Source organism: Pristiophorus japonicus, chromosome 3 (assembly GCF_044704955.1).
Source record: "Pristiophorus japonicus isolate sPriJap1 chromosome 3, sPriJap1.hap1, whole genome shotgun sequence".
Classification (NCBI taxonomy): Eukaryota; Metazoa; Chordata; class Chondrichthyes; family Pristiophoridae; genus Pristiophorus; species Pristiophorus japonicus.
The window spans coordinates 292796285-293781970 of NC_091979.1; the positions used below are offsets into that span (position 1 = coordinate 292796285).

General features: G+C 46.0%; 6 protein-coding genes across 11 annotated transcripts in view; 4 read left to right on the top strand and 2 right to left on the bottom strand.

Moving 5' to 3' along the window:
- Nucleotides 1–49247: 49247 nt before the first annotated feature.
- On the bottom strand, nucleotides 49248–66234 carry LOC139260325 (zinc finger protein 518A). Of its 4 annotated transcripts, none has more exons than XM_070876801.1 (2): nucleotides 66152–66234; nucleotides 49248–57254 (listed from the first exon to the last, which is right to left on the bottom strand). In XM_070876801.1, the coding sequence occupies exon 2, from the start codon at nucleotides 57087–57089 to the stop codon at nucleotides 51609–51611; it is 5481 nt and encodes a 1826-aa protein (XP_070732902.1). In that variant the 5' UTR covers nucleotides 57090–57254; nucleotides 66152–66234; the 3' UTR covers nucleotides 49248–51608. The 4 variants fall into 4 exon arrangements, with proteins under 4 accessions (XP_070732902.1, XP_070732905.1, XP_070732904.1 ...); XM_070876804.1 differs by lacking the exon at nucleotides 66152–66234 and adding an exon at nucleotides 65912–65984; XM_070876803.1 differs by lacking the exon at nucleotides 66152–66234 and adding an exon at nucleotides 65680–65754.
- Nucleotides 66235–193226: 126992 nt separating this feature from the next.
- On the top strand, nucleotides 193227–221507 carry ccnj (cyclin J). The gene is made up of 5 exons (XM_070875040.1): nucleotides 193227–193319; nucleotides 197980–198190; nucleotides 211387–211686; nucleotides 219914–220073; nucleotides 220164–221507. Exons 1-5 carry the CDS (start codon nucleotides 193251–193253, stop codon nucleotides 220546–220548), a joined length of 1125 nt encoding a protein of 374 aa, XP_070731141.1. The 5' UTR covers nucleotides 193227–193250; the 3' UTR covers nucleotides 220549–221507.
- A 48764-nt stretch (nucleotides 221508–270271) lies between these two features.
- LOC139260326 (RNA/RNP complex-1-interacting phosphatase-like) lies at nucleotides 270272–332380 on the top strand. Of its 2 annotated transcripts, XM_070876805.1 has the most exons (11): nucleotides 270272–270599; nucleotides 297915–297990; nucleotides 307868–307999; nucleotides 308081–308204; nucleotides 317358–317418; nucleotides 320972–321018; nucleotides 321110–321185; nucleotides 325268–325348; nucleotides 325613–325702; nucleotides 331570–331683; nucleotides 331863–332380. In XM_070876805.1, the coding sequence occupies exons 1-11, from the start codon at nucleotides 270568–270570 to the stop codon at nucleotides 332245–332247; spliced, it is 1218 nt and encodes a 405-aa protein (XP_070732906.1). In that variant the 5' UTR covers nucleotides 270272–270567; the 3' UTR covers nucleotides 332248–332380. The 2 variants fall into 2 exon arrangements, with proteins under 2 accessions (XP_070732906.1, XP_070732907.1); XM_070876806.1 differs by lacking the exons at nucleotides 331570–331683; nucleotides 331863–332380 and adding an exon at nucleotides 330007–330075.
- A 2298-nt stretch (nucleotides 332381–334678) lies between these two features.
- Nucleotides 334679–892949, bottom strand: LOC139255875 (protein CC2D2B-like). The gene is made up of 40 exons (XM_070874046.1): nucleotides 892866–892949; nucleotides 884995–885064; nucleotides 859730–859817; nucleotides 808579–808647; nucleotides 806029–806101; nucleotides 789974–790047; nucleotides 789777–789878; nucleotides 785191–785322; nucleotides 757494–757662; nucleotides 757206–757342; nucleotides 728310–728447; nucleotides 690564–690773; nucleotides 643221–643318; nucleotides 641831–641963; nucleotides 627246–627384; nucleotides 626867–627042; nucleotides 625357–625418; nucleotides 623448–623595; nucleotides 616384–616607; nucleotides 593827–594004; nucleotides 565050–565203; nucleotides 544816–544963; nucleotides 536779–536905; nucleotides 536337–536540; nucleotides 533593–533685; nucleotides 476416–476510; nucleotides 469816–469912; nucleotides 459525–459634; nucleotides 458793–458889; nucleotides 415624–415719; nucleotides 415358–415522; nucleotides 415115–415141; nucleotides 414799–415002; nucleotides 407952–408041; nucleotides 399772–399885; nucleotides 390351–390485; nucleotides 378872–378994; nucleotides 378533–378591; nucleotides 358858–359035; nucleotides 334679–334867 (listed from the first exon to the last, which is right to left on the bottom strand). Exons 2-40 carry the CDS (start codon nucleotides 885000–885002, stop codon nucleotides 334679–334681), a joined length of 4863 nt encoding a protein of 1620 aa, XP_070730147.1. The 5' UTR covers nucleotides 885003–885064; nucleotides 892866–892949.
- An 11803-nt stretch (nucleotides 892950–904752) lies between these two features.
- Nucleotides 904753–963464, top strand: LOC139260327 (RNA/RNP complex-1-interacting phosphatase-like). Its single transcript, XM_070876807.1, has 12 exons — nucleotides 904753–904847; nucleotides 905045–905098; nucleotides 932862–932937; nucleotides 934189–934320; nucleotides 934424–934547; nucleotides 939572–939632; nucleotides 942521–942567; nucleotides 942659–942734; nucleotides 952660–952797; nucleotides 953414–953503; nucleotides 961941–962057; nucleotides 962498–963464. The coding sequence occupies exons 2-12, from the start codon at nucleotides 905070–905072 to the stop codon at nucleotides 962802–962804; spliced, it is 1197 nt and encodes a 398-aa protein (XP_070732908.1). The 5' UTR covers nucleotides 904753–904847; nucleotides 905045–905069; the 3' UTR covers nucleotides 962805–963464.
- Nucleotides 963465–969328: 5864 nt separating this feature from the next.
- The window catches only part of btaf1 (BTAF1 RNA polymerase II, B-TFIID transcription factor-associated), a 215145-nt gene continuing 198787 nt past the window's right edge, over nucleotides 969329–985686 (top strand). For both annotated transcript variants that reach the window (XM_070876808.1, XM_070876809.1), the window contains exons 1-2: nucleotides 969329–969724; nucleotides 981360–981483. In XM_070876808.1, the coding sequence (XP_070732909.1) occupies nucleotides 969711–969724; nucleotides 981360–981483 (138 nt within the window). In that variant the 5' untranslated portion in view covers nucleotides 969329–969710. The remainder of the gene's footprint in view (nucleotides 969725–981359; nucleotides 981484–985686) is intronic.

The window sequence follows — 985686 nt, forward strand, 5'->3', positions numbered from 1 at the left end:
ATAACAAGCTGAGCAACTCCACGGTACAACAGACTGAGCAACTCCATGGTACAACAGGCTGAGCAACTCCATGGTACAACAAGCTGAACAACTCCATGGTACAACAGGCTGAGCAACTCCATGGTACAACAGACTGAGCAACTCCATGGTACAACAGGCTGAGCAACTCCATGGTACAACAGGCTGAGCAACTCCATGGTACAACAAGCTGAGCAACTCCATGGTACAACAGGCTGAGCAACTCCATGGTACAACAGACTGAGCAACTCCATGGTACAACAGGCTGAGCAACTCCATGGTACAACAGACTGAGCAACTCCACGGTACAACAGGCTGAGCAACTCCATGGTACAACAGACTGAGCAACTCCATGGTACAACAGGCTGAGCAACTCCATGGTACAACAGGCTGAGCAACTCCATGGTACAATAGGCTGTGCAACTCCATGGTATAACAAGCTGAGCAACTCCATGGTACAACAGACTGAGCAACTCCATGGTACAACAAGCTGAGCAACTCCATGGTACAACAGGCTGAGCAACTCCATGGTACAACAGGCTGAGCAACTCCATGGTACAACAAGCTGAGCAACTCCATGGTACAACAGACTGAGCAACTCCATGGTACAACAAGCTGAGCAACTCCATGGTACAACAGACTGAGCAACTCCATGGTACAACAGGCTGAGCAACTCCATGGTACAACAGACTGAGCAACTCCATGGTACAACAGGCTGAGCAACTCCATGGTACAACAGGCTGAGCAACTCCATGGTACAACAGGCTGAGCAACTCCACGGTACAACAGGCTGAGCAACTCCATGGTACAACAAGCTGAGCAACTCCACGGTACAACAGGCTGAGCAACTCCATGGTATAACAAGCTGAGCAACTCCACGGTACAACAGGCTGAGCAACTCCATGGTACAACAAGCTGAGCAACTCCAAGGTACAACAGACTGAGCAACTCCATGGTACAACAGACTGAGCAACTCCATGGTATAACAAGCTGAGCAACTCCATGGTACAACAGACAGAGCAACTCCATGGTATAACAGGCTGAGCAACTCCATGGTATAACAAGCTGAGCAACTCCACGGTACAACAGGCTGAGCAACTCCATGGTACAACAAGCTGAGCAACTCCAAGGTACAACAGACTGAGCAACTCCATGGTACAACAGACTGAGCAACTCCATGGTATAACAAGCTGAGCAACTCCATGGTACAACAGACTGAGCAACTCCATGGTACAACAAGCTGAGCAACTCCATGGTACAACAGGCTGAGCAACTCCATGGTACAACAGACTGAGCAACTCCATGGTACAACAGGCTGAGCAACTCCATGGTACAACAGACTGAGCAACTCCATGGTATAACAAGCTGAGCAACTCCATGGTAGAACAGACTGAGCAACTCCATGGTACAACAGGCTGAGCAACTCCATGGTACAACAGACTGAGCAACTCCATGGTACAACAGACTGAGCAACTCCATGGTACAACAAGCTGAGCAACTCCATGGTACAACAGGCTGAGCAACTCCATGGTACAACAGGCTGAGCAACTCCATGGTACAACAGGCTGAGCAACTCCATGGTACAACAGACTGAGCAACTCCATGGTACAACAGACTGAGCAACTCCATGGTACAACAAGCTGAGCAACTCCATGGTACAACAAGCTGAGCAACTCCAAGGTACAACAGACTGAGCAACTCCATGGTACAACAGACTGAGCAACTCCATGGTATAACAAGCTGAGCAACTCCACGGTACAACAGGCTGAGCAACTCCATGGTACAACAAGCTGAGCAACTCCAAGGTACAACAGACTGAGCAACTTCATGGTACAACAGACTGAGCAACTCCATGGTATAACAAGCTGAGCAACTCCATGGTACAACAGACTGAGCAACTCCATGGTACAACAGACTGAGCAACTCCATGGTATAACAAGCTGAGCAACTCCATGGTACAACAGACTGAGCAACTCCATGGTATAGCAGGCTGAGCAACTCCATGGTATAACAAGCTGAGCAACTCCACGGTACAACAGGCTGAGCAACTCCATGGTACAACAAGCTGAGCAACTCCAAGGTACAACAGACTGAGCAACTCCATGGTACAACAGACTGAGCAACTCCATGGTATAACAAGCTGAGCAACTCCATGGTACAACAGACTGAGCAACTCCATGGTGCAACAAGCTGAGCAACTCCATGGTACAACAGACTGAGCAACTCCATGGTATAACAAGCTGAGCAACTCCATGGTACAACAGACTGAGCAACTCCATGGTACAACAAGCTGAGCAACTCCATGGTACAACAGGCTGAGCAACTCCATGGTACAACAGACTGAGCAACTCCATGGTACAACAGGCTGAGCAACTCCATGGTACAACAGACTGAGCAACTCCATGGTACAACAAGCTGAGCAACTCCATGGTACAACAGACTGAGCAACTCCATGGTACAACAGGCTGAGCAACTCCATGGTACAACAGACTGAGCAACTCCATGGTACAACAGACTGAGCAACTCCATGGTACAACAAGCTGAGCAACTCCATGGTACAACAGACTGAGCAACTCCATGGTACAACAGGCTGAGCAACTCCATGGTACAACAGACTGAGCAACTCCATGGTACAACAGACTGAGCAACTCCATGGTACAACAAGCTGAGCAACTCCATGGTACAACAGGCTGAGCAACTCCATGGTACAACAGGCTGAGCAACTCCATGGTACAACAGACTGAGCAACTCCATGGTACAACAGACTGAGCAACTCCATGGTACAACAAGCTGAGCAACTCCATGGTACAACAGGCTGAGCAACTCCATGGTACAACAAGCTGAGCAACTCCATGGTACAACAGGCTGAGCAACTCCATGGTACAACAGACTGAGCAACTCCATGGTACAACAAGCTGAGCAACTCCATGGTACAATAGGCTGAGCAACTCCATGGTACAACAAGCTGAGCAACTCCATGGTACAACAGGCTGAGCAACTCCATGGTACAACAAGCTGAGCAACTCCATGGTACAACAGACTGAGCAACTCCATGGTACAACAGACTGAGCAACTCCATGGTACAACAAGCTGAGCAACTCCATGGTACAACAGGCTGAGCAACTCCACGGTACAACAGACTGAGCAACTCCACGGTACAACAGGCTGAGCAACTCCACGGTACAACAGGCTGAGCAACTCCATGGTACAACAAGCTGAGCAACTCCACGGTACAATAGACTGAGCAACTCCATGGTACAACAGGCTGAGCAACTCCACGGTACAACAGATTGAGCAACTCCATGGTACAACAGGCTGAGCAACCCCATGGTACAACAGGCTGAACAACTCCACAGTACAGCGAGCTGAGCAACTCCACGGTACAACAGGCTGAGCAACTCCATGGTACAACAGGCTGAGCAACTCCACGGTACAACAGGCTGAGCAACTCCATGGTACAACAGGCTGAGCAACTCCATGGTACAACAAGCTGAGCAACTCCATGGTACAACAGGCTGAGCAACTCCATGGTACAACAGGCTGAGCAACTCCATGGTACAACAAGCTGAGCAACTCCACGGTACAGCGAGCTGAGCAACTCCATGGTACAACAGGCTGAGCAACTCCATGGTACAACAGGCTGAGCAACTCCACGGTACAGCGAGCTGAGCAACTCCATGGTACAACAGACTGAGCAACTCCATGGTACAACAAGCTGAGCAACTCCATGGTACAACAGGCTGAGCAACTCCATGGTACAACAGGCTGAGCAACTCCATGGTACAACAAGCTGAGCAACTCCACAGTACAGCGAGCTGAGCAACTCCATGGTACAACAGGCTGAGCAACTCCATGGTACAACAGGCTGAGCAACTCCACGGTACAACAGGCTGAGCAACTCCACGGTACAACAGACTGAGCAACTCCATGGTATAACAAGCTGAGCAACTCCATGGTACAACAGACTGAGCAACTCCACGGTACAGCGAGCTGAGCAACTCCATGGTACAACAGGCTGAGCAACTCCATGGTACAACAGGCTGAGCAACTCCACGGTACAACAGGCTGAGCAACTCCACGGTACAACAGACTGAGCAACTCCATGGTATAACAAGCTGAGCAACTCCATGGTACAACAGACTGAGCAACTCCATGGTACAACAAGCTGAGCAACTCCATGGTACAACAGGCTGAGCAACTCCATGGTACAACAGACTGAGCAACTCCATGGTACAACAGGCTGAGCAACTCCATGGTACAACAGACTGAGCAACTCCATGGTATAACAAGCTGAGCAACTCCATGGTAGAACAGACTGAGCAACTCCATGGTACAACAGGCTGAGCAACTCCATGGTACAACAGACTGAGCAACTCCATGGTACAACAGACTGAGCAACTACATGGTACAACAAGCTGAGCAACTCCATGGTACAACAGGCTGAGCAACTCCATGGTACAACAGGCTGAGCAACTCCATGGTACAACAGACTGAGCAACTCCATGGTACAACAGACTGAGCAACTCCATGGTACAACAAGCTGAGCAACTCCATGGTACAACAAGCTGAGCAACTCCAAGGTACAACAGACTGAGCAACTCCATGGTACAACAGACTGAGCAACTCCATGGTATAACAAGCTGAGCAACTCCACGGTACAACAGGCTGAGCAACTCCATGGTACAACAAGCTGAGCAACTCCAAGGTACAACAGACTGAGCAACTTCATGGTACAACAGACTGAGCAACTCCATGGTATAACAAGCTGAGCAACTCCATGGTACAACAGACTGAGCAACTCCATGGTACAACAGACTGAGCAACTCCATGGTATAACAAGCTGAGCAACTCCATGGTACAACAGACTGAGCAACTCCATGGTATAGCAGGCTGAGCAACTCCATGGTATAACAAGCTGAGCAACTCCACGGTACAACAGGCTGAGCAACTCCATGGTACAACAAGCTGAGCAACTCCAAGGTACAACAGACTGAGCAACTCCATGGTACAACAGACTGAGCAACTCCATGGTATAACAAGCTGAGCAACTCCATGGTACAACAGACTGAGCAACTCCATGGTGCAACAAGCTGAGCAACTCCATGGTACAACAGACTGAGCAACTCCATGGTATAACAAGCTGAGCAACTCCATGGTACAACAGACTGAGCAACTCCATGGTGCAACAAGCTGAGCAACTCCATGGTACAACAGGCTGAGCAACTCCATGGTACAACAGACTGAGCAACTCCATGGTACAACAGGCTGAGCAACTCCATGGTACAACAGACTGAGCAACTCCATGGTACAACAAGCTGAGCAACTCCATGGTACAACAGACTGAGCAACTCCATGGTACAACAGGCTGAGCAACTCCATGGTACAACAGACTGAGCAACTCCATGGTACAACAGACTGAGCAACTCCATGGTACAACAAGCTGAGCAACTCCATGGTACAACAGACTGAGCAACTCCATGGTACAACAGGCTGAGCAACTCCATGGTACAACAGACTGAGCAACTCCATGGTACAACAGACTGAGCAACTCCATGGTACAACAAGCTGAGCAACTCCATGGTACAACAGGCTGAGCAACTCCATGGTACAACAGGCTGAGCAACTCCATGGTACAACAGACTGAGCAACTCCATGGTACAACAGACTGAGCAACTCCATGGTACAACAAGCTGAGCAACTCCATGGTACAACAGGCTGAGCAACTCCATGGTACAACAAGCTGAGCAACTCCATGGTACAACAGGCTGAGCAACTCCATGGTACAACAGACTGAGCAACTCCATGGTACAACAAGCTGAGCAACTCCATGGTACAATAGGCTGAGCAACTCCATGGTACAACAAGCTGAGCAACTCCATGGTACAACAGGCTGAGCAACTCCATGGTACAACAAGCTGAGCAACTCCATGGTACAACAGACTGAGCAACTCCATGGTACAACAGACTGAGCAACTCCATGGTACAACAAGCTGAGCAACTCCATGGTACAACAGGCTGAGCAACTCCATGGTACAACAAGCTGAGCAACTCCATGGTACAACAGGCTGAGCAACTCCATGGTACAACAGACTGAGCAACTCCATGGTACAACAAGCTGAGCAACTCCATGGTACAACAGGCTGAGCAACTCCACGGTACAACAGACTGAGCAACTCCACGGTACAACAGGCTGAGCAACTCCACGGTACAACAGGCTGAGCAACTCCATGGTACAACAAGCTGAGCAACTCCACGGTACAATAGACTGAGCAACTCCATGGTACAACAGGCTGAGCAACTCCACGGTACAACAGATTGAGCAACTCCATGGTACAACAGGCTGAGCAACCCCATGGTACAACAGGCTGAACAACTCCACAGTACAGCGAGCTGAGCAACTCCACGGTACAACAGGCTGAGCAACTCCATGGTACAACAGGCTGAGCAACTCCACGGTACAACAGGCTGAGCAACTCCACGGTACAGCGAGCTGAGCAACTCCATGGTACAACAGGCTGAGCAACTCCATGGTACAACAGGCTGAGCAACTCCATGGTACAACAAGCTGAGCAACTCCATGGTACAACAGGCTGAGCAACTCCATGGTACAACAGGCTGAGCAACTCCATGGTACAACAAGCTGAGCAACTCCACGGTACAGCGAGCTGAGCAACTCCATGGTACAACAGGCTGAGCAACTCCATGGTACAACAGGCTGAGCAACTCCACGGTACAGCGAGCTGAGCAACTCCATGGTACAACAGACTGAGCAACTCCATGGTACAACAAGCTGAGCAACTCCATGGTACAACAGGCTGAGCAACTCCATGGTACAACAGGCTGAGCAACTCCATGGTACAACAAGCTGAGCAACTCCACGGTACAGCGAGCTGAGCAACTCCATGGTACAACAGGCTGAGCAACTCCACGGTACAACAGGCTGAGCAACTCCACGGTACAACAGGCTGAGCAACTCCACGGTACAACAGACTGAGCAACTCCACGGTACAACAGGCTGAGCAACTCCACGGTACAACAGGCTGAGCAACTCCATGGTACAACAGGCTGAGCAACTCCATGGTATAACAGGCTGAGCAACTCCATGGTACAACAGGCTGAGCAACTCCATGGTACAACAAGCTGAGCAACTCCATGGTACAACAGGCTGAGCAACTCCATGGTACAACAAGCTGAGCAACTCCATGGTACAACAGGCTGAGCAACTCCACGGTACAACAGACTGAGCAACTCCACGGTACAACAGGCTGAGCAACTCCACGGTACAACAGGCTGAGCAACTCCATGGTACAACAAGCTGAGCAACTCCACGGTGCAACAAGCTGAGCAACTCCATGGTACAACAGACTGAGCAACTCCATGGTATAACAAGCTGAGCAACTCCATGGTACAACAGACTGAGCAACTCCATGGTACAACAAGCTGAGCAACTCCATGGTACAACAGGCTGAGCAACTCCATGGTACAACAGACTGAGCAACTCCATGGTACAACAGGCTGAGCAACTCCATGGTACAACAGACTGAGCAACTCCATGGTACAACAAGCTGAGCAACTCCATGGTACAACAGACTGAGCAACTCCATGGTACAACAGGCTGAGCAACTCCATGGTACAACAGACTGAGCAACTCCATGGTACAACAGACTGAGCAACTCCATGGTACAACAAGCTGAGCAACTCCATGGTACAACAGACTGAGCAACTCCATGGTACAACAGGCTGAGCAACTCCATGGTACAACAGACTGAGCAACTCCATGGTACAACAGACTGAGCAACTCCATGGTACAACAAGCTGAGCAACTCCATGGTACAACAGGCTGAGCAACTCCATGGTACAACAGGCTGAGCAACTCCATGGTACAACAGACTGAGCAACTCCATGGTACAACAGACTGAGCAACTCCATGGTACAACAAGCTGAGCAACTCCATGGTACAACAGGCTGAGCAACTCCATGGTACAACAAGCTGAGCAACTCCATGGTACAACAGGCTGAGCAACTCCATGGTACAACAGACTGAGCAACTCCATGGTACAACAAGCTGAGCAACTCCATGGTACAATAGGCTGAGCAACTCCATGGTACAACAAGCTGAGCAACTCCATGGTACAACAGGCTGAGCAACTCCATGGTACAACAAGCTGAGCAACTCCATGGTACAACAGACTGAGCAACTCCATGGTACAACAGACTGAGCAACTCCATGGTACAACAAGCTGAGCAACTCCATGGTACAACAGGCTGAGCAACTCCATGGTACAACAAGCTGAGCAACTCCATGGTACAACAGGCTGAGCAACTCCATGGTACAACAGACTGAGCAACTCCATGGTACAACAAGCTGAGCAACTCCATGGTACAACAGGCTGAGCAACTCCACGGTACAACAGACTGAGCAACTCCACGGTACAACAGGCTGAGCAACTCCACGGTACAACAGGCTGAGCAACTCCATGGTACAACAAGCTGAGCAACTCCACGGTACAATAGACTGAGCAACTCCATGGTACAACAGGCTGAGCAACTCCACGGTACAACAGATTGAGCAACTCCATGGTACAACAGGCTGAGCAACCCCATGGTACAACAGGCTGAACAACTCCACAGTACAGCGAGCTGAGCAACTCCACGGTACAACAGGCTGAGCAACTCCATGGTACAACAGGCTGAGCAACTCCACGGTACAACAGGCTGAGCAACTCCACGGTACAGCGAGCTGAGCAACTCCATGGTACAACAGGCTGAGCAACTCCATGGTACAACAGGCTGAGCAACTCCATGGTACAACAAGCTGAGCAACTCCATGGTACAACAGGCTGAGCAACTCCATGGTACAACAGGCTGAGCAACTCCATGGTACAACAAGCTGAGCAACTCCACGGTACAGCGAGCTGAGCAACTCCATGGTACAACAGGCTGAGCAACTCCATGGTACAACAGGCTGAGCAACTCCACGGTACAGCGAGCTGAGCAACTCCATGGTACAACAGACTGAGCAACTCCATGGTACAACAAGCTGAGCAACTCCATGGTACAACAGGCTGAGCAACTCCATGGTACAACAGGCTGAGCAACTCCATGGTACAACAAGCTGAGCAACTCCACGGTACAGCGAGCTGAGCAACTCCATGGTACAACAGGCTGAGCAACTCCACGGTACAACAGGCTGAGCAACTCCACGGTACAACAGGCTGAGCAACTCCACGGTACAACAGACTGAGCAACTCCACGGTACAACAGGCTGAGCAACTCCACGGTACAACAGGCTGAGCAACTCCATGGTACAACAGGCTGAGCAACTCCATGGTATAACAGGCTGAGCAACTCCATGGTACAACAGGCTGAGCAACTCCATGGTACAACAAGCTGAGCAACTCCATGGTACAACAGGCTGAGCAACTCCATGGTACAACAAGCTGAGCAACTCCATGGTACAACAGGCTGAACAACTCCACGGTACAGCGAGCTGAACACTAGCTTTTCATCTCTAAGTACTGGATTGAAAAGCAACTGAGGCTGATGGGATGAAATGATCTGCTGGTTGTAAGAGTCCCTCATGAAATGAGTTTGAGCAGACTAAATTCCATTCTTGTTTATAGGCCTATAGCATAAAACCACCTGTAATTTGGCACTAGTTGACAGTCACTCAGCGTCAAGGTGGCTGGTGTGGAGAATGGAAAATATATAATGTCAGTACCATGGACGGTGCTCCTCTGATGTTGAAGAACTGATGTAAGTGCACGTATCTGTGCCACACTGGACATGGGAATTCCAATTGATAACACTGCATGCCTGAAATAGGATGTGCTCCTTTCCCTGGCACAATGTTGATGAGAACAACATTTGCAATAAAGGTCTTTATAAAGCTGTTAATGTTTCCAGGCCTCTTCAAAATTATTTGCATAAATAAGCAACTTGAACTTACTACATAACTAAATAAATTTGATTATATTCCTGAATACATTGCATATATTGTAATACAGAAAATGTGAGTTTAAATTCCACTATGCCAGTTTGAGAATTTGAATTCAGTTTTAAACAATCTGAGCAAGTGTTGTATCTTCAATACCACTCACAAACACACACACAAGCTTAAGATGGCAGAACACTCCGGAACTCTCGTCAGGTGACCTGTTCCCTCTTTATTTGTCCACAGCACTGGCTGCAGTGCCACAGGAGTCCACCAGATGGAGCTATATATATATATATACTGTATTACACAATATTACAGTAAGAGTGACCATGAAGCTGTCAAAATATCGTAAAAGCCCAAATTGGGTCACTAATGTCCCTTAGGGAAGGAAATGTCAGTGCCACCCGCAAACCAAGAGTGAATTTTTTTTTAAAACATGATCATTTTTTATACAAAATCACTCAGTGAAATACAATACTTTGTCTGTGAAGTTACTTAATTTGTTTTAAACAAAACAATACTGTATGAACCAATGAATATTAAAAATGCAGACACTCAAAATTTTAAATTAAGAACTATTCAAGGAAATGTTTTAGTTTGTCACTGTTATGTTTTGACAAAATTGCTAATGTATTAACTGCACAGCTGTAGAAAGTATCACACCATCTGGGAACAGGATTAAAAGAAAATTACTGCCATTTCTGTCAATATAAAGAGTGGGAATTGACTCCTGAATGCACTAAAATTAGGTAATGCAAGACACCTCCAAGAGGCTAACTTGCACCATTTGATTTTCAGATCAGGTGGAGTCTGATGTGAAGCCAGATTAAAAAGTTTGAGTTTTCTATCAGTATCAATTTTTTTTTTATTGTGCACACGCAAGTGACAATATAGTTCCATAGTCCGGTCCCAATCTGGTTCTGGAATTCAGTGGTACAAGATCGACAGGGAAGGTTATTTGGCTTGTGGAGCCACAAAACCAGAAGGAGGATATTCAGTCCATCCTCTCTCTGCTTTGCTAGAGCAATCTAGAACTAATCCCTCTATCCTGATTTCTTCTGACACCCCTGTTTCTTCCCATGCTTCAAATATTTATCCAATTTTATCTTAGAAGATGCAACGGTCTCACCCATTCCCTGTGACAAGACATTACGTGCTCCGACAAGTTCTTCGAATCTCTCTCATTTTCTTGGTGAATCCCCAACCAGAGGAAATAATTTTTCCCTATTCACTCCATCAAATTTCTTCGTAATTTGAAAAATATTAAATCTCCTCTTAACTATTTCTGCTACACTAGAAATAGTCCAAGTATCTCCAATCTCTTCTCATAACTCCAATTTCTTATCTCAGGTGAATCGACACTGTACACTTACTGACCTTGATGTCCTTTCTAAAATCGCATGCACTAAAACTGACCACAGGACCCTAACTACTACCTAACTATTGTTGTATACATCTATTGTTAGCATAATCTGTATTCTGTCCCTAGTTATAAAATCCAAACTGCTATTAGCTTTTGTATGGCTTTGTCGACCTGCACTCACACTTTCAGGGAATTATATATTTGAATTCTACGGAGGAGAAATTCAGTTCCTGAGTGCCTCCAGTTAGCGGCAACAGATGGGGCATTATCACTGGGGTGAGGCAAATCCAGTCAAATCCTACTGACCACCATCGCGCCCCCCCCCCCCCCCAGTGTAGCCACTAACAGTTTTTGCTGGGAGCCTCAATGCCAGGTGGATTGTGATGCCACCAAGTGTGCAATGCTGACTGACTATTCACTCCATCAAATTTCTTAGTAATTTGAAAAATATTAAATCTCCTCTTAACTATTTCTGCTACACTAGACATAGTCCAAGTATCTCCAATCTCTTCTCATAACTCCAATTTCTTATTCAGGTGAATCGACACTGTACACTTGGTGCCTGGAGGAAACAGGGACAAGGAGAGCTGGCGTGCAGCACCAAGAAGTCGGCTCCAAGGTTGTTATTTAAAGGGATCACCAGTAATGAGTTGCAGTTGTAGGTTAGTGGAGCTTCAGTGCTTTCTTGTCAGATTCACATAGTGCAACAGTCTCATTCCGTGATTTCAAGGTTATTTAGTATCAGGAGTGTTGTGGCAACTAAAAGGTACCGTATATACTCGCGTATCCTACGATCTCACGTATCATGCGACCCCTAAATTTTCGTCCCCAAAACATGATTTTATCATATATCTCATGTATCATGCGAGTCACTTTTTTGAGATACCAGATGACACTAGGCTAGGCTTTCAAACAAGTTTAACAAGTACCCAACACGTAACAAGCGGAACAAAGCTTGGTGTCGGAGAAAGCTGTGTCCGAAACTGGAGAAAACAAAAAGAAAAATTGAAGGAAACTCCTTCCTATAAATGCGCAAATCGCGGGTCACGATCTAAAATAAGACTTTATGCTTTACGAGAAGCAAGAAAAATGGGCATTCGTGTGTTTACTGCAAGTCCCGGATGGTGTACGCGGTTCATGAAAAGACATGACTTTGTGTTAAGAAGAAAAACAAAAATTGCACAGAAACTCCCAAAAGAATTAGAAGAAAAAGTGACTAGTTTTCAAACATTTGTAATCAAACATCGCAAAGCTAACAGCTATAAGTTATTGTGCATTGGAAACATGGATGAGACACCCGTGAATTTTGATATGCCATCAAACTCAACCGTTAATAAAGTCGGCGAGAAAAGTATTTTTATCAAAACTACAGGGCATGAAAAGACACATTTTACGGTTGTTTGGAAAGCTGATTTGGAAAGCGTAAACATTACGTGTGTATCAGCAAGTAAAACAGCAGTTTTATCAAAATCATCTTTACTTGATATACATATGTACTATTTGACTTACCGTAAATGGATACGGTCTGCTTAACAGCCTAACAGCCTAATCTTGGCCAGCACTTCACACCCGCAAATTTTGTATCTCGCGTATCATGCTACCCCCCAAATTTAGGTTACAATTTAGGTCTTCAAAAGTCGCATGATACGCGAGTATATACGGTAGCTACATTTATTCTTAAAAAATATCAAACCACTACACTTGGTGACATTAATGGGGGCTGTACTGGCAAGCGACTTCGGCCTCCAGAATCTATGGCGGAGGGAGTGGAGATAGTGAGAAAGACTGGAACGTGTGACCAGAGGGAGGAGGAAGGCCATCAGTGCTCCCAAAAGAAGGCCTTACCCTCCGAGGGTATTCAGAGAGCACTTCTCCTACCTGAAATTAAGCGAGGAATAATGTATTAGAAGGCTCCACTTTACCAAGGAGATGGTCACAGAACTCTGCCACCTCCTGCAACCAGACCTCGAGCCTCAGATCAGGACGACCACAGCTCTCTCAGTGGCAGTCATGGTCACCATCGCCCTCAATTTCTTCGCCAGTGAATCCATCCAGTCTTCAACTGGAGACATAGTTAAAATCTCGCAGTTTGCCATCCATCGCTGCATCCGGAAGGTCACAGAGGCTCTCTACAGTAGAAGGGACTACATTTCCTTTTCATTCCCCATAGAGAGATCGAGGCCGAGCGTGCATGTGACTTTGTCAGAATAGCGAAATTACCCATGGTGCAGGGCGCCATTGACTGCACCCACGTAGCTTTGCGGCCACTCCATAACAATCCTGAAATCTTCCGTAACTGCAAAGGCTACTATTCACTTAATGTACAGTTGGTGTGCGACCGCACACAGCAAATCCTCACTGTCAATGCCCGCTAACCTGGCAGCAGCCACAATGCCTTCATCCTGTGTCAGACCGACATAAAGCTCGTGGCTGGCTGGTCAGAGACAAGGGCTATCCGCTCTCCACCTGGCTCATGACTTCTCTCCACAACCCCAACACTGCTGCCCAGCATTCATATAATGAAGCCATGCTGCCACCAGGAACATCATTGAGCAGACCATTGGGTGCTCAAGCAACAGTGCCACTCTAGTAGTCGGCTGAACGGCTGTCCCATTCCCTGGTGGTCTGCTTCATGCTCTACAACTTGGCCATCATGAGGGCCCAGCCCTTGCCACCAGGGATTTTCAGGACCATCTCAGGAGAAGGGAAAGGAGGAGGATGATGATGAGGATGAGGAGGAAGAGTAGGAAGAGGAGAACGAGGAAGACGAGGATGATGACGAGGAAGAGGAACAGGAGAGAGGGAGGATGCAGCCACTTAATTGGCCTTCCGGAAGGGCGGTCTGTGACCGCCTCATCACACTGCGGTTCGAATGAATTAAACCCCAGATCCCGTTGCTCACCACATCCCCATCATTCCGTCCCTCACAAAGGCCATATCACAGCACAAAGCTGAAGTGAAACACACCACAAAAGAATCCAAACTGAATTAATAAATTAATCAATATTCAGTGAACACATATTTACAAAAAAAAATTAATTATTCACCCTTGTGCAATCCTTAGAGCCTCTCGTTACTGTACCTTTGCCTACTCTAGTGCTGCTACAAACTATTGGCCATGTGGCTGCAGCAGGACTGGTGGAAGGTTGCTGAGTATTCATGTGGGAGACTTCAGATGGCCTTACAGGATGCTCTCAACTAGCTCTGGGTCTGGTAGGCCCAGCCATAGATTGCGTCACCTCAGCATGCGTGACAGCAATCTGGGTTGGCTGGATGACAGGCAGCGACAAGTGCAAAGTCAGAGTGGCAGTGGTGGGATCAGGAATGCTGTCATCCTGCGAGGACAGCAGGTTCCTGCTCCACTGATTCACTGCCACTCCCCCGAGTCAGCATCTCACCATCCCTAGCAGTCTGTTGGAGCACAGATTGCTGGCCTGCTGAGACACCGTGAAAGTCCTGGTCGACGGTGGAAGACCCAGCCATGATGGCAGCAGTCAGAGCTTGCGAGGCATCAAGCTGAGACTGCATGAAAGCAGCCTGAGATTATATGCCACCAAGCATAGACTGCATTACAGCACTAAGACGTTGTGTCGCTTCCGCTTGTGCTGCAATGAAAGCTGCCAAATTGCCCATCACACGCGGCATCAGCACTCAGTTGCCATGGTCTCGCTGAGAATCTACCATCCTTTGAAGACTTGAAATAATGGGCTCCATGGTATGTGCAGAGCCTTGTGCAATTTTGGAGGCGGGCTCCTCCATGCTTCTTATCATTCCTGAGAGACTCTCGGGCACCCTTGCCATTGCACCTGTCATCTCCGTGTGTATGCCCATCACCCTTCTAAATGTCTCCCCATCAAGGTCATCATCTGAGTCCTGTGCAGCGAACTCACCCTCTGGGAAGCTGGCCCCCGAGCTATCCTTTTCCCCCTGGCCTTGCTGCAGTCCACTCATTCCCGGTGCCTCACCTTGTGCAGATCCCATTACTATACTAGCCTTTAAAGTCTGAGCTGGTGCCTGTGGGTGAGACATGCAGTGACGTGGTATGCCCTTCCTCCTCCTCTTCTCCCTCCTCACTCCCTACGGTGCCCTCAGCGACAGGTTGCACAGGTGCTTGCTCATTAACTGAAAGCATAAAGGCACAAGACTCAGTTTAAGGTGAGAAAAGAAGGGCAGGATGGAAGAAATGCATGCATACAGCATGATTAGCTGGAAAGTGCAAAACTGTTGTGGGGTAAGGGAAAAGTGGGATGTGAGAAGAAGTAGTAGGAATGAACATACCGTTGTCATCTTCTTTCCTATGGTAGTAGCAAAGCAAATAAAATGTCAATATCTAAGTTGGATATCCAGGTCATAGCTTCTGGTGTAACAGCGTGGATATCTTGTAGGCTGTCTGCAAATTTCCAGTGAGGGCAGTGCTCAATGATGTGCTCCAGGGTCTGCTTCGGAGCTCCACAGTTGTATGATGGGGATGCTTTAATCTTCCACCTATGGAGAAGGTGGCAGCATCTACCATCACCAGCTCTGAGGCAGTTGATGGTTGTCCACTGTTTGCGAGGAAGGTTTGATCCTTCAGGCTGTACTGTGAGTTCCTCTATAAGGAATCCATTCCATATGTCGCAGCTCTTCCAAGCATTTCACCATCAGTCATCAAGGCTGAGGGGAGATTGCTGAAGGGCTTCGACGACAGTCCAAAATGACCTTCTGGATTTGAGACAGGTTGGTGGTCCATTGTTCAAGTCAGCCTGGATGTCTTTGCTGGTGTAGCAATTGTATTCTCTGGAGATTGGGAGATTGCACATTCGCGGTTTAGGTGTGGTAGTGCGATGTTTGCAAGCACGGGCAGCCATGGTATTGGTGTCGATATAAGTGTACCGTTGATAATTCTCATGGTAGAATGCAGCTGGACATCAGCGGATTTGACATGCGGACTTGATAGCCATTCCGGAGAGCAGTACTCCACTGTAGAGTACACCAGGGCGAGTGCTGCTGTACGGAGGGTTCGAGCGTATGTTCCCCATGTGGATCGGGCAAGTTTCTGGATCAAGTTGACCCTACTCTTTAGTTTCTTCCCAAGGTTCTGGAGAAGTTGTCTATATGACAGGGAGCGATCAAGCGTGATTCCTAAATAGAAAGTTTTTTTGGTATGGTTTACCTTTACGCCGCAAAAGGAGACTTTCGAAGCTTGGTTTGCTTGATGGATGTTGTGACGGTCTTTTGCAGGTTTGGCCGAAGTCACCATCGGCAGAAGTAGGTCTCCATCCTCTGTAAATCACTGCTCAGGGTCTCTTCGGTGATAGACATGTTTTGTGTGGCCAAGACAATGTCATCAGCGTATAGAACTTGCGGGACTGTGTTTTGGGCAAGTCACTGGTGTAAACATTGAATAATAAGCATGCCAGGACAGAACCCTATGGGAGTCCTTTGTTCAATGTCCAATATAATTTTTTCTGGGTGCCAGAGTACACGTAGAAATGTCAGTTGCTAAGCATGGAGTTGAGAAGATGGATTGTTGTTGTGCAGGGTAAAATGGTGGAGAACTTGAAAAGCAGTCTATGCTTCCATACTGTGTCATACGCCGCTGACAGTTCCATGAGTGTTATGGCAGTGTTGAGCTGGCGCTGGAAGCCTGCTTCAATGTGCGTTGTTAAAGCTACCACTTGGTCGCAACAGTTACGGCCGCTCCGGAAACGCAGTTGCTCCTTGGGGATAGTTGGCTCGATGATGGGAGCTAGTCTGTGGAGTAGTAGCCTCTCCAGCACTTTATAACAAGTGCAAGGTAAGGAGATCGGGCAGCTTCACAAGCTTTCTTCCCCTGCTTCATGAGGGCAATTATTTTAGTCTCCCTCCAAATAGGTGGAATTTAACCTCAGAGAAGATGGTCAACCATCTCTTCACTTTAGGTCCCAGTGCTTTTAAGAATTCTGGATAAACACCATCTAGGCCAGCAGCTTTTCCAGAATTGGTTGTTGACAGGGCTGCGTTTAGTTCGTCCAAGGGAATGGATCAGACAGAGTTGACGATCTTGGTGCCGCCATCAAGTTTGTCGAAAGTGCCGCTTCACCTGGCATTGAAATTCTTTATCCACCACAGCCTTTGATGTTTCTATCAAGTGGGTTGCAGCGCTCTGATGGTCGTCCTGTGTTTATAGGCAGGGTTTTCCCCACCAAGTTGACAGAGCAGGACCTATGCTTTCCTGCTGGAGTGAGTGAAGTTAGTCTTCTCCACAAGGCTCTTCCACCTTTCACGTCTCACCGAGTTCAAGGACTCCAGCATTACCGTTGTTGTCCCTAAGGGACAAGGTGTGAGATGCGGGTGTGAGTGTTGCTAGGTTGGGAGTGCTGGTGGTGTGGTGCTTTGGGCAGTGTGTGAAGACTGTGGTTCAGATGGTGGTACGTAGCATTTGTTTAAGCATTCACTCACCCTGACCACCCGAGTGTGGTTGTTAAATTTCTTCTTGCACTATGTGTGGATCCTGGGGACCATAGTGCTACCTGCAACGTGCTGCATACCTCCCTCCGCATGGTGCAGATGATTTGCAACAAGGGCCTCCTGCTAATTGTCAGGTGGAGCACCGCCATTTGTCTCTCCATAGTGAACACCAATGCCTCCAATGCTCTATCGCAGAATCTGCAGGCTCTCTCTCTGGGGCATGGGTCTGTCACAACTATAGCCGCTTCAGTCCTCCGGCTCCTTCTCCTTGACCTGCAGCTGCTTGCTGAGGTAACTGCACAGCTAGCAATGCTGAGAATGAGATTCTGCAGCATCAAAGAACTGGAAAAAGCCTGTAGCAATCATTACTTGCAATTAGACTGCACCTGATATTGGTCCACCCTTTGAGTGTAATGTCAATGAGTTTGGGCTTAAAGAATTGAATTAGGACTCCAATCATCTCTTTCAGCAGTGAGCACGGATTTTGCGTGCAGTCTACAGCATTAGCGCCTGGCGCTAATTCTCCAACTTTTCTAATTATACTGCCCATTCCTGGCTTATAAGGAATTTCTAGCCCTAGTTCTCTATGTTCATCCACTCCTTCAACACAGCTACCTCGGCCCCAAGCTCAAATTCTCTCGCTAAACCTCTCTGCCTCACTACAGCACTCTCCTCCGTTAAGTGGCTCCTTAAAACCTACCTCTCTGACCAAGCTTTTGGTCACCTGACTTCACATCTCCTTATGTGACTCAATGTCAAATTTTGTTTGATAATCACTTTCACAAAGTGCCTTGGAACATTTTACACTATTAAGGGTGCTATACAAATGCAAGTTGTTGTTGAATGTATATTCCCATTCCTTATTTTTCCTCCCAAGCTATATTACTTCAGACTCCTCCACATTATATTGCATATCACCAATTCTACAAACTTATGTACTTAAGTCTTTTACACTCATGCCATCTGTTAAGAGATTTAGGGGCCAAAATTGCCACTTTCTATAAGGCCTCTGTCCGCCTGAAAGTGGCGGCCATGTTTCGGTGCAGAATGGCTGTCGAGTCTCCGCAGAGGGGCCGCCATTTTGAAAATTGCCTTTCCTCAAGTTTGGAGCAGTGTAGGGGACTACTCCGCCCGTTTTCCTGCCGCGGTGTGCACGCGCCGACCCTTTCCCAAAATTGCCCCTTTCCCGGAATTGCCCTGAAGGAGCAACGGCGCCGCTATTCGATGCCAGTGACAGTTCTTGCTGTCGGTACACTCTCTGTGGCTTGGCAGCGCTGCCAATAACGCCATGTTATTTTTTTTGGCGGCTTACTGTCAGGTTGGGCCAACAATTACGGCTGCAGGTTCAGCCGGGCCGCCAACAGGCAGCCCTGTTGGCTTTAACTGAAGGGCAGAGACGTTGTGATGCGACAGCGCAATCACGTCATCAGCGTGGTGCTGATGTCTTGCAGCATCGGTTACTCCGCCCTGCCCCCACTTCCGCCCCACTAGTGACGGCCACTCCGCCCCACTAGTGACGGCCACTCCGCCCTGCCCCCACTTCCGCCCCACTAGTGACGGCCACTTCCGCCCCACTAGTGACGGCCACTTCCGCCCCACTAGTGACGGCCACTTCCGCCCCACTAGTGACGGCCACTTCCGCCCCACTAGTGACGGCCACTTCCGCCCCACTAGTGACGGCCACTTCCGCCCCACTAGTGACGGCCACTTCCGCCCCACTAGTGACGGCCACTTCCGCCCCACTAGTGACGGCCACTTCCGCCCCACTAGTGACGGCCACTCCGCCCTGCCCCCACTTCCGCCCCACTAGTGACGGCCACTTCCGCCCCACTAGTGACGGCCACTTCCGCCCCACTAGTGACGGCCACTTCCGCCCCACTAGTGACGGCCACTTCCGCCCCACTAGTGACGGCCACTTCCGCCCCACTAGTGACGGCCACTTCCGCCCCACTAGTGACAGCCACTTCCGCCCCACTAGTGACGGCCACTCCGCCCTGCCCCCACTTCCGCCCCACTAGTGACGGCCACTTCCGCCCCACTAGTGACGGCCACTTCCGCCCCACTAGTGACGGCCACTTCCGCCCCACTAGTGACGGCCACTTCCGCCCCACTAGTGACGGCCACTTCCGCCCCACTAGTGACGGCCACTTCCGCCCCACTAGTGACGGCCACTTCCGCCCCACTAGTGACGGCCACTCCGCCCTGCCCCCACTTCCGCCCCACTAGTGACGGCCACTTCCGCCCCACTAGTGACGGCCACTTCCGCCCCACTAGTGACGGCCACTTCCGCCCCACTAGTGACGGCCACTCCACCCTGCCCCCACTTCCGCCCCACTAGTGACGGCCACTTCCGCCCCACTAGTGACGGCCACTCCACCCTGCCCCCACTTCCGCCCCACTAGTGACGGCCACTTCCGCCCCACTAGTGACGGCCACTCCACCCTGCCCCCACTTCCGCCCCACTAGTGACGGCCACTTCCGCCCCACTAGTGACGGCCACTCCGCCCTGCCCCCACTTCCACCCCACTAGTGACGGCCACTTCCGCCCCACTAGTGACGGCCACTCCGCCCTGCCCCCATTTCCGCCCCACTAATGACGGCCACTCCGTCCCGTCCCCATTTCCGCCCCGATCCAAAAAACACCCTGAAGTGCTGAATTTGGAAGGAATGGCCGCCCCATGCATGCTGCAGGAGGGTATCAGTCTACTGGTCAGGTGGGCAGAACAGTGGCAAATGGAATTTAATTCGGAAAAGTGTGAGGTGATGCACTTGGGGAGGGCTAATAAGGAAAGGGTATACACATTAAGCGGTAGGCCACTTAGAAGTGTAGATGAACAAAGGGACCTTGGAGTGCTTGTCCACAGATCCCTGAAAGTTGCAGGTCAGGTGGATAAGGTGGTTAAGAAGGCATATGGAATGCTTGCCTTTATTGGCCGAGGCATAGAATACAAGAGCAGGGAGGTTATGCTTAAATTGTATAATACTCTGGTTAGGCCACAGCTTGAATACTGCGTGCAGTTCTGATCGCCTTATTATAGGAAGGACGTGATTGCACTGGAGAGGATGCAGAGGAGATTTACGAGAATGCTGCCTGGAATGGAGAATCTTAGCTATGAGGACAGATTGGATATGCTGGGTTTGTTCTCCTTGAAACAGAGGAGGCTGAGAGGAGACCTCATTGAGGTGTATAAAATTTTGAGGGGTCCGGATATAGTAGATAGCAAGGGCCTATTTCCTTTGGTGGAGGGGTCTATTATGAGGGGCATAGTTTTAAAGTGGTTGGTGGAAGGTTTAGAGGGGATTTGAGGGGAAGCTTTTTCACGCAGAGGGTTGTGGGGATCTGGAACTCACTACCTGGAAGGACGGTGGAGGCAGAAACCCTCACCACATTTAAAAGGTGCTTGGATGGGCACTTGAAGTGCCGTAACCTGCAGGGTTACAGATCTAGAGCTGGTAAGTGGGATTAGACTGGATAACCTCTTGTTGGCTGGCGCAGATACGATGGTAAGTACTTTAGGGAATCGAATACGGCCAGAGTGATCTCCTGGACTAGTTTTGATTGCCTAGATGGGTCGGAGAGGAATTTTCCCAGATTTTTTTCCCCAATTGGCCTGGGTTTTTATCTGTTTTTTTGCATCTCCCAGGAGATCACATGGCTCCGGTTGGGGTGGAGTGTAGAATGTTGCAATGCATGGGGTATCGCAGTTGTGTGGGAGGACTGGTTGGGCCGCATGCTCTTTACCTTTCCGCCATTGTTCTTTGGTTTATATAAAACATTCAGTGCTGCTGACCAAGGGGCGTGTGGCTCTTTGTCGGCCGGCACAGACATGATCAGCCAAAATGGCCTCCTTCTGTGCTGTAGATTTCTATGTTTCTATGGGCTAGATTTTACACTGTTTTTGGGCGTTACTTCCGGCATGGGCCGTAAAAATGGGTTTTCAGATTGCCGGCTTCTCGCCCATTTTCAAAGCACCCTAGTCTCCATTTTTTAAATTGGGCATTACCGCGAGCGATATGAAATGGGCAGTAGCGTTAAATCTCTCTGACTTCTGCCGTAAAGCGTCGCCGTCCTTAGCAATGGCATGGCAACGCTCGATTCCCGCGATTTGGGATGTCAAGGGTCATCATGACATGCGCAGAAGAGGAGACAGAGAGAGGTAGCTGAGAGGGACTGAAAGCGTGTGTGGCTGTGGTGTGTGCTTGTTTGGCTGTTGTGGGAGGCACGAGGGAGATTCACCAGCAGCAAAAAGCCTACTAAGCATCAAAAACATAGTTGGCACCGAGTTTTTTGTCCAACAAATAAGATATAACATGAAAGAGATGGTGGAGGCCCTGGAACTGGTAGCCAGGAACACTGATGGCAGAGGGTTCCCAGTGATCCCAGAACATGGCACTGCACCCCAAGGTGCCGCACCCCCATTGCCAATGACACGAGAGCCAGGAGCAACATCTTACTTCTGGCTCAGAGCACGTTCCCACCTTGGGACCCTCCTCTCCCATATCCATCCAAGCAGCGTTTTGGCTGTCATTCCCCTCCCACCCCCGCAATGAAGCATCGCTTGAGGAGCTCCTCGGCCAGGCGGCTTGGAGACAGGAGGGGAAGGGGAAGGGGTAGAGGTGGGGATGAGAAGCGGGGAAATGGGGGGGGGCGGTGCGGGGAGGGTTGTTTTTTTTACAGAACTACTGATGATTTCAGACAATTGTTCGGTTAACAAAATGTTGCACATTGGCTCAGATAGCTGCACCATTACTTAACATCAAAGGGTATAATTACACTTAACTTCAATCAACTTAAACTTTACCTGTCACCAAGGTGATGCCCACCATTGATGTATTAGCTGCACATCCAGCAGTGTATCAGCCTTGTAAATAACACCAACGTTCTTTCAGGCAAAGTGCTTATTTATGAGCTCCTGACGCAAGGCTCTTGCAGCTATCATGCCACCATGGGCCCTTTCATGCAGTCTACAGGGGGGCGGGGGCTTGGCTTCAGCATCAGCCTGATTTTCTGGCCCGATGGCAGCGTCTGTCTCCTCGTCCTCCTCTTCCTCTCTCTGGTGAGGTGGACTATCAGACTCTTCAGGCAATTCTTATCCCCTCCTGAAAACCAAGTTGTGCAGCATGGAGCACACCACCACGAATTGAGCTACCTGCTCAGGGTGGCATTGAAGATCGCTTCCTGAGTGGTCCAGGCATCTAAAGCGCTGCTTAAGCACTCCAATGCTTTTCTCCATGATATTGCGAGTGGCTCTGTGGCTCTCATTGTATCACCTCTCAGCTTCGGTGTGGTTGTCATGCAGGGGGGTCATCAGCCAGGTGGTGAGGCCATATCCTTTGTCACCAAGCATCCAGCATTGACCTTGTGGCTGATTGGTAAACAAGTCAGATACAGTGTTCTCACGCAAGATATGAGCATCATGGATGCTGCTTGGAAATTTAGCATTCACTGCCATTATAATTTGCTGGTGGTCGACAACGAGTTGGACATTCAGGGAGTGGAATCCCTTGCGGTTCCTGAAAACCTCTGCATCCTGAAAAGGTGCTCGCATCGCGATATGTGTACAGTCTATTGCTCCCTGTACCTTGGGGAAGTTTGCAATTTTGGAGAATCCTAGAGCACTCTCACTCTGCCTCACTGGTCATAGGGAAACTAATCAAATCCCTCCTGTGTGCGTACAGGGCTTCAGTGACCTGTCTAATGCAGCAATGTGTGGCATGCTGAGACAGACCGCAAATGTCGGCAGCTGAGGCCTGAAAAGAACCCGACGCATAGAACGACAGTGTCGCGGTGACTTTGACCTCGACGGACAGTGCAATACTGATGGTGCGGGCAAGCTGCAGATCTCTCCTTATGAGCTGGCATACTTCAGTGATAACCTTTTTGTGGAAGCGCAGTCTCTGAAGGTGGTGTCGGGCAAGTCGAGGTAAGACTGCTTCTCCCTGTACTTGTGGGGAGGGTGTAACATCTGGTCCTCCTCATCTGTCTGTAACGTCTTACATTGAGCACATAATGCTGTGGAGTGTTCCTTCATCCATCTCGAGTCTGCAGCATGTAATTGGTCATCAAGCGAGGGTGAGGAAGGACAGGCCCCATTGCAATAGCTGTCTGTTTTCCACCGATTGATCACAAAGAATAAATATCCCGACTGTTAGCGTGAATGTTTTCTCAGAAGAATCACTCAACACTCAGAGTCGGTTCCAACGCCAATGCGGTCTTTATTTACGCTAGCGGGGAGGAAGCCTCAGGACTGGATCCAGACACTTCTCTCCACCGAACAAAGGGTTTCATGGATTTTTATATGTTTTACAACAGTTTACTACAGTTACATCAGCCCATTTCGGCTGGACACTATCCAATCATACTGATTATAGATTCAATTAGACCAATAGATAGTTAGTCTCTAAACGTAAAGTGGCTCATGTGTTGCCAAGAGATGTGTTGCTAAGGGGTGTGTTGCTAGGAATGACTCATGTATCTTGTAACATGGTCCAGGCCTCCCTTATCTTACTCTCCTTGGGTGCTGTCTTTGGGTAGCCTCCTTATCTTAATCCTGTTACAGAGTCATATTGTCCTACCAGAACATTTTGTCTGAGGCCTGGCTGATTAGAGACATCTGCAAAGTTTGCTTATTAGTCCTGTGTGTGGGAAACAACAATTATCAGTTTCCAGGAATGCGGTCTATTTCAGTTAACAGAAATCCCTTGAGGCTTCACGGGTAGCCATTTTTATGGTATTAGAGTTACATATTTAGTCCTATCCTTATGCTGCAGGTGCTGCTGCCCTAGGTTTTGATATATTCAGCAGGTGCCTAATGCCTACAACACCTATACAGTATAAATGCACACGAGGCCCATGCTTAAGAGAAGGTCACTCTGTGACCAGAAACCTTTATTCACTAGCACTCAAGTGATGAAGATGGGTGGAGCTTCCCCTTTTATACCTGAAAGTCCAGGTCAGGAGTGTCTCCCACAAGTTCACCACCTAGTGGTCATTGTTCTCACAGTGTACAACTTAGGTTAGTTTATACGTGGGTTACAATGATGGTTGAATACATGACATCATCTCCGCCCCAAAGTCTTATTGGGATCACAGGTTAAGTCTCTCTGGTGGTTTACGATCCTGAGTTGGGGCTCCGGTTGTTGAGCGCTGGCCTGAGTGTCTGCTGTTTGCGGTGCCTCAGGCCTGTCCGGACTGCCCACAGTGACTGGGTTCTCCTCCACTTGGTTCCGGTGTTCGGTCACCTGTGGTGGAGTGAACTCTACATCGTGTTCTTCTTCTATGGGGTTGCTGAACCTCCTTTTTGTTTGATCCACATGTTTGCAGCAGATTTGTTCATTGGTAAGTTTAACTACCAGAATCCTATTCCCCTCTTTGGCAATCACAGTGCCTGCAAGTCATTTGGGCCCTGCAGCATAGTTGAGGACAAAGACAGGGTCATTGACATCGATACCTCACGCCCTCGCATTCCTGTCATGGTAATCACATTGTGACTGACGCCTGCTCTCGACAATTTCTTTCATGGTGGGGTGTACAAAGGATAACGGGTTTTGAGCGTCCTTTTCATTAGCAGCTCTGCGAGTGGAACCCCTGTGAAAGGACCTGCGTAGTCCATATGGATGCGTGACCAAGGCTTGGCGGGCCTGGACCAGGGACTAAGGGGGGCTTCCCTGGGCACATTGCCCAGCTGGGCACACGTGTTGCATCTGCGAACACAAAGTTCCAGGTCTGCATCTATCCCTGGCCACCAAACGTGTCACCTGGCAATTGCCTTCATCATGACAATGCCCGGGTGCTCATTGTGGAGTTCTCTGATGAACACCTCTCTGCCCATCTGGGGCATGGCTACACAGCTTCCCCATAGTAGGCAATCGGCCTGAATCTAGAATTCATCGCTGCGCCTGTGAAATGGTTTAAATTCCTCAGGGCATGCCCTGTGCATGGCTGCCCAGTCCCCATTCAGGACACATTTCTTGACTAAAGACAGTAGCGGGTCTCTATTTGTCCAGACCTTAATCTGATGAGCAGTCACGGGTGAGCCATCGCTTTCGAAAGCTTCAACAGCCAAGACCATCTCAGCAGCATGCTCGGTAGCCCCCTCAGTGATGGCTAGTGGGAGCCTGCTGAGTGCATCGGCGCAGTTTTCAGTGCCCGGTCTGTGCCAAATTCTATAGTCATAGGCGGTTAACGTGAGTGCCCACCTCTGTATGCGGGCCAATGCATTTGCATTTATGGCCTTGTTGTCGGCCAAAAGGGAATTTAGGGGTTTATGATCTGTCTCCAGCTCAAATTTCCTGCCAAACAGGTACTGGTGCATTTTCTTTACTGCATATACACATGCTAGCACTTCGTTTTCTACCATCCCGTAGTCCCTTTCTGCCTGGGACAGACTTCTGGAGGCATAAGCTACTGGCTGTAACTGACCCTTGGCATTGACATGCTGCAACTCACAACCGACCCCATAGGACGACGCATCGCACGTTAAAACAAGTTTCTTACATGAGTCATAAAGTGTTATCAGATTGTTGGAGCATAACAAATTGCGTGCTCTATCAAAAGCCCTTTCCTGGCTGTCCCCCCCAGACCCGATCGTGACCTTTGTGTAGGAGCACGTGTAGCAGCTCTAACAGCGTGCTCAGTTTGGGAAGAAAGTTACCAAAATAGTTCAGGAACCCCAGGAACGAACGCAGTTCCATCGTGTTATGGGGTCTAGGTGCTCTCTGGATCGCTTCCGTCTTGGACGCAGTAGGTTTGATCCCATCTGCTGCTACCCTCATCCCCAGAAATTCTACCTCTGGAGCTAGGAAGACGCACTTCGCCTTTTTCAGTCGCAGCCCTACCTGGTCCAGTCTACGTAGCACCTCCTCCAGGTTGCGGAGATGTTCTTCAGTATCGCGACCCGTGATGAGGATGTCGTCTTGAAAAACCACCGTCCCTGGAATCGACTTGAGGAGGCTTTCCATATTTCGTTGAAAGATCACGGTGGCCGAGCGAATCCCGAACGGGCATCTGTTGTACTCAAACAACCCCTTGTGTGTCGTGATGGTGGTCAGCTTCCTCGACTCACTCGCCAGCTCCTGGGTCATGTAAGCTGAGGTCAGGTCCAATTTTTTAAAAGTTTGCCACCGGATAGCGTCGCAAAGAGGTCCTCCGCTCTCGGTAGCGGGTACTGGTCTTGGATTGACACCCAATTGATGGTGGCCTTGTAATCGCCACATATCCTGACCGACCCATCCGCCTTGAGCACCGGCACAATCGGGCTCGCCCAGTCACTGAATTCGACTGGCGAGATGATGCCTTCCCTCATGCGGTCCAATTCGCCTTCTATCTTTTCCTGCATCACATACGTCACTGCTCTGGCCTTGTGGTGTAATGGCCTGGCATCCGGGTTTGTGTGAATCACTACTTTGGCCCCCATGAAAGTGCCAATGACGGATTGAAATAGTGAGTCAAATTTGTCCAGGATCTGTGAGCATGATACTCGCTCCACAGAAGAAATTGCATTGACATCTCCTCATTTCCAGTTCATGACAGCAAGCCAACTCCTCCCCAGTAGTGCGGGACCATCCCCCGGGACAATCCAGAGTGGCAACCTGTTCTCCGAATCTTTGTGGGTCACGACTACTGTGGTGCTGCCTAGCACCGGAATGATCTCCTTTGTGTATGTCTGTAGCTGTGCGTCAATCGCCGGTAATTTTGGTCACCTGGCCTTGGATGCCCACAACTTTTCAAACTGTTTGATACTCATCAGGGACTGGCTGACCCCCGTGTCTAGCTCCATTGATACTGGGATGCCATTGAGGAGCACTTTCATCATTATCGGTGGCGTCCTGGTGTATGAACTGTGTATGTGCTCCACATGAACTCGCTGAACTTCAGCTTCCAGCGATTTCCCCCAGTGTCCATTTGGCTTCGTAGGGCTTACATCGGGCTCATCCTCCTCGTACATCAACCTGGCTGTAGGCTTCCTGCACATACGCGCCAAGTGACTGCTGACGTTGCAGTTTCTGCAGATATATTGCTGATACCTGCAAACCCTGGCTGGGTGTGTGCCTCCACACCTCCAACATGAGCCGTTGTTGGAAAAAAAAGGTCCATTACTAGTCGATCGTCTCTGACTGTCTCTGTAACTGTCCTTAAGCACACCATTGACAGGTGTTGATGGCCCCATTACTGGCCGCATTGTCCATTGCGATGGCATGAATCGCCGTTCAGCTAGCCATTGTCTCTGTTGAATTCCCTCTGTGGGTTCGACTACATGCTGGGGCATGTCCGATTGTCCTTGACTGCCTGGAGAACTGTGTGCCGCTTTAACAATGTTGACTCCCTGTCCATTTGCTGCATTTGAGTCCAGATTTTTGTCAAACATCATTCTGGCCTCTTCCTCCCCTGAGATAAATGTCTGGGCCGTCAAAGCTGCCGTTTCCAGGGTCAAGTCTTTAGTCTCAATCAGTTTCCTGAAAACCCCAGCGTGCCTGATGCCCTCAATAAAAAAGTCTTGCAGCATCTCCGCTCTGCATGCATCTGGGAACTTACATAGGCTCGCCAATCGATGGAGGTCTGCCATGAAGTCTGGAACGCTTTGCCCTTCTCGCCGCCGGTGCATGTAAAACCGGTGTCTCGCCATGTGCATGCTGCTTGCCGGTTTAAAGTGTTCCCCGATCAACTTACTGAGCTCTTCAAACATCTTGTCCGCCGGCTTCTCTGGCGTTAGAAGATCCTTCATCAGGGAATACATTCTGGATCCACAAACCATCAGGAGATGAGCCCTGCGTTTGTCGGCCGAATCCTGTCCCAGCCATTCCTTAGTGACAAAACTTTGCTGTAGTCTCTCAATAAAATCGTCCCAACCATCCCCAACACAGTACCTCTCATCTGTGCTGCTAGTTGCCACGCTCGCGTGGTTTAAATCCCAGTTTCCCGTCGCCAATGGTACGTCCTTACTTTTCAGTCTAAATGCACACAAGGCCCATGCTTGAGAGAAGGTCACTCTGTGACCAGTAACCTTTATTCACTAGCACTCAAGTGATAAAGGTGGGTGGAGCTTCCCCTTTTATACCTGAAAGTCCAGGCTAGGAGTGTCTCCCACAAGTTCACCACCTAGTGGTCATTGTTCTCACAGTGTACAACTAGGGTCAGTTTATACATGGGTTACAATGATGGTTGAATACATGACATCGACGAAGGCACCTATTCAATTCCAATCGTTCACAGTATGGTCAAGATGTTTGTACCGATGTTCACATCACCTCCAAAGACCTCCAGGGTACATCCGAACTCCCCCGAGGTTGAAGCAGAGCAGCCTTTTAAAGGATGCGACATGTGATGTAGAACATGGCGTCCATAATGCCGTGATTAGTTCCAGTTAGTTCCACTTTTTCCGGGCAGTTTTTTGGCGACGATATGTGTGCGATCTCATGGCCGTTAGTTTCGGCAAATGTGTTCTTCACAACAAAAAAAAGTGGGCGGTCGGTATTATTGAATCTCGGCATTAATTCTGTGTAGAAACTAATGCTGGGCGATATTATGGCCGTTGATTTCGCCCATTCTGATGATTCCAACAAAAAAAGTGGGCGGGCGGTATTTTTTTCCTGCCGTTACGCACATGGGGAAAGTAATGCTCAGCGATAAGTTTCTGAAAAATGCCCGTCAGTTTCCATTTTGTGGCTAAATGGACAATATATGGGCGTTATACATAATTTCAGTGGTAAAATGGACCTAAAGTGGGCATTAAGCATTGGCAGCATTGTGGTGGGCTGATGAGGCTTGGCAGCATTAGGGGTATCTTTTAGTCTGACATCACTGTGGAAGGGGAACCGGAGTTGTGACAGAAGGGTATGGAATGTGGGATTTGGCTCAATGGTGGATTCCTGCTGTCCGGCAGCAATGAAGCGAGAGGAAATCCATGGCCCAATAAGACTAGGGAATAGGGACATCATAGGTCTAGCATTACTGGTTTGCAATACCAGAAGCACCATGCTATAGCCAGAGCTAAGCGATCCTTCAACCAACAGATAAGAAAAAAGCTCTATAGTCAACAACAATTTGCATTTACATCATCATCATAGGCAGTCCCTCGGAATCGAGGAAGACTTGCTTCCACTCCCAAAGTGAGTTCTTAAGTGGCTGAACAGTCCAATACGAGAGCCACAGACCCTGTCACAGGTGGGACAGACATTCGTCGAGGGAAGGGGTGGGTGGGGCTGGTTTGCCGCACGCTCCTTCCACTGTCTGCACTTGACCTCTTCTCGCTCTTTGCATTGAGATTCGAAGAGCTCAACGCCCTCCCGGATGCACTTTCTCCACTTCAGGCGGCCTTCGGCCAGGATCTTCCAGGGTCAGTGGTGATGTCGCACTTTACCAGAGAGGCTTTGAGGGTGTCCTTGTAATGATTCCGCTGCCCATCTTTGGCTTGTTTACCATGAAGGAGCTCTTGCTTTTGCTTAGGGAGTCTCATATTTGGCATGCGAACTCTGTGGCCTGCCCAGCGAAGCTGATTGAGTGTGGTCAGTGCTTCAATACTGGGGATGTTAGCCTGGACGAGGACACTGATGTTGATGCGCCTGTCCTCCCAGGGGATTTGCAGGATCTTGCGGAGACATCGTTGGTGATATATCTCCAGCGAGTTGAGGTACCTTCTATACATCGTCCATGCCTCAGATCCATACAGGAGGGCGGGTATTACTACAGCCCTGTAACCATGAGCTTGGTGGTAGGTTTGAGGGCCTGGTCTTCAAACACTCTTTTCCTCAGACGGCCGAAGGCTGCACTAGTGCACTGGAGGCGGTGTTGAATCTCCGCATCAATGTCTGCCTTTGGTGATAAGAGGTTCCCGAGATATAGGAAATGGTCCATGTTGTCAAGGGCCGCGCCATGGATCTTGATGATTGGAGGGCAGTGCTGTGCAGCGGGGACAAGCTGGTGGAGGACCTTTGTCTTACGGATGTTAAGCGTAAGGCCCATGCTTTCATATGCCTCAGTGAATACATTGACTATATCCTGGAGTTCGGCCTCAGAATGTGCGCAGACGCAGGCATCATCCGTGTACCGCAGCTCAACAACAGAGGTTGGGGTGATCTTGGACCTGGCCTGGAGGTGGCATAGGTTAAATAGCTTCCCACTGGTTCTGTAGTTTAGTTCCACTCCAGCGGGGAACTTGTTGATTGTGAGGTGGAGCATGGTGGCGAGATTGAGAAGAGGGTTGGAGCGATGACGCAGTCCTGTTTGACCCCGGTCCGGACGTAAATTCGGTCTGTAATGGATCCGTTGGTAAGAATCATGACCTGCATGTCGTCGTGAAGCAGGCGAAGGATGTTGACAAACTTTTGGGGCATTTATATACATCTAAATGTAATAAAACATTCCAAGGTGCTTCACAGGAGCATTATCAAACAAAATTTGACACCAAGCCACATAAGGGGATATTAGGGCAGATTGATCAAAGAGATAGGTTTTAAGGAGCGTCTTAAAGGAGATAGAGAGTGGAGAGGCTTAGGGGTGGGAATTCCAGAACTTATGGTCTAGACAACTGAAGCCACAGACACCAATGGAGGAGAGAAGGAAATTAGGGATGCACACAAGAGGCCGGAATTAGAAAAATGCAGAATTCTCAGCAGGTCCTAGGACTGGAGGAGGTTGCAGAGATAGGGAGGGGCGAGGCCATGGAGGGATTTGAAAACAAGGATGAGAATTTTTAAATTGGAGCTTAACTGGGAGCCAATGTAGGTCAGCAAGCACAGAGGCGATGGGTGAGCGGGACTTGCTGTGAGCTAGGATACGGGCAGCAGAGTTTTGGATGAGCTTAAAAGTTTATGTTGAGTGGAAGATGGGAGTCTAGCCAGGAATGCATTGGAATAGTCAAGTCTAACAAAGGCATGGATGATGGATTCAGCAGCAGATAAGCTGAGGCATGGTCGGAGTAGAGCGATGTTACGGAGGTGGAAGTAGGCACTCTTTGTGATGGTGCGGATATGTGGTCAGAAGCTGATCTGCAGGTCACATACAACACCAAGGTTATGAACAGTCTGGTTCAGCCTCAGACAGTTGCCAGGGAGAGAGATGGAGTCTATGGCTAGGGAACGGAGTTTGTGGCGGAGACCTATTCCCAATATTTGGTTGGAGGAAATTTCAGCTCATCCAGTACTAGATGTCAGATAAGCAGTCTGACAATTTAGAGACAGTGGAGGGGCCGAGAGAAATGGTGGTAAGGTAGAGCTGGGTGTCATTAGCGTACATGTGGAATCTGACGTTCTGTTTTCAGATGATGTCGCCGTGGGGCAGCATGTAGTTGAGAAACGGGAGGGGGCCAAGGACATATCCTTGGTGGACACCAGAGGTAATGATGCGGCAGCAGGAAGAGAAGTCCTATTGAGAACGATGTTTGGAAATCAGGCAACTAATGAGGAGGAAAAGTTACATAAACATTCCCATTCCCAACCATGGCAGAGCAGCAAATAAGTGCAAAAGATAAGCCTGAAGTATTTACAAGAGTCTTCAGCCAAAAGTACCATGTTGACAATCCAATTCAATCTTCATTTGCAGTTTCTACCATCAATGATATCAATGCCCAGTTGATTTGGTTAAAGTCCATAAGACATTACGAAATGGCTAAATAGATACAGTGAGGACTATGACCCCTGACATCCAACTGTGGTGATGAAGATCTGTGCACCAGCACTTGCTAACCTCCTAGCCAAGATATTTCAATGCATGTATGACATTTGCATTTACCAGATAATATGTCAATCCCGCCATCCCGGGAATCAGTCTGGTGAACCTTCGCTGCACTCCTGTTGATTCTGCCAGAACCATTCGGCTCCAGACCTCATCACATCATAGGCTACCAGACATGAACAAAAGAGCTGAATGGAGACTATCTTTCAGTGTCTGGGGTCATAAGTGGCACATAGGAAATTAGTTGTGGCTGTCAAGAAGCTAATCATTGCACCACTAGGACATCACATCTGGCGTTCCTCAAGGCAATGTCCTCCATCCATTCATCTTCAGCTACTTCAATGACCTTTCCTCTACCATAAGTGCAGAAATGTGGTTATTTGCTCCATTCATAATCCCTCCATAATGAATCAGCCTATTGAATCAGTCTACAATAGTATCCAGGCTTAGGCTGAAAAGTGGCAGATGACATTCACATTATACCAGGCAATGGACAGCTCATACCAGAAAAAACCCAATTATTTTCCCAATGCTGAGTTCCCCCATTATCAACATCTTGACCACTATTGATCATAGTTTTAACTGGGCCAGCCATATCAACACTATGCTTTCGCAAGCAAGGTAGAGGCTGGGTACTCTGCAATGAGTAACTCACCTCCCGACACTTCAAAACCTCTCCAATATCTACAATACTCAAGTCAAGAGACTGGATGGAATACTCACTACTTGTGTGGATGGGTACAGATGCAACGGGAATCAAGAAGCACAACACCATCTAGGACAGAACAGTCCGGTTGATCAGCACCCCTGCCATTGGACTCAATATCCACTACTGGCATACCATGACTGCAGTACATACAATTTATAAGATACACTGTAGCAGTTTGCCAACCTTTACTTCAACAGCACCTCAGCCCCACAACCTCTATTGCTGTAAAAAAACAAAAGCAGCATCATAGAAACACCTTCACCTCGAAGACAGTCATTGCCCTGACTTGGACATATACTGCCATTCTTTCATTGTTGGTGAGTCATGGTGCTATAATTCCCTACCTAACACCAGTGTGCAAGCACCATCACCATAAGGAATGCAGCAGTTAAGCAAAAGGCCCATCACCTATTTCTCAGGTAATAAATATGGTCCAGCCAACATCATCCATATTTTGAGAACAAAGTAAAAGAGAAAGTTTGTAAATAATGATTGTTGGATACAATAAAAGTATCTCCACCAATAAAACCCATCTTTCTTTCATTACACCAGCGTACACACCTAATCAGCAGCATATAAAACTGACCGGCAAAAATAGGAGTTACACCAACCTATTTGCTTTAAATGAGTAGTATGCATGGGGCGAACACATCCTTACAGCTCCCACTGATCTGTAACAAAACCGAAATAAATCTTTCCTCATGACTGATTGCATCTTCTCTCTGCAGAGGAGATTTACTAGGATGCTGCCAGGAATGGAGAATCTTAGTTATGAGGACAGATTGGATAGGCTGGGTTTGTTCTCATTGGAACAGAGGAGGTTGAGAGGAGACCTCATTGAGGTGTACAAAATATTGAGGGGCCTGGACATAGTGGATAGTAAGGGCCTATTTCCATTGGTGGAGTGGTCTATTACGAGCGGGCATAGTTTTAAGGTGGGTAGTGGATGGTTTAGAGGGGATTTGAGGGGGGGGCTTCTTTACGCAGAGGGTTGTGGGGATCTGGAACTCGCTGCCTGGAAGTGACGGATGCAGAAACCCTCACCACTTTTAAGAGATGGTTGGATGGGCACTAAAAGTGCCGGTACCTTCAGGGTTACGGACCTAGAGTTGGTAATTGGGATTAGACTGGATGACCTTTTGTTGGCCGGCGCAGATACAATGATAAACATAGAAACATAGAAAATAGGTGCAGGAGTAGGCCATTCGGCCCTTTGAGCCTGCACCACCATTCAATAAGATCATGGCTGATCATTCCCTCAGTACCCCTTTCCTGCTTTCTCTCCATACCCCTTGATCCCCTTAGCCATAAGGGCCATATCTAACTCCCTCTTGAATATATCCAACGAACTGGCATCAACAACTCTCTGCAGCAGGGAATTCCACAAGTCAACAACTCTCTGAGTGAAGAAGTTTCTCCTCATCTCAGTCCTAAATGGCCTACCCCTTATCCTAAGACTACGTCCCCTGGTTCTGGACTTCCCTAACATCGGGAACATTCTTCCCACATCTAACCTGTCCAGTCCCGTCAGAATCTTAAACGTTTCTATGAGATCCCCTCTCATCCTTCTAAACTTCAGTGAATAAAGGCCCAGTTGATCCAGTCTCTCCTCATATGACAGTCCCGCCATCCCGGGAATCAGTCTGGTGAACCTTCGCTGCACTCCCTCAATAGCAAGAACGTCCTTCCTCAGAGTAGGAGACCAAAACTGAACACAATATTCCAGGTGAGGCCTCACTAAGGCCCTGTACAACTGCAGTAAGACCTCCCTGCTCCTATACCCAAATCCCCTAGCTATGAAGGCCAACATACCATTTGCCTTCTTCACCACCTGCTGTACCTGCGTGCCCACTTTCAGTGACTGATGAACCATGACACCCAGGTCTCATTGCACCTCCCCTTTTCCTAATCTGCCGCCATCCAGATAATATTCTGCCTTCGTGTTTTTGCCCCCAAAATGGATAACCTCACATTTATCCACATAATACTGCATCTGCCATGCATTTGCCCATTCACCTAACCTGTCCAAGTCACCTTGCAGCCTCTTAGTGTCCTCCTCACAGCTCACACCACCACCCAGTTTAGTGTCATCCGCAAACTTGGAGATATTACAGTCAATTCCTTCAGCTAAATCGTTAATGTATATTGTAAAGAGCTGGGGTCCCAGCACTGAGCCCTGCGGCACTCCACTAGTCACTGCCTGCCATTCTGAAAAGGACCCGTTTATCCCAACTCTCTGCTTCCTGTCTGCCAACCAGTTCTCTATCCACGTCAGTACATTACCCCTAATACCATGCACTTTGATTTTGCACACCAATCTCTTGTGCGGGACCTTGTCAAAAGCCTTTTGAAAGTCCAAATACACCACATCCACTGGTTCTCCCTTGTCTACTCTGCTAGTTACATCCTCAAAAAAATTCCAGAAGATTTGTCAAGCATGATTTCCCTTTCGTAAATCTATGCTGACTTGATCCGATCCTGTCACTGCTATCCAAATGCGCTGCTATTTCATCCTTAATGATTGATTCCAACATTTTCCCCACTACTGATGTCAGACTAACCGGTCTATCATTACCCGCTTTCTCTCTCCCTCCCTTTTTAAAAAGTGGTGTTACATTAGCTACCCTCCAGTCTATAGAAACTGATCCAGAGTCGATAGACTGTTGGAAAATGATCACCAATGCATCCACTATTTCTAGGGCCACTTCCTTAACTACTCTGGGATGCAGACAATCAGGCCCCGGGGATTTATCGGCCTTCAATCCCATCAGTTTCCCTAACACAATTTCCCACCAAATAAGGATATCCTTCAGTTCCTCCTTCTCACTAGACCTACTGTCCCCTCGTACAATCGGAAAGTTATTTGTGTCTTCCTTCGTGAAGACAGAACCAAAGTATTTATTCAATTGGTCTGCCATTTCTTTATTCCCCATTATAAATTCACCCGAATCCGACTGCAAGGGACCTACATTTATCTTTACTAATCTTTTTCTCTTCACATATTTATAGAAGCTTTTGCAGTCAGCTTTTATATTCCCTGCAAGCTTCCTCTCGTACTCTATTTTCCCCCTCTTAATTAAACCCTTAATCTTCCTCTGTTGAATTCTAAATTTCTCCCAGAGCTCAGGTTTGTTGCTTTTTCTAGCCAAATTATATGCCTCTTCCTTGGCTTTAACACTATCCTTAATTTCCCTTGTTAGCCATGGCTGAGCCACCTTCCCCGTTTTATTTTTACTCCAGACAGGGATGTACAATTGTATTTTTAGTACTGCAGAGAATCGAATACAGCCAGGGTTATCTCCTGGACTAGTTTTGATCGTCTGGATCAGTTGGAGAGGAATTTTCCCAGATTTCTTTCTCCCTAAATTGGCCTAGGTTTTTATCTGTTTTTTGCCTCTCCCAGGAGATCACATGGCTCTGGTTGGGGTGGAGTGTAGAATGTTTCAGAATAAGGGGTGTTGCAGTTGTGTGAGGTGGACTGGTTGAGCTGGGTGCTCTTTGCCTTTCCATCATTGTTCATAGGTTTATGTGAACCTTCAGGGCTGCTGACCAATGGCCGTGCGGCTCTTTGTAGGCTGGCGTGGACTCGATGGGCTGAAATGGCCTCCTTCTGCGCTGTAAATTTCTATGTTTCTAGGTGCTCTTGGCCACTAGGCTCCTTAGAAGGTATACTCTGATATATGTAGTTTCCATTATAGCAATGTCCGTTCAGCAACCCTTCATAGTGTATTGCACTGCAATAAATAGTCAATCCAGCAAATTATCGGTTTAAAAGATAGAAGGAAGCATCTTGAAGGTTGATCTATCCTTCCTTCCAAGCCTTTTGTCCATTATAGTTTATACGGTGGCCAATATGCTGTCTTTAGCTTGATGCTAAATTAAGATGTGATGGGAATAAACTGAGGTGATCAAATACTTTACAGGACACAACAGTTCATGTTCTGTTTCAGTTGAACCTTTTTACACAGTGTGTGTGAGTGAGTGAGAGTGAGGAGTGTTTACATGCTCCTTCAATTATTCTCCAGCATAATTGGTTTGTCTGATGGCAGTAAACAGAAAAAAAACTACCTTCCAGTTTTCAGCAAAGACTCAGTTGTGAAGATAATAAGCAAGCTTTCCAATATTTAGGCATCACAATCACAAAATTGAATCACATTCTAAATATTGAATGATTGCTCAAGAGAACAATTTTGTAGGATGGTCCAAATAGCGATTCAACACATTCTATTTTGAGGATAGCATCCATCAAGACTTAAAACATATCAAAAGTAAATGATTTAAGTATAAACTCGCAATACTACACTTCCTCAGTTAACTAAAAAAGCAGCCTGGTCTAGGTCATAATGGTCATGGGTCTTTTTTTTAAACCACTATTCAGTTTCTCTACACCAGACTTGTTTTATTTGTGTGTTATGAAGCTTGATACAAGACATCCAGAACTTAAGAAGCAGCTGAAACATTGGACATCTTGGAATTTACCACAAGCAGAGATTTCATAGACATGTGAGGCTTCATAAAAAGAGGCAAAGGAAGACCTACCAGGTCTTAATACCATAGTCTAAGGAGATATTATAGAAAACACAAGACTGCTTCACTGCACTTGTGTGAGAAAGAAGAAAATACACTAGCTCCTGACATCTATCCAGCTACCTTTGATAGTGAATATATGTGGGCATTAGCTACAGAATAGGATCGAGCTTTGATGTGATGTGTCCTTCAGTTTAGTAGCTCATCAACACTGGTCGTCAAGGGTCACTAAAGAAAGATGGAAATTATGTAGAATGCACGCAATGAACTGCACATTAGAGGAGACATCAGTTACAGTAGAGGACAGAAAAAAATGAAGAAAAATTTACAAGACTACAAGTGCATGACAGAAAGGAAGCAAGCTTGATTGTGTCTTAGCTTAGGATATTGATTAGCCTTGCTGTTGCTATTGCATTGTGAGCAGACACAACTGCCACAATTAAATTCTACTAACAACTTGTTTATCAATTATGTTTTGCACAGCCAAAGACATTGAGGCCTTTACAATGCTTGCCCTCGTCCCTTGGCCTGCCTTAACTTCAAAAATATTGGTCTTCGTACTTACCTCTATACAGTTTACAAGTTATTTCAAACTAGCCTTCCTACTGTTCAGGTAAAATCTAATAATTTTTTCATAGAAATTCTCAGAAAAATACATCTGATAGATAGAAACATAGAAACAGAAAATAGGTGCAGGAGTAGGCCATTTGGCCCTTCGAGCCTGCACCACCATTCAATAAGATCATGGCTGATCATTCACCTCAGTACCCCTTTCCTGCTTTCTCTCCATACCCCTTGATCCCTTTAGCCGTAAGGGCCATATCTAACTCCCTCTTGAATATATCCAATGAACTGGCATCAACAACTCTCTGCGGTAGAGAAGTCCACAGGTTAACAACTCTCTGAGTGAAGAAGTTTCTCCTCATCTCAGTCCTAAATGGCTTACCTCTAATCCTTAGACTGTGTCCCCTGGTTCTGGACTTACCTAACATCAGGAACATTCTTCCTGCATCTAACCTGTCCAGTCCTGTCAGAATTTTATATGTTTCTATGAGATCCCCTCTCATCCTTCTAAACTCAGTGAATACAGGCCCAGTCGATCCAGTCTCTCCTCATATGTCAGTCATGCCATCCCGGGAATCAGTCTGGTGAACCTTCGCTGCACTCCCTCAATAGCAAGAACGTCCTTCCTCAGATTAGGAGACCAAAACTGAACACACTATTCCAGGTGAGGCCTCACCAAGGCCCTGTACAACTGCAGTAAGACCTCACTGCTCCTATACTCAAATCCCCTAGCTATGAAGGCCAACATACCATTTGCCTTCTTCACCGCCTGCTGTACCTGCATGCCAACTTTCAATGACTGGTGTACCATGACAACCAGGTCTCATTGCACCTCCCATTTTCCTAATCTGCTGCCATTCAGATAATATTCTGCCTTTGTGTTTTTGCCATCAAAGTGGATAACCTCACATTTATCTACATTATACTGCATCTGCTATGCATTTGCCCTCTCACCTAACCTGTCCTAGTCACCCTGCAGCCTTTTAGCATCCTCCTCACAGCTCACACCATCACCCAGCTTAGTGTCATCTACAAACTTGGAGATAATACACTCAATTCCTTCATCTAAATCATTAATGTATATTGTAAATAGCTGGGGTCCCAGCACTGAGCCCTTCAGCACCCCACTAGTCACTGCCTGCTATGCTGAAAAGGACCCATTTATCCCAACTCTCTGCTTCCTGTCTGCCAACCAGTTCTCTATCCATGTCAGTACATTACCCCCAATACCATATCCTTTAATTTTTCACACTAATCTCTTGTGTGGGACTTTTTGAAATTCCAAATACACCACATCCACTGGTTCTTCCTTGTCCATTCTACTAGTTACATCCTCAAAAAATGCTAGATTTGTCAAGCATGATTTCCCTTTCATAAATCCATGTTAACTTGGACTGATCCAGTCACTGCTTTCCAAATGCGCTGCTATTTCATCTTTAATAATTGAGTCCAGCATTTTCCCCACTATTGATGTTAGGCTAACCAGTCTATAATTACCCGTTTTCTCTCTCCCTCCTTTTTTAAAAGGTGGTGTTACATTAGTTACCCTCCAGTCCATACGAACTGATCCAGAGATTGTTGGAAAATGATCACCAAGGCATTCACTATTTCTAGGGCCACTTCCTTAAGTACTCTGGGATGCAGACTATCAGGCCCCGAGGATTTATCGAGCTTCAATTTGCGAGAGGCGGCGGCAGTCCGAGAGGCGGGAGTTCCTGACGTTGGTGAGGCCTATAAAGGCTCAGCGGCAGCGAGAGGCGACGGCAGACGGAGAGGCGGGAGTTCCTGGCGTTGGTGAGGCCTATAAAGGCCCAGCGGCAGCGAGAGGCGTACCTGTGCAGCTGCAGCGGGGAGAGAAGGCAAAAAATAAGTAGAAAGAAATCAAAAGGTGACGTCACAACCAAGGGGGTAAGTGATTTAGCTGGTGATTGGTGAGTAGTTTTTCTTTTTTCTCTTCTATAACAGTGAGTAAACTTTAGCATTGTTGTTGCCAATTTAAGTGTATCTAAGGGTTAAGTCATGGCAGGACATCTCGGTCACATGTTATGCTCCTCCTGCACCATGTGGGAACTCAGGGACGACACCAGTGTTCCTGACGACTACGTGTGCGGGAAGTGTATCCTCCTCCAGCTCCTGACGGACCGCGTTGCGGAGTTGGAGCTGAGGGTGGATTCACTCTGGAGCATCCACAACGCTGAGAATGACGTGAGTAGCACGTGTAGCGAGTTGGTCGTACCGCAGGGAAAGGGTCCACAGCCAGATAGGGAATGGAAGACCAACAGGAAGAGCAGTGCAAGGAAGGTAGTGCAGGGGTCCCCTGTGGTCATCCCCCTGCAAAACAGATACACTGCTTTGGGTACTGTTGAGGGGAATGACTCATCAGGGGAGGGCAGCAGCAGCCAAGTTCATGGCACCGTGGCTGGCTCTGTTGCACAGGAGGGCAGGAAAAAGAGTGGGAGAGTGATAGTGATAGGGGATTCAATTGTAAGGGGAATAGATAGGCGTTTCTGCGGCCGCAACCAAGACTCCAGGATGGTATGGTGCAAGGGTCAAGGATGTCTCGGAGCGGGTGCAGGACATTCGAAAAAGGGAGGGAGATCAGCCAGTTGTCGTGGTGCACATTGGTACCAACGACATAGGTAAAAAAAGGGATGAGGTCCTACGAAACGAATTTAAGGAGCTAGGAGCTAAATTAAAAAGTAGGACCTCAAAAGTAGTAATCTCGGGATTGCTACCAGTGCCACGTGCTAGTCAGAGTAGGGATCGCACGATAGCGCAGATGAATCCGTGGCTTGAGCAGTGGTGCAGCAGGGAGGGATTCAAATTCCTGGGGCATTGGAACCGGTTCTGGGGAGGTGGGACCAGTACAAACCAGACGGTCTGCATCTGGGCAGGACCAGAACCAATTCCTAGGGGGAGTGTTTGCTAGTGCTGTTGGGGAGGAGTTAAACTAATATGGCAGGGGGATGGGAACCAATGCAGGGAGACAGAGGGAAACAAAAAGGAGGCAAAAGCAAAAGACAGAAAGGAGATGAGGAAAAGTGGAGGGCAGAGAAACCCAAGGCAAAGAACAAAAAGGGCCATTGTACAGCAAAATTCTAAAAGGACAAAGGGTGTTAAAAAAAACAAGCCTGAAGGCTTTGTGTCTTAATGCAAGGAGTAGAAACATAGAAACATAGAAAATAGGTGCAGGAGTAGGCCATTCGGTCCTTCTAGCCTGCACCACCATTCAATGAGTTCATGGCTGAACATGCAACTTCAGTACCCCATTCCTGCTTTCTCGCCATACCTCTTGATCCCCCTAGTAGTAAGGACTTCATCTAACTCCTTTTTGAATATATTTAGTGAATTGGCCTCAACAACTTTCTGTGGTAGAGAATTCCACAGGTTCACCACTCTCTGGGTGAAGAAATTCCTCCTCATCTCGGACCTAAATGGCTTACCCCTTATCCTTAGACTGTGTCCCCTGGTTCTGATAGAAACATAGTATCTGCAATAAGGTGGATGAATTAACTGTGCAAATAGATGTTAACAAATATGATGTGATTGGGATTACGGAGACGTGGCTCCAGGATGATCAGGGCTGGGAACTCAACATCCAGGGGTATTCAACAGTCAGGAAGGATAGAATAAAAGGAAAAGGAGGTGAGGTAGCATTGCTGGTTAAGGAGGAGATTAAGGCAATAGTTAGGAAGGACATTAGCTTGGATGATGTGGAATCTATATGGGTAGAGCTGCAGAACACCAAAGGGCAAAAAACGTTAGTGGGAGTTGTGTACAGACCTCCAAACAGTAGTAGTGATGTTGGGGAGGGCATCAAACAGAAAATTAGGGGTGCATGCAATAAAGGTGCAGCAGTTATAATGCGTGACTTTATTATGCACATAGATTAGGCTAACCAAACTGGAAGCAATACGGTGGAGGAGGATTTCCTGGAGTGCGTAAGGGATGTTTTTTTAGACCAATATGTCGAGGAACCAACTAGGGGGGAGGTCATCTTAGACTGGGTGTTGTGTAATGAGAGAGGATTAATTAGCAATCTCGTTGTGCGAGGCCCCTTGGGGAAGAGTGACCATAATATGGTGGAATTCTGCATTGGGATGGAGAATGAAACAGTTAATTCAGAGACCATGGTCCAGAACTTAAAGAAGGCTAACTTTGAAGTTATGAGGCATGAATTGGCTAGGATAGATTGGCGATTGAGACTTAAGGGGTTGACTGTGGATGGGCAATGGCAGACATTTAGAGACCGCATGGATGAACTACAACAATTGTACATTCCTGTCTGGCGTAAAAATAAAAAAGGAAAGGTGGCTCAACTGTGGCTATCAAGGGAAATCGGGGATAGTATTAAAGCCAAGGAAGTGGCATGCAAATGGGCCAGAAATAGCAGCGAACCCGGGGACTGGGAGAAATTTAGAACTCAGCAGAGGAGGACAAAGGGTTTGATTAGGGGGCAGGGAGGTGTTACTACAATTGTACAGGGCCTTGGTAAGGCCACACCTGGAGTATTGTGTACAGTTTTGGTCTCCTAACTTGAGGAAGGACATTCTTGCTATTGAGGGAGTGCAGCGGAGTGTACTCAGTCATAACCTCACATATCCAGGTCCCTGTGGCACACCACTAACCACCGATTACCAACCTGAGAAGGACCCATTTATCCCGACTCTCCGCTTTCTGTTAGTTACCAATTCTCTATCCATGCTAATACATTTCCTCTGACTCCGCGTACCTTTATCTTCTGCAGTAACCTTTTGTGTGGCACCTTATTGAATGCCTTTTGGGGATCCATCGGTATACCTCTATTCACCATGCTCGTTATATCCTCAAAGAATTCCAGTGAAAATGGAGTTCGAGAAGAAACTTACAGGGAACATTAAGACGGATTGCAAAAGTTTCTATAGATATGTAAAGAGAAAAAGGTTAGTAAAGACAAACGTAGGTCCCCTGCAGTCAGAATCAGGGAAAGTCATAACGGGGAACAAAGAAATGGCGGACCAATTGAACAAGTACTTTGGTTTGGTATTCACTAAGGAGGACACAAACAACCTTCCGGATATAAAAGGGGTCGGAGGGTCTAGTAAGGAGGAGGAACTGAGGGAAATCCTTATTAGTCGGGAAATTGTGTTGGGGAAATTGATGGGATTGAAGGCCGATAAATCCCCAGGGCCTGATGGACTGCATCCCAGAGTACTTAAGGAGGTGCCCTTGGAAATAGTGGATGCATTGACAGTCATTTTCCAACATTCCATAGACTCTGGATCAGTTCCTATGGAGTGGAGGGTAGCCAATGTAACCCTACTTTTTAAAAAAGGAGGGAGAGATAACAGGGAATTATAGACCGGTCAGCCTGACATCGGTAGTGGGTAAAATGATGGAATCAATTATTAAGGATGTCATAGCAGTGCATTTGGAAAGAGGTGACATGATAGGTCCAAGTCAGCATGGATTTGTGAAAGGGAAATCATGCTTGACAAATCTTCTGGAATTTTTTGAGGATGTTTCCAGTAGAGTGGACAAGGGAGAACCAGTTGATGTGGTATATTTGGACTTTCAGAAGGCTTTCGACAAGGTCCCACACAAGAGATTAATGTGCAAAGTTAAAGCACCTGGGATTGGGGGTAGTGTCCTGACATGGATTGAGAACTGGTTGTCAGACAAGAAGCAAAGAGTAGGAGTAAATGGGGACTTTTCAGAATGGCAGGCAGTGACTAGTGGAGTACCGCAAGGTTCTGTGCTGGGGCCCCAGCTGTTTACACTGTATATTAATGATTTAGAAGAGGGGATTAAATGTAGTATCTCCAAATTTGCGGATGACACTAAGTTGGGTGGCAGTGTGAGCTGCGAGGAGGATGCTATGAGGCTGCAGAGTGACTTGGATAGGTTAGATGAGTGGGCAAATGCATGGCAGATGAAGTATAATGTGGATAAATGTGAGGGCATCCACTTTGGTGGTAAAAACAGAGAGACAGACTATTATCTGAATGGTGGCAGATTAGGAAAAGGGGAGGTGCAAAGAGACCTGGGTGTCATGGTACATCAGTCATTGAAGGTTTGCATGCAGGTACAGCAGGCGGTTAAGAAAGCAAATGGCATGTTGGCCTTCATAGCGAGGGGATTTGAGTACAGGGGCAGGGAGGTGTTGCTACAGTTGTACAGGGACTTCGTGACGCCACACCTGGAGTATTGTGTACAGTTTTGGTCTCCTAACCTGAGGAAGGACATTCTTGCTATTGAGGGAGTGCAGCGAAGGTTCACCAGACTGATTCCCGGGATGGCGGGACTGACCTATCAAGAAAGACTGGATCAACTGGGCTTGTATTCACTGGAGTTCAGAAAAATGAGAGGGGACCTCATAGAAACGTTTAAAATTCTGACGGGGTTAGACAGGTTAGATGCAGGAAGAATGTTCCCAATGTTGGGGAAGTCCAGAACCAGGGGACACAGTCTAAGGATAAGGGGTAAGCCATTTAGGACCGAGATGAGGAGGAACTTCTTCACCCAGAGAGTGGTGAACATGTGGAATTCTCTACCACAGAAAGTTGTTGAGGCCAATTCACTAAATATATTCAAAAAGGAGTTAGATGAAGTCCTTACTACTAGGGGGATCGAAGGGTATGGCGAGAAAGCAGGAATGGGGTACTGAAGTTGCATGTTCAGCCATGAACTCATTGAATGGCGGTGCAGGCTAGAAGGGCCGAATGGCCTACTCCTGCACCTATTTTCTATGTTTCTATGTTTCTACGTTTCAATCCCATCAATTTCCCTAATACAACTTCCTGCCTAACAAGGATTTCCTTCAGTTCCTCCTTCTCTCTGGACCCTTGGTCCCCTAGTATTTCCTGAAGGTTATTTGTATCTTCCTTCGTGAAGACAAAACCAAAGTATTTGTTCAACTGGTCTACCATTTCTTTGTTCCCCATTATAAATTCACCTGAATCTGACTGCAAGGGACCGACGTTTGTCTTCACTAATCTTTTTCTCTTCACATACCTATAGAAGCTTTTGCAGTCAGTTTTTGTGTTTCCAGCAAGCTTCCTCTTATACTCTATTTTCCTCTTATACTCTATTTTCCCCCTCCTAATTAGACCCTTTGTGCTCCTCTGCTGAATTCTAAATTTCTCCTAGTCCTCAGGTTTGCTGCTTTTTCTGCCCAATTTATATGCCTCGTCCTTGGATTTAACACTATCCTTAATTTCCCTTGTTAGCTACAGTTGAGCCACCTTCCCAGTTTTATTTTTACTCCAGACAGGGATGTACAATTGTTGAAGCTCATCCATGTGATGTTTAAATGTTTGCCATTGCCTATCCACCATCAACCCTTCAGGTATTATTCGCCAGTCTAAAGGCATTGAAGAAAGCCAAGACCCCAGAGCTCAAATAGCTCACAGCCAGGAAACGTGAAGTAGATCATGAAGTGTAGCATGTTCAAGCAGAATATTTAGGGAATCCTTAGAAATGTGCACTGTGCGTAAGAATTAGAGAAAAGGGAATGTGGGGCAAAAAATAACACAAGGAACTACAGGCCAGTTAGCCCAACATATCAATACACAAATGTATTGAGAGTATACAGAATGAACAAATTATGAGCTGGGAGAAATACAACTTGCATTTATATAGCGAATTGTGTTTATTGAAACTCGGTTCTTTGAGGAGACAATAAACCTGAAGACAAGAAGAACTCAGCAGATGGTATTTGTTTAGATCTCAGCAAAGCTTTCCGCACACTGCCACAAGGTTGGAAAGCATATGGGTGGAATACTTCTGAAATGGAATAAAAATTGTCTGAAGCAGAAGATGCAAAGGATATTTGTATGTGGAGCTGGATCAGCATGGATGATGATAACTTGCAGGGTGCCTCACGGATCAGTGCGGAGACCTTTGTTGTTTATGATGTATATAAATGATTTAGAAGTGAAGAAATATATATTCCAAGTTTGCAGATGGTACCAAACAGGGAGGGGCTGCAAACAGGGAACAGACTAATCAAACACAGAAGGACGTTGGTAGACTGGGGAGCTAAGGAGCAGCAGATGCCATTTAAAGTAGACAAATGCAAAAGTCACGAGACTGGGAAAGGATATCAAATAGTGGAAATATAAGCTAAATTGTATTATTCTACAGGAGAAAGTATGAGGGGGATTTGCTGGTACAAGAATAGATAGAAACATAGAAACATAGAAAATAGGTGCAGGAGTAGACCATTCGGCCCTTCGAGCCTGCACCACCATTCAATAAGATCATGGCTGATCCGTCACCTCAGTACCCCTTTCCCGCTTTCTCTCCATACCCCTTGATCCCTTTAGCCGTAAAGGCCATATCTAACTCCCTCTTGAATTCATCCAATGAACTGGCATCAACAACTCTCTGTGGCAGGGAATTCCATAGGTTAACAACTCTGAGTGAAGAAGTTTCTTCTCACCTCAGTCCTAAATGTCCTACCTCTTATCCTAAGACAGTGTCCCCTGGTTCTGGACTTCCCCAACATCGGGAACATTCTTCCCGCATCTAACCTGTCCCGTCCCGTCAGAATCTTAAACGTTTCTATGAAATCCCCTCTCATCCTTCTAAACTCCAGTGTATAAAGGCCCAGTTGATCCAGTCTCTCCTCATAGGTCAGTCCAGCCATCCCTGGAATCAGTCTGATGAACCTTCGCTGCACTCCCTCAATAGCAAAAACGTACTACCTCAGATTAAACCAAAACTGAACACAATATTCCAGGTGAGGCCTCATCAAGGCCCTGTACAATTGCAGTAAGACCTCCCTGCTCCTATACTCAAATCCCCTAGCTATGAAGGCCAACATGCCATCTGCCTTCTTCACCGCCTGCTGTACCTGCATGCCAATTTTCAATGACTGATGAACAATGACACCCAGGTCTCATTGCACCTCCCCTTTTCCTAATCTGCCGCCATTCAGATAATTTTTGCCGCCAAAGTGGATAACCTCACATTTATCCACATTATACTGCATCTGCCATGCATTTTCCCACTCACCTAACCTGTCCAAGTCACCCTGTAGCCTCTTAGCATCCTCCTCACAGCTCACATCGCCACCCAGTTTAGTGTCATCTGCAAACTTGGAGATATTGCACTCAATTCCTTCATCCAAATCATTGATGTATATTATAAAGAGCTGGGGTCCCAGCACTGAGCCCTGCGGCACTCCACTAGTCACTGCCTGCCATTCTGAAAAGGACCCTTTTATCCCGACTCTCTGCTTCCTGTCTGCCAACCAATTCTCTATCCATGCTAGTACATTACCCCAATACCATGTGCTTTGATTTTGCACACCAATCTCTTATGTGGGATCTTGTCAAAGGCCTTTTGAAAGTCCAAATACACCACATCCACTGGTTCTCCCTTGTCCACTCTACTAGTTACATCCCCAAAAAATTCCAGAAGATTTGTCAAGCATGATTTCCCTTTCATAAATCCATGCCTACTTAGACCGATCCGGTCACTGCTTTCCAAATGCGCTATTTCATCCTTAATAATTGATTCCAACATTTTCCCCACTACTGATGTCAGGCTCACCGGTCTATAATTACCCATTTTCTCTCCCTCCTTTTTTAAAAAGTAGTGTTACATTAGCTACCCTCCAGTCCATAGGAACTGATCCAGAGTCGATAGATTACTGGAAAATGATCACCAATGCATCCACTATTTCTAGGGCCACCTTCTTAAATACTCTGGGATGCAGACAATCAGCCCCCGGGGATTTATCGGCCTTCAATCCCATCAACTTCCCCAGCACAATTTCCCGCCTAATTAGGATATCCTTCAATTCCTCGTTCTCACTAGACCCTCAGTCCCCTAGTACATCCGGAAGGTTATTCGTGTCTTCCTTCGTGAAGACAGAACCAAAGTATTTGTTCAATTGGTCTGCCATTTCTTTATTCCCCATTAATAATTCACCCGAGTCCGACTGCAAGGGACCTACGTTTGTTTTCACTACTCTTTTTCTCTTCACATATCTATAGAAGCTATATAGATATAGATAATTGAACCAATTAGCAGTGTGCAGCAGTAGTAAAGACCTTGGGCTTTGTAACCAGAAAAATATAATCACAAATCTCAGCAAAATAATGGAGTTTCTGCAGATGGCTCATTTGGTCCCACCTAGAATACTGTGTAGAATTCTGATCATGTTATGAGAAAGATATTCAAGCAGTGGAAAGGATATAGCAAATAGGTTAGCTGGGATTAGTTCTGAAGGCAAGCTGCAGAAGCTGGGAATTTTGACACGAGAGTAGAAAAGCCTCATGGATGATTTTAGAGTATTCAAGATCCTAAGGGATGGATAAGATAAAACATTGATCTGTGTAATAGTCACAGATTCTACAAGAGGACATAGATTTAAACTTAGAGATGGTGAAAAACCAGTTTAGATTTAACTGCTTAATGTAAAGGGTGGTGAATGTATGGAATGAATGACCAAGCGAGGCATCAGGGGCTGATTGTATGTACGCCCAAATTTTGAAGAGTAAAAATCAAAATACTGCAGATGCTAGAAATCTGGAACAAAACACAGAAAATGCTGGAAACGCTCATATCAGTATTCTATATGGAGAGAAGAGACAAGTTAACATTTCGGGTACAGACCTAAAATATTAACTTGTCCACTGCAGGTTTCAACATTTTCTACATTTAATTAAAAGGGTTGGATAAGTGAAATATTTGCTAAAGCAGTATGGGAGGTATCATGGGATATGACATTTCCTGGCTACTGGGACAGACCAGATTAACTGCATTAAAAAAATTGTTTCTTCTCGTATTGGTTTTGTATCAAGAACAAATGGCCATTTTTAACAGTAGACCTCATATATAGGAATAATTATACCTCACATTTCAATACAGCTATGATAAATTTTGCAGTGAAGCAATTTAAATCTGAAATTCAGTGTAATGAGTTTCTGCAAACTCAAATAACTGATGCTATATTTAATAAAGTGTGAAATAGATTGCAAGTATTTAGAATATAGTGTAATATATACAATTATGACAGGTAGGCGAGAGAGAAGAAAAATCAAATTATTAACTTTATTTCTGAAGAAAATGTACATAGGTGTATTCAAAAATAATGTACAACATTTGTAAAAGCTGGTCTTGAAAGAAATAACCCAATTTTGGTAGTGCATAGCTATTAAGTATATATAAAAAAGTGTTAAGGTTTTGAAATTGTTTTTTTGGAATTTACTCAAATCCATTTCCAATATACAAAAAAATCTAATTTCAGCTCCAGCAAGCAATGGTTTATTTAAGCACATACCAAAAACTACAGCAAGAAACCTTTGGTGCATTTACCAGTCAGCTGAAATGATGTTTCAAAGCCAGGAATTACTTTACAAGCTGCTTAATACAGTAAAGAATCATTAATGTAAAAATATAACCCAAGTTATTAACATTACATAAATATTCGCTTTTTTTTTACACTTTGCGATAAAAAACACAGGTTTTCTTCTTCACAAGTAGGTGTGGTGTTGCAATTAACGAATAGAAAAATAGAACGCTTCTATAACACTACCCCTTCAATATATCAGAGTCCGAGCAAACTCCTAGTACCTTCACACATCTGCAGGAATAGTAGAAACCCTACTTGGAATACCGAATTCAGATTGTTGAACTGTATTCTACGTTCAACAATATAAATTCTGGCATTGCATAGGTTTTCAGTGCTTCGTAGCCAATTTAGCCGATTGAATTTCTAATACACGGAATGGAAAGATCATCCAATAAATGCACATTTTGAACATGACAAGCAGAACAGACTTTCAAATGCAAGCAGCTACTCAAAATATATGGGGATACAAGGACAGATTAGCAACCTGCATCCATATTAACTTAATTTGAAAGATGCAAATGATCAGAGATAAAAGAACTATCAACAAATTTACACCTCTCCTTTTCATCCAGAACTCCCTCCTCTAACATTGGCATCTTTTGTTTTTTCGAATAGAGATGAAAAACAGTACATAAACATATCAGACACAATTTTATGTGCCTGCTAGGAGCTGTCAGCATCTGGTGTCTGCATCCATCGTGATCTTTATAGCATTCCAGACCTCATTTCTTGCATTGATTTCTACGCCTATGGTGTCATAGAATCCCAGAAGAGGAGGCCACTTGTATCATTGTCCTTGTGTCAGCTGTTTGAAAGGGCTATCCATTAATCCCACTCCCTCTTTCCCCAGAGCCCTGCAATAACCCTCTACACTGGCCACATATTGAACTTGCAGTCACACACCAAAAGTTGATGGAGGACTAAACATTTCCAAGACTGCATCACCCTAGAAGGCTTTCTTAGTTATCTGTTTCAAGAATCTAATTTGAAAAAGGATGAACTGAAATAGAAATTCCTGTTGGTGGATCTTTACAACAATCTTAGCATAGTATTTCCTCTCCCAATCCTGCTTTAGGGCCATTTGAGGAATGCAACAAATGAGTTGCAGGTTTATTGGTGTCATCGCAGCATCCTAAATTACTCTCTTCCTACAGTGATAGAGCTCCTGATAATCCTGTGCCTCAGGATATATCCCAGCACAATTCTGGTTCATTTTATTGACATGGAACTCTAATTGACAGTAATACACCAAATATCTGAATTATCCCAACTGCAATGCATACCTCACCGCATGGTACATGAAAGATACCAAATAAATGTATTAATTAAAAATGTACCAAATATGTTTTACATTTTATTACAATTCACTGCATTGAGGATAATCAGGACGGCAGAAAACTGGGAGTCGACTGTTTTAAAATCTACACTTTAAGTCTGTTTAATCATGTTGTGTTAACCTATGCTCGTCATATAGCCAACAGTTAGTAGTACAAATGATTGTCTTTGCTCGAGCCCAGCACACAAACTATGTGCTAAATAGGACGTGTGTATTAGGACAAGTGACATTTGTTTAAACCATGTTTACTTAAGCAAAATTCTCAACTATCACAAATTCACAAATACAATAAATTTACACCACATAAACAATACCCTTATTGAAGATTTTAGGTCAAAATAGAAAGCAAAGAAAACCTATAAAACATTACTATTAGCGCCAAATTCCCTGTAGAGATTCTTAAAGAGTGCATTTATTCAGTTAGTGTTATTTATATTATTCGGTAAATCCTAATACTGTGCCAGGGCCACTGTTACAAACAGTTTAAAACTTGAAAATACCTGTACATTTTATAGAAGCATATAGCACATTCAGGTTTGAATACTTATCTCTTATTCAGATTCCAGAAGACACTACTCTAACAGTTCCCCTCAAAGTAAATTTTCATTAACAATTGAAGCAGTGCATTATAGTGAACTGGACATATGCAAAACACGAAGGTCACAAATTAACTTTCAGTCTTGGGCCTTTTTCTGACATTTAGTCGGCTATCAAATCAAAGTGTTCCAGTCCCTCGTAGCCTCCATCAAATGTCTTTGACCATGACCCACCCAATCATCCTGGTTATCAAATATTCGACCACAAAACCAGCAGCTGAATGTAGCCTCGATTGCTTTATTTGAAATGGTTTTCACAATCTGATAATTGTTCTTGCTTGTCTTTTTCAACTTCAACTTCAGTACATATCTTTCTTTCACAGGGCTCACTGGTTTTATCTGTTTGCATTGGTTGAGGAATCCTTTTGCAGCTACTTGTATACTGCTGCAAGAAGGATTCAACAAAGCACCAATTGTTCTTTTTGATAAAACTACTTTGAGAACACTTCCTTTACACTTATTAATGGTTTTCATGACATTAACCACTTCAGGGACATCTACATCAGGATGATTAAGCACTATCACAGGCTGGTTTCTTCTAGGACATCTAATAAGCTGACCATGATCAAAAGGTACAAGTCTCAGGGTTTGCACAGTTCTATCAGTAGCAACCTTATTGCTAACTTCAACAGGTTCGTTTAGTTCTTTCTCTTCAGTTTCTTCAAGCTCACTAAAGCTACTAGCCATTGTTTTTGGTGGTTTTTCAGAATTTTCCAACTTTCTTTTTAGTCGTTTGCTGTATCTGAACACAAGTTTTTCATTACATGACTTTCGTGGTTCCCACAATTCATCTGATTTCTCATCATCCCATCTGCAATTTGGCTTTGTTACAGATCTTGGAGAAATAAGTGAACAGGCTTTATTAGTATTTCTTTTCTCTGTAGAGTGAATGGATGAACTTTTGAGAACTGGAGGAATAGGAAGTTTAAGGGAAGCCTGAGCACTGATTTGGGGAGGGAAGTTGTAGTTTGCAGCAGTTGAGGGTACAGGCTGATTCACTGGTAGCAGGATACATGGAGAGCCACCTGTAAACAATACAGCCTGACTAGGTTGCTGTAGAGGCTTAACGAAGTTGCCTGAAGCATCATTGTGAAATGTCACTGAATTTTTCAGGAATTGGTTGTCTTTCATGCCCGTCTCCCCATTAGAACTTTTAACAAATCGCAATAAAATCTTCTTCTGAGGAGGCCCATTTCCTTCAGATATGGAACTAGAATGTGCCACAGTATCTTCACTACTAACTCCAGTAGATTTTTTCTGCATAATACACTGAAGCACCACAGTTTGTTGGCCAGATACATTTTCTGTAGTTGTACTTCTCAATGTGTTCACACTACCCAAAAGAGTCCCTTGTCTCAATGGAAATGACAATGAATTATTTGATACAGATGACTTAACATTTTCAAATGGTTCATTGAACAAATTTGCATCCTGACCATTTGTATTTAATGAACCGTTCTCTGCTGTACGGTTCTCATTAGCATCGGACACAAGCTTTGCATAAGAATGATGATCAAATACAGCAGAAACTGGACCTTTCGGCACAGGGTCGTTAGAAGACAAAATGTTTACTGGTGTGGTCTTCATGCAAGCTACTCTGGAACTGCTAGTTAATGAACACGTATTTTGTCTGGTTTTGTCAGATAATGGTGTTTGTCCTTGTATATTGGCATTTGTACTATCCAATATTTGAGGATTACCACCACAAACAATGCTAGCAACTGCACCAAATGTACCATTACTGAAAGTAAGTATTAAGCCAGGCCCCTTATCAGTCAGGGAGGCAGAGTTTCCGGTAGCAACTTTTGTCTGTGGAACTGAACCCCCAGAAACTACTTGCAGTCGGGATTGTTTTGTCAAATGTAAGGGGACTGCTGAACCTTTCTGTGATGGTTGGATTAAAACCGGTTTAGTGATGCCAGCAAGGCGTATAGGTCCTAAAAGTGCTACAGGTGCGATAGATGAGTTACTGCTTCCATTAGCAGAAGTACGAATTGCATCCTTTATTAATTGTTGGTTGATTATTTCATCAGAATGAGTCTTTAACAGTGTGTTCAGTTTTTCAACATTTGGTGGCATGCAACTGCTTGGTACAGGTGGCGATATAGTCTGCAGCGTATTTCTCCCACCAATACATTTATCATTATTTAAAGCACAGCTTTCATTACTTTCAGCATTTAGATAGTCCAACTGCAAAGCCAGAGAGTCTTGTTTAATGGAATAATTATGCAAATCAGTTTTGTTTGTTGCATTTCGTGTACTGGTCTGTCTCTCTAGAAAACTAATTGGACTACTTTTGGGACACAGTGGTTCACTGCAAGGATTTTCATCACCAAATACAGAGGTGGCCTTCAATGCATCAAGTAGTAACTGATTTTCTTCAGGAGCCAAGCAACTCATTCCATCTCCAGTCTGTAATGAGAACACAGATGTGATTCTAGGCATTACCGGGGACACATTGCCATCAGAATCACTAACTTGCTCTTCCAAAAAGTCTTCTGCAGAAATACTATGATTGATGTTATCTTTGGTATAACAGTCTACATCCGGTTTATTCAGGCAATTTGTTTTTTCTGAAAATGAATTTGATCTACAGTAATCCAGGATATCGCTCTGTGAACCTGCGCTATTGGCAGAAATTGTTTCACCCTCTTCTGTATTTTGAAATTTACCATTTCCCTCTGAGCCAGCAATCCAATTACTATTACATTCCCTCAGCTCACATTGTTGAGCCTGCACTGTCGCCCAATTTCTGACATTTAGCATTTCATAGACATTTTTGAACTCCTTTTCACTGTCTCTTTTTATGGCTTCAGCCTCTGGTTCAGACTCGCATTTACTTTCTGCACCATCATTTGAACATTGATAATAATTAACTTGGTTAGTTTCCTTTACATTCACGGGACAGATATTGCTTTGTTCTGAAGCAGTTGCGTTTTTTAATACTGTGCTGCCAGAATTAAGGTTATAATTAACCATAGAATTATTAGAGAGTTCATCATATCTTAGGTTTAGAGTTTCAGCTCCCAGTTCAGTTGAAGCAAAACTAGAATTTGATGTAGAACTTGTACATACTGTAGATGACGATGACACTGAAACACTTTTTGATGTCACCAATCGGCTCTCCGCATCAGATTCTTCATTAACTATTTCAGAAGGTTTCAGCATTTGCATAAGTATAGGTGAATTAAATTCATTCAAACCTTGGCCCCCTGGATTTTGACAGCCAAGCAGCAACTGTGAAGGAATATTTATAGATGATGGTTTATTGGAAGTTGAAACACAAGCTGTTGAAACTTCTCCATTTAATAGACCATATTTTGGAATTATAGAGGACTGTGAAGTTACAATACGTTGTTGAAGATTTGACAGACAAATTCCACCAACTTCTATCTTGTGTGGCTCTCCAGAGTTTGATTCAGACTTAAAGGAACTTTGAGGAACAACTTCTGATGGTTGTGAAATCATTGCTGACTTTAAATTATCTCCTTGCGCTTTCAAAATATTAGATTGTTTTGGAGTAGATATGTTCACATTAGCATAATTATGAACAAAAGGCAGATGGATGCCTTTTATGAACTGCAATGAGGTATCACAATCTGACCGAGACATCTTTTTACTAGATGTCTGCCCAATCTGGCTATTGGTTGAAGGTGCAGATGTCGGAGATGGATAACTGTTTGAAACTGAATATTTTTCTGAAGTTGGAGGCTTGTTTTCTATAACTTGATTATCTAGCATACCCTTACTTATTGCAGTCTCAACCAGATTCAATGAAGATGTTGGTAATAATTTACCTGTTTGAGCTGAGCTCATGCCTATAAACAATGGCTGTAGTGTCTTAACCGGGGTAAAATTACCATTTATTACAGTAGATACTACACGAGACACCTGTGTTATAGAGGTCTGCATCTTCGAATCCACAGAACGCTCAGTTACCATGAATGCGCGAGGCTGACTGGTGAAAATATTTGATAATCTAATAGATTGTGCATCCACGCTCGATGTGTTTGTACCAGGTAATCCAACATTTGAATTTCCTGCAATCGGAGGCAAATGTAGAGAGTTGTCATTACTGGCTTCGGTTTGAGAATTTGAAGCACTTAAATTTTGTTTGCATGCAGGTATTAGCTTTAATACTAAATGTTGTTTGCCATTTACCACTTTGAAGCCCATAAATTGAGCATTATAGTTAGGTGGCACTGATAACTTATTGTTCTTTAGCATTACTACAGGTGCTGCAGGAGAGGATATGTTTCGGGATATTTGATTAAAACCACTATCTTCTGCTCTCTTCTTTGGAGAGCTAGTTGAAGCTACAGGCTTTGGTCCCTGAATTTCATCTTTCTCAGCATTGATATCTTTAGGACTAACTGTTTCTTCATTCAAACATGCATCTACAGCTGGTGAAGATTGTGGCACCTGATGGCGGAGTTTCTTTGTTGCATTATCAGATCTCTTATTATCCTTTGTAGCTACCAAATTCAGGATTTGCCTTTTTTTCCTCCATTGTGCTTTCCGAGACACCCCATTTTTGTATCTTTTCAGGACAAGTTTCAGACCCACTGAATTCTTCAATTTTCCTTTCTGACATGGCTCCATTTCTGGTTTTGAACTGCTGCCGTCTGCCAGACCCTTATGGACAGCATTAATGTGCTTTATAATATAGTCTTTACGTGTTGCACCATAGTTACAATATTGACAGCAAAAAGGAAAAGCTCCTGTGTGTACAACAAGATGTCTTTGAAACTCACCTTTTGTATAACTTACATGCTCACATTTACCACATTTGTACTGAATCACATCATGTCGGTGAATGTGCTGAATAAACGTGCCCTGATCCTTTGTGGAAAATCGGCACTTTTCACAGCGAAAATTGCCATTTACACCATGTTTCCAATTTAAATGCTTTCTCAGCTCTTGCAAAGTATACATTTTACCATCATTACAAACTTCACATTTAAGTAGAGGGGTACGATGTTTCAGTCGGTGTTGGCTCAGTGACTGAAAATCATTAGCAGTAAAATTGCACAACTCACAGGGATATACAGGCAAGTCTGCAGCATGCAATTCCTGATAATGTTTCAATAACTGCTTTGGGTTGTATTCAGCACTGTCTTTACATTTTGCACAGCTAAAACGTAAAACCTTTACCAATACAGCTTTTGCTGCCCCCTCTGGTGGTTTAGATGTCCCACCCAATGACTGTTGCACAGAACTGTCCTTGACAGAAATAACCCGACGGTCCACCTGAGCTATGCTTCTTTTCCTGAAAGATTTTCTTGCAGTCTGGCATTTGCGTAGTGATGTTTTACTTGGATTTACAAGCACGTATGGAGAGATCTTTTCTTTCACATCTAATCTTGACAGAACAACTTTTGCATTTTTAAGTTTGAACTTCAACTTTTGCCAAGACTGTTTATTCACATGTTTATTCATAGTCACTGAAGGTGTAAATGAAACTTGTGCAAACATTTGTGCTACAGCTCCTTTGTCCTTTTGTGAAAAGTTTCCAGTAGGCATATTTCGTTTATTTCTACAATACCTCTTGCTATTTGCATCTGCAAAAGTATTTGCTCTCTTGTCAGACTGCATATTTCAGTTTTGTAGAATGTCAATCGCTAATGTTGTGGAGACTTGTTAGATGCCTTCTCTCCAATTGGTGTATGTCACAACAAAGCTCAGAATGTTCATATCTTCGGATTTTAACTCAGACAAAATTGGGCAGTAGATTTATTATTCCTCAGCACGCTGATAATTCTGTAAAGTATAAAAAATGATTTTAAATTCAGGTATTGCACAGAAGCAAGTCTCTGATATGCTACAACATTACAATTCTCATGAACATGAGCTAGTGACATTATTGTGTAATTTAAACAGGTTCTTTGTAATATATCAAATGAGCCAAAAAAAGGGTACAAAATGATGCAACTGAACCAGAATTGTGGAAGCTCTGGACTATCAAAAATAACCTGCAAATCCACGTTTAAACATTGCTGGGACATACAGCTTACAAACTGAAACACATTGTGGCAAGTTTTGGGTCTACCTTAGAGATAATCTCCAGTACAGCAGTGCTGACCACTCCTGTAAGTGATCCACGCATCTTAGGTTCATGACTGTGCCGAATATCTAATTTATATGATAGTGTAACCTGGGGATATAACAACAGGCCTTCTTTGTGATATGAACTCAATGAAACTTTTGCTCGTGTTCTACCATGCACTTCTCAAATCCTTCCAACGGATGCTGAAATATTTTAGTTATGAGGCCAGATAGAAATCGCAAGCTGCTTTATTTTATAGGCAGCCAGTGAATATAGAGAAACATCAATCAAATTTCACAGTAATTCAACTAACAACAATTTGCATTTATATAGTGCCTTTAACGTAGTAAAACATCCCAAGGCACTGCACAGGAGTGGTACAAGACAAAAAATAAATTAACCACAGAACTCTCCTCAAAAAAAAAAAGAAAATTAATAAAAATACACTGCACTTTGCTTAACTTTTGCTGACCAGCTTCCCAATTCTAAACAGCACTGGGCTTAAGATGAGCAAGTTTATCCTTGCTAGGCCTGGCATTCCTTACTAGGCCAAGCCTAGCTGACTGACTCAAACAAAATCAAAATACTGCAGATGCTAAAAATCTGAAATAAAACAGAAAATACTGGAAACACTCAGCCGGTCAGGCAGCATCTGTAGAGAGAAAAAAAACAGGTCCGGAATTTCCAGTGGGTAATAACAGCGAACCAACAGCGTTCTCTGTTATTACCCTTTTGAAACTGACCGCAACTTCAGGATTTAGTGCACACGCATCTAAACGCGGAAATCCTGAAGTTGCGGTCGGTCGTTCACTGTTCCGATACAGGCTGCGTGTGACCCCCACCCAGCCATCAGTGAAATTAGTGAAACTGATGAAAACTTGCGCTTTTCCGCAGTGATCACTGTTAAATACCCCATTACATGTTAGGTTTTGCTGGATTTGGTGTAACTGAGATTTTAACAGCGCATTGACTGCAAAATAAACATTATGGCCCTGGAAAAATAATTTTAATTTTATGGAGTATCAAATTTCTCCATTAATGATAAAAATTACAATTTCTAAGAAACATAAAAAAAACATTTTTATATTTTCTTTAAATGTTCATGATTATTTTAAGTTATATCTCGATACGAGAGCTCCAACCTTTGTTTTGCTCTAACATTTTTTAAGTCGGGATAAAAGCATGTTCTCATTTCCTGCATCCCTGTCTGAGAATTTTGCAATGTAATTGGCTGCTTAGACGGCTTGTTGACGTCACAGAAGATCATGTTAGGAATTCCCTATTATATTGCACTAAAATCTTTTGCGCGTCGAAAAGGGCAAACTTCTCGCCAGCGGGGCCAGCGGTGCACGCCTTTGCTTCCTTACTGACCGCAAATTCCGCGCCATAGATGTTTCAGGTCGATGACCTTTCATCTGATTGCCTTCCTGTCCATGTGTATGTGTCTTTTTTCTGTGTTCCCACCAAGTGGGAGGCCCATTCCTCTGAATTCTTCCTCATCAATGATTCACCAGTAGGACGATTACTAAAACTAACTCCTGCCCTCTTGGGAGGGCAGGTTTAAAAAAAACATTTACCCTCATTTTCAAAAATAGGGACCATCCAGGATTAATGGGCCTTGGATGAGACAAGAGACTCTTTGTAGACTGCGAGCCTCAACATTCCACTGAAACTGCTTATCTGGCCTTAATACACATCTTAAATGCCTGTTTCATTGCAAAAAACACCTTTGTCTAAGTAGCTGTGGTTTTTTAAACCTGTGAAAAATCACCGTTTTAAAACACACATGTACTTAACTCATTTCCAAATTCTTTCAATGAAGAAAAATCCTCTCCATTAAAACCAAAAAATATCAAAAGTACCAAAACATAATAACCTAGGCGATCCCTCGAATAAGTATGACTTGCTTCCACATGAGTTCACAGATGTTTCATTGAAGGACCCGATGTTCCAGTCCTGAACTCCAATTGAGGGGGTGGAAGATGCCTGTGTGTGGATTTTTTTAACGTGTGATGACCATTGCGCACATCAGCCACCACACGGGCTTGACAGAGCGAGGCCTTTATCCAATGGCAAGGATTAACCAGGACGCCTTGAGACCTGCTCTGCTGCACGGACCTAGTGCGCACACATATTGCAGTGTGGGCAGGCCCCTGCTGCCCCTGGGCCCTCGGCTCTTCTGGGCCCCGTACCCTCATTCGCCGCACCTTCGCCCATGATGTTCCAGGGTCCGACGCTCCAGCTCTATTTATCGCACCAACCTGCGGTGGTGTTCTCACAGGTCGGGGCGACCTTACAGCAAGCAGTAAGGAAGGCAAATGGCATGTTGTCCTTTATTGTAAGGGGGTTGGAGTATAAGAGTAAGGATGTCCTGCTACAATTGTACAGGGCCACACCTGGAGTACTGTGCAGTTTTGGTCTCCTTATCTAAGGAAGGATGTACTTGCCTTGGAAATGGTGCAACGGAGGTTCATTATTAATTCCTGGGATGAGAGGACTGTCTTATGAGGAGAGATTGTGTAGAATGGGCCTACACTCTCTGGCGTTTAGAGGAATAAGAGGTGATCTCATTGAAACATACAAGATTCTGAAGAGGATTGAAAGGGTAGATGCTGAGAGGATGTTTCCCCTGTCTGGCATGTCTAGAACTAGGGGGCACAGTCTCAAGGTAAGGGGTCAGCCTTTTAACACTGATACAAGAAATAAAGGGTGCATAAGGAAAGAAAGAGAAATAATTTGTCTATTTGTTTCTCAATAGATTTGGGAAGGGGGGGGGCGGAAGAGAAAAGAAAGAGAAATCATTTGTATATTTGTTTTTAAATAGATGATCACTCATCGTGCTGCACGAGGATTCAAGACCTGTACAATCTGGAAAGGTTTTATCTGTGTTCCTGAACAAACCGATGGCACAACAATAGCTGCCACTATAATAGCACGATGATTAAAAACAAAGAATAAACTAGAAAATGAAATCAAAGCATGTTATTGGTTTTGTGGGTGTATAATTGTAGCAGGAAAAATTTAGCTTCACAAATGACAAAAACCACAGATCCAGCAACTCACGTAGAAGTTTACTGATGAACAATGCTGATAGAAAAGGAGGCAACAATTAATTAATTTATTAATTGAGTACCATCACTAAATATATAAGCAGAGGGGAATGGACAGGATATCAAATTAATGGAGAAAGTGCAGCTGTAAATCTCCTGTCTGCTCAACATCTTTCCTTCCCCCACAATATCTTACCCTGATGTTTCTTGTGTCCTCCAATCTGTGTCACTCATATCTCTCACACAAAATGCAGGCGTAAAGGCTAGGAACCCACCCCCCATACACATCTCTCTTCCCCATTTTGTTCTCATCAGTATTGCCAATAGGACCCACACTCCACAACTATTACACAGCTAAACCCAATTTGTAGCTAAACCCACTACCCATGTCTAGTACTGCTAAATACTTGGTATCTCATTCCAACTGGTGCACCTCACATACTTTATTGCTGTGCATTCTCAGCTTTAAAACTAGAAAGGAATAAAAATGAATTACACAAGTATTTCATAGGTAAAGGACATACCTTGAACAAAAACTGGCCCCTCCAACTAACAACCCTCTCTCCAAGCTAAACAGAGATTTCAGCATCCTCATTTCCCCAGTCATGTTGGGAAGTCAGATGCCCAAGGGTGGATCAAAGAGTGAAATTGATGATAACGAAGGAAGCATGCAACCTGGACTTTTCCATGAATCATGATCTCGGGCAGTTAAAGTCAATGGGAAATCCTCCATATCTTCGCCACACCACTCACACTATGCAGAGATTGTGGCTCCTGCTACCAAGATGAGCAAAAAAAGGGACAATAACCCCATTCAATTGAAACAACTACTACCTCATCCAGAAGCAACTCAGCACCATCCCCCACTGAGCCAAAAATCGACCCCATGTAATGTTGCCTCTGACAGAGATGGAATTGGACCCAGTCCAGAGGAAAACTGGCTCTGGCACACTTCATCACACTATACCCCTCCTCCATCTCTCCCTCCTTCTAGTTTCCAGATTGATCCAGTTATCCCATCACTTTCTAACCTGTTTGATTTGAATAATGGACTTTGAACATATTGTATGTTAACACAACAAATATGCTGTATTTGTTCATATACTTATCATTAAGAATAATTCCACCCCAAATCCAAATCTCACTCCAGAACAATGAAGTTAGTCAAAGTCAGAGCGTGGCTGTCACTATTACACACCTCCTACCATCTGGTTGAGGGGACACAAATGGTTAGGTTACTCCCAGTTAGTTGGAAAATCCAGGGAAATGCAAGTTTTAAAAGATAATGTATGTACTGTACTTCAACAGTAGTATTTTCAGGATTTTAAAAAGTTTCAGAATTCAATAGCATTCTTTCACACGGATATTCTACTTCAAATGATGATTATGATCAATTGCTAGTTTAACTCATCACATCATTCTTGACTAATTAAAAGCAAACCTTGTTTCATACGAGTGATCTTTGTGCTCATTTTCAATTGAAATAGCACAATTCCTGTGCATCACTATATATTCAGGCAAGTAGGGGAATAAGGAAGGGGAAATGGTTAACATTGTTCATCCAGCATTAATTTTTAAAAGTTTCAAAGTTTAAAAATGAAAAAAAATATTGCGCTACTGGTTGCTCCTTGCCAAATGAAAAATGCCCTCAAAATAGGCACATGCCATCACTTAGCAATGATTACTGTTATTGCTACATTAGTGGAAGTATTTTGCAAGGTGATGTTGCACAGCCATTAAGGGCAATCCCACTGCAAAGTGAACTTGAAACTAGAAATGTTCATTGGTTTCAGCTAAGTTCGGGTGGGCCTAAAGCTACTGTAAGACAATCAGAAATGTTATTTGAGATTTGGGCAATTTGACTTGCTTTAAAATTATCTAAAGCAGCCAAGTATGTTCCACAAGGTGTTCTTAATACATCCACAATCTACTATTCAAAGCAGTGTTAGAAATGAACAGTTAGTTATATGTTATATAGTAAGACACCAAAACTAGTTTTAAAACAAAAAGAATGACAATATAATTAATTTTGTATGTGATTGAAGCATTTCTTCACAATTGTCAAGCATAACTATAAATCACTATTCCTTATTAATTGCCCCTGGAGAGAAAACAGTGGATTTCAAACCCAGAGGTGTGCAGTTTTATTTTAACAGATATTTTAACAGAGCAGACAGCTAACATGCCTGACCTTGCTTTCAGTATGATTCTGCTTCAGTTAGTGAGAATGTTTTTCAGCTAAAACTAAAATACATTGTTTTTAAAGAAGTGGCATATTCTTCGGGAAGCAGTATGTGTCGTAATAATTGACAGCATCACAATTAAGTCACTTATAGTCACTGAAAAGGTTAAGTGTTGGAAATAACTCTCACCTCACAACCCACCCACCTGCCCCCCAGTAGAGAGTTTGCATAATGTACTTAATAAATACTTCTCATATTTCTAGACAGCAGGATTATAATATATGTGGGTCAGATATTTTCACCCAGTCGATGGATGGAAAATCCTGCCCACAGGGTCATTCTAAGCAAGTGTTTTTGGACATATTTCTCACACAAATATTAAATACTTCACAAATGAAGTACCTCTTTACATGTAGTCTAGAGCATCGGCAGCGTCCATTTTAGAAAAAATGGTGCTCTATTGAGAAACTTTGCACAAAATATTTGGATGCTATTTTCAAGAAATTAATTTGTAAAATTTCTCATTTAAAGAGGCACTGTCACATACTGGTGAGTTTTTATACAGTCCCAATTTCTTGAACAACCAACTTGAAGCACTCAAAACTGTCACATCAACTACCTGAAAATGTTAACATAAGAAATAGGAGCAAGAGTAGGCCATTTGGCCCCTTGAGGCTGCTCCACTATTTAATACGATTATGGCTGATCCGATCATGGACTCAGGTCCACTTCACTGTCCGCTCCCCATACCCCTTATTGGTTAAGAAATGGTCAATTCTCCATCTTAAATTTATTCAATGTCCCAGCTTCCACAGCTCTGAGGCAGCGAATTCCACAGATTTACAACCCTCAGAAGAAATTCCTCCTCATCTCAGTTTTAAATGGGCAGCCCCTTATTCCAAGATCATGCCCTCCAGTTCTAGTCTCCCCTATCAGTGGAAACATCCTCTCTGCATCCACCGTGTCAAGCCCCCTCATAATCTTATACATTTCGATAAGATCACTTCTCATTCTTCTGAATTCCAATGAGTAGAGGCAAAACCGACTGAACCTTCCCTCAAAAGTCAAACCCCTCATCTCCGGAATCAACCTAGTGAATCTTTTCTGAACTGCCTCTAAAGCAAGTATATCCTTTCTTAAATATAGAGAACAAAACTGTACACAGTATTCCAGGTGTGGTCTCACCAATACCCTGTATAACTGTAGCAAGACATCCCTGCTTTTATACTCTATCCCCTTTGTAATAAAGGCCAAGATTCCATTGGCCTTCCTGATCACTTGCTGTACCTGCATTCTAACCTTTTGTGTTTCATGCACAAGTACCCCCAGGTCCCGCTGTACTTTGCAATTTTTCTCCATTTAAATAATAACTTGCTCTTTGATTTTTTTTCTGCCAAAGTGCATAACCTCACACTTTCCAACATTATACTCCATCTGCCAAATTTTTGCCCACTCACTTAGCCTGTCTATGTCCTTTTGCAGTTTTTTTTGTGTCCTCCTCACACATTGCAGAGTACTTTCTATATTGACTGCAGCTTGAACCTACACTTCTTGTACTACTTAGTGGCACAGCACACTGAACAACAGCAACAGCTTGCATTTATATAGTGCCTTTAACATCGTAAAATGTCCCAAGGTATTTCGCAAGTGCTTTATCATACAAAATTCGACACCGAGCCAAATAAGGCACTATTAGGGCAGATGACTAAAAGGTTTGTCAAAGAGGTGGATTTTAAGGAGCGTCTTAAAAGGAAATAGAGAGGCAGAGAGGTTTTGGATGAACTTAAGTTTATGGAGAGTGGAAGATGGGAGTCCAGCCAGGAGGTAACAAAGGCACCAACATGTGGAATAAAGGAGTTCGGAATTAAAATTTGATTCTCTTACTCTGTTGAGCTCCTGATCTTGGTCTGGGGATGACAGGAACAAGGGTGGAGGGAATTCCGGAGCTTAGGGTCTCAGCAACTGATGGTACGGCCGCCAGTAGTGGAGCAATTAAAATTGGGAATGCAAGAGGCCAGAACTGGAGGAGCACAAATCACAGGATTGTAAGAGGTTACAGAGATAGGGAGGGGCGAGGCCATGGTTAGATTTAAAAACAAGGATGAGGATTTTAAAATCAAGGTGTTGCTCAACCAGGAGTCAACGTAGGTCAGTGAGCACAGGGGTGATGGGTGAACAGGGCTTGATGTGAATTGGGATGCAGGCAGTAGAGTTTTGGATGAGCTTAAGTTTATGGAGAGTGGAAGATGGGAGTCCAGCCAGGAGTCAAGTCTAGAGGTAGCAAAGGCACCAACATGTGGAATAAAGGAGTTCGGAATTAAAATTTGATTCTCTTACTCTGTTGAACTCCTGATCTTGACCTGGGGATGACAGGAACAAGGGTGGAGGGAAGAAAAAAGTGAAAATTCTCACACCCCACTGATGTTGAATCAGGACATTGTATACCAATTTTCGACTGTAGCAAAAAATGGTTGTTTTTAAATAATCCAAGTCTGTCAAGTCAAATCCATAAAGGTAGTTGACACAAAACATTCATAAACACTGCATAAATGTCCCGTCATAATAATGTAAAAATGTGGCATCCTGGTGTAAATTAACCTAGTTACAAAACTATCAATATATCTTATAGCATTGAATTTCGGAAACACTCAATTTTTCATAATAAATAAACCACAGAAATGTGTAAATGTCTTGATCTAGGTTATATGTATATAACTCAGCCCTGGCTACAGTTTACACGTGTCGTATGCAAACGACCAACGTGTGAAAGCGAAATTTCGAACTGAAACAATTTCAAGGTGAACAAGTACAATTCAGATCCATCTACTTACATGACTACGAGACTATTCACTGGTAACTGCTTCGAAAGTTGTCTACAGCGGAAAATAAAGTACTATGAACATTACCTTCTTGCAATTAAAGTATCCTGACTTATTTCCCTGGGCTTGATCCGAGGCCGAAAATCACGAATAGAAATCTACTTATCCCCACCGTCAAAATGGCGGACGTATACACCAACACGGAATTAAAAAATTGGTTTATGTATTTTCTTTCAGCCAAGCACTTAAACTCACAAATAATCGTCTTAAACTACAACAACACCGCAAAAGCATTTCCATCCTCCATCCGACTACAGACCTCCATGTAGCTACACTTGCCGACAGTTATCGGCTGCACTATTTACTCTCAGCCCGAAAATGTCCTCCTCCCACGACTCCTGGAAGTGAGACGACATTTTCTTCACTCTTCAGCAGTGCAATGTATTTCCCACTGCAACCAGTCGTGACGGCTGCGAAGCGGGCGCTGGAAAGTGAAATAACCTCTTTAACCCATTTTGTTGACGAGTGGCTTTTTTAATTGTATTTGCAAAACTCTTACCATTTTTGAAAAGAGTGTGCAGGTCACTATAAGCCGCCATGACAGTCACATCCGGGCATTGTGCGGCTGAGTGGAGCGATACCGGGCTGCTGCCGGCCGGTGGTGAGTGGGTCGCTGCAGATCCGGCTGGGGTGGGGGAGGGCGGTGGTACCTGACAGGCAACTTCCGGCAAAAGTGCCATCAAAGACTCTTCCTGCTTGAATAATCTACACCATCCGCATTTAGTGTAAAATCTGAAACAGCAGAAAGTGAAAGACGATTACATTTGATCACAGCGAAGGATCACTGGGTACAAGGCCTGCTAGTCTCTGATTTCCACGTAAACATCATTTTTTTATAAAATGGAGCCCGTTTCTAATTCATCGGCAACAAACACCCTACTTATTGTTTCATGGTTTAAAATAAACCCTGTATTTAAGGACCTATTTAACAATGAATTATGTGTGTAATCTGTTTCATTCCAGCAAATCATAAATATTAAATCCAATATCTTCCCAATGTTGGCAGATCTGATGTTAGCTGCAAACTATTTCTGAAATTGCACCACTAAATCTAATGCACTGCAAGTCTTTTGGAAGTCTTATATGAGTGTCAAGAGTAAGGTCATTTCTGGTTGCAGGAATCTGGTAAGGTTGGTAGCATCAGTGTTGATATCTGACACAATAAACTTTGATATTAATGATTATTTGTTTGCTTTACACTTGATCTTCCTTAACCTTGACAATGCTGCCTACTCTGAGCCCAAATGGAACCTTTGGGTCTTTCCATTACCAAAGCTGCTTCCATGGAAGATGTTTTTCATGCCAAACGTCCAACAACATTGTACTCTTTTATAAAGAAACCTGTCCCAAGATTTGAATATTGCTTCTGTATCTCTGGAGACTCTTCTAATACCTCGCACACACCCATGGATGCAACAAAAAAGAGATATCTAATAGGGCAGGGACAATCAAATCTTTTGTCTTAATGGGCCCTTAAGATGTGTACTCACTCTTGAGCTCCATGTGTCACATATAAATGATTAAAATACAACATTAATGGAATACTTTAAAACATGGGATTTTTAACTATTCAAAAACTGCTTTAAATAATCTACATGAGCATTTTATGTTACTTTGTGTATGTTGTCTCATATTACTAGAACAGTAAGTAATGGTAGTAAATTGGCTTTTTGAATATATTTACATATATTTTGGCAATAAGATATGCCTTTTTGTGATTTTCCTTTCTAATGAGTGGATTTTCTATTTTCATTAAATTAATGTATATATTTCCACATAGATACACATACTTTACTAATACTATTTAAATTTAGTATAACCTTTCTCTTCTAGTGATACTACTTGTCATTGCTGTTATCCCTGTTAAGCTCCAAATATACTTCTCCATGCATATCTTCCTCCTTGAATGCTTACTGTGCTGCACTCAAAACTCATTATACAGTCTCCTGCTCTAATTTATTCTTCCTCAGGACTTCATAATTGTAACACTTATTAACTCTTCATTCCCTTTTCCCTGCATCTACAGGCTTTTAAAACTCAAGCTTCATGCTGTCTTATCCCATCTGTTGATTTATTTTCTTTTTTTCTCTTTTGCTTTTCAACCATAGTTGTCTCCTGCATTGATTTTACAAAAAATGAGAATAAAACTATGACATGTTTCAAATTGATTTGGTAATTCAAAGAGCCTCCATCTTTCTGACCAACTACAAAAATGTAATAGTATTTGGTTTCTGTATCACAAAAGAAAAGAAAGAACTTTCTGTTCATATAGCTCCTTTCATGTCCGCAAGGCATCCCATAGTGCTTTGCAACCAATGAAGTACATTTTGGATTGCAATCACTACTGTAATGCAGGCAAACAGCAGTCAATGTACGTACAGCAAGATTCCACAAACAGCAATGAGATAAATTACTAGATAATGTTTTATTAAGGTATTGGTTGAAGAATAAATCTTGGCAAGGATGCCAGGAAATTCCCCTGCTCTTTATCAAATAGTGTCATGGGATCATTTACATCGAACTGAAAGTTTAATGACTTATCGGAAAGACAGTATCTTCAACAATGCAACTTCTGCACTGAAGTATCAGCTGAGTTTCCAGAGTGGGGTTTCATACAATCACAGAAACTTAAAGCACAGCTCTCTGAAAGAGCAGTCATACTTCGTCCCACATCCCCGCTTTTTGTCCGTAACCCTTTAAGTTCCTCATCCTCAAGTAACTGCAACTCCCTTTGAAAATTATTTATGGAATCAGCTTCATAATTAATTTTGAGCGTTCCGGAGCCAGATAACTCCAAGTGAAAACATTTCTCCTCAACACCCCTCTAGATCTTTTGCCAATTATTTTAAATCTATGACCTCTGGTTATTGACCCATTCACAACAGGGAATAGATTTTTTTCTATCTGCTCTATAAAAACATCTCATCCTCTTGAAAATCTCTATTAGGTCACCTGTTAATCTTTTCTGTTCAAAAGAGAACAGTATTAACTTTTCCAACCTCTCCTCACCATGAATGTACTTCATCCCTGGTAACATCCTGGTAAACCTCCTCTATACCTTTCTAAGGCCATTACATTTTTTCTGAAGTGTGGTGCCCAGAATTGTCCACAATACTTCAGCTGAGGCCTAACTAGTGATTTATAAAGTTCTAGCATGATCTAGGGTTACGGACGAAAAGCGGGGATGTGGGACGAAGTATGACTGCTTTTATATCCTATGCCTCCATTGAAAGCCCAAGTAACCCACAAGATTAGGGCTCAAGAAATTGGGGCTAATATATTAGCATGGATTGAGGATTAGTTAATGGACAGAAATAAACCAGTCATTTTCTGAATGGCAGAATGTAACTAGTGGAGTGCTGCAAAGATCAGGGCTTGGGCCTCAGCGATTTACAATCTATATCAATGATTTAGATGAGGGGGGCAAGAGTAATATATGCAAGTTTGCTGATGATACAAAGCTAGGTGAGAAAGTAAGCTGTGAGGAAGCTGCAAAGGAATATAGACCAGTTAAGTAACTTGGCAAGAAGGTGGCAGATGGAGTACAATGTGGGGAATAGTGAATTTATCCACTTTGGTAGGAGGAATGGAAAAGCTCAATATTTTTTGAAAGGTGAGAGACTTGTAAATGTTGCCATTCAGAGGGATTTGGGGGTCCTTGTAAACAAATTACGAAAGTTAACGTGCAGGTACAGCAAGCAATTAGGAAGGTAGATGATATGTTAGCCTTAATTGCAAGCGGCTTGGAGTATAAAAGTAAGTAAGGCTTTCTGCAATTATATATGGCTTTGGTGAGACCTCACCTGGAGTGCTCAGTACAATTTTGTTCTCCTTACCTAAAGAAGAATATATTTGCCTTTGAGGGGGTGCAACAAAGGTTCACTAGATTGATTCATGGGATGAGAGGGCTGCCCTATGAGGAGAGATTGAGTAGAATGGGCCTATAGTCTCCCGAGTTTAGTCGAACGAGAGGTGATCTCATTGAAATGTATAAAATTCTTAGAAGGCTTGACAAGAGTAGATGCTGAGAGGCTGTTTTCCCTGGCAAGAGTCTAGAACTCAGGATCAAAGTCTCAGTATAAGGAGTCTTCTATTTAGGACTGAGATGAGGAGAAATGTCTTCACTCAGAGGTCTTGTCTTACATCCAAGTCTAGATCACTTATAAAAATTGAAAAGAGTAATGGACCTAAAACTGACCCTTGGGGAACACCACTGCAAACCACCCCATAGTCTGAAAAACATCTATCCACCACCACTCCCTGCTTCCAGTAACTGAGCCAATTCCATATCCATACCTTCACTTTCCCCTTAATTCCATCGGCTTCCATCTTCTTAACAAGTCTCCTATGTGACACTTTGTCGAATGTCTTCCAAATATACTGTATTACCTTGATCAACCTTCTCTATTACCTCATCAAAGAATTCAATCCAGTTTGTCAGACACGATTTGCCTTCAACAAAGCCATGCTGGCTTTCCTTGATTAACCTATGCCTTTCCAAATGGAAGTTTATTTTGTCCCTGATGATGCTTTCCAGTAACTTCCCCGTGACCTTGTTAGGCTGACTAACCTGTAGTTTTCTGGCTTATCATTCTTCGTTTTTTTGAATAATGGTTTTGTGACCAATGCCTATGTTATTTCTACCTTTGCTTCTTTCAACAACTGAGGATGCTTTCCATCTGGGCCACATAACTTTCAATAATGCTAATCTTTTTAGTATGTCTTCTCTGTCTATTATTATCCTGTCCATAACTTCCCTCTTTTTTTAGTGTAATCTTCACATTATCCGCTTCTTTTGTGAAGACAGATGGAATGTACTCATTTAATGTCATCTGCCTTTACATGAAGTCTTCCCTTTGGGTCCTTAATAGGCCCAACTTTTTCCCTAGCTAACCTGTCACACTTTATGGGCTAGACTTTCCACGGTTTTTTGCATGCTTAACGCCCACTTAACATCCATTTTACCGCTGAAATGACGTATAACGCCCATATATCGCCCATTTTGCCACAAAATGGAAACTGACGGGCATTTTTCAGAAACTTATTGCCGAGCGTTACTTTCCCCACGTGCTTAATGCCGGGAAAAAATAATACCACCCACCCACTTTTTTGGGGGTGGAATCATCAGAGTAGGTGAAATCAACGTCCATAATATCGTCCAACGTTACTTTCCGCATGGAATTAACACCGAGATTCAATAATACCGCCCGCCCATTTTTTTTTGTCGTAAAGACCACAGTTGGCGAAACTAACGCCCAGGAGATAGCCCACCGTCACTTTTACCACCTCGCACACATATCGCCCACAATATCACTCGCCCAAAGCAACGCCCAGAAAAAGTGGAACTGTTCTGAACTAAAGCCAGCGATGTGGCTGCCATTTTTAAAATCCCAGGTCACTTCATTCAAAAGGCTGCTTCAACTTCGGCGGAGTTTGCATTGACTCTGGAGTTCCTCTCAGGTGAAGTGACCATCTCAACAGACATATTTTCCGACTCTGGACTATTGGGCATTTATTCTTGGTGTATTTTAGTGAGGAAATTATTGCGTCTGATCAATCGCTATTATACTTTCATTGCAATGGGGCCAGCAATTTCTCAGCCTGCATCGATTAATACGCAGATGCTGCAGAGTGCAGATGGCTCAATGTGTGATGCACATCATTATATCCCCAATTTAAGACGTGCAAGAATGAGGAGGAGGGCCAGACCATACACATCCCGCATGTACAGGGAAAAGAGGTCTTACCTCGACGTGTCTGACCACATCTGTCTTCAGAGACTGCGCTTCCACGAGGTAGTGATCAATGAAATATGTGAGCTCATCAGGCCACATATGCAGCCTGCCATCAGGACATCAGTGTCGGTCGAGGTCAAGGTCACCGCGACACTGTTTTTCTATGCATCCGGTTCCTGTTGGGCCTCCGTGGTCGAGATTTGCCCTCTGTCTCACCATGCAACCCATCGCTGCATTAGAAAGGTCATGGAAGCCCTGTACGCGAGAAGGATGGACTTTATCAGATTCCCCATTGTTATATATGTGGACTTCTATTTACTCCGTACAGCCACCAGAGGGCTCATTCCCCGGAGTCCCATAATCCCTTGGGAGCACAGGTATTTAAGACGGCTTCACAGGTTGGAGAGGCACTCTGGAGACCTGCAATAAAAGACTAAGGTCACACTTTACTTTGAGCTCACAGTGTTCAGTCTGACTCTTTCTCCATACACTACAACTGGCAACGAGGTACAGATAGCGAACACAAAGATGCAGAGAACAGTGGTCATCCTGGAAAAATTTTCGGAGGGAGATGATTGGGAAACTTTTGTGGTGCGACTCGACCAATACTTCGTGGCCAACAAGCTAGGTGGGGAAGAGAGCGCTGCCAAACGAAGGGCAATCCTCCTCACCATCTGTGGGGCACCAACGTATGGCCTCATGAAGAATCTGCTCACTCCAGCGAAAGCCACGGAGAAATTGTACGCCGATTTGTGCACACTGGTCCAAGAGCATTTGAACCCGAAGGAAAGCGTTCTGATGGCGAGGTATCGGTTCTACACCTACAAAAGGTCTGAAGGCCAGGAAGTGGCGAGTTATGTCGCCGAGCTAAGACGCCTTGCAGGACATTGTGAATTTGAAGGGCATTTGTAGCACATGCTCAGAGACTTTTTCGTACTTGGCATTGGCCACGAAACCATACTTCGCAAACTTTTGACTGTAGAGACCCCAACCTTGAGTAAGGCCATAGCGATAGCCCAGGCGTTCATTGCCACCAGTGACAATACGAAGCAAATCTCTCAGCACACAAGTGCTGCTACAAGTACTGTGAACACAGTGATGTTGTTTTCGAATCATAACATACAGGGCAGGTCACACATACCTGCAGCTACACGTCCGTAGATGTCTCAGAGTCCACCATCAAGGGTGATGAGAGCAAGGCCATTAACACCTTGTTGGCGCTGCAGGGGTGATCATCGTTTCCATTCATGCCAATTCAAAGGATACATTTGCAAGGGCTGTGGAACAATGGGACACCTCCAACGAGTGTGCAGGCGGGCTGCTAAGCCTGTTAAACCTGCAAACCACCAGGTTGCAGAGGAGGATCATGACAAAGCAGAGCCTCAGATAGAGGACGCAGAGGTACATGGGGTACACACATTCACCACGAATTGTCCCCCGATAATGCTGAATGTTGAACTAAATGGACTCCTGGTGTCAATGGAGCTGGACACAGGCGCAAGCCAGTCCATCATGGGCAAAAAGACTTTCGAAAGGTTGTGGTGCAACAAGGCCTCAAGGCCAGTCTTAACTCCAATTCGCACGAAACGAAGAACTTACACAAAAGAACTGATTCCTGTAACCGGCAGTGCTACCGTAAAGGTCTCCTACGAAGGAGCGGTGCACAAGCTACCACTCTGGGTGGTACCGGGCGATGGTCCCATGCTGCTCGGCAGGAGCTGGCTGGGAAAGATATGCTGGAAATGGGACGACATCCGAGCATTACTGCCCGCTGACGACACTTCGTGTGCCCAGGTCTTAAACAAATTTCCTTCGCTGTTCGAACCAGGCATTGGGAAATTCCAAGGAGCAAAAGTGCAGATCCATCTAATTCCGGGGGCGTGACCCATCCATCACAAGGTGAGAGCAGTACCGTACATGATGAGAGAAAGAGTAGAGATCGAGCTAGACGGGCTACAAAGAGAGGGCATCATCTCACCGATCGAGTTTAGCGAGTGGGTCAGTCCTATTGTCCGAGTCCTCAAGGGAGGCGGCACTGTCAGAATCTGTGGCGATTACAAAGTAACTATCAATCATTTCTCCCTGCAGGACCAATACCCACTACCAAAAGCCGACGACCTCTTTGCAACGCTGGTGGGAGGAAAGACGTTCATGAAGCTGGATCTGACTTCAGCCTACATGACGCAGGAACTGGAGGAATCATCGAAGGCCCTCACCTGCATTAACATGCACAAAGGTCTTTTTGTTTATAACAGATGTCCATTTGGAATCCGATCAGCGGTGGCGATATTCCAGTGAAACGTGGAAATTTTACTGAAGTCGGTCCCGCACACCATGGTCTTCCAGGACGACATCTTGGTCACAGGTCGGGACACAGTCGAGCACCTGCAGAACCTGGAGGAGATTCTTCGTCGACTCAACTGCATGGGGCGCAGATTAAAATGCTCGAAGTGTGTTTTCCTGGTGCCTGAAGTGGAGTTCCTGGGAAGGAGGAATCCGGCAGACGGCATCAGACCCACCAACATGAAGACGGAGACAATCGAGAACGCACTGAGGCCACAGAACGTGACGGAGCTGCGGTCGTTTCTGGGACTCTTGAACTACTTTGGTACCATCTTTCCGGGTCTCAGCACTCTGCTCGAACCACTACATGTCTTACTACGAAAAGGGTTTGGGGCAAAAGCCAAGAAAATGCCTTTGTAAAAGCGAGAAAATTGTTATGCTCAAACAAATTGCTTGTGTTGTATGATCCATGTAAGCGTTTGGTACTAGCATGTGATGCGTCGTCATATGGATTTGGGTGTGTATTGCAACAAGCTAATGATTTTGGATAACTGCAACCAGTTGCTTATGCATCCAGGAGTCTGTCTAAGGCCGAGAGAGCCTACAGCATGATTGAAAAAGAAGCGTTAGCATGTGTCTATGGGGTAAAGAAAATGCATCAATATCTGTTTGGGCTAAAATTCGAATTGGAAACTGACAACAAGCTATTTATATCCCTGTTTTCCTAGAGTACCAAGGATAAATACCAACGCATCGGCTGCAACCAGAGATGGGCGCTCACGTTGTCCGCATACAACTATGCCATCCACCACAGGCCAGGCACAGAAAACTGCGCCGATGCTCTCAGTTGGCTGCCATTGCCCACCACGGGGGTGGAAATGGCGCAGCCCGCAGATCTAGCCATGGTTATGGAAGCATTCGAGAGTGAGCAATTACCCGTCACTGCCCGGCAGATCAAAATCTAGACAAACCAGGACCCCTTATTATGTCTAGTCAAAAGCTGTGTGCTTCACGGGAGCTGGTCCAGTGTCCCACTGGAAAAGCAGGAAGAGATAAAGCCGTTCCAGCGGCGCAGAGATGAAATGTCTATACAGGCAGACTGTCTTCTGTGGGGCAATCGAGTAGTGGTCCCCAAAAAGGGCAGAGACAGCTTCATCAATGACCTCCACATTACCCACCCAGGCATTGTAATGATGAAAGCGATAGCCAGATCCCACATGTGGTGCCCAGTATCGATGCGGACTTAGAGTCCTGCGTTCACATATGTAATACATGCTCGCAGTTAAGCAATGTACCCAGGGAGGCGCCGCTAAGTTTATGGTCTTGGCCCTCCAAACCGGAGTCTAGGATACACGTCGACTATGCAGGCCCGTTCTTGGGTAAAATATTCCTTGTGGTTGCAGACGCATACTCCAAGTGGATTGAATGTGAGATAATGTCAACTAGCACGTCCGCTGTCACTACTGAAAGCCTGCGAGCCATGTTTGCCACTCACGGCTTACCCGATGTTCTGGTGAGCAACAACGGGCCATGTTTTACCAGTGCTGACTTCAAAGAATTCATGACCCGTAACAGGATCAAACATGTCACATCTGCCCCGTTTAAACCAGCGTCCAATGGTCAGGCTGAGAGAGCAGTGCAAACCATCAAGCAAGGCTTGAAGAGGGTAACTGAAGGCTCACTGCAGAGTTGCCTATCCCGAATCCTGCTTAGCTACTGCTCGAGACCCCACTCACTCACTGGGATCCCACTTGCTGAACTGCTTATGAAAAGAGCACTTAAGACAAGGCTCTCGTTAGTTCACCTGATCTACATGAACAGGTAGAGAGCAGGCGGCTTCAACAAAGTGCATACCATGATAATGCAAATGTGTCACGCGAGATTGAAGTCAATGATCCTGTATTTGTATTAAATTATGGACAAGGTCCCAAGTGGCTTCCCAGCACTGTCATGGCCAAAGCAGGGTGTTTCGGGTCAAACTTTCAAATCGATTCATTCACCGGAAACACTTGGATCAATCAAACTCAGATTCACAGACTACCCTGAGCAACCCACCTTGGACCCTACCTTTTTTGATTCCCCAACATACACACCAGTGGCAACCGATACCATGGCTGACCACGAAGCAGAACCCATCATCCACAGCAGCCCTGCAGGGCCCAACACACCAGGCAGCCCAGCAAGGCCAGCTGCATAGCAGCCCAGCGGGGGCCCAACAAATAATTCAACAACACCAGCTTTCACACCGAGACGATCAACCAGGGCAAGAAGGGCCCCAGATCGACTCACATTGTAAATAGTTACCCTATTGACTTTGGGGGGAATGTTGTTATATATCTGGACTTGTATTTACTCTGTACAGCCACCAGAGGGCTCATTCCCCTTAGTGTAAAGGGATCCCATAATCCCTTGGGAGCACAGGTATTTAAGAAGGCTTCACAGGTTGGAGAGGCACCGTGGAGACCTGCAATAAAAGACTAAGGTCACACTTTACTTTGAGCTCACAGTGTTCAGTCTGACTCTTTCTTCATACACTACACCCATGACCACGGAGGCTCAGACTGACAGGGCTGGAGCATTCTATTGCATTGCTAAGTTCCCCAGGGTGCAGGGAGCTATACAGTGCACTCACATCACCATGCAGCCACCTTCTCAGGACCTGGAGCGTTTTCGTAACAGAAAGGTCCAACTAATTGTCGCCCACAACCAGATCATAATGGCAGTGAATGCCAAATGTCCGGGCATCTTCGATGAGGCTCACATCCTGCGTGAGAGCGCTGTCTCTGACATCTTTAAGAGTCAGCCACAAGGACAATGCTGGATGCTTGGTGATAACCGAAATGGCCTAGCCACCTGGCTGATGATCCCCCTGCGTGACACCTGCACGAAGGCTGAGAAGCGATACAACTGGAGCCACAGAGACACACGCAATGTGGTGCACAAAACAATAACTGTGCTTAAGCAGCGCTTCAGATGTCTGGACCACTCAGGAGGGGAGCTACAATACAACCCTGAGCAAGTAGGTATATTCGTGGTTGTGTGCTCCATGCTGCACAATCTGGTTATCAGGAGCGGCCAAGAATTGTCAGAAGTTCTGATGCTCCACCTCAGAAGAGAGAGGAAGAGGACAACGAGGGGCTAGACGCTGACCTCGGGCCAGACAATCAGGTTGGCTATGTAACCATGCCCACGACCCCCTCCAGAACACAGGAAACGGCCCATGGTGGCTTTATAGCTGCAAGACTCTTATGTGAGGAGTTGATATCTGAACGATTTGCCTGAAAGAACGTTGCTGTGAATGACAACGCTGACACACTGCTGTGTATGTGCAGCTCAGACATCAATGGTGCCCATCACCTTGGTGGCAGTTAAAATTTATGTTGATTGAAGTTAAGTTTTATTTAACCCTTTCATGTTAAGGAATCAGCAGTGTGTAACGGTCCAGCTATCTGAGACAATGCGCAACAAGATTATGTTCAATAAAACATTTTTTATACCAACATTCGTCTGAAATCATAAGTATCACAGGCAATAACACAAAACCCCCGCCCACACCCCACTCTTTCTACCATTGACATCAATCAAATGTTCAACATGTCGAGCAACACAGAATACAAAGGCAAAGCAGGAGCGTGGTCCCCTCCCCCCATACACTACAACAAATTGCATACACCCAGATGGAGATATACACAGCCATCACTTGCGGACATGCACCTCACTTTCCTTCCCCCCTCCCCTTCTTCTCCCCACCTCTACCCTTTATCTTCCTCACTCCACAGCACCTAGCCGAGGAGCTCCTCAGGCGGTGCCTCATTGTGGGGGATGAAGGCGGAGGCGGTGGTTGCATGGGTACGGGAGCGGGGGGTTCCGAGGGGGCAACATTCTCTGATGCAGAAGCAGGATCTTGGTCCTTGCTCTCATCTGTCGTTTGCAGTGGTGGTGCAGAACCTAGAAGTGGAGTGCCGCACTCTGGGACCACTGGGAGGCCCACTGGGAGGCCTGTGCCAGCAGTGTTCCTGCCTATTGCATCCAGGGCCTCCGCCATCTGCGGAATGTACTCAGTCATGGTGACCAGTCCTGCCATGTCCACGAGGCCTCCACAGGGTCAGCGCCGTCCTGGGGACAAATGGGGTGCCCTGTGGTGAAGTGCTTGGGCCGGTACCTCCAGATTGGAGGCGGGAATGACCGGAGGACCACTAGATGGCCTTGGGGTGGAATTGCTTCTGGAGCGTGGCGATGCAGGTTCTTCGAAGTCCGTGCTCTGATCCGTGGAGAACAGACCCAGCGGATTGACGGGCGAGAATCGGAGCTCCTCAGCAGATGTAGGATCGTCCCGAGAGTCTGGCCCCGTGCCCCCACCTTCTGGCCTCTGTGGTCTTGCCTGGGGCCGCGCTGCTGGTTGAGCTGTAAAACACAAATGAGGTTATTAGAGGAGAAGGGAGTGCTAGTGTCACAAGGTGAATCCAGCTTTACACACAGCATATGCACAACAAAAGCACCAGCGCTCTCAAAATCATTGCAGACATCACATTTCATGACCATCAACACATTTCCATTGTAAAGATTATCATTAGGCCAGCATTATTTCTATGACAATTTTAGAAATCATCGATCATATATGATTGTTCGAATATGAGTGGGTGTGGCATCTATTGACTTTACATCACGCAATGGTGTAAGCTTTACTCACGTGGCATCACTTCAGGGTCTGCAGATGCTTCCGTGGCTGTCCGGTGTGCTTCCCCATGTGTGCGAGCACATGCTCCTCCATCTCAGTGATGTCACTGGGGATTGGTGGCCCCCCACCCGCTCACCTCTGCATGGACCTCATCCTTGAAAGCTTCTTCTGTTAAAGGTGACAGGACGACATGGCATAAGATCATTGCGTGATATCATTGCTAGGTACTGTCACAGAGACTGATACAACACATAACCAACAAATTTAATCATGCTTATTATTGTGTTCCTAACACAAATAAGGCTGCACACAGGGAGGGTAAAGTAACAGTGACCTCAGTCTTTAATAAGACACTCCAGAGTGAGGAACAGGCCTGAGGGGCCGGCTAATATACAATGCTCCCAAGGGATGCTGGGATCCCGTGGGACTTCAGGGGATGCACTCCCTGGTGGCGGAAATGGGAGTGCATGCTTTACAGATACACAACATCACTCCCCTCCAAAGTCAAAGTGAAAACTATTTACAAGGTGAGGTGGTCGGGAGCTTTTCTTTCCCTGGTGGACCGCCTCGGTACAAATGTCTGTTCTGGTGTGTTGGCTGTGCCCTCGCTGGGCTGGCATGTTGCTGGCCCTGCAGGGCTGCTGGGTAAGCTTAGCCTTGCTGGGCTGTTGGGCGTGATGGGTTGGTTCAATTTCCTGGTCTGGGGTAGTGTCGTTGATTCTTTGGGTGTGTGTTGTGGGCTCGAAAAAGGTGGTGTCTGCTGTGGATTGTTCAGGGCAGTCTGTGAACCACAGCCTCGTTTGGTCCAGGTGCTTTCTGCAAATTTGTCCATTGTCTGGTTTGACTACAAACACCCTACTCCCTTCTTTAGCTATCACCGTGCCCGTGATCCACTTGGGATCATGTCCATGGTTTAACACATACACAGGGTCATTCAGATCAATTTCCCGTGACACAGTGGTGCGACCATCGTTTACATTTTGTTGCTGCCGCCTGCTCTCTACCTGATCATGCAGGTTGGGGTGAACCAGCGAGAGTCTGGCTTTAAGTGTCCTCAGCCAGGGGCACCCCTGTGAGCGAGTGGGGTCTCGTGCGGTAGCTGAGCAGCACTCGGGTCAGGCGGGTTTGGAGTGAGCCTTCTGTGACTCGTTTAAAGCTCTGTTTGATTGTTTGTACTGCCCGCTCTGCCTGCCCATTGGAGGCTGGTTTAAACGGGGCCAAGGTGACATGTTTGATCCCATTGCGGGTCATGAATTCTTTAAATTCGGCACTGGTGAAACATGGCCCGTAGTCACTGACCAGTATCTCAGGCAGGCCATGGGTGGCAAACATGGCCCTCAGGCTTTCAATGGTGGCGGTGTCGGTGCTTCCCGACATTATTTCACATTATTTCACCAGGAACATTTTACCCAGAAACGGGCCCGCATAGTCGACATGGATCCTCGACCATGGTCTGGAGATCCAGGACCACAAACTTAGTGGTGCCTCTCTGGGCGCGTTGCTCAACTGAGCACACAAGCTGCATTGCCGTACACAGGACTCTAAGTCAGACTCGATACCGGGCCACCACACGTGGAATCTGGCTATCGCTTTCATCATTACTATACCCGGGTGTGTGCTGTGGCGATCTGAGATGAACGTTTCCCTGCCCTTTTTGAGTAGCACTACGTGGTTACCCCATAACAGACAGTCTGCCTGAATGGACAGCTCGTCCTTTCGCCGCTGGAACGGCTTGATTAGCTCTTGCATTTCAACGGGGATGCTGGCCCAGCTCCCATGCAGTACACAGTTTTTTTACTAGGGACAGCAGAGGATCTTGGCTGGTCCAAGTCCTAATCTGGCAGGCCGTGACAGGTGATTTATCATTTTCAAATGCTTCCATGACCATCACCAAGTCTGCGGGCTGCGCCACCATCAACAAGTTTGCAGGTTGTTCCATTTCCACCCCCGTGGTGGGCAATGGTAACCGACTGAGAGTATCCGCACAGTTCTCGGTGCCTGGCCTGTGGCGGAAGGTATCGTTATACGCTGATAGCGTGAGTGCCTACCTTTGTATGCGGGGTGAGGCATTAGTATTTATCCCCTTGTTTTCAGCAAACAGGGGTATGAGGGGCTTGTTATCGGTTTCCAGCTCAAATTTGAGGCCAAACAGGCACTGATGCATTTTCTTTACCCCGAAAACATAAGCTAATGCCTCTTTCTCAATCATGTTGTCGGCCCTCTCCGCCTTAGGCAAGCTCCTGGAAGCATAGGCGACAGGTGACAACTTCCCTGCAACGTTAGCTTGTTGTAATACACACCCAACTCCGTACGACGACGCTTAAGAACATAAGAATTAGGAACAGGAGTAGGCCATCTAGCACCATCCATCAGTGTCTCCAGCTCCATATCTGCCCCATATCCCTTCCTCTCAGGGCCTTGCTGCAAACCCTGGCCTTCAAGGAGCAGCTGGCTGATTAGAAACCCTTAACGGCATGCTGAATTTCTCAGTGGTGATAATGCTCAAATAAAGATGGCCACACCGCTGAAAAATTCACTTTGGAAGGTTTCATTAGCACTGGGACCCATTTTTTCACTTTTGGACCTGAATACGGGGTGGCCCAGCCATGAAAAAATTTCAGCGCCAATGGCCCCAAAAAGGTGGGGGGAGCACCTGGTTTCCAGCAGTACTGAATTTTGGGCCCTCTGTATCTTGCAGGAGTGTCTAACTCATTTGAATTACTGTTTCTACTTTTCAGTGAAATATGAACATGCAATGGTTTGCCTTCTAAAACATTTGAAAGTAAGCCAGAAGTTTCTCAAGGCCATGACAATACTTATATGTCACCTACCTTGGAAAGCACCAACAGATTCAATTGAAAGTACCCTCCGACCTATGGCAGAGAGATTACGGAAAACAATATCTGAGGATAAACATTTTAGTTTTTCTTCACATATGTTGAGGATACTCTGCAGAATACAAATAAAATAAATGGACAACATTATTAGAAACTCTATCTTAATAAGACATAGTATTAGGCTACTTTGAAAATGTTTTGCTGGAAGATAATGGGTGGTACAATGGATTAGCACACTGCCCTGTCATCCTGGTTTTGACATCCGGATTGATGAAATGAAAGCCTCCGCTCTTTAATTTTCATAGTCCAAATTGAATGAATTTGGACAGTCTCAACTCAGTTTCGATTGGATATGAAATCAAAGTACAGCCCAAAGATTGCCAATCTTATCAAGTGAGAACATAACCAGTAGTGTGCCAAAGCACATTGCTAAGATATAGTAGAACATGTCTTAACCTGTGTCATGTATGTAACCATCATGCAACGGTAATCTTCATGCAACTCCTGTACACTGTACTTATACCCTAGAAATGCACACCCTGACCACAGGGAGTGAACTTGTGGGAGACATTCCTCACATTAAAAGGGGAGGTCCCACCCAGGGTCAGCACTCCTTGGTCCTGGGAATAAAGGTTAAGGTTACGTAGTGACTGTGTCTGCAGTACATGCCTCGTGTGAGTTTGTAGTACAGTGCAGGAACATCACATTTGGCGACGAGAAACGGGAATCACCGAACCACGAGGATGGCCACCGGTAGCACAGGGGAACATTACTGTGTGGGTGAGGACTGGGACGACTTCATGGAAAGACTCCAGCAGAGTCTCATTATCTAATATGTCTCATTACACAGGACTAGATCTAAGATAACTTGCTCCCTTGTAGGTTCTGTAACATACTGTTCTAAGAAACAATCCCATATGCATTCTATGAATTCCTCCTCAAGGCTACCCCGTGCGATTTGATTTGACCAATCGATATGTAGGTTAAAATCCCCCATGATTACTGCCATTCCTTTTTCACATGCCTCCATTATTCCCTTGATTATTGTCTCCCCCAATGTGAAGTTATTATTTGGGGGCCTATAAACTACGCCCACCAGTGACTTTTTCCCCTTACTATCTCTAATCTCCACCCACATGCTAGCACAAGTCTTTTACATGGGTTATACAATACAAGCAGCTTGTTGGAGCATAAAATGTTTCTGGCTTTCTCAAAAGCAATTACTTGTTTTTTTTCCCCATACTCAGTTCTCACCTTTTCACAATAACACATGTAGGGGCTCTAAGAGGGTGCTTGACCCCGGTAGGACGTTACCAAAATAGTTGAGGAGTTCCCAGGAACGACCACAGCTCCGTGACGTTCTGTGGCCTGGGCGCGTTCCTGATAGCCTCTGTCTTGGCGTCTGTGGGCCGAATGCCATCCGCCGCGATTTTTCTCCCCAAAAAATCCACCTCTGTTGCCATGAAGACGCATTTCCACCTCTTCAGCCGCAGCCCTACGCAATCCAGTCGCTGTAGGACCTCCTCCACGTTTTGAAAGTGCTCGACGATGTCCCGACCCGTGACCAATATGTCGTCCTGAAAAGCCACCGTGCGTGGTACCGACTTGAGTAGGCTCTCCGTGTTTCTCTGGAAGATCGCTGCAGCTGGCCGAATTCTAAACGGGCATCTGTTGTAGATGAACAGTCCCTTGTGCGTGTTGATGCAGGTGAGGCCCTTCGAAGACTCCTCCAGCTTTTGCGTCATGTAGGCCGAAGTCAGGTCGAGCTTGGTGAACGTCTTGCCTCCTGCCAGCGTCGCAAATAGGTCGTCTGCCTTAGGTAGCGGGTATTGGTCCTGTAGCGAGAAACGATTAATAGTTACTTTATAATCGCCGCAAATCCTGACCGTGCCATCACTTTTGAGTACTGGAACAATCGGGCTGGCCCACTCACTGAATTCCACTGGGGAGATGATGCCCTCGCGTTGCAGCCTGTCCAGCTCGATTTCCACTCTCTCCCTCATCATGTGAGGTACCGCTCACGCCTTGTGGTGAATGGGTCATGCCTCTGGGACCAAATGGATCCGCACCTTCGCCCCGGAAAAGTTTCCAATGCCTGGCTCAAAAAGGGAAGGGAATTTGTTAAGAACCTGGGTGCATGAGGCCTCATCGACATGTGATAGCGCTTAGTTGTCATCCCAGTTCCAGCAGATTTTGCCCAGCCAACTCCTTCCAAGCAGTGTGGGGCCATCGCCCAGGACAATCCCTAGTGGCAGTTCATGCACCGTGCCCTCGTAGGTGACCTTGACCATGGCGCTGCCCAGGACAGTGATGAGCTCTTTGGTATACGTTCTCAGTTTTGTGTGGATGGGGCTCAGGGCTGGTCTGAGTGCCTTGTTGCACCACAGTCTCTCAAACATCTTTTTACTCATGATGGATTGGCTAGCACCAGTGTCCAGTTCCATGGCTACGGGTAAGCCATTCAATTTTACATTTAGCATTACAGGTGGACATTTCATCAAAAATGTGTGCACCCCGTGTACTTCAGCATCTGCCTCCTCTCTCTGAGGCTCGAAATTGCTTTGATCCACCATGGACCTATCTTCCTCTGCCACGTGGTGGTTAGCAGGTTTTGCAGAGCTTGCAGCTCATCTGCAAGTTCGTTGGAGGTGCCCCATTATTCCACAGCTCTTGCAAACATACCCTTTGAAGCGGCATGAATAGGCTGAATGGAAGCTTCCACAACGCCAACAAGGTGTGAATTGCCTTACATTCATCCTTTGTTGCGGACTCTGAGTCATCTGGGTCACCTGAGGCCTGCTGGCAGTTGCAGATTCATGGTTTCTGCCCTGTACATTACTGCTCGCAAACACATTTTCAGTTAATTTATGAACATTGCTAGCACTTGTATGCTGAGAGATTTGTTTGGTGTGATCACTGGTGGATATAAAAGCCTGTGCTATCGCAATGGCCTTACTGAGGGTCTGTGTCTCTATAGTCAAAAGTTTTCGTAGGATGGTCTCGTGGCTAGTGCCCAGTTCAAAAAAGTCTCTGAGCATCTGCTCCAGGTAACCATAAAATTCACATTGTCCTGCAAGTCGCCTTAGCTCGGCGACATAGCTCGCCACTTCCTGACCTTCAGATCGCTGGCACTTGCAGAACCAATACCTCGCCATCAGCACGTTCTCCCTCCGGTTAAGATGCTCCCGAACCAGTGTACACAGCTCCTCATACAACTTATCTGTGGGTTTCACCGCAGCCAGAAGATTCTTCATGAGGCTGTAGGTCGGTGCCCCGCAGACCGTGAGGAGGACCGCTCTCCTTTTTGCAGCACTTCATTCTCCGTCCAGCTCGTTGGCTGTAAAGTACTAGTCTAGCCATTCGACATAGGCTTCCCAGTCCTCACCCTCCGAGAACTTCTCCAGGATGCCCAGTTTGCTGCATCTTTGCATTGGATTCATATACTCGTCGGCAGTTGTTGTGTTCCTAACACAGATGAGACTGCACTCAGGGAGGTTAAAGTAACAGTGACCTCAGTCTTTATTAAGACACTCCAGAGTGAGGAACAGGCCTTAGGGGTCGGTTTATATACAGTGCTCCCAAGGGATGCTGGGATCCCTTGGGACTTCAGGGGATGCACTCCCTGATGGCCGAACATGGAAGTGCATGCTTTACAGATACACAACACTTATTATGATAACTATCATTCTTTATCTAAAGACGTGCAGCGTGACCGCAGGCTTTGAGTAAAACATTCCCGTTAAAAGTGGAAGACGTCACATAGAAACATAGAAACATAGAAAATAGGTGCAGGAGTAGGCCATTCAGCCCTTCTAGCCTGCACCGCCATTCAATGAGTTCATGGCTGAACATGTAACTTCAGTACCCCATTCCTGCTTTCTCGCCATACCCCCTGATCCCCCAAGTAGTAAGGACTTCATCTAACTCCCTTTTGAATATATTTAGTGAATTGGCCTCAACTACTTTCTGTGGTAGAGAATTCCACAGGTTCACCACTCTCTGGATGAAAAAGTTTCTCCTCATCTCGGTCCTAAATGGCTTACCCCTTATCCTTAGACTGTGACCCCTGGTTCTGGACTTCCCCAACATTGGGAACATTCTTCCTGCATCTAACCTGTCTAAACCCGTCAGAATTTTAAACATTTCTATGAGGTCCCCTCTCATTCTTCTGAACTCCAGTGAATACAAGCCCAGTTGATCCAGTCTTTCTTGATAGGTCAGTCCCACCATCCCAGGAATCAGTCTGGTGAATCTTCGCTGCACTCCCTCAATAGCAAGAATGTCCTTCCTCAAGTTAGGAGACCAAAACTGTACACAATACTCCAGGTGTGGCCTCACCAAGGCCCTGTACAACTGTAGCAACACCTCCCTGCCCCTGTACTCAAATCCCCTCGCTATGAAGGCCAACATGCCATTTGCTTTCTTAACCGCCTGCTGTACCTGCATGCCAACCTTCAATGACTGATGTACCATGACACCCAGGTCTCGTTGCACCTCCCCTTTTCCTAATCTGTCACCATTCAGATAATAGTCTGTCTCTCTGTTTTTACCACCAAAGTGGATAACCTCACATTTATCCACATTATACTTCATCTGCCATGCATTTGCCCACTCACCTAACCTATCCAAGTCACTCTGCAGCCTCACAGCATCCTCCTCGCAGCTCACACTGCCACCCAACTTAGCGTCATCTGCAAATTTGGAGATACTACATTTAATCCCCTCGTCTAAATCATTAATGTACAATGTAAACAGCTGGGGCCCCAGCACAGAACCTTGCGGTACCCCACTAGTCACTGCCTGCCATTCTGAAAAGTACCCATTTATTCCTACTCTTTGCTTCCTGTCTGACAACCAGTTCTCAATCCACGTCAGCACACTACCCCCAATCCCATGTGCTTTAACTTTGCACATTAATCTCTTGTGTGGGACCTTGTCGAAAGCCTTCGGAAAGTCCAAATATACCACATCAACTGGTTCTCCCTTGTCCATTTTACTGGAAACATCCTCAAAAAATTCCAGAAGATTTGTCAAGCATGATTTCCCTTTCACAAATCCATGCTATCGTGTCACCATTTTCCAAATGCACTGCTATGACATCCTTAATAATTGATTCTATCATTTTACCCACTACTGAGGTCAGGCTGACCGATCTATAATTCCCTGGTTTCTCTCTCCCTCCTTTTTTAAAAAGTGGGGTTACATTGGCTACCCTCCACTCGCTAGGAACTGATCCAGAGTCAATGGAATGTTGGAAAATGACTGTCAATGCATCCGCTATTTCCAAGGCCACCTCCTTAACTACTATGGGATGCAGTCCATCAGGCCCTGGGGATTTATCGGCCTTCAATCCCATCAATTTCCCCAACACAATTTCCCGACTAATAAAGATTTCCCTCAGTTCCTCCTCCTTACTAGACCCTCTGACCCCTTTTATATCCGGAAGGTTGTTGGTGTCCTCCTTAGTGAACACCGAACCAAAGTACTTGTTCAATTGGTCTGCCATTTCTTTGTTCCCCGTTATGACTTCCCCTGATTCTGACTGCAGGGGACCTACGTTTGTCTTTACTAACCTTTTTCTCTTTACATACCTATAGAAACTTTTGCAATCCGCCTTAATGTTCCCTGCAAGCTTCTTCTCGTACTCCATTTTCCCTGCCCTAATCAAACCCTTTGTCCTCCTCTGCTGAGTTCTAAATTTCTCCCAGTCCCCGGGTTCTCTGCTATTTCTGGCCAATTTGTATGCCACTTCCTTGACTTTAATGCTATCCCTGATTTCCCTTGATAGCCACGGTTGAGCCACCTTCCCTTTTTTATTTTTACACCAGACAGGAATGTACAATTGTTATAGTTCATCCATGTGGTCTCTAAATGTCTGCCATTGCCCATCCACAGTCAACCCCTTAAGTATCATTCGCCAATCTATCCTAGCTAATTCACACCTCATACCTTCAAAGTTAGCCTTCTTTAAGTTCTGGACCATGGTCTCTGAATTAACTGTTTCATTCTCCATCCTAATGCAGAATTCCACCATATTATGGTCACTCTTCCCCAAGGGGCCTCACACAATGAGATTGCTAATTAATCCTCTCTCATTACACAACACCCAGTCTAAGATGGCCTCCCCCCTAGTTGGTTCCTCGACATATTGGTCTAGAAAACCATCCCTTATGCACTCCAGGAAATCCTCCTCCACCGTATTGCTTCCAGTTTGGCTCGCCCAATCTATATGCATATTAAAGTCACCCATTATAACTGCTGCACCTTTATTGCATGCACCCCTAATTTCCTGTTTGATACCCTCCCCAACATCATTACTACTGTTTGGAGGTCTGTACACAACTCCCACGAACGTTTTTTGCCCTTTGGTGTTCTGCAGCTCTACCCATATAGATTCCACATCATCCAAGCTAATGTCCTTCCTAACGATTGCATTAATCTCCTCTTTAACCAGCAATGCTACCCCACCTCCTTTTCCTTTTATTCTATCCTTCCTGACTGTTGAATACCCCTGGATGTTGAGTTTCCAGCCCTGATCATCCTGGAGCCACGTCTCCATAATCCCAATTACATCATATTTGTTAACATCTATTTGCACAGTTAATTCATCCACCTTATTGCGGATACTCATTGTATTAAGACACAAAGCCTTCAGGCTTGTTTTTTTAACACCCTTTGTCCTTTTAGAATTTTGCTGTACAGTGGCCCTTTTTGTTCTTTGCCTTGGGTTTCTCTGCCCTCCACTTTTCCTCATCTCCTTTCTGTCTTTTGCTTTTGCCTCCTTTTTGTCTCCCTCTATCTCCCTGCATTGGTTCCCATCCCCCTGCCATATTAGTTTAACTCCTCCCCAACAGCACTCGCAAACACTCCCCCTAGGACATTGGTTCCGGTCCTGCCCAGGTGCAGACCGTCCGGTTTGTACTGGTCCCACCTCCCCCAGAACCGGTTCCAATGCCCCAGGAATTTGAATCCCTCCCTGCTGCACCACTGCTCAAGCCACGTATTCATCTGCGCTATCCTGCGATTCGTACTCTGACTAGCACATGGTACTGGTAGCAATCCCGAGATTACTACTTTTGAGGTCCTACTTTTTAATTTAGCTCCTAGCTCCTTAAATTCGTTTCGTAGGACCTCATCTCTTTTTTTACCTAAGTCGTTGGTACCAATGTGCACCACGACAACTGGCTGTTCTCCCTCCCTTTTCAGAATGTCCAGCACCCGCTCCGAGATATCCTTGACCCTTGCACCAGGGAGGCAACATACCATCCTGGAGTCTCGGTTGCGGCCGCAGAAACGCCTATCTATTCCCCTCACCATTGAATCCCCTATCACTATCGCTCTCACATCTGCTGATCGTCACTCATGACTGTTACAATTATATAAATACATAACTACATGTAAATAAATGTAATACTTACTCTTGTGGATCCCACAAGGTCGTTCTATCGTTTGCGGCATTAGTTGCCTTCTCGCACCTCATTGGTCGCCGACGGGACCACCTCTGCTATATCGGTCCATATCCTCTGGTAGGCCTTTGGGGTGGGCTTTCCACGCCTTCCCTGTGTCAAATCACCTCAGCGTAACTCGACCTCCTGCAGGAGGGAGGCATTTGTCTTGTCCGCCAACCTCCTGGCTCTTTTGCGCTCTCCAATGTGCTTCTCTCCCACCTCACTGCTCTCTCCAGCATCAGTCTCCACAGCATGCTATGATGCCTCCTCCTCTCTCTCCATTATAGGCCAAATTTGGACAAATATGTGGCTGGTAACAGCTAATTTTTGTTTCCCTACTTGCTGTGAAGCTCTAAAATATTCCTCCTTCCTCCTAAAGCAGCCACATCACACCCAGACACGCCTTCTTTCCCTCTGAGCTTCCTCTCTCTCTGTCTCCTCTTCTGCGCATGTCATGATGACCCTTGACCTCCAGAATCGCGGGAATCGAGCGTTGCCATGCCATTGCTAAGGACGGCGACACTTTATGGCAGAAGGTCAGTGAGATTTAACACTACCGCCCATTTCTTCTCGCTTGCAGTAACGCCCATTTTCAAAAATGGAGACTAGGTTTTTTGAGAATGGCTGAGAAGCCGGCGATCTTAAAACCCATTTTTGCCGCCCACGCCGGAAATAACGCCCGTTTTGTGGCGATAAGTACTAAAGTGTAAAATCTAGCTCCAAATGTTAATAAAATATTTTCGTGTTCAACTTAATGTTGTCTGCTAATCTTTTCTCGCAACCTCTCTTTGGCTCCTGTATTAACTTTTTCAATTCCCTCCTGTACTTTCCATAATCTTCTTAGTTATTAACTGAGCCTTGCTCCTGACATTAATCATATGCCTGCTTTTTATGTTTTATTTTAACTTTTATTTCCTTTGTGATCCAGGGCACTTTAGCTTTGGATGCTCTATCTTCTCCATTATAAAGAATATGCCTAGTTTGTACCTGAACTATCTCTTCCCTGAAAGTCTTCCATTGCTCCGTTACCGCTTTACTCTGCAATCATCTTTTCCAATCTACCTGTGCTAGATCCTTTCTTGAAATTAGCTCTTCCCCAGTTGAGCATTTTTACCTTTGATATTTTCTGGACTCTTTCCATAATTACTCTAAACCAAATTATGTTGTGGTCACTATTAGCTGGGGAATCTACGACTGTAACACACTCCACTTGCCCTACCTCATTTCCCAGAATCAGATCCAACACTGTTTCCTTCTTTGTTCGACTGGAGACATATTGATCGAGAACCCACAACCTTCCGACTCTGAGGCAAGAGTGTTACTACGGAGCCAAGGCTAACACTGTAGATCATTTACAACAATGTTGAAACAATGCCAGTAATATGCTTGTCTATATTTAAGAAGCTCGACACTATCCAGAACAAAGCAGCCTGCTTGATTGGCACCCCATCCACCATCTTAAACACTCCTGCAACCACGGGCGCACCGTGGCTGCAGTGTGTACCATCTACACTGCAGCAACTCATCAAGGCTTCTTTTGCAGAAGCTCCCAAATCCGTGCCCTCTACCACTTAGAAGGGTAAGGGCAGCAGGCGCATGGGAACACCATCACCTGCAAGTTCCCCTCCAAGTTACACACCATCTTGACTTGGAAATATATCGCCGTTCCTTCATCGTCACTGGAATCCTGGAACTCCCTCTCTAACAGCACAGTGGGAGTACCTTCACCACAAGGAATGCAGCGGTTCAAGAAGGTGGCTCACCACCAACTTCTCAAGGGCAATTAGCGATGGGCAATAAATGTGGGTCTTGCCAGCTACACCCACATACAAGGAAAGAATTTTTTTTAAAGACCCCAGCACTGATCTTTACAGCACTCCACTAGTTACAGCCTTCCCATCGAAAAATTATCCGTTTATGCTTACTCTCTGTTTTTTGTCTGTTAGCCAATTCTCTATCCATGCTAATATATTACCCCCAACCCCATGAGCCCTTATCTTGCGCAGCAACCTATTATGTGGCACCTTATCGAATGCCTTTTGGAAATCCAAATATACTACATCCACTGGTTCCCCTTTGTCGACCCTGCTATTTACATCATTAAAGACTCTAATAAATTTGTTAAACACAATTTCCCTTTCATGAAACCTTGATGACTCTGCCAAATCATATTATAATTTTCTAAGTGCCCTGTTACCACTTCCTTAATTAAATAAGATTACATAGGGTATATGGCACAGAAACAGGCCGTTCAACCCAAACAGTCCATGCCAGTGGTTATGCTCCACTCGCGCCTCCTCCTGTCTTTACTCATCTAATTCTATCAGCATGCCCTCTATTCCCTTCTCCCTCATATGCTTATCTAGCCTCCCCTTAAATGCATCGATACTGTCATGTATTTAACCAGCATTGTAACCCATGTATAAACTGACCTAAGTTGTACACCGTGAGAACACTGACCACTAGGTGGGAGACACTCCTAACCTGGACCTTCAGGTATAAAAGGGGAAGCTCCACCCACCTTCATCACTTGAGTGCTAAGGAATAAAGGACAGGTCACAGACTGACCTTCTCTCAAGCATGGGCCTCGTGTGCATTTATACTGTGTAGTAAGGACGTATCAATGGCGACAAGAAACTGGGATTTAAACCACGCGAGCATGGCCACTAGCAGAACAGACGAGAGGTACTGTGTTAAGGAATGGTTGGGACAGAGATTCAACATTGTTAAAGCAGCACACAGTTCTCCAGGCAGACAAGGGCAGTCAGGCATGCCCCAACATGTAGTCGAACCCAGAGGGGGAGTTCGACAGAGACAATGGCAAGCTGAACAGCGATTCACGCCATTGCAAGGGACAATGCGGCCAGTAATGGGGCCATCAATACCTGTTAATGGTGCACTCAAGGACAATAACAGGGGCAGTCAGGGACGATCGACTGGCAAGGGACCTTTTGTTTCAAACTGCAACTCATGCTGGAGGCGTGGAGGCATACATTCAGCCGGAGTTTGCAGAGATGAGCAAAATACCTGCAGAAATTGCAGAAATGGACACTGGGGGAAATTGCTGGAAGCTAAAGTTCAGCGAGTTCATGTGGAGCACGTATACAGTTCATATACCAGGACGCCACTGATAATGATGAAAGTGCTCCTCAATGGCATCCCCAGTATCAATGGAGTTAGACACGGGTGCCAGCCAGTCCCTGATGGGTATCAAACAGGCCAGGAGGCCAAAATTATCGCACAGCTACGGACTTACACAAAGCAGATCATTCCGGTGCTAGGCAGCGCCACGGTAGTCGTGGCCCACAAAGATTCGGAGAACAGGTTGCCACTCTGGAGTGTCCCAGGGGACGGTCCCGCACTACTGGGGAGGAGTTGGCTTGCTGTCATGAACTGGAAATGGGGCGATGTCAATGCAATTTCCTCTGTGGAGCGAGTATCATGCTCACAGGTTCTGGACAAATTTGACTCATTATTTCAACTCGGCATTGGCACTTTCATGGGGGCCAAGGTAGTGATTCACATAAACCCGGACGCCAGACCAGTGCACCACAAGGCCAGAGCGGTGCCGTACGTGATGCGGGAAAAGATAGAAGGCGAATTGGACCGCCTGTTGAGGGAAGGCATCATCTCGCCAGTCGAATTCAGTGACTGGGCGAGCCCGATTGTGCCGGTGCTCAAGGCGGATGGGTCGGTCAGGATATGTGGCGATTACAAGGCCACCATCAATCGGGTGTCACTCCAAGACCAGTACCCGCTACCGAGAGCGGAGGACCTCTTTGCGACGCTATCCGGTGGCAAACTTTTTTCAAAATTGGACCTGACCTCAGCTTACATGACCCAGGAGCTGGCGAGTGAGTCGAAGAAGCTGACCACCATCACGACACACAAGGGGTTGTTTGAGTACAACAGATGTCCGTTCGGGATTCGCTCGGCCGCCGCGATCTTCCAACTAAATATGGAAAGCCTCCTCAAGTCGATTCCAGGGACGGTGGTTTTTCAGGACGACATCCTCATTACGGGTTACGATACTGAAGAACACCTCCACAACCTGGAGGAGGTGCTACGCAGACTGGACCGGGTAGGTCTGCGACTGAAAAAGGCGAAGTGCGTCTTCCTAGCTCCAGAGGTAGAATTCCTGGGGATGAGGGTAGCAGCAGATGGGATCAGCCCTACTGCATCCAAGACAGAAGCGATCCAGAGAGCACCCAGACCCTGTAACACGACGGAGCTGCGTTCATTCCTGGGGCTCCTGAACTATTTTGGTAACTTCCTTCCCAAATTGAGCATGCTGCTAGAGCCGCTACACGTGCTCCTACGCAAAGGTCGCGAATGGGTCTGGGGGGACAGCCAGGAAAGGGCTTTTAATAGAGCACGCAATTTGTTATGTTCCAACAATCTGTTAATGCTATATGACCCATGTAAGAAACTTGTGTTAACGTGCGATGCGTCGTCCTATGGTGTCGGGTGTGTGTTGCAGCATGTCAATGCCAAGGGTCAGTTACAGCCGGTAGCTTATGCCTCCAGGAGTCTGTCCCAGGCAGAAAGGGGCTACGGGATGATAGAAAAGGAGGCGCTTGCATGTGTATATGCGGTAAAGAAAATGCACCAGCACCTGTTTGGCAGGAAATTTGAGCTGGAGACAGATCACAAACCCCTAACGTCCCTTTTGGCCGACAACAAGGCCATAAATGCAAACGCATCGGCCCGCATACAGAGGTGGGCACTCACGTTAGCTGCCTATGACTATACAATTCGGCACAGACCGGCATCGAAAACTGCGCCGATGCACTCAGCAGGCTTCCACTAGCCACCACTGAGGGGACTACCAAGCATGGTGCTGAGATGGTCATGGCTGTTGAAGCTTTCGGAAGCGAAGGCTCACCCGTGACAGCCCGTCAGATTAAAGTCTGGACAAATAGAGACCCGCTATTGTCTCGAGTCAAGAAATGTGTCCTGAATGGGGACTGGGCAGCCACGTTCAGGGCATGCCCTGAGAAATGTAAACCATTTCACAGGCGCAAGGATGAACTCTTGATTCAGGACGATTGCCTACTGTGGGGAAACCGCGTAGTCATGCCCCAGATGGGCAGAGAGGTGTTCATCAGAGAACTCCACAATGGGCACCCGTGCATTGTCACGATGAAGGCAATTGCCAGGTCACACGTTTGGTGGCCAGGGATAGACGCAGATCTGGAACTTTGTGTTCGCAGGTGCAACACGTGTGCCCAGCTGGGCCATGCGCCCAGGGAAGCCCCCCTTAGCCCCTGGCCGTGGCCCGCCAAGCCTTGGTCACGCATCCATGTGGACTACGCAGGTCCTTTCATGGGGAAAATGTTTTTGGTTGTAGTAGATGTCTACTCCAAATGGATCGAGTGTGACATTTTAAATTCAAGCACATCCTCTGCCATAGTAGAAAGTCTACGGGCAATGTTCGCCACCCACGGTCTACCGGACATCTTGGTCAGCGACAATGGCCCGTGCTTCACAAGCACTGAATTCCAGGACTTCATGGCAGGCAATGGAATTAACCATGTCAGAACGGCACCGTTCAAGCCGGCCTCAAACGGCCAGGCAGAACGAGCAGTGCAGATAGTCAAACAGGGGATGCTCAGATTCCAAGGGGGTTCCCTACAAACCTGCTTATCACGCCTCCTGTTGGCCTATAGATCCCGACCACACTCGCTCACAGGGGTTCCACCGCAGAGCTACTAATGAAAAGGACGCTCAAAACCCGATTATCCCTTATACACCCCACCATGAAAAAAATTGTCGAGAGCAGGCGCCAATCACAATATCACTACCATGACAGAAATGCGAGGGCGCGATGTATTGATGTAAATGATCCTGTTTTTGTCCTCAACTACGCTGCAGGGCCCAAATGGCTCGCAAGCACTGTGGTTGCCAAAGAGGGAAATAGGATTCTGGTAGTTAAACTTACCAATGGACAAATCTGCCGCAAACATGTGGATCAAACAAAAAGAAGGTTCAGCAACCCCATAGAAGAAGCAGAGGAAGAACACGATATAGAGTTCACTCCACCACAGGTGACCGAACACCGGAACCAAAGGGAGGAGAGCCCAGTCACTGTGGGCAGTCCGGACAGGCCTGAGGCACTGCAAACAGCAGACACTCAGGCCAGCGCCCAACAACCGGAGCCCCAACTCAGGCGCTCTACAAGGGAGCGTAAACCACCAGAGAGACTCAACCTGTGATCCCAATAAGACTTTTGGGGGGGAGGTGATGTCATGTATTCAACCAGCATTGTAACCCATGTATAAACTGACCTAAGTTGTACACCGTGAGAACACTGACCACTAGGTGGGAGACACTCCTAACCTGGACCTTCAGGTATAAAAGGGGAAGCTCCACCCACCTTCATCACTTGAGTGCTAAGGAATAAAGGACAGGTCACAGACCGACCTTCTTTCAAGCATGGGCCTCGTGTGCATTTATACTGTGTAGTAAGGACGTATAAGATACTATTTGCCTCAATTACTCCCTGTGGTAGCACATTCCACATTCTCACCACCCTGTGGGTGGAGAAGTTTCTTCCCAATTCCTTATTTGATTTATTGGTGACTATCTTATATTGATGGCCTCTAGTTATGCTCTTCCCCACAAGTGGAAAAACTCTCTATCAAACCTTTCATAATTTTCAATCTCAATTTCAAGAGAAAAGAAACCTGTTCATCCTTTCCTGATAGGTCTACCCTCGCATTTCTGGCATCATCCTTGTAAATCTTCTCTGCACCTTCTCCAGTGCCTCTATATCCTTTTTATAATATAGCGACCAGAATTGTACACAGTACTCCAAGTGTGGTATAACCAAGTTTAGCATAACTTCACTACTTTTCAGTTCTCTCCCTCTAGAAATAAACCCTAGTGCTTGGTTTGATTTTTTATGGTCTTGTTAACCTCTTAATACTTTTAGTGATTTGTGTCTTTGTACTCCGAGATCCCTTTGCTCTTCTAGCCCACCAAGATTCGCACCCTCCAAGTAATAAGTGACCTCCCTATTCTTCCTAGTAAAATGTAATACCTCACATTTATCTGTGTTAATGATGGATTTCACCATTTTTCCAATGACTGTTGTCAGGCTCTCCAGCCTGCAGTTCCCTATTTCTTTTTCTCCTTTCTTGAATAGTGGGTTTCTATTTGCTACCTTCTAGTTCGCTGGGACCGTTCTAGAATCTAGGGAATTTTGGAAGTTTTTTACATCTCTAGTGTTATGTATGCAAACCTCACCAATGTGTAAGACTTGCCACCAGGGGGCACACCTGTGGGAGACCTAAGGGCCACCTGTGCACCCTGAGCAAGCAGGTATAAAAGGCAATCCACCATCCTGCTTCCTCACTTTGGAGTTACATTAAAGAGACCAAGGTCACAATGGTTTGAGCTTACAACACAGTCTTGTGGAGTTATTCTGAACACAATAATTGGCGACGAGTTATAGATCACGAACTTTCACATGGTAATGGCTGCCGTCGGTATTCTTGAACGATTTGTTGAGGGTGATGATTGGGAAGCCTTCGTTGAGCGTCTCAACCAGTACTTCGTGGCCAATAAGCTGGACATGGCTGAGATGGCGGTCAAGCACTGGGCGATTCTCCTCACCGTATGTGGGTCTTCGATATATGGCCTCCTCAAAATTCTGCTGGCACCAGTCAAACCAATGGACAAGACTTACACAGAGCTGTGCACGCTGCTTCCAAAGGAGAGGATCCTAATGGCCAGGTATCGCTTTAATATGCACCATACGAGGGCCAGAACATGGCGAGATTTGTCGCCGACCTAAGACGCTTTGCGAGATAGTGCAAATTTGCCGGATTTTTGGGCGAAATGTTGCGGTACGTTTTCATGCTTGGAATCGGCCACGAGGTCATTCTTCGCAAACTGCTGCCTGCCGAATCCCTAGATCGGAACAAGGCCATCATGATAGCCCAGGCTTTCATATCCATGAGCGACAACACGAAGCAGATATCTCCACAGCATCGAAGCTGACCGGCAAGTACTGTGCATAAAATAATGCCGTCAATAGGCAGAACTGTACATGGCAGGGCCTACACGACCGCAGAGGCCGCTGTGGGGTGTGAATGCATATCCATTAACACTATGTTGGGGCTGCGGGGGCAGTCATAGAGCTCATCATTGTCGATTCAAGAACTATGTGTGCAAGGGCTGTGGAACAATGGGGCACCTCCAGCGAATGTGCAAACGGCCTCTGACTCACCACGTGGCAGAGTCAGCAGAGGACAATCGATCCAGCGCGGATCATGCTGAATGAGCAGGAGAGGCAACTCAACCTGAGGATGAAGAGGAAGTGTATGGGGTACATAACTTCACCACTAAAAGCCCTCCTATAATGTTAAAAGTTAAACTTAACGGCATTCCAGTCTCCATGGAATTAGACACGGGGGTGAGTCAATCAATCATGAGTCAAAAGGCTTTTGAGAAACTGTGGGGCAACAAGGCACAGAGGCCAAAACTGAGCCCGATTCACACAATGCTGCGCACTTACACTAAAGCACTCATACCTGTTATCGGCAGTGCAGCAGTGAAAGTATCATACAATGGAATGATACATGATTTACCACTATGCATTGTACCAGACGATGGCCCAACGCTGTTGGGCAGAAGCTGGCTAGGAAAGATCCGATGGAACTGGGACGACATCAATGCTCTGTCTTCGGTGGATGATGCCTCATGCGCCCAGGTGCTAAACAAATTCCCGCCGTTATTTGAGCCAGGCATCGGCAATTTCACAGGCACAAAGGTGCAGATCCATCTTGTTCCTGGGGCACGACCCATTCATCACAAGGCCTGAGCAGTCCCATATATGATGCGAGAGAAAGTCGAGACCGAGCTGGACAGACTTGAATCATATTGCCAGTTGAGTTCAACTATGGGCCAGTTCAATCGTGCCGGTACTAAAGAGCGATGGGACGGTCAGAATCTGCGGGGATTACAAGGTAACGATCAACCGGGTCTCGTTACAGGACTAGTACCCACTACGTAAAGCAGAGGATCTATTCACAATGCTAGCAGGGGGAAAGTTGTTCACCAAGCTAAATCTAACCTCTGCTTACATGACGCAGGAGCTGGCTGAACCATCAAAGAAATTGATGTGCATCAACATGCACAAAGGACTGTTCGTGTACCACAGATGCCCCTTTGGGATTCGCTCGGCTGCCGCCATCTTCCAAAGGAACATGGAGAGTCTGCTGAAATCGGTTCCATGCACCGTGGTGTTCCAAGACGACATCTTGATCACTGGTCGTAACATCACCGAACACTTGCACAACCTGGAAGAGGTTCTAAAGCGACTGGACAGAGTGGGACTCAGGCTGAAACGCTCCAAATATGTTTTCCTGGCACCAGAGGTCGAATTTCTGGGGAAAAAGATGGCAGACGGCATCAGACCTACGGACTCCAAGACATCGGCCATCAAGAATGCACCCAGACCACAGAATGTGATGGAGCTGCGTTCGTTCCTGGTGTCATGTATTCAACTGTCATTGTAACCCATGTATAAACTAACCTAAGTTGTACACCATGAGTACATTGACCACTAGGTGCTGAATTTGTGGGAGACACTCCTAACCTGGACTTTCAGTGATAAAAGGGGAAGCTCCACTCACCTTCATCACTTCAGTGCTGGAATAAAGGTTACTGGTCACAGAATGACCTTCTCTCAAGTATGGGCCTCGTGTGCATTTGTACTGTATAGTAAGGACATATCATTGGCGACGAGAAACTGGGATTTAAACCACACGAGCATGGTCACTAGCAGCTCAGACGAGAGGTGCTATGTTGGTGATGATTGGGACGATTTTATTGAGAGACTACAGCAAAGTTTTGTTACTAAGGAATGGTTGGGACAGGATTCGGCCGATAAAGGCAGGGCTCATCTCCTGACGGTTTGTGGATCCAGGACATACTCCCTGATGAGAGAGAAGCTGGCGGACAAGACTTTTGAAGAGCTCAGTAAGTTGATCAGGGAACACTTTAAACCGGCGAGCAGCATGCACATGGCGAGACACCGGTTTAACATGCACCGGCGGCGAGAAGGGCAAAGCGTTCCAGACCTCGTGGCAGACCTCCGGTGCCTGGCGAGCCTATGTAAGTTCCCAGATGCATGCAGAGCGGAGATGCTGTGAGACTTTTTTATTGAGGTCATCGGGCACGCTGGGGTTTTTAGGAAACTGATTGAGACCAAAGACTTGACCCTGGAAATGGCAGCTTTGATGGCCCAGACATTTATCTCAGGGGAGGAAGAGATCAGAATGATGTTTGACAAAAATCTTGGCTTAAATGCAGCAACTGGACAGGGAGTCAACATTGTTAACGCGGGACACAGTTCTCCAGGCAGGCAGGGGCAATCGGACATGCCTGAGCATGTAGTCGAACCCAAAGGCGGAATTCAACAACGACAATGGCTAGCTGAACGGCGATTCATGCCATCGTAAGGGACAATGCGGCCTGTAATGGGGCCATCAACACCTGTCAATGGTGCGCTTAAAGACAGTTACAGAGACAGTCAGAGCCGATCGACTAGTAATGGACCTTTTGTTTCCAACAACGGCTCATGTTGGAGGTGTGGAGGCAAACTCCAAGCCAGAGCTTGCAGGTATCAGCAATATACCTGCAGAAACTGCAACGTCAGCGGTCACTTGGGGCGTATGTGCAGGAAGCCTGCAGCCAGGTTGATGTACGAGAAGGATGGGCCCGATGTAAGCCCTACGAGGCCAAATTAACACTGGGGGAAATCGCTGGAAGCTGAAGTTCAGTGAGTTCATGTAGAGCACATACACAGTTCATACACCAGGACGCCACCGATAATGATGAAAGTGCTCCTCAATGGAATCCCAGTATCAATGGAGCTAGACACGGGGGCCAGCCAGTCCCTGATGAGTATCAAACAGTTCGACAAGTTGTGGGCGTCCAAGGCCAGGAGGCCAAAATTATTGCAGATTAACGCACAGCTACGAACATATACAAAGGAGATCATTCCGGTGCTAGGCAGCACCACGGTAGTCGTGACCCACAAAGATTCGGAGAACAGGTTGCCACTCTGGATTGTCCTGGGGATGGTTTCGCACTACTGGGGAGGAGTTGGCTTGCTGGAAATGGGGCGATGTCAATGCAATTTCTTCTGTGGAGCGAATATCATGCTCACAGGTCCTGGACAAATTTGATTCATTATTTCAACCCGGCATTGGCACTTTCATAGGGACCAAGGTAGTGATTCACATAAACCCAGACACCAGGCTAGTACACCACAAGACCAGAGCGGTACCGTACGTGATGCGGGAAAAGATAGGAGGCGAATTGGACCGCCTGCTGAGGGAAGGCATCATCTCGCCAGTCGAATTCAGTGACTGGGCGAGCCCAATTGTGCCGGTGCTCAAGGCGGATGGGTCGGTCAGGATATGTGGTGATAACAAGGCCACCATCAATCGGTGTCACTCCAAGACCAGTAGCCGCAACCGACGCTATCCAGTGGCAAACTTTTTTCAAAATTGGACCTGACCTCAGCTTACATGACCCAGGAGCTGGCAAGTGAGTCGAAGTAGCTGACCGCCATCACGACACATAAGGGGTTGTTTGAGTACAACAGATGTCCATTCAGGATTCGCTCGGCCGCCGCGATCTTTCAATGAAATATGGAAAGCCTCCTCAAGTCGATTCCAAGGACGGTGGTTTTTCAAGATGACATCCTCATCACGGGTTGCGATACTGAAGAACACCTCCACAAACTGGAAGAGGTGCTACGCAGACTAGACTGGGTAGGGGTGCGACTGAAAAAGGCGAAGTGCGTCTTCCTAGCTCCAGAGGTAGAATTCCTGGGGATGAGGGTAGCAGCAGACGGGATCAGACCCACTGCGTCCAAAACGGAAGCAATCCAGAGAGCACCCAGACCCCATAACACGACGGAGCTGTGTTCGTTCCTGGGGCTCCTGAACTATTTTGGTAACTTTCTTACCAAATTGAGCACGCTGTTAGAGCCGCTACACATGCTCCTACGCAAAGGTCGTGATTGGGTCTGGGGGGACAGCCAGGAAAGGGCTTTTGATACAGCACGCAATTTGTTATGCTCCAACAATCTGTTAACGCTATATGACCCATGTAAGAAACTTGTTTTAACGTGTGGTGCGTCATCCTATGGGGTCAGGTGTGTGTTGCAGCATGTTAATGCCAAGGGTCAGTTACAGCCAGGAGCTTATGCCTCCAGAAATCTATCCCAGGCAGAAAGGGGCTATGGGATGGTAGAAAAGGAAGCGCTGCAGTAAAAAAAATGCACCATTAGCTGTTTGGCAGGAAATTTAAGCTGGAGACAGATCACAAACCCCTAACGTCCCTTTTGGCTGACAACAAGGCCATAAGTGCAAATGCACCAGCCCGCATACAGAAGTGGGCACTCACATTAGCCACCTATGACTATACAATTTGGCACAGACCGGGCACTGAAAACAGCGCCGATGCACTCAGCAGGCTCCCACTAGCCACCACCGAGGGGGCAACCGAGCATGCTGCTGAGCTGGACATGGCTGTTGAAGTTTTGAAAGCAAAGGCTCACCCGTGACAGCCCGTCAGATCAAAGTCTGGACAAATAGAGACCCACTACTGTCTATAGTCAAGAAATGTGTCCTGAATGGGGACTGGGCAGCCACGTATGGGGCATGCCCTGAGGAATTTAAACCTTATCACAGGCGCAAGGATGAACTCTCGATTCAGGCCGATTGCCTACTATGGGGAAACCGAGTAGCCATGCCCAGATGGGCACAGAGGTGTTTATCAGAGAACTCCACAATGAGCACCCGGGCATTGTCATGATGAAGGCAATTGCCAGGTCACACGTTTTGTGGCCAGGGATAGATGCAGATCTGGAACTTTGTGTTCGCAGGTGCAACACGTGTGCCCAGCTGGGCAATGCGCCCAGGGAAGCCCCCCTTAGCCCTTGGTCCTGGCCCGCCAAGCCATGGTCACACATTCATGTGGACTACGCATGTCCTTTCATGGGAAAAATGTTTTTGGTTGTAGTAGACGCCTGCACCAAACGGATCAAGTGTGACATTCTCAATTCAAGCACATCCGCTGCCAAGGTAGAAAGTCTACGGGCAATGTTCGCCAATCATGGTCTACCGGACTTCTTGGTCAGCGACAATGGCCCGTGCTTTACAAGCATTGAATTCCAGGACTTCATGGCAGGAAATGGTATCAACCATGTCAGAACGGCACCATTCAAGCCGGCCTCAAACGGCCAAGTGCAGATAATCAAACAGGGGATGCTCAGAATCCAAAGGGGTTCCTTACAAAGCCGCTTATCATGCCTCCTGTTGGCCAATAGATCCCGACCACACTCGCTCATAGGGGTTCCACTCGCAGAGCTGCTAATGAAAAGGACGCTCAAAACCAGATTATCCCTTATACACCCCACCATGAAAGAAATTATTGAGAGCAGACGCCAGTCACAATGTGACGACCATGACAGGAATGCGAGAGCGTGATGTATTGATGTCAATGACCCTGTCTTTGTCCTCAACTACGCTGCAGGGCCCAAATGGCTCACAGGCACTGTGATTGCCAAAGAGGGGAATCGGATTCTGGTAGTTAAACTTAGGAAGGATAGAATAAAAGGAAAAGGAGGTGGGGTAGCATTGCTGGTTAAAGAGGAGATTAATGCAATAGTTAGGAAGGATTTATCTTGGATGATGTGGAATCTATATGAGTAGAGCTGCAGAACACCAAAGGGCAAAAAACGTTCGTGGGAGTTGTGTACAGACCTCCAAACAGTAGTAATGATGTTGGGGAGGGCATCAAACAGGAAATTAGGGGTGCATGCAATAAAGGTGCAGCAGTTATCATGGGTGTCTTTAATATGCATATAGATTGGGCTAATCAAACTGGACGCAATACAGTGGAGGAGGATTTCCTGGAGTGCATAAGGGATGGTTTTCTAGACCAATATGTCGAGGAACCAACTAGGGGGGAGGCCATCTTAGACTGGGTGTTGTGTAATGAGAGAGGATTAATTAGCAATCTCGTTGTGCGAGGCTCCTTGGGGAAGAGTGACCATAATATGGTGGAATTCTACATTAGGATGGAGAATGAAACAATTAATTCAGAGACCATGGTCCAGAACTTAAAGAAGGGTGATTTTGAAGGTATGAGGCGTGAATTAGCTAGGATAGATTGGCGAATGATACTTAAGGGGTTGACTGTGGATGGGCAATGGCAGACAATTGTACATCCCTGTCTGGTGTAAAAATAAAAAAGGGAAGGTGGCTCAACCGTGGCTATCAAGGGAAATCAGGGATAGTATTAAAGCCAAAGAAGTGGCATACAAATTGGCCAGAAATAGCAGCGAACCCGGGTACTGGGAGAAATTTAGAACTCAGCAGAGGAGGACAAAGGGTTTGATTAGGGCAGGGAAAATAAAGTACGAGAGGAAGCTTGCAGGGAACATTAAGACGGACTGCAAAAGCTTCTATAGATACGTAAAGAGAAAAAGGTTAGTAAAGACAAACGTAGGTCCCCTGCAGTTAGAATCAGGGGAAGTCATAACGGGGAACAAAGAAATGGCAGACCAATTGAACAGGTACTTTGGTTCAGTATTCACTAAGGAGGACACAAACAATCTTCCGGATATAAAAGGGGTCAGAGGGTCTAGTAAGAAGGAGGAACTGAGGGAAATCCTTCTTAGTCGGGAAATTGTGTTGGGGAAATTGATGGGATTGAAGGCCGATAAATCCCCAGGGCCTGATGGACTGCATCCCAGAGTACTTAAGGAGGTGGCCTTGGAAATAGCGGATGCATTGACAGTCATTTTCCAACATTCCATAGACTCTGGATCTGTTCCTATGGAGTGGAGGGTAGCCAATGTAACCCCACTTTTTAAAAAAGGAGGGAAAGAGAAAACAGGGAATTATAGACTGGTCAGCCTGACATTGGTAGTGGGTAAAATGATGGAATCAATTATTAAGGATGTCATAGCAGCGCATTTGGAAAGAGGTGACATGATAGGTCCAAGTCAGCATGGATTTGTGAAAGGGAAATCATGCTTGACAAATCTTCTGGAATTTTTTGAGGATGTTTCCAGTAGAGTGGACAAGGGAGAACCAGTTGATGTGGTGTATTTGGACTTTCAGAAGGCTTTCAACAATGTCCCACACAAGAGACTAATGTGCAAAGTTAAAGCACATGGGATTGGGGTCGTGTGCTGACGTGGATTGAGAACTGGTTGTCAGACAGGAAGCAAAGAGTAGGAGTAAATGGGTACTTTTCAGAATGGCAGGCAGTGACTAGTGGGGTACCGCAAGATTCTGTGCTGGGTCCCCAGCTGTTTACATTGTACATTAATGATTTAGACGAGGGGATTAAATGTAGTATCTCCAAATTTGCGGATGACACTAAGTTGGGTGGCAGTGTGAGCTGCGAGGAGGATGCTATGAGGCTGCAGAGTGACTTGGATAGGTTAGGTGAGTGGGCATATGCATGGCAGATGAAGTATAATGTGGATAAATGTGAGAGACAGACTATTATCTGAATGGTGACAGATTAGGAAAAGGGGAGGTGCAATGAGACCTGGGTGTCATGGTACATCAGTCATTGAAGGTTGGCATGCAGGTACAGCAGGCGGTTAAGAAAGCAAATGGCATGTTGGCCTTCATAGCGAGGGGATTTGAATACAGGGGCAGAGAGGTGTTACTACAGTTGTACAGGGCCTTGGTGACGCCACACCTGGAGTATTGTGTACAGTTTTGGTCTCCTAACTTGAGGAAGGACATTCTTGCTATTGAGGGAGTGCAGCGAAGATTCACCAGACTGATTCCTGGGATGGCGGACTGACATATCAAGAAAGACTGGATCAACTGGGCTTGTATTCATTGGAGTTCAGAAGAATGAGAGGGGATCTCATAGAAACGTTTAAAATTCTGACGGGTTTAGACAGGTTAGATGTAGGAAGACTGTTCCCAATGCTGGGGAAGTCCAGAACCAGGGGTCACAGTCTAAGGATAAGGGATAAGCCATTTAGGACCGAGATGAGGAGAAACTTCTTCACCCAGAGAGTGGTGAACCTGTGGAATTCTCTACCACAGAAAGTTGTTGAGGCCAATTCACTAAATATATTCAAAAAGGAGTTAGATGTCGTCCTTACTACTAGTGGGATCAAGGGGTATGGCGAGAAAGCAGAAATGGGGTACTGAAGTTGCATGTTCAGCCATGAACTCATTGAATGGCGGTGCAGGCTCGAAGGGCCGAATGGCCTACTCCTGCACCTATTTTCTATGTTTCTATGTTTCTATGTTACCAATGGACAAATCTGTCGCAAACACATGGATCAAAAAAAAAGGAGGTTCAGCAACCCCATAGAAGAAGCAGAGGAAGAATACGATGTAGAGTTCACTCCACCACAGGTGACCGAACACCGGAACCAAGTGGAGGAGAGTCCAGTCACTGTGGGCAGTCCGGACAGGCCTGAGGCACCACAAACAGCAGACACTCAAGCTAGCGCCCAGCAAGCGGAGACCCAACTCAGGTGCTTTACAAGGGAGCATAAACCACCAGAGAGACTTAACCTGTGATCCCAGTAAGACTTTGGGGGGAGGTGATGTCATGTATTCAACTGTCATTGTAACCCATGTATAAACTGACCTAAGTTGTACACCGTGAGTACATTGACCACTAGATGGTGAACTTGTGGGAGACACTCCTAAGCTGGACTTTCAGGTATAAAAGGGGAAGCTCCACCCACCTTCATCACTTCAGTGCTGGAATAAAGGTTGCTGATCACAGCGTGACCTTCTCTCAAGTATGGGCCTCGTGCATTTGTACTGTATAGTAAGGAGATATCACCTGGACCCCTCAACTATTTTGGTAACTTTCTACCAGGGTTGAGTACTTTTCTGGAACCCTTGCATTTATTGCAACGCAAGGGTGACGGCTGGGTTTGGGGTAAATCTCAAGAGACAGCCTTCAATAAGGCCAGAAACCTGCTATGCTCTAACAAGTTTCTTGCATTGTATGACCCATGTAAATGTTTAGTACTAGCTTGTGATGCGTCGTCGCACGGGGTCGGTTGTGTGATACAGCAAGCAAATGTGTCAGGCAAATTGCAACCGGTTGCATATGCATCCAGAAGTTTATCCAAGGCTGAAAGAGCCTACAGTATGGTTGAGAAAGAAGCGTTAGCATGTGTATAAGGGTTAAGAAAATGCACCAGTTCCTATTTGGTCTCCGGTTCAAGCTCGAAACCGACCACAAACCGCTTACTTCGCTGCTCTCAGAAAGCAAAGGTGTCAACACCAATGCTTCGTCCCGCATCCAAAGATGGGCACTAACATTGTCTGCGTATGACTATGTAATCCACCACAGACCAGGCACTGAGAACTGTGCGGATGCCCTTATTCGGTTACCATTGCCCATCACCGGGGTGGAAATGACGCAACCAGCAGACTTGCTTCTGGTAATGGATGCTTTTGAGAGCGAGGGGTCACCCGTCACGGCTCGCCAGATCAGGACCTGGACCTGCCAAGATCCTGTGCTATCACTAGTAAAAAGCTGCATCCTTAATAGGAGCTGGTCGGCGGTTCCCGGGGAAATGCAAGATGAAATTAAGCCGTTCCACCGACGTAAGGATGAATTGTCCATCCAATCGGATTGTCTCCTATGGGGGAATCACGTGGTTTTGCCAAAAAAATAGGCAGGGAAACGTTTATACGCAACCTACACAGTACCCACCCAGGCAAAGTCATGATGAAGGCTATTGCCAGGTTGCACGTTTGGTGGCCCGGCATTGTCTCCAAATTGGAATCATGCGTACACCAATGCAACACTTGCTCACAGTTGAGCAATGCACCCAGTGCGGCCCCTCTGTGCCTGTGGTCATGGCCCTCCAAACCGTGGTCCAGGGTCCACATAGATTTTGCTGGACCTTTTCCAGAAAAGATGTTTCTAGTAGCAGTGGATGCTTACTCTAAATGGATTGAATGTATAATAATATCATCATGTATGTCCACTGCCACCATTGAAAGCCTCCGGGCCATGTTCGCCACCCATGGTTTGCCCGACGTCCTTATTAGTGACGATGGACCGTGTTTCACCAGCTCGGAATTCAACGAGTTCATGACCCACAATGGCATTAAGCATGTCAGATCTGCCCCATTTAAGCCCACATCCAATGATCAAGCGGAACGGGCAGTCCAAGCCATCAAGCAGAGCTTGAAATGCGTAATGGATGGCTCCTTGCAGACCCGGTTATCTCGGGTCCTGCTCAGCTACCGGACGTACCCCCACTCGCTCACCGGGGTTCCCCCTGCAGAATTGTTAATGAAGAGAACACTCAAAACCAGGCTCTCCTTAGTCCACCCGGATATAAATGATCATGTAGAAACCCGGCAGCACCGGCATAACGTGTACCATGATCGCGCAGCGGTATCACGTGACATTGAGGTTAATGATCCTGTGTTTGTTCTCAATTACGGTCATGGCCCCAAATGGATTGCTGGCACTGTTTTAGCCAAGGAGGGGACTAGAGTGTTGGTTGTTAAATTGTTGAATGGGCAAACGTGCAGAAAGCACTTGGATCAGACCAAACTGCGATTCACTTACAACCAAGAACAATTTGAAGAAGACTTTACCATCTATGATCCACCAACACACACCCAATCAGCAATCGACCTCGCTGTCAACCACGAGGATGAACCCACCATGCCCGATAGTCTGATCAGACCAGCCGTGCTGCCGTGCAGCAATGATCCGACCAACTCACCCATTGCCAGGACTTCAACTCAGGCGATCAACCTGGGAATATAGAGCCCCGGATCACCTCAACCTGTAAATAACTTGTACATAAGACTTTGGGGGGGGGAGTGATGTTATGTATGCAAACCTCACCAATGTATAAGACTTGCCACCAGGGGGCATACCTGTGGGAGACCTGAGGGTCACCTGTGCACCCTGGGCAAGCAGATATAAAAGGCAATCCACCATGCTGCTTCCTCACTTTGGAGTTACATTAAAGAGACAAAGGTCACAATGGTTTGAGCTTACAACACCGTCTTGTGGAGTTATTCTGAACACAATGCCTAGGATGTAGGCCATCATGTCCAGGGGATTTGTGAGCGTTTAGTCCCAAAAGTCTCAAGTATTTTTTCTCTACTGATATTAATCACTTTAAGTTCCTTACTTTTATTCGTCCCTTGGTTCCCCACTATTTTTGGTATGCTTTTTAATGTCTTCTACTGTTAAGACTGATACAAAATATTTGTTTAACATCTCTGCCATTTCCTTATTTCCCATTATAATTTCATCTGTCTCAGCCTCTAAAGGACCAATGCTTCCTTTTGCTATTCACTTCCTTTTTACATTGTTGTAGAATTTCTGTTTTTATATTTCTTGCTAGTTTACTCCCATATTCTATTTTCTCTCTTTTTACCAATTTTTTGGTCATCTGTACAATTCCAATTTGTAAAACCATTCCAGACAACTGGATTCAGGGAGGCGGCCAGTTCCACATGACCTATTTGTGCCTATTTTAAATAAAGAGCCTTATTTTCCAAGATATATTAAAAATCTTTCAAATCACTCAAGGAACCAATAAAATATTTGAAAATTATATGTTGTTTCTATATTTATATTTCACTGTAAGGATTCGCAACAATTCTCAATTAACAATTCCCCAATCATCAAATTTTTACCTGCTCTAATGTACCAGGGCAGCTTCCTTAAAATATAATCATTTCTGACTGCATAGGCTTTCCTTATGTGGAATTGAAGGAAGTGGCATGCATGTACAACTGCACATTATGGCATATTGAAAATGATCAGAGCCTAACATCTTGGGCGGAATCATCAGAATGGGTGAAATCAACGCCCATAATATCGCCCAGTGTTACATTCCACACGGAATTAATGCCAAGATTCAATAATATCGATCACCCACGTAAAGATCACAGTCGCCAAAACTAGCGGCTATGAGATCGCCCAGCGTCACTTTCACCACCTCGCACACATATCGGCCACAATATCGCTCGCCCAAAAAAACGCCCAGAAAAAGTGGAACTAACCGGAACTAATCACAGCGTTATGGACGCCATATTCTACATCACATCTCGCATCTTTTAAAAGGCTGCTCTGCTTCAACCTCGGGGGAGTTTCGATGTACTCTGGAGGTCGTTGGAGTTGATGGGAACATCTGTACAAACATGTTGACCATACTGTGACATTCAAATTGAATACGTGGCTTCGTCAGGACATACATTGCTTGTGAACAATCGATGGAAAACAAAAAGCAATTGCAATGGGGCATGTCCTTTCTCACCCTCTCTTGATGACCAATTACATGCTGCAGACTCGAGATGGCCGAAGGTATCCTCCACAGCATTATGTGCCCAATATAAAATGTGCCAGACTGATGAGGAGGACCAGACGTTGCAACCCCGCAAGTACAGGGAGAAGCAGTCTTACTTCGACTTGCCCGACACCACCTGCCTTCCACAAAAAGGTTATCACTGAGGTATGCCAGCTCATAAGGGGAGATCTGCAGCCTGCCAGCACCATCAGTACACCAGCGAGATCAAAGTCATGCGTCGGATTTATTTCAGGCCTCAGCTGGCGACATTTGCAGTCTGTCTCAGCATGCCACACATTGCTGCACCATAGACAGGTCACTGAAGCCCTGTATGCACGCAGGAGGGACTTGATCAGCTTCCCTACGACTAGGGAGGCACAGAGTGAGAGGGCTCTATGATTCTCCAGAATTGCAAACTTCCCCAAGGTGCAGGGAGCAATACACTGTATGCATATCGCGATGCAGACACCTTTTCAGGATGCAGAACTTTTCAGGATCTGCAAGGGATTCCACTCCCTGAATGTCCAACTTGTTGTCGACCACCAACAAATTATAATGGCAGTGAATGTTAACTTTGCGGGCAGCATCCATGATGCTCACATCCTGCATGAGAGCACTGTATCTGACTTGTTTTACAATCAGGCACAAGGTCAATGCTGGATGTTTGGTGACAATGGATATGGCCTCGCCACCTGGCTGATGGCCCCCCTGTGTGACACCCACACCGAAGCTGAAAAGCGATACAATGAGAGCCACAGAGCCACTCGCAAGATCGTGGAGAAAACCATTGGAGTGCTGAAACAGCGCTTTAGATGCCTGGACCACTCAAGAGGCAAGCTCCAATACCATCCAGAGCAGGTAGCTCAATTTGTGGTGGTGTGCTCCATGCTGCACAACTTGGCTATCAGGAGGGGACAAGAGTTGTCTGATGAGTCTGACAGTCCACCTCACCACAGAGAGGAAGAGGAGAATGAGGAGGTAGATGCTGACATCGAGCCACTCAATCAGGCTGGTGCTGAAGCCAAGCCCCCGCCAACCTGTAGACCACATGAAAGGGCCATGGTGGCATGATAGCTGAAGAGCCTTACGTTCGGAGCTCATCAATGAGCGCTTTGCCTGAAAGAACGTTGGTGGTATTTACTAAGCTGACACACTGCTAGGTGTGCAGGTCATACATCAATGGTAGGCATCAACTTGGTGACAGTTAAAGTTTAAGTTGATTGAAATTAAGTGTAATTATACCCTTTGATGTTAAGGAATCACCAACGTGTAACAGTGCAGCTATCTGAGCCAATGCGCAACAAGGTTTTGTCAAATATAAAACATTTAAACCGAACAGTTGTCTGAAATCATAAGTATTTCTATAAAAACCAACCCTTTCCCCCGGTTCTCCTCCCCACCTCTAACCCTTCCCCTTCCCCTCCTGACTCCAAGCCGCCTGGCCGGAGCTCCTCAGGCAATGCTTCATTGTGGGGGGGGTGGGGGATGGGACGGCGGACCTGCTGCTTGGACGGATACGGGAGAGGACAGTCCCGAGGTGGGAACATGCTCCGAGCCAGAAGCAAGATGATGCTCCTGGCTCTCGTGTGGTTGGCAATGGGGTTGCGGCACCTTGGGGTGCTGTGCCGTGCCCCGGGACCAGTGGGAGCCCTCTGCCACCAGTGTTCCTGGCTACCAGCTTCAGGGCTTCCACCATCCCTTCCATGTTATATATTATTTGTTGGACAAAAACTCGGTGCCAACTATGTTCTTGGTGCTTAATAGGCTTTTTGCTGCTGGTAAATCTCCCTCATGCCTCCCACAACAGCCAAACAAGCACACAACACAGCCACACACGCTTTCAGTCCCTCTCAGCTCCCTCTCTCTCTGTCTCCTCTTCTGCGCATGTCATGATGACCCTTGACCTCCTGAATCGCGGGAATCGAGCGTTGCTATGCCGTTGCTAAAGATGGTGACACTTTATGGCAGAAGGTCAGCGAGATTTAACTCTGCCGCCCATTTCATATCGCTCGCGGTAACGCCCAATTTAAAAAATGGAGACTAGGTGCTTTGAGAATGGGCCAGAAGCCAGCGATATGAAAACCCGTTTTTACTGCCCACACCGGAAATAACGCCCATTTTTGGGCGATAAGCACAAAAGTGTAAAATCTAGCCCATGATGATCTCTGCCTCAATTTCTTACAGCCTTTTTATTCGCTCTCTTAGTGATAGTTTTAAATTGATGATCCTTTGCCTTCTCTATTCCAATGGAAATAGTCCCATTGTCTCAGGTTCATCCTCATAACTACAATTTCCTATCCCTGGCACCGTCCTTGTGGATCTATACTATATGCCTTTAATGACCTTTCTATAATGGAGTGCAATACTGCAACTGTGGTCTAATCATTACCATGAACAAATGTATTATTCTTTTCTCTTGTACTCAATGCCCCTATCTATAAAATACAAATGTATTTTTTTATAGCTTTATCCACCTGCACTCACACTTTCAGGAAATGATGGCCGGAATTTTGTCTACCTCGGCGGGTCCGGTGCGGGTGGTGGCCATGGTGGTTCGCGACCCTGCTGCTCGTTCCATCGCACTGCTGAAAACTAACTTACATTAAGCCTGCCTTGCACGTTACCCGGCCCAATTAAATTGAGCGGGTCTGGTGACGTCATTCATGATGCGTTTTCAGCCGGGATCTTTAAAGGGACCATGGCCACATTGGATTTAAATATCAATGTAACATAGAGCTGTCAGTGTACTACAGCATTGGAGTGCTGCAAACACTGACAATGACTGCACAGAGGCAGAGTGCTGCACCCAGGTTCTCCGATGACTCCCTGAGGCAGGAGTTCAGGGCCATTGCTCCAGCTGAGGAGTTCCTTTACCCTTTCGATGGGCAGGACAAACCTCTCCAGGAGACCAAAGCAGCCTGGTTGCAGATTGCAGAGGAGCTCACAAGCAGGGATGTGGTCAAGAGGACCTGGGTGCCGTGCCGCACAAATTTCAATTATCTCATTAGATCACGAAAGGTTAGTGCAAAGCTATACTCAACCTCATCCTGCTGTGCCTCTCATCACATCCCCATCACTCTGCCTTCCCTACCCTACTCCTGCACAACCTTACTCATACCTACTTACCTTGGAGGTCTACCCATCCTTCTCTCCCCATCGACATTATCACATGCCCATCTCACTCGCCAGCCCTCACACTCACTCTCATCCTAGTGCAATCATACCAAATAACAACACACAAGGATAGCCACTTGGGTGTTTTATCCAATGTTTATATAAAGTTTCTGTTAATGTGGTGTCAAACATCAAAATCTTTAATTTCAACAGTCTTGGACAGATTTGTGTGCACCTTTGGAAGTGGCTTAGTGAGTTGCAGTGAATGATGAGACATAATGGTACCCCCGGAATGATGATGAGTCTGAAAGGAATGGCTTGGTCATTGTAGGAATGCTTCATGGTGTTGGTGTGGGATGGTGCCAACCTGGTGCATCATGTGGCAGCATAAAGTTGAGTAAATCTGGCCATGATGATGTCATCCCTGGCCTCCCGGGCAGCAATGTGCTCAGGTGCTGATGCCCTCTGTCCTGTGCAGCATCAGGTGATTGCGGAGAAGGTTAGCGTTGTTGTTGGTGCTGCTGGTGTTGGGACTCATTGTGGTCCGATTCTGAGGATCAAGGTGAGACAGTATAAATGGCACTCATGTTGATGGAACAGATGACAGGTGAAGTACAGATGACAGAAGCATTCTGTCAATGGAGAGAGAGTTCTTCCAATGAGGTGAGACTAGATGGAGACTTTGCTGGAAAGACTTCCACCTGCAGAATCTATGCTGGAAATGAACTGAGCAACAGCTTCTGCCTGAGGATCTGTCAGGTGGGAGCTTTTACTGTATGTTTGATGTTGCCCATAATCAGCTGGAGCAATAGCCACTGAACTCCTGCAGATGTGGTTCTCGAGCTGTGTGAATCCCGTGGCCATGCAGGGAAATTTAAAATGTAGGGTGAAAAAAGCTCATAAGTGTCTGTAAACTACCTGATAATGATTTCAATTAGGTCATCCACCGCTGCCAGTCAGGTCGGCTCCACAATAAGAACATAAGAACATAAGAAATAGGAGCAGGAAGAGGCCATTTGGCCCCTTGAGCCTGCTCCGCAATTTAATAAGATCATGGCTGACCTGATCTTGGGCTCAGCTCCACTTCCCTGCCCACTCCCCATAACCATTCATACCCTTATCGTTCAAAAATCTGTCTATCTCCAACTTAAATTTATTCAATGACCCAGCCTCCACAGCTCTCTGGGGAAGAGAATTCTACAGATTTGCAATCCTCTGAGAGAAGAAATTCCTCCTCATCTCAGTTCTAAATCAGTGACCCCTTATTTTTAAACTATGCCCCCTAATTCTAGATTCCCCCATGAGTGAAAACATCCTCTTTCCATCTATCTTGTCGAGGCCCCTCAGTATCTTATATGTTTCAATAAGAGCATCTCTCATTCTTCTAAACTCCAATGAGTATAGGCCCAAACTGCTCAACCTTTCTTCATAAGTCAACCCCTTCATCTTAGGAATCAACCTAGTGAACCTTCTCTGAACTGCCTCCAATGCAAGTATATCTCTCCTTAAATAAGGAGACCAAAACTATACGCAGTTCTCTTGAGCCCCGAAATTGATGTCCGGTAAGGCCTGTCCATTTTTCAGCAGTCACCGGGCGACACCTACCTTTTTGGCACCCAATGCCGGCGGGTCCCATCGGGAGCCATTTTCGGCGTGCTTTTGTGGGCGGCAGCGGCAGCGACAGCAGCGGGCAGCGGGAGTCGGTGGACGGGAGTGGGCATCAGCGGGTGGTGGCATCAGTGGGTGGCAGGTGAAGGCCTCTCGAATCGAAGAACTTCAAAGGCCGTATAATGCGCATGCGCAAGATTTGTTTTTTTTTTTGGTCGTCTTTTCACCCACCTGACATCACTTTGGCCGTGTTTGAGGCTCATGGGACATCTGTGCATGCGATTAAAGGCACAGCACTCTCCTGCACCTGTGAGTTGGAGCGGGGAGAGTAAATTGAGAGCCACAAAGTCTTCAGCAACCATTCCTTTAATCATTGAGGTCGAGTGGGAAAAAAAGCTTCAAAGAAGACTATCAAAACCAGGCCTAGAGCTCCCTGGTTTAATGAAGAGGAATTGGAGGAGCTATTATCGGTGGTGGAGTGCAGGTATAAAGACCTCACCTGGGATGGTCATGGAAAGCCTCCACTACCCCAATACAGATGCATTTGAAGGGAGATTGGTGAGGCTGTGTCCTCAACAGGCAACATTGTGCGGGATGGGGACCAATGCAGGAAACGTTGGAACGATTTGGTGGCATCCACAAGAGTGAGTACAAATTTATTGCACCCCTCCTGTCCAACACCGAAAAGGTTCTGAGCCAGATGTGTGTGTGTGTGTGTGTGTGTGTGGGAGTGTGTATGGGGGGCATCAGCAAAGGGGCCAAAGGGGCCAAAGGCTGCAATGTTTCTTTGTGCAGAAGAAAAACGCATGCACATCAGCAAGCCTGAATGCCACAGGAGGGGGCCCAGCAGAGGTGATAGAATTGAGTAGCCTGGAGGATCGTGAGTTGGCATTGGTAGGTGACCACCACTGTGCAACTACAAAGGTTGATACAGATCCCGTGCTACAGCATTGTAAGGTTATACTAATCTCCGGTGTGAGCAACGCTCATGGCATGAAAGGTCATGCAATGGTAAGACAATCACGGTTTTACGCACACTTGGTCAGGCATTAATGGTGTGCCCATGTAGAGATGGAACTCCTTGCTGGCACAATGTGGGATGGCATGGCTCACATGTCAGCTTGACCAGCAACCCCCTGCTCCCCCCACCCCCTACAGACTGAAATGTTATCCTCTATTTACAGATGATGTGTCGGACAGCATGGATCAAGGCACACTATCCACCTCTGGCATTTAAAAGGAGCCGTCAGACCCCAACGTCTCCCACCCCAACATTGTTCCCAGCCCAAGATAGTGGCTCCTTCATCCAACCCCACCTCCCCCACCCCCCTCCCCCGCCAGATCACCCAACTCAGCCAACCTAAGCCAAAAATAAGACGAGAGAAAGGAGGGAGGAGGGACTGTGTTTGAGCCCCTTGAGTTCAAGGAGCTGGAAGAGGATGACACCAGCCTCCTGCCATGTGTGCCAACTGTCCGGAGAACCTCGGCGTTGGGCTCCAAGTTCATGAGGTTTAAAATGGACTCCACATGAGCAAGCGCTTCCAAGCGCAGAGGCCGTGGTGTAAAGGCAACCAAGGCACCTGAAACCACCAGGACCGAGCAATCAGCTGAGGGTGCAGGACAGCTCTCTGCTGTTCAGGAGATGGTCCAGCTATCCAGGATGAGTGTGGACATAGGTCGCGATGTGCTCCAGACCGTGGCTGGGATAGCTGCCAGCTTTGCGATCTTCACTCAGCACCATGACAGGATGGACCGGCTCATTAGTATGTTGGAGCGCACAACCGAGTCTGTTGAGGTGATGAGGCAAGCGATGGCTTCTGGGCATGTCGTGCAAGTCCCCAACCCCACATCCTCAAGGCAGACAGATCCGGAGGAGCAGGAGATCCTTCAGTCACGACCCCTACCATCTCGCCAAGATGCACACGTCTTCAGAGGTCTGGCTGCCCTCCTGCACAACATCTTCAAGCAGAGGCAGTGAGCGGCAGGGGAGCGGGTCGCCGTGGTAAAGGCGGGGCAAAGAAGAGGAGCATAGGCCTTGCTTCAAGGGGCGGAGGGAAGAGAGGTGGTGATGGTGGGTCGAGGGGTGGGTGTTGGTGGGTCGAGAGGTGGTGATGGTGGGTCGAGGGGGGGTGATGGTGGGTCGAGAGGTGGTGATGGTGGGTCGAGGGGTGATGGTGGGTCGAGGGGTGGTGATGGTGGGTCGAGGGGTGGTGATGGTGGGTCGAGGGGTGATGGTGTGTCGATGGGTGGTGATGGTGGGTCGAAGGGTGGTGATGGTGGGAAGAGAGGTGGTGATGGTGGGTCGAGGGGAGGTGATGGAGGGTCGAGGGGTGGTGATGGTGGGTCGAGGGGTGGGTGATGGTGGGTCGAGGGGTGGTGATGGTGGGTCGAGGGGTGGTGATGGTGGGTCGAGGGGTGGTGATGGTGGGTCGAGGGGTGGTGATGGTGGGTCGAGGGGTGGTGATGGTGGGTCGAGGGGTGGTGATGGTGGGTCGAGGGGTGGTGATGGTGGGTCGAGGGGTGGTGATGGTGGGTCGAGGGGTGGTGATGGTGGGTCGAGGGATGGTGATGGTGGGTCGATGGGTGGTGATGGTGGGTCGAGGGGTGGTGATGGTGGGTAGAGAGGTGGTGATGGTGGGTCGAGGGGTGGTGATGGTGGGTCGAGGGGTGATGGTGGGTCGATGGGTGGTGATGGTGGGTCGAGGGGTGGGTGATGGTGGGTCGAGGGGAGGTGATGGTGGGTCGAGGGGTGGCGATGGTGGGTCGAGGGGTGGTGATGGTGGGTCGAGGGGTGATGGTGTGTCGATGGGTGGTGATGGTGGGTCGAGGGATGGTGATGGTGGGTCGATGGGTGGTGATGGTGGGTCGAGGGGTGGTGATGGTGGGTCGAGGGGTGGTGATGGTGGGTCGAGGGATGGTGATGGTGGGTCGAGGGGTGGGTGTTGGTGGGTCGAGGGGTGGTGATGGTGGGTAGAGAGGTGGTGATGGTGGGTCGAGGGGTGGTGATGGTGGGTCGAGGGATGGTGATGGTGGGTCGATGGGTGGTGATGGTGGGTCGCGGGGTGGTGATGGTGGGTAGAGAGGTGGTGATGGTGGGTCGAGGGGTGGTGATGGTGGGTCGAGGGGTGGTGATGGTGGGTCGAGGGGTGGTGATGGTGGGTCGAGGGGTGGTGATGGTGGGTCGAGGGGTGGGTGATGGTGGGTCGAGGGGTGGTGATGGTGGGTCGAGGGGTGGGTGATGGTGGATCGAGGGGTGGTGATGGTGGGTCGAGGAGTGGGTGATGGTGGATCGAGGGATGGTGATGGTGGGTCGAGGGGTGGCGATGGTGGGTCGAGGGGTGGTGATGGTGGGTCGAGGGGTGGTGATGGTGGGTCGAGGGGTGGTGATGGTGGGTCGAGGGATGGTGATGGTGGGTCGAGGGGTGGTGATGGTGGGTCGAGGGGTGGTGATGGTGGGTCGAGGGATGGTGATGGTGGGTCGAGGGATGGTGATGGTGGGTTGAGGGGTGGTGATGGTGGGTCGCGGGGTGGTGATGGTGGGTAGAGAGGTGGTGATGGTGGTGGAAATGTTCCTAAATGTTTTAATGTTATGTCACCTTTGTAACTCTGTGTTTGTAAATACACTCACATTGTTCACCCTCTCCTGGTCAGTGTCTTATTGTTCACCCTCTCCTGGTCAGTCTCATTTTGACATCATGTGTGGTGCCTTGTGAGAAACACACATCTGTCCCTCAGATTTATCATGAATATCTTGCCATCCACATATGACTTCACTGTATAATGGGTCCTGTAATCAGGCCATCGTGACACGACAAGGAAGGGTCACCAATGCAGGAAGGCTGCTATTCAATGACACTCACTTGAACTATTTGCAGGGCAGACTTTAAGGCTTGCACTTCAACCCACTTTTTCCGAGGCCAAACATGGCAGAGTGCCACCTCTGTGATGACATATTAATAAGTTACATTGCATTCCATTAAGTGTATTTTCTCATCTTCCATACCTCATGTAATGCTCTTCTGACTATCAGTTGCAATGGTTTGCCATATCTTTACATCCTCTAGCTTTCGCTTATTCACCCCGACATAATCCCATACCATCTGCGCAGTCACAATATGTCCCTAAATATGTCCCGCATTAAATGGTCTCAAAACTCTTGGGGGGCATCTCCATTGAGCCTTTACCATCTTTTGCTACTCATTGCCGCTTCCTCTAGCACACTTTCCCTTCAACGGAGTCATGTGGAGTAACATATCTGAACCCTTTCTGTGCGGGTTAATGGCCATCACATTACTCTTTATGTGCTGTGAGGTTTATTCCATCTGTCAGATTTATTACATCTCTCAGAATAAACTTATGTCTGTAACCACAACAAAGGACGCTGGGTACAGGTATTTTTGATTAAGCAGAACAGATTTTATTACGTAGTTTCCTTGCAGTGCAAAGAAATAATATTTAACAAGGCCATAGTGGTAGTCTCTTCGTTGAAACCTCAACGGTAGGCCGCTGAGTCACCGCGGCGCTTGTCTCTTGCTGTATTCTGTTGACCGTAGTCCTTCCTCAGATTCCTCTGTGTTAGCGCTGTCCTCAAAGCCAAATAGCTGTAACTTTATACCCTTTCCCTCCCATACAAATGCTGTGAGAGTCTGCAGCTGTCTCAGGCTTACCATTGACCATTCTAAGTCTGTGCCTCTGACCTTCTATGTTATCTCTAGTTCTTCTCTGAGAACTCTTACAATGACTATGTCACATCATTAATTAATGAGCTTGGCTTTACAAAATGTGACATGCTGCATACTTTTCTGTTATTGAGCATTATTTGGCCTTGGCCATTGTGGTTTTAAATGAAGGTGTTTCAGCAAAGTGAAAAAAAGTGGTTACCATGAGCTTGCACACCTTTTAGTTGTTTTTATCAGATACCATGTAAACAAAAACATTATCAATAAAATAAAACAACATCCAGCAAAGATTTTTCTAACAGTGCCACTGATAATGCTGCAGCATCTGTACGATACCCGGGATGTGCAGCGCTGCAGCAATCTGAGCCATTCCCCCTGCCGCCCGACTCACAGCCAGCTCACACCTGCTTTTTGTCAGAGGTCCTTCTGGCAGGTGGCAGGTCGATCTGAGTCCATCATCCCCGAGGGAAATGCCGGATTTCCGTCCACCTGCATGGGCGGGCGGCAGGACGTGATGCCGGCGGAACCTCCGCTACCATCTCCCGCCGGGCGGAACGTGGACGGCATGTTGGCGGTTCCGGAGGAATCGGCCAAAAGAACTACATCTCCGGCGGAACCTCAGTGGCTACAGGTGCAAATTCCACCAAATTCGGGCCCTAGGTGTGGTCTCACCAATACCCTTTACAGTTGTAGCAGGACTTCCCTGCTTTTATACTCCATCCCCTTGCAATGGCTAACATTTCATTTGCCTTCCTGATTACTTGCTGTACTTACTAACTTTTTGTGTTTCATGCACAAGGACCCCCAGGTCCCTCTGTACTGCAGCATTTTGTAATCTCTCTTCATTTAAATAATAATTTGCATTTTTATTTTTCCTGCCAAAGTGGATAACCTCACACTTTCCCACATTATAGTACAGCTGCCAAATGTTTGCCCACTCACTTAGCCTGTCTATATCCCTTTGCAGATTCTTTGTGTCCTCTCACAACTTGCTTTCTCACCCATCTTTGTATCATCAGCAAACTTGGCTACATTACACTTGGTCCCTTCATCCAAATCATTAATATAGATTGTAAATAGTTGAGGCCCCAGTACCGATCCCTGTGGCACCCCACTAGTTGCAGTTTGCCAAACGGAAAATGGCCCATTTATCCCAACTCTCTGTTTTCTGTTAGTTAGCCAATCCTCTATCGATGCTTATATATTACCCCCAATCCCGTGAGCTCTTTTCTTGCGCAGTAACCTTATCGAATGCCTTCTGGAAATCCAAATACACCACATCCACCGGTTCCCCCTTATCCACCCTGCTTGTTACATCCTCAAAGAACTCTAGCAAATTTGTCAAACATGATTGCCCTTTCATAAAACCATGCTGACTCTGCTTGACTGCATTATGATTTTACAAATGTCCTGCTACTGCTTCCTTAATAATGGACTCCAACATGTTCCCAATGACAGATGTTAAGCTAACTGGTTTATAGTTTCCTACTTTCAGTCTCCCTCCTTTTTTTAAATAGGGGCGTTACATTTGCTGTTTTCCAATCTGCTGGGACCTTTCCAGACTCCAGGGAATTTTGGTAGATTGCAACCAATGCATCCACTATCTCTGCAGCCACTTTGTTTAAGACCCTAGGATGCAGGCCATCAGGTCGAGGGGACTTGTCCATCTTTAGTTCCATTATTTTACTGAGTACTTTTTTTTAGTGATTGTTTTAAGTCCGCCCTCCCCCCACCCCCATAGCCTCTTGATTATCTATAATAGTGATGTTTTTAGTGCCTTCTACTGTGAAGACCGATACAAAATATTTGTTCAAAGTCTCTCTCATTTCCCTGTTTCCCATTATTAATTCCCCGGGCTCATTCTCTAAGGGACCAACATTTACCTTAACTATCCTCTTCCTTTTTATATACCTGTAGAAGCTCTTGCTATCTGTTTTTATATTTCTTGCCAGTTTACTTTCATAATCCATCTTCTCTCTATTATTTTTTTAGTCGTCCTTTGCTGGTTTCTAAAAAATTCACAATCCTCTGGCCTCCCACTAATCTTGTCAGCATTGTATGCCTTTGTTTTCAACTTGATACCATCCTTTGCTTCCTTAGTTAGCCACGGATGGTTCTCCCTTCACTTAAAGTCTTTCCTTCTCACTGGAATATATTTTTGTTGAGAGTTATGAAATATCTCCATAAATGTCTGCCACTGCTCATCACTGTCTTACACTTTAATCTATTTTCCCAGTCCATTTTAGCCAACTCTGCCTTCATACCTTTGTAATCGCCTTTATTTAAGATTGGTTTGAGGCCCAACTTTCTCACCCTCCAATTGAATTTGAAATTCGACCACTTTCCTAGAGGATCCTTTACTATGAGATCATTTATTAATCCTGTCTCATTACACAGTACCAGATCGAAGATAGCCTGCTCCCTGGTTGGTTCTACAACGTACTGTTGAAGGAAACCGGATACACTATATGAACTCTTCCTCAAGACTACCTTGGCCAATTTGATTTGTCCAATCAATATGAAGAGTAAAATCATCCTTTCTTACAGGCCTCCATTATTTCTTGATTTATATTGTGTCCAACAGTGTGGCTGCTGTTGGCGGGGGTGGGGGGGGGGGGCTATAGACGATGCCCACCAGTGACTTCTTCCCCTTATTATTTCTTATCTCCACCTAAACTGATTCTACATCTTGATCTTCTTAGCCAATATTATAGAAACATAGAAACTAGGTGCAGGAGTAGGCCATTTGGCCCGTCGAGCCTGCACCACCATTCAATAAGATCATGGCTGATCATTCACCTCAGTACCACTTTCCTGCTTTCTCTCTATACCCATTGATCCCTTTAGCCGTAAGAGCCATATCTAACTCCCTCTTGAATATATCCAACGAACTGGCATCAACAATTCTCTGCGGTAGGGAATTCCACATGTTAACAACTCTCTGGGGTCAAGTTTCGGGCCGAGCCGAGAACGGCGCAGCCCCGACATGGATGCCCGTTTCTCGTGCCTAAAAGCGCGACAAAAATGTACCTTGCAATTCTCGGGCTCCCTGCAGGTCCCTCGGCGCGCAGAAATCAGCAGGGGGCAGAGCCACAGAGGCGCACCGATTCTGCATGTGCAGGGGGGCGGGGCTAAGTCAAATGAGAGAACGTCGTGCCGGCAGCTCTGCGCATGCGTGTTGGAGCGGCGCGCACGCGCAGTAGCCCATAAACATTGGCACTCGGCCATTTTTAAATGAACTTGAAGAAAAGTGCTGATTTGTCTCGTGGACCTCTGGAAAGGCTTGGGATTGAATTTTGTTGATTTTTTGGTGTCCGAAGGAGTGCTTTTAACAGCAGTGTTGAAGAAATCACCTGCTGAAATTAGTGAGTGCTGCTTTTCACTGCTAAACTTCCAGAACAAGTGCTGCATAGGTGCATGCAAAATAAGGACTGTGTGTTTTGAAAAATACGAGTGTCAATTCAATACAGCAATGGAACAACGTCCACCTAGAACAAAGAATTTCTTGCGTGAGGAAGTGGAGATATTAGTTGACGTCATTGAGCAGAGATGGCAGGAGATAGATACCAGCAACAGAGGTCGCAGAAAAGTGCTACCTAAAGAAATGAAGAAACGCTGGAACCAAGTTGCAGAAGATTACTGCGCAGTGGTGCATACCATGAGATCTGGAAGCCAGTGTAAAAAGAAATGGCATGACCTTGGTCAAGTAGTTAGTGTAAGTAATGTTTTCATTTTTTTATGTAATCGTAATTATAATGTGACTATGTGTATGTTCCACCCTGCAGAAAGACGCACTCAGTAAAAAGTTAAGATTTACTTTTTGCAGAAGAAATTGGGCCACAACAAAAGGGAAGCAACTCAGACAGAAGGAGGCATGCCCAATCTGATCCACTGACACCCTTGGAACAAAGGGTAGCTGCTATGATGAGTTGTACATGGAGAAAAGCAATCAGTACAGCACAAGCTTGGCCCACACGCGAGGAAGAGGGTAAGTCCTGAAAATGCATCGTGGCCCTTCAAATCAACCTGCTGCCTGGTCTGCTATGTGTGAGAGTACTCATGCCTCACATCCTGCCCCCTCCCTTGCTGTTAAACATTTGACTGTTCTGATATATTTTGCAGAACATGATGATGATGATGATGATGCTGCTGCCAACCCTGAGGATCCTGAAGATACAGAACAAGAACCAGTACAACCAGATGCGGATGATCCAGACTGGCTGCAGGCGGCGATGACTGAAATGTCTACAGGGGAGAGCTTCCAAATTAATGTTTATGAGCCCCCATTAAGCGGCATCAGAGTTTCAACCCCTTGCATAGGTTCTGGTTCCACCTTCCATGGTTTTGATTCCGACGTTGCGGGTCCCAGTAGTGTTGCTGGTGTAATGCAGCAGTTTACAGCCAGTGCACCACCGTCCGAGCCTGCGCCTCCCACTCGCATAGGTTCTGGTTCCACCTTCCATGGTTTTGATTCCGACGTTGCGGGTCCCAGTGGTGGTGGTGATATAATGGAGCAGTTTACACCCATTCACCCACCATCCCAGCCCATGGCTCACACTCGAGTGCTGTTGTCTGCAACACCAAGCATCCCACCGACGGTGCCCACGTCTCCCAGTGTAGTGGTGCCGCGAGGCAGACCCAGGCAGAGGAGGAGATTGGAGACACGCTCTCCTGAGATGCAGCGTGCAACAGATGCGGCTCAGGTTGTGGCACTGTGTATGGAGACCAATGAGCTTACTCGATCATTCATCGGTAGCGTCAGTGCAGTGGGTGAAGAGGTGAAGGTCCTGACGGGAGAAATAGCAGTAATGACACGGGAACTTAGGGAGGGAATGTCCAAGGGAGTGCAATCGACAGCACAGGCCGTCAGGGAGGGCATGCAAGCGAAGGCACAGGCCCTCATGGAGATAGCTGCTGCAATAAGGGCACACAGCCCCGCCAATCAAATGACACCCCCATGAAGAAGTGAACATTCATTGAGATATGGATGAGACATGGTTGCAGTCTTCCTTTGCTGCTTTTGTTTTTGTTCTTGATGTAGCTGTAGTAGCATTTTTCAAATTGAAATTGTTTTGTAAGTTTTGTAACTTTACACTTATAAGTGATTTTAGGGTTTTTAAGTGATTTTATAGTGTAAATGCTCTCACTTTTTGTAACTTATTTAATTTTGCACCTAAAAAGTGATCTTGAAGTTTAAGTGATCTTCAGAGTGTAAGATTTTTAAAATTAAAATTGTTTTGTAACTTTACAAGTTTATAAGTGATCTTAAAGTTTTTAAGTGATCTTCAAGAGTCATATTAAAAAGTAAAGTTTGATACAACAAATATTTTATTACAGTGATGTTAACTTTTCAATAAAATATTTTTCATTAAAACTGTTTCATGTTCCATTAACACAACACAACGTAGGAACAACTCCAAAGAATAAACATGTCCATGCTCAACAGTGGTCGCAGATCCCTCAGGCATCAGTAATTAAAGCGTTCACGGATGAGCTGCTGGTGCAGGGCTCGAGCAATCGTTAAAGGAGCATGATGGACGGCCCTCCTCCGACCTCGTGCTCCAGCATCAGTCACTTGCATGCTTTCCTGATCATCATCATCATCCTCATCCTGCTCTTCCAAAATACTGGAAGACAGGCACTGGCCTCTCATGTGGGTCTTCCGGTTCCACTACCAGCTCCTGCTATCTCATGATGGCTAAGTTATGGAGCAAGCAGCACACAACAGTGAAGTGACTGACAATCTGAGGAGAGTATTGCAAGTGGCCTCCGAAATGGTCCAGGCATCGGAAACGCTGTTTCAATATGCCAATGGTCCTCTCAATGATGCTGTGCATCACAATGTGCACCATGTTGTATTTGTGGTGTCCCAACACCTTGCTACTGAATCACCCGAGGCATGTACTGCAGACACGGTCACTACGTGACCTTCCTTTATTCCCAGGACCAAGAAGTGATGACCCTGCGTGGGACCTCCCTTTAAATACCTGAGTGCCCAGGTGAGGAGTGTCTCCCACAAGTTCATCCCCTGTGGTCAAGGTGTGCATTTCCAGGACATATATACAGTGTACAGTGTGGTTGCATGAAGGTTACAGTTACATGAAGGTTACAGTTGTATGAAGGTTACAGTTGTATGAAGGCTGCATACATGACATCACCTCCCCCCTCACATCTTTTTGTGTCAAAGGTTAAGTCTTTCAGCTGGTCGACGCTCTCTCGTGGAGCGCCGCAGTTGGGGCTCTGGTGGCTGAGCCTTGGCATGCATCTCTGTCACCTGAGGTGATTCCGACCTGTCTGGGCTGGCCGCAGGAACTGTGCATGTTGGTGAATGTCCTTGTTGCTCGTCCACTGGTAGTGGTGTAGGTAACATCTCATACTCTTCCTCAGGTTCCTCAGTGTCTATGCTGAATCTTTTCTTTACTTGGTCCAAGTGTTTGCGGCATATCTGCCCATCGTTGAGTCTGACCACTATGACCCTATTTCCCTCTTTGGCAATTACGGTGCCCTCAAGCCACTTGGGTCCCAAAGCATGGTTAAGAACAAATACCGGTTCATCAATTTCTATACACCCCCCCTTGCGTTTCGATCATGGCACTCGGTTTGGGACTGGCGCTTACCCTCAACAATGTCTGCCAGGGCTGGATGAATGAGGGACAGCCGCGTTTTAAGCGTGTGTTTCATGAGTAGTTCCGCTGTCGGGACTCCCATGAGCGAATGCGGGCGGGACCTGTGGGCCAGCAGGAGGCACGATAGGCAGTACTGAAGGGAGGGTCCTTGGATATGGAGCATGCCCTGTTTTATGACTTGGACCGCACGTTCCGCCTGGTCATTGGAAGCCGGTTTGAACGGCGCTGTCCGGACGTGTTTGATGCCATTACTCGACATAAACTCCTGGAATTCATGGCTGGTGAAGCATGGACCATTGTCGCTGACCAGAATGTCCGGCAAGCCATGGGTCACGAAAACCGTATGCAGACTCTCCACTGTGATGGATGTCGTGCACAAGTTTAATATGATGCACTCGATCCATTTCGAGTATGCATCGACAACGATCAGGAACATTTTTCCCATGAACGAGCCCGCATAGTCTACATGAACACGAGACCATGGCCTGGTGGGCCAGTGCCACGGACTGAATGGGGCCTCCCTGGGGGCATTGCCCAGCTGGGCATGCGTCGTGCACCTGCAAACACAGTGTTCCAGGTCTGAATCAATTCCCGGCCACCATACATGTGACCGGGCAATGGCCTTCATTAGCACGATGCCAGGGTGCTCGCTGTGGAGTTCCCTGATGAATGCTTCCCTTCCTTTCTGTGGCATGACTACCTAGCTGCCCCATAGCAGGCAGTCGACTTGGATGGAGAGCTCATCCATCCGTCTGTGAAACGGTCTGACCTCCTCGGGGCACCCCGCGAGTGCGGGCGCCCAATCCCCAGTCATTTCTTTATCATGGACAGGAGGGGGTCTCTGTTGGTCCAGATTTTGATCTGGCAGGCTGTGATAGAGGAGCCTGCGGTGTCAAAAGCCTCAACGGCCATGACCATCTCAGCGCTTTGCTCCACTGTCCCCTCAGTGGTGGCCAGTGGAAGCCTGCTGAGTGCATCAGCGCAATTCTCAGTGCCTGGCCGGTGCCGTATGGTGTAGTCATACGCAGCCAGCGTGAGGGCCCATCGCTGTATGCGAGCTGACACATTGGCATTGACAGCCTTGCTGTCGGACAACAGCGATGTTAACGGTTTGTGGTCCGTTACTAGCTCGAACCACCTACCGAAAAGGTACTGGTGCATCTTTTTCACCCCATAAACACAAGCGAGTGCTTCCCTTTCGACCATGCCGTATCCACGCTCTGCCTGTGAGAGCAACCTGGAGGCATAAGCCACCGGTTGGAGTCGGCCGTCATCATTACTCTGCTGCAACACGCACCCAACCCCATAGGATGATGCATCATACGTTAAAACCAGTTTTTTACAGGAGTCGTACAAGGTCAACAGCTTGATGGAACAAAGCAGGTCCCATGCCCTATTGAAAGCCCGTTCTTGACCGTCCCCCCAAAACCATTCACAACCTTTACACAGGAGCACGTGTAACGGCTCCAACAATGTGCTTAAGTTCGACAGAAAGTTCCCGAAATAGTTCAAAAGTCCCAGGAATGATCGCAACTCCGACGTGTTGCTTGGCCTGGGCGCCTGGCGGATCACCTCCGTTTTAGCTTCGGTGGGCCGGATCCCGTCTGCGGCAACCCTCCTGCCCGAAAACTCGACCTCTGGGGCCAAAAGCACACACTTAGGCTTTTTCAACCGCAAGCCTACCCGGTCCAGTCGGCGTAGCACCTCCTCCAGGTTGTGGAGATGTTCCTCGGTGTCTCGACCCGTTATTAGGATGTCGTCTTGGAATACGATTGTTCCAGGAATGGATTTAAGCAAGCTTTCCCTGTTCCTCTGAAAGATAGCAGCCGCCGAACGAATGCCAAACGGATACCTGTTGTAGATAAATAGCCCCTTGTGCATCGTGATGGTGGTCAGAAGCTTGGATTCTTCAGCCCATTCCTGACTCATGTAGGCCGAAGTGAGGTCCAACTTGGTGAACAGCTTGCCACCTGCCAGCGTGGCAAAAAGGTCCTCCGCTCTCTGAAGCGGGTATTGGTCCTGCAGTGTCACTCAGTTGATGGTTGGCTTTGTAGTCGCCACAAATCCTGACCGAGCCATCCGCTTTGAGAACAGGAACGATGGGGCTTGCCCAGTCAGTGAATTCAACGGCCGAAATTATGCCCTCTCTGAGCAGCCTGTCCAAGTCACTGTCAATTTTCTCATGCATCACATACGGCACCACTCTGGCTTTGTGGTACACTGGTCTGGCGTCCGGGGTGATGCGTATCACTATTTTGGTGCCCTTGAAAGTCCCGACACCAGGTTGAAACAGTGCCCCGAATTTCTGTAGGACCTGTGAGCATGAGCTTCACTCCACAGATGAAATGGCATGCACATCCCCCCATTTCCAGTTCACCTCGGCTAGCCAGCTCCTCCCCAAAAGTGCAGGGCCATTTCCCGGGACAATCTAGAGTGGCAGCCGAATCTCTGATCATTATGTGTTACCACCAAGTTTGCACTGCCTAGCACTGGGATGATCTCTTTGGTGTACGTCCGTAGCTGCATGTCAATGCGTTCCAGTTTTGGCCTGCTAGCTCTGTGTGGCCATAGTCTCTCAAATTATTGGGCGATCATAAGGGGCTGGCTGGCTTCTATGTCCAGCTCCATGTGCACCGGGATGCCATTTAATAAAATTTTCATCATCATGGATGGCGTTTTGGTATATGAGCTGTGGACGTCAGCCACATGAACCCGCTGAACTTCAGCATCCATGGCTTTACCTCAAGCAGCATTCTGCATTGCAGACCCCTCGTCTAGTTCCTCTGTCTCATAGATTAGCCTCGCTACAGCCTTTCTGCACATTCTGGCCAAGTGTCCACTGATGTTGCAATTCCTACAGATAAATTGCTGGGACCTGCAGCTTTTCACAGTATGTCTACCTCCACACCTCCAGCATGAGCTGAGGTTGTTGTTAACAAAATGACTGTTACCAGGCATTCCTCTCTGATTGTCCCTTTGGTTATTTCTAAGCGCTCTGATGGTGGGTGTCAATGGTCCCATCACGGGACGCATTGTTCCTTGAGATGGCGTGAATTGCCGATCCCCTTTCCATTATCCCTGTTGCGGGCCCACGCTAGAGTCTGTTGCTCCCTGGGCGGTTTCGAAGTGCCCTTGCCTGCCTGCGTGGTCCTGAGCCGTGTTCACCATGTTAACTCCCTGGTCCAACACCACGTTGGAACCAGAGCTGCGCGCGTAAATTAGCTTGGTCTCCTCTTCCCCTGCCATGAAGGTCTGAGCTATCAATGCCGCCCTTTAAAATTCAAGTCCTTGGTCTCTATGAGCTTCCTGAAAATCCCGGCATGACTAATGCCCTCAATGAAGAAATCCCTTAACATCTCCTCCCTGCAGGCATCTGTGAACTTACAGAGACTGGCCAAGCGCCACAGGTCCGCAACGAAGTCCGAGATGTTTTGTTCCTCCCGGCGCCAGTATGTGTAGAACCGGTGCCGGGCCATGTGTACGCTACTCGCCGGTTTGAGATGCTCACTGATCAGCTGGCTGAGCACTTCGAAGGACTTGTCCGCCGCTTCTCGGGTGCGAGCAGGTCTTTCATCAGCGCATACTTCTTTTGTCCGTAGCTGGTCAGTAGATGCGCCCTCCGCTTGTCAGCCACTGCCACTCCCAGCCAGTCCTTTGTGACGAAACTGCTGGAGTCTCTCAATAAAGTCGTCCCAATCCTCACCCACACAGTAACATTCCTTTGTGCTACAGGTGGACAAATTCGTGGTTCAGTGATTCCCGTTTCTCATCGCCAAATGTGGTGTCCCTACTTGCTACTGAATCACCTGAGGCATGTACTGCAGACACGGTCACTACGTGACCTTCCTTTATTCCCAGGACCAAGAAGTGATGACCCTGCGTGGGACCTCCCTTTAAATACCTGAGTGCCCAGATGAGGAGTGTCTCCCACAAGTTCACCCCCCTGTGGTCAAGGTGTGCATTTCCAGGACATATATACAGTGTACAGTGTGGTTGCGTGAAGGTTACAGTTATATGAAGGTTACAGTTGTATGAAGGTTGCATACATGACAGTATTGACGGTCAGCTTCCATCCGTGTCACGCGTAGGGGCATCATGAGCCAGGTGGTCAGGCCGCAGCCTTTGTCTCCCAGTAGCCAGCTCTGCCCTTCTGGCTGCTGCTCAAACATGTCAGATATAACGCTGTTGCGTAGGATGAACGCACCATGGGTGCTGCCAAGGTATCTCGCATCGACTGACATGATGTGCTGCTTGTCGTCACATACGAGCTGCACATTGATGGAGTGGGAACCTTTTCTATTCCTGTACTGCTCGGAATCCTCCACAGGTGCTCGCAAGGCGATGTGGGTACAATCAATGCAGCCCTGTACCTTTGGGAAGCCAGCAATCCTGAAGAAGCCCACAGCCCTCTCATGGATCGCTTGTGCGGTCATTGGGAAATTGATGAAGTCACTGCTCCACGCATGCAGTGCAGCCATGACCTGGTAAACGCAGGCATGTATTGCACGTTGAGAGATGGCGCACACATCTCCAGTTGTAGCCTGAAACGATCCCGAGGCATAGAAGGCAAGTGCAGCTGTTACCTTCACTTCAACAGACAAGGCAGTCGGCGTTTTGCTTCTGGGCTGAAAATCTGCTCTCAGCATATCACAGATCTCAGCGACAACTTCTCTCTGGAAGCGCAGCCTTTTGACACAATCAACTTCGCTCATGTCCAGGTACAAGCGCCTGGCTCGATATTGCCGACGTGGGTAAGGTCTCCTGCACATCAGCCTATGGGCTATGACATTGCTGGTGTGGTGTGCTCTAAACAATTCTCTCCTATGCAGTGAATTGCTGGTGAACCAGGTGTTGACAATGCAGCACCCGTTCTGGAATTACAAATTTAATTTTCAAACTGGCTATCTGGCTGCCTCTTCCTATCCCGTGGCCGAATGACCTCAGTTACTCTCGCAGCTCGAAGGCTGTTTGCTGTGTCTTCGGCCGCCACCAGCCACTGCCGCCGCTCCTATCCCGTGGCCGAATGACCTCAGTTACCCTCGCAGCTCGAAGGCTGCTTGCTGTGTCTTCGGCTGCCGTCGAGCCACTGACGCCGCCCCTGTCTCCTACATGGAAGGAAGACCTGCCTGAAGCACCACAGCTCGAAGGCTGCTGCTGCTTCATACAGGTAGGAATATTCAATATTTTGTATTTGCTTTGTTTATAATTTTTTATTCAGGATGGCTCTTTATTTGTATAAGTAAGACTGTTTAATGCTTGTAGAATTTAATTACTTCCCTTCCCCTCCCCCCTTGTTCCCTATGCCTGATTTCTAAAGTGTAGGCAAGGTTTTTCTGAGCGTACAACAATCTACACTTACTCCATTCTAAGTTAGTTTGGAGTAAGTTTTCGCTGCCTAAACTTTCAAAACAGGTGTAAGTGGCCGGACATGTCCCCTTTTGAAAAAAAAAATCTGTTCCAAAATGAAACTGTTCTAACTGACTAGAACTGGAGCAAACTAAATGCCGAGAATTGCAATTTTTAAGATGCTCCATAAAAATAGGAGCAACTCAGGCCAAAACTTGACCCCTCTGAGTGAAGAAGTTTCTCCTCATCTCAGTCCTAAATGGCTTACCCCTTATCCTTAGACTGTGTCCCCTGGTTCTGGACTTCCCCAATATCGGGAACATTCTTCCTGCATCAAACCTGTCCAGTCCCGTCAGAATTTTATATGTTTCTATGAGATCCCCTCTCATCCTTCTAAACTCCAGTGAATAAAGGCCCAGTCAATCCAGTCTCTCCTCATATGTCAGTCCAGCCATCCCAGGAATCAGTCTGTTGAACCTTCGCTTCACTCCCTCAATAGCAAGAATGTCCTTCCTCAGATTAGGAGACCAAAACTGAACACAATATTCCAGGTGAGACCTCACCAAGGTTCTGTACAACTGCAGTAAGACCTCCCTGCTCCAATACTCAAAACCCCTAACTATAAAGGCCAACATACCATTTCTCACTACTGCACCGATCTCACCCTTTATTAACAGTGCTACCCCACCTCCTTTTCCTTTCTGTCTATTGTTCCGAATTGTCAAATACCCCTGAATATTTAGTTCCCAGCCTTGGTCACCTTGCAACTAAGTCTCTGTAATAACTATCAGATCATACTCATTTATATCTATTTGTGCCGTCAATTCATCTATCTTGTAATGAATGCTGCGTGCATTCAGATAAAGAGCTTTTAATTTTATCTTTATACCATTTTTCCCTGCTTTAACTCCACTTTCTGATACACTCTTATTTTTATACATTCTATCCCTTCCTGTCACACTCTGGTTATCATTTCCCCCATCGCTACCCTGCTCAATTGCCTTCTCCTTTCTCCTTGACTTTTTTCATTTCTGCTCACTTGAACCTTCCCCGCCACTATTTAGTTTAAAGCCTTCTCTACAGCCCTAATTATTCAATTCGCCAGGACACTAGTCCCAGCACGGTTCAAGTGAAGCCCATCCCATCAGAACAGCTCTCTCTTACCCCAGTACTCCGGTTGGGGTGGAGTGTAAAATGTTGCGATACATGGGGTATCGCAGTTGTGTGGGGAGGACTGGTTGGGCTGGATGCTCTTTACCTGCCCGCCATTGTTCATGGGTTTATATGTAACCTTCAGGGCTGCTGACCAAGGGCCGTGTGGCTCTTTGTCGGCTGGCGCAGACACGATGGGCCGAAATGGCCTCCTTCTGCACTGTAAATTTCTATGTTTCTATGTTACTGGTGCCAGTGCGCCAGGAATTGAAACCCAATGGTGCCCACCAGTTCCCAATGGTCTTCTAGACCATATATCGAGGAACCAACGAGAGGGCTGGCCATCCTAGACTGGGTGACGTGTAATGAGAAAGGACTAATTAATAATCTTGTTGTGCGAGGCCCCTTGGGGAAGAGTGACCATAATATGGTAGAATTCTTTATTAAGGTGGAGAGTGACACAGTTAATTCAGAGATTGGGATCCTGAACTTAAGAAAAGGTAACTTCGATGGTATGAGATGTGAATTGGCTTGAATAGACTGGCAAGTGATACTTAAAGGGTTGACGGTGGATAGGCAATGGCAAACATTTAAAGATCACATGGATGAACTTCAACAATTGTACATCCCTGTCTGGAGTAAAAATAAAACGGGAAAGGTGGCTCAACCGTGGCCAACAAGGGCAATTAAGGATAGTGTTAAATCCAAGGAAGAGGCATATAAATTGGCCAAAAAAAGCAGTAAACCTGAGGACTGGGAGAATTTTGTAATACAGCACAGGAGGACAAACGGTTTAATTAGGAAAGGGAATACAGAGTATGAGAGGAAGCTTGCTGGGAACATAAAAACTGACTGCAAAAGCTTCTATAGATATGTGAAGAGAAAAAGATTAGTGAAAACAAACGTAGGTCCCTTGCAGTCAGATTCAGGTGAATTTATAATGAGGAACAAAGAAATGGCGGACCAGTTAAACAAATACTTTGGTTCTGTTTTCACGAAGGAATACACAAATAACCTTCCGGAACTACTAGGGGACCAAGGGTCTAGTGAGAAGGAGGAACTGAAGGATATCCTTATAAAGCGGGAAATTGTTTGAGGGAAATTGATGGGATTGAAGGCCGATAAAACCCCGGGGCCTAATAATCTGCATCCCAGATTACTTAAGGAAGTGGCCATAGAAATAGTGGATGCATTGGTGATCATTTTCCAACAGTCAACTCTGGATCAGTTCCTATGGACTGGAGGGTAGCTAATGTAATACCACTGTTTAAAAAAGGAAGGAGAGAGAAAACGGGTAATTATAGACTGGTTAGCCTGACATCAGTAGTGGGGAAAATGTTGGAATCAATTATTAAAGATGAAATAGCAGCGCATTTGGAAAGCAGTGACAGTATCGGCCCAAGTCAGCATGGATTTATGAAAGGGAAATCATGCTTGACAAATCTTCTAGAATTTTTTGAGGATGTAACTAGTAGAGTAGACAAGGGAGAACCAGTGGATGTGGTGTATTTGGACTTTCAAACGGTCTTTGACAAGGTCCCACACAAGAGATTGGTATGCAAAATTAAAGCATAAGGTATTGGGGGTAATGTACTGATGTGGATAGAGAACTGGTTGGCAGACAAGAAGCAGAGAATCAGGATAAATGGGTCCTTTTCAGAATGGCAGGCAGTGAATAGTGGAGTGCCGCAGGGCTCAGTGCTGGGACCCCAGCTCTTTACAATATACATTAATGATTTAGATGAAGGAATTGAGTGTAATATCTCCAAGTTTGCAGATGACATTAAACTGGGTGGCGGTGTGAGCTGTGAGGAGGATGCCAAGAGGCTGCAGGGTGACTTGGACAGGTTAGGTGAGTGGGCAAATGCATGGCAGATTCAGTATATTGTGGATAAATGTGAGGTTATCCACATTGGGGGCAAAAACACGAAGGCAGAATATTATCTGAATGGCAGCAGATTAGGAAATGGGGAGGTGCAATGAGACCTGGGTGTCATGGTTCATCAATCATTGAAAGTTGGCATGCAGGTACAGCAGGCAGTGAAGAAGGCAAATGGTATGTTGACATTCACAGCTAGGCGATTTGAGTATAGGAGCAGGGAGGTCTTACTGCAGTTGTATAGAGCCTTGGTGAGGCCTCACCTGGAATATTGTGTTCAGTTTTGGTCTCCTAATCTGAAGAAGGACGTTCTTGCTATTGAGGGAGTGCAGCGAAGGTTCACCAGACTGATTCCCGGGATGGCAGGACTGAGATATGAGGAAAGACTGGATCGACTGGGCCTGTATTCACTGGGGTTTAGAAGGATGAGAGGGGATCTCAGAGAAACATATAAGATTCTGACGGGACTGGACAGGTTAGATGTAGGAAGAATGTTCCCAATGTTGGGGAAGTCCAGAACCAGGGGACACAGTAGGCCATTTAAGACTGAGATGAGGAGAAACTCCTTCACTCAGAGAGTTGTTAATCTGTGGAATTCCCTATTGCAGAGAGTTCTTGATGCCAGTTCATTGGATATATTCAAGAGGGAGTTAGATATGGCCCTTACGGCTAAAGGGATCAAGGGAGAGAAAGCAGGAAAGGGGTACTGAGGGAATGATCAGCCATGATCTTATTGAATGGCGGTGCAGGCTCGAAGGGTCGAATGACCTACTCCTGCACCTATTTTCTACGTTTCTGTGTTTCCCACATGCTGCAGCAGTAACACAATGACAGACGCGCCTGGGGGCAATGGCGCGTGGAGGCGGGATAACAGCGAGATCCCAACCCGTTGTCACAAATAACAACTTTGCCACCCGACCCGCCACCAATCGCGCCCACTACCACCCTGGAAAATTCCAGCCTATGTGTTTGAACTCTCAGTCCCTCTGTTCACCCACATGTTTCGGTATATTTCTGTTGAATATATACTCGTCCCAATCCTTGGGCTCAATTTTCCCTGGTCGTTTGCGCCGATTTTTGGCGCACGCCATTTTTTTTGCCGTATTTATTTTTTTCCAAGTTTTCCCCTGCAATCTGCGCCAGCATAACTGACTTAGTTACAATTTTTCTTGGCCAGTTTTTTTAACATCATAGTTCCCTCATGTCTGCGCCGGTTTTTATAATTTTTCGCAGTTTGGCCAACATTGTTTCCTCCCAGGTCAGCATATCTTGCCACTCCCGAAAAACCTTTTGGGCACTTAAGAAAACCAGCGCACATTGAGAAATAGGCGCTGAAAGACATCATTGTTTTTAAATCGAAGATTTTGGAGGGAGTCAACAACACTGTAAAAATCAATAATAAAGTTCAACTTTTTTTACCTGTCAACATAGTAAATGTAAATTTGTTGGATTTCAGAAGTTTTCTCATTTTGTTACTCATTCACAAGCCACCGCCGAACATCTTGAAGCAGGGCTGGAGGGTCCGAGGTTTGGCCGGCAGAATTGGCCTCGCACCCAGACACAGGAGCTCAGGGCTCGGCTAGAAACCAAGCCGTGGGTTGGGCGGGGTGGGGGTGTGGGCGGTGGAGGAGAGAGAGAGAGAGCGAAGTGCCCATCGGAAGACTTCGAGCCCGGGGAGCGAGGTGCCGATCAGAAGCCTTAGACACTGAGGCCGGGGAGCGAGGTGCCGATCAGAAGGTTTCTCAAAACTGCAATGAGATGGGGCGGGGGGGAGGTGGGGGTAGTGGGGGGAGAGAGAGAAGGGGAGAAGTCACAAGACTGCAATTAGTTAAGGGGGGGGGGGAGAAAGAGAGAAGAAGTCACAAGACCTTGGGTGTGGTCCATCCATGCAGACCTTGGAGAGAGAGAGAACTGCAAACCTGTCCTGCCTGCTGTCCTGCAGTTTTGAGCTTCTTTCAAAGATTAAATTTAAGTATGGGGGCAATACTGACAATGCCATACCTTGTGCGAGCCTTCTGCATCATGGTGCTACGTAGGAGACAATTGATTCGACATCATTGCATCAGGAACATCAGAGTCCATAAGATGCTGGGCAGGAGGCCTTACCCACCTTGGGTGTATTGAGACAGGCATTCGTACCTCCACCTGAGTGATGTAGACTGTGTCAGAAGGCTGCGTTTCCACAAAGAAGTTGTAACTGAGATCTGTGAGTTGGTCAAAGCAGACCTGCAACATAGAACATAAGAACATAAGAACATAAGAATTAGGAACAGGAGTAGGCCATCTAGCCCCTCGAGCCTGCTCCGCAATTCAAAAAGACCATGGCTGATCTGGCCGTGGACTCAGCTCCACTTACCCGCCCGCTCCCCATAACCCTTAATTCCCTTATTGGTTAAAAATCTATCTATCTGTGATTTGAATACATTCAATGAGCTTGCCTCAACTGCTTCCTTGGGCAGAGAATTCCACAGATTCACAACCCTCTGGGAGAAGAAATTCCTTCTCAACTCGGTTTTAAATTGGCTCCCCCGTATTTTGAGGCTATGCCCCCTAGTTCTAGTCTCCCCAACCAGTGGAAACAACCTCTCTGCCTCTATCTTGTCTATCTCTTTCATTATTTTAAATGTTTCTATAAGATCACCCCTCATCCTTCTGAACTCCAACGAGTAAAGACCCAGTCTACTCAATCTATCATCATAAGGTAACCCCTTCATCTCCGGAATCAGCCTAGTGAATCATCTCTGTACTCCCTCCAAAGCTAGTATATCCTTCCTTAAGTAAGCTGACCAAAACTGCACGCAGTACTCCAAGTGCGGCCTCACCAATACCCTGTACAGTTGCAGCAGGACCTCCCTGCTTTTGTACTCCAACCATCTCGCAATGAATGCCAACATTCCATTCGCCTTCCTGATTACCTGCTGCACCTGCAAATTAACTTTTTGGGATTCATGCACAAGAACCCCCAGGTCCCTCTGCACCGCAGCATGTTGTAATTTCTCCCCATTCAAATAATATTCTCTTTTACTGTTTTTTTTTCCAAGATGGATGACCTCACATTTTCTGACATTGTATTCCATCTGCAACACCTTAGCCCATTCGCTTAACCAATCTAAATCTCTTTGCAGCCTCTCTGTGTTCTCTACACAACCCGCTTTCCCACTAATCTTTGTGTCATCTGCAAATTTTGTTACACTACACTCTGTCCCCTCTTCCAGGTCATCGATGTATATTGTAAACAGTTGTGGTCCCAGCACCGATCCCTGTGGCACACCACTAAGCATCAGGAGGACTGCTCCTTCAATTCATAGAAACATAGAAACATAGAAAATAGGTGCAGGAGTAGGCCATTCGGCCCTTCGAGCCTGCACCGCCATTCAATAAGATCGTGGCTGATCATTTCCTCAGTACCCCTTTCCCGCTTTCTCTCCATACCCCTTGATGCCCTTAGCCGTAAGGGCCATATCTCACTCTCTCTTGAATATATCCAATGAACTGGCATCAAAAACTCTCTGCGGCCGGGAATTCCACAGGTTAACAGCTCTCTGAGTGAAGAAGTTTCTCCTCATCTCAGTCCTAAATAGCCTATCCCTTATCCTAAGACTATGTCACCTGGTTCTGGACTTCCCCACAATCGGGAACATTCTTCCCACATCTAATCTGTCCAGTCCCATCAGAATCTTATGCGTTTCTACGAGATCCCCTCTCATCCTTCTAAACTCCAGCGAATGAAGGCCCAGTTGATCCAGTCTCTTCTCATATGACCTGTCCAAGTTACTCTGCAACCTCTTAGTGTCCTCCTCACAGCTCACACCGCCACCCAGTTTAGTGTCATCCGCAAACTTGGAGATATTATACTCAATTCCTTCATCTAAATCGTTAAATTATATATTGTAAAGAGCTGGGGTCCCAGCACTGAGCCCTGTGGCACTCCACTCATCACTGCCTGCCATTCTGAAAAGGACCCGTTTATCCCGACTCTCTGCTTCCTGTCTGCCAACCAGTTCTCTATCCATGTCAGTACATTACCCCCAATATCATGCGCTTTGATTTTGCACACCACTCTCTTGTGCGGGACCTTGTCAAAAGCCTTTTGAAAGTCCAAATACACCACATCCACTGGTTCTCCCTTGTCCACTCTACTAGTTACATCCTCAAAGAATTCCAGAAAATTCGTCAAGCATGATTTCCCTTTCATAAATCCGCGCTGACTTGGATCGATCCTGTCACTGCTTTCCAAATGCGCTGCTATTTCATCCTTAATGATTAATTCCAACATTTTCCCCACTACTGATGTCAGGCTAACTGGTCAATAATTACCCGTTTTCTCTCTCCCTCCTTTTTTAAAAAGTGGTGTTACATTAGCTACCCTCCAGTCCATAGGAACTGATCCAGAGTCCCTCGACTGTTGGAAAATGATCACCAATGCATCCACTATTTTTATGGCCACTTCCTTAAGTACTCTGGAATGCAGACCATCAGGCCCCGGGGATTTATCGGCCTTCAATCCCATCAATTTCCCTAACACAATTACCCACCTAATAAGTATATCCTTCAGTTTCTCCTTCTCACTAGACCCACTGTCCCCTAGTACATTCGGAAGGTTAATTGTGTCTTTCTTCGTGAAGACAGAACCAAAGTATTTGTTCAATTGGTCTGCCATTTCTTTGTTCCCAGTATAAATTCACCTGAACCTGACAGCAAGGGACCTATGTTTGTCTTCACATATTTATAGAAGCTTTTGCAGTCAGTTATTATGTTACCTGCAAGCTTTTCTATTTTCCCCTTCCTAATTAAACCCTTAGTCCTCCTCTGTTGAATTCTAAATTTCTCCCAGTCTTCAGGTTTGTTGGTTTTTCTAGCCAATTTATATGCCTCTTCATTGGCTTTAACAATATCCTTAATTTCCCTTGTTAGCCATGGTTGAGCCACCTTCCCTGTTTTATTTTTACTCCAGACAGGGATGTACAATTGCTGAAGTTCATCCATGTGATCTTTAAATATTGGCCATTGCTTATCCACCGTCAGCCCTTTAAGTATCCTTTGCCAGTCTATTCTAGCCAATTCACGCCTCTTACCAGCGAAGTTACCTTTCCTTAAGTTCAGGACCCTAGTTTCCGAATTAACTGTGTCACTCTCCATCTTAATAAAGAATTCTACCATATTATGGTCACCCTTCCCCAAGGGGCCTCACACAACAAGATTGCTAATTAGTCCCTTCTCATTACACATCACCCAGTCTAGGATGTCCAGCTCTCGAGTTGGTTCCACGCCATATTGATCTAGAAAACCATCCCTAATACACTCCAGGAAATCCTCCTCCACCGTATTGCTACCAGTTTGGTTCACCCAATCAATATGTAGATTAAATTCGCCCATGATAACTGCTGTATCTTTATTGCACACATCCCTTATTTCTTGTTTGATGCTGTCCCCAAACTCACTACTACTATTTGGTGGTCTGTACACAACTCCCACTAACGTTTTCTGTCCTTTGGAATTCCGCAGCTCCCCCCATACCGATTTCACATCATCCAGGCTAATGTCCCTCCTTACTATTGCATTAATTTCCTCTTTAACCAGCAACACTACCCTGCCTCATTTTCCTCTCTGCCTATCCTTCCTAAATGTTGAATACCCCTAGATGTTGAGTTCCCAGCCTTGGTCAACCTGGAGCCATGTCTCTGTGATGCAAATTACATCATATCCGTTAACTGCTGTCTGCGCAGTTAATTCGTCCATCTTATTCCGAATACTCCTCGCATTGAGGCACAGAGCCTTCAGGCTTGTCTTTTTAACACACTTTGCCCCTTTAGAATTTTTCTGTAATGTGGCCCTTTTTGGTTTTTGCCTTGGGTTTCTCTGTCCTCCACTTTTACTATTCTCCTTTCTATCTTTTGCTTCTGCCTCCATTTTATTTCCCTCTGTCTCCCTGCATAGGTTCCCATCCCTCTGCCATGTTAGTTTAACTCCTCCCCAACAGCACTAGCAAACACTCCCCCTAGAACCTTGGTTCCGGTCCTGCCCAGGTGCAGACCTTCCTGTTTGTACTGGTCCCACCTCCCCCAGAACCGGTTCCAATGTCCCAGGAATTTGAATCCCTCCCTCTTGCACCACTCTTCAAGCCACGTATTCATCTGAGCTATCCTGCGATTCCTACTCTGACCAGCACGTGGCACTGGTAGCAATCCTGAGATTACTACCTTTGAGGTCCTACTTTTTAACTTAGCTCCTAGCTCCCTAAATTCGTCTCGTAGGACCTCATCACATTTTTTACCTATATCGTTGGTACCTATATGAACCACAACAACTGGCTGTTCACTCTCCATTTTCAGAATGTCCTGCATCCGCTCGAAGACACCCTTGACCCTTGCACTAGGGAGGCAACATACCATCCTGGAGCCTCGGTTGCGACCGCAGAAACACCTATCTATTCTCCTTATAATCGAATCCCCTATTACTACAGTTCTCCCACTCTTTTTCCTGCCCTTCTGTGCAGCAGAGCCACCCATGGTGCCATGAACTTGGCTGCTGCTGCTCCCCCGTGATGAGTCATTCCCTCAACAGTACCCAAAGCGGTGTATCTGTTTTGCAGGGGATGACCGCAGGGGACCCCTGCACTACCTTCCTTGCACTGCTCTTCCTGCTGGTCACCCATCTGGCTGTGTAACCTTTACCTGCGGTGAGAGCAACTCGTTAAACGTGCTATTCACATAATTCTCAGCATCGTGCATGCTCCAGAGTGTATCTACCCGCAGCTCCAGTGCCGCAATGCGGTCCGGCAGGAGCTGGAGGCTGATAGACTTGCCGTACACGTAGTCGTCAGGGACACCGGAAGCGTCCCTGACGTCCCACATAGTACAGGAGGAGCATAACACGTGTCCAAGCTTTCCTGCCATGACTTAACCCTTAGATTAACTTAATTTGGCAACAACAATGCTAAAGGTTAGAGAAAAGAAAAAAGAAAAGCTACTTACCAATCACCAGCCAATCACTTACCCCCTTGGCTCTGACGGCCCCTTTCGATTTCCTTCTACTTCTTTTTGCCTTCTCTCCCTGCTGCAGCTGCACCAGCTGGTCTCTCACCGAACTCACCACGTTGGGCCTTTGTATAGTCCTCCCCACGCTGCCTCACCGACGCTGCTCGATCTCCCGCTGCCTCTCAAGTGAAGGTTACAGCTGCACTTTCATTCTATTCCTCTGGCTCATTTCAAGCTACAACTGGGGATGTGTGCGCCATCTCTCAACATGCAACACATGTCTGCATTCACCAGGTGAAGGCTGCACTGTATGCACGGAGGAATTACTTTATAAAGTTCCCCATGACCGCCCAAGCAATGCGTGACAGTGCTGTGGGCTTCTCCAGGATTGCTGGCTTCCCAAAGGTACAGGGCTGCATTGATTGTACCCACATTGCCTTGCAAGCACCTTTGGAGGATTCCAAGATGTACAGGAACAGAAAAGGCTTCCACTCCATTAATGTACAGCTCATGTATGACGACATGCATCATATCATGTCAGTCGATGCAAGATTCCCTGGGAGCAACCATGATGCATTCATCCTATGCGACAGCATTATTTGTGCCATGTTTCATCAGCAGCCAGAAGGACAGAGCTGGGTACTGGGAGACAAAGGGTACAGCCTTGCCAACTGGCTCATAATGCCCCTATGCATAACCCGGACGGAAGCTGACCGGGAATACAACATGTTGCACATTGTGACGAGCAGCATCATAAAAAGGACCATTGGCATCTTGAAACAATGTTTCTGATGCCTGGACCATTCCGGAGGCTACTTTCTGTACTCCCATGGGATTGTCGGTCAGTTCATTGTTGTGTGCTGCATGCTGCATAACTTAGCCATCATGAGGCAGCAGCACCTGTTACTGGAAGTACCCACCTGCGGTGAGAGTGGCTGATGATAATGATGTGGAAGATGCAGGTGACGAGCAGGAGGAGGACGAAGAGGATGAGGAAACCATGCAAGTGCCTGAGGCCGGAGCATGACGGTGGAGGAGGGCAGGCCATCGTGCCCCTTTAACAATTGCTCGAACCTTGCGCCAGCAGCTCATCCATGAACACGACAACTATTCCACATGGACCATGTTTACTGTTTGGAGCTGTTCCATAATGTTGTGTTGTGTTTATGGAACAAATAATGTAAATGATTCAGTTTTAATGTAAAATATATTTTATTCAAAAGTTTAACAAACAGTTCTTTTGTATTTAAATTTAATAAAATTATTCTTGTATCAAACTTTACTTTCAGTTCACTCTTTAAGATCACTTAAAAACTTTAAGATCACTTACAAACTTTTAAACTTGTAAATTTACATAACTTACAAAAAACTTTTAATTTGAGAACAGTATAAGATTTCTAAATCTCTCTGTGCTTACATTTGACAGTGAGATGATTCTTTCAAAACAATTGGCATAGTTTATTAAAAACATACACACATGCACATTATCAGCAGTGATCAGTTATCTTATAACAGAACTACAATGAAGTTATAATTACAAGCATTTACTTCCCTTTGGCTGGCTGGTTTGAACACAGGGCTTGCCGTTTCAGCTCGTCTTAGAAGGAATATCTCGTACCGTGTGTTCCCAAGGAGAGAGCGAAAAGTTGCTGTAGTGTCCTTTATATTCCTAAAGTTCATTGTTCCTCAGAAAGCCTCATGATTGGACCTTGGTTCCAGGGCAGTTCCTTATTGGCTCTCCTCACATATGTGGCTGTTTGGACTAGCCCACCCATCTCTTGATTAGATTATACTAAAATGTCTTTCCAATAAAGACAAAGGACAAAAGCCGTGTGGCATCTGTGGGGGCTTTAATTTTGATTCCTTTTGTTTCAACACGGACGGGCCTTCCCGTATAATCTACACTTTACCATTTATACATGCACAGAATCGATTAATAAACACTGTTATTCTTACAACAGTTACAACAGTAACAACAATAATAATAACAACAACAACAAAGAAAGGCTGCACCCACCCATCTTTCCTCCACATTATTCTAAGACCGCCTGCTGCGCTTGGTCTTGGATTCTCCATCACCCCAGCCCGCAGGTGGTGATGGAGTGTTTCTGGGCTTGGTACCAAGCTTATTCTTTCTAAGATCTCGGGCACTGCACACCTGTTAAGGTTTGGGTAGGGGGTGGCGTCGGCGGCAGGTGGCAAGTTGGACTCTTCAGAGGCTGGTGTGGGGATTGGAGTGGCCATGACAGTTGATTCTGTCAATGGGCGCAGGATCTGGGCGTGTTCCCTTATTGCAGCAGCTAACTCCAACGTGCCGTCCCTCATGCGCCCTGACAGTGTCCTAATGATCTGCAACATTCCCTCCCTCATGGCCAGTGATAGCGTTTGTACCATCTCTGACATTCCCTCCCTGATTGTCACTGACAGTGCATCAGCTGCCTGACATTCCCTCCCTCATGGCCACTATTCCCTCACTGATGGTCCCGGACATTGTTCCCATTTCTTGTGTCATTGCTGTTACTTCTCCCGACAGTCCCGTTACCTCATCACTCACCCCACTGATGGCATCCAGGAGTGATCGGGTAAGGTCAATGCTCTTCGCACTCAATGACATCATCTGAATCACATCTGTTACATCCTGTACCTCAGGAGAGCGCGGTCGAGCTCGCCTTCCCCTCCTCCCCACGGGTGTGCCTCGCGGCACCCCACCACTGGGACCCGCAACCTCAGAGGGTGGGAAACCATGGAATGTCCCACCAACACTCAAACCACTAATCATGGAAGGGGCTGTCACCTCCATGAGCGGCACCTCCTCCAAAGTCAGTAAAACAGTGGGGGCTTCATCCAGCTCTATCCCCTTCCCCTCCCCCTCCCCCTCACCCACATGTTCTTGGTCTGGAGGGTTGGATTGGAAGATGTTCTCCTCTTTGGGTTCGTCCGTGTCTGAATCTTCTTCTGTATCGTCAGGGTTGGCCTCAAGTTCAAAATATAACAGAACAGTCAAATGGTTAGCAGCAGAGGAGGGGGCAGGGTGGGTGGCATGCGTACACTCACATCGCAGACCAGGCAGCAGGCTGATTTGAAGGACCACGATGAATTTGCAGGACTTACCTTCTCCCTCAAGTGTGGGCCCAGCTTGTGCAGTACTGATTGCTTTTTTCCAGGCAGGACCCATCAAAACAGCAACCCTCTCTTCCAAGGATGTCAGTGGGTGCAGATTTGCCAGGCCCCCTCCTGTTCGAGTTCTTTCCCTTTTATTACGTGCCACCTTCCTCTGCAAAGATGAAAATTTAACTTTTTAGAGAGTGTATCTATCTTTCTGCTGGGTGGGACATATTAATGGTCACATTTACAATTGCAATTCCATTGAATAAATGAAAATATTACTTACACTAATTACTTGACCAAGGTCCTGCCACTTCTTTTTACACTGGCCTCCAGATCTCGTGGTGGTCACCATTGCACAGTAACATTCTGCAACGTGGGTGGAACTTTTATGTGACCTCTGCTGGTGTCCAGCTCCTGCCACCTGTTCTCAATCACAGTAACTGGTGCCTCCACTTCTTCCAGTAAGAAATTCTTGGTCCTTGCTCCGCGTTGCATCTTGTACTGCTGCAACTGTGATTTTCCCAATGCTCTCACACAGCACTCCTTCTCACACACACAACTGGCTCTTTAAAAATGGCCGATTGCCAACTGGAGCTGTACTGCGCATGCGCATCCATTGCAACGACATCAGAAACGTAACTTTTTTCCCGCGCATGCGCAGAAGGTGCAGCATCGTTTTTCGACACAGACAGCGGGCTCCACCCCCGAGGCGACTGGACATGCTGCACAGTACCAAATTCGAATGATAGATCAGGGAAACTTTGACAAATTATTTCCGCCGCATTTCTGGCCTAGAAAAACAGGCGTAACTCTGGCAATAAGCCAGAAAACAGTCTTAGGCAAAATTGAGCCCCTTGTTTTTTCTCCTAGAATGTATTACCACACACTTCACCTGGTAAATTGCATCTACCACCTGTCTTTCCATTCCACTAACCTATCTATACCCTCACAAAGATTTTTATGATCTTCCTCACAGTTTGCCAAACCCATACTTTTGCGCCATCAGCAAATTTTGGCTTCCTATGCCCAAATCATCTGTAGATACCGAGAACGAGCGTGACCCTAGGGCTGACGATGTCTCCGCAAGACCCTACAAATCCCCTGGGAGGACATCAGCGTCCTCGTCCAGGCCAACATCTCCAGCATTGAAGCACTGACCACACTCGATCAGCTCCGGTGGGCAGGCCACATAGTTCGCATGCACGAGACTCTCAAAGCAAATGCTTGACGCGGAGCTCCTTCATGGCAAACGAGCCAAAGGTGGGCAGCAGAAATATTACAAGGACGCCCTCAAAGCCTCCCTGATAAAGTGCAACATCCCCACTGACATCTGGGAGTCCCTGGCCTAGGACCGCCCTAAATGGAGGAAGTCCATCCGAGAGGGCCCTGAGCACCTCGAGTCTCAACGCCGAGAGCATGCAGAAATCAAGCGCAGGCAGCGGAAAGAGCGTGCACCCACCCCTTCCCTCAACGGCTATCTGTCCCACCTGTGACAGAGTCTGTGGCTCTCGTATTGGATTGTTCAGCCACCAAAGAACTCACTTCAGGAGTGGAAGCAAGTCTTCCTCGATTCCGAGGGACTAGCTATGATGATGATGACCACTTCCAAGCTTTGTCCAATTTGAGCAACACCCATCAACACTAACCCTTTGTTTCCATGCCCGTCAACTAACTTTCTATCCATGTTACTATATTTCCTATTGTACCATATGCCTGAATATTTATAATTCTTGTGAGACACTTATAAAATGCCTTCTGAAAATCCATATACCTCCACTGAATTATTTTTATCAATCACTTCAAAAAAGTCTATTAAATTTGTTAAACACCACTCACTTGTAACACATCTGTGCTGCTTTTACTTGACTAATGCATGCATTTCTAATTTTATTTCAGAATTTGAATATTAAGTGTTTGTCCACATTGGCATTTACCATTCACTTATTTTTTTTATCATGGGTTTTACATGAGCTATGCTGCAGTCCCCTAGCAAAATTTGCATATCTAAGGATTGCAAATTTGTGGTCAGAGCATAAGCTCTTCAATCACTCAAGGCACATTCCATCATAGCCAATGACCTGAGTTCTGCTAGTTATTTCAAAACCAATTCATTTTCTACAGTTATTTAACAATCATTTAAAAGCCTCCTCTAATAGAGCTATATTCTCACGACCACCATCATTTGGAAAATTTATCATAAAATCATTGAAAAATTATGACAAAGAAGGAAGCCATTCAGCCCATCGTGTCCACGCTGGTCGAAAACGAGCTATGCTGCCTAATCCCACCTTCCGGCACTAGGTCCACAGCCTTATAGGCTACAGCTCTTTAAAAGGCACATCCAAGTGCCTTTTAAATGTGATGAGGGTTTCTTCCTCTACCACCCTTTCAGGCAGTGAGTGCCAGACTCTCACCACCATCTGGGTGAAGAAATTTTTCCTCATCTCCCCTCTAATCAGCTGTAGCTCAATGGGTAGCACACTTACCTCTGAGTCAGAAGGTTGTGGGTTCAAGTTCCACTCCACGGACTTGGGCACATAAATCTAGGCTGACACTCCAGTGCAGTACTGAGGGAGTGCTGCACTGTTGGAGGTACGGTCTTTAAGATGAGAATTAAGCCGAGGCCCTGTCTGCCTGCTCAGGTGGACATAAAAGATCCCATGGCATTATTTCGAAGAAGAACAAAGGAGTTAACTCTGGCGTCCTGGCCAATATTTATCCCTCAATCAACATAACAAGAAAAAAGATTATCTGGTCATTATTACATTGCTGTTTGTGGGAGTTTGCTGTGTGCAAGTTGGCTACTGCGTTTCCTATATTACAACAGTGACTGCACTCCAAAAGTATTTTATTGGCTGTAAAGCACTTTGAGATGTCTGGTGGTCATGAAAGACGCTATACAAATGCAAGTCTTTGGGCTGGATTTTCCGCTAATTTACACCTCGTTTTGCGCCGCGGCGGGGCGGTAAATGGTGTTGCTGGGTGTCAAACAGGGCATCCAGGATTTAGCGCCCGGCCAGAAGTTACCGACCCGCCTTCTATTTTGACCATCATGATGACATCAATCATCGTGCAAGGCCGCGCTAGCGCCCCGGGTGGAACTTTCGGCCCTAACAACTGATTTAACGGCCGCCCCAGGACCCCACCGAAAAAAACAGGCGGTCCCAGGGTGCAAGAGGTGCAATTGGCGGCATATTTAAAGGGACGATGGAGGATCTTATATCGCAGTTGTCAGTGGCTGCCACGGTTGCACACAGAATGCTGTGTGAGGCTACAGTTTAAATCGGCACTTTTATATGGCTTAGCCCTTTGAGTTTAAGGTCAGGAAGAGAATTCAAATGGGAGCAATGCTAGTTCGCCAACAAGTCATGCTGGTTGCTATTGGCAAGCGGCTTCAAGCTGGAAGAAGGCAACGGAATCAAAGAGATCGCAGAAGTTTGGGGAGTAAGCCTTAACCCCCGCGGGTTTTCAGGGAACATCACTCATACCTCCACATTTCTGATGTGCAGTGTGTTCGAAGGCTGTGGTTCAGAAAAGAAGTGCTGACAGAGATATGCCAGCACCTACAGGCAGAACTACAGCCTACCAGCTCCAACAGGACTGCACTGCCCGTCGAGGTGAAGGTTACAGTAGCGATGGCCTTCTATGCCTCGGGCTCTTTCCAGGCAGCAGCAGGGGACAATTGCAGAACCTCGCACAACGCTGCACATTGCTGCATTCGCCAGGTGACAAGGGCACTATACGCTTGCAGAATGGACTTCATAAAGTTCCCAATGAGCAGGGACAGCCAGAATGAGAGGGCAATACGATTTGGACGATTTGTAGGCTTCCCAAAAGTTCAGGGTGCCATTGACTGTACACACGTCGCCCTGTGAGCACCAAAACAGAATGCAGAGTTCTTCCAAAACAGAAAGGGATACCACTCATTAAATGTTCAGCTGGTCTGCGACCACACTCAGTGCTTCCTGACAGTCAATGCCTGTTATCCAGGGAGCACACATGATGCTTTCATCTTGCGTGAGAGCAGTGTCTCACGAATGTTTCAGCGACAAAGACAAGGGCAGAGCTTGCTGATTGGGGACAAAGTATATGGCCTGGCCACCTGGCTGATGACTGCCCTCTGGAACCCTGCCACAGAGCAGCACTATAATGACAGCCATATAGCCAGCCACAACATCAGTGAACAGACAATTGGACAATTGGTGTGCTGAAGCAGCGCTCCCAATGCCTGAAGTATTGGAGGCAGCCTGCACTACTCCCCTCAGCAGGTCTCCATGTTCATTGTCATGTGCTGCATGGGAACCTATGCAGGGAGTCAGAGGGAAGTAGAATGGGGGCAGAAGCAAAAGATAGAAAGAAGAAAAGTAAAAGTGGAGGGCAGAGAAACCCAAGGCAACAATCACAAAGGGCCACATTACAGCAAAATTCTAAAGGGACAAAGTATTAAAAAGACAAGCTTGAAGGCTCTGTGCCTCAATGCGAGGAGTATTCGTAATAAGGGGGAACGAATTAACTGCGCAGGCAGCTATTAATGAACATGATATAATTGGGATTACGGAGACATGATTCCAGCGTGACCAAGACTGGGAACTCAACAGCCAGGGGTATTCAACATTCAGGAAGGATTGACAGGAAGGAAAAGGAGGTGGGGTGGCGTTACTGGTTAAAGAGGAAATTAACGCAATAGTAAGAAAGGACATTAGCTTGGATGATGTGGAATCTGTATGGGTAGACCTGCGGAATACCAAAGGGCAGAAAACGCTAGTGGGAGTTGTTTCCAGACCACCAAACAGTAGTAGTGAGGTTGGGGACAGCATCAATCAACAAATTAGGAATGCGTGCAATAAAGGTACAGCAGTTATCATGGGCGACTTTAATCTACATATACATTGAGCTAACCAAATTGGTAGCAATACGGTGGAGGAGGATTTCCTGGAGTGTATTAGGGCTGGTTTTCTAGACCAATATGTCGAGGAACCAACTAGAGGGCTGGCCATCCTAGACTGGGTGATGTGTAATGGGAAAGGACTAATTAGCAATCTTATTGTGCGAGGCCCCTCAAGGATGAATGACCATAATATGGTCGAATTCTTTATTAAGATGGAGAGTGACATAGTTAATTCAGAGACTCGGGTCCTGAACTTAAGAAAAAGTAACTTCGATGGTATGAGACGTGAATTGGCGAGAATAGACTGGCGAATGATACTTGTTAGATCTCTTAATTTTCAACGAAATGCAAACTCTGGTTGTAGTTTTAATGTAATTTTATTTTGGCAGCTGCAACAAGCTCTTGGCTTTAAGCCAGGCCTTTGTCCTTCTGAGACCACATGGCCAAAATGGCTGTTCATATACCTGATCAGTTTACAGAAAAGAACTCGCCTTCTTTGACCTTATTGGCTCAATGGATAGTCTGTTAACCGTTAATTGGTTCGCTACCCAAGGTCCTAAAATGTCAAGTTGATTGATGACTTAATGCAACATGCTGAGTTGCACGAATGCAGCCTGTTTGAATTCTCTATCAATACTTAAAGGGTTGACGGTGGATAGGCAATGGCAGACATGTAAAGATCACATAGATGAACTTCAACAATTGTACATCCCTGTCTGGAGTAAAAATAAAACGGGGAAGGTGGCTCAACTGTGGCTAACACGGGAAATTAGGGATAATGTTAAATCCAAGGAAGAGGCAGATAAATTGGCCAGAAAAAGCAGCAAACCTGAGGACTGGGAGAAATTTAGAATTCAGCAGAGGAGGACAAACGGACAAAGGGTTTAATTAGGAGGGGGAAAATAGAGTATGAGAGGAAGCTTGCTGGGAACATAAAAACTGACTGCAAAAGCTTCTATAGATATGTGAAGAGAAAACGATTAGTGAAGACAAATGTAGGCCCCTTACAGTCAGAATCAGGTGAATTTATAATGAGGAACAAAGAAATGGCACAAATACTTTGGTTCTGTCTTCACGAAAGAAGATACAAATAACCTTCCGGAAATACTAGGGGACCGAGGGTCTAGCGAGAAGGAGGAACTGTAGGAAATCCTTATTAGTCAGGAAATTGTGTTAGGGAAATTGATGGGATTGAAGGCCGATAAATCCTCAGGGCCTGATAGTCTGCATCGCAGAGTACTTAAGGAAGTGGCCCTAGAAATAATGGATGCATTGGTGATCATTTTCCAACAGTCTATCAACTCTGGATCAGTTCCTATGGACTGGAGGGTAGCTAATGTAACACCACTTTCTAAAAAGGAGGGAGAGAGAAAACGGGGAATTATGGATCAGTTAGCCTGACATCAGTAGTGGGGAAAATGTTGGAATCAATTATTAAAGATGAATAGCAACACATTTGGAAAACAGTGACAGGATCGGTCCAAGTCAGCATGGATTTATGAAAGACAAATCAAGCTTGACAAATCTTCTAGAATTTTTTGAGGATGTAACTAGTACAGTGTTTAAGGGAGAACCAGTGGATGTGGTGTATTTGGACTTTCAAAAGTCTTTTGACAAGGTCCCACACAAGAGATTGGTGTGCAAAATTAAAGCACATGGTATTGGGGTAATGCATTGACGTGGATAGAGAACTGGTTGGCAGATAGGAAGCAGAGAGTCGGGATAAATGGGTCTTTTTCAGAATGGCAGGCAGTGACTAGTGGGGTGCCGCAGGGTTCAGTGCTGGGACCTCAGCTATTTACAATATACATCAATGATTTAGACAAAGGAATTGAGTGTAATATCTCCAAGTTTGCAGATGACACTAAGCTGGGTGGCAGTGTGAGCTCTGAGGAGGATGCTAAGAGGCTGCAGGGTGACTTGGACAGATTCAGTGAGTGGGCAAATGCATGGCAGATGCAGTATAATGTGGTTAAATGTGTGGTTATCCACTCTGGTGGCAAAAACATGAAGGCAGAATATTATCTGTGTTATATCTTGAATAAAGAGTCAGACTAGGTACTACAAGCTCTAAGTAAGTGTGATGGTAGTCCTTTATTGCAGATCTCAGGGTGCCTCTTCAGCCTGTGAGGCTTCCTTATATACAGGTGCTCCCAAGGGATTTTGGATCCCTTGAGACTCCAGGGGATAAGCCCTCTGGTGGTTAGACATGGTAATTACAGGTTTACATGCATAACAACTCTCCCCCCCCCTCCTAAAGTTGATTGTGTAACTATTTACAATGTGAATCAATCTGAGGCCTTCCTTTCCCTGGTTGATCGTCTCGATGCAAATGCTGGTGTTGGTGAGTCATTTGTTGGCCCTTCGCTGGGCTGCTGCGCAGCTGGCCTTGCTGGATTGCTAGGGGTGGTGTGTCTTGCTGGGCTGCTGCGGGTGATGGGTCCTGCTTCGTGGTCAACCGCTGGGTCGCTTGCCACTTGTGTGTCTGTGTTGGAGGGTCGAAAAAGGTAGAGTCTATTGTGGGTTGTTCTGGATAGTCCATAAATCTAAGTTTGGTTTGGTCCAAGTGTTTTCCACAGGTGACACCATTTGCGAGTTTCACCACAAACACCTACTCCCCTCTTTGGCCAGTAATCCACTTGGGACCTTGTCCATAGTTCAACACAAATACAGGATCATTTACATCAATTTCGCATGACACATTTGCGCGATCATGATATGTATTCTGTTGAAGCCGCCTGCTCTCTACCTGTTCGTGTAGATCAGGGTGGACTAAAAAGAGCCTTGTCTTGAGTGCCCCTTTCATGAGCAGTTCAGCGGGAGGGACCTCGGTGAGCGAGTAGCGTCTTGTGCGGTAACTAAGCAGGACTCAGGATAAGTGAGTCAGTAGTGAGCCTTCAGTTATCCTTTTCAAGCTCTGCTTGATTGTTTAAACTGCTCGTTCTGCCTGACCGTTGGACGCTGGCTTAAACGGGGCAGACATGATATGTTTGACCCCATTGCGGGTCATGAATTCCTTGAATTCGGCACTGGTAAAGCACAGCCCATTGTCACTTACAAGGACATCAGGCAGGCCATGCGTGGCAAAGAGATCCCGTAGGCTTTCAATGGTGGCAGTGGACGTGCTTGCCAACATTATCACACATTCAATCCATTTGGAGTACGCATTTACAACCACTAAAATCATTTTTCCCAAGAATGGGCCTGCATAGTCGACATGAACCTTAAACCATGGTTTTGAGGGCCAAGACGATAAACTTAGTGGCGCCTCCCTGGGTGCATTGCTTAACTGGGAACATGTATTACATTTGTGCACACAGGACTCTAAGTCTGCATCGATACCAGGCCACCACACGTGGGATCTGGCTATCGCTTTCAGCATTACAGTGCCTGGGTGGGTACTGTAGAGGTCACTAATGAATGTGTCCCTGCCCTTTTTAGGCACAACTACTCGATTGCCCCATAGGAGGCAGTCTGCCTGTATGGACATTTCATCTCTGCGCCGCTGGTACGGCTTTATTTCCTCCTGCATCTCTAACGGGACACTAGACCAATTCCCGTGGAGCACACAGTTTTTTACTAGGGACAGTAAGGGGTCCTGGCTCATTCAAGTTCTAATCTGTCGAGTGCTAACAGGTGATTGCTCACTCTCGAATGCTTCTATTACCACAACTAAATCTGCGGGCTATGCCATATCCACCTCGGTGGTGGGCAATGACAGCCTACTGAGAGCATCGTCACAGTTTTCTGTGCCTGGCCTGTGGCAGATGGCGTAGTTGTATGCGGACAATATGAGCGCCCATCTCTGGATGCGAGCCGATGCATTCGTATTTATCCCCTTACTTTCAGAAAAGAGCGATATAAGCGGCTTATGGTCGGTTTCCAATTCAAATTGGATTGATGCATTTTCTTTACCCCATAAACACACACTAACACTTCTTTTTTGATCATGCTGTAGGCCCTCTCAGCCTCAGACAGACTTCTGGATGCATAAGCAACCAGTTGCAATTTCCCAAATTCATTAGCTTGTTGCAATACACACCCGACCCCGTACGACGCACATCACATCCTAGTACCAAATGTTTACATGGATCGTACAACACAAGCAATTTGTTTGAACATAACAGCTTCCTAGCTTTCTCAAAGGCATTTTCTTGGCTTTTACCCCATACCCATTCATCTCCCTTATGCAGTAAAGAGTGCAGTGGTTCTCACAATGTGCTACCACTGGTAAGAAGTTACCAAAATAGTTCAGGAGTCCTGTGGTCTCAGTTCGTTCTTGATTGCATCCGTCTTCGAATCGGTGGACCTGATGCCGTCCGCCGCGATTCTTCTCCCCAGGAACTCCACTTCAGGCACCAGGAAAACGCGCTTCGATCATTTTAGCCTGAGCCCCACATGATTAAGCCGACGAAGAACCTCCTCCAGGTTCTGCAGGTGCTTGACGGTGTCCCGACGTGTAACCAAGATGTCGTCCTAGAAGACCATAGTGCGTGGGACCGACTTCAGCAAGCTTTCCATGTTCCTCTGGAATATCGCCGCGGCCGATCGAATCCCAAACGGGCATCTGTTGTAAATGAAGAGACCTTTGTGCGTTTGATGCAGGTGAGGCATTTCGAAGATTCCTCCAGCTCCTGTGTCACGTAGGCCGAGGTTGTTGTGTATCTGTAAAGCATGCACTCCCATGTTCTGCCACCAGGGAGCTCATCCCCTGAAGTCCCAAGGGATCCCAGCATCCTTTGGGAGCACTGTATATAAGCCAGCCCTGAAGGCCTGTTCCTCACTCTGGAGTGACTTATTAAAGACTGAGGTCACTGTTACTTTAACCTCCCTGTGTGCAGCCTCATCTGTGTTAGGAACACAATAACTGGTGATGAGAATACGAATCCAAAGATGCAGCAAACTGTGGGCATCCTGGAAAAGTTCTCAGAGGGTGAGGACTGGGAAGCCCATGTCGAACGGCTAGACCAGTACTTTCTAGCCAACGAGCTGGACGGAGAAGGAAGCACTGCAAAAAGGAGAGCGGTCCTCCTCACAATCTGCAGGGCACCGTCCGACAGCCTCATGAAGAATCTTCTGGATCCGGTGAAACCCACAGATATGAGGAACTGTGTACACTGGTTCGGGAGCATCTTAACCCGAGGGAGAGTGTGCTGATGGCGAGGTATCGGTTCTACAAGTGCCAGCGATCTGAAGGTCAGGAAGTGGCGAGCTACGTCGCCGAGCTAAGGCGACTTGCAGGACAATGTGAGTTTGATGGCTACCTGGAGCAAATGCTCAGAGACTTTTTTGTACTGGGCATTGGCCACGAGACCATCCTACGAAAACTTTTGACTATAGAGACACCGACCCTCAGTAAGGCCATTGCGATAGCACAGGCGTTTATGTCCACCAGTGATAACACCAAACAAATCTCTCAGCACACAAGTGCTAGCAATGTTCATAAATTAACTGGAACTGTGTTTGCAAGCAGAAATGTACAGGGCAGAACCCACGAGTCTGCAACTGCCAGCAGGCCTCAGGTGACCCAGATGACTCAGAGTCCGCAACAAAGGATGAATGCAAGGCAATTCACACCTTGTTGGCGTTGTGGAGGCTTCCATTCAGCCTATTCATGCCACTTCAAAGGATATGTTTGCAAGAGCTGTGAAACAATGGGGCATCTCCAATGAACTTGCAAATGAGCTGCAAGCTCTGCAAAACCTGCTAGCCACAACGTGGCAGAGGAAGATTGGTCCAAGGTGGATCAAAACAATTTCGAGCCTCAGAGAGAGGAGGCAGATGCTGAAGTACACGGGGTGCACACATTTTCGACGAAATATCCACTGATAATGCTAAACGTAAAATTGAATGGCTTACCAGTAGCCATGGAACTGGACACTGCGCTAGCCAATCCATCATGAGTAAAAAGATGTTTGAGAGACTGTGTTGCAACAAGGCATTCAGGCCAGCCCTGAGCCCCATCCACATGAAACTGAGAACGTACACCAAAGAGCTTATCACAGTCCTGGACAGCGCCATGGTCAAGGTCACCTACAAGGGCACGGTGCACGAACTGCCACTCTGGATTGTCCCGGGCGATGGCCCCACACTGCTTGGAAGGAGCTGGCTGGGCAAAATCCACTGGAACTGGGATGACATCCGAGCGCTGTCACATGTTGATGAGGCCTCATGTACCAGGTTCTGAACAAATTTCCTTCCCTTTTTTGAGCCAGGCATTGGAAACTTTTCCGGGGCGAAGGTGCAGATCCATTTGGTCCCAGAGGCATGACCCATTCACCACAAGGCACGAGCGGTACCTCACATGATGAGGGAGAGAGTGGAAATCGAGCTGGACAGGCTGCAACGCGAGGGCATCATCTCCCCAGTGGAATTCAGCGAGTGGGCCAGCCCAATTGTTCCAGTACTCAAAAGTGATGGCACAGTCAGGATTTGCAGCGATTATAAAGTAACTATTAATCGTTTCTCACTACAGGACCAATACCCGCTACCTAAGGCAGACGACCTATTTGCGATGCTGGCAGGAGGCAAGACGCTCACCAAGCTTGGCCTGACTTCGGCCTGCATGACGCAGGAGCTGGAGGAGTCTTCAAAGGGCCTCACCTGCATCAACACGCACAAGGGACTGTTCATCTACAACAGATGCCCGTTTGGAATTCGGTCGGCTGCAGCGATCTTCTAGAGAAACATGGAGAGCCTACTCAAGTCGGTACCACGCACGGTGGTTTTTCAGGACGACATTTTGGTCATGGGTCGGGACACCGTCGAGCACCTACAAAACGTGGAGGAGTTCCTCTAGCGACTGGATCGTGTAGGGCTGCGGTTCAAGAGGTGGAAATGCGTATTCATGGCAAACAGAAGTGGAGTTTTTGGGCAGAAAGATCGCGGAGGATGGCATTCGGCCCACAGACGCCAAGACAGAGGCTATCAGGAATGCGCCCAGGCCACAGAACGTCACGGAGCTGCGGTCGTTCCTGGGACTCCTCAACTATTTTGGTAACTTCCTACCGGGGTTAAGCACCCTCTTAGAGCCCCTACATGTATTATTGCGTAAAGGTGAGACCTGGGTATGGGAAAAAAAACCAAGTAATTGCTTTTGAGAAAGTCAGAAACTTTTATGCTCCAACAAGCTGCTTGTATTGTATAACCCATAAAAGACTTGTGCGAGCATGTGATGCATCGTCATACGGAGTCGAGTGTGTATTACAACAAGGTAACATGGCGGGGAAGTTGCAACCTGTCGCCTATGCCTCCAGGAGCTTGTCTAACGCCGAGAGGGCCTACAGCATGATTGAGAAAGAGGCATTTGTGTGTGTGTTCGGGGTAAAGAAAATGCATCAGCACCTGTTTGGCCTCAAATTTGAGCTGGAAACTGATCACAAGCCCCTCATATCCCTGTTCGCTGAAAATAAGGGGATAAATACTAATGCCTCAACCCGTATACAAAGGTGGGCATTCGCGCTATCAGCGTATAACTATACCATCCACCACAAGCTAGGCACCGAGAACTGTGCGGATGCTCTCAGTCGGCTACCATTGCCCACCACGGGGGTGGAAATGACGCAGCCTGCAAACTTGTTGATGGTGGCGCAGCCCGCAGACTTGTTGATGGTCATGGAAGCATTTGAAAATGATAAATCACCTGTCACGGCCCGCCAGATTAGGACCTGGACCAGCCAAGATCCTCTGCTGTACCTAGTAAATAACTGTGTATTGCATGGGAGCTAGGCCAGCATCCCCGTTGAAATGCAAGAGCTAATCAAGCCGTTCCAGCGGCGAAAGGACAAGCTGTCCATTCAGGCAGACTGCCTGTTGTGGGGTAACCGCGTAGTGCTACCCAAAAAGGGCAGAGAGACATTCATCTCGGATCTCCACAGCACACACCCGGGTATAGTAATGACGAAAGCGATAGCCAGATCCCAGGTGTGGTGGCCCGGTATCGACTCTGACTTAGAGTCCTGTGTACGGCAATGCAGCTTGTGTGCTCAGTTGAGCAACGCGCCCAGAGAGGCACCACTAAGTTTGTGGTCCTGGCCTTACAGACCAGTGTCAAGGATCCATGTCGTCTATGCGGGCCCGTTTCTCGGTAAAATGTTCCTGGTAGTGGATGCTTTTTCAAGATGGATTGAATGTGAAATAATGTCGGGAAGCACCGCCACTGCCACCATTGAAAGTCTGAGGGCCATGTTTGCCACCCACGGCCTGCCTGACATACTGGTCAGTGACAACGGGCCATGTTTCACCAATGCCGAATTTAAAGAATTCATGACCCGCAATGGGATCAAACATGTCAATTCGGCCCCGTTTAAACCAGCCTCCAATGGGCAGGCAGAGCGGGCAGTACAAACAATCAAACAGAGCCTTAAACAAGTCATTGAAGGCTCATTCCAAACCCGCCTGTCCCGAGTACTGCTCAGCTACTGCATGAGACCCCACTCGCTCACAGGGTTGCCCCCGGCTGAGCGACTCATGAAAAGGACACTTAAAACCAGACTCTCGCTGATTCACCCCAACCTGCATGATCAGGTAGAGAGCAGGCGGCAGCAACAAAATGTAAACGATGGTCGCGCCAATTTGTCACGGGAAATTGATCTGAATGACCCTGTGTATGTGCTAAACTATGGAGATGGTCCCAAGTCGATCGCGGGCACGGTGATAGCTAAAGAAGGGAGTACGGTGTTTGCAGTCAAACTAGACAATGGACAAATTTGCAGAAAGCACCTGGACCAAACGAGGCTGCGGTTCACAGACTGCCCTGAACAACCCACAGCAGACACCACCTTTTTCGAGCCCACAATACACACCCAAAGGATCAAAGACACCACCCCGGACCAGGAAATCGAACCCATCACGCCCAACAGCCCAGCAAGGCCAGGCTCACCCAGCCGTCCTGCAGGGCCAACAACACGCCAGCCCAGCGAGGGCACAGCCAACACACCAGAACAGACATTTGTACCGAGGCGGTCCACCAGGGAAAGAAATAGTTTGTAAATAGTTTTCACTTTGACTTTGGGGGGAGTGATGTTGTGTATCTGTAAAGCATGCACTCCCATGTTCTGCCACCAGGGAGTGCATCCCCTGAAGTCCCAAGGAATCCCAGCAGCCCTTGGGAGCACTGTATATAAGCCGACCCCAAAGACCTGTTCCTAACTCTGGAGTGTCTTAATAAACATAGAAACATAGAAAATAGATGCAGGATTAGGCCATTCGGCCCTTCAAGCCTGCACCGCCATTCAATAAGATCATGGCTGATCATTCCCTCAGTACCCATTTGCTGCTTTTTCTCCATAACCTTTGATCCCCTTAGCCGTAAGGGCCATATCTAACTCCCTCTTGAATATATCCAATGAACTGGCATCAACAATTCTCTGCGGCAGGGAATACCATAGATTAACAACTCTCTGAGTGAAGAAGTTTCTCCTCATCTCAGTACTAAATGGCCTACCCCTTATCCGAAGACTTTGTCCCCTGGTTCTGGACTTCCCCAACATCGGGAACATTCTTCCCGCATCTAACCTGTCCAGTCCCGTCAGAATCTTATACGTTTCTATGAGATCCCCTCTCATCCTTCTAAACTCCACTGAATAAAGGCCTAGTTGATCCAGTCTCTCCTCATGTGACAGTCCAGCCATCCCTGGAATCAGTCTGGTGAACCTTCGCTGCACTCCCTCAATAGCAAGAACATCCTTCCTCAGATTAGGAGACCAAAACTGTACACAATATTCCAGGTGAGGCCTCACTAAGGCCCTGTACAACTGCAGTAAGACCTCCCTGCTCCTATATTCAAATCCCCTAGCTAAGAAGGCCAACATACCATTTGCCTTCTTCACCGCCTGCTGTACCTGCATGCCCACTTTCAGTGACTGATGAAACATGACACCCAGGAGTCGTTGCACCTCCCCTTTTCCTAATCTGCTGCCATTCAAATAATATTGTGCCTTCGTGTTTTTGCCCCAAAATGGATAACCTCACATTTATTCACATTATACTGCATCTGCCATGCATTTTCCCACTTACCTAACCTGTCCAAGTCACCCTGCAGCCTCTTAGCGTCCTCCTCACAGCTCACACCGCCATCCAGTTTAGTGTCATCCGCAAATTTGGAGATATTACACTCAATTCCTTCATCTAAGTCGTTAATGTATATTGTAAAGAGCTGGGGTCCCAGCACTGAGCCCTGCGGCACTCCACTAGTCACTGTCTGCCATTCTGAAAAGGACCCATTTATCCCGACTCTCTGCTTCCTGTCTGCCAACCAGTTCTCTATCCAAGTCAGTACATTACACCCAATACCATGCGCTTTGATTTGCACACCAATCTCCTGTGCGGGACCTTGTCAAAAGCCTTTTGAAAGTCCAACTACACCACATCCACTGGTTCTCCCTTGTCCACTCTGCTAGTTACATCCTCAAAAAATTCCAGAAGATTCGTCAAGCATGATTTCCCTTTCATAAATCCATGCTGACTTGGACCGATCCTGTCACTGCTTTCCAAATGCACTGCTATTTCATCCTTAATGAGTGATTCCAACATTTTCCCCACTACTGATGTCAGGCTAACTGATCTATAATTCCCCGTTTTCTCTCTCCCTACTTTTTTAAAAAGTGGTGTTACATTAGCTACCCTCCAGTCCATAGGAACTGATCCAGAGTCGATAGACTGTTGGAAAATGATCACCAATGCATCCACTATTTCTAGGGCCATTTCCTTAAGTACTCTGGGATGCAGACTATCAGGCCCCGGGGATTTATCAGCCTTCAATCCCATCAATTTCCCGAACACAATTTCCCGCTGAATAAGGATAGCCTTCAGTTCCTCCTTCTCACTAGACCCACTGTCCCCTAGTACAATTGGAAGGTTATTTGTGTCTTCCTTCGTGAAGACAGAACCAAAGTATTTTTTTAATTGGCCTGCCATTTCTTTGTACCCTATTATAAATTCACCTGAATCTGACTGCAAGAGACCTACATTTGTCTTCACTATTCTTTTTCTGTTCATATATTTATAGAAGCTTTTGCAGTCAGTTTTTATGTTCCCAGCAAGCTTCCTCTCATACTCTATTTTCCCCCTCCTAATTAAATCATTTGTCCTCCTCTGCTGAATTATAAAATTCTCCCAGTCCTAGGTTTGTTGTTTTTTCTAGCCAATTTATATGCCTCTTCCTTGGTTTTAACACTATGCTTAATTTCGTTTGTTAGCCATGGTTGAGCCACCTTCCCAGTTTTATTTTTACTCCAGACAGGGATGAACAATTGCTGAAGTTCATCCATGTGATCTTTAAATGTTTGCCACTGCTTATCCACCATCAACCCTTTGAGTATCCTTTGCTAGTCTATTCTAGCCAATTCACGCCTCATACCGTCGAAGTTACCTTTCCTTAAGTTCAGGACCCTAGTTTCCGAATTAACTGTGTCATTCTCCATCTTAATAAAGAATTCTACCATATTATGGTCACTCTTCCCCAATCAATATGTAGATTAAAGTCGCCCATGGTAACTGCTGTAGCTTTATTGCACACATCCCTTATTTCTTGTTTGATGCTGTTCCCAACCTCACTACTACAGTTTGGTGGTCTGTACACAACTCCCACTAATGTTTTCTGCCCTTTGGAATTCCGCAGCTCCACCCATACTGATTCCACATCATCCAGGCTAATGCCCCTCCTTACAATTGCATTAATTTCCTCTTTAACCAGCAACGCCACCTCACCTCCTTTTCCTCTCTGCCTATCCTTCCTAAATGTGGAATACCTCTGGATGTTGAGTTCCCAGCCTTGGTCACCCTGGAGCCATGCCTCCGTGATGCCAATTACATCATATCCGTTAACTGCTGTCTGCGCAGTTAATTCGTCCACCTTATTCTGAATACTCCTCGCATTGAGGCACAGAGCCTTTAGGCTTGTCTTTTTAACACACTTTGCTCCTTTCGAATTTTGCTGTAATGTGGCCCTTTTTGTTTTTTGCCTTGGGTTTCTCTGCCCTCCACTTTTACTCTTCTGCTTTCTATCCTTAGCTTCTGCCTCCATTTTATTTCCCTCTGTCTCCCTGCATAGGTTCCCATCCCCCTGCCATGTTAGTTTAACTCCTCCCCAACAGCACTAGCAAACACTCCCCCTAGGACATTGGTTCTGGTCCTGCCCAGGTGCAGACCATCCTGTTTGTACTGGTCCCACCTCCCCCAGAACTAGTTCCAATGTCCCAGGAATTTGAATCCCTCCCTCTTGCACCACTCCTCAAGCCACATATTCATCTGAGCGATCCTGCGATTCCTACTCTGACTAGCACGTGGCACTGGTAGCAATCCTGAGATTACTACCTTTGAAGTCCTACTTTTTAATCTAATAAAGACTGAGGTCACTGTTACTTTAACCTCCCTGTGTGCAGTCTCATCTGTTTTTGGAACACAACATCCCCGATACCACGATGATTCCTCTTCATGGTTAAACTCAACACCCAGAGCTCGACGAGATATTTCCCAGTACTGCAGACCCTCTGAGTCGACCACACACAGAGAGATATCCCACTTTGAAAACTCTCATCAATGATGTTAAAGCAGGGGAAACAAAACTACATCAATACTGGGGGAAAACCGAACAAATTCTCGAAAACCTACAAAGTGCCCCGGATGACGAAACCACTCTTCAAATGGATTTGACTGAAGCTCGCTCTGCACTCCGGACATACCCTGATCTATGTATGGTCTGTGCCCAAGGACCACTGCACCCAAGACAAAACGGGAACATTCAAGGAAGATGCCCAACAAACTAAATCAGCCTTTCTAGAAAACTGTAACCTCGCGAACAGAACCATTACTCACACGATGGAGCGGGTCCACAGCTTGTGCCCAAGTTTTGGCTTTCCTGCAGAATGGTGCACCTCCGAGAGGCACGCCTATTCCCTAGAACAAAAAGTGCACCTATTACCAACCTCCGTATTCTCCGATATTTTTTGGGCCCTTTCCAGGTCGGCGCAGCACAGCTGGAACTGCTGGGGGTGGGGCCAAGGCATCACGCTGAAGAACTGCCCGCATGGGGGCAGGGCTAGGTCCCAGTATTATATTTAGTGCCGGCAACCTTGCGCATGCGCACTGGAGCGTGCGCGCATGCACAGTGGCACACAAACATTGGCACTCAGCCATTATACATACATGAAGAACAGTGATTTTTGCTTTTGTGGAGCTGTGCAAATGCTTCTGAGTGATTTTTTGTGCCTGAAGGAGTGCTTTTAGCAATACTGTGGAAGAAATCACTTGCTGAAATCAGTGAGTGCTGTTTGTTACTGCTAAACTTCCAGAACAAATGCTGCATCGGTGCATGCAAAATAAGGACTGTGTGTTTTGAAAAATCAGAGTGTCAATTCAATACAGCAATGGAACAATGTCCACCAAGAACGAAGATTTTCTTGCATGACGAAGTGGAGACATTAGTTAACGTCTTTGGGCAGAGATGGCAGGAGCTGGATGCCAGCAACAGACGTCGCACAAAAGTGCCACCCAAAGAAATGAAGAAACGCTGGAATCAAGTTGCAGAAGATTACTGCGCAGTGGTGCATACCATGAGATCTGGAAGCCAGTGTAAAAAGAAATGGCACGACCTTGGTCAAGTAGTTAGTAAAAGTAATATTTTCATTTTTCAATGGAATCTTAATTGTAAATGTGACCATCTGTATATGTCCCACCCTGCAGAAAGACGCACTCTGTAAAAAGTTATATTTTAATCTTTGCAGGAGAAATTGGCCCACAACAAAAGGGAAAGAACTCGAACACGAGGAGGCATGCCCAATCTGCATCCACTGACACCCTTGGAACAGAGGGTCGCTGCTTTGATGAGTCGTACATGGAGAAAAGCAATCAGTACAGCACAAGCTGGGCCCACACGCGAGGGAGAGGATAAGTCCTGAAAATGCATCGTGGCCCTTCAAATCAACCTGCTGCCTGGCCTGCTATGTGTGAGACTACTCATGCCACTCATCCTGCCCCCTCCTGTGCTGCTGAACATTTGACTGTTCTGTTATATTTTGCAGAAGATGATGCCAATCCTGAAGATCCTGAAGATCCAGAAGAAGAACCAGAGAACCAGATGTGGATGATCCAGACCAAGGGTGGCTGCAGGGGTTGACTGAAATGTCTTCAGGGGAGACCTTTGAACTTAATATTTATGAGCACACATTAATGGACATCAGTGTTTCAAACACTTGCATAGGTTCTGGTTCCACATTCTATGGGTTTCACAGATTCCGATGTTGCGGGTCTCAGTGGTGCTGCTGGTATAATGCAGCAGTTTACACCCACTGCCCCACCATCCCAGCCTGCGCCTCCCACTGGAGTGGTGCCGCATGCAAGATCCAGGACCACTCCATCCCAGCCCACAGCTCCCACTGGAGTGGTGCCACTTGGAACACCCAGGGTCCCACCGGCCCAGCCTGCGCCTCCCACTGGAGTGATGCCGCGAGGCAGACCCAGGTAGAGGAGAAGGAGATTGGAAACACGCTCTCCTGATGCGGCTCAGGTTGTGGCATTGGGTGTGGAGAACAATGACCTTACATAGAAACATAGAAACATAGAAAATAGGTGCAGGAGTAGGCCATTCGGCCCTTCTAGCCTGCACCGCCATTCAATGAGTTCATGGCTGAACATACCGATCACTCGTGGGCAGCGTCAGTGCAGTGGGTGAAGAGGTAACGGTACTGATGGGAGAAACAGCAGTAATGACATGGGAAATGAGGGAGGGAATGTCCGAGGGAGTGCAAGTGATGGCACAGGCCATCAGGGAGGGCATGCAAGTGTCGGCACAGGCCCTCAGGGAGGGCCTGGGTGAGGTGGCTGCTGCAGTAAGGGCACACAGCCCGGCCAATCAAATTACACCCCCATGAAGGAGTGAACATTCACTGAGATGTGGATGAGAGATGGTTGCAGTCTTTCTTTGCTGCTTTTGTTCTTGTTCTTGATGTAACTGTAGTAATGTTTTCAAATTGAAATTGTTTTGTAACTTTTGTAACTTCACAACTTATAAATGATCTTAGGGTTTTTAAGTGATCTTATAGTGTAAATGCTCTCCCATTTTGTATCTTATTTAATTTTGCACCTAAAAAGTGATCTTGAAGTTTCAGTGATCTTAAGAATGTAAGATTTTTCACGTTGAAATTGTCTTGTAACTTTTGTAACTTTATTAGTTTATAAGTGATCTTAAAGTTTTTAAGTGATCTTAAAGAGTCATATTAAAAAGTAGCGTTTGATACAACAAATACTTTATTACACTAACGTGAACTTTTCAATAAAATATTTTTTCATTAAAACTGAATCATGTTCCATTAACACAACACAACATAGGAAAAGCTCCAAAAAATAAACATGTCCATGTGCAACAATGGTCGCAGAGCCCTCCGGCATCAGTAATTGAAGCGTTCACGGATGAGCTGCTGGCGCAGGGCTCGAGCAATTGTTAAAGGAGCACAATGGACCGCCCTCCTCCAACGTCGTGCTCTGGCATCAGGCACTTGCATGTTTTCCTGATCATTGTCATCATCCTCATCCTGCTCTTCCAAATTACTATAATCAGGCACTCTCCCCGCATGTGGGTCTTCTGATTCCACTACCAGCTCCTGCTGCCTCATTATGGCTAAGTTATGCAGCATGCAGCACACAACAGTGGACTGACCAACAATATGAGGGGAGTATTGCAAGTGGCCTCCGGAATGGTCCAGGCATCGGAAACGCTGTTTCAAGCTGCCAATGGTCCTCTCTATGATGCTGCGCGTCGCAATGTGCAACATGTTGTACTGATGGTCAGCTTCTGTCCGGGTTGTGCGTAGGGGCGTCATGAGTCAGGTGGTCAGGCCGTACCCTTTGTCTCCCAGTAGCCAGCTCTGCCCTTCTGGCTGCTGCTGAAACATGTCAGATATAACACTGTCGCTTAGGATGAACGCATCATGGGTGCTGCCAGGGTATCTTGCATCGACTGACGTGATGCGCTGCTTGTCGTCACACACAAGCTGCACATTAATGGAGTGGAAACCGTTTCTATTCCTGTACTGCTCGGAATCCTCCACAAGTGCTCGCAAGGCGATGTGGGTACAATCAATGCAGCCCTGTACCTTAGGGAAGCCAGCAATCCTGGAAAAGCCCACAGCCCTGTCATGCATTGCTTGGCCGGTCATTGGGAACTTGATGAAATCATTCCTCCACGCATACAGTGCAGTTGTGACCTGGTAAACGCAGGCATGTATTGCACATTGAGAGATGGCACACATCTCCAGTTGGAAACGATCCTGAGGCATAGAAAGAAAGTATAGCTGTAACCTTCACTTCAACAGACAAGGCAGTCGGCGTTCTGCTTCTGGGCTGCAAATCTGCTCTCTGCATATCACAGATTTCAACGACAACTTCTCTGCAGAAACGCAGCCTTTTGACACAATCAGCCTCGCTCATGTCCAGGTACGAGCATCTGGCTCGATATTGCTAATATGGATAAGGCCTCCTGCCCATCAGCCTACGGGCTATGATGTTCCTGATGCAGTGAGCTCTAATCAATTCTCTCCTATGCAGTGAATTGATGGAGAACCATTGCATAATCCATGGTGTTGATAATGCAGCACCCATACTTGAATTACAAATTTAACTTTAAACTTGCTGGCTGGCTGACTGGCTGGCTGGCTGGCTGACTGACTGGCTGGCTGACTGACTGACTGACTGGCTGGCTGGCTGACTGGCTGGCTCTCTCTCCCTCCCTCCCTCCCGGTGCTTTGCACGCCGCCCCTATCCCCTGGCCGAACGGCCAAACTTCTCTCCGCAGCTCGGTGCCTGCTACTGCCGGGCTCTGTGGAAGTCGCTCTCACCTCATGCCGCCCCGACTCCCTGGCCGAACAGCCAACATCTCACAGCTCAGTGCCTGCTGCTGCTACTACAGAGAGGTAGGAAAATTTAATTTATTTTTTATTTCATATCGTTGTCATATATTATTCATCAAGGCTCTTTATTTATAGAAGTGAAGTGTTAAATGCTTGTAAAATTCCCTAACTTCACTCTAACTTCCCTTCGCGCCCCCCCCCCCCCCATCTCTCACTACCTGCACCTAATGTATAAAGTGTAGACAAGGTTTTTCTAACCGTACAAAAATCTACACCTACTCCATTCTAAGTTAGTTTGGAGTAAGTTTTCGTTGCCTAAACTTGCAAAACAGGCGTAAGTGGCTGGACACGCCCCCTTTTGGAAAAAAAACTGTTCTAAAACGAAAATATTCTAACTCACTAGAATTGGAGCAAACTAAATGCCGAGAATTGCAATTTCTAAGATACTCCATTCTAAACTAGTTGCTCCAAAAAAGTAGGAGCAACTCAGGCCAAAACTTGAACCCCTTAGCCGTAGAATCACAGATGGTCGGGACATTCAGCAAGGAGCTCAAGACCATCGTCTTCACTTCTGAGTGTCCGGGTCAAAGCCAATGCTGCTGCTGCAGCTGAGAACGCAGTCTATGAGGAGGCCATAATGAAATAAACAGCTGAGTTGAAAGTTCAAACAGGCAGCTGCAGAAGCGACAAGAGCTTAAGCGGAAGCCAAACGACTAGCTACGGCCAAGGCAGACCTCCGAATACTTTGTGCCAAACCACCGCCGTGGAGAGAGCAAGGTTAAATGCGATACTGCAAGCCAAGCAAGATGAACGGATGGCTGTGCCCTGAACCTCACCAGAACAGACCTCAAATGACCATGCCTCGCAGTTCCGAGACCTCACTGACATGTCAGCTTGATCTGCCCCAGTAAACCAGCTTTGGGCATTAGCCCTGATTGTTCAGCCAGCCGTAACTGGACAAACAGCTGTCCCATCACATATTGATGCAACTCTGAATGACTCAAACTCCTCTCCTCCTGAGATGTCACACAACAAGAAGGATCCGTCCCTCAATCTGACAGGAGAAGTTTCCGACACTTTCGCTCATCAGCGCCAGCCTGCACACGAGCCCCATGCTATGATGGAGCTCGTGTGCAGGCTGGCGCTGATGAGCGAAAGTGTTGCTCATTTGAAACCATGGTAGACCAAACCCACACCCCAGCCACACAGAAGCTTACTTTTCTTAACAAATCTACAAATGGGAAGGTCAAAATACTGGTGGACAGGTTCCGGCACCGGTACGTTTCAGACCCTGAAATGGCCTACCAAGAAGCATGGAAGGAACTCGAAGAGAGATTCGGCAACAAGACAAAAATCAGACCATCCGTCCTTCAAAAACGCAACAGGTTTCCTAAGTTCAAGGCAGACGAAAGCCACCAACTTCTTGAACTTGCCGGTTTGTGCACGGATGTTGCAGCACAGATGGACGACTTGCCTGACTTGAAGGTGCCTGGTTACACCCACTATCTTCACCCAATTCTTGACAAACTTCCTACCCACAGAAGGGGCCGCCCATTGAAAACGGAGATGAGGAGAAAATTCTTCTCTCAGAGGGTTGTAAATCTGTGGAATTCGCTGCCTGAGAGAGCTGTGGAAGCTGGGACATTGAATAAATTTAAGATAGAGATAGACAGTTTCTTAAACGATATCATCATAGGCAGTCCCTCGGAATCGAGGAAGACTTGCTTCCACTCCTTTGGTGGCTGAACAGCCCAACACGAGAGCCACAAACCTTGTCACAGGTGGGACGTATATTCGTCTAGAGAAGTAGGGGGGGGCACTGATTTACCATACGCTCCTTCCGCTGCCTGCGCCTGACCTCTTCACGCTCGCAACGTTAAGGGGATAAGGGGTTTTGGGGAGCGGGCGGGGAGGTGGACCCGAATCCATGATCAGATCAGCCATGATCTTATTGAATGATGGAGCAGGCTCGAGTGGCCATATGGCCTACTCCTGTTCCTATTTCTTATGTTCTTATGTTCCTATACACAGCGCATGGAGGAGGCGTGTATCAGAGCATAAAACGGCTAACGGCAGCTCCCTCCTTTCGCCATGCTGGCTAAATTCCTGAAAGACGAAGTCAGACTGCACAACAACTCTGACCTTTACCCATCAAGCCAGGTCCATCATCCAACCTCAGAGAGGACAAGAATAAACAGAAGTCACAGCTCTTCTCTTCACGTCTTGGCAACATCGGCGCCCATGCTGCAAGCCTCAGAGAAATGCCTCCACCATGACGGGCAAGGCTATCATCTGTCGGAATGCATCGCCTTCAGCAGAAAGCCCATTCAATAGAGAAGAGAATTCTGCAAAGCCAAACACCTGCATTTCAAGTGTGGCAACAACCACAGAATACAAGACTGTGAGACCAAGGTGCAATGTAAGGAATGCCAAGGCACAGAGCATGCCTTCTTCATGCAAGTGACGCCGAGATAGAATGGCGGGGAGACACACAATGGGAAGCCAATAGACGACCAGCAGGTCATAGAGGCCAACGCAAAGTGCACCAGATACTTGGCTTGCCCTTCTGCATGATTTTGTTCTAAGATTGTTCTATGCAAAATCTACCACAGAGATTGTCCCTCGAAACTTATCCTTGACTACACGGTACGATAAATAGGACTAAGGTCACAACAGCTCAAGTACAATACTAGACCTCGTGGAGTCATTCATCAAAGACATAACAACTGGCGTCGAGATTACAAACTTTCACACAAAAATGACTAACGTTGGTGCATTAGAAAAGTTCTCAGAGGTTGAAGATTGGGAAGCCTTTATGGAGCGGCTCGACCAATATTTCGTAGTAAACGACCTGGTAGGCGATGATCTGGCCACGCTGGCAGATAAGCGCAGAGCTATCCTGTTGACCAGTTGTGGGCCCACGGTCTACGGCATCGTCAGGGACTTGCTTGCACTAGAGAAAACAATAACCAAGTCATACGAGGAGCTGAAAGTGCTAATTTGGGACCAACTCAAACCGAAGGAGAGCATCCTCACGGCCAGACATCGATTTTATACACCCTCGCCGATGCCTTGCGGGACGTCTTCGTAATTGGCATCGGTCATGAGGCCCTTCTTCACAGGCTACTGTCTGCCGAAACCACCGTCACTCTGCAGAAGGCCATCAGCATCAGCCAGGCGTTCATGTAAGTCGAGTAGCACCATGCTGGCGTTGCGGAGGTAATCACAGAACTCATCAGTGTCGGTTCAGAGACTATGTGTGCAAACGCTGCAGCACAAAGGGCCACCTCCAGCGAATGCTCCAGCGAAGCAGATCCGTGCAACCCCCAAGGCACAGACGGCTCATCACGACTGCGTGGCGATGATCCGGCTGAAACGGCCTGAACGCACCTTCCCGGTTTCAGTGGCAGGACTCCTGGGGAGGAAGATTGGATCCGAGGGCGTTTACCCAGCTTCAGTGGCAGAATCCCTGGGAAAGAAGATCGCGGCAGTCGACATCATGGACAGGGAAAAGATGGCGTCCAAACCACGAGGTGCAGCGCTAATGGAGCAACGACACGTGGTTCCAAGCAAGGAAGACGATTGGGGTAAAAGTAGTAAAGCCAGTTTAAAGGAGGCCAGCAACCCGCCATTTTTGAAACAGTAAACTGCACCTATGCTCGCAGTCAGCTACCGTTGCCCACCACCCGGGTGGAAAAGGCGCAGCTACAAACCCACTCATCACCACGGCAAAGCCCAAGAGCAAAGGGTCAAGAGCAACGGCTCCTCCGAACGGGACCTGGACCAGCCAGGATCCCAAACTAGAGACTGCTCACAATGGTGCCCTCAAGGAAAGCGAGTCAGTAGTCCCCTGCGAACTGCTAGGCAAGATGAGGCAGCCTCACCATCGCTTAGGCGAAACGCTCACTCGCTCAGACCGCTTCCCAGGGAGCAGCAGCGACACTGTGCAAACGAAAAGGACAGGGAGGTCCCAGACACATCAGCTGTCTTTGGGCCTACCTGACACTAGGAGTAACGGCAAGAGCCCTGAGCTCTGGCAACTCAAGCAAAATGAGCTCACCTCGCCCACAGACCCACTAGCATGGGGTGCTGCACCGCCACCAGACGACCCGGATCTCATCCAGCCGTGCTGGAACTGGACTGTCCTTGTGTACCTGTACTGATATACCTGTACTGATCATGTAAATGTACCACACAAAAAGAAACGCAACTGTAATCCACCCAACAAATGTACCAAGATGTAAATGTAAAACCCATGTGATGATCTTGAATAAAACTTGCATGTAATGGCCCATTAGCATGATCTCTGTGTAGGGGGAGAATGGAGTAGTCATGGACTCACAACCAGAAACCACGGGGACATCCACTGGCAACAAATCTCACTACCAACCCACCCAAACTAGAAGCGACCCTCCAATGGTCAACCAGGAAGAGCAAAGCCCAGGTCACCATCAATGTACGAGTCAATTTGCATTAAAGACTTGATGTCGTGTATGTAGACCATGTATACTAACTGTATAGTCACATAAGCTGTGCCACCAGAGGGCACTGCGGTGGGAGATCTGAGGGTCACCTGCTGCCCACCATGCTTGTGCCTCACTCTGAAGTTACAATATATGGGACTAAGGTCACATCAGCTCAAGTACAATACTAGACCTTGTGGAGTCATTCAAAAGAGTATTAAAGACATAACACATACATTATATCACCCCCCTCCCCAGTTCTTGGCACAAGTCCATATTACAAGTTCAGACAGTCCAGAGCCCTTCGCTCCCTGGTTGACCATCTCAGTACAATCCCAGTGCTTTCTAAGTCTCTCACAACTTGAGGATGGGCGTTGACCACAGTGGGTTCTTCTGATGGCTGGACATGAGTTGGTTGGTCATCTAAGCACACTGTGTCTTCTTTCAACTGTTCCGGTTCATCACTGTGTCTTAGCTTGATTTGATCAATGTGTTTCCTGCACATCAACCCATTCTTGAGCGTAACCATATACACCCGGTTACCCTCCTTATCCGTAACATTGCCCGGGAGCCACTTGGACCCTTGACCATGGTTAAGTACATACACTGGGTCACTTACAGGTATATCGTATGACACAGCGGCGCGGTCGTGATACCACTGCTGGCGTTGACATCGGGTTTCGACATGATCGTTAAGGTCAGGATGGATGAGAGAGAGCCTGGTTTTGAGGCCTCTCTTCATCAATAGTTCTGCAGGCGGGACCCCGGTGAGCGTGTGTGGCCTTGTCCTGTACTGAGCAGTATGCATGTCTGCAAGGAACCGTGAGTTATGCGTTTCAAGCTCTGCTTGATGGTTTGAACTGCCCACTCCATTGACCATTGGACACGGGTTTGAATGGGGTTGGCCTCACGTGTTTTATGCCATTGCGTTTCACGAACTCTTGAAAGTCCAGGCTCATGAAACACGGTCCGTTGTCGCTGACAATGATGTCTGGCAGACCATGTGTGGCAAACATGGCTCTCAGGTTCTCAATGGTGGCAGTGGAAGTGTTGGATGACATGATCGCACATTCGATCTATTTGGAGTATGCATCCACCACCACAAAAAACATTTTACCGAGGAACGGTCCTGCAAAGTCGATGTGGATTCTAGACCACGGTTTGGATGGCCATGACCACAGGCTGAGTGGAGCTTCCTTTGGGGCATTGCTTAACTGCATGCAAGCGCTGCAATGATGCACGCATGAATCTAAGTCCGAGTCAATGCCAGGTCACCAAACATGGGACCTGGCGATGGCCTTCATCATGACAATACCGGAATGCGTACTATGTAACTCCCGAACAAATCTCGCCCTGCCTTTCTTGGGCATTACAACATGATTCATAGGCAGTCCCTCAGGATCGAGGAAGACTTGCTTCCACTCTTGGCATGAGTTCTTAGGTGGCTGTACAGTCCAATATGAGAACCACAGTTTCTGTCACAGGTGGGACAGATAGTCGTTGAGGGAAAGGGGTGGGCAGGGAGCCAGGCTCCTGCCGCTGCCTGCGCTTGATTTCTGCCTGCTCTCGGCGACGATACTCGAGGAGCTCAGCGCCCTCCCGAATGCACTTTCTCTACTTAGGGTGGTCTATGGCCAAGGACTCCCAGGTGTCAGTGGGGATGTCGCACTTTATCAGGGAGGCTTTGAGGGTGTCCTTGTAACGTTTCCTCTGCCCGCCTTTGGCTCGTGTGCCGTGGACGAGTTTGGAGTAGAGCGCTTGCTTTGGGAGTCTCGTGTCTGGCATGCGAACTATGTGGCCTGCCCAGCGGAGCTGATCATGTGTGGTCAGTGCTTCAATGCTTGGGATGTTGGCCTGGACGAGGACACTAATGTTTGTGCATCTGTCCTCCCAGGGGATTTGCAGGATCTTGCGGAGACATCGCTGGTGGTATTTTTCCAGCGACTTGAGGTGTCTACTGTACATGGTTCATGTCTCTGAACGCGTATTACTATGACCCTGTAGACCATGAGCTTGGTGACAGTTTTGAGGGACTGATCTTCAAACACTCTTTTCCTCAGGCGGCCGAAGACTGCACTGGCTCGCTGGAGGCGGTGTTGGAGCTCATCATCAATGCCTGCTCTTGTTGACAGGGGGCTCCCGAGATAGGGGAAATGGGCCACGTTGTCCAGGGCCACGCCATAGATCTTGATGTTTGGGGGGTTTACCCCACAGTCAACAGTTGGACTGGATGGAAAGCTCATCTTTGAGATGACGGTACGGTTTGCTTTCACCACCCATTTCCTTGAGGATGGTCGACAAGTCCCCGTTAAGAACACCGATAGGGTTGGATCCTGGCTTGTCCAGGTCTTAACTTGTTGAGCAGTGACAGGCGACCCTTCACTCTCAAAGGCATCCGTGACCATGAGTGGCTCTGTGGGCTTTGGCGTTTCCACCTCCGGTGCGGGCAACGGTAACTGGCCCAATGCATCAGCGCAGTTGTCGGTGCCTGGTCTATGGCGCCCACCTCTGGATGCGGGACGACGCATTGGTATTGATACCTTTATGTTCTGAGAACGATATAAGCGGCTTGTGATCGGTTTCCAGCTCGAAGCGAAGCCCAAACAGGTAGTGGTGCATTTTTTTTACCCCATAAACACATGCTAAAGCCTATTTCTCTAAAATGCTGTAGGCTCTTTCCACCTTGGACAGGCTTCGAGACGCGTATGCAACTGGTTGTAGTTTGCCTGACTCATTGGCTTGCTGGAGTACGCAGCCGACCCCATAGGACGACGCATCACAGGTCAAAACTAGATGCTTGCATGGGTCATACAGTACCAGTAGCTTGTGGGAACACAACAGATTTCTAGCCTTCTCAAAGGCTCTGTCTTGAAGTTCACCCCACACCTAGTCATCTCCTTTCCTGAGCAGCTTGTGCAAAGGCTCTAATATTGTACTCAATTTGCGTAAGAAGTTACCGAAGTAGTTGAGAAGCCCCAGGAACAAACGCGGCTCCATCACATTCTGGGGCCTGGGCGCATTTTTGATGGCCTCTGTTTTCGCGTCTGTTGGCCTGATTCTGTCTGCAGCAATCTTTCGTCCAAGGAATTCGACCTCTGGTGCCATGAAAACGCACTTCGAACGTTTCAGCCTGAGTCCCACTTTGTCCAGACGACGCAGAACCTCTTCCAGATTGTGCAGGTGCTCGGCGGTGTCACGACCTGTGACTAGGATGTCGTCTTGGAATACCATGGTCTTGGGGGCGGATTTCAATAGGCTCTCCATGTTTCTCTGAAATATGGCTGCTGCTGAACGAATGCCACAAGGGCACCTGTTGTAAATAAACAGTCCTTTGTGCGTGTTGATGCACGTAAGTTTCTTTGATGATTCAACCAGTTTCTGTGTCATGTAGGCCGACGTCAGATCCAATTTGGTGAACGATTTTCCCCTGGCTAGTGTTGCAAACAGGTCATCAGCTTTCGGTAGCGGCTACTGATCTTGTTTCGAAACTCAGTTGATCGTGACCTTGTAGTCTCCACAAATCCTGACTGTGCCATCGCTCTTTAACACCGGAACAATGGGACTGGCCCATTCATTAAATTCGACCGGTGAGATGACCCCCTCGCGTTGTAGCCTGTCCAATTCGAGCTCGACCGTTTCTCTCATCATGTGCGGGACCGTCCTGGCTTTATGATGGATGGGCCTTGCGTCTGGGCCGAGGTGAATCTACACCTTGGCTCCCTTGAAGCTGCCAATTCCCGGTTCAAACAGTGAGGGAAATTTGCTCAGCACTTGAGCACACAAATCATCATCCGCTGATGACAAAGCTTTGATATCATATCAATTATTATTTTCTTGAGCCAACTCCTGCCAAATAACGATGGGCCGTTGCCCGGGATAATCCATAACAATAGATCATGAACCGCTCCCTCGTATGACACTCTTACTGCTGCACTACCGATCACTGGTATGAGCTCTTTGGTGTAGGTATGCAACTTGGCATTTATCGGACTCAGCTTGGGTCTCTCTGCCTTGATCTCCCACAGGTTTTCGAAAGTCCTCTGGCTCATTATCGATTGACTCCCACCCGTATCTAATTCCATGGATATCGGCACGCCGTTTAATTTTACCTCCATCATTATCGGTTGGCTCTTTGTTAATGTTATGTATGTAAACATTACCAATGTGTAAGACTTGCCACCAGGGGGCGCACTTGTGGGAGACCCAAGGGTCACCTGCACACCTTGGGTAAGCAGGTATAAAAGGCAGTCTATCATGCTGCATCCTCACTCTGGAGTTACATTAAAGAGACCAAGGTCACAACAGTTTGAGCTTACAATATACAGTCTTGTGGAGTTATTCTGAACATAACAATTAGTACTGCACGTACGCTATACACTTCCTCCTCGGAGCTCTCAAATGCCTCGGGCTGCATCGCCAGAATCACGCTGGATTGATCATCATCCACATGGTGTGTCGCAGCTCGATTGCTCTGCTGTGGACACGTCCGCTGAAGATGCTCCATCTTCGTACACCCTCTGCATACATACTGCCTGAAGCAGCACTGGTGGGGTCGATGATTGCCCCCGCAACGCCAACACATTGAGTTCGTATTTGCACCCGGTGGCGGGCTTTGAGCAGCTCCCGTTCTCACATACGCAGTCGAGTAGGCCCTCGAAGGCGAACTTTGAGCGGCTCCCGGTCTTGTAGGCACAGTCGAAGAGACCCTGCCATGTGCAGTTCTGCCGGCTGTTGATGCAATTTTGTACATAGTACTTGCTGTGGAGTTCCTGTTTTGTCGCGATATCTGCTTCGTGTTTTTCTGCGTGGACATGCAAACCTGGTGGTGATGGTGATGACCTTGCTGAGGTCCGGCGTCTCCGCAGTCAGCAGCTTACTTAAGATCGCCTCCTGGTTGACCCCGATCACGAAAAAGTCACGTAGCGTGTCTTTCAACGCAGGCCCAAATTTGCAAGGCCCTGCAAGACGTCTCAGGTTGGCAACAAATGCCGCTACATCCTGGCTTTCTGGACGAACGTGCGTGTAGAAGTGATATCTGGATATGAGGATTCCTTCCGTGGGTTTAAGGTGTTCCCGAACTAGAGCACACAGTTCTTTGTAATCCTTTTCTGTAGGAAGAGTGGGTGAGAGCAGATTCTTGATGAGTGCATAGATCATGGGGCCACAGACAGTGAGAAGAACTGCCCTGCGCTTCTCTACATTCTTGTCTTTGTTTAGGTCATTTGTCACGAAATAATAGTCGAGACGATCCATGAAATCTCCCGAAACCTCTCCCTCATTGAATCGCTTGAGAATTCCAACAGTACTTGATCGTGCTGTGCACGCCATACTTTTGCGTGGGTTCGTATTTGCCTCGTCGCCAGTTGTAGTGTATGAAATGATACAATGAACTCTGTACTGTGAGCCAGTGACTAGGTGTAACCTGGTCAGTCTTTAATGGCTTCCAGAAGTGAAGATACAAAGGTGAAGTTCAGGTTATATACTGGACCCAGCACGAGTGTACCTATGATCCTAGGACCTCTGACGGTGGTGGGCACACCTTATGTACGTACATCACAGACTTTGTCAAGACCCAGCGGAGAGAGTTTGAGGACTTCGAAGATCATGGGCTTAGACCGTGTAGCCACAACAAGTACAATTCAGCTCAGAGGCACGACCGGGGACGCAACTGTCGCTATGACGATGGAGATGCTGAAAACACTATGCTGTCACCCAAGGAGAAATTCAAAACTGAAGTGTTCCTTGCCATCAGTGATCAACAAATCAGTACCTTGAAACACCACCTTGAAACACACAAGGAACTCAACTGTACATTTGGATTCCTATCCAAACTAGCCACTCTCTTGACTCATGAGATCAAACAAGCCACAGCAAATCTTGCCCGCTCCTATCGTGAAGATCTAGAACCTATGATTGAAAGTGAATTAATCCAGTTTGGTAGCATCCTCAACAGAGCTTCAAACCTCAATTTGTGTCAAACAAACTAAGTCAGCAGAGCTGAAAATGTACCAATTCCTCCAAACACATGCCCTCACCCAAACCTTTTCTAACAATGAAATAGCTCTTCGGATACATCTGTCGATGATGGTATCAAATTGCAGTGGTGAGCGGTCCTTCTTGAAACTAAAACACCATCAAAGATGAGGTCAGGAACCGAATGGGACAAGATAGACTTAATAGTCTTTCAATCATGAGCATCGAGTGTGAAGTACTGAGAGGACTTAACTTCTCAAACATCATTGACAAGTTTACCCTACAAAAATCTAGGAAAAGAGCAATGTAATATTATATTTGTAGTTGCCTCTGTGGAGAAAATGGAATGCAAATGACAAATGATGGCCTTCCAAAAAAATTGTACTGTCTTGTTCTAGCTTGTTGTCACAGTCGATTTAGTTTCAAAATGTAAGGATTTTTAAAATTAATACATTGCTGTTTACTCGTTATACAGGGTTTCATCAAGGTATTCTATGGCTAAGGGGATCAAGGGATATGGAGAGAAAGCAGGAAAGGGGTACTGAGGGAATGATCAGCCATGATCTCATTGAATGGTGGTGCAGGCTCGAAGGGCCGAATGGCCTACTTCTGTACCTATTTTCTATGTTCTATGTTCTATGTATCGGTTTCATTGTTTGGAAACATAATAAAATATTAAATGAGTGTCGTCATAGTATCAATGAGAACATAACCTGAGATGTAGATCTAACCTGACCTTGACCTGATGCATACTCAGTATAGTGCCCTGTGACTTAGCTCATTAGAGGATATGGAACATCCACTCAGCACTTCTGGCTGAAGATGGTTGCAACGGTTCAGCTTTGTCTTTTTCACTTGTGTGCTGGGCTCCGCCATCATTTTGGATGTGGATATTCATGGAGCCTCCTCCTCCCGTTAGTTGTTTAATTGTCCATCACCATTCACGGCTGGATGTGGCAGGACTGGAGAGCTTTGATCTGATCCGTTGATTGTGGGATTGCTGAGCTCTATTTATAACACGCTGCTTCCGCTGCTTAGTATGCATGTAGTCCTGTGTTGCAGCTTCCCCAGGTTGGTACTTCATTTCTGGATAAGCCTGGTGCTGCTCCTGGCATGCTCTTCTGCACTCCTCATTCAACCAGGGTTGGTCCCCTGGCTTGATGGTAATGGTAGAGTAAGGGATATGCCAGGCCATAGTTACAGATTGTGGTGGAATACAATTCTGCTGCTGCTGATGGCCCACAGCGCCTCATGGATGCCCAATATTGAGCTGCTAGATCTGTTCTGAATCTATCCCATTTACTAGTGCTAGTACCACACAATACAATGGAAGGTGTCCTCAGTGTGAAAACTGGACTTCGTCTGCACAATGACTGTGCAGTGATAACTGCTACCAATGCTGTCATGGACAGATGCATCTGTGACAGATAGATTGGTGAGGACGAGGTCACGTAGTTTTTTCCCTCGTGTTGGTTCTCTCACCACCTGCTGCAGGCCCAAACTGGCAGATAGGTCCTTCAGGACTCGAGCAGCTCGGTCAGTAGTGGTACTACCGAGCTACTCTTGGTGATGGACATTGAAGTCCCCCACCCAGAGTAAATTCTGTGCCCTTGCTACCCTCAAGTACTTCTTTCAAGTGGTGTTCAACATGCACTGGTTCATCAGCTGAGAGAGAGCGGTAGATGGTAATCAGCAGGAAGTTTCCTTGCCCATGCTTGACCTGAAGCCATGAGAATTCATGGGGTCTGGAGTCAATGATTAGGACTCCCAGGGCCACTTCCTCCTGACTGTATATTACTGAGCCGCCACCCCTGGTAGGTCTGTCCTGTCGGTGGGACAGGATATACCCAGGGACATACCCAGGGATGTGATGAAGTAGGCTGGGATTTATATTTTTAAAATATTTTTAAATGCCAGCAGAAATCTAACTTTAACTATTTAAGAATAAATGTTATCCCCATATAAAATTAATTTAAAGCTGAATCCATCCAGTTGCTATAATTCAGTGCTGTTTTTTCTAAATCCACTGTGTACTACATGCTCTATGTATGTATGCTATATTGCTTTGTTTTGAAAAGTGCTCTTGTAGCCTTCATTTTTATTTTCACTTAAGGGACCCCTGTTCAGATTTGCTATTTGTTCCTTACTTTAAGATATGTCCTGGAAAATACGTTCTCTACAAATTTCTCCACAATAGCAAAATATATCTCAATTTAGGAAGCTGACATGAAAGGAAATAAGTATTGAAGTGTTCATCTCAGTTACACTTCCTATATTAAAAGGATCAATAAGCAAAATTGAAATTAAACATGCACCTTCAATGAAGAGCTGTGTAATTCTCCCATTATATTATCATTCCAGAGGGAGAAGCTCTTCCTCACATAGAATACAAGGATTCACTTTTTCAATTCCTGTGGCCCTCCACCAACTACGAATATAATAGCAGCTAAGAACAGTTTTGACGATATACAGTAGAAGTATGCGTAGTTGAACACCAAAATCTCCTGAACAACTCAACATTGTAGAATTAATTGTTACATCAAAACGGTTGCTAAAGTTTTAATATACTTTAACTACCTGGGCAGAAATACCAAATAATAATTTACAGATGTTAAAAACAAAGAATTTCATATGTCAATTAACAATAACAACAACTTGTATTTATACAGCACCTTTAACGTAGTGAAACATCCCAAGGTGCTTCATAGGAGTATTATGAGACCAAAAAATTGACACTGAGCTGCATAAGTAGAAATTAGCGCAGGTGACCAAAAGCTTGGTCAAAGAGGTATGTTTTAAGGAGCGTCTTGAAGAAGGAGTAGAGAGGCAGAGAGGTTTAAGCAGGGAGTTCCAGAGCTTGGGGCTAATGCAACAGAAGGCACGGCCACCAATGGTTGAGCGATTATAATCAAGAGGGCAGAATTAGAGGAACGCAAACGTCTCGGGGCGGAGGGTGGTGTTGTGGGGCTGGAGGAGATTACAGAGATAGGGAGGGGCGAGGCCATAGAGGGATTTGAAAATAAGGGTGAGAATTTTGAAATCGAGGCGTTGCTTAACTGGCAGCCAATGTAGGTCAGCGAGCAAAGAGGTGATGGGTGAACGGGACTTGGTGCGATTTAGAATACGGGCAGCCGAGTTTTGGATCACCTCTAGTTTACGTAAGCTAGAATGTGGGAGACCAGCCAGGAGTGCGTTAGAATAGTCAAGTCTAGAGGTAACAAAGGCATGGATGAAGGCTTCAGCAGCGAATGAGATGAGGCAAGGGCAGAGACGGACAATGTTATTGAGGTGGAAATAGGCGGTCTTTGTTATGCTGCGCATATGTGGTTGAAAGCTCATTTCAGGGTCAAAGGTTGAGAACAGTCTGGTTCGGCCTCAGATAGAAGTTGGAGAGAGGGATGGCATCAATGTCTCGGGAACGGAGTTTGTGGCGGGGACTGAAAAAATGGCTTCAGCCTTCCCAATATTCAATTGGAGAAAATTTCTGCTCATCCAGAACTGGATGTCGGACAAGCAGTCTGACAATTTAGAGAGCGTGGAGGGGTCGAGAGAAGTGGTAGTGAGGTAGAGCTGGGTGTCATCAGCGTACATGTGGAAGCTGACGCGGTGTTTCCGGATGATGTCACCAAGAGGCACCATGTAGATGAGAAATAGGAGGGGGCCAAGGATAGATCCTTGGGGGCACCAGAGATAATGATGTGGGAGTGGGGAGAGAAGCTGTTGCAGGTGATTCTCTGGCTACGATTAGATAGATAAGAATGGAACCAGGCAAGTGCAGTCCCACCCAGCTGGACAATGGTGAAGAGACGTTGGAGAAGGATAGATTGGTCAACCGTGTCAAAGGCTGCAGCAAAGTCAAGAAGGATGAGGAAGGAAAGTTTTCCTTTATCACAGTCACAAAGGATGTCATTTGTGAATTTGATGAGAGCCGTTTCGATACTGTGACAGGTGCAGAAACCAGACTGGAGGGATTCAAACATGGAATTACGGGAGAGATGGGCACGGATTTCGGAGGCGACAATACGTTCAAGACTTCGGGGAGGAAAGAGAGTTTGGCGATGGGTCAGTAGTTTGCAAGGACAGAGGGATCGAGGGTTGGTTTTTTGAGCTAAAGAGCCAGGCTGGGAGGGCTCTGAGAGACGCCCCTTAGCCTCTGCAAATTATATAAAGTTAGCCACAACGATTAAAAAAAAATTACAGGCAGAGTAAATAAAATATGTTTGTAATATGTCAGAAAATCAATAAGTTACATAATATGTATGTAAAAAAACCCTAAAGGTAATAACCTCAACTAGTCCAGAAGGCTCAAAACAAGCAAGTTAACAACCAGTTATTTAAATGCAGTTTTATTCAAAAGATGATACATTTGATATTGATTGCTGTAAGAATGAACAAATATGACACGGAAACATGGTAGTTCCATCATTTCAAAAAACACAATAAATAAGAAAAGGTAGCAAAAATAAATTTTATTCCCACATATATTGACTACCACCTAATTGTACTCATGAAGCTAAGAGAACTGAGCACATTGCCAGTTTGGGTGAAATTACCACCATCAACCACACCCAGATCAGGTATTGCAAGTTCAAATGCACTGTGCAATTACATGGCTTTACTCAAACCTTTAGACCATTCCCACTACTAAATTTTAGATTTCCCACACCAGCCATTATTATGATCGTTCTGATTGAGATTGCCAGTTCAGTGCTGAATTCTATGCAGTTTTGTGCTCTGGCCCTGTATCCACTAGGGTCTGGGTTCAAACAGGCCAAGTTCAATACACAAAGGACTCTTACAGCCACAAATCAGCAGAGATTTTCATCCTATCTGTCTGGACAGACTGCAGGAACTGCAATAGTAGTGCTAAGCAATGAACTCTTATTTTTAATCAAAATGTTAAATCCAATCTGAAGGCTCTGCTGATGGTCATTAGTCATTCAAGATTCATTTTCATAGTTTTGTAACCAAATTGTAGTGTTGCACTTATTCAATGCATAATTATTAAATAGTCTATAATTATTTTTTAAATTATACTAAATTGCCATCAAGCTAATAAAGTTTAGAAATAATAGCTGACTAAAAGAGGAAAGGGAAATGCAACAGTTGGAAGAATGTACAGACAGAAACTGTGCTGGCTGTGACAACTAGTCAGTCGGATTGAGAGAAATGATGACAGGGCTCGACAATAAAGGAACAAAGAGTGACAGGTAAAATTGTAGTCATCTTCTTTCATATAGCAGGCAAGAAGAAATGATTGGAGCACTACAGATGTGTATCTGCCACAAGAAGCACTGAGGTAATATGACTATATCGTTGCTTAAGACATTAGGGAATCAGCAGCCCGCTTTACACCCCATCCATTTTCTTTTCCATTAAATCAATGGAAAACCAATAACTGGGCAGAGAGCAAAACAGGCTGCAGATTCGCTTTCACCCATAGTGCGCTACCACTCAAGGTGAATTTCTACCCTATAAATTGATTAGGTTACCATAACTGTTTTTTAAATTGTGTTATTACTTCCCCATTTAGCATTCCTTCATGATCTACAGCAGTTCCTTGGTCAAAGGGCAGGCAGAAGTCTTGCTATCAGGTTACTGCAAATGCCATACAAAATATAGGGGAGGGGGTGGATTGGCTAGATAATCATGGGAGCATAGCAAGCTGGCTATTTTGTAAGCTATATAATTTGCTTTACCACTTTGAAACCTCACTCTCTCTCTCGCTCTCTATTACATCTGTGGCTGTACCTCTATGCATAGAATTGCACAGAAATTACAACATGGAAACAGGCCATTCAGCACAACCAATCTACCTTGGTGTTTACCCTCCACATGAACAGTAGTCCAAATTCCATCTGCCCCCCCTGTAATGCTTTTAGAAAATTATTGGCTTGGCATCATAAACCATTACATTGCATCTTCCGCCTGTCTATGTCTTCCTGAAGTATTTTACAGTCCACTTCACAATATGCCAAACCCCCTACTTTTGGATTTTTAGAAAATGTTGAGACTGTTCTTGTCATGTATGTATGCTTGGGGTTACTAGCCATCAGGCGGCACTACTGTCAGAGGTCATTGGGCTGCACGCACATGTGTGTGGGCCAGGTATAAAAGGCAAGCCATCATGTAATGTAATCACTTTGGGCCCGAATAAAGCAGAGCCAGGTTCATACTTGTGTTAGTTTACAGCATTCAGTCTATCAAGTTGTTACATACATAACATTTGGCGACGAGGTAACGTAAGAACCTTTGCATGCAAAAATGAGCACAATTGGAATTCTGGTGTGATTCGTGGAGGGAGAAGACTGGGCAGATTTTGTAGCTCGCCTGGACCAGTAGTTCGTGGTCAACAAAATGGAGGAATCCACTGAAGCAGTTAGGTGCAGGGCGGTCTTCCTCAAGGTTTGCGGTCCGAAAATCTATGGGCTCATAAAGAATATTCTCTCACCTGCATGTCCAATGGACAAGGACATGAGGAATTGTGTGCTCTGGTACGTGACCATCTCAAACCAGAAGAAGGCATCAGCATCTCACAATATCGATTCTACAAGCATGTTCGTTCTGAGGGCCAGGATGTATCAGAATTCGTTGCCAACCTAAGACATCTAGCTGGATCGTGTAAGCTCGAAAACATGCTGCGGAACTTCTTTGTAATCGGCATTAACCACGAGGTGATCCTGCGTAAGCTACTGGCGGCGGAGACGCTGGATTTGAGCAAGGACATCATGATTGCCCAGGCATGCATGATGACAGACAAAAATTTAAAGCAGATATCATCGGAAAATCAGAACTCGGCAAGTACTGTAAACAAGATTGTATCGTCATTTGGCAGAGCTGCGCATGGCAGGGCCTACTCGACTGTGTATGTGAAACCGGTGGCTGCCCAAAGTCCGCCAATGGGAATGAATCCAATTTCACCGTGTTGGCATTGTGGGGGCAATCATCGGCCTCATCAGTATCGGTTTAAACAGTTTATTTGTAAAGGCTGCTCGAGTCTGGGGCATCTCCAGCGCATGTGTCCGCAACTGAGCCAGCATGCTGCGACACACCACGTGGAGGACGATGAAGAGTATAGCGTGGGTCCGGATATGCAATCCGAGATACCAGAGGAGGAAGTGTATGGACTGTATTTGTTCATGATTAATGTGAAACTTAATGGTGTGCCGGTACCGATGGAATTGGACAGGGTGCGAGTCAATCAATAATGAGCCAGAGGACATTTGACAAGCTGTGGGACACTAAGGCTGTGAGGCCTAAGTTGAGTCCAGTCAATGCCAAGTTGTGTACGTGCACTAAAGAATACATAACAGTGATTGGCAGTGCAGTAGTCAAGGTGTCGTACGATGGTGCGGTTCATGATTTACCATTATGGATTGTTCCAGGCAATGGTCCAACACTGTTCGGCAGGAATTGGCTAGAAAAAATCAAGTGGAATTGGAACGATGTCAAAGCATTGTCATCGGAGAATGATACTCCATGTGCTCAAGTGCCCCTCGCTGTTTGAACCAGGCACTGCAAATTAACGGGAGCCAAGGTGCAGATCTACATCATAAAGCTCGGACGGTTCCATACATGATGAGGGAGAAGGTCGAAATCGAACTGGACAGACTCCAGCATGAAGAAGTCATATCACCGGTCGAATTTAACGAATGGGCCAGCCTCATTGTTCCTGTGTTGAAGAATGATGGTACTGTCAGGATTTATGGAGACTACAAGATTACGATCAACCGAGTTTTGAAACAGGATCAATACCCATTACCAAAGGCTGATGACCTGTTTGCAACACTAGCCGGGGGGAAGTCGTTCACTAAACTGGATCTGACATCAGCTTACATGACACAGGAGCTGGTCGAGACGTTAAAGAAACTTATGTGCATCAACACTCATAAAGGACTGTTTATCTACAATAGGTGTCCTTTCGGAATTCGTTCGGCTGCAGCCATATTTCAAAGGAACATGGAGAGTTTACTGAAGTCCATCCCTAGAACCGTCGTGCTCCAAGATGACATCCTGGTCACAGGTCGTGACACGGCCAAACATCTGAACAACCTGGAAGAGGTTCTACATCATCATAACAAAGTGGGACTCAGACTGAAACGATTGAAGTGCGTCCTCAAGGCACCGGAAGTCGAATTCCTGGGGAGGAAAATTGCTGCTGATGGCATCAGGCCTACGGACTCGAAAACCAAGGCCATGAAATATGCATCCAAGCCTCAGAATGTGACAGAGCTGCGTTCATTCCTTGGTCTACTCAACTACTTCGGTAATTTCCTACCTAGATTGAGCACTTTATTAGAGCCACTGCACATGCTGCTAAGAAAAGGCGACAACTGGGTTTGGGGTGCGTCTCAAGAGAAAGCTACTAATCTGTTTTGCTCTAACAAGCTGCTGGTACATTATGATCCATGTAAGCATCTAGTATTGGCCTGTGATGCTTTGTGATATGGAGTTGGTTGCATGCTCCAACAAGCTAATGAGTCGGGTAAACTCCAACCTGTTGTGTATGCTTCTAAAAGGCTGAAAGAACTTATAGCATGGTAGAAAAAGAAGCATTAGTCTGTCTGTATGGGGTTAAAAAGATGCATCAGTACCTGTTTGGTCTTCGGTTTGAACTGGAAACAGATCACCAGCCACTCATTTCATTGTTTTCGGAAAACAAAGGCATCAATACCAATGCGTCGTCCCGCATCCAGAGGTGGGCACTGACATTATCTGCCTATGATTATGTCATTTGCCATAGATCTGGCACCGAGAATTGTGCCGATGCACTGAGCCGTCTGCCATTGCCCACACCGGAGGTGGAAACGCCATAACCTGCAGACCTACTGTTAGTCATGGATGCTTTTGAAAATGAAGGAACCCCTGTCACGGCTCAACAAGTTAAGACCTGGCCCAGCCAGGACCCGATATTATTGGTTGTGTCCTTAGTGGTGATTGGTCTGCCATACCCAAGCAAATGGGTGATGAGACCAAGCCTTACAACCGTCGTAAAGACGAACTATTCATTCAGTCAGATTGTTTACTGTGGGGTAATCGTGTTGGTATGCCTAAGAAAGGCAGAGAGAAATTTGTACATGACCTATATAGCACTCATCCCGGTATTGTCATGATGAAAGCCATTGCCAGGTCTCGTGTATGGTGGCCTGGAATTGACTCTGATCTGGAATCATGTGTGCATTAGTGCAACACTTGCATGCAGCTAAGTAAAGTACCAGCAGAATCACTGTTGAGTCTGTGATCGTGGCCATCTAAACCATGGTCCAGGATCCACATCGACTTTGCAGGTCTCTTCCTGGAAAAGATGTTTTTAGTTGTGGTGGATGCATATTCCAAGTGGATAGAGTGTATAATCATGTCATCCAGTACATCCACAGCTACCATTGAGAGCCTTCGTGTCATGTTTGCCACTCATGGTCTGCCCGACATCGTTGTAAGCGACAATAGACCTTGCTTCACTAGTTTGGAATTTTAAGAGTTCTTGAAACTCAATGGTATCAAATATGTGAGGTCAGCACCATTCAATGGTCAAGCAGAGTATTAAACGTGTAATTCAAGGTTTACTGCAGACTTGCTTGTCACGCATATTGCTTAGTTACAGGACACGCTTACCAGGGTCTCCCCTGCTGAGCTATTGATGAAGAGAGGTCTCAAGACCAGGCTCTCTCTTGTCCACCTTGACTTGAACAATCATGTTGACGTCAAAGTCAGCAGTGGTATCATGATCGCGCTGCCGTGTTATGCGACATTTCTGTTAACGATCCTGTGTATGTACTAAATTATGGTCAAGGTCCCAAGTGGATCGCCGGTATTGTTATGGCCAAGAAGGTTAAAAGAGTGTTTATCATCAAGTTCAAGAATCGGCAAACATGCAGGAAACATGTTGATCAGTTAAAGCTGCGGCACACGGATGAACTGGAACAGTCTGAGGAAGACACAATCAGTGACCAACAGTCATCAGAGGACTCCGCTGTCATCAATGAATCTGGACTTTCAATCCCTGACATGGTCATTGACACTCATATCAGATCGGCTACCCAGCCTACGACCGGGAAGGATAAGAGTGGCATTGTCGTGGGAACACCATCACGTCCAAGTTCATTTCCAAGTCATACACCATCCTAATGTGGATATATATCACCCATCATTCCTTCATTGTTGCTGAGTTAATATCTTGGATTTCCCAACCCAACATCATGAGAGTGCCATCACCATGACTGCAACAGTTCAAGAAGGCCCATCGCCACCTGCTCAGAGCAACTTGAAATGGGCAATAAACTGGGAAATTAACAATTTTTAAACAGTTTTGAAGAGGATTTGCTTACCCAAATGTGGAGAGTGTAGTTTTGTGCATCTAGACCATGCAGAGGATAGATTGAACTGTATCAGATCTTGTTGATATTCCCTTTGTTCAAAATGCATAACTGTATATTTCCAGCTCAAAGAATTGATTATCTCCAGTTCATCTATTAGACAGAAATGGATAAGTAAATAGATGAACTGGAGATGATCAATTCTTCGAACTGGAAACATTCGGTTATATATTTTGAAATAAAATTAAAATTATCATAGAAATTCTGTGCAAAAATTGCTGTATTGCAAAATAATTCTAAGAAAGTCTATACATGAGCATTAACCAAAAGGCAGTGACTGTTGTCACAGTTACATAAATTATATATTTTTTTACATTAAACACTAGTTTCAAAAAAATATATGTATTTTATATATTTTCTCGGAAGTTTTGTTCCAACTGGAAGTTGGAATATTTGCAAAGATCTCCCTTACTTGTTCAATAACGCCAGTAGATATAAAACAGGTGGTTGCATGTGTGGAGTAGATAGATACTGAATGCACTTCAGATTTAGTAGAAGTATATCTTAAATCAGAGCTGACAGCAGTAGCTGGGTCAGGACTGGAAACAAGGGCTTGTTTAATTCGGGGACGAGACCACCGCCCGACCACCCAAAATTCAGCGAATTATTTTTATACAATATATGCTAATTTTGATACTTTCAAATCTTACCCTTCCTTCATACAACTCACCACAATTCAGAACTTAATTTTCAATTATATCCCCGCCCGCCACAAAGCTGCAAGATTTTATCTCAATTAGCCTTTAACAAGGCCTTCAGAATCCTTAACAAGCACATGATGAGCACATTTTGTGGTAATGTTCTTGCACCCATTAGTACTTTGAGCAAAACAGATTAATAACACCTGAAAAGTCCATTATCACTTTCAGACAGTCCTCACTTGTTCACAAAAGCAAAATACTGCCAATGGTGAAAATCTGAACTGAAAACAGAAAATATTGGAAACACTCAGCCGGTCAGACAGCATCTGTGAAGAGAGAAACAGTTAACATTTCAGGTCAATGATCTTTCGTCCGAACCTTCTCACCAGTTTATCTTTTTACTTATTTGTGAACATTAGCATCCAGAGAAATATGTTCCCATCAGCCTGTGTGGGCATATCTAAGTGAAAGGTTCCCAATTGTGGCTCAAACTGGAAGGGAAAGAATCTCAGAGTGAAATTATTCTGATATGTATTTTGTTCTTTCCTAATAAGGAGAGTAACATTCTATGCTGGTCGCTTCTTATAGCTAACCGCACCAAATACAAAGAAATACAACATCTGATTTAATATGATATAAGGGTGTCCTTACATGGGGACACCCAAAAAGTTAAACAAGCAGAAGGTGATTTTCCATTGTATGTTTTCAGAGGGTGGTATTCTTATCATTATCACTGCGTCTTATTTTTTTGATAGTGTTCTGGTGAGGAGATGAGAAAAAATGCCGCATACCACAATATGCCATAACTATCTCCCTGTGGAGCTGAAAGAAAAGCCCAGAACTAAGTCTCACAAAAGTATTAAGGCCTGAAATAATGTGTTGAAATACTAGCATATGAATGTTTAACACAGTTGTCTGAAATTCTTCTCTCTGCTATTTAGATTTCAGATGAATATGTTAAGTGTTCACACCCTAGTATGCTGTGGCATAATTTTAGGGCCATAGTGCTTTGGGAAACTGTGCCAAAGGCAAATCAAAGCAAACTGTGAACATCTGTCCAACTTTACATCTTATATCCTTGAACTGCTGCTTTCTTTGGCATGTCATTTCTGTGATCCCAACAGCTGAGGATATTCCATACAGCAATCCATCCTTTTGTACTTATCCTTAAAACCTTCAACTCTACTCCGAAACCGATATTCAACAGATTATTTTGTGAAGGGTGTTAATTGTCACAGTTCTAACTGTTTTAGTTGGCAGTGTATTATACATATCTCTGTAGGAAAATCTACTAATTTCACTTTGTTAGTGGCTTGTTAATTCTATGCCTATAAGCTCCAGTTTGGTATTCCCAGTCTACTGGGTCACTGAATGGATGTAATTAAATGTTTATTGAGGCATGAGGGAATAGAAACCTATGGATTCGTTTAGTAAAATTGCAGAGATGGAGGGGAGGCTTACATTTACATCTGTATATTAATATGTATGTTGCTGTGTGGGCATACCTAAGTGAAAGGTTTCCATTTGTGGCTCAAACTGGAAGGGAAAGAATCTCAGAGTGAAATTATTCTGATATGTATTTTGTTCTTTCCTAATAAGGAGAGTAAAATTCTATGCTGGTCGCTTCTTGTAGCTAACCGCACCAAATACAAAGAAATACAACATCTGATTTAATATGATATCCTTAAATGGGGACACCCAAAAACAAGTGGGAAGGTGATTTTCCGTAGTGTTTTCAGAGGGTGGTATCCTTTCTATTAAAGTTTAACGGGTAACCTATACAGAGTTCTGAAAATTTGTCTAAATTTGACATGTGAAATCCAAAATAAAAACAAAAAGATGAATCAGGATGCTTTTAGCTGGAAACCTTCTTGGAAAAAAATGACTCGCTTTTCACCTAAGGTGCTTATTCCTACACCCTTTTAGGAATAGTGGCCTAGGTAGAAAAGAATCTCACTAGATGAAGTATTCTGACCAGGCAATATCTGATCCATGTAAAGTCAATGTACAGTTTATATTTGTTTATTAGTTAAGTGCCCTCCAACATAGGCCCCCACCAGAGATTGAGAGGGAACCTCATTAGCATAGAGTAGGCAGAATAAGGGACCACTACAGAGGCATCGCTGGTGCCCACATACCCCATTCCTAGACACTCTGACTTTATTATGCCCTGGGTGGGGGTTCCCAGGCCCATTCCCACATCAAACCACCCCCCCCCCCGACCTCCATTACTGTTGAACTCTCCAGTTTTTATTGACCCATTGAGCAAGGAGTCTAATCTGCACTTTTCTAAAAAAAATGTAAGAGTTCTTCAGAGTCCAGACCTCTTGACCTGCCTATGCTCCACCAATGGGGTTTTCACACACACACACACCACACACACGTGATGGTCAGTATGTCACCACTCACTCAACATAAATGCTGGAATCTGAGTGAAGAGCAGAAGCTGGAAACCCTGTCCCCTGGTATCACCCCTTTACCCCTTGACCATCATTTACCTTTTAAAGGATGAACAGAAGTTTCATCCTTACAAGCTACTGAGGAAACTCCCAGAAATGGTAGAGGCCCAACATAACCGGATCTCCAATGTTTTCCCTAAAGTTCTGCCGGTCTCCTGCTGCACCTCCTTCCTCCTGAATAGGCATTTCTGTGGAGCGAAATTCTGCAGGATGCAGTGTTCAACCACAGCTCGAAGGACTCTGCTGGATGTATATTAGTAAGACCATCCAGGTCGATCCAAGCACTGTGAGAATAAGAACATGAGCAGGAGTAGGCCCTCGAGCCTGCTCCACCATTTAATAAGATCATGGCCTCAGCTCCACTTCCCTGCCCGTTCCCCATAACCCTTTACTCCCTTATCGCTCAAAAATCTGTCTGTCTCCGCCTTAAATATATTCAATGACCCAGCCTCCACAGCTCTCTGGGGTAGAGAATTCCATATATTTACAATCCTCAGAGAAGAAATTCCTCCTCATCTCAGTTTAAAATGGGCGACCCCTTATTCTGAAACTATGCCCCCTAGTTTTAGTTTCCCCTATGAGTGGAAATATCCTCTCTGCATCCACCTTGTCGAGCCAGTATCTTATATGTTTCGATAAGATCAACTCTCATTCTTCTGAAATCCAATGTGCATAGGCCCACCCTATTCAACCTATCTTCATAAGTCAATCCCCTCATCTCCAGAATCAACCTAATGAACTTTCTCTGAACAGCCTCCAATGCAAGTATATCCCTCCTTAAATACGGAGACCAAAACTGTACGCAGTACTCCAGGTGTGGCCTCACCAATACCCTGTACAGTTGTAGCAGGACTTCTCTGCTTTTATACTCTATCCCCCTTGCAATAAAGGCCAACATTCCATTTGCCTTCCTGATTACTTACTGTACCTGCATACTAACTTTTTGTGTTTCATGCACAAGGACCCCCAGGTCCCTCTGTACTGCAGCACTTTGCAATTTTTCTCCATTTAAATTATAATTTGCTTTTCTATTTTTTCAGGTGGCAACATGTGCCCGTTTGTAACATTTATCACCAGGTGTGCTTAGCAACTGCACAGATGTCATGAGCTATGATAGCAACAGGTGGGCCTTGGCACCAAAGTAGCCAGCCAGATACTTACCTGTCTGGGTGAGAGAGAGAGCTGGCATGGTTAATTGGCATAAATTGAAGGCATCATGGCAGCTGCCAGCAAACAGAACATTCACATGTAGTATTTGGTGTTGTTGGTCACGGAGCAGCTGTACATTCAGTAAATGGAAGCCCTGAAGGTTCAACATGCCTTTGTCACCTCCAGATGTGACTATTCAAATGCTCTCCTGGCTGGCCTAACATCTTCTGTAAACTCCAGCTCATCTAAAGCTATGCTGTTTTTATCATATTCTACCCTAAGTTCTGCTCACCCATCACCCTTGTCTTTGCTGATTTATACTGGCTCCCAACCTTAAATTTAAAATTCTCATCCTCATGCTAAACCCCTTCATGGCCTCACCCCAACCTAACTCCATAACCTCCATCAACATTACAACCTATTCCAAAGCTCTCAATTCCTCTGATTCGGGCTTCTTTTGTGTCTCTCCCCACTTCACCCCACCATTGATGCCCATTCTTTCAGCTGTCCAGGGTCCATGCTCTGAATTCCCCTCCTACAATAACAACTTGTATTTATAGAGCGCCTTTAAAGTGGTAAAACATCCCAAAGCACTTCACAGGAGCGTTATCAAACAACATTTTATACCTAGCTGTTTGAAAGTGAAAGATAGACATATACACAGAAAAAGACTGATAGAGACCAAGAGAAACGATGTGAAAAACATATAGTCACAGTGAGCTCAACAGAATCCTGGGACTCCCTCCCTAACAACACGGACTGCATCGGTTCAAGACGGCAGCTCACCGCCACCTTCTCAAGGGTAATTAGGGATGGGCAATAAATGCTGGCCTTGACAACGACGCTCACATCCCATGAACTAATTAAAAAAAGGACAATCCGAGTGTGTGAAAAACAGATAAAGACAACCAGAAAAATATCAAAGCCATGCAGAGAGAAAGTGGGGAACAGGAAGAGTAAAACACAGATTGACAGAGTAAGAATTAGTGGGCAATAAACAGACATCACACAGAAAGACAGGCATTTTTAAATCCCTGCGCAATGCCACGAAGATCAACGAGTATACGTGAAAGACAATAAAAGATACAAGTCAGTGACTTTAAAACAATAATCATCATCATAGGCAATCCCTTGAAATCGAGGAAGACTTGCTTCCACTCTAAAAGTGAGCTCTCAGGTGACTGTACAGTCCAATACAAGAATTACATTCTCTGTCACAAGTGGGACAGACAGTGGTTGAAGGAAAGGGTGGGTGGGGAGTCTGGTTTGCCGCATGCTCCTTCCGCTGTCTGCACTTGGTTTCTGCATACTCTCGGCGACAAGACTCAAGGTGCTCAACGCCCTCCCGGATGCTCTTCCTCCACTTAGGGCGGTCTTGGGCCAGGGATTCCCAGGTATTGGTGGGGATGTTGCATTTTATCAAGGAGGCTTTGAGGGTGTCCTCTATTTCCTTTGCCTGGGGCTCGCTTGCCGTGTAGGAGTTCCGAGCAGAGCGCTTGCTTTGGGAGTCTCATGTCAGGCATGCGAACAAGGCCGTGCTGTGGATTTTGATGACCAGGGGCACTGGTGTGTGGCAGGGTCGGGTTGGTGGAGGTCCTTTGTCTTACAGATATTTAGTGTAAGGCCTATATTTTTGTACGCCTCAGTGAAGATGTTGACGATGGCTGGAGTTCAGCCTCTGAATGCGCGCAGACGCAAGCGTCGTCCGCGTATTGTAGTTTGATGACAATTATCATCCCTGCGATTTCACACCGGAGTTATAAACCGGACGCGCTGCTTATAACTGTATTGTAACCATTTGTTTTTAAATTCTGCTATTTACTTAAATGCTTTTATTTACTGTAGTTACGTTCAACTCCAACTCCTTTATTTTTTGTTTATTTACTTATTGCTTTCCTGATTTTTTTTACTCTGCTATTCATACATTCTGCATTCTCTCGTTCTATTTTGTCAAATATTCTTTATCGTTTTCTTATTGATTTAATCCTCCTTATTTTCTTGCCATTCCTCTGTGTACTTGCTGTTTCTATAAACGTCCTGCTCTCCGATCTAACTTGATATATTTCCGTCTTTTGTCTTTTTGTCATCATACCTCACTGAACCAGCTAACTGCAGTGAGAGAGTTATGAGTGTCACGGTGAATACCAGATTACATAACTGGAATGAAATCCGATACAAGAACAAACCAACAGCGTTCCAAGGACCAGAAATACTGTACCGACTCTTGAGCGGGTGATGCAGGTACTAGTCGGAGTTGAGATGGCAAAGTACAGGGGTCACTTTCGTTTCCCTGCATTGACTCCGAAAGGTTGAGGCTTTCAAAATCAAAACACACCCTTGTAACTAACACAGGCAGCCTGAAATGAACGGGAAAGGCAAGTAAACGCTGATCAACGTGCAATTTGAAAGACAACTTTTTAAGAATGCCTGTGCTTAAAAACAATTGTTTGCAGGGAGACATTTTCTAACCATTTAGCTCTCGTTAGTGAAACAAACAAGGCGATCCAAAACTACACATCAGGCTGTTGGTGGTACACATGGTCCCGGAAGTGTTTGTGGCTCCAATGCACAGGCACGCGTTGCTCGGGACTCAATACTTCCTGCTGCAGTTGTATCTTTTGTAATTCCCATTCAAGCTCCAAAGTGCCGCTAAGTGTGTTTTGAGATCGTAGATCTGCTTTGCTATCAAACAGAGAGAGAGAGACACACATACACAAAATAACTTTCAGCTGCGCTGTGCAGAATGTTTTTGCAATTGAAACTGGTCATTAGCGAGATCGAACAGTTCTCATCAGTAGATGTCAGGTTTGTCTGGTGAGTACAAACAATTGGTTAGCGTTAATTTGTCGGGTTGATAAGGACGGAAAAGGGTTATGACCCGTTCAGTCTAAATACTGAAGGGGTGGTATTGTGTGTTTTTGGTTAGGCATTTGCCTTTTCTTTTCCAGAAGCAAATAATTTAACTTATCATTGTTGCGTCCGATGGAGCTGGAGGAACAGTGGTGGAAAGGACAAGTGGTTGCGGATATCCATCAGGCTCTTCGCATCAAGGTACATCTCTTGTGTAAACAAAAGTGCAGGGCTGTTAGACTACAGGCAACATCTCGGCAGGCTGGTTTTACGGGCGAGCAAAGAAAGTTTTTTTTTCCCATGTAACCTTCAAGCCAGAGTTGTGTAGAGGCTGACTTTTTACGATCCTTAATTGAAAGTGTTTTTACTAAATGTACTCGATTTCTTCTCTCAACTAATGTACCTGTCGAAGTGATCTAGGTAGTTTGCTTATTTTTTTTAAATGACAGGACGAGATAATCTGCTGCACAATTGCTTTAAATAACACGAGCCCAGTACAGTATAGAAACAGATAGTAATCGGACTGGCACTTTAAGACTTTAGTGTTATGTACTTTCATTAACATTGTAGTTTTGGGATTGTCAACCAAAGAAAGGTACCTATCTGACTTTAAAGATAAATCTATAACCACCCCACGAATTAAGATGAAGTTGGCTAAGAACAGCTGGGTTGCACTCGGGGCGTGTTTACATTGTTTGTAAATATTATATTTCACACAATTGAATAGCTCACCAATCAAGTATCTTCAGTTGGCGGTATTTGTTTGGTGAACTTGGTCACAAAAACTCGGGACAGACCTGAACTCATTCAAGAATAATACATTTAAATGATGTTTATATAATTTTTCAAATTCTTCACATTAATTTGTAAAAAAAAAGCTATAAGGATTCATTAGGAAGTTCAATCATAGAAACATAGAAAATAGGTGCAGGAGTAGGCCATTCGGCCCTTTGAGCCTGCACCGCCATTCAATGAGTTCATGGCTGAACATGCAACTTCAGTACCCCATTCCTGCTTTCTCGCCATACCCCTTGATCCCCCTAGTAGTAAGGACTTCATCTCACTCCTTTTTGAATATATTTAGTGAATTGGCCTCAACAACTTTCTGTGGTAGAGAATTCCACAGGTTCACCACTCTCTGGGTGAAGAAGTTTCTCCTCATCTCGGTCCTAAATGGCTTACCCCTTATCCTTAGACTGTGACTCCTTGTTCTGGACTTCCCCAACATTGGGAACAGTCTTCCTACATCTAACCTGTCTAAACCCGTCAGAATTTTAAACGTTTCTATGAGATCCCCTCATTCTTCTGAACTCCAGTGAATACAAGCCCAGTTGATCCAGTCTTTCTTGATATGTCAGTCCCGCCATCCCGGGAATCATCTGGTGAACCTTCGCTGCACTTCCTCATTAGCAAGAATGTCCTTCCTCAAGTTAGGAGACCAAAACTGTACACAATACTCCAGGTGTGGCCTCACCAAGGCCCTGTACAACTGTAGCAACACCTCCCTGCCCCTGTACTCAAATCCCTCATCGTTGCTTTGTAAATGACTTTAACTGGCAGACATTTGGAAACTCTCTGACATGTATTTAAAAACAATGGCAGAACTGAATCCTGAATCTATTTTAATACGTACACTTTGATAGGTGCAAAATTATTACATTTACTTTATATGACATTCTGGGCTCTGCTTATGACAAATAAGGCCAGTACAGAATACTGTATTTGGCTCGTGTTATTTAAAGCAATTTTACAGCATATTATCTTGTCTTGTCATCTTAAGAACACTTCTCAATGTAATATTGTTTTGAGTTGTCTAAAATTGGTATTACAAGTATATTTGATACTTGAAAGCCTTTTGGGGGTTGAGGAAAATGATAATTTGTACGCAATACAATAAATTCCATTATAGGGCTAGAATTGGCTTACCGCCCAGAAACTGTCCGTTGTGGGCGGTAAGCAGGTGAGTGAAAATTTCCTTACCTGAGTTACTTCGGCGGTTTTGAGGTACTGCTGGGGAGCGGACCACTGGCGTGCACCATCCTCCGATCGCCCTGGTGCGATATTTGACTGACAGTGACCCATAGGTAAGTTTTTTTTTAAATGCCCACGAGGATCAGCGGAGCTGGGCGGTAGATGCGTAGCTCTTCAAGAAAAAGGTTAGTAATTGTTTTTTTTACTAATTATTTTAAAAATGTGTGGTGATTTCGTTTTAAAGTGACTTGGGAATGTTTTTTTGATTTTTTTTTTAGCTGATGTTTTTTTGAAAAATTATTTTTATTTTTCTGGTGTTGGGCCCAACCTGCAGCCTCGGGATAAATTTTTATTAATTTAAAAAAAAATAAAATAAAATTTCACCCGTTTGATTACGAACTGCCCAATTGACCCTAAATTGCACTTTTTCCTCAGAATGAGGATGCAAAGCCCATGTTTTTCCTTCGCCCCCAAAAATAAAAAAAACGCCAAAGTTTTCGCTGGCAATAATCTTCCCAGTTTTAGCAATCTTTTGGGTGGCAATCAAGCGCTGGCGGGCTGATAGGAAATTCTAGCCCATAGTAATTGTGTCATCTGACTACTATCCCCTTGTGTTATATTGATCCCCATGTCTTGGAGAGGCAAAATTACTACCTCTTTTTACACTGGAGCAAATTCTATATTTGCTGTACTGATTCTTTTGAAAATGGATTGGTGCTTCTGTTCCTACAAGCAGTTTTCATAGCCTGTTCCCTTTTTTAGATCAAATTAAGTCCATACCTATTGATACAGTCTGACATGAATGACTTACAAACCTAGTTTGTACTAAGTTAAAAATGGAGACCCGCTGTATGTGCTATCTAATAATATCTAATAAAATATAGAATAATTTTGGATGTAGGTTATTTCTTTGCTCCCTCTATAATTTAGTGGGAAGGAAATGCAACAAGTGATGCAAAGACTATTTCAAAGTTAAATGGTTAATTTGAGTCTGATTTCAATTTAGACTGCAGATAATCCAACTACTGCTACCCCCATGGTATTCATGTTGCATCTCTTCACTTAACTAGATTATGTTTGGACAGTATTAAATTATAAACTTGTCTTAAAGTTATACAAAAGTGTGTGGTAGTTTAAGGGTTAAAGCTAATAAGCAGGAGAAACATTTCTTCTTTGCACAATGCCAAGTGAAACTATAATCTAGAAATATTTATAAAACAATTTTACAATTTTGTAAGATGCACCACGCAGGAAATCTGCCTTCAGATTTTTTTTTAAACAATACATTTTATGGCATAACTAGACAGATTTGCAATGGAGTTAGGAATACAGATAGGCATTTAAGTTTGTATTTAAGTTGTGAACCGCTTTTGAGATTTTCTTCCTATTTACAACTTAAACTTTGGCCTGGATCCTTCAGAATTGAGAATAAATACAGAATTGTTTTGTTAATGGGTTTATTCTCTAGCTCTGTCTACATTTTATCTGCAAATTTACTTTTGTTGAGTGCTTACAGCTGACGTTCCATAGAGATCCTATTGCAAAGTGAATGGTGATAATTAAGCTATTTAGTTTAGAGTTAGAACTCCCAACTCTGGATGTTCGATTTAAACTTTGATGCAAATCAATGGAATTCACATCAGGTTGTTCTAACGTAGCTTAATACAGATTTCAATAGTAGCTTTCAAAAGAGAATTGGTTAAATACTTGAAGGAGAAAAAATTGCAAGGATATGGGGAACGAGCAGGGGAGTGAAACTAACGAGATTGCTCTTTGAAAGAGCCAGTGCAAACTCGATGGGCCAAATGGCCTCCTTCTGTGCTGTACTATTCTATGGTTAATGGATTTTATTTGGTGTTTAAATAAATTTGCTGCAGGCTGCTATAATAATTGGTAACTTAATAAACATCTGGGCATGTAAGAGCATAAATCTTGCAATGTGCATTTAGGTTTTCTCCTCTTCTCAAGTGTTCAAACATCAGATAATTTTTGCCTCCCTTTTGAAATGGAAGATCTATATGCCTTGCTGCTTTTTTTTCTCCGTACATCTGACCAAGCATTTTCCCATTTTCTTCCCCTCCCCTCCTAAAGGCAGAGACCTATGCTGTGTTATGTTTCTACAGGTGTTGCAGCTCCCGGTAACTCACTTCGTTTAAGCAGTATTCTAGACCATGAGTATCTGCAGAGTGTTCAATCATGGAGGGCATCATAGTCACATTTAACCCTATCCTCGATCAGTGCCCACACATACTTTCCAGCAGTGGGAATAGCAGGAACTCTAGCTGTTGTTTTTCCCCCTTATTTTCTTCCCTTTTCCTCCCCATCCATTTTGGAGATGCAGAGGCAAATTGTAGTGCCCTCACCACTGCCATTGGTTTACTTGGCACAGTTCATGGATTAAATATGGAACTTTGTTTGTCTATAGTGATGCAATACCACTTGAGGCATTGGTGTGGCCTGTCTCAGAAAGCATTTTAGTAAAAAAAAATAAACACCATGCAGATGACTTTTACTTGTGAGAGTGACACGAGAACTTCTATATTTTTTCTTTATCCCAAGTTTGTCATCTGCACTCATACTGACTTTATCCATCAAATAAAGCTGCAGAGGTCATTTGGTGCTGATGTTTAACCTGCCTGGTAGGAGTAGGTAGAGCACAATGTCTTTCTTCCTCCCCCCACCCCAATGATTTCCCCCCCTAACTATTCCTAACTGATTGAGACTAGAAATTCATCATCCCTAAGAAAAATTAGAACACTAGATTCAAAAACTAATTTCCGAGTTGATATGGTCCATTATTTTTCTTATTAAATTCACATAATTTAAAAACTGCTGGACTTCAATTTATCTTTAAAAATATAATCTCGTTTCCTATTTTCATTTTATGTAGGAGCTGAGACTACCAACCTACAAATGTCACTCTCCTCAGCTGAACATCAGACGTTATTTTGCAGATCTTCTTGCAATCATCAGCAATCATTTTCATCTTTGTCCGACTGCTCGTCACCTTGCTGTTTACCTTCTAGATTTATTTATGGACCGTTATGATATTTCTGTTCAGCAGTTACATTTGGTGGCACTCTCCTGTTTACTTTTGGCAAGTAAGTGTGGTGTATTGTACATTTTCAAAGAGTTGTACACATTTTTTTTTCTTGAATGCAAAATGTTTTTTCAGATGTTTTCATTTTTGATGCACAATTTTTTTTTTTTTAAGATCCATGTTTTGCGGTATTGTTGTTACAAACTCGAAAAACAAATCTGACATGATAACGACTTAGATACAATAATTAACATTTGAAGGAAAATGTTGCCTAAATCAGGAATGTACCTGCAAAATACAAGTATATGATTAGCTAAGATTGGCCATCAAGATGGATAAATGCATCAGGAAGTTTTCGGGGCCAATCCATCATCTGTGGTATGTAACGTGATCTTCACCAGGACAGCAATAGGTTCAAAGCTAGCCTGAACTCTACTGCCGAGAGGCCAGGTTTCCTGAACCTGATCGTGGTCTCGTGACCCAACTGCAAGAATGTTTGTACATGCAGCTGTGTGGATAGATCAGCCATGGTAGCCGTACAGTCAACTATTCTACAGACAATCACTCTGGAAGTTTGTGCTTGAAGATTGATTACCATGAGGAGATAGTGGAGCACTGTGGAAATGTCCTCCAGAAACAGGATAAATTGCTTCTATAATTTATGTGGAGTTATTTATAAAGCCTAGTAACATTTTAGAAGTTGCGTGGAAAAACTACCTGTTGGACAGTTTGTTTAGTTATCTTGCATTATTTGAAATCTAATGTTATAAAATTAATTGTTGTTGTTGAAATAACAGCAATCCTGCTTGCAGTTGTAGGTTATTCTATTAAAGAGAAAATCCAGGAGCCCATTCCAATGCTCTAATCCTTAAGATGCACTATGTGGAAGGTTTACTATGCTGGTAAACCCCAGAACCTCGTTACCCAGTCCTACCAAAATTCAGGACCCCAACACCCTAGTCACCATAAATCAATGGCCGTGATAATACATTTGTGCATTTTATGGTATAACTCCTTTTTCATTCTAAAACAGCATATTGTCTGACTCCCTACGAGCAGTGCTATGAGATGTGCTCATAGTTGATGTCTCAAATTAAATTAAATGTAATTTCATAAATACACACTAAATTTTTTTTCGTCTTTTATCAACAAACTTCCTATGGCATTGCTACTATAAGTCCGGATGAGACTGGCAGCAAGAGTGATGCTGATAGAAAATGTGTGCTACAATGCCAGACTTGTAGTATCATTTGTTCTGCATTTTAACCTCTATTTCTGAATTGAAGGTTTTTTCATTATAGTAAGTGACTACTTGCATTTTGCATTTTACTTGGGTATAATAAACTTTATTAATGCATACTGAAAAGGTGATACTGCTCATTGTGTTACACGTTTTGGAATTTAATAATTTCTCATTTTAGGTGTTTGGCTCCTGTGCAGCAGAATCAGGTGGTTGAAATATATGGTGCCGGGGGAAAAGGCTTTTATTAGATAACTTAAGATCCTACTTGCCAACATAATTTTATGTCTCTACAAGATGCAAAAACTAAATATATTATTTTAAAAATGATGTGGTGAAAGATGCAATGTGTACATCAGCGGCCTGATTTAGAATAAGCAGCTCCATAGGTATACCAAAAGACAATAATGTTTCAGGAGTATTTTGCTGACATTTAGAAGGGAATAAATAAGAGTTGGCAAGGTTACTTGTGGCAAAGAAATCTGGTCAGTGCCACATGTACGCTGATGACACCCAGCTCTATCTCACCATCATCCCTCTCGACTCCTCCACTGTCTCTAAATTGTCAGCCTGCTTGTCCAACATCCAGTACTAGTTGAGCAGAAATTTCCTTCAAACTAAATATTGGAAGCCGTTGTCTTCAGTCCCTGCCACAAACTCTGTTCTCTAATCACTGACTCCAACCCTCTCCCTGGCAATTGTCTGAGGCTGAACCAGAATGTTCGCAACCTTGGTGTTGTATTTGACCCCCCCAGACGAGCTGCTGACCATATATCTGAGCCATCACCAAGAATGCCTCCATAACATCGCCTGACTCCATCTCTGCCTCAGCTCATTTGCTGCTGAAACCCTCAGCCATGCCTTTGTTCCTCTAGAGTTGACTATTCCAACTGGCTAGCCTCCCATCTTCCGCCCTCCATAAATTTAAACTAATCCAAAACTCTGCTGCCCATATCTTAGATCGCACCAAGTCCCATTCACCCATCATCCCGGTGCATGTTGACCTACATTGGCTCCTGATCCTGCAATGCCCCAGTTTTAAAATTCTCATCTTTGTTTTCAAATTCCTCCATGGCCTCACCCCTCCCTATCTCTATAACCTCCTCCAGCCCTGCAACCCACTGAGATCAGGGTGATCCTCCAATTCTGGCCCCTATTTTAATCACGCCACCATTGACGGTGGTGCTTTCAGCTTCCTATGCCCTAAGCTCTGGAATTCTCTTCCTAATCGCTCTGCTTCTCTACCTCTCTCTCCTTTTAAGATATTCCTTAAAATGTACCTCTTTCACCAAGCTTTTGGTTATCTGCCCTAATATCTCCTTATGTGGCTTGGTGTCAAATTTTGTTTGATATCGCTCCTGTGAAGCACTTTGGGCGTTTTATTATGTTAAAGGTGTTATATAAATGCAAGTTGTTCTTGTCTTCAGATAGGAAACATTGGAATTCCTTTGGTACTTTTAGAAGAAACAGCATTTCGAACATAGGAACGGGAGTAGGCCATTCAGCCCTCCGAGCCTGTTCCACCAGTCAGTGAGATCATGGCTGATCTGTATCCTAACTCCATCCACCTGCCTTGGCTTCATATCCCTTATTATCCTTGGTGATCAAAAACCCATCGATCTTGGATTTTAAATTGGTAATTGAGCTAGTATCTGCTGCTTTTTGTGGGAGCAAGTTCCATACTACTTCTTCTACCGTTTGCGTGAAATAGTATTTCATAAATGTCTCTCCTGAATGGTCTGGTCTGGTTCTGATTTATAAAGTTATGTCTTCTTGTCATAGACTCCCTCAACAAGCAGAAATAGTTTCTCTTTAACCTATCAATTCCATTCAAAATTTAAAAAACCTAAATTAAATCACCCCTTAACCTTCTCGACTAGTTCATGTAATCTCTTCTCATAATTTAACTCTTGGAGCCCTGGTAACATTCTGGTGAATATGCGCTACACTCTTTTTCCAAGGCTAATTTATCCTTTCTAATGTGTGGTGCTCAGAACTGTACAGTCCTCCAGATGTGGTCCAACCAGGGCTTTGTATAGCTGTAGCAAAACTCCTCCCCTTTATATTCTAGCCCTCTAGTTATAAAGGCTAACATTCCATTAGCCTTTTTGATTATTTTTTTTAACCTAACTACCAACGTGGCCACGCTGTGGTCTGAAGGTCCCACGCAGGCCGCTCATCAATTTTTAGTGGAAATAACCGTGCATGCGTGAAAATTTGAATGGGCCACGCAGCCAGTTAAAGGGACTGCGCAAATTTTTTTTTTTCCGGGGAATGACCACTACATTTTACTAACTCTCTCTTTGGACCTCCACTGTTCCTAGATTTTCGCCATTTAAAGAATACACAGACCTATCCTTTTTTATGGTCCAAACTGGATGATCTCACACATGCCTGTGTTGAAATCCATCTGCCATAGTTTTGTCCACTCACTTAATCTATCAATGTCCCTCTTAATTTTATGCTCCCGTCTACACTACAGGTTGAACCTCCCTTATCCGGAACCCTGGGGACCTGGCCTGTTCCGGATATGGGATTTTTCCGGATGAGGGGTGGTCATAGAAACATAGAAAATAGGTGCAGGAGTAAGCCATTCGGCCCTTCGAGCCTGCACCACCATTCAATAAAATCATGGCTGATCATTCACCTCAGTACCCCTTTTCTGTTTTCTCTCCAGACCCCTTGATCACTTTAGCCGTAAGGGCCATATCTAACTCCCTCTTGAGTATATCCAACAAACTGGCATCAACAACTCTCTGCGGTAGGGAATTCCACAGGTTAACAACTCCGAGTGAAGAAGTTTCTCCTCATCTCAGTCCTAAATGGCTTACCCCATATCCAAGATTGTGTCCCCTGGTTCTGGACTTCCCCCAACATCAGGAACTTTCTTCCTGCATCTAACCTGTCCAGTCCTGTCAATTTTATATGTTTCTATGAGATCCCTTCTCATCCTTCTAAACTCCAGTGAATACATAGAAACATAGAAAATAGGTGCAGGAGTAGGCCATTCGGCCCTTCGAGCCTGCACCACCATTCAATGAGTTCATGGCTGAACATGCAACTTCAGTACCCCATTCCTGCTTTCTTGCCATACCCCTTTATCCCCCTAGTAGTAAGGACTACATCTAACTCCTTTTTGAATATATTTAGTGAATTGGCCTCAACAACTTTCTGTGGTAGAGAATTCCACAGGTTAACAACTCCGAGTGAGTGAAGAAGTTTCTCCTCATCTCGGTCCTAAATGGCTTACCCCTTATCCTTAGACTGTGATCCCTGGTCCAGTCGATCTAGTCTCTCCTCATATGTCAGTCCTGCCATCCCGGGAATCAGTCTGGTGAACCTTCGCTGCACTCCCTCAATAGCAAGAACGTCCTTCCTCAGATTAGGAGACCAAAACTGAACACAATATTCCAGGTAAGGCCTCACTAAGGCCCTGTAAAACTGCAGTAAGACCTCCCTGCTCCTATACTTAAATCCCCTACCTATGAAGGCCAACATACCATTTGCCGCCTTCACTGCCTGCTGTACCTGCATGCCAACTTTCAATGACTGATGCACCATGACACCCAGATCTTGTTGTACCTCCCCTTTTCCTAATCTGCCGCCATTCAGATAATATTCTGCCTTCGTGTTTTTCCCACCAAAGTGGATAACCTCACATTTATCCATATTATACTGCATCTGCCATGCATTTTCCCACTCACCTAACCTGTCCATGTCACCCTGCAGCCTCTTGGCATCCTCCTCACAGCTCACACCACCACCCAGCTTAGTGTCATCTGCAAACTTGGAGATACTACACTCAATTCCCTCATCCAAATCATTAATATATATTGCAAATAGCTGGGGTCCCAGCACTGCGCCCTGCAGCACCCCACTAGCCACTGCCTGCCATTCTGAAAAGGACCTGTTTATCCAGGCTCTCTGCTTCCTGTCTGCCAACCAGTTCTCTATCCATGTCAGTATATTACCCCCAATATATGTGATTTAATTTTGCACACTAATCTCTTGTGTGGGACCTTGTCAAAAGCCTTTTGAAAGTCCAAATACACCACATTCACTTGTTCTCCCTTGTCCACTCGACCAGTTACATCCTCAAAAGATTCTAGAAGATTTGTCAAGCATGATTTCCCTTTCATAAATCCATGCTGACTTGGACCGATCTTACTGCTTTCCAAATGCGCTGCTATTTCATCTTTAATAATTGATTCCAACATTTTCCCCACTACTGATGTCAGGCTAACCGGTCTGTAATTACCCGTTTTCTCTCTCCCTCCTTTCTTACCCTCCAGTCCATAGGAACTGACCCAGAGTCGATAGACTGTTGGAAAATGATCACCACTATTTCTAGGGCCACTTCCTTAAGTACTCTGGGATGCTGACATTAAACTGGATGGTACTGGTACTGAGCAAGGGGATATTGGGGATGGGAGTTCAGCAGAGAGATCATGGGATGGCGTGATCAGGCCAACGATTGCAGGAGTCGGCAGTGAGGAAGGACATCAATTTGTTCATGTCGGAGTTCTGCACATGCACCACCCGGTGACCGGGAATGGTTCCGGATGAGGGTTGGTTCCGGATAAGCGAGTTCCAGATAAGGGAGGTTCAACCTGTAATTAAATATTTGTGTCATCAGAAAACTTGGCTATATTGCTTTTTATTGTGTTATTTAAGTCATTAATAAATATAGGGACTGAATTTGCGATTGGAGGCTTCCCGATGGATTTTGAAAAATAAATTTACATGTTTTAACGGGGCTGAAAATAAACATGCCTTATTGTACAGGGTTTTTAATATAGAAATGATTTTATTTTAATGTTTTTTTTTTTAAAACTCTTATGCTGGTAAAAGCAGGCCTTGCGCCTGCTTTTACCAAGCGTAAGAATCTCACAGGCATTTGCCGGGCAGAAGTTGGGCAAATAGCCCAACTCTCCACCCACAGATGCCGTTTTCCTGGGGATGCGTGCGATCTTGACAGATCACAAGTTCTGGGTTTTAGCACATGCGCAGTGCATGCCTAAACCCAGAACTTGCACGCCCTCTGAGTGTGTACGCACCTATATGGGCCATAATTTGCGGCCCCATGTGAATAGTTGAGGCCCAGCACACATCCTTATGGGACACCACTAGTTACTTCCTTCCAATTAGGAATACATACCCATTTTCCATATCCTCTATCTTATGCTACCTAACCAGGTCAATAATTTGCCTTCAATTCATGAGCTTTAATTTTAGCCAGCAGTCTCTTATTGGAACGTTATTGAATGCCTTCTGGAAATCAATATAAACTACAGCCATACATCCCCCTGTCTACTACTTGAGTTACTTCCTCAGAAAATTTGATTGAGGTAGTTAGACATAACCTTCCCTTTACAAATCTATGTTGGCACTCTCGCTAATCAGCTCAAATTTAGTCACTCTGTCCTTAATTATGGATTCAAATAACTTCCCCATAACAGATGTTCGACCAACAGGTCTATAATTTCCTGGTTTCTCTCCTTTTTTAAATAATGGATTTACATTTTCAATTTTCCAATCTAAAGGGACAATTCTTGAATTGAGAGTTTTGGAAGATTATGGCTTAAACATCTGCAAATTCCTCACCCAACTGGAGTGGAAACAATTAGGTTCTGGCGATCTCCGTCTTTAGTGCCATTATTTTTTTCCTAATACTGTTTTCTTGCTTATGTGAACTTTAGTGAGTTCCAGTCCTTGGCTCATTATTAGTTTCCCTGGAATGTTAGGTATATTACCCACCTCCTCTACTGTGAAGACTGGCACAAAGTAATTATTTCAACAAGTCTGCCATTTCCTTTATTTTTAGTTGCAATATTACCCACATCTGTTTTTAAAGGACTGGCATTACCTTTTTGTAATATAATTGTTAACCCTTGCAAGTTTATTTTCATATTCCCTTTTAGCAGCTTTTGATTTTTTTGTCTTCCTTTGCTGTTTTTTTTTATATCTCTCCCAGTCCCCTGGATCTACACTATTCTTTTGCACCTTTGTGTGCCCTTTCCTTTAGATTTGTGTTGTCTCTCGCATCTTTTGTCGACCATGGCTGTTTTATTTGGTAAGTAGAGCTCTTGCCATTTGGGGGGTATATACTTGTTCTGTATTGAGCTAAATTCTGCTTTGAACACCTCCCATTGTTCATCTATAGTTTTACCCAATAACAGTTTTGACCAATTTGCTGTCATCCATCTCTATCTTGTTCTGAACCTTCCCAAAATCTAGAATCCAAGTAACAGTGCTGCATTTCACCTTTTCAAACCTAATATTGAATTCAATCATACTGTGATCACTGTTAGATAAATATCCCCTTACTGTTAAATTATTATCCAAGTCTGACTCATTACTAAATCTAATAAATCTTGTTAGTTCTGGAACATAGCTCCAGCAAACTATTTTGAATGCACTCAAGAAATTCATTCCCTTTCTGACTTAAGCTTTCCTCCCATCTATATGAAAATGAAAGTCTACCATTTTAAAAAAAAAAACTCTGCTTTTGCTACAAGCCTCTATAATCTCTCTGAATTATTGCATCCTGCCACTTCATTGCTACTATCAAGCCTGTAGACAACTCCCATTACAGTTTTTTTTTTAAGTCCTCTCTTATTCCTCAATTCTAACCAGAGTCCTTTGTTGATTGCTTTCCATTCTCTATATTCTCTCTTACTAATATAATAGTATCTTTTAATTAGTAAGGCTACCCCTCCAAGTTTTTTCTATCTATCCTTTTCTATCTATTGATGTTTATAACTGGAATATTGAACTCTCAACCATGCCCAACTTGCCACCATGTCATACCCTCTAAGCTGTTTTTGAGCCTCTAATTCAATCTCAATTTATTTATTGTACTCAGTGTGTTGGTATGTAAAAATCTTATTTGTGCAAGACATCCTACCTGTCCTTCTGCCTGATGCTTTCTTTCTCATATTGTGTAACGAAACACTTTTCTTCTTTGTTACTCTTGCTGTGACCACTTTAGTTAATTTAGTATAACCTTCACCTGGAGTATCTATATCACTGTTAGTGTCCTGAACTCTGCTCTTTTCCTTTTTTATATCTTTAAACTTTAAACTATTACTTTTACTACTTTTTTCTGACTAAGCCCCACCACCCTCCACTTATTAGTTTAAAGTCCTTCTTTATCAAGAACTAGGGTGAAAAGTGAAAAACTTGCTGACCGCACACATGCGCAGAATGGGGGTCAGATGTGCAAAAAGGAACAGAGCCGACCATGCGCAGAAGGACGCAAAAATGCTCATGCAGATAATCACTTTGATATAGAGGCACTGGAGAGGGTGCAAAGAAGATAAGGATGGTAATAGAACTATGAGGTTACACCTATCGGGAAAGGATGAACAGGCTTGTGTCTCTTTTCTCTTGAAAAGAGAAGGCTGAAAGGTGACCTAATAAAGGTCTTTAAAATTATGAAAGGTTTTGATTGAGCAGGCACATAGTGTTTCCGCTTGTAGGGAAGAGCAAAACTAGAGGCCATCAATATAAGATAGTCATCAAGAAATCAAATAGGAAATTCAGAAGAAAACCTTTTTACTCAGAGTGGTGAGAATGTGGAACTCACTACCGCAGGGAGTAGTTGAGGTGAATAGTGTAGATGTATTTAAGGGGAGGCTCGATAAGCATATGAGGGCAAAGGGAATAGAGGCTTGTGCTGATGAGGCAGGATGGGAAGAGGCTCAAGTGGAGCATAAATGTCGAATGGCCTGTTTCTGTGTTGTATATTCTGTGAGGGAAAAGGAAAAGGTGGAGTGCTTACATAAATGTGTCAGTTGGAATTGGTATCTGTTCAAAGGGGGATTGGAAGCTTCATTTCTGGGTGCAAGTACAGATTTCTACAACATGAAGAAAGCAGCATGGCATGTGAGGAGTATCTGCCCACTGAAGACAGCAGATTGGAGATGTGTAAAAAGTTTCCCTTTTTATCGTGGATGACCACTCAAACATGATTAATGGTACTGAAGTAGCTCTTTGCTCTTCAGTTAATTGATTTCAGATTCTGATCAGCTGATCCTACTTGAGATTGACAAATATCCAGTGATGTGACTGAACCTTTGCCTTCTGAGGAATCTGTGCCACTTGGAAGACTGTCAAGATTGAAATTATCTACTCATAGGACAGGAATTTCCACAGGAGTTCTATTGATTGACCGCCATAACTTTGGTGTAGTTGGAGAGCCTCTGAGCAAATTTCTGGCACTAGTCTTTAGAAAGTACTTTTTCTAAATAATGGCACGCATTAAAATAGTGCACACATTGTGCTTCAACAACAACTTGTATTTCCATAGCTCAATTTAACATGGAAAAATACACCAAGGTTCTTCAGAGGTATAAGGGCGGGGGAGGGGGGCCTAAAAAGATGCAGAGTCAAAAAGGGAAATATTCAAAGGGGTCGCCAAGTTTGCCGATGACTCAAAGATAGGTGGCATTGTGCAGTGTAGATGGAAGCTTAAAATGACTAAGAGATTAACAGATTAAGCGAATGGGCAAAACTGCAAAAAATGAATGCAAATGTGAGGTCATCCACTTTGGACAGAAGGATAAAATTTAGTACTTTCTAAATGGCAAAAAGCTAGAGACTGGGAGGGTGGATGGTGTCCATGTATATAAAAACAACAACTTTTATTTATAAAGCGCCTTTAACATAGTAAAATGTCCAAAGGTGCCTAATTTGACACCAAGCCACGTAAGGAGATATTGGGACAGATGATCCAAAGCTTAGTCAAACAGGTAGGTTTTAAGGAGCATCTTAAATGAGGAAAGAGAGGTGGAGAGGTTTAGGGAGGGAATTCCACAGCTTAGGTCCTTGGCAGTTGAAGGTACGGACGAATACAACTTGCTGTGAGTTAGGACACAGGCAGCAGAATTTTGGATGACCAGGTATACAGAGAGTAGTACATGGGAGGCTGGCCAGGTGTACATTGGAATAGTCAAGTCTAGAGGTAACAAAGGCATGGATGAGGGCTTCAGCAGCAAATGGGCTGAGTCAGGGCCAGAGTTTGGCGAAGTTCTGAGGTACAAATAGGCGGTCATAGATGGCGCAGATATATGACACCAAGGTTGTGAATGGTCTGGTTCAGCCTCAAGACCATTGTCAGGGAGAGGGATGGAGTCAGTGGCTAGGGAACGGAGTTTGTGGTGGGGTCCGAAAACAATGGCATCAAATTTTTTGTCTTGTAATACTCCTGTGAAGTACCTTGGGACATTTTACTACGTTAAAGGCGCTATATAAATACAAGTTGTCCCTACTCAGTTGGAAAAAATTTCTGTTCATGCAGTACTGGATATCGGACAAGCAGTCTGACAATTTATAGAGTGAAGGGTCAAGAGAGGTGGTGGTGAGATAGAGCTGGGTGTCGTCGGTGTACATGTGGAAACTGACGCAGTGTTTTCAGATAATGTCATAATTAAAATGTCATGAATAGGTACAAAAATAATGAGGTAGAAATTCTGATGTCCCGGGCCCGTACAAAGTTTCTACGGACCTGGGAAGGCATCGAAAAAGCCGCTTTTTAGCGTGCAATGCGCATGCGCTAAAAACCGGCTTTTCCGATCTGTCGAGCTTGACAGATCCTCCACATCTCGGGAGCGAGGATAGTTGTACGGGCAAGATTGCGGGGTTTATGAATATCTTGCTCAGCAAATGTCCTCAAAAAATCTTGCGCCTGAAAAAGCAGATACATAGTCTACTTTTACAGGCGTTAAAGTTTAAAAACCTATAAAAACATGATTAAAATTAAAATTTTTAAAACATATTTGTTAAAACCCTGCCCACTCGGATAATGTTATTTTAAACCCTAACTTTTTAAAAAAATCGGCAATTTTTTTTCTTTAAAAAACATGTATAACTAATTTCTATTAGTGTATTGTGTGACGTGTTTTTTAAATATTTTATGTAGTGTTTGTGCATTTTGGGGTTTTTCTCATTCATTGTAATAGGAGATTCGTAACTTACGAATCTCCAATTACAATGAATGAGAAAATACTTGCCTATTATTTGGTGTCCAGGCACACGTGACTCCTGCGCAGGTCCCTACGAGCACGCGCTGCGACGCACAGGGAGGAGGCCTGTGGATTGGGATTTCGAGTGGGCGCAGCAGCTTCAGGTAAGTGCGCATTTTATGTCTATTATTTAGTACTTTGCCTGCGGGAAGTCCTCGAGAGGAATTTCTGCCCCATTCAAAGACTAACGGAATGCTGGCCTTTATATCTAGAGGACTACAATACAAGGGGGTAGAAGTTATGTTAGTTATACAAAGCCCTGGTTAGACCACTACTGGAGTACTGTGAGCAGTTCTGGGCACCTCAACTTAAGAAGGATATATTGGCATGGAGGGAGTGCAGGATAGATTTATCAGAATGATACCTGTACTCCAGGGGTTAAATTACAAGGAGCAAGTCCACACTAGGTTTGTATTCCCTGGAATTTACAAGGTAAAGGGTTGATTTGATTGAAGTTTTTAAGATATTAAGGGGAACTGATAGGATAGATAGAGAGAAACTCTTTCCGCTGGTTGGGGAATCTAGGACTAGGAGGCATAGTCCAAATATTGGAGCCAAGCCTTTCAGAAGTGAAGTTAAGAAACACTTCTGCATGCAAATGTTGATAGCAGTTTGAAACTCTCTTCTACAAATGGCAATTAATGCTAGGCTAATTATTCATTTTTAAATCTGAGATTGATAGATTTTTGTTAACCAAAGGTATTGAGGGATATGGGGCAAAGACAGGTATATGGAGTTAGGTCACACATCAACCATGATCTCATTGAATGGCAGAACAGGCTCGAGGGGCTAAATGGCCTACTCCTGTTCCTATGTCTTGTGGATAGGAGGGCGATTGGGATGTGAACCGGAGCTGGGAGTAGCATTCCGATACGAACTTTTAAAGAACTTTTTTGGTGGCGGCCTCCAGTGGTCCTTTTTAAGAGCTGCATGTAGACCTGATTATCCTGAACACAGCAGCCAATTTTAGGAAGTGGGTCCTTCAACAGGCGTTGAGCCTCTCATTAAAGCTTGTTTTAGATGTCCAAGCAGGAGATTGGCGCAGGCCGTCCCAGTGGTTAATTGGTATGCTTTGTGCCCATTTTACGCCCAAAATGGCTGCAACATATACAAATTTCTACCATTATGTCTTCTGCAAAAGCCCTTTGTGGAGCACACAAATCTATTGACAGGAGCTACCATTATTCTTTCTCTTGTTTCAGTGTTAGCAATGTTTGGCCTGTAATGTTTCCTCAGGAAAATAAAATTCAAGTCAAGGACTTGGGTGCAACACTCCACTTCAGTGGCAGTTGTTATAAGCTGGGACAGGGGGTAGGAGTTTCCAGTTTCCTTGTATCATTAAAAAGTAGTCAGTTTTTAAAATGTAAAGTGCATAGAGAATCTAATGGGCACAAGCATGTTTTAAACTCAGCTTTGCAGTCTACCCAAGTCCAAATGTTTTCTCGGCGGGGGCTTCACATTGATTGGCTACAGTGCATTCAGATTGGGACTAGATCCTGCAGTTATGCTGACACTTTTGAAACTGACCTTCATGGTGGATGGCCTATGGTTTACTTGAAGACCATGTTGTAGACCGAAATATATTCTACCTGCTTTCTGGCAGTGTTTTTAAAATGTATTCAACATGTAAGCCTCTTGTACAATTTCAAATACTACTTCTGTGTTGAAGCCCAGCTGAAATCAATTTTCATTGACAAGCAGGAGTGTAACTGCAAGCTAAAACAATTTAATTAGTCTTTAATCACTAGAACTAACTAACAACCTATAAAATTTAGTGTTTGTGCAATGAAAACCACACCTGGTTATTGAAGAACAAGTGGTCTTTTTGAAAGCGATAATTGTTCAAAAGTGAGCAATTATTTTGTATACTTAAAAACTCATACAAACTAAAATTCTAACACTGATCCACTCTTTACTTACTGTAGTAAAACTTTTATGTCACTGTAAATATGATTAACATAAACATTATGTTTTGTTTCATTATTAAATCAGGCAAGTTTGAAGAAAAAGAAGACCGCGTACCCAAACTTGAACAACTCAACAGCCTCAGTTGTATGACCAGTATAAACTTGGTGTTAAGCAAACAGAACTTGTTACACATGGAGCTCTTGTTACTAGAATCTTTTCAATGGAACCTCTGCCTGCCAACTGCTGCCCACTTTATTGATTATTACCTTTCCGTTGCTGTACATGAAACTGACCTTCATGATGGATGCCCTATAGTTTACTTGGAGAAGACCAAGTTATACACAGAAAAGTACGCTGCCTACTTTCTAGAAGTGTCTTTACAAGGTATTTATAGTTAACACAAACCTACTGCTTCATTCATTTTTCCCCATGCCCTCAATACTGCAGAATGCTTAGGGACATGCAGCTGGGGAGTTCCCCCCCCCGCCCCAACTGTTTTCCCCTGCTGCTGTGTAACACTCGGGTCCCTTCATTTAAGGAATGTCTCTCAAAATGTTGTTCGGTAGGGAATTCCAAGACTTTGACCAAGCAATGATAAAGAACTGCAATAAATGTCCAGTAAAGATAGTGTGTGGCTTAGAGGAGAACCTGGAGGTGATGGTATTTCCATGATGTTGCTGCTCTTGTCCTTCTCAGTTGCAGTGGTCACAAGGCTGGGAGGTGTTGTTGAGTTGTCCAGTGCACCCTGTATATTGTACATAATGCAGCTAAAGTGTGCCGGTGAAAGAGGGGTGAATATCAAGTCCAGTGTATTGTCCCATGTTGCAATTACCTTGTCTCCACCTTTCCCTTTTCCAGTGTCTCTAAAATAAGCTGCTGGAAAAATAAAAATACTGTTGAGAAGTTTCCTAGTCTGCAGAAGTTGGACACCATTACCTTCCCACATGAACTTTGGCCAACAATTAGAATTTCTGCAATTGTAATTCACTAGCTCCTAATTGGAAGTACCAATAGACTATTGATGTTTAGTTTTAAAACTAAATGCAATTCCATATTACTTGTACTCTGGAATGTATCTGAGGGAAGATGTTCTGGACTAAAAGGTGGGCTCAAACAGATTACACAAACACTACAATCAAAGTAATAATTTCCATTTCCTCTGCTTATTTACAAATCCAGTTGACTTGGGGTATGGAGTAGGGAGTGCGGACATTTTCAGTAAAGCCGTGCATAATATGCTTGTGTAGTGGTGCGCTTTTATTTATTTCTCAAACCCAAAATCTGTAATTATGTACTCAAAAGATCGCATGCATAGATTTAAGCATTTTTGTAATTTGATTCAAAATTTTTTAACATATGAATTCAACTCAACTGTTCTAAGTGATTTTTACTAATGTCCCTTCTTGCAGAAATCCATGTTCTGCTTACACAATTTTCTATTCTTTGACTTAAAATGATTAGTTAAGCCTGGTCATTTAAATTTTCATAAACTGTTACAGCACCGGCTGAAAATTGCCATGGCAGGCCAACAGACATACCCGCCAATAGTTAGATTTGCCCTGGCCCGTTTTAATGGCCACAATATTTTGCTCTGCAAGTTGCTGGAAGTGCAAGATGGAAACAGCGCAGTATGATTGAACTATGAAACTTCTTAATCAATCAGATTGAAGGAATGTGATGTGAACAGCGCAAGGTCTGAACAAGTTAGAATGGTGAATTCAATGCCAAATCGGGTACAGAGAGGGGGAAAAGATAGGATTAGAGAGAGAAAGAGAAGAGACAAAGAGTTTTAAAAAATTTCATTTAATTTTTCAAAAAATCTCCAACAACAATTAAGACCTGAAGGAATTAGACTCCACACTTGTAATAGTTAATTTTCAATACCAGAGAGGTTGACTGCCAGTAATTAACACTTATCCTGCCGTTAAAGGGGTACTTAGACTGAAATGGGCAAGCCCTAACTTTTTGTGACTAGTTTAGTTTAGTTCGTAACTACTTTGCAACGAAAAGAACTTCACGCCGTTCAATGCCTTTGAATGGGGAGCCAGTCAGCAAGATGCTGCTTTAGCGAAGCGAGTGATGCATCTCGCACAGCAACATGTATGTTTCTGCTTTTAATCACGCATCGGCTCTCGCCTGAAGTTGCTCTGGCACTTGTGCATAAATAATTGCAAGTGTTATTAGCCTCGCTGTTATTTTCACAGTAATTTTGGGGCCATTAGCTGCTCAAGAATGTGACAAAGTAAGTGCAATAAAATAACATGGATTTCATTTGCGACTGTTCATTTATGGAGAAAATGTTCATGCAAATCAAATGAAATTCCTGAATCAGCAGTTTTTGTTTTTTGTTTACTTTTGCAATGAAAGAAAGACTTGCATTTATATAGAGACTTTCACGACCACCAGATGTCCCAAAGTGCTTGACGTGTAGTCACTGTTGTAATGTAGGAAACGCGGCAGCCAATTTGCGCACCGCAAGCTCTCTCAAACAGCAATGTGATAGGGACCAGATAATCTGTTTTGGTGATGTTGATTGAGGGATAAACATTGGTCAGGACATGTGGGATAATTCCCCTGCTCTTCTTCTTCAAAATAGTGCCATGGGATTTTTTATGTCCACCTGAGAGCAGACTAGGCCTTGGTTTAATGTCTCATCCAAAAGATGGCTCCTCTGCCAGTGTAGCACTCCTTCAGCACTGCATCAAAGTGTCAGTCTAGACTTTTGTGCTCCAGTCCGTGGCGTGGTAGTTGAACCAAAGAAGGTGAAGGAGGTTGATTCCTGAGATGAAAGGTTGTCTTCTGACGAAAGGTTAGGCTTATACTCATTGGAGTTTAGAAGAATGAGAGGTGATCTTATTGAAACATATAAGACTCTGAGGGGGCTTGACAGGGTAGGTGTAGAAAGTATGCTTTCCCTCATGGGGGAATCTAAAACTAGGGGGCATAGTTTCAGAATAAGGGGTCGTCTATTTATTTAAAACGTAAATGAGAAGGAATTTCTTCTCGGAGGGTTGTGAATCTTTGGAATTCTCTGCCCCAGAGAGCTGTGGAGGCTGGGTCATTGAATATATTTACGGCGGAGATAGACAGATTTTTGAATGATAAGGGAAACTCGGGTTATGGGGAGCGGGCAGGGAAGTGGAGTTGAGGCCAAGATCAGATCAGCCATGATATTGAATGGTGGAGCAGGCTTGAGGGGCCAAATGGCCTACTCCTGCTCCTATTTCTTATGTTTATACCCAGAACCTTCTGACTCAAAACCAAGAGTGCTAACAACTGACACCGTGCACCATACTACCATCCCAGTAGAGGATAGATGACCTATTTGTAACCCATTGTCGTTCTGAATAAGGCAATTCAGCTAAGAGCTGCACTAACTAGATGTTAATTATGCTAATGTGTTGGAGGTTTCTTGAACATTTAAATTCTGTATTTTGCTAGTAAAGTACACATTTATGGTCGTAAGCTAAATAAGCTTTCCATTTTATTTCAGCACACAGTGGGGCCATTTTTCATCATGTAAATGCCCTGTGTGTAACAGTTCACGAGCTGCTGCGAAATAGGAAAAAGGACGGAGACCTGTAACATCAGGTCTTGGTTCGTTTGTGCATGACTTGCATACCTGGTGTGTTGGGGAGGTGGACAAAGGGTGTCTTTGCCTGGAAGCTTTATTATAGCAGTTAAATGACACAGGAACATACGAGCATGCTCTCCACCAACTCCAACATGCACGTGCCCTGCCATCCCTATATGACCTTGTTCTATTTAATTAAATTTGTATTTAAATAATTTAGTTTCTTGACTACTTACTTAATCTAGAATAAGTTATAGGTAGTGAAATTGAATATCTGCCTATAACACAAAGCATTACAAGTAGTGTAGGAAAAAAGCATGCAACTCCTTCCCCCTCTTTGAATTCCCACTCTTTCCAAATTCCCAAATAAATCACTCTGTTTAAGTGCACTCCATTTAATGTCGCTCTGTGCAGACCGGAGTGATGTAGTCATACTTCCAGCCTTTATGCTGGGTCTACACTACTTCCAAATCACTCCCAATATAAATGCATATCAATTTATGTGAGGTGCTGAGCTGTATACAGAAAGCCGTTTCAAGGGCAAAGATTCACCAGCATTTTTAGGCCATTTCTAGCTCATTTTCATTTTCCTTTTCTACTGGAACTTGGGTTTCCATCAGCCGTTTGTGCTGATTGTTACAACCCCAACACCATTACTGACGTTAAAGGTTTTCCAATAAGAATCCCCCCTCACCCCCCCTCAATCACTTCTGCAACTAGATTTTTAATTATGACTGACCCACAAAATTTGAGCGATGTTAGCATGTTGTCATTTGGGGGAGATTAGCACCAGTTCCTAATCATTTTAGCAATAACTGGTGTTATCATGAAAATTGGCTCCAACGTGTATGAAACCTGTTATGTAATGATGTGTGTATCATCTCAGTACCGTAAATGTAATGTAAGCACTATGCCACACCACAGAGGGCGCTGCGGTGGGAAACCCTGGTAGTAGCTGCAACAAGGACTATATAAGGCTGACCACCACACCTGGGAGGCACTCTGGAGCTGAACAATAAAGGACGAAGGTCACAGCAGTTAGATTTGCACCAGACGGTGTGGAGTCAGTGATTTGTGTGCGACATACACCACATTGGCAACGAGGAAGCGGACGAACTCCACGCAACCATGGCTACTCTGGGCTCGCTAAAGGATTTTACCGTGGGCAATGATTGGGAGGCCTTTACGGAAAGGCTCGAGTACTACTTCACAGCAAATGACCTGACGGAGCACACACACGCAATGAGAGAGAAGCGTAAGGCGATATTGCTCTCCAGTTGTGGAGATGAGGTTTACTGTCTCGTCAGGGATTTGCTGGCACCTGGGAGCACCAGGGACAAGTCATACGAGGAACTGACTGAACTCATTCGTGACCAGTTGAAACCGAAGGAGAGCATCCTCACGGCCAGATACAAATTTTACCATCACTGCAGACCCGAGGGCCAGGATGTCACCAAATATGCTGCGGACCTCAGGAGACTCGCGGCGCCGTGTGATTTTGGGGCACACCTTGACGAGGCTTTGCGGGATGTTTTCGTTATGGGGATTGGCCACGAGGGCCTCCTTCACAAGCTGCTGGCCACGGAACCCACAGTCACTCTGACAAAGGCCATCGCCATCAGCCGGGCATATATGACCTCGACTTGCAGCACCAAACAAATGATCCACAGTCTCGAACCCAGCAGGCACTGTTCACAGGATAGCGCCCACCACGGACAAAACTGCAGAACGTGGCTCTGCCCGGGGCAGAGAGCACGGACCTCGGGATCCTGGAGCTCAGAGTCCGCTGAGGGGGGCCAATCAAGCAGCACCATGCTGGCGTTGTGGAGGAAGCCATGGGGCTCACCGGTGCAGGTTTGCGGAGTACACGTGCAACACCTGCCACGTTAAAGGCCACCTTCAGCGTATGTGTAAAAGAAATCAGACTCACCGTGTGGCTGAGGAGATGGGGGATGATCCACTGTTCAGCGAGGAGCAGGTAGAAGAAGATGAGGTGTTGGGACTGTATACGTGTACCGATGATTCGCCCCCAGTGATAAGTGAAGTAAAAATCAACGGAGTCCCAGTGAGTATGGAAGTGGACACGGGCTCGGGTCCATCGTTGATGAGTCGGAGAACTTTTGATAAACTGTGGATTAACCCAGCTACATGACCCAAGCTGGTCCCTGTCACGGCGAAGCTGTGTACCTACACCAGGGAACTGATACCTGTTCTCGGCAGAGCGATGGTGCAAGTATCCCACGGGGATGAGACGCACGCTTTACCTTTTGTGGGTCGTTGCAGGCGATGGGCCGACACTCCTCGGCCGGAGGTGGATGGAGACGGTCCGTGAGAGCTGGGAAGACTTCATCACTCCTCAGGCTGCTGCTCCCCGGGGTGCTGCCATGCCCCGGGTCCCCAGAGAGCAGCGCCGACCGAGCTGGAGCTGCAGCCTCAATCCACCCACAGGCAAGTCCCAGACCCAGACCTCACAGAGACCCTGCAGCCCCAGGCCTGGATCTCAGAGACCCTGCAGCCTCAGCCCCCACAGGCAAGCAGCCCTGCACAGAGGGGCCTAGTGGTGGTGGGGGGGGGGGGTGGTGAGAACCGGCGGGGCGTTGCGGGCGGAGTGCTGAGGGATCCAGGGGCCGGCGGTTCAGAAGAGCCCCGCAGAGGAAGAGGCCGTTGGGCGGGCCCCGCCGAGGAGCTGGAGGTCGGCGGCCATGGCAGCCGCAGGGGAGCCCGCTGTGGGGGACGCGGCAAGTGCGGCCGCTGGCGAGGCCACGACGGCCGCAGGAGAGGTGGCAAGTCAGGTGGCAACTGAGGGGAGCGGAGGCTGCGCCGGCGGAGGGCATTCGGAGCGGTGGAGAAGAAGACGGCGGCGGCATCGTGTCGGAGCTGCAGAGCATCAAAGATGGCGGCGCCCAAGGAGAAGCCTCGTGGAATCCTCCTGCATCAAAGATGGCGCCTTAAAAAGGAAATGCACCCGGGAGTCTTAAAAGGGCCTTCCAAAGAGGTGGTCCCCACAAAAGACTTCTGTTCGGCAGAGCGAGTCTAAAATGAGCAATGTTAATGTGAGATAGTGAATTTATAATAAGAATTACTTTTTTATGCTGAATAGTCACTGTATTTGTGTAAAATAATGGATGAAGTACAATTAATGAAAACGGCTAACAAGGAAATTAAGGTTCTGCTACCAGTTAATGTACCAGATAATATACCAGATAATATGTACCATACTAACGCACTGTCTATGCCCACCTGCCTTCCGTTGGACAAGTGTGATGTTATGTAATGATGTGTGTATCGTTGTCCTGCGTCCAGGTTGGGGGGGGGGGGAAAGGTGATGTTATGTAATGATGTGTGTATCGTCCCAGTATCGTAAATGTAATGTAAGCACTATGCCACACCACAGAGGGCGCTGCGGTGGAAAACCCTGGTAGTACCTGTAACAAGGACTATATAAGGCTGACCACCACACCTGGGAGGCACTCTGGAGCTGAACAATAAAGGACGAAGGTCACAGCAGTTAGACTTGCACCACACCATGTGGAGTCAGTGATTTGTGTGCTACATACACCACAAAACCAATCTGCATACTTTTTACACTTTCATCTATTCCTACCTTGTGCAGAGTTTTACCCAGAATGCTAGAGGTGGGAAGAATTATAAGTAAATTTGGTTTAGTCATCCCTTCCCTTGCACAGCGTGTATTCTATAGTACTTTGCAAAATGTGCATTTCTAGGCTTAATTTATTTTTCACCCTTGCAGTACTCTATGGGACTAACTATTTGTACTGCACTTTTTTTGACAGATAGCTGTCTGTCAAGCCGCTCCCCCATCAGTTGGCCTGGGCCCGATGGTGGCGGTCCTGGACCCAGAGGCAGGGGAGGAGAGGGGAGAGACTTGGAGGAGGCGTGGGGGGGGAAGAAGGGGGGAGAGAGAGAGAGAGAGAGAAGCTGGAGAGACAGACACTGGGTGCGGGGGGTGTACTCTGGGAAGACTGATCACGTTCTTGCAACCCTCTACAAGGGACATCATTGGAGTGGATAATATGCAGAAGTCACGACACTGTCACTATTCACTTCATACCCAATAAACCTGTTAACAATCCATACACAATGCCCCATCCAAGGTGGTGGCGGGGGGGAGGATGCACTTGCGCAGGGTTAAGGCACTTTGGCTGGGGGAGAGAAGCACTTGGACTGGGTTAAGGCACTTCGGCTGGGGGAGGCATGCATTTGGACTGGGGTAAGGCACTTTGGCTGGGGGAGGGCTGTACTTGGACTGGGGTAAGGCACTTTGGCTGGGGGAGGGATGTACTTGGACTGGGGTAAGGCACTTTGGCTGGGGGAGGGCTGTACTTGGACTGGGGTAAGGCACTTTGGCTGGCCCTTGCTGTCTTCTGGGGAGCTCTGTCCTCTGTCGCTTCAGGAAGTCAAAGTTGGTCGAGTTACAATTAGCAAAGTCAGTGAGACCTTGGGATGGGCGGTTCCAGTTACACATTCCTGTGAAACTTCAGGGTGTGGCTTATCCTCCAAGGGGACCAAAGGATGGAGCATGGTGGCCATTTTGGCAGTACAAATAAATGCATCCATTTTATAAAGTAAAGCTATACTTGGATATTCCTGCTCTCTTTTTAAAATGGAGGGCTTTCCTATTCTATATTTTTTCATTCACGTAGTTGGTACATTGACCTAATGAAACATTCAGTATAGGTGCAGATCAGTAAAATGAAACCAACTATATTTTTAATTGAAATATAAAATTTATTTTTTACTCTTCCAGCTGTCTAAAGGCATATACAGTTGGAAACCTGTGGTGGGATGATCACACATACCCAAGGAAAGTTCATCTTCTAATACTTTTATTAGTACAAGTGTCTATATCCATACTCAAAGCACTTGTTGTCTGTTCACAGATGGATTTTTGTGATGTCTAGGATAAGTGCTGACTCTATCTAATTCGTTGAAGTGATAGACAATGATGTAATTGTTAATGTACCAGTAAATTAAATGTATGGACTTTCAATTTAGTCAATGATTTTATCTTTACAGATCATGGATTTCTGTATCATTTTCCTTCAATGGTTGCTGCTGCTTGCATAGCAGCATCTCGAGTTGTTCTTAGACTCTCTCCTTTATGGCCCATTCGACTGCATCGTCTTACTGCTTATGCATGGGATGCTCTGTTACCTTGTATTGAACGTCTCTTGGTGTAAGTTCGATTTGTGTAATGTAATTCTTTTTAATAGTGGGTGCTGCACTTGGTGGCTCTCTACTAACATTTTTTCATTGTTGATTGTAGTGCTCATGACAATGATGTAAAAGAAGCCGGCAAGCAGAAACACGAACAATCAGTTCAGCAGATTGGACAAGCAGCTTTCTCGACTCATCCTATAGCTTCCTCCCAAATCCGGATTGAGCAGCAGGCTCCACCATATTTACACCCAAAGCATTCACATCTACAGTTTTCTCACCCACAACCCTTACAGCAAAGCTGTCAATCTGCCTTTTCAACCAGTCAGGCAACAAGATACACAATGCCACCATGCCCTTCCAATCTCCAAGCTAATCTTGCAACTCATGGACCCATACAAGCTAATGCTGCTACATCATTAGCTACAACTGTGGAAGTTAAATCTTGTACTAATGTTCCTTATAACCAGGGCTACCAAGTCAATGGTCTTTGAACCTGAACAACACCATGCTTTGAAAGCTAATTGCATGAATCTGAAATAGTTATTGAAACACAACACTGTGTGGGACAAGCTTTAATAGTAACTTTATATATTGAAGTATTAAATATTTTTTTTCTACATGACAAGAATAAGAGCAGCAACAACACAAGAATTTATTTTGTAGGTTTTGGGAATTATTGGGCACTAATATTTACAGAAATAATTAAAAATACCTCCTAAGTGCTTGCAGATGCATTTGATCTGGCAGCAGGTTGAATTGAGATTATGAAAGGCTGACAGAGTAACAGGATAAAATACTAGTTTGGAAGGCTTGGTGCTTTACCTCAGGAATTGGCTATGACATCAGTCAGTTTATTAATGCTGCTTTCTTTTTTTTGTATACCTTATGTACCAAACCGTAACTAATGACTACAATTTTAATGGCAGCATTTTCTGGTATTGTCATTATTTCTGACCACAGGGTTTAAATGTTAATTGGGTGCTCATTGTGCAATACTATATTTAATAAATGTGTTTTTTTAACACTTGAGGGAAACCACTTTCAACAATTGGTAACTACTGCATTAGCTACATTTTAATTGTATCTGCATAACCACTGTCAAGACTGATAAATGTACTACTGCAATGCAAGAACACGTTCAATGTTCAGTTTATTTCTAAAGTAACTGATCAACTTTTTTTTCCCCTCCCATATCAAATGAGATGGATGATTTTATATTGAATGTATAACACATACTTCATTTGTTTACATACCGGGATTACGGTAGCAGTCTTCTGTTTTTCAAGTGTTATAAATCACCAATTTATGTTTTTTTTGTGTATGTTAAGGAAAATAGACCTGCTTTTGGACTATTGGAAGCTCCTCACCTAAAATGACACGTGTTTAAAAACTGTGCTCTGTTTTTGCTTTTAATTAATTATCATCCATTTAACCTTCACAACTCCTATTTTCTGTAGATGGTTCTGGAAGTTCGTGTTACTTAAATGTTTGAGCATTAAAAATGCTTTTTCTGATTATATAAAAAAAAAATTGCTTATTTTAATCCAATATTTATATTCAAAATATTGTTCAGTGCATAAGACTTTCAAAGAGTATGCAATAGTTTCCCTTGCACTTATACAAAAATTAGAGGCACAAATGTGATCCTTTATTTAAAGTGTAACATTGCATTGTATCCAGAATCTGCTAATGTTTCAGTAGAATAAATCTATTTTTTAAGATACATAGCACAAATCCCAAAATGGAGAACTTTACGAAGTACTATGTACATTTCTGAAGTAGTTGGTGGTTTTAAATAAAATTATTTCCACTAGATTTGTTTGGTATTTCTTTGGTTAAGATTTTTTAAATGTCTGATTTTTAATTAGGTCAGAGTCTAATGAAGATATTGTATAATTTGGGAATAGAACTAGGTTTAATTTGATGATTCAAATGTGGAGTGTAGAATGTTTCAGTATAAAGGGTGTCGCAGTTGTGAGTTGGGCTGGGTGCTCTTTACATTTCCATCATTGTTCATAGGTTTATATGTAACCTTTAGGGCTGCTGACCAAGGGCCGTGCAGCTCTTTGTCGGCCGCGCAGACACGATGGGCCGAAATGGCGGCCTTCTGCGCTGTAAATTTCTATGATTCAGAAACAAAATGATACTATGTGAATCTTCATATTGCATGGTTTTCTTTTTGAATTTTTCCCAGTCTATAATAGCATCCATAATGGTACTTAGTAGTCCTGCAGAACCATATATTCTGCAAATTTTATTACCATGGCTATATGACTTTTTTGTTGACTGTTTTATAAAATCCTTTGCAAATTTTTTATTTTTTTTACCTGTTTTGGACTCTTCCCACATCTGCTCATGGTAAATTAAAAGCTAAGAATATCTTTTCACTGCAAACCTGTGAATTTAAAAATTCCATGCTTGTAACAACAAATTTCCAGTAACCTCCTAGCACTTGTTAGGTTTGATAGGACACTAACCATGACTGAAAATGTTGCACATAATATGCCGATTTAGTGTGGTAAAGTCTGGATCGGATATTCCTGTACTTAATTGTGTTTCTGTTCAAAACCCATACCATTAGTTTTGAATAATTATAAAAGCCTTTCAATACAAACATAAGATACCTGTACTTCATAAATAACATGGGTGAGGGAGCATATGCTGGAAATCTGGAATTAAAAATATAAAAAGATGGAAACGCAACAGTCTGTGAGCATGGAGGGAGTTAACATTTAGGGAGGGGATCTTGCATAAGAACTGATGGGTCTGCTTCTGAAATGTTAAAATGTCTCAACCACATTATAGATACTGACAGATTTACTGTGTACTTCCAGCATTTCTTTGTTGTTGTATGAAGTAGTGTTGCTCTTTCACAAAGCATCAAAATGGTGTGTATGGTGGAGCAGAGATAAACTAACATTTTGAGAGGTTAATGAACAGTTTGAAATACGACGGTCCAGAAATTATGCTGAGAGATATTAACATCCAAATGCTTAATGTGCTTCTCTGAATTTCTCCTGCTGTTAATGGCGGAATCGGCCAATTCTAAAATAAACTAGTGGATTTCCTGAGCCATTGCTCATGGTAAATTACAGGATGTACTCTACCTTGCCTGTCTATTGATCTTTGTTATTGCTCTGTCCCCTCATGGTTTTGTGGGTTTATTTTGTGTTTTGATTTGGCCCCTCATTTTGTATGTTAGCCCACATCTCATGTTTGCCCTCTCTTTTTTACAGTTTCATTATTTTGTGTTGTGGACATGTGGCTTCTCGCTCGTAAACCGATTTCTCATTACCCTTCCACTGTTTTGCGTATTTCCTGTAGTATTCCTCATTTTGTTTTAGATCATTGGCTCCTCACTACTTCTTCTTCCTCAATCTGTACAGTCTCCCCCATCAGCCCTCAGACTTTCCTTTTCATCCTTACCCTTTAGCTATCCCATTAGTTTTTCTTGACCTAATGTGCCCTTCAGCCTTGCCCCAAATAATTTCATAGTGAGAATGCTTGTAGCCCCGGGTTCTGCTGGCTGATATTTGCTGGGTTTTGCCTTTGCCAGGCTGGTTCTTCCACTTCCCCAAACCCCCAAATGCTATATTTCTTTCTGATGAGGCAGCATTTCTAGTTTCTTATAAATTAGTTTGCAAATCTGACTCCAAGCTCTGGTGAAAATAGTTCCTTTTTTTTTTTAAAAAGTGATTTGAACCTTCTCAAAAGGATGGGAAAAAAATCATCCTAAACTGAAATTGGGTTTCAATTATGGAAGCACAGGCCAGTACGAACTCTGGTTTATTATCAATGAGATGTCGCCCATGTATTGATATATAGGGAATAATTTTAAGTGGCTAACTTCCCAGAGCTTTGTTTAGCCTCTAGAATGAATTAAGACTAGAAATGGTCATGACCTGGTTAATTTTTGTAATTGGTTTAGCCAAAAAATAGGGAGATGGTTATCCAAGTTTTGATTAAATTTGACCACATGCTGCTGCTCTGTTGATAACTTGAAGACGTTGGCATCACACAAAAGGACTGGTATAACTTGGTGATACCTATCCCTGATACATTTTTCCCTAACATTTTAGTGACGCTGTTAACCCATCTATCTACAATATATTAAAATTCTTGAGCTGTTTGTGACAATTGGTCACACTCCAATCACTCACGTGTGTTAATCCAACATTAATTCTAATAGGGTACAGTCACAAATTAAACCTGCTGTAGACAGAGTGGCACAACTCTCTTCATTGTAAGCTGTCTCAGCCTGTTTGCTCATAGCGACACATTCATATTTGATAAATTATAAGTGAAGAGAATATATTATCAAGCATTTATATTAACTTACAAATTACATCTATATGATAAAACATAATTTGCCCTCGAGTCCAAACAATGGGAGTCTGCTGCAATGTAAAATTAAATAAAATATTCCTGAATCTCATGGTCTGTGTACTTTGTTCCTCCCATTAATTTAATAACCTGTTTGCATGCCCAGTGGGAAAAAACTTTAATCTGGGTTGTTGAAACCTGCCTTTGAACTGATACAAGTAATTGGTTTTCTTGTATCTTGGTCACTAACTTGTCGATCTGGTTCAGGTTGCAGCATGGAGAGGAACTCTTGAGCTGAAGTAACCATGTATTGTTCATTCAAAAACTCAGTGAAAAGAACACTAAAGACTGGGCCCAAAATTCATCGACAGTTCCTGTGTTAAGAGCCATCTGATGTCGTAGACAATATACCACATTGGCGATGAGGATAGGATTCCTAGATACCCTAGCTGAAATTTTTGTTGGTGGATGATTCTAGCCAAACAACCGAGAGACTAGAGAGGTCCTTTGTGGTGCAGAACAGCTTAAAAATCCAATGTAAATTACAAGCACACTTGGCTGAACTGCCAGAGTCCAGATGGCCATGCAAGAAGGCCATTTTAACGCAACCGAGACACTTTTGGAGCGTATGTGGAGCGGCTAGAAATGTTTTTCACTGCAAATAGTATCATCGAAGTCCCCGATGGTGAAAACCGTAATGGGGTGGTGTTCGAAAGAAAATGGGCTATATTCCTGACTGAAGCAGGCCCGAGGTGTATGAAACCCCGAAAAATGTGCTTGTTCCCATCAAGCCAAAGGACAGATCACTAATGGAGATTCTAAGCAAGTTAGAACAGCACTACAGTCCTGAGCCCCTGAAAATTGCTGAAAGTTATCATTTTGGAATATGAGATCAGTTAATTGACAAAAGCATCAGTGAGTACACCCATTCACTGTCATTTCGGAAACTTTCAGGACCGAGCATTGCGTGACCGCTTTGTGGGATGAAAAATGAAGTGATCAGAAGAAAGTTGTTGACAATTCCTAACGACTTTTGATTTAGCTTGTCAGACAGCTATGTCAATGGATATGGCCGACCAATATTCCCAAGAATTTTGTACCAGTCATCAGACAACCGAGGTGAATCGCCTGCAGGTTAAAAGAAAAAGACAGTTGGGCACCAAGGCGTCAGCAACTGACCACTGTAACAATACATTGAAGTCATGTGATCGGCGCCTTGGACAACACATTGCCTTCACATATGGACAACATTGAGCAGAGTGTTTCTTTTCCAGGAAAACTGGGCATCTTGCGAAGAAGGCTTGTCGACTGAAGAGTAAATCAACTTTCAAGGCTATAAGTAGAAATCTCTGGAGACTACATAGCATGGAAGAAAAGCAACAGGATGAAGAGATACACATCAGGAGCATGAGGGTATCTAACAGCGATTTGAAAAGTATCCTCATCCAAGTAGATGTTGCTGGAACCAGGATACCCATGGAAATCGACACTGGTGTATCCGTGAACATAGTGCCAGACTCGCTATATTGCGACAAATTGTGTGATTTCCCATTGTAGAAATCCAAGGTAGAGCTGCGAGGCTACTCGGGAGAGCAAATTCCTGTGGTGGGTCGTATCATCGTACTGGTAAAATACAAGAATCAATTTCAGAGTTTGCCTCTCTTAGTGGTGGCAGGATACAAGCCTGACTTACTAGGTAGAAATTGGTTGGGATCACTGAAGCTGGATTGGAATAAGATTTTTCGTGTTGAAACTAAATTTGCATCGAAGGATGATGTCGTCAAGAAATATCCGAAGGTGTTCCGTGAAACAGGCAGTCCGATCCAAGGCTTCAAGGCGAGTGTCAGGGTACAGAAGGATGCTAGACCAGTTTACTGCAAGTCACGTCCCGTACCATACACAGTCAAGGAAAAATTTGAGCAAGAACTCAAAAGACTAGAGACTGAGAACATCATAAATAGATCTATGTAATTGGGCTACATCCATTGTTGTTATACCTAAGTCAGATGGTTGTATGGGATTATAAAGTAACCGTAAACCAGGTTCTAGAGGGTAATCTACCCAATACATTGCCAAATGTAGAAGATTTGTTCACAATGCTGACAGGTGGTCAGATCTTCTCAAAGTTGGATCTTACAAATGCCTACTTACAGCTTGAACTAGATGAGAAGTCCAAGTCATGCTTGACTATAAATACACATTTAGGCCTATATCAATTTAATAGGCTACCACTTGGAGTGTCTTCCGCCCCTGCCATATTCCAAGGGGCGATGAATCAGAATTTGCAAGGCATTGCAGGGATAGTATGTTATTTAGATGACATGCTCATTTCAGCACCAAACAGGCAAATCCATAATAACATATTAAATGAACTGCTCAAACGGCTAGAGAAGTACAAAGTACAAGTGTCTGTTCGCAAGTGTGAGTTATTTCAAAATTCAGCGGAGTTCTTAGGGTACAGAGTAGACAAAGATGGTTTGCATCCAACCAAGGGAAAGCTGGATGCAATTTGAAATGCATCCACTCCCATGAATATAACTGAACTTTCATTTTTGGGTCTTTTGAACTATTATGAGAAATGCCTACCAAATTTGGCTGCAGTGTTACAACCACTGAATGAGCTGTTGAAAAAACAGGTCCAGTGGAAGTGGTCAGAAGAATACAACTCAGCATTCAAGGAGTGTAAGAGCCAGTTGGTAGAGAGCACTATGTTAGTTCACTATTACGTATCTAAGGAGATCAAGCTAGCATGTGACACCTCTCCATATGGAGCTGGGGCAGTGATCTCTCATGTACTACGTAATGGGGAAGAGATACCAATTTCTTTGCTTCACGCACTCTCAGTGCCAATGAGTGTAATTATGCGCAAATCGAAAGGGAAGCTTTGGCATTAATGTTTGGGGTCAAGAAGTTCCACAAATGCTTGTATGGTCATAAGTTTACCATCGTTATGAACCATAAGTCCCTGACAGCAATCTTCCATCCAAAGTCCCCAGTTCCAACATTAGCTGCAGCCCGAATGCAGAGATGGGCTTTTCATCGCATACTGCCAACATACCACCGGAGCTGCATACTATCCTGGAAAAGGTGGTTTTATGCGATCTTAAGTGGACAGGAATGGACGGAGTGCACGGATCCGCCATTTTGGAAATCGGGAACTGTCAGCTAAAGCAGCACCTCTGTATTTCTGAGGCGAACAGTGATTTTACAATGCAATCTAGGGTGGGAAAGGTATTTTTATTGTTACTGAGTAACTTATATAGATACAGTAGAAGGCATTTTAGTTATTTTTTTTCATTGAAAAATCTTCTGGAGATTTAAAAAGAATGGGGCCTGTACTATCTCAGCCTGCATTGCTGACAACCTGTCTAATGGAGGAACCAGGTTTATTGAGCAGAGTTATAAGGATAATGGAGGAGGTCACAGACTGATGAGGAGGAGGAGGCCTTACTTTGATGACTGTTACCCCAAAAGTTTGACACTACAAGAGTGCTTAAATTTAATTCAAATGTTGATGTAAAAATCTCAAAAATATACAACAATTTTAAAACTTTGTAAAACTTATAACTATATAACAACTTTAACAACTTTAATAACAACTTTAACACAACTTTTCAACTTTAATAAACTTTTACAACTCAAATTTAAATTAGTCAATGCACAAGTACAACAAAAATACTCTTTACTGACCTCAGCCACGACCGCGTGCTACACCACCCTTGGGATTATTCCGCCCTCTCTTACTCCCGCCCTTCCTTTACCCAGTGCCCCTGAGCCTGGACCTCCCTGTGCTGGTACCAAACCGGCGTGCAGCACCACACCCCGAGTGCAGTTGCTATTGTTGGGGGTCAGACATTACAGGTGCAGTAAATGGAGCCTCAGGAGAAGCTTGCGATGTGGAAGGTGCGGCTTTAGGGCTGGAAGATGCTGTCAGCTCCCCACCCTCAGGTGCTGTTGGCCTGACTACTATGGCCAGGGGTGGTTCCGCGCCATGTCCCAATCCCGTCGATAGCTGCATGGCTTCGACGGCGTCGTCAGCCCACTCCATCGCGGTGATCATACGCGACATATCCTTTGACTGCCGCTCTGATAGACTCGCGATGTTTGCATAGTCATGGCCTTGAGCAGCTCTCGACCTATGGCGATGCTGGCCTGTGACAGATGCACCATGTCTTGGTACACGCCTACAGCAACCGACCTTTCCTGCACCAATCTCCGTCATTGCGGCAAAGATGCTGCAACACTGGGAGTGCCTTGCTGCGGACGGCTTGGTCCCATAGAATCAGAGGAGCCATGGGGAAATCGCCTAAATACAGGCATCGTGGTGGAGGATATTCTCGCTGTCCCACGTGGAGCTGATGTATCCTCCTTCGTCTCCAACCCCACTTCCAACTCCACTGAATGCAGGATCAGTAGCTCTTCCTCTTCCTGTTCCAGTTCCTCTTCGTCTTCCTCATAAGAACATAAGAATTAGGAACAGGAGTAGGCCATCTAGCCCCTCGAGCCTGCTCCGCCATTCAACAAGATCATGGCTGATCTGGCCGTGGACTCAGCTCCACTTACCCGCCCGCTCCCCGTAACCCTTATTCCCTTATTGGTTAAAAACCTATCTATCTGTGATTTGAATACATTCAATGAGCTAGCCTCAACTGCTTCCTTGGGCAGAGAATTCCACAGATTCACAACCCTCTGGGAGAAGAAATTCCTTATCAACTCAGTTTTAAATTGGCTCTCCTGTATTTTGAGGCTGTGCCCCATAGTTCTTGTCTCCCCGTCCAGTGGAAACAACCTCTCAGCCTCTATCTTGACTATCCCTTTCATTATTTTAAATGTTTCTATAAGATCACCCCTCATCCTTCTGAACTCCAACGAGTAAAGACCCAGTCTACTCAATCTATCATCATAAGGTAACCCCCTCATCTCCGGAATCAGCCTAGTGAAGCGTCTCTGTACCCCCTCCAAAACTAGTATATCCTTCCTTAAGTAAGGTGACCAAAACTGCACGCAGTACTCCAGGTGTGGCCTCACCAATACCCTGTACAGTTGCAGCAGGACCTCCCTGCTTTTGTACTCATCCCTCTCGCAATGAAGGCCAACATTCCATTCGCCTTCCTGATTAGCTGCTGCACCTGGGCCAATTGTGGAGCAGTGGAGGCGTGGCCTAAACAGTTGGAGCTGTGAGCAGTGAGAGAAGGAGCTGCTGCTTTTGCTCCTGGCTGGGCCTGTGAATCAGCCCAGGAAGAGAAGGAAGGAAGGGAGGGGCTTCACCACCAACTTTCACCCAGAGGGAGAGGAGGAAAAAGCAGAAAACTTGAACAACTTCACCATTTCTACAAAGAGTTGGAGAGAGGGGGAAAGACCAACAACAACATCCAGTGTGGAAGGAGGGAGACTCTACCATTCTACAGGTGGGTGTATTGGTGCAGTCCCTAAAAGACTTTGCTGTATCGGTGGGGGGAGGAAAGAAGACCAGTCGAGGGCCGGAACATCGCGGGGGCTGTGTGTGTGTGGAAGTGTGTGTGGGGGCCTTGCTTACAACTAGGCCCCACACACCTTTGAAGCACCCCTTCCCCATTGCCTAGCCTGGGATAGCTGGAGCTACCAGGCTGAAGAAACAATTAATCCACCCTAATTAACATCATTGGGAGTGTGTGCCTGTGTGGCTCCAGCTGCACCAGGTGAAGACATCTTCTCCCCTCACCCGAAGACCACCCCAAAGACTATTTTTGTTTGCCATCTGGGGATTGCACCCACCCACAGCTGCGAGGGGAGACCTGCCCTCGCAGTTTCCCCCCTTCCCACCCCCCTCTCTCTTTCTCTGTTACTCTCTGTCTCTCCCTTCTCTCTCTGAGAGCCCTTTTCCTCCCAAATTGATTGGAAAAATATAAAACAATTAAGACAACTGAGCAGAGGGAGCAAGGCCCCTCCCCAATTGTCAACTAGGGGAGAGGTGTGCCTCGTTAAGAGCTCCTCTGCTCAGTCTATTAAACGAGGCCATTTAAAGACCATTAAGGCCTGTGACTTTGGGGTGGGTGTAGCCCTTAAAGGGACCCCGTGATGGCGACCCCATCTACGCCGGTGGCAGGGCCAGCTAGGACTTATGCGCAGGTGGCATCCACATCCACGGCACCTCCTGCGCCACCTGCTGCCCTGCCACCATTCAGACTTATAACTACGAAACACGGGGTCAAGAGCTACACTCACCCCACAATGAGCATCGAGGAGTGCGTGCGGGCGATGGCTGGGGTAGTCGGCCCATCGGCCATTGTCGCAGCCTCCAAGATGTCTGGAAAGGCCGTGTTCTTCCTGGGGTCGGAGCGGGCAGTGTCCCTTGCCCTTGAAAAGGGGCTCACGGTGGGCGGGGCGTTCCTGCCGGTGGACCCTCTCGAGGCCACCGCGCAGAGGGTCATTCTATCAAACGTTCCGTCCTTTGTTCCCGCTGAGCTCCTCCTCCCTCACCTACACCAACTGGGGGAGGTAAGGTCGGGGATCAACCCCATACCGCTTGGCCTCAGGGAGAACAGCCTGCGCCATGTGTTCTCCTTCCACCGCCAGCTCTTTGTCCGGCTGGCGCGGGAAGAGACGACAGAGGGCAATTTTAATGTGGTGCACGAGGGGACTGCATACCGCGTCTTTTGGATGTCGGACGGCGTGTGGTGCCATGCCTGCAGGGAGGTGGGGCACGTTCGCAAGAACTGCCCCATCTCCAAAGCCGCCAAACCACCGAGGGCGGCCAAGGCTGGCGCCGCCGCCACCCCTCCCCCTAGTAGCGTCCGCGTGCCGGGAGCTGTGGGTGCGCGGGCATCGTCAGGGGCCTTTGTTTTCACGGCCTCCGGCGGGGGGGAGGGAGAGCGTCCGGCCAGAAAGAAGGCGCGGAAGAAGGCGAAACACCTAGAGGCGGGTCCCCTTAGTGCGCCAGACAAGCTGTTCACCGCGCTCGGCCCAACCCCGTCACCGGCGAGCGCGGGGTGCCCTGAGCCCGTGCCCGAGCCCTTGACTAATACCGCAGAGGGGTTCGGGCGCGGGCAAGATAAGAAAAAGGGGGGAGTGGAGCGGGAGGCCTCGGCAGACACGGGTGTCTCCCTGTCTCCGTGCCCCCCCCAGGAAAAAAAGGAGGCGCCGCTCCAATGAGGCGGGGGGGGGGGGAACAACATCCCTCCGCGGAGGAGTCGGTGCCCGTCGCGTGTCCCGCGTCCCCCACCGGCGCCCCCAAACTGCGCCGTAGGCACGAGGAATCTGTCCCCGGGGAGGGTGAGGCAGTCGAGGCTGCCCAGCCGCTGCCTCCCGGGGATGGCGTGAAAGATCTGCCTGTCGTGGGGGGCGTGGGGCCAGTGGAAGAATGCGTAGCCGCCGGGTCGAGCGTCCCGGGGACTGAGGCGGGCGGGGCCGAAAAGGCCGAACCTGAGCCCGCCCAGCCAATATCCAACTTCCCCCGGGATTTGCTCGACTCGGCAGAAATACAAAGTATTAACACTTTTAATGAATCTGTAGACGCTGGGCCGGGGGGTGGCGGCGGGGAGGGGGAGGAACACCCACCCTCGCCCCCTACTTTGGAGCTGGAGCACTTGGAGGGCCTGGGGATCTTCTATGGCCGGGTCTCTCCTTGTTCCCCGGTTCCTGGGGCGGAGGAGGAACCCCTTCCGCTGTCGCTTCCCGACCCAGCACCAATTCTAAAAGAGCCCAGTGGGGACTCCTCTGCCGACGATCCTGGGGGTGGGATCGGGGCAGAGCCAGGGTCGGATGGAGTGGCCGGGCCGTTTGCCGTACCTCGTGCGGTCGACGGGCCGGCTGCTAGCGGCGACCTCCCGGAGGAAGACGGGGACTCGGTGGAGGACACGGGTGAAGATCTCGAGTCCATCGCCAGTGAGGCGGTGGATCTCCTCGTGCCCGCCGCTGAATCCCCCCTCATTCCCGTAGAGGATCTCCGGGACTTTTTGGTCGCGAGCCAGGGTCGCCGCAACCGAACCCATCTGGCCCGGGAAAGATGGTCCGAGCCGGGGCTGCTCATCGCTTCCGTCCGCGTCGCCGCTAAAACCATGGCTGCGGGCGGGCCCTTATCAAGGGCGCAAGGCCTTGAGCTGCGCCGGCTCAAAAAGTTCCTCGCTGGGCTGTTGAAGGAGTGGAGGTCAACAAAAGACTCCGTTCCCTCCCCCGCAATAGGTTAAGGTAGAGGTTGCACTATGCTTTTGCCATGAAGATAACCATAGCCAGCCTCAACATCAACGGCAGCAGAGAGGCACGTCGTAGATTTGACAATTTTACGCTCCTGCGGGAGGGGAAATATGCGGTGTGCTTCCTGCAAGAAACCCACACCGTTCTGGGAGACGAAGCCACGTGGCTCCTGGAATGGCAAGGAGAGGTCCGCATGAGCCACCTCACCGCCACTTCTAGTGGGGTGGCCATCTTGCTGGGCCCGCATTTTCAGCCGGAGATCTTGGGGGTCGAGGAGCCCGTGCCAGGCCGCTTGCTGCACGTAACGGTTCGCCTGGGGGACGTGCCACTCCATCTCGTGAACGTGTACGCCCCTCAGCCCGGCCCGCAGCAGGCGCGCTTCTTCGAAGAAGTGTCCGCTCTTTTTGGCTCCGTCGACGTTGGCGATTGCATTGTCCTCGGGGGGGGATTTTAACTGCACCCTCGAGGCGAGGGACCGCTCCAGTGCCCCGCAGAGCATGATGGCGATGGAGAAGTTGAGGGACTTGGTCGGGTCCTTCGACTTGGTGGACGTCTGGCGAAATCTCCACCCCGACTCCAGCGCCTTTACTTGGGTGAGGCCTGGAGTAGGATGGTCCAGAGTCGACCACCTTTACGTGTCTCGGGCGTACGTTTCCTGCGTCCCGGCGGCCTCCATGCGGCTGGTGCCGTGTTCGGACCACCACCTGGTGTGGGCGGAGCTCGCTTCGCTCCGCGCGAGGACGGGGTCCGGGTACTGGCACTTGAACAACCGGCTGCTGGAGGATTCCGTCGATTCTGGGCCGACTGGAGAAGGAAGCAGGGGGGCTTCCCCTCCTTGAGGCTATGGTGGGACGTGGGCAAGGCTCACGTCCGCGTCTTCTGTCAAGAGTACGCGAGGGGGTCGACCAAGAGGCGGGCGGCCGGAGTCGGGCGCCTAGAAAAAGAGGAACTCGACCTGGAATCTCGTCTCGGTCAAGTCGTCGAGGACCCGGCCCTGCGGACGGTGTACGAAGCTAAGAAGGCCGCGCTGAAGGACCTGCAGCTCGTCGGGTCCCGAGGCGCGTTCGTGAGGTCGCGGATCCGGTTCCTGTGGGATCTGGACCGCGGCTCCCCCTTCTTCTACTCGCTGGAAAAAAGGCAGAGTGTCCGTAAGCAGCTCTTGATGCTGCTGGCCGACGACGGCTCTCTCGTCTCGGATCCGGTGGGCGTCAACAACACGGCCCGTGAATATTACGGGGCTCTGTTCTCTCCGGATCCGTCCAGCGAGGAAGCGCGTAGAGTTTTGTGGGAGGACTTGCCGAAAGTCAGCCCGGAGGGCGGTGAAAATTTGGAAGCTCCGCTAAGCCTGGCGGAGCTGACCGGTGCCCTCGACCGGCTCTCGAGGGGAAAATCCCCGGGGCTGGACGGGCTGACCGTGGAGTTCCACAGGGCGTTCTGGGACGTCCTGGGGAGCAACTACGCGCGGGTCCTGGGGGAAAGTCTGGCGACCGGGGAGATGCCCCTCTCTTGGCGCAGGGCAGTCATCGTCCTGCTGCCTAAGAAGGGCGATCTCCGCCTCCTTAAGAACTGGCGCCCGGTCTCCCGCCTCAGCACGGACTACAAAATCTTCGCCAGGGCGATGTCTGCTCGCCTTGGCACCGTGCTGGACCACATAATCCACCCCGACCAGTCCTACACGGTCCCGGGCCGGACAATCCACGATAACATCCATCTGGTCCGGGACCTCATCCATCATTCCCAGGAGGCTGGTCTGTCGGTCGCCTTCCTATCCCTCGACCAAGAGAAGGCGTTCGACAGGAGGGATCACGACTATCTGCTCAGAACTCTGCGCGCTTTCGGGTTCGGGACGCATTTCGTCGCCCGGATCCGACTTTTGTACGCCGCCGCGGAGTGTCTGATTAAGGTTAACGGGTCCTTGACGGCGCCCCTTCGCTTTAGGAGAGGGGTGTGCCAGGGATGCCCCATGTCCAGCCAGTTATATGCCATCTGCGTGGAGCCTTTCCTGCGCCTCCTGCGGACGAGGTTGACGGGACTGGCTCTGCAAGGGCCGGGCGTGGAGGTCGTCCTCTCGGCTTACGCCGATGACGTGCTCCTCGCGGTAGAGGATCCCGCTGACCTGCGGAGGATGCGTGAGTGCCAGGAGATTTATTCGGCCGCATCCTCTGCCAGAATCAACTGGGAAAAATGTTCCGGACTCCTGGTGGGTCAGTGGCGGGTGGACTCCCTGCCGGAGGAGCTCAGGCCTTTTGCCTGGAGCACGACCCATCTCCTCGATCTGGAAGTCTACCTTAGCCCCGACGAGGAAGCCTGGCCGGCGAACTGGCAGGAGCTGGAGGCCAAGGTCGCCGCTCGCCTAGGGCGCTGGACAGGACTGCTCCGAGTGCTGTCCTACAGGGGTCGAGCGCTAGTCATAAACCAGCTGGTGGCCGCAATGTTATGGTACCGGCTGGTCACTTTGACCCCTCCCCCTGCGTTTGTCGCCAAGATACAGAAGAAGCTGGAGGACTTCTTCTGGACAACAGGAAGCACTGGGTCTCTGCCGTGGTCTTGAGTCTCCCGCTTGAGGAAGGCGGTCAGTCGTTGGTGTGCGTCAGCGCCCAGCTCACGACTTTCCGTCTTCAGACCCTGCAGAGATACCTTTACGTCGAGCCCCCTCCAGGAGCTGCCTGTCTTTTACAAGGAACTCATCAGTCTCCACCAAGCGCAGCTCTCCGCCGGCTGGAGTGGCGGCTGTCCTGCAGGAGCCGCTGCTCGGGAATCCGTACCTCCACAACCGAGGTTTTATGTGGCGGTCGGAAGAGAGGGCTGTGGCTGGTGAGGTGACCAGGGTCAGGGACCTGCTCGATGGCGGAGGAGCGGGCTGGATGGCGCCAGGCACGCTGGCGCGGCGCCTAAATTCAGCCAACGTCTGCCGCGCGGTCGAAGCCATCGAGTCGCTAAAAACAGCTTTGGGCCCTGACTCTGTTAGGTGCATCGAGGAGGCTCAAGCACATGGGGAGATCCCGTCCAAACTGACCCCCGTCCGGACGGAATTCCTCATCGGCGCCAAACCCCGGAACCTCCCTCGGGAGCCGGCGCCTCACAACTTGAGCCGCCTCGGGGAAATCCCTTCCGTGCCTTTCAGTTCCGCGCGGAGGGGTTTCCTGTACGGGCTGCTCCTGCACACTCTCAACTTTGCCATCCTCGCCGGCCGTCCGGACACGCCATGGCGTACCATCTTGCCGTCCGGAAGAGGCGGGGGTCCCCGATGGAGGGCACTCTATGCGGGAGTCCTCCCACTATTCATCGGGGACTTGGTCTGGAGGGTGGTGCACGGAGCAGTGCCGTGCAACAAATTTTTAAGCCGGTTCACGGACTCCCAGGCCGCCTGCAATTTCTGCGGTCTGGAAGAGTCCGTGTTCCATGTTTTTATGGAATGCACGAGGTTGCAGCCCCTGTTTTATTATTTAAAGGGGCTGCTCCTGAAATTCTGGCTGCACTTCAGTCCCACTCTCCTGATCTTTGGGCACCCTGTGCGGAGGGGAGCGGGTAGGTCCGAGGGCCTCCTTGTAGGACTGCTCCTGGGCACGGCCAAGGGTGCCATCAGCCGGTCCAGGCAGCGGGCGGTCGAGGGGATCGTTCAACCTGACTGCCTGCCTCTCTTCCGCGCGTACATCCGCGCCAGGGTGTCCTTGGAGATGGAGCACGCGGTGTCCACCGGTACGCTCACGGCCTTCCGCGAGAGGTGGGCACCGGAGGGACTGGAGTGCATCGTCACGCCCGGCAACCAAATTTTAATTTGATTTTATGTTTTAAAGTTTAATTTGTTTTAATTGCCGGTGCTTTTAGTGTCCCGCTCCCCTTTTATAGGGGGCACTGGAGGAAAAAATGTGATTTTAGTGCCCAAAAAAAAACCAAAAAAAAAAGAAAAACACAAAAAAAAACCACAAAAAAGGAAAAAAAAGGGCCTTGTAAATGTCTGGTGTGTCATCCAGGGCGGGTGGCACAGTTTAATGTTTATGTTTTTTCAGGTAAACTCCAAAAGAGTTTCATGCACAAGGACCCCCAGGTCCTCTGCACCACAACATGTTGTAATTTCTCCCCATTCAAATAATATTCCCTTTTACTGTTTTTTTTGCCAAGGTTAATGACGTCACATTTTCTGACATTGTATTCCATCTGCCAAACCTTAGCCCATTCGCTTAACCTATCTAAATCTCTTTGCAGCCTCTCTGTGTCCTCTACACAACCCGCTTTCCCACTAATCTTAGTGTCATCTGCAAATTTTGTTTCACTACACTCTGTCCCCTCTTCCAGGTCATCTATGTATATTGTAAACAGTTGTGGTCCCAGCACTGATCCCTGTGACACACCAGTAATCACCGATTTCCAACCCGAAATGGACCCATTTATCCCGACGCTCTGCTTTCTGTCAGCCAGCCAATTCTCGATCCATGCTAATACATTTCCTCTGACTCCGCGTACCTTTATCTTCTGCAGTCACCTTTTGTGTGGCGCCTTATCGAATACCTTTTGGAAATCTAAATACACCACATCCATCGGTACACCTCTATCCATCATGCTCGTTATATCCTCAAAGAATTCCAGTAAATTAGTTAAGCATGATTTCCCCTTCATGAATCCATGTTGCGTCGGCTTGATTGCACTATTCCTTTCTAGATGTCCCGCTATTTCTTCTTTAATGATAGCTTCAAGCATTTTCCCCACTACAGATGTTAAATTAACTGGCCTATAGTTACCTGCCTTTTGTCTGCCCCCTTTTTTAAACAGAGGCGTTACATTCGCTGCTTTCCAATTCGCTGATACCTCCCCAGAGTCCAGAGAATTTTGGTAGATTATAACGAATGCATCTGCTATAACTTCCGCCATCTCTTTTAATACCCTGGGATGCATTTCATCAGGACCAGGGGACTTGTCTACATTGAGTCCCATTTGCCTGTCCAGCACTACCTCCCTAGTGATAGTGATTGTCTCAAGGTCCTCCCTTCCCACATTCCCGTGACCAGCAATTTTTGGCATGGTTTTTGTGTCTTCCACTGTGAAGACCGAAGCAAAATAATTGTTTAAGGTCTCAGCCATTTCCACATTTCCCATTATTAAATCCCCCTTCTCATCTTCTAAGGAACCAACATTTACTTTAGTCACTCTCTTCCGTTTTATATATCGGTAAAAGCTTTCACTATCTGTTTTTATGTTTTGCGCAAGTTTACTTTCGTAATCTATCTTTCCTTTCTTTATTGCTTTCTTAGTCATTCTTTGCTGTCGTTTAAAATTTTCCCAATCTTCGTGTTTCCCACTAACCTTGGCTACCTTATACGCATTGGTTTTTAATTTGATACTCTCCTTTATTTCCTTGGTTATCCACGGCTGGTTATCTCTTCTCTTACCGCTCTTCTTTTTCACTGGAATATATTTTTGTTGAGCACGATGAAAGAACTCCTTAAAAGTCCTCCACTGTTCCTCAATTGTGCCACCGTTTAGTCTGTGTTCCCAGTCTACTTTAGCCAACTCTGCCCTCATCCCACTGTAGTCCCCTTTGTTTAAGCATAGTACGCTCATTTGAGACACTACTTCCTCATCCTCAATCTGTATTACAAATTCATCCATACTATGATCACTCATTCCGAGAGGATCTTTTACTCGGAGATCGTTTATTATTCCTGTCTCATTACACAGGACCAGATCTAAGATAGCTTGCTCCCTTGTAGGTTCTGTAACATACTGTTCTAAGAAACAATCCTGTACGCATTCCATGAATTCCTCCTCAAGGCTACCCCATACAATTTGATTTGACCAATCGGTATGTAGGTTAAAATCCCCCATGATTACTGCCGTTCCTTTTTCACATGCCTCCATGATTCCCTTGATTATTGTCTGCCCCACCGTGAAGTTATTATTTGGGGGGCCTATAAACTACGCCCACCAGTGACTTTTTCCCTTTACTATCTCTAATCTCCACCCACAATGATTCAACATTTTGTTCATTCGAGCCAATATCATCTCTCACAACTGCCCTGATATCATCCTTTATTAACAGAGCTACCCCACCTCCTTTCCCTTCTTGTCTATCTTTCCGAATTGTCAGATACCCCTGTATGTTTAATTCACAGTCTTGGCCACCCTGCAATCACGTTTCTGTAATGGCCATCAAATCATACCCATTTTAATGATTTGTGCCGTCAACTCATTGACTTTATTTCGAATGCTGCGTGCGTTTAGGTAGAGTGTTTTAATACTAGTTTTTAAACCATGATTTTGAGTTTTGACCCCTCCTGCAGCCCCTTTATATTCATACATATTGTCGCTTCCTATCACCTTGTGGTTTACACTTACCCCAGTGCTACTCTGCTCTGTTGCCTCCTGCCTTTTGCATTCTTTCTTGGGGTCCTGTTCATCTGAGCTCTCACCCACTCTAACTAGCTCAGAGCCCTCTCCTGGGTTCAGAATACTCCTCGCATTGAGGCACCAAGTTTTCAGGCTTGCCTTTTTATTACACTTTGACCCTTTAGAATTTTGCTGTACAGTGGCCCTTTTTGTTTTTTGCCTTGGGTTTCTCTGCCCTCCACTTTTACTCATCTCCTTTCTGTCTTTTGCTTCTGTCTCCATTTTGTTTCCCTCTGTCTCCCTGTATTGGTTCCCATCCCCCTGCCATATTAGTTTAACTCCTCCACAACAGCACTGGCAAACACTCCCCCTAGGACATTGGTTCCAGTCCTGCCTAGGTGCAGACCATCCGGTTTGTACTGGTCCCACCTCCCCCAGAATCGGTTCCAATGCCCCAGGAATTTGAATCCCTCCCTGCTGCACCACTGCTCAAACCACGAATTCATCTGAGCTATCCTGCGATTCCTACTCTGACTAGCACGTGGCACTGGTAGCAATCCCAAGATTACTACTTTTTAATTTAGCTCCTAGCTCCTTAAATTCGTTTCGTAGGACCTCATCCCTTTTTTTACCTATATCGTTGGTACCAATGTGCACCACGACAACTGGCTGTTCACCCTCCCTTTTCAGAATATCCTGCACCCGCCCCGAGACATCCTTGACCCTTGCACCAGGGAGGCAACATACCATCCGCAGAAATGCCTATCTATTCCCCTTACAATTGAATCCCCAATCACTATCGCTCTCCCACTCTTTTTCCTGCCCTCCTGTGCAGCAGTGCCAGCCACGGTGCCATGAACTTGGCTGCTGCTGCCCTCCCCCGATGAGTCATCCCCCTCAACAGTACTCAAAACGGTGTATCTGTTTTGCAGGGGGATGACCGCAGGGACCCCTGCACTCCCTTCCTTGCATTGCTCTTCCTGTTGGTCTTCCATTCCCTATCTGGCTGTGGACCCTTCACCTGCGGTAAGACCAACTCGCTACACGTGCTACTCACGTCATTCTCAGCATCGTGGATGCTGCAGAGTGAATCCACCCTCAGCTCCAATTCAGCAATGTGGTCTGTCAGGAGCTGGAGGTGGATACACTTCCCGCACACGTAGTCGTCAGGGACACCGGAAGTGTCCCTGAGTTCCCACATAGTACAAGAGGAGCATGTCACGTGACCGAGCTCTCCTGCCATGACTTAACCCTTAGATACACTTAATTTGACGACAACAATGTTAACAGGTTACTTACTGATATAAAAATGAAAAAGAAAAGCTACTCACCAATTACCAGCCAATCACTTACCCCTTTGGCTGTGATGTCACCTTTTGATTTCTTTCTACTTCTTTTTTGCTTTTTCTCCCGGCTGGAGCTGTACAAGCTGGGCATTTATAGGCCTCACCAACATTGCTCTTGCCTCTCGACCTCCCGCTGGGCCTTTATAGGCCTCACCAACATTGCTCTCGCCTCTCGACCTCCCGCTGGGCCTTTATAGGCCTCACCAATACTGCTCTCGCCTCTCGACCTCCCGCTGGGCCTTTATAGGCCTCACCAACACTGCTCTTGCCTCTCGACCTCCTGCTGGGCCTTTATAGGCCTCACCAACACTGCTCTCACCTCTCGACCTCCCGCTGGGCCTTTATAGGCCTCACCAACACTGCTCCCGCCTCTCGACCTCCCGCTGGGCCTTTATTGGCCTCACCAACACTGCTCTCACCTCTCAACCTCCCGCTGGGCCTTTATTGGCCTCACCAACACTGCTCCCGCCTCTCGACCTCCCGCTGGGCCTTTATTGGCCTCACCAACACTGCTCCCACCTCTCGACCTCCCGCTGGGCCTTTATTGGCCTCACCAACACTGCTCCCGCCTCTCGCTGACTGCCGCCGCCTCAGCAACATCCACTGGGCCTTTATAGGCCTCCCGACACCACGCTGTTCCCGCCTCTCGCCAACTGCCGCTGCCTCAGGAACACCCACTGGGCCTTTCTAGGCCTCCCGACACCATGCTGCTCCCGCCTCTCACCGACTGCCAGTGGTGAAATCGGGAGAGAGCTGGGTGACACCAGAGGTGGAGGCAGTGGCTCTGTCGTCTGTCGCTGTGGTCTGAATCATCCGAGTCTGGAAGTACAAAACAACATTTAAAAAAGCTTGGCACCAAGGGAGGGGTCTGGGTTACATTAGTACACAGTACAGTGACTTTTCGCAGTCTTACTTAAATGCCCACCACTGCTGTAGTACTGCAATACATATCGCAGACAGACAATACATATATGCATTGCGTTACATGCCCCCAACATTGCAGTACATCAAAGGCCAACATTACAGTGCAATAAACTTACATTACATTACATCAGGCCAACATTACAGTTACAATTGCAGTTACATTACATGACATGAGAGGACCGCAACACAGACTGCATTTTATTCAACTTACCATCTTGTGTGAGTGGGTCCGCTCCAATGCCAGTGGTGGCACGGTTGCTTTCCCCAACTAGGAAAAGGACATGGATCTCGATGTCAGTCAGATGCTCTTGGGTTGTGGGTCCTCCCCCATACGGTGCTGATCGGATACTATTGCAGATATCTTTTTCTGCTGAAAGTAAAGTAAATCAAAGTAAAAATCTTCAATCCATTTAACATTGCAGACACACAGGATCACACACACATTAAAAAAAACTGTTGATCCTCTTGTCATGACTTGAAAGTACCATTACATCGCCGTAACCTTAAGATAAATAACATCATCCATTTGACACAGATCCTACATTTACATGGTACATGGCACATGGTGGGGTGCATAAATAAAATCATTACTTACTCTTGCTACCCTCACCTCTTACGGTACCTTTCCCGGTGCGAACCATGGTACTTTTGGAGGACACAGCCTCCCCGATCTCATACCATATCCTGCTGTTCTCCTTTAGGGGCGGGGCTGGCGCTTTCCATAACCACCCTTCATTAGCTCGGAGTACCTCTCTGTTATATGCTCGAGAAGGGCAGGTAACTCCATCTCGTCGAAGGATGGCGTCTTCAACCTCCCGTCATTTTCGATGTTTCTGCGCTTTGATGTTTTTTTTAACACTGCCATATGTTGTTATGACTTTTGCTTTGTAAAATATGGCTTCTTATTCTTCAAACTATAGAATTATTAGTTGTTAGGAATATTTTTTAACTCTGCAATATGTTTTTCAAGTAACTGCCCGTCGACGAGCTTGCTGCTCCTTCTCACTCTTTCTCCCTCCTCTTCAAGTCATTGCGCCTGCACGGGTGACTGCTGACCACCGAATTCATGAGTAAAACGCTTCTGTTAAATAAACGGGAAAAAATAATTTGCGTGTGCGCAGTTCAGTGCTGCACCGTCCATCGAAGAGGAAGTCGATCTGGATCGACTACTAAGTAACATACCACCCGCTGCAGACCGCTGGCATACCACCGACATAAAGTTGAAAATATTTTGACCAATTTTGTCCTCTTTGGTTTCGGCGGTATGCCAGCGATTTGAAATGATGCACTGCCAGCATATTGCCAAGAAATGGGCGGACCTTATGCATCGACCAATTTCGGGCCCATAGAGTACATTGTTAGTCAGTGTACCGCAAGCAAGAAACCACCATCAGTACCATTACAGCCATGGAAATGGCTTCCCAGGGTGTGGTAAAGTTTACATATCGATTTTGCTGAGCTAGAAGGACAGCAGTTGTTCATTGTGATTGATAGCTATTTAAGTGGGTAGAGTCGTTTCCAATGTGGAAAATAACAAGCAAAACACTAGGCAATTTGCGAAGATTGTTTTGTTCATATGGCCTCCCAGAAGAAATTGTGTCTGACAATGGACCACAATTTTGTTCAGAAGAATTTGCACAGTTCACAAGCAAAAATGGTGTGAAACATACCAAAGTTCCAGTGTACCACCCTGCTTCAAATGGTGCAGCAGAGCGCACAGTACAAATTGTAAACGTGCTCTCATAAAACAAATGTTGGATCCAAATCCAAAGAAATGGCAGTTGTTTGGGACCACAAATTGGCTAATTTTCTAATTACTTATTGTAATACTCCTCATACAACTACCGGTAGAACACCAGCAGAGTTGTTTCTCAAACGAGAGCCACGAACCAGATTCTCGTTGGTAAAACTAAACTTGGCACAGTCCGTAGAAGAGAAATAATTAAGACAGAAAGAGAATCATGATAGAGGTAGAGTAAAAGAGAGAAGTGTGAAATTAAATCAGAAGGTGAGTGAAGAACCATCACCATAAATGGTTAAAGTGGTTACCAGGAAGAATATTGAAGATATGTGGTCCTCGCACATATTTGGTCAAGATGTATGATCATGAACATTTCTTAGGTTTGTTCACACTGATCATATTTTACCTACAGATGTGGAAGGAGTTGAAAGTTGGAATGATTTGATTATTTCTGACTCATCAGATAGTTTTGTTACTGTAAAGTCCTTACACAATACCACAAATCCACACGAGGCACATTCTATGGACAAGGTCACTCCATGACCTGAACCTTTATTCACAGGATCCAGAAGTGATGACCCTGCGTGGGACCTCCCTTTATATATCTGGGTGATAAGGTGAGGAGTGTCTCCCACAAGTTCACCCCCGGTGGTCAAGGTGTGCATTTCTTATGTATATACAGTATTGCAGTGTTGTTACATAAAGGTTACATACATGACATCACCTCCCCCTCAACATTTTATTGGGATCATAGGTTAAATCTCTTGGGTGGTCTGCGCTCTCTCGTGGAGCGACGCAGTTGAGGCTCTGGTTGTTGAGCCTTGGTATGCGTGTCTGTCACCTGTGGTGATTCCGGCCTGTCCGGGCTGACCGCAGGGACTGTGCATGCTGCTGAATGTTCTTGTTGCTCGTTCACTGGCGGTGGTGAGAATACCATCTCATGATCTTCCTCAGGTTCCTCAGTGTCCATGCTGAACCTTTTGTTCACTTGGTCCAGAAGCTTGCGGCATATCTGCCCATTGTTAAGTTTAACCACTATGAACCTATTCCCCTCTTTGTCTATTAAAGTACCTCAAGCCATTTGGGTCCCAAAGCGTGATTGAGAACAAATACGGGGTCATCAATTTCTATACATCTCCCCCTTGAATTTTGTTTTGGGACTGGCGCTTGCATTTCGATTATGCATCAACCACAATGAGAAACATTTTTCCCATGAACGGGCCCGCGTAGTCTACGTGAATACCTGACCATGGCCTGGTGGTCCAGGGCCATGGGCTGAGCGGGGCCTCCCTGGGGACGTTACCTAGTTGGGCACACGTCGTGCACCTGCGAACACAGTGTTCCAGGTCTGAATCAATTCCCGGCCACCACACATGTGACTGGGCAATGGCCTTCATCAGCACGATGCCTGGGTGCTCACTGTGGAGTTCCCTGATGAATGTTTCCCTGCCCCTCTGGGGCATGACTACCCAGCTGCCCCATAATAGGCAGTCGGCTTGGATGGAGAGTTCATCCATCCGTCTGTGAAACAGTCTGACCTCCTCAGGGCATGCTCCGTGTGCGGGCACACAATCCCCAGTCAGGACACATTTCTTAATCAGAGATTGGAGGGGATCTCTCTTGATCCAGATTTTGATCTGGCGGGCTGTGATGGGGGAGCCTGCGCTGTCAAAGGCATTGACAGCCATGACCATCTCAGCACTTTTCTCCGCTGCCCCCTCGGTGGTGGCCAGTGGAAGCCTGCTGAGTGCGTCAGCGCAATTTTCGGTGCCGGGCCGGTGCCGGATGGTGTAGTCATACGCAGCGAGCGTGAGAGCCCATCGCTGTACGCAAGCTGACACATTGGCATTGACAGCCTTGCTGTCTGACAGCAGGGATGTTAACGGCTTGTGGTCCGCTTCTAATTCGAACCTCCTGCCAAAAAGGCACTGATGCATCTTTTTCACCCCATAGACACATGCAAGTGCTTCCTTCTCAACCATCCCATATCCCCGTTCAGCTTGAGAGAGCGACCTGGAGGCATGAGCCACAGGTTTGTAGTTGGCCCTCAGTGTTACCCTGCTGCAATACGCACCCAACCCCATAGGACGATGCATCACATATCAGAACCAATTTCTTACGGGGGTCGTAAGGGTCAACAACTTATTTGAACAAAGTAGGTTCCGCGTCCGATTGAAAGCCCATTCCTGACAGTCCCCCCAAAACCAATCACAACCCTTACGCAGGAGAATGTGTAGCAGCTCCAACAATGTGCTTAAGTTCGGCAGAAAGTTCCCGAAATAGTTCAAGAGTCCCAGAAATGAATGCAACTCCAATGTGTTGCAGGGCCTGGGCGCTCGTTGAATCGCCTATGTTTTGGATTTGGTAGGCCAAATCCCGTCTGCAGCAACCCTCCTGCCCAGAAACTCGACCTCGGGAGCCAAAAACACACACTTAGACTTCTTGAGTCGCAGGCCTACCCGGTCCAGTCGGCGTAACACCTCCTCCGGGTTGTGAAGGTGTTCCTCAGTGTCACAACCCGTGATGAGGATGTCGTCCTGAAATACGATTGTTCCAGGAATGGATTTGAGCAGGCTTTCCATGTTTCTTGGAAAAATCGTGGCCGCTGATCGAATGCCAAATGGACATCTGTTGTAAACAAACAGTCCCTTGTGCGTGGTGATAGTGGTCAGTAGTTTAGATTCGTCGGCCAGTTCTTGGGTCATGTAGGCTGAAGTGAGTTCCAACTTGGTGAACAGCTAGCTGCCTGTCAGTGTGGCAAAAAGGTCCTCCACTCTCGGGAGCTTTTAGGACGGGAACGATGGGGCTTGCCCAGTCGCTGAATTCAACGGGTGAGATGATGCCCTCTCTCAGCAACTGGTCCAACTCGCTCTCATTTTTCTCCTGCATCAAATACGGCACAGCTCTGGCTTTGTGGTGCACTGGTCTGGCATCCGGGGTGATGCGTATCACTACTTTGATACCTTTGAATGTCCCAACGCCAGGTTGAAATAGTGACTTAAATTGCTGTAGGAACTGTGAGCATGAACTTTGCTCCACAGATAACATGACGTGCACGTCCCCCCATTTCCAGTTCATCTCAGCTAACCAGCTCCTCCCCAACAGTGCGGGACCATTGCCTGGGACAATCAAGAGTGGCAGCCGATTCACCAATCCATTGTGTGTGACTGCCAACATTGCACTGCCTAGCACTGGAATGATTTCTTTGGTGTACGTCCATAATTGCATCTCAATGCGTTCTAGTTTGGGTCTGCTGGCTTTGAGTGGCCACAACTTTTTGAATTGTTGAACACTCATGAGTGACTGGCTGGCCCCCGTGTCCAGCTCCATGTGTACAGGGATGCCGTTTAATAGGACTTTCACCATCATAGGTGGCATTTTGGTATATGAGCTGTGAATGTTTGCCACATGAACCCGCTGAACTTCAGCGTCCATTGATTTGCCCCAAGCATCATCCTGCCTCGCAGACCCTTCACCTGGTTCATCCGCCTCGTATATTAGCCTGGTTACAGGCTTTCTGCACATTCTGGATAAATGGCCACTGAGGCTACAATTTGTGCAGATGAAATGTTGAAACCTGCAAGTCCTGGCAGCATGTCTGCCCCCACACCTCCAGCATGAACTGAGATTTCCATTGTTGTGAACAAAAGAGCTGTTGCAAGGCATTCCTCGTTGATTGTCCCTTTGACTGCTCTTGAGCACCCTGTTTGTGGGTGTCAAACATAGAAACATAGAAAATAGGTGCAGGAGCAGGCCATTCAGCCCTTCTAGCCTGCACCGCCATTCAATGAGTTCATGGCTGAACATGAAACTTCAGTACCCCCTTCCTGCTTTCTCGCCATACCCCTTGATCTCCCGAGTAGTAAGGACTTCATCTAACTCCTTTTTGAATATATTTAGTGAATTGGCCTCAACTACTTTCTGTGGTAGAGAATTCCACAGGTTCACCACTCTCTGGGTGAAGAAGTTTCTCATCATCTCGGTCCTAAATGGCTTAGCCCTTATCCTCAGACTGTGACCCCTGGTTCTGGACTTCCCCAACATTGGGAACATTCTTCCTGCATCTAACCTGTCTAAACCCGTCAGAATTTTAAACATTTCTATGAGGTCCCCTCTCATTCTTCTGAATTCCAGTGAATACAAGCCCAGTTGATCCAGTCTTTCTTGATAGGTCAGTCCCACCATCCCGGGAGCAGTCTGGTGAATCTTCGCTGCACTCCCTCAATAGCAAGAATGTCCTTCCTCAAGTTAGGAGACCAAAACTGTACACAATACTCCAGGTGTGGCCTCACCAAGGCCCTGTACAACTGTAGCAACACCTCCCTGCCCCTGTACTCAAATCCCCTCGCTATGAAGGCCAACATGCCATTTGCTTTCTTAACCGTCTGCTGTACCTGCATGCCAACCTTCAATGACTGATGTACCATGACACCCAGGTCTCGTTGCAGCTTCCCTTTTCCTAATCTGTCACCATTCAGATAATAGTCTGTCTCTCTGTTTTTACCACCAAAGTGGATAACCTCACATTTATCCACATTATACTTCATCTGCCATTCATTTGCCCACTCACCTAACCTATCCAAGTCACTCTGCAGCCTCATAGCATCCTCCTCGCAGCTCACACTGCCACCCAACTTAGTGTCATCCGCAAATTTGGAGATACTACATTTAATCCCCTCGTCTAAATCATTAATTACAATGTAAACAGCTGGGGCCCCAGCACAGAACCTTGCGGTATCCCACTAGTCACTGCCTGCCATTCTGAAAAGTACCCATTTACTCCTACTCTTTGCTTCCTGTCTGACAACCAGTTCTCAATCCACGTCAGCACACTACCCCCAATCCCATGTGCTTTAACTTTGCACATTAATCTCTTGTGTGGGACCTTGTCGAAAGCCTTCTGAAAGTCCAAATATACCACATCAACTGGTTCTCCTTTGTCCACTTTACTGGAAACATCCTCAAAAAATTCCAGAAGATTTGCCAAGCATGATTTCCCTTTCACAAATCCATGCTGACTTGGACCGATCATGTCACCATTTTCCAAATGCGCTGCTATGACATCCTTAATAATTGATTCCATCATTTTACCCACTACTGAGATCAGGCTGACCGGTCTATAATTCCCTGTTTTCTCTCTCCCTCCTTTTTTAAAAAGTGGGGTTACATTGGCTGCCCTCCACTCGATAGGAACTGATCCAGAATCAATGGAATGTTGGAAAATGACTGTCAATGCATCTGCTATTTCCAAGGCCACCTCCTTAAGTACTCTGGGATGCAGTCCATCAGGCCCTGGGGATTTATCGGCCTTCAATCCCATTAATTTCCCCAACACAATTTCCCGACTAATAAAGATTTCCCTCAGTTCCTCCTCCTTACTAGACCCTCTGACCCCTTTTATATCCGGAAGGTTGTTTGTGTCCTCCTTAGTGAATACCGAACCAAAGTACTTGTTCAATTGGTCTGCCATTTCTTTGTTCCCCGTTATGACTTCCCCTGATTCTGACTGCAGGGGACCTACGTTTGTCTTTACTAACCTTTTTCTCTTTACATACCGATAGAAACTTTTGCAATCCGCCTTAATGTTCCCTGCAAGCTTCCTCTCGTAGTCCATTTTCCCTGCCCTAATCAAACCCTTTGTCTTCCTCTGCTGAGTTCTAAATTTCTCCCAGTCCCCGGGTTCGCTGCTATTTCTGTCCAATTTGTATGCCACTTCCTTGGCTTTAATACTATCCCTGATTTCCCTAGATAGCCACGGTTGAGCCACCTTCCCTTTTTTATTTTTATGCCAGACAGGAATGTACAATTGTTGTAATTCATCCATGCGGTCTTTAAATGTCTGCCATTACCCATCCACAGTCAACCCCTTAAGTATCATTCGCCAATCTATCCTAGCCAATTCACGCCTCATACCTTCAAAGTTACCCTTCTTTAAGTTCTGGACCATGGTCTCTGAATTAACTGTTTCATTCTCCATCCTAATGCAGAATTCCACCATATTATGGTCACTCTTCCCCAAGGGGCCTCGCACAATGAGATTGCTAATTAATCCTCTCTCATTACACAACACCCAGTCTAAGATGGCCTCCCCCCAGTTGGTTCCTCGACATATTGGTCTAGAAAACCATCCCTTATGCACTCCAGGAAATCCTCCTCCACCGTATTGCTTCCAGTTTGGCTCGCCCAATCTATGTGCATAATAAAGTCACCCATTATAACTGCTGCACCTTTATTGCATGCACCCCTAATTTCCTGTATGATGCCCTCCCCAACATCACTACTACTGTTTGGAGGTCTGTACACAACTCCCACTAACGTTTTTTGCCCTTTTGTGTTCTGCAGCTCTACCCATATAGATTCCACATCATCCAAGCTAATGTCTTTCCTAACTATTGCATTAATCTCCTCTTTAACCAGCAATGCTACCCCACCTCCTTTTCCTTTTATTCTATCCTTCCTGAATGTTGAATACCCCTGGATGTCGAGTTCCCAGTCCTGATCATCCTGGAGCCACGTCTCCGTAATCCCAATCACATCATATTTGTTAACGTCTATTTGCACAGTTAATTCATCCACCTTATTGCGAATACTCCTTGCATTAAGATACAAAGCCTTCAGGCTTGTTTTTTTAACACCCTTTGTCCTTTTAGAATTTTGCTGTACAGTGGCCCTTTTTGTTCTTTGCCTTGGGTTTCTCTGCCCTCCACTTTTCCTCATCTCCTTTCTGTCTTTTGCTTTTGCCTCCTTTTTGTCTCCCTCTGTCTCCCTGCATTGGTTCCCATCCCCCTGCCATATTAGTTTAACTCCTCCCCAACAGCACGAGCAAACACTCCCCCTAGGACATTGGTTCCGGTCCTGCCCAGGTGTACTGGTCCCACCTCCCCCAGAACCGGTTCCAATGCCCCAGGAATTTGAATCCCTCCCTGCTGCACCACTGCTCAAGCCACGTATTCATCTGCGCTATCCTGCGATTCCTACTCTGACGAGTACGTGGCACTAGTAGCAATCCCGAGATTACTACTTTTGAGGCCCTACTTTTTAATTTAGCTCCTAGCTCCTTAAATTCATTTCGTAGGACCTCATCCCTTTTTTTACCTATGTCGTTGGTACCAATGTGCACCACGACAACTGGCTGTTCTCCCTCCCATTTCAGAATGTCCTGCACCCGCTCCGAGACATCCTTGACCCTTGCACCAGGGAGGCAACATACCATCCTGGAGTCTCGGTTGCGGCCGCAGAAACGCCCTCACCATTGAATCCCCTATCACTATCACTATCGCGCTCCCACTCTTTTTCCTGCCCTCCTGTGCAGCAGAGCCAGCCACGGTGCCATGAACTTGGCTGCTGCTGCCCTCCCCTGATGAGTCATCCCCCCCAACAGGAGTCAAAGCGGTGTATCTGTTTTGCAGGGGGATGACCACAGGGGACCCCTGCACTACCTTCCTTGCACTACTCTTCCTGCTGGTCTTCCATTCCCTATCTGGCTGTGGACCCTTCTCCTGCGGTAAGACCAACTCACTACACGTGATACTCACGTCATTCTCAGCATCGTGGATGCTCCAGAGTGAATCCAACCTCAGCTCCAATTCCGCAACGCGGACCGTCAGGAGCTCGAGGCGGATACACTTCCCGCACACGTAGTCGCCAGGGACACCGGAAGTGTCCCTGAGTTCCCACATAGTACAGGAGGAGCATAACACCCGACCGAGCTCTCCTGCCATGACTTAACCCTTAGATACACTTAAATTGGCAACAACAATGTTAAAAGTTACTGACTAATATAAAAAGAAAAAGAAAAACTACTCACCAATCACCAGCCAATCACTTACCCCCTAGGCTGTGACGTCACCTTTCTGTTTCTTTCTACTTCTTTTTTGCCTTCTCCTTGTAGCTGCACAAGCACGCCTCACCAACGAACTCCCGATGCCTCTCGCGGCCTTTTATAGGCCTCCGACCCCTGACTCACGCCTCACCAACGAACTCCCGACGCCTCTCGCGCCCTTTTATAGGCCTCCGACCCCGGACCGCATTGTCCTCTGGGGGCCGTAAATATCCGTTCAGCCTGCCATTGTCTCTGTTGGAGACTTACTCTTGGGTCTATTGCTGCCTGGGGTGTCTCGAACTGCCCTTGCCTGCCTGCGGGGCTCTGTGTCGTGTTGGGGAGGGCATCAAACAGAAAATTAGGAGTGCATGCAATAAAGGTGCAGCACTTATCATGGGTAACCTTAATATGCTTATAGATTGGACTAACCAAACTGGAAACAATACGGTTGAGGAGGATTTCCTGGAGTGCTTAAGGGATGGTTTTCTAGACCAATATGTCGAGGAACCAACTAGGGGGGAGGCCATCTTCGACTGGGTGTTGTGTAATGAGAGAGGATTAATTAGCAATCTCGTTCTGCGAGACCCCTTGCGGAAGAGTGACCATAATATGATGGAATTCTACATTAGGATGGAGAAGGAAACAGTTAATTCAGAGACCGTGGTCCAGAACTTAAAGAAGGTTAACTTTGAAGGTATGAGGCATGAATTGGCTAGGATAGATTGGCGAATGATACTTAAGGGGTTGATAGTGGATGGGCAATGGCAGACATTTAGAGACCTCATGGATGAACTACAACAATTTTATATCCTTGTCTGGTGTAAAAATAAAAAAGGGAAGGAGGCTTAACCGTGGCTATCAAGGGAAATCAGGGATAATATTAAAGCCAAGGAAGTGGCATACAAATTGGCCAGAAATAGCAGCGAACCAGGGGACAGGGAGAAATTTAGAACTCAGCAAAGGAGGACAAAGGGTTTGATAAGGGCAGGGAAAATAGAGTACGAGAGGAAGCTTGCAGGGAACATTAAAATGGACTGCAAAAGCTTCTATAGATATGTAAAGAGAAAAAGGTTAGTAAAGACAAACGTAGGTCCCCTGCAGTCAGAATCAGGGGAAGTCATAACGGGGAACAAAGAAATGGCAGACCAATTGAACAAGTACTTTGGTTCGGTATTCACTGAGGAGGACACAAACAATCTTCCGGATATAAAAGGGGTCAGAGGGTCTAGTAAGAAGGAGGAACTGAGGGAAATCCTTATTAGTCGGGAAATTGTGTTGGGGAAATTGATGGGATTGAAGGCCGATAGATCCCCAGGGCCTGATAGTCTGCATCCCAGAGTACTTAAGGAGGTGGCCTTGGAAATAGCAGATGCATTGACAGTCATTTTCCAACATTCCATAGACTCTCAATCAGTTCCTATGGAGTAGAGGGTAGCCAATGTAACCCCACTTTTAAAAAAGGAGTGAGAGAGAAAACAGGGAATTATAGACCGGTCAGCCTGACATCGGTAGTGGGTAAAATGATGGAATCAATTATTAAGGATGTCATAGCAGCGCATTTGGAAAGAGGTGACATGATAGGTCCAAGTCAGCATTGATTTGTGAAAGGGAAATCATGTTTGACAAAACTTCTGGAATTTTTTGAGAATGTTTCCAATCGAGTGGACAAGGGAGAACCAGTTGATGTGGTGTATTTGGACTTTCAGAAGGCTTTCGACAAGGTCCCACACAAGAGATTAATGTGCAAAGTTAAAGCACATGGGATTGGGGGTAGTGTGCTGACGTGGATTGAGAACGGGTTGGCATTCAGGAAGCAAAGAGTAGGAGTAAATGGGGACTTTTCAGAATGGTAGGCAGTGACTAGTGGGGTACCGCAAGGTTCTGTGCTGGGGTCCCAGCTGTTTACATTGTACATTAATGATTTAGACGAGGGGATTAAATGTAGTATCTCCAAATTTGCGGATGACACTAAGGTAGGTGGCAGTGTGAGCTGCGAGTAGGATGCTATGAGGCTGCAGAGTGACTTGGATAGGTTAGGTGAGTGGGCATATGCATGGCAGATGAAGTATAATGTGGATAAATGTGAGGTTATCCACTTTGGTGGTAAAAACAGAGAGACAGACTATTATCTGAATGGTGACAGATTAGGAAAAGGGGAGGTGCAACGAGACTCGGGTGTCATGGTACATCAGTCATTGAAGGTTGGCATGCAGGTACAGCAGGCGGTTAAGAAAGCAAATGGCATGTTGGCCTTCATAGCGAGGGGATTTGAGTACAGGGGCAGGGAGGCATTACTACAGTTGTACAGGGTCTTGGTGAGGCCACACCTGGAGTATTGTGTACAGTTTTGGTCTCCTAACCTGAGGAAGGACATTCTTGCTATTGAGGGAGTGCAGCAAAGGTTCACCAGACTGATTCCCGGGATGGCGTGACTGACATATCAAGAAAGACAGGATCAACTGGGCTTGTATTCACTGGAGTTCAGAAGAATGAGAGGGGATCTCATCGAAACGTTTAAAATTCTGACGGGTTTAGACAGATTAGATGCAGGGAGAATGTTCCCAATGTTGGGGAAGTCCAGAACCAGGGGTCACAGTCTAAGGATAAGGGGTAAGCCATTTAGGACCAAGATGAGGAGAAACCTCTTCACTCAGAGAGTGGTGAACCTGTGGAATTCTCTACCACAGAAAGCTGTTGAGGCCAATTCACTAAATATTTTCAAAAAGAAGTTAGATGTAGTCCTTACTACTAGGGCGATCAAGGGGTATGGCGAGAAAGCAGGAATGGGGTACTGAAGTTGCATGTTCAGCCATGAACTCATTGAATGGCGGTGCAGGCTCGAAGGGCCGAATGGCCTACTCCTGCACCTATTTGCTATGTTTCAATGTTTATGATATTGACTCCCTGATCCATCGCCACGTGGGAGGCAGAATTGCACGTGCATATGATCTTGGTTTCCTCCTCCCACGCCATAAAAGTCTGAGCCATCAACGCCGCCGCTTCCAAGGTCAAGTCCTTGGTCTCAATTAGCTTTCTGAAAATCCTAGCATGACCGATGCCCTCAATAAACAAATCCCTTAGCATCTCCCCCCTGCAGGCATCTGTGAACTTACAGAGGCTGGCCAAACGCCGGAGGTCCGCAACGAAATCCAGTATGCTCTGTCCTTCCCGACGTCAGTATGTATAGAATCTGTGTCGGGCATGTGTACGCTGCTCACCGGTTTGAAGTGCTCACTGATTAGTTTGCTGAGCTCTTCAAAGGTTTTGTCCGCCGGCTTCTCGGGTGCTAGCTGGTCTTTCATGTGCGCGTAAGTCTTCGGTCCACAGCTGGTCAGCAGATGAGCCCTTCGCTTGTCGGTCACCGCGTCTCCCAGCCAGTCCTTCATGACAAAACTCTGCTGGAGCCTCTCAATGAAATCGTCCCAGTCCTCACCAACACAGTACCATTCATCTGTGCTGCCGGTGGCCATTCTCGTGGGTCGTTGATTCCCGTTTCTCGTCGCCAATGTAAAGTCCTTACACAATACCACAAATATCCACACAAGGCACATTCTATGGACAAGGTCATTGCATTACCTGAACCTTTATTTACAGGACCCAGAAGTGATGACCCTGCGTGGGACCTCCCGTTATATACCTGGGTGACCAGGTGAGGAGTGTCTCCCACAAGTTCACCCCTGTGGTCAAGGTGCGCATTTCTTATGTATATACAGTGTTGTTACATAAAGGTTACATACATGACAGTTACAAGTAGAGTACCAATAGCAAATTCAATATCAGATGTACTAGAAATAAGTCTAAAGAGAAAGTCAGAATTTAAGACTGAGTCCAAGTCAGGGACTACAGTGGGATGAGGGCAGAGTTGGCTAAAGTAGACTGGGAACACAGACTAAATGGTGGCACAATTGAGGAACAGTGGAGGACTTTTAAGGAACTCTTTCATAGTGCTCAACAAAAATATATTCCAGTGAAAAAGAAGGGCGGTAAGAGAAGGGATAACCAGCCGTGGATAACCAAGGCAATAAAGGAGAGTATCAAATTAAAAATCAATGCGTATAAGGTGGCCAAGGTTAGTGGGAAACTAAAAGATTGGGAAAATTTTAAACGATAGCAAAGAATGACTAAGAAAGCAATAAAGAAAGGAAAGATAAATTACGAAAGTAAACTTGCGCAAAACATAAAAACAGATAGTAAAAGCTTTTACCGATATATAAAACGGAAGAGAGTGACTAAAGTAAATGTTGGTCCCTTAGAAGATGAGAAGGGGGATTTAATAATGGGAAATGTGGAAATGGCTGAGACCTTAAACAATTATTTTGCTTCGGTCTTCACAGTGGAAGACACAAAAACCATGCCAAAAATTGCTGGTCACGGGAATGTGGGAAGGGAGGACCTTGAGACAATCACTATCACTAGGGAGGTAGTGCTGGACAGGCAAATGGGACTCAAGGTAGACAAGTCCCCTGGTCCTGATGAAATGCATCCCAGGGTATTAAAAGAGATGGCGGAAGTTATAGCAGATGCATTCGTTATAATCTACCAAAATTCTCTGGACTCTGGGGAGGTATCAGCGGATTGGAAAGCAGCTAATGTAATGCCTCTGTTTAAAAAAGGGGGCAGACAAAAGGCAGGTAACTATAGGCCGGTTAGTTTAACATCTGTAGTGGGGAAAATGCTTGAAACTATCATTAAGGAAGAAATAGCGGGACATCGAGACAGGAATACTGCAATCAAGCAGACGCATCATGGATTCACGAAGGGGAAATCATGTTTAACTAATTTACTGGAATTCTTTGAGGATATAACGAGCATGGTGGATAGAGGTGTACCGGTGGATGTGGTGTATTTAGATTTCCAAAAGGCATTCGATAAGTGCCACACAAAAGGTTACTGCAGAAGATAAAGGTACGCGGAGTCAGAGGAAATGTATTAGCATGGATCGAGAATTGGCTGGCTGACAGAAAGCAGAGAGTCAGGATAAATGGGTCCTTTTTGGGTTGGAAATCGGTGGTTAGTGGTGTGCCACAGGGATCGGTGCTGGGACCACAACTGTTTACAATATACATAGATGACCTGGAAGAGAGGACAGAGTGTAGTGTAACAAAATTTGCAGATGACACAAAGATTAGTCAGAACGCGGGTTGTGTAGAGGACACAGAGAAGCTGCAAAGAGATTTAGATAGGTTAAGCGAACGGGCTGAGGTTTGGCAGATGGAATACAATGTCGGAAAATGTGAGGTCATCCACCTTGGCAAAAAAAACAGAAAAAGGGAATATTATTTGAATGGGGAGAAATTACAATATGCTGCGGTGCAGAGGGACCTTGTGCATGAATCCCAAAAAGTTAGTTTGCAGGTGCAGCAGGTAATCAGGAAGGCGAATGGAATGTTGGCCTTCATTGTGAGAGGGATGGAGTACAAAAGCAGGGAGGTCCTGCTGCAACTGTACAGGGTATTGGTGAGGCCACACCTGGAGTACTGTGTGCAGTTTTGGTCACCTTACTTAAGGAAGGATATATTAGCTTTGGAGGGGGTACAGAGACGCTTCACTAGGCTGATTCCGGAGATGAGGGGGTTACCTTATGATGATAGATTGAGTAGACTGGGTCTTTACTCGTTGGAGTTCAGAAGGATGGGGGGTGATCTTATAGAAACACTTAAAATAATGAAAGGGATAGACAAGATAGAGGCAGAGAAGTTATTTCCACTGGTCGGGGAGATTAGAACTAGTGGGCACAGCCTCAAAATACGGGGGAGCCAATTTAAAACCGAGTTGAGAAGGAATTTCTTCTCCCAGAGGGTTGTGAATCTGTGGAATTCTCTGCCCAAGGAAGCAGTTGAGGCTAGCTCATTGAATGTATTCAAATCACAGATAGATAGATTTTTAACCAATAAGGGAATTAAGGGTTATGGTTAGCGGGCAGGTAAGTGGAGCTGAGTCCACGGCCAGATCAGCCATGATCTTGTTGAATGGCGGAGCAGGCTCGAGGGGCTAGATGGCCTACTCCTGTTCCTAATTCTTATGTTCTTATGTTCTTATGTAAACATTCTGAAGTTGTGGAGAGTTCAAATATAGATCAAGGGCATCCCTTGGAGGAAAACTTTCCTCAGGATCAGCCTAGAATGAGTCTAAGTTCAACACCATGTTTGGAAAGTTCTGTTCGAGAGCGAAGATATCCTCTTCGAAACAGAAAACCAGTGGTTAAGTTTGATTTGTAAATATGGCAAATAAGTTCATGTCTTTTGTTATGTATAACCATCAAGTTATGTATGAGGACTGTTATAATTACTTTTTCATCAAGGAGAGAGAAGTATAATATATAGCTCCATTTAGTGGACTACTGCTCTACCTAGGGGACTACTGTGGTAATGCAGCCTTTGCTGCAAATACAATAAAGGCATCAGGTAAGTTCCTGTGTTGAGCCATCTTGTAAAAGTCTGCGTGTTGTGATGTAGTACATACCACAAGCACAATTTTATGTAAAGCATCTGCATGTAATTCTTTAGTATTTTTTATAATTGTTTGTGTTGGATCCGGTACAACTCATTTATGCCAAAACCTAATTGCTGATACAAAGCTGTCAAATTTGAATTCAAAAGTCAAAATTCTATCCTCCTGTCATGAAAGTATTTGAATTTAAATAATCGCTAAATAGAAAAAGTACACCCAAGAAGGATTGAATAAATCATGACAATTAGCTGGTCATTTCATGATATTTAGGCATCATAAATACAATTTAGGTAGAGAAATATTAAGCAAAATGAGAAATTAAATCAACAGCTGGTCAGAGAATAGACTTCAGATCTTGGCTATGTAATTATTTTCAAACCTATTTCAGTTTCATTCTTGACCTTGGGCTTTCCATCTCCAATTTTCTCACTTTTTCATGGTTGCCTCATTCCTTAATTATTTACACATTGTTTCTGTTATATATGTGGACTTGTATTTACTCTGTACAGCCACCAGAGGGCTCATTCCTCAGAGTCCCAAGGGATCCCATAATCCCTTGGGAGCACAGGTATTTAAGGAGGCTTCACAGGTTGGAGAGGCACTCTAGAGACCTGCAATAAAAGACTAAGGTCACACTGTACTTTGAGCTAACAGTGTTCAGTCTCACTCTTTCTCCATACACTATAACTGGCGACGAGATACAGATAGCGAACCCAAAGATGCATAGAAACAGAAACATAGAAACATAGAAAATAGGTGCAGGAGTAGGCCATCCGGCCCTTTGAGCCGGCACCACCATTCAATAAGATCATGGCTGATCATTCCTTCAGTACCCCGTTCCTGCTTTCTCTCCATACCCCTTGATCCCTTTAGCCACAAGGTCCATATCTAATGCCCTCTTGAATATATCCAATGAACTGGCATCAATAACTCTCTGCGGTAGGGAATTTCACAGGTTAACAACTCTCTGAGTTAAGAAGTTCCTCCTCATCTCAGTCCTAAATGGCTTACCCCTTATCCTACGACTATGTCCCCTGGTTCTGGAATTCCCCAATATCGGGAACATTTTTCCTGCATCTAACCTGTCCAGTCCCGTCAGAATTTTATATGTTTCTATGAGGTCCCCTCTCATCCTTCTAAACTCCAGTGAATACAGGCCCAGTCGATCCAGTTTCTCCTCATATGTCAGTCCTGCCATCCCAGAAATCAGTCTGGTGAACCTCCGCGGCACTCCCTCAATAGCAAGATTAGAAGACCAAAACTGAACACAATATTCCAGGTGGGGCATCAACAACGCCCTGTACAACTGCAGTAAGATTTCCCTGCTCCTATACTCAAATCCCCTTGCTATGAAGGCCAACATACCATTTTCCTTCTTCACCGCCTGCTATACCTGCATGCCAACCTTCAGTGACTGATGAATCATGACACCCAGGTCTCGCTGCACCTCCCCTTTTCCTAATCTGCCGCCATTCAGATAATATTCTGCCTTCGTGTTTTTGCCCCCAAAGTGGATAACCTCACATTTATCCACATTATACTGCATCTGCCATGTATTTGCCCACTCACCTAACCTGTCCAAAGCACCCTGCAGCCTCTTAGCGTCCTCCTCACAGCTCACACCGCCACCCAGTTTAGTGTCATCTGCAAACTTGGAGATATTACACTCAATTCCATCATCCAGATCATTAATATATGTTGTAAAGAGCTGGGGTCTCAGCACTGAGCCCTGCGGCACTCCACTAGTCACTGCCTGCCATTCTGAAAAGGACCCGTTAATCCCCGACTCTCTGCTTCCTGTCTGCCAACCAGTTCTCTATCCACGTCAGTACATTACCCCCAATAACATGTGCTTTGATTTTGCACACCAATCTCTTGTGTGGGACCTTGTCAAAAGCCTTTTGAAAGTCCAAATACACCACATCCACTTGTTCTCTCCTCTCCACTCTACTAGCTACATCCTCAAAAAATTCTAGAGGATTTGTCAAGCATGATTTACCCTTCATAAATCCATGCTGACTTGGACCAATCCTATCACTGCTTTCCAAATGTGCTACTATTTCATCCTTAATGATTGATTCCAACATCTTCCCCACTACTGATGTCAGGCTAACTGGTCTATAATGACCCGTTTTCTCTCTCCCTCCTTTTTGAAAAAGTGGTGTTACATTGGCAACCCTCCAGTCCGTAGGAACTGACCCAGAGTCGATAGACTGTTGGAAAATGATCACCAATGCATCCACTATTTCTAGGGCCACTTCCTTAAGTACTCTAGGATGTAGACTATCAAGCCCTGGGGATTTATCGGCCTTCAATCCCATCAATTTCCCTAACACAATTTCCCACCTAATAAGGATATTCATCAGTTCCTCCTTCTCACTAGACCTTCGGACCTCTAGTACATCGGGAAGGTTATTTGTGTCTTCCTTTGTGAAGACAGAACCAAAGTACTTGTTCAATTGGTCTGCCATTTCTTTGTTCCCCATTATAAATTCACCCGAATCTGGCTGCAAGGGACCAACGTTTGTCTTCACTAATCTTTTTCTCTTCACATATCTATAGAAGCTTTTGCAGTCATTTTTTATGTTTCCGGCAAGCTTCCTCTCGTACTCTATTTTCCCCCTCTTAAGTAAACCCTTCGTCCTCCTCTGCTGTATTCTAAATTTGTCCCAGTCCTCCGGCTTACTACTTTTTCTGGCTAATTTGTATGCCTCTTCCTTGGATTTAACACTATCCTTAATTTCCCTTATTAGCCATGGTTGAGCCACCTTCCCCATTTTATTTTTACTCCAGACAGGGATGTACAATTGTTGAAGTTCGTCCATATGATCTTTAAAGGTTTGCCATTGCCTATCCACCGTCAACCGTTTAAGTATCATTTGCCAGTCTAATCTAGCCAATTCGCGCCTCATACCATCAAAGTTACCTTTCCTTAAGTTCAGGACTCTAGTTTCTGAATTAACTTTATCACTCTCCATCTTAATAAAGAATTCAACCATATTATTGTCACTCTTCCCCAAGGGGCCTCGCACAACAAGATTGCTAATTAGTCCCTTCTCATTACACATCACCCAGTCTAGGATGGCCAGCTCTCTGGTTGGTTCCTCAACATATTGGTCTAGAAAACCATCCCTAATACACTCCAGGAAATCCTCCTCCACCGCATTGCTACCAGTTAGGTTAGCCCAATCAATATGTAGATTAGTCGCCCATGATTACTGCTGTACCTTTACTGTAGTAATCCCTTATTTCTTGTTTGATGCTGTCCCCAACCTCACTACTACTATTTGGTGGCCTGTACACAACACCAACGAGCATTTTCTGCCCTTTGGTATTCCGTAGCTCCACCCATACCGATTCCACATCATCCAAGCGAATGTCCTTCCTTACAATTGCCTTAATTTCCTCTTTAACCAGCAACTCCACCCCGCCTCCTTTTCCTTTTTGTTTATCCTTCCTAAATGCTGGATGTTGAGTTTCAGCCTTGGTCACCCTGGAGCCATGTCTCCGTGATGCCAATCACATCATACCCGTTAACTGCTATCTGCGCAGTTAATTCATCCACCTTATTCCGAATACTCCTCGCATTGAGGCACAGAGCCTTCAGGCTTGTCTTTTGAACACACTTTGACCCTTTAGAATTCTGCTGCAAAGAGGCCCTTTTTGTTTTTTGCCTTGGGTTTCTCTGCTCTCCACTTTCACTATTCTCCTTTCTATCTTTTGCTTCTGTCTCCATTTTATTCCCCTCTGTCTCCCTGCATAGGTTCCCACCCCCCTGCCATATTAGTTTAACTCTTCCCAAACACTCCCCCTAGGTCATTGGTTCCGGTCCTGCCAAGGTGCAGACCGTCCGGTTTGTACTGGTCCCACCTCCCCCAGAACCGGTTCCAATGTCCCAGGAATTTGAAAATCCCTTCTGCACCACTCCTCAAGCCACGTATTCATCTGAGCTATCCTGCGATTCCTACTCTGACTAGCACGTGGCACTGGTAGCAATCCTGAGATTACTACTTTTGAGGTCCTACTTTTTAATTTAACTCCTAGCTCCTTCAATTCATCTCGTAGGAACTCATCCCGTTTTTTACCTATTTCGTTGGTACCTATATGCACCATGACAACTGGCTGTTCACCCTCCCCTTTCAGAATGTCCTGCACCCGCTCCGAGACATCCTTGATCCTTGCACAAGGGAGGCAACATACCATCCTGGAATCTCGGTTGCGGCCGCAGAAGCGCCTATCTATTCCCCTTACAATCGAATCCCCTATCACTATTGCTCTCCCACTCTTTTTTTCTGCCCTCCTGTGCAGCAGAGCCAGCCACGGTGCCATGAATCTGGCTGCTGCTGCTTTCCCCTGATGAGTCATCCCCCTCAACAGCAGAGAACAGTGGGCATCCTGGAGACATTTTCGGAGGGAGATGATTGGGAAACTTTTGTGGAGCGACTCAACCAATACTTCATGGCCAACGAGCTAGATGGGGAAGAGAGCGCTGCCAAACAAAGGGCAATTCTCCTCACCGTCTGTGGGGCACCAACGTATGGCCTCATGAAGTGTCTGCTCACTCCAGCGAAACCCACGGAGAAATCCTACGACGATTTGTGCACACTGGTCCGAGAGCATTTGAACCCGAAGGAAAGTGTTCTGATGGTGAGATACTGGTTCTACACGTACAAAAGATCTGAAGGCCAGCGAGTTATGTCGCCGAGCTAAGATGCCTTGCAGAACATTGCGAATTTGAAGGACATTTGGAGCACAAGCTCAGAGACTTTTTTGTTCTTGCATTGGCCACGAAAGCATACTTCGCAAACTTTTGACTGTAGAGACCTCAACCTTGAGTAAGGCCAAAGCGATAGCCCAGGCGTTCATTGCCACCAGTGACAATACTAAGCAAATCTCTCAGCACACAAGTGCTGCTACAAGCACTGTGAACAAAGTGATGTTGTTTTCGAATCGTAACGTACAGAGCAGGTCACACATACCTGCAGCTACACGTCCGCAGATGTCTCAGAGTCCACCGTCAATGGTGATGAATGCAAGGCCATTAACACCTTGTTGGCGTTGTGGGGGTGATCATCGTTTCTTTTGTGTTCCCAACACAGATGAGACTGCACACAGGGAAGTTAAAGTAACAGTGACCTCAGTCTTTATTAAGATACTCCCGAGTGAGTAACAGGCCTATATACAGTGATCCCAAGAGATCATGGGATCCCTTGGGACTTCAGGGGATGCGCTTCCTGGTGGCAGAACATGGGAGTGCATGCTTTACAGATACACAACATCACTCCCCTCCAAAGTCAAAGTGAAAACTATTTACAAGGTGAGGCGGTCGGGAGCCTTTCTTTCCCTGGTGGACCACCTCGGTACAAATGTCTGTTCTGGTGTGTTGGCTGTGCCCTCGCTGGGCTGGCGTGTTGTTGACCCTGCAGGGCTGCTGGGTGAGCCTAGCCTTGCTGGGCTGTTGGGCATGATGGGTTTGATTTCCTGGTCCAGCGTGGTGTTGTTGATCCTTTGGGTGTGTGTTGTGGGCTCGAAAAAGGTGGTGTCTGCTGTGGGTTGTTCAGGGCAGTCTGTGAACCGCAGCCTCATTTGGTCCAGGTGCTTTCTGCAAATTTGTCCATTGTCTAGTTTGACTACAAACACCCTACACCCTTCTTTAGCTATCACCGTGCCCGCGATCCACTTGGGACCATGTCCATAGTTTAGCACATAAACAGGATCATTCAGATCAATTTCCCGTGACACAGTAACGCGACATTTTGTTGCTGCCGCCTGCTCTCTACCTGATCATGCAGGTTGGGGTGAATCAGCGAGAGTCTGGTTTTAAGTGTCCTTTTCATGGGTAGCTCAGCCAGGGGCACCCCTGAGAGCGAGTGTGGTCTCGTGCGGTAGCTGAGCAGTACTCGGGACAGGCGGGTTTGCAGTGAGTCTTCTGTGACTCGTTTAAGGCTCTGTTTGATTGTTTGTACTGCCCGTTCTGCCTGCCCATTGGAGGGCTGTTTTAAATGGGGCCGAGGTGACATGCTTAATCTCATTGCGGGTCATGAATTCTTAAAATTCGGCACTGGTAAAACATGACCCGTTGTCACTGACCAGTATGTCAGGCAGGCCGTGGGTGGCAAACATGGCCCTCAGGCTTTCAATGTGGGCGGTGGCGGTGCTTCCCGACATTATTTCACGTTCAATCCATTTTGAAAAAGCATCCACCACCACCAGGAACATTTTACCATGAAACGGGCCCGCATAGTCGACATGGATCCTTGACCATGGTCTGGAGGGCCAGGACCACAAACTTAGTGGTGCCTCTCTGGGCACTTGCTCAACTGAGCACACACGCGGCATTGCCGTACACAGGACTCCAAGTCAGAGTCGATACCGGGCCATCACACGTGGGATCTGGCTATCGCTTTCATCATTACTATACCCGGGTGTGTGCTGTGGCGATCCGAGATGAATGTCTCCCTGCCCTTTTTGGGTAGCACTACGCGGTTACCCCACAATAGGCAGTCTGCCTGGATGGACAGCTCGCCCTTTCACCGCTAGAACGGCTTGATTAGCTCTTGCATTTCAACGGGGATGCTGGCCCAGCTCCCATGCAGTACAGTTTTTTACTAGGGACAGCAGAGGATCTTGGCTGGTCCAAGTCCTAATCTGGCGGGCCGTGACAGGTGGTTTATCATTTTGAAACGCTTCCATGACCATCAACAAGTCTGCGGGCTGCGCGCAACAAGTTTGCAGGCTGCGCCATTTCCACCCCCGTGGTGGGCAATGGTAGCCGACTGAGAGCATCTGCATAGTTCTCGATGCCTGGCCTGTGGCGGATGGTATAGTTATACGCTGATAGCACGAGTGCCCACCTTTGTATGCGGGCTGAGGCATTAGTATTTCTCCCCTTGTTTTCAGCGAAATTTGAGGCCAAACAGGTACTGATGCATTTTCTTTACCCCGAACACACATGCAAATGCCTCTTTCTCAATCATGCTGTAGGTCCACTCGGCCTTAGACAAGCTCCTGGAAGCATAGGTGACAGGTTGCAACTTCCCCGCAACGTTAGCTTGTTGTAATACACACCCAACTCCGTACGACGACACATCACATGCTAGCATGAGTCTTTTACACGGGTTATACAATACAAGCAGCTTGTTGGAGCATAAAATGTTTCTGGCTTCCTCAAAAGCAATTACTTGGTTTTTTTCCCATACCCAGTTCTCACCTTTATGCAATAACACATGTAGGGGCTCTAAGAGGGTGCTTAACCCCGGTAGGAAGTTACCAAAATAGTTGAGGAGTCCGTGACGTTCTGTGGCCTGGGCGCGTTCCTGATAGCCTCTGTCTTGGCGTCTGTGGGCCGAATGCCATGCGCCGCAATCTTTTTCCCCAAAAGCTTCATTTCTGTTGCCATGAGGACGCACTTCGACCTCTTCAGCCGCAGCCCTACGCGATCCAGTCGCTGGAGGACCTCCTCCAGGTTTTGTAGGTGCTTGACAGCATCCAGACCCGTGACCAATATGTTGTCTTGAAAAACCACCATGCGTGGTACCGACTTGAGTAGGCTCTCCATGTTTCTCTGGAAGATTGCTGCAGCCGACCGAATTTCAAACGGGCATCTGTTGTAGATGAACAGTCCCTTGTGCATGTTAATGCAGGTGAGGCCCTTCGAAGACTCCTCCAGCTCCTGCGTCATGCAGGCCGAAGTCAGGTTGAGCTTGGTGAATGTCTTGCCTCCTGCCAGTGTCACAAATAGGTCGTCTGCCTTAGGTAGCGGGTATTGGTCCTGTAGCGAGAAATGATTAATAGTTACTTTATAATCGCCGCAAGTCCTGACCGTGCCATCACTTTTGAGCACTGGAACAATCGGGCTGGTCCACTCGCTGAATTCCACTGGGGAGATGATGCAGCCTGTCCAGCTCGATTTCCACTCTCTCACTCATCATGTGAGGTACCGCTCGCGCCTTGTGGTGAATGGGTCGTGGCTCTAGGAACAAGTGGATCCGCACCTTCACCCCGGAAAAGTTTCCAATGCCTGGCTCAAAAAGGGAAAGAAATTTGTTAAGAACCTGGGTACATGAGGCCTCATCGACATGTGATAGCGCTCGGATGTCATCCCAGTTCCAGTGGACTTTGCCCAGCCAGCTCCTTCCAAGCAGTGCGGGGCCATCGCCCAGGACAATCCAGAGTGGCAGTTCGTGCACCGTGCCTTCGTAGGTGATCTTGACCATGGTGCTGCCCAGGACAGTGATAAGCTCTTTGGTGTACGTTCACAGTTTCGTGTGGATGGGGTTCAGGGCTGGTCTGAGTGCCTTGTTGCACCACAATCTCTCAAACATCTTTTTACTCATGGTGGATTGGCTAGCGCCAGTGTCCAGTTCCATGGCTACAGGTAAGCCATTCAATTTTACGTTTAGCGTTATAGGTGGACATTTTGTCGAAAGTGTGTGCATCCCGTGTACTTCAGCATCTGCCTCCTCTCTCTGAGGCTCGAAATTGCTTTAATCCATCATGGACCGATCTTCCTCTGCCACGTGGTGGTTAGCAGGTTTTGCAGAGCTTGCAGCTCGTCTGCAAGCTCGTTGGAGGTGCCCCATTGTTCCACAGCTCTTGCAAACATACACTTTGAAGCGGCATGAATAGGCTGAATGGAAGCCGACAAGGTGTGAATTGCCTTGCATTCATCCTTTGTTGCGGACTCTGAGTCACCTGGGTCACCTGAGGCCTGCTTGCAGTTGCAGATTCGTGGGTTCTGCCCTGTACATTTCTGTTCGCAAACACAATTCCAGTTAATTTATGAACATTGTTAGCACTTGTGTGCTGAGAGATTTGTTTGGTGCTATCACTGGTGGACATAAACGCCTGTGCTATCGCAATGGCCTTACTGAGGGTCGGTGTCTCTATAGTCAAAAGTTTTTGTAGGATGGTCTCGTGGCCAATGCCCAGTACAAAAAAGTCTCTGAGAATTTGCTCCAGGTAGCCATCAAACTCACATTGTCCTGCAAGTCGCCTTAGCTCGGCGACGTAGCTCGCCACTTCCTGACCTTTAGATCGCTGGAACGTATAGAACCAAAACCTCACCATCAGCACGCTCTCCCTCGGGTTAAGATGCTCCTGAACCAGTGTACTCAGCTCCTCATATGACTTATCTGTGGGTTTCACCGGAGCCAGAAGGTTCTTTATAAGGCTGTAGGTTGGTGCCCCGCAGACCGTGAGGAGGACCGCTCTCCTTTTTGCAGCGCTTCCTTCTCCGCCCAGCTCGTTGGCTACAAAGTACTGGTCTAACCATTCAACATAGGCTTCCCAGTCCTCACCCTCCGAGAACTTCTCCAGGATGCCCACAGTTTGCTGCATCTTTGTGTTGGATTCGCGTATTCGTCGCCAGTTGTTGTGTTCCTAACACAGATGAGACTGCACATAGGGTGGTTAAAGTAACAGTGACCTCAGAATTTATTAAGACACTCCAGAGTGAGTAACAGGCCTTAGGGGCCGGCTTATATACAGTTTTCCCAAGGGATGCAGTGCTACCGTAAAGGTCTCCTACGATGGAGCAGTGCACAAGCTACCACCCTGGGTGGTATCAGGCGATGGTCAGGAGCTGGCTGGGAAAGATACGCTGGAACTGGGACGACATCCGAGCGCTATCGCCCGCTGACGACACTTTGTGTGCCCAGATCTTAAACAAATTTCCTTCGCTGTTCGAACCAGGCATCGGGAAATTCCAAGGAGCAAAAGTGCAGATCCACTTAATTCTGGGTCGCGACCCATCTATCACAAGGCGAGAGTAGTACTGCACATGATGAGAGAAAGGGTAGAGATCGAGCTAGACCGGCTACAAAGAGAGGGCATCATCTCATCGATCGAGTTCAGCGAGTGGGCGAGTCCTATTGTCCCAGTCCTCAAGGGAGACGGCATCGTCAGAATCTGTGGCAATTACAAAGTAACTATCAATCGTTTCTCCCTGCAGGACCAATACCCACTACCAAAAGCCCTCGACCTCTTTGCAACGCTGGCGGGAGGAAAGACGTTCACGAAGCTGGATCTGACTTCAGCCTACATGACGCAGGAACTGGAGGAATCATCGAAGGCCCTCACCTGCATCAACACGCACAAAGGTCTTTTTGTTTATAACAGATGTCTGTTTGGAATCCGATCGGCAGCGGCGATATTCCAGAGAAACATGGAAAATTTACTGAAGTCGGTCACGCACACCGTGGTCTTCCAGGACGACATCTTGGTCGCAGGTCAGAACACAGTCGAGCACCTACAGAACTTGGAGGAGGTTCTTAGTCGACTCAACCGCGTGGGGCTCAGGTTAAAATGCTCAAAGTGCGTTTTCCTGGTGCCTGAAGTGGAGTTCCTGGGAAGGAGTATTGCGGCGGACGGCATCAGGCCCACCAACGCGAAGACAGAGGCAATTGAGAACGCACCGAGGTCGCAGAACGTGACGGAGCTGCAGTCGTTTCTGGGACTCTTGAACTACTTTGGTAACTTCTTACCAGGTCTTAGCACACACTGCTAGAACCACTACATGTCTTACTACGAAAAGGGGGTGAATGGGTTTGGGGCAAAAGCCAAGAAAATGCCTTTGTAAAAGCAAGAAAATTGTTATGCTCAAACAAATTGCTTGATCCATGTGAGCTTTTGGTACTAGCATGTGATGCATCGTCATATGCGTCGGGTGTGTATTGTAACAAGCTATTGATTTCGAAAAAAGTGCAATCCATTGCTTATGCATCCAGGAGTCTGTCTAAGGCCGAGAGAGCCTACAGCATGGTTGAAAAAGAAGCGTTAGCGTGTGTCTACGGTGTTAAGAAAATGCATCAATACCTGTTTGGGCTAAAATTCGAATTGGAAACTGACCATAAGACACTTATATCCCTGTTTTCCGAGTGTAAAGGGATAAATACCAACGCATCGGCCCGCATCCAGAGATGGGTGCTCACGTTGTCCGCCACAGGCCAGGCACAGAAAACTGCGCCGATGCTCTCAGTAGGCTGCCATTGCCCACCACGGGGGTGGAAATGGCACAGCCCGCAGGTCTAGCCATGGTTATGGAAGCATTTGAGAGTGAGCAATCACCCGTCACTGCCTGGCAGATCAAAACCTGGACAAGCCATGACCCCTTATTATGTCTAGTCAAAAGCTGTGTGCTTCACGGGAGTTGGTCTAGTGTCCCAGTGGAAATGCAGGAAGAGATAAAGCCGTTCCAGCAGCGCAAAGATGAAATGTCTATACAGGCAATCGAGTAGTGGTCCCCAAGAAGGGCAGAGACACTATTATCAATGACCTTCACAGTACCTACCCAGGCATCGTAATGATGAAAGCGATAGCCAGATCCCACGTGTGGTGGCCCGGTATTGATGCGGACTTAGAGTCTCGCGTTCACACATGTAATACATGCTCACAGTTAAGCAATGTACCCAGGTAAGCGCCGGTAAGTTTATGGTCTTAGCCCTCCAAACCGTGGTCTAGGGTACACGTCGACTATGCAGGCCCGTTCTTGGGTAAAATGTTCCTTGTGGTTGTAGACGCGTACTCCAAGTGGATTGAATGTGAGATAATGTTGGCTAGCACGTCCACTGCCACTACTGAAAGCCTTCGGGCCATGTTTTCCACTCACGGCTTACCCGATGTTCTGGTGAGCGGCAATGGGCCATGTTTTACCAGTGCTGACTTCAAAGAATTCATGACCCGTAACGGGATCAAACATGTCACATCTGCCTCGTTTAAACCAGCATCCAATGGTGAGGCAGAGAGAGAAGTGCAAACCATCAAGCAAGGCTTGAAGAGAGTAACTGAAGGCTCACTGCAGACTCGCCTATCCCGAGTCCTGCTCAGCTACCGCACGAGACCCCACTCACTCACTGGGATCCCACCTGCTGAACTGCTCATGAAAAGAGCACTTAAGACAAGGCTCTCGTTAGTTCACCCTGATCTACATGAACAGATAGAGAGTAGGCGGCTTCAACAAAGTGCATACAATGATAGCGCAGAAGTGTCATGCGAGATTGTAGTCAATGATCCTGCATTTGTACTAAATTATAGACAAGGTCCCAAGTGGCTTCCCGGCACTGTCATGGCCAAAGAGGGGAGCAGGGTGTTTCAGGTCAAACTTTCAAATGGACTCATTCACCAGAAACACTTGGACCAAATCAAACTCAGATTCAAGGACTACCCTGAGCAACCCACCTTGGACCCTACCTTTTTTGATCCCCCAACATACACACCAGTAGCAACCGACACCACGGTTAACCACGAAGCAGAACCCATCATCCACAGCAGCCCTGCAGGGCCCAACAAATGATTCAAGAACATCAGCTTTCACACCGAGACGATCAACCAGGGCAAGAAGGGCCCCAGATCGACTCACATTGTAAATAGTTACACTATTGACTTTTGGGGGGGGGCGGGGGTTGGGGAGTGTTGTTATATATGTAAACTTGTATTTACTCTGTACAGCCACCCATAATCCCTTGGGAGCACAGGTATTTAAGAAGTCTTCACAGGTTGGAGAGGCATTCTGGAGACCTGCAATAAAAGACTAAGGTCACACTTTACTTTGAGCTCAGTCTGACTCTTTCTCCATGCACTAGTTTCCTTAATATTTTTGTCCGTTTCCTGACTGAGATGTTCTACATTTCCACTCATGATTCTTCACGAGGTTTGTCTGTGTTTAATTTTCTGTAATGCAAAATATGTGCGACTGTCACGAAGTTTACGATGGTCCATCGTTTGCAAGTGTCCACAGGACCAGGTTATACATATAATTTCTCCCATTTTTATGATTGTATTAATAATGCTGTCTTATTCCACGTCTGAAGAAGGGTCTGGACTGGAAAGTCCAACTTGTCTATTCTCTCTAGAGCTGCTGTGTGTTTCCAGCAACTTCTGGTTTTGTTGCAGATTTTTGCAGTATTTTCCTTTTTATTTAAACAGTTTGCAAAAATATTCCACCGCATTCCGAAATGCGAGCATCCTCACATTAAGTGCAATAAGTTGTAATGAGGGGTTCTGTCCTTTTAAATTTTGAGTACAGGATGATGAAGCTCACGTACCCGAGTAGCTCCCGCTCCGGACTACAGGAGACTGCGGTTGGACACTCCCTCACGCATGCGCTGTCGGGCTTTCTTCTGGAAGTTTCTGCGCGGTGGACGAGCAGCAATATTATTGCTTTAACTTTGATCACCTACCCAGGAGGCGGCGCGAGCTTACGGGATCAGATGCCTTAACTGGAAAAAAAATCCATGTCGTTGTTCCGGGGAAAAAAATACTTTGTGGAATGAATTGCGTTGGCTGAGCGCAGTCGCTGTAACTGGTTTTATTTGTATGAAGGGATTGAGGCCTGAACTGCGACGGCTGAGGATCGAAGTTCAGACGTTTTTCTATTCGCTGCAGTGACTTCCATCGGTCTCTTGAAGCCATGGTGAAGAAGAAGAGGGCGATCCCCGTCGTGTGAGTATGATCAGGCTGACAGTTGGATGTTGAGTGACTGGGCGAGACAGTCGTCATGTTAAGCGGTGTAAACAATTATTGGTGAACTAATCAAACCCTTCACTTGCCGTCATCACATGAATCAAAAGGGGTATATTATATTTTTGATATTTATTTCCCGGTTTCTGTGTTTTTGACGTTTGGTGTTTTAGATATCCTTTAAACTATCCACACAAGATATTAATCTGTAAATGTGTGCACTCTGAGGGGGAAAAAAGACAGCCTCCATCCCAGTTAAATGTAGATTTATAAAAACAAAGCATTGGATACAGCAATATGTGAATTGCAGTAACACCAAGATGGTATTAAGATTGTCACCTGTCAAGCTTTTATTTGAAAATTATGCAGTGATAGACGATAGTCCGGATAGGATGCATCCTAGGTTGCTGAGGGAAGTAAAGGTGGAAATTGCAGAGGTTCTGGCCACAATCTTCCAATCCTCCTGAAATATGGGAGCGGTGCCAGAGGATTGCAAATGTTACACCCCTGTTCAAAAAAGGGAAGTGGAATAAACTCAGCAACTACAGGCCAGTTAGCCTATCTTCTATGGGGAAGGGGGATCTTTTAGAGACATTAATCTGGGACAAAATTAATTGGCACTTGGAAAAATATGAGTTAATAAATGAAAGCCAGTGTGGATTTGTTAAAGGCCAATTGTGTTTGATTAACTTGATTGAGTACTTTGAACTAACAGGAAGTTAATGAAGTTGATATGTATAGAGTTTCAAAAGGTGTTTGATAAATAGACTTGTTAGCAAAATTGAAGCCATGGGATTGAAGGGGCAGTGGACCTACAGCAAAACTACTATGGGCAAGCATGATCTCTCCTTATTTCAGAAGCAAAGCAGAGTCAGGCCTGGTTAGTACTTGGATGGGAGACCGCCTGGTAATGACATTTGCAATAGGCTTATCCTGATCTTTGGGCACCTGGTGCGGGGTGGGGGAGGGGAGCGGGCAGGTCAGTGGACCTCCTCGTGGGACTGCTGGGCCTGGCCATTAACAGGTCCAGGCAGCGGGCAGTCGAGGGGGTCATTCAGCCTGACTACCTGCCTCTCCCACGGCTACGTTCGCGCCTGGGTGTCCCTGGAGATGGAGCATGCGGTGTGTATGCTCGAGGCCTTCCGTGACCGGTGGGCACTGGAGGGGCTGGAGTGCACCATCACTCCCGGAAGCCACATTTTGTTTTGATTTTTGTTCGGTTTTCTTAAATGATTTTGGTTAGTTTGCAGGTTCTAGTGAAAAGGGGGCACATGGTTGAATTGTATTATTTAAGAGTTGAAGGACAGTGATTGTGTGGGTACAAAATTGGCTAAGGGACAAAATGCAGAGTGTAATGGTGAACAGTTGTTTTTCAGACTGGAGGGAAATGTGCAGTGGCGGCCCCCTGGGGTCGATATTAGGACCACTATTTTTGATACATATTAATAACCTGGACTTGGGTATACAGGGCATAATTTCAAAGTTTGCAGATGACACAAAACTCAAATGTAGTAAACAGTGATTACAATAGTAACAGACTTCAGTAGGACATAGACTGGTGAAATGGGCAGATACATGGCAGATGAAATGTAACGCAGAGAAGTGTGAAGTGATTCATTTTGATAGTGTAACAGAATGAGAGAGCCACCGGCTTATGAGAGCTCTACCTGCAATAGGTATACAGCTTTAAGAAGTTGTATTTCATGTCAGAATGTCCAAGGTAAGGTGGTATAGCTTTAAGAAATCATTGACCTTAATTGTCTTTAATCAGGACGACTTCCAGTCTGAAAGGATAAAATAATTCAGTTGGAGAGGCATGAAAATAGTTGAGATTGGAGGGAGCCGAGTGTGAGACTGTGTAGGGTGGAAAATAATCCCTGTTGATTTCTTGATCATCGCTGCATTTATTAACATAACTGCCATGGGTAAATAGACTTAATTTGTTTTAAGTTCTAGTCTGCATGTCTAATTGACCACTGGATCCTCGGCCTGCATTAGCTTGTTACGCATGGTGTCAGAAGTGGGATTTTGGCACTCTGAGAAAGGCCAAGACCCACAATGATGGAAGAAATGCTGAGAGCGTTCATGCAGGCCACATTGTCATAACAGCAGCAGAATAACAAAATTCTGGAACTCCAAAAAATTGGATCATGATGACGAAAGAGGAAAGAACTGAGGCCAAGATCCAGAATTTGATGCAGAGACTGGTGTCAGGAGGATCCAAGGTGACAGATCCACAGCTTATCCAGCCTAGTTTGGTATTTCAAAAGGTGACTCCGGATGATGCTGTGGAGGAGTACCATTTGGTCTTCGAACAATATGCAGAACGAGAAAAGAGGCCCAAAGAACAGGGATTGTGGCTCCTGTTTTGGTAAAAGACACCCAAAAGGCATACTTTAACTTGGAACCAACTGATTACCAGATGCTAAAGGAGGAAATCCTGGCTCGTACTGGAATAACCCCCATGGCGAGAGCTCAATGGTTTCAAGCCTGAGCCTAAAGTGGGGAATTCGCCAAGATCACAGATGTACGACCTGATGTACCTGGCCCAGCAATGGCTGCAGTCCGAGACAAATAAACCAGCGAAGATCGTGGAGCTGGTTGTGATGGACCGGTTTATCCGAGTTCTATTCCCAAACTTGATGGGTTGGAAAAGGAGAGCCAGCAGAAGCCCAGGAGTTGGTGGCCATAGTAATGACATCTGATGGCGGAGGAGCTGGCTTACCATTGAGGAGACACTTTCTATGTCACTCTCCGAGCAAGAAACAGAGATCCTGGTAAAATTGTATGGGAGAAGGCAAGTGCTGAAGATCAGCAAGAAGCTACGAAGGGACATTGTAACCTCTTTGATAACACAGTTAAATGTGTTAAGGTGCCATTGTGATGGGTTAGGGTATATTGCAAGACACTGTCCTAACTATTGGGAAACCTATGAACTGTTGTCTGGGAAACCAGAGCCCAGCCTCTGGGGAGGATTATTTGATTGATATAGTGCAAACCGTGAGCCATGTGGAGGCTACCCATTGTTTTTTAAAGCCCATAAAGTTAAATGGTAAAGTAGTCACTGTGCTGACTGATTCCAGTAGCATCGTGACCTTGGTAGCCTCCAGTCCGGTCTGACCTTCCCTGTTACTTCATGGGCTCAAAACAGATGTACAATGTGTGCATGAGGTGTCCGGTATTACCCCACTACTATGGTGACTTTAGAGTATGATGGGAAAAGTCAGGTGATTACCACAGGAGTAGTCCCAGCCCCCAGACCTTCCTCAACTAGTGATCCTGAGATGGGACCTTCTGGAATTTGATGCCCTCATTAAAATAGAGGTTCAGAATATGCTGACCATAACCGTTTAAACATGGCTGCTCCAGTCGGTGACATCACCGGTTGCATGCCAGGAGTTTGCTCAATTTTCCCTTTGAGGACCCCAGCATATCTCAGGGGACTGGGATGAAATGAAAATCTAAGGAGGAGCAGAGGTGAGATAAGGCTTGAAGTAGAGAACTGATCCCTACTATTTTAGTAGATCAACTCGAAACCCCTTCGACTAGTCGAGCACCTCTGCCAGATGTAGAAACATAGAAATTTACAGCGCAGAAGGAGGCCATTTGTGTCCATGCCGGCCGACAAAGAGCCGCATGGCCCTTGGTCAGCAGCCCTGCATGTTGCATATAAACCAATGAACAATGGCGGAAAGGCAAAGAGCACCCAGCCCAATCAGTCCGCCTCACACAACTGCGATACCCTTTACACTGAAACATTCGACACTCCACCCCAACTGGAGCCATGTGATCTCCTGGGAGAGGCAAAAACTAGATTAAAAAAACCTAGGCCAATTTAGGGGGAAAAGAAATCTGGGAAAATTCCTCTCCGACCCATCCAGGCGATCAAAACTAGTCCAGATCACCACCCTGGCCGTATTCGGTTCCCTGCAATACTTGCTATTATATCTGCACCAGCCAACAAGAGGTTATCCAGTCTAATCCCAATTACTAGCTCTAGGTCTGTAACCCTGCAGGTTACGGCACTGTGCCCTTTCAACTATCTCCTTAAAAGTGGTGAGGGTTTCTGCATCCACCACTCTTCCAGGCAGTGAGTTCCAGATCCCCACAACCCTCTCGATGAAGAAGCCCGCCCCCCCCCCCCCAAAATCCCCTCCAAACCTTCCAAAAACCACCTTCAAACTATGCCCCCTTGTAATAGACCCCTCCACCAATGGAAATAGGCCCTTACTGTGTCCAGGCCTCAATATTTTGTACTCAGTGAGCCTCTCAACCTCCTCTGTTCCAATGAGAACAAACCCAGTTTATCCAATCTGTCCTCATAACGACGATTCTCCATTCCAGGCAGCATCCTAGTAAATCTCCTCTGCACCCTCTCTAGTGCAATCATATCCTTCCTATAATATGGCGACCAGAACTGCACGCAGTACTCCAGCTGTGGCCTAACCAAAGTATTATACAATTTAAGCATAACCTCCTGGCTCTTGTATTCTATGCATCGGCCAATAAAAGCTAGCATTCCGTATGCCGCCTTAACCACCTTATCCACCTGGCCTGCAACTTTCAGGGATTTGTGGACAAGCACTCCAAGGTCCCTTTGTTCATCTGCACTATTAAGTGGCCTACCGCTTAATGTGTATACCCTTTCCTTATTAGCGCTCCCCAAGTGCATTACCTCACACTTCTCTGAATTCAATTCCATTTGCAGTGCTCTGCCCACCTGACCAGTAGATTGATATCCTCTTGCAGCCCATGACTTTCCTCTTCATTATCAACCACACAGCCAATTTAGTGCAAGCTTCTTGATCTAAATCTAAATCGTTGATATATGCCACAAAAAGCAAGGGACCCAGTACTGAGCCCTGTGGAACCCCACTGGAAACATCCTTCCAGTCACAAAAACATCCATCAACCATTACCCTTTGCTTCCTACCTCCAAGCCAATTTTGGATCCAACTTGCCACTTTGCCCTGGATCCCACGTGCTTTAACCTTCGTGACCAATCTACCATATGGGACCTGAGCAAAGTTTTGCTAAAGTCCATATACACTACATCGTACCATTACCCTCATCGACCCTCTTGGTTACCTCCTCAAAATTCAATCAGGTTAGTCAAACACAATTTTCTCTTAACAAATCCATGCTGACTGTCCCTAATTAAGCCTTGTCTTTTCAAATGTAGATTTTTCCTGCTTTCAGGATTTTTTCCAATAATTTTCCCACAACTGAGGGAGGGGGAAGATTCCTAAGAGGAACTTCTTAAGAGAATGGAAGTCTCCTTGGAGAAGTTCCCCATGAGTGACTGATTTCAAATGGGAATAGGCTAATGATCTGAAAACCGAAGTGATATTGGTTAATGGAAGGTAAATTTAAAAAGCGCTGTGTCTTACTATATAATTGAGAATGATTTATTGTACAAGATGACCAGTGAGCACAGGGTAGAGGTAAAACAACTATTGGTTCCAGAACCCTTTTGACGGCTAGTATTTGATCTGGCCCATAAACACTAATTGGGTGGACGAGTTGGGATAGAAAAAACCCCAAGAGAAAATCTTACAATTTTTTTGGCCATCGATTTTTATAAAGAAATTACTGTCCAGAATGTCAATTGGCAAGACCTAAACCTTGTCTCCATATTCTTGGTCCCCTACTCATAATCTATGTACCCTTCGAAAGAATTGCAGTGGACCTGATGAGGCCTTTGGAAAGCTCTGCCAAGGGATGCCAGTATATTATAGTAACAGTTGATTATGCGACCAGGTATCCAGATGCTATTCCCTAATGGATCATGGCATCAAAAAACATTGCCCATGAATTGGTAAATAAAGAAAGAAAGACTTGGATTTATATAATGCCTTTCACAACCACTGGATGCCTCAAAGCGCTTTACAGCCAATGAAGTACTTTTGGAGTGTAGTCACCATTGTAATGTGGGAAACGCAGCAGCCAATTTGCGCACAAGCAAGCTCTCTCAAACAGCAATGTGATAATGACCAGATAACCTTTTTTTTGTTACGTTGATTTGTGATATAAATATTGGTCAGGACACCAGGGATAACTCCCCTGCTCGTCTTCAAAATAGTGCCATGGGATCTTTTACGTCAAACTGAGGCCCCATCTGCCTTCTCAGGTGAACGTCTCATCTAAAAGACGGCACTGCACTGGAGTGTCAGCCTAGATTTTTTTTTTGGTGTTCAAGTCCCCGGAGTGCGACTTGAACTGACAACCTTCTGACTCTCAGGCGTGTGTGCTATCCACTGAGCCACAGCTGACATGAGGTAAGTGTATTTTGCAGGGTATGAACTCCAAAAGAGATCCTGACAGATTAGGAGACTGTTTATATCCAAACTAATGGTAGACCTATATGATTGTTAAAGATTAAGACTCTCCAAACCTCGGTATATCATCCCCAGACCTGATGGGTTGATAGAGGAATTTAGTAAAACTTTGAAAAGTATGCTAAAGAAAGTAGTAGACATGGATGGTAAGAACTTGGGCACCTTCTTACCATACTTAATGTTTGCATTTTGAGAAGTTCTACAAGTCTCCACGGGGTTTTCACCTTTCAAGCTTCTTTATAGGAGACAACCCTGTGGGCTTCTAGATATTATTTGAGAGGAACAGAATAGCCCTTCATAGAATGTGGTAGAAGACATGCTGAAAAGGAAGCGGGTACAGACAGTCACTCCAATAGTAAGGTTACACCTGGAAAAGGCCCAAGAAAAGCAGCCAGTCTAATATAACAAGCAGGCCCAGGGGTGAGGCAGTTCTATCAGGGAGACTAAATTTTGCATCTGGTTCCCGATCTCTGGAGCAGATAGTGGCTCATTGGCAGGCTCCTTACGAGATTGTGGAGCAAGTAGGGCCTGTAAACTACAAAGTTAGTCAGCCTGGGAAAGACAGAGCTATCTCATTAATTTGCTAAAACCATGGGGAGATCAGGAGACCCTTGTGTCCGAGCCGGGAAAGTTCACCTGGCCATAGCCGAAGAACTAACGTCGCAGCAGCGACTAAAACTGCTAACATTAGTCGAAAGAAATAGGGGTCTTTTTACCTCTCGACCCGGGAAAACTTGTGTTATTAAACATGATTATCATAATGCCTCTGGGGATAACGGTCTTGGTGAAACTGTACCGGATCCCCAAGGCGAAGAGACAGGTCTCCCAAGAGATCAGGACAATGCTAGAGCTAGGGGTAATAGAAGAGTCTTGAGGATTGGTCAAAGCCTATAGTTATGGTGCAAAAACCCAATGGGATGTGGAGATTCCGTAATGATTTCAGAAAATATAACATCATGTCTAAGTTTGATGCTTTCCTCATGCCTGGGGTGGACGAGCTAATTGAACACCTGGGAAATGCTAACTGTTAATGGATTCTATCAAAGAAAACAATGGATTTTATAACACCTGGACATCTATACTAAAACCGTTTGGGCTGTACTGGGCTCCTGTCACCATTCAGTGGCTAATAGATCCAATTATGAGATCTCATGCTCAGTGTGTTGTTGCATACCTATAATATTGTAATCTGCAGTGGCTACTGGGAGTTCCATCAAAAAAAATTAGAAACAGTACTGAATAGCTTTAAGAAAGGCAAGTCTGACAGCCAACCCTGGGAATTGCCATTTGGGTTAGTCAGAGGCGCACTACTTGAAGTATGTGGTCGGGGGCAGACTAGTTAAGTCCCAACTTGACAAAGTAGAGGCTGTTATGAAATAGCCCAGCTTCATGACAAAAGAACAAATAGGAACTTTTCTGGGCCCTGTCGGATTTTTCCCAGACTTTGCCACCAGGGCGGCCCCTTTGACAGATGTAATCAAATCTCAGGAACCGAATATGGTCCGTTGGACCCCTGGAGGGGGAATAGCACTTGGGCACCTCTGGGATGCCTTAAGCTCAGACCCAGTACTGATTGATATGGATTTCTCCCAGGAGTTCATCCTCCAGACAGATGTGTTGGACGTTGGGCTAGGAGGAATGCTGCCCCAGGTGCCAAGTGTCCCTTAATGTACCTGAGTAAAAAGTTGTTACCTTGAGAATGTAGCTATGCTATAGTCGAGAAGGAATATTTAGTGATGTGGGAGATGGAGATGCTAAAATACTATATTGGGGAGAACGTTCCGGCTAGTAATGGGTCATCCCCCCCGCCTCCTTAAATGGATGCGGGAGATTAAGGAAAATAATGTCCGGGATGCACGTTGGTTTTTGTAATGCATATATATGCCATTAGAGTTGGCTCATGGGAATGCAGATGCCCTCTCCCTAATGTTGTGCCTTAAGACAGAAATTGCTCGACCCCCTGGCTCTGTGCTGGTGTTTGTTGCGGGCGGGGGGGTGGAGGCAGAATGATATGTAAAAGTGAGCCATAGGCTTTTGAGAGCTCTGTATCTGTAAAAGGATACAGCTTTAAGATGTTGTATAAAATGTCAGAATGACTAAGGCAGGGTAGTATAGCTTTAATAAATGATTGACCTTAATTGCCTTGAATCAGGAATGGCTCCCAACCTAGAAGGATAAAAGGCAGGTAACTAGTTCAGTTGAGGAGTGAAAGGAGCTGGGAGTGAGAATGTGTAGACTGGAAAGTAATCACTGTTTCTTGTTCATGGCTGAATTTATTGACACAACTGCTGTGGGTAAATAAAGCTCGCTTATTTTAAGCTCTAGGTAGCATATCTAATTAACCACTGAATCCTGGGCCTGCTTTAGTTTGTTTCAGTAGGAAGGATGAGGAGAGGCAATATAAACTACATGGTAAAGCGGGTACAGGAACACAGAGACCTGTGGGTATACGAATACAAATCTTTTGAAGGTGGCGGGATAAGTTGAGAAAGCTGATAAAACAGCATACAGGATCCTTGGCTTTGTAGAGGCATTGAGTATAAAAGCAAGGATGTCAAGGCCTTCGAGAGGGTGCAGAAGAGATTTATAGAATCATAGAAATTTACAGCACAGAAGGAGGCCTTTCAACCCATTGTATCCGTGTCGACTGACAGAGCTCTGCAGACTAATCCCACTTTCCAGCTCTTGGTCCATAGCCTTGTAGGTTACGGCACTTCAGGTGTATATCCAAGTAATTTTTAAATGCTATGCGGGTTTCTGCCTCTGCCACCCTAAATGCAGTGAGTTCCAAACCCCCGTCGCCCTCTGGGTGAAAACATTTTTCCTTAAATCCCTTCTTAACCATCTTACCATCTACTTTAAATCTTTACCCCCTGATTATTGACCACTCTATCTAGGCCCCTCACAATTTTATACACCTCAATTAGGTCTTCCCTCAGACTACTCTGTGTTCCAAAGAAAACAACCGCAGCCTATCCAATCTTTGCTCATAGCTAAAATTCCAGGCAACATCCTCGTAAATCTCCTCTCGCCCTCCACTGCAATCGCATCTTTCCTGTAATGTGACCAGAACTGCATGCAGTACTCCAGCTGTGGTCTAACTAGTGTTTTATACAGTTCAAGCATAACCTCCATGCTCTTATATTCCATGCCTCAGCTATCAAAGGCAAGTATCCCATATGTCTTCTTAACCACCTTATCTACCTGCCCTGCTACATTCAGGGATCTGTGGACATGCATTCCAAGGTCCCTCTGTTTCTCCACACCTTTTTCTATCATTTATTGTGTATTCCCTTGCCTTGTTATCCCTTCCCAAATGCATTACCTCACACTTCTCAGGATTGAATTCCATTTTCCACTGTTCTGTCCGCCTGACCAGTCCATTGTTATCTTTCTGCAGTCTACAGCTTTCTTCTTCATTATCAACCACACGGCCAATTTTTGTATTAGCTGCAAACTTCTTAATCATACCTCCTACATTCAAGTCTAACTCATTGATATATGCCACAAAGAGCAAGGGACAGAGTACTGAGCCCTGCGGAACCCAACTGGAAACAGCCTTTCAGTGACAAAAGCACCCATTGACCATTACCCTTTGCTTCCTGCATCTGAGACAATTTTGGATCCAACTTAACACTTTGCCTTGGATCTCATGGGCTTTTGCTTTTGTGACCAGTCTGCCATGTGGGACCTTATCAAAAGCCTTGCTAAAATCCATATACACTACATCAAACACACTACCCTCGTCGAGCCTCCTTGTTGCCTGCTCAAAAAATTCAATCGGTCTATCCCTTTTTTCCTTTTTTAAACAACGGTACAACGTTAGCAGTCCTCCGGGACCACTGAGAGGATTTGAAAATGATGGTCAGTGCCTCTGCTATTTCCTCTGTCTTTTTTTTCTTAACAGCCTAGGATACATTTCTTCTGGGTCTGGGGATTTATCCACTTTCAAAGATGCTAAGCCCCTTAATACTTCCTCACTCATTGTTTATGTCATCTAAAATTTCACACTCCTCCTCCCTGATTGCAGATTCTGCATTGTCCCTCTCTTTTATGAAAACCGACGCAAAGTATTCATTTAAGAACCATACCCACGTCTTCCGCCTCCGTCTCTAATAGGCTGTACGCTTTCTTTAGTTATCCTCTTGCTCTTAATGTATTTTATAAAACATTTTGGGTTTTCCTTGATTTTACTTGCCAATATTTTTTCACGTCCTTTCTTTGCTTTCCTAATTTCCTTGTTAATTTCACCCTTGCACACTCGGATCTTCTTTTTAGGCAATCCCTTGGAGTCGAGGATGACTTGGTTCCACAATAGTCACCTGAGAACTCATTTTTAATGAGTCCAATGCGGAACCTACAGTTTCTGTCACAGGTGGGGCAGATGGTGGTTGAAGGAACAGGTGGGTGGGGTGCTTGGGTTGCCGTGCGCTCTTTCCGCTGTCTATGCTTGGCTTCAGTTTGCTCCCGACGAAGAGGAGCAAGGTGTTCGGCGCCTTCCCGGATGCTTTTCCTCCACTTTGAGCGGTCTTGGGCCAGGAATTCCCAGGTGTTGGTGGGGATGTTGCACTTTTTCCAAGGAGGCTTTGAGGGTGTCGTTGAAGTGTTTCCTCTGCCCACCTGGGGCTCGTTTGCCGTGTCAACGTTCTGCATAGAGCACTTGTTTTGGGAGTCTCGTGTTGGGCATGCAGATGATGTGGCCTGTCCAACGGAGCTGATCGAGCATGGCCTGAGTAAGAACATTTGATATTGGTGCGCCTATCCTGCCAATGGATTTGCAGGATTCTGCGGAGGCAGCCTTGGTACTTCTCCAGTGTTTTGAGTGCCTGCTGTACATAGTCCATGTTTCTGAACCATATAGGAGGGCGGGTATGACTACTGCCCTGTAGGACCATGAGTTTGGTGCCAGGTTTGAGGTCCTGGGGCTAGAACCTCCACTTTTGAGCTTATCGCCCCAAAATGGGCGTTATTTCCGGCGTGGGTGGAAAAAAAAAAGGGTTTTCAGATCGCTGGCTTCTCGCCCATTCTCAAAACACCTAGTTTACATTTTTGAAAATGGGCGTTATCGCAAGTGATATCAAATGGGCGGTAGCGTTAAATTCTTCTGACCTACTGCCGTAAAGTGTGGCCGTCCTTAACAACGGCATGGCAACGCTCCATTCCCGCGATTCAGGAGGTCCAGGGTCATCATGACATGCGCAGAAGAGGAGACAGACAGACAGAGAGGGAGCTCAGAGGCACTGAACACGTGTGTGGCTGTTGTGGGAGGAACGACGGAGATTCACCAGCAGCCAAAAGCCTACTAAGCACCAATTACATAGTTGGCACTGAGTTTTTGTCCAACAAATAAGATATAACATGGAAGGGATGGAGGAGGCCCTGGAGCTGGTAGCCAGGAACACTGGTGGCAGAGGGCTCCCAGTTGTCCCGGAGCGCCGCACTGCACTCCAAGGTGATGCACCCGCATTGCCAACCACACGAGAGCCAGCAGCAACATCGTGCTTATGGCTCGGAGCACGCTCCCACCTCTGGACCATCCTTTCCCGTATCCGTCCAAGCAGCGCTTTGGCCATCACCCCCCCCCCCCCCCCCGGGCCAATGAAGCAGCGCCTGAGGACCTCCTCGGCCAGACGTCTTAGAGTCAGGAGGGGAAGGGATAGAGGTGGGGGCAGGTGGGTGCAGGGTTGGTTTGTACAGAAATACTGATCATTTCAGACGAATGTTCGGTTTAAATGTTTTTTATTTAACAACACCTTGAAGCACATTGGCTCAGATATAGGTAAAAAGAGGGATGAGGTCCTACGAAACGAATTTAAGGAGCTAGGAGCTAAATTAAAAAGTAGGACCTCAAAAGTAGTAATCTCGGGATTGCTACCAGTGCCACGTGATAGTCAGAGTAGGAATCGCAGGCTAGCTCAGATGAATACGTGGCTTGAGCAGTGGTGCAACAGGGAGGGATTCAAATTCCTGGGGCATTGGAACCGGTTCTGGGGGAGGTGGGACCAGTACAAACCGGACGGTCTGCACCTGGGCAGGACCGGAACCAATGTCCTAGGGGGAGTGTTTGCTAGTGCTGTTGGGGAGGATTTAAACTGATATGGCAGGGGGATGGGAACCAATGCAGGGAGACAGAGGGAAACAAAAAGGAGGCAAAAGCAAAAGACAGAAAGGAGATGAGGAAAAGTGGAGGGCAGAGAAACCCAAGGCAAAGAACAAAAAGGGCCACTGTACAGCAAAATTCTAAAAGGACAAAGGGTGTTAAAAGAACAAGCCTGAAGGCTTTGTGTCTTAATGCAAGGAGTATCCACAATAAAGTGGATGAATTAACTGTGCAAATAGATGTTAACAAATATGATGTGATTGGGATTACGGAGACGTGGCTCCAGGATGATCAGGGCTGGGAACTCAACATCCAGGGGTATTCAACATTCAGGAAAGATAGAATAAAAGGAAAAGGAGGTGGGGTAGCATTGCTGGTTAAGGAGCAAATTAAGGCAATAGTTCGGAAGGACATTAGCTTGGATGATGTGGTAGATGGGTAGAGCTGCAGAATACCAAAGGACAAAAAACGTTAGTGGGAGTTGTGTACAGACCTCCAAACAGTAGTAGTGATGTTGGGGAGGGCATCAAACATGAAATTAGGGGTGCGTGCAATAAAGGTGCAGCAGTTATAATGGGTGACTTTAATATGCACATAGATTGGGTTAACCAAACTGGAAGCAATACGGTAGAGGAGGATTTCCTGGAGTGCATAAGGGATGGTTTTTTAGACCAATATGTCGAGGAACCAACTAGGGGGGAGGCCATCTTAGACTGGGTGTTGTGTAATGAGAGAGGATTAATTAGCAATCTCGTTGTGCGAGGCCCCTTGGGGAAGAGTGACCATAATATGGTGGAATTCTGCATTAGGATGGAGAATGAAACAGTTAATTCAGAGACCATGGTCCAGAACTTAAAGAAGGGTAACTTTGAAGGTATGAGGCGTGAATTGGCTAGGATAGATTGGCGAATGATACTGAAGGGGTTGACTGTGGATGGGCAATGGCAGACATTTAGAGACCGCATGGATGAACTACAACAATTGTACATTCCTGTCTGTCGTAAAAATAAAAAAGGGAAGGTGGCTCAACCGTGACTATCAAGGGAAATCAGGGATAGCATTAAAGCCAAGGAAGTGGCATACAAATTGGCCAGAAATAGCAGAGAACCTGGGGACTGGGAGAAATTTAGAACTCAGCAGAGGAGGACAAAGGGTTTGATTAGGGCAGGGAAAATGGAGTGCGAGAAGAAGCTTGCAGGGAACATTAAGACGGATTGCAAAAGTTTCTATAGATATGTAAAGAGAAAAAGGTTAGTAAAGACAAATGTAGGTCCCCTGCAGTCAGAATCAGGGGAAGTCATAACGGGGAACAAAGAAATGGCGGACCAATTGAACAAGTACTTTGGTTCGGTATTCACGAAGGAGGACACGAACAACCTTCCGGTTATAAAAGGGGTCGGGGGGTCTAGTAAGGAGGAGGAACTGAGGGAAATCCTTATTAGCCGGGAAATTGTGTTGGGGAAATTGATGGGATTGAAGGCCGATAAATCCCCAGGGCCTGATGGACTGCATCCCAGAGTACTTAAGGAGGTGGCCTTGGAAATAGTGGATGCATTGACAGTCATTTTCCAACATTCCATTGACTCTGGATCAGTTCCTATGGAGTGGAGGGTAGCCAATGTAACCCCACTTTTTAAAAAAGGAGGGAGAGAGAAAACAGGGAATTACAGACCGGTCAGCCTGACATCGGTAGTGGGTAAAATGATGGAATCAATTATTAAGGATGTCATCGCAGTGCATTTGGAAAGAGGTAATATGATAGGTCCAAGTCAGCATGGATTTGTGAAAGGGAAATCATGCTTGACAAATCTTCTGGAATTTTTTGAGGATGTTTCCAGTAGAGTGGACAAGGGAGAACCAGTTGATGTGGTATATTTGGACTTTCAGAAGGCTTTCGACAAGGTCCCACACAAGAGATTAATGTGCAAAGTTAAAGCACATGGGATTGGGGGTAGTGTGCTGACATGGATTGAGAACTGGTTGTCAGACAGGAAGCAAAGAGTAGGAGTAAATGGGGACTTTTCAGAATGGCAGGCAGTGACTAGTGGGGTACCGCAAGGTTCTGTGCTGGGGCCCCAGCTGTTTACACTGTACATTAATGATTTAGACGAGGGGATTAAATGTAGTATCTCCAAATTTGCGGATGACACTAAGTTGGGTGGCAGTGTGAGCTGCAAGGAGGATTCTATGAGGCTGCAGAGCGACTTGGATAGGTTAGGTGAGTGGGCAAATGCATGGCAGATGAAGTATAATGTGGATAAATGTGAGGTTATCCACTTTGGTAACAAAAACAGAGAGACAGACTATTATCTGAATGGTGACAGATTAGGAAAAGGGCAGGTGCAAAGAGACCTGGGTGTCATGGTACATCAGTCATTGAAGGTTGGCATGCAGGTACAGCAGGCGGTTAAGAAAGCAAATGGCATGTTGGCCTTCATAGCGAGGGGATTTGAGTACAAGGGCAGGGAGGTGTTGCTACAATTGTACAGGGCCTTGGTGAGGCCACACCTGGAGTATTGTGTACAGTTTTGGTCTCCTAACCTGAGTAAGGACATTCTTGCTATTGAGGGAGTGCAGCGAAGGTTCACCAGACTGATTCCCGGGATGGCGGGACTGACCTATCAAGAAAGACTGGATCAACTGGGCTTGTATTCACTGGAGTTCAGAAGAATGAGAGGGGACCTCATAGAAACGTTTAAAATTCTGACGGGGTTAGACAGGTTAGATGCAGGAAGAATGTTCCCAATGTTGGGGAAGTCCAGAACCAGGGGACACAGTCTAAGGATAAGGGGTAAGCCATTTAGGACCGAGATGAGGAGGAATTTCTTCACCCAGAGAGTGGTGAACCTGTGGAATTCTCTACCACAGAAAGTTGTTGAGGCCAATTCACTAAATATATTCAAAAAGGAGTTAGATGAAGTCCTTACTACTAGGGGAATCAAGGGGTATGGTGAGAAAGCAGGAATGGGGTACTGAAGTTGCATGTTCAGCCATGAACTCATTGAATGGCGGTGCAGGCTAGAAGGGCCGAATGGCCTACTCCTGCACCTATTTTCTATGTTTCTATGATAGCTGCACCATTACACGCTGGTGATTCCTTAACGTCAAAGAGTATAATCACACTTAACTTCAATCAACTTAAACTTTAACTGTCACCAAGGTGATGCCCACCATTGATGTATGACCTGCACACCCAGCAGTGTGTTAGCCTTGTAAATAACACCAACGTTCTTTCAGGCAAAGCGATCATTGATGACCTCCTGATGTAAGGCTCTTGCAGCTATCATGCCTCCATGGGCCCTTTCATGCGGTCTACAGGGGGACGGGGGCATGGCTTCAGCGTCACCCTGATTGTCTGGCCCGATGTCCGCGTCCGCCTCCTCATCCTCCTCTTCCTCTCTCTGGTGAGGTGGACTGTCAGACTCATCAGGCAATTCTTGTCCCCTCCTGATAGTCAAGTTGTGTAGCATGGAGCAAACCACCACGAATTGAGCTACCTGCTCAGGGTGCTATTGGAGCTCTCCTGAGTGGTCCAGGCATCTAAAGCACTGCTTCAGCACTCCAGTGGTTTTCTCTACGATATTGCGAATTGCTGTGTGGCTCTTGTTATATCTCCTCTCTGCCCCGGTGTGGGTGTCACGCAGGGGGATCATGTCCCCATGCATCCAGCATTGACCTTGTGGCTCATTGTTAAACAAATCAGATACAGTGCTCTCACGCAGGAGGTGAGCATCATGGATGCTGCCCGGAAATTGAGCATTCACTGCCAGTATAATTTGCTGGTGATCGACAACCAGCTGGACATTCGGGGAGTGGAATCCCTTGCGGTTCCTGAAAACCTCAGCAACCGTGAGGGATTATGGAGTGTCTTCCTCGGATTCGGCTATCCTCAAAAGTTTGTCACCATCCTACGCCTGCTCCACGATAACATGTAAGCAGTGATACTGACCAACGGATCCACCACAGACCCATTCCATGTTCGTACCGGGGTCCAGCAAGGCTGTGTCATCGCAACAACGCCCTTCTCGATCTTCCTTGCTGCAATGCTCCATCTCACCCTCAGCAAGCTCCCTGCTGGAGTGGAGTTAAATTGCAGGACAAACAGGAATCTGTTCAACCTCTGCCTCCTCCAGGCCAGATCCAAGGTCGTCCCATTCTCCGTCATCGAATTACAGTACACAGACGACACTTGAGTCTGTGTGCACTCGGAGATCGAATTCCAAGCTATTGTCAATGCCTTTAGCGAGGCGTACGAGAGCATGGGCCTTGCGCTAAACATCCGTAAGACAAAGCTCCTCTACCAACCTGCCCCCGCCATACAGCACTGCCTCCAAGTTATCAAAATCCATGACGAGGCCTTGGACAACGTGGAACAATTTCCACACCTCGGGAGCCTACTGTCAACCTCGATGACTAGGTCCAACACTGCCTTCAGTGTGCCAGTGCAGCCTTCGTTCGCCTGGTGAGAGTGTTTGAAGACCAGGACCTCAAACCTGGCACCAAGCTCATGGTCTACAGAGCAGTAGTAATACCCGCCCACCTTTATGGCTGAGACGTGGACTATGTACAGCAGACACCTCAACACTGGAGAAGTACCACCAACGTTGCCTCCACAAGATCCTGCAAATCCATTGGCAGGATAGGCACACCAACAACAATGTTCTCGCTCAGGCCAACATCCCCAGCATCAAAGCAATGACCACGCTTGATCAGCTCCGCTGGACAGGCCACATCATCCGCATGCCTGACCCAAAACAAGCACTCGGAGCTCCGACAAGGCAAGCGAGCCCCAGGTAGGCAGAGGAAATCCTTCAAAGACACCCTCAAAGCCTCCTTGGAAAAAGTGCAACATTCCCATCAATACTTGGGTGGTCTTGGGCCAGGGATTCCCAACATGGAGGAAAAACATCCTGGAAAGCGCTGATCACCTCGAGTCTCTTCGTCGACAGTGGAAGGAACATGTGGCAACCCAGGCACCCCAACCTCCTGTTCCTTCAACCACCGTCTGCCCCACGTCACCTGAGGACTCTTCTTTAGTGTTGAAGCAAGTCATCCTCGACTCTGAGGGACTGCCTTAGAAGAAAAGATTATGAGCAAGACATCCAGGCATTGGAGAGTAGTGCAGTACAACTCAATTGATATCTAGAATTAGGCATCTGAGATATGAAGAAAGGTTGCTGAAGCTGGGAGTGTTTACACTGGAGAAGTTCTTTTTGAGAAAGTGACAAATTAAGGCCGAGAAAGCTAAAGTTTTCGCCACCGAGATCGCCGGATCTTTGCAGGCAGATTTCTTCAAGGTCAGCAGCAATCACGTTGCTTCGCAACTGACCACAAATTCTGGGTCAGTCAGGTGGACTGCAGTATTCCTCTCCCAGCAGCAGTCTGGACTTTGCATCCTCTCCCAACAGTTTCCCTGAATTTTGCTGTCCTTCTGTGAAGATTATTAGACTGCTATCTAGACACTGAGGGATGTAACACATTTGACAACAACAAACTAATTATATTAAATAATGTTACATGACTTTGGGTGAGAGTTGCAGTGATGAGATGTCCACTAGGCCAACAACAACAGCTTGCATTTATATATCTTTAATGAAATGTCTCGGAATGAGTGATCACAGTATGGTTGAATTTGTAATACAGATTGAGGATGAGGAAGTAGTGTCTCAAACGACTACTATGCTTAAACAAGGGGGACTACAGTGGGATGAGGGCAGAGTTGGCTAAAGTAGACTGGGAACACAGACTAAACGGTGGCACAATTGAGGAACAGTGGAGGAATTTTAAGGAGCTCTTTCATAGTGCTCAACAAAAATATATTCCAGTGAAAAAGAAGGGCGGTAAGAGAAGGGATAACCAGCCGTGGATAACCAAGGAAATAAAGGAAAGTATCAAATACGTATTGGTTTTTAATAAGGTGGCCAAAGTTAGTGCGAAACTAGAAGATTGGGAAAATTTTAAACGACAGCAAAGAATGACTAAGAAAGTAATAAAGAAAAGAAAGATAGATTACGAAAGTAAACTTGCGCAAAACATAAAAACAGATAGTAAAAGCTTTTATCGATTATATAAAACGGAAAAGAGTGACTAAAGTAATGTTGGTCCCTTAGAAGATGAGAAGGGGGATTTAATAATGGGAAATGTGGAAATGGCTGAGACCTTAAACAATTAGTTTGCTTCGGTCTTCACAGTGGAAGACACAAAAACCATGCCAAAAATTGCTGGTCACGGGAATGTGGGAAGGGAGGACCTGGAGACAATCACTATCACCTAGGGGGGTAGTGCTGGACAGGCTAATGGATCTCAAGGTAGACAAGTCCCCTGGTCCTGATGAAATGCATCCCAGGGTATTAAGAGATGGCGGAAGTTATAGCAGATGCATTCGTTATAATCTACCAAAATTCTCTGGACTCTGGGGAGGTACCAGCGGATTGGAAAGCAGCTAATGTAACACCTCTGTTTAAAAAAGGGGGCAGACAAAAGGCAGTTAACTATAGGCCTGTTAAACTAACATCTGTAGTGGGGAAAATGCTTGAAGCAATCATTAAGGAAGAAATAGCGGGACATCTAGATAGGAATAGTGCAATCAAGCAGACGCAACATGGATTCATGAAGGGGAAATCATGCTTAACTAATTTACTGGAATTCTTTGAGGATATAACGAGCATGATGGATGTGGTGTATTTAGATTTCCAAAAGGTATTCGATAAGGTGCCACACAAAAGGTTACTGCAGAAGGTAAAGGTACGCGGAGTCAGAGGAAATGTATTAGCATGGATCAAGAATTGGCTGGCTAACAGAAAGCAGAGAGTCGGGATAAATGGGTCCTTTTCGGGTTGGAAATCGGTGGTTAGTGGTCTGCCACAGGGATTGGTGCTGGGACCACAACTGTTTACAATATACATAGATGACCTGGAAGAGGGTATAGAGTGTAGTGTAACAAAATTTGTAGATGACACAAAGATTAGTGGGAAAGCAGATTGTGTCGAGGACACAGAGAGGCTGCAGAGAGATTTAGATAGATTAAGTGAATGGGCTAAGGTTTGGCAGATGGAATACAATGTCGGAAAATGTGAGGTCATCCACCTTGGAAAATAAAACAGTAAAAGGGAATATTATTTGAATGGGGAGAAATTACAACATGCTGTGGTGCAGAGGGACCTGGGGGTCCTTGTGCATGAATCCCAAAAAGTTAGTTTGCAGTTGCAGCAGATAATCGGGAAGGCGAATGGAATGTTGGCCTTCATTGCGAGAGGGATGGAGTACAAAAGCAGGGAGGTCCTGCTGCAACTGTACAGGGTACTGATGAGGCCGCACCTGGAGTACTGCGTGCTTAAGGAAGGATATACTAGCTTTGGAGGGGGTACAGAGACGATTCACTAGGCTGATTCCGGAGATGAGGGGGTTACCTTATGATAGATTGAGTAGACTGGATCTTTACTCGTTGGAGTTCAGAAGGATGAGGGGTGATCTTATAGAAACATTTAAAATAATGAAAGGGATAGACAAGATAGAGGCAGAGAAGTTATTTCCACTGGTCGGGGAGACTAGAACTAGTGGGCACAGCCTCAAAATACGGGGGAGACAATTTAAAACCGAGTTGAGAAGGAATTTCTTCTCCTAGAGGGTTGTGAATCTGTGGAATTCTCTGCCCAAGGAAGCAGTTGAGGCTAGCTCATTGAATGTATTCAAATCACAGATAGATAGATTTTTAACCAATAAGGGAATTAAGGGTTATGTGGAGCTGAATCCACGGCCAGATCAGCCATGATCTTGTTGAGTGGCGGAGCAGGCTCGAGGGGCTAGATGGCCTACTCCTGTTTCTAATTCTTATGTGTGTTATGTTCTTATGGACGTTAAAAGGACTGGATGCTGACCCATTGTGGAAGGATTAAGAGACTACCAATAGACTGGTTGAAGTGACCAATTTTGAGGAGGAGGAGGGAAGTGGAGTTGTATAGGAAGGGAATTTTGGAAAGTAGAACCAAGATGGCTGAAGACTTTTCCACCAAATTGGCGGGGGATGGGGGGGGGGGCGAAATCATAGGAGTATAGAATCAGAGGCTGGAGAACATTGTAGTGGGGTGTGGCTATGGAGGTGAGCAAGCACAGGAAAGATGGGCAAGTGGAGCTAAATCCATCACTATATGGTGAACTGAGTTTTGGATGATTTCGAGGTTGGGGGCGCTGGTAGGCATACTGCGCAAGATGTCAGTTGAACTGAAGCTCAAGTGTTGGGAGCGGAGAAGAGTTATTTACCCCATTGCTGGCCATAGCATGATGAGCTGAAGTGATCTGTTTCTGGAAGAAATATTTAATCTCTCTGGTGTTAGGGAGGCATGCAAGGTCATGGGCAGAATTGGACTGCTTCCTTGTGAACCATTAAAGAATGAACGTTGTGCTTACTAGAGAAAATGTGTTCTTTCATTTGGCATTAACTAACTTTGTGTGCAGATTTCTACCCAGAAATGATTTGCCAAACACAAATATTTAAATAAGTTTAAATGATTATGGACACTTGGTTGCTGTTCTTTCTGCTTCCTGCTTCCCCATATAATGTAATGTAGATGTCACACCAGCTAATCTGGAGGTAACACTTGCCAGATTAGGTGATCCATTCTCCATTTATTCATACATTTTATTAGTTTATGAACTCACAAAAGAAACTGAGATTGAGAGAGGGAAGGAACGCTTTGCAAGAAGAGGAAGACTTAAGAATGGAAGATAAGCAGCGACACTTGAAGGAAGAGAGACATAGGGCTCAATTTTTCCCAATGCTGTTTTTTGGCATAATGCAAGAGTTACGCCCATTCATTTTTGGCCCTGGCTACTCAAAAAAAAAAACATAGCAAGTTTCCCCGTTCTATTGTTTGTGCACTGCGCAGCCTGTCCTTCAGCTTCGGGGGATGGAGCCTAATGTCTGTGCCGATAAAACGATGCCCCCCACCTCCCCCTCCTTTTCTGCGCATGCATGAAAAAAAGGACGGTTTTGAAGTGATTGCTATGGGTGCGCATATCCAGTATAGCTCCCAGTCTGCATTCGGCCAGTTGTGTGTGAGAACTTTAATTCTCATTGGGAAAAATTGGAGCTGCAGTACAAGATGCAATGCGGCTTAAGGACCAAGAATTTCTTACAGGATTAAGGGAGCTACTAGTTACTGTAATTGAGGCCAGAAGGCACGAGCTGGACACCAACAGAGTTCACATAAAAGTTTCACGAAAATAAGTGAAGAAACGTTGGAACCAAGTTGCAGAAGATTAATGTGCAGTGATGACCACCCCTAGGTCTGGAGGCCAGTGCAAAAAGAAGTGGCAGGACCTTGGTCTCAAGTAGTTAGTGTAAGTAATATTTTCACTTATTCAAGGGCATTGCAGTTGTAAATGTGATCATCTTTATAGGTCCCACCGACCAGAAAGATATCCTCTCTTAAAAAGTTATATTTTCATCTTTGCAGAGGAAGCTGGCACACAACAAAAGGAAAAGAACTCGGAACAGGAGTGGTCTGGCAAATCTGCACCCATGACGCCCTTGGTCGAGAGGGTCGCTGCTTTGATGGGTCCTGCCTGGAGAAAAACAACCACCATTGCACAAGCTGGGCCCACACTCTAGAGAGAGGGCAAGTCCTGCAAATTCCACAGTCTGGCTTTCCTAAGTGTTAAGTACTGCGCAGGCTAGCCATGCTTCGGTTCATGGGGATGTCTCCGTCAGCTACGCTTCAGTTGATGCTATAATTCATTGTGATCCATCAAATGAGCCTGCTGTGTGTGCCTACTCATCTCATGCCACCCTGCCCCCTCCTCTGTCACTAACCATTTGTCTGTTCTTTATTTTGCAGAACTTGAGGCCAACCCTGACGAGGCTGAAACCGATGCAGAAGAAGATTCAGATGCGACGAGCCTGAAGAGGAGAACATCTTCCAATCCCACCTTACAGACCAAGAGCATGGGGAGGAAGGGGGAGGTGATGGTTGAACCCTACACTGTTGTACTCACTCTGGAAAAGGTGCAGGTACCGCTCATTGAGGTGCCAGGCCCTTTCCTGAGTGGTACGAATGTTGGTGGGACATTCCATGATTTCTCATGGTCCGAGGCTGGGGATTCTAGTGGGGTGCAGTGAAGCATACCTAGGACCCCACTGTCCGAGGCTGCGGGTCCCAGTGGGATGCAATGAGCCACACCCAGGATGAAGAGGGGAAGGAGAACTTGACAACGCTCTCCTGAGGTGCAGGATCTAACAGATGTGGTTCAGACGATGGCAGTGATCACTCCTGGACACCATCAGTGGGGTGGGTGATGAGGTATCGGGACTGTCTGGAGAAGTAACACGAGAAATGGAAACACTGCCGGGAACATGAGGGAGGGAATGTCGGAGTTAGCTGTTGCAATAAGGGAACACGCCCAGACCCCTCACCTGTTGACAGAATCAACTGCCATTCCTACTCCAATCCCCAGACCAGCCTCTCAAGAGGCCCAAGCCGGGCCTTCCACATTACCGCCTGCCCCGCCCTGCCCTCAGTCAAGATGTGCACATTACCCGAGATGTTCGAAAGAATAAGCTTGGTACCAACCCGAGAAATTCAACGCCACTGCCTGCGGGCAGGGGTGGAGTCACAAGACCAAGCGCAGCGGGCGGTCTTCGAATAAGGGGGAGGAGCGAACCGGTCCAAACAGTAAACATGATCCATTTGAAATAGTTACCGCTGAGCCTTCAGGCAGCAAAGTGCTCACAGATGAGCTGCTGACGCAAGACTCGAGCAATCATTAAAGGGGCATGACGGCCCGACATCCTCTGCCGTCATGCTCCGGGTTCAGATAGTTGCATGGCTTCCTCGTCGTCCTCCTCCTCATCATCTGCATCTTCCTCCTCATCAGCCACTCTCTCTCCTCAGGTGGGTCTTCCACTGCTAGCTGCTGCTGCCTCACGATGGCTAAGCTAAGCAACATGCAGCACACAATGAATTGACCGACAATCTCGGGAGTATTGCAAGTAGCCTCCAGAATGGTCCAGGCATCGGAAACGCTGTTTCAAGATGCCAATGCTGTGCGTCGCAATGTGCGACATGTTATATTCCCGGTCTGCTTCCGTCCAGGTTACGCGTATGGACATCATGAGCCAGGTGTGGCTCTGCCCTTCTGGCTGCTGCTGATACACAGCAGATGTAGCACTCTCGCGTAGGATGAACGCATCATGGGTGATCCCAGGGTATCTCATCAACTGACATGATGTGATGCCTGTCGTCACACACGAGCTGCACATTAACAAAGTGGAAGCCTTTTCTGTTCCTGTACATCTCGGAATCTTCTAAAGATGCTTGCAAGGCGTGTGGGTACAATCAATGCAGCCCTGTACTCTGGGAAGCCAGCAATCCTGGAGAAGCCCACAGCCCTTTCATGCATTGCCTGGGCGGTCATGGGGAAACTTTAGTCATTCCTCTGGGCATATAGTGCAGCAGTCACCTGCCGAATGCAGATATGTGTTGCATGTTGAGAAATGGCGCACGCATCCCCAGTTGTGGCCTGGAATGATCCAGATGCATAGAATGAAAGTGCAGCTGTAACCTTCACTTCAACTGATGCTTCTAGGTTGCAGGTCTGCTTTTACTAACTCTCAGATCTCAGTTATAACTTTGTGGAAATGCAGCCTTCTCACACAGTCTGCATCACTCAGGTGCAGGTGTGAACACCTGTCTCGATATACCCAATGTGGGTGAGGCCTCCTACCCATCATCCTACGTGCTCTGAGGGTCCTCATGCGATGACTTCGAATCAATCGTCTTCTCTGCAACACCATCATGCAAAAGGCTTGCACAAGGTATGGCATTGTCAGTATTGCCCCCATGATTAAATTGTACCTTTTGCAAGAAGCTCAAAACAGCAGGATAAGCTTCTTTGTTCTCTCTCTCTAAGGTCGACGCCCTAGTATGGACTACACCCAGGTCTGCACATGTGCAATAGGCTTGCTTAGAACAGGAAGCTTAGGCATTCAAATGAGGACATTTGGGGCAATCAAGTCCAATGCAATTCTTTAATTTTAGATTTTTTTCAAAGTACCACCCCACCACCGACCGAACATCCTCGACCAGACACTGGCTCGACAAGCACCTTTCCTCCCCACCCCCCCCCCCCCCCCCCCCGCAGCCGGGCTTCTTATGTTGCTGCTGCATAGTGTAACGGTTCTCATCCCTACAGTTCAGCTTCCACACACCCCCACACTCTCTGGGCTTCTTTTAAAGCCGAGCCTCTGTGTCCGGGAAGGGACTGATTCTCCTGGCTGATGCTCCGACTCTCATGCCTGGTTTGGAGAAGTTCGGTGGTGGCGTGGCACTTTGGAAAAAAATCCAAAATTAAAGAATTACATTAAACTTCCATTTTCCGTATTTTAATGTGTTCTTGACTCCCTCCAAAACTTCACCTAAAAACAATGGCGTCTTTCTGCGTCAATTTTTTTTTTTAATGTGCGCTGCTTTTTCTTAAGTGCCCAGAAGATTTTTTAGGAGTGATCACATATGCCGTCCTAGGAAAAATGTAAGTTGGCCAAACTTGCATAAATGTGAAAAACTGGCGCAGACATCAGGTTACACAATGACGCAAAAAAAACCCTAAAAAACTCGTAACTAACTGAGTTATGCTGGCGCACAATCTTTGAAGAAACTTGGATATTTTAATTTAGGCCAAAAAAAAGGCGTAGATCACTGGGGAAAATTGAGCTCATAGAATTTTTATTTACCTGTGAGATCAACTATTTAGTGTAAATTTTTTGCTAAAATAGCTAATGGGGTGGAGTACAGTAATCCGCACAAAGTAGAAGGAAACTGTTAGGAACAAGCTTATTTTTGGCTGCTTGCTTTTGCTCGTCAATAGGCAGGTGTTTTGATTCTAAAATTGTATCTGGAATTAACAGTGAAGCTCAGGACTGTAGTTGAATTGAGGGGTTTTGCGTATTGACTAGTGCAAAAAGTAAATTTTTGTTTTAGTCTGGATCTTGAATTGTTTTTACCTATAGTCTTAGGAAGAAATGTAATTCTAGTTTTAGTCTAGTCTTTTATTCACACATTATATTTATATTTTAGTTATAGTTCGGAGGTGAAATTATCACTTTAGCTTTTGCTTTCCATATGGCTATTCTAATCCTTTAAGGCATTTTTTCATAATTTGATTCAAAATTGTAATTGTTCCAAACAATTCACAATGCCATAAAAATGTTGAGCAATCGTGGTAGGTTTATTATTGTTTGTTGTTGAGGCTCATTTGTCTAAAGTAAGGCTGCATTTAAGGGGAAGCTAGATAAACACGTTATGCTGATGCACAATCTTTGGAGAAACTTGGATATTTTAATTTAGGCCAAAAAAAGGGCGCAGATCACTGGGGAAAATTGAGCTCATAGAATTTTTATTTACCTGTGAGATCAACTATTTAGTGTAAATTTTTAGCTAAAATAGCTAATGGGGTGGAGTACAGTAATCTATTGGATATATTCAAGAGGGAGTTAGATATGGCCCTTACTGCTAAAGGGATCAAGGGGTACTGAGGGAATGATCAGCCATGATCTTCTTGAATGGTGGTGCAGGCCCGAGGGGCCGAATGGCCTACTCCATCTATTTTCTATGTTTCTATAGGGTTAAAGAGGGGTGGGAGGAGGCTCATGTGGAACATAAACACCGGCATAGACCAGTTAGGCTAAATAGTCTATTTCTGTGCTGTACATCAATGTAAAGTTGAACGTTTCACGTTTCTCCCTGGTGAGCCAGCATATTACCACAAAATATCATACTGCCTGATCGTAATCCATCATTGTTTTCTTCATAAATTCTTTTGCTTGCAATGCTTCTTGAAGGTCAGGTGAGGAACCGAGCCTACTGAATGCTAAATCATTTCTTGCAATTATGTATTGTTTGAAGACTCTTTAATTAACGTGAAAAATCATATTTGTGCTTTAGTTTTGTCCTTTCATTAACCAGTTAGAATAGAAGGTGGGCCTCGTCATCAAGCTTAGTACAGTCAGTGCTAAGTTTATCCTTCAGTCAGTGTTCAATCTTTCGATAAAAGTGCCTGTACAATTTGATATTTATTGTCGCATTATGTCTCAAAGTTCCCACTGTTTTCCATAATGGCACTTAACTTGTATCAACATTCATAATGTGAAATCTACATGTCAAATTTTGAATTTAGAGTGTTCCTGCCATACAATGGCCTGGCAAAGCAGAAATCCATTAAAGGGCCTAGATGCAGGGCAACAGTTATACACAAACTCGACTTTGAAATCTAAACTCCGATAATAGTATTTTTGAGTTTAGGTTTGTTGGAATAGCTGCCTAATTTCCATGTGTTATATTGCAAATGCTTTCATTAATACTGTGGTTTAATGTGTTCTCTTGGGCACCAACACTGGCAATAAAATGTGGAAAATTGCATTGATAAACAGGTAACAAGATCACTGGGAGGAAGTGAATGCTGGTAACACTTCATTTTGTGTCCAGTAGTTTTTAAGCAAATTACTTAACATTCCAAAGTAACATTCCTTTGTTTTGAATAATTTGATTACTAGTAAGCACTGTTTACAACTACATGCTTAAGAATTGTAACCTAAATATAAATTCATTTTGTGCCTTGTGTTTCTTCTTCTAAAAACAAATGATTTAAAGCAATATTAATGTTCAAATATTTGTATTTTTTATAATTAAAATACACATCTATGCAGTGATTTTTGCAGACACTTGAAATAGTGTATGAAGGATGTGATTTAGAATGTTTGGTAAATTAGTGCATATGTTTCACATCAGTGAGAAATTGAGCAATACCTATATCTTAAACGGGTGTCTTTCTCCCCTCCCCAAACCCCCACTCTCGAACTTCGTGCAGTTGGAAAGGTGTTGTACCAGTTGGGCGACGCATACCAAGAACTCGATTTATTGCTTTCAAAGTGCCATTGAAAGGGGTAAGCATATTTTAGAATTTGTTCTTTTAATGTGCACCTAATAAACTCATTAATTATGAAGATGTCCATACTTTTTCAACCGTGAATATTTGCACCATTTCAAACTCATGTTGCCCTTCTTGAGTAAGAACATAAGAATTAGGAGCAGGAGTCGGCCATACGGCCCCTCGAGCCTGTTCCGCCATTCAATAAGATCATGACTGATCTTCGCCCTCAACTCCACTTTCCCATCCAATCTCCATTTCATTTGATTCCCCTAGAGCCCAAAAATCAACGATTCAGCATCCACAGCCCTTTTGAGTAGAGAATTGTAAAGATTCACAACCCTCTGAGTGAAGAAATTTCTTCTCGTCTCTGTCTTAAATGACCGAGCCCTTATCCTGAGATTATGCCTCCTAGTTCTAGATTCTCCAGCCAAGGGAAACAACCTTTCAGCATCTACTGTCAGTCCGGCTCAGAATCATGTATGTTTCAATGAGATCACCTCTTATTCTTCTAAACTCCAGAAAGTGTAGGCCCAATCTACTCATTCTCTTGTAGGACAACCACTCATCCCAGGGATCAATCTAGTGAAACTTTGTTGCACTGTCTCTAAGGCAAGTATATCCTTCCTCAGATAAGGAGTCAAAACTGTGCACAGTACTCCAGATGTGGTCTCACTAAAGCCCTGTACAATTGTAGCAAGACTTCCTTACTCTTGTACTCCAACTACCTTGCAATAAAGGCCATTTGCATTCCTAATTGCTAATCTAGGGAATTTTGGAAGATCTCAACCAATGCATCCATTATCTCTGCAGCCATCTCTTTTAGAACCCTAGGATGTAGGCCATCAGATCCAGGGCATTTGTCGGCTTTTAATCCCATTAGTTTATCAAGTACTTTTTCTCTACTGATCATAATGACTTTAAGTTCCTCACTCTCATTAGCACCTTGGTTTCCCACTATTTTTGGTATGCTTTTTGTGACTTCAACTGCGAAGTCAGATACAAAATATTTTGAAACAAAAAGCTCTGCCATTTCCTTATTCCCCGTTATAATTTCTCCTGTCTTAGCCCATAAGGGATCTATGCTTACTTTTGCTACTCTCCTTTACATATTTGTAGAAGCCAATACAATCTTTTTATATTTCTTGCTAGTTTACTCGCTCCTATTTTCTCCCTTTTTTATATCAATTTTTTGGTCATCGTTTGCTAGATTCTAAAGCTCTCCCAATCCTCAAGCTTAAGTCTATTCTTCGCAACATTATAAGTCTTTTCCTTTAATCGAATACTATCCTTAACTTCTTTAGTTAGCCACGGATGGATCACTTTGCCCATGGAGTTTTTATTTCTCAGTGGAATGTATATTTATTGAGAATTTTGAATATTTCTTTAAATGTTTGCCACTGTTTATGTACTGTCATACCTTTTTTAATCTAATTTCCCAATCTACCTTGGCCAACTCTCCCCTCATACCTATGTAATTGGCTTCATTTAAGTTTAAGACTCCAATTTTGGACTTAGAATTTCGCATTAGGTTTGAGAGTGAAATATTTATCATATTATAAGCACGCTTCCCCAGAGAATCCTTTTATTATGAGATTACTAATTAACCCTGTCTCATTACACAATACAACATCTAACATAGCCTGTTCCCTGGCTGGTTACACAATGTATTATCCTAGTAAACTGTCTCTCATGCATTCTATGAACTCGTCCTCCAAACTACCATGCCATTTTGATTTGCCCAGTCTATATGAAGATTAAAGTCCCCCACAATGATTGCATTACCTTTGTTACAATCTCCCATTATTTGTTGTTTAATACTCTGTCCAACAGTATAGCTTCTGTTAGGGTGCTAAGTAACTACTCCCACTAGTGTTTTCTGCCCTTTGTTATTTCTTACCTGCACCCATACTGATTCTACTTCCTGATCTTGCGAGCCAAGAGCCTTTGTCACTGCTATCTTTATGTCATCCCTTATTATCAGGGTTAGCGCCCCCCCCCCACATTTTCCATTCTGCCTGTCTTTCCAAAACGTCAATTACCCTGGAATATTTAGTTCCCAACCTTGATCACGTCTCTGTAATGGCTATTAGATCAACCCCATTTATCTCTATTTGTGCCACTACTTCGTCTGTCTTGTTCCAAATGCTTTGTGTATTCAGATAAAGAGCCTTTAATTTTAACTTTTTACCATTATTCCCTACTTTTACCTTATTTGCTGGTGCACTATTACCGTTAAACTCTCTCGGCCGACAATTCAGTAACAGCCGCGAGGTGCGAGTGGCGCAGGAAAGTCCAGGCAATTAGAGAATATTCCATCACACTTCTGACTTGTTCCTTGTTGATGGTGGAAAGGCTTTGCAGAGTTAGGAGGTGAGACACTCACCGCAGAATACGCAGCCTCTGACCTGTTCTTGTTATGTGGCTGGTCCAGTTAAGTTTCTGGTTAACGGTGACCCCCCAGGATGTTGATGGTGGGGGATTCGGCGATGGTAATACTGTTGAATGTGAAGGGGCAGTGGTTAGACACTCGCTTGTTGGAGATAGTCATCCTGGCACTTGTGTGACGCGAATGTTACTTGCCACTTATCAGTCCAAGCCTGAATGTCGTCTAGGTCTTGCTGCATGCGGACATGGACTGCTTCATTGATGTCAAAGGCAGTCACTCTTTCCTCACGTCTGGAGTTCAGCTCTTTTGTCCATGTTTGGGCCAAGGCTGTAATGAGGTCTGGAGCCGAGTGGTCCTGGCGGAACTCAAACTGGGCATTGATGAGTAGGTTATTGGTGAGTGCCACTTGATATCATCGTAGGCAATCCCTTGAAATCGAGAAAGACTTGCTTCAACTCTCAGTTAGTTCTCAGGTGGCTGTACAGTCCAATGTGGGAATTACAGTCTCTGTTACAGGTGGGGCAGACAGTGGTTGAAAGAAAGGGTGGGTGCTGTATATGGTTTGCCCCACACTCCTTCCGCTGTCTGTGCTTGATAGCACTGTTGACGACACCTTCCATCACTTTGATGATGATGATTGAGAGTAGACTGCTTTTTGTGGACAGGACATACCTGGGCAGTTTTCCAGATTGGCGGATAGATGCCAGTGTTGTAGCTGCACTGGAATAACTTGGCGAGAGACGTGGCTAGTTCTGGAGCACAAGTCTTCAGCATAACAGCCAGGATGTTGTCGGGGCCCATAGCCTTTGCTGTATCCAATGCACTCGGCCGTTTCTTGATATCACGTGGAGTGAATCAAATTGGCTGAAGGCTGACTTCTGTGATGGTGGGGACCTTGGGAGGAGGCTGATATGGTTCATCCACTCGGCACTTCTAGCTGAAGATGAGATTAAACACTTCAGCCTTGTCTTTTGCACTCACGTGCTGGGCTTTGCCATCATTAAGAATGGGGATACTCATGGAGCATCCTCCTCCTGTTAGTTGTTTAATGGTCCACCACCATTCACGACTGGATGTAGCTGGACTACAGAGCTTTTATCTAATCTGTTGGTTGTGGGATCGCTTAGCCTTGTCTATAGATTGCTGCATTTTTTAGCATGCATGTAGTCCTGTGTTGCAGCTTCCCCTGTGAAGGAATTCTCCTTTTAACTTTAAAAAAAAAAATAAGACAATTTGTGAAGGAATTTTTTAACTTCTTAAAAAATGAGACAATTGTTGAAATAGCATTCAGCTGAGTTAGCTAATTTGGAAATCCTAGCTTGAAAGAATTCTAGCCTGCAAGGGCTGACCCTCGATAAGTAGCTTTATTAACTTCTTAAAACAGGACGATTGTTGAAAGCTGAATAGCCTAATCTGGATTGTCCATCGCATAACCAAATAGCATCTGCCCTTTCGACCATAACTTGGTGATCAAACAATGGACATGTGTAGACACAGCAGTTAATCTAGCGAAATGTCAAGTACCTATCGCATAAAAAAGACCAAATTCTTTGGACTATGCATAGTTATTGTATAAATTCTTAAAGGAGGACACATGTAACAACACTCAAGTGCCCATTGCACAAACAAATGACATCTGCCCTTTGAACATAGGTGGTAAACTCACAATGGCTATTGATAGTGGTTGGCAATGCAAAAGTCAGCTAAAAAAATAACTAGCGATAATTAACTGATCAATAAGAAATGCTTGTGAAAAACAACCGAAAAGGGTATAAATATTGAAAGCTCGGATGAGCACTTTAGACTCGCTTAAACGGACATAAGTGTTTCTCAACTACAGAGCTAGACAGAAGGCATCATGCCTGCTCTATAGTCTTCTACTTTTCCACTACTCAGGGAATTAAGGTAATTGCTACCTTGATTGATGGATATTCTGCTTAAACAATTTTAAGCACTTTAATATTGTAACAAAATTTAGATTTAAAAGTTAAATTCTCCACTAGAAATAAGATTGTATTTTTCACCTTTTTTTAAGAACTGTTAACGTTGCGATTGACTGACTCAACTGTAAATTGTAAATCGGTTCTTTAATTAACCTCAATATTTTAGAATTGTCTCTTAGTCTTCTGTATCATTAACTCATGAACCACATCTCCATACACTTTTTTTTTAGTGAAGAGGTACATTACTGAGGAGAGACCCCCGGACCTTTACAATATCTGGGACATTACAATCTGGCTGAAACTTACTAAAAAGTGCATTCTGAAGGATGGTAACATTCTCTTGTTGTTCCTTTCCTTTAGGGAGAGATAGACCAGACCTTCAGACCCATTCAGTGTCTTTAGGATTTGGCTATCTTAAACTTAAGTTGAGAGTGAACGTTTGAGAAGTACGCCTGATCTGGGATAGGGATTGTAAAAATCACCGCACCCCAGGTTGGCACCACATTTTTAGGTACGCTTGGTAATGCTCTATTCTCTTCTTTGAACCAGAGTTGATCTCCTGACTTGATGGTAATGGTTAGAGTGAGGGATATGCCAGGCCATGAGGTTACAGATTGTGCTGGAATACAATCCTGTTGCTGCTGATGGATCACAGCGCCTCATGGATGCCCAGTTTTGAGCTGCTAGATCTGTCTGAATCTTTCCCATTTAGCACCGTGGTAGTGCTACACAACACGATGAATGGTGTTCTCAATGTGAAGACGGGACTTTGTCTCCACAATGATTGTGCGATGGTTGCTGCTACCAATGCTGTCATGGACAGATGCATCTGTGACAGGTAGATTGGTGACACACAGCACTACAAATAATTGGAGGCAAGAAACAGCACCACCTCCTCCCTCTGCTCTGAATTCCCACTCTCTCCAAATTCATAACTTCAGCACTTTTTTTTTTAAGACCACTCTGTGTAGACCACTCACAAGGGTAAGACTGGCAATCAACGTATTTCAAAGCACATTTTAATTAAGAAGAAAATCACATTTGGCATCAGTACGGTAGAGCACAGGAGAGAAAGTAGCCAAACATACGTTATAATTGGGCTGTCATTCAAATATATTTTCTTATGCTCTGTGTTAAAGGTTGTTCTTGAAAGAAAGCCATTGCTCCCTATAAACTGAGGGGTTACCTTTTTGTATGGTGTCTTGATAATGTAGCATGTCTGGGATGAGTAATAAACCCTTTATTGTTGCTAATAAACTCATTGAAAATGTACAGGATAACTTGTCCTCTAATGGTCTTTCTAACTGGACAAATAACACCCATACAAGCCACATATTTAAGGTGTAAAAGTAAACAGGAGCAAGAGCAAACACAGCAGATTGTATTAGATTACAGTAAAAGATTACTTGAATTCTCACTGGTACTTAAAACCTGCTTCAGCAATAGTAAATATATTAAAAGTTTGACGAATCTAAGAAGGTTTAAAAAGGAACTCTGTATTCACGTAATATTCCACTGGCCCCAGCTCATCAACTGACTTGGCAAAACAGAAATTTACTAAAGAAATCTTGATGTGGTGCTCCATTTATTGCCTTTTAAAGTCTGAACTAGTATTGTCCCCTTAGGTAGTCCTGCAAACAAGTTTTGCTTTGTCCTGAATGGAGCCATATTCTAGTACAGCAGCCTGGTACCTATTGAACTCTTTTTGACTATAGGACATTGTTCAGACAAATAAAGAACTACTCCCTCTCCTCCTCCTCTCTCTCGCGCTCTCTCCTCCTCCTCACCCCACGCCCTATTTCTAACAGTACATGTAGACAGTGGTACCTCATTCAATTTATGATATGGGTTTGGCCCAGGGGGCAACCTGGGCAAATAATGGAGCTAAAATTCCAGCCTCGCCGGGTCTGTACAGAATGCACATGGACCCGGCGAGGCCCCGCAAAAGCCAGTTTTTGGCGCACAATGCACATGCGCCGAAAACCAGCTTTTCCGATCTGTCAAGTTTTGCAGCAGCCAGGAATTTCGCGTGGAAAGATTGGGCTATTTGCATAATCTACTTTTACCAGTGTAAGAGCTTTAAAACATAATGTGTATTTAAATTTTATTTTTATATGTTTAAAATCCCTCACCACTAAGGTAAGTTTATTTTAAACCCGACTAATACACTTTTTTAAAAAAAAAACATTTTTTAAATCCCAAAAATATATTTTTTTCTAAAACATTTAATTAACTTTCATTTTAATTGAGGTTTTTTTATGTTGTGTTTAATGTGTTTTAGGTTTTTTTTTCTCATTGATAGAGGGTTTTAAACTACTTAGTGGGGAGGAGGGTTCAGGTGAGCGGAAATTTAAAAAGTCAAAGAACAAGGAGAAGGCAATAGAGCAGGGTAGCACTGGGGGAAATGAAAACCAGAACGTGACCGGAAGGGACAGAATGTACAAACATAAAAGTGTATCAAAGTGGGGTCAAAGCAAGAAAAAAATGGTTTCAAAAAAAAAATTTAAAGACTCTATCTGAATGCATGCAGCATTCGTAATGAAATAGATGAGTTGACGGTACAAATGGGTATGTTCTGATAGCCATTAGAGATGTGGTTGCAAGGTGACCAAGGCTGGGAACTAAATATTCAGGGACTTTGACAATTCGGAAGGACAGACAAAAAGGGAAAGAAGGTGGGGTAGCTCTATTAATAAAGGATGAGATCAGGTCATTAGTGAGAAACGATATTGGCTCAGAAGATCAAGATGTTGATCAGTTTGGGTGGAGATAAGGAATAATAAGGGGGAAAAGTCGCTGGTGGGCGTAGTCTAGAGGCCCCCTAACAATACCGACACTGTTGGATGGAGTATAAATCAAGAAATAATGGAGGCTTGTAAAAAAAGTAACGCCAATAATCATGGGCGATTTTAACCTTCATATTGATTGGACAAAGCAAATTGGCCAGGGTAGCCTTGAGGAAGAGTTCATAGAATGTATCCGGATTAGTTTCCTTGAACAGTACGTTGCGGAACCAACCAGGGAGCAGGCTATCTTAGATTTGGTACTGTGTAATGAGACAGGATTAATAAACAATCTCCTAGTAAAAGATCCTCTAGGAATGAGTGCTTGAATTTCAAATTCAGTTGGAGGGTGAGGAAGTTGGATCTCAAACCAGTGTCCTAAGCTTAAACAAAGGTATGAAGGCAGAGTTGGCTAAAGTAGACTGAAAAAAAAAATTGGATTTCGAGAAGGCATTTGATAAGGTGGAATCCAAATACACTACATCCACTGGTTTCCCCCTTATCCACCCTGCTCATTATATCCTCAAAGAACTCCAGCAAATTTGTCAAACATGATTTCCCTTTCATGAAACCATGTTGACTCTGCTTGATTGAATCATGCTTTTCTAAATGTCCTGCTACTGCTTCCTTAACGACTATCTGTGACAGGGATTGTGGCTCTCGTTCAGCAACCGAAGGACTCATTTTAAGAGTGGAAGCAAGTCTTCCTTGATTCCGAGGGACTGCCTATGATATAAAAGGTTACTGCACGAGATAAAAGTTCACGGGATTGGGGGTAATATACTAGCATGTTTAGAGGATTGGCTAACTTAACAGAAAACAGAGAGTCGGGATAAATCAGTAACTAATGGGGTGCCGCAGGGATCTGTGCTGGGGCCTCAACTATTTACAATCTATATTAATGAAGGGAACCGAGTGTAATGTAGCCAAGTTTGCTGATGATACAAAGATGGGTGGGAGAGCAAATTGTGAGGAGGACACAAGAAATTTGCAAAGGGATATAGACAGGCTAAGTGAGTGGGCAAATATTTGGCAGATGGAGTATAATGTAGCAAAATGTGAGGTTATCCACTTTGGTAGTAAAAATAGAAAAGCAAATTATAATTTAAATGGAGAAACATTGCAAAGTGCTGCAGTACAAAGGGACCTGGGGGTCCTTGTGCATGAAACACAAAGTTAGTATGCTGTACAGCAAGTAATCAGGAAGGCAAATGGAATGTTGGCCTTTATTGCGAGGGGGATGGAATATAAAAGCAGAGAAGTCCCGCTACAACTGTACAGGGTATTGGTGAGGCCACACCTGGAGTACTGCATACAGTTTTGATCTCTGTATTAAAGGAAGCATATACTTACATTGGAGGCTGTTCCGAGAAGGTGCATTAGGTTGATTCCAGAGATGAGGGGGTTGACTTATGAAGATAGGTTGGGCCTATACTCATTGGAGTTCAGAAGAATGAGATGATCTTATCAAAACATATAATTTAATGAGGGGGCTCGACAAGGTGAATGCAAAGAGGACATTTCCACTCATAAGGGAAACTAAAACTAGGAGGCATAGTTTCAGAATAAGGGGTCATCCATTTAAAACTGAGATGAGGGGGAATTTCTTCTGAGGGTTGTAAATCTGTGGAATTCTCTGTCCCAGAGAGCTGTGGAGTCTGGGTCATTGAATATATTTAAGGTGGAGATAGTCAGATTTTTGAACGATAAGGGAATAAAGGGTTATGGGGAGCGGGCAGGAAAGTGGAGCTGATTCCATGATCTTATCAAATGGCTATCAATGAGAATACTGTACCTGATTGGTTGTCCACTCACACGTGACTTCACCACCTTCGTGCGAACGTCGAGGACAGGGGCGTGCTCCAAAGCATAGGAAGCGAAGGCCTCCCACCGCAATTGCAGGCGCCTCCGGGACCACCAGGTACTTTCAGAAAAAATTCTCGGGTTGGAGGTGTTCGTTCGAAGGAAGCCTCCGACCCAAATTTCAGGCCCAATGTCTATTGCATATACATACAGTTTGGTTCCAGTGAGCAAAAATGAAATTGTAGTAGCCACCTGCCAAGAAAGGTCCCATAAGGAATTGTGAAAAATACAGTCCCACAATCTATCTATAATAATAGTCAGTTTTTGTCTGTTGTGGGGTGGGGCTGGGAGCACGTGGTCTGGATTGAGTGACAGTTGCACCGACCAGTGGGCAATCAGGGCCCGCCTGGCCTCGCAACCAATCAGTAGGGAGCAATGGTGTAAATTTTTTAAGTTTGATTGACGCTAGGTCTGCTCCAATGGGGAGGCGGCAGTGATTGCGGTAGGGCCAATGGTGTGGGGCCTCCCCGGGCATTGCTGCAGAGCTGAGAGGGTGGGAGGGGAGGAAAAGAAAAGAGGGAGGGAGGACACCAGCGTTGATTGTATAGATGAAGATGATAAAAGTCTAAACAAATACTGATGCAATAAAGATACTAATTTGACCGCATATGTTTTTGCGGGTCTCTGCTAGTTTGAAATAAAACAATCTGCGATCCAACACTCTGGGAAAGAATAGCCAAACATCCTACAAAAATTAACACAATTGACTGCAAAAAAATAGTGTAAGCACTTTTGAAAATACTGATAATTGGAGAGAAGTATGTGTCTGAGCTATAGGATCTTAAGTGCATGTTAAGAAAAAAAAAACCTGATTGGAAAAGGTAATGCTTTGCATTTACATAACTTTTCCACTCTTTATTTGTGACTGTGTTCAATGGGTCTATACTCTTCAACTTGTTACTTTTCTTTTTGCAGGCAGTAAGTCAAAGGCTTACTATTGGTCAGAAGTTTACTCCAAAAGACCTTATTGCTCAAATTAAAGAACAAAATGAGGAACTTGGATTAATTATTGACTTAACGTATACAACTCGCTACTACAGCCAAAAGGTTTGCGCGATGTACTGATTATAATTTGTGAGCTTTATGAAATCTGTACATTGTTGGTTTATTTACATTTTTAACTTTTAGGATTTGCCTAGAAATGTGCAGTATCAAAAACTTTACACTATTGGACTTGAAGTTCCAGATGAGGCCACCATTCTTCAGTTTAAACGGCTAACCAGAAAATTCTTGTGGGAAAATGCCGTTAATGGTAAATATTTAAATTAGTCCAAAGTTTATTTTCTGTATGATGTGAAGTGATGAAATGTTTTGGTTGCTTATAATTTGCACGTGTAAATTACTAAATCAAGAATAGTTGTATTGCCTGCAGACGGTATTAACCATTCCACTGCAATTCTGTTTTCTTCCTCCAAATTTTGCTTAGCTTTTCAAAATCATTTATTCTACCTCTCTTCGGGTCTCCAAGGCATGCACCATTCAGTAGCCTCTTGGGTAGGCAAGTGACTGGCTCCTAGGCTCTGCTAATGCTGCTCTTGAGCTGTGTATGTGCAATACTGGGTAACTTGCTGTTTCCATTCAGTGTAGGGAAGTGCCTTTCCTATAGGCAGAGCTGAGATCAAATTCTTGCTGTGTGGGCAGTCTCAGATATGCTATCAACTCTTTCTCTTTCCCAGAGCTTGCAAATTTGTTCTTGGTAAGTGTCGGTGAGACTTCAATACAATATAAACAATTTATTTTGAAATAATGAAAATTTATGTGTTATACCTACACTGTAAGATCTGAATTCATAGAAAAGTTTAGCTAAATTTGTACGTACTTATGTTAGTATCCCCAATTTGACATCAAAGTGCAAACTCATGTAGTTCAAACTGATTGTGTTATGAACAAAGCAAGGTGTGGAATTTGTTTTTTGTGCTTTGTGTATCTTTTGATCAAAAAGAGAATCATGAGGAACATGTTTTTAAAGATAGTTTTTGACATCCCCAAAATCATGATGTTGCCGCTGATGCTTTTGACCTTCCCATAATGTATAAAAGCACCTTTGCCAGAGAGTCATCAGTTCCTTATCATTACTGTGTTTTGTGGGGTACTTGCTGTTTTTAAAAAAAAAAAAATCAAAGCACAGCTCAATTTTTTTTTTTATAAGCACTACTTCTAGTGCAGTCATGTTGGCAGGCAGACAGACATAGCAGGGGTTGTAGGTGCCTATTACTGTAAACATGACTTCATATTAAATATACGATATTCGCTTAGACCACAACCAGGCGTGAAGGAACTGGCTTTAGAACAAGAAATATTTTTTAAATAGTAGCTTTTCTACATAAGAGCCATGGGTTAGTGAATTCCCACCCAGGAGTGCTTGAGACTCTGGTCTGTGTCCAAAAGTAGCATCCAGTTGGGACTGACCTCATTGCAAGACACTTAGCACCAACTAATGCATCCAAGAGTAAGCCTGACACCGGGCAGTACTGACTCTTGTGCTTCTGTCAGAAAACTATTGGTGTTTTTTAGTAGCCCTCTCTATCCTTTTCTTGAAAAGTTACTTTTCCATCAGATTTTAGAATGCCCACCTCTTGTAAGTCCTCATTCCCGTAGCTCTCGCATGAAAGATGTTCAGAGAAAGTTCACTAGGTTGATTCCGGAGATGAGGGGGTTGACTTATGAAGGTAGGTTAGGCCTATACACATTGGAGTTCAGAAGAATGAGAGGTGATCGTATTGAAACATATGATAATGTGGGGGCTCGACAAGGCGGATGCAGAGAGGATATTTCCACTCATCGGGGAAACTAAAACTAGGGGACCGTAAGCTCAATTTTCCCCAAAGCTTTTTTTGGCGTACTTGAAGAGTTAATGCCCGATTTATTATTTTTTTGGGGGGCGGGCCCAAGTACGCCAAAAAAAAATGTTCTAAGTTTCCCCGTTGGATTTCTTCATTTTGGCGTGGCCGAACCTGACCTTTAGTTTTGGGGGTGGAGCCTTGGATCTGTGCCAAAAAGATCAGGCTGCCATGGTAACCAGGGACACAATGCGAGCTAAGGCTGCGAAGTGAAGCATACAGCCAGCTCCCAACACATTAAAAGAATTGAAAAACACATAGCAGCAACTTACCTCCAACCCTGCCCGAAGGGCTTGCTGGTCCTATCCCATTGTCGGTCCCCGTGAACTGGTGCAAATTGATTGGGGAAACTGTGGTTTTTCAACTTAGGCCAAAAAGAGCAGCCTGTTCCAAAAAAAAGGGCGCAAAATACTGGGGAAAATTGAGCCCAGTGTCTCAGAATAAGGGGCTGCCCATTTAAAACTGAGATGAGGAGGAATTTCTTCTGAGGGTTGTAAATCTATGGAATTCTCTGCCCCAGAGAGCTGTGGAGGCTAGGTCACTGAATATATTTAATATGAGATAGATTTTTGAACGATAAGGAAATAAAGGGTTATGGGGAGCAGACAGGGAAGTGGAGCTGATTCCACCATCAACATCCTGTGGGGTCATCATTGACCAGCCACACAAATACTGTGGCTACAAGAGCAAGTCAGAGGCTGGGTATTGTGCGGTGAGTGCCTCATCTCTTGACTCCGCAAAGTCTTTCCACCATCTACAAGGCACAAGTCAGGAGCGTGATGGAATACTCTCCACTTGCCTGGATGAGTGCAGCTCCAACAACACTCAAGAAGCTCGACACTATCCAGGCGAAAGCAGTCCGCTTGATTGGCACCCCATACACCGCCTTAAACATTCACTCCCTCCACCACCAGCGCACCGTGGCTTCAGTATGTACTATCTACAAGATGCAATGCAGCAACTCTCCAAGGCTTTGTCGACAGCACCTCCCAAACCCATGATCACTACCACCTAGAAGGACAAGGGCAGCTGGCACTTGGGAACATCATCACCTCCAAGTTCCCCTCCAAATCATATACCATCCTGACTTGGAAATATATCACAGTTCCTTCATAGTTGCTGGGTCAAATTCCTGGAACTCCCTCCCTAACAGTACTATGGGAGTACCTTTACCACTGCAGCCATTCAAGAAAGCGGCTCACCACCACCTTAAGGGCAATTAGGGATGGATAATAAATGCTCGCCTTGCCAGCGACGCCCACATCCCAGCAACGAATAAAAAAAAAACCTTCATGATTTTGAACACCTATTAAATCTCAGCAAAGTAACAAAACACAGCAAATTCCAGAATGCTGATGGTGAGGCATGGGCATAAGTTGATCTAATTAGAGAGGGTTTTACAAACAGGCAACATTGCAGAGATTTCAGCCTGGCAATGTGAAGCTTTGCCCACAGGGAAAATTGTGCAATGCCAGTCAAGCTTATAACCTGTGTCTTGTAATTTACGTAACCACACCATGGAGCACATTAACTAGACAGGACTGTCCATATTCTTCAGGGCAGACTGACTAAGCAAGATCACTTACCAATTTTCACATACCGTGTACATGGCATCAGCAAGTAACTGTTCTAGTTTACCAACCAATCATGATTTTATCCTTCTTCATTATCGGATTAGCTCATTTACACTGTTGAAATTTTAGGGGTCGAAATTCGGTATCGCCCAGTTTGGGGGCTCCACTTCCTCTTGTGGGCAGGACCCAGGCAGAAAGCACATGAACTTTCCAATGCTACGCGACTGCGAGCTCTGCAATGTGGCGAGGGGCCTCCACTATGCCACCAGGGATGCGGCGTACCGTGGCCGCACCCCGGCACAGAAGCGGCCTATCGGGCTGCATCATCAATACATGGACCCCGCAAAATCGACCACGAAAGGCCGAACCAGTAGATCGGCCGGGGAAAAAAAATGGTGTCGCGCACCTCCACTTTACTTTTTGCCCTGTGAGCAGAGTGTGGCCCGGTTCGCAACCCGCGAGGCTGGCGCTGACATCACCCGCAGCAGCCTCACTGGGTGCTGCCTAATTTCCACTGCGGGGTGAAAACGGGTCATGCGCATGCCGATGATGTCATCATCGCAGGCTTTTCTGCCTCCGCTAACTCCCGCTCAAGTCTGCGGGAGCCGATATCTCTTTCCCACCCCACCCAAATTGTTTACGCCCCATAAGTGACCCCCCGGGATGCTAACAGGAGGAGCTTTCAGGTGGCTTCACCAACCCACATCATGGCCTGGAACACATAGAGAAGGGGCAGTTTCGTCAAAGACTTTACATTGTGTGAGACAGTGATCTTGCAACCATGGCAGGGGTGCAATAATGTAAAGAGAACTCACCCTGACGACCCTTGAGGCCGTGAAACTTCTTCCGACATTGGGTGGCAGTTCGAGGCACCGTGTCTGTCGCAGAGACCTGTGCAATTTCTCTTCTAACCCTCCGAAACACTCTTGGCACGGGCCTCCTTCCTCCAGTAAGATGCAAGGCAGACCTCCTCCTCTCTATGACCTGTATCAGTGCCTCAGCGGCCGTGGCTGAGAAGTGGCGTAAACATAGAAACATAGAAAATAGGAGCAGTAGTAGGCCATTTGGCCCTTCGAGTCTGCACCACCATTCAATATGATCATGGCTGATCTTCCATCTCAACACTATATTCCCGCTTTTTCCCCATACTCCTTGATGCCTTTTATTTCTAGAAATCTATCTATCTCCCTCTTAAATGTATTCAGTGATTTTGGCCTCCACAGCCTTCTGTGGTAGAGAATTCCACAGGTTCACCACCCTCTTGAGTGAAAAAATTTCTCCTCATCTCGGTCCTAAATTTCCTACCCCGTATCCTGAGACTGTGACCCCTTGTTCTAGACTTCCCAGCCAGGGGAAATATCCTCCCCGCATCCAGTCTATCCAACCCAGTCAGAATTTTATACGTTTCAATGAGAGACCCTCTCATTTTTCTAAACTCTAGTGAATACAGGCCTAGTCAACCCAATCTCTCCTCATACAATAGTCCTGCCATCCCAGGAATCAGTCTGGTGAACCTTTGCTGCACTTCCTTTATGGCAAGTATATCCTTTCTTGGGTAAGGAGACCAAAACTGCACACACTACTCCAGGTGCGGTCTCACCAAGGCCCTGTAATAACTGTAGTAAGACATCCTTGCTCCTGTACTCAAATCGTATTGTAATGAAGGCCAACGTACCAGTTACCTTGTTAACTGCTTGCTGCACCTGCATGTTTGCTTTCAATGACTGGTGTACAAGGACACCCAGGTCCCTTTGTACATCAACATTTCCCAAGCTATCACCATTTTTGTCTTGTGTTTTTCCTACCAAAGTGGATAACTTCACATTATCCACATTATACTGCATCTGCCATGTGTTTGCCCACTCACTGAACCTATCTAAATCACCTTGCAGCATCTTTGCATCCTCCTCACAACTCACAATCCCACCTAGTTTTGTGTCATCAGCAAACTTGGAATTATTACATTTGGTTCCCTCATCCAAACCATTTATCATCATCATCATAGGCAGTCCCTCGGGATCGAGGAAGACTTGCTTCCACTCTTAGCATAAGTTCTTGGGTGGCTGTACAGTCCAATACAAGAATCATATTTTCTGTCACAGGTGGGACAGATAGTCGTTGAGGGAAAGGGTGGGCAGGGATTCTGGTTTGCCACATGCTCCTTCCACTGCCTGCGCTTGATTTCTGCATGCTCTCGGCGACGATACTCGGAGCTCAGCACCCTCCCGAATGCACTTCCTCTACTTAGGGCAGTCTATGGCCAAGGACTCCCAGGTGTCAGTGGGGATGTCGCACTTTATCAGGGAGGCTTTGAGGGTGTCCTTGTAACGTTTCCTTTGCCCGCCTTTGGCTCGTTTGCAGTGGACAAGTTCCGAGTAGAGCGCTTGCTTTGGGAGTCTCTTGTCTGGCATGCGAACTATGTGGCCTGCCCAGCAGAGCTGATCAGGTGTGGTCAGTGCTTCAATGCTGGGGATGTTGGCCTGGACGAGGACGCTAATGTTTGTGCGTCTGTCCTCCCAGGGGATTTGCAGGATCTTGCGGAAACATCGCTAGTGATATTTCTCCAGCGACTTGAGGTGTCTGCTGTACATGGTCCACGTCTCTGAGCCATAAAGGAGGGCGGGTATTACTACGGCCCTGTAGACCATGAGCTTTGATGGACTGATCATCAAACACACTTCCTCAGGTGGCCGAAGGCTGCACTGGCACACTGGAGGCGGTGTTGGATCTCATCATCAATGCCTGCTTAACTGATCCCTGTGGTACCCCGCTAGTCACTGCCCGCCACCCCGAAAAAGACCCGTTTATTCCTACTCTCTGTTTCCTGTCAGTTAATCAATTTTCAATCCATGCCGATATATTATCCCCAATCCTACGTGCTTTAATTTTGCACACTAGCCTCTTATGTGGGACTTTATCAAAGGCCTTCTGAAAATCCAAATACACTACATCCAATGGTTCTCCCTCATCCATTCTATCAGTTACATCCTCAAAAAGTTCCAGTAGGTTTGTCAAACATGATTTTCCTTTCATAAATCCATGTTGACTTTGCTTAATCCCGTTGATATTATCTAAGTGTGCCGTTATCACATCCTTTATCATAGACTCCAGCATTTTCCCTACTACTGATGTCAGGCTAACCGGTCTATAGTTCCTTGTTTTCTCTCTGCCTCCTTTTTTAAATAGTGGGGTTACATTTGCCACCCTCCAATCTTCAGGAACTGTTCCATAATCTATAGAATTTTGGAAGATGACAACCAATGCATCTACTATTTCCACAGCTACCTCTTTTAGTACTCTGGGATACAGATCATCAGACCCTGGGGATTTATCTGCCTTCAGTCCCATTCGTTTCTCCAGCACTATTTTCTTACTAATAATCATTTCCTTTAATTCCTCTTGCTCACTAGGCCCTTGGTTCCCTAGCATTTCTGGGACGTTATTTGTGTCCTCTTGCGTGAAGACAGAACCGAAGTATTTATTTAATTGTTCTGCCATTTCCTCCTTCCACATTACAAATTCTCCCGTCTCTGTCTGCAAAGGACCTACATTTGTCTTCACTATTTTTCTTTTTACTATTTGGTGTCCTTCCTGCTCCTCCATTTTCTCACTCTGCTCCAAGTGCACAGTGGAACTGCGCATAAGCAAACTTATAGTGCCGCGCCCTAAGCATTTTAGCTGGGCTCAGGAACTATAGACCGCCTCTGTGCATGCGCAAGTAAAGTTGCTTTTTTTGCGCTGCTGTTTTCGGTTGGGGTTGCTGAGTACAAGGGTGTAACGCCTGATTTAGTGCCTCCGATCATTGCAGCTGAGTTTTGGCCAAATTTCCCAGACGGAGGCGCAAACTTTTACAGGGTGTTCTACTTACTGCCCCGCCATGATTAATGCCGCAAAATGGCCAGAAACGAAAATCCAGCAGTGTCTTGATACAAAAATCACAAAGCTTGAACAGTTTTCACCTTGTTTGGAGCCAGTTTTCTGCCCATTAAGAGAACAATTCTTTGCAGAAAAAGAGAAGCATACGGGTACTGTAGCCAAGTGGTTATGATACTGCGCCTGAAACCATGTGGTAATGAGTTCAAATCCCACCATGGCTAGTTGTGTTAAAAATGAATTTAATAAATCTGGTAATATCTTGGCTAGTACGTGGAGAAAAATGACCATGAAATCTAATGGATTGTTGTAGAAACACAATTAATTCACTTGTATGCTTCAGGGAAGGGAACCCTCCACTCCTACCCAGTCTGGCCTACGTGATTGTTGATCTAGAAGAGTAATTCATGTTTAATGCCGATGGGCAACAAGTGCTATTTTGTTGATGTTGCCCACATCCCAAGAACTAAACTTTATTAAATGTTTTAAATGTAGCTGGCAAGATTGGTGTTTCACTGTAGACTGCATCTTGCACTCTGCCCAACAGGTTGTACATAACATACATAACATAATATACATTAAGCTCCACCGGTAACTAAATTTAATTTCAGGAAAGCAAGGGCAACAGTGTCCACTTTCTCATGACATTAAAAAAAACTAAATATCATGTTAAAATGTCCAGTAGAAGGTCTTGGAATCAATTGGACTGCAGTTAAACTGGAGGTCCCTACACTTGGCTTTAATGCACTCGAGACTTGGATCGGAAGCCGATGCCTGAGTTGCGCTGCTACTTTCAAATCAATGCACACCGGAAATGGTTTTGCATTGATCCAGTAGTAACATGAGTTGAGCCTTAATATTTATTGTTAGATGTTAGCACCCATGCTCAAGATTTTAAAAAAATTACAGCCATGGGGTAAAACTTTGTTGACTTTGGTGCATATCTGTAGCAGTGTGCAGTTGCCAATATTACTTTGGCCTGCCAACTGAGCATTCCAGTGCAGCTGTAGTATAATTTCAGCAGTAGTTGTTTAATGTTAATATATTGGACCTGAAATTCCAGCCTCCCCGGGTCCGTATAGAGTGTATATGGACCCGGGAAGGCATCGGAAAAGCCGTTTTTTGGCGCGCAATGCGCATGCGCCGAAAACCGGCTTTTCCGATCTGTCAAGTTTGTGGCTTGACAGATGGCCGCATCTCTGGAAGAAGGACATTCCCATGGCAGAGATTGGGCTATTTGCCCATCTCTTGCCTTGCGAATGTCCTTAAAACTCTTACGCCTGGTAAAAGCAGGTGCATAGTCTACTTTTACCAGCATAAGAGTTTAAAAACATAGAAACAAAATTTTTAAATACATATTTGTTAAAAACCCTGCCCACTCGGATAATTTTATTTTAAACCATAATTAAAACATTTTTAAAAATGGCGCATTTTTTTTCAAAAACAATTCTGTCAACTTTAAGTTCTATATTGTACTTATGTGAGTTTTTCTTTTAATGTTTTATGTGATGTTTGGGAGTGTTTCTCATTCATAGTAATAGGCGTTTCAGACTTAGAAACTCCTATTACTATGAGTGAGAAAATACTTTACCGTGATTGGGTGTCCAACCCCACGTGACTCCTACGGACGTTCCAATGTGAACGTGCTCCGTTGTGCAAGAAGAGGAGGCCTCCGGACTGGGATCTCTGGTGAGCGTTCGACCAAAAGGTAAGTGCGCATCTTTTCTCCTACTTTTAATCGAACGCCCACCGGAAGAAGAAACCGGGATTTCTGCACCCTCCACTCCTGTGACATTTGAGTATCTTTATTACTGTAATAGGGCTTGTTGCAGTGTGTAAGCTAAACAAATGAGTGAACTAGAATTTTCCAGCCCTTGCTAGTAGTCTAATTTAAAAAATCATTTTATTTTTGTCAAAATTGAGTCATACAATTTTACAATGAGTTAAACAAGGATGCTATAGAGACACCAACAGAATAAGGCCCTCTTTTATGCTTGGCTGCGAACATTGGTTTGAGCAATTTATGATTTGGCTGACATTGTTTTAAAATCTATTTTTCTCTTGAGTTGTCAATTGAATGTTAGATCTCTATCTTAATTTTAATATTTTCTTAAACAGATAAAATCATTGGAGTTCACTGTACTAGTGGTGTTAATAGAACAGGATACCTTGTATGCAGGTAAGTATTTGATACAATCAGAAGCATTTTGTTATATATATGCTACGCTTCATGTGGTAATTTTAAACTTTTTGTTGAAATTTTAAATCCAGAATTATAGGTCCCAAACAATAATTCTTTGACTTGTATTGTAAACCTTTCAAGTCTATTAAAACAAATATTAAACACATCAAAATCACCACATATTAATACTATAGGCATGACAAGATATGATCACTATGGCTCAAAGACCAATCAAAATGTGAGACGAGTAATGCAGTAGATGTAATGTATTTGGATTTTCAAAAGTATTTCAATAAGGTACAGCATAGCAGACTCGTGACTAAGGTCAGAGCATGTGGAGTCAGGGAACAAGGCACAGAATGGATAGCAAGCTGGCTACAAAACACAAAGTAGGGGTTAAGGGGAGCTACCCAAAAAGGTGGGAATTGGTGTTCCACAGTGATCAGTGCTGGGACTGTTCATCATTTACATAAACAATTTGGACTCTGGAGTGGGGGGGGGGGTAGATGTGAGAGAGAGTCTGGCTATTTCAAAGTTTGCGGACCTCACCCAATTGGGAGATATATAGGGAATACCGAGGAAGATTGCGATATAGTACAAGAAAACATTAATAAACTTTCAAAATGGGTGTGTAATTGGCAAATTAATTATAGATAAGTGTGAGATGGTGGTTTTTGGTAGGAAAAATAAGGAGGCCATTTACTCCTTTGAAAATAAAGAGTCTAAATGGGGTAGAGGAGCAAAGGGATCTAGGTACAGATACACAAATCACCTAAAAGTAGCAACACCGGTTAAAAGGCCATAAAAAAAGCAAACCAAGCAATGGGGTTCATTTCTAGAGGGATAGAATTGAAAACCAGAGAAGTTATGTTACATTTATATAAAGCCTTGGTTATACCACAGTTAGAGTACTGTGCACAATTCTGGTCTCCAGATTACAAAAAGGATATACAGGCATTGTATAATGTACAAAAAAGATTTACAAGGATGATACCAGAACTGAGGTTATAACTAACAGGAAAGACTGAAGAGGCTTGGGCTCTTTTCTCCAGAAAAAAGACTGAGGGGTGACCTGATAAGAGATCTTTAAAATTATGAAGGGGTTTGATAGGGTAGATGTAGAGAAGAATGTTTCGTTGTGGTTTGATTTTTGAGGACCAATGTGAGACAGTATAAACAGCACCCATGCTGATGTAAAAGATGGCAGGTCAAGTAGAGATGAGAGAAGCAATCTGTCAATGATGTGATAAGTTGCATCAATGATGAATTTGCTGAGAACACTTACAAACCTAAATCTGTACTGAAAATGCTCGCAACAACAGCATTTCCCTTTGGAAAGTAAGAAGATGGCAGTATTTATTGTGCTTTCCATGCTGTACATTAAGAAGCTGGATCAATGGCCATTGAACTTCTGCCTCAGCTTGACAGGCGCTGTGTGATTCCCGTGGTCATAAAGTGAAATTCCAAAAGTATGGTTAAAAAGATGGTGAACATAAGAATTAGGAACAGGAGTAGGCCATCTAGCCCCTCGAGCCTGCTCCGCCATTCAACAAGATCATGGCTGATCTGGCCGTGGACTCAGCTCCACTTACCCGCCCGCTCCCCGCAACCCTTAATTCCCTTATTGGTTAAAAATCTATCTATCTGTGATTTGAATACATTCAATGAGCTAGCCTCAACTGCTTCCTTGGGCAGAGAATTCCACAGATTCACAACCTTCTGGGAGAAGAAATTCCTTCTCAACTGGGTTTTAAATTGGCTCCCCCGTATTTTGAGGCTGTGCCCCCTAGTTCTAGTCGCCCCGACCAGTGGAAACAACCTCTCTGCCTCTATCTTGTCTATCCCTTTCATTATTTTAAATGTTTCTATAAGATCATCCCTCATCCTTCTGAACTCCAACGAGTAAAGACCCAGTCTACTCAATCTATCATCATAAGGTAACCCCCTCATCTCCGGAATCAGCCTAGTGAATCGTCTCTGTACCCCCTCCAAAGCTAGTATATCCTTCCTTAAGTAAGGTGACCAAAACTGCATGCAGTACTCCAGGTGCGGCCTCACCAATACCCTATACAGTTGCAGCAGGACCTCCCTGCTTTTGTACTCCATCCCTCTCGCAATGAAGGCCAATATTCCATTTGCCTTCCTGATTACCTGCTGCACCTGCAAACTAACTTTTTGGGATTCATGCACAAGGACCCCCAGGTCCCTCTGCACCGCAGCATGTTGTAATTTCTCCCCATTCAAATAATATTCCCTTTTACTGTTTTTTTTTTCCCAAGGTGGATGACCTCACATTTTCCGACATTTTATTCCATCTGCCAAACCTTAGCCCATTCGCTTAACCTATCTAAATCTCTTTGCAGCCTCTGTGCCCTCTACACAATCTGCTTTCCCACTAATCTTTGTGTTATCTGCAAATTTTGTTACACTACACTCTGTCCCCTCTTCCAAGTCATCTATGTATATTGTAAACAGTTGTGGTCCCAGCACCGATCCCTGTGGCACACCACTAACCACCGATTTCCAACCCAAAAAGGACCCATTTATCCCGACTCTCTGCTTTCTCTTAGCCAGCCAATTCTCTATCCATGCTAATACGTTTCCTCTGCGTGTACCTTTATCTTCTGCAGTAACCTTTTGTGTGGCACCTTATCGAATGCCTTTTGGAAATCTAAATACACCACATCCATCGGTACACCTATATCCACCATGCTCGTTATATCCTCAAAGAATTCCAGTAAATTAGTTAAACATGATTTCCCCTTCATGAATTCATGTTGCGTCTGCTTGATTGCACGATTCCTATCTAGATGTCCCGCTATTGCTTCCTTAATGATAGCTTCAAGCATTTTCCCCACTGACCAGCTAATAGTTATCTAAATTAGGTCGCTCGCCTCTGACATTTGGGTTGCTACCACACTGGCAAATGCTCCTAAGTTAAAGGCACAAGGAGGCGGGATGATGGCGGGTTCCTGACCCGCTATGATTTATTTCCACTCTTAACCCTAATTCCCCCACCCTTCCAATCCCTCACGCACGCCAGTGGAAAAATTGCGGCCAGCGTTTCAATTTAGCAGTAAAATAATGCATCTGGAATTATCCTAGTGTTATAAAAAAGCATGTGATGCAATCCTATGGGAGATCAGTTGGTATATAAAACTAGTCCAGCATGCATCCATCACACTTGCAGATGCAAAATGTTTTTTTGAGAGAGAAACCCAGTCATTGACCTGCAGCCTAAAATTTATGAGCAGTTAAAACTGCTGTCGAAGTTTGAATGTGAAAGACTTACCCCTGATTTAGAAGATAGTTTGCTGAGCATTGTATAAGTCACGTTACCATGCCATAATTTACTATTCCATATTTCTAGTTAATAGTCTGGATTTATAGTAAATACATCAGACAGATGGATAATGAAGACCTTATTTGCATTGGTTCAAAAGTGTAGTACTAAGTTGCCTCTTACTGATTTTAATTTCAACTGGATTGCAATTGTTCTTGTCTGTTTTTTCTTTGAATACAAATTTGGATTTTTCTTATCGCTGTCTAGATACTTGATTGATGTAGAGGGAATGGAGCCAGAAGCAGCAATTGATCGTAGGAATTTTTTCAGTTTCTAAAGACAATAATTTCTGATTGATAAAGTTAAACAGAAAATTGAAACTCCTCTCTCTTTTTTTTAATAAAGTTTTTAACAGTGCTCGTGGCCACAAAATGAACGGAATAGTATATCTTCGTGACCTGCGAACAGGACCAAAAAGAAGGTAATTATGATATCTCCATTCATTTAGGTCTTACAACTCCCCTGATTTAGTTAAAACCAACTTGATTTTAAGGTAGGGATCATGAGGCTGATCTGTGCTTTCAGCCCTTTGCCCTTATCTGGTTATCATGTTAAATGTGTATTGTGTTATTGAACAAATAATTGTCTTTTATTTTGCACATGGGATAACTTGGAAGTTAGAATGGGTTATAATAGTTTTTTGCAGACTTGTTACACAACTTCTATTAATTCAATAAATGTTGGCATTTAAATTCTCCCCACAACTGAGATCAAACCTAGATTTCAGTGTTTTTCAACCCCAGGCACATTATATGGGGAGGATCACTTTAGAGCTTTAGAAATAAAATGTTAGCCAACCCCATCTCAAAACACAATTGTGATCATGAGCTGTTATGCAAAATAAAAGCACACTTTACTGGTGCAATGGCTATGACATGAACCAACCTTCTGTAAATGTAGTTTCTTCTTGGGCAGTCCCTCGGAGTCGAGGATGACTTGCTTCCACACTAATGAGTTCTTGGGTGTCTGATGAGACCAATGCGGGATCTACAATCTCTGTCACAGGTGAGGCAGGTGGTGGTTGAAGGGAAGGGTGGGTGGGGTGCTTGGGTTGTCGTGTGCTCCTTCCGCTGTTTGTGCTTGGCTTCTGCGTGCTCCTGGCGAAGAGACTCGGTGTTCGGCGCCTTCCCGGATGCTTTTCCTCCATTTTGAGCGGTATTGGGCCAGGGATTCCCAGGTGTCGATGGGAACGTTGCACTTTTTCAAGGATGCTTTGAGGGTGTCCTTGAAGCGTTTTCTCTGCCCACCTGGGACTCGCTTGCCGTTTTGGAGCTTAGAGTAGAGTGGTTGTTTTGGGAGTCTTGTGTCGGGCATGCAGACGATGTGGCCCATCCATCAACTGATCGAGCATGATCAATGCTTCGATGTTGGCGTGAGCAAGAACACTGACATGCCAATCCTGCCAATGGATTTGCAGGATCTTGCAAAGGCAGCATTGATGGTACTTCTCCAGTGCTTTGAGGTGCCTGCTGTACATAGTCCATGTCTCTGAAGCATATAGGAGGGCGGGTATCACTACTGCTCTGTAGACCATGAGCTTGGTGCCGGGTTTGAGATCCCGGTCTTCAAACACACACTTCCTCAGGCGACCGAAGGCTGCACTGACACTGAAGGCGATGTTGGACTTGCAGGGTAAGCCTGCTAATGGAACCTTTTTGAGACATTACTATTTAGACCTTTTTGCTTCAGAGGATACATGTTGTGACGCTCTGTGCTTCAAGTTGCTCTTAACATCAAAACAGCGGTCCCAAATTTCCCCAACTGCTTAGAGCAGCGTAGTTAGACATGGTACGTCGACTTCGTGGTGGAGAAAACGTGGCGCAAACTTAGCGGGAAAATTTGGCTGCTCTTGGATCCTTGTGGTCCCGTGGCGCTGCGAAACGTGCGGGGGGGCGGAGCTTGGGTCGCGCTTGCTCAGCTCAGCGCAGCCGGTGGGGTGGGGGGCGGGGATTGGGCCCAGCGTGTCTTTGAGTGCCGGCACGAGTCGCATGTCCATTTGTGTATGCACAATGGACCAGGAATCTTGGCAATCGGCCATTTAAAGGGAGAGCATCCTCAGTGCATCAGCAGCATTGGCAGTGGGCCATATTGGAAGGTAAGGTGTTAATATTGATTTTTGGGTGGCTGAGGGAGTGGAAAGGAGTGCTGCATAGGTGCATGCAAGGTGAGAACTGTGTTTTTTTAACATTACCTGAGTGTGAATCCGATACACCAATGATGCAGGAGCATGCAACAAGAACGGAGAACTTCTAGCATGAGGAAGTGTAGAAACTAGTCACTGTCATTGAGGACAGATGGCAGGAGCGGGATATCAATAAGAGTGGTCCTACAACAACCAGTCTCTCCTGAGATGCAGCCTTCATCAGATGTACATCAGGTTATGTCATCGGGTGAGGAGACCAATGCCCTTACCCGATCATTCATGGCTACCGTCGGTGGGGTGCGTGATGAGGTTGTGACACTGTCGGGAGAAATGTCAGCACTGAGACGGGAACTGAGGGCGGGCATGTCGGAGGGAATGCAAAAGATGGCAGAGGCCATGAGGGAGCTAGCTGCTGCAATAAGGGCACACAGACCTGACAATCAAATGCCACTCCCATTGCAATCCCCACACCAGCCTCTGTTGAGACCCAAGCTGGGCCCCCAGCACTCCCCCCGCCCCCCCCAGCCCACCACCATCACCGCTCCTATGAGGAAGTGCACGTTCCCCGATATGTGGGTGAGAGATGGGTGCAGCCTTTCTTTGCTGTTGTTGTTGTTGTTGAAGTGCATTGTAAACTTTCCAATGAAATTTTTTGCATTAAAACTGAATCATGTTCCATTATCACCACACAACATTTAGGAACAACTGTTTTTTAAAAAAAAACTAGTCGAGGGGCTAGCCCGGTGCGTTCTGCATTCAGCAAGGCAGAACTGCTCTATTTTCGGTAGCTGATTTATCTTTCTTTTATTTTTGATGTCATAAAGATGTTGTGCTGAAGTTGTTTTGATTTTGTGCTGATGCTGTGAAGGTGTTTAGTGCTTTAGAATCCTCTAACTCACCTCCGACCCCTCCCTATCTCTGGCTACCTACGCTGATTTCTTAAAAGGTTTTTCTGAGCCTACAAAAGTGGCCACATATACTGGCCTAAGTTAGTTTGGAGTAACTTTTAGCTGGCCAAACTTGCTTCTATGGCCAAAACAGGCGTAAGTGGCTGGTCACGCCCCCTTTTGGAGAAAAAAAACGAAACTTAAAAAAAAATCTATCTAACTAACTGACTTACACTGGAGCAAGTTAAATGGGGAAATTTGCGATTTTTAAGTTACTCCAGAAAAAGCTACTTGCTCCAAAAAAAGGGGGGCAATTCCTGGGGAAATTTGAGCCCATTATTCACCTTCATAGGTTGCTTTTATTTTCATATACAAGTTTGAGATTGCTTTCCTTTATCTGACCTATTTTGTGGTATCCAATCTAATAGTTCTGCTGAGACTGTACTTTAATGGTGAGCTTCCTGAGAAATTAGCTTGTATGTCTGAGCTGTGGACTGATTGTTCTGCAGATTATTGAAGCAATGTAATATTTTGAGTTGAATGTGATCTCATTACTGTGCAAGGTACTGAATACAATTCTAATTGTGCAGTTGCTTATAAAGTGCAGTTAAATCTGAGTGGAGTAGTCATAGAATGCATGTTACTAGATTACTTGCATTGTTTTTAAAATATATTGTTTTGTAACTGATACTCAGCACAATAATTAAATGTGCCTTGTGGAGATAATGGGGCCAGTTTTCACTTGGGAAAATTAGTGTTAACGGGGCGGTAAGGGTCTGAAAATAGGGTTGGTAGCCTTACTACCCTGTTAACACCGATGATTGATGTAACTTCTAGAGGCCTACTGCCTTGCAGCGGATAGCTGGCCTGAAACCAGTGGTAAGCCTCTTTTCTATACAAATAGAGGTCCTTATGACGTAGGAAGTATTCTCGTAGCAATTTTAAGGGACACATAGGTGGATCTTGCAGCACGAAAGCTCTGCCCATGTGTACTGGAGTTCCGATCAGAAAACGGCCAGAAACATATTTTTTAAATTGATTTTAAAAGGAGAAGTAGCAACGTCGGCCGTGCCCTATCTAGGCGAAGCATGTTCTCTCCCCCACCCCCCTTCCCGAGCACCTACCTGTGGACCTCTGCCGGCATCCCAACTGGCCAATATTCCTGAGGCCGACAAGAGTAGCAAACCGCATCAGGATTCCTCGTCTCGCCTGACAAATTTAAATGAGACCGGGGCCTCAAAGTTGCAGGGACCTCTTCATCGCTGCAGGCCGGACAAAAGTCCAGATCAACCCTGTTCTCTCTAACTTTGCAGTAGCACCTATTTTATTTTTTTAGTCTGTTACTATTAACTAACTTAATTTCCTCCCATTTACTTGACCAGATCAGTCTTGGAATGATGAACCTAAATGGGTTTTTTTATGCACTTTTAAAAATAAAACACACAATCATCAGCTGTTTTGTTCGTTTTGTAGTAATATGGGAATGGATGCATTTTCTACGGAGCCGGAGCCGGAGCCGGAACCAGTGAACCCTCATCCACGTGACTTTGCAGGGTAAAGAAGCAAGTTTATTTCATATACTTTTGAAACAGTTAAATATAAATATGACACATTTTAGTTGCAGCATTTGTTGCTACATTCTGACATTTATATTTGATCTAATTGCTGTATTATTTGATAGAACATTAAGTCCTAATATTCATATACTTGTATGGTCTTTCCTGTACCTTTCTCAACTTTTTTTGTTTTTCCTTGATAATATGAATAATGTAATAGAACAAAACTATTGGAGTTTTGATGTGCATTTTTTTATTTCAGGTTTGGTTCAAGATTTGAACTCCCTTATGAATATGTACCTCTTCCTGCAAACAACTTTGACCATTCCTCTTATTATGCATGGAATGACAGGTAATTGGTGTGGTCCAGCAGTCATTTTGTTAGTTGTCAAAAGTATGAGTTTTTTGAAGATAGAGATTAATCTGCTTTTTTATGAAATAATAGTTTTTCAAAACTGAGTCTAACTGGATAACTTGTAACCAATGAGATGTCTTGAATTTCACATCAGCCTCATCAGTGGAAATCAAATGTATATTTCACAAAGGCATTTAGAATGTTTAATATATTCCTGTTTAAACAAACACATACCTTGTATAAGCAGAAAAATTGTTATAACTCAGCATTTTTGAAAATACAGAAAATATTTTCACGTTTAGCTATCTAGGTAGAACAAAGGGCTGGATTTTCGGTTGAAGTCAATTCGGGGCATTAATCATGGGGTGGTAATTATAGCCCCTGAGAAAAGTTTGCGCCTCAGTCAGCAAAATTCTTCAGCTGGGCCCTGAGTGTGGGGCGGAGCGCTACACACCTCCTTTAGGGTGCAAGGCTAGCTGAGCAACTGAAAATCCATTGCTACAGAGCCAGCCTCATAGCGCCCTAACAGAGGCTTCTGTGGCAAAAAAAAAATCTCAACTTAAAAACACAGCAAACATTCACAATACCTTAAACACCCCACAATAAGCTAAATCGCAAAAATAAAACTAAACAAAACAATCAAACTTGCCTCATTCACCAATTCCATCACTCACCGCCGCTGGGACAGCTCCAATCACCTTGTTTTTCATGCAGTCCCACCACGGCATGCTACAGGGCGCTATAGGGTCAGTGCACAACAAATTTCAACACTCAGTCGAAACAGGTGGCATTGCACGCCAGCGCAACATTCCCGGGCGGTACTGCTCTGCGCCCTCGCATAACTGGCAACAAATTTGTCGGCTGCAAGCTGGCCACTCAACCTGAAAGCATTTCCTCCACCATGACCAACCCTCCGGGGTGCAAACAGAGGCGGCAACATAACGAAAATCCAGCCCAAAGTGCCTTAATTGACATTATTTTCTCCATTCCATGCTACTGTGAATAAGCCCAAATCAAATTGCCCAATAATGATTGAAATATCAATTAGACCACTGGCAAGTTCAGGGGAATTCTAGTCTCCCTCGGCTGATTTTATTTTATTCTTATCTCCCAAATTGACAATGGAAAACCCATTAGTATTATCCCAACAAAGCTACATAAATATCCCAAATAGCTTTACTACTGCTATTGACTGCTAAATTTAGTCGAGCTCCGCATTTATGCTTCCCAACACCAACTGTTAACTTTCCATCAGCACTATAGACTACAAGGCCGTTGCTGTACTGTGTGACTGTCTGCCCAATATCAAGTTCTGTTAAGTCAGAAATGTTCTGCAGCACAACATTGAGAAAACCAAAGCCTTCCTTTTTGGTCAGCACCCATAGAAACATAGAAATCAACAGCACAGAAGGAGGCCATTTCGGCCCGTTGTGTCCACGCCGGTCGACGAAGAGCCACGCGCCTCTTGGTCAGCAGCCCTGAAGGTTACATATCATCACATCACAGGCGGTCCCTCGAACAAGGATGACTTGCTTCCACAAGAGTTTGCAGATATTTCGACGAAGGACCCGATGTTCCAGTCCTGAACTCCAATTGAGGGTGTGGAAGCTGCCTGTGCGTGGATTTTTTTAACGTGTGGTGACCGTTGCACATCAGTGACCAACGGGCTTGACAGGCTTTTATCAGTGGCAAGGATTAGCCAGGACGACTGGAGACCAGCTCTGCTGCACGGGCCTAGTGCACACACATATCGCAGTGTGGGCTGGCCTGTGCTGCCCCTGGGCCCTCAGCTCTTCTGGGCCCCCATACCGTCATTCGCCGCATCTCTGCCACAATGTTCCAGGGCCCGGCACTCCAGCTCCATTTACAGCCTCGACCTGCAGTGGTGGTCTCTCACAGGTCGGGGCAGCCCACAATGTTCCAGGGCCCGGTGATTAATTAGAGAAGGAGAGGGGGTTACATACAAACCTATGAACAATGGCGGAAAGGTAAAGAGCATCCGGCCCAACCAGTCCGCCCCACACAACTGCGACATCCTTTGCACCGCAACATTCTACACTCTACCCCAACCAGAGCCATGTGATCTCCTGGGAGATGCAAAAAAAACAGATTTAAAAACCCAGGCCAATTGGGGAAATAAAATCTGGAAAAATTCCTCTCCGACCCATCCAGGTGATTGAAACTAGTCCAGGAGATCAACCTGGCTGTATTCGATTCCCTGTAGTACTTGCCATCGTATCTGCGCCAGCCAAGATTATCCAGTCTAATCCCATTTACCAATCTAGGTCCATAACCCTGCAGGTTACGGCGCTTCAAGTGCCCATCCAAGCACCTTTTAAATGTGGTGAGGGTTTCTGCATCCACCACACTTCCAGGCAGTGAGTTCCAGACCCCCACAACCCTCTGCGTGAAGAAGCTTCCCCTCAAATCTCCTCTGAACCTTCCACCAACCACTTTAAAACTATGCCCCCTCATAATAGGCCCCTCCACCAAAGGAAATAGGCCCTTATTATCCACTATATCAAGGCCCCTCAAAATGTTATACACCTCCAGTGAGGTCTCCTCTCAGCCTCTTCTATTCCAATGAGAACAAACCCAGCCTATCCAATCTGTCCTCATAGCTAAGATTCTCCATTTACTAAGCATCCCAATAAATCTCCTCTGCACCCTCTCTAGTGCAATCACGCCCTTCCTATAATACGGTGACCAGAACTGCATGGAGTATTCCAGCTATGGCCTAACCAGAGTATTATACCATTTAAGCATAATCTCCCTGCTCTTATATTCTATGCCTTGGCCAAAAAGGACAAGTATTCTGTTGCCGCCTTAATCACCTTATCCACCTGAACTATTTTCAGGGATCTGTGGCCAAGCACTCCCAAGGTCCCTTTGTTCATCTACACTTCAAAGTGACCTACCATTTAATATGTATACCCTTTCCTTATTAGCCTTCCCAAAGTGCATTGCCTCACACTTCTCTGAATTAAATTCCATTTGCCACTGTTCTGTCCACCTGACCAGTAGATTGATATCCTCCTGCAGTCAATGACTTTCCTCTTTATTATCCCCACACAGCCAATTTTAGAGTCAGCTGCAAATATATTTATCATACTCCCTATATTCAAATCTAGATCATTGATGTATACCACAAAAAGCAAGGAACCCAGTACTGAGCCCTGCGGAACCCCACTGGAAACATCCTTCCAGTCACAAAAACATCCATCAACCATTACCCTTTGCTTCCTACCTCTAAGCCAATTTTGGATCCAACTTGCCACTTTGCCCTGGATCCCATGGGCTTTAACCTTCGTGATCAGTCTACCATGTGGGACCTTATCAAAAGCTTTGCCAAAGTCCATATACACTACATCATATGCACTACCCTCATCGACCCTCGTGGTTACCTCCTCAAAAAATTCAATCAAGTTAGTCATACACAATCTTCCTTAACAAATCCATGCTCTAATAGACCCTACCCTTTCTTAAGTTATCCTCTTGCTCTTAATATATTTATGGAACATCCTTGGCTATTTGTGGCTCTGTGTCCCACTCACAAGCTGCTTGCTCTTACGCATTTGTGTGTAATCTCACCGATGTGTTCAAACCGGAGTTGAGATTTATAGAAAGATAGACATTTCAGTACCATCCTTAATTAGCCCACACATTTCTGTGTGTCACCCATTAACCCTTTTTTAATTTCCTTTTATAATGTTTCTATCAGTTAGTGGTCCCTATATATTTTACTGATGTTCCTGAAGTCCTCCTTTCTAAAACAAAGGCAAAATGCTTAAGTAAAAACAGAAAATGAAAGTACACAGCAAGTCATCCAAATGTAAACCTGCCTCATCTCTGATCTGAACATTGACTGTAGTAACTTCAGACCTTAGCTGTATACTTCATTTCTTTACAGCGAGGGTTCTTGTGATGTGGGGTGGGTCTGTCTGTGTCGAGGTAATAAGGAGCTGAATTGATGTTCGGGATGTGAACCCTTTGTTGGTGCTGACAGAGCCTTGCCTGTGTTGGCCTCATTATATTTTTTCTCTTGGGACTGGCAAACCCACTTTCGGTGGGCCAAAATCATCATGGCCTACTTGCAGCCTGGCTCCCTGCCAGGTCCTTGTGCTCAGAATAGTTGGCATCTACTGCAGACCTCTTCTGCAGCAACAAATATTGGCTGCCATGATCAAGGCTTGCTGGCAGTTTTTGGAGAGCATTGATTGCACTTTATGCTTTTTTGCTTGTAAGAAAAGAACTGATGACATCTAGGATATTCTCTAGTTATTACCCTCCTGATTCTACAGGTTAATGATTTGGGCTTAGTCTTGGAAGTATTTGGAGGATATTTCCCTATGAAGACCTTACAAGTTGGGTAATGTTTATTTCTTCTAAGTATGCTTGATGCACATATTTGTTTGTCTCCAAGCTGCCATTAGATGGCAGGGTGGAATGTCCAAAGCATAACATCTTCATTTATTTCAAGAACTTCAAGACTATAGAAAATGTTTTAGTTGTAAAACTGTTGATAACATTGCATTACAATTGGAATGCTAAAAACAGACCAAGTAGCTAACAAAACAAGGATTTAAAAATAACTATATTAGTCATTTTTAACCTTGGGTTATATTTTAAATATAACCCAAGTTTAAACGGGTAGAGTTTCCGCTTTGGGCGCAATTGCTGATCCCGGCGCAAATTGTGCCTGTTTTGAAAAGTGTTTCACACCCCCCCCCCAAATTTCCGCTCACTGACTTGCATATCGGCAAATGGAATCTCTGCAATGAATCAGTGCAATTAGGCAGTGTTTTAAAACTTAATTTTTTAATGCTTTAAAAATATTTCCTTCATATATTTAAAAATGGTAACTTGGTGAAGTTTGATTAAAACAGCTGAAAATAGGTTTACACAAAAAATAAATATTCTCTAGAGTTTAGAAGAATGAGATGTGATTTCATTAAAACATACAAAATTCTTACAGGGCTTGACAGGGTAGATGCAGGGAGGATGTTTGCCATGGCTGGGGAGTCTAGAATCAGGGGTCACAGTCTCAGAATAAGTCAGCCATTTAGGAGTGAGATGAGGAGAAATTTCTTCACTTAGGGTGGTGAATCTTTAGATTTGTCTACCCAAGAGGGCTATGGATGTTCAGTCATTGAGTATATTCAAGACAGAGATCGATAGATTTTTGAACATTAAGGGAATCCAGGGATATGGGGATAATGCAGGAAAGTAGAGTTGAGGTAGATGATCAACCATGATCTTATTGAATGGTGGAGCATGCTCAAGGGGCCAAATGGCCCACTCCTGCTCCTGCTCCTAATTCTTATGTAAGCATTTTTTAATCTCTGTGAATCTACCACGTCTGAGTAACTTGATTTTAAATGACCGAAATTTGCTTTAAAAAAAATATAAAACTATTTTCTAGTTATATTGGGGTTTTTTAGTCCATTAAAACAAAAATCACATTTCAAAGCTTTTAAAACATACCTTTTAGTGTCCTTGCACCCAAAAGACCAGCTTAATTTTAAAAGCCCCACAAACGAGCACAATCAGCAGAAACTCCCAATGGTGATTAATTCACCCTGGGAATGTGGCCAGTTTTGTGGCAGGGCCTGCTTCTAGCATGATGTTTTTAAAACTAGCGGAAACTATCTTTTCCACAATATTTTGTGCTGATTCTAGCCGAATTATGCCAATAAAACAGTGCAGAAAACCAGGCCAAAATATCAGCAATGTAGATGTTAATGAAATACTAGTGGTAATTTTACCTGTTTTTTAAAAAATCTGTAGATCTGTCTGATCTGCAAACTGGTATGGAATGTATTACTCAAATAGTGTTTTTTAATAATTATCCTCATTTCATATAGGGACAGACCACCACCACCTCCACCATCGCTGTCTCATTCGGTTCTTTCTGGCGAATGCAGACGTTTTCCTCTCTTTGATGACTACTCTCCAATGGAGTATGATGGACGTTCCAGGTAAAAGAGTAGTTGGGTGTCACTTGGAATATTTCTTTTCATTTAACAGCTGTAATTGCATTTAAAAATAAATTAATGTTGCCATCCTAATATCTTTATTCAGTTAATTAGATAACAAAATTAATGCCAAGTTTTCAAAATAATAGTGCTATGGTGTTCTAATTCATTTTTTTAACTAGGTCTGGACATTTCAGCGATCATAAAGCCGTGGGTAGTTCAGAAGAAAGTTTGCATGGTGAGCACAGCAGATACACACCTTATTCCACAAGACCACCAATACCGGCTCCAGATCACTTCAGACATGATTTTGAGAGGAACACTTTTCTAGATTCAAGCAGAAGAGGACTAGAACCACAAAACTTTGTTAAACCTTTTACACGAGATTACAATCATGGCCAGCCAACATGGTATGATTCCCACTTGGGTGAAACCGGCAGTGGCAGTTTTGATGAATTTAACCCATTCACACACAGTGTGGATAAGAACAATTATGACTTCCCATTTAAAGTGGAAATGCCTACAACAACTGGCTGGCAAAAGGTTCACTACTATGAGTGGGACTAAATTGCTGCAACTTTAACATGTTTATAATGTATTGCCTTTTCTTTGTGGGGACTGTCATTTTTCATTATAGTTCTAGACTTTTCATCATTGTTCTTTTTGCAAAAATGAATATTAAATACTAAAGGACTACAAACTCTTAAAATTAGTTTTACTTTTTTAAGCTGGATACAAAAGTCCATATCCAAAGTGAAAAAATTTTTTTGTTTATATTTTCATTTTAGGGGGAAAAAATCTCTCAAACAAGATGGCAGAAAACAAAAAAAAATTGCAGCTGTTTGCTTAAATTTGTCTCCAAAGCAATTATCCAGATCAACCCTTAGTCATAGATATTTTTATTCACACGAGAACCGCGATTTCTACACACGCGGCGGGATCGATGCAGCCAGGGTTGGTGGCGTCTGGAAAGCCCGCTCCTGATCGAGTTCACTCTCTCTCCCAAATCTTCCAATGATTGGGCTTGTTAAGCCCACCCTGCGAGCTTCCCAGCCAATTAAGAGGAAGCCGGTTTGATGACCCGTCATCAGCCGGTTTGCTTAAAGGGACCATGCCCACAATGGTTTTGACAGTTTTCTGTCACTGTTCTGCAGCATTGAGGTGCTCCAAACACTGAGAAGCACTGCACAGAAGTGCACGGCTGCACCTAGGCTCTCCCATGACTCCCTCCAGATGCTTATGGAGGGAGTCGCAGCATACGGAGAGGGTCCTCTTCCCTTCCCATGGGCAGAAGAGACCTCCCCAGGACCTCCCCAACGCAGCCTGGTTGCACATTGCACAGAAGGGCACAAGCTGGGACATCATCAGGAGGACCAGGCTGCAGTGGCACAAACCTTTCAATGATCTTAGTAGATCACAAAATGTTATTGCAAAGCCACACTCAACCTCATCCTGCTGTGCCACTCATCACATCCCCATCACTCTGCCTTCCTTACCCTACTCCTGCAAATCCTTACTCACACCAACTTACCTTGCCCCTTCACCCATCCCTGTACATTTTCCATTCCCCATTTCACTAGCCACCCCTCTCACACTCCCTCATCTTTGTCCAATCATACCAACTAACAACACACAAAGATAGACACTTGGGTCCTTTAGCCAATATTCATGTATAGCTAATGTGTTGTCAAACATTGAAATCTTTATTTTCAGCACTTTGCTTTCTTGGTCAGATTTGTGGGCACCTTTTGGAAGTGGTTTAGTGAGTTGTAGTGAATGGAGAGACATAAGGGTATCCCCACAATGGTGATGAGTGTGAAAAGAATGGGTTGAGCATTGCAGGGATGCTTTATGGGGTGGTACCAACCTGGTGCATCATGTGGCAGTCAGGGTGCACAGCATGAAGTGAAGTAAATGTGGCCATGAAGAGGCCATCACTGGCCTCCCGGGCAGCAATGTGGTGGGGTGCTGATGCCCTTTGTCCTGTGCAGCATCAGGTGATTGCAGAGAAGGTTGCTGTTGGTGATGATTGTGTGTTCAGTGATAATGTTGTGGCATTTCGTGGTAGGATTCTAAGGACCAAGGTGAGATTTTTTTCAAGGGCACCGATGCTGCTGGAATAGATGGCAGGTGAGATTGAGATGACAGAAGCGCTCTGTCAATGGTGAGAGGTTGCTCCAAGGAGGTGACAGTGAATAGAGTGTTCACCTCAAACACTTCCAACCTGCATACATCTCAAAAGTCTCTCCCAAAACATGAAGGCTTCAGCTTTTTGACATTGGAAAGTGAACAGCTGTGAAATGGTAGCGCTTATACCACTTCTGCAGCTGTCAACTAGCCATAGTGATGGAGAGTCGCTGAGAACTTGACTCCATTTACCTGGTGTGAAACCCGAGGCACGGCAAACCCATCAAAAGGTTGGTAAAAGTACCTGCTTTAAACCAACTTAACTACCATTTAAGTACCTTTTTTTAATTAGTAAATTACCTGTCCAGCCACTTGCTGTCGGGTCTGTGGTCCGAACGCAGATATGACAGTTCAGAAACTCCCACGGAGGTAGGTTTAGAGCGGGATCCTGACCCACTGTCAATCAGCAACATTTTGACAGTGGGCCCGTCTCCAAACCCGCACTCGCAGCGCTGGGAAGATTCCAGCTGAGAGTTTTGAGCACAGCTTGGTGAGGACGAGGTGGCTGAATCTGCTAAATGGTAACGGGGAAAGCCCAATGAAGAAGTATAAAAATGTTTTGAAAGGCAATTTGGGTGCCTTTCTATGGAACAGAAATTATTGAACTGTATAGTAAGCAGGTGGTTAGGTGAGTTTAATCTATCAAAAAGGCAGGCTTGTTGGACCAAACAGCCTTTTCAGTTCTTAAAAATGTCTACATTCAGCTAACAACGTGAGTTCAACTCAACAAGATGTTTGATGTTTAGCATGGGAAAATATGTCCAAAAAATTAAAGACAACTATTTCTTTTAAATGGCATGTTAAGTTTATTTTATATATCATGAACCAAAGATGCTACATAAATCCACACTGATAATACATTGTTGGGGTATGCATGAATGTATACTGCAACAGCAAACTCTGCATTGGTGATTTCTATATTATGAATACCAGTACTGTAGACTTTTTCAAATATTGTTTGCAACTTTGAATAGCGCATTTGAATAGGAAATCCTGAAACCTGTGGAAGAGGTAAAAAAAAATGATAAATTGCCACAATAGATGCTTGAATTGTGTTTCACAAATCAAAACATTTACTCCAATTGCAGAAAATTGAGTTGGCAGAAAACAATATGCCATATATGGTGCTGACATATATATCCCACACTCTTTGTAACTATCAGCTGTAATTTTGCACACCATGATAACTTGCTGAGACCCAGTAGTATTTTTTTCTAAATTTTCTTTGAGAAAATAATCCACACCAATATTTTGTCAAGTTAATAATATACAGTCTTGTCACACAACATAGTACTTGCAGAAAACTACATTAGCACATTGGGAACATGAGTAAAAAAGCATAGGTTACAACATGGAAATAGGCCATTTGATCCAGCTAATCAATGTTGGTCTTTACGCTCTGTGAGCATATAGTTGTATTTTCATTTACCCACCCTGTTCTCCTATCCCTTCAACCCCTTTTCTTTCATCTGTTCAATCTAATTTTGAATGTTGACCTAGTTGTTGTAACTACTAACCCTGGAAGTGAATTCCACAGCCTCACAAAGTTCTGTGAAGATGTTTCTCATGCCCTCAGTTCTAAAATCTATTACAAGTACAGCGTTGAAAATCCGTACTGCTCCGGAATCCGGACACCGGGACAATCCGTGGCAGGGTCGTCCGGAATCCAGAAAATGTTCCGGAATCCGAACCCGCCGCCGCCACTGCACTCCCCCCTCTCGGGCCGCCACCGACCTCTCCGCCCGCCTCTGGCCACTGCTCAGCCTCTCAAACCGCCCCCCTACCTACCTACCTTGGCCCAGGTGTTTCTGGACTCGGGACATCAGAAAGACATTCCGAAGTCCAGAAATACCCGAACCTGGGCTCGGGCATTTCCAGGTTTAGGACGCCAGAAAGACGTTCCGAAGTCCGGAAATATGCAGAATCCAGAATGACCTCGGTCCCGAGGCTTCTGAATTTTCGACGCTGTTCCTGTACATTTAATTTTGTATCTATGTCCATTGTTCTTGACTCAATACTGGAAACATGCTGCTTCTATCCCATTTTTTCATAATTTTAAACACTTCTATTATATCGCCCCATAGCCTGCATTCTAATGAAAAAAGACTTTTTGTATTTCCTCATACTAGCCAGCATCCTAGTGAAACCTTCTCTAAAGCTTCAATATCCTTCCTATAGTGTGGAACCCAATACTGCACAGAGTACTCTAACTGAGGTCTTAAGGTTTTATATAGATTTATCATGATCTCTTGGCTTTTATATTCTAGGGCAGAGAAATTGGCTAACCCACACCCGTTCGTTGTTATGCAGGCAGCACATTAAATTGGTGCTACCTGCTCTTTTAAATGATTTGCTGTGTGCAACCAGCATTCCCCGCACTGTTCATTGGCTGCATGTATTAACTGGCAGCCTGATATTGCGAGTAACTAATGCTACTTAAAGGCAGCCTTAATTTCTTAAATTGTGGCTGCAAGAAGTGATGGGAGCTTTTTCAAAAGTCAATTTGGGCTGTGATACTTTGAGCAATGGCTGAACATGTGAGAGAGCGAGCACGAAGGTTTTCAGACAATGCACTGGAGGTCTTAGTGGAAGAGGTGTAAAAAAGGAGAGACGCCTGAATCTACAGTCGGGGGGGGGGGGAAGAGGGGAGAGGGGGAGCGGGCAGGAGGCCCTCCAGAGGCAGTGGGAAGAAGTATTACGGAGGTCAATGCCAGGAGCATTGCTCCAAAAACATGGATGCAATGTAGGAAGAAGTTTAACAATCTGACATGCGTTGTCAAGGTGAGTGAGTTAATTTTCAAATGGCATACCTGAACAACTGCACCAATAGTCTCACTGCTCAATTCACTACACCCCATCACCTAACTACCAACAATCTCTACCAATCTGTACTCAACCCTTCAATTCATATACTTTACTTCACCCTCACACACTTAACACTGTTGCAAACCTTGCACACATAGCTCACACACACTGGCAGCTGTTCAACCATGACAGCCACATCACCAAAATGTTGCACGACAGTCACTGACACACTTCCTCTTTCTTGCAGAAGGTGGTGCATAACAGCAGGCAGCAAGAAAGAACTGGAGGAGGACAAGCCACCTGCACATTTTAACATCCATGGAGGAGATAGTGCTGGCCAAAATGGAAAGGCATTGCTGAGACTGTGGCCACTGGCGGGGCTGAAAGGATTGATGAGGGTAACTGCATACCTCAATACTCCTCTCATTCCCCTTATCCTGCCTGTTTCACACATTGCAGATGGTGTAAGCATGCATTTCTTCCTTTCTCCTCTCCCCTTTCACAACCCAACCCTTGTCTCTTATTCACTTCAGATACCCTAGAACTGGAACATTCCCAGTCTGTGGAGGAAGAGCCACTGTCACTTGAACTTACACTCGCGCCCAGCAGTTCAGACATCGATACTGGGTATTTCAGAGGCTAGGATAGCGGAGGGCTCTGCACATGGTGAGACACCAGGCACAAGTCCGTATAAACCAGGGGGTGGGGGGGAAGATAGAACAGATACCAGCTCAACGGAGGGCAAGGTCGTAAACTAGTTCTGTTGCAGAGGAGTCAGATGAGGACTTTGATGGACCAGGGTATAGAAGGCGGCTGATGGGCACTGGAAAGCTCAAGGAGCATTGAGGTGTCTAGCACCAATTTGGCGCAGAGATTGGAGCCATCCTTTTCAACATGGAACAGGTGGTTGCCAATGTTCCCTTTAGTTTTTTTTGTGCGCGGTCCCTTTAAATTGCTGTGCGACCCATTGACATTTTGCGCCTGAGCAGTCCAGCAATCTATTCTCCAACGGATTATTATTCTTAGGCGGTCCCTCGTATCGAGATGACTTGCTTCCACACCAAAAAGGGGATGAATTCACAGGTGTTAAAATGAGGGACCTGATATTCCAGGTCCCGAACTACATATTGAAGAGTGGAAGATGCCTGTGCGTGAATTTTTTTAACGTGGTGGCCGTTGCACACCAACCACCACACTGTCTTGCCAGAACTAGGTCTTTGTCCAGTGACAAGACGACTGGAGACCAGCTCTGCTGTACGGACCCAGTGCGGACACACCGCAGTGTGAGCTGGGCCTGCACCTCCTGGGCCCCTAACTCACGCCTCTTCTGGACCCTGATCATGTCGTTCTACAATCCCTTGCCACTCCTTCGCCCCAACCTTGCCACTCCTTCGCCCCAACCTTGCCACTCCTGCTGCTTGCCGCCTCTCCTGCTGTACCCACGCTCCAATCACCAACCTGGGTTATGATGAGTTATAATCTCCAACAGATTAGTAGGATTTTTGAGGCACTGCCCCGGGAGAGTAGCACTGGCTCCATGGAGCACAAACCTGCTGTCCTCTTGGTCACCCTCCAAGGCCATCTGCAGTCTCCTCAATTGGAGGGCAGGAGCCTTCCACCACCCATGCTGCCGCCACTGGGGAAGCACCTCGTAGGAACACCAAGATAGGCAATGGCACACCACAGGCTGGCACCAAGGGAATGCATGTGATTGGTTTATTTTTGTATGCAATAGGTCTTGATTGAAGTTATAAAATTGGACTGAAATTATTTTCTGCTAGTTTTTATTTTTGAGTTGTCAGAATAAGGACAATGTGCTGGTCAGTGATAGAGGAATGGTAGGGAGCATGGGACTGTTGGTGAATGGGAGGTGTGCTTGAGGTTACTGGTATCACTCATGAATTATTTGAACACATCGAGCCCGGTCAGAAAGGAGCTGCCTACATTGTATTTTACCTTCCTCTTCGTGTTCCTCTTCCTCTTTCTCATGCTCCTGCTCCTCGGCTTCTGGCCTGATCGGGCTTTTCACTCATAATGACCAGGTTGTGTAGCATGCAGCACACTACCACAAAGACACTACTCAGCTGAGTACTGCAGGGCTCCTCCAGATTGACCCAGGCAGCAGAAGCGTTGCTTGAAAACATTAATAGTGTGCTCTATAATGTTCCTTATGGCAGTATGGTTCTTTTGTTGGCCTGCTGTGCATGTGTGGATGGGTTCCGAACCAGTCATAAGCCATATCATGAGTGGCTAACCCTTGCCGCCCAGTAGCCAGCCTTTGATTTGCCGTGGTGAGCCTAATGTAGCTGGCATCGAGGACTGCTGCAGAATGAAGGAACCGTGACTATTGTCAGAATAATGGGCATTCACCTGGATGATGAGCTGCCTGCAGGTGCACACAAACTGCACAGTTAAGGGAGTGGAAACCCTTTCGGTTTGCATGAGGCTCACGCAAGGCAATGTGCGTGCAGTCAATGCCACCCTGCAGGATGAGGAAGCCTGCATTTGTGCAAACACTCGTGCTCGCTCCACTTGCTTGTCTCTGGCATGAGGGAATGAGATGAAACTGTCTGTGAATAGAGAGCCTATGTGACCTCCCTTATACAGAAATGTCTACAAACTGAGATGTTGCTTATATCTCCAGCAGTAGCCTGGAAGGAGCCAGATGCATAAAAGTTAAGCCACAGTCACCATGACATCCACAGGCAATGCTGTCCTTGTCCTACTTTGAGATTGCAGTTGGCACATTTCAGTCATTTTTTTGTGAAGCAATGCCATTTCAAGCATTGATCCTTGCTGAAGTTGAGGCAAGAGAATTATTTTCCTAAGACTGCTGAGAACCCTTCTCCCTCTCCTTCACCTCCTAGCATCTTGTCCTGCTGTGCATAGCCTCTCTTCATTCTCCCAGTCATGCTCAATACCCAGAGGAAGCCCTACCAGATCACCCATATCTGGAAACAACTTGTTTCAGCACAAGCTTTTAAATCAAAACAGCACTTAGCGCCAGCCCTGTCGACTATTCAAACTTTAGCCAAGTATAGGAAAGCTTAAAAAATGCATACAATTGAGCCAGGAGAAATAATCCAGCAACTAATCTAAGTAGTTATGATCCTTTTAAATAGCGCTGGTGGGAGTGGGGTTTCCTTCATTTCACTTAGTGCAAGGTTAAGAGAGTGCATAGGCTGGCATCTGAATCACTGATTGACATCATAATCTGCCTGCTCTGCAATCTGCCAACGGTCGTTATTTGTTGTAGGCATTTAATGCCTACATGCAAATATGACCATACCAAATTAGGACAGAAATTCAGAAATTAGTGTTTGGGCTCTTGAAGCCCTACATCTTTGGGGTGGCTTGAAGCATAGCACTTAAAAAGCCCTTGCTCACAAGTTTAGTGACAATGGCAAGTCACTTCAACGAATACATTAAACTTATTGAATGCCACACTTTAAAAATAAGAGATCTGCAGTGTAATTTTAGGTCACATTTATTTGTAACACCTAAAGCTCTGATTTGGCCCCCTTGATGAAAAGTTCTGATTGCTGATCCTCTTGAAGGATAGGACACACCCAGCATTTTCTCTGGAATGTGTAATTAGAACCGCCTTGCCTGCGTAATCAGTGCCTTTGCATGAGCCTGTTCCACCAGTCAATAAGATCATGGCTTATCTGATCTTGGCCTCAACTCCACTTTCCTGCCCGCTCCCCATAACCCTTGACTGCCATATCATTCAATCATCTGTTTGATGACTACATGTTCAGGAAGTGGATCCTGATGCAGCACTTGACGGACCGCATTGCGGTACTGGAGCTGCGGATGGATTCACTCTGGAGCATCTGCGATTCGGAGGATGCCGTGAATAGCACGTTTCGTGAGTTGGTCATACCGCAGGTAAAGGTTACACAGGGAATGGGTGACCAGCTGGAAAAGCAGTGGAAGGAATGTAGTGCAGGGGTCCCCTGCGGTCATCCCCCTCCAAAACAGATACACCGTTTTGGGTACTGTTGGGGGGTATGACTCATCAGGGGAGCGCAGCAACAGCCAAGTTCATGGCACCGTGGGTGGCTCTGTTGCACAGGAGGGCAGGAAAAAGTGGGGGAGCTATAGTGGTAGGGGATTCTATTGTAAGGGAAATAGATAGACGTTTCTGCGGCCGCAATCGAGACTCCGAGATGGTATGTTGCCTCCCTGGTGCAAGGGTCAAGGATGTCTCGGAGTGGCTGCAGGACATTTTGGAGGGGGAGGGTGAACAGCCAGTTGTGATGCATATAGGTACCAACGATATAGGTAAAAACCAGGATGAGGTCCTACAAGCTGAATTTAGGGAGCTAGGAGTTAAATTAAAGAGTAGGACCTCAAAGACAGTAATCTCAGGATTAGTCAGAGTCAGAGTAGGAATTGCAGGATAGCTCAGATCAATATGTGGTTTGAGGAGTGGTGCAAGAGGGAGGGATTCAAATTCCTGGGACATTGACACCGATTCTGGGGGAGGTGGGACCAGTAGAAATCGGACGGTCTGCACCTGGGCAGGACCAGAGCCAATGTCCTAGGGGGGGTGTTTGCTAATGCTGTTGGGGAGGGGTTAAACTAATATGGTAGGGGGATGGGAGGAACCTATGCAGGGAGACAGAGGGAAGTAGAATGGAGGCAGAAGCAAAAGGTAGAAAGAAAAGTAAAAGTGGAGGGCAGAGAAACCCAAGGCAAAAATCAAAAAGGGCCACATTACAGAAAAACTCTAAAGGGGCAAAGTGTGTTTAAAAAGACAAGCTTGAAGGCTCTGTGCCTCAATGCGAGGAGTATTCGGAATAAGGTGGACGAATTAACTGCGCAGGCAGCAATTAACGAATATGATATAATTAGCATCACGGAGACATGGCTCCAGGGTGACCAAGGCTGGGAACTCAACATCCAGGGGTCTTCAACATTCAGGAAGGATAGGCAGAAAGGAAAAGAAGGTGGGGTAGCGTTGCTGTTAAAGAGGAAATTAACGCAATAGTAAGGAAGGTCATTAGCTTGGATGATGTGGAATCTGTATGGGTGGAGCTGCGGAACACCAAAGGGCAGAAAACGCAAGTGAGAGTTGTGTACAGACCACCAAACAGTAGTAGTGAAGTTGGGGACAGCAGCAAACAAGAAATTAGGGACGCGTGCAATAAAGGTACAGCAGTTATCATGGGCGGCTTTAATCTACATATAGATTGGGCTAACCAAACTGGTAGCAATACAGTGGAGGAGGATTTCCTGGAGTCTTGGGGCTGGTTTTCTCGACTAATATATCGAGGAACCAACTAGGGGGCTGGCTATCCTAGACTGGGTGATGTGTAATGAGAAAGGACTAATTAGCAATCTTGTTGTGCAAGGCCCCTTGGGGAAGAGTGACCATAATATGGTAGAATTCTTTATTAAGATGGAGAGTGACTTAGTTAATTAAGAGACTAGGGTCCTGAACTTAAGGAAAGGTAACTTTGATGGTATGAGACATGAATTGGCTAGAATAGACTGGCGAATGCTACTTAAAGGATTGACGGTGGATAGGCAATGGCAAACATTTAAAGATCACATGGATGAATTTCAACAACTGTACATCCCTGTCTGAAGTAAAAATAAAACAGGGAAGGTGGCTCAACTGTGGCTAACAAGGAATAGTGTTAAATCCAAGGAAGAGGCATATAAATTGGCCAAAAAAAGCAGCAAATGTGAGGACTGGGAGAAATTTAGAATTCAGCAGAGGAGGACAAAGGGTTTAATTAGGAGGGGGGAAAATAGTATGAGAGGAAGCTTGCTGGGAACATAAAAACTGACTGCAAAAGCTTCTATAGATATGTGAAGAGAAAAAGATTAGTGAAGACAAATGTAGGTCCCTTGCAGTCAGATTCAGATGAATTTATAATGGGGAACAAAGAAATGGCAGACCAATTGAACAAATACTTTGGTTCTGCCTTCACGAAGGAAGACACAAATAACCTTCCGGAAATACTAGGGGACCGAGGGTCTAGTAAGAAGGAGGAACTGAAGGAAATCCTTATTCGGCAGGAAATTTTGTTCGGGAAATTAATGGGATTGAAGGATTGAATGGGATTAAATCCCTGGGGCCTGATAGTCTGCATCCCAGAGTACTTAAGGAAGTGGCCCTAGAAATAGTGGCTGCATTGGTGATCATTTTCCACCAGTCTATCGACTCTGGATCAGTTCCTATGGACTGGAGGATAGCTAATGTAACACCACCGTTTAAAAAAGGAGGGAGAGAGAAAACGGTTAATTATAGACCGGTTAGCCTGACATCAGTAGTGGGGAAAATGTTGGACTCAATTATTGAAGGTGAAATAGCAGCGCATTTGGAAAGCAGTGACAGGATCGGTCCAAGTCAGCATGGATTTATGAAAGGGAAATCATACGACAAATCTTTGAGAATTTTTTGAGGATGTAACTAGTAGAGTGGACAAGGGAGAACCAGTGAATTTAGTGTATTTTATTTTTCAAAAGGCTTTTGACAGTCCCACACGAGATTGGTGTGCAAAATTAAAGCACGTTGGGGGTAATGTACTGACATGGATAGAGAACTGTTTGGCAGACAAGAAGCAGAGTCGGGATAAACTGGTCCTTTTCAGAATAGAAACATAGAAAATTGTGCAGGAGCAGGCCATTCAGCCCCTGTAGCCTGCACCGCCATTCAATGAGTTCATGGCTGAACATGCACTTCAGTACCCCCTTCCTGCTTTCTCGCCATACCCCTTGATCCCCCGAGTAGTAAGGACTTCATCTAACTCCCTTTTGAATATATTTAGTGAATTGGCCTCAACTACTTTCTGTGGTAGAGAATTCCACAGGTTCACCACTCACTGGGTGAAGAAGTTCTCCTCATCTCGGTCCTAAATGGCTTACCCCTTATCCTTAGACTGTGACCCCTGGTTCTGGACTTCCCCAACATTGGGAACATTCTTCCTGCATCTAACCTGTCTAAACCTGTCAGAATTTTAAACGTTTCTATGAGGTCCCCTCTCATTCTTCTGAACTCCAGTGAATACAAGCCCAGTTGATCCAGTCTTTCTTGATAGGTCAGTCCCACCATCCTGGGAATCAGTCTGGTGAATCTTTGCTGCACTCCCTCAATAGCAAGAATGTCCTTCCTCAAGTTAGGAGACCAAAACTGTACACAATACCCCAGGTGTGGCCTCACCAAGGCCCTGTACAACTGTAGCAACACCTCCCTGCCCCTGTACTCAAATCCCCTCGCTATGAAGGCCAACATGCCATTTGCTTTCTTAACCGCCTGCTGTACCTGCATGCCAACCTTCAATGACTGATGTACCATGACACCCAGGTCTCGTTGCACCTCCCCTTTTCCTAATCTGTCACCATTCAGATAATAGTCTGTCTCTCTGTTTTTACCACCAAAGTGGATAACCTCACATTTATCCACATTATACTTCATCTGCCATGCATTTGCCCACTCACCTAACCTATCCAAGTCACTCTGCAACCTCATAGCATCCTCCTCGCAGCTCACACTGCCACCCAACTTAGTGTCATCCGCAAATTTGGAGATACTACATTTAATCCCCTCGTCTAAATCATTAATGTACAATGTAAACAGCTGGGGCCCCAGCACAGAACCTTGCGGTACCCCACTAGTCACTGCCTGCCATTCTGAAAAGTACCCATTTACTCCTATTCTTTGCTTCCTGTCTGACAACCAGTTCTCAATCCACGTCAGCACACTACCCCGAATCCCATGTGCTTTAACTTTTCACATTAATCTCTTGTGTGGGACCTTGTCGAAAGCCTTCTGAAAGTCCAAATATACCACATCAACTGGTTCTCCCTTGTCCACTTTACTGGAAACATCCTCAAAAAAAAGAATGGCAGGCAGTGACTAGTTGGGTGCCGCAGGGCTCAGTGCTGTGACCCCAGCTATTTACAATATACATCAATGATTTAGAGGAAGGAATTGAGTGTAATATCCAAATTTGCAGACAACACTAAGCTGGGTGGCAGTGTGAGCTGTGAGGAGGACTCTTAAGAGGCTGCAGGATGACTTGGACAGGTTAGGTGAGTGGGCAAATGTATGGCTGATGCAGAATAATGTGGATAAATGTGAGGTTATCCACTTTGGTGGCAAAAACACAAAGGCAGAATATTATCTGAATGGCGGCAGATTAGAAAAAGGGGAGGTGCAACGAGACCTGGGTGTCATGGTATATCAGTCATTGAAAGTTGGCATGCAGGTACAGTAGGTGGTGAAGAAGACAAATGGTATGTTGGCCTTCATAGCTAGGGGATTTGAGTATAGGAGGGAGGTCTTACTGCAGTTGTACAGGGCCTTGGTGAGGCCTCACCTGGAATATTGTGTTCAGTTTTGGTCTCCTAATCTGAGGAAGGATGTTCTTGCTATTGAGGGAGTCCAGCGAAGGTTCACCAGACGGATTCCCAGGACGGCAGAACTGACATATAAGGAGAGACTGGATCGACTGGGCCTGTATTCACTGGAGTTTAGAAGGATGAGAGGGGATCTCATAGAAACATATAAAATTCTGATGGGACTGGACAGGTTAGATGCAGGAAAAATGTTACCGATGTTGGAAGTTTAGAACCAGGGGACACAGTCCTAAATGGTTTTTCCCTTATCCTTGGACTGAGGAGAAACTTCTTCACTCAGAGAGGTGTTAACCTGTGGAATTCTGTACCGCAGAGAGTTGTTGATGCCAGTTCATTGGATATATTCAAGAGGGAGTTTAGATATGGCCCTTACAGCTAAAGGGATCAAGGGGTATGGAGAGAAAGCAGGAAAGGGGTACTGAGGTGAATGATCAGCCATGATCTTATTGAATGGTGGTGCAGGCTCGAAGGACTAAATGGCCTACTCCTGCACCTATTTTCTATGTTTTTACGTCTATCTCCACCATACATTCAATGACCTAGCCTTAACAGCTCTCTGGTAGAGAATTCCAAAGATTCACGACCCTCTGGGAAAAAAAATACCTTCTCATCGCCATTTGAAATGTGCGACCCCTTATTCTGAAACTATGTTCCCTATTTCTAGATTCCCCCACTAGATGAAATATCCTCTCTGCATCTACCCTGCCAAGCCCCCTCAGAATTTTATACGTTTCAATAAGATCACCTCTCATTCTTCTAAACTCTAGTGAAATATAGGACCAACCTGCTCAACCATTCTTCATAAGACAACCTCTTCATCTCAGGAATCAACCTAGTGAACTTTCTCTGAACTGCCTCCAATGCAAGTATATCCCCCTTAAAGACGGAGACTAAAACAGTACGCAGTACTCCAGGTGTGGTCTCACCAACGCCCTGTACAGTAACAAGACTTCCCTACTTTTATACTCCATCCACCTTGCAAAAAAGGCCAACATTCCATTTGCCTTCATAATTATTTGCTGTACTTGCATGCTAACTTTGTGTTTCATGTACAAGGACCCCCAGCTCCCTCTGTACCTCAGCATTTTGTAGTCTCTCTATTTAAAATAATTTACTTTTTTGTTCTTCCTACCAAAGTGGATAACCTCACATTTTCCCACATTATGTTCCATCTGTCAAGTCTTTGCCCACTCACTTAACCTATCTATATTGCTTTGCAGATTCTTTGTGTCCTCTTCGTAACTTGCTTTCCCAGCTATCTTTGTATCATCAGAAAATTTGGCTACATTACACTCTGTCCCCTCATTCAAGTCATTAATATAGATTGTAAATAGTTGAGGTCCCAGCACTGATCCCTGTGGCACCCCACTAGTTACAGTTTGCCAACCTGAAAATGACCCATTTATCCTAACTGTCTCTCTTTTCTGTTAGCTAATCCATGCTTAATATATTACCCCCAACCCTGTGAGCTCTTATGCAGTAATCTTTTATGTGGCACCTTATTGAATGCCTTCTGGAAATCCAAATACACTACATCTACTGGTTCTCCTTATTCACCCTGCTCATTACATCCTCAAAGAACTCTAGAAAATTTGTCAAACATGATTTCCCTTTCATACAATTAAGCAGAGTCAGCATGATTTTGTTATGATTTTCTAAATGCCTTGCTACTACTTCCTTAATAATGGACACTAGCATTTTCCCAATGACAGATATTAGGCTAACTGTTCTATAGATTGCTGCCTTCTGTCTGTCTCCTTGAATAGGGGTGTTATATTTGAGGTTTTCCAATCCACTGGGACCTCTCCAGAATGCAGGGAATTTTGGTAGATTACAACTAAAGCATCCACTATCTCTGCAGCCACTTCTTTTAAGACCATAGCATGCAGGCCATCAGGCCCAGGGGACTTATCCACTTTTAGTCTCATTAGTTCACCTAGTACTTTTTTCTCTAGTGATTGTTTTAAGTCCCCTCTCCTCCCCCCCCCCCCCCTCCCCCTCACTATAGCCCCTTGATGATTATTATTATTATTGGGATGCTTTTTGTGTCTTCTACCATGAAGACCGATACAAAATATTTGTTCAAAGTCTCTGCCATTTCCCTGTTTCCCATTATTAATTCTGCAGGCTCATCCTCTAAAGGACCAACGTTTACTTTAGCTACTCTCTTCCTTTTTATATACCTGTAGAAGCTCTTATTGTCTGTTTTTATATTTCTTGTTTGTTTACTCTCTCAATCTATCTTCTCTCTCATTTTTTTAGTCATCCTTTGCTGGTTTCCCAAAATCTTCCAGTCTTGTGGCCTACCACTAATCTTCGCAACATTGTGTGCCGTTGTTTTCAATTTGATACCATCATTAACTTCCTTTGTTAGCCACGGATGGTTCATCCTTCTCTTAGAGTCTATCTTTTTAACTGGAATATATCTTTGACAAGAGTTATGAAATATCTCCTTAAATGTCTGCCACTGCTTATCTACTGTCTTACCCTTTTAATCTATTTTCCCAGTCCACTTCAGCCAACTCTGTCCTCATATTTTGTAATTGCCTTTATTTAAGTTCTGGACACTGAGACCCAAGTTTCTCACCCTCAAATTGAATTTGAAATTCTAACATGCTATGATCACTCTTCCCTGGAGGATCCTTTACTATGAGATCATTAATTAATCCTATCTCATTACACATTACCAGATCTAAAATAGCCTGCTCCCTGGTTGGTTCCACAATGTATTGTTCTAAGAAATCATCCCAAATGCACTCTATGAACTCATCCTCCAGGCAACCTTTGCCAATTTGATTTGTCCAATCTATATGAAGATTAAAATCACCCATGATTATTGCCATACCTTTCTTACAAGCCTCCATTATTTATTGATTTATACTCTGTCCTACAGTGTAGACTACTCCCACCAGTGACTTATTTCCCTTATTATTTCTTATCTCCACCCAAACTGATTCTACATCTTGATCTTCTGAGGCAATATCATTTCTCACTATTTTATTAACAGAGCTACCCCACCTCCTTTTCCTTTCTGCCTATCCTCCGAAATGCGAGCCATTCTGACTGCCAACTCCGGACAGAACAGAGCTCACTTGGAACAGATAGGACTCACTCTCAAGGGGAGAGACCTTACTGCTCCCCCCCCCCCCACACACAAACAAGTTCTGCCCCCATCCCTCAAAGGACTGACACCTCCCCCCCCCCCCCCAAGTGTCTGACATATTCCCCCCCAACAAGTTCCTGAATTTCCCCCTCCCCGCCCCCCCCACCCCACCATCGATGGGGCATTATGTGTGGGTCACAGATTGTTAACAGGTTTATTGGATATGAAGTGAATAGCGGCAGTGTCGTGACTTCTAGATTTCGTCCAGTCCAATGATGTCACTTGCCACACATGCACCGAGCTTTCCGAGAAATCAACCAGGTACAGAGAGAGGAGAGGGAGAAGGTGGTGCGGGTGTAAAGGGATTGGGGTTGGGAAAACATGATCCGTCTTACCATCTGGATAATATTCTCGCTTTCACCCCCATCCCCTTAGACCTGGATCATGTTCTTCTCCCATTCTCACTGTGCTCTCCGTGCTCTTTTTTTCCCCTTGCCCCACTGAGTTCGCTCCCTCTCTCTCCCCTCCAATTCCCTCTCTCTCTCTCTCTCTCTCTCTCTCTCTCTCTCTCTCTCTCTCTCTCTCTCTCTCTCTCTCTCTCTCTCTCTCTCTCTCTCTCTCTCTCTCTCTCTCTGATCCCCCCCCCCCACTCTCCCTAATCTTGTTCTCGCCCTCCCATCTCCGATTTCCTCTCTTTCTTAGAAGGCCGCGAAAATGTTCGTGTAGATAATCACAGTGATATTCTAGGAAAAAGATCTTGAGGCTCCTTTAGTGTAGTTGTTAGATATGTGAACCTAACCTATTTATAAGACTTGCCACTAGGGGACACACCTGTGGGAGACCTATGGGTCACCTGTGTACCCTGGAACAAGCAGGTATAAAAAGCAGTCCACCATGCTGGTGCCTTTGGAGTTATATTAAAGAGACCAAGGTCACAATGGTTTGAGCTTACAACACAATCTTGTGGAGTTATTCTGAACTTAACAACTGGTGACGAGTTATAGATCACAAACTTGCATGCAGAAATGGCTACTTTGGTATTCTTGAGAGATTTGTTGAGGGTGATGATTGGGAAGCCTTTGTTGAGCGTCTCAACCAGTACTTCGTGGCAAACGAACTGGACACGGCTGAGACGGAGACCAAGCGCAGGACAATTCTCCTCACCGTATGTGGGTCGTCGGTATATGGCCTCCTCAAAAATCTACTGGCCCCAGACAAATCAACGGACAAGACTTACACAGAGCTGTGTGTGCTGGCCCGGGCACACCTCCAGCCGAAGGAGAATATCTTAATGGCCACGTATCGCTTTTACACGCACCAGCACTCCGAGGGCCAGAACGTGGCGTGTTTTGTCATCGACCTAAGACGCCTTGCGGGACAGTGCGAATTCGCAAGATCTTTGGGGGAAATGTTGCAGGACCTTTTTCATGCTCGGAATTGGCTGCAAGGCTATCCTCCGCAAACTACTGTCTGCCGAATCCTTAGATCTGAGCAAGGCCATCACGATAGCCCAGGCCTTCATATCCATTAGTGACAACACAAAACAGATATCTTCACAGAATCATAGCTTACCGGCAAGTACTGTGCATAAAATAATGCCTTCAGCAGGCAGAACTGTACATGGTAGGGCCCACATGACCACAGAGGCCAGGCCTAGGGTGATTCAGAGGCCGCTGGGGTGTGCTAATGTGAATCCATTAACACCATGCTGGCGCCGTGGGGGCAGTCATAGAGCCCATCAATGTCGATTCAAGCACTATGTGTGCAAGGGTTGTGGAACAATAGGGCACTTCCAGCGAATGTTCAAGCGACCTCGGACTCACCACGTGGCAGTCAGCAGAGGGTGATTGATACAGTGCGGATCACACTGAATGAGCAAGAGAAGCAACTCAACCGCGGGTTGAAGAGGAAGTGTATGGGGTACACACCTTCACCACCAAAAGCCCTCCAATAATGTTAAAAGTTAAACTTAATGGCATTCCAGTCTCCATGGAATTGGACACTGGGGCGAGTCAATCGATTATGAACCAGAAGGCTTTTGAGAAACTGTGGGGTAACAAGGCACAGAGGCCAAAACTGAGCCCGATTCACGCTACGCTGCGCAACTACACCAAAGAACTCATACCTGTTATCGGCAGTGCGGCAGTGAAAGTATCATATAACGGAATGGTGCATGATTTACCACAATGGATTGTACCAGGCAATGGCCCAACGCTGTTCGGCAGGAGCTAGCTAGGCAAGATCCGGTGGAACTGGGACGACATCAAAGCACTGTCTTCGGCGGATGACGCCCCGTGCGCCCAGGTGCTAAACAAATTCCCAGCGTTATTTGAGGCAGGCATCGACAACGTCACAGGCACCAAAGTGCAGATCCATCTTGTTCCTGGGCATGGCCCATTCATCTCAAGGTCCGAGCAGTCCCATATATGATGCAAGAGAAAGTCGAAATCGAGCTGGACATACTTCAACGAGAGGGAATCATATCGCCAGTCGAGTTCAACGAGTGGGCCAGTCCAATCGTGCCGGTGCTAAAGAGTGATGTGACGGTCAGAATCAGCGGAGACTACAAAGTGACGATCAACCGAGTCTCGTTACAGGACCAAGACCCACTACCCAAAGCAGAGGACTTATTCGCAACGCTAGCAGGGGGAAAGTCATTCACCAAGCTAGATCTAACCTCTGCTTACATGACGCAGGAGCTGGCTGAACCATCAAAGAAATTGATGTGCATCAACACACACAAAGGACTGTTCATGTACCACAGATGTCCTTTTGGGATTCGCTTGGCTGCGGCCATCTCCCAGAGGAACATGGAGAGTCTGCTGAAATCGGTTCCATGCACCGTGGTGTTACAAGATGACATCTTGATCACTGGTCGCAACACCACCGAACACTTGCACAACCTGGAAGAGGTTCTAAAGCGACTGGACAGAGTGGGACTCGGGCTGAAACGCTCCAAGTGTGTTTTCCTGGCGCCAGTGGTCGTATTTCTGGGGAGAAAGATTGCGGCAGACGGCATCAGACCCACGGATTCCAAGTCGGAGGTCATCAAGAATGCACCCAGACCACAGAATGTGACGGAGCTGCATTCGTTTCTGGGACTCCTCAATTATTTTGGTAAATTTCTACCGGGGTTGAGCACACTGCTGGAATCTTTGCATTTATTGCTATGCAAGGGTGACGACTGGGTTTGAGGTAGATCTCAAGAGACAGCCTTTAATAAGGCCAGAAATCTGCTATGCTCTAACAAGTTACTTGTATTGTATGACCCATGTAAACGTTTAGTACTAGCATGTGATGCGTCGTCGTACGGGGTCGGTTGTGTGTTACAGCAAGCAAATGTGTCAGGCAAACTGCAACCGGTTGCATATGCATCCAGGAGTTTATCCATGGCTGAAAGAGCCTACAGTATGGTTGAGAAAGAAGCGTTGGCATGTGTATACGGAGTTAAGAAAATGCACCAATATCTATTTGGTCTCCGGTTCAAGCTCGAAACCGACCACAAACCGCTTACCTCACTGCTCTCAGAAAGCAAAGGTTTCAACACCAATGCTTCGTCCTGCATCCAGAGATAGGCACTAACATTGTCTGCTTATGACTCTGTAATCCACCACAGACCAGGCACTGAGAACTGCGCTGACGCCCTCAGTTGGCTGCCATTGCCCACCACCGGGGTGGAAATGGCGCAACCCGTAGACTTGCTTCTGGTAATGAATTCTTTTGAGAGTGAGGGGTCACCCATCATGGTTCGCCAGATCAGGACCTGACTAGCCAAGACCCCGTGCTATCACTAGTAAAAAGCTGCATCCTCAATAGGAGCTGGTCGGCGGTTCCTGAGGAAATGCAAGATGAAATCAAGCCATTTCACCGACACAAAGATGAATTGTCCATCCAATCGGATTGTCTCCTATGGAGGAATCGCTTGATCTTGCCAAAAAAAGGCAGGGAAACATTTATACGTGACCTGCACAATACCCACCCAGGCATAGTCATGATGAAGGCTATCGCCAGGTCGCACATCTGGTGGCCTGGCATTGACTCCGAATTGGAGTCATGCGTACACCAATGCAACACTTGCTCGCAGTTGTGCAATGCACCCAAGGGGGCCCCCCTGAGTCTGTGGTCATGGCCCTTCAAGCCGTGGTTCAGGGTCCACGAGGATTTCGCCCAAAATGGATTGAATGTATAATAATGTCGTCATGTACGTCCACTGCCACCATTGAAAGACTTAGGGCCATATTCGCCACCCATGGTTTGCCCGACGTCCTTGTCAGTGACAATGGACCATGTTTCACCAGCTCGGAATTCAACGAGTTCATGACCCACAATGGCATTAAGCATGTCAGGTCTGCCCCATTTAAGCCCGCATCCAACAGCCAAGCGGAACGGGCGGTCCAAACCATCAAGCAAAGCTGGAAACGCGTATCAGACGGCTCCTTGCAGACCCAGTTATCTCGGGTCCTGTTCAGCTACCGGATGCGTCCCCACTCGCTCACCGGAGTTCCCCCTGCAGAATTGTTAATGAAGAGAGCACTCAAAACCAGGCTCTCCTTAGTCCACCCGATCTCAATGATCACGTAGAAACCCGGTGGCACCGGCATAACGTGTACCATGATCACACAGCGGCATCGCGTGGCATTGAAGTTAATGATCCAATGTTTGTTCTCAATTACGGTCACGGTCCCAGTCCCAAGTGGATTGCCGGCACTGTCTTAGCCAAGGAGGGGAATAGAGTGTTTGTTGTGAAATTGTTGAATGGGCAAACGTGCAGAAAGCACCTGGATCAGACCAAACTGCAATTCATGGGCTACCAAGAACAGTTTGAAGAAGACCCTACAATCTATGATCCACCAACACCCACACAACCAGCAATTGACCTCGCTGTCAACCACGAGGATGAACCCACCATGCCCGACAGTCCGATCAGCCCAGCCGCACTGCCGTGCAGCAATGATCCAACCAACTCACCGATGCGTCGCTGAGTCAGGAACAGCGTCGGAGGTGCGTGGAGAGGCCTACAAAAGGCTGTGAGGTTAGGCGGTGCGTCGCTGAGTCGGGAGCAGCGTCGAGGAGGTGCGTGGTGAGGCGTGGCTTGTGCAGCTACAGGGAGAAGGCAAAAAAGAAGCAGAAAGAAATAGAAAGGTGACGTCACAGCCAAGGGGGTAAGTGATTGGTTGGTGATTGGGGAGTAGTTTTCTTTTTTCTTTGCGATAACAGTGAGTAAACTTTAGCATTGTTGTTGCCAATTTAAGTGCATCTAAGGGGTAAGTCATGGCAGAAGAGCTCGGTCACGTGATATGCTCCTCCTGTACCATGTGGGAACTCAGGGACACTTCCGGTGTCCCTGACAACTACGTGTGCGGGAAGTGTATCTGCCTCCAGCTCCTGACTGACTCTCTTGCGGAATTGGAGCTGAGGGTGGATTTACTCTGGAGCATCCACGATGCTGAGAATGACATGAGTAGCACATGTAGTGAGTTGGTCTTACCGCAGGTGAAGGGTCCACAGCTAGCTAGGGAATGGAAGACCAGCAGGAAGAGCAGTGCAAGGAAGGTAGTGCAGGGGTCCCCTGCGGTCATCCCCCTGCAAAACAGATACACCGTTTTGAGTACTGTTGAGGGGGATGACTCATCAGGGGAGGGCAGCAGCAGCCAAGTTCATGGCACCGTGGCTGGCTCTGCTGCACAGGAGGGCAGGAAAAAAACTGGGAGAGCAATAGTGATAGGGGATTCGATTGTAAGGGGAATAGGTAGGCGTTTCTGCGGCCGCAACCGAGACTCCAGGATGATACTCCTCCCTGGTGCAAGGGTCAAGGATGTCTCGGAGCGGGTGCAGGACATTCTGAAAAGGGAGGGTGAACAGCCAGTTGTCGTGGTGCACATTGGTACCAACGATATAGGTAAAAAAAAGGGATGAGGTCCTACAAGACGAATTTAAGGAGCTAGGAGCTAAATTAAAACGTAGGACCTCAAAAGTAGTAATCTCGGGATTGCAACCAGTGCCACGTGCTAGTCAGAGTAGGAATCATAGGATAGCTCAGATGAATACGTGGCTTGAGCAGTGGTGTAGCAGGGAGGGATTCAAATTCCTGGGGCATTGGAACCGGTTCTGGGGGAGGTGGGACCAGTACAAACCGGATGGTCTGCACCTAGGCAGGACTGGAACCAATGTCCTAGGGGGAGTGTTTGCTCGTGCTGTTGGGGAGGAGTTAAACTAATATGGCAGGGGGATGGGAACCAATGCAGGGAGACAGAGGGAAACAAAAAGGAGACAAAAGCAAAAGACAGAAAGGAGATGAGTAAAAGTGGAGGGCAGAGAAACCCAAGGCAAAAAACAAAAAGGGCCACTGAATATATAGGGGCTGCAGGAGGGGTCAAAACTAAAAATCATGGTTTAAAAACTAGTATTAAAACACTCTACCTAAACACACGCAGCATTCGAAATAAAGTAAATGAGTTGACGGCACAAATCATTACAAATGGGTATGATGTGGTGGCCATTACAGAAACGTGGTTGCAGGGTGGCCAAGACTGGGAATTAAACATACAGGGGTATCTGACAATTTGGAAAGATAGACAAGACGGGAAAGGAGGTGGGGAAGCTCTATTAATAAAGGATGATATCAGGGCAGTTGTGAGAAACGATATTGGCTCTAATTAACAAAATGTTGAATCATTGTGGGTGGAGATTAGAGATAGTAAGGGGAAAAAGTCACTGGTGGGCGTAGTTTATAGGCCCCCAAATAATAACTTCACGGTGGGGCGGGCAATAATCAAGGGAATAATGGAGGCATGTGAAAAAGGAACGGCAGTAATCATGGGGGATTTTAACCTACATATCGATTGGTCAAATCAAATCGCACGGGGTAGCCTTGAGGAGGAATTCATAGAATGCATACGGGATTGTTTCTTAGAACAGTATGTTACAGAATCTACAAGGGAGCAAGCTATCTTAGATCTGGTCCTGTGTAATGAGACAGGAATAATAAACGATCTCCTCGTAAAAGATCCTCTCGGAATGAGTGATCACAGTATGGTTGAATTTGTAGTACAGATTGAGGGTGAAGAAGTAGTGTCTCAAACGAGCGTACTATGCTTAAACAAAGGGGATTATAGTGGGATGAGGGTAGAGTTGGCTAAAGTAGACTGGAAACACAGACTAAACGGTGGCACAATTGAGGAACAGTGGAGAACTTTTAAGGAGCTCTTTCATAGTGCTCAACAAAAATATATTCCATGAAAAAGAAGGGCGGTAAGAGAAGGGATAACCAGCCGTGGATAACCAAGGAAATAAAGGAGAGTATCAAATTAAAAACCAATGCGTATAAGGTGGCCAAGGTTAGTGGGAAACTAGAAGATTGGGAAAATTTTAAACGACAGCAAAGAATGACTAAGAAAGCAATAAAGAAAGGAAAGATAGATTACGAAGGTAAACTTGCGCAAAACATAAAAACAGATAGTAAAAGCTTTTACAGATATATAAAATAGAAAAGTGTGACTAAAGTAAATGTTGGTCCCTTGGAAGATGAGAAGGGGGATTTAATAATGGGAAATGTGGAAATGGCTGAGACCTTAAATAATTATTTTGCTTCGGTCTTCACAGTGGAAGACTCAAAAACCATGCCAAAAATTGCTGGTCACAGAAATGTGGGAAGGGAGGACCTTGAGAGAATCACTATCACTAGGGGGGGTAGTGCTGGACAGGCAAATGGAACTCAAGGTAGACAAGTCCCCTGGTCCTGATGAAATGCATCCCAGGGTATTAAAAGAGATGGCGGAAGTTATAGCAGATGCATTCGTTATAATCTAGCAAAATTCTCTGGACTCTGGGGAGGTACCAGCGGATTGGAAAGCAGCTAATGTAACGCCTCTGTTTAAAAAAGGGGGCAGACAAAAGGCAGGTAACTATAGGCCGGTTAGTTTAACATCTGTAGTGGGGAAAATGCTTGAAACTATCATTAACGAAGAAATAGCGGGACGTCTAGATAGGAATAGTGCAATCAAGCAGACGCAACATGGATTCATGAAGGGGAAATCATATTTAACTAATTTACTGGAATTCTTTGAGGATATAACGAGCATGGTGGATAGAGGTGTACCGGTGGATGTGGTGTATTTAGATTTCCAAAAGGCATTCGATAAGGTGCCACACAAAAGGTTACTGCAGAAGATAGAGGTACGCGGAGTCAGAGGAAATGTATTAGCATGGATAGAGAACTGGCTGGCTAACAGAAAGCAGAGAGTCGGGATAAATGGATCCTTTTCGGGTTGGAAATCGGTGGTTAGTGGTCTGCCACAGGGATCAGTGCTGGGACCACAACTGTTTACAATATACATAGATGACCTGGAAGAGGGGACAGAGTGTAGTGTAACAAAATTTGCAGATGACACAAAGATTAGTGGGAAAGCGGGTTGTGTGGAGGACACAGAGAGGCTGCAAAGAGATTTAGATAGGTTAAGCGAATGGGCTAAGGTTTGGCAGATGGAATACAATGTCGGAAAGTGTGAGTTCATCCACTTTGGGAAAAAAAACAGTAAAAGGGAATATTATTTGAATGGGGAGAAATTACAACATGCTGCGGTGCAGAGGGACCTGGGGGTCCTTGTGCATGAATCCCAAAAAGTTAGTTTGCAGGTGCAGCAGATAATCAGGAAGGTGAATGGAATGTTGACCTTCATTGCGAGAGGGATGGAGTACAAAAGCAGGGAGGTCCTGCTGCAACTGTATAGGGTATTGGTGAGGCAGCACCTGGAGTACTGCGTGCAGTTTTGGTCACCTTACTTAAGGAAGGATATACTAGCTTTGGAGTGGGTACAGAGACGATTCACTAGACTGATTCGGAGATGATAGATTGAGTAGACTGGGTCTTTACTCGTTGGAGTTCAGAAGGATGAGGGGTGATCTTATAGAAACATTTAAAATAATGAAGGGGATAGAGGCAGAGAGGTTGTTTCCACTGGTCGGGGAGACTAGAACTAGGGGGCACAGCCTCAAAATATGGGAGGAGCCAATTTAAAACCGAGTTGAGAAGGAATTTCTTCTCCCAGAGGGTTGTGAATCTGTGGAATTCTCTGCCCAAGGAAGCAGTTGAGGCTATAGCTCATTGAATGTATTCAAGTCACAGATAGATTTTTAACCAATAAGGGAATTAAGGGTTGCGGGGAGCGGGCGGATAAGTGGAGCTGAGTCCACGGCCAGATCAGCCATGATCTTGTTGAATGGCGGAGCAGGCTCGAGGGGCTAGATGGCCTACTCCTGTTCCTAATTCTTATGTTCTTATGCCAGGACTTCAACTCAGGCGATCAACCTGGGAACGCAGAGCACCAGATCGTTTCAACCTGTAAATAACTTGTACTTAAGACTTTGGGGGCAGTTATCTATATGTGAACCTAACCTATGTGTAAGACTTGCCACCAGGGGCACACCTGTGTACCCTGGAGCAAGCAGGTATAAAAGGCAGTCCACCATTAAAGAGACCAAGGTCACAATGGTTTGAGCTTACAACACAGTCTCATGGAGTTATTCTGAACTTAACAGTAGTCATTGATTTTCGTTAGATAACCCAAAAGCCTTAGTAGCAAGCTCCGGCTCGAGGGACAGCTCCAGACTCCACAACATGGTGCGGACCCACTTTCAGCTTTCTCATCTATCGTACTACGCATGCGCGACTGGATCGAGTGTACATGTGCAAAAAGGAGTGGGATCCACGGCGCGCATGTGCTGAAGGATACAAAAATGTTCATGCAGATAAACACTCTGGTAATTTTACAAGGGGTTTGTGCAAAGTGATCTTTTACCTCTGGGGCCTGGGTTAAATCTAAAGAAAGACTTGCATTTATACAGTGTCTTTCATCACCTCTGGACATCCCAAAGCGCTTTACAGCCAATATAGTACTTTAGAAGTGTAGTCACTATTGTAGTGCAGGAAACATGGCAGACAATGTGCACGCAACAAGGTCCTACAAACAGCAAGGTGATAATGACCAGATAATCTGTTTTTATTTTGGTGTTGGTTGAGGTATAAATATTGGCTAGGACACCAGAGAGAACGCCCTGCTCTTCCTTGAAATAGTGCCATTGGATCTTTTACATCCACCTGAGGAGGTAGATGGGGCCGTGTAGATGAGGCCGCGGTTTAACATCTGAATTGAAAGATAGCACCACAAACAGTGCAGCACTCCCTCAGTACTATACTGGAGTGTCGGTCTAGATTTTGTGCTTAAGTCCCTGGAGTGGAACTTGAACCCACAACCTTCTACCTGCTGACTTAGACATGCGGATACAACCAACTGAGCCATGGCTGACACTTGATTTTTGGGATAAAAATCTGTTGGCCTCGGGACCACAGCACAAAACTTCCCAAAATTTGGCACAAATTAATAATCACATGCTGAGGCCACAGGATGATTAGTAATGGAAAAATGCCACACTGGTGCAGTATGGGAATATATTGAAGAGGAAGAAGAGAGTTTTATTTTGCATCCAATCATGCTGAATGATACTGGGTAGCGAAAATGGGAAACAGTTTCATTTCTAATAAAAATTCTAAAGCTTAATAAACAAAAAATTAAAATTCACTGCCAAAAAATAATTTTACCTACAATTAATTTTCTAGATTTTAGTATATTTATTGTATTATATCAAAATGTTGACCAGACAATAATAACAATAATTGAAAATGTATGTTCTAAAGGGACTACACGAACCTTGAATTCTTTTAACAAACTCTCTAATCCTGCGCTCTGCTCTTCACTTACTGAGCGACCAAGATTTTGTTCCAGTAGAGGAAGAAAGTTTTGAAACACTGTAGTACAGTAACGGTTCCATCGAGTGGGGCGTTGAGCTCTCCATTCCATAATTTTGTTCTTCAGTGCCCATTCAATTCTAAGTCACAGAGAATAAAGCACATGCCCAAACACATTTTGAAAGCAGCAACCAGAAATAATTACTATTTTACTAAATATGACTGTTTTCATGAAAAGCAACCAACTGCCATACAAAACAAAAAAAACAACCAGCTGCCACACAAAACAACTTTAAATAAGATACAATGGTCTCTGACTCAACTAATCTGTGTGGTAAAGCATTCCATGCTCCCAACAACCTATTGAGTAAAGGCATTTTGCCTAACCTCTTTTTGCTTAGTAACTACTTTGAATTGGTGCCCTCTCATCACTGACTTCCCAACTACAAAAAGTAGTCTTCCCCTATTCACCTGATCAAAATCTCCTCTTGGGCTTATTTCCACTGGAGAAAGAAGGCTATCATCTGAAATCTCTCCTTGCAACTATAATTTTTCATCCGGAGTATCCTGGTGAGCCAATGATGTATACTCTCTGGTTGTAATGTTCTTTCCATAATGGGGTGTTCAGAACTGCATTTTTAAATTTATTTTTATTTATTCGCGGAATGTAGGTGTCGCTGGCAAGGTCAGCATTTATTGCCCATCCCTAATTATCCTTGTGAAGGTGATGAGCCACCGCCTTGAACCGCTGCAGTTCGTGTGGTGAAAGTACTCTCACAGTACTGTTGAGTAGGGAGTTCCAGGCATTTCACCCAGTGACGATGAAGGAACGGTGATATATTTCCAAGTCAGGATGGTGTGTGACTTGGAGGGAAACTTGGAAGTGGTGATGTTCCCATGTGATAATAGAGAAAAGGGAAATGACAGAGAAGTTGAACAAATATTTTGTGTCAGTCTTCATGGTAGAAGACACTAAAAACATCCCAATAGTGGATACTCAAGGGGCTATAGGTAGAGAGGAACTTAATACAATCATTATTACGAATGAAGTAGTACTAGGTAAAATAATGGGACTAAAGGCAAACAAGTCCCCTGGACCTGATGCCTTACATACTAGGGTCTTAAAAGAAGTGGCTCCAGAGATAGTGGATGCATTGGTTGTAATCTACCAAAATTCCCTGGATTCTGGGGCAGTCCCAGCAGATTGGAAAACTGCAAATGTAACGCCCCTATTTTTAAAAAGGAGGCAGACCAAAAGCAGGAAATTATAGACCAGTTAGCCTAACCTCTGTCATTGCGAAAATGCTGGAGTCCATTATTAAGGAAGCAGTGGTGGGACATTTGCAAAAGCATGATTCAATCTAGCAGAGTCAGCATGGTTTTATGAAAGGGAAATCATGTTTGACAAATTCGCTGGAGTTCTTTGAGGATGTTACGAGCAGGGTGGATAAGGGGGAACCAGTGGATGTGGTGCATTTTGGATTTCCAGAAGGCATTCAATAAGGTGCCACATAAAAGGTTACTGCACAAGATAAAAGCTCACGTGGTTGGGGGTAATATATTAGCATGGATAGACGATTGGCTAACTAACAGAAAACAGAGAGTTGGGATAAATGGGTCGATGGCAAACGGTGACTAGTGGGGTGCCGCAGGGATCGATGCTGGGTCCTCAATTACTTACACTCGGTCCCTTCATCCAAGTCATTAATATAGATTGTAATATAGCCAAGTTTGCTGATGATACAAAGATGGGTGGGAAAGCAAATTGTGAGGAGGACACACAAAATTTGCAAAGGGATATAGACAGACTAAGTGAGTGGGCAAAAATGTGGCAGATGGAATATAATGTGGGACAATGTGAGGTTATCCACTTTGGCAGAAATAATAGAAAAACAAATTATAACTTAAATGGAGAAAAATTGAAAAGTGCTGCAGTACAGAAAGACCTGGGGGTCCTTGTGCATGAAACACAAAATGTTAGAATGCAGGTACAGCAAGTAATCATGAAGACAAATGGAATGTTGGCCTTTATTACAAGGGTTGGGGAGAGTATAAAAGCAGAGAAGTCCTGCTACAACTGTACAGGGTATTGGTGAGGCTACACCTGGAATACTGCGTACAGTTTTGGTCTCCGTATTTAAGGAAGGATATACTTGCATTGGAGGCTGTTCAGAGAAGGTTCACTAGGTTGATTACGGAGATGAGGGGGTTGACTTATGAGGGGGTTGACCTCATAATGGCTAGGTTGTGAAGTGTGCTATCACAGCTCTTGATACCCACTCAGCTAAGTACTGCAGGACTCCTCCAGAGCGGCTCAGGCAGTGGAAGCATTGATAGCCATTATGAGGGAATAGCCCTTGCCACTACCTATCATAGAAACATAGAAAATAGGTGCAGGAGTAGGCCATTCAGTCCTTCGAGCCTGCACCACCATTCAATAAGATCATGGCTGATCATTCACCTCAGTACTCCTTTCCTGCTTTCTCTCCATACCCCTTGATCCCTTTAGCCATAAGGGCCATATCCAACTCCCTCTTGAGAGGCGGGAGTCGAGAGAGGCAGCGGCCTATAAAAGGCTCAGCAGTCCGGGGAGCGTCGAGAGAGGCGGGAGTTGAGACACGTACCGGTGCAGCTCCAGCTGGGAGAGGCGGGAGTCGAGAGAGGCAGCGGCCTATAAAAGGCTCAGCAGTCCGGGGAGCGTCGAGAGAGGAGGGAGTCGAGAAAGGCAGCGGCCTATAAAAGGCTCAGCAGTCCGGGGAGCGTCGAGAGAAGCGGGAGTCGAGAGAGGCAGCGGCCTATAAAAGGCTCAGCAGTCCGGGGAGCGTCGAGAGAGGAGGGAGTCGAGAGAGGCAGCGGCCTATAAAAGGCTCAGCAGTCCGGGGAGCGTCGAGAGAGGCGGGAGTCGAGAGAGGCAGCGTGCAATAAAGGTGCAGCAGTTATAATGGGTGACTTTAATATTCACATAGATTGGGCTAACCAAACTGGAAGCAATACGGTGGAGGAGGATTTTCTGGAGTGCATAAGGGATGGTTTTTTAGACCAATATGTCGAGGAACCAACTAGGGGGGGGGCCATCTTAGACTGGGTGTTATGTAATGAGAAAGGATTAATTAGCAATCTCGTTGTGCGAGGCCCCTTGGGGAAGAGTGACCATAATATGGTGGAATTCTGCATTAGGATGGAGAATGAAACAGTTAATTCAGAGACCATGGTCCAGAACTTAAAGAAGGCTAACTTTGAAGGTATGAGGCGTGAATTGGCTGAGATGGATTGGCGAATGATACTTAAGGGGTTGACTGTGGATGGGCAATGGCAGACATTTAGAGACCGCATGGATGAACTACAACAATTGTACATTCCTGTCTGGCATAGAAATAAAAAAGGGAAGGTGGCTCAACCGTGGCTATCAAGGGAAATCAGGGATAGTATTAAAGCCAAGGAAGTGGCATACAAATTGGCCAGAAATAGCAGCGAACCTGGGGACTGGGAGAAATTTAGAACTCAGCAGAGGAGGACAAAGGGTTTGATTAGGGCAGGGAAAATGGAGTATGAGAAGAAGCTTGCAGGGAACATTAAGACGGATTGCAAAAGTTTCTATAGATATGTAAAGAGAAAAAGGTTAGTAAAGACAAACGTAGGTCCCCTGCAGTCAGAATCAGGGGAAGTCATAACGGGGAACAAAGAAATGGCGGACCAATTGAACAAGTACTTTGGTTCGGTATTCACGAAGGAGGACACGAACAACCTTCCGGTTATAAAAGGGGTCGGGGGGTCTAGTAAGGAGGAGGAACTGAGGGAAATCCTTATTAGCCGGGAAATTGTGTTGGGGAAATTGATGGGATTGAAGGCCGATAAATCCCCAGGGCCTGATGGACTGCATCCCAGAGTACTTAAGGAGGTGGCCTTGGAAATAGTGGATGCGTTGACAGTCATTTTCCAACATTCCATTGACTCTGGATCAGTTCCTATGGAGTGGAGGGTAGCCAATGTAACCCCACTTTTTAAAAAAGGAGGGAGAGAGAAAACAGGGAATTATAGACCGGTCAGCCTGACATCGGTAGTGGGTAAAATGATGGAATCAATTATTAAGGATGTCATAGCAGTGCATTTGGAAAGAGGTGACATGATAGGTCCAAGTCAGCATGGATTTGTGAAAGGGAAATCATGCTTGACAAATCTTCTGGAATTTTTTGAGGATGTTTCCAGTAGAGTGGATAAGGGAGAACCAGTTGATGTGGTATATTTGGACTTTCAGAAGGCGTTCGACAAGGTCCCACACAAGAGATTGATGTGCAAAGTTAGAGCACATGGGATTGGGGGTAGTGTACTGACATGGATTGAGAACTGGTTGTCAGACAGGAAGCAAAGAGTAGGAGTAAATGGGTACTTTTCAGAATGGCAGGCAGTGACTAGTGGGGTACCGCAAGGTTCTGTGCTGGGGCCCCAGCTATTTACACTGTACATTTATGATTTAGATGAGGGGATTAAATGTAGTATCTCCAAATTTGCGGATGACACTAAGTTGGGTGGCAGTGTGAGCTGCGAGGAGGATGCTGTGAGGCTGCAGAGCGACTTGGATAGGTTAGGTGAGTGGGCAAATGCATGGCAGATGAAGTATAATGTGGATAAATGTGAGGTTATCCACTTTGGTGGTAAAAACAGAGAGACAGACTATTATCTGAATGGTGACAGATTAGGAAAAGGGGAGGTGCAAAGAGACCTGGGTGTCATGGTACATCAGTCATTGAAGGTTGGCGTGCAGGTGCAGCAGGCGGTTAAGAAAGCAAATGGCATGTTGGCCTTCATAGCAAGGGGATTTGAGTACAGGGGCAGGGAGGTGTTGCTACAGTTGTACAGGGCATTGGTGAGGCCACACCTGGAGTATTGTGTACAGTTTTGGTCTCCTAACCTGAGGAAGGACATTCTTGCTATTGAGGGAGTGCAGCGAAGGTTCACCAGACTGATTCCCGGGATGGCGGGACTGACCTATCAAGAAAGACTGGATCAACTGGGCTTGTATTCACTGGAGTTCAGAAGAATGAGAGGGGACCTCATAGAAACATATAAAATTCTGACGGGGTTAGACAGGTTAGATGCAGGAAGAATGTTCCCAATGTTGGGGAAGTCCAGAACCAGGGGTCACAGTCTAAGGATAAGGGGTAAGCCATTTAGGACCGAGATGCGGAGGAACTTCTTCACCCAGAGAGTGGTGAACCTGTGGAATTCTCTACCACAGAAAGTTGTTGAGGCCAATTCACTAAATATATTCAAAAAGGAGTTAGATGAGGTCCTTACTGCTAGGGGGATCAAGGGGTATGGCGAGAAAGCAGGAATGGGGTACTGAAGTTGAATGTTCAGCCATGAACTCATTGAATGGCGGTGCAGGCTAGAAGGGCCGAATGGCCTACTCCTGCACCTATTTTCTATGTTTCTATGTTTCTATAAAAGGCTCAGCAGTCCGGGGAGCGTCGAGAGAGGCGGGAGTCGAGAGAGGCAGCGGCCTATAAAAGGCTCAGCAGTCCGGGGAGCGTCGAGAGAGGCGGGAGTCGAGAGAGGCAGCGGCCTATAAAAGGCTCAGCAGTCCGGGGAGCGTCGAGAGAGGCGGGAGTTGAGACACGTACCGGTGCAGCTCCAGCTGGGAGAGAAGGCAAAAAAGAAGTAGAAAGAAATCAAAAGGTGACGTCACAGCCAGCGTGGTAAGTGATTGGCTGCTGATTGGTGAGTAGTTTTTCTTTTTCTTTATTAGTCAGTAACTTTTAACATTGTTGTCGGCAATTTAAGTGTATCTAAGGGTTAAGTCATGGCAGGACAGCTCGGTCACGTGATATGCTCCTCCTGTACCATGTGGGAACACAGGGACAACACCAGTGTCCCTGACAACTACATGTGCGGGAAGTGTGTCCACCTCCGGCTACTGACGGTCCGCGTTGCGGAGTTGGAGCTGAAGGTGGATTCACTCTGGAGCATCCACGATGCTGAGAATGACGTGAGTATCACGTGTAGCGAGTTGGTCTTACTGCAGGAGAAGGGTCCACAGCCAGCGAGGGAATGGAAGACCAGCAGGAAGAGTAGTGCAAGGAAGGTAGTGCAGGGGTCCCCTGTGGTCACCCCCCTGCAAAACAGATACACCGCTTTGAGTACTGTTGAGGGGGATGACTCATCAGGGGAGGGCAGCAGCAGCCAAGTTCATGGCACCGTGGCTGGCTCTGTTGCACAGGAGGGCAGGAAAAAGAGTGGAAGAGCGATAGTGATAGGGGATTCAATTGTAAGGGGAATAGATAGGCGTTTCTGCGGCCGCAACCGAGACTCCAGGATGGTATGTTGCCTCCCTGGTGCAAGGGTCAAGGATGTCTCGGAGCGGGTGGAGGACATTCTAAAAAGGGAGGGAGAACAGCCAGTTGTCGTGGTGCACGTTGGTACCAATGACATAGGTAAAAAAAGGGATGAGTTCCTACGAAATGAATTTAAGGAGCTAGGAGCTAAATTAAAAAGTAGGACCTCAAAAGTAGTAATCTCGGGATTGCTACCAGTGCCACGTGCTAGTCAGAGTAGGAATCGCAGGATAGCTCAGATGAATACGTGGCTTGAGCAATGGTGCAGCAGGGAGGGATTCAAATTCCTGGGGCATTGGAACCGGTTCTGGGGGAGGTGGGACCAGTACAATCCGGACGGTCTGCACCTGGGCAGAATCGGAACCAATGTCCTCGGGGGAGTGTTTGCTAGTGCTGTTGGGGAGGAGTTAAACTAATATGGCAGGGGGATGGGAACCAATGCAGGGAGATAGAGGGAAACAAAAAGGAGGCAAAAACAAAAGACAGAAAGGAGATGAGGAAAAGTGAAGGGCAGAGAAACCCAAGGCAAAGAACAAAAAGGGCCATTGTACAGCAAAATTCTAAAAGGACAGAGGGTGTTAAAAAAACAAGCCTAAAGGCTTTGTGTCTTAATGCAAAGAGTATCCGCAATAAGGTGGATGAATTAACTGTGCAAATAGATGTTAACAAATATGATGTGATTGGGATTACGGAGACGTGGCTCCAGGATGAGCAGGGCTGGGAACTCAACATCCAGGGGTATTCAACATTCAGGAAGGATAGAATAAAAGGAAAAGGAGGTGGGGTAGCATTGCTGGTTAAGGAGGAGATTAAGGCAATAGTTAGGAAGGACATTAGCTTGGATGATGTGGAATCTATATGGGTAGAGCTGCAGAACACCAAAGGGCAAAAAACGTTAGTGGGAGTTGTGTACAGACCTCCAAACAGTAGTAGTGATGTTGGGGAGGGCATCAAACAGGAAATTAGGGGTGCGTGCAATAAAGGTGCAGCAGTTATAATGGGTGACTTTAATATGCACATAGATTGGGCTAACCAAACTGGAAGCAATACGGTGGAGGAGGATTTCCTGGAGTGCATAAGGGATGGTTTTTTAGACCAATATGTCGAGGAACCAACTAGGGGGGAGGCCATCTTAGACTGGGTGTTATGTAATGAGAAAGGATTAATTAGCAATCTCGTTGTGCGAGGCCCCTTGGGGAAGAGTGACCATAATATGGTGGAATTCTGCATTAGGATGGAGAATGAAACAGTTAATTCAGAGACCATGGTCCAGAACTTAAAGAAGGCTAACTTTGAAGGTATGAGGCGTGAATTGGCTGAGATGGATTGGCGAATGATACTTAAGGGGTTGACTGTGGATGGGCAATGGCAGACATTTAGAGACCGCATGGATGAACTACAACAATTGTACATTCCTGTCTGGCATAGAAATAAAAAAGGGAAGGTGGCTCAACCGTGGCTATCAAGGGAAATCAGGGATAGTATTAAAGCCAAGGAAGTGGCATACAAATTGGCCAGAAATAGCAGCGAACCTGGGGACTGGGAGAAATTTAGAACTCAGCAGAGGAGGACAAAGGGTTTGATTAGGGCAGGGAAAATGGAGTATGAGAAGAAGCTTGCAGGGAACATTAAGACGGATTGCAAAAGTTTCTATAGATATGTAAAGAGAAAAAGGTTAGTAAAGACAAATGTAGGTCCCCTGCAGTCAGAATCAGGGGAAGTCATAACGGGGAACAAAGAAATGGCGGACCAATTGAACAAGTACTTTGGTTCGGTATTCACGAAGGAGGACACGAACAACCTTCCGGTTATAAAAGGGGTCGGGGGGTCTAGTAAGGAGGAGGAACTGAGGGAAATCCTTATTAGCCGGGAAATTGTGTTGGGGAAATTGATGGGATTGAAGGCCGATAAATCCCCATGGCCTGATGGACTGCATCCCAGAGTACTTAAGGAGGTGGCCTTGGAAATAGTGGATGCGTTGACAGTCATTTTCCAACATTCCATTGACTCTGGATCAGTTCCTATGGAGTGGAGGGTAGCCAATGTAACCCCACTTTTTAAAAAAGGAGGGAGAGAGAAAACAGGGAATTATAGACCGGTCAGCCTGACATCGGTAGTGGGTAAAATGATGGAATCAATTATTAAGGATGTCATAGCAGTGCATTTGGAAAGAGGTGACATGATAGGTCCAAGTCAGCATGGATTTGTGAAAGGGAAATCATGCTTGACAAATCTTCTGGAATTTTTTGAGGATGTTTCCAGTAGAGTGGATAAGGGAGAACCAGTTGATGTGGTATATTTGGACTTTCAGAAGGCGTTCGACAAGGTCCCACACAAGAGATTGATGTGCAAAGTTAGAGCACATGGGATTGGGGGTAGTGTACTGACATGGATTGAGAACTGGTTGTCAGACAGGAAGCAAAGAGTAGGAGTAAATGGGTACTTTTCAGAATGGCAGGCAGTGACTAGTGGGGTACCGCAAGGTTCTGTGCTGGGGCCCCAGCTATTTACACTGTACATTAATGATTTAGATGAGGGGATTAAATGTAGTATCTCCAAATTTGCGGATGACACTAAGTTGGGTGGCAGTGTGAGCTGCAAGGAGGATGCTGTGAGGCTGCAGAGCGACTTGGATAGGTTAGGTGAGTGGGCAAATGCATGGCAGATGAAGTATAATGTGGATAAATGTGAGGTTATCCACTTTGGTGGTAAAAACAGAGAGACAGACTATTATCTGAATGGTGACAGATTAGGAAAAGGGGAGGTGCAAAGAGACCTGGGTGTCATGGTACATCAGTCATTGAAGGTTGGCATGCAGGTGCAGCAGGCGGTTAAGAAAGCAAATGGCATGTTGGCCTTCATAGCAAGGGGATTTGAGTACAGGGGCAGGGAGGTGTTGCTACAGTTGTACAGGGCATTGGTGAGGCCACACCTGGAGTATTGTGTACAGTTTTGGTCTCCTAACCTGAGGAAGGACATTCTTGCTATTGAGGGAGTGCAGCGAAGGTTCACCAGACTGATTCCCGGGATGGCGGGACTGACCTATCAAGAAAGACTGGATCAACTGGGCTTGTATTCACTGGAGTTCAGAAGAATGAGAGGGGACCTCATAGAAACATATAAAATTCTGACGGGGTTAGACAGGTTAGATGCAGGAAGAATGTTCCCAATGTTGGGGAAGTCCAGAACCAGGGGTCACAGTCTAAGGATAAGGGGTAAGCCATTTAGGACCGAGATGCGGAGGAACTTCTTCACCCAGAGAGTGGTGAACCTGTGGAATTCTCTACCACAGAAAGTTGTTGAGGCCAATTCACTAAATATATTCAAAAAGGAGTTAGATGAGGTCCTTACTGCTAGGGGGATCAAGGGGTATGGCGAGAAAGCAGGAATGGGGTACTGAAGTTGAATGTTCAGCCATGAACTCATTGAATGGCGGTGCAGGCTAGAAGGGCCGAATGGCCTACTCCTGCACCTATTTTCTATGTTTCTATATTTCTATGTTTCTATGAATATATTCAAATGAACTGGCATCAACAACTCTCTGCGCTACAGAATTCCATAGGTTAACAACTCTCTGACTGAAGAAGTTTCTCCTCATCTCATAACTGTTCTTTATGACAGCATGGCTCTCATTGTAGGCCTGCTGTGTACATATGCTTGGGTTCCAGAGTGGAATCATGAGCCATGTCATCAGTGGATAACCCTTGTCACCCAGTAGCCAGCCTTTGAGTTGCCGTGGTAGTTCAAATACAGGTGGAACAGAAGACTGCCGCAGAATGAAGGAATCGTGACTTCTGCCAGGATAATGGTCATTGACCTGCATTGCGCGCTGCCAGTGGTAGCACAACAGCTGCACATGGAGAGAGTGAAAATGGCTGAGTTCACATGAAGCACACAAAAGGAAGTGTGTGTGCAATCAATGGCACCCTGCACCATAGGGAAGCCTGCAATCCGTGCAAAAGCATGCGCTCGCTTCGCCTGCTTGTCCTCTGACAAGAGGGAATGAGATGAAAATGTTTTTCTGTGTATAGAAAGCCTCAGTGACCTTTTATTTCCAACAGTGAACTGCAAAGTGCTTATCTCCAGCAGCAGCCTGGAAGGAGCCAGATACATAAGTTAAGAACCAATGACAGCCACAGGCAATGCCGTACTTGCCCTGCTTTAAGATTGCAGTTGAGGTTGCCGCAGATGGCAGATTTCAGTTACGACCTCTTTTGTGAAGTGAAAACATCTCATCCATTGCTCTTCGCTGAAGTTGAGGTAAGAGAATTGCTCCCTGAAGACCCTTGGCGGCTATGGCCTCCTGCTAGAGCCCTTCTCCCACTTCTCTTTCTCCCTCTACGAGCAGCTTGTCCTGCCTCTCTATTCTCCCAGTCATGTTCAATTCCGAGAGGAAGCCCTACTAGGCCACCCATGTAGGGAAGCAGCTTCTTTCAGCATATCATAAATCAACAAAACAGTACTTCAGCACCAGCCAGACCACTCCCTGTAAACTATTCAAACTTTGGCCAAGTTTAGGAAATCTCCAAAACACGTAGAATTGCAACAACTGTCGGAACAAATAATCCAGCAACTAACCTGTAAGCTAAGGTACGTGCGTGCATGCGCAGTCATGCAATAGTCTGAAAGGTCCCGCGCAGGCCACTCACTGGCTTGTACATTGTAAATACCGCACATGTCCAGAAATTTAAAGGGGAAATAGGCCGTGGAGAACAAAGCGCAGCTTACAGGAAACATTGCCTGTAAGTAGTTCATGATCCCTTTAAATATCGCTGATGGGAGGTTCTTCATTTTTAACATCATGTTCAGCTGTGCAAATTTAAGTCAGGGCTTTGGCTGGGGTATGAAGTTTGAAAATGGCAGCGTGGCGTCAAATCAGCATTGCATACTGATTTATGGCATCACCTCTCATCATTTTCTGTGGTCGTTAGATGCACATGTAAACCCCTTTACCAAGATGTTGTAGTGTTTTATCCCAACTATCCTAATCTGCCTTGTACCAAAAGAACTGACCAAAAACATTAGAGTTTCAGTGATTCTAACTTTTATTCATATTAATAGTATGTGATGTAGGTATGTAGAGTCTATTTTACCCCTGTGTTTCCTTTTAATGAAAGTGTATGGCACATGTCTTCTATTTCCTAACTGCTCCTTCTAAGTGTTTCCCCAATATGTGATGGAAGTGAGATGGATGGCTGCTGGATATCAGTGTCTTTTGTAGGAATGGAAGTAGCCTGTACTTTTTACTGGGTCAGTAGATAACTCTGCAACTGCAAGTATTAAGGTATGGGGTGGCCACCTAGGCCTGTATGATGTTTGATATATTTGTAGTGCTTTAAGCAGGATAACCTGATGATACGAATGTGACTTTTTCTTGAGCAATTTCTTCATCACCCTGCTGCTGGACATTATCCACATAGCCAGAAATCTGTGTCTGAGCAGACCCCACTGTGAAGCAATACATTTGTTGAAGCCCCACGTTTTGACTCTCAATCTTATTCTCCAATACGGCTAAACCAGACAAGATAGACTCATGTAAATTGAAGCTCAAAGACCTCTTCAGTTCCAGAGCATTCATGATGGAAGTTATGCCTAAGCTTGGGACCTCAGGAGTGCCATTGCAGAGGTCCCTGGAATAGCTAAGGAAAAGAAAGAGTCAGAGATGAACCACAAGGTGAGAGAAATTTTCAATTGGATCGTCCCAATTTCCTGTACCTGTTGTTCCTGTCTTCCTCATCTTGACTTCTACTGTTTTGTGGTCAGTAAATTTTGATATTGTGTACCCGATGTCCAAATAAAATTATCTATACATATTCAGAACAAAACTGGACTCAAAACTGATCCTGGAGGCATCACGATGGATAGAGTCAGGACCTGAGAACTTCTATTTCAAATACTTCCCTACTGACTGCTAACTCTAATAAACCAGACTGCAATTCTCTAGCCAGGGAGAAGGGTTCATGGTTTACAGCTCAAATACGGTTAACCATACCAATAAATAGATTTGTTTAAATTATTAATTGTTTATTTAGCAATAGATTTCTCCACATACATAAATCTCATTTTTCAGGCTTAGTTTAGCAAAAAGGCAGGCATATAATGGAACAATTTACATACACAACAGCAAAAGAAGAAAAAATACTTCAAAAATATATAGCTCACTCACAATCAATCTATTGCCTGCCAAGCAGGCAGTTACAGCTAATATGCAGCTACGGTTCGTCTCCTGCTAAGGTTTTATCTGCCTGGGGTTTTGGTTTATATTGCCTTCTAATTCGCAGTTACAATCCTGCAATGTTACTTCATTACTATATTTTCCCCCTCTTTTATAAGTCAGCTGTCATTTTCTTTCTTCCCCTTCCTTAGCCTCTGCTTCCTTCTTAGTCAAGATCGCTTATGCCCAGCACAGTCTATTTCCTTCCAGAGGAAATGGCCTGTAAAGCAGGAAGGGGCCTCATTTTCTGCAACAATGTTACAACAGTAGGGACAGTATTCTGGAAGTGGGGGGGGGGGGGGGGGTGGTTTCAAGATGCAAATGTATCTTGTGCTTTTGAGTGACATGCCCATGTTTATATACTTATACCAAGTGTAAGCAGCCATATATATAGTAGAGCTGACTTCTTAGATGGACAGTGAACAAAAAGGCATTTGGAAAGAGGAAGCTGGGAATGTATTCATCTGCAACACAGACCTTTTCTTCACTGAGCAATGCCCATTATCCCTAACCATCAACCAACTTTCTATCTATACTACTACGTTTCCTCTACTGTCATATACCTGATTTTTTTGCAACAAGTCTCCTGCAAGACACCTTAAGAAACACCTTATATATATTCTCTTTATGGACATTTGGTATTTGGAGACCCAAGAGGCCTGCAACTCTGGGACTGTCTGCTGGCTACTGTTCTGTAATGGCAGCCGAAAGGCCTTCACACCCAGAGATCCATAACGACACTGCAAAAGAAAGTTGGGGTTACCTTCTCAGGTCTTCCTAGTTTTGGTGCTTGGCCTCTTCAGAGCCTTAAGTCTGATGGGGTGCCAGGTACTTCAGTGCCCTCAAAATAGGTTCACTTATGACTCTCCGAAAGGACATTGAGGATCAGGACTAATCCTTCCCAGCCAATTTCCAGGGCTACCATTTTCTTGTAAGGACAGGCCCAGGACTGACTCTGCGGAAACCCTGGGGCAATATAAAAGGGGCAGAAATCTCAGATAATGGCCTTGATTTTTATAGCAGGTAGGGTGCATGGGAGCCTGATAGCATGCGACAATGACATGAATTTGTAGAAATATTTCCAGAGGCCAGCCCAACACCTGGGCAGATTTACTAACTGACCAGTGGGCAGGAGTGGCAGGAAAACACAGCCAGGAACCCGTGGGATCAGTCCCCATCAATCAGTGAATGGAGGGGATTAATTGGCTTTGCGATGGGAGGGACATGCTGGAGTTTCCTTTTAATAAGCATTTGGAGCGATGCTGGAGCTGGGGACTGTTGGGTTGCCTGTGCTGGGGAGGAGTGTTGGGTTGCCTGTGCTGGGGGAGGAGTGTTGGGTTACCTGTGCTGGGGAGGCCCAAGGACTCCTTGAGGAACCTGGTTGGTGAGGGGGAGCATTCCTGTTCCTTAATGCCCACAAGGAGTTCAAAGAAAGGCAAGGTTTTAAAACTTGTATGGGCCTCTTACATAAGAACATAAAAAATAGGACCAGGAATAGGCCATACGGCCCCTCGAGCCTGCTCTGCCATTTAATCCGATCATGGTTGATCCGATCATGGACTCAGGTCCACTTCCCTGCCCGTTCCCTATAACCCCTTATCCCCCTTATCATTTAAGAAACTGTCTATTTCGGTCTTAAATTTATTCAATGACCCAGCTTCCACAGCTCTCTGAGGCAGCGAATTCCACAGATTTACAAACGTCTGAGAGAAGAAATTTATCCTCATCTCAGTTTTAAATGGCCGGCTCCTTATTCTAAGATTATGACCCCTAGTTCTAGTCACCCCCATCAGTGGAAACATCCTCTCTGTATCCACCTTGTCAAGCCCCCTCATAATCTTATACGTTTCGATAAGGTCACCTCTCATTCTTCTGAATTCCAATGAATAGAGGCACAACCTACTCAACCTTTCCTCATAAGTCAACCCCCTCATCTCTGGAATCAACCTAGTGACTTTCTCTGAACTGCCTCCAAAGCAAATATATCCTTTTGTAAATATGGAAACCAAAACTGTACGCAGTACTCCAGGTGTGGCCTCACCAATACCCTGTCTGACTGTAGCAAGACTTCCCTGCTTTTATACTCCATCCCCTTTGCAATAAAGGCCAAGATTCCATTGGCCTTCCTGATCACTTGCTGTACCTGCATACCATCCTTTTGTGTTTCATGCGCAAGTACCCCCAGGTCCCGCTGTACTGCGGCACTTTGCAATCTTTCTCCATTTAAATAATAACTTGTTCTTTGATTTTTTTTTTCTGCCAAAGTGCATGACCTCACGCTTTCCAACATTATGCTCCATTTGCCTATTTTTTGCCCACTCACTTAACCTGTCTGTGCTTTTGCAGACTTTTTGTGTCCTCCTCACACATTGCTTTTCCTCCCATCTTTGTATTGTCAGCAAACTTAGCTACGTTACACTCAGTCCCTTCTTCCAAGTCGTTAATATAGATTTTAATTATTGGTATCCCAGCTCTTCTGGCCAGTTGACTCCTTCTGCTGTGTTTCTGCTGCTGTACCGGGACCCTGCATTTACCTTTTTAAAAAAAAAAAGGTGCCGCTACCAATGACATAATTGGGCTGTGACTTTTGCATCTTAAGTAGGCCCCCACCTGCTTTTAGTGGAAGCCTCGTGCATGGCCTGAATCCACACCATAAACGTAGCAGCAGGGAATATGGCAGCTTGGAGGTGACTGTTAGGATTTTAATCCCTTGCCTGACCCTTGACTCCCCATGGAGGTGGGGGGGGAGGGGGGGGATAGGTGGTGTTGTGGGTTAATTTCGAGCCCACATCTAAAAATTTAATTTATGAAATAAATGCATAAAAAATGTAATGTTTCACTCCAAAATCAAAAAAACTTACCTATACAGTTGCCTCTGATATATTGCAAATATCCACAACATAGACTTGTTTTCCTCTGCAGACTTGTTCCTCTCTCAAAAGCCTCGAACTTGAGTTATACTGCATTACCACAGTGATCCTTGTGTACCTGGGGTTTCCCTGGATGAAACCATTAAACAGATTGCACTGGTGTCTTTCTGTGCAATCACTGTGGTGGAATACAACTCCCATAATTTGTGTTACTTTGGCAAGCATTCTGCACTACAACTCCCAGAATACAGATTGAAGCAGCCACCTTCTGAATCTAATGGACACAGGGTAGGGCTTAAAAACAGGAAATTGTGATATACTTTTTGAATAAATAATCTTGCTGTCAATCATAAAGCAGTCCTATTTTAGAGAGAAGGTTTTATGTTTGATAGCAAGATTAACTATTTACAGATTGTGCTAAAATTGGCATAAGTGATCCTGGATTAGGAAGGTAAAAAATGTTACTCCAGGATTCCCAATCCTAGTCGTTATCCACTAATGCCTGTTGCCAAATGTGGAAATCGGGTGAGAAAAGACTGAACTCGGATATGGTGGTTGATTAGCCTATCAACATTTACCCTTCTACAGTGTGGGTAAACTGAAATTCACATAGTCAGCCTCAAAGTCTCTTAAAGTGAAAACATGCAAGCAACTTTGCTGAATCGTCTTATCCTCAATATATGAAATCATTTCTCTATATCTACCCTGTCGAATTATTTTAACATTTTAACCACCTTGATTAGTTCACCCCTCAATCTTCTATCCTCAAGGGAATACAAGTCAATCTGCCCTCATAATTTAACCCTTTTAGCTCGGTGTCATTTGGTTAATCTGTGCTGCATCCCCTCCAAAGCCAATATATCCTTCCTGAGATGCAGTGCCTAGAACTGAATGCAGTACTCCCGATGAGGTCTGATCAAGACACTTATACGACTGAAGCATAACTTCCTCCCCTATGTATTCCAGCCCCCTTGTGATTATGTCCAACATTCAGTTAACCTTTTTGATTGATTTTTGTACCTGTCGACTTGTGATTTGTGTACACCCAAATCTCTGCTCCTCCACAGTTCCTAGTTTCTCTCCATTTAGAAAATACTTTGATTTCTCTTTCTGGGATCCAAAGTGAACTACCTCACACTTTCTCTAATTGAACTCCATTTGCCACAAGTTTGCCCACTCAATCTATTTATGTCCCTTAGCTTGGAGGAGGTCACTATCATGGTGGATAAGGGAGAAACTATTAGCAAAAAATGAAAGCACATGGAGTTGGAGACAACCTTGTGCCATGGGTTGGAAATTGGTTGGGAGATGGGAGACAGAAAAGAAGGATAAAGGGTACATACTCTGATTGATGGAATGTGACAAAGTGGTATTCCCCAGAGATCTCTCTTGGGGCCTCAGCCGTTCACCATATTTATCAATGACTTAGATGAAGGAATAGAAATTTATTTCAAAGTTTGCACATGACACTAAATTAGGAGGCACAGTATGTAATACAGATGGGAGCAGGAAGTTACTAATTAGTCAGACACAACTCACCTTTCACAATTCCATACGGATTCTCTCTGATCACTTCAAATTTGTTAGTGCTCAGTCACTCTCTCCGTAATGACAGATTCTAGGAATTTCCCACAACTGATGATAGACTGACAAGTCAGCAGTTACCAGGGCTGTGATCTTTTCATACCAGGTCGGGAGTGAATCGGGCGACTTCGAGTGTGTGCGGGAACCTCACTCCCGTCTTCATCCGCCTCTGTCCAAGTGATTTTACGTGGCTGGGGCTTGTTAAGCCCCCACTGCAAGATTCCTGGCCAATTAAAAGGAAGCGCGTCTGATGACATCACCTGATGACGCATCATCAGTCGGTTTCCTTAAAAGGACCACACCACATACATTTTGACAGTTGTGCTGTCAGTGTTCTACAACATTGAAATGCTGCAAACAATGACCAGCACGGCACAAAGGTGCACGGCTGCACCCAGGCTCTCCCATGACTCCTTCTAGATGCTTATGGAGAGAGTCACAGCATGCAGGGAGGTTCTCTTCCCTTCCAATGGGTGGAAGAGACCTCCCCAGGACACCAACGCAGCCTGGCTGCACATTGTACAGGAGGGCACAAGAAGGGATGTCATCAGGAGGACCTGGCTGCAGTGGCGCAAACCTTTCCATTATCTCAAACCAACTTACCTTGCACATCCACCCATCCTCCTCCCTCTCTCTCTCTCTCTCTCTATAGTATCACAACCCCATTTCACTAGCCATCCCTCACACTCCCCCTCATCCTTGTCCAATCATATCAACTAACAAAACATTACTGCAAAGCCACACTCAACCTCATCCTGCTGTGCTATGCATCACATCCCCATCGCTCTACCTTCCGTACCCTACTCCTGCACATCCTTACTCAAACCAACTTACCTTGCACATCCACCCATCCTTCTCCCTCTCTCTCTCTCTCTCTCTCTATAGTATCACAACCCCATTTCACTAGCCATCCCTCACACTCCCCCTCATCCTTGTCCAATCATATCAACTAACAACACACAAGAGTAGGCACTTGGATGTTATCGCCAATGCTAATGTGTTGTTAAACATTGAAATGTTTATTTTCAACACTTTGCCTTCTTGGACAGATCTGAGTGCACATTTGGAAGTGGCTAAGTGAATTGCAGTGAATGGTGAGACATAACGGTTAGCCCCCCCCCCCCCCCTGCCTAATGGTAATGAGTGTGAAAGGAATGTCTTTCGCATTGTAGGGATGCTTTATGGTGTTGGTGTGAGGTGGTGCCAACCTGGCACATCATGTGGCAGCCAGGGTGTACAGCATCAAGTGAAGTAAATCTGGCCATGGTGAGGTCATCCCGGGCAACAATGTGGTCAGGTGCTGCAGTCTTGTGCAGCATCAGGTGATTGTGGAGAAGGTTGGTGATGCTGGTGTTGGGGCTGATCGTGTTGGGATTCTGAGGACCAAGGTGAGATTTTTTCAAGGGCACCAGTGCTGATGGAATAGAGGGCAGCTGAAGTTGAGATGACAGAAGTGATCTGTCAATGGTGAGAGAGGTTGCTCCAAGGAGGTGACACTGCAGAGTTCACTGCAAACACTTCAAACCTCCATAAAACTGAAAAGTGTATTCCAAATCCTGAAGGCTCCAGCTTCTAAGAGTAGAAATTGAACAGCTGTGAAATGGTAGCTTTTATACCATTTCTGCAGCTGTCAACTAGTCAAACCAATCCAATCCAGAGTTGTTGAGAACCTGACACACTTACCTGACGTGATCCCTGAAGGACAGGAAACTCGTTGTTTTTTTTTAAACTTGGTAAAATGGTTCTGACCTGGTAAAAGGCTGCTTAAATAGCTTCAAGCAGCTTCTTGACAATCTCAATTGCCTGAAATGATACAGCCGGCACTTGGGAAATTCACATGGAGGCAGGTTCAGAGCGGATTTCCACCCCGCTGTCAATCACGGCCATTTTGACAGTGGGCCTCCAAACTTGCACTGCCGGGAAGCTTCCGGCCCTGGTTTCTCTCTCCCACCCTTCTTAAATAATGTAGAGACATTTGCAATTTTCCAACCCAACAACACAATACCCAAACCAAGAGAGCTTTGGAAGACTACGCCTAACAAATCTGCAATTTCCTCACAAACTTATTTTATTGCCCTGGGATGGGAACCATCAGGTCCTGGAGATCTATCTATCTTAAGTATCATTGTTTTCTCTCTCACCATTGTTTTTACTTATGTTAAATCCAATAAGTTCTACCCTTTGATTAATTTTAATTTCCCTTGTACTGCTAGTATTTTGTCCTCTTCCTCTACTGTGAAGTCAGATGCAAAGTACTCATTTAACAAGTCTGCCATTTACTTATTGTCGATTTACAGTATCACCTGCTCCTGTCTTTAATGTACCCACGTTTCCCTTAATATGTTTATAAAATCATTTACAATTAGCCTTGATATCTCTTGCAAGTGTTTTTTTTTCGTATTCACTTTTTGTAGTTCTTAATATTTTCTTTGTTGCTTTTTATTGTTCTCCCAGTCTGCTGGATTTCCACTTTTCTTTGCTTTTCTGAATGCCTCTTCTGTTACGTTTATTCTGAATCTTACCATTGACCCTGGTTGCCTAACTACATAAGTGAGCTATTGCCTTTTAGGGGTATGTACTGGTCTTCTATTGGAGCAAATACTTCTTTGAATACATAGCAGTAAAAGTAGATTTTACCTGTTCTGTAATTTATCCACCATGCTTCTTTCTGTGGAATAGTAGATTAATTCTTGTGGCTAGAAAATATTTCAGTGTTACATATTATTGATGCATCTAAGTTCTAACTGCAATAAAATCTGTTTCTTCATATTGAATCAATCTATTTAAAATATTCTATGTGCAATAATAGAAGTAAAATTGCACTTTTTATTAAAATTAGTTTCAAAACAAGCAATTTTATATTAGCAGATAAATGTTATTTCAAGATCTATGAAAACTTCTAAATGGTGGTTTCTGGTTAGCCAAGAACCATAATGATATCTCTAACCATTCAAATGAATAATAATAATAAACTACCTGCACAGTAGACAATAGTTGATGCTGGGAACTCTTGCTGAAGAATGGTCGCCAATTATGTTCCTTTGTGATGTCAAAATTTACACTCATAGGGAGACTCTTCTTTTGCATATTAAACCAGATCTGTAAGAACATATTTTAAAAGTCACTATATAGTTTTAAAAATCCATCATTCCAATTATACATTAATGAAAAAATATTTTATGCGATAATTAAAACAATAAGTTTTATCTTGTCAATGTCTCTCAATTATAGATGATGTGATTACAAAGCAAAGTGTAGCAGCAACAACCAGCAGCATCTGCACGGTGGCTAAAATATAGGCGCTGAAACTTGCACATATGTAATGGCTGGGCTGAGCCTCCTCACTCTTGCAAGGATGTACATGTATAGAGGGAAGTAATAGATTGTGAAGTCAGTGAGGACAAGTGGAGTTGGCAGTTGATATTCCCAGCAGCTGACCCCTCCAGGTTGTACAATATGCTTTAAGATGCCAATGCCTGGTATCACCTGATAACTTGCATGGTGAAGAAGGCAACGTTTTGCTGCTTTTATGTCGTCTTTAATATGGATACATGTATTTGTTTCAAACATTTAATTCACCTTTAATATTAAATCTTAAAATAAAAGACTATCCATATAATTTGTCTCCAATGTCTTCTCTTCATGCTTCATTTACAAACCCATTTTCTATCTAGATTTGAGTCCTTCATAATGTTACTTGTTTTCCCTCCTGGTTGTAACTGCAATGAGCTTACAGCACATGCCGGCTCTCTGGCAAGAACACTTCAGCTAGTCCCACTCCCCTGCCCTTTCCCGCGTAGCCTTGCAAATTTTTTTCCTTAAGGTACTTATCCCTTTTGAAAGCCATGATTGAGTCTGCCTCCACCACCCTTTCAGGCAGTGCATTCCAGATTCTAACCACTCGCTGTGTAAAAAAGTTTTTCCACATGTCGCCTTTGGTTCTTTTGCCAATCACCTTAAATCTGTGTCCTCTCGTTCTCGACCCTTCTGCCAATGGGGACAGTTTCTCTCTATTTACTCTGTCTAGACTCCTCAGGATTTTGAATACCTCTCTCAAATCTCCTCTCAACCTTCTCTGCTCTAAGGAGAACACCCCCAGCTTCTCCAGTCTATCCACGTAACTGAAATCCCTCATCCCTGGAATCATTCTCATAAATCTTTTCTGCATCCTCTCTAAGGCCTTCACATCCTTCCTAAAGTGCGGTGCCCAGAATGTTTTAATTTTTATTCATTCCTGGGATGTGGGCATCGCTGGCAAGGTCAACATTTATTGCCGCTATCTAATTGCCCTTGAGAAGGTGGTGGTGAGCCGATGCCTTGCACCACTGCAGTCCGCATTGGTGAAGGTACTCCCATAGTTCTATTAGGGAGGGACTTCCAGGATTTTGACCCAGCGACTATGAAGGCACTGCAATATATTTCCAAGTCAGGATGGTGTGTGACTTGGATGGTGTTCCCATGGGGACACAATACTCCAGTTGAGGCCGAACCAGTGTTTTATAAAGGTTCATCATAACTTCGTTGCTTTTGTACTCTATGCCTCTATTTATGAAGCCCAGAATCCCGTATGCTTTTTTAACCACTTTCTCAACATGCCCTGACACCTTCAACAATTTGTGCACATATACCTCCAAGTTTTTCTGTTCATGCACCCCCTTTAGAATTGTATCCTTTAGTTTAACATTTCCTCGCCTCATTCTTCCTACCAAACTGTATTACTTCCCTTCCTTTCTGTGTTAAATTTCATCTGCCACATATCAGCCCATTTCACCAGCCTGTCTATGTTGTCCGGAGTCTATCATAATCCTCCTCACTGTTCACTATACTTCCAAGTTTTGTGTCATCTGCAAATTTTGAAATTGTGCCTTGTACTCCCAAGTCCAAGTCATTAATATATATCAAGAAAAGTAGTGGTCCTGGGGCGGGGGGGACACCACTGTATACCTTCCTCCAGTCTGAAAAACAACCACTCACCAATATATCAGTAAGTAACCTTTTAACATTGCTGTTGCCAATTTAAGTGTATCTAAGGGTTAAGTCATGGCAGGAGAGCTCGGACACGTGTTATGCTCCTCCTGTACTATGTGGGAAGTCAGGGACGCTTCCGGTATCCCTGATGACTATGAGTGCGGGAAGTGCATCCGCCAGCAGATCCTGACGGACCGCATTGCGGCACTGGAGCTGCGGGTGGATGAACTCTGGACCATCCACGATGCTGAGAATAGCATGTTTAATGAGCTGGTCACACCGCAGGTAAAGGGTACACAGCCAGATAAGGAATGGGTGATCAACAGGAAGAATAGAGCAAGGAAGGTAATGCAGGGTTCCCCTGCGGTCATCCCGCTGCAAAACAGATATACCGCTTTGGGTACTGTTGAGGGGGATGACTCATCAGGGGAGGGCAGCAGCAGCCAAGTTCATGGCACCATGGCTGGCTCTACTGCACAGGAGGGCAGGAAAAAGAGTGGGAGAGCGACAGTAATAGGGGATCCAATTGTAAGGGGAATAGATAGATGTTTCTGCGGCCACAACCGAGACTCCAGGATGGCATGTTGTTTCCCTGGTGCAAGGGTCAAGGATGTCTCGGAGCGGGTGCAAGACATTCTGAAAAGGGAGGGTGAACAGCCAGTTGTCGTAGTGCATATAGGTAAAAAATGGGATGAGGTCCTACGAGACAAATTTAGGGAGCTAGGAGCAAAGTTAAAAAGTAGGACCTCAAAGGTACTAATCTCAGGATTGCTACCAGTGCCACGTGCTAGTCAAAGTAGGAATCGCAGGATAGCTCAGATGAATACGTGGCTTGAGGAGTGGTGCAGAAGGGAGGGATTCAAATTTCTGGGGCATTGGAACCGATTTTGGGGGAGGTGGGACCAGTACAAACCGGACAGTCTGCACCTGGGCAGGACCGGAACCAATGTCCTAGGGGAAGTGTTTGCTAGTGCTGTTGGGGAGGAGTTAAACTAATATGGCAGGGGGATGGGAACCTATGCAGGGAGGCAGAGGGAAATAAAAGGGAGACAGAGGCAAAAGATAGAAAGGAGAAGAGTAAAAGTGGAGGGCAGAGAAACCCAAGGCAAAAAACAAAAAGGGCCACATTGCAGCAAAATTCTAAAGGGGCAAAGTGTGTTAAAAAGACAAGCTTGAAGGCTCTGTGCCGCAATGCGAGGAGTATTCGGAATAAGATGGACAAATTAACTGCGCAGACAGCAGTTAATGGATATGATGTAATTGGCATCACAGGGACATGGCTCCAGGGTGACCAAGGCTGGGAACTCAACATCCAGGGGTATTCAACATTTAGGAAAGATAGACAGAAAGGAAAAGGAGGCGGGGTGGCATTGCTGGTTAAAGAGGAAATTAATGCATTAGTAAGGAAGGACATTGGCTTGGATGATGTGGAATCGGTATGGGTGGAGCTACGGAATACCAAAGGGTAGAAAACACTGGTGGGAGTTGTGTACAGACCACCAAACAGTAGCAGTGAGGTTGGGGACAGCATCAAACAAGAAATAAGGAATGTGTGCAATAAAGTTACAGCAGTTATCATGGGCGACTTTAATCTACATATAGATTGGGCTAACCAAATTGGTAGCAATGCATTGGAGGAGGATTTCCTGGAGTGTATTAGGGATGGTTTTCTTGACCAATATTTTGAGGAACCAACCAGAGAGCTGGCCATCATGTGTAATGAGAAAGGACTAATTAGAAATCTTGTTGTGCAAGGCCCCTTGGGGAAGAGTGACCATAATATGGTAGAATTCTTTATTAAGATGGAGAGTGACACAATTAATTCGGAAACTAAGGTCCTGAACTTAAGTAAAGCTAACTTCAATGGCATGAGGCGTGAATTGGCTAAAATAGACTGGCAAAGGATACTTAAAGGGTTGACTGTGGATAGGCAATGGCAAACATTTATAGATCACATGGATGAACTTCAACAAGTGTACATCCCTGTCTGGAATAAAAACAAAGGTGGCTCAACCATGGCTAACAAGGGAAATTAAGGATCGTGTTAGATCCAAGGAAGAGGCATATAAATTGGCAGTAAACCTGAGGACTGGGAGAAATTTAGAATTCAGCAGAGGACAAAGGGTTTAATTAGGAGGAAAATAGAGTACGAGAGGAAGCTTGCCAGAAACATAAAAACCGACTGCAAAAGCTTCTATAGATATGTGAAGAGAAAAAGATTAGTGAAGACAAATGCAGGTCCCTTGCAGTCAGACTCGGGTGAAATTATAATGGGGAACAAAGAAATGGCAGACCAATTGAACAAATACTTTGGTTCTGTCTTCACGAAGGAAGACACAAATAACCTTCTGGAGGTACAAGGGGACCGAGGGTCTAGTTAGGAGGAACTGAAGGATATCCTTATTAGGTGGGAAATTGTGTTGGGGAAATTGATGGGTTTGAAGGCTGATAAATCCCCGGGGCCTGATTGTCTGCATCCCAGAGTACTTAGGGAAGTGGCCCTAGAAATAGTGGATGCATTGGGGATCATTTTCCAACAGTCTATCGACTGGAGCAGTTCCTATGGACTGAAGGGTAGCTAATGTAACACCACTTTTTAAAAAAGAAGGGAGAGAGAAAACAGGTAATTATAGACCGACATCAATAGTGGGGAAAATGTTGGAATCAATTATTAAGGATGAAATAGCAGCACATTTGCAGAGCAGTGACAGGATTGGTCCAAGTCAGCATGGATTTATGAAAGGGAAATCATGCTTGACAAATCTTCTGGAATTTTTTGAGGATGTAACATGGGAGAATCAATGGATGTGGTGTATTTGGACTTTCAAAAGGCCTTTTGACAAGGTCCCACATAAGAGATTGGTGTGCAAAATCAAAGTACATGGTATTGGGGGTAATGTACTGGCGTGGATAGAGAATTGGTTGGCAGACAGGAAGCAGAGAGTCGGGATAAACGGGTCCTTTTCGGAATGGGAGACAGTGACTAGTGGAGTGCCGCAGGGATCAGTGCTGGGACCCCAGCTCTTTACAATATATATCAATGATTTGGATGAAGGAATTGAGTGTAATATCTCCAAGTTTGCAGATGACACTAAACTGGGTGGTGGTGTGAGCTGCGAGGAGGATGCTAAGAGGCCGCAGGGTGATTTGGACAAGTTAGGTGATTGGGCAAATGCATGGCAGATGCAGTATAATGTGAATAAATGTAAGGTTATCCACTTTGTTGGCAAAAACACGAAGGCAGAATATTATTTGAATGGCGGCAGATTAGGAAAAGGGGAGGTGCAACGAGACCTGGGTGTCATGGTTCATCAGTCATTGAAAGTTGGCATGCAGGTGCAGCAGGCGGTGAAGAAGGCAAATGGCATGTTGGCCTTCATAGCTGGGGATTTGAGTATAGGAGCAGGGAGGTCTTACTGCAATTGTACAGGGCCTTGTGAGGCCTCACCTGGAATATTGTGTTCAGTTTTGGTCTCCTAATCTGAGGAAGGACATTCTTGCTATAGAGGGAGTGCAGCGAAGGTTCACCAGTCTGATTCCAGGGATGGCTGGACTGACATATGAGGAAAGACTGGATCAACTGGGCCTTTATACACTGGAGTTTAGAAGGATGAGAGGGGATCTCAAAAAAAAGTATAAGATTCTGATGGGACGGGACAGGTTAGATGAGAGAAGAATGTTCCCGATGTTGGGGAAGTCCAGAACCAGGGGACACAGTCTTAGGACAAGGGGTAGGTCATTTAGGACTGAGATGAGGAGAAACTTCTTCATGCAGAGAGTTGTTAACCTGTGGAATTCCCTGCCGCAGAGAGTGGTTGATGCCAGTTCATTGGATATATTCAAGAGGGAGTTAGATGTGGCCCTTACGACTAAAGGGATCAAGGGGTATGGAGAGAAAGCAGGAAAGGGGTACTGAGGTGAATGATCAGCCATGATCTTCTTGAAGGGCGGTGCAGGCGTGAAGGACCGAATGGCCTACTCCTGCACCTATTTTCTATGTTTCTACTCTCTGCTTCCTATCACTTAGCCAATTTTGTATCCATGCTGCCACTGTCCCTTTTATTCCATGGACTTCAACTTTGCTGGCCAACCTAATATGTGGTACTTTATCAAATGCCTTTTGGAAGTCCCTGTACATCATGTCAACCGCATTGCCCTCATCAACCCTCTCCGATACCTCATCAAAAAACTCAATCAGGTTAATTATATACGATTTGTCTTTAACATCCCAGACTATATAAAGATAATTGAAGTCCCCATTATTACTACTCAATAGTTCTTGCACCTCTCTGTAATTTTCCTGCAAATTTGCTCCTCTATATCTTTCCCACTAGTTGGTGGCCGAGACCTAGTAGCAAAATGGCACCTCTATTATTTCTTAACACTAACCAAATAGATTCTGTCCTTGACCCCTATAGGATGCCCTCTCTCTCCCCAGCACTGTAACATTCTCCTTAACCAATACTGCCTTCTTTATTTCCTTCCCTATCTTTCCTGAACACTTTATATCTAGAAATATTTAAAACCCAAACCTGCCCTTTTTTGAGCCAGGTCTCCGTTATCACCATGACGTCATATTGACATGTGGCTATTTGCACTTGCAGCGCACTAACCTTATTTACCATGCTTCGTGCATTTATACACATGCACTGTAAACCTGTCATACACCTTCTTGTATTCTCTCTCAGTGTGACCCCACTTAATACCTTACTATTTCTTACTCTAGTGCTATCTGCCTCTCCCCATCTTATATGCATTTGTTTCTCCTTTCTAATGCTACATCCTGGTACCCAACCCCCTACCAAATTTGTTTGAAACCTCCCCAACAGCACAAGGACATTGGTTCTGGCACTGTTGAGTTGCAAACCTTCCGGTCTATACAGGTCCTACCTCCCCCAGAACCAGTCCCAATGTCTCAGGATTTGAAGTCCTCCTGCATCATCTCTCCAGCCAAGCATTCATCTGCTCTATCCTTCTATTTCTATACTCACTAGCTTGTGGCACAGGGAGTAATCCAGAGATTACTACCTTTTGAGGTCCTGCTTTTTAATCTCTTTCCTAGCTCCCTACAATCTGCCTGCAGGACCTGATCCCTTTTTCTACCTATGTTGTTGGTACCAATGTGAACCACGACTTCTAGCTGTTCACCCTCCCCCTTCAGAATCTTCTGCAGCCACTCAGTGACATCCTTGACCCTGGCAGCAGGGAGGCAACATACCATTCTGGAATCATGTCTGCGGCTATAGAAACGCCTGTCTGTTCCCCTAACTATTGAATCCCCTACCACTATTGCCTTCCCATTCTTCTTCCTTCCACCCACCGCCGCCTTCCCCCCCCCCCCCACCCCCACCCCGTACAGCTGAGCCACCCATGGTGCCATGTACTTGGCTCTGGCTGTACTCCCCAGGGGAACCATCTGAATACTGGTTAAAGAGTGAGATATATTAGGGGACTCCTGAACTAACTGCCTGGTCCTTGTCTGTCTGACGGTCACTTATTCCCTCTCTGCCTGCACACTCTTGCGCTGCGACATGACCACCTCCTAAAACATGCTATCCACATAAATCTCAAACACATGGATGCACTGTCAGCTGCTGCTCAAGCTTCGAAAGCCAGAGCTTGAGCTCCTCCAGCCGACAACACTTCCTGCACATGTGGCTGTCCAGCACACAGGAAGTGTTCTAGATTTCCCAAATGGCACAGGATGTCCATTCCACAGGACTGAGGTGCTCTTCCATGCCTCTATTTATTCGACTATTAACTAACTTACAGAAATAAACTTAAAACTAAGGGCTAGAAATTCATTATAGCCCAGGAATGGGTGGTATCATAAGAAAAGTTTGAGAATTAGCACCAGGTACTAACGTTTTACACTGCACGCAAAATTCATTCTCACTGCTCAAAGAAATGATTAGAATGCTATATTAAGTCTTAGGGGCCTAGCTCATTAACATTGCACTCAAATGGTGGACCAATATAGAGTGCATTCTAATCACAACTCATCACACGCTTTCCCCAGTACTTAAAAGGGATGGTTTATTGATACTGCAGCACCTCAACCTCAGAATTGCCTCAGCCAGGAGAAGCACAGCAAGGAAAAGGAGCTGGAGCAGGTGTGCTCATGGCTGATCCACCTCAGTTGGGTGGTCAGGGTGATTGAATGCTTCAACAAATGCTACATACCGCCACCTATACCACATTGCCCAAAGCACTACACCCAGCACCAATCTATACCTAGCAACACTCACATCCACATCTCACATCTTTCACACAATGACAGCTATTCAACTACAGTAGTACAAGGGCCATTAGTTAATAGAATAAATGTGATGTGATAAATTTAATGGAGTTTGCTGTGGATGCTGTGATATGGCATGACACAGGGAAGGTATGATGGGGATGTGGTGAGCAAAAGGGACCTGGGGTTTAAGTCGTCCTGGTGTGAGACTGGAGCTCTGTTTGGAGGAGGTGGCAGAGTTCATTGACCATCATTTCAGTGATGCGGATATCTAATACACTGCTCCTCACTTAATTGAAGGCAGGAGAAGTGCTGTCGGAATACCCTCCGAGACTAAGGCCTCCTGGTCTGAGCCCTGATGTCCCTCCTTGTCCCTCTGCATGCATTCCTGTATTTCTGGCTGCCTATGCTCCCGCCGCTGTAGATCCTGGAAGGTGAGGTGGCATACAAGTACAGCCCCCATTAGTGTTGTCAAGTGTAGCAGTTTGAATCTTTGAACAATAAATTTAGCTGTTTTGTAATGGCCAGAAGACTGCTGCGACAAAGGAAGCTTTAAATTATTCATAGGAACTTCTCTAGTGGGTGAAACTGACAAGAAATCACTGAAACTGACCTGCCCTGACAGCTGGGAGTGATTAAGGCTGATGCCTCTAAATAACGTCATTGGAGCTGGCTTCCTGGAGCTGCACGCCAACTCTCTCTGTCGCTGTGTGGTCGAGGAGCTAAAATAAGTGGCGACAATCAATATTCCAGATCAGGCGGCCAGTGAGAATTGCACACTCACTGACATCACGATCTGCCTGCCATTGAAATCCCCGCTGGTACCTTGTATCAGCGATGCAACGGAGGGGCCGGATTTGCTGTGCGTTGCTGGATTCGCCTCGCCCTTTACTCATTGGAGTTTAGAAGAATGAGAGGGGATCTCATTGAAACATATAAGATACTGAGGAGAGCTCAACAAGGTAGATGCAGAGAAGATATTTCCACTCATGGGGGAATCTAGAACTAGGGGGCATAGTTTAAGAATAAGGGGTCACCCATTTAGAACTGAGATGAGGAGGAATTTCTTCTCTGAGGGTGATAAATCTGTGGAATTCTCTGCCACAGAGAGCTGTGGAGACTGGGTCATTGAATATATTTAAGGTGGAAATAGACAGATTTTTTGAACGATAAGGGAGTGAAGAGTTATGGGAAGTGAGCGGGGAAGTGGAGCTGAGCCCAAGATCAGATCAGCCATGATCTCATTAAATGGCTGAGCAGGCTCGAGGGGCCAAATGGCCTACTCCTGCTCCTAGTTCTTATGTTCTTATGCCTAGCGCTACTGCTTCAGCGCCCCATTAGCACCATCTTCTGGTACTAACAGGAAGCAGCATGGTACTGAATTTTCCTCCGAAGCATCTTAAAAGTTACGCCCACCTTTATCTCCAGCCGCTTTTCTCGCTCTCTTAGTTAAAGTCTTTAGGGGAGAAATTTCCATCGTTTATGCCTCCCATTAGCGCCCCCAGGGATCACTAACTGTGCACAAATGATTTCTTGCCTGGGGCACGGGGCCGCTACCACTTCGCATCGCCATGAGTAGCGACCTGTTTTTGCTCCAGAGCGAAACTTCGGTAGCACCCCGTGAGGCCATCGTGGGCGATGTCTGCGCCAGCCTCGCAGGTCACGAACCGGGCTGCACGCCACTCGTGGGGTGAAAATTAAAGGGGAGGTGCAACGCGCAATTTCTTTACAATGGTTGATTTACCAGTTGTGGCCTTGCCTTGTCGAATTTGCAGGGTCTATGCCGCGATGTTGCAGCACTGCACTCCACTTCTGTGCTAGGCTGCTGCCAAGGCACCCTGCTCCCCGATGGTGAAGTGGTGGCCCCTCACCCCATTGCAGAGTTCGCAATCCGCCTTACCCTTTCATGGAAGGAGAGGGCCCTGTGCTCTGTGTAGCGCTGGTAAATTCCCACAGTTAGCGCCCCGGTCCCACCCCTGGGAGGAAGTGGAGCAGTAACCCCAATTTCGCTGCTGGGGCGGGACTTCCCCACCTGGCACAGGAAGTCCTGCCTTGCCTTGGGTACCGCCCCCGTACCGAATTTCAGCCACAATTTATTCACATGATTATTTATAGTTGAATTAATTGGTTTATCTAGTTAAGTTAGAGGGAATAAAATGCTAATACTCACTCACCAATCACCTACCTGCTGACCTGTGATGTCACTCCTTGATTTTGCTGTTTTGACATCTGCTGGAGTTGTATCTACCTCCTCTGCTGCTGGTGCTGACTCCTCGCAGGTCTGTGCTGTCCTCAGCCTCTCTCTGTATTTGTGCCTCCTCCGTTGCTGCTGCCAACTCCTCCCCAGTCCACTTTTTGGAGTGTTCAGTTAGATACTTTATTGTGCTGTAGGCCCTTCGATGTGTGATATAATCTCCTTGACGCTGTTGTGATGAAAGCTGAGCCTCATGTAAAAGCATTTTTGCATATTTTTCTGTAATGTGTCTTTAAGTTAAAAATGTGGTAGGGAAATTTTAGAGTTTTAAATTAAGGATGAAATTACCATGTGTCTAGATAAAGAGAAAATTGTTAGAAGTAGCCAGCACAGATTTCAAAAGGGATAATTGCAGTTGACAAACCTCATAAAATTCTTTGAGGAGTTAACGGACATGGAAGAAGGGGGAACTGCAATGGATGTATACCACACAGGAGATTACTAGAGAAGATTAAGGGATATGGAATTGTGGGGAGGTGGCAGATAGCAAACTGGATTAAAAAATGGTTTAACAAAGTAGGAGTTAAGGGCAGTTTTACAGAGTGTTTAGAAGTGGGTAGTGATGTCCGTCAGGATTCAGTTCTGGAGCCATTTCTGTTCACTGTATAAATTGATAATTTGGTTATAGGCATTGAAATTTGCAGATGATCCCAAAATAGGAGATATAGTTAATCCTGGGAAATGGGCTAAAAATTCAATGTCAGTAAGTGTGAGGTTAATGCCATTTCCCACCCTCCAATAGGCATGCAGCCAATGAATAGCATGGGTAGTGCCGGCATTTCAATGAGGTACCAGGTCTAATTTAATGTGCTGCTTTGGACCACGTGAACAGATGCATGCAGAGTGCACCCTGCCCCTTGCGTGAACATTTTCAGGTGCGATCAAATTTCTAAGCCTTGAAGTCTAGCTTATGACAAGTTATTCTAAAAATATGGTCACAGTGCACAGCTAATTTTAACTGAAATAATTATGCTTTTATGTCCAAGGACACTCACATTTTCATTATTGATCAGGCAATCAGCACTTTGCATTGGACAAAAAGCATGAAACTGCTCATAACACTCTCCAGTTTCTGGATTCCAAATCATGGTGTTTGTTTTTTCTTGAGTAATCACATAAGCTGTTGGTCCCTTTAAAATAGAAGTTGTGAGGTTATGAATCAGGATACCACTTGAAACAGCATATTTAAGACCTAAAGAAAACACAAGACCAAAATTTACAACATGAAAATAGAAGATAGGTATATTTTAGAAAGCAAGCATATAGATAAGAGGGCCGAAATTCCTGAGCCGTAAATTTGGTGGGAGTCTACTGGAATAGCCACAAACTTTGGTGGGACTCAGATACACCAGGTTTTAGCTGTGGGGCTTAGTTTCTGGAATGGCCTATACCCACCCATACAAGGGCATCAACATAAGACATGGGGCTGGAGCTGGAATTCCAGTGCCCTGGCCTCACAGGGACCTGGCCTATAGTTTAGGTCATATACCTCGGGAAGAGAGGTGGACTGGGCTCCTCATGGGCAAACGTGGGTGCCACTGGCAAGAAGGTAGCCTAGTGGAGCCCACTTTTGTCCATCAGGAGCCCAGTCCTCATCCCAGAATGGGCAAAGATGCCAGATTCCCAAGCAGTTTGTGAAAGGCAGGAGCCTGAGATGTCCCCACAGTGGTATGGGAAGCCACTGGCCCCATCCAATATTGTGCCTTTCATTGACATTGCATACTTCAGTGGGTTTGGTGCTAGACTGCATTAGTAGTTATGATCCTGGCATTAGTGCAAAAGGAATTTTGGCCTCTTCAGAATATATCACATTGGTAACCATTGTATTGTGGAATTTCACAAATGCTGAAAAAAATGTTAACATACAAGTAACAAAGTCATGAATAAAATATATTTTTCTGGTGAGTAAAATAATCTTGCAATAAATGATTATTACCTATGATTGGAAATAATATATTGACTATAACAGAGAATTGGATTACTTAATATAAGTAATCTTGCTCATTCTTTGAAACTTCAAATTCATATTGCATCTTCCTACGTGGAATCATTATTTCCCAAAGTGTTCTTAATAAATATTGCGCTCTTGGTGATCAGGTGATCCTCATTAATCCAGCAGCACTATAGCCTCAATTTGAAGCAAGCCTTTATTTGTTGCCTAGAGGAGGAATTGGTGAAACCCAAGGAACCAACAAGAGCACTGAAACATTACAATAAAAATGGTAACTAAAAACTTCAGCATAAAACAGCTCCCAGGTACACAAGGTTGGAAGGAGAATGAGGTGTGGACCCAGATGTAACATTGTGAAGTTTATTTTTTTCAAAGGACAAAGAAATTACTGGTTACAATAAGTAATCTATCACTATTCCTCATGCAGACAATCAATACATACAAATATCTGTAGAAAATCTGGAAATGGAGTTGTGAGGATCTGTGTCTTCAAGCTAGCTTGCAGCACAGCAGCAACTTATCACCCTGAGCTGGTAAGTCAAGAATTGGTGACAGCATATAAACTATTTCAGACTTCAAGCTATCTTTTTGCGGAACCCTGTGCTTGTTGGTCGCTGCACGAAAATAAGTTCAAAATTTTGCTGGCAGATCCTACCCTGCCAGAAAGTAGGACAAGGAAGTACTATCTAGTTCACCAATTGCTGCTTAGTGATATGTTTCCAAAGAAAACACACAACCATCCGGATCTGTGTGCCAAAATAGAAAAAGCAGATATTGGGTTCACCTAAGGAACAAAAGAGTGTGCCCTTCCTAAATGAGGACTCTGCTGATAATGAGGAATATAATAACAATAAAGTTAAGAACAACAAAAGGTCATTTGAAGCTTATTCCTATTGTGCTCCTAACTCACCAGTTGCATTCTAAACTCCGATCATGTTGACGACTCAACTGCTTTACATGGTAGATTATTCCAAACATTTCTCACCTTTTGAATAAAAACATTTTTTTCTAAGCTGTATTTTAAATGTAATTTAAATATACATTCTCATGTAGTCTTGTATGAAGTAATAGTCTGGGTTTACTTTAATTATGCCATTTGAGACTTTATATAATCTCAGTGATGTTATATAGTGAAGATATATAAATATAGGCCTAGAAATTCAGGGCCTTTGCACCTCCTGTTGGGGGTCACAAACGACTTTGCGAGCAGAAGTAGGTGTTTAGCAGTAACGGTAACCCGTAGCGCCCGCTCGGCTGCGTTGGCGATGCTGTCGTCATCACCTTGCGTAGCGTCTAGATCCTAAATTGGGTATTACCCCGTGTTATGTCTGGGAGAAAGAGTCAGACTAGATGCTACAAGCTCAAAGTAAGTGTGACCACAGTACTTTATTGCAGATCTCAGAGTGCCTCTCCAGTCTGTGAGACCTCCTTATACACAGGTGCTCCCAAGGGATTGTGGGATCCCTTGGGACTCCAGTGGATACGCCCTCTGGTGGTTAGACATGGTAATTACAGGTTTACATACACAATAACACTCCTCCCCACCCCCCCCCCCCCTCCAAAATCAATAGTGTAACTATTTACAAGGTGAGTCGATCAGGGGCCTTCCTTTCCCTGGTTGATCGTCTCGGTGCAAATGCTGGTGTTCGTGAGTCATTTGTTGGGCCTTCGCTGGGCTGCTGCGCAGCTGGCCTTGCTGGGCTGCTGGGGGTGGTGAACCTTGCTGGGCTGCTGCGGGTGCTGGGTTCTACTTCGTGGTCAACCGCTGGGTCGGTTGCCACTTGTGTGTGTGTTGGAGGGTCGAAAAAGGTAGAGTCTATTGTGGGTGGTTCTGGATAGTCTGTAAATCTGAGTTTGGTTTGGTCCAAGTGTTTTCTGCAGGTGAATCCATTTGGGAGTTTGACCACAAACACCCTACTCCCCTCTTTGGCCAAAACAGTGCCAGCAATCCACTTGGGACCTTGTCCATAGTTCAACACAAATACAGGATCATTTACTTCAATTTCGCGTGACACATTTGCGCGATCATGATGTGTATTCTGTTGAAGCTGCCTGCTCTCTACCTGTTCGTGTAGATCAGGGTGGACTAACGAGAGCCTCGTCTTAAGTGCCCTTTTCATGAGCAGTTCAGCGGGAGGGACCCCGGTGAGCGAGTGGGGTCTTGTGCGGTAACTGAGCAGGACTCGGGATAAGCGAGTCTGCAGTAAGCCTTCAGTTACCTTTTTCAAGCTATGCTTGATTGTTTGACCTGCTCGTTCTGCCTGATCATTGGACGCTGGTTTAAACGGGGCAGATGTGACATGTTTGACCCCATTGCGGGTCATGAATTCCATGAATTCGGCACTGGTAAAGCACGGCCCAGTGTCACTTACAGGCAGGCCGTGCATGGCAAACAGGGTCGTAGGCTTTCAATGGTGGCAGCGAACGGCTTGCCAACATTATCACACATTCAATCCATTTGGAGTACGCATCTACAACCACTAGAAACATTTTTCCCAAGAATGGGCCTGCATAGTCAACATAAACCCTAGACCACGGTTTGGAGGGCCAAGACCATAAATTTAGTGGCTCCCTGGGTGCATTGCTTAACTGGGAACATGTATTATATTTGTGCATACAGGACTCTAAGTCTGCATCGATACCGGGCCAACACACGTGATCTGGCTATCGCTTTCATTATTAGGATGCCTGGGTGGGTACTGTGGAGATCACCATTGAAAGTGTCCCTGCCCTTTTTTGGCACAACTACCCGATTGCCCCATAGGAAGCAGTCTGCCTGTATAGACATTTCATCTTTGCACCGCTGGTACGGCTTTATTTCTTCCTGCATCTCTAACGGGACACTAAACCAACTCCCGTGGAGCACACAGTTTTTTTAAGGGGTCCTGGCTCGTCCAGGTTCTAATCTGTCGGGCGGTAACAGGTGATTGCTCACTCTCGAATGCTTCCATTACCATAACTAAATCTGCAGGCTGTGCCATCTCCACCCCGGTGGTGGGCAATGGTAGCCTACTGAGAGCATCGGCACAGTTTTCTGTGCCTGGCCTGTGGCGGATGGCGTAGTTGTTTGCGGACAACGTGAGCGCCCATCTCTGGATGCAGGCCGATGCATTCGTATTTATTCCCTTATTTTCAGAAAAGAGGGATATAAGCGGCTTATGGTCGGTTTCCAATTCAAATTTGAGCCCAAACAGATATTGATGATTTTTTTTACCCCGTAAGCACATGCTAACGCTTCTTTTTCGATCATACTGTAAGCCGTCTCGGCCTTAGACAGACTTCTGGATGCATAAGCAACCGGTTGCAATTTCCCAAATTCATTAGCTTGTTGCAATACACACCCGACCCCGTACGATGACGCATTACATTGATCATACAGCACAAGCAATTTGTTTGAATATAACAGCTTCCTAGCTTTCTCAAAGGCATTTTCTTGGCTTTTACCCCATACCCATTCATCTCCCTTACACAGTGCAGTGGTTCACACAGTGTGCTAAGACCCGGTAAGAAGTTACCAAAATAGTTCAGGAGTCCTAGAAACAACCGCAGCTCTGTCACGTTCTGCGTTCTCGGTGGGTCTGATGCCATCAGCTGCGATTCTTCTCCCCTGGAACTCCACTTCAGGTGCCAGATAAACGCACCTCGAGCATTTTAACCTGAGCCCCACACGATTAAGCCGACTAAGAACCTCCTCCAGGTTCTGCAGGTGCTCGATGGTGTCCCGACCTGTAGCCAAGATGTCATCCTGGAAGACCGGGACTGACTTCAGCTAGCTTTCCATGTTCCTCTGGAACATCACCACGGCCGATCGAATCCCAAATGGGCATCTGTTGTAAATGAAGAGACCTTTGTTCATGTTGATGCAGGTGAGGCCTTTCAAAGATTCCTCCAGCTCCAGCATTATGTAGGCCGAGGTCAAGTCCAGCTTCATGAACGTTTTCCCTGCCGCCAGCATCGCAAATAGGTCGTCTGACTTCAGTAGCTGGTATTGATCCAGCAGTGAGAAACGATTAATAGTTACTTTGTAATCACCACAGATTCTGACGGTGCCATCTCCCTTGAGGACTGGGACAATCGGACTGGCCCACTCATTGAATTCGATCGGCGAAATGATGCCCTCTCATTGCAGCCTGTCCAGCTCGATCTCCACCCTCTCGCCTTGTGATGGATGGGTCGCGCCCCCAGAATCAAATGGATCTGCACTTTTGCTCCTTGGAACTTTCCGATGCCTGGTTCGAACAGCGAGGGGCACTTGCTTAGAACCTGGGCACATGAGGTGTTGTCGATGGACGAAAGCGCTTGGATATCGTCCCAGTTCCAGCGTATCTTTCCCAGCCAGCTCCTGCCGAACAGTGTGAGGCCATTGCCCGGTACCACTCAGAGTGGTAACTCGTGCACCGCTCCATCGTAGAAGACCTTTACGGTAGCACTGGCAATTACGGGAATCAGTTCCTTTGTGTACGTTCTGAGTTTGGTACAAATGGGAGTCAGGATTGACCTTGAAGCCTTGCTGCACCATAACTTATCGAAAGTCTTTTTACTCATTATGGACTAGTTTGCACCCGTGTCCAGCTCCATGGACACCGGGAGTCCATTTAATTCAACCTTCAGCATTATTGGGGGACACTTTGTGGCAAATGTGTGCACCCCATATACGTCTGCCTCCTCGGTCTGAGGCTCTGGTTCGTCATGATCCACCGTGGATTTGTCCTCCTCTGCTACATGGTGGTTTGCAGGATTAGCAGGGTTTGCAGCTCGCCTGCACATGCTTTGGTTCCACAGCCCTTGCAAACGTATCCTTTGAAGCGGCATGAATGGAATCTAAGATCACCCTCGCAGTGCTAACGAGGTGTTAATTGCCTTGTATTTATCACCCTTGATGGCGGACTCTGCGTCATCTGCAGACATGCAGCTACAGGCGTATAAGTCCTGCCATGTACATTTCAATTCGAAAACAACGTTACTTTGTTCACAGTACTTGCAGCAGCACTAGTGTTTGGTATTGTCACTGGTGGAGATAAATGCCTGGGCTATCGCTATGGCTTTACTCAAGGTTAGGGTCGCTACAGTAAAAAGTTTGCGAAGTATTACTTCATGGCCAATGCCAAGTACAAAGAAGTCCCTGAGCATATGCTCCAAGTGTCCTTCAAATTCGCAATGTCCTGCAAGGTGCCTTAGCTCGGTGATGTAGTTCACCACTTCCTGGCCTTCAGACCTCTTGTACGTGTAGAACCGATACCTCGTCATCAGAATGCTTTCCTTCAGGTTTAGATGCTCCCAGACCAGTATGCACAACTCATGGTATGACTTGTCTGTGGGTTTTGCTTGAGTGAGCAGGGTTTTCATGAGGCCATACGTGGATGCTCGCAAATAGTGAGGAGGATCGCCCTTCGTTTGGCAGCGTCTCCTTCCAGCTCGTTGGCCGCGAAGTATTGGGCAAGTCACTCCATGAAGGTTTCCCAATCATCTCCCTCTGAAAATTTCTCCAGGATGCCCACAGTTCTCTGCATTGTTGCGTTGGGGTTCGTTATCTGTATCTCGTCGCCAGTTGCTATGTCTTGGATAAAGAGTCAGACTAGATGCTGCAAGCTCAAAGTGTGACCATAGTCCTTTATTGCAGATCTCATAGTGCCTCTCCAGCCTGTGAGGATTCCTTATATACAGGTGCTCCCAAGGGATTGTGGGATCTCTTGGGACTCCAGGGGATAGGCCCTCTGGTGGTTAGACATGGTAATTCCAGGTTTACATACATAACACGCTGAAGCTGCGGCAGGCGATGACAGCGACAGCTTCAGGGGACATGCACTGGGCAGCCTGCAGCTCCTGGAGCAAAACTTAAAGGGGAGGTGTGCTGCTGTTAAAGAGAATCCTTCAACTTTTTTTCTGCTCCCTGTTGGTGCTTGGAACGCAGCGTCTGTGCTGCGATCGGTCAGCCCGCACTCTGCTTGAGTGCCGGGCTGTTGACATGGCAGCCCCCAATCCCTGGTGTAGGTCGAACCCTTTTTTTTGCTACAGAGTATGCAGCTTGGGCCCTTCCCTTTAATTAAGGGAAGAGCCCCCTTACGCGGCAGAGTTAGGCGGCCCTGTGCCTAGTGCTGCGCCCCGTTCCCGATGCATCCGCCCTGCTACCACCCCAGAAAGGAAGTGGAGCGCTTTATTTTGCACACTACTCATTTTTGGGGGCGGTAACCCCAATTTCTCACGAGAGGCAAGACCTCTGCGCCTGGTGCAAAGTCTGACATCTCGTGAGTGTTACCGTCCAATACCAATCTTTCCCTGATAGTCAGTGTATTTTGATCTCATCAGAACACGCATAATTGTGGCCATAATTTCTAGCATATACCTATCAAAATTGATTGGCACATTCACATTACCGGGGTATATGTCTTAACTAAACTTTGACTTTTGAACCTAGAAAAAGGGTTGTTATTGAAAATTCAGATATAAAAAGGGTCATCCATTGTCCCAAAATCAGCTGGAAGTCAACCCATTCAGTCCAATCATTTGGACAGCAGGAGTCAGCAAAACCCAGACAGACATGAGTCAACCCAGAGCAAGCTGAAACAGCCCAAGTTCAGACAGGCATGATTGATTCAAATCATCAAGGCAAGCATAAAGAGCTTTAGAACTAAAGTTTCATGATTATTAGAGATTTCATGTTCAGCAAGTCAAAATCATCCTTCCTTTTAAAAGATATCTGCTACAATCTTTTAAGTAGCTGCTGCAGTGGCAGAACTTCCACTCTTCTCCAATCTATGAGCTGTCATTGATTGTGAGAGTGTTGGAGTATACAAATAACAGTTAATGGCATAGAGTTTCCGCTTGGTCATCCATTTTAGTAATGCAAAACAGGTGGCCGAGAGAGAAAGTTGGACGCATGTTTGAAATGGGCATTAAGCCCTTTGTATATGCCTCATGTATAAAACTAGGTTGCACTGAATGCAGCCGGTGCAGGGACAACCAGGTCTTCATCGGCACCATGATCCCATCCCGAATGTCACCTTGGCTGCCCTGTCCCAATGCCCCGATCGCCCCCGTCCCAATGTCTGGATTGCCTCTTGTCCCGATCGCCCTCCTTCCAGATCACGCAATGTCTTGGTCATCCGATCAGCCCTTTCCTGGTTTGTCCCTTCCCTCATGACCATCCTCCCTTTCCTGGCCTCCCCCCACCCTCCTGATCACCCTCCCTTTCTCAATTAAGCCCCTCAGGATCGCATTCCCTTCCCCTTTAATGACCTACCTGAAGGTCACTGCTGCCGATGCAGAGGCCCAAAATTCGAAACCTCTTCGCCGGTGAGCTGCCTGGGGATGCCCAGGAGGAGACCTATGTTCACTGAAGCCCATTTACATGAAGCCCGATGCCCAATATCAGATTTGCCTCAGACCTATCTGTTCAGCCACAGGGATCGTTCCCTGCGCCCAGTTCACGCTGAAATGAATTTTTAGGCCAAGATGTTTAACAAGATATTTCTCTCTCGTATAGACTGACGAGCTCAGAGATGCAAAATGGAGGTGAAACAGTGCCACTACTGGTGGAAGGGTGTAATTTCAGTGACAAATTTACATAGGCAACTTCCAAAATTTATAATGGATAAAGCTGACAAAAATGTAATAAAAATTACAAAAGAAAGTAAGATCTTGTAGCTGGGGAGTGCACACAGATGTAAGATTTTTAATATATTATTAGTAGATCTCTTGTCACACTGTACATGAGAATATGGTTTACTCTCTTCGTCTCTTATGCCTATCCTTTTATGCTTTTTTCTCTTCTCTTCTGTTTCTCTCCCCTTAAATCTTCTTCTCTTCTGCTTCTGTCTCATGTCTTTTTCTTCTTTTTGTCCTTCCTTTTGGTTGGGAGGTGATGTCTGTGGGCTGGTGCAGAGGGAAATTTGGCCCTTGGCGGCTCCCTTCCCATCCTCTTACCCAATCACTCGAATTTCTTCCACCTCTTTTCCCATTTCCCCCCCATATCCCTTCGCCATCTCAATATCTGCTCCTCTTCCTACCACACCCTCTCTCCCATTACCACCCATACCTCTTGTCCTTTGAACTACCTACTCAACCGTTGTATCTTCCCCTTCCCTTGCTCCACTGTCACTTTCCTTAACCCTCCATCCACTCACCCCCACTCTCACTTGCTCCTCCCAAGGGAGGGTGACGAGAGATCAGAAACCTCCTCATCCTCAACCAGTTTTTCTCCTCTGCTCATCATTGCACCCACCCTTCCTAGCTATTTCCTTCAAAGTAGTATTGTTTTCTTTCAGTTTGTTTATTTTAAAAACAATGGAATTAAAATAGAATGTGGAACAAACTGCCTGTTTACTTTTTTCACTATTGTCTGCCTTTCTCTTCTTGTCTTTGCTCTCACTTTTTTCTATCTTAAATAACAAAGCTACCAAGTCATGAACAGGCATATGAATTGGAAACTGAGCTACAAAATAAATCTTTATAATTACTGTACTTACTTCAACAATTGAGGTTCCTATGAGTATGAAAGCATTCATCTTCATGTACAAGAGATAGTTACAAAGAAGGACTGCATGGTCCTCTTTACCTCCAAGTATCAGATGAATAAATTGCTGAAAGAAAGTAAAATTAATTGAAGCTATTAGTTGGCATTCTTCTTCAAGTAAACAACGTGTTCATAGATATTAATAATGTGCAAATTTATAACATTTACAATCCCACACTTTGGGATATTGGTAGTTTTACCAGAATAAAAAGTGACCATGAACAATTTTCTTTTTATTCATTCACAGGATGTGGGCATCACTGGCAAGGCCAGCCCTACTTGCCCTTGTGGAAGGTGATGGTGAGCCACCTTCTTGAACCGCTGCTGTCCGTGTGGTTAAGGTACTCCCACAGTGCTGTTAGGTAGGGAGCTCCAGGATTTTGACCCAGCGATGATGACGGAATGGCGGTATATTTGCAAGTCAGGATGGTGTGTGACTTGGAAGGAAACTTGGAGGTGATGGTGTTCCCATGCGCCTGCTGTCATTGTCCTTCTAGATGATAGAGATCACGTTGTCGAAGAAGACATGGCCAGTTGCTGCAATGCATCTTGTAGACAGTGCATACTGCAGTCACAGTGTGCCAGTGGTGGAGGGAGGGAATGTTTAAGGTGGTGGATAGGGTACCAATCAAGCAGATTGCTTTGTCCTGGATGGTGCAATCTTCTTGAGTGTTGTTGGAGCTGCAGTCATCCAGGCAAGTGGAGAGTATTCCATCGCACTCCAGACCTGTGCCTTGTAGGTCATGGAAAGGCTTTGGGGAGTCAGGAGGCGAGACACTCATCACAGAATACCCAGCCTCTGACCTGCTCTTGTAGCCACAGTATTTATGTGGCTGATCCAGTTAAATTTATGGTCAATGGTGCACCCCCCAGAACATTGATGGTGCAGGATTCAACGATGGTCATAAGAACATAAGAACGTAAGAAATAGGAGCAGCAGCAAGCCATTTAGCACCTTGAGCCTACTCCGCCATTCATGGCTGATTGGATCATGAACTCAGCCCGCTCCCCATAATCCTTTATTCCTTTATCACTCAAAAATCTATCTCCGCCTTCAAGATATTCAATGATCCAGGCACCACAGCTCTCTGGGGCAGAGAATTCCATAGATTTACAACCCTCTGAGAGAAGAAATTTCTCCTCATCTCAGTTTTAAATGGGCGGCCCCTTATTCTGAGACTATGTCCCCTAGTTTTAGTTTCCCCTATGAGTGGAAATATCCTCTCTGCATCCACCTTGTCGAGCCCCCTCATTATCGTATGTTTCAATAAGATCACCTCTCATTCTTCTGAACTCCAATGTGTATAGGCCCAACCAACTCAACCTATCTTCATACGTCAACCTCCTCATGTCCGGAATCAACCTAGTGAACCTTCTTTGAACAGCCTCCAATACAAGTATATCCTTCCTTAAATACGGAGACCAAAACTGTATGCAATACTCCAGGTGTGACCTCACCAATGCCCTGTACAGCTGTAGCAGGACTTCTCTGCTTTTATACTCCATCCCCCTTGTAATAATCAACATTCCATTTGCCTTCCTGATTACATACTGTACCTGCATACTAACATTTTGTGTTTCATGCACAAGGACGCCCAGATCCCTCTGTAGTGCAGCACTTTGCATTTTTTCTCCATTTAAATTATAATTTGCTTTCGATTATTTCTGCCAAAGTGGATAACCTCACATTCTCCCACATTATACAGCATCTGCCAATTTTTTGCCCACTCACTTAGCCTGTCTATATCTCTTTGCAGATTTTTGGTGTCCTCCTCACAATTTGCTTTCCCATCCATTTTTGTATCATCAGCAAACTTGGTTACATTACACTCGGTCTCTTCATCCAAGTCATTAATATAGATTGTAAATAGTTGAGGACCCAGCACCGATCCCTGCGGCACCCCACTAGTCACTGTTTGCCAACCAGAAAATGACCTATTTATCCCAACGCTCTGTTTTCTGTTAGTTAGCCAATCTTCTATCCATGCTAATATATTACCCCCAAACCCATGAGCTTTTATCTTGTGCAGTAACCTCTTATGTGGTACCTTATCGAATGCCTTCTGGAAATCCAAATACACCACATCCCCCAGTTCCCCCTTATCCACCCTACTCGTTACATCCTCAAAGAACTCCAGCAAATTTGTCAAACATGATTTCCCTTTCATAAAACCATACTGGCACTGCTAATGTCGCTGGAGGAGTTGCGAATGGAACTGAACACTGTGCAATCACCAGTGAACATCTCCACTTCTGATCTTATGATGGAGGGAAGGTCGTTGATGAAGCAGCTGAAGATGGTTGGGTGTTAAGACACTGCCCAGAGGAATTCCTGCAGCGATGTCCTGGGGCTGATATTATTGGCATCCAACAACCACAATCGTCTTCCTTGTGCTAGGTATGACTCCAGCCAGTGGAGAGTTTTCCCCGATTCCCATTGACTCCAGTTTTACTAGGGTTTCTTGATGTCACACTTGGTCAAATGGTGCCTTGATGTCAAGAGCAATCACTCTCACTTCACCTCTGGAATTCAGCTCTTTTGTCCTTGTTTGAATCAAGGTTGTAATGAGGTCTGGAGCCGAGTGGTCCTAGCGGAATCAAACAGCATATTGGTGAGAAGGTTATTGGTAAGTAAGTGTCGCTTGATATTACTGTCGACAATCCCTTTCATCACTTTGCTGATGATTGAGAGTAGGCTGATGGGGTGGTAATTGGTTGGATTGGATTTATCTTGCTTTTTGTGGACAGGACACATCTGGGCAATTTTCCACATTGTCGGCTAGATGCCAGTTTTGTAACTACATAAGAACATAAGAAATAGGAACAGGAGTAGGCCATACGGCCCCTCGAGCCTGCTCCGCCATTCAATAAGATCATGGCTGATCTGATCATGGACTCAGCTACACTTCCCTGCCCGCTCCCCATAACCCCTTATCCCCTTATCGTTTAAGAAACTGTCTATTTCTGTCTTAAATTTATTTCAATGTCCCAGCTTCCACAGCTCTCTGAGGCAGCGAATTCCACAGACTGTACTGGAACAGCTTGGCTAGAGGCACAGCTAGTTCTGGAGCACAAGTCTTCAGTGCTACAACCGGCATGATGTCAGAGCCCATAGCCTTTGCTGTATCCAGTGCAGTCAGCCATTTCTTGATAGCACGTGGAGTGAATTGAATTGGTTGAAGACTGGCTTCTGTGATGGTGGAGACTTCAGGAGGAGGCCGAAGTGAATCATACACTCGGCACTTCCAACTGCAGATGATTGCAAATGCTTCATCCTTGTCTTTTGAACTCAAGTGCTGGGCTCCGCCATCGTTGAGGATGGGGATATTCATGGAGCCGCCTCCTCCTGTTAGTTATTTAATTGTCCACTACCATTCTCAACTGGATGTGGCAGGATTGCAGAGTTTTGAGCTGATGCATTGGTTGTGGGATCGCTTAGCTCTGTCTATAGCATGCTGTTTAGCATGCATGTAGTCCTGTGTTGTAGCTTCACCAGTTTGGCACCTCATTTTTAGGTATGCCTGGTGTTGCTCCTGGCTTGTTCTTCTACACTCCACATTGAATTAGGGTTGGTCCCCTGGCTTGATGGTAATGGTAAGGTGAGGGACATGCCGATTCATGAGGTTACCAATTGTGGTGGTTTACAATTCTGCTGCTACTGATGGTCCACCGTGCCTCATGGTTGCTGACAATACTGTCATGGACAGATGCATTATGGTTGCCCACAATATTATCATAGACAGATGCAGCTTCGACAGGTAGATTGGTGAGGACAAAGTCAAGTAGGTTTTTCCCTCACATTGGTTCTCTCGCCACCTGCCACAGGCCCAGTCTGGTAGCTATGTCCTTCAGGACTTGGCCAGCTCAGTCAAGAGGTGCTACTGAGCCACTCTTGGTGATAGACATTGAAGTAGTATAGTGGTTTACTAGGCCATTTCAGAATAAGAACGTAAGAACATAAGAATTAGGAACAGGAGTAGGCCATCTAGCCCCTCGAGCCTGCCCTGCCATTTAATAAGATCATGGCTGATCTGGTCATGGACTCAGCTCCACTTACCCGCCCTCTCTCCGTAACCCTTAATTCCCTTATTGGTTAAAAATCTATCTATCTTTGACTTGAAAACATTCAATGAGCTAGCCTCAACTGCTTCCTTGGGCAGAGAATTCCACAGATTCACAACCCTCTGGGAGAAGACATTTTTTCTCAACTCGGTTTTAAATTGCCTCCTCCGTATTTTGAGGCTGTGCCCCCTAGTTCTAGTCTCCCCCACCAATGGAAACAACCTCTCTGCCTCTATCTTGTCTATCCCTTTCATGATTTTAAATGTTTCTATAAGATCACCCCTCATCCTTCTGAACTCCAAGGAGTAAAGATCCAGTCTACTCAATCTATCATCATAAGGTAAACCCCTCATTTCTGGAATCAGCCTAGTGAATTGTCTCTGTACCCCTTCCAAAGCTAGTATATCCTTCCTTAAGTAAGGTGACCAAAACTGCACGCAGTACTCCAGGTGCGGCCTTACCAATACCTTATACAGTTGCAGCAAGACCTCCCTGCTTTTGTACTCCATCCCTTTCGCAATGAAGGCCAATATTCCATTTGCCTTCCTGATTACCTGCTGCACCTGCAAACTAACCTTTTGGGATTCATGCACAAGGACCCCCAGGTCCCTTTGCACCACAGCATGTTGTAATTTCTCCCCATTCAAATAATATTCCCTTTTACTGTTTTTTTTCCCCACTTTCCGACATTGTATTCCATCTGCCAAACCTTAGCCCATTCACTTAACCTATCCAAATCTCCTTGCATTCTCTCTCAGTCCTCTACACAACCCGCTTTCCCACTAATCTTAGTGTCATCTGCAATTTTTGTTGCACTACACTCTGTCCCCTCTTCTAGGTCATCTATGTATATTGTAAACAGTTGTGGTCCCAGCACTGATCCCTGTGGTGCACCACTAACCACTGATTTCCAACCCGAAAAGGACCCATTTATCCCGACTCTCTGCTTTCTGTTCGCCAGCCAATTCTCTATCCATGCTAATACATTTCCTCTGACTCCGCGTACCTTTATCTTCTGTAGTAACCTTTTGTGTGGCACCTTATTGAATGCCTTTTGGAAATCTAAATACACCACATCCATCGGTACACCTCTATCCACCATGCTCGTTATATCCTCAAAGAATTCCAGTAAGTTAGTTAAACATGATTTCCCTTTCATGAATCCATGCTGCATCTGCTTGATTGCACTATTCCTATCCAGATGTCCCGCTATTTCTTCCTTAATGATAGTTTCAAGCATTTTCCCCACTACAGATGTTAAACTAACCGGCCTATAGTTACCTGCCTTTTGCCTGCCCCCTTTTTTAAACAGAGGTGTTACATTAGCTGCTCTCCAATCTGCTGGTACCTCCCCAGAGTCCAGAGAATTTTGGTAGATTATAACGAATGCATCTGCTATAACTTCAGCCATCTCTTTTAATACCCTGGGATGTATTTCATCAGGACCAGGGGACTTGTCTACCTTCAGTCCCATTAGCCTGTCCAGCACTACTCCCCTAGTGATAGTGATTGTCTCAAGGTCCTCCCTTCCCACATTCCTGTGGCCTGCAAATTTTGGCATTGTTTTTGTGTCTTCCACTGTGAAGACGGAAGCAAAATAATTGTTTAAGGTCTCAGCCATTTCCACATTTCCAATTATTAAATCTCCCTTCTCATCTTCTAAGGGATCAACATTTACTTTAGTCACTCTCTTCCGTTTTATATATCGGTAAAAGCTTTTACTGTCTGTTTTTATGTTTTGCGCCAGTTTACTTTCGTAATCTATCTTTCCTTTCTTTATTGCTTTCTTAGTCATTCTTTGCTGTTGTTTAAAATTTTCCCAATCTTCTAGTTTCCCACTAACCTTGGCCACCTTATACGCATTGGTTTTTAATTTGATACTCTTCTTTATTTCCTTGGTTATCCACGGCTGGTTATCACTTCTCTTGCCGCCCTTCTTTTTCACTGGAATATATTTTTTTTTGCGCACTATGAAAGAGCTCCTTAAAAGTCCTCCACTGTTCCTCAATTGTGCCACCGTTTAGTCCTTGTTTCCAGTCTACTTTAGGTCCTTGTTTCCAGTCTACTTTAGGATGAATTTAAGAGTCAACCACATTGCTGTGGGTCTAGAGTCACAAAAAGACCAGACTGGGTAAGGTCAGCATATTTCCTTCCCTAAAGGAATTAGTGAACAATCCAGTAGTTTCATGATCATTATTCCAGATTTATTTAATTAACTAAATTTAAATTCCCCAGCTGCTTTGGTGGAGATTTGAACTTATGTTTCCAGACTTTTAATCCAGTCCTCTGGATTATTAGTTCAGTAACAAAACCACTTAACTTTGGGAACAGGGTTCACACTACTTGGGTACCTTGCTATTCTTCTCTGTGCAGTCTGTGAGACCAACACATGATGGGTTAAAAGTTAAAACAGCTTTCTGTTGAGCTAAATTGGCTGAGGATTTTAAAGTAAGGATATCTTCATGGAAAGAAAATAGTAAAATGTATAAGAGTCATTCAGCCATATCTGAATGTGTTAACTTGATCAATCTGTTTAGGGAGCAGAGAGTTTTACTACAGCAATAAATCATCATCATCATAGGCAGTCCCTTGGAATCGAGGAAGACTCTTAGAATGAGTCCTTAGGTGACTGAACAGTCCAATACGAGAACCACAGTCCCTGCTCAGGTGGGACAGACAGTCGTTGAGGGTCAGGGAGGGTGGGACAGGTTTGCTGCACGTTCTTGATTTCTGTATGCACTCGGCGATGAGACTCGAGGCATTCAGCGCCCTCCCGGATACACTTCCTCCACTTAGGGCGGTCTTTGGCCAAGGACTCCCAGGTGTTGGTGGGGATGTTGCACTTTATCAGGGAGGCTTTGAGGGTGTCCTTGTAACGTTTCTTCTGCCCACCTTTGGCTCGTTTGCCATGAAGGAGTTCAGAGTAGAGCGCTTGCTTTGGGAGTCTCGTGTCTGGCATGCGAACAATGTGGCCTGCCCAGCGGAGCTGATCAAATGTGGTGAGTGCTTCAATGTTGTGGATGTTGGCCTGGTCGAGGACGCTAATGTTGGTGCGTCTGTCCTCCCAGGGGATTTGTAGGATCTTGCGGAGGCATCGGTGGTGATATTTCTCCAGCGACTTGATGTGCCTACTATACATGGTTCATGTCTCTGAGCAATACAGGAGGGTGGATATTACTACAGCCCTGTAGACCATGAGCTTGGTGGCAGATTTGAGGGCCTGGTCTTCAAACACTCTTTTCCTCAGGCGGCCAAAGGCTGCGCTGGCCCACTGGAGGTGGTGTTGAATCTCCTCATCAATGTCTGCTTTTGTTGATAAGAGGCTCCCAAGTTATGGGAAATGGTTCACGTTATCCAGGGCCGCGCCATGGATCTTGATGACTGGGGGGCAGTGCTGTGCAGCGAGGACAGGCTGGTGGAGGACCTTTGTCTTACGAATGTTTAGCGTAAGGCCCAATTAGAGGAATTGAGTGCCTGGTTGTTTAGTTTATGTTGTTATTCTGTTGGCATTTGTGTATATCTTTGAGGTACCACAATTTATTGATAGTATGCATGGAATGCAGTGATCAAAGGTAAAACTTAGTATAAGAAATGTAAGGGAACACTGTTTAGCAGCTCACACTGTAATCAGTTCATGTGTGTCTCAGAAGCAGCTGGTGCTCACATTGGTTTTCTGAAGTGTGTGTCTCAGCACCTCAAATATTGGTTTTGTGCAGTATGAAAAGACTTGTGCACTCACACAGATTGTGGATAATATGAGGTCTCAATAAAGATCTGATCCTGCATTATTACAACTGAGTGTGTGTGTAATCTGGCATTTAAAGTAACAAAACAAAAAAGAACAAGAAAGCAGTCCAACATATGCTAACATACCCCCTAAATTACAAAGATGTATATAGTACATCATGGGTATAGTCTTATATGTGAAAACATGATTGGACTCCTACCATTACTCCTCATGTGTAAAATATTAAGTAACAGTTATGAAGCGATTATTAAATAATATAATCAACTTCTTTACATGTTCTTCCTCTTAAAATACATAACATTTATCTCTGGTGTTTTACTTACCTGTGATGTCAGCCAAATTTTGCAGGCATCTGGAAAATCCAGGCTATCTGGAAGGTATGGAATCAAGGACACAAATCTAGCTAGAAGATTCTAAAATGGAAAAAAGTACCAATTATATGTGTTAACAATATTGCAAATAATACAAAGGTGAATTGTTTTTTATAAGCATTAAAGTAACTGCTCATTTATTTTGATAACTGCCAAATTATTTGAGAAATTCAAACCGAAGAAACATAAGAACCCAATAAGAACCCAGAGACAATAGCGGGAGCAAAGTCCGGAAGAAGTCTAAATTCAACATGATTCCGTCGAATTGTCTGATTTCAACATGGCTACCTAATTATAATTTTACTTCCGGGTTTCATGTCTCCTTTGATACATCTCCGGTGGTGCCCTGGAAGGTGCTAAAGGCAAAAGATTAAAGGGAAGTAGTGACTTTCACAGAAACTGGGAATGCATGTCCAACAGGGACCAGAGCTTCTTATAGCAAGCTTCATGTTATATATGTAAACCTTGTGTAGCCACCAGAGGGCTCATCCACTTGGGAGCACCTGTACTTAAGGAGGCCTCACAGGCTGGAGAGGCACTCTGGAGATCTGCAATAAAAGACTAAAGTCACACTTTACTTTGAGCTCACAGTATCTAGTCAGACTCTTTATTCATACATAACAACTGGCGACGAGATACAGATGATGAATCCAACGATGCAGAGAAGAGTGGGCATCCTGGAGAAATTTTCGGAGGGAGATGATTGGGAAACCTTCGTGGAGCGACTCGACCAATACTTTGTGGTCAACGAGCTGGAAGGAGAAGCGAATGCTGCCAAACAAAGGGCGATTCTCCTCAGCGTCTGCGGGGCACCAACGTATGTCCTCATGAAAAATCTGCTTGCTCCAGCGAAACCCAAAGAAATCGTACAATCATTTGTGCACACAGGTCCAGGAGCATCTGAACCTGAAGGAAAGCATTCTGATGGCGGGGTACCGGTTCTACACCTACAAAAGGTCTGAAGGCCAGGAAATGGCGAGCTATGTCACCGAGCTGAGACACCTTGCAGGACATTGTGAATTTGAAGGACATTTAGAGCACATGCTCAGGGACTTCTGCATACTTGGCATTGGCCATGAAGTGATAATTCGCAAACTTTTGACTGTAGAGACCCCAACCTTGAGTAAAGCCGTAGCGATAGCCCAGGCATTCATTGCCACCAGTGACAATACTAAGCAAATCTCTCAGCACATGAGTGCTGCTACAAGTACTGTGAACAAAGTGATGTTGTTTCCAAATCGCCTGCAGCTGCATGTCCACAGATGTCTGAGTCCACAATCAAGGGTGATGAATGCAAGGCCATTAACACCTTGTTTGCGCTGCCGTGGTGATCATCGGTTCCATTCATGCCATATGTGCAGGCGAGCTGCAAACCCTGCTAATCCTGCAAACCACCATGTTGCAGAGGAGGACAGATCCACGGCAGATCACGATGAACCAGAGCCTCAGACCGAGGAGGCAGAGGTATATGGGGTGCACACTTTTACCACAAAGTGTCCCCCGATAATGCTGAAGGTCGAATTAAATGGACTCCCGGTGTCAATGGAGCTGGACACAGGCGCGAGCCAGCCCATTATGAATAAACAGACTTTCAATAAATTGTCGCCAGGCAAGGCTTCAAGGCCAGTCCTGACTCCCATTCACACTAAACTGAGAACGTACACAAAGGAACTGAATCCCGTAATCGGCAGTGCTACTGTAAAGGTCTCCTACGATGGAGCGGTGCACAAGTTACCGCTCTGAGTGGTACCGGGCGATGATCTCACGCTGCTCAGCAGGAGCTGGCTGGGAAAGATTAGCTGGATCTGGGACCACATCTGAGCGCTCTCGTCCATTGACGACACTTCGTGTGTCCAGGTCTTAAACAAATTTCCTTTGCTGTTCGAACCAGGCATTGCGAAATTCCAAGGAGCAAAAGAGCACATTCACCTAATTCCGGGGGCGCGACCCATCCATCATAAGGCGAGAGCAGTGCCATACATGATGAGAGAAAGGGTAGACATCAAACTAGACCGTCTGCAAAGCGAGGGCATCATTTCCCCGATTGAGTTCAACGAGTGGTCCAGTCCTATTATCCCAGTCCTCAAGGGAGACGGCACCGTCAGAATCTGTGGCGATTACAAAATAACTATCAATCGTTTTTCCCTGCAGGACCAATACCCACTACCAAAGGCCGATGATCTCTTTGCAACGCTGGCGGGAGGAAAGACGTTCATGAAGTTGGATCTGACTTCAGTCTACATGACGCAGGAACTGGAAGAATCATCGAAGGCCCTCACCTGCATCAACACGCACAAAGGTCTTTTTGTTTATAACAGATGCCCGTTTCGAATCCGATCAGCAGCGGCAATATTCCAGAGAAACATGGAAAGTTTACTGAAGTCGGTCCCGCACACCATCATCTTCCAGGACGACATCTTGGTCACAGGTCGGGACACAGTCGAGCACCTGCAGAACCTGGAGGAGGTTCTTAGTCGACTCAGGTTAAAACACTCGAAGTGAGTTTTCCTGGCACCTGAAGTGGAGTTCCTAGGGAGAAGAATGGCGGCAGACAACATCAGGCCCACCGATTCGAAGACGGAGGCAATCGAGAACACACCGAGGCCACAGAACGTGACGGAGCTGCGGTCGTTTCTACTTTGGTAACATCTTAACGGGTCTCAGCACACTGTTAGAAATACTGCACGCCTTACTGCGTAAAGGAGATGAATGGATATGGGGTAACAGCTAAGAAAATGCCTTAGTAAAAGCTAGAAAATTGTTATGCTCAAACAAATCGCTTGTGTTGTATGATCCATGTAAACGTTTGGTACTAGCATGTGATGCGTCGTCGTATGGGGTCGGGTGTGTAATGCAACAAGCTAATGAATCTGGGAAATTGCAACCAGTTGCTTATGCATCCAGAAGTCTGTCTAAGGCTGAGAAAGCCTACAGCATGATTGAAAAAGAAACGTTAGTGTATGTTTATGGGGTAAAGAAAATACATCAAGTTTGAATTGGAAACTGACCATAAGCCACTGATATCCCTTTTTTACGAAAGTAAGGGGATAAATACGAATGCATCGGCCCGTATCCAGAGATGGGCGCTCACATTGTCCGCATGCAACTACGCCATCCGCCACAGGCCAGGCACAGAAAACTGTGCCAATGCTCTCAGTAGGCTGCCATTGCCCATCAGGGGGGTGTAAATGGCAGATTTAGTCATGGTAATGGAAGCATTCGAGAGTGAGCAATCACCCGTTACTGCCCGACAGATTGGAACCTGGACGAGCCAGGACCATTTACTGTCCCTCGTAAAAAATTACGGGAGCTGGTCCAGTGTCCCAGTGGAAATGCAGGAAGATGAAATGTCTATACAGGCAGATTGCCTTCTGTGGGGTAATCGGGTAGTGGTCCCCAAGAAGGAACACTTTCATCAGTGATCTCCACAGTACTCACCCAGGCAGTGCAATGATGAAAGAGATAGCCAGATCCCACGTGTGGTGGCCCGGTATTGATGCGGACTTAAGAGTCCTGCGTTCACAGATGTAACACATGCTCGCAGTTAAGCAATGCACCCAGAGAGGCGCCACTAAGTATATGGTCTTGGCCCTCCAACTGTGGTCCAGGGTCCATGTCAACTATGCAGGCCCGTTTTTGGATAAAATGTTCCTCGTGGTTGTAGATGCGTGCTCCAAATGGATTGAATGTGAGATAATATCGGCAAGCACGTCCGCTGCCACCACTGAAAGCCTGCGGGTCATGTTTAACCACGCATGGCCTGCTTGATGTCCTTGTGAGCGACAACGGGCCATGTTTCACCAGTGCAGAGTTCAAAGAGTTCATGAACCGTAATAGGATCAAACATGTTACATCTGCCCCGTTCAAACCAGCATCCAATGGTCAGGCAGAGAGAGCAGTGCAAACCATCAAGCAGAGCTTGAAGGGGGTTACTGAAGGCTCACTGCAGATTCACCTATCCCGAAACCTGCTTAGCTACCGCACGAGACACCACTCGCTCACTGGGATTCCACCCGCTGAACTGCTCATGAAAAGGGCACTTAAGACAAGACTCTCGTTAGTCCACCCTGATCTACATGAACAGGTGGAGAGCAGGTGGCTTCAACAAAGTACATATGATGATCGTGCAAATGTGTCACACGAAATTGAAATCAATGATCATGTATTTGTGTTGAACTATGGACAAGGTCCCAAGTGGCTTCCTGGCACCGTTGTGGCCAAAGAGGAGAGTAGGGTGTTTCAGGTCAAATTTCAAATGGTCTCATCCACCGGAAACACTTGGACCAAATCAAACTCAGATTCACGGACTATCCAGAGCAACCCACATTGGACCCTACCTTCTTTGACCCACCAACATACACACCTGTGGCAACTGACACCGCGATTGACCACGAAGCAGAACCCATCACGCGCAGCAGCCCAGCAGGACCGACCACACCAGGCAGCCCAGCAAGGCCAGCTGCACAGCAGCCCAGTGAGGGCCCAACAAATGATTCACCAGAACCAGCATTTGCACCGAGACGATCAACCAGGGAAAGAAAGGCCCCAGATCGACTCACCTTGTAAATAGTTACACTATTGACTTTGGAGGGGAGTGTTGTTATATATGTAAACCTGTATATACCCTTGTGTAGCTATCAGAAGGCGCATTCACTAGAGTCCCAAGGGATCCCACAATCCCTTAGGAGCACCTGTACTTAAGGAGGCCTCACAGGCTGGAGAGGCACTCTGGAGACCTGCAATAGAAGACTATGGTCACACTTTACTTTGAGCTCACAGTATCTAGTCAGATTCTTTATTCATACGTAACACTTCGGATGTCTGTGACCATCTGCCGTGTCAATCTGAACCTCCAGAAGTATTGCTCTTCAGTCTAAGGATAAGGGGTAAGCCATATAGGATCGAGATGAAGAGAAACTTTTTCACCCAGAGATTTGTGAACCTGTGGAATTCTCTGCCACAGCAAGTTGTTGAGTCCAGTTCGTTGGACATATTCAAAAGGGAGATAGATGGGGCCCTTACGGCTAAAGGGATCAGGGAGAGAAGAATGGGGTGGGGTACTGAGGTTGAATGATCAGCCATGATCATATTGAATAGCGGTGCAGGCTCGAAGGGCCGAATGGCCTACTCCTGCACCTATTTTCTATGTTTCTATGTTAAAAGATCAAGAAAATTGTCAGTACACCCTGTTAGGTGGGTAGTGTCTCCTGTGAACTTGGCCCCTCTGTTGCTCCCCTATTTGTTGTTCACCTTCCTGTTGTCCACCTGCAACTCCCACCACAGCTTGTTGCTTTGGATGACAATTGTCTTCCTTGTCCGTGGTTCAATCTGAAGCAGCCATGGCACCACCCATCCTGATATTCTCTTTGTGAACACATCCAAACTTTACCAATACATCTGTCACTAAAAGAACTCTCAGAAAACCATTTACCAGATGGAACTGAGAAAGCAGTTGTGAGCAATGAGCCTTTATTCATATTGGGACTCCTGCGCTTTAACTATCCCCATGAAGTGGCATTCAATCTCACATCTGTTTTATTGTCAAGTTTCTCAAGTCTGGGGAAATCCATGCTGAAGGTGTAAAATTTAAATCCCTGTCAAAATTCAAGGGAGTACCCTCATTAACCTATTATAATAACAGACCCGTCTCTTGAGATTGGGTTACTCGGCCGCACCCAAACCCACCTCATGGTGGATTTAAGTATCAACTATAGTTAAACAGGAGTTTAATAGATAATGAAGTTGTCTCTCAGATCAATGGCATATTCATACCGTATAGCCTTCCTTCTCAAAAGTGACTCTAGCTGTGCCAGATATCATGCAGGACCAGGCAACCACTGCAGTACTTCATGTGATGCTAGCAGTTACAGTTACTACAGCAGTTACTAACTCAATATAAGAAGATACTGGATCACATCTGTCCCAAGAAGCAAACACTGGCACTCTGCAGTCACCCACCAGACTTACTCATGTGACCCAGGAATCACTCAGAAGGAGCAAATGGTTAGTTAGCAGAAGAGACATGCCATCATTTTCACAAAGGGGAAGCACTAGAATAAAAATCACTGAGTAAAGATGAACCACACGTTATAGAAAGTAACATTGAATGTGGTATGACATTTCATTTAGTATGAGGCAGCATAAGATAGTAGTAATGTGGTAATACCCATTGTACTTTATGTAAGGCTGAACAAAATAGTGGGGATATTGTATTGTTCCACTGTATTGGGCATATGTGGCGATGACTGCATGTTGTTTGATGCAGGCATATAGAAAATGTACTATCGTTGAGAGCCTGCCTTAAAACAGGCTCTCTGCAATCTGCAAGCAAGATTGTGTTTACATGTTCTCAAACTCCAGGTCAGTTTCCTGCTCTGCCATTTATTGTGACTGGGAATACTATATGGCAATGAATCTTCAGGTGCATGATGTGATTGTGCAGCATAAAGTTAACCTCACCCAATAAAACAAGGCCAGCTTTTTTCAATATTTTTTGAGCGTGTTGCTCAAGATATACCAGGAGCATGGGTGTTGGGGCCAATATTTCAGATAGTAGCAGTCAGTCAAGACCTGTTGGTTGCCTGTAGAACATTGATAGGATTTTACATCATCAATGGAGGTGCTCAGATCAGCGGGGAAGAGGTAGCACAGGGGCAGGGGTGGCAGAGGGTCAGGTTGGTGGAGGGCAAGGAACTTTTTTAAAATTGGGTTCTCCCCTCAGCACTGCTCAGAATTATTGACCTCATCAAGCTTTGTTAGTTTCTTTATGAATCCTACAAATAGTTAAAATCTGACGTACAAAGGTTGCTTCTGGATTTTCAGGAAAGGTATCAAGCAATTCTTGTGGTGGACAAAGTGGCTTGATATATCTTGTAACAATCCCGACTCTGCATTCACTGTCAACAGTAGTGACAATGATCCTTCTCTTTGGGTAACATTTCTGAGCCTCCTTTTGAAATGTAAATGCCAAATGCAAAATCTCTTCATCTTCTATTGTTTCCAACTAAAAAAGGTCAAAATAAACAATAATATTAAAGACCATTTATTACATTATTGTTTCAATGTTTAACAAGATAGAAATGAGCAAATGTCCACTTTCTAAATAGATTACTAACCTGCCAGAGAGGTGGTTGCTTTTCTTCCTAATGCAAAAGAGTGCATGTTCAGAAAAAATAATAATCATTGCAGAATTCCACTGCCAAGATAGCACACAGAAAATTCCCCAGTCAAACCACCAATTTCCATAAACCACAAAATGTATTAAAATGTTATTTAATGGTTGGAAAATGGAATAATGGTATATATTATTCTAGATTCAATTTAAAATTTAAATCTCATTCAATAAAATGAGGACTTACATTATCTGAACAAGAAACTTGAGGGTCCAGAGTGACAAAGATTGTTAAAAGGGAGCTTTCTGCAAGTCCAAATTCATAAAATAGCTCACAAGAGCCTGTCTCTATTTTCTTCCAAGTGTATCCGAGTAACATTGCTGGGGTGTCTATTCTGAAAGTACCACTGACCTAGTCATACCACAAACAAAACAAAGGCAACTATAAAAATTATTTAAAAATTTTAGGCAAGTGCTACTTTATAATGATTTAACTGTAACCAATACTAATACCTTTGATTGTTCGAGGATTGTACTGAATGGGATAGCAATAGATCCCAGCCAATGCTTAACATGTGGCTTAATGTTGCAAGTCTTGAGACAGTCATTCTATGATCAAAAATATTAATTCAATTATTTGTTTATTTGTTGTATCAAAATCTAAGAACACTATGAAAAGTCTATTTAAAAGTCTAATCAGAACACATTAGAAATTCCAGAATATACAACATTTTAATAATCGTTTTCAATTGCGATGGTATAAAGTTGTTTACAGGCAGAGTTTTGAATGGATTGGAATTATGAAATGGGTTGATTAAAAAGGGATTGGTGTGCATCCCCTTCATGTTTAAAACCATCAAAATATTTACTTTTTAAAAGTTATTTTTTTCAATGACAGATCAGCCACATCTTTATTATGTGGAGTTCTGGCTGCAAAAAAGGGTGGAAAAATAAGCCAATCGAATAAAAAAAACTGATGACGGAAGAGAGGGTGGTGTGTAGCATTGGTTGAAAAAAACACAATTGAAGATTAGAAAAAGGTAGATGGCCCCATAAGCAACCTCACTGTTGCCCCCTAAGTCATAAGGCAAGCTCAAGGGAACAAAAGAATTTAATTGAACAGTAATTCAGACATGGCAATCTAAAATTGACCAATAGTTTTAAAAACGTTGATACAGCCCCAAAAAATCTGACAATTAAAAAAGGCAGTTCAAGGGATTCAATTTCTGCTTTGGGTGCGCTCAAAATTGCACAAGTTTTGAGAAGCGTTTTTTATTCTTGAGTTTCCGCTCAAAGTAATTTGCGTATTACTGAACATAAAATTTGCCATGAACCAGTGCAATTGGGCAGCCTTTTAGAACATAATTAAAAATTCTATATTTTTGCTTTAAAAAATATTCCTTGAGAGTGGTAACTTGGTACGGTTTGATTAATACATCTGAAAGTGGGTTTGTCATAAAAAAACATTTTAATCAGACTGTCTGGTCCACCACCAATGAGTAACATAAAATAACAGAAAATAACATTTAAAAACCATACAGAATCATTTGTTAGCTATATTGATGTTCAGTAGTCAGTTTCTTGGTAAATTAGAAAAATATGATTAAAAGCTTTTAAAACATGCCTTTCGCCTAAAAAGAAAAAGCTTAATTTTAGAGCTTCCTCGAAGGCCTGCAAACACGAGTAATTAGCAGAAACTTGCAATGGTGAATAATTTGATCTGGGGCAAGACTGTTTTGTGGGCGAGACTGGTTTCGAGCGTGATTTTTTAAAATTAGTGCAAAAGATTGCGGAAACACGATCTGCCCTGAACTTAATTTGCGTTTAAAATGTCATGATCTTTTGTGCTGGTTTCGCTGATTTCAGGAAAATTGTGCCAAAAAAGCCCAATGCAACCAAGCAGAAACTCCAGGCCAATATGTCTATGATCTATTACATATCTGGTCTGGCCTACATGTGACTCCAGTCCCACATTATGGAGTTGACTCTTAATGCCCTCTGGGCAACCAGGAATGGTTAATAACTACTAACTTGTCAGAGTTGTCTATTTCCCAAGAAGAAGAGCAACAACTTTCATTTATATAGTGCTTTTATCATAGTAAAATGTTATTCCTATATTTAAAAAGGGAGATGAAATATGTCCATGGAACTATAGACCAGTTAGCTTAGCAAAGGTGATAGATGTAATAGAAAAACATCTAGAAACCGAAAATGAAATGAAAAATAGTCAGCATGAATTTCAAAAGTGAAGATCATGCTTCACCAACCTTACTGAATTCTTTGAAGAAGTAACAGAATGAGGGTAATGTAGTAGACATAATGGGCCCAAGTTTCCACATGATTTGCGCCTGATTTTTAGGAGCAACTGGTGGAGAACGGACTATCTTAGAAATCACAATTCTCCACATTTTTTTTTCTGCAGTTCTAGTCAGGTAGAACAGTTCTACTTTGGAACAGAATTTTTTCTTCAAAAGGGGGCCTGTCCGGCCACTGACGCCTGATTTCAAAGTTTCCACAGTGAAAACGTACTCCAAACTAACTTAGAATGGAGCAAGTGAAGATTTTTGTAGAACTGAAAAAACCTGTTCTACACATTAAAAAATCAGGCGCAGGTTACAAATTAGGCGTCCAGAACGAGGTGGGGGGGGAGGGGGGAGGGGGGGGAAGGGAAGTCATTAAATTCTACAATAAATCTTTATTTATACTTCTACAAATATTATACAAATAAATCCAACCTGAATAAACATTTATAAGCAAAGAAAAGATTAAATAAACCATCTTCCTACCTGTGTGAAAGTGCTTCAGCCAGAGAGAATGCTGCAGTCAGCCTCACAAGTTGAGGCACCCGTTCGTTCCCGCGGTGGGGTAGGAGGCACCCGTTCGTTCCCACGGGTGGGGGAGGAGGCGCCCGTTCGTTCCCACGGGTGGGAGAGCAGGCGCCCGTTCGTTCCCGTGGTGGGGGAGCAGGCGCCCGTTCGTTCCCACGGGTGGGGGAGGAGGCGCCCGTTCGTTCCCGCGGGTGGGGGAGGAGGCGCCCGTTCGTTCCCACGGGTGGGGGAGGAGGCGCCCGTTCGTTCCCGCGGGTGGGGGAGCAGGCGCCCGTTCGTTCCCGCGGGTGGGGGAGGAGGCGCCCGTTCGTTCCCGCGGGTGGGGGAGGAGGCGCCCGTTCGTTCCCGCGGGTGGGGGAGGAGGCGCCCGTTCGTTCCCGTGGTGGGGGAGCAGGCGCCCGTTCGTTCCCGCGGTGGGGGAGGAGGCGCCCGTTCGTTCCCGTGGTGGGGGAGCAGGCGCCCGTTCGTTCCCGCGGGTGGGGGAGGAGGCGCCCGTTCGTTCCCGCGGGTGGGGGAGGAGGCGCCCGTTCGTTCCCGCGGTGGGGTAGGAGGCGCCCGTTCGTTCCCGTGGTGGGGGAGCAGGCGCCCGTTCGTTCCCGCGGGTGGGGGAGGAGGCGCCCGTTCGTTCCCGTGGTGGGGGAGGAGGCGCCCGTTCGTTCCCGTGGTGGGGGAGGAGGCGCCCGTTCGTTCCCGCGGTGGGGGAGGAGGCGCCCGTTCGTTCCCGTGGTGGGGGAGGAGGCGCCCGTTCGTTCCCGTGGTGGGGGAGGAGGCGCCCGTTCGTTCCCGCGGTGGGGGAGGAGGCGCCCGTTCGTTCCCGCGGTGGGGGAGGAGGCGCCCGTTCGTTCCCGCGGGTGGGGGAGCAGGCGCCCGTTCGTTCCCGCGGTGGGGGAGGAGGCGCCCGTTCGTTCCCGCGGTGGGGGAGGAGGCGCCCGTTCGTTCCCGCGGTGGGGGAGCAGGCGCCCGTTCGTTCCCGCGGGTGGGGGAGGAGGCGCCCGTTCGTTCCCGCGGTGGGGGAGGAGGCGCCCGTTCGTTCCCGCGGTGGGGGAGGAGGCGCCCGTTCGTTCCCGCGGTGGGGGAGGAGGCGCCCGTTCGTTCCCGTGGTGGGGGAGCAGGCGCCCGTTCGTTCCCGCGGGTGGGGGAGGAGGCGCCCGTTCGTTCCCGTGGTGGGGGAGGAGGCGCCCGTTCGTTCCCGCGGTGGGGGAGGAGGCGCCCGTTCGTTCCCGCGGTGGGGGAGGAGGCGCCCGTTCGTTCCCGCGGTGGGGGAGGAGGCGCCCGTTCGTTCCCGTGGTGGGGGAGGAGGCGCCCGTTCGTTCCCGCGGTGGGGGAGGAGGCGCCCGTTCGTTCCCGCGGTGGGGGAGGAGGCGCCCGTTCGTTCCCGCGGTGGGGGAGGAGGCGCCCGTTCGTTCCCGCGGGTGGGGGAGCAGGCGCCCGTTCGTTCCCGCGGTGGGGGAGCAGGCGCCCGTTCGTTCCCGCGGTGGGGGAGGAGGCGCCCGTTCGTTCCCGCGGTGGGGGAGCAGGCGCCCGTTCGTTCCCGCGGTGGGGTAGGAGGCGCCCGTTCGTTCCCGTGGTGGGGGGGGGAAGGAGACAGTGAGAAGGCTGCAGGAAGCCTCAGTGCTGATGTGCTGATGGCAATGTGCTTTTATTAAAAAATGTTCAAAAATTAAACAGATACAAAGAACTACAAAAATGGCCGAGTGCCAATGTTTCCTTCACACTGCGAGTGCACGAACGCTCCAACGCGCACGCGCAGCGTTGCCGGCAGGAAAAAACTAATTTAAATGGTACCCGCCCCCTCCCCCTTACAAAATCGGCACGAGTGTAGGCTCCGCTTCCCTGGGCGCCACGCCAAACAGACAAGGAGCTGCAGAACGCTTCAGAATCGCGCGTTTTTTTTTCCGGCGCCGTTTTAGGCGTGAAAAACGGGCGCCCAGCTCGGAGGGGCGCCCGTTTTTTATCGTGTGGAAACTTGGGCCCAATATATGTGGATTTTCTAAAGGCCTTCAATATAGTACCGCATAGTAGATTTATGTCTACGGTCGGAGCATGTGGAGTCAGGGGACAGGTAGCAGAATGGATAGCAAGTTGACTACAAAACAGAAAACGGAGAGTAGGGGTGAAGGGCAGCTACTCAGACTGGTAAAAGGTGGGAAATTATGTTCCACAGGGATCGGTGCTGGCACCGCCGACATTTGCGGATGACACCAAATTGATAGGTACAGGTAATACAAAGTAAAATTGTAACAAAATACAAGAAGACATTAATAAACACACAGAGTGGGCATTTAATTGGCAAATTAATTTCAATATAGATAATTGTGAGGTAGTGCACTTTGGTAGGAAGAATAAGGAGGCCACATACTGCTTGGACAATATGAGTCTAAATGGAGTTAAGGAACAAAGGGATCTAGAAGTACAGATACACAAATCACTAAAAGAAGTGACACAGGCAATAAGGCTATTAAAAAAAATACAAGTACTGGTGTTTATTTCCAGAATGATAAAATTGAAAAGCAGCGATGTCATGTTAAATTTGTATAGAACCTTGGTTAGAGCACACACAGTACTGTGCACCATTCTGGTCTCCATTTTATAAAAAGGATATAGAGGCATTAGTGAAGGTGCAAAAAAGGTTTACAAGGATGATACCAGAACTGGTATCCAGTATTAGGTAATGCCGTTGAATGTGGTACTGGTATCTAAGGAGTTTGATAGGGTAGACATAGAGATGATATTTCCATTTGTAGGAGATTCATAAATTCAAAAATAAATATAAGATAGCCATGAATAAATCCAATAGGGAATTCAGGAGAAACTTCTTTATCCAAAGAGTGTCAAGAATGTGGATCGCACTACCATAAGTAGTTGAGGCAAATAGCATAGATGCATTTAAGGAGAAACTAAATAAGCACATGAGGGAGAAAAGAATATAAGGGTATACTGATAGGGTTAGATGAAGAGGGGCTGGAGAAGGCTCATGTGGAACATAAACACCCGCATAGACCAGTTAGACCAAATAGCCTGTTTCTGTGCTGTAGCTCCAATGTAAAACATCCCAAGGCACTTAACAGGAGCATAATCAGACAACATTTTGACACTGAGCCACATAAAGAGATATTCGGACAGGTGATCAAAAGAGGTAGGCTTTAAGGAGCATCGTAAAGGAGGAGGGAGAGAGAGGTGCAGATGTTTAGGGAGGGAATTCCAGAGCTTAATGCCTAGGCAGCTGAAGACAGGGCCGCCAATTTGTGGAGTGATGAAAATCAAGGATGTGCAAGAGGCCAGAATTGGAGGACGCAGAGATCTCGGAGGGTTGTAGGTTTGGGGTTACAGAGATAGGGAGGGGCAAGGTCATGGAGGGATTTGAAGAACAAATAATAAAATGGTAATTACATTGGAAGTGCAATTGGAATTGGCAAGGCTGACATTTATTCGCCATCGCTAGTTACCCTTGAGAAAGTGGTGGTGGACCGCCTTCTTGAACCACTGCAGTTTGTGTGGTGAAGGTGCTCCCACAATGTTATTAGGCTGGGAATTCCAGGATTTTGATCCAGCGATAATGAAGGACTGCCAATATATGTCCAAGGCAAGATGGCATCAGGCAGGTCTGACCCTAAATCAGCCTATACACTGTTGGAACCCTCATTCATACATTTCTCACATCCAGACCTGATTTCTCCAATGTCCTTCTTGCTGGTCTCCCATTTTCTATGCTCTATATACATTAACTTGTGAAAAAAGGAAGTCGCCAATATTCCATGCCATATTAATTCATGCTCGCCCTGTCCTAGTCAACCAACACTGGCTTCCTATTCACTAACACATTTTAAATCCTCATGTTTCTCTTAAAATTGCATGTCACTGCCCTATTTCTGCAGTCTCTTTCAGCCTCACATCCCCTTCTACACCCTACAATCCTCTGACCATGGTCTTTTGTGCATGCGTCCTCCTTGCTTCATTCCACCATTAATGCCATCTTGGCCTCACTCTCTGGAACTTCCTCCACAAAGTCTTTAGTCTCTCTACTTCTCTCTCCATCTTTAAAAGGTTCCTTAGAACTGATTTCTTCAACCAAGCTTTTAGTAACCTTTCTCAATATCTTCACAAGGGCTCAGCATTTGTTTCTTTTAGATATTTTTTTATCATTCTCTCCATAAAGCACTGTAGAACATTTTCTGTTAAGCTTAGGTATACAGCAATGGCTTTTATTTATATAGAGCCTTTTGTATTGTGAAGCAGACCAAACTATTTCATGAAAACATAAAAAAGCAGCAATGAGCAAGTAAGAGATTAGAAGAGGTGACTTAATATAAGAGATGGGCTTGAGAAGTTTCTTAAAGTGGAGGAAAATAATTTTCGACGGAGTATTCCAGTGAGTAGTATTGAGGCAGCTGCCAATAATGGTGCAGTGAAGGGAGGGACATACATGCAAGGTCTGAAAGAGAAATGATGGTTTTGGGAGGGTATATAATGCTGCAGGAGATTGCAGAGATAAGCAGGGTGGGACGAGGCCATGGACAGATTTATAGACAAGGTCAAGGATTTAAAATTTAATGTATTGAGGGATGGGGAACCAACATTCGTCAACAGCAACAACTTGCATTAATATAGCATGTTTAACATAGAAACACATTACAGGGTATTTCACAGGGGCACAAGGAAAATGCCAAAAAAAAGGGAAATTATGAAGGGTGACCAAAAGCTTGATCAAAGAGGCAGGTTTTTTAGAGAAGAAGCAGTTGAAAATATGGAGGAATTCCAGAACATGGGATCTCTCTGGCAGAAGGCACAGCAGCTAATGACGGATGAAGAGAGGGGATTGTGCAAGAGTCTAGTCATTGGGAGACCAGGAGCCATGATAGTTCAGCAATGATGGATATGATGGGCAAGCAAGATAGGATATGAGCAGCAGAGTTTTGGATGAGCCGAAATAGATGGAAGGTGGAATTAGGAGGCTGGAAAGGAAGACGTTGGAGTAATTGACGTTGGATATAGTGGATGGAACCCATGGTGCCAAATTGAATAGGAGGAGATGGCAGTACTCTTATCTTGCATACACTCATCAGATGATTGGCCATGTTAGGACAGTGATCTACATCCTGGGAGTCAGAAAGAAGCAGTTAGAGCCACTGCCAGCACTATCCACTTGGCTTTTTGTCACTCTTTTTATTAGCTTCTTTCAGTTACTACTCAGCACACATTCCCTTCCCATCCTCATCTGTTCCAGTAAGACCTCCAGATTTCAGAAGTTAGAGACTCTGTGCTTGGGTAATTTTCCTGGAAGGGACTTGGCTGGAGCTGTTGGCACTCATGAGAAGCATACTACCATGATGTCTCCAGACACCTGTAAATTAAGCTACTGCTGTTTCTCTGTTTTCAAGTTCCTCCCAAAAAGTGTCACTTTAAGTTGCTGCAGGTTTCCCCACTCTGGGGTATGTCTTCCATTTTTTCTTGAGAGCTATATCCCTGGGCTGCCCACTAATAGAATAATGAGCTCACCCTGTGAATTCCAACTCACAGGTAAGGAGGCCACTGAAGGCAATTAAAAGACCTATGTGAAGGAGATGACAGTGACTTTGAGTAGCATCTCTGTCACTTCCAGGCCAGTGTACCAGAGCTACAAGATGTTTAATAACCTGATGAGGGCAGGAAAGGTAAGAGAACTGCTACCTTCACCTTTTTACTATAACACTTGGGACTGCCTCCACTGATTATCCACCCTCATTTCTCAAATGGAATGATATATTTATTCAATATGCAATATCTCTCTAGCAGTTCCACCTGGAACTTGCATCACAAGCCCTTCTTGCATGCAACTCCTAACCATTCCAATTTCCATGTTACAGGGTCTTTCAAATCTTTGTCCTCCCTGTTACATAAGTTGTTTTCTGCCATGTGAGAGATATCCATCAGATTGTTTCTATCTGATGTTGTTAGTATTGCTCCAGAAAAACCTAGCCTGGTAGAGGTAGGCCATTGGCAGGGAATACCCAGATTTAAGGAAATTCACTGCATTTGATGGAGAAGCATGCTGCAGTGACAAGACTGGTGGCCAGGTGCCAGCTGCAGGTGAGTGGATTCTGGAACTTTGAGTTCATTGCAGACATCAATGGTGTCAATCTCACGGTCCGCGGAGCACAAAGAGATTGGCGCGTGCTTGTGCCGTGCCGGGATGTAAATGACGGGGCGCGGCACTAACCCCTTTTTGCCCACTGAGTCCTGGGGGCAATTCCTGTGGGGGGGATGGCGGGAGGGAGGAGGCTACTCTGGCTGCCGTAACCGGGCGCAAACAAATTAGTGCTGCAATAGCGCCTCCCGGAGGTCCTAACAGGCATTTCTCAGAGGCTCTACGTTTCAATGAGATCACCTCTAATTTTTATAAATTCCAGACAGTATAGGCCCAATCTATTCAATCTCTCCTCATAGGACAATCCTCTCATCCCAGGGATCAATCTAGTGAGCTTTTGTTGCACCGCCTCGAAGACATGTAATTTCTTTCTCAGATAAGGAGACCAAAATGGTGCACAATACTCCAGGTGTGGTCTCATCAAAGCCCTTACTCTTATACTCCAACCCCCTTGCAATAAAGGCCATAGAAACATAGAAACATAGAAAATAGGTGCAGGAGTGGGCCATTTGGCCCTTCGAGTCTGCACCGCCATTCAATAAGATCATGGCTGATCATTCCCTCAGTACCCCTTTCCTGCTTTCTCTCCATACCCCTTGATCCCCTTAGCCGTAAGGGCCATATCTAACTCCCTCTTGAATATATCCAATGAACTGGCATCAACAACTCTCTGCAGAAGGGAATTCCACAGGTTAACAACTCTCTGAGTGAAGAAGTTTCTCCTCATCTCAGTCCTAAATGGCCTACTCCTTATCCTTAGACTATGTCCCCTGGTTCTGGACTTCCCCAAAATCGGGAACATTCTTCCTGCATCTAACCTGTCCAGTCCCGTCAGAATTTTATATGTTTCTATGAGATCCCCTCTCATCCTTCTAAGCTCCAGTGAATACAGGCCCAGTCGATCCAGTCTCTCCTCATATGTCAGTCCTGCCATCCCTGGAATCAGTCTGGTGAACTTTCGCTGCACTCCCTCAATAGCAAGAACGTCCTTCCTCAGATTAGGAGACCAAAACTGAACACAATATTCCAGGTGAGGCCTCACTAAGGCCCTGTACAACTACAGTAAGACCTCCCTGCTCCTATACTCAAATCCCCTAGCTATGAAGGCCAACATTACTGGTTAAAGAGGAGATTAATGCAATAGTTAGGAAAGACATTAGCTTGGATGATGTGGAATCTATATGGGTGGAGCTGCAGAACACTAAAGGGCAAAAATCGTTAGTGGGAGTTGTGTACAGACCTCCAAACAGTAGTAGTGATGTTGGGGAGGGCATCAAACAGGAAATTAGGAGTGCATGCAATAAAGGTGCAGCAGTTATAATGGGTGACTTTAATATGCACATAGATTGGGCTAGCCAAACTGGAAGCAATACGGTGGAGGAGGATTTCCTGGAATGCATAAGGGATGGTTTTCTAGACCAATATGTCGAGGAACCAACTAGGGGGGAGGCCATCTTAGACTGGGTGTTGTGTAATGAGAGAGGATTAATTAGCAATCTCATTGTGCGAGGCCCCTTGGGGAAGAGTGACCATAATATGGTGGAATTCTGCATTAGGATGGAGAATGAAACAGTTAATTCAGAGACCATGGTCCAGAACTTAAAGAAGGGTAACTTTGAAGGTATGAGGCATGAATTGGCTAAGATAGATTGGCTAATGATACTTAAGGGGTTGACTGTGGATGGGCAATGGCAGACATTTAGAGAACGCATGGATGAATTACAACAATTGTACATTCCTGTCTGGCGTAAAAATAAAAAAGGGAAGGTGGCTCAACCGTGGCTATCTAGGGAAATCAGGGATAGTATTAAAGCCAAGGAAGTGGCATACAAATTGGCCAGAAATAGCAGCGAACCTGAGGACTGGGAGAAATTTAGAACTCAGCAGAGGAGGACAAAGGGTTTGATTAGGGCAGGGAAAATGGAGTACGAGAAGAAGCTTGCAGGGAACATTAAGGCGGATTGCAAAAGTTTCTATAGGTATGTAAAGAGAAAGAGGTTAGTAAAAACAAACGTAGGTCCCCTGCAGTCAGAATCAGGGGAAGTCATAACGGGGAACAAAGAAATGGCAGACCAATTGAACAAGTACTTTGGTTCAGTATTCACTAAGGAGGACACAAACAACCTTCCGGATATAAAAGTGGTCAGAGGGTCTATTAAAGAGGAGGAACTGAGGGAAATCTTTATTAGTCGGGAAATTGTGTTGGGGAAATTGATGGGATTGAAGGCCGATAAATCCCCAGGGCCTGATGGACTGCATCCCAGAGTACTTAAGGAGGTGGCCTTGGAAATAGCGGATGCATTGACAGTCATTTTCCAACATTCCATTGACTCTGGATCAGTTCCTATCGAGTGGAGGGTAGCCAATGTAACCCCACTTTTTAAAAAAGGAGGGAGAGAGAAAACAGGGAATTATAGACCGGTCAGCCTGACCTCAGTAGTGGGTAAAATGATGGAATCAATTATTAAGGATGTCATAGCAGCGCATTTGGAAAATGGTGACATGATAGGTCCAAGTCAGCATGGATTTGTAAAAGGGAGATCATGCTTGACAAATCTTCTGGAATTTTTTGAGGATGTTTCCAATAAAGTGGACAAAGGAGTACCAGTTGATGTGGTATATTTGGACTTTCAGAAGGCTTTCGACAAGGTCCCACACAGGAGATTAATGTGCAAAGTTAAAGCACATGGGATTGGGGGTAGTGTGCTGACGTGGATTGAGAACTGGTTGTCAGACAGGAAGCAAAGAGTAGGAGTAAATGGGTACTTTTCGGAATGGCAGGCAGTGACTAGTGGGGTACCGCAGGGTTCTGTGCTGGGGCCCCAGCTGTTTACATTATACATTAATGATTTAGACGAAGGGATTAAATGTAGTATCTCCAAATTTGCGGATGACACTAAGTTGGGTGGCAGTGTGAGCTGCGAGGAGGATGCTATGAGGCTACAGAGTGACTTGGATAGGTTAGGTGAGTGGGCAAATGCGTGGCAGATGAAGTATAATGTGGATAAATGTGAGGTTATCCACTTTGGTGGTAAAAACAGAGAGACAGACTATTATCTGAATGGTGACAGATTAGGAAAAGGGAAGGTGCAACGAGACCTGGGTGTCATGGTACATCAGTCATTGAAGGTTGGCATGCAGGTACAGCAGGCGGTTAAGAAAGCAAATGGCATGTTGGCCTTCATAGCGAGGGGATTTGAGTACAGGGGCAGGGAGGTGTTGCTACAGTTGTACAGGGCCTTGGTGAGGCCACACCTGGAGTATTGTGTACAGTTTTGGTCTCCTAACTTGAGGAAGGACATACTTGCTGTTGAGGGAGTGCAGCGAAGATTCACCAGACTGATTCCCGGGATGGTGGGACTGACCTATCAAGAAAGACTGAATCAACTGGGCTTGTATTCACTGGAGTTCAGAAGAGTGAGAGGGGACCTCATAGAAACGTTTAAAATTCTGACGGGTTTGGACAGGTTGGATGCAGGAAGAATGTTCCCAATGTTGGGGAAGTCCAGAACCAGGGGTCACAGTCTAAGGATAAGGGGTAAGCCATTTAGGACCGAGATAAGGAGAAACTTCTTCACCCAGAGAGTGGTGAACCTGTGGAATTCTCTACCACAGGAAGTAGTTGAGGCCAATTCACTAAATATATTCAAAAGGGAGTTAGATGAAGTCCTTAGTACTCGGGGGATCAAGGGGTATGGCGTGAAAGCAGGAAGTGGGTACTGAAGTTTCATGTTCAGCCATGAACTCGTTGAATGGCGGTGCAGGCTAGAAGGGCTGAATGGCCTGCTCCTGCACCTATTTTCTATGTTTCTATGTTTCTATACCATTTGCCTTCTTCACTGCCTGCTGTACCTACATGCCAACTTTCAATGACTGATGAACCATGACATCCAGGTCTCGTTGCACCTCCCCCTTTCCTAATCTGCCGCCATTCAGATAATATTCTGCCTTCGTGTTTTTGCCCCCAAAATGGACAACCTCACATTTATCCACATTATACTGCATCTGCCATGCATTTGCCCACTCACCTAATCTGTCCAAGTCACCCTGCAGTCTCTTAACATCCTCCTCACAGCTCACACCACCACCCAGTTTAGTGTCGTCTGCAAACTTGGAGATATTACACTCAATTCCTTCATCTAAGTCATTAATGTATATTGTAAATAGCTGGGGTCCCAGTACTGAGCCCTGCGGCACTCCACTAGTCACTGCCTGCCATTCTGAAAAGGACCCGTTTATCCCGACTCTCTGCTTCCTGTCTGCCAACCAGTTCTCTATTCACGTCAGTATATTACCCCCAATACCATGCGCTTTGATTTTGCACACCAATCTCTTGTGCGGGACCTTGTCAAAAGCCCTTTGAAAGTTCAAATACACCACATCCACTGGTTCTCCCTTGTCCATTCTGCTAGTTACATCCTCAAAAAATTCCAGAAGATTCATCAAGCATGATTTCCCTTTCATAAATCTATGCTGACTTGGACCGATCCTGTCACTGCTTTCCAAATGCGCTGCTATTTCATCCTTAATGATTGATTCCAACATTTTCCCCACAACTGATGTCAGGCTAACCGGTCTATAATAACCCATTTTCTCTCTCCCTCATTTTTTAAAAAGTGGTGTTACATTAGCTACCCTCCAGTCCATAGGAACTGATCCAGAGTCGATAGAATGTTGGAAAATGATCTCCAATGCATCCACTATTTCTAGGGCCACTTCCTTAAGTACTCTTCGATGCAGACTATCAGGCCCCGGGGATTTATCGGCCTTCAATCCCATCAATTTCCCGAACACAATTTCCCACCTTCAGTTCCTCCTTCTCACTAGACCCAGTGTCCCCTAGTACATTCGGAAGGTTATTTGTGTCTTCCTTCGTGAAGACAGAACCGAAGTATTTGTTCAATTGGTCTGCCATTTCTTTGTTCCCCATTATAAATTGCCATTTGCCTTTCTAATTGCTTGCTGCATGCTAATTTTCTGTGTTTTCTGTACGCGGACACTTAAATCTCTCTGAACACCAACATTTAAAAGTTTCTCACCATTCAAAAAATATTCTGTTTTCCTATTCTTCCTACCCAAGTGAATAACTTCACATTTACTCACAGCATACTCCATCTGCCACCTTATTGCCCACTCACTTAACCTGTCTGTATCCTTTTGCAGACTCTTTGTGCCCTCCTCATGGCTTACTTTCGCATCTAGCTTTGTATCATCAGCAAACTTGGATACATTGCACTCGGTCCCTTCATCTAAGTCATTAACATAGATTGTAAATAGCTGAGGCCTAAGCACTGATCCTTGCAGCACACACTAGTTACAGCCTGCCAACCGGAAAATGACCCGTTTATTACCTCTCTCTGGTTTCTGTCCATTAACCAATCCTCTATCCATGCTAATATATTAGCCCCAGCCCCATGAGCACTTATCTTGCATAGCAACCTTTTATGGGGCACCTTATCAAATGCCTTTTGGAAATCTAAATATATAACAGACACTGGTTCCCCTTTATCTACCCTGCTAGTTACATCTTCAAAAAACTCTAATAAATTTGTTAAACACGATTTCACTTTCATAAAACCATGTTGACGCTGCCTAATCATATTGTGATTTTCTAAGTGCCCTTTGTTGTGTATGGAGAAAGAGTCAGACTGAACACTGTCAGCTCAAAATAAAGTGTGACCTTAGTCTTTTATTGCAGGTCTCCAGAATGCCTCTCCAACCTGTGAAGCCTCCTTTAATACCTGTGCTCCCAAGGGATTATGGGATCCTTTGGGACTCCAGGGGATGAGCACTCTGGTGGCTGTACAGAGTAATTACAAGTATACATATATAACAACACTCCCCCGCCAAGTCAATAATGTAACTATTTACAACATGATTCGATCTGGGGCCCTTCTTGCCCTGGTTGATCATCTCGGTGTGAAGGCTGGTGTTGTTGAATCATTTGTTGGGCCCTCGCTGGGCTGCTGTGCAGCTGGCCTTGCTGGACTGCCTGGTGTGATGGGCCCTGCTGGGCTGCTGTGGATGATGGGTTCTGCTTCGTGGTCAACCGTGGTGCCGGTTGGTGTATGTTGGGGGATCAAAAAGGTAGGGTCCAAGGTGGGTTGTTCAGGGTAGTCCGTGAATCTGAGTTTGATTTGGTCCAAGTGTTTCCGGTGAATTTGAAAGTTTGACCCAAAACATCCTGCTCCCCTCTTTGGCCATGACAGTGCCGGGAAGCCACTTGGGACCTTGTCCATAATTTAATACAAATACAGGATTATTGATTTCAATCTCGCGTGACACATTTGCGCTATCATGTTATGCACTTTTGAAGCTGCCTGCTCTCTAACTATTCATGTAGATCAGGGTGAACTATCGAGAGCCTTGTCTTAAGTGCTCTTTTCATGAGCAGTTCAGCAGGTGGGATCCCAGTGAGTGAGTGGGGTCTCGTGCGGTAGGTAAGCAGGACCCGGGATAGGCGAGTCTGCAGTGAGCCTTCAGTTACCCTCTGCAAGCCTTGCTTAATGGTTTGCACTGCTCTCTCTGCCTGACCATTGGACGCTGGTTTAAACGGGGCAGATGTGACATGCTTGATCCCATTACGGGTCATGAATTCCTTGAACTCAGCACTGGTAAAACATGGCCCATTGTTGCTCACCAGAACATTGGGTAGGCCGTGCGTGGTAAACATGGCCCGCAGGCTTTCAGTAGTGGTAGCGGACGTGCTAGCCGATATTATCTCACATTCAATCCACTTGGAGTACAACCACAAGGAACATTTTACCCAAGAACGGGCCTGTATAGTCGACGTGTGCCCTAAACCACGGTTTGGAGGGCCAAGACCATAAACTTAGCGGCGCCTCTCTGGGTATATTGCTTAACTGCGAGCATGTATTACATCTGTGAACGCAGGACTCTAAGTCCGCATCGATATCGGGCCACCACACATGGGATCTGGCTATCACTTTGATCATTACGATGCCTGGGTGGGTACTGTGGAGGTCATTGATGAAGTTGTCTCTGCCTTTCTTGGGGACCACTCCTCGATTGCCCCACAGAAGGCAGTCTGCCTGTATAGACATTTCATCTTTGCGCCGCTAGAACGGCTTTATCTCTTCTTGCATTTCCACTGGGACACTGGACCAGCTCCCATGAAGCACACAGCTTTTGACTAGAGATAATAAGGGGACCTGGCTTGTCCAGGTTTTGATCTGCCGGGCAGTGACGGGTGATTGCTCACTCTCAAGTGCTTCCATAACCATGGCTAGATCTGCGGGCTGCGCTATTTCCACCCCGTGGTGGGCAATGGCAGCCTACTGAGAGCATCGGCGCAGTTTTCTGTGTCTAGCCTGTGACGGATGGCGTAGTTGTATGTGGACAACGTGAGCACCCATCTCTGGATGCGGGCCGATGCGTTCGTATTTATCCCTTTACTCTCGGAGAACAGGGATATAAGTGGCTTATGGTTAGTTTCCAATTCGAATTTTAGCCCAAACAGGTATTGATGCATTTTCTTTACCCCATAGACACACACTAACGCTTCTTTCTCAATCATGCTGTAGGCTCTCTCAGCCTTAGACAGACTACTGGCTGCATAAGCAACCAGTTGCAGTTTCCCGAAATCATTACCTTGTTGCAATGCACACCCGACGCCAAATGACGACGCATCACATGCTAGTATCAAATGCTTGTATAGATCATACAACACAAGCAATTTGTTTGAGCATAACAATTTTCTCGCTTTTACAAAGGCATTTTCTTGGCTTTTGCCCCAAACCCATTTGTCCCCCTTTCGTAGTAAAACATGCAGTGCTTCTAACAGTGTGCTGAGACCTGGTAAGAAGTTACCAAAGTAGTTCAGGAGTCCCAGAAACGACTGCAGCTCCGTCACGTTCTGTGGTCTCGATGCGTTCTCGATTGCCTCCGTTTTCGCATTGGTGGGCCTGATGCCATCCACTGCAAACCTCCTTCCCAGGAACTCCACTTCAGACGCCAGGAAAACACACTTCGAGTGTTTTAACCTGAGTCAATTAAGAACCTTCTCCAGGTTCTGCAGATGCTCGACTGTGTTCTGATCTGTGACCAAGATGTCGTCCTGGAAGACCACGATGTGCGGGACCGACTTCAATAAGCTTTCCATGTTTCTCTGGAATATCGTCGCCGCCGATCGGATTCCAAACGGGCATCTGTTATAAACAAAAAGATTTTTGTGCGTGTTGATGCAGGTGAGGGCAGTTGATGTGATGATTCCTCCAGTTCCTGCATCATGTAGGCTGAAGTCAGATCCAGTTTCGTGAACGTCTTTCCTCCCATCAGCGTTGCAAAGAAGTCATCAGCCTTTGGTAGTGGGTATCGGTCCTGCAGGGAGAAACGATTGATAGTTACTTTGTAATCGCCACAGATTCTGATGGTGCCCTCTCCCTTGAAGACTGGGATGATAGGACTGGCCCACTCGTTGAGCTCAATCGGGGGAAATGATGCCTCGCTTTGCAGCCGGTCTAGCTCGTTCTCTACCCTTTCTCTCATCATGTCTGGTATTGCTCTCGGCTTGTGATGGATGGGTCGCGCCTCTGGAATTAGGTGGATCTGCACTTTTGCTCCTTGGAATTTCTTGATACCTGGTTCGAACAGCGAAGGAAATTTGTTTAAGACCTGGGCACACGAAGTGTCGTTAGCGGGCGATAGAGCTCGAACGTCATCCCAGTTCCAGCGTATCTTTCCCAGCCAACTCCTGCCGAGCAGCGTGGGACCGTCGCCCGGTACCACCCAGAGTGGTAGCTTGTGCACTGTTCCATAGTAGGAGACCTTTACAGTAGCACTGCCGATTACAGGAATTAGTTCTTTCGTGTAAGTTCTTAGTTTCGTGCGAACTGGCGTTAAGACTGGCCTTGAGGCCTTGTTGCACCACAACCTTTCGAAAGTCTTTTTGCCCATGATGGACTGGCTCACGCCCATGTCCAGCTCCATTGACACCGGGAGTCCATTTAGTTCAACATTCAGCATTATCGGGGGACAATTTGTGTGCACCCCATGTACCTCTGCCTCCTCAATCTGAGGCTCTGGTTCGTCGTGATCCTCCGTTGATCTGTCCTCCTCTGCAACATGGTGGTTTGCAGGTTTAACAGGCTTTGCAGCTCGCCTGCACACTCGTTGGAGGTTTCCCATTGTTCCACAGCCCTTGCAAATGTAACCTTTGAATCGGCATGAATGGAAACGATGATCACCCCCACAGCGCCAACAAGCTGTTAATGGCCTTGCATTCATCACCCTTGATGGTGGACTCTGAGACATCTGCGGACGTGTAGCTGCAGGTATGTGTGACCTGCCCTGTACATTACGATTTGAAAACAACGTCACTTTGGTCACAGTATCTGTAGCAGCACTTGTGTGCTGAGAGATTTGCTTCATATTGTCACTGGTGGCAATGAATGCCTGGGCTGTCGCTATGGCCTTACTCAAGGTTGGGGTCTCTACAGTCAAAAGCTTGCGAAGTATGCTTTCATGGCCAATGCCAAGTACGAAAAAGTTTCTGAGCATGTGCTCCAAATGTCCTTCAAATTCGCAATGTCCTGCAAGGCGTCTTAGCTCGGCAACATAACGCGCCACTTCCTGGCCTTCAGATCTTTTGTAGGTGTAGGACTAGTACCTCACCATCAGAACGCTTTCCTTTGGGTTCAAATGCTCTTGGACCACTGTGCACAAATCATCATATAATTTCTCCGTGGGTTTCACTGGAGTGATCAGATTCTTCATGAGGCCAAAGTATTGGTCGAGTCGCTCCACAAAAGTTTCCCAATCATCTCCCTCTGAGAATTTCTCCAAAATGTCCACTGTTCTCTGCATCTTTGGGTTTGCAATCTGTATCTCATCGCCAGTTGTTGTGTATGGAGAAAGAGTGAGACTGAACACTGTGAGCTCAAAGTAAAGTGTGACCTTAGTCTTTTATTGCAGATCTCCAGAGTGCCTCTCCAACCTGTGAAGCCTCCTTAAATACCTGTGCTCCCAAGGGATTATGGAATCCCTTGGGACTCCAAGGATGAGCCCTCTGGTGGCTGTACAGAGTAAATACAAGTATACATATAGAACACACTTAATAATGGATTTCAGCATTTTCCCAATGACTGATAAGAACATAAGAAATAGGAGCAGCAATAGGCTATACAGCCCCTCGAGCCTGCTCCGCCATTCAATAAGATCATGCCTGATCATCAACATCAACTCCATTTTCCCGCACGATCTCCATATCCCTTAATTCCCCGTGACTCCAAAAATCTATATCTCAGCCTTGAATATATTCAGAGACTCAGCATCCAAAGCCCTCTGGGGCAGAGAATTCCAAAGATTCACAACCTTCTGAGTGAAGAAATGCCTCCTCATCTCTGTCTTAAATGGCCTGCCCCTTACCCTGAGTCTAGGCCCACCAGTTTGAGACACTTCAGCCAGAGGAAACAAACTCTCAGCATCCACCCTGTCAATCTCCCTCAGAATCTTGTATGTTTCAATGAGATCACCAAGTGGGTTGCCGGCACTGTTTTGGCCAAGGAAGGGAATAGGGTGTTTATAATTAAACTGTTAAATAGCCAAACGTGCAGAAAGCATTTAGATCAGACCAGATTGCAATTTACTGACAACCAGGAACGACTTGAAGAGGACATCACCATCGACGATCCACCAACACACACCTAACCAGCAATCAACCTCGCTGTCAATCACGAGGATGAACCCACCATTCCTGACAGTCCAGTCAGACCAGCTGCGGTGCAGTGCAGCTATGGTCAGGCCAACTCACACATGCCAAGGTTTGAACTTAAATGATCAACCAGGGAGCGAAGGGCTCCGGATCACCTCAACTTGTAAACAACTTGTACATTAAGTTTAGCTCACAGTACTCAGCCTTGTGGCTGTTAAGTATGGAAGAACTCCACAAGACTGAGTACTGTGAGCTAAAACTGATGTGACCTTAGTCTCTTTAATACAACTCCAGAGTGCCTAAGCAACATGGCAGACAACCTTTTATACTCCCTTGCACGAGATGTGCAGATGACCCTTGGGCCTCCAACAATTGCGCCCTCTGGTGGCAAGTCTTACACAGTTACAATGTTTACATACATAACATCACTCTCCCCCCCCCCCACCCCCCCCAAAGTCTTTGATACAAATTATTTACAAGTTGAGACGATTCGGGGCCTATGCTCCCTGGTTGATCGTCTGACTTCAAACTCTGCCATGGGTGAGTTGGTCGGACCATTGCTGCACTGCGGCGTGGCTGGTCTGACAGGACTGTTGGGAATGGTGGCTTCAACCTCTTGATTGACAGCGAGGTTGATTGCAGGTTGGGTGTGTGTTGGTGGATCGATGATGGTGATGTCCTCTTCAGGTTGTTCCTGGTTGTCGGTGAACTGCAGTTTCGTCTGATCCAAATGCTTTCAGCACCTTTGTCCATTCAATAGTTTGACTATAAACCGTCTATTCTCCTCCTTGGCTAAGACAGTGCCAGTAACCCATTTAGGACCACGACCATAATTCAGGACAAATACAAGGTCGTCAACATCAATGTCACGCGATACAGCCATGCATTCATGGTACATATTTTGCCGGGACGCCGGGTTTCCACATGATCATTTAGATCCGGGTGGACTAGGGAGAGCCTGGTTTTGAGTGCTTGCTTCATTAAGAATTCTGCAGTGAGCGAGTGGGGTCACGTCCGGTAGCTGAGCAGAACCCGAGATAAGCGAATCTGCAAGAAGCCTTCCGTCATGCGTTTCAAGCTCTGCTTGATAGTTTGGGCTGCCCATTCCGCTTGACCATTGGATGCGGGCTTAAACAGGGCATAGAAACATAGAAAATAGGTGCAGGAGTAGGCCATTCGGCCCTTCGAGCCTGCACCGCCATTCAATAAGATCATGGCTGATCATTCCTTCAGTACCCCTTTCCTGCTTTCTCTCCATACCCTTTGATCCGCTTAACCGTAAGGGCCATATCTAACTCCCTCTTGAATATATCCAATGAACTGGCATCAACAACTCTCTGCAGCAGGGAATTCCACAAGTCAACAACTCTCTGAGTGAAGAAGTTTCTCCTCATCTCAGTCCTAAATGGCCTACCCCTTATCCTAAGACTATGTCCCCTGGTTCTGGACTTCCCCTACATCGAGAACATTCTTCCCGCATCTAACCTGTCCAGTCCCGTCAGAATCTTATATGTTTCTATGAGATCCCCTCTCATCCTTCTAAACTCCAATGTATAAAGGCCCAGTTGATCCAGTCTCTCCTCATATGACAGCCCAGCCATCCCTGGAATCAGTCTGGTGAACCTTCGCTGCACTCCCTCAATAGCAAGAACGTCCTTCCTCAGACTAGGAGACCAAAACTGAACACAATATTCCAGGTGAGGCCTCACTAAGGCCCTGTATAACTGCAGTAAGACCTCCCTGCTCCTATATTCAAATCCCCTAGTTATGAAGGCCAACATACCATTTGCCTTCTTTACCTCCTGCTGTACCTGCGTGCCCACTTTCGGTGACTGATGAACCATGACACCGAGGTCTCATTGCACCTCCCCTTTTTCTAGTCTACCATCATTCAGATAATATTCTGCCTTCATGTTTTTGCCCCCAAAATGGATAACCTCACATTTATCCATATTATACTGCATCTGCCATGTATTTGCCCACTCACCTAATCTGTCCAAGTCACCCTGCAGCCTCTTAGCGTCCTCCTCACAGCTCACACCGCCATCCAGTTTAGTGTCATCCACAAACTTGGGAGATATTACACTCTATTCCTTCATCCAAATCGTTAATGTATATTGTAAAGAGCTGGGGTCCCAGCACTGAGCCTGCAGCACTCCATTAGTCACTGTCTACCATTCTGAAAAGGACCCGTTTATCCCGACTCACTGCTTCCTGTCTGCCAACCAGTTTTCTATCCACGTCAGTACATTACCCCCAATACCATGTGATTTAATTTTGCACACCAATCTCTTGTGTAAGACCTTGTCAAAAGCTTTTTGAAAGTCCAAATACACCACATCCACTGGTTCTCCCTTGTCCACTCTACAAGTTACATCCTCAAAAAATTCCACAAGATTCGTCAAGCATGATTTGCCTTTCATAAATCCATGCTGACTCGGTCCGATCCTGTCACTGCTTAATTATTGATTCCAACATTTTCCCCACTACTGATGTCAGGCTAACCGGTGTATAATTACCCGCTTTCTCTCTCCCTCCTTTTTTTTAAAGTTACGTTACATTAGCTACCCTCCAGTCCATAGGAACTGATCCTGAGTCAATAGAATGTTGGAAAATGATCACCAATGCATCCACTATTTCTAGGGCTACTTCCTTAAGTACTCTGGGATGCAGACTCTCAGGAACCGGGGATTTATCGGCCTTTAATCCCATCAATTTCTCTAACACAATTTCCCGCCTAATAAGGATATCTTTCAGTTCCTCATTCTCACTAGACCCACTGTCCCCTAGTACATTTGGAAGGTTATTTGTATCTTCCTTTGTGAAGACAGAACCGAAGTATTGGCTCAATTGGTCTGCCATTTCTTTGTTCCCCATTATAAATTCAGCAAGGGACCTTCATTTATATTTACTAATCTTTTTCTCTTCACATATTTATAGAAGCTTTTGCAGTCAGTTTTTATGTTCCCTGCAAGTTTCCTCTCGTACTCTATTTTCCCCTTCTTAATTAAACCCTTAGTCCTCCTCTGTTGAATTTTACATTTCTCCCAGTCCTCAGGTTTGTTGCTTTTTCTAGCCAATTTATATGCATCTTCCTTGGTTTTAACACTATCCTTAATTTCCTTTGTTAGCCATGGTTGAGCCACCTTCCCAGTTTTATTTTTACTCCAGACAGGGATGTACAATTGCTGAAGTTCATCCATGTGATCTTTAAATGTTTGCCATTGCTTGTCCACCGTCAACCCTTTAAGTATCCTCTGCCAGTCTAGCCAATTCACACCTCATACCGTCGAAGTTATCTTTCCTTAAGTTCAGGACCCTAGTTTCCGAATTAATTTTGTCACTCTCCATCTTAATAAGGAATTCTACCATATTATGGTCATTTTTCCCCAAAGGGCCTCACACAACAAGATTGCTAATTAGTCCCTTCTCATTACACATCACCCAGTCTAGGATGGCCAGCTCCCTGGTTGGTTCCTCGACATATTGGTCAAGAAAACCATCCCTAATACACTCCAGGAAACTCTCCTCCACCGCTGCTACCAGTTAGGTTAGCCCAATCTATATGTCGATTAAAGTCGCCCATGATTACTGCTGTACCTTTATTGTGCGCATCCCTTATTTCTTGTTTGATGCTGTACCCAACCTCACTACTACTATTTGGTGGTCTATACACTACTCCCACGAGCATTTTCTACCCTTTGGAATTTCGCAGCTCCACCCATACCGATTCCACATCATCCAAACCAATGTCCTTCCTTACAATTGCATTGATTTCCTCTTTAACCAGCATCCTTTCTGTCTATGCTTCCTAAATGCTGAATACCCTCGGATGTTGAGTTCCCAGCCTTGGTCACCCTGGAGCCATGTCTCCGTGATGCTAATCACATCGTATCCGTTAACTGCTATCCGTGCAGTTAATTCATCCACCTTATTCCGAATACTCCTCGCATTGAGGCACAGAGCCTTCAGGCTTGTCTTTTTAACACACTTTGCCCCTTTTGAATCTTGCTGTAATGTGGCCCTTTTTGCTTTTTGCTTTTTGCCTTGGGTTTCTCTGCCCTCCACTTTTACTATTCTCCTTTCTATCTTTTGCTTCTGCTCCCCTTCTATTTCCCTCTGTCTCCCTGCATAGGTTCCCATCCCCCTGCCATATTAATTTAACTCCTCCCCAACAGCACTAGCAAACACTCCCCCTAGGACATTGGTTCCGATCCTGCCCAGGTGCAGACCGTCCGGTTTGTACTGGTCCCACCTCCCCCAGAACCGATTCCAATGTCCCAGGAATTTGAATCCCTCCCTTCTGCACCATTTCTCAAGCCACGTATTCATCTGAGCTATCCTGCAATTCCTACTCTGACTAGCACGTGGCACTGGTAGCAATCCTGAGATTACTACTTTTGAGGTCCTACTTTTTAATTTAACTCCTAGCTCCCTAAATTCGTCTCGTAAGACCTCATCCCGTTTTTTTTACCTTTATCGTTGGTACCTATATGCATCACGACAACTGGCTGTTCACCCTCCCTTTTCAGAATGTCCTGCACCCGCTCCGAGACATCCTTGACCCTTGCACCAGGGAGGCAACATACCATCCTGGAGTCTCGGCTGCGGCCGCAGAAACGCCTATCTATTCCCCTTACAATTGAATCCCCTATCACTATCACTCTGATATGACATGCTTGATGCCGTTGCAGGTCAGAAACTCGTTGAAATCCGAGCTGGTGAAACACGGTCCATTGTCACTGACAAGGACGTCAGGCAAGCCATGGATGGCGAACATAGCCTGGAGGCTTTCAATGGTGGCAGTGGATGTGCTGGATGACATGATTATGCATTCAATCCATTTAGAGTAAGCGCCCACCACAACTAAAAACATCTTTCCGAGAAAGGGGCCAGCAAAATCTACGTGGATCCTGGACCACGGTTTGGAGGGCCATGACCACAGACTCAACGGAGCCTCTCTTGGTGCATTGCTTAGTTGTGAGCATGCGTTGCGCTGGTGTATGCATGACTCCAAGTCTAAGTCAATGCTGGGCCACCAAACATGCGATCTGGCTATAGGCTTCATCATGACTATGCCTGGGTGGGTATTGTGTAGGTTGCGTATGAACATTTCCCTGCCTTTTTTTTGGCAAAACCATACGATTACCCCGTAAGAGACAATCCGACTGGATGGACATTTCATCTTTGCGTCGGTGAAACGGTTTAATTTCATCTTGCATCTCTCCGGGAACGGCTGACCAGCTTCCCATTGAGGATGCAACTTTTTACAAGTGATAGCTCAGGATTCTAGATGGTCCAGGTCCTGATCTGGCAAGCAGTGACAGGTGACCCCTCGCTCTCAAAACCATCCATGACCAGAAGCAAGTCTGCGGGCTGCGCCATTTCCAGCCCGGTAGTGGGCAATGGTAGCCGACTGAGGGCATCAGCACAGTTCTCCGTGCCTGGTCTGTGGCGGATAACATAGTCATAGGTGGACAATGTTAGTGCCCATCTTTGGATGCGGGACGAAGCATTGGTATTTATACCTTTGCTTTCTGAAAACAGCGAAATGAGCGGTTTGTGGTCGGTTTCAAGCTCAAACCGAAGTCCAAATAGGTATTGGTGCATTTTTTTAATCCTATATACACATGCTAACGCCTCTTTCTCGACCATACTGTAGGCTCTTTCAGCATTAGACAGACTTCTAAACGGTTGAAGTTTGCCCGATATATTGGCTTGCTGTAACACACAGCCAACCCCATACAAAGATGCATCACAAGCTAGTACTAATCGTTTACATGGGTCATACAGTACAAGTAACTTATTAGGACAAAGTAGGTTGCTGGCCTTCTCAAAGGCAGTCTCTTGAGATTTACCCCAAACCCAGTCATCATCCTTATGTAGCAAAATGTGCAACAGTTCCAGCAAAGTGCTTAACCTGGGTAGAAAGTTAGCAAAATAGTTGCGGAGTCCCAGGAACGAATGCAGCTTCATCACATTTAGTGATCTGGGTGCATTCTTGATGGCCTCTGTCTTTGAGTTCATGGGTCTGATGCCGTCTGCTGCAATCTTTCTCCCCAAAAATTTCATCTCTGGAGCCAGGAAAACACACTTGGAGCGTTTCAGCCTGAGTCCCACTCTGTCTAGTCGACTTAGAACCTCTTCCAGGTTGTGCAGGTGTTCAGCGGTGTCACGACTGGTGATCAGGATGTTGTCTTGAAACACAACGATGCGCAGAACCAATTTCAGCAGACTCTCCATGTTCCTCTGGAAGATGGCAGCAGCCGAGCGAATCCCAAAAGGGCACCTGTGGTAAAAAAAACAATCCTTTGTGCGTGTTGATGCACGTCAATCTTTTCAAAGATTCAGCCAACTCCTGTATCATGTAGGCGGAGGTTAGGTCCAACTTGGTGAACGACTTCCCCCCTGCCAACATTGCAAACAGGTCATCCGCCTTGGGTAACGGTACTGGTCCTGTAACGAGACTCTGTTGATCGTTACCTTGTAGTCTCCGCAGATTCTGACCGTGCTATCGCTTTTCAACACCAGAACAATCGAACTGGCCCACTCATTGAACTCGACTGGTGATATGATTCCCTCTCGAAGTCTGTCCAGTTCGACTCGACTTTCTCCCTCATCATATATGGAACCGCTCGAGCCTTGTGATAAATGGGTGTTGCTTCGGGGACTAGATGGATCTGCACCTTGGCGCTTGTGAAGTTGCCGATGCCTAGTTCAAATACCGATGGAAACGTGCTCAGCACTTGGGCGCACGAGGCATCATCCACTGAAGATAATGCTTTAATGTCATCCTACTTCCATCGACTCTTTCCCAGCCAGCTTCTGCCGAATAGCGTTGGGCCATCGCCTGGTTTAATCCACTGTGATAAATCATGCACAGCTTCATCGTACGATACCTTAACTGCCAATGACTGGTATGAGCTCTTTGGTGTAGGTGCACAGCTTTGTCTGAATCGGGCTCAGTTTGGGCCTTTGTGCCTTGTTGCCCCACAGTTTCTCAAAAGCCTTCTGGCTCATAATTGACTGACTCGCCACCATGTCCAATTCCATTGATACCGAAATACCATTCAATTTGACTTTCAGCATAATAGGAGGGCTCTTGGTGGTGAAGGTGTGTACCCCATACAATTCTTCCTTAGGTTGAGTTGCCTCTCTTGTTTGTTCTGTGTGATCCATGCCAGATCGATCATCCTCTGCCGACTCTGCCACGTGGTGAGTTGCAGCATGTCTGCACATTCGCTGGAGGTGCTCCATTGTTTCGCAGCCTTTGCACACGTAGTGCTTTAATCGACATTATGCTCGATGATTATGCCCGCAGCGCCAACATGGTGCTAATGGATTTGCATTCACGCCCGATGGCGGACTCTGAGTCATCCTAGGTCTTGCAGCTGCAGATGTGTAGACTCTGCCATATGCCTGCTAGCGATGTTATTTTATGCACAGTACTTGCTGGTGCGCTTCGATGCTGGGAAGATATCTGTCTGGTATTATTGCTCGTGAATATGAATGCCTGGGCTATCGTGATGGCCTTGCTCAGGTCTAGGGATTCGGCGGCCAGCAGTTTGCGAAGAATGACCTTGTGGCCGATGCCAAGCACAAAAATGTCCCGCAGCATTTCCCCCAAAAATCCGGTAAATTCCCCCCGCAAGGCGTCTCAGGTCGGCGACATAACTCGCCATGTCCTGGCCCTCGGAGCGGTGGTGCATGTAGAAGCAATACCTGGCCTTTAAGACGCTTTCGTTCAGCTTGAGGTGGTTCAGAACCAGCGTACACAACTCTGTATATGTCTTCTCCACTGGTTTCTCTGGTGCTAGTAGATTCTTGATGAGGCCGTATATTGTGGACCCACACATGGTGAGGAGAATCGCCCTGCGCTTGATCACTTTATCGTCCCCATCCAGCTCGTTGGCCACAAAGTACTGGTCGAAACGCTCAACAAAGGCTTTCCAATCATCACCCTCTACAAATCTCTCTAAAATAACAATGGCAACCATGACTGCGTGAAAGCTCGTAATCTGTTACTCGTCGCTAATTGTTAAATATGGAAAAACTCCACAAGACTTGAGTACTATGAGCTAAAACTTTAGTCTCTTTAATGCAACTCCAGAATGCCTAAGCAGTATGGCAGACAACCTTTTATACTCCCTTGCACGAGGTATGCAGGTGACCCTTGGGCCTCCAACAGTTGCGCCCTCTGGTGGCAAGTCTTACACAGTTACAATGTTTACATACATAACAGTGGAGTTCTTCTATACACAACATTATAGATCTGTCATTGGCCTACAACACAGTTTAGGCTAAAGGCCTAATGCTGATGCTCACAAGGACTATGCTCTTCCTTAAAACACCACGCTTGCTATAGACACTACTGAGCAATAGTCAGCTATGTGACCATTTGGGCAACAACGTCAGCTCGCCCCGGTTCCTCAATAATGGACTGCCACAAGGCTCAGTACTCGCCCCAACGCTCTTCAATGTCTACACGAGCGAAATGCCGCCAACTAAGTCGTGCAAGTTTGCAAATGCGGATGACACATGCAGCCACCTTCAACGACATCGAGTTCACTTTGAAAGAGGACCTAAACATTATGGAGGAATATTTTCGGATATGGAGACTCAAGCCAAACCACCTAAGCAAGCAACAGTCACTGCATTACATCTTGATAACAGGAATGCTAAGCGCAACCTGAAAGTGAACTACTGTGGCAACACTGTTGTAAGAAATCTTTAAATCCAAAGAAATTGCAAGTTATAAAAGGAATAATAATTCCAGCCACATCAGATAAGAGCTACACAGAGGGCTCAGATCATTACAAGGTCGGAACACTAAAGGACATGCCTCCCAGCAAACATACCTAAACTGACAAGGGAGGCAGCACGGAGCGAGTAGGATAAGCAAAATGTCTTTAAAAACACAAGACATTTAGAACAGAGATAAGGAAAAAGCTGTCCCCAGGAAGATAGGAGGGGGCTGTCAGAGGTACCCTCTCTCCTGTAATTGGACCATGAGATGGATAAAAATGATTAACACAAGAATCCACAAGCCCATCGAAATAAGGTACAGGTACAGCATCAAAAATCCGGAGTTCCAGAATCTGCACTGATCCGGAATCTGGACACCAGGACGATCCGTGGCAGGGTCGTCCGGAATCCGTAAAATGTTCGGGAATCCAGACCCTTGCCTTGGGCCACCACTGACCTCTCCCCCGCCGATCTCTTCCCCCGCCTTGGGCCGCTGCCAACCTCTCCCTCACCAATCTCTCCCCCGCCTCGGGTCACCGTTGACCTCTCCGCCACCGACCTCTCCCCCGCCTCAGGCCGCTGAACTCTTCCCCCACCTCGGGCCGCTGATCTCGCTCCCGCCTCGGACCAAACCCCACCCCCGCCGCCACTCAGCCGCCTGACCCCCTCATCCCCTCCCCTACCTACCTATCAGACTCGGTACGTCAGGAAAACATTCCAAAGTCCGTAAATACACGAACCTAGGCTCGGGCGTTTCCGAATTCGGGATGTCAGAAAAACGTTCCGAAGTCCGGAAATGCATAGAATCCGGAGCATGCACGATCCCAGATTTTCAATGCTGTACCTGTATATAAACGGGGGACTGAGAAAACAGGCAGTTGGGGGGACAGCTTCCCCGAGGTGGATGTATGCTTGCTACAGCCTAACACCTTGGTCAACCTTAACCTCTGGGGTGGATCGACGGCCTAACACCTCCAACAGCTCGAGGGATGACCCAGTGACTACTGTTGCAGGCTGCAGGGATCCACCCAATCCGAAACCACCGTTCTGCCTCACCATCCATCCATCCAGTTCCGTTCCGGGCCCGTAGATTGCTCCCATCTGTCATGGGTTGTATGATTACTATATCAATTTCAATCGCATATAGTATCTGATTATGCTTAAAACTGTGCCTCTTTAATAAAACGCCTTACAACTCCTAAGATCCTTTGGGTAATCTGTGTGTGACCTGCAATCGAAATCTTACACTGTGCGACATGAACCCACTCCGACCTATCTCGGGGTGAATCTGGACCATTCACTAACCTTCCACAACCACCTGAAGAAAGTAGCCACCAAGACGAAGACAAGGGTCAACCTGGTCCAGAAATTGGCAAGCACAAGCTGGGGAGCATCAGCATCCATGTTACAGATATCAGCGATGACCCTTGTGTACTCCGTAGTCAAGTACTGTGCACCAGAAGCAATCACACTCAACTTGTTGATATCCAATTGAACACTACAATGTGGTGCATCACTGGAACCCTCAAGTCGACCCCAACACCCTGGTTGCCCGTGCTGTCGCGCATCGCTCCCCCATTTATTCACCGCGTTGCCACAACCTTCAGGGAAGTCCAGCAAATCATGTCTCCCCATCCACCGGGATCTCAACAGCGTCCCTCACCACCACTTGAAGTCATCCAGGCCTTTTTGGACTCACACACTTAACCTTCGACAATGTGACTTCAACTCTGATGATACTTGGAAAGATGATTGGCTGCACAAGAAGTCACAAACAAATACCTTGTGAAAGACGTGACGTGGAAGCTTCCTGGCTTCAATCTCCTGTGAAGCTTAGAGGCAACCCTAAACTGCATCCACAAAAACCATGGCAGATGGGGATACTTGATGCACAAATGGAGAATTAAAAACTCTCCAGTGTGCGACTGATCACCCTGAAAATACCATGGGCTAGAAACTCCACTTTTTTGCCTGCTTAACGCCCACTTAACGCCCATTGACGTATAATGCCCAGATATCACCCACTTTGGCACAAAATGGAAACTGACGTGCTTTTTTAGGAGACATATCACCGAGCGTTATTTTCCCCATGTGCTTAACGGCGAGAAAAAATATTACCGCCTGCCCACTTTTTTTGGGCGGAATCAGCAGAATAGATGATTTCAATGCCTGTATTATCACCCAGCATTACTTTCCTCACGGACTTAACACCAAGATTCAATAATAACGCCCGGCGACTGTTTTATGTCGTAAAGAGCATATTTACCCAAACTAGCGGCCATGGAGATCGCCCACTGTCAATTTCACCACCTCGCACACATATCGGCCAGAATATCGCCCGCTCAAAAAACCACCCACAAAAAGTGGAACTAACTAGGACGGACGCCAGCGGTGTGGCTGGCATTTGTTAAATCCCACACTTAGGTGAGGAGCTGATATCGGAAAGATTTGCCTAAAAGAGCGCTGACGTGAGCGACAATGCTGACACACTGCTGTGTGTGTGCAGTTCAGACATCAATGGTGCCCATCACCTTGGTGCCAGTTAAAGTTTACGTTGATTGATGTAAAGTTGTATTTAATCCTTTCACGGTAAGGAATCAACAGTGTGTAACGGTCCAGTTATCTGAGACAATGCGCAACAAGGTTATGTTCAATAACAAAAGTTTAATACCAACATTGGTCTGAAATCATAAGTAACACAGCCAATAACGCCCAACCCCTGCCCAAATCCCACATTGACATAAATCACATGGTCAACATGTCCAGCAACACAGAATACAAAGGCAAAGCAGGAGCGTGGTCCCCAGCCCCCATACATTGCAACAAATTGCATACACCCAGATGGAGATATAACACAGCCATCACCTGCACACATGCACCTCACTTTCCTTCCCCCGCTCTCTTTCTTCGCCCCACCTGTATCCCTTTCCCTCCTCGCTCCACGGTGCCTGGCCGAGGAGCTCCTCAGGCGGTGCCTCATTGGGGGGGATGAAGGCAGATGCGTTGGTTGGACGGGTACGGGAGCGGGGGGATGCCAAGGGGGCAACATTCTCTGATGCAGAAGGAGGATCTTGGTCCTTGCTCGCATCTGTCCTTTGCAGTGGTGGTGCAGAACCTAGGGGTGGAGTGCCGTGCTCTGGGACCACTGGGAGGGCTGCGGCAGCAGTGTTCCTGGCTATCGCATCCAGGGACTCTGCCAGGCACAAAATGTACTCGGACATGGTGGCCAGGTGTCGGGATATGCCCCGCAAAGCTTTGATGAGCTTGTCACCAATGTCTACAGTCCTCCTGGACAACCGTACCATCTCTCCGCTGTCATGTCGCGCTCGTGGAACAGACCTGCTGCGTCCACGAGGCCTCCGCGGGGTCGGTGTGGTCTTGGGGACAAATGGTCAAGAACATCAGCAGGCCAGGGCCATTGGGGAGCAGCATGTGGCGGTTCGACCTGGAAATCGGCGCGGTCCTAGCCTGCAAGACCATCAGCAGGCCAGGGTCATTGGAGGGAGCAGTGTGCGGCAGCCTGGCCCAGAAATCGACGCGGTCCCGGCCTGCAAGACCATCAGCAGGCCGGGGCCATTGGAGAGAGTAGCGCATGCTGCTGCAGGAGGGCGACGGCTACGAAGCCAGGTCGCTGATTGCAGTGCGGGCAGGCACAGCAGGAGGGGCGAAGAAGCGGCAAGAATCCATAGAGGGAAGTGACTGGGGCCCAGGAGAGGCGTGAATCTGGGGCCCAGAAGAGACGAGGGCCCAGGGGCAGCACGGGCCAGCCCACACTGTGATATGTGTGCATGCTCGGTCTGTGCAGCAGAGCTGGTCTTCAGTTAGTCTTGGGTAATCCTTGCCACTGGACCAAGACCTAGCTCTGTCAAGCCCGTGTGGTGGCTGGTGTGCAACGGCCACCACACGTTAAAAAAATCCAAGCACAAGCATCTTCCACTCTTCACGATGTAGCTCGGGATCTGGAATATTAGGTCCTTCATTGAAACACATGAACTCATCTCTTTTTGGCGTGGAAGCAAGTCATCCTCACTTCGAGAGGCTGCCTATGATGATGATGGGAGATAAATGGGGTGCCCTGTGGCGAGGTGCTTGGGCACAGCACCTCCAGAGAGGAGGCAGGAATGACCGGAGGACCAATAGAAGGCCTTAGGGTGGAATGTGTTCTGGAGTGTGGCGATGCAGGTTCTTTGAAGTCCACGCTCTCAGCCGTCGAGAACAGACCCAGCGGATTGATGGGCGACAATCGGAGCTCCTTAGCACCAGATGTAGTAGGATCGTCCGCCAACTCCTGTCCCATGCCCCCACCTTCTGGCCTCTGTGGTCTTACCTGGGGCCACGCTGCTGACTGAACTGCAAGACACAAATAAGGTTGTTAGAGGAAAAGGGGGTTTTATGGTGACAAGGTGAGTCCAGCGCTACCCACAGCATATGCACGATAAAAACACCACCGCTCTCAAAATCATCGCAGACATCACATTTCATGACCATCAACACATTGTGCATTGCAATGATTTTCATTAGGCCAACATTATTTCTATGACACTTTTAGAAATCATCTATCATATATGATTGGTCGGATATGAGTTGGTGTGGCATCTATTGACTTTACATCATGCAATGGTGTAAGCTTTACTCACGTGGCATCACTTCAGGATCTGCAGATGCGTCCATGGTTGTCCAGGGGTGCTTCTCCACGAGTAGTAGCACTCGCTCCTCCATGTCAGTGATGTCTCTGGGGACTGGTGGCCCCCCACCCGTTCGCCTCTGCATGGATCTCATCGTCGATAGCTTCTTCTGTAAAAGGTGACAGGATGACATGGCATGAGATCATTGCGTGATATCATTGCTAGGTACTGTCACAGACACTGATACAACACATAACCGACAGATGTAATCATGATTATTATGATTATCATTCTTTACCTAAAGACGTATACCGTGACCGCAGGCTTAGAGTAAAACATGCCCAATAAAAGCGGAAGACCTCACATCTGATGATAGTCACTCATGACTGTTACAAATCAAATTATATAAATACATAAGTACATGTAAATCAATGTAATACTTACTCTTGCGGATCCCACAAGGTCGTTCCATCGTTTGCAGCATTGGTTGCCTTCACGCGCTTCATTGCTCGCCGATGAGACCATCTCTGCTATCTCGGTCCATATCCTCTGGTAAGCATGTGGGGTGGGCTTCCCACAACCTCCCTGTGTCAAATCACCCCAGCGTGACGCGACCTCCTGCAGGAGGGAGGCATTTGCCTCGTCCGAGAACCTCCTGGCTCTTTTGCGGCCTCCAATGTGCTCCTCCCCCACCTCCAGCGTCAGTCTCCACAGCGTGCTGTGATGCCTCCTGCTCTCCCTCCATTATAGGGCAAATTCGGTCAAATATGTGGCTGTTAACAGCTACTTTTTGTTTGGCTATTTGCTGTGAAGCTCTAAAGTCTCATTCCTTCCTCCCAAAGCAGCCACACCACACCTAGCCACACCTTCAGTCCCTCTGAGCTCCCTCTCTCTCTGTCTCCTCTTCTGCACATGTCATGGTGATCCTTGACCTCCTGAATCGTGGGAATCGAGCGTTGCCATGACATTGCTAAGGACGGCCACACTTTATGGCAGAAGGTCAAAAAAATATAACGCTACCGCCCATTTGATATCGCTCATGGTAACGCCCATTTTCAAATGTAGATTAGGTGTTTTGAGAATGGGTGAGAAACCAGCGATCTGAAAACTCTTTACCACCCACGCTGAAAATAATGCCCATTTTTGGGCGATAAGCTCAAAAGATGAGATTCTAGCCCCATGGAATGTATAACGACACAATGCCCAGTTGACTAATATGAAGGAAGCATCACAGCAATACTCCTGTATTCCTGATGCAATTATCTGGCTTAACCATCTAAATGTAAAATTATAGTTGTTGTTTTACACCTACATCAGCCATACGAAGTAGTAGTACCACTCTCCCTATTCTTTTTACACCTGCAAATGTTAATATTGTGCCCTCTATAATCGGATCTATGTCTTTTATATATATTGAGAAGAGCAATGGGACCAACATTGACCCACAGGGGACACCACTGTTTATATTCTTCAGTCTGAAAAATATTCATTAACTACTACTATTACTTCCACTTCCAGAAACGTATCAGTTGAAAACTGAAGTCAGTGGGGATCAGGGGGAAAACTCTCCACTGGCTGGAGTCATACCTAGCACAAAGGAAAATGGTTGTGGTGGTTGGAGGTCAATCATCACAGCCCCAGGACATCTCTGCAGGAGTTCCTCAGGGCAGTGTCTTAGGCCCAATCATCTTCAGCTGCTTCGTCAATGATCTTCCCTCCATCATAAGGTCAGAAGTGGGGATGTTTGCTGATGACTGCACAGTGTTCAGTGCCATTTGCAACTCCTCAGATAATGGAGCAGTTTAATAATTGTTTACTAATCCTGTGTAATGAGACAGGATTAATAAACAATCTCCGAGTAAAGGATCCCCTCGGAATGAGTGATCATAGCATGATTCAATTTCAAATTCAGATGGAGGGTGAGAAAGTTGGATCTCTAACCAGTGTAACTAAGCTTAAATAAAGAAGTCTATGAAGGTATGAGGGCAGAGTTGGGTAAAGTGGACTGTGAAAATAGATTAAAGTGTAGGACGGTTGATAAACAGTGGTGTAAATTTCAGGAAATATTTCACAACTCCCAAGAAAAATATATTCCAGTGAGGAGGAAAGGATGTAAGGGAAAAGATAGCCATCCGTGGCTAACTAAAGAAATAAAGGACGGTATCCAATTAAAAACAAGGGCTACAAAGTGGCCAAAACTAGTGGGAGGACAGAAGACTGGGAAGCTTTTAAAATCCAGCAAAGAATGACTAAAAAGATGATTAAGAAAGAGAAGATAGACTACGGGCCCAAGTTTCCCCAGGAGTTACTCCATTTTTTTTGGAGCAACTAGATTTTTTTGGAGTAACTTAAAAATTGCAATTCTCCCCATTTAAGTTGCTTCAGTGTAAGTGAGTTAGTTAGGCTTTTTTTTAAGTTCAGTTTTTTTTTCAAAAGGGGCCGTTACCAGCCACTTATGCCTGTTTTGGCCATTTAAGCAAGTTTAGCCAGCTAAAACTGCACAGAGTTGTTGATGCCAGTTCATTGGACATATTCAAGAGGGAGTTAGATATGGCCTTTATGGCTAAAGGGATTAAGGGGTATTGAGAGAAAGCAGGAAAGGGATACTGAGGGAATGATCAGCCATGATCTTATTGAATGGTGGTGCAGACTCGAAGGGCCGAATGGCCTACTCGTGCACCTATTTTCTATGTTTCTATGTTTCTAAACTTACTCCAAACTAAGTTAGGCCAGAGTAAGTGGCCACTTTTGTATGTTCTGAAAAGCCCTGCGGTGAATTAAGAGATCATCGCAGGTAGCCTCCAAATGACAGTGTTATGATAGGAATGCTAGTTATTTTTAAAATCCCAAGCCACGAGACTGGATAGGGTGTAGGTGCTATCAGCCTGATAAAACTGAGTATATTTTTTAGTAAAGATAGCTAGATATTAAAGTACTGGAAAATCTTTGTGTTATGTCTGTAAACCTGTAAATACCATGTCTAACCATCAGAGGGCTCATCCCCTGGAGTCCCAAGGGACCCCACAATCCCTTGGGAGCACTTGTATATAAGGAGGTCTCACAGGCTGGAGAGGCACTCTGAGATCTGTAATAAAGGACTACGGTCACACGTTACTTTGAGCTTGCAGTATCTAGTCTGACTCTTTCTTCAAGATACAACAACTGGCGACGAGATACAGATGACGAACCCCACCGCAACAATGCAGAGAACCTTGGGCATCCTGGAGAAGTTTTCTGAAGGAAATGATTGGGAAACCTTCGTGGAGCGACTCGACCAATACTTTGTGGCCAACGAGCTGGAAGGAGAAGCGAACGCTGCCAAATGAAGGGCGATCCTCCTCACCGTTTGCAGGGCACCAACATTTGGCCTCATGAAAAATCTGCTCGCTCCAGCGAAACCCACAGACAAGTCGTACAATGATTTGTGCACACTGGTCTGGGAGCATCTAAACCCGAAGGAAATCATCCTGATGGTGAGGTATCGGTTCTACACATACAAGAAGTCTGAAAGCCAGGAAGTGGCGTGCTACATCGCCGAGCTAAGGCCCCTTGCAGGACATTGCGAATTTGAAGGACACTTGGAGCACATGCTCAGGGACTTCTTTGTACTTGGCATTGACCATGAAGTAATACTTCGCAAACTTTTGACTGTAGAGACTCCAACCTTGAGTAAAGCCATACGGATAGCCCAGGCGTTTATCGCCACCAATGACAATACCAAACAAATTTCTCAGCACACGAGTGCTGCTGCAAGTACTGTGAACAAAACAACGTTGTTTTCGAATCGAAATGTACAGGGCAGGACTTACACGCCTGCAGCTGCACATCCACAGATGACTCAGAGTCCACCATCAAGGGTGGTGAATACAAGGCCATTAACACCTTGTTGGAGCTACGGGGGTGATCATCGTTCCATTCATGCCGCTTCAAAGGATACGTTTGCAAGGGCTGTGGAACAATGGCACACCTCCAACGCATGGGCAGGTGAGCTGCAAACCCTGCTAATCCTGCAAACCATCATGTTGCAGAGGTGGATCACGACGAACCAGAGCCTCAGACTGAGGAGGCAGAGATATATGGGGTGCACACATTTACCACAAAGTGTCCCCCGATAAAGCTGAAGGTTGAATTAAATCGACTCCCGGTGTCCATGGAGCTGAACACGGGCAAAAGCCAGTCCATAATGAGCAAAAAGACTTTCGATAAATTGTGGTGTAGCAAGGCCCATTCGTACTAAACTGAGAACGTACACAATCCCATAATCGGCAGTGATACTGTAAAGATCTCCTACAATGGAGCGCTGCACGAGGTACCGTACTGGGCGATGGCCCCACGCTGTTCGGCAGGAGCTGGCTGGGAAAGATACGCTGGAACTGGGACAACGTCCAAGTGCTTTCGTCCATCGACGACACCTCATGTGCCCAGGTCCTAAACAAGTTCCCCTCGCTGTTTGAACCAGGCATCGGGAAGTTCCAAGGAGCAAAAGTGCAGATCCATTTCATTCCAGGGGCGCAACCCATCCATCACAAGGTGAGAGCGGTACCATATGATGAGAGAGGGTGTAGATCGAGCTGGACAGGCTGCAACAAGAGGACATCATTTCGCCGATCGAATTCAATGAGTGGGCCAGTCCGATTGTTCCAGTCTTCAAGGGAGATGGTACCATCAGAATCTGTGGTGATTACAAAGTAACTATTAATCGTTTCTCACTACAGGATCAATAGCCGCTACCGAAAGCAAACGACCTATTTGCGATGCGGGCGGGAGGGAAAACGTTCATGAAGCTGGACTTGACCTCGGCCTACATGATGCAGGAGCTGGAGGAATCTTTGAAAGGCCTCACCTGCATCAACATGCACAAAGGTCTCTTCATTTACAACAGATGCCCATTTGGGATTCGATCGGCTGCGGCGATGTTCCAGAGGAACAGGTTACAGGTCGGGACACCGTTGAGCACCTGCAGAACCTGGAGGAAGTTCTTAGTCGGCTTAATCATGAGGGGCTCAGGCTAAAATGCTCGAGGTGCGTTTTTCTAGTGCCTGAAGTGGAGTTCCTGGGGAGCAGAATCGCGGCGGACGGCATCAGGCCCACCGATTCGAAGATGGAGGCAATCAAGAACGCACCGAGACCACAGAACATGACGGAGCTGCGGTTGTTTCTAGGACTCCTGAACTATTTTGGTAACTTCTTACCGGGTCTTAGCACATTGTTAGAACCCCTGCACTCTTTACTGCATAAAGGAGATGAATGGGTATGGGGTAAAAGCCAAGAAAATGCCTTTGAAAAAGCTAGGAAGCTGTTATGTTCAAACAAATTGCTTGTGCTGTACGATCCATGTAAGCGTCTGGTACTAGCATGTATGCGTCGTCGTATGGGGTCGGGTGTGTATTGCAACAAGCTAATGAATTTGGGAAATTGCAACCGGTTGCTTATGCATCCAGAAGTCTGTCTACATTATGATCGAAAAAGAAGCGTTAGCGTGTGTTTACGGGGTAAAGAAAATGCATCAATATCTGTTCGGGCTCAAATGTGAATTGGAAACCGACCATAAGCCGCTTATATTCCTCTTTTCTGAAAGCAAGGGGATAAATACGAATGCATTGGCCCGCATCCAGAGATGGGCGCTCACATTGTCCGCATACAACTATGCCATCCTCCACAGGCCAGGCACAGAAAACTGTGCCGATGCTCTCAGTAGGCTGCCATTGCCCACGACTGGGGTGGAGATGGCGCAGCCCGCAGATTTAGTTATGGTAATGGAAGCATTCGAGAGTGAGCAATCACCTGTTACCGCCCGACAAATTAGCCCGACAGCCAGGACTCTTTACTGTCCTTAGTAAAAAACTGTGTGCTCCACGGGAGTTGGTCTCGTGTCCCGTTAGAGATGCAGGAAGAAATAAAGCTGTACCAGCGGCGCAAATATGAAATGTCTATACAGCCAGACTGCCTCCTATGGGGTAATCGGGTAGTGGTGTCAAAAAGGGCAGGGACACCTTCATTAGTGATCTCCACAGTACCCACTCAGGCATCGTAATGATGAAAGCGATAGCCAGATCCCATGTGTGATGGCCCGGTATCGATGCAGACTTAGAGTCCTGCGTGCACAAATGTAATACATGTTCACAGATAAGCAATGCACCCAGGGAGGCGCCACTAAGTTTATGCTCCTGGCCCTCTAAACCGTGCCTACACAGGGTCCATGTCGCTTACACAGGCCCATTCTTGGGAAAAATGTTCTTAGTGGCTGTAGATGCGTACTTCAAATGGATTGAATGTGAGATAATGTCAGCAAGCATGTCCGCTGCCACTATTTGAAAGCCTACGGGCTATGTTTGCTAAGCACAGCCTGCCTGATGTCCTTGTAAGTGTGCTTTACCAGTGCTGAGTTCAAGGAGTTCATGACACGCAATGGGGTCAAACATGTCACATCTGCCCCGTTTAAACCAGCGTCCAACGTCAGGCAGAACGAGTAGTCAAACAATCAAGCAGAGCTTGAAAAGGGTAACTGAAGGCTCACTGCAGACTCGCTTATCCCGAGTCCTGCTTAGTTCCCGCACAAGACCCTACTTGCTCACTGGGGTCCCTCCCGCTGACCTGCTCATGAAAAGGGCACTTAAGACAAGGCTCTCGTTAGTCCACCCTGATCTACACGAACAGGTAGAGAGCAGGCGGCTTCAACAGAATACATATCATGATCGCACAAATGTGTCACGCGAAATTGAAATAAATGATCCTGTATTTGTGTTGAACTATGGACAAGGTACCAAGTGGCTTCCTGGCACTGTTTTGGCCAAAGAGGGGAGTAGGGTGTTTGTGGTCAAACTCCCAAATGGACTCATCTGCAGGAAGCACTTGGACCACACTAAACTCAGATTTACGGACTATCCAGAACCACCCACAATAGACTCTACCTTTTTCGACCCTGCAACACACACACACACACACACAAGTGACAACCGACCCAGCGGTTGACCACGAAACAGAACCTATCATCCGCAGCAGCCCAGCAGGACTCACCACCCCCAGCAGCCCAGCGTGGGCCCAACAAACGACTCACCAAAACCAGCATTTGCACCGAGACGATCAACCAGGGAAAGGAAGGCCCCAGATCGACTCACATTGTAAATAGTTACACTATTGACTGGGGGGTGGGGAGGGGGGAGGGGAGAGTGTTGTTATGTATGTAAACCTGTAAATACCATGTCTAACCACCAGAGGGCTCATCCCCGGAATCCCAAGGGATTCTACAATCCCTGGGAGCACCTGTATATTAGGAGGTCTCACAGGCTGGAGAAGCACTCTGAGATCTGTAATAAAAGACTACGGTCACACCTTACTTTGAGCTTGCAGTATCTAGTCTGACTCTTAATTCAAGATACAACACTTTGAAGATTCTTTTCTCTCCGCCCCTCCCCCCCCTCCCCGCCAGATCAAAACTCTTCCCCTCCCCCCACCCCTCCAGATGAAAACTCTTCTGCCCCCCCCACCACCGGTGCAAAACTCGGCCCCTCTCCCCCAACAAAACTCTTCCCCTTCTGCCACCCCAAAACTCTTCCACTCCCCCCCTCCCGATCAAAACTCTTCCCCCCACCAAACTGTCTCTTGTAGCCCTCAGTGAGCAGGCCACTTGGCCCAGGATAGGGACGGCGAGCGTCGGCCCCTCCCACACAGCCTTCATCACACACTCTCAGATTCTGAGGGCTAGGAACTGCAGCACATGCGCGCACACTCTAGCGCAGATGTGCAGAGGTCTCAGCACTGTTTTCAGCGCCGGGACTTTGCTCCGCCTCCGAATCCAGTTGCCACGCTACGTCATGGAGGAGAGACTGGGGAGTGCCAAAGTCAGCCCGAAGATTTTTGGAGCCCTTGGTGTTCTACAAAAGCGGCGCACCTCTGGTGAGTGCGCCAGAAATCTGTACTGGCCAAATTTGGGCCCTATGAAAGTAAACTAGCACAAAATATAAAAACAGATAGCAAGAGTTTCTATAGGTATATAAAAAGGAAAAGAATGGCTAAAGTAAATGTTGGTCCCTTAGAGGACGAGACCAGGAAATTAGTAATGGGGAACATGGAGATGGCAGAAACTCTGAACAAATATTTTGTATCAGTCTTTACGGTAGAGGATACCAACAATATTCCGACAGTGGATAGTCAAGAGGCTATAGGGGGGAGGAACAATCACAATCACTAAGGAAGTGGTACTCAGTAAGATAATGGGACTAAAGGCAGATAAATCCCCTGGACCTGATGGCTTGCATCCTAGGGTCTTAAGAGAAGTAGCGGCAGGGATTGTGGATGCATTGGTTGTAATTTACCAAAATTCCCTGGATTCTGGGGAAGTCCCAGCAGATTGGAAAACTGCAAATGTAACGTCCCTATTTAAAAAAGGAGGCAGACAGAAAGCAGGAAACTATAGACCAGTTAGCCTAACATCTGTGGTTGGGAAAATATTGGAATCCATTATTAAAGAAGCAGTAGCAGGACATTTGGAAAAGCAAAAGTCAGTCAGGCAGAGTCAGCATGGATTTATGAAAGGGAAGTCATGTTTGACAAATTTGCTGGAGTTCTTTGAGGATGTAACAAATAATGTGGATAAAGGTGAAGCAATAGATGTGGTGTATTTGGACTTCCAGAAGGCATTTGACAAAGTGCCACAGAAAAGGTTACTGCTCAAGATAAAAGTTCATGGGGTTGGGGATAATATATTAGCATTGGCTAACTAACAGAAAACAGAGAGTCGGGATAAATGGTTCATTCTCTGGTTGGCAACCAGTAACTAGTGGGGTGCCGCAGGGATCAGTGCTGGGACCCCAACTATTTACAATCTATATTAATGACTTGAAGGAAGGGACTGAGTGTAACATGGCCAAATTTGCTGATGATACAAAGATGGGAGGAAAAGCAATGTGTGAGGAGGACACAAAAAATCTGCAAAAGGACATAGACAGGCTAAGTGAGTGGGAAAACATTTGGCAGATGGAGTATAATGTTGAAAAGTGTGAGGTCATGCACTTTGGCAGAAAAAAATCAAAGAGCAAGTTATTATTTAAATGGAGAAAGATTGCAAAGTGCCGCAGTACAGCGGGACCTGGGGGTACTTGTGTATGAAACACAAAAGGATAGTATGCAGGTACAGCAAGTGATCAGGAAGGCCAATGGTATCTTGGCCTTTATTGCAAATGGGGATGGCATATAAAAGCGGGGAAGACTTGCTACAGCTATATAAGGTATTGGGTGAGGCCACATCTGGAATACTGCATGCAGTTTTGATTTCCATATTTATGAAAGGATATTCTTGCTTTGGAGTCAGTTCAGAGAAGGTTCACTAGGTTGATTCCGGGGATGAGTGGGTTGACTTATGAGGAAAGGTTGAGTAGGTTGGGCCTCTACTCATTGGAATTCAGAAGAATGAGAGGTGATCTTATCGAAACGTATAAGGTTAGGAGGGGGCTTGACAAGGTGGATGCAAAGAGGATGTTTCCACTGATGAGGGGAGACTAGAACTAGAGGGCATGATCTTCCAATAAGGGGCCGACCATTTAAAACAGAGATGAGGAGAAATTTCTTCTCTCAGAGGGTTATAAATCTGTGGAATTCGATGCCTTGGAGAGTTGTGGAAGCTGGGACATTGAATAAATTTAAGACAGAAATAGACAGTTTCTTAAATGATAAGGGGAACGGGCGGAGAAGTGGACCTGAGTCCATGATCAGATCAGCCATGATCTTATTGAATGGCGGAGCAGGCTCGAGGGGACATATGGCCTACTCCTGTTCCTATTTCTTATGTTCTTATGTACTTATGCCCATATGCAGCAAGACCTGGACGACATTCAGGCTTAGGCTGATAAGTGGCAAGTAACATTCGCACCACACATGTGCTAGGCAATGACTATCTCCGACAAGCGAGAGTCTAACCACTGCCCCTTGACATTCAACAGCATTACCATCGCTGAATCCCTCACCATCAACTTCCCTAGGGTAACCATTGACCAGAAACTTAACTGGAGCAGCCATATAAATACTGTGGCAACAAGAGCAGGTCAGAGGCTAGGTATTCTGTGGCTAGTGTCTGACCACCTGACTCCCCAAAGCCTTTCCACCATCAATAAGGCACAAGTCAGGAATACTCTCCACTTGCCTGGATGAGTGCAGCTCCAACTCAAAGCTCGACATCATCCAGGACAAAGCAGCCCGCTTGATTGGCATCCCATCCACCACCTTAAACATTCACTCCCTCCATCACCAACATACCATGGTTGTAGTGTGTACCATCTACACGATACACAGCAGCAACTTGCCAAGGCCTCTTCGACAGCCCGTGAACTCTACCATTGAGAAGGACAAAGGCAGCAGATGCATGGGATCACCACCACCTCTACATTCCCCTCCAATTCACACATCCTGACTTGGAAGTATATCACCGTTCCTTCATCATCGCTGGGTCAAAATCCTGAAACTCCGTTGCTAATAGCACTGTGCGAGTACCTTCACTACACGGACTGCAGTGGTTCAAGAAGGCAGCTCACCACTATCTTCTCAAGGGCAATTAGGGATGGGCAATAAATGCTGGCTTTTTGATCCCATGATCAAATAAAAAAAAATAGTTTATTTTAAAATAAATTATAATAAAAAGACAACTAATAACAAGCCAAGGCAGCAAACATATTATTCAAAATCTATTGAGTTACCTCTGGGGTGGCAACAGTTATGTTATCAAATACATTAATTAATATTTTGTCCTGCATTTTGCATAAAGCTGAACTGTTGTAATCTCCATTAGGCGATCTACAATCAAAGAAATATGGTAACGGTATCATAGAAATTAAGATTTAATCAAGAGCTACATTTTTTTTTAATCTGTTACATCAAAATTATAATAGTTGCTTATTCTCATTATTAAACTTTTTTGTTCTTTTCAGTTATTCTTCAGTATCACAAGTCATTCTTTGGGCAAGACGACAAGTAGGTATCTATTTTTGACATCTGCAATTGATACTTATTAACCAACTTCCAGGAGCTGCATGAAAGGTGTCCAAATAATTTTGTCCACTGATTTTGTAAGGAAGCACCTCAAATCTCACTCAGGACAATCTTTATTTACTATTTTACAACATGAATTTGTAAAATCAATATAATAAAATAAACTATGACATGGCACAATCTCTGCTTATCGGAAAGAACTTTGATCAAGTTTTCACCATGCTTCTTGATTGAAATGTTCAGTTTATAATTGCAATTGCATTGCATTAGCTTGTCCCTTTTTAGATTAAGGCTAATGATAGACACAACTATAATTTGGGCAACCAATTAATGATCTTAATAAAATCTCTAAAGATTTAGAAAAGTATATGCTGATTTAAGGGTTATTATCTATAGATCACCTATAGTGCACAGAATAAACAATTAGTTAAATAAATTACTTGAAATCCATTTCAAGTTTTTCATTCCAACATGGCTGGGATCCATCTGCAATGCTTGTCTGATACATTGATTGCTGGAAGGTGACTTCCACAAAGGGTTGCACTTGAATCTATGCAGGATAAAAAATACAATTTATTTAATTTTAAATATTTTCACATTTCTCTCCAAACACAAGTGCATTGATATTCTCCTATTCATAGCTTTTGCAAAATGAGTCAACAATTTTGAATGTATCCATTCTGGTAAATGAAAATGTTATCCTAAACACTATTAAAACAATGATAAACTGAGCATAAGTGTTCACAAGAAATTCTCATAATATATCAGACACAGCACAGTATTATAAACAAAAGCATACCACTCTTATTTGGGAGCATGTCTGAGTAATTTTAGGAGCCAGTTAAATAACGTGTTACAGTGGAAGAAATTCTATATTGCAGGGACTAAATAGGTGAGTGTGCAGAAACTTGTGACAGATTATAGATTTCCCACCAAAAATCATGGGGGCGAAATTGCCCCTTTTTATAGCCCTGTTAGCACCTCCGGAATGTAAGACACTTTTTGCCCAGGGGAGGGAGGCGCTACCGCGGGTCGTGAAGCTGGCGGACATCCGCTCTTGGGACGCTCCTTAAAGGGGAGGGCGCCAGTGCCCCGGGCTGCCATCTTTTTTCCAGCTGACTCTCGAGTCGGCTCAACAATGACGGCCCTAGCATGGTCTGAGCCACCATCGTGTAGCCCAGCACTCTGTCTTGGGTGCCGGGTTGCAGGCCCAATCACATGCTGCCCTGATGGCCAAGTGGAGGCCATCAGAGGCCTTGCAGAGTGCGCAGTGGCCCTCCCTTTAATTGAAGGGGAGGGGCCATTGAAGCACATCAGCTCTACGTGGAGCAGCCACGTAGCGCTTCCTTCAGCGCCCCAGTTATCACCCCCAAAGGAAGTGGAGCATGTGAGATTGTGCTCTGCTTCCTTTGATGGGTGGTCAGGGCAATTCCGCAGCGGGGGCAGGACTTCTGTGCCGGGCGCTAAAATTCCCAGCCCAAGAAGGTTACCTCCCTCATTCGGGGCACAGGACAATTTCGCCCCCCATATATCTAGTTTTTCTTTCCCTACCTAAAGTCTGTTTGTAGGTAGTTGGACAACCACTTACTGGAGGGGTAGTTTTATTTAAAATTTTGTTTGGTCAGCTGGGTGTCTGACACATGTGGAAATAAATCATTATATTTATGAGTCTTCAAACCAAGCTCTTGAGAAATTTAAATATTTAGAATTTCTTTGACTTAAGTGAAGTGCACATTATCGCCTGAAATTTCAAGGGGTTTCTCTCAATCTCTTATCGTAACTTTGATCGGAGACGGGCCTTGTCCCATGTTGCAGTACTGAGACCATCCTGGCTAAAATCATGAATGACATTCTCTATGACTGTGAACAAGCTGTATTATCCCCACTTTTTCTTCACCATTATTTCCACAGCATTTGACATGATTGGTCATGTTGCCCTTCTCCCTCACCTCTCCCTCACTACTGTCCACCTCTGTGGCTCTTCAGTTACATGGTTCCACTCCTGCCTATCCAAATGCAGCCAGCAAATCTTTTCTTCTCTTCCCTACATTGTCACCATATGCATGCTGATGATGCTGAGCTGTAGATCCTCACCACTTCTCTTGAACTCATGACCACCTCTGTGCTGTTCTTCAACTGGACATCAGGAAATCAAAAACCAGCATGAAATCATTATCCATGTCTGTGTCACCTCTATAGATTATTCCAATGTTCTTCCATGTTTAATACACTCCAACTTGTCCAAAAACTCCCTGTATCTTGTCCTCGCACATTACTCCTGTCCTCGTGGACCAATGCTGGTTCTCAGTCCTACATTGGCACTAAATTAAAAATCCTCATGCTCACCTTGAACTTCCTACATAATTTTACTCTACCCAGTCTCTGCAACCTCCTCCAGACTTACTTTCCCTCACACATACTTTGGTCTTCTGACTCAGGGCTGCTATGGTATCCCTCCTTCTTTCATCCCACCATGCTTTCTGGAAATCCCTCCCAAAATCCCTCTGATTCCTAAGGCTAGACTTTCGACTTCATTGTCAGCGATTGTCTCGGCGGTACAGCTGTTTTTCTGCCCGGCGAAAGTTTCCACTTAAGTTTCTTCATGGTATTTACTTATTGATTTATGGGTAGTATATGCTGTAAATGCAAGCTAATAGGCATGCCCTCTTAAATGTTAATGAGAACATTCCATTAATGGAGCATTACTTAGATATTGATCAATTCTACTGGGATTTTGGATAATGGGAATATTTTTGCTCCATTTTAGACTTTTGGAGAAATACTTTGGTGGTGAGCAAGTTGTATTATAAAATGTAGTTTTTAGGTGGGAACAGAAGGGTAAAAAGCAGAACTGGATTACGTTCCCCAGAGGAAGGAAGGTAACATTTCAAAACACAATCTACATTTTAGTGTTGCAAGAGGGGTATCCAGAAAAATGAAAATACAAGGATTACTTTGAAAGCTGTTGCGGCCTGAGTTGCTTTTTCAATTGAAGATCTTAAATAAAAGGCCAGGGCGGGTCTAGCTAACAATAAAAGGAACAGAAGAGAAGACATGGCAAATCAAGAAGCAGTGCTTTAGTGATGCCAAGTTTAGTTCTTAAGGGCATGTAGATTTTGGGTGGAAGAAAAGACTTAGGGCTGGATTTTCAGCTCTTTTGTGCTTTTGTTTGCGCCCCAGCGGGGCGGCAAATGCTGTTTTTGGGCGTTACGCCGGGCGTGCAGGTTTTAGCACCCGGCGGGTAAATTCGGCTACTGATTTGCATTGGCACAAAAACTTACCGCCCCGCTGTCTAGTTTGACTGAGATCATGACGCCAATCATCGTGCAAAGCTGCGCTTACGCCCCGGATGATAAATTTGAATTTGATGCCTCATTTAACGCCCTCCCCAGGAAATGCCTGAAAAACCAGGCGGTCCCAGGGTGCAGCAGGCGGCATTGGCACCATCTTTAAATGGAGGGATGAGGATCCTACATCGCAAGTCACATTGACTGCAACGGTTGCACACATCATGCTGCGTGAAGCTCCGACTTACAAACTTCACTTTTATCTTTTATTACAGTGCCCTTTCAATGTGTGAAAAATTTTAATGGGGGCATTACTAGTTTGACAGCGTATCATGCTATTGCCTAGCGGCATCAAGCTAGAAGAAGGGCTCTTGGCCATGTTGGCCCACAGACGAGGAGAGGCCGAAGACATCTGGGAAAGAGGGCTTATTCCCCAAGAGTTTACAAGCACCAACGCTCAAACCTCCATCTCTCTGATGAGCAGTGTGTGAGAAGGCTACACTTCCGAAAGGAAGTGTTGACAGAGATATGCCATTTTTTACGGGCAGGTGGATGCTTGGACCTCTCTGGAGGTAACCTTCAATACTCCCCTCAACAGGTTTCCGAATTCATTGTGGTGTGCTGCATGTTGCACAACTTGGCCATCATGAGGGGCCAGGCATTTACAGGGGATTGCATGCCCACATCAGGAGGAGGAGGATGATGAAGAGGAGTCTGGCGAGGCCCCCATTGAATAGCCACCCCATCCACAGGGGAGGCAGCGTGGAGATGCTCCTGGTCCAAGAGTCACAGGTTCGTAATGGACCGGTTCTCCTAAATGGAGCTAATAGTGGACATGCTATCTGCCCCATAAAGGTACATTTCCAGTGAACATTGGAATGATGCACAAAACACCAATAGCAAATAATGAATCATAAATTTTACTGCAATAAACTCACAAAAACTCCCCCTTGGGACTCCAGGGGATGAGCGCTCTGGTGGATGTACAGAGTAAATACAAGTTCAGAAGGATGAGGGGTGATCTGATAGAAACATTTAAAATAATGAAAGGGATAGACAAGATAGAGGCAGAGAGGTTGTTTCCACTGGTCGGGGAGACTAGAACTAGGGGGCACAGCCTCAAAATACAGGGGAGCCAATTTAAAACCGAGTTGAGAAGGAATTTCTTCTCCCAGAGGGTTGTGAATCTGTGAAATTCTCTGCCCAAGGAAGCAGTTGAGGCTAGCTCATTGAATGTATTCAAGTCACAGATAGATAGATTTTTAACCAATAAGGGAATTAAGGGTTACGGGGAGCGGGCGGGTAAGTGGAGCTGGGTCCACGGCCAGATCAGCCATGATCTTGTTGAATGGCGGAGCAGGCTCGAGGGGCTAGATGGCCTACTCCTGTTCCTAATTCTTATGTTCTTATGTATCGCCCACATCTGAAAACGCCTGCCGGGACCAAACCACCCACGTGCAACGCCGAGAACAACCGCTAGGGTGTAAGTTTGGCCTCAACTGCCAACGTCCAGATCGCCAAGAGAACCACCCTGTAAAAGCTGCTTAAACAGGGCGGTAAGGGGGTACCCTGCAAAGAAAGATAAGTTAAAGGTTCTTTATTTTTTTTAATTTTAAAACGGCGATTAGGCTTAAAACTGTCTTGGGAATGCTTTGTACGTCTTTATTTTTTTTTAGTGAAAACTTTTTTTTTAAAGTTTCCCCTCCAACCGCAGCCTCGGACTAAATTTTAGTATTTACCGTCCATTCCAGTAATGACCGCCCATGTTATTAACTTTCTACTTACCCGCCGAGAAAACTGCCGACAATGAGTGTACACCGCCCGTTTTCTCGCCGGGCGATTAGTTTAACCCTAAAAATGGAAATTCTCACCAGCTTTTCTTGCCGAACGTTAGCAATTGGACATTGAGGGCCTTTAGGGAAAGTCTGGCCCCTAGTCTTCTACTTTAAAAATGTTCCCAAAACTCATCAATTGACCCAAGTTTCCAATCGCCGCTTGAGACTTTCTCTCCTGGCTCAGTATTCTCTTCCTCCAACTACTACTCTATAAAATATCTGGGATATTTTGTATATAAGGGAATTATATAAATACAGAATGTTGTTGATGTTTATTCCTAGAATTATATCAACTTTGGGACCTCATGACAGAGCCTTTAATTGAAATCATAGCATCTCACAAGAATATTCATACTGTTGCCATACAGGTCTTAAGCTGCACTCCTCATCCTTGGACAGCCTAGGAAACACAATGTTATAGGCTGCAGTAATTTTAATGTACTCATTGGGTCTGCTTTGAGACAAGTCAGTAGCAAGGGTAGGTGTAGAATGGGCATGGATAATATCATTATGGCCGGAATTTTCTGGGGTCTGTGAGGGCTGGAATGGAGGCGGGTTGGGTGGGAAATTTGAAAAAAAGTAGGAGTGGGTTGGAAACAAGCCATTATTCCGTCCCCACGTGCCTTTCCTTCAGGCTTGTTTGCCGGTGTGGCAGCGATCCGACCGGCAGAGGCGGGCGACCTAATTGAAATCGTTATAACCTTGTTTACAGACACTTAAAAGCCTTTTCCTCCTACATTGTAAATTTACCGGGATAGCCATGCTGCTCGGGAACCATATCTGTCAACCTGAGGCAGGAGTTTAATGGCCATTGCTTCAGCTGATCAGTTGACAGCATGAAATGTATTATAAAAGCTCCCATCTAATAGCTTATCACTTTCCTCAGGCAGAAGCTGTTGCTCACTGCATTCCCAGCACAGATTATGAAGGCTGCAAGTGTTTACAGCAAATTCTCCATGATAAGTAGTTTTGCCCTTGGTGGTTTTGAATCACCGTCCTTACAACAGAAATACACAGTTATAGCCAAATCTTTCAGTCTCAACTATCGCAATGCTTTTATTCAAGTTAAAGCACACACCTGCACTCAGTAAAAAACACCCTGGTTGTGTAAAACAAACAAACACAGTACAACACACACAACCCTGGCCCATCTGAACAGGCCCCTAATGCGAAGTACCCACGACTAAAACATCCCAGCTCAGATTCAAAAGTGCACCACCGAATCTGTCCAACAGAATTGTGCGTATGCTTACGATCTGTGCAAAAACCTTCCCACTAAAACCCCTAAGGCTTGGTTGGGACATACAACACTATGCAGTGGTCTTAAAGATGTGTGGACTGGAATAAATGCTCACCAATTACCTCTCTGGCTTACTCGCTGCTTCTCTTGATGAGGCGTACCTTCTGTACCAACCTGTGGTATTCAAGTCCAGTCTCAAGGTCAGCTTCCCAGTCAAAATAGTGAGGCTCTCTTTGCTCATAGATGGTGTTTCTTCTCTCCGTTCCTGATGGAGTGCTCAGTCCTTGTGCGTTGAACGAAGCGAGTAAGCGAAGAAGAGGAGAGAGAGAGAGAGAGAGAGAGAGAGAGAGATGGCAGTCGAAACTGCCTCTCTTATATGGTGTATTTAGACTTCCAGAAGGCATTTGACAAGGTGCCACATAAGAGGTTACTGCACAAGATAAAAGTTCACCGAGGTAATATATTAGCATGGATAGAGAATTGGCTAACTAACAGAAAACAGAGAGTTGGGATAAATGGTTCATTCTCTGGTTGGCAACCAGTAACTAGTGGGGTGCCACAGGGACCAGTGCTGGGACCCCAATTATTTACAATCTATATTAACGATTTGAAAGAAGGGACTGAGTGTAACGTAGCCAAGTTTGCTGACGATACAAAGATGGGAGGAAAAGCAATGTGTGAGGAGGACACAAAAAATCTGCAAAAGGACATAGACAGGCTAATTGAGTGGGCAAAACTTTGGCAGATGGAGTATAATGTTGGAAAGTGTGAGGTCATGTACTTCGGCAGAAAAAAATCAAAGAGCAAGTTATTATTTAAATGGAGAAAGATTGCAAAGTGTCACAGTACAGCGGGACCTGGAGGTACTTGTGCCTGAAACACAAAAGGATAGTATGCAGGTACAGCAAGTGATCAGGAAGGCCAATGGAATCTTGGCCTTTATTGCAAAGGGGATAGAAACATAGAAACATAGAAACATAGAAAATAGGTGCAGGAGTAGGCCATTCGGCCCTTCTAGCCTGCACCGCCATTCAATGAGTTCATGGCTGAACATTCAACTTCAGTACCCCATTCCTGCTTTCTCGCCATACCCCTTGATCCCCCTAGCAGTAAGGACCTCATCTAACTCCTTTTTGAATATATTTAGTGAATTGGCCTCAACAACTTTCTGTGGTAGAGAATTCCACAGGTTCACCACTCTCTGGGTGAAGAAGTTCCTCCGCATCTCGGTCCTAAATGGCTTACCCCTTATCCTTAGACTGTGACCCCTGGTTCTGGACTTCCCCAACATTGGGAACATTCTTCCTGCATCTAACCTGTCTAACCCCGTCAGAATTTTATATGTTTCTATGAGGTCCCCTCTCATTCTTCTGAACTCCAGTGAATACAAGCCCAGTTGATCCAGTCTTTCTTGATAGGTCAGTCCCTCCATCCCGGGAATCAGTCTGGTGAACCTTCGCTGCACTCCCTCAATAGCAAGAATGTCCTTCCTCAGGTTAGGAGACCAAAACTGTACACAATACTCCAGGTGTGGCCTCACCAATGCCCTGTACAACTGTAGCAACACCTCCCTGCCCCTGTACTCAAATCCCCTTGCTATGAAGGCCAACATGCCATTTGCTTTCTTAACCGCCTGCTGCACCTGCATGCCAACCTTCAATGACTGATGTACCATGACACCCAGGTCTCTTTGCACCTCCCCTTTTCCTAATCTGTCACCATTCAGATAATAGTCTGTCTCTCTGTTTTTACCACCAAAGTGGATAACCTCACATTTATCCACATTATACTTCATCTGCCATGCATTTGCCCACTCACCTAACCTATCCAAGTCGCTCTGCAGCCTCACAGCATCCTCCTCGCAGCTCACACTGCCACCCAACTTAGTGTCATCCGCAAATTTGGAGATACTACATTTAATCCCCTCATCTAAATCATTAATGTACAGTGTAAACAGCTGGGGCCCCAGCACAGAACCTTGCGGTACCCCACTAGTCACTGCCTGCCATTCTGAAAAGTACCCATTTACTCCTACTCTTTGCTTCCTGTCTGACAACCAGTTCTCAATCCATGTCAGTACACTACCCCCAATCCCATGTGCTCTAACTTTGCACATCAATCTCTTGTGTGGGACCTTGTCGAAAGCCTTCTGAAAGTCCAAATATACCACATCAACTGGTTCTCCCTTATCCACTCTACTGGAAACATCCTCAAAAAATTCCAGAAGATTTGTCAAGCATGATTTCCCTTTCACAAATCCATGCTGACTTGGACCTATCATGTCACCTCTTTCCAAATGCACTGCTATGACATCCTTAATAATTGATTCCATCATTTTACCCACTACCGATGTCAGGCTGACCGGTCTATAATTCCCTGTTTTCTCTCTCCCTCCTTTTTTAAAAAGTGGGGTTACATTGGCTACCCTCCACTCCATAGGATGGAGTATAAAAGCAGGGATGTCTTGCTACAGCTATACAGGGTATTGTTGAGGCCACACCTGGAATACTGCGTGCAGTTTTGGTTTCCATATTTACGAAAGGATATACTTGCTTTGGAGGCGGTTCAGAAAAGGTTCACTAGGTTGATTCCGAAGATGAGGGGGTTGACTTATGAGGATAGGTTGAGCCTCTACTCATTGGAATTCAGAAGACTGAGAGGTGATCTTATCGAAACGTATAAGATTAGGAGGGGGCTTGACAAGGTGAATGCAGAGAGGATGTTTCCACTGATGGGGGAGACTAGAACTAGAGGGCATGATCTTAGAATAAGGGGTCACCCATTTAAAACTGAGATGAGGAGAAATTTCTTCCCTCAGAGGGTTGTAAATCTGTGGAATTCGCTGCCTCAAAGAGTGTGGAAGCTGGGACATTGAATAAATTTAAGGCAGAAATAGACAGTTTCTTAAACGATAAGGGGATAAGGAGCTACAGGAAATGGGGGCGGAAGTGGAGCTGAGTCCATGATCAGATCAGCCATGATCTTATTGAATGGCGGAGCAGGCTCGAGGGACCGTATGGCCTACTCCTGTTCCTATTTCTTATGTTCTTATATTCTTATGTTCTTATACCTGCAAAATGCTTCTGAATCTTCGTGCCAAAAATAAGTCCTTTGCCTCAGGCAGTGCAACTGAAAGAGCAAAAGAGACACCTCTTCGGCCGGTGTCTTTGTCAACTGTCATGTACTTGGATAAGGCTCCAACAAGTCTGGGTGGTCGAAAACCTTCCTTTGTGTCTTGAGCACCAACCAATCTTCTTGATCTTTCACTGATTACATGACAAAGGACCCGCCCCCCCCCCCCCATCAACCATCTTCCTGCCATTTCAGCTATTGATTCCTGCCCCCCTGATGTGTATTCCTTTGGAACATGTATGGACTTGTCCTACGTTAGGCTGTCTGCCCTTGTGCAGTAACAGCCAAATTAAAGCAATGTCCAAAAGTTTAAGTCCAAAAGTTTATGCTTTTGCTTTCAGTGTTTTTGCCAAATTCTTACACCATCCAGTTGGAATAACCTCTTTCACTATTAACAGATTGTTTCTGTCATCTCTACTTCACCTGCCATTTATTCCATCAACATGGGTGCCATTTATACTGTCTCACCTTGGTCCTCAGAATCGGACCATGATGAGCCCCAACACCTGTAGCATCAGGCACACCAGCACCACCAACAACAACACGACCAACCTTCTCTGCAATCACCTGATGCTGCACAGGACTGAGGCATCAGCACCGTAGCACATTGCTTCCCATGAAGCCAGGGATGGCCTCACCATGGCCATATTTACTTAACTTGATGCTGTACACCCATATGGCTGCCACATGAAGCGCTAGGTTGGTACCATCCCACACCAACACCATAAAGCATCCCTGCAATGACCAAGCCATTCCATTCACATTCACCACCATTGCTGGAGGTACCATTATGTCTCACCATTCACTGCAACTCACTAATTCACTTCCAAAGGTGCACACAAATCTATCCAAGACCAAATAAAGATTTCAATGTTTGACAGAACATTAAGGGAAACTTTATATAAACATTGTATAAAACAACCAAGTGGCTACCCTTGTGAATCTACTTGTGTGTAAATGGCAATCAGTGGCCAGCAGCTGATAATACAGATCTCCTGTACCTGATGCATATCAGCACTACAGGTGGAGCATCACATTATTGACTCCTATCTTTTTTAACAGGAAAAATGAGCTATGAAGAACATAACAATATTGCTGAGCTGATATTACGCTTTGGGCATCCTGAGGTTATAAAAGGCACTATATAAATATGTTATTTTCTTTCCTTTATTTTAGAGGTAATTTTAAAAGGAAGCAAATGTTGTAACAGTTGACTGGGGGCAGTGTTATTTTCTACCTGGTTAAAAGGATCTTCTTCACCATCAGGCTTCCTGTAATGCATATTGCTGGGCATTCCAGACACTGGGGCCAATGGTCCAAACAGTGGTTGTCCCCTAAGAATAAAATTATTTCACAATATATAGTGTTTTTTCTGTCTTACAAAACTGATCACATTCAAGAACACAGCACACAAAGTATTTTTTATGACCGCTTTTTCATTTAGATTCTTAAAGCATGTGTCAGGATACACATAAGCTGAGCTAATTACAATTGCTCAAAACAAATATCTTTCATTTAAAGTAAATAATATTCTCTGTGAAAATTTATCACCGTGACAAAGGCTTTTGCAAACGATGATAAATAATGAATTACACATTATTTGTGTAGGACATATCATAATGTTGAGTTCGAGGACCAAGCTGATAAGTGAATATTTACCTTTTGTTGTAAATAAGCCACATTGTGAGAAATATATGGGATAGATTTTCCTGGTTTTGTGATGGGCGCATTTGATCACCTGAGCACAGTAAATATAGGAAAATCAGGCAGGGAGGAATGTATGCCATAAGGGAGCTCACCCAATTTTTGGTCCATTTAAATTTTTCAGGAATTTTTATGCTTACTAAGTTGAAGGATGATACAGCTGAAAAGGAAAATGTCACCATTTTAGGCATCCAGCGTCAACATCAAAGGGGTTGAAATTGCCCCTTTTTGCGACGCCCGGTAGTGCCTCTGGGGGGCGAGGGATGGTAACTGCAATTTCCCGGCCAGGACAGGACTACCGCGCCGGACGCAGGAAGTCCCGCCCTGAGCCAGTTACCACCCCCAATCGGGGCACTGAGGAATGTCTCCCCCAAACACTCTAAGGTTAGATATAGCATGGTTAAATGCAGAGTAAAGAATTCTCCCTATGCACTGCTCAGCAATATATCCTAGCCCCAACTTTAGAAGAGCAGTCCCACTGCTCCAGTGTAACAAATGTAATTTCCCAAATCAGCCATACTTGTTGTCTTTTAGAGTAGGTAGAGCTGAAATTAAAAGGTCAATAATTTCCTGATTCATGCCTCACTCCATTTTTGAATAACAGCATAACTTTCTCTATCAATAATCCTCAGGTATAGCACCTTTGTTTCAGGTGTTCCTAAAAATACCAAAGCTTTACAAAGGAAAGTTAACAAATTCACTGCTTGTGATTTAGTCATCTCCTTAATTCTTGGAATATCAATTACATTCAGCAACTTCTTTCGCAGTATCTTCTGTGTTTGAAATTATTCCTTCCAATTAAATGGATGACTTTACTTGGGTTCAGATGCTGTCAAGGTTTGAAAACTGATGTCAGGTTATTTGTTGGCAGAGGTCCTTTCCCGTTTAATGCATCATAATGACAAAAAAAATCGACATGAATGTATCTATAATCCTATTCCCAATTTGCATTTTTCATTAATTTGCAACTTAAAAAAGCAAATTTGTGCCAACTGCTGCTGACTTCTTGTTTCACTGATTTTATCTGTTTAAATTATGCTGGGCATTAGAGTCGGGGTTGTTCGCTCCGTTACTTTAGCCCCGCTGAAGTCAAACAGCTAGAACAAGTGGAGAAGGAAGTCGGCAGCAGCTGAGATTTTGGGACAATAACGGATCTACAATGGAGCAGCATCATGGGGAAGCAGTAGAGAATTTCAGCTAGTGGATGAGAAGCAGCAGCCTCCTGTCCTTCCCCTATGTGGATTGTCATCTCAGCTCCATCCGTGCTGGCACTACCTGCCTCTGTCCTCAGCTATTCCAGGGAATGTTGGTTTCTTGTCGATTCATCAGCTATTAATTTCAAAGCACATATAGCACTTATGCCATCCTGGGCTGCTCCTAGGCTTAAAGCAGCCAATTTCTCACCTCCCTCTCTTCCTTTAAAACCCTCCTTATAACCCTCTTTGGTCACACTTTTCATCACCCCTCCTAATATTTGCTTCTTAGGTTTAGAGTCAATTTTTGTCTGATTATGCTTCAGTGAAGAACCTTGGAATATTATTCTACATTAAAGGTGTTATATAAGTGCAAGTTGTTGTTTGGGAATATTTCCTATATTTGGGGGAGAAATTCTGCAGATCTTTCTCTTGGGAAACTAAAGGGTTGAAACTACTCTCTGCAGGATTTATGAATCCCTCTGTAAGCACAGCAGGAGTAGAGGAAACATTTTTTTATCCTACCCACCCCAGATCTGTCAAAATTAAGCAGTGGAAATCTAGGCTAACTTCTCAACTTGGAAAGGAAAAAACAAGAGTTTGCACTCCTGACCGCACAATGACACTCAAGTATTATGGCCATCACAGTCAATTGGCCTGCTAGCACTCATTAACAAAGCTCACACATGGAATGGCCACTTTGGTCTGGTAGGGAACTACACTTTTTTGAAAAGGAGGGAAGAAAATTGGGAATTCCAATTTAGTGATTAGAACATTGGTTGCAATAACAATATATTAGTGGAGGAACAAAATACACCAGTGCAGGGACTAACTTGAAGCATGACGTCCTATACACCTAGACATATTTTATATACTTCTTACCTGGCAATACATTTCCTCATTGGTATGTTGTATGCTCCTATTACGTTAATAAGCAGCTTGATGTCTCCGTCAGACAAGGTCTGGACAGGTATTTTTTTTCTCTCCTTACGCATAGGTTTCAATGATTTTCGAGGTGCAATCATGTTTAACAAGGCAAGGCTTATTTGGCTTTGACACAATAAACAATATATAGTAATAAGTTTAGACATTTTTGTATTGATAGCATTAAATTCCAACAAGTAAAAGAGTATAAAGTATGATTTTATTTTAATCCTTAGTTTTTACAACAATATAACTAAATGATTTACAGTGGAACCTGTTATGTATGAATAAAGAGCCTGACCAGATACTGCGAGCTCAAAGTAAAGTGTGACCGTAGTCTTTTATTTCAGGTTTCCAGAGTGCCTCTCCAGCTTGTGAGGCCTCCTTAAGTACAGGTGGTCCCAAGGGATTGTGGGACCCCTTGGGACTCCAGGGGATGAGCCCTCTGGTGGTTACACAAGGTATTTACAGGTTTACATATATAGCAACATTCCCCCCAAAGTCAATAGTGTAACTATTTACAAGGTGAGTCGATCTGGGGCCTTTCTTTCCCTAGTTGATTGTCTCGGTGCAAATGCTGATTTTGGTAAGTCGTTTGTTGGGCCCTCGCTGGGCTGCTGTACAGCTGGCCTTGCAGGGCGGCTGGATGTGGTGAGTCTGGCTGGGCTGCTGCAGGTGATGGGTTCTGCTTCGTGGTCAACTGTCTGAGGCTCTGGTTTGTCGTGATCCGCTGTGGATCTGTCCTCTTCTGCAACATGGTGGTTTGCAGGATTAGAAGGATTTGCAGCTTGCCTGCACATATATTGGAGATGTCCCATTGTTCCACAGCTCTTGCAAACCTATCCTTTAAAGCGGCATGAATGGAAACGATGATCACCCCCGCAGCGCCTAGCATTCATCACCCATGATGGCGGACTCTGAGACATCTGCGGACATGCAGCTGTGAGCACGTGAGGTCTGCCCTGTACATTGCGATTCGAAAACAACATTACTTTGTTCACAGTACTTGTATCAGCACTCATGTGCTGAGAGATTTGCTTGGTATTGTCACTGGTGGCAATGAACACCTGGGCTATCGCTATGGCTTTACTCAAGATTGGGGTCTCTACAGTCAAAAGTTTGCGAAGTATCACTTCATGGCCAATGCCAAGTACAAAGAAGTCCCTGAGCATGTGCTCCAAATGTCCTTCAAATTTGCAATGTCCTGCAAGGCGTCTTAGCTTGGCGACATTGCTCGCCACTTCCTAGCCTTTAGACCTTTTGTACGTGTAGAACCGATACCTCGCCATCAGACCGCTTTCCTTCGGGTTCAGATGCTCCCAGACCAGTGTGCACAAATCATCGTACGATTTCTCTGTGGGTTTCACTGGCGCAAGCAAATTTTTCATGAGGCCATACGTTGGTGCCCCACAAACGGTGAGGAGAATTGTCCTTCGTTTGGCAGTGGTTGTTTCTCCTTCCAGCTCGTTGGCCACGAAATATTGGTCGAGTCGCTCCACGAAGGTTTCCCAATCATCTCCCTCCAAAAATTTCCCCAGGATTCCCACTGTTCTCTGCATCGTTGGGTTCGTCATCTGTATCTCGTTGCCAGTTGTTATGTATGAATAAAGAGTCTGACCAGATACTTTGAGCACAAAGTAAAGTGTGACCGTAATCTTTTATTTCAAGTCTCCAGAGTGCCTCTCCAGCCTGGGATCCCTTGGGACTCCAGGGGATGAGCCTTCTGACAACGAAATTACACAGGTATTTACAGGTTTACATATATAACAGAACCCATTTTTAGTGAACTCTGACATAATGACCTGCTTCCCCACAAATTTTTTGGCAGATTTGTAGTGAGAAGGGGATGAAAAATTGCATCCCAACTTCCTGCAATAGCTCTCCATTTCCCACTACCTGGACCCAGAGTCGCTCAGTATGCATGTGACAAGGCATATTGAAAAAAAAATGCAAATGAGAGAAATATGTTCTCCAATCCATATATTTAGCACTCTAAAGTTAGCCCAGAAATTTTGCTACAACATTATATAAATGAATGTGAATGCTGAACAAAAGGGCGGATGGAGGCAACAACCCTTAAAAGGCCCGACAGAATCTCGGACGTAAGGCCAGGATCTAGTTACACAGATCATGGATTTCAGCTTCACTCACATCCCAAACTCATTTAGCTCACTTTCCTGGTTTAAAGCTTGCATTAAATAAAGGAAATTAGTACATTGTGTAAATGAAACTGTATCTAAAGAAATTTGCACAATTCTTTCAATTGTTTCTTTACAAGAATTTTACATGCAAATAAAAACCCTTAAATTATGGTTTGTGCTTATACCCACTCCATTAAAGCAAACTCACAAACCATGACCATACAAGAATGCACAATTAATGAGTATGCTGTCTTTAATGATTAGAGGAAATTAAACCCGTAGGCCTAGAAATTGGCCTCCTTAGCACCCTCCATTATTACCTTCGGGGGGCAATAACGGGGCGCTAATGACTTACTGACCGGGCGCAATGAGAAGATCAATTCCTGCTATATTCGGCAGGAGTTTTTTGGCGGTGGTACGGCGTTGCACCCAAATCTCCTTTGGCCAGAGATTGTGATGTCATTGCATGGGCATTGCCCAGTAGCGCCTCAGACATGAACTTTGGTTCCGTCCCCTGCAGCATCACTGGATCAAAACACCAGCAGCTGCAGGAGGCGTTCATTGGGAAGTTGGGCGCTTTGGGAGTGATACTTAAAGGCGATACTTAAAGGCGAGGTGACCGAGGTAAGTAAAAACAAAATGGCCATTGTTCTCTTTGATTTTTTTCCAGCTTTATCACCCACAATCAATCAGCCCAGCACTCTGCCGCAGTGCATTGGGCTGATCGGGCCGGATCACGGCTGCCATCAGTGTCCAGGTAAGTTCTTCTTTTGCAGAGCCTACAGCAATGGCCCTGTCCTTTAAAGGAGGGAAGGAGCCTTCCAACACAGCAGCGCTGCTCAGCCCATTGTGCAGCGCTGCACACCTTCTTCTTCCACCTGTTGCCTCTTGTGTTCCAGGTTGGAAGTGGAGCGGTAGCCTTCCTGGAGCATAACCATCGAAGTTTTTAAAAGTTTGAAAACATTAGCACCTGGTGCTAATTTTTCAAACTTGGGGCGCTCCCGAATTTCTCCCCCTTAGTGCTTAACTGATAGCTACAAATGGACAGATGGTAAAATATGGAACACATTGGCCTAGAAATTCAATCACACTATGGCTGTTTTTCAGGTGTAACATTGGCACCTAATCATCCAATATGGTAGGTGGGACGTGCATGCTCATTAGGTGCGGGAAATACACTGCCTACCACATTGGTGAAGGCAGAAAAAGTGCCTTTTGCAAACATAAAAACAAGGCTTACTGCCTGTTTGAGGTCTCCTTTGTAAATTTGGACTGGTTTGAATACAGCCAGCGATGGGCTAACTATGTCAGGAAAACATGGTCTACAGCAGTCCTAAAAGGGACTGCCACCAAAAAGAGAGGTTTTTTTTGAATACTTGCATAAGTGCAGAGCTGAGAGGTGCAGGAGTGCTCCTCCTGGCTCCACATTAAAACCCAGGACCGCTATTGGGCACCATTTGTTGCCCTCTGAATAGCTTCCCTCCCTCTTCTGGTCACATTTCTCCCACCAAATTGCTTCTTCCCATCTCCTGGTTGCCTTCCTCCCTCCTGATTGCTTTGCCCCATTTCCCAGGGACTACCTGAAGACCGCTGTCAGCGATGCATTGCCCAAAATTCAAATAAACTTCACCAGCGAGCTATCTGGGGATGTCCAGCAGGCATCTGCAGCTTGCCAGCCGCATATAAATGGGGCCTAACGCCCAATATCAGATGGGTCTTGCAATTACCAATTCCGACACAGGGATCATTCCTGCCCCTGGTTTGCATTGCCAGGCCGGCATGAACCAATTTCTAGGCCATTAATTTAAATAAATTAACTAAAATTATTTCAATTCTTATTATTTCATGATTCAGTAAATACATTAAATAGCTCACCTTATGGTACTAATTTCTTCACATTCAACAACAATATCTTGTAATGTATAATGATGCTTGACCCTCAAAAGTCTTTTCATCACAGAAGCTTTCACCTTCCAAACAACATGTTATATAATTATTTATAAAAACTGTTATTTTAGAACTGTTTTCTCAGATGTAAGAACTAGGATGTAATAGCATATTGAGTAAATTTAACTTATGGCTTTCACCTTTATTTTGTTCAAATTAATCACTTACACTTTCAAAATTAAAAGTTATCACCCTAGTAAATTGAATATAGTACATGCATTGCTAACATTTTCTGCTTGACTCATTACTACTATGCATTCAGATTAATAGTAATAATTTGGGAAAATAAACATTTATCAAATAAATGAATACCCTTTTATGATATAATTTGTTTATTTTCATATTTACAAGGATGCTGTCAGAATTGAGAAGATGCAATTGTCAGGAAACACAGAGCAGACTCGAACTAAGCAGAGACCTGATAGAAGTCTTTAAAATTATGAACATGGGGAAACTGTTTCAACTTGTGGGTTAGTCCAGAATAAGGGGATATAAATATAAGATAGCCACTAACAGATTAGATAAAGAATTTAGGAGGAATCTCTTTACACAGAAAACTAAAAATTGGATAGCCCCTGAAAATGGGCGTGGGGACCACGATGCGTGATTAACCCGTGTCCGTTCAATGTAATGCAGGCAGCGCGCAATCTTTGTGTTGCCTGCTAATTATAATGATAGTGGCGTGCAGCCCAGTGCTAAATGCGCTGCTGAGTGGCTGCACACTGAGCATGGACCCAAGTTCGTGCGAGGCTAGCATCAAGTAAATATAGTCTGCAGTTCTTAAAGCCAGCCTGCACCACTTAAAGGGGAGGTGCATTCTGGATGCATCAGGTACTGGAAGTCGTTGTAGAGGAGATTGTGACTTATAGGAAGAGTGAAGGTGGCACAACATGGCAGAGAGATGGCTCCCAGATTTTCAGATGCAACACTCGAGGCAGGAGGTGGAAAGGAGGAGTGATGTCCTGTATCACAGGGGGACAGGAGGCCCTCCAGACAGACGCTGAGAAGGAAATGGGAGCAAGTAGCCATCATTGTCAATGCAAGCAGTGTAGCCCTGAAGACCTGCATGGACTGCAGGAAGAAGTTTAATGAATTCACACGAGTAGTCAAGATCAGTGAATTCATCTCCAAATGCCATATCCCACAAACTGCACCACTAGCCTCACGCACTGCTTAATTCACAACACCCTCACCTACCACCTATCAATCATGACTTATACCTCACATTCATATGCTCCATCTCAACCTCACACACTTACCACTGCTGCAAGCCTCACACCCACATCTCACAGCTTGCACACATTGCCAGCTATTCAACCATGACAATCACATCAGCCAAACACATTGACCACACTCATTGGCACACTTCCCTCTCATCTGCAGGATAAGTTGGTACACAATTGTAGGCAGCTGCATCTAACTGGAGGGGAACAGGCACACCTCCATGTCCTGACCCCGCTCAAGGAGACAGTGCTTGCCATAATTGGAGTGGCTGTGACTGAGGCTGTGGCCAGTGGCGGCGCTGTAAGCATTGAAGATGACGGTATGCTCACATCTCACTTCTCCCTCATCCCGCAATCTCTTCTGACTTACAAGCTGCAGATGGTGTAAGCACGCACTTCTTGCTTTCCCTCCACACAACACCACTGCAGTTGTACAGGGCCTTGGTGAGGCCACACCTGGAATATTATGTTCAGTTTTGGTCCCCTAATCTGAGGAAGGACGTTCTTGCTATTGAGGGAGTGCAGCGAAGGTTTACCAGATTGATTTCTGGGATGGCAGGACTGATATATGAAGAGAGGTTGGATCAACTGGGCTTGTATCTACTGGAGTTTAGAAGAATGAGAGGGGATCTCATTGAAACATATAAAATTCTGACGGGATTGAACAGGTTAGAGGCAGGAAGAATGTTCCCATTGCTGGGAAGTTCCAGAATCAGGGATCACAGTCTAAGAATAAGGGGTAAGCCATTTAGGACCGAGATGACGAGAAACTTCTTCACTCAGAGAGTGGTTAACCTGTGGAATTCTCTACCGCAGAAAGTTGTTGAAGCCAGTTCGTTAGATATATTCAAAAGGAAGTTAGATATGGCCCTTATGGCCAAAGAGATCAAGGGGTATGGAGAAAAGGCAGGAAAGGGGTACTGAGGTTGAATGATCAGCCATGTTCTTATTGAATGGTGGTGCAGCTCGAAGGGCCGAATGGCCTGCTCCTGCACCTAATTTCTATGTTTCTATGTTTCTATGTTTACTCTGGTGCCTTTCTCATTTCAGAAACGCAAGGAATCCAACTTGGCCAGGCAGTATAAGAGGAATAGGAGAGTGCTGCTGAAGAAGAAACACGATCACTTGATCTGACAGTCACAGCCACCAGTTCAGATACTGGCACTGTGTGGACTTTAGAAGGTAGCTTAGAAGCGGGATCTGCATGTTGTGAGTTATCAGCACAAATGGACAGCAGCTAGGGCAGGGGGGAAGGGTAACGCAGATTCCAGCTACCCGGAGGGTGAGGTTGTACGTGAGTTCTGCTGCACAGGACTCAGATGAAGGGGCTGAAATTGCCCCCCTCCTTAAGCTACATTATCGCCTCTAAGAGGCGGGAATGGAGCAGAGAGACCTGTCCGAAATTGCCCCCGGGCCACATGTGGTAGGAACGGGTTACTGCACTGCCTGTTTTCCTGCCGCGTCAGGCACGTGCCAACCCCTTACCGACCAGCGGCGACCTGCTTTTCGACCCCCATGGGAAATTGCTCCGTGCGAAATCGCACCCCCTCTTGGGTGCCAGGCCGCTGGCCCGACTGAAACCCTCCCTGGTGGCCCAGTGTTTGCCACTAAAGTGGCTGCAGAGTTCACAGCAGCTCTCCCTTTTAACTGAAAGGGAGGGACGTTGTGACGCGGTGCTGATGACTTGGAGTGACGGCCATTCCGACCCACCCGCACTTCAGCCCCGCAACACCACTCTGACCAAAAAAAAATTCCAAGTGCTGAATTTCTCCGGATTCTCCACCCCATGGATTGGGGCAAAGAAACACTTTAAAAAACAAGAGGTGTGCCCCGTTTGGTGCGGGACTCAATCTCAGCCCCGAGGACTTTGATGGGGTGCCTTACTGAAAAACACTGATGGGTATGCACGATGAAATCCTTGCTGCATTGGCAGGCCTGCCAGAAAGCTTGAATGCAATGTCAAGGTGCATGGGGGATTCCAGCTCCAACCTTACACAAGGCTTTGCACAGAGCGTGGAGTCCATCCTTTCTAACGTGGAAGGGGTGGGCAGATCCATTAATGCAAATGTGGACCATGCCATGATGCAGGACCTGATGGCTGATGTCTCAGCTTCCATTGCAGCACAAGCAGAAGCTATCCGACATCTGAGGGCTGCAATGGATTCTCAGACTGAAGTCATGCAAGCTCAGCTTGCTGCCATCAAGGCTGGATTCACCAGTGTTGAAAGGGGCTTGCAGGCTGTCACAGCAGTCCATCAATCTGTTATCTAACAGATCAGTAGGATTGTTGAGGCACACCCCGAGAGAGTGGCAAGGGATGTGCCGTCATGATGGCGAGGTTGTAGAGCATGCAGCAGACCACGACGAATCTTGAGAAGCGCACTGGTGAGTAGTGCAGGGCTCCTCCAAAGCGGTCCAGGCAGTGGAAGTGTTGTTTAAGGATGCCAATGGTCTGCTCTATCTGATTCCATGTGGCAGTATGGCTTTCATTATATGCATGCTGTCCATGTGTGGTTGGGTAGCGCATCAGGTTCATGAGCCAGGTGTCCCAGTAGCCACCCTCTGATTTGTCGTGGTGGCTCAAATGCTGATGGCACAGCAGACTGCCATAGATTGATGGCATCATGGCTGATGCCAGGATACTGAGCACTGAGTATGATCGCACACCAGCTGGACATTGAGGGAGTGGAATATCTTCCGATTGGGGTACATTGATGCAGCACCCACAAAGCAACGTGTGTGTAGTCAGTGGCACTCTGCACCATGGTGAAGCCTGCTATCCTGGCGAAGCTGAATGCTCACTCTGTCTACTTCTCTCCGGCAAGACAGGATGAAATGTATTCAGCTCTCCTTGCATACAGAGTCTCACTCACCTTCCTTATACACAAGTGGACAGTGAACTGGGAGATGTTACAGATGTCGCTTGCTCCATCCTGGAAGGAGCACAATGCGAAGAAGTTAAAGGCCATGGTCACCTTTACAGCCACTGGCAATTCTGTCCTCATCCTGGACTGAACCAGCAGGTCTGCCTGCAGCAATTTTCTGTGACAAATTTCTGTGAGTGCCTCCTTAATAAAGAGGAGGCATCGCACATATTGTTCGTTGCTGAGAGTGAGGTAGCAGAATTGCTCCCTGAAGACCCTGGTGGATATGGTTCCTGCTGATAGCCTTTCTCCCCCTCCTCCTCCTGCAGCAGCTTGTCCTACTCTGTGTCACCTCTGCCCATTCTCCCTGTCATTCTTCAGACTAAGGGGGATACACACCACTGCACCCATGTCTGGGAGCAACTGGTCTGAGCAGGCCCCTTGCAAGTCAGCACTAAGTCCTGTATCATGTGCCACATCAGTCCTTGTAGACTTTAGGCAACTTTAAAGAAGTCTTGAAAGCACCAAATCCTTCTACAAACTCAGCAACAGCTAGTAGAAATCAATCAGTAACTAACCTGTAAGTAGGTCATGTTCCCTTTAAATAGCACTCGTGGGGTTTCCTGTACGAGGTTAAGAGAGGGCATTAGCTCCAGCATTGAGATAAAAAATGGCAGCGTTGGCATCAAATCAGCCGATTGACGTCACAATCTGCTTACTCTGCATATTAACGGCAGAGTAGTATGCAAGCACCCTCACCAAAATGGCATCCGGCACGGCCCGCACCAGTAGTGTGCGCACGCTATTCAGACATTTTGAACACAAAACGGCATCGTAGCACCTATGCTACAGAGCCAAATTCCTAGCCCATCATGTCTTAAGACAGCAGATACTCAATGTTATCACTGCCACGATGCAATACTATAGTAGTCGAGGAAGTGAGAAACTATCGGTACTAACAGCATCTTTTGCAACACCTTTGGCAGTAGGAAAAGGGAGCAAGAATACAAAGTCTCGTTCTACATTATTGATGGCATGCAGGTTGCCATTTGTGAGAGAGGCTGTGATGTTCAGCAATTAGGTTATTCAAGGCCTGCTTTATGGTTGTCACAGAAACACTGTCCAACATGGTTAACCTAGGCAATACAATGCTAGAGATTGGAGCCCAAAGTCTTTAGAGCCCCAGTAAGAGCACATGTGGTGGAATCTACGCCTGAGGTTAGAACTGTGATCAAGAAGGGCTCCACTGCAGAAGGTCCGATAGGGCTCTGTCAGGTCCGAAACCTTAACTGAAATTTTAAAAAGAATAATTTGATATTTAACTCGGGCTAACAGTATGAAAGAAAATCATGAGGAATATACAAAGTGCAGTAGGGAAATGAAAAGGGAGATTAGAAAGCTAAAAGGTAACATAAAATGAGTTAGTACAGGCCTTTATAAGCATATTAAAAATAAAAGCATAATTCAAGAGAGTAAAGGATTGCAATGAAGCAAAGGGAGTTGTGAAGAGTGTAGGTATAGTGAGAAATTAAATCAATATTTTGCTTCAGGTTTTGCAAATAATAGTGGAAGTTTAGTGGTTATTGGACTAGTAACCCAGAGTTCAAATCCCATCATGGCAAATTGTAAAATTAAATAAAATAAAATAAATCTGGTCAAAAACCAAGAAACTGCAGATGTTGGAAATTTGAAACAAAACAGAAATTGCTGGAAACACTCAGCAGATCGGTAAGCACCTGTGGAGAGAACAGATAAGTTAACATTTCAGGTGCCCTAATGAAGAGTCTACACCTGAAATACTAACTGGTCTGTTCTCTCTACAAATGTTGACTGACCTGCTGATTGCTTTTGTTTTTTGTTTCATCCTGCTGCAAACCACATTGAGCGCTCTTTGGCTACCTCCTTTTGAATTTACTGTCTCTTTCTCTTCCTTCTCCCTTCCCCAAACCCCTGCAAACTTGGCATGTTAAGAACATAAGAACATAAGAAATAGGAGCAGGAGTAGACCATACGCCCCTCGAGCCTGCTCCGCCATTCAATACAATCATGGCTGATTCGATCATGGACTCAGGTCCACTTCCCTGCCCGCTCCTCATAACCCCTTATTCCCTTATCGGTTAAGAAACTGTTTATCTCTGTCTTAAATTTATTCAATGTCCCAGCTTCCACAGCGCTCTGAGGCAGCGAATTCCACAGATTTACAACCCTCTGAGAGAAGACATTCCTCCTCATCTCAGTTTTAAATTGTTCTAGGTAAATACTAAATAGAAATATACTTCACTGCAATATTGGCCCAGAATTTGCAACGGGTAATAACAGCAAACTAAAAGCGTTTACTGCTATTATCCCTTTGAAACTGACCGCAACTTCAGGATTTAGCGCATGTGCATCTAAACGTGGAAATCCTGAAGTTGCAGTCAGTCATTCATTGCTCTGACACTGGCTGCGCTGTGGCCCCCCACACCACCTCCACATCCCCCCTCCCAATAGCTGGCAATCAGTGTAATCAGGGAAATCAGTGAAACTGATGAAAACTTGGACTTTTCCGCAGGAGAGCATCCACTCTGTAACTGTTAAATACCCCATTGAAAGTTACATGTTGTTGGATTAGGTGTGAGTGGGATTTTAACAGCATATTGATTGCTAAACAAACATTATGGCCCTAATGTTTGTTTAGTGGTCAATATGCTATTAAAACCCGTTACAGAGTAGAAGCTCTCCTGCAGTCTCAGCTTGCTGTAATGCAAGCTCAGATTGCAGCCATCATAGCTGAGTTTACAAGTGTGGAAAGGGGCTTGCAGTCCAGCAATCTCCAACAGATGGTTAGGAACACTGGGGTGCAACCTCAGGGGAATGGCAGTGGCTCCGTGGAGCAAGAACATACTGTCCTCTCTCAGGTTGACAGCATTCCTATTTGCACCACACCACCAATGCCCTTGCTGCTGCCTGTCACCGAGCCAGCTCAGACTGCCGCCATTCGTGCCAAGGTGGTGCAGTCTACAGTGGGCCTTCTAGGGCCAGAGCTGCTCGAGGTCATCCTACAAGGCCATCTGTAGTCTCCCAGTGAACATTTATCCCTCAATCAACATCACTAAAACAAAGTATCTGGTCAGTATCACATTGCTGTTTGTGAGAGCTTGCTGTGCGCAAATTGGCTGCCATGTTTCCTACATTACAACAGTGACTACACTTCAAAAAGTACTTCATTGGCTGTAAAGCACTTTGGGACATCTGGTGGTCGTGAAAGTTGCTATATAAATGCAAGTCTTTCTTTCCTCCTGTTCCTCTTCCTCTTTCTCCTCCTGAGGTGGTCCTGGAACCCGTTGTGGCAAGGGATACGTGTTCATGATGGCCAAGCTGTGGAATATGCAGCAGACCATCATCATCATAGACTTGCTTCCACTCTAAAAGTTAGTTCTTAGGTGATTGAACAGTCCAATACGGGAATTACAGTCTCTGTCACAGGTGAGACAGATAGTTGTTGAAGGAAAGGTGGATGGGCTGGTTTGCCGCACGCTCCTTCCCTTGCCTGCGCTTGGTTTCTGCATGCTCTCAGCGATGAGACTCGAGGTGCTCAGCGCCCTCCCGGATGCACTTCCGCCACTTAAGGCAGTCTTTGGCCAGGGATTCCCAGGTGTCGGTGGGGATGTTGCATTTTATCAAGGAAGCTTTGAGGGTGTCCGTGAAACGTTTCCTCTGCCCCTTGGGGCTCATTTGCAATGTAGGAGTTCTGAGTAGAGTGCTTGCTTTGGGAGTCTTGTGTCAGGCATTCGAACATTGTGGCCCGCCCAGTGGAGCTGGTCGAGAGTGGTCAGTGCTTCAATGCTGCGGATGTTGGCCTGGTCGAGGATGCTAACGTTGGTGCGTCTGTCCTCCCAGGGGATTTGCAGGATCTTGTGGAGACATCGTTGGTGGTATTTCGGCAGCAATTTGAGATGTCTACTGTATATGGTCCACATCTCTGAGCCATACAGGAGGGCAGGTATCACTACAGCCCTGTAGACCATAAGCTTGGTGGCAGATTTGAGGGCCTCATCTTTGAACACTCTTTTCCTCAGGCGGCCGAAGGCTGCGCTGGCGCACTGGAGGCATCGTCGTCGATGTCTGCCCTTGTTGATAATAAGCTTCTGAGGTATCGAAAGTGGTCCACGTTGTCCAGGGCCGCGCCGTGGATCTTGAGACTGGGGGGTAGTGCTGTGTGGCGGGGTCAGGCTGGTGGAGGACCTTTGTCTTACGGATGTTTAGTGTAAGGCCCATGCTTTCATACACGTCAGTAAATACGTTGACTATGACTTGGAGTTCAGACTCTGAATGTGCGCAGACACATGCGTCGTCCGCATACGTGTAGTTCGACGAATGAGGTTGGGACGGTCTTGCATCTGGCCTGGAGGCGACGAAGGTTGAACAGGTTACCACTGGTTCTGTAGTTTAGTTCCACTCCAGCGGGAGCTTGTTGAGTGTGAGGTGGAGCATTGCAGCGAGGAAGATTGAAAAGAGGGTTAGCGCGATGACGCAGCCCTGCTTGACTCCGGTCCAGATTGAGTCTGTAATGGATCCGTTGGTCAGGATCACGGCCTGCATGTCGTCGTGGAGCAGGCAGATGATGATGACGAATTTTTGGGGGCAGCCGAAACGGAGGAGTACGCTCCATAGTCCCTCGCGGTTGACAGTGTCAAAGGCCTTTGTAAGGTCAAAAGAAGCCCATGTACCAGGGTTGGTGCTGTTCCCTGAATTTTTCTTGCAGCTGTCATGCTGTAAAAATCATGTCTGTTGTACCCCGTAGAGGACGAAATCCGCACTTTAACTCCAGGAGTAGCTCCTCAGCCACAGGGAGAAGACGGTTGAGGAGGATTCTAGCGACGACTTTCCTAGTGGCTGATAACAGGGAGATTCCTCTGTAGTTGCCGCAGTCAGACTTGTCCCTTTTTTTCAAAGATGATCACGATTACTGCATCTCTGAAATCTCCCGGCATGCTTTCCTCCTTCCAGATGAGCGAGATGAGGTCATGCAATCGTGCCAATAGTGCCTCAGTGGGGATTCCATCCATTGCCTTGTTGTTCCTAAGTTGGCGGATGGCCTTTTCTACCTCGTGCAGAGCTGGGATTTTGCTGAGATGGTGGCGGATGGCATGCTGTGGGATGGAGTCGAGGATACTCAAGTCAAAAGCAGAGTCTCGGTTAAGGAGATTTTCGCAGTGCTCCTTCCAGCAGGACCTGGCTGCCTCGGTGTCCTTGATGAGTGTATCCTCGCTCTTGGCTAGCAGTGGGGTGGGGCCTTGGGTGTTTGGGTCGTAGGTGGCCTTGACTGCGGTGAAGAATCCTCGCACATCATGGCTGTCGGCCAGCTGCTGAATCTCCTGTGCTTTCTCCACCCACCATCTATTCTTTAGGTCGCGGGTTTTTTGTTGGACCTCGGCCTCAAGCCATCTGTAATGCGGTTTTGCTGCTCTCGAGTTGGGTTATAGTTTTAGGCTCAGAAATGCCCTGCGGTTGCGTTTTTTTAGCTCTTGGGTCTCCTGGCCATTCTCATCAAACCAGTCCTGGTGTTTCCTGGTTGAGTGACCAAGCGTCTCCTCACAGGCATTGGTTATGGAGGCCTGGAGGGCAGACCAAGCACTGTGGGCATTCTGTGTCTCAGGATCATTAAGGGATGCCAGGTTAGCTGTGAGGCACTGGCTGTATAGGGCTCTCTTAGCTGGGTCTCTGAGCGCCCCGGCATTGACTTTTTTGCGGCACTGCTCGTGCTGCCATCGCCGCTTTGGAGCTATGTTGATGTTAACGATGGAATGGATTAGGCCGTGGTCCGTCCAGCAGTTGTCAGCTCCTGTCATGGCGTGGGTGATGCGCACATCCTTGCGATCCCTGGCTCGGACGATGACATAGTTGAGCAGGTGCCAGTGTTTGGAGCGAGGGTGTTGCCACGATGCCTTGCACTTGTCTCTCTGGCGGAACAAGGTGTTGGTGATGACAAGGTCGTGCTTTAGGCATTTTGTCAGGAGCAGGGTACCACTGGAATTGATTTTCCCTACCCCCTCTCTGCTGATCACGCCTCCCCAGAGGGCTGTGTCCTTGCCGACCCTAGCGTTGAAGTCGCCGATGAGGATTGGTTTGTCGTCTGTAGGGATGCGGGACAGGGCTTTTTCGAGGCTGGAGTATAAATCTGCTTTGGTCTCATCTGTTGTATCGAGTGTTGGGCGTACGCACTGATGACTGTGGCGCATTGGTTCCGGGATAGGGTGAGTCGGAGAGTCACGAGACATTCATTAATCCCGCAGGGAGAGTCTCTGAGGCGGTCAACCAGCTCATTCTTAATAGCGAAACCGACTCCATGGAGGCAGCGTTCTTCCTCTGGTTCCTCATGGCAGCAGACTACCATTTCCTCCCGAGCGGTCAAGACAGCGGAACCATTATTTGAGCACTTCGGTGGTCTGCTTGGTGATTTTCCTCATGGCAACATAGCTGTCATTATATAATTGCTGGGCACGAATGGTGGAGTTGCGCAGAGGAGCCAGGTGCAGAGCAGAATGCCCTTGTTTCCAAGCAGCCACCCTCGGGCTTTACGTGGGGGCTGGAATATTGCTGGCTCACCGGACTGGCACAGGATGAAGGCATCATGACTGCTGCCAGGATACTGGGCATTAACCATCATGATGTGTTGGGCATGGTCACACAACAACTTCACATTAAGTGAGTGGCAAAGCCACGTGTGCGCTCCTCCTGCTTCTCTCTGTTCAGAGAGAAGACAGTGAAGTCCCTTCTCCTGGCATAGAGAGCCTCTGTGACCTCCAGGATGCAGTGATGGATGGCAAACTGCGAGAAGTTAGCTATGTTGGATTCAAAATTGGCTTGGAGATAGGAAGCAAAGGGTAATGATTGATGGATGATTTTGTGACTGGAAGGATGTTTCCAGTGGGGTTCCGCAGGGCTCAGTACTGGGTCCCTTGCTTTTTGTGGTATATATCAACAATTTAGATTTGAATATAGGGAGTATGATTAAGAAGTTTGCAGACAACACTAAAATTGGCTGTGTGGTTGATAATGAAGAGGAAAGTCATGGGCTGCAGGAGGATATCAATCTACTGGTAAGGTGGGCAGAGCAGTGGCAAATGGAATTTAATTCAGAGTTGTGAGGTGATGCACTTTGGGAGGGCTAGTAAGGAAAGGGTATACACATTAAGTGGTAGGCCACTTAATAGTGTAGATGAACAAATGGACCTTGGAATGCTTGTCCACAGATCCCTGAAAGTCACAGGCCAGGTGGATAAGATGATTAAGAAGGCACATGGAATGCTTGCCTTTATTGGCCGAGGTATAAAATATAAAAGCAGGGAGGTTATGCTTAAATTGTATAATACTTTGGTTAGACCACAGTTGGAGTACTGCGTGCAGTTCTGGTCGCCATATTATAGGAAAGACGTGATTGCACGAGAGAGGGTGCAGAGGAGATTTACTAGGATTCTGCCTGGAATGGAGAATCTTAGTTATGAGGACAGATTGGATAGGCTGGGTTTGTTCTCGTTGGAACAGAGGAGGTTGAGAAGAGATGATAGAGAATTCAAACAGGCTGCATTTAGACAGACTGTGAAAATTCACAGACCCCCAAGTCAAGGCTGCTACATGCAGTTCAGCATGTTGCATTAAGACATCAATCAACTTGACATTTTAGGACCCTTGGGTAGCTAGCCAATTAAAAGGTTAAAAGACTATTAATTGAGCCAATAAGGTCAAAGAAGGCGAGTTCTTTTCTGTAAATTGATCCAGGTAGAAGTACAGCCATTTTGACCATGTGGTTCCAGAAGGACAAAGACCTGGCTTAAAGCCAAGAACTTTTTACTGCTGTCTGCCAAAAATAAATCAGTTAAAACTACAATCGGAGTTCGTATTTCATTGGAAATTAAGAGATATAACAATTTTGGCGTCACGAACACGATCGCTGAGGAAAGAAACTGAATTTTGGACATTGGACCTACATACTGAGGTAAGGACACCTCTTTTAAAAAAGTCCTCGGTCAAAAGTCTAAATTCGCCTCTCCTTCTACGCGATTCCGAAAGCCTCCGGTTTGCGAACCCTCCAGTTGGTAGTTGGCTCGAGGTCCCATAGACGTCTAAACTTTGGCGGTGTGTTAGTTAATTAATCACCGACCTATTGATTGGCTAGAAAGCCTACGACTCGAGACCCCAGTAAAGAAATTATGGCAGCAGGAGATAAGAGTAAAGAATTGCCTACAACTGTTAAAGGTGGGCAAGCACCATCTGAAGTTTCGTTAGATTTAATTCTCGAACAGTTGAAAGAATACATAGAGCAACAATTCAACTTATCTAAAACCTGTATTAAGATTGAACAAAAGTACGGAACCTCCAAAGGACAATGGTCCTTGGACGAGATTAAAAGGGTCTGGGGAAAAACGACCCATATGAAAAATAAAGAGCGAACTAGATGGTCCCTAGCGGTTATGGGCCAGATTCGAAAGAGGAATGAAATTATAATGCGTTCCCAACATTATCGAGAACTGACCAGTACAAAGGATCAATTGCAAACAGTTTGTGCGCAGCTGCGACAGAAAAAGCTTGAACTTGAAAAGCTGGAAGCGGAAGTTAAAGATCTTAAAGGTGAAATTAAAGAATGGAAAAAATCATTAGGTCAAGAGACAGTAATAGGAAAAGGAAAATGTATTGATCAATTCCCAGGGTACCCATGTTTGGATAAATTAAAAGCGCAAACCCGAAGACACGACCGAGGAATAGATACGAATTCTGAATCCTCCAACGATACAGGGTCGGAGGATGAAGAATTAGGGTTGCGCTTTGCCCCGTTTAAAAAAAGACGAGTTGTAGTCAAATCAGAAGAGACTGCGGATGAGGGCGGAACCAAAAAAACAAAGAAAAGGGTCTACGAAGAATACTTATTTCATGATCCGGCAGACCCAGAGAAAATTGATAAATGGTCCAAGGAATTGCCCAATCCAAAGAAAGGGGGAGTAAAAACGTGGGACCAATTGGACCGCTTAAGAAATATATATCAACTTCATCCCTGGGACGGAGTGCAAATTTTGACCATAATGGTGCCAAAAACACAGGGAAGAAAATTGCACGACAAGGTAGAAGAAGTTTTGGGGCAGGATGAGCAAGATTTAGATGCAGGATGGGAGGCGATTAAACACTGGCTGCAAGCCTTCAGTCCAGCTAAGACAGACTGGGGAAAAATTGCAGCCTGCCAACAGAAAGGAACAGAGGAGGTCCTGGAATATGACGAGCAGTTTAGATGCACGGGGCTAGAACATTCGGGTATGAATAATACGGATGAGGAAATGGATGAACAAGTGTTTGGACCCCTGAAAGCAGCTTTCATGGCAGGTCTAAAGCCAGAACTGTCCAAAATGCTTAAGGTAGTGTTACCGGACTGGGAAGGTAGAGGAACTACCTTTGCAGCATTGGTGGATCGATGTAACCAATTAGATCGGGATATGGGAGCTAAAGTCCGAGCTGTACAGGCTATGGGATGGAAATCCCAGGATTCCGATAAACAGTTATGAGGAAAATTACCCGGAAAATGTCATTATTGTGGGAAAGAAGGTCACTGGGCCAAGACGTGCAGGGCAAAACAGCAAGGTCGTGGCTGGGGAAGAGGACGCAGCCAGGGATACAATTCAGCCAACAAACCAGGCTTGTCACAAGATAACGACCTCATAGAAGCATTTAAGCGACTGACAATACAACAACAGAAGGAGTTACTTGGGATAGCAAAAAACGATTAGAGCCCACCCTGGCCCCCCTCCTCGCACTAATACAACAAAGGGGAGATGGGCTATATAGAACTGTGAGGGTGGGCGATAAGGATGTGGACTGTCTTTTAGACACAGGGGCGGAATTAACATGCTTACCCCTACAATATGGAGACTTTTTGCCGTTGAATGGTAGGGCACTTACAGCCTATGGAGTTGGGGGCCATAAAATGGAAATTAAAAGGACAACACCGGTACTTATAGGGCTGGGTCCACATGAACTAACCACGCCGGCCTGGATAGGCCCAGTAGATCAACCCCTTTTGGGAATGGACGTTCTAATCCAAGTAGATTCATCATTGCATTTCGAGGATGGTCGGGTGACATGGTCAATTAGAACTTTGAAGAAAGAAGAATTGAAGGAACACCCGATATGGGCTAAAGATAAGAACGATTGTGGCCTACTCCAGATGGAGCCTGCGTCATTTACAGGGACCAAGCCTCCATGCACTAAACAGTATCCCATCAGTCCAACTGCCATCGCGGGAATCTTACCGGTTATTCAGCAATTGGAGAAACAAGGGGTGCTTATTAAAACGCATAGCTCCTCCAATAGCCCAGTGTGGCCGGTACAGAAATCTAATGAGACTTGCCGTTTGACTGTCGACTATAGGAAAGCTCACCAGTGTATTGATCAAAAAGCTCCTTTGGTCGCAGATTCCTCCACCATTTTTAATGCCCTCAAACCGGAACATAAATATTTCTCGGTTATAGATATGGCCAACGGATTTTGGTCGGTGCCTCTGGCACCGGAGGTTCGACAGTGGTTTGCTTTTACGGTCCAAGGACAACAGTATACTTGGATCCGGTTACCACAGGGTTTCCACAACAGCCCTACGATATTCCACATGGCTTTACAAAGCCATTTGCGAGAATTACCTCCCCTGTCATCCACAGTCATCCAATATGTAGACGATATCCTGCTAGCTTCAAACACGGAAGAACAGCATGAACAAGATTTACGAGCTTTGCTGGATCACCTTCAGCTGAAAGGACATAAAGCCAGCATCGACAAAGCACAAATATCCCAAGAAGAGGTTGTATACCTGGGACAAAAGATTTCACAAGGAAAGAGAGAACTTACCCAGGATAGAACTGCAGCCATTCGGGCTGCTAAAAAACCCACCACTATTCAGGAACTAAGGTCTTTTTTGGGATTGTGTAACTTTAACAGAAATTGGATTGACTCCTTCACACGGCTTGCTCAGCCATTGAATGATATTTTAAAGAGGAAACATGCCTCTAAAGAAGCCATCACCCTCACAAAAGAACAGCAAGAGGCCTTCCTGAGTTTGAAAAAGGCCTTGTGTTTGGCACCGGCTCTGGGAATCCCCGACAGTGGTAAGCCATTTACCCTGTTTGTTCATGAGAAAGAAGGATATATGACAGCTATACTGACACAAGAACATGGGGATCGGCAAAGAGCTATTGGCTATTATTCGGCAAAACTGGATGTGGTAGCCCTCGGATGGGGAAGTTGCCTAAGGGCCATGGAAGCTACATGTCGAGCGGTAATGATCACTGCGGGTCTAGTCCTCGACCAAAAGCTGATTGTCAAGTGTCCCCACACCGTACACGCTTTGCTGTCTATGAATAGAATGTCTCAGGTGACGGCAGCTAGATGGACCCGCTGGACAGCAGTTTTGGAAGCTCCTAATCTCCATATCGTCCGGGCCAGCCCGGTTAATCCCACAACTATGCCCCCGATGTCAGAATCGAGGGAGCAAGAGGGGGGATAATGTGAAGAGCTTGACTGCGTGGAGATTTTAAAAGAAACAGAAGAAGCAGCCTTAGCAGCAGAGGAGCCTCTGCACAACCCAGACCTCATCCTGTTTACAGATGGTTCCTCCTTTGTTGACAATGGTACCAGAAAAGCAGGATGGGCAGTTACAACCTTATATGAGGTAGTGGCAAAAGGATGTTTACCCTCAGGAACGTCAGCACAACAGGCCAAGTTATGGGCCCTGTCAGAAGCATGTCGAGTAGCAGAAGGACAGACAGCTAATGTCTACACAGATTCGCGTTATGCTTTTGGAGTCGCTCACGACTTTGGTATGTTATGGCGGAAAAGAGGATTCCTCACTGCTGCTGGTACACCTATCCAAAATGGAAAAGAAGTCCGAGACTTACTGGAGGCCATACAATTACCTCAGGAAGTGTCCATCCTGAAGTGTAAGGCCCATACCAAGGAAAATACCACAGAAGCACAGGGAAATGCCCTAGCCGACCAGGCAGCTAAAGATGCCGCCTCACAGGGCGTTCCTCCAGAAGAACCAACACAGATGTGCAGATTGAAAGCACTCATTACATTCCCCGATGGGGAGTTCCGAGTAGCATTGACTCAGATCAGGGAACACACTTCACAGGTACTGTCTGCCAAAAAGTCTGTAGGTTACTGAACATTACGTGGGGTTTACACTGTCCTTATCATCCACAATCATCAGGACAAGTAGAACGAATGAATCGAACTCTGAAACAACGGCTTGCCAAATATCACCAAGAAGGAACACCATGGCCCCAGGCACTACCAATAGTGCTATGTAGCATTAGGGCAACCCCGAACAGAACTACAGGTCTAAGCCCATTTGAAATTATAACAGGAAGACCCATGTCGCTGCCAGGAACTATCGAGTTACGGAAAGCTGATGTTCACTTAATCCGTGACACTTTGTTATCATACTGTCAGAACTTAACCAATGCTATTAGTTCTGTTTCCCGACTGGTATCGGCAGCTTGGGGTAATCCACCCGAAGGAGGACACGACATCATCCCGAGAGTCTGGGTGTATGTGAAAAAGTTGCATAAAGAACCTTTGGGTGCCAAGCGGGAGGGACCTTATCAAGTGTTATTGACCACCCAGGCAGCTGTTAAAGTCCAAGGAAAGAAAGCCTGGATTCACGCTTCACACGTTAAACGAGCATCCGTAACTGAAGCTGAAATCTAATAAGGACAATTACTTTTTGTGAAAATGTATAAATTTACTGTATTATTGATTGTAGGTATTCTAGGCATAGGCCTACTTCTTACTAGCCGACCTTCTGCACCAAAGGGAAATAGTAGGGTAGCAAGGGAATTACATGTAAATACCTTTTTATATATGTCATACATTTATGCCAAACAAGGTAACATTTCTAGTTGTTGGGTGTGTACGCATAGTCCTATTCACTCAAAGAGAGGGATTCCCTTGAGGCCAGTTCCCTTGAATATCTCGGAAATGGCTGAGTGGATAATTAATCAAAACAAAACAGGCAATGCGTTTCAGGATACGGAAAACTGGGCACGTAAATGGAAGTCAGCAGGTTACAATCTGACTACCTTTGAAGGGGGATACCAACCGTGCTACAATAATTCTAAACGGTCCCCATTTTTTGTTATCACTAATACAACGGGAATCACAGAAACAGAGAGGTTCTTTGCCATTCTGATCCCTGGGTATGGGACCGCCAAACTGGCAAGGGAATCCATTTACATGGCATCCGTTGTGGAACGAGTAGCCAATGATACTTCAGAGGCCCTAGTTAAAATCAATGCAGAAATGGTAGCAATCCGCACAGTAGCCCTACAGAATAGACTGGCCCTTGATTACATCCTGGCTGAAAAGGGAGGTACTTGCACCCTACTCGGAACTGAGTGTTGCACATATATCCCAGATAGCTCCGAAGAAATTACCCACTTAGCGGAGCATATCCAAAAGGAGGTAGAAAAACTTAAGCAACCCTCATCATTCACTTTGTGGAGTGGAGCCACTGAATGGCTAGGTTCAATAGGAACTTCATTGGTGGAAGGTTTAATTCTATTTGTTGTAATTGTTTTACTTTTATATTGTTTGTTTATGTTGATTAAATGTTGTTGCGACCAGGGGGCTGTAGCTGCTGTCCCGCACGTGAGACACCTTGCAGGTCCCAGCAGACCGTCTGTACGTGGCACAGGAGTATGTTATGCTTAAGGGAAGGTCGTTTACTAGTTGAACTAAGATATTGATTTGGATTAAATTGGAATAAGGTTAATTAACCTACTAAAACCAGACTTCCATTGTGGCCACGATGGAACTCGGGTTGGTGTAAATTTGTGTGAAAGCTACTAGTCCGGATATGTGGCGAAACACATCAACAAATTTTAGAAGGAAACTCTATTAACATGTATGAAATTATTTTGTAGAATGTTTAACCAGTGATACCTGATGTTTTATGATTCAGTTTGTGAAAGAATCAAAGGGGGGATTGATAGAAAATTCAAACAGGCTGCATTTAGACAGGCTGTGAAAATTCACAGACCCCCAAGTCAAGGCTGCTACATGCAGTTCAGCATGTTGCATTAAGGCATCAATCAACTTGACATTTTAGGACCCTTGGGTAGCGAGCCAATTAAAAGGTTAAAAGACTATTAATTGAGCCAATAAGGTCAAAGAAGGCGAGTTCTTTTCTGTAAATTGATCCAGGTAGAAGTACAGCCATTTTGACCATGTGGTCCAAGAAGGACAAAGACCTGGCTTAAAGCCAAGAACTTTTTACTGCTGTCTGCCAAAAATAAATCAGTTAAAACTACAATCGGAGTTCGTATTTCATTGGAAATTAAGAGATCTAACAAGAGACCTCATTGAGGTATACAAAATATGCATGAGCCTGGGCATAGTGAATAGTAAGGGCCTATTTCCATTGGTGGAGGGGTCTATTATGAGGGGGCATAGTTTTAAGGTGGAAGGTTTAGAGGGGATTTGAGGGGGGGCTTCTTTACACAGAGGGTTATGGGGATCTGGAACTCGCTGCCTGGAAGAGTAGTGGATGCAGAAAGCCTCACCACTTTTAAGAGATGGTTGGATGGGCATTTAAAGTGCCGTAACCTGCAGGGTTACGGACCTAGAGCTGGTAATTGGGATTAGACTGGATGATCTTTTGTTGGACGGCGCAGATATAATGGTAAGTACTGTAGGGAATACGGCCAGGGTGATCTCCTGGACTGGTTTTGATCACCTGGATGGGTCGGAGAGGAATTTTCCCAGATTTTTTCTCCCTAAATTGGCCTGGGTTTTTAATCTGGTTTTTGTCTCTCCCAAGAGATCACATGGCTTCGGTTGGGGTGGAGTGTAGAATGTTTTAGTATAAGGGGTATCGCAGTTGTGTGAGGAGTACTGGTTGGGCTGGGTGCTCTTTGCCTTTCTGCCATTGCTCATAGGTTTATATGTAACCTTTAGAGTTGCTGACCAAGGGCCGTGCGGCTCTTTGTCGGCTGGCGTGGACACGATGGGCCGAAATGGCTTCCTTCTGCGCTGTAAATTTCCATGTTTCTATGTCTCCTGCTCCAGACTGGAAGGATACGATGGCGAAAAAATTCAGAGCCACAGTGAGCTTAAGGGCTACTGGGAGAGCTGTCATCGCCCTAGTCTGAGGCTATAGGTCTGGTTGCAGGAGATGGCAGCGTTCTATGACCACCTCCTTGGAGAAGTGAAGATTCCTACTACACTGTTCCTGGCTTAAGTGCAGGTTGGAGACGTGCTCTCGGAAGACCCTAGGTGGTAAAGCCTCCTGCTGAGAGCCCTCCCTCCTCCTCCTCCTCCCACTGCGAGCATCTTGTCCTCTTCTTCGCTGTCTCCGCTCCATCTCCTGTCATACTTGAGCACGAGGGGGACTGCAAGTCGAGCCCCTATGACTGGGAGCAGAAGCCTTTAAATGAGAAGCAAGATGTTCTGCACTTGCTGGAACACTCCCTGTCACCTCAACAACTTTAAATAACTTTATAAAGTTCCAAACAGTTGCACAAACTTAGACAGAACCAATATAAATCAAAAAGCAAATCAGCTGCAAGTTGTTGATGAACCCTTTAAATGGAGCTGTTGTTGGGTCCTTCCTGCTGCTCAAAACATGGTAAGTTGATCATGATTAGGAGAGGGCAACGCTGAAAATGGCAGATTGTGCTTCAAATAAGCATTGAACACTCATTGACATCATGAATTGCCTCATCTAATTATCTGGAGTGAGCGCAGGCAATGGCAGCACTACCGACCTCCCCAAAATGGTGGCCACCACGGGACCTGATGAAATCGGGAGGAAGCGAGGCGGTCGCCATTTTTTCAGCAAAACCGGTCTTATTGGCTGGTGCTAAACCTCCCAATTTTGCGGCCTATTCCAGATGGGGGTGCTCTGTATTGAAAAGCACTATTAATATTAAAATAGGTAGTAATGTCATCTTGGATAGATTCGGAAAGCTCAAAATTGCTATGGCTCCAGATCCGGATAAAATACACCCAATTAAAGAGATGGGACTGGTACTCTGTGAGCCTGTTGCCCATATCCTCAATAATTCAATAGAGTCAGGGATAGTTCCCTTACACTGGAAGCTAACTCATGTAGTTCCTATTTTCAAAAAAGGGGACAAATCAGAGCCAGGGAACTACAGGTCTATCAGCCTGACATCCATTATTGGGAAGATACCAGAAGCGATCATAAGAGATGCCCTTTAAGCCCTGAGAAAGGGAAGGGGCCATTAGAAATATAATACCTGGCTTCCGGAAACATATGTTGCACTGTACAAATTTGATAAGAGTTTTTTGAAAAAATCACTAAGGTAGTGGATGAGAGAAATCAGATGGACATTCAGAAAGCCTTTAATTAGTTATCTCTAGTCTCACACTAGATTACTTCACAAGATAGAGGGGCAAAATTCGGTAGCGTCCCATTTGGGGTGTTAATTTTTTACTGAGAAATGTTAGCACCCAGGGAGATGGGTTGCCAAATTGTGGCAAATTGACGTTTTCACCCCAGGAGTGAGGGGGGCAGTAAATGAGCCTCAGCTGGGTGCTGCAGGGCCGCTATTCACAGCCACTTACCCCAAAAAAAAAACCAAAAAAAAAGAAAAACACAAAAAAAAAACCAAAAAAAAAGAAAAACACAAAAAAAAAACCAAAAAAAGGAAAGAAAAAAAAAAAGGGGCCTTGTAAATGTCTGGTGTGTCACCCAGGTCAGGTGGCACGGTTTAATGTTTTTTGTTTTGCAGATAAACTCCAAAAAGAGTTTCACAGCCACTTACCCAATTTCAGATGAGTTCCATTCATCAATCAGCCTTCAATCCGTAACTTCAGCTCCATCTGGCTCTTAAAGGGATGATCATTTAAACCTGCTGATGCTCATTTTCAGCACTGCTGAAATCATACAATAATCTCTGGAGCTCAGGAAAGAACTGAAATCGCAGCTAGAAATCGCCCTTCAAGGAAGAGGGCCACAAGATTCAGCAATGTGGCTCTAGAGGCATTGGTGGGGGCACTAGAGACGAGGAGAAACTCCCTGTTCCCTGTCTCAGGAAGGCGGCCATCATCGCAGGTTACCCATGCCATGTGGCAAGAGGTAGCTCGGGAGGTTTTGGCCAGCACTGAGGTGCAAAGAAGCACCACCCAGTGCCGCAAGAAATTCAACGACCTATGTCGGGTGGTGAAAGTGAATACAAGCTTCCACTCCTCCTCCATACCAGACTCTCAACCTCTGTCTGCGCAAATTATGCAAACCACCACTCCCACACCACTCAACCATCTGCTTCTGCAGATATTCACACTCACATCCTCATCTCATGCCTTGCCTACATTCACAGTTATTCATCCATGGCAGGCATATCTTCCACATACATTGCTGGTCACTTACTCACATGAGTTCCTTTCTTTTGCAGGTCAAGATGGCACATAACAGACAGGAGCAACAGAGGACTGGAGGAGGGGAACCTGATTCGCAACCGCTCTCTGACCTTGAAGAGCGAGTGCTGCGGCTCATGAGCCCGCAGGTGGTGGGCACTGTGGCCGGCGGAGACGTCGATCCCGGTGGGGCAACAACAGTATCTTTCTCACCACTCCTTCTTTCATACCACTTCCCACCCCACCCCCCTGCACCACCATGCTTTATCACTTTCCAGCTCCTGATACAATCTGAATTCCTTGCTCCATTCCTGCCCCACTGCCCTCACCTTAATGCGAGTCTTGTGCCATTTATTCTTTCAGAGAACCAGTCAGAAGCTGTCCATCCTCACCTAAACCCGGCCAATACATTGTGAAAGGAGATGAAAAGGAGGAGGAAGAAGAGGAGGAGGTGTAGCTGAGCACCGCGTCATTACATCTCACACCCGCAGGCACGAGCTCAGAGACTGGTACTACGCATTCAGTTGAGGTTAGTTTAGTAGAGGGGTCTGCACTGGGTGTTGCACTGAGGCCTAGCGGAGTGCAGCAAGGCTAAGGGGAAAGGAAATCTCGGGAGCCATCTCCCCAGAGGGCGAGTTCGCACGCGAATTCTGATCCACAGGACACATATGAGGACCTCGATGGGGAAGCATTCACACAAAGGGTGATGGCCATGTACATCATAGATGCAATGGCAAGGGTGTCCAGGAGGCTATCGGCAATGGTACGGAGCATGAACGAGTCCACCTTCAGCATTGCAGAGAGCTCTGCACACACCATGGAGCCCATCATTGCCAGTCTGCAGACGATGGTGGACTCACAGAGAAACCGTGCAGATCCAGACCTCATGACACATATCATGGGTGAAGTGGCAGCTTCCATTGCAGCACAGGCGGAAGCAACTCAATGTCTTAGTGCTGTAATGCAGACAATAGTTGGTGGCATCGAAGCTCAGATTACTCTCAGGCTATCTTAGATCTGGTACTATGTAATGAGACAGGATTAATAAACGATCTCCAAGTAAAGGATCCTCTAGGAATGAGTGACCATAGCATGGTTAATTTCAAATTCAGTTGGAGGGTGAGAAAGTTGGATCTCAAACCAGTGTCCTAAGCTTAAACAAAGGAAACTAAAAAGGTATGAAGGCAGAGTTGGCTAAAGTGGACTGGGAAAATAGATTAAAGTATGGGATGGTTGATGAGCAGTGGCAGACATTTAAGGAGATACTTCATAACTCTCAACAAAAATATATTCCAATGAGAAGGAAAGACTGTAAGAGAAGGGATAACCATCCGTGGCTAACTAAGGAAAAAGAGATGGTATCAAATTGAAAACAAGGGCATACTAAGTGGCCAACACTAGTGGGAGGTCAGAGGATTGGGAAACTTTTAAAAGCCAGCAAAGAACGACTAAAAAAATAATAAAGAGAAGGAAGATAGATTATGAAAGCAAACTAGCACGAAATATAAAAACAGATAGTAAGAGTTTCTACAGGTACATAAAAAGGAAAAGAGTGGCTAAAGTAAATGTTGGTCTCTTAGAGATGAGACTTGGAAATTAATAATGGGGATCAGGGAAATGGCAGAGACTTTGAACAAATATTTTGTATCAGTCTTCACGGTAGAAGACACTAAAAACATCCCAATAGTGAATAATCAAGGGGCTGTAGGGAGGGAGAACTTAATATAATCACTATCACTAAAGAAGTAGTACTCGGCAAAATAATGGGACTAAAGGCGGACAAGTTCCCTGGACCTGATGGCTTACATCCTAGTGTCTTAAAAGAAGTGGCTGCAGAGATAGTGGATACATTTGTTGTAATCGACCAAAATTCCCTGGATTCTGGGGCGATCCCAGCGGGCAGGGAAGTGGAGCTGAGTCCGTGATCAGATCAGCCATCATCATCATCATCATAGGCAGTCCCTTGGAATCGAGGAAGACTTGCTTCCACTCCTGGTGAGTTCTTTGGTGGCTGAACAGTCCAATACGAGAGCCACAGACTCTGTCACAGGTGGGACAGACATCGTCGAGGTGAGGGTTGGGTGGGATTGGTTTGCCACATGCTCCTTCCGCTGCCTGCGCTTGACCTCTTCACGCTCTCGGTGTTGAGATTCGAAGAGCTCAACACCATCCCGGATGCACTTTCTCCACCTAGGGCGGTCTTCGGCCAGGGACTCCCAGGTGTCAGTGGTGATGTCGTACTTTATCAAGGAGGCTTTGAGGGTGTCCTTGTAACGTTTCCGCTGCCCACCTATGGCTCGTTTGCCATGAAGGAGCTCCGCATAAAGCATTTGCTTAGGGAGTCTCGTGTCTGGCATGAGAAGATGTTAGCCTGCTCGAGAACACTAATGTTGGTGCGCCTGTCCTCCCAGGGGATTTGCAGGATCTTGCGGAGACATTTAATAAGATCAGCCATGATCTTATTAAATGGCCTACTCCTGCTCCTATTTCTTATGTTCTTATGTTCTCATGCAGTCTCAGGTTGATGCCTCGCAACGTCTTGGTGCTGTCATGCAGTCAGTGAGTGCTCCAACGATGTCTCCGCAAAATCCTACAAATCCCCTGGGAGGACAGGCACACCAACATTAGCGTCCTCATTCAAGCTAACATCCCCAGCATTGAAGCACTGACCACTGGGCAGGCCATAGAATCCGCATGCCAGGCACGAGACTCCCAAAGCAAGTGCTCTACTTGGAGCTCCTTCACGGCAAACGAGCCAAAGGTGGGCAGTGGAAACGATACAAGGATACCCTCAAAGCCTCCCTGATAAAGTGCAACATCCCCACTGACACCTGGGAGTCCCTGGCCAAAGACCGCCCTAAGTGGAGGAAGTCCATCCGAGAGGGCCCTGAGCACCTCGAGTCTCAACGCCGAGAGCATGCAGAAATCAAGCGCAGTCAGCAGAAAGAGCGTGCGGCAAACCAGTCCCACCCACTCCTTCCCTCAACGACTATCTGTCCCACCTGTGAGAGAGTCTGTGGCTCTCGTATTAGACTGTTCAGTCACCAAAGAACTCACTTCAGGAGTGGAAGCAAGTCTTCCTCGATTCCGAGGGACTGCCTATGATGATGATGATGATGATGAGTGCTGGCATAAAGTCTCAGGCTTCTCTTGCGCAGTCTCAGCTGGATGCACATGTGCTCTGACTGCTGCCATTGCCGCTGGATCCACCACGGTCCACCGGGGATCTCACGGTGTTGCAGCAGCCCACCAAACTGTGCTACGGCAGATTGGTGGGGATGCTGAGGTGCTGTCCTGGGGGAGTGGCACTGGGTCAGTGGAGCAGGAACCTGCTGTCCTCTCTCAGGATGACAGCATTCCTGATCCCACCACTGCCACTCCACCACTTGTCACTAGCTATCACCCATCCAGCCCGGACTGCAGCCACCCAGCCTGATGTGGTGCAGCATACAGCCAGGCCTTCCAGGCCCAGAGCTGGTCGAGAGCAAGGCATCTGTCGTCTCTGGCCCTGCCACACAGCAGCCTTCCAGCAGCTACAGGGGACACACTGCAGAGGAGCACTGAATTAGTTATACCAAAGAAGGAATATATGGAAATGCACAAGGGTGATTAGTAAATAGATTATGTAAGCCTTTTTTTTATGACATAAATTTTGATTGGAATCTTTGCTGTTGTCTCTCATTTCAGCTTTGGGGCTTTGGAATGGAATGGAAGGGAAAATGAATGTGGTCATTGGGACGTCCAGAAGAACTGGGAAGTGGGTTGGAATTCACTGGAACCGAACTCTGATGAGATGGTCGCGCACCTCCCTTGCACAACCGCGATGGCCTCACTGCCTCATCCATTGCTTATCTTGCTCCTCCTCAGGTGGTGTGGCTAAGCCTGGTGGCAATGCCCATACCCTCATGATGGCCAGGTTGTGCAGCATGCAGCAAACAACGACGACTAGGGACACCCACTCAGGCAAATACTGGAGGATTCCTCCCAAGCGGTCAAGGCAGCGGAACCGTTGCTTCAGCACTCCGATGGTCTGCTCAATGATTTTCCTGGTGGCAGCATGGCTCTCATTATATGAGTGCTGGGCAGGGGTGATGGGGTTGCGGAGGGAAGTCATGAGCCAGGTGAATAGAGGATAGTCTTTGAGCAGCCAGCCGCAATCTTGATTTGGTAGCTGGAACAGAGCTGGCACACCGGTCCGGATAGGAGGAAGGCATCGTGGCTGCTGTCAGGATAGCGGGCATTGACGGTGAGGATTCGGTGTGTGTGGTTACAAACCAGCTGCACGTTCATGCCTTTGCGGTTATGGAAGATCTCAAGATTGTGATACAGTGCCCGCAAAGCGACGTGGGTGTAGTCAATGGCACTCTGCACCATAGGGAAGCCCGCTATCCTGGCAAAGCCACATGCACGCTCGTGCTGCTTCTCTCTGGTCATGGGGGAGATGTAGTTCCTCCTCCTTCTGTACAGAGCATCTGTGACCTCGCGGATGGAGATGCTAAACTGGGAGATGTCGTAAGATGTCTCCTGTCATTCCCTGGAAAGATCCATTGGCGTAGAAATTGAGTACGTTGTGCCACTAAGAGAGCCAACCTCACCCCAGTCTGAGTCTCGTGGTCTGGTTGCAGTAGATGACAGAGCTCTGTGACCACATCCTTGTTGAAGCACAGCCTTCGCACACACTGTTCCTCAATGAAATTGATGTTGGAGAACTGCTGGAGCATTGGGAGCATAAGGCCTTCTGTTGCCAGCCCTGTGGCACCTTCTCTCTCTGGTCACATTTTGCTGCCTTTCTCCCTGTGCTCTCCCTGTGCCTCTTCCTGTGCTGTTCCCTGTCTTTCTCCCTGCCTTTCTTTATGCCTTTCTTTATGCCTTTCTCTATGCCTTGCTCTCTGCAATTGTCTCCGCTTTCATCTTCTCCTACGCATCCTCCAATGGTGACGTCGGAGCAGGAGGTTGCATGCCAACACAGCCCCCATGAAGTGAGAGAAATATTATTTCAAATCTGCCCTGAGTGATACCGGGGAATAATTAGGAGGCAGAACAGTCCTTGAAGTAAAAAGCGCTGCGATCGGTCCACCAGCCACGCTGTCTATCTGTTGGAAAGCAGAAAAAAGTAATATCCGACAAAATTTAGTTTCAAGATGGTGCCTTTAAATAGCACTGGTCCAGCCTATTCCCGACTGTAATTCGACAGCTGTATGTGTCGTTGTTACCGCCAGGCGGTAAGTGAGGGTGCGTGGTTGAATTTCACTACCGGGGTGGTAATGGGGCGATGCACACAGCGTGACGTCATCATCGCTGCACGCAGCCGAGCGGGGTGCTCTTGGCAGAAGCTCTGCAAAACCAATTCCATGGGAGGGGGAGAGGGGGCGGGATTTTAGTGCTGTGCCCGGGCGCAAACCATTTGCCGTCTTCGGCAAAACAGGACAATTTCAGCCCCAGAATCTTGCAATATAAGTAGCAAATTTGATACACTGGATTAGGAATTGGCTCCAGTCCTGCAGCCAAAAAGTTGTAGTTAGCAAATGTGGTTTAGCCCGGAGGCACATTACCAGTGGTGTTCCCCAGCGATCAGTCCTAGCCCACTACTGTTCACTGTTTCCATTAATGACCTGGACAATTGTGCTGGAAGTTTGGTCAGTAAGTTTGCAGATGACACCAAGATCTGTGCAAGGGTTAAGACAGTAGAATCAAATGCAAAAAGTGCAATCAAATGCAAAAAGATTTAGATGTGCTAGGGGAGTGGGCCAAACATTGGCAAATGGCATTTAACTTCGATAAATGTAGTGCCATGCATTGGTAGGACCAACACTTGGTCCATGTGATCTCCTGGATTGGTTACCTGAGGGGGTCGGAGAGGAATTTTTTAGAGGATCTTTTCCCTTATTGGCCCTGGGTATTATCTCTGTTTTATGCTTCTCCTAGGAGATTATATGGCTGCAGGAGTAGGAGAGGGAGAAGGTAGGAAGTGTCTAGTCATGATGCTCCAGTCATTATGAGGTATGGAGCAGACTTAATGGACCAGTTTCGGGCTGGAAACCTGATATTCCGGGTTTCCCCAAATGCTGTGAGTTCTGCCTCCACAGCGTGTATATTTTTTTTCAGGATCCCCGCCCGAAAGTTAGCCTGATCGACAGTCTTGGCTTCCAGTTGGACGGGGAGCACACTGGAGTAGGCAGCAGCCCCAGGTGAGGAGCCTGCAGCTGTTACTGGGAGCATGGTGGGTGTTCGATCCCTTATCCTGGGGGTATCTTTGTAGGGTCTGATAGGGGTGGTCCGATCCTAAACAAGAGTGTAAGCTTTTGGAGTCTCTTGGCTCCTCCTGGCACACAAGCAGTGCTGTAAAGACACTTAGCTTTTCCCCTCAGCTGTTCTTGCCTCCCTCAGCTGTCTGGTTTCCCAAGGCCTGGGAAACCTGACCGGAAAGGTTTCAAACCTGCAAAGCAGGTTAAATCTGAGTCTGACAGCCTCATTATAATATTTAAATGGCCAACCTGCCTCCTAGGAGTGGGTTGGCTGTCCGCCGTTTGTCCTGTCTCTGTTAAATCTAGAAGTGGGCAGGTTAGTTGTGGGTTGAGTCAAGTTTGATATTTTTAATGGTTTAAAATCTCACCTGGCCCCAACCCATCTGTTTTGGGGGGTTAAAATTCAACCATAAGTCTCTGGCATAGAATATCTTTTTGCTTGAGGAAGCAGTAGGCCACACTACTCAGCGTCAAAGAGAATGGGCCCAAGTTTCCACACGATAAAAAACGGGCGCCCCTCCGAGCTGGGCGCCCATTTTTCGCGCCTAAAACAGCGCCGGAAAAAAAACGCGCGATTCTGGAGCGCTTTGCAGCTCCATGTCTGTTTGGCGTGGCGCCCAGGGGGGCGGAGCCTACACTCGCACCGATTTTGTAAGTGGGAGGGGGCGGGTATCATTTAAATTAGTTTTTTTCCTGCCGGCAACACTGCGCGTGCGCGTTGGAGCGTTCACGCACGCGCAGTGTGAAGGAAACATTGGCACTCGGCCATTTTTGTAGTTCTTTGTAGCTGTTTAATTTTTGAACATTTTTTAATAAAAGCACATTGCCATCAGCACATCAGCACTGAGGCTTCCTGCAGCCTTCTCACTGTCTCCTTCCCACCCCCCCCCGCTCCGCGGGAACGAACGGCTGTCTCCTTCCCCACCCCCCGCGGGAACGAACGGCTGTCTCCTTCCCCACCCCCCGCGGGAACGAACGCCTGCAGCATTCTCCGTGGCTGAAGCACTTTCACACAGGTAGGAAGATGGTTTATTTAATCTTTTCTTTGCTTATAAATGTTTATTCAGGTTGGATTTATTTGTATAATATTTGTAGAAGTATAAATAAGGATTTATTGTAGAATTTAATGACTTCCCTTCCCCCCACCCCCCCCCCCCCACCTCGTTCTGGACGCCTAATTTGTAGCCTGATTTTTTAATGTGTAGAATAGGTTTTTTCAGTTCTACAAAAATCTTCACTTGCTCCATTCTAAGTTAGTTTGGAGTACGTTTTCACTGTGGAAACTTTGAACCAGGTGTCAGTGGCCGGACACACCCCCTTTTGAAGAAAAAATTCTGTTCCAAAGTAGAACTGTTCTACCTGACTAGAACTGCAGAAAAAAAAATGTGGAGAATTGCGATTTCTAAGATAGTCCGTTCTCCACCAGTTGCTCCTAAAAATCAGGCGCAAATCATGTGGAAACTTGGGCCCTATAAAACTGGATGACCATATATCACTTCTGCCTTGCCATATGCAATTCCCTAGCTATCTTGAAAAGTGCAGTAGTCACCTGGCGAATACATGCCCAGAGATTGCCCATGGCCTTGCATTCACCACCCTTGATGGTAGACTCGGAGACATCTGCGGACGTGCAGCTGCAGGCATGTGAGTCCTGCCCTGTACGTTACAATTCAAAAACAACATTACTTTGTTCACGATACTTGCAGCAGCACTCATGTGCTGAAAGATTTGTTTGGTATTGTCATTGGTGGTGATGAACGCCTGGGCTATCGCTATGGCTTTACTCAAGGTTGGGGTCCCTACAGTCAAAAGTTTGCGAAGTATTACTTCATGTCCAATGCCAAGTACAAAGAAGTTCCTGAGCATGTGCTACAAGTGTCCTGCAAATTCACAATGTCCTGCAAGACGCCTTAGCTCAGCGACGTAGCTTGCCACTTCCTGGCCTTCAGACCTCTTGTACGTATGGAAACGTTACCTCCCCATCAGAACGCTTTCCTTCGAGTTTAGATGCTCCCGTACTAGTGTGCACAAATCATCGTATGACTTCTCTGTGGGTTTCACTGGAGCGAGCAGATTTTTCATGAGGCCACACGTTGGTGCCCCTCAAATGGTGAGGAGGATTGCCCTTCGTTTAGCAGCATTCGCTTCTCCTTCCGACTCGTTGGCCACGAAGTATTGGTCGAGTCACTCCACAAAGGTTTTCCATTCATCTCCCTCTTAAAATTTCTCCAGGATGCCCACGGTTCTCTGCATTGTTGCGGTGGGGTTTGTCACCTGGATCTCGTCGGCAGTTGTTATGTCTTGAATAAAGAATCTGACCAGATACTGTAAGCTCAAAGTAATGTGTGACCGTAGTCCTTTATTACAGGTCTCCAGAGTGCCTCTCCAGCCTGTGAGGCCTTCTTAAGTACAGGTGTTCCCAAGGGATTGTGGGATCCTTTGGGACTCCAGGGGATGAGCCCACTTGTGGTTAAACAAGGTATTTACAGATTTACATATATAACAGAGAGAAAACAGGGAATTTTGGACCGGTTAGCCTGACATCAGTAGTGGGGAAAATGCTGGAATCAATTATTAAAGATGTAATAGCAGCGCATTTGGAAAGCAGTGACAGGATCAGTCCAAGTCAGCATGGATTTATAAAAGGGAAATCATGCTTGACAAATCTTCTAGAATTTTTTGAGGATGTAACTAGTAGAGTGGATAAGGGAGAACCAGTGGATGTGGAGTATTTGGACTTTCAAAAGGCTTTCGACAAGTCCCACACAAGAGATTAGTGTGTAAAATTAAGGCACATGGTATTGGGGGTAATGTATTGATGTGGATAGAGAACTGGTTGGCAGACAGGAAGCAAAGAGTGGGAATAAACGGGTCCTTTTCAGAATGGCAGGCAGTGACCTGGGGTACCGCAAGGTTCTGTGCTGGGTCCCCAGCTATTTGCAATATATATTTAATGATTTAGGCAAAGGAATTGAATGTAGTATCTCCAAGTTTGCCGATGACACTAAGCTAGGTGGCAGTGTGAGCTGTGAGGAGGCTGCAGGGTGACTTGGACAGGTTAGGTGAGTGGGCAAATGCATGGCAGATGCAATATAATGTGGATAAAATGTGAGGTTATCCACTTTGGTGCCAAAAACACGGGCAGATTATTATCTGAATGGTGACAGATTAGTAAAAAGGGAGGTGCAACGAGACCTGGGTGTCATGGTACATCAGTCATTGCCTGGTGTACCTGCATGCCTACCTTCAGTCAAGAAAGTAAATGGCATGTTAGCCTTCATAGCGAGAGGGTTTGAGTATAGGAACAGGGAGGTTTTACTGCAGTTGTACAAGGCCTTGGTGAGACCATACCTTGAGTATTGTGTGCAGTTTTGGTCTCCTAATCTGAGGAAGGACATTCTTGCTATTGAGGGAGTGCAGCGAAGGTTCACCAGACTGATTCCCAGGATGGCAGGACTGACATATGAAGAAAGACTGGATCGACTAGGCTTATATTCACTGGAATTTAGAAGAATGAGAGGAGATCTCGTAGAAGCATATAAAATTCTGACGGGATTGGACAGGTTAGATGCAGGAAGAACGTTCCCAATGTTGGGGAAGTCCAGAACCAGAGGTTACAGTTTCAGGATAAGGGGTAAGCTATCTAGCACCAAGATGAGGAGAAACTTTTTTACCCAGAGAATTGTGAACCTGTGGAATTCTCTACCACAAAAAGTTGTTGAGTCCAGTTCGTTGGATATAGAAACATAGAAACATAGAAACATAGAAAATAGGTGCAGGAGTAGGCCATTCGGCCCTTCTAGCCTGCACCGCCATTCAATGAGTTCATGGCTGAACATTCAACTTCAGTACCCCATTCCTGCTTTCTCGCCATACCCCTTGATCCCCCTAGTAGTAAGGACCTCATCTAACTCCTTTTTGAATATATTTAGTGAATTGGCCTCAACAACTTTCTGTGGTAGAGAATTCCACAGGTTCACCACTCTCTGGGTGAAGAAGTTCCTCCGCATCTCGGTCCTAAATGGCTTACCCCTTATCCTTAGACTGTGACCTCTGGTTCTGGACTTCCCCAACATTGGGAACATTCTTCCTGCATCTAACCTGTCTAACCCCGTCAGAATTTTAAATGTTTCTATGAGGTCCCCTCTCATTCTTCTGAACTCCAGTGAATACAAGCCCAGTTGATCCAGTCTTTCTTGATAGGTCAGTCCCGCCATCCCGGGAATCAGTCTGGTGAACCTTCGCTGCACTCCCTCAATAGCAAGAATGTCCTTCCTCAGGTTAGGAGACCAAAACTGTACACAATACTCCAGGTGTGGCCTCACCAATGCCCTGTACAACTGTAGCAACACCTCCCTGTACTCAAATCCCCTTGCTATGAAGGCCAACATGCCATTTGCTTTCTTAACCGCCTGCTGCACCTGCATGCCAACCTTCAATGACTGATGTACCATGACACCCAGGTCTCTTTGCACCTCCCCTTTTCCTAATCTGTCACCATTCAGATAATAGTCTGTCTCTCTGTTTTTACCACCAAAGTGGATAACCTCACATTTATCCACATTATACTTCATCTGCCATGCATTTGCCCACTCACCTAACCTATCCAAGTCGCTCTGCAGCCTCACAGCATCCTCCTCGCAGCTCACACTGCCACCCAACTTAGTGTCATCCGCAAATTTGGAGATACTACATTTAATCCCCTCATCTAAATCATTAATGTACAGTGTAAACAGCTGGGGCCCCAGCACAGAACCTTGCGGTACCCCACTAGTCACTGCCTGCCATTCTGAAAAGTACCCATTTACTCCTACTCTTTGCTTCCTGTCTGACAACCAGTTCTCAATCCATGTCAGTACACTACCCCCAATCCCATGTGCTCTAACTTTGCACATCAATCTCTTGTGTGGGACCTTGTCGAACGCCTTCTGAAAGTCCAAATATACCACATCAACTGGTTCTCCCTTATCCACTCTACTGGAAACATCCTCAAAAAATTCCAGAAGATTTGTCAAGCATGATTTCTCTTTCACAAATCCATGCTGACTTGGACCTATCATGTCACCTCTTTCCAAATGCACTGCTATGACATCCTTAATAATTGATTCCATCATTTTACCCACTACCGATGTCAGGCTGACCGGTCTATAATTCCCTGTTTTCTCTCTCCCTCCTTTTTTAAAAAGTGGGGTTACATTGGCTACCCTCCACTCCATAGGAACTGATCCAGAGTCAATGGAATGTTGGAAAATGACTGTCAACGCATCCACTATTTCCAAGGCCACCTCCTTAAGTACTCTGGGATGCAGTCCATCAGGCCCTGGGGATTTATCGGCCTTCAATCCCATCAATTTCCCCAACACAATTTCCCGGCTAATAAGGATTTCCCTCAGTTCCTCCTCCTTACTAGACCCCCCGACCCCTTTTATAACCGGAAGGTTGTTCGTGTCCTCCTTCGTGAATACCGAACCAAAATACTTGTTCAATTGGTCCGCCATTTCTTTGTTCCCCGTTATGACTTCCCCTGATTCTGACTGCAGCGGACCTACGTTTGTCTTTACTAACCTTTTTCTCTTTACATATCTATAGAAACTTTTGCAATCCGTCTTAATGTTCCCTGCAAGCTTCTTCTCATACTCCATTTTCCCTGCCCTAATCAAACCCTTTGTCCTCCTCTGCTGAGTTCTAAATTTCTCCCAGTCCCCAGGTTCACTGCTATTTCTGGCCAATTTGTATGCCACTTCCTTGGCTTTAATACTATCCCTGATTTCCCTTGATAGCCACGGTTGAGCCACCTTACCTTTTTTATTTTTATGCCAGACAGGAATGTACAATTGTTGTAGTTCATCCATGCGGTCTCTAAATGTCTGCCATTGCCCATCCACAGTCAACCCCTTAAGTATCATTCGCCAATCCATCCCAGCCAATTCACGCCTCATACCTTCAAAGTTAGCCTTCTTTAAGTTCTGGACCATGGTCTCTGAATTAACTGTTTCATTCTCCATCCCAATGCAGAATTCCACCATATTATGGTCACTCTTCCCCAAGGGGCCTCGCACAACGAGATTGCTAATTAATCCTCTCTCATTACATAACACCCAGTCTAAGATGGCCTCCACCCTAGTTGGTTCCTCGACATATTGGTCTAAAAAACCATCCCTTATGCACTCCAGAAAATCCTCCTCCACCGTATTGCTTCCAGTTTGGTTAGCCCAATCTATGTGCATATTAAAGTCACCCATTATAACTGCTGCACCTTTATTGCACGCACCCCTAATTTCATGTTTGATGCCCTCCCCAACATCACTACTACTGTTTGGAGGTCTGTACACAACTCCCACTAACGTTTTTTGCCCTTTGGTGTTCTGCAGCTCTACCCATATAGATTCCACATCATCCAAGCTAATGTCCTTCCTAACTATTGCCTTAATCTCCTCCTTAACCAGCAATGCTACCCCACCTCCTTTTCCTTTTATTCTATCCTTCCTGAATGTTGAATACCCCTGGATGTTGAGTTCCCAGCCCCGATCATCCTGGAGCCACGTCTCCGTAATCCCAATCACATCATATTTGTTAACATCTATTTGCACAGTTAATTCATCCACCTTATTGCGGATACTCCTTGCATTAAGACACAAAGCCTTTAGGCTTGTTTTTTTAACACCCTCTGTCCTTTTAGAATTTTGCTGTACAATGGCCCTTTTTGTTCTTTGCCTTGGGTTTCTCTGCCCTCCACTTTTCCTCATCTCCTTTCTGTCTTTTGTTTTTGCCTCCTTTTTGTTTCCCTCTATCTCCCTGCATTGGTTCCCATCCCCCTGCCATATTAGTTTAACTCCTCCCCAACAGCACTAGCAAACACTCCCCCGAGGACATTGGTTCCGATTCTGCCCAGGTGCAGACCGTCCGGATTGTACTGGTCCCACCTCCCCCAGAACCGGTTCCAATGCCCCAGGAATTTGAATCCCTCCTTGCTGCACCATTGCTCAAGCCACGTATTCATCTGAGCTATCCTGCAATTCCTACTCTGACTAGCACGTGGCACTGGTAGCAATCCCGAGATTACTACTTTTGAGGTCCTACTTTTTAATTTAGCTCCTAGCTCCTTAAATTCATTTCGTAGGAACTCATTCCTTTTTTTACCTATGTCATTGGTACCAACGTGCACCACGACAACTGGCTGTTCTCCCTCCCTTTTTAGAATGTCCTGCACCCGCTCCGAGACATCCTTGACCCTTGCACCAGGGAGGCAACATACCATCCTGGAGTCTCGGTTGCGGCTGCAGAAACGCCTATCTATTCCCCTTACAATTGAATCCCCTATCACTATCGCTCGACCACTCTTTTTCCTGCCCTCCTGTGCAACAGAGCCAGCCACGGTGCCATGAACTTGGCTGCTGCTGCCCGCTCCTGATGAGTCATCCCCCTCAACAGCACTCAAAGCAGGAGTTAGATATGGCCCTTATGACTAAAGGGATCAGGGGGTATGGAAAGAAGGCAGGAGTAGGGTACTAAAGTTGCATGATCAGCCATGTTTCTATGTTAACTCTGTTTCTCTCTCCACAGATGCTGTCTGACTTGTTGAGTATTTCCAGCATTTGCTGTTTTTATTATAGAGCACACCATCGACTTCCTCAATCAATGCTTCTGCTGCCTGGGCCACTCTGGAGGAGTCCTGCAGGACTCAGCTGAGTGGGTATCTAAATTTGTGATAGTGTGCTGCACAACTTGGCCATTATGAGGCAATAGCTTTTGCCATCTTCTATCAGGCAAGAAGCTGAGGAGCAGGAACACGAGATAGAAGAGGAGGAGGAGGAGGAGGAGGAAGTGTAGGAAGGGGAAGTGTAACAGGAAGGAGAGGAAGGAAGGCTACAACATGGATAGCCCCATTCTGCCTGGGCTCTATATGATCAGATTATTCATGACCGATACCAGTAATCTCAACCACACCTTCCTATTCACCAACAGTCCCACGCTCCTTACCTTTTCTCAATCACTGACCATCACATCATCCTCTTGCCGAGAGATCAAAATAAAACCACCAGTAAATGCACATTCCAATCCAATTTTATAAATTCACTAATTACATAATGCATTCAAAATTAAACTAATCACCCTTGTGCATTTACTTAATGTCTACCTCCCGTGTGCCATTGCCTATCCGAGTGCTCCTACGAGGTGCCTCCGCAGTGGCTACAGCTTGGGTGGTGGAAAGCTGCTGACCTTCAATTGAGGAGACTGTAAATAGCCTTGAAGGATGACTCTGGGCCTAGAAGGACCAGCTTCAGACTGCATCATCTCGGCCTGGCCTGCACCAGTCTGGGCGATCTGACTGATAGGCAAAAGCAAGGGCACTGGTGGAGTGGCAGAGGTGGGAGCAGGAATGCTGTCATCCTGGGATAAGGATTTTGATAAGATCCCACATGGCAGACTGATCACAGAAGTAAAAGCCCATGGGATCCAGGGCAAAGTGGCAAGTTGGATCCAAAATTGGCTCAGAGGCAGGAAGCAAAGGGTCATGGTTGATGGGTGTTTTTGTGACTGGAAGGATGTTTTCAGTGGGATTCTGCAGGGCTCAGTATTAGGTCCCTTGCTTTTTGTTGTATACATCAATGATCTAGAGTTGAATATAGGGGATATGATTAAGAAGTTTGCAGACGATACTAAAATTGACTGCGGTTAATAATGAAGAAGAAAGCTGCGGACTACAGGAAGATATCAATCAACTGGTCAGGTGGGCAGAACACTGGCAAATGGAATTTAATCCGGAGAAGTGTGAGGAAATGCATTTGGAGAGGGCTAACAAGGAAAGGGAATACACATTAAATGGTAGGACACTGAGAAGTGTAGAGGAATCTTGGAGTGCATGTCCACAGACCCCTGAAGGTAGCAGGCCAGGTAGATAAGGTGGTTAAGAAGATATATGGAATGCTTGCCTTTATTAGCTGAGGCATAGAACACAAGAGCAGGGAGGTTATGCTTGAACTGTATAAAACTGGTTTGGCCACAGCTGGAGTACTGCATGCAGTTCTAGTCACCGCATTACAGGAAGGACGTGATTACACTGGAGAGGGTACAAAGGAGATTTACGAAGATGTAGCCAGAAGTGGAGAATCTTAGCTATGAGGACAGATTGGATAGGCTGGGTTTGTTTTTCTTGGAACAGAGGAGGCTGAGGGGAGACCTCATTGAGGTGTATAAAATTATGAGGGGCCTAGATATAGTGGATAGAAAGGGCCTATTTCCCTTAGAGGGGTCAACAACCAGGGGGCATAAATTTAAAGTAATTGGTAGGAGGTTTAGAGGGGATTTGAGGGGAAAATTCTTCACGCAGAAGTTGTGGGGATTTGGAACTCACTGCCTGAAAGGGTGGTAGAGGCAGAAGCTCTCACCACATTTAAAAAGTACTTGGATATGCACTTGAAGTGCTGTAACCTGCATGGTTTCGGACCTAGAGCTGGAAAGTGGGATTAGGCAGGATAGCCTCTTGTTGGCTGTGCTGTAAACTTCTATAATTCTACGATAGCAGGTTCATGTTCTTTGGAGACGCTGCCATTCTCCTGGTGCAGCACCTCAGCAATCCTGCTAATCTGTTGGAGAACAGATTGATGGACTGCTGTGACACCCTGGAAGTCCCTTTGTACAGTGGTATCCAGAGCCATGATGGCAGCAGTCTGAACTTCCATGCAGCACTCAGACCTTTGATGGAAGCTGCTTGTGCTGCAATGGAAGTTGTGATATCGACCATCAAACGCTGCATCATAGTGGGTTCCAATATGTTTGCTGATGGAGGTAATGACCCGTTCCATGTTGGAAAGGATGTGTTCCAAGCTCTGTGCAAAGCTCTGTGTCAAGTTGGTGCAGCACTCCTTGATGGTCTTTGCGCACGCTTTCTAACAGTCTTTCCAGTGCACCAAACATTTGGTTGTATACACCCATCAGTGTTCTTCTGTAGCTCTACCCATCAAAGTCCTCATCTGATTCCTCTGCAGCAAAACTAGTTTGCGACCTCACTCTCCAGCGAGCTGGCACCGCCGCTATCCTTTCCTCCATCCTGGCTCCTGTGCAGTTCCGTCCTCTATTCTAGCTCTAAAATATGTGCAGTATCAGTCTCTAAGCTGGTAGCTGCAAGTGTAAGATTGAGTGACGACGTCTCTTAATCGTCATTGTCTTCTTCTTCTTCTTCCTCTGACTGGGAAGATTCCGGACCTTGGGCATCTGAAATGAAAAAGGGACACAGGTCGGGTTGTGGTGAGTGAAGAGGAGAAAGTAAGAAGTGTGTGCTTACATCATCTGCAGGTTGTGAGTCAGAAGAGATTGTGGGATGGGGGAGAAGTAAGAAAGAAAGAAAGACTTACATTTATATAGCGCCTTTCATGACCACCGGATGTCACAAAGCACGTTACAGCCAATTAAGTGCTTTTGAAGTGTAGTCACTGTTGTAATGTGGGAGCCAATTTGCAACAGCAAACTCCCACAAACAGCAATGTGGTAATGACCAGATGTTTTTTTTGTTATGTTGATTGAGGGATAAATATTGGCCAGGGCATTGGGGATAACTCCCCTGCTCTTCTTCGAAATAGTGTTGCGGGATCTTTTATGTCCACCTGAGAGGGCAGACGGGGCCTCGGTTTAACATCTCATCCAAAAGTCTGAAGAGAGAAGGAGGATTAGATATGCAGCTACCCTCATCATCGACCCCTCCAGCCCTGCCTGTGGCCATGGCCTCAGTGATGCCCCTTCCCATGATGGCAACCACTCCATGGGGGTTAAAACATGCAGGTGTGCTTGTCCTCCTCCAGTTCTTTCCTGCTATGTGTTTTTATGCACCACCTTTTCCTGCAAGAGGGAAGTGTGTCAGTGAGTGTCCTGCAATATTTCTCGGTGATGTGGCTATCATGGTTAAAATCTGCCAGCGTGTGCGAGCTGTGAGTTGTGGTTGCAAGGCTTGCATCAACTCTAAGTGTGTGAGGGTGAGGTAAAACATATGAATTGAAGGGTTGAGTACTGATTGCTAGAAATTGCTGGTCAGTGGCTGATTGGGTGTAGTGAATTGAGCAGTGGATGAGGCTAGTGCTAAAACTGGTAGGGTATGCCATTTGAAGATTGGATTCGCTCACCTAGACAACTCGTCTCAGATTGTCAAACCTCTTCCTGCACTGAAGCCATGTTCTTGGAGCTACACTCCTGGCATTGACCTCCACTGTTACTTCGTCCCACTATCTCCTGATCATATGACTGGAGGGCCCCTGTCCCCCTGCAGATACAGGATGTCTCTCCTTCTCTCCATGTATTGCACCTAGACCTCAAGTACATTGTCAGAAAACAATGGTGCATGCTCGCTTACATATTCAGCCATTCTTCAAACTTTCACAACAGATTCAGTTTTCAAAGGACTCACACCACTTTTTTCAGCCACAATGCACCTCCCCTTTAAGAGGTGCAGGCTGCCTTTAAGTAGCGGTGGCCATTCACGAGATCGGGCACCCTGCTGATGCGTGCAGCCAATGAGCAGCAATCATTTAAAACAGTAGGCTGCACGAATATAACTTGCTGTCTGCATCGCAATGTTAATTGTGTACTGCGATCTCCATGCCCATTTGAGGGTTTTCCAATTTATTCCCTCTTGCATTTATATAGCACCTTTAACGTAATAAAACATCACGGGAGCAAAATCAAACTAAATTTGACACTGAAAAGCCTTATGAAAACCTATAAAAGCAATGCAAAATAAAGTACAACACAATATATTTACATAAATATTGTCAAATTCAAAATTAGATTAAGAATAAACACAGATCAGGAAAAGCGTCTCAAATACTGCCAACATGAAAAGCAGAAATACTGTAGCAGTCAATCCAGCATCAATGTGATCCAACAATTTCAAAAAGGTACTATTTTCCAGAGACTGTGAATCTTGGAATAAAACATAATTTTAGAAACATGGAGAAATAATATACTGCCAACTACAGCACAGAAATAGGCCATTCGGGCCAATTGGTCTATGCCAATTTTTATGCTTCACACGAGCCTCCTCCCACCCCTCTTCATCTAACTCCATCAGCATAAATTTTTATTCCTTTCTCTCTCATGGGTTTATCTAGCTTTCCCTTAAATGTATCTATGCTATTCGCCTCAACTACTCCTTGTGGTAGCGAGTTCTACATGTGTTTATCTAGCTTCCCTTTAAATCCATCCATGCTATTTGCCTCAAATACACCTTGTGGTAGCTTCGCAGCCTTTTATTAAAAAAAATTATTTCATCATCATCATCGGCAGTCCCTCAAAATCGAGGAAGACTTGCTTCCACTCTAAAAGTGAGTTCTTAGGTAACTGAACAGTCCAATATGGGATTACAGTCTCTGTCACAAGTGGGACAGACAGTCGTTGAAGGAAAGGGTGGATGGGACTGGTTTGCCGCACGCTCCTTCCGCTGCCTGCGCTTGTTTTCTGCATGCTCTCTGCAACGAGACTCGAGGTGCTCAACGCCCTCCCGGATGTTCCTCCTCCACTTAGGACGGTCTTTGGCCAGGGATTTCCAGGTGTCGGTGGGGATGTTGCACTTTATCAAGGAGTTTTTGAGGGTGTCCTTGAACCATTTCCTCTGCCTCTTGGGGCTCGTTTGCCGTGTAGGAGTTCCGAGTAGAGCGCTTGTTTTGGGAGTCTTGTGTCAGGCATGCGAACAATGTGGCCCGCCCAACGGAGCTGGTCGAGTGTGGTCAGTGCTTTGTTGCTGGGGATGTTGGCCTGATCGAGGACATTAACGTTGTTGCGTCTATCCTCCCAGGGGATTTGCAGGATCTTGCGGAGACAATGCTGGTGGTATTTCTCCAGCGATTTGAGGTGTCTACTGTATATGGTCCACATTCCTGAGCCATACAGGAAAGCGGGTATCACGACAGCCCTGTAGACCATAAGCTTGGTGCCAGATTTGAGGGCCTGATCTTCGAACACTATTCCTCAGGCGGCCGAAGGCTGTGCTGGCGCACTGGAGGCGGTGTTGAACCTCATCGTCGATGTCTGCCCTTGCTGATAATAGGCTCCCGAGATATGGAAAGTGATCCACATTGTCCAGGGCCGCGCCGTGAATCTTGATGACTCGGGGGGGGAGTGCTGTGTGACGGGGTCAGGTTGGTGGAGGACCTTTGTCTTACGGATGTTTACTGTAAGACCCATGCTTTCGTATGCCTCAGTGAAGATGTTGACTATGACGTGGAGTTCAGTCTCTGAATGTGCTCTGAAAGACCGTCCCATCCTCTGTCGTCGAGCTACAGTACTCGGACGACGCTTGCATCTGCACACATTCAGAGGCTGAACTCCAAGTCATAGTCAAAAACATATTTAGGAACATTGTCACCAACAGAAAGAGATATTTAATTATTAGCTTGTAGATGTCCTTTATTATTAAAAAAAACATTTATATCACATGGAGAGGAGCCAGAACAGCATTAAATTATTTTCATCGCAATGACAAGGTTTTAAAAACTTTATATTTGAAAGTTTTACAATAAAGAATAAATACTGCATTTATGGACCCTGATGTACAGTTGCGGCCAATAAATGCGGCAATTTGTTGGGCACATATGCAGATGACTGTCATGCATTGGATGTTTCAGGCACTTAACTTGTCTTTTGGAGCATGCCTTAAGTCTCAAACTGTACGACTGGTTGTTCGTGCAAACACATGTTTTCTGGCTAGTGGTTGGCATCATCTTCTAACACTGGTTTGTGTTACCTGTTTTGGACAGCATGTTCCATAGCAAGGTCATTTGGCCCCTCGAGCCTGCACCGCCATTTAATAAGATTATGGCTGAGCTGATCATGGACTCAGCTCCACTTCCCTGCCTCTCCCCATAACCCTTTATTCCCTTATCTCTCAAAAATCTGTCTAACTCCGCCTTAAATATATTCAATGAGCCAGCCTCCACAGCTCTCTGCGGCAGAGAATTCCATAGATTTACAACCCTCTGAGAAAAGAAATTCCTCCTCATCTCAGTTTTAAATGGGTGGCCCCTTATTCTGAGACTATATCCCCTAGTTTTAGTTTTCCCTATAAGTAGAAATATCCTCCCTGCATCCACTTTGTTGAACCCCATCATTATCTTACATGTTTCAATAATATCACCTCTCATTCTTCTGAACCCCAATGAGTAGAGGCCTGTCATGTATCTCACATTATTGTATATAACTGTATCTTACCATGCTATACATGACTGTAACTGGATATGACCTGTAACAATAAGCATACCTTACCACCAGGGGTGCGCTTTCAGGAGACACTCCATACCTGTCCCACTGAGGTATATAAAGGGAGGTCTCAGGCAAGTGCGGCACGGGAGAGCTGGAATTAAAGGTGCCGGTCCTGAGTGACCTTGACTTCAGCATGTGTCTCATGTAAGTCAATACATTAGAGTCAAGACTTAACAGTGGCGACAAGTTACGGGATCACAGAATCCACAGAATGACTACCAACAGCTCAGATTAGAAATACAATGCTGGAGACAATTGGGATGACTTTATAGAAAGGCTCCAGCAAAGCGTTGTGACCAAAGACTGGCTGGGCAACGATAAGGCAGACAAGAGAAGAGCCCATCTCTTGACCAGCTGTGGCTCGAAAACATACGCTTTAATGAAAGACCTGCTGGCACCCGAGAAACCAGCAAGCAAGTCGTTTGAGGAGCTGAGCTGACTGGCGGGAGACCACCTGAAGCCAATGAGCAACCTACACATGGCCAGACACAGGTTCTACAACTACAGACGCTGCGTGGGCCAAAGCATACCTGACTTCGTGGCGGAACTTCGGAGGCTGGCTAGTTCATGTGAGTTCCCTGATGAACTAAGGAGAGAAGTACTGAGAGACTTTTTTATTGAAGGAACAGGCCACGCAGGCATATTTCGAAAGCTTATAGAGACTAAGAACTTGACTCTAGAGGCAGCAGCACTGGTCGCACAGACGTTCTTGGCAGGCGAAGAAGAAATGAGGCTGATTTATACTTTGGGTACGACAACCAAGGCATCGGAACAAGGGGTTCACATTGTGAAACAAACCGCTACCCCCACACACAGACAAAGGCAGGAGAGCAGGCCTTCAATAGCAGACAGTGGCACCAGAAGCCATCAAAATCAAGGGCCACATGAACGGCCGATCACACCTCATCAACCCACAATGCGAGCAATCAACAACAGATTGAGAGAAGCTCAAGGGAGATCAGCCAGACGCAGCTCATCCTTCGGAAACAATGGAAATGGTCTGTGTTGGAGATGTGGGGGAAGGCACTGAACCAGGGTGTGTCGATTTCAGCATGCCATTTGCAGAAACTGCAACTACACAGGGCATCTGGCTCGCATGTGCAGAAAAACAGCAGCTCGGCTGGTATACGAATCGGAAGGGTCGGAAAGCGGACCAGAAGACGGTTGGAACAGTGCACGGGACATCGAGGTACAGCGGGTTAACACGATCAATGTCCACTGTTCTTACACCAAGACGCCTCCAATTATGATGAGTGTTCTACTCAACAGGATACCCGTCAACATGGAACTGGACATGGGGGTTCAACAATTTGAATAGCTGTGGCCGCACAAAAGCAACAGATCAAAACTCACAAAGATCGACACCAAACTAAGGACCTATACTAAAGAAATCGTCCCAGTCCTTGGCAGCGCCATGCTCTCAGTCACACACAAAGGGATGATGAACCGACTTTCCCTGTGGATTGTCCCCGGGGATCTCGCAGCCCTGTTGGGGAGAAGCTGGCTAGCAGAACTTAATTGGAAATGGGATGATGTTCACGCCATGTCGTCAGAGGAATGGACCTCCTGCTCAACAGTTCTAAGCCGTTTTGAACATCTCTTTCAGCCAGGTGTGGGCACCTTCAAAGGGGCTAAAGTTAGAATCTACATCACACAGAATGCCAGACCGGTCCATCACAAGGCTAGAGCTGTGCCTTATGTGATGAGGGAAAAGATTGTAAATGAACCGGAACGGCTTCTGCAGGAAGGCATAATTTCTCCCGTGGAATTCAGCGACTAGGCAAGCCCCATCATCCCCGTCATGAAGCCTGATGGATCCGTGCGAATCTGTAGGGATTACAAGTCTACCATAAACAGTGTCTCCCTACAGGACCAATATCCGCTGCCCAGAGTGGAGGACCTATTTGACACGTTGGCTGGAGGAAAGCTATTCTCGAAACTTCACCTCACATCTGCGTATATGATGCAACAACTGACCGAAGAGTCTAAGCTACTCACCACCATCAACACACATCGAGGCCTTTTTTTGTGTACAATCGATGCCCATTCGGCATCAGGTAGGCAGCTCCTATATTCCAGTGCAACATGGAGAGTCTGCTCAAGTCCAGCCCGGGGACAGTTGTGTTTCAAGATGACATACTCATCACAGGCAGGGACACCGACTCTCACCTCCGCAATCTTGAGGAAGTACAAAGTCGATTGGATCGGGTAGGCCGAAGAGTTAAGAAATCCAAGTATCGGTTTCTCGCGCCTGAGGTTGAATTTTTTGGCAGAAGGATTGCCGCTGATGGAATCCACCCAACCGAATTCAAAACTGAAGCGATTCGCCTGGCATCCAGGCCCCGGAATGTCTCGGAACTGCGCGCCTTTCTCGGGCTACTCAATTACTTTGGGAACTTTATGCAGAACTTGAGCACGCTGCTGGAGCCTCTCCACATGCTACTCATAAAGGGGTGCGATTGGTTTTGGGGGGACGCCCAAGAACGCGCCTTCAATAAGGCACGCAAGAGTGTTTTAGCCTTTTTTGACAAGGTTAAAAAGTTAGTCCTTATGTGTGATGCGTCAGCATACGGGGTCGGGTGCGTTTTACAGCACGTCAATGATGCGGGTAAATTGCAGCCCGTTGCTTATGCCTCCAGGTCACTTTCGCGGGCGGAGCGCGGGTACGGTATGGTTGAGGAGGCGCTCGCGTGCGTGTACGGTGTCAAAAAGATGCACCATACCCTTTCCGGGGCCAAGTTTGCGTTAGAAACCGACCACAAAACCCTCTCGTCCCTACTATCCGAGTGCAAGGCAATCAACGCCAACGCCTCGGCACGCATTCAGTGGTGGGCACTCATGCTGGCGGCTTACGACTACACGATAAGGCACAGACCAGGCACAGACAACTGTGCCGACGCGCTTAGCAGGCTACCCTGGCGACCACAGAAGGGTCCGACGAACAGGACTGTGAGATGGTCATGGTTCGCCCATGACGGCTCGCCAAATCAGAGCCTGGATGACCAGCGATCCCACGTTATCTCTAGTTAAAAGATGCGTTTTAACCGGTGACTAGGCAGAGGCTCGCGAAGCCTGCCCTAAGGAGGTCAAACCCTTCCATAGGCGTATGCATGAACTCTCACTACAGGCAGATGTGGGGTAGCCGAGTAGTTATGCCCTAACGAGGCAGGGAGGCGTTTGTCCGGGAGCTCCATCGCGAGTACCCAGGGATCGTCCTTATGAAGGCCATAGCCAGATCTCATGTCTGGTGGCCTGGCATTGACGCGGACTTGGAGCTCTGCGTCCGTAGGTGCACCATTTGTGCCCAACTCAGTAATGCCCCCAGGGAGGCCCCCCTAAGCCCCTGGCCCTGGCCCACCAAACCGTGGTCGCGGGTGCATGTAGACTATGCGGGCCCATTCATGGGCAAAATGTTCCTCATAGTCGTTGATGCATTTTCAAAATGGATCGAGTGCACCATTTTAAACTCGAGCACCACCTCTACCACTGTGGAGCGCCTTAGAACCATGTTTTCAATGCACGGCATTCCTGAGATATTGGTCAGTGATAATGGTCTGTGCTTCACCAGCGCAGAATTTCACGATTTTATAGTTGACCACGGTGTAAATCACGTTAAAACGGCACCTTTCAAGCCAGCCTCCAATGGCCAGGCGGAGCGAGCAGTGCAGATCATTAAACAAGGCATGCTCAGAATCCAAGGTCCCACACTGCAGAGCTGCCTGTCGCGACTGCTGCTGGCATACAGATCTCGTCTGCATTTGTTGACTGGGGTTCCCCCCGCACAATTATTGATGAAACGAACCTTAAAGACCAGGCTCTTGTTAATCCTCCCAGACATGCATGAAATTGTTGAGGCTAAGCGTCAAAAGCTAACTGAGTACCATGACCGAAATTCGAGGGGGAGGTGGAATGAGATAGGGGACAAAGTGTTTGTGCTAAACTATGGCCGGGGTCCCAAATGGCTTGTAAGGACAGTAACAGACAAAGAGGGAAACAAGCTACTGGTTGTACAAATGGACAATGGCCAAACCTGCCAGAGGCATGTAGACCAAGTAAAAAGTAGATTCACTGATAACACTGAAGAACCAGAGGCAGACTACAATGTGGAACTCACACCACACCTGGTGGACAGACAAGTGGAACAACTTGATGAAAGGGCAGTCTCAACAGACAGCCCAGGCGAGATACCGAACGAAAAACAGGCACCAAGGCAAACAACTGAACCACAACTAAGACGCTCCACGCGAGAGCGCAGACCACCTGACAGACTGAATCTATAAAGGCAATAAAACCTTGGGGGAGGGTGATGTCATGTATCTCACATTACTGTATATAACTGTATCTTACCATGCTATACATGACTGTAACTGGATATGACCTGTAACAATAAGCATACCTTACCACCAAGGGTGCACTTGCAAGAGACACTCCATACCTGTCCCACTGAGGTATATAAAGGGAGGTCTCAGGCAAGTGCGACACGGGAGAGCTGGAATTAAAGGTGCAGGTCCTGAGTGACCTTGACTTCAGCATGTGTCTCGTGTAAGTCAGGACTTAACAAGGCCCAACCTACTCAACCTATCTTCATAAGTCAACACCCTCATCTCCGGAATCAACCTAGTGAACCTTCTCTGAACAGCCTCCAATGCAAGTATATCCTTCCTTAAATATGGAGACCAAAACAGTACGCTCTAGGTGTGGCCTTACCAATACCAAGTAAAGTTGTAGCAGGACTTCTCTGCTTTTATACTCTATTCCCTTTGCAATAAAGGCCAACATTCCATTTGCCGTCCTGATTACTTGCCGTACCTGCACACTAACTTTTTGTGTTTCATGCACAAGGACCCCCAGGTCTCTCTGTACTGCAGCACTTTGTAATTTTTCTCTATTTAAATTATAATTTGCTTTTCTATTTTTTTGGCCATAGTGGATAATGTCACATTTTCCCACATTATACTCCATCTGCCAAATTTTTACCTACTCACATAGCCTGTCTATATCCCTTTGCAGATTTTTTGTGTCCTCCTCACAATTTGCTGGGACCTCCCCAGAATCCAGGGAATTTTGGTGGATTACAACCAATGCATCCACTTTCTCTGCAGCCACTTCTTTTAAGACCCTAGAATGTAAGCTATCAGGTCCTGGGGACTTGTCCGCCTTTCATCCCATTATTTTACCAAGTACTACTACTTTAGTGATAATGATTGTATTAAGTTCCTCCCTCCCTATAGCCCCTTGATTATCCACTATTAGGATGTTTTTCGTGTCTTCTACCATGAGGAGCGACACAAAATATTTGTTCAATGTCTCTGCCATTTCCCTGTTCCCCATTATTAATTCCCCAGTCTCATCCTCTAGGGGACCAACATTTACTTTAGCCACTCTTTTCCTTTTTATGTACCTGTAGAAACTCTTATTATCTGTTTTTATATTTCATGCTAGTTCGCTTTCATAATCCATCTTCCCTCTCTTTATTATTTTTTTAGTCGTTCTTTGCTGGCTTTGAAAAGTTTCCCAATCCTCTGGCCTACCACTAGTCTTGGCCAGATTGTATGCCCTTGTTTTCAATTTGATACCATGCCTTATTTCCTCAGTTAGCCATGAATGGTTCTCCCTTCTCTGATAGTCTTTCCTTCTCATTGACTAGATACTGGGGCAGTCCCAGCAGATTGAAAAATCACAAATGTAACACCCCTATTAAAAAAGGAGGCAGGCAAAAAGCAGGAAGCTATAGACCAGTTAGCCTAACATCTGTCGTTGGAAAAATGCTGGAGTCCATTATTAAGGAAGCAGTAGCGGGACATTTGGAAAAGCATAATTCAATCAAGCAGAGTCAGCATGGTTTTATGAAAGAGAAATCATGTTTGACAAATTTGCTGGAGTTCTTTGAGAATGTAACGAGCAGGGTGGATAAGGGGGAACCAGTGGATGTGGAGTATTTTGGATTTCCAGAAGACATTCGATAAGGTGCCACATAAAAGGTTACTGCACAAGATAAAAATTGTGAGGAGGACGCAAAAAATCTGCAAAGGGATATAGACAGGCTCTGTGAGCGGTCAAAAATTTGGCAGATGAAGTATAATGTGGAAAAATGTGAGGTTATCCACTTTGGCAGAAATAATAGAAAAGCAAATTATAATTTAAATGGAGAAAAATTGCAAAGTGCTGCAGTACAGAGGGACCTGGGGGTCCTCGTGCATGAAACACAAAAAGTTAGAGTGCAGGTATAGCAAGTAATCAGGGCGGCAAATGGAATGTTGGCCTTTATTGCAAAGGGAATAGAGTATAAAAGCAGAGATGTCCTGCTACAACTTTACAGGGTATTGGTTAGGCCATACTTAGAGTACTGTGTATTGTTTTGGTCTCCATATTTAAGGAAGGATATACTTGCATTGGAGGCTGTCAGAGAAGGTTCACTAGATTGATTCCGGAGATGAGGGTGTTGACTTTTGAAGATAGGTTGAGTAGGTTGGGCCTATACTCATTGGAGTTCAGAAGAATGAGAGGTGATCTTATTGAGACATGTAAGATAATGAGGGGGTTCGACAAGGTGGATGCAGAGATGATATTTTCACTCATAGGGGAAACTAAAACTAGGGGACATAGGGCTCAATTTTCCCCAAAGCTTTTTTTTGGCATACTTGAAGAGTTACGCCCGTTACTTTGGGTCCCAAGTACTCCCCAAAAAAATGTTCCAAGTTTCCCCGTTGGATTTTTTCATTTTGGCGTGGCCTAACCTGTCCTTTAGTTTTGGGGGTGGAGCCTTGATCTGTGCCAAAAAGATCTGGCTGCCATGGTAACCAGCGACACTGTGGGAGCTGAGGCGGCAAAGTGAAACATATAGCCAGCTCGCAACACATTAAAACACATTGCATCAATTTAAAAACACATTGAAATGTATTGCAGCAACCTACCTCCAATGCCCCCAGTCGAGGAGCTTGCAGGTCCAGTCCGGTCCTGAATGGCCTCCCCGGTCCGCCGCAGGAATCGGTCCCCTGGTCTCTATCTCTCTCTCTCTCTCTCTCTTTCTCTGTGTCTGTCTGTCTGTGTCTCTCTCTCTCTCTCTCTTTCTCTATGTCCAGGCATCTGCTGCGCTGATTTACTGATTTTCTTAACTCTCCAGAAGGTTTTACTGCAGAGGCCACATACGCTGGCCAGAGCAGAACTGGAGTAACTCTGAGCTGGCCAAATTTGCCTAAGTAGCCAAAATTGGTGCGGGTGGAGGTTACACTCCCTTTGGTTGAAAAAAATACTAACCTAAAAAAATCGTAACTAATTGAGTTACACTGGTGCAAATTCATTGGGGAAACTGGTTCTTTAACATAGGTCAAAAAAAGCAGCCTGCTCCAAAAAAACGGTGCAAATCACTGGGGAAAATTGAGCCCATAGTCTCAGAATAAGATGTCGCCCATTTAAAACTGAGATGAGGAGGAATTTCTTCTCTCAGAGGGTTGTAAATCTATGGAATTCTCTGACCAGAGAGCTGTGGAGGCTGGGTCATTTAATATATTTAAGGTGGAGATAGGCAGATTTTTGAGCGATAAGGGAATAAAGGGTTATGGGGAGCGGGCAGGAAAATGGAGCTGAGTCCATGATCAGATCAGCCATGATCTTATTAAATGGCAGAGCAGGCTCGAGGGGCCAAATGGCCTACTCCTGCTCCTATTTCTTATGTTTCTTATTGAGATATATTTTTGTTGCGAGTTATGAATTATCTCCTTAAATATCTGCCACTTTTAGTCTATTTTCCCAGTCTGCTTTGGCCAACTCTGCCTTTATACCTTTTGTAGTCTTCTTTATTTAAGCTTAGGACAGTGGTTTGAGATCCAACTTTCTCACCCTCCAACTGAATTTGAAATTCAACCATGTTATGGTCACTCCTTCCTAGAGTATCCTTTACTAGGAGATTGTTTATTAATCCTGTTTCATTACACAATACCAGATCTAAGATAGCCTGTTCCCTGGTTGGTTTCGCAACGTACTGTTCAAGGAAACTATCCTGGATACACTCTATGAACTCTTCCTCAAGGCTACCCTGGCCAATTTGCTTTGTCTTATTAAGTATGATAGATCTTGGATTGGTATAAGATTGTCATAAGATCAAGGAATCATGGCAACCACCAGGATCGTGGGCAATAAAGTGCATGATTCTATACCTATGATCACAGACCAGATGTGTAAAGTCCTTACTCTACAGCATGAAACCACACGAGGCACATTCTGGGGACAAGGTCACTCTGTGACCTGCTCTCTTTATTTACAGGACTCCTAGACGATGACCCTGTGTGGGACCTCCCTTTTTATGCCTGTGAGATCAGGTAAGAAGTGTCTCCCACAAGTTCACCCCTTGTGGTCAAGGTGTGCATCTAGGTTGATTGTATACAGTAATACAGTGGTGTTACCTTGTGGTTACATGGATGACATCACCTTCCCCCACCCCCCGCCCCCCGCCAAAGTCTTATTGGGATCATAGGTTTAGTCTTTCAGGTGGTCTACGCTCCCTCGTGGAGCGCCACAGTTGGGACTCTGGTTGTTGGACACTGACGTGAGTGTCTGTCACCTGTGGTGATTCCGGCCTGTCCGGGCTGACCACAGGGACTGTACATTCTTCTGATTGCTCTTGTTGCTCGTTCACTGGCGGTGTTGTGAAATCCATCTCATGGTCTTCTTCAGGTTCCTCCATGTCGGTGCTGAACCTTTTTTTTACTTGGTGCAGATGCTTACGACATATCTGACCATTGTTGAGTTTTACCACGATGACCCTATTCCCCTCTTTGTCAATTACAGTGCCCTCAAGCCATTTGGGTCCCATAGCGTGATTGAGGACGAATACAGGATCATTTATTTCTATACACCTCCCCCTCGAATTATGGTCATGGTACTCGTTTTGTGACTTGCACTTGCCCTCAACTATGTCGGTCAGGACTGGTTGAATGAGGGGCAACCGAGTTTTGCGTGTCCGTTTCATTAGTAGCTCTGTGGGCGGGACCCCCGTGAGCAAGTGCGGCCGGGATCTATAGGCCAGCAGGAGCACGACAGGCGGCATTGTAGGGAAGGTCCTTGAATCCTGAGCAACCCTTGCTTAATGATTTGGATCGCACGTTCCGCCTGGCCATTGGAGGCCGGCTTGAACGGCACAGTCTTGATGTGGTTGATGCCATTGCCCGACATAAACTCTCGGAATTCGTAGCTTGTGAAACATGGGCCGTTATCACTAACCAGGATGTCCGGCAAGCCATGGGTTGTAAAGATCGCACGTAGGCTTTCCACAGTGGTGGATGACGTGCATGAATTCAGAATGATGCACTCGATCCATTTCGAGTACGCATCTACCACAATAAGGAACATCTTACCCATGAATATGAATGTGTGACCATGGCCTGGTGGGCCAGGGCCACGGGCTGAACGGAGCCTCCCTGGGGGCATTGCCCAGCTGGGCACACGTCGTGCACCTGCGAACACAGTGTTCTAGGTCCGAATCAATTCCAGGCCACCAAACGTGTGACCGGGCAATGGCATTCATCAACACAATACCTGGGTGCTCGCTGTGGAGTTCCCTGATGAATGCCTCCCTGCCCTTCTGGGGCATAACTACCCAGCTATCCCATAGTAGGCAGTCGGCTTGGATGGAGAGCTCATCTATCCGTCTGTGGAACGGTCTGACCTCCTCATGGTACAGGCTCCGTGTACAGGCGCCCAATCCCCAGTCAGGACACATTTCTTAATCAGGGATAGGAGGGGATCTCTGTTCGTCCAGATTTTGATCTGGCGGGCTGTGATGGGGGAGCCTGCGTTGTCAAAGGCATCGACAGCCATGACCATCTCGGCACTTTGCTCCGCTGCCCACTCAGTGGTGGCCAGTGGAAGCCTGCTGAGCGCGTCAGCACAATTTTCAGTGCCGGGCCAGTGCCGGATGGAGTAGTCATAGGCAGCCAGCATGAAAGCCCATCGCTGTATGTGAGCTGATGCGTTGGCATTGATGGCCTTGCTGTCTGACAACAGGGATGTGAATGGCTTGTGGTCCGTCTCTAATTCAAACTTCCTACCAAAGAGGTACTGATGCATTTTTTTTACACCATAGACACATGCAAGCGCTGCTTTCTCAACCATCCCATATCCCCGTTCTGCTTGAGAGAGCGACCTGGAGGCATAAGCCACAGATTGTAGTTAACCCTCAGCATTGCCCTGCTGCAACACGCACCCAAACCCAGAGGACGATGCATCACACGTCAGAACCAATTTTTTACAGGGGTCGTACAGGGTCAACAACTTGTTTGAACAAAGTAGGTTTCATGCCGGATCAAAAGCCCGTTCCTGACAGTCCCCCCAAAACCAATTGCAACCCTTGTGCAGGAGCACGTGTAGCAGCTCCAACACCGTGCTCAAGTTCGGCAGAAAGTTCCCGAAATAGTTCAACAGTCCCAGGAATGAACGCAACTCCAATGTGTTGCAGGGCCTGGGTGCTCATCAAATCGCCTCTGTTTTGGATTCGGTGGGCCGAATCCCATCTGCAGCAACCCTCCTGCTCAGAAACTCAACCTCAGGAGCTAAGAACACACATTTAGACTTCTTGAGTCGCAGGCCTACCCGGTCCAGTCGGCGTAGCACCTTCTCCAGGATGTGGAGGTGTTCCTCGGTGTCTCGACCCGTGATGTGGATGTCGTCCTGGAATACGATTGTTCCAGAAATGGATTTAAGCAGGCTTTCCATGTTGCGTTGAAAAATTGCAGCCGCTGATCGAATGCCAAACGGGCACCTGTTATAAACGAACAGTCCCTTGTGCGTGGTGATGGTGGTCAGTAGTTTAGATTCGTCGGCCAGTGCCTGGGTCATATAGGCTGAAGTGAGGTCCAATTTGGTGAACAGCTTGCCGCCTGCCAGCATGGCGAAGAGGTCCTCCGCTCTCGGGAGCAGGTATTGATCTTGTAGGGACACCCGATTGATGGTGGCCTTGTAGTCGCCACAGATCCTGACAGTGCCATCCTCTTTTAGGACGGGAACGATGGGGCTCGCCCAGTTCCTGAATTCAACAGGCGAGATGATGCCCTCTCTCAACAGCCGGTCCAATTCGCTCTCGATCTTTTCTCGCATCACATACGGCACCGCTCAGGCTTTGTGGTGCACTGGCCTGGCGTCCGGTGTGATGTGTATCACTACCTTAATGCCTTTGAAAGTCCCGACGCCTGGTTGGAATAGTGAATCGAATTGTTGTAGGACTTGCGAGCACGAACTTCAACTCCACAGATGACATTGTGTGAACATCCCCCCATTTCCAGTTCATCTCGGCTAACCAGCTCCTCCCCAACAATGCGGGACCATTGCCCGGGACAATCCAGTGTGGCAGCCAACATTGCACTGCCTAGCACTGGAATGATTTCTTTGGTGTAAGTCCGTAGTTGTGTCTCGATACGTGCTAATTTGGGTCTACTGGCCATAGCTTCTCAAATTGCTGAACTCCCACGAGTGACTGGCTGGCCCCAGTGTCCAGCTCCATGCGTACAGGGATGCCGTTTAATAAAACCCTCATCATCATTGGTGGCGTTCTGGTGTATGAACTGTGAACATTCGCCACATGGACCCGCTGAACCTCGGCGTCCATCGATTTGCCCCAAAAGTCATCCTGCCTCAAAGAACCCTCTTCTAGTCCATCCGCCTCATATATTAGTCTGGTTGCAGGCTTCTTGCACATTCGAGCTAAATGGCCACTGAGATTGCAGTTCCTGCAGACAAACTGTTGAAATCTGCAAGATCTGGTTGAGTGTTTTCCCCCACACCTCCAGCATGAGTTAAAGTTTCCATTGTTGGGAACAAAGGGATTATGGCCAGGCATTCCGCGCTGACCCTTTGACTGCTCTTAAGTACCCTATTAGTGGGTGTCAATGGCCCCATCCCGGGCCACATTGACCACTGTGATGGCGTGAATGTCCGTTCAGCCTGCCATTGTCACTGTTGCAGTCCTACTCTGGGGTCTATTGCTGCTTGGGGAATGTCGGACTGCAACTGCCTGCCTGCGGGGCTCTGAGTCGCATTGATGATGTTGACTCCCTGATCCATCGCCGCGTTAGAGGCAGAATTGCGCGCGTATATTATTTTCGTCTCTTCCTCCCCCGCCATGAAAGTTTGAGCCATCAACGTCGCCACTTCCAAGGTCAAATCCTTGGCCTCAATTAATTTGCGGAAAATTCCCACATGACCGATACCCTCGATAAAGAAGTCCCTTAGCATCTCCCCTCTGCAGGCGTCTGTGAACTTAGAGACTGGCCAAACGCTAGGTCCACTACGAAGTCCGGTATGCTCTGTCCTTCATGACGTCGGTGGGTGTAGAATCTGTGAGAGGCCATATGTATGCTACTCGCCGGTTTAAAGTGCTCCCCGATCAATTTGGTAAGTTCTTCAAAGGTTTTGTCCGCCGGCTTTTCGGGTGCTAGTAAGTCCTTCATGAGCGCGTAAGTTTTTGGCCCGCAGCTGGTCAAAAGATGAGCCCTTCGCTTGTTGGCCGCTGCATCCCCCAGCCGTTCTTTCAAAGCTTTGCTGAAGCCTCTCGACAAAATCATCCCAGTCTTCCCCAACACAGTACTGTGCCTCTGTGCTACCGATGACCATTCTCGTGGGTCATGAATTCACGTTTCTCATCGCCAATGTAAAGTCCTTACACAGCATGAAACCACACGAGGCACATTCTGGGGACAAGGTCACTCTGTGACCTGCTCTCTTTATTTACAGGACTCCTAGACGATGACCCTGTGTGGGACCTCCCTTTTTATACCTGTGAGATCAGGTAAGGAGTGTCTCCCACAAGTTCACCCCTTGTGGTCACGGTGTCCATTTAGGTTGATTGTATACAGTGATACAGTGGTGTTACATTGTGGTTACATACATGAAAAGATACTTATTCTTGAAGTGGGTGGTATTGAGGGTAGGGGCACACATGGTCACATGCATGCACTCAATAATGCCTTGCACTTTAGATAATTCAATTAACAGTAAAAATTCAAGGGGTCTAGCTGTTTTCTATGTGCAAAGATATGAAAAACTGCCCTCGGCAAACAAGGCATTAGTCACCTGCATGATGCAACATAAGAACATAAGAAACATAAGATATAGGAGCAGGAGTAGCCATATGATTGCTCGAGCCTGCTCTGGCATTCAATAAGATCATGGCTGATCTTCTACCTCAACTCTACTTTCTCACCCTATCCCATATCCCTTGATTCCTTGCAATGGTGCACTGCAGGTTGGGTAGATCAGAGGGCTAAAATTTCATGGGGAAGGGGCACATAAATGCTGGGATGCACATGCCAGGAGCCTCCTTCACTTACTTGGATGACTTTCTGGGGTTAGGAGGAGGTCCCCCATTTTGCATGGCAGTGACAGGCACCGGCATCTTGGGTGCCTGCCTGCCCTCAGAAATCATAAAATGCACGTACAGTACCTGGACCAAGGGATATTGTTGCCCCTAGAAAGTAGAAAAATGTGCCCCTGCTGCCCCCTTTGTAAAACAAAAAATGACACTTTTTCTTCATAAGTCCAAGCCATGGTCCCAGCCTGGACCATCAGATGGGTACCAGTCCTCCCTCAGCCCAACCCCTACTAAATCATAAGTGTTGTACAGGGAAAGTGAAGGCTCCATCTCTTACAATGCCTTGTAGAATCCCAACATTAGGTTGGGATCTGGCATGCCTGGATCTCAAACTAATTTCTCACCATTCAAGTGTAGTCCCACTGGAGTTGCAGTGGGAATGTATAGGAAAGGCCAAAGATATTCAGCCCTGTGATGTATAACTCCTGCTGTTGCTTTGAAGGATCCAGTCAAATAAAAATTTACAGCAACGATTACCATGTCAACCACTGGCACAGCCTGTCTGGAAGCAAATTCTAAGTCTGGCTACAAGAGACTGCAACACCCTGTTATGGTCTCCTTGGGAAATTGTAATCTCTGTATGCAGGCTTCTTCAGACACATCCAGGCATGATGGGCTATCCAATATACACATTTGACGGCATGAGGGAGGGACCATCTTGATCGCTTAAAATGCAAACATGCTTCCTCGAATCCATTAGAACCTGAAAATATAGAGGGATGTCCAAAAAGACATCCATAATTCCAATATAGGCTACACACAAAGTTTTAAGAAGCTGACTAAGTTCGGCAGAAAAAACATAACAAACCAGTAAACAAATATTGAAGTCAGTGACAACAAACCGAACACCTATTTGCAAGTTTCAAAATGTCTCTATTTAAGAAAAAGGATTTCCAACATGCTGGAAAAGTCCTCCCAAGTAACACCTATTGATTCTGAGTGATTGAAGCATTGTTCAGACACTCAGGCTGCATTATGGAATTATGCATTGAGGCTTTAATGCACTGTTCAAGGTGAGTTTCTCTCCATAGTACATGTAATGGCCTAGAAATTGAATCATCCCCAAATTGCTGCACTTGTCCAGTGAGGCAAGTGGCAGGACCATGGCAAATTCGTCCGTCAGCCTTGTTGTGATAGTAACCAACCATTCTCTGCCCCAGAAGCAACTCAGGGGACAGCAAGATCAGCTGGCTCAACTCAGAAGAGTCTAGGGCGTAAGCTAATCAGGAAGTGGGTGAGCTCCGTCAGTAGTTTTAATGTAGAGTTGGGAGGAGTACCCCTGTTCTTCCTGGCTCCACAATAAGGTAAGTAAAAAATGCTAAATGGAGTTGGTACAGTGAGAGTGCCTGCTTCCTCAACCCAGTGTTGTATTGAAGCCTAGGACACCAAGAGAGATGAAACGTATAACCCGCTAGACTAGCATGTAAGCTCCACCGATGCAGGGCCCAGGTGAGGAAAGCAGTCCAACTCCTGAAGAAGAGGATGGTAATTTAAAATTTTTTGGATTGGCCTCCTTACATAGGCAGCTAATGGGGAGCTCAATGGGATCTCAAGGGGAGGGGAGGGGAGGGGAGAGGAGAAGATGGCTAACCCCTTCCCCCAAAAACCAGGTAGATGCCAGACTTTCCAGCGGGCACCACAGAGACATTGACATCAACCAGCAGAATTGGCAGGATCATAGCCTGTAGACCTTTGGGCAATTTTTTATTATTTTGTTAGACTATAATAATCAGGGGTGAAAAGTTATGTTTTTGTCCACACTTTACTACCTTCTCTAGATATTTAAATGCCATTATTCTCTGTTCCGTCAATGAATCTTCACCCATAATCATAAAAGTGTCATCCTTTTGGCTTTCAAATTCCTATAAAAATATGAAAAACACTACATTATTCAGTGAAAGGTACTACCCTCTATAAAAAAACATCAAAATTTGTTCAATGTATATATTTAATAAAATTATATCGGGAAATAACGTAATAGTCTGTAAACAAACGCAAGAAGATTTTTTTTCCCCGGGGTTACCTCTGATAAATGAGTGTAAAATAGGTGTAACTGATCAGAAAATATGCAGAGATTTGTTGTGCCAGATTTCCATCCATTTAGCACCCATTGCGTTTGTACTATCTCTTTGCTAGAACAATTCAAAACTAATCCCACTGTCCTGCTCTCGCTCCATGGTGTTATATTTTCCTCTGCTTCAAATATTTATCCAATTTTCTCTTAAAAGCTTCGATAGTCTGCCTCAACCACTGTCTGTGGCGATGCATTGCATACTCCAATAATGCACTGAGTAAAGAAATGTCACCTAAGCTCACATTCTTAAATTTTAAATTGATGACCACTTGTCACTGACTCCCAACCAGAGGAAATAATCTTTCCCTATTTACTGTATCAAAACCCCTCATAATTTAAAAAAAAACCCTATTAAATCTCCTCAGCCTTCTCTGCTCCAGTGGAAATAGTCCTACTTTCTCAAGTCTCTCCTCTCAACCAATGTTTTCCATTCCTGGCATCATTTTTGTGAATCTATACTGTATATGCTCTATGGATTTCTATAATGGGCTCCCAAAAATGCACACAGTACTCTAATTATGGCAAAAACAATGTTCTGTACAAATTTATCATTACTTCTTCACTCTCGTACTCTATGCCCCTATTTATAAAATACTGTTGGCCTTTTTTTATGGCTTTATCTACCTGTATTGCACTTTCAGGGAATGGTATAATCGAATCTCTAACACTATCCAGTCATACTGCACTTGCTTTAGGAAGTTTGAAAAATTGTGGTCAGAGCCTCTGATATCTCCTGTCTGACCTCTTTCAACAACCATGAGTATGTGCCATCAGAGTCTCATGACTAATTTTTTAGAATGGTTATCTCTAACAATTCTTGTACAGCTACTTCCACCATAATTTGTAAAATCAATGCAATATATTTCTTTAATGGGCCTGAAATCCCGGTTCTGGTCTTCCCGCAGGCGTTCGCCTGTAAATAGAAAAGAACCACATCTACCTGTTGCACATCCGCACTCCAGCGATCCCGGTCTGAGGCCTTCTCTTACTGTGCTTTGCAGCCATTCATGTCTTCGAGATGTGGAGGGAGAAGCTGGAGTCACGTGGCACTGGACAGCCAATGAAGGTAAATTATTCTATTCATAATAATGGGAACTCCGTAAGTAGGAGTTCTCATTATTATGAATGAGAACCCCCCCACCCCCCACCACCCCCAAACACCCAAACACATTATAAAAAATTAAAAAAAACATCTCACATATTTAACATTCATTTAAATTAAAGTTAATAAAATGTGTTAGAAAAAAATTACTTTTTGGATTTTTTTTTTTATGTGTTGTAATTAGGGTTTAAAATAAATTTACCTTAGTGGACAGGGTTTTTAAACATAAAAATATGTTTTTAAATGTTATTTTTATATGCTTTTTATATGTTTTAAAACTCTTACGCTGGTAAAATTAGGCTATGCACCTACTTTTACCAGGCGCAAGAGTTTGAAGGACATTCGCTGGGCAAGAGATGGGCAAATAGCCCAATCTTGCTCACATGGGTGTCCTTTTCCCGAAGATGTGGAAGATATGTCAAAACTAAAACAATACAGATCGGAAAAGCCGGTTTTTGGCACATCCGCATTGAGCGCCGAAAACCAGCTTTTGCGATGCTTTCCAGGGTCCATAAGTATTCTGGACTGAGTGTGTACAGACCCGGGAAGGCATTGCAAAAGCCGGTTTTCAACGCACAATGCGCATGCGCTGAAAACCGTTTTTTCGATCTATCAAGCTCCAGCTTGACAGATCCTCCGCATCTCGGGAGCCACGACATTCGCAAGGGCAAGATTGCGGTATTTCTTGCCCAGCAAATGTCCTGAAAACTCTTGCACCTGATAAAAGCAGGTGCATAGCCTACTTTTACAAACGTAAGAGTTTTAAAACATACAAAAACATAATAAAATAAAATTTAAAAAACATATTTTGTTGTTAAAAATCGTGCCCACTAGGTAAGTTTATTTAAAACTATAATTAAAAAAACTTTTTTAAAAATCGTAAAAATATTTTTTTTATAAGACATAAATAACTTTAATTTAAATTATGCAGTGTATTTTTTCTACTTTTTATTAGTGTTTGGGTGTTTGGGGGCTGTTTCTCAGTCATAATAATGGAAACTCCAACTTACTGAGTTCCCATTGTTATGAATGAGAAAATATGTACCTTGATTGGCTTCACAGAGCCATGTGACTGCAGCTCCAGCTTATGGATGTCCTGGCGTGCAGTGAGTGAAGGCCTCGGGACCAGGATCTCTCGTGGGCGCAGCAGGAACAGGTAAGTGTACATCTTTTTTAACTTTTTCACTCGATCGCCCACTGGAAGCAGCCGACCAGGATTTCTAGGCCATTATCTCCACCACACCTCATCCTCTACAATTAGTACCACTGCAATATTCTATGAACATATTTTATTTTCATTTCACTTTTATTTTTTGAGAAGTAATATAGTTAATAACCTGGAAAATATTGTCAGATATCTCCCTTTCGTACGGAGGTACTTGCTTATGGCTACAATATTCAGGAACTCCAGAACTTCTAAGCATCAGTAGACGAAAACGCTTAGATAGCTCCAGTTTTTTATCTGTTACAAAGTTAAACTCTTCTTGCATTTGCTCTAATCTAAAGTATTCAGGAACATGATGGCCCTCTTCGGTTGCGTACTGTTGAAAAAAACAAAAGTATAAATTGCACCCTTGAACTTAATCTTGAAGTTTTTAGAAAAATAAAGGTAACCATAGACTTCTGGTAAATATTATTTGGTTATCACTTATTGGAACGTTTAGACAACAATCCTTTACTTTAAAATGAAAAGAAACAAATAATGGGTAGTATTTTAAAAATAAGTACAGAGAATCATTCTCCTTTGTCAAGCAACAAACATCAAGATTTTACACTAACCTTAATTACTTGCATTAAATCTGAATTCTGGGGATCATTGGGATCAATTCTGGCTTTTTTTGCCCATTCGGCAAGTTTCTGCAAGTCATTCAACCAGGACATCCCAATTGATGCAATAGCATCCATGCTGAAATTAAATGTCACATTTGTTTTCATGGCATATTTTATGCTACTGACAAGTACGGTGAAATAACAGGATGCCTGGGACATCTGTTCTAAAATATTTCATTTTTTACATGAGTGAAATTTTCCTCTGTGTACTGGCTGTAGTGAAATTACCATAAAGAACTTGGAGTAGAAGTTCCAGGGCCCTTCCAGTATACTCCCTCTGCAACACCAACAGGAGTGAGGCAGAAGAAACACAAAACAATACAGGATCCATATACAGCAGACCTGGTTATGAATTGCCAGTATCCATGGAGATATTAACTTCCAGGATCATAGCTTGTGGAATTTTGGGGCCCTTGTCTGTGAATCTGCTATGCAGAGGAAAACTTCCCCATGACACTACAATACCACAAATATGATAGCAATAAATCATATGGGCTAGATTTTACACTTTTGTGCAGATCGCCCAAAAATGGGCATTATTTCCGGTGTGGGCGGTAAAAATGGGTTTTCAGATCGCCGGCTTGTCGACCATTCTCAAAGCCCCTTGTCTCCATTTTTGAAATTGGGCATTACCACCAGCAATATGAAATGGGCGGTAGCGTTAAATCTCTCTGACGTTCTGTCGTAAACTGTCACCGTCCTTAGCAACAGCATGGCAACGCTCGATTCCCACAATTCAGGAGGTCAAGGGTCATCATGACATGCGAATAAGAGGAGACAGATCGAGAGGGAGCTGAGAGGGAGTGAAGGTGTGTGTGGGTGTGGTGTGGCTGCTTTGGGAGGAAGGAGGGATAGTTTAGAGCTTTAGAGTAAATTGGGAAAAAAAATTAGCTGTTACCAGCCAGATATTTGACCGAATTTAATGCCTATAATGGAGGGAGAGGATGAGGCCACACAGCACGCTGTGCCGACTGATGCTGGCAAGAGCAGTGAGGTGGGAGAGGAGCACATTGGAGGGCGCAAAAAGGCGAGGAGCTTCTTGGACGAGGCAAATGCCTCCCTCCTGCAGGAGGTCGAGTTATGCTGGGGTGATTTAACACAGGGAGGGTGTGGGAAGTCCACCCCAAAGGCCTACCAGAAGATATGGGGCGAGATAGCAGAGGTGGTCTCGTCGGCGACCAACGAGGTCCGTGAGGGCAAACGATGGAATGACCTTGTCGGATCCGCAAGAGTAAGTATTACATTTATTTACATGTACATATGTATTTATATAATTTGATTTGTAAGAGTCATGAGTGACTATCATCAGATGTGAGGTCTTTCACTTTTACCGGGAATGTTGTACTCCAAGCCTGCGGTCACGGTGTACGTCTTTCGGTAAAGAATGGTAATTATCATAATAATCATAACCAACAGATGTATTCATGTGTTGTATCAGTCTCTGTGACAGTACCTAGCAATGATATCACGCAATGATCTCATGCCATGTCGTCCTGTTACCTTTTACAGAAGAAGGTATCGACAATGAAGCAAACGTGTGTGGGGGGCCATCAGTCCCCAGCGACATCACTGAGATGGAGGAGCGGGTGCTCACACTCGTGAGGAAGTACCCCCGAACAGCCATGCAAGCATCTGCAGACCCTGAAGTGATGCGATGTGAGTAAAGTTTACACCATTGCGTGATGTAAAGTCAATAGATGCCAAACCCACTCATATCCGAACAATCATATATGATAGATGATTTCTAAAATTTCTAAAACTCTAAATGCTGGTCTAATGAAAATCATTGCAATGCAGAATGTGTTGATGGTCATGAAGTGTGATGTCTGTGATGATTTCGATAGCGATGGTGCTTTTGTCGTGCATATGCTGTGTGTAGCCCTGGAATCACCTTGTGACCCGAGCACCCCCTTCCCCTCTAATAAACTCATTTCTGTTTTACAGTTCAGCCAGCAGCGCGGCCCCAGGCAAGACCACAGAGGCCAGAAGGTGGGAGCACGGGGCCGGATTCGCCGGACAATCTGCTGGGTCTGTTCTCTACGGATGAGAGCGTGGACTTCGAGAAACCTGCATCGCCAGGCTCCAGAAGCCATTCCACCCCAAGGCCATCTAGTGCTCCTCCGGCTATTCCCGCCTCCACTCTGGAGGTACCGGGCCCAAGCACCTCGCCACAGTGCACCCCATTTGTCCCCAGGACGGCGCGACCCCGCGGAGGTTTCGTGGACGTGGCATGTCTGTTCCACGAGCGCCACATGAGAGTGGAGAGATGGTACAGTTGTCCAGGAGGACTGTAGATATTGGTGACTAGATCCTCGATGCATTGGGGGGCATATCCTGACAGCTGGCCACCATGACTGAGTACGTTCCGCGAATAGTGGAGGCCCTTGAGGCGATAGACAGGAACACAGCTGGCACAGGCCTCCCAGTGGTCCCCAAGTGCGGCACTCCACCCCTAGGTTCCGCACCAACACTGCCAACAACAGATGAGAGGCAGGACCAAGATCCTGCTTCTGGATCCGAGAATGTTCCCACCTCGGCACCCCCTGCTCCCATACCCGTGCAACCACCGACTCTGCCTTCATCCCCCCCCCCCCAGTGAGGCACCGACTAAGGAGCTCGTCGGCCAGGCGGCATGGAGCGAGGAAGGGAAGGGGTAGAGATGGGGAGAAGAAGGGGAGGGGAGAAAGAAAGTGAGGTGCATGTCCGCAGGTGATGGCTGTGTTATATCTCCATCCGGGTGTATCCAATTTGTTGTAATGTATGGGGGGAGGGAGCCACCCTCCTGCTTTGCATTTGTATTCTGTGTTGTTGGACATGTTGACCATTTGATTGATGTCAATGGTCGAAAAAGTGGGATGGGGATTGGGGTGGGGTGTTTTTGCCTGTGATACTTATGATTTCAGACCAATGGTCGTATAAAATGATTTTTATTCAACATAACCTTGTTGCACATTGTCTCAGATAGCTGGACCGTTACATGATTCCTTAACATGAAAGGGTTAAATAAAACTTAACTTGAATCAACTTAAACTTTAACTGGCACCAAGGTGATGCCAACCATTGATGTCTGAGCTGCACACAAACAGCAGTGTGTCAGCGTTGTCAATCACAGCAACGTTCTTTCAAGCAAATCGTTCAGTTATGAGCTCCTGACATAAGAAACTTGCTGCTATGTAGCCACCATGGGCCCTTTCCTGCGGTCTGGAGGGGGCGCGTGGGCATGGTTGCATAGTCAGCCTGATTGTCTGGCCCTAGCTCAACGTCCAGCCCCTCGTCCTCCTCTTCCTCTCTCTCCTGAGGTGGATCATCAGTCCCTTCTGGCAATTCTTGTCCCCTCCTGATAGACAGGTTGGCAGCATGGAGCACACGACCACGAATTTAGTTACTTGCTCAGGGTTGTATTGTAGTTCCTGAGTGCTCCAGGCATCTAAAGTGCTGCTTGAGCACAGATATTGTTTTCTGGACCACATTGCGTGTGTCTCTGTGGCTCTAGTTGTATCGCTTCTCGGCCTCGGTGTGGGTGTCACGCAGCAGCGTCATCAGCCAGGTGTCTAAGCCATATCGGTTGTCACCAAGCATCCAGCATTGTCCTTCTGTCTGACTCTTAAACATGCCAGAGACAGCGCTCTCACGCAGGATGTGAGCCTCATCGAAGCTGCCCGGACATTTGGCATTCACTGCCATTATGATCTGGTTGTGGTTGACAACTAGTTGACCTATAGGAAGTGAAATCCTTTTCTGTTACGAAAAAGCTCTGGTTCCTGAGAAGGTGCCCGTATTGCGATGTGAGTGGACCGTATTGCTCCTTGCACCCTGGGGAACTTAGCAATGCGGTAGAATGCTCCAGCCCAGTTAGTCTGAGCCTCCGTGGTCATGGGGAAGCTGATAAAGTCCATCCTATGCGTGTACAGGGCCTCCGTAACCTGTCTAATACAGCGATGTGTGACATGGTGAGACAGAGGGGAAATCTCGACCACGGAGGCCCGAAAGGAACCGGATACGTAGACAGTGCCGTGATGACCTTGACCTCGACAACACTGATGTCCTGATGGCAGGCTGCATATGTGGCCTGATGAGCTCGCATATTTCATTGATCACCACCTTGTGGAAGCGCAGTCTCCGAAGGCAGGTGTACTCGGACACATCGAGGTAAGACCTCTTCTCCCTGTAAGTGCGGGGTGTGTATGGTCTGGACCTCCTCCTCATTCTGGCATGTCTTAAATTAGGCACACAATGATGTGCATTAGATGTTGAGCCATTTGCACTCTGCAGCATCTGCATATTAATCGATGCAGGCTGAGAAATGGCTGGCTCCATTCCAATGAAAGTATAATAGCAATTGATCAGAAGCAATAATTTCCACACTAAAATACAGATACAGTAAACCCCCAATAGTCCAGAATCTGGAAATATGTCTGTTGAGATGGTCACTTCTCAGAGAAGAACTCCAGAGTCAATCCAAACTCTCCCGAATTTGAAGCAGCCTTGTGAATGAAGCGACCTGCGTTTTTAAAAATGGCGCCCACACTGCTGTGATTCGTTCAGAACAGTTCCACTTTTTCTGAGCAGTGTTTTGGGCGAGCGATATTGTGGACAATATGTGTGCGAGGTGGTGACCCTGGGCGATCTCCTGGGTGTTAGTTTTGGTAAATGTGATCTTTACGACAAAATAAAGTGGGTGGTATTATTGCATCTCGGCATTAATTCTGTGCGGAAAGTAACGCTGGGCGATATTACGGCCATTGGTTTTGCCCATTCTGATGATTCCGCCCAAAAAAAGTGGGCGGGCAGTATTATTTTTTCCCAGTGTTACGTACATAGGGAAAGTAACGCTCAGCGATAAGTGTCTGACAAATGGGCGTCAGTTTCCAGTTTGTGGCTAAATGGACGATATCTGGGCGTTATACCTCATTTCAGTGGTAAAATGGACGTTAAATGGGCATTATGCCTGCAAAATAAGTGTGAAATCTAGCCCTATATATAATATATTAATATAACAAAGGAATTCTATGGTTATGCCCCCAGGTCATGCTATATATTAGGCAGTACAAGCAAACACCACATCACCAGCAGACACTTAACCTGAGAATATATCTAGGATAGATCAAAAATTTATAACAATTGGTGGCAGTTATCTGGGATACAGATTTACATTAATGACAGAGGCGTTTTAAAATATTTAGCGTTCGGGAGACACAAGGGAGAAGGAAAGAGCAAGGTGAGAGATTGGAGAAGAGAAGGAAGCTAGAACAGGGTTAGAGGGCTGAGTAGGGATGAAAATAGAGCACAGTTAGAGGCTGGGGGAAAGGAGAAAGTAGATTTATTTTGGTAACAAGCCTTCTGTGAAACTCTATCAATACCTTCCGAAATCTATATACAGTACATCTACTGTATTCCCCTTGTTTATAAAAAGTCACTTCATCAAAAAGCTATTAAATTTGTTAATTTGTTAAAAAAATTACTTGCCTTTATCAAATCCATGCTGATTGTCCACAAATTAGCATTGATTCAATCTCAATTTATGGATTTAAGGGCTCAAATTTCTCCCTGAAGTGAGGTACATCTCCAGCATAGAACCTAATAAATGCCCGTTGAAAAAAATTAATCGACCCTATAGAGGATTAACTTGCAGGGATACTTTGGGTGCAGAAGAATTCTGCTCTTTTAATTCTGTGGGCACTGACTGGGCCTCCTCTGCTAAGACAAAGTGGCATGACATCTGGACTCTGTTATGGTGGGTACCACTGATATACGTTTATAGGCATGATGAACTCACCCTCAACAGCTCATGACACCATGCCCACAATCTGGGACAGGCTCAGTGTTCCTCAGTGTTGATGAATTTAGGCACACTCCACCACTCCTCGGCTGACAGAGCTGAAATTCTGACAGCTTTGCTCAAAGAGCTTTCTCACAACTAATGGTAGACTATAGAACTGTTAATTTGCCTGCCCCCCTCTCCCACCCCCACACCGCCCTCCTCAGCATAATTTTCAGATCGAAGGAAGATTGAAAAATTGTTATCAATACCTCCGCTTTCTCCTCTCTGACTTTCTTCAACACCTTACAGTGCCTGCCATGCTTTGAGTTTTGCTAATTTTTTCAAAACCGATTCCAGTACACCTTATTTGCACTTCTGCCATCATTTGTAAGAACTGATGAAGAATATTTAATATTTCTATACCTTCATCGTATACAACTAGATTCTTCCCTTAATTTCTGAGCCATCCTACTCTGTCTTTAACGATTCTTCTAATTTTAATATGCCTGTACTGTTAAATATCGAGACGAAAAGCTGGTAAAGGAATCTATTGTAAGTAAAATAATCCATTTTATATTAACCTCTAAAAATTAAAGGCTTCGAGTTAAAGTCTGTCGCCTTTAGCTGATTGTGCAGAACTTTGTAGTGTCTGTAGAGAGATCAGAAGCAGCCTGTTTTCTAGGTCAGGTTACAGGTTGTTTACATTTCGAGATTAACTTATCTGTAACTAACCATAATAATACACTTTGCTTTACTAGAACATAGACATCAGGCCTTTGGAGCCACAGAATGCCTTGGGTGATAGATGTTAAGAGAGTCTAATACTTCTTGATAAAGACTGGTGAGAACAAGTGAAGATCATGTGAAAAAATGTAATTCGCAAGATATAAAAATAGGGAAATTGTAACGTGAGGTTAGAAAATGAAGTAGAAGGTTAAGCTCAACTGGCTGTAATGTAATTGCTTGTAATTTTGTTGGCTAAGAGTATGTATGTTCATTTAACCCTTAATAAACGTGCAAGTTTTTCATTCCTGCATCCAGAACCACTTTTTCTGGTATATAGACAATGACTGCATCCTCTGTCTACACTATTACAGAAACACAATCTAACAGTACTATTTCCTTTTTATGATACAGGTTGAACCTCCCTTATCCAGAACCACCCCTTGTCCAGACCATTCCCGGCCACCGGGTGACACATGCGCAGAACTCTGACATGAACAAATTGAACAAATTGAAGTCCTTCCTTGCTGCTGACTCTTGCAATCTCTAGCCTGACACCGCGACCCATCGCCCCCCCCATTCCCCCCCCCCGCCCCATGATCTCTCTGCCGCACTCCCAGCCCCAAGTCAGCCAGCCCCAAGTCAGTTATCTCCTTGCTCAGTACCTGTACCATACAATTTAACGTGACCACCCCTCGTCCAGAAAAATCCCTTATCCAGAACAGGCCAGGTCCCGAGGGTTTCAGATAAGGGAGGTTCAACCTGTATTTATTAGCTTTTTTCATATTACCTTTTAGCCCTTCTAATCTTCTGTTTCACTTCCCTACTACAGCTTTCATATTCTTTATGATAATTTATGGTATTGGTAATTAGTTTTATATGCCTCCCTTTAAATTCCAGTTTAGTTTTAATTATTTCTATTTGTCCATGGAACTCTATCCTTTGATCCTTTTTGGCGTATAGGAATAAATCTAACTTGTACCCTATCCATTTCATATTTGAAGATTCCCAAGTGCTGATTCATTGTCCTATATGCAAACTATTCAGTTCACTTAATTTACGCTAGATCCCTTTTTATCTACTGAATTTTACATTTCCATTCCAGAACCCTTATCTTTAACTATTCTATTTTCACATTGAACTTAACTATGTTGTGGTCACTATTTCCTAACTGTTCTCTACATCACATATCAATTACTTGTCCCATTTCATTTACCAGAGCTAAATGAAAAGAAATAAACATACAGAAAAAAAGTGAAAAAGTGTGTGTGAGATATACAGAGCAGCAAATGCCAAAAGCAAGGGAGAGATAGAGAATGAAAGACAGAAACTGCATGAAAACATATGGAAGAGTAGAGTTAGAGATAAAGAGAGGTTTACAGTAAAAAACAGAATGAAAAAGAATTGGAAACAAATCCAGTGATGTAGAGACAATAATGTTTAAATATCTGTCGAATTGATGTCCTTGTAAATTAAAAACAATGCAGTCCACAATTATTTACCTTTCATTATAGGTTTTTGGTTTTGGTGCAGGTGGTGCAAGGGTAATGCCATTCTTCCCCACTCCCCATGATACAGAATACAGTAATTTTCCAGATGTCAATAACAAACATTCTTCAGATTTATTTACATCCAAAAAAAATGGCGTATCTATGCACAGAAAACAAATCAATTATTGAATTAGACAACCTACTAAACTTTTTGTATTGCAGATATTCAGTGCACTAGATTTATGATGACAACATAAACTTTATTTATTTAAATATAAAGGACCCTCAGATATCTTCAACACACTTAAGGAATAATATTCCAATTTCACAATCCTACTGGGAAAAGCTCCATGCCTGGCGGAAAAAGTTGGAAAATTGCCCCTTGAGGGCCATGTTTTCCTCTGTGTGTAAAGTTCAAGGAAAAGTAGATCTGAAGGAACAAGATTGATAGATTGAATTAAAAGATAAGGGAACCATCACCCTAATAGGGGTATACCATAGATCACCAAATAATGGAAGTGAATTGGAGGAAGAAATAGGTAGGCAAATCTACAAGGTGAGTAGCAAGCATTGAAAAATAATCATGGGAAATTTTAACTACTCTCAAATAAACTGGCAGGAAGAATTAATGAAAGGAGAAAAAGGCATTGAGTTTTTACACTGTATACAGGACTGCTTTCTCACTCGGTATGTAAGAAGTCCAACAAGAAAACAATCATTGCTGGATCTTTTAATGGGTAATAAACCAGAACAAATAGGAGAAATAAGAGTAGGAGAGGATTTTGTAGCAGTGATCACAACATAGTAAGGTTCAAGATTAGGATCGAGAGTGACATAAATAGGCCAAAGACTAAGGCAATAGATTGGAAAAGACCAAATTATGAGGAAATGAGGGTGGAACTAAAGAAGATAAACTGGGAGAAAAGTCAGAAATACAATGAGAAATCATTAAATGGGTAATCAACAGAGTTCAAGGGAAATGTATTCCACTAAAAGCCAAAAAGAAGAAAGTGAATTATGGACACTGTGGATGAATAAAGAACTAAAAGAAAAATTGCATTTAAAGAAAAAGACGTAAGAAGTTACATAGATAACAAAAAGAGAGGAGGACAAGGGGGAATATGAAGAATTTAGCAGAGAATTTTTTAAAAAACCATCAGGAAGGCAAAGAGATATTACAAAATCAAATTATTAAGTGATGTAGAAAGAAGTAAGATTGTTCCATTGACACATAAATAACAAAAAGGAAAATTAAAGTAGGGATAGGGTGACTAAAGGATGAGCAAGGTAAATTCACAGGTAATGACAGGGAAATGGCAGAAGTATTGAATAACTACTTTGGCTCAGCTTTTACTAAAGAAGATAACAAAATGGACACATCACTAGAAGATAAGCTTAAAAAGAACATTAATAGGGTTGGGATAGAAAGGGAGAAAAAAATTGACAAACTTGCAAACCTAAAAGAGGATAAAATCTTAGGTCCGAATGGTATGCACCAATGCATACTTAAAAAATTAGGGAGGAGATAGTAGAAGCACAAGAGTATATATACAAAACTTCGATAGAACAGGTAGTATTGCCAGAGGACTGATGGACAGCTAATGTCGTTACTATATAGAAAAGGTGAGATAGAACAAAATCCGAGAACTTTAGACCAGTCAGTGTAATGTCGGTGATAACAAAGAAAGTGATAGAAAAGCATTTAGAGACAGAAAATATAATTTTTAAAATAATCAGCATTGATTCCGAAAGGCTAAGTCATGCTTTGAAAATTTCTTTGAAAAGGTAATGGAAAGAGTAGACAAGGATAATGCAATAGATGTCATATACTTGGATTTTCAAAAGGCCTTTGATAAGGTACCACATGCTAGGCTCATGACAAAGGTTAGGACATGTGGGGGTAGAAATTCACTTCCGCCGGAAATGGGTCGCACCAACCATTTTTCCTGTGTTTTCACCACCGTGGTGGATGCGGTGGCCTCTTGCACGAAATTCAGCTCTTTGTCTTTTTTTCGAGCAGTGCAAATGATCGATCATAAGAGGGGCGAAAGTGGGGGCGATATCACACTGGCGCATCACCACGTCTCTCCCCTTCATGTAAGGGGGAGAGCGGTGCGAGCTCTGCAATTATTTTAGTTGGGCCACCAGGGAGGGTTTCAGCCTGGCACCCAAGAGAGCCAGGCTGCCTGTTGGCGGCCTGGCCGAACCCGGGGGTATAATTCTCCTTCCATACCACAGCCCCAAAACTGAAAAGAGAGATGCCATCAAATATGCAACATTCCAATTAAAACTTATTTCATAACATTCACCACAAATATATACAACAATTAAATTTAAGAATCGCCCTTGTGCAATACCTTCTAATCCCTCTTAACACTGGCTTTACCTATTCTAGAGCTCCTTCACAGTGTATCCCCTGTGGCTGCAGTGGGATTGGTGGAACGATGCTGAGTGTCAGGGCCAGAGACTACAGATGGCCTTGCAGGATGCCCGCGACCAGCTTTGGGCCTGAAAGGCTCGGCTGTAGAATGCACCACCTCAGGCTAAGCAAAAACAGTCTGGCTGGCTGGATGACAGACACTAACCCAGTGCCACTCTCCTGGGGCAGCACCTCAGCATCCCCATCAATCTGCTACAACAATGTGAAATCCCCAGTCAACTGTGGTGGACCCAGCAGCGATGGCAGCAATCAGAGCTCGCGTGGCATCCAGCTAAGACTGCATGAGAACAGTCAGGGACTCGATGGCCCCAACCATTGATTGCATGACGGCACTAAGATGTTGGATGGCATCCAGCTGAGACTGCATGAGAGCAGTCTAGCTTCCATGCCACCAACCATTGTCTGCATTACAGCACTAAGACGTTGCGTTGTCATGTATGTACATTCTGTTTGTAGCCACCATATGGCGTTACTGTTGGAGGCCACTGAGCAGCACGCACATGGTGCTGCTCAGGTATAAAAGGCCACCATTTTGAGAGTCAGGCACTTTGGGCCAAAATAAAGCAGAGCCAAGGTTGCACCTTGCTTAGTTAAACAGTACTCAGTTTAAACCTTTATTGCATACATAACATTTGACGACAAGAATACAAGAACCATTGCTTGCAAAATGAGCACAATTGGATTTTTAGAGCGATTCTTGGAGGGAGAAGATTGGGCAGACTTTGTGAGCCATTTGAACCAGTACTTTGTGGCCAACAAAATTAAGGGGGTCGATGATGCAGATCAGTGCCGGACCGTGTTCCTCACTGTGTGAGGTTCAAAGATCTTCGGTCTGATAAAGAATCTACTCATGTCTAATAATCCAATAGAGAAAACGTACGAGGATTTGTGTACATTGGTATGGGAGCACCTGAAGCCAGATGACGGCATCGTCATCTCGAGATACAGGTTTTATACGCACGTTCGATCGGAGGGCCAGAGCGCGGCAGAATTCGTTGCCGACCTGAGACATCTAGCGGGACCGTGCAAGTTCAGCAGACATGCTGCGGGACTTCTTTGTTATCGGTATCAACCACGAGGTGACCCTGCGCAAACTTCTGGCGGTGGAGGAGTTGGATTTAAAAAGGGCCATCCAGATCGCTCAATCATATATGACGACGGACAGGAGTCTAAAGCAAATAGCAGTGAAGAACCGAACCTCGGCAAGTACTGTAAATGCGATTGATTCAGCGACCGGCAGAGCGGCACATGGTAGGGCCTATCCGGCTGCGTTTGCGAAACCTGTGGCTGCCCAGCAGGAATGTATCTGACTACTCCGTGTTGGCGTTGTGGGGGAAATCACTGGCACCAGCAGTGCCAATTTAAGCAATATATGTACAAAGGCTGTCTGGGAGTGGGGCAACACAAGTGTCCGAAGATGAGCAAGTGAGCTGCGACACACCACGTGGAGGATGAGAGTCAGACTAGCGCAGATCCGGATACGCAATCCGAGAGGCCAAGGGAGTTAGTGTATGGACTGTACTCCTTCATAACCAAGAGTAAACCAAATTTGATTAACGTGAAGTTTAACAGAACACCGGTATCAATGGAACGGGACATAGGGACGAGTCAATCGATCATGAATGAGAGGGCATTTAATAAGCTGTGGGATACTAAGACTTGAGGCCCAGGCTGAGCCCTGTTAACGCCAAGCTGCGCACGTACACCAAAGAACTGATAAAGATGATTGGCAGTGCACAAATTAATAATGGTGCGGTTCACGAGTTACCGCTGTGGATTGTTCCAGGCAATGGCCCAACGCTGCTCGGCAGGAGCTGGTTGGAGAAAATCAGATACAAGACCCATCCATCATAAAGCTCAGACAGTGCTGTATATGATGAGGGAGAACGTCGAAATTGAACTTGACAGACTCCAGTGTGAAGGGATCATATCACCGGTCGAATTTAATGAATGGGCCAGCCCCATTGTTCCTGTGCTGAAAAGTGATGGCACAGTTAGAATCTGTGGAGACTACAAGGCTACAATCAACAGGGTTTCGAAACAAGGTCAGTACCCGTTACCGAAGGCTGATGACTTGTTTGCGATGCTAGCCGGAGGGAAGTCGTTCACAAAACTAGACTTGACGTCGGCCTATATGACACAGGAATTGGTCGAGACGTCAAAGAGACTTACGTGCATTAACATGCACAAAGGACTGTTTATTTACCACAGATGCCCTTTCGGAATTCGCTCGGCTGCAACAATATTCCAGAGGAATATGGAAAGTCCGTTCCCAGAACAGTCGTGTTCCAAGATGACATCCTGATCACCGGTCATGACTCCAAGGAACATCTGAACAACCTGGAAGAGGTTCTACTGCGTTTGGATAGAGTGGGACTCAGACTGAAACGCTCGAAGTGTGTCTTCATGGCACTGGAGGTCGAATTCCTTAGGAGGAAAATCACTGCTGATAGCATCAGACCTACTGACGTGAAAAGCAAGGCCATCAAGAATGCACTCAAGCCATAGAAGGTGATGGAGCTGCATTCGTTCCTGGGTCTACTCACCTACTTTGGTAACATCCTACCTGATACGTCCTTACTATACAGTATAAATGCACACGAGGCCCATGCTTGAGAGAAGGTCAGTCTGTGACCTGTCCTTTATTCCTTAGCACTCAAGTGATGAAAGTGGGTGGAGCTTCCCCTTTTATACCTGAAGGTCCAGGTTAGGAGTGTCTCCCACAAGTTCACCACCTAGTGGTCATTGGTCTCACAGTGTACAACTTAGGTCAGATTATACATGGGTTACAATGCTGGTTGAATACATGACATCACCTCCCCCCCACAGTCTTATTGGGATCACAGGTAGAGTCTTTCTGGTGGTTTACGATCTCTTGTAGAGCGCCTGAGTTGGGGCTCCAGTTGTTGGGCGCTGGCCTGAGTGTGTGCTGTTTGCGGTGCCTCAGGCCTATCCGGACTGCCCACAGTGACTGGGCTCTCCTCCCTTTGGTTCCGGTGTTCAGTCACCTGTGGTGGAGTGAACTCTATATCGTGTTCTTCCTCTGCTTCTTCTATGGGGTTGCTGAACCTCCTTTTTGTTTGATCCACGTGTTTGCGGCAGATTTGTCCATTGGTAAGTTTAACTACCAGAATCCTATTTCCCTCTTTGGCAATCACAGTGCCTGCAAGCCATTTGGACCCTGCAGCATAGTTGAGGACAAAAACAGGGTCATTTACATCAATACATTGCGCCATATTGTGACTGGCGCCTGCTCTCGACAATTTCTTTCATGGTGGGGTGTATAAGGGATAACCGGGTTTTGAGCGTCCCTTTCATTAGCAGCTCTGCGGGTGGAACCCCTGAGAGCGAGTGTGGTCGGGATCTGTAGGCCAACCGGAAGCGTGATAAGCGGCTTTGTAGGAAAGCCCCTTGGATCCTGAGCATTCCCTGTTTGATTATCTGCACTACTGGTTCTGCCTGGCCGTTTGAGGCCGGCTTGAATGGTGCCATGCTGACATGGTTAATTTCATTGCCTGCCATGAAGTCCTGGAATTCAGTGCTTGTGAAGCACGGGCCATTGTCGCTGACCAAGATGTCCGGTAGATCGTGGGCGGCGAACATTGCCCGTAAAACTTTCTACCGTGGCAGAGGATGTGCTTGAATTTAAAATGTCACACTCGATCCATTTGACGTAGACGTCTAATACAACCAAAAACATTTTTCCCATGAAAGGACCTGCGTAGTCCACATGGATGCGTGACCAAGGCTTGGCGGACCATGGCCAGGGGCTAAGGGGGGCTTCCTGGGCGCATTGCCCAGCTGGGCACACGTGTTGCACCTGCGAACACAAAGTTCCAGATCTTCGTCTATCCCTGGCCACCAAATGTGTGACCTGGCAATTGCCTTCATCATGACAATGCCCGGGTGCTCATTGTGGAGTTCTCTGATGAACACCTCCCTACCCATCTGCGGCATGACTAGGCGGTTTCCCCGCAGTAGGCAATCGGCCTCAATCGAGAGTTCATCCCTGCACCTGTGAAATGGTTTAACTTCCTCAGGGCATGCCCTGTACGTGGCTGCCCAGTCCCCATTCAGGACACATTTCTTGACTAGAGACAATAGCGGGTCTCTATTTGTCCAGACTTTCATCTGATGGGCTGTCACGGGTGAGCCTTCGCTTCCAAAAGCTTCAACAGCCATGACCATCTCAGCAGCATGCTCGGTAGCCCCCTCAGTGGTGGCTAGTGGGAGCCTGCTGAGTGCATCGGCGCAGTTTTCGGTGCCCGGTCTGTGCCGAAGTGTATAGTAATAGGTGGCTAACGTGAGTGCCCACCTCTGTCTGCAGGCTGATGTCTCTGCATTTATGGCCTTGTTGTCAGCCAAAAGGGACGTTAGGGGTTTGTGATCTGTCTCCAGCTCAAATTTCCTGCCAAACAGGTATTGGTGCATTTTCTTTACCGTATATACACATGCGAGCGCTTCCTTTTCTATCATCCCATAGCCCCTTTCTGCCTGGGACAGACTTCTGGAGGCATAAGCTACCGACTGTAACTGACCCTTGGCATTGACATGCTGCAACACACACCCGACACCATAGGATGACGCATCGCACATTAACACAAGTTTCTTACATGGGCCGTATAGTGTTAATAGATTGTTGGAACATAACAAATTGCGTGCTCTATTAAAAGCCCTTTCCTGGCTGTCCCCCCAGACCATTCACGACCTTTGCATAGGAGCACATGTAGCGGCTCTAGCAGCGTGCTCAATTTGGGAAGAAAGTTACCAAAATAGTTCAGGAGCCCCAGGAACGAACGCAGCTCCGTCGTGTTACGGGGTCTGGGTGCTCTCTGGATCACTTCCGTCTTAGACGCAGTAGGGCTGATCCCGTCTGCTGCTACCCTCATCCCCAGGAAGTCTACCTCTGGAGCTAGGAAGACGCACTTCGCCTTTTTCAGTCGCAGACCTACCCGATCCAGTCTGCGTAGCACCTCCTCCAGGTTGTGGAGGTGTTCTTCAGTATCATAACCCGTGATGAGGATGTCGTCCTGAAAAACCACCGTCCCTGGAATCGACTTGAGGAGGCTTTCCATATTTCGTTGGAAGATCGCGGCGGCCGAGCGAATCCCGAACGGACATCTGTTTTACTCAAACAACCCCTTGTGTGTCGTGATGGTGGTCAGCTTCTTCGACTCACTCGCCAGCTCCTGGGTCATGTAAGCTGAGGTCAGGTCCAATTTTGAAAAATGTTTGCCACCGGATAGTGTTGCAAAGAGGTCCTCCGCTCTCGGTAGCGGGTACTGGTCTTGGAGTGACACCCGATTGATGGTGGCCTTGTAATCACCACATATCCTGACTGACCCATCCGCCTTGAGCACCAGCACAATCGGGCTCACCCAGTCACTGAATTCGACTGGCGAGATTATGCCTTTCCTCAGCAAGCAGTCCAATTCGCCTTCTATCTTTTCCCGCATCACGTACGGCACCGCTCTGGCCTTGTGGTGTACTGACCTGGCGTCCGGGTTTATGTGAATCATTACCTTGGCCCCCATGAAAGTGCCAATGCCGGGTTGAAATAATGAGTCAAATTTGTCCAGGATCTGTGAGCATGATACTTGCTCCACAGAGGAACTAGCATTGCAGGAAATTGAGCACCTTACTCGAACCAGTGAACATGCTATTGAGAAAAGGCGACAACTGGGTGTGGGGCGCATCGCAAGACAGAGCTTTCGAGAAAGCCACCAATCTGCTTTGCTCAAACAAGCTGCTGGTACATTATGATCCATGTAAACTTTTAGTTTTGGCCTGTGATTCATCGTCATATGGAATTGGTTGCGTATTCCAACAAGCCAATGAGTCGGGGAAACTTCAACCTATCGCATAGGCATCAAAAAGTTTGTCTAAAGCAGAAAGAGCCTACAGCTTTGTAGAAAAAGAAGCTTTAGCATGTGTGTACAGTGTTAAAAAGATGCATCAATACCTGTTCAGTCTGAGGTTCGAATTAGAGACTGATCAAAAGCCGCTCATTTCATTGTTTTCCGAGAGCAAAAGTATCAATACCAACGCTTCATCCCGTTGTGGCCTCACCAAGGCCCTGTACAACTGCAGTAACACCTCCCTGCTCCGATACTCAAATCGCCTCACTGTGAAGGCCAACATGCCATTTGCTTTCTTAACCGCCTGCTGTACCTGCATGCCAATCTTCAATGATTGATGTACCATGACACCCAGGTCTCGTTGCACGTCCCCTTTTCCTAATCTGTCACCATTCAGATAATAGTCTGTCTCTCTGTTTTTACCACCAAAATGGATAACCTCACATTTATCCACATTATACTTCATCTGCCATGCATTTGCCCACTCACCCAACCTATCCAAGTCACTCTGCAGCCTCATAGCATCCTCCTCGCAGCTCACACTGCCATCCAACTTAGTGTCATCTGCAAATTTGGAGATACTACATTTAATCCCCTCGTCTAAAATTAATGTACAATGTAAACAGCTGGGGCCCCGGCACAGAACCTTGCGGTACCCCACTAGTCACTGCCTGCCATTCTGAAAAGTACCCATTAACTCCTATTCTTTGCTTCCTGTCTGCCAACCAGTTCTCAATCCACGTCAGCACACTACCCCAATCCCATGTGCTTTAACTTTGCACATTAATCTCTTGTGTGGGACCTTGTCGAAAGCCTACTGAAAGTCCAAATACACCACATCAACTGGTTCTCCTTTGTCCACTCTACTGGAAACATCCTCAAAAAATTCCAGAAGATTTGTCAAGCATGATTTCCCTTTCACAAATCCATGCTGACTTGGACCTATCATGTCACCTCTTTCCAAATGCGCTGCTATGACATCCTTAATAATTGATTCCATCATTTTACCCACTACCGATGTCAGGCTGACCGGTCTATAATTCCGTTTTCTCTCTCCCTCCTTTTTTAAAAAGTGGGGTACATTAACTACCCTCCACTCCATAGGAACTGATCCAGAGTCTATGGAATGTTGGAAAATGACTGTCAATGCATCCGCTTTTTCCAAGACCACCTCCTTAAGTACTCTGGGATGCAGACCATCAGGCCCTGGGGATATCGGCCTTCAATCCCATCAATTTCCCCAACACAATTTCCCGACTAATAAGAATTTCCCTCAGTTCCTCTTTCTTATTAGACCCTCTGACCCCTTTTATATCCGGAAGGTTGTTTGTGTCCTCCTTAGTGAATACCGAACCAAAATACTTGTTCAATTGGTCTGCCATTTCTTTGTTCCCCATTATGACTTCCCCTGATTCTGACTGCGGGGATCTATGTTTGTCTTTACTAACCTTTTTCTCTTTACATATCTATGGAAGCTTTTGCAGTCCATTTTGATGTTTCCTGCAAGCTTCCTCTCGTACTCTATTTTCCCTGCCCTAATCAAACCCTTTGTCCTCCTCTGCTGAGTTCTAAATTTCTCCCAGTCCCTGGGTTCATTGCTATTTCTGGCCAATTTGTATGCCACTTCCTTGGCTTTAATACTATCCCTGATTTCCCTTGATAGCCACGGTTGAGCCACCTTCCCTTCTTTATTTTTACGCCAGACAGGGATGTACAATTGTTGTAGTTCATCCATACGGTCTCTAAATGTCTGCCATTGCCCATCCACTGCCAACCCCTTAAGTATCATTCGTCAATCTATCCAAGCCAATTCACGCCTCATACCTTCAAAGTTACCCTTCTTTAAGTTCTGGACCATGGTCTCTGAATTAACTGTTTCATTCTCCATCCTAATGTAGAATTCCACCATATTATGGTCACTCTTCCCCAAGGGGCCTCGCACAACGAGACTGCTAATTAATCCTCTCTCATTAATCCCACACAGGAGATTAATGTGCAAAGTTAAAGCACACGGGATTGGGGGTAGTGTGCTGACGTGGATTGAGAACTGGTTGTCAGACAGGAAGCAAAGAGTAGGAGTAAATGGGTACTTTTCGGAATGGCAGGCAGTGACTAGTGGGGTACCGCAGGGTTCTGTGCTGGGCCCCCAGCTGTTTACATTGTACATTAATGATTTAGACGAGGGGATTAAATGTAGTATCTCCAAATTTGCGGATGACACTAAGTTGGGTGGCAGTGTGAGCTGCGAGGAGGATGCTATGAGGCTACAGAGTGACTTGGATAGGTTAGGTGAGTGGGCAAATGCGTGGCAGATGAAGTATAATGTGGATAAATGTGAGGTTATCCACTTTGGTGGTAAAAACAGAGAGACAGACTATTATCTGAATGGTGACAGATTAGGAAAAGGGAAGGTGCAACGAGACCTGGGTGTCATGGTACATCAGTCATTGAAGGTTGGCATGCAGGTACAGCAGGCGGTTAAGAAAGCAAATGGCATGTTGGCCTTCATAGCGAGGGGATTTGAGTACAGGGGCAGGGAGGTGTTGCTACAGTTGTACAGGGCCTTGGTGAGGCCACACCTGGAGTATTGTGTACAGTTTTGGTCTCCTAACTTGAGGAAGGACATTCTTGCTATTGAGGGAGTGCAGCAAAGATTCACCAGACTGATTCCCGGGATGGTGGGACTGACCTATCAAGAAAGACTGGATCAACTGGGCTTGTATTCACTGGAGTTCAGAAGAGTGAGAGGGGACCTCATAGAAACGTTTAAAATTCTGACGGGTTTGGACAGGTTGGATGCAGGAAGAATGTTCCCAATGTTGGGGAAGTCCAGAACCAGGGGTCACAGTCTAAGGATAAGGGGTAAGCTATTTAGGACCGAGATAAGGAGAAACTTCTTCACCCAGAGAGTGGTGAACCTGTGGTATTCTCTACCACAGGAAGTAGTTGAGGCCAATTCACTAAATATATTCAAAAGGGAGTTAGATGAAGTCCTTACTACTCGGGGGATCAAGGGGTATGGCGTGAAAGCAGGAAGTGGGTACTGAAGTTTCATGTTCAGCCATGAACTCATTGAATGGCGGTGCAGGCTAGAAGGGCCTGCTCCTGCACCTATTTTCTATGTTTCTATGTTTCTATTACACAACACCCAGTCTAAGATGGCCTCCCCCCTAGTTGGTTCCTCGACATACTGGTCTAGAAAACCATCCCTTATGCACTCCAGAAAATCCTCCTCCACCATATTGCTTCCAGTTTGGTGAGCCCAAGCAGAGAGTCGGAATAACCGGGTCCTTTTCGGAATGGGAGGCAGTGACTAGTGGAGTGCCACAGGGCTCAGAGCTCTTTACAATATACATTAATGATTTGGATGCAGGAATTGAGTGTAATATCTCCAAGTTTGCAGATGACACTAAACTGGGTGGCAGTGTGAGCTGTGAGGAGGATGCTAAGAGGCTGCAGGGTGACTTGGACAGGTTAGGTGAGTGGGCAAATGCATGGCAGATGCAGTATAATGTGGATAAATGTGAGGTTATCCACTTTGGTGGCAAAAATATGATGGCAGAATATTATCTGAATGGTGGCAGATTAGGAAAAGGGGAGGTGCAATGAGACCTGGGTGTCATGGTTCATCAGTCATTGAAAGTTGACATGCAGGTACAGCAGGCGGTGAAGAAGGCAAATGGCATGTTGGCCTTCATAGCTAGGGGATTTGAGTATAGGAGCAGGGAGGTCTTACTGCAATTGTACAAGGCCTTGGCGAGGCCTCACCTGGAATATTGTGTTCAGTTTCGGTCTCCTAATCTGAGGAAGGACGTTCTTGCTATTGAGGGAGTGCAGCGAAGGTTCACCAGACTGATTCCAGGGATGGCTGGGCTGTCATATGAGGAGAGACTGGATCAACTGGGCCTTTATACATTGGAGTTTAGAAGGATGAGAGGGGATCTCATAGAAACATATAAGATTCTGACGGGACTGGACAGGTTAGATGCGGGAAGAATGTTCTCGATGTAGGGGAAGTCCAGAACCAGGGGACATAGTCTTAGGATAAGGGGTAGGCCATTTAGGACTGAGATGAGGAGAAACTTCTTCACTCAGAGAGTTGTTAACCTGTGGAATTCCCTGCTGCAGAGAGTCGTTGATGCCAGTTCATTGGATATATTCAAGAGGGAGTTAGATATGGCCCTTAGGGATCAAGGGGTATGGAGAGAAAGCAGGAAAGGGGTACTGAGCTGAATGATCAGCCATGATCATATTGAATGGTGGTGCAGGCTCGAAGGGCCGAATGGCCTACTCCTGCACCTATTTTCTATGTTTCTATGTTTCTAACACAGGAAGTGGTTGAAGCAAATAGCTTAGATGCTTTCAAAAGAAATCTAGACAAATATATGAGAGAAAAGAGAAAAGATACGCTGAAAAACTGAGATGATGATTGTTGTGTATGGAGAAAGAGTCAGACTGAACACTGCGAGCTCAAAGTAAAGTGTGATCTTACTCTTTTATTTCAGGTCTCCAGAGTGCCTCTCCAACCTGTGAAGCCTCCTTTAATACCTGTGCTCCCAAGAGATTATGGGATCCCTTGGGACTCCAGGGGATGAGCCCTCTGGTGGCTGTACAGAGTAAATAGAAGTCCACATATATAACAACACTCCCCCCCCCAAAGTCAATAGTGTACCTATTTACAATGTGAGTCGATCTGGGGCCCTTCTTGCCTTGGTTGATCGTCTCGGTGTAAAAGCTGGTGTTGTTGAATCATTTGTTGGGCCCTCACTGGGCTGCTGTGCAGCTGGCCTTGCTGGGCTGCCTGGTGTGTTGGGCCCTGCTGGGCGGTTGTGGATGATGGATTCTGCTTCGTGGTCAACCGTGGTGCCGGTTGCCACTGGTGTGTATGTTGGAGGATCAAAAAAAGTAGGTTCCAAGGTGGGTTGCTCAGGATAGTCCATGAATCTAAGTTTGATTTGGTCCAAGTGTTTCTGGTGAATGAGTCCATTTGAAAGTTTGACCCAAAACACCCTGCTCCCCTCTTTGGCCACGACAGTGTCGGGAAGCCACTTGGGACCTTGTCCATAATTTAATACAAATACAGGATCATTGATTTCAATCTCACATAACACATTTGCGCTATCATGGTATGCACTTTGTTGAAGCCGACTGCTCTCTACCTGTTCATGTAGATCAGGGTGAACTAACGAGAGCCTTGTCTTGAGTGCTCTTTTCATGAGTAGTTCAGCAGGTGGGATCCCAGTGAGTGAGTGGGGTCTCGTGCGGTAGCTAAGCAGGACTCGGGATAAGTGAGTCGGCAGTGAGCCTTCAGTTACCCTCTTCAAGCCTTGCTTGATGGTTTGCACTGCTCTCTCTGCCTGACCATTGGACGTTGGTTTAAACGGGGCAGATGTGACATGTTTGATCCCGTTACGGGTCATGAATTCCTTGAAGTCAGCACTGGTAAAACATGGCCCGTTGTCGCTTACCAGGACATCGGGTAAGCCGTGAGTGGGAAACATGGTCCGCAGGCTTTCAATAGTGGCAGCGGATGTGCTAGCCGACATTATCTCACATTCAATCCACTTGGAATACACATCTACAACCACAAAGAACATTTTACCCAAGAACGGGCCTGCATAGTCGACGTGTACCCTCGACCCATAATCCCTTGGGACTCCAGGGGATGAGCTCTCTGGTGGCTGTACAGAGTAAATACAAGTTTACATATATAACAATGATGATGGAATTGGAGGAGACGCATGGAGTATCTAGTTGGGCCAAAAGGCCTGTTTCTGTGCTGTATATTCTATGTGATATTGCGTACTGTCCGCATTGAGCTTAACTGGTATGGGAAAAGCGTCCTCCAGCCCCTATGGTTCTGGATTTCTTGGCCATGGTTTGTAGAATCCTCCACATTTCCCACCATGTGTTAAAATCTCCTAGACAAATCAACAATTACTTCAACAATGTTTTGGAATTATCCACCGTTTAAAAGCTCATCACCATAGGCAGTTTCTCGTAATCGAGGAGGACTTGCTTCCACTCCCAAAGTGAGTTCTATGATGGCTGAATAGTCCGATATGAGAGCCACAGACCCTGTTACAGGTGGGACAGACATTTGTCGAGGGAAGGGATCGGTGGGGCTGGTTTGCCGCGCGCTCCTTCCGCTACCTGCGCTTGGCTTCTTCATGCTCTTTGTGTTGAGATTCAAAGAGCTCAACGCCCTCCCGAATGTACTTTCTCCACCTCGAGCGGTCTTCGGCCAGGGTCTCCCAGATGTGATTGGTAATGTCGCACTTTACAAGGGAGGCTTTGACAGTGTCCTTATAACGTTTCCGCTGTCCTCCTTTGCCTCGTTTACCATGAAGGAGCTTCACATAAAGCATTTGCATAGGGAGTCTCATATCTAGCATGCGAACTATGTGGCCTGCTTAGCAAAGCTGATCGAGTGTGGTCAGTGCTTCAATACTGGGGATGTTAGCCTGGTCGAGGACACTGATGTTGGTGCCCAGGGGATTTGCAGGATTTTGCGGAGACATCGTTGGTGATATATCTCCAGTGACTTGAGGTGCCTTCTATACATCGTCCATGCCTCAGATACATACAGGAGGGTGGGTATTACTACAACCCTGTAGACCATGAGCTTGGTGGTAGATTTGATGGCCTGGTCTTCAAACACTCTTTCCTCAGATTTAAATTTAAAAGTTGGGCCTCCAATGTCTGGATCCTTGTCCTCACTAAATCTGGAGGGAGGTGAAATCAACCTTGAGCAAAGTACATCCCGCTCCCCTTCCACCATCTCCAATTACTCCTGGCAACCTGTTTTATATGCATCATGCACTCTGCTGTCCTCCATCTAAATCCCCAAGGAGATGCCTGTGCAGTTGCTTCCCAGAATTATGCAGTGACAGGTGCTCGGTGATTGCTCCTGGATCGTACTACAGCTTCTCTGCTATAACTGCAGAGGTGGAAAGAGCAAAAGAGTTTGGAGAAGGCCCTCAGCCCTAGTTAATGGACAGCTATCCCAGGCAATCAGCTGGTATGCTGTAACTGATTTATGTCAGCTTGTGTGACAGTGCCTGTGGGAGTATATAGGATGTAGTAATAAGGAAAGTTCAGTGTCCGAAACCTTATGCTGGGACCAAATCTCCTGCAACCTCATTTTTTGCCTCTGTATACAAATCGCAACCTTATACCTCTAGGGCGTTGCGTCAAAAAGGGTGAGATTGTGAACATCCACCTTTTGTTTTGTTCATGGGAAAAAAGCAGGAATAGAGAAGGTCACAATGTGTAAATCAATCTGCCTCATCATCATAGGCAGTCCCTCAGAATCGAGGAAGACTTGCTTCTACTTTAAAAATGAGTCCTTAGGTGGCTGAACAGTCCAATACGAGAACCACAGTCCCTGTCACAGGTGGGACAGATAGTCGATGAGGGAAAGGGTAGGTGGGACTGATTGCTGCACACTCTTTCCGCTGCCTGCGCTTGATTTCTGCCTGCTCTCGGTGATGAGACTCAAGGTGCTCAGTGCCCTCCCGGATGCACTTCCTCCACTTTTGCCAGGGATTCCCAGGTGTCAGTGGGGATGTTGCACTTTATCAGTGAGGCTTTGAGGGTGTCCTTGTCACGTTTCCTCTGCCCACCTTTGATTCGTTTGCCGTGAAGGAGTTCCGAGCAGAGCGCTTGCTTTGGGAGTCTCGTGTCAGGCATGCGAACTGTTGTGTATGGAGAACGAGTCAGACCGAATACTGTGAGCTCAAAGTAATGTGTGACCTTAGTCTTTTATTGCAGGTCTCCACAGTGCCTCTCCAACCTGTGAAGCCTTCTTAAATACCTGTGCTCCCAAGGGATTATGGGATCCCTTGGGACTCCGGGGAATGAGCCCTCTGGTGGCTGTACAGAGTAAATAGAAGTCCACCTATATAACAACACTCCCCCCCCCAAAGTCAATAGTGTAACTATTTACAATGTGAGTCGATCTGGGGCCCTTCTTGCCCTGGTTGGTCGTCTCGATGTAAAAGCTGGTGTTGTTGAATCATTTGCTGTGCAGCTGGCCTTGCTGGGCTGCCTGGTGTGTTGGGCACCGCAGGGCTGCTATGGATGATGGGTTCTGCTTCGTGGTCAACTGTGGTGTCGGTTGCCACGGGTGTGTGTGTTGGGGGATCAAAAAAGGTAGGGTCCAAGGTGGGTTGCTCAGGGTAGTCCGTGAATCTGAGTTTGATTTGGTCCAAGTGTTTCCGGTGAATGAGTCCATTTGAAAGTTTGACCCGAAACACCCTGCTCCCCTCTTTGACCACGACAGTGCCGGGAAGCCACTTGGGACCTTGTCCATAATTTAAAACAAATACAGAATCATTGATTTCAATCTCACGTGACACATTTGCGCTATCGTGGTATGCACTTTGTTGAAGCCGTCTACTCTCTACCTGTTCATGTAGATCAGGGTGAACTAACGAGAGCCTTGTCTTGAGTGCTCTTTTCATGAGCAGTTCAGCAGGTGGGATCCCAGTGAGTGAGTGGGGTCTCGTGCGGTAGCTAAGCAGGACTCGGGATAGGCGAGTCTGCAGTGAGCCTTCAGTTACACTCTTCAAGCCTTGCTTGATGGTTTGCACTGCTCTCTCTGCCTGACCATTGGACGCTGGTTTAAATGGGGCAGATGTGACATGTTTGATCCCGTTAAGGGTCATGAATTCTTTGAAGTCAGCACTGGTAAAACATGGCCCGTTGTCGCTCACCAGGACATCGAGTAAGCCGTGTGTGGCAAACATGACCCGCAGGCTTTCAGTAGTGGCAGCGGACGTGTTAGCTGACATTATCTCACATTCAATCCACTTGGAATACGCGTCTACAACCACAAGGAACATTTTACCCAAGAACGGGCCTGCATAGTCGACGTGTGCACTAGACCACTGTTTGGAGGGCCAAGACCATAAACTTAGCGGCGCCTCCCTGGATACATTCCTGAACTGCAAAAATTTATTACATCTGTGAACGCAGGACTCTAAGTCCGCATCGATACCGGGCCACCACACATGGGGTCTGGCTATCGCTTTCATCATTACGATGCCTGGGTGGGTACTGTGGAGGTCATTGATGAAGGTGTCTCTACCCTTCTTGGGGACCACTACTTGATTGCCCCACAGAAGGCAGTCTGCCTGTATAGACATTTCATCTTTGCGCTGTTGGAACGGCTTTATCTTTTCCTGCATTTCCACTGGGACACTGGGCCAGCTCCCGTGAAGCACACAGCTTTTGACGAGAGATAATAAGGGGTCCTGGCTTGTCCAGGTTTTGATCTGCCGGGCAGTGACAGGTGATTGCTCACTCTCAAATGCTTCCATAACCATGGCTAGATCTGCGGGCTGAGCCATTTCCACCCCCATGATGGGCAATGGCAGCCTACTGAGAGCATCGGCGCAGTTTTCTGTGCCTGGCCTGTGGCAGATGGCATAGTTGTATGCGGACAACGTGAGCGCCCATCTCTGGATGCGGGCCAATGCATTGGTAATTATCCCTTTACTCTTGGAAAACAGGGATATAAGTGGCTTATGGTCAGTTTCCAATTCGAATTTTAGCCCAAACAGGTATTGATGCATTTTCTTTACCCCATAGACACATGCTAACGCTTCTTTTTCAATCATGCTGTAGGCTCTCTCAGCCTTAGACAGACTCCTGGATTCATAACCGGTTGCAGTTTCCCGAAATCATTAGCTTGTTGCAATACACACATGACGCCATATGACGACGCATCACATGCTAGTACCAAACGCTTACATAGATCATATAACACAAGCAATTTGTTTGAGCATAACAATTTTCTCGTTTTTACAAAGGCATTTTCTTGGCTTTTGCCCCAAACCCATTCGCCCCCTTCTCGTAGTAAGACATGTAGTGGTTCTAGCAGGGTGCTGAGACCTGGTAAGAAGTTACCAAAGTAGTTCAAGAGTCCCAGAAACGACCGCAGCTCTATCACATTCTGTGGCCTCGGTGCGTTCTCGATTACCTCGGTCTTTGCATTGGTTGGCCTAATGCCGTCCACCGCAATCCTCCTTCCCAGGAACTCCACTTCAGGCACCAGGAAAATGCAATTCGAGTTTTTTTACCTGAGCCCCACGCGGTTGAGTCGACTAAGAACCTCCTCCAGGTTCTGCAGATGCTCTACTGTTCCGACCAGTGACCAAGATGTCGTCCTGAAAGATCACGGTGTGTGGGACCAACTTCAATAAACTTTCCATGTTTCTCTGGAATATCACCACCGCTGATCGGATTCCAAACGGGCACCTGTTATAAACAAAAAGACCTTTGTGCGTGTTGATGCAGGTGAGGGCCTTCGATGATTCCTCTAGTTCCTGCGTCATGTAGGCTGAAGTCAGATCCAGCATCGTGAACGTCTTTCCTCCTGCCAGCTTTGCAAAGAGGTCATCGGCTTTTAGTAGTGGGTATTGTTCCTGCAGGGAGAAATGATTGACGGTTATTTTGTAATCGCCACAGATTCTGACAGTGTCTTTTCCCTTGTGGACTGGGACAATAGGACTGGTCCACTCGCTGAACTCGATCGGTGAAATGATGCCCTCTCATTGCAGCCGGTCTAGCTCAATCTGTACCCTTTTTCCCATCATGTATGGAACTGCTCTCACCTTATGACTGATGGGTCACGCCCCTAGAATTAGATGGATCTGCACTTTTGCTCCTTGGAATTTCCCAATGCCTGGTTTGAACAGCGAAGGCAATTTGTTTAAGACCTGGGCACATGAAGTGTCATCAGCGGGCAATAGCGCTCGGATGTCGTCCCAGTTCCAGCGTATTTTTCCCAGCCAGCTCCTGCCGACCGGCGTGGGACCACCCACCCGATAGTTCATGCACCGCTTTATCGTATGCTTTTGTACGCCTCATTAAATACGTTGACTATGACTTGGAGTTCAGCCTCTGTATGTGCGTAGACGCAGGCATCGTCCACATACTATAGCTCAACGACAGAGGTTGGGTTGATCTTAGACCTGGCCTGGAGACGACGAAGGTTGAATAGGTTCCCACTGGTTCTGTGATTTAGTTCCATTCCAACGGGGAACTTGTTGACTGTGAGGTGGAGCATTGCAGCGAGAAAGATTGAGAAGAGGGTTGGGGCGATGACGCAGCCCTGCTTGACCCCAGTCCGGACATGGATTGGGTCTATAATGGACCTGCATGTCGTCGTGGAGCAGGCGAAGGATGGTGACGAACTTTTGGGGGCATCCGAAACGAAGGAGGACGCTCCATAGATCCTCACGGTTGACAGTGTCAAAGGCCTTTGTAAAGTTGAAGGCCATGTATAAGGGCTGGTGCTGTACCCTGCATTTTTCCTGCAGCTGTCACGCTGTAAAAATCATTGTGCCCCGTAGGGGACGAAATCCGCACTGTGACTCTGGGAGGAGCTCCTCAGCCACACAGACAAGACGGTTGAGGAGGACTCTAGCGACGACTTTCCAAGTGGCTGAAAACAGGGAGATTGTGAACATCCACCTTTTGTTTTGTTCACAGGAAAAAAGCAGGGATAGAGAAGGTCACAATGTGTAAATCAATCTGCCTACCCCATGTATGAAAGCACAAGCTGTGGGGTTTGTGAATACAGAAATACAAGGCATGTAAATGCAGGTCATAGGATCAGATTTCTGGCAGTCCTTAAAAGGGACCTTTTCCAGATTTTTGGGAGGAGAATGCAAGTGTAGTTTTTTTGTGGCGGATTTGAGCAGTAGTCCTTAAGAATACATTTTACTCTTACAGTTTCAAATCTGCCATAAAACAGCAGAATTCAGAGAAGAATCCAAGCTGTGGTCTGGGCTGAAGTATTCAATAAAGGAAGGGACTTAAAGAGATTCGAGAAGGAAGTAAAATGAACAATGTTCTGCTTTTGATTTTCAAATAATGCATAATGAATGATTGCACAAACTTACATGCTCTGGTATTTCAATACTTGAAGCTGTACTTACTGCTTCCAACTCCTTCATGATTAGTTTTAACTATCTCGTCACTACTAAATTCTATCTCTTCCAAAACAGCAGAGCTGGTAATCATGGTTACTTCAGGAATGGGTATATACACTTTTGCCAGCATTTTGATGTTTTTGCTCATTAATTCATATATCTATAAAATGGAAAGAGGTCAAATTGTTACTGTGAATGTATGTTCTTTACTACATTTTTTGTTCTCGTTAATCATTAAAAAATTTAAATCCTTTGATACTGCTTACAGTGCAGATAATAAATCAGTCTCAGAGCAGTTTGTATAGCTGCTGGAAAGATGATTCTGATGCCTGTAGCAGTGGAGGACAAAGGGTTTAATTAAGAGGGGGAAAATAGAATACGAGAAGAAGCTTACCGGGAACATATAAACTGACTGCAAAAGCTTCTATAGATATGTGAAGAGAAAAAGATTAGTGAAGACAAACGTAGGTCCCTTGCAGTCGGATTCAGCTCAATTTATAATAGGGAACAAAGAAATGGCAGACCAATTGAACAAATACTTTGGTTCTGTCTTCACGAAGGAAGACACAAATAACCTTCCGAAAGTACTAGGGGACCGAGGGTCTAGTGAGAAGGAGGAACTGAAGGAAATTGGGCGGGAAATTGTGTTTTCGGGAAATTGATTGGATTGAAGGCCGATAAATCCCCAGGGCCTGATAGTCTGCATCCCAGAGTACTTAAGAAAGTGGCCCTAGAAATAGTGGATGCATTGGTGATAATTTTCCAATAGTCTATCGATTCTGGATCAGTTCCTATGGACTGGAGGGTAGCTAATGTAACACCACTTTTTAAAAAGGAAGGGAGAGAGAAAACGAGTAATTATAGACCGGTTAGCCTGACATCAGTGATGGGGAAAATGTTGGAATCAATTATTAAGAATGAAATAGCAGCACATTTGAAAAACAATGACAGGATCGGTCCAAGTCAGCGTGGATTTAAAGGGGAAATCATGCTTGACAAATCTTCTGGAATTTTTTGAGGATGTAACTAGTAGTGTGGACAGGGGAAAACCAGTAGATGTGGTGTATTTGGACTTTCAAAAGGCTTTTGACAAGGTCCCACACAAGAGATTGGTGTGCAAAATCAAATGGTATTGGAGGTGTCATGTATCTCACATTACTGTATATAACTGTATCTTACCATGCTATACATGACTGTAACTGGATATTACCTGTAACAATAAGCATACCTTACCACCAGGGGTGCACTTGCAGGAGACACTCCATACCTGTCCCACTGTGGTATATAAAGGGAGGTCTCAGGCAAGTGCACCACTGGAGAGCTGGAATTAAAGGTGCAGGTCCTGAGTGACCTTGACTTCAACATGTGTCTCGTGTAAGTCAGTACATTAGAGTCAGGACTTAACAGTGGCAACGAGTTACGGGATCACAGAATGGCTACCAACAGCTCAGATGAGAAATACAATGCTGGAGACAATTGGGATGAATTTATAGAAAGGCTCCAGCAAAGCTTTGTGACGATAAGGCAGACAAGAGAAGAGCCCATCTCTTGACCAGCTGTGGCTCGAAAACATACGCTTTAATGAAAGACCTGCTGGCACCCGAGAAACCAGCAAGCAAGTCGTTTGAGGAGTTGAGCACACTGGTGAGAGACTACCTGAAGTCAGTGAGCAGCCTACACATGGCCAGACACAGGTTCTACAACTACAGACGCTGTGTGGGCCAAAGCATACCCGACTTCGTGGCGGAACTTTGGAGGCTGGCTAGTTCATGTGAGTTCCCCGATGAACTAAGGAGAGAAGTACTGAGAGACTTTTTTATGGAACATGCAGGCATATTCCAAAAGCTTATAGAGACTAAGAACTTGACTCTAGAGGCAGCAGCACTGGTCGTACAGACGTTCTTGGCAGGCGAAGAAGAAACGCGGCTGATCTATACTTCGGGTACGACAACCAACGAGGCATCGGAACAAGGGGTTCACATTGTGAAACAAACCGCTACCTCCACACACAGACAAAGGCAGGAGAGCAGGCCTTCAACAGCAGACAGTAGCGCCAGAAGCCATCAAAATCAAGGGCCACATGAATGGCCGATCACACTTCATCAACCCACAATGCGAGCAATCAACAACAGATTGAGAGAAGCTCAAGGAAGATCAGCCAGACGCAGCTCATCCTTTGGAAACAATGGAAATGGTCTGTGTTGGAGATGTGGAGGAAGGCACTCAACCAGGGTGTGTCGATTTCAGCATGCCGTTTGCAGAAACTGCAACTACACAGGGCATCTGGCTCGCAAGTGCAGAAAAACAGCAGCTCGGCTGGTATACGAATCGGAAGGGTTGGAAAGCGGACCAAAAGATGGTTGGAACAGTGCATGGGACGCCGAGGTACAGCGGATTAACACGATCAATGTCCACTGTTCTTACACCAAGACGCCTCAAATTATGATGAGGCTTCTACTCAACGGGATACCCGTCAACATGGAACTGGACACGGGGGCCAGTCAATCCCTCATGAGCGTTCAACAATTTGAACAGCTGTGGCCGCACAAAAGCAACAGACCAAAACTCACAAAGATTGACACCAAACTAAGGACCTTACTAAAGAAATCGGCCCAGTCCTTGGCAGTGCCATGCTCTTAGTCACACACAAAGGGATGGTGCACCGACTTTCCCTGTGGATTGTCCCCGGGGATCTCGCAGCCCTGTTGGGGAGAAGCTGGCTAGCAGAACTTAATTGGAAATGGGATGATGTTCACGCCATGTCGTCAGAGGAACGGACCTCCTGCTCAACAGTTCTAAGCCGTTTTGAACATCTCTTTCAGCCAGGTGTGGGCACCTTCAAAGGGGCTAAAGTTAGAATCTACATCACACAGAATGCCAGACCGGTCCATCACAAGGCTAGAGCTGTGCCTTATGTGATGAGGGAAAAGATTGAAAACGAACTGGACTGGCTTCTGCAGGAAGGCATAATTTCTCCCGTGGAATTCAGCGACTGGGCAAGCCCCATCGTCCCCGTCATAAAGCCTGATGGATCCGTGCGAATCTGTGGGGATTACAAGTCTACCATAAACAGAGTCTCCCTACAGGACCAATACCTGCTGCCCAGAGCGGAGGACCTATTTGCCACGTTGGCTGGAGGAAAACTTTTCTCGAAACTTGACCTCACATCTGCGTATATGACGCAAGAACTGACCGAAGAATCTAAGCTACTCACCACCATCAACACACATTGAGGCCTTTCGGCATCAGGTCGGCAGCTGCTATATTCCAGCGCAACATGGAAAGTCTGCTCAAGTCCATCCCGGGGACGGTTGTGTTTCAAGATGACATACTCATCACTGGCAGGGACACCGACTCTCATCTCCGCAATCTTGAGGAAGTACTAAGTCGATTGGATCGGGTAGGCCTAAGAGTTAAGAAATCCAAGTGTCTGTTTCCCGCGCCTGAGGTTGAATTTTTGGGCAGAAGGATTGCCGGTGATGGAATCCGCCTAACCGAATCCAAAACCGAAGCGATTCGCCTGGCACCAAGGCCCCGGAATGTCTTGGAACTGCGCGTCTTTCTCAGACTACTCAATTACTTTGGGAACTTTATGCAGAACTTGAGCACGCTGATGGAGCCTCTCCATGTGCTACTCAGAAAGGGGTGTGATTGGTTTTGGGGGGACGCCCAAGAACGCGCCTTCAATAAGGCACGCAACCTTCTATGTTCCAAAAGTGTTTTAGCCTTTTTTGAACCAGGTAAAAAGTTAGTCCTTACGTGTGATGCGTCAGCGTACGGGGTCGGGTGTGTTTTACAGCATGTCAATGATGCGGGTAAATTGCAGCCCGTTGCTTATGCCTCCAGGTCACTTTCGCGGGCGGAGCGCGGGTACGGTATGGTTGAGAAGGAGGCGCTCGCGTGCGTGTACGGTGTCAAAAAGATGCACCAATACCTTTTCGGGGCCAGGTTTGCGTTAGAAACCGACCACAGACCCCTCACATCCCTACTATCTGAGTGCAAGGCAATCAACGCCAAAGCCCCGGCGCACATTCAGCAGTGGGCACTCATGCTGGCGGCTTACGACTACACGATAAGGCCGACGCGCTTAGCAGGCTACCCCTGGCGACCACAGAAGGGTCCGACGAACAGGACTGTGAGATGGTAATGACAATCAATGCCTTTGAATCCACAGGTTCGCGCATGACGGCTCGCTAAATCAGAGCCTGGATGACCAGCGACCCCACGTTATCTCTAGTTAAAAGATGCGTTTTAACCGGTGACTGGGCAGAGGCTCGCGATGCCTGCCCCAAGGAGGTCAAACCCTTCCATAGGCGCATGCATGAACTCTCACTACAGACAGACTGCCTGATGTGGGGCAGCCGAGTAGTTATGCCCTTACGAGGCAGGGAGGCGTTTGTCCAGGAGCTCCATCACGAGCACCCGGGGATCGTCCTTATGAAGGCCATAGCCAGATCTCATGTCTGGTGGCCTGGCATTGACGCGGACTTGGAGCTCTGCATCCGTAGATGCACCATTTGTGCCCAACTCAGTAATGCCCCCAGGGAGGCCCCCCTAAACCCCTGGCCCTGGTCCACCAAACCATGGTCGCGGGTGCATGCAGACGATGCGGGCCCATTCATGGGCAAAATGTTCCTCGTAGTCGTTGATGCATTTTCAAAATGGATCGAGTGCACCATTTTAAACTTGAGCACCACCTCCACCACTGTGGAGTGCCTTAGAACCATGTTTGCATTCCTGACATATAGGTCAGTGATAATGGTCCGTGCTTCACCAGCGCAGAATTTCACGGTTTTATAGTTGACCACGATATAAATCACATTAATACGGCACCTTTCAAGCCGGCCTCCAATGGCCAGGCGGAGGGAGCAGTGCAGATCATTAAACAAGGCATGCTCAGAATCCAAGGTCCCATGCTGCAGAGCTGCCTGTCGTGATTACTGCTGGCATACAGATCTCATCCGTATTCATTGACTGGGGTTACCCCCACGCAACTATTGATGAAACGGACCTTAAAGACCAGGCTCTCGTTAATCCTCCCAGACATGCATGAAACTGTTGAGGCTAAGCGTCAAAAGCTAACTGAGTACCATGACCGAAATTCGAGGGGGAGGTGGAATGAGATAGGGGACAAAGTGTTTGTGCTGAACTATGGCCAGGGTCCTAAACGGCTTGCAGAGACAGTAACAGACAAAGAGGGAAACAAGCTACTGGTTGTACAAATGGACAATGGCCAAACCTGCTGGAGGCATGTAGACCAAGTAAAAAGTAGATTCACTGATAACACTGCAGAACCAGAGGCAGACTACAATGTGGAACTCACACCACACCTGGTGGATAGACAGAGGGAACAACCTGAGGAAAGGGCAGTCTCAACAGACAGCCCAGGCGAGGTACCAGCAATCACACCGAACAAAACAGACAGCCCAGGAGAGATACCAGCAATCACACCGAACGAAAAACAGGCACCAAGGCAAACAATTGAACCACAACTAAGACGCTCCATGCGAGAGCGCAGACCACCTGAAAGACTGAATCTATAAAGGCAATAAGACCTTGGGGGAGGGTGATGTCATGTATCTCACGTTACTGTATATCACTGTATCTTACCATGCTATACATGACTGTAACAGGATATGACCTGTAACAATAAGCATACCTTATCACCAGGGGTATACTTGCAGGAGACACTCCATACCTGTCCCACTGTGGTATATAAAGGGAGGTCTCGGGCAAGTGCAGCACTGGAGAGCGGGAATTAAAGGTGCATCTCCTGAGTGACCTTGACTTCAGCACGTGTCTCGAGTAAGTCAGTACATTAGAGTCAGGACTTAACAGGGGATAATGTACTGACATGGATAGAGAACTGGTTGGCAGACAGGAAGCAGAGAGTCGGGATAAACGGGTCCTTTTCAGAATGGCAGGCAGTGACTAGTGGAGTGCTGCAGGGCTCAGTGCTGGGATCAATCAATATACATCAATGATTTGGATGAAGGAATTGAGTGTAATATCTCCAAGTTTGCAGATGACACTAAACTGGGTGGCGGTGTGAGCTGTGAGGGGAACGCTAAGAGGCTGCAGGGTGACTTAGACAGGTTAGGTGAGTGGGCAAATGCATGGCAGATGCAGTATAATGTGGATAAATGTGAGGTTATCCACTTTGGGGGCAAAAATGCAAAGACAGAATATTATCTGAATGGTTGCAGATTAGGAAAAGGGGAGGTGCAACGAAACCTGGGTGTCATGGTTCATCAGTCATTGCAAGTTGTCATACAGGTGCAGCAGGCAGTAAAGAAGGCAAATGGTATGTTGGCCTTCATAGCTAGGGGATTTGAGTATAGGTGCAGGGAGGTCTTACTGCAGTTGTACAAGGCCTTGGTGAGGCCTCACCTGGAATATTGTGTTCAATTTTGGTCTCCTAATCTGAGGAAGGATGTTCTTGCTATTGAGGGAGTGCAGCGAAGGTTCACCAGACTGATTCCCGGGATGGCTGGACTGACATATGAGGAGAGACTGGATCAACTGGGCCTTTATACATTGGAGTTTAGAAGGATGAGAGCGGATCTCATAGAAACGTATAGGATTCTGACGGGACGGGACAGGTTAGATGTGGGTAGATTGTTCCCGATGTTGATGAAGTCCAGAACCAGGGGACACAGTCTTAGGATAAGGGGTAGGCCATTTAGGACTGAGATGAGGAGAAACTTCTTCACTCAGAGTTGTTAACCTGTGGAATTCTCTGCCACAGATAGTTGTTGATGCCATTTCATTGGATATATTCAAGAGGGAGTTAGATATAGCCCTTACAGCTAAAGGGATCAAAGGGTATGGAGAGCAGACAGGAAAGGGGTACTGAGGGAATGATCAGCCATGATCTTATCGTATGGTGGTACAGGCTCGAAGGGCCGAATGGCCTACTCCTGCACCTATTTTCTATGTTTCTATGTCTCAGGTTTCCCTTGTTTAAATGAACGCATGAACGTTGATTGGGCGCATACATATTTCTGTAGCAACATTTAAGCACAGCTGACCTTCTAAAGGAGAGTTATTAAAATATTAATTGCAGCAGATCAAAACTGTTTCACCTATTACCTCAGGCTTTTGAAATGTGGTATGCATGCAAGTGGGCTGACTGAAGAAGCAGACCAAGCTGTTATTCGTATTGACTGATACATCAGGGCACCTCCAAAAAATAAGAATTGTTATTTCAAAATTAACACCCATGACATAAAAGGCATATTTTGGCAGAAAAGCATTACATTAGATGGTTATGCTTAGTTCACTTAGCTGAACCGCAGTTGTGCCACTGTGGTAATAGGTGAAACAGTTTTCATCAAACCAACAACGAAAGGGCTGGATTTTACGCTTTTTGGATTTCGAGGCGTTAATCGCAGCAGGGCGTTAAACGTTAGCACCTGAAAATAGAATGCGCCTTCGACTGCAAGTTTCGGCAAAAAAGTAAGTTGCAGGAGCGTTGGCATTAAGTCAGGCATTGCACAACGGACTTTGTGCGCCCGAGCCGAAACTTGTGTTGTTAACGGAGGTGTCCATTTTGCACATGCGCAATGGTTCTTTTTTCCCTGGTCACAAACACTAATGCAGGGTGCAGCAGCTTCCTGCGCACATGCGCATATAAACATCCCCACTTCAGCCACTTCTGCAGAGATGGAGCAGCAAGAGGGAAGGCGGCGTCCCAGGCGCTTCAGTAATGAGGCAAGTGAGGCCTTCATCGACGCAGTGGGGAGGAGGTGGTCCTCACTCAATCTTGCTGGGGGAGTCAGACCACTCCCACCTGTATTTAAGAGGCTGTGGAGCAAGATTGCACAGGAGGTCTCTGCTGTAGGCTGTGGCGGGAGATTGCACAGGAGGTCTCTGTTGCAAACACTGTGTCCAGAACTGGGACACAATGTCAAAAAAGTTCAACGGCCTTACCTGTGTAGTCAGGGTGAGTAACATTCACATTGATGTATGCCTCCTTTCCTTCTAACATGAATCTCACACACTATGTGAAGTCTTTCATGCATATGGTCCCTCTCAAAAGTTTTGCTGTCTGTGGGGTGGGTTTCACAATGCATAAGAAAGGTGAAGGCTTACTTCTTCACCCATTGCTTTCTAATGATCGATGCACATCAACTCACGTATTTACATCCTTTATCGCAATACACTACCACTGCTGCGATGGCTTTCAGAAATATTACCTGCAGCCCCTATGTTACAACCCTCTAAGCTCCTAGCAATCACTCACGAAGCTCATGCAGCATCGAAACAGAGTGAACAGAAGCCACTGGAACAGTCACACAGTCTCACCTCTTGTATTATGATAGGCATATGCACCACAACGGGAGAGTAACCCACACTTCCTATTTTTTTCTTTGTAGTCGATGCACTCCAACAAGAGGAGGGAGCAGCTATGCACAGATGGGAGGCTGCCTCAAATACTGGAACTGAATGTTGTTGACGAATGGGTGTTGCCCCTAATTGGGGTAGCAGCACGGGCAGTTGCCGGGGGTGATGCTGAACCCCCTTTCAGGTAGTAAGGGTATGTAAATGGATAGGACGCCTGAAGAGATTGCATTGAGTCGTAAAATGAAGTGGCGGCGGCCCTTCAAATGAAGATGTACAATATCACCTTCCTCATGTCACCCTGCCCTCTCCCCTGCTTCTAAAATGAAGTGGCAGCGGCCCTTCAAATGAAGATGTACAATGCCACCTTTCTCATGTCCCCTGCTCCCTCCCCAGCATTTTTGTGCTTCCAGAAGATAACATAAGAACATAAGAACATAAGAATTAGAAACAGGAGTAGGCCATCTAGCCCCTCGAGCCTGCTCCGCCATTCAACAAGATCATGGCTGAGTTGGCCGTGGACTCAGCTCCACTTACCCGCCCGCTCCCCATAACCCTTAATTTCCTTATTGGTTAAAAATCTATCTGTGATTTGAATACATTCAATGAGCTAGCCTCAACTGCTTCCTTGGGCAGAGAATTCCACAGATTCACAACCCTCTGGGAGAAGAAATTCCTTCTCAACTCGGTTTTAAATTGGCTCCCCCGTATTTTGAGGCTGTGCCTCCTAGTTCTAGTCTCCCCGACCAGTGGAAACAACCTCTCTGCCTCTATCTTGTCTATCCCTTTCATTATTTTAAATGTTTCCATAAGATCACCCCTCATCCTTCTGAACTCCAGCGAGTAAAGACCCAATCTACTCAATCTATCATCATAAGGTAACCCTCTCATCTCCGGAATCAGCCTAGTGAATCGTCCCTGTACCCCCTCCAAAGCTAGTATATCCTTCCTTAAGTAAGGTGACCAAAACTGCACGCAGTACTCCAGGTGCGGCCTCACCAAAACCCTATACAGTTGCGGCAGGACCCCCCTGCTTTTGTACTCCATCCCTCTCGCAATGAAGGCCAACATTCCATTCGCCTTCCTGATTACATGCTGCACCTGCAAACTAACATTTTGGGATTCATGTACAAGGAAGATCCCGTCCGAACTGACCCCCCGTCCAGACGGAATTCCTCATCGGCGCCAAACCCCATGAACCTCCCTCGGGGGCCGGCGCCTCACAACTTGAGCCGTCTCGGAGAAATCCCCTCCGTGCCTTTCAGTTCCGCGCGGAGGGGTTTCCTGTACGGGCTGCTCCTGCACACTCTCAACTTTGCCATCCTCGCCTGCCGTCCGGACACGCCATGGCGTACCATCTTGCCGTCCGGAGGAGGCGGGGGTCCCCGATGGAGGGCACTCTACGCGGGAGTCCTCCCAGTATTTATCGGGGACTTGGCCTGGAGGGTGGTGCACGGAGCAGTCCCGTGCAATAAATTTTTAAGCCGGTTCACGGGCTCACAGGCCGCCTGCAATTTCTGCAGTCTGGAAGAGTCCGTGTTCCATGTTTTTATGGAATGCACGAGGTTGCAGCCCCTGTTTTATTATTTAAAGGGGCTGCTCCTGAAATTCTGGCTGCACTTCAGTCCCACACTCCTGATCTTTGGACACCCTGTGCGGAGGGGAGCGGGTAGGTCCGAGGGCCTCCTCGTAGGACTGCTCCTGGGCACAGCCAAGGGTGCCATCAGCCGGTCCAGGCAGCGGGCGGTCGAGGGGGTCGTTCAGCCAGACTGCCTGCCTCTCTTCCGTGCATACATCCGGTCCAGGGTGTCCTTGGAGATGGAGCACGCGGTGTCCAGCGGTACGCTCGCGGCCTTCCGCGACAGGTGGGCACCGGAGGGACTGGAGTGCATCATCACGCCCGGCAACCAAGTTTTAATTTGATTTTATGTTTTTTAAGTTAATTTGTTTTAATTGCCGGTGCTTTTAGTGTCCCCCTCCCCTTTTATAGGGGGCACTTGGAGAAAAATTCAATTCTGTGCCCAAAAAAAACCCAAAAAAATAAAAAAAAGGGCCTTGTAAATGTTGGTGTTTCCCCCAGATCGGGGGGCACGGTTTAATGTTTTTTGTTTACTCCTAAAAGAGTTTCATGTACAAGGACCTCCAGGGTCCCCCTGCACCGCTGCATGTTGTAATTTCTCCCCATTCAAATAATATTCCCTTTTACTGTTTTTTTTTCCAAGGTGGATGACCTCACATTTTCCGACATTGTATTCCATCTGCCAAACCTTAGCCCATTCGCTTAACCTATCTAAATCTCTTTGCAGCCTCTCTGTGTCCTCTCCACAACCCGCTTTCCCACTAATCTTTGTGTCATCTGCAAATTTTGTTACACTACACTCTGTCCCCTCTTCCAGGTCATCTATGTATATTGTAAACAGTTGTGGTCCCAGCACCGATCCCTGTGGCACACCACTAACCACCGATTTCCAACCTGAAAAGGACCCATTTATCCCGACTCTCTGCTTTCTGTTAGCCAGCCAATTCTCTATCCATGCTAATACATTTCCTCTGACTCTGCGTACCTTTATCTTCTGCAGTAACCTTTTGTGTGGCACCTTATCGAATGCCTTTTGGAAATCGAAATACACCACATCCATCGGTACACCTCTATCCACCATGCTCGTTATATCCTCAAAGAATTCCAGTAAATTAGTTGAACATGATTTCCCCTTTATGAATCCATGTTGTGTCTGCTTGATTGCACTATTCCTATCTAGATGTCCCGCTATTTCTTCCTTAATGATAGCTTCAAGCATTTTCCCCACTACAGATGTTAAACTAACTGGCCTATAGTTACCTGCCTTTTGTCTGCCCCCTTTTTTAAATGGAGGCATTACATTAGCTGCTTTCCAATCCACTGGTACCTCCCCAGAGTCCAGAGAATTTTGGTAGATTATAATGAATGCATCTGCTATAACTTCCGCCATCTCTTTTAATACCCTGGGATGCATTTCACCAGGACCAGGGGACTTGTCCACCTTGAGTCCCATTAGCCTGTCCAGCATTACCCCCCTAGTGATAGTGATTATCTCAAGGTCCTCCCTTCCCACATTCCCGTGACCAGTAATTTTTGGCATGGTTTTTGTGTCTTCCACTGTGAAGACCGAAGCAAAATAATTGTTTACGGTCTCAGCCATTTCCACATTTCCCATTATTAAATCCCCCTTCTCATCTTCTAAGGGACCAACATTTACTTTAGTCACTCTTTTCCGTTTTATATATTGGTAAAAGCTTTTACTATCTGTTTTTATGCTTTGCGCAAGTTTACTTTCGTAATCTATCTTTCCTTTCTTTATTGCTTTCTTAGTCATTCTTTGCTGTCGTTTAAAATTTTCCCAATCTTCTAGTTTCCCAATAACCTTGGCCACCTTATACGCATTGGTTTTTAATTTGATATTCTCCTTTATTTCTTTGGTTATCCACGGCTGGTTATCCCTTCTCTTACCGCCCTTCTTTTTCACTGGAATATATTTTTGTTGAGCACTATGAAAGAGCTCCTTAAAAGTCCTCCACTGTTCCTCAATTGTGCCACTGTTTAGTCTGTGTTCCCAGTCTACTTTAGCCAACTCTGCCCTCATCCCACTGTCGTCCCCTTTGTTTAAGCATAGTACGCTCGTTTGAGACACTACTTCCTCACCCTCAATCTGTATTACAAATTCAACCATACTGTGATCACTCATTCCGAGAGGATCTTTTACTCGGAGATCGTTTATTATTCCTGTCTCATTACACAGGACCAGATCTAAGATAGTTTGTCCCTTGTAGGTTCTGTAACATACTAAGAAACAATCCCGTATGCATTCTATGAATTCCTCCTCAAGGCTACCCCATGCGATTTGATTTGACCAATCGATATGTCGGTTAAAATCCCCCATGATAACTGCCGTTCCTTTTTCACATGCCTCCATTATTCCCTTGATTATTGCCCGCCCCACCGTGAAGTTATTATTTCGGGGCCTATGAACTCCGCCCACCAGTGACTTTTTCCCCTTACTATCTCTAATCTCCACCCACAATGATTCAACATTTTGTTCATTCGAGCCAATATCATCTCTCACAACTGCCCTGATATCATCCTTTATTAACAGAGCTACCCCACCTCCTTTCCCTTCTTGTCTCTCTTTCCAATTGTCAGCCACAATTGCACCAGCCTTCCCGGGACGCATCGACATCTGGCCACGGTGGTGATGATAAGGCAGCGGAGACAACCAACATAACTGAACCACAGAGCCAACCAGTTGCCGCATCTCCACATTCATCATCTGGCGGCAGTGAGATCTTTGAGGGATTTGTGCCTTCAGAGGCTCCTGGCCCCAATCACCTACTGCAATGCACTGCGAGAGGGCAATCTCGCAGACCAGCTCTCCGGAGGGTGAGTTGGCAAAGTCGGCCTGCTCAACAACAGGCAGACATGGAACTGGACTTGGTGGAAATGTCCAGGGATAACACGGAAATGCACTGTGAGCTTATGGATGCATTGGGACGGATCCCAGAGAGCATCGATAAGCTTATTGTTACTGTTGTGGAGGCAGCATCACAGATTGTCAATGCAACTCAGGACTCTAGCGAAGTCATCATTGCCCACACAGAGAGGCTGGTGGCCTCGAGCAGCGACAGTGGCATTCCAGAGTGTGTGGTGTGTGACCTTGAGCCCAATGCAGCATCACTCGAATCACAGGCACAAGCTACACTTCAGCTTGGTGATGTGATGCGGTCGATGATTGCTGTCATCCTCTCTGCATTCCCCACTGTCCAACGGGGAATATCAGTGCCGAAACAGACCAGCAAGTTGTGGAGACACGTCGTGCTCCAGATGCTGAGGCCCAGCCCCGTCGGAGAGTCACTGACTCCCAGGAAATGTAAGGTGCTGTCATTCCTCAAGATGACAGCATTCTGGCTCCCACCACTGACTTGCCAACCATGCACCCTACACGGTTGACACCCCAGCCACCAGTGACTGCTTTCATCGAACATGAGGTGCAGTAGTCCATAGCCGGGCCTTCTAGGCCAAGATCTGGTCTGGCGTCCTCAGACGCCATCTGCATTGTCTGCCCCCACCCCCAGCACAACAGCCCTCCAGCAGCCTTGCTGTAGGCACTGAGGCCTCATTGAGGAGGAACAGCAGGCATGGGGAGGGGGCTAATGGGAAGGGGGTGGAAAGTGTGCTCAGAGCCATTAAGGCCAGGTACAAGTTTGTGCTCATATGGAATTGTTCACATTGTAAATCGTTGTATCTTAAGAAATGGGTTAGTTTGCATTGACTTGCTGCAGGAAGTAATTTTGTATTTATTTAGTTTTGGTCTTATGATTGTATCATTTTAGGTTGTTGGTGGGGGGGCCATTATTCATTATTGATGTTCATTAAAATGTTTCTTGCACCTTTGACACTGGTGTCTTGTGTCTCATTGCAGAATTTAGTGTAGATGAGACGTCATGGTGGCATAGAGTCCCGAATCAAAGCTGCAATCCCACCTTCCCCATTCAAGTAAACCGGTCAATGATGAGCTGACGGCGTAAGGCTCTTGCTGCAGCCACATCTCCACGCTGCCTCCCCTGTGGTTGTGGTGGATCCACAATGGGTTCCTCGCCAGGCCCGTCTTCCTCATCCTCCTCCTCATGAAGTGGTCCTGCAATCCCCACTGGCAATGCCTGGCCCCTCATGATGGCTAGGTTGTGTAGCGAGGCCATCATTGCCCACACAGAGAGGCTGGTGGCCTTGAGCAGTGACAGTGGCATTCCAGAGTGTGTGGCACGTGCCCTTGAGCCCATTGCAGCATCACTCGAATCGTAGGCACAAGCTACGCTTCAGCTTGGTGATTGATGCGGTCGATGATTGCTGTCATCCTCTCTGCGTTCCCCCCTATCCAACGGGGAATGTCGGTGCCGGGGAGTATTGATGTTGCAGGTGGCTGCATAGCTGTCATTGTAGCGCTGCTCAGCTTCTATGGTGGAGTTCCAGTGGGGGAGGTCATGAGCCAGGTGGGCAAGCCATAATCTTTGTCCCCGATGAGCCAGCCCTGCCCTTGTCTTTGTCGTTGAGACATTTGTGACACGCTGCTCTCACGTAAGATGAAAGCATCATGTGCGCTCCCTGGATAGCGGGCATTCACTGTGAGGATGTGCTGCGCGTGGTCGCAGACCAGCTGTACGTTTAAGGAGTGGTATCCCTTTCAGTTTCTGAAGACCTCTGCATTGTGTAATGGCGCTTGCAAGGTTCAGTCACTGGTTCCTTGAACCTTGGGGAAGCCTACAATTTTTACAAAGCCTAAAGCCCTCGCATTTTGGCTGTCCTTGCTCATTGGGAACTTTATGAAGCCCATTCTGCGTACGTACAGTGCCCTTGTAACCTGGCGAATGCAGCAATGTGCAGCGTGCTGAGAGATGCTGCATATGTCCCCTGCTGCTGCTCGGATAGAAGGCCATCGCCACAATCACCTTCACCTCGATGCGCAGCGCAGTTCTGGTGTTACTGGTAGGCTGTAGGTTTGCCTCTATGAGTGGGCATATCTCTGTCAGCATTTCTTTTCAGAAGCGCGGCCTTCTAACGCGCTGTGCCTCAGCATGTGGAGGTATGAGCAATGTTCCCTGTAAACCCGTAAAGGTTTCCTCTCCATCTGTAACCTCTTCGAATCCTTGGCCCAACATGGCCAAGACCCTTCTTCCAGCTTGAAGCCGCCTGCCAATAGCAACCACCATGATACGCTGGCGAACTAGTATTGCCCCCATTGAAATCTCTCACTGACCTTGTAAGCAAAGTGTCATGGCACATAAATGTGACGTTTGGAATTTGGAGCCTCACGCACCTTTCTGCGTGCAGCCGTAACTGTCGCTGACAACTGGGATATAAGATCCTCCTTTAAATATGCCGCTATTAGTGTTACGCTCATAATAAAGTGATACAATTGAGTACTGTATGCAATGAGTAAGTGTGACCTTAGCTCCTTTAATTAAGCTTCAGAGTGTTGATACAGCATGGGAAGCCTGCTTATATACAGTGCTCCCAAGGGATGCTGGGATCCCTTGGGACTCCAACAGTTAGGTCCTCTGGTGGTGGTATGATACAGGTTGCCAAGGGTTACATACATAACATCACTCCTTCCCAAAGTCAATAATACACTTATTTACAGGGTGACACGATCTGGGACTTTTTGCTCCCTTTTCGATTGTCTCAGTACAAATGCAGGTGTGGGTGAGTTGGTCGGTTCTTCACTGGGCTGCTGAGCAGCTGGCCTTGTCGGGCTGCTGGGGATGGTGAGTTCAGCTTCGTGGTCAACCATGATGTCGGTTGCCACTTGTGTGTGTTGGAGGGTCGAAGTTGGTGGTGTCCTCTTCGGGTTGCTCGTGGCTGTTTGTGAATCGCAATTTGGTTTGGTCCAAATGCTTTCTGCATGTTAGCCCATTGGCCAGTTTGACCTGAAACACCCTACTTCCTTCTTTCGCTATGACAGTGCCAGCAAGCCATTTGGGACCACGTCCATAGTTGAGTACAAATACAGGGTCATTGACTTCAATATCGCATGACAAGTTTGCGCAATCATGGTACTTGCTTTGTTGATGCCGCCTGCCCTCGATGTGATCATGAAGATCAGAGTGGACAAGAGAAAGCCTTGTTTTGAACGTCCTTTTCATGAGCAGCTCAGCTGGGGGAACTCTGGTGAGCGAGTGGGGTCTGGTGTGTTAGCTGAGCAGGACTCTGGACAGGCGGATCTGCAAGGAGCCTTCCGACACATGTTTCAAACTTTGCTTGATGGTTTGGACAGCCCGATCTGCTTGGCCATTGGATGCGGGCTTGAACGGGGCAGATGTGATGTGCTGATGCCATTGCGGGTCATGAATTCCTTGAATTCAGCACTGGTGAAGCACGGCCCATTGTCGCTGACAAGGACATCAGGCAGGCCGTGTGTGGCAAACATGGCTCGTAGGCTTTCGATGGTGGCAGTGGACATGCTTACAGACATTATTACACATTCAATCCATTTTGAATAAGCATCCACAAAAACCAAGAACATTTTGCCTAGGAATGGGCCCGCAAAGTCAGACTATGGTTTGGAGTGCCATGACCACAAACTTAGCGGTGCCTCTCTGGGTGCATTGCTCAGTTGAGAACAAGTGTTGCATTGGCGCATGCTTGACTCTAAGTCTGAGTTGATGCCGGGCCACCACACATGGGATCTGGCTATAGCTTTCATCATTACTATGCCTGGGTGGGTACTGTGTAGGTCGTTTCCCTGCCTTTCTTAGGCAAAACCACACAATTACCCCACAAAAGACAGTCCGCCTGTATGGACATTTTGTCTTTGCACCGCTGGAACGGCTTGATCTCTTCCTGCATCTCCGCTGGGACACTGGACCAGCTCCCATGGAGGACATAGTTTTTTTATCAGGGACAGTAAAGGATCTTGGCTGGTCCAGGTCCTGATCTGGTCTGACGGGCTGTAACGGGTGAATTTTCATTTTCGAAAGAATCCATCACCAAGAGCAAGTCTGCAGGCTGTGCCATTTCCACCCCGGTGGTGGGCAACGGTAGCCGACTGAGAGCATCAGCGCAGTTCTCTGTGCCTGGTCTGTGGCGGATTACATAGTTGTATGCAGACAGCGTGAGCACCCATTTTGGATGCGGGCAGGGGCATTGGTGTTAATCCCTTTGCTCTCTGAGAATAGCGATATGAGCAGCTTATGGTCAGTTTCTAGCTCAAACTTGAGACCAAACAGATACTGGTGCATTTTTTTTACCCCGTAAACGCACGCCAGAACTTCTTTTTCAATCATGCTGTAGGCTCTTTCGGCCTTTGACAAACTCCTGGACGCATAGGCGACCGGTTGTAATGTTCCCGATTCGTTAGCCTGTTGTAACACACACCCGGCCCCGTATGACGAAGCATCACAAGCTAGCACTAATCATTTACATGGGTATACAGAACAAGCAGTTTGTTGGAACATAACAAATTTCTAGCTTTCTCAAAAGCAGCCTCTTGTGATTTCCCCCATACCCAGTCGCCTCCCTTGCGCAGTAGCACATATAGGGGTTCTAGCAAGGTGCTCAACCCAGGTAGAAAATTACCGAAATAGTTGAGGAGTCCCAGGAACGACCGCAGCTTTGTCATGTTCTGTGGTCTCGGCGTGTTCTTGATGGCCTCCGTCTTGGCGTCGGTGGGTCTGATGCCGTTTGCCGCGATTCTTCTTCCTAACAACTCAACCTTTGGCGCCAGGAAAACATACTTCGAGTATTTCTACCTGAGTCCAACGCAATCTAGCCGACTTAGAACCTCTTCCAGGTTCTGCAAGTGTTCGATGGTGTCCCGACCTGTGACCAGTATGGCGTCCTGGAAGACCACAGTGCGCGGAACCGACTTTAGCAGGCTCTCCATGTTCCATTGGAAAATGACCGTGGCCGAACGAATCCCAAACGGGCATCTGTTGTCGATGAACAGACCTTTGTGTGTGTTAATGCAGGTGAGGCCTTTCAAAAACTCCTCCAGCTCCTGCGTCATGTAGGCCGAGGCCAGGTCCAGCTTGGTGAATGTCTTCCCTCCAGCCAGGGTCGCAAATAGATTGTCTGCCGTGGGTAGCGGGTAATGGTCCTGTAGTGAAAAATGGTTAATCGTTACTTTATAGTCCCCACAAATTCTGACTGTGCCATCACCTTTGAGAACCGAAACAATCGGACTGGCCCACTCTTTGAATTCCACCGGCGCGATGATGCCTTGTCGTTGCAGCATGTCCAGCTCAATTTCCACTTTCTCTCACATCATATATGGCACCGCCCATGCCTTGTGGTGGATGGGCCGTGTACCGAGAACCAAGTGGATCTGCACTTTCACCCCTGAGAAACTTCCAATGCCTGGCTCAAACAACGACGGGAACGTGCTCAGAACCTGAGCACATGAGGCGTCGTCAATGGACAAGAGCGCTCGGATGTCGCCCCAGTTCTGGCGGATTTTTCCTAGCCAGCTTCTGACGAGAAGTGTGGGGCCATCTCCTGGCACAATCCATAGTGAGAGTTCGTGCACTGCTCCATCATAGGACACTTTTACTTCTGCGCTGCTAATAACAAGGATCAGCTCTTTGGTGTAAGTTCTTAGCTTGGTGTGAATGGGGCTAAGCTTGGGCCTGTGTGCTTTGTTGCACCACAGCCTGTCGAAGGCCTTTTTACTCATGATAGACTGACTCGCACCCATGTCCAGTTCCATGGATACTGGAATTCCGTTCAATTCAACTTTTAACATGATTGGTGGACATTTCGTGGTGAAGGTGTGTGTACCCCGAACACTTCTGCCTCCTCAGTTCAAGTCTGATCCACCATGGATCGATCTTCCTCTGCAACGTGGTGGTTTGCAGAGTTTGCAGCTCGTCTGCACATTCACTGGAGGTGTTCCATTGTTCCACAGCCTTTGCACGCGTAATGTTTGAAGTGGCATTGATGGGCTCAATGATCACCTTCACAGTGCCAACAAGGTGTTAACTGCCTCGTGTTAATGATTGATGGTGGACTCTGGGTCATCTGAGGTCATGCAGCTGCCGGCATGTACGTTCTGCCATATGCATTCCTGCCTGAAAGTGACGTTACTTTGTGTACAGTACTAGCCGAAACCTCTTTATGCTGCGAAATTTGTTTGGTGTTATCGCTGGTGGACATAAATGCCTGGGCTATCATTATGGCTTTGCTCATATTCGGTGTTTTAAGTCAGTAGTTTGCGAAGGATAACCTCGTGGCCAATGCCAAGCAGAAAAAAGTCTCTTAGCATTTGCTCAAGGAATCCATCAAATTCGCAATGTCCTGCAAGGTGCCTTAGTTCGGCGACATAGCTCGCCACTGCCTGGCCTTCAGACCGTTGACATGTGTAAAATCGATACCTTGCCATCAAAACGCTTTCATTCGGATTTAGGTGCTCTCAGACCAGCGACACAGTTCTTCATAGGATTTGGTTGTTGGTTTCACCGGAGCAAGAAGATTCTTCATGAGGCCATAGGTGTTTTCCCACAGACGGTAAGGAGGATCGCCCTTCGTTTGGCAGCGTTCTCGTCCCCTTCCAGCTCGTTGGCCACGAAGTATTGGTCAAGTCACTCCAAAAAGGCCTCCCAATTGTCCCCTTCTGAGAATTTCTCCAGGATACCAACAGTTCTTTGCATTTTCGTGTGGTTGTTCGTTATCTCGTCTCCAATTGTTGCACTCATAATAAAGTGATACAACTGAGTACTGTATGCAATGAGTAAGTGTGACCTTAGCTCCTTTAATTAAACTCCAGAATGTTGGTACAGCATGGGAGGCCTGCTTATATACAATGCCCCCAAGGTATGCTGGGATCCCTTGGGACTCCAACAGGTAGCCCCTCTGGTGGTGGTATGATACAGGTTGCCAAGGGTTACATACATAACAATTAGTGCCTGCTGCACCCTGGGACCGCCTGATTCTTTCAGGCATTTCCTGGGGCGGGTGTTAAATGAGGCGTGAAGGCTGAAAGTTCCACCCGGGACACTAGCGCAGCCTTGCATGACGACTGACATCATAATCACGCTGAAAACGGAGGGCGGGGGCAGTAAGTTTTTGCGCTAATGCAAACCAAAAGCTGAATCTTATGGCCGGGCGCTAAATCCTGGACACCTAGCATCACGCCCAGAAACAACATTTAACACCCCACTGGGGCACTCACCAAGGTGCAAATTAGCCAAAAATCCAGGCCAAGGAGTCTGGAAAATGTCCTTAGCAGCGGTTTACCAGTGATTTTGACAGCTGGGAAACACTTAAGATGCATCTTTTTGCCATAGTGTCTACAAAAATCTGGATTTGCTTCACAATGCTTATAACAGGGTCATTATTATAATGCAGGAGAGGAAGGAGCAGCACACGATGGAGCAAAGTGGAATTGGGAAGCATTTATGGAGGATCCCCCATCAGATATTATCTTCCCCTAGAATATAAAGGCAGCACAGGTCATATGAGGACCTTACTGAGGAGGTATGTATAAGAAAATGGTGCTTTGCCAAAGAAGCAATAGGACAGCTCTGTCACCTACTGCATGATGACCTGTAGCCATGCTCATCTGCCCTTAGTGCTCTCTCTGTGGCTATCAAGGTGACCAATGCACTCTATTCTCATGGCACAGGCTCATTTCAGACAGCCATGTGTCCTCTAATATCAGCCAGGCTGAAGTACAAACATTCATTTTATGGGAGAGCTGGGGAATTCATCATCCCAGCAAGGCATCAGCAAGATAAGACTTTCCAGTTTTACAGGATTTCTGGCTTTCTTAATGTTCAGGGGGTTATCAATGGCACCCACATTGTTTGGTGAGCACCCACAGTATATACCCTCAACTACCTCATCAGAAAGTGCTTCGATTCCCTCAGTGTACAGATTGTGCATGACAGCATGCAGCAGGTCCTACATGTCAACAACAGATATGCTGAACAAAAGCAAAATATTGTGGATGCTGGAAATCTGAAATAAAAACAGAAAAAACTGGAAATACTCAGCATCTGTGTAGAGAGAAACAAAGTTAATGTTTCAGGTTGATGACCTTTCATCAGAACTTGAAAAAAATAGAAATGTAACAGGTTGTAAGCAAATACAGAGGTGGGAAAAGAAGGGAGGGGAGGAAAGAACAAAAGGGAAGATCTGTGAATGGGCAGAAGGCAGGAGAGAATAATTGACAAAAGAGATGATGCAATGCAAAAGGGAATGGTAATGGGACAAGTAAAGAAACAAAAGATGGGTCTAGAAGAGGTGTAAATGGCAGCAGCAGGTTGGGGCTATAAATAGAGCTGGAGCGCCGGGCCCTGGAACATCATGGGCCGCCCCGACCTGTGTGAGAACACCACCCAAGGTCGGGGCTTTAAATAGAGCTGGAGCGCCGGGCCCTGGAACATCGTGGGTGAAAGTGGGGCAAATGAGGGTATGGGACCCAGAAGAGCCAAGGGCCCAGAGGCAGCACGGGCCAGCCCACACCGCGATATGTGTGCGCACTAGGTCCGTGCAGCAGGGTAGGTCTCCAGTTGTCCTGGTTAACCCTCACCACTGGATAAAGGCCTAGCTCTGTCGAGCCCATGTGGTGGCTGATGTGCAACAGTCACCACACATTAAAAAAGATGCATAGGCATCTTCAACCCCCTCAATTGGAGTTCAGGACTGGAACATCGGGTCCTTCATTGAAACATCTGTGAACTCTTGTGGAAGCAAGTCATCCTCGTTCGAGGGATCGCCTATGATGATGAATCATTATAAACAGTTGCTGTCCGAAAAGAAAGGGAGTGGTGATCTGAACGTGTTGAACTCAATGTTGAGTCCAGAAGGCTGTAAAGTGCCTAATCAAAAGATGAGGTGCTGTTCCTCAAGTTTCCATTGAGCCTCATTAGAACAGTGTATGAGGCCGAGGACAGAGAATCAAAATGGGAGTGGGGTGGAGAATTAAAATGACAGGCAACCAGAAGCTCAAGCTCACACTTGCGGAGTTAATGGAGGTGTTATGCAAAGCAATTACCCAATCTGCATTTGGTCTCCCCAATGTAGAGAAGATCGCATCAGGAGCAGAAAATACAGTATACTAAATTGAAAGAAGTACAAGTAAATCTGTATGCTGGAAGTTATCACAAAGCATTTATTCCTTTGAAATTCAGCCATCCCTGACCTCTTCAGGGAACAAAATCACATCAACAGATGGCTTCTGGGTGACAAAACCTACCCCTGCTCCCATAGATAATGACAGCCTACTATTGATGCTTCTATCTTATCTCCATCTCCTCCACTTCCATATAAAAGGACTCAATCCACTACCAATCCTTCAATATCACAACACATCAACACTCCTTGCTCCTACAATTTTTTTTATTCATTCATGGGATGTGGGCATCGCTGGCAAGGCCAGCATTTACTGCCCATCCCTTGAGAAGTTAGTGGTGAGCCATCTTCTTGAACCACTGCAGTTCATGTAGTGAAGGTACTCCCACACTGTTAAGAAGGGAGTTACAAGATTTTGACCCAATAATGATGAAGGACCGGTGATATATTTCCAAGTCAGGTGTGTGTGACTTGGAAGGGAACTTGGAGGTGGTGATGTTACCATGAACCTGCTGCCCTTGTCCTTCTGGGTGGTAGAGGTCGCAGGTTTGGGAGGTGCTGTCGAAGAGGCCTTGATGAGTTGCTACAGTGCATCTTGTAGATGGCACACACTGCAGCCACGGTGCGCGATGGTGGAGGGAATGAATGTCTAAGGTGTTGGATGGGGTGCCAATCAAGCGGACTGCTTTATTCTGGAATGTGTCGAGCTTGAGTATTGTTGGAGCTGCACTCATCCAGGCAAGTGGAGAATATTCCATCACACTCCTGATTTGTGCCTTGTAAATAGTAAAAAAACTTTAGGGAGTCAGGAGTTGAGTCACTCGCTGCAGAATACCCAGCCCCTGACCTGCTCTTTAGCCACAGTATTTATGTGGCTGGTCCAGTTAAGTTTCTGGTCAATGGTGACCCCCAGGATGTTGCTGATGGGGGATTTGATGATGGTAATGCCTTTGAATGTCAATGTGGGGTGGTTAGGCTCTCTCTTGTGCAAGGGGTGGTCCCGGGGATCAGGTTCACCTCTGACCTACTTGAGCGGTTCAAATCGCTCCCACTCCCTTGGGTTCTAGACTCTAGATTTATTTGGGGGATGCGATAAAGTACAAAAGACCACTGGCTTGGTGCAAAAGAACTTTGATTTTATTAAGGATAAGAAAATACAATGTCATACTTATAATTACACTAATAAAGAACAGTACATCACACATTCAAAGGGGTTGCAGTGAAAATTACACCTCCCACCTCCCAAATTACTAATACTGGCTAGGTTAGACTCCAGGGCAGACAGGGACTATGCTTACCAATACTTTCTGGTCAGTTAGCGGTAGTTCGCGGTTTCGGGGTTCATTGGATTCTGTAGGTTCTGCTTGCCGCACCCCGAACGTCGGAGAAGACTTTTTACTGCGCAATCTTCAGTTGGGTTGAGTCTGCTGATGCGGTAGGGCGCGTTTTGGATTTGTGGGGTAGAAATAGGTTTCAAAGTCCTTTTAGGTAACTTTTTCACCTGTTGGTAGTCAGGCCTAGATTGTAGAGTGGAAACTTTCGATTCTTCAGTTTCTTCCTTGTGAAGTTTTCTTTCGAGGTTGGTCGATCGCGGCAGTTTTAGTGGTACCACATTGGCTGTGGTCAGTTGCTGCCGCGATGGTGCTGTTCTTTCTTTCTTTTCGATTTCAGGGCGTCGAGGTTGGAGAAGTTAGTTTACAACTGTCGCGTTGGTTTCTCTCCCTTCTTGCTGGCATAGGCGTAGTATGGCACTAGCACTAGCACAAGCAGTGTCTCGTGAGGCAGCAGCATATGCAGCAGCATACTCTTTGCTAAAACAGGGGGCAGTTATACTGTAGGAGCTGTCCTAATCTTCATGCCAAATCAGACCAAAATTATTTGTTTAATTTTGGCAGGCTCGAGATTTCTTTGTAATATTTTTCCGGCTCGTTAAAAGTTAATATGTCTCAGGTGGGTTGATTTTCTAAATCTGTTTCTTGATGGAAATATTAGCTTGGTAATCATAATGTTCTTTGTGCTTGGTTTTTGCATGCAGGCTGGAGTGGGCCTTTTGTTTTTATGCATAGGCTGAAAATGGCTTTCCAGGTTCAGGTGGATGGCTGGCCATCTCTGAGTTAATTGTTGCAATGTTAATGTCTCTTGTGGAGAAGGGTTTTCGAGTATCCATTTTCCAGACAATTTATTTTAGTCTCATGCCCCTGGCAGTTTCAATAATTAAACTGGCTCCTTTGAGGGATAGTTCCTTAACCCTGCCCACACAGGTTCAATCTGCTTTGTAAAATCCCAAATTCGATTAAAGTTCATAGTTTCTTCCATGAGCATTTTAGGACTTCAAACTTTCTGGTAGATAGTTCCAAATTAAATTTCCTTTCCAATGAGTCCAAACACTGGGGGGGGGGGGGGGGGTTCCCACAAATTTTTCCCTTCTCTTACACTTGTTGGAGATGGTCACTCCCAGGCACTTGTGTGGTGCAAATGTTACTTGCATGACCATGGCAATAATTATCGCCTAAATGAATAAGTTTGCACCAAATAAGTGCACCCTTTCCTTTATGCCTCTAGCCTCCATGAATAATGAAGTGTGATGGACATTCTATTTTATTGCAATAGAGTCCAAAGTAAACAAGAGCCAACCTACTCTTTCCTAGCACTGTTCTTTCACTGGGAGGCTAAATGTGGCTTCCTTTCACCTATTCTAGTGCTTCGCCTACATGCAACCTGAGGGCCAGAGTCGAAAGAGATGGTCGGCTCGTCTAAAACAGCATCATGGGAATAAGGTGGCCTTGCTCTCATGGCAGCTTACACCTGGGAGGGATATGCTTCTGGCCTCATCTCTGGAGCGTGCTCCTGGGCACCTAATGTCTTCTCCCACATTCCAGCGGTGTGGTGCTATGAGGGAGGAGGCCAGAGCTCTGGCATGTGCTGCTACCTTGAAAAATAGCAGTATTAGGCAGGTGGACTCCAGTCCATACTTCCACTGGGCCCTGTATCTGTGTCCCTATTGATTAGTGGGATGACTAGTTGAATGGCAGTTATCAGATTCTGATAGCCCGCTAAGCAGGGTGCTGTCTATATTCTCACCTATTGCCATCAGAGCTGCTGTCTGTGCTTCAGTGAAAGTAGAAGTACTGCTTCTTAAGTAAGGGTTTGCTGCAGATTCCAATGAAGCTTTAACACATATTTGCAATGACCCTGCAATGAAGAAAAGTCTTCCTTGATATTGCCACAAAGGACAGCTGAAGACTCAAGAGATCCCAAAACTGCAAACAGCCTTGCTTTATGCAGGTGCACTTTACCTTCAATGTAATTTGCGTGGAAATTATGGGAATTCTGATGTATTGGAAAATGGGTAGATGCAGTAAGTGTACATTCTTCAATTCCAGCAGAAATCTTTTTCAAATCCAAACCACAGCAAAATGTTATGTACTGCCAGGCTTGTCCCAAAATCTGCTTTTACATGCTGCTATCTGGACCAATTATTCCTCCAGTGTGCAGAAAAGCTTAAGGAAATTCAGGATTATACTGATCTAGAAAGCAATCTTGGATGCATTCTAAATAGTATTCTGAAGTTTGACCACTTACATTACCTTTATTGCAGAACCTCTTCGGATATTAAAAGTCACCCATTATTATTCTCCTGTTGTTCATATATATTTCTACGAGCTATCTACAAATCTCCCTCGATCCCATTTCCAATATTTGAGCATCCTCCTGGGCACAAAGCTGAAATGAGAGCCATCCCAAAACACACATTACAAACATAATTTAGAAATTTATCAAATTCAAATGAAAAGAACAAAGTCAACTAATCATCCTTGTGCATTCCCTTAGGATTTTATGAACCTCGGTGGGTCCATGGTGGGTGACGTCGATGGTGGGACCCGACCCCACTGCTGGCTCCATCCCACTCTGTGAAATGAATTTCCCTTGATAAGGCTTGTTAAGCCCACACAGCTCATTTCCCAGCCAATTAGAGGGAGCGAGTCTGGTGACGTATATTTGGATTTCCAGAAGGCATTCGATAAGATGCCACGATAAGCTGCCACCCAGATTGGAGGCGTAAGTTGTTCATTTGCCACCCGCCGACCTTCGAGGGACCTCTCCGATGAAAACCCCGCTCAAAGTACCGATAGGTACCTCGGCGGCCATTGGCGGTCCTTTGGGCAGCACTTGGGCAGGCGGAGGCCTTCATCAAATTCGGGTCCTAAGAGTAAGAGGATAACTAGAGATAAAGTGGAGCCTATTAGAGACCACAAAGGAAATCTGTGTGTGAAAGCAGAAGATGTGAGTATGATTCTTAATGAATACTTTGCATCTGTTTTCACAAAAGAGAAGGGCGATGCAGACTTTGCAATGAGGGAGGAGGAGTGTGAAATAATAGATGAGATAAACATAGTGAGAGAGGAAGTATTAAGGGGCTTAGCAGCTTTGAAAGTGAATAAATCCCCAGGCCTGGATGAAATGTATCCCAGGCTGTTAAGAGAAGCAAGAGAGGAAATAGCAGAGGCTCTGAACATAATTTTCTAGTCCTCTCTGGCTACAGGTGTGGTGCCAGAGGACTGGAGGACTGCTAATGTAGTACCCTTGTTTAAAAAGGGAGAAAGGAATAGACCGAGTAATTACAGGCCAGCTGGCCTAACCTCAGTGGTGGGAAAATTATTGGAAAAAATCCTGAGGGACAGGATAAATCTTCATTTGGAAAGACATGGATTAATCAAAGACTGTCAGCATGGATTTGTTAAGGGAAGGTCGTGTCTGACTAGCTTAATTGAATTTTTCGAGGAGGTAACCAGGAGGGTCGATGATGGAAGTGCATATGGATTTTAGCAAAGCTTTTGATAAGGTCCCACATGGCAGACTGGTCACGAAAGTAAAAGCCCATGGAATCAAGAGCAAAGTTGCAAGTTGGATCCAAAATTGGCTCAGAGGCAGGAAACAAAGGGTAATGGTTGATGGGTGTTTTTGTGACTGGAAGGCGGTCCAGTGGGGTTCCACAGGGCTCAGTGCTGGGTCCCTTGCTTTTTGTGGTATATATCAATGACCTGGACTTGAATGTTGCAGGTATGATTAAGAAGTTTGCAGATGACACTAAAATAGGCTGTGTGGTTGATAATGAAGAAGAAAGCTGTGGACTACAGGAAGATATCAATGTACTGGTCAGGTCAGCAGAACAGTGGCAAATGGAACGCAATCCGCATAATTGTGAGGTAATGCATTTGGGGAGGTCTAACAAGGCAAGGGAATACACATTAAATGGTATGACACTGAAAAGTATAGAGGAACAAAGGTAGCAGGCCAGGTGGATAAGGTGGTTAAGAAGGCATATGGAATACTTGCTTTTATTAGTCAAGGCATGGAATACAAGAGCAAAGTGGTTCTATGTATAGAACATTGGTTAGGCCGCAGCTGGAGTACTGTGTGCAGTTCTGGTCACCACATTACAGGAAAGATGTGATTGCACTGGAAAAGGTGCAGAGGAGATTTACAAGAATGTTGCCTGGACTGGAGAATTTTGGCTATGAGGAAAGGTTGGAGATGCTGGGTCTGTTTTCTTTGGAACAGAGGAGGCTGAGGGGAAACCTGATTGAGGTGTATAAAATTATGAAGGGCCTGGATAGAGTGGATAGGAAGGACCTGTTTCCCTTGGCAGAGGGGTTAACAAGCAGGAGGCATAGATTTAAAGTAATTGGGGGGAGGTTAGAGGGGATATGAGGGGAAATTTCTTCAACCAGAGGGTGGTGGGAGTCTGGAACTCACTGCCTGAAAGGGTGCTAGAGGCAGAAAACCTCACCATATTTAAAAAATACTTGGATGTGCATTTAAAGTGCCGTAACCTACAGAGCTACGGACCAAGAGTTGGAAAGTGGGATTAGGCTGGATATTCTTGGTCGGTCGGCGCGGACATGATAGGCCGAAATAGCTTCCTTCCGTGCTGTAAATTTCTATGATTCTATGACATGGGTGCAATGCTGAAGGAAGTTCAATGCCCTCACCAGAGTTGTCAAGGTAAGAATTTACACACTGCATACCAACTATTCTATCTTGACAGGCACATTCTCCAAACACTTCACGAGACTACAACTAACTTACTGCCTTCTTTCTTGCAGGAGAAGGTCGCGCACAACTTGAAACAGGAGGCTGCAACACCTCCCGCCCCTCCTCTACTCTCGAAGAAAGAATGCTGACCACCACAGGCAGGTTTCTTCACACCTTATTTTCTATTTTCCTTCTGACCCTACACACTTAACATGACAAATTTCAGCTGCTTTCACCAGCCACTTCTTCCTCTGTTTAAACTCCCAGTGACGTTATGGCAGTGGAGCAGGACCAGCTCCTACGAAATTGTCAGTCACAGTCATTTAATTATTTAACCCCTTAAACATAGTTTCAGCCAACTGCATCTCATGATTGAACTACTGCTGAGACTAAACTCCATACTCTTCGGAATTTTTACACTCCATTAGTCTTTCACTGCTCAAGTTAATCTCTCGCTACTAAACTGAAATTTATACGAGCTTAATTTATACAACTGTCCAACTGTCAGAGGAAAAAAAGGGAATCAGAGAATGGTTCCTGATACCACTTATACAAACAATTAATATATTGCTGGTTCAAATTAGCCCACAGATATGGCCCCGAATAAATAGGTATTAAACAGCTCAAATGAAGTAAATTTAAATTTAACTACAATAAATAAGTAAAAATGTCAATAATTTTGTCCCAATGATTTGCACTGATGTTAAATGTCACCCTCTGGCCCTTCACATCCAATGGTCTCTTGCTGCTCAAGATGATTTTAAATGAAATTGGAGAATATCAGCAGTTAGAATCAATAATAGTTACCTCCAATCTAATGTTTTCAGGTTTGTGAATTATCTGAATGTTGAATATTTGTCTAAATTGTACACTGAAATCTGATTGTAGTTGCGAGGTAACAGTGGATGAAACAAGTTTGTCATTGTAGAAAATACTAATGAAGAATTTATGACCATGCACTTCTGCCCTTCTGTACAATTCACCCCTAAAATTAGACACAAGAACAATAGAAGTTAGTAGAATAATACTTATTTGCACAGTAATTGAAGGAAAGTTTCTGTTTCTGGTAAATATTTATCTTAAAATTAGCTACACAGTATGTTCAACACCAAATTTAATGTCACATATATGAGGAAAGTTTTTCAATTCTGCATTAAATTGAATATTAGCATTTAGCATGTTACTATCAACAAAAGAGTATCTAAATATCTGCTATTAATAATAATTAAACCTGATTGAATCTTTGGACCTGAAATCCCAATGGAGAGAGGAAGTGATTGAGGGTGTAAGATAGAAACAGTAGAATTACACTACCAAATGAAAGTCAGGAAAGTGTGGTTATGAATAGTACATTGATAGCTTTCTCTTGGAGAAATTTGTGTCCCTGCCTATAATTAACTTTTTAAGAAAACTGAATTTGATAGTCTGGCCACTACCCAAGACATCGAGACCATGAAGTGAGCAAAGATCTCCAGACATTCCTCTGATAAGATCACCTGAAAGCCTGAGAATGGCTAGTATCGGATGCCATGTGTGGCATGATACTGAGATACCGAGATGAATTTGCACTGAATAACGGGTTTCAGACATTCTCAGTTACTTGACAACAGCAAGACATGAAATGGTTAATGTGGCCCAGAAGAGTGAGACAACTTTTAAAGCATTGAGACATACTCTATCGAGAAACTATCTAATTAATGAAACAATCAGGACGGAGTTAAACACACTGGTACCTGTTAGAGGGATTGAAATTGAAGTTGAAATGGAGAGTTACATGGAATTTGGATTTGGACAATTGAAGGCTAGAGAGAAATACATTTAGCAAGAATTATCACAAGATGGATACTAGTAAGAGAGTGGTCTGGAGAACCTTTTAAGTCCATGACTTGTTGATTAGATGTTAAACTTGAAATGATTGTAAGACTGAATTTAACTATGATTGTAATCATTCTGTTTTGTAGGTAACAGAGCATGGGAAAAGCCAGTACAAATCCAGTATGAGATGGTTTTGGGGGTGCCTCCTGTGGTCACTACTACCACAACACCATTCTTTACAGGTCTAACAGGACCTATCCCATTAATAGCCCCAGTTTCTGCTTCACACCACATAATAGATATTAAAATTGACAGCATAGGGGACAACTCACATTGATGGGATATTGGGCTTAATGTATCAGCACACCCTTAGGTTCGTATTATTTCACACGCTCTGGTAGTTCTCCAACTTGTAATGATAGTATTTTTGATATATGTACCCCGTGTAGTAATTCATAAGCCAATTGTATACTCATGCCTATGACTAACCAGCACTAACAAATTTATAGAGCACACCAAAAGAGAAGATCAAAAGAAATGTAGAGGAGACCCGGGTAAGATCAGAAAAGATAGAAGAAACAGAGGATACCCCAGGTGGGGCCGAATTGAAACACTGGAACAGTAAATTGAATTTGAGTAAGAGGTCGGCGGTTGCTCCTCCCCTTCATAGGAATGGACTATAAGAAAGGGGGAAGTCTTTATTTCTGAGTCTCCCTACTAACTAATGCCTAAGTTGAGAAAGCAATAAGTAAATTAGGGAGCCATGAGTGATGGGAAATAGTTTATAATGCCAGCCAGCATCCCTGGGCATGAATGATAGCTATTCAAGTTTGGCCGCCACATCACCCAAACACATTGCACCACTCTCACACACACACGTTCCTTTCTCTTGCAGGCCAAGGTGGCTCACAACGGGAGGGAGCAGGAGTGCACAGGCGGGGTACAAGCAAACATCCAACCACTTTGTGCACTAGATAATTGAGTGCTTTAAATCATTGGGCGCTAGGTCATGGGTGCTGTGTCCACCAGCAACGTTGAACAACGGTATGTTCATCCTTACTCCTCCTTATCACATCCCACTTTTCCTCACCACACAAGCGTTTCACACTTTCCAGCTAATCATGCTGTCTGCATGCATTTCTCTCTTCCGGCCCCCCTCCCCGCATCTTAACCCAACTCTTGTGCCATTATACTTCCAGATAATCAGCAAGCACCTGAGAAGCCTTTCCCTGAAGGTACTGTAAAGAGCGAGGCAGGAGAAGAGGAGGAAGAATAACACACCATGTCACTGCATGCATCTCTCACCCGCAAACACCAGCTCAGATACTGGTACTAAGCATTATTTAGAGGCTAGTATAGTAGCAGGATCTGCACAGGGTGAGGCACTGGGAACGAGCGGGCTGCAGCAAAGCTGGGGGGAAAGGGTAGCTCGGGGGCCTGCTCCCCAGAGGGTGAATTCGCAAACAAGTTCTGCTGCACAGGACTCAGATGAGGACCTCGATAGGGAGGCCTTTAGAAGAAAGGTGATGGACATGCACACGGAGATGATAGGCGCAATGGCAAGGGAGCCTAAGAGCTTCTCTGCAATGGTAAGGAGCATGGAGGAGTCTGTCTCCAGCATTGCACAAGGCTCTGCGCACACCATGGAGCCCATCATTTCCAGTCTGCAAAGGATGGTAGACTCCCAGAAAGACCGTGATGACCCAGACCTGATGCCATGTTTTATGGGCAATCTGGCAGCTTCCATTGCAGCACAGGCGGAAGCGACACAACGTCTTAGTGCTGTAATGCAGTCTATGCTTGTTGGAATCCAATCTCAGACTACACTCATGCAGTCTCAGTTTGATGCCATGCAAGCTCTGACTGCTGCCATCATGAATGGGTCTACCACCGTCGACCAGGGCTTTCACGGCGTTGCAGCAGGCCAGCAATCTGTGCACCAACAAATTGCTAGGGAATCTGAGGTGCTGCATTGGGGTAGTGGCAGTGGAGCAAGAACCTGCTGTCCTCTCTCAGGATGACAGCATTCCTGCTCCCACCACTGCCACTCTGCCATTGCCCTTGTCGCTGTCTGTCATCCAGCCAGCCCAGATTACTGCCAGCCATGCTAAGGTGGTGCAATCTACAGCCAAGCCTTGCAGGCCCAGAACTGGCCATGGGCATCCTGTAAGGTCATCTGAAGTCTCTCACATGGATACTCAGCAGCCTTCCATCAGTCCTGCTGCAGCCACTGGGCCAACACTTCATAGGAGCACTAGAGTAGGCAAGGGCACAGTAACAACAGGCACTAAGTGATTGCACGAGGGTGAATAGTTAATATTTTTGGTATAAATATGTGTTCAGTCATTTTTGATAAAATTTATTAATTTAGCTTGGATTCTTTTGTGGTGTGTCTCCTTTCAGCTTTGTGCTGTGATATGGCCTGCGAAAGAGATGGAATGATAGGGATATGGTGAGCAATGGGGATCTGGGTTTAATTCATTTGAACCACAGTATGATGAGGCAGTCACGGAGGGCCCTTCCAGAAGGCAAATTGAGTGGCTGCTTCCTCCCTCGCTCCTGTTCCTCCTCCTCGTCCTTGTTCTCCTCATCCTCCTTGTCCTTCTCCTCCTCTCCCTCTTACTCCTCCTGAGGTGGCCCTGCAATCCCTGATGCCAAGGGCTGGGCCCTCATGATGGCCAAGTTGTGCAGTATGTAGCAGACCACCATGAAAGGGATCACCCACTCAGTCAAGTACTCAGGGTGCTCCTCCTGAGCGGTCAAGGCAGCTCGATGATGCTCCTGGTGGGAACATGGCTCTCATCATATGAGTGCTGGGCAGGAGTGATGGGGTTGTGGAGAGGAGTCATGAGCCAGCTGGAGAGGAGTCATGAGCCAGCTGGAGAGCGGATAGCCATTGGGCTGGATTTTTGGCTTTTAGCATGTTGAGGCGCAAATCGCGGTCGTACGCAAAAGTTTGTACCCGGAAATAGTTTGCACTCTCGTCATGTATTTTCAGCTAAAAAGTCATCTGGAGGAACGTTGGCGTTAAGTCAGGTGCTGCACAACTGACTTTGTGCACCGAAGCCAAAACTTTAGGCGCCGAAGGAGGTGGCCATTTTGCGCATGCGCAAATGTTTTTTCCTCTCTTGCTTTCTTTTCCGGTCGCAAACGCAAATGCAGGGCACACCAACTTCCTGCGCACATGCGCATTTAAATCGGCCCACTTCAGCCACTTCTGCTGAGATGGAGGAGCAGGATGGAAGGCAACGTTCCGGGTGCTTCAGCCAGGAGGCTAGTGAGGCCTTAGTGAGCGCAGAGGAGAGGATGTGGGCCTCACTCCATCTTACAGGTGGTGCCAGACCATTCCCTCCTGTGTCCAAGAGAATATGGCGAGGCATCGCACAGGAGGCATCTGCTGCAGACACTGTGTCCAGGACTGACACACAGTGCTGAAAAAAGTTCAACGAGCTCACGATTGTTGTCAGGATGAGTACCATTTGCATCTATGCATGCCTCCAATACTTCTAACATTAATCACACATAGTATGTGACGTGCTTCATGTATCTGGTCCCTCTCAAAACTCAGTAGGGTGCCTTTCACAATGCATAACAAAGATGAAGGCTTACATCAGCAACCGTTGGCTTTTAATGATCCATGCATCATTTGTATCATTAACATCATCCCTCGCCATGTACTCCAACTACTCCTATTGCTTTCTGAAAGATCACTTACATCCCCCATGATAGATGCCTCTAACTAGCGAATACGTACTAATGAAGCAAATGCAAGATCGAAACAGATTGAACGAAGAACTCTACAACGTTCACACAGAATCACCTATGTGGTAGGCATGTGTGGCACAACAGCAGAGAGACCCTTTTTGAACCCTTCATATTTTCCTCTTTGCAGTCAAAATACTCCCACAACAGGAGGAAGCAGCTGCGGACAGGCAGGGGTCAGCCTCAAATAATCCCTCTGACCGATGTTGAGGAGAGGGTCTCTGCCCTCATCAGAGTCCCAGGTCGGACAGTTGCCGCGGACAATGCTGAGCCCCCTTCGGGTAGTGAGGGTATGTAACTGGATCGCGCGACTGAATACATTGCATTGCGAGATATTATGGAGTTGCTTCGGCACTCAAATTAACCTGTGCTATGCCACCTTCCTAAAGTCACCCTGCCCCCTCCACTGTTGCTGACTACTTGTCTGCTGTTTTCTGCTTCCAGATAACCAACCAGAGGAGCAGCATTCCTCGAGGGAGGCTTCTACTTCAGGCTATGCGGCCAACGACAAGGCACTGGAGGACACTGCTCCGGCGGAGCATCTGAGTCCACCAGTTGCACCCTCAGGATTAAGTACTTCAGGGGGCGACACTGACTTCCCGGGCTTTAAGGATTCTGAGGCTGCTGGCCCTAGCGGCGTACAGCAACACAATGCCAGGATGGAATCCCGCAGGCCATCTCTCTGGAGGGTGAGTCGGCAAAGTCGGTCTGCTCACAGACAGGCACCCATTGAAGTGGACCTGGTGGAAATGTCCAGGGAAAGTGCAGTGATGAACTGTGACCTTATTGATGCATTGGGATGGATCCCAGTGAGCATTGACAAGCTCACTGAGACTGTTGCAGAGGCAGCTTCGCAGATTGTCGTTGCGAGTCATGACTCCAGCGAGGCCATCATTGCCCTCACACAGAGGCTGGTGGCCTTGAGCAGCGACAGTAGAGTTCTAGAATGTGTGGCATGTGCCATTGATCACGCCACAGAAACTGCCGCATCACAGGCACAAGCTTTGCTTGAGCTGGGGAAGGTGATTTAGTCCATGTCTGCTTCCATACTCTCTGCATTCCCCACTGTCCCACGGGGAAGTGACGGTGCCAAAGCAGGCCAACAAGTTGTTCCTCGGCATTGTGTTGTGGTTGCTAAGGCCCAGCCCGTCGGAGAATGAGTGGATCCAGGGAAATGGGAGGTGGTGTCATTCCTTGGGATGACAGCATTCTGGATCCCACCACTCATTCGCCAACCATGCACCATAGACAGTTGACACCCCATCCACCTATGACTGGTAATGCCGAGGAAGAGGCGCCCATGTCGAAAGCCTGGCCTTCCAGGCCAGGAGCTGGTCCAGTGCGTTTTCAGACTCTGTCTCCATTGTCTGGCCCCCCAACACAGCAACCCTCTAGCAGCCTTGCTGTATGCCCTGAGGCCTCATTGAAGGGAGCAGCAGGGACAGGAAGGGATTGAAGGGAAGGGAGGGAAAGTCTGTCCAAGACCCACTAATGGCTATCAACAAGTCACTGTGCCTTTAAATTTTGTGCACTGCAAGATACAGGTTTTTTTCCTTTAAATTTTGTGCACTGCAAGAAACAGTCTTTTTTCCTTTACATGTCGTGCATTGCAGAATGCAATTTTTTTTTAACTTTAAATATTGTTGATTGCAGGGATCAGTTATGTGTCCATAAGTGTTAAAGCATTGTATTATGTAGGGTTTTGTGTGTGTGTGTGTGTGTGGGGGGGGGGATATTGAGAGTGTTCAAGATTGGTAAAAATTGTCCTTTGATCTTTGACATTGTGCAAATGACACACAAGACACCAATCAGTTACAGAATAGTCAGCATGGTGGCACAGAGTGGCGAGGCAATGCTCAAACCTCCCATTCCCCGTTCAAGCAAACCGGTCAATGATGAGCTGCCGACATAAGGCTCTTGCAGCAGACACATCTCCACGCTGCCTCCCCTGTGGTTGTGGTGCTTGTGGTATGGGTTCCTCGGCAGGCTCCTCTTCCTCGTCCTCCTCCTCCTTAGGTGGTTCTGCAATCCTCATTAGCAATGCCTGTCCCCTCATGATGGCTAAGTTGTGTAGCATGCAGCACATGACAATGAACTCGGAGACCTGCTGAGGTGAGTATTGAAGGCTGCCTCCAGAGTGACATACCAATTGTCTGTTAATGATGTTGCAAGTGGCTGCATGGCTGTCATTATAGCGCTGCTCGAATTCTGTGGCAGGGTTCTGGAGCGGGGTCATGAGCAGGTGGCCAGGCCGTATGCCTTGATCCCGATCAGCCAGCTCTGACCTTGTCTTTGTCGCTGAAACATGCGTGAGACACTAGATGAAAGCATCATGTGTGCTCCCTGGATAGCAGACATTGACTGTAAGGATGCACTGAGTGTGGTCGCAGAACAGCTGAACACTTAGGGAGTGGTATCCCTTTCTTTTTCGGAAGACCTCTGCATTTTGTGTTGGTGCTCGCAGGGCGATGTGTATACACCTGCAAATCGTCCAAACCCTATAACACTCTCATTCTGGCTATCCCTGCTCATTGGGAACTTTGTGAAGTCCATTCTGCGTGCATACAGTGCCCTTGTCACCTGGTGAATGCAGCAATGTGTAGCAATAGAAGGTCAGCGCCACAGTAACCTTCACCTCGCTGGGCAGCAGTCCTATTGGCGCTGGTAGGCTGCATACAGGAGCTAGCATATTTCTGTCAGCACTTCTTTTCTGAAGCGCAGCCTTCGGACGCACTGCGCATCAGAAATGTGGAGGTATGAGCGATGTTCCTGTAAACCCGTGGGGGGTAAGGCCTCCTCCCCAAATGTCTGCGACCTCTACGATTTCATTGTAAACCATGGACAATAAGCCTTCTTCCAGCTTAAAGCCGCCTTCCAATAGCAACCAGCATGATTTGCTGCTGAACTACCATTGCCCCCAATTGAATTCTCTTATTGACCTTGAAAACAAAGGGTTAAGTCACATAAAAGTACCACTTTAAAGTATACACTCACGCAGCATTCTACGCACAATTGTGGCAGTCACTGATAACTGCGATACAAGATTCTTCAACCTCCCTTTAAATATGGTTCCAATTGCGCCTGCTGTACTCTGGCACCACCTGTTTTTTTTGGTCGGGTCCTGGGGCAGCCGCAAAATCAGGCATTAGGCCCGAAAGTTCCACCCAGGGCGCTAGCGCAGCCTTGCATGACGATTGACGTCATCCTGATGGTCAAAACGGAGGGTGGGTCGATACGTTTTTGCACTGTCGCAAAACCGGTGCTGAAATTTCCTGCCGGGCGCTAAATCCTAGATGCCCCGTTTGACGCCCAGAAACACCATTTACCGCCCCGCCAAGGCGCAAAATCTGCAGAAAATCCAGCCCCTTGAGTCCGAGGACCGGCCGCGAGCTTGACGAGGTGGCAGGAAGAGTGCTGGCACAGGATGAATGCATCATGGCTCGTGCCAGGATAGCGGACATTGACGGTGAGGATTCGCTGTGCATGGTAGCACACCAACTGCACATTAAGCGAGTGGTAGCCTTTGTGGTTCCGGAATGATACGTCCTTACTATACAGTATAAATGCACACGAGGCCCATGCTTGAGAGAAGGTCAGTCTGTGACCTGTCCTTTATTCCATAGCACTCAGCTGATGGAAGTGGGTGGAGCTTCCCCTTTTATATCTGAAGGTCCAGGTTAGGAGAGTCTCCCACAAGTTCACCACCTAGTGGTCATTGTTCTCACGGTGTACAACTTAGGTCAGATTATACATGGGTTACAATGCTGGTTGAATACATGACATCACCACCCCCCCCCCCCCAAAGTCTTATTGGGATCACAGGTAGAGTCTCTCTGGTGGTTTATGCTCTCTTGTAGAGCGCCTGAGTTGGGGCTCCGGTTGTTGGGCGCTGGCCTGAGTGTCTGCTGTTTGCGTTGCCTTAGGCCTGTCCGGACTGCCCACAGTGACTGGGCTCTCCTCCCTTTGGTTCCGGTGTTCGGTCACCTGTGGTGGAGTGAACTCTATATCGTGTTCTTCCTCTGCTTCTTCTATGGGGTTGCTGAACCTCCTTTTTGTTTGATCCACATGTTTGCGGCAGATTTGTCCATTGGTAAGTTTAACCAGAATCCTATTTCCCTCTTTGGCAACCACAGTGCCTGCAAGCCATTTGGGCCCTGCAGCGTAGTTGAGGACAAAAAACAGGGTCATTTACATCAATACATCGCGCCCTCGCATTCCTGTCATGGTAGACATATTGTGACCTGGCACCTGCTCTCGACAATTTCTATCATGGTGGGGTGTATAAGGGATAACCGGGTTTTGAGCGTCCTTTTCATTAGCAGCTCTGCGGGTGGAACCCCTGTGAGCGAATGTGGTCAGGATCTGTAGGCCAACAGGAGGCGTGATAAGCGGCATTGTAGGGAACCCCCTTGGATTGTGAGCATCCCCTGTTTGATTATCTGCACTGCTCGTTCTGCCTGGCCGTTTGAGGCCGGCTTGAATGGTGCCATTCTGACATGGTTAATTCCATTGCCTTCCTTGAAGTCCTGGAATTCAGTGCTTGTGAAGCACGGGCCATTGTTGCTGACCAAGATGTTCGGTAGACCGTGGGCGGCGAACATTGCCCGTAGACTTTCTAACGTGGCAGAGGATGTGCTTGAATTTAAAATGTCACACTCGATCCATTTGGAGTAGGTGTTGACTACAACCGAAAACATTTTTCCCATGAAAGGACTTGCGTAGTCCACATGGATGCGTGACCAAGGCTTAGCGGGCCATGGCCAGGTGCTAAGGGGGGCTTCCCTGAGCACATTGCCCAGCTGGGCACACGTGTTGCACCTGCGAACACAAAGTTCCAGATCTGCGTCTATCCCTGGCCACCAAACGTGTGACCTGGCAATTGCCTTCATCGTGACAATGCCCGGGTGCTCCTTGTGGAGTTCTCTGATGAACACCTCTCTGCCCATCTGGGGCATGACTACGCGGTTTCCCCACAGTAGGAAATCGGCCTGAATCGAGAGTTCATCCCTGCGCCTGTGAAATGGTTTAAATTCCTCAGGGCATGCCCTGTACGTGGCTGCCCAGTCCCCATTCAGGACACATTTCTTGACGAGAGACAATAGCGGGTCTCTATTTGTCCAGACTTTGATCTGACGAGCTGTCACGGGTGAGCCTTCGCTTCCGAAAGCTTCAACAACCATGACCATCTCAGCAGCATGCTCAGTAGCCCCCTCAGTGGTGGCTAGTGGGAGTCTGCTGAGTGCATCGGTGCAGTTTTCGTTGCCCGGTCTATGCCGAATAGTGTAGTCATAGGCAGTTAACGTGAGTGCCCACCTCTGTATGTGGGCCAATGCGTTTGCATTTATGGCCTTGTTGTCGGCCAAAAGGGACGTTAGGGGTTTGTGATCTGTCTCCAGCTCAAATTTCCTGCCAAACAGGTACTGATGCATTTTCTTTACCGCATATACACATGCGAGCGCCTCCTTTTCTACCATCCTGTAGCCCTTTCTGCCTGGGACAGACTTCTGGAGGCATAAGCTGCCGGCTGTAACTGACCCTTGAAAGTGACATGCTGCAACACACACCCGACACCATAGGACGACACATCGCACGTTAAAACAAGTTTCTTACATGGGCCATATAGCGTTAACAGATTGTTGGAACATAACAAATTGCGTGCTCTATTAAAAGCCCTTTCCTGGCTGTCCCCCCAGACCCATTCGCGACCTTTGCGTAGGAGCATGGGTAGCGGCTCTAGCAGCGTGCTCAATTTGGGAAGAAAGTTACCAAAATAGTTCAGGAGGCCCAGGAACGAATGCAGCCCCGTCGTGTTACGGGGTCTGGGTGCTCTCTGGATCACTTCCGTCTTGGACGCAGTAGGGCTGATCCCGTCTGCTGCTACCCTCATTCCCTGGAATTCTACCTCTGGAGCTAGGAAGACGCACTTCACCTTTTTCAGTCGCAGCCCTACCCGGTCCAGTCTGTGTAGCACCTCCTCCAGGTTGTGGAGGTGTTCTTCAGTATCGTAACCCGTGATGAGGATGTCGTCCTGAAAAACCACCGTCCCTGGAATCGACTTGAGGAGGCTTTCCATATTTCGTTGAAAGATCGCGGCGGCCGAGCGAATCCCGAATGGACATCTATTGTACTCAAACAACCCCTTGTGTGTCGTGATGGTGGTCAGCATCTAGAGTTCACTCCTCCACAGGTGAGCGAACACAGGTACCAAAGGGAGGAGAACCCAGTCACTGTGGGCAGTCCAGACAGGCCTGAGGCACCGCAAACAGCAGACACTCAGGCCAGCGCCCAACAACCGGAGCCCCAACTCAGGCGCTCTACAAGAGAGCGTAAACCACCAGAGAGACTCAACTTGTGATCCCAATAAGACTTTGTGGGGGGGAGGCGATGTCATGTATTCAACCAGCATTGTAACCCATGCATAATCTGACCTAAGTTGTACACTGAGAACAATGATCACTAGGTGGTGAACTTGTGGGAGACACTCCTAACCTGGACCTTCAGATATAAAAGGGGAAGCTCCACCCACTTCCATCACTTGAGTGCTATGGAATAAAGGATAGGTCACAGACTGACCTTCTCTCAGCAGGCGGTCCAATTCGCCTTTTATCTTTTCCCGCATCACGTACGGCACCGCTCTGGCCTTGTGGTGTACTGGCCTGGCGTCCAGGTTTATGTGAATCACGACCTTGGCCCCCTTTTCATCAAAATAGTGCTATGGGATCTGTTAATTCCATCGGAGGTGGCAGAATCAGTTTAACGTCTCATCTGAAAGATGGCACTTCTGACAGTATGAACCATCAGAGATTTGATTCTATCAATTTCAGCTAGCATGCAACCACCAAATGCAACGCAAGTCAGGTGTATATCTGCTTCTTTGGGAGAATGCTGCACTAGAATTTTGATACTCCTGTACAGTACTGAGGCAGTGCTGCACTGTCGGAGACTGAGGATAAGCAGGGAGGTTGTAAGAGAGCTGTGTCATCTGTTTCATGAAGGCTGCCATAAATGATGAATCATTCATATGACATGCCAGTGGACATCAAAGTCACTAGGATCCTCAATTTTTAAATGCCAGGCTCTTTTCACATTATCCCTAATGTTATCTGCAAGTGTAGATCAATAACTTCATCACTTTCACCACTGGCAAGCAACATCATGATTTGACAACACAATGCTGACAGGTCTATTGGCTTTTCAAAAATCCAGAATTTAACTAATGGAACCCACATTGCCATTTGGGATCTGTTCACATCACAGTGCCATGTATGAACCATCAGAGATTTGATTCTATCAATTTCAGCTAGCATGCAACCACCAAATGCAGCGTAATTCAGGGTATATCTGCTTCGTTGGGAGAATGCTATTATTTTAAGGTAATCATCTGTGCCACACTTAAAAGGGAGGCAACTTCAGGGAGCAGTGCGAGCTGGTGCAGGAGGGCGGTGGCAGCGAAGAGTGACGTCATCAAGATCCAGGTCGGTGGTTGGAGCATGGGCAGATACAGCAGGAGTGATGAGAGACTGTGGAGGGATGTGATCGGGGCCCAGGAGAGTCGTGAGTTCGAGGCCAGGGACCCAGGGGCAGCACGGGCCAGTCCACACTGCGATATGTGTGTGCACTAGGTCCGTGCAGCAGAGCAGGTCTTCAGTCATCTTGGATAACCCTTGACACTGGACCAGGGCCGTGTGGTGGCTGGTGTGCAACGGCCACCACACATTAAAAAAATCCAAGCACAGGCATCTTCCACCCTTCAGGATGTAGTTCAGGACCTGGAATATTAGGTCCTTCATTGAACCACCTGTGAACTCATCCTTTTTTGGCGTGGAAACAAGTCATCCTCATTTTGAGGGATTGTCTATGATGATGATGACTTAAAAGGAGAAGGAAGGAAGGATGAGTCCCAGGAGACAGCCATGAATCATGACACACTTGTACCAACCATTCAACCATTAACAGAAGAGTTGCAGATGTGACAAGGCTCAGGCCAAACATACCCCCTCAAACTTAAAGCAGTGCTTCAAATGTTTTAACTAATCAGAGAGTGCCTTATATTACAGCTCCCCCAAAGCGCACAATAGGCTGTCCAGTGAAGTGGCAAGATCAATAATGAAGGCTAGCATTAAGCAGACATTTAAGTCCATTCAAAGTACAGGGAAGAGCAGTGCAGCTGTTAACAATGTAATATTTATGCCATAGAGGCTGTTAGCCGAAGGGACACCAAGTTTGATAACTATACACGAGAAGAGTGAGTCAAATAAGGGAATCCATTTATCGTAGGAATAGTCACTCTTCCCATAGAAATATAGAAACATAGAAAATAGGTGCAGGAGTAGGCCATTCAGCCCTTCTAGCCTGCACCACCATTCAATGAGTTCATGGCTGAACATGCAATGTCAGTACCCCCTTCCTGCTTTCTCGCCATACCCCTTGATCCCCCGAGTAGTAAGGACTTCATCTAACTCCCTTTTGAATATATTTAGTGAATTGGCCTCAACTACTTTCTGTGGTAGAGAATTCCACAGGTTCACCACTCTCTGGGTGAAGAAGTTTCTCCTCATCTCGATCCTAAATGGCTTACCCCTTATCCTTAGACTGTGACCCCTGGTTCTGGACTTCCCCAACATTGGGAACATTCTTCCTGCATCTAACCTGTCTAAACCCGTCAGAATTTTAAAAGTTTCTATGAGGTCCCCTCTCATTCTTCTGAACTCCAGTGAATACAAGCCCAGTTGATCAAGTCTTTCTTGACAGGTCAGTCCCGCCATCCCGGGAATCAGTCTGGTGAACCTTCGCTGCACTCCCTCAATAGCAAGAATGTCCTTCCTCAAGTTAGGAGACCAAAACTGTACACAATACTCCAGGTGTGGCCTCACCAAGGCCCTGTACAACTGTAGCAACACCTCCCTGCCCCTGTACTCAAATCCCCTCGCTATGAAGGCCAACATGCCATTTGCTTTCTTAACCGTCTGCTGTACCTGCATGCCAACCTTCAATGACTGATGTACCATGACATCGTTGCACCTCCCCTTTTCCTAATCTGTCACCATTCAGATAATAGTCTGTCTCTCTGTTTTTACCACCAAAGTGGATAACCTTACATTTATCCACATTATACTTCATCTGCCATGCAAAACCCACTCACCTAACCTATCCAAGTCACTCTGCAGCCTCATAGCATCCTCCTCGCAGCTCACACTGCCACCCAACTTAGTGTCATCCGCAAATTTGGAGATACTACATTTAATCCCCTCGTCTAAATCATTAATGTACAGTGTAAACAGCTGGGGCCCCAGCACAGAATCTTGCGGTACCCCACTAGTCACTGCCTGCCATTCTGAAAAGTACCCATTTACTCCTACTCTTTGCTTCCTGTCTGACAACCAGTTCTCAATCCATGTCAGCACACTACCCCCAATCCCATGTGCTTTAACTTTGCACGTTAATCTCTTGTGTGGGACCTTGTCGAAAGCCTTCTGAAAGTCTAAATACACCACATCAACTGGTTCTCCCTTGTCCACTCGACTGGAAACATCCTCAAAAAATTCCAGAAGATTTGTCAAGCATGATTTCCCTTTCACAAATCCATGCTGACTTGGACCTATCATGTCACCTCATTCCAAATGCGCTGTGATGACATCCTTAATAATTGATTCCATCATTTTACCCACTACTGAGGTCAGGCTGACCGGTCTATAATTCCCTGTTTTCTCTCTCCCTCCTTTTTTAAAAAGTGGGGTTACATTGGCTACCCTCCACTCGATAGGAACTGATCCAGAGTCAATGGAATGTTGGAAAATGACTGTCAATGCATCCACTATTTCCAAGGCCACCTCCTTAAGTACTCTGGGATGCAGTCCATCAGGCCCTGGGGATTTATCGGCCTTCAATCCCATCAATTTCTTCAACACAATTTCCCGACTAATAAGTTCCTCCTCCTTACTAGACCCTCTGAACCCTTTTATATCCGGAGGGTTGTTTGTGTCCTCCTTAGTGAATACCGAACCAAAGTACTTGTTCAATTGGTCTGCCATTTCTTTGTTCCCCGTTATGACTTCCCCTGATTCTGACTGCAGGGAACCTACGTTTGTCTTTACTAACCTTTTTCTCTTTACATATCGATAGAAACTTTTGCAATCTGTCTGAATGTTCCCTGCAAGCTTCTTCTCGTACTCCATTTTCCCTGCCCTAATCAAACCCTTTGTCCTCCTCTGCTGAGTTCTAAATTTCTCCCAGTCCCCGGGTTCGCTGCTATTTCTGGCCAATTTGTATGCCACTTCCTTGGCTTTAATACTATCCCTGATTTCCCTTGATAGCCACGGTTGAGCCACCTTCTCTTTTTTATTTTTACGCCAGACAGGAATGTACAATTGTTGTATTTCATCCATGCGGTCTCTAAATGTCTGCCATTGCCCATCCACAGTCAACCCCTTAAGTATCATTCGCCAATCTGTCCTAGCCAATTCATGCCTCATACCTTCTTTAAGTTCCGGACCTTGGTCTCTGAATTAACTCTTTCATTCTCCATCCAATGCAGAATTCCATCATATTATGGTCACTCTTCTCCAAGGGGCCTTGCACAACGAGATTGCTAATTAATCCTCTCTCATTACACAACACCCAGTCTAAGATGGCCTCCCCCCTAGTTGGTTCCTCGACATATTGGTCTAGAAAACCATCCCTTATGCACTCCAGGAAATCCTCCTCTACCGTATTGCTTCCAGTTTGGCTAGCCCAATCTATGTGCATATTAAAGTCACCCATTATAACTGCTGCACCTTTATTGCATGCACCCCCTAATTTCCTGTTTGATGCCCTCCCCAACATCACTACTACTGTTTGGAGGTCTGTACACAACTCCCACTAACGTTTTTTGCCCTTTGGTGTTCTGCTCTACCCATATAGATTCCACATCATCCAAGCTAATGTCCTTCCTAACTATTGCATTAATCAAAACTCTTTAACCAGCAATGCTACCCCACCTCCTTTTCCTTTTATTCTATCCTTCCTGAATGTTGAATACCCCTGGATGTTGAGTTCCCAGCCCTGATCATTCTGGAGCCACGTCTCCGTAATCCCGATCACATCATATTTGTTAACATCTATTTGCACAGTTAATTCATCCCCCTTATTACGGATACTCCTTGCATTGAGACACAAAGCCTTCAGGCTTGTTTTTTTAACACCCTTCGTCCTTTTAGAATTTTGCTGTACAGTGGCCCTTTTTGTTCTTTGCCTTGGGTTTCTCTGCCCTCCTCTTTTCCTCATCTCCTGTCTTTTGCTTTTGTCTCCTTTTTGTTTCCCTCCATCTCCCTGCATTGGTTCCCATACCCCTGCCATATTAGTTTAACTCCTCCCCAACAGCACTAGCAAACACTCCCAGTAGTACTCGTTGCATCAGGCATGGGAGGAAACTGCTGGAAGGTGTCAGTGCGTTATTCCAAGCCTAGCATACTGCTCGATTTAAAAAAAATATGGGTTGACAATCATGTTTTGTATCATTTAAAAGTTGAAATAATAATTGGTTAATCATTATTATCTCCCCAACAATTTCTAGGATATTGGGGTCAAGTTTCCTGCCCTGTTGCGCTCAGGCTCTAGGGAAATTTATTGCATCTGTCAAGGCCTCTCTGCGTCTGATTTTGGTTATCTGCAACATTTGCATGACCCAAGAAGGGCTTTATACTGGAAAAAGGGGTAGAAGCTGGAGCTAAGCTGCAAATGTCAAAATAATGTAGCTAGGTCCCAGCTGACCACAAGGCTTACTGTCTGCTGTTCTCCAGCAGCAGCAAGAAAACCCCAAAGCCAGAAGATCCGGATGGGAAATGAATTATAAACATAGAAACATAGAAAATAGGTGCAGGAGTAGGCCATTCGGCCCTTCGAGCCTGCACCGCCATTCAATAAGATCATGGCTGATCCTTCACCTCAGTACTCCTTTCCCGCTTTCTCTCCATACCCCTTGATCCCTTTAGCCGTAAGGGCCATATCTAACTCCCTCTTGAATACATCCAATGAACTGGCATCAACAACTCTCTGCGGCAGGGAATTCCACAGGTTAACAACTCTCTGAGTGAAGAAGTTTCTCCTTAACTCAGTCCTAAATGACGTACCCCTTATCCTAAGACTGTGTCCCCTGGTTCTGGACTTCCCCAACAACGGAAACATTCTTCCCGCATCTAACCTGTCCCATCCCATCAGAATCTTATACGTTTCTATGAGATCCCATCTCATCCTTCTAAACTCCAGTGTATAAAGGCCCAGTTGATCCAGTCTCTCCTCATATGACAGTCCAGCCATCCTTGCAATCAGTCTGATGAACCTTCGCTGCACTCCCTCAATAGCAAGAATGTCCTTCCTCAGATTAGGAGACCAAAACTGAACACAATATTCCAGGTGAGACCTCACCAAGGCCCTGTACAATTGCCGTAGGACCTCCCTGCTCTTATACTCAAATCCCCGAGCTATGAAAGCCAACATGCCATTTGCCTTCTTCACCGCCTGCTGTACCTGCATGCCAACTTTCGATGACTTATGAACCATGACACCCAGGTCTCGTTGCACCTCCGCTTTTCCTAATCTGCCGCCATTCAGATAATATTTTGCCTTTGTGTTTTTGCCACCAAAGTGGATAACCTCACATTTATCCACATTATACTGCATCTGCCATGCATTTGCCCACTCACCTAACCTGTCCAAGTCACCCTGCAGCCTCTTAGCGTCCTCCTCACAGCTCACACCGCCACCCAGTTTAGTGTCATCTGCAAACTTGGAGATATTACACCCAATTCCTTCATCCAAATCATTAATGTATATTGTAAAGAGCTGGGGTCCCAGCACTGAGCCCTGCGGCACTTCACTAGTCAATGCCTCCCATTCCGAAAAGGAACCATTTATCTCGACTCTCTGCTTCCTGTCTGCCAACCAATTCTCTATCCACACCAGTACATTACCCCCAATACCATGTGCTTTGATTTTGCACACCAATCTCTTGTGTGGGACCTTGTCAAAGGTCTTTTGAAAGTCCAAATACACCACATCCACTGGTTCTCCCTTGTTCACTCTACCAGTTACATCCTCAAAAAATTCCAGAAGGTTTGTGAAGCATGATTTCCCCTTCATAAATCCACACTGACTTGGACCGATCCCGTCACTGCTTTCCAAATGCGCTGCTATTTCATTCATAATAATTGATTCCAACATTTTCCCCACTACTGATGTCAGGCTAACTGATCTAAAATTACCTGTTTTCTCTCTCCCTCCTTTTTTAAAAAGTGGTGTTACATTAGCTACCCTCCAGTCCATAGGAACTAATCCAGAGTCGATCGACTGTTGGAAAATGATCACCAATGCATCCACTATTTCTAGGGCCACTTTCTTAATTACTCTGGGATGCAGACAATCAGGCCCCGAGGATTTATCGGCCTTCAATCCCATCAATTTCCCCAACACAAATCCTGCCTAATTAGCATATCCTTCAATTCCTCCTTCTCACTAGACCCTCGGTCCCTGAGTACATCCGGAAGGTTATTTGTGTCTTCCTTCGTGAAGACAGAACCAAAGTATTTGTTCAATTGGTCTGCCATTTCTTTGTTCCCCATTATAAATTCACCCGAGTCCAACTGCAAGGGACCTACGTTTGTCTTCACTACTCTTTTTCTCCACATATCTATAGAAGCTTTTGCTGTCAGTTTTTATGTTCCCGGCAAGCTTCCTCTCGTACTCTATTTTCCCCCTCCTAATTAAACCCTTTGTCCTCCTCTGCTGAATTCTAAATTTCTCCCAGTCCTCTGGTTTGCTGCTTTTTCTGGCCAATTTATATGCCTCTTCCTTGGATCTAACACTATTCTTAATTTCCCTTGTTAGCCACAGTTGAGCCACCTTCCCTGTTTTATTTTTACTCCAGACAGGGATGTACAATTGTTGAAGTTCATCCATGTGATCTATAAATGTTTGCCATTACCTATCCACTGTCAACCCTTTAAGTATCACTCGCCAGTCTATTCTAGCCAATTCACGCCTCATGCCGTCGAAGTTAGCTTTCCTTAAGTTCAGGAACCTAGTTTCTGATTTAACTGTGTTACTCTCCATCTTAATAAAGAATTCTACCATATTATGGTCACTCTTCCCCAAGGAGCCTCGCACAACAAGATTGCTGATTAGTCCTTTCTCATTACACATCACCCAGTCGAGGATGGCCAGCCCTCTAGTTGGTTCCTCGACATATTGGTCTAGAAAACCATCCCTAATACACTCCAGGAAATCCACCTCCACTGCTTTGCTACCAGTTTGGTTAGCCCAATCAATATGTAAATTAAAATTGCCCATGATAACTGCTGGAACTTTATTGCACACATTCCTTATTTCTTGTTTGATGCTGTCCCCAACCTCACTACTACTGTTTGGTGGCCTGTACACAACTCCCACCAGCGTTTTCTGCCCTTTGGTATTCCGTAGCTCTACCCATACCGATTCCACATCATCCAAACCAATGTCCTTCCTTTTTATTGCATTAATTTCCTCATTAACCAGCAATGCCACCCCGCCTCCTTTTCCTTTCTGTCTATCCTTCCTAAATGTTGAATACCCCTGGATGTTGAGTTCCCAGCCTTGGTCACCCTGGAGCCATGTCTCCCTGATGCCAAAAACATCATATCCGTTAACTGCTATCTGCGCAGTTAATTCGCTCATCTTATTCCAAATACTCCTCGCATTGAGGCAAAGAGCCTTCAGGCTTGTCTTTTTAACACACTTTGCCCCTTTAGAATTTTGCTGTAATGTGGTCCTTTTTGTTTTTTGCCTTGGGTTTCTCTGCCCTCCACTTTTACTATTCTCCTTTCTGTCTTTTACCTCTGTCTCCCTTTTATTTCCCTCTGCCTCTCTGCATAGGTTCCCATCCCCCTGCCATATTAGTTTAACTCCTCCCCAACAGCACTAACAAACACTCCCCCTAGGACATTGGTTCCGGTCTTGACCAGGTGCAGACCGTCCGGTTTGTACTGGTCCCACCTCCCCCAGAATCTGTTCCAATGTCCCAGGAATTTGAATCCCTCCCTTCTGCACCACTCCTCAAGCCACGTATTCATCTGAGCTATCCTGCGATTCCTACTCTGACGAGCACGTGGCACTGGTAGCAATCCTGAGATTACTAGTTTTGAGGTCCTGCTTTTTAATTTAGCTCCTAGCTCCCTAAATTCGTCTCGTAGGACTTCATCCTGTTTTTTACCAATATTGTTGGTACCTATGTGCACCACGACAACTGGCTGTTCACCCTCCCTTTTCAGAATGTCCTAACCCGCTCCGAGACATCCTTGACCCTTGCACTAGGGAGGTAACATACCATCCTGGAGTCTCGGTTGCGGCCACAGAAACGCCTATCTATTCCCCTTACAATAGAATCCCCTATCACTATCACTCTCCCACTCTTTTTCTTGCCCTCCTGTGCAACAGAGCCATCCACGGTGCCATGAACTTGGCTGCTGCTACCTTCCCCTGATGAGTCATCTCCCTCAACAGTACCCAAAGCGGTGTATCTGTTTTGCAGGGGGATGACCGCAGGGGACCCCTGCACTACATAAAATGACCCTACCTGTTGCTGTAATACTCTAGCTTGCTTCTGGACCTCCCAGATCTTACAACCATCTGAGGAGGTTCCCTAACACAAGTCTCACAGCCTGCTTTTTGGGGAACCCTTGTGTCTGGGCACTCTATGAATGTAACCTCGGGAAGGTAAGGCACAAGACCTAGGAACATCTCCTTCTGCCTCATTATCCTTGCAACACTGGCCCTACACCTATTGGAGACACAGGCTCAAGCCAACTCATTTAGCAAAGTTCCAGGAATACTGGGACAATGTAAAGGGGACAGAGACTTGATTGAGGGTCTAATGAGAAGGAGGAACTGAAGGATATCCTTATTAGGCGGGAAATTGTGTTAGGGAAATTGATGGGATTGAAGGCCGATAAATCCCCAAGGCCTGATAGTCTGCATCCCAGAGTACTTAAGGAAGTGGCCCTAGAAATAGTGGATGCATTGGTGATCATTTTCCAACAGTCTATCGACTCTGGATCAGTTCCTATGGACTGGAGAGTAGCTGATGTAACACCACTTTTTAAAAAAGGAGGGAGAGAGAAAACAGGTAATTATAGACCGGTTAGCCTGACATCAGTAGTGGGTAAAATGTTGGAATCAATTATTAAAGATGAAATAACAGCGCATTTGGAAAGCAGTGACAGGATAGGTCCAAGTCAACATGGATTTATGAAAGGGACATCATGCTTGACAAATCTTCTGGAATTTTTTGAGGATGTAACTAGTAGAGTGGACAAGGAAGAACCAGTGGATGGGTGTATTTGGACTTTCAAAAGACTTTTGACAAGGTCCCACACAAGAGATTGGTGTGCAAAATTAAAGCACATGGTATTGGGGGTAAGGTACTGGTGTGGATAAAGAACTGGTTGGCAGACAGGAAGCAGAGAGTCGGGATAAACGGGTCCTTTTCAGAATGGCAGGCAGTGACTAGTGGGGTGCCGCAGGGCTCAGTGCTGGGACCCCCAGATATTTACAATATACATTAATGATTTGGATGAAGGAATTGAGTGTAATATCTCCAAGTTTGCAGATGACACTAAACTAGGTGGCGGTGTGAGCTGTGAGGAGGACGCTAAGAGGCTGCAGGGTGACTTGAACAGGTTAGGTGAGTGGGCAAATGCATGGCAGATGCAGTATAATATGGATAAATGTGAAGTTATCCACTTTGGGGGCAAAAACACAAAGGCAGAATATTTTCTGAATGGCAGCAGATTAGGAAAAGGGGAGGTGCAGCGAGACCTGGGTGTCATGGTACATCAATCGTTAAAAGTTGGCATGCATGTACAGCAGGCAGTGAAGAAGGCAAATGTTATGTTGGCCTTCATAGCTAGGGGTTTTGAGTATAGGAGCAGGGAGGTCTTACTGCAGTTGTACAGAGCCTTGGTGAGGCCTCACTTGGAATATTGTGTTCAGTTTTGGTTTCCTAATCTGAGGAAGGACGTTCTTGCTATTGAGGGAGTGCAGCGAAGGTTCACCAGACTGATTCCCGGGATGGCTGGACTGACATATGAGGAGAGACTGGATCGACTGGGCCTTTATTCACTGGAGTTTAGAAGGATGAGAGGGGATCTCATAGAAACATATACAATTCTGATGGGACTGGACAGGTTAGATGCAGGAAGAATGTTCCTGATGTTGGGGAAGTCCAGAACCAGGGGACATAGTCTAAGGATAAGAGGTAAGCCATTTAAGACTGAGATGAGGAGAAACTTCTTCACTCAGAGAGTTAACCTGTGGAATTCCCTACCACAGAGAGTTGTTGATGCCAGTTCATTGGATATATTCAAGAGGGAGTTAGATATGGCCCTTACGACTAAAGGGATCAAGGGGTATGGAGAGAAAGCAGGAAAGGGGTACCGAGGTGAATGATCAGCCATGATCTTATTGAATGGTGGTGCAGGCTCCAAGTGCCAAATGGCCTACTCCTGCACCTATTTTCTATGTTTCTATGTTTCTATGTAACAGGTCTCCACTGTCTTACTTTCTGTAGAGGCTGGGATCTGAGCTTTCCTCGGGTACTACGGAGAGGAATACCAGCCTGATTGTGGTTTACTATTTGCTTTGGAGGTAGAACTTTAAAAAAATTTATCTTTTTTCTAGATTATATACAAATTGCCTAAATTTCAAGTATTTTAGTAGCCAAATTACGATTTAATTTAACTGTAAAGGAAACTAAGAGCACACGGCTACAAATAATACCCAGAGCACTTTGAGGTCGGTGTTATATCCACAGTCAGTGATAGTTTAGGAATCAGAATAGGCTTTTCTCGTTGCCTATGAATCCATGTGCTTCTTCTTTTTACCATATCTTCCATTGTTGCTCGATCAGTTAGAGTAGGAAGCTTTGGAGGCTTTCCTGGGTCACAGCCAGTATATTCACTGACTGATTCATCTTCTTCTATAAGCTTTCTTCCTTTGGTTTTCTAGCAACATTCAAAAATAAGTATTTACAGCTGGGGTTTAGTTTGTCTTATAACTGAAAATGTAACTATTTCATTATTTGTTATATAGTGACCGAACATATCAAGTAGTGGAACACTAGCCAATTAATTTAATGGTGAAAGCAAAATACTGCAGATGGTGGAATCTGAAATAAAAACAGAAAATGCTGGAAAATGCTGACGAAAGGTCGTTGACCCGAAACGTTAACTCTGTTTTTCTCTCCACAGATGCTGCCTGACCCGCTGAGATTTCCAGCATTTTCTGTTTTAATTTAATGGTGGGAGACTTAAGTTCCAAGGTTATAGATCTTTTTAGTTTGCTTTCCTATAGCAAGCAGATTTAGTACATAAAAACTAGAACACATATTGAGAAACACTGGCCACTTCTTGATGGGAAGCACTGGAACATAATTGTTACTGGAGAATTAATCCTACATGCAATCTTTAAATACACTGGAAACCTGTCAATACATTATTAATATACACAAAAATAATTCAAAAAGAATGAGTTAAATATCACCAGGGGTATTGAAACCATATTGAAATAAACCTTCTTGTAAATAATATTTTCCAGTTTTCTTTCTCTTCTGCCTGCCAGTCTGCCTTATCCCAAACCTTGGGCATGATGTAATTTGCATAATGGGGAAAGCACCCATCCCATTTATAATGCTACTGGGTTATCCATCCTGTGGGGGTACTGAAATTTCAGAGCAACACTTTGCTGCTCTGGGCTGACAGGTCTGGGCGATGCAGAGACCAGTCTGGGCCATACTCTCTATTTACATGTCCAAAGGGAAAGATTATGTGCTCACTGCACTCTGATTGTTGTACCATTGTGATACAGTATTCTGGGCCATACTTATGGCCACATATTGGCAAATACATCTGCTTCATACCAGGGTACATGTGGGATGTAACTAGCAGGATTTCTGAGGAGCCGGTATCTCATCAGTCCTGCCTCCAATGTGAAGGCATGATGAAATTTCTCACAGGCCAGAAAGGGGCAGAATTTGAACCCCCTCCCCGACATGCAAATTGCATGGACTCTGCAGCAAAAACAGATTGGAATTTCTCGTCCAAAAATCAAAACAATAACTGGAATATCAAACAGCTTATCAGAACATGTACGTCAAAATGTGAAAATCTGTACACAAAATCTGCTTGCCTTAGTCAACAGCAAGTTTGATCACTTCTATAGTGATGGATTTACCACCTAGCCTTGGTAAAGTACCAGTTGAACCAAACAAAGCTAATTCAGATATATCAGTGGATGGACCGACAACGATCAACCGGGACCTTTTCGTGAAGAAAATCCTGCTGGGAACATGTGGCATGAAAGTCACCGATGTCTTCGCCTTGCAGGACCTCCCAAAGAGAGGTTACTTTGATGTGACCTTCAGAACCGTCACCCTATGCCTGAAGTTCCTGAAGGGACTGAAGGAGGCGAGTGAACCGCTGCGCTCATTGCTGACTTGAGAGCCACTGTTCACCCTCCCGTCGCAGAGAAGACGCACTATCACAGTGCAGATGTACAATCCCCACATCCCGGTCATTGATGTGCTGACTTTCCTCGCCAGGTATGTCGATGGGGCAGGAAACAGCAGCGACTTGAAAGACTTGCACGTGATTTGGACCAGCAAGCGCCAGATCCAGGTCACCATGAAGGTGGTCACCAGCGGAACCATCCTGCACCCCCCCTCCAGCTTCGCCATCAGAGGAAGTCGGGGCTACATGGTGCATGCTGGCCAACCCAGTGTGTGCCGGGCCTGCGCGAAGGCAGGCCATGTGGCGGCAAGCTGAAAAACTGTCATCTGCCGAAACTGCAAGAACGAAGGCCACCAGACAAAGGACTGTAAGGAGACCAAGTGCTGCAACCTCTGTGGTCTGGCTGGGCACCTTTACAAAAACTGCCCCAAATGCAACTTCAGCTATGCGCAGGCAGCAAAGAACATTGCATGAGAGGAGGAGGAAGCTGAGGAACACAGCACTCCAGAGGAGACCCACACCCTCCCCCCGACCAATGCCCTGGGCAAAGAAGCAACCGCCCCCGTGGACTCGGAATGAGTCGGTGAGGAAGAGAAGCCTGCTACGGCGAGCTGCGAGACACCAGCAGCCAGCAGTGAAGCTCTCCCCCAGCGCACCGAGTCCAGGAACTAGGAGACAGCAGACGATGAAGCGGGATGGGAGACTGTCAAGAAAAAGGCCCGCAAGCGTAAGGAGAACAGGCGAGCAAGGGCCCCTGCGGAAACGACAGGGAAGAGGCGGCTAACAACCATGACAGACAGCGGCGACGGCAGCTCGCCTGATGAGGAAAGGCAAGAAAAAGCCCCTTACTACCGCCACCAAAACAAGAGGCAATACGCTAACCCACAGCCACAGGCGACCGGGAGCAGTGAAGCGACCAGCGCAGCCCCGCTCCAGGAACCCGCGAACAGCGAAGCGCCCAGCACACACGAGCTCCGGAACACCGGGAGCGAAGAAGCGACCAACGCAGACCAGCTCCGGGAGAATGGGAGCAGCGAAGTGCCCAGCACACCCCACCTCCGGAATACCGGGAGCGACCCAGCGATTGAAGCACACCAGCCCGAGACCGACACGACTGATGAAAAGAGGGAACCACCAACACCAGGCGAGGACAGTGCAGAGGACATATTGGACCTTATAACAGCACTGCAGCAGTCCCCTGGTCGAAACACTCCCACGGCAGAGGATGACGACCACGTCAGCCCAGGTGCAATAGACTTGTATAGTTTAAACCTATTCATGACGGAACTGGCCACTGGGCAGACCTCGGACTTAAAGGATGATTTATTTGAAGTGTAATGTTTGTAACTGTAAACAGTAACTTTAAAATGGATTTAAAAATAGCTACTATTAACATGCATAGCGTAAAATCCACTACACGATGTGTTTCCACCTTGGGGTACCTCGCCAAGGTCAAAGCGGACCTGCTGTTCTTGCAGGAGCACTCCAGCAGTTACCGGCAGTGGTCACAATGGTGGGCCCATGGACCATCCATATGGTCAGGAGGCAACGATTGCTGGTCTTCCGGCCTCGGCATTCTGCTGCAGGGAGGCCACTTCACCATCACCGAAGTTAAGGAGGTGGTGGGCGGCCGCCTCCTCGTAGCAGATGTAATGTACAAAAATTCCCCTCTAAGGCTAATTAACGTGTATGCCTCGCCTCTCAGAAGCGAGCGTCTGGCCCTCTTCCAGCAGCTCCCACTGCTGCTGGCGACGTCCAGGCCGGTCATTCTGGGCGGTGACTTCAACTGCATCAGCAATGCGGCAGGACGATCCAGCAGAGCCGACAGCAAACTGGACGCCACGTCCAGACTCCTGATGGATGCGGTAAAAGATGCCAAGCTGTGCGACGTCTTCAGCAACCCTGCAGACGGAGCACCGCACAGATACACCTGGTCAAGACCAGACGGGTCCGTCCGTTCCAGAATAGACTTCCTGTTTGTGTCTAAACACGCTCAAGGTCAGATCTACCGACGTCACGCTGACCACTGCCTCCTACTGGCCGACTGTCGCCCACAGGAAAACCAGAAAGTTGGCAGAGGGATATGGAAGCTGAACGTGAAACTGTTGACTCCGGAAAACATTGAGGAACTCGAGAGGGATTATAAAGGTTGGAGAACCGTAAAACCCCCCTGCGATTCCCCGATGCACTGGTGGGAAACAATCAAGATGAATATCAAGAGGTTCTTCATCCTCAAAGGTGTTCAGGAGGCGATAGGGAAACAGAGGGAATTGTCCCAACTCCAGACGAATATGCAAAACCTGCTCCTGCTGCAGTCGATGGGGGTCGATGTCGCGGAGGAACTCGAAGAGGTGAAGGGCCAGCAAGCCTGACACTTTGCCTCAGAGTCCTCCAAGATCATCTTCCGCTCCAGAGTCCACTCCGTCGAGCAGGATGAGACGTGTTCACGCTTCTTCTTCCAAAAGGTACACAGGGGGAGCTCTGTGATCACCAGCCTAAAGGAAGACGACGGTTCTGTGACGTTTTCGCAGCCTGACATGCAGAGGATTAGCAAATCCTTCTATGCCGGGCTGTACGATGTCAATCCCACAGACCGCACGGCCTCCCAGTCTTTCCTGTCGTCTATTTCGGAGGTCTTAGACGACAGCGAGCGGGAGAGTCTGGACCACCCGCTAACTCTGGACGAGCTGACAAAGGCCGTCTGGTCCTTCGAGATGAATAAAACTCCTGGAAGCGACGGCTTACCGTTCGAGTTGTATTCGGCTCTGTGGGACTGGATAGGCCCAGACCTGCTGGAAGTGTACGAGGGTATGCTTCTGGCTGGCAGTATATCAGAATCGATGAGGGAAGGCATCATCACCCTCATCTACAAGCAGAAGGGGGAGAGGGAGGAAATCAAAAACTGTCGGCCCATTTCGCTGCTCAATGTGGACTACAAGATCCTGTCAAAGGTTATCGCCAACAGGGTCAAGTCTGCTCTTGAGCTGGTGATTCACCTGGACCAGACCTGCGCTGTCCCCGGCAGGAAGATCTCTGATAGCCTCGCGCTACTCAGGGATACGATCGCCAACGTGCGGGACAGGGGGGTGGACACCTGCTGAATCAGCTTAGACCAGGAGAAAGCCTTTGACAGGATATCGCACACGTACCTGATGGACGTGCTCTCCAAAATGGGGTTTGGGGAGGGTATCCGCAATTGGGTCCAACTGCTCTACACAGACATCAGTAGTACAGTTCAAATCAACGGGTGGGAAACTGAAAGCTTTCCAATCAGATCTGGAGTCAGGCAAGGCTGTCCTGTCTTGTTTGTGTGTTGTATCGAGCTCTTTGCTGAGTCCATCAGGAGGGATGCGGGCATTAGAGGGGTGACGATCCCAGGCAGCGGAGGCGCTCAGGTCAAGACCTCCCTGTACATGGACAACGTCGCCGTCTTTTGCTCGGATCCGCAGTCGGTCCACAGATTGCTCGCAATCTGCGACCAGTTTGAACTGGCCTCGGTAGCAAAGGTCAATCGCAGCAAAAGCGAGGCCATGCTCTTTGGCAACTGGACCGACCGATCCTTTACTCCCTTCACCGTTAAACCAGATTACCTGAAGGTGTTGGGAATATGGTTCGGAGTGGACGGGGCATGCGCCAAAAACTAGGAAGAGCGTATCGCCAAAGTGAAGCAAAAACTGGGATGGTGGAATCTGCGCTTCCTCTCCATGGCAGGAAAGAACCTGGTCATCAGGAGTGAGGTCCTCTCGGGGTTGCTACACGTGGCACAGGTCTGGCCCATCTCTCGCTCCTGTGCGGCGGCAGTTACCCGGGCCGTCTTCCACTTTGTCTGGAGGTCCAAAATGGAACGTGTCCGCAGAGACACAATGTACAAATCTCTGGACAGTGGAGGAAAGGATGTTCCGAACTTGGCCCTCATCCTGATGGCCACCTTTGTGTGCGGCTGCATCAAGCTGTGCACAGACCCCCAGAACGCAAACACCAAGTGTCACTACGTGCCGAGGTTCTACCTGTCCCCTTTGTTGCGAAGGATGGGCCTGGTCACGCTGCCGCGAAATGGCCCCACCAGCTGGACCATGTCTGCCCACCTGTCCTTCGTGGAAAAGTTTTTCACAAAAAAACCCTTTGACCACAAGGCAATAAAACAGTGGTCAGCACGTAATGTCCTTGACGGCCTACAAAAGAAGGAGAGGCTAGACCCTGTTGGGTGGTTCCCCAAGCAGACTGTCGAACTCGTTTGGCAGAATGTCTCATCGCCAGAGCTGTCACACAAGCACCAAGACGTAGCTTGGTTGGCGGTGAGGAGGGCCTTACCCGTCAGAGCAGACATCTCAGCAGCACGGCACGGTGCCCCCGAGTCGGCTGCGGGGCGGATGAGACTGTCACCCATCTCCTTCAGGATTGCGCCTTCGCAAGGCAGGTTTGGAAAGAGATGTAGTGGTTGCTGTCGAGGTTCATCCCAAGCAGCTCCATAACACAGGACTCTGTGCTCTATGGGCTGTTCCCAGGGACACACACCGAGACAGACATCACCTGCTGCTGGAGGACCATCAACTCGGTCAAAGACGCTCTTTGGTCTTGCCAAAACTTGCTGGTCTTCCAGGGCAAGGAGATGTCCACGTCTGCACGTTGCAGACTGGCGCAATCCAAGATCCAGGATTACGTGCTGAGGGACGCACTTAAAATTGGTGCAGTCGCCACAAAGGCACAGTGGGGAAGGGCCACAGTTTAAAGCCCTTCTGCCACGGTAAACCCGGGGACAGGAATCAGTTCAAAACTCCCCTCGGACCGTACTTGTAACTTCTTTTTTGTGTACATGGAGCATCATGATCTGTAAACACCTATGTAGTGCCATGTAGGTCTGTTTCGTGATGCACATTGGAAAGGAAAAGTGTAAATGTACTGTCACCCATTCCGTGTACTGTATAGTGGCACATGTAATGTAATTTGTTGAATGTACTACAATGTATCCCGTATTGTACCGAATTGTACTTGAACTGAAAAGCAAGGAAATGTATCGAACGGAACTGCCATCAGCACCCAAATGTAGTGTATGGGATTGCTGACTGCAGCTAAATATACTGAACTGCTTTTGAATGTACGGTACAAATTTTTATATGAATAAAGTATATTTTGAAATTTTTAAAAAATCAGTCCACTGCCTATTATGCATAAAACCTTAATTCTCCTACCTACAGGAAGCCAAAAAAGAGGATTAGGTTATATTAAAAAAAACACTGAACAGACAAAAATATTAAGCTTTTTTACCCTATATAAACGTCTTAAATGTGGACATCATTAATTCTATATATTCCTAATTTTGAGGGTGTAATTATATACCTGTTTGTTTTGCCAAATTTGCAATTTTTCATTGTACATCTCCATTTCTTTCCTAAATTCTTCTTGAAGTTCTTGTTCTAGTTCAATTACTTCTGCAATGTACTCCACTTCACATTGCTTTCTAAGTGTTTTATAATTTACTTCCAACCTGTTTGCAACAGATGTCCTTCATTTACTATATGTTGAAAAGAATTATTGCATTTTAAATATTGCAGGTAATATTTCTAATAAAGAAAAAATATCTTTAACTTATACTAACTGCACTTTTATCATTTTATTTGGCGGAGTGATTATTTGTACGAACAAATTTGAGTAGTTCTGCGCATGCACATTGCGGCCGCGATTTCCCCTACTTTGGCGTCGCCAAGGCAGGAAATGGCGGCGGCGGGGGATGACCCTACTCCTGCGGTGGTCTCGGCCAAAAAGATCTTTCCCTAATGGGCCTTGTTAGGCCCGCTCTGTGCATTTTCTGGCCCAATTAAAAGCAGCGGGTGTAGTCACCGGATGACGCGATTCTTGACGGTTTATTTAAAGGGGCCATGTTTGCTGACAGTTTCTTTTTCAGAACTTAACCTGGTGTGAGTGAATGCAGATCTCAGCCATGACTTCAGAGAGGCAGAGATCAGCGCTTTGTTTTTGTGATGAGTCTCTCCATCATCTTGTGGAGGGAGTGAGAGCATGTAGAGAGGTTCTTTTCCCTACGGACCGCAGGAAGAGGCCTCCCCAGCAGCCAAAAGCAGCATGGCTTCACATAGCCCAAGATATAACAGCCATTTCAGTAGTGCCTCGCACCTGGATCCAGTGCTGGAAAAGGTTCAATGATCTTCTAAGATCAGGAAAAGTGAGTATAAAGCTACACTTACCTTGATGCTGCTGTACCTGTCATCACATCCCCACCATTGTGCAACCATACCCTTGCACAGCATTACTCACCCCAAGATCCCTTGGACCTTAATTCATCCCTCTCTCCCTATTTACATTATCAGGTCCCCATCTTATTTTCCATCCCTCACACTCAGCCTCATCATAATGCAATGACAGCAAGTAGTAGCACAAAAGGAGGCAACTTGGTATCGCCAAAGTTTCCCTGTAAAGCTGTATCCCGTTCCATTAATTACGCTCATTCCATCGGTCTCAATCAACCTTCTCTACTTTCCCTCCTTGCAGAAAAAGATTGCCCACAATAAGAGGGAGAGAGAGAGAGAACAGGAGGAGGCCCTCAATCGATATATTATTTGATCCATGCAGAGGATGCAGTACTGGAGATTCCTGGAGTGGTGGAGCTTCCGGAAGTGGGGGATGGAGAGAGGGGCTCAATAGAAGAAGCTGATGACAGAACTATTATCCATACAGTTGCATGTCTTTCATCAGTCACTCATATGGGATGTTATGTGAACAGAAAATAAATAGTCATGATGTGTATAATGGTATGTGTCTGCACTTGACATCTCATATATGTAACTCATGTCTTGACTCTCCCACAGGTTCATCAGGAGCAACCCCCACCCCCCCGCCACCCCCACTGTCCACGAGCAAGAGCTACAAGACTCCTCAGAGGAGCCTTCAGCCTCTGAGGGTGCAGCGTCATCTCAGACAACGCAACCCAGCACCAGCGCAGTTAAACACACCTCGGTGGATCCATCGTGAAATAGAGCAGTGTTGTTACCTGGTATCTCACAGATCACAAGTGAGCAAGAACAGATGATGGAGACAGATTAAGCAGTGGAAACTCCTTGTCGGAGGGCGTGGCGTCTGCTAGCTCTACTCTGTTGCATGCAGACACTGAGCCTCGGGGGCCATCCAGGAAGTGGGCAATCCTGGAGCTGCAGGAACAAGTGCAGGAGGCTTTGACTGGTTTTACGAATGCGGTGACTGCGAGTGTGCAGAGAATGGAGGAGTCCTTCTCCACCTGAGCATCACCATGGCGCAGTCAGTAGCATCTATAGCTTCCTCGATGGATTGGATGGCCACCTGCATGGAGGAATCACAGCGCCAGTGTAATGACAACATGGTTTCACTTCTAAATAGATGGGCATTTATGGAGGATAGATGGGCATCTATGAAGCAGAGAAACCAGAGGCTCATAGACATCCTTTGTAGGAGGGATGTCAGTATAAACGCAGGCCCTCATGGCCCCATTAAAGTGTAGTAAGGTGCTCTCCAGCTCCTTGCTATCAGGGAAGTGTGGGTGGCCCATGAGAGGGATGATGGTGGGAGGGGATATGGAAGTGGGGGTTTCTTTCCAAGCACTCCAACTTACATCTCCTTGCTCACCCCTCAGTCAAAGCCCTAGATGTCTCCCAGGACAGTGATGGCTGAGTCTGCCCTTGCACAGTCGCAGGAGGAGCAGACTTTGGCAGGGCCCTCACAGGCTCCAAAACCCAGAAGACGACCGCCAAAGGCGTCTAAGCAGGGAGGTGAGGAGGTAGCACCATGTAGAAACATCCAGAAAAGAAAGATCCCACACAAATAGTCACAAGGGTATTCAATCGGGTGTGTTTCTCAGTATCAGTGTGACGTTTGTAATATATATGGACCAATGCTATTAAATCATTTATTTGTCACATCTTGCAGTCACAGCCAAATGTGTGAGATCCAATGGAGGTGGCAGAGTGTATGGTCAGGGCTGATTTGACATCCAGCAATGGTGGTGAGGATAAAAAAAAGGGACTAGTAATTGTTTATCTGATTTATGTTGTTGGTGTGGGGTCATGCCAACATGCAGACGCCTGTGGCAGTCAAATGTGTGACCACAACAAAGTTAGTTGAACCTGACATTTATGAGGGCATCCCTGGCATGACGGGCAGCAACATTCTCATGTACTGGTCCCAATGGCACCACCGGCTCCTCCAGGTGTTCCTCAATATCGTTGCCAACATCATGGTGCTCCTCCTCCAATGAGGCTCTGCGTCATCTTCCTCATCCAGTGCTAATCCTCTCTGCTGCACAATCTTGTGCAGGGCGCAGAAGATCACGACTATTCTGGAGACTCTGGCTGGTACATATTGAAGGGCTCCTCCCGATTTGTCCAGGCATCTGAACCGCATTTTCAGCAAGCCTATTGTTTGCTCAATTATACTTCTGGTACAGATGTGGCTCTGATTATATCGTCCCTCAGCCTCGTTTGTTGGCCTCATCAAAGGTGTCATGAGCCAGGTCTTGAGGGGCTAGCCCTCGTCACCAAGCAGCCAGGCAGAAAGACTGTTTGGTGGAGCAAAGAGCTGAGGGACGGTGGACTGACGCAGGATGTAAGAATCATGGCAGCTGCCAGGGAACTTGGTGCACACATGGATGATTATCTTTCTGTGGTTGCAGACCAGCTACATGTTGAGAGTGGAAGCCCCTGCAGTTAACAAAGGCTATTAGGTTGTGATGGGGTGCCCTGATGGCCACGTGTGTAGTCAGTGGTGCCCTGCACCCATGGGTAGCCAGCCAGAGTGGCAAAGCCGAGCGCCCGCTCAATCACACTGATTTCATCAGTGGAAAAATCTATATAGTTGGCTGACTTGTTAAAGAGGGCATCAGTGACCTGTATGATGCATCTGTGAGTGGTCGACTGCGAAATGTCACTAAATTCTGCTGCCTGGAAAGAGCCTGAGGCGAAGAAGTGGAGGGCAAATGTGAATTTTACAGCCACTGGTAAGGGGTGTTCACCCCTTCCTCTGGGCTGCAGGTCTTGCTCCAACGAGGCGCAAATGTCGGTGACCACCGCTACCTTGAATCTCCTTCGGCACTGCTGCTCAATCATGTTGAGGAAGCTCATCTTTTGCCTGTATATCCTGTGCTGGGGTTATCACCTCCGGCGCGATGCAGCCCTGCAGTGATGCCCTCCACACTTTGAAGCATGAGGTGCTTCAGGAGAAGGCTGGCACTCTTGCTATTGCTGCTGCTGGTGTGGCTGGTTCTGTTGCTCCTGCAGCTGTTCCTCATCAGAATCTGAGGACCAAGGCAAGAGAGCATAAATCGTGCCCATTCTGATTTTAGATATGCCAGCTGCAGTTGAAATGTCAGAAGCAATCTGTCAATGGTCAGATACGTTCTTCCAAGAAGGTGACAATGAGTTTACTACGAAGACTTCTGTTACGTTTAGAATAACTCCACAAGACTGAATATCTTCAGCTCAAACAGTTGTGACCTTGGTCTCTTTATTGTGACTCCAAAGTGAGGAGGCAGCATGGTAGTCTGCCTTTTAGACCTGCTTGCCCAGGGTGTGCAGGTGATCCTTGAGTCTCCCACAGGTGTGCCCCCTGGTGGCAGGTCTTACACATTGGTAGTGTTTACATAACAACTTCCATACTGCAATAAGCTGAAAAGTCTCTTCCTAATACTGAAGGCTCCAGCTTCTGAGATTGGATGTGAATAGCTGTGAAATGCGAGCTTTTATACCACTTTTGCAGCTGTCACCTATTGAAACCAATGGAGAGTTGTTGAGAACCCAACACACTTACCTGACATGTTCCCCGAGGGACGAGAACCTCGTTAAAAACTTGGCAAAATCTTTTGGACCTGGTGAAATTCTGCTTAAATATCTTTAAGCAACTTCTTAACTAGCACAATTGCCTGACCCGCAACTTAATGCCAGGTCTGCAAACCGCAGCCAGACCCGGCACTTTGGAAACTACAAGGAGACGGGTTCTAAGTGGACTTCCGCGCCGCTGTCAATCACAACCATTTTGACAGCGGGCCTGTCATGTATTCAACTATCATTATAACCCATGTATAAACTGACTTAAGTTGTACATCGTGAGAACATTAACTACTAGGTGGTGAACTCGTGGGAGACACTCCTAACCTGGACTTTCAGGTATAAAAGATATACAGGCAAAAGATGAGCTTCCTCAACATGATTGAGCAGCAGTGCCGAAGGAGATTCAAGGTAGCACATCAGGTGGACATGGCTGTTGAAGGTTTTGGAAGCGAAGGCTCACCCGTGACAACCCGTCAGATTAAAGTCTGGACAAATAGAAACCCGCTATTGTCTCTAGTCAAGAAATGTGTCCTGAATGGGGACAGGGCAGCCACATACAGGGCATGCCGTGAGGAAGTTAAACCATTTCACAGGTGCAGGGATGAACTCTCGATTCAGGCCGATTGCCTACTGTGGGGAAACCGCATAGTCATGCCCCAGATGGGTAGAGAGGTGTTCATCAGAGAACTCCACAATGAGCACCCGGGCATTGTCATGATGAAGGCAATTGCCAGGTCACACGTTTGGTGGCCAGGGATAGACGCAGATCTGGAACTTTGTGTTCGCAGGTGCAACACGTGTGCCCAGCTGGGCAATGCGCCCAGGGAAGCCCCCCTTAGCCCCTGGCCATAGCCTGCCAAGCCTTGGTCACGCATCCTTGTGGACTACGCAGGTCCTTTCATGGGAAAAATATTTTTGGTTGTAGTAGACGCCTACTCCAAATGGATCGAGTGTGACATTTTAAATTCAAGCACATCCTCTGCCACGGTAGAAAGTTTTCTGGGCAATGTTCGCCGCCCAAGATCTACCGGACGTCTTGGTCAGCGGCAATGGCCCGTGCTTCACAAGCACTGAATTCCAGGACTTCATGGCAGGCAATGGAATTAACCATGTCAGAACAGCACCGTTCAAGCCAGCCTGAAACGAGCAGTGCAGATAATCAAACAGGGGATGCTCAGGATCCAAGGGGGTTCCCTACAAAGCCGCTTATCACGCTTCCTGTTGGCCTACAGATCCCGACCACACTCGCTCACAGGGGTTCCACCGCAGAGCTGCTAATGAAAAGGATGCTCAAAACCCGGTTATCCCTTATACACCCCACCATGAAAGAAATTGTCGAGAGCAGGCGCCAGTCACAATATGACTACCAAGGCACGAATGCGAGGGCGCAATGTATTGATGTAAATGACCCTGTTTTTGTCCTCAACTACGCTGCAGGGCCCAAATGGCTCACAGGCACTGTGATTGCCAAAGAGGGAAATAGGATTCTGGTAGTTAAACTTACCAATGGACAAATCTGCCGCAAACACGTGGATCAAACAAAAAGGAAGTTCAGCAACCCCATAGAAGAAGCAGTGGAAGAACACGATATAGAGTTCACTCCACCACAAGTGACCGAACACCGGAACCAAAGGGAGGAGAGCCCAGTCACTGTGGGCAGTCCGGATAGGCCTGAGGCACCGCAAACAGCACACACTCAGGCCAGCGCCCAACAACCGGAGCCCCAACTCAGGCGCTCTACAAGAGATCGTAAACCACTAGAAAGACTCAACCTGTGATCCCAATAAGACTTTGGGGGGGGAGGTGATGTCATGTATTTAGCTGTCATTGTAAACCCATGTATAAACTGACCTAAGTTGTACACTGAGAGAACACTGACCACTAGGTGGTGAACTTGTGGGAGACACTCCTAACCTGGACTTTCAGGTATAAAAGGGGAACCTTCACCCACCTTCTGCACTTTAGTGCTGGCTAATAAAGGTTACTGGTCACAGAGTGACCTTCTCTCAAGTATGGGCCTCATGTGCATTTGTACTGTATGATAAGGACATATCATTGGCGAAGAGAAACTGGGATTTAAGCCACGCGAGCATTGCCACTAGCAGCACAGATGAGAGGTACTGTGTTGGTGATGATTGGGACGATTTTATTGAGAGACTACAGCAAAGTTCCATCACTAAGGAATGGCTGGGACAGGATTCGGCCGACAAACGCAGGGCTCATCTCCTGACGGTTTGTGGATCCAGGCCGTACTCCCTGATGAAGGACCTTCTAGCGCCAGAGAAGCCGGCGGACAAGACTTTTGATGAGCTCAGTAAGTTGATCGGGGAACACTTTAAACCGGCGAGCAGCATGCACATGGCGAGACACCGGTTTTATACGCACCGGCGGCGAGAAAGGCAAAGCGTTCCAAACTTCGTGACAGATCTTCGGCGACTGGCGAGCCTATGTAAGTTCCCAGATGCATGCAGAGCGGAGATGCTGCGAGACCTTTTTTATTGAGGGCATCGTGCACGCTAGGCTTTCGGAAAACTAATTGAGACTAAAGACTTGACCCTGGAAACGGCGGCTTTGATGGCCAAGACATTTATCTCAGGGGAAGAAGAGACCAGAATGATGTTTGACAAAAATCTTGGTTTAAATGCAGCAAATGGACAGGGAGGCAACATTGTTAATGCGGCACACAGTTCTCTAGGCAGACAGGAGCAATCGGACATGCCCAAGCATGTAGTCGAACCCAAAGGGGGAATTCAACAGAGACAATGGCTAGCTGAATGGTGATTCATGCCATCGCAAGGGACAATGCGGCCAGTAATGGGGCCATCAACACCTGTCAATGGTGCACTAAAGGACAGTTACAGAGACAGTCAGAGACAATCGACTGGTAATGGACCTTTCGTTTCCAACAACGGCTCATGTTGGAGATGTGGAGGCAAACACACAGCCAGAGCTTGCAGGTATCAGCAATATACCTGCAGAAACTGCAACGTCAGCTGTCACTTGGCGCGTAAGTGCAGGAAGCCTGCAGCCAGGTTGACGTACGAGGAGGACGGGCCCGATGTAAGCCTTACGAGGCCAAATGGACACTGGGGGAAATCGCTGGAAGCTGAAGTTCAGCGAGTTCACGTATACAGTTCATACACCAGGATGCCACCGATAATGATGAAAGTGCTCCTCAATGGCATTCCAGTATCAATGGAGCTAGACATGGGGGCCAGCCAGTTCCTGATGAGTATCAAACAGTTCGACAAGTTGTGGGCGTCCAAGGCCAGGAGGCCAAAATTAGTGCCGATTGACGCACAGCTACGGACAAATACAAAGGAGATCATTCCGGTGCTAGGCAGCGCCCCGGTAGGCGTGACCCACAAAGATTCTGAGAACAGGTTGCCACTCTGGATTGTCCCGGGGGACGGTCCCGCACTGCTGGGGAGGAGTTGGCTTGCTGTCATGAACTGGAAATGGGGCAATGTCAATGCAATTTCTTCTGTGGAGCGAATATCATGCTCACAGGTCCTGGACAAATTTGACTCACTATTTCAACCCGGCATTGGCACTTTCATGGGGACCAAGATAGTGATTCACATAAACCCGGACGGCAGGCCAGTACACCACAAGGCCACAGCGGTGCCATACGTGATGCAGGAAAAGATAGAAGGCGAATTGGACCGCCTGCTGAGGGAAGGCATTATCTCGCCAGTCGAATTCAGTGACTGGGCGAGCCTGATTGTGCCGGTGCTCAAGGCGGATGGATCGGTCAGGATATGTGGTGATTACAAGGCCACCATCAATCGGATGTTACTCCAAGACCAGTACCCGCTACCGAGAGCGGAGGACCTCTTTGCAACGCTATCCAGTGGCAAACTTTTTTCAAAATTGGACGACCTCAGCTTACATGACCCAGGAGCTGGCGAGTGAGTCAAAGAAGCTGACCACCATCACAACACACATGGGGTTGTTTGAGTACAACAGATGTCCATTCGGGATTCGCTCGGCCGCCGCGATCTTCCAACGAAATATGGAAAGCCTCCTCAAGTCGATTCCAGGGACAGTGGTTTTTCAGGACGACATCCTCATCACAGGTTACGATACTGAAGAACATCTCCACAACCTGGAGGAGGTGCTACGCAGACTGGACCGGGTAGGTCAGCAACTGAAAAAGGCGAAGTGCGTCTTCCTAGCTCCAGGGGTAGAATTCCTGGGGATGAGGGTAGCAGCAGACGGGATCAGACCTACTGCGTCCAAAACGGAAGCGATCCAGAGAGCACCCAGGCCCCATAACACGACGGAGCTCCGTTCGTTCCTGGGGCTCCTGAACTATTTTGGTAACTTTCTTCCCAAATTGAGCATGCTGTTAGAGCCACTACACGTGCTCCTACACAAAAGTCGCAAATGGGTCTGGGGGGACAGCCAGGGAAGGGCTTTTGATAGAGCACGCAATTTGTTATGCTCCAACAATCTGTTAATGCTATATGACCCATGTAAGAAACTTGTTTTAACATGCGATGCGTCATCCTATGGGGTCGGGTGTGTGTTGCAGCATATTAATGCTCAGGGTCAGTTACAGCCAGTAGCTTATGCCTCCAGAAGTCTGTCCCAGGCAGAAAGGGACTACGAGATGGTAGAAAAGAAAGCGCTTGCATGTGTATATGCAGTAAAAAAATTGCACCAGTACCTGTTTGGCAGGAAATTTGAGCTGGAGACAGATCACAAACCTCTAATATCCCTTTTGGTCAACAACAAGGCCATAAATGCAAATGCGTCGGCCCGAATACAGAGGTGGGCACTCACGTTAGCCGCCTATGACTATACAATTCGGCACAGACCGGGCACAGAAAACTGCGCCGATGCACTCAGCAGGCTCCCACTAGCCACCACCGAGGGGGACAACCGAGCATGCTGCTGAGATGGTCATGGCTGTTGAAGCTTTCGATAGTGAAGGCCCACCCGTGACAGCCTGTCAGATCAAAGTCTGAACAAATAGAGACCCGTTACTGAATGGGGAGTGGGCAGCCACGTACGGGACATGCCCTGAGGAATTTAAACCTTATCACAGGCGCAAGGATGAACTCTCGATTCAGGCCGATTGCCTATTGTGGGGAAACCGAGTAGTCATGCCCCAGATGGGCAGAGAGGTGTTCATCCGAGAACTCCACAATGAGCACCCGGGCATTGTCATGATGAAGGCAATTGCCAGGTCACACGTTTGGTGGCCAGGGATAGATGCAGACCTGGAACTTTGTGTTCGCAGGTGCAACATATGTGCCCAGCTGGGCAATGTGCCCAGGAAAGCCCTCCCTTAGCCCCTGGCCCTGGCCCACCAAGCCATGGTCATGCATCCATGTGGACTACACAGGTCCTTTCATGGGAAAAATGTTTTTGGTTGTAGTAGATGTCTACTCCAAATGGATCGAGTGTGACATGCTCAATTCAAGCACATCTGCTGCCACGGTAGAAAGTCTACGGGCAATGTTCGCTGCCCGTGGTCTACCGGACATCTTGGTCAGCGACAATGGCCCGTCCTTTACAAGGATTGAATTCCAGGACTTCATGGCAGGAAATGGTATCAACCGTGTCAGAGCGGCACTGTTATGTATTGTCCATGTGCATTAAATGTATAGTTACAATGCTGCACCACAAGGGGCACTGTGGTGGGAGACCCAAAAGTACCTGCGAGACAGAGTATAAAAGGCTGACCACCACACCTGAAGGGCACTCTGGAGTTACACAATAAAGGATCAAGGTCACAGCAGTTACTACAACACCAGACTGTGTGGAGTCAGTGATTTGAGTGCTACATACATCACAAATTGGCAACGAGGACACGGACGAGCTCTCCACGCAACCATGGCTACTTTAGGCACGCTAAAGGATTTCACAGAGGGTAATGATTGGGATGCCTTTACGGAAAGGCTCAAGTACTATTTTATAGCAAACGATCTGACAGGGGACACAAACGCACTGATAAAGAAGCGTAAGGCGATATTGCTGTCCAGTTGTGGCGAGGAAGTTTACCGTCTCGTCAGGGATTTGCTGGCACCCGCGAGCGCCAAGGACAAGTCATATGAGGAGCTGATTGAATTCATTCATAACCAACTGAAACCAAAGGAGAGCATCCTCACAGCCAGGCACAAATTCTACCACCACTGCAGACCTGAGGGTCAGGATGTAACAAAATATGCTGCGGACATCAGAAGACTTGCGGCGCCATGCGATTTTGGCACACACCTTGACGAGGCGTTGCGAGATATCTTTGTTATGGGGATTGGCCATGAGGGTCTCCTTCACAAGCTGCTATCTACTGAACCTACAGTCAGCCTGCAGCAAGCCATCACCATCAGCCGGGCATTTATGACCTCGACTTGCAGCACCAAGCAGATGATCCACACGGACTCGAACCCGGCAGGTACTATTCACAGGATAGCGCCCGTCACGGACAAAACTGCAGAACGTGGCTCTGCCCAGGGCAGAGAGCAAGGACCTCAGGGTCCTGGAACTCAGAGTCTGCCGAGGGGGACTAATCGAGTAGCGCCATGCTGGCGCTGCGGAGGAAGCCATGGGGCTCACCGGTACAGGTTTGCGGAGTATACGTGCAATACCTGCCACACGAAAGGCCACCTTCAGCATATGTGCAAAAGAAACACGACTCACAGTGTGGCTGAGGAGACAGTAGATGATCTGCTATCCAGTGAGGAACATTGCGGTTTGGCTTGACGGGCATCCCAACCCCAGCTAGAAGAAGATGATGCGTTTGGACTGTACACGTGTACCGACGATTCGGCCCCAGTGATTATGGAAGTCAAGATTAACGGAGTCCCAGTGAGTATGGAAGTGGACACGGGGTCGGGTCAGTCACTGGTGAGTCAGGAAACTTTTGATAAACTGTGGATCAACCCAGCTGCACGACCTAAGCTGGTCCCGGTCACGGCGAAGCTGCGCACCTACACCAAGGTGATACCTGTTCTTGGCAGAGCGGATGTGCATGGTAGCGAGACGCACGGTTTACCTTTGTGGATCATTGCAGGCGATGGGCCGATGCTACTCGGCAGGAGATGGATGGGGAAGGTCCTTGGGAGCTGGGAAGACTTCATTCCTCCACAGACCGCTGTCCCCCGTGTTCACAGGCAGAGCAGGCCTCCATCTTCTGATCGGATGACAGCGAAGGAAGTGTGTATGGGGTTGGGCAGAGCAGCGGCGGCCATTGACTCTCCCCTGCAAAGTCTGAGAGTGAGAAAGAGGCGCTGCAAACCAGCAGCAGCGCCGACCGAGCTGGAGAAGAGAGAGGGAGGGCAGGCAGCAGCTCGGTGGATTTCTGGTAGCGGCGGATCTCCCTCAGAGCCACGGTGCCGGGTCTGTAGCGATGAGGCTTCTTCACTCCGCCCATGGCCAGAGCACTCTCCTGGGCCGATTTGGTCGCCAGCTGGTTGCGGGGAGAGAGAGAGAGAGCGGGCAGCAGCACAGCAAGTTCGTGGCAGCAGAGTTCTGCAGAGAGAAGCAGGCAGGCACCAGCAGAGCACCTAAAATGGCGCCGCCCAGTAGAAACCTCGTGGAAAAATCAAAATGGCATCTTAAAAGGGAAATGTACTCGGGAGTCTTAAAGGGGCTTTACACCGTTGGCGGTCCCCACAAAGAGACTTTTGTCAGGGCAAGAGTGAGATAAAATGATTATTGTGATTAAAATGATTGAGATGATTGATGAAAACAGTTAATATCACAATGCACAGTTAAAAGGGTTAATGGATCTGTGACTAACATGACTAATGGATTAATACGATTTCTGATTTTATGTGATTTATGCAATTGTTCAGCGGCTGCAGACAAGCCGCAAAAGGCAACTATTTTCTGAGAACAAAGGCAACGCACCAGTTACCATACCCTGTCTCAGCGCAGCCCATTACCTCAGGCAAAAAGGGGCAGTATGCCGCCACCACACCTCACCCAGTGGAGTTGAGATTTAATAACTGTTCAGTGCACATGCAACCTTTTGATATAAGTCTTCAATGCATACTAATGTACTGTCCATGTGTACCTGCTTTCTACTGGAGATTATGTTTGTGTACTTGTATCACCCATGTAAAGACTGCTAATACCACATGCTTGCACTGGATCGCAAGCATAATCTCTACATGGGGGGGGGGGGGAAGAGGGAAGTGGATGGTCATGGACTCACACTCACATCTCAACCGGGATGAACCAGGTCGAGGTTACCGGCAATTTGCTTTTGGAACTGGTGGGGGGGAGTGAGATTTATGTATTGTCCATGTACATTAAATGTATAGTTACAATGGTGCGCTACAAGGGGCACTGTGGTGGGAGACCCAAAAGTACCTGCGAGACAGAGTATAAAAGGCTGACCACTACACCTGAAGGGCACTCTGGAGCTACTCAATAAAGGACCAAGGTCACAGCAGTTACTACAACACCAGACTGTGTGGAGTCAGTGATTTGAGTGCTACATACATCACAGGCACCATTCAAGCTGAGCAGTGCAGATAAACAGGAGATGCTCATAATCCAAGGGGGTTCCCTACAAAGCCGCTTATCATGCCTCCTGTTGGCCAATAGATCCCGACCACACTCGCTCACAAGGGTTCCACCCGCAGAGCTGCTAATGAAAAGGACACTCAAAACCAGGTTATCCCTTATACACCCCACCATGAAAGAAATTGTTGAGAGCAGGCGTCAGTCACAACGTGACTACCATGACAGGAATGCGAGGGCGCGATGTATTGATGTCAATGAATCTGTCTTTGTCCTCAACTACGCTGCAGGGCCCAAATTGCTCGCTGACACTGTGATTGCTAAAGAGGGGAATAGGATTCTGGTTGTTAAACTTACCAATGGACAAATCTGCCGCAAACACGTGGATCAAACAAAAAGCAGAGGAAGAACACGATGTAGAGTTCACTCCACCACAGGTGAACGAACACCGGAACCAAGTAGAGGAGAGCCCAGTCACTGTGGGCAGTCCGGACAGGCCTGAGGCACCGCAAACAGCACACACTCAGGCTAGCGCCCAACAACCGGAGCCCCAACTCAGGCACTCTACAAGGGAGCGTAAACCACCAGAGAGACTTAACTTGTGATCCCAATAAGACTTTGGGGGGGAGGTGATGTCATGTATTCAACTGTCATTGTAAACCCATGTATAAACTGACCTAAGTTGTACACTGTGACAACACTGACCACTAGGTGGTGAACTTGTGGGAGACACTCCTAACCTGGACTTTCAGGTATAAAGGGGGAAGCTTCACCCACCTTCTGCACTTCAGTGCTGGCTAATAAAGATTACTTCTCTCAAGTATGGGCCTCGTGTGCATTTATACTGTATAGTAAGGACATAGTAGGGCCCGCCTCCAAACCTGCATTTGCAGTCCTGGTAAGATTTCAGCCTGCGTGGGGATGGTGCCTAAACATCATCCCACCCCTCCTGGAGCTGAGCATGCACAGCCGATGTTGCTGCACATGCGCACCAGGGGTTCCAAGCATGCCTGCGCCGAGCCACAGGGTTATGGCCTCAACCACGCTTTCCTCCCTGTGGAGAAGGTCAGGAAATTGGAGGGGGGGGGGCAAAGAGGACAGGAGCTTGGGTGTAGAGAAGAAGGTCAGGAGCTCGGGGGGGAGAGGTGGTCAGGAGCTCGGGGGGAGAGAAGGTCAGGAGCTCGGGGGGAGAGATGGTCAGGAGCTCGGGGGGAGAGAAGGTCAGGAGCTCGGGGGGAGAGAAGGTCAGGAGCTCGGGGGGAGAGAAGGTCAGGAGCTCGGGGGGAGAGAAGGTCAGGAGCTCGGGGGGAGAGAAGGTCTGGAACTTGGTGGGACAGAAGATCAGTAGGTCTGGGGGAGGGGCAGAAGGTCAGGAACTAGGGGGGGAGAAGGTCAGAAACTCGAGGGGTAGAATAGATCAAGAACACTGGGTGGAGGGGGGAGATCAGAAACTCAGGGGGGAGAAAAGGTCAGGAACTTGGGGGGGTGGGGTGGGGGGGAAAAGAGCATGGAGAGAACAGTGGTAATGGGGAAGAACCTGATCCAGGTCAAAAGGAGGGGCCAGGGATGAGAGCGAGAATGTGATGCAGATGGGAAGACAGATCACGTTCTCCCCTATCTGTTAGATGTGGATCACGTTCTTTCAATCCCACCCCCTCTACAGCTGTATCACATTCTCCCTCTCCTTCCCCCAGATCTACATCCCGCTCTTGACTATAAGCAGCAGTGAGTTGATTTCTCAGAAAGCCTGGCACGTATATGGCAAGTGACATAATTGGACTAGACGAAATCCAGAAGACATGACACTGTCACTATTGGCATTTTGTACCCAATAAACCTGTTAACAATCCGTGACCCACAAAACAATGCCCCATCAGAATGGGCCATGTAGCCAGTTAAAGGGACCACGCATGCAAAAAAAATTAGAGGGAACATTGGATGCCACTGTCATGGCTGCACTGGAACAACTGCCTGTTACAATGACTGGATACAATTACACATTGGAGTGACTTTGAATTGCTCTCCATCAGGCAGGATCAAATTACACATTCCAGACAAACTGTTGGGTGTGTCTTGTCCTCCAAGGGGACCAGTCAGAACAAACGTAAAATACTTCAGAATCTGGAATTATGAAATAGAAACAGAAAATACTGGAAATACTCAGCAGGTCATGCAGCATCTGTGGAGAGAGAAACAATGTTAATGTTGAAGGTCAACGACTTTTTGTCAGAACTGGAAAAGGTTAGAGATGTAATAGATTTTAAGCAAGTGCAGGGGCAGGGAAAGGGGGAGGGGAGGAAAGAACAAAAGTGAAAGTCCGTGATAGGGTGGAGGGCAAGAGTGATTAAATGACAAAAGGTATGATTATACAAAGCAAAAGGAGATGGTAATGGGACAGGTAAAGAAACATAAGATGAGCTTAGAAGAGGTGTAAATGGAAATGGCAGAAACATCAACAGCTGCCATCTGAAAAAATAGGGGCAGAGGTTATGGTCTTAAATTGTTGAACTCAACGTTGAGTCCAGAGGGCTGTAAAATGCATAATCGAAAGATGAGGTGCTGTTCCTCAAGCTTACTTCGTTGGAGCAGTGGAGGAGGCCAAAGACAGAGGTCAGAGTGGGAGTGGAGCAGAGAAATTAAAGTGACAGGCAACCGGAAGCCCGGGATCACGCTTACAGACTGAACGAAGGTGTTCCGCAAAGCGTTCACTCAATCTGCGTTTGGTCTCCCCAATATAGAGGAGCGAATACAGTATATTAAATTGCAAGAAGTACAAGTAATCGCTGTTTCACCTGGAAGGAGTGTTTGGGGCCATGGACAGTGGGAAGGGAGGAGGTAAAAGGGCAGGTGTTGAATCTCCAATTGGTGGGAAGGGAATAGGGTGTTGGAGGTGATTGAGGAGTGGACTGAAGGCCAATAAATCCCCAGGGCCTGATGATTTGCATCCCAGAGTACTAAAAGAGGTAGCCATGGAAATAGTGGATGCATTAGTTGTCATCTTCCAAAATTCTATAGATTATGGAACAGTTCCTGCAGATTGGAGGGTGGAAAATGTAATCCCATTATTTGAAAAAGGAGGGAGAGAGAAAACAGGGCATAATAGACCGGTTAGCTAACATCAGTAGTAGGGAAAATGCTGGAGTCTATTATAAAGGATGTGATAATTGGACACTTAGATAATATCAACGGGATTAGATAAAGTCAACATCGATTTATGAAAGAAAAATCGTGTTTCACAAACCTACTGGAGCTTTTTGAAGATGTAACTGACAGAATAGATAAGGGAGAACCAGTGGATGTAGTGTATTTGGATTTTCAGAAGTCCTTTGATAAAGTCCCACATAAGAGGTTAGTGTGCAAAATTAAAGCACATAGGATTGGGGGTAATATATTGGTATGGATTGAAAATTGGTTAACTGACAGGAAACAGAGAGTAGGAATAAACGGGTGTTTTTCAGGGTGGAGGGCAGTGACTAGTGGTGTGCCACGGGGATCAGTGCTTGGGCCCCAGCTATTCACAATATATACAAATGATTTGGATGAGAGAATCAAATGTAATATTTCCAAGTTTGCTGATGACACAAAACTAGGTAGGATTGTGAGTTGTGAGGAGGCTGCAAAGACACTGCAAGGCGATTTAGATAGGTTGAGTGAGTGGGCAAACACATGGCAGATAATGTGGATAAATGTAAAGTTATCCACTTTGGTAGGAAAAACAAAAAGACAAAAATGGTGGTAGCTTGGGAAATGTCGATGTACAAAGGGACCTGGGTGTCCTTGTACATCAGTCATTGAAAGTAAACATGCAGATGCAGCAAGCAGTTAGGAAGGCAAATGGTATGTTGGCCTTCATTGCAAGAGGATTTGAGTACAGGAGCAAGGATGTCTTACTACAGTTATGCAGGGCCTTGGTGAGACCACACCTGGAGTATTGTGTGCAGTTTTGGTCTCCTTACCTAACAAAGAATATACTTGCCACAGAGGGAGTGCAGCGAAGGTTCACCAGACTGATTCCTGGGATGGCAGGACTGTCGTATGAGGAGAGATTGGGTCGACTAGGCTCTTAATCTCTTCTACCTTCCACCCTATCGTAGACCTTCCCTTTTGTTCTTTCCACCACTCCCTCCTTTCCCTGCCTCTACACTTGCTAAAAAACCTGTTACATCTCTAACTTTTTTCCAGTTCTGATGAAGGATCATCGACCTGAAACATTAACTCTGTTTCTCTCTCCACAGATGCTGCCTGACCTGCTGAGTATTTCCAGCATTTTCTGTTTTTCGCTCAGATTTCAGCATCTGCAGTATTTTGCTTTTGGATAATATATTTGTTTATCTACCGGCACTGGGCAAGGAAAACACTATTTTCCAAATACCAATCAGAAAACATTTACATGACTGTTTCTGGAATGATCTCTTGCAAACATCTTTCCAAATGCCTAAAGAAAACCATTGGAGAGACTCAAAAGACCTCCTTGAGGCTTACTGTTCTTTGCTCAAACACATCAACAGGCATAGTGTGAAGATGAGCTCCAACAGTAGGAGGCATGAAGCAATTGAGTAACAATCACATCAGCTGCATATCTGGACAATTATGTAGCTGTAATTGCAAGCAATGCCTCAGAAAGTGATTGTCTCAGTAGTTACCCACCAATGCTATTCCTCTAATTCAAGAACCACTGAAGTGTACAATGTCCACAGAAATACATACATTGTCAGGGGTGGACACAACAGGAAAACACATTGCAGCGTACACCACATGCACTCATTAACTAAATAAAATTATGTCACTTTTAATAGATTCTGCTATTCTTTTATTGTGCAGAAAAACATTAGTTGTCCAAAAGCCAAACCAACAAAGTGGCTATGTTGTCCTCTTTGGTGATTGTCTCCTTATTCCCCTGATGCACTGAGATAACAGGAAATGGCTGCTTCACCCATGTTATTGGAAGGAAAACGTTACATCACTCTGTAAATGCTGTAAACTTTGAAATGTGGCCCTTTCTTTACACAACCAAATCACAGCTTTTATTGTGAGTTATGAACTTATTTTTTGTTTCTATTCCCCTATACAAGATTCCATAATGCTATCATGATTGCCCTTTAACAAAGCCTTAACGAGCAATTTTTTGCAGTAGGGTAACTTTTGTAAACACATTTTAGCATAGCAAGAAAACAAAAAAGTTCAATATTGTTTTCTAACCCTTACACATAGAGGAAAATATGGCTTTTATGTTGCTTAAATTATTATTAAAATTTTAGCTAATAAATTAAAAACATTGCAATTCAAAATATTAATGACTACAAGTTGACTTCTACAAGTTAAACTTATTTACACGCAGTGAAATCAGTAAGTGTGCAAAATAATGATAAAACCCAGCCCTTGAGCAAGTTAATTGTTAATTATGATTGGCATAATAAAATAAACTTACTCTTGTACTTGGAGCTTTATTGGTGTACAGGTGCATTTTTTAAATTTCCGCAAAGATTTTATCTGTTTCCAGACCTTCAAAATGTTTGTCAGCAGAGTATGATCTTTTTCCTTTTCAACATTTAGAAGTCTCTTTATTTCCCTAAAATACATAAATTGAGGCATGAGTTTGGAAACTGGTACGGCACCAGTTCCCAACAAATGATTTGTAATCTCCTGGGGAATTGTGAGCACCCCCCACTTATTCCTCAATGTACTCTTAGCTGCATTGTTAACTTCTTCGTGGTTTTTCTCTATTGTTCCTGGATTCTTTCTCACCTTGAAATAGATAAATTAATAACTATGCAATTGAAAGACATTGGGGCCTAAATGCCTTAGTGTCCTAAACTGGGCACAATTTGGGGGATATGCAGCAGTGGTACGTTGGAATGGAGCGGCCTGACAACTCAACTAAATTCATCTTCGGGTCTCATCAAAATAAATCAGGCAAGCTTGGATGTCAATCAGGCCCCTGAAGCAGCTCACCTGTCAGGGCCATACCAATTTTACCCCATGTCAAGGCCCAGAGGTAAGTGCAGCGCAGGGGGGGGGTGATTTGGGAGTGCGACAATGGCAGGCTGACAATATTCAAGAGTTGTGCAAAATATGAAGGGTTTAATAAGCTATATTGGGAATAACTTTTTCCACTGGTCAGTGAGTCAGCATCTTCAGGGCATAAATGTTTATTTTATACATAGGTTAGTTAGATTATGCAATTGGTGGAAGCAGAATCTATAAAAGCTTTTTGAAGGGATTTGGATAAATATATTTTGCAAAAGAAAAATTTAAAAGGGCAGGAAAATAGAACTGAGAGGATAACTGCTTCAGAGAGCAGACATAGATGCAATGGACTAAATGGCCTCCTTTTGTGCTCTCTAATTCTATAATTTAAGCTGTCATTTTGTTCAAGGAGTGGACTCTGCCATGCGACGACCTCACATTACTTTCTGCCAACAGCTTCAGATAAGGTAGGAAAGAGGAATTGGAGCAAGAAGTCAAAGTCATAGAGACCCAAGATAAGCAGTTTAAGAACCATCAGTGAATGAAGAACAGCAGCCAGGAGCCAAGAATATACAAGATGAGAGGGAAGAGGACTACATGAGGAAGTGGAGTGCCTCAGGAATTCAATTTAATCTGATGATATCTGATTTCAAAAGCATGTGAGAATTTGATAGAAACTAAATATAAAATAATGTGATAATTAGCTGAATAACTTCAAGGTTATTATGACCATGTTCAGAAATATTATGAACATGCCTGTAGCTCATGAAGGGTAATAAAAGCAGAAGAAATCAACATCTAAAAGAAAACCTCCATAAGGAAGCACCAGTGTGAAGAACAAATATATTTGGATACATACCTCATTTGCTTCTTTAAGTCTTCAATTCTACTGAGTTTTGTAGAATTTTTTTCCAAGTGTCTTTCTGAGCTCATTATCGCATTATTTAGAGTTTGAAGCTATGGAAAAACATAGGGTTGCATAAAATGCATATATCACTAAATTATTTAAATCATTACATGGGTTTTCAAAACACATTTGCCTGACTTGGTTCATTCTTACATGCTTTAAATCTGTTAACAGTTATGGAAACAAATTTCCTCACCACTTATAAAGTGAATACAGGTCAGCTCCATGTATTTCGAATTTGCAGTGAAGTTACTTTTATGGTTTCTTACAATACATTTCATCATCATCATAGGCAGTCCCTCGAAATCGAGCAAGTCTTGCTTCCACTCTCAAAATGAGTCCTTAGGTGGCTGAACGGTCCAATACATTTATCTTGCATTCATAACAAAAATGCACATCCCATTAAGCAGAACAAATCTCCTTTGAACCAAAACCAGTGGCCTTATATTTCCTATATAGTTTGTTACACAAGTTCATAATACATGCTCTACATGGGTGAGGTGATTCCTAGTCAAATATGAGGTGTAATTTTAACCTAAACCCACTGGCGGGAAACTGACCAGATTGAATCAACCACCCATTTTGCACCCAGTCCAATTTTACTTTCCATTGAAGTCACTTCCTCAGCCCACTTGGCTTAGATAGAGAATGTAATGTGTGGGAAATCAGACTGGACAATCATGATGTTACAGCACAGTACATTCCATGCAGTTGTCATACAGTTAATTAAATCATGTCCACTGGTGGCTGATCTGACCTGATCAGTTTCCTGCTGGACAAGCTAGGTTAAAATTACACCCCATGGAGTCTAATCTTTCTGCCTCCTGCCAATTTTTCAGGAAATTTCAGCCTTCCCCACTTCTGTACACCTCATCCCATTTCTCAAGGGCTAGTCCCATCAGCACAGAATGTAAGTTCTATTTTAGCTCATCCAGGACTGGAGTCTGACAACACTGATGCAACGGATGAGTCGAGAGAGGTGGTAGTTGTAGTGTATGAATAAAGAGTCTGACCAGATACTGTGAGCTCAAAGTAAAGTGTGACCTTAGTCTTTTATTGCAGGTCTCCAGAGTGCCTCTCCAGCCTCTGAGGCCTCCTTAAGTACAGATGCTCCCAAGGGATTGTGGGATCCCTTCGGACTCCAGGCGATGAGCCCTCTGGTGGTTAAACAAGGTATTTATAGGTTTACATAAAAACAACACTCCCCCAAAGTCAATAGTGTAACTATCTACAAGGTGAGTCGATCTGGGGCCTTTCTTTCCCTGGTTGATCGTCTCGGTGCAAATGCTGATTTTGGTGAGTCATTTCTTGGGCCCTCGCTGAGCTGCTGTGCAGCTGGCCTTGCTGGGCTGCCTGGTGTGGTGAGTCCTGTTGGGCTGCTGCGGGTGATGGGTTCTGCTTCGTGGTCAACCGCTGTGTCAGTTGCCACTGGTGTGTGTGTTGGAGGGTCAAAAAAGGTAGGGTCTAATGTGGGTTGCTCTGGATAGTCCGTGAATCTGAGTTTGGTTTGGTCCAAGTATTTCCTGTAGATGAGTCCATTTGAAAGTTTGACCCGAAACGTCCTACTCCCTTCTTTGGCCACGACAGTGCCGGGAAGCCACTTGGGACCTTGTCCATAGTTCAACACAAATACAGGATAATTAATCTAAATTTCGCGTGACACATTTGCGCTATCATGATATGTACTTTGTTAAATCCGCCTGCTCTCTCCCTGCTTGTGTTGATCAGGGTGGACTAACGAGAGCCCTGTCTTAAGTGACATTTTCATGAGCAGTTCTGTGGGTGGAATCCCAGTGAGCGAGTGGGATCCCATGCGGTAACTAAACAGGACTCGGGATAGGTGAGTCTGCAGTGAGCCTTCAGTTACCCTCTTCAAGCTCTGCTTGATTGTTTGCACTGCTCTCTCTGCCTGACCATTGGATACTGGTTTGAACGGGGCAGATGTGACATGTTTGATCCCATTGTGGGTCATAAACTCTTTGAACTCGGCACTGGTGAAATACGGCCCGTTGTCACTCATAAGGACATCAGGCAGGCCGTGCATGGCAAACATGGCCCGCAGGCTTTCAGTGGTGGCAGCAGACATGCTTGCCGACATTATCTCACATTCAATCCATTTGGAGTACGCATCTACAACCGCTAGGAACATTTTTCCCAAAAACGGGCCTGCATAGTCAACATGGACCCGAGACCACGGTTTAGAGGGCCAAGACCATAAACTTAGTGGCGCCTCCCTGGGTGCATTGCTTAACTGTGAACATGTGTTACATTTGTGCACGCAGGACTCTAAGTCCGCATCGATACCGGGCCACCACATGTGGGATCTGGCTATCACTTTCATCATTACAATGCCTGGGTGGGTACTGTGGAGATCACTAATGAAAGTATCCCTGACCTTTTTTGGTACCATTACCCGGTTACCCCACAGAAGGCAGTCTGCCTGTAAAGACATTTCACCTTTGCGCCGCTGGTACGGCTTTATTTCTTCCTGCATTTCTAATGGGATACTGGACCAGCTCCCGTGAAGCATACAGTTTTTTACTAAGGACAGTAAGGGGTCCTGGCTCGTCCAGATTCTAATCTGTCGGGCGGTAACAGGTGATTGCTCACTCTCGAATGTTTCCTTTACCATAACTAAATCTGCGGGCTGTGCCATTTCCATCCCCGTGGTGGGCAATGGCAACCTACTGAGATCATCGGCACAGTTTTCTGTGCCTGGCTTGTGGCGGATGGCGTAAGTGTATGCGGACAATGTGAGTGCCCATCTCTAGATGGGGGCCGATGCATTCGTATTTCTCCCCTTGCTTTCCGAAAAGAGGGATATCAGTGGCTTATGGTCAGTTTCCAACTCAAACAGAGATTGCTGCATTTTCTTTACCCCATAAACACACACGAACGCTTCTTTTTCAATCAAGCTGTAGGCTCTCTCAGCCTTAGACAGACTTCTGGATGCATAAGCAACCGGTTGCAATTTCCCAGATTCATTAGCTTGTTGCAATACACTTCGGCACCATATGACGACGCATCACATGCTAGTACCAAACGCTTACATGGATCTTACAACACAAGCAATTTGTTTGAGCATAGCAGTTTACTAGGTCTTACAAAGGCATTTTCTTGGCTTTTACCCCATACCCATTTGTCTCCTTTACGCAGTAAAGCGTGCAGTGGTTCTAACCGTGTGCTGAGACCCGGTAAGAAGTTACCAATGTAGTTTGGGAGTCCTAGAAACGACCGCAGCTCCGTCACGTTCTGTGGCCTTGGTGCGTTCTCGATTGCCAACGTCTTCGAATCGGTGGGCCTGATACCGTCTGCCGCGATTCTTCTCTCCAGGAACTCCACTTCAGGCGCCAGAAAATGCACTTTGAGCATTTTAACCAGAGCCCCACGCGGTTAAGCCGACTAAGAACCTCCTCCAAGTTCTGCAGATGCTCAACTGTGTCCTGACCCACAACAAGATGTCGTCTTCGAAGACCACGGTGCACGGGACCGACTTCAGTAAGCTTTCCATGTTTCTCTGGAATATCGTCGCGGCTGATCGAATCGCAAACAGGCATCTGTTGTAAATGAAGAGACCTTTGTGCCTGTTGATGCAGGTGAGGCCCTTTGATGATTTCTCCAGCTCCTGCGTTATGTAGGCCGAGGTCAAGTCCAGCTTCGTGAACGTCTTTCCTCCCGCCAGCGTCGTAAAAAGGTCGTAGTGGGTATTGATCCTGCAGGGAGAAACGATTGATAGTTACTTTGTAATCACCACAGATTCTGACGTTTCCGTCTCTCTTGAGGACTGGAATAATCGGACTGGCCCACTCGTTGAATTCGATCGGCGAAATAATGCTGTCTCATTGCAGCCGGTCCAGCTCGATCTCCACCCTCTCTCTAGCCATGTACGGTACTGCTCTCGCCTTGTGATGGATGGGTCACGCCCCCGAAATTAGATGGATCTGCACTTTTGCTCCTTGGAACTTCCCGATGCCTGGTTCGAACAGCGAGGGGAACTTGTTTAGGACCTGGTCACACGAAGTTTCGTCGACGGGCGAGAGCACTCGGATGTCATCTCAGTTCCAGCGTATCTTCCCCAGCCAGCTCCTGCCGAGTAGCATGGGGCCATCGCCCGGTGCCACCCAGAGTGGTAACTTGTGCACCTTTACAGTAGTACTCTGATTACGGGAATCAGTTCCTTTGTGTAAGTTCTCAGTTTAGTGCGAATGGGAGTCACGACTGGCCTTGAGGCCTTGCTGCACCACAATTTATCAAAAGTCTTTTTGTTCATAATGGACTGGCTCGCGCCCATGTCCAGCTCCATTGACACCCGGAGTCCATTTAATTCAACCTTCAGTGTTATCGGGGGACACTTTGTGGTAAATGTGTGTACCCCATATACCTCTGCCTCCTCGGTCTGAAGCTCTGGTTCGTCGTGATCTGCCGTGGATCTGTCCTCCTCTGCAACATGGTGGTTTGCAGGATTAGCAGGGTTTGCAGCTCGCCTGCACATACATTGGAGGTGTCCCATTGTTCCACAGCCCTTGCAAATGTATCCTCTGAAGCAACATGAATGGAAACGATAATCACCCCCACAGCGCCAACAAGGTGTTAATGGCCTAGCATTCATCACCCTTGATGGTGGACTTTGAAACATCTGCAGACGTGCAGCTGCCCTGTACGTTACGATTCAAAAACAACATTACTTTGTTCACAGTACTTGTAGCAGCACTCATGTGCTGAGAGATTTGCTTGGTATCGTCACTGGTGGCGATGAAAGCCTGGGCTATCGCTATGGCTTTGCTCAAGGTTGGGGTCTCTACAATCAAAAGTTTGTGAAGTATTACTTCATGGCCAATGCCAAGTACAAAGAAGTCCCTGAGCATGTTCTCCAAATGTTCTTCAAATTCGCAATGTCCTGACAAGGCATCTTAGCTCGGCGACATAGCTCGCTACTTCCTGGCCTTCAGACCTCTTGCACGTGTAGAACCGGTACCTCACCATCAGAACGCTTTCCTTCGGGTTAAGATGCTCCCGGATCAGTGTGCACAAATCATCATATGATTTCTCTGTGGGTTTCGCTGGAGCAAGCAAATTTTTCATGAGGCCATACGTTGGTGCCCCGCAAACAGTGAGGAGAATCACCTTTCATTTGGCAGTGGTCGCTTCTCCTTCCAGCTCGTTGGCCATGAAGTATTGGTCGAGTCGCTCCATGCAGGTTTCCCAATCATCTCCCTCCGAAAATTTCTCCAGGATGCCCACTGTTCTCTGCATCGTTGCGGTGAGGTTCGTCATCTGTATCTTGTCGCCAGTTGTAGTGTATGAATAAAGAGTCTGACCAGATACTGTGAGCTCAAAGTAACGTGTGACCGTAGTCTTTTATTGCAGGTCTCCAGAGTGCCTCTCCAGCCTGTGAGGCCTCCTTAAGTACAGGCGCTCCCAAGGGATTGTGGGATCCCTTGGGACTCCAGGGGATGAGCTCTCTGGTGGTTAAACAAGGTATTTACAGGTTTACATATATAACAGTAGTGATGTTGTCAGCATACATGTGGAACTAGCCGTATATTGTAAATAGCTGGGGTCCCAGCACTGAACCTTGTGGCACCCCACTAGTCACTGCCTGCCATTCTGAAAAGGACCCATTTACTCCCACTCTTTGCTTCCTGTCTGCCAACCAGTTCTCTATCCACGTCAATACCAATCCCTCAATACCATGTTCCTTAATTTTGCACACTAATCTCTCATGTGGGACCTTGTCAAAAGCATTTTGAAAGTCCAAATACACCACATCCACTGCTTCTCCCTTATCCACTCTACTAGTTACATCCTCAAAAAACTCTAGAAGATTTGTCAAACATGATTTTCCTTTCATAAATCCATGCTGACTTGGACCGATCCAGTCACTGTTTTCCAAATGCGCTGCTATTACATCTTTAATAATTCATTCCAGCATTTTCCCCACCACCGATGTCAGGCTAACCGGTGTGTAATACCCTGTTTTTTCTCTCCCTCCTTTTTTAAAAAGTGGGGTGACATTAGCTACCCTCCAATCCATAGGTACTGATCCAGAGTCCATGGAATTTTTGGAAAATGACCACCAATGCATCTACTATTTCTAGGACTACTTCTTTAAGTACTCTGGGACGCAGACTATCAGACCCTGGGGATTTATCAGCCTTCAATCCCATCAGTTTCCCTAACACCATTGCCTGACTAATAAGGATTTACCTCAGTTCCTCCTTCTCACTAGACCCTTGGTCCCCTAGTATTTTCAGGAGGTTATTCGTGTCTTCCTTAGTGAAGACAGAACCAAAGTATTTGTTCAATTGGTCTGCCATTCCTTGTTTCCCATTATGAATTCACCTGATTCTGACTGCAAGGGACCTACATCTTTTTCTCTTCACATATCTATAGAAGCTTTTGCAGTCAGTTTTTATGTTCCCTGCAAGCTTACTCTCATACTCTATTTTCCCCCTCCTTATTAAACCCTTAGTCCTCCTCTGCTGAATTCTAAATTTCTCCCAGTCCTCAGGTTTGCTGCTTTTTCTGGCCAATTTAAATGCCTCTTTCTTGGATTTAACACGATCCCTAATTTCTCTTGTTATCCACAATTGAGCCACCTTTCCTGTTTTATTTTTATGCCAGACAGGGATGTGCAATAGTTGTAATTCATCCATGTGATCTTTAAATGTCTGCCATTGCCTATCCACCGTCAATCCTTTAAGTATCATTCGCCAGTCTATCCTAGCCAAATCATGCCTCATTCCATCGAAGTTTCCTTTTTTAAGTTCAGGACCCTAGTCTCTGAATTAACTGTGTCCACCTTAACGAAGAATTCCACCATATTATGGTCACTCTTCCCCAAGGGGCCACGCACGACCAAATTGCTAATTAATCCTCTCTCGTTGCACAGGACCCAGTCGAGGATGGCCTGCTCTCGACATATTGGTCCAGAAAACCATCCCTTATACATTCCAGGAAATCCTCCTCCACAACATTACTACCAGTTTGGTTAGCCCAATCAATATGTAGGTTAAAGTCACCCATGATAACTGCTGTACCCTTATTGCACACGTCCCTAATTTCCTGTTTGATGCCAAGCCCAATCTCCCTACTACTGTTTGGTGGTCTGTACACAACTCCCACAAACGTTTTCTGCCCTTTGGTGTTTCACAGCTCTACCCATATAGATTCCACATCATCCAAGCTAATGTCCTTCCTTACTATTGCGTTAATCTCCTCTTTAACCATTAACACTACCCCATCTCCTTTTCCTTCTTGTCAATCCTTCCTGAATATTGAATACCCCTGGATGTTGAGTTCCCAGCCTTGGTTACCCTGGAGCCATGTCTCCGTAATCCCAATTACATCATATCCGTTAACAGCTATCTATGCAGTTAATTCGTTCACCTTATCCTGAGAGATGTGACAGTCAGACCCTGTAACCCTATCCTGAGAGATGTGTCTGTCCCTGTAACCCTACCCTGAGAGATGCGTCAGTCCCTGTAACCCTAACCTAAGGGATGTGTCAGACCCTGTAACCCTATCCTGAGAGTTGTATCAGTCCCTGTAACCCTATCCTGAGAGATGTGTCAGTCCCTGTAACTCTATCCTGAGAGATGTGTCAGTCAGTTCTTGTAACCCTATCCTGAGAGCTGTGTCAGTCCCTGGAACCCAATCCTGAGAGATGTGTCAGTCCCTGGAACCCTATCCTGAGAGATATGTCAGTCAGTTCTTGTAACCCAATCCTGAGAGATGTGTCAGTCCCTGTAACCCAATCCTGAGAGATGTGTCAGTCCCTGTAATCCTATCCTGAGAGATATGTCAGTCAGTTCCTGTAACCCTATCCTGAGAGATGTGTCAGTCCCTGTAACCCAATCCTGAGAGATGTGTCAGTCCCTGTAACCCTATCCTGAGAGATATGTCAGTCAGTTCCTGTAACCCTATCCTGAGAGATGTGTCAGTCCCTGTAACCCAATCCTGAGAGATGTGTCAGTCCCTGTAACCCTATCCTGAGAGATGTGTAAGTTCCTGTAACTCGATCCTGAGAGATGTGTCAGTCCCTTACACTAGGAATGTCAGCCTGCATTATGGGCATAGAGTGTATAAGTCTACCTCCAACAGTGCAGCACTCCCTCAGTACTGGCACCGGGTGCTTTGTTGTGGATTATGGGGCTGAAGTGCTAGAGTATTTACATCTACTTCCAACAAGTGCAGCACCCCCTCAGTATTGGCACCCGGAGGGTCGGCCCGGATTATGCGGCTCAAGTCAGAGAGTATATACATCTACCTCCGACAGTGCTGCGCTCTCTCAGTACTGGAACCAGGAATGTCGGCATGGATTATGGGGCTCAAGTGCTAGAGTATATACATCTATCTCCGACAGTGCAGCACCCCCTCAGTACTCACCTAGGAATGTCAGTCTAGGTTACAAGGCTCAAATTTCTGGAGTGGAATTAAGGATGGGTTTTAATTTTAGTTAATTGTGTTTTGAAGGTTTCACTATAGTTTGTGACGTTGTCAATATATTTTTCTAAGGCAGCCATACTCATCCAATCAGTGACTCGATCTCATCCTGGAAGTGGGATGTTTTTAACGTAATAAGATGTGTGAGGAAGAGCTTGCATTAATTTAGTACTTTCCAAACAATCAGGACATCTCCCAATTCTTTACACACCTCGGATCCCTCTGAGATACAGTCACTGTCAGTCTGTAGACAAATGAATTGAGTGTAATATCTCCAAGTTTGCAGATGACACTAAGCTGGGTGGCAGTGTGAGCTGTGAGGAGGATGCTAAGAGGCTGCAGGATGACTTGGACAGGTTAGGTGAATGGGCAAATGCATGGCAGGTGCAGTATAATGTGGATAAATGTGAGGTTATCCACTTTGGTGGCAAAAACACGAAGGCAGATTATTATCTGAATGGTTACAGATTAGTAAAAGGGGAGGTGCAACGAGACCTGGGTGTCATGGTACATCAGTCACTGAAGGTAGGCATGCAGGTACAGCAGGCAGTAAAGAAAGCAAATGGCATGCTGGCCTTCATAGCGAGAGGATTTGAGTATAGGAGCAGGGAGATCTTACTACAGTTGTACAGGGCCTTGGTGAGACCACACCTTGAGTATTGTGAGCAGTTTTGGTCTCCTAATCTGAGGAAGTACGTGCTTGCTATTGAGGGAGTGCAGCGAAGGTTCACCAGACTAATTCCTGGGATGGCAGGCCTGACATATGAAGAAAGACTGGATCGGCTAGGCTTATACTCACTGGAATTTAGAAGAATGAGAGGGGATCTCATAGAAACATAAAATTATGACGGGACTGGACAGGTTAGATGCAGGAAAAATGTTCCTGATGTTGGGGAAGTGCAGAACCAGGGGTCACAGTCTAAGGATAAGGGGTAAGCCATCTAGGACCAAGATGAGGAGAAACTTTTTCACACAGAAAGTGGTGAACCTATGGAATTCTCTACCACAGAAAGTTGTTGAGTCCAGTTCGTTGGATATATTCAAGAGGGAGTTAGATGTGGCCCTTATGGAGAGAAGGCGGGAGAGGCGTACTGAAGTTGAATGATCATATTGAATGGCGGTGCAGGCTCGAAGGGCCAAATGGCCTACTACTGCACCTATTTTCTATGTTTCTATGGGGTCAAGTTTCGGGCCGCGCCTAGAACGGCGCTGCCCTGCGACCCACGCCTGATTTCCACGCTCAAAACTGCACCAAAAACTTACCTCGGTATTCTCCACCCTCAGGTTGATCCAGGCCCTCGGCGCGGCGCAGCACAAGCTGTCAGGGGAGGAACCAGGTCCCTGCGCTGAAAACAGTGCCGGGACCTCTGCACATGTGTAGCTCCAGGCGCCCGAAACTGTGTGGGAGGGGTCCGAAGCACGCCGACCCTAGCCCTGGCCGAATGGGCTCACTGGGGCAGCGAAGATCGGACCTCCCTCCTCCAGGTCCTGCTCTGGCTGTGGTTCCGGCTCCCCCCCATTCAGTTCACGCTCCCTCTGGCTCTCTCGCGCCGCCGCCCCCCACCACCCCAGCTCCCGCTCCGCTGCCATCCGCTCCGCTGCCATCCGCTCCCCCCGCCCTATCCCCAGCTCCCGCTCCGCTGCCATCCGCTCCCACCCCCAGCTCCCGCTCCGCTGCCATCCGCTCCCACCCCCAGCTCCCGCTCCGCTGCCATCCGCTCCCACCCCCAGCTCCCGCTCCGCTGCCGTCCGCTCCCGCTCCGCTCCGGCTCCCCCCGCCACCACCCCCCCTCTTCAGGTCCGGTCCGCTCCCTCGTCCTTCGGCGGGGCCCGCTCACCCGGCATCTTGCTGGGAGCGGGCCCTGCCCGAAGTCTTCGACCCGGCTTCTTCTCGTCGGCCGGGCCCATTCAGCCTTCCCCCTCTCCCTCCCTCTCCCCCCCCTCCCCTCTCCTCCCCCTTTCCCTCCCTTTCCTCCCCCTTTCCCTCTCTCTCCTCCCCCTTTCCCTCCCTCCCTCCCTCTCCTCCCCCTTTCCCTCCCTCCCTCTCTCCCTCCCTCTCCCTCTCCTCTCCCCCCCCCCTCCCTCCCTCTCCCTCCCCCTCTCCTCTCCCCCCCCTCCCTCTCCTCTCCTCCCCTCCCTCCCGCTCCTCTTCCCCCCCCACTCCTCCTTCTACCCCTCCCCCCTCCCCTCGCTGTCAGAAACACATAGACACTGACAGACAGAGAGAGACACTGACAGAGACAGAGAGAGACACACTGGGAGAGGGGGGCCCATCCCAGCACGCTGTTGGAGGGCTCCCGGTGCTACAGTCGGTAAGTAGAAACTGAATTTTTTATTGATTGATTTTTTAAAAATTTATATTTAATTTTTTAATTTTTTTTGATTGATTTATTGGTTGGTTGATTGATTTATTTATCATTTGTTATTGATGATGGCTCTTTATTTGTAAAAGTGATGTGTTTCATGTTTGTAAACTTCCCTTCCACCACCCCCCCCCCCAACCCCCAGCCCCCCCACATCTCTCTTCTTTACGCCTGATTTTCTAAGTGTAGGCAAGGTTTTTCTGAGCATACAAAAATCTACACTTACTCCATTCTAAGTTAGTTTGGAGTAAGTTTTCACTGCCTAAACTTGCAAAACAGGCGTAAGTGGCCGGACACGCCCCCTTTTGGAAAAAAAATCTGTTCCAAACAGAAACTGTTCTAACTGACTAGAACTGGAGCAAACTAAATGCCGAGAATTGCAATTTCTAAAATATTCCATTCTAAACCAGTTGCTCGAAAAAAATAGGAGCAACTCAGGCCGAAACTTGACCCCTATGTTTCTAAGGTAGGGTTACAGGGAGTGAAACATCTCTCGGCCGCTCCGACCTGTGTGAGAACACCACCGCAGGTCGGGGCTATAAATAGAGCTGAAGTGCCGGGCCCTGGAACATTGTGGGCAAAGGTGTGGTGAATGAGGGTATAGGGCCCAGAAGAGCCAAGGGCCCAGGGGCAGCACGGACCAGCCCACACTTCGATACGTGTGCGCACTAGGTCCGTACAGCAGAGCAGGTTTCCAGTCGTCCTGGTTAACCTTTGCCACTGGATAAAGGCCTAGCTCTGTCAAGCCCGTGTGGTGACTGATGTGCAACACGTTAAAAAAATCCATGCACAGGCATCTTCCAACCCCTCAAATGGAGTTCAGGATTGGAACATCGGGTCCTTCATTGAAACATCTGTGAACTCTTGTGGAAGCATGTCATCCTCATTCGAGGGACCTCCTATGATGATGGAACTAGCATTGTGTTTTTGGATGATTTCACAGAGGGCAACATGGAGTTGTGAGAAAGACAGGCAGGGATTTGGGATGCAACAACAATAGATGCAACGTGTATGGATTTTCATAATGCATTCAATAAACTGTCCCACAAGAGAGTTTTGAAAAAAAATTCAGGTGTATAGTATGAGAGGAAATCAGCAAGGATAGAAAGTTAAATCATGAACAGGAAACACAGGCTGAAGGTTATTCGGTGGTCCTTGGATTGGAGACTGGCTAAAAGTGATAAATTCCAGAGGTCAATTGATGGGTGAAGTTTTGTCACAATATATATATAGATAAGTTGGACATAGGCATAGCAACCACAATATTGAAGTTCGTTGATGACACAAAAGTAGAGAGCAGCAAGGAAAAAGAATTCGGATGACATCGACTATTTGCTGAATTGGTAAACAAATGGAAAAATGCAATTTAATGCAGAGAATTATATGGTAATGCATTAGTGAAGGGTAAACTCAATGGCAAGATGCTGACATGCATGGAGAAACAGAGAAACTGAGGGGTTCAAATTCATACTTATTTGAAAATAAAAGTGCATGCAAATAAAGACAAAAAAAGACCATTAACATTCAGGAGCATAGTATACAAAAGCAAAGAGGTAATGATTAAGTTGTGCAAGACAATGGTTAGGCCACAATTACAAATACTCTGTGCAACTTTGGGCACCTCACTGTAGAAAGGACATTAAAGCCATTTAGCATACATTCACCAAGATGATACCAGAGATGAGAAACTATAGTAATGAGGAGACACTTCTGATACAGGGATTTCTACTGGAGCAAGAAGGCTAAAAGGAGATTTAGGGGCCAAAATTGGCCTCCTGTGCACCTGCTTTAGGGCGCTAACGGGGCGCAAATGGTTTTTCACCCGGGTGTGACAAGAACAGCGCAACCGCCCCCCCACCCACCATGCCCGTGGAATTGAGCGGGGGTTTTGCACACGCACTAAGAGGTAGCGCCTCACTTATGCCGACAGCATCCCACTCAGCTGTACCCGGTGATTATGACGTCATTGCCGTGCGCAGCGCCCTACCTCCCGGGAAGAGAAATTCGGCCGCGCCTCCTCACTTACCACCTGCAACTGTTGAGTTGCACTTGGCTGCAGGAGCGCTATTTAAAGGCACCATCTTTACTAACAATTTTTATCGGCTATTACTCTGTGCAGCTTGCAAAAACATAGGCAGAGTGGCTGGTGGACAGATTGCAGCGATTATCACTTCAAGGACTGTTCTGCCTCCCTTGTATCATTGAGGGCAGATTTGAAACCACAACATTTATATAGTTTCATGGGGGCTGTGTTGACACTCAACCTCCTGCTCTGATGTTTGTGGTTACTTAGGCGGAGACAAAGGCAGAGACGAAAGACAGGAAGACAGGGATAAGGAGGAGCACAGAGAGCAAGACAGGAAGCAAGGCGTGGTCACAGAGCTTTGTCATCTGCTGCAACCAGACCTCGAGCCTCAGACCAGGGTGAGGATGGCTCCCTCAGTGGCAGTCAAGATCACCATCATGCTCAATTTCCATGCCAATGGATCCTTCCAGGGTGCGACAGGAGACATCTCTAACCCCTCCCAGTTTGCCGTTCATCGCTCCATCTGCGAGGTCACCGATGCACTGTACAGAAGGAGAAGGGAATACATTCCCTTTCCCATGACCAGAAAGAAACAGCACGAGCATGCACGTGGCTTCGTCAGGATAGGAGGCTACCCCATGGTGCAGGGTACCATTGACTGGAGCATGGGGTAGCCGCATCACAATCCTGAGATCTTCCGTAACCGCAAAGGATACCACTCACTGAATGTGCAGTTGGTGCACGACCACACACGCAGAATCCTCACCATTAATGCCCGTTATCCTGGCAGCAGCCACGATGCCTTCATCCTGCACCGGGCCAGTGTGCCAGATCTCTTCCAGCCACCTCATCAAGGTTGCGTCTGGCTGCTCAGATACAAGGGCTAGCCGCTCTCCACCTGGCTATTAGAGAAGGGCAGCAGTTGGGTACAGCTAATAGCTACATTGTTGATATGGCCGGTCCAGTTAAGCTTCTGGTCACTGGTGACCAACAAAATGTTAATGGTGAAAGATTCAGCGATGTTGCTGTTCTTGAAGGACAAGAAGAAATGTCTGGGCTTTCTTTTGTTGGAGATAGTATTACATAGTACAAAGTATTACACAGTATTTATAGCACAGAAACAAGCCAATCGGCCAACAGGTCCATGCTGGTATTTAAGCGCCACATGACTCTCCTCCCACCCTTCTTCATCTAACCCCATCAACATATCCTTCTATTTGTTTCTTCCTCATATGTTTATCTAGCTTCCCCTTAAATGCATCTATGCAAGTTGCCTCAACTATTCCTTGTAGTAGAGTTCCACAATCTGGGTAAAAATGACAGCCGACTTGCTTCTGCCAGTTTCTGGCAGATCCTGCAGTGGCTGTCATTTTGACAGATCAGCCGCACTGCCGTTGCCAGTGCTCACTACAGAAATGGAAATGAGGCAGATTGTGTGCAATGCTCATTTGACGCACGAACCGTCATTTTCGACATCGCCGTGCCACTTACCGCCCTCTCTTAATCACGACTAGCTGACCAAGTGTTCAGCAGCAGGAAGGAGCCTTCAATAGAGCTATTTAAAGGGATCATCATGATCAGCTGATATGGTTTCTCAATTTGACCGGCTCTGTCTAAGTTTCTACAACTCTTGCAGCTTTTGAAACTTGTTTAGAGTTGCTGACGTCACAGGGAGTGTTGCTATAAGTGGAAAACACCTTGATTCTCACTTAACTAGTGGGGTGCCGCAAGGATTAGTGCTTCGGCTTCAGCTTTTTATAATCTATATTAATGACTTAGATGAAGGGACCGAGTGCAATTTATCCAAGTTTGCTGATGATACAAAGCTAGGTGGGAAAGTAAGCTGTGAGGAGGACACAAAAAGCCTGCAAAGGGATATAGATAAGTTAAGTGAGTGGGCAATAAGGTGGCAGTATAATGTAAGTAAATGTGAGGTTATTCACTTTGGTAGGAAGAATAGGAAAACAGAATAATTTTTAAATGGTGAGAAATTATCAAATATTGGTGTTCAGAGGAATTTAGGTGTCCTCATACAGGAAACACAGAAAGTTAGCATGCAGGTACAGCAAGCAGTTAGGAAGGCAAATGGCATGTTGCCCTTTATTGCAAGGGGTTTGGAGTACAAGAGTAAAGAAGTCTTACTATAATTGGACAGGGCCTTGGTGATACACACCTGGAGGACTGTGCACAGTTCTGGTCTCCTTATCAGGGGAAGGACATACTTGCCTGAGAGGCGGTGCAGCAAAGCTTCATTAGATTGATCCTTGGGATGAGAGGGTAGTCCTATGAGGAGAGATTGAGTAGATTGGGCCTATACTTTCTGGGGTTTAGAAGAATGAGAGGTGATCTCATTGAAACATATAAGATACTAAAGGGGTAAATGCTGAGAGGTTGTTTCCCCTGGCTGTAGAGTCTAGAACTCGCATCGTCTCAGGATAAGGGGTGGTCCATTTAAGACTGAGATGAGGAGGAATTTCTTCACTCAGAATCTTTGGAATTCTCTACCCCAAAGGGCTGTGGATGCTGAGTCATTGAGTATATTCAAGGCTGAGCTAGATAGATTTTTGGACTTAAGGGGAATCAAGGAATATGGGGATCAGGGAGGAAAGTGGAGTTGAGGTCGAAGATCAACCATGATCTTTTGAATGGTGGAGCAGGCTCAAAGGGTCATATGGCCTACTCCTGCTCCTAATTCTTATGTTCATATGTTTTTAAAGGCTTCTGCTCACACCACTTGCTCATAGTCATAGGGGCTCCACTTGCAGTCCCACTCGCAATCGAGTACCTTCAGGAGAGGGAGCGGAGGCAGCAAAGAGAAGAGGCTTGCAGAGAGGGAAGAGAAGGAGGGCAGGAGGGCTCTCAACAGGAGGCCTTACCGTCTTAGGGTCTTCTCTTACCTCCATTTAGTGTATTAAGAGGCTCCGTGTCACCAAGAGGTGGTCACAGAACTCTGTCACCTCCTGCAACCAGACCTGTAGCCTCAGAGCAGGGCAACCACAGCTCTCCCAGTGGCCCTCAAAGTCACAGTAACATCTCCCAGTTCGCCATCCATTGCTGCAGCCAGAAGGTCACAGAGGCTCTCTACTTGAGGAGAATGGACTACATTATTCTCTCTCAAGCAGGACGAGTGCACATGGTGGCTTTGCCAGGATAGTGGGCGTCGCCATGATGCAGGGCGCCATTGACTGTACACAGATGGCTTTGCGGGCACCATATACCAATCCTGAGATGTTCCGTAACCGCAAAGGCTGCCATTCATTTAATGTGCAGTTGTTGTGCAACCAAGCCCAGCACATCATGATGGTAAATGTCCGCTATCCTGGCAGCAGTCATGATGCCTTTATCCTGTGCCAGTCCGGTGTGCCAGCAATCTTCCAGCCACAAGGCTACCCGCTCTGCACCTGGCTGATATCTTCCCACCACAACCCTACCACTTGTGCCCAGGACTCATATAATGACAGCCATGCTGCCACTAGGAACATCATCAAGGAGACCATAGGGACGCTTAAGCAACGGTTCTGCTGCCATGGCCACTCGGGAGGAGCATTCCAGTACTCACCAGAGCGGGTGTCCCATTTCGGGGTGGCCTGCGGCATGCTACATAACTTGGCCATCATAAGGACACAGCCCTTGCCACCAGGGATTGCAAGACCACCTCAGGAGCAGGGGAAGAGGATGAAGACCAAAAAGAGAAAGAGGAAAGAGGCAGGCAGAAAATCCCTGTTACAGACGGGCTATCAGTAAATGCCTCATCAGACTCCGATTCCAGTGAATGAAACCCCAGATCCCTGATACTTCCCCATTTTACCATCCCTCTGTCACAGAACATCACAGCATCCTCCTGGGCACAAACCTGAAATGCAAGCCACGACAAAACACATTCCAAATAAAAATCATAAATTTAGCCAAATCCAATCAAAATTATATTATCAACTAATCACCCTGTGCATTCCCTTAGTGTCTGTCGTTCATATGCTTTACCTACTCTAGTGCTCCTATGCAGTGCTCCTACAGTGACTGCAGCATAGCTGTTGGAAGGCTGCTAACTTTCAGTGAGGGAGACTACAGATGGCCTCACACGACGACCTTGATCAGTTGTGGACCTGAAGGCCCAGCTGTAGACCCCACCTCATCGACATGGCGGCAGGTGTCTAGGCTGGCTGGCTGATAGGCAGCAGCAAAGGCAATGTCGGTGAGAGTAGGAATGCTGTCATCCTGAGAGAGACAGCACAGACTCACTGCCACTGCCACTGAGGTGGCGCCTAAGCATTCCGAACAATTTGTTGGGAGGACAGATTGCTGGCCTGCTGCGACACACTGCGAGCCACTTTCGACATTGTAAATCCATTGACAATAGCAACATTCTAATCCCCAATGCATGGGGCGGACAATCAGAGAAATTCAGGTGGTTGTGGCTTTTTTAGGTGTGGGGCGGAAGTGCAGTTGGGTCAAAATAGCTGTCACTAGCGGGACAGAAGTGGGGGTGGGTCGGAATGACTGACGCGGCAAGTCAGCAGCGTTGCGCTGATGATGTCATCGTGCTGGCATGTCACAACGTCCCTCCCCATCAGTTAAAAGAGAGGGCCGTTGCAAACTCTGCAACTTTAGTGGCAAACACTGGGCCACCAGGGAGGGTTTCAGCCGTGTCTGTGGCCTGGCACCCAAGAGGGGGGCCAGGCTGCCTGTTGGCGGCCCGGCCGAACCCGCGGCAATAACATGGCGTTGCTGGCATGGCTGCCCTCTCCTTTAAGGGCGGCCATGCCGCCAAGCCACAGAAAGGGCACCAATAGAAAAAGCTGTTGGGTGCACCGACCCGCGGCGGTGCCACTCCTGTGGAGCAATTCCAGAAAAGGGCAATTTCCCATGGGGCAATTTCAGGAAGGGGTCGCCACCAGTCAGTAAGGGGTCGGGCGTGCACATAGTGGCGGGAAAACGGGTGGAGCAGTCCCTTACACCGCTCCAAACCTGAAGGAGAGTAATATCTAAACTGGCGGCACCACTGCGGAGACTTGGCAGACAGTCCGCATCGACCCATGGCTACCCCTTCCAGGCAACCATGGGCCTTGTAGAAAGGGGAAATTTCGGCCCCTTATACGCTAATTTGTGGGTTAGTTACTTCTCTGGAGATTTATGGAGATTTTTGCTTCTGGGAATGAAGGGACGAAGATCAAGACTACAACTTTAAGAAACACTGGGGGAGAAATTGGACTACTTTGCACCTCCCATTAGCGCCCCCGAATGAGTTTGCAAGCAGGCACAGCGAGAAAAGCACCTCATGCTAAATTTGGCAGGGGGTTTGCGGCAGCTGTAACACATAGCGCCCCGCTTTGCTTGAGCCCGGTGATGCTGCCTTGGAACAAAAATTGATCCTCGCCCCCTGGTTTTGTGCTTGGTACTGACAATGACAGCTTCAGCAGTCCGGTTTTGGTTGGATGCCTGCTGGAGGAGCGCTATTTAAAGGCACCAGCATCCATTTTACTTTGTCAGCCAATAATTTTTCCCTTTTAGTTTCACATAGGCAGGCAGGTGCCTTGATCGATTTGCAGTTGATGGAATGTTCTCGCTCATACTCATGACTTTCATTGAGGGCAGATATGAAAGTGCAACATTTATATTGTTTCATGGAGGCTGTGCTGGCAGTGGACCTCGCGCTCCAGCGTCACCATCGGAGGCAACTGAGGCACAGAGAAACACTGCAAAATGTGGCCAGAGAGTGGAGGCCCCACAGGTCTCTCAACAGGAAGCCTTACCGTCCATAGATATTTCGGCAGCAGTTCTTCTATAGCAATTTCACTGAGGAACAGTGTGCTTGAAGGCTGCACTTCAGCAAGGACGTGGTCACAAAGTTCTGCCACCTCCTGCAATCAGACCTCGAGCCTCAGACCAAGATGAGGACAGCTCTCGCAGTGGCAGTCAAGGTCAATTTTTATGCCAGTGGATCCTTCCAGTGTGCAACAGGAGACGTCTCCCAATTTGCCGTCTATTGCTGAATCCTTAAGGTCATAGATGTTCTCGACAGGAGAAGGAGGGATTACATTTCCTTCCCCATTAACAGACAAGCAGCACGAGCATGCATGTGGCTTTGCCAGGATAGCGGGCTTCCCCATGGTGTAGGGCGCCATTGACTGCACCCACGTCGCTTTTCAGGCACCGCATAAGAATCCTGAGGTATTCCATAACCGTAAAGGTTACCACTTACTTAATGTGCAGATGTGTGTAACCACACACGCCGAATCCTCACCGTCAATGCCTGCTATCTTGGCAGCAGCCATGATGCATTCATCCTGCACCAGACCGGTGTGACAGCTCTCTTCCAGCCACCACATCAAGCTCGCGGCTGGTTGCTCGGAGACAAGGACTATCTGCTCTCCACCTGGCTCATGACTCCTTTCCGCAACCCTAACACTCCTGCCCAGCACTCATATAATGAAAGCCATGCTGCCACCAGGAACATCATTGAGCAGATCTTCAGAGTGCTCAAGCAATAGTTCTGCTGCTTTGACCACTCAGGAAGTGACCTCCAGTACTCGGCTGAGTGGGTGCCCCTTTTCATCACTGCACAACGTGGCCATCATGAGGACACAGACATTGTCACCAGGCATAGCTCCACTACCTCAGGAGAAGGAAGAGGAGGAGGAAGACGAGGAGGACACGGAGGAGCAGGAAGAGAAAGAGGTGAGGAGGATGAGGTCAAGGAGGAGGAATAGGAGCAGCAACAGCAGCGATGGAGGAGGCAGCCACTCAAACGGTCTTCTGCAAGGGCAGTCCACGAGTGTTTCATCAGGCTTCGGTTCCAATGAATTCCATGCAACTTCTTGGTTGCTCTGCACGTCCCCATCATTACATCAATTTCTCATTCCATACCACAGTCCCAAAACTGAAATAAGAGACAGCACCAAATATGCAACATTCCAATTAAAATTTTATCCAAAAACATAAAAATACAATTATAAACACATATATAAACATAATTAAATTTACTATTCACCTTTGTGGAAAACCTTATATCCTCGCTTAGCACTGCTGTTACCTATTCTACTGCTCCTACATAGTGTCTCACCAGTGGCTGCAAGACGGCTGGTGGAAGGCTGCTGTGTGTCACGGCCAGAGACTACAGATGGCCTTGCAAGTCGCCCTCGACCAGCCTGGAAGGCCCAGCTGTAGACTGCACTACATCAGGCTGAGCAGCGGCAGTCTGGGGTGGCTGGATGACATGCAGCGACAAGTGCAATGGCAGAGTGGCAGTGGTATGATCAGGAATGCTGTCATCCCGAGAGAGGAAGCTGGTTCCTGCTCCACTGACCTACTGCCACTCCCCAGAGTAGCACCTCAGCAACTCTACCATCTGCTGGAGCACAGATTCGTGGCCTGCTGCGACACCATGAGATCCCCGGTCGACTGTAATGGACCCAGCGGTGATGGCAGCAGTCAGAGCTTGCGTGGCATCCAGTTGAGATGCCAGCAATCATTCTTGCATTACGTTGCGTTGCATCCACCTGTGCTGCAATGTAAGCTGCCACATCGCCCATGACACGCGTCATGAGGTCTGGGTTCCCACGGTCTCTCTGGGAGTCCACCATCGCCTGCAGACTGGAAATGGTGGGCTCCATGCTGTGCGCAGAGCTCTGTGCAATGTTGGAGGTGAATTCCTCCATACTCCTTACTAATGCCGGGAGGCTTTCGGGCACCCTTGCCATTGCACCTATCATGTCAGTGTGCATGGCCATCACTCTTGTTATGAACGCCTTCCCATCGAGGTCCTCATCTGAGGCCTGTGCAGCTGAACTCGTGCGCGAACTCTCCCTCCAGGGAACTAGCCAAGCTACCCTTTTCCCTTGGTCTTGCTGCAGCCTGCTTGTTCCCGGTGCATCACCCAGTGCATACTCATCTACTAAGCTTGCCTCTAATGATCGCATAGTGCCAGTCTCTGAGGTGGTGCCTGCGGATGAGAGATGCAGTAACACGGTGCTTAGCTCCTCCTCCACTTCTTCCTCATTCTCAGTGGGAGGCTCAGAGGCAGGCTGGTCATTTGGTTGCAGATTAGCTGAAAGCATAAAGGCACAAGACTCACGTTAAGGTGAGGGCGGGGGTGGGGGGGGGGGGCAGGAATGGAGCAAGGAATGCGCAGAGTATCAGGAGCTAGAAATTAATAAAGCCTTCTGGTGTGAGAAGTGGGATGTGAAAAGGAGAGGGGATGAAGATACCATTGTTGCCCCCAATGGGGTTGACATCACCGAAGGCCACGGCATTCACCATCTGTTGCCCAATGAGTCGTAGCACTCGCTCCTCCTGGTCTGAGAGAGGCTGCAGCTGAGGTTCACCCCTGCCTGTCCTCTGCTTTTCCCTCCTATTGTGTGACATCCTGGCCTGCAAAAAAAAGGAATGTCTGTGTGTCAGAGTCCAGCTATGTACTTGGGAGATATGCCTGCCGTCATTGAATAGATGTGAATGTAGGCCAGGCGTGAGATGTGAATGTGAGTTTGAGTAGGTGTAGATGTTTGGTGGGTGAGTGGCAGGGGAGTGGTGCTTTGCGCAGTGTGCACAGACAGATGTTCAGATACTGATATGTAGGACCTGTTGAAGCATGTACTCACGTTGACCATCCAACTGAGGTCGTTGAATTTTTTACGACATTCTGTCAGTTTACATTGCACAACACTATTGGCCGAGATCTTCTGTACCACTTCCCTCCACATTGCCCTGAAGACCTGGGGCAATGGCTTCCCTCCTTTGCTCCACTGCCGCCACCAATGCCTCCAATGTAATGTCAGTGAACCAACAAGCTCTTTCCCTTGGATTTGGATTGGGAACAGCCATAGCCATGAGGTGTTTCACTTGCTCTGTCGACTTCAGTTCCAGGAATGATGAAAATGAGCAGCTGCACATTGATACATTCTCCTCTCTAAGGGAATGGGCCAGTGTAAAGGATTGCAGGATGATTGCTGAATGCAAGTCACCTGAAATTTGGTAATGCTCTGTTGGTAGCACCCCTGTAACGCCCCACTGAGATCATTAGTGCTTGATTTATCGCCCCCCTTCCTTTGGGGGTGCAAAAGCACAATTCAGAAAAACTTCAGAATCCTTTGAGCATGGCGCAAGATTTAAAAAATTTAAAAAGATAACGCCCCAAACGGGGCGCTACTGAATTTCTCCCACACTGATTAAAATAGGAAATGGAAAACAAGAAGTGCAAATACTCAAAGGCCTCCGGATTTCAGGTGGTGCTACTATACCAGGAAGCCAGTCTATAAACCAATGGGTGCAGGCATGTGGGCGTTTGTGTTCGGATGCATGTCTATATCAGGCATGCATCTGGGCTGCGTGTGTGTGGGATGCGTGTGTGTGGAGACGTGTGTGTCTGGGATGCATGTGTGTATTGAACCTTTGACACAACAGCGAGTTCACGCTGGGAGAGGCTGTTCACCTGCTCTGTGTGTAGGAAGGGATTCACTAATTCATCCCATTGGAAGAACGTGATCCATGTCTAACAGAGGGGGGAGAACGTGATCTATCTTCCCACCTGGATCACATTATCGCTCTCATCCTCCCCTTTAGAACTGGATCACGTTCTTCCCCCATCCCCACTGTTCTCATCGTGCTCCAATGACTCCCCCCCAGTAGTGTTTAGGCTCCACTACCATACAGTGCACATGTGCAGAATAACTCAAATTTGCTTGTACAAATAATCACTCCGTGCTGGAGTGGCCACGCATTACTATTGTCTGTGAAAGTCACCACCGCCCTCAATTATTTTGCCTCTGGTTACTTCCAGGGCCCTACCAGAAACTATCAAGGGTCTTGCATTCGGCTGCACATAAATACATAAGGCAGGTAAGTGATGGATTGTTTGCCAAGGCTGGGAGGTATGCAATCTTCCCCTGTAATGAAAATACCTAGAATGAGCAAGCACATCTCTGGCTGGCTTCCCACAGATGCAGGGTGCCTTTGATTTTACACACGTGACAATCCAAGCACTACCAGATCAATCAGAAGCATTCGTCAACTGCAAGGGATTTCATTCCATCAATGTTCAACTGGTGTGAAACCACAAGAAAAGATTCATGCAATGCTGTGCCATATGAAGGAGGTGCAAAATTCACAAGAAGCCCCCAGTATTTGGGCTCATTCGAAAGGAAATTTAATTTGGCACTATCTACTGAAAAGTTTGGAACTCTAAAGTGCTTAGGGAAGAAACTACGAACTTTAATAGAATTTTGTATTTTTAAAAGACAAATTCAAGGCTGTGGCCGGGCCTAAGGAACTAGCAGGAGAAAGCCTGATTAAGTGAGGCTACTTGGGTGTGAGGACTAATTTAACCTGTCTGGAGGAATGAGTATTCGAGAATCCTTCTCCACAAGAGACATTAACATCACAAAATCACCCAGAAATAGCTACCCATCAACATGGGTCTGGAAAACCATTTCAGTACATACATCACAAAGAGGCCCTATCCAGCCTGTATGCAAAAAACTAAGCGCAAAAGGACATTGCAATTACCAAACTAATATTTCCATCAGGAAACAGTTTTCGAACATCAACCCATGTAAGACATATCAACTTTTAACGAGCCCGCAAAATATTACAAAGAAGAACCCCTGACATCGTATAACTGGCCCCTGTTTTCAACAGAGGTTAGGTTGCTAAGTAGCTAAAAGGCTGCTACTACCTCAGATGACATACTTGGCTATACAACCGAGACCACGCTTGTGTCATCAAGACAAGGAGAGAAACCAACGCGACAGTTGTAAACTAACTTCTCCAGCCTCGAAGTCCTGAAGTCCTGAAGGAAGGAAGAACATCACCATCGCGGCAGCAACCGACCACAGTCAACGTAGTATCAACGGAAAACCACTGCGATCGACCAAACTCGAACAAAACTCGAACAAAACTCCAAGGGAAAAAAACCGAAGAATCGAAAAGTTTCCACTCTCCAATCTAATCCTGACCTACCAACGGGTAAAACATTAATAAACGACTGTAGAAACCTATTTCTAACCAAAGAAAACGGGTACTTACCCCATAGATCCAAAATGCGCCTTACCGCATCAGGGAACTCAACCCAACTGAAGATTGCGCAGCAAGAAGTCCTCTCCGACGTTCGGGGTACGGCAAGCAGACCCTACCGCATCCAGCGAACCCCGAAACTGCAATCTACCATTAACTGACAAAAGAATTGGTAAGCATAGTCCCTACCTGCCCGAGAATCCAACCTAGCTAGAATTAGGTATTGGGAGGTGGGAGGTATAATTTTACTGTAACCCCTTTTGAATATATGATGTATTGTTCTCTGTTAGAGTCATTATAAGCTATTGTAACCCCCTCTGAGTGTGTAAGGTATTGTTCTTTAATAAGTTTGAATACATTTTGACATTGTACTTTCTTATTAGAGTAATTATAAGTTTGTAATTTCTTGATTGTAATAAAATCAAAGTTCTTTTGCATCAAACCAGTATTCTTTGCACTTTGTCACATCCCCCAAATAAATCCAGAGTCTAGAACCCAAGGGAGTGGGAGCGTTTCGAACCACTTAAGTTGGTCAGAAGGGAACCTGATCCCCTCATACAGACCAACCCCTTACAAAATAGCAACCGTGGCAGGATACTGGTACAAGAGGTGTGATATGGAGAGTGCTGGTTTGGGGCAAAGAACCAAAATGGAAGAGAGGATTTCTTCCTATGTGTATAAGAAAGTGAATGTCACTAAAGAATGGGTGCTTAGTCTATTGCGAGCTGAGCGTCCAGCTGACACTGCAGTCCAGTGGACAGCAAGCAAGGATCACAAAGAAGCAGTAGAAAAGGCAATTTGGTTGGTCTGCCAACAGCGACAGGTTGAACTCCTAGACAGAATGAATGAAACATTACAGGTAGAGTTATGGGAATGCACAGAGAACTACCAGGAAAGAGTTATGTCAGAAGAAAGATTATCGGGAGAACTCGGTAAGCTAAAACAGGAAAGGACCCAAATAATGGAAAGGTTTAAAAACAGTCAGGACTATTTTCAATGTCAGGTTACCGAGGGCAAAAATAATGAAAAGTCACTGAGGGAGGAAAGCACTCGCCTCACCCTACAAGTAAAAGAGCTCCAGGAAAGATTAAAAGATGTGCAAGCAGCTAGCACTAAGGGGTTTGAAGCGGGAGACCACGGTCTCTGCCAGCAACAAATTAAAAGGTTAAACCTTGCTCTATCCGAGGCAAAAGGCATGGTATGCCTAATAAGCCCAGGTACACCCCCGGTAAACCTGGACGAGAAGGAGAAAACTACCCGGCCACTACCTGTGGCACCGGTGACTACACCGATTCAGCAGCAGGAAGGGCAAATCAGTTGCGGGGCGGACAGGGATAGTGAACCACCACCACCTGTGGCACTGAGTTTCAGCTCGGCTTGGCCACAGGGAGGAGAGGGAGGCAAGCCAGAACAGGGAGAGCCAGAACCAGGGCCAATGTGCCCGGTCTGGCAACAGAAGTTTGGCCCGCCCACCCTTGCCGGGGGTCCAGGTCCCCTGGAAAGTCAGTTTATGGTCCCCACACTCCCCACCAGCTTAGGGCTAAGATAAGCCATTTGGGAATGCAAACTCCAAAGGGAGACCCCTCGGTTCACTTTGTGGAAGTGGAACAGGCAGGGGATATTAATGGGTGCGACGATGCAAAAATGGCAAAGATGCTTCTCCTATCCCTAGACAGCAAACTGTACCAGTCCCTCTCTACTGAGAGCAAAAGAGTACAGAAAACACTTACTGCCGTCCAGAAAGACATTTTAGAAGCTATGGGCTGCAATGATTGGAGTTCCTTCTCCAGAGTAGAGAAAACGGTGCAGCTCACAGAAGAAACCCCACAGGTTTTCGCAGACCGACTGTGGCCTGTGTACAAGAGCGCCAGTAGTGGGGACATAAATAGAGATCGCTTAAGCCCGGACAAGTTAGCACACTAGCTCCGAAGCCTAGTAGCTAACAGCTTACCCTGAATAAGAACCAAGGCTGAGGCCTGGTTCGACCCAAGAGATCCCCAAGCCACAGAACGGAGTGCTTAGGCAACTGACCCTAGCTTACAGAAATGGCAGAGGGACAGAAGAGCACTCACAAAAGGGAAGGGTTCACGAAATCCGACCTTGCCAAGATAAGCGGGAATGGCGCCACGAGGGGGGCAACTCCTCTGATACAAAACGTACCTGCTTCAGGTGCAGAAAAGGTGGGCACTGGAGAAAGGATTGTAAAAATCCTTGGAAGAGTAGCGCAGGAAAGAATTCTCCAGCCCCTGCCTAAAAGACCGAGACCGAGAAGCCAGTCCCTTCCCACTCGTTTGATACTTTTTTAACTGCGCTCCAAGCCATGTTAGATGGCCCTGGGAAGGTAGCCACCACCACCGGTACCGAGATCCCATTTGCCCCCTCCCAACCAAAACCGTGACTAGGACAGGCACAACCTGTCCACCTGTGTGCCCTCGAGTATGTTGCGTGGGGGAGACCGACCGTACAGATGAAGGTGGAAAAGGTGAAAGGGACTTACCTGCTGGACACCGGTGCCTCAAGCACCCTCGTCTATACAGCTAACCCTGTCACCTCACCTCTGTCTAACGGGGTCCCCTACAGCTTGGTGGGTTTCACAGGCACTGAACAGACTGGTTCATTCTCCATTCCGCTCTCCATTCATTTAGGTACGCTCCACACTAAGTGGACTTGTGTCCTGATGAAGTGGGAGCAGGAAGGGAGAGGGATCCTGGGGGCTGACTTCATCCTAGGCCACAGGATCCTGGTGGATTTAAGAAACCACTGTCTTTGGGGGTCAGTCTGTACAGGAAAGGAGAGTGAGGTGATGGTTATCCCGGGAAAGGGACGTTGTGCACCATGAAACCAAAGGAGGGTTACGACCTTGAATCACTGGTCAGTAACACTCCCATAGAATATCAAGAATAAGTGAGGAAAAACCTTGCAGCTTTTGCCACTCACAAACACGACTGTGGGAGAATAAATGGGGTCGAGGTTAGCATAGATGGGGACCCCATGACCCAACCACAGAAATAGTACAACTTCCCCAGGGAGGCGGAGGCAGACATGGAAACAGCCTTGGGTTCATTGAGACCAATTGCTACCCATGTGAGCTCTCCATTGTGGCCGGTTAAGAAACCGGACAATTCCTGGAGCGCCACGGTGGACTATCGAGTACTCAACCGTAACATCCCCGCCTGTGCACTCACCGTTGCTGCTGTCGCCGACCTCATTGGAAGTATCCCAGGCTCCGCGACCACCTTCACGGTGCTGGCTATTTCCAACGGGTTCTGGTCCATACCTTTCAAAAGGGAATATCAGTACAAGTTTGCTTTTACCTTTAAGGGAAAGCAATACACTTGGAACTGACTCCCTCAGGGCTTCCATAACAGCCCAAGTATTTTCCTTCAGTGTATGGCCAACTGTTTAAAGAGTTTCAGCAGACCCCAACAATTAGTACAGTATGTGAATGACCTGCTCCTGTTCACCGATGAGGGGGAGGAGCATGGCCCACTGCTGGCTGAACTGCTGGAGCTGCTGAAAGAAGAAGGATTTAAAGTAAACCCCAAGAAGGCACAGATCAGCCTGAAGGAAGTAAAATTCCTAGGGCTGGTTGTGCGCGCAAGGGAAAGAGCCATTGACAAAGCTAGAAGGGAAGCAGTGCAGAAGTTACCAGCCCCCAACACAGTAACAGGAGTAAGATCTTTTCTAGGGCTAACCGAGTACTGCAGAGATTTCATTGAGGATTATGCAACCACTGCAGACCCTCTGCTCCGACTCCTACACAAGGGAGTGGAGTGGGAATGAGACAAAGGTTGCGAGGCAGCATTTATCCAACTCAAGAAAGACCTGCAGACCGCGCCAGCTTGAGGGGCCATAGATGGGGTAAAGAGTTTTTCCTGGAGGTAGCAGACAGCGGGGACAGCCTGAGAGCAGTACTGCTCCAAGAGCGGCACGGCCGGCTGAGACCAGTGGTCTACTTTTCCAGGATACTCACGGACGTGGAGAAGGAATACTCCATCTGTTAGAGGCACCTGCTAGCCACTCACTGGGCTGTGAAAAGATCACTGATCGTCACAGGGGGGTCCCGTATCACACTCCTTACCCACCATACGCCCAGCCAAATGCTCCTGGACGGGAGAATCAAGGACAGGACAGTGAGCAGTGCCCACATTGCTTGCTGGACCCTGCTCCTCTCCCAAATGGACCAAAGGGTAAAGGGTCTCTGCGAGCCTAGACTCGCAGCCAACATGATTTATCCAGGGACAGCCCACCGGTGCTGCGTAGAAGGGTATGGGAAATTAACATAGGCTTTTGGGCTGGGTTACACCCCACAGGCCGAGAGATCTATGTGGACGGATCAAGCACGGTATTTGCGGGTGAACGACTCATAGGCTGCGGAGTTTATGACCCCGAGGCAGGCATTGCCCTGGCGATTAAACTCCCCAGTACAATGAGCGGCCAGCACGCTGAACTGTCTGCGGAGGTGTACGTAGTCACACACCCCGAAGAATTCCCTACCCCATACAAGATTTGCTTGGACATTAGTTCACATGCAATTCGTGTACGGAGTACCTGGCTATCTGGTCCTGCCGCGGATACACATCCGCAGACGGGAGACCCCTGGCAATTAAACCCCTACTGGAAAAGATCATGAAAGTCGTAGGGGTGGAAGGGAATATCTACATACATAAAGTGAAGTCACATTCCACCACTGAACCCCGTAGCGAGGGAAAGCAGCAAGCTGACATGTTGGCCAAGCAAGGTGCCCGCACGGGCAAGCTCTGGGATCCGTACAATCCAGGACCCATCGCAGCAGTCAGGGGCAGGATAGGGACGGCAGGGAAGGCAGGGATAGCTTTGCCCCCAGACCTAAAAACGGTTCAGACCCAAGACCCCGTCCTCAATACTGTCCTAAACACGCTAGCTAAAGGGGAAAGGATAGACAGCCCATACGGCACCGCAGCAATTACCATTAAAGAAGGCACGCTGTTCAGGGGGGAGCAATGTGTAATACCGCAACAACACCGGAGAGAATTCCTCCAGCTGGCCCACGAGGGTCCAGGAGCAGGACACCCCAGACCTGAGACCACTTTGTAATGAGTGGAATAGGCAGGGTGGTGGCCAGGACTCAGGGAAGACGTCCGCGAGTTCTATGCTAACTGTCTGGTGTGCGCGGCCAACAACCCTGACCCCCAGAAAAGAAAGGTGTCTATGGGACATATCAGGAGGGTAGAGGAACCCTGGCAGTCGATCCAAATCGATTACATTGGGCCCCTACCCAATGCCCAGGGAGGTTACAAGTACTGCCTAGTCTTGGTGGATGTATTCACCAAATGGGTGGAAGCCTTCCCATGCCGAACAGCCACTGCCCTGGGAACAGCTAGGAACCTGGTCAGAGAAGTGTTCTCTCGATGGGGACTACCACAATACGTGGAGTCCGACCAAGGGAGTCACTTCACCGGGCAGGTGATGCAGGAGACCCTTAAGGTACTCGGCATCAAAGGAAAATGGCATGTCGCCCACAACCCGCAGTCATCCAGGCCTGTGGAGCGTTTAAACCGCACCATCAAAGAAAGGCTGCGCAAAGAGACAGGGGACTCACCCAAATGGTGGGTAGAGGTCCTACCACTGGTCCTCATGAGAATCCGGGCCAGCCAGTTAAAGAGCATGGGGTACTCCCCGTTCGAGCTCATGACCGGCAGAGCCATGCGAACCCCCACCCATGTGTTAGCCCCGATACTCACGGAAGGTCAGCTTAGGGAAGCGAACCGGCACAGCTTTGTCAGGAATCTATTTGAACACCTTAAACAGATTCACTGGCAGGCTGCTAACAACTTGGGAAAACAGCATCGGAGCAACCGACTGCTGCTAGAACCCCGCAAACACCATGAGTAGGAAATAGGGGATCAGGTTATGGTGAGGAACTATGCTAGAGTAGGGGCCTTTGAGGCACTGTAAATGGGACCGTACCACATTGTCGACAAGGCAAGCCCCATGGTCTATGCCATAAAATTGCCCCACCAAACAAAGTGGTTCCACATAAATCAGTGCAAACTTTTCAACCCAGGGGCAGCAGCTAAACGTAAGGGACAGCCGAAAACTGTAAACCGCACTAAAGACAGGGACCCCCAGCCAACAGCCCCCGACTGTGGAAATCCCACAGGAGACGTGGCAGACCCACAGACTGCACCTAGAGGGGCGGTGGACTGTGTTACTGGAGGAGCTGTACCCCCCCCCAATCATTTGGGACTCGGACGCACCCCCCAACAGCCGGAGCCTTAAGAAGGACTCCCCGCACACCACGGCCAAAGACACCGTGGTCACCAGCGCTCCAATTTGAATGGTTCAGCCCCGGGAAAGGGATCAGCTGCAAAAGGGTACCTAAGGTCAGAGACCAGCCCGCAAGCAGGGACTTCCAGCCGGTAGCCTCGAGAAACAAGGGACCCCCAGAAGAGATAGCGGTGGACCAGCCACCAAGTGAGAGTCCCCAGCCCGTGGCCCTCGACCAGGCAGAACTCCCAGAGGAAGAAACTGTCATGTATCTTACATTATTATATATAACTGTATCCTAACATACTATACATGACTGTAATAAGATATGACCTGTAACCACCAGCATACCTTACCACCAGGGGTGCACTTGCAAGAGAGAAGTATTTAAGCAGAGGTCTCAGGCAAGTGCAGCATTCCAGAGCTGTGAAATAAAGGTGCAGGTCCAGAGTGACCTTGACTTCACTACATGCCTCATGTGAATCTGTACTGAGGGGACAGGACTTTACAGTGGTGACGAGTTACGGGATTACAGAATCCACAGAATGGCAAACAACGGATCAGATGAAAAGTACAATGTGGGAGACAATTGGGAGGACTTTATAGCAAGGCTCCAGCAAAGCTTTGTAACCAAAGACTGGTTAGGCGACGATAAGGCAGACAAGAGAAGAGCCCATCTCTTGACCAGCTGTGGCTCGAAAACATACGCTTTAATGAAGGATCTGTTGGCACCCGAGAAACCAGCAAGCAAGTCGTTTGAAGAATTGAGCACATCTGAAGCCAGCGAGCAGCCTACACATCGCCAGACACAGGTTCTACAACTACAGACGCTGTGTGGGCCAGAGCATACCCGACTTCGTGGCGGAACTTCGGAGGTTGGCTAGTTTATGTGAGTTCTCTGATGAACTGAGGATAGAAATGCTGAGAGACTTTTTCATTGAAGGAATAGGCCACGCAGGCATATTCCAAAAGCTCATAGAGACCAAGAACCTGACCTTAGAGGCAGCAGCACTGGTTGCACAGACATTCTTCGTAGGGGAAGAAGAAACAAGGTTGATTTACAATGCAGGTACGACAACTAATGAAATATCGGAACAAGAAGTTCACAGCACTAAACAAGCTGCTACCCCCACACACAGACAAAACCAGGAGAACAGACTCTCGACAGCTGGCAGAAGCCATCAAGAGCCACAGGAACGGTCGTTCACACCTCATCAGCCCACAATGCGAGCAATCAACTACAAACTGAGAGAAGCTCAAGAGAGATCAGCCAGATGCAGCTCATTCTTTGGGAACACTTTGAACAATGGAACAGGTCTGTGCTGGAGGTGTGGGGGTGGGCACTCGTCAAGGGGATGTCGATTTCAGCAGGCTGTTTGCAGAAATTGTGAATATACAGGGCATTTGGCCCGCATGTGCAAATAAATGGCAGCTCGGCTGGTATACGAATCGGATAGGTCGGAAAGCGGCCAGAAGATGGTGGGGACAGTACCCAGGACACCGATGTACAGCGGGTCAACACGATCAATGGCCGCTGCTCCTACATCAGGACACCTCCTATAATGATGAGGGTCCTACTCAACGGGATATCTGTCAACATGGAGCTGGATACGGGAGCGAGTCAATCTCTCATGGGCGCTCAACAATTTGAACAACTGTGGCCGCATAAAAGAGACAGACCAAATCTCACAAGGGTCGACACCAAACTAAGGACCTATACCAAAGAAATCGTACCAGTCCTCGGCAGCGCCATGCTCTCTGTCACACACAAAGGGACAGTGAACCGACTTCCCCTGTGGATTGTCCCCGGAGACCCCCCAGCACTGCTGGGGAGAAGCTGGCTGGCAAAACTAAACTGGAAATGGGATGATGTCCATGCCATGTCATTAGAGGAACGGACCTCCTGCTCAACAGTTATAAAACGATTTGAACATCTCTTTCAGCCAGGTGTGGGCACTTTCAAAGGGGCCAAAGTCAAAATCTACATCATACAGGATGCTAGACCAGTCCATCACAAGGCCAGAGCTGTACCCTATGTGATGAGAGAAAAGATTGAACACGAACTAGACAGCCTTCTGCGGGAAGGCATTATATCACCTGTGGAATTTATTGACTGGGCAAGTTCCATCGTCCCAGTCATGACGCCTGATGGATCCGTACGAATCTGTGGGGACTACAAATCTACCATAAACAGAGTCTCCCTACAGGACCAGTACCCGCTGTCCAGAGCGGAGGACTTATTTGCCACATTGGCTGGAGGTAAGCTTTTCTCAAATTAGACCTCACATCTGTGTATATGACGCAAGAATTGACCGAGGAATCCAAGCTACTCACCACCAGCAACACACATCGAGGCCTTTTCATGTACAATCGATGCCCATTCAGCATCAGGTCGGCAGCTGCCATATTCCAGCGCAACATGGAGAGTCTGCTGAAGTCCATCCCGGGGACAGTTGTATTTCAAGATGACATACTTATCACAGGCAGGGACACCGACTCCCATCTCCGTAATTTGGAGGAAGTACTAAAGCTGTTGGATCGGGTAGGCCTATGAGTCAAGAAATCCAAGTGCCTGTTTCTCGCACCCGAGGTTGAATTTTTGGGCAGAAGGATTGCCACTGATGGCCCAACAGGGTCCAAAACAGAAGCAATTCGCCTGGCACCCAGGCCCCGGAATGTCTCAGAACTGCGTGCCTTTCTCGGGCTACTCAATTACTTTGGGAACTTTATGCAGAACTTAAGCACGCTGCTGGAGCCTCTTCACGTGCTACTCAGGAAGGGGTGCGATTGGTTTTGGGGGGACGTCCAGGAACGCGCCTTCAATAAGGCACGCAACCTTCTGTGTTCCAACAATGTTTTGACTTTCTTTGATCCAGGTAAAAAGCTAGTTCTCACATGCGATGCATCAGCGTATGGGGTCGGGTGCGTTTTGCAACATGTCAATAGTGCGGGCAAATTACAACCCATAGCTTATGCCTCCAGGTCACTTTCGCAGGCGGAGCGCGGGTACAGAATGGTAGAGAAGGAGGCGCTCGCGTGCGTGTATGTGTCAAAAAGATGCACCAATATCTTTTCTGGGCCAAGTTCGCATTAGAAACCGACCAAAAGCCTCTCACATCCCTCCTATCCGAGAGCAAGGCAATAAACGCCAACGCCTCGGCGCGAATTCAACGGTGGGCACTCATGCTGGCGTCCTACGACTATACCATAAGGCACAGACCAGGCACAGACAACTGTGCCGATGCGTTCAGCAGGCTACTCCTGGCGACCACGGAAGGGTCTGACGAACAGGACTGTGAGATAGTCATCGCAATCAAGGCCTTTGAGTCCACAGGTTCGCCCATGACGGCTCGCCAAATCAGAGCCTGGACGGCCAGCGACCCACATTATCTTTAGTAAAAAGATGTGTCCTAACCGGTGACTGGGCAGAGGCTTGCGATGCCTGCCCCGAGGAATTAAAATCCTTTCACAGGCGCATGCATGAGCTATCACTACAAGCAGACTGTCTGATGTGGGGCAGCCGAGTAGTCATGCCTCTGCGAGGCAGAGAGGCATTTGTCCGGGAGCTCCACAGCGAGCACCCGGGGATCGTTCTCATGAAGGCCATAGCCAGATCCCACGTCTGGTGGCCTGGTAGCCTGGTATTGACGCAGAATTGGAGCTCTGCATCCGAAGGTGCACCATTTTTGTGCCCAACTCAGCAATGCCCCCAGGGAGGCTCCACTGAGCCCCTGGCCCTGGCCTACCAAACCGTGGTCGCGGGTGCACGTAGACTATGCGGGCCCATTCATGGGCAAAATGTTCCTCGTAGTTGTAGATGCATTTTCAAAGTGGATCGAATGCACCATTTTAAACTCGAGCACAACCTCCACCACTGTGGAGAGCCTCGCAACCATGTTTGCAACGCATGGAATCCCTGACATATTGGTCAGTGACAATTGTCCGTGCTTCACCAGCGCAGAATTCCAAGACTTACGGCATAAATCACGTCAAGACAGCACCGTTCGAGCCGGCCTCCAACGGCCAGGCGGAGAGAGCAGTGCAAATAATTAAACAAGGCATGCTTAAAATCCAAGGTCCCACGCTGCAGGGTCGCCTGTCGCGACTGCTGCTGGCATACAGATCTCGTCCGCACTCATTGACTGGGAACCCCCCCTTGCAACTGTTGATGAAAAGGACTTTAAAAACTAGGCTCTCATTAATCCTCCCAGACATGCACGAAATCGTTGAGGCAAAGCGCCGTAAGCTGACTGAGTACCATGACAGAAATTCGAGGGGGAGTTGGAATGAGATAGGGGACAAAGTGTTTGTACTAAACTATGGCAGGGGTCCCAAATGGCTTGCAGGGACAGTAACGGGCAAGGAAGGAAACAGGCTACTGGTAGTACAAATGGACAATGGCAAAACCTGCCGGAGGCATGTAGACCAAGTCAAAAGCAGATTTACCAACAACACTGCGGAACCAGAGGCAGACTACAATGTGGAACTCGCACCACATTTGGTGGACAGACAGAGGGAACAACCTGAGGAAAGGGCAATCCCAACAGACAGCCCAGGCGAGTCAACAACAACCACACCAATCGAAACAGACAGCCCAGGCGAGATACCAGCAACCACACCCAAAGAAAAACAGACACCAAGGCAAACAACTGAACCACAACTCAGACGCTCCACGTGAGAGTGTAGACCATCTGAAAGACTGAACCTATAAAGACAATAAGACCTTGGGGGAGGGTGATGTCATGTATCTTACATTATTATATATAACTGTATCCTAACATGCTTATACATGACTGTAATAAAATATGGCCTGTAACTACCAGCATACCTTACCACCAGGGGTGCACTTGCAAGAGAGAGGTATATAAGCAGAGGTCTCAGGCAAGTGAAGCATTCCAGAGCTGTGAAATAAAGGTGCAGGTCCAGAGTGACCTTGACTTCACTACATGCCTCATGTGAATCTGTACTGAGGGGACAGGACTTTACAGAAACGAACCAGGTAGCCACCCCCAAAGGAGCGGGGTGCTACAGCACCGGAGGGGACTTTCCCCTGACAGTGTGGGACTCGAACCCGCCTCTAGTCAGGACACTCCGGGTCCGGCGGTGCAGACCGACCTATTACCGACCTCGCTGGACACCCAGCGGAAGAAGAAAAAAGAAAGAAGGCTGGAATTAACCTGGCCACCCGGAGATGGGTGGCAGATGTACACATATAGTGATGTGAATTTAAGAATGTTTAGCAATATGAATTTAAGTATGTTTGGTGAATAAATTTAGAGTAGTGTAAGATTGTCTGTGTAATGATAAGTATATATGTATTGGTTAACTGGGGTAAGGAAAAGAATCTACATGTGCAGCTGTTAAAAGAGGCATAGGCCGGGTAATACCCGGGAGTAAGAAGAATCTACCGGTATGGCTATTAAGGAAGCACCGGTGAGATTAACAAGCAAAACGACAGTGAGATAAAGTTAAAAGCAGACATCAGTCCACAAGGAACTGAATAAGACAGCCAGTCAATTAAAGACTATGAGCCCAAGTTGGAACTCGGTCACCTTTGTCAAGCCAGAGAGTTTTCTCAGGGCTAGACAATCTGTTTTATGTGCCCCTACAGGAAAGAGAACAGTATGGAAAGGATCTTGTTCCTGCTTGCCCTGATAGGGATGAGCAGCAGCGACCGAGGAGATGTGGAAGAATCCCTCATTTACGGGTGTTCAGGAGGGAAAGCACCGATCGTAACCGTTGGGGGTGGCCCCCGAGACGTGTAAGAACTCGCCGTTTACGCCCACAAGGGAAGATGGCCAGGGTGGCTGGGATCTAATTCTACCCGCTATTCCAGCCAGGAAGGTTTTACCTATGGGAGGCCTCACTTCCAAGCCCCCAGATGCGGATCATCGCTGCCCAAGTCAGTGTTACAGAGGGAAAGCGTGTGTGTTTGACTTGCAAAGGGAACATTCCGCTGGGAAGTTGGTGGTGGCTCAGAAAACTCAGCAAGGACGCATAGGACCAAGAATCGGACTGGGAAAGACTCAGTAATGATACGTACCGCACCATCACGGGGAGGAGTAAAAGTGTCTTGGGACAAATGGTGGGAATCGAACAAGGAATTTACGTTTGCATGTGGGGATCAGAAAGTATTTGTCCCGCAGGCATACATATCGCCTTCGCCAGGCAATGGCAAGGTGAAGGGAAAGGGATGGGGTGGGATTCTAGCCTACACGGGTGCGCGGTCCCACACGCCCCACTCCCAATTAACGCCACCGAACTAAGAGCACACATTAAGAAACCCATGCCCACAACCCCGCCAATATGCACAGTAATAGAAACGTTTAAAATTCTGATGGGTTTAGACAGGTTAGATGCAGGAAGAATGTTCCCAATGTTGGGGAAGTCCAGAACCAGGGGTCACAGTCTAAGGATAAGGGGTAAGCCATTTAGAACCGAGATGAGGAGAAACTTCTTCACCCAGAGAGTGGTGAACCTGTGGAATTCTCTACCACAGAAAGTTGTTGAGGCCAATTCACTAAATATATTCAAAAAGGAGTTAGATGTAGTCCTTACTACTCGGGGGATCAAGGGGTATGGCGAGAAAGCAGGAATGGGGTACTGAAGTTGCATGTTCAGCCATGAACTCATTGAATGGCGGTGCAGGCTCGAAGGGCCGAATGGCCTACTCCTGCATCTATTTTCTATGTCTATGTTTCTATGTCCTACCAGCACCAAGGGACCTGGAAATGGATTAGTATTGGTACCGAGCGAAAAGGTGTTATATCAGGGGGCACATTATGCAGTAGCTTCAGTAATATTAAACCTTACCGAGGTGCACCTACCTGCATGGTGTCCGAAGGATACAGAGCTGCTATACCAGGCCCTACTCAGAGATATGTTCAAGAAATTTTATGAGTTAGACTTTGGAAATGTAGACAAAGCAGACCTATACACCCTAAACGCTAGGGACACCATGGGCTCAGGGAGACCTAGAAGGGGAATCATAAACGACATTTTCACTACCTATAATACAACATCCTCTGTAATAAATAGCCTAGATAAATAGAACTGCAAACACAGATAAACAGTTTAAAGACCCAATTGAGAAAAATCCTGAAACAGGAGAACACCGTAGTAGGATCAGAACTACACGAGGACCATCCATTTAAAAGAAATAATGGCTGAACTGGAAAAACATGCACAGACAGTGAATGCACTCATACGGGAGGATAGAAAGGCTTCGTGTCATGTATTCAACCTGCATTGTAACCCATGTATAATCTGACCTAAGTTGTACACTGTGAGACCAATGACCACTAGGTGGTGAACTTGTGGGAGACACTCCTAACCTGGACCTTCAGGTATAAAAGGAGAAGCTCCACCCACTTTCATCACTTGAGTGCTAAGGAATAAAGGATAGGTCACAGACTGACCTTCTCTCAAGCACGGGCCTCGTGTGCATTTATACTGCATAGTAAGGACGTATCAATGGCGACGAGAAACTGGGATTTAAACCACGCGAGCATGGCCACTAGCAGAACAGACGAGAGGTACTGTGTTAAGGAATGGTTGGGACAGAGATTCAACATTGTTAAAGCAGCACACAGTTCTCCAGGCAGACAAGGGCAATCGGGCATGCCCCAACATGTAGTCGAACCCAGAGGGGGAGTTCGACAGAGACAATGGCAAACTGAACGGCGATTCACGCCATTGCAAGGGACAATGCGGCCAGTAATGGGCCCATCAACACCTGTTAATGGCGCACTTGGGCAGGCAGGGACAATCAACTGGCAAGGGACCTTTTGTTTCTAACAACAGCTCATGTTGGAGGTGTGGTGGCACACACTCAGCCGGAGTTTGCAGAGATGAGCAAAATACCTGCAGAAATTGCAGAAATGAAAGTGGGTGGAGCTTCCCCTTTTATACCTGAAGGTCCAGGTTTGGAGTGTCTCCCACAAGTTTACCACCTAGTGGTCATTGGTCTCACAGTGTACAACTTAGGTCAGATTATACATGGGTTACAATGCTGGTTGAATATATGAATAGAGACCCACTATTGTCTCTAGTCAAGAAATGTATCCTGAATAGGGACTGGGCAGCCACGTACAGGGCATGCCCTGAGGAATTTAAACCATTTCACAGGCGCAGGGATGAACTCTCGATTCAGGCCGATTGCCTACTGTGGGGAAACCGCGAAGTCATGCCCCAGATGGGCAGAGAGGTGTTCATCAGAGAACTCCACAATGAGCACCCGGGCATTGTCATAATGAAGGCAATTGCCAGGTCATACGTTTGGTGGCCAGGGATAGACGCAGATCTGGAACTTTGTGTTCGCAGGTGCAACACGTGTGCCCAGCTGGGCAATGTGCCCAGGGAAGCCCCCCTTAGCCGCTGGCCATGGCCCACCAAGCCTTGGTCACGCATCCATGTGGACTACGCAGGTCCTTTCATGGGAAAAATGTTTTTGATTGTAGTAGACGCCTACTCCAAATGGATCGAGTGTGACATTTTAAATTCAAGCACATCATCTGCCACGGTAGAAAGTCTATGGGCAATATACCGGACATCTTGGTCAGTGACAATGGCCCATGCTTCACAAGCACTGAAGCATGGGCTTCACCAGGACTTCACCAGGACTTCATGGCAGGCAATGGAATTAACCATGTCAGAACGGCACCGTTCAAGCCGGGCTCAAACAGCCAGGCAGAACGAGCAGTACAGATAATCAAACAGGGGATGCTCAGAATCCAAGGGGGTTCCCTACAAAGCCGCTTATCACACTTCCTGTTGGCGTACAGACCCCGACCACACTCGCTCACAGGGGTTACACCCGCAGAGCTGCTAATGAAAAGGACACTCAAAACCCGGTTATCCCTTATACACCCCACCATGAAAAAAATTGTCGAGAGCAGGTGCCAGTCACAATATGACTACCATGACAGAAATGCGAGGGTGCGATGTATTGATGTAAATGACCCTGTTTTTGTCCTCAACTATGCTGCAGGGCCCAAATGGCTTGCAGGCACTGTGATTGCCAAAGAGGGAAATAGGATTCTGGTAGTTATGGACAATGGACAAATCTGCCGCAAACATGTGGATCAAACAAAAAGGAGGTTCAGTAACCCCATAGAAGAAGCAGAGGAAGAACACGATATAGAGTTCACTCCACCACAGGTGACCGAACAGCGGAACCAAAGGGAGGAGAGCCCAGTCACTGTGGGCAGTCCGGATAGGCCTGAGGCACCGCAAACAGCAGACACTCAGGCCAGCGGCCAACAACCGGCGCCTCAACTCAGGTGCTCTACAAGAGAGCGTAAACCACCAGAGAGAATCAACCTGTGATCCCAATAAGACTTTGGGGGGGAGGTGATGTCATGTATTCAACCAGCATTGTAACCCATGTATAATCTAACCTTAAGTTGTACACTGTGAGACCAATGACCACTAGGTGGTGAACTTGTGGGAGACACTCCTAACCTGGACCTTCAGGTATAAAAGGGGAAGCTCCACCCATTTTCATCACTTGAGTGCTAAGGAATAAAGGATAGGTCACAGACTGACCTTCTCTCAAGCATGGGCTTCGTGTGCATTTATACTGTATAGTAAGGACGTATCACTTCGGACCAGGCTGCACAGAACGAGGTGTGCATATTATATGGGGCATGGTTGTTGGGCGAGGGCCGCAACAACCTGGAGGATTTAAAACAAGGTGTAGTCCCCTCTTGGATCAGGAACAAGCACCTCGCAGCCCTCCACCCATACAGCAATTCACTAAGCCCGTGCCAGCTCCGCCTAGCCTCTGAAGCCTACCCTGTCCCAGTAGACTGTGGGAAATCTAACCACACCATTATGGGAATAGTACTAAGGATGCCGGTCATGGGTGGGACAGCCCGACCCGCACCGGTATTCAGTTATTGGAGTTATTCAGGGAGGTGCACACATCCGTTTCGCAGCGGTCCCACCCTATGTCATAAAGTGAGAACACGCTGTAACGGGTACTGACCTCTCCAGGTGCCGGAGCCGGGGTGCACACGTAATATTGTGTCCCCAGTACTTGAGTGCCCATTCGAAGTCAGTGTGGGTTTAAAGCTGCTGGCGTACAGCCTATTAACTGCACCATGGAGGTAATGGCACAAGACCATGTCCCTGCACAGGTAGCATACATAGGGGGTGGGACATATTGTGTCACCACCAGTGCGCCCCACTTCTGGTGTCCGGTAAGTGTCAGCAGTTTTTGCTTCGATCCTGAGGCATCAGTTCAAGTGGCCCAGGAACGGATTGTCCCCATTCCCGAACCCTCCACTGTCCACCTCACTGTGAAGGAAAACATTACAAACCTGCAGGATTATGTTGTACATTTTGACTATGCAATTCCCCCTCTACCCGAACATCTTACCGCTCTGCTAAAAGCCTTAATTATCTCACAAAAACACTTCTATACTCTAGAACAAAAAACAATTGAGATAGGGAAAAAGATTCTCGAGATCACAATTCCGCCTTGGTGGGACCTTTTCATTAATATAGAAGTCCCAGTCTGGATCAGAATCGCTTCCCACACTTTAGTTATCTGCCAACTCGCGATTATTCTTTACTTGTGGTGTCTCACTTGACGAGTGAAATGCAGAGGCCGTCAGGTCAGGCACTAAAGGGTGCTGAATGCTCCTTGGTCGAACTTGGGAATCGCGCAGGGACGGGTGACACATACTCCCATGTTTCGTTTGTGTTTGATTTTACCTGCTGTAAACCGCAAAATATCGAGTGTTGTAAGAGTGTTACTTAACACGTTTTGACTATGTACCTTTATTTTACTGAACTTAAAAATGTGTTTAACTATGGACCTTTATGTTACTTGAGAATGTGTTTTGACTATGTGCTTTTACTTTACTTTACTTAAAGTTGTGTTTGACTGTATACCGTTATTTTACTGTGAAAAAATGAGTAAAAGAGGGACATCATATCCCCTCTTCGCTATAACCGAACTGTAACGACTGTATTCGCCTGTAAATTGCTTTGCATTTCAACGGGGGATGCAGGTAATGTTTAGAGCTAGTGTAAATACAGGGAAGGTTGACTCTCAGGAGCAGGAATTTTGCTTACCTTGATTGACACTCAAGAGTGTGGAGTGTCAACAGGGGGGACTGGAGGAGATGAAAAATTCACAAGAACCCCCCCCCGCCAACCACAGTGTTTGGGCTCATTTGAATGGGAATTTAATTTGGGACTATCTACCGAAAAGTCTGGAACTCTAAAGTGCTTACGGAAGAAACTACAAACTTTAATAGAATTTGTGGGTGGGCCTAAGGAACTAGCAGGAGACAGCTTGAGTGTGAGGCTACTTGGGTGTGAGGACTAAGTTAACCTGTCTGGAGGAATGAGTATTCAAGAATCCTTCTCCACAAGAGACATTAACATCACAAAATCACCCAGAGATAGCTACCCATCAACATGGGTCTGGAAAACCATTTCAGCATATACATCACAAAGAGGCCCAATCCAGCCTGTATGCGAAAAACTAAGCGCAAAAGGACATTGCAATTACCAAACTAATATTTCCATCAGGAAACAGTTTTCAAACATCAATTCACCCAAGACATATCAACTTTTAACGAGCCCGCCAAATATTACAAAGAGCCAAGCCCGCCAAATTTATACAAAGGATTTTGAACTGATTTGGCGCCAAGATTAGAACCCCTGACATCGTATAACTGGCCCCTGTTTTCAACAGAGGTTAGGTTGCTAAGTAGCTAAAAGACTGCTACTACCTCAGATGACATACTTGGCTATACAACCAAGACCACGTTTGTGTCATCACGACAAGGAGAGAAACCAACGCGACAGTTGTAAACTAACTTCTCCAGCCTCGAAGTCCTGAAGTCCTGAAGGAAGGAAGAACATCACCATCGTGGCAGCAACTGACCATAGTCAATGTGGTATCAATGGAAAACCACCGCGATCGACCAAACCTCCAAGGGAAAAAAACTGAAGAATCGAAAAGTTTCCACTCTACAATCTAATCCTGACCTACCAATGGGTAAAACATTAATAAAGACTGTAGAAACCTATTTCTAACCAAAGAAAACGGGTACTTACCCCATAGATCCAAAACGTACCTTACCGCATCAGCGGACTCAACCCAACTGAAGATTGCGCAGCAAGAAGTCCTCTCCGACGTTCGGGGTACGGCAAGCAGACACTACCGCATCCAGCGAACCCCGAAACTGCAATCTACCGTTAACTGACAAAAGGATTGGTAAGCATAGTCCCTGCCTGTCCTGGAGTCCAACCTAGCTAGAATTAGGTATTGGGAAGTGGGAGGTATAATTTTACTGTAACCCCCTTTGAATATGTGATGTATTGTTCTCTGTTAGAGTCATTATAAACTATTGTAACCCCCTCTGAGTGTGTAAGGTATTGTTCTTTAATAAGTTTGAATACGTTTTGACATTGTACTTTCTTATTAGAGTAATTATAAGTTTGTAATTTCTTGATTGTAATAAAATCAAAGTTATTTTGCATCAAACCAGTGTCCTTTGCACATTGTCACATCCCCCACATAAATCCAGAGTCTAGAACCCAAGGGAGTGGGAACGATTCAAACCGCTCAAGTTGGTCAGAAGGGAACCTGACCCCTTCATAGAGACCACCCTCTTACACATATTCCCTGGGAGATACCATTACACTTTCATATTGCAGAAGTCCAGGAGACAAAGGAGACAAAGGGTACCCCCTTCAAGCCTGGCTGATGACACCTCTGAGAAACCCTACCAATGAACATCAAGAGTGCTATATTCATTGAGCAAGCCATCGGCATGCTCAAGATGGGCTTCAAGTGCCTGGGCAGGTATGGAGGTGCCCTTCAGAATTCACTGGCGATAATTGTGGTGTGCTGCGTTCTGCACAACATAGCGCAACAGCTATCTAGACCTGTAGGAGGAACAAGCCACTCAGTAATTTTCATCTGATGAGGACAAGCAGGAGAAAGATGAAGATGGGGCCCCAATGCCAGACCAGCCAACACATTGCTGCTCGGGATTCCAGGGATGCCCCAATAGCTTGAAGGTTTAGTTTAGTCATTCACATTGTACCAATGTAACCAGCACATACCCTGCCCCCTCCCTCTGCACCCACACTGACACATCCACCCATTGTAAATGCACCAATTGTATCATGTCTTCACATTCATCACCAAGCAACTGAAAGCCTGAGTTGGAACTCACCAGGCAAGAATGGTGAACATGGGTAAGTGGTGCAAATTAATACATTTTATGTGAATAAATAAATAAAATTTACTAACACAATATTTTCATAAACACCCATGTGCATTCCCTAATGATTTACATAGCTTTTCGTTTTCTTTCCCTACCACTCCTACATGGTGCAACTCCTGTGGCTTCAGCAGAGGTAGAGGCAGACTGCTCTGATCCCTGCTCTGACTCCTGAGATGCTTACAGCTGATGACCTCTGGGTGTTGGAGCCAGTTAGAGCCCAGTCAAAGACTGCTCCGCCTGCACCAAAGTAGGAACAGACTTGGCCATTAGGAAAGAAGGCAACCTGTCGAGTACTGATTAGCTGAGGGCGGGGGTGCAGGATTTGGGGGGTGGGGGTGGAAAGGCAACAGATGAGACGTAGCAATGCTTCGAGTGGAGTTCTCACTTCTATGTCCCCTTTCGCCATCATCCCTCTCCTGGGCCAGTGGCAGGCACATCACTCCTACCTTTCTGCGGGAGAGCAGCTTGGAGCAGATTAGTAACGCCTTGTCAGGCCACGGCCAATGTATCTATTACCCTGTTTAAGGCAGCAGAAATGTTGGCATCCATAGTTTGCACGCCCATCGTCAGGGTGTGCAGAGACTAATTAGTGTGCTATGCAGGTACAGCCAGTGATCAGGAAGGCCAATGGAATATTGGCTTTTATTGCAAAGGGGATGGAGTATAAAAGCAGGGAAGTCTTGCTACAGTTGTACAGGGTATTGGTGAGGCCACACCTAGAATACTGGGTGCAGTTTTGGTTTTCATATTTACGAAAGGATATACTTGCTTTGGAGGCAATTCAGAGAAGGTTCACAAGGTGGATTTCGGCGATGAGGAGGTTGACTTATGAGGAAAGGTTGAGTAGGTTGGGTCTCTACTCATTGGAATTCAGAAGAATGAGAGGTGATATTATTGAAACATATAAGATACTGAGGGGGCTCGACAAGGTAGATGCAGAAAGGATATTTCCCTTCGTGGGAGAATCTAGAACTAGGGAGCATAGTTTCAGAATAAGGGGTCGCCCATTTAAAACTGAGATGAGGAGGAATTTCTTCTCTCAGAGGGTTGTAAATCTGTGGAATTGTATACCCTAGAGAGCTGTGGAAGCTGTGTCATTGAATATATTTAAGGTGGGGATAGGCCGATTTTTGAATGATAAAGGAGTGAAGGGTTATGGGGACCGGGCATGGAAGTGGAGCTGAGCCCAAGAACAGATCAGCCATGATCTTATTGAATGGCAGAGCAGGCTCAAGGGGCCAAATGACCTACTCCTGCTTCTATTTCTATGTTCTTATGTTCTTATACTCCAGTTGATGCCGAACCTGTGTTTTATACAGGTTCATCATAATTCCCATGCTTTTGTACACTATACCTCTATTCATAAAGCCCAGGATCCCATAAGCTTTTTTAACCGCTTTCTCAATCTGCCCTGCCACCTTCAATGATTTGTGCACATATACCCCTAGGTCTTTATGTTCATGCATTTCCTTTAGGATTTTACCTTTTAGTTTATATTTCCTCTCCTCATTCTTTCTACCAAAATGTATCACTTCACATTTTTTGTGTTAAATTTCATCTGTCATGTGTACGCCCAATCCACCAGCCTGTCTATGTTCTCTTAAAGTATAAAACTATCTGTTCATTATACTTCCAAGTTTTGTGTCATCTGCAAATTTTGAAATTGTGCCCTGTACACCCACATCCAAGTCATTACTATATATATCAAGAAAATCAGTGGTCCTAGTACCAACCCTTGGGGAATACCTTCATCTGAAAAACAAATGTTCACCACTACTTCTGTTTCCTGTCACTTAGCCAATTTCGTATCCATGCCACCACTGAGCCTTTTATCCTTTTAGAGTGGAAGCCTTCCTCGATTTCGAGGGACTGCCTATGTTGATGATGATATTCTATGGGCTTCAACTTTGCTGGCAAACATATTATGTGGCACTTTGTCGAACGCCTTTTGGAAATACATGTACATGTCAACCACATTGCCTTCATCAACCCTCTCTGTTATCTCATTAAAAAACTCAATCAAGTTGGTTAAACATGATTTGCCTTCAACAAATCCGTGCTGGCTTTCCTTAATTAATCCACACTTGTCCAGAGTGACTGTTAATTTTGTCCATGATTATTGTTTCTAAAAGCTTCCCCCAGTACCTAGGTTAAACAGTCTGGCTCATAGTTCCTGGGTTTACCTTTACACCCTTTTTTGAACAAGGGTGTAACATTTGCAATTCTCCAGTCTCTGGCACCATCCCCATTTCTAAGGAAGATTGGAAGATTATGGCCAGTATCTCTGCAATTTCTTCCTTCACTTCCCTCAGCATCCTGGGATGCATCCCATCTGGTCCTGGTGACTTATCTACTTTAAGTACAGCCAGCCTTTCTAGTACCTCGTCTTTATCAATTCTTATCATATCCAGTAGCTCCTCTGCCTCCTTGTTTACTATGTCTATGGCAGTATCTTCTTCCTTGGTAGAGACAGATGCAAAGTACTCATTTAGTACCTCAGCCATATCCTCTGCTTCCATGCGTAGATCTCCTTCTTGGTCTTTAATCAGCCCCACTCCTCCTCTTACTACCCGTTTACTATTTATATGCCTATAGAAGAGTCTTGGATTAACTTTTATGTTAGCTGCCATTCTATTCTCATACCTTCTCTTTGCCCCTGTTATTTTCTCTTTCACTTCTCCTCTGAACTTTCTGTATTTAGCCTGATTCTCAGATGTATTCTTGACCTGACATCTGTCATAAGCACTCTTTTTCTGCTTCATCTTACTCTTTCGTCATCCAGTGAGCTCTGAATTTTGTTGCCCTACTTTTCCTTCTAGTGGGAATGTACCTCGACTGTACTCGAAGTATTTCCTCTTTAAAGGCAGTCCATTGTTCCACTACAGTTTTGCCTGCGAATCTTTGATTCCAATTTACACGGGCCAGATCCGTTCTCATCCCACTGAAATTTGCCTTCCTTCAATTAAGTATTTTTCCTCTAGATTGCTCCCTGTCCTTTTCCATAGTTAATCTAAACCTTATGATACTATGATCACTGGGAGGAAAATATAGCTTTCACAAACTACACAATTTGTTAATAGCAAACTATGGGCTAGACTTTTCCTAAAGCCCCCCCCCCCCCAACTGCCCAATTGCTGTCCAGAAAGACTGCTAAGATTCTGCAAATAACGCTGGCGAAAATTTCCATAAAAAAGGTAAAAAATACCGCTCGGCGACAAAATGGATTTTACATCAAGATTCTCGGTGGTTTCTCGGCGGTTAAAGGCGAAACTAGGTAAAATGGGCGGTTCTTACCAGAATGGACGGTAAGTACTTAAAATTTAGTCCAAGGTTGCGGTTGGGCCTAGGGAGGGGGGAAAACTCAAAAAATATTTTTTCAATTAAACAAAAAATAAAAAGTTATAACACATTCTCAAGACGCTTTTTAATGTAATCACCGTTATAGAATTTTAAAAATAATGATTAAAAAAACCTTTAACTTCCCTTTCTCTGCAGGGTACTCACCTATTTTCGTGGCGGTTTCTTCAGCGGTGCATATCGGTCCCCATTGAGGCAAAGCTTGGATCGTAGCAGTTTTCTCGGCGGTGCACACAGATGTATGTGGGTGGTTTGCTCCCAGCAGTATTTTCAAAATGTTGGCGGAAATCTTTAGGCAATAAAGAGAAAACTTTCGCCGGGCGGTTTTTCACCAAAAAATAGCTGCACCGCCATGAAAACCACCGAAAATGAAGGCGAAAGTCTAGCCCAAAGCCTCTTAGAATGACCAAAGTTTTAAACATAAAAATGACTTCTACTACTAGGATCATGATTTTTCCTAAAAATGATTTAATAATTATAAAATATTTTAGGTTATAGTCCTTCTTCAGTGATATTTTCAATGTTCTGCTGGAAGAAATATTAAACAACGCTTTTGTACTAAATAACTCTTAATTAATTTCATAATATGACCGCTTACTTTTTCTATCAGGAGCTGGCTGACATCTTTTTCTTGCCTCTGTTGATAATTGTCATGAAGCTGCATAAGCTTCACTGCCAGAACATGTTCTAAGCTAAATAAAGGATGATGAACAAAATGCAAATTTGCAATATTGATGTCCAGCTGGTAGATTTGAGAAATCTCCCTAAAATGACCAGCAATATCATTTGCTAGCTTGCTCACTATTGCCTATAAAAAAAATAAGAACACAAAACAGAATAAACAGGAATGCTAAACATAAAAGTAATCAGTTATCATATTAAGCAATGGTTCTATAGGGCCTAAAGTAATCAAAATGTCAATAGCCTAAGTGTGCAGAAGTTTCCTGTGAGGTGTTAGCTTGGTTCAGTTGGTAGCACTGTTGCCCGAATTATAAAGTTGTGAGGTCAAGCCCCACTCCAGGGGATAGATTTTAACTATCGGGTGGGCAAGCAGCAAAGCGTGAAGGGCTGCCACCTGATCCTGCCAGCAGGGGGCCCGATCCATTTCCGAGTTCCAAGCACCAAATGAAACTCTTTTGAGTCCAAGCACCAAATGAATGGCCTGCTGCAGCTCTCAGCTGGCGCAATATTAGGAACCCATAGGCTAACCCGACCAACAGGGAGGTAGGTACAGGTATATGGGGTGCCAATCATTGAGGGTTTGAGGCATTGTCCCACATTATTCTTGTGGAGTCTGGAGGAGCACCACAATCCTCCAGTGGTGTGCTCTTCATGACGACCACAGAAATAATTTGAAACTTATTTTTTTGATGCCTCTTCTGCAATACTGCCCAGTAAAACTTAAAAAGAAAGTTCAGAGCACATGCTCCAATGGCGGCCCTGGCAAAGACCTGTCTTATGGATTTGTGTGCCACGAATAATGAGATCCTGCAAATATCTCCAGCAGAGCCCTGGAAAAATCCAGAGGCAAAAAAGGGCAGTGCTGACTTTGACAGCCACTGGTAAAGTGAGGCCACCAGATCCAGTTGACAGCTGGTCTTGTTCCAGCAGCCTGCTCCAAAATGTAGATGATACCTCCAAAATTTTAAAGAAACCTCCAAGTGTGCAAAGTTACCTCTCAGCACAAGTGCAGTGAACAAAACCTTTTCCACAAGCAGGTGAGAAAGCAACTGTGAGTGCTGAGTATTTGATGGCATATTTCCTTGACATGGCTTCAACCTCCTCGATTATCATTGTATTTTATTTTTATTCATTCATGGGATGTGGGCGTCGCTGGCAAGGTGAGCATTTATTGCTCATCTCTAATTGCCCTCGAGAAGGTAGTAGTGAACCACCTTCTTGAACCGCTGCAGTTCGTGTGATGAAGTTATTCTCACAGTGCTGTAAGGTAGGGAGTTCCAGGATTTTGACCCAGCAACAATAAAGAATGGTGATATATTTCCAAGTCAGGAGGGTGATTGACTTGGAGGGGATGTCGGAGGTGCTGGTGATCCCATGCACCTGCTGCCCTTGTTCTTCTAGATAGAGGTCGCACGTTTGAGAGGTGGTGTTGAACAAGCCTTGGTGAAGTTTCTGCAGTGCATCTTGTAGGTGGTGCACACTGCAGTCATGGTGCGCCAGTAATGAAGGAATTGAATGCTTAAGGTGGTGGATGGGGTGCCAATCAAGTGGGCTGCTTTATTCTGGATGGTGTCAGGCTTCTTGAGTGTTGTTGGAGCTACACTCATCCAGACAAATGGAGGAAATTCCTTCACACTCCTGACTTGTGCCTTGTAGATGGTGGTAAGGCTTTGTGGAGTCAGGTGAGACACTCGCCGCAGAATACCCAGCCTCTGACCTGCTCTTGTAGCCACAATATTCATGGGGCTACAGGAGCAGTGCTACAAGAGTATTTATGTGGATGTTGATGGTTGAGGATTCAATGATGGTAATGTCATTGACTGTCAAGTGGAGGTGGTTAGACTCTCTCTGATGATGGTAATGCAAGGACCATCAACAGGTCGGGATCAAAGGAGCGGCATGTGGAGTCCCGACCCAGCATTCGGTGAGGCGGCCCCAACCTGCAAGGACCATCAGACCATTGAGGATGGGGATGTTCATGGAGTGTTCTCCTCCCATTAGTTATTTAACTATCCACCACCATTCACAAACGAATGGAGCAGGACTGCAAAGCTTTGATCTGATCTACAGGTTGTGGGATCGCTTTGCTCTGTCTATAGCATGCTGTTTCCACTGTTTAGCATGTATGTAGTCCTGTGTTGTAGCTTCACCAGGTTGACATTTCATTTTTAGGTATGCCTGATGCTGTTCCTGGCATGCTTTTTGTTGCGTATGCAATAACTCAATAGGCTTAGTACCGTGAACTCCATCAGGGGCGACCTGACTCTACTTTATTAGCTCTCAAAGTGAGGATTAAACATGGAGACTTTCTTTATATACAAGGGTTGCATATGTGTGTCTGTGGCCCAATGGCCTCCGACGGTTGCTCCCCCTGATGGCAGGTAAACCCAGGCATACATACATTACATCATTCACCCCAAGGTTTTGGTATCAGTCCTATTTACAAATTGAGACGGTCCGGGGTTTTCCACTCCCTAGTTGATCGTCTCAGTTCAATTCCAGATCTGGGTGAGCTCTCCAAATCATTCATGATTGAGGCTGGGTAACCGATCTGATGAGTGTGTGGCAGTGTCCATGTCGGGGATTGAAGGTCCAGATTCATTTACAACAGCAGGGTCTTCTGATGGCTGAATATGAATTGGTTGGTCATTGATGGTGTCTTCTTTAAGCTGTTCCGGTTCGTCTGTGTGCCGCAATTTTGTCTGATCAATGTGCCTCCTGCATGTTTGCCCATTAATGAGCCTGACAATAAGCACCCTGTTACCTTCCTTGGCTGCAATAGTGCCAGTGACCCACTTGGGGCCTTGACCATAATTTAACACAAGATCATTAATAGAGATGTCGCATGACACAGCAGTGCGATCATGATACCATTGCTGATATTGACGTCTGTTTTCGACGTGATCGTTAAGATCAGGGTGGACAAGCGAGAGCCTGTCTTGAGACCTCTCTTCATCAACAGTTCAGCAGGGGGGATCCCGGTAAGCGTGTGGGGTCTCGTCCTGTAATTAAGCAGTATGCGTGACAAGCGAGTCTGCAAAGAACCGTGAGTTATGCATTTCAGGCTCTGCTTGATGGTTTGGACGGCCCGCTCCGCTTGACCATTGGACACGAGTTTGAATGGTGCTAACCTTATGTGCTTGATACCATTGAGTCTCATAAACTTTTGAAACCAAACTCGTGAAGCATGATCTGTTGTCGCTCACAACGATGTCGGGCAGACCATGAGTGGCGAACATAGCACGAAGGCTTTCAATGGTCGCTGTGGATGTGCTGGATGACATGATTACACATTCTATCCATCTGGAATATGCATCCACCACTACCAAAAAAATTTTGCCCAGGAAAGGACCCCCATAGTTGATGTGGATCTTCGACCATGGTTTGGATGGCCACGACGATAGACTCAGCGGAGATTCCACTGGTGCTTTGCTTAACTGCATGCAAGTGTTGGACTGATACACACATGACTCCAAATCAGAGTCAATGCCAGGCCACCAAACGTGAGACCTGGCAACGGCTTTCATCATCACAATACCGGATGGGTACTGTGTAAATCCCGTACAAATCTCTCTTTGCCTTTCTTGGGCATAACAAAACGATTACCCCATAGCAAACAATTAGATTGAATGGATTTTTGCGATGGTTGTAAGGTTTGGTCTCATCACACACTTCCATGGGAATGGCCGACAAATCACCACTAAGGACACAACGTTTTACAACCGATAAGATCGGATCCTGGCTGGTCCAGGTCCTAACTTGTTGAGCGGTTACAGGCAACCCTTCACTCTCAAAGGCATCCATGACCAACATTAGGTCTGCGGGCTGTGGCGTTTCCACCTCCGGCGTGGGCAATGGTAAATGGCTCAATGCATCGGCACAATTCTCAGTACCAGGTCTATGGCGAATGACATAATCATAGGCAGATAATGTCAGCGCCCACTTCTGGATGCGGGTCGACATGCGTTGGTATTGATACCTCTATGCTCTGAAAACAAAGATATGAGCGGCTTGTGATCGGTTTCAAGCTCGAAACGAAGTCCAAACAGATACTGGTATATCTTTTTGACCCCATATATGCAGGTTTCTTTCTCTACCATGCTCTTTCCGCTTTAGACATGCTTCTCGATGCGTACGCAACGGGTTGTAGTTTGCCCAACTCATTGGATTGTTGGAGCACACAACCAACCCCATGTCATAGAGCGTCACAGGCCAATACTAAAGGCTTGCACGGGTCATAATGTACCAGCAATTTGTTGGAACAAAGCAAATTTCTAGCCTTCTCGAAGGCCCTGTCTTGAGATACACCCCAAACCCAGTTGTCGTCTTTTCTGAGCAGCATGTGCAGTGGCTCTAATAATGTGCTCAATTTAGGTAAGAAATTATCGAAGTAGTTGAGAAGACCAAGGAACGAACATAACTCCATCACATTCTGGGATCTGGGTGCATTTTTGATAGCCTCTGTGTTCGAGTCTGTAGGCCTGATGCTGTCTGCAGCAATCTTCCTTCCTAGAAATTCGACTCCCAGTGCCATAAAGGCACACTTTGAACGTTTCAGTCTGAGCCCCACTTTGTCCAGACGACGTAGAATCTCTTCCAAGTTGTGCAGGTGTTCGGCAGTGTCACGACCTGTGACCAGAATGTCGTCTTGGAGCATTACGGTTCTAGGGATGGACTTCAGTAAACTCTCCATGTTTCTCTGAAATATGGCTGCAGCCGAGCGAATTCCGAAAGGACACCTGTTGTAAATGAACAGCCCTTTATGCATATTGATGCACGTAAGTTTCTTCGACGATTCGACAAGCTCCTGTATAGGCCGACGTCAGATCCAATTTGGTGAACGACTTTCCCCCGGCCAGCGCTGCAAACAGGCCATCAGTCTTTGGTAATGGGTACTGATCCTGTTTCAAAACTCGGTTGATCGTAACCTTGTAGTTTCCACAAATCCTGACAGTGCCATCACTCTTCAGCACAGGAACAATGGGACTAGCCCATTCATTAAATTCGACCGGTGAAATGATCCCTTCACGTTGGAGTCTGTCCAGTTCGATTTCGACCTTCTCCCTCATCATGTACGGAACTGCCCAGGACAGGTCTTGCATCCGAGTCCAGGTGGATCTGTGGTTCAATTTTAGCACTTGAGCACACGAAGTGTCATCCACCAATGACAAAGCTTTAATATCGTTCCAGTTCCACTTAATTTTTTCAAGCCAGCTCCTGCCGAACAGCATTGGACCATTGCCTGGAACGATATATTCAAGAGGGAGTTAGATATGGCCCTTACGGCTAAGGGGATCAAGGGGTATGGAAAGAAAACAGGAAAGGGATACTGAGGGAATGATCAGCCATGATCTTATTGAATGGTGGTGCAGGCTCGAAGAGCCGAATGGCCTACTCCTGCACCTATTTTCTATGTTTCTATGACCCACAGCAATAGATCAGGAACTGCCCCATTGTCCAGGTGGTTCAATTTTACTTCAATCATTATCGATTGGCTCTTTGTCAGGAACGAATGTACACTATACACTTCCTTCTCGGGTATCTCAGGTTGCATTGCCGGATCTGTTCCGGATCAGTCGTCATCATCCACATGGTGTGTCGCAGCACACTTGCTGAGCTGCGGACACGTCCGCTGAAGGTGCCCCATTTTCACACAGCCTCTACAAATATACTGTCTGAAACGGCACTGATGAGGCCGATGATTGCCCCCACAACGCCAACAGGGTGAAATCGGATTCGTGCCCAAAGGCGGACTTCAAGCAACTACAGGTTTTGCAAACACAGTTGGGTAGGCCCTGTCAGCTGCAGTTCTGCCAACCGATGACACAATCTGGTGCACGGTACTTGCCGTGGAGTTCCGACTCTGCGAGGATATCTGCTTTGTACTATCGACCGTGGTCAGGCAAGCCTAGGCAATCGTGATGGCTCTGCTCAGATCCAGCGTCTCCGCAGCCAGCAGCTTCTGCAGGATCACCTTGTGGTTTATGCCTATTACAAAGACATCACGCAGCATGTTTTCCAACGCGGTTCCAAACTTACATGGCCCAGCGAGACGTCTCCGGTTGGCAACAAATTCTGCCACGTCCTGGACCTCAGAACGAACATGCTTGTAAAAGCGATATCTCGAGATAATGATGCCTTCTTTAGGTTTGAGATGGTCCTGAATCAGAGCACACAATTCCTCATAGGCCTTTTCCATTGGACGTGCAGTGAGAACAGATTCTTTATGGGGCCATAGATTTTTGGACCACAAACCATGAGGAAAACCACCCTGCGTCATCCATCTTGTTGGCCACGATGTACTGATCGAGGCAATCTGTAAAATCCTCCCAGTCTTCTCCCTCCACGAATCGCTCCAGGATTCCAATGGTGCTCATTTGTTTTTTGTGTGCGGGAAAGTTCGTATTGTGCCTCGTCGGCAAATGTTGCGTATGCAATAACTCAATAGGTTTAGTACCGTGAACTCAATTAGGTGCGACCTGACTCTACTTTATTAGCTCTCAAAGTGAGGATTAAACATGGAGGCTTTCTTTATATACAAGGGCTGCATATGTGTGGCCCAATGACCTTCGACAGTCGCTCCCCCTGGTGGCAGGTAAACCCAGGCATATATACATTATACTCTTCTATACTCCTCATTGAACCAGGTTGGTCCTCTGGCTTGATGGTGTCAGTAGAGTGAGGAATATGCTGAGCCAAGAGGTTACAGATTGTGGTGGAATACAATTCTGTTGCTGCTGATGGCCTAGTTTTGAGCTGCTAGATCTATTCTGAATCTTTCCCATTTAGCATGGTGGTAGTGTCATGCAACACGATGAAGAGTATCGTCAGTGTGAAGATGAGACTTCATCTCTACAAGGACTGTGCAATGGTCACTGCTACCAATACTGTCATGGACAGATGCATCTGCGACAGGTAGTTTAGCGAGAATTAGGTCAAGTAGGTTTTTGCCTCGTATTGTTTCTCTCACCAACTGCCGCAAGCCCAGTCTGGCAGCTATGTCCTTCACGACTCGGCCAGCTCGGTCAGTAATGGTGCTACCAAGCCATTCTTGGTGAAGGACATTGAAGTTCCCCACCCAGACAACGTTCTGTGCCCTTGCTACCCTCAGTGCTTCTTTCAAGTGGTGTTCAACATGATGCATCAGCTTTTTAAAAATTTATTCGTAGGATGTGGGCGCCCCTGGGAAACCCAGCATTTATGATCCATCCCAAATTGTCCTCGAGAAGGTAGTGGTGACAACTGAGTGGTTTGCTAGGCCATTTCAGAGGGCAGTTAAGAGTCAACCACATTGCTGCGGGTCTGGAGTCATATATAGGCCAGACTGGATAAGGTCTGCAGATTTTCTTCCCCTAGAACCAGAAGGGTTTTTATGACAATCCGCAATTTTCATTCTCACCATTATTGATCCTCGCTTTTTATTCTAGATTTATTTAATTCATTGAATTTAAATTCCCCAGCTGCCATGGTGGGATTTGAACTCTTATATCAGGATAATTAGTCCAGGCCTCTGGATTACTTGTCCAGTAACATTACCACAAAGCTACCTTTCCCATTAGCTGAGGGATGACTGTATTGGTAATCAGCAAGAGACTTCCTTGCCCATGTTTGACTTATGCCATAAGACTTCTTGGATCCAGAGCCAATGTTGAGGACTCCCAGGGCCACTCCTTTCTGATTGTATCCCACTGTGCTGCCACCTCTGGTGGGTCTGTATGCCATTGGGACAGGACATATCCAAGGATGGTGATGGAGGAGTCTGGGTCGTTGGCTGAAAGATATGATTCTGTCAGTATGATTTTGTCACACTGTTACTTGACTAGTCTGCGGGACATCTCTCCCAATTTTACACAAGAGGAGGACTGGGTTGGGTGTGTGCCTTTGTAGTGTCCGGTGCCTAAGTTGATGCTGGGCAGTCCGTCCGGTTTTAGTCCTAGTATACTTCTTTGTAGCAGTTTGGTACATTGAGTGGCTTGCTAGGCCATTTCAGAGGGCAGTCAGAAGTCAACCATATTGCTGTGGGTCTGAAGTCACATATAGGCCAGACCAGATAAGAGCAGCAGATTTTCTTCTCTAAAGGACATTTTACCACAATCCAGTAGTTTCATGGTCACCATTACTAATACTAGCTTTTTATTCCAAATTTATTTAATTAACTGAATTTAAATTCCCAGCTGCCGTGGTGGGATTTGAACTCATGTCTCTGGATCATTAGTCCAGTCCTCTGGATTACCACTTTGCTACCGTACCCTATGAAGAGATGGTGAAAAAGCCTAAATAATTTCATGCTTACATGTCTTTCTTTATTGCAATGTAAAATGTTTCAAGGACATATTATTAGCTACAAACTAGCAGAAAGCAAATTAAATGCTAACATCCTAACAATATAAATGAGTCTGTTAAGCAGCACACATCAATAATTTAAGTTTAAAAATGTATTATTTTTGTTTTGAGAAACATTAAAAGTATCCAAAGGCCAGTGGAGGAATTTTGGGAAATACTGCTTTATCTGAAGTCAGCAGAATATAGCAGAAAATGGTCAAACAATGCAATGGAGCAAATAAGTCACGCCCAAAAAATTCAGAAGCAGATCTAGCCCAGGAGCAGAGGTAGTGTAAGGAAAAGTCCACGTAACATCAGAAAAAGCAGAATTCAGTCCAGGATCTGGCGGCAGAAGCAGAGAGTGCATTTAGAAGAAAGCGGTACAGTAGTTAAAATGGAACAGTTTTATTTACTACTTGTTTCCTGACCCATGGCAATTTCAACACCATTGTTTTGTCAGGCAGCCAAAGCGCCAGCCAGAATCAGGGTCCTATGGCATAATTCGGATCCTGATGACAATTTAACCGTTGACTGAGGGGGCAACCACCGCAGTTGAACTGCTCGCTGAAATCTGGCCTGCAAGAATACACCTTGTAAGGGTAAGTGCTAAACTTTCTTTTGTGGGGTCAGGAGCAGGAGTGCTCCTCTGGGTCCCACAAGGAAAGTCTGGGCTTCTTGTGTCCCGGGTTCCGCCCTTTCCATCCGCAATACCCTGCAGAACCTCCAACCCCCACAACTTATCTGAGTGCCGTGGGTAGCCACTGGGTCGCCCAATCATCACCTTCTAGGAGCCAGACAGCTACTGCTTTCCACCCATTTTGGATGTAAATGAGGCCCACAACCACTGTCACGTGGGCCACCTGCTTGTTCAAGTGGCTTCCCATCTGGGAGTTAGATTTCCCATTTTTGGGTATACATTAGATATTTTTAGTGTTCACTGTCACCAGTTACTTTAGTAAGCAGACACCACGTTCCCTACAATCAAGAGTATACCTTTACTACCAAACATCTAGTTAGATAATAACAAGGCCCAGGAGCCATAACAATAAGACATTTCGTTCTGTGTATTGTCATCTTCCATGTGCTCCACATGTGTTTCTTCTAACATTTGGGGAACAGGCTGATAAGCACTCTAGTGAGACAAAGCCAATTATAAAACTAACTACTTTATTTTGCAAGAAACATAAGAAGGAACAGAATACCACATTCAGTGAGTTTTATATATATTCTATCATTCCTTGTAACAATGAAAAAAAAAGGTGAAAGGAGGAAATGCAAGATTACAGGAAGGAGAAATGAGAGAAGAGGTGCAAAATTGGGCCGATAGATTGAGTACTCATGTCTAAATAGCTGCAAATATGTGCACACAAGTGGTCACAGAGGAGGAACTTATTTTACAAGAACATAAGACCATAAGAAATAGAAGCAGTAGTAGGCCATTCGAGCCTGCTCCGCCATTCAATATCATGGCTGATCTTCTACCTCAGCTACACCTTCCTGCACTATCTCCATAACCCTTGATTCCCATAATATCCAAAGATCTAATGATCTCTGTCTTGAACATACTCAACGACTGAATATCCACAGCCCACTGGGGTAGTTACAAAGATTCACAATGCTTTGAGTGAAGAAAATTCTCCTCATCTTAGTCTTAAATGGCCGACTCCTTATTCTGAGACTGTGACCCCTAGTTCTAGACAGCCCAGCCAGGGGAAAATATTTTCCCAGCATCTATCTTGCCAAACCCTATAAGAATTGTATATGTTTCATTGAGATCACCTCCCATTCTTCTAATTTCTACAGAATATAGGCCTAGTCTCCTCATAGGACAATCCCTCCATCCCAGGAATGAGTCTGGTGAACCTTTGTTGCACTCCATCTAAGGCAAGTATATCTTTCCTTAGGTACTCCTACATGGCAAGCGAGCCCCAGGTGGGCAGAGGAAACGTTTCAAGGACACCCTCAAGGCCTCCTTGATAAAATGCAACATTCCCACCGACACCTGGGAGTTCCTGGCCAAAGACCGCCCTAAGTGGAGGAAGAGCATCCAGAAAGGCGCTGAGCACCTCGAGTCTCGTCGCTGAGAGCATGCAAAAAGCAAGCACAGGCAGCGGAAGGAGCATATGGCAAACCAGACTCTCCACCCACCTTTTCCTTCAACGACTGTCTGTCCCACCTGTGACAGAGACTGTAATTGCCATATTGGACTGTTCAGTCACCTAAGAACTCACTTTTAAGAGTGGAAGCAAGTCTTCTCCGATTTCGAGGGACTGCCTATGATGATGATAAGGTAAGGAGACCAACACTGTTTAGAATACTCCAGGTATGGTCTCACCAAGGCCCTATATAATTGCAGTAAGACTTCTTTATTCTTATATTCTAATCCTTTTGTAATAAAGGCTAACATATCATTTGCTTTTCTAATTGCTTGCCGTACCTGCATGTTAACTTTCAGGTCCCTCTGAATACCAACATTTTCCAATTTCTCACCATTTAAAAAATATTCTGCTTTTCTATTTTTCCTACCAAAGTTGATAACTTCACATTTCTCCACATTTTATTCCATCTGCCATATTTTTGCTCACTCGCTTAACCTGTCTGTATCCCTTTGCAGCTGCTTTGCATCCTCCTCACAACTTACTTTCGCACCTAGCTTTGTATCATCATCAAACTTGGATACATTATACTCGGTCTCATCTAAGTCATCGATATAGATTGCATTGTAAATAGCTGAGGCCCAAGTACGGATCCTTGCGGTATCCCACAAATTACAGCCTGCCAACCCGAAAATGGCCCGGAAGTGAGTTCTTAGGTGACTGAACAGTCTAATATGGGCCGACTCTCTGGGCTGGGCGTTAGCCTTTTATGTTTTTGGGGCGATAATGGCGGCAGGGTGGAAAAATTAGCAGCCGGGAATAGTTTGCGCTTTAGTAGTTAAGTTTAGGCATCTGGGCCCCTCGTCAGGGGATGCAGCGCTAAGGGAGGCACTGTACACCTCTCCTGGCACAAGGATGGGAAACTCCTGAGCTACAAAGTCGGGCCAGTAGCGCTCCGAGAGACTTCTGGGGGTGGGGGGGGGGGAGGAACTAAAAAAACACAAAAACATTCCTAAAGCATTGTTGATGCCATGACAACACAAATCTCGAAAAAAATGAAAAGAAAAAACAATGGACTGGATTTTTCTGTCTTCTGCACTCCGAGTTTAGCACTGGAGCGGTGGCAATGGTGGCGGTGAAGGTTTCTGGGCGGCAGTCAGCCTCCAGCACCCCACAGAAATCCTCGGGTTTGCAGCAGCACAGAGCAGCGCCGCCCGGAAGAGTTGCGCCCGGTGTGCAATGCCCCTGGTTGTGACATCGGCGCAAGTTTCAGCTCCTGCCTGACCCGTCCGCCCGGAAGTGCACCCGCAATGACCACCTGGGAAATCAGGGAAGTCCAACCATCTTGTCGGCAAAGAGGTAGATAATGGATTCCTAAGGTAAGTGTGATTGGGCTGGATTTTCTGTTTTTTTTGTTTCGCCTGTTTCCAGGCGCAAATCGCAGTGAAATCAAAAATTTAGCGTCTGGTTAGTGTTAGCACCAGAGTGCGCAACTTTCGCCAAATGAAAGTTCATGAGGAGCGTTAGTGCTAACTCCGGTGTTGCACCACACAATTTGTGCGCCAGATCCAAAAGTTCCGGTGCTAAAAAAAAAAAAAATCGGTCGTTCTGCGCATGCGCTGTTTTTTTTTCTTCTCGCGCTTTTGGTCTGTTGTCCGATCTCAAACACAAATGCAGGGTGCGGCCATATGCATGCACAGTATACCCAGGGGTGAATCAGCCATTTTAAAATTGGATTTTAATCATGGAGGACGAGAAGTCGAGACAGCGGCCAGACGATTCAGCCAGGAGACAAACAAAGCTCTAGTGGGGGCAGTGGAGAGAAGATGGCAGGAGTTACATTGGAGGGGTGGATCTAGACCCCTGCCATTCATTTTTAATCACATATGGAGGGAAATCACTGAGGAGGTCTCTGCCTCAGACACAGTGGTCAGGAGTGACAAACAGTGCCGAAAAAAGTTCAAAGATCTTTCGAGGGTCGTTAGAGTGAGTACAATTTTTATTTATGCACTGCTTCATTACTTAAATTATAAATCTGTCATACTATTTGTTCTCATGCTTTTGGTGCCTGTCAGCAGTCTCTGGGTGTTCTCATGCTGTTGCTGTCACTCAGCACTCTGTGGGTTGCCTCCTAAATGGCAATACACATAGATAGGCTTAGTTTGACACCCTATTTGGCATGAATAATCTTTACACATTGTTAAGATTGCTTTCTGAGATCTCATAAGATGCTTCCGCACTCCGATGTCCTCCTGATGAACCACGTGCAACTTCCAAGGCCTTTAAACAGAGGACTGTATTACATTCAGACAGTATAAGAACATAAGAAATAGGAGCAAGAGTAGGCCAATTGGCCCCTCGAGCATGCTCCGCCATTCAATAAGATCATGGCTGATGGTATAAGATATGTATATAATATATAAGATCATGGCATGGTATAAGTGCTTTGGTGTTTATCTGTGTGTACCACAAGATCAGATGGACCCTCCTGTAACCATTCCCATTTTCATCTTTGCAGGCAAGAAGTCGCATAATCGGCGGGAGCAGGTGAGGACAGACGACAGTCTGCCTCAGATCCTGCAATTCACCAACATCGAGGAGCAAGTGGCAGGCCTCATCAGCATCTCAGGTCAGTTAACTGCCACTGGGCTGACCCCCACTTGGATACTGAGGACAAGTCTTGCACATTCCCTGGGCTGGGTTGGGGCAATGTCATGCAGTGTCTGTGGACTAGAGTTGGGGCAATGTCATGCAATGTCTGTGGACTGGATATAATGGAGTAGCGGCTGTTATGTATGTAATAACTCGATAGACTGAATACTGTAAACTAACACAGGTACGAACCTGGCTCTGCTTTATTCGGGCCCAAAGTGATTACATTACATGATGGCTTGCCTTTTATACCTGGGCCGCGCACACGTGCGTACAGTCCAATGACCTCCGATAGTGGCGCCACCTGGTGGCTAGTAACTCCAAGCGTACATACATGACAATATTCCCCTTTAAGATATTAGTAATAGTCTTTTTACAAATTGAGACGCTCAGTTCAACTCCAGCCTTGGGCAAGCGTTCTGAGTCTGTTATTACTGGGGGCTGGGTAGCCGATCCAATGGAGTGGCAATGAGCGAGCGTTCTGAGTCTATTGTGACTGGGGGCTGGGTAGCCGATCTGATGGGAGTGGCAATGACCATGTCAGGGATTGAAAGTCCAGATTCACTGATGACAGCAGAGTCCTCTGATGACTGAGGGTAGGTTGGTTGGTCACTGATTGTGTCGTCCTCAGACTGTTCCAGTTCATCCTTGTGCTGCAGCTTTATCTGATCAACATGTTTCTTGCATGTTTGCCCATTCTTGAGCTTGACGATAAATACTCTGTTACCCTCCTTGGCTGTAACAGTACCGGCAATCCACTTGGGACCTTGACCATAATTTAGTACATACACAGGATCGTGAACAGAAATGTCATGCGATCATGATACCACTGCTGACTTTGACATCTGTATTCAACATGATCATTCAAATCAGGGTGGACAAGAGAGAGCCTGGTCTTGAAGCCTCTCTTCATCAATAGTTCAACAGGAGAGAGCCCAATAAGCGTGTGGGGTCTTGTCCTGTAACTAAGCAATATACGTGACAAGCGAGTCTGCAGTGAACCTTGAGTTACACGTTTCATACTCTGCTTGATGGTTTGGAGAGCACGCTCTGCTTGACCATTAGATGCAGGTTTGAATGGCGCTGATCTCACATGTTTGATACCATTGAGTGTCATGAACTCTTGAAACTCCAAACTAATGAAGCAAGGTCCGTTGTCGCTTACAACAATGTTGGGCAGACCATGAGTGGCAAACATGACACAAAGGCTCTCAATGGTAGCTGTGGATGTACTAGATGACATGATTATACACTCTATCCACTTGGACTATGCATCCACCACAACTAAAAACATCTTTCCCAGGAAGGGACCTGCAAAGTCGATGTGGATCCTGGACCATAGTTTAGATGGCCATGATCACAGACTCAGCGGCGATTCTGCTGGTACTTTACTTAGCTGCATGCAAGTGTTGCAATGATGCACACATGATTCCAGATTAGAGTCAATTTCAGGCCACTATACATGAGACCTGACAATGGCTTTCATCATGACAATACCGGGATGAATGCTATGTAGGTCATGTACAAATTTCTCTCTGCCTTTCTTAGGCATAACAACACCATTACCCCACAGTAAACAATCTGACTGAATGGATAGTTCGTCTTTGCGACGGTTGTAAGGTTTGGTCTCATCACCCACTTACTTGGGTATGGCAGAGCAATCACCAATAAGGGCACAACGTTTCACAATCGATAATATCGGGTCCTGGCTGGTCCAGATCTTAACTTGTTGAGCCGTGACAGGGGCCCCTTCACTTTGAAAAGCATCCATGACTAACAGTAGGTCTGCAGGTTGTGGTGTCTCCACCTCGGTGTGGGCAACGGCAGACGGCTCAGTGCATCGGCACAATTCTCGTTGCCAGGTCTATGGCGAATGACATAATCATAGGCAGATAATGTCAGTGCCCATCTCTGGATGCGGGATGCATTGGTATTGATATCTTTGTTTTCCGAAAACAATTAAATATGAGTGGTTTGTGATCCGTTTCCAGTTCAAATCGAAGACCAAACAATTCAGTACCCCATTCCTGCTTTCTCGCCATACCCCTTGATTCCCCTAGTAGTAAGGACTTCATCTAACTCCTTTTTGAATATATTTAGTGAATTGGCCTCAACAACTTTCTGTGGTAGAGAATTCCACATGTTCACCACTCACTGGGTGAAGAAGTTCTCCTCATCTCGGTCCTAAATGGCTTACCCCTTATCCTTAGACTGTGGCCCCTGGTTCTGGACTTCCCCAACATTGGGAACATTCTTCCTGCATCTAACCTGTCTAAACCCATCAGAATTTTAAACGTTTCTATGAGGTCCCCTCTCACCAGGATGTCATCTTGGAACACGACGGTTCTAGGGACGGATTTCAGTAGACTCTCCATGTTCCTCTGAAATATGGCTGCAACCAAGCGAATTCCGAAAGGACACCTGTTGTAGATAAACAGATTTTATGAGTGTTGATGCACGTAAGTTTCTTTGATGTCTCAACCAGCTCCTGTGTCATGTAGGCCGACGTCAGATCCAGTTTAGTGAACGACTTCCCCCCCCCCCACCCCCGGCTAGCGTTGCAAACAGGTCATCAGCCTTCGGTAACGGGTATTGATCCTGTTTCGAAACTCGGTTGAACATAACCTTGCAGTCTCCACAAATCCTGATAGTGCCATCATTCTTCAACACAGGAAAAATGGGGCTGGCCCATTCGTTAATTTCGACCGGTGATATGACCAATTCACGCTGGAGTCTATCCAGTTCGATTTCAACCTCCTCCCTCATCATGTATGGAACCACCCGAGCTTTATGATGGACAGGTCTTACATGCGAGTCTACATGGATCTGCACCTTGGCTCCCATGAATTTGTCGATGCCTGGTTCAAACAGCGAGTGGAACGTACTCAGTACTTGAGCACATGGAGTATCTTCCTCCGACGACACTGCTTTGATATCGTTTCAATTCCATTTGATTTTTTCTAGCCAATTCCTGCTGAACAGCGTTGGACCATTGCCTGGAACAATCCATAACGATAAATCATGAACTGCACCATCATACGACACCTTGACTACTGCACTGCCAATCACCATTATGAGTTCTTTAGTGTACGTACGCAACTTGGCATTGACTGGATTCAACTTAGGCCTCACAGCCTTAGTGTCCCACAGCTTGTTGAATGTCCTCTGGCTCATTATTGATTGACTCGCATCCGTGTCCAATTCCATCGGTACCGGCACACCGTTAAGTTTCACATTAATCATTATCAGTTAGCTCTTTGTTAGGAATGAATACAGTCCATACACTTCCTCCTCTGGTATCTCGGATTGTATATCCGGATCCGCGCTATACTGGCCATCATCCTCCACGTGATGTGTTGCAGCACGCTTGCTCAGTTGCAGGCACATGTGCTGGAAATGCCTTTACAAATATACTGTTTAATCCAACACTGATGAGGCCGATGATTGCCCCCACAACGCCAACATGGTGAAATCAGATCCCGTTGGTGGACTTTGGGCAGCCACAGGTTTCACTTACGTAGTCGAGTACGCCCTGCCGAACGACGACACAATCTTGTTTACAGTACTTGCCGAGCTCCGATTTTCCGATGATATCTGCTTTAAGTTTTTGTCCATCGTCATGCATGCCTGGGCAATCGTGATGGCCTTGCTCAAATCCAGCATCTCTGCCGCCAGTAGCTTACGCAGAATCACCTCGTTGTTGATGCCGATTACAAAGAAGTCCTGCAGCATGTCTCCCAACGCGTTTTCGAACTTACACGGTCCAGCTAGACGTCTTAGGTCGGCAACGAATTCCAATACATCCTGGCCCTCAGAATGAACATGCTTGTAGAATCGATATCGTGAGATGATGATGCCTTCTTCTGGTTTGAGACGGTCACATACCAGAGCACACAATTCCTCAGAGTCCTTGTCCATTCGACTTGCAGATGAGAGAAGATTCTTTATGTGTCCATAGATTTTCGGATTGCAAACCGTGAGGAAGACCGCCCTGCGCCTAACTGCGTCAGTGGGTTCTTCCATTTTGTTGGCCACGAAGTACTGGTCCAGGCGAGCTACAAAATTTGCACAGTCTTCTCCTTCTACGAATGGCTCCAGAATTCCAATTGTGCTCATTTTTGCATGCGAAGGTTCTTAAGTTACCTCATCGCCAAATGTTATGTATGTAATAACTCAATAGACTGAATACTGTAAACTAACAGAGGTACGAACCTGCTCTGCTTTATCCGGGCCCAAAGTGATTACATTACATGATGGCTTGCCCTTTATACCTGGGCCGCGCACACGTGCATACAGCCCAATGACCTCAGACAGTGGTGCCACCTGGTGGCTAGTAACCCCAAGCATACATACATGACAGCGGCAGTCCTTCAAATGAGCCTGTGCTATGCGACCTTTCTCATGTCACCCTGCTGCTAACCACTCGTCTGTTGCTTTACATCCTAGGGTCTTAAGAGAACTGGCTGCAGATATAGTGGATGCATTGGTTGTAATCTACCAAAATCCCCTGGATTCTGGGGCAGTCCCAGCAGATTGGAAAACTGCAAATGTAACGCCCCTATTTAAAAAAGGAGGCAGACAAAAAGCAAGAAACTATAGATCAGTTAGCCTAACATCTGTCATTGGAAAAATGCTAGTGCCCATTATTAAGGAAGCAGTAGAAGGACATTTGGAAAAGCTTGATTCAATCAAGCAGAGTCAGCATGGTTTTATGAAAGGGAAATCATGTTTGACAAATTTGCTGGAGTTCTTTGAGGATGTAACGAGCAGGGTGGATAAGGGGGGACCAGTGGATGTAGTGTATTTGGATTTCCAGAAGGCATTCGATAAGGTGCCACATAAGAGGTTACTGCACAAGATATAAGCTCACAGGGTTGGGGGTAATATATTAGCATGGATAGAGGATTGGCTAACTCACAGAAACAGAGAGTCGGAATAAATGGGTCATTTTCCGGTTGGCAAACAATGACTAGTGGGGTGCCACAGGGATCGGTGTTGGATGAAGGAACCAAGTGTAATGTAGCCAAGTTTGCTGGTGGTACAAAAATGGGTTGGAAAGCAAATTGTGAGGACATAAAAAATCTGCAAAGGGATATAGACAGGCTAAGTGAGTGGGAAAAAATTTGGCAGATGAAGTATAATATGAGGTTATCCACTTTGGCAGAAATAATAGAAAAGCAAACTATAATTTAAATGGAGAAAAATTGCAAAGTGCTGCAGTACAGAGAGACCTGGGGGTCCTTGTGCATGAAACACAAGAAGTTAGTATGCAGGTAATCAGGAAGGCAAATGGAATGTTGGTCTTTATTGCAAGGGGGAATAGATTATAAAAGCAGAGAAGTCCTGCTACAACTGTACAGGTATTGGTGAGGCCACACCTGGAATACTGCATACAGTTTTGGTCTCCGTCTTTAAGGAAGGATATATTTGCATTGGAGGCTGTTCAGAGAAGGTTCACTAGGTTGATTCTGGAGATAAGGGGGTTGACTTATGAAGATAGGTTGAGCAGGTTGGGACTATACTCATTGGAGTTCAGAAGAATGAGCGGTGATCTTTTGAAACTTGTAAGATAATGAGGGGGCTCGACAAGGTGGATTCAGAGAGGATATTTCCACTCATAGGGGAAACTAAAACTAGGGAACTTAGTCTTAGAATAAGTGGATGTCCATTTAAAACTGAGATGAGGAGGAATTTCTTCTCTCAGAGAGTTGTAAATCTGTGGAATTCTCTGCCCCAGAGAGCTGTGGAAGCTGGGTCATTGAATATATTTAAGGCAGAGATAGGCAGATTTTGAGCGATTATGTTCTTATGTTTCTACTTCCAGATGACCAGCCACAGCCGCAGCACGTCAGGCCATCATGTGGAGGAGGAGGAAGAAGAGGATGAGTTTGCAAATCAGCCGACTCCGGGGCAGATGCAATCCACCTCTCTTTTACCCTGGCACTCACCTCATGTGACGATGATGACGTAACTTTCTCGGCGTTAGACAACTCCGAGACTTCTGGGACTAGTGGCGTACAGCAACGCAGTTCTGGTGTCGAATCCCATATGCCATCTCCCCAGAGGGTAAGTCAGCAAAGTCGGTCTGCTGACAGACAGGCAGATGTGGAACTGTCCAGGGAGAACATCCACCTCACCCGTCAAGCTCCTTGATGTCTTGGGTAGGATTTCTGCAATCATTGATAGTCTCACTGCGACCATTACGGAGGTAGGGTCGTAGATTGTCAGTGCAAACCGTGAAACCTGCGAGGCCATCAGTGCCCACTAGAGGCTGCTGGCCGCCAGCAGTAACATTGGAGTCCTGGAGAGTGTGGCGTGAAGCCTTGCGGAATATGATGCATCACAGGCACAAGCTCTGCTTCAGCTTGGGCAGGTGATGCAGTCCATCAACCCTTCCTCCATACTTAATGCATTTCCGACTCGCACACCCAAACCCCAAACACCTGTGACTGTCGATGCCGATGGAGAAGCTTGCCAGTCAATAGCGGGACTTCCACGCTATGAGCTGGTTGAGTGCATCTCCAGGCGGTGCCAGGCTGCCTGGCCGAACCCATGGGCACTATTTTGCCGGCCAATTGGGAAGTCGGCCAGCAAAATAAAGACATGGTGGCTGCGGCAGTGGGCTCTCCCCTTGAAGGGCCGCGATGCTGCTGGGCCACACACAGTGAGGAGAAGGTGCACCAACAGAGAAAACTGTCGGGGGCACCGCGAGGCGGGCAAGAATTTTTTCAGGTGAATTTGGGTCGGTGTATTCTGCAGGTGAGGGAGAGTAGCGGTGCGCGTTTTGATGACATGCTTGCAGCGGTCATCAGCAGCGGGGCGGAATTGGGGACAGGCCAAAAAATCCCCGACCTGAATTTGGGTTGGGTTGGCCATTGGAATGCAACACGGCGGCCACTCAATTCCGCTGCATGGCCACCGCAAAACGCCGGAAACGGGCCTTATTCAGGACCTGAATTTCGGCCCCAAAAAGTCTCGGCAGACTAGTATCAGAATAGCTAGATAAAAGCTTAGAATCTGCTTATGTTGTATATGTCCTTGTTTCCAGGCTAGCTATCTGCTGTTTGTGTGCTAGGAAGGTTGTTTCATGTATCTTTAATTTGACCAACTAAGGCCCAATGCCCATGTTTCTTCTATTACTGCCAATTATAATGCAAAGTTAGGATTTTGACTTTGTTTAACAAAACTGCTTTAAAATGCATAAGTTAACCAGTGTAAGAGAATAGAATAGAGGATATCTTTGGGAATTTAATGATTCATTCCCTGGTATAATAGTCTGGAATGAAATAGTTAGTTTTGCATAGCTAAAGCTACTGGAACAGCGTGAACATAAATAACTGATAACAAGCAGCTACAGGCATCTGAAGGCTGAGAATGGCATGTCTGACTCTAAACTTGGGAGATTAGGGACAAGAGAGATAAGATGAATTCCAATGGAGGAACCTTCAGAAAGTATAAACAGGAAAGACAAGTGAATAAAATCATGAGACTTCTTTAGGGGAGTGCTTTCATCTAAGAATTGAGACAAAGAACTCGACGTGTCATTGGGTACTGAGTTTTTAGGGGAACCTCCATAGGTTAAATGGTTTTATCAATACTCCATCCCAGACCCAGCACTAAAAATAGAATAAAAGACCTAGAGAGCTTTTTAACACAAATGGTGAAAGGGAGAGCCATACAAGAGTGAGGTTGAGCTAACAGTCTTCAGAGAGTGGACCTATACTGACCTAAGTTAACACCCTTGGAGGTTCTAGACAAGAGGAAGAGAGGCCGTAAGCCAGAGAACTGTTCACGCCGCCAGCCGCTTGTCACAGTTGTATGTTTTTGCTGTATAACTAGTGTGTTATATTCCATCTTAAACTCTGATTAACATAATATATCCCGCATATTGGTTTGCAGTCAATCCTGATTATTTGAAAGATCAGAGATAAGCTAATATCAACAAATTGGCTAATCTCCTTCACTTTCGATGCACATCATCAACTCACCATTTATCTATCCATTGTTGCCACTCACCCTAATCCTTATGCAATGTGATGCATCTGTCTCATGGTCACCCTAACTAAATGCACTGCACCCATCAGGTAAATACCTCATTTTCACTCACTCACAGGTCTGTTTTAGTGCCTCCAGTAGAAGAGAACGCAAAACGCAAAGGAGAGGGAGAGAACTGGAGGTGGCCCACCACAAATAGTCCAGCTTACAGATACAGAGGAGAATGTCCGAGAGATAAGTGGCACATCGGCGTCCCCTCAGTCAGAGATGGAGAGACAGAGAGGTCGCAGATAGCTGGTGACAGAATTACAAATACCTCTGACACACATGTGCTGACTTTATTTCATCAATGACTGAACGATGAGAAGTTGGAGTATGGTGGTTGTCAAAATTGTGACTTTGGTATGACTAAATCATATCCCTGTCTTTTGTCTTCCAGAGCCTTCACATGTACAGCAAGTGTCGCAGAACATCCATGAGGGTGGTTCCTCAGAGGACCTCATTCCTTCTGAGAGTGCACTGTCACAGGATGTATAGCCATGCCCAACACAGATACACACACTTCGGTGGGTCCACTTAGACATTTAATTGGGTTTTCATCTGGTGATCCACACGTTACAAGTAAGCACAAGCAGACACTGGTGGCAAGGACAGCTATGGAGAGTCCGCAATGGTCTCCAAGCTCTGCTCAGCTGGACACAGATGTTGAACCCAGGGGCCTATCATTGAGAAGGAGAATGATAGAGGTGCATGAGCAACTTAGCCAGCTATTGACAGATGTGCCACGTACACTCTCCACAATAGCGGAGAGGAAGGAGTCTAACTTGATCGTCAGTGGATTTGTGGTGCAGGGAATTGCAAGAATGTGTGCAATGGAGAGTGTAGCCACCTTCATGGAGCTTCAATTCGGTTCTCAAATGAGTCCATGCAAGCCACGTCTCTGCCGCATTAAACAGAATGACAGATATTTATCCATGGCCCCACAGGATGTAGAAGCGGTAGGAAGCATAAGGTGAAGAAATTGTAATTCACCAAGGGTATGCACATGGGTGTTTGACAAAATGCTATGGGTGTTTGACAAAATGCTATGTTAAGTTTCCTTTTTTTAAATAATTGCGCATAAAATTTATTGATTAGCACCATGTCTTGGCCATTAATGCATCCCATACGTCAATTCGACCTTTCACTGGTTTCATGATGAATGTCAATACATAACAGAATCCATTGGTTGCATGTGCAATGTTTGGATGAGTGGTTGAAGGACTGTTTAGTGCAAAAGATGGGGGACAGAGTGTGGTCCTGGTGGTGGGAGCAGACCACAGGATTTAATTTCTTCTGTTTTACACCAGGTGAACCTTCACGATATTAGGGTAGCCCTGGCAGCAATGCAAGGGGCTGGTCTGGAGATGGGTGCCCCATCTTCGTCCTCCTCCACCTGCAGTCCTCTCTGCTGAGCAATGTTGTGCAGGATGCAGCACATCACTATCATTCTGGAGACCCTCACAGGCGCCTACTGAAGACCTACCTAGGCACCTGAAGTACATTTTCAATTCAATTCCTTGCTCGATGACACACCTGGTGGTCATGTGGCTCTTGTGTTAGGGAAATTGTGTGAGGGAAATTGATGGGATTGAAGGCCGATAAATCCCCGGGGCCTGATAGTCTGCATCCCAGAGTACTTAAGGAAGTAGCCCTAGAAATAGTGGATGCATTGGTGATAATTTTCCAACAGTCTATCGACTCTGGATCGGTTCCTATGGACTGGAGAGTAGCTAATGTAACACCACTTTTTAAAAAGGAGGGAGAGAGAAAACGGGTCATTATAGACCGGTTAGCCTAACATCAGTAGTGGGGAATTGTTGGAATCAATTATTAAAGATGAAATAGCAGCACATTTGGAAAACAGTGACGGGATCAGCCCAAGTCAGCATGGATTTATGAAAGGGAAATCCTGCTTGACAAATCTTCTAGAATTTTTTGAGGATGTAACTGGTAGAGTGGACACACGAGAACCAGTGGATGTGGTGTATTTGGACTTTCAAAAGGCTTTTGACAAGGTCCCACACAAGAGATTGGTGTGCAAAATTAAAGCACATGGTATTGGGAGTAATGTACTGATGTGGATAGAGAACTGTTTGGCAGACAGGAAGCAGAGAGTCGGGATAAACGGGTCCTTTTCAGAATGGCAGGCAGTGACTAGTGGGGTACCGCAAGGCTCAGTGCTGGGACCCCAGCTATATACAACATACATTAATGATTTGGATGAGGGAATTGAGTGTAATATCTCCAAGTTTGCAGATGTCACTAAGCTGGGTGGCAGTGTGAGCTGTGAGGAGGACGCTAAAAGGCTGCAGGGTGACTTGGACAGGTTAGATGAGTGGGCAAACGTGTGACAGATGCAGTAAAATATGGATAAATGTGAGGTTATCCACTCTGGTGGCAAAAGCAGGAAGGCAGAATATTATCTGAATGGCGGCAGATTAGGAAAAGGTGCAGCTAGACCTGGGTGTCATGGTACATCAGTCATTGAAAGTTGGCATGCAGGTTCAGCAGGCAGTGAAGGCGGCAAATGGTATGTTGGCCTTCATAGCTAGGAAATTTGAGTATAGGAGCAGGGAGGTCTTACTGCAGTTGTACAGGGCCTTAGTGAAGCCTCACCTGGAATATTGTGTTTAGTTTTGGTCTCCTAATCTGAAGAAGGACGTTTTTGTTATTGAGGGAGTGCAGCGAAGGTTCACCAGTCTGATTCCATGGATGGCAGGACTGACATATGAGGAGAGACTGGATCGACTGGGCCTGTATTCACTGGAGTTTAGAAGGATGAGAGTGGATCTCATAGAAACATATAAAATTCTGACAGGACTGGACAGGTTAGATGCAGGAAGAATGTTCCCGATGTTGGGGAAGTCCAGAACCAGAGGACATAGTCTAAGGATAAGGGGTAAGCCATTTAGTACTGAAATGAGAAGAAACCTCTTCACTCAGAGAGTTGTTAACCTGTGGAATTCCCTACCGCAGATTTGTTGATGCCAGTTCATTGGATATATTCAAGAGGGAGTTAGATATGGCCCTTACGGCTAAAGGGATCAAGGGTATGGAGAGAAAGCAGGAAAGCGGTACTGAGGTGAATGATCAGCCATGATCTTATTGAATGGTGGTGCAGGCTCAAAGGGCCGAATGGCCTACTCCTGCACCCATTTTCTATGTTTCTATGTTTCTCATTGCAGCGTTCCTGAGCCTCATTGATGGGGTTTCTCACAGGTGTCATGTGCTAAATTTGAAAGGGACATCCTTTGTCTCCTACCAGCCAACCCTCAAGTCTGCTTCCTGGAATGCTGGACAGCCGCAGTATGAAGACATCATGACAGCTCCCAGGGAATCTGGCACATATGCCTTGTGGTTTATAAAAAATCCTGGTTGTTGCAATGGTGCTCAGATTGCCACGTGTGTGCAATCGATAGCACCCTATACCTGTGGGAATCCAGCCAATCCGGCTATTGACATCACAGGGAAAATTTACATAATTGTCGGCCCTGGCAAACAATCCATCAGTGACAATTAAGTAGAGTGGTAAAATATTTATTGTGTGTGTATGATAAAAGTTGAATTAGAGTCACCAGTTTGTTATTTTAATAAAGGCTAAACTGGTAAATGTAAGACTTACTTTTTAATTTGTGTTAAACCACAAAAATGTATGTTTTTTTGGCAATCTGTCCGTTTCCCACGTTACAACAGTGACTCCAAAAGTACTTAATTGGCTGTAAAACGCTTAGAGACGTCCGGTGGTCGTGAAAGGTGTGGTTCTGACTGCATAATTATAATAGCATTTTTGGATTCTCTGGATTGTTCATTCACATGCTTTTTTGGTAATTTTCTTATGCATTTATGTGCAGCTGACTGGGAAATTCTGCCTATATCTCAGGTAGAGCCCTAGAAGTATCTGGAGGCAAAAGAGTGGATGGCAGTGATCACTTTCACAAGCACTGGTAATGCATGGCCACTAGGTTAAGCAGGGAGCAGGTTTTCCTCTAGGAGACTGCAGATGTTTGCCACCATAGACGTGACAACCTCATCCAGCGGAAGTACTGCTCTTCCAAGAGGTCAAAGAAGCCTGTAAACCCTGAGACATGGGTAGTGCCTCCTGCGATCTCAGCCCCTCTCCTGTGCACTTGCTGATCCCATCACATCATGTCCTCAGTGCCGTGGATGGCGATGGTCTTCCTCTTCTGATGTACTATCAAACACATCCAACATGCCTCCCATCCTGTTCTTGTCACACTGAAAACCTCCAAGATTGAAGGAAGCTGTATCCGCACAAGCATTCTCTGCCAAACGTTTGCCAGACGGAACGGAGACACCAGCTGCAATGAGTGAGCTTTTATTTGGATGGGACAATGACAAGTTCAAATACCCATCTGAACTGCGCTCAAACCCAGCCCTCGTTTACTTGGTCAGTTTCCAGAGACCCAGGAAACCCGTGCTGCACAAGTTAAATTTGGAGCGAAGTTAAAAACAATTTGCAAAGACCTTATTAACATCTCCTAAGGATGTAAAATGCACCAATAAGTACCCGTCGACCCCCCCCTTCCAATAAACCCTGGACTTTGGCATGCAGGTTTATCGCCGGAATCCAAACACGCCGGAATCTAAACCTGGAAGTGGGTGCATTGGAGCTGGGTTATGCACCCGATCAAAAAATCTAAAATTTTAACACCTCCACCCACCCTTTCACCCCATAGTCTTTGAGAAGTCTTAGCTGCTTTTCCCAAGTCCAACTGCCACTTTTATTATAGTTGCTAGTTTTTCTAAATAACATTTTTCTTTTCCAACTATAATCTAAATTATATTTGTAAAGAATATCCCTTTATTGTTCCTTTCTGTTAAACTATTTATAATATATCAGGGATCAATTGGGCCACGTAGCTCCCATTTTTAGGTGCAGCTCATCCACATAAGGATCAAAAATGGAGTTCGAGGTGCGCAATGGGAAGTGAGCAGGATGTCATTTTGGTGAGGGGGGGGGGGTTGTGCGCGCGCACACGCCTAATGATCACCAGCAATATGTAGATCAACGGGATACCAGCACTGCCATTTTCAAACTCCACACTCCAGCAAATGCCCTGTCTTAACCTTGCTGAACACGACATTAAACAGAATGAAGGAGCCCCCACTAGCACTATTTAAAGGGATCATGAACTACTTACAGGTTAGTTGCTGGTTTATTTCTTCTGTTATTGGACTGTACAGCCACCTAAGAACTCATGTTAAGAGTGGAAGCAAATCTTCCTCGATTCTGATGATGATGGACATTTCTGCCTATGATGATGATATTTCTTCTGGCTTCTGGTGCAATTATACATGTTTTGGAGCTTTCCTAAACTTGGTTAAGTATATTTGGTTAAAGTTTGAATACTCTACAGGGAGTGATCTGGCTGGTCTTGAAGTTATTTTTGTTCATTTAAACTCTTGTTCTGAAACAAGTTGCTTCCAGACATAGATGGCTTGGTAGGGCTTCCTCTAGAAATTGAACTGGGAGAATGAAGAGAGGCTTTGCAGAGCATGACAAGCTGCTAGAAGAGGGAAGAGGAGAGATAAAGGGCACTCAGCAGGACACCATATACGCTGAGGGTCTCCAGGAAGCAATTCTCTTACCTCAATTTCAGCGAAGACCAATGCATGCAATGTCTTCGCTTCACAAAAGAGGTTGTGACTGAAATCTGCCAACTACTGCAGCCACAACTGCAGCCTCAAAGGAGGGCAAGGACAGCATTGCCAGTGGCTGTCAAGGTTGAATAGCTGTCAGAGTGTGAATGCTGTGAGTTGTGGGTCCGAGGCTTATAACAGCGCTAAGTATGTGAGGGTGAGATAAAACATATGAATTGAAGGGTTGAGTACTGATTGATAGAAATTGTTGATAGGTGGATGATGGGGGGTACAGTGAGTTGAGCAGTGGATGAGGCTAGTGGTGCAGTTGGTAGGATATACCTATTGTACTACGGTATGCATATGTGCCACAGCAGGAGAGTAACCCTTTCTGAACCCTTCCTATTTTTCTCTTTGCAGTCGAAGCACTCCCACAGCAGGAGGGAGCAGCTACGCACAGGCGGGGGGCCGCCTCAAATACTGGAACTGAATGATGTTGAGGAATGGGTGTTGGCCCTAATTGGAGTAGCAGCTTGGGCAGTTGCCAGGGGTGATGCTGAGCCCCTTTCAGGTAGTGAGGATATGTAAATGGATAGGACGCCTGAAGAGATTGCATTGAGTCGTATAATGAAGTGGCGGCGGCCCTTCAAATGAACATGTACAATGCCACCTTCCTCATGTCATCCTGTTCCCTCCCCTGCTGCTAACCACATGTATGTGTTTTTGTGCTTGAAGAAGATCAGCCACAATCGTGCCAGCCTTCCCAGGATGCATCGACATCTGGCCATGGCGGTGATGACAAGGCAGCGCAGACAAAGAACATCACTGAGCCACAGAGCCCACTAGTTGCCTGGTCTTCCACACTCGTCGTCTGGCAGCAATGAGATCCTTGAGGGGGGGCCTTGAGGCCTCGGAGGCTCCTGGCCCCAGTCGCTTGCAGCAACGCACTGCGAGAGGGCAATCTCGCAGACTAGCTCTCCGGAGGATGAGTCGGCAAAGTCGGCTCAACGACGGGCAGACATGGAACTGGACTTGATGGAAATGTCCAGGGAAAACACTGAAATGCAGCGTGAGCTTATGGATGCATTGGAACGGATCCCAGAGAGCAACAACAAGCTTACCGCGACTGTTGCGGAGGCAGCATCATGGATTTTCAATGCAATTCAGGACTCCAGTGAGGCCATCATTGCCCACACACAGAGGTTGGTGGCCTCGAGCAGCAACAGTGGCATTCCAGAGTGTGTGGTGTGTGCCCTTGAGCACGTTGCAGCATCGCACGAATTGCAGGCATAAGTTACGCTTCAGCTTGGTGATGTAATGCGGTGGGCGACTGCTGCCATCCTCTCTGCATTCCCCACTGTCCAACGGGAAGGGACGGTGCCGAAGCAGACCAGCAAGTTGTGGAGACACATCATGCTCCGGATGCTGAGGCCCAGCCCCGTCAGAGAGTCAGTGGCTACCAGGAAATGGAATATGGTGTCCTTCCTCAGGATGACAGCATTCTGGTTCCCACCACTGACTCACCAACAATGCACCCTAACGGTTGACACCCCAGCCACCAGTGATTGCTTCCGCCAATGCTGAGGCGCAGCAATCCGTAGCCAGGCCTTCTAGGCCAAGAGCTGGTCCAGGGCGTCCTCAGACACCATCTGCATTGTCTGCCCCCCCAGCACAGCAGCCCTCTAGCAGCCTTGCTGTATGCCCTGTGGCCTCATTGAGGAGGAGCAGCAGGCATGGGAGGGGGCTGACAGGAAGGGGCGGGGAGGGGGAAGTGTGACTAAGAGCCATTAAGGCCTGTCTCAAGTGGAAATGTTGACATTGTAAATAGTTGTATCTTAAGAAATGGGGTAGTTTGCATTGACTTGCTGCAGGAAGCAATTTTGTGTTTATTTAGTTTTGGTTTTATCATTGTATCGATTTGGGTGGTTGGCGGGGGGGGGGCATTGTTCATTATTGATTTTCATTAAAATGTTTCTTGCACCTTTGCCATTTGTGTCTCATTGCAGAATTCAATGTCGATGAGCTATCATGGTGGCACAGAGTCGCAAGTCAAAGCTGCAACCCCACCTTCCCCATTTGAGCAAACTGGTCAATGATGAGCTGGCGACGTAAGGCTCCTGTTGCGGCCTCATCGCCATGCTGCCTCCCCTGTGGTTGAGGTGGATCCGCAATGGGTTCCTCGCCAGGTTTGTCTTCCTCTTTTGCACCTTCTGATTAGGTCCTGCAATCTCCACTGGCAATGCTTGGCCCCTCATGGTGGCAAAGTTGTGAAGCATGCTGCATACCACAATGAATTTGGAGACCTGTTGAGGGGAGTATTGAAGACTGCCTCCAGAATGATCCAGGCATCAGAAGTGCTGCTTGAGCACGGTAATTGTCTGTTCGATGATGTTGCAGTTGGCTGTATGTGTCATTGTAGCGCTGCTCAGCTTCTGTGGCAGGGTTCTGGAGGGGGGGGGGTCATGAGCCAGGTGACCAAGCTGTAACCTTTGTCCCCAATCAGCCAGCCCTGCCCTTGTCTTTGTCGCTGAAACAATTGTGACACACTGCTCTCACACAAGATGAAGGTGTGATCTCATAGGAAAGGGATGGTTTTTCACCTAAGAGTTGAAACAAAGAGCTCAACATATCATAGGTTAAATGGTCCTGTCCATATCCTACGCTAGGCTCACTCCTAAAAAGAGAATAAAAGAAAGACCTAGAAGGCTTTTCAGGGCATATGCTGCAGATAAGAACTGTTCGTATCACCAGCCATCTGTTCGATCGGGACTACTATCACCTACTTGTCACAGTCGTATGTCTACCCTGATTGTGTGTTGTGTTTGACTATATTTGAACTACTGCTCCTTAATAAAATGCCTTATAACTCCTAAGGCCCTTTGGGTATCTGTGTGTGACCCATGATCCTAATCTTACATGGGTACAACGTGGCTTGGAGAGCCCACAGTGATCGCGGGGGGGGTGGGTTGGAGACTGATGGGGGAATCAGGGGGGGCAGTCAGTGACTGCGGGGATAAGGGTCCAATTGTGGGGGGGTCTGAGCGCGGGAAGGTAAGCAGGTTAGCTTGGGAGGCTGTAAGGAGGCTCTCCTGTTGCTCCTGGCCCACAAGCAGTGCTGGAAAAGCACTTGCCTCTTCCACACAGCAGTCTTTGCCCCCCTTCAGCTGCCAGGTTTCCCAAGATCTGGGAAACCCGGCTGGCCAAGGTTAAACAGGAAGAGAGAAAAAATATATTTAAATGAGCAACTCACCTCCATTCTCCATACTCACCTCCATTAAAACTGGAAGTGGGTGGGTTTGATGCGGGTTTGAGATTTTTAAATATTTTATATCCCATCTGAACCAAATCCACGCATTTTTGGGGATTAAGATGCCCTGATGAGTGGAATTCGCTAACTCCAGCAGATGCTCCAATGAACCAGAATTCTTTTATACTACAGTCAGCCAGCCAATCAGACCCAGGTGCAAGGGAGTGAATACTCTTTGTGTAGCTTATGCCTTTTCCTTTACTCTGGAGACAGCCATCCCTGTAGAGGATGGTCACTATGTTCCATTAAATGGCCAAATAGTGAGAAAATCCATAACTATGCTTAACGTGTATAACCCAAATGAAGACTCACCTGCGTTTCCCACATTAGTATACCTCACGCTCACCCCACATATGGGGCCCAAGTTTCCGATATCCGCTAGAACGGCGCACCTCCGAGAGGCCCGCCTATTTTGTGGAATGAAAAGCATGCTAAAAACTTATCTCGTGATTCTGTTCAGCAATCAGCGCGATGCAGCACAACAGCAGGGGGGGCGGAGCTACGGCCCTGAGCCAAAAAGAGTGCCGGCAGCTGCGCGCGTGCGCAGTGGAGTCTGCGCACATGCGCAGTAGCTCCTGGCCCCCAGATTCTGTGTGCGTGTGCTGCTGTCTGTGTGGGAGGGGCCCGAAGCACGCAGCCCTTAGCCCTAGCCGAATGGGCTCCTGGAGCGAGCAGAGTGCCGATTTCCAGCCTGCAGCACCAGCCCCTAGCCCTGGTCGGGCACCAGAACGGGTAGGTGAGGTAGGAACTTTTTATTTTTTATTTATTGATTTATTGAATTATTTTTTATTGATTGATTTATTTATCATTTATTATTGATGATGGTTCTTTATTTTTAAAAGTGAAGTGTTTAATGCTTTGGAAAATCCCCTAACTTCCCTCTAACTTCCATTCCCCCCTCCCCTTCCCACACCTCTCCACCCACCCCACCCCCCCCCCGGCCCCCCATCAATCTCTGGCTTACCTGCGTCTAATTCTAAAGTGTAGGCAAGGTTTTTCTGAGCGTACAAAAATCGACACTTACTCCGTTCTAAGTTAGTTTGGAGTAACTTTTCGGTGCCTACACTTGCAAAACAGGCGTAAGTGGCTGGTAACGACCCCTTTTGAAAAAAAACTAAAACGAAACTAGAACTAGAACTGGAGCAAACTAAATGCTGAGAATTGTGATTTCTAAGATACTCCAAATTAAACTAATTGCTCCAAAAAAATAGGCGCAACTCCACCTGAAACTTGGGCCTATGGGGCCCAAATTTGGCCCACCCGTTTTTTTGGCGCACTCGCCGGAGATGTGCCCACTTCCTAGGGTGAAAACGGCGCCGAAAAGATCTCCCCAGATTCTGGCCACTCTGTGGCCTCTCCTATGGCTTAGTCTGTCCATTAGGGGGCGGAGCTAGGGCCCTGCGTGAAAAACAATTTTGGCAGCTCAATACATGCGCACTGGAAGTTTCGCGCATGTGCAGTAGCTCCTGTCCCCAGCTGTGCTGCAGCGTGGGACCCAATGCATCCCGCCCCTATCCCCGGCCGAGTGGCCTCACGACACGCGCTGGGCTGGCTGCTGGAATAGAAAGAGTCAAATTGCTGGAATAGGGAGAGAGAGAATCAGATCGCTGGAATAGAGAGAGAGTCAGAGAGAGAGAGAGAGAGAGAGTCAGTTCCCTGTGCTCTCCCGCCCGCACCTATCCCCAGCCGAGTGGCCTCTCGCACCGGCCAGCCCGCTGACTCCCTGGTCCGAGTTTTATTTTTTATTTATTATTGATGATTTTTATGCCTCTTGAATGTTGTTGTGAAGGTGTCTAGTGCTTTGCAAGGTCCTCCCCGCTTCCCTCCCCCCCACCGCACCCCCCCCCCCCAATCTCTGGCTACTTACGCTGATTTCTTAACTCTCCACAAGTGGCCACATACGCTGGCCTAAGTTAGTTTGGAGTAACTATTAGCTGTCTGAAGTGGCTTAAATGACCAAAACTGGCGGAGGTGGCTGGTAACGCCCCCTTTTGAAAAAAAACTAAACTAAAAAAAATCCTAACTAACTCACATTGCCGCAAAATGGGGATTTTTAAGATACTCCAGAAAAATCAAGTTGCTCCAAAAAAAACGGAGCAACTCTTGGCCAATTTTGGGCCCATGGAAGGCACTGTGATCGTGGGTATGGACCTAAACTTTGCCTTCCTCCCCTGAATGGCACAAACTCCCAGCAGAACAAGTAGCCAGAACCATCCTAGAGCATTGTAATGACCTGGGCCTGGTGGATATCGGTCTACCTACATGCCACAGAATCCCAACAAGACATACTCTAGCATAAACTACTACTTCCTGATGTAACCCTACATATCCAACTAAACACAAACACAAAGCACAGCAATCCAGCCACTGGCAATGAGGAGCACCAACCCTAACCAACATGACCACAAGTATGCAGGATCCCTTCTTATCATCCCCAAGCTTAATCAACTGTTAAAACCCAGTGGCAAACAAGCTGCCTCAGCCCTCAACTGGCATTGCTCCCATTGCAGACTGCCGATGTGGTGATATGTTCCTCCTGCAGGTACCATGCGGTCAGGATGCAGTGATTCCATAAATGTATAGGAATGTCCAATAAAAGGCTCAGCAGTCCGGGGAGCGTCGAGAGAGGCGGGAGTCGAGAGAGGCAGCGGCCTATAAAAGACTCAGCAGTCCGGGGAGCGTCGAGAGAGGCGGGAGTCGAGAAAGGCAGCGGCCTATAAAAGGCTCAGCAGTCCGGGGAGCGTCGAGAGAGGCGGGAGTCGAGAGAGGCAGCGGCCTATAAAAGGCTCAGCAGTCCGGGGAGCGTCGAGAGAGGCGGGAGTCGAGAGAGGCAGCGGCCTATAAAAGGCTCAGCAGTCCGGGGAGCGTCGAGAGAGGCGGGAGTCGAGAGAGGCAGCGGCCTATAAAAGGCTCAGCAGTCCGGGGAGCGTCGAGAGAGGCGGGAGTCGAGAGAGGCAGCGGCCTATAAAAGGCTCAGCAGTCCGGGGAGCGTCGAGAGAGGCGGGAGTCGAGAGAGGCAGCGGCCTATAAAAGGCTCAGCAGTCCGGGGAGTCGAGAGAGGCGTACCTGTGCAGCTCCAGCTGAGAGAAGTCAAAAAAGAAGTAGAAAGAAATCAAAAGGTGACGTCACAGCCAACGTGGTAAGTGATTGGCTGCGGATTGGTGAGTAGTTTTTCTTTTTCTTTATTAGTCAGTAACTTTTAACATTGTTGTCGGCAATTTAAGTGTATCTAAGGGTTAAGTCATGGCAGGACAGCTCGGTCATGTGATATGCTCCTCCTGTACCATGTGGGAACACGGGGACAACACCAGTGTCCCTGACGACTACATGTGCGGGAAGTGTGTCCACCTCCGGCTACTGACGGTCCACGTTGCGGAGTTGGAGCTGAAGGTGGATTCACTCTGGAGCATCCACGATGCTGAGAATGACGTGAGTATCATGTGTAGCGAGTTGGTCTTACCGCAGGAGAAGGGTCCACAGCCAGCGAGGGAATGGAAGACCAGCAGGAAGAGTAGTGCAAGGAAGGTAGTGCAGGGGTCCCCTGTGGTCATCCCACTGCAAAACAGATACACTGCTTTGAGTGCTGTTGAGGGGGATGACTCATCAGGAGTGGGCAGCAGCAGCCAAGTTCATGGCACCGTGGCTGGCTCTGTTGCACAGGAGGGCAGGAAAAAGAGTGGGCGAGCGATAGTGATAGGGGATTCAATTGTAAGGGGAATAGATAGGCGTTTCTGCGGCCGCAACCGAGACTCCAGGATGGTATGTTGCCTCCCTGGTGCAAGGGTCAAGGATGTCTCGGAGCGGGTGCAGGACATTCTAAAAAGGGAGGGAGAACAGCCAGTTGTCGTGGTGCACGTTGGTACCAATGACATAGGTAAAAAAAGGGATGAGTTCCTACGAAATGAATTTAAGGAGCTAGGAGCTAAATTAAAAAGTAGGACCTCAAAAGTAGTAATCTCGGGATTGCAACCAGTGCCACATGCTAGTCAGAGTAGGAATCGCAGGATAGCTCAGATGAATACGTGGCTTGAGCAATGGTGCAGCAGGGAGGGATTCAAATTCCTGGGGCATTGGAACCGGTTCTGGGGGAGGTGGGACCAGTACAATCCGGACGGTCTGCACCTGGGCAGAATCGGAACCAATGTCCTCGGGGGAGTGTTTGCTAGTGCTGTTGGGGAGGAGTTAAACTAATATGGCAGGGGGATGGGAACCAATGCAGGGAGATAGAGGGAAACAAAAAGGAGGCAAAAACAAAAGACAGAAAGGAGATGAGGAAAAGTGGAGGGCAGAGAAACCCAAGGCAAAGAACAAAAAGGGCCATTGTACAGCAAAATTCTAAAAGGACAGAGGGTGTTAAAAAAACAAGCCTAAAGGCTTTGTGTCTTAATGCAAGGAGTATCCACAATAAGGTGGATGAATTAACTGCAAATAGATGTTAACAAATATGATGTGATTGGGATTACGGAGACGTGGCTCCAGGATGATCGGGGCTGGGAACTCAACATCCAGGGGTATTCAACATTCAGGAAGGATAGAATAAAAGGAAAAGGAGGTGGGGTAGCATTGCTGGTTAAGGAGGAGATTAAGGCAATAGTTAGGAAGGACATTAGCTTGGATGATGTGGAATCTATATGGGTAGAGCTGCAGAACACCAAAGGGCAAAAAACGTTAGTGGGAGTTGTGTACAGACCTCCAAACAGTAGTAGTGATGTTGGGGAGGGCATCAAACAGGAAATTAGGGGTGCGTGCAATAAAGGTGCAGCAGTTATAATGGGTGACTTTAATATGCACATAGATTGGGCTAACCAAACTGGAAGCAATACGGTGGAGGAGGATTTTCTGGAGTGCATAAGGGATGGTTTTTTAGACCAATATGTCGAGGAACCAACTAGGGGGGAGGCCATCTTAGACTGGGTGTTATGTAATGAGAAAGGATTAATTAGCAATCTCGTTGTGCGAGGCCCCTTGGGGAAGAGTGACCATAATATGGTGGAATTCTGCATTAGGATGGAGAATGAAACAGTTAATTCAGAGACCATGGTCCAGAACTTAAAGAAGGCTAACTTTGAAGGTATGAGGCGTGAATTGGCTGAGATGGATTGGCGAATGATACTTAAGGGGTTGACTGTGGATGGGCAATGGCAGACATTTAGAGACCGCATGGATGAACTACAACAATTGTACATTCCTGTCTGGCATAGAAATAAAAAAGGGAAGGTGGCTCAACCGTGGCTATCAAGGGAAATCAGGGATAGTATTAAAGCCAAGGAAGTGGCATACAAATTGGCCAGAAATAGCAGCGAACCTGGGGACTGGGAGAAATTTAGAACTCAGCAGAGGAGGACAAAGGGTTTGATTAGGGCAGGGAAAATGGAGTATGAGAAGAAGCTTGCAGGGAACATTAAGACGGATTGCAAAAGTTTCTATAGATATGTAAAGAGAAAAAGGTTAGTAAAGACAAACGTAGGTCCCCTGCAGTCAGATTCAGGGGAAGTCATAACGGGGAACAAAGAAATGGCGGACCAATTGAACAAGTACTTTGGTTCGGTATTCACGAAGGAGGACACGAACAACCTTCCGGTTATAAAAGGGGTCGGGGGGTCTAGTAAGGAGGAGGAACTGAGGGAAATCCTTATTAGCCGGGAAATTGTGTTGGGGAAATTGATGGGATTGAAGGCCGATAAATCCCCAGGGCCTGATGGACTGCATCCCAGAGTACTTAAGGAGGTGGCCTTGGAAATAGTGGATGCGTTGACAGTCATTTTCCAACATTCCATTGACTCTGGATCAGTTCCTATGGAGTGGAGGGTAGCCAATGTAACCCCACTTTTTAAAAAAGGAGGGAGAGAGAAAACAGGGAATTATAGACCGGTCAGCCTGACATCGGTAGTGGGTAAAATGATGGAATCAATTATTAAGGATGTCATAGCAGTGCATTTGGAAAGAGGTGACATGATAGGTCCAAGTCAGCATGGATTTGTGAAAGGGAAATCATGCTTGACAAATCTTCTGGAATTTTTTGAGGATGTTTCCAGTAGAGTGGATAAGGGAGAACCAGTTGATGTGGTATATTTGGACTTTCAGAAGGCGTTCGACAAGGTCCCACACAAGAGATTGATGTGCAAAGTTAGAGCACATGGGATTGGGGGTAGTGTACTGACATGGATTGAGAACTGGTTGTCAGACAGGAAGCAAAGAGTAGGAGTAAATGGGTACTTTTCAGAATGGCAGGCAGTGACTAGTGGGGTACCGCAAGGTTCTGTGCTGGGGCCCCAGCTGTTTACACTGTACATTAATGATTTAGATGAGGGGATTAAATGTAGTATCTCCAAATTTGCGGATGACACTAAGTTGGGTGGCAGTGTGAGCTGCGAGGAGGATGCTGTGAGGCTGCAGAGCGACTTGGATAGGTTAGGTGAGTGGGCAAATGCATGGCAGATGAAGTATAATGTGGATAAATGTGAGGTTATCCACTTTGGTGGTAAAAACAGAGAGACAGACTATTATCTGAATGGTGACAGATTAGGAAAAGGGGAGGTGCAAAGAGACCTGGGTGTCATGGTACATCAGTCATTGAAGGTTGGCATGCAGGTGCAGCAGGCGGTTAAGAAAGCAAATGGCATGTTGGCCTTCATAGCAAGGGGATTTGAGTACAGGGGCAGGGAGGTGTTGCTACAGTTGTACAGGGCATTGGTGAGGCCACACCTGGAGTATTGTGTATAGTTTTGGTCTCCTAACCTGAGGAAGGACATTCTTGCTATTGAGGGAGTGCAGCGAAGGTTCACCAGACTGATTCCCGGGATGGCGGGACTGACCTATCAAGAAAGACTGGATCAACTGGGCTTGTATTCACTGGAGTTCAGAAGAATGAGAGGGGACCTCATAGAAACATATAAAATTCTGACGGGGTTAGACAGGTTAGATGCAGGAAGAATGTTCCCAATGTTGGGGAAGTCCAGAACCAGGGGTCACAGTCTAAGGATAAGGGGTAAGCCATTTAGGACCGAGATGCGGAGGAACTTCTTCACCCAGAGAGTGGTGAACCTGTGGAATTCTCTACCACAGAAAGTTGTTGAGGCCAATTCACTAAATATATTCAAAAAGGAGTTAGATGAGGTCCTTACTGCTAGGGGGATCAAGGGGTATGGCGAGAAAGCAGGAATGGGGTACTGAAGTTGAATGTTCAGCCATGAACTCATTGAATGGCGGTGCAGGCTAGAAGGGCCGAATGGCCTACTCCTGCACCTATTTTCTATGTTTCTATGTTTCTATGTCCATACCCATAATATGTGTGATTGTACAATAACCTCATAAAATAGGTGAATCTATCTTTAATCGCATAATAGCTTCAGAAAATGTGAATATACACTACGTGTCCAATAACTTCTTAAAAACTGTGTTGATGTGCACCTCAATGCATAATAGCTCCATGTGCATTTCTTGAAGACTCAATAAAAATATTTTTTAAATCTTTAATATCAAGTATTCATTTTATCTGACTACATTTCTTCAAAATCCAAAAGTACTTCTAAATAATGCATTTTAGTTTAAAAGATCTTCATGTACTAATTTTCAAAATATTATTTATTTTCTTCTTATGGTCTGTAAAATTATATCAGTCGCACACGAGAAGGAAATGATCACATACCTTCCTGTATACAGTCTCTAGACCTGGCTTGGGATCCTCTACAACATGATCTGATGATGGTAGTCTACAGTTCCAGAGGATCTTCATTGGGTCTGGTAAAGCAATCATATTCCCATCTTCCCCAAACCAGTATTTTTGCTGTCACAACATTGCAGATGTAAGACAAAACATTTTAGTTTCATTCTGTACAATGCATAATTATGCCGAGGAATAGTTTTCTCTAAAAGTACTAAATAAAATCTTTATCAAATTATACACAATGTTTTGAAGATTAGTAATTTCAGTTATTAATTAAAAATAGCAGATGAAAAATATCTTCCAAAAGCATTATGAACAATTTGTTGGAACCAGGTTGCTAGATTGCAAAATCACTGACAAATTTACATAGGCAAAGCCATTATAAATGTGGACACTGAAAGTTATAATGTGACAAAATTATCACAATAAGTGTGACAAAAATATGACATCAGGATGTCAAGCTGTGCAAATAGGAAATGTGTGCAGATATAAGATTTTAAATAAAATACAGATGATAACACAATCAGCTAAATACTAACTCCAAAAAAAAGGTAGATTGGGTTGTGTCAGACCTTAAAATACAAATGATTTGGCACTGGAACTGGAACCGAACCCACCCACTTCCAGTTTTAATTGAGGCGAGACGAGGGACGTGCGACCAATTCGCTCACGGGAAGCAGGTCGGTCACTTAAATATTACAATGAGGCTGCCTGCCTTCATTTTAACAGTACTTCTATTTTTAACCACAGGTGGCAGGATTTCTCAGGCCTCAGGCAGCTTAAAGGAGGCAAGAAGGGCTGAATCCATGAGATAAGAGCCTTTGCAGGACTGCTTGTGGGCAAGGAGGAGCAGGAGTGTTTCCTCTCGGCCCAGCCCTCTCCCTTTCCTGCCCACAACCTATCTACTCCTACCCGCCGCCCCCCACCCGCCCGCAATCTGTCTACTCCCACCATCCCGACCACCATCTGCCCCACCCCCAACCCATTCGGGACCTCCCAGATTATCGGACCGCCCACCACAATCGACCCCCCCACAATCGGGCTCCCCAGATCACCATCAGACCACCCCCCCCAGACTCCCCATCCCTCCCCCCTCTCCCCCACAATCTCTCTCACTCCCCCAATATACCCAACTGCTGTCGTAGGCTTGTGAAGCAAGCTCCCCACACAAAAAGCTTCCAGCCTATCAATCAGGTTGCTTGTGGGCAGAAACTCACTTAAAGAGGCCGTGCAGTTGAATTCTGCAGGACGTTCAGGAAACCTGTTCTGCTTGGTTTCCCGACCTCACAACTACCCCCGCCATCCACCCCCGCCCCCCCCTCCCCGCGCCACACAGAATGCTCCTCCAGGTTAAAATCTAGGCCAATGTCATAGTTTACTTTAACTGTATCACTTGTAATAAATTACAATGGTATAATCACCTTCAACATAAAAAAACATCTTCAGGTATTTCAGAGGAAAATGAAGCCTGAGCCATAGTAGGAGGGATGACCAAAAGAAGTGGGAATTGAGGGGAGTCTTAAATGAGGGGAGTCTTAAATGAGGAGAGAGTGAGGTGCAGAGGTGGGAGTTTAGGGAGGAAATACTAGAAAGTGGGACTTCATCACAACCTCAGGACTTCTCAAAGCTCTTTGCAACCAATTAATTGCTTTTGAAGTGCAATCACTTTTTTTGTGAAGGCAAATGCAACAGCCAATTAACGCACCGCAAGATCCCAAAAAACAGAAAATGAATGAATGATCAGATAATCTGTTTTTGGTGATGATGGTTGAAGGATCAATTTTAACTAGGGTATCGCCCTCTTCTTCTTTTGATAGTATCATGGGATATTTTATATCCAGCTGAAGAAGTAGACATCTCATCCAAAAAGTGATGACTCTGACAATGCAGCACTCCATTGGTATTGTACTGAAGTCTCTGCTTGGATGTGCTGAAGTCTGTAGTGGAGTTTGAACTCACAATCTTTATAATTTAGAGGTGTGAGCACTACCATCTGGGTCTACCTGATATTTAAAAAGTATGAGAGAAGGAGCATGATGTTAAAACTAGGATATATAACTGTCGTGTATGTAGGCACCTTTAGTAATGACTCCACGAGGCAGGGTATGATACTTAAACTGTGCAGACCTGTAGTCCTTTATTTGCAGCTCCTCGAGTGAGGACAACAACCTGTGAGCTCCTTTTTATACTGGGTTACCTGCAGTGTGCAGGTAACCCTTAGGTCTCCAGCAGCAGCACCCTCTGGTATACAGGTAAGGTGTGTACAGTATAAGGGTACATTCAGTGCACAAGTGTTTCAGACATCACACAGTAAACAGGCATGCATATACAACAATAACAAACTTTCAATATGGTTCACTTTGTATAAGCGCCATGGGATGTTTTAATACATTAACGGCACTACATAAATGCAAGTTGTTGTTGAAGGGTGCATTTACTTGTAGGCAAAATGTAATCTTTCCCACCTGTTAATAAATATTTGACTGAGCCAGTAGATGGATCTGTTAAAAATGAAAAACTATTGTTTGAGCTATATTAATCATGTATTGTAAAAAGAAATGGCAGTTTTCCATGTTTACTTGGGGAACATGATAAGGAGGCAATTACAGAAAAAACAGAATATTTGTCTCTATAATCTATATGAGGCCTTTGGAGAGTCGGGAAGGCGAAAGTTAGCTGAATTTTGCTGAGGATATTGTAGGATTGAAATTGGTCTTATGTGTAACAGGAGCGATCGAATCAGCAGCCCATTTTACACCCCACCCAATTTTCTTTTCCAAGACCAATTTTACCCTCTATATATCTAATTCTGTTAAGAAACTAGTGTGTCTAAGTAAAGGTGCTAGCATCCCTCACGCACCATAAGAACCTGTTCAATCTTAATTGGTGCTGGAAGTAACACCTTCTTTTTGTCCTGACATTGGTACCACCTTAGTCAGGACTTCTTCCTTCTGCTCTGCATAAAATCTCAGGATCAAGACTATTCTTTTTGACCTACATTAAACTAAAAACAACTTCCTTTAAAATTCTCTAACTATAACAATCCCAAACAAGCCTGAGGTGACGGTCAAGTTAGATTATGGTGTGCGAGAGATGTGCACATTTCAAAGAATTACAAAGACCCGACAAGGTAGGTAATTCTACTTTCTCGGTCATTCAGCCATCATTCACACAGGAAAGAAAATAAAGAGTTGCATTTATATGGCATCTTTCACGACCTCAGGACATTGCAAAGTGCTTTACAACCAATGAAGTACCTTTTGAATTGTAGTTACTGTTGCAATGCTAGGGGCCATATAAAAGTAGAAGCAATTTAGTTGGAAATCTTTCATCTCTGCTGCCAAAATAGATCAAAGCATTGCCTTGGATGTTAACCATATTTCAATAGTAAACTGTAATGTCTGTAAGCTTGTAATGTTTGTAGCTCCACACTGTGGATGTGGACGTATTGTGTACTGCAAGTGCAGGGTTAATAATAAACAGAACCAGGCAGATTGAAGGGGTAGTATTTTATTTGGATGACATACTAATTTCAGCACCAAATAGGCAAATTCATAATAACATATTGAATGAAGTCCTCAAACGGCTAGAGAAGCACAGAGTACGAGTGTCTGCTCGTAAGTGTGAGTTATTTAAAAACTCAGTGGAATACTTAGGGTACAGAGTAGACAAAGATGGTTTACATCCAACCGTGGAAAAATTGGATGCAATTAGAAATGCACCCACTCCCAGGAATGTCACTGAACTTCGTTCATTCTTGGATCTTTTGAACTATTATGGGAAGTTCCTACCAAATTTGGCTACAGTATTACATCCATTGAATGAACTTTTGAAAAAACAGGTCCATTGGAAGTGGTCAAAAGAATGCGATACAGCATTCAAGGAGTGTAAAAGCAAATTGGGAGAGAGCGCCATGTTAGTTCACTGTGACATATCGAAGGAGATTAAGCTCTCATGTGATGGAGTTGGGGCAGTAATCTCTCATGTATTAAGTAGTGGGGAGGAGAGACCAATTGCTTTTGCTTCATGCACTCTCAGTGCCAGTGAGAATAATTATGCGCAAATTGAAAGGGAAGCTTTGGCATTAATTTTTGGGGTCAAGAAGTTTCACAAATACTTGTATGGTCGTAAGTTTATCATCGTTACGGACCATAAGCCCCTAACAGCAATCCTCCATCCAAAGTCCCCAGTTCCAACATTAGTTGCAGCCCGAATGCAGAGATGGGCTTTGATTTTGTCAGCATATACATATGATATTGAATACAGACGATCAGCTGATCACAGTAATGCTGATGCAATGATTAGATTGCCTTCCCCATCACAAGTTACACCCGATAGGGAAGAAGTGCTTTATGTTTAATACATTGATGAACTGCCAGTCACAGCTGAAGAGATTGGTAGAGCAACCAAACATGACCCAGTGATGTCAAAGGTGTATGAGTATATTGCAAATGGATGGCCAAACCAGATAACAGACAAAGATACACATCCATTCTTCATTCGTAGGAATGAATTATCAGTCGATAAAGATTGTATCATGTGGGGTGCAAGAGTGGTTATACCAAATAAATTCAGGTCCAAATTATTAGGAGACCTCCATGACCAGCACCTGGGAATGTGCTTAACCAAGAGTTTTGCACGCACTTATTTATGGTGGCCAGGTCTTGATAAAGATATAGAGTACATCGTGAGTCAGTGTACGACATGTCAATCGGTAAGCAAGCAACCACCTCCAGTACCATTACAGCCATGGAAATGGCCTCCCAGGGTGTGGCAAAGGCTACATATTGATTTTGCTGAGTTAGAAGGACAACAATTGTTCATTGTGATTGATAGCCATTCGAGGTGGGCTGAGGTGTTTCCAATGTGGTAAATAACAACAAGTAAAACAATGGACATTTTACGAAAATTATTTTCTTCATTTGGCCTCCCTGAAGAGGTTGTTTCGGATAATGGACCAAAATTTCGTTCAGAAGAATTTGCACAATGCACGAGCAAAAATGGTGTGAAATATACCAAGCTTCCACCATACCATCCTGCTTCGAATGGTGCAGCAGAGCACACTGTACAAATTGTAAAACGTGCCCTCAAAACAAATGTTAGATCCAAATCCAAGCTCATACAACTACTGGTAGAACACCAGCAGAGTTAATTCTCAAACGACAGCCAGATTCTCATGGTTAAAGCCAAATTTGGCACAGTCCGTAGAAGAGACACAATTAAGACAGAAAGAGAATCATGATAGAGGTAGAGTAGAAGTGTGAAATTAAACCAGAAGGTGAGAGTGAAGAACCATCACCATAAATGGTTAAAGTGGTTACCAAGAAGAGTGGTGAAGATATGTGATCCTCGCACATATTTGGTAAAGATGTTTGATAATAGACAGGTTAGGTTTGTTCATATTGATCATATTTTACCAACAGACATGGAAGGAGTTGAAGGTGGGAATGATTCAATTATTTCTGACTCATCAGATAGTTTTGATACACCAGTAGCAAATCCTAAATCCAATGTACTGGAAACAAATCCAGGAGAGAATCAGAATGAAAGTCTGAGTCCGAGTCAGGAAAACAAAGAGCCTGAAGTTAGAGTGAGTTCAAATGAAAATCAAGGAAATTCCGTGGAGGAAAACATTCCTCAGGATGAGCCTCGAATGATTTTAGATTCGACACCATGTTTGGAAGGTTCTGTTCGAGAGCGAAGGTATCCTCTTCAAAGCAGAAAACAAGTGGTAAAGTTAAATTTGTAAATATGGGGGAAAAAATGTTTATATCCTGTGTTATGTATAAACATGAAAGTTATGTTTTATGTTTGTTATGATGGCTTCTTCATTAAGGAGGGAGAAGTGTAATGCCTGTAAGCTTGTAATGTTTGTAGCTCCACATGTGGACGTATTGCGTACTGCAAGTGCAGGGTTAATAATAAACAGAACCAGGCAGATTTCCGGAGGCTTCCGAGAGAGCTGCCTGCCATGTTGGGAGCTCTGTGTGCTGTGTTCTGTGAAGAAATCACATAAACATGTGACGGATACTCCATGCAGGGATTTTGGAAAGACTGTCAAAGAAGTAGGTGTGGAATGATTTGGACAGCCTTTAACCAGACACCTGATTATGTTTAACAACCAATAGGTACAATGGAGAAAACAATCCATTAACCATTTTCCATATGCTCCCCAGTAATTGACTTACCCAAAGTCTCCTTTTCATTTTGCACAAATAACTACTTGGAGTTCCTATAGTGCCAGGTTTGGAGAACATACAAACAAAGCACTATTCATAATACAATCTTCCAGATAAGAAATTTCAAATCACACATTCAAAGCACTTTGAAAAGTGAGCCTGTAGTTTGTAAAGGATGACATTAAGATCCCAGTCAGGCACTAAGGAAGTTTATTTAGATGCAACTTCCAAATAGAGGCACAAGGGGCTGAGAACCCAGTTCAATCACACCAGATATTCTAAAATATACAATAATGAATCTCATAAGTGATAGGGACAATCGTATCTATACACATTTACAGCATAGGAACAGGAATAGGCCATTCAAACCCTCAAGCCTGGTTCCATCATTCAATGTGATCATGGCTGATCTGTATCCCAACTCCATCCATCCGCCTTGGCTCTAAATCCCTTAATAACCTTGGCTAGCAAACATTATTGATCTCAGATTTAAAATTATTCATTGTGCTAGCATCTACTGCTTTTTATGGGAGAATGTTCCACACTTCTACCACCCTTTCTGTGAAGAAGTGTTTCCTAACTTCGCTCCTGAATGGTCTGGCTCTGATTTTAAGGTTTATGTCCTCTTGTCCTAGACTCTTCCACCAGTGGAAAAAGTTTCTCTCTATCTACCCTATCAATTCCTTTCAAAATTTAAAAACCTCAATCAAATCACCCCTTAACCTTCTATGGTCAACAGAATACAAACCTAGCTTATGTAATCTCTCCTCATAATCTAACCCATGTCAGCTGTGGCTCAGTGAGTAGCACTCTCGCCTCTGAATCAGAGGTTGTGGGGTTCAAGTCTCACTCCAGGGACTTGAGCACAAAAATGCAGTGCTGAGGGAATGCTGCATTGTCAGAGGTGCATTCTTTCGGATAAGACGTTAAACCAAGGCCTTGTCTGCTCTCTCCAGTGGATGTAAAAGATCCCATGGCACTATTTTGAAGAAGAGCAGAGGAGTTGTCCCCGATGTCTTGGCCAATATTAATCACGAAAAACAGATTATCTGGTCATTATCATACTGCTGTGTTTGGAGTTTGCTGTGCACAACTTTTCCTACATTACAACAGTGATTACGCTCCCAAAAAAGTACTTAATTGGCTGTAAAGCGCTTTGAGACATCCGTTGGTTGTGAAAGGCCCTATATAAATGCAAGTTTTTCTTCTTTCTTTGGAGCCCTGGTAACATTTTGGTGAATCTGCGCTGCACTACTTCCAAGGCCAACATACCCTTTCTAAGATGCAGTGTCCAGAACTATACACAGTACACCAGATGTGGTCTAACTAGAGTTTTGTAAAGCATTACCAAAACTTTCTAGCCTCTATTTTTATATCTATTGCATTTTAGTGATCTGTGGAATCTCTTTGGGCCTTCATTGTTCCGAGCTTTTCACCATTTAAAAAAAAAAATATTCAGATCTATCCTTTTTTGGTTTAAAATGGATGACCTCCAGGGAACATAAAAACTGACTGCAAAAGCTTCTATAGATATGTGAAGAGAAAAAGATTAGTGAAGACTAATTTAGGTCCCTTGCAGTCAGAATCAGGTGAATTCATAATGGGGAACAAGGAAATGGCAGACCAATTGAACAAATACTTTGGTTCTGTCTTCACTAAGAAAGACACGAATAACCTCCTGAAAATACTAGGGGACCGAGGGTCTAGCGAGAAGGAGGAACTGAGGGAAATCCTTATTAGTCAGGAAATGGTGTTAGGGAAACTGATGGGATTGAAGGCCGATAAATCCCCAGGGCCTGATAGTCTGCATCCCAGAGTACTTAAGGAAGTGGCCCTAGAAATAGTAGATGCATCAGTGGTCATTTTCCAAAATTCCATGGACTCTGGATCAGTACCTATGGATTGGAGGGTAGCTAATGTCACCCCACTTTTTAAAAAAGGAGGGAAGAGAGAAAACACACCGGTTAGCCTGACATCGGTGGTGGGGAAAATGCTGGAATCAATTATTAAAGATGTAATAGCAGCACATTTGGAAAACAGTGACCAAGTCAGCATGGATTTATGAAACGGAAATCATGCTTGACAAGTCTTCTAGAGTTTTTTGAGGATGTAATTAGTAGAGTGGATAAGGGAGAACCAGTGGATGTGATGTATTTGGACTTTCAAAGGGCTTTTGATAAGGTCCCACACAAGAGATTAGTGTGCAAAATTAAGGCATATGGTATTGGGGGTAATATATTGACGTGGATTGAGAACTGGTTGGCAGACAGGAAGCAAAGTGGGAATAAACGGGTCCTTTTCAGAATAGCAGGAAGTGACTAGTGGGGTGCCGCAAGGTTCAGTGCTGGGACCCCAGCTATTTACAATATACATTAATGATTTAGATGAAGGAATTGAATGTAATATCTCCAAGTTTGCTGATGGCACTAAGCTGGGTGGCAGTGTGAGCTGTAAGGAGGATGCCAAGGGGCTCCAGGGTGACTTGGACAGGTTAGGTGAATGGGCAAATACATGGCAGATGCAGTATAATGTGGATAAATGTGAGGTTATCCACTTTGGTGGCAAAACAGGAAGGCAGATTATTATCTGAATGGTGACAGATTAGTAAAGGGGAAGGTGCAACGAGACCTGGGTGTCATGGTACATCAGTCACTGAAGGTAGGCATACAGGTGCAGCAGGCAGTAAAGAAAGCAAATGGCATACTGGCCTTCCTAGCGAGAGGATTTGAGTATAGGAGCAGGGAGTTCTTACTGCTGTTGTACAGGGCCTTGGTGAGACCACACCTTGAGTATTGTGTGCAATTTTGGTCTCCTAATCTGAGGAAGGACATTCTTGCTATTGAGGGAGTGCAGCGAAGGTTCACCAGACTAATTCCCGGGATGGCAGGACTGACATATGAAGACTGAATCAGCTAGACTTATACTCACTGGAATTTAGAAACATATAAAATTATGATGGGACTAGACAGGTTAGATGCAGGAAGAATGTTCCCGATGTTGGGGAAGTCCAGAACCAGGGGTCACAGTCTAAGGATAAGGGGTAAGCCAGCTAGGACCGAGATGAGGAGACATTTTTTCACCCAGAGAGTGGTGAACCTGTGGAATTCTTTACCACAGGAAGTTGTTGAGTCCAGTTCGTTGGATATATTCAAGAGGGAGTTAGATGTGACCCTTACAGCTAAGGGGATCAGGGGGTATGGAGAGAAATCGTGAGTGGGGTACTGAAGTTGCATGATCAGCCGTGATCATATTGAATGGCGGTGCAAGCTCGAAGGGCCAAATGGACTCCTCCTGCAGCTAGTTTCTATGTTTCTATGACATCACATTTAATCCTAACCTGCCAGGGTTTTGCCCTCTCACTTAATCTATCAATGCTCCTTTGTAATATTATGGTCCCGTCTACACTACTTACTAAGCCATCAATCTGTGTATAATCGGCAAACTTGGAATATAATAAATACAGCAAAAATTCTTGTGGGATGCTAGTCACTTACTTCCACTTTGTATACACACCAATTATAGCTACTCTCTATCTTCTACCGCCTAACCGGGTCAATAATTTGCTTTAAATTCCAAGAGCTTTAATTTTAGCTAACGAGCTCTTATGTGGAAGCTTATCGAATGCCTTCTGGAAGTCCACATAAACTACATCCATAGACACTGCCCTGTCTACTCCTTTAATTACTTCCTCAAAAAATTCAATTTAGTTCATTAGACTTGGCCTACCCATTACAAATCCATGTTGGCTCTCTTTAATCAGCTTAAATTTCTCTAAGTGCTCAGTAACTGTCCTTAGAAAAAGAATCCAATAACTTCCCCACAACAGATGTCAGCCTAACAGGTCTATAACTTCCTGGTTTCTCTCTCACCTTTTTTAAATAATGGAGTTACATTTGCAATTTTCCAACCCAAGGGGACAATTCCTGAATTAAGAGCATTTTGGAAGATTATGGCTAACTAGAGAAGTTATAAGATTAAAAGAAGAGGCTTACAATGTTGCCAAAAAGAGTAGTAAGCCTGAGGATTGGGATTGAATTTTTAAATTCAGGAAAGGATCACCAAGAGATTGGTCAAGAGGGAGAAAATAGAATATGAGAGGAAACCAGTAAGAAATATAAAAACTGATTGTAAAAGCTTCTACAAGCATGTAAAAAGGAAGACATTAGTGAAAGTAAACATAGGTCCCTTAGAAATAGAGACAGGCACAATTATAATGGGAATAAGGAAATGGCAAAGACATTAAACAAATATTTTGTATCTCTCTTCAAAATAAAAGACACAAAAAACATACCGAATTAGTGGTGAACCAAGGGTCTAATGAGAGTGAGGAACTGAAAGTAATTAATATTAGTAAAGAAAAAGTGCTGGGGAAATTAATGGGACTAAAAGCCAACAAATCCCCTGGACCTGATCGACTACATGCTAGGGTTTTAAAAGAGGTGGCTGCAAAGATAGTGGATGCATTGGTTTTGATCTTCCAGAATTCCTCAGATTCTACAATGGTCCCTGTAAATTGCAAGGTAGCAAATGTAACTCTGCTGTTCAAGAACGGAGGGAGAGAGAAAACAGGAAACTATGTATCAATAGTAAGGAAAATGATAGAATCTATTATTAGGAATGTGCTTACAGGGCACTTAGAAAATCATATGATTAGGCAGAGTCAACATGGTTTTATGAAAGGGTAATCATGTTTGACAAATCTATGAGCGTTTTTTTTTAAGAGTGAAACTGACAGGGTACATAAGGGCAAACCAGTGAATGTAATATATTTGGATTTTCAGAAGACATTTGATAAGGTGCCATGCAAGAGGTTGTTACGAAAGATTAGGGCTCATGGGATTGGGGGTAATATATTAGCATGGCCTGAGGATTGGCTAATGGACACAAAACAGAAAGAAAGAATGAGCGGGTCATTTTCAGGTTGGCTGGCTGTAACTAGTGGAGTGCTGTGAGGATCAGTGCTTGGGCCTCAGCTATTTATAATCTCTACCAATTACTTAGATGAGGGGTATGAGTGTAATAGATTCACGTTTGCTGATGATACAAAGCTAGGTGGGAAAGTAAGCTATGAGGAGGACAGAAAAAGGTTGCAATGGGACATAGACTGACTAAGTGATTGGGCAAGAAGGAGACAGATGGAGTATAATGTGGGGAAATGTGAAATTATCCACTTTGGTAGGAATAATAGGCAGAATAGTTTTTACAATGAGGAAATTTTGGTATTCAGAGGGATTTGGGTATTTTTCTACACAAATCACATAACATGCATGTACAGCTGGAGTACAATGTACTTTTGGTCTCCTTACCTAAGGAAGGATATATTTGCCTTAGTGGAGGTGCAACAAAGGTTCACTAGACTGATTCCTGGGATACGAGGGCTGTCCAATGAGGAGAAATTGAGTAGAATGGGCCTATATTCTCTGGAGTTTTGAAGAATGAAAGGAGATATCATTGAAACGTATAAAAGTCTTGAGGGCTTGACAGGGCAGATACTGAGAGGTTGTTTCCCCTGGCTGGAGAGTCTAGAACTAGGAGTCATGGGGCTGGATTTTTTGCCTTTTGGATTTCGGGACGTTAATCGTGGCGGGGCATTAAAGTTAGTGCCTGAAAATAGTTTGCGCCTTCGACTTCAAGTTTTGGTGAAAAAGTAAGTTGGAGGAGCGTTGGCATTAAGTCAGGCATTGTACAACGGACTTTGTGCGCCCAAGCAAAAACTGGTGTCATTAAAGGAGGCGGCCATTTTGCACATGGGCAATGTTTAATTAATTTCACAAACGCTAATGCAAGGGATGGTTGTTATATGTGTAAACTTGTATTTACTCTGTACAGCCACCAGAGGGCTCATCCCCTGGAGTCCCAAGGGATCCCATAATCCCTTGGGAGCACAGCTTTTAAGGAGGCCTCACTGATAGCGAACCCAAAGATGCGGAGAACAGTAGGCATCCTGGAGAAATTCTCAGAGGGAGATGATTGGGAAACTTTTGTGGAGCGACTCGACCAATACTTCCCCGAGCTAGATGGGGAAGAGAATGTTGCCAAACGAAGGGCGATCTTCCTCACCAACCTATGGCCTCATGAAGAATCTGTTCACTCCAGCGAAACCCACGGAGAAATCATACGATGATTTGTGCACACTGGTCCGAGAGCATTTGAACCCGAAGGAAAGCGTTCTGATGGCGAGGTACCGGTTCTACACCTACAAAAGGTCTGAAGGCCAGGAAGTGGCGCGTTATGTCACCGAGCTAAGACGCCTTGCAGGACATTACGAATTTGAAGGACATTTGGAGCACATGCTGAGAGACTTTTTCGTACTTGGCATTGGCCACGAAACCATACTTCGCAAACTTTTGACTGCAGAGACCCCAACCTTGAGTAAGGCCATACTCAAGGCGTTCATTGCCACCAGTGACAACACTAAGCAAATCTCTCAGCACACAAGTGCTGCTACAAGTACTGTGAACAAAGTGATGTTGTTTTCGAATTGCAATATACAGGGCAAGTCACACATGCCTGCAGATGTCTCAGCGTCCACCATTAAGGGTGATGAATGCAAGGCCATTAACACCTTGTTGGCGCTGCGGAGGTAATCATTGTTTCCAGTTATGCCGATTCAAGGGCTGTGGAACAATGGGACACTTCCAACGTATGTGCAGGCGAGCTGCTAATCCTGTTAAACCTGCAACCACCATGTTGCAGAGGAGGACAGATCCACGGAGGATCAAAATGAACCAGAGCTTCAGACTGAGGAGGCAGAGGTACATGGGGTGCACACATTCACCATGAATTGTCCCCCGATAAATGGACTCCTGGTGTCAATGGAACTGGACACGGACGCGAGCCAGCCTATCATGGGCAAAAAGACTTTCGAAAGACTGTGATGCAACAAAGCCTCAAGGCCAGTCTTAACTCCAATTCATACGAAACTAAGAACTTACATCAAAGAACTGATTCCCGTAATTGGCAGTGCTACTGTAAAGGTCTCTTACAATGGAGCGGTGCACAAGCTACCAATCTGGATGGTACCGGGCAATGGTCCCATGCTGATCTACATGAACAGGTAGAGAGCAGGCAGCTTCAACAAAGTACATACCATGATAGCGCAAATGTGTCACGCGAGATTGAAATCAATGATCCTGCATTTGTATTGAATTATGGACAAGGTCCCAAGTGGCTTCCCAGCACTGTTGTGGCCAAAAAGGGGAGCAGGGTGTTTCGGGTCAAACTTTCAAATGGTCTCATTCACCGGAATCACTTGGCCCAAATCAAACTCGGATTCATGGACTATCCTGAGCAACCCACCTTGGACCCTACCTTTTTTGATCCCCCAACATACACACCAGTGGCAACCGGCACCACGGTTGACCACGAAGCAGAACCCATCATCCACAGCAGCCCAGCAAGGCCAGCTGCACAACAGCCCAGCGAGGGCCCAACAAATGATCCAACAATACCAGCTTTCACACCGAGACGATCAACCAGGGCAAGAAGGGCCCCAGATCGACTCACATTGTAAATAGTTACACTATTGACTTTGTCGGGGGGGGGGGGGGGGGGAAGGGTTGTTATATATGTAAAGTGGTATTTACTCTGTACAGCCACCAGAGGGCTCATCCCCTGGAGTCCCAAGGGATCCCATAATCCCTTGGGAGCACAGGTATTTAAGGAGGCCTCACAGATTGGAGGTTGGAGAGGCACTCTGGAGACCTGCAATAAAAGACTAAGGTCACACTTTACTTTGAGCTCAGTGTTCCGTCTGACTCTTTCTTCATACATAATAGTGGTAACTTCCTGCGCGTATGCACATATAAACCGCCCCACTTCAGCCACTTCTACAGAGATGGAGGAGCAGGAGGGAAGGCAGCATGCCAGGCGCTTCAGCGATGAGGTGAGTGAGGCCTTAGTCAACACAGTGGAGAGGAGGTGGTCCTCACTCCATCTTGCTAGGGGAGCCAGACCACTCCCACCTGTGTTTAAGAGGCTGTGTAGAGACATAGCGCAGGAGGTCTCTGCTGCAGACACTGTGCACAGAACTGGCACTTAATGTCGGAAAAAGTTCAGTGATCTTACCAGATGCACCAGGGTGAGTACCATTCACATTTATGTATGCCTGCTTTCCTTCTAACTTGAATCTCACCCACTATACCAAGTCTTTCATGCATGTGGTCCCTCTCAAAAGTCCTGTCTGTGGGGTGGATTTCACAATGCATAAGTAAGATGAAGGCTTGTTTCTGCATTCATTGTCTTCTAATGATTGATGCACATAAACTCACTAATTTACATCCTTCCTCGCTATACACTACCACTGCTGCTATGGCTTTCAAAGATCACCTGCAACCCCTATGATACATCCCTCTAACCTCCTATCATTCATTCATGAAGCTCATGCAACATCAAAACAGATTGAATGGAAGCCACTGGAGCATTCCCACAGTCTGACCTGGTAAGCATATGTGCCACAACTGGAAAGTAACCCTTTCTGAACCCTTCCTATTTTTCTCTTTGCAGTCGAAGCACTCCCACAACAGGAGGGAGCAGCTGCGCACAGGTGGGGGGGGCCACCTCAAATACTAGAACTGAATGATGTTGAGGAACGGGTGTCGACCATAATTGGAGTAGCAGCTCGGGCAGTTGCCAGGGGCGATGTTGAGCCCCCTTCGGGTAGTGAGGGTGTGTAGATGGATAGGGCTCCTGAAGAGACTGCATTGAGTCGTATAATGAAGTGGCGGCAGCCCTTCAAATGAACATGTACAATGCCATCCTTCCTCATGTTACCCTGCCCTCTCCCCTGCTGCTTACCACATGTATTTTTGTGCTTGCAGAAGATCAGCCACAATCGTGCCAGGCTTCCCGGGATGCATCGACATCTGGCCATGGCGTTGATGATGAGACAGTGGAAACAACAAACATCACTGAGCTGCAGAGCCCATCAGTTGCCCCGTCTCCACACTCGTCATCTGGCAGCAATGAGATCTTTGAGGGGTTTTAGACCTCGAAGGCTAGTGGCCCCAGTCGGCTACAGCAACGCAGTGCGAGGGCAATCACGAGGGCCAGCTCTCCAGAGAGTGAGTTGGCAAAGACGGTGTGCTCAACGGCAGCCAGACATGGAACTGGACTTGGTGGAAATGTCCGGGGAAAACACAGGAATGCACCATGAGCTTATGGTTGAAGTGGGATGGCTCTCAGAGAGCATCGACGAGCTTACTGCAACTGTTGCAGAGGCAGCATCATGGACTGTCAATGCAATTCAGGTTTCCAGCGAGGCCATCATTGCCCATACACACAGGCTGGTGGTATTCCAGATTGCCCTTGAGTAGGTTGCGGCATTGCACGAATCGCAGGCACAAGCTACGCTTCAGCTTGGTGATGTGATGTGGTCAATGACTGCTGCCATCCTTTCTGTGTTCCCCACTGTCCAACGGGGAGATTACAGTGCTGAAGCAGACCAGCAAGTTGTGGAGACAGATCGTGCTATGGATGCAGAGGCCCAGCCCCGTTGGAGAGTCAGTGGCTCCCAGGAAATGGAAAGTGCTGCCCTTCCTCAGGATGACAGCATTCCGGCTCCCACCACTAACTCGCCAACCTAGCACCATACACTGATAACACCAGTGACTGCTTCCGCCGATGATGAGGTGCAGCAGTCCATAGCCGGGCCATCCAAGTAAAGAGTTGGTCCAGAGCGTCCTCAGATGCCAACTGCATTGTCTGCCCCCAACACAGCAGCCCTCTAGCAGCCTTGCTGTCAGCACTGAGGCCCCATTGAGGAGCAGCAGGGGTGGGAGGAGGCTGATGGGAAGTGGGGAGGGGGGAAATGTGGCACAATTTTCACCTCATGTGGAAATGCTGACATTGTAAATAGTTGTATCATAAGAAATGGGGTAGTTTGCATTGACTTGCTGCAGGAAGTAGTTTTGTGTTTATTTAGTTTTGCTTTCTTCATTGTATCGTTTTGGATGGTTGGGGGAGGGGGGCATTGTTCATTATTGATGTTCATTAAAATATTTCATGCACCTTCACCATTGGTGTCTTGTGTCTCATTCTAGAATTCAGTGTATATACCATCATGGTGACAGAGTCGCGAGTCAAATCTGCAACCCCACCTTCCCCATTCAAGCCAACTGCTGACGCAAGACTCTTGCTGCAGCTGCATTTCCACGCTGTCTCCCCTGTGGTTGTGGTGGATCTGTACTGGGTTTCTCACAAGGCTCATCTTAGTCATCCCCCTCCTCCTCCTCCTCCTGAGGTGCTCCTGCAATCCCCACTGGCAATGCCTGACCCCTCACAACGGCTAAGTTGTGAAGTATGCAGCACACCACAATGAATTCGGACAACTATTGAGGGGAGTATTGAAGGCTGCCTCCAGAGCAGTCCAGGCATCGTAAGCACTGCTTGGACATGGCAATTGTCTGTTCGATAATGTTGCGGGTGGCTTTCTGTGGAAAAAATGGTCAAAAATATACCAAAATGTGCATAGGACCCTTAGGGTAATTTTTGTCTTCACCACTTGGGCAGAAAACTGGCAGGAAGGATCGCCCACCTGTTACAGAAACTGCCTGATGAAACTTCCATTGATTACAAGTGACGAAGACAACAAGTATTCCCTCTATCTCAAGATTGTTAACCAGGAAGATTGTCATTGTAGCACTGCTCGGCTTCTGTGGTGGGGTTCTGGAGAGGGGTCTTGAGCCAGGTGGCCAAGCCATAACCTTTGTCCCCGATCAGCCAGCCCTGCCCTTGTCTTTGTCGCTGAAACATTCGTGACGTACTGCTCTCATGCAAGATGAAAGCATCATGTACGCTCTCTGGACAGCTGGCATTACACTTTGAGGATGCGCTGCGTGTGGTCGCAGACCAGCTGTACGTTTAGGGAGTGGTATCCCTTTCAGTTTCTGACGACCTCTGCGTTGTGTAATGGTGCTCGCAAGGTGACGTGTGTGCAGTCAATGGCTCCTTGAAACTTGGGGAAGCCTACTATTCTTCCAAGGCCTACATCCCTCTCATTCTGGCTCTCCCTACTCATTAGGAACTTTATGAAGTCCATTCTGCGTGCATCCAGTGCCCTTGTAACCTGGCAAATGCAGACGTGTGCAGCATGCTGAGAGATCCTGCATATGTCCCTTGCTGCTGCCACAAAGGAGCTGGAGGCATAGACAGTCATCACCCCGGTCACTTTCACCTCGACAGGTGGTGCAGTCCTGTTGCTGCTGGTAGGTTGTAGGTCTACCTGTGTGAGCTGGCACATGTCTGTCAGCACTTCTTTTCGGAAGCGCAGCCTTCTAATGCACTGCGCCTCAGAGACATGGCCATGTTCCCTGTAAACCCATGGGGTGTAAGGCCACTCTCCCCATATGTCTGTGGCCTCTTCGAATCCGTGGCCCAACATGTCCAAGAACCCTTCGTCCAGCTTGAAGCCGCCTGCCAATAGCAACCAGCATCATATGCTGGCGAACTAGCATTGCCCCCATTGAAATCTCTCACTGACTTTGTAAGGGAAGTGTCATGGCATATAAAAGTGCCGTTTGGAACTCGGAGCCTCGCGCAGCATTCTGCGCACAACCGTAGCAGTCACTGACAACTGCGATATAAGATCCTCCAGCCTCCGTTTAAATATGCCACCAATAGTGCCTGCTGCCCCCTGCGACCACCTGGTTTTTTGAGGCGGGGGTTAAATGAGGCGTTAAGGCTGAAAGTTCCATCCGGGGCGCTAGTGTAGCCTTGTAGGATAACGTCATAATCACATTGAAAATGGAGGGCGGAGCGGTAAGATTTTGCACCGTTGCAATCCAATAGCCAAATTTTCCGGCCAGCACTAAATCCTGGATGCCTGGCACCATGCCCAAAAACCGCCAGGGCACTAAACGAGGTGCAAATTATCCAAACATCCAGCCCATAATCTCACGATAAGTGGTTGGCCATTTAGGACTGAGATGGGGTGAAATTTCATCACTCAGAGTTGTGCATCTTTGGAATTTTCTACCCGAGAGGGCTGTGGATGCTCAGTAGATGAGTATATTTAAGGCTGAGATCAATAGATTTTTGGACTCTTAAGGAAATCAAGGGATATGGGGATTGGGTGGGAAAGTAGAGTTAAGGTCAAAAGGTCAGCCATGATCTTATTAAATGGCAGAGCAGTGTTAAACACAGATTAAACAAAGTCAACATGGATTTATGAAAGGAAAATTGGGTTTGACAAACATACTGGAGTTTTTGAGGATATAACTGAAAGGTTACTGCACAAGATAAAAGTTCACGAGGTTAGGATAATATATTAGCATGGATAGAGGATTGCCTAATGAACAGAAAATAGAGTCGGGATAAATAGTTCATTCTCTGGTTGGCAACCAGTAACTAGTGGGTGCTGCAGGGATCAGTGCTGGGATCCCAACTATTTACAATCTATATTAATGACTTGGAAGAAGGGACTGAGTGTAACGTAGTCAAGTTTGCTGACGATACAAAGATGGGAGGAAAAGCAATGTGTGAGGAAGACATGAAAAATCTGCAAAAGGACATAGACAGGCTAAGTGAGTGGGCAAACATTTGGCAGATGGAGTATAATGTTGGAAAGTGTGAGGTCATGCACTTTGGCAGAAAAAAGATCAAAGAGCAAGTTATTATTTAAATGAAGAAAGATTGCAAAGTGCCGCAGTACAGCAGGACCTGGGGGTATTTGTGCATGAAACGCAAAAGGTTAGTATGCAGGTACAGCAAGTGATCAGGAAGGCCAATGTATCTTGGCCTTTATTGCAAAGGGGATGGAGTATAAAAGCAGGGAAGTCTTGCTACAGCTATATAAGGTATTGGTGAGGCCACATCTGGAATACTGCGTGCAGTTTTGGTTTCCATATTTACGAAAGGATATACTTGCTTTGGAGGTAGTTCAGAGAAGGTTCACTAGGTTGATTCCGGGGATGAGGGGGTTGACTTATGAGGAAAGGTTGAGTAGGTTGGGCCTTTACTCATTGGAATTCAGAAGAATGAAAGGTGATCTTATCAAAACATATAAGATTATGAGGGGGCTTGACAAGGTGGATACAGAGAGGACGCTTCCACTAGTGGGGGAGACTAGAACTAGAAGGCATGATCTTAGAATAATGGGCTGCCCATTTAAAACAGAGATGAGGAGAAATTTCTTCTCTCAGAGGGTTGTAAATCTGTGGAATTCATTGCCTCAGAAAGCTGTGGAAGCTGGGACATTGAATAAATTTAAGACAGAAATAGACAGTTTCTTAAATGATATGGGGATAAGAGGTTATAGGGAGCAGGCGGGGAAGTAGAGCTGAGTCCATCAGATCAGCCATGATCTTATTGAATGGCGGAGCAGGCTCGAGGGGCCGTATGGCCTACTCCTGTTCCGATTTCTTATGTTTTTATGTGATAGATAAGGGAGAACCAGTGAATGTAGTGTATTTGGATTTTCAGAAGGCCTTTTACAAAGTCCCACATAGGAAGTTAGTGTTCAAAATTAAAGCATAGGATTGGGGGTAATATAACATGGATTGAAAATTGGTTAACTGACAGGAAACAGAGAGTAGGAATAAACGGATGTTTTTCGGGATGGTGGGCAGTGATTAGTGGGGTACCACAGGGATCAGTGCTTGGGCCCCAGCTATTCACTATATATATAAATAAATAAATGATTTGGCTGAGGGAACCAAATGTAATATGTCCAAGTTTGCTGACGACACAAAATTTGTATAAAACCCAACATTTGAATGTCATTTTTCCCCCAAATCCTTTCTGTGAAAAAATGGTCCAAAAAAATCCCAAAATGTGCATATATATATATATATTGAAAATTGTACATTGGACTCTTAGAGTAAGTTTTGTCACCATCACTTGGGCACAAAACCGGCGGGGAGGATCGCCCACCTGTTGCAGAAACCACCTGATATTCATTTCCACTGATTTCAAGTGGTGAATACAACAATTATTCCCTCTATCTCAAGACTGTTAACCAGGAAAACTACAGGAAGAAACGACAACATTGCTTTGAGAGCATTCGTAATAAGGTGGATGAATTGACTGTGCAGATAGCTTTTAACGGATATGATGTAATTGGGATAACGGAGACATCGCTCCAAGGTAACCAAGGTTGGGAACTCAACATCCAGGGGTATTCAATATTCAGGGAGGACAGACAGGAAGGAAAAGGAGGTGGCGTAGCGTTACTGGTTAAAGAGGAGATTAACGCAATAGTAATGAAGGACATTAGCATGGATGATGTGAAATCTATATGGGTAGAGCTGCGAAACACCAAAGGGCAGAAAATGTTAGTGGAAGTTGTGTACAGACCGCCAAACAGTAGTAGGGAGGTTGGGGATGGCATCAATCAGGAAATTAGAGACGTGTGCAATAAGGGTACAGCAGTTATCGTGGGTGACTTTAATCAACATATTGATTGGGCTAACCAAACTGGTAGCAATACTGTGGAGGAGGATTTCCTGGAGTGTATAAGGGATGATTTTCTAGACCAATATGTCGAGGAACCAACTAGAGAGCAGGCCATCCCAGACTGGGTCTTGTGTAACGAGAGAGGATTAGTTAGCAATCTGGTCGGGTGGGACCCCTTGGGGAAGAGTGACCATAATATGGTAGAATTCTTCATTAAGATGGAGAGTGACACAATTAATACAGAGACTAGGGTCCTGAACTTAAAGAAAGGAAACTTCGACGGGATGAGACGTGCATTGGCTACGATAGACTAGAGAATGATATTAAAGGGTTGACGGTGGATAGGCAATGGCAGACATTTAAAGATCACATGGATGAACTTCAACAATTGTACATCCCTGTGTGGCGTAAGAATAAAAAAGGGAAGGTGGCTCAACCGTGGCTAACAAGGGAAATTAGGGAAAGTGTTAAATCCAAGAAAGGGGCATATAAATTGGCCAGAAAAAGCAGCAAACCTGAGGAGTGGGAGAAATTTGAAATTCCGCAGAGGAAGACTAAAGGTTTAATTAGAAGGGGGAAAATAGAGTATGCAGGGAACATAAAAACTGATTGCAAATCTATAGATAAGTGAAGAGAAAAAGAATAGTGAAGACTAATGTAGGTCCCTTGCAGTCAGAATCAGGTGAATTCATAATGGGGAACAAGGAAATGGCAGACCAATTGAACAAATACTTTGGTTCTGTCTTCACTAAGGAAGACATGAATAACCTCCTGAAAATACTGGAGGACCGAGGGTCTAACGAGAAGGGAGAACTGAGGGAAATCCTTATTAGTCAGGAAATGGTGTTAGGGAAATTGAAGGGACTGAAGGCCGGGCCTGATAGTCTGCATCCCAGAGCACTTAAGGAAGTGGCCCTAGAAATAGTAGATGCATTGTTGGTCATTTTCCAACATTACATGGACTCTGGTTCAGTTCCTATGGATTGGAGGGTAGCTAATGTAACCCTACGTTTTAAAAGTAGGAGAGAGAAAACAGGGAACAACAAACCAGTTAGCCTGACATCGGTGGTGGGGAAAATGCTGGAATCAATTATTAAAGATGTAATAGCAGCGCATTTGGAAAGTAGTGACAGGATCGGTCCAAGTCAGCATGGATTTATGAAAGGGGAATCATGCTTGACAAATCTTCTAGAGTTTTTTGAGGATGTAACTAGTAGAGTGGATAAGGGAGAACCAGTAGATGTGCTGTATTTGGACTTTCAAAAGGCTTTTGATAAGGTCCCACACAAGAGATTAGCGTGTAAAATTAAGGCACATGTTATTGGGGATAATGTACTGACATGGATGGAGAACTGGTTGGCAGACAGGAAGCAAAAAGAAGGAATAATGGTAGGCAGTGACTAGTGGGGTGCCACAGGGTTCAGTGCTGGGACCCCAGCTATTTACAATATACATTAATGATTTAGACGAAGAAATTGAATGTAATATCTCCAAGTTTGCAGATGACACTAAGCTGGGTCGCAGTGTGAGCTGTGAGGAGGATGCTAGGAGGCTGCAGAGGGACTTGGACAGGTTAGGTGAATGGGCAAATACATGGCAGATGCAGTATAATGTGGATAAGTGTGAGGTTATCCACTTTGGTGGCAAAAACAAGGCGGCAGATTATTATCTGAATGGTGAGATTAGTAAAAGGGGAGGTGCAACGAGACCTGGGTGTCATGGTACATCAGTCATTGAAGGTAAAGGCATGCAGGTACAGCAGGCAGTATCGAAAGCAAATGGCATGCTGGCCTTCATAGCGAGGGAATTTGAGTATAGGAGCAGGGAGGTCTTACTGCAGTTGTACAGGGCCTTGGTGAGACCACAGCTTGAGTATTGTGTACAGTTTTGGTCTCCTAATCTGAGGAAGGACATTCTTGCTATTGAGGGGTGCAGCGGAGGTTCACCAGACTGATTCCCGGGATGGTAGGACTGACATAGGAAGAAAGATTGGATCGACTAGGCTTATATTCACTGGAATTTAGAAGAATGAGAGGGGATCTCATAGAAACATAAAATTCTGACGGGATTGGGCAGGTTAGATGCAGGAAGAATGTTCCCGATGATGGGGAAGTCCAGAACCAAGGGTCACAGTCTAAGGTAAGGGGTAAGCCATTTAGGACCAAGATGAGGAGAAACTTCTTCACTCTCACAATTGTGAACCTGAGGAATTCTCTACTACAGAAAGTTGTTGAGGCCAGTTCGTTAAGATATATTCAAAAGGGAATTAGATGTGGCCCTTACGGCTAAAGGGATCAATGGGTATGGAGAGAAAGCAGGAATGGGGTACTGAAGTTGCATGATCAGCCATGATCATATTGAATGGTGGTGCAGGCTCGAAGGGCCGAATGGCCTACTCCTGCACCTATTTTCTATGTTTCTATGTTGCGATAGGTTTGGTGCAACACTTAGTTTTTAGCTGGCTGTTCAACTCCCTGTGCACAATGATTGATTTTGAAGGAGCAGCCACCAAACCAGAACCTAAATAAAAATGCTAATTTTTAAATCACATCAACTCTATAGTCAAGTTCTACATAAATTCTTAAGCAACATTATTAAAATATCTATAATTGTACATGAAGGACAGAATAAAAATAACTAGTTGTAGCATTAAATCAGAGATGCAAGTTATAAATGGGCTAAATTGAATAGGTGACACATTCTTTCTTCATTTAATTTCTTTTTCTTTCCATATTTATTTTACTCCCCTACTTCTATGTCTTTCCACACCAAACACTTTTCCTAGACTGACCGGGAAGGCACATAGCCTGCTTCCAAGTTTGAGATGACACTAATTAGGAGGCACAGTAAGTTACGTGGATCGGAGCAGTAAGTTACAAAATGATATGGACCTACTAAGTGAGTGTGCAAATGTGAAGTCATCCACTTTGAATCTGAGAAAGACAAATCAGAATATTTTCTTGATGGTGAGAGACTAGGAAGTGCGGAGGAGCAATAGGATTTACGTGTCTATGTACATAAATCACCAAAAGCTAGTACACAAGTACAAAAGTAATCAAAAAGACTAATGGAATCTCAATTTATCTCAATTCAAAATTAAGGAAGTTATGCTTCAGTTATACAGAGCCATGGTCAGACCCCATCTGGAGTACTGCCTTAGGCTTTAGGCATCAAAACGCAGGAAAGATATATTCGCCTTGGGAGGGCCATAATGTAGATTTGTAAAATGCCTTGGGCTGGATTTTCGGCTTTGATGATTTCAGGACGGTAATGGCGGCAGGGCGGTAAAGTTTGCGCCCGGGAATAGTTTGTGTCGTGGTCATCAAAATTGAGCAGCTGGGACCTAAGTCTGGGGCGCAGCACAAAGGGAGGTGTTATACAGCTCTCTTGGGTGTTAGCAAGGGAAAATCCCAAGCTAAAGAGCAGGACCGGGAGCACTCTGAGAGTCGTCTGGGGAGAAAAACCCTCAAAAACATTCTCAATACATAGCCCACACCACCACAACATAAATTAATTTAAAAAAAATTTAAAGAAAAAACCTTAGGACTGCATTACTTACCTCTCTACAGTCGGTATAGGTTCTGTTGTGTCCTTAGATGCTCTAACAATGACTCCACGAGGCAGTGTGTTGTACTTGAACAGTAGTGACCTTAGTCCTTTATTAGTTAACTCCAGAGTGAGGATCACACCTGGTGGCCTGCCTTTTATACTAGGCTAGGCATACCTGTACAGGTAACCTACTAGCCTCCCACTGCTGTGCCCTCTGGTGGCACACCTTAAGCTAGTACCAACAGTAGCCATGTAGGATACATGACATCACTCCCCCCTGAACCCTCCGTGTAAATTGCCCCTGCATTAACTGTGCTCTGGGCTTAGCTCCATATGGGTTTTGTCTGGTAGACCTCTGGCAGGCCAGCTCAACCTTGGGTGGGTAGTGGGTGCAGTAGCATGCTGGTGGTTGGTGTGTGTTTGTGTGTGTGTGTTCCTGACCACTCCATTCTCCCCCCGCCCCTTCCCATATTGGTGTGGCGGGGGCCCCTAACATTTATGTACATTCAAGTTCAGGTAAGTGGGTTTTGCGGTTTTTTTTGTGGTTCCGTGATGCGACAAGAGCGTTAGATGCCTTGAAGATGCGGTAACCGGTCTGTGAGGACGAGCTAGTTCTGGAGCTGCTAGGTGGTGTCCCTGCAGTCTGGTGGTGGCTCAGTGCCCAGTACTGGCAGTGGGGAGCCGGTTGGCTTGCTTAGCCTGCTCTCGGGGCTGTTGCCATGGACCCTAGCGTCAGGCAGGTTCACAGATGTCCCGGAGGAGCTGTTGTCTAGCAGTGCACAGGGAACTGCTGACTCGCTGGCCTGAGCGTCGCTTGGTTTGAAATCCTGGCTGGTGCTTGTTTCCTCTGGGGGAACAGTGGTGAGTGACCCTACATCTAGGGGTATGGCCTTGGTGCAGTCTGCTCTTTCAGGTTACCTGAGTGATGGAGCCGACCCAGGGCATGGTATCACTACCATTGCCATTGCCCTGCTGTGGTTGCTTGCTTTGCAGGTCGTGTGTGTTGGATGCTTGTGGCCACACTTCGTGGTGCATAACTCTCATCCCCGGGACGCAGGCTACAGCATTGGGTAAGCTCGCAGGACCTGTGTGCACCCGATGGGTGTCTGCCCACTGCATTGGCTGCGTGCAGTGGGAATCCTGCATCGTACAGCTTTTCCTTACTTATGATGGACACTCTGGAGGTCCGATCATGATCGCGCGACTTTTCCTCGCTGGTTGCATGGATACAATTCCGATTATCAGTTACACATTTTACATTGACAGTTTCACGCTTTACATAATCTGTTACACCTTTAGTCTCCAACTTACAATTACTGTTACATTGCTTAAATGTGTGGAACTGTCCCTTTAATTGTAGTGGGTTGCAGGCCTCCTTTACCACAATTCGCTTCTCCGTTTGCTGCCACGTGTTGCTCCATCAGCGCTGCACCTCGTGGTCTGGCCACGGCCATCTTTGTCTTCAGCGCATCACCTCGTGGTTTGGGCGCCATCTTTCCTTCGTCCACAATGTTGACTGCGGCGATCCTCTTCTCCCCGGGTTCTGCCTTCGCAGTTGGGAAGACGCTGCTAGATCTGATTTTCTCCCTCCTGAGTCCTGCCACTGGAGCCTGGAAGGTGCGTTCAGGTCATCTCAGCTGGATCATCTCCATGCAGTCGTGCTGAGCGATCTGTGTCTCGGGTGCCGTGCTGGTCAGCTCACCGGTGCTGGGTCCACCCTCAGGTGAGGGCTTGCTTTGCCTCTGAGTGCAGAGGGCTTCAATCGCTGGAGGGGTGAAGTCTTCCCACTTCCAATGGATCTTCTCCATCCACCTTCTGCGGAGCAGCGTTTGTCTATCACCTGCAACAATCCACAGAGGTAACTTGTGCACCGCGCTATCATGGAGTACCTTTTCATTCACACTACCAACGACTGGGATGATTTCATTGGTGTAGATGCGCAGCTTTGCCTGAACCGGGGCCAACTCGGGTCGTTTAGCCGGATTGTCCCATAGTCTTTCAAAAGCTCCTTGATTCATCACTGACTGCTTCGCCCTGTGTCCACTTCCATGAAGACTGGACTTCCCTCTATCTCGACTTCCATCTTCAGCGGGGTGCACTCATTGATGCAGGTAAACATGCTGTGTACCTCCCTGTGGGACTGGTCTGCCTCTCTGTCTAACAATTCATAATTCACGCTGGATTCATGGCCATCTGCAGACTCCTCATCGACACAGTGAGTCCTATTTCTCTTACACGTTCACTGGAGGTGGCCCTTTGTGTTGCAGCCTTTAAAACGGCACTGGTGAACCCTGTGATTCCCTCCGCAACGCCAGCATGGTGCTACTCGATTAGCCCCCCTCGGAGGACTCCGAGTCAAGGGACGCAGGGGCCTGTTCTCTCTTTCGAGAGGATTCGCGCTCAACAGTCCAGCTCCTGAACGGCGCCACTCTGTGCACAGTACCAGCCGGGTTTGAGTCCTGAGGGTGAGACATCTGCCTAGAGCCGCAGGTCGATGTCATGAATGACTGGCTCACAGAGATGGCCTTCTGCAGTGTGACTGTGGTATCCGCCGACAGTAGCTTGTGAAGAAGGTCCTCACGGCCAATTCCAAGACAAAAATGTCCCGCAGTGCTTCGTTGAGGTGGTGCCAAACTCTCATGGTGCCGCCAGCCTCCTGAGGTCTGCAGCATACTTCGCGACTTCCTGGCCTTCGGGCCGTCGGTGGGTATAGAACCGGTGTCTGGCTGTGAGGATGCTCTCCTTAGGCTTGAGTTGCTCCTGGGTCAGAGTTACGAGCTCCTTATATGACTTGGTCATTGTCTTCGCTGGTGGAAGCAAGTCCCTGATGAGGCCATAGACGCTCGCTCCACAACTGGTTAGCAGGATAGCGCGGCGCTTATCAGCCAGTGCGGCCGGGTCGTCTCCTGCCAGGTCATTTGCTGTAAAAAAAAGTGTTCTTACCTCTCCACAAAGGCATCCCAATCATCACCATCGGCAAACTGCTGCAACGTACCAAGGGTGCCATTTCCGCGTGAAAGTTCGTAATCTCGTCGCCAGTTGTTGTGCCCTTAGATGCTCGAACAATGACTCCACGAGGAATTGGGTTGTACTTGAACAGTAGTGACCTTAGTCCTTTATTAGTTAACTCCAGAGTGAGGATCGCACCAGGTGGCCTGCCTTTTATACTAGGCCAGGCACACCTGTACAGGTAACCTACGAGTCTCCCACTGCTGTGCCCTCTGGTGGCACACCTTAAGCTAGTACCAACAGTAGCCATGTAGGATATATGACAGGTTCCCCGCCCGATTTCCCAGACATTCACTGCGGGGCGCGCTGCGGGGCATACGGGTCAGGTGGGAGTCAAAAACTGCGCTGCTGTCACAACCAGGGGCGTTGCACATCAGCGCAGCTCTTCAAGGCAGTGCTGCTCCGCGCCACAGAAAAACAGGCCCCGGAAAACCCCTGCAGGGCACTGAAGGCTGACTGCCCACCCAGAAGACCTCACCGCTGCCATTGCCGCCGTTCCGGGGCAAAAAACAGACCGCAAAGGACCGTAAAATCCGCCCCTAAGCCTTAAAGGGTTAAATTGTGAAGATAGATTGCATAAACTTGGCTGTATCCTTTGGGTTAGAATTTCCTATCAGCCCGCCAGCGCCTGATTGCCACCCAAAAGACCGCTAAGATTGGGAAGAATATCGCCGGCAAAAACCTCCCCAAAAACATTTTTTAATCCACTGAGCGAAAAACATGGGCGTTGCATCCCCATTCTGGGCGAAAAAGTGCAATTTAGGGTCAATTGGGCGGTTCCTAAACAAAATGAGTGATCAATTTAAAAATCAATAAAAATTTACCCCGAGGCTACGGGTTGGGCCAAGCAGCAGAAAAATATAAATAATTTTTCGAAAACCATCACTTAAAAAAAAATCAAAAAAACATTCCCAAGACCATTTTAAACTAAATAAACACAACAGATTTTTAAAATAATTAGTAAAAAACAATTACTAACCTTTTTCTTGCAGAGGTACTCACCTACCGCCCAGCTCCGCTGATCCTCATGGGTGTTTTTTTTTCATACTCACCTACACCGCTGACCCAAATATCGCGCCAGGGCGATCTCAGGACAGTGCACGTTGGCAGTCTGCTCCCCAGCAGTACCTCGAAACCGCCGGTGTAACTCAGGTAGGGAATTTTCCGCTTACCTGATTAGCACCCACAATGGCCAATACCTCCCAGAAACCGGGCGATAAGCCATAGGAAATTTTAGTCCTTTGAATTTAGATGGTTATGGGATGGTCGAATCGAGGCATCTAAAATGATAACGGGGTTCAGTCGGGTAGATACAGAGAAATTATTTCCTCTGGTGGGGAAAAGCAGAACAAGAGGATATGATCTTAAAATAAGAGCTAGGCCATTTGGAGTGAAATCAGGAAGTTATTTCTCACACAAAGAGTAGTTGAAATCTGGAACTTGCTCTTCCAAAAGGCTGTGAATGCCTTGTCAATTGAAATTTTCAAGACTGAGATTGATAGGCAAGGGATATGGAACAAAGATAGGTAAATGGATTTCAGGTGCAGGTCAATCATGATCTAACTGAATGGTGAAACATGCTCAAGGGTTCACTTTTATCTCCGAATCTCCTAATCCTATGATAATCTGTGTAACAATTCTTTTCCTTGCTCTTGGGAAGAATCATTGCAGCTCGGCTTGGCATTTTCCTAAGGTTTTCCCCCCATTCCAGCTCCAGAAACAAATAATGAGGATATATTTATGAAGTTACCTCCTCTTGTACAAGAAAGCGATTCTCCATTTTGTTGATATTTCTTTTCAACACATCTGGTTTATGAATGACATAGAAGCCTTCTTCTTCCAAGACACGAGGGGCAATGTTTTTTGGAAGCTTACTGCTTAGAGCCACTAAAAAAAAAAGGAATTTGATATACCAATTTCTCAAATACACCTATCTCATAGTAAGAATTAATTTTTGTAGTAAAATGTTATAATAAAACAATACCCATTGTATATTATGATAATACCGTATAAAACAAATAAACTTTTTTTATGCTACCTGGTGATGTACTCGGGATGAAAAGGTTTTTTTGATTTTCTCCCTGTAATTTACGATTCGGATATTCAGCAGGTATCCTTTCAATTATATGTTCACTTAGGTAAAAGTCAAATTTGGACTTTTCTTCTGACATACTACCAGTAATTGGGATTTCACTCTCTGGTTCTTCCTAAACAAGAAAAACATATATATGAGCTTTAAAAGTAAAATCAATTATTTATCCAAGAATATTAAATTGTGCTCTTAATGACAAAATATACAAAATTAAAAGCAATGGAATTCACAATACCAGAATTTAACACAATTTGTACCACTTTCAGTTCAGATGTATCATGTTTATACCATGCAGGGATAGATCCCAAGAGTAATAGGAATGATTTTCCTCTGTAGCCAAAGGAAATGGAGCGCACTGGAAATACATGCCGCCCAGACCTATCCCAATGCGCCCACATTTCCAGTTTTGGCTGATATGCATTGAGTGAGTGTGCACTGAGTGGTGTCCTTTCATTGAGTGCACACCCACAATGGGGAGGACGTTCAACAACAACTTGCATTTATATGGTGCCTTTAGCATAGGAAAATATCCCAAGGTGCTTCGCAGGTGTATAATCAGTCAAAAATTGACAACAAACCTATGAAGGAGAAGGATGCTTAAAAGCATGATCAAAGAGGTGGGTTTTAAGAAGGGTCTTAAAGGAGGAGTGAGGGAAAGAGGCAGAGAGCTTTATTGAGGGAATTCCACAGCTTAGAGCCTGGACAGCTGAAGGCACACCACCAATGGTGCAATGAAGGGAGTAGGGAATATCTAAGAGGCCACAGTTGGAGGAACGCAGAGTCTCAGAGGGTTGCAGGCCTGGATGAGGTTACAGAGATAGAGAGGGCCATGGAGGTATTTGAACACAAGGATAAGAATTTTAAATTTGAAGCACTGATGAACCGGGAGCCAATATAGGTCAGTGAACACAGGGGTGGTGAGTGAGCATGACTTGGTCAGGGTTAGGAAAAGGGCAGCAGAGTTTTGGATGAGCTCAAGCTTATGGAGGGTGGAAGACAGGAGGCTAACAAGGAGAGCATTGAAATAGTCAAGTCTGGAGGTTAAAAAAAGCATGGATGAGGGCACGGGGTCATAAGCTCAGCTCAAGGTCAAATAGGCCACCGAGTTTGCGAACAGTTTGGTTCTGCCTCTAAAAAAGGACCATGGAGGGGGCTGGAATCAGTGGCAGAAAACAGAGTTTGTGGCATGGCCGAAGACATGGTCTTCCTAATGTTTAACTGGAGGAAATTGCGGCTCATCCAGGACTGGATGTCAGACAATCAGGCTGACAACACAGAGAGTGGAGGAGTCAAGACAGGTGGTGGTGACATATATCTGGGTGTTGTCAGTGTGCATGTGCAATCTAATGGTGTTGCCAAGGTGCAGTGTGGAAATGAGCAATAGGAGGGAGCCAAGGATAAATTCTTGGGGAACTCCAGAGGCAACAGTGTGGGGTAGGAACAGAAGCAGGAGATTCTTTGGCTACAACTAGATATGTAATAATGGAACCAGATGAGGGCAATCCCACTCAGCTAGACAACAGAGGAGTGGCATTGGAGGTGGATGGTGTGGTCGACCATGTCAAAGTTGCAGACAGGTCGAGAAGGATGAGGAGGGATAATGCACCATGGTCACTCACAGAGGATGTCATTTGTGACTTTGATTCAGACCACTTCAGTATGGTGGTAGATATGGAAAATTGATTAGTGAGGCTCAAACACGGAGTTGTAGGAAAGATGGGCACGTACTTGGCAGGCGACAACAAGTTCAAGGACTTTGGAGATGAAGGTGAAATTGAAGATGGGTGCTAGTTTATAGGGTCAGAGGGGTCAAGAGTGGGCTTTTTGAGGAAGGGGTTGGTGACAGCAGGTTTGAAAGGGAGGAATACATTGCCTAAAGATAGGTAATCTTTACTATGTTAGCTAGCATGGTGACCATGAAGGGAAACTGGGTGGTCAACAATTTAGTCAGAATAGGGTCGAGAGAGCAAAAGGTGGGGTTTATGGAGAAGCTGAGGTTGGAGAGGGCATGAGGGGAGATAAGAGAGAAATTCGAGAAAGATCCGGGTCCTGGCTAGAGCAAGAGGAAACCTTGGAGGAAACTAGGCTTTGTGGACAAGGAAAAGGGAGGAATTCTGCTCCAGCCCTTAATGGACTTCAGCAGCTTGAAGGGACAGTAATTTTGTGATTGGTTATCTGTTTTCCTTTTGGTGTCACTGCATTCTATCCCGGTTTATTTTTGCCTTCCTACATTTGTAATTTTTTTTATGTCATCTGACTATGTTTGCTCTAGTTTCATCCTGCTTTACTACCTTCTTTTGTGTGAACGAAGCCAGTTATGACTTGCAGCACTACAATGAAGAAGTAGATTGCCCTGCTTTGATGAGTAGACCATAGAGTACTTGCTTCAGGAAGTCCAGATGAGCGGTTCTAATTCCCCACTGTGATTGGAAGGTTCCCTGGGCTGTGGCCCATGACAGATGGTGGCTGACCAAATAAATGCCAGATAATATTCAGATAACTTGGCTGCAGTGCAAAATAAAATCAGATGGCCCCTCTCTCGAAGCAAGATATGCAGATGCACGGGCACCACTTCTCCATGTTCTGTATCAATTAGCAAGAGCATGATCTCTCCTACCCATGCCTTCCTTCATTATCTCTCTTTCCCATAGTTGTGAATGCCCTCCACTGTGCTCTTTCCATTAGCATTCCTAATTACTCGTTCCTTCAGCACAAGCATGCCTCAGGACAACTTCCTGAACTCTTTTTCATGCACAACCCCTGCATGCTGCACATTTCAGCCTTCATTGTCCTTAGAGTCCATTTTCATGCATGGACAAGGTAAATTTATGCAAGTCACCTTCTCTATCTGTTTCTTCTTTTTCAGAAGCCAAAGAAGCATTAAGCAGTCAGGAATAAGGGGCAGGGTTCATATGAACATGATCCTACCTTTGTACTTCATCCTCCTATAAGAAATATATCTACAGCACCTTGTCAGCTGGCTGACATGGGCAGCTCTACATTAAGTTGTTCTTTTTTATCCCCCCTCTTCTGTCTCTGCAGGTATGGCACATGAAGCTGAATGGAAAGAAGAAATACTAAAATAGGCAGTCTGGCACATTATACACCAAAGAAGGCACCATGGTGGCAGACAGTAGGGATAGAGACAGTACTTTACTATTAGGCAAATAAATAATTTCTGTGCAGATTTGTGTCCAGAAGCAAGCATCCTAACTAAGCAAAGAGGATGAATGTTGCTCAATTTAGTATACGTATTCGCTGCTCACAATGCAGTCTCTTCTACACTGGGGAGACTAAAGACAGATTGGGTGACCGCTTTGCGGATCATCTCCGTTCAGTCCTGAAATGTGGCCCCGAGCTTCCAGTTGCCTGTCACTTTAATTCTCCGCTCCACTCCCACTCTGATCTCGGCCTCTTAACACTGTTCCAATGAAGCTCAAGGTAAGCTCGAGGATCAGCACCTCATCTTTCTATTAGACACTTTACAGCCTTCTGGACTTAACATCGAGTTCAATAATTTCCGACCATAACTTTTGCGCCCATTTTTTTTCAGATGGCAGCTGATGATGATTCTGCTTTTCCCATTTACACCTCTTCTAGACCCATCTTTTGTTTATTTACTTGCCTCAATGCCATCCATCTTCTTTTGCTTTGTACAAGCATACCTTTTGTTACTGCACAAGATAAAAGTTCATGGGGTTGGGGATAATATATTAGCATGGATAGGGGATTGGCTAGCTAACTGAAAACAGAGAGTCGGAATAAATGGTTCATTCTAGGGTTGGCAATTAGTAATTTGTGGGGTGCCATAGGGATCAATGACTTGGAAGAAGGGACCGAGTGTAATGGAGCCAAGTTTGCTGACGATACAAAGGTGGGAGGAAAAGCAATGTGTGAGGATACAAAAAATCTGCAAAAGGACATTGACAGGCTAAGTGAGTGGCCAAAAATTTGGCAGATGGAATATAATGTTGGAACATGTGAGGTTATGCACTTTGGCAGAAAAAAATCAAAGAGCAAGTTATTATTTAAATGGAGAAGAATTGCAAAGTGCTGCAGTACAGCGGGACCTGGGGGTACTTGTGCATGAAACACAAAAGGTTAGTATGCAGTTACAACAAGTGATCAGGAAGGCCAATGGAATCTTGGCCTTTATTGCAAAGGGGATGGAGTATAAAAGCAAGGAAGTCTTGCTACAGTTATACAGGGTATTGGTGAGGCCATACCTGGAATATTGCGTACAGTTTGGTTTCCATATTTAAGAAAGGATATACTTGCTTTGGAGACAGTTCAGAGAAGGTTCACTAGGTTGATTCCGGAGATGAGGGGGTTGACTTATGAGGAAAGGTTGAATAGGTTGGGCCTCTACTCATTGGAATTCAGAAGAATGAGAGGTGATCTTATTAAAATGTATAAGATTATGAGGGGGCTTGACAAGGTGGATGCAAAGACAGGGGAGACTAGAACTAGGGGGCATAATCTTAGAATAAGGGGACGCCCATTTAAAACTGCGATGAGGAGGAATTTCTTCTCTCAGAGGGTTGTAAATCTGTGGAATTCGCTGCCTGAGAGCTGTGGAAGCTGGGTCATTGAATAAATTTAAGACAGAGATAGACAGTTTCTTAACCAATAAGGGAATAAGGGGTTATGGGGAGCGGGCAGGGAAGTGCACCCGAGCCCATGATCGGATCAGCCATGGTGGTATTGAATGGCGGAGCAGGCTCGAGGGGCCGTATGGCCTACTCCTGCTCCTATTTCTTATGTTCTTATGTTCATGTAATCACTCCTGCCTTCCACCCTATCACAGACCTTCCCTTTTGTTCTTTCCTCCCCTCCCCCTTTCCATGCCTCTGCATTTGCTTAAAATCTGTTAACATCTCTAATTTATTCCAGTTCTGCCAAAAGTTCGACTTCAAACATTAACTCTGTTTCTCTCCCCACCGATGCTGCCTGACCTGCTGAGCATTTCCAGCATTTTCTGATTCTATTTCAGAATACCAGCATCTGTAGTGCTTGGCTTTTATTTTGGATGAATGTAGCTGTTGGGAGAAAAGGAGGAAGATCTGATGTTGCTATGAAATTAAATCCAGGCTCACAAAAAGTAAAATCCCAGAAACACAGTATCCAGGTGTTGTTTCAGACTAATAGTTGGGGTCGTTGACGATCAGAATAGTGTATGACCACAACACCATATCAGTTTCGGACGAGGGAAGCATTTGACATTTAATAAGGTTTGTAATTGTAATGTTGGTTTGAGTTCCATTCAGAGGTACCATTTAGGAGTCCTAGCTAAACTGGCTCCCACACTGGAGAGAGAGAGAGAGAGAGAGAGAGAGAGAGGGGGGGTGGCGGTTCTCATTCAAGGTTACAGTTTGATTGGAAGCTCAGCAAGCCAATCCTCATCACAGAGAGCTCAAGGAGAGACCAGAGGTCAAGGTTTCGTCTTCCCCTCTCACTGGAAGAAACAGTCTGCAGGAGGTTTGAGTCTGGAACAGTCAGAGAGAGAAGCAGAAGGGGTCTTGATTTCTAATGTTCATGCCAGGCAGTTCAGTGATGGTGACTTGCAAAGTGAGGTAGGCCCACCTTAGACGAGATTGTCTGCATTATTTATTACTTTAATGTTATAAGGAATGATAGGAAATAGGTCAATCTTGCTGTAATAACTATAGTCTGTTCATACATATATTACAAGTAAAATAAACTAGCCTGTTAGTTTGCAATTGGCCTCACCTCACCAGAGTGCTTTTCAGTCCACCTTCCCAACAATAGGACAAACACATCAAAACATAGCACAAGAGAGCACAGACTATGAGCGGAGAGAGCACACACAATGAGCGGTCTTATAGTCATCAGCTCCATGTCATGCTACTGTTTAGCAAGATATTGGACAGTAAAAGTGACTCCTAATTGTATGGAATATGGGGTCTGCTTATGGAAATGACAGGTGACATTGAGCTGGAGAGAAGGTGAAAAGACAGTTTTGATTTTACCACGTCATGTAGCTGGTGCTGATTGTATGGAATGAACTGCCAAGGGAGGACATTGGGGCTGATTGTCTTGGCATGTTCAAGAGAGAGCTGGATAAATACATGAAGAAAAATTAATAAAGGAGTAGGAGAGATACTGTGGACTATCGTATATCCTCGACACCGGGACTGACCAGATGGACTGCAATGGTCTTTCCAGTCCTATGCTCCTAATCTTAGTCTTCACAGGTGTCTCTATGTCCAACTAGAATTGTATATATGGGTGGCAAAGAAGAGCAGTCCTAATTAAGTATATGAGGTTCAAATCCACCTCCCTTGATCCTTCTCCTCCACAATCTGCAAGTATAGAAGGACACAAAATTTTCATCCTTATTTTCAAATCACTGCATGGCCTTGCCCCTCCCTACCTCTAATCTCCTCCAGACCCACAACCACCTCCCCCCGCCCCTCCCCAAGATGTCTGTGCTCCTCTAATTCTGCCCATCACTGATTATAATTGCTCAACCATTGGTGGCTGTCCTTTCTGTTGCCTAGGCCCCAAGCTCTGGAACTCCCTGCCTAAACCTTTATACCTCTCTTTCCCTCCTTTAAGACACTACATCTTTGACCAAGCTTTTGGTCACCTGCGCTAATTTCTACTTGTGTGGCTTGATGTCAAATTTTTTAAATCTCATAATACTCCTGTGAAGTGCCTTGGGATGTTTCACTAGGTTAAAGGCACAATATAAATACAAGTTGTTTTATTGTTGATACCCATATAGGTGGTACACAATTAAATATCCCTGGAAAAGACTGGGAAAAATACTAGATGGAGTGGAGCTTTAAGCAGTTCATTTCTGCAGCAGCAATGAGTTAAATTTACTTAGCACCTTTAATAAAAGGGGAAACAATATTAGCAAATAATGATGTAGAACAGCAATAGGAAACATTTAAAATGGTGTCCAACAAAGTCCAAGAAAAATATATTCTGCTAAAAACAAGATCAAGCTAAACACTAATGAGACATCATGGATGAATAAAGACATGGGAAAAATTGAGGGTATGGAATGAGGCATATACTAATTACATGGACAGCAGGAGAGAGCATTACAAGGGAGAATACAAAGAGATTAGGAGAGAAGTAAAAAAAACAATTAGGAAGGCAAAGGGAAACTATGAAATTAAATTATCAAGGAACATAAAACAAAATAATAAAATATTCTACAGGCACATAAATAAAAAAAGGAAAGTCAGGATGAAAATAGGGCCACTAAGGGGCGGTCACGATAAAATCACAAGCAGAGATAGTGAAATGGCAGAAATCTAAAATAATTACTTTGCTTCAGTATTTGCCAGGGAGACAGATCAGGTGGACATGACATCGGAAGAGGAGATTAGAAATGATATAACCACATTTAATATAAGAGGTAAAATATTAAATAAACTAATCAAACTCAAAGAGGATAAAACCCCTGGTTTGGATGGATTACATCCAGGCATTTTAAAAGAAACTAGGGAAGAAATAGCAGAGGCACTATTACACGTATTTAATAATTCGTTAGAAAAAGATGTAATACCTATATTTAATAATGGAGATAAAATATGTCCAAGGAACTATAGACCAGTCAGCTTACCATTGGTGGTAGAAAAAATAATGGAATCCCTACTAAACATCTAGAAACTAAAAATACAATCATGTATAATCAGCATGAATTTCAAAAGGGAAAGTCTTATTTGACCAATCTCATTGAATTCTTTGAAGAAGTAACAGAGAGAGTAGACAAGGGTAATGCAGTAGATGCAATTTATCTAGATTTCCAAAAGGCCTTCGATAAGGTGCCATTTCATAGATTAATGAATAAGGTCAGAGAATGCAGAGTCAGGGGACAAGTAGAAGAATGGATAGCTACTGGCGTCAAGGCAGAAAGCATAGAGTTGGGGTAAAGGGTAGCTATTCAGAGTGGCAGAAGATGGAAAGTGGGGTCCCACAAGGATCAGTGCTAGGACCAATGTTGTTCACAATTTATATTAAACAATTTAGACTTTGGAATCAAAAACACAATTTCTAAATTTGTGGATGACATCTAATTGGGTGGGGGGGACGGAGAATAGTCAATACTGAAGAGGACGGCAACAAATTACAAGAAGACATTGCTTGCAGAATGGGCATATAATTGTCAAATGAATTTCAACACAGATAAATGTGAGGTATTACATTTTGGTAAGGCAAATAATGAGATCACCTTTACTTGGAAAATAAGAATCTTAATGGGGTAGAACAGCAAAGGGATCTGTGAGTACAATACTGGGAGTCAGAATAAAGGGTCGCACAGAAATGAGGAGGAATTTCTTCTCTCAGAGAGTCATGAATCTTTGGAATTCTCTACCCCAGAGAGCTGTGGAGGTTGGGTCATTGAATATAGACAGATTTTTGAACGATAGGGGAGTTGAGGGTTATGGGGAGCGGGCAGGAAAGTGGAGTTGAGGCCACTATCAGATCAGCCATGATCTTATTGAATGGCAGAGCAAGCTCGAAGGGCCAAATGGCCTAATCCTGCTCCTATTTCTTATGTTCTTAAATACACAAATCACTAAAGCAGCAATGCAGATTAATAAGCCATAAAAAAGCAAACCAAGCACTAGGGTTTATTTCTGGAGCGAATTGAGAAGTAGATAAGTTATGCTAAACTTGTATCAAACCTTGGTTATACAATATTTGGAGTACTGCGTACAATTCTGGTCGCCATATTATAAAAAATATAGAAAGGCACCGGAGAGGTTGCAGAGAAGATTTACAAGGATGATACCAGACATGTGAGGTTATACCTATCAGGAAAGGATGAACAAGCTGGGTCTCTTTTCTCTTGAAAAGGTTGAGGGGTAACCTAATAGAGGTCTTTAAAATTATGAAAGGTTTTGATGGGGTAGAAACAGAGAGAGTGTTTCCACTTGTGGAGAAAAGCAAAACTAGAGGCCATCAATATAAGACAGTCAAGAAATTGAATAGGGAATTCAGCAGAAAATTCTTTACCCAGAGTGGTGAGAATGTGGAACTCACTACCAAAGAGAGTGGTTGAAGTGAATAGTATCAATGCATTTAAGGGAAGGCTAAATAAGCATATAAGGGAGTAGGAAATAGATGGTTATGCGGATCGAGTTAGATGAGGAAAGACGGGAAGAGGCTTAAGTGGAGCATAAACTCTGGCATAGATTGGTTGAGTCTATGCTGCATATCCTATGCAATCCAATGTAATTGTAGAAATGTCCCAATGCATTTACAGTGGGGAGTGGAAAACGGAATGAGAGGTGACTGAAAACTTGGTGAAAACAATGGGCATTGAAAATATTTTTCAAGGTGGACAGAGAAAACTGCAGAATATAGGCTGCATCTTTCTGTTGATGAAATTTCAGGAATTTTCAAACAGGACCCTCAATGCCACAGGTCCCATCAATGGCACTTCAGACCCTGGGGGACATCCTGCCTCTTACTAAAACTTGAGTGTCTAAATAGGGGATCCGTGACCTTATATGGTTGATAGGAATCGGTGCTGGGTCCTCAACTATTTATAATCTATATTAATGACTTGGAGGAAGGGACCGAGTGCAATGTAGCCAGTTTGCAGATGATACAAAGATGGGTGGGAAAGAAAATTGTGAAGAGGACACAAAAAATCTGCAAAGGGATATAGACAGGCTAAGTGAGTGGGCAAAAATTTGGCAGATGGAGTATAATGTGAGAAAATGTGAGGTTATCCACTTTGACAGAAATAATAGAAAAACAAATTACAATTTAAATGGAGAAAAATTGCAAAGTGCTGCAGTACAGAGAGACCTGGGGATCCTTATGCATGAAACACAAAAAGTTAGTGTACAGGTACAGCAAGTAATCAGGAAGGCAAATGGAATGTTGGCTTTTATTGCAAGAGGTATGAGTATAAAAGCAAATAAGTCCTGCTACAACTTTACAGGGTATTGGTGAGGCCACACCTGGAGTACTGCGTACAGTTTTGGTCGTATTTAAGGAAGGATATACTTGCATTGGAGGCTGTTCAGAGAAGGTTCACTAGGTTGATTCTGGAGATGAGGGGGTTGACTTATGAGGATGGGTTGAGTGGAGTTCAGAAGAATGAGAGGTGATCTTATCGAAACATATAAGATAACAAGGTGGATGCAGAGAGGATATTTCCACTCATAGGGGAAACTAAAACTAGGGACATAGTCTTAGAATAAGGGGCCGCCCATTTAAAACTGAGATATGGAGGAATTTCTTCTCAGAGGGTTGTAAATCTATGGAATTCTCTACCCCAGAGAGCTGTGGAGGCTGGGTCATTGAATATATTTAAGGCGGAGATAGACAGAGTTTTGAGCGATAAGTAAGTAAAGGGTTATGGGGAGCGGGCAGGGAAGTGGAGCTGAGTTCATGATCACAGAAACATAGAAATATAGAAAATAGGTGCAGGAGTGGGCCATTCGGCCCTTCGAGCCTGCACCACCATTCAATGAGTTCATGGCTGAACATGCAACTTCATGCAGCTTTCTCGCCATACCCCTTGATCCCCCTAGTAGTAAGGACTACATCTAACTCCTTTTTGAATATATTTAGTGAATTGGCCTCAACAACTTTGTGGTAGAGAATTCCACAGGTTCACCACTCTCTCGGTGAAGAAGTTTCTCCTCATCTCGGTCCTAAATGGCTTACCCCTTATCCTTAGACTGTGACCCCTGGTTCTGGACTTCCTCAACATTGGGAACATTCTTCCTGCATCTAACCTGTCCAAACCCGTCAGAATTTTAAACGTTTCTATGAGATCCCCTCTCATTGTTCTGAACTCCAGTGAATACAAGCCCAGTTGATCCAGTCTTTCTTGATATGTCAGTCCCGCCATCCCAGGAATCAGTCTGGTGAACCTTCGCTGCACTTCCTCAATAGCACGAATGTCCTTCCTCAAGTTAGGAGACCAAAACTGTACACAATACTCCAGGTGTGGCCTCACCAAGGCCCTGTACAACTGTAGTAACACCTCCCTGCTCCTCTACTCAAATCCCCTCGCTATGAAGGCCAACATGCCATTTGCTTTCTTAACCGCCTGCTGTACCTGCATGCCAACCTTCAATGACTGATGTACCATGACACCCAGGTCTCGTTGCACCTCCCCTTTTCCTAATCTGTCACCATTCAGATAATAGTCTGTCTCTCTATTTTTACCACCAAAATGGATAACCTCACATTTATCCACATTATACTTTATCTGCCATGCATTTGCCCACTCACCTAACCTATCCAAGTCACTCTGCAGCCTCATAGCATCTTCCTCGCAGCTCACACTGCCACTCAACTTAGTGTCATCCGCAAATTTGAAGATACTACATTTAATCCTCTCGTCTAAATCATTAATGTACAATGTAAACAACTGGGGCCCTAGCACAGAACCTTGCGGTACCCCACTAGTCACTGCCTGCCATTCTGAAAAGTATCCATTTACTCCTACTCTTTGCTTCCTGTCTGGCAACCAGTTCTCAATCCACGTCAGCACACTACCCCTAATCCCATGTGCTTTAACTTTGCACATTAATCTCTTGTGTGGGACCTCGTCGAAAGCCTTCTGAAAGTCCAAATACACCACATCAACTGGTTCTCCCTTGTCCACTCTACTGGAAACATCCTCAAAAAATTCCAGAAGATTTGTCAAGCATGATTTTCCTTTCACAAATCCATGCTGACTTGGACCTATCATGTCACCTCTTTCCAAATGCGCTGCTATGACATCCTTAATAATTGATTCCATCATTTTACCCACTACCGATGTAAGGCTGACCGGTCTATAATTCCCTGTTTTCTCTCTCCCTCCTTTTTTAAAAAGTGGGGTTACATTGGCTACCCTCCACTCCATGGGAACTGATCAGAGTCTATGGATCAGCCATGATCTTATTGAATGGTGGAGCAGGCTCGAGGAGCAAATGGCCTACTCCTGCTCCTATTTCTTATGTTCTTATGTAAACTAAGAGATCTGTGAATCTCATGCATCTGAGTGAGTCACTCATGTTAGTTTAAGTATGCGACTTACTGTGGATATCACTGATGATTAAATTCCGCTTCATGCGAGGGGCTGCAATCCGCCTCATTACTTGATGATTAACTTGATGCCCACCATTGCCCAGAATCCTTTCTAACGGCTTGTACCCTGCCGTGAGTGTGGCCCAATTGCCTGTGGAGCAAAGTGCCAGATACCGGATACCGAGGAACACGGCATTCTCCACACCCAAACTTAAGCATAGCACCATACCGTATCGCTCAAGCCCTACTGAGGCACATCTTATTTGCTCCTTCAAGGGTTGCTGTCTGGTTCCGGCGCCGCTAACATGCTACCACACGGTGTGTACAGGCTGCAAAAGTGGACAAACATCAATGGCGCTGCTGCTGTTGCATTCAACACTACACATGGGCAGCCAAGCTATAAGGCAGTGGCAAAAAGGCAACATAAATCAGGTGAACAATTTGATTTTACCAGCAGCTGTGTCAGAAATGTTTGGATGGTGAAAGTGGCAGTGTGCAGGTATGGTACAGTGTATTTTTGGTTATTTTTGGCGGACCCCTTGAAACCTTCAAACGGACCCCTAGAGAGCCACGGACTGCCATTTGAGAACCTCTGGTTAAGAAAGCAGATGATATTACAGAGGTGAAAGTAAGCAGATTTAGTGATGTATAGCTCAAAGTTTAAAGCTCAAGATTTTGTACGGTCTGGTTTAGCTGAACAACTACCCAAAAGCTGGGGGGGAGAAAGGTGAAGCCAGTGGCAGATCCTGAAAATAATGGCTTCCATTCTCTCAATTTTAAGTTGGATAAAATCTTGACTCATCCATGACTCACTGTTAGACATGTAGTCTTGATAAGTGGTCATTCACCAAGGGAACAAGTGGTCATTCATCAAGGGAACTGCTGGGATTTAAAGTTTGGCATATATGTGGGAGCTGGACCCATTTCTGTGGAAAATGTCACTAAGGAGCAATGTAGATAAAGAAGAGGACAGGAGCTAAGGGCTGATCTTTGGGGAACTCTGCTGTGAGATGGAAGAAAGTTGGAGAAGCACTGTCTGCATAAAGACAGGTAACAATGCAACCACCAATGGGGAAGAGATGCTGGAGGAAGATAACATGGTTAATCATACTAAAAGCTATGGAGAAGCCGAGGAGCATAAAGAGAGATAATGCGCTGTAGTTACAGTCACAAAAGATGTCATGCATGACTTGATCAAAGTAGTCTCAATCCTGTGAGCAGAATGAAAACTGGCATAAAGTGTTTCATATAGGGAGTTTTAGAAAAGGTATGGATGGAGCCGAGAGTTGATGGCATGAGCTAGGACCTGAGAGGGAAGAGGGAGATTAAAGATGAGGCAGCAGTTGGAGAGAACAGATGGGTCCAGGATAGGCCTTTTGAGGAATGGAGTAATGAAAGCATTTTTTGGGAGAGGGACAATCCTGAGCAGAGAGGCCATTTTCGATGTTAGCAAACATGGAGAGACCGAAGGGTTAGTGAGAATTCAGAAGTAGAGTGATGGAACAGATGAGCTTGGAAAGAGCAGGTGGGAAATGGGAGAGAAAACAGAGTGACAGGAGAATTCAAAAAGGTGGAGTTGGTCAGAAGTAGCTTGGGAAGAGAAGGGGAGATAGTCCCAGACGCAGCTGCAAAATGGTCTCAGTCGTAGAAATTAAGAAATCCATAAGCTCCTTGCACTTAGTACTGAAGGTGGAAATGAAGGAGGCAGGAGAATGGGGCTTGAGGAGGTAAAATGTCAAAAAGAAAAGGAGCCATTTGATTATTCTTGCCCTGGAGTAAGAAGAGGATCTAGCTGATTAGAGTGCGACATGGTAATATTTAATATAGTTGAAGCAAATCTGGCAATGAATGACTGACCCAAACATGCACTATATGTGCTCAAGTTTTCAGCCCTTATACTAAATAATAATAAAGATGGAGAGCTGGATTTTCGGCTTTGATGTATTTGGGGGCGATAATGGCAGCGGGGCTGGAAAGTTAGTGCCCGGGAATAGTTCGTGCCTCAGTAGGTAAGTTTGGGCAGCTGGGCCCTGCGTCAGGGGGCACAGCGCTAAGGGAGGCATTGTACACCTCTCTTGGGCGCTAGGATGGGAAACTCCCAAACTAAAGTGCCGGGCCAGGAGCGCTCCAAGAGACGCCTGGCTGGGGGGGGCGGGGGAACAAACAAAAACCACAAAAACATTCCGAAAACATTGCCCATGCCACAACAACACAACTCGCAAAAAAAATGTTAAGAAAAAACAATCACACTTACCAAATCACACTTACCTAACGAGTCCATTACCTATCTCTCCGCTGTCGGGACAGTTGGACCACCGATTTCCCAGGCGGTCAGTGCAAGGCGTGCTTTGGGGCGTACGGATCAGGCAATAGCCGAAACTTGCACCGGTGTCACAACCAGGGGCGTTGCACACCAGACGCAGCTCTTCCAGGCAGTGCTGCTCAGTGCCACCGCTAAACCAGACCCAAGGATTGCATGTGGGGCGCTGGAGGCTGACCGCCTGGCCAAAACACTTCACCATTGCCATTGCCATCGCTCTGGGGCGAAAAGCGGAGTGGAGAAGACCCGAAAATACAGCCTGGAGACATTTCCAGGGGCAACTACAGCATTGGGTGTGAATTTCCTTGGGTGTGAATTTCCTTGGGAGTGAATTTCCTTGGGGCTTCTTCCACTCTGCTCTTCTATACATTTGGTGGCAGCTTGGTGGAAACCCTGTTTATATATGTAAACTGGATTTCCCCCAAGTTCCACCAAATTTACTGGAAAAGAGCGGCAGAAGATGAAAGGAAATTGCCAGAAAATTATTTATTTAAGTGGGAATGAGGACATTGACAGGAGCTACATAACAAAGCAGCTAAAAAATTACAAGTGAACAGCAAACACCGCTGAAATCAGTGGAACAAATATTGCAATTACTTAGTGTACTGAAAAATATAGTCCCCTTTAAGATAAAGAACTCAACATATTGATAAAGGCTTCCCATACAGCACCTGTTTTATGCAGGCACAGTCTAGAGGGTTATTTAGGTTGATTCCTTACTAAATAAAATCCAGGTCCTTAATGAGCCTAGCACATGACAGGTAGCACAGGATCTCAGTGCCACAGGCACTTCAAGACCACACTGTCACATGCCCTGTGCACTGGCTGCTGAACAGAATTCAGAAGTCAATAATGCATGGTGCAGTGCCCAATGTGGAGCAGCAATACAGGAGCTGAACACTGCATTATTGGCACCAAGGTTTTCTTTAGTTAAAACTGTCATTCTCACTTTCAAATATCCCCAACATCAAATAGACAATAAGTAGCCAGCTAATACTATTTTGGGAAAATAGTAAAAACCTGTTAAGCTGAAGCAACTGAAGTGGATTTACTTAATCAGTTGCAGTAGGGAAAAAGTTAATGGGGGAGAAATTCCGGTCATGCCTCAATTCGGGTGGTAACCCAGGCCCGGTGGTAATTTTAGCACCTTGATAAAAGTTTGTGCTCCTGCCGAGAAATTTGTTGCAATTGGGCGAAGAACCGAAGGTGGCGCAAAATCAGCCATTACACACTTGACCTGGGAGGGGCGCTAATGAAAATGCCAGCGCGAGATTTAACCGACCCATTGCGCATTCATCGTTCTCTGATTGAGATTCCTGGAAAAGCCGACTCTTAAAGGCACGGCAAGGTAAGTTAGCGAGTGAGTAGCTCCACCGCCACAGTATCTTCAGAATGGGAAAATGGAGGAACAAGGAGAACGCCAGCTAGCTCCCCGCTTCTTGCCCGCCACCCTTGACACATTGCTCGATGCAGTGGAGAGGTGTTGGAATGCCCTCCAACTTGAAGGGACACGAAGGGCACCACCAAAGGTCTGTAGAAGGCTGTGGAAGGAGGTATCCCAGCTCGTTTCAGCCCGGAACAGGGTGGCCACAACAGTGACACAATGTCGCAATAAATTAAATGACCTTACTAGGATCATCAGGGTGAGTATCTTTTCCATTCACCTTCCAATGTCTCATGTGAACCTCACTGTCTCACACAATGTAAAGACTTTGCATTGCCTACCAGGCCATGCTCCTCTTTGCTGATGCTAGCCTGAAACCTCTATCGCCTCACCAGACATGCTCTGCCCATCCAAGCATCTCTCACTTTCTAGCTCCTTACTCAGCCTGAGCCCACCTAACAGCACCTTTCAACTCTTCGTATGCGGGCATAGGCCTATGGGTCATACTTACTGATAGTTGCTTGTGCCCCAGACCATTCACACATCTGCTGTGTGCTGGCACATAGGATGAAATGCAGATATGCTCACTTAGGCATGTTACTCGCGAGTACCCTACTGCAGATACATGAGACACACCTACACAGCCACTAAAAACAACTTGTTTTTGTTATTGTAGGCCAAACTCACCCACAACATGCGCGAGCTACATCATAGGTATGGAGGTGAGCCCTACCTCCATGACCTAACTGGGGTCAAGGAGAGAGTGGCCGCCCTCATGGGCACTCCAGTCGTGGCGGTGCAGGTCGGAGAGGCAGAGGCCCTGCTCAACAGTGACGGTATGTGAATGAGATAGGCAGTTTCTGGGAGTCGCTTTAGCCTTGAGGCAACATGTTTTACATGATACAACCAAAAGAACAATGCCCCCCTCCTTCTTGTCTTCCTGCCTCCTCCCCAGCTGATAACCGCACTTCTGTTGCTTTGTGCTTACAGATGATGAGCCAGAAAAGAGGCAGCCTTCCCTTGAGCGGATATCTTCAAATGACAGGGAAGATTAGGAGGAGGTGGAGACCAGTGTGCCGGCACAGCGTGACCCATCCTCATTGCCAGCAAGTGGGGAGACCACCTCAATGGAAGAGCCCAACTTCATGGGGTTGGATGATCCTGAGGTTCCTCACCCCTGCAACAATTCCCAGCGCGAGTGCAAGCTCGGGGGCCAGCTCTCTGGAGGCTAAGTTGACCCAGGTGTCCTGGTCACAAACAGGCAGATGAGGACCCAGACGTGGAGGCTATGTCGCGGAAGTCAGTGCAGATGCACCGTGAGCTAATGGGTGAATTGGTGAGGATCCCACAGAACACTTGCTGCGAGTGTGGTAGCGGACGCCTCAAGCTTTGTATTTGCGTCTCAGCAGCCCATCGAGGCCACCTTTGGTAGATATCAATGGATGATGGAACCACAAGTGATCTTGAGATCCCAGACATGATGGCATAGGCCATAGCTGAAGTGGCCTGTTCCACCTGCATTCTGCCATGTCGTCAGTGCATGGTGGCATCGATGCACTTTGATGCAGGCTCAAATTGATGCCACGCATGCATTGACTGCTGCAATCATGTCAGGGTCCCATCAGTCCAATGGGGAGGTAACAGTGCCGCAGCAGGCCAGCAATCTGCGCTCCACCAAATTGCTCCGGATGCTGAGTCTCTGCCCTGGTGGAGTGGCAGCCAGTCGGTCAAGATGGAAGATGATGTGCTCTCTCAGGGGGACATCATTCCAGCTCCCACCACTGCCATTCCACCTTTGCACCTGCCACAGCCTGCACCCCAGCCATCCGAGATTGCTGCCACCCATTCTGAGGTGACACCGTCAGCAGCCGGCCTTTCCAGGACCACAGCTGGTCCAGGACATCCTGCTAGGCCATCTGTCCTGTCTCCCCCACCTACAGAACAGCCTTGCTACACGCACTGAGGCCACATTGAGGAGATGTAGTAGGCATGGGAGGAGGGTGAGGCAGAGGGGTGGGAAATGCCTGCGCAAGACGCACTGAGGAAATGTGTCCCCATGGGACCTATAATAACTTTTATTTATATAGCACCTTTTACGGAGTAAAATGTCCTAAGGCATTTCACAGCAGTGCTACAAGACAAAACAGATAAATTTGACACCGAGCCACAAAAAAAGAAATTAAGGCGGATAAAAGAGGTAGGTTTTAAGGAGCATCTTAAAGGAGGAAAGAAAGGTAGAGAGGCGGAGAGGTTTAGGGAGGGAGTACCAGAGCTTAGGGCCCAAACAGCTGAAGGCACGGCCACGATGGTTGAGCAGTTATAATGAGGGATGTTCAAGAGGGCAGAATTTGAGGAGCGTAGACATCTTGTGGGGTTGTAAGGCTGAAAAAGATTACAGAGGTAGGAAGGGGCAAGGCCATGGAGTGATTTGTAAACAAGAATAAGAATTTTGAAATTGAAGCGTTGTTTAACCGGGAGCCAATGTAGGTCAGAAAGCACAGGGGTGACACGAGTGAGCGTGACTTGGTGCGAGTTAGAACACGGGCTGTTGAGTTTTGGATGACCTCAAGTTTACATAGTTTAGAATATGGGAGGCCAGCCAGAAGTAGTTGGAGTAGTTAAGTCAAGAGATAACGAAGGCATGAATGTGGGTTTCAGCAGCAGAAAAGCTGAGGCAAGGGCGGAGGCGGGCAATGTTATGGTTGGAAAAAGGCAGTTTTAGTTATGTCACGGATCTATGGCTGGAAACTCATTTCAAGGTCAAATATGATACCTAGGTTGCGAACAGTCTTGTTCACCCTGAGATTGATGCTAGGAAGAGGGATAGAGTCAGTGGATAGGGAATGCAGTTTGTGGCGGGGACCAAAGATAATGGCTTCGGCCTTCCCAATATTTAATTGGAGGAAATTTCTGCTCATCCAGTACTGGATGTCGGACAAGCAATCTGGACAATCTAGATACCAAGCAGGGGTCAAGAAAAGTGGTGGAGGGGTAGAGTTGGGTGTCGTTAGCATATATGTGGAAACTGACTCCATGTTTTCGGATGATATCGCCAAGGGGCAATATATCGATGAGAAATAAGAGGGGGCCAAGGACAGATCCTTGGGGGACACCAGAGGTAACGATGTAAGAGTGCAAAGATAAGGCATTGCAGGAGATTTCCTGGCTACGATTAGATAGATAAGAATGGAACCAGGCAAGTGCATTCCCACCTAGCTGGACAATGGTGGAGAGGCGTTGGAGATGGATGGAGTGGTCAACTGTGTCAAAGGCTGCAGACAGGTCCAGAAGGACGAGGAGAGATAGTTTACCTTTGTCACACTCACAAAGGATCTAATTTGTGACTCTGATGAGAGCCATTTCGATACTGTGCCGGGGCGAAATCCAGATTGAAGGGATTCAAACATTGAATTCGTGGAAAGGTGGTCATGGATTTGGGAGACGACAACATGTTCAAGTATCTTGGACAGTAAAGGGAGGTTGGAGATGGGGCGACAGTTAGCAAGCAAAGTGGTGTCAATGGTTGTTTTTTTTAAGAGGAGTGATGACAGCAGATGGGAACAGTACCTGAGGAGAGAGAACCGTTAACAATGTTGGCTAACATGGGAGCCAAAAAAGGAAGTTGGGTGGTCAGCAGTTTAGTGGGAATAGGGTCAAGGGAGCAGGAAGTGAGTCTCCTAGACAATGAGCTTGAAGAAACATAGAAAATAGGTGCAGGAGCAGGCCATTCAGCCCTTCTAGCCTGCACCGCCATTCAATGAGTTCATGGCTGAACATGAAACTTCAGTACCCCCTTCCTGCTTTCACGCCATACCCCTTGATCCCTCGAGTAGTAAGGACTTCATCTAACTCCCTTTTGAATATATTTAGTGAATTGGCCTCAACTACTTTCTGTGGTAGAGAATTCCACAGGTTCACCACTCTCTGGGTGAAGAAGTTTCTCCTCATCTCGGTCCTAAATGGCTTACCCCTTAAGAGATCAAGAGGGGAGATCAAAGAGAAACTAGAGAAAGATGTGAGTTTAGGGCGAGGGCAGGTGGGAGCCTCAGATGAAGTTTGGCCTTGTGGGCTAGGTGAAGGAAGGGAACTTGCAAACGCAACTGATCGGATGGTCTCAATCTTTGAGACAAAGAAGTACATGAGCTCCTCACACTTCGTGTTGGAGGTGAGTGTGGTGGAGACAGTGGAGAGGGGTTTAAGGAGACGGTTAGCAGGAGAGAATAGTAGCCGGGGGGTATTTTTGCAATCCAGCATGATCCTGGCAGTTTTCGTAGACAAGAGTATTGTAGGATTTGGCCAGTGCCAGCATCAGTGAGCGCATGGGCCGGAAGGATTTTGGGACTTTTAAAATGGATCTGTACCGTTTTAAAATGGAGACAAACATGGGCTACGTTTCAATTGGAATTTGGACTTTAAAAAGGACTGATTTTTGGTTTCTGGGAAATATAGCAGGAGCTATCTGTCTTTTGGGTTGCCATGGGACCAGTCTCAACTCTGATGTCATGAAAGGCAGAGGCTTTTTCATTTGGAACTTTGTGTGATTTGTGGAAAAACACCTTTTTGTCCATGGAGCCGGTATGTCTGGATGGACAATGAGGTTTGCAGGCCAAAGGTAACACCTCTGCACTCTTTCAATGAAGGAGCAGTCAAGAACTCAAGTTAGCACTTCAAGAACTGCTCATTTACAGAAATGCCCTACCATTGTTTGCATGAAGTTGACCAATCCAGGACAGAGATGTCACCAGGAAGACCAACTAGCATCTCTGCAACCATAGTAACCAGGAATCACACAGGCAATTTTGTGAATTATACGGGGTATAAAGATGCTGAACTTTGGGGGATTCAGTGGCTTACTTTTCCTCTACCATCTGGAATGGAGTTTCCCGCATGGCTACACCCGAAGTGAGTGCCTCGCCATACCGCCTGAACGTAACTCTCATCGCATGCCTGTTAGGCACGATTGCGTCTTTAGAGTTGAACGGACCCGAGACCGCATGAATCAACGGCAAGGGTTGGTAATTATATCCAGCATACACCTCTGGAAATCCCCAAGACCGCCAACGTGTTTGGCTGCTGAGGAACTGCAAGTGTCCAAGACGCAGGCTAACATGTGTGTGTGAGAGGAGGCTCCAAAGTGTGGGTTCTGACCAAACCGGGAGAGGGGTTTAGTTCGAAGAGTTTCCATTATCTAGGCTTCGATTCTAGGAAGGAGGTTGGTTCGGCGTAACCAACAGGGTGGATATTTAGTCTAAGGTTTTAACAATAACCTACTCTTTAAGCCGTAAGCAAGGGGAGTAGGGGTTATCACTTTGTGAGTGTAATAAAAGGAATCGATCTTTGCCCAACCGGAACCATTTTGTTTTGTCTGAGTCGATTATAATCTATCCATAGTAACTCCTTGGTTCTGAACTTGGGGGTTGTACGGCTTGTGGTTCGCGGTATATTTCGGAAGACCAACTGGGTGGCATCTGCTCACGGCCGGTTTAGACAGTAATCCCGCTGGGGACGCTGTGCATTGGGCATAGGAGATGACCTATCTGACCTTGGTCTTTCTCTCGCTATGTGGGATTACCTGCTGATCGACGGGCTAGGCAGGAACTATTGACAAAAGCTTCTGCCGTCCAAAGGGAAACAATCCAAACCGGGGAGTTTTAAAGCACGGGTCGACTCAAGGGAGAGTCAGAGACACGGGGCACATAAAACACCCTACATGCTGTTTTGTGTTCTTTGAAGGGGCAGTAGCTCCATTTGTTATTATTTGAGGGTCTGGTTTTTTTTAACCTTATTTGTGGGATGTGAAATAATAAAATGTTACTTTGACAATCTTCTTCAGCCTCTGCTGTATGACTGTGGACGTGTGACAGAGATGTGGCATTATTATGGCACAATGCACGGTCATTATTACCTGCATCCCTCAGCTCCCTCCATTTAAACAAATCGATACCTGTTGAGCTACTGCCGACTAGCCCTGATGCCGCCAACATTGACTCGCTGCCTCCACCATGCCTGGTGTTGTCATCGCCACGCTCCTGTTCCTCCTCCTCGTCCTCCTGAAGTGGGCCTGTGATCCCCACTGACAAGGTCTGGGCCCTCATGATGAACAAGTTGTGCAGCATGCAGCACCGCACAATGAATAGCGAGACATATTGAGGGGAATGGTGAAGGCTGCCTCCAGAGCGGTCCAGGTGTAATATAGAGCTCTATCTAGTAGACTACTGCTCCACCTAGTGGACTACTGTGGTAATGCACCTACTGCTGTAAATACAATAAAAGTCACATGATGTACTGAGCCATCTTGTAGAATGTGTATGTTAGTGATGTCGTAAAGAATATACCACACCAGGCATTGGAATCGCCGCTTCAGCAGCCCTATTAGACAGACGCTCTATGATGTTGCGGGTGGCGGCATGGCTCTCATTGTAGCATTCCTCGGCTTCTGTGGTGGGGTCACGGGTCATTAGCCAGGCCGTATCCCTTGTCCACAAGCAGCCAGCCTCGGCCTTTCGAGTTCAGAAAAGATTCACGAGGTTGATTCCTGAGATGAAGGGGGTTTGTCTTATGAAGAAAGATTGAGCAGGTTAGGCCTATACTCATTGGAATTTAGAAGAATGAGAGGTGATCTTATTGAAACGTACAAGATTCTGAGGGGGCTTGGCAGGATAGATGCAGAGAGGATGTTTCCCCTGTGGAGGAATCTGGAACTAGGGGGCATAGTTTCAGAATAAGTGGTCGCCCACTCCCACCGACATTCCTCCTGAAGATGTGCCCACTGCCACTGCCACTGCCACGGTGGCCTGGAGCGGGCGGAATGGGAGAGCGGACGGCTGAGTGGCGCAACTGACCTCCCACCCGCCGAGCTCCCATATTCATGCGGCGGGAGTCGGCGGCAGAACGGGGGTGGACCACTGGTTGCAGGCTGGTCTGTTCCTGATGATAAGTCTGAAGAACCTGAAAAAAAGATAAGTGAACATGTTTTTTTTTTAAATTCAACAGCGACTTACTTGCATTGTGTCTCCTGAAGATCTTCGGACAGTTTTTGTATTTTTTATTGGTGATTGTTTTTTTCAGGTCTTCGACCCTCCGTGGGCCCGACCCCATCTTAGGCGGCACTTGGGCGGCAAGCGCCTCTGCCGCCGAGAATGAGACATCCCGCCCGCTGCCTCCCAGATTGGCGGCATACGTTATTCATTTGCCGTCCGCCGACCTTCAAGGGACCTCGGCCATGAATATCCCACCCAAAGTACCGCCCTGTACCTCAGCTGCCATTGGCAGCACTTTGGGCAGCAGCTGATGAGAGGCCTTGATGAAAATCGGCCCCCATATCTTTTGTTGTGTATACCATGCAAGTTATGATGATTATTTTGTTATGATTACTTCTTCATTAAGTACGGAGAAGTGTAATGTAGAGCTCCACCTAGTGGACTACTGTGGTAATGCAACTATTGGAGCCATCTTGTAGAATGCGTGTGTTAGTGATGTCGTAAAGAATGTATCACATTGGCAACCTAGGATAGGATAATCGGATTCCCTAGCAGAAATTTTTGTTGGTGTACCATCCTGCCAAACAGAAACACTTTGAGAGGTTCTTTGTTTTGCAGCACAGCTAAAAGTCCAAGATAAATTACAAGCACATTTGGCTAAACTGAAGAGTCCAGATGGCTGCGCCTATGAGAATAATAGGGCGCTTGAGTGAGTTCCATTGTGACCGAGACTCTTTCAGATCATATGGTGAGCGGCTAGAAATGTTTTTCACTGCAAATAGTATTGTCGAAGTCTCCGATGATGAAAACCGTAACTGGGTGATTTTTGAAAGAAAACGGGCTATTTTCCTGACTGAAACAGGCTCCAAGGTGTATGAAACCCTGAAAAATGTGCTTGTTCCCATCAAGCCAAAGGCCATGCCACTGACGGAGACAGCACTACAGTCCTAAGTCCCTGGAAATTGCTGAAAGTTATCGTTTTGGAATACGAGATCAATTCATTGACGAGAGTATCAGCAAGTACATTGTAGCTTTAAAGAAGCTATCCATTCGCTCTCATTCTGGAAACTTTCAGGACCGAGCATTGCATGAGCGCTTTGTTTGTGGGATAAAAAATGAAGCAATCAAAAGAAAATTGTTGACAACCTGCAACTTGACTTTTAATTTAGCTATGTCGATGGATATGGCCGACCAATACTCCCACGAATTTTATGCCATTTCCAGTAATCAGACAACCGAGGTGAATCGCCTGCAGGTTAAAAGTAAAAGACAGTTGGGCCTCAAGGCCTCAGAAACTGGCCAAGTTAACAGTGCGTTGAAGTCATGCTATCACTGTCTGGGACAACACATTGCTCAAAGTTGTCCATTTGTGAAGGCAGAGGATTTCTTCTACAATAAAACAGGGCATCTTACAAAGGCATGCCGATTGAAGAGTAAACCAACTTTTAAGGCTAGAAGTAGAAATCGGCAGAGACTACATAGCATTGAAGAGAAGCAACAGGATGAGGATGTTCTGGAGATACACATCATTAGGAGCCTGAGGGTATCTAACAACGATTCACAATGTATCGTCATCTAAGTAGACGTTGCAGGAACCAAGATATCCATGGAAATCGACACTGGTGCATCCGTGAGTGTAGTACCGGAATCGCTATATCTCGACAAGTTGAGTGATTTTCCACTGGAGAACACTCAGGAGAGCATATCCCTGTGGTAAAACGTATCACCGTACCAGTGAAATATAAGGGTCAGTTTCAGAGCTTGCCTCTCTTAGTAATGGCAGGAGACAAGCCTGCCTTGATAGATAGAAATTGGTTGGGATCACTGAAGCTGGAATTGGAATGAGATTTTGTGTGTTGAAACAAGATTTGTATCGATGGATGATGTCATCAAGCAATATCCGAAGGTGTTCCGCGAAACAGGCAGTCCAATCCGAGGCTTCATGGAGAGTGTCAGAGTATCGAAGGACGCTAGACTAGTTTACTGCAAGCCACGACCCATACCATATGCACTCAGAGAAAATTGAGCACAAACTCAAAAGGCTAGAAACTGAGAACATTCTTCTTAGGCAGTCCCTCGTACCGAGGATGACCTGCTTCCACACCAAAAAGGAATGAATTCACAGGTGTTTCAATGAGTGATCTGATATTCCAGGTCCCGAACTGCATGTCCATCAAGCCCCGCCATCCCCAGGCTCATACTGCACTTTTTTTTGACAGACATGCGTCTGTCAAGCCCCCCCACCCCGAATCATTCCCTCTACGTGGTGCCGAGAAGCAGGCCCTGAGGCTTCAACTCTCTTCACCTGCTCAGGCCCCAACCCTGGACTTCTCCCCTTTCCCCCCCCCCCAACTCTCTCCCCACCCACCAGCTGGCCTGGGGCCGAGAAGGCCCATGGTCTTTATCTAAACCTGGCCACCATAAGTAACTGCGTGCAGAACTCTTGATCAAGCACATTCCCAGGTGCTAGTCATGAAGATCTCCTAATAATTTGGACCTGAACTTATTTGGAATAACTACTCTTGCACCCCACATCATGCAATCTTTGTCCACAGGGGAGAGGGAGGGGCTGGGGGGGAGAGAGAGACAGAGTCTGAGGGGGTGGGGGGGGGAGAGAGTGAGAGAGGGGCTGGGTCGGGGGGGGGGGGGGAAAGAGTGAGAGAGAGGCTGGGGGGGAAAGAGTGAGAGAGAGGCTGGGGGGAGGGGGAGAAAGAGTAAGAGAGGGGCTGGGGGGAGGAAAGAGAGTGAGAGAGGAGCTGGGGAGGGGGAGAAGAGTAAGAGAAGCGCTGGGAGAGCGAGAGACACGGGTAGGGGAGGGGGGAGGAGTGACACGGGAGAGGGGGAACTCAGGGAAGACGGATCACGTTCTTCCAACCCCCTTCAAGGGACATCATTGGAGTGGATGATATCCAGAAGTCACGACACTGTCACTATTCACTTCATACCCAATAAACCTGTTAACAGTCCATACACAATGCCTGCCCCATCTATGTAGGGTGGGGAGGTCAGGGGGAAGGATGCACTTGCGCTGGGGTAAAGCACTTTGGCTGGGAATGCATGCACTTTGACTGGGGGTGGGGGGGGGAAGAGAAGGCATGCACTTGAACAGGGGTAAGCCACTTTGGCTGGCCCTTGCTGTCTTCAGGGGAGCTCTGTCTTCTGGTCACTTCGGGAACTCAAAGTGGATCGAGTTACAAGTTGCAAAGTCAGTGAGACCTTGGGATTGGTGATTCCAGTTACACATTCCTGTGAAACTTCAGGGTGTGGCTTGTCCTCCAAGAGGACCAATCATAGACAAAGGGTGGAGCATGGTGGCCATTTTTGCAGTACAAATAAGCACATCCTAAAGATAAAGAGTACATCGTTAGTCAGTGTACAACATGTCAATCTGTAAGCAAGAAACCACCATCAGTACCATTACAGCCATGGAAATGGCCACCAGGGTGTAGCAAAGATTACATGTAGATTTTGCTGAGCTAGAAGGACAGTAATTGTTCATTGTGATTGATAGCCAGTCAAAGTGGGTGGAGGCGTTTCCAATGCGGAAAATAACAAGTAAAACACTAGACAATTTGCGAAGATTGTTTTCTTCATATGGCCTCCCAGAGGAAATGGTGTCTGATAACGTGTGCTGCCAGGATAGCGGGCATTCACTGTGAGGATGCGCTGCGTGTGGTCACACACCAGCTGAACATTCAGGGTGTTTCTGAACACCTCTGAATTCTGGAATGGTGCTCATAAGGCCACATCCTTGAACCCTCGGGAAGCCTGCTATTATGCCAAACCCACATGAGCACTCATTCTGTTTCTCCATGGTCATCGGGAAAGCAATGAAGTCCATTCAGTGTGTGTAGAGAGCCTGTGTGACATCGCGGATGCAATGACGTGCTGCGACTTGTGAGACGCTGCATACATCCTCTGATGGAGCTTGGAAAGAGCCAGAGACATAGAAGGTGAGTGCCAAAATGACCTTCACTGCGACGGGCAGCGCACTCCTGGTGCCGATGTGAGGCTGCAGATCTGCCTGCAGGAGATGGCATATCTCTAACGACCTACTTACGGAAGCACAGCCTTCTGACACACTGTGCCTCAGACAGGTCCAGGTATGAGCTTTGCCGCCTGTAAAGCCGTGGTGGTTAAGACCTCTTGCCCCAACTTCTAGCGGTCCTCCTCCTTCGCCCACCGACATGGTCAACAGCCCTTCTCTGTTGCTAGAGCATGTAGAATGTGACGCTGGCAGCATAGTAATGCACCCATGCAAGTTTTGCAACTTACTTTTTCTAAAGCTGAACTGTTATGTCTGTCTGCCACTGCAAACTCGGAGTCTCACGCACCGTGCTCTGTTTAAACGTTGCACTGACTGTGACCTCCGATGGAAACGCTTCCTCGTCCCTTTAAGTAGCCACCAGTTAACGACTCTGAAAGCCTGTACCGACTGTTTTTCCAGATGTTGTTATTGGCGGTCGCTAAATGAGGTGCACGCACCTCATTTAGCGAGCGGAGCGCAAGCATGGGCATTGCAACAGGACTGACGTCATGATCGGAGTGATCGTCAGCAGCCAGGCGCTAACAGTTTGCATGCCCGCTAACCCACTAACGAATTTTCCGGCAGGACGCAAAAAGCTGCATGCCCGGTCGCTAAGCTCTAACACTCGCATTACCACCTCTTCTGGGCACTAACTGAGGCTATAGACAACTGAAACTCCAGCCCATTACCATTGTGATAATATAACCACAAAAAAGTATATAAATACAAATATTGTTTTGCAAGGTCTGAAAAGAGCCAACATTATTCTGTCCGTAGCTTTCTTTTTTTCTTCTTTTCCATTTCCTCACTAAGGACTATTACCAGTGTTTAATATTAACTGTAACCATTTTATTCTGTTGATTTTGTTACCTTTTCTAATTTTCCCACTGTAAAATCTGGCTCCTAGTTACCTTCAATCCAGTGAGATGAAATTCAGGAGGTAAATCTTTCCATTGTACCAATTCATGTTCTTGTATCACTGATTCAGGTGACAGATCCAAAGTAGAAGTAAAAAATTGACATCCTTCATCTGACACTACGTTCTGAAATTTGGAACAAATAAAAATCAAATAAAATCTGTAAAATCCTGTAAATTCCACACTTATCCTATATAAGGGAAGATTTCTCAGATATAGATCCACCATTATTCTTCAAATAAAGATTTAGCTCTTCTGCCGTTTTTTTTATCGTAGTGCCAAGCTGTCACAGCACAATTTTATTATATTGGTAGGTAAGCTTCAATTCAATAGACCTCAGCAGCACAATGTCACCAAATAAAGTGATGCACCATTGAGCCTCCCTGTACACACAAAAGTGACATTTTATATAGTTGCAATTATTGTTACATCTCCCATGGTATTGCACATAATGAGTTGGAGAATATGGTTGAAGTTTGTAAGACATCTGCTGAGGGACGATAAAGTAGCCAAAATGTTTTTTAATTGGTTCCTGAAAAATTAAGCCAAATAGAAAAATGCAACAGATTATTTTTTGCACTACAGATACATTTAAAATTTGGCAAGCACTATGTGCAAGACTTTTAAATACACTTGTTGATCTCCTGTTGGCATTGCACATGGAGCGTTAAGACCAATGCATGCTTCAAGTGAAACAGGATATTAGGCAAGGAATAATAAGACTAGGGTACATATACTTAATTTAGTCCCCATGTTAAATTCATACATTCCATATTTTTTTTTAATTGCATTATAAATTCCAATGTTCACATTCATAATGGTAGCTGCCTATGTAGATTTGTTATTCTACCCACCTGCCAGTGGTGGTGCTGCAGCACCTCCCTCATGTCAGAAAGTAATTATAAAAAGTGACAAGTGCACAAAAACATAAATGTGAACATAGGAATTTACATATGAAAAATGACAGACAGGAAAAAAACTACTGGTCCATCCCGTTTGTCCCAAATAATTGTGTTGTCTTGATCATCACAATACACACACTCCACACCCCACCAGGAAGTCACGTAGTCTCCTGGGAGCTGGAAGATCTGTAAAACCAAATAAAACCCATGCCAATTGAAGGGGGTGGGGGGGTTGCAATTAAGAAAATTCATCTGCAATCGAAACCAGTCCAAGAGATCACTCTGGTCCTGATTAACGTTATACAGTTCCTATCTCTTGTATTAGCTGATCGCCGCCCCAGTCAGAAACAAATCCAGTTCTCGCTTGAAGGAATTCAGCAAGTCAGCCCCCATTGCACAGGCCAGCAATTCTACAGGTCCACTATTCTCTGGGAAAAGAACCACCTCCTAATATCTAACCTAACCTAGGTCTGCCTTTAAATAACTTGAGATTGTGACCCCTGGTCCTCCCTAACTTATTTAATTGAAACAGATTGAAGAGGCAATGTGGGGGAAAGGGGTTTCATAAGAACATAAGAGCATAAGAACATAAGAGCAGGAGTACACCATTTGGCCCCTCGAGCCTGCTCCGCCATTCAATAAGGACTCAGCTCCATTTTCCTGCCCACTCGCCCATAACCATTTACTCCCTTATCGCTCAAAAATCTGTATCTCCATCTTAAATATATTCAATGACCCAGCCTCCACAGCTCTCTGGGGCAGAGAATTCCATAGATTTACAACCCTCAGAAGAAATTCCTCCTCATCTCAGTTTTAAATGGGCGGCCCCTTATTCTGAAACTACATTCCCTATTCTTAGTTTCCCCTATGAGTGGAAATATTCTCTCTGCATCCACTTTGTCGAGTTCCCTCACTATCTTACATGTTTCGATAAGATCACCTCTCATTCTTCTGAACTCCAATGAGTATAGGCCCAACTTAACCTACCTTCATAAGTCAACCCCGTCATCTCCGGAATCAACCTCGTGAACCTTCTCTGAACAGCTTCCAATGCAAGGATATCCTTCCTTAAATACGGAGACCAAAACTCTACGCAGTATTCCAGGTGTGGCCTCATCAATACCCTGTACAGTTGTAGCAGGACTTCTCTGCTTTTATACTCTGTACCCCTTGCAATAAAGGCCAACATTCCATTTGCCTTCCTGATTACTTACTGTACCTGCATACTAACTTTGTGTGTTTCATGCACCAGGACCCCCAGGTCCCGCTGTACTGCAGCATTATGCAATCTTTCTCCATTTAAATAATAACTTGCTCTTCGATTTTTTTTTTTGCAAAAGTGCATAACCTCACATTTTCCAACATTATACTCCATCTGCCAATTTTTTGCCCACTCACTTGGCCTGTCTATGTCCTTTTGCAAATTTTTTGTGTCCTCCTCACACATTGCTTTTCCTCCCATCTTTGTATCGTCAGCAAACTTGGCTACATTACATTTGGTCCCTTCATCCAAGTCATTAATATAGATTGTAAATAGTTGGGGTCCCAGCACTGATCCCTGTGGCACCCCACTAGTTACTGATTGCCAACCCGAGAATGAACCATTTATCCCGACTCTCTGTTTTCTGTTAGTTAGCCAATCGTCTATCCATGCTAATATATTACCCCCAAACCCATGAACTTTTATCTTGTGCAGTAACCTTTTATATGACACCTTATCAAATGCCTTCTGGGAGTCCAAATACACCACATCCACTGGTTCCCCTTTATTCACCCTGTTCGTTACATCCTCAAAGAATCCCATCAAATTTGTCAAATGTGACTTCCCCTTCATAAATCAATGCTGACTCTGCTTGACTGTATTATTCTTTTCCAAATGTCCTGCTACTGCTTCTTTAATAATGGACTCCAACATTTTCCCAACCACAGATGTTAGCCTAACTGGTCTATGGTTTCCTGCTTTTTGTCTGCCTCCTTTCTTAAATTGTGATGTTACATTTGCAGTTTTCCAATCTTCTCTTACTTGTTTTTTCCCTTGGTCTGCTGCTGAAGAGTGCAGGCTGAACTGTCTTTTTAAAAATTGCACGGAAGGGAATGCAAATGAACAGATCTAGGAAATCTGTGTGTAATTCCCTCTGCAGGCCACCAGTAGGAGCAATTTTGTTTTAAGAAAAGAGGAGCAACAGTGGTGTCACTCACTTTGAAGAAATTCTAGTTCTATATTGTGATAATCCTGCAACAGAGTTGATGGCATCTGCTGCCACAAAGCAACTGGTCAAGTTTTTTTTTTAAATGGTTAACTATGACATTGCATAGAACTCCCTGACGGGGCAGTTACATAGGATTACATAAGATTTACAGCACAGAAACAGGCCATTCGGCCCAACCAGTCCATGCTGGTGTTTATGCTCCATTCAAGCCCCCTCACGTCTTTCCTCATCTAACTCTATCAGCATAATCGCTCTATTCCCTTTTCTCTCATATGCTTGTCTAGACTCTCCTTAAATGCATCTATATTATTCGCTTCAACCACTCCCTTTGGTAGCGAGTTCCACATTCTCACCACTCTTTGGTTAAAAAATGTTCCTCTGAATTCCCCATCGGATTTCTTGGTGGCTATCTTATATTGATGGCCTTTTCCCCACAAGTGGAAACATTTTCTCTGTATCCACTCTATCAAAATTTTCCATAATTTGAAAGACCTCTATTAAGTCACCTCTCAGCCTTCTTTTATCGAGAGAAAAGAGCCTGTTCATCCTTTCCTGATGTGCATGCCCTCACATTTCTGGTATCATTCTTGTAAATCTTCTTTGCACCCTCTCCAGTGCCTCTATATCCTTTTTATAATATGGCAACCAGAACTGTACACAGTACTCCAAGTGTGGTCTAACCAAGGTTCGATAAAGGTTTCCTTACTTTTCAATTCTATACTTCTAGAAATAAACTCCAGTGTTTGGTTTGCTTTTTTTTTTATGGCCTTGCTAACCTGTGTCTCAACTTTTAGCGATTTGTGTATCTGTACTCAGAGATCCCTTTCTTCCTCTACACCACCTAGACTCTCAACTTCCAAGTAATAAGTGACCTCCCTATTCTTCCTACCAAATAATGTAATACCTCACATTTATCTGTGTTGAACTTCATTGACCAATTATACGCCCATTCTGCAAGTTTATTTAATGTCCTCCTGTAATTTGTTGCAGTTCTCCTCGGTATTGACTAACGCCCCCAATTTGATGTCATCCGCAAATTTAGAAATTGTGTTTTTAATTCCAATGTCTAAATCGTTAATATAAATTGTGAACAACAGTGGCCCCAGCACTGATCCTTGTGGAACACCACTACCCAGCTTCTGTCACTTTGAATAGCTACCTTTTACCCCTACGTTTTGCTTTTTGTCTTGATGCCAGCTAGTTAGTTAGTTTTGCAGTGAGTAGCTGAGCTACACAGACCAGAAAAATCCTAAAATAATTTTCAATCCTGAGTTAGTAGATCTCAGTCAAGGCAGTGGTAATTAATTAAACTACCATGCTGTGCTTTGCATGGTAATCAAACATTCCAGCTTTATGTTGTTTATGGCATCACAGGAATCTCTTAAATTATTTTCTGGTAAACACCCAATTATCTATTATCCTCTATGTAATAGCCTCAACAATGTTTTAAATATAAGTTTTTGCTTACTAATGTCTTATCAAATCTTGTCACTAGTTCCTCATTTCGTATCTGCTGCAGATGGTGTGAAGAAACAGGTAATTCTTGTACGAATGAACTTGCAATCCCTGCCTGTGAAAAAGTATGGGTCACAACTTTTCCATTAAACAATATTTTTACAAAGTATGCTGCGTATTTAACAAGTGTTTTAGTGATAGCATTCTCACCTTTACAGCTTTCAGTTTATCTCTCACTCTGCTTCGTATCACATTAGCTAGTTGATTTTCACCTGTGATAGAACCTGTTGGTAAAGGCAAAAAATCCAATCAATGTATTTCTTACAAAATTCACAACAGGCACTACAACTATTCAAAGTAAAACAGTTTCAATATAATGTGCAATAAATACCATGCAAAATTTACAGCATACTCAGTACAGGTTTACATGATGAAACCGTGAAAAGCCACTGTCTATGAGGTTGCTGGCAAACAAAGAAAATTCTCTATATTTTGTTGAAAGGATATAAAATAGTACCCTTGTGCAAAAACATATAACATTACAAAAAGAAAAACAGAAATGTTCACTCCCTCTGCTTTACTGTGTTAGGGACAGAAGAAATCCGAGAAGTTTTGAAATCTTAACGTAGTTGCCATAAAATGCCAAAAGAGCTGCAGGAAATTTCCCAGGCATTCAATGATCCAGTGCTGATCCATCTAGTATTGAGGGCAGGATAGCTGAAAGATTTGTAGATATAATAAATGATTGTTTCCTAATATGATACATTAGTGAGGAAACTAGGGGTAATTGGGTACTTGGTTTAGTTTTTATTAATAACCCTGATGCAGTATCAGACTACCATTTGGGGGAACCACAATATTATTAGATTCAACTTGATCAGCGAAACTAAAATTGCTGAAAATGTAATGAGTGATATGGATTTTAGGGGGACTAAATTTTGTAAAGGACTTGAATCGGGCTGACATTCTAGGAAGAAAAATTTAAAACCATGCTATTGCAAGATAAAGTCCTGAATGTCCCTAGAGTTATAAGAAGTGCACATGGTAAGTTAAATTGTCTGAAGGCTTATATGCAAAGACAAATCAGATTTAAGCAAAAATACTTTTATGGACTTAAAGAAAATAGTTCTCAGCAGAACAGGGATGAGGTATACAGCTCAGTTCAAGGCAACACAAGCTGCAATCAGAGCAGCCAAAAGGTCACTGGAGAAGAACATAATGGATGTCATCATCATAGGTGGTCCCTCAAACAATGATAACTTGGTTCTACACGAGTTCACAGATGTTTCAATGAAGGACCAGATGTTCCAGTCCTGAACTCCAATTGAGGAGATGGAAGATGCCTGTGCGTGGATTTTTTTAACGTGTGGTGACCGTTGCACATCAGCCACCACAGGGGCTTGACAGAGCTAGGCCTATATGCAGTGGCAAGGGTTAACCAGGACGACTGGAGACCGGCTCTGCTGCACATATCCCAGGAGGTGCGGCAAATATTTATGGCGGAAGAGCGGCAAGAGGTCGTGGCGAATGAGGGTATGGGGCCCAGAAGGGCCGAGGGCCCGGGGCAGCACGGACCTGCCCACAATGCAATAATGGATAATAACTGTGGTAGCAATAGCAAAATCTTGTTTATCTATTTTGGAAGTCAGAGGCCCATTGAAGGATTCCTCAAATCAGGCAGACCTTTTTAATGGCTACTTTGCATCAGTCCTCACTCCAGAAGTTAACACAAATCTTCAATGATATGAGACGTGAATTGGCTAGGATAGACTGGCAAATGATACTAAAAGGGTTGATGGTGGATAGGCAATGGCAGGCATTTAAAGATCACATGGATGAGCTTCAACAATTGTACATCCCTGACTGGTATAAAAATAAAATGGGGAAGGTGGCTCAACCGTGGCTAACAAGGGAAATTAGGGATAGTGTTAAATCCAAGGAAGAGGCATATAAATTGGCCAGAAAAAGCAGCAAACCTGAGGACTGGGAGAAATTTAGAATTCAGCAGAGGAGGGGGAAAATAGAGTGCAAGAGTAAGCTTGCAGGGAACATAAAAACTGACTGCAAAAGCTTCTATAGTTATGTGAAGAGAAAACGATTAGTGAAGACAAATGTCAGAATCAGGTGAATTTATAATGGGGAACAAAGAAATGGCAGATTAATGGAACAAATACTTTGGTTCTGTCTTTTCTGAGGAAGACACAAATAACCTTCCGGAAATACTAGGGGACCGAGGGTCTAGCAAGAAGGAGGAACTGAAGGAAATCCTTAATAGTCAGGAAATTGTGTTAGGGAAATTGATGGGATTGAAGGCCAATAAATCCCCAGCGCCTGATAGTCTGCACGCCAGAGTACTTAAGGAAGTGGCCCTAGAAATAGTGGATGCATTGGTGGTCATTTTCCAACATTCTATAGACTCTGGATCAGTTCCTATGGATTAGAGGGTAGCTAATATAACCCCACTTTTTAAAAAAGGAGGGAGAGAAAACAGGGAATTATAGACCGGTTAGCCGGACATCGGTAGTGGAGAAAATGTTGGAATCAATTATTAAAGACGTAATAGCAGCACATTTGGAAAGCGGTGACGGGGATCGGTCCAAGTCAGCATGGATTTATGAAAGGGAAATCATGCTCGACAAATCTTCTAGAATTTTTTGAGGATGTAACTAGTAGAGTGGACAAGGGAGAACCAGTGGATGTGGTGTATTTGAATTTTCAAAAGACTTTTGACAAGGTCCCACACAAGAGATTAGTGTTCAAAATTAAAGCACATGGTATTGGGCGTGATGTATTGACGTGGATAGAGAACTGGTTGGCAGACAGGAAGCAAAGAGTAGGAATAAACGGGTCCTTTTCAGAATGGCAGGCAGTGACTAGTGGGGTACCACAAGGTTCAGTGCTGGGGCCCCAGCTATTTACAATATGCATTAATGATTTAGACGAAGGAATTGAATGTAATATCTCCAAGTTTGCAGATGACATTAAGCTGGGTGGCAGTGTGAGCTGTGAGGAAGATGCTAAGAGGCTGCAGGGTGACTTGGACAGGTTACGTGAGTGGGCAAATGCATGGCAGATGCAGTATAATGTAGATAAATGAGAGGTTATCCAATTTGGTGCAAAAACAGGGAGGCAGAATATTATCTGAAAGGTGATAGATTAGGAAAAGGGGAGGTGCAACGAGACCTGGGTGTCATGATACATCAGTCATTGAAAGTTGGCATGCAGGTACAGCAGGCGGTGAAGAAGGCAAATGGCATGTTAGCCTTCATAGCGAGAGGATTTGAGTATAGGAGAAGGGAGGTCTTACTGAGTTGTACAGGGCCTTGGTGAGGCCACACCTTGAAAATTGTGAACAGTTTTAGTCTCCTAATCTGAGGAAGGACATTCTTGCTATTGAGAGAGTGCAGCGAAGGTTCACCAGACTGATTCCCAGGATGGCAGGACTGACATATGAAGAAAGACAGGATCGAATAGGCTTATATTCACTAGAATTTAGAAGAATGAGAGGGGATCTCATAGAAACATATAAAATTCTGACGGGATTGGACAGGTTAGATGCAGGAAGAATGCTCCCGTTGTTGGGGAAGTCCAGAACCAGGGGTCACAGTCTAAGGATAAGGGGTAAGCCATTTAGGACCGAGATGAGGAGAAACTTCTTCACTCTCAGAATTGTGAACCTGTGGAATTCTCTACCACAGAAAGTTGTGGAGGCCAGTTCGTTAGATATATTCAAAAGGGAGTTAGATGTGGCCCTTACGGCTAAAGGGATCAAAGCGCATGGAGAGAAAGCAGGAATGGGGTACTGAAATTGCATGATCAGGGATGATCATATTGAATGGTGGTGCAGGCTCGAAAGGCCGAATGGCCTGCTCCTGCACCTATTTTCTATGTTTCTAAATGCATTGTACAGTTGACTCTAAAGCTGTAAGTGTCAAAGTAGATGCAGATATAATAAGGCGTATCCAACAAATTGGGCTGCTGATCCTTATGCCTTTCACTGGAGGGTGATCAAAGAAATGGAAGCTATGCTCAGCAAGCCCCTTGCTCATATATTGAATAGCTCTCTAGAGTCTGGGTTTGTACCCATGATCTGGAGGGAGGCCCAAGTCATGCTAAAAAAGGGCAACAAGTCAGAACAGGGAAATTACAGGCACATTTGGTTAACTTTGGTTATAGACAAGTTGCCTGCACAGATCAATACAGATACTCTTATGACCACCTTGACAGAGAAGGGGTTTTTAGGGGCTATCAACAAGGTTTTGGAAAAGGTCATGTTTTGTCAACCTGGTTACATTTTTTGAGGAAGTTCCTAGGATCTTGAAAGTAGATCGATATCATATACATGGATTATCAAAAAGCTTTTGAGAAGGTGCCACACAATAGACTATTTAATAAGATAGAGTCCTGTGGGATTGAGGCAGGCATTGAGTTGGGCAAGGAATTGGATCCATTCCTGTAGGCAGACGGTTGCTATTAATGGCAATGGTTCTGAATGGGGACAGCTTACTCGTGGGGCCGTTCAGGGATTGGTGTTGGGCATTGTTCTTCACAATCTTTATTAATGATCTGGATAAAGGCAAATTCCAGGGTGATACAGGTTGAACCTCCCTTATCCAGAACCACCCATCGTCCAGAACCATTCCCGGCCACCGGGTGGCGAATGCGCAGAACTCCGACATAAAAACATAAGAAATAGGAACAGGGGTAGGCCATAAGGCCCCTCGAGCCTGCTCCGCCATTCAATAAGATCATGGCTGATCTCATGGACTCAGCTCCACTTTCCCGCCCACTCCCCATAACCCCTTATCATTTACAAGAACAAATTGAACTCCTTCCTCACTGGTGACTCCTGCAATCACTGGCCTGACCCCGCGATCCAGCCTCCCCCACCCCCATGATCTCTCTGCCGCACTCCCAGCCCCAAGCCAGCCAGCCCTGATATCCCCTTGCTCAGTACCTGTACCATCCAATTTGACAAGACCACCCCTCGTCCGGAAAAATCCCTTATCCAGAACAGGCCAGGTCCCAACGGTTCTGGATAAGGAAGATTCAACCTGTACAAAGATTTGTGCGGTATTATGACTTTCAATGAGACGAACAGATTGCAAGCAGATCTAGATGCGATGGGGAAAATAGGCCATATCTTTCATTGTAGATAAATGATAGAGTTCTTGGAAAAGGTTCAGAGGAGAGCCACTAAACTGAAACCTAGCTTACTTTTCATTACCATGGTAGACAGAGAGCTGGGATTTTTTATTCTAGAAAAGCATAGAATTCAAGATTTCATTGAGCTCTTTAAAATAATGAAGATTAGGTCCACATGGATAGGCCATTTCAGTTAGATAGGAGGAGGCTCAGGGGATGTGTGTATACTTTACGTAAGAATAGAACTAGATGTAAGGAAGTTAGGGGGAAATTCGGCTTCAGGTGCTCACTTTTTAAATTTTGAAAAGGCGCAAAGGATTCTGAACTTCTTCTAAATTGGGCTTTAGCGCCCCAGGAAGGAAGGATGGCAGTAAATCAAGCGCTAATGACCTCAGTGGGGTGCTACCACCAGAGTGCTACCGAATTTTAGGTGAATTGCATTCAGCAATCATCCTTCAATCCTTCACACTGGCTCATTCCAGCTCTTAAAGGGATGGTTATATCAAGCAGCTGCTCATTTTCACTATTCTGTAGTTGACCCGAGACTAACTGAAAGACCTCATGGATATGGCTGTTCCCAATCCAGATCGAAGGAAGAGAGCTCGTCCGTTTAATGACGCCACATTGGAAGCATCGATGGGGGCAGCGGAACAGTGCAACAAAGGAGGAAAGCGCTGTTCCTGGCAAGTGGAAGGAGGCCATTGCCCCAGGTCTTCAGGAGGTTTCGGCCAGTAGTGTTGTGGAACGCAGCCTCAGAAGTTGTAAGAAGTTCAACGACCATAGTCGGGTGGACAAGGCGAGTACATGCTTCAACAGGTCCTACATACCAGCATCTGAACCTCTGTCTGTGGACACTGTGCAAACCACCACTCCCCCAGCATTCACCACCAAACATCTGCAACTACACAAACTCACATATTGCATACATTCATAGCTATTCAACGATAGCAGGCATATCTCTCACACACATAGCTTGACTCTGACTCACATACATTCCTTTCTTTTGGAGCCCAAGATGGCACACAATCAGAGGGCGGTGGGGGTGAACCTCAGGTCCAGCAGCTCTCAGACCTTGAGGAGCAAGTGCTGTGGCTCATTGGGCAGCAGGCGGTGGGCACATGACTATCAGGGACAACAACAATATCCTCATCCCCTCTCCTCCTCTCATCCCACTTCCCCTCACACAACAATCCTTTCCCACTTTCCAGCTCCTCATAATGTCTGCATTCCTTACTCCATTCCTGCTTCCCTGCCCTCACCTTAATGCCTTAGAAACATAGAAACATAGAAAATAGGTGCAGGAGTAGCCATTCGGCCCTTCTAGCCTGCACCGCCATTCAATGAGTTCATGGCTGAACATGCAACTTCAGTACCCCATTCCTGCTTTCTCACCATACTCCTTGATCCCCTTAGTAGTAAGGACTATATCTAACTCCTTTTTGAATATATTTAATGAATTGGCCTCAACAACTTTCTGTGGTAGAGAATTCCACAGGTTCACCACTCTCTGGGTGAAGAAGTTCCTCCTCATCTCGGTCTTAAATGGCTTACCCCTTATCCTCAGACTGTGACCCCTGGTTCTGGACTTCCCCAACATTGGGAACATTCTTCCTGCATCTAACCTGTCTAAACCCATCAGAATTTTAAACGTTTCTATGAGGTCCCCTCTCATTCTTCTGAACTCCAGTGACTACAAGCCCAGTTGATCCAGTCTTTCTTGATAGGTCAGTCCCGCCATCCCGGGAATCAGTCTGGTGAACCTTCGCTGCACTCCCTTAATAGCAAGAATGTCCTTTCTTAGGTTAGGAGACCAAAACTGTACACAATACTCCAGGTGTGGCCTCACCAAGGCCCTGTACAACTGTAGCAACACCTCCCTGCCCCTGTACACAAATCCCCCCGCTATGAAGGCCAACATGCCATTTGCTTTCTTAACCGCCTGCTGTACTTGCATGCCAACCTTCAATGACTGATGTACCATGACACCAAGGTCTCGTTGCATCTCCCCTTTTCCTAATCTGTCACCATTCAGATAATAGTCTGTCTCTCTGTTTTTACCACCAAAGTGGATAACCTCACATTTATCCACATTATACTTCATCTGCCATGCATTTGCCCACTTACCTAACCTATCCAAGTCGCTCTGCAGCTTCATAGCATCCTCCTCGCAGCTCACACTGCCACCTAACTTAGTGTCATCCACAAATTTGGAGCTACTACATTTAATCCCCTCGTCTAAATCATTAATGTACAGTGTAAACAGCTGGGGCCCCAGCACAGAACCTTGCGGTACCCCACTAGTCGCCGCCTGCCATTCTGAAAAGTCCCCATTTACTCCTACTCTTTGCTTCCTGTCTGACAACCAGTTCTCAATCCATGTCAGCACACTACCCCCAATCCCATGTGCTTTAACTTTGCACATTAATCTCTTGTGTGGGACCTTGTCGAAAGCCTTCTGAAAGTCCAAATATACCACATCAACTGGTTCTCCCTTGTCCACTCTACTGGAAACATCCTCAAAAAATTCTAGAAGATTTGTCAAGCATGATTTAGCCTTTTACAAATCCATGCTGACTTGGACCTATCATGTCACCTCTTTCCAAATGCGCTGCTATGACATCCTTAATAATTGATTCCATCATCTTACCCACTACCGATGTCAGGCTGACCGGTCTATAATTCCCTGTTTTCTCTCTCCCTCCTTTTTTAAAAAGTGGGGTTACATTGGCTACCCTCCACTCGATAGGAACTGATCCAGAGTCAATGGAATGTTGGAAAATGACTGTCAATGCATCCTTGTGCCTTCATGCTTTCAGATAATCAGCCAGCAGATGACCAGCCTGTCAGAGCCCCCCAATGACAGTGGCAAAGGAGAAGAGGAGGACCACCCAAGCACCACGTCACTGCATCTCTCACCCACAGGCACCACCTTAGAGACTGGCACTACACGTTTGTTGGAGGCAAGCTTAGTAGAGAGGTCTGCACTGGGTGATGCACCGGGAACGAGTGGGCTGCAGCAAGGCCAAGGAGAAAGGGTAGCTCAGGGGCCAGCTCCCCAGAGGGGGAGTTCGCGTGCGAGTTCTGCTGCACAGGACTCAGATGACGACCTCGATGGGGAGGCGCTCACAACAAGGGTGATGGCCATGCACTCCGAGATGATGAGTGCAATGGCAAGGGTGCCCGAGAGCCTATCGGCAATGGTAAAGAGCATGGAGGGGTCCATCTCCAACATTGCACAAAGCTCTGTGCACAGCATGGAGCCCATAATTTCCAGTCTGCAGACCATGGTGACCGTGGGAAGCCAGACCTCATGACACGTGGCATGGGCGATGTGGCAGCCTCCATTGCAGCACAGGCGGAGCAACACAACATCTTAGTGCTGTAATTCAGAGAATGGTTGCTGGCATCGAAGCTCAGACTAGTCTCATGCAGTCTCAGCTGGATGCCACACAAGCTCCGATTGCTGCTATCATCGCTGGGTCCACCACAGTCGACCGGGGATCTCATGGAGTCACAGCAGGCCACCAATCTGTGCTCCAGCCACTGCACTTGTCGTTGTCTGTCATCCAGCCAGCCCAGATTGCCGCTGCCCAGCCCAAAGTGGTGCAATCTACAGCCGGGCCCTCCAGGCCCAGAGCTTGTCGAGGGAGTCCTCCAAGGCCATCTGTAGTCTCTGGCATCTAACACTCAGCAGCCATGCTGCAGCCACTGGGAAGACACTACGTAGGAGCAGAATAGGTAAAGGTAGTGTTAACAGGGGATATAAGGTTTTTCACAAAGGAGGATAGTAAATGTAACTGTTGTATATATGTGGTTAATGTTTTATGATAAAAATGTAAGTGGAATGTTGTATATTTGGTGCTCTCATTTAAGTTTTGGGGCTCTTCAATGGAATGAGAAATCGATGTAATGATGGGGATGTGCAGACCAACCGGGAATTGGCGTGGAATTCATTGGAACTGAAGTCTGATGTGTTATATATGTAAACTTGTATTTATTCTGTACAGCCACCAGAGGGCTCATCCCCTGGAGTCCCAAGGGATCCCATAATCCCTTGGGAGCACAGGTATTTAAGGAGGCTTCACAGATTGGAGAGGCACTCTGGAGACCTGCAATAAAAGACTATGGTCACAATTTACTTTGAGCTCACAGTGTTCAGTCAGACTCTTTCTCCATACACAACTGGCGATGAGAAACAGATAGCGAACCCAAAGATGCAGAGAACAGTGGGCATCCTGGAGAAATTTTCGGAGGGAGATGATTGGGAAACTTTTGTGGAATGACTTGATCAATACTTCGTGGCCAACGAGCTAGATGGGGAAGAGAGTGCTGCCAAATGAAGGGCGATCTTCCTCACCATCTGTGGGCACCAACGTATGGCCTCATGAAGAATTTGATCACTCCAGCGAAACCCATGGAGAAATCATACGACGATTTGTGCACATTGGTCCGAGAGCATTGAACCCGAAGGAAAGCGTTCTGATGGCGAGGTACCAGTTTTACACCTACAATAGGTCTGAAGGACAAGCTAAGACGCCTTGCAGGACATTGCGAATTTGAAGGACATTTGGAGCACATGCTCAGAAACTTTTTCATATTTGGCATTGGCCACGAAACCATACTTCGCAAACTTTTGACTGTAGAGATGCCAACCTTGAGTAAGGCCATAGCGATAGCCCAGGCGTTCATTGCCACCAGTGACAATACGAAGCAAATCTCTCAGCACACAGGTGCTGCTATAAATACTGTGAACAAAGTGATGATCTTTTCGAATTGCAACATACAGGGAAGATCACACATACCTGCAGCTGCACGTCCACAGATGACTCAGAGTCCCCATCAAGGGTGATGAATGCAAGGCCATTAACACCTTGTTGGCGCTGCGGGGGTGATCATCATTTCCATTCATACCGATTCAAAGAGTACGTTTGCAAGAGCTGTGGAACAATGGGACACCTCCAACGAGTGTGCAGGCGAGCTGTAAAGCCTGTTAAACCTGCAAACCACCATGCTGCAGACGTCGACAGATCCACGGACGAACCAGAGCCTCGGATCGAGGAGGCAGAGGTACATGGGGTGCACACATCCACCACGAATTGTCCCCAGATAATGCTAAATGTTGAACTAAATGGACTCCTGGTGTCAATGGAGCTGGACACGGGCGCAAGCCAGTCTATCATGGGCAAAAAGACTTTCGAAAGGTTGTGGTGCAACAAGGCCTCAGAGCCAGTCTTAACTCCAGTTCGCACGAAACTAAGAACTTACACAAAAGAACTGATTCCTGTAATCGGCAGTGCTACCGTAAAGGTCTCCTACGATGGAGCGGTGCACAAGCTACCACTCTGGGTGGTACCGTGTGATAGTCCCACGCTGCTCAGCAGGAACTGGCTGGGAAAGATACGCTGAAACTGGGACAATGTCCGAGCGCTATCGCCCGCTAACGACACTGTGTGCGCACAGGTCTTAAACAAATTTCCTTCGCTGTTCGAACCAGGCATCGGGAAATTCCAACGAGCAAATGTGCAGATCCACCTAATTCCAGGGGCGTGACTCATCCATCACAAAGCGAGAGCAGTACCGTACATGATGAAAGAAAGGGTAGAGATCGAGCTAGACCGGCTGCAAAGAGAGGGCATCATTTCACCGATCGAGTTCAGTGAGTGGGCCAGTCCTATTGTCCCATCCTCAAGGCTCAAGGGAGATGGCACCGTCAGAATCTGTGGCGATTACAAAGTCACTATCAATCGTTTCTCCCTGCAGGACCAATACCCACTACCAAAGGCTGACGACCTCTTTGCAACGCTGGCGGGCGGAAAGACGTTCACGAAGCTGGATCTAACTTCAGCCTACATGACACAGGAACTGGAGGAATCATTGAAGGCCCTCACCTGCATCAACACGCACAAAGGTCTTTTCGTTTATAACAGATGCCCGTTTGGAATCCAATCAGCGGCGGCGATATTCCAGAGAAACATGGAAAGTTTACTGAAGTCGGTCCCACACACCGTGGTCTTCCAGGTGGACCTTTTCCCATATCTCGGGAGCCTCTGATCAACAAAGGCAGACATTGATGCAGAGATTCAACATCGCCTCCAGTGCGCCAGTGCAGCCTTTGGCCGTCTGAGGAAAAAAGTGTTTGAAGATCAGGCTCTCAAATCTACCACCAAGCTCATGATCTATAGGGCTGTCGTAATACCCGCCCTCCTGTATGGATCTGAGGCATGGACGATGTATAGAAGGCACCTCAAGTCGCTGGAGATATATCACCAACGATGTCTCCGCAAGATCCTGCAAATCCCCTGGGAGGACAGGCGGAACAACATCAGTGTCCTCAACCAGGCTAACATCCCCAGTATTGAAGCACTGACCACACTCGATCAGATTCGTTGGGCAGGCCACATAGTTCGAATGCCAGATACGAGACTCCCTAAGCTAATGCTTTATGCGGAGCTCCTTCGTGGTAAACGAGGCAAAGGAGGACAGCGGAAACGTTATAAGGACATCACCACTGACACCTGGGAGACCCTGGCCGCAGATCGCCCGAAGCTCTTTGAGTCTCAATGCAAAGAGCGTGAAGAGGCCAAGCGCAGGCAGCGGAAGGAGCGCGCAGCAAACCAGCCCCACCGATCCCTTCCCTCGATGAATGTCTGTCCCACCTGTGACAGGGTCTGTGGCTCTCGTATCGGACTGTTCAGCCATCAAAGAACTCACTTAGGAAGTGGAAGCAAATCTTCCTCGATTCCGAGGGACTGCCTATGATGATGATGATGGTGGTCTTCCAGGACGACATCTTGGTCACAGGTCGAGCACCTGCAGAACCTGGAGGAGGTTCTTAGTCGACTCAACTGCGTGGGGCTCAGGTTAAAACGTTTTCCTGGTGCCTGAAGTGGAGCTCTTGGGAAGGAGGATTGCGGCGGACGGCATCAGGCCCTCCAACTCGAAGACGGAGGCAATCGAGAACGCACCGAGGCCACAGAATGTGACGGAGCTGTAGTCATTTCTGGGACTCTTGAACTACTTTGGTAACTTCTTACCGAGTCTCAGCACACTGCTAGAACCAATGCATGTCTTACTACGAAAAGGGGGCGAATGGGTTTGGGGCAAAAGCCAAGAAAATGCCTTTGTAAAAGTGAGAAAATTGTTATGCTCAAACAAATTGCTTGTGTTGTATGATCTATGTGAACGTTTGGTACTAGCATGTGATGTGTCGTCATATGGCGTCGGGTGTGTATTGCAACAAGCTAATGATTTTGGGAAACTGCAACCGGTTGCTTGTGAATCCAGGAGTCTGTCTAAGGCCGAGAGAGCCTGCAGCATGATTGAAAAAGAAGTGTTAGTGTGTGTCTATGGGGTAAAGAAAATGCTTCAATACCTGCTTGGGCTAAAATTCGAATTGGAAACTGACCATAAGCTACTTATATCCCTGTTTTCCGAGAGTAAAGGGATAAATACCAACGCATCGGCCCGCATCGAGATGGGCGCTCACATTGTCCGCATACAACTACGCCATCCGCCACAGACCAGGCACAGGAAACTGCGCCGGCGCAGCCCGCAGATCTAGCCATGGTTATGGAAGCATTTGAGAGTGAGCAATCACCCGTCACTGCCCGGCAGATCAAAGCCAGAACCCCTTATTATCTCTAGACAAAAGCTGTGTGTTTCACGGAAGCTGGTCCAGTGTCCCAGTGGAAATGCAAGGAGACAAAGCTGTTTCAGCAGCACAAAGATGAAATGTCTATACAGGCTGACTGGCTTCTGTGGGGCAATTGAGTAGTGGTTCCCAAGAAGGGCAGAGCCACCTTCATCAATTACCTCCACAGTATCCACCCAGGCATCGCAATGATGAAAGCGATAGCCAGATCCCACGTGTGGTGGCCCGGTATCGATGTGGACTTAGAGTCTTGCGTTCACAGATGTAATACATGCTCGCAGTTAAGCAATGTACCCAGGGAGGTGCCGCTAAGTTTATGGTCTTGGTCCTCCAAACCGTGGTCTAGGGTACACGTCGACTATGCAGGCCCATTCTTGGGTAAAATGTTCCTTGTGGTTGTAGATGCGTACTCCAAGTGGATTGAATGTGAGATAATGTCGGCTAGCACGTCTGCTGCCATTACTGAAAGCCTGCTGGCCATGTTTGCCACTCACGGCTTACCCGATGTCCTGGTGAGCGACAACGGGCCATGTTTTACAAGTGCTGAGTTCAAAGAATTCATGACCTGTAACGGGATCAAACATGTCACATCTTCCCCATTTAAACCAGCGTCCAATGGTCAGGCAGAGAGAGCAATGCAAACCATCAAGCAAGGCTTGAAGAGGGTAACTGAAGGCTCACTGCAGACTCGCCTATCCTGAGTCCTGCTTAGCTACTGCTGAGACCCCACTCACTCACTGGGATCCCACCTGCTGAACTGCTCATGAAAAGGCTCTCGTTAGTTCACCCTGATCTACATGATCAGGTAGAGAGCAGGCGGCTTCAACAAAGTGCATACCATGATAGAGCAAAACTGTCACGCGAGATTGAAATTAATGATCCTGTATTTATATTAAATTATGGACAAGGTCCCAAGTGGCTTCCCGGCACTGTCATGGCCAAAGAGGGGAGCAGGGTGTTTCAGGTCAAACTTTCAAATGGATTCATTCACCGGAAACACTTGGACCAAATCAAACTCAGATTCACGGACTATCCTGAGTAACCCATCTTGGACCCTACCTTTTTTGATCCCCCAACATACACACCAGTGGCAACTGGCACCACGGTTGACCACGAAGCAGAACCCATCATCCACAGCAGCCCTGCAGGGCCCAACACATCAGGCAGCCCAGCAGCCCAGCGAGGGCCCAACAAATGATTCAACAACACCAGCTTTCACACTGAGACGGTCAACCAGGGCAAGAAGGGCCCCAGATCACATTGTAAATAGTTACACTACTGACTTTGGGAGGGGGGGAGGTGGGGGGAAAGAATGTTTTTTTTTTGTGGACTTGTATTTACTCTGTACAGCTACGAGAGGGCTCACCCTCTTAAGTCCCAAGGAATCCCATAATCCCTTGGGAGCACAGGTATTTAAGGAGGCTTCACAGGTTGGAGAGGCACTCTAGAGACCTGCAATAAAAGACTAAGGTCACACAGTGTTCAGTCTGACTCTTTCGCCATACACAACATGATGAGGCAATCACGGACCACCCTTTTAGAAGGCCGACTGAGTGCCTATCTCCTCTGCTACTCCTGTTCCTCCTCATCTTCTCCGTACTGGAGGACACCTACCGAGCGGTCATGGCAGCGGAACCGTTCCTTCAACAATCCGATGGTCTGCTCAATGATGTTCCTGGTGGCAGCATGGCTCTCATTACCGGGTAGGAGTGTTGGAGTTGCGGAGAGGAGTCATGAGCCAGGTGGAGAGTGGATAGCCCTGGTACCCGAGCAGCCATCCACGAGCTTGATGTGGTGGCTGGAAGACAGCTGGCACATCGGTCTGCTGCCAGGATAGCAGGCACTGACGGTGAGGATTCGGCATATGTGGTCGCACACCAATTGCACAGTGAGTGGTAGCCTTTGCGGTTACGGAATTATCAGGATTGATATGTGGTGCCCACAGAGCAAAGTGGGTGCAGTCAATGGTGCCCTGCACCATGCACGCTTGTGCTGCTTCTGTCTGGTGATGGGGAAGGAAATGTAGTCACTCCTACTTCTTCAGAGAGTATCTCTGACCTCACAGATGCAGCAATGGACGGCAAACTGGAGAGATGTTGGAGATATCTCCTGTTGCACACTGGAAGAATCCACTGGCATAGCAATTGTGACCTTGACTGTCACTGCGAGAGCCATCCTCACCCTGGTCTGAGGCTCGAGATCTGGTTGTAGGAAGTGGCATAGCTCTGTGACCACGCCCTTGCTGAAGTGCAGCCTTCGAACACACTGTTCATCAGTGAAATTGATGTCGGAGAACTGCTGCCGGAATACCCTGTGAGGGTAAGGCCTCCTGTTGAGAGCCCTGTGAGGCCTCCGCTCTCTGGCCATATTTTGCAATCTTTCTCTGTGCCTCAGTTGCCTCTGAAGGTGATGTTGGAGCACAAGGTCCAGTGCCAGCACAGCCCTTATGAAACTATATAAATGTTGCAGTTTCAAATCTGCCCTCAGTGAAAGACACAAATCTTTAAGAGCCAGAACACTCCTTCAACTGCAAATCGCTCAAATCGGTCAAAACACCTGTCTGCCTGTTTGAAACTAAGAAGGAAACATTATTGGCCGACTAAAACTTCACCGGATGCTGGCGCCTTTAAGTAGCGCTCCTCCAGCTGACATCCAACTAAAACCCGACTGCTGGTAAACCAAGGGGCGATGGCTAATTTTTGTTCCGGGGCGCTGCGCACGATGATGACATCAGCATCGCCGGGTGCAGCAGAGCGGGGCACTACGTGTTACCGGCGCCACAGAACCCCTGCTGAATTTAGCAGGAGGCCCATTAGCTCCCTCTGGCGGCACTAACAGAAGGCGCAAAGTAGCCCAATTTTTCCCCCTTATTCTTTTCACAGAAGGTCATCGTCCTTTGGAATAAGTTCCCAGCCCAAGTAGTGAATGCCAATTTATTGCAAGTGTTGAAAAGGGAGCTGGACAAATTCCTACCTGTGGCTGACATCACATTGCACAAAAGGTAGGTGAGGAATTGGAGCATATGACCCCCAATCACTATGGTCTTCTGGAACATGTTTGGTCACCTTCCAGGGTTGGAAAATAATCTCCCAGATTTACCCCCTGAATTGGCCGAGGGGTTTTACTATGATTTTTTTACCTCTCTGGGCGGGCAATACGGATCATGATGTTAAGTTGCACCATGACTGTATGGGACAGGCTTGATGGACCAACTGGTCTTTTCCTCAGTTATTTTTGCATGTTTGTACATTAATGTTTAATAAAATCTGAAAGATGCATTTGTATTTCCTGCACTGTATGAAAATTAACTAGAATGCTATAGTTTGTTAAAAACTACATTATAGCTGTTCATTTTACATATATAGAAAAACAATTCAGAAACATATCACATGTTTTGTGTTCAACCGATTCTCCTTTTTGATATATAATATTTTGTGCCCCAAATATGTGCACTAAATAGTAAACATACGTTCCTCTAAGGTGGGATTGCTGTACCCTTCAATTTGGTCAAGTGACAATGAATGTTCAGACTCTTCAGCAAGCTAAAAAGAAAACAATACTTAAGTGATAAAATTATCCTTTCATATTTTTACACATATTCCAACAAATGCTGCTCAAAATATTAGATACATCAAATTTTAGTTGTCTGGTTTCTTCAAAATGGACCTAAAACATAAATAAGCACCGCTGACAGCACCGGGGTCAAGCCTTGATGTGGCAAAGACACAAGTGAGGATTTCAGCTGTAGTAGGGTGTGGTTTGAGGTGGGGGGAATGAATTGGGGGAAGAGGTAAGTGATGGACAGGTGGAAATAAGCACTTAGTAGTGGCTAGGATATGGGGTTTGAATTGTCACTCAGGTTTAAACAGGCGGGCCAAAATTGCCCTCCACCCCAAACGGAGTGCACCTTCCGTTTTTTTAAGTGTTCTGTCTACCCCAATGCATGGGTTGGACAATTCGGGGAAATTCAACTCTTTGGGATTTTTTTTGAGCGGGGCGGATGTGGGGTCGTCAGTGAAGCAGAAGTGCGGGCAGGTCGAAATGACCATCGCTCCGAGTCATCAGTGCATGCTGATGACGTCATAAAGTCCCTCCCTTCAGTTAAAAGGGAGGGCCGCTCCGAATTCTGCAGTCACTTTAGTGGCAAACACTGGGTCACCAGGGAGGGTTTCGGCTGGGCTAGCGGCCCAGTACCCAAGAGGAGTTGCCGGGCTGCCTGTTGGCGACCCAGCCGAACATGTGGCCACCATTGTTGGGCCGACCTGGCAGTCGGCTGACAATTAAAATAAAATGGCAGCCGCAGCAGTGAGCCCTCCCCTTTAAGGGCGGATGCGCCGCCCAGCCACAAGAAGCTTCTCACTAAGGAAAGTTGTTGGAGGCACAAAGCAGCGGCCGATCTTCTTCCGCAGGGCAATTTCCCACGTGGGGCGGAAAGGGGGTCACCGCCGATCGGTAAGGGGTCACGCATGCCCGATGGGGCAGGAAGATGGCCAGGGCAGTCCTGTACACCACTCCAAAAATAAAGAAGGGCAATTTCCAAAATGGCAGCCCCTCTGCGCCGACCAAGCCGAGTCCTTCCCGACCCATGGTCCCCTCTTTGAGGCGGTCACGGCTCTTATAGAAAGGGGCAATTTTGACCCCGACACAGAGGTTGTGCACCATCAGGCTCAGCATGTATGAACAATTAATTCAAAGGAAGTTCTTGTTTATCCATGATTTGATGTCAGATAAATCAGTCAGCCAGAAAGCACGCAGATTGTTGTACAGTTAAGGATTATGTGGAGGTGTAAAGTTGGGCATGATCAGCATACATATGAATGGTGACCCCCATGCCTATGAAAAATGTCACCGAGGGACAGCACGTAGATAAGGAAAGTAATAAACCCAAGGATGGAAGTTGAGGTGACTGTCCTAGGGCAAAAGTTATCACAGGAGAGGTACGGGTAGCTGTGATATAAGTAGGAGTGGAACCATGTGAAGCCAGTGCCATGGAACTGGATTGCAAAGGAAATAATGTAGAAGGATGGAGTGGTCAATTGACCCCTCTTTGGCACGTAAGACAAAGAGGAATAGCACACACAGTTAGAATCACAGAGGATGGCACTAGTGACTTTGACCAGGGCAGTTTCGATGCTGTGGGAAGCACTGATTGAACAGATTTGGATTGGAAGTGATGGTGGGGCGGTGGGGGGGCAGGGAATTGGGTGATGGCACATTTGAGGATCTTAAAAGAGGAAAAGGAGTTTGAAATTAGGGCAGTGATCAGAAGGGGACAGAGGGTGGACTTTTTGTGAAAGGGAATGATGATGGCAGTCCTGAAGGGTAAGGGGATAGAGCCTGAGGAAATGGAGCCATTGATAATTTGGTGAGTACAGGCTCCAAGGAGAGGTAGCTATTGGGTTGGGAGAAGATCGCAAATACAAGAGCTGACTCTGATGAAGAATATGAGCTCAGTGAGAACAGGAGGAGAAGGGGGGGAGGGGGGGGAGCTACACAGTGATACGAGGTCAGAGCCGTGGTGGAAGGGGAGGTGATGTGGCTGACTGGACAGTCTTAATCTCTGAACCGAAAAATTCCATGGACACTTTGCAGGTTATGCTCGAGGGGGAGCTGGAGGGAGCTGGTGTGATGTTGTTTTTCCCATGATAATCAAAGAGGCAATAGAAGCAAACATGGAAATGTGGATGCAGAGGGAGATGAGGTTTGATTGAAGGTGGCTATACCAGGCGATAAAAACCTCAGAAGTGGCAGGGCTTCATGAGATGGTTAAATCGAGTTGAGTTGGTCTGGAGGTCGAGGTTGAGGGAACAGGAGTGCAGAGAAATCCGAGGACAAGGGAATTTAGGTGAAGGTTGAAATCAAGAGGCTGAGATGTCACTCGGTGTAAAAGTTGTGTGGAGAAGGTTTGAGCAAGGAAGTTGCTGTGGGACTTAGAAGAGTAGTGGGCAAAGATGAGGACTTTGAAGAAGCGGTGAGAAAGGTGAGATTCTTTATTGCATGGTAATACAAAATACTGTACCCTTTTCCTTATATTTTCTCGTCTAGCTGAAATTCGACGCCTTATATGATCTGCTTGTGCATCCTCATCCTGAGAAAACAAATTTTCCAGTAAGTTAATAAAGAAAGATTCGACTTGCAAAATAGGTCTTGAATTTGCAGGGGGACACAATCCTGACAGTAATAGCGGTGCCCGCCAGTGCTGACCACACCATAGTATATAGTGTCATTGGGATGGCACCTAATTTACATGGGCCAAGAAGTACTCACATTGTTATGGCTGGAATCTATGACATCCTACTACTGTCACTGGGGTGAAAGGCCATTCCCTAGAAAAACAATCTGTTGGGCCTTATGACCCCCTTGGGATCAGTAATAAAAATGTAAAAAAACAAATTCAACTCTTCCAAGATCTGCATCATTTTCCTGGCCTGCACGTCTGGATGCTCTCCGATATTAAGAAAAACTAAGTCAGCAGAAAACAATTTCAAGTGTTACTCACATCAGTCTTAATATAAAAATAGAGATCCCGATAACATTAACCGTATAAATTCTTTCAGACACATTTCAAATTTGTCAGTCAGTGCTTTATTACTATAATGTTGATCCTAAACTACCAAAACTACCAAAATAAGCACTTAATGCACAATTTTAAAATAAAATTGACAATCCCTTTTTAAAATTTAGAATTAAAGAATATTTAAACTCCCTATTGTGTCTTCCCATTGTGTCTGCACATTGTGAAACCCTTGCAATGAGCCGATCTGGTTGCAGTTGATGGTGTTTCTGTTGAGGAATAAGTTGTAGGGGCTAAATTGGATGAGGCCAGAAGACGGGCACGGGGATTGCAATCTGCCCGCGTCGGTTGAAAGCAATGCAGGCAGCATGCAAAATCATGCTGCCTGCTCATTAACATGATTGAAACGCTAAGCCTAGAACTAAACGCACTGCTGGTTGGCTCAGCGATCAACAGGGTATTTAAAGGTTGCCTGTAGAGAAAAGTTGTCTGCATTTCTTAAAGGGTAGGTGCTTTGTGGGAGAAGTATCTCATTTTGACTGAAGCTGGAAGTTAGTAATGTCACAACAGGGCAGAGAAAGGGCATTTCAGTTATCCAATGCAGCACTGCAGGCCTTTGTGCAGGGTGTCTCTAGGAGGAGACAGGGGGACAGAAATTCACCGTCCCCGAAGAGATGGCTACCATGGGGTTTGGGCGGCCGTGATCGGCCGCCGCGGTTGAATGTTTTTCCCTCCTCGCGCCATATTCAGCTCGGGGGGGAATTGAGCAGTGCGCACTTCCGCCGGAAATGGCAGGGTGAAGCTGCTGTAAAGGAAGGTTTGCAGCAGTGACCTCAGCACTGTGCGTGCCGCTGAAAACAGGTACAGGGATCGCAATCTGCCCGTGCCCGTTGAAAACAATGCAGGAAGCCCTAAAAGGTCGCAGTGTGGCAGCCCCGACCCGCGAGAGACCATCAGTGGCAGGTTGGAGTCATAAAAGGAGCAGTGTGCGGCGGCCCTGGAGCAGAGTAGTGGCCACGACCTGCGAGCGACCATCAGTGGTAGGTCGGGGCCATGAAAGGAGTGACTCTTTAGTGGAGGCTTGTAGGCTGCAGGGCAGGGTTCACCCTGAAGATAAGAGGAGTGTTGGGAGGGCGACACCTGGTACACCTGGTCAGAGGCAGGGCTGCACGCAGGAGAAGGCGTCGCCATCAGCACTGTGCAGAGAGACAGCGGGCAAGGGAGGCAGCAACCATGATTCGTTCATTCTGCGCCAGACCAGTGTGCCCGCCATCTTCACTGGCCGAAACAGGATTGTGGTTGGCTGCTTGGATTCAAGGGATATCCCCTGTCCACTTGGCTGCTCACTCCACTGCGGAACCACAGGACAGCGCCAGAGCATGCATACAATGACGCTCATTGTGCCACCAGTTGCATCATCGAGCAGTGCATAGGCATCTTTAAGCAAAGGTTCCGGTGCCGAGACCACTCTGATGGCACCTTGCAGTACTCTCCTCAATGGGTCTCCATAATCATTGTGGTCTGCTACATGCTGCACAACCTGGCCATCATGAGGGGACAGCTGCTGGAGGTCGAGTCAGCAGTACTGTCATATATCTCACACTACTGTACACAACTGTATCTTATCATGCTATACATGACTGTAACTAGATATGACCTGTAACCACAAGCATACCTTACCACCAGGGGTGCACTTGTAGGACACACTGCATACCTGTTCCACACAGGTAGATAAAGACAGGTCTCAGGCAAGTGTGGCATTCGAGAGCTGTGAAATAAAGGTGCAGGTCCTGAGTGACCTTGACTTCAACATGTGCCTCGTGTGAGTCTGTACTGCAGGGACAGGACTTTCCAGTGGCAACGAGTTACGGGATCACAGAATCCACAGAATGGCGACCAACGGCTCAGATGAAAAATACAATGCTGGAGATAATTGGGAGGATTTTATAGAACGGCTCCAGCAAAGCTTTGTAACCAAAGACTGGTTGGGTGACAATAAGACAGACAAGAGAAGAGCCCATCTCTTGACCAGCTGTGGCTCTAAAACATATGCCTTAATGAAGGACCTGCTGGCACCCGAGAAACCAGCAAGTCGTTTGAAGAGTTGAGCACACTGGTAAGAGACCACCTGAAGCCAACGAGCAGCCTACACATGGCCAGACACAGGTTCTACAACTACAGACGCTGTGTGGGCCAGAGCATACCTGATTTTGTGGCGGAACTTCGGAGGCTGGCTAGTTTATGTGAGTTCTCCGATGAACCAAGGAGAGAAGTACTGAGAGACTTTTTTATTGAAGAAATAGGCCACGCAGGCATATTCCGAAAGCTCATAGAGACCAAGAACTTGACCCTAGAGACAGCAGCACTGGTCACACAGACATTCTTGGCAGGAGAAGAAGAAACAAGGTTGATCTGTACTGCGGGTACGACAACTAACGAAACATCGGAACAAGGGGTTCACAGCGTGAAACAAACCGCTACCCCCACACACAGACAAAGGCAGGAGAGCAGGCCCTCAACAGCAGGCAGTGGCGCCAGATGCCATCAAGGGCCACATGAACGGCCATTCACACCTCATCAACCCACAATGCGAGCAATCAACTACAAACTGAGAGAAGCTCAAGAGAGATCAGCCAGACGCAGCTCATCCTTCGGAAACAATGGAAGCGGTCTGTGCTGGAGATGTGGGTGAAGGCACTCATCAAGGGGGTGTCGATTTCAGCATGTCATTTGCAGAAACTGCAACTATACAGGGCATCTGGCCCGCAAGTGCAGAAAAACAGCAGGTAGGCTGGTGTACGAATCGGAAGGGTCGGAAAGCGGACCAAAAGACGGTGTGGACAGTGCCCGGGACACCGAGGTACAACGGGTCAACATGATCAATGGCCACTGTTCTTACAACAAGACGCCTCCAATAATGTTTAGGGTCCTACTCAACGGGATACCATCAACGTGGAACTGGATACGGGAGCGAGTCAATCTCTCATGAGCGTTCAACAATTTGAACAGCTGTGGCCGCACAAAAGAGACAGACCAAAACTCACAAGGATCGACACCAAACTAAGGACCTATACCAAAGAAATCGTCCCAGGCCTTGGCAGCGCCATGCTGTCAGTCACACACAAAGGGACGGTGAACCGACTTCCCCTGTGGATTGTCCCCGGAGATCTCCCAGCATGTTGGGGAGAAGCTGGCTGGCAAAACTAAATTGGAAATGGAATGATGTTCATGCCATGTCGTCAGAGGAACGGACCTCTTACTCAACAGTTCTAAGTCGATATGAACATCTCTTTCAGCCAGGTGTGGGCACCTTCAAAGGGGCTAAAGTTAAAATCTACATCACACAGGATGCTAGACCGGTCCATCACAAGGCTAGAGCTGTGCCCTATGGGATAAGGAAAAAGATTGAACATGAACTTGACAGGCTTCTGCGGGAAGGCACTATCTTACCTGTGGAATTTAGCGACTGGGCAAATCCCATCGTCCCAGTCATGAAACCTGATGGATCCGTACGAATCTGTGGGGATCACAAATCTACCATAAACAAACAGAGTCTCCCTACAGGACCAATACCTACTGCCCAGAGCAGAGGACTTATTTGCCACATTGGCTGGAGCAAAACTTTTCTCGAAACTAGATCTCACATCTGCGTATATGACGCAAGAACTGACCGAAGAGTCTAAGCTACTCACCACCATCAGCACACATCGAGGCCTTTTCATGTACAATCGATGCCCATTCGGCATCAGGTCGGCAGCTGCTATATTCCAGCGCAACATGGAGAGTCTGCTCAAGTTCATCCCGGGGACGGTTGTGTTTCAAGACGACATACTCATCACGGGCAGGGACACCGACTCCCATCTCCGCAATTTGGAGGAAGTACTAAAGCGGTTGGATCGGGTAGGCCCAAGAGTTAAGAAATCCAAGTGTCTGTTTCTCACGCCCGAGGTTGAATTTTTGGGCAGAAGGATTGCCGCTGATGGAATCCGCCCAACAGAATCCAAAACCGAAGCAATTCGTCTCGCACCTAGGCCCCAGAATGTCTCGGAACTTTCTCAGGCTACTCAATTACTTTGGGAACTTTATGCAGAACTTTAGCACGCTGCTGGAGCCTCTCCATGTGCTCCTCAGAAAGGGGTGCAATTGGTTTTGGGGGGACACCCAGGAACGCGCCTTCAATAAGGCACGCAACCTTCTATGTTCCAACAGTGTTTTGGCTTTTTTTGATCCAGGTAAAAAGCTAATTCTTACATGTGATGCGTCAGCGTATGGGGTCGGGTGCGTTTTACAGCATGTCAGTAGTGAGGGTAAATTACAACCCATTGCTTATGCCTCCAGGTCACTTTCGCGGGTGGAGCGCGGGTACGGAAAGGTGGAGAAGGGTACGGTGTCAAAAAGATGCACCAATACCTTTTTGGGGCCAAGTTCGCGTTAGAAACCGACCACAAGCCTTTCACGTCCCTGCTATCCGAGAGCAAGGCAATAAACGGCAACACCTCGGTGCGCATTCAATGGTGGGCATTTATGTTGGCGTCTTACGATTACACAATAAGGCACAGACCAGGCACAGACAACTGTGCCGACGCACTTATCAGGCTACCCCTGGCGACCAGGGAAGGGTCTGACGAATAGGACTGTGAGATAGTCATGGCAATCAATGCCTTTGAGTCCAGAGGTTCGCCCATGACGGCTCGCCAAATCAGAGCCTGGACGACCAGCGACCCCACGTTATCCTTAGTCAAAAGATGTGTCTTAACTGGTGACTGGGCAGAGGCTCGCGATACCTGCCCCGAGGAGATCAAACCTTTCCATAGGCGCATGCATGAACTATCACTACAGGCAGACTGCCTGATGTGGGGCAGCCAAGTAATTATGTCTCTGCGAGGCAGAGAGTAGTTTGTCCGGGAGCTCCACCGCGAGCACCCGGGGATCATTCCCATGAAGGCCATAGCCAGATCCCACGTCTGGTGGCCTGACATTGACACGGACTTGGAGCTCTGCGACCGACGGTGCACTATTTGTGCCCAACTCAGTAATGCCCCCAGGGAGGCCCCCCCTGAGCCCGTGGCCCTGGCCCACCAAACCATGGTTGCGGGTGCACGTAGACTATGCGGGCCCATTCATGGGCAAAATGTTCCTCATAGTCGTTGATGCATTTTCAAAGTGGATCGAATGCACCATTTTAAACTTGAGCACCACCTCCACCACTGTGCAGAGCCTTGGAACCATGTTTGCAACGCACGGCATTCTTGACATATTGGTCAGTGATAATGGTCCGTGCTTCACTAGTGCAGAATTCCAAGATTTTATAGTTGACCATGGCGTAAATCACGTTAAAATGGCACCGTTCAAGCCGGCCACCAATGGCCAGGTGGAGCGAGCAGTGCAAATCATTAAACAAGGCATGCTTAAAATCCAAGGTCCAACACTGCAGAGCCGCCTGTCGCGACTGCTGCTGGCATACAGATCTCGTCCGCATTCGCTGACTGGGGATCCCCCCCGCACAACTATTGATGAAACGGACCTTGCATGAAATCGTTGAGGCAAAGCGCAGGAAGCTAACTGAGTACCATGACCGAAATTCGAGGGGGAGGTGGAATGAGATAGGGGACAAAGTGTTTGTGCTAAACTATGGCAGGGGTCCCATATGGCTTGCAGGGACAGTAACCGGCAAGGAAGGAAACAGGCTACTGGTGGTACAAATGGACAATGGCCAAACCTGCCGGAGGCATGTAGACCAAGTAAAAAGTAGATTCACCAACAACACTGCAGAACCAGAGGCAGACTACAATGTGGAACTCACACCACACCTGGTGGACAGGCAGAGGGAACAATCTGAGGAAAGGACAATCTCAACAGACAGCCCAGGCGAGATACCAACAATCACACCGAAAGAAAAACAGGCACCAAGGCAAACAACTGAACCACAACTAAAACGCTCCACGTAAGTGCGTGGACCACCTGAGAGACTGAATCTATAAAGACAATAATACCTTGGGGGAGGGTGATGTCATGTATCTCACACTACTGTACACAACTGTATCTTACCATGCTATACATGACTGTAACTAGATACGACCTGCAACCACAAGAAGACCTTACCACCAGGGGTGCACTTGCAGGAGACACTGCATACCTGTTCCACACAGGTAGATAAAGGCAGGTCTCAGGCAAGTGTGGTATTCGAGAGCTGTGAAATAAAGGTGCAGGTCCTGAGTGACCTTGACTTCAACATGTGTCTCGTGTGAGTCTATACTGCAGGGACAGGACTTTACAAGTACCACCTGAGGATGAGGAAGCGCAGGAGGAGGAGGGGGAGGATCCCCGTGGCCCCAGAGCTAGGAGACATCGACCCATCGCCAGCTTGGAAGGGCCGGGTGCAGATTGGCAGCACTCTCCTGGGAGCCCCTCACATATTCCTCTCCTCCCCTGCAATCTTCCTCCATGCATTATGTACTGGCAGTCTGCCAGATCTCCCCATGTCAGGAAACAGTATTCTTCTTCTGCCCTCCGCATCGTCCATCAGTGTCTGCAGCTCCATATCAGTGAACCTTTTGGCTCTCCTTGCACCTCTTACACCAGTCATCCTTCCAAACTCCTTCCCCCCTCAGGGCCGAGCTGCTGGCTTGTTAAAAACCCTTAGCTGCATGCTGAATTTCTCAGTGGTCAAAACGCTCAAATTAAGACAGCCACACCGCTGAAAAATCCACTTTGGAAGGGTTCATTAGCGCTGGAACCCATTTTTTCCCTTTTGGAGCTGAATATGGTGTGGCCCAGCCACGAAAAAATGTTGACGCTAATGGCCCCAAAAAGTTGAAGGAGGCACCACTGTTTGAAGGGAGTGGGAGGAGATCGCTGAAGCGATCAGTGCCACCAGTCTTGTCTTTCCCTCAGGACCTGGATCTAGTGCCAGAAGAAGTTTATTGACCTCACACGAGTAGCCAAGGTGAGCGAATACATCATCGATGCCATATTCCAACAACTGCACCACTAACCTTGCACTGTTCAATGCACCATACCCCTATTACTCACCTACTAACAATTACAAATCATACTTCACAATCATAGCTTCACCTCACTCTCTCACGCTTACCACTGTTTGCAAGCTTCATACCCACATCTCGCACCTTGCATACATAGAAACATAGAAATTAGGTGCAGGATCAGGCCAGTCGGCCCTTCGAGCCTGCACCGCCATTCAATAAGATCATGGCTGATCAATCAACCACAGAACCCCTTTCCTGCTTTCTCTCCATACCCCTTGATCCTTTTGGCCGTAAGGGCCATTTCTAACTTCCTTTTGAATATATCTAACGAACTAGCCTCAACAACTTTCTGCGGTAGAGAATTCCACAGGTTAACAACTCTGAGTAAAGAAGTTTCTCCTCATCTTGGTCCTAAATGGCTTACCCCTTAGTCTTAGACTGTGACCCCTGGTTCTGGAACTCCCCAGCACCAGAAACATTCTTCCTGCCTCTAACCTGTCCAATCCCGTCAGAATTTTATATGTTTCTATGAGATCTCCTCTCATTCTTCTAAACTCCAGTGGATACAAGCCCAGTTGATCCAGTCTCTCCTCATATGTCAGTCCTGCCATCCCAGGAATCAATCTGGTGAACCTTCACTGTACTCCCTCAATAGCAAGAACGTCCTTCCTCAGATTAGGTGACCAAAACTGAACACAATATTCCAGGTGTGGCCTCACCAAGGCTCTGTACAACTGCAGTAAGACCTCCCTGCTCCTATAATCAAATCCTCTAGCTATGAAGGGCAACATGCCATTTGCCTTCTTCACCACCTGCTGTACCTGCATGCCAACTTTCAATGACTGATGTATCATAACACCCAGGTCTCATTGCACCTCCCCTTTTCCTAATCTGTCACCATTCAGATAATATTCTGTCTTGCTGTTTTTGTCAAAAAGTGGATAACCTCACATTTATCCACCTTATACTGCATCTGCCATGCATTTGCTCACTCACCTAACCTGTCCAAGTCACCCTGCAGTCTCTTAGCATCCTCCTCACAGCTCACACCGCCACCCAGCTTAGCGTCATGTGCAAACTTGGAGATATTACATTCAATTCCTTCATCTAAATCATTGATGTATATTGCAAATAGCTAGGGTCCCAGCACTGAACCCTGCGGCACCCCACTGGTCACTGCCTGCCATTCTAAAAAGGACCCGTTTACTCCAACTCTCTGCTTCCTGTCTGCCAACCAGTTCTATATCCACGTCAATACATCACGCCCAATACCACGTGCTTTAATTTTGCACACTAATCTCTTGTGTGGGACCTTGTTAAAAGCCTTTTGAAAGTCCAAATACACCACATCCACTGGTTCTCCCTTGTCCACTCTACTAGTTACATCCTCAAAAAATTCCAGAAGATTTGTCAAGCATGATTTCCCTTTCATAAATCCATGCTGACTTGGACCGATCCCCGTCACCGCTTTCCAAATGTGCTGCTATTTGATCTACAATACTAGCTATTCAACCATGACAGACACATCACCCAAACACATTGCACCACACTCACTCATTGCAGGCCAGGTGGCTCACAACTGGCACAAGCAGGAGCTGGGGGCAAGCACGGCTGCAGAACCTGACCCAGCTGGAGAAGATAGTTTTGGAGATAACTGAAGGGGCTGATTGAGGCTGTGGCGATCACCAAGGATGAAAGCATTGGTAATGATGGTATGCACATACCTAATTGTTCTTCTCTCATCACACTTCCCCCTCACCCCATAATCTCTTCTCACTTACCAGTATCTTTGTTTGTGGTGAGTCACCAGGCACGAGTGAGCTACAGCCAGGCCGGGGGAAAGGGTCACGCAGGTGCCATCTCCCCGGAGGGGGAGGTCGCACACGAGTTCAGATGAGAACTTCAGAAGAAGGGTGATGGGCATGCACACAGAAATGCTTGGTGCGATGGCAGGCCTGCCAGAGAGCCTTTTGTCACTGTCAAAGAGCATGGAGGAGTCTAGCTCCAACATTTCACGGGGCTTTGTGCAGAGCTTGGAGCCTATGATTTCTAGGATGGAAGTGACCAACTCCATTAGAGCACTTGTGGAGCCAACCATAATGCTGGGTATGATGGACGATGTTGCAGCTTTCATAGCAGCACAAGCGGAAGTAATCCAACATCTGAGTGGTGCAGTGGAAGCTCAGGCTTGTCATACAAGCTCAGCTTGCTGCCATGCAAGATCAGACTGCTGCCATCGTGGCTAGGTTTACAAGTGTGGAAAGAGGGTTGCAGGTTGTCACAGCAGTCCAGCAATCTGTCCTCCAACAGAAGGGTAGGAATGCTGAGACGTCCGTGGAGCAAGAATCTGCTGTCCTCTCTCAGGATGATATCATTCGTATTTCCACCACTGCCACTTCAACAGTTCTATTACAGTTGCCTGTCAGCCAGCCAATCAGGCCCAGAGCTGCCTTCTGCAGTGTCCTCCAATTAAAGTCAGCAATCTTCAAACCAGTCACGCTGCAGCCACTGGAGAACCACGTCATAGGAACACTAGAATAGGCAAAGGCACAAGAAAGACAGGCACTAAAAGAATGCACAAGCCAGATTAGTTGACTTTGTTATGTAATATTGTAATTGTGATGTTCTGTGATGGAGGGTTGGTAAGGTGAGACAGTGTTGATCAATAGGGATCTGCAGTTTCATTCAGGGGAACCGGAGTCTAGTCATGCACTCACGGACAACCCATCGGGAATGGGAATTTGCAGGCTGCGTCCCCCCTTCCTTCTCTTCCTCCTAAGATGGTCGCAGAACCCATGGTGGCAAGGGCTGCATTCTCATGATAGTCATGTTGTGAAGGATGCAGAAGACCACCGTAAATTTGGACACTCACTCCAGTGTGTACTGGAGAGCTCCTTCCGATCGGTCAAGGTAGTAGAACTGTTGCTTAAGCACCACAATGGCCTGCTCGATGATGTTCCTCGTGGCAACATGGCTGTCATTATATGATTGCTGGCCACGAGTTGTGGGGTTGCAGAGGGGAGTCATCAGCCATAAGAAAACATAAGAACATAAGAAAGAGGAGCAGGAGTAGGCCATTTGGCCCCTCGAGCCTGCTCCGCCATTTAATAAGATCATGGCTGATCTGATCATGGACTCGGCTCCACTTCTCTCCCCACTCCCCATAACCCTTATCACTCAAAAATCTGTCCAACTTTGCCTTAAATATATTCAATGACCCCAGCCTCCACAGCTCTCTGGTGCAGAGAACTCCATAGATTTACAACCCTCAGAAGAAATTCCTCCTCATCTCAATTTAAATGGGCAGCTGTTTATTCTCAGACTATGTCCCCTAGTTTTTGTTTCCCCTATGTGGAAATATCCTCTCTGCATTCACGCCCCCTCATTATCTTATAAGTTTCGATAAGATCACCTCTCATTCTTCTGAACTCCAATGAATATAGGCCCAACCTATCGTCATAAATCCACACCCTCATCTCCGGAATCAACCGAGTGAACCTTCTCTGAATAGCCTCCAATGCAAGTATATCCCTTCCTTAAATACGGAGACCAAAACTGTATGCAGTATTCGAGGTGTACCCTCAGCAATACCCTGTACAATTCCAGCAGGACTTCTCTGCTTTTATACTTTATCCCCCTTGCAATAAAGGCCAACATTCCATTTGCCTTCCAGATTACTTGCTGTATCTGCATGTAAACTTTTTTTATTTTACACACAAGAACCCCCAGGTCAATATTCAAGCCACACCTTGAATATTATGTACAGTTTTGGTCTCCTAATCTGAGGAAGGACATTCTTGCTATTGAGGGAGTGCAAAAACGGTTCAACAGGCTAATTTCTGGGATGGCAGGACTGACATATGAAGACTGGATTGACTAGGCTTATATTCACTGGAATTTAGAAGAATGAGAGGGGATCTCATAAAAACATATAAAATTATGACGGGATTGGACAGGTTAGATACAGGAAGAATGCTCCCAATGTTGGGGAAGTCCAGAACCAGGGGTCACAGTCTAAGGATAAGGGGTAAGCCATTTAGGACCGAGATAAGGAGAAACTTCTTCATTCAGAGAATTGTGAACCTGTGGAATTCTCTACCATAGAAAGTTGTTGAGGCCAGTTCGTTAGATATATTCAAAAGGGAGTTAGATGTGACCCTTTTGACTAAAGGGATCAAGGGGTATGGAAAGAAAGCAGAAATGGGGTACTGAAGTTGTATGATTAGCCATGATCATATTGAATGGTGGTGCAGGCTCGAAGGGCCATATGCCTACTCCTGCACCTATTTTCTATGTTTCTATGTCCCTCTGCATTGCAACACTTAGCAATTTTTCTCCATTTGAATTATCATTTGCTTTTCTATTTTTTCTGCCAAAGTGGATGACCTCACATTTTCCCACATTATATTCCATCTGCCAAATATTTGCCCACTCACTAAGCCAGTCTATATCCCTTTGCAGATTTTTTGTGTTCTCCTCATTTGCGTTCCCACCTGTTGTGCATCTGTAAAGCATGCACTCCCATGTTCCACCACCAGGGAGCGCATCCCCTGAAGTCCCAAGGGAACCCAGCATCCCTTGGGTGCACTGTATATAAGCCGGCCTCGAAGGCCTGTTCCTCACTCTGGAGTGTCTTAATAAAGACTGAAGTCACTGTTACTTTAACCTCCCTGTGTGCAGTCTCATCTGTGTTAGGAACACAATAACTGGCGAAGGGTATACGAATCCAACGCAAAGATGCAGCAAACTGTGGGCATCCTGGAGAAGTTCTCTGAGGGTGAGGACTGGGAAGCCTATGTCGAACAGCTAGACCAGTACTTTGTAGCCAACGAGCTGGACAGAGAAGGAAGCGCTGCAAAAAGGAGAGCGGTCCTCCTCACGGTCTGCGAGGCACCGACCTACAGCCTCATGAAGAATCTTCTGGCTCAGGTGAAACCCACAGATAAGTCGTATGAGGAGCTGTGAACACGAGTTCGGGAGCATCTTAACCCGAGGGAGAGCGTGTTGATGGCGAGGTATCGGTTCTACATCTGTCAGCGATCAGAAGGTCAGGAAGTGGCGAGCTACGTCGCCGAGCTAAGGCGACTTGCAGGACAATGTGAGTTTGATGGCTACCAGGAGCAAATGCTCAGAGACTTTTTTGTACTGGGCATTGGCCACGAGACCATCCTACGAAAACTTTTCACTGGAGAGACACCGACCCTCAGTAAGACCATTGCAATAGCACATGCGTTTATGTCCACCAGTGATAAAACCAAACAAATCTCTCAAGTGCTAGCAATATTCATAAATTAACTGGAACTGTATTTGCGAGCAGAAATGTACAGGGCAGAAACCACGAGTGTGCAACTGCCAGCAGGCCTCAGGTGACCCAGATGACTCAGAGTTCGCAACAAAGGATGAATGCAAGGCAATTCACACCTTGTTGGCATTGTGGAGGCTTCCATTCAGCATATTCATGCTGCTTCAAAGAGCTGTGGAACAATGGGGCACCGCCAACGAGCTTGCAGACGAGCTGCAAGCTCTGCAAAACCTGCTAACCACCACATGGCACAGGAAGATCGGTCCATGGTGGATCAAAACAATTTCGAGCCTCAGAGAGAGGAGGCAGATGCTGAAGTACATGGGGTGCACACATTTGCGATGAAATGTCCACCTATAATGCTAAATGTAAATTGAATGGCTTACCCCTAGCTATGGAACTGGATACTGGCGCTAGCCAATCTATCATGAGTAACAAGATGTTCGAGACTGTGGTGCAACAAGGCACTGAGACCAGCCCTGAGCCCCATCCACACGAAACTGAGTACGGACACCAAAGAGCTTATCACTGTCCTGGGCAGTGCCATGGTCAAGGTCACCTATGAGGGCACGGTGCACGAACTGCCACTCTGGATTGTCCCGGGCGATGGCCCCACACTGCTTGGAAGGAGCTGGCTGGGTAAAATCCGCTGGAACTGGGATGCCATCCGAGCACTATCACATGTCGATGAGGCCTCATGCACCCAGGTTCTGAACAAATTTCCTTCCCTTTTTGAGCCAGGCATTGGAAACTTTTCCGGGGTGAAAGTGTGGATCCACTTGGTCCCAGAGGCACGACCCATTCACCACAAGGCGCGAGCGGTACCTCACATGATGAGGGAGAGAGTGGAAATCGAGCTGGACAGGCTGCAATGCGAGGGCATCATCTCCCCAGTGGAATTCAGCGAGTGGGCCAGCCCGATTGTTCCAGTACTCAAAAGTGATGGCACGGTCAGGATTTGCGGCGATTATAAAGTAACTATTAATCGTTTCTCGCTATAGGATCAATACCTGCTAGCTAAGGCAGATGACCTATTTGCGATGCTGGCAGGAGGCAAGACATTCACCAAACTCGACCTGACTTCGGCCTACATGACGCAGGAGCTGGAGTCGTCTTCAAAGGGCCTCACCTGCAGCAATACGCACAAGGGATTGTTCATCTACAACAGATGCCCGTTTGGAATTCGGTCGGCTGAAGCGATCTTCCAGAGAAACATGGAGAGCCTACTCATAAGAACATAAGAATTAGGAACAGGATTTGGCCATCTAGCCCCTCGAGCCTGCTCCGCCATTCAACAAGATCATGGCTGATCTGGCCGTGGACTCAGCTCCACCGAACCGCCCGCTCCCCATAACCCTTTCCCTTATTGGTTAAAAATCTATCTATCTGTGATTTGAATACATTCAATGAGCTAGCCTCAACTGCTTCCTTGGGCAGAGAATTCCACAGATTCACAACCCTCTGGGAGAATAAATTCCTTCTTAACTCGATTTTAAATTGGCTCCCCCGTATTTTGAGGCTGTGCCCCCGAGTTCTAGTCTCCCCGACCAGTGGAAACAACCTCTCTGCCTCTATGTTGTATATCCCTTTCATTATTTTAAATGTTTCTATAAGATCACCCCTCATCCTTCTGAACTCCAACGATTAAGACCCAGTCTACTCAATCTATCATTATAAGGTAACCTCCTCATCTCCGATATCAGCCTAGTGAATCGTCTGTGTCCCCCCTCCAAAGGTAGTATATCCTTCCTTAAGTAAGGTGACCAAAACTGCACACAGTACTCCAGGTGCGGCCTCACCAATACCCTGTACAGTTGCAGCAGGACCTCCCTGCTTTTGTACTCCATCCCTCTCGCAATGAAGGCCAACATTCCATTCGCCTTCCTGATTGCCTGCTTCACCTGCAAACTATCCTTCTGTGATTCATGCACAAGGGGCGGTCGAGGGGGTCGTTCAACCTGACTGCCTGCCTCTCTTCCGCTCTTACATCCGGTCCAGGGTGTCCTTGGAGATGGAGCACGCGGTGTCCACCGGTACGCTCGCGGCCTTCCGCGAGAGGTGGGCACCGGAGGGACTGGAGTGCATCATCACGCCCGGCAACCAAATTTTAATTTGATTTTACGTTTTAAAGTTTAATTTGTTTTAATTGCCGGTACTTTTAGTGTCCCCTTCCCTTTTATAGGGGGCACTGGAAAAATGTGATTTTAGCGCCCCAAAAAAAAACCCAAAAAAATGAAAAACACAAAAAAAAAAGGAAAAAAGGGCCTTGTAAATGTCTGGAGTGTCACCCAGGTCGGGTGGCATGGTTTAATGTTTTATGTTTTTGCAGGTAGACTCTAAAAGAGTTTCATGCACAAGGGGCGGTCGAGGGGGTCATTCAACCTGACTGCCTGCCTCTCTTCCGCTCTTGCATCCGGTCCAGGGTGTCCTTGGAGATGGAGCACGCGGTGTCCACCGGTACGCTCGCGGCCTTCCGCGAGAGGTGGGCACCGGAGGGACTGGAGTGCATCATCACGCCCGGCAACCAAATTTTAATTTGAATTTACGTTTTAAAGTTTAATTTGTTTTAATTGCCGGTGCTTTTAGTGTCCCCCTCCCCTTTTATCGGGGGCACTGGGAAAAATTTGATTTTAGCGCCCAAAAAAAAACCCCCAAAAAAAAGAAAAACACAAAACAAAACCAAAAAAAGGAGAAAAAAAACGCCTTGTAAATGTCTGGTGTGTCACCCAGGTTGGGTGGCACGGTTTAATGTTTTTTTGTTTTGCAGATAAACTCCAAAAAGAGTTTCATGCACAAGGGCCAATTGTGGAGCAGTGGAGGCGTGTCCTGCTCAGTTGGAGCTGAGCTGCAGTGAGGAGAGCAGCTATCAACTTGAGCTCCTGTTTTGGAAGGCCTGGAGAGCCCTGAGAACAGCCCAGGAAGAGAAGGAAGGAAGGGGCTTCACCACCAACTTTCACCCAGAGGGAGAGGAGGAAAAAGCAGAAAACTTTTACTAACTTTTATCATTTCTGCAAAGAGTTGGAGAGAGGGGGAAAGACCAAAACAACATCCAGTGTGGAAGGAGGGAGACTCTACATCTTCTACAGGTGGGTGTGGGTGCATTTCCCAAAAAGACTTTGTTATATCGGTGGGGGGAGGAAAGAAGACCACTGAGGGCCGGAACATCGCGGGGGGTGTGTGTGTGTGGAAGTGTGTGTGGGGGCCTTGCTTACAACTAGGGCCCCCCCCACAATTGAACCCCCCCCAATTGCCTAGCCTGGGATAGCTGGAGCTACCAGGCTGTAGATTCTTTAAACACCTAATTAAACATCGTTGGGAGTGTGTGCCTGGTTGGCTCTAGCTGCCCAAGGTGAAGACATCTTCTCCCCTCACCTGAAGACCACCCCAAAGACTATTTGTGTTTTGCCATTTGGGGATTGCACCCACCCACAGCTGCGAGGGGAGACCTGCCCTCGCAGTTCCCCCCCCTTCCCACCCCCCTCTCTCTTTCTCTGTTACTCTCTGTTTCTCCCCTCTCTCTCTGAGAGCCCTTCCTTCCAAATTACAAAAAAAAACAATTGAGACAACTGAGCAGAGGGAGCAAGGCCCCTCCCCAATTGCCAACTAGGGGAGAGGTGTGCCTCGTTAAGAGCTCCTCTGCTCAGTCTATATACGAGGCCAATTAAGACCATTGAGGCCTGTGACTTTGGGGTGGGTGTGGCCCTTAAAGGGACCCCGTGATGGCGACCCCATTCACGCCGGTGGCGGGGCCAGCAAGGACATATGCGCAGGCGGTGTCCACATCCACGGCACCTCCTGCGCCACCCGCTGCCCTGCCACCTTTTCGACTAATCACGAAAAAACACGGGGTCAAGGGCTACACTCACCCCACAATGACCATCGAGGAGTGTGTGCGGGCGATGGCTGGGGTAGTCGGCCCCTCGGCCATTGTCGCAGCCTCCAAGATGTCTGGAAAGGCCGTGTTCTTCCTGGGGTCGGGGCGGGCGGTGTCCCTGGCCCTCGAAAAGGGGCTCACGGTGGGCGGGACGTTCCTGCCGGTGGACCCTCTCGAGGCCACCGCGCAGAGGGTCATCGTGTCAAACGTCCCGCCCTTTGTTCCCGCTGAGCTCCTCCTCCCTCACCTACACCAACTGGGGGAGGTAAGGTCAGGGATCAACCCCATACCGCTCGGCCTCAGGGAGAGCAGCCTGCGCCACGTGTTCTACTTCCGCCGCCAGCTCTTTGTCCGGCTGGCGCGGGAGGACACGACGGAAGGGCACTTCAATGTGGTGCACGAGGGAACTGCCTACCGCGTCTTCTGGACGTCGGACGGCGTGCGATGCCATGCCTGCAGGGAGGTGGGGCACGTTCGCAAGAACTGCCCCGCCTCCAAGGCCGGCAAACCACCGAGGGCGGCCAAGGCTGGCGCCGCCGCCACCCCTCCTCCTAGTAGCGTCCGCGTGCCGGGAGCTGTGGGTGCGCGGGCATCGCCGGGGGCCTTTGCTTTCACGGCCTCTGGCGGGGGGGAGGGAGAGAGTCCGATCGGAAAGAAGGCGCGGAACAAGGTGAAACATCTAGAGGCGGGTCCCCTCAGTGCGCCAGACAGCTTGAACACCGCGCTCAGCCCAACCCAGTCACCGGCGAGCGCGGGGTGCCCTGAGCCCGTGCCTGAGCCCTTGACCAATACCACAGAGGGGCTCGGGCGCGAGTGCAAGAAAAGGAAAAGGGGGGGGTGGAGCGGGAGGCCTCGGCAGACAAGGAGGTCTCCCTGCCTCCACGCGCCCCCAGGAACAAAAGGAGGCGCGGCTCCGATGAGACGGGGGGGAGAACAACATCCCTCCGCGGAGGAGTCGGTGCCCGCCGCGTGTCCCGCGTCCCCAACCAGCGCCCCCAAGCTGCGCTGTAGGCGAGAGGAGTCTGTCCCCGGGGAGGGTGAGACAGTCGAGGCTGCTCAGCCTCTGCCTCCTGGGGATGGCGTGGAAGATCTGCCTGTCGTGGGGGGCGTGGGGCCAGCGGAGGAATGCATTGCCGCCGGGCCGGGCGTCCCGGGGACTGAGGCGGGCGGGGCCGAAAAGGCCGAACCTGAGCCCGCCCAGCTATTAATCAACTTCCCCCGGGAGTCGCTCTACCCGGCAGAAAATGAAATTCAGGATTTTAATGACACTGTAAATGCTGGGCCGGGGGGTGGCAGCGGGGAGGGGGAGGAACACCCACCCTCGCCCCTTACTTTGGAGCTGGAGCACTTGGGGAGCCTGGGGATTTCCTATGGCCGGGTCTCTCCTTGTTCCCCGGTTCCTGGCGGAGGGGGAACCCCTTCCGCTGTCGTTTCCCGACCCAGCACCGTTTTTAAAAGAGCCCAGTGGGGACTCCTCTGCCGACGATCCTGGGGGTGGGATCGGGGCAGAGCCAGGGCCGGTTGGAGCGGCCGGGTCATTTGCCGTACCTTGTGCGGTCGATGGGCCGGCTGCTGGCGGCCACCTCCCGGAGGAGGACGGGGACTCGGTGGGGGACGCGGGTGAAGACCTAGAGACCACCGCCAGGGAGGCGGTGGATCTGCTCGCGGCCGCCGCCGAGGCCCTCCTCATTCCTGCAAAGGAACTCCGGGACTTTTTGGCCCAGAGCCGGGGTCGCTGCGACCAAGCCCGACCGGCCCTGGAAAAATGGTCCGAGCCAGAGCTGATCAAGGGGTCCGTCCGCGCCGCCGCTAAAACCTTGGCCGCGGGCGGGCCCTTGACAAAGGCGCAACACCTTGAGCAGCGCGAGCTCGAGGGACTCCTCGCTGGGCTGCGGACTGAGCGGAGTTCAACAAAAGACTCCGCTCCCTCCCCCCACAATAGGTTAAGGTAGAGGTTGCACTATGCTTTTGCCATGAAGATAACCATAGCCAGCCTCAACATCAACGGCGGCAGAGGGGCACGGCGTAGATTTGACAATTTTTCGCTCCTGCGGGAGGGGAAATATGCGGTGTGCTTCCTGCAAGAAACCCACACCGTTCCGGGAGACGAAGCCACGTGGCTCCTGGAATGGCAAGGAGAGGTCCGCATGAGCCACCTCACCGCCATTTCTAGTGGGGTGGCCATCTTGCTGGGCCCGCATTTTCAGCCGGAGATCTTGGGGGTCGAGGAGCCCGTGCCAGGCCGCTTGCTGCACGTAACGGTTCGCCTGGGGGACGTGCCGCTCCATCTCGTGAATGTGTACGCCCCTCAGCCCGGCCCGCAGCAAACGCGCTTCTTTGAAGAGGTGTCCGCTCTTCTTGGCTCCGTCGACGTCGGCGACTGCATTGTCCTCGGGGGGGATTTTAACTGCACCCTCGAGGCGAGGGACCGCTCCAGTGCCCCGCAGTGCATGACGGCGATGGAGAAGTTGAGGGACCTGGTCGGGTCCTTCGACTTGGTGGACGTCTGGCGAAATCTCCACCCCGACTCCAGCGCCTTTACTTCGGTGAGGCCTGGAGTAGGATGGTCCAGAGTCGACCGCCTTTACGTGTCTCGGGCGTACGTTTCCTGCGTCCCGGCAGCCTCCATGCGGCCGGTGCCGTGTTCGGACCACCACCTGGTGTGGGCGGAGCTCGCTTCGCTCCGCGCGAGGACGGGGTCCGCGTACTGGCACTTTAACAACCGGCTGCTGGAGGACGTGCGGTTCCAGGACTCGTTCGTCGATTCTGGTCCGACTGGAGAAGGAAGCAGGGGGGCTTCCCCTCCTTGAGGCTATGGTGGGACGTGGGCAAGGCTCACGTCCGCGTCTTCTGTCAAGAGTACGCGAGGGGGTCGACCAAGAGGTGGGCGGCCAGAGTTGGGCGCCTAGAAAAAGAGGTGCTCGACCTAGAAGCCCGTCTCGGTCAAGTCGTCCAGGACCCGGCCCTGCGGACGGTGTACGAAGCGAAGAAGGCCGCGCTGAAGGACCTGCAGCTCGTCGGGTCCCGAGGCGCGTTCGTGAGGTCGCGGATCCGGTTCCTGCGGGATCTGGACCGCGGCTCCCCCTTCTTCTACTCGCTGGAAAAAAGGCAGAGTGTCCGTAAGCAGCTCTTGACGCTGCTGGCCGACGACGGCTCTCTCGTCTCGGATCCGGAGGGCGTCAACAACAGGGCCCGTGAATATTACGGGGCTCTGTTCTCTCCGGATCCGTCCAGCGAGGAAGCGCGTAGAGTTTTGTGGGAGGACCTGCCGAAGGTCAGCCCAGAGGGCGCCGAAAATTTGGAAGCTCCGCTAAGCCTGGCGGAGCTGACCGGTGCTCTCGACCGGCTCTCGAGGGGAAAATCCCCGGGGCTGGACAGGCTGACCGTGGAGTTCCACAGGGCGTTCTGGGACGTCCTGGGGGGCGACTACGCGCGGGTCCTGGGGGAAAGTCTGGCGACCGGGGAGATGCCCCTCTCTTGGCGCAGGGCAGTCATCGTCCTGCTGCCTAAGAAGGGCGATCTCCGCCTCCTTAAGAACTGGCGCCCGGTCTCCCTCCTCAGCACGGACTACAAAATCTTCGCCAGGGCGATGTCTGCTCGCCTTGGTGCCGTGCTGGACCACATGATCCTTCCCGACCAGTCCTACACGGTCCCGGGCCGGACAATCCACGATAACATCCATCTGGTCCGGGACCTCATCCATTGTTCCCAGGAGGCTGGTCTGTCGGTCGCCTTCCTATCCCTCGACCAAGAGAAGGCGTTCGACAGGGTGGATCACGACTATCTGCTCGGAACTCTGCGCGCTTTCGGGTTCGGGACGCATTTCGTCGCCCGGAACCGACTTTTGTACGCCGCCGCGGAGTGTCTGATTAAGGTTAACGGGTCCTTGACGGCGCCCCTTCGCTTTAGGAGAGGGGTGCGCCAGGGATGCCCCATGTCCGGCCAGTTATACGCCGTTTGCGTGGAGCCTTTCCTGCGCCTCTTGCGGACGAGGTTGACGGGACTGGCTCTGCAAGGGCCGGGCGTGGAGGTCGTCCTCTCGGCTTACGCCGATGACGTGCTCCTCGCGGTAGAGGATCCCGCTGACCTGCGGAGGATGCGTGAGTGCCAGATTTACTCGGCCGCGTCCTCCGCTAGGATCAACTGGGAGAAATGTTCCGGACTCCTGGTGGGTCAGTGGCGGGTGGACTCCCTGCCGGAGGAGCTCAGGCCTTTTGCCTGGAGCACGACCCATCTCCTCTATCTGGGAGTCTACCTTAGCCCCGACGAGGGAGCCTGGCCGGCGAACTGGCAGGAGCTGGAGGCCAAGGTCGCCGCTCGCCTAGGGCGCTGGACAGGACTGCTCCGAGTGCTGTCCTACAGGGGTCGAGCGCTAGTCATAAACCAGCTGGTGGCCGCAATGTTATGGTACCGGCTGGTCACTTTGACCCCTCCCCCTGCGTTTGTCGCCAAGATACAGAAGAAGCTGGTTGACTTCTTCTGGAACAACAGGAAGCACTGGGTCTCTGCTGCGGTCTTGAGTCTCCCGCTTGAGGAGGGCGGTCAGTCGTTGGTGCGCGTCAGTGCCCAGCTCGCGACTTTCCGTCTTCAGACCCTGCAGAGATACCTTTACGTCGAGCCCCCTCCTAGGTGGTGTGCTCTGGCGACGTATTTCTTCCGCCAGCAGCGCGACCTCAATTACGACACGCAGCTGTTTGTGAACTTGGGGGGTGTCAGGACCGCCCTCCGGGAGCTGCCTGTCTTTTACAAGAAACTCATCAGGGTCTGGAACAAAGTCTCCACCAAGCGCAGCTCTCCGCCGGCTGGAGTGGCGGCCGTCCTGCAGGAGCCGCTGCTCGGGAATCCGTACCTCCACGACCGAGGTTTTATGTGGCGGTCGGAAGAGAGGGCTGTGGCTGGTGAGGTGACCAGGGTCAGGGACCTGCTCGATGGCGGAGGAGCGGGCTGGATGGCGCCAGACACGCTGGCGCGGCGCCTAAATTCTGCCAACGTCCGCCACGCGGCCGATGCCATCGAGTCGCTAAAAACAGCTCTGGGCCCTGACTCCGTTAGGTGCATCGAGGAGGCTCAAGCACGTGGGGAGATCCCGTCCGAACTGACCCCCGTCCGGACGGAATTCCTCATCGGCGCCAAACCCCGGAACCTCCCTCGGGGGCCGGCGCCTCACAACTTGAGCCGCCTCGGGGAAATCCCCTCCGTGCCTTTCAGTTCCGCGCAGAGGGGTTTCCTGTACGGGCTGCTCCTGCACACTCTCAACTTTGCCATCCTCGCCTGCCGTCCGGACACGCCATGGCGTACCATCCTGCCTTCCGGAGGAGGCGGGGGTCCCCGATGGAGGGCACTCTACGCAGGGGTCCTCCCACTATTCATCGGGGACTTGGCCTGGAGGGTGGTGCACGGAGCAGTGCCGTGCAACAAATTTTTAAGCCGGTTCACGGACTCCCAGGCCGCCTGCAATTTCTGCGGTCTGGAAGAGTCCGTGTTCCATGTTTTTATGCAATGCACGAGGTTGCAGCCCCTGTTTTATTATTTGAAGGGGCTGCTCCTGAAATTCTGGCTGCACTTCAGTCCCACTCTCCTGATCTTTGGGCACCCTGTGCGGAGGGGAGCGGGTAGGTCTGAAGGCCTCCTCGTAGGACTGCTCCTGGGCACGGCCAAGGGTGCCATCAGCCGGTCCAGGCAGCGGGCGGTCGTTCAACCTGACTGCCTGCCTCTCTTCCGCTCTTACATCCGGTCCAGGGTGTCCTTGGAGATGGAGCACGCGGTGTCCACCGGTACGCTCGCCGCCTTCCGCGAGAGGTGGGCACCGGAGGGACTGGAGTGCATCATCACGCCCGGCAACCAAATTTTAATTTGATTTTACGTTTTAAAGTTTAATTTGTTTTAATTGCCGGTGCTTTTAGTGTCCCCCTCCCCTTTTATCGGGGGCACTGGGGAAAAATGTGATTTTAGCGCCCAAAAAAAAACAAAAAGAAAAGAAAAACACAAAAAAGGGGAAAAAAAGGGCCTTGTAAATGTCTGCTGTGTCATCCAGGGCGGGTGGCACGGTTTAATGTTTCTTTATTTTACAGATAAACTCAAAAGAGTTTCATGCACAAGGGCCAATTGTGGAGCAGTGGAGGCGTGTCCTGCTCAGTTGGAGCTGAGCTGCAGTGAGGAGAGCAGCGATCAACTTGAGCTCCTGTTTTGGAAGGCCTGGAGAGCCCTGAGAACAGTCCAGGAAGAGAATGAAGGAAGGGGCTTCACCACCAACTTTCACCCAGAGGGAGAGGAGGAAAAAGCAGAAAACTTTTACTAACTTTTATCATTTCTGCAGTTGGAGAGAGGGGGAAAGGCCAAAACAACATCCAGTGTGGAATGAATTTAAGGAGCTAGGAGCTAAATTAAAAAGTAGGACCTCAAAAGTAGTAATCTCGGGATTGCTACCAGTGCCACGTGCTAGTCAGAGTAGGAATCGCAGGATAGCTCAGATGAATACGTGGCTTGAGCAATGGTGCAGCAGGGAGGGATTCAAATTCCTGGGGCATTGGAACCGGTTCTGGGGGAGGTGGGACCAGTACAATCCGGACGGTCTGCACCTGGGCAGAATCGGAACCAATGTCCTCGGGGGAGTGTTTGCTAGTGCTGTTGGGGAGGAGTTAAACCAATGCAGGGAGATAGAGGGAAACAAAAAGGAGGCAAAAACAAAAGACAGAAAGGAGATGAGGAAAAGTGGAGGGCAGAGAAACCCAAGGCAAAGAACAAAAAGGGCCATTGTACAGCAAAATTCTAAAAGGACAGAGGGTGTTAAAAAAACAAGCCTAAAGGCTTTGTGTCTTAATGCAAGGAGTATCCGCAATAAGGTGGATGAATTAACTGTGCAAATAGATGTTAACAAATATGATGTGATTGGGATTACGGAGACGTGGCTCCAGGGTGAGCAGGGCTGGGAACTCAACATCCAGGGGTATTCAACATTCAGGAAGGATAGAATAAAAGGAAAAGGAGGTGGGGTAGCATTGCTGGTTAAGGAGGAGATTAAGGCAATAGTTAGGAAGGACATTAGCTTGGATGATGTGGAATCTATATGGGTAGAGCTGCAGAACACCAAAGGGCAAAAAACGTTAGTGGGAGTTGTGTACAGACCTCCAAACAGTAGTAGTGATGTTGGGGAGGGCATCAAACAGGAAATTAGGGGTGCGTGCAATAAAGGTGCAGCAGTTATAATGGGTGACTTTAATATGCACATAGATTGGGCTAACCAAACTGGAAGCAATACGGTGGAGGAGGATTTTCTGGAGTGCATAATGGATGGTTTTTTAGACCAATATGTCGAGGAACCAACTAGGGGGGAGGCCATCTTAGACTGGGTGTTATGTAATGAGAAAGGATTAATTAGCAATCTCGTTGTGCGAGGCCCCTTGGGGAAGAGTGACCATAATATGGTGGAATTCTGCATTAGGATGGAGAATGAAACAGTTAATTCAGAGACCATGGTCCAGAACTTAAAGAAGGCTAACTTTGAAGGTATGAGGCGTGAATTGGCTGAGATGGATTGGCGAATGATACTTAAGGGGTTGACTGTGGATGGGCAATGGCAGACATTTAGAGACCGCATGGATGAACTACAACAATTGTACATTCCTGTCTGGCATAGAAATAAAAAAGGGAAGGTGGCTCAACCGTGGCTATCAAGGGAAATCAGGGATAGTATTAAAGCCAAGGAAGTGGCATACAAATTGGCCAGAAATAGCAGCGAACCTGGGGACTGGGAGAAATTTAGAACTCAGCAGAGGAGGACAAAGGGTTTGATTAGGGCAGGGAAAATGGAGTATGAGAAGAAGCTTGCAGGGAACATTAAGACGGATTGCAAAAGTTTCTATAGATATGTAAAGAGAAAAAGGTTAGTAAAGACAAACGTAGGTCCCCTGCAGTCAGAATCAGGGGAAGTCATAACTGGGAACAAAGAAATGGCGGACCAATTGAACAAGTACTTTGGTTCGGTATTCACGAAGGAGGACACGAACAACCTTCCGGTTATAAAAGGGGTCGGGGGGTCTAGTAAGGAGGAGGAACTGAGGGAAATCCTTATTAGCCGGGAAATTGTGTTGGGGAAATTGATGGGATTGAAGGCCGATAAATCCCCAGGGCCTGATGGACTGCATCCCAGAGTACTTAAGGAGGTGGCCTTGGAAATAGTGGATGCATTGACAGTCATTTTCCAACATTCCATTGACTCTGGATCAGTTCCTATGGAGTGGAGGGTAGCCAATGTAACCCCACTTTTTAAAAAAGGAGGGAGAGAGAAAACAGGGAATTATAGACCGGTCAGCCTGACATCGGTAGTGGGTAAAATGATGGAATCAATTATTAAGGATGTCATAGCAGTGCATTTGGAAAGAGGTGACATGATAGGTCCAAGTCAGCATGGATTTGTGAAAGGGAAATCATGCTTGACAAATCTTCTGGAATTTTTTGAGGATGTTTCCAGTAGAGTGGATAAGGGAGAACCAGTTGATGTGGTATATTTGGACTTTCAGAAGGCGTTCGACAAGGTCCCACACAAGAGATTGATGTGCAAAGTTAGAGCACATGGGATTGGGGGTAGTGTACTGACATGGATTGAGAACTGGTTGTCAGACAGGAAGCAAAGAGTAGGAGTAAATGGGTACTTTTCAGAATGGCAGGCAGTGACTAGTGGGGTACCTCAAGGTTCTGTGCTGGGGCCCCAGCTGTTTACACTGTACATTAATGATTTAGATGAGGGGATTAAATGTAGTATCTCCAAATTTGCGGATGACACTAAGTTGGGTGGCAGTGTGAGCTGCGAGGAGGATGCTGTGAGGCTGCAGAGCGACTTGGATAGGTTAGGTGAGTGGGCAAATGCATGGCAGATGAAGTATAATGTGGATAAATGTGAGGTTATCCACTTTGGTGGTAAAAACAGAGAGACAGACTATTATCTGAATGGTGACAGATTAGGAAAAGGGGAGGTGCAAAGAGACCTGGGTGTCATGGTACATCAGTCATTGAAGGTTGGCATGCAGGTGCAGCAGGCGGTTAAGAAAGCAAATGGCATGTTGGCCTTCATAGCAAGGGGATTTGAGTACAGGGGCAGGGAGGTGTTGCTACAGTTGTACAGGGCATTGGTGAGGCCACACCTGGAGTATTGTGTACAGTTTTGGTCTCCTAACCTGAGGAAGGACATTCTTGCTATTGAGGGAGTGCAGCGAAGGTTCACCAGACTGATTCCCGGGATGGCGGGACTGACCTATCAAGAAAGACTGGATCAACTGGGCTTGTATTCACTGGAGTTCAGAAGAATGAGAGGGGACCTCATAGAAACATATAAAATTCTGACGGGGTTAGACAGGTTAGATGCAGGAAGAATGTTCCCAATGTTGGGGAAGTCCAGAACCAGGGGTCACAGTCTAAGGATAAGGGGTAAGCCATTTAGGACCGAGATGCGGAGGAACTTCTTCACCCAGAGAGTGGTGAACCTGTGGAATTCTCTACCACAGAAAGTTGTTGAGGCCAATTCACTAAATATATTCAAAAAGGAGTTAGATGAGGTCCTTACTGCTAGGGGGATCAAGGGGTATGGCGAGAAAGCAGGAATGGGGTACTGAAGTTGAATGTTCAGCCATGAACTCATTGAATGGCGGTGCAGGCTAGAAGGGCCGAATGGCCTACTCCTGCACCTATTTTCTATGTTTCTATGTTTCTATGAGGGAGACTCTACATCTTCTACAGGTGGGTGTGGGTGCATTTCCCAAAAAGACTTTGTTATATCGGTGGGGGGAGGAAAGAAGACCACTGAGGGCCGGAACATCGCGGGGGGTGTGTGTGTGTGGAAGTGTGTGTGGGGGCCTTGCTTGCAACTAGGCCCCCCCCACAATTGAACCCCCCCCCCCCCCCAATTGCCTAGCCTGGGATAGCTGGAGCTACCAGGCTGAAGATTTTATTTAACCACTTATTTAACATCATTAGGAGTGTGTGCCTGGTGGCTCTAGCTGCCCCAGGTGAAGACATCTTCTCCCCTCACCCGAAGACCATCCCAAAGACTATTTTGTGTTTTACCATCTGGGGATTGCACCCACCCACAGCTGCGAGGGGAGACCTGCCCTCGCAGTTCCCCTCCCCCTTCCCACCCCCCTCTCTCTTTCTCTGTTACTCTGTTTCTCCCCTCTCTCTCTGAGACCCCTTCCTCCCAAATTAATTTTTAAAAAATATAAAACAATTGAGACAACTGAGCAGAGGGAGCAAGGCCCCTCCCCAATTGCCAACTAGGGGAGAGGTGTGCCTCGTTAAGAGCTCCTCTGCTCAGTCTAATCAAACGAGGCCTAATTAAGACCATTAAGGACAGTGACTTTGGGGTGGATGTAGCCCTTAAATGGACCCCGTGATGGCGACCCCATCCACGCCGGTGGCAGGGCCAGTGAAGACATATGCGCAGGTGGCAACCGCTTCCACGGCACCTCCTGTGCCACCCGCTGCCCTGCCACCATTCAGACTTATAACAAAGAAACACGGGGTCAAGAGCTACACTCACCCCACAATGAGCATCGAGGAGTGCGTGCGGTCGATGGCTGGGGTAGTCGGCCCCTCGGCCATTGTCGCAGCCTCCAAGATGTCTGGGAAGGCCGTGTTCTTCCTGGGGTCGGAGCGGGCGGTGTCCCTGGCCCTTGAAAAGGGGCTCACGGTGGGCGGGACGTTCCTGCCGGTGGACCCTCTCGAGGCCACCGCGCAGAGGGTCATCGTGTCAAACGTCCCGCCCTTTGTTCCCGCTGAGCTCCTCCTCCCTCACCTACACCAACTGGGGGAGGTAAGGTCGGGGATCAACCCCATACCGCTCGGCCTCAGGGAGAACAGCCTGCGCCACGTGTTCTCCTTCCGCCGCCAGCTCTTTGTCCGGCTGGCGCGGGAGGACACGACGGAGGGATCATTTAATGTGGTGCACGAGGGGACTGCCTACCGCGTCTTCTGGACGTCGGACGGCGTGCGGTGCCATGCCTGTAGGGAGGTGGGGCATGTTCGTAAGAACTGCCCCGCCTCCAAGGCCGCCAAACCACCGAAGGCGGCCAAGGCTGGCGCCGCCGCCACCCCTCCCCCTAGTTGCGTCCGCGTGCCGGGAGCCGTAGGTGCGCGGGCATCGTCGGGGGCCTTTGTTTTCACGGCCTCCGGCGGGGGGGAGGGAGAGCGTCCGACCGGAAAGAAGGCGCGGAACAAGGTGAAATATCTAGAGGCGGGTCCCCTCAGTGCGCCGGAAAGATTGACCACCGCGCTCAGCCCAACCCAGTCACCGGCGAGCGCGGGGTGCCCTGAGCCCGAGCCCTTGACCAATACCGCAGAGGGGCTCGGGCGAGTGCAAGAAAAGGAAAAGGGGGGGGCGGAGCGGGAGGCCTCGGCAGACATGGAGGTCTCCCTGCCTCAGCGCAACTCCAGCAACAAAAGGAGGCGCCGCTCCGATGAGGCGGAGGGGGAACAACATCCCCAAGCAGCGCCGTAGGCGGGAGGAGTCTGTCCCCGGGGAGGGTGAGACAGTTGAGGCTGCCCAGCCTCTGCCTCCCGGGGATGGCGTGGAAGATCTGCCTGTCGTGGGGGGCGTGGGGACCGCGGAGGAATGCATTGCCGCCGGGCCGGGCGTCCCGGGGACTGAGGCGGGCGGGGCCGAAAAGGCCGAACCTGAGCCCGCCCAGTTATTATCCAACTTCCCCCGGGAGTCGCTCGACCCGGCAGAAAATGAAATTCAGGATTTTAATGATACTGTACATGCTGGGCCGGGGGGTGGCAGCGGGGAGGGGGAGGAACACCCACCCTCGCCCCTTACTTTGGAGCTGGAGCACTTGGGGAGCCTGGGGATTTCCTATGGCCGGGTCTCTCCTTGTTCCCCGGTTCCTGGGGCGGAGGGGGAACCCCTTCCGCTGTCGCTTCCCGACCCAGCACCATTTTTAAAAGAGCCCAGTGGGGACTCCTCTGCCGACGATCCTGGGGGTGGGATCGGGGCAGAACCAGGGCCGGTTGGAGCGGCCGGGTCATTTGCCGTACCTTGTGCGGTCGATGGGCCGGCTGCTGGCGGCCACCTCCCGGAGGAGGACAGGGACTCGGTGGGGGACGCGGGAGAAAATCTAGAGACCACCGCCAGCGAGGCGGTGGATCTGCTCGCGGCCGCCGCCGAGACCATCCTCATTCCTGCAAAGGAACTCCGGGACTTTTTGGCCCAGAGCCGGGGTCGCTGCAACCAAGCCCGACTGGCCCTGGAAAAATGGTCCGAGCCAGAGCTGATCAAGGGGTCCGTCCGCGCCGCCGCTAAAACCTTAGCCGCGGGCGGGCCCTTGACAAAGGCGCAACACCTTGAGCAGCGCGAGCTCGAGGGACTCCTCGCTGGGCTGCGGAGGGAGCGGAGTTCAACAAAAGACTCCGCTCCCTCCCCCCACAATAGGTTAAGGTAGAGGTTGCACTATGCTTTTGCCATGAAGATAACCATAGCCAGCCTCAACATCAACGGCGGCAGAGGGGCACGCCGTAGATTTGACAATTTTGCGCTCCTGCGGGAGGGGAAATATGCGGTGTGCTTCCTGCAAGAAACCCACACCGTTCCGGGAGACGAAGCCACGTGGCTCCTGGAATGGCAAGGAGAGGTCCGCATGAGCCACCTCACCGCCATTTCTAGTGGGGTGGCCATCTTGCTGGGCCCGCATTTTCAGCCGGAGATCTTGGGGGTCGAGGAGCCCGTGCCAGGCCGCTTGCTGCACGTAACGGTTCGCCTGGGGGACGTGCCGCTCCATCTCGTGAACGTGTACGCCCCTCAGCCCGGCCCGCAGCAAACGCGCTTCTTTGAAGAGGTGTCCGCTCTTCTTGGCTCCGTCGATGTCGGCGACTGCATTGTCCTCGGGGGGGATTTTAACTGCACCCTCGAGGCGAGAGACCGCTCCGGTGCCCCGCAATGCATGACGGCGATGGAGAAGTTGAGGGACCTGGTCGGGTCCTTCGACTTGGTGGACGTCTGGCGAAATCTCCACCCCGACTCCAGCGCCTTTACTTGGGTGAGGCCTGGAGTAGGATGGTCCAGAGTCGACCGCCTTTACGTGTCTCGGGCGTACGTTTCCTGCGTCCCGGCAGCCTCCATGCGGCCGGTGCCGTGTTCGGACCACCACCTGGTGTGGGCGGAGCTCGCTTCGCTCCGCGCGAGGACGGGGTCCGCGTACTGGCACTTTAACAACCGGCTGCTGGAGGACGTGCGGTTCCAGGACTCGTTCCGTCGAATCTGGTCCGACTGGAGAAGGAAGCAGGGGGGCTTCCCCTCCTTGAGGCTATGGTGGGACGTAGGCAAGGCTCACGTCCGCGTCTTCTGTCAAGAGTACGCGAGGGGGTCGACCAAGAGGCGGGCGGCCAGAGTTGGGCGCCTAGAAAAAGAGGTGCTCGACCTAGAAGCCCGTCTCGGTCAAGTCGTCCAGGACCCGGCCCTGCGGACGGTGTACGAAGCGAAGAAGGCCGCGCTGAAGGACCTGCAGCTCGTCGGGTCCCGAGGCGCGTTCGTGAGGTCGCGGATCCGGTTCCTGCGGGATCTGGACTGCGGCTCCCCCTTCTTCTACTCGCTGGAAAAAAGGCAGAGTGTCCGTAAGCAGCTCTTGACGCTGCTGGCCGACGACGGCTCTCTCGTCTCGGATCCGGAGGGCGTCAACAACAGGGCCCGTGAATATTACGGGGCTCTGTTCTCTCCGGATCCGTCCAGCGAGGAAGCGCGTAGAGTTTTGTGGGAGGACCTGCCGAAGGTCAGCCCGGAGGGCGCCGAAAATTTGGAAGCTCCGCTAAGCCTGGCGGAGCTGACCGGTGCTCTCGACCGGCTCTCGAGGGGAAAATCCCCGGGGCTGGACAGGCTGACCGTGGAGTTCCACAGGGCGTTCTGGGACGTCCTGGGGGGCGACTACGCGCGGGTCCTGGGGGAAAGTCTGGCGACCGGGGAGATGCCCCTCTCTTGGCGCAGGGCAGTCATCGTCCTGCTGCCTAAGAAGGGCGATCTCCGCCTCCTTAAGAACTGGCGCCCGGTCTCCCTCCTCAGCACGGACTACAAAATCTTCGCCAGGGCGATGTCTGCTCGCCTTGGTGCCGTGCTGGACCACATGATCCACCCCGACCAGTCCTACACGGTCCCGGGCCGGACAATCCACGACAACATCCATCTGGTCCGGGACCTCATCCATTGTTCCCAGGAGGCTGGTCTGTCGGTCGCCTTCCTATCCCTCGACCAAGAGAAGGCGTTCGACAGGGTGGATCACGACTATCTGCTCGGAACTCTGCGCGCTTTCGGGTTCGGGACGCATTTCGTCGCCCGGATCCGACTTTTGTACGCCGCCGCGGAGTGTCTGATTAAGGTTAACGGGTCCTTGACGGCGCCCCTTCGCTTTAGGAGAGGGGTGCGCCAGGGATGCCCCATATCCGGCCAGTTATACGCCGTTTGCGTGGAGCCTTTCCTGCGCCTCTTGCGGACGAGGTTGACAGGACTGGCTCTGCAAGGGCCGGGCGTGGAGGTCGTCCTCTCGGCTTACGCCGATGACGTGCTCCTCACGGTAGAGGATCCCGCTGACCTGCGGAGGATGCGTGAGTGCCAGGAGATTTACTCGGCCGCGTCCTCCGCTAGGATCAACTGGGAGAAATGTTCCGGACTCCTGGTGGGTCAGTGGCGGGGGGACTCCCTGCCGGAGGAGCTCAGGCCTTTTGCCTGGAGCACGACCCATCTCCTCTATCTGGGAGTCTACCTTAGCCCCGACGAGGGAGCCTGGCCGGCGAACTGGCAGGAGCTGGAGGCCAAGGTCGCCGCTCGCCTAGGGCGCTGGACAGGACTGCTCCGAGTGCTGTCCTACAGGGGTCGAGCGCTAGTCATAAACCAGCTGGTGGCCGCAATGTTATGGTACCGGCTGGTCACTTTGACCCCTCCCCCTGCGTTTGTCGCCAAGATACAGAAGAAGCTGGTGGACTTCTTCTGGAACAACAGGAAGCACTGGGTCTCTGCCGCGGTCTTGAGTCTCCCGCTTGAGGAGAGCGGTCAGTCGTTGGTGTGCGTCAGCGCCCAGCTCGCGACTTTCCGTCTGCAGACCCTGCAGAGATACCTTTACGTCGAGCCCCCTCCTAGGTGGTGTGCTCTGGCGACGTATTTCTTCCGCCAGCAGCGCGACCTCAATTACGACACGCAGCTCCTGTTTGTGAACTTGGGGGGTGTCAGGACCGCCCTCCGGGAGCTGCCTGTCTTTTACAAGAAACTCATCAGGGTCTGGAACAAAGTCTCCACCAAGCGCAGCTCTCCGCCGGCTGGAGTGGCGGCCGTCCTGCAGGAGCCGCTGCTCGGGAATCCGTACCTCCACGACCGAGGTTTTATGTGGCGGTCGGAAGAGAGGGCTGTGGCTGGTGAGGTGACCAGGGTCAGGGACCTGCTCGATGGCGGAGGAGCGGGCTGGATGGCGCCAGACACGCTGGCGCGGCGCCTAAATTCTGCCAACGTCCGCCACGCGGCCGATGCCATCGAGTCGCTAAAAACAGCTCTGGGCCCTGACTCCGTTAGGTGCATCGAGGAGGCTCAAGCACGTGGGGAGATTCCTCATCGGCGCCAAACCCCGGAACCTCCCTCGGGGGCCGGCGCCTCACAACTTGAGCCGCCTCGGGGAAATCCCCTCCGTGCCTTTCAGTTCCGCGCGGAGGGATTTCCTGTACGGGCTGCTCCTGCACACTCTCAACTTTACCATCCTCGCCTGCCGTCCGGACACGCCATGGCGTACCATCTTGCCGTCCGGAGGAGGCGGGGGTCCCCGATGGAGGGCACTCTACGCAGGGGTCCTCCCACTATTCATCGGGGACTTGGCCTGGAGGGTGGTGCACGGAGCAGTGCCGTGCAATAAATTTTTAAGCCGGTTCACGGACTCCCAGGCCGCCTGCAATTTCTGCGGTCTGGAGGAGTCCGTGTTCCATGTTTTTATTGAGTGCACAAGGTTGCAGCCCCTGTTCCATTATTTGAAGGGGCTGCTCCTGAAATTCTGGCTGCACTTCAGTCCCACTCTCCTAATCTTTGGGCACCCTGTGCGAAGGGGAGCGGGTAGGTCCGAAGGCCTCCTCGTAGGACTGCTCCTGGGCACGGCCAAGGGTGCCATCAGCCGGTCCAGGCAGCGGGCGGTCGAGGGGGTCGTTCAACCTGACTGCCTGCCTCTCTTCCGCTCTTACATCCGGTCCAGGGTGTCCTTGGAGATGGAGCACGTGGTGTCCACCGGTACGCTCGCGGCCTTCCGCGAGAGGTGGGCACCGGAGGGACTGGAGTGCATCATCACACCCGGCAACCAAATTTTAATTTGATTTTACATTTTAAAGTTTAATTTGTTTTAATTGCCGGTGCTTTTAGTGTCCCCCTTCCCTTTTATAGGGGGCACTGGGGAAAAATGTGATTTTAGTGCCCAAAAAAAAACCAAAAAAAAAGAAAAGAAAAAAAACACAAAAAAAAGGAAAAAAAAGGGCCTTGTAAATGTCTGCTGTGTCATCCAGGGCGGGTGGCACGGTTTAATGTTTTTTATTTTACAGGTAGACTCTAAAAGAGTTTCATGCACAAGGACCCCCAGGTCCCTCTGCACCGCAGCATGTTGTAATTTCTCCCCATTCAAATAATATTTCTTTTTTTTTTCCAAGCTGGATGACCTCACATTTTCCGACATTGTATTCCATCTGCCAAACCTTAGCCCATTCGCTTAACCTATCTAAATCTCTTTGCAGCCTCTCTGTGTCCTCTACACAACCCACTTTCCCACGAATCTTTGTGTCATCTTCAAATTTTGTTACACTACACTCTGTCCCCTCTTCCCGGTCATCTATGTATATTGTAAACAGTTGTGGTCCCAGCACCGATCCCTGTGGCACACCACTAACCACCGATTTCCAACCCGAAAAGGACCCATGTATCCCGACTCTCTGCTTTCTGTTAGCCAGCCAATTCTCGATCCATGCTAATACATTTCCTCTGACTCCGCGTACCTTTATCTTCTGCAGTAACCTTTTGGGTGGCACCTTATCGAATGCCTTTTGGAAATCGAAATACACCACATCCATTGGTACACCTCTATCCACCATGCTCGTTATATCCTCAAAGAATTCCAGTAAATTAGTTAAACATGATTTTCCCTTCAAGAATCCATGTTGCGTCTGCTTGATTGCATTATTCCTATCTAGATGTCCCGCTATTTCTTCCTTAATGATAGCTTCAAGCATTTTCCCCACTACAGATGTTAAACTAACCGGCCTATAGTTACCTGCCTTTTGTCTGCCCCCCTTTTTTAAACAGAGGCGTTACATTAGCTGCTTTCCAATCTGCTGGTACCTCCCCAGAGTCCAGAGAATTTTGGTAGATTATAACGAATGCATCTGCTAGAACTTCTGCAATCTCTTAATACCCTGGGATGCATTTCATCAGGACCAGGGGACTTGTCTACCTTGAGTCCCATTAGCCTGTCCAGCACTACCCCCCTAGTGATAGTGATTGTCTCAAGGTCCTCCCTTCCCACATTCCCGTGACCAGCAATTTTTGCATGGTTTTTGTGTCTTCCACTGTAAAGACCGAAGCAAAATAATTGTTTAAGGTCTCAGCCATTTCCACATTTCCCATTATTAAATCCCCCTTCTCATCTTCTGAGGGACCAACATTTACTTCAGTCACTCTTTTCCGTTTTATATATCGGTGAAAGCTTTTACTATCTGTTTTTATGTTTTGCGCAAGTTTACTTTCGTAATCTAGCTTTCCTTTCTTTATTGCTTTCTTTGTCATTCTTTGCTGTCGTTTAAAATTTTCCCAATCTTCTAGTTTCCCACTAACCTTGGCCACCTTATACGCATTGGTTTTTAATTTGATACTCTCCTTTATTTCCTTGGTTATCCACGGCTGGTTATCCCTTCTCTTACCGCCCTTCTTTTTCACTGGAATATATTTTTGTTGAGCACTATGAAAGAGCTCCTTAAAAGTCCTCCACTGTTCCTCAATTGTGCCACCGTTTAATCTGTGTTCCCAGTCTACTTTAGCCAACTCTGCCCTCATCCCACTGTAGTCCCCTTTGTTTAAGCATAGTACGCTCGTTTGAGACACTACTTCCTCACCCTCAATCTGTTTTACAAATTCAACCATACTGTGATCACTCATTCCGAGAGGTTCTTTTACTAGGAGATCGTTTATTATTCCTGTCTCATTACACAGGACCAGATCTAAGATAGCTTGCTCCCTTGTAGGTTCTGTAACATACTGTTCGAAGAAACAATCCCGTATGCACTCTATGAATTCCTCCTCAAGGCTACCCCGTGCGATTTGATTTGACAATTGATATGTAGGTTAAAATCCCCCATAATTACTGCCGTTCCTTTTTCACATGCCTCCATTATTCCCTTGATTATTGTCCGCCCCACCGTGAAGTTTTTATTTGGGGGCCTATAAACTACGCCCACCAGTGACTTTTTCCCCTTACTATCTCTAATCTCCACCCACAATGATTCAACATTTTGTTCATTAGAGCCAATATCGTTTCTCACAACTGCCCTGATATCATCCTTTATTAACAGAGCTACCCCACCTCCATTCCCTTCTTGTCTATCTTTCTGAATTGTCAGATACCCCCCCTGTATGTTTAATTCCCAGTCTTGGCCACCCTGCAACCACGTTTCTGTAATGGCCACCAAATCATACCCATTTGTAATGATTTGTGCCGTCAACTCATTTACCTTATTTCGAATGCTGCGTGCATTTAGGTAGAGTGTTTTAATACTAGTTTTTAAACCATGATTTTTAGTTTTGACCCCTCCTGCAGCTCCTTTATATTCATACATATTGTCCTTTCCTATCACCTTGTGGTTTACACTTACCCCAGTGCTACTCTGCTCTGTTGCCTCCTGCCTTTTGCATTCTTTCTTGGGGTCCTGTTCATCTGAGCTCTCACCCACTCTAACTAGCTCAGAGCCCTCTCCTGGTTTCCAAATACTCCTCGCATTGAGGCACCGAGCTTTCAGGCTTGCCTTTTTATTACACTTTGACCCTTTAGAATTTTGCTGTACAGTGGCCCTTTTTGTTTTTTGCCTTGGGTTTCTCTGCCCTCCACTTTCACTCATCTCCTTTCTGTCTTTTGTTTCTGTCTCCATTTTGTTTCCCTTTGTCTCCCTGCATTGGTTCCCATCCCCCTGCCATATTAGTTTAACTCCTCCCCAACAGCACTAGCAAACACTCCCCCTAGAACATTGGTTCCGGTCCTGCCTCGGTGCAGACCGTCCGGTTTGTATTGGTCCCACCTCCCCCAGAACCAATGCCCCAGGAATTTGAATCCCTCCCTGCTGCACCACTGCTCAAGCCACGTATTCATCGGAGCTATCCTGCGATTCCTACTCTGACTAGCACGTGGCACTGGTAGCAATCCCGAGATTACTACTTTTGAGGTCCTACTTTTTAAATTTAGCTCCTAGCTCCTTAAATTTGTCTCATAGGACCTCATCCCTTTTTTTACCTATATCGTTGGTACCAATGTGCACCATGACAACTGGCTGTTCACCCTCCCTTTTCAGAATGTCCTGCACCCGCTCCGAGACATCCTTGACCCTTGCACCAGGGAGGCAACATACCATCCTGGAGTCTCGGTTGCGGCCACAGAAACGCCTTACTATTGAATCCCCTATCACTATTGCTCTCCCACTCTTTTTCCTGCCCTCCTGTGCAGCAGAGCCAGCCACGGTGCCATGAACTTGGCTGTTGCTGCGCTCCCCCGAGGATTCATCCCCCTCAACAGTACTCAAAGCAGGGGGATGTTTTGCAGGGGGATGACCGCAGGGGACCCCTGCACTACCTTCCTTGCACTGCTCTTCCTGCTGGTCTCCCATTCCCTATCTGGCTGTGGACCTTTCAACTGCGGTAAGACCAACTTGCTACACGTGCTACTCACGTCATTCTCAGCATCATGGATGCTCCAGAGCGAATTCACCCTCAGCTCCAATTCCGTAACACGGTCCGTCAGGAGCTGGAGGCGGATACACTTCCCGCACAGGTAGTCGTCAGGGATACCAGAAGTGTCCCCGAGTTCCCACATAGTACAGGAGGAGCATATCACGTGACCGAGCTCTCATGCCATGACTTAATCCTTAGATACATTTAATTTGGCGACAACACTGTTAACAGGTTACTTACTGATATAAAAAAGAAAAAGAAAAGCTACTCACCAATCACCAGCCAATCAATTACCCCTTTGGATGTAACGTCACCTTTTGATTTCTTTCTACTTCTTTTTTGCTTTTTCTCCCGGCTGGAGCTGCACCAGCTGGGCCTTTTGTAGGCCTCACCAACGCCACAAACTCCCGCCTCCGACTGCCGCTGGGCTTTTTGTAGGTCTCACCAACGCCACGAACTCCCGCCTCTCAAGTCGGTACCATGCACGTTGGTTTTTCAGTGCGACATATTGGTCACGGGTCGGGACACCGTCAAGCACCTACAAAACCTGGAGGAGATCCTCCAGCGACTGGATCATGTATGGCTGCGGCTGAAGAGGTCGAAATGCGTCTTTATGGCAACAGAAGTGGAGTTTTTGGGGAGAAAGATTGCGGCGGACGGCATTCGGCCCACAGACGCCAAGACAGAGGCTATCGGGAACACGCCCAGGCCACAGAACATCACGGAGCTGTGGTCGTTCCTGGGACTCCTCAACTATTTTGCTAACTTCCTACCGGAGTTGAGCACCCTCTTAGAGCCCCTACGTGTGCTATAGCGTAAAGGTGAGAACTGGGTATGGGGGAAAAAAAAACAAGTAATTGCTTTTGAGAAAGCCAGAAACATTTTATGCTCCAACAAGCTGCTTGTATTGTATAACCCATGTAAAAGACTTGTGCTAGCATGTGATGCGTCGTCATATGAAGTCGGGTGTGTATTACAACAAGCTAACGTTGCGGGGAAGTTGCAACCTGTCGCCTATGCCGCCAGGAGCTTGTCTAAGGCCGAGAGGGCCTACACTTGATTGAGAAAGAGGCATTAGCGTGTGTGTTCGGGGTAAAGAAAATGCATCAGTACCTGTTCGTCCTCAAATTTGAGCTGGAAACTGATGACAAGCCCCTCATATCCCGGTTCGCTGAAAACAAGGGGATAAATACTAATGCCTCAGCCCACATACAAAGGTGGGCACTCGCGCTATCAGCATATAACTATACCATCCGCCACAGGCCAGGCACCAAGAACTGTGCGGATGCTCTCAGTCAGCTACCATTGCCCACCAAGAGGGTGGAAATGGCGCAGCCTGCAGACTTGTTGATGGTCATGGAAGCGTTTGAAAATGATAAATCACCTGTCACGACCCGCCAGATTAGGACTTGGACCAGCCAAGATCCTCTGCTGTCCCTAGTAAAAAACTGTGCACCGCATGGGAGCTGGGCCAGCAAGAGCTAATCAAGCCGTTCCAGCGGCGAAAGGACGAGCTGTCCATTCAGGCAGACTGCCTGTTGTGGGATAACCGCGTAGTGCTACCCAAAAAGGGTAGGGAGACGTTCATCTCGGATCTCCACAGCACACACCCGGGTATAGTAATGATGAAAGGGATAGCCAGCTCCCACGTCTGGTGGCTCGGTATCGACTCTGACTTAGAGTCCTGTGTATGGCAATGCAGCGTGTGTGCTCAGTTGAGCAACGCGCCCAGAGAGGCACCACTAAGTTTGTGGTCCTGGCCCTCCAGACCATGGACAAGGATCCATGTCGACTATGCGGGCCTGTTTCTCCGTAAAATGTTCCTGGTGGTGGTGGATGCTTTTTCAAAATGGATTGAATGTGAAATAATGTCAGGAAGCACCTCCACCGCCACCATTGAAAGCCTGAGGGCCATGTTTTCTACACACAGCCTGCCTGACACACTGGTCAGTGACAGCGGGCCATGTTTCACCAGTGCCGAATTTAAAGAATTCATGACCCGCAATGGGATCAAACATGTCACCTCGGCCCCGTTTAAACCAACCTCCAATGGGCAGGCAGAGCGGGCAGTACAAACCATCAAACAGAGCCTTAAACGAGTCACAGAAGGCTCATTCCAAACCCGCATGTCCCGAGTACTGCTCAGCTACCGCACGAGACCCCACTCGCTCACAGGGGTGCCCCCGGCTGAGCTACTCATGAAAAGGACACTTAAAACCAGACTCTCGCTGGTTCACCCCAACCTGCATGATCAAGTAGAGAGCAGGCAGCAGCAACAAAATGTAAACGATGATCGCGCTGCTGTGTCACGGGAAATTGATCTGAATGACCCTGTGCATGTGCTAAATTATGGACATGGTCCCAAGTGGGTCGCGGGCACGGTGATAGCTAAAGAAGGGAGTAGGGTGTTTGTAGTCAAACTAGACAATGGACAAATTTGCAGAAAGCACCTGGACCAAACGAGGTTGCAGTTCACAGACTGCCCTGAACAACCAACAGCAGACACCACCTTTTTCGAGCCCACAACACACCCCCAAAGGATCAACGACACCATCCCGGACCAGGAAATTGAACCCATCATGCCCAACAGCCCAGCAAAGCCAGGTTCACCTAGCAGCTCTGCAGGGCCAACAACACGCCAGCCCTGCGAGGGAACAGCCAACACACCAGAACAGACATTTGTACCGAGGCGGTCCACCAGGGAAAGAAAGGCTTCTGACTGCCTCACCTTGCAAATAGCTTTCACTTTGACTTTGCGGGGAGTGATGTTGTGTATCTGTAAAGCATGCACTCCCATGTTCCGCCACCAGGGAGCGCATGCCCTGAAGTTCCAAGGGATCCCAGCATCTAAGGCCTGTTCCTCATTCTGGAGTGTCTTAATAAAGACTGAGGTCACTGTTGCTTTAACCTCCCTGTGTGCAGTCTCATGTGTTAGGAACACCATACCACCCATCTTGTATCATGAGCAAACTTGGCTACACTAAACTCGGTCCCTTCATACAAGTCATTGATATAGATTGTAAATAGTTGAGGCCCCAGCACCGATTCCCTGCGGCACCCCACTAGTCACTGTTTGCCAACCGGAAAATGACCCATTTATCCGAACTCTGTTTTCTGTTAGTTAACCAACCCTTTATCCATGCTAATATACTTTTATCTTGTGCAGTAACCTTTTATGTGGCACCTTATTGAATGCCTTCTGGAAATCCAAATACGCCACATCCATTGGTTCCCCCTTATCCACCCTGCTCGTTACATCCTCAAAGAATTCCAGCAAATGTGTCAAACATGATTTCCCTTTCATAAAACTATGCTGACTCTGCTTGATTGAATTATGATTTTCCAAATGTCCCGCTACTGCTTCCTTAATAATGGACTCGAGCATTTTCCCAATGACAGATGTTAGACTAACTGGTCTATAGTTTCCTGCTTTTTGTCTGTCTCCTTTTTTAAAATAGGGGCATTACATTTGCGGTTTTCCAATCTGCTGGGACCGTCCCAGAATCCAGGGAATTTTGGTAGATTCCAACCAATGCATCCACTATCTCTGCAGCCACCTCTTTTAAGACCCTAGGATGTAAGCCATCAGGTCCAGGGGACATGTCTGCCTTTAATCCCATTTTTTTTACCGAGTACTACTTCATTAGTGATAGTGATTATATTAAGTTCCTCCCTCTCTGTAGCCCCTTGATTATCCACTATTGGAAGGTTTTAATGTCTTCTACCGTGAAGACCGATAAAAAATATTTGTTCAACGTCTCTACATTTCCCTGTTCTCCATTACTAATTCCCCAGTCTCATCCTCTAGGGGACAAACATTTACTTTAGCCACTCTTTTCCTTTTTATGTACATGTAAAAACTCTTACTATCTGTTTTTATATTTCCTGCTAGTTTACTCTTAATCTATCTTCCCTCTCTATCATTTTTTTTAAAGTTGTTCTTTGCTGGCTTTTAAAAGTTTCCCAATCCTCTGGCCTCCCACTGGTCTTGGTCACATTATATGCTCTTGTTTTCAATTTGATACCCTCCCTTGATTTCCTTAGTTAGCCACGGATGGTTATCCCTTCTCTTAGTCTTTCCTTCTCATTGGGATATATTTTTGTTGCGAGTTATGAAATATCTCCTCAAATGCTTGCAACTGCTCATCAACTGTCCCATACATTAATCTATTTTCCCAGTCCACTTTAGCCAACTCTACCTTCATACCTTTGTAGTCTCCTTTATTTAAGCTTAGAACATTGGTTTGAGATCCAACTTACTCACCCTCCAACTGAATTTGAAATTCAACCATGTTATGGTCACTCATTCCTAGAGGATCCTTTACTAGATCGTTTATTAATCGTGTCTCATTACACAGTACCAGATCTAAGATAGCCTGCTCCCTGGTTGGTTCCGCAACGTACTGTTCAAAGAAACTATCCCGGATACATTCTATGAACACTTCTTCAAGGCTACCCTGCCAATTTGCGTTGTCCAATCAATATGAAGGTTAAAATCGCCCATGATTATTGCCATTCCTTTTTTACAAGCCTCCATTATTTCTTGATTTATACTCTGTCCTACAGTGTAGCTAATGTTAGGCGACCTATAGACTATGTCCGCCAGTGACTTTTTCTCCTTATTATTGCTTATCTTCATCCAAAGTGATTCAACATCTTGATCTTCTGAGCTACTATCATTTCTCACTAACTCACTGATCTCATCCTTTATTAACAGAGCTACCCCACCTCCTTTCCCTTTCTGTCTGTCCTTCCGAATTGTCAAATACCCTGAATATTTAGTTCTCAGCCTTGGTCACCTTGCAACCATGTTTCTGTAATAGCTATCAGGTCATACCCATTTATATTTATTTGTGCCGTCAACTCATCTATTTTGTTACGAATGCTGCGTGCATTCAGATAAAGAGTTTTTAAATTTGTTTTTTTTTAACCATTGTTTCCTGCTTTGACTCCATTTTCTGATTCACTTTTATGTTTATACATTCTGTCCCTTCCTGTCATGCTCTGGTTTTCATTTCCCCCAGTGCTACCCTGCTCTATTGTCATTCATATAAAAGTTAGCTGAATTGTTTCCATGTTCTTTAATGCAAGATTAAGGACCCAAATTTCCCCAAGAGTTGCCCCGTTTTTTTGGAAGTAGCTTTTTTTGGAGTAACTTAAAAATCGCAAATTTCCCCATTTAACTTGCTCCAATGTAAGTCAGTTAGTTAGGTTTTTTTCTAGTTTAGTTTGTTCTCTCCAAAAGGGGGCGTGACAAGCCACACCCGCCTCTTCTAGCTATAGAAACAAATTTGGCCAGTTGAAAGTTACTCCAAACTAAGTTAGGCCACTATGGGGCCAAGTTTCGGCCTGAGTTGCTCCTGTTTTTTTGGAGCAACTGGTTTAGAATGGAGTATCTTAGAAATTTTGAATTCTCGGCATTTAGTTTGCTCCAGTTCTAGTCAGTTAGAACAGTTTCACTTTGGAATTGAATTTTTTTTTCAAAAGGGGGCGTGTCCGGTCACTTACGCCTGTTTTCAAAGTTTAGGCAGTGAAAACTTACTCCAAACTAACTTAGAATGGAGTAAGTGAAGATTTTTGTACGTTCGAAAAAACCTTGTCTACACTTTAGAAAATCAGGCGTAGGTTACAAATTAGGCGAAGGGAATGGGGCGTGGGGGGGCGCGGTTAAAGGGATGTTTACAAACATTAAACACTTCAGTTTTACAAATAAAGAGCCATCATCAATAATAATGATAAATACTTCAATAAATCAACCAATAAATCAATCAAAAAAAATTAATAAAAAATAAAAAAAAGTTTTTTAAAAAATCAATAAATAAAACATTTTCTACTTACCGACTGCAGCACCGGGAGCCCTTCAACAGCGTGCTGGGACGGTCCCCCCAGTGTGTCTCTGTCAGTGTCTTTATGGTCTGTCTCTCACAGGGGTAGAGGAGGGGTGGGGGGCGAGGAGGAGGAGAGGAGGGGCGAGGAGAAGGGGAGGAGAGGGGGAGAAGAGGGAGGGAGGGAAGGAGGGGGAGAAGGGGGGGAGAGATGGGGAGAAGGGGAGAGGAGGGAGGGAGGGAAGGAGAGAGGAGGGAGGGAGGGAAGGAGAGAGGAGGGAGGGAGGGAAGGAGAGAGGAGGGAGGGAGGGAAGGAGAGAGCAGGGAGGGAGGGAAGGTGAGAGGAGGGAGGGAAGGAAGGAGAGAGGAGGGAGGGAAGGAGAGAGGAGGGAGGGAGGGAGGGAAAGAGAGATGAGGGAGGGAGGGAAGGAGAGAGGAGGGAGGGAAGGAGAGAGGAGGGAGGGAGGGAAGGAGAGAGGAGGGAGGGAGGGAAGGAGAGAGGAGGGAGGGAGGGAAGGAGAGAGGAGGGAGGGAGGGAAGGAGAAAGGAGGGAGGGAGGGAGGGAAGGCGAGAGGAGGGAGAAAAGGAGAGAGGAGGGAGGGAAGGAGAGAGGAGTGAGAGAGGGAAGGAGAGAGGAGGGAGGGAGGGAGGGGAGGAAGAAGGGAGGGAGGGGAGGAAGGAGGGAGGGAAGGAGAGAGGAGGCAGGGAGGGAGGGAGGGAGGGAAGGAGAGAGGAGGGAGGGAGGGGGGGAAGGAGAGAGGAGGGAGGGAGGGGGGGAAGGAGAGAGGAGGGAGGGAGGGGGGAAAGGAGAGAGGAGGGGGAAGGAGAGAGGAGGGAAGTAGGGGAGGAAGGAGAGAGGAGGGAGGGAAGGAGAGAAGGAGGCTGAACGGCCGGGCCCAAGACCTCGGGCTGGATTTACAGGTCGGTGACGTCGGGTCTTGTGGGGTTTGCGGAGGTCCGGGGGGGGTGGGAGAAGAGAGAGTCACGGAGGTCCGGGGGGGTGGGGGGGGGGAGCGGGGGTCAGGTCGCCGGGGGGGGGGGGGAGCAGGGGTTGGGTCGGGTCCGGTCGGGTGGGAGGAGCCTTATTCACGCAGCCCCAGTGAGACCATTCGGCCAGGACTAGGGGCTGTGTGCATGTGCAGAGGTCCCGGCACTGTTTTCAGCGCAGGGACCTGGCTCCGCCTCCAACAGCTCGTGCTGCGCTGCGCCCAGCTCCAGAGGACCTGCAGAGAGCCGGAGAATAGGTATGTTTTTTTTAGGCGCACTTTCTGGCGCGAAAAATGGGCGTCCAGGTCCAGGCTGCGCCATTTTAGGCGCGGCCCGAAACTTTGGCCCTATATGTGGCCACTTTTGTAGGCACAGAAAAACCTTACCTACATTTAAGAAATCTGCTCAAGTCGCCAGAGATAGGGGGGCGGGGGTAGGATGGGGTGTGGGGGGGGCGGGGGGGCAGGAGGTAAGTTAGAGGATTCTAAAGCACTAAAGACCTTCACAACATCAGCACAACATTACAACATCTTCAGCACAAAAGCTGCACAACATCATCAAAAATAAATGAAAGATAAATCAGCTACTGAAAATAGAGCAGTCCAACCTTGCCGACTGCAGAACACACTGGCTAGCCCTCCCACCAGAGCTAGGGGCGGCAGGCACGTATGACTTTAGAGGTGAGGGATTTTTACTTTTTACAGTTGGCCCTAAATGTTGCGTGGTCCTAATGGAGCACGATTCAGTTTTGATACAAAATATCTTTTATTGGAAATTTTACAGTGCACTTCAACGACAACAACAGCAGCAAAGAAAGGCTGCATCCATCTCTCACCCACATTTCGGGGAAAGTGCACTTCCTCATAGGGTCAGTGATGGTGGTGGGGGGCGGGTTTGGGAGCCTGGCTTGGGACTGACCGGTGACTGGTGCGTGGATTTAAATGGGAGTGGCATTTGAGTCTCCGGCCTTTGTGCCCTTATTGCAGAAGCCAGCTCCCTCATGGCATCTGCCATTGTTTGCACACCGTCTGAAATGCCCGCCATCACTTACTGTCTTAGTGCAGAGATTTCATCAGACAGTGTCGTGACCTCATCACGCACCCCACTGACAGCTGCCACGAGTGATCTTATGAGCGCATTGGTCTCCTCACCCAATGAAACAACCTGATTAACCTCTGCTGAGGGCTGCATTTCAGGAGAGACTGGTCAGCTTCTCCTTCCCCTCGCCGTGGGTCTGCCTAGTGGCACCCCTCCAGTGCGAGGCGCAGGCTGGGACGTTGGGGGATTGGGTGTCCCAAGATGCATTTCCCGACCGCCATTGGGACCCGCAACCTCAGAAGGTGTGACCCCATGGAATGTTGCCAAGGAGCTCATGGAGGGTTCTGGCAGTGTGATGCCATATGCTATGTCCTGATCCATATCGCGGTCAGCATTCTCCCGAGCACACATTTCCATGGACCTCTCCTCCCCCTACCCGCCTTGGTCTGGAGCGCATGCATCTGGATCCTCTGGTGAATCTTCAGGATCTTGAGGAGTACCTTCTTCTTCTGCAAAATACAAAAGAACAGTCAAATGGTTAGCAGCACAGGAGGGGGCATGAGTAGTCTGATGCATAGCAGGCCAATCAGCAGGTTGATTTGAAGGGTGACAGTGCATTTTAATGACTCACCCTCACGTGTGGGTCCAGCTTGTGCAAAGCTGATACTTTTTCTGCCGATGCAACTCAGCAAGGCAGCAACCCTCTGTTCCAGGGGTGACAGTTGGTGCAGATCTCCTCCTGTTTTAGTTCTCTTCTTTTTGTTGTGGGCCAATTTCTTCTGCAAAGATGAAAATATTAATTTTCAGCCATGGTGCATTTCTGATGGGTGGGACACATACACAGATGGTTACATTTTCCATTGCAATTTAATTTAAAGAAGATATTACACACACTCACTACTTGACCAACATCCTGCCATTTCTTCTTGCACTGACCCCAGCGGAGTATTCTTCTGCAACGAGGTTCCATCTTTTTCTCATTTCCTTGGGTGAAACTTTTGACGGACCACTCTTGCTGATATCCAGCGCCAGCCATTTCTCCTCAATCACAGTCACTAATTTCTCCACTTTCTCATGGAGGAAATTCTTGGTTCGTCTTGCACGCTCTTGCGCCATTCATCTACTGGACTCACACACAGGTAATGTTCAAAAATCACATTTCCACCTATCCAGCACTCCTTTCCACTCCCACAGCCACACAAAAATCAATATTCAAAGCTCACCTTTATATATGCTCCATTACCAATGATTCTGAGGACACTCTCCCTTTAATTAGCCGATTGCCAAGTTTCCCGTTGCACTTTGCATTCACGCAAGCTGGACCGCCCATTGCGCATGCGCACACGTTCAAACGGTCATGCGTCCCCCTGCCAGCACTCCATAAAACTCTGGGCCCAAGCTTTACTGCCCTGTCAGCCGCGCTGAGCAAGCGCGGCCGAAGCTCCGCACCACCCAGGCTCTGCAGCGCTACGCCGATGGATCCGGACGTCGAGGAAGCGTAAATCGAGGGGTAAATTTTTACAGCTTTTTTCCCCCCATGAAGTCGGCGCACTACATCTAACTACGCCGCTCTAAGTGGCTGGGGAAATTTGGGGCCTAAGGAAATAACAAGAACTGTTAATGCAGAGTATCTATGAGTAACATTTCAGCGAAGGTGTACGAGCAGACCACCAGATGCGTTCTGCCATCAACTGATCCCTGGGTGCAAGGAGTTGCGCTGGTCCTCCTTCTTCTGCTTCGTACGCACCTTCATCCAAGTCTTCCTCATCAGATAATGACTCTTTCTGTTGCTCTGCCTCCTCCAGCTGGAATCTTCAGTACCACATGCATTCCGTCAATCGTTCTGAGCACTTTGGGAAGCCAGCAATTCCATAGAAGCTTAGTGCCCTACGCCTTGGACCAAATTTGGTGAACTCTCCAGCTCTACAGAACAAAGTGTCAGACATCGGTCTAATGTTGTCCCTCATTGTCCCTTGACTGATCTACCACAAGTTACCCTTAGATGCCTGGAAGGAGCCAGACCCATAAAAGTTGAGAGCCGTGGTCACCTACATTGCCATTAACTACAGGATGTGGCAGGGACATTGTCATTTTGGAGGCAGTCTCAGACTTGCCGATGGCATCATACGAACATATGAAATTGCCTGGCAGGAAAAGACATAGCTGGTCCATCAAGTCTGCCCTACACCTCATAACGCATTGTGATTAGATACTTCCCAACCCCTCCTCTTTTTGAAGCACAAATGGTGCACAATGAGCTTCTGAGGCATCTCCTGGAATATCAGTCAAGGCCAATATACTCTCTAGTCAGGTACTTGCAAATGGGGTGCTTCATCTTTTTCTGAGACTTCTTAATTTTTGTGAGCAGAGATTAGTTCGGCAGCAGGGTTTGATGAACAGACATAAAAGACCAAGGGCTAGATTTTCCATTATTTTTGCATGCATAACGCCCACTTAACGTCCATTTTAACGCTGAAATGACGTGTAACGCCCAGATATCGCCCACTTAGCCACAAAATGGAAACCGATGCCCATTTCTCAGTCACTTATTGGCGAGCGATAGTTTCCGCATGTGCGTAACGTCGAGAAAAAATAATACCGCACACCCACTTTCTTTGGGCGGATTCATCAGAACGGGCGATCCTAACGCCCATAATATCGGCCAGCGTTACTTTCGGCATGTAATTAACGCTGAGTTTTAATAATACCACCCGGCCACTGTTTTTTGTCGTAAAGATCACATTTGCCAAAACTAACGCCCAGGAGGTCGCCCATCCTTACTTTCGGCACCTTGCACACATCTCATCATCATCATCATAGGCAGTCCCTCGGAATTGAGGAGGACTTGCTTCCACTCCCAAAGTGAGTTCTTTGATGGCCGAACAATCCGATACGAGAGCCACAGACCCTGTTACAGGTGGGACAGACATTCGTCGGGGGAAGGGGTCGGTAGGGCTGGTTTGCCGTGCGCTCCTTCCGCTGCCTGCGCCTGGCCTCTTCATGCTCCTTGAGTCGAGACTCGAAGAGATCAACGCCCTCCCGGATGGACTGTCTCCCAGGTGTCAGTGGCGATGTCGCACTTTACCAGGGAGGCTTTGAGGGTGTCCTTATAACATTTCCACTGTCCTCCTTTGGCTCGTTTACCATGAAGGAGTTCCGCATAAGTCATTTGCTTAGGGAGTCTCATATCTGGCATGCGTACTATGTGGCCTGCCCAGCGAAGCTGATCGAATGTGGTCAGTGCTTCAATACTGGGGATGTTAGCCTGGTCGAGGACACTGATATTGGTGCACCTGTCCTCCCAGAGGATTTTCAGGATCTTGCGGAGACATCGTTGGTGATATATCTCCAGTGAATTGAGGTGCCTTCTGTACATCAACCATGCCTCAGACCCATACGGGAGGGCGGCTATTACTCCAGCCCTGTAGACCATGAGTTTGGTGGTAGATTTGAGTACCTGATCTTCACACACTCTTTTCCGCAGGCGGCCGAAGGCTGTGCTGGCGCACTGGAGGCAATGCTGAATCTCCGCATCAATGTCTGCCTTTGTTGATAAGAGGCTCCCGAGATATGGGAAATGGTCCACGTTGTCCAGGGCCGCGCCGTGCTCTTGATGATTGGAGGGCAGTGCTGTGCGGCGATGACAGGCTGGTGAAGGATCTTTGTGTTACGAATGTTAAGCGTAAGGCCCATGCTTTCATATGCCTCATTGAATACACTGACTATATCCTGGAGTTCAGCCTCTGAATGTGCACAGACGCAGGCATCGTCCGCATACTGCAGCTCAATGAGAGAGATTGGGGTGATCTTGGACCTGGCCTGGAGGCGGCATAGGTTAAACAGCTTCCCACTGTTATGTAGTTTAATTCCACTCCAGCAGGGAGCTTGCTGATTGTGAGGTGGAGCAAGGCGGCAAGGAAGATTGGGAAGAGGGTTGGAGCGATAACATGGCCCTGTTTGACCCCGGTCCGGACGTCGGTTGGGTCTGCAATGGATCCGTTGGTAAGGATCACGGCCTGCATGTCATTGTGAAGCAGGCGAAGAATGTTGACAAACTTTTGGGGGCATCCAGAACGGAGGAATACGCTCCATAGACTTGTTGTCGACCACCAGCAAATTATTATGGCAGTGAATGCTAAATTTCTGGGCAGCATCCATGATGCTCACATCCTGCGTGAGAGCACTGTATCTGACTTGTTTAACAATCAGCCACAAGGTCAATGCTGGATACTTGGTGACAAAGGATACGGTCTCGCCACATGTCTGATGACCCCCCTCCGTGACACCCACACCGAAGCCGAGAAGCGATACGAGAGCCACAGAGCCACTCGCAATATCGTGGAGAAAACCATTGGAGTGCTTAAGCAGCGATTTAGGTGCCTGGACCACTCAGGAGGCAAGCTCCAATACCACCTTGAGCAGGTAGCTCAATTCGTGGTGGTATGCTCCATGCTGCACAACTTGGCTATCAGGAGGGGACAAGAATTGCCAGAAGGGTGTGACGGTCCACCTCAGGAGAGAGAGAGGAAGAGGAGGATGAGGAGGTGGACACTGACCTCGGGCCACACAATCAGGCTGATGCTGAAGCTGAAGCCATGCCGCCAGCTCCTGTAGACCACAGGAAAGGGCCCGTGGTTGCACCATAACGCGTCAGAAGCTCATAAATGAGCGCTTTATCTGAAAGAACGTTGGTGGTATTTACAAAGCTGACACACTGCTGTATGTGCAGGTCAGACATCAATGGTGTGCATCACCTTGGTGACAGTTAAAGTTTAAGTTGATTGAAGTTAAGTGTAATTATACCCTTTTTGATGTTAAGGAATCACCAGTGTGTAACGGTGCAGCTATCTGAGCCAATGCACAACAAGGTTATGTTAAATAAAAAAACATTTAAACCGACCATTTGTCTGAAATCAGAAGTATTTCTGTAAAAACCAACCCTCCCCTCCCCCCAGCTTCTCATCCCCACCTCTACCCCTTCCTCTGCTGACTCCAAGCCGCCTGGCCGAGGAGCTCCTCAGGCGCTGCTTCATTGAGGGGGGAATGACTTCGAACGCTGCTTGGACGGATACGGGAGAGGACGGTCCCAGGGTGGGAACTTGCTCAGAGCCAGATGCAAGATGTTGCTCCTGGCTCTCATGTGTCATTGGCAATGGGGGTGTGGCACCTTGGGGTGCTGTGCCGCGTTCTGGGACCACTGGGAGGCCTCTGCCACCAGTGTTCCTGGCTAACAGCTGCAGGGCCTCCTCCAACCCTTCCATGTTATATATTATTGTTGGACAAATACTCGGTTTCAACTATGTTCTTGGTGCTTAGTAGGCTTTTTGCTGCTGGTGTATCCCCCTCGTGCCTTCCACAACAGCCAAACAAGCACACACCACACCCACACACGCTTTCACTCCCTCTCTGCTCCCTCTCTCTCTGTCTCCTCTTCTGCGCATGTAATGATGACCCCTGACCTTCTGAATCACGGGAAATGAGTATTGCCATGCCATTGCTAAGGACGGCGACACTTTATGGCAAAAGGTCAGAGAGATTTAAGGCTAACGCCCATTTCATATCGCTTGTGGTAACGCCTAATTTTTAAAATGGAGACGAGGGGCTTTGAAAATGAGTGACAAGCCGGCGATCTGTAAACCCATTTTTACCGCCCACGCCGGAAATACTGCCCATTTTTGAGCAATCTGCACAAAAGTGTAAAATCTAGCCCCAAGGATACTTGGGTGTATTGTATTTTTGCGCATAACTCACTTACGCCCAAAATTCCACGATCTTTTAAGCCACATAATTTATTTGCATCCAGATTGCATGTCTCTCTAGGCCAATGTTCCTGTTAGTTTTTGGGGGGTACACGGCCCCTTTAAGGGGCTGCACGTCCCATTCAAAATACAGCGCATGCGTCGTTTTTTTCCTTGAAAAGTCGTTAAGCCAGCTACAGGTACGTGGCCGCACAGTTTAAAGGGAACAATGCTCTGGATGCAAACACAGAGGAAACTCCAGGACCAAGTCCCTGTACCATACCAAGTGCTATTCACCAATTCTTCTTTCCTGCAAAGCAACATTAAATATCGACATCCAAGTTTGTCTGGCGATACAGAGTTAATAGAAGCTATTCACCAGGGAAGAAACTTAGTGAACAATGGTTTACAAGATGCTCCATGGTTTGGACACTCACCAATCACCCACTAGCTTGCTGAGATCTACTGACTTGCTGGTCTCCAATGTACCAAATTCAAAATTCTTGTATTTATTTACAAATACGTCTATAGCCCTGCAATCTCTACCAGCCTGCACCATGGTGCTCCACGTCTCACGTCCTATTCATCCTCCTCTACCCCAACCTTCGTCATTTTGTGGCAGAGCTTCCAGCCAACTAGGAACTAGCCTCTTCATCTTGCTACTTCCCTCCCTCAGTCTTAAAAAACCTATCATTTCAATTGTGCTTTCAGTCTACTCTTCTAATTCTACAAATGGACATACATTCTATCATATTTGAAGGACCTTGAAAGTTAAAAAAAAAAAGATACTAATACAGTGTTGTTACTCAGTTGTTGGTCTTCTCCATCAATGGACATTTACAAATATTAAATCCTGGCATGTTCGCTGAATGGCCAGTCTTGTCGTCAATCATAAAAAAGAAATATATGAGAGTTTTGGCTATATGCAAGACTTTATTATAAACATATGGATGAATAGTTAATAGAAATATGTGTCACCTACCCATAATGCATGCATTGGCGAAAGAGGTGTTTCATCACTATCACTTTGAGAATCTTCAGGTGCTGATGTTTCAGCTGGAACCTTCCTCCTCAAGAGTAAAAGCAAATGATTAGCGTAAAACATTAATTTTTTTCTATAAATTGTTAAATTGCATTAGTATGAAATTTAAACATTAACTATTGAAAGTCCTGTGGCATTGTCACAGTAAACCAGAGAGTACACAGGATTTTTATCACAGGACCATTGTACCATATGCCAGAAATGTTCAAACATTTAGACCTCAGGGCCAAATATACATGTCCCAAAACCAGTGAGTGTGCCAGTTATAGTTATGCAGAAATGCAAGCCCCATACACAAAGTCCAAACACTCATGTACACAAAAATTCAACCTCCAAAAAACTTAATTTTCCACCAAGGCAGAAATTCAAGTCAAAAGTGAAATGGATTCTCTCTACTGCAGGTTCCAGGTTTATCCTAAATTCCGTCAAGCTCCCAGTAGTATCAGCTCTAACTGGAAGCTTGCCACATGGGGGACAGGAAATTGCATTCTCGTGTAGGATTTAAAGAGCTGCAGCAGATAAAGAAGCCAGCACAGCAAAAGTCATTGTAGCATTAAGTTAAACTGTTCAAATCCAATAACAACAAATCTGCAGGAGCACAAGGAGCACTCCCACCTCCACCCTCAACCCCCAAGTTAGCAAGGAAATACTGGTGGTATTTCTCCACAAAGTTAAGTAATGGTGGGTTGCACTTTTTCAATCAGAAAAACATGGAACTCAAAAGAGCGACACAGCAGCAGTTACCATGACAGTGAGTGCAAATATAACTACATCCTGCATCACAGCTCAATACTGAAACAAAATTCATGGCCTTACCAGTGTAGCAATGGTAAAAGGAGTCATCATGTACATCTTGTAAGAATGCAATGTACAAAGCATGTTAATCCCTTAGTGACCTCTCCCACTCCATGTTAAAAGTAATTAAATTGCTTAGCATCAGTGCCCAGGAGGTGGAGCAGTGCCCAAAACACCCCTAACCTTCACTTGGAAATGATTCTTCGATCACAGCCTGACATGCAATAACTCCACTAATAACTTCACATGGACTCTAATTGCATGTTTATGCATCTGTTATCACACCCAACTTTTTCATTTTTTGTGCAAAATATTCTCTCGGGTTCAGCATCACTAGTCACTCCTGAAAATGGACACTGAATCCCCCATGATGGGAATGCACCTTTTCTTGCCCAATATCTAGTTAAATGATGGTATGACATAAGGATCACAGAAAATCCTTTACTGTAATATGCATTCTCTCTTTATAAATAGGCAGACTGAAAAGCATACAAAATACCTTGCAAAGTTTCAAACCATCAACTAGTTTATTTTATATACAGTATATGAATGAAAAATATACACAGCAAGAACAACTTCCCACACCCAGAGCTGCTCGACATCAGCCTGCAAGGCCATCTGTAGTGTCCCCATGGCAGCCTTCCACCAGCCAAGCTGCAATCACTGGGGTAGCACTTCGTAGGAGCATTAGAATAGGCAAAGGCACACGAAAGACAGACACTAAAGTAATGCACAAGGGTGATTAGTTGACTTTGTAATATATGATTGGAACTAACCATTTATAAATTATGTTTGGAATGCTTGTTTTATGGTGGCTTTCATTTCAGCATTGTGGCCAAGAGGACGAGGTGATGTTCCGTGACAGAGGAATGGTAAGGTGGAGGAAGTGTTGAGTTACGGAGAAACTAGAGTCTGATGATGCGCTCACGGACAGCCCATCTGGAACGGGGATTTGCAGGCTGCCTCCTCCCTTCCGCTTCCCCTTCCTCCTGAGGTGGTCACAGAACCCGTGGTGGCAAGGGCTGCGTTCTCATAATGGCCAAGTTGTGGAGGATGCAGCAGACCATGAATTGGGACACCCGCTCCGGTGAGTACTGGGGAGCTCCTCCCAAGCGGAAATTCATTATAGCCAAGAAATAGTTAAGTAGTGTCACCTAAAAATCATCTAGGATGCATTGTCTAAAAATTGTCCTCACTCCTCATTAAAATTATTTACACGATTCTTGTGTAAAAACTCAAGCTCATTGGCGTAACACAGAAAAGCTAGACCAATATCAGGGGCAGTCTAAACGCAAATAATGACTGCCACGGGCTTTTTTCACTACTTAAAGGAGAGGTTTATTGATGCTGCAGCACCTCATTCTCAGCATTGTTGGGTGTGCAGCTGCCTCAACAACCAGAAGGCCAAGGAAAAGCAGCAATTATTTACAAATCCTGTTGATAGATCGTCGCCCCAAGGAAAGAGTCCAGAAGTTTTCCGATGAAGCTTTGGATGAATTGGTTTTAGCGGTGGAGAGAAGGCGGGCAGTACTGTACCCGGCAACTGGCAGGAGACCCTCGCCACTAGTCTGACGGACTACGTGGAGGGAGGTGGTACACCACGTCATGGGCAGCCCCAGGACCCACACCCAGTGCAGGAAGAAGTTTAATTACCACACACGGGTGGTCGGGATGAGTGAAGGTTTCAATAAATGCTGCCATAAGCTTCACACACTTCACCATCCCCCAGGGCTCACCCACCAACAATCTCCATCTAGCAACACTCACACCCACATCTCACACCTTGCACACAATGATAGCTATCCAATTACGGCAGGCACAAGGGTCATTAGTTATTAGAATTCATGTGATATGTTTATAGATAAATGTATTAATTGTGTTTGGAATATTTTGTGGTCGCTCTCATTTCAGCTTTGCACTCAGGAGGCCGCTGTGCTATGGCATGATGGGGATGTGTTGAGCTATGCGGATCTGGGGGATTCATTCATGTGAATCAGAGTCTGAGGAGCAGGTCACGGACAGCCAGTCCGGAAGGCCGATTATCTCGTTGCTGCCGCCCTTCCTCCTGTTCCTTTCCCTCGTCCTCCTGAAGTGGTCCTGCAATCCCTGCTGGCAAGGCTACGCCGTCATGATGGCCAGGTTGTGGATCATGCAGCAGCCCACCACGAACTGGGCACCTGCTCTAGCGAGTATTGGAAGGCTCCCCCGAAGCGGTCGAGGCAGCGGAACTCTTGCTTCAGTAGGCCAATGATCTGGTCGATGATGTTCCAGGTGGCAGCATGACTCTCATTATATGAGTGCTGGGCACAAGTGTTGGGGTTGCAGAGGGGAGTGATGAGCCAGGTGGAGAGTGGATAGCCCTAGTCTCCGAGCAGCCACCCTCGAGTTTGACGTGCTGGCACAATGGTCTGGTGCAGGATGAAGGCATTGTGGCTGCTGCCAGGATAGTGGGCAGTGACATTGAGGATTCGTTGTGTCACACACCAACTGCACATTAGTGAGTGGTAGCCTTTGCAGTTACGGAAGATCTCAGGATTGTTATGCAATGCCCACAAAGCCACATGGGTGCAGTCGATGGCACACTGCATCATCGGGAAGCCTGCTATCGTGGCAAAGCCATATACAAACTTGTCCTGCTTCTTGCTGGCGATCGAGAAGCCAATGTAGTCCCTTCTCCTGCCGTAGAGCCTCAGTAACCTCCCAGATGCAGCGATGGATAGCAAACTGAGAGATGTTAGATATGTCGCATGCTGCAGACTAGAAGAATCCACTGGCGAAAAAATTAAGGGCCACAGTGACCTTGACTGCCAACGGGAGAGCCGTGGTCACCCTGGACTGAGGCTGGAGGTCTGGTTGCAGGAGGCAGTAGAGTTCTGTGACCACCTCCTTGGTGAAGCGGAGCCGCCTAATACAGTGTTCCTCAATTAATTAAAGGTAGGAGAAGTGATGTCAGAATACTTTAGGAGGGCAAGGCCTCCTGTTAAGAGCCCTAACGGCCCTCCTTCTCCCTCTGCGCACATGTCCCCGTCTTTCTCACTGCCTCCGCTCCATCCGCCATAGATCCTGGAGGGCGAGGTCAACTGCCAGTATAGCTTCAATGACCATTAGCACGTGTTGTGGGTTGAAGCATTTCAGAAATAATTATGGAGTTTTGTACTTGCCAGAACATTCCCGATACCAAAGAATCTAGAAATGACCAAAAAAAAGAACTTGTAGTAGCAGGAAGTAGCACACAGCCACTCAAACTTCAAAACCCTATCAGGTGTGAGTGATTGGTGATGATCCTTTTAAATAGCAGACCTGGAGCCAGCTTCTTGCTTCTGCACATCGCCTCAATCTGTTGTTGTTTTCTGCAGCCGCTAAGTTCCAGTTGAGAGATCGCATGATTGCGAGGTCCCTGGTGATCAAGTTTAGCGGCAGCACTACCAGCAAGATCGATACGGCGTGCAACACTGGAACCGGCATCAGATTACGCTGGAGCTCTGAACGGCATTTTAGCACCCTTTTGTGGTGCTAACATGTGGCACAAAGCTTTCTGCTAACATAATAAATAGGAGCAGGAGTAGGCCATGAGAGGGGATCTCATAGAAACGTTTAAAATTCTGACGGGTTTAGACAGGTTAGATGCAGGAAGAATGTTCCCAATGTTGGGGAAGTCCAGAACCAGGGGTCACAGTCTAAGGATAAGGGTTAAGCCATTTAGGACCGAGATGAGGAGAAACTTCTTCACCCAGAGTGGTGAACCTGTGGAATTCTCTACCACAGAAAGTTTTTGAGGCCAATTCACTAAATATATTCAAAAAGGAGTTAGATGTAGTCCTTACTACTAGGGGGATCAAGGGGTATTGCGAGAAAGCAGGAATGGGGTACTAAAGTTGCATGTTCAGCCATGAATTCATTGAATGACGGTGCAGGCTCGAAGGGCCGAATGGCCTACTCCTGCACCTATTTTCTATGTTTCTATTTGGCCCCTCGAGCCTGCTCTGCCATTTAATAAGATCGAAGATGATCTGATCATGGACTCAGCTCCACTTCCCTGCCCGCTCCCCATAACCCTTTATTCCCTTATCATTCAAAAATCTGTATCTCCGCCTTAAGGTCTCCTGCCGAGAGCCTTGCACCCTCTGCGAGCAGCTTGTCTTTGCTGCCTCTGCTTCATGTCAATTATGCTGCAGCACGAGAGGGACTGCAAGCAGTACCCCCATGATTGGGATCAAGTGGTAGTCAGAGGTCTTTCAGTAGCAGCCAATGCCTTCCCAACGTCCAGCAACACTCCCTGCACACTTTAACAACTTTATAAATGTCTTCCAGCAAGGCAGTATTCATATAAGCTCTGCAACAGCCAGTACAAGAGAAATAATCAACTTACCTGCAAGTTGGATGTATCCCTTTTAAATAGTGTTGGTGGAGGTGTCCCTCGTGCAGTTGAACACATGTTCAGTTGTGTGCATTTAGGAGAAGACATTGATTGGAATGACGACATTAAAAATGGTAGGTCAAATCAACGTCACATGCTGACTGATATCACAATTTGCCTACACTGCATACTGCTGGCGCGGATGCACGTCCCGCCCGTGCTATCGCCCTCATCAAGAGCTGAACAGCGCGGGCCACACCGGAAGTGAGTGGAAGCGAGGTGGCCGCTATTTCTTTCTCTAAACCCGCCTTAACTGTCGGCACTAAGATGCCGAATTTCGCAGCCAGTAAATCCAAAGATAACTGTTGCTCTGTATGTTTACTGGCTGTGAAATAAAGCTATTCAATGATTTGTATCTGGCCTCATCATACCTGCTGTTTTCTTGGTTCGCTTTCAAAAAGTTTGGAGAGGCACATGATGATGATGTGCAAAAGAAACAAATATCCGGTTCAGATCACAAGGGGCTATTGTTATGATGCCTCTGGGTTAAGTTATCATAGAGATAGATTTATGGATACAAAGATGCTCAGTTGTTGAGAGAATATCTAAAGCTAAACTCTAAGGGGGGAAATTCGGCTGTCTAGCACCTTTGCTAGCGGCCTGGAGGGGCGTTAATACAAGCGTAATAGCTTATCGACTGGACGCACAGCTTGCAGTGCCACGCCGGAAAATTTAGTTGAGGCTTGCCAGCGGCGCCAAACCCTAGCGCTCAATGCAACATTCACACAGAGCACGGTGCATGAGCCTCCATGTTTGCAGCGACAGACAGACCTAACATTACAGTTTGCTAACAACTGAAGTTGAAAACTTTAATGGGTGCATTACTATGCCGTCAACATCGCATTCTACATGCTGTTGTAAGGCGGCGTCAAGAGAGAAGGGCTCTTGGCCATGTCAGCAGGCGAAGGAGGAGAGCCGCTAGACATTGGGGCAGGAGGCCTTAACCCCCTCCGGCTATACCGGCAGCAAAAACATAGAAACATAGAAAATAGGTGCAGGAGTAGGCCATTCGAGCCTGCACTGCCATTCAATATGATCATGGCTGATCATTCCCTCAGTACCCATTTCCTGCTTTCTCTCCATACCCCTTGATCCCCTTAGCCGTAAGGGCCATATCTAACTCCCTCTTGAATATATCCAATGAACTGGCATCAACAACTGTCTGTGGCAGGGAATTCCATAGGTTAACAACTCTCTGAGTGAAGAAGTTTCTCCTCATCTCAGTCCTAAACGGCCTACCCCTTATCCTTAGACTATGTCCCCTGGTTCTGGACTTCCCCAACATCGGGAACATTCTTCCCGCATCTAACCTCTCCAGTGAATAAAGGCCCAGTTGGTCCAGACTCTCCTCATATGACAGTCCAGCCATCCCTGGAATCAGTCTGGTGAACCCGCTGCACTCCCTCAATAGCAAGAACGCCCTTCCTCAGATTAGGAGACCAAAACTGAACACAATATTCCAGGTGAGGCCTCACTAAGGCACTGTACAACTGCAGTAAGACCTCCCTGTTCCTATATTCAAATCCCCTAGCTATGAAGGCCAACATACCATTTGCCTTCTTCACCGCCTGCTGTACCTGCATGCCAACTTTCAGTGACTGATGAATCATGACACCCAGGTCTCATTGCACCTCCCCTTTTCCTAATCTGCCGCCATTCAGATAATATTCTGCTTTCGTGTTTTTGCCCCCAAAATGGATAACCTCACATTTATCCACATTATACTGCATCTGCCATGTATTTGCCTACTCACCTAACCTGTCCAAGTCACCCCGCAGCCTCTTAGCATCCTCCTCACAGCTCACACTGTCACCCAGTTTAGTGTCATCCGCAAACTTGGAGATATTACACTCAATTCCTTCTTCTAAATCGTTAATGTATATTGTAAAGAGCTGGGGTCCCAGCACTGAGCCCTGCGGCAATCCACTAGTCACTGCCTGCCATTCTGAAAAGGACCCGTTTATCCCGACTCTCTGCTTCCTGTCTGCCAACCAGTTCTCTATCCACGTCAGTACATTACCCCCAATACCATGTGTCATGTTTGTAACTACAATGTAACACCACTGTATTAATGTATACACTCAACTTAGATGCACACCTTGACCACAGGGGCTGAACTTGTGGGAGACACTTCTTACCTGATCACACATGTATATAAAGGGAGGTCCCACACAGGGTCATCACTTCTGGAGTCCTGTAATACAGAGTTAAGGTCCCAGAGTGGCCTTCTCCCTAGAATGTGCCTCGTGTGGTTTCATGCTGTAGAGTAATTGGCGACGAGAAGCAGGAATTTATGACCCACGAGAATGGCCACCGGTAGCACAGAGGAACGGTACTGTGTTGGAGAACACTGGGACGATTTTGTCGAGAGGCTTCAGCAAAGCTTCGTTACGAAAGACTGGCTGGGGGATGCAGCGGCCGACAAGCGACGGGCTCATCTCCTGACCAGCTGCGGGCCAAAGACTTATGCGCTCATGAAGGACTTACTGGCACCCGAAAAGCCGTCGGACAAAACCTTTGAAGAGCTGAGCAAATTAATCGGGGAGCACCTCAAACCGGCGAGCAGCATACACATGGCTCGACACAGGTTCTACACCCACCGACGTCGTGAAGGACAGAGCATACCGGACTTTGTAGCAGACCTCCGGCGTTTGGCCAGCCTCTAAGTTCACAGATGCCTGCAGGGGAAAGATGCTAAGGGACTTCTTTAATCAAGGGTATCGGTCATGCGGGAATTTTTCGCAAGTTAATTGAGACCAAGGACTTGACCTTGAAAGCGGCAGCGTTGTTAGCTCAAACTTTCACGTCGGGTTAGGAAGAGACGAAAATGATTTACGCACGCAATTCTGCCTCTAATGCAGCGATGGATCAGGGAGTCAACATTGTCAATGCTATTCAGAGCCCCGCAGGCAGTCAGGTGCAGTCCGACATTTACCAGGCAGCAAAAGACTCCAGAGCAGGACCTCAACAGAGACAATGGCAGGCTGAACGGACGTTCACGCCATCACTGCGGCCCGGGATGGGGCCATTGACACCCACTAATAGGGTACTAAGAGCAGTCAAAGGGACAGTCAGCGCGGAATTCCTGGCCATAGTCCCTTTGTCCCCAACAATGGAAACTTTAACTCATGCTGGAGGTATGGGGGAAAACACTCAGCCAGATCTTGCAGATTCCAACAGTTTGTCTGCAGAAACTGCAATCTCGGTGGCCATTTAGCTCGAATGTGCAGAAAATCTGCAACCAGACTAATATATGAGGCAGATGGACCAGAAGAGGGTTCTGTGAGGCAGGATGACATTTGGGGCAAATCAATGGACGCCGAGATTCAGCGGGTCCATGTGGCGAATATTCACAGTTCATACACCAAAACGCCACCAATGATGATGAGGGTTTTGTTGAACGGTATCCCAGTAGGCATGGAGCTGGACACTAGGGCCAACCAGTCACTCATGGGCGTTCAGCAATTTGAGAAGCTGTGGCCACTCAAAGCCAGTAGACCCAAATTAGAACGTATTGAGACACAATTACGGACTTACACCAAAGAAATAATTCCGGTGCTAGGCAGTGCATTGATGGCTGTCACACACAATGGGTTAGTGAATCGGCTGCCACTCTGGATTGTCCCGGGCAATGGTCCCGCACTGTTGGGGAGGAGCTGGTTAGCCGAGATGAACTGGAAATGGGGGGATGTTCACGCAATATCCTCGGTGGAGCGAAGTTCGTGCTCACAAGTCCTACAACAATTTGAGTCACTATTCCAACCGGGCATCGGGACTTTCAAAGGCACTAAAGTAAGTGATACACATCACCCCGGACGCCAGGCCAGTGCACCACAAAGCTAGAGCAGTGCCGTATGTGATGCGGGAAAAAAATCGAGAGCGAATTGGACCGGCTATTGCGAGAGGGCATCATCACGCCTGATGAATTCAGCGTCTGGGCGAGCCCCATCGTTCCCGTTCTAAAAGCGGATGGCACTGTCAGGATCTGTGGCGACTACAAGGCCACCATCAATCGGGTGTCCCTACAAGACCAATATCCGCTCCCAAGAGCGGAGGAGCTCTTCGCCACACTGGCAGGTGGCAAGCTGTTCATCAAGTTGGACCTCACTTCAGCCTATATGACCCAGGAACTGGCCGACGAATCCAAACTACTGACCACCATCACCACGCACAAGGGATTGTTTGCGTATAACAGGTGCCCGTTTGGCATTCGATCAGCGACCGAGATTTTTCAACGTAACATGGAAAGCCTGCTTAAATCCATTCCGGGAACGATCGTATTCCAGGACGACATCCTCATCACGGGTCGAGACACCGAGGAACACCTCCACAACCTGGAGAAGGTACTACGTCGACTGGACCGGGTAGGCCTGCGACTCAAGAAGTCTAAATGTGTGTTCTTAGCTCCTGAGGTTGAGTTTCTGAGCAGGAGGGTTGCTGCAGATGGGATTCGGCTCACCGAATCCAAAACAGAGGCGATTCGACGAGCACCCAGGCCCTGCAACACATCGGAGCTGCGTTCATTCCTGGGACTGTTGAACTATTTTGGGAACTTTCTGTCGAACTTGAGCACGTTGTTTGGAGCCGCTACACGTGCTCCTGCGTAAGGGTTGCAATTGGTTTTGGGGGGGACTGTCAGGAATGGGCTTTTGATCGGGCGCGTAACCTACTCTGTTCAAACAAGTTGTTGACCCTGTACAACCTCTGTAAATGTTTCATTCTGGCATGTGATGCATCGTCCTATGGGGTTTGGTGCGTGTTGCAGCAGGGTAATGCTGAGGGTCAGCTACAACCTGTGGCTTATGCCTCCAGGTCGCGCTCTCAAGCAGAACGGGGATATGGGATGGTCGAGAAGGAAGCACTTGCATGTGTCTATGGTGTAAAAAAAATGCATCAGTACCTCTTAGGAAGTCTGAATTAGAGACGGACCACAAGCCACTCACATCCCTGTTGTCAGACAGCAAGGCTGTCAATGCCAATGCATCAGCTCGCATACAGCGATGGGCTCTCACACTAGCTGCTTATGACTACTCCATCCGGCACTGGCCCGGCACTGAAAACTGCGCTGATGCGCTCAGCAGGCTCCCACTGGCCACACTGAGCGGGCAGCTGAGCAAAGTGCTGAAATGGTCATGGCTGTCGATGCCTTTGACAGTGCAGGCACCCCCATCACAGCCCGCCAGATCAAAATCTGGACAAACAGAGATCCCCTCCTATCCTTGATTAGGAAATGTGTCCTAACTGGGGATTGGGCGCCCGCACACGGAGCATGCCCTGAAGAGGTCAGACTGTTCCACAGGCGGATGGATGAGCTCTCCATCCAAGCCGACTGCCTACTATGGGGCAGCCGGGTAGTCATGCCCCAGAAGGGCAGGGAGGCATTAATCAGGGAACTCCACAGTGAGCACCCAGGCATTGTGGTGATGAAGACCATTGCCCGGTCACTCGTTTGGTGGCCTGGAATTGATTCAGACCTGGAACACTGTGTTCGCAAGTGCACGACCTATGCCCAGCTGGGTAATGCCCCCAGGGAGGCCCCGCTCAGCCCATGACCCTGGCCCATCAAGCCATGGTCATGCATTCACGTTGACTACACGGGCCCGTTCATGGGGAAGATGTTCCTCATTGTAGTAGATGCGTACTCGAAATGTATCGAGTGCATCATCCTGAATTCATGCACGTCATCCACCACTGTGGAAAGCCTACGTGCGGTCTTTGCAACCCATGGCTTGCCGGACATCCTGGTTAGTGATAATGGCCCGTGTTTCACGAGCTATGAATTCCGGGAGTTTATGTCGGGCAATGACATCAACCACGTCAGGACGCCGGCCTCCAATGGCCAGGCAGAACGGGCAGTCCAAATCATTAAGCAAGGTATGCTCAGGATTCAAGGACTCTCCCTACAATGTTGCCTATCGAGCCTCCTGCTGGCCTACAGATCCAGCCCGCACTCGCTCACAGGGGTCCCGCCCGCAGAGCTACTCATGAAACGGACACTCAAAACTCGGTTGTCCCTCATCCACCCAGTCCTGACCGACATAGTTGAGGGCAAGCGCAAGTCACAAAACGAGTACCATGACCGTAATTCAAAGGGGAGATGTATAGATCCTGTATTCGTCCTCAATCACGCCATGGGGCCCAAATGGCTTGAGGGTATTGTAATTGGCAAAGTGGGGAATAGGGTCATCATGGTAAAACTCAACAATGGCCAGATATGCCGTAAGCATCTGGACCAAGTAACAAAAAGGTTCAGCGTGGACACAGAGGAACCTGAATAAGACCATGAGATGGAGCTCACACTACCGCCAGCGAATGTGCAACAAGAGCAATCAGAAGAATGCACAATCCCTGAGGTCAGCCCGGAATCACCACAGGTGACAGACACTCACGTCAGTGTCCAACAACCAGAGCCCAACTGCAACGCTCCACGAGGGAGTGTAGACCCCTGAAAGACTAAACCTATGATCCCAGTAAGACTTTGGGGGCGGCGGGGGGGGGGGGGGGTGTGGGGGGAAGGTGATGTCATGTTTGTAACTGCAATGTAACACCACTGTATTACTGTATACACTCAACTTAGATGCACACCTTGACCACAGGGGGTGAACTTGTGGGAGACACTCCTTACCTGATCACACAGGTATATAAAGGGAGGTCCCACGCAGGGTCATCACTTCTGGAGTCTTGTAATAAAGAGTTAAGGTCACAGAGTGGCCTTGTCTCTGGAATGTGCCTTGTGTGGTTTCATGCTGTAGAGTAAGGACTTTACACCATGCACTTTGATTTTGCACACCAATCTCTTGTGCGGGACCTTGTCAAAAGCCTTTTGAAAGTCCAAATACACCACATCCACTGGTTCTCCCTTGTCCACTCTACTTGTTACATCCTCAAAAAATTCCAGAAGATTCGTCAAGCATGATTTCCCTTTCATAAATCCATGCTGACTGGGTCCGATCTGGTCACTGCGTTCCAAATACACTGCTATTTCATCCTTAATGATTGATTCCAACATTTTCCCCACTACTGATGTCAGGCTAACTGCTTTATAATTACCAGTTTTCTCTCTCCCTCCTTTTTTAAAAAGAGGTGTTACATTAGCTACCCTCCAGTCCATAGGAACTGATTTAGAGTCGATAAGACTGTTGGAAAATGATCAACAATGTATCCACTATTTCTAGGGCCACTTCCTTAAGTACTCTGGGATGCAGACTATCAGGCCCCAGGGATCTATCAGCCTTCAATCCCATCAATTTCCCTAACACAATTTCCCGCCGAATAAGGATATCCTTCATTTCCTCCTTCTCACGAGACCCACTGTCCCCGAGTACATTCGGAAGGTTATTTGTGTCTTGCTTCGTGAAAACAGAACCGAAGTATTTGTTTAATTGGTCTGCCATTTCTTTGTTCCCCATTATAAATTCACCTGAATCCGACTGCAAGGGACCTACGTTTGTCTTCACTAATTTCTTTCTCTTCACATATTTATAGAAGCTTTTGCAGTCAGTTTTTATGTTCCCTGCAAGCTTCCTCTCGTATTCTATTTTCCCCCCTCTTAATTAAACCCTTAGTCCTCCTCTGTTGAATTCTAAATTTCTCCCAGTCCTCAGGTTTGTTGGTTTTTCTTGCCAATTCATATGCCTCTTCTTTGGCTTTAACACTATCCTTAATTTTCCTTGTCATGGTTAAGCCACCTTCCCCATTTTATTTTTATTCCAGACAGGAATGTACAATTGCTGAAGTTTATCGATGTGATCTTTAAATGTTTGCCATTGCTTATCCACCGTCAACCCTTTTGCCAGTCTATTCTAGCCAATTCACGCCTCATACTGTCGAAGTTACCTTTCCTTAAGTTCAGGATCCTAGTTTCCGAATTAACTGTGTCACTCTCCATCTTAATAAAGAATTCTACCATATTATGCTCACTCTTCCCCAAGGGGCCGCGCACAACAAGATTGCTAATTAGTCCCTTCTCATTACACATCACCCAGTCTCAAATTGCCAGCTCTCTAGTTGGTTCCTCGACATATTGGTCTCGAAAATCATCCCTAATACACTCCAGGAAATCCTCCTCCACCGTATTGCTAAAAGTTTGGTTGGCCCAATTAATATCTAGATTAAAGTCGTCCATGATAACTGCTGTACCTTTATTGCACACATCCCTTATTTCTTGTTTGATACTGTCCCCAACCTCACGACTACTGTTTGGTGGTCTGTACACAACTCCCACGAACGTTTTCTGCCCTTTGGAATTCCGCAGCTCCACCCATACCGATTCCACATCATCCAGGCTAATGTCCTTCCTTACTATTGCATTAATTTCCTCTTTAACCAGCAATGCCACCCCGCCTCCTTTTTCCCTCTGCCTATCCTTCCTAAATGTTGAATACCCCTGGATGTTGAGTTCCCAGTATTGGTCACCCTGGAGCCATGTCTCCGTGATGCCAATTACATCATTATCCATTAACCGCTGTCTGCGCAGTTAATTCGTCCATCTTATTCTGAATACTCCTCACATTGAGGCACAGAGCCTTCAGGCTTGTCTTTTTAAACACACTTTGCCCCTTTGGAATGTTGCTGTAATGTGGCCCTTTTTGATTTTTGCCTTGGGTTTCTCTGCCCTCCAATTTTACTATTCTCCTTTCTATCTTTAGCTTCTGCCTCCATTTTGTCTCCCTGCATAGATTCCCATCCCCGTGCCATGTTAGTTTAACTCCTCCCCAACAGTACTAGCAAACACTCCCCCTAGGACATTGGTTCTGGTCCTGCCCAGGTACAGACCGTCCGGTTTGTACTGGTCCTACCTCCACCAGAACTGGTTCCAATGTCCCAGGAATTTGAATCCCTCCCTGTTGCACCACTCCTCAAGCCACATATTCATCTGAGCTATCCTGCGATTCCTACTCTGACTAGCATGTGGCACTGGTAGCAATCCTGAGATTACGACCTTCGATGTCCTATTTTTTAAATTTAGCTCCTAGCTCCCTAAATTCGTCTCGTAGGACCACATCACGTTTTTTTACCTGTATCGTTGGTACCTATATGCACCACAACAACTAGCTGTTCACCCTCCCTTTTCAGAATGTCCTGCACCCGCTCCGAGACATCCTTGACCCTTGCACCAGGGAGGCAACATACCATCCTGGAGTCTCGGTTGCGGCCGCAGAAACGCCTATCTATTCCCCTTACAATCGAATCCCCTATCACTATAGCTCTCCCACTCTTTTTCCTGCCGTCCTGTGCAGCAGAGCCACCCACGGTGCCATGGACTTGGCTGCTGCCCCTGATGAGTCATCCCCCTCAACAGTACCCAAGGCGGTGTATCTGTTTTGCAGGGGGATGACCGCAGGGGACCCCTGCACTATCTTCCTTGCACTGCTCTTCCTGTTGGTCACCCATCCCGTATCTGGCTGTGTACTCTTTATCTGCGGTGAGACCAACTCGCTAAACGTGCTATTCACGTCATTCTCAGCATCGTGGATGCTCCAGAGTGAATCCACCCGCAGCTCCAGTGCCGCAATGCAGTCCATCAGGAGCTGGAGGCAGATACACTTCACGCACACGTAGTCGTCAGGGACACCGGAAGCGTCCCTGACTTCCCACATAGTACAGGAGGAGCATAATGTGTGTCCGAGCGGTCCTGCCATGACTTAGCCCTTAGATGAACTTAATTTGGCAACAACAATGCTAAAGGTTGCTCACTGATATAGAAAAGAGAAAGAAAAAGTACTTACCAATCACCAGCCAATCACTTAGTCCCTTGGCTGTGACGTCACCTTTCGATTTCCTTCTACTTCTTTTTGCCTTCTCTCCCTGCTGCAGCTGCACAAGCACGCCTCTCGCCGACTCACCACGAACTCCCGACGACTCACGGACGCTGGGCCATTTTATAGCCCTCTCCACGCACCTCCCAAGCCTCTCGCCGACTCACCACGAACTCCCGACGACTCACGGACGCTGGGCCATTTTATAGCCCTCTCCACGCACCTCCCGAGCCTCTCGCCGACTCACCACGAACTCCCGACGACTCATGGACGCTGTGCCTTTTTATAGGCCTCTCCACGCACCTCCCGAGCCTCTCGCCGACTCACCACGAACTCCCAACGACTCACGGACGCTGTGCCTTTTTATAGGCCTCTCCACGCACCTCCCGAGCCTCTCGCCGACTCACCACGAACTCCCGACGACTCACGGACGCTGTGCCTTTTTATAGGCCTCTCCACGCACCTCCCGAGCCTCTCGCCGACTCACCACGAACTTCCGACGACTCACGGATGCTGGGCCTTTTTATAGGCCTCTCCACGCACCTCCCGAGCCACTCGCCGACTCACCCCTGCCAGTTCACATTCTGCCATAGTATCCATATGCCATCTCAGCCACAGCCCCTTACAACAGGAGCAGGTGTGCAAGAACACCAAAGAGATTTTGACAACTATTTGTAGTCAACGACGATATAGTCCCATGGGTAGACATGTGATTACTGCATCTTCCGCAGGCATTTGCCACCCCGTTGACTCACCCCCCTTCCACAGCCCCTCCTTAATGCAGCAAGGCCGCTTCAGGGCTGTACTGTGTCTGTGGGAGACAGGACAGAAGGCCTAGCAGGGTGTCGTGGTCCAGCTGTGGGCCTGGAAGGCCCAGCTGCTGATTGCACCATTGGATATCAGATATCGTGAGCTCAATACTGCAGAAAGCCTAGAAGAGTACAGAAAGTGCAGGGTTGAATTTAAGAAGGAAATTAGGAAAGCAAAAAGTGGGCATGAAAAAAATACTGGCAAGTAGAATCAAAGAAAACTCAAAGATGTTTTACAATTACATAAAGTGCAAGAGGATAACGAAGAAAAGAGTAGGGCCTATTAGGGACCAAAATTGTGATCTATGTGTGGAGGCGGAGGATGTGGGTAAGGTACTAAATGAATACTTTGCAGCGGTCTTCAAAAAAGAGGGGGGCGATGCCGACGTTGAAGTTCAGGAGGAAGATAACAACAACAACTTGTATTTATACAGCGCGCTTAACATAGTGAAACGTCCCAAGACGCTTCACAGGAGTATTATGTGATAAAAATTTGACACCGGGCCACATAAGGAGAAATTAGCGCAGGAGAAGGGGTATGTTTTAAGGAGCATCTTGAAGGAGGAAAGAGAGGTAGAGAGGCGGAGTGGTTTAGACAGGGAGTTCCATAGCTTGGGGCCTAGGCAATAGAAGGCACGGCCACCAATGGTTGAGCAATTACAACCAGGGATGCTCAGGAGGGCAGAATTAGAGAAGCACAGACATCTCAGGGGGGGTTGTGGGGCCGAAGGAGATTAGAGATAGGGAGGGGCGAGGCCATGGAGGGATTTGAAAATACGGATGAGAATTTTGAAACCGAGGCATTGCTTAACCAGTGAGCACAGGGGTGATGGGTGAACGGGACTTGGTGCGAGTTAGGACATGGGCTGCCAAGTTTTGGATAACCTCTAGTTTACATAGCAGAGAAGTGGGAGGCAAGTCAGGAGTGTGTTGGAATAGTCAAGTCTAGAGGTAACAAAGGCATGGATATGAGGGCTTCAGCAGTGGATGAGCTGAGGGAAGGGCAGAGATGGGCGATGTTACGGAGGTGGAAATAGGCGGTCTTAGTTACGCTGCGGGTTTGTGGTCGAAAGCTTATTTCAGGGTTAAATGTGACACCAAGGTTGCGATTATTCAGCTTCAGACCGGAGTTGGGGAGATGGATGGTGTCAGTGTCTAGGGAACAGAGTTTGTGGCCGGAACCAAAAACAATGGCATTGATCTTCCCAATATTCAATTGAAGACAATTTCTGCTCATCCAGAACTGGATGTCAGACAAGCAGTTTGACAATTTAGAGAGCGTGGAGGGGTCGAGAGAAGTGGTAGTGAGGTAGAGCTGGGTGTCATCAGCATACATGTGGAAACTGACGCTGTATTTCCGGATGATGTCGCCAAGGGGCAACATGTAGATGAGAACTAGGAGGGGGCCAAGGATAGATCCTTGAGGGACACCAGAGGTAACGATGCAAGGGCGGGAAGAGAAGCCATTGCAGGTGATTCTCTGGCTACGATTATATAGCTAAGAATGGAACCAGGCCAGTGCAGTCGCACCCAGCTGGACGACGGTGGAGAGGTATTGGAGAAGGATAGAGTGGTCAACCGTGTCAAAGGCTGCAGATAAGTCAACATAGAAAACATAGAAAATAGGTGCAGGAGTAGGCCATTCGGCCCTTCGAGCCTGCACCGCCATTCAATGAGTTCATGGATGAACTTCAGTACCCCATTCCTGCTTTCTCACCATACCCCTTGATCCCCCTAGTAGTAAGGACTACATCTAACTCCTTTTTGAATATATTTAGTGAATTGGCCTCAACAACTTTCTGTGGTAGAGAATTCCACAGGTTCACCACTCTCTGGGTGAAGAAGTTTCTCCTCATCTCGGTCCTAAATGGCTTACCCCTTATCCTTAGACTGTGACCCCTGGTTCTGGACTTCCCCAACATTGGGAACATTCTTCCTGCATCTAACCTGTCTAAACCCGTCAGAATTTTAAACGTTTCTATGAGATCCCCTCTCATTGTTCTGAACTCCAGTGAATACAAGCCCAGTTGATCCAGTCTTTCTTGATATGTCAGTCCTGCCATCCCGGGAATCAGTCTGGTGAACCTTCGCTGCACTCCCTCAATAGCAAGAATGTCCTTCCTCAAGTTAGGAGACCAAAACTGTACACAATACTCCAATTGTGGCCTCACCAAGGCCCTGTACAACTGTAGCAACACCTCCCTGCCCCTCTACTCAAATCCCCTCGCTATGAAAGCCAACATGCCATTTGCTTTCTTAACCGTCTTTCAAGAAGGATGAGGAGGGATAGTTTACCTTTGTCACAGTCACAAAGGATGTCATTTATGACTTTGATGAGCGCCATTTCAGTACTGTGGCAGGCGCAGACACCAATTTGGAGGGATTCAAACATGGAATTTCAGGAAAGATGGACACAGATTTGGACAGCGACAACACGTTCAAGGACTTTGGAGAGGAAAGGGAGGTTGGAGATGGGGTGGTAGTTTGCAAGGACGGAGGGATCGGGGGTTGGTTTTTTGAGGAGAGGGGTGATGACAGCAGATTTGAGGGAGAGGGAGACAGTACATGAGAGAGAACTATTAACAATGTCAACTAACATGGGAGGCAGAAAAAGAAGTTGGGTGGTCAGCAGCTTGGTGGGAATAAGGTCAAGGGAGCAGGAGGTGGGTCTCATGGACAGGATGAGCTCAGAAAGGTCATTAGGGGAGATCGGAGAGAAACTGGAGAAAGATGTGAGGTCAGGGCTTGGGCAGGGGGCTTCCTTGGAGGAAGTTTGACCCGGTGGGCTTGGGGAAGGAGGCAGAGGTCTCAATCTTAGAGACAAAACAGACAATGAACTCCTCACACTTATTGTTGGAGGTGAGGATGGAGACTGGGGAGTGTGAAATTTTGGACGGGATAAACAATGTAAGAGAGGGAGTTCTAAGGGTTTAGCATCCTTGAAAATAGATGAATCGCCAGGACCAGATGAAATATATCCGAAGCTAGTAAAAGAAGCAAGGGAGGAAATTGTGGAGGCTCTGACCATTTTTCAATCCTCTGTGGCTACAGGAGTTATGCCAGAGGATTGGAGAACTGCTAACGTTGTACCATTGTTTAAAAAGGGAGGAAAGGATAAACCAAGCAATTACAGGCCAGTTAGTTTAACCTCGGTGGTGGGCAATTACCTGGAATTAATTCTGAGGGACAGTATAAACCTTCATTTAGAAAGACATAGATTAATCAAGGTCAGTCAGCAAGAATTTGTTAATGGAAGGTCATGTCTGACTAACTTGATTGATTTCTTTGAGGTCACAAGGAGGGTCGATGAGGGCAGTGTGTTTGATGTGGTTTACATGAATTTTAGCAAGGCTTTTGACAAGGTCCCAATTGGTAGGCTGATCAAAAACATAAAAACCCATGGGATCCAAGGGAGAGTGGCAAATTGGATCCAAAATTGGCTTATTGGCAAGAAGCAAAGGGTAATGGTTGAGGGGAGCTTTTGTGACTGGCAAGCTGTTTCCAGTGAGGTCCCACAGGGCTCAGTATTCAGTCCTTTACTTTTTGTAGTATATATTAATGATTTAGACTTAAATGTAGAGGGCATGATAAAGAAATTTGCAGATGATACAAAAATTGCCCGTGTGGTTGACAGTGAGGAGTAAAGCTCCAAGACTGCAGGAAGATATCGATGAACTGGTTAGTTGGGCAGAAAAGTGGCAAATAGAATTCAATCCAGAAAAGTGTGAGGTAATGCATTTGGGGAGGAGCAACAAGGCAAGGGAATACACAATAAATGGGAGGATACTGAGAGGTGTGGAGGAACAGAGGGACCTTGGAGTATATGTCCACAAATCCTTAAAGATAGCAGGATAGATCGATAAGGTAGTTAAAAAGGCATACAGAATGCTTTCCTTTATTAGCCGAGACATGGAATATAAGAGCAAGGAAGTTATGCTAGAACTGCTACAACATTAGTTAGGCCACAGCTTAAGTACATGCAGTTCTGGTCACCACATTACAAGGAGGATGTAATTGCACCTCAAAGGGTGAAGAGGAGATTTATGAGGATGTTGTCAGGACTGGAAAATTTTAGCTATGAGGAAAGATTGGATAGGCTGGGGTTGTTTTCCTTGGAAGAGGAAGCTGAGGAGAGATTTAATTGAGGTGTATAAAATTATGAGGGGCCGAAATATAGTCGCTAGGAAGGACCTATTTCCCTTAACAGAGAGGTCAATAACCAGGGGGCATAGATTTAAAGTAGTTGGTAAAAAGATTAGAAGGGAGATGAGTAAACATTTCTTCACCCAGAGGATGGTGGGAGTCTGGAACTCGCTGCCTGAACAGGTGGTAGAGGCAGCAACCCTCATCACATTTAAAAGGTACTTGGATGTGCACTTAAAGAGCCTTAACCTATCGGGCTACAGACCTAGTGCTCGAAGGTGGGATTAGGCTGGGTAACTCTTTTTCGACCAGCACAGACATGATGGGCCAAATGGCCTTGTGTGTCGTAATTTTCTATGATTGATTCTATGATGCACCGCCTCAGAATGAGCCGCAGCAGTCTAGGATTGGCGGGGTGGGAGGTGCAAAGGCGGAACGGCAGTGATGGGAGCCGGAATGCTGTCATCCTAAGAACAGGACCTTCCATTTCCAGTGGTCCACTACCACTCCTACGGGGCGGAGTCACTGCATCTGGAGCAATATCTGCGAGCACAGATTGCTGGCCTGCTGCGGCACCGTCTGTTCCCGTCCAACTGTGGGGATGACAGAGAGAATGACAGCAGTCATTGCTTGCATGGTATCACTCTGAGACTACATCAGAGCAGACTGAGCTTGAAGCCCAGCAGTCAGCAACCAGTGACTGCATCACATCACAAAGACTTTGCATGGCTTCGGTCTGTGATGTCATGGCTGTTGCCACGTCAACCATGGCACATGCCATCACCTCTGGGACCCCCACTTCCCAGTTTAGCTGGCCAAGGATGGGCTCATTCGACTGCTGAGAGGCATGGGCAATGCTTGAGGCGGCCTCCAGCAAGTGCATCCATGCTCTGCGGCACCCTCTCCAATGCACCCATAAGCTCGCGATGCATCTGCATGGACTCCCTGGACATAACCTCCAAATCCAGGTCCTCATTTGCCTGTCACTGAGCAGGATTCCTGGGCCTACTTGCCCTCTGGAGAGCTGGCCCCGAGCTTCACCTCGCGCTGAGTGTTGCTGCAGGCCACTGGGGTCAGGAGCGTCCGGATCTGCAAACCCCAGAAAGACGAGCTCTTCCACCGAGCTGGTCTCCTCACTCGCTGGCACTGAGGACGGGTCCAGCTCTGACGACACACTGGTCTCGATTTCCTCCTCATCTTCCCCGCCATGTGAAGAAGACAGCTGACGGGCAGGCTGCCACTCGTCTGTCTCAGCATCTGTAAGCACAAAGCAACAGAAATGTGGTTAGCAGCTGGGGAGGGGGCAAGAATGCAAGAAGGAGGGGGCATTATTATTTTGGAGCTACATGTTGTAAGGCATGTGGGCTCAAGGGTAAGGGGTCTCACAGAAAACATCCATCTCATTCACAAACCGTCATTGTCGAGCAAGGGCTCTGCCTTGCCGGCCGCTATTGCCATGACTGGTGCACCCACGAGGGCAGACATTCGCTCCTCCACCTCGGTGAGGTCCTGGAGGTCAAGCTCTCCTCTGCCCATTCGCTGCTGCTCTCTCCTATTGTGGGCGAGTTTGGCCTGCAATGACCAAAACAAGAAGTTGTCAATGAGTCTGTAGCTACTCGTGTGCTACGTGTCTGCAGTAAGTGACTCGCTACTAATGTCCTGAGGTGTGCATCTCTGCATCTTAGTCTGCATGGCAGCACGCAGTGGATGGCTTAATGGTGGGACTGTGGGTCAAAGAGCTACGCGTAAGAATGAGGCTGAAGGCCTGTGACCGCATATGAAGAGTTAAAAGATGTTGGTAGGTGTCCTCAGGCTGAGTCGGGAGTTAGGTGAGAGATGCTTGGATGGGAGGGGCTTGTCTGATGAGGTGAGGGAGCGTTTTTAGGGTGACTCCAGCAACAAGGAGCGCAGCCTGGTACACAAGGAAGGCGTGGGCACTGCAAAGCCTTTACATTGTGAGGGACAGTGAGGCTCACATGAACGCATTGCAAGGTGAAGTCGTTGAATTTTTTGCGACACTGTGTTGCTGTTCTGGTCACTGTGTTGTGGGCAAAAACGTGCTGGGCCACCTCCCTCCACAGCCTTCTGAATATTCTTGGTAGTGGCCTTCGTCCCTCTCCAAGCTGCAGCGCATTGCTGCGCCTCTCCACTACCTCAAGCAAGGCCTCAAGAGCCGTGGCCGAGAAACAGTGTGCTCACTGCCATCCTCCTTGCTCCTCCATTTTCCCACTCTTAAGACACTGAGGAGGTGGAGCTGCAGATGCGCATACTTACCTTGCTGCGCCTTTAAGACTCGTCTTTTTCCGGGGTGTGAATTGGACTTCGGAGCATGCGCAATGGTTTCCAAAATTTAGTACGAAGATTTTCGGTAGCGCCCTACCCCAGGTCAGGTGTGTAGCAGCTAATTTAGAAACATCGAAAATAGGTGCAAGAGTAGGCCATTCGGCCCTTCGAGCCTGCACCACGATTCAATAAGATCATGGCTGATCATTCACCTCAGTACCCTTTCCTGCTTTCTCTCCATACCCCTTGATCCCTTTAGCCGTAAGGGACATATCTAACTCCCTCTTGAATATATCCAATGAATCCAATGAATCTACTAGTTACATCCTCAAAAAATTCTAGATGATGATTTTCCTTTCATAAATCCATGTTGACTTGGACCGATCCAAATGCGCTATTTCATCTTTAATAATTGATTCCGACATTTTCCCCACTACTGATGTCAGGCTAACCGGTCTATAATTACCCGTTTTATCTCTCCCTACTTTTTTAAAAAGTGGTGTTACATTAGCTACCCTCCAGTCTATAGGAACTGATCCAGAGTCGATAGACTGTTGGAAAATGATCACCAATGCATCTACTATTTCTAGGGCCACTTCCTTAAGTACTCTGGGATGCAGACTATCAGGCCCCGGGGATTTATCGGCCTTCAATCCCATCAATTTCCTTAACACAATTTCCCGCCTAATAAGGATATCCTTCAGTTCCTCCTTCTCACTAGATCCTCGGTCCCCTAGTATTTCTGGAAGGTTATTTGCATCTTCCTTCATGAAGACAGAACCAAAGTATTTGTTCAAGTGGTCTGCCATTTCTTTGTTCCCCATTATAAATTCACCTGAATCTGACTGCAAGGGACCGACATTTGTCTTCACTAATCTTTTTCTCTTCACATATCTATAGAAGCTTTTGCAGTCAGTTTTTATGTTCCCAGCAAGCTTCCTCTCATACTCTATTTTCCCCCTCCTAATTAAACCCTTTGTCCTCCTCTGCTGAATTCTAAATTTCTCCCAGTCCTCAGGTTTGCTGCTTTATATGTCTCTTCCTTGGATTTAACACTATCCTTAATTTCCCTTGTTAGCCACGGTTGAGCCACCTTCCCAGTTTTATTTTTTCTCTAGACAGGGATGTACAATTGTTGAAGTTCATCCATCTGATCTTTAAATGTTTGCTATTGCCTATTCCCCGTCAACCCTTTAAGTATCATTCGCCAGTCTATTCTAGCCAATTCACATCTCATACCATCGAAGTTACCTTTCCTTAAGTTCAGGACCATATTAACTGTGTCACTCTCCATCTTAATAAAATAATTCTACCATATTATGGTCACTCTTCCCCAAGGGGCCTTGCACAAGACTGCTAATTAGTCCTTTCTCATTACACAATGCAACATCTAGGATGGCCAGCCCTCTAGTTGGTTCCTCGACATATTGGTCTAGAAAATCATCCCTTTAGCGCCCCCTTCAGCTCTTGGTCCGATTCAACCAAATTTCTCAGCGGGAGCACAAACTTTTTAAAGGCGTTATACTTAACACTCCACCTGGGTTAATGCTTCAAAATGGACAGTGCCGAATTTTCACCGCTAAACTTTTAACATTCGCATACACAACAAAATTGAGGTCTCTCTCACACAGAAAAAGGAGCCATCCATACACAAAAAAAGTACACTCCCTTCCTTGTTCTCTCATTCATTCCTCCAAATCGCCACAGTGCTCTCAATAGACTTGAAAACTAGAAGCTTGTAATATACAGAGCTTGCTAAGAATGGCCCAGTATTACTATATTTTTGATATCTGTATGGGATATGCTTGAATTGTAACAGTCAATTATGACTGGTGTGAAAACTTCAGTGCCACTCACTTGACCCAGTCATTAATTCTCTCAGTAATTTGAAAGTTGTCAATTTTACAGGCCCACAGTGTCGTGTTGCAAACCGTACTGGAGTGGGTTCTCTCTATCTTCACATCTGTGAAAATGATTGATTAATCCTTGCCTTGTGCAGGTACCTCTGCTGGAATCTCAGAAACTTTTTTTCCATTGTTTGGAATCCAGATTGGTTAAGCAGATGGCAAGCAATATGCTGCCATTATTGCTTTGTTCTGGATTGTTTGTAACCTCTTAATCTGTGGCTGACTTGCTGTGCAACAGGATGGATGTTTATAACCTAGGATTGGACAGATGTAGACTTTGTACAGTCTGAGGAAAGTTCTGGGCTGAAGATTCACAATTGGTACAAGTTTGTTGGATACCCCGGCAGTGATATCAATGAAGACCCTCTGGATATGGCCTCCTGTGCAGTGCCCTCCTCCCTCCTTTGACAGCTCCTCCTGCTCTGTGGTGGCTTCAGTGACGTTCCCAATCATGCACTATTCTCAAAAGGCAACCCGACCAGATTACTTATGTCTGCACCAGACACTTTTTGAGGCAAAGAGCAACATCAGTGCAAAAAAAGCAGAACCTCTCTTTGTGCAGACAAGTGAACGTTCAGAAATACTAGAACTCAGCAAAAAACACCCAAAATTCAAACAGTAACCAGAAATAGTATACCGGCAACTAACCTGTAAGTACTGCATAAACCATTTAAATAAAGCTGGAGATGGGTCTTCATGCTAGTTAACGTCATGTTGTGCTGAGCGTGGTGAGCACGTGATGGATGAAGTGCTGGGGTGGTCCAAAATAGAAAACATCCTCAAGTGCATAAATTATTTTTGGCTTTAAATTCTGCCACGTGCGAGCCTGATGCGAACACTACCTGCTCTATCAACATGGCAGATACGGCACTTCCGCTCGGAAGTGCATGCGCATTTCCTCCCTTCCATTTTGGGATCTTAGTAGGCTGCATGATACCTGAGAAATGTGCTACATGGCCCAATCGTTCAACAAATCCTATGTATTTCACATCAATAGTGCATAAAGCCTTATGTGAATGCTCAGCACTCACCATTTCCAAAGCATTTCAGTGTAAGCTAAATTGGACTTGCAAATGCAAATAATCATACTTACCATGCCATATTGTTATGCTTGGCCTATATTCCTTGGCAGAGAATGATATGGTAATATTTTCAAGAGGGCACTAGAGTGAAACAATTTAATAAATTATAATTCAATTAAAAACTCAATATTTGTTTGTGTTTGGTTATTTGTTAACTCAAAATGTTTTTCTGCTGAAAAAAAAAATCTATTTTTCCAGTAGCTTGAATTAAGCAATTTTAATAAAATGCTATTAAAAAAAGCCATACAATATCAAAAGCTACCACAGGGAGTAGTTGAGTCAAATAGTATAGATGCATTTAAGGGGAGGCTAGATAAGCATATGAGAGAGAAGGGAATAGAGGGTTATGCTGACAGAGTTAGATGAGGAAAGACGGGAGGAGGCTCAAGTGGAGCCTCAATGCCGGCATGGACTGGTTGGACCGAATGGCCTGTTTCTGTGCTGTATATCCTATCTAACTATTGAAATTCACATGATCTAAATCTGAACAATGTACAAGCTAGGCAATGCAAAATGTAGTCATTTCACAAAAACATGATTTTTGTTTTGCTTCCTGTCAACAGCACATCATTTACAAAGTACTTAGTACAGAAAAAAGTTTCATTGGGGTTTCTGGCCTACTTGTTAGTTACAATTAGACACCATGGCCATCATTGGGACTGGTTCCTCTTCTTCCACCTGATGGCTGGATCCACTTTCCTGGAGCTTTCCCACCAGCAGCAGCAACCTCATGCACATCACAATTCCTGTTGAAGTCATCAATCTAGACATCAGGACATCCTTATCAACACACATGATAGATTCAAACCTAATTTTTTTCTGGCAGTCACAGCAGAAAACCCATGCACTCAAAAGGATGTTCACTGCTTCAGAGTCAGCCTAGGTGGGTGGGATCTTCAACTGTGTAATATGTAGTTGTTTCCTGTTGATAGGATGAACTTACAGTGCCAAAAGCAATTAACAATGGATTATGTTTTTAAATGCCGAAACTTTGTGTGAATATCACAGTGGCAACTATTGAGACAACTTTTCTTCTTTGCAATATCATGCTTTGGTCAAAGTGATCCTACCGCTCATCAAAAAGAGGTTATCCATGCATTGTTGCTGTTTCAGTAGGTTATAGGCAGAACGTATAACCTACTGAAACCACAAAACATTGGGATATTTTTGGATTTCCCAATCACCAACAGCTTCCCTTCATCTCCAGTCATCCAAGTCAAACCACGATGATAATTTGTTGATTAGGTTTATTTCTCACCTGAGTATTTTCTTGATGAAAACCAAAATTACAGTCTGTAAAAAAGGCCAGTTTCATTAATACTAAAACAAAAGCAAAATACCATAGATGCTGGAATCTGGAAAACAGAAAATGCTGGAAATCTCAGCGCGTTAAGCAGCATCTGTGGAGAGAAAGCAGAGTTAACATTTTGGGTCGATGACCCTTCGTTGGTGGTATTTCTCCAGTGTTTTGAGATGCCTGCTGTACATAGTCCATGTCTCTGAGCCATATAGGAGGGCGGGTATCACCACTGCTCTGTAGACCATGAGCTTGGTGCCGGGTTTGAGGTCCTGGTCTTCAAACACTCTCTTCCTCAGGCGATCAAAGGTTTATCACCATCCCTCGCCTGCTCCACAATGATACACAAGCCGTGATCTTGACCCACGGATCCATTACAGACCCATTCCACGTTCAGACCGGGGTCAAGCAAGGCTGTGTCATCGCACCAATGCTCTTCTCGATCTTCCTTGCTGCAATGCTCCATCTCACCCTCAGCAAGCTCCCTGCTGGAGTGGAGCTAAATTACAGAACGGGAATCTGTTCAACCTCTGCAGCCTCCAGGCTAGATCCAAGGTCGTTCCCTCCTCAGTCATCGAATTAGAGTATGCAGGCGACGCTTGCATCTGCACAAACTCGGAGGCCGAATTCCAAGCCATCGTCAACACCTTCACCGAGGCGTACGAGAGCATGGGCCTTACACTAAACATCCATAAGACAAAGGTCCACTACCAACCTGCCCCCACCACACAGCACTACCCCCCAGTTATCAAAATCCACGACGAGGCCTTGGACAACGTGGACCATTTTCCATACCTCAGGGGCCTACTGTCAACAAGGGCAGACATCAATGACGAGGTCCAACACTGCCTTCAGTGTGCCAGCGCAACCTTCGGTTGCCTGAGGGAGAGTGTATTTGAAGACCAGGGCCTCAATGAGAGATTGCAATGGCAGTGAGTGTCCCTTCTTGATCTCCAGGCCTTCTTTACAGTGTCAGAAGTTCAACTACCTCACCAGAGAAACCAAAATAAGCTCCTGCTGGCCCTTTCTTTCAGTCCCTTTATATGTGTTTAAATCTTCTATTACCCTCACAATGCTCTAAAACTGTTCTCTGATCCTTTCTTCAATCCAGACTCACCTGCTACCTACAAATGCAATTTACCTCAAGTGCGCCATGCATTAGCAAGAATACACCTGTCCTTTCTTGACATTTGCCCCTCAAATAACTTGTTGAAACAACTGTAAAAAAGAAAGGCCGCTAAATTCTTCACTGCAACACCCCTATTTTCTCCCTCACAGGACAAGGTGGCTGATAATCACGAGGAATCTCAGGCCAAGGATGGAGGTCCCCACACAGTAGATCTCTTACACAACAACAACTTGTATTAATATAGCACCTTTAACGTAGTGAAATGTCCCAAGGCACTTCACAGGAGTATTATGCGATAGAAATTTTACACCGAGTCGCACAAGTAGAAATTAGCGCTTGTGACTTGGTCACAGAGATATGTTTTAATGAAGATAGAGGCGGAGAGGTTTCTTAGGCAAGGAGTTCCAGAGCTTGGGGCCTCGGCAACAGAAGGCACGGCCACCAATGAATGGTTGAGCGATTATAATCAGGGATGCTCAAGAAGGCAGAATTAGAGGAGCACAGACATCTCGGGGGTTGTGGGGCTGGAGGAGATTACAGAGATAGGGCACAATTTTGACCAACCCGTTTTTTTGGCGTACTTACCCTTTATGCACCGTTTTTGTGCGCTGGAAACGCACCAGAAAAAAATGGCTCCATCTTGACCGTCCTGAAGAGTCTGGAGTGCCCTGTTGCGGTGCAGATTAAACAGTGGGAGGCGGAGCTACAGCCCTGCGCCGAAATCAGTGCCGGCAGCGTCGCGCATGCGCAGTGGTGTCGGGTCCTGTGTTCGCGCATGCGCAGTAGCGCCGAAACTTGCAGCAGTGTCCTGCCTGTGTTGCTGTTTGTATGCAAATTAAGATGTCGCGTTCAGTTGGCCCCCCCGATATGAAGGCCAGCCAGCATCTTTCTCTCTCTCCTCCTCCCCCCATGGATGCCGCGTTCGGTCGCTCTGCTTCGCATGCCGCCCCCCGCCCGGCCCCCCCAGCCCTGGACGAAGGGCTTGCCAGTGCATGCCGAGCCCAGGCAACCAATGCCCAGCCTCTCTTCCCCCTCCCTTCAGTCTCCCAATGCATCTTTGCCTGCTGCCCTTTTCCCAGGTCGTATTGCCTCCTGTACAGGCCGGCCGGCTGCTTTCCCCGGCCGAGTTCCAATCAAGGTAGGATTTACTACAATTCTTTGTTTGTTATTCAATTGTTTACGCGAGTTCTTTATTTTTAATGAGTTATTTAAACTTTTATTTGCAATGTTTGATGCTTGGGTGGGTGCAGGTCCTTACTTATTCACCTGCGCCGATTTCTTAATTGCCCGTTCAGTTTAAGGTAGGATTTGATGCAGTACTTTTATTTGTTATTTTAATTATTTACTTCACTTCTTTATTTTTTATTGAATGGTTATTACTGCTTGGTGGTGCTTTAAATGTACTTACTTGCATCGATTCCTTAACTGTAAGATCTTTCTGTGCGGACAAAAGTGGACACGTACGCTACCCTAAGTTAGTTTAGTACAACTTTTTTCTGGCTAAATTGGCATAAATGGTGTAAGTGGCTGGGAACGCCCCCTTTTGGGAAAAAAAAACTGACCTAACAAAAAACCTAACTAACTCACTTACACTGGCGGAAATTAAATGGCCATATTTCTAACTAAAAAGATACACCAGAAAAATCAAGTTACACCAAAAAAAACGGTGCAACTCATGGGGAAATTTGGGCTCATTGGGAGGGGCGAAGCCATGGAGGGATTTGAAAATAAGGATGAGAATTTTGAAATTGAGGTGTTGCTTAACCAGAAGTCAATGTAGGTCAGCGATTACGAGGTGATGGGCGAGTGGGACTTGGTGCGAGTTAGGACACGGGCAGCCGAGTTTTGGATCACCTCTAGTTTACATAGGAGTAGAATGTGGGAGGCCAGCCAGGAGTCGTTGGAATAGTCAAGTCTAGAGGTAACAAAGGCATAGATGAGGGCTTCAACAGCAGTAGAGCTGAGGCAATCGTGGAGATGGCCAATGTTTGGGGAGGTCGATGGGCCGAATGACCTCCTTCTATGCTGTACCCAAAGAGATATCTGCACTCCTCAAATTCTGCACTCTTGAGCATCCCTGATTATAACTGCTCAACCATTGGTGGCCGTGCCTTCAACTGCTTGGGCCCCGAGCTCTGGAACACCCTCCCTAAACCTCTCCGCCTCTCTTGCTTCCTTTAAGACGCTCCTTAAAACCTACCTCTTTAACCAAGCTTTTGGTCATCTGCCATAAGTTCTTCTTATGTGGCTCGGTGTCAAATTTATCTGTTTTGTCTTATAACACTGCTGTGAAGCGCCTTGGGATGTTTTACTGAATTAAAGGCACTATATAAATAAAAGTTATTGTTGTTGATCATTTTTTACTTTGGTGTGGTGTGCTCTTGTCATTTCCTTTTCTTCCATTATAAGGGCATATATGGGATTGCCCATAGATGGAGACCAATGGCAGAAAGATGCAAAGCAAAAAGGTTTCCCAGCCGGAAACCGTTAAAAAGCTGCTTGCAGAATCCTTTTAGTAGAATCATAGAAGTTTACGGCTATCCTGTTGATGTCAATGATGGATTGGATTAGGCGGTGGTCGTCCAGCAGTCAAATGTTCATTGACATCAACATAGCCCCAAAGTGGCGAGGGCAGCAGAAGCAGTGCCGCAAAAAAATCAATGCCGGGGCACTCAAAGACCCAGCTAAGAGAGCCCTATACAGTCAGCGCCTCACAGCTAACTTGGTGTGCCTTGCTGACCCAGAGATGCAGAATGCCCACAGCACTTGGTCTGCCCTCCAGGCTTCCATAACCAGTGCCCGCGAAGAAACGCTTGGTCACTCAACCATGAAACACCAGGACTGGTTTGATGAGAATGATCAGGAGATGTTACAGACAGTTTAAGGCCGAGGTCCAACAAAAAGCTCGGGACCTAAAGAACAAATGGTGGATGGATAAAGCACAGGAGATACAGCAGCTGGCCAACAGCCATGATGTGCGAGAATTCTTCACAGTCAAGGCCACCTACGGCCCAAACACCCAAGGCCCCATCTCACTACTGGCCAAGAACAGGGAAACACTCATAAAGGACACTGAGGCAGTCAGGGCCCGCTGGAAACAACACTTCGAAGATCTCCTCAATCGAGACTCTGCCTTTGACTCAAGTGTCCTCGACTCCATCCCGCAGCATGCTACCCGCCACCACCTCAGTAAAACCCCAGCCCTGCATGAGATAGCAAAAGCCATAAGACAGCTTAAGAACAAGGCTGCGGGAGCGGATGGAATCCCCGCTGAGGCATTGAAGTATGGCAGAGAGACACTGTTGGTGCGAATGCATGACCTCATCTCACTCATCTGGAAGGAGGAGAGCATGCCAGGTGATCTCAGCGATGCAGTGATTGTGACCATCTTTAAAAAAAGGGACAAGTCCGACTACGGCAACTACAGAGGAATCTCCCTGTTATCAGTCACTGGGAAAGTCGTCGCTAGAGTCCTCCTCAACCGTCTTCTCCCTGTGGCTGAGGAGCTCCTCCCGGAGTCACGGTGCGGATTTCGACCTCCATGGGCCACAACGGACATGATATTTACAGTGCGTCAGCTGCAAGAAAAATGCAGGGAGCAGCACCAGCCCTTGTATATGGCCTTCTTCGACCTTATAAAGGCCTTTGACACTATCAACCGAGAGGGTCTATGGAGCGTCCTCCTCCGTTTCGGATACCCCCAAAAGTTCGTCACCATTCTCCGCCTGCTCCACGACGACATGCAGGCCGTGATCCTAACCAACGGATCCATTACAGATCCAATCCACGTCCAGAACGAGGTCAAGCAGGGCTGCGTCATCACGCCAACCCTCTTCTCAATCTTCCTCGCTGCCATGCTCCACCTCACACTCAACAAGCTCTCCGCTGGAGTGGAACTAAACTACAGAACCAGTGGGAACCTGTTCAACCTTCGTCGTCTCCAGGCCAGGTCCAAGACCACCCCAACCTCTGTCGTCGAGCTACGGTATGCGGATGACGCCTGCGTCTGCACACATACAGAGGCTGAACTCCAAGTCATAGTTAACATATTCATTGAGCCGTACGAAAGCATGGGCCTTACACTAAACATCCGTAAGACAAAGGTCCTCCACCAACCTGTCCCCGCCGCACAGCACTGGCCCCCATTTATCAAGATCCACGGTGCGGCCCTGGACAACGTGGACCATTTCCCATATCTTAGAAGCCTCTTATCAACAAGAGCAGACATTGACGACGAGATTCAACACCGCCTTCGGCCACCTAACAAAAAGAGTTTTCAAAGACCAGGCCCTCAAATCTGCCACCAGCTCATGGCTGTAATAATACCCGCTCTCCTGTATTGCTCAGGGACACAGACCATGTAGACACCTCAAGTCGCTGGAGAAATACTACCAACGATGGCTCCTGCAAATCCCCTGGGAGGACAGATGCACCAGGCCAACATCCCTAGCATTGAAGCACTGACCACACTTGATCAGCTCCGCTGGGCAGGCCACATTGTTCACATGCCAGACACGAGGCTCTCAAAGCAAGCACTCTGCTCAGAACTCCTTCATGGCAGACAAGCCAAAGGTGGCCAGAGGAAACGTTACAAAGACACCTTCAAAGCCTCCCTGATAAAGTGCAACATCCCCACTGACACCTGGGAGTCTCTGGTCAAAGACTGCCCTAAGTGGAGGAAGTGCATCCGGGAGGTTGCTGAGCACCTCGAGTCTCATCACCGAGAGCATGCAGAAATCAAGCGCAGGCAGCGGATAGAGTGTGCGGCAAACCAGTCCCACTCACCCCTTCCCTCACGACTATCTGTCCCACCTGTGACAGGGACTGTGGTTCTCGTATTGGACTGTTCCGCCACCTAAGGACTCATTTTTAGAGCGGAAGCAAGATTCCGAGGACTGCCTATAATGATGTTGATAAGTTTATGGCAGAGAAGGAGGTCATTTGGTCCATTGTATTTGTGCCGGCTGAAAAAGAGCTATCCAGCCTAATCCCACTTTCCAGCTGTTGGTCCGTAGCCTTGTAGGTTACAGCATTTGAAGTGCATGTTCAACCACGTTTTAAATGCCATGAGGATTTCTGCCTCTACCACTCTTTCACGGAGTGCATTCCAGACTCCCACCACCCTGTGGGTGAAAAAAATTCTCAACTCCCCTCTAATTCTTCTACCAATTACTTTAAAATCTCTGCACATTCCTGTGGAACTCCTGCTCATTCTTCAGCTCCTGAGAACAAGAGAAATTCCCAGGAGAATGTTCATCCTACCAGTTTAGCCTATTTAAATAGCTCTTTAACTCGCAAAGGATAACAATCCTTCCTAAAAAAAACGCAGCGTTTCATTGGTTGTTCAGCATCAGAAAAGGAACGGGGTCCAGACTGACTGACCTGAAACAAAATAGAATTAAATACTAATCAAAGACTCAGGGAAAAGCTCAAATGATCAAACTGAAGTACCGTACTCCAAAAAGAATGCGATGCCATAAAGCCGCCTCGCTTCAAGCGGCTGTAAAAATAAATTGAACGTGGGCTAACGGTCAGCCTTCTACCGATCCTCACGTGATCTGCTCGAGCAGCAGGCAAACGATTCGTTGTAGTGCGCCCAGTGTAGTCACGTGCTGCAAACTGCTCGCCCGCTCTTTTTTGAACTGTAGGGCTAACGTGGTAGTGATGATATTCCCCCAATATCATCTATTACCTAACGCGCTCTCTTAGCCTAGATTATGGTAGCAACAGTCACACGCCCAATATCCTACCAGAGCAATATTACATAGTATCGTAACACTGTTTACTGTTTGGGCTTTTCCCCAACATGTTCTTGATCCCATAAATAGAATTGTCTTAGCAAAGAGAACGTGGACTGTCAAGAAAATTCAGAAGGTTTCAGGATAGTATTCGGACGTGGCAGCGACGGAAACATGATTGGAGGAATTCAAACATGGAATTCCGGGAAAGATGGGCATGGATTTGAGAGGCTACAGCACATTCAAGGACGTTGGAGAGGAAAGGGAGATTGGAGATGGAGCAGTAGTTTGCAAGGACGGAGGTGTCAAGGGTTGCTTTTTTCAGGATCACGACAGATTTGAAGGAGGGGGCACAGCGCCTGAGGAGAGAGAATTGTTAACAATATCAGCTAACATGGGAGCCAGGAAGGGAAGTTGGATGGTCAGCAGTTTAGTGGGAATAGGGTCGAGGGAGCTGGAGGTGGGTCTCGTGGTCAATATGAGCTTGAGGGGAGATAAGAGAGAAGCTAGAGAAAGATGTGAGTTAAGGACTAAGGCAGGTTTTTTAAGCCAGATAATTGCGTCAGGAGTAGCAGAGTGTATTGCTGTGATGTACCCTTTGTATTTATGAATTGGGCATTGAGTCGTTATTTTTTTATTCATTCATGGATGTGGGCGTTGCTGGCGAGGCCAGCATTTATTGCCAATCACTAATTGCCCTTGAGAAAGTGGCAGTGAGCCACCTCTTGAACCGCTGCAGTCTGTGTGGTAAGGGTACTGCCACAGTGCTGTTAGGTAGGGAGCAATGTTCCCGTTTAGGCCATGCATCTGTCTGAAGCTCCCACACAGTCCACTTGCCGGTTTCTCAATGGAAAAACTCACTGGACTAGTAATCCAGAGGCCTGGACCAATGATCCAGAGACATGAGTTCAAATCCCACCATGGCAGCTGGAGAATTTAAATTTAGTTAATTAAATAAATCTGGAATAAAAAGCTAGTATCAGTAATTGTGACCATAACACTACCGTAAAAACCCATTTGGTTCACTAATGTCCTTTAGGGAAGGAATTCTGCTGTCCTTACCCGGTGTGGCCTATATGTGACTCCAGATCCATAGCAATGTGGTTGACTCTTAACTGCCCTCTGAAATGGCCGAGCAAGCCACTCAGTTGTACACAAGCACTACGAAAAACAATAATAAGAATAAAACTGGACGGACCATTGGGCATCGACCTCGGCACCAGCTACAGACACGACAATGGCACACCAAGCCCAATCAACCCTGCAAAGTCTTTCTCACCAACATCTGGGGACTTGGGCCAAAATTGGGAGAGCCATCCCACAAACTAGTCAAGCAACAGCCTGACATAGTCATACTCAGAATCAAAGCTTTCAGCCAATGTCCTAGACTCTCCATCACCATCCTTGGGTATGTCCTGTCCCACCGGCAGGACAGACCCACCAGGGGTGGCGGCACAGTGGTATACTGTCGGAAGAGAGTGGCTGTGGGAGTCGTTAACATTCACTCCGGACCCATGAAGTCTCATGGCTTCAGGTCAAGCATGGGCAAAGAAACCTCCTGCTGATTACCACCTACCGCCCTCTCTCAGCAGGGGCAGCAGTCGGCGAGAGGCGGGAGCAGTGTTGGTGAGGCCTATAAAGGCCCAGCGGGAGGTCGAGAGACGGGAGCAGTGTTGGTGAGGCCTATAAAGGCCCAGCGGGAGGTCGAGAGACGGGAGCAGTGTTGGTGAGGCCTATAAAGGCCCAGCGGGAGGTCGAGAGGCGGGAGCAGTGTTGGTGAGGCCTATAAAGGCCCAGCGGGAGGTCGAGAGACGGGAGCAGTGTTGGTGAGGCCTATAAAGGCCCAGCAGGAGGTCGAGAGGCGGGAGCAGTGTTGGTGAGGCCTATAAAGGCCCAGCGGGAGGTCGAGAGATGGGAGCAGTGTTGGTGAGGCATATAAATGCCCAGCTTGTACAGCTCCAGCTGGGAGAAAAAGCAAAAAGAAGTAGAAAGAAATGAAAAGGTGACGTCACAGCCAAAGGGATAAGTGATTAGCTGGTGATTGGTGAGTAGCTTTTCTTTTTCTTTTTTATATCAGTAAGTAACCTGTTAACAGTGTTGTCGCCAAATTAAGTGTATCTAAGGGTTAAGTCATGGCAGGAGAGCTCGGTCACGTAATATGCTCCTCCTGTACTATGTGGGAACTCAGGGACACTTCCGGTGTCCCTGACGACTACGTGTGCGGGAAGTGTATCCGCCTCAAGCTCATGACGGAACGCGTTGCGGAATTGGAGCTGAGGGTGGATTCACTCTGGAGCATCCACAATGCTGAGAATGGTAGCATGTGTAGCGAGTTGGTTTTACCACAGGTGAAAGGTCCACAGCCAGATAGGGAATGGAAGACCAGCAGGAAGAGCAGTGCAAGGAAGGTAGTGCAGAGGTCCCCTCCGGTCATCCCCTGCAAAACAGATACACCGCTTTGAGTACTGTTGAGGGGGATGACTCATCGGGGGAGGGCAGCAGCAGCCAAATTCATATCACCGTGGCTGGCTCTGCTGCACAGGAGGGTAGGAAAAAGAGTGGGATAGCAATAATGATAGGGGATTCAATTGCAAGGGGAATAGATAGGCGTTTCAGCAGCCACGACCGAGACTCCAGGATGGTATGTTGCCTCCCTGGTGCAAGGGTCAAGGATGTCTCGGAGCGGGTGCAGGACATTCTGAAAAGGGAGGGTGAACAGCCAGTTGTCGTGGTATACATTGGTACCAACGATATAGGTAAAAAAAGGGATGAGGTCCTACGTGACGAATTTAAGGAGCTAGGAGCTAAATTTAAAAAGTAGGACCTCAAAAGTAGTAATCTCGGGATTGCTACCAGTGCCACGTGCTAGTCAGAGTAGGAATCGCAGGATAGCTAAGATGAATATGTGGCTTGAGCAGTGGTGCAGCAGGGAGGGATTCAAATTCCTGGGGCACTGGAACCGGTTCTGGGGGAGGTGGGACCAATACAAACCGGACGGTCTGCACCGAGGCAGGACCGGAACCAATGTTCTAGGGGGAGTGTTTGATAGGGCTGTTGGGGAGGAGTTAAACTAATATGGCAGGGGGATGGGAACCAATGCAGGGAGACAGAGGGAAACAAAATGGAGACAGAAGCAAAAGACAGAAAGGAGATGAGTAAAAGTGGAAGGCAGAGAAACCCAAGGCAAAAAGCAAAAAGGGCCACTGTACAGCAAAATTCTAAAGGGTCAAAGTGTAATAAAAAGGCAAGCCTGAAAGCTCGGTGCCTCAATGCGAGGAATATTCGGAACCCAGGAGAGGGCTCTGAGCTAGTTAGAGTGGGTGAGAGCTCAGATGAACAGGACCCCAAGAAAGAATGCAAAAGGCAGGAGGCAACAGAGCAGAGTAGCACTGGGGTAAGTGTAAACCACAAGGTGATAGGAAGGGACAATATGTATGAATATAAAGGGGCTGCAGGAGGGGTCAAAACTAAAAATCATAGTTTAAAAACTAGTATTAAAACACTCTACCTAAATGCACGCAGCATTCGAAATAAGGTAAATGAGTTGACGGCACAAATCATTACAAATGGGTATGATTTGGTGGCCATTACAGAAACGTGGTTGCAGGGTGGCCAAGCTTGGAATTAAACATACAGGGGGGGTATCTGACAATTCGGAAAGATAGACAAGAAGGGAAAGGAGGTGGGGCAGCTCTGTTAATAAAGGATGATATCAGGGCAGTTGTGAGAGACGATATTGGCTCTAATGAACAAAATGTTGAATCATTGTGGGTGGAGATTAGAGATAGTAAGGGGAAAAAGTCACTGGTGGGCGTAGTTTATAGGCCCCCAAATAATAACTTCACGGTGGGGCGGACAATAATCAAGGGAATAATGGAGGCATGTGAAAAAGGAACGGCAGTAATCATGGGGGATTTTAACCTACATATCGATTGTCAAATCAAATCGCACGGGGTAGCCTTGAGGAGGAATTCATAGAGTGCATACGGGATTGTTTCTTAGAACATATGTTACAGAACCTACAAGGGAGCAAGCTATCTTAGATCTGGTCCTGTGTAATGAGACAGGAATAATAAACGATCTCTGAGTAAAAGATCCTCTCGGAATGAGTGATCACAGTATGGTTAAATTTGTAATACAGATTGAGGAAGTCATGTCTCAAACGAGCGTACTATGCTTAAACAAAGGGGACTACAGTGGGATGAGGGCAGAGTTGGCTAAAGTAGACTGGGAACACAGACTAAACGGTGGCACAATTGAGGAACAGTGGAGGACTTTTAAGGAGCTCTTTCATAATGCTCAACAAAAATATATTCCAGCGAAAAAGAAGGGCGGTAAGAGAAGGGATAACCAGCCATGGATAACCAAGGAAATAAAGGAGTGTATCAAATTAAAAACCAATGCGTATAAGGTGGCCAAGGTTAGTGGGAAACTAGAAGATTGGGAAAATTTTAAACGACAGCAAAGAATGACTAAGAAAGCAATAAAGAAAGGAAAGATAGATTACGAAAGTAAACTTGCGCAAAACATGAAAACAGATAGTAAAAGCTTTTACCGATATATAAAACGGAAAAGAGTAAATGTTGGTCCCTTAGAAGATGAGAAGGGAGATTTAATAATGGAAAATGTGGAAATGGCTGAGACCTTAAACAATTATTTTGCTTCGGTCTTCACAGTGGAAGACACAAAAAACCATGCGAATAATTGCTGGTCACGGGAATGTGGGAAGAGAGGACCTTGAGATAATCACTATCACTAGTGGGGTAGTGCTGGACAGGCTAATGGGACTCAAGGTAGACAAATCCCCTGGTCCTGATGAAATGCATCCCGGGGTATTAAAAGAGATGGCGGAAGTTATAGCAGATGCATTCGTTATAATCTAGCAAAATTCTCTGGACTCTGGGGAGGTACCAGCGGATTGGAAAGCAGCTAATGTAATGCCTCTGTTTAAAAAAGGGGACAGACAAAAGGCAGGTAACTATAGGCCGGTTAGTTTAACATCTGTAGTGGAAAATGCTTGAAGCTATCATTAAGGAAGAAATAGCGGGACATCTAGATAGGAATAGTGCAATCAAGCAGACGCAACATGGATTCATGCAGGGGAAATCATGTTTAACTAATTTACTGGAATTCTTTGAGGATATAATGAGCATGGTGGTTAGAGGTGTACCGATGGATGTGGTGTATTTAGATTTCCAAAAGGCATTCGATAAGGTGCCACACAAAAGGTTACTGCAGAAGATAAAGGTACGCGGAGTCAGAGGAAATGTATTAGCATGGATCGAGAATTGGCTGGCTAACAGAAAGCAGAGAGTCGGGATAAATGGGTCCTTTTCGGGTTGGAAATCTGTGGTTAGTGGTGTGCCACAGGGATCGGTGCTGGGACCACAACTGTTTACAATATCCATAGATGACCTGGAAGAGGGGACAGAGTGTAGTGTAACAAAATTTGCAGATGACACAAAGATTAGTGGGAAAGCGGGTTGTGTAGAGGACACAGAGAGGCTGCAAAGAGATTTAGATAGGTTAAGCGAATGGGCTAAGGTTTGGCAGATGGAATACAATGTCGGAAAATGTGAGCTCATCCACCTTGGAAAAAAAAACAGTAAAAGGGAATATTATTTGAATGGGGAGAAATTACAACATGCTGCAGTGCAGAGGGACCTGGGGGTCCTTGTGCATGAAACTCTTTTAGAGTTTATCTGTAAAACAAAACATTAAACCGTGCCACCCGACCTGGGTGACACACCAGACATTTACAAGGCCCTTTTTTTTTTTTTCCTTTTTTTTTTGTGTTTTTCTTTTTTTTTGTGTTTTTTTTTGGGCGCTAAAATCACATTTTTTCCAGTGCCCCCTATAAAAGGGGAGGGGGACACTAAAAGCACCGGCAATTAAAACAAATTCAACTTTAAAACGTAAAATCAAATTAAAATTTGGTTGCCGGGCGTGATGATGCACTCCAGTCCCTCCGGTGCCTCCTTGTGCATGAATCCCCAAAAAAAGTTAGTTTGCAGGTGCAGCAGGTAATCAGGAAGGCGAATGGAATGTTGGCCTTCATTGCGAGAGGGATGGAGTACAAAAGCAGGGAGGTCCTGCTGCAACTGTACAAGGTATTGGTGAGGCCGCACCTGGAGTACTGCGTGCAGTTTTGGTCACCTTACTTAAGGAAGGATATACTAGCTTTGGAGGGGATACAGAGACAATTCGCTAGGTTGATTCCGGAGATGAGGGGGTTACCTTATGATGATAGATTGAGTAGACTGGGTCTTTACTCGTTGGAGTTCAGAAGGATGAGGGGTGATCTTATAGAAATATTTAAAATAATGAAAGGGATAGACAAGATAGAGGCAGAGAGGTTGTTTCCACTGGTCGGGGAGACTAGAACTAGGGGGTACAGCCTCAAAACACGGGGGTGCCAATTTAAAACCGAGTTGAGAAGGAATTTCTTCTCCCAGAGGGTTGTGAATCTGTGGAATTCTCTGCCCAAGGAAGCAGTTGAGGCTAGCTCATTGAATGTATTCAAATCACAGATAGATATATTTTTAACCAATAAGGGAATTAACGGTTATGGGGAGTGGGCGTGTAAGTGGAACTGAGTCCACAGCCAGATCAGCCATGATCTTGTTGAATGGCGGAGCAGGCTCGAGGGGCTAGATGGCCAACTCCTGTTCCTAATTCTTATATTCTTATGAATCAGTACTCCACCATGTTGAACAACACTTGGAAGAGCACTGAGAATAGCAAGGGCATAGAATGTACTCTGGGTGGGGGACTTCAAAGTCCATCATCAAGAGTGGCTCGGTAGCACCACTACTGACTGAGTTAGCTGAGTCCTGAAGGACATAACTGCCAGACTGGGCCTGCAGTAGGTGGTGAGAGAACCAACACGAGGGAAAAACCTACTTGACCTTGTCCTCATCAATCTATCTGTTGCACCTGCATCTGTCCATGACAGCATTGGTAGCAACAACCACTGCACAGTCATTGTGGAGATGAAGTCCCGTCCTCACACGGAGAACACCATCTATCGTGTTGCATGGCACTACCACCATGCTAAATAGGATAGATTCAGAACAGATCTAGCAGCTCAAAACTGGAATTCCATGAGGCGCTGTCATGGGGTGGATCATCAGCAACAGCAGAATTTTTATCCAGCACTATCTGTAACCTCTGGCCGAGCATATCCCCCACTCTACCATTACCATCAAGCCAGGGGATCAACCCAGGTTCAATGAAGAGTGTAGAAGTGCATGCCAGGAGCAGCACCAGGCATACCTGAAAATGAGGTCCAACCTGAGGAAGCTGCAACACAGGACTACAAGCGTGCTAAAAAGCAGAAGCAGCATGCAATAGCCAAGGCTAAACGATCCCACAACCAATGGATCAGATTAAAGCTCTGTAGTCCTGCCACATTCAGTCGTGAATGGTGGTGGACCATTAAACAACTAACTGGAGAAGGAGGCTCCACGAATATCCCCATCCTCAATGATGGTGGAACCCAGACTGTGAATGCAAAAGACAAGGCTGAAGCATTCACAACCATCTTCAGCCAGAAGTGCCGAGTGGGTGACCTATATTGGCCTCCGCCTGAGGTCCACACCATCACAGAAGCCAGTCTTCAGCCAATTTGATTCACGCCACATGATATCAAGGAACGGCTGAGTGCACTGGATACAGCAGAGGCTATGGGCCCCAACAACATCCCGGCTGTTGTGCTGAAGACTTGTGCTCCAGAACAAGCTGCGCCTCTACCCAAGCTACAACACTGGCATCTAACCGACAATATGGAAAACTGCCCAGATATGTTCGGTCCAAAAAAACCAGGACAAATTCAATCTGGCCAATTACCGCCCCATCAGTCTACTCGCAATCATCAGCAAAATGATGGAAGGTGTCGTCAACAGTGCTACCAAGCGGCAATTACCAATAACCTGCTCACCGATGCCCAGTTTGGGTTCTGCCAGGACCACTCAACTCCAGTCCTCATTACAGCCTTGTTCCAAACATGGACAAAAGAGCTGAATTCCAGAGGTGAGGTGAGAGTAACTGTGCTTGACATCAAGGGCAGTTGACCGAGTGTGGCATCAAAGAGTACTGGTAAAACTGAAGTCAATGGGAATCAAGGGGATAACTCTCCATTGGCTGGAGTCATACCTAGCACAAAGTAAGATGGTTGTGGTGGTTGGAGGTCAAAAATCACAGCCCCAAGACATCGCTGCCAGTGGTCCTCAGGGCAGTGTCCTAGGCCCAACCATCTTCAACTGCTTCATTAAGGACCTTCCCTCCATCATAAGGTCAGAAGTGGGGAGGGTCACTGATGATTGCACAGTGTTCAGTTCCATTCGCAACTCCTCAGATAATGGAGCATTCCATGCCCGCATGCAGCAAGACCTGGACAACATTCAAGCTTGGGCTGATAAGTGGCAAGGAACGTTCACGCCACCAAGTGCCAGGCAATGATCATCTCCAACAAGCGAGAGTCTAACCACCTCCCTTTGATATTCAATGGCATTACCATCTCCAAATCTTCCACCATCAACCTGGGGGTCACCATTGACCAGAAACTTAACTGGACCAGCCATATAAATACTGTGGCAACAAGAGCAGGTCAGAGGCTGGGTATTCTGCGGTGAGTGTCTCACCTCCTGACTCCCCAAAGCCTTTCCACCATCTACAAGACACAGGTCAGGAGTGTGATGGGATACTCTACACTTGCCTGGATGACTGCAGTTCCAACAACACTCAAGAAGCTCAACACCATCCAGGACAAAGCAGCCTGCTTGATTGGCACCCCATCTGCCATCTTAAACATTCACTCCCTTCATCACCGACATACCGTGGCTGCAGTGTGTACCATCTACACGATGCACTGCAGCAACATGCGAAGGCTTCTTCGGCAGCTCCTCTGAAACCTGCAATCTCTACCACCAGTAAAGACAAGGGCAGCAGGCACATGGGAACACCGCCACCTCCACGTTCCCCTCCAAGTCACACACCATCCTGACTTGGAAGTAAATTGCCATTCCTTCATCATCGCTGGGTCAAAATCCTGGAACTCCCTCCCTAACAGCACTGTGGGAGTGCCTTCAGCACACAGACTGCAGCGGTTCAAGAAGGTGACTCACCACCATCTTCTCAAGAGCAATTAGAGATGGGCAATAAATGCTGGCCTTGCCAGTATGCTCACATCCCATGAACAAATTTTTAAAAACTGCGCATGTACAGAAGTTTGAATGGGCCGCGCAGACCCTGAAAGGGACTGTGCACCCCCCCAAAAAATAAGAGAGAACATTGGTAGGCGGTTCCAAGATTTTGGCCTAGCGACGATGAAGGGATGGAAATATGTTTCCTAGTCAGGATGGTGTGTGACTTGGAGGGGAACTTGCAAGTGGTGATCCATGCACCTGCTGCCCTTGAGTGATGTTGAGGCAGCACTCATCCAGGCAAGTGAAAAGTATTCCATCACACTCCTGACTTGTGCCTTGTAAATGATGGAAAGGCTTTGGGGAGTCAGGAGGTGAGACACTTGCTACAGAATACCCAGCCTCTGATCTACTCTTGTAGCCACAGGATTGATGTTGCTGGTCCAGTTAAGTTCCTGGTCAATGGTGACCCCCAGGATGTTGATGGTAGGGGATTCAACGGTGAATGTCAAGGGGAAGTGGTTAGACTTTCTCTTGTTGGAGCTGGTGATTGTCTGGCACTTGTGTGGTGCAAATTTTTGCCACTTATCAGCCCAAATCTGATTGTTGTTTAGGTCTTGCTGCATGCGGGCACAGAATGTTACATTATCTGAGGAATTGCAAATGGAGTTATATGTTCCATGGTCTGTTCTGGGTGACCATAGTCGCACACTGGAGAATTTTCAATTCTCCATTTATGCATCAAGTATCCGCATCTGCTATGGTTTGGTTTAGGGTTGCCCATAAGCTGGAAGATCGAAGCCATGGTCTTCTGCTTCGGCTCTTTGACAAGGTGTTTGTTTGTGACTTCTCGTGAACTCCATTTGGCTACCCAAGCATCATCAGGGTTGAAGTAGCATTGTTGAAGGTTAAGTGTGTGGGTCCAAAAGGGCTTGTGCAACTTTAAAGCAGTGGTGAGGGGCATTATTAAAATGCTGATGGATGGGGAGATGTTCGTTTTCCACAATTTGCTGGACTTCCTGGAGAATTGCGGTATCGCGACGAATGGTTGGGGGTGCAATGTACGACAGGACATGCAGCCAGGAAGTTGGGGTCGACATGAGGATTCCAATGATGCACCGCATTGCAGTGTTCAGTTGAACATCAACAAGTCGAATGTGGCTACTTCTGGACCATACTCAGCTATGGAGTACAGAAGGTCCATTGCTGACGTCCGTGGCACTGATGCTGATGCTCCACAGTTTGTGCTTACCAGTTTCTGGACCAGGTTGACCCTTGTCTTCGTCTTGGTGGCTGCCTTCTACAAGTGGTCATGGAAGGTTAGCGTGTTGTTAGAATATTATTGACTAATTCTGGCAATCAATCTCTATCAATCTGCAACATACAGTGACAAAAGGCAAGGGACACCCCCTGTGGTGGAAGCTTTGGGAACCATAAGTCCAAAGTCACGTGTTCCTCTCAAGCTTGCTACACTGACCATATGTCTTGGATATATACCATATATATCATATGCCTGGAAATCGGCACGGTCCCAGCCTTCAAGACCATCAGCAGGCCGGTGCCATTAGAGGTAGCAGCGTGCGGCGGCATACCACTGCAGGGAGCAGCGCGTGCTGCTGCAGGAGGACGACGTCTGACTGCAGTGCGGGCACGTACAGCAGGAGCGGCGAGTTCGGTGCAAAGAATCAGCAAGAGTTCATAGAGGGATGTGATCGGGGCCCAGGAGAGGCGAGAGTTCGGGGCCCAGAAGAAGCGAGGGCCCAGGGGCAGCACGGATCAGCCCACACTGCGATATGTGTGCACACTAGGTCCGTGCAGCAGAGCTGGTCTCCAGTTGTCTTGGTTAATTCTTGCCACTGGACCAAGATCTAGCTCTGTCAAACCGTGTGGTGGCTGGGGTGCGACAATCACCACACATTAAAAAAATCTACACACAGGCATCTTCCACCCTTCAAGATGTAGTTTGGGATCCAGAATATTAGGTCCTTCATTGAAACACCTCTGAACTCATCCCTTTTCGGCGTGGAAGCAAGTCATCCTCGTTTCGAGGGACTGCCTATGATGATGATGTCTCAAATTGCATATCACAAAATATTATTTGTTTTAAAAAATCTATTAATTTGCAATATAAATGAATCAATACTGCTATCCGCTTGTACCATCTCCCGAGGAAGTTCCATATAATTTAACATCCAGTTGCCTTGAAACAGTGGTCTTGGTCATAAGTCTTTATTCAACAACAAAAATTCGGTTGTACTTTGGCTTTTTGGGGCCTCTTCATCCGCTAGTTTTGTTGGTTGGCATGAATGAATAAACCAACCTAGCTATTTTTAAACACAAGTGCGCATATTGCCCATCTTTAATTTTGATTTCGAGCTATAAAGACTGCCGTCACCCACTGCGGTTGCGCTGTTCACGCAAGGGTTTATTTTGCAGCGTCATCTCGCACATGCGTATTACTATGTTCTCGAAATTTCTCTGTTGGGGTGTTGGTTGTAGGGGATAGATGAGGAGGAATAGTTAGATGTTACTTCTGACATTATATTAAAAAGCTGGGGTAGGTTTCCTCTCATTTTTCTGCTAATTAAAAGATACTAAATTGGTACATAAAAAAACCTATATTGAACTTTGGAGGTAAAGCGCAGTCACAGATGATTTTTGTATGAAAGGATCGAGGCCTGGTCTGTGGTGCCTGTTGACTGAACAAAATCGAAGTTAAAACGTTTAACAGCGCGATTTTTCTATTTGCTGCAGTGACTTTCATCGGCTCCTTTAAGCCATGGTGAAGAAGAATACGGTTCCTGATGGGTAAGTATAATCAGACTGATTGTAGACGGATTTAGTTACAGGACTAAATAATAGGTGAGTCCATGCCTAAAATGTCGACCAACGGGTAAGTAGGAGAAGCTGCCGCCATGTTAAGCGGCGCTTAAGTGCAACTATTGGTAAGTAAACAATTCCTTCAAAATTGTAAGTATCACGCTTGCGAGTTTCACGTTTTTGGAGGATAAATCGTACAAGGTGGTATATATACACGTGTGAGTGTGTGTGTGTGTGTGTGTATATATGTAATCGTGCTGTGTATGTTGTGCACACTGAAGAGTGCACTGCTGATCCTTTCAGAACTACACGTTCCTATAAACCTCAAGTGTCAAGAAATAGCATTTATGTGGGCAATATTTTGATCCACAAGAAACGAAATCTAGATTTAGCAAGTCTAAGATCTTGCTTATAAATGATTAATTTTGTACATCGGTGATACAAATATCCAAATTAAAATAAAATCTGATTCGTTTTGACATTGTGGTTGTGGAATTCATGTATCATCTGAAAAACAATGACTAGAAGAAACAACAATTACGTTAATGTAATATGCTACCGAGGTGGTCAGCTTTGTTTGTAATATTTGGCTTAATTGAAGTCCTGATTCAGCTTTCCTATAGAGATTTTTTTTTTAAAATGCTGCCTTGTTTAGATAAAATAGAAACGGGCTACAGTGTATTGGAGAGCTACTAAATCTTTCAGAGCATAAAAACAGAGAAAAATGTATCTTAATAAATAGTTGCCAGGTTTCATTCCCCTTTTATATTACAGTCCAATACACCAGGCCCTGGGAAAGTGATGGCAAAAATGGATTTCCATTGTTATTGGTTGATGTTTGATTATTTATGTCCAGGCGTGCCAATAACGATGCAATAATCCAGAGCCTGTAGTCAGTGGCAGTCCTCTATCAAGGTAAAAAGGCTGTAAAATTATAGTACTAAGTACTGATGGATATGGTAGCCTATAGCACACCTTTTTGTTGAATGAATTGAAAAATTACAATAATCCAAGTAACTAAGAATAAAACGCACTACATTTCTAAGATACTGCAATGGTAATAGAGTGCTCACTCATGCTTTCACAACAGCAAATAGATACTTAACGTTCTGGCTCATCTTTATTTCCTACTATTTTCTTAAAATTTGATTTTGTACTCTTGTGTTGTAGTTTAGGTTATTTCCCAGTACTTGCTCTCCAGTTAACTGTCATTTATGGCTTAATAATTAATCACTATTTGTGGTAAACTGGAAAATATGCAGGATGCCCATTTTGTTCTCATCACCTTCAAAGTGAAAAATAACTGCCAGGCCAGTGCTATTGGTCAAATTATTTGTAGGTGATGTAATATACAAAAATAAAAAAGACATCAGGATCATAAAACAGACTAGTACTTAATAGGACAAAGTCAATCCACAAAGGTCACCTGGGAGAGGTTTTTAGTCTCTGATAAGTAATAGATTGGGTTTGCCTGTTTCTATAGATCTTGAGATGTGATGTTATACATGGGTTTCAGCTTTCACAAAGTTTGTTCTTTGCCCAGAACTGTGAACTAGTAATCTGTGATGTGGTTTTATTCCATGGAACTACTTTCATATCACTGCAATTTTATTTCAAAATTTTTGATCTTAATGTCTTAAGAGCAATCAGACGAAGAGCATTGTCAGGCTGTGCATGAGACCGTCCACGGGTATGTTCCTTTACTGTCGCAGAAATTCTTTTTATCAGTCATCTTTTCCTACAGACAATGTGTCTGCTTGCTATTTTGCAACTTCATGACTGCATTCTAGACTGGCTATATTTTTTTAGAAAAGTATGAAACTGATAGAAATGTGTATTACCATGGCACTCTGTTGCGCATGAATAAAACAACTCTGAAATATGGAACTGAATATAGAAGTCAAAGAAAAGAGGTCTTGATGTTTGGTTATATCCCAATGTAGAGATCTCCCAAAATTATGTATTCCCTCTTTTAGAAAGGATATTCATCTAATCTATTTTGAGAAGCTGCCTTATCGGTAACTCTTGAGGACTTGAAGCTATGTGCCTCCGCACTAAATAACACAACCAGAAATTCAACCTGAAGCCTTTCCAGCTCCTAACCTTAATTGTTGAAAACAGCTATCTTGAAGATGCATGACAAGAATTGTATACTACATTTCACTCTTGGTCTTTTGCCATAACTCTACCTTCACATGCTTTAATCATGGGTGAGAAATGCCATTTGACTTCTAAGTCTGAGACACAAGCTTATTTATAAAGGTGTAAGTTCAAGCCACACCTTCACCTTTCCTTGTAATTCCATTTAATTTGAACAGATGTTGCAACCTGTCTGGTAGAGAAACCAAATCAAACACCCACTCTGAGGAAATAAGTTCAGGGTGTACTTTGTCCCTAAATAGCTTCACAGCACTGTTTAGCTCAAAATAAATGTAATCACTTTTCTACTAGACAACCAATACAATGCAGAGTGAAACACAAGGTCGAAAGGATGATTCGTTACTGAGCTCTTAAAATGGATTTTTGTGCTTCAAGTCAGTTTGCAATTTTCAAAGCTGCCTTTACAACGTGCTTTAATGCCAGTTATTACAAATTAATAATGCAACTAAATTAACACTAACCCGAATACTGATCGATGTTGCCTGTGCCTATCTAAAGCAGTGTCAGTAGGTTTCTGTAAAGTAAGCTTGGCTTTCTGAATGTGATATCGGGGCTTGCTTAATATCTTTATCCTGTGTTTAAGATTTTGTTGGTGATGCAGTGCACCTCCTCTTAATAGTGCTTTCATTAGTATTCGAATATGCAAATGCTGCTAGCTTACGCTGGTCAGAAACATTACTGAACTCATTAATTGCAAGAGATTCACAGCTCTTGATCTCTGGATATAGTTGTCAAACGAACGGGCCCTGCAATCTGACCTGTAACCGAAAGCGCTATTCATTTTAAGAATGCAATACAATTACACATTCTAGTCTTAATAGTACAGGTTGAACCCCCCTTAACCGGCACCCTCGGGTCCTGGCCTGTGCTGATTAAGGTATTTTGCCGGTTGAGGGTGGGGGTCGGTGGGCCGCGCAGGAAGTGTCGGCGTGGTCCCAACTGGTGCTGGCGTGGGCCGAGTGCCGGCACAGCCCCAAAGCCAGGGTGGAGGTCGGCCACATTCTGCGCATGTGCCCCCGACCACTGAAATCATGCGAGGGGTGGTACCGGATAAGGGAGGTCCAACCTGTACCTGTACATGCAGCAATGTTCTATTTTATATAGTACTCTGTTCCTGTGCTTATAAAACAATATAGCCCCTGATGTACCATTGGTAGCAGCATTGGAGATTTGTTGGTGTGTGTATAATATATATAATGTATTGCATATGGTGCACAATTCCTGTAACTCTGCTAGACTTTTATTCCTGAGATTTGGGCAATGTTTGCATAGTCGCATTTATTGTTCCTCCCTAGTTTTGCACTTTTTTGTTGTAAGTTGCTCATCGTGAGCAGTGTCATGAGATGTCTGAATAATATATTAAAAACTGTACATATTTTTACAAATGCAAAATATTTAAAATGCTGGGTGCTTCTGAGTACAATCTGCAAAGTTTCTTGACCAAATAACAATTAAATTGGGTGACCAAGTACTGTTTCCTTTCAGTAACTAAACTTTCTGGCCTTCAAAGGACTGGTTAGCTTAAATACTGTTCCATTGTGGCCATAAAATAATACATTGTGCTTTACAATGTGTAATAATTCTGTTGAAACAGCAAAACAGCTGATTTACTATGAACAACTCCGAGATTTTTTTTTACATATTGCTTTGAATTTCCTCACTTTATCATACCTGTAAATTTCTCTCATTTAAAAAAAATAACAAGTCACTTCCTGCTGACCTTGAATTGTTAGGCACTATCTGAGGTCAGTGACCTCTAACCTCACGAAGGCACACAATCTGTCCCTTGTGGTCACAGGGACATAACCACCTTTACACACAGACAAACTTCAGTGGCTGAATAATACATTGGGGTATTATAGTTCGTTCCTTTTTCTACAATTGAATATTGCGAAGGCTGAAGCCATTGTTTTCGGTCTTCACCACAAACTCCGTTCCCCTGCTACTGACTCCATCCCTCTTCCCAACTTCTGCCTGAGGCTGAACCAAGCTGTTTACAACCTGAGATGAGCTGACCTCCCCATATCCGGCAAAATCCCTTATTCGGCACAGGCCACTTATCCGCAGCATAACTAAGATCGTCTATTTCCACCTCCGTAACATCGCCCGTCTCTGCTCTTGTCTCAGCTCATCCGCTGCTGAAACCCTTATCCACGCGTTTATTACTTCCAGACTTGACTATTCCAACACACTCCTGGTGGCCTCCAACATTCTACCTTATGTAAACTAGAGGTGATCCAAAACTTGGCTGCTGGTGTCCTAACTCTCGCTAAGTTCCGCTCACCCATCATCCCTGAGCTCACTCACCTACATTGGCTTCTGGTTAAGCAGCATTTCGATTTCAAAATTCTCATCCTTATTTTCAAATCTCTGCATGGCCTTGCCGCTCCTTATCTCTGTAATCTCCTCTGGCCCCCCCGCCGCCCCCCGAGATGTCTGCGCTCCTCTAATTCTGCCCTCTTGAGCATCCCTGATTATAAACGTTCCACCATTGGTGGCCGTGCCGTCTGTTGCCTAGGCCCCAAGCTCTGGAACTCCCTGCCTAAAGCTCTCTGCCTCTTTACCTCTCTTTCCTCCTTCAAGACGCTCCTTAAAACCTATCTTTTTGACCAAGCTTTTGGTCACCTGCACTAATTTCTACTTGTGCGGCTCCGTGTCAAATTGTTTTATCGCATAATACTCCTGTGAAGCGCCTTGGGACGTTTCACTACGTTAAAGGCGCTATATAAATACAAGTGTCCTTATAAAATAGTGTATCTTCCGATTTAATTCTGAGCATGCCACAGGAAGTCTGTTGGAAGTTAATAAAATGCATGACGAGAAGAAAGGACCAAACTGATTTGTATAACAGTTTTAGACTTTAGTTTTATAGACGCATGGAAGTTTAATTAATCTTTGTCTCACTAACATTAGAAGGAATTTTTAATGTTTTATCATTTTGCATAAAAGTGTACTTAGGCATCCAGTATATAATTCTTGAATTAATAAAACGAGTAATGCACTATTACGGTGTAGTGACTTAATGTCGAAATGTATGATTATGCTTAAGTTGATGCACCAGAACAATTTGAATTAGATCTCGAAGTTGTTAAACAATATTGCTAGTATTTGTCTAATAGTTGGCATTGTTGAATGTAGTCAGGTAAGTTGTCACTGTTGGTTGCTTGAGAGTTGGAGTCTTGAGGAGGACATGGCGGATTGTCAAGGTCACTGAGAGACAAATCACAGATTTCCCAAAACTTCTTCCTGTTTGAACAGTTATGGATATCTATCAGGTAACTATTGCCATATGTGGGGCATATTCATTTAAATACTCTGCAGTGTTAGACATCTGGTACAATAGCTCTGCAGTTCAAATTGTGCCATAGGCTCACAGCTGATTTTCTGTAAAGCTGAATTTCTTGTTCTTTCAAGGCTTTTCCGAATAGAAAGTACTGCAACTCTGGGCTCAGGTCTACTTGTTTTCTTGGAATTTGCATCATCTGGTCCTACCCATCTCTATAAGTAATACTCTGTTAATCCACAGTGGTAATTGATAGCAAATTGCTTTGTTTCATATGTAATCGTTGGCAAAGAGTCACTAAACCAAAACCACATATAACAATCTGCAAAATAAACTTTGTCAGCTACAGCCATAATTAATTTTGGGGTGCCTGCTTTCTTCTGCACCAATGTGCTTTTGTATCCAAGTTAAATTTTAATGTTCTGTCTTCTGATTAGCTGGGAATCCACTCCGAAAGCTGGTATTTTCTCCCCTGCAGCCAGTTAGGACCAAATTAAATGATGTATCTGCTCTAGAATGGAATGAGGAGGCAGAGGAAAGTCAAGTGTAGATTCTAAGCACAACATAAGAAATTAGTTCACCTAGAGAGCATATGAAAATGAAGAAACAGATCAAAAGGTTCTTGCATTTTTAAATTTGAAGCATCACTTGTATAATAATACCTGTAATAAAGATGGTTCTAGCATCTGAATATAGTTGCTGTAATAGTGGAGTTGGTGAGTATGAGGTAAAATCTGAAGTACAGAATTTGACTAACTTTTTAAATGTTGCTCTGGAATAGTTATTTGGAAAATGGTGGTTATCTATGTATTCTCATTTTGGGATTCATGTGACATAAACTGAGTGAAACTAGAGCTGTTTATAACAACCATGTGAAACACAAGATCAGATTAGTCTTGAAATTGCATATTCATTGGTAATGAGTTAGAAAAGGGTTGGGTTTCATGGATAGAAATGGATGATTTTGCTTTTAAGTTATCAATTCTCCAATGATTTGAATTAGATTTGGAACAATGTTAATTAATGAAGCATATTTGTGTATAATTATATGTTTACAATGTCCATATTGACCTGTGGAGACTAGAAGCAAGAATCAAACATGTTGAGTAAGGGTGATCCCCACATTAAGATTAATGTGATGTACTCACCATTTGTTCAGGAGGGAAATATGATCTGTTCTAAAGGCAGCAAACTAATTTTAAGATGACCATTCAGTTCATTTATTGACATTAATCTTCTCTTTTTAACACCCATGAGTCCACTATTATCTCATCAGCAAGTAGGATTCTAGATGTTTTTAGTGTTGCAGGGTGGTAATGGATCAATGGGTTCGAGTGAGCATGACCTTTCTCTGTATTCTTTTATCCTTTTTCAAATACTTATTCAGTTGCCTTTTAAAAGATGGTTGCTGTATCGGAAGTCACTTGTGGTAAACCATTCAGTGTTGTAATAACCCTCTACGCGAAGAACGTTTATTAAATTCCTCAAGATAATCTGTTACTGATTGGCCAAGCAGTGGGAATAATTTCTTTACACACTCAAAACCTTTCATAATTTTGAAAAACACTTGGATTCTTTCTTGATGCCATATCAACTAGGTCCTGACATGTTTTGTTCAGTTGATTTCTCGTCCTGTACCATGAATATTGAGACCTTCCTCAGCACCAATCATTCCAGCCTTGTGAGTATCTCTGCCAAACACAAGTTATTGGTGGAAGGCACACATAGATGAAATATATTTACTTTGAGTGTTATTAGGGAGGATAGCATAGATATTCTGGGCTTGCTGCTTTTGAATTGAGGAAGCAACTAAGGCATGTAATCCGACTGGTGTGCCATGTAAGGAGTACAAGAGCCAAATGGCAACATGTACTGCGACAGCGGGGGAGGCTACTTACGGATAAATCCGTTGACGATAAATAGATGGCCTTCAAAACCATGCAGGATAAGTGCACAGGAGCAAAGTAAACAAAAATGCTCGGTAATCAAACAAATCAATGTTTTAAAATATTAGCACAAAACCATTGGGCTGAATATGAGTTGGACAGAAGCAGGTAAAACGATTAGAAATGCCAAGTGAAAACTGGAAAGAGATATGGCAGGTATAAAATACAATGACAAAAATTCTGCTAGGATAGTTGGGGAGGAAGGTACAAACCCCAAGGGGCCCATATGGAGCTGAACATTTAAGATGAATAGGAGATCATAAACAGGCTTAAATGGCTATCCGAAAAGCTTTTAATTCAAGACAACGCTAACAATTTTTCTATCTGTGTGTCGTGCGTTTGATAGAGACTTTGCCCGTAATAAATCTAGATTATCTGAAAAGGCTCCACAACCATAGATCAGTGGGATGAATGAAATTATATGCTAGGGTATTTAGAGAAAAAAAGCAGATTTGTGAAGTAATAATGGTAATTTTAAAGGAGTGAATAAACATTGGGAAAATTCCAACAGACTCGAAATAGGCACATATAATTCCTGTATTAAAGAAGGATGATCGATAATCAGAAGCAAAATGGAAGAGCATATGTACACATGTACAAAAATAACCTGACACATAATGGCCAATGTTGCTTCAGAAAGAGTAGGTCCTGATATTTTTGACCAGGTGCCAACCAAAGTTAATAGGGCAAACTATAAGACGTGCAAAAAGCCTTTGATACTGTGCAAGACAGTCAATGAATAGCTGCGGTAATGGACTGAAGGAAGCGGAGGATAGTTATCAGCAGAACTAGTTAGAAATTGGGGAGGGGGAGGTGGCGGGGGGGGGAGTGAATCATTGGGTTCTGTGCTGAGATCCGTCCTGTTCATGGGGTATAAACTAGGATTTGCTGTTGTACTGTGAGGTAACTGCTTCTGCTAAGAATATAAGAAATAGGAGCAAGAGTATGCAGAGTCTGGGGACAAGTAGCAGAAAGCAGAGAGTAGTGATAAAGGGTAGCTATTCACAGTGGCAGAAGGTGGGTAGTGGTGTTCGACAAGGATCAGTGTTGGGATCACTGTTGTTCACAATTTCTATCAACGATTTGGACTTTGGAATCAAAAACCCAATTTCTAAATTTGCGCATGACACCAAATTAGGGGGGTGGGGGGGGAATAGTTAATACTGAGGAGGACTGCAACAAATTATAGGAAGACATTAATAAACTTGCAGAATGGACATCTAATTGGCAAATGAAATTCAACACACAAATGTGAGAGACTGCATTATGGTAGGAAGAATACAGAGGTCACTTATTACTTGGAGGGTGCCAGTCTGGGTGGGGTAGAAGAGCAATGGGATCTGAGTACAAATACAAATCACAAAAAAAAGCAAACTAGGCATTAGGGTTTATTTCTAGAAGGATAGAATTGAAAAGTAGTTAGTTAAATGTGTATCAAACCTTGGTTAGACCACACTTGGGGTACAGCGGGTAATTCTGGTTGCCATATTATAAAAAGAATATAGAGGCACTGGAGGAGGTGCAGTGGAGATTAACAAGGATAATACCAGAAATGCAAGGTTATACCCATCAGGAAAGGATGAACAGGCTGGGTCTCTCTTCACTTCAAAAAAATAAGGCTGAGGGGTGACCTTGCTTGATAAAAGAAGGGATGATCTAATTGAGGTCTTCAAAATTATGAAAGGTTTTGATAGAGTAGATCAAGTGTGTTTCCACTTGTGGGGAAGACCATTTACTAGAGGCTTCTAGTATAAGATGGTCACCAAGATATCAAGTAGGGAATTGAGAAGAAATTTATTTAGCCGAAGTGGTGAGAATGTGAAACTTGCTACCACGGAGTAGTTGAGACAAATAGTATAGATGCATTTAAGGGGAGGCTACATATGCATATGAGGGAGACTGGATTGGAGGGCTATGCTGATAGATTTAGATGAGGAAAGACAGGAGAAGGCTCGAGTGGAGCATAAACACTGGCATGGACTGGTTGGGCCGAATGGCCTGTGTAGTATATCCTATGGAAAGACGCATCTGCAACAAGTAGATTGGTGGGGATGAGGTGAAGTAGGTTTTTCCTCGTGTTGGTTCTCTCACCATCCGTCGCAGGCCCAGTCAGGACTGCCAGCTCGGTCAGTAATGGTACTACCAAACTACTCTTGGTGATGTACATTGAAGTCCCCCACCCAGAGTACATTCTGTGTCATTGCTACTCTCTGTGCTTCTACTAAGTGGTGTTCCACATGAAGGAGTACTGATTCATCAGCTGAGGAAGGATGGTAGATGGTAATCAGCAAGAGGTTTCCTTGACCTGAAGCATTGAGACTTCATTCCCTTCTTGCAGCCTCTACATCCTCCTCACAGCTTACTTTCCCACCTAGTTTTGTATTGTCAGCAAACTTGGATATATGACTCAGTCCCCTTATCTAAGTCATTGATATAGATTATAAATAGCTGAGGTTCAAGCACTGATCGTTGTGGCATTCCACTAGTTACAGCCTGCGGTTTCAAAAATGATCTGTTTATTCCTACTCTGTTTTCTGGCTTCAATCCATGCTAATATATTACACTCAATCCCATGAGCCCTAATCTTGTGTAACACCTTATCGAATACCTTCTGAAAATTCAAATATACTACATCCACTGGTTTCCCCCTTATCTACATGCTGGTTACACCCTCAAAAAAAAAACTCTTAGATTTGTCAAACACGATTTCCCTTTCATAAGATTGTGTTGACTCATTTTATGATTTTCCAGTGCCCTGTTACCATGTCAATAATAGATTCTAGCATTTTCCATACTACTGATGCCAGGCTAACTGGCCTATAGTTCCCTGTTTTCTCTCCCTCTCTTGAACAGCAGGGTTGCATTTGCTACCTAAGAAATTCTGAAAGATCAGAATCATGCATGCACTATTTCTGCAGCCATCCCTTTTGAAACCTTAGGATGTAGGTCATCAGATCCAGGGGCTTTGTCGGCTTTTAGTCCCATTAATTTCTCCAGTATTTTTTCTTTATAAGTTCCTCACTCTCCCTTGGTTCCCCACAATTTCCAATCAGTTTTGAAGACTGACACGCACTGTTTGTTTAACGTCGCTGCCATTTTCTTATTTCTCATAATTTCTCCTGCCTGTCTCTAAGGGACCCATGTTTACTTTTGCTAATCTTTTTTTTACAACTTGTAAAAGCTCTTGCAATCTGATTTTATATTTCTTGTTAGTTTACTCTCGTATTCTATTTTCTCCCTCTATCAATTTCTTGGCCACTCCACTGAATTTGAAAATCCTCCCAATCCTGAGGCTTACTACTCTTTGTCAACATTATAAACCTCCTTTTAATCTAATACTATCCTTAACGTCTCTCGTTAGCCATGGTTGTAGCACTTTTCCAGTGAAGTTTTTACTCAAGGGTATATATATTCGTTGAAAATTATGAAACACAATTTCGGTGGATTGCGGGATCAGGACAGTGATTTGCGGGAGTCGGCAGCGAGGAAGGACTTCAATTTGTTTATGTTGGAGCTCTGAGCATGCGCCACCTAGTGGCATGGGGTGGTTCTGGATGAGGGGAGGTTCAACCTGTACCTGAATCTAAATATTCTAAACTTTAATATTGAAGAAAAGATTTGAGAAGGAGGCGCTTAGCATGGTATTATCTCTTCCTGGATTCAATCCACAACATGATGACTCCTATTATCCTTCAAGCTATAAACCTATCACAGCCATTGGAGGAATAGGGAATGTAAAATTTCAGCAAAAAATGCCTCTAGGTACATTTGGTGATTCCATCACAAACCAATTGAAATTATTTTGTCCATCATTCACAAAATCCATAAGAGGCAATATATTCATAGTGATTATTTACAACCCAAAGAAAATCTTTGGATATTCGAGCTTTCAGTTTTGAGCACTGACTAGCTATGCTAGATTCTTTAGACTGAATCCGCACAGAACTGCAGGTGGGGCAGTGTCTCAGAAGAGCTCCGTGATTCATTCTTTAAATATTGTAGCCTTGCCAAAAGGTTTATTTTTGGTAAGGTCTGTCACACAAGGTTTTAACTCTAACATTACAAGGTTCTGTAGTTGTGGTCTTGATGGGCGCAGAGCATCCTTTGATTTCTAGGTTCAAAGAAGTTGAGTCTTTGGTCAGCTGTACAACGCTCTGGTCAGATCGCAGCTTGAGTAACTTATCTATTCTAGTCACCAAGAAAGATGGGAAACATTCACGGGTTGGACCATCATGGAGAAAATTATCTGTAGTGTTGAGTATGAAATTTGGGCTTTTCAACCTTGAAACCCATGAGTTGATCTCATTGAAGTATACAAGTGTATACGAGTAGGGGGACAAAAACACATGGGTTCAAACGAGTGAAAAGTAAATTTAAGACTCAGCACAGAACTTCATAGTGATCAAGAAACACTTGTAATGGACTTCTGGTTAGAATAGTGAAAATGAAACCCTGGAATCATTTAAGAAACAATTAGATGCAGTGAATGGGGTGACTAGGGTCTTTGTCAAATACCCTGTGATCCTAGTTGTTAGTTTCATTTATTTCAGCAGATCATATTGATGCACAGGAGAATTCAACTTTCTTGGTACAGGTATTTACCAACCCAGGAATATAATCTTGGGGAAACCCATCACTATTCAAATGTTCATAAATTTGAAGTTCTAGATAAGTGCTAAGACAACATGGATGCAAGGCGATTAAGGAATAGGAAGGGAAATACAATTCTTGGTGTGCATTACAGGTCACCAAACAGTAGAGATGAGTTAAGAGGGGTTGATGTGCATTCAGTTCAGAGATAAGTATGAACAGCAGGGAAATAATGCAAGATTTTAGCTATCCCAAGAAAGTGTGGGATAAAAGCAATATATCTCTTCAAAGTGAAATTTTTTTTTCGGGATGCACTCGACTGTATTCTAGGTCAGTGTGCTTCTAGTCTAAGAGGGAAAGAAGTAGTATTTGATTCAGCTCTGGGATATGAAGTGTGACAAATAGCTGATGAGGAGGGGAACAGTTGGACCACAGTACAGGTTCAATGTGAAAATAGAAAAGGATAAGGAAGAGTCAAAGATTTGGGGGTTCAGTTATGTAAGGGTACTGGCCCAAATTAAGTGAACAGAAAAAATAATAAATCAGTAGTGAGGAATCTTCAGTTATGAGTTGGATAGAGTTGCAGCGAAGATTCACCAGACTGATTCCCGGGATGGTGGGTCTGACCTATCAAGAAAGACTGGATCAACTGGGCTTGTATTCACTGGAGTTCAGAAGAATGAGAGGGGACCTCATAGAAACGTTTAAAATTCTGACGGGTTTAGACAGGTTTGATGCAGGAAGAATGTTCCCAATGTTGGGGAAGTCCAGAACCAGGGGTCACAGTCATAAGGGGTAAGCCATTTAGGACCGAGATGAGGAGAAACTTCTTCACCCAGAGAGTGGTGAACCTGTGGAATTCTCTACCACAGAAAGTAGTTGAGGCCAATTCACTAAATATGTTCAAAAGGGAGTTAGATGAAGTCCTTACTACTCGGGGGATCAAGGGGTATGGCGAGAAAGCAGGAATGGGGTACTGAAGTTGCATGTTCAGCCATGAACTCATTGAATGGCGGTGCAGGCTCGAAGGGCCGAATAGCCTACTCCTGCACCTATTTTCTATGTTTCTATAAAACAGATATGTTCCGAGAGAAAAAGTGAATACATCAAAGGATAGAATTTGTGGGTAAATGGACAGACGAAACTGAAACTTAAATATAAAACTGAGGCTACTAATTCTAAAAATTAGAAATATAGAAAGTCTTGTGGGGGATGAATATGGAGATTAAGAGAAAGGAAAGAAAGACTTTTATTTATATGGTGCCTTTCATGTCCACTGGATGTCTCGAAGCGCTTTAGAGCCAATGAAGTACTTTTGGAGTGTAGCCATTGTAATGTGGGAAATGCAACAGCCAACTTGGGCACAGCAAACTCCCACAAACAGCAATGTGATAATCTGTTTTTGTTACGTTGATTGAGGGATAAATAGTGGCCAGGACACTGGGGATAACTCCCCTGCTCTTCTTTAGTGCCATGGAATCTTTTACATCCACCTGAGGGGGCATACGGGGCCTCGGTTTAACGTCTCATTCGAAAAACGGCACCTCTGACACTGCAGCACTCCTGCAGAACTTGCTGTGATTTGAAAGCCATTATGGCGCAGCGCCCTTTACAGGGGATCTGGGACCTGTGACTAGGACAAACAACGGCGCATCTCCTTAACCAATCAGATTGAAGACCTGTTACTCAGAAGTGCAGAGTCTGAACCAGGAAATATGTTAGAATATTTAATTCAATGCCAAATCATGTACAGAAGCGAAAGAAAGATGGGATTGAGATGACAGCTTTTAAAAAATGTATATATTTACATTTTTAAATCTCCAACAATAAATAAAATCTGAAGGAATGAGACACCACACTTGTTAAAGTTAATTTTTAGTGCCAGAGAGGTTGGCAGTAATTAAGACTTATGGCGCCATAAAAAATTTATTTGCACTGGAATGGACAAACCCGAACTCTTCCTGGCGAATTTAATGTGCATCTATCACATAAGTACAGCAACTTCACGCTGCGCAATGTGTTCCAATGCCGAGTCTCGGCAAGATACTGTTCCAGCGAAGCTTATGGAGGAGCAGGGCAACTCGGAACAGCCAGTTCCTAATTTACACATTTAATTGTGCATGTGCAGTTGCTGGGTGTTGATATTTGATTTACCTTTAATAATGGTATGCACTGATAGCCTCACCGTTACTTTTACTGCAAAATCCTGGCCATTATTGGTACTGTGCTGCTATATTGTATGTTAGTGTGCACGTTTTTGATTTTCAGGTTCCTGCAGTATATTGGTATACTCATTTGTACCCAGTTTGACATAAGGAAAATCATTAGATTGCTCACTGTATTAAGTATATTTGTTTTTAGTGCAGTTCAACTATAAATTCTCACCCTTACCCCTTGAATCTCTCTTTTTTTTTTTTACTTAAAATTGTTTGGAGCACTCTTTAAAAATAAATTTGCATATCTTCGAATATTTTAGATTTCCAGTTTTATGCTCTGATTTCATTTGGTGAAGTTATCAACTGGAGGAATTTCACTGTTTGAATACACCTAATGCAACTGTGACAATTTTCTTAAAGGACTGGTTTCTCAGGATAACAGCCACCTTTTACTTCTATATGAAGATGAACTAAATAGAACTAAAAGAAAAGCATCTCTTATATAGTTGGCTACAATAAAATATATAATGTAGGTTGTATAACTGGAAATCTTGCATTGCAGTATAGTAAGAACTGCATTACTCTTGTATTAGAAAACTTGACTAATAACATAGTAATTGGTTGTTCTGAGGTTGTAAAAAAAAATATAATCTGGTTGGTATTTGGCTGTTGATGGGAATGTTTGAAATGTCCTTTTTAATTTCTATAAAATGATTGCTATGCTAACCAGCTGAGACACATGTTATTAAGACCTCTGCCTTAATTCAAGGATAGCTTTTGTTGCCAAAGTATCCGGGCTTGAGTTGGCACCTAAAATCTACCCATTGGCACAGGCTTACGTTTTACAAGACATTTTTATGCTGTCTTTATATGGCTTGGTATCTACCTTGCTTATGTCCCCACAAGATTAAGTTTAAAGTCACAGGCAAGCTAATTCTGAAGAAACTAGGTTTTTAAATCAAAGGGAAATTTTGGAAGGAATTTGTTGCAACAGGGATTAAATCTGTATTGCGCTACCCATGACCTTCACTGATTCACCAAAAGCAGTTTGGCCCTTAATTGGATATCAAATAGATGAGAAGGAACCTGTAAACGTTAGTCTAGTGATAATAATGTTGAAATTGGCAATCTGTGGTTATTTATCCTTCACCCCCCCCCCCCCCCCCCCCCCCCCCCCCCCGAGAGAACCAATAGCCTGGGAAAAGTATTCAGACTCTCAGAAGTCATTTCTAGAGCTGCATTTCTTAAAGGAAAATACATTTCTGAATTCACACTCCCATCTCTATACACCTTGAAAATTATGGCCTCTCTAGGCATCATTATTTGCGATTAAAATGTTGTGGGTCGTTGGAGTTGTATTAGTATATTGCTGGTGACTGATGTAATACTAAAATATCACCTAATAAGCCATTTGTCCATTAACCCTGAGAACCAAGTACTTCACCATTGAAATGCAGGTTTCAAAAAATATGTAATGCCATAATCATCCAAATTAGGTTCCCTATGACTTTGTTTTTAATTTTTCCCTGTATTAAAATATTACTTTCCATACATTTCCATCTAAATCTGATAACCATTGGGAAAAATAAAACTTTTTATGGGTGTTGGAATCCTTGTCTCTTTATTTTGGTAGTAAAATTCAGATTCTAATAGACTAGAACCATTTTTAAATGCAGCCTTTCAGAGTTTGAGTTGCTATAATATCACAGATTTCCTTTAGGTTCATGCGACTTATTTTGATTGCCACTGTTGTTCCTCTGCAGTTATCGGGTGCATTTTAGTTGATGTCGCTTCTGATTTGGGCAATGTTTTACTGTATAATTTTTTTTCTGTTAAAATTCAGTGAAATAACTCCATAAAGCACAGTTTTGGGATGACTGCATTGGAATTTGTTGCTTAACTCTATCTTGTTTTTTTTCTAAAGAATGGAATCTGCTTTTGTTAGTTTATCTGAGTATCTAATACATGTGCTTTCAAGCAATAAGGCATGTCTGGGTTCATATGGGAAAACAGCTCAAGCTTTTTGTGAATTGCCCTGTTATGTAACATCTAATTATCTTTTGTTTAAATACACAGTTTTTGGTTGGCACAGGTTATATTGATATCAGTGTAAATGACAAAACTTGGTGTGTGAATGTGAAGCAGCATTTTTTTTAACGATAAATGTTATATTTCCAGATTTTCTAAACTATCTTGGTTTATCTTTGTTTCTTTGACAACCACCAGCATTAGAATGGAGATTTAGGAATAATCCTAGACTGCCAGATGTTTGGCAAAATAAAAGGATGAAATGTAATTTTGGGGGTATATTTCAAAATTTTAAATAAATCTCTTACTAAAGCCTTTTTGAGTGCTGTAGCTACCATGATCGACATTAAAAAAAAAGAAAGACATTTGATATAGCTACATATTAAGTAGCAAGGCTCAATTTAAAAAGAAGTTTATTAAAAACAAGTCTGATAAACCAATACATGGCAAAGTGTTTCATGGCTAAATGCACATACAAGCCTTAGATAATCAACTTATCGTGTACTCAGACTAAAAACAAAGACAGAATTGAAGCAAGTGGAGCACTCATCATTAGTATATAGTGTCAGAAAGGAGCACGAGCACAGTTGTAGAAGCCTTCCGTGAAATTGTGAAAGAAGACAGAGTGTCTGACTAAGGAAATTGTGGAGCCAGTAGCTCTAGATTCCAGCCACACAATGCAGTGATGAGAACTCTAATCGTGTCTTTCACGACCACCGGACGTCTCGAAGCGCTGTCAGTGCTTTACAGCAGTTAAGTACTTTTGGAGTGTAGTCACTGTTGCAATGTGGGAAACAATTCAAATAATTAAAACAAATAATTTAAATTACATATAATTCAATTTGGTATATTTATCTTGTTTTAAAACCAGTCTTATTACTGGTGACACCAACAAAAAGTAATAGTTATAGTAGTCTGTCTCAATTGCTATTTGGGTGCCTATACATCTTTCCTTTCACATTTTATAATTTGTAAGAATAATGATGAATGCTCCACTTGCTTCAAATCTGTCTTTTGTTTTTAGTTTGAGTACATGATAAGTTGATTATCTAAGGCTTGTATATGCATTTAGCCATGAAACACTTTGCCATGTATTGGTTTATCAGACTTGTTTTTAATAAACTTTTTAAAATGAGCCCTGCTACTTAATATGTAGCTATATCAAATGTGATGTCTGTTTATTTCCATTTCTTCCTCCTCCTCCCCTGCCGGCCACAACTCATCTGAGTTGCTAGATAATGCAAAGATTTTGTGAAAACTGTTTTAATCATGAAAATTCATATTTCCTGAGTCAGAATTGCATTGCTTACCTGACACATCAGCTTTAAGAAGATTGAGATTGCATTTTTTGTGGACAGAGGAATGCAGCTGATTTGGGGGGAAAATAAAAGGAAATAGAATTTATATGAATGGGAAGGAATATGTTGTAGTTGAGAAGTACTTTAAAAGACAACATTTTTAAATGAAAGCCTGGATAAATGAAGAACTGGTGACTTATTTTCTTTTTAAACTTGGAAATGAAGAGCCTGAAGAGAGAATTTGTGCATTGAAATGAAGCCTGCAAGAAGCAGCTTTTGTTACTGTAGTGGAAGTTGCATTGCTGTGGTAAAATACCTTTGACTGCTGTGCACACGAGCAAGATGAACGCAAACAAATCTCCTTTCTTGGGTTCATGCTGTAAATGAATGTAACTCATTTAATATGGTCAAATGTACTTAATGTATTATAATCTTTATAGGATGTACATTTGTACAATGTAAAGTTTCATTAAAACCTATTTTTAGGTCTGTTATGTTTTACTATTCAAATAATTTCATACTGAACAGAAGTGATTAAAAAAAAAAAGTCTGTCACAACCTTGAGGTTTGTATGTAAAGTTGCTTTCTATAGATGACTATACATCAGAGGATGATAACGTTCAGATGGTTTATCTAATATATGACAACCTTTGCATTCCATGCTAGGTTGGGGGAAAAAACTGGCCATTAAAACTGATCCTGATGGAATCAACATGCATATTTATAGTAAAGCACAGGTTTTTAAACTGGAATGCCCAGGCCCAAGGAGGTCTGCAAAAGAATGTAAACATTTTATGTATTTAGTGACTTACTAATGTAGTCTTTATGTATATTAATATTTGCCAATGATAACAATAGCAAGTATTTATATAGAATCTAATTTCCTCTGTCTTTCAGAAGTTAGGACAGGGTATCCCAGGAGTGTGTCAGTTTTTGCAGGGGTCACTAGATAGCATAGAGCAGAAACTCTACCAGGTTGTCCCCTCCCTAGCCTGGAGAATGCTGAGATCCACTAACTTGGCACAGGTGAGGAGGGAGTGAACCTTGGACTTTGTCCATTTCATATGTCTCTGTAGTATGCAATATAATTTGAGAAGTCATTTAATTTAAAAAAAATCCTTTAAGTTGCAAATAAAATATTTACTCTTGAATAAAAACACAAGTTCTGTTTCAGCAGTGCATTTTTGGAAGTGTGAAATTACCCTAATCAGCCAGATATGGCCCAAGTAACTTGACAACTTAACAATAGACAAGAAATTCACATCAATTTAAAAAAAAAAAATGTTTTAAATTTTGAGCCTACTTTTCTCTCCTGAAGGTGTTGATACCTTACAGGGGGACTGTTCCATGAGTAATGGTCGTTCTCCAGTATCTCATTCAATTAGCCTAGAAAGGAAAGAAAAGGAACATATGGGGTAATATCAGAGTATGGAAACATGATTGGCAGTCAGCACAATGGATAAGAACTCTAATGGGAACATCAGAGACAGTATAATATTCAAAGGGACGAAGAAGAAAACTTTAGCGGGGATAAAGGATTGACATGCTTAAGTGTTTTGCCTTTATTTACAGAAGGTTGTTAAGGAAGGTCTCTAGCAGGACAAAGGAGCCACTAATAAGAGAATTAAAAAGCAAAATGTTAAAAATATTAATGGGATTTAAAAGCCTTCATGATTTATACTTCAGAATACTGAAGGGAGGGAGAGAGTGGTTGGTGGTGAGCAGAGTTACTAATAATTTTCCAAAATTCTTTAGAACCTTGAATTTGTACCAGGACTGGGGGGGGAACAAATGTTACAACACATTTTAAGAAGGGTAAGTCTGATGGAAAAAAAACCACTTCGCCTCGTGTCCATTATATGAAAACTACTAGAGTTTGTAATAAGAAATACTTGTAAACATAGCTAATTGAAAACAATCATGTATTTGTAAAGGATGGGTCAAGTGAAGATTTCTATCCTCCAGCCATCCCTTTTTCTATGCCACCACTTTACCTTCAATGCCTCAGGCCTTAATCTTCAAGTCTCTCTTGGGTGGCAATTTACTGAACATTTTTTTTGAAAGTCCAAATATACCACATTCACTGCATTTTCTCAATGCTTGGTCATTTCTTGGAATAATCTGATTAGTCAAACTGCTATCCAGACAAGATGTAGCTGTTGGTATACACCAAGAATCTATACGTATTGGAATTTTCATTCTCCAGATTGATAATTTTAATATGGGCATAGAAAGGCTAATACTGATATTTACTGTTAGTACCAAATTTGGGGTAATGGCAAACTGAGGAATGTAAGGCAGTGGGAGAACATACACACCTTGGGGAATTACGCAAATATGTGGCAAGTGCAATTCAATGCAGAGAAATGTGAAGTCATACAATGAGAAAAGGAATGGAGAATGGAAATACCCTAAATGGAAGCATTTTCCATAAACTAAAGGAACAGCTTTGGAGGTGCAGGTAGTGGTCTGAAATTATACCACCCATATCCAAATTCGCACCAAGTCCCGTTCTCCAACAGCCCTTTGGTCACTACATCTGCTCCCGGTTCGTCAATGCTTCAATTTAAAAAAAATAAAAAAAATATTTTGCTTGTGTTCAAATCCCTCTGGCCTGGCACGTGCCTGTCCCTGTAGCCTCCTATAACCGTTGCGCTAATTCCAATTCTGGCCTCTTGCATATACCCAACTTTCATCGCTTTGCGAATGGCAGCTATGCCTTCAGCTGCCTAGGCCCTAAACTCTGGAATTCCATCCATAAATCTGTCCTCCTTTGTCGCCCCTTAAAACTACCTCTTTAGTCAAGCTTTTGGTACCCTGTCCGAATATCTGTCAAATTTTGTCTGACAACACTCGTATGAAGTACCTTGGGATGCTTTTACTATGTTAAAGGTGCTTATGTAAATGCAAGTTGTTGGTACACGATATTTAAAAAAAAAAAAGGATTTGTAGGTAGGAAAAATGATTAAATATGACAAATGGCATTCTGCGTTTTTATATGCATGCATCAGTCCATATTTGGAGTGCTGTGGGAAGATTTGGGTAATCGGAAATGTAGAAAAGTGCATTCTCTAGAATGATGGAGGGATGCAAAGATATAGTTGTAGATTTGGAGAAATTAGGGCTGTATTTGAAAGATTATTTCTAGTGGTCGGTAAATCAGTAATAGAAGAAAGACTTGCATTTATATAGCGCCTTTTACAACCATTAGATGTTCCAAAGCGCTTTACAGCCAATGAAGTGTAATCACTGTTGTAATGTAGGAAACGTGGCAGCCAATTTGTGCACAACAAGCTTCCACAAACAGCAATGTGATAATGACCAGCTAATCTGTTTTCGTGATGTTGATTAAGGGATTAATATTGGCCATGGCCCTGGGAATAAACGCCCCTGCTCTTCTTTAAAATAGTGCCATGGGAACTTTTACGTCCACCTGAGATAGCAGACAGGGCTAACGTCTCATCCAAAAGACGGCACTCTCTCAGTACTGCACTGGAGTGTCAGCCCAGATTTTTGTGCTCCAGTCTCTGAAGTGGGACTTGAACCCACAACCTTCTGACTCGGAGGCAAGAGTGCTACCAAATGAGTGAAAGCTGACACTCATTTTAGGGTTACAGTAAATTATAATAAACCTTTGGCCTCCAGTGATGGAATTTCTATGATTCTAACCACACTCTTCAGCCATGGCGACATTGATAGCGAAGTTCAATCCACTCCACAAATGTACTTCCAGCGATTAGCTGGACAGTGATAACAGGAAACCCGAATTATTTTGAATTATTTCCTCCCCGCCTTCTAACACGGGCACTGAGGCTAATGGTGAGACTCCTACCCAGCTGATCCCCCTATTCCCTTTGGCAATACATAAAAGCTATTTAAGTTGCTGAATACATTGTACTGATAGAAAATACTCCTTTTTTAATGGATGCATGGAACCACAACTGAATATTTCTCAACTGCTCTGCATTTCTCAAAGCACAAGTCTGACAAACTAGATGAGAAATCTAGTAACTATGAACTGAATTCAGAACCAGGGAGATTGTAACTATGAACTTCAGAACAAGGGAGATTTTAACCAATTATACATCTACAACAGGTTGTTTTGCAATATTTATTGATTGATAGCAACAGTAGCTTTTACACTTGATACTGAGGAAGCCAGGTAACAGTAATTACATCAGTCAGTGTATTAAATGTTAACATTACTTATCTAGTGTTAATTTCACTATTTCATTAAAACTTGTATTTGGTGATCTACTTTATTCAATTAGGGCATCGTTGGAGAAATTGGATAATTTACAGTTTTCTGGAAGTCTAAATTGTATATAGCATTTTCAAAACTTGTTAATAAATCTTGCAAAACAGTCTACTGTAGATTTGCTGAAGTCTACCTTGTTCTGAGGTTCATATGGTTACTGGTCTAGTTTGCAAGGCTAATGCTTTGACAAAGCAGTTGTAAATATTTAGTTATGATTCCAGACATGCACATTTATTATCCATAATATATATTCATATTTCTTATTTAAAAGCAGTAAAATAACATCCTGACACTTTCACTCCTATGAACTACAGCAATAGTCATCATTCCAGTATAGTAACACAATCCAGTGGTTTGTTTAACCATATTTATATGAAAAATTGGTGGGGGGTAGTTGCAATTACATTTTAATGTGTTACTTAAAATATAAAAATGCATCCCTTGAGGACAGCTTTCTTTAGTGGCCTGTTGCATTTCTGCCCTATAGCATTGACTGGGAAGCGCTTGTTTCTTTTTACCAAGGTTCAGTTGATACTTAAAATGTCTTGTCATAATTTCAATCTGCCCATGTGTAGCACTGAGTTGAGGCAAAATTTGTGACCGGTTAAATGATTGTAATGTTAGCATGTTATGTGTTGCACTTCAATATGAAAATTAGTGAAGGTGATCGAGGTGTTTGTTGATGCATGTCTTCCTTCTCAGAGCCCAGGGTTTTCAAAATGGAAGGATGCAAAGGAGTGATGTTTTAAATTAAAAAAAAATTGTTGGGAACATTAAGGCCAGGTGCTAATAATGTTATGCAGAAAATAGCATAATGCAGCATCTACTCTGACTTTTTAACAATGCAGAGCAGGTACCTGTATGTAAAAGCTGAATAAGTGGTTCTGTTTGAAGTGTGAAACCTGCTCCAGAATTAACACAAGGGCTTGATGCAATTAATTAATCTGCTTGAAGACAGTCCTGGGTCCAGGAAAGTCAAAGTTTTGATTCTTGGTGGCAACACGTCCAAGTCCAGTTCAGCACATAAACTTTTCTTCAGAACACATCAGCCTGTCTTTCTCTGGTTCGGGCAGAGGTCCTGTACATTTACAGCCTTTTTTTGACTCCAGAAGTTATTTGCTGGTCTCTGAATTTTTAAAAATCAAGTGGGGTGGGGGGAGGTAGGCAGAAAAGTGAGAGAATATTAGCACCTTCAGGAGAACAGAAATTTAGAAGAAAGAGAAAGGCATTACCTGAATGACTTCCTTAAATAAAGTGCTTTTGTCCTTAGTCATAGAATGCCTATCCAAGCCCCATTAAAGTAGCTACTGACCCATCTCAATGGTCATAGCACCAATCCAAGCATAACTGACTTGCTAATGGATCAGGCACTGGTATGTACAATGGACAGTGGCAAATAAGATGATGGAAGAAGGACTCCCATTCCACAAATTTGAAGTATTTAGTATTTTACTTTGGTCCCAAAAGCTTCAGAGTGATCATAGATCTTTGGCGGAGGTTCAGTGGGGAGAATTTCAGAATCATGAGCCATTGACGTAGTGCATCAGGTCTGGCTTGCTGCAGTATTTCTGGAGAGATGTATACAGGGTATTTCTAAACTGGGACCAGAGGAGTCAACAAGTTCAAAAGTACCTGTTCATAAGAGCAGTATTAGGTGTTTTACATTTACCTCTGCCCGGACTGCTTAGCATAGGCATCAAAAGAGGCAATTCACCAGCCCTTGGTTTTGCTGAAATAATTGTGATTTATGATCAATGGAAAAATCTCAGCTGGGTCCTTCTTGGGACCTGACAGTAATGGTCAGTTCAACAAGGGAGGTCATTATCTCCCATGCAGGAACACTGCCATATGAGCAGAGCACTTCATCTAGAATATGTCAATAATACTTCCGAAGTCCTGGGCCGTATGGTATCTGCTATTTTTTTTCATGCCACCCATGACTGTCCCTTTTTTTATGGAAGGATAATGATGTATGAAAGTGGGCTCTGAATTTACAAACCTGGAGTTGCAGCTGATGTACCACCTAGAATTGATGTGATGTGGAATTCAGCAGAGGAGGACAAAGAGTTTAATTAGGAGGGGGAAAATAGAGTATGAGAGTAAGCTTGCAGGGAACATAACTGACTACAAAAGCTTCTATAGATAAGTGAAGAGAAAAAGATCAGTGAAGAATCAGGTGAATTTATAACGGGGAACAAAGAAATGGCAGATCAATTGAACAAATACTTTGGTTCTGTCTTCACTAAGGAAGACACACACAACCTTCTGGAAATACTAGGGGACCGAGAATCTAGCGAGAAGGAGGAACTGAAGGAAATCCTTATTAGTCAGGAAATTGTGTTAGGGAAATTGATGGGGTTGAAGGCTGATAAATCTCCAGGCTCTGATGGTCTGCATCCCAGAGTACTTAAGGAAATGGCCCTAGAAATAGTGGATGCATTGGTGGTCATTTTCCAACATTCTATTGACTCTGGATCAGTTCCTATGGATTGGAAGGTAGCTAATGTAACCCCACTTTGTTTAAAAAAAAAAGAGAGAGAGAGAAAACAAGAAATTATAGATTGGCTAGCCTGACATCGGTAGTGGGCAAAATGTTGGAATCAATTATTAAAGATGTAATAGCAGCGCATTTGGAAAGCAGTGACAGGATCGGTCCAAGTCAGCATGGATTTATGAAGGGGAAATCATGCTTGACAAATCATCTGGAATTTTTTGAGGATGTAACTAGTAGAGTGGACAAGGGAGAACCAGTGGATGTGGTGTATTTGAACTTTCAAAAGGCTTTTGACAAGGTCCCACACACGAGATTAGTGTGCAAAATTAAAGCACATGGTATTGGGGGTAATATATTGACATGGATAGAGAACTGGTTGGCAGACAGGAAGCAAAGAGTAGGAATAAACAGGTCCTTTTCGGAATGGCAGGCAGTGACTAGTGGGGTACCGCAAGGTTAAGTGCTGGGACCCCAGCTATTTACAATATACATTAATGATTTAGACAAAGGAATTGAATGTAATATCTCCAAGTTTGCAGATGACACTAAGCTGGGTAGCAGTGTGAGCTGTGAGGCGGATGCTAAGAGGCCGCAGGGTGACTTGGACAGGTTATGTGAGTGGGCAAATGCATGGCAGATGCAGTATAATGTGGATAAATGTGAGGTTATCCACTTTGGTGGCAAAAACAGGAAGGCAGAATATCTGAATGGTGACAGATTAGGAAAAGGGGAGGTGCAACGAGACCTGGGTGTCATGGTACATTAGTCATTGAAAGTTGGCATGCAGGTACAGCAGGCGGTGAAGAAGGCAAATGGCATGTTAGCCTTCATAGCGAGAGGATTTGAGTATAGGAACAGGGAGGTCTTACTGCAGTTGTACAGGGCATTGGTGAGGCCACACCTTGAACATTGTGCACAATTTTGGTCTCCTAATCTGAGGAAGGACATTCTTGCTATTGAGGTGCAACGAAGGTTCACCAGACTGATTCCCGAGATGGCAGGACTGGCATATGAAGAAAGACTGAATCGACTAGGCTTATATTCATTGGAATTCAGAAGAATGAGAGGGGATCTCATAGAAGCATATAAAATTCTGATGGGATTGGACAGGTTAGATGCAGGAAGAATGTTCCCGATGTTGGGGAAGTCCAGAACCAGGGGTCACAGTCGAAGGATAAGGGGTAAGCCATTTAGGCCCGAGATGAGGAGAAACTTCTTCACTTAGAATTATGAACCTGTGGAATTCTCTACTATAGAAAGTTGTTGAAGCCAGTTTGTTAGGTATATTCAAAAGGGAGTTAAATGTGGCCCTTGCGGCTAAAGGGATCAAGGGGTATGGAGAGAAAGCAGGAATGGGGTACTGAAGTTGCATGATCAGCCATGATCATATTGAATGATGGTGCAGGCTCGAATGGCCTACTCCTGCACATAATTTCTCTGTTTTCTATGTTACATGAAGATGGTGAGAGGTTTGGGGACACGATGGGAGAAATGAGGGCCAGAGTCTTTTAATGGCAATCTCTTGATACAATGGTCTTTTATTTTTTTTTAATTACAAACAGGCTATAACATATGGCAGACTATTATGAGGTATTAGTAAAACGTGCTCTTCCTGCCAGTTATTAGAATTCTAACTGTTCAATTCTAATGTTTCAGCATTTTAATTTAAGATTTCCTTTTACTGTTGCTATTTTGAAAACAACACTGATTCATGGGTGCATTGTAACAACGGATATAATCTTTATAAATTACACACTGATTACAGTATTGGTGTACTTTTGTACCATCATGCCTGTGCCAGTTCTCTGAAAATGTATCCGCTTAATCCAGTTCCATTGCTCTTTTCCCATAGCTTTTTTTAAATGTCATTTTTCAAATATTTGTCCACTTCCCTTTTAAAAGCTACTTTGGTTTCTGTTTCTGATATAATATTCCATGTTCTAGCAACTTTATAACAAAAAATACTGACTTTTGATGGTCTTACTAACTCACTAGTGCAAATATTTTTTTTTCCTATTTACTGTAACAAAACCCTTAATCTTCAACATCTGTTTCAAATCTCCTTGTTTTTTTCTAAAAGTTTTGTTTTTCTGTAAGCCCTGTGAAAGTGCACTGATATAATAAAATGATAGATTGCCAATCCTTCCCTAAATGTAGAATATCTCTTCAGCTAAGTTAGTTCACATTTTGATGATTCCTGTTTTCTCATGTTTCAGATCCTAAAGCATTTTACCCAGGTGTAACCTAACCTGGCATGGGTATATTGTGATTTAATGTTGAAGCTTCATGTTTACAATTCCATCTCTATGAATCTTTTGTACCTAATGTGTATTCTCCACCTTTATTTTTATGTTGTTCCATCATCTTTTAAATCTACATTATCCATTTTTGCATCATGTAAACATAAGTGAATTAAAGTCTTACTTCATATATTTTTTGTATCCTTTCCTGTGTTATCTATTAGGTGCTCTAAATTATGCAAATACTTCTATTACAAGTATTTAGATCACAACTTTTGTCAACCATTCTCAATATTATGCCCATTCCTTGCTGTAACTATGACATGATCAGTAAAATTGGTGAACTGTTAGCATAAGATTACCCAGTGGTTCAAGTAAACCGAAGAAATTGCCACACAGTTATAACAGAAAACATATTGCAATCACTCCATGGCCTTGCCCCTTCAATCTCTGCAACCTCCTCCAGCCTTAAGTTTTGCTCCCGCAAATGTACTTTGGTTCTCTGATTCTGGCTTTTTTTGTTTATTCTTTGCTTTCCCTTTCTCCACCCCCCTCCACCCCATTTGCTCCAGCATTGGTGATAGAGCCTTGGCCCAAGCTTCTCCACTTCACTCCTCCTCCTTTTATGGGCCTTTTCAAAATACATCTTTTTAACCAGGCTTTCAGTCTTTACATCCATTTCCCTGTGTATTTCCACTTGTGAAGCATCTTGGAGCATTTTACATTTAAGCTATATATAGGGATCAGTAATGGCACACACAATGCATATTTTTAGTGGAACAAAAATAAAGCAAAATCTTCAAAGAAGTGAAGTAAAGACACATTTTTAAATTGAGGTTTAATCTGACACCAAAAAAAATTCTATTTGGCCTATAATTTGTGGTCCATTGTTAAATTTCATATGGGAAACTAAATCAATACGTTCACATGCTATGTGTATATGCCTGCTAATTTACATCTTGAGTAGGATTAGTTTAGTGTCCTAATCCCACAAAGTTCAAATTTAATATAAATATAAATACAAATACCAAGTACTATTTATATTACAGTCTAATTTCATTTCAGAACTATAATGATTGCATTCAGTTAATCTTCAACTATTTTCCTTTTGCTAACTGTTATGTCTGGTTGGAAAAGAGATTGATTAAAAAGAATGAACCATATTGAAATGGCTATACAGTATGATTTTAAAATGTTCTGTTAATTTAGTTTCTATCCATTGCATATATATAGCAAATTAAACACTGATCTCATTATATCATAACTTACAAAACTTTTTTTCCACATATTTAAAATAGATGGAGAGGCATTGTACCTGTTGGTCGACGTATACCAAGAACTAGATTTGTTGCTTTCAAAGTCCCTTTGAAAGGAGTAAGCATATTTTTGTTTTTTGTATTCTAAATATGGCTTCAAATGGAATTAGTAAGCATGACTATATATTCGTTTTTCTTGTCCTTTTCCTTCCCCCCCCCCCCCCCCCCGAATAAAATTCCATTCTGCCTTGTTTGGCCCAGAGTATTAATGTGATTGAGTGATGTATGAATGGTGCATGGTATAACTTAACATCTGGAGTGACCTATTGGAAAAGTTTTTATTTGTTTCTACCCTCCTCTGAGTTTTCTCCCCTTCCTTCCTGATTAATCTCATGCTGGTGTGTGACTCTCCAGTACCCTGTCCAAGTGGTAATTCTTGATATGAAAACCTAATGTCCTATATGAACCTAAAACTGTGCATTGGTCAGGCTGCCACTAGAATACAATGATTTGTATGGGTTTAGCTCTGTTTTTGTATCATCTCCTTCTGTTTTATAAAACCAGGGAACCCATATTTTTGAAATAGCTCTATCAACTTGTCTTCCTACTTTAAATATTTGTATATCTGAATTCCTAATTCGTTCTACTTATCTTGTCATTTTGCCATTTAGTGTTTATTTCCTTTCTGATTTGTCCATGCAAAATGTATTGCCTCACATTTCTCTGCATTAAATATTTCTTTGAACCCTTCCTCTGCCATTCCTTCATCTTCCTTGAAGTGATTTCCTTTTCTCTCTCCTCTTTTCTTTAACTATCATCTGCATTTGGTGTTTATAAAATCTGTTACTATTTCCCTTTGCTATCTGCCAATCATTCTTGATACCCAGTATTAGTGTTTCTAATCTTTCATTTCCCCTCTATTTTCTACACTCTTTGATTTTCTTTTGTGTCACTAGCCCTAAATTTGTATTGTCTCATTTTAATAAAATTTCTCTGCTCATTCAAGGACGCTTTTTTTTATTTGTTCCAAAACATCTCTTCTTTGAACATTTGTCTACTGTCTTATCTACCATTTTTTTTTCTTACCAATTTATTTATCTGGGCAGTTCCCTTTTTATCTTGATTTCTTTTTCAGTCAAGTATCTTTTGTCGTCATTTCCTCTCATTTTAATTTTTTATACATTGAATCTAATTGTTATGCTCCTTGTTTCCTAGATACTCCTTGCACTTAATTTACCTACTGGCCCCACTTCAGTTCCTAGAACTAGATCCAGCATTGCCGCCTTCCTTGTTGAACAAAACATACATCTGATACTCCATAAGATTCAAAAGCTTAAATAAGAAAATTTGTTACATTTTCTCTTTGCAGGCAATAAGTCAAAGGCTCACAGCTAATCAGAAGTTTTCTCCAAAAGACCTTATAGCTAAAGTCAAAGAGCAGAATGAGGAGCTTGGATTAATTATTGACTTGACATATACAACTCGCTACTATACCGAAAAGGTATAAAATAGATGCAATTAAACTTAAAACATAATTATGGCCTTCATTGAAATTGAATAATCAACTTGTGTCTGAAAAAAAAAAAAATTTTGATTTGGTTTAGGATTTGCCTAAAAGTGTGCAATATCAAAAACTCTACACTGTTGGGCATGAAGTTCCAGATGATGCTACCGTTCTTCAGTTTAAACGAAGGGTCAGAAAATTCTTATGGGAAAATACAGATAATGGTAAGTATTCAGTCATTATCATTAACTTGACTATTTAGTTGGTATGGTGCTTTATAGAGCTGAAAAGGAGAACTAGCACATTAGAAATATTGGGGGGAATTTTAATCTGGAGGAGTGGGTGGGGTGGTTAAATCTAGCAAAAATGTGAACATGTCGGAACCGGTTCCAAGCCGCTGATTTCCGCATTTAACTCTGGCTTGTTAGGCTGGTTGCGGCGGGTTGCCTATTAATGCTCACTTGGAGTGATATTTCAACACAATTTTAAGTTTAATGGCGCATCCACGGGTTTCCTGGGCTCCCCGAAACTCAGTATTGAAAGCAAGATAAGAACACTATAATTGAGGGGGCTGATTCGAACTCGTGGAAATACTGCAATAAATACTCAGTATTCACAGCTACTTTCTTACCTACTAGTGGGAATGGGTTTCTTCACAATACTTTTGCTGACAGTTTACTTTCTACACTTTCTGGAGGTTTCCTGAATCACATCAGGATGAGTGGCGCCTTGGCTGCCTTAGATTGAACCTCGGACAAAGAGCAGTATGACTGACAACAGCACCCTGCTGTTGAGAGACCTGCAGCTGGACATCCAGAGAGGGGTACAGCTCGCAGGAGATAGTGCTTGCGACACAGGGTGTACAGTTTCCTTGATCTGTTGGAACAGCAGTGCTCCAGTCCTTCCTGGTAAAGTGCGACATCCCCACTGACACCTGACCGGGGACCGCCCTAAGTGGAGGAAGTCCATCCGGGAGGGCGCTGAGCACCTCGAGTCTCACTGCCGAGAGCATATAGAAATCAAGCGCAGGCAGCAGAAAGAGCATGCGGCAAACAGGTCCCGTCCACCCTTTCCCTCCACTATCCCTCGACTATCTGTCCCACCTGTGACTGGGACTGTTCTCGTATTGGACTGTTCAGTCACCTAGGGACTCACTTTTAGAGTGTAAGCAAGTCTTTCTCGATTCCGAGGGACTGTCTATGATGATGATGCTTCAGGAGGCTCAGGTTGTCACATCAAGTGATGGCAGACGTCTGCTGCCTCCTGGAAGAAGCCCTCCCTGCTGGACCTGCTAGCCACGTGTTTACCAGTGACTCAGTGATCACCGCCATCAACTTTTTTGCCTTTGGATCCTTCCAGGGCTCTGCTGGAGACCTATCCAGGATCTCCCAGTCGGCAGCCCACAATTGCGTAAGACAGGTGATTGATGGGTTGTTTGCCAGGGCCGGCAATTTATTAACTTCACCTACGATGACACCTGTCAGAATGAGTGGGTGCACAGGTTTGTGACTCTGGCTGGCTTCCCACAGGTGCAGGGCGTCATTGACTGCACATACTTGTCAATTGGCACACCACCAGACCTCCCAGGAGTATTTGTGAACCTCAAGGGCTTCCACTCCATCAATGTGTAGCTGGTGTGGATTCCCAAAAATATATTTTTGCAGGTGTGCACAAGATTCCCGGAGAGCTGCCATGATGCTTTTGTTCTGTGACGGTACAAACTCCCCAACCTCTGGACCTGCAATCAGACTTGAGGGGTGGCTTCTAAGAGACAAGGGATACTCACTTTAAATTTGTCAGATGCAACCCGTGAGAAACCAAACCAATGAAGCCCAATAGCACTACAATGATTGCCATATGACCACCAAATCCAAATATGTGATTGAACAAGCCATCGGCATGCTGAATTTAGGAACGTAGAAAGATCCGGAGGCACATTTTAGTATGCACCAGCCAGGCTGTCCTGAATAGTCATGGTTGCTGTGTTCTACACAACATTGAGCAGCAGCGAGGTTTGGACCTGCAGGCGGAACAATGCAGAGTGCAGATCATCTGCGGATGATTTCGAGGAGAAGGAGGAAAGTGATGATAGCAATGCAGTACCAGCTGCTCACATTGCTGCCAGGGATGCCCTTATTAATCCAGGGTTCACTTGGGTTGCACTAGTGGATTGATGTCAGAACCACATGCAATGGCCACTCCCCACCCTCCCACTCCATACCACTGACATAAAGCAGCCCCGCAAACAACCAACCACCCCTTGCAAAACCGCCCCCCCCCCCCAATCAAAATTCATATCTTCCCATTCGTCATCAAGCAAGTAAAAAGGTGACTTGCCACCCAACAATCAATAATGGACAAGACAGGAAAGTGGTGCAAACTAATACAATTTGTGATTCTACTAAAGAATGGAACCTTCACATCATACCATTTTCTCATACCCATGTGCAACTACAAAGCTTTATTCTTCCTTTTCCTACTCTTAAGTGGTGGAGAAGCAGGCTGCACGGATCCCTGTTCTGACTGCTGAGATGCTCTTGGCTGATGACCTTTGGGTTTTGGAGCCTGTGAGGGCCCCGCCAAAGACTGCACCACCTGCACCTGTGCAGCGGCGGATTCGGCCATCAGGACACGAGGCAGCAGGTCAGGTACTGACTGGGAGGGGGCAATGGGTGAGAAGTGAAAGCGCTTTGAGTGGAGTCCCCACTTCTATGTCTCCTTTCACCATCATCCCTCTCATGGGCCAGCCACATTTCACTGCTACCACTCTGCTGGAGAGTAGCTTGGTGCAGATCAGTGTGATGCTTTAAGGCCAAGGCTATATGGTATCTGTCATCCTATTTAAGGTGCCAGGTATATCGGCATCTAGAGTGTGCACGGCAGTAGTCAAGGCTTGCATGGGCTCATTTGATAGTCCACGGAGTTGGCCACTCTATTCATGCAGGAAGACATCGTTGCAATGTCCTGCCACATTATCCCATTTATGCTTGAGGCGGACTGCTCAATTCTCCCTGCGATCCTCATCAGTCTACTTGGAAGGCTTGTCAGTGCGTTGCACATTCTCTGCTGCTCCTCAATGATTATCTCTTTCATTGACTGCTCCGAGGGTACAGCAGCTATGTCCAGCTGAGCAGAGCTTGGCGAAGCCTGCGCCCTCTGACAGGGACTCCCCATGCTGTCCCTGCCAATAGTGTCTGCTTGTGCTCACTTGTGAAGTGTGAGTCACCAGGTGAAAACCCAACCATCTGTCTAACCGGTCTCACCAAAGTATGAGTTTCTGAACTGGTGCATGGTAAGTATGAGTTCTTTGACTGCACTCTCAGAACAAACCATCTCTGAGGGTTCATCGCAAGGTCCATGGACACTTGCTGCACATGTGAAGGCCATGTGGGGGATAAAAGATATGAATTAGTACTGGAAAAGAAAAAATTTTACAACTTATCATTATGACTTGAGTGTTGTATGTCAACTGTTTGATCTGTGGAGGCCCACCTTCAGTCCTCTCCCTATCCCTTGTGTTTTTCACTCTTTTCTCCTGCAAAGGGGGAATGAGCAGATTTATTAGTGACTGTAATGGCACTTGATGGATGGAGTACATTTGGTGAGAGTGACTATTGGGGAAAGGCATCAAATTGCATAAGGACATGGGTGAGTGGCAGTGGTGGATGGATAGATGGAGATGTGAGGGACTGCATAGTAAGAGAAGGATGGGTACGCTTGCAAGGTAAGTGGGTGAGGAGTGATGTGATGGAGTAGGCTTGACAAGTTGGCGGGGCGGGCAGTGATGCGCACAGCAGGACATAGGTGACTGTGCAACTGTACTCACCTTTCCTGACCTGCTTGGGTTGTTAAAAGTGATGCTTGCACTGAATTCAGGACCAAGGCACAATGTCCTGCTGCTGACCTCCTGGGCCACCTCCAGCCATGCCTTCTTTGTGGCAGCAGCAGCTTTCTTCATCCCACTGCTAGGGAAGTATATCTATCTCCGGTTCCTCACTATCCACAGCAGTACATCAGGAAAGGCGTAGTTGAAGCAGGGCGCAACCTTTGGCCATCCTGAGTCCATTCTCACAGTTTGTCTTCTCTTGCTTCCAACTCCTCCAAATTCCATCTTTGGATTGGCCCTTTAAATACTGGAGTTGAGATTGTGTCATGCAGGTCCTCGTCATGCCCGCTGCCACGCAATCGACGGTAAACGTGCAAGTAAAATGCTAATGAGGTGGCTATGTTGCACAGTGCTATTAACAGACATGCTGAACTTCTGGCTTTCCCACGCGATAATTGGACCAATCCCTGCTCCCAACGTGCCTCTGCATTATTATCGGGGCCATTGTCTTGCTTGTCATGGGGGAAGGGAAGAAGAAGAATAGTTCTTTTTTTACATACATTTTTTTAAGAAAGTAAAAATTGCATCAAAATGTTAAATAGGTGTGCACTTCTACTACAATGGTGATGATTGCTACCATTTCAGACTACAGTTTCAGGAACTTCAATTCCATCGAACAGTTAATACCAGTTTGTTTCTAATCTGCTTTTTTTTGCAAAATAAAAGCATGTCATAAATATGTAGTTACAAATTGAGACATTCGGAAGCTATAAAACAAATCCCTTAGCCCCCTGAGGTCTCAGATTGAAAAGTCAGTGTGTGGTAGAGTAGTATTGACCAGATGGTCCTGTGTTCGATTCCTGAGCTATGCTGACTTATCAAGGAGCATTGCAGTTGGCCTCAGTACTGCTGAGATTTGCAGGGGAAAATAGGTCACTTCTGATCATCTATTGACCTATGCTGCAAATTATACATGTATGGAAGATGATGTTGGCTGAGGGCAGGATCTGTCCCAACTACCCTCTCTCTGTTGTACCCATCCCCTCGTTTCATATTAAACTAGTCTGCTAATGCTCATTGTCTAGTCTCGTGGGCAATGTATTGGGGAGCAACTGTGAAAGCATACTGAAACAGGAGTCATCGCTTGCAAGAAGAGGGGAGAAATCATACATGAATATGAGTTCTCACTAATTAATATTTAAAGTATAAAATGTAAATGGCATTTAATATCCCTAGTTAAGTGGTTAAAGCTTGTGACTTAGATTTTTATTGTGTAAATTGAAGAATAAACATTTTTTATGCTGTGCTGAGAACCTTACAAGCATTTTAGAATTTCATAATAACATTGCTCTGTAAATCGTTATTCTTTCACCTTGGAGATATTTCAATTTTGTTTTATTTATTTATCAAATTTATTTTTAGATAAAATCATTGGAGTTCACTGTACTGGTGGAATTAATAGAACTGGATACCTTATCTGTAGGTAAATATTGCTTAAATCTCTAATTTTCTTTCACTGAGTCTTTTAAGCATCCTGCGATATTCTCCATGAGGGGCCCTATTGAAATATAAGGTGATGGTTGTAAGTGTTCACATTTTTATTAAGTTATTTCAGCTTCTGACTTCTCTTGATAACTGCAGTTAGCGGTAACCTACAAATGAAATATGCTAACTGCATCAAACCTATACAAACTAATTAGATTAAAAAGTAGGTTTGCTACTCGAGCTCAAGTAAGTGCTATCTTTTTATTTCGCCTGTATATAGAAAAGGAGACAAGTAGTGTCACAGAATCATAAAATGATGCAGCACAAAGGAAGGTGGTTGTGGTTGTTGGAGGTTATACATCCCAGCCCCAGGACATCGTTGCAGAAGTTCCTCAGGGCAGTGTCCTAGGCCCAACCATCTTCAGCTGCTTCATCAACGACCTTCCCTCCATCACAAGGTCAGAAGTGGGGATGTTTGCTGATGACTGCACAGTGTTCAGTTCCATTCGCAACTCCTCAGAAAATGAAGCAGTCCATGCCTGTATGCAGCAAGACCTGAACGACATTCAGGCTTGTGCTGATAAGTGGCAAGTAACATTCACGCTACACCAGTGCTAGGCAATTACCATCTCCAACAAGTGAGAGTCTAACCACCTCCCCATGATCTTCAACGGCATTACCATTGCCGAATCCCCCACTATCAACATCCTGGGGGGTCACCATTGACCAGAAACTTAATTGGACCAGCAACATAAGTCCTATAGCAACAGGTACGGGTCAGAGGCTAGGTATTCTGCGGCATCTGTCTCACCTCCTGACTTGCCAAAGCCTTTCCACCATCTACAAGGCACAAGTCAGGAGTTTGACAGAATATTCTTCACTTGCCTGGATGAGTGCAGCTCCAACAATACCCAAGAAGCTCAACAACATCCAGGACAAAACAGCTCGCTTGTTGGCACCCCATCCACCAACTTAAAGATTCAATCCCTCCACCACCGGCACACCGTGGCTGCTGTGTGTACCACCATAAGATGCACTGCGGCAACTCGTCAAGGCTTCTTCGGCAGAACCTCCCTAACCCGCGACCTCTACCATCTAGAAGGAGAAGGGCAGCAGGTGCAAGGGAGCCCCATCACCTGCAAGTTCCCCTCCAAGTTACACACCATCCTGACTTGGAAATATATCATCGTTCCCTTATTGTCGCTGGGTCAAAATCTGGAACTCTCTCCCCAACAGCACCGTGTGAATATCTTCACCACAAGGACTGCAGCGGTTCAAGTAGGCGGCTCGCCACCACCACCTCAAGGTCAATTAAGGATAGGCAATAAATGCTGGCCTTGCCAGCGACGCCCACATCCAGGCCCCCACGTGCTCTTTGAAATAGCTATCCAATTGGCCCCATTCCCTTGCCCTTTCCCCCACAGTCGATGCTCCTTTAATTTTTTTGTGTTTAAGGGGCTGTGTGGTCTATTCAAAATACCCCACATGCACAGTTTTTCCCCATTGAAAAGCCGGCTGAGCGGGAGGTTCAATACACAGTTTAGAGGGAACATTGCCAACAGCACTGCAAATCTTTTCACCAAGTATTTATCCAATTCCCTTTTGAAAATTATTATTGAATCTGCTTCCACCACCCGTTCTGGCAATGTATTCCAGATGATCATAGCTTGCTGCGTTTTAAAAAAAAAAAAGTTTTCTCATTTCGCCTCTAATTCTTTTGTCAATTACCATAAATCTGTGTCCTCTGGTTATCGACCCTTCTATCACTGAAAATAGTTTCTCCTTATTTGCTCTATCAAAACCCTTAATGAATTTGAACACCTCTATTCAATCTCCTCTTTACCTTCTCTGCTTTAAGGAGACCAGCCCCAGCTTCTCCAGTCTCTCCACATAACTGAAGTCCTGTATTCCTGGTGCCATTCTAGTAAATCTACTATGCATCTGAGGCCTAGACATCCTTCCTAAAATGTGGTGCCCAGAATTGAATACAATACTCCAGCTGGGGCCGAGCCAGTGATTTATAAAGATTTAGCATAACTTCCTTGCTTTTGTACTCTATGCCTCTGTTACATAGCCAAGGATCCCATATGCCTTTTTAACAGTCTTTTCAACTTGTCCTGCCATCGTCAAAGATTGGTGTTTGTATACCCCCAGGTCTCTCTGTTCCTGTACCCCCTTTAAAATTGTACCATTTAGTTTATAATTCCTCTCCTCATTCTTCCTACCAAATGCATCACCTCTTACTTCTCTGCGCTAAATTGCATCTGCCATGTATCTACCCATTTCACCAGTCTGTCTATGTCCTCCTGAAGTCTGTTGCTGTCGTCTTCACTGTTTACTACATTTCAGAGTTTTGTGACCTCTGCAAACTTTTAAATTATGCCCCATATACCCAAATCCTGGTTATTAATATATAACAAAAACAGTAGTGGTCCTAGAACTGAACCTATGGGAACGCCATTGTAGACCTCCCTCCAATTCGAAAAACAGCCATTCACCACAACTGTTTTCTAGCCCTTAGCCAATTTTGTATCTGCACTGCCACTGCCCCTTTAATCCCATGGGCTTCAATTTTGCGAACCGGTCTATTATGTGGTACTTTATCAAACGTGTATAGAAATTCCATATACATCACTTGAAATATTTTTTTATTAATGGCTTGGTTCAGTGGCAGGAAGCAAAGGGTAACAGTTGAAAATGCTGCACACGTCAAGAAGTTACATAAATTTAAAGAATACATTACATGACCACCTGTACTATATGCTGTAGCTGATTTAGAAAGACAAATTTTAAGCGGTGATTAATTTTAAACTGTTAACCTAGAAATATTGAAATATTTCTATAAATATTTGTATTAAAGTGCTTTATTTTATAAACTACTTAAAGGTACCTAATTGATGTAGAAGAAGTGGACCCTGATACAACAATTGAGCGTATGTATCTTATTTATCCTAAAGGCTTTCATTTCCTTATCAAAAATAGACTTTCAAGTGACTCTCTTTTTTCATCCTATTCAAACTTAAGTTTTCAATGCTGCCCGTGGCCACAAAATGGATGGAGTTGTGTATCTGAATGACCTTCGAAGTGGACCAATGAGAAGGTGATTATGTGGCTTTTAAAAAAAATTATTGGTCTTATTCTGGAATTCCAAAAGCAGTTTAGCATACAATGTAATTCAGTTATGCTCTCAGATGACTCAGCGTGTTTATCCAGTGAGGAGCTGAGCCATAAACACCAAGAAGGTTCCAGGTTCAATTCACAGTCAATCGGTTACAGTGGGGAAGTACATTTGGACTCTCTGTCCTCTGGTGAAGAGGTAAAAATCAGCCATGTTTCCCACTCCAGATCATTATCCAGTAAGCTCTACTGGAGGTGTGGACGTTGGGGTTACAGGTTAAAATCAGGTTAATTTATAGGACACGACTGCTGCCAATGAACCAGAAGTAGTTGCACATGCGCAGTTCCATTGTTGTTTTTTTTTGTTGTCGCTGGACTTCCAAAATGAGGAATAAAGAAGTGGATTTAGAGAATTCTGTTAGAACCATTAATTTTAAATAAAATTCGAACTGAGAGTTTGTTTAAAAGTTGTTTGTCCTTCGAGACAGCAGTTCTTAAACTGGAAAAATCACCATTAACATTAACCCAACCTAGTAACATTAATGAAACTTTATTAGTGATGTGCTCCAGCACTTCTCAACGTCCGTCTGTTCTGATGAATGTTATCTTTGTACAGTTATATGCAGAATGCGTCTGCGCAGCTTCCGGTTCGTTGGCAAGAGTCACTCTATAATTTATACGTGCCTATAGTCAAATACCTTACTAAATACTTGCTGTCTGGGCCCTTGTATGAATAATGACCACTTGATAAGTTACCAAAAGGCATTTGTTGGGATAAGTTCTATGGGCAGCAACAACTTATATTTATATAGCACCATTAACGTAGTGAAATGTCCCAAGGCGCTTCACAGGAGTATTGTGAGATAACAAATTTGACACCGAGCCATAAGTAGAAATTAGCGTGGTCAAAGAGGTATGTTTTAAGGCGGAGAGGTTTAGGCAGGGAGTTCCAGAGCTTGGGGCCTAGGCAACAGAAGGCATGGTTGAGAAATTATAATCAGGGATGCTCAAGAGGCCAGAATTAGAGGAGCGCAGACATCTGGGGCGGGCGTGTGGGGGGGGGGGGGGTGGCGGCTAGAGGAGATTCAGAGACACGGAGGGGCGAGGCCATGGAGGGATTTGAAAATAAGGATGAGAATTTTGAAATCGAGGCATTGCTTACCGGACGCCAATATAGGTCAAGCGAGCACAGGGGTGATGGGTGAGCGGGATTTGGTGCGAGTTAGGACACGGGCAGCCAAGTTTTGGATCATCCAATTTACGTAGAGTAGAATGTGGGAGGCCAGCCAGGAGTGCGTTGGAATAGTCAAGTCTAGAGGTAACAAAGGCATGGATATGAGGGCTTCAGCAGCTGATAAGCTGAGGCAAGGACAGAGACGGGCAATGTTACGGAGGTGGAAATAGGCGGCCTTAGTTATGCTGTGGATTTGTGGTTGAAAGCTAATTTCAGGGTCAAATATGACACCAAGGTTCTAAACAATTTGGTTCAGCCTCAGACAGAAGTTGGGGAAAGGGATGGAATCAGTGGCTAGGGAATGGAGTTCGTGGCGAGAACTGAAAACATTGGCTTTGGTGTTCCCGATATTCAATTGGAGAATATTTCTGCTCATCCAGAACTGGATGTTGGACAAGCAGTCTGACAATTTAGAGACTGCAGAGGGGTCAAGAGAAATAGTAGTGAGGTAGAGCTGGGTGTCATCAGCATACATGTAGAAACTGACATGTTTTTGGATGATGTCGCCAAGGGGCAACATGTAGATGGGAAATAGGAGGGGGCCAAGGATAGATCCTTTGAGGACACCAAAGGTAATGATGTGGGGCAAGAAGAGAAGCTGTTGCAGGTGATTCTCTGGCTACGATTAGATAGATAAGAATGGAACCAGGCAAGTGCAGTCCCTCCCAGCTGGACGATGGTGGAGAGGCATTGGAGAAGGATAGAGTGGTCAACCGTGTCACAGGCTGCAGACAAGTTGAGAAGGACGAGGAGGGATAGTTTGTCGTTGTCAGTCATTTGTGACTTTGATAAGTGCTGTTTCGGTACTGTGGCAGGCACGTAATCTGGATTGGAGGGATTCAAACATGGAATTGCGGGAAAGATTGGCACGGATTTGGGAGGTGACAACACATTCAAGGACTTTGGAGAGGAAAAGGAGGTTGGAGATGGGGCAGTAGTTTGCAAGGACTGAGGGGTCGAGGGTTGTTTTTCTTTGAGGAGGGTAATGAAGGCAGATTTGAGAGAGAGAGGGACAGTACCTGAGGGGAGAGAACTGTAAACCTTGTCAGCTAACATGGAAGTCAGAAAAGGAAGTTGGGTGGTCAGCAGTTTGGTGGGAATAGGGTCAAAGGAGCAGGAAATGGGTCTCGTGGACAGGATGAGCTGTGAAAGGTCGTAAGGGGAGATCGGAGAGAAAGATGTGAGGTTAGGGCTTGGGTGCTTCCTTGGAAGATGTTTGGCCTGGTGGGCTAGGGGCAGGAAGGGCAGAGGCAAGGAGGCAATACTTATTTGTTCAGTGGGATGAGGGCAAAAGAAATGCATTTTGCCCAAAATCATTGTAGGCAGAATGATATTCATGTTTATATATCATTATTTACATTAAAGAAAATTTAAGCGCTTCACAGATGAGCATAAGGAAAATAGACACCGAGCTAAGAAAGGAAAGATTTGGTAGAGTAACTGAAAGCTTGGTTGAAGAGGGGGGTTTGAGAAGGAAAGAGGTGGGGAGGTTTATGATGGTGTTCTAGAGAGTAGGACCCAGGTAGCTGATGGGTAGCTGAAGAGTGTAGTGCCAATGATTAGAATGAAGGGAGGAGGGTTTGTATGAATGACTAGAGTCAGAGGAACAGAGTGTTCGGGGCAGGGTGTTGTAGATATAGGGTGGGGCAAGGCCATGGACAGAGTCCTAAATGAGGGTAAGTATTTTGAACTGAATACATTGGGGGACAGCAAACAATATAGATCAGCAATAACTGGGTCATGGGTGAGTGGGGCTCAGTGTGGGACGAATGCATGAAGCAGAGTTTTGTTTATGGAGGGTGGAGAATGGGAGGCCAGCAAGTAGAGCTTTGAAGGTCACTTGTATGGGATTCAAGCCTGGAACGGCAGCAGTAGGGAAGCTTGGCTGAGTGGTAATAGGAATCAAAAGAGGCTTGATGCTGGAGAAGAAAGAGATAGAAAAATAGCATGGCTAGTTGAAGGGAAAAGGAGGAGAGTGGTGCTGAGAGAGAGCCATAAGTGGGAGATGAGAGTATGGTCTCAAGTCCAAAACAACAGGTAAGATGTACATGTGAATAGATACAGAGGGAATCCTGAGCTATGTAAAGATGACAGATTTAGGTGAAACCAGTGGAGTTTAAACTGAATACAGAAAGGAAAGAATATGATCAGCCAGGAGGCAGCAGTGAAGTGTAGATGGGATGAGGGGAAGCTAACAATGAAGGACAGTCTGGTTCAGAGTTTGTACAGAAGAAGTCGCACCAAGAGCATTAGAATTGCAGAACATCAGCCAAGGTTCTGCCAGAGTAGCGCTAGAGTAAACAATGGGTTTAGCAACGTCACGCCTTAGCTGTTCCCCCCCCCCCATTATCCTGTCCATTCCTCCCAGTTGCATTCTACCTTGCTACCTCTGGCACCTGTGCTTCATTCCCATTCCTCCACTCCATGATGTTCCCCCATTAGTCCCTTAGATCCATTAGTCCCTTCTGTTGGCATCTAAAGGCACTCTGCATCTCGGTTGGATCAATTCTCCACACCTCCTTTGGCTTCCTGAATCCTTCGGCCCAGGATGAAAATATTCCTGACGTCTACATTGTTGGAACCATTCAGGAGGCTAAAGATAGAAGGTTTGGAGTGGAACTGGGAGGGGGGTGGGGAGGCCTGCATCATGCTTGTTGGAATGAAAATGGTCAATAAAATATTCATTCTATCTGCGTTTGGTGGTCTCATAATAAAGGACACTATACTATGAGCAGCAAATATCACCTATACTAGGATGCAGGAAGTACATGTAAATTGCTGTCTTGCATAGAAATGGTGTTTGGAGCTTCAGACTCCAAATCCAATGCGGGAAGGAAAAATAGACAGAAAAGTGCTTGGGGAGGACAAACTGCAAATGGCGGTGAATAAAGAGTGAATGAGGGTGTCATTAAGGGATCAGCTCCTGGAAGGGAGGGGGAAGATGTGCTTGCTGGATGGGGTCATGTAGTAAATGTTGGTAGATAATCTGTTGGAAGTGGAGGCTTGCGACTGCATTTTAAGAGCAAGAGAGATCATGTGAGGAACAGGGAAGAATGATTCAGAATATGGGGTAGCAGGCCTTATTGATTATAGATTAAGGGAAACTGTAGCAGAAAGTTCAAATCCCACCATAGCAAATTATGAAATGTAATTTAATAAATCTGGTAATTTATGGCCTAACACCAGGACAAGTGACCTTTTTAAAGCTGGGTTGTTGTAAAAATCCAATTAGTCCTTTGCCCTTTCAGAAAGGCTACTTGCAACCCCAACCTGGTCTACCATACACATGACTCCAATCCCTGTCTGGAGTAAAAATAAAAAGGGGATAGTGGCTGAACCTTGGCTAACAAGGGAAATTAGGGATAGTGTTAAATCCAAGGAAGAGGCATATAAATTGGCGAGAAAAAGCAGCAAACCTGAGGAGTGGGAGAAATTTAGAATTCAACAGAGGAGGACAAAGAGTCTAATTAGAAGGGGGGAAATAAAGTATGAGAGGAAGCTTGCAGGGAACATAAAAACTGACTGCAAAAGCTTCTATAGATATGTGAAGAGAAAAAGATTAGTGAAGACCAACATAGGTCCTTTGCAGACAGAATCAGGTGAATTTATAATGGGGCACAAAGAAATGGCAGACCAGTTGAACAAATACTTTGGATCTGTCTTCACTAAGGAAGACACAGATAACCTTCTGGATTTCAGCTTTAAAAAGGTGTCTTGTCCTGGTGTTAGGCCATAAATTACCAGATTTATTGAATTAAATTTCATTATTTGCTATGGTGAGATTTGAACTTTCTGCTACAGTTTCCCTTAATCTATAGTCAATAAGGCCTGCGACCCCATATTCTGAATCATTCTTGCCTGTTCCTCTTGTCACATGATCTCTTTTGCTCTTAATATGCAGTCGCAAGCCTCCACTTCCAACAGAGGAAGGTTCGAGGGTCTAGCGAAAAGAAGGAACTGAAGGAAATCCTTATTAGTCAGGAAATTGTGTTAGGGAAATTGATGGGTTTGAAGGCCGATAAATCCCCAGGACCTGATAGGCTGCATCCTAGAGTACTTAAGGAAGTGGCCCTAGAAATAGTGGATGCATTGGTGATCATTTTCCAACATTCTATTGACTCTGGATCAGTTCCTATAGACTGGAGGGTAGCTAATGTAACACCACTTTTTAAAAAAGGAGGGAAAGAGAAAACGGGGAATTTATAGACCGGTTAGCTTGACGTCGGTGGTGGGAAAAATGTTGGAATCAATTATTAAAGATGAAATAGCAGCGCATTTGGAAAGCAGTGACGGGATCGGTCCAAGTCAGCATGGATTTATGAAAGGGAAATCATGCGTGACAAATCTTCTAGAATTTTTTGAGGATGTAATTAGTAGAGTGGACAATGGAAAACCAGTGGATGTGGTGTATTTGGACTTTCAAAAGGCTTTTGTCAAGGTCCCACACAAGAGATTAGTGTGCAAAATTAAAGCACATGGTATTGGGGGTAATGTAGTGACGTGGATAGAGAACTGGTTGGCAGAGAGTCGAAATAAATGGGTCCTTTTAGAATGGCAGGCAGTAACCAGTGGGGTGCCGCAGGGTTCAGTGCTGGGACCCCAGCTATTTACAATATACATCAATGATTTAGATGAAGGAATTAAATGTAATATCTCCCAAGTTTGCAGATGACATTAAGCTGAATGGCGGTGTGAGCTGTGAGGAGGATGCTAAGAGACTGCAGGGTGACTTGGACAGGTTAGGTGAGTGGGTAAATGCATTGTAGATGCAGTATAATGTGGATAAATGTGAGGTTATCCACTTTGGTGGCAAAAACAGGAAGACAGAATATTATCTGAATGGTGACAGATTAGGAAAAGGGGAGGTGCAATGAGTCATGGTACATCAGTCATTAAAGTTTGGCATGCAGGTACAGCAGGCGGTGAGAAAGGCAAATGGCATGTTGGCCTTCATAGCTAGAGGATTTGAGTATAGGAGCAGGGAGGTCTTACTGCAGTTGTACAGAGCCATGGTGAGGCCACTCCTAGAATATTATGTTCAGTTTTGGTCCCCTAATTTGAGGAAGGACGTTCTTGCTATTGAGGGAGTACAGCGAACGTTCACCAGATTGATTCCTGGGCCTGACATATGAGGAGAGACTGGATCAACTGGGCTTGTATCCATTGGAGTTTAGAAAAATGAGAGGGGATCTTATAGAAACATATAAAATTCTGACGGGATTGACAGGTTAGAGGCTGGAAGAATGTTCCCGTTGCTGGGGAGTTCCAAAACCAGGGGTCACAGTCTTAAGAATAAGGGGTAAGCCATTTAAGACCGAGATGAGGAGAAACTTCTTCACTCACTGGTTAACCTGTGGAATTCTCTACCGCAGAAAGTTGTTCAGGCCAGTTCGTTAGATATATTCAAAAGGGAGTTAGATATGGCCCTTGCGGCCAAAGGGATCAAGGAGTATGGAGAGAAAGTAGGAAAGGCACTGAGGTTGAATGATCAGCCATGATCTTATTAAATGCCGGTGCAGGCTCGAAGGGCCGAATGGCCTGCTCCTGCACTTAATTTCTATGTTTCTATCCCACAATATGTGGTTGATTCTTAATGCCCTCTGAGGTAGCTTACCAAGCTACTCCATTGTAAACAATTGTTACAGGACACGAGCATCAGTGGATGCACTTACTGACAATGTCCCAGATATCGGATTAGGACAAGACTCGAGCAATCCCAACGCAATCAACTCTGAAAAGTCTTTCTCACAAACATCAGGGAACTGGTGTCCAAGTTGGGATAGCTGCCTCCTTGACTAGTCAAGATGTAGTTTTACTCCATCATGTCTATCAGCCAGCAGTCAAACTATGAGGAGTGGGCATGGAAATGAAGCTTAAACCATGATCAGATCAGCCATGATCTTATTGAATGGTGGTGCAGACTCGAGGGGCCAAATGGCCTACTCCTGCTCCTATTTCTTATGTTCTTAAACTACTCCATCACCATCCCTTGATGTTTCCTGTCCGACCAGCAGGATCCACCCACCAGAGGTTGGTACAGTGATATACAGGCAGGTGGACTTGGCCTTGAGGGTTCATAACATTGACCCCAGACCCTATTAAATTTCATGGCTTCAGGTCAGCCAAGGCCAAGAAAACCTGCTGATTACCAGTACACCTTCATGTTGAGCGTCACTTGGAGGAAACGATGAAGGAAGCAAAAGCACAACGTACTCTTGGTGAAGGATTTCACCATCTCCATCACCATTAAGACAACTTGGTTCACTGGGAAGTATAAAAGGGCATGCTGGGAGCAGCACTGGTGATAAAATGATGCACCAATGAAGTGAATCTACAATAAAGGGTTGCTAAACACAAAATCTAGCAGGATGTATACAGTGTTAAACCACAACCAGTAGATCAGAACAAAAATCCAGTCAAGAATTGTGGACAATCATGCAATTAATGGGAGGAGGTGGCTCCATGAACATCCCATCCTCAATTATGGTGGACCCAGCATGTGAGTCTTTAATATGTTAACTAGCTTATTGGGGGTTCAGTTATCAAAACTGTCACAAGGTATACTAAACATTCAAGTTGTGGTCCTGCAAATAATTACTTGAATAATTTAAAAAATATATATATTTTTCTGCTTTTGCTGATTTGTCACAACATGTAGTGTCTCCCAGCTGAAAGGATGAACGTAAGAACATAAGAAATAGGAGCAGGAGTAGGCCATTTGGCCCCTCTACTCTGCTCCTCCATTTAATGAGATCATATCTGATCTTGAGCTCAGCAGTACTTCCCTGCCCGCTCCCCATAACCTTTCACTCCCTTATCGTTCAAAAATCTGTCCATCTCCACCTTAAATATATTCAATGACCCAGCCTCCACAGCTCTCTGGGGCAGAGAATCCAACAGATTTACGACTCTGAGAAAATAAATTCCTCCTCATCTCTGTTCTAAATGGTCGACCCCTTGTTCTGAAACTATTCCCCACAAGTGGAAACAACCTCTCTGCATCTACCTTGTCGAGCCCCCTCAGTATCTTATATGTTTCAATAAGATCACCTTTCATTCTTCTAAACTCCAATATGTATAGGCCCAATCTGCTCAACTTTTCTTCATAAGTCAATCCCTTCATCTCAGGAATCAACCTTCTCAGTGAGCCTTTTCAGAACTGCCTCCAATGCAAGTATATCCCTCCTTAAATAAGAAAACCAAAACTACGCAGTACTCTAGGTGTGGTCTCATCAATACCCTGTACAGTAGTAGCAGGATTTTTATAGTGCATCCCCCTTGCAATAAAGGCCAACATTTCATTTGCCTTCCTGATTACTTGCTGTACCTACATACTAACTTTGTGTTTCATGCACAAGAACCCCCAGGTACCTCTGTACTGCAGCATTTAGTAATCTCTCTCCATTTAAACAATTTACTTTTTTATTTTTCCTGCCAAAGTATATAACCTCACACTTTCCCACATTATTCTTCTGCCAAATGTTTGCCCATTCACTTAGCCTGTGCAGATTCTTTGTGTCTTCCTCACAACTTGCTTTCCCATGCATCTTTGTAACATCAACAAACTTGGCTACATTACACTCGGTCCCTTCATCCAAGTCATTAATATAGATTGTAAATAGTTGAGGACCCAGCACTGATCCCTGTGGCACCCCACTAGTTACCGTTTACCAACAGGAAACTGACCCGACTTTCTGTTAGCCAATCCTCTCTCCATGCTAATATATTACTCCCAGCCCCATGAGCTTTTATCTTCTGCAGTAAACTTTTATGTGGCACCTTATCGAATGCTTTCTGGAAATCCAAATACACCACATCCATTGGTTCCCCTTATTACATCGTCAAAGAACGCCAGCAAATTTGTCAAACATGATTTCCCTTTCATAAAACCATGCTGACTCTGCTTGACTATTATGCTTTTACAAATGTCCTGCTACTGCTTCCTTAATAATGGACTCCAGCATTTTACCAATGGCAGATGTTAGACTAACTGGTATATAGTTCCCTGCTTTCTGTCTCCCTCCTTTTATAAATAGGGGTGTTACATTTGCAGTTTTCCAATCTGCTGGGACCTCTTCAAATTCCAGGAAAATTTGGTAGATTGCAACCAATGCATCCACTATCTCTGCAGCCACTTTTTAAGACCCTAGGATGCAGGCCATCAGGTCCAGGGGACTTGTCCGCCATTTAAATTACAAAGAAGCATACATAAATAAATAAAGTATATACTTTTATGATTTGTCAATATTATTTTGTGAATGCTGAGCAGAAGGCATGATTCGCTATTAATTTGATGAAACTAAATGGAAGTGTGCTGCAGGATGTCATTCTTTTCCTTTGTTTCTGCTGTCTGTTGGTACATGGTGTCTTGTACAAGATGACTTTTAGCATGACATACTATCACCCCATTGAAAACTTGTGGCATGCATTCTCTTTTCTTCCTTTCTATCTGCTTTGCCAAGCCCACCCACACCCCCAAATACAATCAGCAAGGTATTTCAGAAAGTAAATGTTTTGCCAGTTTTGTGATTCATCATAGCATAAAGTAGTACTAGTTATGTAGAAAGACAGTGGTGAATAAAACATTGATACTAACTCATTTCCATGCAATTGAAACTTGCCAGAATTACCATTATATATGTATATAAATTTGCTTTTCTTGGATTTTTTGCAGTAATTTAGGAATTGATGTGTTCGATGCAGAGCCAGAGCCAGAGCCAGCACCGGAACCAAAGCTACTGGAGCCTTACCCTTCGTACTCTTTTAAAGGACCACATGGTCCTAGACCGCTGCTGCTTGATGATTTTCCAGAGTAAGAGACCAAATGTACTTTCTCTGCTCTGGAACTGTTACAGATACATATTAAATATTTCAGCAAGCTGTTAGTATTTGATTTCTAATTCATATTTTTAAACAAGAGAAAGTTTCATAGGGTGGAAATAACTGTTTGTAAGGCTTTTGGAAAAATACAAATGTTTTTCTATGGAAAGTGATCCTGTACTACTAAACATCTGCTTCATAGCTATTGGTGACAGACATTTTGTAGGAGCACATGTACTTAACTGATCCCATTAGGAAGCGCCTCTCGAGGTAATCTCACAGTTTTGTGTTTCGACTGTGTGCCTTGTATTGTCATAAACCTGTACCAGATCAATTCGCAGTGTCCAACTAGCGTAGGTTTATGACACAAATCATGCAACCCACTCTGAGACTTAACAAGTCCCTAGTATTTTCCTTTTAAGCTCAAAATAAGTTGCATTTGAATCTTCATCTTAATGTTTATAGAGGTGTTTTTTTTTCCCGATACACATTTGTAGAAATTAGTTTGATGCAGGTTTGTCTTATTTTACGATATTCAAAATATTGTGTGTTGTGTAATAAGAAAACAAATAATAGTGCTTTTCTCCTTCCCTTCCTCCTGAAATCAGGCCTGATTCAAGACATGGACCGTCATATGGAGCCCTGCCTCTCTCTGCTAGAGACTTTGATGCTCCCCCTTATAATAGGTGGCATGACAGGTAACTTGCTTTTAGCAACCTCTAAAAGTTTGTTTTGTTAAACAATGTAAATAATATTATTTTTACTCTGAATATTTTAACCTTTAGATTGCAGACTGGTCCATGGAAATCACAAACTCTGGTTAAACCATTTTTGTACATTTTTTTAAAACTCACTGTATGCAAAAACAAATATTACTACAGTAGCAAAGCTACACAGATCAATTATCGTTATTAACCAATAAGACCATAAGAATTAGGAGCAGGAGTAGGCCATTCGAGGCTGCTCCGCCATTCAATGAGATCATGGCTGATCTTCTACCTTAACTCCACTTTCCTGCACTATCCCCATATCCCTTGATTCCCTTAATATCCAAAAATCTATCGATCTCTGTCTTGGATATACTCAAAGACTGCGCCTCCACAGCACTCTGGGATAGAGAATTCCAAAGATTCACCACCCTCTGAGTGAAGAAGTTTCTCCTCATCTCAGTCCTACATGGCCGACCCTTATTTTGCAACTGTGACCCCTAGTTCTAAACTCCCCAGCCAGAGGAAACATCCTCCTTGCATCTACCCTGTCAAGTCCTATAAGAACTGAGATCACCTCTCATTCTTCTAAACTCTAGAGAATATAGGCCTAGTCTATTCAATCTCTCCTTGTAGGATAATTCCGCCCCCGCCCATCCCAGGAATCTGTCAGGTGAACCTTTGTTGCACTCCCTCAATGGCAAGTATATTCTTCCTTAGAAAAGGAGACCAAAACTGTACACAGTACTCCAGGTACAATCTCATCAGGGCCCTATACAGTTGCAGTAAGACATGTATACTCTTACACTCAAATCCTCTTATAATAAAGGCCAACATTCCATTTGCTTTCTTAATTGCTTGCTGTACCGGCATGTTAACTTTCAGTGATTCGTGTATAAGGACATCCAGGTCCCTCTGAACACCAATAGTTCCCAATTTCTCACCATTTAAAAAATATTCTGCTTTTCTATTTTTCCTACCAAAGTGGATAACTTCACATTTTTCCACATTATATTCCATTTGCCATGTTCTTGCCCACTCACTTAGCCTGTCTATATCCCCTTGAAGTCTCTTTGCATCCTCCTTACAACTTACATTCCCACCTAGCTTTGTATCATCATGAAACTTGGATATATTACATTTGGTCCCCTCATCCAAATCATTGATATAGATTGTGAATACCAGCGGCCCAAGCACCGAAGCTTGCGGCAGCCCACTAGTTACAGCCTGCCAATCCAAAAATGACTTGTTTATCCTACTCTCTTGTTTTCTGCCCGTTAACCAATCCTCAATCCATGCTAGTATATTACCCCCAATTCCATGAGCCCTAATTTTGTTCAATAACCTCTTGTGCGGCACCTTATGGAATGCCTTCTGAAAATCCAAATACACCACATCCACTGTTCACCCCCTTATTTATTGTTAGTTACAACCTCAAAAAACTCAACACATTTGTCAAACATGATTTCCTTTTCCTTGGACTCTGCCCAATCCTATTATTATTTTCTAAGTGCCCTGTTACCACATCCTTAATAGATTCTAGCATTTTCCCTACAACTGATGGCAGGCTAACTGGGCTGTAGTTCCCCATTTTCTCTCTCCTTTCTTAAATAGTGGGGTTACATTAGCTACCTTCCAATCTGTGGGAACTGTTCTAGAATCTATGGAATTTTGGAAGATGAAAACCAATGCATCCACTATCTCTATAGCCACCTATTTCAAAACCCTAGGATGTAGGCCATCAGGTCATGGGGATTTATCGGCTTTCAGTCCCATTAATTTCTCCAATATTTTTTTACTAATACTAATTTATTTCAATTCCTCATCCCTGCTAGACCCTTGGTACTCCACTATTTCTGGGTGGTTTTATGTATCGTTTTCAATGAAGACAGACACAAAGCATTTGTTTAATTTCTCTGCCATTTCCTTATTATTTCTCCTGTCTCGGCCTGTAGAGGACCCACATTTACTTTTGTTAATCTTTTCCTTTTTACATACCTATAGAAGCTTTTACAGTCTGTTTTTATGTCTCCCACTAGTTTACTCTTATATTCTATTTTCCCTTTCTTTATCAGTTTCTTGGCCCTCCTTTTGCTGAATTGTAAAATCCTCCCAATCCTCAGGCTTACTGCTCTTTTAGGCAACATTATAAGCCTCTTCCTTTGATCTAATACTATCCTTAACTTCTGTTTTTAGCCACAGGTTGGACCACTTTTCCCGTGGGGTTTTTGTGCCTTAAAGGAATGTATGTTGTAAATTATGTATTAATTCTTTAAATGCTAGCCATTGCTTGTCTACCATTGTACCTTTTTAATGTAGTTTCCCAATCTACTTATTTGTGCTTGTATTAAAATTTTATTTTGTGAACAGTTTAGTTCTGTTACCATGTCTTTCATTTTCTCTGCCATATTTTTATTTTTAACTTACATTTTTCTTTTATCTACCTAACTTCTCTGAATTTTCTATACTTAATTTTCAGATAATTAACCATTAAATGCTTTACTTGTTATTACTTCCTTCTGGCTTCTACAATCTACATATAAATCTTCGTAGCCTACACACATGGCCTCATGTGACTGGAACTGGTACTATTGCATCATATTGTAGTGTTCTTGCTGTTACTTGGGTGTTGCAAACTAAAGCCCAATGTGATAAAAAGCAAAGATGTTGGGGGGGGGGGCGGCGGGGTGTGAAATCACCTTTCCACTTGGGCACAGATTTCTTAAAGGGGTATGTCTGTGCCTAATGGCAAAATCTTATTTGTATATGAGGTTGAATTACCTTAAAAGAATGAGGAAAACCATATGGGGAGTTATCCCCCTGATTCCCATTGATTTCAATTTTACTGGGGCTCCTTGGTGCCACATTCAGTCAAATGCTGCCTTGATGTCAAGGCCAGTCACTCTTGCTTCACCTCTGGAATTGAGCTCTTTTTTTTTGTCCATGTTTGGACGAAGGCTGTAATGAGCTCTGGGGCCAAACGATCCTGGCGGAATCCGACCTGAGCATTAGTGAGCAGGTTATTGGTGAATAAGTTCCACTTGATAGCGCTTTCCAGTACTTTGCTGATGAGGATTGGCCGGATTGGATTTGTCGTATTTTTTTTTGACAGGACATACCTGGGCAATTTTTCACTGTTTGGTAGATGCCAGTGTTATAGCTGTACTGGAACAGCTTGGCTCGAGGCCCACTAGAGCACACATCTTCAGCACTACAGCCGGGATGTTGTCGGGGCCCATAGCCTTTGCTGTATCTTGTATGTTCAGCCATTTCTTGATATCGTGTGGAGTGAATCGAATTGACTGAAGACTGACATCTGTGATGGTGGGGACCTCTGGTGATGGCCGAGATGGATCATCCACTTGGCACTTCTGGCAGAAGAAGATTGCGAATGCTTCAGCCTTGTCTTTTGCACTCGTGCTGGGCTCCGCCATTGTTGAGAATGGGAATGTTCATGGAGCCATCTACTCCCGTTAGTTGTTTAATTGTCCACCACCATTCATGACTGGATGTGGCATGACTATAGAGCTTTGTTCTTATCTGTTGATTGTGGGATCGCTTAGCATGCTGCTTCCATTGTTTAACATGGATGTAGTCCTGTGTTACAGCTTCACCAGGTTGGCAACTCATTTTTAGGTATTCCTGGTGCTGCCCCTGGCATGCTCTTCTGCATTCCTCATTGAACCAGGCTTGATGGTAATGGTAGAGTGATGGATATACTGGGCCATGAGGTTATAGATGGTGGAGGAATACAATTCAGCTGCTGTTGGCCCACTACACCTCAAGCATGCCCAGTTTTGAGCTTCTAGGCCTGTTCTAAAGCTATCCAATGTTAGCACGGTGGTGGTGCCACACAACACTATGTAGAGTGTCTTCAGTGTGAAGACGGGGCTTCATCTCCACAAGGACTGTGTGGTGGTCACTCCTATCAATACGGTCATGGACAGATGCATCTGTGACAGGTAGACAGGTGAAAATGAGGTCAAGTAGGTTTTTCCCTCGTGTTGGCTTCTCATCACCTGCAATCCCAGTCTGACAGCTTAGTCCTTCAGGGCTCGGTCAGTCGTGGTGCTACCGAGCCACTTTTTGTGATTGACATTGAAGTTCCCCCACCCAGAGAACATTCTGTGTCCTTGCTACCCTCAATGCTTCTTCAAGTGGTGTTCAATATTGAGGATTACTGATTCATCAACAGAGGGAGTGCGGTAGATGGTAATCAGCAGAAGCTTTCTTTGCCTATGTTTGGTCTGATGCCATGAGACTTCATAGGGCCACTCCCTCCCAACTGTATAGCATTGTGCCACCAACTCTGGTGGGTCTGTCCTATCAGTGGGAAAGGATATACCCAATGATGTGAGTTCCACAATGGTCCGCTCCTGTGTACTTTGATGTTACACTTCATGTATTAGTACTGTCTTGTACGCCATTGTGTTTTTAGCTTATTGTTGCCATTATTCTCCCAACCTCGCATAATAGGCAGGTGCCAGAATGGTCCATTTATTTGAGTCTTTATCATACATGCCTACAACAAAGTATTGTTGGCATGTTGTATTTTCAGTATAAAATGTGGTATTAGTTAACTACAAAAAGTAAAAACATTTGTATTTTTCTAATTTTTAAATAACTTTCCCATCCCGTTTGTATATAAAAGACCATCTAGATATGTTGCAGCTACACACCCCATCAATCCACCCCCACCTAGTTGCACGCTCTCATATGAGAGGTGAAAAAACAGAAAATCCTGATGCCAATTTAGAGAAAACTTTGCAAAATTCCTCTCTGATACCACCATCAATCAAGTAAGCTGCAGAAGATCCCAGTAATTTGTAAATCTCAATTATTCTAGTCCCCACAACTTTCCCTCTAACTTGAAATGCCTTATACTCTCAGGAACTTATCCGGCTCTTTTTTTGAAGGATTCAGAGAATGCACACGCTGCCTGCTTTGGAAATCTGTTCGTGAACTATGGCACTCAATGGCCCCAAGTTTCCACATGATTTGCTCCTGATTTTTAGGAGCAACTGGTGGAGAACGGAGTATCTTAGAAATCGGAATTCTCCACATTTAAGTTTCCTGCAGTTCTAGTCAGGTAGAACAGTTTCACTTTTGAACAGAATTTTTTTTCAAAAGGGGGCGTGTCCGGCCACTGACGCCTGATTTGAAAGTTTCCACAGTGAAAACGTACTCCAAACTAACTTAGAATGGAGTAAGTGAAGATTTTTGTACGCTTGAAAAAACCTACACATTAAAAAATCAGGCGCAGGTTACAAATTAGGCATCGGGAACGAGGTGGGAGGGGGGGGAAGGGAAGTCATTAAATTCTACAATAAATCCTTAGTTATACTTATACAAATATTATACAAATAAATCCAACCTGAATAAACATTTATAAGCAAAGAAAAGATTAAATAAACCATGTTCCTACCTGTGTGAAAGTGCTTCAGGCAGGCCTTTCAGGCAGCCGTTTGCCGTCGGGACCGACCGACGGCAGGGGGAGGGAGAAAGCTGCAAGAAGCCTCAATGCTTCAGGCAGCCGTTTGCCGTCGGGACCGACCGACCGACGGCAGGGGGAGGGAGAAAGCTGCAAGAAGCCTCAGTGCTTCAGGTAGCCGTTTGCCGTCGGGACCGACCGACCGACGGCAGGGGGAGAAAGCTGCAAGAAGCCTCAGTGCTTCAGGCAGCCGTTTGCCGTCGGGACCGACCGGCAGGGGGAGAAAGCTGCAAGAAGCCTCTGCTGATCATGGAAGGGCAATGTGGTTTTATTAAAATGTTAAAAATTGAACAGCTACAAAGAATTTGAATAGTCTCAAACAAGTACATGTGTCCTGTTTATCACAGTCTATCTTTAATTACAGAATGCACTCCCTCACACACAGAAATATCAAGAAAATTAAAATACAAGTCTTTGCAAGGGTTCAATAAACACATTTTCACTTTTTCTACAGCACTTTTTAAAATGGCCGAGTGCCAATGTTTACTTCAGACTGCGCGTGCGCGAACGCTCCAACGCGCACGCGCAGGGTTGCCGGCACCAAAAAACTCATTTAAATTGTACCCGCCCCCTCCTACTTACAAAATCGGCACGAGTGGTAGGCTCCGCCCCCTGTGCGCCACACCAAGCAGACATCGAGCTGCAAGGCGCTCGAGAATACCGTGTTTTTTTTTCAGGCGCCGTTTTCGGCGCGAAAAACGGGCGCCCAGCTCGGAGGGGCGCCTGTTTTGCCGCGTGTGGAAACTTGGGGCCTTTATCTCTAACCTAGTTCTTTGCCTCAAATGTTTTGTAATTCTCCCATCCCAACTTAAATAGCCTATCCAATTGAACAGAATATAATCTCTCTTTTAAAAACCGCAATCATATTTCTTTGCAGAAAAGTGCAAAGTGATACATTTTGGTAGGAAGAATGAGGAGAGGCAATATAAACTAAAAGGTACAATCCTAAAGGGGGTGCATGAATAGAAGACCTAGGGGTATATATGTACAAATCATTGAAGGTGGCAGGGCAGGTTGAGAAAGTGGTTAAAAAAGCTTACGGGATTCTGGCTTCATAAATAGAGGCATAGAGTACAAAAGCAGGGAAGTTACAATGAGCCTTTATAAAACACTGGTTCAGCCTCAACTGGAGTATTGTGTCCAATTCTGGGCACTGCACTTTAGGAAGGATGTGACAGTCTTAGAATGGGTACAAAAAAGATTTACGAGAATGATTCCAGGGATGAGGGACTTCAGTTACCTGGATAGAATGGAGAAGCTGATTATCACCTTAGAGCAGAGAAGATTTGATAGAGGTGTTCAAAATCATGAGGGGTCTGGACAGAGTAGACAGAGAGAAAATGTTCAATTGGCGGAACCAGAGTGGACAGTTTTAAGGTGATTGGCAAAAGAACCAAAGGCGACATGAGGAAAACCTTTTTACACAGCGAGTGATTAGGATCTGGAATGCACTGCCTGAAAGGGTTTAAATCATGGCTTTTAAAAGGGAATTGTATAAGTACCCAAATGAAAATAATTTGCGGAGCTGCAGGGAAAGGGCGGGGGAATGGGACTAGCTGAAATGCTTTTGCAGAGAGCTGGCATAGACTTGACAGGCCGAATGGCTGTAACCATTCTATGAATTTATGAAGCCTGTATTTTCTCTCGAAAAATAAGCCAACTTATTTAGCCTATACTGATGACTAAAAGTGGATATAGTTTTGGTCATCCTGCTTTGTACCTTCTCCAGAGACTTTCTATCTCCGGCCAGGTGAAGGAACCAAAATTAAATTAAAAATATAATTGGATTAATTAACTGTTACTAAGAAAAATATTGACTGAGAAAGAGGTTTTAAAAAAGCATATATGGGATCCTGTGCCTCATAAATAGAGGCATAGAGTACAAAAGCAAGGAAGTTACAATGAGCCTTTATAAAACACTGGTCGTTGGCTGTAATATTCCTTACACTAGCAGTACAACATAAAACCTATTTGCCCTTTAATGGCCTCATCACACTGCTTCTGAGTCTTCCACGATTTATCAACTATTTTCTCTAGGTCTCTATCCTGCTCTGAAATATTTAATGGATACCTCTGCATTCCATACAAATGCCTTGAGTTTTCCACACCCTGTACTTATCCACATTGTAGGACATCTACCACACATGGGCCTGTTCCCTTAATTTGCCTGTAACCTGTTATTTGATCTAAATTCCCAACTCCTGTGCAGTTATGTGCCACCTGGAAACTTGTCAATGCCTCATCCAAATCATGAAGATGATAAACAGTCAGAATGCTGATCCTTATGACACTTCATTGACTTCCATGTGGATCTAATCCCATGACACTCTGCCTATGAGGTTGCAACCTGTCTCTTCCAGCATAATATCTAATCGCCAAACCCATATGATACAATCTTTACCAATAATTGTCTGTGCAGCACCTTATTGAAAGCTTTCTGGAAATTGAAGTATACATCATCTAATAAGCTTCTATGGTCCACTAATTTGGTCACTCCCTCAAAGAATTCAATCAGGTTAGTGAGGCACGATCTCCATTTCCTAAAGTCCTGCTTGGATTCTCTAATAACTGCTAACTTCACAAAATTGAGTTTTTTTTTAAATTAACGAGACTTAATCATTTTTTCAGGAGCAAATAAACTCTTAATTACAAGCTATTGAGTATTTTCCCAGATCAATTATTCAGGATTGTTACATTTTATAGTATTGTAAGTTTCATTAGGCATAGAAACATTTAATTATATGTATTAATAAAATATATTGCCAAGAAAAATATTGAGGCTGTTGTGGCTGTATTATGATAATACACAGAACTTTTACTCTTATAGTCCATTGTATCACTTACTATCAATCCATATAAAAAGAAAAATTATGTACTTTAAAAAAAAAAATTTAACTCCATTACTAAGTGTATTTTTTTTTCAATTATTTTGTTTAGGCCTCGACCTCTTCCTCCTCCACTTCCCCCACCACCACCTTCACTTCTTTATGGTGAACACAGACCTCTTCCCTGTTTTGATGACTATGCTCCAGAGGAATATAATGGACGTTCAAGGTAGTTAACCATTGGAGTGTAAATGGGCAGAGCTGAATACTGTTCAAAATTTTATAGAAGTGAATTGTTGTCAAGGGTTCAATTTTGAATTCCCAGTTTGTCACAGTATTGTCATGTGAAGACAGAGAGAAAGTCAAAGCTGTGTCTTTTCTGAGCTGCCCAAGTGTGTCTCCAATTTGACTGACTTTTATTGATAGCAGAGGCCTGTGTATAGGTCATCCTCTTATATACTGTCTATTGCCGCCTATTAGTTTGTGACTAAGGGAGATCAAGGAGTTTGGAAAAAATGGAGGAATATACATCATTAAATAAGTTTGAAAGTATTTCTATTTATAGGGTACAGCCTAATGTTAGCATCCAGTTAATCAAAATGGATACTGGATGCAGGAAAAACTATTATTACATTTGACTGAGACCTTTTTTCTTTTTTACAAATCCAGATTTAACCATTTCAGTGAGCAAAGAGTGATACGTAGTTCGGAAGAAACTTCACATCTGCATACTAGATATGCACCTTATTCTACAAGACTACCAGCACCTCAAGATCGCTTCAGGGATGATTTTGAAAGAAAATCTTATTCCATTTCAGCCAGAAGGGAATTAGAACCACAGACCTCTGCCCCATACACCATTTTTACGCGTGATTACAATCATGGCCAGCCACCAGAGCGTGGTCCCAGTCTAAGTAAACTAGGGGGTGGTTCCTATGATAATTTTGATGGCTTTCGTGAATATGAGTGGAACTAAATCACTACCTTTAATGTATATTCATTTGTTTTTCTTTTGGGGGTGGTAAGCGCTTGTATTTTTCATAGAAGTTTTCTTTTTCCAAAATTTAATATAGAAGGACCACAACTCCCTCCCCCCATGCCTTTTACTATTTCTGTTTACTTAGAACCGTGTAGTTGTAAAGAAAACTGTTTGTTTTAGCAGTATGAAGTATGATGAAAGCAGAAACATTTGCTCAGAATTGTTTTTTTTTATATAAATCAGTATGAATATATGCTCATTGTCTTGGTTCCAGGTTTTTTGACAGTGAATTTCTGAGCACAACAGATCGTAGATAACTTTTTTTTAAAATAAAATTTAGAGATTTTAAATGTAACCTAAAATTGTGAATTGCACATGTTGCCTCAATTTAATTTACCACCACAAATGTTTGATTTTACTTTTTTGCTCATGTTCAGAAAGGCAAAATACATCACAGAAGTACACTTCTTCAATCTCTAAGAAATCTCTAATTTCTTGTTACACATAGCTAACTTCCATGATGCAACATACCAACTAAGTCATGCAATTCAATGAGGTAGTCTTATTCGTACCTGCTGAACTCATAAAAGCATATTCAGTCAAGTGGTACTAAAAATAAATGTTTTTGTGCTTTAAAATAAAAAGTCTGTTGAGGTGGTTCCTTTCCAGTGGGTTTTATTACTCCTTGTTAAAAGGACATTTTTTTAAAAACATTTTGGTTGGCAGTTTTGCAGCATGCCATATTCAATTGCACATAGCATACTCGTGGTGTGCAATTATGGGTGGTGTATGACTTCCTAGTAGTTTGCAGATTGCTTGACCCTTTTTCACACAATCACCTTGGTTTTTGTGCTTGTGTGGAATTTTGCTGCAGGTGAAGGATTTTTTTTTATTTAAAAAAGCCAGGTAAAAAGCCAAGAGACAAAGCAAGGATAACAACAAAACTGAAAACGGTGGAGCAGAGAAAAAGTCGAGAAATAGTGGCTAAGTTGACACCAAACATGGGTTTTCAAAGCCTGTAGATTATGGGAGAAGGGCAGACTGAGGGGTTAATAATTTCCCCAAAGCTTAGATGTTTTTGGAATGTGAGGTGGAGTAGCTGATGGACGCATCTTGACTTTGAGATAAAACTTAAATTTTGGGCAGAAACTATGCTCTGCTTTGTATGCTATTTTTACACAATTACATTATGACTAGCCAGCAGAGCATAGTTTCAATCTAAGTAAATTAGGGAATGGTTGCTGATAATTTGGATATAATTAATGCTTGTAGTGCTCAGTAACATTACAAGTATGCACAATACGTGAATATAGATACAATTGTTAGCATAATACTGAACAAAGTTCCACACAAAAACCTGATGTGCAAGCTTAATATATTGGGTATCCTAGGTAAAATTGGGGGTCGGTTTAAGATCTAGCTGCAAGAGAGGAAGCAACATGCACTAATTAGGGATGTTATGTCAGACTGGTGAGATCTACTGAGTGGAGTACCCCAATGATAGTGCTCCTATTTCCAATCTATATAAGTGACATGGATTCAGAAACTCCATGAAAATTGGGAGATACTGAAGAAACTAGATGGATTTACACAAAATTTGAATTTTGAAAATTGAATAACTGAAATGGTTTGGGCACATTTTAAGAATGGAAACCGCTAGACTACCTTGCATGGCCCTACATATAGAGGTGCATGGAACAAGAAGCTGAGGAAGACCAGGGAAGCTGGATAGACCATGTCAAGATCGACTTGTCACAGAAAGGGATTCAGATGACTGAAGTAGCCAGGCTAATTCAGAACCGAAAACAATGAAATTAACTCATTCGGCCATATCATCGCTGGTGAACTGACGGGAGAAATTTAGTAGTGGCAGTAATCAACAACATAAACAGAGTGCTGAACTATGTCAGTAGAATATATTCAACATGCCCAGTTGGGAGGCAAAGGTTAGAGAAGTAGGGCAATGGTGTCATAGGCCTATTTCTGACCTGTGTTTCCCCCTTCAAGTGTGATTTTTTTTCATTGGGAGTGTGAGATTGCTGAATTTACCTTCAAGTCTGAGGTCATCTGGCTGATGTTCTGAAACCTGATCAGGCTGCACCTTCAGTACTGCCATTGAGTTCTGGTCACTGAGGCACAAGGGAAACCTGGATGCTGCGCAGACAATGCTGATCCTTTGTGTCAGAAGACTTGAGCTATGAGGATAGGTTAGAAAATTTCAGTCTTCAGCCTTGAAAGCGGGTAGATGTGAAGAGAATTTATTTAGAGGTATATGAAATATAAAATATTCAGCATGGGTACTATTTGAAGTAAAACCATGACTGCTAGACAAGGAGATTGGTACTAACTGGTAAAAGTTAAGTTTAAGACTGATGTGAAGAATTGTTTCCTCACATGAAGTTTTTATATCTGGAATGGTTTTCCAGATGATGGGCGGGATGGCGGTGGAAACATATAGATGGACAGACTGAACAGCCTCCCTCATCAGTACCGATCTCAGATTAGCAGAGAACAGAGTAATTTTGGATTGAAGTGCAATTTTGTGACTGGATTCTGAGCATAAGGACCAACCAATGCCGAGTCCTAATGTAATAAGAGTGGTGACTTCTAATATAGAGACTGGACTGTGATGAAATTCTTCGAGGTTTCTGCAGTCATTGAAAAAATTGAAACAGTTTTAAAAAGTCTGTACCTCAACTCCATTACCCAACTTTTGATCCATATCCTCTGGTACCATTGTCTAATTTAAAAGTTTGCTGATCTCAGTCTTGAAAATTTCAGTTGACCCAGCAACCACATTCTTGGGGTACAGATTTGCATTACCCTTTGGAAAAAAGTGTTCACTGATTTTACTCTTGCATAGACTACTTCTTTGTGCCCTTTGTTCTGCCCTTTTATAATTTTAATCACTTCAATTAGATTGCCCCATAACCTTTGAAACTGAAGGGGATAAAAGCCACATTTATGTAACCTGTCCTCATAATTTAACCATTTATGTTCCAGAGAATCTGTATTTTACCCTGTCACCACCGCCCCCCTCCCCCAGGCCAATATATCTTTCCTGAGGTGTGCCAAAAACTGAATGCAGTACTCCAGATAGGGTCTGACCCTCTACAATTGAATCATAACTTCCTCCTCTTTGTATTCCAACTCCCTTGAGATAAAGGCCAATGCTCCATTAGCCTTTTTGATTAGTTTTTGTACCCGTGTACTAGATTTTAGTGATTTGTGTACTCTGACATCCACATCCATTTGCTTCTCCACAGTTCCTTGTCTCTCGCCATTAAGAAAATATTCCAATTTGTCTTGGATCTAAAGTGGATTACTTCACACTTCCCCACAATGAACTCCATATGTCCATTTGTAACTTCCTGTCCCCATCTATTCAATTTACTGTGCCTCCTAACTTAGCGGTAGGATGAATTAGGGGGAGGTGGGATCTGTTCGTGAGGGGTGGGGAGAAGTGTACCCAATGCACAGGTTATTTTTGTGCAGCCTGGAGGAGCACTCCTGCACCTTCTCGGCCCACAAAAATAAATAACATTTTACTTTTGGGCTCCTATTCAGTTGGACCACGAGCTGAAACTGGGTAGCGTGTGCACAGTGCATGCTCCACCCAGTTATGCTAAAAATGGCAATTGGTGGTTTAAACAAGCAGGTACTGCAGCCCTCTAGTAATGGACGCCTGTGAAGGTGGTGCTGACATTGGTGTAAACATGATGGTAAGCCATTTTAGGGCCCTGCTGCCCTATTTATGCCAGGTAGCTGACGTTAAAAGCGAACCCCACAAGTGATGATCTCTAATATCGTGTGAGATAAAATTGAACTGTTCATAATAGAAAAAAAGTTAATATTTTAACTGAAATCTGAAAAAAATCTTTGCAAATTCAATCTCGTTTGTTATAAAGTCTATTGAAAAAAACAAAAACACAAATCCTCAGGATTAGGGCAGACAGTCTTCTATTTCAACTTGGAGAACTATCTAACGCATGCTAGAAAATTCTGCAAAATGCACATGCTCAGAATCCACAGATGTTGTTGGTAACACCCTTCAACTGCTCTGGAAAATATCAACTAGGCTTTTGAAGCACACAGAGGCCTTTAAACAAAAACTTTAAAAGAGGCAAAAAAAAAATCAATGGGTAAATTTTAAGTAGATTGTTGTGAAATATGTATGGTTAGATTTTGTTTTGTTTTGGACCAGCCACACACATACTGCGGCTACAAGAGCAGGTCAGAGGCTGGGTATCCTGCGACGGGTGTCTCACCTGCCTCCCCAAAGCCTTTCCACCACCTACAAGGCACAAGTTAGGAGTATGATGGAATAATCTCCACTTGTCTGGATGCGTGCAGCTCCAACAACACTCAAGAAGCTCAACACCATCCAGGACAAAGCAGCCCGCTTGATCGCCACCCCATGCACCATCTTAAACATTCACTCCCTCTACCACCAGCACACCGTGGCAGCAGTGTGTACAAGATGCACTGCAGCAACTCACCAAGGCTTCGGCAGCACCTCCCAAACCCGTGACCTCTACCACCTAGAAGGACAAAGGCAGCAAGTGCATGGGAACACCACTACCTCCAAGTTCCCCTCCAAGTCACACACCATCCTAACTTGGAAGTATATCGCCGTTCCTTCATCATCAAAATCCTGGAACTCCCTCCCTAACTGTGGGAGTACCTTCACCAGATGGACTGCAGTTTTTCAAGAAGGTGGCTCACCCCCACCTTCTCCAGGGCAATTAGGGATGGGCAATTAATCCTGGCTTTGCCAGCGATGCCCATATCCCATGAACGAATAACTTTCAATTTCTGGGGGGGGAGGGGGTGAAATGGCAGACAAAAAGCTTTTCAAAAAGAATCACTCGATTCTGTTGTTTCACCGTCCTTTCAACAACTTGATTTATATAGCACCTTTAACGTAGTTTCACAGGAGTATTATGAGAAAAAATTTGATATCGGCCGCAGAAGTAAAAATTAGCGCAGGTGACCAAATGCTTGGTCAAAGGTGCAAATGCTTCCAGAGCTTGGGGCCTAGGCAACAGAAGGCTATGGTTGAGCGATTACAGGAAGCATAAGCTACATGTAGGACGTCTTTATTATATACTAGTCAATTTCCTGTGGCACTGCACACATGGATCAAGCTGAGGTGTACTCTTCAGGTGAAGCAGGGTTAGAGGGTGAGGGATAATTGGCTTTGAGATTGCAGATGTAATTAAATCTCCATTTTAAAATCATATACTCGGTCCTTACTTTTATATTTCTATTATAAATTCCTATGCTCACCTTTATAATGGATACTGACCATGAAAATTTGTCACACTGTAATTAGTATTCAGTTTTATTGGTTTCCAGTGCTCTGTTACTGGTTCCCACTGCTGTCAGTGGAGGTGGTGTGGTGCCACTACTAATGGAGGTGTAATTACATTGTGACAAGTTTTTTTATTCATGGGATGTGGGTGGCGCTTTTATTGCTGGAATATAGTATATTGTTTGATATGAGCATACTCAGATCACTCTGGCCTAATAAAGCAAGCACATGGACCAGCAACTCATCCTGTCTGTCCCTTCATTTGTTCTACCCACATATATTACAATTGCCTATCCCTAATTGCCCATAGAAGGTGGTAGTGAACCATCTTCTTGAACCGCTGCAGTCTGCGAGGTCAAGGTACTCCTATAGTGCTGTTGTGTGTGTGTGTGTGGGGGGGTGGGGGGAGCGGAGCTCCAGGATCATGACCTAGTGAGGATGGAGGAACGGTAATATATTTCCAAGTCAGGATGGTGTGTGATTGAGAAGGAACTTGCAGCTGATGGTGTTCCCATGCACCTGCTTCCCTTGTTCTGCTAGGTGGTAGAGTTTCTGAGCTGTTGTCGAAGAAGCCTCGGCAATTTTACACAGGCAGTAATCATTATAAATGCAGATGTGGAAGTTTATAATGAAAAAAAGGTGACAGGAAGTGCATGCAGACAAAAGTTGATATATGTTTATATATATATTCGTTGATTTCCTGTGGGATTTCACACGGAAAGTCGAGACCAATTGTTGTTTACAGGTGAAGCACGGTCAGAAGATGGGGAATAATTTGACCAAAGCATGCAGACTTCATTCAGTTCCTGTTTTAAAGTCAAATATGTCCACTGAAATTGCTCAAGGCGGATGCTTCAGTTAATTTTATCAGCAGTTTAAATCACAATTTCACGGGGTGGGTGGGGGGAGCGATTGAAGCACATTCCATCTTTGAGAACAAATTGTCAGCTTCACACTTTTTAAAAAAAAACACAAAGACGTATGCTGCATTTCCTCCGCCTTATATATTACAAGTCACCTCCATGTGAAAAGGGCCTACGCAAAACATTGGGCATTTACTCTGCTTCTTCGCTGCCAGCAACTCCAGTGACTCTCGCTGCAGGAAGCGCTTCTCCACCCGCACCAAGAGGCTGCTTTCGTAAAGACCCCGATTGGGATTGGCTGTAGGAAGCCATCGCAGCCAATCAGACGGGAGGATCTATGGGGGTGACAATAAATGCAAGATGGCTCCTCATATAAATCCACGCGCCGAGAGCAGCTTTCCTGTTCGCAAAAAACTCGATTTTCTTCAGTTTTTCACGCGATCTGTGTTCCAGCCGTGTCCCGAGAGCTAACCGGCTGTTATATGTTATAAAACAACCGTTAAAAGACCATCTGACACTTAATGCTGAATGGAATTAAAGGGTTTTGATCAGGAGATGAATTAAATCTCCGCTCCTGGCTGCTGGAGTTGACAGCGGCGCGGCCTCTCGGCGTTTGCTGCCGGTACAAGGCGAGCCTGGGCCACCAGCGGCCGGTAAATGGTGGAATAAAGCCGCAATCACTGTTAAGATTAGAGACGGCGACGTGTTTTATGCCACAGATTCTAAATGGCGGTCTCCAGGTTGGTCACATTTAAATAAAATGCGAGGAGTGTAGTTAGAAAGGCCTATTTGTATCGAGCCGAGCGAGAGGAGACAGTTTCAACGATGTGGGGGTCGGCTTTTCGATTGTAAATTATAAACCCCGTTGCGTGTTTATAGTTGACCTGGATCTTTTGAGTGATTGCGAAACTTTTTGTGTGTCTATTCCGAGTGTGTTTGTTAATCGCGCATCGTTGAGGCCTATCCCAGAATAATGACGAATGATGGCTGGGCCAGCGGAAAATTACTTTTTGTACTTCAGTAATGAGTGGGTTTTAAATTGTCTGCTCCTACGGTTAATATGCAGAAAATCTTACGATGCTTGGATAGAATGGATTGATTTAGTTGCACGTTTTCATCTGTCTTGACACGTACTGAGTCGTGGACAGCTTTGAATAGCCTCCAGGTATTAAAATAAATATGTGTAGTAAAGTTTGTTTCCTGTTCATATACCAGTTACAAAGCAAACAAATTTGTATCAAATTCATAATCTGTATTGTAGATTCTTAATGAATGATCTTGTAATGAATGCTTCACCTAATAGTTCTAAATTTAAAATACTTAAATATTGTTCTCCAAGGTAATTATACATTTGGCCCATCTTAGTTCAGCCTCTGAGCCTGCCTCTCCGATGTCGTCTTTCAAGGCTGAAAAGCCCAGGTTTCTTCCATCATTTCGCATAACTTGGAAACTAGGATCAACCTTGTGGCTCCGTTGTGTCTCGGTGACCAGAACGGGACACAGTACGCAAGATATGAAGCAGAAAATACTGGAAGCACTCAGCAGAGCAGGCAGCATCTGTGGAGAGAACAGACAAGCTGATATTTCAGGTTGAACTCTTCATCAGTTCTCGAGGTGTGGTCTGACCAGAGCACTATATAGTTTGATCATGACCTCCACTAACTTGTATTCTACTGTTTTGGCTTTGTTGATTGCAACTTAATATTGATTGGACATGTTGAGCAGACTAAGATTCTTGTGTGTGTCTCAACTTTATCTTTACTTATTTTGACATCATTCATGGAGTCAACATTTTTTCCTTTATTCAGTACCTTACACTTGACATCCGCACTAAATGCCGCTTGTCTGCTCGCCTACATATTTTGTCCAACTTTTTTTTAATATAGTTTTTGTGCTGCTTTTTTCATTTCCACTGCTTGACAAATTGCATTGAGTTTCTGAATCCGAATCATTGTAAATTAGAAATAGTAGTGGTTCTAACATAGATCCTTGGGGACCCAGCTTAATACTCTTTCCCCACCCCACAACATAACTCCTGACAAATACCCTCTTTTTTTCCCTTCAGCCAATTTTTCATTCATCCTAAGATTTTTCCTAAATTCTAATAGCTTTTTATTAACTTTTTAAAATGCCTAGATACAACTTGGAATGTTGCTTCTTTAAAGGGAGCTGCTGTAGAAAGAAGAAAAGCTAGAATTTCATGTCGTCATAAAAAAGGTATATGATACTTTTGGGATGGTGGGGGAGGATGAGGAGACCAATTTCATAAGTATAACGTTTCCTCTGATGCTAGATATATTAGCTGTTTAGTAAAGAGGTATTGGATTTTTTTGTTTTGTTTTTCAGTATTTTAATTGTGAGAAGTACATGCGAAGTTTCTAGTCATGTCAGCATTCAAATACTTGTTCTGCATGTTCCCAGTCTTAGTCTCATCTTTTACTGATGAAGTAATTTTTTTTTAAACTTTCCAAAAATCAGTTGGAAACCCTTATCCTTCAGAGTACATTTATCCCTACTTTAACTTTTCAAATAAAAAAAATCAGTTATAATATGACTAAGATGATACACCCCTAATGTTGCCATCTGCCGGTACCAAAATACTGGAGAAGGTTAAGGTATAGGGATCAATATAATATTAGGTCAACATGTGTTGCACTGTAAAGAAATGACTTTTTATATGGAACCTTTTGTTTTCTCGAGACGACCCAAGGGTGAGCTACCTTTAAAGCGTAGTCACCATTTTGTAGACAAATGTGGTACCCAATTTAAGGACTGCAAGATCTCACAAACAACAAATTAGATAAGTGACCATGTAATCTGTTTTGCTGGTATTGGTTGAGATAAATGTTGGCCAGGTCACTGGGAAAACCCTCTTGCCCTTCTTCAGAGTTCCATGGGATCTTTTACATCCATCTGAGCAGGCAAACTGGAACTTACACTCAGTCCCTTCTTCCAAGTCGTTAATATAGATTATAACGTAGCCAAGTTTGCTGACGATACAAAGATGGGAGGAAAAGCAATGTGCGAGGAGGACACAAAAAAATCTGCAAAGGGATATAGACAGGCTAAGTGAGTGGGCAAAAATTTGGCAGATGGAGTATAATGTTGGAAAGTATGAGGTCATGCACTTTAGCAGAAAAAAAATCAAAGCGCAAGTTATTATTTAAACGGAGAAAGATTGCAAAGTGCCGCAGTACAGTGGGTCCTGGGGGTACTTGTGCAGGAAATGCAAAAGGATAGTTTGCAGGTACAGCAAGTGATCAGGAAGGCCAATGGTATCTTGGCCTTTATTGCAAAGGGGATGGAGTATAAAAGCAGGGAAGTCTTGCTACAGCTATATAGGGTATTGGTGAGGCCACACCTGGAATACTGCATGCAGTTTTGGTTTCCATATTTATGAAAGGATATAATTGCTTTGGAGGCAGTTCAGAGAAGGTTCACTAGGTTGATTCCGGGGATAAGGAGGTTGACTTATGAGGAAAGGTTGAGTAGGTTGGGCCTGTACTCATTGGAATTCAGAAGAATGAGTGGTGATCTTATCGAAACGTATAAGATTATGAGGGGGCTTGACAAGGTGGATGCAGAGAGGATGCTTCCACAGACAGGGGAGACTAGATCTCAAGGGCATGATCTTAGAATAAGGAGCCGCCTATTTAAAATGAGGAGAAATTTCTTCTGAGGGTTGTAAATCTGTGGAATTCACTGCCTGTTCCTATTTCTTATGTTCTTATGTAACTTAGTTTTTAACATCTTAGCTGAAAGATGGCAGCTCTGAAATTACTGCACTCCCTTAAAATTGCACTGAAATGTCTGCCTATTTTATATGCTCAAATCCTGGAGTGGGGCTTAAACCCACAACCTTCTCAGGTGATGAGGCAAGCTGACATTTTAAAACTGTGTGCTGTCTGTTGAGGAGGTTGGGCCTATACTCATTGGAGTTTAGAAGAATGAGAGGTGATCTTATTAAAATATATAGATACTGAGGGGGCTCCACAAGGTAGATGCAGAGAGGATGTTTCCACTTGTGGGGGACTCTAGAACTAGAGGCCATAGTTTCAGAATAAGAGGTCGCCCATTTAGAACTGAGATGAGGAGGAATTTCTTTTGAGGGTTGTAAATCTGTGGAGTTCTCTGCCCCAGAGAGCTGTGGAGGCTGGATCATTGAATATATTTAAGGTGGAGATAGACAGATTTTTGAACGATAAGGGAGTGAAGGGTTATAGACCGGTTAGTCTGACATCGGTTGTGGGAAAAATGCTGGAATCAATTATTAAAGATGTAATAGCAGCGCATTTGGAAAGCAGTAACAGGATTGGTCCAAGTCAGCATGGATTTATGAAAGGGAAATCATGCTTGACAAATCTTCTAGAATTTTTTGAGGATGTAACTAGTAGAGTGGATAAGGGAGAACCAATGGATGTGGTGTATTTGGACTTCAAAAGGCTTTTGACAAGGTCCCACACAAGAGATTAGTGTGCAAAATTAAGGCACATGGGATTGGGGGTAATGTATTGATATAGATAGAGAACTGGTTAGCAAAGAGTGGGAATAAACGGGTCCTTTTCAGAATGGCAGGCAGTGACTAGTGGGGTACCCCAAGGTTCAGTGCGAGGACCCCAGCTATCTACAATATATATTAATGATTTAGACGAAGGAATTGAATGTAATATCTCCAAGTTTGCAGATGACACTAAGCTGGGTGGCAGTGTGAGCTGTGAGGAGGATGCTAAGAGGCTGCAGAGTGACTTAACAGGTTAGGTGAGTGGGCAAATGCATGGCAGATGCAGTATAATGTGAATAACTGTGAGGTTATCCACTTTGGTGGCAAAAACAGGAAGGCAGAATATTATCTGAATGGTGACCGATTAGAAAAAGGGGAGGTGCAACGAGACCTGGGTGTCATGGTACATCAGTCATTGAAAGTCGGCATGCAGGTACAGCAGGCAGTTAACAAAGCAAATGGCATGTTGGCCTTCATAGCGGGAGGATTTGAGTATAGGAGCAGGGAGATCTTGCTGCAGTTGTACAGGGCCTTGGTGAGGCCACACCTTGAGTATTGTGTACAGTTTTGGTCTCCTAATCTGAGGAAGGACATAGAAACATAGAAAATAGGTGCAGGAGCAGGCCATTGAGCCCTTCGAGCCTGCACCGCCATTCAATGACTTCATGGCTGAACATGAAACTTCAGTACCCCCTTCCTGCTTTCTCGCCATGCCCCTTGATCCCCCAAGTAGTAAGGACTTCATCTAACTCCCTTTTGAATATATTTAGTGAATTGGCCTCAACTACTTTCTGTGGTAGAGAATTCCACAGGTTCACCACTCTCTGGGTGAAGAAGTTTCTCCTCATCTCGGTCCTAAATGGCTTACCCCTTATCCTTAGACTGTGACCCTTGGTTCTGGACTTCCCCAACATTGGGAACATTCTTCCTGCATCCAACCTGTCCAAACCCGTCAGAATTTTAAACGTTTCTATGAGGTCCCCTCTCACTCTTCTGAACTCCAGTGAATACAAGCCCAGTTGATCTAGTCTTTCTTGATAGGTCAGTCCCACCATCCCGGGAATCAGTCTGGTGAATCTTCGCTGCACTCCCTCAATAGCAAGAACGTCCTTCCTCAAGTTAGGAGACCAAAACTGTACACAATACTCCAGGTGTGGCCTCACCAAGGCCCTATACAACTGTAGCAACACCTCCCTGCCCCTGTACTCAAATCCCCTCGCTATGAAGGCCAACATGCCATTTGCTTTCTTAACCGCCTGCTGTACCTGCATGCCAACCTTCAATGACTGATGTACCATGACACCCAGGTCTCGCTGCACCTTCCCCCTTCCTAATCTGTCACCATTCAGATAATAGTCTGTCTCTCTGTTTTTACCACCAAAGTGGATAACCTCACATTTATCCACATTATACTTCATCTGCCACGCATTTGCCCACTCACCTAACCTATCCAAGTCACTCTGCAGCCTCATAGCATCCTCCTCGCAGCTCACACTGCCACCCAACTTAGTGTCATCCGCAAATTTGGAGATACTACATTTAATCCCCTCGTCTAAATCATTAATGTACAATGTAAACAGCTGGGGCCCCAGCACAGAACCTTGTGGTACCCCAGTAGTCACTGCCTGCCATTCTGAAAAGTACCCATTTACTCCTACTCTTTGCTTCCTGTCTGACAACCAGTTCTCAATCCATGTCAGCACACTAATCCCATGTGCTTTAACTTTGCACATTAATCTCTTGTGTGGAACCTTGTCGAAAGCCTTCTGAAAGTCCAAATATACCACATCAACTGGTTCTCCCTTGTCCACTCTACTGGAAACATCCTCAAAAAATTCCAGAAGATTTGTCAAGCATGATTTCCCTTTCACAAATCCATGCTGACTTGGACCTATCATGTCACCATTTTCCAAATACGCTGCTATGACATCCTTAATGATTCCATCATTTTACCCACTACTGATGTTAGGCTGACCGGTCTATAATTCCCTGTTTTCTCTCCCTCTTTTTTTTAAAAAGTGGGGATACATTGGCTACCCTCCACTCGATAGGAACTGATCCAGAGTCTATGGAATGTTGGAAAATGACTCTCAATGTATCCGCTATTTCCAAGGCCACCTCCTTAAGTACTCTGGGATGCAGTCCATCAGGCCCTGGGGATTTATCGGCCTTCAATCCCACCAATTTCCCCAACACAATTTCCTGACTAATAAGGATTTCCCTCAGTTCCTCCTTCTTACTAGACCCTCTGACCCCTTTTATATCCTGAAGGTTGTTTGTGTCCTCCTTAGTGAATACCGAACCAAAGTAGTTGTTCAATTGGTCTGCCATTTCTTTGTTCCCCGTTATGACTTTCCCTGATTCTGACTGCAGGGGACCTTCGTTTGTCTTTACTAACCTTTTTCTCTTTACATATCTATAGAAACTTTTGCAGTCCGTCTATGAGATCTCCTCTCATCCTTCTAAACTCCAATGTATAAAGGCCCAGTTGATCCAGTCTCTCCTCATATCAGTCCAGCCATCCCGGGAATCAGTCTGGTGAACCTTCGCTGCACTCCCTCAATAGCAAGAACGTCCTTCCTCAGATTAGGAAGCCAAAATTGAACAATATTCCAGGTGAGGCCTCACCAAGGCCTTGTACAACTGCAGTAAGACCTCCCTGCTCCTATACTCAAATCCCCTAGCTATGAAGGCCAACATACCATTTGCCTTCTTTACCGCCTGCTGCACCTGTATGACTGATGAACCATGACACCCAGGTCTTGTTGCTCCTCCCCTTTTCTAATCTGCCACACTTCAGATAATATTCTGTCTTCGTGTTTATGTCCCCAAAGTGGATAACCTCACATTTATCTACAGTATACTGCATCTGCCATGCATTTGCCCACTCACGTAACCTGTCTAGGTCACTCTGCGGCCTCTTAGCATCCTCCTCACAGCTCACACCGCCACCCAGTTTAGTCTCATCTGCAAACTTGGAGATATTACTCTCAATTCCTTCATCCAAATCATTGATATATATTGTAACAGAACTGAGCCCTGCGGCACTCCACTAGTCACTGCCTGCCATTTGAAAAGGACCCGTTTATCCCGACTCTCTGCTTCCTGTCTGCCAAACCAGTTCTCTATCCACGTCAGTATATTACCCTCAATACCATGTGCTTTGATTTTGCACACCAACCTCTTGTGTGGGACCTTGTCAAAAGCCTTTTGAAAGTCCAAATACACCACATCCACTGGTTCTCTCTTGTCCACTCTACTAGTTACATCCTCAAAAAATTCCAGAAGATTTGTCAAGCATGATTTCCCTTTCATAAATCCATGCTGACTTGGAACGATCCTGTCACTGCTTTCCAAATGCGCTGCTATTTCATCCTTAATAATTGATTCCAACATTTTCCCCACTACTGATGTCAGGCTAACCGGTCTACAATTACCCGCTTTCTCCGCTTTCTCTCTCCCTCCCTTTTTTAAAAAGTGGTGTTAGATTAGCTACCCTCCAGTCCATAGGAACTGATCCTAAGTCGATAGACTGTTGGAAAATGATCACTAATGCATCCACTATTTCTAGGACCACTTCCTTAAGTACTCTGGGATGCAGACTATCAGGCCCCGGGGATTTATCTGCCTTCAATCCCATCAATTTCCCTAACACAATTTCCCGCCTAATAAGGATATCCTTCAGTTCCTCCTTCTCACTAGACCCTCAGTCCCCTAGTACTTTCGGAAGGTTATTAGTTCTTCCTTCGTGAAGACAGAACCAAAGTATTTGTTCAATTGGTCTTCCATTTCTTTGTTCCTCATTATAAATTCACCTGAATCCGACTGCAAGGGACCTACGTTTGTCTTCACATATCTGTAGAAGCTTTTTCAGTCAGTTTTTATGTTACCGGCAAACTACTTCATGTACTCTTTTTTCCCCCTCTTAATTAAATCCTTTGTCCTCCTCTGCTGAATTATAAATTTCTCCCAGTCTTCAGGTTTGCTGATTTTTCTGGCCAATTTATATGCCTCTTTCTTGGATTTAACACTATCCTTAATTTCCCTTGTTAGCCATGGTTGAGCCACCTTCCCTGTTTTATTTTTACTGCAGACAGGGATGTACAATTGCTGAAGTTCATCCATGTGATCTTTAAATGTTTGCCATTGCCTATCCACTGTCAACCCTTTAAGTATCATTTGCCAGTCGACTCTAGCCAATTCACGCCTCAAACCATCCAAGTTACCTTTCCTTAAGTTCAGGACCCTCGTTTCTGAATTAACTGTGTCACTCTCCATCCTAATAAAGAAGTCTACCATATTATGGTCACTCTTCCCCAAGGGGTCTCGCACAACAAGATTGCTAATTAGTCCTTTCTCATTACACATTACTCAGTCTAGGATGGCCAGCTCCCTGGTTGGTTCCTCGACATATTGGTCTAATACACTCCACTGCATTGCTACCTGGCCCTTGATCCTGCTCTACTATTTAATAAGATCATGGCTGATCTGATCTTGGGCTCAGCTCCACTTCCCTGCCCACTCCCCATAACATCGAAACATAGCAAATAGGTGTAGGAACAGGCCATGTACTGAAGTTGCATGATCAGCCATGATCCTATTGAATGGTGGTGCAGGTTCTTATTGTCTTAGAAAAGGTGTGACCAAGAAAAACAAAGAAAAATGCACTACTATCATCATTTTAATAATGGAGTTTACAGCTGATTACCAGTATTATCAGTTTGGCCTTGGCTACAGGCAAATATAAAATATGCTCCAAACTACTATAGTGTACTATGGAGTCCAATAATGAGGAGAAATTAGTGTTTAAAATGTCAAAAGCTGTTTTGAATTATCAGTCACTAGCAATTCAAGCCTGGCATTCTTTCGGTTGGGTGTTTGAGCAGTTTTCCACCAAAGGGGATGGATGCCAATATGCGGGGGGGGAAATGTTTTCTATTTTGTCAAGTTTTGAGCACTCCAAATTCAGGTATAGTATGAATTAAATACACCAGTATGACTTTACCATAACTTTCCTTGTAGGTTTTTAGTGAGATTGTTAACTAAGTATTTAATTATGGAAAGTTGAATGTTATTTTCCAATACTTTTCACATTCATGAAGCACTAATTTCATTTTATTATGACATGTATTGGTAATGTCAAACTTTGAAATCTAAGGCTTCCTTAAAACTGATTATCATGGACTAAAGAACTGTAAAGTTGTGTATACTTAATACAGAAGAAGGGCCAGTTTCCTGCAGACAATGCTTCCCTAGAGTTGGAAGGGCATTGTGGTACTCCAATCTCAGGCATTGTGTGCAGTAGAGTGTGATACTTGGGGCTGCAAATGCAACTGTATATGCTTTGCATCTGCTAGTGCCTTTGTAACAAAGGAAGCTCATGGCATACAGTATGAAACTTATTGTAGGATCAAGTACAGTATTCTTGGTCAGTTGCTTTTATGCTTTTAAAAAAAACATTAATTATAATTTTAATTAAGCGATGTAAATAATAGTGGGAGCTGGTGTGCTTTTTTTAAAATTGAATTTCCTGATCATTTGAATTGAGTAACTTCGAATTAAGGGGTGACTCAGTGAGCCAAGGTTCCAGGTCGAGATGCTCTGGTACTTAAGCAGCTAATGAAATTGGATATGTTATAGCAAGTATCTTTTTTAGGGAAATCTTGGAAACTGAAGTGATAATTGTGCCTATGGATGAGAGAAAAGGAATTGTGATGACAATCTATAAAAGTGCATCCATAGTAGGGTGTCCTGAAGTAATGAATAATGAACTACCTGGATAAATGTGTAACTACAGAAAAAGTTAGAAGTGCAAGAGCGTGGATATTATGATGAACCTTTATAAAACACTGGTTAGGCCTCAACTGGATATTATCAAATTCTGGACACTGCACTTTAGGAAAGATGGGAAGATCTTGGAGAGGGTGCAGAAAAGATTGACGAGAATGATTCCAGGGATGATGGACTTCAGTTATGTTGATAGACTGGAGAAACTGGGGTTGTTCTCCTTTAGAGCAGAGAAGATTTGATAGAGGTGTTCAAAATTATTAAGGGTCTAGACAGAGTAGACGGAGAGAAACTGTTCCCATTGGCAGAAGGGTCAAGAACCAGAGGACACGGATTTATGGTGATTAACAAAAGATCCAAAGGCGACATAAGTACCTGAAAGAAAAACAGGGCTACGGGGAAAGGGCGAGGGAGTGGAACTAGCTGAGGTGCTGTTGCAGAGAGCTGGCACGGGTTCGGCGGGCTGAATGACCTCTTTCCGTGCTGTAACCATTCTATGGATCATGCCTGACAAATTTACTCAAGTTCTTTTTGAGGACATAACAAACCTTTTGGATGGGGGTGGGGTAAGGGAAGATTCTGGATGCTGTTCATTTAGGCTTCAGCAAAGCTTTTATATACCACCCAGGAAATAGGCTCCACAAGATTGGAAAGCATGACATAGGCGGAAGTAATTCTCAAATGGATCGGGAATTGGTTTCTAAGAGGAAGCAAAAGGTTGTTGTACATGGAGCTGGATCGAAATGTAAAGAGATAACTAGTGGGTTGCTTCAGAGTCATTGCTTAACTGTTGCTATTTAGTGTACATAAATCTATGAAATTGGGACTAGTATTATGGGATATATTTCCTAGACGCTAAGACAAGCTGAATGGACTACAATGGTCTGTTTGGTCCTATATAGTCTTATATTCTCATATGCTTGCATTAAATGGGGACAATAAATTGCAGTGAACTGGATAAAATCACCTGTCACTAAAGTGGCCTGGTTGCTAATGACCAGCACCATAGTAGGAGGACCCTGGTTGTAGACAGGCTCTCTTTTTTTTTAAGTTGCTGTGTACAGATGCAGTGCCTAAAATCTGTAACCCTCAGGACTGAGGCCATTCCGGATTCTGGCTTTTACGGACTTTCGATTTACTTTCTGATGTCACAAATCCGAAAACACCCGAGCCCAGGTTCGGGTATTTCTGGATTTCGGAATGTTAGAAAGTGGAGGGGGGGGGTGTACTTGCCGAGGAGGTGTCCGGAGCCTGCAGCGGAGGTCGTTGGGCCAGCCGGGGCCCGTTGAGGAGGAGGTCGTCAGGCGGGCCGGCTCCGCTGAGGAGGTGTTTGCGTCAGGCGGGTCGGCCCCGCCAAGGATGTTGTCGGGCAGGGCACTGCCGAGGAAGTATTCGGGCAGGGCCTTGCCAAGGAGGTCTTGAGGTGAGGCAGGTGAGCGGCGGCAGGGACCTGAGGTCGTCTAGTCCAGATTTCGGCACATTTTACGGATTCCGGGCGACCCTGTCACCGATCGTTCTGGAACTCCGGATTCTCGACACTGCACCAGTACTACCTAGAAAATGGGTTAGCTGCCAGTGCTAGGTTAGCCTTTTGGTGAAAGCACTAGCTTAAAGTAACACAATTTTCAGACCACTGCAGCCTGAAGCTCTCACTGACGCAGTGCACACTGCACTTTGGAAGTATTTCCAAATGGCATTCTCTTGGCACAAGTTTAAGTTGCAAAGTGGAACTAGCATCCTTTTAAGTGGCTGGTACTAATTCTGGATGCCTAATGACTATATTTCCCTTCTCAGTGACCTTAACAGGACCTTGCTTAATGGTGAATGAGTGGTTGGCAGACTCTAGTTTCAGTTTATGACTTGTTTCAGTTTATGGCTTTGGCCATGGAGGCAAGAAAAATCATTGGCTACATCATCAGCCATCGAGTCTACCCTGTTGTCAATACCATAGAGGAGTTTATCCAACACTGACTTCAAAAAAAAATTAAAAGCTTTAACTTAGTAAACAACCAAGTCAAAAATACAGTAAATTCATTGCAAAAAAAACAATTTTGAAATGCTAAATAGCCACTTTTTCTTTTCAATAGGCTTGATCGTCTCTTTATTTTACTGGATACTGGGACTACACCAGTAACTAGAAAAGCAGCAGCTCAACAGTTGGGTGAAGTGGTTAAGCTCCATCCTCATGAACTGCACAACCTGTTATCCAGAGTAAGTAGATGATCAGTTATCTTGATCTAAAATATGTATATACATGTATAATCCAATTTTGGAGTTTCATTATTTTACAGGTAAAATATTTGGCTGGTTTACAATGAGCGAGAAGCATGCTTAAGAACTTAAGAAATAGTAGCAGGAGTAGACTATTTGGCCACTTGAGCCTGCTCTGCCATTCAATAAGATCATGGCTGATCTTCTACCTCAACTCCACTTTCCTGCACTATCCCCATCTCCCTCAATTCCCTTAATATCCAAAAATCTATCGATCGCTGTCTTAACTTTACTCAATGACTGAACCTCCACAGCCCTCTGGGTTAGAGAATTCCAAAGATTCACCACCTTCTGAGTGAAGAAATTTCTCCTCATCTCAGTCTTAAATGGCCGACCTGTTATTCCTGAGACTGTGACCCCAGGTTCTAGACTGTCCAACCAGAGGAAACATCCTCCTTGCATCTACTCTGTTGAACCCTGTAAGAATTCTGTATGTTTCAATGAGATCACCTAAACTCTAGAGAATATAGGCCTGGTCTACTCAATCTCTCCTCATAGGACAATCCCCCTCCCCCCCCCCCCCCCCCCCAATCCCAGGACTCTGTCTGGTGAACCTTCATTGCATTCCCTCTATGCAATGTCCTTCCTTCGGTAAGGAGACCAAAACTGTACACAATACTCCAATACTGTACAAAATATTCCAGATGCAGTCTCATCAGGGCCCTATATAATTGCATTAGGACATCTTTACTCTTGTACTCAAATCCTCTTGTACCATTTGCTTTCATAATTGCTTGCTATACCTGCATGTTAACTTTCAGTGATTCGTGTACAAGAACACCAACAATTCCCAATCTCTCACCATTTTAAAAAATACTCTGCTCTACTATTTTTTCCTACCAAAGTGGATAACTTCACATTTCTCCACATTATATTCCTTTTGCCATGTTCTTCTATTAAAAACTGCCAAAAATTTAGACACCATCCATAGAGGTACTTGAATGTTTTCAATTTTTTGTTTGACAGGTGAGAATGGAAGCAGTAATTATGCAGTATAAGGAAGCTATGAAGGAAAATAACATCTGCTGTGGGTTTCTGCAGCACAATCGCCTTCCTAGCTCCATATTTTGTGAAGTTGTTCAAGTTTTATATCCGAAATTACCTTTTCAATCTTGATTTGTGCCAGTCAGAGTCAGTATTTGAGGGTGAAAGTCGAAGTCCTAATACAATATAAAATCAATATACTGTTTCAGGAATAGGTCCTAAAGGATTGAGTAGGAGAAAAATGTCCCAGGTTACCTCTTATCATTACGTTGGAAAATTACTTGACAACTTTGATCACTGTAACTTTAGCCTGGATTTTGTGGTTAAAAATAAGGGTGAGGCCAACGGCGATCACCGACCAGTTATTAAAGAAGTAAATCGGACAGCAACTTCCAGCATCTCCGCAGTTAAAGGTGGAAATCAGGAAGTTGCTGTCCGATTAATCTCTGCTCCTCCACAAGTGCCACTACACCAGTACTTTGCCAAGTGATTCGGCATTCAAACACATGAAGAGCGTGAAGTTGTGCTACTTTCCCACTAAAAGTTAGGGTTGTCCATTCAAGAGTAAGGGCGGTAGTGATACCCACCCTCCTATATGGCTCAGCGACGTGGACTATATACAGCAGACATCTCAAAACGCTGAAGAAACACCACTAGCGTTGCCTCTGCAAGATCCTGCAAATCCACTGGGGACGCACCAACATCAGTGTTTCAGCTCAGGCCAACATCCCCAGCATTGAAGCACTGACCACGCTTGACCAGCTCCGTTGGGCGGGCCACATGCCCAACACGAGGCTCCCTAAGCAAGCACTCTACTCGGCGCTCGGACACGGTAAAGAAGCCCCAGGTGGGCAGAGGAAACGTTTGTAGGACACGCTCAAAGCCTCTTTTGATAAAGTGCAACATCCCTACTGGTACCTGGGAATCCTTGGCCCAAGACTGCCCTAAGTGGAGGAAGAGCATCCAGGAGGGTGTTGAGCTCCTCGAGTCTCGTCGCCAAGAGCATGCAGAAATCAAGCGCAGACAGTGGAAGGTGCGTGCAGCAAACCAGGCTCCCCACCCACCCTTTCCTTCAACCACTGTCTTCCCCACCTGTTCCTTCAACCACTGTTCCCCACTAATTCCCGCATTGGACTGTACAGCCACCTGAGAACTCACTTTGAGTGGAAGCATGCCTTCCTTGATTTTGAGGGACTGCCAATGATGTGAATTTTTAACACCGTGACTTTTAAAAGCCTTTTTTTCTTTTCTCGCCTCCTCCCCTACCCCTCCCCTCGCGCCCTCGCTCGCTCTCTCGCGCTCTCTTTTTCTTGCTCTCGCGCTCTCTCTCATCTTTTGTTCCCTCTTTATTTCACTTTCTGTACATGATTTTACATTAATTAAATATTCAAACCTATCCTTCCTGGTTTAGACTCTGCGTGCCTCCGTGAAGATTCTTTAATCTGGTTGAAGAGACTCATTATTGCTTGCCCTGTTCACACAAGGCCCAGATTCCGTGTAGTGCGTGTATGTTGTTTCAGAATCCTGATGACCGTAAGTTGCCACACAAAAGCCCACAAAGTCTGTGGAAACTAAACGTAATGGACGGCGTGTGACGTTTGCCCGCCCCGACTGTAAAATCTGGCCCAATATGCTTTCTCAGTTTTTCATCCAAGTTGGATGACTTCAAATTTAGAATTGTGGCTCACTTCAAAAGTATTTTACCATCGTGTACAGGCGCTTGTATACTTAGCTTCATAAATGCAGGTTGGCCGAGTGGGCAATGAAGCATGGGTGCTCTTCTAAAATTTGGTTTGTCATGTTACAGCAAAATAGAGGGTGCTTTACCTTGCAACAAGTTTGTGCTTCCACAATATAAATTACAAAAGACCTAAAGACCTATCTAGTCCATGTTCGTGTGTATCCTCCACATAAGCAATACAGCTGTTTCGTCTGAAATCCTGAAACCTCGAGACTGAGGCCTGGGTGGGGGGAGGGAGAAGGAGTGGGGTGGGGGGAGGGAGAAGGAGTGGGGTGGGGGGAGGGAGAAGGAGTGGGGTGGGGGGGGTAGGGAGAAGGAGTGGGGTGGGTGGGGTAGGGAGAAGGAGTGGGGTGGGGGGGGTAGGGAGAAGGAGTGGGGTGGGGGGGGTAGGGAGAAGGAGTGGGGTGGGGGGGTAGGGAGAAGGAGTGGGGTGGGGGGGGGAGGGAGAAGGAGTGGGGTGGGGGGGGAGGGAGAAGGAGTGGGGTGGGGGGGGAGGGAGAAGGAGTGGGGTGGGGGGGAGGGAGGGAGAAGGAGTGGGGTGGGGGGGGGAGGGAGGGAGAAGGAGTGGGGTGGGGGGGGGAGGGAGAAGGGGTGGGGTGGGGGAAGGAGTGGGGTGGGGGGGAGGGAGAAGGAGTGGGGTGGGGGGGAGGGAGAAGGAGTGGGGTGGGGGGGGGAGGGAGAAGGAGTGGGGTGGGGGGGGAGGGAGAAGGAGTGGGGTGGGGGGGAGGGAGAAGGAGTGGGGTGGGGGGGAGGGAGAAGGAGTGGGGTGGGGGGGAGGGAGAAGGAGTGGGGTGGGGGGGAGGGAGAAGGAGTGGGGTGGGGGGGAGGGAGAAGGAGTGGGGTTGGGGGGGAGGGGAGAAGGAGGGTGGGGGGGGGGAGGGAGGGAGAAGGAGTGGGGTGGGGGAGGGAGAAGGAGTGGGGTGGGGGGAGGGAGAAGGAGTGGGGTGGGGGGAGGGAGGGAGGGAGGGAGAAGGAGTGGGGTGGGGGGAGGGAGGGAGGGAGGAGGGGTGGGGTGGGGGGAGGGAGGGAGGGGGAGAAGGAGTGGGGTGGGGGGAGGGAGGGAGGGAGAAGGAGTGGGGTGGGGGGAGGGAGGGAGGGAGAAGGGGTGGGGTGGGGGGAGGGAGGGAGGGAGAAGGGGTGGGGTGGGGGGAGGGAGGGAGGGAGGAAGGGGTGGGGTGGGGGGAGGGAGGGAGGGAAGGAGGGGGGGGGGGAGGGAGGGAGGAGGAGTGGGGGGAGGGAGAGGGAGGGAGGGGGGAGTGGGGGGGGGAGGGAGGGAGAAGGAGTGGGGTGGAGGGAGGGAGGGAGAAGGTGTGGGGGGGGGGGGGGGGGAGCTCTCTGACCAACACCCACCACCCCCCACCAACACCCACCCACCCCACCACCCCCAACCCAACCACACCCCACCACCCCCCCCCACA

Bases quoted from the DNA above. Each gene is read 5' to 3' on its own strand.
- LOC139260325 (XM_070876801.1), bottom strand. From the start codon at position 57,089: ATGCAGTCTGACAAGAGAGCAAATACTTTTGCAGATGCAAATAGCAAG.
- ccnj (XM_070875040.1), top strand. From the start codon at position 193,251: ATGGAGCTGGAGGAACAGTGGTGGAAAGGACAAGTGGTTGCGGATATC. The intron at 198,191-211,386 runs GTAAGTGTGGTG...TTATTAAATCAG, and splicing joins CTCCTGTTTACTTTTGGCAA to GCAAGTTTGAAGAAAAAGAA. The intron at 220,074-220,163 runs GTAAGTTCGATT...TGTTGATTGTAG, and splicing joins TGTATTGAACGTCTCTTGGT to TGCTCATGACAATGATGTAA.
- LOC139260326 (XM_070876805.1), top strand. From the start codon at position 270,568: ATGGTGAAGAAGAAGAGGGCGATCCCCGTCGT. The intron at 297,991-307,867 runs GTAAGCATATTT...TTCTTTTTGCAG, and splicing joins TCAAAGTGCCATTGAAAGGG to GCAGTAAGTCAAAGGCTTAC. The intron at 308,205-317,357 runs GTAAATATTTAA...TTTCTTAAACAG, and splicing joins GTGGGAAAATGCCGTTAATG to ATAAAATCATTGGAGTTCAC.
- LOC139255875 (XM_070874046.1), bottom strand. The intron at 536,541-536,778 runs GTTAGTGTAAAA...TTTTTTCAACAG, and splicing joins ATTTAATGCAAGTAATTAAG to TACGCAACCGAAGAGGGCCA. The intron at 378,592-378,871 runs GTAGTTTATTAT...AATATTTTCTAG, and splicing joins AACTATTGTCTACTGTGCAG to CCACAAGAATTAATCTACTA.
- LOC139260327 (XM_070876807.1), top strand. From the start codon at position 905,070: ATGGTGAAGAAGAATACGGTTCCTGATGG. The intron at 934,548-939,571 runs GTAAGTATTCAG...ATTTATTTTTAG, and splicing joins ATGGGAAAATACAGATAATG to ATAAAATCATTGGAGTTCAC. The intron at 942,735-952,659 runs GTGATTATGTGG...GATTTTTTGCAG, and splicing joins CGAAGTGGACCAATGAGAAG to TAATTTAGGAATTGATGTGT.